Here is a 1,153,184-nt window from a genome sequence, read left to right as displayed (position 1 = left end):
CCGCTTCACATTTTTCATTTTCTCCTCCCGTTCTTTAAGATATGGTCCAATGTGTGGCAATGCCTGAAATAAAACCTTGCCAAACAAATAAAAAAAATGATTTACCTTAAATTTACCTTTGACTTAAAGAAAAGGTTAATCACTTAGAATTGACTAAAATAACGTAATTCAGACGTAGCTTAAAGAAACTACGAAAAATAATACGGGTAGATAAAAAACTCTCCAAAAATACCACAAATATTATTTTACAGATAATATACGATTCGATGACAAGGTTAGAAATTTAGCCACTTCTTTCAAAAACATTAATCTAGGGTCTAAATTAGGAAGTTTTATTATTAATTATTTAGCTACTTGAGATTTTATCTAAAACAATTCTCCTCCTAAACCCACAGAATATTTAATAGAAAATATATTGCGTTTGGAAAACCTATTTTGTTGGACATACACTGTGGATTATTTTACAATCACTTTACAGAACCAAATTTAAATAATTAAAGACAATACATACTCAAATTACGAGAAAAATTGCTCTCACCCGGCGCATCCACCATTTTTTTCTAACAACGATTCATTTCAAATCCTTCAGTTTTTCATTTTTTCTTTTGCATTTCGTTGAAAAAAGTGATTATGCTTATCAAAACATAACCACATAACTGTCGAGAAGAATTAAATAACACAAAAATTTATTTTACAAACATGTTTCTACCACAAGGTGGTCCTCGGATGCGGAGAAATAAAACACTATTCATTGTTTTATATTACTTTATTAGATTTTTTCTATTTTTCACCAAACCACCAAATGTTTAATTAAATGTATCAATTAAAATAATAATTGTGTTAATAATAATTATGTATCAAGGGCATGAACTAGTTTAACTGGTTGTCCCCTTTTGATAACATGGGGAATAGTTTTTGGTACCATGCTAGAAACACCAAGATTACCCAATAAATTATTAAGTAGTCAAAACTTACGTAATGCAATCTATAATTGGACAAACCGATAAGCACAAAGTACATCCAGTACAATCATCATTCACTGTAGGAATATGCGTCTTTGGATCAAAACTAATAGCTTGATAACCAGAATCGTTACACGTCATGTAACATTTACCACAGTTAATACACATGTCCTGAAATTTTTTTGTACCTCCTGTGATAAAATACAATCATATTTACATCATCAATCAATGCTACCACTTGTTTTGTGTTATCTAACTTCTTGTAAGCCCCAATTTTGGGCAAAGCTCGCCCTACAATCTCATTAATTTTTGGTACCTTTGATGGTACCTGTACCCCATTTATTGGGTACCCATTCTCACACCCATTGTGGTGCAAAATAATTTCCCGCTTCACATTTTTCATTTTCTCCTCCCGTTCTTTAAGATACGGCTCAAAGTGTGGCAATGCCTGAAATAAAACCTTGCCAAACAAATAAAAAAAATGATTTACCTTAAATTTACCTTTGACTTAAAGAAAAGCTTAATCACTTAGAATTGACTAAAATAACGTAATTCAGACGTAGCTTAAAGAAACTACGAAAAATAATACGGGTAGATAAAAAACTCTCCAAAAATACCACAAATATTATTTTACAGATAACATACGATTCGATGACAAGGTTAAAAATTTAGCCACTTCTTTCAAAAACATTAATCTAGGGTCTAAATTAGAAAGTTTTATTATTAATTATTTAGCTACTTGAGACTTTATCTAAAACAATTCTCCTCCTAAACCCACAGAATTTTTAATAGAAAATATATTGCGTTTGCAATTATCTTTGGAAAACCTATTTTGTTGGACATACACTGTGGATTCTTTTACAATCACTTTGCAGAACCAAATTTAAATAATTAAAGACAATACATATTCAAATTACGAGAAAAATTGCTCTCGCCCGGCGCATCCACCATTTTTTCTAACAACGATTCATTTCAAATCCTTCAGTTTTTCATTTTTTCTTTACATTTCGTTGAAAAAAAGTGATTATGTTTATCAAAACATAACCACATAATTGTCGAGAACAATTAAACAACACAAAAATTTATTTTACAAATATGGTTCCACCACAAGGTGGTCCTCAAATGTGGAGAAATAACAAATAAAACACTATTCATTGTTTTGTATTACTTTATTTGATTTTTTCTATTTTTCACCAAACCACCAAATGTTTAATTAAATGTATCAATTAAAATAATAATTGTGTTAATAATAATTATGTATCAAGGGCATGAACTAGTTTAACTGGTTGTCCCCTTTTGATAACATGGGGAATAGTTTTTGGTACCATGCTACAAATATCAAGATTATTCAATAAATTATTAAGTAGTCAAAACTTACGTAATGCAATCTATAATTGGACAAACCGACAAGCACAAAGTACATCCAGTACAATCATCATTCACTGTAGGAATATGCGTCTTTGGATCAAAATTAATAGCTTGATAACCAGAATCGTTACACGTCATGTAACATTTACCACAGTTAATACACATGTCCTGAAATTTTTTTGTACCTCCTGTGATAAAATACAACCACACTTACATCATCAATCAACGCTACCACTTGTTTTGTATTATCTAACTTCTTGTAAGCCCCAATTTTGGGCAAAGCTCGCCCTACAATCTCATTAATTTTTGGTACCATTGACGGTACCTGTACCCCATTTATTGGGTACCCATTCTCACGCCCATTGTGGTGCAAAATAATTTCCTGCTTCACATTTTTCATTTTCTCCTCCCGTTCTTTAAGATACGGCCCAAAGTGCGGCAATGCCTGAAATAAAACCTTGCCAATCAAATCGAAAAAAATGGCACGCCTCACTTTATCTTCGTTACGTATTGAAACAACTGGTTTTCCCTTTTGGTGCTTAAAAGTGGGCGGACTTTGCCCATCCCACCTCGGCAAACGCCCATCAAGGTAAAGCAACGCTTTCAACCCAGTGCAATAATCATCAATCAGTGTGAAATCCTGGTTCTGTATAGCGCTGCAAACTTGGACCACTGTTGCCCCAGCTTGCAAATACTGCAAAGCAACATCTGCCGAATCAATGCCTCCAATGCCCATTATAGCGAATCCAGGCAAAGCGTTAGCGACCGCTGAAACCGCTCGTAATCCCATGGGTCTTGTGGCATTCCCGCTAACGCCTCCATAAGTGGTACGTTTGTCTAAACCCACAGCTGGCCAAGGGGAACCGTTTGCGCTCAAACCCATTAAGCCTGAAACTGTGTTAATGGCGGCAACGCCATCAGCGCCCCCTTCGTACGCCGCTGTGGCGATGTCAACAATGTTGGTGATGTTGGGGGTTAGTTTAATGAAGAAGGGGATTTTAACAGTGGCTCTGACCCATTGGGAAATGCCCTTAACTAACTCAGGTTTCTGTGGAAAAAAATTTTGTTAACAGTTTAGTTGTTGTGGGTGATTACTTGGCCGCAAGCTAGACCCATTCCAGATTCGCCCATGCCGTGGGGGCAACTTAAATTCAATTCTAGAGCATCTGCGCCTGCGTCTTCGGCCATTTTTGACAGTGTTTTCCAATCTTGTTCGTTGTAGGAACACATAATGCTCGCAATTACGATCTAAAAATAAAAAGATTGGTACCACAGTTGGCGCTGTAAATAATTTTTGAAGCTATTTTTCTTATTTACTATTTTTTTTTATTTATCTCGTGTCGTGTTTACGCTTTTCGTGTCATAACATTAATTTTATGAAAAAAAAAAATACGCAAGTCGACTACTAAATTATTAAAAAAATGAATAGAGCCAATTAAAGCGAGTTTAGTTAACCAAATTTTTGCCATTATTTTAAACAAAGCTCATCCTGTAACTTTATGACATAAGTAGACTTACGATTGGCTCTCTAATTATTTCTCTTTTGATTAAAATATGATTAATTCTTCACCATTATAATTATTAATAATACGAGTGCAAAAACTTAAGCTTAAAGTTCAAAGGCTATCGTTAACTTGAAGCGTTTTTGTATTACTGTTATTATTTTTATTTTGTTGAAACATTTTAATTTAAAATACGTTGCTGTAGGAAGCGTGTTTTAAAATAGGGAAAACATTAACTTAAAACACGTTACTATGGGAAACGCGTTTTAAAATCCAGGATTCAGATATTACAAAAAAGACTTAAAATAATACCAATAAAAAATAAATGATAATACATTTGCTCACTATCTGTATTTTGCCATTTTTGACGTTTACATCAACTAAAATTTCCCAACGCAAAAAAGCTTAACATCACAAAGTAAACTCATTATGATTTACTTCTAAAATTTCTTTAAATTCAATCAGAAACACTAATTACATTTACAATTTAATGCTGCGTTTAATTTTTACTGAATCAAAATTACTCGTGTCTCTTAAGTAATAATAGTTCATAATAAAATTTTAGCAAAACTCTCAATAAAAAACTAACAGTACTCAGAATAATGCATTCTTTGATTAATTTTGGAAACTAATACACCTTGCATAAATATTGTTAATTTTTATTACTTTCAATTACAAATCAACAAATGAAATTATAAATAAAGGTGTTTTTTTAATTCTTATACCTACACTGTTTTGAAAAATTAAATATTTAATTAAACTATTTAAATATTTAATAAAATTATATTTATTAATAAAATAATAAGTTTATTTAAATTCATTTTAAAATATTTAAATTCCCATTTTCTTGGATTTGTACCTATCTCTTCAAAACTTGATAAATACATCACTTAAATATTTAGTAGATCGTGTTTGGGCCTTTGAAAAAACCTTTTCCTTGGCGTTTAAAAAACATTTCAAAAAAAAATAATTAATCCTAAATTTTGAAGAACTTTAATTACACATAACTTAGCTTTTATAAAAAAATGGCTCATTTTTTTATTAGATAAAGGAGATTCTGCATCGATCTGTTTCTAAAAATTTAATTTCGAGGCATTTCTTTATTTGGAAATTTTAATAAAAATTCAATAAAATTCACTACTAATTCTTACACATGCAGGCTGATTTCAAAAACTTTCAAATAATAAAAAAACGTTTAACTAAACACAAAAAATAAAAAAGCAACGTAATTTCTTATTTTTTTCTTATTTAAATAATTTTTTTTTATTGAACATGTTATCGGATTTAAATCATTGTCAAATTTGCCAAATACCTACACAATACATTACACAACATTTTTAACAGGTATTTGTTTTACTATTTCCAATAACTAAATTCAAGAAAAACACGGAATGAAGAGCCAAATCTAATGAAAAAAAAACTCAAATTTTTTTTGTTAAAAAACCTTTTAATTAGATGTCTTTTATCACTACCCAAGAGGTGGTCAGAGACTTTTGAACTAGCCGGTAGAAATATTTCTCATTCAATAAACGACAAGTTCTGTTTTTTTTATTTCCGTAATACTGCCGTGCTAAGCAAGAACGTCGTAACTGACTTTTTTGTCAAATTTGAGATAACACAAAATCTGAGATCAATAGTGCAATAACTTTGATACTAAATAACTTTAATAGACATTATCCAGAAATTAATAAGACGAAATACGTATAAATTATATATATTATATATATTATATATACTCTACAATAATATTTCCGTTATTACTCTTTAACTTTTTTGCGACAAGTTCGTAGAGAAAACTACTCAGCGTCCAAAAATACATAGAAATTAGAAAACCACAAACATCCGAGACCTACTATTTTAAGGCTCGAGAAAGTTTAGCAAAGTTCTTTTTTATTTAAATATTTTATTTACTTTCTTCAAATGTAGATAAACCAAACAGTTTTCATTATAAGTTTTATTATCTAATAAGCTGATCAAAAAATTCATAATAATAAACAGTTCAATTCATTTGATTTTTCCAGATTCAAAATTTGTATCCCTAACGTCATTCTCTAAAAACAAAGCAAGAAAAAAATTGTTACTTCTTTTAAACAAAAATATGCTGTTATATTGTTTTTTGAATAGATCATTTAAAACTACTGTATTTTTCAAAAAAGTAACATCGTCATCTGTCAAAAATTTGAAACAAGTATTGCACTTGCCTACCTACCTTGGTCGGAAAATCTGTTTTCAATTCCTGGATTCCTTTCAACCAATAAGCTGCACACTTTTCTGATATTAGTTCAATATTAAGGAAGGAACCTTGTTGAGGTCCATAATTATGTCCTGCCGTAGTACCTCTAACAATTCTCGGGGACACATTCGTAACTAAATCTTTATCCAAAGAAAAAGTTTTAGTGACTGTGTAAGCCCATCCTTGCTCAAAAGCCCTCCTTATCATAGCTGTAGTTGTAGCTGGAGGTGCGGAAGCAAGTCCGAATGGATTTTCAAATTTAATTCCACACATCTCAACTGATAAATCAACATTATCAATTTCAGTATAAAACAGTGGGAGTTTTGGTGATGTTGTTAAAGGTAAACCTTCCAAATAACAATGCATGTACCAAGCTGCTGTTTTTCCATCATTGACTGCTTCTACCGTAGTTTCAGCAACACCTGCTAAATCACCTCCCACCCACACAGAAGTGTGAGAGCTTTGCATTGTGTTAAGATCAACACTTGGTAGATTTTGGTCAGTAAATTTCAAAGGTTTCAAAGCTTCAACAACTGGGAAAATAAATTATCACGTAAAAAATTAATAAGTCAAAGAATTTTTTTAACAAACCAGCTGGATCTTCTAGTCCTGACCCAAATGCAGAAATAAGATAATTCGCTTTAATTGTAGTCAACTGTTCCGGGTCTTGGACCCATTGACCACTTTCGTCCTGTTCCGTTCTGCTAAACGTCACAGATACGATTTTACCATCTTTAACATTGACTTTATGAGGTGATAGAAAACCAACCAACTCGCATTTTTCTTCAACGGCTAAACTCACCTTCAATTTGATTATTTTTGTTGAAGAAACAACAGAAAAAACTTAAATTACCTCCTCTGGAACAGCTCTAATGTTAGTAAAACCTCTCCGAAAAACAACAAACACTTTTCTAGCCCCGCATCTAAGGGCAGACGTCGCACAATCAAAAGCAGTGTCTCCTGCACCCAAAACAATAACAGTTCCCTTCAGTCTTGGTAAAGTAGCTTTACAAAGACAAACTCCAGGTTTGCTGGCTTTTGCTACTCTTGGTAGGAAATCTTTAGAAGTGTAGAAACCCATGTCGGGGGTTAGATTTTTGAAAAGTGGGTTCAGTTTAGGTTGGGGTAAGCCTATACCGACGAAAACGGCCTTAGCGTCTTTTAATAACTTTTCCAAAGTAATGTCATGTTTTGAGAGGCTTCGGCCTGTTTCGATTTTTACGCCCAAGTCTTTTACCAGCTGGATTTCAAAGTTAACAACAGAGATGGGTAAACGGTATTGCGGTATTTCAGAAGTACTAAAAATTAAAAATTCTGAAGACAAAGTTTGTTGTACAGGTTGTTCCGTCTAAATCACACATTAGAAACAATGTGACCTCTAATATTATTTATCTGTACAAAACGGTAATTATTTAAGTACAGACTTTCAAAAGGCAGTACCCATTAATTTTGTTATTTTAAATAGAATGCCAAGTTGTTTATTATTGTGTTTTTGGATTACATGGATTTATTAGAGTTATTAGAGCAATTAGAGTTATTTCAATTCTCCCTACACCTAAGTTTAACCGAAATTTAAATGTATTTGTACATTTTTTTTTTGGAAGATGCATCTTTAAAATTTGATAAATTTATTAATAATATTTTAAAACGAAAGCTTAGATCTTTCTAAGCTTTTCTTTTATAATTTTGAAGAAGTTAACAAACTCCAAATTTTTTACGATCAATTTTTAGAATTGCAATCACCCAAAACTCAACTTTTACAAACGGAATATCTAATTTTTTCATACTAAACAAAAAAAAAATTCTGCATCGATCGAGAAAGAAGAAGAAAAAACGATAAATGTTTATATAAAGAGTTTGTACAATTACAATTACAATTAGAGACGTAGAGGCAGTTCTACACCAAGCTTTAGAAGACTCGAAAGCTTTATATTCGTATGTGGATCTAGAAATGTAAAAAATAAACGACCTAGAAATCAATCCAACAAAAAAAAGACTCTAAGGAACAAAGCAGACAATTAAAATTATACTAAAAAATAGCTTGCTGTTCAGGATAACGATGAGAGTAAAAAATAAACAGTCGGTTCAAAGGAGATCTTCAAGATCTAACATTAACTTAGATTTTAAAAATGGCTCATTTCTACAAGTAGTAGTTTTTCTAAAGTGATTAGAAAGTTTTCATTATGTTGGTCATTTGAACCTACTAAAAAACGATTTATTATCAATCGACTTCAAAAAGTTATTTAAGTAAAAACAACAAACTAAATCTAAAAATGTGTACTGCGAGAAAAAGAAAATAATACTTATGTAGCAAAAAATATTAAGAAGTGGTAGGTATATCGGAAAACTAATACGAGTAGAAAAACAAACAAAAATCTCATTTTTAAAAAACATAAAAGGAGCGGAAGAGAAATTATATGGCCAAAAGTAAAAGGTATTACATGTTTTGCAAAAAAATTATATACAATTTATGATCCTATTTTGTTCTCTTCAGAATAACGTTTGAAATTAAATAATAAACAAATTATAAATTATTAATGGTAAGTATACAAAATATTCAAAAGAGATTTTGTCATAGATATTTGTTCTTAATATTGTTTTCTGGAGCTTATGTATTATTTATTTTTATTTACATTTTTATTATTTAGTATTATTTGAGATTATTGTATGTGAAAGTTTCAAAATAATTTTTTGTATTTGATTGTGCAATGTGTGTGTTTACTTTCTTTGATATATCTAATACTATAATACAAATACTGTGTAGTTAATAAAAAAATAATAATAAATAAAAAAGCAAAACTAAAAAATCATAGAATACAAGGTGAATCTGCTTAAATAGATATTTACCTAACGTGTTTGAAAAATACAATTTGCCAGATGAGCACTTTGTTTGCGACACGAGCGCAGCGAGGGTTGTATGAAGTGCGAATGTAGGAAATTGCTTACCAAACAAGTTAATTAAGTACAATATTGGAACAAACACCTCAAAAAAATTTTTTTTATATAATTTAGTTTTTTTAGCTGATAAGTTGTATCAGGTCAAACAATCATCAAATTGACATGAACTGTCACTTATCATAAAAAAAACTGTTGTTTCCATCTCAACGGTAGCGATACCAACCTAATAATGAGTATTAAATTAAATTTAAAATTATAAATAAATTTAAAAAAAAATTAATTTAATTAAAATTATTTAATTTAAAAATCGTTTTGTTCCAACAACAAAAATTTGAATAACAATTGTATTACGCACATGTATCTCAAAAAATAATCTTCACACAGAAATCAGCGTTTGTAATTATATAATTGACATTTTTCACCAAAAATTAAACTAGCAACATTATCTTAGTTTTTTTAAACAAATCATTATTTGAGCATTGGTTGTCTTAGAATGACACTAATTTTATTAATATTTGTATTTTTAATTAATTAATGTTTATGAGAAATTGTCAAAAAATATTAAAAGAATTGATATGAATAGAGAAAAGACAGAAAGAAAGCATTTAATAACAAAAATACAAAAGTATTCTGATAAAAATCACACTCACAACTCTTATAGTAAAAAAAGTCAAATTTTGACTTCCTCGCGAATTGCTTATAAATAGTTACGGTTAATAAATCCTAACATTCCTAACTAATTATTTAAGTCTTGAAATATTTAAGTGTCAGATTTATTCAGGTTATTTGTGATGAAGTTATTTGGAATTTACCCATTTGTAAATATTTTAAAATTATTGATATAAATCGAATTATTGATGAAAAAAATTATTAGAAGTATTTCTAATATAGTATTTCTAATGTGAGGTTTAGACGCAACACCCCGTAGAATTCCAGCCAAATATTTTTACAAAAGCCATAAATAAAATAATCTTAGATTATCGGCAATCAATTACCAATATTACTTAATAATTTATCAAAACAGATAAAAACCTTAGTCCCCCAACGAAATCTTGTTTTTCGTAGATAGTGATGTTATCATATCCCAGCCGTCCCAAAAACGTGGCACACGACAACGACGCCGGCCCCGCCCCCATTAAAACAATTTTCGCGTTCGAATTTTTCGGAGCCGGTGTTTTGGGGTCCCTGATTTGCCTAACACCCATCTTACTAAAAACCTCCGTGGCAAAGTGTTGCAAACCGCCTATATTTATGGGCCCTTCTTCAGACGCATGTAAATTACAGCCGCCCACACAGAGGTCGCTAGTGGGACAGACCATGCCGCAGGTGATTCCCAGAGGATTATCCGAGAAAATTGCTTTAGCCGCTCCATAATAATTCTACCACGAAAACAATAATCGTATTGGTTTTGAGTAAAATTTTTGCTTACTTTATTGGCAATGCTTGTGATAAAAGATTTGATGTCCAGTTGTGTAGGGCAAGATTTTTGGCAAGGGGCGTCTGCGCATTTTAAACACCTTGCGGCTTCTTTCAGAGCGCCTCTTTCGCTGAGTGTTGTTGGTTTAATGTCAGAGAAATCGTTTTCAAGGTCTGGGCAAGTCTAGTTTTCATAAATAAATATTTAGAAATATTTGCTTTTGTTGTTACTTGACCTACCTGACACTTGCGATCGGCGTTTCGCTTCCAATGTTTTTTATTTATTTTGGTTGCAGCAGATGGCATAAAATTTGATTGGGAACGAACGCGGGGATTTAAAGCAAGGATGTTCTACGACAATTTAATTTTTGATTTGATTTTTTCGTGAAAAAAATTACTTACTTCAATATCGGGTAAATCCACACTAGACTTTGCCATGGTGAAACGCACTGGCTGTCGACCACGACAAATCTAAACTATGATAAATGTCCTGATACAAGTCAATGTTGTGCGCTAACTCTTATTACTTCCTTATCTTCAATCACGTGATATTAGAGGTCAAATCCACAACATCATTTATTTTTATTTGTCTAGTTTAGATGACGGTGTTCGGTCATGTTTATTTATTGTGTACAGCCAAAAAATTGATCAAAGATAATTGCTGTTGCGTGCACGGATGTACGCGCAAACAACTTTTTAATTGTCCTACTTTTGGAGACCACTTTATGTATACCAGTAGTGACACAGTGAATTGAAATTATTCTCTTTGTAAAAGTAAAGCAAAATAAACGCATTGCTGTGTGGTTACAGAAAAACTCATTCTTAAGATAATTACTGTACTACATAGTAATGTTTTCGACTTATAAACAAAAGTTAACATTTTAGCGAAATCTTAAAAAAATCATATCTTTCTTAATACGAAACATACACATTTAAAACAAACGTACAAAGAATTTAATAATGTTATCAGCAATTATTTTAAACCATTCGTTCAGCTGTAATACTATAGTTTTATTATTTTTTTAATAGGAATCATAGGCGGCTGTCATATTTATGAAAAATTTATTTTTTTCTGATATAATGTCTATTTGTGTAATACATTATTTTTAAATATTTAAGGAAAAACATAACATTTTGCTTTTTCTTTATAGTAGGCCATGGGAAAATTTTGGATTTTCATTTAAAACCTTGAAAAATATATTACCCAAAAAGTATTTGTAATTTACTGATTTTTTAAACACTAATTAATTTAAAAAGAGCATAATAAATTATTATAGATCAAATTTTTGTTATTAATAAAAATTATTTGTTTCTAGATTTCAAATGGCAAGCCTACATCGTCATTCTATTTTCTAATTAAACATTAAAAAAATCTGATTGCATGCTAATAAAATAAAATTTTATTTTACAAAAGAAATTTCAATCCAAAATTAAATTCCATCTGCAGTCAAAAAATACGTAACATTATCAATAAAGTATAAAAAAGTGTCATTAAATGGTAGTGAGACATCGTTTTCAATTTTCTGCACATTTTTTATGTAAATAAAACCTGCAATCATTGTACATTTCTTCAATTGAAAATAACTCTAACAGAGCTTATTCTTATAATTCCACATTTTTTACTTTAATAACCGTTCACAAAATTTCTAGATTATTCACACCTTTTATGTGAAATAGTTTTTCCATGGCCAACTACTTTCAAATATTTTAAATATATTTTTTATCAAAAGTATAGAAAAATATTAAACTATATTTATATTGTTTTCAGTTCAGAAAAAATAAGCTTTTCGAAAATGTCAAAGCCAACTGTGATTCCCATTTAAAAAAATACAACTATATGTTATTACAGCTAAACGAATTAAATTCTCATTATCAAATTCTCTGTAAAAAAGTGACTGGATAATGTCTTTGTTTCCTGTACATTAAATAAGAGGATAAAAGTAGAGTACAACATTTCAGTCTTATCTTATACAAGCTAATTCACCTTAGATGACGAACCTTTCGTAAATAAAATGCAACACACACTAGATATGAAGGTTATAGTTTAAAAGAAGTTGAAATATTTTGTATAGAAGATCAAATTGACTTTAAAGTTCGCAAAATATTTTTTAATCATTATTTTTAAAATATGTAGGTAATATTGATATAACTTATCGCCTAATAAAACATTTTTATGAATAAAATCCTGTTTTGATATTGCATTTTTAGTCCCTGTGTTAATCTTCTTAAAATAAACGTTTTGATTTTTACAATAAATAATCTCAATATATTATGTTATCTTGCTTTAATTGATTCATATGTTTATATGTTTCCAGACATTTCCTTAATTGATTCGTACAATTAATATTTAAACATAATTTTGTTATGAGAAAAATCACTTTTAGATGATCCGTTGAACTTGGAATGAATTTCATAATTTATTTTAGGGCGTAGCTTGAATTTAATTCTTACTTGTTCTGGATTAACTACGTCAAATTAATCACAAATATTTTTTATTTAATACATAACAACGACACTTACTAATCGGTTTTGTAGCAATTATTATTATTGTTTAAATCTTAAGCCAGATAATTTTCGGTTAAAAAATAAGGTAACGAACTCACACAAGTAATCGTTAGCATTTTTACAGTTTACGAGACTTTGTACAATAAGTTCTGCGTAAAAAAATGTATGTAATACACGCAATGAGCCCAAATGACCAATTTATAAAAAAAAATACTATTTCCAGTAGAAAAATAACACGAAAACAAAAAAAAATAAAGGAAAATTATACGTTATCATAAAATGTAGATATAAAAAACAATAGTTCGTATTAAATAACAACAATTGAAATTATCAAGATAAATACTTTATTTTAGACAACCTCTTAATATTTCAGTAGCTTTAATTACCTAAAACCCATACTTATTATACTAGGATGCCACGCGACATACAAATAAAATGTCCCTACTCTGGTTAGTTCCTTTAAAGTCGCCAGATAGCGCTGTTGTTCCCAAAACGTATAGGTTTTAGAGCAATAACTTGTTTAAATGACGGAGCGCAAAAAATAAACAAAAAAATGACAAGTACATAAGAATTCTCAATACTGGTAAAGGTAATGTGGAATCTTTATTAAAAACGACTTTAAAAAACAGTAAACTATGAGACAAAGTTGCAGAGAATTAAGTTCTCTCCAAAAAAAAAAAGCCACAACTCAATCTTCAACCGTTAAGGTCTAAATTGCGTTAGTTTAAAATGTTCCCAGCTCTCAACCACTGATTCAGGATTTTCTTGTAAGAAATTTAATTCTCCAGTACTTCCTTTCTTACATTTTTCTCGTAGCCTGAAACGTATTTGGAGCGTAAAATTTCAAGAATTTAATGCCTAAAAAGAGTTGAATTTAAAATTATTGAAATCCAATTTTTTGGGTACTTACAAAGGACTGACTTATTTTTATTTAAAGACCTTAATATGCGGACACAGAATTACTATTTTTCGGTAAAAATGCCCTCATTGCTTATTTGAATAACCCGACAGAAAATAATGGAAATATAAGTATATTTTAAGAATGATACAGGCATTTTACCGAAGACAATTAATTGAAGGATATCGCTCTTTTTTTACTTTTTGTAAAACATCTAACACACTTACTTACCGGTCTACAGGGCCAAAATACTTACCATCGAGTTTTGGTTAGCAACAAGTAAATACAACTTCCTGTCTTGGAAACAGAAGTAGCAAACCAAATGGAGTTCAACCGCCCAAAAATTTAATTAATAAACGCAGTTATTCCCATCCCCTACCATTTTTTCATATCTGTTGTATAGTATTAGGAAAAGATTTTTTTTATTAGTTTGTTTGGTTACTTCCCAAGAAAGAAATGAAAACACAAATTTTTGATTATAGAATGTTTATTAATAAATTATGGAGCTCATATTTACAAACCTTCTAATGTTACTTTCAACTAAAATGTAATAGGACTGAATTTCAACAACATGGTGTTGAAAAAAACACTTTTAATGCGAGTATGAACAAAAACTGTGTAATTATTTCTAATAATTTCGTTACTTTATGGCTTTAACCACCACATTATCATCATGTTTATCTCTTGTAGCTTGATAAACATCACGTTCTTTATCGGGATATTTCGTAGGCAAGATTGGTGAGTGTACGTTAACTTTGGCATGGTATCTACGAAAAAATCTCAGCTTTGCACATCTAAATTTCAACTAACTTTACCTTATTCCTGCAATATCAACCTCGTAGTCACCACTCAAAACATAGTCGTTTGTCACACGCAGTCTTTCCCCATTTTCGCCGTAATTTTCAACAAATCCTAAACAAACCTAAAAAATTAAGCCATGTATTTTTTTTATCTTTGTCTAAAACCCAAAAAAAAATTATGAACCTGTTTTTTAAACGTAAACCCGTATCCTGTTGTGGTACTCATCCCAACATATTTGCCATCTCGATAAATCGGTTCACCACCCCAAGGCCACAGTTCGGTTTCGTGACAATGATCATTCAAAATCAACTGTATGTACATTCGTTTAACCCCTTCTTCCCTTTGCCTTAGCAGAGCATCTCTCCCAATGAAATCAACCCCTTTCTAAAAAATCCAAGTTTTTTAAGCTTTCCTCCCTCCGTTAGACACAACAAATTTGAAAATCAATTTTTAAGAAATTTAATAAACAAAAGAGGTTTTTTTATAACTGGATGTTGTTCCTAGAAATCATTACCTCAGAGACCTTATTTTAAACACTAAATTTGTAACCGAGTTTAAACAGGTTAAAGTCTCAAGTGATTTATTTTTCTATGAAAAAACTTTACCTTCAAATCGTATCAAAAATTGTTATTTATTATACAAGAAGATAAAATTTAATTTTATCTTCGAAGCGGAGACCAAGAGGAGAAACGCTTGAGAAGATTAAGGTGACCCAAAATTTTATCCCATTCTCCATTATTTCGACCGAATTACTGATTTATTTCGATTAACAATGAAAAAACGTCAAAAACAAAAAAGCAACAGTGGTTGTGAACTTTATTTCTCTAAACGATAAAAGTTCATTTTACCATGAAGTAAACACTCGATAAAATACGATTTTATCCGTGATTGTGGAATAAAATATCTTAAATTTATGAAGGCCTTAAGAACAATATGTATAAGTTTAAAGAAAAAATTTCGTGTCATTTAAAAGTAAAATAAAAAAAACTTTGCTTTTTGAATATTTAATTTTTTTATTAAAAAATAGAACAAAATTTTTTAATAAATATTTTTTTGGAGTCTTGTATGTGACTGTTTAATCCTTTAAGTCGGTTACAAATATTTAAAACGAGATGAGAACTAGCCTGTAGGGTAGTGATTTAATCTAGGAACAACATCCACTTGTAAAAAACGATTCTGTTTATTATCTTTCTTATCACCCTTGTCTAAACAGCTTCTCGTCAGATGTTCTCAGTGCAGATCAACTTAAATGTTTTGGTATTTAATTTTTACTGAGCGCTTTTTTAGTTCTTCTTAAATTTTTTTGTTAGCTCAAAAAGTTGCTCGCCCTTCATCTTTTTTCAACAGAATTAACGGTTGATATAGTCTTTTTTCCTGATAAATCCAAATAATAATAATAATAATAATAAAACCAGTGTCACCCCATTTGGTGGCTTCTCAGTTTATTTCAATTCCTCGAAATAATAGCGTTTTCGACAGAAACGAAAAAGGAAAAAGTAAAGTTAATAAGCGTTTCAAAAATGGCAAAAATAATCCTATCTTGACGTAACTTGTACAGAGTTTATTTCTTTATTTTCACGATTCAAAATTTTCCAATTACAATGTTTAATTATTTTTTTTATTAACAACCTTCTTCATAATGAACATGAATCCGGTTAGTAAACTTGATATACACCTAATAAAATTATTACCACATTTGTTAATTTTTCAGCTAAAGAAAAATGCTTGCAAACGACAAAACTTTTGTCGTCTGGTGGCTTTTAGGCTTGCTTTTCATGAAATACCCAGAAAAAGTAATGACAGCTTTAAACCCATACTGTTTTTGGCTCAAGAACGTGTTTAAATATTTAGTGATTTTTCAGCTAATTTTTGTCAAAACTTTTGGTTCCCGACAGCAAAACGTGGAATAAGCAAGCATTCCTCAATCGACTTAAGTCTGGAATTTTTGACGGCGTTTAACGGAATTCCTCAAAATCATTATATTCGGCTGAAAAATGTACCTAACCGAAAAAATAGTGCCATTTTCGACATAATTTGGTGACTTTAAATCGCTTACTTTTCACGAAGTTCTCCGAAAAAAATATGTTACTGACTGAAAAGCGTTATAAAGGCAGAGAATGACATTCATGAACTCATCAACATGATGATAATAATTTTACAACAACGTATTTCAGACACTCTAGGAAAGAGAAAAAATAAATTATTATCCAACTAATTAAGTGGTAAGTTATTTTAGCTATTTTTTGACAAAATAACCTTGTTTTTGACTGAGTGTGGTAATTATAAAAAAAATTCTCACAGATAGCACTTTTAAAAATAAAAATTGACGTGTTTAAAATTTTTGTCCACTCACCAATTTACATAATAATGAATTAATCTCCTTCATTGATCACACTGTATATGAAACAAAAAATGAACGACTTTTTTCCTAATACCGTTACCAAATGTCAGATTTTACGTTTAATTTTGCCGTGATATACTATCACTTATAATTATGTAACATAATATTTTTTACATAACTTGTTAACGGTCGAGACTAATTGACTTGATAACTCTTTTTTTTAATGAAACTGCAGGAATAAATTTTCAATACGTTATGAAAAGCTACGCTGCGCGCACTCGTTATGGCAAACATTATGCTCGTTAAACAAAATCGGTTTTTTCATAGTTTATTACGTAAATAACTATTTCTTTCCCTGATACACAAATAATTTAATAGCGTACTTACATCAAATTTGACTCGCCACACTCTCCCACATTCAAGAGGCGTTGTCCTCGTATCCAAATCCTGGCCCCAGAAAGCGTAAAATTTCTCAACTCTTAGCGCTCTAGTGGCATAATATCCCGCATGTTTGATACCGTATTTCTCACCCGCTTGTATCAGACTCGAGTAGACATGTAAGGCAAACTCATTGGGAATATACATAACATAACCCAACTCCCCAGTATGAGTTAGATTCATGGTACGAATTCCATTAGCTAAACCCACATCAAGCATTTTAAACGTAAAAAACGGAAAATTCTTCGGACTCAAATCGGTATCCGTTAACTCAGAAAGCAGAGTTCGAGTGAACGGACCCATGATAGCAAGTGCTGTAAACATACTAGTCACGTCTGAAATTGTTACAGTTGGTGGTAGGTGCTTCTGTAGCCACACTTTACAGCGTGTTTGTTGGATGGTTGGAGCTATCATCATATAACTGAAATTTTGTGTGTGTAAGTGACGAGAAAAAACTAACAGGAGAATATTTACTGGTTTTCAGACAATCGGGCCAAAGAACAATCATTTTCGTAGCCACCATATTTATTTTGCATACCAGTGTGGATTATACTACCGATAGGAACATCAACATCGTTTGAGCATAAAAATTGTAGTGCACTGACTACTTCGTTGCCTTTCGACTAAATATGACAATTATACAAAGGATTATATATAAGATGGTGTTATTGTTACCCAGAGATCAATTTTGGTAAAAGATGAATAATCACTAATTCCTACACTTTCCCTGCATGCAGCATATTCAGCAGCGACATTGTCAAACCATGGAGGTTTTCCGAAAGTGTTAGTGTATGCCATTCTGCTAGGAGTTGACCAGTCTTGAGGTTCTCCCTCTTCAAAAATAATTCCAATTAAAACCCAAGTGTTTGAAACAGGATTATAAAATAGACAGTTCTCAAAACCTTATAAATTTCTTTTCGGATAAAACTGCAACTCGCCATAAAAATAAAAAAATGATTCTATAATTAATAATTATTAATACAAGGTAATTTGTGAAGGTCCTGTAGGAAAAAAAATACAACTGAAAGGAAAGGACACTCGAATTATTTATTACATTTCAGTGTCTTCTTTCCTTTTAATTGTATTTTCTGTACTTGAATGAATGGCGTAAATAAGTGCACATTATTTTACTATCAATAATAATACACAAATATAAAATAAAGTTCGAGTTTGTAAAAAAAACAGTTAAATATTTTAGAAGACAACAACTTGTAGTCGTGGTTTTTCTCTTCTATAGAATTTGATGATAATAATAATACTCAACTTTTTTTGATGTCCGTTTACAATACATCACAATAAAAATATTTCTGCAACACTCCAAGAAAGAAAACATAATGTGAGTTGGTGTGAAAATTCATTATTTTTTTAATATTCGCTGTTGTTCAAGAATAATAAAAGGATACATTCAAACGTCCAAAAACTTATTATTTACAAGTACAACTTGTAAAAGCAATATACTGGTTTAGAACAAATTTATTCTTATTATAACAAACAAGTTCGAAACAAAAAATATCTCATTGAGTAAAAACACCTTTTAAAAATCCTCCACTATATTAAGTAATTACACAACGATCAAGAACAAATCTTTACCATTTTTTAGGTGAGGCAATTGAGTTTCGGGCCATTTTTTCAAGTGAAACTGCGTTAGAAAAGCAATTTTATTAAACTAGTTTTTATTTATACTTCAAAATAATAAGAAGCAATTCACATATTTAAAATAATTCGTTGTTATTCCAAAAACATTAAAAACAGACGCAGAAAAAAAATATATGAAAATAAGTATAAAGTTTAGAATCCTAATGTGTATACAAAAATATTATCCTTTGAAAGAAAAACATATTTTCGTTTTTAGTGCATTTTCTTAATAAAAAAATTAATTTAAAAAAATAGCGACATTTGTTCAATGAGTGAGTGAACACTTTTTACACACATACCGTGACGTTATAATGTTCAACATACCGTGTAACTGACCGTGTATGTTTTTTAACCTAACCCAAAACTTTAACACCCCTTTAACCCTTTTCGGGGTAATTAACTATATAGAATTGCATTATCACGTAGATTACGTAAGTATGCAAAATTTCAATTCATTCGTACAACAGAAATCCTGTAAAATTTGGCTCGGAAAATATGAAACAGACAGACGGAAAACAAAGCAAGTTAAATAAATGCTTTTAAAAAGCTTTTTAAAGTACATACAGATTTTGTTTATTAGGATATACAGCTCATGTGTAGACTTTATATAAAATATGTGTAACCCTACAAATAAAATTATATTTTATCATTTAAACTTTCTTTCACGAAATTAATAAAAATTGTATAAAATAATCTACAACACATAAAACACTGCACTGCAGAACGTTAGATTCAAAAGTGACTTTATGTATGTAAATATTACATAAAATATCTGGACACGGTGGATAAAAATAAGATCAAAGCCTTTTTTATTTAAAACGTATTGACCATAGTTTTTTTTTGAAACATAAATTATCATCCGCCGGTCAATTTTGATCCCAATTTTTAAAAGTAACACTATTAATGTTACGTTCAATTTAAAAAAGAATCATATCAATGCATTACAAGAGTTCTTATATATACTCCATTGTAAAGATTTTATTAGCTGTTTCAAAACTACAAAAACGTTAACGTCGCATTTTCTTTCAAAATAAGCTGGTATAAATTATTCATGCAGTTCAAAAAAATAATAGGTAATATAATTTATACTTTAAATGAGTGATGTAATCATTAATAATTATTTTACAATAGCATTAATCTTATTTAAAAAAAATAACAAAACATTTGAATTTATAATTATAGTAAGTTTTAATATTTTTTAACTTGTATGCAATCGTTGATTATCATACAAGTTAAAAAATATTAAATCAAGCTGAAGAGTCAAATACTTCGAAAGGCAATTATAGCTAATTAGAATACATTTTCCCCAGTTTGCAGTGATTTATCATTTATCAAATTATCAATTCTAAAGAAAAAAACATCTAAATCCTACAATGAATTAAAAAAAATCATGTCACTGCATTAATGCCAATGCCAAGATTCTGTAAAACAAAATATTCAGTGTACTGTCTAAAACAAATTAAAAAATAATAAATATCAATAACAAAATAGAAATTAAGATATATCAAATTTCGGCAAGCAAGTGAATATTTTTTTCTGTATTTTACACAGAAAAAATGTCACTTTTTCACCTTGTAACAAAAAACATTTTATTCATTCTTCTATCTAAAATAAAAGATGGCAAAGCCTTTAAAAGAAATCGACTAACAAAAATAACCCCTCTTCTAAAGGATTCTAAAGAATGTAGAAAATGTAATGTAAATAAAACTCGTGCCCCTATCCCTTCATGCCTTCAGAAAGATGAAGAAATATAAACAGTTTAATCATGTTTATGGAATGAAATTATGAGTCTTCTTTCTGAAAATGACAATTCTACTCCGACAATGCTTATTTTATAGATTTAACTATTCCTATAATTCTTAGACTAAAGTCTTTCTCAAATAATATGTTTCAAAATAGATTGCTATTAAAAAAATAAAAATAACAATAAATCCGAAAAATTTTATTCTTGAAAACGATCAGAATTTTGTTTGTTCTAAAAATAGACATACTAATCTCAATATGTAAATGTGAGGTAAATAAAAACTTCAATCCATTTCCGAATCAATTTCTCTGAAATCATTTATGAAACGTATTTTCCGTCGAAAATAAAATAAGTTTCAAGACCTGTCTACTCCATAATCGTAAGTAGAAAAACTTACCTAAAGCTTGTGCTGTATCAAACCAAGCAGGCCTTTCATACCCCATAACCTGTCCAAAAACAGCGCCAGCTTCACGCAGTTTTGGATAAACCGGCGACATTCTCAAATTCCTCCCTGTGCTAAATTCATGAAAGGGATAACAAAGCCCATAATGCATTCCCGGAACTTCCTTAACACGATCCCGCAGGAATTTCCGATTATTGTGCAAACCCAAAAAACGGGAAACTTCCAATTCATAAATATCAAATGAAGTTTCCCCATTCACTATTATCTCTGCGGTTAGTTGTCCAACACCGCCTGCTGCGGATATACCCACAGTTTTCATGCCGGCGGCCACTAAATAATTTCTTATCTGTAATTTTAAACAAATACTTGTGGGAAGGTTTTTTAGCGGAAATTATTAATTACTTCAGGGGCTTCGCCAACTATCCATTTACAATCGGGACTAAAGGCTTCAGGGCCGTTACACAGACGGTCCAATACCGCTGAACCCAAATGAGGGACTCTGTGAAGAAGTTGTTCGAGTAATATATGAAAATGATCCCAGTCTTCTGGCAGATATCGTTCTTTACTGCTCGCTGAAGTATTTAATTCAGTTTAGTAATTGGGAAAATTCGATACTCTTTTTGTGATGATTTAATTAGTACATATGGGGTTACTAAAAGCGAAGTCAGCTGTATAATGTTCTGGGACAAACACAAGAATAACAATTTGTGAAAGGTGAGCTAAATAAATTATTTGATGCTTATTAGACCAAATAATTTGAAATACAGTCCAATAACTAAATTTCGAATCACGGGAGGCGGTGGCTTTGAAATTAAGTTGGCAACAATGAGAAAAAAAAATGTGACAATAAAGATCAATGTCAGCAAGGTATTTCAGAAATTGCTTCATTATAACAATGAAAAAATCCATATTTTACAACAAATTTTAACAATTTCTTTTAAGTTAAAAGGCTTTCAGGGAGGTCAACCTTTTTTTTTTAGTCAAGTTTAGGCAAAATTCAAACTTGTATAGACTTTGGATGCACTTTATTCAAATTTTCACGTCTAATGCTTCAGAGTTTCTATTTAATTGAGTTCGAGTTTATTTATTTTGAGATTTATTTACACATTAAAATACTTCCACAATATTTTAGAAATAAGTTGCATTGTTAAAAACATTCTAAAAAACTAGAACTGAAAAATCTCTAAAATGAAAACGACACATAAATCATTACAAAACTGACAAAACCGTTCACTTCGAAATCACAAATATGAAAAACTCGTATCGGTGATGGTAATACATTTAACCAAAACAAAAAAAATTACTTTTACCATAAATCAAAAATATAAAATGTAGAAATTTCATTTTGAATTCTTTTTTTTAAGATTTAGATTTTTACTTTTAAAAATTTCTAGGTTTAACTTTTAACTTCTTAATAACTTTCAGTTATAATTCAGATGCTCAAAATTTTTACTTTTCAAGAATGAGGTGGATTCAGATCGATTAACTTTTGGTGTTTTAAATCAATTTTTTTAATCATATTTATTTGAGTTCTAGGTTTTTCCATCTAACTAAATTTTTCAAGATTTTATTCAAACAAATTGGAACAAATACGGCTTGACCCTAGACACGCTTAGATTTTTGAGTTTGGTAAATCAACTTTGAGTTTTAAATTTTTGAGTTTTTTATTTTTTAGTACATAATACAAAGTGATTATTTCAAAAACTTAAATCACACAGAAATCAGCCTTTGCTATAAGTCCTGCCGCCGTCCAAAAATGTGGTAATAAATTTATTTGAGTCCAAATTTGAGGCAGAGATTTACCATTTTAAAAAGATATTATTACAAATAATTACGAAAATTATTAATAAAATAATATGTTAATAAAAAACTCATAAAAAACTACAGTTCCCCAACTGTAAAAATATTTTAAAAAAATGTATATGCATAATGCATAGTCAAAAAAATTAAGTACTCCCTCTGTCCGGAAATTGTATAGTACACAGAATGCTCAAAAATCGGCGCACCAAGTCAATGGTATGTTATAGAGAAAAGTTTATTTAACGATAAGAATAGTAAAAAAAATTATATTTTAACGTTACTGATAAAACGGTTTCCTAAGAAATACCGCGTCTACAAATTTTTATTGTTGATAAATTTATTTTTTTTTTTAATTAAAAAAAACTGCTAGGGACTGATAAGTAATTACAAGAAAATAATTATTCATCATTGCGTTAGGAAACGATTACTTAGTGTGAAACATAGAAGCATTAAAAAATAATGACAACTGCACTAGTTAACAAAATAAGTTTTTAGTTTGTTTTTTTTAATATGACCTGTACATTTAAAAAAAAATAAAATCAATAAAACGTTAGTATTATTAATTAATTAATATAAAAACACAATGATTTGATTAATGATTCTCACGCTCCTTTCCAAAAACGGTAAATCTATCCTTGTTTTATGTTTTTGTCACTAAATTTTCTGAGACAATTTGTAGACTAAACTTTAATAAAAAAAAATTCAAAATAAATCAAAAACTAGAAAGTTCTTTTATAAACAAATTCCGCTAATGGATTTTCTAGTGGTGCTACTAAAAATTAAACCCACGTATTCATTTATCATTTCAAAAAATAAAACATTTGAAAATCGAGTAGGATTTGCGTAACTATTAATTGTGATGTTCGAATTAGACAATTATCATAGACATACAGTTACTAGTTACTAACGATTGACAACTAAATTTCAAAGTCATTATAAATCATTCCGATGAGAAATTTCTTTAATTTTTTTTTTGTTTTAAGTAAGAGTTGTTTCATATTTATTATATTAAAATCAAACATTTCATAAATAAAGAAATAAATGTAGATGCAGTAATTTAACTGACCTGGTATCCTGCCATCCTCAAAAGCTGGTTTAGCAACAGGTTCAAAACCACCAGCTAACAGTCTTCCTTTATTTTCCCTAAAATAAATATGACCATCTTGGTCGCGAACAACTGAAAAAATATTTTCACATAAAACAAATAGTAAAAATAAAACAATTACCAACCCGGAGTCATCGAATCCAAGCCTGGAATTGGCTTAGTGTGCAAATAATAGTGTTCAACGGCATGCAAGGGAACCTTTACATATGGTTCAGACAACTGTCCAACTCCTCTTGCCCAAAATCCCGCACAGTTAACAAAATATTCACAATCAATTGGACCTAAATCCGTCTCGACGCCGGAAACTTTACCATTATTTTGATGAATTTTTGTTACCGTGCAGTTTTCGACAATTTTAACACCTTAAAACAATAGATCTTCGCATAAAGTAATAATTTTAAAAATTTTTTGATCCGAGAAGAAAATACTTTTGACAGTCCAATAATAGTAACAAATGTCTCCTACGGAGGACTATAACTTAGGAGGCGAAACGAGATACAAAATTGCTGGATTTTCTAAACCCAAAAAAAAATAGTACGGAAGCATAAAAATGAAGACGCTTCCTTCGAGTGTTATACCGTCTCGGCGCCAAATCGTTTTAAATTAATTTTATATATTTAATTAATTTTTAAATCTAACCAATTCACTAATTACTTCTAAAAATGCAAAAATGTTGAACTTTGTATTCTTAACAGACTGACAAAAACTGACAACAAAATTTTTTATAAGAAACATGAGAAAAAAATTATTTCAAATTTAAAATATGCGCTTTGTTCCGTATTTTTCAAAACGCTGCGAATAGCGTTAAAGTTAAAAGAAAAATGTTAGGAAGAAATTTGGAGAGTTTAAATTTTCTATAAAAAAGTCCACGAGACCATATTTCGCTGTTTAATAATTTAATTCGCTACAACTTTGTTCCTTACACTTTTTTTGTATCTTCAACCGTATTCCCAGAGTTTTGGTAAATATGCGATGGTGCGCAAAGAATTGTCGCTTAGAACTTCCAGTTTGCGTTCCACTTTATGTTTTTGCAAACGGTTGAAGATACAAAGAAAGTGTAAAGAACAAAATTGTAGAGAATTAAATTCTCTACAAAAAAGTCCGTGACACCATATTTCTATCTTCAACAGTTTAGGTATAAATTAACTTTCCACCAGCAAAATAAAGCAAATGCGTCGCTTAAGCGTCTTTGAACGACTTTGGGGCCTAAATGAATGAAGATAAAAATATAGTCTCGCGGACTTTTTTGTAGGAAATTTAATTCTGTACAACTTTCCACTCAACACTTTTCTTGTACCTATAACCGTATTCGCAGCGTTTTGAAAAATATGAAGCAGAGTGCAATTTGGTACAAGTTTAAAAAATTTTAAAATACAGTTTGCGATAAAATTTTTGCAGTACTTTTATGTCTGACTATTGAGAATTTAATGCCCTATCTGCCTGTATTTTTGTGTTTGCCTTGTGCTAACCGTAAGAAGTTTTTTTTTATCCATTGATCTGAAACAACTGCGCCCTCTGACGACATTAACGGAACTATCAAAGACGGGACCGTTTTATTTGTACGTCGTTTCGTATCCTAACTTTTAAGTATCCGTAGGTTCTCCCTTCACGAATCAAAAATCCATGTTAAAACTAACCCATTTTTTTTGCTTCCCCTGCTACTGACATACAAGTCTCATAGGGGTCCCCTACCCCATCTCCTGGTATCCACATCCCCCCAACTAAATCATCCACATTCAATAACGGGCATTTTGCTTTACATTCCTGAGGCGACAATAATTCACAGTCAATTTGCCAAGAACTACAATTAAATTGTGTCTAAATAATATACTAAAGTTGTTATGATTTTTTTACACTGATTGTGCCTTCATTCGGCGAAAAACCGTCATTCTATCCCTAGTTCTGGCTAAATTGAGACTACCACACTGTTTCCAACCAGTTGCTAACCCTTTCGACTCTAAATGTTCGTACAATTCAACACTAGATTTTGTGAGCTTAACTTGTGCTAAACTTGGTTTAAAAACACCAATAAGTCCAGATGAATGCCATGTTGTGCCCCCTCCAACCCTTTACAATTTTAAATAATATAACATAATATTGGTAGTTTAAAGATAAATACCTGTTTTGTTCTATTAAGACTGTTTGTTCGCCCCATCCCAGCTTGGCCAAGTGGTAGACTACAGACGCCCCCATAACGCCGCCCCCACACACGACGACCTTGGCATTTCGTGGGGGCACAACAGTTTCAAGAGGTCCGTCTTCGACATCGTAGATGTTTTCAGTGTTTAATTTTCTGTTGGAAGATAGGAACCTTTGGCACTGTGTTCGAATATAATCTTTTCGTATTCTACGCAACATCTCAGGAAGACACTTGAGTGTGAATTAAAATGTTAATTACACATGAAGCCTTTTGGTGTCACTACGAGAGGAAATTAAACGATTTATTTGCCTTCAAAAGTCATCTTTGACATTTTGTTTTTTTGAGGTTAGGATTGGAGATGCAAGATCAAGGTTATCAAGGTTACAATCACTAAGGTGGAACAACTGATTCAAAAAAAAAATGGAATGGAAAAAACAAAAATTTGAATTTATTCCAACACCAATTACATAGCTCTACATAACTAACTAATTATTTAATCGCAAAAATAAATTTCAATTGTTATTAAATCGTGATTAGGGAGCCAATCAGAGTATTCGATTAGTTTCAAGTTGGTCACGTGTACATTTACAATTTGAAAAAATGGAATCAATAATTTTTTTGATGAAGTTAAAAATAAAATAAAAAAATTAAATCATGTATTTCTTTCATTCAAACTACGTTTACATAAATGTTAAAAAAATGTTTTAAATGACATACAGAGTAAAGCAAAAGTAAGGAACCAAACGTTTTTTGCCTAAACCATTTACTCTAAGAAAACAGTAATTAATACATTCTTAAGAACGTGATCACTTCTAAAGAATAAAATTTTTACAAATTCTCTTTAGTTTTCTAGTTCGCAAAATGTTATTATTTTTGAAAAGGGTGATACTACTTTATCAATAATATTGCATTTAACTGAAGTGGTTATTTCTATGTGTGTTTGAATTTGCGAAAAATTTGGCTCTTGTAAGTACCACGTAATTCGAGTTACTTTAATACAGAATTAAATTGTAATTAACTTCCTGTAAACCGACTCTAAGGCTAACCAAAACTTTAACCAAAAAAATCATCGTACTTGGGTGCCATTAAAAAAATTGCATAACTTGAAAACTAAAAAGAAATTCAAAATAAATAGTTTAGACAACAAACATTTGTTTCCATATTATTGCCCAACTTTGTATGTAATATGATGTCCTATGAAAATTTAAAAGTAAAATACTTTTAGCTAAAAGTGCAATTTTTTTTTTCAATTTTTATCAAATTTTTATGTTCTTAGATTGTCAAAAGGAATGTTAAAAGACGTAGATTTTTAATACATTTAAAATATAAAATTATTTAGAGTCCACACCGTTTAAAAAAAATCTTAATATAAAAAATATCTTACACCTGTCTGAAGACTGTAAAGCTAAAAATTCCTTAATGTCGGTGGTATATGTACAAACCCAAGATTAAAAATAAAAAAGTTATGCGTTTTTAAAACTTATTAACCCATTTTCAACAATTTTTATGCAAAAATTAATAAATTGTTTGCGTAAAATACATTATTATTTTATTTTCAGATTTTGCTCACGTCTTGCATACATTGAGTCTTTTATACAGAGTGTCTCAAAATTGGCGAATTCCGAGTTCAGATAGTTGTACAGAATCACTACAGTAGTTCAAATGTACAATCAAAATGAAGATTCGGAATGTACCCACACAGATATTAGCTATTTCAAAACTATAAAAACACCAACGTCGCATTATACCAAATTTTTTTTTTAATAAAATAAAAAAATGTGATACAGTTATTAATGCTTAGATCTCTAATTTAAAATGTAAATTACGTTAACTATAATTTTTTTGAAATGCATGAATAATTTCTAACAGCTAATTTTGAGAGAAAATGTGACGTTGACGTTTTTATAATTTTGAAACAGCTAATACATTTGTTGGAAAGTGAAGTTCAGATGCACTTTGAATTGCGTTCTCTTCAAATGCAAGCTAAAAATTTCAGTTTAATTGCCACTTATGATGTAGATAATTGTGAAAAACAATAATATAAAACAATTAGCTATAATTGTTTTATATTATTTATTTAAATTAGCTTCATTTTAGAGCAAAAAAATCTTAGATAGTAATTTTTCTAAAAAGTTCCCTACTTCCGTACTTAAACCTGAAAAAATAATAAATAACCCACCAAAAGTGTGTAACCAAGCAAAAAATTTTAAAAATTTAATCCAAAATAAAGCTTTTTTGAGAAATTGTTTACCATAAATGGAAATAAACCGAGGAATAAACACTGAAACTTTTAGCCTGCATTTGAAGAAAACGCAGTTCAAAGAGTTATCTTCAAACCAATGTATCTATGTGGGGAAGCCCCAAATCTTTATTTTTTTCTATATTTGAACTACGGAAGCAATTCTCTATAATGTTCAACTCAAAATTCGCCAATTTTGAGACACCCTGTATACTTTTTTAAGTTTGAAACTAAAGACCGTAAACATTCTGTATCATTTATGACTGACCTTTAAATTTAATTTTAATATCTTAAAAAATCTTTAAAGAAGTTTTACTTATCTGGCGTTGCCAGATCTTATTCAAGGTAGGTGTACAAAAAAGAGTTTCCATCCAAATATTTTTTTTTCAATAAAGCACCTTAAATTTTTGCGTGTATAGCTTTTATTGATGATATCTGTTTATTATTTTTTTCTGAAACCGATTTTAAGCTCAAAGGTATTAATTTTAAATCTTAAAAATCTTAAATCCAAAAAACTTAGCATAGGGGATTGAATAACCGAAATAACTCAAAAGCTAAGAATATGATTGTGTAGAAATTCTAGAACTACCTAAATATATTTCGAAAATTTATTCCTATCATCAAATTAACTTCGTAATAAAACCCATAATGGTAGTTATAGGTGCTTAACAAGAAGCATTTCTAAATTCATTATCATTGGGGCAATGGTGAGCACCAGTAGATAATTGATCATTTAAAAAAATGGGCCGTTTATTTACTTACTGATCAAGATACAATGCAAAAAAGTCCAGTATAATACATATGAATAAGTCAAGGTTAATGTTATTTGACGATTAAATCATGAAAAATTACAATAATTTTCTCATGTTACCATTGGTATTTTATCAGATATAATGGTAATACATTTTTGATGATAGTATGGTAGTGAGCTTGCAGTTGGTTACACGTAACATCCGACCAACGGTACAGTTCCATTTGCATTTCATGCAAGAAAATCAAAAAATTGCAACAAATCTAATATAAATATAACAATCAAATCACCAACATGAAAATAATAGTGAATACAAAAGTTTTAATTTATTGTGCAGTGTCTGGAACTGTGCTTTCGGTAATGGGAGTACTTCTCGGTTTTAAAATTTTTCCAATGCTTGTAGATAAAAAAGTTTGGGAGGTAAGTGATTTAAGTGAATTAATAGTACAATGCATTTATTTAATTTCAAACGAAATTCAACATAATAGCAAGAATCTGTGCAACAGGTATCGACGCAATTCATGTTCACTATTTTATGAATGACTGACTATGTGAGTAATACATAATAACAATAATGGGGAATTGTGGTTACTGTTCAATATTTTTACTGTCGGAAGCCATTTCGGAAAGTCTTGGTTTTAGCAAAATTGTAAAGTTGAATTGTGAAGATATTTTAAGAAATCAAAAAAATCGTTAATGTCTATAACTAGCGACTGTGGCATGTTGGTAAAATGTTTTTTGAATTTTCTTTTTATTTTAAAGTTAAATTGAAAATCTTTTGAAAGGTTTAGAAACGGTAAATAGTAAGACATAAAAAAAATTAAAACATTAAAGAAGAAAGAAATTAATAAAATACCTAGTTCACAATACAACGATAGTTTTAGAAAACAAATTTTTGTTGTGTAATTGGAGTTACCTAACCGCTCGAGTTGCATTTAATCCTTTAATCGCGCTAAGCATTTAGTAACATTTTTTGGTCATTCGAGCCGGATATCAGCCGCTGAGGACAATTATTGTCACGTGTTAAACATTTTTTTATTTTTTTGTCATAGTGAAATATAATAAATTAGTATGGACAAAATAAGCCGAGAATATAAATGTAAAAGCTATTTTTGTGATGTTTCACTTAATGGCAAGTTTAATAAATAAACTAACTTTGTAGTTTTTCGCCGTAAATCGACAAAATAAAGGGGAAAAAACTTCATGTTCCCTTGCTAATAGTCAACGAAAGTTCACCATAAGTTGCAAATTAAGTTATCCTCAATAAATTTAAAAAACCAATTCGTCAACGTAATTTTAAATTCTAAAAGTTTTTTTATTTTTTAAAGCAGATTGTAATATAGTAACAATTTTTGGTCCTGCGAGCCGGATATGAATAGTAGGGTGTGTAACCCCTGGTCAGTGGACCAATTACTTCGAGAAGTCTTGAGCAATTAAGGTTGCCCATGTTACAATTTATTCACAAAAGAATAATTTTTGTCAAAGTAAGAAATAGGTAAATACGAACAAAATAAGCCAAAAATATAAATTTACAAATTCTTTTATGTTGTTTTACTTAATGGTAAGTTTAATAAATTTACCATCTTTGTGATTATTCGCATTAAATCGACAAAATAACATAGAAAAACAGTTCAGAAAATTAAAAAATTATACAGGTTTTGTTTAAACCATGTGAACCTTGTTAAAAGCCAACAAAAGGTTACCATAAATTGAAAACTACTATAGCTACAAGGATCACTCTACCATTAAGTTATCCTCAATAGGTTATAAAAAATTCGTCAAAACAATTGTAACAATGGTTGGAAACATTTTTTGGTCCTTCAAGCCGGATATCAACTCTAGGGGCTATAACCTCCAATATAACTAACTAATTACTTCGAGAAGTAATAAATAACTTTTGTCAAAGAAAAAAATTGGTTATAAAGAACAAAATTGGCCGAAAACATAAACAATTTGTAATGTTTTATGTCATCTCCTAAAATTGGTAAAATTTTAAATATATAAGCCAATTTTGTAGTCTTGGCCTTAAATCGACTAAATAAAGAATAAAAATAGTTCAAAACTTCTGTAGTTCATCAATACAGAATGAAGTTATCTTCAGTAGGTTTTGTCAACTTAACTTTAAATTCTAAGAGTTCGTTAATTTTTTATAAATAAATACGCCAAGGAAAATATCAAACTTTTCTCTCTCTATTGTTCACATACGATTTTTTTCTTCATTTAAAATGGTAGTGTATGTCTTTATTCTAAATGCTCATATGCCTCAAATCACAAGTTAAGATACTTTTAATAGCAATTTTTAAATTACTAATTTTTTGTTAATAATGTTAATCTATACATTTTTTTATTTTCTAAATAGGTGACAATTATATCACTATTCGTATAATAATTATAATTCTAGAATTCCATTTTACAAGAAAATACTCGTCAGTGGGAACTATTTAGAAAAATTCCATTTCCATTTCAAATTAAAGTCTGCTTTTTTGATGTCCAGAACGTAGATGAGATACTGCAAGGTGCAAAACCTGTTGTTAAAGAAGTTGGACCTTATGTCTACAGGTAAGTGAAAAATAAATATTAATAATAATAAGTTTTCAAATTCTAATTTTTAATTAAATCTTTTGTGTTTATTTCCAGTTTCCTCCTCATTGATTATCTACCCGCATACCTTCACTTTAATCAGTCATTACTCATTATTAATGTCAATAATAGTTCAACAAATGCTTTCTAATATTAATCACCTGATGGTTTAATCTAAAACTATTTCAGATTATTTCGCTGGAAAGACGATATTGAATGGAATGATGATGAAATATCGTATTATGATTACATGAAGTTTGAATTTGATAAAAATGCTTCTGGAAAATTATCAGATGAAGATGTTCTAACAATTCTTAATTCCCCTTTTAACGTAAGTAATTAACATATCGTATTGATTTAACCATCAAACTGTCAAAAAAATTAATGAAACACTTAAGTATATTTCTTCACTTTTGTTATGCAAATTATATCAATTTTTTTATCTCAAACATCTTTGATTATGCAAACGATACAAATGAAAAAACGCAGATTGTTAACAGTCATCTATCACTGCTGTCAGTGATTGTAGTCAAGATTTATGTAATGAATAAAACATTGACCATTTTTATGTATTAACAGGCTCTGCTGATGACTGTCGAAGAATTATCTTCCACCCTCCTGGCCACTGTCAACGATGCTCTCCCTATCATTTTTAACAAAAACAACGGCCTCTTCATAACAGCAAAAGTGAAAGATTTGCTGTTCGAAGGAATGATCATTTGCGAAAATGGGGGCGAAAGCGACTTTGCAGCTAAGATGATTTGTAAGCAGTTCAAAGCGAAAGCTAAAGTCGCCAAAGGCATGTCCATCGTCAACAAATCAATCAATTATTCGTACCTCAGTTTTGTAAATATTACCTCCAACTTATTTTAGTTCATGAAAAAATTCTTTTTAGAAAAATAACACTCATCTTGGACGTTTAACAATCAAAAGTGGCTTAAAGGAAAAAGAAGACGTTTCAACTTTGGTAAAATATAACAATGAAAGTCACGTCTCCGTCTGGAGGGATGATAATCCGGTGTGTAATGAAGTCAAAAGCACGACGACTTTTCGGCCTTATGTTACGCCAAATATGACGTTTGATGTGTTTTCCGAGGACATCTGCAGGTTATCTCAGTTTGCTAATTAAGGAATTTTTCCTTGAGTGGTCACAAAGTTCATTATCAAGGAATTTATTAATAAACGAAATGTCACTGACATTATAAATTATTATCTTTAATAAATTCCCAACATCTTGCATCTCATTATCGGCATTTTTGCACAAATCTATTAAAAATCTCGAATTCAATTTTGACGATTGTTATTATTTGTAGACGTTTAAAAATGGCATATCAGTCCAGAGAAATGGTGAAAGGGATACAAGGATATAAATATGTTGTAACGAATGATTCCTTCAATGCTCCTAAAGTAAACACAGACAATTATTGTTACTGTGTTAACCGGAGTAGAACTTTGGAAGGAGATTTTGGATGTTTACTAGATGGACTTTTGGATATGACAAATTGTGTAGGTAAGGGATAAATTTTATTGGAATTTCCTTAAACATTGAGAACACTGATAAACAAAGACAGTAATTATTGTTTTGTTTACATTTAATAAAGATAAGAAAGGTTTTTTGAATGATTGGTAATCCCCTACAAGGAAATGTGTAAAAAATAGACTCAATACCAAGAAGATTTGTTTATGATTGTCAATGATGGAGTAATTACACAAAATAACACAATGAAGGAGACTTTTTCCTTTTCTGATAACAATGATAGTTGATAACAATAAAATTTTACCAATTTTTTAAATAAAGTTAAAACCAAAGCTAAGTAAACAATTTGAATTTCCATTAAAGAAAAATTTAAAACCCCTTGAATAAATCTACTTTTGTATTTTCTGCAAATAAATAAAAAAATTCAGAACAATTTTTTTTGACATTAGATTTACACAAGGTGAGTCCGCTAAAAGCAATATACTGTTTTTACTGTAGGTATTTCAAAAACTAATTAACTTAGCTAGAATTCTTCTTTTGCAACTAAATATTTTATATTTTCTCTATGCATTAATCAACTAAAAATTTATTATAATATTTAACACCAATAAGTTGCTGCATAAAAAAATATTATTATTTGATGTCATTTTAAAATAGATGACTCCTAAATATTGTTTTGTACCCGAAATACGACGTTAAAAAATGTTGCTAACTTTAAAAAAGAATTAGAAAAAAGTAAAAATTCAAATAAATAGTAAAATTATTTTACTAACAATTTTTTTATGAATTTTTTTACGTATTAGTTAAGCATTGTTTGTTTAAACATAACAGAAATCATATTATGCGATTTTCTAAAATTTTGATCTAGTTATCGGGTTAACGTAACTGTCACGGATAACTAGACTTAGGGGAACATTTTGAACGTATTGATAAATAAAGCGATGCTGAAGATATTTACGCAATACATTTCACTGCTGAACTGAGGTAACTGTCGTGGATCACTAGATCAAAATTTTTAATAAAAAAATTAATCATTCATAAAATTAATTAATTAATTTTATTAATATATTAATTAATAATTAATTATTAATTAATAAAATTAATATTCATTAATCATTAATGAATTCATGAATATTAATTATATTAATTAATAATTAATTATTAATTAATAAATTAATAAAATTAATGATTAATGAATATTTTGATATTTTAATTTTTTAATTGTTCAAACTTATAATCGCCGTTATTCATTAAAGCACGAATGAACAAATAGCGAATGAGTGCCTCCTAATATGTAGTTGAGATTATTATAATCCCTCATAACCAAACGAGTTAAATACAAGATTTTTTTCGTTAACCGCAAACTCTTACTTTGGTGATAAAATTTGAACTTAACTCCAAATCAAAACCAATTGTAAACCAATTTCGTTTTTTTTTAATTTCAATTTTAACTTTGACAGTTGACAAAAATTACTTTAAATTAAATGTAAACTGTTTCCAAAAACGGATCGCCAGAAGTAGGTAATTGTTACCTCAACGGACAGTTTAGGGGGCACTTTATATACATTTACCGATTTGAAAGAGGTAGATTTTTACTAATTGTAAAACGTTTTTTAAAACTCAGACTCCACCATAGAGCAGGAATTCTTTTTTTAATTAAAACCACAAAAAGTGTTACGTTTAAAACCCCTTGATCCATATTTTGGTATTTTTTCAGAAATTTCTTTCATTTTAATTTGACCATGAGAATGCGAAACATACAAATAAATAAAAAAAAAACCTGACAAATTTCTTATGGTCTTTCGGCTTATATACCTACATAGGTGATTGTGCTAAAAGTTCAATGTGAATTTTTTCAGAAGTTAGTATGTTTCTATAATTCTGTATAATTAAAATTAATTAATTAATTGTAAAAAAACGTCAAAAAATGTCGCTAGTTTCAAGAAATAATGAATTAAATATAAATTCAAATAAATAATAAAGAAATTTTGGGGCAAATAACACTTTTGTTACGTATATTTTTCTCAAAACATCATTTACGTATCGTTTGCAGTTTGTGTTACAATAACACTAGAAATTATACAAAATTAATGATTAATAAATATTTTAATATTTTTAGTTTTTAGTTACTCACTAAACTAATTTGTTAATAAAGATAATTAATCATCGATACAGTTTTATTAATATAAATAAATTCATTAATTAATTGTAGGCGAGTTGATTCCAACATTTTTTTGTTGACCGCAAACTCTTATTCTAGTAAGTTTAATCATAAGAAATGATAGAAAAATTCTGAAAACATTCAGAAATAAATAAAGGAGTTACTAATAACAAGCGCTGATTTTTGTGTGATTGGTAGTTTTCAAAATAGATTTTCAAAAAATAGGTTGATAATTAACGAATGTTGTTTAATTTGTAGTGATTTCAAAATTAAATTTTTATTCAGACAGATACGGAATTCTTGAAATACATGCAAGTGCAGCAATAAATTTTTTATTCACAACCTGGTTACCTACATTTCTGGAATTTGAGATCACGTACGATTACATCCTTCAAGTGCATTTTAAATAAGTTTTTTACAATTATTTATATTCACTGATTAGACATTTAAAGCTGCGTGTTTCTTGGGTCAAGGAGTAGAGATCCGTATTTGCGATACATATTTTATTCCAATTATTAATTTAAAAAAGATAGGGATTTGGTAAACAAACTGACATTTTGTTGTACCTGTTAGTTTTTATTATTATTAAATAAAATATGTAAATGTGAAAAAAATATACAAAACAAATAGTAGTCGGAATAAGGCAGTAGCAGTTCTAACCGTATATTTTGTACGTTATAATGAGATGATCTAACAAAAATCAAAGAGCCGTGCAAATTTTTAGCATTCAACCTTGAAAACCTTAGATAAAACAAATATTGATGCCAACAAAAATATGCAGATGTAATTTTTATTATTATTCAAGCAGCATGTTGCATTCATAATTTAACTTTTTTATGTTCCATGAAGGAAGGAAATATCAAATCAATTCATTTACTTGTTGCGTGTTTAACATATTGAAATTACACACTCGTGTCAAAAGTGAAGGTAATCCACTAGCATCAATTATTTCACAATTATCAGTGTCCTGGCTAAAAAATCGTACAATTGTGTACAATCCCGAAAATTATCGATAAATAATAACAATAGTTTTGTTTACTTTGGTGTAATGAAGCAACAATCAAAAATAAAAAATTGATACGTTGTTCATAATAAATAGTAAATGTCACACCTCTCTAAGGGGTCACACCTCACGCCTGTCATTAGAACATTTTAACATTACCTCTAATTACCCTTTCTTTAAACGTTCATTAAACGCTTCCTTATGCAAATGAGTCTTCTTAGCTCTGATAATCAGTGTTAAGAGAACAGGTCTGGGTCACTACGAATTCGCTATAAAACGCACGTTTACCTTCATCTCACCTCAGTCAATAATGGCAGAACTCTTCGTGCTTTTTCTGGTCGCAATAACCTTTGTCGAGTGTAAAGTGTACGATCGTTGTGAGTTAGCCCGCGAATTGAAACATGTTCATAAATTTCCCGGCCATCAAATCGCGACCTGGGTTTGCATCGCCAAACACGAATCAACCTTCAACACATCGGCTGTCAACCGTGGTAGTGGAGATCACGGACTTTTCCAAATCAGCGACTTGTTCTGGTGCTCACCACCTGGCAATGGCTACGCCTGTAATGCCCCCTGTTCGGCCTTTGAGGACGATGACATAACCGATGACATTGCGTGTGTTAGAAGGATTTTTAAAGAGCATTCGGTTCTGTCAGGCAATGGGTTTAATGCCTGGGCTGTGTATCCCTTGTATTGCAAACAAGACGCATCCAAATACATTGAGGGATGCTTTGATAACGAAATTGATAGCAATATCAGTGGAACTACCACAACAACTTCGCCTGATGTTGACGATGGTGATGATGTCTACGAGTTTCCACCCCTGCCAACACCTCCAAAAAAAAGCAAAAAGGAAAAAACACCCTCTAGAGTTTTCACCACCGCAAAACCAAATCAAATTTCACCATTTACTAAACCATTTAAAAATGCCAAAACACCAAGTACAACAAAACCATTCAGGTTATCTAGCACGAAACCACCTTTTAGTTTTCACAAGTCGACCACTATCAAACCGTTATCATTTGTATTTGAAAATGTGCATTCGGACCATAAACGCGAACAAAAATTGTACGGTGCAGACCAGTCTGAATATTCGTTTTTGTGGAAAAGGAACGGTTTTAGATTAGTTAGAAATTAATTCATTTGTCGTTTAAGTTAAAATAGTTTCTTAGTTGTAGTTTTAGTTAATGGTAATTTTAAGGTGCTCCTGTTCTGTTATCTTTTCCACATTTGCTCTACGGCGATAAGAAGTATTTAGCTTCAGTTGATGGTCTACATCCGGATCCAAAATTGCACGAAACTTTTGTCATCCTAGAACCGGTAAGTTTCATCGTAACATGCGCTTTAAAATGGCAATTAAAAAGCAATTATGTACTGAATTTATGAATAAATATTTGTAAGTGGTGGAAATAAATTAAGTAAACAAATTATTGACATTTAGAATGGTGTAAGATGACTTTTATTATATTTAATTGTTTAATAATCTTACAATATATTTTTCCATGAAATTTTTGCAGGGTATACAAACATACCTACATCATAATCAGCTAGAAAATGTGTCGTCTTAATGCTACTTTATAAATGTTTTTTTTAAATACACACTGGACCAAGTAACACGCAAAACTCATTTCTTTGCTGTGAGTTATTCATCAAAAAAAAAATTTGGAACAGGTCGATTTTATTTTTTTAAGTCACGACTCGCATTTATGTTTACTGTTTTTTTTTCTGATAATAATTAAAAAAACATTTAAAAATGAATTTAATTTTGTAATAATTTGTGAAATATCTGTAGTTAAACTTGATCAAAACAGTACTATTTCGCTGAGCTCATGTATAAAATAAACTTGTAATCCACCTTATTTTTTTAATTTATGTGGCAATGTAATCATCTACTGTAATTCAATTATTTTAGAATTTTAATGGTAATTTTCAGACCTCCGGAGCTCCGTTGCAAGTAGCTAAAAGAGTTCAATTTAATATGTTCATTCGTGCTATTGAAGACATCACAAGTATTGAAAATGTAACAAATGCACTTGTCCCAATATTTTGGTTAGAAGAGGTAAGATTATTACAATAATTATTATTTTACTACAAAACTGCATCATTTATTATTGCAGTCAATGACATTAGATGACGAATATATCAACATAATAAAAAAAACTTTACTCAACAATTTGAAAATACTGGAAATCATCAAATGGAGTTTGATTGGAGTGGGAGGTGTAGTTACTGTAGTTTCATTACTTCTCTTTGTAAATAAAAACTAAGTGTATTATTTATTTTCTGTATTAACATTGTGTTTTTTTACCGAAAAGTGTTTGCGGATGTTAACTTTAAAATCTTATTTGAATAAAATAACCGTTAAGTTATACTGCTGTTTTCTTATTCCTGCATAGGTAATAATAATAAACAATGATGTACAAATGTGATCTCTGATAAAATCCACTTTGAACCCAAATTTTATCGGTTATCATCCAAATTCGCCAATTCCAATACCTGTATCTGTTCTATCAAAACACTCATCTTGTCTCTACCTCAACCGATAAAGAAACCGAAACTGCTTTCTTGAAAATTATAATTTATTAATTTGGCATAATAATGAGCAATTCTAAAAATTTTTGAAAGTATGGTCACAAATTGTAAATAATGATCACAGAAACAAATTATTTAATTTTTTTATTATTTTAAATAGTACCTACGGTATTGTTATTATATCGAGCGTTCAAATAAAAACCTTGGCTCAGGAGACTGTGGAATCTTCTTTTGTTTTATAATTTTCCAGTGTAGAATTTGGACAGTCGCTGAGGCCACAGCCATTACGAAATGTCAATATTGTCAAACGAAAATCTTCTTTGATTTCATTCAAAAACCTGCTGAAAGTTAAATCAAGCACCACAGCAGAAATGCGCGCAGTGACCCAAGACAGCCTTAACTTCAAAAAATAGAAAAAAATAGTCTAAAAAATTTTGGTGATTTAATTTTGCTGCCCCTTTTAGACCTTCGATGCAAATACACGGGCGTACTTGGATAAATGAGTGGGTTTGTGACTGGAACTCTTAATCGAAACAGTTGGTCTAAATTTTATTTAGGCTTTCAAGTGAACCTGGCTAGAATGAGTCAAAGAACAAACTAAGAACATGTTTGTTGTAGGGAAAAAGCATGCATTAACAGAATACTCCAGATTCCGGCAACCTTTTTCTTCCGTTGCGGAAGTACGATTCCAACATAAACATTATATGTTGTTGGGAAAAAAGACATGTTTAACACTCGAACAACGAACTAAAGCAAAATAAAATGCAAAATTCGCACAGTGCAGTCACACAAGAAATTGTGCACTCACACACAATTATGGAGTTCTGAAAAGAACTGATTTTTTTAAAGTTGAACAGAGAGAAAAATCCGATGAAACAGGACTAAATGCAAAGCAAAATAAGTAACGATTACAAGGGTGGGAAAGTACCTAATCTCAAAACTTTTTGACATCCATAAATGAGTGCCGGCAACTATTTCCGGATCCGATTACACTGTTCCCAAGTTCAAATTTAAAGCACAGTCAACTGGGCCCAGGTTTTTAAATGAACGCACGATAGCTTCGCATTTTGATAATTTTGCATTCGGACAAACTTATTGCCAGAAAAGTGTAACAAACTTTTGTGATAAAAGTATTCTTGTACGCCGTTTAATTACATTAGGAAAATCCAACCACTATCAGTCAGTTGGTTTTATTATCAAAACAATGCGTAAAAAACCGAGGCTGTAGTTCAATATAAAACACAAGAACTTGCGTTTTAACATCAGTATATCCAAGATGAGTCCTTTGAGCAAAATACTTGTGTTCCTCTTTGTCTCGCTTTGTGTTTCACTTCAAGTTAAAGCAAAAATTTTCGAACGATGTGAACTTGCTAAAGAATTGAAAAAGAACCATTTGCCTGGAACTCAACTGGCAACATGGATGTGCATCGCAAAATATGAATCGCATTACAACACTGCTGCTATCAACACGCAAACAGGAGACCATGGCTTGTTTCAAATAAGCCAAATTTATTGGTGTTCAAACAGCAACAAACCAGGGAAAGGGTGCAATGCCAAATGTTCCGAATTTCGAGATAACGACATTCGGGACGATGTTGCCTGTGTCAAGAAGATCTACAAAGAACATCAAAGACTGTCCGGAAATGGGTTCAATGCCTGGGTGGCTTACAAGAAATATTGCACAGGAAATAATGATCATTTCATCAAAGGATGCTTTTAAAAAATAAGTATTATTGTAACATTATATAACGTATCAATAAAATGTTTTAACAAAAATGTAGTTTGTTGGTACTTGTTGGACACCAGTAAGGAAGTAAAATTCTAATGGGACAATTAGGATTTGGCAGAAAATCTTAAAAGTATAAAAGAACAGAATAAAAGTTCACGCCCTTTTGACCACTTTCCGAGAGAAAATGTTTCTACAGGCTTCACTAACACCAACATTTTCTTTATTTTTTTTATTTAAATTTAGATCAACTTTAACTTATTCATTAGAGAGAACAACATCGCAGAGGAAATCAAAAATGTTAACTATCAGTTCATAAAAAATACATCATTCTCTTAAATACCTTCCATACCAAAGGAGTGAGAGCTTTAGACTTTAGACAGGGTATTCTAGCGAGTTGATAAAGTCTTTTATTGATCACTAAATGTCGGTTTTTTATAGCTATTAATAATACGAGTGCGAAAACACAAGCTTAAAGTTCAAGGGCTGTCATTATGCAACGAGCGTACGCGAGTTGCATGACACCCGAAAACCTTAAGCGTTTTCGCATAAGTGGTATCCAAAATTGTTTTTGTTGGAATATTTTAATTTAAAACACGGTAATATGAGAAGCGTGTTTTAAAATAGTGAAAACACGTTGCTATCGGAAGTGTGTTTTAAAATAGTATATATAATCTAAAATTCAGATATTAAAAAGAAGGCTTAAAATGTTACCAACAGAAAAAAAAATTTACAACATTTATACAGAGTGATATAAACTCGATTACAAATTTTGAAAAATTGACTTCTCTAGTTCGTTCACTCCTTCAAAAAATTATAACATTTTTAGTTAGTTAGTGATTAGTTAGTTAGACAAATAGATTGGAATCATATTCATGCCGTCTCTTCATAAAACACATGATAACCGTTTGTGAAAAACATGACCATTAATCAAACAGTCACTAGTCTGACAACTACTGTCATAGATTTCCAAAAATTAAATAATTAAATGTGTATTTTTTGTATCTATTGATATTTGGATGCGTACATTAGGTGCATGCCTCGTAAAGTTATGTGAAACACCCTGTATGTAGACAAAAACTTCCTGCCTCTCCTAAAATTATTTTCAAGGACATATAGGTACTGAGTGTTTTAGAAATAATTAACTACAATACAAACTTCAGCTTCTCAAAATAATTTTTTGCATTTTTGATTTTTGGATGTAGCTTTTAATACCTAAGATTATTATGATCAATTTAAAACGCTTTGAGTTTTTTGGCAAAACACTCTTAAAAAATTCATTAAATCGTAATGTGAAATAACAAAAAAAGGTAGCTTAAAAGAAAAATAAACGAACTTAGTGCTTTAACATTTTTTTGGTGAGTTGCAGTCGATGAGAAATAGTTATTTATTATTATACAAGACGATAAAATTTTGTTTTACATTGAAAGACGCTTAAAAAGATTATGGTGAATTTTATCGTTGTGTACAAAATTTTATTCCATCCCCCATTATTTATTAATTATTGAGTTACTTTAATTGGCAATAATTATAAACATGAAAAATAAATAAATAACAATGGTTGTAAACCATATTTCTCTAGACGATAAAATTTCGTTTTACCAAGAAGTATTATAAAGCGTGAGTTTAAAAATAAACTAACACATCAAACAAATAGTAGTAAAAAAGTTCATTGTCCCAGTATATTATAGACAGTGGTAAAAAAGGATAAGATATTTTTGACAAAAACAAACAACATCTTACGCGTTACTACCGCATTATATTGAAGTCAAGGACAAAATATAGTATACAACCCTCTAAATTAAATTACGTTAATAATAGTTAAGATTTCATCTTGAAAGTTTATTTTTATTGTCTCTCAATTTAAATGCAATAGTTAATTTGATTTCACATTTTTTTTGTTTCATATTGTATAAAAAAATAGAGAAGCCTGCAATTGGTAGAAACCGTTCTATATATGTAACATCGTTAAAAAAAAATTGAAGTTGAAGAAAATATTAAAACAAAAAATATAATTTTGAAACACATAATCTAGTCTTCACAACGACTTGAAACTGTTGATCTAAAGTAAAAATTGTGAATTTACACAGAGTTAAAAAAATACGAGAGGTCGAAGATCGACTAATCAAAGTTGGACTATAAATGTTTGCTCCTCTCTAAAACATAAATTTTTAAATAACTACAACAGATAATAGAAACTAAATTTTGTTTTAGTCTCTGATGAAGACATTTGTTGTAAAGAGGTAAAGAATTATTTTTTATAAATAAATTGTACTTTTTTGTATTGCAACTTAGAAAGAAAACAATCTAGGTCGAAAAACAGTAACAATTTTTTTCCCAGAAAAGTATAATAAACTTTTATGATAAAATGTATGCATTGTATGTCGTTTTATTACATTCGGAAAATCCGTCCACAAAGTTGCTAATCGGCAGTTATCAAAACATTGCGAAAAACGAGATTGTAGCCCTATATAAAAGACAAAAACTTGCGTGTTAACATCAGTAAGTCCAAGATGAATCCTTTGAGCAAATTACTTGTGCTCCTCTTCGTTTCGCTTTGTGTTTCACTTCAAATAGAAGCAAAAGTCTTCAAACGATGTGAACTTGCCAAAGAATTGAAAAACAAGCACCACATCCCTGGAAATCAACTGGCAACATGGATGTGCATCGCAAATTACGAATCGGGTTTCAACACTGCTGCTATCAACAAGAAAACAGGAGACCATGGCTTGTTTCAAATAAGCCAAATCTACTGGTGTTCAAACAGCAACAAACCGGGAAAAGCATGCAATGCGAAATGTTCCGATTTTCGAAATAACGACATTAAAGACGATGTTGCCTGTGTCAAGAAGATCTACAACGAACATCAAAAACTTTCTGGAAATGGGTTCAATGCTTGGGTGGCTTACAAGAAATACTGCAGAGGAAATAATAACAAGTTCATTAAAGGATGCTTCTAGGAAATATGTATTTTAAACTGTTGTAATATCATGTAATAGTTCAGTAAAATGTTTTGCCAAAAAATTTGTTTGTTGCTTCCTAATAATTTTAATTATATAATTAATATTACCCGAAAACAAGCTCATCCGAAGCACACTTGACACCGATAGAGAAGTACAATTCAATTTGAATTTAGTCCACTATACATAAATTGAAATTTGATAGAAAATCTTAAAATATTCTTTCAATCAGTTTCCAACAGAATATGTTGTTTAATTAAATTTCTACACGTCTCACTAACATCAACCATTTTTTTTAGAATCAAACTAAAACTATTAGTATTTATTCATCTAAATTTAATCATTTTAGCTTATTCAACAAAGAGAACACCACTTTAGAATACCAACAAAATTAAAAACCAAAAACAACATGTCGTCATTAGAGTAGTTTTCAAGAGTTTTCAAAAAATAAAAATAAAAATAGTAAATAACATTAGAAAATCATTAAACTTTCCACTGAAGTAACTTCGACCAAGTGGGTTCTAAATGATGCCAACTATCAGTTTATATATCTTGTGAAACGCGATCCAAATCAAAACAGTGTAAAATTTTTCTTAAGTCTACAGAGTGTTTCAAAAATGGACTGCAATACAAACTTATGTTTATTTTTACTAAAACATCCAATATTTTTGCATTTTTGGATATAAATTTTAATTTTGATAATTTCAAGCTAAACTTTTTTTTAATAAATTGATCTTTTTAACGAAAATACACTCTTAATAAAAAATTAATTATACCATAACCAAGAATAACAAAAACAATTAAACTAAGTCACCTTATAAGAAAAACGTATGAGCTTAATGAATGGAGATTAATTGTGCACAAAAAAAAAAAAATTTCGAAAAAAAAGTCTTTCAATAGTTCAATCACCCAAAATTTAAAAAAAACACTCTAATTTTTTTGCATCTAAAATGCTTTTAAATTGCCTTTCTTAAAACGTGGCCCTTACAGAGTTAATCTAATGTATTGATTTTGATAGTTTAATAAAGGTAAGAGTAATATGAAGATTTTAAAATTTATTATCAAATTATCTGTGCAATCAGTTACTTCAGGTTAATGTTTTGGGTAACATTTAAGTCATAAAAATGGTTAAATGTAACCCGAAACGTGAACTTGAAAAATACTCAATTGTAAATCAAAAATCCAAATTTATTTATATAATTCCTATCTTTATTAAGATAATAATCTTATATTCTCATTGCTCATTAGCATTACTCAAAAGCTATTTAACTGTAAAATTTCCAAAAATTAGACCATAATTTCAGTGGTCGAAAAGTAAAATCTTCTGCTATTAAAACATTTAGCTACTAGTAAGTTTTTGTTATATAATTTATATTCTATTTATTCCACGAGTTTCTCAATTTTTCACCCTCCCAGTAGTTTTCTTCAAATTACCACTTTTTTCTAATTATTAGTTCTTCCAGTTTCAAGTTTCTCTGTGTCCCACCATTTCAATCTCTTATTTTTTTGGTGTTTCAGTGTTGTCTTGTTTTCAGTTTTTTGGTTTATCAGTGCCTTAGCTACGTAGAATAATAGCTTTTCAATTTGATAATTTTTTCAAATTTCAGTTCTCTATTGTTTTAGCTTCTTTGTCTTTTAATCGTTTAATTTCTAAGTGTTTAAATTTTCTAACTTTCTTAGTTAAACAATCTTTTGTATGTCTTTTAGTAAGTAGTTGCATAATCACTTATTTCTTTTGTCATTGTAAAAAATACAAGTACTTAAAAAAATTGTCCCTTGACTTGCACAAACACGCTACTTTTAGAAATGAATAGCACTTTTCATGGTAGAGAATTCACAATAATTCGAGTTTTATAATATTTTGCATGCTCTTTTAACTTTAACTTAATTTTCACACATTATAATTACAGATTACAATAATAAACTAATTTTTATCTAAATAAATTGCACTACTTTTACCACTCTGCTTCATGGAAATCAAACAATCGAGGTCGGAAAAACAGTTACAAACTTGTTCCCAAAAAAGTGCGATAACTTTTGTGATAAAGTATGTCGTTTTATTATTATATTATACAGGATGTTCCGTCTAAATCCCACATTTGAAGTATTGAAAGTTCTAATAACGATATTTGTTTGAAATAGATGGAAAGCTATGATTTTACTGCGTTTTTGGATTACTTGAGTTATTTTAAGACAGTTTTTATCAGCTTTCCCTATACTTATGTATAACCGTTTTCGAGATATTTAAGATTTTTTGAAAATTTTTAGATTTGCACCTGTCACTTAAAAAATCGGCAACTCTCTTAGTTTTAGAGATTTCGAAATCATATTTGGAGAATTGAAAATGAAAGCCCATATCTGTTCACCAGTGTGTTCAAAATTAGAAAAAAAGTTAATAAACCCAAAAATTTTAAGGTTGAGTTTGGACAACTTCAAGTACCCATAACTTAATTTTTTCAAATAGGATGTCCCAATTTTTATTTTACTAGATGGAAGAGAATTTTTTTCTGTATCGATCTGTATTAGCATTCCCGATACCCATCTGTGATAATTTTCAAGTTATGTTGCTTTTTTGACACTGTAGAAATTTTCTTACTAACCACAGCTATTTTTGCATAGTTTGCCATAAAAACTTTTCTGAATAAACAAACGACAAACTCTGTTCAAAATTGTGTTGTCCGTCCTGTGAAAACAACAGTTCATTGAATATTGGTTTAAAAAACTTTTATTTTTCACATTTTTTCCTTTTCATAGCAACCTATGATAAAGGCATATGGCTAATAAATTTCTCAATCCCAACAAAAAGTTATTGGAACTTGAAAACTATTAAACATAAGTATAGGGAATGCTAACACAAATCAATGCAGAATTAAATTCTCTACGATATAATGAAATAAAACTTGTGGCATTTCATTTGAAAAAATTGAGTTATGGGTGCTTAAAGTTCTCAAAACTTAACTTTAAACACTTGGGGTTTGTTATTCTTTTTATAGAAATTTGAAAACACAAAAAAAAAGATCTGGGCTTCCTGTTTCAAATAAGCTAAAAATATTTCCAAATTTAAAAAAATGGCAGAGTTATCGATTTTTGAACTGGAAGGTGCAAATTCATAAAAAAAACCTCAACATTTCGTAAACGGCTAAATTTAGGTATAGAGAAAGATTATGAAAACTACCTTAAAATAACTCTAGTAATCCAAAAACGCATTAAAAAATATAGCTTTCCATTTAAAATAAGAAAGTTGACAGCGCCATTTTGAAAATATGTTTATTGAGCAGGACCTAAGAGAATCTGGAAGTGTACAAATTTTCAGATGACTATCATTACTAGAACTCCCAAAACTTTTAATGTGGGATTTAAATGGCACACCTGTACATTCAAAAAATCCGACCACTATCACTGTCAATCGACAGTTGCTGTTATTATCAAAACATTGCGAAAAACGAAGTTTCCTGTGCCAAGAAGATCTACAAAAAATATTAAAAACTGTCTAGAAATGAGTTCAGCGCCTGAGTGGCGCAAGAAATACTGCAGCGAAAATAGCAACAAGTTCCTTAAAGGATACTTCTAGAAAATATGTATTTCAAGTATTAGAGCATCATGTAACCATTCCATAAAATGTTTTGTCAAAAAATTTAGTCTGTTGCTACCTGGTAATAACAATCTTTCGATTAATTGCTCGAAAACGAGCTCATCTTGAAGCACTCTCGACACAGATAGAGCAATAAAATTCTATTTTTGTCCTTATACACTAGAAACATTGCTTCACTTTTATTATTTACAGTAAACACTCAATATTTACAATTGCAAAAGGCAGATAATCTTGATAAAACAACAGCTTGGCGGGTATTTAAACAATCACTCTTTTGCAAAAATTGTAGTAACTTGTCTACAGTTGCAAAAATGAAACTTCTCGCTGTGGTTGCTATTTTCGCCTTTGCTTCGCTGAGCGAAGCAAAAATTTTCGATAAGTGTGAGTTTGCCAACACTATCAGAGGCTATGGTCTGTTCCCTGCAGAGCATATTTCCACATGGGTCTGTATCGCAAATTACGAATCCGCTTTTAACACCGATGCCACCAATACTGTGACTGGAGACCATGGGATTTATCAAATAAGTCAAATTTACTGGTGTTCGACTGGAGATAGTCCAGGAGGTGGTTGCAATAAGAGATGTGCCGATTTCCATAATGATGATATTAGTGACGATTCCGTGTGTGCTAAAGCCATCTTCGATGAACATCAGAGACTTTCCGGAAATGGGTTCAATGCCTGGACAACTTATGCGCCTTATTGTAGTGGAGATAATTCTGGGTGGATTGCTGGATGTTAGATTTAGCTTTTTTACATGTTAATAAAAAAATTCAAAGAGATTGCTTTTTTTATTTAATTTAATCACTGTAAGTGAAACCTGGCATTTAGAAGTAACAAAAAAAATTACAAACAATTAAAAGTAATAATTAATAAAAGCAATAGATTCAGAATTTTACAAAAAACCATAAAAATTTGTACTGAGGTTATGTTTGTATTTTAAATGATAGCAACTAATTCCGTTTAGTGAATACCAAGGTAAATAAACGATATGTGTATCACATCATCATGATCTACATGATTTGATCTTTGCAAAAACAATTATACAGGGTGACCCAAGGATGTGTACAGGGTGTTGTATAAAGTGTGGTGAATCAAAGTTATATATATTTTTTGAATGGAATACCCTATATATTTTTACATAGTTAGATTCTACACAAAAAATAATGTAACTTTGTATAAATTGTTACAGACCAATTACTCACCCCTAGGTCACCCTGTATATTCATTTGTCAAAAATTTTCTTGTTAGAAAATTATGAAAAAAACAGCAACCAACTTTACACATAAATAACAAATAAATAAAGTTAGCAGGAAAACTGCTATGCAATTATGTTTATACAAATCTGTGTTAAAAAAATAAATGCAATTAGGTATTTTTTAATTGACCATTGTTAATGTCAGTACTAACCGGTTACTTTACACTACTTTACTTTACATTATACAGTTAAGTTGTAGATTTTTAGATTATTTTAATTTTTAGCAGTTCTTAAAATCATAGTTAATTACCAGCTTATAAAAAAATCATATTTATGAACCTAAAAAAATTAAAAACAATTATGGCAGACACGTATTTTTTGACCAATAAGCGAGTTCTTAAATCTACAAACTGTTGAGAAGTGGCCACAATATTGCACAACTTATTAAATTAAAATCGTCGAAATCAACCTAGCAACCAACTTTACATATAAACACCGATTAAGCAGATAAGGAACATAAGCGATTATCTTTGTTTTTGTGATCAATCTTCCTGATTGATCCAAATTGCAAGTATTGTTAGAAGTGTACTTTATACCTACGTAAATACAACAATTGACGCATTAGATTTTGGAAATCTGAAATTTTAATTCTTAGAATTGTATTAAACAGTTTTGAATTGAATTTTGTAAGATAAGAAAATTTTAAAAAATATTGTTTACCACATGTCAATTAATGGGTGTAATAATAGTTATTTTTTCGGTGAGTTTGAGTATAAATTGGAGTCTTTATTTTACGAGTGGATATTTATAAAGCGATTTAGACGAAAACGGGTTTAATGCAATATTTTATTCTTCTAATTAGACTCAACAAGGCTCAAATTCCAAACTTCCTTAAACAGAAGAAAACCATGAATTTTGTCATAGTCGAAAAATAAAATTATTATTACAGTCAACTTAGATGTAGATTAGCTAGCAAGCTCATTATTGATGAAATTATTGATAGCAAAAAATACACATTTGTTTAGTAGAACTGATAAAAGAAATTGCTTTAAAACTCCACAACTTCAATCAAGCTAGTGAAAAACTTAATCGTAGTAAGTATAAAAAGTTTGCTGTTTCTTTTAAAAACAAACGAACAATGTTTTTCCTTAAACAGAAGAAAACCATAAATTTTGTCATTGTCGAAAAATAAAATTACTATTACAGTCAACTTCGATGTAGATTAGCTGGCAAGCTCATTATTGATGAAATTATTGATAGCAAAAAATACACATTTGTTTAGTGGAACTGATAAAAGAAATTGCATTAAAACTCCACAACTTCAATCAAGCTAGTGGAAAACTTAATAATTTAATTTAAAAACCAATAAATAATTGCTGACTGGCTTCGAATTTTTTTTTTAATAGTGTAAAACAATATTACATCCACAATAACTTTTGAAAGTGTAAATTAAAACAACAATTATTACTATTCTACAATCCAGTCAGAATATGAAGTAAATTGACCGATTAGATCGTACGTACTAGATATGGTGGAGGCGCCGGGTTAGACAATACATTTATACAATCTGTCGATAAATGAATGTAGGATCGTAGTAAGTATAAAAAGCTTGCCGTTTATTTTAAAAACAAACGAACAATGTTTTTCCTTAAACAGAAGAAAACCATGAATTTTGTCATTGTCGAAAAATAAAATTATTATTACAGTCAACTTAGATGTAGATTAGCAAGCTCATTATTGATGAAATTATTGATAGCAAAAAATACACATTTGTCTAGTAGAACTGATAAAAGAAATTGCATTAAAACTCCACAACTTCAATCAAGCTAGTGGAAAACTTAATAATTTCATTTAAAAACCAATAAATAATTGCTGACTGGCTTCGAATTTTTTTTTTAATAGTGTAAAACAATATTACATCCACAATAACTTTTGAAAGTGTAAATTAAAACAACAATTATTACTATTCTACAATCCAGTCAGAATATGAAGTAAATTGACCGATTAGATCGTACGTACTAGATATGGTGGAGGCGCCGGGTTAGACAATACATTTATACAATCTGTCTATAAATGAATGTAGGATCGTAGTAAGTATAAAAAGCTTGCCGTTTATTTTAAAAACAAACGAACAATGTTTTTCCTTAAACAGAAGAAAACCATGAATTTTGTCATTGTCGAAAAATAAAATTATTATTACAGTCAACTTAGATGTAGATTAGCTAACAAGCTCATTATTGATGAAATTATTGATAGCAAAAAATACACATTTGTTTAGTAGAACGGATAAAAGAAATTGCTTTAAAACTCCACAACTTCAATCAAGCTAGTGGAAAACTTAATAATTTCATTTAAAAACCAATAAATAATTGCTGACTGGTTTCGAATTTTTTTTTTAATAGTGTAAAACAATATTACATCCACAATAACTTTTGAAAGTGTAAATTAAAACAACAATTAATACTATTCTAGAATCCAGTCAGAATATGAAGTAAATTGACCGATTAGATCGTACGTACTAGATATGGTGGAGGCGCCGGGTTAGACAATACATTTATACAATCTGTCTATAAATGAATGTAGGATCGTGGTAAGAATAAAAAGTTTGCCGTTTCATTTAAAAACAAACGAACAATGTTTTTCCTTAAACAGAAGAAAACCATGAATTTTGTCATTGTCGAAAAATAAAATTATTATTACAGTCAACTTAGATGTAGATTAGCTAGCAAGCTCATTATTGATGAAATTATTGATAGCAAAAAATACACATTTGTTTAGTAGAACTGATAAAAGAAATTGCTTTAAAACTTCACAACTTCAATCAAGCTAGTGGAAAACTTAATAATTTAATTTAAAAACCAATAAATAATTGCTGACTGGCTTCGAATTTTTTTTTAAATAGTGTAAAACAATATTATGAAGTAAATTGACCGATTGGATCCTACGTGCTAGATATGGTGGAGGCGCCGGGTTAGACAATACATTTATACAATCTGTCTATAAATCAATGTAGGATCGTAGTAGGTATAAAATTTGCCGTTTCTTTTAAAAACAAATGAACAATGTTAGTAGATAAAAAAATTGGTTTTACAGGTTGTCTGAGTAGATAAAAATTGGTGCTTTTCAGAAATTTCATACAAATACAATAATGAAATGTGAGATCCTACATTCTTTTATAAACAGTCCGTTTAATGAAAATGTAAACAAATATATACCAGGTGCTCAAAAACAGGCGCACCAACTCAATGGTGTGTAGTAGAGAATTGATTACATATAAAGGTAAAAATAGTAAAAAAAACCTTTGTATTAAAGTTATTGGCAAATAACGAATTTTAAATAAATGATATGTGGCAACATTGTCTAACAGTCGTAATCTCAATAGAATTTGATCAACAATAAAAATAAATTATTATTGAAACGGTTTCCTAGAAAATAATTCCCAATGTTAACACATCTTCAAATTGTGATTTTTTTTGAAAATTTTATTTTTTTATTTCAAAAAACTGCTAAAATCTGATAGCAAGTTTAAAAATAATTACTCATCGTTTTGTTAGGGAACAATTACCTGGTGTGAAACATAAAAACATTAAAAATTATGAAAACTGAAGTAGTTAACAAAATAAGTTTGTAGCTGTAGATTTTTTAAAATCCTACTTTAAGAATTTTTCCAAGATTTTTCCCGTAATCTAAACACGCTTCTCAACAACGTACTACTGAGTTAGTGCACCCTATAGTATCATTTGTGTTAAGAACATCTTCGCTATGCAGTAGTTTATAAATGATAATAGCAACAAAATTATATTAACTAAGTAATATTGCAACAGATCCAGTAGCCACCTGATGGTCATCAAATATTATCAAAAAGATTAAATATTTCTAAAACAATGGATCCTTTTCATAAGAGCAACATAATTAAAAGATAACGTAAAATAAGTTCAATTATCTATTAAAAAAATATTATTTTCTATTTGGGATAAAGTAGCTAATAATACAATGCAAAGCTGCAGAAAATGATGACATAGCTGATCAATAATTATTACTCAGCAATAAAAGTACTCAACAATTAATCCTGCCTACAATTAAAACATCAATAATTGTATATCTTTCAAGAGCTTAAAAATATCTCACGTGATTCAAACTTTGTTTACAATCAAAACAATTCTCAAAATTCTACTCAGTAACACGTAATTTCCAAAAACAAAAAACAACCGTGATTAATAAATAAGCAATGTTTGGTTTGAGATTGATTGTTCCTTAAAAAATAAGAAATCTTTACTGATGAATCATTTTATAAATTAGAAAAAATCACATTGCTAATTCCTTGCTTATTTTGTTATTAGTAAACATTATTGTAGAACTTGGAATAAAGCCAAGGACGCTTATCATAATAAAAAATTGAGTGGAACTTATGTTCATTCATAATTCATTCGGCAGGTAGGTAAATGCTAATTACCATTTGTTTAACCATTTTTACTGGTCCGAACCAATAAAATAATAAATCTTCAATTAATAATATAAAAAATTCACGATGACTGAGAAAAAGTAATGTTCCTGATTTTTAGATAAAATAATTATTATAATAAGAATAAAATTTTTATGATCTTCGAAAGTCTTTTTGGTATTATTTGCGACTATTATTCTTTCACTTGATCAGTTTTTGATCTTTTGTTCCCACTGTGTAATAATTCCTGTCGATGTCTTATATTAGCCTGTGGTTATTATTTCTTTTACAGCAGTTTCGTTTCCTTTGCGTCCACGTCTTAGTGTAATTTGGGTGAAATTCATTATAATGTTAATCACCCTTTGAACAATAATACCCGTTTACATGGCAGCTTACACCGGCGAAATTTTAGAAATTTACACTAAAGAATGAACGCTAAGAATCTGCATAACTTTTACAAACATTTCAGATACCAAAACAGATAAACAATAAACTAAAAATTAATTAATGATTTTTTTCAGTTTTCAGACAATATAAAAAAGTAAAAAGTCCTATTTAAAAAATATAATAAAACCTAAGCTTTTAAACCTTGCAAAACTATTAAATTCTTTAGCTTGTCGATATAAAATTTTAAAAAATCACAAACTTTATCTAATCTCCTAAATTTATTGCCAAACAGTAAAAACAAACGTAGTAGCTGCAATAAAAGATTACAAAAGCTTAAAACAACCTTTGATTTCCGTAAATTTCCGTTTGCTTGACTGAAATGATAAAATACGTAGAAAAATATTAAGAAAATTCTTTAAGTAAATGACCTTACTAAATTTAATAAGACATCTTCTATACTATGTATTACTTCTGTTAACTTAGGCACATTTATTAATTTTTTCTATTCAAAGTGTTTTTACTGTAAATTACCTGAAGTATAGATCCAATCAACTCAATGATTCCTGTAGATCGCAGATTCCTTGATCAATAAAATGGATTTTTTTAATTCTGTATTATTTCTGTCAAGTATATACACTTCACATACGGCCAGTTTATAGAAAACTCAATTAAAATTTAATGCCCTGTTAAAACTTAATTTCATGAATGAACCAATCAAATTTATCAGAGATTAACTGAGCACAAAATTAACTCATAATAACAGCACATTGAAATTTAATTGAGGTTTGTATAAACCGGCCCTAAATATTTTGCCTTTTAGGCATTTTAATAAAAAATTATTTTCCACCTTTTATTTTGCTTTTTTTAGAAATTATTATTTCTTGACTTGTACCTACTCAGTTGAACAATATTTTTATTAATTAATAATTTGCAAATCTTAAGCTGCCAATTGAAATTTGAACTCATCGACCGAAAATAATTTAATAGGGTCAAGCAATACGAGTAGGTATCAGTGGGATGCAGTTTTATGTTATCTGGTTTTCGTTGGGTATTTTTAAGATGTTATCAGTTTATCAGTTTAAATGTGGTAAAACAATAATAATTTTACAATAAAGGTCAACAATTTCCTGCATATTTTTCACTTTTTATTCAATTTTCATTTTAATACACAGGACGTATACACAGACTGTTCACAAATATTTCTTCATCAAGTCACTTATGAAATTTTAAGGTGTTGTGCTCCTCAAAAGTAAAAGATAACGACACATTTACATTTTTGGAACTCAAGTAGGTCCTTTAGACTCCCTAAATAAGAAAAAAATCAAAGTTATTGAAAGAAAAAAATAATTATGAGAACTGACAGATTTTCCTAAAGGAAAACTGGTCCTGAAAAAAAGACAAAATAAAAAGCGACACCGCGACAGGTCCATTAATTATATTCCTAAATTAACAACAACAAAACACACAAGTACCAAAAAAAGCACAAAAAAATATTTAAAACAACTTTACCGAGCAATGCGAAAAAATGTGAGAAAAAAGTTAATTAAAAAAGTTAAATTGGTAGAGTTCAATAATCCAGATCTCTAAATCAGTTTTACCAAAGAAAAAACAGAGGTTTCATAAAATCACTTCAGGTTTAGAATTATTTTATTTTTCAATTCTCAGTTAGAGGTTGTACAAAAACTTATCCATCTGAATTCTTTTCCGAAGTAAAATTCAAATACAAAAAAATAATAAAAAAAAGGAGTGTGGAATGATATACAGTGTGATTCAAAAGTGAATTTTTGTATGCAGAATGCAGATAAAAGGCACTAAAATAAATGCAGAATTTTTTATGCAAATTAATTTTTGCTTAGTTTATAATTTTTTTCATATTAGTTGTTACCCTTTTGTTTCTGTTCTGTTTTTGTTGTCCGATCTAACATATTGTTAAATTTGCTACTGTGTTAAATGTCTTAACCCAAAGATTTAACCTTTAAAGAGCTATTTCTCTTGAAGAAAATCTTAAACAAAATATAAAATCTGTTAGAAAATATATTATAAGATTGTTTATAGGTATGCACCTTTGAACAATCTAAAGTATAGACATTTTCCTTTAAAAGCCAAAGCAAAAAAAAGATAACATTTAATAACTTAATACTAGATTTTACCAAGTACCCCGTCCTTACACTTTGCACGTTAATCTTTCTTAACAATTTAACATTTTTTTTATAAATTTATTTGACTTTGTACCCAATTGTTTAAAAGCTTGGAACGTGTCAGTATCTGTACCTAATCTAATCAGTGGTTCAAAGTTTAAAAAAGCAGAAGAAATCGCCATGTACAAACTTTAATGTTAATAAAAAATGCAAAATAAATTAAAACAATATTAACATGGCACATAAACAACCCTCGAACTTGATTTAAATACCTACCTAACAGTAAAAAGCTTTTAGAGCAAAATACAACATTATCTAATGCAAACCCTAGATATTTTCAACAACAATGTTCTGTCAAAACAAAAACTCTTCATCAAATAAGATACGTAAAGCAAATCTAATCTACCGATAAAAAATTGCAACTATTCTGCATACTTATTTTGCCAATTATAACAAAGCTCACTTTACGTAACTAAAGCTATCAACCTAAGCCACATTAAAATAACTTTGACTTTTGAAAAAATGATAATGAAAGTTCGTGAGAAAAAATACAGGAAGCTGTCAAGTTCTTTTGTTTTTAAAATTATCGATTTAGTTTACAACAGTCAAATTGATTTTATAGATAATATCAGTAAAGTGGGGATAATAGATTTATCTCATCACTTCCAATAACTTATAAACACTTTAATGTGGACACTGAAATAGTTTAGGCGCAAAATGGGGTGTTCGTGTTGTACCATCAAAGTATTACTAGTTTGTGTAGTAATCAGTGTAGCCCTTTTGATAGTGTCCCTAGCGCTAGCTTTTAAGGTATTTCCCGACCTCCTGGAATCTGAAGTAAATAAGGTAAATATGGAAATGTTACCTACAATCAAAAACTTCTAACAAAATTAAAATTCAGGCTGTTAGGCTCGAGGATGGCACTAAACAGTATGACAGATTTGTTGAACTACCGTTTCCAGTTGACTTCAAAGTGTACCTCTTTAACGTCTCAAACCCCCAACAAGTTCTAGATGGAACTGAAAAACCTAAACTCGAGGAAATTGGACCCTTTGTGTACAAGTTAGTATCGAATCTAAAGCAAACATCGAAAGATATTTTTACGTACAAATAAAAGATTTATTCGCTAAATCCGTCAAGTCAAAACAACGATAATCATATAAATTTAGAACCATAAATACAGGGTGACACAAGGGTGTTACCGGTCTATAACTTTTTGCAGTTTAAAATATTGCCAATCGACTTACAATACTCAAACTAAAAATATTTTATTATACACAAGGTGTTGTATACAGGGTGGTAGACAAAAGTTTTATTTTTCTAAAGAAAGCACCCTATATATTTTTGCATAAATAAATTCTACACAAAAAAAATGTAATCTATGTATAAATTATTACAGGTCTATCTCTTTTCGTTTCAGAATTATTCTGAATTATTATAATAGTCAACTTTTACTTGAAAGGCGCAAATAATGTACAGGGTATGCCAAAACGCAAAAAGTTGAATAACTCATTTTTTTCAATAGAACACTTGTATTTTTTTACACATATCAATGTCACTTTACATAAGCTTTCTAATGGTATAGGGTTTTCATAACACATTTAAAACATTTTTCGAGATTTTTTCAAAAAAATATTTTATTACAAGAAAATTTGTTAGCTTAGAATTTGAAGTCACATGGTAATTTATTTTTTGATATGTACTAATGTGACTAATTACTTAATAATTTAATTATTACTTAATACCTAAATGCATTTCACTCATCAAGAATTAACAATAAAATAAATAAAAAAAAATTTTTTTAACACTTTAAAATGCTATCGATGCGTGTAAAGAAATACATGGTGTTCCATTTGAATAAATGAGTTATTTAACTTTTGCGTTTTGGCACAGCCTGTACATTACCTGCGTGTTCCAAGTAAAAGACGACTACTGCTAAAACTACAGAATATTCTAAGTTTTTTGTGGCAAATTTGTAAGAAAATATTAATTGGAAACTTCAAAATTTTTCAAAAATTGGTCTTTTTATAAATGAAAAGTTGAATAATTCCAAAACAAAAAGAGATAAACTCATAATAGTTCATATAAAGTTACATTATTTTCTTACGTAGAATCTAATTATACAAAAATGTAAGCGGGTTCCTGTATACAACACCCTGAGTATAATAAAAATATCTCTAGTTTGTTTGTGTACTTTAAGTCGACCTATCGGATAATAAAAACGGAATAGTAAAATTTCAGGTAACAAAAAAGTTATACACCGATTTTCCACTCCTGGGTCATAATTTTTTTGGCGAAAATTAAATAATGTTAAATCTTTCAGGCAATACAGGAAAAAGACAATACTGGGCAAAAATGAAGAAGAAGACACAATTTCATACACACAAAAGGAAACTTTCGAATTTGACGCCGAGGCATCTAAACCGCTAACAGAAGAGTCAGTTGTAACGGTTTTGAATCCCGCATTGATGGTAAATATTTATTTATCAACCAAATAAACATTACTAAATCTACAAAAAATCTGAGCAAATATTTAACTTAAAAAAACCATTTTCCAGTCAATTTATCAATTGGCGGAGGATCTTCACTTGGCCGGGGCCGCAGACACTTGCATCAAGCAAACATTTGAGAACAACCAAGGCAAAGTTTTTATAGAAGCAAACGTGCGAAAACTGCTGTTTGACGGCTTTAGTTTCTGCAAGAACACTTCGCCTGGAATATGTGGCCTTGTAAACGACCTAATTTGTGCGATTGCAGCGACGAAAAGAAATTCGGACCTTGTCTTGCCCGACTATTCTTTGATATTTTCCTATTTGAACTACGTAAGCATAACAATATTAAATGATTGTGAATTAGCTTGGTTTTAATTTTAAAGAAACGAAAGCCGGATGATGGCAAATATACCGTGAAGAGAGGTCTCACCAACATTGAAAAACTGGGACATATTGTGGCATGGAATGACAGTTTGTATACGAAATTTTGGGGGGAAGGCACCACCTGCAGTGAAGTTAAAGGGACCGATTCGACCCTTTATCCCCCTAGGGTTACAACAGATAGTGCATTTTACATCTATTCGACGGACATCTGCAGGTCAGTGTTCCTACTATTTTACTTATAACAGTTATGACTAGAACTCAATAAATAAAAAATAGCCCAAATTGCCATTTCAAAGTCCAATTAGTTCAAAAATAACTTTGCACCATTTTATGTAAGATTTTTTTGAACACCCAGTGTGTATCTAATACATAAAAAATATTCTGTTGGTGATTTTTTAACAGTAAAATAATTTCATCTTTAGAAATTCAAACAGTAAAACTACTCTATATTTACGTTAGTTTTGCAAATAGGTATTTTATCGCAAATCAATGAAACGTGTAAACTGACGCACTTTATACAGGTGAAAGTTCGGATCATATCTTTGATGAGATGTTATTGTTCATGAACTATATCTAATTCAAGCACCCTAACAATAAATATTACAAGAGCTTTATCACAAGATGGTGCATCAAAATCTAAATTACACCATAAATATGTATTTAACGTAAAATACATAATATGGGCATTTGCAAAATTTCAAACAAAGCATTGCTTCAAATAATACCTTCTTCGGTGATTTAATTTTCACGTGATAGTTACAGCAATTTCTGGTGATTTAAATTAAAATGATATTCTATTTAAACGGTTAGTTTCGCAATTCTTACAAGCTATTTTTTAACAATTGAAAGTTTATCAAAACTGCTCTTAATAATTCCTAAACAACTACGAGTAAACCAAATTAATAATAATAATAATTAATAATACGTGCACAAGGTGAGTGTGCTAAAAATATTTTGACTACTAACTCAGATCCTAGTATTCAGTTGGCGTTTGCTCCTTAATTTTTTTAACAGAGATATTTTTTTCAAAAGCTTCCCACACTTTATTACGTTTATGTATTCAACGTCAAAACTATACAAAAATAACTAAACTGAATTTTTTTATTAAGTAACTCTATGTCTGCGTCAATTTTATGCAGGAACTTAGTAGTAAGTAATTTATTTGCAATTCTTTCTTATTATAATCAACATTAATTAATTAATATACAGTTGGCAACTACTACTTGTATTAATGATACAAACGATGCTTAGATGTTGTTTCAAAAAAAAAACTTAAGTTAAAAAAATCAAAAACTTCAAAATAAGTTTTTTCGTTATATAGGTCATCTAATTGTAATCAAATCCTGATTCGCCATTGATTTAACTTTTCTCTAGTAAATGAAATTAGTTTAATCAGTAATAATTAATTAATTCTAAGTGTTCAATTAAATTATGTTACTACAGACTAATCCAGAAATACTGAGTCTGTTAGCAACAAATTTGAAAGTAATCGGTTTTCGTTAATTGGTACTGCCAACAGACTCAGTATTTCTGGATCAGTCTGTATTTAAATTAAACATTAAAACTCATATTAGTCGAGAAGTTGTAAATTTTTATTACGATTAAATGTGAGCAATAAATAAACACAAAATTTCGAATGATTGTTTATTAGTTTTTTTAAAGATGGTACAAAAAATAAGCCTACAATAATATTATTGTATCAGAAATACGTGTGTTAATTTTAACACGTAATAAAACTCATCAAATACAACAACTTTTCTATATAACATTTTGCAAAATTCTTATTTATAATTTTCAATGTTTTTCTCCTTTCTTTCTCAGACGAGCCGGTCAGTGTTTAATAATTCGTTTGTAATCATAGCAACAATTTTCATTGTTGTTTTAAATTGTTTAAATTGTCCGTTTCTATCACAAGATCTATCATAGGCGGGTACACGTTTCAGTGTGTTATCTTTTTCCCAATTTTAAGTAAATTTGCGATATTTTTTTTTTAAATTACAAATAGAGAAGAAGTTTTATTTGTTGAGCTCTATTACCTGTTAAAATTAAGACACGTATTTCTGATACAGCCTGCATTTTTGGCGCACTTACTTTGTATGTACTCATTATTATTACTGTAATCAGTGAAACCTCAATTAAAAATTCCCCATTGGTGTCCGTTGTTGAGAGAGGTTTTATTACTACAATTTTATTTGTTTAATGCAAAAAACTTTTGCATTAGAGTTTCTTGTCCCTTTTTCTTCTTCTTGAAGTGAGTATTAAAAAAAATCTCTCTTATCGGTGGTAAATTGGCAGAAAATGAACAGGTTCTCTTGTTACGTATTTAAGAACTTGATTAGTAAGATATTTAAAAGCATAATTTATTAAAAATATAGAAACCAACAGATAGCGATTAAAAGGACTTCCCAAGTTTCTCGTTTAGATCTCGATTTATTTATCTTATCTTACGTTTCTAAGACTAATATACGAGTATAAGCTTTGACGATTCTTATGACTTTTTTATGTACCCACTAATACAGTGAGTTAAAAGTTTTATTGACACATACTCAAAATAGATTTCTTTAGTTCATTGTAAAGGTGTATTACTTATTTTTGATATCATATTTTTTATTTTGTTTTATTAAAGAGTAAACGTTCTCCTAGTTATAGGAAAACAGATTCTGTTTTTTAATAACTTTACTTTAAAGATTGTTTCTGGGGAGATATTTCAGATACCGTCTATGTTTTTAATTAAAAGATTGTAGGATTAATCTTTTTACTTAATCTCTTAAATGAAAAAGTACCTACGATTTAATTTTATTATTTAGCCATTTCAGGAATAATACAACCTGACACCGAAATTTCAAAATGATTTTAGTAATGTTGTTTGTTTCAAAATACACGATTCGGATTATTCGGACAAAAGAGGTGTCGTTAGGAGATAATCAATTAAATTGAAGTTATTCATTATATCCTAAAATTTATACATTGCCTAACATAAAATACTGATGTAATACAACTGTTGAATATTTTTTAAAAGTATTTTTCTAGATTCTGGTCGTTCAGAAAATGGAAATCAGTAGTAAATTGATTAGTACTCGTAATATTACTTTTTTATCTTTATAATTTTTGCTTATTTTTTTTCGTTGTTAAACAAAATCAATAATGTTTAATTTCCACAGTCTAATTTTAATATTGTTAAAGTCTTTAATAACTAAAACCAGTCTGAATAATTTGTTTATAGCTATTTGCACCCACATTTTTTGTCCCATCCGTCATATGTAAACAAAAAGTAAATTAATCAGAAATCGTTGCACATTGCCTTATTCTTCGGTTTTGTGGTTTCAAAAGTTCCAACAGGTTACACCTTTTACTTCAAAAATAGTTGGTGGCATTAGTGCTTTTTAAATTAACAGAATTTTAAACGATTGTTCCACAATAAAAATATGTCCCGTCCGTCATTAATTTGTATTTCTTTTTCCTGTTCATATTTCCAGTTCTAAAAATGTGGCTCTAATTGTAGGTTGCAAACAATTTGACTGGTACTAAGCTCCTATAAAGAAAAACTCACTTCTACTGATACTGTTCGTAAAAACTGAAAATAAAATAAAAAAATTTGAGTAAAGTGTCCCTTCCGTTAAAATGAAATGACTGTATTATTGCTTTTAATAAAACTGTAAAAAACAGATATATACTCAAAGATTAATTTTATTATCAACTGATATTTTAGAAATCTCTCGAGAGTAAAAATAATTAAAAAAATCAAAAACCCTCCATTGTATGAACAATACTTAAACCTTGACCATTTCTTTACATTCCAGGTTTGTGAAAATCAATTACAAAGGAGAAGAGAGTTACAAAGGCATCGATGGCTATTTATTTGAAACCAGTGAGGACACTTTGCGAAGCTCCGCCCCTGAGGAAGACTGCTATTGCAGTAAATTGAGCAGAGACATGGAAGGCAAAAAGAGTTGTTTCTTGGATGGAGTAATAGACATGCAAACTTGTTTCGGTAACACTTTTAGACAAAGCTTAAAACTTGATTTAACATTTACCATTTGTAGGAGTGCCAGTTCTTTTCTCATTCCCACACTTCTTGTGGGCCGATAACAAGTACTTAAGTGCAGTGGAAGGACTAAACCCTGTCGAGGAAAAACACAAAACGTATCTCGTTGTCGAGCCAGTGAGTTAAATATTTATAAAAAAAGGTAAGCATTTTTAAATCGATATTCGTGCTCTAGAATACTGGAACTCCTCTGAAAGGAATGAAAAGGATTCAACTGAATGGAGTCATTAGGCCGATTGTTGGAATAAAATCAATGTTGCAAACCAAGCGAGCTTTATTGCCGCTTTTGTGGATAGAAGAAGTAAATATTTTAATTATCATTAATGTAACATTGTTAATTCTAATTTTTCTAGGGAGTGTCTCTGCCCCAAAAATACGTCGATGAACTAAAATCGAGCTACTTTGACAAGGTTCAGATAGTCGATGGTGTTAGATACGCTCTTATAGTAATATCAGCCATATTGGTTGGTGCTTTTGGAATTATTATTTTACGAAAACGTTCACACGCTAAACACCATGTATAATAATAGGTGGACACAAATTAATATTATATATTTGTGTTGTAAATACAATCTTACCCAGTATCTAGTTATTTATTGATAGGTACTTTAAACATAAGATGTGTTTAAAATTTAAACACTGTTTTTTGAATAAACTTTTTTTTATCAAGCTCGTACATTGTTTAAAGACACCCGTTTCCTACCTATGCAACTATACATCCCCCCGCAACTTTGCTGTTAAAAAAAAATCATGAAAAAAAAAATATTTTTATTATTTATGTTATTTAATTATTTAATTACATGATAAAAATGCAACAAATCTGGAAAGCTTCTAGAAACGTATTTTTAAGTATGTTGAAAGTGAGTCTCTAATTGTACGACATGCTAATCCGCTTAGTTTGTTTTTTGTTAATAATAGATAATAGTAATGATAATTATTATTATAAATAACTATTGACGAGTATCTTCTTGGTTTTAATAAAGCTTGTATTAGGGAAATAATATCAGTCAATAGCAATTTTGTCTAATTTGTTCGTTGTTATAGCAGCAACAATACAGACAATGGTTTAAAATAACTTGTTACCAAAACGATTAGTTTCAAAATAAGATTTTGTACAACAAGTTCATTTTCTGAATTTATCTATAATAACAATGTAATCAATTTAGCAATAAATCGATTATTTTAATTAATTTTAAGTCTCTACAAATCATGCAAGCTATTGATTTTCGTTTGTATTAAAGAGTGAACAATAATTTCCACCTATTACTATAGCTATCCTGTTTTATTTAGTTTTATCTAGACCATCTTCATTACTATTTATTAAAGTGCTGAATGTTATCAATAAAACTGTTTTACCTTAACTTACAGAGATAATTTAGCTAAAGCAGCTTCTTAAAATTGTTTTTTGTAAGTTTTAAACTATGGGTACTAAAAATGCAAAAAGTTTAATTTTTTTAAATTATCTAACTAACAAAAAAGGATGTGCAACCACACATTCATCGAGGATTATGGGAAGTACTAGAATAATGGCCAAACATAAACAATGACTAGAAAATGTTGGTAATCAAAAATTGATTGACGTAAATACATGACACGAGCAACTTTTTTTTTAATTCATAACCACCATAGATCAAGATAATTTTTCATGACGGCATTTGATGATATCAGTAGCTTCCAAAAATAAACACCGAGCTGAAAGAACAAAATGGCCCAGATAAAGTTTGTTTTATTTATATGCAAAAACATGTTTTTCAGTAGTATTTGGAATCTATTGGCCGTTGTTGATCGTATTAAAAAAAATTAAAAAGGGTCATTCTTTTCTGAGCTACATTAACTTCCAATGTAGACACGGCTTGAGATAGGAGAATAATTTTAAAAAATCGGTAAGTAGAGCGTACAGCCTCACAAGTAGACAAAAGACTAACAAATAGAGAAGATAGCAATTAACACAAGTAAAACTAGTTTTAAACGTTTTTCCAAATCCTACTTAATTAACGATTAGGAAGTAAGTTCCAAATTTTGTAATTAATTTCCAAAAATGTAAAAGATAATTATTATACGACATAAACAAATAGTCATTCCATTTGAAAAAGAAACTGAATTATAGCCGTTTATTGACCATCATAAACACAAATATCACTACAGCAAATAAAACTACATTAACATACTCGTAAATTGACTGCGTTTTATTAACCATTTTTAGAAAACGAATTCAAATATACAGTTAAAATAAATTACTGAGTCTGCATTACTCAAAAAAATTATTCTTACTGTTCCCGGACAAAATAAACTTTATATGATCCAGAAGCAGTGGCATATTTACATATGCCAGGACAGCAGAATTTTCTGGGCGTCAAAAATATCTACGTAACTAATATCTTGATTAAAAAAAATATCTAGTAAACAGACGTACGGGTTGCATTTTTTAAATCAGTTAATCGAATTTTTAGTTTTCGTCGTATTTTTTTACTTCTTAAGTTCTTAACGTAATTGTTTGCTTAAGAAGATTTTAGTAGTTTCAGTTCATATTATAGAAAATGCACGATAAGTAATAATAAAAAAAAGTCTAAGTAGTGCACAATATAGAAAAATGTCTTTGAAAAGTGAGCAACAACGTAATATTTTAAATTATACAAGGTGATTCAAAAGTGTTAGACAATCTCTCGGGTGATGATAAAGGACATCAAACTGAATTAAAATTTCCTACGACAAAAAATTGTATAAGCCTTTTTTGACGAGATTTAGCTCTTCAAAGTTAATATTTTTTGACTTTAGATGGCGGAAACGACAGCTTTTGCAACATTAATCAAAAATTGAAAAAAAACATCAGTCAATATCATATGAACTTATGATGTACAAAAAAATTAAAAAACTTGCAAAAGGATAACAAATTAAAAAAATATAATATAAAATCTGACTTCAATTTTTGTGGGTAACTGAAAGTATTTAATCACCATTCGAAAGTTTGACCTACACTTTTAAATCACCATGTAGAAAAAAGTGTAAAAATGGCTACGTGTTTTGAAAAATTAAAACTGCTTAAATGGATACAGGGTTATTGTTTAATAAATTAAAAATATTAAAAAATAATGAAAACACTTAAAAATCTAGTGCATGTTTGGTGACACTACAAAGAACTTGTCTGAACTACCTTGCATTTTTAGAAAATTTGTGCTACAACTGAGTAAGCTATTTCATTCAAAAAAAAACTCATTGCAAGAAAGATAGGGATATTACTAAATTTCAGAAAAAAATCAACTGGTAAAAAAAATAAATTTAAAAGCAGATACACATTTACTAATTTGTTTTTATCAGATTCCAATACCCAAAAATTGATAGAATTTGTTTGATGTTAGAAAAATTAGACGCCTTTAACTGTTGTACAGCAGAGTGTATATTAAAACACCAATATCCCTATTTTGCGAGCAGTTTATCATTTTTATGAGATGTCACAAAACTGGTGGTACCAACAAAATTTACAAAAATTTCCAAAGTATTACAAAAAATATCCTGCCAATAAAAATGTTTTTTTGGGGTTTGCAAGTTTTTGCATATTTTCTAAATTAACCAATAAATATGTTTTTTTAAACAAATGTAGGCGTGGTAATGGACAAAGTTCGCCACTGACAAAAATCTGTAATGTAAGCATTGGGGAGTAAATTTTTATTACCTCAGAAAAAAAATCGAAAAATATAATGACAACAAAATATAAGTTAAGATTGCAAATTAGTTACCAATCTGACGACAAAAATCACAGTTTTTAATAGTCACCTGTTATATTTCTCTTCTCTCAAAAACATCTGTGTTTTTTTGTGTTAGAGATTTTATCTATTATTCAGATCTAGCAAAATTCCACACTCCGATAGTCAGGCAAATTCCTGACTACCACCATAAATTACTAACACAAGTGTATAAGAAGTTGCAGACCTTGTTAAAAATTTAAATGGCTTCAAATAAATCAATAGTACAATTGCATGCAGCAGTAACGAATTTATAAGTAAAAAAAATAAGCAAGATCCAATTTTTTTATTAAGAAACTATATGAAAAATAACATTGTACGGACTGTTTATAAGAGTGTAGGATCTCAGGTGGTTCTGAGATTGGAATTTGTCCCATTTAATTATTTTATATCTGTGAAATTTTTGAAAAGTACCAATTTTTATCTACTCAGGCAACCCGTAAAACTAAATTTTTCATTTACTAACATACTACGATCCTGCATTCATTTAAAGACAGATTGTACTTTTGTACATTGTAGGTATTTCAGTGTATTTTTTATTGTCGTTACAGTGTAAAGGTCTGTGCTAAAGACAATCGTAAAGATCAAATGACTAATAAAAAATGAAGGGTACACACATAAACGGAGCTTTAAAAATTTTGCAAGGACGAGGTAATTAAAGTAATGAGATTGGAGTAAACACTTTATTTTACGTTAACAATATAAACCTTCGTGTATTTAAACATGATATATTGGTTCCCTTACAGTCATTGTCTTATAATAGACCCTTAAATATAATCGTCTGTCACAAAATATGTGATTTTTTGAATGAAGACATTATATAAATCAAGGTTTACTAAAATAAATTGTGCGTACATGAGTATAAATAACAAACCATAATAATATAACAATAAAATTGGAGTGAAATAACGCCAAATCACCAGTACTTCTCTAGTGACTTGACCAAGTCTTTGGGATTAGTGCTGGGTCCATGTCTCTCAACCGGCTGCCCATTCTTGTCAATAATAAACTTGGTGAAATTCCACTTGATGAAATCGCCCAACGTTCCCCCTTGCTTGTGCTTCAAGTACTTCCACAACGGATGCGCGTCATTCCCATTGACATTAATTTTCTCGAAAACATCAAACTTGACATTCTTGCTCGAAACAAACTGGCAAATCTCCTCGTTAGTGCCCGGCTCCTGGCCGGCGAACTGATTGCACGGGAACGCCAAGATCCTCAAGCCCTTGGACTCGCCGTACTCGTTGAAGAGGTCCACCAGCTCCGCGTAGTTGTTCTTGGTGTAGCCGCACTGGGAGGCGACGTTCACGATGATGCACACATGCCCTTTGTACTTTTCCAACGATACGGGTTCACCTTTGATATCGTTGGCGGTGAATTCGTAGATGGAGGCGGCTTCCTGGGGCTTCTCCGGGTTCGACATCGCGGCTTTCGAGGTAATCACAGGGGGTACGGTCGAAAACACCCGCAACACTGTCGTCGCAACGCTAAACAACTGGAGGCCGGGAACCAACATTTCCAGCTCTTTTTATTTGCGCAATAATGCGATGTCATGGTTTTGCGCCGAAGCTAGGCCAGGCAACACAATATACAACCGATAATGGAAACATGATTTGGAATTTTCCGGATTTTAAAAATGTTTCCAAATATTTAGAATCTCAAATACTCTTCGATGAGTAATATTTAAGTTTCTCCATGACCTCGTTTTTACACATTACTCGTATAAGTAAAGTTGTTTATTGTCTACACCTGTTTTACAAAAGTCGATTTATTTTATTAACAATTCTTCAAAACGCTCATCTTAATTAGAGTTCCTATTATTTTTTTATCATATACGTTTGTTGGAATGTGTAAAAAAACAAATTGGGATAGAAAACACTGGTGTTACACTTTAAATTTGGCGAAAAGTCAAGTAAGTTTGTCAAAAAATGTTTCCATTTTTCATTGACTAACTGCGTTTAAAAATGGTTTAGACTGGCAGTCGTCGTCAATTTACTGTTTTTCTTAAGATGAACTCCAAATTTTAAAAGAGATTTCTTTGTAAGTACAAGAATTTTACGTCTAAACATTTTTCGCTTAAATTTAACAAATGGTTATCATCGATGAAAGAGAGAGAAATTAAACATTTCCAACAAGTTTTACGTTTATTATGAACAAGCATTTAGAAAAGTGAATTGTCTAAATAATGTTATGTACAAAATCTATGAGATTTTGGAAGTTTGTCTATGCATTTACAAAATACGTAGGTACTTGAACCCAAAATTGGGTCTAATTTTTAGGAAAGTTGAACCTGTCGCTGCTTGGCTGCCTTTTGCATCTACGTGAACTTAACTCTGTTTCAAATTATAAGGTTATTGGAATTCACGATTTTGTCACATTTTTCACACGAGAAAACTTCAATATAATTTTTTGGAAAATTTAAAAATACGACGGGAAATATGAATGGTTCTTGATGACCAATTTTTGAGACGAGATGTTTAACTAAAAACTGTGACTGAAAGAAAAGCATTTTAGTATGTTTTAAGTTATGTATTTAATATTAAAATAAATATCGAAAAATTTCAAAAATGTGAACATTAATATTTGTGGGTATTCAATGATTTTCTTTTTTTAAATGGTAATTCTAAAATTCCTACGTCCCTGGTTAAATTTGACATAAAATTATGTCATTTTATGCATTTGACAAAAAATGTGAACATTAATATTTGTAGGTATTCAATTATTTTCTTTTTTTAAAAGGTAATCCTAAAATTCCTACGTTTCCTACGTCCCTGGTTAAATTTGACATAAAATTATGTCATTTTATGCATTTGACAAAAATTATAACCTTGAAATTATTCTCGACATAAACCTCTGACACAAGTTATTAACAAAAATTTTAATAAAAAAGGCTAGAAACATATAATATAGTAAAGTATTGGATCAACTGTTAAACTGTAAAGAACAAATCTTTCATAATGTTTCGTCATAACAGAATAACCGAGAGAACAGTAGAAATTTAAGTGGCAACTTTTTTTTATAATTGGAGTTGTAATTATAGGTATTGACAGTCAGTGACATGAAGTTTGAATAAAAACTTTCATCACAAAAGATATTTATTTTATTAAAAATGTCAGTCCTTCAAGATTTTCCAGTTTTCTAGTCGATAATATCAATAGTTCAGATGAGTGAACAGTTTATACACGTACATTTTAAAACTTCTCAAGTGTTATCTTGTTTTTTGTAAAAAAAAATCCTTCTCAAAAAAGAATTTGGAATTTCACTTAGTTTCAGCACTGAATAAGGTATACAAATGTTATTCAATGGTTTCAGGAATAGTAACTTTTATTTTGTAAACATCTGAAATCATAAACAAAAAATGACAACGCTATAATAGGTAAACCTCATTTTTATGTAAATCAATTGTCAGTGTCAAAAATTTTTATATTATGTTGGAACCCTGCCACATTACCAAAGAAACGAAGCCTGGATGACTAATTTTAAATAGAGTTGCCAACGTTAAAACAATTTGACACTTGATTTTAATTCCGAATGAACTTATACTTATTTTTACCCGTTTAGCACAATGTTAAGCAAACTATTGACATGGTAACATTACTACATGTTGGCAAATGTTGCTGCACATTTAAATTGGTGTTTTAACTCATTTCAAAAACCAAGCCTACATTTTTTTGAAAAATTGGATACTAAATCAAAACATTAAAATATATTATTAAAAACAAAGTTAACGACTATACTTTTCCTACAATTCCACATTAAACATGTACTTTTTGCAACTTTTACGTGCTGCTGCATTGTAAATAAAAAGCAATATTATTTTTTAATATTTTTTTTAGTAGCTGTAATGCCACACATGCGATATATATTTCATGCTTGCAAAAGTGGTATTGCATTAAAGAATCAAGTGTAATAATTATTACTAATAATAGGTGAATCATATTTGAACTTTGTCCATATTCCATTTTTGTTTTTACATTTATCTTTTGCTTGTCATTTACTACAATTTTTTTTGTCACAATGACGATTCTAATATTTTAGTCATGCAGGCTGTTGATTTTATTCTTCGAATTCATTTTTAAAATTAAACAATTTGGTAAGTTATTACATTTATTTATTAAAGGCATTAGAAAATTATTTTACCTGTTTTATGTTTTAACGGAAATTGACAATAATATCATTAGGTTCTTTTCAAAATTTTCTACGATAAGGAATAAGCAAGATAATGAAAAGAAGAAATCGTGACGTAACAACTGCCTCTCATCGTAGAATCCACTTATCAGCTTATCACTGAACCTCTCAATCACCAAACACTTGACAGATATTTGAACATTTTTCACACATCTCTGACAAAATCAAAAATTAACTACTTTTTCGACTAATTTCTGTTCCAAATTTTGTTTTGAACTTCGCAAATACATCTGAAAAATTTTGCTAAACTCCAACAATGTTACCTAAAAGTAAAAAACCATTTAATTTTAATATTGAACCAAATGCTCGAGACGGTTACAACTCATAATTTCAAATTTAAATCGAAATAATTTGAGTTAGAGAGCAGATACAGAGAAACGGTTTTTATTGTTGTGATTAGCGTTTTTACTACAAAGTTGTTTTTTAAGTTGCCAATGCCTTTAAGTATTCAATAAGTAAATAATACACACCCTTATCACTGACAAATCCAGTATTAACTTTTAATAAATAGGTACTGGCCCACGTCGCCTATTCTTACTATTAATTCAAATGATTGTTGCATGATACTTGCATTCTGTTACAAAAATCGGAAAAATCCAACATGTTGCAATATACAGCAACCCGATAAGCTAAATATGTTGTTTAGCCTGATTTATAATAATAAATTAATTAGTCATTGCTGTAGCAAATATTGGCTCTGTGCTAAGTCATGCAAAAAATTCACGGTGTCAGTGTTAAAACACGACAGTGATTGTCAAACTAATCACTGTTAATAGTAGTAAAATGTGAATTCGGAAATAATTATCATTTGTTCAAACAAGAAACGACCTAAATATAATTCTAGTCTATCTACCTAACTAACTAAAAACGTAGCAGTTTTTCAAAGATGTGAACAAATTAGAGAACACTATCCAATTTTTAAAAAATTGTAATCGAGTTCGTATTACAGTATGTATTTTTGATTGCATCTTACAGACGCAGCCTCGTAAAATTATGTGCAACACCCTGTAGAGACAACAAAACAACAAAATCAATATGTTCGAAAAGTTTTTTAATTGTCCCGCCTATAAATATGAACAAATTTTTGACGCGTATGTTATATTGCCTTTCATTTCGAATCTGGACAGTCTGTCTAAATAATTATTTATTCAATACCAAGAAATATACCAACAAGTAGAAAATTTTTGCCCTGTTTGGACGAGGGAAAAAGTAAATTCACAATTTTTGGGCAAAGTTTCGGTTTAATTTTAAATCTTAGGACCGTCAGTTGTTACCTACTTAGCTAGTTGTTCCCTAAATTATCGAACAGCTACCTAAGTTTAATTAACAACCCAAGTATTGTGAGTTTTTTTTTGTCAAAAAGGACCAAATATTTTTTACTTCATAGTAAATTTACCAACTTGGTTTAGTATTTTCAAACAACAAGTCGATAAAGACCGCTAGGTGTTAAAAACCAACATTATTTACGTCATCCCAGCACGAAAATTTAGATCCAAGTAGTACCAGATCCAAGTAGGTAGTATCGGAGCAAATTTTAGTTTTTCCTTTAAAACGTTTTATTTCTCGTTTAGATGAATCACAATGTTTAGGATTAAGCCCCTATTAATAATCAACTAGAAATATTTGTATTTACCTGAGAAGAATTGTAAAAATTCTTCAAAATCTTCGTTTCGTGAATGTCTTCACATGACCAAAAACAAATCCCCTATCAACAATAAACAATTAGTAGAACACAAACTAATAACGCTTATTAACACTTTACAAACGTCATTAAACGAAATTAATTGTAAATATTTAGCACAACTAGGATTTGACAGGACCACAAAACATGACAGGTGCAAAATCGGCGCGAAAATACTAGCGACCCAGACTACCAACCTAACAGTACGCGCTCATGCAAAGATCTCAGTGATTTTAATGTTTCTTTAATGTTTTTAAAAAATCGAATCTATCCTTGGAAAATGTATATCTCTCCTCTGTGTAACAATTTTCTCATTTTATGTAACATTATGTCAAAGAAAATCTTGAATGAGAGAACAGACTCATCAATCACTCAATCAATCATCATTTATGAATTAACATCGTAGGGCGCGTAAAGACTGTTGTAAAATTTGTAAGCATTTTGATTGGGTCGTTTGAGGTCGGCCATTAAAATTACCGAAAAAACCAATCAGTTTCAATTTTTTGTTTCATTCAAAAATTACACTTTTGAACCTGATTGACCCATTTGAGGTCAGCCATTATAATCGACTTAGAAACCAATCAGTTTCAATTGTTGAATTCATTTATAATTTAATTGAATGGTTAGTTTACATTCGATTAACTAAATAATTTCAACTGGTAACTAACCGCATTAACCAGAGATTTTGAAATTAGTGCGCAAATGTTGGTTCTTGTTCCAACTTTCAACGTTGGCAACACCACAACAACTCAAAACATAACCTTACTCTAACAAAAAGCCGGCGGGAGTGAATTTTTTGCAGTAAGTGTAACGCAAATTTGTGAAATACAAATATACCATTGATTTCAGCATTGTTAGTTACACTTCCATAAACATGCCACGTGTTAAAACTAAAGCAAGAAAGCGCACTCAACCAAGCGGAGACGCTGCAGACACAAAACACACCACGGCTGAAAGTTCTGAACCAGAGCCCTCAAGCGAAGCCTCGTCCGCAACCACCATTTACGAATTCACGGCCAAGACAATTGAGGGCGAAGAAATCTCGCTGGAGAAGTACAAAGGACACGTTTGCATCATAGTAAATGTAGCGTCAAAATGCGGCCACACAAAGTCAAATTATGAACAGTTTGTTGAGCTGTACGATAAGTATTCGGAGGAGAAAGGGCTGCGGATTTTGGCGTTTCCTTGCAATCAGTTCGGTGGACAGGAACCTGGTGATTCGGAAAAGATCTGCGAGTTTGTCAAAGCCCGAAATGTCAAATTTGACATGTTTGAGAAAATTAAGGTTAACGGCAAGGACGCTCATCCCTTGTGGAAGTTTCTGAAGGAGAAACTTCCCAGTCCTAAGGGGAAAGACATCAAGTGGAATTTCACTAAATTCATTGTTAACGATGAAGGCGTCCCTGTCGAGAGACATGCCTCCAGTGTTAAGCCACTCACTCTTCTGGAGTCTCTTCAGAAATTGTGGTAGTTTTGTGTTTTCTTCTCATTTTTTGTGACCGTAATTAATTGTGTAGGAATAACCTGTATTTTCAAAATAAAATGTTCCGAAAATAGTTCGTGTTTTTTTTCCATCTCAAATAATTTTGCAAAAAGGTAACGTAACATTATTAATTAAAGTTAATTAACAGACCTAAAAAATTCACGTCCAGAACTGGTCATTAACAAAAAAGTCAATGACAACATTCATCAGCACAAGTGAGCAAATCTAGAAACGTCATTATCAGAAACGTATTTGTCTCGAACTGCCCATTAACAAAAACGTTCCTCAGCAGAACTGATCAAAAACTGAAAAATGGTGGTGAAACCAAACTTCATTATTCGATGTTTTGCCCTTTCAGAGCGTTATTATCGGATATAGCATTTTCAGCAAGAGATTGAGCTTTCTTATATACCGTGAAAAAATTAAAATCACTAAGATATAGGGTAATCCAGGGGTAAAAGATGCTCTATAACTTTTTTTTCTATGCAAGCTATCAATTTAATTTTTTTTAATGATAGTTCTTACAATAATACACGTTCTAAAACTATTTTAATCTATATAAAGAATGTTCCAAAATAAAATACCCAACTAAGTTCTGTTTGTTTAAATCGAAACCTCAATTTCTTGTTATATTTTTGAAATCGTAACTAAATTGTCGATATTAATGTACACATACACATGTAGCAATAACTTGTTTTTTCAAATGCAACACTATATTTTATTGCCCCACTGCATGGCATTTTTTATGAGCTTTTTTTCGATATAAAGTTTATGGGGTCTAATTTGTAAAATTTATGTAAGATTTTTGCGAAATAAAAAATATTGATGTTTTTTTTCCAAAAAAAAAAAGGATCGAGTAGGCAGTTGTGAAATTTAACACTCCCGTACCATTCTGAAAAGAGTATTTTTTACAAATTATGGAGAGTAATAGAAGTAGAAGTACATCACAAAGGAAACAATTTTAGTAGTTTTTATAAAACCAGGGAAGTAGCACGGACAGACAACAATTTAAAAGTTTCCAGAAAAACCTATTTACAAAAATACTACTTTACTTTAAATTTCCAACTAATAAGAATAGATTTTTTGTATGTTCTTCTTACAATTTAAAAACAAGTTGAAAAACTTAAAAAAACAGAAAACTGTCACTATTAACAAGACGTAACGTTATTCATAACTTTAAAATTTTTGACAAATGGCACTTGCGTTGTCTATCCATTCTTAATTTGATTCTTCCTCAGTCTAAGTACTAAATTTTTGTTAAAAATTACTTTTTTGTTATCAAATAACAACAGTTAACAGTTTTTTGGATGGAGTAATGAATTAAAAAATCATAACTTTTATGATTTCGATTCAGTAACGTCGGAGTTTTCCAGATATGGTTTTGTATTTTGCAACAATCGTATCGTCATTATACCACAAAGTTTTCTTCATAGAGTTTCTTCTTGGAGTTATGACGCCTAGGAGACAGCGCCTGAACTAATTACCGACCAAGTAGATCACTGTTTTATGATTCTAATTTTAAATTTTTCTGTGGTTGGACAATTCTGATACTGACCATTCGGCGAAAGAACAGTTCTATATGGTTTAAGAAGTGTCAACGTTTCCAGTACATTATATACGTCTCTCTGTATTTACTGTTATGATAATATAATGCCTTTTAGAATGACTAGTAACTCTACGCCTCTCTAACAATAAATAATAATTTGCTGTTTTGGCCTTTCACTTTTCTGATTGTGACGTATCTGTTTATGTGTTTCTGTCTATGCCCTATTCTGTGGGTGTGCTTTTTAGATTTGACAAGCTCCCCAAAGCCCGAATCAAGTGGCGTTTTTGGCACAGTTCCACCCATTGGTGATTTTTTTCTCCATTCCCGGTGATTTTGCAAAAAGGTAACGTAACAATTAATTGAAAAATTGAGAGCAATAAGTAAGTAGTTTCCAGTTTTTGGAGATTTCAAAGTCTATGGTTGATAAACCTGCTGATGCGTCACGATGGCGACACTGGTTGCCTAGTTTCCCACAATGACTCACCAATTAAAGAAAATTCCAGTGCACATATAAACACGCCACAAATTGTTCGATTTCAATCACCGTGAGTCAGAGTTGTTTCGCAGTTAGTTCAGAACATTGCGATCAAAATGTCCAACCCCGCAAATCCGCAAGAAGCCAAGTCAATTTACGAGTTCAGTGCCAAAGACCTAAAGGGCGAGACCGTGTCTTTGGAGAAGTACAAGGGGCACGTCTGCATCGTCGTAAATGTGGCCTCCCAGTGCGGTTACACCAAGAACAACTACGCCGAGTTGGTCAACTTGTTCAACGAATATGGGGAGTCGAAAGGACTGAGGATTCTGGCCTTTCCCTGCAACCAGTTCGCCGGGGAAGAACCGGGGAGCAGTGAGGAGATTTGCCAATTTGTTTCGAGCAAAAATGTCAAGTTTGATGTCTTCGAGAAAGTCAATGTAAACGGCAAAGATGCACACCCTTTGTGGGTCTACTTGAAGCACAAGCAGGGCGGAACTTTGGGGAATTTCATCAAGTGGAATTTCACCAAGTTTATCGTCGACAAGGAGGGACAACCTGTGGAAAGGCATGGGCCCAGCACTAATCCCAAAGATTTGGTCAAGTCGCTGGAAAAGTATTGGTGATTTGGAACGACTCAACTAATTTTGTTATATTTTGTAATTCTTGTATCTATTTAAAAACATTGTACTAGTTATAGCAGCTTTAAGTGCTTTTTATCAGTAGCATGACTAGAGTAAATATTTTTCATCAATTTAGGTAACATAAATAGTACTGTGGACTATGAGTAATAACTTACAACATAAATATCATTAAAGTTATGCATATTGTATTGTTTTTATTTGTTTAGTGTTTATCACAAAATAAAAGATTACTATTTTGTTAATTGGTAATTCTCGCATTATTCAAACTGACACGAAATGTTATGAGCATGACCTAACACAAAACCCCAATATTTGGTGTAACAACAATAATTGTAAATCAGATTATGTTGACTACAAATTGCATCATGCTATGCATTTATGATGCCATTATGAAAATTACCAACCTACCAAAATTATTTCACTTATCACATTATTTATGTAAAAAAGCCTATTACGTCTTTCATGGTCATGCTCATAATGTCCTTTATAATGTCCTTTATTCGTCCAATTAGTTACAAATCCCTTTAAAAATAGACGTTCTCTTTTTAAGGTCCTATCCGATTCCGTTTAACTGTTGTAATCAAAAAATAAATGTTCTATTTTTGAAATAGTTGATTCTTTATTGACCAATTTATTATTAATTTCAATTGACTAAATGTTTTGTGTTTCTTTACCATGAAAACTAATTGAAGGTCCTGACAGTTCAAAAAAATTATTTGTAACTTTAATAGCTATACTGGAAGAACTTTTATATTTTATAACAATTTCCATTTTTTTTTAATGAGTTTACCTGAACAGTTCCAAAACAACCACAGATTTAATTAAATCTTAGGGAACTACTTAGATTTTTCCGTAGAAATGAACTTATAGCAGGAAATTTGTTATGGAACAAGAGGTCAGTAAAAAAATGATTGTAATATTTTGTTTGGCGTTAGATTCTAAAATGAAAAGAAAGGAGACTGATTAATTTTTATTAGATTAATAAATATGCGTAATTAAATTTAGGGCCGGTTTGTAGAAAGCTCTGTTTAATGGACCAACCAAATTGCTTAAATTTGGTCACGTGATCAGTTAATCACGCATTTAATTACGAATTATTATTAATTACAATTTTATAAATCGGTCTTAGTTTATTAAAGTTTTTTCATTTAATATAGTGTACTTGAACACGAATGGCAAATAAACAGTCTTTTTGTAATACTTTTGGGTTTTTTTTTATAAAATTCAATAAAACGTCAAAGCTCAAAACAAATTTTTGAAGCTTTTTTTCTTTTTATAATTGAACACATAATTAAAATGGTATATACGACGAAGCAAATTTAGCTTCAAAAGTAGAAAAAAATTCAATGGGTAGAACTTCCTTGAAAACGTGAATAAACGGTTCCATTAAAATACATACATGGAAGTGGAAGGTGTTTTTTAGCACTTTCCTTCATTATTTAATATCGTTGGGTTGTTTAATTACATTTATTTTGTTGTTTTGCAAAGTTTTTCGTTTTTTTTATATTAAAGTTTTGTAAATAATATTGGTTGTCTGCATCTAAACAATGAAATTGATCCAATTTTTTTGTTTTTACAGGTACATAGAGCTATGTTTAATAAACAGAAAGTTGGACAAAAGTATGGAACCAATCGTTTTGTGCATAAACTATGTATACCTTCAGAAAATACTAATTAGTACATCAAGTGCTTCAAAAATGTGATGACTTTTTAATAATAACACCTAAGAAAGTTTCAGAGATAACCCGTAATTAACTCACTCTGTATATTAAATTCCTTTACAACTTACTCAAAAATTAAATTAAGGCAGAGTGAAAATAATGAAATATTTTCATTATTATTAAAAACAACTCGGGTTTTTATTTCAAATTTTTTTATTCTTATGAAGTCTTATTAAATTTTCTAACTCTTCTATCTTCTCGGACTGGCGTCGTACTGTATGCTCAAGAACTAGTATCCTTTGTTTATATCTATCAATTTCTTCATTCCTACTTGGAGATTCACTTCCATGTCTGTGACATGGCGAAACGGAAGTTGCTCTGGAAATAAAACGTGACTGTGGCGATTCCACTTCTTCTTCTTCTTCTTTTATATATGACACACGTAATATGTTGCCTTTAGCATTGAAGTGAGTGTGAGATGATACAAAACGTGGATTCCCCTCTTCTGTGTCTGGTATTTCGGTCTTTACTTCAGGTAAAATACTCTCTTCCACCTCCACACATGATTCAATTTTTATACCACCATCTAAGTCAGTATCAGGCTCTGTCTTAATATTTCCATGTAATGGTAGTTCTTGAGACCTAATTTCACGAGATGACTTTTCCTCTCTTTTGTAAAGCACTTCTGCTGCCTTCTGTTAAAAAAATGAAACACATAATTAAAGAGTTATTAGACAATAATTAATATTTTTAGAAAAAAACCTGAATAACTGCTCAGTCTATTTTGTGTTACGTCTCAGTGGCGTTTTATTTAACTGTGCATTTAGAAAGAACGCTTTGTAGCAGTGAAGGAAATTATTTCAAAATTAAATAAAAAATAATCACAGTTTTTTTATTGTATACATGTTAATTAGTTCATTATTATTCTTAACGTGGTTAAAAAAAGTAAGCTCTTAATTGTTCCATTTTGCTTCTAAGATTCTTTATTTCCTTCCATAAAAAGTAAATATCTTCTTCCTTCGAAGTAAAAATTGAAGCACCATATTTCACTTTGTTTGCTACTAATTTAATAAATTGCTGCCGTAACGTCATCACTTGTAGTTTTTCTTTCTTTCTGGTTTCATTTGTTGCTTACTTACCTTCTGAGTAAGTACTAATGGTTCAGTCTTAAAAGCAGTTGACGTTGAGCAAGAAGGGAGAAACTGTACCAATAATTCATTCAAATTTGTTTGTTCCGGGAGTTCATATTCTGTACATTGTTCATTCCCAGCTTCACTTGCAGTTATGGTGCTGCTGTGAGTTGAAGGACCTGCTTTATGATAACTTCTTTTCTCTCTTTTGGGTGATATTTCTGGCGTCAAATCCGAATTACTTGAGACTTCTAGAAATGAAATCGTTTCCGTTTTCACGCGTTTTCTAGTAGTGATGCCTTGGTACTCAAAATCTGTCTTTGGGCAAATTAACACATTTCTTGAAGCGGTTTTTTCAGCAGGATAATCAACACTGGAAACCAGACGACTTTACTAAAAGCTAGATCATTGGTATTTTGCAAACAAATTTGTATGCACTATAGTAAGTGTTATCTCTAACACCAAACTTTTCTCTCGTAACTGCTCAAATAAGATTTCGAAAAGCTCAGGAAAACTCCCTTAAAATAAGTCGACTAAACCAAAAAAAGCAGGTCATAGTAAAAAGTAAACTTTCCAAGTAATATATTAAAAAAAATGGTACCAATAGGTTGAATTTACCTTGTTGTTGGAGTATGTTTATCAACTTGTCTTTTTGGTTGTCCCTTAACCGCTAACTTCTTACGTGCTCGAGTCTTACGTTTTTTATTAGCAGGTTTTTTATAATGATTTGAAAAGTCAAAAACTGACGGCACAGCATCATTTTCTAATCGTTTTTTACCAATTTGAATAATATAGTCAGAGTCTTGAAAGTGTTTGCCACAAATTCGCGAATTCTCAGTCGGAACGAAATTGTCGCGGTTGATAGCAATTACCCACTTTTTTCTAAGGGCGGGATCTCTAGGAAACCTATACAACATATTATGTTACTTTAACCGAATGCAAAAAATTATGTAAATATTTACGCATGAAAAGTAACACCTTTTTTTGTTGCTCTTTGCGTACAACCATACGCACAACACGATTTCACCATTTTAATAAGTTTTAAACGTGTAATTATTGGCAAAATTAACAAAAAGTACAACAATCGATGACTGAGTCCATTCTGATTTAAAACCGTTCCATGACCTCTTCAATTTTTCAATCTGGTAGTCTAATACCGACTTGCCTAATTAAATAAACATAAATAAATATTAGCAGGTTCTGAATTCGCAACGCTCCACAAAAATAAATACACTAACTGTTTAAGTTTTTAACAAAAAAATTCACAAATAACGACAAAATCCACTAAAGACTAAGTACTACGTATGGATCTATAGAGTTTCTTGCCATCTGAGGTGACTTTCGCGATTTCTGCTAACGATGGTGGCGCTACAATCGCTCGATCATCAGCTGACATACGCGTAACACGTTGTGATTTGGAATAACCTTTTCTTTCAAAATTTGTTATTATAATGATTCATACATTTAAAAAAAATAATAGCTAATGTAATTCATGGTTTCAATGAGAGGTCTAATCATTAATACAATTTTATCAACCTTCAATATGAGGATGTTTCACACCTACTAATGCAGCCTTCTTCCACAACATCCCTCTCTTCCCTTTCATTGATGTTAACTTCATAATTTTCTTCTAGTTCTGGATTTATTAAATTTTGTGTTCTGTTTCTGTGGAGCGTGTTTTTTAAATTACATAAATACAGGAAGTTTTTTTACCTGATAGTAATGTTACGCCGGTTACGCCTTATTTCCTTATCGTGACCTGTGTCATGACTGCCCTTTGGTAGTTTCAGACTAGGTATCACACCTTTTTTCAAATTTACTCTTTTAGTTAAAGGAGTTACTAAAAGGTGAAAAACAATTTTTAACAAACACAAACAAACCTCTACAGACGTACATATTTTTGGTAATTGGTTTTCCTATTTTCAACTTCGTTTTCCAACTGTTGCAAAGCTTTTTGTTTTCCAAAGGAAACTTATGTAAAGACACATTTCCGACACTATAAGAATTGCACTGGGGAACAGAACAAAACTTTCGCGACTTCGCTCCTGATGGGATTCGTTGCATGATTAATTACACAGTCTTATAAAACAATTTATATAGGCCACAGAACTCGCGAAGGGCACAAAATCTGGCAATTTTTTGATGTTCACCCTATGAGCAGTTAAAAAATGCAAAAGCAGGTGGCGCTAGTGCGCTGATTTTGCCCAATTAAAAAAAAAACGCGACATTGACGTTTTTATAGTTTTGAAACAGCTAATACATTTATCCTTGACCATACAACGTTGGGTAAAAGTATGGAATTGAGCAATTGTGCCGAAAAAACTAAATGGTACATCATCAACTACTTTAAAAATGTGCACATTTTTTAATAATACCTTTTTTTGAAATTTCCCTTAGTTTATGAGTTACTAAGTAAAAAATGCATTATTATTTAAATTAAGGGTCCTGTGCAGCAACATGGAAAGTCCGCTTTTCGGATTAGCCTGCAACCCAATATACAGACATTTATGATCTTTCTGGGCAATGTTATGAATATGATTGACTTCTGGTCTTCCATAATGCGGGGGTTTTACAATTTATTGTACCTGGGTTGTCCTCGACACTTGCAAATCCGTTTCGAGTTTGTGTGCTCTGTGCTAGAATTGCCAATGTTTTAAAGAAATAAAACAACGTTTATTCGTACTATGTAGAAAAAAAAAACTTTATGGCCATAGTCAAAACAAAGGATTAAAGAAATCACTGGCGCTTAATCAATAGACATACCTAAGAGAAATCATAGGACCACTTTTTTGGTATCTAATAAATACGAAATGTTTCGAAATCATTTTTTTTATAATGGTGCTTCTAAAATATATATCATAGATAAATATTATGCCAAAAACAAAAAATTGGAAAAAGTGTATTGACGCATCAGAAAATAATCCACCAAATTTCAACACATAAGAGTTTTTAAAAGGACTAGGCACACTTCTTATGGAAATTTAAGGACCACTCAAATTGAGTAATTTTTATATCAATCGATGCGTCTTAAAAATCTGAACAAATCATATCATTGAACCAAACCTGTAGCTTAATTAGGATCGCAGGAAATTGCAATCAAAGTGAAGATTTGTCCCATAAAGAGGCATTGGGGCGGCTTTTCGATGAGTACAAAGAGCTTGTATATCTTGGAGATTTACAACACTGCGGTATTACTACAATTACTGGATTGGGGGTCAGGTATAGGAACAGACACTTTTATGGAAATAGGGATTTAAGCTGACAGAAGTTAATATCTCCAACAATAGAAATAATTTAAATTCAATCGCGATTTCTGGCGTTCCTAATCAAGTTAACGTTTGGCGCAATGATAGGATTTGATCAGCTTTTTGAGATGCATTGATTGATATAAAAATTATCCAATTTGAGTGGTCCTTAAATTCCCATAAGAAGTGTGCTTAGTCCTTTGGCGTTGTTATTGATAATTTTTACAATAGCAACACGTTTTCGAAAAATTCTGATAAATAATTTTCAATTTATATCAAACTTTCTTGTAATGTTACTTAAAACTAATTAAATTTCTTTAATCTAAGTTTCAGCACCCGAAACTGAAACAAACGCATGAACACTTTTTAACTATCATTTAATTATTAAAAGAAAACGGCAATTAAACAATGTTTGTTTTAGAATGACATACGAAAATGTAAGTAGTTCCATTTTTTTGTACAGCGACTGATTATTAATTAATTATTTTAATTTGATTATCAGGAATTCTGATAAAACAATTATTATTAGTTTTTGAGATACTGAGAAATTATAATACGTACCTACAATTTTGTAATAAGATAAGAAGATTTTTTCAGGTATTTCATGTAGCTAATTAGTTAAAAATAAAGGGAACTCGTAATCTCAATGCTAATTACTTTAATCTTTTGAATAATCCCGTTGGTAGGTATTTTTCATACCTACCTGCTAGAGGTAGGTATGCCACCACTGACTTACCGTACTATACGTAATCTCTTATTAATACATAATATAATATAATTCTCAAATAACTTGAAATTTGTTCTGTTGGAAAAAGGCTTTGCAAAACTTGGAATTTGACTACCCCTCATAAATTATAATATGGTGAGACAGGCACGTGCCAAAGTGAGGGTGTTGTAAATCATGCTGGTGCTCGAACAGATCGAGTACTTACCGGCCGAAGATTTTAACACATTTCTTCATTTAAATTAAAAAATTATAATGTTAAAAGAAATACAAGAAGACCGCGAGGAAGGTCTCGGTTTAATGCTGCTAAAAACTCAAACAGCAAGTTTCTAGATTAAACTGTTTGCAAAAAAAAACGTGTATCAAAAATTCTGACATATTAATTATTTTAAGCTGAAGAGAATTTTTTTTGAAGATTTCATTATCTCACGAGGTAGATCGTTAAATTTCAGTTAAGATGGCACTGTGAGAAATTGATCAGTGTTAATATTTACAAAAATATTTAGCATCAAAAATTCGTTATTTTACGTACATTTCTGAACCCACTGCTCAGGACCCTGGGTACCTAAGAAAGTTTCAGAGATAACCCTCAATTAACTCACTCTGTATATTAAGTTGCTTTACAACTTCTCTAACTCTCCTATCTTCCCGGACTGGCGTCGTACTGTATGCTCAAGAACAAAAATCCTTTGTTTATATCAATCAATTTCTTCATTCCTACTTGGAGATTCACTTCCATGTCTGTGATATGGTGAAACGGAAGTTGCTCTGGGAATAAAACGTGACTGTGGCGATTCCACTTCTTCTTCTTTTATATATGACACACTTAATATGTTGCCTTTAGCATTGAAGTGAGTGTGAGATGATACAAAACGTGGATCCTCCTCTTCTGTGTCTGCTATTTCAGACTTTACTTTAGGTAAAATACTCTCTTCCACCTTCACACTTGATTCCATTTTTATACTACCGTCTAGGTCAGTATCAGGCTCTGTCTTAATATTACTATGTAATGGTAGCTCTTGAGCTCTAATTTCCCGAAGTGAAGACTTTTCCTCTCTTTTGTAATGCACTTCAGGTTTTACGTCTGCTGCCTTCTGTGAAAAAAATGAAACACATAATTAAAGCCTTATTAGACAATAATTAATATTTTTAGGAAAAAACAAAAATAAAAAACAAATGCCTGAATAACTGTTCAGTCTATTTTGTAAGTGTTACGTCTCAATTGCGGTTTAATTATGAAATGGTTAAATGGTATTAATATACCAACTATGCTTTTAAAAAGAACGAGCAGTGAAGGAAATTATTTCAAAATTAAGTAAAAGAAAATAATCATATATAGTTTTCTTGATTGTATACATGTTAATTAGCTCATTGTTATTCTTAATGTGGTTAAAAAAAGTAAGCTCTCAATTGATTCTTTATTTCCTTTTATAAAAAGTATTTTTCTTCTTCCAACAAATCCTTCGAAATAAAAATTGAAGCACCGTATTTTGTTTTGTTTGCTATTAATTTAATAAACTGCTGCCATAACGTCATCACTTGTAGTTTTTCTTTCTTTTTGGTTTCATTTGTCGTTTACTTACCTTCTGAGTAAGTACTAATTGTTCAGTCTTAACTCTTTTAAAAGCTGTTGACGCTGAGCAAGAAGGGAGAAACTGTACTAATAATTCATTCGAGTTTTTTTGTTCCGGGAGATCAAATTCTGTACATTGTTCATTCCCAGCTTCACTTGCAGTTAGGGTGCTGCTGTGAGTTGAAGGACCTGCTTTATGATAACTTCTTTTCTCTCTTTTGGGTGATGTTTCTAGCATCAAATCCGACTTAGTTGGGACTTCTTGAAATGGAGTCGTTCCCTTTTTCACGCCTTTTCTGGTAGTGATGCCTTGGTTCAAATAAAAGTCGTCTAAAATTTCCTTGGCTAAAATATGGATATTTGGCCCGGGTGGCACAAAACTTGTCCGTTTTTACTTCTGGAAAGAAAAATGTTTGATCCACCTTTGACCACGTACTAAAAACTAAAAACCATGGGTGCTTTCTTTTGGCTACTTGCCCCCTTTCCTAAAAAACAAACATAATTATTCTTTAATTACCCTTTAAACAAACATGCAAAGTGTCAACAGTCCCACCCCCTCCCCTGAAGTTTTTTAGTAATTTTTAATTGTCACATTGGTAACAATAAACAAAGATCCCTTGATTAGCCCGCGTCGTGATGGTGGTGGTTTTGTCAATGTTTTATAACGTGAAAAAGTGTGTGAAAACCTTGATTTCTTATAAAAAATTGTGTAGAAGTTTCAAAAAACGTTGGGTGTTTCGATGGTTGCATTAATTAACAGTGATGAGAAATTTTTTCGAGTCGGTAAGTGTCACATATGATCTGGTTAATCGGCAATCGGAAATAAAAAGCGTGGGAAATTTTTTATTTATTTTATTCAGGTCATAAAGGAACGGGTGTTTTAAAAAATTCACCACCAAAACACAAAAAATTAAACAAACGCATCCCTCCCCTGAAGTTTTTTAGTGATTTTTAATTGTCACATTGGTAACAATAAACAATGGTCTCTTGATTAGCCCGCGTCGTGATGGTGGTGGTTTTGTCAATGTTTTATAACGAGAAAAAGTCTGAAAACCATTGTTTTCTAATCAAATATTGTGCAAAAGTTTCAAAAAAACGATCGGTGTTTCGATGGTTGCATTAATTAGCTGTGATATGAAAGTTTTTCTAGTCGGTAAGTACCGGTTGATCGACAAGAGGGAAAAAATATTTCTTTAGTTAAATCCGGTTAAATCATGTTTGAAGGCGTGGGAAATTTTTTATTTACGTTAGTTAGTTCATAAAGGAAACAATGTTTTCAAAAATTCACCAATAAAACACTAAAATTTATACAAGCGCACCCCCACCCCTGAAGTTCTTTAGTAATTTTTAATTGTAACATATTGGTAACAATAAACAATCGGCGTCTTGATCGGCTTCATCTTATCATGGTGGCGTCCAACAGTTTTTCATTGCAAAAAAATGTGTGTTAAAACTGTTCTTTTCTCAAATATTGTGCAAAAATTTTAAAAAACGTTTGATATAATTAGCAGTTATTAGAAATTCTTTCAATTCGGAAAGGGCCGCCTACGATTTGGCGGGTAATTGATGTTCGCGGTGATGACGCCTTGCAGGTTGCAGATACCTGAAAATTTTCACGTTTTATTTTCATTGTAGATAAGTGAAATAAGAACAAAATTGATTGATTGTATGTGAAATAGGTAAATAATATTATTCTTGTTTAGGTGTTCAATGCCAGATCAGCACAGGAACCCATGTAAAACGTTCCGGCGACTCAACTCTTGGCGGGAAAATGACTGAAAAATTCTAGCAAGTTTTGCTTAGGTATGTCTTAATTCTAAAATAAAAACATAAAAATACTTAAGTAAACATAAGAATTGATACATTGACATAACTTGGCGTTAATAAAAAACATTTGTTTTGCATCCAATAATGCCAGATTTAGAGGTGAGGACTCTAAGTTATGAAGTTGTAAGTTATCAGTAGCTTTAGTTATGAAATTATTATCCGATATCTAGTCCAGGAGTCGCCAGTGACCAAATATAAAAAATTTCAAAATACAAAATCTTTAATGTTGGATCAAAAGACGTTTTTCACATTCTTTTCATTCTAGATCATCATTAATTTTTTTCTATTTTTTGTTTCAGATAACTCGAGTGACTGAAAGTGCGTGTTGTGGATTTTTTAGTGTTTAACAGACATTTAGTAGTGCGCGATTTTTTACATTTCGAGTGATTAAAGTGCCAATGGAAGGGATCTTCAGGGAACCTGGACGCTATAATCGTGCTACAAGGTTCAGGATTAAAGGGTTAGTTGTCAAAGTTTTTTTTCTCCAAAAAAATTAATTATAAATCCGTAACGTTATACATAAAGTTATTTATCGAAAATTTGTATACTGATCTTGCATTTTTTTATTTTTAGTTGGTCTATTCTAAGAAGAAGAGGGAACGAAGAGGACGCCCAGTGTGAGTGAATTTTAATTTTTTCTAAGTGCGGTGAAGTGTGTGAAGTGAAAATGTGAGTGCAACATTTTAGAACACAGTAAGTATTTATAAGTATCCAAATTTGAGTGGAAATTAATTGATTGTGTTGTAGATGAAACGTAATTCTCTCAAAGCCTTTGAAGAAAACTTCTGGACTTTTGACGAAACATTACTGAAATAATGAAGAAAAACATTCACAGCAAGATCGAGACTAAGTATATTGTACGAATTTAAATTTGTTCCTTCATTCATTATTAATTATTCCTATTTTTTGTTGCAGATAACTCTAGTGATCGTAAGTGCGTGTTGTGGATTTTCAAGTGTTTAACAGACATTTAGTAGTGCGCGATTTTTTACATTACGAGTGATTAAAGTACCAATGGAAAGGATCTTCAGGGAACCTGGACGCTATAATCGTGCTACAAGGATCAGGATTAAAGGGTTAGTTCTGAAAGTTTTTTTTTCTCCAAAAAAATTAAGTATAAATCCGTTTCGTTATACATAAGTTATTTATCGAAAATTTGTATACTGAGCTTGTATTTTTTTATTTTCAGTAGGTCTGTTCTAAGAAGAAGAGGGAACGAAGAGGACGCCCAGGGTGAGTGAATTTTAATTTTTTCTAAGTGAAGTGATGTGTGTGAAGTGAAAATGTGAGTGCAACATTTTAGAACACAGTAAGTATTTATATCAAAATATGAGTGAAAATTAATTGATTGTGTTGTAGATGAAACGTAATTCTCTCAAAGCTTTTGAGGAAAAATTTCCAGACATTTGACGTAGCATCTTTTAAACAATGAAGAAAAACATTCACAGCAAGCTCGAGACTAAGTATATTGTACGAATTTAATTTTGTTCCTTCATTAATTATTAATTTTTCCAATTTTTTGTTTCAGATGACTCGAGTGACTGAAAGTGCGTGTTGTGGACATTCAAGTGCTTAACAGACATTTAGTAGTGCGCGATTTTTTAAATTTCGAGTGATTAAAGTGCCAATGGAGGGGATCTTCAGGGAACCTGGACACTATAATCATGCTACAAGGATCAGGATTAAAGGGTTAGTTGTAATTTTTTTTTAAATTAAGTACAAATCCGTAATTTTATACATAAAGTAATTTATCGAAAATTTGTATATTGATCATGTGTTTTTTTATTTTCAGTTGGTCTATTCTAAGAAGAAGAGGGAACGAAGAGGACGCCCAGGGTGAGTGAATTTTAATTTTTTTAAGTGAGGTGTGGTGTGTGAATATGTGATTTTTAATGTGAGTGGAACATTTTAGAACACAGTAAGTATTTATATCAAAATATGAGTGAAAATTAATTGATTGTGTTGTAGATGAAACGTAATTCTCTCAAAGCTTTTGAAGAAAAATTTCCAGACATTTGACGTAGCATCTTTTAAACAATGAAGAAAAACATTCACAGCAAGCTCGAGACTAAGTATATTGTACGAATTTAATTTTGTTCCTTCATTAATTATTAATTTTTCCAATTTTTTGTTTCAGATGACTCGAGTGACTGAAAGTGCGTGTTGTGGATTTTCGAGTGTTTAACAGACATTTAGTAGTGCGCGATTTTTTACATTTCGAGTGATTAAAGTGCCAATGGAAGGGATCTTCAGGGAACTTGGACGCTATAATCGTGCTACAAGGATCAGGATTAAAGGGTTAGTTGTCAAAGATTATTTTTTCTCCAAAAAAATTAAGTATAAATCCGTAACGTTATACATAAAGTTATTTATTGAAAATATGTGTACTGATCTTGTGTTTTTTTATTTTCAGTAGGTCAATTATAAGAAGAAGAGGGACGAAGAGGACGCTCAGGGTGAGTGAATTTTAATTTTTTCTAAGTGAGGTGAAGTGTGTGAAAATGTGAGTGCAACATTTTAGAACACAGTAAGTATTTATAAGTATCCAAATATGAGTAAAAATTAATTAATTAATTGTAGATGAAACGAAATTCTCTCAAAGCTTTTGAAGAAAAATTTCTAGACATTTGACAAAGCATCTCTTAAATAATGAAGAAAAACATTCACAACAAGCTCGAGACTAAGTATATTGTACGAATTTGATTTAGTTTTTTTTTCACTACTAATTTTTCCAATTTTTTGTTTCAGATGACTCGAGTGACTGAAAGTGCGTGTTGTGAATTTTCGAGTGTTTAACAGACATTTAGTAGTGCGCCATTTTTTAAATTTCGAGTGATTAAAGTGCCAGTGGAAGGGATCTTCAGGGAACCTGGACGCTGTAATCGTGCTACAAGGATCAGGATTAAAGGGTTAGTTTACAAAGTTAAAAAAAAAATCTAAAAAAAATTAAGCATAAATTCCTAATGTTATTCATAAAGTTATTTATCGAAAATTTGTATACTTATCTTGTATTTTTTTATTTTCAGTAGGTCTATTCTAAGAAGAAGAGGGAACGAAGAGGACGCTCAGGGTGAGTGAATTTTAATGTTTTCTAAGCGCGGTGAAGTGTGTGAAGTGAAAATGTGAGTGCAACATTTTAGAAAACAGTAAGTATTTATAAGTATCCAAATATGAGTGAAAATTAATTAATCAACTGTAGATAAAACTTAATTCTCTCAAAGCATTTGAAGAAAAGTTTCCAGACATTTGACGAAGCAATTCCTTAACAATGAAAAAAACATTCACAGCAAACTCGAGACTAAGTATATTGTATGAATTTGATTTTGTTTTTTTTTTCACTACTAATTTTTTCAATTTTTTTTTCAGATGTCTCGAGTGACTGAAAGTGCGTGTTGTGAATTTTCGAGTGTTTAACAGACATTTAGTAGTGCGCGATTTTTTACATTTCGAGTGATTAAAGTGCCAATGGAAGGGATCTTCAGGGAACCTGAACGCTGTAATCGTGCTACAAGGATCAGGATTAAAGGGTTAGTTGTCAAAGATTTTTTTTCTCTAAAAAAATTAAGTATAAATCCGTAATGTTATACATAAAGCATTAATCGAAACTTTGTATACTAATCTTGTGTTTTTTTAATTTTCAGTAGGTCGGTTCTAAGAAGAAGAGGGAACGAAGAGGACGCCCAGGGTGAGTGAATTTTAATTTTTTCTAAGTGAGGTGAAGTGTGTGAAAATGTGAGTGCAACATTTTAGAACACAGTAAGTATTTATAAGTATCAAGATATGAGTGAAAATTAATTACTATGTTGTGGGTAAAACGTTAATAAATGTTTCTGAGCGTTTTCTTTAAAAATTCCTGAAAGCGAATGCGGATTTCATATTTTTGTAACAATTTTGACGAAAACTTTGGAACTTTTATTTAATTTTTCCTATTCGTAACACCAAATGAGAGATACGAATTATGAGTACAATATTTTTATAACACAGCAGCAAGTAGGTATTTAGGAGTATACGAGTGTAAGTCGAAATTAATTTTGTTGAAGATGAAACGTACTGTTGCAAAAGCTTTTGGAGAAACTTTTTGGATTTTTGACTGGGGGGAGACGAAGGAGATGCCACATGAGTGAATTTTATTAATTCTTGTGGTTTCCCCATCCTAGTAAATAATTATTGCCAACGTTAACTACATATCACAAATGGAAATTGAAAAATTAATAATTTGTAATGAACTATCCTTTCAACAAATGTCACAGTAAAGTCAGTTCAAAACCGTTGGTTCAGTATATATTGCCTCAAGTTTTTTATCTCTTTTTAGACGTGAATATTCAATACGAACAACGATTTGTTACACGATAACGCAAAATGACTGTACACAATTTTATGACAAATTAAGTAATATTTTGTAAGTGAGTAAAAACGCACTGCTTCCTTGTGTTCCTTCTGTTTAATTAAAATTAATTACGATCAAAAATCAATGTCATAAACAATTTCAAAACAGTTATTTGTGTACATTTAATCGATTATATGTTAAATAAAAATTTAGGTTTTAAGGATAAGTGGGTATAAAAATTTAAACAATAGCTACTTTAAGAACAAATCGAACAATCTATTATAGTACCTAATAGTTTTGGTCAAGCTAGACAAAATGTTTGCTCTACAAATTGGATCAAAAATTATCTTAACGGCGTTATTAATTTCGACGGTGTTGTTGGTACTATCAACATTGTTAATAATTCAAGTTTTTCCTGATGCCATAAGGGACGAAGTTTACAAGGTAAGTAAGTGGAAGTAAAATTTTTTGGGGAAAAATTTCAATTTTTAGAACGTAAAATTGGTAAAAGGGACCGAACAATATGACCGATTTGTGGAGTTACCATTTCCTATCATTTTCAAAGTATATTTTTTTAACGTAGAAAATGTTGACGATGTACAAAACGGGTCGAAACCTGTCGTCCGGGAAAAAGGGCCGTACGTCTACAAGTGAGCAATTTGTGAAACAATGTTACTCAAAACACAAACATTTTTTTTACAAGGCAGTACAGACGAAAAACAATTCTTGCCATAAATGAGGAAGAAGATACAATTTCCTACAAACAAAACGAACGATTTGCGTTCGACAAAGAAGCTTCTGGTAATTTTTCAGAAGACGATTACGTCACAATGCTAAACGCGCCTGTTATTGTATTATTTTCAAATATATTATATATAGTAGAACAAAAAAAAATAATTTTTAGAGCATGCTTCAAATGGCTGAACCATTTCACCAAATGACTGGAGCTTTAGCGCACTGTTTGGATGACATATTCCCGAACATGAGCAGTAATTTTATGCGAGTGAAAGTCAAAGATATTCTTTTTGATGGAGTTAGGTTTTGTGTTAGACATTTATCTATATGTGAAGTTCAGAGAACTCTGGCATGTAGTATAGCAGCAGAGATGAAAAACGTTGAGAAATTATCTGATGATTCTTTGAAGTTTTCCCTTTTTGGCTACGTGGGTATAAAAAGCCAATAACACGAAATATTAATAATTTTAATCCAGAAATCTAAATCTGACGATGGAGTTTATACGGTAAAAAGAGGCATTAAAGATGTACACTCCTTGGGACAAATTATAAGATTGAACAATGCGACATATACTGATTTCTGGAATGGATTAGGTAAAAATACTTCTTGTGATAAGGTTGAAGGCACAGATGCCACTTTGTATCCTCCTGGTGTTGGAAAGGACTCTGTTTTTCAAATCTATTCTACAGATATTTGCAGGTCAGTCCAATTATGCAACTTTTTACCTTCTAATATAGTTAGAGCTTTAAATCGACCATTTTGAGTTCAACTAAATAATTTTCAAAATGGCTGAATTTCCGGAACTTCGTTAAAACTGAGTAAAATGTACTCTAGTTGTAAGTACTCATCTGTCATAGTTTTGGACATATGTTTATTTTTTTGGTAAAATTTTTATTTTCAGGGGTTTATTTAAAATATTACTGTTCCTGAACCATTCACAATAAGTAAATAATTCTTTTTGCTTTGATACCCAAAGGTTCAATGACTATTCCCAAGTCTTTACGATTGTCAATTGTCAAGTTGCAAGGCTAGTATAATTTTTTAAAACGATGATTAAAAAATAAATGATTATAAAACATTTTTTTTAAATAGAATGACCTTGTGTTTTTAATGGCAATCGAAAGAACATCAATTTTTGTGCAGACTTTTATTAACATCTTCTATATCTATCTCTCACAGTTTTTGAAATAATTGCAAAAACATTTTGGCTCATTATTTTCATTTTTAATTAAACAAATTTTTAAAAAATTTGATAAAATCGTGCTATTTATTAAGTGAAATGTTATATTTGTTCACCATTTTCATTCAAGAAGTTCAAAATTCGATGGCAAACTGACTGAGTTACTTTCCATAATTCACAAAGTTATAATAAATTATAATTAAATATTATTGTTTTATTGCTTTTTAGATAATGAACCAGCTAAAAACTAAATAAAATATTGAAGTTTGACAATTGTTGGCCATTTTACAAGGTCTACTTGACTAACTATGAAAATTACGAAGTAAAATCCGTTTTCTGTGATTTTTTTCAAAAACTGTAAGAGATAGGTATAGGACGTATTGATAAAAGTCACCAAAAATATCGATGTCCTTTCGATTGGTGATAAGAAAATATAATCGTTCCATTTGAAAAAATAATTTAGATGTGTTTTTTAAACCATTTTGAAAAAATCATACCAGCCATGAATTTTGACAGTTAACAATTTCGAGAATTCTAGAAAACTTTTCAAACCTTCGACTATCGAATGCAAAAAAAAATACTCACTTATCACAAAGGGTTCAGGAGCTGCGATATCTTAGATAAACCCTTGCAAATGAAAATTTTTTAACAAAAAAATTGATATGTCAAAAATTATGACAAATAAGTACCAACAACTTGAGTAAATGTTACTCAGCTTGAGAAGGTAAATTCAAATATGCAATAAAATATGTGATAACTATTCAAAATTTTAAACTTGGCGTAAATTTTTTGTAGTTCCGAAAGCTCAGCTATTTTGAAAATAATTTATTTGAACTCAGAATGGTCGATTTGGATCGTACACAAAATTTTAAAGCTCTAGCTGTATTAGAAGTTAAAAAGTTTCTAATGTAGACCGTAGAAAAATCACCCTGTGTAATTTATAAAGTATAGTAATTCTTTTATTTCCATTTCCTTATTTTTATTATCCTTTGTTTTTTTAATAATTATTACAGATACGTTGAAATTAAATATTCAAAAGAGTTGCATTATAAAGGCATAAGGGGATATTTATTTACTGCTGATAATTCGACCTTAAGGCCTAAAACGCCCACAGCAGGGGAAGATTGTTTTTGCACGAACAAAACCAAAGGAATTGATGGTAAAAAATCCTGCTTTTTGGATGGAGTTATTGACATGCAGTCATGCACAGGCAAGTTGGTTTATTTTGCCATCAATCTTATTAAAATATATTAAAATTATGTAGGAGTGGATGTGCTGTTATCTTTCCCTCACTTCTTGTGGGCAGATGAAAAATATCTTAAAGGTGTAGAAGGCCTAACACCGAATGAAGATCTTCACAGTACATTCTTGCTCGTAGAACCGGTAAATAATTTCTAGTAGTTTGCACTTATTTAGTTGCTTTATTTTAGGAAACAGGAACTCCGTTACAAGGATTAAAAAGAATTCAGATTAACGCAGTTTTGCGACCAATTCCTTACGCCGATCAAACGAGTAGTCTTCCAAGAGCTGTTTTTCCACTGCTGTGGATAGAAGAAGTGAGGATATACACGTCATAAACCTTATTTTTATTATTCATATTTATTTTAGGGAGTTTCATTAACAGATGAATACATCATGAAACTAAAAGAAATGTACTTCAATAAAGTTGCTATGGTGGACATAATTAAATGGACCTTGCTAGGAACAAGTACAGTTCTCACAATTGTGTTTGCTAGTCTTTATGTGCACAAATATCGGTCAGCTAACTTAAAATAGTCACTGACTTAACCTGAAATTATTTCAGCAATAACTTGTATACATGATATAAATACACAAAAGTCTTTACAGTCATATTTAATTATAATCTAAATGATCTAATAAAAGTAAATGTTAATAGTCTTATAATTGATAATAAAGCGATAAGAATTTTTTGTGGATTGTTTCATTCTCGTGGAGTAACTGGGTATGAAGTCAGACATACAAATTTGTATGACTGGTGGCAGAACGAACGTTAACCAATAAAAGGGCGCCACGTGGATGACAGTCAGTAGCATCCTCGAGTTCTCTTGTTAAGGTTAAGTAAAAGCCGTAGTTAAATAGCCAATTAAAGCACAACATTTCGAAATGACAACTTTTAACAGATTAATTAAAGTAGCAGTAAGTACATACTCAAGCAAAATTTTTTCGTATTTTCATTATAATCTCGTGGACCTCCTACAAAATGATCAACGTCCTGCATTTGTTCCTTAAGGATAGAAGTGGGATAAAAGAAACGACTTTTAATCAAAAACCATATTTTATTTTAAATATGTTACTCATCAATATCAAGATATTAAAATTAATAGGGAACTTCTGACTTAATTCGAGTTTTCACTTAAATTTATGTATTAAGCTGTTGCTAGATTGCGTCAATAGTACGGCTTGAATCTGTTTAACAGTGTTGGCAACGATGATAGAAAAATACATAAATTTATTTGACTTGAAATTAATAATTTACTTAAATTTCGAATATGAAACGTTTCAATTTTTCCTCGTCTATGTGTATAAATATAAGGAACATAAAATTATATCTAAAGTAAATCAATTTCCCAACAAATTACGTTATCAACAATGTTCCTGTGTCTGGAAAAAACCAGATAAAAATTTCATAAGGCACCATCAAGTCACAGTTCCTTTGGAACTAAATACTGCGTTTGTTAAAGAAAACTGCATATTGCCGGTGTTCACGTAAAAATTTTTGGTTCTTGGAAAGTCAAAACAAGTGTTAATGAACACCAACAAAACTTCCAGTTTAAAGTGTTAGTAACTTATACCTAAAAAAATCACAATGGTACATATAAATAACTGAATGAATGTAGAATGTCTCACTATACAAAAAAATTAAACCAAAATAAAGGAATCAATGCAAGGGTCATGAAACAAGATAGTAAGATTATAGCAATCACAGATTGTACTTGCAGTCTACTTTTAAACACTAAAAATAAAGCGTTTTCTACACGTCCCCTTTGGTGCTTGGATCAGAACTAATCTAAACCAGAATCCAAATCGTTGTTGTCTAACTACCGGGTTCCAGCCGGTCACTACTTCGAAACCTTGCAAGGCCTAACTCGAGGCTAGTTACGTTTTAGATTTAGACAGTAATTTAACGGGCAAGGTCCTGTGCACTAGAGACGATAGAAAACCGCCGAAATTATGAACTATTAGCTCTCTCAATGATCCCTTGTATGCTGACATAAGTCCCGGTGGCAAAGCCCACAAACCCGAAGAAAATCAACAAAACGTTCTTCCACAGCCGCCAATTTAGCCTCCCAAAGCCTGGGTCTTCCCAGAAGGTGACTAAATCGATAACAGCCGGGAAGATCAACCCTAACATTGAAAGACACAACGCTCCGACTAGCGAAATCAGACCCTCAAGATCAGGAACGAGAATGGCAATGACCGCGGTCAAAATAACTAAACTAATTCGAATGCTGTATTCTGAGAGGTTGGGCCGCTTGTTGAACAAACCCTTCAAACTCTTCCAGATGATCTCCATGGGGACATAGAACTGCAAAGCATACGTGAAGAAAACCGCAACTGCGATCATCAGTTTCACGGACTGTCCCAATCTGAAAAAAATGAAGATATTATTTGGGGTTAATTGTTATAAGGGGTGACTTACGGTTCAGTTTCTGGAAGATTTAGCGTTATGCTGGGTTGTGTGTGCGTGCCGTATTTGAGATAACCCAGGAAACCGGTCGTGGCGTACAAAAGAACGACCACAAACATTCCAATGTTTAAAACACCAGGACATCCGATAAAGTGAGTTGGTGTCTTCATGTTGTTTTCGAGAGGCATTACCACGCCAATGCCTTCCAAGGCAAAGATAACGGTACCAAAGAACTTTGGTAGTTTTGTGAATTCGACAATTTTGGGCCTCTCGTCAAGAGAGGGCATCTCGTTAATGAGATAGTAGTAGGTTATGCCCATTCCAGAGGCGACCAGGATGTTGGCAATCATAGATAGTGGCGACAAGTATTTCAGATTCCTTATCAAATTGATTAGGATAAGGAGGGGTAGGAGGGCGGCCATGTAAATCTTAATGTCTTGATGAGTGTCCTTCGGCGTGTAATTGTCAACAACTTGCTTAATATTCTCGGCAACAAACATGATGTACACACAGCAACAGCCCAGGAGGTCTATTACAAGGAACAGATTGATCATTGCTTTGGCAAACTTGGCCCACGGACGAATCGATTGCGGGCCAGCGAGGAACGCAGCTTCGGCCACTTCTGCGTAGCCTAGAGACGGAACTCGGTTTCTTCTACACAAGGCATGAGCGCTTTTTACCAATATGTGCACGCAGTACGTACAGATGCTGCCGATTGCAAACGTGCAAAACAATCCAAAGAAGAGACCAGCATTGGCGAAAGCCATGGGCATTGCCAGAATCCCACTGCCCAAGCTCCCTTTCAGCAAATGAATGAGAGTGTCCAAGTCACTGTAAGTCGAAGTGTAATTTTTGCAATGAAATTTTTTCCACAAACTTACGATGTTGGGTGGTCGAGTTTGCGGTGGGCAAATGGGTCGTAATCCCCCAACTCCTCATCCCCACGTGCTGCGTTAACCAAAGGTACTGTCGAGCCATTGGCCGAAGGCACAGTCACTTCATTTTTTTCACATTTATAACTGAAAATGACCCGAGTTAGACAGTGGGCTCGACTTGGATGCGAAGAGAAAGATGTTAGATTCATTAGTGCAAAACATAGACTGACTCAATGGATTATGGATAAAGGGATCTTCGAGTCTCGCCGAAATGATGCAACTTGGTTACATAAGATAAGACTTGGGCGAGGTTCGAAGTCGGGACGAGACGGATGAGTTGAAAGAATGTAAATGTAAAAAAAATATATTTACGTTCAAGAACTGAAGGAAGGAATAAAACTTGAATTTGCAAGTCTACAATACTTTCTGTACAAATCGTACTTTAAAACTTAAGAAATATAGGTAATTGTACCGTTGATCGTCCTTCTAATTCCGTAGCTCCCCAGCACAACCACATCGCAACAGGTGCGGTAGAAGCACTTCTAGCAGCTCCGGTATATGCCAATAATCTTACAAAACTTACAAAATGTAATCAAACAACACTATGATCAAACCATGTATATACGCACGACGCCTTGGATCATTTCAACGATTCGCTCTGATTTTTTAGCTAGTTATTAGTAAAAACCGTTGGCAACTCCACAACGTACAATTCCAGACATCAAGTTACGCAATATCGCGATAAGGAATCAAGTGCGTCCCAAATTGTACGTTGCAGTGAGGAGGAAGCGCCCTGACGGACTTGTCGTCTGCAAATATACATGGTTTTTAAATCACTCAAGTCCAATCACCAGTACTAAGTCTGTAATTAAATAATTTGATTTCTGTTGAGATAAGTAAAAATTCTGATACCTTCAAAAAGAAGCTTTGTGATGTCGGTGAATGAATGTATTATTAAGAGATGGAGCTTTTGTACTTACTTAGTCATCACTACTGTGTTAACACCACCCTTTTTCTGGTCTACTTGAGCTATGAGTTTAGGCTGGAACAAAGTAGAACGTTACTTGCGCAAAAAACAACTATTTGTGGTTATATATATGAAGGACCGTTTTATAGTCGCAGAAATCTTACAAGTGGACACTTCACTTTACTCTATCAATGATATCAGTAAATAATTAGGTAAATTCAAAATATTCCACAAAAAATAATGGAAAAAATAAGATTGTTCAAGACAAACGTCCTCCTTTTAAGGTGCTGCTGATTGGGTATTTTTTAATTTTGAATGAAATTAAAACACTTTTTTCTTCGGAAAAATGGTCAGGTCAGGTCAGGCAAAGTACAAAGTTGAAAAATACTTTATCAATACTTTTTCGTATTTCGTAAAATGACGTTTTCCATTATCATTTTACAAAAGAAGATTTCTCTATGATGACGCAATTGCCTAAACATCCGAAAAGCCGAAATATGAGATAACTATTATCAGTTAATAAACCTATGCCCACCTATAGAGTAACAAAATTATGAAATAATCTTATGGAAACTTAAAAAAAATGCTGGGTGAGGTCAATTTTCTTTTTAAACTAAATTTAAAATAATTCATCTTTTAGTTTTTGAGTAACTACACCATAAAAAATAGAACCTCCACTTTTTTGCCATTTCGATAGAATTATAAAATTGTAAAAACTTATTAACTTCTTCTTGTTAAAAGTATTTTTTGTGGCAAAACAATTAGATACTTGTCCAATTTAGAGGAAAAAACTATTTTTTTACTAAGTGGACTACAAAATTTAAAAAAATTGAAAAACATTAAATTAAAGATTAAATTAAAAAATATTTTCAGTTTTAACAGGATTATTTCACTTAAGAGTGAGTCACTTAAAAGTCTTAGGTTTTTATTGTATCTTAAAAAATTACAATCACAAAGAAATGAGCGTTTATTATTACATCGCTGTACTTTCTTCTTTGCTCTATACATGTGAAGTTTTTCTAATTTTCTTTACAATTACTTATAATAAAAATAGATTAAATGATTAATAAGAAGTCTGAAAAAAATATAAGTATTTTTTTATTATTATCTATTCATTCTGATGATATGGTAGCGCTCAGCTCCGTTTGCGTGTGCGTCATCTGACATTTCTGTCACTACGTTTACATAGCAGGGGCATAGCGGTGACAAACTATCAAATATTTTTTGAGGTTACGAAGTGTTTAAATTATAAGTTGTTACAAAAAATACAGATTCACAAAACAAGAACTAATAAACGCAGAATCAAAAACCTAACGAAACGCAAATCACAAAACACAATAAACGAACAGAAAATACTTGCGATTAACACCGATAACACTTTCGACAACCATGCGACGACGTCTATAATTTACTGTCAATGTCAGGTTGACAAATTCGTGACACTTGACGGTGTTGTCGAAGTGCACATGTAAATTAATGTTCAAGGATACCACCCTTAGATACCCCTTAGTTGTTTAAATTTGCATTGTTTTTGATAATTTTTTTACAGCTTTGTGTTGGTAATGAAAAAATGAAATTGATGACGCACACGCAAATCGAGCTGACCGCCACTATAGTATATATTCAGAAATAAGCTAAACTCAGCGTTGTCTTGTGCAAATGTAAAATACTAGCATTTCGTAGAATTGTATGTACTTTTTTTAAAACTTTGTTATGTAACTTTGCCTAAAATTTCAGCAGTTAAAAGATCTACCGAAATTCCTAAAAAAAAAATAGAAGTTTCCATTAAAAAATACATAAAATGTAAAATTTTAAACCAAATTGAGAACTATATATTTTTTTACAAAATAAAATATTTGATTTAAAGTATATCCAAAATGTCCGTTCGTTAAAAAATAAAAAATCCTAACCTGGTGGACAAATCGATTTCGAAGTACTAATTAATGTTTTTGAATTTTTTAATTATCGACTTTAATTTTTTTTAATTATTAATTAAATTAATAATTAAATAATAAAATAATTAAAATAATTAATAATTAAATTAATTTTTAATTTCATAAAAAAGTATGAGAAATTCTATCATCCGAAATACTTTAATATTTTTATCTTCATTTGGTTTATTAGGATTATTATACTTGGAGCGTGAATCACCTAAAAGTATGTAGATTTTTATTGTATTTCAAAAGCTAAAAATCACACAGACATGGGAGATTGCTATTGAATACTTTATTTTTTGCTCTATTCATGTGATTTTTTTTACAATTACTTAATAATATAATATAATATAAATAAATAAATTATTAACATGAAGTCGCTGAAAAAACGTTATTATTATTTCTGATGATATTCTGAAACAAGCAATGCTCACCGTTATTTTGTGTAAATATTATGTAAAAAAATTGTCCCTAGTTTAAAAAAAAGCTTCAAAAAAATTATTCGTTATGTAATTTTGACAAATAAAAAAGGGTAACTCAAATTATTTGGGAATTTAAAATTCGATTACAATAAATAAATTTGGGCGAAAAAAACACATTTTTTTTTACGAGAATAACAATTTTTTTAACAGAATTTTTGCATATAACATTTAATATGCAAGCATTGTTTCTTTCAGAATTTATTTATTTGTAGAACAATTCTGAAATATATCACAAACATTAAGCAAAAAATTAAGTATTTAATAGCATATTTCTGTTATAACAAAGTAGTTTTTAAGATACGGTAAGCATACATTTTTGACTCATCCTGTATCTTACATGAATAAACGATTAAGGGATCTCCAATTGTCTTGACAACTTTAAGACATAATTTTAAGAGGAAGTGAAAAAAACTAAGTAACTACAGAGATATTAGTTAAAATACATATTAACTAAATTGAAATGTTCATTTCAATTAATAAATGATTTGTGTTGCTAAAAAATCAGCGCTAAAATTAGAGTTGATTTAAAACTTGACCTAACAAACCGTTTGCGAAGAAGTGACCTACCTGAATTGGCATTGTTTCTCTCGTAAAACCGTAAAAAAGCGATAATTTCTCCCAAACACAATACGTCGTTATGGGTGAAATTATGCTTATTATGAACTTCGAGTATAGAATAGAAATCGTTTTACGAGTGCGCTAACTTGTTAACATTCCTAGCTTTTCTATTCTGCTGCACCGGCTCTGAATTTATAAATTGCGCAGTTTTAGTTGCAGGTAAATGACCTTCTCGGTAATCCTCAAGTTACCTTTCGAACAACTTTGACGGTTTCATCTACTTTTGGTGTCATGCTCCAATTAAAAAATTCACACTACTTTGCGGAATTCAAATAACGAAGCGAAGAAATTATGGCCTGACCCAAATAACTTTTCTTATTATAATCAAAATTTGCGAATTTTGCGGCCTTTGAGACTCGCCTTGATCTACAAAAACCACTGCCAACACTGATCGAATTCAACGTGAAACACTCCTTGCTGTGTGCAATGAAGGGTCAAGACAATTGAATCGTTTGGCAAAAACATCGATCTTGAACATTCGGAACATCCGATTTAATTCATTTATTTGCGACATATAGTCATTATTATTACGCAGGGAAACACTATCACAGAATAATAGAGTTTCAGCTACTCAGCTGAATTTTTGCTGGACAATAGCATGGAAAATTTATCCCTAGAACTGGTCTCAAAAGGGGTAGGCAAACAAATTAACCTTTCGGGACCGGATTTTGGAGCGTGTTGGAACCTGTCCAGAAAACGTGCATGTTTGAACACGTGCACAGTTGGCAAACCGACTTTTGGCCAATATCCATGTAAAATTGTCCCAGGTGATACGCCACTGGTTCATTAAAGTGGGGGTACTAACCACGTGTCTCAAGGCTGTACTACTCTTGACAACAATAAATATTTATGACAAAAGTGACGAAATAAATACACAGTGTAATTCACCGAAATTTGTACGATGATTTCGAAAAAAAATTACACCTCATTAAGCGTTTCCATAAATAGGCGAGCCTTGCATTTTCATGAACCGTTCATGAATGAAAATAATTAAAATATCCGTGATTTTATCATCACTGAGCGCCTTGAATAACTGAATTTTTGAAAAAAAAAACGAAATAGTCGGAACATGAAATTGTGAAAGTTGTTCGAAATCATGTAAATGTGTGTTATTATCATCCTAATGTTTATTGCCAAACGTGTCTAATTGGTTTTATTTTTGTCAGTTGCGTCATTGAAATTTTTCGGGAAAAATGCGAGTAAAAGCATCGAAAAATGTCACACCGAACCGCTTCTTTGCTGGTAATTTTCCACTACATCGCGCGACCAGATGCGGCTTTTATTTGCTCTTTGGATAAAATTTAGCAAAATTAACGCGTTTTTCGTCCGTTCGTTTAATCCAGACTTTATCAAATCTAATCAGTTGAGCCGAACCCATCGATTATCAATCGAATCGATTAAAAATTTGCGACTCCACGATTATCACAAAACCGACGTTAAAAATTGCTTACGTCGTATATTTCCGGTTGCGGTTCCATTTCCGTTGCCGAAAACCCGCAAATAACAACGCGAAAATAACGCAGATGGGATTATTTACTCGAAAAATTTAAGTCAACATAAAAAAGGGGGCTGGCGCCCGGCCAAAATTTTAGTGCGCTCGCTTTTAATTTTTTTGAATTGATTGTTTTAAATTTACCTTGCATGCCTCATGTAGAGGTACCGTTCCAGATTTTCGAGACATTTTTTCTAACCAAAACACACACTAACACACGTGCAAGTACCTCCCTGCTTGATACAATTCGATTATATAAAGAAGTTTTCTGTACCTAAGTATATAATAGCGCGTTTGAATGAAGAGGGGGGGGTGGTCATGCGTAGTGTTCAAGCTAATTTAAACCGATGAATTTGTGGCCGGATTGTTTGATCGATGCGAAAAGGCATTAATTGGGGCTAAAAGTGTTTATTAAGTGCTAAATAATTTTAGTTATGACGATTTTAACGACACAAAATGGTACAGATCTCGTGTGAGGTTGCTGAAGAAAATAATTATAAATAATTTATTGTTAAAAATCATAAAAAATTGCAAATCATTGTTATAAATAAAACATTAAAATACATTTTTCAGAATAATTGGACTAGTGCATACTGTGACGTGTCTTAAAATGTGCATAACTTTTTTTTACGAACGAGGAAGATAAAATTTATTTGAGCAACACAGTCATTATAAATTTTCCAGCATTTTCATCTTCTTTATCTATCGCAAACAACCACAATTTATGAAAAATAAATTTTATTAAAATACAGTTCTAAAGTATTTCCGGTTGAACGAATATTTTTGAACAAATTAATGTAATTTAATATTCTAATTTATAGCATAACTGATATACAAATTTATTCGTTAGATAACTCTCCAAAAAATACAAGTGGAAATTAAACAGAGACAGATTTTTTTAATTCATTGCTTATTATAGATAATGCTTAAAAATCACTTCGAAAGTTCAAGCGAAAGTTCATAAAAATCAAAATTAAATTATTAAAAAACAAATCCTTATACAGTTTATCACAAAAATCTATCAATTTAAGAAAAGAACAAATTAAGATCAAGATATAAGTTTGTTTATTGCAATCTTTTTTTTTTCTAAAATTTGTATTATACTAATTTATGTATACTTTGGTTATAGTATACCGTCATTTGCATTTTTTTATTTTTAGTCGATATTTCAGAATTTTTAATTATTTCTATTACTGAATTCATAAATTACTTGGAGAAAAAAAGCAAAATTTTAACCACAAACGTAGGGTTTGTGTGATTAACTGATTATTAGTCTATTATTTTTGGTAGATACATTTTTTTACAAATAGTACTACATATTTTTTGTTGTTATTTTACTTAGAATCAAGCTTAGAATTGAAAAAAAAAACGCGGCGCATTTCTGCAAAATTAGTTCGATTGTTGAAGTCTTACTGTACTTATACCTAGCTAAAATAAATCTCAATTTTTTTACAAAATTTATAGCATGTGGTATAGAATTGTAGATTGATGAACTGAAGCGACAGAATATAATCTAATACCCTAATTTACATCACGAGAGACATAAAAAATTATTTAACTACTAAGATATATTGTTAAATAATTGTATTACGGAAAATTCAGACAATTCAGACTTCTTAGGAACATACATTTTTGACGTAGGCTTCACCTTTATAACATTGAGTAAAATGAACCATGCGTTTATGTTGATAAATTTTAGGTTTTATCATACTGTAATAAAATAAAAATGTGTTTAATTGCTGTTTAAATATGAACAAATCACTTTAGAAACATGATTACATGTTTCTAAATATAAAAAATATTTCTTCACTATGGAAAAAATTAGAAAGTATTATTATCAAAACAGAACTGTTATTTATTTGTCAAAATATACTTAGTTTTTTTTTAAACTGATTTACTAACGGGTCAATTCATTATGAGATCTATAAATGCAGAATTAAAAAATTTAATTTTAGATTTGTTTAGATTCGTCCTTGTGTAATTTATGTATAAAAATAATAAATTTAATCAAAATTTCGACGAGTTGATGAATTATTTTCTCTGGCTCTAGATATTAATAACGGTGTATAAGAAGTTTTTATTTTATATATTTATTTTTTGAAGACGTCATATCTCAAGAAATAATTTTCTGATTTTTTTGGTAATTTTTTTATTGAATAATACAAAACATCCATTATATCCAAAATGGTACGTAATTTCACAAAAAATCGTTAGTCAAATACCATAAAAATTTTGTCCGAATGTTAGTTGAAAAAAGATTAAAAAACATGTTCTAGAGTTCGAACCAATTTATTTGTCTTCTGGCGTCATACTACCATGTGTTTTACTCTTTTATTAATTTGTTTGTAATTTATTTATTTGTAATGTTTTAAAAAGGGCTGAAGATGGACCAGTTGGTTCGAAACTTGTTCCTTAATGAAGATGACGAACGGTCCTGATTAAAAAAAATTAGAAAGTTTTCAGGCAATGAGAAAAAGAGTTCTCTTTACTTCGATTTCTTAATACTTTTTTTTGGTGTAGACTGAGCCCATATTTCCCAAGAAATCTTGCTTCGAAAAAAAATGTCGACCATAAACCCTATATTTAAGATGGGATAAAATTTTTTGGTCGCTTAGAAAATTCAGTTAATCACAAGTCACAATAAACAAGTTAAATTTCAGTGTAATTCGGATGGATTTTTATAAAAATTTTCTAAAAAGGAAAAAAACTATTATGCAAAGGTAGATAATATTTAGCGGTAATGAGAATATCAAAAACCAAAAAGCTTTACTTTATGCTTGTTTTTTGACAATATTTTATACTTTGTATGTGGTATTTGACTTAGGATTTTTTTCTCCATTTTTGTGAAAAGTTTTTACTTTGCCTACGCATTTATTCTGTTGCCGGATAAGCTGACAAAGTAAAAAAATTGGGCTCATTTTAAAAAGAACCTTTTCTAAAAAATTATGGACGCATATTTTTGTAAATCTTAAAATTTATAACTATTATTAAATAACTAGACCTAACCACATGAAAAAATACATTCTTATAATAAACTATTTTAGAATTCCGTAGTTCGATTCCAAAATTTGTATTTCGTCAAAGTGTGGCAAATTTTTTCTTGAAATAAAAGCACAAATTTTTTGGACCGTTTTTATTATGTATTCCATTTCACCTCTTTGGATTCTCTCAGATGACTCATCTCATTTCTCATCTCATCCCACATTCTCCTCGTTGGTTTATTCGAGTATACAGTACGACCTCAATAATCCGACCTAATAATGCTGAATGTTCGGATTTCACTTTTTTTGATTTATCGAAGCCCTTTTATTTACAACCCGAAATCTCGCAAAAACTCAAATTTTTTGTCTAAAAATTTTGCCTTTTTTTTATTTTTTTCGATGAATGCCTAACTTCAGAGTTTTTCGATGGGTTCGGATAATCGAGGTTGTACTGTACTCTTTTATAACAATTTTGAATGTGTACACCTTGTTTCTTCGTCTGTTTTATGATTTTTCTAGTTTGTTGTCCAAAATTATCAATACCTTGGGTGTCAGAAACCTTTCTCGTTTATTGTGGGTGCACCAGTTTCAGTCGTTTTGCTCTCTTCCCATATACAGCATTCAAATATTCACATACCTACATCAATACACTTTAATTATCCTCTTAAATACCTAACACCACACTTTCTATTCATCTACATGCGTTTTCACATTATTTGGCTAATTAAAACATGTCAACATACATTCATTCATACAGTTTAATTAATATCGCCCAAGTATTTATAAGTAAGCCAAAATATTCTAAATTTAAAACTTGTTTTGTAAACTCTGTCTATTTAAAAATGATTCGGTCTGGTGAGGAGTGACAGTGGCGCACTTTTGATCAATTACAATAATATTGTTTTAACGAGATAGTTGTAGATAATATCCTGCGAAAACACTAATCGAGTGCCAAGCGGTTGTAATTGTCGATTCAAGAAAGCGATTCAATAAACTCTGACGCCATCCACTGTGTCAGATTTACCTCATGTAGTAATTGAGCGAAGCTCTTGGCATTACGTTGAATTTTCGGAGTCAAGAGTGCAAACCAATTGTTGAGTTCTATTTTAAGCATTTAAATAGATCACTTATTACCATATTTGCCAATAATGAATTGTGTTTATTTCGACCTTTGTCCGTCCCGTTGCCAATGAAGATGATATGTAAACATTCAACTGGCCGACGTCCAAATAATCGACGCCAAAGACGCCTTAGTTGCGTCACCATTTTCGTGTATTTTGAGGCGATTTTGTAATTAACTCAATAGTGACGAGACTCACGTGATGAGCGAAATGTTTGTCGATTATATCAAAGAAAAATGGGAGATGAATGGTCGTCTTGTATGGAAATCTGGTAGTGTCACAGAATAAATAAAGCAAAAAGTAACCTTCATTTGCATAAACGTGTCAGTACCTTCGTTTAAACTTTGCTTTTAACGCTAATTTAATTAACTTACTCCGACTCGTAACTTCCAGTCACGTTGTTTACTGGAACACATGGCACATCATTTACCTATTCAGGTTTATCTAATGAAGCGTTCGGTGTTAAAATCGATAGCTTTTATTGATGCGATAAAATAATGGATGGGAAGAAAACACTCAAGTTCACAGTGGAATACGAAATTTCTGCATACTTTTTACTACTTACCTAATTGAATTAAACGATCGCAAATATACGAGAAAAAGAATTCTATTTTTATTTCTTACGTATTAAAATGTACAGGTTGTCCCATTTATGACACCCACTATAACTGACGTCACTATTGTTATACCAACAATTTTTGTTTCATTTAGTAATTAATACCTTTCTCTAAACCAAACTATACATCTGTATTTCAAATTTAGAAAATATCTGCTGTAGGTGCAACTTGAAACACCTTGTGTCTGTCTTCAAATTTCGAATTGTTTAATAGTGCACAAGGTGGGTCTCCTCAATAACTAATAATCAGACAGAACTCAGCGTTTGATATTAAATACTTAATTTCTTCTCTATCTATGTTAATTTTTCTACAATTTGTCTACAGTTCCGTTATTATTAAAATTAATTAAATAATTGTAAGTTGTAAAAAATTACTATGTCTTATTATGTTGTTCTGTGCAGAAAATCTGTGAAACAAATTTCGATTGTCCCAACAAATAACTAATTAAATATTTTAAGGATCGTTTACAGATATTTTTTTTAATTTTAATTATAGGGAACTATCGAACTGTAAAATAATTATGACAAAGTCACATGTAGAGATGTAGAGAGAAAATTTAAGTGTATTTAAGAACAAACGCTGATTTCTGTGGAATTATCATTAGTTTTTGAGATCTAGTAAAATAGTAGACTGACCTTATAGGTACTACAGACATTATAGATCACCAAATTAATGTCACTGTTCTATCTGAAGTTAAACAAAATTTTTGATTAAATTTTGAGAATTACTAAGTAGTACGGTCCTTTTGAATATCCAAGGTGTCTCAGAAAGAAAGTTACAGCACAATATTTTTTACTGAAACACTCGATGTTTTCTTCATTTTTAGGTCTAGTTTTCGTACTCTTTGATTTTTTAAACATTTTAACAAATACACAGTATTTGAAGAGAAAACACAAAAAATTAAGACACTTTCCCACTGGAATTTTTAAAGTTAACCTTCTTTTTAATTATCGTTGTGTAGACAAAATTTTTGATTGAAATTTTGAGAGTTACTAAATAGTATCATCCTTTTGAAATGTCCAGGTTGTCTCAAAAATAAGTTACAACGCAATTTTTTTAATGAAACACTCGATATTTTCTTTATTTTTATGTCTAGTTTTCAGTGCTCTTTAATTTTTAAACATTTTAACAAATACATAGTATTTGAAGAGAAACCACAAAAAGTTAAGAGACTTTCCAACTGTAATTTTTAAAGTTAACTTTCTTTCTAATTATTGTTTTGTAGACAAAATTTTTTGGATTGAAATTTTGAGAGTTACTAGATAGTACCATGCTTTTGAAGTGTCCAGGTTGTCTTAGAAATAAGTTACAACACAATATTTTCAACGAAACACTCGATATTGTCTTCATTTTTAGGTCTCTCTTTAATTTTTTAAACATTTTAACAAATACTCATTATTTCAAGAGAAAACACAAAAAGTTAAGACACTTTACAACTGGAATTATTAAAATTAAACTTCTTTCTAGTTATCGTTTTGTACACAAAATTTTTGATTGAAATTTTGAGAGTTACTAAATAGTACCATCCTTTTGAAGTGTTCAGGTTGTCTCAGAATTAAGTGACAACACAATATTTTTTAATGAAACACTCGATGTTTTCTTCATTTTTATGTATAGTTTTCGTGCTCTTTAATTTTTGAAATGTTTTAACAAAAACACAGTATTTGAAGAGAAAACACAAAAAGTTAAGAGACTTTCTAACTGGAGTTTTTAAAGTTAACCTTCTTTCTAATTATCGTTTTGTAGACAAAATTTTTGATTGAAATTTTAAGAGTTACTAGATAGTACCATGCTTTTGAAGTGTCCAGGTTGTCTTAGAAATAAGTTACAACACAATATTTTCAACGAAACACTCGATGTTGTCTTCATTTTTAGGTCTCTCTTTAATTTTTTAAACATTTTAACAAATACTCATTATTTCAAGAGAAAACACAAAAAGTTAAGACACTTTACAACTGGAATTATTAAAATTAAACTTTTTTCTAGTTATCGTTTAGTACACAAAATTTTTGATTGAAATTTTGAGAGTTACTAAATAGTACCATCCTTTTGAAGTATCCAGGTTGTCTCAGAATTAAGTGACAACACAATATTTTTTAATGAAACACTCGATGTTTTCTTCATTTTTATGTATAGTTTTCGTGCTCTTTAATTTTTGAAATGTTTTAACAAAAACACAGTATTTGAAGAGAAAACAAAAAGTTAAGACACTTTCTAACTGGAGTTTTTAAAGTTAACCTTCTTTCTAATTATCGTTTTGTAGACAAAATTTTTGATTGAAATTTTAAGAGTTACTAGATAGTACCATGCTTTTGAAGTGTCCAGGTTATCTCAAAAATCAGTGCCAACACAGTATTTCTTAATTCTCGATGTTTTCTTAATATTTAGGCCTAGTTTTCAATGCTGTTTAATTTTTGAAACATCTAAACAAAAACACAGTATTTAACGAAAAAACACATGAACATGAAAACATGAAAATGAAAATGAAAAACATGAAAACATGAAAACACTTTACAACTGGAATTATTAAAGTTAAACTTCTTTCTAGTTTTCTTTTTGTAAACAAAATTTTTGATTGAAATTTTTAGAGTGTACGATTCTTTTGAATCAATCCAGGTTGTCACAAAAATCAGTGGCAACACAATATTTTTTAATAAAACACTCGATGTTTTCTTAATTTTTTGGGTATAGTTTTCGGTGAAACAACGCAAGCAGTGAGTGTAAAAATAATACTTAAAAAATTCAAAAATACCTTCAAACACTCCCAAAAATTTAAAATAATTTACCTCTAGGCTTGGATCTTGCAATTTTTCCAGAAGCTCCACTAGAACTTTCAATAGTAAGTTGGACATAGAGATCTGATACAATGTAGGGATTTGGAGAGAAATTATTTGAAGTAAGGGTAAAGGAGAACTAAACTTATCAGTTGTTATACATATTTTACTTGTAGATATGTGTATATATTGTAGTTTACGTTTACATAAATGATAAGAAATAAATGGTTTCTTTCAATGAATTAGAAAAGAATGGATATAGTCCTTATCAGCGTTAGCTAAAAATTTGTAAAGCAGTCTACTTCATATGAATTATAATACTGTGCAAAATATTTAAAAACAATACATGCGCACTTACTGATATACAGGGTGGTACAACGAAAATTATAGTCAAGACTATTTTTTCATCAATCGAAAATTTTAGTACCATCACATCCATAACACTTCGACAGTGAAAGTTATTAATTTTAATTTTGTAAATTTTTCCTTATGTATAAACAGTACCTACACACAATTTAGTATTAAATAAAACTGTTAAGAGATATTTTAAACTTGCAGTATAAATTATCATATCGCAGAATTAAGATCACCCTGTATAAGTTTTCGAAAAATTCAGTTTGAGAAATCGGAAACACTTAAATATCAGAATCGTATTCAAAGTAGTTTAAAATTGTTAGACAGATAGAGCTCTTTATATATAATAATAGTAATTAAACGTAAAATACGGTTATATAAAATTTAAGTGCAAGCAAATTTTAATACATGATTATTGTAATTTGTTCTAATCTTGTATTAAATTTTAATTCGCTTTCTGTCAACCGATCCAGATAATTTGACAGCTAATATGCATAATGTTTTATCTGTTGGCGTAAATATTGTCTTAAAAGAGATAAGTAAAATTATTTAGAAACCAGTGAATCAAGGTTTGCTCATTTTTACTGTAATTTACATTAACTATAAGCAGTATAAGCCATTTGTTTAATTTATTATTCGTTTTTAATCTATACCTAAGTAATGTTAATACGTATTTAAGAAGCAAAAATATTAGCAGTTTATATAACTAACTACAAACAGTGGTATTTGTTTATGTCGGACAGTGTCGTTTATTCGTTGTTGATGTAACACAAGTACTTGTACAAGCGAACAACATAAGAAAAAAAATAAACAGAGATTTCGGTTCACTTTTTAATTTTCCTTCGCACCAATTTATTTGCATTTAACCAAATTATTCTCTAAATTACTTCTTCTACTAACATTCAACAGTAGTTGGCGATCTTTGGAATATTATATTTTTTTCCCCATCCCTTTTAAATTTTGTAATGATTGGAATTTTATTTTAGGCTTTTCTTTTTGAAATGAATATACTAGTTACATTTTTTAATTATGCTTACCTTGTGTTGGGTTAACAACACCAAATTAGACACAGAAGTCATAAAAATTGTTTAAGTACCTATAATAATCGCCGAATAATAAACGATTTAATACCAACTAACTGACAAATTTTTCGACATCGAATTGGTACTTCAACAATAACGACAAGAAATTTTATTCTGTAGACAATATTATGACCCTGATGTACTTTCACACTACTACATCTAATTTATATTTTTAATTGTTAGGAATATTTAATACTTGCTGTTTAAAAAAATCTAATTAATTTTTATTGGACTTTTTATACGTAAATAACAATTTAATTTATTACCAACTGTTTTTGCACAATTCTTCCATTGTGAGACATATTTTATGACATGTATTGTGACGTCCTCCAAATGTGCTTGTGTATGTTTATACATAAATGATTTCATTGTTAGTTTTTGGGTGCATGAAGAATATAGTAAAAAGTACAAAACTGTGGTTAATATGCTAAATGTTTTATATACTAGGTGATTCTTTTAGGGCCTACATTAGAAACTTTTCAAGTTCTAAAATTGCTAGAACTTTAACATTTTGTATACGATCCAAATCGACTATTCTGAGCTCAACTAAATTATTTTCAAAATGACTGAGCCTTCGGAACTACAAAAATTGGCGTCAAGTTTGAACTTTTTTAATAGTAACCCCACATTATTGTTGCATTTTGGAATTCATCTTCTCACACTGAGTAAAATTTACTTGTCATAGTTTTTGACTTATGTTAATTTTTTATCAAAATTTTTATTATCTAAGATATCACAGCCCTTGAAACCTTTACGATAAGTGAATATTTTTTTCTGCACTTGATAACAAAAGGTTTGAAGATTTTTCTAAAACTGTCAAATTCATGGCTAGTATGATTTTTTTAAAATGGTTATTAAAAAATTGCTATAACTCAGTTTTCTCAAATGGAACGACTCTATTTTCTTAAAGGCGATCGAAAAAATATCGAAATGTATGGTGACTTTTATCAATACGTCCTATACCTTTCTCTTACAATTTTGAAAAAAATCACAAAAAACTGATTTTACTTCGTAATTTTCATAGTTAATCAAGTAGACATTGCAGAATGGTCAACAATTGTCAAACTTTAATATTTTATTTAGTTTTTAGCTGGTGCATTATCAAATAATAATAATTAATAATATTTAATTAATTAATTAATTTAATTTTTAGCTGGTTCATTATGGAATAAGTTCTAATGTAGGCCCTAAAAGAATCACCCTGTATTTGCAACTGTACGATAGTCTTAGTCTTAGCTTAGAACACCCTGTACACATTTACGTCCAGATCTTACATTTTGATCTTAAAAATCTTAATGTAATACAAACAGACTCCAACTTTATTGCCCACTTCAAGCTTGGTTTTAATTTAATACTTGAAATAATTTCAAATGAAATTACGCGTGATTTAACAAACTACATCAATCAAACTACCTGGATTAAAATTCTTTCAAACTTACGTAGATCTGCTTATGATTACAATACAACAATGACTTCAAATAAATATTTGACAACTGCCATAGAACATTTTGCAAAAAAAATCCCATAAAAGACAATCCGTGATCTTGCATGTGACCTTTCTTATAAATAAGCTGAATGAGTTACGACGTTTGTCGAAATTGTATGTTTATGGAGCAAACGTACTTGCTACAAAATCTGAATAAATACACAAAATGTATGATGTATCCGAGATAATTTTAAAAATGACTCCTGGAGGCTCAAGCAATAAAAATTTATCTTGGTTCCCTTATTTTTATCGAAATTAAAGCAACTTTATTTTAACGTAAATAAAGTACTACTTACACAAAGTGCTTGTGAGAGATTTCACGATCATTACTTAGATTTTACTCTACTGACATAACGAAAGAAAAGTTTTATGAAAGAGGTGAGCAAGTTTCCTCTCTCAATGACAGGTGACCGTGATTGTTTTATTGCGGTAGTGCATTTATAAATAAATAAAAACTTGGCATGCAAACACTACAAATTTTTCGCAAATTAAAATTAGTACGAAACGGATAAAAAAAATGTTGAGCTGGAGGAGACTCCCACAAGTCGAGACAACTATTTTGATGACGTCTGTGTGGGGGCGGCAGGATAAGGACGAAAAAACCGTTATAGCAGACTTAATCTAGGACGCGCTCAAAAAAATCAATTTTCGAAACACACTATCAAAAATTATAGCTAAAAAAATTCCGAAATGTTCACGGAAATTGCTTAATTTTGAAAAGATTTAATTACTCTGTAATAAAAACATACATAATTTTTATCTATTTCGCGTATTTGTTTTCAGATTTTTAAAACTAATGATGCAATTATCATGTGCTTTGAAAGTCAAAACATGATAATGCGACCCTTCACGGAAAACTTGGCTGGAATGAGTGAAAACTAAGAAAAGAAGCAGATCAATAACGGCAGACGAAAAACTAGATCAAGAACACGCAATTTATTACCTTATCTATAAAGATATTAATTTTACGAATTTGTAGACAAAAGTGCTTAAAAATGATTGATTGATAATAATAATCGACATTTGTAACCGCGGCGCCACAAAACTTTTGAAGAAGGAATCAGACGATCGTACATGAAATAATAATTAGTTTCATTGAAAATGTCATGCAAGAGCATAAAAATGATAATTATATAGGATGGTAGCTAAAATAACTAGGTACCTGCTTCTTATAAAACTTTCAAAAGGGTATTTGAATGAGAAAAACGGAGTAAATAAGAATATCAGAAACAAAAAATGTAAAAAACCAGCTTCATTTTTAATACTTATTATACCTACATTTTTTTTCTTTAATTGGATTAAAAAATTACGTAAGTGTGCAAAATTTCAATTCATTCGTACAACAGGAACACTTTCAAATTTGGATCGAAAAATATGAAACAGACAGACAGACAACAAAGCAAGTTAAGTAAAAATATTTAAAAAATGATCTGTTCCAAAAACCTACAACTCTTTTTGTTATAGGAACTTTTAACTGAGTTGAACGTCTTTTACCATTAACCAAGAGATGATTCAAAAAATTTTTAATCACCCTGTATTATATAATAAACTACTATTAGATTTTTCCTTCTGCATCTAATTTTTTCAGAATTTTTTACAATTTTTTTTAACCAAAACTAATTAATTGAGATTAAGTCGTTGCAAAAATTATTTCTTATGTGATTTTAGAACAATCAATGCTTAAAATAAATGTTGTTTTGGGCTGAAAATCCACAAGCCACAAATATAACATAATTAATAAAAAAAATAAAAATTCAACTAAACGTAATCTTTTGGGATAATTTTATTAAGAATTTTTTTTCAAGGATCGTTGTTTTAGAACTTTAGAAATTATAAAATTTCTATTAATTTATATTTTCGGATTAGTTTTTTTATTAATTAATTCTAATTACAAAGAAGAGGAGAAAAATTCTCAAAAAATTCACGTGCATAGACGCCAGATAGTAAGATATAAAATATTCTACATACAGGGTGAGCTTGTTAAAACATATTTTCACTGTAGTATTTCAGAAACTAATAATCACATAGAATTTAGCATTTGCTCTCAATAACTTTATACTTTTCGCTATGCATGTATTTTTTTATTTTTACAATCCCTTATAATTTTAATCAATTAAATTTGATTTAAATAAATTAAATCAAATAATGTGTAAAAAATGTTATTGTTAAAATAATTAATTAAATAAAAATTAAAAAATTAAACAAACGTGATTTTAGGGTTAGCGGCAATTTTTTTAAATATTTCTGATTAACATTTATTATACGGAATTGTATAAAAATTCTGAAAAAATTCACTTGGGAAAAATAATGAATATTTAAAATAGCAAACGCCGATTTCTGTGCGATTCTGATTACTGATTACTTTTTGAAATACAGTGCAAAATACTTTTAGCAGACTCATCTTGTGAGTTTATGTTTTTTTTTCATTTGTGTTGTAAAGTTTTCGAGGGTAAAATTATTTTAAAAGCAGATATCAATGTTTCTTAAAATAGAGCACATATCTTCGACAAAAAATAATCAAAAGCAATAAAAATACATTTTTGCAATTTATGGAAAGTTTTTTTGATCACGGGTCAAAGTTTACGAAATGTGGTTAATTTCCGAATGATTTTGATTTTTATTGTCGAACATATTAATAGTGATAGTATTTATCACTATCTATCATTATGTTACAATTTGTTTGTAAAAGGATTAATCGGTAGATGTTTTCTCAGATCTTCTGATACGAGTTTTTCGGGAATAACTGGATCACAGTTTCGCAGAAAAATACTTTCTACTGTAAATGCAAATTAGCAGCTGATAAAACTCGATTTTCGTACGATAAAAGATTCCCAGTAAAATTAGCAAATGTTTTCTTAATTTTTTAAATTTTTTATAAAATAATTTTAATGTTCATTTTACTAAATAAAATTAAATAGTGGTTCTCTTCTACTTTTCTAAGGAAAAACCACTTTGTTACCAATTTTCTTAATTACCTATTTTAAGACATTAATTATTTGTCAACATTAATAAATAGCAAAACTTGCACGATGTCGATAACCAGTAATAAAATTATTGTAAATACGGTATCATGGTACCAATTGATATAAATGTTGTCATACTCGTAATAAAAATTTAATGGTATCAACAAATATCTAAAATCTAAAAGGAGATATTATAATTGAATTAACCAATAAAGCACATACATTATAATTTGATTGCTTCTACGTCAAATTGACGCCAAAAACACCATTTGTTTAGACTTGTCTTTTGCAAGAATACGCTAGATTTAAAGCCTTTTTCGTCAGTAGTTCGTTGGTTAATTATTTTCGCAAAGTTATTTTAGTTTCGTTGCTGAATTGATTAATTGTTATAGTTATCCTTGAGATACTTTTAACAGTTACTACTCGGGCTTTAACCCAACATAAACAAAAGTGTATTTTTATCTAAAAACTAAACATTTTTTACATTTGGTAATGGGAACAATCAACTCGACTCCAACTAAAAAATTAGAGTCAAGACAAATGTCTCATATGCAGATTAAAACATTTTGAATATGCAATACTATATTGAATGCAGATATTTCGTGACATTCATAACATGCAGATTATCCATTATTTCTTTGATGAAAGAATAGAACTTGGTTAATTAAGTTATGTGTTTAAATTAACCATAATTTTATTTATAATTAATATAAAGTTCAAGGCGAACAAAGGCAGACTAAAGTTAGTTTTGGTCCGCTAACCCTCATTTTCAACAGACAAGTCATTCACAGATCATGCCAAGACACATGTCAAATATTCTAAAACGCAATTTTTAAACGGAGAGCTTTAATTGTATCTTTAATTTTAGAAACACGCGAACTTTGAACACAATTTTTCAAGTTGCAATAACATTTATTACATAATATTATAGTCAAAAATAAATAAAGTGGAACGAAACTGCGGTATAAATAAAGCGAGATATGTTCTCGTCATTAATTTAATCAAAGGACGGTCATTTTCACTTTCATTGCCATGTCATTATTATTCATGCCGCATGTACTTGAATTGCCTTGCTCCAACACTTCTAATAAGAACGATAGACAGTTCACTGTACCTGGATTAAAGAAAATAACGCTCTAAATATAACACTCATCTTTTTAAAAATAAATAAACACAATAGGCGCCGTTACTCTGTTCTTTTTCCTATCACTTAGAAATTGCAAGTTAATAAACATTATTACTAGATAAATAAAGACGGGACTGATCGTTTGGACATTTAAAAAACACATTTATTTTTAACCGCTTTGAATGGACTAGATTTATTTACGCTAATCTTTGGATGTTATGTATATTTTTCATAAATCCTTAAATAAAAAAGTTATAATTCACCGAAGTTATCAAAGAATAAAATAATAAATTTAAAAAATTAATTTACATTGAAATTTATAGTGAAATCAGTGCTCTTCTCTGAAAGAAAAAAATATAATCATAATGTTAAAACAAATAATGTTTAAAATTTTAAACTCAAGATGGATCCGCGTTTTTATCTTATTTTACTTTTTGTGTTTGTTATTTTACTTCCATATTTTGTACAATATTAACCATTAAAAATTTTTAGCTTCAAGAGTAAAAAAAATATATCATCAGAAAAAATTCATCATCTCTAAAAAAGTTGGCATGTACATAAAATGTGAGATAATTATAAAACATGTGAAGTCAACGTTGCAATTTTTTTCACCAAGGTCGTGATGTTTTTATATTTTTTTAGTTGAAAAAAGTATCCTCAATTTTGTTGTAAATTGTGTCTTGAAAAAAATTTAATTTAAGGATTTTTTGCCTTTTTTAAGGAATTTTTAGTTCTATATGCGAAAAACTTATCGTTTCGTAAATCATCAGTTTTAATTTTTGAAAAACTGAATCAAAGGACACTTGTGCAGAAACACTACACGTTAACCCTAACACATTTATTCAATGTCTGTTTACACACGCAAAGTAAATAAAATCTAAAAACTGACATAATCAGTCATAAGTGTCATAACTCGCTTTATACATTTTTACATTATTATGTAACAAAGAAATTGTGTTGACACAATAAGGATAATATGCTATTCGGTTATTTCTGTTGCGATTTCTGTTCTAAATAAAAAAATCTTCTATAAATAGGTTTTAATAACAGGTATTAAGTATAATAAAAAATTAAGATTATCAGTTATTAAAAGAGTTTGTCTAGACATAAAAGGACTAACATTGCAGTGGCCTAAAATATTGTGAGTAAAGTTAGTTCAATACACATGTCAAAACAACCTTGTATAAAATAAAAAATAATAAAAACATTTGAGCGATTTCTTTATAAAACATACTTAAAATATACAAGGTGAATCTGCAAAAAGTATTTTTCTGTTTACTGTATTTTTGAGATACTCCTATAGTAAAAAATACTTTTAGCAAGGTCACCTTGTACAAGTGTCCTAGAAGTCAACTTTGAAACAGTTGAAACATCGTTTTTTTGAGTTAAATAATAGATATTTTCGAGTGTTTTTCAGTTTCAAAAGCATTATTTTGATGCAATTTTGAAAAAAAAAAGAATAAAATTTTTGTTGCTCAGTTGGAGATCAAAACAAAGTCGATTTTCGATAGGTATTTATATAGGTGATTCAAAAGTGTCGAACCAACCATCATGTGAAGGTTAAGCTATGAAGGAAACTTTTACTGTCGGTATGTCAAAATGTTTCAATAAATAAAAAAAATTAAGTCACAAAAATTTTTTAAACAAAAAACATTACAATGCAAATTTATATATATTTTTTTAATAAAACACCCTATATTTGGTACATTCTTAGATATACATGGTTGTTAATCATGCTTTTTTAATAGTATAGATTTTAATAAGTGTTTAATAAGCGTAATAAGTCTTCGTCCTATTGTGGATGAATGGTTTTGGAGCACGACGGAGGAGTGCATAAAAGTTCTCTTTGTGAAACTACTTTCGGTTTCACAATGAACATTTTGTGGAACCAAAGTAGAAAAAACACTTTTTTTAATATCAAAAAAAACTACAACAAAATATACAACAAAGAATGTTACCTACATTTGTTTAAGTAAGTTTAAGTAATACAAATGTCTGAACGAAAAAAGAACTTCTAACATAAAATACAACTTCCTTGTTTTATACCTATTTCGAAAATTTTCCTACAAAATTCTATTAAGTAATAATAATTTATTTATTAATTTATTAATAAATATGCTTAAAAAAGACATGTTATTGTTAGCATGTTATTATTTAAAAAAGATTTCTTCATTAGGCTTTTATTTTATTTACAAAAAATTAAAATTTCTGCCCTTGGAACCAACTTTTGAATGGTGATGAAAGACGTTCAGCTAAGCATAAAAATGTAGGATTTTTTCCAAACAACTTAATTCTCATTTTTTTGTAGCAACTTGTTTTTTATACTCTAGTTTCAAAAACTCAACTGAAAACTCTAACCTTTGAAAAGCTATTTCTCTTAGTTTATAAACTATCTGGATATTGTGTAAACTAGCTGAGCAGTTTGTAAACCAACCTGTTTGTTAAAATTTACCACCTAAAAGATTTAAGTCGGACTTTTGCTATGTAGCCTGGTTGGTAGGTATGTTATTCTTTTTGATCGTGACTGTACAGTACTCAAGAGTTCAGAAACTTTTGAATCATCTGTATTGCATTCTGGCAACTTTTTTAATTCATTTATATCTACAATATATATCTTATCTGCCGATCAAGGACTGATAATGTGTTAATAGGACAACTGTTCTAATTCATCAAAAGTGGTAGAAGTAATGAGTAGTACTTAGTTTTATTCCTTGTAATTTTTTCAAATTTTTCAGTGGCCACATATCTTCTCTGGCCTCCAAATTGAGTCATAAAGGTCTGCACGAGGAGTAATTCGCACGATTATGATGACAAATAAAATGCAAAAAGTTTACGACAGTACTAAACTCTTATTACATAATTAGATCTAAACTCTAGTTGGAAATGTTATTAGTTACATAAACCCCACCCTATTACTAATGTAGGAAATTTACTGAAACAGATTAGTGGGCACAAACTGCGGTCTCCAAGCTGCCAAAAAAATTCAAACAGAAATGGGCGCAAAAATTGGTTTTGTCAACTTGGAAGGAAAATTTTACGACATCCCACATCCGTTCGAAAACATTCCAAATCTTTTCTTTGTAATGAATCATACGGTGATTGATTAGTTCCATTTAAAATGCGCCGACTGTCATCGACAGCTAGTTTGTTACAACAATGAGAATATATTGTTCTTAGATAAGAAATCATAAATTGAGATTGTGCAAACATTTCCTCGGTAAACTGTTTCACCAAGCAGGTACTATCATAAACTTCCGCAGAAAAGTATGAGAGGAAGTCCAAAAATAAATTATCAAAAAATTCGCGATTAGATCATAGTTTATAAGAACGCAAAGAGCCTTTCAAGTTTTAAAATAAAACTTCATACATTTGCGGCGGTGTGTATATTGGTAATAATGCAGTGTAGGCGCCTGATATTAATGCGGCAATAAATATGTCAATGTCAAGAGCAAGCATTTGTGTTCCAATTTTCCATAGGAAAATTATTAATTTGTTGACAATATTTTATCTATTCACGCAGGACGGAATTGTTTGATAACAAACTGTTGTGCTTGGGGACCAAAAAACTATTGTAAAAATACGAAATTTTACTAAAATTACTCATTAATGATGTCATTCTTTGGTGTAAATTATTTGACAAACTAATTTGATAATTTTTAGATAATTCATATTTATTGCTATTTGGGAAAACTGTACTATGACTAATAAATAATAATGGTCGAAATTTATTGTCGCAACTTTATTACTAAACTTGAAATTGGTTTAAAAGATTATTGTCAAGAGCGAGTAAATTGTGACGTAATAAACGTAATAACTGTTTATTGAGATAATGACTATTATTTCCATATTTTCCTGAAAGAATAATAATGTGTTCATTAATTGTAAATTACCCTGTAATTGGAAAATTGGTATAAATTAATTCATTTGATTTACCAGGGTTTCAAAAATTTAAGCTATTTTAATTTCTTTGTTTAAACTATGGCTAGAAAATATACGAAAACGATTTATATAATACGATTTTTCGCACTTTTAATTTTATTTTCCGGGGTCAGTTAGACAGTAAAACAGTCATCTTATGAGGTCAAAAGACTAGTTGGTTGGTTAGTTTTCAAAATATAGATAGATGATTTTATTTCCTGAATAAATTCATATTTCCTTCTATTTAAAAATAAACTAAACATTTTTTTGTTTGAGATATGATTAAATTTACTTGCTCCAAATACCAGAGTGTTTGTAATGTAAGTAAATTTTTAAGTGAGTGCTCAACAGCTCATACCTAATGATTCATTTTTTTTACAAATTATGCGCCAAAGTAGAAGTTTCAGTCAAAAATTAGAAAATCTTAAAATATACTGTGAAATGGCTTTTTTATTTATATTGTCTCTAAACAACTATTAAAATCAACTTTATATATATACATTTACAGTTCATCATTATTATTGTACACTTAATTATTATAGGTTTGTCACCAGAATCAGAATCAGAAAGAAAATAACCAGCCAATTTCACTGTAGTCTATAAAATTTTAAGTGTTTGTTGAAGTGTCATAAAATGTTGTTAAGAACTTCAATGTCAGAATTTCAATAAAATGAACTGTTAGATACATGCTTTCTTACAAAAAATAAACATATACAGGGTGTTCTGTCTAAACCCCACATTAGAAGTTTTCGTAGTTCTAATAACGATAGTCATTTGAAAATTTGTATACAACCATAATCTCTTAGGTCCTGCTCAATGAACATATTTTCAAGATGGTAACACTTCCGATTATACAGGAAGTCGCTATCAACTTTCGTCGCTGTTTTTAGGGTTTTTAATTTTTTTTTGGATTTCCGCCTTCTTGTTAAAAAATCGATAACTCTGTCTTTTTGAAAAATTTGGAAATATTTTTTAGCTCATTTGAAAGAGGAAGCCTAGATCTTTCTTTTTCAATTCTCCAAATATGATTTCGAAATCTCTAAAACTAGAGAGTTACTGTTTTTTTAACTGACAGATGTAATTCCAAAAATTATCAAAAAATCTGAAATATCTCGAAAACCGTTAAACTTAGATATAGGAAAAGCTGACAAAAAACGGCCTTAAAATAACTCAAAAAATCCAAAAACGCAGTGAAAAACATATCTTTCACTGTTCTTTTTTCGTTTTATTTTTCTATTTCTATTCATTTTTTAAAATACTATTTTTCCTCTCGTTTTTCTGGCTTTTGGTAATAAATTTAAATTTAAACGTGTCAAAGCTTGCAAAACTTGAAGTGTGGGGAAAGGAAACGTTACCTGGCCTGAGCCAAGGATGAGATGAGTAATTTAAAGCAGACAACCACACTTCAGCATACATAAACCTTGAACTAAAGAAGGACGAAATTAAATAAAAATGTATCCTGTTTAGACACCATCAAATCTACTTCCGTTTTAACTGACCCGATTTGTAGCTATCAATTTTAATAATAAATTGAGAGTAATTTGGATGCAATTGCCAAATTTAACCAACAACTAGTATCAAATGGGTACGTGGGTAGGATGTGTTCTTACGTCATAGCACAACATATGCAAATATTTGTTACACATTTTTAGGAACACAACCACTGACATTGCTACTCATCTAATTAGACAATTAATTTGATGGTACACATCATGGTTTTTGTTCAAAGAATTTGTTCCACGGTAAGGCAAACATCAACAATGACAATCAATTAAAGATTTATTAGCTTAACTAGTTTTATCCAGATGGAAATGTATTAACCAAAATAGACCGCCTTTATGTGAATATTTGTGTCAGAAAGTGGAAATTTTAAGGTGAAATGAACACGTCTCTGTTGATTGATGTAGTTCAAGAAGTCCTAAAAAGTGGTTAAATGGATACAAAGGAAACACTCTCTGTGTAGAAAAATTCCAGGTGGTCTCTGATGACACACTTTGAAACGAAAATGGCTCTTTATACAGTTTGATTTAGTAAAAATCACTAAACCACTAATGTCACTCACAGGATGAGTCAAGGATAGATAACTTATTTCCTTTTTTAAATTTTTTAGTATTTCTGTACCTATGCATGTTTTCCTTTTTTTATTTAATTCTTTTGAGTTCTTTAGTTTCCTGTTGTAATTATTTAATTAATTTAATACAGACTAATTCAAGAAATTGCTTATTAACTTAATATGTATTATTAATTGTTAATATTTATTATTAACATCCTATATACCTATCAACATACCAGAAATATTTCTGCAGATTTTTTTAATAATCTTTAAAGGAAAATCTAAAACTAGTCATTTAAACTGATTCACCGTGTTTACAAGTATTGCAAGTATTTTCGCCAAAAAATCCGACAGTTTACTATTTTTTCAAGAAAAAAAGAATGAAGAACATTGTTGCAAATTATAAACAAAAATGGAAAAATGTTGTTTACTTCAAGAATATTTTTTCCAGTTTTTTAGAATAACTGGATGAATTCAGGATGGGGGACTTTTTTTCTTATTTTCAAATTTTTTAGTATCCCTTTAGGTTATTGTAATCCGTTAATTAATAGGTTAATAAGGTTGGGTATACCTTTTTTATCATTTTGTTCTAATTGAATAATTATTATAGTTTAGTTCAGACTGATTCAAAGTATTGTCTAATTAACTGTGCCATCCTCCTGTATACCAGAAATTTTACTGCATTTTTTTATAGTTTTAAGGAAAATCTAAAACTGAACTGATTGATGTCCAATGCAAGTATTATAACTTATAACAAAGAATTCATTAGTTTACTGAGAGTTTTTTTCCACCAAAAGGTATAGAGAATAAAATAATATTGCAAAATATTAAAATAAAAATAGAAAAATATTGTTTACTTCAAGAATATTTCTAGGTTTTGATGATTTGATCTGAATCGTTATCTTTCCTAAATAACTGGATAAGTTAATGATAGGAAAGTATGTTTTTTTCCTTTTTACTTTATTTAAAAGATGTTTGATATTTTTTAGTTTGTTGTAAGTCGTTAAACTAATTCAGTACAAACTGATTTAAAAAAAATGCTTTTAAATCACGTATATCAGAGAAATATTCACAGTTTTTTTTAATTCACCACTTATGTACATTTTCAACTAAAAATTTGTCAATTTACTGAGATTTCTTTCCACCAAAAGGTATAGTGAATAAAATAACATTCCAAAATATTAAAATAAAAATGGAAAAATGTTTCTCCTGCAAAAGTGGAAAAGTTAAGGACAGGTAAATTTTTTAATTTTTTTATTTAAAATTTTTTAATATATTTTTTTAGTTTGTTGTAATTCATTAAATATAATTCACTACAGACTGATTTAAGAAAGAAAAATACTTTTAAATATGGTCTAATATGTGTCATCTTGTACATCAGAAATATTTCTCATAGTTTTAAGAAAAATATATTGTAGCAACGTTTTCTTTGTACAGGTTAAATTTTTATTATGATTACCGTATCGTAAATATTTTCGGGTCACGCTTTGCAAAACATCTTATTGTAAGGGTTGCTCATCTTAATCACCATTATCTGTTGTAAAACTTTTTTGTGTGCAAAGAAATGTTGCTACAATAAAACTAGTTATTTAACTGATTCATATACAATGCAACGAACAATTCATCAATTTAATGATTTTTTTTTTCACATAAAGATATAAAGAATAAAATAATGTTACAAAATATTAAGTATTTTTTCTTTTTTATTTCAAATTTTTTGGTATTTTATATTAGTTTGTTTTAATAATTCATTAAACATAATTCAGAACAAACAAATGCAAAAAATGGTTTTAAATATGGTCTTATTAACCGTATTATCCTGTATATCAGATAAATATTTCTAGATTTTCTTTAAGTATCGTTTAAAGGAAAACCTAAGACTAGCCATTTGAACTGATCCATGTTACAATGCAAGTATTTCAACCAACAAATGCATCAGTTTACTGAGATTTTTTCCACAAAAAGGTCTAAAGAATAAAATAATGTTGGAAAATATTAACATAAGAATAGAAAAATGTTGTTCATTTCAAGAGTATTTCCAGTTTTTAATGATGATTTGAACTGAATAATGGTTATAACTGTATAAGCTAAGGATAAGTAAATATTTTTTATTTTTTTTATTTCAATTTTTTTGGTATTTGTTTGTTGTAATTTGTTAATTATAATTGAATACAGACTGATTCAAGAAAAAAGATTGTTTTTAAGCATAGCCATACATCATCCTGTGTATCAGAAATATGTCAGAGTTTTTTTCCAAAATCTAAATCTAAAACTAGCCATTTGAACTGGTTTAAGGTATTTCCAACCAAAAATTCGCCGGTTTACAAACGCAAACAACAAAAATAAATAAATTTTGTCATAATAGGATTTTTTAATGCATAAGGTTTAACGCCATACTATCAAAAATCAGTGCAAATTATAGAGGTTCAACTGTATATTCAAGGAGAAAACGCACCCAGTGAAGGCCACCAAATTTACACTAGGAAGTAAGCCAACTATTTTGGAAGCGCCTGTATTACATAATTGATTCTTTCGTCATTTTCAGCACAAAAATGCACAAAATAAAACCGCCAAAGCGTTAATTTTCACTTGATTAGCAATAGTAAATTAAAAACAAATCGTCATCAAAGCAACTCGTATTATTTTCCTGATTCAAATTGTATCTAATTTCACTTAACACCTTCTTGTTTATAGCCGATGAGTGTTGATATGTGACGTTGTACCTGACCTGTGCAAATTAGCAACGTGATAATTAAAATCAAGTTAGGTTTTTTCGCATCTGCGTAAAAATTTGTGTGACCTATCGTTATTTTTTGCCAAAAAGCACAGACAAACAAATAAATCACATTTTTAACGAGTCCATCAAAGCCGTAAAAATTTAGCAAAGTTAATCAACACGCAGTTACCTTAGACAGTTCCTTTAGTTCCATGTTATCAAGTATCGGGGTTTGTTCAAATCATAATTCTGCAATAATTTATTACCGGAACTAAATAGATAGGTGACCGTTGTAGTCAGGAGTCTACACTGGGGATTCGCATAGTCAACCATTTATTTTCAACTTTGGCAACATGCTAAATATAATTTGGATACGGGTGTGTAGCCCCACTACGTCATAAATTCTATTTTGAATTCCTGTATAAGCTAAATTCGTCCCAATTTTTGGTGGCTGCTGCAGACACGTGCAACTTAACCGCAATTAATTGCGTTCTAATTAACAAATAAAACAAGCGCCAGGCGAACCAAAGGTTGTTGAAACGTCATGGTTTTTTCTAGTCCTAATGCAATTAGCGCTGGAGTAATTATTTTAAACCGTTTTCAGCGAAACCAAAAAACCTTTGATAAATGTAACGCAAACACACCTTGCATTTGAATCTGTAAATGGTGTGATATAAATGTCAAATATTGATGAATTTTTGCTCTTGCAGTGAGTGCAAGATTGCCTTGTAGCAAAGTGTGTTTATTTATTAGATGACGCGAGAGAAAAAACTTAAATAATGATAATGAATTCACTCTCATTACCATCCGGAAACTAAGTCGGAAGTTGCTAGCATTGACTGTGCCGCACAATAGGAGCGGTAAAAAGTGCAGGGAATGACCATTTTTGGGTTTGCAATAACACATTATTTTCAAAAATCGAGAATTTAGATCAAGTGTTTATTAGAAGGTGTAGGGTAACGTATACCTTTGTGTAATGTCAAATGTCTCATATTTGTCTACACGTGTTAGTGTTTTTTATTGTTTAGGACGCATACCAAGACATGAGAAAAGTGGAATTATGTAAATTAAAAGAAAATCGTTCCAGGATGATGAATCCGCACGTAATTTAATTACCTACATTTGCATTTGTGCATGTTAACAGAAAGGAAATTTTCAAGCAATCTTAACGTTGTTTGTTGACATGATTATTTTAAAAAGGTATTAAATGGATGCAAAAAACTGATCATTAATATTTCATAGGCGATAAACTCAAAAAAATAAACGTATAAAAATATATGTGTATTGCACAAAGGTGTTGAGCTGACACATTTTACAAAATACATATACATAATATGTATTTTTTTTATCATAATCATATTATGACAAAAAAACTAAGACACCCTGAATGCATAATTATTTTTTTAGTAATAATCACACAAAATTCAGCGTTTGCTATTTGCTATTATTAGCAAATTTATATTTTTCTATGTGTTCGCGAATTTTTTCAAAATTTTTTTACATTATTAATTAAGTAATTAATAATAACATTAAGACGCTCCTTATTGATAGATCCAAAAATAATAATAAATAATAAAACAAATTTTGGACACTAGCAATAATTTTTTTACATATTTTTGCCTAAAACATCATTTTTTTGGTTTGAAGCGACAGTGGAAACCACTAAATTTTGATTAATTAATATTGTAATAACTATTTTTAGTTTTTTAATATTAATACATACAGATTGAACCAAAAGTAAGGCACAAAATACATATCTTTGTATTGTAAATAGTCATTTTTCAAAAAATTCTCCAACAGTTCGATTTTACTTTTTTAAATGCTATATTGTTACATTATTCATTATGTTAATCGTTCTTATTTTTTTAATGACAACCGATTTTTTTGTTCACTGTTTTAGATAATTATCTTTTTGATAAGAAAAATAAAAAAATATATTAAAATATGAAAAAAATAATAAAATAAAAAATATAGTGACAATTAAGCATAAGGGGTTTTATCTTTTTGTTTTCGTCTTATTTTATTTGTGGATATTGTTTTTTATATTTTTTTGTGTAAAATTAGCACAAAAACATTAACATTACACCTAAACACAAAAAATTAACAAAAAAACATCTAGTAAAATAAAACAAGAACGAAAAACTCTTTGTGTAACACTCCCAATAACTTTTATAACTGTTTTGTTTTAATTTTTTCTTTTTTTTTGAATTTTTTTTAATTTACTTTTTGGAATTTGTTATATCTATTACCAAAAAGATAAAAATGTGTGCTATCTGAAACACTAATGAAAAATGTCAGCTGTGATTTAAAAAAATTAAAAATGACGTAATTTTTAATTAAAACGAATGAATGAATGGAATGAATGAAGAATGGAATGTCATTATTGACTATTGTGTCAGTTCAGTCTGTATTTTAATTAATTAATATTTATGATAAGAAACTGTAGGAAAATCCTGAAGAAATTTACTAATAGAGAAAAATACAAACTATTAATAGCACATGCGTATTTCTGTGTGATTATTAGTTTCTCATAGAATTGTCAAAATCTATAACTAAACTATTGTGTGATTTAAAATTTTGGTCTTTGCATTATTTTGTTTACTTTTAGAAACAAAACTGTTATAGAACAATAAAAAACACAATTTTTCATTACTCACAAGAATTTTAAAGAAGAAAGTACAACAAGAAACATGTTATTATATTACTGACAGTATTATTTCTAATTGGTCAGAAGTTTTGTTTGCTTATCTGTTATGAAATATCAACTAATCTGGAAGATACTAAAAAAACTAGCATTGATTTTCTTACTGTAATCTTGAATTAAATTAAATTTATGTTTTTATTATTATAGACAAGGCTGAACCTATCACCAACCATCACCGATTTTTGTTTCTAAAGAAGTAGCTAAAAGCTTATTTTGAAAATGGTTTAACCACTTGTATTCAAAGGTATACCATAGAAAAAATGTTGAAAGTACGTTCTTGTAAACTTACTCATCTTGTGTTCACATTTTAGCTCAAAAAAATTTGTGTAATGTGATAATTCATAAACTTTGGTGAAATATTTAGCTATATCATTGACTACAAGAGGATGGCGTACAGTCACGATCAAAAAGAACGGGCTAGATAGCAAAAGTCCGGCTAAAGTCTTATAGGTCATAAATTTCAATAAACAGGTTAGTTTACAAACTGTCCAGCTAGTTTATAAAGTTGCCAAACCAAACGGTTTTAAGGGTGTCATTCTTTTTTAACGTTACTGTACCTAAACCATAGCCTAAACCCATCTTGTAGAGTATCTAATAAGTAATATATTTAAACAAAATTTGCAATATTGACTACTTTACGATTAAAATATTATAGTTTTAAAATTTCATCAGTCACATTTTTTCAGCGATTTGCATAGTTAGAACTCTCATCAATTGAATTTAAATTGTAGTATTTAAGTGTAGCATTTTCTTCTATACGAAAAAAAATTGGAAATTAAAAAGCACAAACTGTTTACAGTATAGTGTGGTAGTATACTTCTAATAATTATTATTTTAAACAATGGCAAAATATTCTGTTTGCAGACAAGTAGTTTTAAATAAAGATGTCAATAACCTGTAACTCGCAAAATATACTTTTGTTATTGTAATTTATTGTCTACGCTGAGGAAAGTTAGTTTTTTACTTACTATTATCTTTTTGACGAGATTTATAATTTAATATTCCACCAATTTACACTGGTAATTATGTATGATGGTCAAAAACGCGGATAAATATTTATTAGTTACTTGTATTCGCATTAATGAATCAAAAATTCATTTAATATTAAAGTAAGTTAAAAAAAAGTGGAAAATTTGGTTGGACTAATAAAACTCTTCGGTTTTATGACACTGGTTTTAATAACATTTAAACGAATAAATTTGAAAAGCACATTCTTGTATTTTGCCGCAGATAAAACACAATTTACGAATCATGAAACAGTTGAAAAAATTTAATTTTAAAATCTTTGCAGAATTTATGACGGCACTAAAGCGGCTATAAATAAAAAATTAAGTTGTTCAATTGTTTGAAAGCAATTTTAGTCATGTTTTATGACAATAAGTAATAAAAAAGGTCACGTGCTTATAATTACTGAGTGAACCTTACTTCCTGCTCTCAAAAATTTGCATTCTCAATAATTGGCTGATCATCTTAACAAACGCAAATAATTTCATAGTTCCGTGGGTGGTTCCGTGCGATGATTCAAGTACCAACAAAATTTACTAGCTATTGTTGAAGATATTTATTTTAAATTGAATTAATATTACAGCCGTTGTTATGTCTGTTGCTTTTTTATGGAGAATACTCATGTCGAATAAATGTGGGCATGCTACACCTGCCGTCACATTTTCAAACTAGCTGTGGCTAGCTATCAGAACCTTAGAGAATGTGAAGGTGTGAGGCCTGGAATGTAAAAATTACATTGAGCAGCGGTTTCTAGATAGCGCAAACCTCGACGTCTCAAATAATTCATTTCAAATGATAAACACGACATGAATAACAGCCATTTACTTAATTATCCATGAAGATCATGAACTGGCAACAATTAATTAACTGCTGAAATTGGATTTTACGCATCATTTGCCTCTTCACACTTTTTCGAAATGTATACAGAGTGGTCCAAATTGATGATAGTTACGTAACAAGTCGGCTCGGTAATTAGAGACTTCTTCAAGGCAACTTTTTTAGTCTGAACTGTTCCCAAGATTTTATTATAGACCAAACAGATAAAGCGATAATTTATGACTTTTTTTGCAAAATGTTAACATGCAAATTTTGCATATAAAAACGCTGTCGTCACAATTATGGACACATTAACCACTAGAAATTTTCCTTTGTCATCTGCCTAAAATAATAATTAATCATAAAGTACACATTTTTTTCATGTTGTTAATACAGATGAGAAAAACACGCTTTTTAATCCGACTTTTATGTTGTTTTAGGAGTTTGGCGAATTATTATTGCTTCAAGCAAATTTTTTGATTATTCATCCGTAAAAAGTAAAGAAGTAAAGAAAAAAAATTGCTTTCAGTTTTTACTATAAGGTGATGTTATTAGTTCAAATTAAAAAAAAATGGCATTTCTTGTTCTTCCTCTTCCATGCAAATTTTGAATATAAAAATGCTGTAGTTACATTTATGAGTATACTAGACATCAGAAATTTTCTTTTGTCGTCTGCCTAAAATAATAATTATTAATTAACCATATAATATACAATTTTTTATGCCCTTAATACAGATAAGAAGAAAACGCTTTTTAGTCCGAGTAGTACGAATTTTATTGCTTCAAAAATTTTCTTTGATAACTTATTCATTAATAAAAAAGTAAAGAAAAAAATTGGCTTATATTATTAATTATTAGTCATTACCTACTACAATACAGGGTGATTCTTTTAGGGTCTACATTAAAAACTTTTTAACTTCTAATATAGCTAGAGCTTTAAAATTTTGTATACGATCCAAATCGACTATTCTGAGTTCAACTAAATTATTTTCAAAATGGCTGAGCTTCCGGAACTACAAAAAATTGGCGCCAACTTTGAAATTTTAAATAATAACCACACATTTTTATTGCATATTTGAATTTACCTTCTCAACTGAATAAAATTTACCCAAGTTATTGATACGTATCTGTCTTAGTTTTTGAAATATGTTAATTTTTTTGTTAAAATTTTTATTTGCAAGGGTTTATCTAAGATATCAGAGCCCATGAACCCTTTACGATACGTGAATAATTTTTTTGCTTTCGAAAACCAAAGGTTTAAAGAGTCTTCTAAAATTTTCAAAATTGTCAACTGTCAAAATTCAAGGCTAGTATGATTTCTTCAAAATGGTTATCAAAAAACTACAATAACTCAATTTTTTCAAATGGAACGACCCTATTTTTTTAACGGCAATCGAAATAGAGATATTTATGGTGAGTTTTATCAATATGTCTTACACCTACCTTTTACAGTTTTTGGAAAAAATCACAAAAAACGGATTTTACTTTCAATTTTCATAGTTAATCAAGTAGACCTTGTAAAATGGTCAACAACTGTGAAACTTCAGTACTTTATTTAGTTTTTAGATGGTTTTTTATCGAATAACTAATAAAACAATAATATTTAATTACAATTTATTATAACTAAGTGAATTCTGTAAAATAACTCAGTCAGTCTGCCATCGAATTATGAACTTCCTGATTGAAAATGATAAATAAATCGAACATTTCTTTTAATTAAAAGCACATTTTTATCGTTTTTCAAAAGTTTACTTGTTTTATTTCAGTTTAGTGATTATTTCAAAAACTGTAAGAGATGGATATAGAAGATGTCAATGAAAGTCTGCATAAAAATTGATGTTCTTTTGATTGAAATTGAAAAAGAGGGTCATTCCATGTTTGTGAAAAAACTGTTTTATAATATTTTTTAATCATTTTCAAAAAATCATAGTAGCCTTGCAATTTGACGTGTATACATATTATTTATTTCTCCATGTAAAAATGTTTTTTTGGTTACTTTTTTTCGGTTCCGATGCCTGGCAAGCATAATAAGGCAAACCTTTCGGTAATTCATTCATTTAAAGGAGCAGCTGCACCTTTGGAACAAGTTTTGACTTGTCGGCATGGAAAGTTTTCCTTCCTGAATGAATAGAGCGTGCCCTCGCTCGATGAGAGAGAGAGACTTTTAAAGCAGGTAAATTCGCACGAGATTTGAACGGTTGAAGACCCGAAATCCCAACTTTAGCCGCATTCTACAAGATGGCAATCTAGCTGTTTTAAACATAAATTGCCAATTTGAAGATTTTCATGCAAATTGAGAGAAAGTTGCTATGCAAATAGAAAGAAGCGCAAATTGGACTCATTGATAAAGAATTTTATCGCTTCAAGGACGAAAAATTCGTCATTATTGTGTGGCGAATTATTTAAATTCCTGGTACGCCACTGAGACATTCTTCGCTGATCCAGTCTGAATTCTCAAACGATCGTGGAAATTTCCACATACGTCCGATAAAAAAAGTACCGTAGGCTATACAACACTCGTGTACGCCAATTGGGTGAAACAGGACCGTATCGCGATTTTCTCAAAAAACTATTTTTTCCGTTCATATTTTTTTACTGGAAAATTCGCCGAGAAATAATGGTAATAGGCCATTATGGAAAAAATTAAATAAAATAAAATAAAATACAAACCCTGTAGCCTAAGGCTACTCAACTCAACCACAAAATAAGAATAAAGAAAAAAGTATATACAGAGTGAGTTTAAAGTAATGCTTAATATTCTTAATTCTTTTATTTGTCAAAAATAAAAAAATGCAGAAACTGGTAACTTGGCATTTTAATTAAGCTGAAGTTTGACTTAACTGGATCAGTCATGGCGCCAATATGGCGGTCATATATTTTTTTAATGTAACGATGATTTTTCTTTTATAATTAGAAGCCTTACTATTAGGCCTTTACAACTGTCCTACCTATTTTGAATGTGGATAAAGGGAACACGAAAAAAAAATCGCATTTCTAAAGTAAGAAGTAAGGTATAAAATTCATATGAATTAGCCGCCTATGACTAAACCAGTTGTCAGAATTGACATAAGTTAACTGTTTGTGCATTTTTATTTAATTAAAAAAAAACAAAAATATGATTTTTTGTGAGCTTCTAATCTAATCTTCTAGAGCTTATAATTATATAAAAAAAGGTATCGTTCCATTTAGAAAATTCTATGATAACGTCATGGCGCCGCCATATTGGCCGCCATGACTGATCCAGTTAGGTCAAACTTGAGCTCAATTAAAATGCTAAATTACCTGTTTTTGCAATTTTCTTATTTTAGAAAAATAAAAGAATTACGAGTTTTATGCGTCACTTTAAACTCACTTTGTATAAAATTTAAACAATAGGAAAAATATACATACAGGGTGATTCTTTTAGGGACTACATTAGAAACGTTTTATCGTAACATCTAATAAAATTAGAGTTTTAAAATTTTATATAAGATTCAAATCGACCATTTCGAGTTCAATTAAACTATTTTCAAAAGGGCTGAGCTTCCGAAACTGCGAAAAATTGGCGCCAACTTTGAAATTTTAAATAGTAACCAAACATTTTTATTGCTTTCTTGAATTCACCTTCTCAAACTGAGTAAAATTTATCAAAGTTGTTGGTACTTATCTGTCAAAGTTTTTATTGCTTTCTTGAATTCACCTTCTCAAACTGAGTAAAATTTATCAAAGTTGTTGGTACTTATCTGTCAAAGTTTTTGACAAATGTCAATTTTTTTGTTAAAAATTTTCATTTGCGAGGGTTTATTTAAAATCTCGCAGCTCTTGAGCCGTTTGCGATAAGTGAATGATTTTTTTGCACTCCAAACCGAAGTTTTGAAGAGCCTCCTAGAATTTTCAAAATTGTCAACTGTCAAAATTCAAGGCTAGTATGATTTTTTCAAAATGGTGATCAAAAATCGGCTATAATATTATAATATAATATAACAATAATATTTATGTTGATTTTTATCAAAACGTCCTATACCCATCTCTTACAGTTTTTGGAAAAAATCACAAAAAAAGGATTTCACTTCGTAATTTTTATAGTCGATCAAGTAGACATTGCAAAATGGTCAACAATTGTCAAACTTCAACATTTTATTTAGTTTTTAGCTGGTTCATTATTGAATAAACAGGAAAACAATAATATTTAATTATGGTTTATGCTAACTTAGTGAATTATGTAAAGTAACTCAGTCACTTTGCTATCGAATTTTGAACTTCTTGAGTGAAAATGGTAGACAAATCTAACATTTCTTTTAATCAATGGCACAATTTTATTGCGTTTTTCAAAAGTTACTCGACTAAAAATAAAAATAATGAGCCAGAATTCTATTTTTTGCGATTATTTCGTTATATTGGAAGTTAAAAAAATTGTATGTAGTTTAAAACAATCAGCCTGTATAACTGCAGGGATGTTGGTACAAAAATAAAAGTCGAAAAACGTTATATAAGGACAGAAAACTTAAAACTAAAGAAGATGTAAAAAGAATGATGGAAATGGAAGTGGGTGCAAGTCCGGCCCTGTCTGTTTGAAACATTCAATGCAAGAAACACATTCACCACACCTCTCGCCTCTCTTTCCAATCTACATATTTATTATTTGTACAGACAGAATAGGATAGGCCAATAGTCGGTGTCTTGTAACACCTTCGTGGAACAGCCTTGACTGTTACTTCCTTAGCGCATGGGCCAATGTCTAGATGTAGATTATTGCATCATCTGTTGAAAAATGTTTTTTTTAAGTGGCGTCAGCACTTTGTCATAATTACTTTAGTACCTATACATTATTTCGAGTAAAATTTTGTTGTGTAATCGTGACTCAATAGGCAAATTTGTGGTACTTTCACGCATCCAAGAAAGTACTTACTTAAGTTCAAAAAGATATTGTTTGATTGATGTCATATCTAACCTTACGTAACTGATACGAAATTTTTTAAATGAAATCCTTATCAAAAATTATTACGAAATAAAGGCCGTCTACTCTTCTTCCGCGATCTTCATGCAATTGCATAAACATAATCCTGTGATTTCATTCACAATATAGTTTTGTGTTTAATTATAGCATAAGCAGTTGCTATTTTTAACGAATATATTTACGCAAACTGGTTATATCCAGTTTGGAGATTTAATCTACTGTTGTAATACACACTGTGGGTATACCGAACAATTTTCCATAGGCGTCACTGTCCGTAGGTTTATGAGGGGTTTGTCATTTTTATTTGATGTTAAATATTTGGTATTTTATTGGGGTAATTATTAATTCAGTGCGTGAAAATTTATTTCTATTGATATTTACATTTCGCAATTTTATTTGCTCAAGAATTCGTCAGAGATTAAGAAACTCACTTGTGGGTAGGCAACCCATTTTATCGACCACATGATGCTACTTTAGGGCCAAAAAATTACACAAATTATACAGGCTTATTTAATAGTTAAGAAAGACTTCGTATATTTTTTTATAATCGTACAGAAATCAGCATTTACCATTAAATAATGCGATATTTTTCCCTTCCTTATGTTAAAATTAATAAAAAATATAAAAATATTAAATTTCAAAAGTGCTTGTAAACATGAAGACTTTCTATGTATTCAGGATGTAAGCGAAATTAATTTTAACCAGCAGTAGAACTCATCAAGAGAAACACTTTTTCTATGTACTATTTTTTCAAAATCGCATTTTTTAAAATTATTTCCCCACCATTTCATTTACAGCCTGTATTTTGTAATTTAAATGTAACAATTTTATTAAATGCTGACTTAATAATTTGATTTATTGTTGATTAGAGGATTAGTCACTTAATTTTCTACTAACTGGATATGAGATGGTTGTATTGCCTAGTTTTTATTGTTTCATTAAATGCTGATTAAAATTTAAAGCAATCATTTATCTATTTAATTGCACACGTTTTTCCTGAAATGCTTGTGTCATAACATTTTTATCACTTAAAATTTTCCATTCTCGTATACCCAGCACAACTTGTTTCCTGTTTTTGCATATCATTATCACATTACGACACGGTGTAATATAATAAATGCGAGTATTAATGTATTATTTCTGTTATCATGATTTTATCCTAAACCCATCTCACTTTCATCATGTTCATGCCCTAGTGTAATTTGGGTTTATTGTTTAAACGGGAGACATTATTAAACGTTTATTTAGCAAAAATGTTTGTTTGTCCGATTTTTATTATTTGATGAGTTCGACGTTAAAATGAGGATTGGGGATTAAAAAAAAACAATTATGAATTTTCCGGTGACGTTTCAAGGATTTATTATCTTTTCTTAAGGCCTTAAATTCTTTTAAAAATTAATTAGATTGCAAATCGAGTTGTAAATTATAAATTTCTGTGGGGAAAATTCATAATTGCTTTTTTTGAAACTCAAACCCTTATTTCAACGTCAAACTTATTTAATAGATCTTTGCGACAGTTTTTCCCGTTTAAACAGCGACTTACACTATTTTAATGCAGTAAAAAATTAAATACCAATTAATTTTTTCTTTTATTTTAAAAACAATCAGAAATTCACAATTTGAATTACTCTTGAAGACGCCACTGAGCTAGGCAGTGTTGCCAATGTTGGGGAAATTCCTCAGAACTGAAGAATACGTTACGTCATTCAGGAAATTTTGGGAAATGCAAAAGGGTAAAAAATTTATGCAATTTACAGGATTTTTACTAAAACCATACAAAAGTGCTTCTGGGGAAAGTATTTCTTTTTATTATATATTAGTACGTAAACGTCACAAAACTGACTAAGTAAAGCGTTTTTATTTTTGTTATAGCCTTTTACCTACTTTTCTCTTTTAGTACTTCTGTGCTTTATTAATTTCTAAAAAAATAGAAAAATACATTGTAGATTATAATAAGCATTTGACATTTTGCAATACTAACTGTTTAAGTTAAAATAATAAACACTCTGTACACAACTATTGTCCTCGTTACGACCAGCAAAATAAACATTTAACTTTTATTTTTAATAACGTAATTTTCTATTATTTTCGTTGGCTTTGTTATTATTTTCATTTTTTTATTAATTCGTCACATATTTATTACCTACTAAAATGTTTATTTTCGTTTTGGTTGTTTCCTGAATAAAAACATGTACCTATATTATAGAAGACTTGTTTATTTGTTGAAAAATAGGCAATTACTCTTAGGCAATTACTATTTTTTTATTTCAACGAACGTTGAATGTTTTATGATTTATTTCATTTTTTTAAATTTATATACTTTGTTCAAAAATGGTTGTTAATCAAGTCGCCTATAAAATTTAGACGTAATGTGCCGCTTAATAAAGAATGTGACAGTCTGTCAAAAATAAAAGAATACTTAACAACAAAAATCACAGAAATAAAAAAATGTAAAAAAAAATTGAAAATTAATTAAGACAAAGATCACAGTACTAAAAAAATACAAAACTTATTTTGAATTTGAATTTCGTAGTCGACTTGATGAACACCATTTTTGAATATATATATGTTTCAAACGTCGAGAAAATCTGAGGATTTTCGAGAAAATTTAGCATTCTTATGGAGAATAACATACAATATTTTTGACACGCTTTTGTAAAATCTGACAAAAACAGACAGTTTGACTTTAAAACGTGTTTAAATGAATACTAAATGCCAAAAAACAGAAAAATTACGCCAAATTCGACTTAATTTAGAGAATTTTCGGCATTTCTTCGAAAATTTTTTATGAAATAATGTATGCTGATGAAAAACGTCATAAACTTTTGAATAAATCGAAAATAATCGAAAAAGTGCGTACAAAAGCAAAAATAACAAAATAACAAAAATTTTTGGTGATACTTTGATATTTTCCGAAAAAATTAGGCAATTTTTGACCCAATGTAATGATTTTTCGACTTATTTTTGGCCAAAATTCGCGAAATAATTGCGCTTCTTGCTGAAAAATAAATAATGACGTAAAAAATTCCTACGATATTATTGTCTATTACTGATTTATTAGTTTTTCAACAATAAAAATTAAGTTTAGACATTTTAAAACCTTGAAACTTTATCATATAAATTCAAAAATAAAGAAAATTTTCTTTATAAACTCAATTACTTAATTTATATTTTTAATTTTAAACAATAAAATGAAATTGCGACAACTGTACCCTCTGTCGTTCACTTCGTTAGTTACAACTTAAATGCAAACAAGAAAACTGTAGCAACAACCGTTTTTTGGCGGGAAAGTTGTTGACAAATTTGACAACTACCCTAACCTCATTTCAAAACCCACCATCAAGTTTTTTTCGAAAAGTGCCTTATTTTACAGTGATATGTTTTACAATATCTTTGATTGTTGCACAGAAACGCCGAAAAACCCCCTAGAATTGTTCCACACTTACACAGATTCTCAAAATTATGTGAACGCTGAAAATTCGGAGACTGAAATCAACGGCCACATTTTATGCATTGCGATTGAACAAGTCGAAATTATCACTAGAAAAATCAAAACCAACTGGCATTACCTCCAAAGTGTGGTTTTAAACGAAACAACAATAGCCTCAGACGACCTAATCAAATTACGAGAAGAGATCAACAAGTGTTTGAAACTAATTATCGAGTGTTTGAAGTTGTGTGAGAGTGATATCCTCAAGGAGCGCTATGTCACGTCTTCGTGGCTTCACATCAAGAAAATTGCACAATTAACTTTGCCAATATCGGAGTTAGAACGGGATATTTACTTGAAGTTAGTAAGTCCAAGTAATAGGGACAGGTGCCCCGTTTTTCAATACTTCCACACTTTTTTGGACGTCCAGTTTTACTTACTAATGTTTGATTATGTTTGCGGTAACAGTGAGGAGCTGCAAGACCGCATAAATATCGTCGTTAATGATTTAGTGACGTTGAGTGCAAGTGGACACAAACAGAAAAGTAACTCTGCGTTTGTTTGCAACTGCACGAAAAACTTGTGGTTGATTATTCAAAAATTATGTGAGAAACACTTGGAAGGGTCTTTCTGGCCGATATTTAATAAAAGTGTGGAGAATCTCAACGGTGATTGTATTTTGTGGCTGCTTAAAGAGGTAGCAACTCTACAAGCTTCAAATAATTTTAAACAACCAAATTTCACACTACTAGAACCATCACTGAAAAAAGTCCTGTCAGGAGCAGACTTCAACACTTCCATTTTACCAATTTTGAAGTCTTTAGAGCCTCTTTTGTGTGATTTGTGGTTAAAGTCGTCAAAAATCGAAATATATCAAGCGCTTTGGGACCATTTTAGTAAGAGATTGAACATATCGTTCAGAGGCAGTACGGATTTCACTCTAACTCAGTTAGTTGATTTAATTGATACGATACTATGGTCCGGGAAGGATTGTGAATACGATTTTGAACTGTACTTGGCTATGTTGACAACGCATTTGAGCGAACACCCGTACCATTGGGGCAAAATGAAAGGGCGGATTTATTCGCAGTTGGGTCCAAATAAACTAAAAGATTTGCAAAAAACCGGAATTTTCAACGTCTTGCTGCTGTATCTCGCATTGACCAAAGTCAACTTTGAAGAGCTGTCCAAGAAGTTTCTTTCGTTTATTGAGAATTTGCCGGCGGAGAAAAGGCAAACTCAACTGATTTGGAGCTTTTATGCGGCATTTGTAAGTTAAATGCTTCTCATTAAAGTAATTTTGAAATTAAGTTGGCAACACCCCTCAGAAAATAGTTTAAATTTGTCAACTAACTCGTTACCAACTTATATTCAAAGTCATATTTGGTCACCAATTTGGTGATTTAGCGTTTTTTAAATGTTTAAAAAAAACTCCGAACAATTACTAAACTACGAGTAAATTGAAATTGATTTTATTTTAACTTGTTTCGCTTGATTTAGTTTTTTCACCATCAGATCATTTGCAAGATTTTTAACAAATCCGCCTAAGAATTAAAAATAATAATCGGAAATTGATTTTACTTGGCTTGTACCACTCGATTAAGCTTAGTTTTTGAGCAAAATTTTGTCAAAAATGAAAAAATGTGTTATTTTTACCTTCAAGTCTCTGGAAATTTGTTTGGACTATATTTAATATTTATTTTTAATGCTCAAATGGAGTGAAAAATAATCAAATTACTCGTAATTCTAAAATAACGTTTTTTACGTATGAATATTATATAGTACGTTTCTTTATTAGAAACGGAATTAGTTTGCAAAATTTCGGTAAAAACGAGTTGAAACTTCATTAATTTGGAGCAAAGACAATGTTATTTTTGCCCTTTTTCGGGATTCTTATGCACCTCTTTGAGGTAAAAATTACGTTTCTTCGAAAAATCTCTAAAAACAGCTAAAAATTCACCATATAGGACCGAAATTACTGTTATTTTAGATTGTTTCGCTCGTTTGTGAACTAGAGATCCGTATATTTGTAAGACATTGTTAAAAAAACGCATAATTAAAGTCACAGAAATAAATCAATAATTTATATTGGTATTTTGTTTGTTTTTTTACTCGATTTAGCTTCTTATTGATTAATTTGTTTAATAAAATTTTGTCAAGAATAAGTCGAAAAACCACAGAATTTGGAAAAGAAAGGTGTTGTTACCGTTTTCATGCGTTTGATTATGTTTTCAAACTAAACTCTCAGATTTATTTATACCAAAACAGACCGAAAAGTTACCAAGTAATTAATATTATTTTTTTTACTTTTTTAAGTTTCCGTCGTTTCACAGTCAGAAAACGGAATTATTTTGAAAACGTTGTTAAAAGAGAGCAAAAAATTCATCAAATTTGTTACAAGCTAATGGTATTTTTATCTTTTTGAGCGTTCAAGCGTTTAAATATATGTCTGAGGTAAAAATGATTTTTTTTTCGAAAAGTTTCGCTAAAACTGGCTAAAAAATCACCAACTTATATTGAAATTCGTGTTTTTCAGCTTGTTTCGCTGAGTTTGCTTCGTTTATTAACTAGACACCAATTTAGTTTGCACTGTTTTGTCACGTCTTTTGAAAACAGTAAAATAACTCGAAAATTGATTTTATTTTTTGCTACAACTTGGTAAAAATTCATCAAAGTAGATCGTAGCTTGTTTCACTCGATTAATTTGTTTTAAAATTAGATTTTCTTATAACACGTCCAAATACTCGTATTACAAAATATATCGAATTTGATTTCTATTGACTTATTAGCTGGTTTTGAGCGAAAAAAACACCAAATAAATTAGTCGAAAATAATTAAAATTTTTGCTTTTTTTAAGCATTTAAACACCACATTTTCGAACATATTCAATGAAATTATATAAAAAATTATATTATTTTTGGCTTTATACCGATAGTTTTGGTGTAATAATCAATCAAGTGCGCAATTATTTAGTAAAATTATACTTGTTATAAAATCTGTCCAGTTAGGCTTAAGTACAATTTTGGGATAAAACTACTTTTTTTCGTAAAAATTTCGCTTAAACTAAGCACCAAAAAGATCGAAATTCAAGTTATTTTAGTTTGTTCCGCTCGGTTTGGTTCGCTTTTAAATTATAAACTCATTTATTTTACAAGATCTTGTAAAAACACACCAAAGGATCATAAAAGTAAATTGAAATTGATATTGATTTAGTTTATTTGACCTTATTTATAGCTTTTAGTCAGGTTTTTGACTAAATTCTAATTTTTTTCGTGTGCTAAATAAAGCAGCTTGAAAAATCACCAAATTACATCTTTTTATTTTTCTTTTGTCTTTTTTTTGGCGTTTTACAAATAAAACTAGAATTATTTTGATAAATTAGTCAATATCGGTCCGAAATTTCACTAAAGTAGGGCAAGTACAATACGATTTTGGCTTTTCGAGCCTTAAAACACATTCTGAGGTAGAATAAACAATTAAGTTTTTTTTCGAAAATTTATAGTTTATTAAGTTTTTGAGTAAAATACCGGAAACCACAAAATTTGGCTAAGCATCACGATTTTGAACTAAATTGTTAGTTTTTGTGCTGAAACATGGTAAAAAGTCACCACATTAACTCCAAAATTCATATTTTTTTGACCGTCTCATAAACAGAAACTTACAAAATTTACAACGTATTTAAAATTGAATAGAGCACGTGATTTTAAATCTTACTACAATTACAACGCTCTTGGAGAAAATGGACAAATTTTACAAAATTATTTTTGAGTGATATTTCGTCAAAAAAGCACACGAAACACAAAATGGGAGAAGGCGACGTAATAAGTCCTCTGGTGTTTTTTTGTAATGTGTATTTTGCTCTAATGGACCTAATTAAGTCACAAGTAACAATATTTTCAAACACATTATTCGATCAGAAACAAAAAAAATACCAAAATTTTGAACAAAAATTCAGTCGAATTCTAATTGAACTTCCAGATGGTTCGCCACGTGCGCGAAAACCGAGACATCGAAACCATCACCCAACCATTTATCAAAATGTCCGAAGAAGCATCAACCGACCAAAAATTCTCCCATTTGCTCAAAACGTTCGTCTCAGACTTCGACAACATCATCACCATCAGCGCAAACCTCCAGCTCCACCAATGGCTCCTCATCAACACCTGGATCCACCAATACATGACCACCTGCTACTACCCCGACCTCTTAACCCTCCTTACCACCCTCCTGAAAATAATCGATCGAATCAGCACCGAACTAATGTGGTGCGAGTGGGAATCCGCATTCAAAAACAACGTCTACCCCACTTTGAAATACGTGGCGGGGTCGCGCAGCGCCCCCGAAACTTGCGGCACCCTAGCTGCGAAAATCGCAACACTGACTCCAACCCTACAATCGGAAGCCTTCACCTTCTTCAACGCCGAAAACATCGCACCGAAAGTCTCGGCAAATTTTCTCTGCACAATCCTCGAAAACTACCCCACGTGTTGTTTAACACCCGCCCAGGAAATCGTAGCTTTGCAAACTTGGGTCAAATTCTGCCTTCTGACCCGAGACGGTTACGAGGAACTCACCAATCAGATTGTTAAGCTGGGGGTGATTCCCCCGTTTATCAAAAACGCGATCATAAAAGTCAAAGACCCGCTGTGTGCCTTCATCGAATACATCGGCAGTAATATAAAAGAATACGCTCAGTCGGTCACAATGAGCAAACTGTGCGAGAATTTTTTCGGCCAGACTGAGCGCTGGATTGGCCAGTTTTTGGCGCAGCCTGATAACGAAGCCACCGTTTTGCGAATATTCACATGCATAGGGCTCGCTTTTTACAAACTGGGGCCCTTATTGTACAACAAACACAAGTCGAGTTGTCCATACGCCCGTCTTGTCTCTGCCGTTTTGTTACCAACTGAGCTCCTAATCGGGAAACCCATCCATGCGTTCGTTTTACAAAGTGTGAAAAAAACCTGGCATTTATTTTTCGAAGCCACTGTTAAATTAAACAGCAATGATGCGTTTCTCGACCGAATTTTGCGCGATATGGTTGTGAAATACGTGCCGCATTTTGCAATTGCCGACTCGCCAATGCTCAAATGCCTCGACAATGAAACCAACGCGGAAATAATCCTAGAGAAATTATCAAACGCCTTCTTCAAACAACCGTCAAAAGAGGCCGAATCAACAATTTCCAAATCGCTGAAATTAGTTAACGATTTTGTCCAAAGCACTACGTCCGAAAAGTCACTCAAGTTGGTTGTAGATAAAACATTGTATGGCCTCCTTGAGGTTGTTATGTTTCACAATCGCAGAAATATGGCACTGGATGCGATTAAAAGCATAACGTGTTCGCCGTTGTACGCAAAAGTTAGGGCCGAGTTTGAGGATATTGTAGTGGCAGTGACTGAAAAACATTTGGCGTTTAATAGTCCGAATTATTTTCAGTTGATGGGACATTTGGCACGAATGGCTCCCGAGACTGTGAAAAATATAACTCCTAGAGTTAAGCAACATTTGGCGAATGTGGAGAGGATGCGAGGGGTTGGGTATGATAAAAATTTGCGGCTGAATTTGGAAAGACTGGAAGCTTCGTTGTTACATAAATCTTAATTATAAGTAAATTATTGTAAATATTTTTTATTAGCGATTTTTTTAATTGAGAATATACTATCCAAAAATCCCATAGAAAATTTTTTAGAAAACCATCTAAAAATAATTTTAAATAACATATGTACAGGGTGCTGCATTTTGGATGATCGAATAGGGGATTTCCGAAACTAACAACAGGTTTAGAGAAAAAGCAGTGGCACATTCTATTTAAAAGAATACAACGTTCTATTATTAACTTCTCTGTAAAGTGTCTGTATAATGTTTTTGTTTCAAATGTGTATCTTTTATAATAAGGAAGGTATGAATTTTTTAAGATTGCACTAAAATGTCAACTTTTGTTTATATGTCGAAAACAAAGGACGATAGCGGGATGCGGTTTTGACCAAAATTATTTTCTTAAAAAACGGTCCAGAGAATGTGTCATTTGTTTTTCTCTAAACCTCTTAGTTTCGGAGATCCCCTATTCGGACATCCAAAATACACCACCCTGTATAACAGCAAATTTAAAAATAAATAAATTGAAAAATGTGATGGGCTAAAAAGCCCTTTGTTATTTCTTTGTATAAAATTAATGTCTGCTTAATTGAAGAGTGTAAAGATTATTGCTTTATATTGTTAGAAAGGTTACAAAGAATTAAAATAATGTTCTTAACATAAACATTTATTTCATACCGAGTGCGATGTTATCCTCGAAGAGCTTTAGTTACGGGTTTAAAATAAACAGCTAGCATGCAACAGTCTTAAAAAGCAAGTGCTGATTTGTTTTACAAAGTGTGAAGAAAACCTGGCATTTATTTTTCGAAGCCACTGTTAAATTAAACAGCAATGATGCGTTTCTCGACCGAATTTTGCGCGATATGGTTGTGAAATACGTGCCGCATTTTGCAATTGCCGACTCGCCAATGCTCAAATGCCTCGACAATGAAACCAACGTGGAAATAATCCTAGAGAAATTATCAAACGCCTTCTTCAAACAACCGACAAAAGAAGCCGAATCAACAATTTCCAAATCGCTGAAATTAGTTAACGATTTTGTCCAAAGCACTACGTCCGAAAAGTCACTAAAGTTGGTTGTAGATAAAACATTGTATGGCCTCCTTGAGGTCGTGATGTTTCACAATCGCAGAAATATGGCACTGGATGCGATTAAAAGCATAACGTGTTCGTCGTTGTACGCAAAAGTTAAGGCCGAGTTTGAGGATATTGTAGTGGCAGTGACTGAAAAACATTTGGCGTTTAATAGTCCGAATTATTTTCAGTTGATGGGGCATTTGGCACGAATAGCTCCCGAGACTGTGAAAAATATAACTCCTAGAGTTAAGCAACATTTGGCGAATGTGGAGAGGATGCGAGGGGTTGGGTATGATAAAAATTTGCGGCTGAATTTGGAAAGACTGGAAGCTTCGCTGTTACATAAATCGTAATTGGATTTTATTTGTAAGTAAATTATTGTAAATATTTTTTATTGGCGATTTTTTAATTGAAAATATACTATCCAAAAATTCCACAAGTTTTTGTATAACCCTTGAAAATCATCTAAAACAACATACGTACAGGGTGATACATTTTGGATGTTCGAATAAAGGATTTCCGAAACTAACAGGTTTAGAGAAATAGCAGTGACACATTCTATTAAAAGAAATACTATTTAAAAGAATACAACGTTATGTTATTAACTTCTCTGTAAAGTGTCTGTAGAATGTTTTTGTTTCAAATGTGTATCTTGTATAATAAGGAAGATATAATTTTTTTAAGATTTCACTAAAATGTTAACTGTTGGTTATAAGTCGAAAACAAAGGACGATAGCGGGATGCGGTTTTAACCAAAATTATTTTCTCAAAAAACGGTCCAGAGAATGTGTCATTTGTTTTTCCCTAAACCTCTTAGTTTCGGAGATGCCCTATTCGGACATCCAAAATACATCACCCTGTATAATAGCAAACTTAAAATTATATAAAAAATTAAATTGAAAAATGTGACGGGCTAAAAAGCCCTTGTTATTTCTTTGTATAAAATTAATATCTGCTTAAATGAAGAGTGTAAAGGTTATTGCTTTATATTGTTAGAAAAGTTCCAAAGAATTAAAATAATGTTCTTAACACAAACATTTATTTCATACCGAGTGCGATATTATCCTCGAAGAGCTTTAGTTACGGGTTTACAATAAACAGCTAGCAAGCAACAGTCTTAAAAAGCAAATGCTGATTTGTTTTACAAAGTGTGAAGAAAACCTGGCATTTATTTTTTGAAGCCACTGTTAAATTAAACAGCAATGATGCGTTTCTCGACCGAATTTTGCGCGATATGGTTGTGAAATACGTGCCGCATTTTGCAATTGCCGACTCGCCAATGCTCAAATGCCTCGACAATGAAACCAACGTGGAAATAATCCTAGAGAAATTATCAAACGCCTTCTTCAAACAACCGACAAAAGAAGCCGAATCAACAATTTCCAAATCGCTGAAATTAGTTAACGATTTTGTCCAAAGCACTACGTCCGAAAAGTCACTAAAGTTGGTTGTAGATAAAACACTGTATGGCCTCCTTGAGGTCGTGATGTTTCACAATCGCAGAAATATGGCACTGGATGCGATTAAAAGCATAACGTGTTCGCCGTTGTACGCGAAAGTTCGGGCCGAGTTTGAGGATACTGTAGTGGCAGTGACTGAAAAACATTTGGCGTTTAATAGTCCGAATTATTTTCAGTTGATGGGGCATTTGGCACGAATAGCTCCCGAGACTGTGAAAAATATAACTCCTAGAGTTAAGCAACATTTGGCGAATGTGGAGAGGATGCGAGGGGTTGGGTATGATAAAAATTTGCGGCTGAATTTGGAAAGACTGGAAGCTTCGCTGTTACATAAATCTTAATTGAATATTATTTGTAAGTAAATTATTGTAAATATTTTTTATTGGCGATTTTTTTAATTGAAAATATACTATCCAAAAATCCCACAAGTTTTTGTATAACCTTTGAAAATCATCTAAAAAAAACATAAAAAAACATATGTACAGGGTGCTACATTTTGGATGTTCGAATAGAGGATTTCCGAAACTAACAGGTTTAGAGAAAAACCAGTGACACATTCTATTAAAAAAATACTATTTAAAAGAATACAACGTTATGTTATTAACTTCTCTGTAAAGTGTCTGTATAATGTTTTTGTTTCAAATGTGTATCTTTTACAATAAGGAATTTTTTAAGATTGTACTAAAATGTCAACTTTTGTTTATAAGTCGAAAACAAAGGACGATAGCGGAATGCGGTTTTGACCAAAATTATTTTCTCAAAAAATACCTGCTTAATTGAAGAGTGTGAAGGTTATTGCTTTATATTGTTAGAAAAGTTCCAAAGAATTAAAATAATGTTCTTAACACAAACATTTATTTCATACCGAGTGTGATATTATCCTCGAAGAGCTTTAGTTACGGGTTTAAAATAAACAGCTGGAAAGCAACAGTCTTAAAAAGCAAATGCTGATTTGTTTTAATTTGTTCACTTCTCCAACAACTTCTCATGATAAAGTACGCTTTCTTTCGGTTTTAGTATTATAATGAAATTAATTTTTGTGTTACAATTGTTTGGTTGACTAAAAAATGAGTTTTTAATAGTTTACGTAATAAATAACGTTATACCTGAAGAGAGATTTTCGAAATTGCATTTTGGTTGCCTTGTCCTATTGAAGTGGAATTTCGTGCTTTCTCGTACTAGTTTAAAACCTGACAATTAACTAACAAAATCAAGAAAAAATATAGAGTGTCTGTTATTATTATTAATCTACACATTTATTAATTTATGTTTGACAAATGGTCAACTTAAAAAAATTCAAAATCAGGACATTAATAATACCAAAAATGTAAAATACATACTGACATAAAATTAAAGATTATTTTAAAAGCACGATATTTTTTTTAGTGTTTTCGTAATTTTGCTAAATATCTTGCTACATATAAGGTGATTCAAAAGTGTCGAACCCAAGGGGGTTATATATAACGTTCTTGGTTGGACCAACTCTAGTAAGTCAGATCTACTTTCTAATCAACTTAATTTTTTATTTTTAATATTTTTTTAAATTGGTTTTCCTTAGTAACCGTCTTAATTTTCAACTTTTGTTTTCAATGATGTCAAATTTGATTTACTGTCGAATTTGCAAGTTTATTTGTTAAAAATTTGAAACACCATAAGACAATAATTGGATTTTTTTAACAGTTATGTGTTTAAAGTTTAACTACGAGAAGCCGGTTATATAAGACCTACGACTTGCGTTACATTTCGTTTTTATAGCAAAATCCGAGTAAGATCTTAAGATCAGGACATTAAGTTTTGTTTATTTTGAAAATTAAGACAAATCTGGACATAAACGTAGAACATGACAAAACAGCGGAAATTTAAAATTGTCCTGGTTAAATCAGGAGGGACCTTAATGTTTGGGGAATTAGAACAAATTTTATTCAATGCAATATACTAAAAATCATAAAACATAAAAGTAAAAAAATGATTTGAGTTTCTGTATTACTATTTACTTACGAATTTTTACTTTTTTAATAATATCTTAAGAACAAAGTAAAATCCTTATAATTCAGCACAACCCCATAAGCTAAAAGGGCAAATTTTAACTTTTTCATAATCCTACTTAAAAAAACAGTTCAAAATAACTTGAAATTCGGCATGAGCCAAAAGCGAATTTTATTCTTTTTAAAAATACCTTAAAAATAGGTCGAAAAGTCTTGACATTTTTCTAAAAATTTTGCTATTTTTCCGAAGGTGATTTTTTTCAAAAACTATTCCTTAAAAATAGCTTTTCATAGACAAAATTATTCAAGGATTCTGAATCTGGTAACGTTTTTTTCTCTACGAGCGATAGTTTTTAAGATATCAAAGTTTAAAGAACTGGCTCAAACTAAGCTTGATAAAAGCTGAACACTTCTTTTGGCAAAGTGGAAAATCAAATCATCTCAACGGTAAGCTGACTTTATTCTTTATCTACAACTAAAAAAGTTTTTGAAATATCGGTAAAAGTTTGGTTCATTCACTATTCAGATACAGTATTAGTTGGAGTAGTTAAGAGATGACTAGACTGAGTACTTTTCATTTTTTTATTGAAGCTTAATACTTTAGCCAATTGACATTCTAGCTTTTTCAAGCAAGATTATTCAATGGCTCTGAATGTGTTTTCATTTTTGTTTAACGATTGTTTTTAAGATATCAGTCAAAGTTTGGGAAAGTAGTTAAAATACCAGGTGTCATCACTTTGGTAGACACCCCCTAACTTTTTTATTTAAAAAAGTATAAAAAGACATATTCAGGGTTTTAGGGAAAGGTATAGCAATATTTTTTTAAGGATTTTTCAAGGCTGTGTAGATTGCTGTTAGTTTTTAAGATATCAGTCAAAGTTTGGGAAAGTAGTTAAAATACCATGTGTCAGCACTTTAGTAGACACCCCCTAACTTTTTTATTTAAAAAAGTATAAAAAGACATATTCAGGGTTTTAGGGAAAGGTTTAGCAATATTTTTTTAAGGATTTTTCAAGGCTGTGTAGATTGCTGTTGGTTTTTAAAATATCAGTCAAACTTTGGGAAAGTAGTTAAAATACCAGGTGTCATCACTTTGGTAGACACCTCCTAACTTTTTTATTTAAAAAAGTATAAAAAGACATATTCGGGGTTTTAGGGAAAGGTTTAGCAATATTTTTTTAAGGATTTTTCAAGGCTGTGTAGATTGCTGTTAATTTTTAAGATATCAGTCAAAGTTTGGGAAAGTAGTTAAAATACCAGGTGTCATCACTTTGGTAGACACCCCCTAACTTTTTTATTTAAAAAAGTATAAAAAGACATATTCAGGGTTTTAGGGAAAGGTTTAGCAATATTTTTTTAAGGATTTTTCAAGGCTGTGTAGATTGCTGTTAATTTTTAAGATATCAGTCAAAGTTTGGGAAAGTAGTTAAAATATCAGGTGTCATCACTTTGGTAGACACCCCCTAACTTTTATATTTAAAAAAGTATAAAAAGACATATTCGGGGTTTTAGAGAAAGGTTTAGCAATATTTTTTTAAGGATTTTTCAAGGCTGTGTAGATTGCTGTTAATTTTTAAGATATCAGTCAAAGTCTGGGAAAGTAGTTAAAATACCAGGTGTCATCACTTTGGTAGACACCCCCTAACTTTTTTATTTAAAAAAGTATAAAAAGACATATTCAGGGTTTTAGGGAAAGGTTTAGCAATATTTTTTTAAGGATTTTTTAAGGCTGTGTAGATTGCTGTTAGTTTTTAAGATATCAGTCAAAGTTTGGGAAAGTAGTTAAAATACCATGTGTCAGCACTTTAGTAGACACCCCCTAACTTTTTTATTTAAAAAAGTATAAAAAGACATATTCAGGGTTTTAGGGAAAGGTTTAGCAATATTTTTTTAAGGATTTTTCAAGGCTGTGTAGATTGCTGTTGGTTTTTAAAATATCAGTCAAACTTTGGGAAAGTAGTTAAAATACAAGGTGTCATCACTTTGGTAGACACCTCCTAACTTTTTTATTTAAAAAAGTATAAAAAGACATATTCGGGGTTTTAGGGAAAGGTTTAGCAATATTTTTTTAAGGATTTTTCAAGGCTGTGTAGATTGCTGTTAATTTTTAAGATATCAGTCAAAGTTTGGGAAAGTAGTTAAAATACCAGGTGTCATCACTTTGGTAGACACCCCCTAACTTTTTTATTTAAAAAAGTATAAAAAGACATATTCAGGGTTTTAGGGAAAGGTTTAGCAATATTTTTTTAAGGATTTTTCAAGGCTGTGTAGATTGCTGTTAATTTTTAAGATATCAGTCAAAGTTTGGGAAAGTAGTTAAAATATCAGGTGTCATCACTTTGGTAGACACCCCCTAACTTTTATATTTAAAAAAGTATAAAAAGACATATTCGGGGTTTTAGAGAAAGGTTTAGCAATATTTTTTTAAGGATTTTTCAAGGCTGTGTAGATTGCTGTTAATTTTTAAGATATCAGTCAAAGTCTGGGAAAGTAGTTAAAATACCAGGTGTCATCACTTTGGTAGACACCCCCTAACTTTTTTATTTAAAAAAGTATAAAAAGACATATTCAGGGTTTTAGGGAAAGGTTTAGCAATATTTTTTTAAGGATTTTTCAAGGCTGTGTAGATTGCTGTTAGTTTTTAAGATATCAGTCAAAGTTTGGGAAAGTAGTTAAAATACCAGGTGTCATCACTTTAGTAGACACCCCCTAACTTTTTTATTTAAAAAAGTATAAAAAGACATATTCGGGGTTTTAGCGAAAGGTTTAGCAATATTTTTTTAAGGATTTTTCAAGGCTGTGTAGATTGCTGTTAATTTTTAAGATATCAGTCAAAGTCTGGGAAAGTAGTTAAAATACCAGGTGTCATCACTTTGGTAGACACCCCCTAACTTTTTTATTTAAAAAAGTATAAAAAGACATATTCAGCGTTTTAGGGAATGGTTTAGCAATATTTTTTAAGGATTTTTGAAGGCTGTGTAGATTGCTGTTAGTTTTTAAGATATCAGTCAATGTTTGGGAAAGTAGTTAAAATACCAGGTGTCATCACTTTGGTAGACACCCCCTAACTTTTTTATTTAAAAAAGTATAAAAAGACATATTCAGGGTTTTAGGGAAAGGTTTGGCAATATTTTTTAAGGATTTTTCAAGGCTGTGTAGATTGCTGTTAGTTTTTAAGATATCAGTCAAAGTTTGGGAAAGTAGTTAAAATACCAGGTGTCATCACTTTGGTAGACACCCCCTAACTTTTTTATTTAAAAAAAGTATAAAAAGACATATTCGGGGTATTAGGGAATGGTTTAGCAATATTTTTTAAGGATTTTTCAAGGCTGTGTAGATTGCTGTTAGTTTTTAAGATATCAGTCAAAGTTTGGGAAAGTAGTTAAAATACCAGGTGTCATCACTTTAGTAGACACCCCCTAACTTTTTTATTTAAAAAAGTATAAAAAGACATATTCGGGGTTTTAGGGAAAGGTTTAGCAATATTTTTTTAAGGATTTTTCAAGGCTGTGTAGATTGCTGTTAATTTTTAAGATATCAGTCAAAGTTTGGGAAAGTAGTTAAAATACCAGGTGTCATCACTTTGGTAGACACCCCCTAACTTTTTTATTTAAAAAAGTATAAAAAGACATATTCAGGGTTTTAGGGAAAGGTTTAGCAATATTTTTTTAAGGATTTTTCAAGGCTGTGTAGATTGCTGTTAATTTTTAAGATATCAGTCAAAGTTTGGGAAAGTAGTTAAAATATCAGGTGTCATCACTTTGGTAGACACCCCCTAACTTTTATATTTAAAAAAGTATAAAAAGACATATTCGGGGTTTTAGAGAAAGGTTTAGCAATATTTTTTTAAGGATTTTTCAAGGCTGTGTAGATTGCTGTTAATTTTTAAGATATCAGTCAAAGTCTGGGAAAGTAGTTAAAATACCAGGTGTCATCACTTTGGTAGACACCCCCTAACTTTTTTATTTAAAAAAGTATAAAAAGACATATTCAGGGTTTTAGGGAAAGGTTTAGCAATATTTTTTTAAGGATTTTTCAAGGCTGTGTAGATTGCTGTTAGTTTTTAAGATATCAGTCAATGTTTGGGAAAGTAGTTAAAATACCAGGTGTCATCACTTTGGTAGACACCCCCTAACTTTTTTATTTAAAAAAGTATAAAAAGACATATTCAGGGTTTTAGGGAATGGTTAAGCAATATTTTATTAAGGATTTTTCAAGGCTGTGTAGATTGCTGTTAGTTTTTAAGATATCAGTCAAAGTTTGGGAAAGTAGTTAAAATACCAGGTGTCATCACTTTAGTAGACACCCCCTAACTTTTTTATTTAAAAAAGTATAAAAAGACATATTCAGGGTTTTAGGGAAAGGTTTGGCAATATTTTTTAAGGATTTTTCAAGGCTATATAGATTGTTGTTAGTTAAATCTTAATTGTATTTTATTTATAAATAAATTACGGTAAATTTCCAAGTCTTTTATAATCGATTTTTTCAAGCTGAACCAACGGCCTCAACTGCTCGGCAAAAATTCTCATATCCTCCGCAATAGCATCTTGTCCACTCGGGGCCAAAACGGACAATTCAACTAAATAACTCTGGGAAATCGCTTCTACGCCTTCGCCCGGCTTACTCGTCATGCTCCCCATTTTGAAAATCTTCGACACTGTGATTTTCATCCTGCCTTTGCGGAACATGTACCCCCGGGCGATGTACTCAAAATCCACTCTGCATCCAAGCTCGGTCAAAAATTCAACAATTGTGGAACTGCAAGCCATGTCAATACTCGATCTGACGACTGTTGGCCGGTTCTTGTCGCCTAGCTCCTGTTGCCCCACGTAGCGCAGCTGCCAGGCGGCGTCGGGCACGTCGAGGGCTCGCCGGACTCGCAGTGGGAGCACCATGGGGGCCCCTGGGTTGGTGGCCCGGAGGGTGAAACACAATTCGTGGTCGTGGAACGACTCAGGGCCGCTGTCTACGTTGTCGCACAGCCCGCGCAAGCGGTGGAGGAGCACCTCGACGTATTGGTCCAAGACTGAGCCCTGGAGGAGGTACTCCTGGTTGGGGATTATGTTGCATTTGAGGGCGGCGTTTAGGGAGTCGATGGCCGTGCCAGGAGTCCCCATTTCTGTAACAGTGACAATCACTTTGCGGAAAACGGCCTATTTCCGACAATTACTGAAGATTATCACAGTTTTTGGAGGTTATGTTTTGATTGAAGTGTAAGTTGTCAGTGTATGTCGGCGGAGACAGCCCCAAAAATGGTGGTGGCACCATGAAAATTACAGTCGACCAGACAAGGGCTGCGCGCATGGAGCTAGCACCGTTTCCCCACCATTCTCGTTTTCTACAGCCAAGTTCACACCAGGAAAATTATCAAAATAATCGTAATTCATTATAAAAACATCAATAAGTTGTTACGCTGACTTGCATAACACATTTGTAGAACATCTCCTGACCATTGTAATGAGTTTCTATTACAAATTAAAACTTAACTGTATTTAATTTCTGCATTTTTTATTCTCATATTCAAGCAATGCAAACTGATTTTTTTTCACCCCCTTTATATGCAATTTTCTTTATTTTTGCAGGAGATTAAGCTCTTCGATAGGGCCTTTGACTGTTAAAAATCATGTTCGGACAAACACCCCTTGGGACCTTAATGAATTTTTAAAGATTCTTTAAAATTTTCCGATTTCGCAAATTTTATCTTTAAAAATTCATTACAGTATTCAGAATGGCCTCCGAAGGGCGAATCAGTTATTACAGGAAATGAGGAAAATAGTAAAAATAACGAATAAGAATTTTGCAAAATGCTTTTATAGAAAAGTTGTTGTACTTTATGTTTTATTACGTGGTAAACTTAACACACCTTAACATGCCCTTTATAAACGATTAAACGCCCTTTTTCATCAAAATGTTTAAGACGTAAAGTTCATTTTTGCCCTTTATACATTTCAATAAATCATACTGAAGTTTATGTCGTTGACTCAAAGGTAAATTTATCTGTCCATAACATATTCAATAGTAATTAATAACGCTCTAAAAGAGCAGAAACAGACACAAAATCCATAAAAATGAAAGATTTGACATTTCCAAATGATAACATAACCCTACTTTTAAAACCGAATTTTCTGGAGACTTAAATTTAACACAATTTGTGGCGATACCAGTAATTTTCACACCAAAATTTCACATCAACGGCTCGTTTGCACAAATAAAAGGAGGAAAATAGTGAAAATAATAAATAAGAGTTCTGCAAAATGCTTTTATAGAAAAGTTGTTGTATTTTATGTTTTATTATATGGCAAACTTAACACACCTATACATGCCTTTTATAAACGATTAAACGTCCTTTTTCATCAAAATGTTTAACACGAAAAGTTCATTCTTGCCCTATATACATTTCAATAAATCACACTGAAGTTTATGTCGTTGACTCAAAGGTAGATTTATCTGCCTATAACATATTGAATAATAGTTATAAACGCTCTAAAAGAGCAGAAACGGACACTAAAATCCAAAAAATGAATGATTTGACATTTCCAAATGATAACATAACCCTACTTTTAAAACCGAATTTTCTGGAGACTTAAATTTAACACAATTTGTGGCGATACCACTAATTTTCACACCAAAATTTCACATCACCGGCTCGTTTGCACAAATAAAAGGAGGAAAATAGTGAAAATAATAAATAAGAGTTCTGCAAAATGCTTTTATAGAAAAGTTGTTGTATTTTATGTTTTATTATATGGCAAACTTAACACACCTAAACATGCCTTTTATAAACGATTAAACGTCCTTTTTCATCAAAATGTTTAACACGAAAAGTTCATTCTTGCCCTATATACATTTCAATAAATCACACTGAAGTTTATGTCGTTGACCCAAAGGTAGATTTATCTGCCTATAACATATTGAATAATAGTTATAAACGCTCTAAAAGAGCAGAAACGGACACTAAAATCCAAAAAATGAAAGATTTGACATTTCCAAATGATAACATAACCCTACTTTTAAAACCGAATTTTCTGGAGACTTAAATTTAACACAATTTGTGGCAATACCACTAATTTTTGCACTAAAATTTCACATTATCGGCTTGTTTGTACAATGGAAAGGGGGAAAATAGTGAAAATAATGAATAAGAATTTTGCAAAATGCTTTTATAGAATAGTTGTGCTTTATGTTTTATTACGTGGTAAACTTAACAACACACGTTAACACGACCTTTATAAACGATTAAACACCCTTTTTCATGAAAAGGTTGACACGAGAAGTTCGTTTTTCAATAAATCTCACTGAAGTTTATGTCGTTGACTCAAGGTAGATTTGTCTGCCCTTAAACATATTCAATACTAATTAATAACGCTCTAAAAGTGCAGAAAAGCACACAAAATCCATTAAAGTTAAAATGTAACACTTCAGAAGAGAGCGTAATAACTTTAACCCTACTTTCTGAACTTTTGTCTGTATCTGGCAATAGCACATAATAAAGGTAGAGATTTCGACCCTAAATATCCTATCATAACGCTTCGAATGAACAGAGATGGAGACTAAATTCATAAAAGTGTAAATTTTGTCATTTTCAGGTAACAACATAACCCTACTTTTGGAAACTACCAAATTTTCAACAAAACAAAACAAACAAACAATTTGTGGCTATACGCCTTGCGATACCACTAATTTTTGATTAAAAATTTCACATTGCCAGTTTTTGTTTAAATTAAAACATGCATTTTTATTTTTCCATTAACTGCATGCGAAACTTTTATAAATTTAGATGTTGATAGTCAAATACATTTGTCATAATTAATTTTTCTAGATCAATACTGTTCTATTTTGAATAATTCTGTGTATGAATGTTTCTAAATTTGTCGAATTGTGCCAGGGAATATTTCTGGTGATGAACTGTTTTAGACTACCGATGACGTCACATCCATGACGTATCCCGAGGTTAGGTGTGTGGCGCAGGCGGCGAGGGCGGAGCAGTCGACAGCGAGCAGTGGCACGGGTCACTTCGGGAGCGCGAAACGAGCGGTTTATTTAAATTATTGTGCCGTTTCGTTTAATTTAATAATTTATTCAGTTTGTTACTTGTCGTTGTCGCGAACGGACGTGTGCTCAATTAAATCAAAATTTTCCAATTTAAATTTTAAATTCGGTGACTAGTGTTCGTGTTTAGTGTGTGTTAGTGCCAATGGAATAGAATTCAAGAAGGAAACAACAATCCGGATTAAAGGGTAAGTTTGCAGTGATTTATTTTTAGAAAATTAAATCAAAGCTGTGATATTTTCAACTAGTAATTTAAGGGCACATTGTTCTAATTTCATTGTTTCTTCTATTGCAGTAGGTTCGTTTAAGAAGAAGATGGCATCGGAATAGAACACAAAGGTCAGTGCTTTTTTTTTCATTTGCGGTTAATTTATTTTCATTGTCTTGCTACAAACCGTAGCAGACGTGCGTTTCAATTTTTTAACTGCGGTATTGAAAAGTCATAGTTTGAGTGACACATTTTACATTCAGTAACTATAAATAAAACAAAACACTCAAATAATTTATGTCGCGTACTGATTTCGTCTTTAATTTCAATCGATAAAGTCACTTGCTCAAAATTTAATGCAAATAAAGCTTTTTTTGGCGTTGTTTTTAATTTTTTTTAATGCTACAAACGGTAGCCAACGTGGAAGCGATATGGAGGTAGGTGTATTTTATTGCTGTGTCGTATTTATTTATTTCACAAACTAATAATTTCATAAAACTTAATTGCAATTAAAAGCTTTACATGCGGTGTTGAAAAGTGATATTTTGAGTGACACATTTTAAATACAGTAACAAAAAAATAAAATCAAACACTCAAATAATTTAGTGCCACGTAATAATTTTGTCTTTCATTTCAATGAATGAAAGTGGCTTGCTCAAAATTTAATGCAAATAAACATTTTTTTTTGGTTTCATTATTATTATTATTTTTTTTAATGCTACAAACGGTAGCCAACGTGGAAGCGATATGGAGGTAGGTGTATTTTATTGCTGTGTCGTATTTATTTATTTCACAAACCAAAAATTTCATAAAACTTAATTGCAATTAAAATCTTTAAATGCGGTGTTGAAAACTGATATTTTGCGTGACACATTTTAAATACAGTAACTAAAAATAAAATCAAACATTCAAACAATTTATTGCCACGTAATCATTTTGTCTTTAATTTCAATGAATGAAAGTGGCTTGCTCAAAATTTAATGCAAATAAACATTTTTTTTGGTTTCATTATTATTATTTTTTTTTAATGCTACAAACGGTAGCCAACGTGGAAGCGATATGGAGGTAGGTGTATTTTATTGCTGTGTCGTATTTATTTATTTCACAAACCAATAATTTCATAAAACTTAATTGCAATTAAAATCTTTACTTGCGGTGTTGAAAAGTGATATTTTGAGTGACACATTTTAAATACAGTAACTAAAAATAAAATCAAACACTCAAATAATTTAGTGCCACGTAATAATTTTGTCTTTCATTTCAATGAATGAAAGTGGCTTGCTCAAAATTTAATGCAAATAAACATTTTTTTTTTGGTTTCATTATTATTATTATTATTTTAAATGCTACAAACGGTAGCCAACGTGGAAGCGATATGGAGGTAGGTGTATTTTATTGCTGTGTCGTATTTATTTATTTCACAAACCAATAATTTCATAAAACTTAATTGCAATTAAAATCTTTACTTGCGGTGTTGAAAAGTGATATTTTGAGTGACACATTTTAAATACAGTAACTAAAAATAAAATCAAACACTCAAATAATTTAGTGCCACGTAATAATTTTGTCTTTCATTTCAATGAATGAAAGTGGCTTGCCCAAAATTTAATGCAAATAAACATTTTTTTTGGTTTCATTATTATTATTATTATTTTTATGCTACAAACGGTAGCCAACGTGGAATCGATATGGAGGTAGGTGTATTTTATTGCTGTGTCGTATTTATTTATTTCACAAACCAATAATTTCATAAAACTTAATTGCAATTAAAAGCTTTACATGCGGTGTTGAAAAGTGATATTTTGAGTGACACATTTTAAATACAGTAACTAAAAATAAAATCAAACACTCAAATAATTTAGTGCCACGTAATAATTTTGTCTTTCATTTCAATGAATGAAAGTGGCTTGCTCAAAATTTAATGCAAATAAACATTTTTTTTTGGTTTCATTATTATTATTATTTATTTTTAATGCTACAAACGGTAGCCAACGTGGAAGCCATATGAAGGTAGGTGCATTTTTTTGCGTTTTATCTTGTAATGTGTTGAATTTAATAGCTTGTGTGCCATATATTATACCATATTGTGTATTCTTTATTCTGTATAATATTTATTAAAGTCGCTTGCTGTAACTTTCCTACAAATTATTTTTTTTTTGTTGGTTGTGTTTTTAATTTATTTTTTAGGTTTTGCTACAAATGGTAGCAGATGCAGTACAAAGGGTAAGAGTATTTATTTAACGCCAAGTGAAATGGCTTTGATTTTTGTGTACTATTTTTTCATTTCACAAACCAATAATTCCTTTATTCCTTTCATTTTCAAATAATCATTGTTTACCTCATCCTTACATCCTTTTTTCCTGGCAAGAATGCTCTAAACCTCCACGTGGTTCTTGCCGGACAAATTAGTTATTGACTAATTTGACCAATTAGAGCAATCCTTAAACATTGTTGATTGTTTTTTACAGCCGTAAAATTATGTCGCTTGTTGTAATTTTCATGCAAATAAAGATTTTTTTTATTGGTGTTGTTTTTAATTTTTTTTTAATGCTACAAACGGTAGCCAACGTGGAAGCGATATGGAGGTAGGTGTATTTTATTGCTGTGTCGTATTTATTTATTTCACAAACCAATAATTTCATAAAACTTAATTGCAATTTAAATCTTTAAATGCGGTGTTGAAAAGTGATATTTTGAGTGACACATTTTAAATACAGTAACTAAAAATAAAATCAAACATTCAAACAATTTATTGCCACGTAATAATTTTGTCTTTAATTTCAATGAATGAAAGTGGCTTGCTCAAAATTTAATGCAAATAAACATTTTTTTTTGGTTTCATTATTATTATTATTATTTTTAATGCTACAAACGGTAGCCAACGTGGAAGCGATATGGAGGTAGGTGTATTTTATTGCTGTGCCGTATTTATTTATTTCACAAACCAATAATTTCATAAAACTTAATTGCAATTTAAATCTTTAAATGCGGTGTTGAAAAGTGATATTTTGCGTGACACATTTTAAATACAGTAACTAAAAATAAAATCAAACATTCAAACAATTTATTGCCACGTAATAATTTTGTCTTTCATTTCAATGAATGAAAGTGGCTTGCTCAAAATTTAATGCAAATAAACATTTTTTTTTGGTTTTATTATTATTATTTTTTTTAATGCTACAAACGGTAGCCAACGTGGAAGCGATATGGAGGTAGGTGTATTTTATTGCTGTGCCGTATTTATTTATTTCACAAACCAATAATTTCATAAAACTTATTTGCAATTAAAAGCTTTAAATGCGGTGTTGAAAAGTGATATTTTGAGTGACACATTTTAAATACAGTAACAAAAAATAAAATCATACATTCAAACAATTTATTGCCACGTAATAATTTTGTCTTTAATTTCAATGAATAAAAGTGGCTAGCTCAAAATTTAATGCAAATAAACATTTTTTTTTGGTTTCATTATTATTATTATTTTTTTTAATGCTACAAACGGTAGCCAACGTGGAAGCGATATGGAGGTAGGTGTATTTTATTGCTGTGTCGTATTTATTTATTTCACAAACCAATAATTTCATAAAACTTAATTGCAATTAAAATCTTTAAATGCGGTGTTGAAAAGTGATATTTTGAGTGACACATTTTAAATACAGTAACAAAAAATAAAATCAAACACTCAAATAATTTAGTGCCACGTAACAATTTTGTCTTTCATTTCAATGAATGAAAGTGGCTTGCTCAAAATGTAATGCAAATAAACATTTTTTTTGGTTTCATTATTATTATTATTATTTTAAATGCTACAAACGGTAGCCAACGTGGAAGCAATATGGAGGTAGGTGTATTTTATTGCTGTGTCGTATTTATTTATTTCACAAACCAATAATTTCATAAAACTTAATTGCAATTAAAATCTTTACTTGGCGGTGTTGAAAAGTGATATTTTGAGTGACACATTTTAAATACAGTAACTAAAAATAAAATCAAACACTCAAATAATTTAGTGCCACGTAATAATTTTGTCTTTCATTTCAATGAATGAAAGTGGCTTGCTCAAAATGGAATGCAAATTAACATTTTTTTTTTGGTTTCATTATTATTATTATTTTTTTTAATGCTACAAACGGTAGCCAACGTGGAAGCGATATGGAGGTAGGTGTATTTTATTGCTGTGTCGTATTTATTTATTTCACAAACCAATAATTTCATAAAACTTAATTGCAATTAAAATCTTTACTTGGCGGTGTTGAAAAGTGATATTTTGAGTGACACATTTTAAATACAGTAACTAAAAATAAAATCAAACACTCAAATAATTTAGTGCCACGTAATAATTTTGTCTTTCATTTCAATGAATGAAAGTGGCTTGCTCAAAATGGAATGCAAATTAACATTTTTTTTTTGGTTTCATTATTATTATTATTTTTTTTAATGCTACAAACGGTAGCCAACGTGGAAGCGATATGGAGGTAGGTGTATTTTATTGCTGTGTCGTATTTATTTATTTCACAAACCAATAATTTCATAAAACTTAATTGCAATTAAAATCTTTACTTGGCGGTGTTGAAAAGTGATATTTTGAGTGACACATTTTAAATACAGTAACTAAAAATAAAATCAAACACTCAAATAATTTAGTGCCACGTAATAATTTTGTCTTTAATTTCAATGAATAAAAGTGGCTAGCTCAAAATTTAATGCAAATAAACATTTTTTTTTTGGTTTCATTATTATTATTATTTATTTTTAATGCTACAAACGGTAGCCAACGTGGAAGCCATATGAAGGTAGGTGCATTTTTTTGCGTTTTATCTTGTAATGTGTTGAATTTAATAGCTTGTGTGCCATATATTATACCATATTGTGTATTCTTTATTCTGTATAATATTTATTAAAGTCGCTTGCTGTAACTTTCCTACAAATTAATTTTTTTTGTTGGTTGTGTTTTTAATTTATTTTTTAGGTTTTGCTACAAATGGTAGCAGATGCAGTACAAAGGGTAAGAGTATTTATTTAACGCCAAGTGAAAAGGCTTTGATTTTTGTGTACTATTTTTTCATTTCACAAACCAATAATTCCTTTATTCCTTTCATTTTCAAATAATCATTGTTTACCTCATCCTTACATCCTTTTTTCCTGGCAAGAATGCTCTAAACCTCCACGTGGTTCTTGCCGGACAAATTAGTTATTGACTAATTTGACCAATTAGAGCAATCCTTAAACATTGTTGATTGTTTTTTACAGCCGTAAAATTATGTCGCTTGTTGTAATTTTCATGCAAATAAAGATTTTTTTTATTGGTGTTGTTTTTAATTTTTTTTTAATGCTACAAACGGTAGCCAACGTGGAAGCGATATGGAGGTAGGTGTATTTTATTGCTGTGTCGTATTTATTTATTTCACAAACCAATAATTTCATAAAACTTAATTGCAATTAAAATCTTTACATGCGGTTTTGAAAAGTGATATTTTGAGTGACACATTTTAAATACAGTAACTAAAAATAAAATCAAACATTCAAACAATTTATTGCCACGTAATAATTTTGTCTTTAATATCAATGAATGAAAGTGGCTTGCTCAAAATTTAGTGCAAATAAACATTTTTTTTTGGTTTCATTATTATTATTATTTTTTTTAATGCTACAAACGGTAGCCAACGTGGAAGCGATATGGAGGTAGGTGTATTTTATTGCTGTGTCGTATTTATTTATTTCACAAACCAATAATTTCATAAAACTTAATTGCAATTAAAATCTTTACTTGGCGGTGTTGAAAAGTGATATTTTGAGTGACACATTTTAAATACAGTAACTAAAAATAAAATCATACATTCAAACAATTTATTGCCACGTAATAATTTTGTCTTTAATTTCAATGAATAAAAGTGGCTAGCTCAAAATTTAATGCAAATAAACATTTTTTTTTTGGTTTCATTATTATTATTATTTATTTTTAATGCTACAAACGGTAGCCAACGTGGAAGCCATATGAAGGTAGGTGCATTTTTTTGCGTTTTATCTTGTAATGTGTTGAATTTAATAGCTTGTGTGCCATATATTATACCATATTGTGTATTCTTTATTCTGTATAATATTTATTAAAGTCGCTTGCTGTAACTTTCCTACAAATTAATTTTTTTTGTTGGTTGTGTTTTTAATTTATTTTTTAGGTTTTGCTACAAATGGTAGCAGATGCAGTACAAAGGGTAAGAGTATTTATTTAACGCCAAGTGAAATGGCTTTGATTTTTGTGTACTATTTTTTCATTTCACAAACCAATAATTCCTTTATTCCTTTCATTTTCAAATAATCATTGTTTACCTCATCCTTACATCCTTTTTTCCTGGCAAGAATGCTCTAAACCTCCACGTGGTTCTTGCCGGACAAATTAGTTATTGACTAATTTGACCAATTAGAGCAATCCTTAAACATTGTTGATTGTTTTTTACAGCCGTAAAATTATGTCGCTTGTTGTAATTTTCATGCAAATAAAGATTTTTTTTATTGGTGTTGCTTTTAATTTTTTTTTAATGCTACAAACGGTAGCCAACGTGGAAGCGATATGGAGGTAGGTGTATTTTATTGCTGTGTCGTATTTATTTATTTCACAAACCAAAAATTTCATAAAACTTAATTGCAATTTAAATCTTTAAATGCGGTGTTGAAAAGTGATATTTTGAGTGACACATTTTAAATACAGTAACTAAAAATAAAATCAAACATTCAAACAATTTATTGCCACGTAATAATTTTGTCTTTAATTTCAATGAATGAAAGTGGCTTGCTCAAAATTTAATGCAAATAAACATTTTTTTTTGGTTTCATTATTATTATTATTATTATTAATGCTACAAACGGTAGCCAACGTGGAAGCGATATGGAGGTAGGTGTATTTTATTGCTGTGTCGTATTTATTTATTTCACAAACCAATAATTTCATAAAACTTAATTGCAATTAAAATCTTTACATGCGGTGTTGAAAAGTGATATTTTGCGTGACACATTTTAAATACAGTAACTAAAAATAAAATCAAACATTCAAACAATTTATTGCCACGTAATAATTTTGTCTTTCATTTCAATGAATGAAAGTGGCTTGCTCAAAATTTAATGCAAATAAACATTTTTTTTTGGTTTTATTATTATTATTTTTTTTAATGCTACAAACGGTAGCCAACGTGGAAGCGATATGGAGGTAGGTGTATTTTATTGCTGTGTCGTATTTATTTATTTCACAAACCAATAATTTCATAAAACTTAATTGCAATTAAAATCTTTACTTGGCGGTGTTGAAAAGTGATATTTTGAGTGACACATTTTAAATACAGTAACAAAAAATAAAATCATACATTCAAACAATTTATTGCCACGTAATAATTTTGTCTTTAATTTCAATGAATAAAAGTGGCTAGCTCAAAATTTAATGCAAATAAACATTTTTTTTTGGTTTCATTATTATTATTATTTTTTTTAATGCTACAAACGGTAGCCAACGTGGAAGCGATATGGAGGTAGGTGTATTTTATTGCTGTGTCGTATTTATTTATTTCACAAACCAATAATTTCATAAAACTTAATTGCAATTAAAATCTTTAAATGCGGTGTTGAAAAGTGATATTTTGAGTGACACATTTTAAATACAGTAACAAAAAATAAAATCAAACACTCAAATAATTTAGTGCCACGTAACAATTTTGTCTTTCATTTCAATGAATGAAAGTGGCTTGCTCAAAATGTAATGCAAATAAACATTTTTTTTTGGTTTCATTATTATTATTATTATTTTAAATGCTACAAACGGTAGCCAACGTGGAAGCAATATGGAGGTAGGTGTATTTTATTGCTGTGTCGTATTTATTTATTTCACAAACCAATAATTTCATAAAACTTAATTGCAATTAAAATCTTTACTTGGCGGTGTTGAAAAGTGATATTTTGAGTGACACATTTTAAATACAGTAACTAAAAATAAAATCAAACACTCAAATAATTTAGTGCCACGTAACAATTTTGTCTTTCATTTCAATGAATGAAAGTGGCTTGCTCAAAATGTAATGCAAATAAACATTTTTTTTTGGTTTCATTATTATTATTATTATTTTAAATGCTACAAACGGTAGCCAACGTGGAAGCGATATGGAGGTAGGTGTATTTTATTGCTGTGTCGTATTTATTTATTTCACAAACCAATAATTTCATAAAACTTAATTGCAATTAAAATCTTTACTTGGCGGTGTTGAAAAGTGATATTTTGAGTGACACATTTTAAATACAGTAACTAAAAATAAAATCATACATTCAAACAATTTATTGCCACGTAATAATTTTGTCTTTAATTTCAATGAATAAAAGTGGCTAGCTCAAAATTTAATGCAAATAAACATTTTTTTTTTGGTTTCATTATTATTATTATTTATTTTTAATGCTACAAACGGTAGCCAACGTGGAAGCCATATGAAGGTAGGTGCATTTTTTTGCGTTTTATCTTGTAATGTGTTGAATTTAATAGCTTGTGTGCCATATATTATACCATATTGTGTATTCTTTATTCTGTATAATATTTATTAAAGTCGCTTGCTGTAACTTTCCTACAAATTAATTTTTTTTGTTGGTTGTGTTTTTAATTTATTTTTTAGGTTTTGCTACAAATGGTAGCAGATGCAGTACAAAGGGTAAGAGTATTTATTTAACGCCAAGTGAAAAGGCTTTGATTTTTGTGTACTATTTTTTCATTTCACAAACCAATAATTCCTTTATTCCTTTCATTTTCAAATAATCATTGTTTACCTCATCCTTACATCCTTTTTTCCTGGCAAGAATGCTCTAAACCTCCACGTGGTTCTTGCCGGACAAATTAGTTATTGACTAATTTGACCAATTAGAGCAATCCTTAAACATTGTTGATTGTTTTTTACAGCCGTAAAATTATGTCGCTTGTTGTAATTTTCATGCAAATAAAGATTTTTTTTATTGGTGTTGTTTTTAATTTTTTTTTAATGCTACAAACGGTAGCCAACGTGGAAGCGATATGGAGGTAGGTGTATTTTATTGCTGTGTCGTATTTATTTATTTCACAAACCAATAATTTCATAAAACTTAATTGCAATTTAAATCTTTACATGCGGTGTTGAAAAGTGATATTTTGAGTGACACATTTTAAATACAGTAACTAAAAATAAAATCAAACACTCAAATAATTTAGTGCCACGTAATAATTTTGTCTTTCATTTCAATGAATGAAAGTGGCTTGCTCAAAATTTAATGCAAATAAACATTTTTTTTTGGTTTTATTATTATTATTATTATTTTTAATGCTACAAACGGTAGCCAACGTGGAAGCGATATGGAGGTAGGTGTATTTTATTGCTGTGTCGTATTTATTTATTTCACAAACCAAAAATTTCATAAAACTTAATTGCAATTAAAATCTTTAAATGCGGTGTTGAAAAGTGATATTTTGAGTGACACATTTTAAATACAGTAACTAAAAATAAAATCAAACACTCAAATAATTTAGTGCCACGTAATAATTTTGTCTTTCATTTCAATGAATGAAAGTGGCTTGCTCAAAATTTAGTGCAAATAAACATTTTTTTTTTGGTTTCATTATTATTATTATTTTTTTTAATGCTACAAACGGTAGCCAACGTGGAAGCGATATGGAGGTAGGTGTATTTTATTGCTGTGTCGTATTTATTTATTTCACAAACCAATAATTTCATAAAACTTAATTGCAATTAAAGTCTTTAAATGCGGTGTTGAAAAGTGATATTTTGAGTGACACATTTTAAATCCAGTAACTAAAAATAAAATCAAACATTCAAACAATTTATTGCCACGTAATAATTTTGTCTTTAATATCAATGAATGAAAGTGGCTTGCTCAAAATTTAGTGCAAATAAACATTTTTTTTTTGGTTTCATTATTATTATTATTTTTTTTAATGCTACAAACGGTAGCCAACGTGGAAGCGATATGGAGGTAGGTGTATTTTATTGCTGTGTCGTATTTATTTATTTCACAAACCAATAATTTCATAAAACTTAATTGCAATTAAAATCTTTACATGCGGTTTTGAAAAGTGATATTTTGAGTGACACATTTTAAATACAGTAACTAAAAATAAAATCAAACATTCAAACAATTTATTGCCACGTAATAATTTTGTCTTTAATATCAATGAATGAAAGTGGCTTGCTCAAAATTTAGTGCAAATAAACATTTTTTTTTGGTTTCATTATTATTATTATTTTTTTTAATGCTACAAACGGTAGCCAACGTGGAAGCGATATGGAGGTAGGTGTATTTTATTGCTGTGTCGTATTTATTTATTTCACAAACCAATAATTTCATAAAACTTAATTGCAATTAAAGTCTTTAAATGCGGTGTTGAAAAGTGATATTTTGAGTGACACATTTTAAATCCAGTAACTAAAAATAAAATCAAACATTCAAACAATTTATTGCCACGTAATAATTTTGTCTTTAATATCAATGAATGAAAGTGGCTTGCTCAAAATTTAGTGCAAATAAACATTTTTTTTTTGGTTTCATTATTATTATTATTTTTTTTAATGCTACAAACGGTAGCCAACGTGGAAGCGATATGGAGGTAGGTGTATTTTATTGCTGTGTCGTATTTATTTATTTCACAAACCAATAATTTCATAAAACTTAATTGCAATTAAAATCTTTACTTGCGGTGTTGAAAAGTGATATTTTGAGTGACACATTTTAAATACAGTAACTAAAAATAAAATCAAACACTCAAATAATTTAGTGCCACGTAATAATTTTGTCTTTCATTTCAATGAATGAAAGTGGCTTGCTCAAAATTTAATGCAAATAAACATTTTTTTTTTTGGTTTCATTATTATTATTATTATTTTTAATGCTACAAACGGTAGCCAACGTGGAAGCGATATGGAGGTAGGTGTATTTTATTGCTGTGTCGTATTTATTTATTTCACAAACCAATAATTTCATAAAACTTAATTGCAATTAAAATCTTTAAATGCGGTGTTGAAAAGTGATATTTTGAATGACACATTTTAAATACAGTAACTAAAAATAAAATGAAACATTTAAACAATTTATTGCCACGTAATAATTTTGTCTTTAATTTCGATGAATGAAAGTGGCTTGCTCAAAATTTAATGCAAATAAACATTTTTTTTGGTTTCATTATTATTATTATTATTTTTAATGCTACAAACGGTAGCCAACGTGGAAGCGATATGGAGGTAGGTGTATTTTATTGCTGTGTCGTATTTATTTATTTCACAAACTAATAATTTCATAAAACTTAATTGCAATTAAAAGCTTTACATGCTGTGTTGAAAAGTGATATTTTGAATGACACATTTTAAATCCAGTAACTAAAAATAAAATCAAACATTCAAACAATTTATTGCCACGTAATAATTTTGTCTTTCATTTCAATGAATGAAAGTGGCTTGCTCAAAATTTAATGCAAATAAACATTTTTTTTTGGTTTCATTATTATTATTATTTATTTTTAATGCTACAAACGGTAGCCAACGTGGAAGCCATATGAAGGTAGGTGCATTTTTTTGCGTTTTATCTTGTAATGTGTTGAATTTAATAGCTTGTGTGCCATATATTATACCATATTGTGTATTCTTTATTCTGTATAATATTTATTAATGTCGCTTGCTGTAACTTTCCTACAAATTAATTTTTTTTGTTGGTTGTGTTTTTAATTTATTTTTTAGGTTTTGCTACAAATGGTAGCAGATGCAGTACAAAGGGTAAGAGTATTTATTTAACGCCAAGTGAAAAGGCTTTGATTTTTGTGTACTATTTTTTCATTTCACAAACCAATAATTCCTTTATTCCTTTCATTTTCAAATAATCATTGTTTACCTCATCCTTACATCCTTTTTTCCTGGCAAGAATGCTCTAAACCTCCACGTGGTTCTTGCCGGACAAATTAGTTATTGACTAATTTGACCAATTAGAGCAATCCTTAAACATTGTTGATTGTTTTTTACAGCCGTAAAATTATGTCGCTTGTTGTAATTTTCATGCAAATAAAGATTTTTTTTATTGGTGTTGTTTTTAATTTTTTTTTAATGCTACAAACGGTAGCCAACGTGGAAGCGATATGGAGGTAGGTGTATTTTATTGCTGTGTCGTATTTATTTATTTCACAAACCAATAATTTCATAAAACTTAATTGCAATTAAAATCTTTACATGCGGTTTTGAAAAGTGATATTTTGAGTGACACATTTTAAATACAGTAACTAAAAATAAAATCAAACATTCAAACAATTTATTGCCACGTAATAATTTTGTCTTTAATATCAATGAATGAAAGTGGCTTGCTCAAAATTTAGTGCAAATAAACATTTTTTTTTGGTTTCATTATTATTATTATTTTTTTTAATGCTACAAACGGTAGCCAACGTGGAAGCGATATGGAGGTAGGTGTATTTTATTGCTGTGTCGTATTTATTTATTTCACAAACCAATAATTTCATAAAACTTAATTGCAATTAAAGTCTTTAAATGCGGTGTTGAAAAGTGATATTTTGAGTGACACATTTTAAATCCAGTAACTAAAAATAAAATCAAACATTCAAACAATTTATTGCCACGTAATAATTTTGTCTTTAATATCAATGAATGAAAGTGGCTTGCTCAAAATTTAGTGCAAATAAATATTTTTTTTTCGTTTCATTATTATTATTATTTTTTTTAATGCTACAAACGGTAGCCAACGTGGAAGCGATATGAAGGTAGGTGTATTTTATTGCTGTGTCGTATTTATTTATTTCACAAACCAAAAATTTCATAAAACTTAATTGCAATTTAAATCTTTAAATGCGGTGTTGAAAAGTGATATTTTGAGTGACACATTTTAAATACAGTAACTAAAAATAAAATCAAACACTCAAATAATTTAGTGCCACGTAATAATTTTGTCTTTCATTTCAATGAATGAAAGTGGCTTGCTCAAAATTTAGTGCAAATAAACATTTTTTTTTTGGTTTCATTATTATTATTATTTTTTTTAATGCTACAAACGGTAGCCAACGTGGAAGCGATATGGAGGTAGGTGTATTTTATTGCTGTGTCGTATTTATTTATTTCACAAACCAATAATTTCATAAAACTTAATTGCAATTAAAGTCTTTAAATGCGGTGTTGAAAAGTGATATTTTGAGTGACACATTTTAAATCCAGTAACTAAAAATAAAATCAAACATTCAAACAATTTATTGCCACGTAATAATTTTGTCTTTAATATCAATGAATGAAAGTGGCTTGCTCAAAATTTAGTGCAAATAAACATTTTTTTTTTGGTTTCATTATTATTATTATTTTTTTTAATGCTACAAACGGTAGCCAACGTGGAAGCGATATGGAGGTAGGTGTATTTTATTGCTGTGTCGTATTTATTTATTTCACAAACCAATAATTTCATAAAACTTAATTGCAATTAAAATCTTTACATGCGGTTTTGAAAAGTGATATTTTGAGTGACACATTTTAAATACAGTAACTAAAAATAAAATCAAACATTCAAACAATTTATTGCCACGTAATAATTTTGTCTTTAATATCAATGAATGAAAGTGGCTTGCTCAAAATTTAGTGCAAATAAACATTTTTTTTTGGTTTCATTATTATTATTATTTTTTTTAATGCTACAAACGGTAGCCAACGTGGAAGCGATATGGAGGTAGGTGTATTTTATTGCTGTGTCGTATTTATTTATTTCACAAACCAATAATTTCATAAAACTTAATTGCAATTAAAGTCTTTAAATGCGGTGTTGAAAAGTGATATTTTGAGTGACACATTTTAAATCCAGTAACTAAAAATAAAATCAAACATTCAAACAATTTATTGCCACGTAATAATTTTGTCTTTAATATCAATGAATGAAAGTGGCTTGCTCAAAATTTAGTGCAAATAAACATTTTTTTTTTGGTTTCATTATTATTATTATTTTTTTTAATGCTACAAACGGTAGCCAACGTGGAAGCGATATGGAGGTAGGTGTATTTTATTGCTGTGTCGTATTTATTTATTTCACAAACCAATAATTTCATAAAACTTAATTGCAATTAAAATCTTTACTTGCGGTGTTGAAAAGTGATATTTTGAGTGACACATTTTAAATACAGTAACTAAAAATAAAATCAAACACTCAAATAATTTAGTGCCACGTAATAATTTTGTCTTTCATTTCAATGAATGAAAGTGGCTTGCTCAAAATTTAATGCAAATAAACATTTTTTTTTTTGGTTTCATTATTATTATTATTATTTTTAATGCTACAAACGGTAGCCAACGTGGAAGCGATATGGAGGTAGGTGTATTTTATTGCTGTGTCGTATTTATTTATTTCACAAACCAATAATTTCATAAAACTTAATTGCAATTAAAATCTTTAAATGCGGTGTTGAAAAGTGATATTTTGAATGACACATTTTAAATACAGTAACTAAAAATAAAATGAAACATTTAAACAATTTATTGCCACGTAATAATTTTGTCTTTAATTTCGATGAATGAAAGTGGCTTGCTCAAAATTTAATGCAAATAAACATTTTTTTTGGTTTCATTATTATTATTATTATTTTTAATGCTACAAACGGTAGCCAACGTGGAAGCGATATGGAGGTAGGTGTATTTTATTGCTGTGTCGTATTTATTTATTTCACAAACTAATAATTTCATAAAACTTAATTGCAATTAAAAGCTTTACATGCTGTGTTGAAAAGTGATATTTTGAATGACACATTTTAAATCCAGTAACTAAAAATAAAATCAAACATTCAAACAATTTATTGCCACGTAATAATTTTGTCTTTCATTTCAATGAATGAAAGTGGCTTGCTCAAAATTTAATGCAAATAAACATTTTTTTTTGGTTTCATTATTATTATTATTTATTTTTAATGCTACAAACGGTAGCCAACGTGGAAGCCATATGAAGGTAGGTGCATTTTTTTGCGTTTTATCTTGTAATGTGTTGAATTTAATAGCTTGTGTGCCATATATTATACCATATTGTGTATTCTTTATTCTGTATAATATTTATTAATGTCGCTTGCTGTAACTTTCCTACAAATTAATTTTTTTTGTTGGTTGTGTTTTTAATTTATTTTTTAGGTTTTGCTACAAATGGTAGCAGATGCAGTACAAAGGGTAAGAGTATTTATTTAACGCCAAGTGAAAAGGCTTTGATTTTTGTGTACTATTTTTTCATTTCACAAACCAATAATTCCTTTATTCCTTTCATTTTCAAATAATCATTGTTTACCTCATCCTTACATCCTTTTTTCCTGGCAAGAATGCTCTAAACCTCCACGTGGTTCTTGCCGGACAAATTAGTTATTGACTAATTTGACCAATTAGAGCAATCCTTAAACATTGTTGATTGTTTTTTACAGCCGTAAAATTATGTCGCTTGTTGTAATTTTCATGCAAATAAAGATTTTTTTTATTGGTGTTGTTTTTAATTTTTTTTTAATGCTACAAACGGTAGCCAACGTGGAAGCGATATGGAGGTAGGTGTATTTTATTGCTGTGTCGTATTTATTTATTTCACAAACCAATAATTTCATAAAACTTAATTGCAATTAAAATCTTTAAATGCGGTGTTGAAAAGTGATATTTTGAGTGACACATTGTAAGTCCAGTAACTAAAAATAAAATCAAACATTCAAACAATTTATTGCCACCTGATAATTTTGTCTTTAATTTCAATGAATGAAAGTGGCTTGCTCAAAATTTAATGCAAATAAACATTTTTTTTTTGGTTTCATTATTATTATTATTATTTTAAATGCTACAAACGGTAGCCAACGTGGAAGCGATATGAAGGTAGGTGTATTTTATTGCTGTGTCGTATTTATTTATTTCACAAACCAAAAATTTCATAAAACTTAATTGCAATTTAAATCTTTAAATGCGGTGTTGAAAAGTGATATTTTGAGTGACACATTTTAAATACAGTAACTAAAAATAAAATCAAACACTCAAATAATTTAGTGCCACGTAATAATTTTGTCTTTCATTTCAATGAATGAAAGTGGCTTGCTCAAAATTTAATGCAAATAAACATTTTTTTTGGTTTCATTATTATTATTATTATTTTAAATGCTACAAACGGTAGCCAACGTGGAAGCGATATGGAGGTAGGTGTATTTTATTGCTGTGTCGTATTTATTTATTTCACAAACCAAAAATTTCATAAAACTTAATTGCAATTTAAATCTTTAAATGCGGTGTTGAAAAGTGATATTTTGAGTGACACATTTTAAATACAGTAACTAAAAATAAAATCAAACACTCAAATAATTTAGTGCCACGTAATAATTTTGTCTTTCATTTCAATGAATGAAAGTGGCTTGCTCAAAATTTAATGCAAATAAACATTTTTTTTTGGTTTCATTATTATTATTATTATTTTTAATGCTACAAACGGTAGCCAACGTGGAAGCGATATGGAGGTAGGTGTATTTTATTGCTGTGTCGTATTTATTTATTTCACAAACCAATAATTTCATAAAACTTAATTGCAATTAAAATCTTTACTTGCGGTGTTGAAAATGATATTTTGAGTGACACATTTTAAATACAGTAACTACAAATAAAATCAAACACTCAAATAATTTAGTGCCACGTAATAATTTTGTCTTTCATTTCAATGAATGAAAGTGGCTTGCTCAAAATTTAATGCAAATAAACATTTTTTTTTGTTTTATTATTATTATTATTATTTTTAATGCTACAAACGGTAGCCAACGTGGAAGTGATATGGAGGTAGGTGTATTTTATTGCTGTGTCGTATTTATTTATTTCACAAACCAATAATTTCATAAAACTTAATTGCAATTAAAATCTTTACTTGCGGTGTTGAAAAGTGATATTTTGAGTGACACATTTTAAATACAGTAACTAAAAATAAAATCAAACACTCAAATAATTTAGTGCCACGTAATAATTTTGTCTTTCATTTCAATGAATGAAAGTGGCTTGCTCAAAATTTAATGCAAATAAACATTTTTTTTTTGGTTTCATTATTATTATTATTTTTTTTAATGCTACAAACGGTAGCCAACGTGGAAGCGATATGGAGGTAGGTGTATTTTATTGCTGTGTCGTATTTATTTATTTCACAAACCAAAAATTTCATAAAACTTAATTGCAATTAAAATCTTTAAATGCGGTGTTGAAAAGTGATATTTTGAGTGACACATTTTAAATACAGTAACTACAAATAAAATCAAACACTCAAATAATTTAGTGCCACGTAATAATTTTGTTTTTCATTTCAATGAATGAAAGTGGCTTGCTCAAAATTTAATGCAAATAAACATTTTTTTTTCGTTTTATTATTATTATTATTATTTTTAATGCTACAAACGGTAGCCAACGTGGAAGCGATATGGAGGTAGGTGTATTTTATTGCTGTGTCGTATTTATTTATTTCACAAACCAATAATTTCATAAAACTTAATTGCAATTAAAATCTTTACTTGCGGTGTTGAAAAGTGATATTTTGAGTGACACATTTTAAATACAGTACATAAAAATAAAATCAAACACTCAAATAATTTAGTGCCACGTAATAATTTTGTCTTTCATTTCAATGAATGAAAGTGGCTTGCTCAAAATTTAATGCAAATAAACATTTTTTTTTTGGTTTTATTATTATTATTTTTAATGCTACAAACGGTAGCCAACGTGGAAGCGATATGGAGGTAGGTGTATTTTATTGCTGTGTCGTATTTATTTATTTCACAAACCAATAATTTCATAAAACTTAATTGCAATTAAAATCTTTAAATGCGGTGTTGAAAAGTGATATTTTGAGTGACACATTTTAAATACAGTAACTACAAATAAAATCAAACACTCAAATAATTTAGTGCCACGTAATAATTTTGTCTTTCATTTCAATGAATGAAAGTGGCTTGCTCAAAATTTAATGCAAATAAACATTTTTTTTTGGTTTTATTATTATTATTTTTAATGCTACAAACGGTAGCCAACGTGGAAGCGATATGGAGGTAGGTGTATTTTATTGCTGTGTCGTATTTATTTATTTCACAAACCAATAATTTCATAAAACTTAATTGCAATTAAAATCTTTACTTGCGGTGTTGAAAAGTGATATTTTGAGTGACACATTTTAAATACAGTACATAAAAATAAAATCAAACACTCAAATAATTCAGTGCCACGTAATAATTTTGTCTTTCATTTCAATGAATGAAAGTGGCTTGCTCAAAATTTAATGCAAATAAACATTTTTTTTTTGGTTTCATTATTATTATTATTATTTTTAATGCTACAAACGGTAGCCAACGTGGAAGCGATATGGAGGTAGGTGTATTTTATTGCTGTGTCGTATTTATTTATTTCACAAACCAAAAATTTCATAAAACTTAATTGCAATTAAAATCTTTAAATGCGGTGTTGAAAAGTAATATTTTGAGTGACACATTTTAAATACAGTAACTAAAAATAAAATCAAACATTCTAACATTTTATTGCCACGTAATAATTTTGTCTTTCATTTCAATGAATGAAAGTGGCTAGCTCAAAATTTAATGCAAATAAACATTTTTTTTTGGTTTCATTATTATTATTATTTATTTTTAATGCTACAAACGGTAGCCAACGTGGAAGCCATATGAAGGTAGGTGCATTTTTTTGCGATTTATCTTGTAATGTGTTGAATTTAATAGCTTGTGTGCCATATATTATACCATATTGTGTATTCTTTATTCTGTATAATATTTATTAAAGTCGCTTGCTGTAACTTTCCTACAAATTAATTTTTTTTGTTGGTTGTGTTTTTAATTTATTTTTTAGGTTTTGCTACAAATGGTAGCAGATGCAGTACAAAGGGTAAGAGTATTTATTTAACGCCAAGTGAAAAGGCTTTGATTTTTGTGTACTATTTTTTCATTTCACAAACCAATAATTCCTTTATTCCTTTCATTTTCAAATAATCATTGTTTACCTCATCCTTACATCCTTTTTTCCTGGCAAGAATGCTCTAAACCTCCACGTGGTTCTTGCCGGACAAATTAGTTATTGACTAATTTGACCAATTAGAGCAATCCTTAAACATTGTTGATTGTTTTTTACAGCCGTAAAATTATGTCGCTTGTTGTAATTTTCATGCAAATAAAGATTTTTTTTATTGGTGTTGTTTTTAATTTTTTTTTAATGCTACAAACGGTAGCCAACGTGGAAGCGATATGGAGGTAGGTGTATTTTATTGCTGTGTCGTATTTATTTATTTCACAAACCAATAATTTCATAAAACTTAATTGCAATTAAAATCTTTACTTGCGGTGTTGAAAAGTGATATTTTGAGTGACACATTTTAAATACAGTAACTAAAAATAAAATCAAACACTCAAATAATTTAGTGCCACGTAATAATTTTGTCTTTCATTTCAATGAATGAAAGTGGCTTGCTCAAAATTTAATGCAAATAAACATTTTTTTTTGGTTTTATTATTATTATTTTTTTTTAATGCTACAAACGGTAGCCAACGTGGAAGCGATATGGAGGTAGGTGTATTTTATTGCTGTGTCGTATTTATTTATTTCACAAACCAATAATTTCATAAAACTTAATTGCAATTTAAATCTTTAAATGCGATGTTGAAAAGTGATATTTTGCGTGACACATTTTAAATACAGTAACTAAAAATAAAATCAAACATTCAAACAATTTATTGCCACGTAATAATTTCGTCTTTCATTTCAATGAATGAAAGTGGCTTGCTCAAAATTTAATGCAAATAAACATTTTTTTTTGGTTTTATTATTATTATTTTTTTTAATGCTACAAACGGTAGCCAACGTGGAAGCGATATGGAGGTAGGTGTATTTTATTGCTGTGTCGTATTTATTTATTTCACAAACCAAAAATTTCATAAAACTTAATTGCAATTAAAATCTTTAAATGCGGTGTTGAAAAGTGATATTTTGAGTGACACATTTTAAATACAGTAACTAAAAATAAAATCAAACACTCAAATAATTTAGTGCCACGTAATAATTTTGTTTTTCATTTCAATGAATGAAAGTGGCTTGCTCAAAATTTAATGCAAATAAACATTTTTTTTTCGTTTTATTATTATTATTATTATTTTTAATGCTACAAACGGTAGCCAACGTGGAAGCGATATGGAGGTAGGTGTATTTTATTGCTGTGTCGTATTTATTTATTTCACAAACCAAAAATTTCATAAAACTTAATTGCAATTAAAATCTTTACTTGCGGTGTTGAAAAGTGATATTTTGAGTGACACATTTTAAATACAGTAACTAAAAATAAAATCAAACACTCAAATAATTTAGTGCCACGTAATAATTTTGTCTTTCATTTCAATGAATGAAAGTGGCTTGCTCAAAATTTAATGCAAATAAACATTTTTTTTTCGTTTTATTATTATTATTATTATTTTTAATGCTACAAACGGTAGCCAACGTGGAAGCGATATGGAGGTAGGTGTATTTTATTGCTGTGTCGTATTTATTTATTTCACAAACCAATAATTTCATAAAACTTAATTGCAATTAAAATCTTTACTTGCGGTGTTGAAAAGTGATATTTTGAGTGACACATTTTAAATACAGTAACTAAAAATAAAATCAAACACTCAAATAATTTAGTGCCACGTAATAATTTTGTCTTTCATTTCAATGAATGAAAGTGGCTTGCTCAAAATTTAATGCAAATAAACATTTTTTTTTTGGTTTCATTATTATTATTATTATTTTTAATGCTACAAACGGTAGCCAACGTGGAAGCGATATGGAGGTAGGTGTATTGTATTGCTGTGTCGTATTTATTTATTTCACAAACCAATAATTTCATAAAACTTAATTGCAATTAAAATCTTTACATGCGGTTTTGAAAAGTGATATTTTGAGTGACACATTTTAAATACAGTAACTAAAAATAAAATCAAACATTCAAACAATTTATTGCCACGTAATAATTTTGTCTTTAATATCAATGAATGAAAGTGGCTTGCTCAAAATTTAGTGCAAATAAACATTATTTTTTGGTTTCATTATTATTATTATTATTTTTTAATGCTACAAACGGTAGCCAACGTGGAAGCCATATGAAGGTAGGTGCATTTTTTTGCGATTTATCTTGTAATGTGTTGAATTTAATAGCTTGTGTGCCATATATTATACCATATTGTGTATTCTTTATTCTGTATAATATTTATTAAAGTCGCTTGCTGTAACTTTCCTACAAATTAATTTTTTTTGTTGGTTGTGTTTTTAATTTATTTTTTAGGTTTTGCTACAAATGGTAGCAGATGCAGTACAAAGGGTAAGAGTATTTATTTAACGCCAAGTGAAAAGGCTTTGATTTTTGTGTACTATTTTTTCATTTCACAAACCAATAATTCCTTTATTCCTTTCATTTTCAAATAATCATTGTTTACCTCATCCTTACATCCTTTTTTCCTGGCAAGAATGCTCTAAACCTCCACGTGGTTCTTGCCGGACAAATTAGTTATTGACTAATTTGACCAATTAGAGCAATCCTTAAACATTGTTGATTGTTTTTTACAGCCGTAAAATTATGTCGCTTGTTGTAATTTTCATGCAAATAAAGATTTTTTTTATTGGTGTTGTTTTTAATTTTTTTTTAATGCTACAAACGGTAGCCAACGTGGAAGCGATATGGAGGTAGGTGTATTTTATTGCTGTGTCGTATTTATTTATTTCACAAACCAATAATTTCATAAAACTTAATTGCAATTAAAATCTTTACTTGCGGTGTTGAAAAGTGATATTTTGAGTGACACATTTTAAATACAGTAACTAAAAATAAAATCAAACACTCAAATAATTTAGTGCCACGTAATAATTTTGTCTTTCATTTCAATGAATGAAAGTGGCTTGCTCAAAATTTAATGCAAATAAACATTTTTTTTTGGTTTTATTATTATTATTTTTTTTAATGCTACAAACGGTAGCCAACGTGGAAGCGATATGGAGGTAGGTGTATTTTATTGCTGTGTCGTATTTATTTATTTCACAAACCAATAATTTCATAAAACTTAATTGCAATTTAAATCTTTAAATGCGGTGTTGAAAAGTGATATTTTGAGTGACACATTTTAAATACAGTAACTAAAAATAAAATCAAACACTCAAATAATTTAGTGCCACGTAATAATTTTGTCTTTCATTTCAATGAATGAAAGTGGCTTGCTCAAAATTTAATGCAAATAAACATATTTTTTTTGGTTTCATTATTATTATTATTATTTTTAATGCTACAAACGGTAGCCAACGTGGAAGCGATATGGAGGTAGGTGTATTTTATTGCTGTGTCGTATTTATTTATTTCACAAACCAATAATTTCATAAAACTTAATTGCAATTAAAATCTTTACATGCGGTTTTGAAAAGTGATATTTTGAGTGACACATTTTAAATACAGTAACTAAAAATAAAATCAAACATTCAAACAATTTATTGCCACGTAATAATTTTGTCTTTAATATCAATGAATGAAAGTGGCTTGCTCAAAATTTAGTGCAAATAAACATTATTTTTTGGTTTCATTATTATTATTATTATTTTTTAATGCTACAAACGGTAGCCAACGTGGAAGCGATATGGAGGTAGGTGTATTTTATTGCTGTGTCGTATTTATTTATTTCACAAACCAATAATTTCATAAAACTTAATTGCAATTAAAGTCTTTAAATGCGGTGTTGAAAAGTGATATTTTGAGTGACACATTTTAAATCCAGTAACTAAAAATAAAATCAAACATTCAAACAATTTATTGCCACGTAATAATTTTGTCTTTAATATCAATGAATGAAAGTGGCTTGCTCAAAATTTAGTGCAAATAAACATTTTTTTTTGGTTTCATTATTATTATTATTTTTTTTAATGCTACAAACGGTAGCCAACGTGGAAGCGATATGGAGGTAGGTGTATTTTATTGCTGTGTCGTATTTATTTATTTCACAAACCAATAATTTCATAAAACTTAATTGCAATTTAAATCTTTACATGCGGTGTTGAAAAGTGATATTTTGAGTGACACATTTTAAATACAGTAACTAAAAATAAAATCAAACACTCAAATAATTTAGTGCCACGTAATAATTTTGTCTTTCATTTCAATGAATGAAAGTGGCTTGCTCAAAATTTAATGCAAATAAACATTTTTTTTTGGTTTTATTATTATTATTATTATTTTTAATGCTACAAACGGTAGCCAACGTGGAAGCGATATGGAGGTAGGTGTATTTTATTGCTGTGTCGTATTTATTTATTTCACAAACCAAAAATTTCATAAAACTTAATTGCAATTAAAATCTTTAAATGCGGTGTTGAAAAGTGATATTTTGAGTGACACATTTTAAATACAGTAACTAAAAATAAAATCAAACACTCAAATAATTTAGTGCCACGTAATAATTTTGTCTTTCATTTCAATGAATGAAAGTGGCTTGCTCAAAATTTAATGCAAATAAACATTTTTTTTTGGTTTTATTATTATTATTATTATTATTATTTTTAATGCTACAAACGGTAGCCAACGTGGAAGCGATATGGAGGTAGGTGTATTTTATTGCTGTGTCGTATTTATTTATTTCACAAACCAAAAATTTCATAAAACTTAATTGCAATTAAAATCTTTAAATGCGGTGTTGAAAAGTGATATTTTGAGTGACACATTTTAAATACAGTAACTAAAAATAAAATCAAACATTCAAACATTTTATTGCCACGTAATAATTTTGTCTTTCATTTCAATGAATGAAAGTGGCTAGCTCAAAATTTAATGCAAATAAACATTTTTTTTTGGTTTCATTATTATTATTATTTATTTTTAATGCTACAAACGGTAGCCAACGTGGAAGCCATATGAAGGTAGGTGCATTTTTTTGCGATTTATCTTGTAATGTGTTGAATTTAATAGCTTGTGTGCCATATATTATACCATATTGTGTATTCTTTATTCTGTATAATATTTATTAAAGTCGCTTGCTGTAACTTTCCTACAAATTAATTTTTTTTGTTGGTTGTGTTTTTAATTTATTTTTTAGGTTTTGCTACAAATGGTAGCAGATGCAGTACAAAGGGTAAGAGTATTTATTTAACGCCAAGTGAAAAGGCATTGATTTTTGTGTACTATTTTTTCATTTCACAAACCAATAATTCCTTTATTCCTTTCATTTTCAAATAATCATTGTTTACCTCATCCTTACATCCTTTTTTCCTGGCAAGAATGCTCTAAACCTCCACGTGGTTCTTGCCGGACAAATTAGTTATTGACTAATTTGACCAATTAGAGCAATCCTTAAACATTGTTGATTGTTTTTTACAGCCGTAAAATTATGTCGCTTGTTGTAATTTTCATGCAAATAAAGATTTTTTTTATTGGTGTTGTTTTTATTTTTTTTTTAATGCTACAAACGGTAGCCAACGTGGAAGCGATATGGAGGTAGGTGTATTTTATTGCTGTGTCGTATTTATTTATTTCACAAACCAATAATTTCATAAAACTTAATTGCAATTAAAATCTTTAAATGCGGTGTTGAAAAGTGATATTTTGAGTGACACATTTTAAATACAGTAACTAAAAATAAAATCAAACACTCAAATAATTTAGTGCCACGTAATAATTTTGTTTTTCATTTCAATGAATGAAAGTGGCTTGCTCAAAATTTAATGCAAATAAACATTTTTTTTTCGTTTTATTATTATTATTATTATTTTTAATGCTACAAACGGTAGCCAACGTGGAAGCGATATGGAGGTAGGTGTATTTTATTGCTGTGTCGTATTTATTTATTTCACAAACCAATAATTTCATAAAACTTAATTGCAATTAAAATCTTTACTTGCGGTGTTGAAAAGTGATATTTTGAGTGACACATTTTAAATACAGTAACTAAAAATAAAATCAAACACTCAAATAATTTAGTGCCACGTAATAATTTTGTCTTTCATTTCAATGAATGAAAGTGGCTTGCTCAAAATTTAATGCAAATAAACATATTTTTTTTGGTTTCATTATTATTATTATTATTTTTAATGCTACAAACGGTAGCCAACGTGGAAGCGATATGGAGGTAGGTGTATTTTATTGCTGTGTCGTATTTATTTATTTCACAAACCAATAATTTCATAAAACTTAATTGCAATTAAAATCTTTACATGCGGTTTTGAAAAGTGATATTTTGAGTGACACATTTTAAATACAGTAACTAAAAATAAAATCAAACATTCAAACAATTTATTGCCACGTAATAATTTTGTCTTTAATATCAATGAATGAAAGTGGCTTGCTCAAAATTTAGTGCAAATAAACATTTTTTTTTGGTTTCATTATTATTATTATTTTTTTTAATGCTACAAACGGTAGCCAACGTGGAAGCGATATGGAGGTAGGTGTATTTTATTGCTGTGTCGTATTTATTTATTTCACAAACCAATAATTTCATAAAACTTAATTGCAATTAAAATCTTTACTTGCGGTGTTGAAAAGTGATATTTTGAGTGACACATTTTAAATACAGTAACTAAAAATAAAATCAAACACTCAAATAATGTAGTGCCACGTAATAATTTTGTCTTTAATATCAATGAATGAAAGTGGCTTGCTCAAAATTTAGTGCAAATAAACATTTTTTTTTTGGTTTCATTATTATTATTATTTTTTTTAATGCTACAAACGGTAGCCAACGTGGAAGCGATATGGAGGTAGGTGTATTTTATTGCTGTGTCGTATTTATTTATTTCACAAACCAATAATTTCATAAAACTTAATTGCAATTAAAATCTTTACTTGCGGTGTTGAAAAGTGATATTTTGAGTGACACATTTTAAATACAGTAACTAAAAATAAAATCAAACACTCAAATAATGTAGTGCCACGTAATAATTTTGTCTTTAATATCAATGAATGAAAGTGGCTTGCTCAAAATTTAGTGCAAATAAACATTTTTTTTTTGGTTTCATTATTATTATTATTTTTTTTAATGCTACAAACGGTAGCCAACGTGGAAGCGATATGGAGGTAGGTGTATTTTATTGCTGTGTCGTATTTATTTATTTCACAAACCAATAATTTCATAAAACTTAATTGCAATTTAAATCTTTACATGCGGTGTTGAAAAGTGATATTTTGAGTGACACATTTTAAATACAGTAACTAAAAATAAAATCAAACACTCAAATAATTTAGTGCCACGTAATAATTTTGTCTTTCATTTCAATGAATGAAAGTGGCTTGCTCAAAATTTAATGCAAATAAACATTTTTTTTTGGTTTTATTATTATTATTTTTTTTAATGCTACAAACGGTAGCCAACGTGGAAGCGATATGGAGGTAGGTGTATTTTATTGCTGTGTCGTATTTATTTATTTAACAAACCAAAAATTTCATAAAACTTAATTGCAATTAAAATCTTTAAATGCGGTGTTGAAAAGTGATATTTTGAGTGACACATTTTAAATACAGTAACTAAAAATAAAATCAAACACTCAAATAATTTAGTGCCACGTAATAATTTTGTCTTTCATTTCAATGAATGAAAGTGGCTTGCTCAAAATTTAATGCAAATAAACATTTTTTTTTGGTTTTATTATTATTATTATTATTTTTAATGCTACAAACGGTAGCCAACGTGGAAGCGATATGGAGGTAGGTGTATTTTATTGCTGTGTCGTATTTATTTATTTCACAAACCAAAAATTTCATAAAACTTAATTGCAATTAAAATCTTTAAATGCGGTGTTGAAAAGTGATATTTTGAGTGACACATTTTAAATACAGTAACTAAAAATAAAATCAAACACTCAAATAATTTAGTGCCACGTAATAATTTTGTCTTTCATTTCAATGAATGAAAGTGGCTTGCTCAAAATTTAATGCAAATAAACATTTTTTTTTGGTTTTATTATTATTATTATTATTATTATTTTTAATGCTACAAACGGTAGCCAACGTGGAAGCGATATGGAGGTAGGTGTATTTTATTGCTGTGTCGTATTTATTTATTTCACAAACCAAAAATTTCATAAAACTTAATTGCAATTAAAATCTTTAAATGCGGTGTTGAAAAGTGATATTTTGAGTGACACATTTTAAATACAGTAACTAAAAATAAAATCAAACACTCAAATAATTTAGTGCCACGTAATAATTTTGTCTTTCATTTCAATGAATGAAAGTGGCTAGCTCAAAATTTAATGCAAATAAACATTTTTTTTTGGTTTCATTATTATTATTATTTATTTTTAATGCTACAAACGGTAGCCAACGTGGAAGCCATATGAAGGTAGGTGCATTTTTTTGCGTTTTATCTTGTAATGTGTTGAATTTAATAGCTTGTGTGCCATATATTATACCATATTGTGTATTCTTTATTCTGTATAATATTTATTAAAGTCGCTTGCTGTAACTTTCCTACAAATTAATTTTTTTTGTTGGTTGTGTTTTTAATTTATTTTTTAGGTTTTGCTACAAATGGTAGCAGATGCAGTACAAAGGGTAAGAGTATTTATTTAACGCCAAGTGAAAAGGCTTTGATTTTTGTGTACTATTTTTTCATTTCACAAACCAATAATTCCTTTATTCCTTTCATTTTCAAATAATCATTGTTTACCTCATCCTTACATCCTTTTTTCCTGGCAAGAATGCTCTAAACCTCCACGTGGTTCTTGCCGGACAAATTAGTTATTGACTAATTTGACCAATTAGAGCAATCCTTAAACATTGTTGATTGTTTTTTACAGCCGTAAAATTATGTCGCTTGTTGTAATTTTCATGCAAATAAAGATTTTTTTTATTGGTGTTGTTTTTATTTTTTTTTAATGCTACAAACGGTAGCCAACGTGGAAGCGATATGGAGGTAGGTGTATTTTATTGCTGTGTCGTATTTATTTATTTCACAAACCAATAATTTCATAAAACTTAATTGCAATTAAAATCTTTAAATGCGGTGTTGAAAAGTGAAATTTTGAGTGACACATTTTAAATCCAGTAACTAAAAATAAAATCAAACATTCAAACAATTTATTGCCACGTAATAATTTTGTCTTTAATATCAATGAATGAAAGTGGCTTGCTCAAAATTTAGTGCAAATAAACATTTTTTTTTGGTTTCATTATTATTATTATTTTTTTTAATGCTACAAACGGTAGCCAACGTGGAAGCGATATGGAGGTAGGTGTATTTTATTGCTGTGTCGTATTTATTTATTTCACAAACCAATAATTTCATAAAACTTAATTGCAATTAAAATCTTTACTTGCGGTGTTGAAAAGTGATATTTTGAGTGGCACATTTTAAATACAGTAACTAAAAATAAAATCAAACACTCAAATAATTTAGTGCCACGTAATAATTTTGTCTTTCATTTCAATGAATGAAAGTGGCTTGCTCAAAATTTAATGCAAATAAACATTTTTTTTTGGTTTAATTATTATTATTATTATTATTATTATTTTTAATGCTACAAACGGTAGCCAACGTGGAAGCGATATGGAGGTAGGTGTATTTTATTGCTGTGTCGTATTTATTTATTTCACAAACCAAAAATTTCATAAAACTTAATTGCAATTAAAATCTTTAAATGCGGTGTTGAAAAGTGATATTTTGAGTGACACATTTTAAATACAGTAACTAAAAATAAAATCAAACATTCAAACAATTTATTGCCACGTAATAATTTTGTCTTTAATTTCAATGAATGAAAGTGGCTTGCTCAAAATTTAATGCAAATAAACATTTTTTTTGGTTTCATTATTATTATTATTATTATTTTTAATGCTACAAACGGTAGCCAACGTGGAAGCGATATGGAGGTAGGTGTATTTTATTGCTGTGTCGTATTTATTTATTTCACAAACCAATAATTTCATAAAACTTAATTGCAATTAAAATCTTTACATGCGGTGTTGAAAAGTGATATTTTGCGTGACACATTTTAAATACAGTAACTAAAAATAAAATCAAACATTCAAACAATTTATTGCCACGTAATAATTTTGTCTTTCATTTCAATGAATGAAAGTGGCTTCCTCAAAATTTAATGCAAATAAACATTTTTTTTTGGTTTTATTATTATTATTTTTTTTAATGCTACAAACGGTAGCCAACGTGGAAGCGATATGGAGGTAGGTGTATTTTATTGCTGTGTCGTATTTATTTATTTCACAAACCAATAATTTCATAAAACTTAATTGCAATTAAAATCTTTAAATGCGGTGTTGAAAAGTGAAATTTTGAGTGACACATTTTAAATCCAGTAACTAAAAATAAAATCAAACATTCAAACAATTTATTGCCACGTAATAATTTTGTCTTTCATTTCAATGAATGAAAGTGGCTTGCTCAAAATTTAATGCAAATAAACATTTTTTTTTGGTTTCATTATTATTATTATTTATTTTTAATGCTACAAACGGTAGCCAACGTGGAAGCCATATGAAGGTAGGTGCATTTTTTTGCGTTTTATCTTGTAATGTGTTGAATTTAATAGCTTGTGTGCCATATATTATACCATATTGTGTATTCTTTATTCTGTATAATATTTATTAAAGTCGCTTGCTGTAACTTTCCTACAAATTAATTTTTTTTGTTGGTTGTGTTTTTAATTTATTTTTTAGGTTTTGCTACAAATGGTAGCAGATGCAGTACAAAGGGTAAGAGTATTTATTTAACGCCAAGTGAAAAGGCTTTGATTTTTGTGTACTATTTTTTCATTTCACAAACCAATAATTCCTTTATTCCTTTCATTTTCAAATAATCATTGTTTACCTCATCCTTACATCCTTTTTTCCTGGCAAGAATGCTCTAAACCTCCACGTGGTTCTTGCCGGACAAATTAGTTATTGACTAATTTGACCAATTAGAGCAATCCTTAAACATTGTTGATTGTTTTTTACAGCCGTAAAATTATGTCGCTTGTTGTAATTTTCATGCAAATAAAGATTTTTTTTATTGGTGTTGTTTTTAATTTTTTTTTAATGCTACAAACGGTAGCCAACGTGGAAGCGATATGGAGGTAGGTGTATTTTATTGCTGTGTCGTATTTATTTATTTCACAAACCAATAATTTCATAAAACTTAATTGCAATTAAAATCTTTACTTGCGGTGTTGAAAAGTGATATTTTGAGTGACACATTTTAAATACAGTAACTAAAAATAAAATCAAACACTCAAATAATTTAGTGCCACGTAATAATTTTGTCTTTCATTTCAATGAATGAAAGTGGCTTGCTCAAAATTTAATGCAAATAAACATTTTTTTTTGGTTTTATTATTATTATTTTTTTTTAATGCTACAAACGGTAGCCAACGTGGAAGCGATATGGAGGTAGGTGTATTTTATTGCTGTGTCGTATTTATTTATTTCACAAACCAATAATTTCATAAAACTTAATTGCAATTTAAATCTTTAAATGCGATGTTGAAAAGTGATATTTTGCGTGACACATTTTAAATACAGTAACTAAAAATAAAATCAAACATTCAAACAATTTATTGCCACGTAATAATTTCGTCTTTCATTTCAATGAATGAAAGTGGCTTGCTCAAAATTTAATGCAAATAAACATTTTTTTTTGGTTTTATTATTATTATTTTTTTTAATGCTACAAACGGTAGCCAACGTGGAAGCGATATGGAGGTAGGTGTATTTTATTGCTGTGTCGTATTTATTTATTTCACAAACCAAAAATTTCATAAAACTTAATTGCAATTAAAATCTTTAAATGCGGTGTTGAAAAGTGATATTTTGAGTGACACATTTTAAATACAGTAACTAAAAATAAAATCAAACACTCAAATAATTTAGTGCCACGTAATAATTTTGTTTTTCATTTCAATGAATGAAAGTGGCTTGCTCAAAATTTAATGCAAATAAACATTTTTTTTTTGGTTTCATTATTATTATTATTATTTTTAATGCTACAAACGGTAGCCAACGTGGAAGCGATATGGAGGTAGGTGTATTTTATTGCTGTGTCGTATTTATTTATTTCACAAACCAATAATTTCATAAAACTTAATTGCAATTAAAATCTTTACTTGCGGTGTTGAAAAGTGATATTTTGAGTGACACATTTTAAATACAGTAACTAAAAATAAAATCAAACACTCAAATAATTTAGTGCCACGTAATAATTTTGTCTTTCATTTCAATGAATGAAAGTGGCTTGCTCAAAATTTAATGCAAATAAACATATTTTTTTTGGTTTCATTATTATTATTATTATTTTTAATGCTACAAACGGTAGCCAACGTGGAAGCGATATGGAGGTAGGTGTATTTTATTGCTGTGTCGTATTTATTTATTTCACAAACCAATAATTTCATAAAACTTAATTGCAATTAAAATCTTTACATGCGGTTTTGAAAAGTGATATTTTGAGTGACACATTTTAAATACAGTAACTAAAAATAAAATCAAACATTCAAACAATTTATTGCCACGTAATAATTTTGTCTTTAATATCAATGAATGAAAGTGGCTTGCTCAAAATTTAGTGCAAATAAACATTTTTTTTTGGTTTCATTATTATTATTATTTTTTTTAATGCTACAAACGGTAGCCAACGTGGAAGCGATATGGAGGTAGGTGTATTTTATTGCTGTGTCGTATTTATTTATTTCACAAACCAATAATTTCATAAAACTTAATTGCAATTAAAATCTTTACTTGCGGTGTTGAAAAGTGATATTTTGAGTGACACATTTTAAATACAGTAACTAAAAATAAAATCAAACACTCAAATAATGTAGTGCCACGTAATAATTTTGTCTTTAATATCAATGAATGAAAGTGGCTTGCTCAAAATTTAGTGCAAATAAACATTTTTTTTTTGGTTTCATTATTATTATTATTTTTTTTAATGCTACAAACGGTAGCCAACGTGGAAGCGATATGGAGGTAGGTGTATTTTATTGCTGTGTCGTATTTATTTATTTCACAAACCAATAATTTCATAAAACTTAATTGCAATTAAAATCTTTACTTGCGGTGTTGAAAAGTGATATTTTGAGTGACACATTTTAAATACAGTAACTAAAAATAAAATCAAACACTCAAATAATGTAGTGCCACGTAATAATTTTGTCTTTAATATCAATGAATGAAAGTGGCTTGCTCAAAATTTAGTGCAAATAAACATTTTTTTTTTGGTTTCATTATTATTATTATTTTTTTTAATGCTACAAACGGTAGCCAACGTGGAAGCGATATGGAGGTAGGTGTATTTTATTGCTGTGTCGTATTTATTTATTTCACAAACCAATAATTTCATAAAACTTAATTGCAATTTAAATCTTTACATGCGGTGTTGAAAAGTGATATTTTGAGTGACACATTTTAAATACAGTAACTAAAAATAAAATCAAACACTCAAATAATTTAGTGCCACGTAATAATTTTGTCTTTCATTTCAATGAATGAAAGTGGCTTGCTCAAAATTTAATGCAAATAAACATTTTTTTTTGGTTTTATTATTATTATTTTTTTTAATGCTACAAACGGTAGCCAACGTGGAAGCGATATGGAGGTAGGTGTATTTTATTGCTGTGTCGTATTTATTTATTTAACAAACCAAAAATTTCATAAAACTTAATTGCAATTAAAATCTTTAAATGCGGTGTTGAAAAGTGATATTTTGAGTGACACATTTTAAATACAGTAACTAAAAATAAAATCAAACACTCAAATAATTTAGTGCCACGTAATAATTTTGTCTTTCATTTCAATGAATGAAAGTGGCTTGCTCAAAATTTAATGCAAATAAACATTTTTTTTTGGTTTTATTATTATTATTATTATTTTTAATGCTACAAACGGTAGCCAACGTGGAAGCGATATGGAGGTAGGTGTATTTTATTGCTGTGTCGTATTTATTTATTTCACAAACCAAAAATTTCATAAAACTTAATTGCAATTAAAATCTTTAAATGCGGTGTTGAAAAGTGATATTTTGAGTGACACATTTTAAATACAGTAACTAAAAATAAAATCAAACACTCAAATAATTTAGTGCCACGTAATAATTTTGTCTTTCATTTCAATGAATGAAAGTGGCTAGCTCAAAATTTAATGCAAATAAACATTTTTTTTTGGTTTCATTATTATTATTATTTATTTTTAATGCTACAAACGGTAGCCAACGTGGAAGCCATATGAAGGTAGGTGCATTTTTTTGCGTTTTATCTTGTAATGTGTTGAATTTAATAGCTTGTGTGCCATATATTATACCATATTGTGTATTCTTTATTCTGTATAATATTTATTAAAGTCGCTTGCTGTAACTTTCCTACAAATTAATTTTTTTTGTTGGTTGTGTTTTTAATTTATTTTTTAGGTTTTGCTACAAATGGTAGCAGATGCAGTACAAAGGGTAAGAGTATTTATTTAACGCCAAGTGAAAAGGCTTTGATTTTTGTGTACTATTTTTTCATTTCACAAACCAATAATTCCTTTATTCCTTTCATTTTCAAATAATCATTGTTTACCTCATCCTTACATCCTTTTTTCCTGGCAAGAATGCTCTAAACCTCCACGTGGTTCTTGCCGGACAAATTAGTTATTGACTAATTTGACCAATTAGAGCAATCCTTAAACATTGTTGATTGTTTTTTACAGCCGTAAAATTATGTCGCTTGTTGTAATTTTCATGCAAATAAAGATTTTTTTTATTGGTGTTGTTTTTAATTTTTTTTTAATGCTACAAACGGTAGCCAACGTGGAAGCGATATGGAGGTAGGTGTATTTTATTGCTGTGTCGTATTTATTTATTTCACAAACCAATAATTTCATAAAACTTAATTGCAATTAAAATCTTTAAATGCGGTGTTGAAAAGTGAAATTTTGAGTGACACATTTTAAATCCAGTAACTAAAAATAAAATCAAACATTCAAACAATTTATTGCCACGTAATAATTTTGTCTTTAATATCAATGAATGAAAGTGGCTTGCTCAAAATTTAGTGCAAATAAACATTTTTTTTTGGTTTCATTATTATTATTATTTTTTTTAATGCTACAAACGGTAGCCAACGTGGAAGCGATATGGAGGTAGGTGTATTTTATTGCTGTGTCGTATTTATTTATTTCACAAACCAATAATTTCATAAAACTTAATTGCAATTAAAATCTTTACTTGCGGTGTTGAAAAGTGATATTTTGAGTGGCACATTTTAAATACAGTAACTAAAAATAAAATCAAACACTCAAATAATTTAGTGCCACGTAATAATTTTGTCTTTCATTTCAATGAATGAAAGTGGCTTGCTCAAAATTTAATGCAAATAAACATTTTTTTTTGGTTTTATTATTATTATTATTATTATTATTATTTTTAATGCTACAAACGGTAGCCAACGTGGAAGCGATATGGAGGTAGGTGTATTTTATTGCTGTGTCGTATTTATTTATTTCACAAACCAAAAATTTCATAAAACTTAATTGCAATTAAAATCTTTAAATGCGGTGTTGAAAAGTGATATTTTGAGTGACACATTTTAAATACAGTAACTAAAAATAAAATCAAACATTCAAACATTTTATTGCCACGTAATAATTTTGTCTTTCATTTCAATGAATGAAAGTGGCTAGCTCAAAATTTAATGCAAATAAACATTTTTTTTTGGTTTCATTATTATTATTATTTATTTTTAATGCTACAAACGGTAGCCAACGTGGAAGCCATATGAAGGTAGGTGCATTTTTTTGCGTTTTATCTTGTAATGTGTTGAATTTAATAGCTTGTGTGCCATATATTATACCATATTGTGTATTCTTTATTCTGTATAATATTTATTAAAGTCGCTTGCTGTAACTTTCCTACAAATTAATTTTTTTTGTTGGTTGTGTTTTTAATTTATTTTTTAGGTTTTGCTACAAATGGTAGCAGATGCAGTACAAAGGGTAAGAGTATTTATTTAACGCCAAGTGAAAAGGCTTTGATTTTTGTGTACTATTTTTTCATTTCACAAACCAATAATTCCTTTATTCCTTTCATTTTCAAATAATCATTGTTTACCTCATCCTTACATCCTTTTTTCCTGGCAAGAATGCTCTAAACCTCCACGTGGTTCTTGCCGGACAAATTAGTTATTGACTAATTTGACCAATTAGAGCAATCCTTAAACATTGTTGATTGTTTTTTACAGCCGTAAAATTATGTCGCTTGTTGTAATTTTCATGCAAATAAAGATTTTTTTTATTGGTGTTGTTTTTAATTTTTTTTTAATGCTACAAACGGTAGCCAACGTGGAAGCGATATGGAGGTAGGTGTATTTTATTGCTGTGTCGTATTTATTTATTTCACAAACCAATAATTTCATAAAACTTAATTGCAATTAAAATCTTTAAATGCGGTGTTGAAAAGTGAAATTTTGAGTGACACATTTTAAATCCAGTAACTAAAAATAAAATCAAACATTCAAACAATTTATTGCCACGTAATAATTTTGTCTTTAATATCAATGAATGAAAGTGGCTTGCTCAAAATTTAGTGCAAATAAACATTTTTTTTTGGTTTCATTATTATTATTATTTTTTTTAATGCTACAAACGGTAGCCAACGTGGAAGCGATATGGAGGTAGGTGTATTTTATTGCTGTGTCGTATTTATTTATTTCACAAACCAATAATTTCATAAAACTTAATTGCAATTAAAATCTTTACTTGCGGTGTTGAAAAGTGATATTTTGAGTGGCACATTTTAAATACAGTAACTAAAAATAAAATCAAACACTCAAATAATTTAGTGCCACGTAATAATTTTGTCTTTCATTTCAATGAATGAAAGTGGCTTGCTCAAAATTTAATGCAAATAAACATTTTTTTTTGGTTTTATTATTATTATTATTATTATTATTATTTTTAATGCTACAAACGGTAGCCAACGTGGAAGCGATATGGAGGTAGGTGTATTTTATTGCTGTGTCGTATTTATTTATTTCACAAACCAAAAATTTCATAAAACTTAATTGCAATTAAAATCTTTAAATGCGGTGTTGAAAAGTGATATTTTGAGTGACACATTTTAAATACAGTAACTAAAAATAAAATCAAACATTCAAACAATTTATTGCCACGTAATAATTTTGTCTTTAATTTCAATGAATGAAAGTGGCTTGCTCAAAATTTAATGCAAATAAACATTTTTTTTGGTTTCATTATTATTATTATTATTTTTAATGCTACAAACGGTAGCCAACGTGGAAGCGATATGGAGGTAGGTGTATTTTATTGCTGTGTCGTATTTATTTATTTCACAAACCAATAATTTCATAAAACTTAATTGCAATTAAAATCTTTACATGCGGTGTTGAAAAGTGATATTTTGCGTGACACATTTTAAATACAGTAACTAAAAATAAAATCAAACATTCAAACAATTTATTGCCACGTAATAATTTTGTCTTTCATTTCAATGAATGAAAGTGGCTTCCTCAAAATTTAATGCAAATAAACATTTTTTTTTGGTTTTATTATTATTATTTTTTTTAATGCTACAAACGGTAGCCAACGTGGAAGCGATATGGAGGTAGGTGTATTTTATTGCTGTGTCGTATTTATTTATTTCACAAACCAATAATTTCATAAAACTTAATTGCAATTAAAATCTTTAAATGCGGTGTTGAAAAGTGAAATTTTGAGTGACACATTTTAAATCCAGTAACTAAAAATAAAATCAAACATTCAAACAATTTATTGCCACGTAATAATTTTGTCTTTCATTTCAATGAATGAAAGTGGCTTGCTCAAAATTTAATGCAAATAAACATTTTTTTTTGGTTTCATTATTATTATTATTTATTTTTAATGCTACAAACGGTAGCCAACGTGGAAGCCATATGAAGGTAGGTGCATTTTTTTGCGTTTTATCTTGTAATGTGTTGAATTTAATAGCTTGTGTGCCATATATTATACCATATTGTGTATTCTTTATTCTGTATAATATTTATTAAAGTCGCTTGCTGTAACTTTCCTACAAATTAATTTTTTTTGTTGGTTGTGTTTTTAATTTATTTTTTAGGTTTTGCTACAAATGGTAGCAGATGCAGTACAAAGGGTAAGAGTATTTATTTAACGCCAAGTGAAAAGGCTTTGATTTTTGTGTACTATTTTTTCATTTCACAAACCAATAATTCCTTTATTCCTTTCATTTTCAAATAATCATTGTTTACCTCATCCTTACATCCTTTTTTCCTGGCAAGAATGCTCTAAACCTCCACGTGGTTCTTGCCGGACAAATTAGTTATTGACTAATTTGACCAATTAGAGCAATCCTTAAACATTGTTGATTGTTTTTTACAGCCGTAAAATTATGTCGCTTGTTGTAATTTTCATGCAAATAAAGATTTTTTTTTATTGGTGTTGTTTTTAATTTTTTTTTAATGCTACAAACGGTAGCCAACGTGGAAGCGATATGGAGGTAGGTGTATTTTATTGCTGTGTCGTATTTATTTATTTCACAAACCAATAATTTCATAAAATTTAATTGCAATTCAAATCTTGTGTCACCAGCTCTAAATGCGGTGTTGAAAAGTGATATTTTGAGTGACACATTTTAAATTCAGTAACTATAAATAAAACAAACTATAAATAAAACAAAACATTCAAATAATTTATCGTCGCGTACTGATTTTATCTTTACTTTCAATCGATAAAGTCACTTGCTCAAAATTTAATGCAAATAAAGCTTTTTTTGGCGTTGTTTTTAATTTTTTTTAATGCTACAAACGGTAGCCAACGTGGAAGCGATATGAGGTAGGTCCATTTTATTGCTGTGTCGTATTTATTTCACAAACCAATATTTCCTTAAAATTTAATTGCAATTCAAATCTTGTGTCACCAGCTCTAAATGCGGTGTTGAAAAGTGATATTTTGAGTGACACATTTTAAATTCAGTAACTATAAATAAAACAAACTATAAATAAAACAAAACATTCAAATAATTTATTGTCGCGTACTGATTTTATCTTTACTTTCAATCGATAATGTCACTTGCTCAAAATTTAATGCAAATAAAGCTTTTTTTGGCGTTGTTTTTAATTTTTTTTAATGCTACAAACGGTAGCCAACGTGGAAGCGATATGAGGTAGGTCCATTTTATTGCTATGTCGTATTTATTTCACAAACCAATATTTCCTTAAAATAATTGGAATAAAAATATTGTGTACACAGGCTCTAAATGAGGTGATGAAAAGTAATATTTTGTCTGATTTTGCCTTTAATTTCAATCAATGAAAGTGGCTTGCTCTAAATTTAATGCAAATAAAGATTTTTTTATTGGTGTTTTTATTTGTTTTAATATTTTGCTACAAACAGTAGCTAACGCAGAAGCCATATGAGAAGGTAGGTGCATTTTTTTGTATTCGTCTACTGATGTGTTGAATGTGTTCAAGATATGTTTGAGTGCCATATATTGAAACGTGTTGTGTATTCTTTATTTTGTTTAATATTGATAAACGTCGCTTGTAACTTTTATGCAAATAAAGATTTTTTATTGGTGTTTTTATTTTTAATGTCTTATGCTACAAACAGTAGCCAACGCAGAAGCTATACGGAGGTACGTGTATTGCATTTTTGAGTTGTATTTGTTTTATTTCACAAACCAATAATTCCTTTATTCCCTTTTAATTTTCAATAATCATTATTTACCTCATCCTTATTTCCTTTTTTCCTGGCAAGAATGCTCTAAACCTCCACGTGGTTCTTGCTGGACAAATTACTTAGTAATTGGACCAATTAGAGCAATCCATAAATATAATGAGTATTGCTGATTGTTTTTACAGCCGTAAAACACCCCTTGTATTCTCATATTGCGGAGAGCATATGAAATGTAGATTTCTTAAAGATGTATCGTATTTGCTATTTAAAAGCTTTTAAATGCTACAAACAGTAGTCAACGCGGAAGCCATATGAAGGTAGGTGCATTTTTTTGCATTTATCTACTGATGTGTTGAATTTAACAGTTTGAGTGCCATATATTGAGACGTATTGTGTATTATTTATTTATTATTTACATATGAAGGTAGGTGCATTTTATTCAACGCCAAATGAAAAATATTTGATTCACGTGTTGTATTTTTTTCATTTCATAACCAATAATTTCATTATTCTCTTCATTTTCTAATGATCATTGTTTACCTCATCCTTATTTCCTTTTTTTTTGGCAAGAATGCTCTAAACCTCCACGTGGTTCTTGCAGGACAAATTGGTTAATGATTCGGCTAATTAGAGCAATCCTTAAATACGAATCATTTTAACGCAGTTTGCAAAATCGAGTAAATTTATAATAACTAAAAAAATTCGTTAAGGTCTCAAGGTATTTTTTCCGAACATGATTTTTTTACAGTCGAAGGCCCTATTAGAGGGCTTGATTTCCTGCAAAAATAGAGAAAATGGCAGGATATAAAGAGGGTGAAATAAAAAGTTTGCGAAATCGGGAAATCCTAAAAAAACATTAAAAAAGATTTTAAAGAATTTTAGACGTGCGATTTTGTGTTGAGGGAAAGCTAAGATAAAAACACGTTATGAATAGAAAAAAATCAGTTTTCCTGACGAGTTGAACACAAGATTTCAAAAATTCGGTAAACATTTAATATTTACAATATTAATAAATTATTAATTTAATTTGGCTACCTCAAGCGTTTTACCCCGTTTTATAGAAACGCAATTATTTTGCAAAATTTCTTTAAAATGAACCAAAAACTCATTAAATTGCATAAAAAGTAGATTATTTTAATTTTTGTGATATTTTAACCCATTTTGATTCAAAAACGCAGTTGTTTAATGAATTTTCACAAATAACCAAGCGAAATTTTTTAAAATTGTCCAAAAATATTTCAACAAAACGGTCGAAAAATGTACTAAAAAACGCAATTATTTAGAATAAAATAAAATTAAGTAAAAATAAAAAAATCATAAAATTGAATAAAAAAATGTTATATTTTTTTATGCTTAAATTTTTGCAAAAAAAAACGTATTACTTCGCATTATTTGATAGTTTTTTATTTGAAGACACATTTTTTGCAAAATTTCGATAAAAACAAACTGAAAAATCGTATAATTGGTTTAAAAACATTGATGATTTTACGTTTAAGAGCGAAACGAAAATGCAATTTAATCAGATGATCGATTATTTCACAAAATTTCTTAAAAAAATATCAAGAATTTTATTGCAATGGGTTGAAAATGTATGCTTTTTTCGGTCGCCTAAAAACACGCACTCGGAGTAACAACTTTTTTTTATAAAGAAAAAACTGTTTTGGCCAAAAATGAAATTTTTCTTAACTCTTTAGTACGTTGGCGCGGTCCTGATTCTCGCTGCACACATTAATATTAGTTATTATTTTGACTAATTAGAATTAGAGCAATCCTCAAATGTAATGTGTATTGTTGGTTGCATCTTACTTAAATTTAATCACCTTGTATTTAAAATATATGATAATATTATTTTGTAACACGACCTCTTTCCCTACAGAACAGAATTAAAACAGATGTCTTGTGTTACAAAAAAGTTCTTTCAAAATTCCGTAAAACTGAAGCATTCACTAGGTTGGCGACTCTGGCCGATGTTTGAAAAAATTAAATTTCCCTACCTGCTGTCAAAACCAAAAGTGCGGTGTTGTGGTGTTCTGCCAGTCATTGTGCCTTTAGTGAAATAACTTTCGAAAATCCTGACTAAAAAGTGAGTCAAAATGACACAAACTGAGCCCGAACGCGAGAAAAGCCTCCAGGAATACCGGAAAAAACTTGTGGAACACAAAGAAGTCGAGTCTCGCTTGAAAGAGAGTAAGTCACTCTCCTCTAACTTATTTGTTTTACTAATTGTTAAACAGTGCGAGAACAGTTAAAAGACCTAACAAAACAATACGACAAGTCAGAGAATGACCTTAAGGCGCTGCAAAGCATGGGCCAAATTGTTGGCGAGGTTTTGAAACAGCTAACTGAGGAGAAATGTGAGTTTCTCTTTTGTGAAAACAGTAATCAACAAGAGTGCTTTTTAGTTATTGTTAAGGCAACGAATGGCCCCCGTTACGTGGTGGGCTGTCGCCGGCAACTTGATAAGACCAAGTTGAAAGCAGGGACTCGTGTTGCTCTCGACATGACCACGTTGACAATAATGCGTTATTTGCCCCGAGAAGTCGACCCCCTTGTTTACAACATGAGTCATGAGGACCCCGGCGATGTCACATACTCGGCAATTGGTGGTTTGTCCGAGCAAATTCGCGAGCTCCGTGAAGTCATAGAGTTGCCCCTCATGAACCCCGAACTGTTCATGAGGGTGGGCATAACCCCCCCGAAAGGTTGTCTCCTGTACGGCCCCCCAGGCACTGGCAAAACCCTCCTAGCCCGGGCTGTGGCCTCACAGCTGGACGCAAATTTCCTCAAAGTTGTCTCAAGTGCTATCGTTGATAAATACATTGGAGAGTCGGCTCGACTCATTCGAGAAATGTTTAATTATGCGAAAGATCATCAGCCTTGCATTATTTTCATGGATGAGATCGATGCTATTGGGGGTCGGAGGTTTTCCGAGGGGACGTCAGCTGATCGGGAAATTCAGCGGACTTTGATGGAGTTGTTGAATCAGATGGATGGGTTTGATTCTCTTGGTCAAGTCAGTTCGGTTTGAGAGAAATTTTGGGAGTTGTTCATTTGTGTATTGATTTCAGGTTAAAATGATTATGGCCACGAATAGGCCCGATACTTTGGATCCTGCTTTGTTGCGTCCAGGTCGTCTGGATCGTAAAATTGAAATCCCGCTTCCTAATGAACAAGCCCGACTTGAAATTTTGAAAATCCATGCTGGGCCTATAGCGAAACATGGGGAAATTGATTATGAAGCGATTGTTAAGCTGTCTGACACGTTCAATGGCGCTGACTTAAGGTAATTGAATTATAAATAAACAATTTTGAGTTAATTTCGTTGTGACGTTCCAACATTTTAAGAGAAGATAAAAAAATGAAATAAATAAATTACAATTTGGCGTATAAGTAACAAACACAGTAAAACAGAGATTTGTATTTTATTTTGTTAGAATACTGTTTTAAATTTGAGGTGTGTTTTGACAAGTTTTTACAAAATACAGGCTGTATCAGAAATACGTGTCTTAATTTTAACAGGTAACAGAACTCAACAAATAAAACATCTTTTCTATTTGTAATTTTTCAATATAAAAATCGCATATTTACATAAAATTTGGAAAAAGATCATAATGAAACTTGTGCCTATGGGTTCAAAAATAAAAGAGCTGAACTATTTTCGTTGTGATAGAAACAGACAATTTAAACAATTTAAAACAAGAATGGAAAGAATACAAACCAATTATTAAACAATGATCGGCTCGTTTGCAGAAGAGAAAGGAGGAAAACAATGAAAATTTTAAATAAGAATTTTGCAAAATGTTGTATAGAAAAGTTGCTGTATTTGATGAGTTTTAAATTACTATCAATTACGATCAAATTTGGCAATTTTTTAGCTAATTAGCGAAATTTTTCGCTAATTATTAATTATCTGAAAAAAGCAAAAATCAATTTATTTTGGCGAAATTTTATTGATTTTTTAGTTTGGTTCAAATAAATATGAAATATTTTCGTTTCTTACTCAAAAACGTGCTAAACACTCAAAAAAGCAAAACATTGAGTACTTTGTGTTTTAATTTGGTGATTTTTCTATTTGTTTTAGCAATATCTTTAAACTTAAAATTTTAATTCAAGAACTGATCGTTGTTTTGGATCAAATGTTGTAATTTTTCGGCTTAATTTGAAGAAATTCCGCTTAAAATCGAGCCAAATCGGGAGAAACTAACATCAGTTTCTAATTATTTTGCGAAATTTTGCGAAATAATTGTGTTTCTGGCTGAAAAACTGGCTCTTTTTTCGCGAAATGACGAAAAAAAATTAGATTATAGCTCTAAAACTTGCTCAAAGGTTAAAAAAAGGCAGAAATAACATGACTTGTGACCAAAATTTATTGTGGTCACAATATTTATGCAATAAATAATAAATCTTTTGTTCAAAAAACCTACTTTTTTTAAATTTTTCTTAAAAAAACTAAATTTTTAACTCAAAACGTGTTTAAAAATGCGAAAAATGCAAAATTCACACCGAAAATTGTGAAATTTTGGTTTGTTTTTAATAATATTGAGCGATAATTCCTTTTCTGGCTGTAAACCTTTTTAAAATAAAACATTTGGAAAAAAGTGATGTTTTACTCTGCTTCTCACAAGAAACTGACAACATAACTTTAAACACGTGTTTACTTGCTTGAAAAATTTAAAAGGAATACATTTCCGCAATTTTCCGCCATATTTTTAAATATATATATATTTTCGTATGACAGAAAAAAAAGGACAATAGTACATTGTATATAGAAGAAATCACAAAATTTTTATAGTAGATATTTATATAAATTTATTTTTAAATAAATTTGCTCAAAAACGAGCTAAATCGAGTTAAACAAATCAAACAAAGTTCAAACGTACTAATAAATCGGGCGAAATTAAATAAACGTCAACTTTGATTAAATTTCGTGATTTTCCATAGTGTAAGCAAAATAAAAAAAGTTAATTTTGTTTAATTAACTCTCAAAAAATGTGCTTAAACATTCAAAAATGACGAAAATAATATCATTTTCGGTCTGATTTGGTATTTTTCGGCTTACTTGTAATGAAATTGGCCACAAAAGGTACTAATCTTGACGCTTTTTCGGTCTTCTTTAACGAAATCTCGTAAAAAACTCAGTTTTACAACACTTTTGACCGAATTGTTTTGAAAAACTTTCGTATAAATAATTTCGTGTTCAACTAGGAGCTTGAGCGGGCAAAATAAGCTAAATTCAATTAGCTTTTTTTTAAAAAAAAAACTTAGTTTTTATCTCAAAAACGTGTTTAAATATTCGAAAAACGCAGAATTCTAAAAATTTTCGGTCTAATTTGGTGAAATTTCGGTTATTTTGAACAAAATTTTGAGAAATAATTACTTTTCTGACTGTAAACCGTTTCAAAACATTCCAACTTTCCTAACTTTCCAAAACGTATTTACTTGCTTAAAAAATATAAAAGCAACAGATTTTCGACCAACTTTTATAGTCTTTCGACTTACTCTTAAAGAAATTTCGCTCAAAAAACGAGATAAGTAGAGTGAAATACATAAATCAATTAAGCTTTGATATGATCTTGCAAAATAAAGTTCAAACGTACTAATAAATCGCTCGAAATAAGCTGAAATAACATCAACTTCAATCAAATTTTGTGATTTTTCTGTGAGTGTGAGCGAAATTAATAGAAAAAAAATTGTTTAAATCTCAAAAAATGTGCTTAAACACTTAAAAATGACGAAAATAATATCATTTTCGGCCTGATTTGGTATTTTTTGGCTTACTTGTAATGAAATTGCCCAGAAAATGTACTAAACTTGACGCTTTTTCGGTCTTCTTTAACGAAATCTCGCAAAAAACTCAGTTTTACAACACTTTTAACCGAATTGTTTTGAAAAATTTTCGTATAAATAATTTCTTGTTCAACTAGGAGCTTAAGCGGGCAAAATAAGCTAAATTCAATTAGCTTTCTTTTTAAAAAAAAATTTAGTTTTTATCTCAAAAACGTGTTTAAATATTCGAAAAACGCAGAATTCTAAAAATTTTCGGTCTAATTTGGTGAAATTTCGGTTATTTTGAACAAAATTTTGAGAAATAATTACTTTTCTGACTGTAAACCGTTTCAAAACATTCCAACTTTCTTAACTTTCCAAAACGTATTTACTTAAAAAATATGAAAGCAACACATTTTCGACCAACTTTTATAGTCTTTCGACTTACTCTTAAAGAAATTTCGCTCAAAAAACGAGATAAGTAGAGTGAAATACATAAATCAATTAAGCTTTGATATGAACTTGCAAAATAAAGTTCAAACGTACTAATAAATCGCTCGAAATAAGCTGAAATAACATCAACTTCAATCAAATTTCGTGATTTTTCAGCCAGTGTAAGTGAAATTAATCGAAAAAAAATTTGTTTAAACCTCAAAAAATGTGCTTAAACTTTCGAAAAACACAAAAATAATACCATTTTCAGCCAGAAAATGAGCTAAAATTTTTGGAAAAGAAACAGGAATTATGTAGTGGTAGGCTTTTTTAGTCTTGTTTAGCGGAATCTTTCCAATAACTCAGTTTTGCAACGCTTTTGGCCAAATTGTTTTGAAAAACTTTTGTATGAAAAATTTCTTGTTCAAAAACGAGCTAAATCGAGCAAAACAAGCTAAATTAAATCAGTCTCGATCTAATTTCGTGATTTTTTATCTACGATGCTTGAAAATTAAGGGTAAATCCATTTTTAACTATAACAAAATGTGTTATTTTACTTTTTCATTATTACTTTTTTATTTTGTGTTATTCCAGCATTTGGTACACTTTTCAGCGGTGTTTTTGTCAAAATTACACAAGTAAAGCCATTTTGGAATGTTAAGGCACCTTTTTGAGATAAAAACACAGTGTTTTTTTGACTAATTCGACTTTTAAATTGAGGTCGAAAATGAAATTATTGTGCGTCTTAAGGGCACAATTATTTCGCAAACGTTCGTGAAAAAAAGCTTAAAGTCGCCAGGTGATCAAAATTAGTGTTTTCTGAAAAAAAAAAACGATTAATCTAATTGCGATTACATAATACAAAATGTAAAACATTTTAATAAAAATACGAGTTCAAAAACCGTAAGAACCACTGGTTTTTTACGTGAATAAGAAACAAAAAATGCATTATTAAAATAAATTAAGTCACTTGTATGTTCATTGTACAAAATTATTTTGTTATTTATTCATTTTCGTATTTTAAATTAACCAATAATTCGTAAACTCAAAAAGTTGTTGATTGAAACTCGAAAAAAGCCTAAATAAACGTACAAAAATGATTAAGTCATAGCCTTTGCGAGGTCAATAGCATTTATGCAATTTTTTCCCATAAAACGGAATGACCATTTAATGCGAGGTTATTGAATTAATTAAATGTTACCGAATTGTACAAATTTATTAACATAGTTTTTACTACTGTCCTTCATAATTTGCACCAGTTATAAGTTTTTTTATTGTGATTATAAAAGGTCATTTGGTAATAGATTTGTTTGAAGTATATTTTTTATTTTATTTCAGAAACGTATGCACTGAGGCTGGTTTGTTTGCCATTCGATCTGAACGGGAATACGTAATCCAAGAAGACTTTATGAAGGCTGTCAGGAAGGTCGCCGACAACAAAAAATTAGAGAGTAAACTTGATTATAAACCAGTTTAATAATGTATTTTAAATAATTTAATAAAATTTATTACTCGTGGTCAAATTTATCTTCTGTGTGCGGGTGCTTAGTTTTAGACGTCTGGTCTCTGGCACTTGCTATTCTCTGATTAATACTTTGATTTTTACCAACGATGCTTGGAGATCTGCTACTGTGACTCTTTCCATCGGAGCTGGCATGTGAAGTGGTGTCGTTTGTCGCTTCATGTATTATACTGAAGTGTCTGTCTTCAGTACTAGTCCCTGGAACGCTGTGTTGTCGAAACTTTTGGCTGCTTCCAACAACAGGATACTCCTTAAGACTCGATTGTTCGGATGGTTCCGGCTCTTGAGTGACGTTCACGTCTTCGATTTCGGAGTAAACTGTGTCGTGGACTGTTCTTAATTTTTCGCGTTGTTTTCGCTGGATTTTTTTGCGTATTATTTGCTTCTGAACCTCTGGTAAGACGAAGTGGTGGACGAGGTCCGCCACGATTTCTTCTTCGTCGTTGATGGTTATATTGGTTCTGAAATATCACATTTTATTAAATAAATACAAGGTGTTTCGTCAAACCCCACATCCCACATTAGAAGTATTTGTTAATCGGAAGTAAAATTACCGTTGGGGGCGCCACTAAGCTAGGTCGAAAACAGTAACCATAAATGGCGGGAAAATGTTTATTCGGATATTTTGAGCGTTGTACGAATTTTGGGGCTTCACAATTATTACATTGCCTATGCGGAATGATTATTGCATCTTTGATGCAAGAAACTTATGTTGACAAATGAGAGATGACGAGGAAAACACGAATAACGAATGACTGTTTGGTTCACTTTCTTTATTGGAAAATTATTACAAAGACATTGAAAAGCCTACCTTTTGGCATAATTTACGTTTAAATGTATCAGCAGTTGTTAATCTTTATTGTAGTTTTGTAGATTTACCGCAGCATTTCATGATTTTTTTCAGTGGAAAATTCTAACCTAAAATTCATAACACTTCACTAATTTATTGGTTTCTTGAGCCAAACTTTGTGTTCGCTGTGATCCATTACTTATAATCTTTAATTAGACAACTGTTTGATAACACTTTGTAATCAAAATTTAAATATTTTTCACTTTTTATCCACTTTCAAGTTCCAACAATAAACACTTTATACCACGAAAAACTACAGAACCAAAGTCAACGCTAGTATTTACCACCACGTACTTTTAAAGCGATTCTTTCTATTGTAAGTAATTAACACTATACACGCAAAATTGTTGAACAATTCATTAAATGTCAGTTAAATGTGGCATTACGAAAATTTCTTTACTGTTTTCGACATAATTCAAAAGTCATCACCAGAGGGCGTCTAGTTAATTTTATTTCCGAAATTTAGTTTTGTCCTTTAGTTTATACAAGGTGTCCCAGGGGTGCGTGCTTGCTCCATAACTTTTTTCTATGCAAGCTATCAATTTGGATTTTTTTTAAATATTTAATTTGTATACAAACTGTTCCAAAATAAAATACTCAACTAAATTTTGTTTTTTTTTAATGGAAAACCCTAAATTTGATTTTAAAGAATTTTAAAAATTCTGAAAAATTCAAATGCCAGAAAGAACACAAGAAATTGGAATGCGAAAATGTAAAAATCTAAAGCTTCAAAAACTATAAAAACCTAAAACACCCAAATTTATATGAATACTAAAAAAACTGAATGGTTTAAAATGCTGCGTGTATTTTAATTCAATATTCTCTTAAAAATTCTTGAACTTAATGGAATTCGAATCAACTTAATTAAAATAGTCATAAATCGGAAAACTGAAAGACTTGAATCAAAATAAAATTTCAAGTGTTTCTTGTCTAATCTAAACGATTTCAATTCTGGGATTATTAGTGAAGTCGATTATAAAGTTTCTAAAATATTTAAGTGCCAAAAAAGGGAAGTATAAGAAAATTCAACTCGAAAATGTAAAAATAGAAAAAATAAAGTAGTGAAATTTGAAACATAAAGTAAAAGAAAAAAAACTTTGTGCAAATTATTGAATCAGAACGGTCTAATTTAAAATAGAATCTAAACAAAATTGGTTTTGGTCAGGTTGTGTGATTAAAACAAGTTAAGATTTTGAGATAACTATTAAAACAGATTTTAAAAATTGAAAAATATTTAACTACCAGGAAATCTATAAGAAATTGGAACTGAACAACGCAAAAACTGAACACTTCAAAGACTTCTACAGCCTGAAAACTTCTAATTTAACACAAACCTAAAGAAAAAAATTGATTTTGTTAGGGTCGTTTGATCAAAACAATTTTGAGATAATTATTAAAGCCGATTTTAAATTGTCTAAAATAAATAATACCAAAAAAATATAAAAAAAATTAAAAGCTGAAATACATAATGAATCATAGACTTTGAAAAAAACTGTAGGGGAAAAATTGTGACCGCATTTTCCATATAACGCACGTTTTTGACTTATGTCATTTTATGTGTGAAAATAGCGTCGTGCATCGACCCACTTAAAAATTCATAACTTCAGAACTATTCAAGATAACTTAACTAATTTTTTTCCACTGGAGTCCCGAATCTTTAGCGCATCTTTTACAATGAAAACGAACTCGGAGTCGATATTTCTTCGCCTAGTACGATCTTCTAAAAATGACAAACTACAAAAGGCAATAACTCGGTTTTTTCAAATGCAACACCCTATATTTTATTGCATCATTGCATGGCATTTTTTATGAGCTTTTTGTCGATATAAGGTTTAATTTACAAAAATAAAAAATATTGAAGGTGTTTTCGTTAAAATAAAAAATCCAGTAGTGTCATAAAATATAATATTTTTATATCATTCTTAAAAGAATATTTTCCAACAAATTTTGGAATTACTTTACTTTCGGCTCCTTCAAAAATACCTTTTTTTTGTCTAAAATGTGCAAATTTCCTCTTACAAATGGCCAAAAAACGCATAAAAAAAAGTTTCGGCTACCTATGAAAAAACTGCCAAAACGTAGCCAAAAATGCAGCAAATCCCAATTATCTATATCGTTTATTAAAAAGAATAAATCCTGAATAATAATTTACAATATAAATGGAAGCAGAAACTAGTGTCTGCTACCACTTTCTCTATACCAGGATTACTTGGTAATAAAATTAAACCTACCAAAAAGGTTTGGATTATGGTTGCTTACAGAAAATTTGGATAACGATAATCTTGTAATAAATATTGAAGAAAAAATGGGGAACAAAAAAGAAAAAAACAAATAAAGTGCTAAAGTAGAACAAAAATGGGCAAAAAATTCAAACCAATGATACACTTTGTTTATAAAAGTAAACATAGTGTAGATAATAATTGGCGCTCGTTTTATCAATCCCGGCGCATCCACCATTTCAAACGCTTTAAATAACGTGCAATCAAAAACTTTTGACATGAATAAGCTTTTTATTATTTTGTGATTCTAAGTTAAAAACTCGCGTTTTTGCTTTTGATCGATTTATGGTTTTTTATAGGCAGACATTTATCAAAAAAGTTCCCGATCGGGGAATATGATAATGTTGTCGGTAAATTAAAATTTATTTTGATCAGTTTTTTCAAGATGTTTATCTTAATTTTGGGAAATAATATAAATTGACTCATTAAACTTTCATGACAATCTCAAGATTGAAAATACCAACAAACAAGGTGAGATTTTTTTCAATGCTACCAAAAATACTAATTACACTAAAGATTGGATCAAAATTGCTTTATCGTTTGAGGAGTAGTAATAATAGTTTTTATTTAGTTAATTAAATTTAGCAAAAGCTGTTGAAACGGAATCAAGGAATTTTAAGAATTCCGAAAAATTCAAATGCCAGAAAAAACACAAGAAATTGAAATGCGAAAATGTAAAAATCTAAAGCCTCAAAAAATATAAAAACCTAAAACACTCAAATTTACATAAATACTGAAAAAACTGAATTGTTTAAAATGCTGCGTGTATTTTAATTCAATATTCTTTAAAAAATTCTTGATGTTAATGGAATTCGAATCAACTTAAATAAAATAATCATAAATCGGAAAACTGAAAAACTTGAACCAAATAAAATTCTAGTTTTTCTTGTCTAATCGATTTTCAATTCTGGGATTATTAGTGAAGTCGATTTTAATATTTCTACATATTCAAAAGCCAAAAGAGGTAAGTATAAGAAATTTAAACTCGAAAATATTAAGTTAGAAAAAAATTAAGTAGTGTATTTATAAAGCTATCAGAAATTGGAACTAAACAACGTAAAAACTGAACACTTCAAAGACTTCTAAAACCTGAAAACTTCTAATTTAACATAAATCTAAAATCTAGAAAAATGTCTAAAATAAATAATACCAAAAAAATATAAAAAACCTAAAAGTTTTTAAAAGCTGAAACACATAATGCATCATAGACTCTGAAAAAAACTGAAGGGGAAAAATTATTTTGCTTAAGTTATTTGAGCAAAACCATTTATAACTGAACTCAAAAACGTAATAATTAAACATTTCAAAAACTTTAAAAATTAAAACTTACAATCCAACATAGAAAAAATGATGATACAAAAATATTTATTTTACTTAAGATGTTTAACCAAAACTTACAATTGTGAGATAATCAATAAAGCAGAAATGTTATAAGAAATTTGAACTCAAAAACGTAAAAATTAAATACTTTAAAAACACTGAATTCAACATATGAGTACACTTAAAAAAATCCATTTGCTCCCTTTTCTTCAAAAATCAAAAATGACCTTAAAGTCATATGGCGTTTTCAAATGTCGAGAAAAATTAAACCTAACATTTTTAAGCTTTTGTTTTAATTTTTATTTCACTAAACGACAGTTTAAGCTTAAACTAATTTTTCGAAACTGGACCATTGGTTAAAATTAAATGTCTTTGGACACTAAACTTTTAGATACATGGTTTTGTAGACTTCTAGAAAAGAAATGTAGTTCTCTATAACTATAACCTTGTACCTTCCACTTCCACAATCAGAAAATTGGTAAAAGTTAGAATTTTTTTTAATATAGTATTCGATAAAATTTTTGCATTACTTTTACCTCTTCCTACTGAAAATTTAACGCTCTATCTGCCTGTGCTTTTTTTGTTTGCGTTCTGAAGAATAGAAAAGAAATATAAATAAAAAATACTTACGCCTCCTTTATTCTATACGCCTCTTCGTCGATTTTCCTCGCCATTCCTTCAACATAACTTCTCGCTTCTTCCTCCGACGTAAATTCCATACTTTCCTTAATAATATCCTCAAGATACAAATCGACAGTTTCCTGTTGGATTTTAACAATTTGCTTGAACATTTCATCGTGTTCACGTCTTCGTCTCAGCTCCACTTGTCTGCGACCAGCTTCAGCCGCTTCTCTATCATATCTCTCACGTTCAAGAAGAATACAAATTGCATGAGCACGGCGTTCTTCAAGCAATCGCCGCAACTCTTTATTAAGAAAGTCCAACAAAGATCCAACTACTGTACTTTGAAGCTCGTCTAGACTTTCACGCAATCTGAAAAGCTGACAAAAGTGTAAGAAAAATCATCAATCGGCAAACCTTTTCCAGTGCGATTTGTTCCTCTCTTTGTTGGAGTTTTATTTTTAGTTTGTAGTCGTGTATTTGGACGTTTTCTTCCACCAAAAGACCGCTTGAAAATTTCAGTTCTTGGATTAATTCTCTACATCTTTCCCGACCTTCGTAAATCTAGAATTTTTATGCTAAAGTTTGGGAATAAATCAATCGTAAATAACGGACATGCATTTGAGCCGCTCGTCCTTTGATAACCGATTGTATCATAACCATCGCTTGGTAAAAATCTTCATCACCGTCCGAAATGCCTTCAACTTCTGGAGTGCTGATTGCAGAGGGTGGGCTTTGAATTTTCTTAATTAGAGTGCAAGGTTTAAGATCGTGCTTTCGTAGTGCTAGACAACTTCAAGTGATTTTTTTTTCATACAGTTGTGGATTTACCTAAAAGCTCCTCATGAAGCTTTTTCAGCACAGGAGCTGTCCATTTTGTTTCTCTCATGCAGAGACGTGTGCCTTTCATTTTCAAACACATGCAGTCTTTAATTTTGGTTGCTTTATTCAACCAAGTTGGTAAAGTGTTGAACTCTTCAACACCTAAGTATCGAAGAATTTTATTTATCGTTAATCATTGCGATGAAAAAAAACAATTACCGACAAATTGGGCTTTGAATCGTGTGAGGGCTTCGTCGATTATTAAGTGCCAACGTTTCGGATGTTCACCGTGCCTCATCAGAGGACCGTAAATTTCGGATGCGTGGTTGATGTGTTCTTCAACAACGTTGACAGAGTGGTATTTCTGGTCAATGCCCGCATGTTTTAAATCTAATTTTCGCAGTTCTAAAATATGAGAATAAAACTTTTCAATTTTTGTAAAACTTTAAAAATTCTACATAAAGTCCAAAACACGAAAAATTAAACAATCTTTCAGCTTTTGGAAAAAATCTTTATTTATTTATTAAATGTAAACAACACATTTCTCTATGCTTTTGCACTCCACTTATTCACTTCAACGTATCAAAATGTTTAAGAGTAAATTTTCATTTTCTTTAACATTTTTACTATTAATAACAGAAATATATTGCTTTTGCACATACGATTTCACTCTATTGTTGATAGAATTGTCAATATTTTTGATTACAAGGTACTGGTAAACTGTAAAATTTGCTTCAAAACATGAGATCGAGAGACTTCTTCGGGGTCTAATTCTTTTTTTTTTTTCTGAATGTACTATACTTGGCTAGACCCTTCGGGTTATCTTAATAAGGGTGAATTCCCTGATGCTTTAAAAACTAGTACGATAATTCCAATACCAAAAATTGCTAATACTTCAAAAGCTGAAGAATTTAGACCTATTAATACATTACCCACACTTGAAAAATTGATTGAAAGAGCAGTATATGAACAGTTAGTAGAATATTTTGATAAAAATAAATTACTGTTTACAAATCAGTCAGGTTTTAGAAAAAATCACTCTTGCGAATCAGCCCTGCAGTTAACTGTTACCAAATTTAAAAGAGAAATTGACGGTGGTAGATATGTGGTAGCAGATTTTTTAGATCTTAAAAGAGCATTCGAAACTATCGATAGAAATATTTTATTAACTAAATTGCGGTGCTATGGTATTGGGGGTAATGTCATTAAATGGTTTGAAAGTTATCTAACAGACAGGAAACAAAAAGTTAAATATAATAACGTTTTGTCTGATGAAGTGTCTAGTGAATTTGGTGTACCACAAGGTAGCGTTCTTGGCCCTCTTTTATTTTTAATTTATCTTAATGACATTGTAAACTATTGTGATTGTGATTTTGTTAATTTGTTTGCCGATGACACATTGGTAGCATGCTATGACACTGATCTTGATAAATGTATTCAAAAAATGAACAAGGCTCTCGAAATACTTGAAAAATATTTTAACACAAATAAACTTAAAGTAAACGTGTCCAAAACTAAAGCTATAATTTTTACAACTAAATATAAATACAACCAAATTGATTTTGCCAACATTAATTTAAGCATATATAACATAACTGTAGAGTTTGTTAATAAATGTAAGTATTTAGGATTTTACCTAGATAGCTTGCTCGATTTTGAGAGTCATCTCGATTATGTTTGTAAAAAAATTAGGACGAAATTGTTTTTTTTCTTAAGAATATCTACGCATGTGTCAATGCAAACAAGAATTTTAATTTACAATTGTATTGTCCAACCACATTTTGATTATTGTGCCACACTTATGTACCTGCTACGGCCTAGTCATGTTGTACAACTGCAAAAGCTTCAGAATAGAGGAATGCGTATAATTTTAAGATGTAACCGGTTAACACCTATAAAATGTATGTTATCGGCCCTAATGTGGTTTTCTGTGACGCAACGACTGTATTATTCTACCATGATTTTTGTATATAAAATAATTAAGCTTGGAGTACCAGAGTATTTCAGTGAATATCTTATTTGCAGAAATAGTGTACACAATTACCAGACTAGGGATTCTTCCAAAATTAATGTTCAAAGTGTAAATTACCGACAAACAATGTTATCTTTATTTTTTAAGGGTATTAATGAATATAATAAGTTACCAAACAATATTAGAAATGCAGGTACTCTATCTATATTTAAATCAAAAATCAAAGATTATGTGAAGATAAATGTGCAATAAGTGTGACTTTTATCCACTAATGTAATTTTTTATTTATTTTTAACTATTGTAACTAGGTTTCCTATTAATAATTAATAAATTCTTCTTCTTCTCCAGAAACAATAGGTTGCTGAAGGATGTAGCCTTAATTTTTTTATTTTACAAGACAGGTTTTTTTTCTTTGAAGCATTCAAAAGGAAGCTATTGAGCTCAAAAACTAATATTCTCGCAAGATTTTCTCTAAAAATCGTCTAATTAAACACAAAACGTTACCAAAAGTACAATTATTTTGCGATATTTCGTTAAAAACAAAGCGAAAAGTCATAAAATCGAAACTATACGAGTATCACAACTATTTTTGAGTGCGTTACGTTTTCCAATTGAAAACACAAAATTTCGTTAAAAATAATGCGAACAACCACAAATTAGGCGGAATATGGTATAATTTTTGCAACTTTCAAAGTTTTAATCGTGTTTTTAAGACAGTTACGACCACAAATTAGATGGAATATGGCATTCTTCTTTCTACTTTCAAAGTCTTTCAAACAAAATGAAAAATTTACTAAATTAAATCGCATATTGTGCCGTTTTTGAAAGTTTTAGAACGTACTCCAACTAGAAACACAATTAATTTGTTAAATTTCGTTATAAATAAAGCGAACAACAACAAATTAGATATGTTATAATTTTTGCCAATACAAAAGGGTTTAATCATTAAGTCTTGAGCAAAAAACTTTTTCTTCGCGAAATTTCGTTAAAAATATAGCGGAAAATCACCAAATCGATGTCCAAATTTTGTTTGCACTTTTTTAACATGTTAGTACTCACGTTTTTCAGCCAGGAATGAGTTCTTTTTGCGAAAATTCGTTTAAAATGTACTAAATTATCCAAGAAGAATACAAAAATACCTATATGCCAAAAATACAAATGATCTAAAAATAGTTAAAATTAATCATTGGTTTTTACACGATTTTGAATTATCTAAATATTTCTTTTTCTCGAAAACTTTAACATATCTTTTCTTGTAGTTCTTTTCCAAAACAGTATTACTTCAAAATGCTTATTAACAAGCCTCTTAAACCTCTAAAAATATGAAGTAAATATACTCGTAGATCAATTTTATCCCAAACCAACTTTTCATGTTGTAAAAGGGAACGTTTTTTCATATTCCAGTTATCTGAGTTTTTGGATTATTATATCTACTATTAGTTATAATTTTTTCAATTCCTATTTGTAATTTTGAGTGTTAATGTTATTTCGTTACTGATTTTCATGTTCATGTTTCAGTTTTAATGTTATTGAATTTATACTATAAATTATTTCAGTGTTATGCTGCTGATGTATTAATTGGTGTTTTTTCTTCAGTATTTCCTTGAAGAGGATTTTTATTAGTTGTGCATACGTTTATCGGTTTTTATTTATATGTTTATTTTATTATATTTATATATTATTTATTACATTTTATTATATGTTATTTATATTTGATTATTTTAAAATACGAAATTATAATTTTATACTTACCTCGTTTTGTTTTATCACGCAATTTCTTCAGTTTTTGTTCTTTCTCGGCATATTTCATCTCGGCAAACATTCTCAACTTGGCCTCATTTCTATTCTTTGATTTTTCGTGAAGCTCATTTAACATTTTTTCTAAAAGTTTAAGTCGAAGGTCTTGAATATCTTGTATTTCCTTAACAAAGATTTGGTTTAAAGTAATTATTTTAATAAAAAAATAAATTAAATAAACACTTACTTGTTCTCTAAAAGCCCACTCATCTCGTTCCATCGCCGCAATAATAGTCCTCCGTTTTTCTAAATCCTCAGCAGTTCTCACTTCACATCTTTCCTCCCAAGCTCTCTTCATCCTGGCTCTTTCAAGGAGCTGCACTTCGTGCATGCCGGGCGGCAAACCGCTACCTGATTTTAATTTTTATTATATATTTTTTAACATTTTCAAAAGTTGTAAACTTTTACACGCATAATTTTTTTATCTTAATTTTTTTGAATAAGGTTTCAAGATTCAAAATTTTTGGAACAAATAGTAAAACTATTCCTAAATGATAGTATTTAATCACAAAATCGATTTCCTAGATTTTCAGATAAATAATTATTATCAATCAGCTAAAACAACAGATACAAGAAAGGTTTTATTTAATTTTGAAATTTTCTTTTCCCCCAAGATTTTTATTTTACATATTCTTATTTACTGCATTTAAACATCTGATTTCGTTTTAAGATTTGAGCTAATCCAAAAACTTGTTCCAAAGAAATACGACTTCTTTTCGTTTTAAAATTATCACAGATATTTTTAAGATATTAATATTTCTTACTTTTGCTGTTATTTTACCGTTATTAATAATTGTAGACACAATTATGTGCGTTTTTTAATATTGTCTAAAGATGAAGATCTGTCTCAAGATTTATAGTGAATTCTTATTTGAAATTCTAAACATTATTTCTCCGAAAACTGAAAATTGTAAAAATTTTACTGCATTAAATGAGGTTTAAGGTTTGTGTTTTTTTTTAATTAAAGTTTGCGTTCTCACGTCCTTCAATATGTGTTTGTCCAAGACATCTTTTCTCCTTAAAACTTTTGTTCCAAATAACCTAGTAATTTAGAAATAACAATCAACATAAAAAATCAACATAAATAGAAGTATTTCCAAATTTCTTTTCGTAAATTTTAAGTAATATTTGCTAAAGCTGAAGATCTATTTTATAAAATTAAATTAATTATTACACTAATTTCATGTAATAGTAGTAGTCTTCCAAATTCAAACTACTACTCCAAAAAACGTTTTTTTTTAATTATTATTTTAATTAATTAATTATTAAGCTTCACACGTTGACTCGTTCGTTACAACTGTATTTAAATTTTTTTGTTAAACTAACAATAGTCAATAACAGATTTACTATTTTTCGGCCTCAAATAAACCTTTAATAAAAAATAAAATAAAAAAAATCTTGCTTTAAAAATGGTGGATGCGCCGGGTAAAGTATAAATAAACTTTGCATAAATAAATGAGAATATTGTAATTAGTTCAAATTTTACCTGTGAACAAAGTTTTACGTGTTATTTTAATATTAATTTGTCGTCCAGCACCACTTTTTGTTTCAAGAAATCGAGTAAAGCTGTATAATTTGGGCAACTTTAAGCTTGTCGGAGACCCTGACTGTTCACTCGTATAATAATTTTATATACATCAAATTAAAAATAATATCTGTCTGTTTATTGTTTAACAATAAATTGATTTGAATAGGTTTTCAATATTGAGCTATAACTCCATTTATGCTTTTTCTTTCAACTCACAGTCTTATTAGCTTATTACCGATACAAACAAGTTGTTTAATAATAATCCTCCTGAAATGTTAAATTACGGTCAGTTAATGATCGTCTATACCCAAATATTATTATAAATCTTAAAATTAACGTTTTTTTTTAAATTCCTATTCATTATTGCGTAGTATATTATATAGTATATATAACAAGTACTCTATAAATTGGTCTGTTGTTTAAAAAATGTGTTTTTGTCTGAATCATGAGTTATGTACATGTTAAACATCAATCAATCAAACATTTGTGTAAGAAAACGTTATTGTGTAAAAATGGTGGATGCGCCGGGAAAAATTCTACAATTAAGAACAACTTATCCTACAGGGTGTCATCTCCAAATTTGTATACAATCATAATCTCTTAGGTTCTACACAATAAAAATATTTTCAATATGGCTACACTTCCGGTTATACCGTTTATGAATATTTAAGGTTTTTAATTTTTTTTGGATTCGCACCTTTAAGTTCAAAAATTGATAACTCCGCCATTTTTTAAAAAGTGAAAATATTTTTTAGCTTATTTGAAAAAGAAAGCCTTGATCTTTCCTTTGGTGTTTTCAAATTTCTAAAAAATAATAACAAATCCCAAATGTTTAAAGTTAAGTTTTCAGAAATTTAAGCACTCATCAAAAGTTAACGTTTTTTTTTTAAATTCCTATTCATTACTGAGTAGTATATTATAAAAAGTACTCTATAATTTGATCTGTTGTTCAACAAAATGTGTTTTTGTCTGAATCATAAGTTATGTACATGTTAAACATCAATCAATCAAACATTTGTGTAAGAAAACGATTTGTGCAAAAATGGTGGATGCGCCGGGCAAAATCTACAATTAAGTACAACTTATCATACAGGGTATCATCTGAAAATTTGTATACAACCATAATCTCTTAGGTTCTATACAATAAAAATATTTTCAACATGGCTACACTTCCGGTTATACCGTTTATGAATATTTAAGGTTTTTAATTTTTTTTTGGATTTGCGCCTTTAAGTTCAAAAATTGATAACTCTGCCATTTTTTAAAAAGTGAAAATATTTTTTAGCTCATTTGAAAAAGAAAGCCTTGATCTTTCCTTAGGTGTTTTCAAATTTCTAAAAAATAATAACAAATCCCAAATGTTTAAAGTTAAGTTTTCAGAAATTTAAACACTCATAAAAAGTTAAGGTTTTTTTTTAAATTCCTATTCATTACTGAGTAGTATATTATAAAAAGTACTCTATAATTTGGTCTGTTGTTCAAAAAAATGTGTTTTTGTCTGAATCATAAGTTATGTACATGTTAAACATCAATCAATCAAACATTTGTGTAAGAAAACGATATTGTGCAAAAATGGTGGATGCGCCGGGCAAAATCTACAATTAAGTACAACTTATCATACAGGGTATCATCTGAAAATTTGTTTACAACCATAATCTCTTAGGTTCTATACAATAAAAATATTTTCAACATGGCTACACTTCCGGTTATACCGTTTATGAATATTTAAGGTTTTTAATTTTTTTTGGATTCGCACCTTTAAGTTCAAAAATTGATAACTCCGCCATTTTTTAAAAAGTGAAAATATTTTTTAGCTCATTTGAAAAAGGAAGCCTTGATCTTTCCTTTGGTGTTTTCAGATTTCAAAAAAATAATAACAAATCCCAAATGTTTAAAGTTTTCAGAAATTTAAGCATTCATAACCCTTTTTTTTCAAATAAAATGCTACAAGTCTTATTTCATTAAATCATAGAGAATTTAATTCCCTACACTTATATTTAATAGTTCTCAAGTTACAATAACTTTTTGTTGGGATTGAGAAATTCATTAGCCATAGGCCTTTTCTCATAGGTTGTCATGGAAACGAGAGAAAAAATGTGAGAAATTAAGGTTATTTAAACCGAGATTCAATGAATTGATTTTGTTTTTACGGAATAGATAACACAATTTTGAACAGAGTTTGTCGTTTGTTTAATCAGAAATGTTTTTAAGGCAAACGATGTAAAAATAGCTGTGGTTAGTAAGAAATTTTCTACAATGTCAAAAAAAAAAAAACATAACTTGAAAATTATCACAGATGGGTGTAGGGAATGCTAATACAGATCGATGCAGAAAAAAATTCTCCCCCATTTAGTAAAATAAAAATTGGGACATCCTATTTGAAAAAATTAAATTATGGGTACTTGAAGTTGTCCAAACTTAACCTTAAAATTTTTGGGTTTGTTAACTTCTTTTCCAATTTTGAACACACCGGAGAACAGATACAGGCTTTCTCTCTTAATTCTCCAAATATTATTTCGAAATCTTTAAAACTAAGAGAGTTACCGATTTTTTAAGTGACAAGTGCAAATCCAAAAATTTTCAAAAAATCTTAAATATCTCGAAAACGGTTAAACTAAGGTATAGGAAAGCTAATAAAAACAACATTAAAACAACTCAACTAATCCAAAAACGCCTTGAAAAACATAGGTTTCCATTTAAAATAAGAAAGTTGATAGTGACTTCCAATATAACCGGAAGTACCGCTATCTTGAGAATATTTTCAGTAAGCAACGGATTATGTCTGCATATGGGGTTTAGTCGGAACAAGCTGTATAATTTATTTATAATTAATAATTTAAGCAATATTTTCAAAACTTCTGAGCGAAACTTGTTCTTACCCCATTTGAGAAAGTCAAGTTTCAACAATTCGGGCTCAGTATCTCCATTAAACACAATCGAGGGCTCCCATGGAGAAGTTTGAACCGACGATTCCCTGAACTCAGTTTGAATTTTCTTATTTTGACTCTTCGGCTCCGCTTTAACAACAGAGGGTAATTTTTCTCTTGGTGACGTATAGTGGAGCTGAAGTTCTGGAATTAAATGCCCCCCAATGCTAGTTTTGGGAACGTGGAAATATTTCGAGCGATCTGCTCCAATCACATCCACTTTCCTCGAACATAAATAATCAAGATTCGGTTCAAGTCTGGATTTGTAGCTTCTGCCAGCTTGAGGTAAGTGCGCGGATTTGCGTCGAATGTATTGTTTGCGCGGGTGGTTTGGCAAATCCGAGAACATGTTGGCAAAAATTGGACATATTTGCTGCAAATATTTTGACTTGGTATTGTCTTAATGAACAAACTGTGGCACTCACGAATTTCGCTGTTGATAGTCTTGCCAATAAAGCAGCTTTGTAGTGGTCTTTGGGTCCAGAGACCACAAATAAGGGATCTAAAGAAAAGTGTTTTTTTATGTGATAGTGATAAGTTTAGTTGGATACAAACCGTAAGCGTAGTCATGGGGCCTAAATGGGGTAGGTAGTGATAATGGTTTAACTGATCCCACTGCCATTGCGCTTTATTTTTCATTCAGAAATAAACCAAAAATGAGTGAATTTGTCATTTGTCAGGATGATGTTTAGTGAGTTAGTGAGGTTTCCTAGCGAAAATTTGATCAATACAACTCGTCGTAAGGTGGTTTAATGAATTAAAGCCATTTTACTGGTACCTAGTTGTTATATGGAATTGTGTAGTGAAATAAGTATGCAAATTGTCTATTATATCGATCAATAAAACATCATGTTCTCAAAGAATATTTAAAAATAAAATTACATATTGTAACATTTCAAATCAAATATTTGTTAAAAAAACACATAAGTTGTTCTGAAAGAGTGGAACATCTTAACATCTACCTATTTGTTAACTTTTTCTCTATTCTAAATCAATGACTACAAATTAAAACAAGAGTTAGTAGAGCTTTTAAAAAGTTAACTTAGTCATTGCCAAATTACCTCCTACTGTAAAAAATTGTGAAATGACAATAATAATAATAATAATGATTTAATAAATATTTTGGTTTTGTGAAAATATTCTGGTTTTGTCAAAATATTTTAGCATTGGACAATATTTAAAGCTAAGCACCCAAAGTTTTTTTTCGTAACGATAAATTGGACTTTTATACAGGCTGACCTAGAAGTGTGTAATCGGTCTATAACTTTTTTGCTATTTAAAATATTGCCAAGTCGTTTTTATAATACAATAGATCGACAAATACACAAACTAAAAAAAAATAAACATCCTATATATTTTTGCATAATAAGATTCTATAAAAAAATATGTAATTTTGTATAAATTATTATAGATCTATCTTTTTTCGTTTCGGAATTATTAAACTCTTCGTTATAAAAAACACAATTTTTTTAAAAATCACTACGAAGTCGACAATGAATATTTTCCGACAAATTTGCCACAGGAAAAACTCAAAATATCTTACAGTTTTAACAAGTAGTCGACTTTTACTTAAAACATGCACATAATGTACCTACAGGATGTGCCAAAACGAAAAAAGTTGAATAACCCATTTTTTTCAAATGGAACACCATGTATTTTTTTAGACGTATCGATAGCATTTTGCTATCTAAATGTATAGACTTTGCATAGCAAATTTTTTCAAGATTTTTCAAAAAAATATATAATAATATAGTTTTTTTGAAAAATTTATATTATTATATTTTTTTTTGATATCTATTAATATAACTAATTACATTAGTAATCTAATTTTTACTTGATACAAAAATGAATTTTACTCATCAAGAATTTTTTTTTGATGATTTAATTTTTTTTTAAATTGTTTTTTAACAAATAGTTGAATATTCCGAATCGAAAAGAGATAGACCCATAATTTTTTTGCGTCGAATCTAATTGTGCAAAAATATATAGGGTGTTCCATTTAAAAAAATATAACTTTGTTACACCACCCTGTTTATAAGAGTCTGTGCATAATTAAAATTATTGTAAAATAAATAAAAAAAACAATAAATAAAATAAAATCCCCGATTTTTTCTGAAAACAAATCTTATCAAATGGGCCCTCACTTCTAAGGATTTTAATAATTTATTTGGTTTCTTACCATATTTTGGCATTGGCTCGAATCATTTTTAGGTGTGACATTTTCGTGATTTCGTGACTACAAACACGTAATCAAACAAAATTTAGTAAAACTATAGCTGTAGTAATAAAAAATGACGAAAAAATGTACGAAATCGCTGGAATAACACAATAAAACTATTTTGCGATTTCATCAAATTCTTTCAAGATAAGCAGAAAATATTAATGAGTTATTTATTTTAGCTATACTAAGAAAAAATTTAAAAAACTCATTAGGTATCATAATAATAAACTGTAATTACACATTTTATTGAAAAAATTAATAAGAAAAGAAACGCGAGGTTTTGACTCGTTTTTTACCGGTTTCGGGCCTCTTATAATTTAAAAAAAACTGATAACTTGTTTTTTTATACGTATGACTCTGTCATACCACAAAAATGTATAAAACGTTCGTTATTTAATTTTGGAATTTTCGTATTCACATGCAAATAAATCGTACAAAGGATCAAGAAAGTTTTAATTGTAAATAATTTGGAATCGCTTTAGGACAAATACTTTTCGAATTTCCTCACGATTTTCAATGATGTTGCATGTTTTTCATTTTTCAAAGTTTTGAAAAATTGGAGAAATCGGAAAGTAAATGTAAATGATAGGAAACGTCGAATAAAACTGCAGTTTATTATTTAACAAATATTTTTTTTTATTTTAAACACTTACAAAAACAAAAATATCAGTTAGAATTAAAAAATCAAATAGACTTCAAAGATAATATTGGCAAAAGCGAAAAACCATTATTAATTCATGAAAAATGCTTGATTAAAAAAACGGAAATAATCACTTTTTCAAAATTACAAATGCAATATTGAGAGCCCTTGAATTAATGCTTTTTTATTAAAAAAAAAAAACGGAAATCTTCAATTTTTTTAAGTCGTCGAGAAACTTTTGACTAAAAATTTCCAAATATTCCACTAAATTACCCAACAAAAGCGATTTTTTCATTTTCAAGGAAGGTTTTCCAGTGACATGCGAATAACGCATGGAACAGAAATAAAAATATTAACGAAAAATATCAAATAATAGAAGTAAAATATAAATCATAAATATTGTATTAGAAATAAACTTCAAACCGAAAAGCCACTATCAGCTAGAACAGTCTTGTTGTAAAAATTTTCATTATCTTCCATAATCATATTCCACGAATCTTGAAAACTTTTATGGAATGTTTCAACAAGATAAATATTCGACGTGAAAGTAACATCTTCATAATTATTTAATATTGTTGACATTCCAGTTAAATTCATTGAACCCATAAAGAGAAAACCCTTGGATCCATCATAATCCTTGACACTATATTTACAATGCATTATATTACTCAGACTGGTAGTTTTCTCAATATAAAAGGCCACCTTAATCCCTTAAATAACAATAAAAATTTACAAATTCAAATATTTCGCCTGTTTTATTGTACCTGATTTCATCAACTCATTGTATTGTTTGGCTTGGTTTTTGACCGATAAATAATTTACAATCAGTCTTACTTTAACCCCACGTGTTAAAGCGCTTTGTAAAGCCTCCATTAAAGGTTTTAATGAAAAGGTCATCACAGCCAGGTCAATGGAGTGTTTTGATGTATTTATAAAATACAAATAAGGATCCAAAAATTTGTCCAAATTTTTGGTCGAAATGCTCATTTTATATTCGGGAGGCCAGCCAGTGATGTGAGTCTTGGAGTACATAACAACACAGTTGTGTCTTTGGTAGAATAGTTCTTCGTCCTCATACTGCTGTTTTAAGGACTTGTAGGTTGAATAAAGCTTTTTGAACATGTAAACACAGGGCACGAACAAAATTGCGGTAAAAGCTGTTTCGTAATTTGTTAAAGACATGTTTACACGTTGTTTTATCACAGTTTTTGCCAGAGTTACAGTTGAGGTTATGTTTATAACTTCGAATTAGTTCAAATCTCTGTAGGACTGAGCTCTACTGCTGCTGTAGATTATTTCGCAATGTAGGGGGAATTTTAAAATAGTGTTATAGTATTTGAATATAATTATATTTGTTCACCAGACGCACTTTATATACTTTTTTCTTTTATTTCATTTTTAATATAAATAAGCAATTTTTTTTTTGGTTTAGCAGGGGAGAGTGGGGTTATTGGGCGTAGTGGGTAATTGTGAACACCCCTCTGTGGCTTATGCCACAGAAATATAGGGTGATATTTATAACAATTACTAAATTACTCAATATTCCGCATTTAATTAAAAGAAAACAAAAAGGCCTGCGCCTCCAATTTTTTAGTATGTTGTAGTCGAATGTCTTGTGATGTTCTCCTACAAAAATGAAGGCAATTGCTGCATGCAATCCACACGACGCATGGGTCAATCTAAACCCGTGTTTAATGCGAATTTTTCAAAAATTACTGATTATTCCGCATTTTTTTAAAAGAAAACAAAAAGGCCTGCGCCTCCAATTTTTTAATATGTCGTAGACGAATGTCTTGTGATGTTCTCCTACAAAAATGAAGGCAATTGCTGCATGCAATCCGCACGACGCATCGGTCAATCTAAACCCGTGTTTAATGCGAATTTTTCAAAAATTACTGATTATTCCGCATTTTTTTAAAAGAAAACAAAAAGGCCTGCGCCTCCAATTTTTTAATATGTCGTAGACGAATGTCTTGTGATGTTCTCCTACAAAAATGAAGGCAATTGCTGCATGCAATCCGCACGACGCATCGGTCAATCTAAACCCGTGTTTAATGCGAATTTTTCAAAAATTACTGATTATTCCGCATTTTTTTAAAAGAAAACAAAGAGGCCTGCGCCTCCAATTTTTTAATATGTTGTAGTCGAATGTATTGTGATATTCTCCTACAAAAATGAAGGCAATTGCTGCATGCAATCCACACGACGCATCGGTCAATCTAAACCCGTGTTTAATGCGAATTTTTCAAAAATTACTGATTATTCCGCATTTTTTTAAAAGAAAACAAAAAGGCCTGCGCCTCCAATTTTTTAATATGTCGTAGACGAATGTCTTGTGATGTTCTCCTACAAAAATGAAGGCAATTGCTGCATGCAATCCACACGACGCATGGGTCAATCTAAACCCGTGTTTAATGAGAATTTTTTAAAAATTACTGATTATTCCGCATTTTTTTAAAAGAAAACAAAAAGGCCTGCGCCTCCAATTTTTTAATATGTTGTAGTCGAATGTATTGTAATGTTCTCCTACAAAAATGAAGGCAATTGCTGCATGCAATCCACACGACGCATCGGTCAATCTAAACCCGTGTTTAATGCGAATTTTTCAAAAATTACTGATTATTCCGCATTTTTTTAAAAGAAAACAAAAAGGCCTGCGCCTCCAATTTTTTAATATGTTGTAGTCGAATGTATTGTAATGTTCTCCTACAAAAATGAAGGCAATTGCTGCATGCAATCCACACGACGCATCGGTCAATCTAAACCCGTGTTTAATGAGAATTTTTTAAAAATTACTGATTATTCCGCATTTTTTTAAAAGAAAACAAAAAGGCCTGCGCCTCCAATTTTTTAATATGTTGTAGTCGAATGTATTGTAATGTTCTCCTACAAAAATGAAGGCAATTGCTGCATGCAATCCACACGACGCATCGGTCAATCTAAACCCGTGTTTAATGCGAATTTTTCAAAAATTACTGATTATTCCGCATTTTTTTAAAAGAAAACAAAAAGGCCTGCGCCTCCAATTTTTTAATATGTTGTAGTCGAATGTCTTGTGATGTTCTCCTACAAAAATGAAGGCAATTGCTGGATGCAATCCACACGACGCATGGGTCAATCTAAACCCGTGTTTAATGCGAATTTTTCAAAAATTACTGATTATTCCGCATTTTTTTAAAAGAAAACAAAAAGGCCTGCGCCTCCAATTTTTTAATATGTCGTAGACGAATGTCTTGTGATGTTCTCCTACAAAAATGAAGGCAATTGCTGCATGCAATCCGCACGACGCATCGGTCAATCTAAACCCGTGTTTAATGCGAATTTTTCAAAAATTACTGATTATTCCGCATTTTTTTAAAAGAAAACAAAAAGGCCTGCGCCTCCAATTTTTTAATATGTCGTAGACGAATGTCTTGTGATGTTCTCCTACAAAAATGAAGGCAATTGCTGCATGCAATCCGCACGACGCATCGGTCAATCTAAACCCGTGTTTAATGCGAATTTTTCAAAAATTACTGATTATTCCGCATTTTTTTAAAAGAAAACAAAGAGGCCTGCGCCTCCAATTTTTTAATATGTTGTAGTCGAATGTATTGTGATATTCTCCTACAAAAATGAAGGCAATTGCTGCATGCAATCCACACGACGCATCGGTCAATCTAAACCCGTGTTTAATGCGAATTTTTCAAAAATTACTGATTATTCCGCATTTTTTTAAAAGAAAACAAAAAGGCCTGCGCCTCCAATTTTTTAATATGTCGTAGACGAATGTCTTGTGATGTTCTCCTACAAAAATGAAGGCAATTGCTGCATGCAATCCACACGACGCATGGGTCAATCTAAACCCGTGTTTAATGAGAATTTTTTAAAAATTACTGATTATTCCGCATTTTTTTAAAAGAAAACAAAAAGGCCTGCGCCTCCAATTTTTTAATATGTTGTAGTCGAATGTATTGTAATGTTCTCCTACAAAAATGAAGGCAATTGCTGCATGCAATCCACACGACGCATCGGTCAATCTAAACCCGTGTTTAATGCGAATTTTTCAAAAATTACTGATTATTCCGCATTTTTTTAAAAGAAAACAAAAAGGCCTGCGCCTCCAATTTTTTAATATGTTGTAGTCGAATGTATTGTAATGTTCTCCTACAAAAATGAAGGCAATTGCTGCATGCAATCCACACGACGCATCGGTCAATCTAAACCCGTGTTTAATGAGAATTTTTTAAAAATTACTGATTATTCCGCATTTTTTTAAAAGAAAACAAAAAGGCCTGCGCCTCCAATTTTTTAATATGTTGTAGACGAATGTATTGTGATATTCTCCTACAAAAATGAAGGCAATTGCTGCATGCAATCCACACGACGCATGGGTCAATCTAAACCCGTGTTTAATGCGAATTTTTCAAAAATTACTGATTATTCCGCATTTTTTTAAAAGAAAACAAAAAGGCCTGCGCCTCCAATTTTTTAATATGTTGTAGTCGAATGTATTGTAATGTTCTCCTACAAAAATGAAGGCAATTGCTGCATGCAATCCACACGACGCATGGGTCAATCTAAACCCGTGTTTAATGCGAATTTTTCAAAAATTACTGATTATTCCGCATTTTTTTAAAAGAAAACAAAAAGGCCTGCGCCTCCAATTTTTTAATATGTCGTAGACGAATGTCTTGTGATGTTCTCCTACAAAAATGAAGGCAATTGCTGGATGCAATCCACACGACGCATGGGTCAATCTAAACCCGTGTTTAATGCGAATTTTTTAAAAATTACTGATTATTCCGCATTTTTTTAAAAGAAAACAAAAAGGCCTGCGCCTCCAATTTTTTAATATGTTGTAGACGAATGTCTTGTGATGTTCTCCTACAAAAATGAAGGCAATTGCTGCATGCAATCCGCACGACGCATCGGTCAATCTAAACCCGTGTTTAATGCGAATTTTTCAAAAATTACTGATTATTCCGCATTTTTTTAAAAGAAAACAAAAAGGCCTGCGCCTCCAATTTTTTAATATGTTGTAGTCGAATGTATTGTGATATTCTCCTACAAAAATGAAGGCAATTGCTGCATGCAATCCACACGACGCATGGGTCAATCTAAACCCGTGTTTAATGAGAATTTTTTAAAAATTACTGATTATTCCGCATTTTTTTAAAAGAAAACAAAAAGGCCTGCGCCTCCAATTTTTTAATATGTTGTAGTCGAATGTATTGTAATGTTCTCCTACAAAAATGAAGGCAATTGCTGCATGCAATCCACACGACGCATCGGTCAATCTAAACCCGTGTTTAATGAGAATTTTTTAAAAATTACTGATTATTCCGCATTTTTTTAAAAGAAAACAAAAAGGCCTGCGCCTCCAATTTTTTAATATGTTGTAGACGAATGTATTGTGATATTCTCCTACAAAAATGAAGGCAATTGCTGCATGCAATCCACACGACGCATGGGTCAATCTAAACCCGTGTTTAATGCGAATTTTTCAAAAATTACTGATTATTCCGCATTTTTTTAAAAGAAAACAAAAAGGCCTGCGCCTCCAATTTTTTAATATGTTGTAGACGAATGTCTTGTGATGTTCTCCTACAAAAATGAAGGCAATTGCTGCATGCAATCCGCACGACGCATCGGTCAATCTAAACCCGTGTTTAATGCGATTTTTTCAAAAATTACTGATTATTCCGCATTTTTTTAAAAGAAAACAAAAAGGCCTGCGCCTCCAATTTTTTAATATGTCGTAGACGAATGTCTTGTGATGTTCTCCTACAAAAATGAAGGCAATTGCTGGATGCAATCCACACGACGCATGGGTCAATCTAAACCCGTGTTTAATGCGAATTTTTTAAAAATTACTGATTATTCCGCATTTTTTTAAAAGAAAACAAAAAGGCCTGCGCCTCCAATTTTTTAATATGTTGTAGACGAATGTCTTGTGATGTTCTCCTACAAAAATGAAGGCAATTGCTGCATGCAACCCACACGACGCATGGGTCAATCTAAACCCGTGTTTAATGAGAATTTTTTAAAAATTACTGATTATTCCGCATTTTTTTAAAAGAAAACAAAAAGGCCTGCGCCTCCAATTTTTTAATATGTTGTAGACGAATGTCTTGTGATGTTCTCCTACAAAAATGAAGGCAATTGCTGCATGCAATCCACACGACGCATGGGTCAATCTAAACCCGTGTTTAATGCGAATTTTTCAAAAATTACTGATTATTCCGCATTTTTTTAAAAGAAAACAAAAAGGCCTGCGCCTCCAATTTTTTAATATGTCGTAGACGAATGTCTTGTGATGTTCTCCTACAAAAATGAAGGCAATTGCTGCATGCAATCCGCACGACGCATCGGTCAATCTAAACCCGTGTTTAATGCGAATTTTTCAAAAATTACTGATTATTCCGCATTTTTTTAAAAGAAAACAAAAAGGCCTGCGCCTCCAATTTTTTAATATGTTGTAGACGAATGTCTTGTGATGTTCTCCTACAAAAATGAAGGCAATTGCTGGATGCAATCCACACGACGCATGGGTCAATCTAAACCCGTGTTTAATGCGAATTTTTCAAAAATTACTGATTATTCCGCATTTTTTTAAAAGAAAACAAAAAGGCCTGCGCCCCCAATTTTTTAATATGTCGTAGACGAATGTCTTGTGATGTTCTCCTACAAAAATGAAGGCAATTGCTGGATGCAATCCACACGACGCATGGGTCAATCTAAACCCGTGTTTAATGAGAATTTTTTAAAAATTACTGATTATTCCGCATTTTTTTAAAAGAAAACAAAAAGGCCTGCGCTTCCAATTTTTTAATATGTTGTAGACGAATGTCTTGTGATGTTCTCCTACAAAAATGAAGGCAATTGCTGCATGCAATCCGCACGACGCATCGGTCAATCTAAACCCGTGTTTAATGCGAATTTTTCAAAAATTACTGATTATTCCGCATTTTTTTAAAAGAAAACAAAAAGGCCTGCGCCTCCAATTTTTTAATATGTTGTAGTCGAATGTATTGTAATGTTCTCCTACAAAAATGAAGGCAATTGCTGCATGCAATCCACACGACGCATCGGTCAATCTAAACCCGTGTTTAATGAGAATTTTTTAAAAATTACTGATTATTCCGCATTTTTTTAAAAGAAAACAAAAAGGCCTGCGCCTCCAATTTTTTAATATGTCGTAGACGAATGTCTTGTGATGTTCTCCTACAAAAATGAAGGCAATTGCTGCATGCAATCCACACGACGCATGGGTCAATCTAAACTCGTGTTTAATGCGAATTTTTCAAAAATTACTGATTATTCCGCATTTTTTTAAAAGAAAACAAAAAGGCCTGCGCCTCCAATTTTTTAATATGTCGTAAACGAATGTCTTGTGATGTTCTCCTACAAAAATGAAGGCAATTGCTGCATGCAATCCACACGACGCATGGGTCAATCTAAACCCGTGTTTAATGCGAATTTTTCAAAAATTACTGATTATTCCGCATTTTTTTAAAAGAAAACAAAAAGGCCTGCGCCTCCAATTTTTTAATATTTTGTAGTAGGATGTCTTGTGATGTTCTCCTACAAAAATGAAGGCAATTGCTGCATGCAATCCACACGACGCATGGGTCAATCTAAACTCGTGTTTAATGCGAATTTTTCAAAATTTACTGATTATTCCGCATTTTTTTTTAAAGAAAACAAAAAGGCCTGCGCCTTCAATTTTTCAATATGTTGTAGACGAATGTTTTGTGATGTTCTCCTACAAAAATGAAGGCAATTGCTGCATGCAATCCGCACGACGCATCGGTCAATCTAAACCCGTGTTTAATGCGAATTTTTCAAAAATTACTGATTATTCCGCATTTTTTTAAAAGAAAACAAAAAGGCCTGCGCCTCCAATTTTTTAATATTTTGTAGTAGGATGTCTTGTGATGTTCTCCTACAAAAATGAAGGCAATTGCTGCATGCAATCCACACGATGCATGGGTCAATCTAAACCCGTGTTTAATGAGAATTTTTTAAAAATTACTGATTATTCCGCATTTTTTTAAAAGAAAACAAAAAGGCCTGCGCCTTCAATTTTTTAATATGTTGTAGACGAATGTTTTGTGATGTTCTCCTACAAAAATGAAGGCAATTGCTGCATGCAATCCACACGACGCATGGGTCAATCTAAACCCGTGTTTAATGCGAATTTTTCAAAAATTACTGATTATTCCGCATTTTTTTAAAAGAAAACAAAAAGGCCTGCGCCTCCAATTTTTTAATATTTTGTAGTAGGATGTCTTGTGATGTTCTCCTACAAAAATGAAGGCAATTGCTGCATGCAATCCACACGACGCATGGGTCAATCTAAACTCGTGTTTAATGCGAATTTTTCAAAATTTACTGATTATTCCGCATTTTTTTTTAAAGAAAACAAAAAGGCCTGCGCCTTCAATTTTTCAATATGTTGTAGACGAATGTTTTGTGATGTTCTCCTACAAAAATGAAGGCAATTGCTGCATGCAATCCGCACGACGCATCGGTCAATCTAAACCCGTGTTTAATGCGAATTTTTCAAAAATTACTGATTATTCCGCATTTTTTTAAAAGAAAACAAAAAGGCCTGCGCCTCCAATTTTTTAATATTTTGTAGTAGGATGTCTTGTGATGTTCTCCTACAAAAATGAAGGCAATTGCTGCATGCAATCCACACGATGCATGGGTCAATCTAAACCCGTGTTTAATGAGAATTTTTTAAAAATTACTGATTATTCCGCATTTTTTTAAAAGAAAACAAAAAGGCCTGCGCCTCTAATTTTTTAATATGTTGTAGTCGAATGTATTGTAATGTTCTCCTACAAAAATGAAGGCAATTGCTGCATGCAATCCACACGACGCATCGGTTAATCTAAACCCGTGTTTAATGCGAATTTTTCAAAAATTACTGATTATTCCGCATTTTTTTAAAAGAAAACAAAGAGGCCTGCGCCTCCAATTTTTTAATATGTTGTAGTCGAATGTATTGTGATATTCTCCTACAAAAATGAAGGCAATTGCTGCATGCAATCCACACGACGCATGGGTCAATCTAAACCCGTGTTTAATGAAAATTTTTTATAAAATTACTGATTATTCCGCATTTTTTTAAAAGAAAACAAAGAGGCCTGCGCCTCCAATTTTTTAATATGTTGTAGTCGAATGTATTGTGATATTCTCCTACAAAAATGAAGGCAATTGCTGCATGCAATCCACACGACGCATCGGTCAATCTAAACCCGTGTTTAATGAGAATTTTTCAAAAATTACTGATTATTCCGCATTTTTTTAAAAGAAAACAAAAAGGCCTGCGCCTCCAATTTTTTAATATGTTGTAGACGAATGTTTTGTGATGTTCTCCTACAAAAATGAAGGCAATTGCTGCATGCAATCCGCACGACGCATCGGTCAATCTAAACCCGTGTTTAATGCGAATTTTTCAAAAATTACTGATTATTCCGCATTTTTTTAAAAGAAAACAAAAAGGCCTGCGCCTCCAATTTTTTAATATTTTGTAGTAGGATGTCTTGTGATGTTCTCCTACAAAAATGAAGGCAATTGCTGGATGCAATCCACACGACGCATGGGTCAATCTAAACCCGTGTTTAATGCGAATTTTTTAAAAATTACTGATTATTCCGCATTTTTTTAAAAGAAAACAAAAAGGCCTGCGCCTCCAATTTTTTAATATGTTGTAGACGAATGTCTTGTGATGTTCTCCTACAAAAATGAAGGCAATTGCTGCATGCAACCCACACGACGCATGGGTCAATCTAAACCCGTGTTTAATGAGAATTTTTTAAAAATTACTGATTATTCCGCATTTTTTTAAAAGAAAACAAAAAGGCCTGCGCCTCCAATTTTTTAATATGTTGTAGACGAATGTCTTGTGATGTTCTCCTACAAAAATGAAGGCAATTGCTGCATGCAATCCACACGACGCATGGGTCAATCTAAACCCGTGTTTAATGCGAATTTTTCAAAAATTACTGATTATTCCGCATTTTTTTAAAAGAAAACAAAAAGGCCTGCGCCTCCAATTTTTTAATATGTCGTAGACGAATGTCTTGTGATGTTCTCCTACAAAAATGAAGGCAATTGCTGCATGCAATCCGCACGACGCATCGGTCAATCTAAACCCGTGTTTAATGCGAATTTTTCAAAAATTACTGATTATTCCGCATTTTTTTAAAAGAAAACAAAAAGGCCTGCGCCTCCAATTTTTTAATATTTTGTAGTAGGATGTCTTGTGATGTTCTCCTACAAAAATGAAGGCAATTGCTGCATGCAATCCACACGATGCATGGGTCAATCTAAACCCGTGTTTAATGAGAATTTTTTAAAAATTACTGATTATTCCGCATTTTTTTAAAAGAAAACAAAAAGGCCTGCGCCTCTAATTTTTTAATATGTTGTAGTCGAATGTATTGTAATGTTCTCCTACAAAAATGAAGGCAATTGCTGCATGCAATCCACACGACGCATCGGTTAATCTAAACCCGTGTTTAATGCGAATTTTTCAAAAATTACTGATTATTCCGCATTTTTTTAAAAGAAAACAAAGAGGCCTGCGCCTCCAATTTTTTAATATGTTGTAGTCGAATGTATTGTGATATTCTCCTACAAAAATGAAGGCAATTGCTGCATGCAATCCACACGACGCATGGGTCAATCTAAACCCGTGTTTAATGAAAATTTTTTATAAAATTACTGATTATTCCGCATTTTTTTAAAAGAAAACAAAGAGGCCTGCGCCTCCAATTTTTTAATATGTTGTAGTCGAATGTATTGTGATATTCTCCTACAAAAATGAAGGCAATTGCTGCATGCAATCCACACGACGCATCGGTCAATCTAAACCCGTGTTTAATGAGAATTATTCAAAAATTACTGATTATTCCGCATTTTTTTAAAAGAAAACAAAAAGGCCTGCGCCTCCAATTTTTTAATATGTTGTAGACGAATGTTTTGTGATGTTCTCCTACAAAAATGAAGGCAATTGCTGCATGCAATCCGCACGACGCATCGGTCAATCTAAACCCGTGTTTAATGCGAATTTTTCAAAAATTACTGATTATTCCGCATTTTTTTAAAAGAAAACAAAAAGGCCTGCGCCTCCAATTTTTTAATATTTTGTAGTAGGATGTCTTGTGATGTTCTCCTACAAAAATGAAGGCAATTGCTGGATGCAATCCACACGACGCATGGGTCAATCTAAACCCGTGTTTAATGCGAATTTTTTAAAAATTACTGATTATTCCGCATTTTTTTAAAAGAAAACAAAAAGGCCTGCGCCTCCAATTTTTTAATATGTTGTAGACGAATGTCTTGTGATGTTCTCCTACAAAAATGAAGGCAATTGCTGCATGCAACCCACACGACGCATGGGTCAATCTAAACCCGTGTTTAATGAGAATTTTTTAAAAATTACTGATTATTCCGCATTTTTTTAAAAGAAAACAAAAAGGCCTGCGCCTCCAATTTTTTAATATGTTGTAGACGAATGTCTTGTGATGTTCTCCTACAAAAATGAAGGCAATTGCTGCATGCAATCCACACGACGCATGGGTCAATCTAAACCCGTGTTTAATGCGAATTTTTCAAAAATTACTGATTATTCCGCATTTTTTTAAAAGAAAACAAAAAGGCCTGCGCCTCCAATTTTTTAATATGTCGTAGACGAATGTCTTGTGATGTTCTCCTACAAAAATGAAGGCAATTGCTGCATGCAATCCGCACGACGCATCGGTCAATCTAAACCCGTGTTTAATGCGAATTTTTCAAAAATTACTGATTATTCCGCATTTTTTTAAAAGAAAACAAAAAGGCCTGCGCCTCCAATTTTTTAATATGTTGTAGACGAATGTCTTGTGATGTTCTCCTACAAAAATGAAGGCAATTGCTGGATGCAATCCACACGACGCATGGGTCAATCTAAACCCGTGTTTAATGCGAATTTTTCAAAAATTACTGATTATTCCGCATTTTTTTAAAAGAAAACAAAAAGGCCTGCGCCTCCAATTTTTTAATATGTCGTAGACGAATGTCTTGTGATGTTCTCCTACAAAAATGAAGGCAATTGCTGGATGCAATCCACACGACGCATGGGTCAATCTAAACCCGTGTTTAATGAGAATTTTTTAAAAATTACTGATTATTCCGCATTTTTTTAAAAGAAAACAAAAAGGCCTGCGCTTCCAATTTTTTAATATGTTGTAGACGAATGTCTTGTGATGTTCTCCTACAAAAATGAAGGCAATTGCTGCATGCAATCCGCACGACGCATCGGTCAATCTAAACCCGTGTTTAATGCGAATTTTTCAAAAATTACTGATTATTCCGCATTTTTTTAAAAGAAAACAAAAAGGCCTGCGCCTCCAATTTTTTAATATGTTGTAGTCGAATGTATTGTAATGTTCTCCTACAAAAATGAAGGCAATTGCTGCATGCAATCCACACGACGCATCGGTCAATCTAAACCCGTGTTTAATGAGAATTTTTTAAAAATTACTGATTATTCCGCATTTTTTTAAAAGAAAACAAAAAGGCCTGCGCCTCCAATTTTTTAATATGTCGTAGACGAATGTCTTGTGATGTTCTCCTACAAAAATGAAGGCAATTGCTGCATGCAATCCACACGACGCATGGGTCAATCTAAACTCGTGTTTAATGCGAATTTTTCAAAAATTACTGATTATTCCGCATTTTTTTAAAAGAAAACAAAAAGGCCTGCGCCTCCAATTTTTTAATATGTCGTAAACGAATGTCTTGTGATGTTCTCCTACAAAAATGAAGGCAATTGCTGCATGCAATCCACACGACGCATGGGTCAATCTAAACCCGTGTTTAATGCGAATTTTTCAAAAATTACTGATTATTCCGCATTTTTTTAAAAGAAAACAAAAAGGCCTGCGCCTCCAATTTTTTAATATTTTGTAGTAGGATGTCTTGTGATGTTCTCCTACAAAAATGAAGGCAATTGCTGCATGCAATCCACACGACGCATGGGTCAATCTAAACTCGTGTTTAATGCGAATTTTTCAAAATTTACTGATTATTCCGCATTTTTTTTTAAAGAAAACAAAAAGGCCTGCGCCTTCAATTTTTCAATATGTTGTAGACGAATGTTTTGTGATGTTCTCCTACAAAAATGAAGGCAATTGCTGCATGCAATCCGCACGACGCATCGGTCAATCTAAACCCGTGTTTAATGCGAATTTTTCAAAAATTACTGATTATTCCGCATTTTTTTAAAAGAAAACAAAAAGGCCTGCGCCTCCAATTTTTTAATATTTTGTAGTAGGATGTCTTGTGATGTTCTCCTACAAAAATGAAGGCAATTGCTGCATGCAATCCACACGATGCATGGGTCAATCTAAACCCGTGTTTAATGAGAATTTTTTAAAAATTACTGATTATTCCGCATTTTTTTAAAAGAAAACAAAAAGGCCTGCGCCTTCAATTTTTTAATATGTTGTAGACGAATGTTTTGTGATGTTCTCCTACAAAAATGAAGGCAATTGCTGCATGCAATCCACACGACGCATGGGTCAATCTAAACCCGTGTTTAATGCGAATTTTTCAAAAATTACTGATTATTCCGCATTTTTTTAAAAGAAAACAAATAGGCCTGCGCCTCCAATTTTTTAATATTTTGTAGTAGGATGTCTTGTGATGTTCTCCTACAAAAATGAAGGCAATTGCTGCATGCAATCCACACGACGCATGGGTCAATCTAAACTCGTGTTTAATGCGAATTTTTCAAAATTTACTGATTATTCCGCATTTTTTTTTAAAGAAAACAAAAAGGCCTGCGCCTTCAATTTTTCAATATGTTGTAGACGAATGTTTTGTGATGTTCTCCTACAAAAATGAAGGCAATTGCTGCATGCAATCCGCACGACGCATCGGTCAATCTAAACCCGTGTTTAATGCGAATTTTTCAAAAATTACTGATTATTCCGCATTTTTTTAAAAGAAAACAAAAAGGCCTGCGCCTCCAATTTTTTAATATTTTGTAGTAGGATGTCTTGTGATGTTCTCCTACAAAAATGAAGGCAATTGCTGCATGCAATCCACACGATGCATGGGTCAATCTAAACCCGTGTTTAATGAGAATTTTTTAAAAATTACTGATTATTCCGCATTTTTTTAAAAGAAAACAAAAAGGCCTGCGCCTCTAATTTTTTAATATGTTGTAGTCGAATGTATTGTAATGTTCTCCTACAAAAATGAAGGCAATTGCTGCATGCAATCCACACGACGCATCGGTTAATCTAAACCCGTGTTTAATGCGAATTTTTCAAAAATTACTGATTATTCCGCATTTTTTTAAAAGAAAACAAAGAGGCCTGCGCCTCCAATTTTTTAATATGTTGTAGTCGAATGTATTGTGATATTCTCCTACAAAAATGAAGGCAATTGCTGCATGCAATCCACACGACGCATGGGTCAATCTAAACCCGTGTTTAATGAAAATTTTTTATAAAATTACTGATTATTCCGCATTTTTTTAAAAGAAAACAAAGAGGCCTGCGCCTCCAATTTTTTAATATGTTGTAGTCGAATGTATTGTGATATTCTCCTACAAAAATGAAGGCAATTGCTGCATGCAATCCACACGACGCATCGGTCAATCTAAACCCGTGTTTAATGAGAATTTTTTAAAAATTACTGATTATTCCGCATTTTTTTAAAAGAAAACAAAAAGGCCTGCGCCTCCAATTTTTTAATATGTTGTAGTCGAATGTATTGTAATGTTCTCCTACAAAAATGAAGGCAATTGCTGCATGCAATCCACACGACGCATCGGTCAATCTAAACCCGTGTTTAATGAGAATTTTTTAAAAATTACTGATTATTCCGCATTTTTTTAAAAGAAAACAAAAAGGCCTGCGCCTCCAATTTTTTAATATGTCGTAGACGAATGTCTTGTGATGTTCTCCTACAAAAATGAAGGCAATTGCTGCATGCAATCCGCACGACGCATCGGTCAATCTAAACCCGTGTTTAATGCGAATTTTTCAAAAATTACTGATTATTCCGCATTTTTTTAAAAGAAAACAAAAAGGCCTGCGCCTCCAATTTTTTAATATGTCGTAGACGAATGTCTTGTGATGTTCTCCTACAAAAATGAAGGCAATTGCTGCATGCAATCCGCACGACGCATCGGTCAATCTAAACCCGTGTTTAATGCGAATTTTTCAAAAATTACTGATTATTCCGCATTTTTTTAAAAGAAAACAAAGAGGCCTGCGCCTCCAATTTTTTAATATGTTGTAGTCGAATGTATTGTGATATTCTCCTACAAAAATGAAGGCAATTGCTGCATGCAATCCGCACGACGCATCGGTCAATCTAAACCCGTGTTTAATGCGAATTTTTCAAAAATTACTGATTATTCCGCATTTTTTTAAAAGAAAACAAAAAGGCCTGCGCCTCCAATTTTTTAATATGTCGTAGACGAATGTCTTGTGATGTTCTCCTACAAAAATGAAGGCAATTGCTGCATGCAATCCGCACGACGCATCGGTCAATCTAAACCCGTGTTTAATGCGAATTTTTCAAAAATTACTGATTATTCCGCATTTTTTTAAAAGAAAACAAAGAGGCCTGCGCCTCCAATTTTTTAATATGTTGTAGTCGAATGTATTGTGATATTCTCCTACAAAAATGAAGGCAATTGCTGCATGCAATCCACACGACGCATGGGTCAATCTAAACCCGTGTTTAATGAAAATTTTTTATAAAATTACTGATTATTCCGCATTTTTTTAAAAGAAAACAAAAAGGCCTGCGCCTCCAATTTTTTAATATGTTGTAGTCGAATGTATTGTAATGTTCTCCTACAAAAATGAAGGCAATTGCTGCATGCAATCCACACGACGCATGGGTCAATCTAAACCCGTGTTTAATGAGAATTTTTTAAAAATTACTGATTATTCCGCATTTTTTTAAAAGAAAACAAAAAGGCCTGCGCCTCTAATTTTTTAATATGTTGTAGTCGAATGTATTGTAATGTTCTCCTACAAAAATGAAGGCAATTGCTGCATGCAATCCGCACGACGCATCGGTCAATCTAAACCCGTGTTTAATGCGAATTTTTCAAAAATTACTGATTATTCCGCATTTTTTTAAAAGAAAACAAAGAGGCCTGCGCCTCCAATTTTTTAATATGTTGTAGTCGAATGTATTGTGATATTCTCCTACAAAAATGAAGGCAATTGCTGCATGCAATCCACACGACGCATGGGTCAATCTAAACCCGTGTTTAATGAGAATTTTTTAAAAATTACTGATTATTCCGCATTTTTTTAAAAGAAAACAAAAAGGCCTGCGCCTCCAATTTTTTAATATGTTGTAGTCGAATGTATTGTAATGTTCTCCTACAAAAATGAAGGCAATTGCTGCATGCAATCCACACGACGCATCGGTCAATCTAAACCCGTGTTTAATGAGAATTTTTTAAAAATTACTGATTATTCCGCATTTTTTTAAAAGAAAACAAAAAGGCCTGCGCCTCTAATTTTTTAATATGTTGTAGTCGAATGTATTGTAATGTTCTCCTACAAAAATGAAGGCAATTGCTGCATGCAATCCACACGACGCATGGGTCAATCTAAACCCGTGTTTAATGAGAATTTTTTAAAAATTACTGATTATTCCGCATTTTTTTAAAAGAAAACAAAAAGGCCTGCGCCTCCAATTTTTTAATATGTTGTAGTCGAATGTATTGTAATGTTCTCCTACAAAAATGAAGGCAATTGCTGCATGCAATCCACATGACGCATCGGTCAATCTAAACCCGTGTTTAATGAGAATTTTTTAAAAATTACTGATTATTCCGCATTTTTTTAAAAGAAAACAAAAAGGCCTGCGCCTCCAATTTTTTAATATTTTGTAGTAGGATGTCTTGTGATGTTCTCCTACAAAAATGAAGGCAATTGCTGCATGCAATCCGCACGACGCATCGGTCAATCTAAACCCGTGTTTAATGCGAATTTTTCAAAAATTACTGATTATTCCGCATTTTTTTTTAAAGAAAACAAAAAGGCCTGCGCCTCCAATTTTTTAATATGTTGTAGACGAATGTCTTGTGATGTTCTCCTATAAAAATGAAGGCAATTGCTGCATGCAATCCACACGACGCATGGGTCAATTTAAACTCGTGTTTAATGCGAATTTTTCAAAAATTACTGATTATTCCGCATTTTTTTTTAAAGAAAACAAAAAGGCCTGCGCCTCCAATTTTTTAATATGTTGTAGACGAATGTCTTGTGATGTTCTCCTATAAAAATGAAGGCAATTGCTGCATGCAATCCGCACGACGCATCGGTCAATCTAAACCCGTGTTTAATGCGAATTTTTCAAAAATTACTGATTATTCCGCATTTTTTTAAAAGAAAACAAAAAGGCCTGCGCCTCCAATTTTTTAATATGTTGTAGACGAATGTCTTGTGATGTTCTCCTATAAAAATGAAGGCAATTGCTGCATGCAATCCACACGACGCATGGGTCAATCTAAACTCGTGTTTAATGCGAATTTTTCAAAATTTACTGATTATTCCGCATTTTTTTAAAAGAAAACAAAAAGGCCTGCGCTTCCAATTTTTTAATATGTTGTAGTCGAATATATTGTGATGTTCTCCTACAAAAATGAAGGCAATTGCTGCATGCAATCCGCACGACGCATCGGTCAATCTAAACCCGTGTTTAATGCGAATTTTTCAAAAATTACTGATTATTCCGCATTTTTTTTTAAAGAAAACAAAAAGGCCTGCGCCTCCAATTTTTTAATATGTTGTAGTAGAACGTCTTGTGATGTTATCCTACAAAAATGAAGGCATTTGCTGCATGCAATCCACACGACGCATGGGTCAATCTAAACCCGTGTTTAATGCGAATTTTTCAAAAATTACTCATTTTTTCCGCATTTAATTGAAAGAAAACAAAAAGGCCTGCGCCTCAAATTTTTTAATATGTTGTAGTCGAATGCATTGTGATGTTCTCCTACAAAAATGAAGGCAATTGCTGCATGCAATCCGCACGACGCATGGGTCAATCTAAACCCGTGTTTAATGCGAATTTTTTAAAAATTACTGATTATTCCGCATTTTTTTAAAAGAAAACAAAAAGGCCTGCGCCTCCAATTTTTTAATATTTTGTAGTCGAATGTCTTGTGATGTTCTCCTACAAAAATGAAGGCAATTGCTGCATGCAATCCGCACGACGCATCGGTCAATCTAAACCCGTGTTTAATGCGAATTTTTTAAAAATTACTGATTATTCCGCATTTTTTTAAAAGAAAACAAAAAGGCCTGCGCCTCCAATTTTTTAATATTTTGTAGTCGAATGTCTTGTGATGTTCTCCTACAAAAATGAAGGCAATTGCTGCATGCAATCCGCACGACGCATCGGTCAATCTAAACCCGTGTTTAATGCGAATTTTTTAAAAATTACTGATTGTTCCGCATTTTTTTAAAAGAAAACAAAAAGGCCTGCGCCTCCAATTTTTTAATATTTTGTAGTCGAATGTCTTGTGATGTTCTCCTACAAAAATGAAGGCAATTGCTGCATGCAATCCGCACGACGCATGGGTCAATCTAAACCCGTGTTTAATGCGAATTTTTTAAAAATTACTGATTATTCCGCATTTTTTTAAAAGAAAACAAAAAGGCCTGCGCCTCCAATTTTTTAATATTTTGTAGTCGAATGTCTTGTGATGTTCTCCTACAAAAATGAAGGCAATTGCTGCATGCAATCCACACGACGCATCGGTCAATCTAAACCCGTGTTTAATGCGAATTTTTCAAAAATTACTCATTATTTCCGCATTTAATTGAAAGAAAACAAAAAGGCCTGCGCCTCCAATTTTTTAATATTTTGTAGTCGAATGTCTTGTGATATTCTCCTACAAAAATGAAGGCAATTGCTGCATGCAATCCACACGACGCATCGGTCAATCTAAACCCGTGTTTAATGCGAATTTTTCAAAAATTACTCATTGTTTCCGCATTTAATTGAAAGAAAACAAAAAGGCCTGCGCCTCCAATTTTTTAATATGTTGTAGTTGAACGTCTTGTGATGTTATCCTACAAAAATGAAGGCATTTGCTGCATGCAATCCACACGACGCATGGGTCAACCTAAACCCGTGTTTAATGCGAATTTTTCAAAAATTACTGATTATTCCGCATTTTTTTAAAAGAAAACAAAAAGGCCTGCGCCTCAAATTTTTTAATATGTTGTAGTCGAATGCATTGTGATGTTCTCCTACAAAAATGAAGGCAATTGCTGCATGCAATCCGCACGACGCATCGGTCAATCTAAACCCGTGTTTAATGCGAATTTTTCAAAAATTACTGATTATTCCGCATTTTTTTAAAAGAAAACAAAAAGGCCTGCGCCTCAAATTTTTTAATATGTTGTAGTAGAATGTCTTGTGATGTTATCCTACAAAAATAAAGGCAATTGCTGGATGCAATCCACACGACGCATCGGTCAATCTAAACCCGTGTTTAATGCGAATTTTTCAAAAATTACTGATTATTCCGCCTTTTTTTAAAAGAAAACAAAAAGGCCTGCGCCTCAAATTTTTTAATATGTTGTAGTAGAATGTCTTGTGATGTTATCCTACAAAAATAAAGGCAATTGCTGGATGCAATCCACACGACGCATCGGTCAATCTAAACCCGTGTTTAATGCGAATTTTTCAAAAATTACTGATTATTCCGCATTTTTTTAAAAGAAAACAAAGAGGCCTGCGCCTCCAATTTTTTAATATGTTGTAGTCGAATGTATTGTGATATTCTCCTACAAAAATGAAGGCAATTGCTGCATGCAATCCACACGACGCATGGGTCAATCTAAACCCGTGTTTAATGAGAATTTTTTAAAAATTACTGATTATTCCGCATTTTTTTAAAAGAAAACAAAAAGGCCTGCGCCTCCAATTTTTTAATATGTTGTAGTCGAATGTATTGTAATGTTCTCCTACAAAAATGAAGGCAATTGCTGCATGCAATCCACACGACGCATGGGTCAATCTAAACCCGTGTTTAATGAGAATTTTTTAAAAATTACTGATTATTCCGCATTTTTTTAAAAGAAAACAAAAAGGCCTGCGCCTCCAATTTTTTAATATGTTGTAGTCGAATGTATTGTAATGTACTCCTACAAAAATGAAGGCAATTGCTGCATGCAATCCACACGACGCATCGGTCAATCTAAACCCGTGTTTAATGAGAATTTTTTAAAAATTACTGATTATTCCGCATTTTTTTAAAAGAAAACAAAAAGGCCTTTGCCTCCAATTTTTTAATATGTCGTAGACGAATGTCTTGTGATGTTCTCCTACAAAAATGAAGGCAATTGCTGGATGCAATCCACACGACGCATGGGTCAATCTAAACCCGTGTTTAATGCGAATTTTTTAAAAATTACTGATTATTCCGCATTTTTTTAAAAGAAAACAAAAAGGCCTGCGCCTCCAATTTTTTAATATGTTGTAGACGAATGTCTTGTGATGTTCTCCTACAAAAATGAAGGCAATTGCTGCATGCAATCCACACGACGCATGGGTCAATCTAAACCCGTGTTTAATGCGAATTTTTCAAAAATTACTGATTATTCCGCATTTTTTTAAAAGAAAACAAAAAGGCCTGCGCCTCCAATTTTTTAATATGTCGTAGACGAATGTCTTGTGATGTTCTCCTACAAAAATGAAGGCAATTGCTGCATGCAATCCGCACGACGCATCGGTCAATCTAAACCCGTGTTTAATGCGAATTTTTCAAAAATTACTGATTATTCCGCATTTTTTTAAAAGAAAACAAAAAGGCCTGCGCCTCCAATTTTTTAATATGTCGTAGACGAATGTCTTGTGATGTTCTCCTACAAAAATGAAGGCAATTGCTGGATGCAATCCACACGACGCATGGGTCAATCTAAACCCGTGTTTAATGCGAATTTTTCAAAAATTACTGATTATTCCGCATTTTTTTAAAAGAAAACAAAAAGGCCTGCGCCTCCAATTTTTTAATATGTCGTAGACGAATGTCTTGTGATGTTCTCCTACAAAAATGAAGGCAATTGCTGGATGCAATCCACACGACGCATGGGTCAATCTAAACCCGTGTTTAATGAGAATTTTTTAAAAATTACTGATTATTCCGCATTTTTTTAAAAGAAAACAAAAAGGCCTGCGCTTCCAATTTTTTAATATGTTGTAGACGAATGTCTTGTGATGTTCTCCTACAAAAATGAAGGCAATTGCTGCATGCAATCCGCACGACGCATCGGTCAATCTAAACCCGTGTTTAATGCGAATTTTTCAAAAATTACTGATTATTCCGCATTTTTTTAAAAGAAAACAAAAAGGCCTGCGCCTCCAATTTTTTAATATGTTGTAGTCGAATGTATTGTAATGTTCTCCTACAAAAATGAAGGCAATTGCTGCATGCAATCCACACGACGCATCGGTCAATCTAAACCCGTGTTTAATGAGAATTTTTCAAAAATTACTGATTATTCCGCATTTTTTTAAAAGAAAACAAAAAGGCCTGCGCCTCCAATTTTTTAATATGTTGTAGTCGAATGTCTTGTGATGTTCTCCTACAAAAATGAAGGCAATTGCTGCATGCAATCCACACGACGCATGGGTCAATCTAAACTCGTGTTTAATGCGAATTTTTCAAAATTTACTGATTATTCCGCATTTTTTTTTAAAGAAAACAAAAAGGCCTGCGCCTTCAATTTTTTAATATGTTGTAGACGAATGTTTTGTGATGTTCTCCTACAAAAATGAAGGCAATTGCTGCATGCAATCCGCACGACGCATCGGTCAATCTAAACCCGTGTTTAATGCGAATTTTTCAAAAATTACTGATTACTCCGCATTTTTTTTTAAAGAAAACAAAAAGGCCTGCGCCTCCAATTTTTTAATATGTTGTAGACGAATGTCTTGTGATGTTCTCCTATAAAAATGAAGGCAATTGCTGCATGCAATCCACACGACGCATGGGTCAATTTAAACTCGTGTTTAATGCGAATTTTTCAAAATTTACTGATTATTCCGCATTTTTTTAAAAGAAAACAAAAAGGCCTGCGCTTCCAATTTTTTAATATGTTGTAGTCGAATGTATTGTGATGTTCTCCTACAAAAATGAAGGCAATTGCTGCATGCAATCCGCACGACGCATCGGTCAATCTAAACCCGTGTTTAATGCGAATTTTTCAAAAATTACTGATTATTCCGCATTTTTTTAAAAGAAAACAAAAAGGCCTGCGCTTCCAATTTTTTAATATGTTGTAGTCGAATGTATTGTGATGTTCTCCTACAAAAATGAAGGCAATTGCTGCATGCAATCCGCACGACGCATCGGTCAATCTAAACCCGTGTTTAATGCGAATTTTTCAAAAATTACTGATTATTCCGCATTTTTTTTTAAAGAAAACAAAAAGGCCTGCGCCTCCAATTTTTTAATATGTTGTAGTTGAATGTCTTGTAATGTTCTTCTACAAAAATGAAGCCAATTGCTGCATGCAATCCACACGACGCATCGGTCAATCTAAACCCGTGTTTAATGCGAATTTTGTAAAAATTACTGATTATTCCGCATTTTTTTAAATGAAAACAAAAAGGCCTGCGCCTCCAATTTTTTAATATGTTGTAGTCGAATGTATTGTGATGTTCTCCTACAAAAATGAAGGCAATTGCTGGATGCAATCCACACGACGCATGGGTCAATCTAAACCCGTGTTTAATGCGAATTTTTTAAAAATTACTGATTGTTCCGCATTTTTTTAAAAGAAAACAAAAAGGCCTGCGCTTCCAATTTTTTAATATGTTGTAGTCGAATGTATTGTGATGTTCTCCTACAAAAATGAAGGCAATTGCTGCATGCAATCCGCACGACGCATCGGTCAATCTAAACCCGTGTTTAATGCGAATTTTTCAAAAATTACTCATTATTTCCGCATTTAATTGAAAGAAAACAAAAAGGCCTGCGCCTCCAATTTTTTAATATGTTGTAGTAAAACGTCTTGTGATGTTATCCTACAAAAATGAAGGCATTTGCTGCATGCAATCCACACGACGCATGGTTCAATCTAAACCCGTGTTTAATGCGAATTTTTTAAAAATTACTGATTATTCCGCATTTTTTTAAAAGAAAACAAAAAGGCCTGCGCCTCCAATTTTTTAATATTTTGTAGTCGAATGTCTTGTGATGTTATCCTACAAAAATGAAGGCAATTGCTGCATGCAATCCGCACGACGCATCGGTCAATCTAAACCCGTGTTTAATGCGAATTTTTCAAAAATTACTCATTTTTTCCGCATTTAATTGAAAGAAAACAAAAAGGCCTGCGCCTCAAATTTTTTAATATGTTGTAGTCGAATGTATTGTGATGTTCTCCTACAAAAATGAAGGCAATTGCTGCATGCAATCCGCACGACGCATCGGTCAATCTAAACCCGTGTTTAATGCGAATTTTTCAAAAATTACTCATTTTTTCCGCATTTAATTGAAAGAAAACAAAAAGGCCTGCGCCTCAAATTTTTTAATATGTTGTAGTCGAATGCATTGTGATGTTCTCCTACAAAAATGAAGGCAATTGCTGGATGCAATCCACACGACGCATCGGTCAATCTAAACCCGTGTTTAATGCGAATTTTTTAAAAATTACTGATTGTTCCGCATTTTTTTAAAAGAAAACAAAAAGGCCTGCGCCTCCAATTTTTTAATATTTTGTAGTCGAATGTCTTGTGATGTTCTCCTACAAAAATGAAGGCAATTGCTGCATGCAATCCGCACGACGCATCGGTCAATCTAAACCCGTGTTTAATGCGAATTTTTCAAAAATTACTCATTATTTCCGCATTTAATTGAAAGAAAACAAAAAGGCCTGCGCCTCCAATTTTTTAATATGTTGTAGTTGAACGTCTTGTGATGTTATCCTACAAAAATGAAGGCATTTGCTGCATGCAATCCACACGACGCATGGGTCAATCTAAACCCGTGTTTAATGCGAATTTTTTAAAAATTACTGATTATTCCGCATTTTTTTAAAAGAAAACAAAAAGGCCTGCGCCTTCAATTTTTTAATATGTTGTAGACGAATGTTTTGAGATGTTCTCCTACAAAAATGAAGGCAATTGCTGCATGCAATCCGCACGACGCATCGGTCAATCTAAACCCGTGTTTAATGCGAATTTTTCAAAAATTACTGATTATTCCGCATTTTTTTAAAAGAAAACAAAAAGGCCTGCGCCTCAAATTTTTTAATATGTTGTAGTAGAATGTCTTGTGATGTTATCCTACAAAAATAAAGGCAATTGCTGGATGCAATCCACACGACGCATCGGTCAATCTAAACCCGTGTTTAATGCGAATTTTTCAAAAATTACTGATTATTCCGCATTTTTTTAAAAGAAAACAAAAAGGCCTGCGCCTCAAATTTTTTAATATGTTGTAGTAGAATGTCTTGTGATGTTATCCTACAAAAATAAAGGCAATTGCTGGATGCAATCCACACGACGCATCGGTCAATCTAAACCCGTGTTTAATGCGAATTTTTCAAAAATTACTGATTATTCCGCATTTTTTTAAAAGAAAACAAAAAGGCCTGCGCATCCAATTTTTTAATATGTTGTAGTCGAATGTATTGTGATGTTCTCCTACAAAAATGAAAGCAATTGCTGGATGCAATCCACACGACGCATGAGTCAATCTTAACCCGTGTTTAATGCGAATTTTTCAAAAATTACTGATTATTCCGCATTTTTTTAAAAGAAAACAAAAAGGCCTGCGCCTCAAATTTTTTAATATGTTGTAGTAGAATGTCTTGTGATGTTATCCTACAAAAATAAAGGCAATTGCTGGATGCAATCCACACGACGCATCGGTCAATCTAAACCCGTGTTTAATGCGATTTTTTCAAAAATTACTGATTATTCCGCATTTTTTTAAAAGAAAACAAAAGGCCTGCGTCTCCAATTTTTTAATATTTTGTAGTCGAATGTCTTGTGATGTTCTCCTACAAAAATGAAGGCAATTGCTGGATGCAATCCACACGACGCATGGGTCAATCTAAACCCGTGTTTAATGCGATTTTTTCAAAAATTACTGATTATTCCGCATTTTTTTAAAAGAAAACAAAAAGGCCTGCGCCTCAAATTTTTTAATATGTTGTAGTCGAATGCATTGTGATGTTCTCCTACAAAAATGTAGGCAATTGCTGCATGCAATCCGCACGACGCATCGGTCAATCTAAACCCGTGTTTAATGCGAATTTTTCAAAAATTACTGATTATTCCGCATTTTTTTAAAAGAAAACAAAAAGGCCTGCGCCTCAAATTTTTTAACATGTTGTAGTCGAATGCATTGTGATGTTCTCCTACAAAAATAAAGGCAATTGCTGGATGCAATCCACACGACGCATGGGTCAATCTAAACCCGTGTTTAATGCGAATTTTTCAAAAATTACTGATTATTCCGCATTTTTTTAAAAGAAAACAAAAAGGCCTGCGCCTCCAATTTTTTAATGTGTTGTAGTAGAATGTTTTGTGATGTTCTCCTACAAAAATGAAGGCAATTGCTGCATGCAATCCACACGACGCATGGGTCAACCTAAACCCGTGTTTAATGCGAATTTTTCAAAAATTACTGATTATTCCGCATTTTTTTAAAAGAAAACAAAAAGGCTTGCGCCTCAAATTTTTTAATATGTTGTAGTCGAATGCATTGTGATGTTCTCCTACAAAAATAAAGGCAATTGCTGGATGCAATCCACACGACGCATGGGTCAATCTAAACCCGTGTTTAATGCGAATTTTTCAAAAATTACTGATTATTGCGCATTTTTTTAAAAGAAAACAAAAAGGCCTGCGCCTCCAATTTTTTAATATGTTGTAGTAAAATGTTTTGTGATGTTATCCTACAAAAATGAAGGCATTTGCTGCATGCAATCCACACGACGCATGAGTCAATCTAAACCCGTGTTTAATGCGAATTTTTCAAAAATTACTCATTATTTCCGCATTTAATTGAAAGAAAACAAAAAGGCTTGCGCCTCAAATTTTTTAATATGTTGTAGTCGAATGCATTGTGATGTTCTCCTACAAAAATGAAGGCAATTGCTGGATGCAATCCACACGACGCATGAGTCAATCTAAACCCGTGATTAATGCGAATTTTTCAAAAATTACTGATTATTCCGCATTTTTTTAAAAGGAAACAAAAAGGCCTGCGCCTCCAATTTTTTAATATGTTGTAGTCGAATGTCTTGTAATGTTCTTCTACAAAAATGAAGGCAATTGCTGCATGCAATCCACACGACGCATCGGTCAATCTAAACCCGTGTTTAATGCGAATTTTGTAAAAATTACTGATTATTCCGCATTTTTTTAAAAGAAAACAAAAAGGCCTGCGCCTCCAATTTTTTAATATGTTGTAGTCGAATGTATTGTAATGTTCTCCTACAAAAATGAAGGCAATTGCTGCATGCAATCCACACGACGCATCGGTCAATCTAAACCCGTGTTTAATGAGAATTTTTTAAAAATTACTGATTATTCCGCATTTTTTTAAAAGAAAACAAAAAGGCCTGCGCCTCCAATTTTTTAATATGTCGTAGACGAATGTCTTGTGATGTTCTCCTACAAAAATGAAGGCAATTGCTGGATGCAATCCACACGACGCATGGGTCAATCTAAACCCGTGTTTAATGCGAATTTTTCAAAAATTACTGATTATTCCGCATTTTTTTAAAAGAAAACAAAAAGGCCTGCGCCTCCAATTTTTTAATATGTTGTAGTCGAATGTCTTGTGATGTTCTCCTACAAAAATGAAGGCAATTGCTGCATGCAATCCACACGACGCATCGGTCAATCTAAACCCGTGTTTAATGCGAATTTTTCAAAATTTACTGATTATTCCGCATTTTTTTTTAAAGAAAACAAAATGGCCTGCGCCTTCAATTTTTTAATATGTTGTAGACGAATGTTTTGTGATGTTCTCCTACAAAAATGAAGGCAATTGCTGCATGCAATCCGCACGACGCATCGGTCAATCTAAACCCGTGTTTAATGCGAATTTTTCAAAAATTACTGATTACTCCGCATTTTTTTTTAAAGAAAACAAAAAGGCCTGCGCCTCCAATTTTTTAATATGTTGTAGACGAATGTCTTGTGATGTTCTCCTATAAAAATGAAGGCAATTGCTGCATGCAATCCACACGACGCATGGGTCAATTTAAACTCGTGTTTAATGCGAATTTTTCAAAATTTACTGATTATTCCGCATTTTTTTAAAAGAAAACAAAAAGGCCTGCGCTTCCAATTTTTTAATATGTTGTAGTCGAATGTATTGTGATGTTCTCCTACAAAAATGAAGGCAATTGCTGCATGCAATCCGCACGACGCATCGGTCAATCTAAACCCGTGTTTAATGCGAATTTTTCAAAAATTACTGATTATTCCGCATTTTTTTAAAAGAAAACAAAAAGGCCTGCGCTTCCAATTTTTTAATATGTTGTAGTCGAATGTATTGTGATGTTCTCCTACAAAAATGAAGGCAATTGCTGCATGCAATCCGCACGACGCATCGGTCAATCTAAACCCGTGTTTAATGCGAATTTTTCAAAAATTACTGATTATTCCGCATTTTTTTTTAAAGAAAACAAAAAGGCCTGCGCCTCCAATTTTTTAATATGTTGTAGTCGAATGCATTGTGATGTTCTCCTACAAAAATGAAGGCAATTGCTGGATGCAATCCACACGACGCATGGGTCAATCTAAACCCGTGTTTAATGCGAATTTTTTAAAAATTACTGATTGTTCCGCATTTTTTTAAAAGAAAACAAAAAGGCCTGCGCTTCCAATTTTTTAATATGTTGTAGTCGAATGTATTGTGATGTTCTCCTACAAAAATGAAGGCAATTGCTGCATGCAATCCGCACGACGCATCGGTCAATCTAAACCCGTGTTTAATGCGAATTTTTCAAAAATTACTCATTATTTCCGCATTTAATTGAAAGAAAACAAAAAGGCCTGCGCCTCCAATTTTTTAATATGTTGTAGTAAAACGTCTTGTGATGTTATCCTACAAAAATGAAGGCATTTGCTGCATGCAATCCACACGACGCATGGTTCAATCTAAACCCGTGTTTAATGCGAATTTTTTAAAAATTACTGATTATTCCGCATTTTTTTAAAAGAAAACAAAAAGGCCTGCGCCTCCAATTTTTTAATATTTTGTAGTCGAATGTCTTGTGATGTTATCCTACAAAAATGAAGGCAATTGCTGCATGCAATCCGCACGACGCATCGGTCAATCTAAACCCGTGTTTAATGCGAATTTTTCAAAAATTACTCATTTTTTCCGCATTTAATTGAAAGAAAACAAAAAGGCCTGCGCCTCAAATTTTTTAATATGTTGTAGTCGAATGCATTGTGATGTTCTCCTACAAAAATGAAGGCAATTGCTGGATGCAATCCACACGACGCATCGGTCAATCTAAACCCGTGTTTAATGCGAATTTTTTAAAAATTACTGATTGTTCCGCATTTTTTTAAAAGAAAACAAAAAGGCCTGCGCCTCCAATTTTTTAATATTTTGTAGTCGAATGTCTTGTGATGTTCTCCTACAAAAATGAAGGCAATTGCTGCATGCAATCCGCACGACGCATCGGTCAATCTAAACCCGTGTTTAATGCGAATTTTTCAAAAATTACTCATTATTTCCGCATTTAATTGAAAGAAAACAAAAAGGCCTGCGCCTCCAATTTTTTAATATGTTGTAGTTGAACGTCTTGTGATGTTATCCTACAAAAATGAAGGCATTTGCTGCATGCAATCCACACGACGCATGGGTCAATCTAAACCCGTGTTTAATGCGAATTTTTTAAAAATTACTGATTATTCCGCATTTTTTTAAAAGAAAACAAAAAGGCCTGCGCCTTCAATTTTTTAATATGTTGTAGACGAATGTTTTGAGATGTTCTCCTACAAAAATGAAGGCAATTGCTGCATGCAATCCGCACGACGCATCGGTCAATCTAAACCCGTGTTTAATGCGAATTTTTCAAAAATTACTGATTATTCCGCATTTTTTTAAAAGAAAACAAAAAGGCCTGCGCCTCAAATTTTTTAATATGTTGTAGTAGAATGTCTTGTGATGTTATCCTACAAAAATAAAGGCAATTGCTGGATGCAATCCACACGACGCATCGGTCAATCTAAACCCGTGTTTAATGCGAATTTTTCAAAAATTACTGATTATTCCGCATTTTTTTAAAAGAAAACAAAAAGGCCTGCGCATCCAATTTTTTAATATGTTGTAGTCGAATGTATTGTGATGTTCTCCTACAAAAATGAAAGCAATTGCTGGATGCAATCCACACGACGCATGAGTCAATCTTAACCCGTGTTTAATGCGAATTTTTCAAAAATTACTGATTATTCCGCATTTTTTTAAAAGAAAACAAAAAGGCCTGCGCCTTCAATTTTTTAATATGTTGTAGACGAATGTTTTGAGATGTTCTCCTACAAAAATGAAGGCAATTGCTGCATGCAATCCGCACGACGCATCGGTCAATCTAAACCCGTGTTTAATGCGAATTTTTCAAAAATTACTGATTATTCCGCATTTTTTTAAAAGAAAACAAAAAGGCCTGCGCCTCAAATTTTTTAATATGTTGTAGTAGAATGTCTTGTGATGTTATCCTACAAAAATAAAGGCAATTGCTGGATGCAATCCACACGACGCATCGGTCAATCTAAACCCGTGTTTAATGCGAATTTTTCAAAAATTACTGATTATTCCGCATTTTTTTAAAAGAAAACAAAAAGGCCTGCGCATCCAATTTTTTAATATGTTGTAGTCGAATGTATTGTGATGTTCTCCTACAAAAATGAAAGCAATTGCTGGATGCAATCCACACGACGCATGAGTCAATCTTAACCCGTGTTTAATGCGAATTTTTCAAAAATTACTGATTATTCCGCATTTTTTTAAAAGAAAACAAAAAGGCCTGCGCCTCAAATTTTTTAATATGTTGTAGTAGAATGTCTTGTGATGTTATCCTACAAAAATAAAGGCAATTGCTGGATGCAATCCACACGACGCATCGGTCAATCTAAACCCGTGTTTAATGCGATTTTTTCAAAAATTACTGATTATTCCGCATTTTTTTAAAAGAAAACAAAAGGCCTGCGTCTCCAATTTTTTAATATTTTGTAGTCGAATGTCTTGTGATGTTCTCCTACAAAAATGAAGGCAATTGCTGGATGCAATCCACACGACGCATCGGTCAATCTAAACCCGTGTTTAATGCGAATTTTTCAAAAATTACTGATTATTCCGCATTTTTTTAAAAGAAAACAAAAAGGCCTGCGCATCCAATTTTTTAATATGTTGTAGTCGAATGTATTGTGATGTTCTCCTACAAAAATGAAAGCAATTGCTGGATGCAATCCACACGACGCATGAGTCAATCTTAACCCGTGTTTAATGCGAATTTTTCAAAAATTACTGATTATTCCGCATTTTTTTAAAAGAAAACAAAAAGGCCTGCGCCTCAAATTTTTTAATATGTTGTAGTAGAATGTCTTGTGATGTTCTCCTACAAAAATGAAGGCAATTGCTGGATGCAATCCACACGACGCATGGGTCAATCTAAACCCGTGTTTAATGCGATTTTTTCAAAAATTACTGATTATTCCGCATTTTTTTAAAAGAAAACAAAAAGGCCTGCGCCTCAAATTTTTTAATATGTTGTAGTCGAATGCATTGTGATGTTCTCCTACAAAAATGTAGGCAATTGCTGCATGCAATCCGCACGACGCATCGGTCAATCTAAACCCGTGTTTAATGCGAATTTTTCAAAAATTACTGATTATTCCGCATTTTTTTAAAAGAAAACAAAAAGGCCTGCGCCTCAAATTTTTTAATATGTTGTAGTCGAATGCATTGTGATGTTCTCCTACAAAAATAAAGGCAATTGCTGGATGCAATCCACACGACGCATGGGTCAATCTAAACCCGTGTTTAATGCGAATTTTTCAAAAATTACTGATTATTCCGCATTTTTTTAAAAGAAAACAAAAAGGCCTGCGCCTCCAATTTTTTAATGTGTTGTAGTAGAATGTTTTGTGATGTTCTCCTACAAAAATGAAGGCAATTGCTGCATGCAATCCACACGACGCATGGGTCAACCTAAACCCGTGTTTAATGCGAATTTTTCAAAAATTACTGATTATTCCGCATTTTTTTAAAAGAAAACAAAAAGGCTTGCGCCTCAAATTTTTTAATATGTTGTAGTCGAATGCATTGTGATGTTCTCCTACAAAAATAAAGGCAATTGCTGGATGCAATCCACACGACGCATGGGTCAATCTAAACCCGTGTTTAATGCGAATTTTTCAAAAATTACTGATTATTCCGCATTTTTTTAAAAGAAAACAAAAAGGCCTGCGCCTCCAATTTTTTAATATGTTGTAGTAGAATGTTTTGTGATGTTCTCCTACAAAAATGAAGGCATTTGCTGCATGCAATCCACACGACGCATGAGTCAATCTAAACCCGTGTTTAATGCGAATTTTTCAAAAATTACTGATTATTCCGCATTTTTTTAAAAGAAAACAAAAAGGCCTGCGCCTCCAATTTTTTAATATGTTGTAGTAAAATGTTTTGTGATGTTCTCCTACAAAAATGAAGGCAATTGCTGCATGCAATCCACACGACGCATGGGTCAACCTAAACCCGTGTTTAATGCGATTTTTTCAAAAATTACTGATTATTGCGCATTTTTTTAAAAGAAAACAAAAAGGCCTGCGCCTCCAATTTTTTAATATGTTGTAGTAAAATGTTTTGTGATGTTATCCTACAAAAATGAAGGCATTTGCTGCATGCAATCCACACGACGCATGAGTCAATCTAAACCCGTGTTTAATGCGAATTTTTCAAAAATTACTCATTATTTCCGCATTTAATTGAAAGAAAACAAAAAGGCTTGCGCCTCAAATTTTTTAATATGTTGTAGTCGAATGCATTGTGATGTTCTCCTACAAAAATGAAGGCAATTGCTGGATGCAATCCACACGACGCATGAGTCAATCTAAACCCGTGATTAATGCGAATTTTTCAAAAATTACTGATTATTCCGCATTTTTTTAAAAGGAAACAAAAAGGCCTGCGCCTCCAATTTTTTAATATGTTGTAGTCGAATGTCTTGTAATGTTCTTCTACAAAAATGAAGCCAATTGCTGCATGCAATCCACACGACGCATCGGTCAATCTAAACCCGTGTTTAATGCGAATTTTGTAAAAATTACTGATTATTCCGCATTTTTTTAAAAGAAAACAAAAAGGCCTGCGCCTCAAATTTTTTAATATGTTGTAGTCGAATGCATTGTGATGTTCTCCTACAAAAATGTAGGCAATTGCTGCATGCAATCCGCACGACGCATCGGTCAATCTAAACCCGTGTTTAATGCGAATTTTTCAAAAATTACTGATTATTCCGCATTTTTTTAAAAGAAAACAAAAAGGCCTGCGCCTCAAATTTTTTAATATGTTGTAGTCGAATGCATTGTGATGTTCTCCTACAAAAATAAAGGCAATTGCTGGATGCAATCCACACGACGCATGGGTCAATCTAAACCCGTGTTTAATGCGAATTTTTCAAAAATTACTGATTATTCCGCATTTTTTTAAAAGAAAACAAAAAGGCCTGCGCCTCCAATTTTTTAATGTGTTGTAGTAGAATGTTTTGTGATGTTCTCCTACAAAAATGAAGGCAATTGCTGCATGCAATCCACACGACGCATGGGTCAACCTAAACCCGTGTTTAATGCGAATTTTTCAAAAATTACTGATTATTCCGCATTTTTTTAAAAGAAAACAAAAAGGCTTGCGCCTCAAATTTTTTAATATGTTGTAGTCGAATGCATTGTGATGTTCTCCTACAAAAATAAAGGCAATTGCTGGATGCAATCCACACGACGCATGGGTCAATCTAAACCCGTGTTTAATGCGAATTTTTCAAAAATTACTGATTATTCCGCATTTTTTTAAAAGAAAACAAAAAGGCCTGCGCCTCCAATTTTTTAATATGTTGTAGTAGAATGTTTTGTGATGTTCTCCTACAAAAATGAAGGCATTTGCTGCATGCAATCCACACGACGCATGAGTCAATCTAAACCCGTGTTTAATGCGAATTTTTCAAAAATTACTGATTATTCCGCATTTTTTTAAAAGAAAACAAAAAGGCCTGCGCCTCCAATTTTTTAATATGTTGTAGTAAAATGTTTTGTGATGTTCTCCTACAAAAATGAAGGCAATTGCTGCATGCAATCCACACGACGCATGGGTCAACCTAAACCCGTGTTTAATGCGATTTTTTCAAAAATTACTGATTATTGCGCATTTTTTTAAAAGAAAACAAAAAGGCCTGCGCCTCCAATTTTTTAATATGTTGTAGTAAAATGTTTTGTGATGTTATCCTACAAAAATGAAGGCATTTGCTGCATGCAATCCACACGACGCATGAGTCAATCTAAACCCGTGTTTAATGCGAATTTTTCAAAAATTACTCATTATTTCCGCATTTAATTGAAAGAAAACAAAAAGGCTTGCGCCTCAAATTTTTTAATATGTTGTAGTCGAATGCATTGTGATGTTCTCCTACAAAAATGAAGGCAATTGCTGGATGCAATCCACACGACGCATGAGTCAATCTAAACCCGTGATTAATGCGAATTTTTCAAAAATTACTGATTATTCCGCATTTTTTTAAAAGGAAACAAAAAGGCCTGCGCCTCCAATTTTTTAATATGTTGTAGTCGAATGTCTTGTAATGTTCTTCTACAAAAATGAAGCCAATTGCTGCATGCAATCCACACGACGCATCGGTCAATCTAAACCCGTGTTTAATGCGAATTTTGTAAAAATTACTGATTATTCCGCATTTTTTTAAAAGAAAACAAAAAGGCCTGCGCCTCCAATTTTTTAATATGTTGTAGTTGAATGTCTTGTAATGTTCTTCTACAAAAATGAAGCCAATTGCTGCATGCAATCCACACGACGCATCGGTCAATCTAAACCCGTGTTTAATGCGAATTTTGTAAAAATTACTGATTATTCCGCATTTTTTTAAAAGAAAACAAAAAGGCCTGCGCCTCCAATTTTTTAATATGTTGTAGTCGAATGTCTTGTAATGTTCTTCTACAAAAATGAAGCCAATTGCTGCATGCAATCCACACGACGCATCGGTCAATCTAAACCCGTGTTTAATGCGAATTTTGTAAAAATTACTGATTATTCCGCATTTTTTTAAAAGAAAACAAAAAGGCCTGCGCCTCCAATTTTTTAATATGTTGTAGTCGAATGTATTGTGATGTTCTCCTACAAAAATGAAGGCAATTGCTGGATGCAATCCACACGACGCATGAGTCAATCCAAACCCGTGTTTAATGCGAATTTTTCAAAAATTACTGATTATTCCGCATTTTTTTAAAAGAAAACAAAAAGGCCTGCGCCTCCAATTTTTTAATATGTTGTAGTCGAATGTATTGTGATGTTCTCCTACAAAAATGAAGGCAATTGCTGGATGCAATCCACACGACGCATGGGTCAACCTAAACCCGTGTTTAATGCGATTTTTTCAAAAATTACTGATTATTCCGCATTTTTTTAAAAGAAAACAAAAAGGCCTGCGCCTCCAATTTTTTAATATGTTGTAGTAGAACGTCTTGTGATGTTATCCTACAAAAATGAAGGCATTTGCTGCATGCAATCCACACGACGCATGAGTCAATCTAAACCCGTGTTTAATGCGAATTTTTCAAAAATTACTCATTATTTCCGCATTTAATTGAAAGAAAACAAAAAGGCTTGCGCCTCAAATTTTTTAATATGTTGTAGTCGAATGCATTGTGATGTTCTCCTACAAAAATGAAGGCAATTGCTGGATGCAATCTACACGACGCATGAGTCAATCTAAACCCGTGATTAATGCGAATTTTTCAAAAATTACTGATTATTCCGCATTTTTTTAAAAGGAAACAAAAAGGCCTGCGCCTCCAATTTTTTAATATGTTGTAGTCGAATGTCTTGTAATGTTCTTCTACAAAAATGAAGCCAATTGCTGCATGCAATCCACACGACGCATCGGTCAATCTAAACCCGTGTTTAATGCGAATTTTGTAAAAATTACTGATTATTCCGCATTTTTTTAAATGAAAACAAAAAGGCCTGCGCCTCCAATTTTTTAATATGTTGTAGTTGAATGTCTTGTAATGTTCTTCTACAAAAATGAAGCCAATTGCTGCATGCAATCCACACGACGCATCGGTCAATCTAAACCCGTGTTTAATGCGAATTTTGTAAAAATTACTGATTATTCCGCATTTTTTTAAATGAAAACAAAAAGGCCTGCGCCTCCAATTTTTTAATATGTTGTAGTCGAATGTATTGTGATGTTCTCCTACAAAAATGAAGGCAATTGCTGGATGCAATCCACACGACGCATGAGTCAATCCAAACCCGTGTTTAATGCGAATTTTTCAAAAATTACTGATTATTCCGCATTTTTTTAAAAGAAAACAAAAAGGCCTGCGCCTCCAATTTTTTAATATGTTGTAGTCGAATGTATTGTGATGTTCTCCTACAAAAATGAAGGCAATTGCTGGATGCAATCTACACGACGCATGAGTCAATCCAAACCCGTGTTTAATGCGAATTTTTCAAAAATTACTGATTATTCCGCATTTTTTTAAAAGAAAACAAAAAGGCCTGCGCCTCCAATTTTTTAATATGTCGTAGACGAATGTCTTCTGATGTTCTCCTACAAAAATGAAGGCAATTGCTGGATGCAATCCACACGACGCATGAGTCAATCCAAACCCGTGTTTAATGCGAATTTTTCAAAAATTACTCATTATTTCCGCATTTAATTAAAAGAAAACAAAAAGGCCTGCGCCTCCAATTTTTTAATATGTTGTAGTCGAATGTCTTGTGATGTTCTCCTACAAAAATGAAGGCAATTGCTGGATGCAATCCACACGACGCATGAGTCAATCTAAACCCGTGTTTAATGCGAATTTTTCAAAAATTACTGATTATTCCGCATTTTTTTAAAAGAAAACAAAAAGGCCTGCGCCTCCAATTTTTTAATATGTTGTAGTCGAATGTCTTGTAATGTTCTTCTACAAAAATGAAGCCAATTGCTGCATGCAATCCACACGACGCATCGGTCAATCTAAACCCGTGTTTAATGCGAATTTTGTAAAAATTACTGATTATTCCGCATTTTTTTAAAAGAAAACAAAAAGGCCTGCGCCTCCAATTTTTTAATATGTTGTAGTCGAATGTATTGTGATGTTCTCCTACAAAAATGAAGGCAATTGCTGGATGCAATCCACACGACGCATGAGTCAATCTAAACCCGTGTTTAATGCGAATTTTTCAAAAATTACTGATTATTCCGCATTTTTTTAAAAGAAAACAAAAAGGCCTGCGCCTCCAATTTTTTAATATGTTGTAGTCGAATGTATTGTGATGTTCTCCTACAAAAATGAAGGCAATTGCTGCATGCAATCCACACGACGCATGGGTCAATCTAAACCCGTGTTTAATGCGAATTTTTAAAAAATTACTGATTATTCCGCATTTTTTTAAAAGAAAACAAAAAGGCCTGCGCCTCCAATTTTTTAATATGTTGTAGTAGAATGTCTTGTGATGTTATCCTACAAAAATAAAGGCAATTGCTGCATGCAATCCACACGACGCATGGGTCAACCTAAACCCGTGTTTAATGCGATTTTTTCAAAAATTACTGATTATTCCGCATTTTTTTAAAAGAAAACAAAAAGGCCTGCGCCTCCAATTTTTTAATATGTCGTAGACGAATGTCTTGCGATGTTCTCCTACAAAAATGAAGGCAATTGCTGCATGCGATCCACACGACGCATGGGTCAATCCAAACCCGTGTCAAATGCAAATTTTTCAAAAATTACTAATTATTCCGCATTTAATAAAAAATAAACAAAAAAGCCTGCGCTTCCAATTTTTTAATATGTTGTAGACGAATGTATTGTGATGTTCTCCTACAAAAATGAAGGCAATTGCTGCATGCAATCCGCACGACGCATCGGTCAATCTAAACCCGTGTTTAATGCGAATTTTTCAAAAATTACTCATTAGTTCCGCATTTAATTGAAAGAAAACAAAAAGGCCTGCGCCTCCAATTTTTTAATATGTCGTAGACGAATGTCTTGTGATGTTCTCCTACAAAAATGAAGGCATTTGCTGCATGCGATCCACACGACGCATGGGTCAACCTAAACCCGTGTTTAATGCGATTTTTTCAAAAATTACTGATTATTCCGCATTTTTTTAAAAGAAAACAAAAAGGCCTGCGCCTCCAATTTTTTAATATGTTGTAGTCGAATGTATTGTGATGTTCTCCTACAAAAATGAAGGCAATTGCTGCATGCAATCCGCACGACGCATCGGTCAATCTAAACCCGTGTTTAATGCGAATTTTTCAAAAATTACTCATTATTTCCGCATTTAATTAAAAGAAAACAAAAAGGCCTGCGCCTCCAATTTTTTAATATGTTGTAGTCGAATGTCTTGTGATGTTCTCCTACAAAAATGAAGGCAATTGCTGCATGCAATCCACACGACGCATCGGTCAATCTAAACCCGTGTTTAATGCGAATTTTTAAAAAATTACTGATTATTCCGCATTTTTTTAAAAGAAAACAAAAAGGCCTGCGCCTCCAATATTTTAATATGTTGTAGACGAATGTCTTGTGATGTTCTCCTACAAAAATTAAGGCAATTGCTGCATGCAATCCACACGATGTATGGGTCAATCTAAACCCGTGTTTAATGCGAATTTTTCAAAAATTACTGATTATTCCGCATTTTTTTAAAAGAAAACAAAAAGGCCTGCGCCTCCAATTTTTTAATATGTTGTAGTCGAATGTATTGTGATGTTCTCCTACAAAAATGAAGGCAATTGCTGGATGCAATCCACACGACGCATGAGTCAATCTAAACCCGTGTTTAATGCGAATTTTTCAAAAATTACTGATTATTCCGCATTTTTTTAAAAGAAAACAAAAAGGCCTGCGCCTCCAATTTTTTAATATGTTGTAGTCGAATGTCTTGTAATGTTCTTCTACAAAAATGAAGCCAATTGCTGCATGCAATCCACACGACGCATCGGTCAATCTAAACCCGTGTTTAATGCGAATTTTTAAAAAATTACTGATTATTCCGCATTTTTTTAAAAGAAAACAAAAAGGCCTGCGCCTCCAATATTTTAATATGTTGTAGACGAATGTCTTGTGATGTTCTCCTACAAAAATTAAGGCAATTGCTGCATGCAATCCACACGATGTATGGGTCAATCTAAACCCGTGTTTAATGCGAATTTTTCAAAAATTACTGATTATTCCGCATTTTTTTAAAAGAAAACAAAAAGGCCTGCGCCTCCAATTTTTTAATATGTTGTAGTCGAATGTATTGTGATGTTCTCCTACAAAAATGAAGGCAATTGCTGGATGCAATCCACACGACGCATGAGTCAATCTAAACCCGTGTTTAATGCGAATTTTTCAAAAATTACTGATTATTCCGCATTTTTTTAAAAGAAAACAAAAAGGCCTGCGCCTCCAATTTTTTAATATGTTGTAGTCGAATGTATTGTGATGTTCTCCTACAAAAATGAAGGCAATTGCTGCATGCAATCCACACGACGCATGGGTCAATCTAAACCCGTGTTTAATGCGAATTTTTAAAAAATTACTGATTATTCCGCATTTTTTTAAAAGAAAACAAAAAGGCCTGCGCCTCCAATTTTTTAATATGTTGTAGTAGAATGTCTTGTGATGTTATCCTACAAAAATAAAGGCAATTGCTGCATGCAATCCACACGACGCATGGGTCAACCTAAACCCGTGTTTAATGCGATTTTTTCAAAAATTACTGATTATTCCGCATTTTTTTAAAAGAAAACAAAAAGGCCTGCGCCTCCAATTTTTTAATATGTCGTAGACGAATGTCTTGTGATGTTCTCCTACAAAAATGAAGGCAATTGCTGCATGCGATCCACACGACGCATGGGTCAATCCAAACCCGTGTTTAATGCGAATTTTTCAAAAATTACTAATTATTCCGCATTTAATAAAAAATAAACAAAAAAGCCTGCGCTTCCAATTTTTTAATATGTTGTAGACGAATGTCTTGTGATGTTCTCCTACAAAAATGAAGGCAATTGCTGCATGCAATCCGCACGACGCATCGGTCAATCTAAACCCGTGTTTAATGCGAATTTTTCAAAAATTACTCATTAGTTCCGCATTTAATTGAAAGAAAACAAAAAGGCCTGCGCCTCCAATTTTTTAATATGTCGTAGACGAATGTCTTGTGATGTTCTCCTACAAAAATGAAGGCATTTGCTGCATGCGATCCACACGACGCATGGGTCAACCTAAACCCGTGTTTAATGCGATTTTTTCAAAAATTACTGATTATTCCGCATTTTTTTAAAAGAAAACAAAAAGGCCTGCGCCTCCAATTTTTTAATATGTTGTAGTCGAATGTATTGTGATGTTCTCCTACAAAAATGAAGGCAATTGCTGCATGCAATCCGCACGACGCATCGGTCAATCTAAACCCGTGTTTAATGCGAATTTTTCAAAAATTACTCATTATTTCCGCATTTAATTAAAAGAAAACAAAAAGGCCTGCGCCTCCAATTTTTTAATATGTTGTAGTCGAATGTCTTGTGATGTTCTCCTACAAAAATGAAGGCAATTGCTGCATGCAATCCACACGACGCATCGGTCAATCTAAACCCGTGTTTAATGCGAATTTTTTAAAAATTACTGATTATTCAAATTTGAAATAAAAGAAAACAAAAAGCCTGACGACCCCAGTTTTTTAATATGTTGTAGAGGAAGGAACTATTAACAAATTAGTTATTATTAACAAATTAATTATTAGTGATAAAAAGGTTTAGTACAAGATCTCCGTCGCCAGGTGGTGTAGTAACCTCATTTGTAGTTGGAAACAAATTATAGGAATTGAAAACTGTCTAGGACAAGGTGAAATAAACCCAAGGATCAAAAATAAAATAAAATATATTTAAAACATAACACATACATGATATAAAGCTATGGACTATGCCGTTAAAAATTCATGTAAAAGTTTGGAATATAAGACCTCAATAGATTAAAAGGAAATATTGAGTCCTGTATGCATTTTACAACTTCATGTCCTCGCTAGAACATTAAGAAATACATTGCATTACCTTCTGAAATGCATTTAAGTAGATAATAAAATCTTCTAAACAATTTAGCAATTTTTAAAAGCTCATCAATTGCAATTGAAACTTAAAGCTAAAACAAATTCCTTTACACCTACGATTATAGTGCACAATTAAAACCAATAATAAAATAATATTACAGAAGGAAAGACTTCGAAAAGATAAAATCGAGTTCGAAAAAGTCGAGACATAAAGAAAAGAAGGAATGTTCGATCTAATATTTATCTTTAATCAAAGACTGGTAGTAATCGGCAAGCACCCTCCAGGCCTTGGGCGCCATAAACCCATCCGGTGGGTTATCCCCATTACGCGCAAGCGTCCTCATCTTCGTCCCCGAAATGAACTCAAACTCCTCCTTCCTGGCCGGATCAAAGAAGGCCATTTTCTTGTTCTTGCAATCGTAGGCGGCCACCCGGAAGGGAATGATCTCAAGCGAGGTTAACCCAGGTGCCATCTTCAGCACACGAGCCCCATGGGTGACATCGTACAAGTTCCCATCTGGAGTCGCGTCCTTCCCCCGTGGGTGCGGCACTCCTGCGGGATCTCTCCCAACGATATAGAAATTCGCGCCCGCGTTCATCCGCGCCTTGGCATGCCACTGCACTTCAGTGGGTCCCGCGTACATCATGGGACTCGGGAAAATGGCCAGAACGGTCGAGAACCGATCAAGCAAGCCCTCATCTAGCACAGCTTGGTGTTGGAGCAATCTAGTGTGAAGGGGAACATCGTCGTCTTTCGTCCAACCACCCAGAGGGTGCAAAAGCAGCACCGGCTTGCGGTAGCCCCTTTCTTTCAGCTGTTTCCGCGTGTCTTGCATCAGCAGCGCGTGACCGTTGTGGATGGGGTTGCGCAGTTGGAAGGCGAAAACTGCGTCAGCCCCCATTAACTTGAACTTTCGGCGGAGTTCGTTGGGGGTGAGTCGGTAGTGGTCGAGTTCGTCGCCCCATTGCACGCGTTTCAGGACTTCGAGTTCGCCCCCCACGAGCCAGTCGCCCGATTCGTAGACCATTTTTATGTAAGGGTGGTCTTTGTTGGTGATGCCGAATTGGCGGGCGACGCGTTCTTCCTTGCGGTGGTAGTAGAATTCGGGTTTGCGCAGAATGGCGTAGCAGATGCCGTTGTGGTAGAGAGATAGGGCCGAGGCGCCGTCGAGGCGCTCTTTGTCGGCGGATGAGACGGGCAAGACGATGGGGATTGATTGGTTAGTGTTTTTCACTTCGTCGAGGAGGCAGTTGAAGTGGAGGGTTTGCAGGAATTGGTCTTCGCGCATGAAGCCTTTTAAGGGGGAGGCCCAGCCTTCGCTCAAAACCTGGAAAGATCAGAATTTTTTATAGACTGTTCCACATCACAATATTTTTTTTAATAAAAAATTGTATTTTCGCAACAGCCTTCACTCAAAACGTGAAAAATCGGCGTTTTTTGTACTAGATTGTCCCTTAACAAATTTTTTTTTCAATGAAAGATTTTCAGGCGTTTTAAGTGAGTAATGTTTAGTAAAATCCAATGAATGTAACAACTCATGTCCTAAAATATTATATTAAAGTTAAAGTGGATGTTGAGGTCTTTAAAACAATTTTCGGGCACGACGGCGTGGCCGGAGTGCTCGAAATAGAACAAGTGTTTTAAAGACCAGTTATTCACGGATACGTTAGAACGTATACCGTTATTTTTTATTAGTATACTATGAAATCATAAATACTGATATTAATATTACAAAAATTGGAAATAATGTAATGTTAGATCAGTAATAAAACTAATAAATCATTAAAAAAGGTAACACGTCTCCTTTTCCTACAATTCCACATTAAAGTATGGATTTTTTTGCAACTTTTACGAGCTGCTGCATCTTAAAAAAGAAACAATGATTTTTTTATTGCCACTAATATCGACTCTCAAGATTAAAAAAATGTCATTTAACATCAGCAAAAAATTATCTGTTAGTATATTGAGATAGTTGTACAGTTTCCAGCGACTCCTTTAAACTCGAGTTGTCTTTTGAATTACTAATGTAGCTAGAGCTTTAAAATTTTGTGTACAATCGACCATTCTGAGTTCAACTAAATTATTTTTAAAATGGATGAATTTCCAAAACAACGAGAAATTGACACCAACTTTCAAATTTTAAATAGTAACCACCTATTTTTATTGCATTTTTCAATTCGCTTCTTGAAAATGACTAAAATCTATCCTAGTTGTTAGTACTTATCTGTTTTTGACTTATATCAATTTTTTTACACAAATTTTCATTCGCAGGAGTTCATTTAAGATATTACGGCTCGTGAACCTTTTACAAAAAAAAATAATTATTTTTGCACTTGATAACCAAAGGTTCGAAAGGTCTTCTCAAATCTTCAAAATTGTCAACTGTCAAATTGCAAGGCTGCTATGATTTTTTGAAAATGATGATTAAACAATAATTATAAAACAGTTTTTTTCAAATGGAATGACCCTGTTTTTTTAATGGCAGTCAAAAGAACATCAATTTTCATGCAGGTTCTTATTAACATCTTCTATATCTGTCTATTACAGTTTTTGAAATAATCGCAGAAAACTGAATTTTAGCTCATTATTTCCATTTTTAATCAAGTAAACTTCGGAAAACTACGATATAATTATGGTATTAATTAAAATAAATGTACGATTTGTTCACTATTTTCATTCAAGAAATTTAAAATTCGATACCAGATAATAATTCACTAAGTTATAATGAACCATAATTAAATATTATTGTTTTACTGTTTATTCAATAATATACCAGCTACAAACTAAATAAAATATTAAAGTTTGACAATTGTTGACCATTTTGCAAGGTCTACTTGATTAACTATGAAAATTACGAAGTAGAATCTGTTTTTTTGTGATTTTTTTCAAAAACTGTAAGAGATTGAAAGTATTGTCGAAAGTCACCATTAGTATCGATATTTTTTCGATTGCCGTTAAGAAAATTGAGTCGTTCCATTTGAAACTGAGTTATAGCATTTTTTTGAAAACCATTTTGAAAAAATCAAACCAGCCATGAGTTTTGACCTTTGACAATTTTGAAAATTCTAGAAAACTCCTCAAACCTTCGGTTATCGAATGCAAAAAAAATATTCAAATATTGCAAAAGGTTCTAGGACTGTGATATCTTAGATAAACCCTTACAAATAAAAAATTTCAGTAAAATTTTTCATTAAAATTTTAAGCGAGAAGCTCATTTTTGCCCATAACGTTGTACCTACGAACAATATGTCTCAATTAAAATAAAATTACAACACGAAAAAAGAACCGTAATGTTGTAACGAAATTTCTAAGAACAAAAACAAAAAAATTGAATTTGAATGCCATTCAAATAATACGAATAATTAATAAAAAGAATAATAAAAAAATTAGTGTCAAAGAGGAGAATTAAAACAATAAACTTCAATTTTGTATGCAGAATTAAGTAACATTTTATTAGAACGTCATCTGAATCTAAAGTGGGGCTAGTCCAAGATCTGTTAGCAAAATCAGATTTATTTCTATGTTTACGTCGGTAGCTTTTCTTATTAGTGATTTTTTACTAATACACATTAATGTCACTTTAATTTAAAAAAAAATCACCACTCAAAAATTTAAGAAGTGCTTTTATGTAGGATTTTTAAAAACAATGGTGAAAATCGTGAAAGCAACAAATTCTAGAGCAATTGTAAAAAACATGCAGCAGCTTAATGCTACAATTGCAGTAATTTGTCGGCCATTAAAATAAGTTGTGTAGGTGGAAAACGTGGTTAAACGATAATTGAAAATACTAATCGGAAAAGTCGTTTGAAAAGGCTATGTTTTGAAAATGAGTTCTAATTCAATAATATATTTTAGCAAACGTTTTTTTTAAATAAATAAATAAATACAAATTGAAAAAAAAAATAGTATTGAAATATGAAATACCTAAATCCCGGAATTTTTGAGGTCCTTTTCTGTTGTATTTCAAAAAATGTTAATTAGAATTCCGATCAGTAAAATGTATTTCACAACGTATCAATTATAATTCAGTGTAGCAAATATTTAAGAAAACATCGTACGTACAGAGTAACAATTATATAAATTACAATTATTACCATTTACTGAAACACAGTTGTAAAGATGTATTAACAATAGGAAGGACATAATAAATAATCTAAAAAAGGTAGGTGTTCCTTTTTATGGTGCCTAACTACCTGCAAAAGTATACAATTTTCCTTGAGGGCACAAAAAGAGAAAATATTAATCACTAATTAAAATATCGTTTTACTCGGAAAAGTTTCTAAAAACAGAATTATCTCAACAGCATGAGAAAATGTCAAAAGTCATAAAAATCCTAGCAAAATATGTAAAAATTATTAAACGTAACCCAGATTAATGTTAAAATGTTTCTTCACATGACCTATTATAATCATCTGTGCTGAAGTGCAGCTGCATCACAAGTAATAAATTCGATTAACTAACGTCGTAAATAATAATTTACGTATTTACATCACAACATTTTGACTTATTATATTATTCTAATCTTCAAATGTTTGTTTCTTGTTATCAAAGAAAAAATAGGTGTATTAATTTGGCCGTGTTAAAACTATCAGTATCTCAACGCTAATTAATACAAATGATAGCTTATTTACACACATTATTGCAAATTTATTGTTAGAGCCAGACTCTGTTATCTCATTGTTAAAAATTGAGTTATTGTTACGATGGGTTCGAAATTAGTTGTGACATATTTATTGGATATAACAAGATCAGCTAAAGATAAAAACATGTTGTTCGCAAACGCTCACGTTTTAGGCCATTTATTAAATATTATCGTAGGAAACTAACAAAAAATTTAACAAACAAAATTTTTTTCATTTTCTAACCGAAAATCTGCCAATTAAAATTTAGTTGCATTAAAATATTTACTATTTCCGGACAAACGAATATGAAGCATGCACAGGAACATAAAAAGATTCATTTTCAATCCAAATGCCAGGGACAATCTCTCGTTTAGGAAGATTCCAATTTTATTTTTTTATTTTATTTCCCTTCTATCTTTAGATTTTAATGTCAGTGAACGGAAGTTCATGAATCTTGCTAAATTATTTGTGTCAAAGATGGAAAAAATGCTTTACCTAGAAATGGCCTTGCGCTAGATAACAGGATTACGAGAGTTAATTTTAGTATTATTGTACTTTAATATTTTAAATAACAATCACATCTATGCAAATACCTATGAAAAAAGTTTCCTATTTATTGTGCATTCACCAACAATAATAAGGTGAAAAACATGTACACGAGGACAATTATTTGTCAAGAGATTTAAGAAAGAATTACGTAATTATTCTCACAACTACATGCTATTTTTAGGCTAGTAATTTGCATAATGATTTTTTTTTTGTATTAAAAACTGAATGTCTTTTCTTTTTTTTGCAACGCAACCAAATGTGACAAAGTCCAGTTTGACTTTCCTTTCTCACAAAACTACTCAAAATCTAATTTTTAGGAATGTTTTTACAAAAACAAACAATGTTGGATTATCTGCATTTATTTATTGTAAGTATTTTATGCAAGTTAATACTTAGGTAAATGTGCAGAGATAAGCAATGACATTAGGTTAGTTGTACAAAAAAATTAAAAAGGAAAAATTAGATTAAGTAACTGCGTTATTAGTCTAAACATCGTAAATATTAATCAGAACAATAATAGAATAACATAGATGACCTAAAATAATTAAAAGAATTAAAAGGAGCAAGGTTTCAGCTTTTTGTTTGGGGAATACTTTGCAAGTCATAATGATGTCAAGTTAAGTCAATTATAAAATATTTGGGTTCAATTTAAATATCACATTAAGATAACTGTGTCATACTTTCTGACTCTGGAAAGTTAAAAATCAAAAAAAGTGTTCATAATAGATGTTTTTTTGACATTAGAAAGATATTACAAAAACACAAAAGTTATAAGAATCTCTATACTGTTAATAATGTTGCTTTGGAAAAATATTGTGGGTAAGGAGAGAATCTATTTGGGTTTATTTATTTGAGGGCTGAAAAAGGTGTTTTGTGGTAAAACCGTCGTAAAAATTATTTAAGTTAAAAATTGGATTAAGTCGTAAAGAGGGTATAAATTTGGGTCTACAATGCTAAACCCTAAACTTCATCCCTTAGGTAAGCATCAGACTAAACAAAATTAATTTTCAAATGATTAGAAAGTCATAATACGACAAGAATTTCATCCCCAATGGTTCCAATGCGCAAACAGTGACCCGACATATTCATTATAAAGTAAGCCGATTGTCCTCCAAAATAATCTTCAGGTAAAGATAAACAAATTTCAGGACAAACACTTTTCAAAGCTTTGTACCGAGAGATGGTTAATAACGGAAAGTTGTAAAAATTTAATATTAACTTTTCTTAATCTCAAATTTTTCTGACTGGAAGCGTACGAGTATTTTTTAAAGACAATTTCATTGTGTAGATTATCACAAAATGATTAACGACTTTGTATTTTCGAATAGTGATAAAGTCAAAGCGGAGACGAATTATTTATTATCTGTTTCTACACAGGGATTCAAAAGTTTATACAATCTTGCCTCGAATTCTTCTGTAATGAATTAATGACACATTAGTGTAACAGTGCGGATTTTCTCAAAAAGCATTAATCGTATCTCTAATTCCAAATGTTTGCCATGATGTGGTTACAGTTTGTAAAAATACATGTTAATATACCTCTGCATATTTTTTATAAAATTGTACATTTATTTGAGAACAAATAAAAGGAAACAAATTAAAGGCTACGTGAAAATAATAATTGCTTAGTAAAAATAGTATGTGCTAGATAAAAAGTGCTGAGTAAAAACAGTAAGTACTACTAAAAATTATTTATATTTAAGTAAAAAAATTATAAATATAAATCCCTTTGTCTTAATAAGAGAGGTTCCTACACTTTTTACTTCTCCCCACTAAATTCGCCCCTGAGTTTGTTCATTCCATCTCATTAAATAAAAACTTATGTTTAAAAAAACTTTCGTTTTTTTAATAAAAAAATTATAATAATAATACGACCTGCACATCAAAAGTTGTTTTTAGCCCGCGTCTAGCATATTAGTTTAGCAAGAGGGTATTAAATACACCTAGGTCTAGGTTCAGCATTTTATAAGTATTCTTTTTCTTTGCAAATGTTCTTTAAAAATACATTACTCGTAGCATTGTGATTATATTCGCCGCAAATCGGACACTCACGTAATTTGGAACAAAGTAATAATTATTATTAATAATAACGAAAATCTTTATCATTGTTGATCACACCAATAGATTTCGCATAAGCGAAAATTTCCTTCCAAATTTTTGGTTTTAATTATTTTTGTTTTCGACCCTTTTAATTTTTCTGAACGCAAAAGTAAATACGCTGACTGACAAAACAAAAAAAGTGGTCATTAATAGCCGTCTAATTTTTTAAGACTGTATCCTTTCTGTAAAGAAATGCTTACTTGAGTTACCTGTATCTCAAAAATTAGAGTCGATAGAAAAAAATCTGTTGGCAGTTTTGAAATCAGCGTCCAACTATTACTTAACAACAGCAAAAAATCTAAGGTAAAAGGTATTGTAGCTTGTATATTTGTACATTTCTGGTAATAATATTAGTGATATCATGTAACAGGCCCTAGAACTTTCAATACTTGCAATGTATGAAATTTTTATTCGACTGTATGTATCATTAGATAGTATTTTTCGGCATGAAAAGCTATGGTTCTTGCAATCGAATACAAAATTATGTATGATATACGGACAAAAAACATAGTAACTAAATCTACCTAAATTCATTAAAGTACACTGATAGAAATTAATAAACTTATTATAAACGCAAAGTACTATAAAAAATGCTATTATAACACATATTGCTATAGTCACTTAATTTTGTTGTTTCAGGTCAGTAAATAGAATAGATTGCAATTGCATTTCTGTGTTTGTTTGCGAAGTCATCCAATTTAAATTGATTACAACACTGTATTTATCTCACTAAATTTTTACTAAAATATTCCACCTTTACAAAGAGTAAAATACAAATAGTAAGAAGATAAAAAATGAAGAAAATCATCTTGTGATGTTAACTACGTTTTTAAAATATTAATATTAATTAATATTAATATTAATTCAGCACTTTGTCTAGTTTGTTAAAATATTACCAATTAATTTAAAATTAGGCGAAAACGCAATCTTTATTTGTTTCTCTTTTCGAATTTTAATGAGCCATAAAAAGTCCAGTTTAATGATGAACAAACATAGTGAATGTTTAATTCCGAACTCCATTGATCTCGAAATATTTGCATACAAATTACAAAATTATTTATGCCCACTAACCTGCAGCCACTGCAAATCCAGGACAGTCAAATTCAACTTGGGCAAAGTCGCCGCCTCCTCATTGGCGGCAGCAAGCCGGTCCTTGGGCACAAACAGCTCCAGCACCTTCTCGTAATCCTCCTCCACCAGGGGAATAATCCCATTTTCTTGCAACATCTCCACAACGTGGAACATCGACTCCTCCACCGACGACTCAATCGTCTTCACGACCAAATCGGGATGCTCTGGCTTCTCGTACGGCTGGTCAATCCCCGTGAACCCCTTGATAGCCCCCTGCCTGGCCTTGTGGTACAGCCCCTTGGTGTCCCTCTGCTCGCACACCGGCAGCGGACAATCGACAAACACTTCGAAGAACGGGAGGTCGTTATCGCGGTGTATCCTCCGGGCCAGCTCCCTGTCTTCTGCAAATGGGGACACGAAGCTACAAAGACAGATCTGGCCAGCGTCTGCGAAAAGTCGCGCCACTTCCGCCACGCGTCTTATGTTCTCCTCCCGGTCCTGTTTGCTGAACCCCAGGTCCTTGTTGAGCCCCGTGCGCATGTTGTCGCCGTCCAGGCCGTAGGCGGGGATGCCGTGCTGGATGAGGTAGGCCTCCAGTTCGAAGGCTATGGAGGTTTTACCTGCGCCAGACAGCCCCGTGAACCAGACAGTGCAGCCCCGGAAGCCCCGCAGGTGCCCCAAAATCTGGCCGCGCTTGGCTCGGGAGACGTGGTGCCGCTGCTCCGTGACGTTGGTGGCCACTTGCATGCACGTCTTCTGCTTCTTAATGATGTCTTCTTGGCTCGACATGGCAGTGCGTTTAGAACGACAGGTTTACAACAACTTTCGGATTTCACTTTCAAAGTAGCACATCGGCCAGGTAATGGAAGTGAAACCGATTACTTCCTTCCTCTTTCACACTACTCTTCAGTCTGACACTGACAGTTCGCGGGATCTAGGTTATGTTTACTTTATTTACCTTGAGGTTGGGTTGCCATGCGTACAGACTGCGGAATTGCAAAAGCGCTGATTGGTCGGATTGGGCCTTGGCGGAAAGCTGGACCAATCGGGGCAAGGGATCTGGTTTTGAATTTTTGCAAGGAGTGGTGGGGGCACTTTTATTGCTGAAAGGTGTATTCACTCCAAATTAGTTTTTATCAAATCCAATAATAACATAGGAAGTAACGTAATAGAGGAAATTCGACTTGGATCAGAAATTATTAAACCGTTGCGTGTACGTAATCGCGAATGATTAGCTTTATCAGAACCTTTGACAGGTATTTTCCGCTTGAGAAGAATAAGAAACAATAATCCCACTTTATTTATAGCTCTTCTAAGACAAATTAAGGTACAATAATGACTCCAGCACTTTTATTGTATAAAGTTTTCCTTTAACTTTTGAACGCTTGATTTGGCAAAGTCATTTTGTTATTTAAAAGTGAATTAAATAAACAAATAATTAATTACTAAAATTACTTGTACCCCATTTCAGTTCTTAGTAGGATTGAAACAGCGTGTTTGACTTTTTTGGAGTGAAAATTAAAGCACAAATTGAGTTTGTATAAGAAAAGAATTCTGACACGTTTTAAGCTTAGAAAACCCACCAGAAACTCTCACTTTGTGCAAAATTCTACTCTGAACTGAAATGGGATATATCTGAATATAATATATAAAGGGTGTTTCACATAATTTAACGAGACATGCGCCTGTAAGATGCAACCAACAATACACAATCCGATACGAACTCGATTACAAATTTTGTAAAATTGGATAGTCTTTTCTATATGTAGATTCGGCTTTTTTTTTAAATAATCTGGAAACATTAAAAACTGAGATCTACGTATGAACAGGGTGTTTAGTGTGTACTGTTAGATTGGTAGTACTGCTAGTATTCCCGCGCTCGTAAGCTTCCACCTGTCATGTTTTGTGGTCCTGTGATCCTGTCAAATCCAATTCAAAACGTGTTGTGCTAAAGATTTAGGATTAATTTTGTTTAAAGACGTTTGTAAAGTGTTAATAATCGTTTTTAGTTTGTGTTTTAATAATTATTTATTGTTGAAAGTGGATTTGTTTTTGGACACTTGAAGACAATCATCAGACGAAGATTTTAAAGAATTTTAACAATTTTTCTCAGGTAAATGCATATATTCTTAGTTGATTATTAATAGGGGCTTAATTCTAAACATTGTGATTCATCAAAACGTAAAATAAAACGTTTTAAAGGAAAAGATAAAATATGGTTTTTGCGGAGTGTTAGTAACTTATTTTTCACTTAATTATTGGCTGAAAATAGTATATTTTATTCAAATCTTTAAAAATTGCAACACCTTTAGTTAGTTGGTTATTAAGGTAAATACACTAGAATCATCTTCATGTGGTCTCTTGATAAAACACATGATAATTGTCATGGATTTCCAAAAATTAAATAATTTAATTTATATTTTTTTGTGTTTTATAAGTTTGTATATTTGGCTGTGTATCTAGGTGCAGGCCCCGTAAAGTTGAGTAAAACACCCTGTATTCTTTGGTCAAAGCAGCGATCCAACAACACTGTTTCTATCTTTTTAAAAAAAAGGATCATCAACCTTATGCGTTTGGAATGCGATTTTGAAACCCATGTTATTTTTTTAGATGAGCTTAACACAAAATTAAGTTTGAAAATCAGAACATTAATAGAATAATACATTAATTAAAAGTGTCAAGGTTTCAGTAATTTGTTTGGGGAATACTTTGCAAGTCAGAATGATGTCAATTGTAAAAAAATGAGTTCAAATTAAATATCATATTCACATTTCGACTCTGGAAATTAAGAAAATTAAGAATCGGAAAAATTGGTGTTTTTTAGGCATGAGAGAGATATTTCAAAAACTCACAAAGTAAAAGACTCCACATTAGATGTTAAAATATTCTGTACAAATTTAATTTTTTTTTGAAAACTAAATTATTATTAAAAGCACAAAAATTGAAACAAAAAAACGCTGACGTTACAGAAAAACAAGTATCAAATGAACTAAACCCCAATTACTTCATCCCTCAGGTAAACATGCAGACTCACTAAATTTGTTTTTAAACGATTAGAAAACCATAACACGATTAGAATTTCATCCCCAAGGTCAGTGACCCCAAATATTTCAAAGCAAGATCCGACAATAGTTGAGACTTATTATAGTTTGTTCACCCCTTCAAAACTGTAAAAATAATCCTGTGATACTGAAATTGAGGATTAAATCTACAGCCGAGTTTTACCATGACACCCCACAGAGTGGGCGTAATTAAGCCTTTGGTGCGGCAGGTAATAGGGGCTCATTTTTCGGATTTGTTTTTGAAGAAATTATTGAAAACTGGAATGTAACAACCAGTTGATAGACGACAAAATTTGATAAAATGAAATTGAAGGTTGAAAAATTTGAAGTGTTTACTACAAATTGCTACCAAATGCATATTTTTATGCGTTTTTGTTAATGATTTTGTTGGACAATTAAGCAAAAGCTTGACAAATGCGAATGCTAGTTTTTTGAGTGTTAATAAGTAGTTGCTTGCTATTAACATTACAGATGAGAGTAGTTTGCACTATAGGTATTTTTAATTAGTTAGTTATTAAAATAAATACATTAGAATCATCTTCATGTGGTCTCTTGATAAAACACGTGCTAATTGTCCTGGGTATCCAAAAATTAAATAATTTAATGTATATTTTTTGTATCTAGTGTTTTATGACTTTTGTATATTTGGCTGCTCATTCTAGGCTCAGGCCCTGTAAAGTTGAGTGAAATACTCTGTATTCTTTGGTCCAACCAGTGATCCAACAGATTTTACCCACAAAAATTGTAGATACCACTTTTCCTATCTTTTATAAGAAGAAAGGGTCAACAAAATCTTCAAAACTTAGTGTATTTTGAATGCAAATTTGAAATCCGTGTTAATTTTTTTAGATGAGGTTAACACAAAATTGAGTCTTTAGAATTCAAGGGCGGTTTTCCATGGTTTTCTTTTTTTTAGAAACGCTTTAGGTTGGCGCCACCTGTCGATAATTTTTCCCTTACAAAATTAATTAATAAGTAATTAATAATAATGTATTTGTGGCAGTAAAATAGTTACAATATAATTAGTTACAACAAAAAAAAAATACGATAACAAAATTAAAATTTTCTACAAGTTGTTCCTACCACAGAATAATTCCTTCACGTCATTATTATAATATTTTTGAATAAAACAAAGTAAACAAGTTGCTTATCTTACTTCAAATTAATTGAAAATGTAACAAATACATTTTGATATGGATTTTAGAATAAGATATTATACTTTTTATTTTTAAAAAACCTAGAAACATTAAATAAAATATTCGAAAATATAGTGCTGAAATATACTTTTAAAGGGCTGTTAGATGCAATTTTGCATCTGTTAGATTTCTTAGTCAAATTCAAATTGTGCGTCTCGTGTTAATGATTTATGTTGCCATTTTTTCTATAGTTTTGAAACAGCAAGTATTTTTGTTTCACGCTGTTTTTCTCTATGATGTATGTGAATTTTTTCAGAATTTTTGTACCTTTCTTTTTAATTAAAATAAAAAAAAATAAGAATAATAATTACAGTAAAACCTTTCAACAACGAACACCAGATAGGGAATCTTCAATTGTCCGTTGTGGAGAGATGTCCACTAATGAGAGAGGTGAAAAATTTTAATATAGGTTTTGTTAGGTTCCTACAAAAATGTCCGTTGTAAAGAGATGTCCGTTATTCGGAGATGTCGATTAAGGGATTTCTACAGTGTTCTTGTAAAACGAGCAAAAACTCTTATAAAAAATTTTGCTAGCACCACAATAACATTTATCTGAATTTTTAATTTTTTAATTAAATTAATTATTTTTTAGACCTAGCGATGATTTTAACGGGTTTTTATCATAAAACAACCTTTAAGCATCGTTCAGATCTTACAAGATCTCAAATAACACAAGAAGTAACAATTATTTGCTTCCACATAACGTAATTAATTAAATAGTTATATAATTTTAATGATAAGAAATTATAAGGAAGAAAAAATTCACACGTATCGAGAAAAATTCAAAATATTTAATAACAAATTGTGAATTGTGTGCGATTATTAGTTATTGAAGTACAGTAAAAATATACTCTTAGTAGACTTACTCTGTATAATTGAACTTGAAAAAATAATTATTGGTGTTAGTTGTTTTGTTTTCGATTATTTGAAGACATTAATATGATCAAAATTTTATAAATTATTAACAGTTCTCCTCCGGTAAGAGCACATGTTATTTGTTCATTATTACTATTATTAAAGGCTTAAATCTATATATTCTGACGCTTCCAAATGTGAAGTAAAAAACTTTAAAGAAAAACTAAAATTTATTAGTGGAAGGACTACCTACTGTCACCTACATCCTATACGATCTATTATGAACCAAAGTAATTCAGTGTTGCCAACATAATTTCAAAGTCACAGGTTTGTTTGATCAGATGTTATATTAATTTTACGTGTAGTTATTGTTCCTGTATTAGTAAAAATAAAACAATTTTAGTAAGTAATACAACTTTAATGTACATAAACCTACAATAAAAATATAGAGAGATATGAAAACAATATTAAAAAAGCGCAATCTTTGGTATCTTAGGAATGTAACATCCAACAGTTGTACAACAAGTTAACAATCCATATCTCGAATGTCTTCAATAAAATCTTTACTATCAGTTCGGCCTTTGCGGAATCTTAGATTTTCATGTAACAAAGAAGTGTCTTCATCCAGGGACGAACTGGAAGAACCTAAAAATAAAAAAAGGTGTGTTAATAAGGTAGTAGGTGATTAGTCGTTTGTTTGAGGTGTCAAAAATAATAATTTACTCCAATGTAAACTTTATCGCGTCTTTATTTTCCCTATCTCTTATCATTTTAACGGCACGACATTGAAACTATCACAATGTATTGTTAAATTAAGTGGAACAAGGTTAAAATGCAGAACGTTTTTTCTTCCAACATATTAAAAAATTAATTCAAAACAATGAATGTCGAATTTCCTTGAGGTTTATTTACAGTTGTTTTTGGCAAAAGAAAAGTACATTATTTTACATAACTACTTGTAACAATTCAAGCATAACAATATCAATGGCAATTAATTTGAAGGCGCTATATGATCCATTTATCTGTGAAAAAGTGTGACGCGAAATCTTTTTTACACTTACCACTGTCAAAGTCTTTCAATTGTTTGCTATCGATTTGACTTTGAAGCAACTGGAGATATTCTTCCGAGTTGATAATTTGGTACCAACTTATCATGCAAACTATAGCAATGAAGACCAAGTTTGAGGTGATACCTGAAATTTAATGTAAGAAATGTGCAAGTCATAGTCACAAGAAATTAATTACCAATAGCAGCAGAGAAGACCGGCCAATTGTACATCAAAAATCTTAGTCCGGTAAAGTGGGCATTAATTAAAAATCTGGCAGAATAAATCTCAATGTGTCTGCTTTGAATTTCAATAAAAATATCAGTAACTGGTTCACTCTGAAAATAATTCGTAAAAAATAAGTTCAAGTTAGACTATTTCTTACTTCAACTTCTTCAAAATCTGAAAATAGCTCAACGTGTATGTTTTGTTTCTCCTCAGCACTTCCAAATACAAAGAAAGGACTGAAGACTAATTTATACAGGGTGTCAAGTAAATATCCACGATAATGTAGCATTGTAGAGCGGCAGGAGTTTATAAGGATTTTGCCATCACTTCCAACAAAGTCGGCACATACCATAAACATTCCTAATAACAATATTAATTGAAAAATTATTTTATTAATAACTCAAGACCTCTTTTTATTATATTTTTTTTAATATAATTTACAAAAAATGCGGTTCGAATACAATTACTGGAGTGCTTTTTAAAATAATAAAAAAAAATAGGGAAGGGAGTGAAAGTCATGAAGTGCTGCTAGGGCTAATGAAATTACACCAGATCTGGTAATTGTAATACTAATTTACTGATATGGTAAAAACTTTTGTGATGTTTCTAATAGGAGTGTAAAAATTTTTTAGAAAAAAAAGTTGTAACTGTCTGCGGTCACTTACAACAGAATCATTTAACAATGATTTCTTAAAAAATATTGGTTAGTTTATTTTTTAGTTTCTTGTTTAGTAAAATTTATGTTACTTTTTGTATTTCTGATTTTTCTACTCGTTTTTTTTGTAACGTGTAATTCAATTACTCCTCAAAATAATACTTTAAAAAATAAGCTGAGAAAAAAACAAATCGCCTGCTTAAAGTATGTATGTAAATAGAACATGTTTAAGAGAAATTGTGTTATTTGTTTTTTACTAATCTAGAGAGTCACTAAATTGTGTCGAAAATGATAATTTTTTTTCGTTGTTTATTCAAAAAATTTCGTTACAACTGGTTAAAAAATCAGGACTTTCTAAAACTACTAAAGTTGTGTTATGTTATTACCTATTTTAACTTCTTTTGTTTGATGTAGTTACAATTTATATAGTTATTTTTCAAGATCTTATCAAAATATGCGAAAAAAATCGTAAAAATAGATCGAAATTGATGTGTTGGAGCAAAATTTCGTCACTAAAAAAATTTACGAAAATGTTTACTTTTTCAAGTCATTAAGCACATTTTTTTGTGAGAAAAGGCCAAAAGATCTCCTAACTAAGTCGAAAACTACATTTTTTCACTTCTCTCGTTTTAAAAAAACTGTAATTACGGCGTGAAATTTTGTTAAAAAAATCACAAAAATTTCCAGTTTAGGCCAGACTTATATTTACTTTTTGAGGTTTTTGTAACTAAAAACTGTAACTAAAAAACTTGTAACTAATTCAGAAAATAATATTACGTTCATAACGTCTAAAAACAAGTTCTTCTGATTTCTCAAAATATCAGAATATCTTCACCACACAAATATTTTTTTAAATGCCAGACCGTGCAGCATTTTTTATAATGGCAGAAAACAAAGCTTATCAAAAGGGTCTTTAAAAATCGCAAACCGACAAGGACTCTTTAAGGCTTAATATTTTTTTTGCTTTGTCAAAATACCTTAACACAAATATTACTTTTTTCAAATGTCAATTAATGTAACAATTTTACTTGTTTTTGTAGAAAACATAGCTCGTTAGAAGGGCTTGCAACCGTAAAAATATGATAAAGCCTTCTTAATAATTTTTTTGTCTTCTCAAAATATCTTCAGAATACAAACTACTATATTTTTTTTCAAATATTAACTGTTTCAAAACTATAAGAACGCCAACGTCGCGTTTTACCGATTTTTTTTTAATTGTAAATTATCTACTAAACTAGACCAAAAAAAATACAACCAAAATAGAAATAGAAAAAATAGTATATTATAAGCTGTTTCAAAACTATAAAGGCGTTAACGTCGCATTTTCTCTCCAAATTAGCTGTTAAAAATTATTTATGCAATTCAAAAGAATAATAGCTAATGTAATTTATACTTTCAATGAGACATATAATTATTAATAATTATTTTACAATTTAATCAATCTTATTTAAAAAATAATTCGGTAAAATGTGACGCTGGCGTTTTTATAGTTTTAAAACAGCTATGCACTAGTTTTATAAGATTTAGTTGTGGCACTCATTCATCGTGCTCCAAAACTATTCGTGCCACGAAAGAACGTCTTACAAAACACGTATAATAATATACTATCTTCCTCAAAATACTATGACAACATAAATATTATTTTTTAAGTGTCATTCCGTGTAGCGGTTTACTTGATTTTTGCAGAAAACAAAGTTTATCAAAAAGGCTTTCGACTGTAAAAAAAAATGAACCGACAATTAATTACTCCTTAAGACATTATTTTTTTTTGTTTTCTCAAAATACCTCGCCAATACAAATATTTTTCTCAGGTGTCAGTGTCAGTCCGTGTATCGATTGTCTATTTTTTTAAGAAAGCATAGCTTGTATAATTATGATAAAGCGGCAATTAGTCCATAGAGACATAGTGTTAAAAAGGTCATTTATAAAATGCAATCAAATTAATATAAATAAAAAAAGTTATTAATCTTATTATTCAGACTCTCATTCTAGGGAGGCTTATATTTTAAGACACCTGCGCTCTCTGATGGTCAATTCTGAAAAGTTATCCACTGCGAAAAAGCGGGAAATTCAAATGAGATGTAACAGTTATTACAATAAATACCTAACTTTAGGCAAATTGTAAGAGTTACTGTATTAAAAGAAACTTTAAAGGGCTCTCGTAAAACACTGCGTCAATTGTTATAAGAATATAAAATTGAGTTTAAACAATTACACTTATTTTATACAAAAAAGAAGGTATTGAGCTATCATTTTGAAGCAATGAGCGTACAATTTTCCATTAGTTGTGTTCGCACTTACCAAGATCGCGATTTGTGGGAGATTCAGGCATTTCTAAATCTAGGTGAATTTTGTAGGGTTGTCCTAACATCAAAAGTCTTTGACGCTCGGTTAATTTAATGTGAGCTGAAGGAAAGCTGCAAATGGCTTTATTCCCAGTTCCAGCAGCACATGACTCCTTATCACACGATCTACAATTTTTTCCTATAACATTTTGCTTACAACATTTATGTAACTTGCCTAAACTTGAGATAAACAGGCCGTTCATGTGAAATCGTAGGCACGTAGGCGTAATAAAACGCTATATACATGAAAATAGCCAACCAAACCAATAATGCGGTTATTAGCGCCACAACAGTGCCCCGAAATAAGATTTCTCGGACATTGTTGACCCCAGTTTGTGTTCTTGTTTTGTATAATTTGACAGTGTCGTGAATGAATTTGATTAGAGGCAACTTAATTCGCTGTCTTACAAACTGGCGGGGGCCCATACATACTGCACATTTTATAGATGATATAAAATTAAACATTTTCAATAAAGAAATTTCCACATAACCTAGCTTTCCCAAGTGTCAAATTTTCAGGTTATGCACTACGGAGATGAACGAAGCGACTGATTTTTGAACGATGAGAGCCCAAGGTTTTAGATAATAGGTGAGATAATGGTGATCAAAGTTAAACTTTGAAGCTTGACCTTAGATAAAATTAAAAATGAGTCATTGATAGTGGAGATAAGTAAAACGATCGCCTATTAGAAAAAAGTTGTCTCCACTTTGTGGCCAGAAATTTGGAAATTATGTTGGCATGATTGACATTTTTATGATTTTAATACAGTGGAGTCCAGTTATAACGAACTCGGAAAATGTATTACAATTACATAGTTCGTTATATCCTAGTGCTAAACTGCTAAAAAGTGGCTTCTTTTCTCAAAGAAAATTTGAAAAATACTGCTAAATTTGTAATTTTCGTTTTCATTTTTTCAAGGGAAAATCAAACGAAGCGGAGATTTTTAACTAGGTCCTTCTTCAGGCACTTTTTTACAAGGAATCTGAATCTGTCATCGTATTTTTCAAGGCGTTCTTGATGTCAGTGTTACAATACTCAACCTTCGTTTTTCTTATGGAAGCCATATTCGTTTATTGTATTTTTGAAAGTGTTTTTATTTTTGATTACAACGATCTATCACATATTATAATTGAATTTTTTTACATGCTGATCAAAATGAAAAAAAAGCATTTTTGCGAAGAGTGCTTTGGAAAACACGCCAAAAATTTTGTTTTTTAACAAACTAGATTTTGAAGGTTTAATTGAATTTGGACCTGGAGGGTTCACTTTTTCGTCAAGCTTACTTATTTAAAAATCTCTCTCATTGAAAGTATAAATTAAGATTAACTATTATTTTTTTGAAATGCATGAATAATTTATAACAGCTAATTTTGGGAGAAAATGCCACGTTGGCGTTTTTATAGTTTTTAAACAGCAAATACTTTGGTTTAAAATTAGCAAGAACAGTCACAGAAAAACCAGTACTTCCATTACAAAATTATAAAAACATAAAAATTTTGCATCTAATATTTTGGCGAAGATGCTCCCGAATTTCCATCTCAAAATATTTCATTCGAAAATGTTGAGTAGTGTAAAAGATACAAATGTTCAAAATGTGCTGTCATCACTATTTTTGGTTACTTCAAAAACCAAGTTTTTGACGGTGTTTTAGTGCAAATTTTTAACTAAATTTTGCCAATTTGTAGACAACCAGAATGTCTAAGTCAAGCCAAAACGGCATTCTTGAATTTTGTTTACTGTCTGAATTAGGTAGTTATTTTTAAAAACTTGGTATTCTAGAGGGATTTTTTTCTCTCTTTACTTGTATTTAAAAATTAATATCTGCCGAACCCGACAATTTTAAGTGAGATTTTGAACAGTCACATAACTATACAATGGCTATAAGCTCCCAAAATTTGGTTCGAAAATATCGATTGCAACTTTGCGAAAAAAAAACTGTAATATGTCAAAAATCTATTTTTCCTTCAACTTTACTATATCTTTCAAACCTGATTTATTTCAACAATGAAGTTTCGTACAGTTATAGCCTGAGATAATGCCTATTAGTTCCCAAAATATTGTTAAAAAATAATAGTTATAACAATCTGAAAAAAAAATTGTGTAAGGAGGCATTAATCTAATTTTCCCTCAACTTAAATTTAAAAATTCATACCTTCCGAACCCGACTTTTTTTCTAAATAAACTTTGGGACAATTACAGGTCGGAATAATGACTATTAGTTTTCAAAAATTTGTTTAAAAATATCGAGTGAAACTGTGCGAAAAAAATCATGTTTGATGTAAAAAAGCAAAAATCTTCCAACTTTTCTTCAAAAACATATATCTTCGAAACCCGACGTATTTCAACAATGAAATTTTGAACAATTGTAGTCCAAAACGTCTATGTCTATTAATTCCCAAAACGTCATTAAAAAATATTGACAGTCAAATAAAATTTTTGTTTGAGTGAGGAATCAATAATCTAATAACGTTATAACCGAGTTCGTTATAACGGGACTCCACTGTATTTTGGATAGGGAAATATTTGCAAGACACAGTGATGTGGGTGTTTGGACGAATATTTTATTATCATGTCATTTAGATCCTTACAATTAATTTTTACACTTAAGCGCCGTCTATTAACAAATTTATACATGTCTTGTTGCAAACAATAGAAAACTATACATTTAAAAATGACTTTATAAAAAATTATTCACAGGAAAATATTGGGCCTAACTATGAAATGCGATAATTTTCACAATATCTTCCCCAAATAACCTCTTGTGTAAGTTTAAGTATACGTTACAATGTACTGTGGTGTAGTCTAATTCAGTCGGGAATAACAATTCATTAATAACAAAATAATCACATTTACATAAACTGCTGCAAAATGACTGTGTGTGACGCAAGCCGATTTTACATCTTGAACATTATAGCCACTGGCGTAAGTCATATTCACGTGGAAATTTCCTTCTGCCAAGCCACTGGGCGATCGCACGATGAAATTGTACTCTCCAATTTCCAAGGTGGTGACTTTTGTTAAAAACAGGACTGCTTGGTGGCAGTTGGGGTCGCTGGAATTCTAAAAATCAAAAATTTTTTTTTTAATTAACAAAAAAAAAATTAAAAATATTTAACCATATTTGTCGATTTGTAAGGAAAATTATACCTATTTTCTTTCTTGTTCAAAAGTTCAAAATAAATGGAGAATAATGGGTAAACAATCTTAAATTGAAAATGAAAGAAGTTGTTTTTTTTTATTTTAATGAAGAGCTATTATGTTACGAGTTCATTAAAGGGAAAACATACAAGTTCTGCCTTGAATATATTGATTGATTTTTTCCTTCTGCTCGTTAAGAAAAAATAAATATGTGCTTTCGTTTCATGTAATTCTAAATAATGTGTTCTATTATTAATATTATACGAACTTCGACGTTTTGATAATTTTAACGACTGTGTGATTGTATTGTTGACAAAAATAAAGAAGACCTTCACGACACTTACAGAAACATAGTACCTGTTAAAAAATATGTAGGTATACAGGTGTTCCGTCTAACCCCCCAATAGAAGTATTGGAAGTTTTAATAAAGATATTTATTTGAAAGTTGGTACTCAGCCATAATCCGTTGAGTTCTGCGTAATGAAAATATTTTCAAGGTGGCAACATTTCCGGTTATTCGGGAAGTCGCTGTCAACTTTCTTATTTTATTTTATTCTTATTTCTTATGTGTAACTTTAGTTTTAATTACATTGAAAATGTATACACACACAGTTAAAATTATTGAACTTCACCATTTTATTTTACTTAAAACTGGATAAAAAATTATTAGAGCTGAAAAGACACACATCTTGTTTGTGTTTAGTTTTTAGTTTATCTCAGAGAATAAAATCCTTGGCAAATTAATACTTCTTTTTTTTTCAATTCAATTCAAATTAAACATTGGTAAAAAAAATCTTCCCATAAATTCATTACTTGATATGTTTTTTGGAAAACCATCATCACTTTTACACAATAAAAATGTCTCGACGTTTTTTAATGTGTGTTGAGTTAAAAAAGTAAAAAAAGCACTAGTTAGGTGAATATTTAATCACAATAAAAGTAATTAAAATGAATTTCTAACTAGTATTTCTAATTAAATACTTAATAACACACTAGTATGTAAGTCAATATCTTTGTGGTTTTATTATTATTTAAATTATTTAATGAAAACGTTGCCTCTGAAAATATGATTTCTTAATAAATTCTTTGTCTTCTCAAAATATCTTCACAATACAAACTGCTATATTTTTTTTCAAGTATTAACTGTTTCAAAACTATAAGAACGCCAACGTCGCGTTTTACCGATTTTTTTTTAATTGTAAATTATCTACTAAACTAGACCAAAAAAAATACAACCAAAATAGAAATAGAAAAAATAGTATATTATAAGCTGTTTCAAAACTATAAAGGCGTTAACGTCGCATTTTCTCTCCAAATTAGCTGTTAAAAATTATTTATGCAATTCAAAAGAATAATAGCTAATGTAATTTATACTTTCAATGAGACATATAACTATTAATAATTATTTTACAATTTAATCAATCTTATTTAAAAAATAATTCGGTAAAATGTGACGCTGGCGTTTTTATAGTTTTAAAACAGCTATGCACTAGTTTTATAAGATTTAGTTGTGGCACTCATTCATCGTGCTCCAAAACTATTCGTGCCACGAAAGAACGTCTTACAAAACACGTATAATAATATACTATCTTCCTCAAAATACTATGACAACATAAATATTATTTTTTAAGTGTCATTCCGTGTAGCGGTTTACTTGATTTTTGCAGAAAACAAAGCTTATCAAAAGGTCTTTTGATTGTAAAAAAATAGTGAACCGGCAATTAAGTACTCCTTAAGACCTTAATCTTTTTTTATTTTCTCAAAATACCTCGCCAACACAAATATTTTTCTCAGGTGTTAGTGTCAGTCCGTGTATCGATTGTCTATTTTTTGAAGAAAGCATAGCTTGTAAAATTATCATAAAGCGGCAATTAGTTCATAGAGCCTTAATGTTAAAAAGGTCATTTATAAAATGCAATCAAATTAATATAAATAAAAAAAGTTATTAATCTTATTATTCAGATTCTCATTCTAGGGAGGCTTATATTTTAAGACTGCTGCGCTCTCTGATGGTTAATTCTGAAATTATCTACTGCGAAAAAGCGGGAAACTTAAATGACATGTAACAATTATTACAATAAATACTTAACTTTGGGCAAATTGTAAGAGTTACTGTATTAAAAGAAACTTTAAAGGGCTCTCGTAAAACACTGCGTCAATTGTTATAAGAATATAAAATTGAGTTTAAACAATTACACTTATTTTATACAACAAAGAAGGTATTGAGCTATCATTTTGAAGCAATGAAAGTACAAGTACAAGTACTAGTATGTAAGTCAATATCTTTGTGGTTTTATTATTATTTAAATTATTTAATGAAAACGTTGCCTCTGAAAGTTTCGGAAAGTTCCGGAAAACTAAATACAGTTTCGGTAATAAAAATAATAGTAACAAAAAATACATTTTAATGAAAATAATGCTATTGTGGGAAACTTTGAGCAATAGAATATTGTTGTTTTGTGCGAAAATTATTCCGAGCTCTTCAACTCAATTTTTAACAAGAAACTTATTTAATTCATTAGATTTAGATTTCGAAACAAGCCTAGAAAGTCTTCATTTTTAGTTAGAATAGAACAGAAACAAAAAAATCTTAGTTTTGAGTTGAGAGAAATCCAGAAAATTAAAAACAATGATTTTTGGGTCGTTTGTAGTCAAGATATCGTAATAGTAAAGTGTTTTTTTTCTTTTGATTCCTTTAGGATACCTTTAACTTCTAATGCCCAAACCAAATGACGACATTAATTTCACATTTTGAAGATGTTTCCACCTTATTTATTTAAAACAAATATAAAAAGCTTAAGAAAACACCAGGTCTTTCAATATTATTTCTTACGTGTTTCTCCTTTATCAGAAGTTTTTTTTAAATTATGACCACATCGGTGATAATAAAACTGACGATGTTCTTTTTAATTTTCGAAGACTTACATTTTGAGTTATTCCAAGATTAGTTTATTTTTTGTTTATTCTATACGGTTTTTCGTACACATTAACAAGATAATAATTCTTTCAACTAAAAAATTAAAATTTTTAAACTTCTCTTAAACTGCTGCTATTAACTGTGAATTTTGATTTTTGTTAACACATTTCGAAAGGTGGTTAATAAATTAGCACTGAAAACTAACAATACTTGCTTAATTTCGTAATTAAATATTTATTTTTCTGTTTTATTGATCAGAAAACCTGGACCTACAAATCGCAAAGCTACGGAAATCCAGTTGTGAATTTGTGATGATAGCTTGCCTGAAATATTATTATTATGGTACGCGTAATCAAAATTAAATTCAAAATTATATTATATTAAGTGCACATTATTTCAAAATTCCGTTTAAAATTCATTTTATTTTAAACTCATTAGTGTAATAATTTACTTCACACATACAGGCTGATTCTTTTAGGGCTTACACTAGAATGTATCTTCTAAAATAGCTAGAGCTTTAAGATTTTGTGTGCAATCTAAATCGACCATTCTGAATTCAATTAAACTATTTTGAAAATGCCTGAATTTCCGGCACTACGAGAAATTGGCGTCAACTTTGAAAGCTCGTGAACCCTTTACAACAAGTGAATAATTCTTTTTGAATTTGATAGCCAAAGGTTCAAAGGGTCCTCTTAAGTCTTTAGGATTATCATTATCAACTGTCAAATTGTAAGGCTACTATGATTTTTTGAAAATGATGATATAAAATTATTATAAAACAGTTTTTTCAAATGGAGTGACGCTGTTTTTTCAATACCAATCAAAAGAACATCAATTTTTATGCAAAGTTTTATTAACATATTCTATATCTATCTCTTACAGTTTTTGAAATAATCGCAAAAAACAGAATTTTGGTTCATTATTTTTATTTTTAATCAGGTAAACTCTTGAAAATTACGATAAAATTGTACTGTTAATTAATATTGTGTACCATTTTCATTTAAGAAATTCAAAATTCGATGTCAGACCGCTGAGTTACTTTACATAATTCACTAAGTTATAATAAACCCAAGAATAAACCATAATTAAATAATATTGTTTTGTTGCTTATTCGATAATGAACCAGCTAAAAACTAAATAAAATATTGAAGTGTGACAATTGTTGACCATTTTACAAGGTCTACCTGATTAACTATGAAAATTACGACGTAAAATCCGTTTTTTGTGATTTTTTTTCAAAAACTGTAAGAAATGAGTGTAGAAGGTATTGACGAAAGTTATTTCAAATATCGCTATTCTTTCGATTGCCGTTAAGAAAATAGAGTCGTTCTATTTGAAAAAACTGAGTTATAGCAATTTTTTTAAAACCATTTTGAAAAAGTCATGTTAGCCATGAATTTTAACTAATGACAATTTCGAAAATTCTAGAAAACTCTTTAAAACCTCGGTTATCGAATGCAAAAAAATTTTTTTCAAATATTGCAATTGGTCCAAGGGCTGTGACATTTTAAATAAACCCTTGCAAATGAACATTTTAACAAAAAAATGACATGTAAAAAACTATGACAGATACGTACCAACAACTTGGGTAAATTTTACTCAGTTTGTGAAGATGAATTCAAATATGAAATAAAAATGTGTGGTTATTATTTAAAATTTCAAACTTAGCGCCAATTTTTGTAGTTCCGGAATCTCAGCCATTATGAAAATAATTTAGTTGAACTCAGAATGGCCGATCTGGATCGTAGACAAAATTTTAAAGCTCTAGCTACATTAGAAGCTAAAAAGTTTCTAATGTAGGCTCTAAAAGAATCACCCTGTATAAAACCAAACTGGTATAATGTTTGACGAAACTTTTTTATATTCAAGTTAATAACTAAAGTTTAATGCTTGAGATGAATACTTACGGTAATCCCATAAGCAATCACAGTTTTGTCGGCGTCTCCGGGAGCATAAACTTTATTTTTCGCGATCCAGAAGACCTTATTATAAGGGGGATTGGCACAGAATTCCATTGTCAAAGTCAACGGTTGGCCGTAAACTGCTGTGATGGTTTTGTTGCTCGGAGTTACCATAGGTCGACCTGTAATTTCCACACTCATTAAAACACGAAGCAAAAATTAAAATCTAACGTGTGTGTCACACTTACTTTCGTGAATAATTTGTTTCGCTTGTTAGAAAAATGATAAACAGGCGGAATCGGAAAATTGTATTTGCAAATGAATTACAACATGATAGTAACCAAATTACGGGCATTATCTGTGACAAATGCGGATAGATATTCGAGCAAATGTAAAGAATATTAAATTACGCGAACGTAAAACCGCGGTTTTCACTCAGCGTCCTTGTTTATTTACGACTTTTGGGATTTGAAGTCAGAACAGGAACGGGAATGCACAAACAGAAGGGAATTATAATTGTAAATCTCTGACAATCTGGCTTTGTCTTTGTGTTCTTGGGAAAGAATCAAAATGGAGCGATGGATTTCCGCAACTCGACGGAGAAAAATGTAAATAAATAATTTCATGAAGTGCAGTTTCACGAGGAAACTTGTGGTTTTTGCAATCAGGGATAGAGTCATACAAAAATTCACCAAATCAGCAGATTTTAAGTGTGCTCAATGATACGAAAGTGTATCGAAAGGTAACGAGATGGCTGCAGTTTCCTGCAAAATCAATTTTATATAGAACAGTTTATAGCAGGATTCCAGAAACGCTTACCTTACGTGCAATTTTTTGGTAGATGCTCGTACATATTGTATAGAAATTAATTAACCTCAGAAATAGTTAAATAATTAAATTTATTGTTACCGTTTTATGGACAGAAAATAAAATAAATCATTAAAAAAACAACAACTTAAAAATGGTGGAGGCGCCGGGCAAATCAGTTTAGAATAAACCAAAATAATGTGTTTTATTTTATTTATTTGGTATTTATTTATTTTGCATCTACTTATTCATCTTGTAAAATCTGATTTTTAAAGCAAAATTGATTAAAGTTAAGAATGTTTTATGTAGAAACGCTAGAAAGACTACTGGATAATCTCATAGAAAAATATTGTTAAAACTCTAAAGTAGCGGTAGATGTAAGAAAAAATGTAAACCTTGATGCCTGATGATTTAAAAGCACAACTTTTATGGTAATGCAGTATGTTTTTTTATCCGAAAACCGTTAATTTTAAGCAAAAATTGCAAGAGACAAAAAAGTTTTTAAATCGAATGAGCTTTCCAATGATAATGGCAAAGTCAAACTAATATGCGCTAAAAAGTTATCAGACGATTTATTCCAAGGGGTCACCCACAGCCCTCTTCTGGGGCACCATACATAAATACAAATTACACTGTCATAAAATGTTTCATAAATATTGGTTAAATATTTTTCAAGGTATAAAAATTAACGTCTTTCTTGTGGGCTATTTTTAAAGAGCAATAAATCGAATAATTTTTTTTTTTTGAAAAAATAAAAAATAGGTAGCAATTAATTTTTAATTGTTAATTTATGGTTAAAATATTTGCATTCGTTTGTGGGACATCGTGCAGATTAATTGTGTTTTAACTTTTTCTCAGTTGCACTGTAACAATTGTTAAGTTATTGCTGCTTACAGAGGTTGCGAATAAAATTAACTTGTTTTTAAGAAAAATAAAAAATGGTGGATGCGCTGGGCAAATCAGTTAGTTATAAACGAGTTTTTTAAAATATATTTTCTTATAAGAAGCTCACTTTATACAAGATGTATCAGAAATACCTCGTAATAAAACTCATCAAATACAATAACTTTTCTATATATAACATTTTGCGAAATTTTTATTGAAAAATTACAAATAGAAAAAATGTTTTGTTTGTTGAGTTCTGTTACGTGTAAAATTTAACATACGTATTTCGATACAACCTGTATATTTATTTTTTATATTTATTTAAGTACAAATATGCAATTCTTTTAGAACTACAATTAGAGCTGTGTTCAAGGTTTGCTTAGTTTTCCCGGACTACAATAGTACATTATTATACGGGTTTTATAAGAGGTTTAATTGTGGCACGAATGGTTTTGGAGCACGACGGAGGACTGTAAAACTAAAAATTATTTAATTAAGAATATTAATCTCAATAAAATATAAAATATCAAAATATTTATTAATAGAAATTTGATTATTTCTAGTGTTATTATAAAAATGGTTACATAATTTTTTTTACACAAAAAATTCTTCTAAAAAGTACCAAAATTAAATACGAAATTTAAATTTTTTATTTTTATTTAACTAATTATTTTGTGCAATAGTTTGTTCTCAAATGACGGGAAATAACATCTTCTTGCAGCTGCTTAATAGCAATGAATGAATTAATTAATTCTAATTAGAAGGAATTGAGGAAAAATTCTGAAAGATCGACAGACAAAATTAGAGAAAAAAGCAAAAGCAAACTCTGAGTTTTTAAGATTTAATTGTAAACATATACATTTAGTAGACTCACCTAAACAAATTTAACTGCAACAAGAACTGTGCCTCAGGATTATCTTTAGGTTTTTTGCAAAAATTAATTAAAATATAATAAATTAATAATACTAAGTTAATTAAAATTAATTAAAAATGGTGGATGCGCCGGACGAATCAGTTTAACTACGATGGTTTCTACGGTTCGTAAAAAGCTGAAAATATTTATTTTATTCAATTTATATTTATTTAATCACAAATTAATGTTTGATTTAAAGCTGGAATTAAAATTATGTTTTAGATTTGCGTAGGTTTTCAGTTTCAATAAAAGCTTTCAATATGGCCTGCTTTACTAAATATATCACTACTACGTTTTGACTTTCAGTTTGCAATTATTATTACTGTTTTCATGGACTGAAAACAAAATAAGTTTCACTTTTAACAGAATCTAAAAAATGGTGGATGTACCTTGTGAATAAATTTAACACTGTTTCTAATCGGAAAAAAATTAGCATACTAATTTTAACCACACACAAGTGTTGTTTGCTTTAGAACTGCAAAAAGCTATATTATGAACTACGGCAATCAAGTTCTACAAGTTCTGCAAAAAAATCTTAATTTTCAACAAATTTAAAAATGGTGGATGCGCCGGGCGAAGCCGCTTATTTCTGTATTTATTTCATATTCAATCAATCATAAAATTAGTGTTTGCCTTCTAGGTCTGTCTTAGTAACAAAAGGCGTTTTTAAAAGAAGTTTTACGTTACGTACTATTTGGCAATTATTCCCCAATTTTCAGTTTTGCGTGTGAGGAAAATAGATGGTTTTTAATAGACACAAAATAAAAAGTGACGAAAATAACGAAACTAATAACCCTCGTGCAATAAATGCTTTCTTATCAATACGAATTCATTTTCTTTGGAACACGCCAAAAAACGTGAAACAAAATTAGTTAAATTAAAGCTTTAAATGGATACGGACTGTGGATGCGCCGGACGAATCAGTTTAACTTAATAACTACGATGGTTTCTTACGTTCGTAAGAAGCTGGAAATATTTATTATATTCAATTTATATTTATTTAATCACAAATTAGTGTTTGCTTTAAAGCTAGAATTAAAATTATAGTTTAGATTTGCATAGTTTTTCAGTTTCAACAGAAGCTTTCAATATGGCCTGCTTTACTAAATATATCAGTACTACGTTTTGACTTTCAGTTTGCAATTATTCTTACTGTTTTCATGGACTGAAAACAAATTAAATTTCACTTTTAACAGAATTTGAAAAATGGTGAATGTACCTTGTGAATATGTTTAACACTGTTTCTTATCGGAAAAAATGAGTATACTAATTGTATCAACACATAAGTGTTGTTTGCTTTAGAACTGCAAAAAGCTGCCTTGATAGTAAATTATGAACTACGGCAATCAAGTTCTACAACCAAGTATCTGCAAAAAAATCTTTGTTTTTAACAAATTTAAAAATGGTGGATGCGCCGGGCGAAGCCGCTTCTGTATTTATTTCATATTCAATCGATCATAAAATTAGTGTTTGCCTTCTAGGTCTGTCTTAGTAACAAAAGGCGGTTTTAAAAGAAGTTTTACGTTTCGTACTATTTTACAATTATTTTCCCATTTTCAGTTTTGCATGTGAGGAAACTAGATAGTTTTTAATGGACACAAAGTAAAAGGCAAAAATAACGAAACTAATAAACCCTCGCGCAATAAATGCTTTCTTATCAATACGAATTCGTTTTCTCTGGAAAAAAAAACGTGGAACAAAATTAGTTAAATTAAAGCTTTAAATGGATGCGGACTGTTGGAAAATCTTAATTAAAATTACTTCTCGAAGGCATTTTCAATACGAAGACTCCGTTCTGTTCTTCAGGCCGTTATTGCTTAAGTAAACCGATGATGAAATTATAAGGTTCAGAGACGGAGTAAATACACAAATTTAGCTTTTTTTCTGTAAAGAAGAAATAATTAATTATAGCTAGACTATCTTTTTTAATGAAAAATAGACTAGGTATAACTACTTGTACAGTTTCATTATAATTCATTATATGTCATGACTAAGAATCCTCAAGTGAAACTGAAGGGTTTTTCAATTTTAAATTATAAATTGCACTTATTAAGATTGTTTCGAAATGAGGGCAAGGAAGTCACTTTTGACAGTCCCCTCCTCCTGCAATATTCAATATCTAAGCAGCTGTAAGGAGTGTTTAGTTTTAATTTCAAGAAGGTCTCCATTCGAACGATAAATCTTCATTGGGCAGAATTAACGGCGGATTCACAATTAAACTTCTCGAGCAACTTATCCGGGTTAATTATTTTGTTTTCTGAGTAACTCAGTTAAAGTTAATTTCAGTTACGATCTGCAATTTAAATATTCTCTTTCAAGCGCGTCGAAAAAATTGAATTCTGCACATGTAAAAGCCAATTTTTAGTCGCACTATTCGTAATTGGGTTGATTGTGAAATGTGGCACATGGTTTGGGCATTTTATTTTTCATACAACGTTGAATTTTTGAAAGCGCGTCCTCCCACAGCCTCGACAGATGATGCGCTTTGTTTTGCATAACAAAACTGAAATATCTGCGGGAGGATTTGTTGATTTCCTTAAAAGCAGATCATTTTCGAGTTTCAACAAACGCCGAGCTCGGTTTATTTCCTTCCATATGGAAACTTGGTTTCGCTCGTAGACGTTTTGAATTCGATGCAAATTATCGCGATAGGAAGCATCTGTTCCACTTTCTACGTAGAAAACTAAGTCCCAGAGCCAACCTTTAACATGCAAAGTATTCTATTAAGTCTAGTCGTTCTGAAGTTATCGCCACCAAACTTCACTTAATGTTCGCGGTCGTCGATTGTCCTCTTGTGCTGTGAAGATCCCCAAGGATCAAATTAGCGAAAACTACTAAGCGGCGAGTGTTGTGGTTGTGTTTTATTGCGGGACCTGACCGTGGGACTATAATCGGGGATCATAATCGTTACGTTACTGCTCGAAACAGAACTGTGCAAGAAGTCCATCGAAAGCTGGTTATTAAGAAAGAGGCTTTGAGTTTACGCTCTTTTATGGGGCCAAGGTTAAATTTTGCAAAATTGATTGAGCATTTAGTTACCTATACCGTGTGTTTCAAGTTGGTATTTATCTTTTTACAGGGTAGGTTTTTTCGACGACCGGGTGCATTTTACATTTTGCCGCCCTTTTTTGAAACCTAACGTACTAAACTATAATAACTACACTAGAGCTATTTTTCGCACTTTAAGACAAAATTGTCTTTTTTGGTCATCCAAACATTTTATAACTAATTTTTTTTGTGATACTTTGTTAGGATAGAACGGAAAGGCAATAAATTAGCTATAAATTGTTTTATTTTTCCTTATTTTCAAGCGTTATAGCATGTGTTGTCCAGCCAGAAATGATCAGAAACGAAAATTATTTTGCCAAATTTAATTAAAAATACGCCGAAAAATCGCAAAATTATATCGCGAATGGTCTTATTTTTGCTTTCTTGGACCGCTTAAGCGAGATTTTGTTCAAACAGAACGAAAAGTTACTGAACTATGGGTTAAAAAATTATATTTTTGCTGTTTTAATCGATGTTTAACGAAAAACGCCACTATTTTGAGAAATATTGATAAAAATAAACTTAGAAGGAAATAGCTTTTTGTGCAACAAAATGTAAACAGTGATTTTTTTTCATGTGAGACAAATCCGAGATAAAAAACCCGTCATCAAAAGTAAAATTCATTTTGCTGATAAGCTAAACACAAGATTTTGCAAAATTCGATAAGAAGTTTCAATTTTCAATATCAATAATAATTAATTTAAGAGTGGAAAAGTGCAACTTTTCGTAATTCAGTTAAAAGAATTTGTTTTTTTCTATACTCAGTCAATATTGAAAAGTAACAGAATTCCTCACCGAATTTTACAAAATGCTTTACTACCTCAAGCGTTTTACCTCGCTATTATTTTGCAAAGTTTCTCAAAAATCAGCCAAAAAATCACAAAAAATAACCAAATATTGTTAAAACTAAGCAATTATTTTGAAAATGATAGATTTTTGCGTTAGATTTTTGCACGTTTTTTTATACAGAACGCAATTACTTTCAATTTAGCAAAATTTCGTCAAACTATGATAGAAATGGAATGAAAATTGAGTTGTTTTTGCCTTATCCGTTTGTTAAATCACGTTTTAAGCTTAAAGACACAGTTTTAATCACAGAACTGATTCGAAAATAACATTATTTTGCGGCGTTTTATATGTTGGAAGTTTAATATCGAAAAAAATACAAATTTTGCAAAATTTTCATAAAGCAAAAATTCCCTAACTGGATCGAAAATATTGATAGGTTTATGTTTAATGGCAATAATGCAAAATTTTACAAAAATTTCCTCAAAAAATATTAAAAATTAAAAAAAAATAATATGTTTTTTTTCGAGCGCTTAAACATCCATTTGGAGTAATATCTCACTTTTTTTAATAAAGAGAAATTAGTAAACTAGATCAAAAATATTTTTTTAAACTTTTTACCATGTTTTCGAATCAAAAACACAAATAAGCAAAATGAATTTTTGAGAAAATTTTTATGCAATCTTTGTGAATTTTTTTCATTTTTATTAAAAAAGAATAGCAAACCATGTTCAACGTGAGTCTACTAAAAGCATTTTTATTCCTATATCTTAAAAACTAATAACTATACAGAAATCAGCATTTCTGTGATTTTGCAATGATTTTTGTTTAGGTGTCAGAAGTGGAAAAGAAATAGTAACTTCAAGTAAAAGGACAAGATTATGATGTGACGTAAATGAGATCTTTTTTTCAAAAAAATAGAAATGTTAGAGAAGACGGAAAAGAGATTTACTTCTTAGACAAAGCGTGGAAAAATACTTTTCTTAAAAATCCAATTTCAAATTTTTCCTTGACGCGCTTGCGTGAACTCCTCTTCGGACGTTCTGAGTATAGTTCAACTTTAAAAATAACAATTCCCTGAAATTTTTTGCAGTTACCTTATTTCTTCCACACTCTGTTAATGCCAGGTAAAGTTTTGACTACAAGACCGCAAACACCCTTTATTACAGTTCCAAAATTACGATTGTTTAAATTTTTAATTATTATTTAATTGTTTAATTTTTGGGGGTTTTTTACGGGTTTTTTCCTTAAATTTCCTTAAAGCATCGTTTGCTTCAGAATTATGTACATTACAAGAAATAATTATTTTTGTGTGTAAGGAAATTCCTAAATATTTCACATGCATTATAGAAAAAAAACATTTTCATTTTTGTATGGTTATAGGTTTTTGAGATACTTTTTGGAGACTCACCTTGTATGTAATTTACAATGTTGTAAAAAAACAGTGTATAATTATATTTTTGACGTTACATTATCAACACAGTAATATCCCAAGTGGATTCAAATTGTTCATCATTTTCCTACTTATTTCCTTTTCCTGATGAGAAAAATGTAAATTGTTTATAAATAAGCAAAGTTTTGTATTTTAACACTTCAAACATTGGTTTGCCTATACATTTTTATACGGAAATTTTGAACTTGTCAGTATGTCATGAATGAAATACAGACTATTGCAGCTTTTCTATTGGCTTAAATTTTTCAAAGATAATAGATAAAAATGAATTAAAAACAATAAAAAAACAGTTTTTATTGAACAAAGAAATGGACTAGAATTACCGATTTAGTTAGTTATGTACAGTAATGCTTTGTTTGCAAATCTGCAACACTTACAAATTAATTGTTTTAAAGCTTAAAGTTCCCTTTATAGACTTTATGAGTAAATTAAATAATTTGAGAACTTGATACTGTTGTGGAATTATCACAACGGCTGAATACTCTGGCGTGGTGTCATAAATATTTAATTAATACAATTTTAATGTAATACAAATTTTAGTTAAAGTGAAAAGAATAACATTTCATAAAATTTCTAACAAAGAAATTAAAATAGTAACTCGGAGTCAAATTTTTTCCAGAGGCTTTACCACATTTATGACAATATAATAATAATTATTATATTTATAATAATAAATAATAGGATAAAAACCTATCAACATAGAAAAATGTTTTCCAAATATAGATTTATTTACTTTTTTCAACAACAATTAATTAATAGCAAATGACACTAAATTTATCGTTTTCTTTGCAAAATTGTTAATGTAAGTTAAAAAAAATAACATCAACAAATAATTTTAAAATGTTTTTTTGTCGATAACATTTTAAGCCTTCTTTTTAATATCTTAATCCTAGATTATAAACACCAAACAAGTTTCCGATAGCAACGTGTTTTCACTATTTTAAAACATGCTTCCCTTAGCAACGTGTTTTAAATTAAAATGTTCCAACAAAAAAAATATGAACAACACTCGTACGAAAATACTTAAAGTTCTCGGGTGTCTTATGTCAATTTTCCAAAACGTGCGTACTTTCTTCAGAAATTTTTATCAACCCACTTTTGAGAGCCAGTGTGTGGCTTATGGTAATTTACTAGCAGTTAATTTTTTCCTTAAACAAAATGGAGTGCTTAATCGATATCTTGCCATTTTCTATCTACCTTTAAATTTTTACTAAACCATTCTCTAACACGCTGTGTTTTAAAATGTTGCTTACATTGAAATCTTCATAATGAGAATAGGAAAACTGAAATGTGGTCATTTTATTGCAACTCCTTTTTGAGTATCTAATTAGTAATTTCTCAATGAAAATATTTTCCTCTGGTTATTTTCCTTTCACGTTGTAAAAATCTTCCGATGTGATCCGCATGCATTGATTTTTGCGGCATGTCGTTCACATGTCAGTGTACGTAATTCGACTTTCAGAACATGACAAGAAACCCATTACAAACACGGAGTTAGGAAACGGCATAGCGCCCCTAACGTCCAAATGTATTTTTCTCATCGCAATAACAGAACATATTTCAAACCGTGTAATTGGAAGCGACAGCAGTATCGAATTCCAGTCGATCAAAACGTCGAGAGCAATAAGCATTTAAATAAAAAATCGACTCTCAAATCCCTCACCAGCAATATTCAGCTGGAGCTTTCCTACTGACGGTCATTCGATCTCACGACCACACAGGAGGGCAAAGGACGCCCTTTACCAACTCAAATCTCTCATTTGACGTGATGCTAAACTCATCTCTGTTTACACGAGAGCCTGAACGTCAATAAGGCGTATGTGCAATATGTTTATGCAATGGGGCTTAAGCAAACAATCCGTAAAACTGTCACTCACCATCGACACGCGCTAAATTAAAAACAACCATCTGGAAAAGTGTACTGAACCTCGTTAGGTACTGTTCAGTTCGTTAGCATGCATTACTGGAATTCAGTTTCATTATTTTACGTTTAATTAGTTCGAATTCGCTAATTACGTTAACCGTTTAAGTGATGTTTTGAGATCGTTTCCGGTTAAAGGCGCATGCTGTGGAGGAAATATAAGTAACTTTTCAAATGATAAATCCCGAATAAATCCTATTAGAGAAAAGCGGAGTAAGTTGACGTTCTTAAAAAAAGAGATCAACTTGGTAAAAGTTTTCTTTTTAAGCGGAACGGAACGTTTAACGACTTTATTAAATATTGCTTCCACCTGCTCGAAATGTTGCGACTTGAAGTACTGTGCATTTATATTTTACGTCTCAAGGTGGTAGTCGAAATTTTAAGACAAACTCAATAAAATTAAAGAGTGTAGTTTAACTACATTTTTACGAACGAATTATTTAAAACCTTGTCTATTTTTTGAAAATCAAATGTGTTTATTTGTTCTTTAGCCTGGAGGTTTAAGTAAATCATTGAACAAAGTGAGATGTGACTGAAATTAAATTGGCAACACTGAAAGTCATAGAGATAGAAGAAATGAAAATTGACAGTCTGATATCTTTTGCTATTCGGAAATAAAATTAACTAGACGCCCTCTGGTGATGACTTTTGAACTATGTCGAAAACAGTAAAGAAATTTTCGTAATGCCACATTTAACTGACATTTAATGAATTGTTCAACAATTTTGCGTGTATAGTGCTAATTACTTACAATAGAAAGAATTACTTTAAAAGTACGTGGTGGTAAATACTAGCGTTGACTTTGGTTCTGTAGTTTTTCGTGGTATAAAGTGTTTATTGTTGGAACTTGAAAGTGGATAAAAAGTGAAAAATATTTAAATTTTGATTACAAAGTGTTATCAAACAGTTGTCTAATTAAAGATTATAAGTAATGGATCACAGCGAACACAAAGTTTGGCTCAAGAAATCAATAAATTAGTGAAGTGTTATGAATTTTAGGTTAGAATTTTCCACTGAAAAAATCATGAAATGCTGCGGTAAATCTACAAAACTACAATAAAGATTAACAACTGCTGATACATTTAAACGTAAATTATGCCAAAAGGAAGGCTTTTCAATGTCTTTGTAATAATTTTCCAATAAAGAAAGTGAACCAGTCATTCGTTATTCGTGTTTTCCTCGTCATCTCTCATTTGTCAACATAAGTTTCTTGCATCAAAGATGCAATAATCATTCCGCATAGGCAATGTAATAATTGTGAAGCCCCGAAATTCGTACAACGCTCAAAATATCCGAATAAACATTTTCCCGCCATTTATGGTTACTGTTTTCGACCTAGCTCAGTGGCGCCCCCAACGGTAATTTTACTTCCGAATTCCATTATTAAGAAGCATACAGGATGATTCTTTTAAGGCTTACATTAGAAATTTTTTAGTTTCTAATATAACTACAGCTTTTTTTGTATACAACCCAAATCTACCATTCTGTGTTCAATAAAATTATTTTAAAAATAGTTAAATTTTTGACGTATGTCAATTTTTTTTATCAAAATTTTTATTTACAGGGGTTCATTTAAAATATCACAGCTCGTGAACCTTTTACAATAAGTGAATAACTCTTTTTGCATTTGATAGCCAAAGGTTCGAAGGGTCTTCTCAAAGATTGTCGAGTGGCAAATTCCAAGGCTGCTATGATTTTTTGAAAATGAGGATTAAAAAATGATTATAAAAGAGTTTTTTCAAATGGAATTCAAATTAACTATGAAAATTACGAAGTAAAACCTCTTTTTTGTGATTTTTTTCAAAAACTGTAAGAGATAGATGTAGTAAGACATATTTATAAAAGTCACCGTAAATATCGATGTTGTTTCAATTGCTGTTAAGAAAGCAGGGTCATTTATTTAAAAAAAATCATACTAGCCATGAATTTTGACAGACGACAATTTTGAAAATTCTAGAAGACTCCTCAAACCTTCGGTTATTGAATGCAAAAAAATTATTCATTTATTGCAAAGGGTTCAAGAGCTGTGATATCTAAGATAAACCCTAGCAAATGAAAATTTTAACAAAAAAATTGGCATAGTTAAAAACTATGACAGATAAATACCAACAACTTGGATGAATTTTAATCAGCTTCTGAAGGTAAATTCAAATATGTAATAAAAATGTGCGGTCACTATTTAAAATTTCAAACTTTGCACCAATTTTTTGTAGTTCCGGAAGTTTAGCAATTTTGAAAATAATTTATTTGAACTCAGAATGGTCGATTTGAATCGTATGCAAAATTTTAAACCTCTAGCTATATTAAAAGTTAAAAAATTTCTAATGTAGGCCCGAAAAAAATCGCCTGTATTAACCGCTTTTTACCAAGACAGGTTTTTTCTCTGTCCACATTATTCTGTATTGTCAACTTAATTTTAATGTCATAGGACAATTTACTCAGAATTTTAATTGAACGCATGGTGGTAATTTATAGTTTAAAGGAGAAGAAATCGTTAATAAACCAAAAAGTGTGTATAAAAATCTGACTAATTCAAAATATAAGCATCAATTTTTTGTTGACACAACTGCTTTTGATGGTGGGTCCATTGCTGTGACAAATGATGTGACAAAGCAGTAAATTGTAGCTAGTGCTGTGGGCGTGAACTCATAACGTGTGTAATTCATTTATAAAAAGAATAAAAATAAAACCTAGGATTGAGAAAACCAGCGTGAATTTATTATGAAAACATAAAATGCGAAAAAAAAAACATAGTTTTACCATTTTTGCGTTATAATCCGAAAATGCAATTCGTCAGCAAAATTTTGTCAAAAATTACTCAGACATCACCGAATTGGGTCGAGAAAGGTGATGAATATGTCTGTTTGAACGATTAAACACCTTTGTAAGCTAAAAATTCAGTTTTTACGAATGTTAGAAAAATCAGAAAGCTGAATAAAAAAATTTCGCGTTATTAGTTCAAAAGTATCTTCTTTAAAAACGCATTTATTTTGCGAAATTTCGATAAAAATTGCCGGATTATGTCGATTTATGGATAGTTTTGCGTTTTACTGGCGATAATCAAAATGACACTTCTTTCTCAAGAAATATTAAACAACAAATTATTAGTATTTAATTAGAAAAGTAAAACCTTACTTTAGTTAAAAAGCTAACACATTAAATAATATCTAAGTAACGTAGTTCAGTTTTAATCAATTTGAGTAAATTAATTACATTTATTAATTTACACTATTAAAACATCATTAATATTACAAAAGTAAAAACACGAAATTGTGCTTCCGACCAGATTTAACCTCCGAAGAAATGTTTATTGATGTTTATGGCCCAAAAGATTTATTGCTGTGGTTTAAGTTCAGCCCCATGTTAGTCTGGGTTTATAGGGGTTACATTCTTTATGATCGTGACTGTACCTACAGGGTGATTCAAAAGCGGCGGACACTCTCTCGGGTGGTGATGAAGGACATTAAACTGAATTAATAGTTTCAATGACAAAAAATTGTTTGAGCCTTTTTTCGCGAGATATATCTCTTCAAAGTTAATTTTTTATGTTAAGTTTTTGGTGCTTCAGATCAATATTTGTAATATTAATGTTTTATGATGTACAAAACATTTAAAAAACTTGCAAATTCGACAAATCTTCATCATTGGAGAGTTTGTCCGACACTTTTGAATCACTCTGTATAAAAGAAAATGATGAATTACTAACAACACAAGTTTTAAGTGTAGAGTTCAACCTTAAGAAAAATATTTTTTGGGCGAAAAGCCGTTGAAAGTTGAATAACGTTTGCGCTGAATCCGCTGCTAAATGTCATCAACAGAATTAAAGCAAATTTTGTTCATGTGACAAGTTCCGTTTTCCGGAATTTCTCCGAACGCGAAGGAATATTTAATATTCATGGCGAACAATCAAAGGTAGATTTAAGACTTTAATTATTAATCAGAGCTTTTTGAGCGTTCTTTAAGTAAACTTTTCCGGGGCGTCGTCTTGTCATCCGTCCTGCTTCTGGTGTAATGTAATGGGGGCCATTTATATTCTGGTCACAGAACTAGTCAGACGACCAAATCAAATCTAAATCCGCCAATCACATCCAAAGAATATTAAGCAACCCTCGCCACCTCGTCTCAATAAAAATCACAATTAAAACATCCCCAGTTTCTTAATTGGGCAAATTGGCACGACATTCCCGGGAAAATATCCCGATAATGTGGCGGCACGTGGCCCAAAATCCGAACTAACCGCATTTGCAGCCCCGTCTGGAATAAATGTTGCAAAAGTTGCCAAAGTGGGCATTTCAGAGAGTCCGATGAGCAGTCGACCAGTGAACCTGCGAAACGAAAACTTTGCAAAGTTGCAGAGTTCAAGTGTTCTCATTACTCGTCCAGTGTGGAAAAACTGGCAAATGCAATTCGACTCGACAATTTCTTAAATGATATTTACGTTTGCAACTTTGCTAAACAATTCTACACTTTTATTCGAGTTTACACCGAATTTAACTTGGGGCGTAAATAAATCGTGAATAAAATATAAACTCACAGATTAAACAACTTTTAAGGTATTTATCTTTGCTGAGCTGGTGCACAATTAATCGATTCAAAACTTTGCCATGTAAAAACATTACGGCCACTGCATACTGGGGTTGATAACGAGTCAATTCATTTAATTAACAAAAACACAGGAGAAATAATGAACGAATGAGTCGCTGAAGTGGAAAGTAAATGAATTGCTGTCATTCTGTGTTAGAATTAAATTTTGATAGGGTAGTGCAATTATTATCGATAAATTGAAGTGTCACCCAAAAATGTTATTTTACTGACATTAGAAACAAAATTGGATTATTTAGCTACCGATTTAATATTTTTTCTTTTGCTTATAGGAACAGACAGATTACATTATAGTGACTCTACTTGCAAAAGGGTTGTTTAAATAAATAGTTATTAATAATACGAGTGCGAAAACACAAGCTTAAAATTCGAGGTCTAACGTTATGCAACGAGCGTACGCGAGTTGCATACCTAGAAACCCGAGAACTTTAAGCGTTTTCGTATGTGTGTTTTTCAAATTTTTTGTTATAATCTAAGATTAAGATATAAAAAGAAGCCTTAAATATTTCCCAACAAAAAAGAATAATAAAATCAGCAAAAAATATACATATATTATAGCTACTGTTTTGAAAACAGGCGTGGTAAACAATCAAATAGAGGTCGATCGTGAAAAAAATATATTTTTATGCTGCTCTGCTTATTAAAGCCATTAAATGCACGCTTGTCACTGTGTTTTTTGACATATTTTCGATCTACTTTAAATTTTTGCCAAACCATTCCTTAATACGCTGTATAATTAGGTATTACTTCTCTAATTTAGCAACATTTTTTGGAGAAATTTTGGCACGTAATTGGGTTTTTGGATAAAAAATATGAAAAAGGTAAATCACATCGTTTTTTATCAGTTTTATTAGTAAATAAAATTACAAAATACATCTCAGTTTTTGGTTGAAATAAGTCGTTTTAGGCTACAAAGTACTTCTGTTTCAGCCGCGCATCAATTCAGTTGTTAAATAATTGAAAAGTAAGTTTTGGACTGCGCAGAGATTAATCATTAGATACAATTTTATTATAAAATCAATACAAATTGTAACCTAGTACTGGTTATTCGACTTTAAGGCTAAAGGCGACGACAGAGTTAAACCAAATGTGCTACAAAGATAAGTAGTAATGAAATTAATTTTTCTATTTTTAGCAATACATAGAATTCTAAATAATTAGAATTTGAGACAACGTAACACTTTTTTGAAAAAAAAATTACTTGATATTTTTTATTAAAATTTTAAACAAATGTTCATAATATTTTAAAAAGCGGGTACGAAAAAGATGCACTGTGGTGATATGAACAGAATGCGTCCAAGAAACAAATAAATTTTTAGTACTTTTGAACGAAACGCGAAAATTCATTTTTCTTTGACAAAATTTGCCGCCGAGAATCTCCAACAATCAAGTGGGGTAAGAGGAAGATAGGGTGAAATAAACCTCGATCCTCTAAAGACAGAAAGATGTGAAACATTTTCATCTTGTATTATTCGTACACATAATTATCATATTAATTCTTTAAACTAAATTTAGTAATGCATTAAACATCAGTGTTTTTTTTTTCTTTTTGTAGTAGTGTTTATTTGTTAGTAATTTTTATGTGTTCTTTGCTCAAAAACGGATAAATGATCAAAAGTTTGGAATACGAGAAAATCTGTTTTTCACTTTGGAAAACAGCAAATTAAGTTTTAATTTATTTTCGGTAAAAAAATTATTTTGACATGATGTCATGAGAAGAAGAAGCAAATAATGTCAAATAACTTTGAATTTTAATTTTTCTGGAATTAAATTATTTGAAATACCTACACATTTCTAAAAAGTTTACCATTCTAAGAAAAAGCTGAAAGGGATCAGAAAAGTCGGCAAAACAAATAAAAACTACTCGTAATAATAACCAGAATTTAGCGTTTGCTTTTAAATGTTCAATTTTCTTCTCAATGTAGGTATTCGTATGTAAATTTCTTTCAAAAATTTTTGTACAAAATATCATTTAAGGTTCTTTGTTTTAAAATGACAGTTTGGCTAATTAATGTTTCATATTTTTAATTTTATTAACACTAGTATTAATATGTATTTTTAATTCAATGATAATAATTTTATTGTATAGAATTGTAAAAAAAAATCCGAAAAAAATCACATGCATAAAGAAAATAATAAAACATTTTTTGCAAACGTAGATTTCTACGTGAGATTATTACAAGTTTTTGAGATACAGAAAAAAGTAAACCAATTATTACTAAATGACTTGTAAAGCTTGTTAATATGGATAGACCGCTTTTCCCAAAACGTAAAATACAGGCAAATGCTTCTTTGCCTAAATAGCAAACCCACAATTTTTTGTTAGTTAGTTAAAGTTGAGTTTTTTCTATATAAATGAAAATATCTTGATGGTGGCTAATACGTACACAGCCGCTTCCAAGAAATGCCTTCCTCACTGCCCGACCATGACGGAACAAAAGATTTTACAAAATTCGCATTTTGGTACCTTTCCTGTTATCGAATTTTAAAAACAAAAATAATTTGTGATCAGTGAAAAATGGAGATTCGTCGCCCTACTTTCGTTTTTAAAGGTTTCTGTTATTATAAAAAAAAATTTTTAATTATTTAAAAAAGATAAAAGTGTTACGTTGCCTCAAATTTAGATTCTATGTTCAAAATTTTTTCAGTTTCCAAAAAAAGTAAATGGTTAAAAAAAATAGAAAAATAAATTCCCCGCCATCTTGCGGCTTAGAAACACATTAAAACATGTTCCCCTTTAGCCTTAAGTATATCCCCATCAAGTTCCAGTATAACTTCCCCCCTTTTGAAATTTTTATTTTTTTATTCTTTCTCACTTTAATGGAAAACTTTTGCATTTCTCGCCCATTACAAATTATAAATTTCGGGGAAGGGAGTGACTTATCTAGCATATAATTTGACCTAATTTGAATTGCAAGTTTTAAAAACTGAAACAACTTATAAATTTTACCACAGCAGAAAAAAAAAACAAAAATCAACAAACTTAATAGTGAATTATTAGGCAATTGTAGAGGCTGCTTGAAGATTTTTTTCTGATGAGAAAAATATTCAAAATTCACTGCTAAATATGGAACCGAAGTGATTTTTTTTAGCAGCTTCGCAAAACTATCACTTCCAGTGAGGTGATAATTTGCAAGGAGCGTTATCTCATACAAACTCTAGGAGACTATCTACATATACTTAATTAAAATCCAGGAAGTAATTAAGATATGAGAACGTAACACCCTCTTTTCGAGAGGTTGATATTAAAGTTGTATAGAATGTAGCGGCATTCTGTATCTGGGTAATAAAGAGCAACACACGTAAACCAAGACAATTCCCTTGCCACCAACTTTACGGACGTTACTGCAAAAGTGTTGGGCTTGGGCCGCGAACGTCTTAACTTTCTACTCTGATCCTGCTGAGAATTCACAACAGCACACGTATCTCCGTTATTGTTAACTATGACTCAAACGACGACTAAACTAGAGGCTTGCTGCCGGATTATAAATATTAACTTTGGGTCACAAACTGAATTTAAATGCGTAAATTGTACAAACAGAGATTCGCTCAAAAATTCAGCCCAGCCTTTCTGCGAAACTTTCCTTCCTTTAATTTTTAATATATGGAGAAACATCATCAAAAGTTTGAGGCACTAAGTGTCTGCACTGCATTGCTTTTCAAATTTTCTGCCACGGTTGGCAAATTCCACACAACTATCCAACTCGTAACGCTCAAAGTTGTACACTTACTGGAAAGTTTCGTCATTGCTCATTACGTGTTTTAGCATTTTTGAACGAATTAACGCTGTTTAACAACTATTAGACAAAAATTACAACGTTAACGAAATTGTACATTCGACAATGAAGCACATTTGGTCGCGTGCTTTTACGAGCTTAGACGTTCCACTCTAGTTCTTGTTAAATTAAAAAACATTAAACTTTAAACTCCCCCGTTTGATGCTTGTTTTTGTCTGTCTGCAATTATACGTAGCCAACTTTATAACAAATTCAATATCTATAAACTTTGAAAGTTATCAGTGGCTAAAATCGGGAAATGCTGATATGCTTTTTTTGGATGAAGTGAAATTTTATTTAGTTTTGTTAGAACATTCATCAAGTTTATAACTTTCTGAAGATTATTTACTTGCGCTTGAAACATGTACAGAGTGAGTTATTTTTACTGACTCTCAACTAACATTTTTTTTTTAGATAACTAAAGACAACACTAAATTCTTACTACAATATACAAAAACCCGTCCAAATGATAAAAAATTAAAATAATTGCACATTACAGACATCGGCGACTTAACTAGTGTGTTCGTTCTATTTGGTGCACAATAAAAAGTTAAGTTGTGACAAACATTAGGTTTGGGTACCAAAAAATTAAGTTCAATTAAGTTTTAACGTCCTAATATTAATTAATAATTATAGTAATGCCCACTTATAACGTACGTCAAGGCACCGACTGAAACAGTATTTTACAGTATACAGTATACAGCATACAGCATATTAGACAACTAGACTACCAAATCAGAAAAAAATAAGATTTTCAAAAATATCACAGTCGCCTGTGATTCTTGTTTAAAAAAAATAAACTTTTTGTTATTACAGGGAGACGAAACTGTTGGTAACATTATTAAATTCTCTGTAAAAAAGTGCCTGCACTTTGTTTCAAATATATGTATATCTTTTATAAGAAAGATATGAATTTTGTAAGATTTTGATAAAATGACAACTTTTATAAGTCAACAACTTGTATAAGTCGAAAACAAAAGACGATATGCGGTTTTAACCAAAATTATTTACTCGAAAAACGGCCCCCAAAATGTGTCAGTCGTTTTTTTCTAAACCTGTTAGTTTCGGAGATTCCCTACTGGGATTATTTACTATTATAATATATCATTTAGAAGAAAATACTTTCAGCAAAAATTATTGAATTATTAAAATTAAAAGTATTAATCAAATTTGTATTTGTTCTTAGAAACGTCAAAAAATAATCCATAAAAAATATAACATTCATGTGAGCTTGATGAACTGGAAAATTATTTTCAGAGATGTTCTCAAAAGTGCTTGCTATTGGTAACTTCTATCATTACCAACTATTATTTTCTGATCAAAAATTTTAAATATTCGTAGACTACTAGGTAAAGATTTTCATTTTTTGTCGCTATAACCGACAAGTTTCGAAAAATAAAATGCAAAATAAGGTTCTTTATAATTATGAGAAGAAAAATAATACAGGGTCTTATTGAATGAAAATTAGGCTTTTATTCACTCTGATTCTTTATATCCACAAGTTCTCTATAATCGGGAATTTGTGAAAAATTCTAAAAAAATTCACCTAGGCATATACAAAAAAAAAGTATCTCAGATTGCAGTGTGATTATTATTATTATTAATAAAAGTAAAAATATATTTTTAGCAGACTGGCTTTGTATTCTATTTCACACAATTAGAAAAACTATAAATTATCAAAATTATTTTTCTATTTAATTGGTGGGTTCTCTTTGCACTAAATTTATCACTGGGATCTAGTCTAACACAGAATTCATTTGATTCCAAAAAATATCATTGCTTTTTTTGCTTATGATTTAAAATGGGATTTAAGCTAATCGACTTTTTTTAATTTTAATTTTTTAATTTTTTTATAAATCTTACATTGTTTGTCAGATTTATAAAGGCTGTGTAATATGTCAAGATGTGCCTATTCAAAAACATAAATAATTTTTGAATGGTTAAATAGGTTACAAGAACAAAACAACCTTCATTTTACAAAAAAATCTTTCGTATAATTTCGCTCGCACTTGTATAACCTCTCTGCTCTGAAATAATATTTTTCCTTGTACAAATATGGACATTCCAATATCATTGTAAATGTTTGCAGTAAAGACCTACAAAGGTCAGTTTTTTATTTCGTCCATGAACGCGATTGTATTTGTTAAAGAAATTGCTAAAATATAGTAGCAGAGACTTCATACCTAACATAGATACGAGTTAAAGAAATTGCTCGGAAACTTGTGTAATTGTGACTTAATTTTATATCCCAGCCTATTTCATAAATTATCATATTTTGCTGTAATGTGATCGTAGAGTTTCACCACTAATCAGTCAGAATACGTAAAGTAATTGCTAAATCATACATTAATTTTCAAATTTCCTTTTAAAATTTAATTAAACCGATCGAATTATAAATGTTTAACATTGATTCAATAGCACTAGGGCTTAGTTAGGCTTGTCAATTAATTAAGTGTAATCAATATAGTACTTTTGACAAACGACAACATAATTCGAATTAGTTAATTCACTTTCAGTAAATCGACATTTAGTGGATGATTCAACAAAGCTCTCACTACAAAATGACGAACGCCTAAAAATCAGTCACAATTTCTGCTTTTTTATTCCCACCCTTCATGATTACATTTGATCGTGAGTAGCTATGTTTAAGGAGGAGAAAGAAACCAGTGCGATTTAAAAAATACCATTACCCAATTCAGCGAAAGTCGCGACGAAATTTGATTAGAAGACGAGAGAGGGATGAAATCTCGGTGGAAAAACCTTTGCAAGTTATCAGTGGCAGGCATCGAATTTCCTATTGGAACAGTAAAGACGAATGCTTTTGTTATTCTTTTGATATATCTGGAGATATATTAAATTGTAGCTACCTTTTAATTCCAGCGTCTTAGCTGCGATGTCTATAAGAGATAAAGTAGAGCTCAAAGACTTTCGGAGTTAAATTAAAATAACTTCATTTTTCATAACCCGGGGATGAAAAATGTTCACAGCGGCAATAAAAAGCAAACATTGCGGCATCGCGTGCTGATGACCCGGTTTATAATTTTAATGAATACGAGTCGTTTTTTCCGTCTCATTTGAAACAAATCCTTCAATCCGTTGAGAAATTAGGACGCATTTAATGCCGTTTAATTCGAAACGTTCTCACCTCAATAAGGAAAAGCTGCCTTTAATTAGAATTCAATTTGAAATCGATTAGGAGCTGAATTGAAGCGGTAATACACCCTTACGTCTGCGAATATTATTTGCTGTTAAATTCATTACTAAGGTATAGAGTTAAACCAATTTTCTGTCTTTGAAATTCACGTTGCACCATCTTGATTCATTTGCATACGTATGACTAATTAAGATGTCTTTTACTGTCGGACTAATTTCATAAATTTCCTCAATGTACAATAGATGTACAGACGCTTTGTCCAATTTGTTCGAGAAAACGTTCAGACACGTTCTTTTCACAAAGACCGACAACGAGCTCTGCAAACTTTTGCTGAAAAACCCAAATTACCACAGTCACGTTAAATAGCCCGAGTAAAAATGTAAGGCGAACAAATTATCCGATTTTAAATAAAATATTCGCCGAGCTGAGCACACATCGGTCTAACAAGACTTAAATAAATTATGTATTAAAACAAAATCTTACTGAAAAAATTAAATGATAAATTTGCGGCTAATAATTGTTTAATAACAAATCATAAAATTTGTATTAGTTAATATTTTAATGTCTTAATTACTAAACTATCTCCCAAATAATGTAATCTCAGCTTACCACACCTTTGAGCTAACAACACAATTTTTTCGTATGATTTCGCTAAGCTAAGGCTAAAATCCACTAGTCGTTCTTTAAAGAGGACAGTATTTTATATTTTGCGAAAGTTTTATCGCTTTTTTATCAAAATATTCAACGATTTTATGAAATTTTTGTCAAAGGTAATGCTAGAAATCGGCAAAATTTGGTCAAAATGTTGCCTGTTTGAACATTTGAGTTAAATACTATTTTTTTGGTGAGATTATGTTGAACCTGGAGGGAAGAGGAAATCATTGGATGTTTTAGTACTTTTTTTGTCATAATTTCTCCAACTTGGTCCTAAAACTCACCACATTGGTCTAAACATGACATTATTTTTAGCAAGTAGTCCAATGATTTTACGAGGATTGACGTTTTATTGACTCCATGACTTTTTATTGTATTTATTCTGTAAAATCGCCGTTGTGCTCGTATGCAGCAATTTTAACAAAATTAGCAGTAGTTTATTAGTTTTTCTCTTACCTTTTGTATTGTTTCTAATTTTTAGTTTAAATACAACAAGTTCATTTTATTTTATGTAATTGGATGATTCACCTGTCGAAAAAAAAATAAATAATATCGGTTAAGCACATTATTCCACCATGAACTCAATTCTTTTGCGATATATTCATATATAAAAAGTTCAAAAAATAGCTAAATTAGATCCAAAATAATGTAATTTTTACCTTGTTTTAACCGTGTATGTATGATTTTGGCCTAAGAACGTAATTTTTTCACATGATTTCGCTAAAAGAGTTTACATAAAATTTCATCAAAAACTAGTCAAAAAATCGGAAAAATTATATCGCCAAAAATGTTACTATTTTATGTCTTCTTTAAATGTTTCAGCAGAGAAACAATCACTTAAGTAGTTAAAAAAATCGCATTGTTTTTACCTTTTTTGAGCGCGAAAGCACGTTTTTCAGCTAGAAATACAATTCTTTCGAGAAATTTTCACATGAATAGTCTGAAAAATAAGTAAATTTGATTCAAAATTATGTAATTTTTTTTTAACATTTTTAAACGTTTGAGCACGTTCTTGGCTTAGGAACGCAATTGTTTCACATGATTTTGCTAAATTATTTCGCCAAAATAGTTCGCATAAAATTTCGTCAAAAACAAGTTAAAAAATCGGAAAAATTATATCGCCAAAAATGTTGCTATTTTATGTCTTTTTTAAATGTTTCAGCAGAGAAACAATCACTTAAATAGTTAAAAAAAATCGCATTGTTTTTACCTATTTTGAGCGCGAAAGCACGTTTTTCAGCTAGAAATACAATTCTTTCGAGAAATTTTCACATGAATAGTCTGAAAAATAAGTAAATTTGATTCAAAATTATGTAATTTTTTTTTAACATTTTTGAACGTTTGAGCACGTTCTTCGCTTAGGAACGCAATTGTTTCACATGATTTTGCTAAATTATTTCGCCAAAATAGTTCGCATAAAATTTCGTCAAAAACAAGTTAAAAAATCGGAAAAATTATATCGCCAAAAATGTTGCTGTTTTATGTCTTTATTAAATGTTTCAGCAGAGAAACAATCACTTAAATAGAAACTCAATCCTTTCGAGAAATTTTCACATGAATAGTCTGAAAAATAAGTAAATTTGATTCAAAATTATGTAATTTTTTTTTAACATATTTAAACGTTTGAGCACGTTCTTGGCTTAGGAACGCAATTGTTTCACATGATTTTGCTAAATTATTTCGCCAAAATAGTTCGCATAAAATTTCGTCAAAAACAAGTTAAAAAATCGGAAAAATTATATCGCCAAAAATGTTGCTATTTTATGTCTTTTTTAAATGTTTCAGCAGAGAAACAATCACTTAAATAGTTAAAAAAATCGCATTGTTTTCACCTTTTTCGAGCATTTAAGCACGTTTTTCAGCCAGAAACTCAATCCTTTCGAGAAATTTTCACATGAATAGTCTGAAAAATAAGTGAATTTAATCAAAAATTATGTAATTTTTAACATTTTTGAACGTTTGGGCACGTTTTTGGCTTAGGAACGCAACTTTTTCACATGGTTTTGCTAAATTAGTTAGCTAAAATAGTTCTCATAAATTTTTTTCAAAAATAAGTCAAAAAATCGGAAAAAATATATTTGGTGTCTTCCTTAAATGTTTCAGCAAAGAAACAATCACTTAAATAGTCTGAAAAATAGGTAAATTTGATCCAAAATTACGTACTTTTTACTTTTTTTTTAATGTTTGAGCACGTTTTTGGCCTAGGAACGCAATTTTTTCACATGATTTTGCTAAAATAGTTGCAATATATATTGAATTGGTTTAAAGATGACATTGTTTTAAATTTTCCTAATGTTTTAGCGCATCTTTCATCCAAAAATTGAATCATTTCACTAAATGTTTTATTTTAAAATGTTTGAGTAATTGTTGCCTTTTTTGAACTTTTAAGCGTGTTCTTGAGATAACAAAGTTTTTTTGCTCGTTTTCTCAATTTTTTCGATAAAGCTCATTAAAAATTATTCTAATAACAGTAATAAATAACTACTCAAAACAATTATTCTACTGTTTTAGCGCATTTTTCATCCAAAAACTGAATGATTTCACAAAATTTTATCAAAATAAGTACAAGTATAAGTATAAGTATAAGTATAAGTATGAGTATAAGAAAAAAATTGTGTTTAATAGTAAACGCTGATTTATTTAGATAGTATTCAATTACAGTAAAGTGGGTTTTGTCTGTCCAAGGCGAATTTTGTAACTAAAAACACCATGACAAAACAATCCCGCAAGTAATCAGCTGATGTACAGTGTATACAATTTGATTATTTAACAACAATGAACCAGTCATTTTGTTGGATGAAAGAGAAACGATAAATGGAAACCGAATTAGTGTTTTATGACGTTACACTACGAACAACTTTCCACATAATTAATTTTGCGGCGGCACAACGTTAACACGAATAATTTTCCCTTGTCAATTCTAGTACTAGGAGATTATTCCCAACGACTATTCCCCAGTATCAACGGCGATACATGTCGTGTATTTTATCCTGTTTACATTGTTAAAGAGCGCCCGCTATGGGGTGGAATGGACACGTTCCGTTATTCTATAGCGATAACAAACAAACGGTCATGTGTGGGGCTGCTCCCATGATAAACTACAAACCCCATGGACCAGAATATTTATATAATCCCATGCATTGGGACCGCATTACATGCTCGACGTATGTCACGTTTCACTGGCTTTGCCCTAATTAAATTGGCAGAGAAACCTACTTTCGGGATTATTTTATTTATCTATTTAATGCCACGCAAATGCGCCTTTGTTGGGTTCAATATGGTGCTTAAAAGCTTTCTATTTTTATCACCGTCTCAAATGTTACACTGAAAATAACCGTAGGATAACCGTCGGCCAACTATAATATTGTCAATTATTAATTAACTACAAAATAAAATTGGGCTTATTTATAATTCTTAACGTTTATTTTATTTATTAAATTATTTTATTAATTTATTTTATTAAAAAAAATAAACTCAGCACATTTTACAATACGTGTTTTAAAAAAATACATTAACATTGAACAACTAAGAATAATATACTTCGCAAATTTTCAATCATTACTAAGCTACGGTATAATATTTTGGGGGCAAAGCGGAAAGATATCAAAAGTATTTGTTGCTCAAAAACAAGTCATGAGAACTATGTTTAACTTAAAATATAATGAAATTTGTAGATCTTTAAAAGTAATAACTTTTTGACAGTAACTGGTTTATACATATATAGATTACTCTTATGTTTCTTTAAACAGAATCTACTATTTAATGTCACTAACGACCATAAGTACAACACTCGCAAAGTAGACTTAGAGTATCCAAGACACAAACTCACGCTGACGGAAAAAAATTCTCATTATGCAGGAATAAAACTATATAATAGTTTACCTGTGCATCTACGCACACCTTGTAATTTAAATTTATTTAAAAAGAAAATATTTGACTACTTTTTGGATCTCGAACCATATACTTTAAATGAGTTCTATAATAGACAGGTTTTTTGACTTGTCTTAAAATTATTTTTATGTTATTGTTATTTCTGTGTATAATACTGACGTTATTCGTATCAATTTTGTTACTACATTTGTATATATTGATAGAAATAAATTATTATTATTATTTAAGTTCACGCCTAACTTTTTTTACTTACACATTTTCTTAAAAACTAACAATTTTAAACTATCACGTATTTTCGTATAATTTTTTTGTAGGTACTTTGAACATGTGAAAATAAGCCAAAATGTTAAAATGATATTTAAAATGATAAAAAAAATCAACAAAAAATCGCTAAGTTGGATCAAAGGGCACATTTTAATTAGAACGACCTAATCGTTTAGTGAAAATTTGCCAAAAGTTAGCCAAAAATATTCAAAATTAGTTTACTAGCGACGCAGTCTTTGCATTTTTCCAGCAAATAAGTGAGCTAAAACGCAGCTTTTGAAGATGTTGCAAAGCCGGGTTGAAAAGTCAAACAAATGGATTAAAAACGATAAGACTGTATTTTTTTCGCGTTATATTTCAGGCGTTTTCTCGTATTTGATATAATTTAGATACCCATTTACACAAAAAAAAAACAGCCAAACATTCATTTAGTTGAATCGAAAATCACATTTTTATCATATACACATAGTTGTTTAGTGAAAATTTGCCAAGAGTTAGCCAAAAAATCGCAAAATTAGTGTACAAACGGAGCAAATTTTGCATTTTTCAAGCACATAATTAAGCTATAACACAGTTTTTAAAAATGTTACAACGATTTTTTCGCTTTAAATAATTCGCATTTACTTACGTGAACTAAAATACTCCGAAAACACTAGAAAACAAAAAAACAGCTGATTTTGTTTTGTTTTGTTCTCCAGAAGAGTGGAGGAAAAAAATAATAGTTAAAAGTCCTTGACAAAAATTTAAAGATGTTATTGAAAGAAAAAAAAGAGTAGCTATCGAGTTGACTAGAGATGAAGACTTGAGTTCTTAAAAAAATAAGATATGTTTTAAGTGCAATACTGTCCAGTGTTAGTGATAGTAGAAAAAAACAGTAAAAGTATAGCATGATTACAGCTACAAGTCCAAATAGCTATTACTTGAAAAAAGTTTTTGGCTAATTTTATGTATTTTTGTTTTGATTTTTATTTTCTATGTTTGTTTGTGTTTTATAGGTGAGTCAGGACGACCAAGGAAATTGAGAACTCCAGAGGCCAGTGGGACAAAGAACATTATAATCCCAATAAAAAAAATCGTCTCACTGTTTCTTTCTTTGGAGAGATTTGGCGGAGTAAGAAAAACACTTCTTGTCAAAGTTTAGTAAGAAAAAATAATGTTTTTTATATGACATTTTAACAGAAATAATCCTGCCAAGAATTCTGAGAGGTTTAGAAGCTGTAACTGCGAAATAATAATAATTTTTTTAACATAGTCATTTATTGACATTACTTAATTATGTAATACCTAAAACCATCTCTCCTTTATTTAGTACTTTATCTGCGCTCTGATGTTTTTAGTTTTCAAATCACAAGTTGGTAGAAATGCAGAATATTTACGAGAAGAAATACAATTTTTGAAAAAGATATGAACATTTCTCCGGGCATTTCCCATACTTTTTTACAACTGATTTTAATTTCATCGCTATTTTTACTAAATCCTGGTGATTTTTAACACCAAAAACAGTATTCTGACAAACATAAAAAAGCTTTTATTTCTAGAACGCAAACCACTTATTTTACGACTTTATTTACTACCAACAAAGAATAATAAAATTTTAAGGAATGACATTTTCATTTCCATTAGTTGCTAACTTAACTCAACTCGACAAATAAAATAAATTAAAAAAATTTCGCAAAAAACGTAAAGAGGCGTCTGTTTTTTAAATACGAGTAGTAGCATGAAAACATTTTCTGTTATAAAAAAAATAAAAAACAATCACTTATTATTAAAATAAAGCCAGCACAGGAAAATAAAGTACCTTATGTAAAATGACTTTAAATTAAATTAAATTAAAATTATTTTATTTAATTTTATTCTATTTTTTAAATTTTTTAACCTTTCCAGAAAGTTAAGGGAGTGTACCTACCATCGAAAGCAATAAACAAAATGTCTGTTACAATGAAAAATACCTAAAAATTACATCATTCGCATTCTCAAACACTTGTGAGGTCATAAATTTTAAAATCATGTTAAAGTATACAGGGTGTCTTAAAACTGACGAATTCCGAGTTCAGAGCATTGTAGAGAATCACTTCAGTAGTCCAAATATAGAAAGAAAATAAAAAATCATTCTTCGAATTGAGTTTTCTTCAGTTGCAGGCTAAAAGTTTCAGTATTTATTGTTATTTATGGTGCAGATGGTGGTGGAGAACAATAATCTAAAACAATTCCGAAAAAAATTAGCTTTATTTTGGAATAAAAAAAAATCTCAAATTTTTGAAATTTGTCGTTTCAGTCTCAAGAAAAATTAGAAAACATTAAGATTTTTTAACTCCAAAACAAAGCTAATTTTTCTAGAAATTGATTTACATTATCCATGATCCACAATCATTTACACATAAATAACAATAAACACTGAAATTTAAAGAAAACGCAATTCAAAGTGCACCTGAAGTGTATCTTTATGGAGAAGTCTCAAACCTTTATTTTGTTTTTATTTTGGATTAGTGAAGTAATTTTCTTCTACGCTCTGAACTCGGAATTTGCGAATTTTGAGACACCTGTATAGTATTACAAAATAAAATCAACTTGTTTGAGAAATTTTTCAAAAATAAACCATAAGCGATAGATATGAAGTTTGGATCACTCTGTATTAACTTTTATCAATTCACATTAGTTTCAAGAAGTGCTTAAGCAAATGAAATTTAATAGTTATTTATTATGCAAGACGATAAAGAGATTGTTTATCTACAAGTAAAAAGGTTAAGTTCTAAAGTGACGCAATTACGAGTTATCTCACTTATTTTCCTTGCGGTTAAAGTGCTACTTTATCTACTCAAAAAAGCTGGTATATTACTTGTCCTGAACATAAAACGGGCAAAATTTTCTTTCCAACGTAATATTTTTGTAAAAGTATCTGTCGAAAAGTTCTGGAGAAAAAAATTTTAAAAAATTATAACACGTTCTTAAATTTTGCAACCCTAATCTACTAATGTCGTTATCAACCTTTTTGTTTTAAATTTGGATGTTTTTTGCTGTTAACATTTGCTCTCAACGGAAAGCGATCTGATCTCCCCTACACTATAAATAATCGTTAATAAATATCTAATAAGGTTGTGCTTTGAAATCACCGCATTTATTTCTCCCAATCTCCCTCTCTCGCTGTCAATAAAAGCGAGTTATAGCTCCCGCCTAATTCACATGCAATTACTTAACGAGTTGTGTAGATGTGCTTTAAAAATCTCCTTGTGAAGGCAATAAACGTGTTGAAGTAGATCGGGATTAGTTGAGCGAGAATTCGCTATCGATTAGAACCGTGGTATAGTTTTTGTAGAGTGCTTCATTATCCACCTAGGGGCGAAATGTTTATTTGGCAAAAACACAGGGAAAACCTCTTCTGCGGAAAATTACATTACACTTACAAAATCCTTCTCACTAAAACTAAAACCACTTTAGGTTTATTTATACGATCATTACGGCTATCTTCCAGCCACTGTAGATTTAACAAGGCTAGATTGCTGTGACGAAGTTAGAGTTGCAGATGAGAATCGATTCGCTTCTTCTAATCAAACATACATCTATGAATTTCAACTTTTCCCATCAGGAACTAGTAAAGAGCAGGTTTTGGATCAAAGGGCGCCGTAACTAGTTCTCCCCAGGGGAAGATCAACCCCAATCCGAGCTGCTTTATCGGATTACTTCGGATATCTCCGGCAGATGTTCCGACATTAAAGTGCAGTTATTTATATCGATTTGTAAAATATAGATAGATTTATCTTTGCTAGCTGTTAACGGTTCCTTGCCTGTTTTAGGGCTCCTTTTTTAACGTGATTTACGGCCTCTTTACCGGCGCCTTTGTACAGATAAAATGCCAGAAATTGTTGACGTGAAAATATATTTATCCCAACTATCTAATAGCAATATATTTCTTTTGTCGAACGACGTCGCATCCTCGTCAATACCATCCGCGTTGTTTCGCCGGGAAATTAATAAGGGGCTCCTTCATTACTTGTGTATTAGTTTATATTCTCGTTCGACGGTTTGAAGTTTGCTAGTTATGTACCAGAATTAAACTTTTAATTACAGTTCAGCGCAGTTCAGCTTGTTATAAACATTTGAAACACTACAAAGTATCAGCTACAAACTATGCATTTCAAATTTTCTTTAAAGCGAAATCTACGTTTTTACGGGTGCAGACTCCACAGAAGAGGGGAATTAAGACGCTCTGATAAACTTTTATGTGGGTTAAAGGATTTTGTTCCACAGTATCTTTGGTTCTTAATTTAGGTAATCGCAGAAATAGGAGTTTGTTTTCCACGCAATTATAAGATAAAATTTTATGCTGTGGTTTTATTGGCACAAAAGGTATCCATATAAAATGCAGAAAACAACAAAATAATAACTTAGTTTACAAATTAGGCAACAAAAGAATACAAAGCGACATTTTTTAAAATCCTACTCAATTATCAATTTGTTTCATATATTATACAGTCATGAGTCAAGGTAAATAAAATCATAGCAAATTTAATTCACTAAATTAGATTGTAGTTGAAGATTTGGCCAAAAAAAACGTATAAAATTTTCAACATTTAATTTTTGTGCGAAAGTGCATCAAAAATAGACAATAAACATAAAATTTAGCCATTGCTAAAAATTTTGTTTATTTTTTTGAGGAAGAAATTCATTGTACAGGGTGTTTCAACTTTTTTCATTGTACAGGGTGTTTCAACTTTTAGTTTCAACTTTTAGAAATTATATCGCAAACTACAGAAGTATGGAGTTCCTAACATTCTACAATTTGATGCATTAACGTTATGTTCATGGTTATACTTTGTACACCATAAAATTTTACACCAAATGATGGTAATTATATAATCAACACTCACAATGAGATGTTTTGACATGGGTGGCGCTGAAAGATTTTCGGTTGGCCGTAAGGATGATAAAATTTTATGGTGTACAAAGTAAACGTTGCAACTATACTAACATTTTTCAAAATAAATTTTGGTCAAAACTGTTTTTTTTTGCGAGAAAAGACTTGTTTCGAATGTTTTAACACATTTTCTAGCCAGAAATCTAATTATGGCACCAAATTTGGATAAGAGTAGGTCGTAAAATCACCATAATAGGTCGAAAATGGTGATATTTCTATATTTTTCGAAACTTTAAGCATATATGTTTAGTGTCAAAACAAGTTTTTTGCGATTAATTTTGTTAACCATGGTTAGAAAATCACAAAACTTAATCCAAATTTCGTGCGTTTGAACTTTATTTTGCCAGATCATGCTAACGCTTCATTTGATTTCTTTCGCTCGATTATTTACGTGGTTTTTGAGCAAAATATCTTCAAAAATTATAACCGAAAAACTATAAAATTTGGTGGAAAAATATGTTATTTTTATAGTTTTTAAACAATTAATCAGTTAATCATAACTTTAAAGTTATATTCTCAGTTTTAATGGGGTTTATAGTCAGTAAAAAGATATTTTCTAAAAACGTTGTAAATTTTTTTAACACGTTTTTAATATAAAAACTTAACTTCACTATAAATAAATAAAAATTAGATTATTTTACCCATTTTTCAATCAGTGATTTATTTAATGTATAAAATATTCTTACAGCAACCAATTTTTTTAAGTTAACGTTATTATTGCATTTCGTTTGCTAGAAGCAACCAAAAAATCACCAATTTATGTCTAATATAATCTTGTTTCTGCTTTTTTTATGTTTTATGTTATATTTTTCTGCCAGAAACGCAATTTTTGCACACAATTTCTTTAAAAACAGACCAAAAAGTCAACCAAAACTAAAATTTGTGATATTTTAGCCTTCTTCAAGTCCTCTTGAACTAGAAACTAAGTTTTTTGTCGAAAAAATTACATGAAAAATTAGCTCAAATTTAGATCGAAGTTGATGTAATGATTTTAGGTTGAGACTTATGAGAACACACGTAGAAATATTAGTTTCTCTCAATTTAGTTCGTTTTTGAGCAAAACTTGGTGAAAATAAGCGGAAAAATGTATGAAAATTTTATTCTTTTTTTGAGTTAAAATTCTAAGTTTAAGGATATTATTATAACGAATCAAAATAATACTAAATTACGTCGAAAATTACATAATTTTTGTTTTTTTTTATTGTTTAGCACGTGTATCAGCCAGAAACAAATATTCGCATAATTTTATTTAAACCAAACCGAAGAATCAACAAAATTAGGCCAATAAAATTTTACTGTGTGTTTAACACACAAAGTTTTTTTTCTCACAATTTCGGCTAAAATTGGCTGAAAAATCACAAGGTTTGATCAAAATTTATATGACTTTTATTTTATTTCACTGAATTTGGTTCGTTTTTGAACCCGAAACGCATTTATTTTATATAAAACGCGACATAAAATCACTAAAATTAAATGAGACTGATCTTCCTAAACTAGTTTCAGTCGATTTCAAAATGAATAAGCTGAAAAATGACGAAATTTGTTTAAAAAAAGAGTTGTTGCTCCTTTTTTCAAGCTATTAAATACATTTTCCAGTTTCTTACTTAAAAAAACGAGTTAAAATATCACCTAATTGGCTCAAACCTCAAAAATAAATGACACGTTTTTAACACAGGAACGTAATTATCTCGCAAAAAATCATCAAAGAACAATTTTTGTATTGTAAGTTTAATTTAAAAACAAATTTAGTATGTTGTTTTTTTAATGAAATGACAGTAAATTTTTATTTAAACAGCAAAAAATAAAGTGCCTAGCCAGAAAATTAAATTAACATATAGTGTAATTTTGGTGGATGCGCCGGGCAATTTTTTTAAAAAGTCGTACCTTCACATTTAGGATCGGTTTATAGAAGCGTCATTTATCCGATTCGCAATTAAATGCTTGATTAACTGATCACGTGACTAAATTGAACAAATTTGATTGGCCCATACGTGGTGTTAACTTTTAACAACGAATTAAATTTTAACAAAGCATTCTATAAACTGTTTATTAAAGTTAGCATGAAAACATTTTCTGTTATAAAAAAAATAAAAAGCAATCACTTATTATTAAAATAAAGCCAGCACGGGAAAATAAAGCACCTTATGTAAAATGACTTTAAATTAAATTAAATTAAAATCATTTAATTTAATTTTTTTTTAATTTTTTAACTTTTCCATAAAATTAAAGTACCTACCATCGAAAGCAATAAACAAGATGTCTGTTACAATGAAAAGTACCTAAAAATTACATCACGTGACTAAATTGAACAAATTTGATTGGTCCATACGTGTTGTTAACTTTTAACAACGAATTAAATTTTAACAAAGCTTTCTATAAACTGTTTATTAAAGTTAGCTAATAAAATTGTTTTGGCAAATAGATTTGTCATTTTTAAGTCTAAAAACACTAATTAAGTTTATAAGAGACAGTTTGTTGGATAAAAGACCTTACCTAATTTATAAATTATAACTCACAATTTTAAAATTTCAGATTTCTTTAGTTAGAACTTGAGTTAAAGGAATGTCAGTTTTCATCAAAAAAATTTATAAAATAATTGGCCTTAATTATCACTGATGCTGAATCACTTAAAGATTGAGAAGACATTTCCTTTCCAATACATTTTTTGCAATAAAAATCATTAGGGGTTTTAAGAGTCCTTATTTTATTCTGTATGTATTAATCATTTTATTTTGTGAACACTATTCGAGTTCTTTCATGTTTTTTCATTGGAGCTTTCAGCAAGGATTGCAATTAACAGGGTGGCGTATTCTATAAGTTGAAAGCTGTTACTTTTCTGCAAGGTTTTCATCCTCCGAAAAGTAACTCATCTGATGAAAGCTGTTGGCAAGTTCCACGTTATCTCGATAATCAATTACTCACTCAATTGCAAGAGCCGGTCAGCTTAATCATCTTCCACGAAAATCGTTTCCTGAATTAAATTTATGTTAATTTTGAGTTGTTTTAAGCGTCTCAATTCATCCACTCTATAAAAGTGCGTGTTGGAATAACCCAAATTAGTAAATGCAAACGTCCAAAAATGCTGTTATGACTACCATGAGGGAAAACGGCGGCCATAAACATAAAATAAAACTTCACGCTACAGTTGGCGTAAAGTTTATGGCTCTTCTGCAGATATTGTCTGTTTTAATTCGACTCCACTCGTGTCGGACTTGACACGGACAAGTGTATTATAAAAATGAAGCCACGATTTATTTTTCTGGGTCAAAATGTTGTTTTGTGTAATATTTAAGCAAGTTAGTGGAGAGCTCTAACAATAAATTCATATATTTTTTAGGTCCTAGAAACAAATAAAACTTTTACGAGCGCAGTAAGAGAACCGCCGCATCAGCTCCTTTCGTATTGCACTACAAATATCGGAATAAAAGTCATCAAGTATCTCATTTTCCGACCGGAATTCGCTGATATTTTAAAAATTACGCGGTGTGAAATTCACTTTAGTGATTATGCCGCGTCGACGACGTCGCAGCCAATTTGCATCAAAGCAAGGATTAGATTAATTTTTATTAGGTGTAAGGCGGTGTCTGCCTAATGTTCCGATCCTGACGCAGGGCCGGACTGGGAATCCTCTCTGTCAGCGCAAAGTTTTTATTTATTTTACGAAAATCGCTTGATGTTTTTTGTTTTTGCATTTTTCTGTTAATATACTAAAAAGTTTAAAAAGACAGTACATTTTTTAAGGACTTTTTCATGCAACATCCAAATTTCAAATCTATTTGTTTCTATTGATTTAAGGCTTCTCATCCGATATTTTTTTAAATACCATATTATACTACCATTTTCATAAGCTGTCCTTATACCTAAATTTAGCTGTTTATGAAAGATTTAGGTTTTTTTTTTGAATTAGCACCGTCCAGTTCAAAAATCGATAACTCTGCCATTTTTTAAAATTTGAACATATTTTTCAGGTCGTTTGAAAGAGGAAGCCTAGATCTCTTTTCCAGGGTGCTTTCAAATTTCTAAAATAAGATAACAAACCCCAAATTTTTAAAGTTAAGTTTTTAGAACTTTAAGCAACCAAAACTCATTTTTTTAAATGAAATTCCACAAGTTTTATTTCACTAAATAGTAGAGAATTTAATTCTGCATCGATCTGTGTTAACATTCCCCCTGCTTATATGTTTAATAGTTTTAGGTTACAATAATTTTTTGTTGAGATGGAGAAATTCATTAGCTGTAGGCGTTTCTTATACAGAGTGCTCAAAAACTGGCGCACCAACTCAGTGGTACGTTGTTGAGAAGTAAGTGCAAATTACGGGAAAAATGTTGAAATCTGGAGCTACAAACTTATTGTGTTAACTTCTTTAGTTTTCATTATTTTTTTATATTCTTATGCTTCATACCAGGTAATCGTTCTGTAACAAAACGATGAATAATTATTTTAAAATTTACTATCAGATTTTAGCAGTTTTTTTAATTTAAAAAAATTAAAATTCATCCAAAAAATCACAATGTGTAGATGTGCCAACACTGGGAATTATTTCCTAGGAAACCGTTTCAAAAATAATTTATTTTTATTGTTGCTCAAATTATATTGCGATCATAACTGTTAGACAACGTTGCCACATATCATTTACCTAAAATTAGTTATTTATCAATAACTTTAATACAAATAATTTTTTTACTATTTTTACCATTATATGTAACAACCACTTCTCTACCACACATCATTGAGTTGGTGCGCCAGTTTTTGAGCACGCTGTAGAATGTCAAAAAAAAAACAAAATAACTTGGAAACCATAACAGACAGGTATAGAGAACGCTAAATACAGAGAGATGCAGAAAAAAATCCTCCTCCATCTAGTAAAATAATAATTAGGACATTTGAAAAAATTAAGTCATGGGTACTTGAAGTTGTCCAAACTTAAACTTAAAATTTTTGGGTTTATTAACTTTTTTCCAATCTTGTACACACTAAAGAACAGATATGGGCTTTCTCTTTTAATTTTTTAAATATGATTTCGAAATTTTTGAAACTAATAGAGTTACCGAATTTTTAAGTGACAGGTGCAAATCAAAAATTTTTCAAAAAGTCTTAAATATCTCGAAAACGGTTGAACTTAGGTATAGACAGTTATTAGACTTTTTCAAAAATTAAGAAAAGTATTCTTGCCTTAGTATTGCCAAGAATCAAAAGAAGAGTTAACGAATTCAACCAAGACAAGTAGTAAGCAGTGAAAAAATAAATCAAATTTCTCGGCTTAATTTTCACTAATAATTGTTTTTGAATAGAAAAAAGCAACTTCCAAACAAAATTGCCGAAAAGAGTAGAAACTAGTTCCCTCTTGCAACTGATTTAGCCAGTAATAAAAAAAATTCTTTAAAAGCGCCATTATGGACTTAGTTCCTCAGTTGTTAGAGAAGCACCTAACAAGTACCTAATTACTAGGTGGCCTGCGGCTAAATGCCGCAATTTTTCATTAAAAAAACTATTAAAAAATAAAAAAATATATAATTTTAGAATTCTTTGACGAATCTACAGCTATTCTAAAGAAGCCGAAAAATGTTTAAAACATACTGTAATACCAAATCAATTAGCGTTTAGTGTAAATAATTTTTTCGCAAAAGAGGTGCTTTTGAATAAATTAATAAATTTGGTAAATAAATGCTAAAGAAAATTATCAGCTGTTCAAGGAATTTGAGAATCGGATAATTAAATAATAATAGTTAGTACTAAGGACGCTCACTCGTTTTGGCAATGATTATGCTCGTTAAACAATATTTATCACATTTCCAGTTACTTGATACATGTAAAAGAAAGTCAGAAACATAATCTTTGAAATTAAATATCTTTAGTTCGGGAGCAGGCATCTGAAAAGTCGCTTATTTAAAAAGTTGGTTTGGACTCGATTGCACACGATTCCTGAAATCTGATTTTTATGTAGAATTTGCTGCCGAATTCGAATCTGTAGGTCGCTATCTGATTTGGAATTACCTTCATTATGAAAAAGACGTTTTTCTGAAAATTTTTGAAAAACTAAAATTGCGCAAATGTTGTGTTTACATCGTCATATTTTCCTTCTGAATAAAACTAGAAAATTCATTTTTTGCACTAGATTCCCCAATATATGTAGATTCTAACGTATATAAACAAACTTTATATTTTACAAAAGAAAAGTACGAAAATTACAATTTTCTTGTAACGTGTCATATTTGTGTAGAGGAATTTTCGAGTTGCGAGAATTTTTTTTATTTTAAAAGATAGATCCCTACATATGCTACATGAAATGATGCCAATCGTTCATATAAGTTTTTGTTCTAAGAATTATTTTGATACCTGTAATACTTACCAAGTAATTGCAATTTAAAGTTACTGCAGTAGTGACTACAGGACCACGGGTCCAAGTTCGCTAGGTCAAATGTCGTTCGGCTATTCTTAGTTTTTAGTAATTTTTTTTTAATTACAAACATTTCAAAGGTCCAATAATGTTAAATAATAATGTAATTAATAATTTTCACATCCAAGAACAATTTATTTACTAACTAAATGTCTTGAAATTAGTCAAAATTACAAATTTTAGTCATTTCTTTTTTGACCTTTTAAGTGCAGCAGTTAACCGATTTAAAAATGTTGTCTACAAAATGAAATCCTGCAATTGTTTTCTTTTTCTGATTAATAAATCAGTCATCGCATGATGGTAAATTGAAAACTATAATAACAATCTTTGTATCGTAATTCACGTATTCACAAAAGTGATCGAACTAGGAATCTTTATTACTCATTATTTAAAAAGCACTTACGTGATTTCAGGCATTTTTGAGTGATTTAGCTCATTCTTGTCGTTTTTTGGCCCTTGAAATGTTTGTAATTAAAAAAATATTAAATAAAAACTAAAGGAAGTCAAACAACATAGCGCGGCATTTGATCTAGCTAGGGAGATATGCTGCGATATCCATATTACAGTAACTTTGAATTGCAATAAATTGGTGAGTATTACAGATATCGAAATGATTCTTGCACCAAAAATTTACTTGAACTTTTGGCATCATTCCATCTCGTTATATAGGGGTCTATCTTTTAAAATAAAAAAAATCTCGCATCTCGAAAATTTCACTACACAAATATGATTCGTTACAAAAAACTGTAATTTCTTACCTTTTATTTGTAAAATCCAAAGCTTGTTTATATACGTTAGAATCCACATATAAAGGGAAATCTAGTGCAAAAAAAAATGAATTTTGTAGCGTCATTCAGAAGGAAAATATGACGATGTAAACACAAAATTTGCGCAATTTTAAATTTTTAAAAATTTTCAGAAAATTATTTTGCATAATGAAGACAATTCCAAATCAAAAAGCGATCTACAGATTCGAATTCAGCAGGAAATTTTACATAAGAATCAGTATGCAATCGAGTCCGGACGGCCATGTTGAATTTGCGAGCTTGTTCCCGGACTATTATATTTGTACCAATGGCAATGGATGCAAAATTCTTCAAATACTATGTTCAAATTAAAAAAAAATCGCCAGAAAGTGAAATTAGGCACCAACTATTTGATTAATTTTGTATCAGTACATGATGCATTAATTATTGCTGGGCCTCACCAGACCAGTCCGGCCCTGCCTGGCCACCCTCGCTCGCTCTGCGAATTTAAGGGGGAATTTGTATCCCTCGAGACGCCAACACAACGAGATCTGGGACGTGAAATATCTGAGGACGACCTTCCACTGACCATGCACCAGTAACTTCACGAAACTTATTTAGCACACGTACCGTTTTGCGTCTTTGACGCCGAACAATCCGCTTTATTACACACAGGGCGCGGAAAAAATTATCCCTCGCTGCTTCCATTAAAAATAAATTAAAGCGTAATTACCACCATTTCCGCGAATTTTTTTCAAGAGAATCATTTCCTTCCCGAAAATATTCCTGATATTGAGAATTATGTTTCTGTAGATGTGTCTGTTCAGTTCGCTGGTCCGAAATAATTTAATTTAAACCGCTGCTTGAAAAATATTAAACCGGCAGCCGAGTGATGTCTTAATCTTGCCGAATAGATACAGAGAAGGGTTCTTTCTATCCCTCGCTCTGCGTATTTATTCAGTGGACGCTATCGTAAAACCATATTTTATTAAGCTATAAAGTTAATTTAAATCTCATGGAACGGTTTATTTTAGGGTTAAACTCGTAAAAATAAAGCATCAAATTTGCATTGATGTTTGTAATGCCTTGTTTGCTTGTGACGATTTGTTTTTCTCGTTATTTTGGGCCTCGAACGTGGAACAATTCTTGGTTATCGGCGACTGTGTACGCTTAAATGTCACACATTTTAAACTGGCTAACGCAGTCGGTGTATAATTGCTTTAGCTTGTTCTGCAGGAAGGATCCATGGGACACTGTGAAATTTAGGTGATTTTCCCAAGGGTGTACTAAGTATGTTAACAAGACCTTTAAATTACGATTATTATTTGATATCACCAGGCGCAGTAAACGTGATGTTAGGCCCATGGTAAATAAATACTGTTTTCCTTCAAATTTAAGCCGACGTGGAATTTTGCCAACAAATTGTTCAAGTTGAATCTCAGCTTAACTGGAAAAAAGTTGGTACGTCTTGGCCAAGAACAATAAATGCGGTCTTGTCAAGCGATGCTGGAGAGTTAAATTTACCTATTTTCACAACTTTTCTTCTCCAGTTATTTGGTATAAAAACCTTATCCAAATATCATAAAAATCATCTGACTTATTTGAGAGCTTTAGCTGGCATTTAACCAACATTTTATACGAGGTGAGTCTGCTACACAAAATGACAATTTCTATCCTTCAACTGATCGATAAATCAGGTTTTTAGACTTATTTTAGTGACCTTGGGTGTAACTGAAGAATGACAAAATATAATTAAAAGTGTTAAAAATGATAAAGTTACCTATTTTTGAAGAGAAAGGTGCATATCCAAAAAAATTCAAAAAATATTCCAAAGACAGCTAACTTCAGGTTAGGAAAGGGTATTGAATGTTTTAAGAATACGTCCATTAAGTCATAACAGAAAACCGCAACTTCTCCAATTATTTGCTTCATATAAGCTTTATGAATTACGACGTTAATTACAACTGTTATAATAAATAAAATAATTTTTTTTCAATACTGTCAAAATTTACGGTTTTTCTCCTGTAAAGAAGTTTTGGCATTTTTCAATATGAAACATCAGATTATTTTTTCACAGATTTAAAGCAGTTTTAAGCCTTATTGAGTCTAATTTGAAGAATAAAATGTTGTGTTCAACTCGTTTTCGTATAAATCGGTTCATTTATTTTATTTCGTGGGTGATAAACCCCTCGTTATTACGACGTTTAAAAATCCACTTGTCAAAAAAGCGTCCGATTTACACTCAAACTCGGTAAATAATAAATATTTTTATCTACAATCACATTATAATTTATTTAGTTTTATCTAGACTTATGAAGCATATAAAGTGACCTATTATCCACTAGTGGAATAAAGTAAGTTTAAAGTAAGTAAAGTAACTTTATTCCACTAGTGCCAAGTTTATTCTTACGGGAATAAAATGCTTTCTAAAACATTTATACAATAAATAACAATTTAAATTACCTCAAGTAGTTTTCGAATTGCAGTTTTAAAACAATGGTTGACTTATGAATTAATACAAGTACAAAATAATGCGTAATTTTTAGCCCGGCGCATCCACCATTTTTACAGTGACAGCGGTAATTAAAAAATATTTTAAATTTTTATGTAACATTAAAACTGGATACTGTAAAAACGTTTTAAATACTTTAAAATTGCTTGCTTAAACATTCTTGCGTAGATAAAATGCTTTCTAAAACATTTATACAATAAATAACTGTAAATACTTTGAGAAAGGGGAAACTCAGTTACTGTAGTAGAAGTCGATTTTCCATTTTTTATAGTCAAAGTCCCTTTTTTTCTTCAAGAATTAAAGAAAAACGCTGCTTTTGATCTTAAAAAGTTTATTTGTTGAGATATTTTCAGAAAACAAAAAACTCATTCAAGTTTTAAGAAGTGATTGTAGGTTTATTATTTTTTTCCAGTCGAAGATCCTTCTAATTTGAAAACATTAATACATTTTTACAGATCAATTGTCAAAAAACTAATTAACTCGAAATGTTTTTTAGAACAAAAAAACAGTTGGTTTCACGTTTTCTTACAATTGAAAGATCTAGATTCTAGTTTTATTAGAAAAAAATTTTAAGCTTTGGTTAGCCTCAAAAATATTTTGAGAAAATTAAAAATTGCCTTAGAATGGCTCAGTTGCAAACTCTTCCTTTCCAAAAATATAGCTATGCAGGCCGAAAACGATGATCTCTTCATTAATTTTGTTAAAATAAGTTGATTTCTAACACTTTTTCAATTGAAAATCCGATAAAATTGGCTAAAATTGCCATATTAAGGCAAAGACGACAATTTGAATATTAATTTCTTCAAATAAGTTGATTTTTTAGCATTTTTAGATTGCTTTAAAATTTTTCACGTCTTATTCTGACTGAGATTAATGACTTCTGGACCAGTTTAATTGAAAATCATGTATTTCTAGCAACAAAACCGCTTAGAACGTCTCAAAATGCCTTATTCAAACAATTTGTGCACAAGTCACTTTGTTTCTATTTAATTATTCATTACGTAAATAAGAAACATTTTCATTAAAATACAAATTCTGTTAATTATTTATTATTCGTATTTGACGCAAATTCTCTGTAAAAGAAGACTATTTTGTAAAAAAACTAACTTTTCAATTAAATTAGAAATTATAAACAAACCTTTGGCACATAATGATAATGATAATGATAATGTTTTATTGATGTTATAAATACAAAGTATCTTACATACGTCACCAAGAAAAGAAGAGAAAACAAGAAAATACACTTTAACCGTATACAAAAGCAGATAATAATAATTATATAAGAAAACTTAGTTAAGATGACATTTTACAAAAATAATTACTGAATTCATCAACAGAGTAAAATGCCTCTTGTAGCAGGAAAGATTTAACACAGTTTTTAAAAGCCTTGAACTCGAGGTTTTTATAGGTGTCAGGTAACATGTTAAATAATTTAATACAGTAATAACTTGTGCTGTTTCTAGTACGTGATAATCGCAGAAAATTTGGTCTGAGTAAATGCCGGAATCTGGTGGAGTATGTATGATCAAACGAATCATATTTGTTTAAGTTTTGATGAGTATATAGAAGACATTGCAAAATATAAGTGCAGGGAACCGTTAAAATTTTGAAGTTTCTGAAATATTGACGACAGTCACTCTGATAGTGACAGCCAGCAATAATTCTGATACATTTTCTTTGTATTTTGAATAATTTAGCTGTATGTGGCGAATGACCCCAAGCAAGGATGGCATATGAAAGAACACTGTGAAATATGGCATGATAAACTGATAATAAAGTTTTAGTCGATAAGGTAGATACCAACTGCCTAAACAAGAACAATTTTTTAGAAAGTTTAGTAACTAAGTAGTCGCAATGAGTTTCCCAAGTCAATCCACAATCCAGAAAAACACCTAACAGCTTAATATAAGAAGGGGTAATAAATGATTTGTTTAAGGAAAAAATAATTTCTTGAGTTTTGGCACAATTAACGGTAAGTTTGTTACCAATAAACCAGTCTTTAATTTTGGTTTCAACACAAGTTTTTATGTGATCCAGAGCCTCTTTTAAATCAAAAGCGCCATAGATAGTGGTGTCGTCAGCAAACAGTAAGAAATTAGTATCTTTAATAGAAAGTGGCAGGTCATTTATAAAGATGAGAAATAGAGTCGGTCCTAGGACCGATCCTTGCGGTACACCAAATTTAATTTCCATTTTATTGGAATTAATATTGTGAGCAGAAACGAACTGACATCTATTTATTAAGTATGAATTCATCAAACTAATACTTCTGACACAGAATCCATATGATTTTAATTTTTGTAACAATATACCATGCTCAACACAATCAAATGCTTTTGTTAAGTCCAAACAGCAAACATAGGTATTTTCCTTATTTTCAAAACTAGACAAAATTTTTTCACTAAGGTAGTTAATAGCTAGGGATGTTGAGTGATTGCATCTAAAACCAAATTGGAACTGCGAGTAGAGACTATTATTCTCAAAATACGAGTTGATTTGCTTTTTTAAAATAAACTCAAAAACCTTTGCTAAGATAGGCACTAGAGAAATAGGTCTATAATTACTGATGTCATTCGGATCTCCTTTCTTAAAAACCGGTACAACTTTGGAAGTTTTTAGAACTGCTGGAAATATACTTTCTCTAATACACCTATTAATGATTTTAGTCAAAGGAATAACTATAAGATTTACTAACGATTTTAGAATTTTTGAACTAATATTGTAGGCATCACAACTATTAGATTTCTTCAAATGATTAATGGCATCCCTAACTTCATTATAAGTAACTTCATGGAAAGAAAATCGAGAGTCAGTTTCAAACGATGTTAAAATATTTGATGTTTTGGGTAACGCGTTAATTGTATTGGCAGCAATGTTAGTGAAATAGTTATTGATAGTGTCAGGCGACAAATTCGTAGGCAATTTAACAGAATTTTTTCTCTTTGTGTTGACAATATCCCACAATGCTTTTTGTTTGTTAGGGACGTTGTTGATCATGTTATCATGAAATTTAACTATAGCTTTTGCAATTTCACTGCGATAGAATTTTCTGAAATCAGTGTAAACCTCTTTATCAATAATCTGTTTGTTTTGAAGTTGAAAAAGCAGAGTTTGCATGTTACGTAAAGATCGCAAATTGTCATTAAACCAATTTTTTGATGCTCGAGTGGATAAAATTTTTTCAGGAAAACAAATAGATACATAATGTACTAGAATACTGTTAAATTGAGTAAATAAGTCTTCAACATCATTGTTAGTATTGTTGATAAAATCCCAGTTGATATTTTCAATAAAGTTATATAGGTGGAATAATCCTAAAGCAGTTATAGGTCTATATTTGGTATTAGAACTTTCATTTGCCACTAGAGACGAAGTAGGAACAAAGACACTCATACATACACCACAATGATCAGATAATCCTGGATCATGAGTTGTTACTTGATAATCATTGATTTGAAAGTTAGTGAAAATGTTATCTAGGCAGGAATTTCCTCGAGTTGGAGTAAAAACAGTTGAGTATAAACCATATGAAAGAAAAGTATTAACCAAAGCAACAGCAAGCTTATCCGAAGTGCCAAATTTCACATTGAAATCGCCTGTTACAATAATTTTATTATTGGTTTTGGTTAAAGACGAAAGCATTAAATTTAATTTTTTCAGAAAAACATCAAAATTCCCCGAAGGTGAACGATACAATGTAACTACATTTAAGTTGTCATTTAATAAACATCCAGAAACTTCAAAATCAAACTCAATACTATCAAAACTCAAAGATTTGCAATGAGTCATGGAATTATGAACAAAAATACTTACTCCACCATGATAGCGCAAAGTTCTGCAAAAGCTAGAAACTGTACAATAATTTCCTAATTTAAGAACCTCGATTTCATTAGCCGTCATCCAATGCTCATTGATACATAGTACTTCAAAAGGGCCATCGGACAGCAAAAAGGCTTCTAGATCTAAAATTTTGTTTTTTAAGCTTTGAATATTAAGGTGATATAAATTTAACACAGTTACGCCACTACACTCTGGTTTGGTGGATTGTTGTTTTGGGGGCGCCTGAAGAAAAAACGATTTATAGTAACTCCACAGGGCCAGATGGAAGAATTCATGACTTGCTCAAGTTCTCCTAGTGGCACAGATAGCTTGAATGACGAGTATAGGGTTGGATTTTTCGATTGTAGTCTTTCGCAGTTTGCTTTGGACACATGGGGCTTGATATAGTCCAGGATATTCTCGACCTTGGTGTCCGGATCTAATCTAGACAAGTGAAGATGAGCTGATTTAGGAACGCTTTTTAAAACAGTACTGGCTGATGAGCCAATCATTGGTTTTTTTCTAGAAGCTCCCGAGATCGGTTTAGTTGCTTGTAAGCTCTGTGGGGCCACTTTGGTAGACGCGGATGCCTTCTTTTTTTTGTTTTGGACCAGAATGAAGCCGTCCTCTTTATCACTCTGCGGCGTTTTTGTGTTGGTATCAGCGGTAGAGACTCCGGAAGTTGAAGGAATTGTTACTTGTAATGTGGGAGGAAATGTTCTGTCCCTATTTTTTGTCAGGTTTTTGGAATTTGGCAAACCCTTATCCATCATCGTCGCAGGACGTTGCAAGTTGAAAGGTACTTTCGGAGGTTCATCGCTGTTGATAAGCCAGGCTTGTTTACCTGCATTCACTTTTTCGCGAACTTCTCTTCCATTATCGCGATCGTTTTTAAGTTGGCCTTCGATTACCTCTCTGAGCGCTGCATTGACTTTAAGAAGGTGGATTTTTTCATCTAATTCCTTGATGATTACATCTTTGTGATCGATAATTGTCTTGAGGTACTTGATTTCGTTCCTGAGGGAGCTAAACGTATCTTCACTTTGAGCAAGAGATTCGCAATCACTAATTTCGCCGGTATCACTCACAGCACAACAGTTAACTTCGTTATCGTTTATAAACTTGGCTTTTTTTATAAGCTTAGCACAACTTGTATGATAATTGGCTCCACATGTAATACATTTGGGGCCACTGTTAGTTTGCTTTTTACATTTCTTGCAGAGAGCCTGCCCGGATGCGTCTGCACCGTCAGACATATATAAACTAATAAATAATAAGAGTTCAGTGTTAGTGACAGAGCTACACAACTTTTTTATATAAGCTTGTTCAACCACATTTTTCTATTTTGACGACTGTAGATAAAACTGTGTTGACTGAAACCGTTTCAGTAGCGAAAAAGCTTATGAATGATTTAACAATTTTACAACTTTACAATTGCGACTTTGTGGGCATTTCCACTCTAGCAAGTTTTTGTTTAAAATGCTAAAGAAATTTTGTATAAACTTTTTAAATAAGAGCACCGTTTTGGGTCTACGTATTTTTTATGACAAAACTCAAAATACTTATTTGAAAAGTGATCATTTTTAAACTGAGGAATCTTCTCAAAACTCACCCCCTCCACTTAAAATTATTTTCAAGCATAAAGAGTTTTTTCTAAAATAAGCTAACACAACCTTATGTTTTTTTAATGGAACAGCCTATATTTTTTGCAATTTTGGATATAGCTTTCAACACAGATGTTTTTAAGCTAAATTGTTATTGGTCGCTGATTTTGCATTGTTTTTGAAATAACTTGTTATTTTTGACAAAACATGCTTTTTAAAAAAATCATTACATGACAACTAAGAATCTTAGAATAGTAGAATTTTTACCACTTTAAGAAGCAAGTTCAAACTTCAGGAATGTATTATTTTTATTAGCTTACTGCAGTCAAGAAGATAAAAAATGAAGAGGTTTGTTGCAAGTTGAATAAGTTAACATTTTTATATGGAACACCCGTTTTTTATTTTTCATCTAAAAGAACTTTAAATTATCTCTACAAAAACAGTTAAGAGGTTTTTGCCGATTACTCACTACATATTTAACATTAAACATTAAAAAAAATATTAACTATTGTTTCAATGGTCAAATAGTGTAATTTTTTATTACTGTGAAATAACTAACATTTTAATTAATGGCGAATTTTTTAATTCCCGTATAAACTCCTACAAATAGTCTGTAGTGCAGTTGCTATGGTTATATGGTTTACTATGCTAACAACAAAGCTCATGAATAGTGCGCATTGTTGTTGAAATTAACTTTAAAAGTGAAATATCTTTTTAGTTACTAAATTTAGGCATTTTAAATTTTATGTTTTAGATAGACAATTTAATAATCTTTTAGAGCAAAAACAAAAAATTGGGTGTTCTATTTAAGTTTTTCAAGTTATTCGACTTTTAACAAATTTCTCAATTTTTCTATGTTTTTAATTGTAATACGCTAAACAACTGGAATAGATTTAAGTTTAAGCTTTTCTCTTTAAAGTGGTGAAAATTCTACTTTTCTACGATTTTCTGTTTTTGTGTAATAAACTTTTAACGTGTTTATGTCAAAAAAATCAGATTATTTCAAAAACTAAGCAAAATCGACCAACATAAACATAACCTTTGTGTTTGTTTAATATTGAAACAGCCTGTATATATACCGCAATATTTTAGAAAGATGTAGCACGACCGTAGCTCTAATATAAAAAAAGGAAAAGTTAATATCTTTAATAGTAAACAAGTTATGGAGCTTTTTCACATCGCAGGGACACCCTCAATAATAACTAATTAAAAACAGTAAGTTATTTAAGAAGTTTAGGATATGTGAAAGAATTCCTCAATTTCCTCAAGATTTGCATATTTGCGCAAGATTTAGCGTCCTCGTAATACATTATTAACATAACTACATCATGCAGCATCTGTTGCATAATGCATTGTTTTCCTTTTGTGATATCAAACTATGAGTCTAGCGTGGCCTGTTCAGCATGATGCATAACATGTTGAATGAAAAACGAAAACACTGTTGCGATTTAATCTAAACTAATCCAGTTATGATGCAAATAAATGAGCTTTTAATTTGTTACATTATATCAAATTTGGCGGAAATTATGCTAGCAGCAGGAACGCTTTATATTTTCCCCTTGGATATCAGGAGGGTCAAAACTATAACTTTCTAAAGTCAAAAGCAGAATACTAAAAGTAAAATTACAAGGGCTTCCTTCTCCTTGAGTTGAATTTCAAGTTGATGTATAGGTGCCGCTACATTTAATCAATCCCTACACACATTTTCGGTGTTCTTCCGCTCGACATTTCCCTCCTTTGTCTGCTTAACAATACGTTTCAAAAGTTAATTAGGGTTCCCAATTTTCCGTATTCATACGCTCATAAAGTGCTCTTCTTCGCGTCCAAGCTTTCATAATTATTTTTGTTTATAATACACGTTAGGTAAGTCGAGCCTGATTACCTGCCTCGTTCTAGATTTTTTATGAAACACATGATGTAAGAATACCTGCTGCAGAAACCTTATCTTGGAAGCTACTTTTTATGAAGTTTCTCGTTTCGCACGTGACTTTCAGTGCAGACGTTGCGTTCAGGCTGCTGTCATTTACAGTACTTTATCTAAGAACTACAGCACGAGATGGGATGATAAACTTTTCATTATAGATTACGGGGCGTAATTTTTTCATGATTTCCCTCAGGGTGTCGTAACCCATAAGAAAAATGAATTATTGTAAGTTACTTTATCACGCTTCTCCAAACATGACAGGAATGTTATTATTGTAAGCCCCAGAGCATATCAGAAAGACTATGGTTTGCTCAAGTCTATCCTATCGCCGATGGAGCTGTTAAAAACGGACGAGGATTAATTGGATTCGGAATATTCGTCATATTATTCGTTAGGAATGGGGTGTATGGGGATGATAGTCCCTGCAAAGGGTTCGCAATTACAATTACCATCCATTTACATATCAAAAGCGATCTTTAGAAATTCTGCCAGTTTGCACGTGTGTTGATTGCCGAGATAAGAAAGAGGCTCATTATTGGTTCAGATTCTAGAACTTGCAATTAGCTACATTTCAATAATAATAAAACGAAAATTGTGGCAAGAGTGTTAATAGCTGAGTATTAATAGAAAGAAACTAAGCTGTTTCTGGATAAAGCAATAGTTAAGTTTTACTGACCATGCAATTAACACAAGCAACAAAGTGATTTCATGTCATGAAATTAAAAAATTCTTACTACTTGTCATAAAAAACTACTACTAAAAAACCTTTACAAAACAATTTTTAAGCTTCGTTACTAAGTAAGAAATTTTTTTACAGTTTCTTCATCTGTTAACAGTATCTGTATCTATTTTGGTTTTTACGTTATTTTATGATAATCTGTAATCAGTGGATGCTTCAGTGTACTCATAGCATTTTGAGTTGGAAAGATGAAAATAGTTCGATTTTCGTTTCTTGATTTTTAACACAGTTTAGAACTCATCAGGCTTTAAATTAGGAATTCTAAATTAAACTTGAACTTTGAATAAGGTCATGTCAAAAACAGAATCTTTCGAAAAGTTTTCTCTAAGTAAAGCATTTAAAATAATAGATATTCTTAAAATTTGGGTTTGAAATGAAAAAAATCTAACTGTAGATATTTAATTTAATTTTGAATGAAAATTTCAGAACTTTTTTTTGTTTTTGCACGAATTTTTTTCGCTGACAGCGCGATACTTTCAAAAAAGTTTATTCTTGAAATTTAGAATTAAAATTTAAAATTCAGTACAAAATTTTCAATTGCAGAGTTGTATTTTTTTAATTGTGAGAAAAAAATTCTTGTTTTTTTGTGTTCGTGATCACTCGAGATTAGTACAGTTTTCTCAAATGTTAGAGGAGGAAGTTCAAATTTACACCGCGTATCCTCGAAAAAAATGAAGAAAAAATAAAAACAGGAGAACGATTTTGTTTAAATTTTCTGTTACTCTACCTGACTATTTGTTGACATTTATGATGTTTCATGCAGCTACAAGTAAATACAGTCACGATCAAAAAGAATAACACCGCTGGAACCGTAGCTATAAATCTTTTCGATGTCAACGTTTGGCTGGTTTATAAACTAACTGGATATTGTGTAAATCACCTGGGCAGTTTGTAAACTAACCCGTCTGTTAAAATTTATGACCTAAAAGATTTAGTCGGACTTTTGCTATCTAGCCTGGTTGGTAGCAGTGTCATTCTTTTTGATCGTCACTATACATATTTCCGTAGCAACTTGCCAAGACAACATAATACTTGCACCTACCTTACCTTATAAAAGAACATAAATATAATTATAAAGTATTAGAAAAAATCAGAAATCTTGGTATTTTAGCATTTTAAAAGAAATCGTCAATCATAAAACTTTCAGGTCTAAAAGATACTTAGTTTCTACGAGAGTACTTTGTCAAATTTTTCTTTGTCTACACTAACACTTAACTCATGATTTGTGGCTTCTTATTCGCTTTTGTGTGAAATACTTTGGTAAAAATTGGTGTATTGCTAAACGCTTAGGCAGAAAGGTAGAACTATTATTCTATATGGTTGTAAAGTAAAACTTTTACCTGTCGCATTCATCAATAATAAAAGTTGTTACTTTTTCATGCTTTTGTGCTACTTTACATATTCATGAATGTTCTATGTTTGGACATCGGTATCTAAAGCGCCGAAGTGAAAAGTTGAAAAACAAAAAAAAAGACACAAAAATAATACAAAATTTATTCTCAGAATAAATTTACTCACGAATTGTAAAAGCCGATTATATGTGACAATTCTGAATTTTTTTCAATAATGAATTGCGACTGAGTTTAAGATTAGTACAATTTTCTCCAAATTTACACAGCTTATCCTCAAAAAATGTAAATGGAAAATGTAGTTTAATATTTTAATTACTATGGTAGGTACTGTTGACTTTTTTAATTCTTCAAATTGTTAAATACATACTTCCGAAGCACTTTCCCAAAACTACAGAAAACTTGCAACCTATTTTACAGCACAATAGAACAGCAATAAAATTTTAAAATATTTACTGAAAAAAAACAGACATTGTATAAGTTGGTGCTTGTAACACTGAACCTAGTACCTTTTTTTAATTATTTTTGGAGCAGTTGAAGAGTTGAAATGCATTCTAAATTTGAAACTAAGAAATTTGATGTGGTGCATTTGCCTCAGTGGAGAAGATAAATAATAATAATTAGTAAAAAGAAAGAAAAAAAGGAATAAAGAAAAAAATTCAATGTTATGCTAAGTAAAAATACTCGTAATGCAATAGTTGCTTAAAATAATTACCGTTTTGCAATTTTTTTTATTCGTCGAAATTTTGCAAAAAGTTGAGCGGTTGAAAAAAGTGCTTAACTCTTTAAAAAGAAAACCTGTTACAAGTTCAGATTCAATTTAGCGATTTTTCCAATTAATTTTCATGAAACTTCGTAAAATAGTTGAGTTTTGAATGCAAAACGTGCTAACTGAAGGCAAAAATAGAGAAATAATAACAATCTTAATAACACTAATAAAAAACTAATTTGTTTTTTGGATATACTTTTGATGAATCTTTGCTAAACAAATTTATTTCTGCCTTAAAATGTGCCAAATCCTACTTTTTTAAGGAAATTTTCGTCGCAATTTTGCAAAAACTTGAGCGGTCCAAACATGTGCTCAACTCTAAACAAATGGCAAAATTAGCACAATTTCCGAATAAATTCAGCAAATTTTCCATTTAATTTTTATGAAATTTAGTGAAATAATTGCGTTTTTGAGCGCAAAACGTGCAAATAAAACGGAAAAAATGGAAAAATCATGTAAATTAATTGATTTTTTGGGTCTACTTTTGACGAAATTTTGCCAGAATTACGTTTATGCCCGAAAAATGTGTCAAAACCGTTGAAAAACGTACAATTTTCAAATTTTTGAGCCCAGCTTTGCAAAATTTTGATGAAAAAATGTGTTTTAATTTTAAAAACGTGTTTAAAGTCTGGAAGTCTGGAAAAAGATAAAAATTACGACGATTTCGACTTTTTCAATTTGAAAAAAAATTACATTCGTTTCTGACTAAAAAACGTGGCTAAATGCACTGAAAAGACAAATTAATGTTCTTATTTCTCAAAATAGTGATTTTTTGAAAAGGTTGTGTAAATTTCACAAGTACGTCAAACCTTTAAAAAATCAAAAATTTAATGAAAGATCGGTTCGGTCAATTTATGCCTTTATTTTAGAAATTAAAAATAAAGCCAGATATGGTCTTAATTTTATAACAACACTACCTAGATATTCTTCAAATATTTATTCAAATTGAAAAAAAAAACGCTTTTGGTGGGATAATTATTAATTACTAAGTAAAATTGTGTTTAGATCCGAGTCTGTAACTTTTTTTTGGCATCTTGTGGATTATTCAACCAAATTTTAATAACCGTGTCTTTTCTGCGACTGTTGGATTTTTATTACATTTTCTGTGTAATAAAAAGTGTTCCAAAACTGTTTACCGCGGGCCATTTTGTTCTTTGCCGAAACCCTCTCTAATTCCATAAGAGATAAGTTACGACGTTTACCTCAAATAAAATAAATTCAGAATGGGAGAGTTATTATGATTACAGAAAAGAAAGGTGACTACACGGAGATTCCTTTAAACTTAAATAGTAATTTTAATAAAAGTTGAAATTTTCTTTTGAAACTTCTGCATTTTATCTCGGCTGTAAGATCCATAAAAGTTTTATCTGACACTTTATATTACCCCACCGCGTTTTTATTATCTAAAAACGATTCGGACCCTTTGCTATCACGCCTTTGCAAAAATCCGGTGGCCTACATTTTGAGCTCATGTGAAACTGCATCTCGCCTAATTGTTTCAAGACTTGTATTTCAGCCCTTGACGTGTAAAACGGCCAGAATTGTGCGAACTAACGAGCCCTAATCAAGTATCACGTTGCAAATTGAGACGTTGAGCTTTTTTGATTAAAGCGAATCATTTGATCGTGGCACCAACTTCAGCAGCGGAACATTGGCAAGGAGTTATTGTCCGTGAAATCCCCTTATTCTTCCGTTTTACGATGTCTTGTTCGTTATCGGCCCACGTTTCCCGGCTTCAACTTCTCATAACTGATGATGTAAAAAATTAAATCAGCTAGCTATCCGTAATTGATGCCCTTTAAAATAAATTATTTCCTAGAGGAAGTCTTGTCTAACGCGCCTGTCGGTAATAATCTAATATTGTGATGGATGGGAGGTGGTTAATCTCTTGACTAATTGACTCGAGCCAATCTGTCTTTGTCTCATTTGAATGATGTTCAATCTTGCAATGGTGCCGATATTTTTATTGAAATTTGTGTTGACTCTAGTGTTGGAACATTGCGTTAAATTATCTACTTTGGGTCGTTTATTCAGGCGTGTAAAACCTAGATAGATGAGCAAGCTCAATGGTTTGGCTAATTTCGTTTCACTTTTGCCACTACAATTAGCAAATTTTCTTCAAAGTATTTGATCTGAATATTATATTTTACAAAAAATATCAGAAATGAGTAGTTAAAATGTTGAATGAAAAATTTAAATTAAGAGAAAAAGAGATGAACATAAAGGTGAAAAATATTTAATTTATCTTAAAAAATCTTTAGTTAACTGAGTCTGTTTAGTAAAGTCCAGAAAAACATTGTTAATAAAAATCATGGCCACTGCGAATCCGGTAGGATTTGCGCACGTCCACTATTTTTGACAAGAAAATACACAAATTTGGTGATTTTTGGAGAAATTATGTCCATTTTCGGTCAAAAACGTGCTGAAAGTCACAAAAAAGGTAAAAACAATTTTTAAATTGTACAATCAACTTATACGCCCGGTATCTTTTGATGAAATCTGGTGAAAAATTAGAGAATTAAATTGAAAAAAAGTGGAAGAAAATGTTTTCTCGAGCTAATTCGCCGACTTTTGAACTGAATGTATTTGCTTTTTTGGTGAATTATTGCAATTATATAGTTTGTAATGTTGATTTATTTAAAAATCAACATTACCTGGGGCTTGGTGGCCCAGTGGTATAAGCGCCACTTTCGACGGGGAGGCCGGGTGTTCGAACCCGGATCAGGGCGACAATTTTTCTATGAAAAAAAGTGTAGAAAAGGTAAGTGAAACAACAAGTAAACAAGAATAAGAGATTGAGAGAACACATAGACGTATGAACGTAAAGCGAAGCATAAAACTGACAGAAATAAGAAAATTATGCAGCAGAACGTAAAAGTACAAATTGTAAACGTAAGAGCACATAATATAAAGGAAAAATACCTTTTGTTTTGAGAGAAAAAGAAATGAACGTAAAGATGAAACATAACTTCTAACTTTATCGTTGAATCCTTAGACAACTTTTTTCTTGAATTATAAAAAAAAAGAAGGAAAATATTTAATTTATGTCTAAAAATTTTTAGTTAACTGAGTTTGTTTAGTAAAGTCCCGAAATTCATTGTTTATAAAAATCATGGCCACTGCGAATTCGGTAGGATTTGCGCACGTCCATTATTTTTGGCTAGAAAATACACAAATTTGGTGTTTTTTGGCGAAATTATGTCCATTTTCAGTCAAAAACATACTAAAAGTCGCAAAAAGGTAAAAACAATTTTAAAATTGTAGAAACTTGTAGTGTCTTTCGACGAGAAATTCACTACTAAAGTCGAGAGCTTTTGAAAAAACAAAAGAAAAAATTCCTTGATTAATAAAAATATATTATAAAATCTCATTTTTCTGTGAGAAATTTAAAAATCTTTGATAAACTGAGTTGTTTAGGAACATTTTTAATGATTTACTAAAGTATTTTGTTAAAAGAAAGGAACCAATCGACTGCAGTATTTTTTGAAAGACTGACTCGCATTAAAGCAGAAATATTTTTCCAAACAAATAGTAAACTAGTGAATAGTTTTCGATCTAGAGCGTTTTTTATGAGAAATTTGCTCAAGGTGGAAAATTTTGCCAAACAAAATTAAAAAATCGCTGAATTAAGTCTGAAACTCTTTACTGTATAAATTTTAGGACAACTATTTAATCAAAAGAATGTCTAGAATCGTTAAATCAGGTATAAATATAATCTGTTACTTTCTGTAAATGTCTTCTTCATTCTTCTTAACTAAATTAGAAATACGAGTAAAAATGAAGAAAATTGCAATAAAAGTTTAAAATGTGAAAGAGTGGTGGATTTTTTTACCATATTTTTTTGAACTAAGCGACTCAAAATCTTCAAGAGAAACTTATTTCTCTGATAAAAATCTTGTAAACTAATATAATCTTTCTTCTAACTCTTTACTCATAAATATTCGGATTGCCAGTCAATGTCAAAGACTTTGTTATTGCATTGATTTTAAGAGTAAAAACTAACAAGCTGTACAGTTATACAATTATTATATAATTAGCCTTTTCTTTTTGATGCAAAAACGAATTTTATAACTGGGTATACGTGTATCCTTTACGCCTGAATTGGCGCCTTGAGTATCGATGAAGTGAGCTAAAGGTCACACATTTAAAAAATTACCGTTCGTTGTGCATTTCGTCACGTCACAAGTCACGTACATATATCAGGAAAAATTTAATAGAAAACAAAAAATTCCCCTTTATCCTATTAAGGTTTGAATATAGAAAACCGTATTTGCACAACAAAACTGCTTCGACATAAGTCGTAAAAATATTTTCATAAAAATTCTTATATCCTCGTAAAGCAAAGAAAGGAATATCACGTAAAATATATGCTGGAAACTAGACTTGCCTAGATTGGCTTTAGTTTAGATGCATTCATTGTTTGCGTTCTTATTAAACAAATAACTGTGTTTGAAAATTTTCTGTTTTTCGACAAATATTTATATTTCAGTGTGTCGTTTAAGTCAATACTCAGGTCACTAGAATATTTAATAGTGGTCAAGTAAATATTCAAACTAAGACCAATTAGCAAATTACGTCAATTAAAAGTGTTTCTTTAGGTATTCGCAATTAAGAAAATTAGGTACAGCTCTTTGTAAATGAAAATGTTGCAACACACACGAGCTGTTAGCAATGCAAACTTGTCCAGAGTAAGCAAAATGTTTGTAGAAGGATAAAATGGCAAGGAAATGTCGGATTGTTATTAAAATTTGCTGCAACTATTTTCTTTGATCGAAATATTTTCTGTTTTAGTTAATATATTTATTTACCGTGATCATAGTTATGAAAAATTTGAATAATGAGATGTTAAACTAAAAGCAGGTTCTTTATCTATTAAATAAAGACGTGCCTGTTTTTATGTAATTTATACCTAGAGTATACCAAAAAATTTCTATAAAGTTTTCAATTTTTACGTCACATAATGACCGTTTTAACGCAGAAACATAATATCTAATTTGGCAAAAATTGTCAGAATAGACAAAATCAACTAAGAATTCGTCTTTCGCTGTGTTTGTTGAATGTACGACAAATTGATAATTAACTCAATTTTGGTCTTATTTCAAAGTGTTAACACGTCGCATCCAATTTGAAAATAATTATTGTTTTATTTGCCATTTATCTCAAACAACCGTTTCCAAAAAAATCCTCAATTATTTCAAACGATGATAAACGAATTGTGGAATTTCTCTCAAAACTAGGTTTTCTCTCAAAACGCGTTTGCACGCGTCATTTTCATTTTGGGTGACTGTACCTTAAATTGTCGGCTAAGACTGCCAACATTTTGAGTATAAATTTTTAAATATTTTCTTGTTGACCGTGTTATCATACACTTTTATAAAAAATAGAATTTTTTGATTGATCCTCTTTGTTACTGAAGTTTTTTTTATTTAAATGTTTTTATTATCTTTTATTTTTTTAACATACAGGGTCCACAAACGAAAAATATTTTCATAATACACAGGTTGTTGTATACAGGGTGGTGAACCAAAGTTATTTTTTATACACCCTACATATTTTTGCATAATTTTATATAAGCTATTACGAGTCTGTATCTTTTAATTTCGGAATTATTTAGCTTTTCGTTATAAAAAAGACCAATTTTTGAAACATCACTGCGAAGTTGCAGTTTTAATAAACAGTCGATTTTTGCTTGAAACACGCATATAATGTACAGGCTGTGCCAAAACGCAAAAACTTGAATAGCATTTTTTTTCGAATAGAACACCATGTATTTCCTTAGACGTATCGATAGCATTTTTCATAAGCTTTCTAATGATATGCGGTTTGTAAATTTAAAATATATTTTTTTTTCTTTATTTTATTATTAATTCTTGATGAGCAAAATTCACTTATGTATCAAGTAATAATGAAATTACTAATTAGTCACATTAGTACATGTAAAAAATAAATTACCATTTGACTTATCACATTCTAGGAAAATAAGTTTTCTTGTAAAAAATATTTTTTTTGGAATATCTCAAAAAAAATTTTAAATTTGCTATGCAAACCCCGTACCGTCAGAAATCTTATCAAAAATGCTATCGATGCATAAAAAAATACAGGATGTTCCATTTGAAAAAAAATAGTTATTCAACTTTTTGCGTTTTGGCACACTTTGTATGTTATCTGCGTGTTTCAATTAAAAGTCGCCTATTTGCTAAAACTACAAGGTATTTTGAATTATTCTGTTGCAAATTCTCCGGAAAATATTCGTAGGCGACTTTCTAGTGATTTTTCAAATATTATACTTTTTTATAACGAAAAGTTGAATAATTCTAAAACGAAAAAAATAGACACATAATAGTTAATAGTTAATAGTAAAGTTACATTATTTTTTGTGTTCCATTTAAAAAAATATAACTTTGGTTCACCACTCTGTACACAACACTCTGTGTGTAATAAAAAATTTTTTAGTTTGTGGACTTTAAGGCGATCAATCTGATAATGAAAACAGCAAAGCAATATTTCAATTACCAAAAAAGCTATAGACCGATTATACATCCCTGGGTCACCCTGTATCATTCAAATCAGGCGGTAATCTAGCGCATCTAAACTGTAAAATTTTGTGTACAAAAAATGCCAATAAGTGAATTATAAAAAATCTAAAACAACGAATTATTGTAACTTATTTTTTAATAAAATAAATGGAACAAATATCTTTAATTACCATAAACATTAATGGTTTTGAAATAAAACAAAGCCACAGCACAGAATGAATAGTCAATGAGAGTACGTACAGAAACCATCGTTCTATAAATACATTTTAATATATGCTCGTATTTTGGTTTAATTGGAGAGCTCTGCTAAAAGTAAATGGAAGCAAATGGTGTATAGATCAATTCGGGTATTTATCCAGCCGAGTGCAGTCTGTATTTTATGCATAATAAAACCGAAGAATCGAAAAGCGTTAATGTATCTCCACAGTGAATCACTGGCTGTCGGTTTCGGCCCATTTCGCAGCTTTTACAGCGTCCAGTTGACGCCAATAAATTAGGGGAAGAAGCCTTGATGGTCTGCATCGGAGATTAAAAGTCCGAGGTCGACCACCCGTACGCGAATTTAACAAAGATATTAACAGCGGATTACATTGAATTATGTTTTTAACGGCTCTTTAATATCACTACGAGTGGAAACAAAAGCCCCGAGCTCCCGAAATGAAAAAGCTCGTGCCCCCGAGACCGCTTGCTCTTAATTCTGATGAATTTCGACGCGCTTAGCCAAAATTGTTCCCCATACATGTATTGCGACCAAGTATTAAATTCGCGATGCGATAAATCTTGCTTTTTACACGTTTTCGGTCTTTGTTCATTTATAATTTCAGCTCTCGCACACCTTAAATCATAACGGCAAGCAACTAAAATAATTCCAGCGGTTGCGTAATTGCAAAATTTAAATTTTGCTCCGGAAACCGTTTTGACAAACACTGTGCGGTGGCTGGGGAATGCCGTTACACTCGGTTTCATGTAAATTGCTTCCAAGGAGAAACAAAATCTTTGCCAACATAACGCACTTCTATTTGTCCTAGTCCTGAATTAATTAAATGAGTTATGCTTATATTTTTTTCTCTATTTGTTTAGTCACGATCAAATGACACCCTTTAAACCTCAGCAACTAATCTTTTCGATATGATACGGTTAATGTGTATGTTTAACTAATTTATAAACTAACTTGTTATTTTGTAAACTAGTTGGACAGTTTGTAAACTAACCGGTTTGTTAAAATTTATGATCTAAAAGATTTTAGTCGGACTTCTGTGATATGGCTCGGGTGGTAAGGGTGTCATTCTTCTTGATCGTGACTGTACATACACAGTGACCCAAGGTTGCGTAACCCTTTTATATTTTTTTGTTACTTGAAATACTGTAATTCCGTTTTCATTATCCGAGTTAAAGACCACTAACTAAAATTAGTTTTATTATACACAGGGTGTTGTATACAGGGTAGTGAATCAAAGGTTATTTTTTTAATGAGACACCCTATATATTTTTGCATAATTAGATTCTACGCAAAAAATAGTGTAACTTTATATAAACTACTATAGGTTAATCTTTTTCGTTTCGGAATTATTCAACTTTTTGGTAAAAAAATACCAATTTTTGAAAAATCACAGCCACGTCGCCTATAAATATTTTCCGATAAATTTGCAACAGAAAAACTCAGAATATCCTGTAGTTTTAGCAGTAGTCGACTTTTACTTGAAACACGCAGGTAGTGTACAGGGTGTGCCAAAACGCAAAAAGTTGAAAAACTCATTTTTTTTAAATGGAACACCTTGTGTTTCTTTATTTGTATCGGTAGCATTTTTTATAAGCTTTCTAGTGATATACGGTTTGTATAGCAAATTAGAAATATTTCTTAAAGTGTTAAAAACATTTTTTTTCTTTTTTATTTATTTTATTATTGATGAATAAAACTTGATGAATAAAATTCATTTATGTATTAAGTAATAATTAAATTACTAATGTAATTAATCACGTTAGTACTTATTAAAAAAATAAATTACCATTTGACTTATCAGATTCTAGGATAATGAATTTTCTTGTAAGAAATTTTTTTTTTGAAAAATCTCGAAAAATGTTTTAAATTTGCTACGAAAACTTTATACCATTAGCAAGCTTATGCAAAATTCTATCAATGAATGTAAAAAAATACATGGTGTTCTATTTAAAAAAAAAAAAATTCTACTTTTTACGTTTTGGCACACCCTGTACATTATCTGCATGTTTCAAGTAAAATTCGACCAATTTTTTTTTCTGTGGCAAATTTGTCGGAATGTATTCATTGGTGGTGATTTTTCAATTTTTTTTATAACGGAAAGTTGAATAATTCCGAAACGAAAAGAGATAAACGCATAATAGTTTATACAATGTTACATTATTTTCCTGTGTAGAATCGAAAAATGCAAAAATATGTAGAGTTCCATTTAAAAGAATATAATCTTGGTTCATACAACACCCTGTGTATAATAAAAATATTTTTAGATTATGTACTTTTTTAAGTCGATCTATCGTATAATGGCAACAACATGGCAATATTTTAAATAGCAAAAAAGTTAAAACCTTGTATTATTTTATTCGTTTTCTCTTTAAATATTATTCACTTTGAATTGGATTTTGGTGATATGATGTTTTCATGGTCTGTCAGCAATGAGCGGAAAGTTTGCAGAAGACGAACACACTGATGAATCTTGATCGTCGAGGAAGTAATTTCTAAGGATCACTAATCTAATTGGTATTAAATTCCGAGAGCTCTAATGCTTACTAATACATGAATACCGTTTATCGTCCTTAAATTAAGCTTTTCCAGCCCTATTTTCCTAAAGGACAATGCAATGTGCATACATAGTGCAAACATAACTAGAACATTCTTGGAAGACGCCCAACTGGCCAGTCAGATGGTCAAATTTATTGTTAAATGAGCACGTGTGGGTTATTACGGAGTGAAGATTACGGCTATTAATTTGGACGGCCAATAACTTAGATGAATTGTGCTGTCATTTGCAAATTATCCGTAATGATATTTCAGTGTGTGGATTTTAAAGACTAATAAAGCGAATGTTAATCGATGAGGCTCGAATTGTAAAACGAAAGAACGAAGTTAAACTAAGTCGTAGGAAAAAACATTTACAAATTATACATTTTAGTAATAACTTTCGGTAAACATACGAATTACAAAGTAGTTGCAAAAAATTAATGTTATCTTGTTAAAAACCATAACTAGAACAATAACACTATTTTAAAGTTAACTGTGAAGAACGCAATTAATTTATAAAAACAATTCAGCAATTCATTGGTGCGTAACTTTATAAGCATAGCACCTGATAAAGAAAAATGCTAATAACTATTTTAAACTCTTTACGACAAATGTCATAATAATTTATACGTACTAATTTGTTAAGTTAAACGAAAAACTTTTTTAAATTAACTTCCTACTTCAAGCACTAACAACTTTGTCTATACAGAACAAAAGTTCAAATTTAAAAAATATTCCAAATACATAGGTAACCATACAGGGTGACCCAGACGTATGTGCATGCTTCAAAACTTTTTTTATATCCAAGCTATCGACTTGATTTTTATTTTAAATGATAAGTCCGACAATAAGATACAGTCTAAAATATTTCAAATTATATATACATGGGTCCCAAAATAAAATACACAACTATGTTCTGTTTCTTTTTTTAGTGAAAACTCCCTATTTTTGTTACATTTGTTAATCGATATAACGCATCCAGTTGTTCATCGACACAAAAAAAATTATAACTTGAGAACCATTAAGATAATTTAACCAACTTTTTCCTAGTCGACTACTTAAGCCTTAACCCATCTTTTGAAGTAAAGGCGACTCGGAGTCGATATTCTATAGTCTACTACGATTTTCTGAATATGACAAATTACCATACAGGGTTTGTGAGATCTACTTTGTAAAATTTGAGAAATTTTTAAATAAACAATGTCCTTGTTTTTTTCGGAAAAGAAGAATCGAGTGAGCCGTTAAGAGACGAAATAGAAAAAATCACTGGAAACAACATCGTGAAAAGTGTGTAATTTTTAAAGTAGTTTCAGGCAAATGTTTCACGGAAACAAGTTGAAGAAAACTTGCTCCTTATCAGGAATTAAAGAATTTATGTTAAAATTTGATAAAGTGAATGTAAATCGGTTTCAAAAATGTTTTAAATTATATAATAATATTACAATAGATTTAGATATTTTCTTCAGTAATTTCCAAACTAAAACTGTAAAGGTAAAGCTTCTAGAATATTTTTCTTCGCAATTTATAATGTTTTTATAATTTAAATGTCTCAATTTTGTTCTTTTTTGGTATATCGTATTGTTACTTGTCCACTTTAGACTAATAAGTCTGTTGGAAATAAATTATATTATTGTTATTATTATTAAAAAAACGGTGAGTCTTAAGAAAGATTTAGATTTTTTTGCAATGGAAAATCAGTTAGCGAAACTTTCTCATAAAAAATATACTTTTGCTGTAACAAAACACTACCTTTAATAATAATAATAATAATAATAATAATAATAAATGCCTTTATTTAAGTAAAAACTGAGGAGGCGAAGTCTAGCTAATGCTACTCCACTTAACCTCGCATATAACAAAAAGTTTAAATTACATAACAAAAAATACAAATAGAGGCAAAGAGAAAATAACAAAAAAAAAAGAAAAAATTCTTAAAATGTAAATTAACAGGTATAAAAGTAATAGAAACATTCTTAATATAGACAAAAAATAAGATTGTGAAAAAGAGAAAAAACAGTATTAGCAAAAGAAGAATAATCATTAAAGTAACAGAAATTTAAATTTGATTTGTTTTTTAAAGAAGTTTACTGGCTTTGATTTAAAAATATTTTCTATATTGATATAAATAACAACAGCATTATAACTAAAAGACCTCTGGAACAAGGCTGTACGGAAACAGGGCATGGACAAGCGAGAAACATGACGTAAATTAGCACTGTGCAGAGATCGGCGATGTACAAGTTTTTTCTTTAGATAAGGAGGTGTTGACGTAGACAGAGTAGAGTGAACCAAGACAGCCATCAGATATTGAAAATGAAGGTCGAGTTTTAACCAATTTATTTGTTTAATTTTAACAGAAATATGATCATATTTTTTTAATTTGAAAATGAATCTACAGCAGTTATTTTGAATTTTTTGTAAGCGGTATTTATAACTAGAGTCAAGACAAGGATAAAAAACAGTGAGACAGTAATTTATAATCGGTAAAACAAGCATTTCGCATAGTTTTTTTCTTAATTTGAAATTTATTATATTAAAATTCTGATAAAGCTGTCTTAGACACACATAACTTTTTTTCACTAAGAGAGAGACATGATTTTTAAAACGTAAGTCTTGATCAAAGACTACCCCCAGTAGTTTTACACTTTTGACAAGCTTTAATTTAGATTTTCCGCAATGTATGTTGAGAGTCGATACGAGATTACTATCATCAAATTTAGGTCCGAAAACTATAAAGGAACACTTTTCATCATTAAGCTTCAGATTGTGAGTAAATGAATAAGTCTGAATACCTTCTAGATCAAAATTGAGACAACGATTTGCCTCAACAACTGTGCTGCGCTTAAAAGAGTACTCTAATTGCGTATCATCAGCAAATGCATGAATGGTTGAATGTTGAATAGAGTTTGCCATGTCAAAAGTATGGCAAAATCTGTATTGAATTTTCCAATAACTATTTATTTTCGATACTTATGGTGGTTTTACAAAAAAAAGAATGAAAATTTGATCAAGAATTCAATTTTAATTTAATATTTAATTATTTATATTACCAAACATCATATTATTCTGGAAATAATACTTGATTGTAACTTAAAGTTAGAAAGTTTGTTTTAAATCATATTTTATGTTAGAAAAGTGTTCTTGATGTTGATCCTTGTGTAGGAATTTTTTTAATATTATTTTATAATTTCTAAATTATGAGTATGACCTTTTACAGACCCGACTTTGAGTTAAACAAACAGTAACAAATGGTTTTAACAAAAATAAAGCTTCTTAATTGTAATGTTTATTAACAATTTCCACTGGTTCTTTCGTTGTTTTATTGACAATTTTTCAGTTTTGAGATAGATCTATGATTGAACCACCAATCATTTGAAAACTAATTTATCAAAATTGCTCCAAAACATTGTCTCACAAAGAGGGTAAATAATAGATACATTCAAAGTCACTTCAAAAATAAGTTTATTTACGAGAAAAATAGCTTAGAATTGATAAAAATAAGGTAATTTTGACCTACTGCGGCAGTTTGTTGCTTTCTTTTTTTGCAGAATGTCGTAATGTGAGTTTATGACACAAGAACAAGAATTAGTCAGAATTGAATGAAATCCAACAAAATATAGACGTATATAATTTTTTATATTTTCTTCTATTTCTTTATTATTTTTGTTTACGTATTTTTATTAAGGTATGTACATTTTTTTAAACTTTTAAGTTCACAAATTAGTTAAATTACCTAGAATTCTGGTCAAAATCATTCTAAAACGCTGTAAATTTTAATTGACCTAGAAGTAGAAAGCAATACTTCTCACGATCCTCATGTATAAAATAATAAATTTAAATTCCATCCTAGTGGTTTTTATAAATTAATTAATTATTTTTTTAGTATCTACAAGTTATCATTGATGATCGCTGAATTGTAGAATAATGATAAAAAATTAAAATTCTTGCACTTTGTACTTTTGAGACACACTAAAAACACAGGGGGACTCACAAGGAAAAGTAAATATTTTAAATATAAATAATTGTAAAAAATTGATTTGTATTTTTAATTTTTTTAATTTTTTTTTTGTAAAGTTATTAGCCTCCAAAAGTTATCTCAAAAATTAAAGTTAAACTGATTTTTTATCTTTTTATCTTTAAAACATTTATAGAATTTGGCATCCAATTGTCTGTTAAATAATGATTTAACAAACTGTAGGTTTGTAGAAATTTGTTAAAGGGTGCGTCGAGGGCTTCCTTGAAATAAATTGTTTCATAACTTTGTAGCACAAATTATTTTGGCTTTGTTAGTACTACAATTTTGAAAACCCATTCACATTAGACTTTTTGTCTCCTGTACACAACGCAGTGTTAAAAAAGTTTTAGAATAATAAAACAAAGTTTAATTTATTTTTTGTGTTTAATCTCTGGTTAAAATAGTTACACTTAAACTCGAAGACATTCTGCAGAAAAAAAACAAGAATTTGCACAACTACTCATAGGTCAAAATTACATTATTTTATTCAATTCTACTTTCATCAGAGTCAGCTGATATAAATTTATTGAGTATACTCATATTTTTAATTGAAAAAAGTTGATCAAAACTACGTACCAAAACTAAAAGGTAGTTCCTATGGAAGAGTTTATAAATTAGTAATCCTTGGTGGTTGTGAGATTTGACTGAAACTGTGTATTTTGGTTATCTTAACGCGAATTGTGCCATGGATCATGTCGCGATGTCAGTGATGGCAATAAAACTCCCCGAATGAATAGCTTCTGAATCTGACTAGTTGCGCAATTTTAGTTTTGAAAAATGATTTGGCTTTAATTGCGGGGTGTGATCCAATTAATCAGACAACCTTTGTCACTTTGCAACAGTACAATACAATACACATCGAAACGATTGCGAATGATAAATCTCCGGGAGAGGCAGCTCGACGCAATTCTGCTATTTGTCATTTCTTGTCTGTTAAAGACAGATTAATCTTGATAAACAATAGTTGCGCCTCTCACTTGCCAAATTGATGTTTGCATCTCGTGTTTGCTTATAATTAAATAAAAAAAACTAGCACTAGTTCTGGTGGCGGAGTGTTATATCTTGATATGGAGTGAACTCTATCGATTATACTCTTATCCATTTGGGTTCGCTTCGAGTTTCCCTAAGTAGTTGTCATTTATCGTTAGGCCCGTCAGTCTGCCACTTACAGTTCTTGAAATCGTGTTGAATTTCTATTATTCCTTCCACCCTTACATGTTAAAGGCGTTGATGGTTTGGGACTTTTCGGACAATTTACGTCCGGTGAAATGTTCTTTCAGGTATAAAACACTTTAATGAATTTTTCCGAATGATCATTACAGCGTTTTGATTTCCACCAACGTGACAAAAATACGAACAGAGTGATACAAAAATGACGAACAAACTTTTGATTTTTATTTTTTTCCGTCTAATTGTGCTCCGAAGTAACAAAAAACAAAACAATTTTTGTCGTAGGAATTTTGAGATCAGTTGGATGTCTTTTATTTCAGCCCAAGGGATGGTTCAAGACTTTTTGGGAGTTGTTACAATCTTATTTTTATTCATTTTTAAACAAATAAATTATTATAGACGAAGAACTAAATTACTTCTATTTTTGGTTAATTCTTTATTTTTATACTAATAAATCATTGAAACATAAACAGCCATTAGGAGAAAATAATTTTGTATTAAAATTTTTGGGTATTTATTTTCATTAAAAATATACTGAAAAATTTTTATTAAATTAATTATTAAGCATTAACCCGTTTTTAAAACAAAATGGATGATTTTGCCAATGAGAACAAGTCCTTGACGTTTCTGCTATAAGATTAAAATTTACAGAAGCCCAAAATTTATTCAAAGCATTTTCAGCGGCTTTTCTACTCTTGAATATTTTCTGAGTGGAGAAAAGATTTTTGAAAAAGTAGGGACTAGTCGTAAATATAGTAAACTTTAACTTTTGTATTGTTCTTCTTATAATTTCAAATTTTGTTAATTTCGGAAATAATTCCTAAAATTCCAAATTAATTCGGATAGTAATAAGAAATTAAACGCAACATTAATCCAAGTAATTTAAAAAAATCCAGTAGCTAATTTAGAAATAACTTTAGTTATTTCAAAAAATCTCCACCAAACCTCCAGGATGTCCAATTATTATTGGAAATCTTGAAGTTTTAGTGCATTTTTTTATGAATTATAATAATTCCAAAGTAATTTATGTAGTTATTCCTAACTAATTCCGATCGTGAAATTATTTGTGTGAAATGTCGGATAACATCAGAAAAATTTCCAGTAGTTTACAAATAATATCAGTAATTAAAGAATAATAACAAACACTTTCTAATAATCCCAAGCAATTCCGATTAAATTCCAAAAAATTATACCACTAATTCCAGAGTTAATGGGCCCTTGTGTTTTTTTTTCGCACAACACCTACAATTATTAAAATTTCTGTTATTATTATTATATCTACACTGGTGTTTAGTTCATGTTAATACAAATGATTAAATAATGAGAACTGTACAAAAATGTTTTATTATCGAAAATTCTAATGTGGGTTAGCACTCTTTGAAAATGCTGTAAAATACACGTTGTAATGTAGTTACCTTGATACGAGTATGCATTTCACAGAAAAATTGATCTAAAATTGAAAATTCTAGCCCTTTGTAATCAGGGATCAAAGTGCTATTTGCATAAAGTATTTCTCATATTATATGCCTGAAAAGTTTCATGTCTTTTGTGAGCACATTACTTACTTGTTTTACTTTTATTTATACATACTACCTACATATTTCATATAATAAAAGGACTATAACATTTCCGTCGTTCCATTCTAGTCTTTTATGAAGAAAATTTGGCTAAAAATAAGTCTAAATATCAATAAAATATATTGTTTCAGTTTAAAAAAATCATTTGTTTCATTCATAAGCCCAGTGGTTTCAATAAAAAGAACAAATTACGAAAAAGGTCGTGTGTGTGAACCGTGAAACAAATAAGGGTTTGTTTTGTTTGCTAAATTTTTTATCATTTTTTTATTAAATTGCAAAGTCTATTACTGAGTAAAACACAAACAAAATTAACATACCCTGCAGCCTCGCAATATCAATAATTACATCATTCTTTTGGCAAACACAGGGGATACAAATTGTTTCATTAAAACTCTCCAATGCAACCAACATAATTTTTTGTTTAACTCTCGTGTAATTTGTAAAAATACACTTAGTGATATGTGGTCATTTGAGTTTCCACTACGGATATCTAAAGGTTAGGATACGAAACGACCTTCAAGTAAAACGTTCCTGGTTTTAGTAGTTCCGCCAATGTTGACAGAGAGCGCAGCTCACTCAAGTTCTCAGAGCAATGAATTTGAAAAAATTGCTGTATTAGTATAACGTTAGCACAAGACATACAAAAAAATACAAGCAGATAGAGCATTAAATTCTCAGTAGTAAAACATAAACATAATGCAAAAAGTTTTTCGCAAACTATATTTAAAAAAATTTCAAACTTTAACCAATCTGCATTTGATCCATATTTTTCAAAACCCTGCGAATACGGTTACAGATACAAGAAAACTGCCAGGAAAAAAGTTGTAGAGAATTAAATTTTACACAAAAAAGTCAGCGAGACTATATTCCTATCTTTAACCATTTAGGCCTCAGTGTCGTTCAAAGACGCTCCAGCGACGGATTTGTTCCATTTTACCGGTGGTCAAGTATCGGAAAGTTAATTTATAGCTAAACTGTTGAAGATAGAAATTTGTTGTCGCGGACTTTTTTGTAGAAAATTTAATTCTCTACAACATTGTTCCTTACATTTTTTTTGAATCTTCAACCGTATTCGCTGCGCTTGCAAAAATATGAAGTGGAACTCAATTCAGGCGATAATTTTTTGCGCACCTTTGCATATTTGGCAAAACGCTGCGAAAACGGTTGAAGATACAACAAAAGTGTAAAAAACAAAGTTGTAGAGAACTAAATTTACTATAAAAAAGTCCATGAGACAATATGTTTATCTTTGACAGTTTAGGTATAAATTAATTTTTCGTTACTTGACCACCGGTTACTTGAGCGTCTCTCAACGTTTTTAAACTGTTGAAGATAAAAATACGGTCATGCAGATTTATTTAAAGAAAATTTCAACTTTCTTCCTAACATTTTTCTTGTATCTTTAACTGTATTCCCAGCGTTTTGAAAAATACGAGACGAAGGACATAATTTAAATTTTAAATAATTATTTTCTTCTGATTTTTATGGAAGTTCTAGTCAGTTTTTTTTGAGTCTCAATACTTCAGCATTTTTTCAAGTAATTAATAAATTGGTGCCTGCGTAGTTTTCATCCAGAAATTCTCACAAGACCGTGACTACTGTGATTAATATTGCGTTAGATCATAACGATGTAGTCTGATAGTGACAATTATGTTGTAGTATTAATTTATTGGTTTGTAGCAAGATTAATAATCTAAGGAAACTTGAGTTTGGGCGGAAGATTGAGAAAAAACGAACGAATAAATTTAAAATAACGAGTGGCTACATGAGCCATGATCCGAATTTTTTTGCCTAATTTGCTCAAAATTCATTAAAATCTCGCCAAACGCATATCACTTTGTCTGAACGACGCCTGATTATCGCAACACTCGTGAAAGGATTCAATTTGCTCTTGGCTTTTAATTTCAGACGTTCTCATTTCTTCCTGTCTTCCTCATCTAGTTAGTCGCTTGTATAAAGTTGGATAAAGATTTACGGACTCCAAGATAGAAAATGTCAGTTTGTTTTCCCCGGTTGGTTGATCCAGTTGCCGACCAACTCGCAGCTTATCTCTGCGCCTCTCGCCATTCAACCCTCGTAAAACGTAGGTCTTTATTGGACCGCAAAATCGGTTTATTTATAATGGGAATGATACCATCTCGGAAGCATTGTTACTTCATAAAATATTTACTTCCTGATAATCCGGAATTGGAACCACAAAAATATTGATGCAGTTGCTGCAATCAAGGATTTGAGAGCAAATTAACTTTTGTGATTAATGGCCCGATCCACGTGGGAAATACAATGAGCATTTATTTAAAAAATTATCACGGACAACACGCTTCGCTAATAATGCAAATCAGCAAAAGTGCAAAACGAATGAAAAATATCACCAGAAAATCGCATTATGGTGGGCATGTGAAAATATTAAATAGTGGTTTAGTGTGTTTTCTGACCGCACCATTAATAATGCACCTGCCTTCTATCTCGATGTATTTATTCACTGGTGCGTATTGTTTTGCAGTAGGTATGTAAACAATTTCATGTTTTACTGATTACTAAATGATTTACATGTATGCATGAGTTAGAAACAATTACAAACTATAAACAAATTGATCGATATTTTACGATACAAAAGAACAGTTCGTTTGACCATTACGTTCCCATTGGCAATAAAACGCACTTGCATTAAGTAAATCTTCAACCCCTTATACAGAGTGTCCGTTTTTCAAGCTCCACCATAAACAGCATAAAGTTGAAATTTTCGTTTTTATTTCTTCAAGAGAAAACCAAATAAACTAGACGCTTTTAACTAGGATCTTCTTTAGGCACTTTTTTACAAGGAATCTAAATCTCTCATCGCCTTTTCCAAGGCGCTCTTGATGTCAGAGCTGCAACACTCAACTTTGATTTTTCTTATGGAAGCCATATTCGCTTTTTGTATTTTTGAATAGTGTTTTTATTACTGATTACAACGTTGTATCACATGATATGATCGAATCTTACAAGCTGATCAAAATGGATAAAAAAAATTTGCGTAGTGTGCTTTGGAAAAAACGCTAACAATTTTGTTTTTAAACAAACTAGATTTTTGGAAGTTTAGTTGAATTTGGGGCTGGAAGGTTCACATTTCTACAATGTTAAGCTACAAATTTATTCTTCGTTAAACAAAACAAGACAAATTTATAAAAATTTTGTTCGCATATTACATAGAACAGTCAAAATTTAATTTGTTAAGCAAAACTTTTGACATTTTTCTCAAAACACTCATTGTAAAAACGCTTTCTTCTTAATTTAATCAGCATATAAAATCTTATATGCTGATATCATATAATATATCATATCATGTTATACATCATCTTAATCGGAACAAAAATACTTTTCAAAAATACAAGTGACAAATATGTCGTCCATAAGAAAAACCAAAGTTGAGTGTTGTAACTCTGACATCAAGAACGCCTTGGAAAAGGCAATGACAGATTTAGATTTCTTGTAAAAAAGTACCTGAAAAATATCTTACTTAAAAACGTCTAGTTCTTTTGGTTGTAATAAATAAAAACAAAAAATTCAAAATTTCCAAATAAAATTTTGAATTTGATTTCAAAAACGAAATAATATATTCTGATATTGTGTATGAAATCTTTTGAAACTGAAGATTTCAGAAATAATTTTGATTTAAATTAGCGGTTTGATTTAATAATAAGTATCTACAGTAATGTAATGTAATAATCCGAACGTCCCAATAACTGTGTAAAATCCGAACGTAATCGTAATCCGAACTACGACTTATTTATTTTTACTCTTGAAACTCTTGATAATTTTGTAGAAACTGAAACAGTAGCTGTTTTTATGGTTTTTATATAATAAATAAAAACGTCCCTTTTCGTCAAAAAATCAAATTATTTAAAAACTCAACCAGTAACAATTTTCATTGTTAAAAGCTACATCTAAAAACTGCAAAAAAATAGGCTGTTTATTTGTAAAAATTGTATAAGTTCACTAATTTCACAAACACTCTGTATGCTTAAAAATAATTTTAGGTTAATCAGGGAGATAGTATCTACGGCCTTCGAAAAAAAAAGATTAATTTTCTAACACTTAGAGGGCAATAATAGACTTTCAATAATAGACACTCTGTATACAGAGTGGTCCACAATTCGCTCCCCACCGAAAAGGTACAGCAATTTTGAAGCGAAATTATTGATATCATTTATCATGAATTCTATAATCCCAACATTTTCGTAAAATACGAACAGGGTCTGCAACTGTCTATTTGGATTACAGAATTAACATTCACCTTTATTATTTTTTATTACCTTTTTTTTTTTCTGATGAGATATCAAAGAATTGTCTTCATAACATAAATTTTCGAACTTACCACACTCAGAAAAATCCAGCTAACTCCTTATAAGTTTATTAAATTTCCTAAGAAAACCTGCTAAGTAACAAAAATGCTTACAAAAAATTAAATAATATCTGCTTCTCGTTGATATGTAATTATATAAAATAGTACAGATAAATGAACTACAAATTTTACGTTTTCCTCTTAAGCAACTATTTTGCGTGTTTTGAAAATTTTCTTAATATGTAGTTAGCAGGTTTATAAGATACTTCAAATTTTCTTTCAGATAATTGTTCAGCACAAAAATACGCAACTTTGCCCTAATTTAACCGACCTCGTATCTCCTATAATGATTGAAATACTCATGGTGGGGCTCGAGAAACGGCCACCCTGTATGTACTTATTGTTTGTGTTGTTGCAGCCTGGAAACACCGAAAGTCCTGAGCTACCACACACACATTTCAGCCTCTTCTGTGCTCTACATGGCCAGACTCCAGGATTCACTCAACTTGATTAAATAAATTACACAAAGCCAACTTCGTTCTCTAATAGTTTTGTGTGAATTTCGGCCGAGATAATAGCCACACAACAATTATTAGCTGAAGTTTGGTCGTGACAACCCTAATGTTAACTTTGTTCCTTTAGATGTTAAACATTTTACGATGAAACATTAAATTCAATTAGTCCATGCTGAGCGGGAACAGTAAATAAACGAAAAATTACAGCTTTTGTTAATTTATTCAACAAATGTAGAGTATTTCGGTATTTTTAATAAAATGTTTACTCTCATGGTGCAGTGCACCGATCGCAAGCCGTTTCAGAACAACTATTTTTACAAAAACGTTGAAAATTAATTTAAATTTAATATTAGTAATTTACAAAGGTCTAAAACAATGGTAGAAGTTGATTTTTTTTAATTAAAAAACCTACGTCACAAAACTGTAGTCAACTCACATTATAACGAGTGAGTTAAAAGTATCCTATTTTTTTAAATTGTAGGTACATTTACTTACATTTCTACCAAAACAGAAAAAAATAAATTAAATAATAAATAAGTAAATAAATAAACTAATTAATTGAATAAATTAACTAGTAGTTATTTTAACAAAAGTAGTTGGCAATCCCGATTTTTATTTATCTTGAAAATATGTCTTTGATGAAAATGTTTTTAATTTTCATTTTTAGTGACAAAAACAATCAAAATATATGACCAATTTACCAATTATCTTAGGCAATATTTGAACCTAGGAAATCCCAATCAACAAACCAATTTCAAAGCTAACTGGGTGAAAATCATTTTAACACACTTTGTACTAAGCAATTATTTCTAAATCAGGCGGTTTTTTTCTGCGTGTTTAGTAAATTAGTGCAAACTGAGGAAAAATGTATTTTAATTAAACACTATTATCGTTCGAAATTTGTTTGTTTCACTCATTCTAGCTTTACAAATTATTATGATAATAATCAGCGTTATCATACAGGTTAAAAAACAATCGGAACCTGCTTTAATTATAAATTGAAATCACCACACCGTAGTTATTTTAGTTAAACATTTTATTTGTTGGTTTTATCTTTAATAAATATACTCGTATTTGTTATTCATTTTATGTATTTATTTAAACATATTTTTTTGTTGTCGTTAATATGTAATATTCCGTTTGTTACCAATTTTGAGTTTAGTTTTTACAAACAAAATTAATACTCGTATTTAGAGACGTTATACTTATTATAATTATAATTCCTGTTTGTCGTTTCACAGGCTTATTTTTTCTACTCTGTTATAAGAACTAATAATGAATTTTGCAATATAGACTCACAGACGACACAATAAATTATGCATTTTACGTACTTTTTTATTGTTTAATTTCAAACACAAAAGCTATCAGTTCCATAATGTATGACGGAATAAATTATTTTCCAAAATAAATATTTTATTTGTTATCTACGACCAACACACCAATGTTTAAAAAAGCGGTTAAATACATATATCATTGTGAATGACAGTTAAATTAATTTTTATTTGAAACGATAAAAGTGGAACAATAAATTGTTAAATTATTGCGGTTATATTATAGGCACACAAGGGCACTATTATGTGGCTTAGTTTATAACAAATGTGGATATATTTTATGCGAAAATTGCCATTAAAAACCAATTTTTTGGTGAACTCAAAAGACCATTTTCCTAGTCTGTTTGCTCAAGGAATTCTTGGATAAAAAACCAGTAGCAAAAAAATAATATTTTTTCGATGAGTAGTGCGCTCGCGTTTGTATTCAATTATAAAATCCGGCCCTGGAAATTATGAGCGTTTCTGTGCGTAAGTGACTTTATCGTTTTTCCGTATAATTGCTTTCCATTAGCCTGGAATAGTCAATTTTCGTGTGCTTTGGAGTTTAAGCGTCTCCGACAAAATATACCATCTGCACGAGACAATTAATAAAGACTGACACTTACCTGTTACAATTAGTTGAACGGATAAAGCGTTTCTAAGGGAATCCAACCTTCGTGTGAGATCTCTACTGGGGGATACACATCTGTATTCTCCGGCTTCTTGGTAAAGGACCTTATCCAACCTTAATTCCTGCGATGCTCCCATGGGCTCTAGCCGGCCAGTTCCTGACTCCACTCGAGTCCAGCAGCCAGACGTGCCTAATGAAAATAAAAGGAAGAGTTTAAATCCACAAGAGCATCTTTTGTCTATTTTTGATGATTGCCGGCAAGGCGAGAAAAATCTGAACTACGGATATCTAAAAGCTAGGATATGAAACCACGTACAATTAACATTCTCGTCTTCGATAGTTCCGTAAATGTCGCCAGAAAGCGCAGTTGTTCCGTTACCGCCTAAGTTTTCAGAGCAATGTTGTATTTGTGTAAAGGTTAACACATAGCAAACAAAAAATATAGGCAGTCAGAACATTAAATTTTCTGTAGTAAGATATAAACATAATGCAAGAATTTTATCGTAAACTATATTTAAAAAAATTCTTTTACCAATTTGCACTCTGTTCCATATTATTTAAAATGCTGCGGAAACGGTTACAGATGCACGAAAAATGTGGAAAAAATTTTCTTATCTTTAACCATTTAGGCCCCAAAGTCGTTCAAAGACGCTCAAACGACAGATTTGCTACATCCTAAACCGTTGAAGGTAGAACTATGGTGTCGCGGATTTTTTTGTAGAAAATTTAATTTTCTTTAACTTTGTGCATCTACCAATTTTTTTGTGGGAAATTTTATTTACAAGGGTTTATGTATGATATCACAGCCTTTGAAACCTTTGCGATAAGTGAATATTTTTTTTGCATTTGATAACCGAAGGTTTGAAGAGTTTTCTAGAATTTTCGAAATTGTCAACTGTCAGAATTCATGGCTACTATGATTTTTTCGAAATGGTTCTCAAAAAACTGCTATAATACAGTTTTTTTAATGGAACGACACTATTTTCTTAACGGCAATCGAAAGAATACCGATATTTATGGTGACTTTCATCAATACGTTCTATTCCTATCTCTTACAGTTTATGAAAAAATCACAAAAAAAGGATTTTACTTCGTAATTTTTATAGTTAATCAAGTAGACCTTGCAAAATGGCCAACAATTGTCAAACTTCAGCATTTTATTAAGATTTTAGCGGTTCATTATCGAATAAAGAGGAAAACAATAATATTTAATTAGGGTTTATGCTAACTTAGTGAATTATGTTAAGTAACTCATTTAGTCTGCCATCGAATTTTGAACTTCTTGAGTAAAAATGGTGGAGAAATCTAACATTTCTTTTAATCAATGAAATAGTTTTATCGTATTTTTCGAAAGTAAAAATGAAAATAATGCGCTACAATTTTGTTTTTTGCGATTATTTCAAAAACTGTAAGAGATGATGTTCCTTTGATTGCCATTGAAAATAGGGTCATTCAATTCAATTCAATTCAATTAAAAAAGCTGCTTTATAATCACTTTTAATCATCATTTTCAAAAAATCATAGTAGCCTTGCAGTTTGACAGTTGAGAATCCTAAAGATTTCAGAATACCCTTCGAGCCTTTGGTTATCAAATGCAAAAAGAAATATTAACTCTTTGTAAAGAGTTCAATGGCTGTGATATTTTAAATGAACCCCTGTACAAGAAAATTTTAACAAGAAAACTGACGTATTTCAAAAACTATGACAGATAAGTACTAAATTAGGATAAAGTTTACTCAATTCTAAAGACCGAATTCAAGAATACAGTAAAAATAGGTGGTTACCATTGTAAAATTTCAAAGTTGACGCCAATTTCTCGTAGTTCCGGAAGTTCAGCCATTTTGTAAATAAATTAGTTAGACCCAGAATAGTCAAAATTTTAAAATTCTACCTATATTAGAAGTCAAAAAAAATTTAATGTAAGCCCGTCACATATTTTTCAAAACGCTGGAAATACGGTAAAAGAGTAAAAAAAAAGAGTAAAGAACAAAGTTGTAGAGAATTAAATTTCCTATAAACAAGTTCGACACCATGTTTTTATCTTCTACAATTTAGGCATAAATTAACTTTCCATTACTGACCACAGGTAAAATTAAAAGAATTAGTCGCTTGAGGGCCTTTGAACTTTTTTGCGCCTAAACCGGGGACGCTGGAGATATAGTCTCGGGGACTTTTTTAAAGAAAATTTAATTTTCTACAATTCTTTTTCTACCACTTTTTTTGTATCTTTAACAGTATTCGCAGCGTCTTAAAAAATACGAAGCGCGAGTTTTAAATTTTAAATAGTTGTTTTCTCATGTGATTTTAGTCGTCAATTTTTCGTAGTGTAAAGTTCAACATTTCTGCATTTTTTGCCAAGTAATTGGAAGATTGGTTGAACTCGAAGTATTTTAAAACGATTTGGGGCTAAGAAGCGCCCTCTTTCTAACTCTGCCGTACTACTTCTTTGGGTTCAGAAAATCCAGCGATTTTGTATCTCATTCCGTCTCCTAACTTATAGACAAATTGATTTTATGCAAAGACCGGCGAGGACAGGAACAATATTTGAAAAGTTGTGCGAAATCGTACGCAAACTTTACGACATATTCAAAGGAAAAAGTTGGAAACCGCAAATGGTAACAGATTCCTTTCAGGCAACTGCTTCCAATAAACAAGACCTGTGAAGTAAACCCATCAGGAACTTTATAGTTCGGCTTGTTTACATATGCATGTTGCAGCAAGAAGTTAAGTGGTTCTGCACAAGTCGCGCTTTTTATAATATTATTCAGATTCTTTCCTGTGTAGTTACATATGCATAGAGTTCTTAAGAACGCAGTGCAGGGTGTTTGTGAAATACGACTTTATTTAAAACTTTCCTTCTGTACTATTGTTATTACAGGGTTAAGGGATTGATCCTACACCAACGACCTTTAACTAAATCCCTGCATACTAAGCAGAAAGCCACTGAAACAAATTAGTTCTCTAAGCCTTTCTAACGCAGGACGTTAAAATCTTCCACAACGAATCGCACGGCGATTTCAAACTAATTAACATTAATGATAATTAGAACGGGAGCATTTGAACACCTAGCAAGCTAGTAATTTCCTTCCTAATCATAAATTTAACTTAAAAATTAAAATTATTACAAAATATCTTTCGAGGATGTTTTTCTCATGTCTTTAACAAAAATTCGAGTTATGGTCCTTTAAATAAAAAAAACTTTATTCAGAAAATTAATTGTATAACCCTTTAAATCACCTAAAATTATTTTCAAAAAGTGATTCAGAAATTAGTTAGGTATTAGACAACAGGTAGGAATTTATTTTATTGAAATGAAATCCCCTACATTTCTTGCGTTTTTGGACGTAGCCTTTAATACCAATACCAATATGGGTAGATTTAGCAAAATTTTTTAAATAATTTAATTTTTTTGATATTTCAAAAAATGTATTAATTGCAAAAACTTAAAGAATGCTACTTACAAAGCGCTATAACTTCTTAATAGCAATTCATTAAGTCAAATGTTTAATGATTTTTTTAAACAAATGCTTTAAAAAACATATTTTTTTTTTCATTTTTTCACTTTACACAGCATTTACTGTTTTCTATTATACTTAGCGTATAAGTACTTGTAAATTACGTAGCGTTTAATTTATTCCCATTTAATAGAAAGGTAATCGTGTTTTAGATGCAAAAAAGTAGTTTTTCGTTTAAAATTACTAGGTTATGAACTTTTAAGGTTTTTTTTTATCTTTTCAACTGCGATTCTCTAAAAAAATTAAGCATTAAAGCTCATACTTCTTTAGATACATACCAATAAAATGGGATTTGATTTTTTTTTTAATTTCTTAAAATATACTTTATAATCCCTCTGAACTCTATAGTAATCTTAAAATTATGTGGTAATGCCCTTTTTCTTGTTTTTGAAATATACTTTATTCAACCGCAACATTAAAATTTGATCAACTTCTTTTGAAAAAAAAAGGATTTCTTCATGAAATATTGGGATTTTAGAGAAAATTTTCTTATGTTAATAATATTAAGGATATTACTAAGAAAAAGCATAAGCGAGTTTCACAGAAGTGTTAAAACACGTGTAACAAAATGCAACATGAAACTGAAGCGTATTTTATAGATAATTTACTTTTTCTCCTTTTAAGCTAAATCAATTAATTTTTGTATTATTTAGTATTTCGGTATAATTTTTTTTAATAATTTATTAATTTTTTTTCTCGTCAAAAAATATAAAATAAAAAAAACTAAGCAAAATCAACCAAGCTTGGTTTATAAATATTATAAATAAAAGCTTAACCCAAGGAAACGTGTGTTTTATTAAAAAAACATAAGATGGCACTATGAGTTTTTATAAACAGCCATGTATACTTTAAAAATATACTTTTTACTCAAGCCTCTATTACAACTCATTTTTTCTAATAAAATAAAATAAAATGAACAAAGATATGGTGTTAATTAAATGGACCTACTCCATTTTAAGTTCTAATTTCACTTAAATTTATATATTTTAACTGTGAACTACCCAGTGGCAAATCTAGTCTTTGAAAATTGTCGAGGCTCATAATTTTTCTTTTAAAGCATTTTTCAAAGAAATGTCTTGTTTTAAACAGGTGTTAATTTTATTTACTTCCTTTTGTTAAAAAAAATAAAACTTTCCATACTGTAAATAAGTTGAAGTGTCTTAAAAACATGTACTGACTGCGGCAATTAAGTTTGTAAAGAACAAGCCTCAAGTATCAAAAAAGTGTGAACAATGCAATCATAATTACCAATTTCAAATACCACGCAATAATATGCTTGAAAATGAACCTCTGTGCTAAAGTTAACTTTCTCCCAAGAGCATTTTGTTTTCGCAATATTTAATTATTGGTAATGACCGAAATATAGCGACGCATTTTAATTAAACTCCAACAATATTACGTCAAGATACTTAGGCACCTGAAATTATTTCAACTTTTCAGCATAATTAACGTTTTCAGGAGCGAATTGCCTTGGAATTCGCTTTACGAGGAACGAAAAAATATGTAGATTTTTTTCAATTTACGGAGAAAATTACGTTATTGTGCTTTTAAATTTTAAAGAGCTTTTTAAGAATACGTTACCTGGAGGGCAAGCGAGTTGTACTGCACCGCCAAGGGCCACTTCAACTTGTCTCCCAGTCGAGCTCAATTCACCAATGTCGAAGTCAGGCTCTTGGGTCACTTCCATGTCGTCTAAAAAAACAAAGATGTAGTGATTGCACTAGTTAATTTATTTTTCTTTTACCAAAAGATAATTTATACTGAATTTGTTTTCTGCTTACTCACCCAAAACTTAAATATTCAGGCTGATTTTTTTTAACTTCTAATACAGCGTGCTCAAAAACTGGCGCACCAACTCAATGGTGTGTGGTAGAGAACTGGTTACATATAAAGGTAAAAATAGTAAAAAAAATTTTTGTATTAAAGTTATTGATAAATAACTAATTTTAGATAAATGATATGTGGCAACGTTGTCTAACAGCCATGATCGCAATAGAATTTGAGCAACAATAAAAATAAATTATTTTTGAAACGGTTTCCTAGGAAATAATTCCCAGTGTTGTCACATCTACACATTGTGATTTTTTGGATGAATTTTAATTTTTTAAATTAGAAAAACTGCTAAAATCTGATAGTAAATTTAAAAATAATTATTCATCGATTTGTTACGGAACGATTACTTACTGTAAAACATAAAAACATTAAAAAATAATAAAAATTGAGGAAGTTAACAAAAAAAGTTTGTGGTTTCAGATTTTTTAAAATATGACTTTAGGAATTTTTTCAAGATTTTTCCCATAATGTACACATGTTTCTCAACAACGTACTACTGAGTTGGTGCGCCAGTTTTTGAGCACCCTGTATAGCTAGAGCTTTAAGATTTTGTATACAACCTACATCGACCATTATGAGTTCAACTAAATTATTTTTAAAATGGCAGAATTTCGAGAAATTAATGCCAACTTTGAAAATTTAAGTAGTAACCACCTATTTTTATTGCATTTTTGAATTTTACTCTAGTTGTTAGTACCTATCTGTCATTGTTTTTGACGTATGCCAATTTTTTTATTCAAATTTTTATTTGCAGGGGTTCATTTAAAATATCACAGCTCGTGAACCCTTTAAAATAAAAGAATTATTCTTTATGCATTTGATAGCCAAAGGTTCGGAGAGTCATCCTAAATCTTCAAAATTGTCAACTGTCAAATTGCAAGGCTAATATGATTTTTTGAAAATGATGATAAAAAATGAATATAAAACAGTTTTTTTTAAGGGGATGACCCTGTTTTTCCAATAATAATCAAAAAAACATCAATTTCTATGCAGGTTTTTATTAACATCTTCTACATCTATCTTTTACAGTTTTTCAAATAATCGCAAAAAACAGAATGAAAAAATCATACTAGCCATGAATTTGACAGTTGACAATTTTGAAAGTCCTAGAAGACTCTTCAAACCTTCGGTAATCAAATTCAATAAAAAATATTCATTTATCGCAAAGAGTCCAAGGGCTATGATATCTTAGATAAATCCGTGCAAATTAAATTTTAACAAAAAGAATTGAAAAAAATTATGCAATAAAAATGTTTGGCTACTTTTTAAAATTTAAAACTTGGCGCCAATTTTTTGTAGTTCCGGAAGCTTAGCCATTTTGAAAATAATGTAGTTTGAACTCAGAATAGTCGATTTGGATTGTATATAAAATTTTAATGCTCTGGATGTCTTAGAAGTTGAAAGTTTTTAATACAAGCCCTAAAAGAATCACTCTGTACAAAGATTAAATAACTTGATGTACTATTTCTTTTCAACGTCAGTATCAGACTAAGGGTTAATTATCTATTGAAATCTATTGGTAAAAACTGTTGTAAACTAGTGTTATGAGTCGTTTTATCTTGTAAGCTTTGGCCGTTGCTTCGCGCAACTTAAATTAACAAAGCTTAAACTGTTTATCATAAGATAAAGCCGCTGTATTAAAGTTTCCGAAGAAAAAAGTGACTTTTTCCTCATAATAAACTAGATAAACAGACAGCTTCGTCGTAAACACGGCTATTACACGCAAAGTAAGCACGTTTGCGGGCAAGAAGTGCATAACGTATTCGAATCTTTTGATAGCAAGCGATCGTAAAACGCAAATTCATGAGTTTCAGTGGCTGTGGAAAAAACTCGTAATAAGATGCATACTGTGGGCGATAAAGAACAGACGGGTGGTTTTTGTGAACGACACTGTTGTGAAATAATGACTGTTATTATCGGTAATGGGGTTAGGGGTTAGAAGACGACTGCTATAATCTAACGCCTTCACTATAAATAGTTGTGGAGAGTGGATTAGTTGATAAAGTTTTCCTAAATGAGTTAAACTGTCAACAGCAGACGTCGGTTAATTAACCCACTCTACATGTTTTATAATGGGAGACCATTTCAGTGGCCACTCGTCTTTTCCACAACTAGCCATTAGCTTCAGATTTTTAATCCAGAAAAATAACTTTGTTTGCGAACAATAACGACTAAAGTGTTGATGACAGTTTCTCTTAAATTACGAATCCAATGGCCAAAAATAATTTTACTACGTTGGAACTCGGCTGTGTTAACATAATTACCTAAAACTCCAAAACTACAAATGTTAATGCCAGTTATTACTCTTCTTTAATTACGTTCTTATCCATTTCGTTATGTTGTTTTTCTTTTTATTTCATCTGCATGCATACACGATTCCAAATAGCGATAACTTTAAAGTAACGGCGAATTTTTATGTAGAAAAAGTAGGTCAACTTAGGAAATGAAGATTGTGGAATAGAATGTAGAAGGTAGATTGCGACGCCAATAAGATTTAGGACCTTGCTCAAGAGCAGTTTAAGTTTTTTATAGGTTTTATCTAAATTAAACGAAATACATAAATATCAAAAGCGATGAAAAGAAGCAACAACACCCAAGTTTTAAACTAAACTAACATCTTTAAGAATAATTGGGCTGAAAAATAATTACAAGTACGTTTTGACCGTTTTAACGCTCAGGAAAGGAAAATTAATCTAGAAGTAATAATTTAATTTAATGTCAACTACTGTTCACTTATAAACCCAAAACCAGAAACAATATTTGATTTTGACTAAAAATAATTAAATAAATATGTTTACTTGTTTTTATGAGTTGTTTGACTTATATTGTAAGTTGTACGATTAAAAGTTTTCTGTGATAAATTGCAGACTTGAAAAAGATTTAGTTTTTCTTTTAATATCAAAATTGCAAAATAAGTCTTCCGTATTTTGTTAATAACGCCAAAACTACGTATTCCAGAAAATAGCGCTATTTTGACGTGTTTAAAATCACCCGAAAAATTAAACAGCGTCACGAAAAACGTTTCCATTAGTTTTCAAATTAGAAACAATTTTTAATTTTATCTAAATATTTTTGGGCTTGATAGCAATTTCCTCGAAAACTATTAGTTGCAGGACATTGATTTTTTTCCAGAAAATAGACAATTAAATAGGCTTTTAACGGTATTAAACTGCAAGGAATTGTGACCAGTAATTCCGGAGTTATTGGCAGATGAACAAAAAAATCTCGACAAAAATCGAAAAAATCAAGAGATTGCAATTTGTTGCAATCTTAACTGCTCTAGATGGAAAGAGATGTACATAAGCGTTCACGGACCAAATAGAATTTATTTTTTTAAAAATTTGTAGCCAAAAAAAGGTTATGCATAACAAAGGTTTCTTCCACAAAAACAAACTCTTTTTCAGAAATATAAATATTAATTTTTCTAGATACTCGTAGATCAAATCACAAATCAGAGGATGTGGAGGGTCGGCATTTATTTTTTGTTAATAATACAATTCTTATTAAAAATTGCTGAAGTTCCAAAGAGTTACAAAAAAATTAATAAAAGTAGCACATTTTTGTGTTTTGTAGTTGACAGTGAAACTCGAAAGAGTCTAAAGTTTTGAGATGCTCTGTCTCAAAATTCTTTAAAGAATTAATACAGTTCTTACTTTTTTTTAAATTTCAGATTTAAGTTAAGCACTACAAATTGTATATATATTATGGTGTAAGTAAAATTAGTACCATCGGTAAAAACTATTTTCTTGGTAACTTTACACACTACAGTTGCAATGTAATGCATTTTAACACCTTAAAAATACCATTTATTTGCAATTTTTGTAAAAAACTTAAAACTTAAAATTCAGTTAAGGCTAAATTATATGTTATTTACTCATTTCTTTCCAATTATTTAAAATGTTTTTTTGGTGTTAGTCGAAATAACTTTCCAAGATTTTTTTATTGTTGTATAAAGCTATTCATGAGATATTAATCATTGTGTTGATAATCATGTGAATTAGAAACTAGCTAAGGAAATTTTCGAAATGTAATTCTAAAATAAAGGTTTATTTATGAAGAAATACAAATACAAAATAATACGTACTTTCTAACCCGGCGCATCCACCATTTTTACAGTGAACCGGCAATTGAAGAATATATTAAATTTTACATTAAAACTGAGTATTGTAAAAACGTTTTAAATACTTTAAAATTGCTTGTTAAGCTTATCTTAGTGTGTGAAATGCATTGTATGAAATAAGTATATTTTCAATTTTCAGAAATAAATCTTTTGATCCAAAATATTTTAAGACCAAAACTACGGATACAACAATTAATCTAATATGTCCTAAAACTCGTAACAAAGTGTTTCTTTAAATAATACCGAGAATTGAATTTATAATTGAATTTTAACAACTAATATGTATCCATTATAAACAAAAATAAACAACACATATCGTTCTTTTAAGTATGTATCTTTTGAAAAACCTAAACGATATGATTTTTTTTTACAAAAAATCGTAATCTGTTTGCCGCAAGTTGTCAAAGTAAAACTAAAGCACTGAAACTAAACACACGGACTGAAACACTATTTTAATTGTGAATAAATAAAAAATATGACATTATTAACCCGGCGCATCCACCATTTTAAATCGCAAACATTTCCTTTTTTAATTACTGTGGTAGTGACGATAAATAAAGATTGTATTATTAAATTTTCCATGGAAAAGTGTTTGGAGTGGGTTTTGATTGATTCGAATGTCTTCTACAGGGTGATTTAAAAACACCGTATAATCTCTTGCTCACTGAATTAAAAGTTCCTACGACAAAAAATTGTTTGGGCTTTTTTCACGAGATACAGGTCTTCAAAAATTTAAGTTAATTTTTTGATGCTTCAGATTATATTTTTTTGGCTTTAGTTAGCGGAAACGACACATCTTGCAACATTAAACAAATACATGAAAAAATTAACAATTAATGTCTTATGATGTACAAAACTATTAAAAGACTTGCGAATTCGACAATAAATTAAATTCGACATCATAGGAAACAGAAAACAAAAATCGATATCGGTGCTAAGGAAAATAAATGAAAAAATATATCGTAATTAAAATCGAAAAAAATCTGACCTCATTTTTGTGCTTAAGTGAACGTTTTTTTCACCATACAAGAGTTTGGCCGACACTTTTGAATCACCCTGTATAATAAGACATATATTTTTTTACGATTTCGTTAAAATGTTAACTACTGTTTACTTATAAACCCAAAACCAGAAACAATAGTGGGATGCTGTCTAAAATGTGTTATTCGTTTTTCTCTAAACCACTTAGTTTTAAAAATTTCCTATTAGATTTTGACTAAAAATAATTAAATAAATGTGTTTACTTGTTTTTGAGATGTTTGACTTATATTGTTTTACAATTTTACAAGTTTTACAATTAAAAGTTTTTTGTGATGAATTGTAGACTTGAAAAAGATTTAGTTTTTTCTTTGAATTCCGTACTTTGTTAATAACGCCAAAACTCCCTATTCCAAAAAATGGCGCTATTTTGACGCCTGTAAAATCACCCGAAAAATTAAACAGCGGCACGAAAAACGTTTCCATTAGTTTTCAAATTATGAACAATTTTTAATTTTATCTAAATATTTTTGTGCTTGATAGCAATTTCCTCGAAAACTATTAGTTGCAGGACATTAATTTTTTTTCAGAAAATAGACAATTAAATAGGATTTTAACGGTATTAAACTGCTAGGAATTATGACCAGTAATTCCGGAGTTATTGGCAGATGAACAAAAAAAATCTCGACAACAATTGAAAAAATCAAGCGTTTGCAATTTTTAGCAATTTTAACTGTTCTAGATGCAAAGAAAAGTGCATAAGCGTTCACGGGGCAAATAAAATTGATTTTCTTAAGTTCTTTTAGCCAAAAAAATGGTTGTGCATAACAGAGGTTTCTTTCACAAAAACAAACTGCTTTTCAGAAATATAAATAATAATTATTCTAGATACTCGTAGATCAGATCACAAATCGGAGGATGTGGGGGGTCGGCATTTATTCTTTATTAGTTATACAATTCTTATTAAAAATTGCTGAAGTTCCAAAGAGTTATAAAAAAATTAATAAAAGTCGCACATTATTGTGTTTTGTAGTTAACAGTGGAACTCGAAAGAGTTTTGAGATGCTCTGTCTCAAAATTCTTTAAAGAATTAATACAGTTCTTACTTTTTTTTAAATTTCAGATTTAAGTTAAGCACTACAAATTGTATATTTATTATGGTGTAAGTAGAATTAGTACCATCGGTAAAAACTATTTTCTTGGTAACTTTACACACCACAGTTGCAATGTAATGCATTTTAACACCTTAAAAATACCATTTATTTGCAATTTTTGTAAAAAACTTAAAACTTAAAATTCAGTTAAGGCTAAATTATATGTTATTTACTCATTTCTTTCCAATTATTTAAAATGTTTTTTTGGTGTTAGTCGAAATAACTTGATAATCATGTGAATTAGAAACTAGCTAAGGAAATTTTTGAAATGTAATTCTAAAATAAAGGTTTATTTATGAAGAAATACAAATACAAAATAATACGTACTTTCTAACCCGGCGCATCCACCATTTTTACAGTGAACCGGCAATTGAAGAATATATTAAATTTTACATTAAAACTGAGTATTGTAAAAACGTTTTAAATACTTTAAAATTGCTTGTTAAGCTTATGTTAGTGTGTGAAATGCATTGTATGAAATAAGTATATTTTCAATTTTCAGAAATAAATCTTTTGATCCAAAATATTTTAAGACCAAAACTACGGATACAACAATTAATCTAATACGTCCTAAAACTGGTAACAAAGTGTTTCTTTAAATAATACCGAGAATTAGCGCAAGAGGAACATTTTGAGCACAAGCTGTAGTCTTCTGTTATTTTTAGTTCTTCGTTAATCGGATAATTTGTATTGTATGAACCGTTCTCGATAGAAATGAATTCCACACAAACCCTAATCACAACTTGAATGATAATTCATTACCTCAAAACATAGTGAGAAGTGGTGTATAACTAAATCAACCGTAAATTCACCATACGTGATAATAGTTAGTTATTACTATGCTGCCAACGCGTCTTGCTCTATCTAAAGCTAGATTAATAGCCTTTGTGAAATATTCATATCTTATATCTAAATACGCAACGTGAGTTTGCCGAAACAAATTACTGTAATTATTATTTTTATAAGGTTTTTCAGATTTGATTTCCAAAGTTGTGTTTTTCCACAATTTTTTAAATTAATAACAATCGTATTACGTATAAAATTCGAAACATTTGACCGATTCCTTATTTAGTTTATTTCCGTCTGCAGAAACTACTCTTTCACACATACATGTAGTCAGTAAATGAATTGAAGAAAAAACTCGTTGCATTTAATCACACTCCGAAAATCTTGGGGAAAAAACCCGGAGGCTTTTAAGGGATCAGCGAAACTACTTCCTATGATTAGAACACAGACACATTGACATTGAGGCTTTTGTGGTTAATGGCCTAGAAGTTCTAAATTACAGGGTAACAAGTAATTATTGCATTGATTCTTGGAGGATTATGTTGAAACGAACCGTTTCCGCATTCTGGAGGTTGACAAAGTCATTTGCCGCATTGATTTCTCAACTTTGCATCCTTGAAGCTAAGAAATGTGTGCATAAATTTGTCTTCTAATTAAACTTAGGTGTTATTGCTTTTAAAGCTTCAAGTTCGTTGGAAGTTCCTTAGCAAAAGTGGTAGTTTAGTAAATTCGTTTCAATGAAGTCAGTCTCATATAAATTGCTCCGCCAAAAGGAAATTAAAGTACGGGCCACAAAGTTCAAGTTATTTACCACACGTGTACACGTCTTATTCCAAACTTTACAAAAATTATTATTTTCGTGTAAATTTAACTTGAAAATAAAATTTCACAATGGGATAGAACTTCTTGAGTTTCATGTTCAAACTGACTAAGCATTAAGAGTAAAATATGGGCATTAAATTTTAGTTTCTCCTTACTCAACTATTAAGTTTGCCCAGGAGATTTTTACCTAGCGATTAAAAATCCCGTAAATTTTCTCTCGGATAAATTAAGCACAATTAAAATTATTTCTTCATGTAACAATAGCATACAGTGTTAAAAAAAACGGCTACAAAAATGATCGTAAAATAAAATATTTGAGAATCAACGACTGGAAGAAACTATCAAACAAAAATACAAAGTGAAGTAAAATTTCCACAAAAAGCACAGGCAATATCTCCCTATCAACGAATGTTTATTCTTTGGAGTCGTTCCAACATGTTTAAAGAATTTCTCGCTTGTCGCCTTTTTTATTGTGAGAAGTCCAGGAAATATGTTGTTGTGAAATAGCTGTTTGCAGTACACTATCATATCCCCGCTTTTAGTTACTTGAAGCTAAACAAACTATTTTTTTTCGTCTCTTTGGTTGTTTTAAAGATCGGAACAGGTTTATTTTTATCAACAAGAAAAGAGTTAAAGCGATTACACTGATCTCGTAATCAGAATCGAGAGAAAAACTGAACATTATTTTCGAATGTCAGTATATTTAAGCATAATATCTAAAAATATGAGGTTTTAATTAATTAAAAAAAATATAGGTAACATTTGAACAAGACACAGATAATTTTCAAGAAGAATTTTCACAAAACTTGTTGTTTCTCACTTAAAACGAGGTAGATCAAGAGCAAGAGATCACAATAATAATGTTATTTAAGCCCTTTATTGGGATTTTTGCGATTTATTAAACATATTAAAATTACCTGACGATTTTAAATCTGTTATCATTTTTGTTTTAAGATCCGTAGTCGTAGAAAAAATAGACAAAATGTGGTCGGTTTTATTTTTCTAATTTACTAAAAATAATGTAGCCCTTTTATCTAGTTAAATACTTATTTCTGCAAAGTTTTGTAAATCGCGTCAAAATTTTGCTAATAACGTAATGTTGCTCACAATTTTTAATTACCAATGAAAATATCATCAAGATCACTATAAACGAAAAATTATGCCTAGTTGAGGTAAAATAACTAAGAATTCCAAATCTGGCGTCTTTTATTTTAAAATTTGTAGTTTTGGAGTTATTAGATAATATATGGTCCACTTTAATTTTTCAAACTTTTTAAAAATAAAAAAATTATATAAAAAAGTGAAATGACCTGTAGACCTTTTGCTAGTTAACTACTTATTTCTGGGTAAAATTTTATGGCAAGTAAGTCAAAATTGCACAAATAAACCGAATAAAACCACTTAATCAACATTTTTACTTACGTACCTGCCAATAAAAGATGATCAGGATCACAACGCTCGAAAATTTATATTAAAAGTTTGACGTAAAAAATAAAATTTTTGTTGTAGAATTCGTAGTGTTGGAAATAATTAATAAACGAAATACGGTCGAGCTTGCGGGAAACCACGCTGCCGTAGAAAGTTTATTAGTTGAACATTATTTAAAATACGTTTTTCGTATATTTGTCGCTAAAGGATCAGAGTCCTTATTTCAGGCAAACGCACAATTTAAATTTAAGAAAAAAGGAATAAGTATTTTTTTGAAAAAAGCTCAACAAATACCTACGTTTTTCAGTGGAAATTTTTTTACATAATGAATTGAACTGTTTGACAATTATCTGTAAAAATCCTTACAAATTAACACTCAATGATGATACAATGATATATGACATGATATGACAAAATCTAATAATAATAATAATAATAATAATAATAATAATAATAATAATAATAATAATAATAATAATAATAATAATAATAATAATAATAATAATAATAATAATAATAATAATAATAATAATAATAATAATAATAATAATAATAATAATAATAATAATAATAATAATAATAATAATAATAATAATAATAATAATAATAATAATAATAATAATAATAATAATAATAATAATAATAATAATAATAATAATAATAATAATAATAATAATAATAATAATAATAATAATAATAATAATAATAATAATAATAATAATAATAATAATAATAATAATAATAATAATAATAATAATAATAATAATAATAATAATAATAATAATAATAATAATAATAATAATAATAATAATAATAATAATAATAATAATAATAATAATAATAATAATAATAATAATAATAATAATAATATAATAATAATAATAATAATAATAATAATAATAATAATAATAATAATAATAATAATAATAATAATAATAATAATAATAATAATAATAATAATAATAATAATATAATAATAATAATAATAATAATAATAATAATAATAATAATAATAATAATAATAATAATAATATAATAATAATAATAATAATAATAATAATAATAATAATAATAATAATAATAATAATAATAATAATAATAATAATAATAATAATAATAATAATAATAATAATAATAATAATAATAATAATAATAATAATAATAATAATAATAATAATAATAATAATAATAATAATAATAATAATAATAATAATAATAATAATAATAATAATAATAATAATAATAATAATAATAATAATAATAATAATAATAATAATAATAATAATAATAATAATAATAATAATAATAATAATAATAATAATAATAATAATAATAATAATAATAATAATAATAATAATAATAATAATAATAATAATAATAATAATAATAATAATAATAATAATAATAATAATAATAATAATAATAATAATAATAATAATAATAATAATAATATAATAATAATTAATAATAATAATAATAATAATAATAATAATAATAATAATAATAATAATAATAATAATAATAATAATAATAATAATAATAATAATAATAATAATAATAATAATAATAATAATAATAATAATAATAATAATAATAATAATAATAATAATAATAACAATAATAATAATAATAATAATAATAATAATAATAACAATAATAATAATAATAATAATAATAATAATAATAATAATAATAATAATAATAATAATAATAATAATAAATAATAATAATAATAATAATAATAATAATAATAATAATAATAATAATAATAATAATAATAATAATAATAATAATAATAATAATAATAATAATAATAATAATAATAATAATAATATAATAATAATAATAATAATAATAATAATAATAATAATAATAATAATAATAATAATAATAATAATAATAATAATAATAATAATAATAATAATAATAATAATAATAATAATAATAATAATAATAATAATAATAATAATAATAATAATAATAATAATAATAATAATAATAATAATAATAATAATAATAATAATAATAATAATAATAATAATAATAATAATAATAATAATAATAATAATAATAATAATAATAATAATAATAATAATAATAATAATAATAATAATAATAATAATAATAATAATAATAATAATAATAATAATAATAATAATAATAATAATAATAATAATAATAATAATAATAATAATAATAATATAATTTTTGCAAAGAGTGCTTTGAAAAAAACGTGAAAAATATTGTTTAACAAATTAAATTTTGAAAATCCTATTAAATATGCGAGCAAAATCTTTATATTTTAACTTTTTCTTGTTTTGTTTTGCGAACAATAAAATTCTAGCTTACCATGTCGTTTAGTTTTGAATAAGTAAGTTTGGTACAAATGCAAACCTTCCAGATACAAAATCAATTAAACCTCTTAAATCTAGTTTGTTTAAAGACAAAATTGTTGACGTTTTTTCCAAAGCACTCTTCTATTTTGATCAGCGGATTCGATCATATCATGTGATATTGTTACAAAAATTAAAATCATATGGATTCTGTGTCAGAAGTATTAGTTTGATGATCAGTTCGTTTCTGCTCACAATATTAATTCCAATAAAATGGAAATTAAATTTGGTGTACCGCAAGGATCGGTCCTAGGACCGACTCTATTTCTCATCTTTATAAATGACCTGCCACTTTCTATTAAAGATACTAATTTCTTACTGTTTGCTGACGACACCACTATCTATGGCGCTTTTGATTTAAAAGAGGCTCTGGATCACATAAAAACTTGTGTTGAAACCAAAATTAAAGACTGGTTTATTGGTAACAAACTTACCGTTAATTGTGCCAAAACTCAAGAAATTATTTTTTCCTTAAACAAATCATTTATTACCCCTTCTTATATTAAGCTGTTAGGTGTTTTTCTGGATTGTGGATTGACTTGGGAAACTCATTGCGACTACTTAGTTACTAAACTTTCTAAAAAATTGTTCTTGTTTAGGCAGTTGGTATCTACCTTATCGACTAAAACTTTATTATCAGTTTATCATGCCATATTTCACAGTGTTCTTTCATATGCCATCCTTGCTTGGGGTCATTCGCCACATACAGCTAAATTATTCAAAATACAAAGAAAATGTATCAGAATTATTGCTGGCTGTCACTATCAGAGTGACTGTCGTCAATATTTCAGAAACTTCAAAATTTTAACGGTTCCCTGCACTTATATTTTGCAATGTCTTCTATATACTCATCAAAACTTAAACAAATATGATTCGTTTGATCATACATACTCCACCAGATTCCGGCATTTACTCAGACCAAATTTTCTGCGATTATCACGTACTAGAAACAGCACAAGTTATTACTGTATTAAATTATTTAACATGTTACCTGACACCTATAAAAACCTCGAGTTCAAGGCTTTTAAAAACTGTGTTAAATCTTTCTTGCTACAAGAGGCATTTTACTCTGTTGATGAATTCAGTAATTATTTTTGTAAAATGTCATCTTAACTAAGTTTTCTTATATAATTATTATTATCTGCTTTTGTAAACGGTTAAAGTGTATTTTCTTGTTTTCTCTTCTTTTCTTGGTGACGTATGTAAGATACTTTGTATTTATAACATCAATAAAACATTATCATTATCATTATCATGATACGTCGTTGTAATCAGGAAAAAATATACTTTTCAAAAATACACAAAGTAAAAATGGCTTTCACAAGAAAACCAAAGTTAAGTGGTGTAGTTAAAAACGTTTGGTTCTTTTGGTTTTCGGTTAAAAAAATAAAAACGAAAATTACATCACATTTTCTAGCAGATAATTGATCAAAACTTTCCCCGGACACCCTGTATAATAATAACAACTTGAACACCATTTTTCATATAGTTTACTGAAGATGGTTTAAGTTAAAAATAAAACTAGTTAGTAGATAGAGATAGCCGGTTCAAAAACCACCTCCACCTCCCTCTACTGCGCATGTGTGAAAATTGTGTCAGTCAGCCGCAGACGCAAGCGCGTAATCGCAGCTCGCTGGCCTGCGACCAGCTGGTCAGCCGGCCTGCGGCCGACTGACGCCATTTGTGATGATGCAAATATATTTATGTAGTATAATAATAATAATAATAATAATAATCGTCGCCATCTTGGAAGTTTGAAAGTCGGCGGCGGTCATTTTTGTTTAATGGTAAATTGGCGCCAAATTTAAATTATTTCAAAATTAATATTTGAAATTAGTCGGCCATGTTTGTTTGTTAAAAAAAATGGCGCCAAAATTTTAATTTATTTAAAAATTAATATTGGGTGTAATGTTGGTAGCGCCGATGTCGTCACAAATTCCGCCTAAATTCTCACGTTAGATGGCGCCACGGTCTGCAAACTTTTCGCTAGATGGCGCTGCCGTCAGCGCAGCCGTCAATCAAAGATGGCGCTGGCCTCCATTTTTTTTTTTTAAACACACCCCCCGCCCGTTTGCGAATATGCAACCAAGAAAACAAGTAGTAGTAGTAGTAGTAGTAGCTTTTTGGGGTTGTGAAATTTTTGGTTTTTGGGGTTGTGAAATTTTGAATATATGATTTTTGAAATGTGCAATTGTGAATACATGAAGTATATATACAATACATGCTGTATTGAGTTAAGCAAAATATCAGAAAATCATCGCGCTTGTCACTAATAACTAATAAAGGAAAGTCATTATTTTATCGATAAGGAAAAAAAACCTAGTATATGTAGTTTTTTATTTTTGTAATGTTGTTTGCCTAACTTGTCTGTTGCGCACCAAGTTTATTTTGTTATTTGTTTAAAATATAATGCAAAAAAAGTTGTTGTTGTTGTTGTTCCTTCCATGGGGAGTCGAACCTCAGGTAGGTAGAGTGGATAGTGCTGTCTATTTTGGAAACCTGAAAAAAATCATAAATTAGTTTTTTAAATAGAGGTGAACATGACACTTACCAAAAAATTTTACATTAATCTTCGTGAACAATACGTTCGAAATTAAAAATGTGGGCATCATGTTCCTGATTTCCATTAGCTTGCTTACGTCCCATATAAATCAAATAAGATCCGAGTCCTTCCATTAGTGTCGTAATTATGGTATCATTCATAACTGCTGTTAGTCGTTTAGGTAAAAAAACTTTACCGACGTTGTCCAGATATGCTACCATCATAACCCCATGTTGTGTGTTTGCCTTGGTTAAATTGATGATTTTATATTTCTTGTTCACTTCCAAATCGTTGGCACTGACATATGTATCAGTATATTCACAGGCAGCAATTTTATTCAGATTTAATAGTTGATCAGCCATTACAGAATCCTTTGAAATTTAAATGCAAAAATACACAGCGGAGCACATACAACTTCTCACAAAGATAGTTTTAATAAAACTGGTGAAATGTGTAAAAAACGGAACTTTTATAATCAATTTTTGCGGTTAACAGATAACACGCTTTCCTAAAAAATAAAAATGAAATAAAATATGATTTAATACTAATTTTGTGGTTTACCTTATCGTAGGAATTTTGTGACGCACTTTTTGTTTGATAAAAATTTGATAAAAATTTTCCTAAAAAATTAAACACATTTTTAGCAATCAAATGTGGTAAACAAATTTAAAAAATTAAAGAATTTACCAAAAAAAGATTATTTATGTTGGTTTTAGAGAAGAATTCAGTAGTCTGAATCGGAAGAATTTGTGGATGAAGAACTTGTGCCGAAGTCAATATTTTCGATAAACTTACGATGCGTCTTTTTGGCACAACTTTTGTAGGTCTGAAGCTGAAATTAGATGTTTAAATTAGATGTTTAGAAAGAACGTTTTATTAAGTTGTAATATAAACTTACTGTAAACAAACACTGATGAATACACCAACTACACCAACTATCTTCTTCACGAGTATAATCTGTTAAATTTTCAACCAGGACTGCATTGTGTGTAATAATCTTTTTAAAAGATAATTTTTTCAATTGAATTAAGATGGGTTCTCGCGGACAATTAATGTTAAATATAGATAAAGTTTTAGGTCCCGCTTGTATGACACTCTTAGTAAACTCATCATATTCAAAGTAATTATTTTCATTAAAAAAGTACAGCTTTCCGTTTAAATATCTAAATGTCCTTGTTATTTTATTAGGAACACCTTCAAATAATTCGTTTGTTAAACCAGGAACATTATATCCAGAGATGCAACTAGATAATGTAATATATGTATTATCTCTGAGAAAAAGATAAATACCACCTGAGTAAGTTGTTATCGCTGCCGAAATTGGACTTGATATTTTAAATTCTTCGCTTATAGATTTCGGATAATTAGTTTTAAATCTAAAAGTAGATAATGAAAAAAATATAAACTTCAGCTTTTACAATAATTACTATATCATCTGTTGAGGGTTTATGATAAATTGTTGTAAATTCTTCAAAATCTTTTGGTAAAAAATGTTAACCGCCCAGTAATTAATTAAGGTTTTGGATATGAATTTTTACCTATTTCAATTAAACAAATCCACTTTTTTTATAAAAGATGTATAAATGTGTTTTAACTATTAGAAATGTATATATTGTTTGTAAACTATTGGATATAAATTTTTTGGGGAAAATGATTGTAACGATAAATTAATAATCAAATACAACTGGATATTTATAAAATTTTTGATTCATAAATTTACAAGAAAAAAACGTTAGACAGGAAATAAGATCACAAAAATAATCAGAATGAATATTATTTTTTATTATACATAAAACAAACTACATACTTAAACTAAAAAAGTCATACACCTAAATAAATTTTTAATTGCAGTTTTTAAGCCAAACCTAACGCTATGAACATCATAAAAAACGCTATGAACATCATAAAACGATCCAACATGTATGAGGTTTAATGTACCCATACCCAAATGTCAATTATACCCCGCTCCTCATCGGTGTCTATCGCGGCGGTCAAGCGCCCCACGGTAAAAATATCAAAATAACCTCCAAGGGATGGGGGCGGTTCCAGTCGCAGATAGATGTTAATAAGGGAAACCCACTCGAAGGTGCCCGCGGGAATTTGGGTGAGGAGGTGGTCCACCTCCTCTTCGGTTAACCCAGCGTGGTTAACAACCAAATCTGGGTTATAGTCCCCATAGTAACCTGCGGGATGTTCTGTAACAAAAGAAAGAGAAATTTAATAAATAGATTACATTAATTTATTAAGACTGATGATGAAGTGTTGTAATTAAATTTCAAACAATTGATTCGGAAAAAATTTAAAATAAAATAATGTAAAAATTATTTCTACTTACTAGACATGATGGTTGTGTTGACTGTTGATATTTCAATAAAAATTATTTCACACACTAAAAGTTGATCCCTTTATACTTTTTGTAATCTTAACTAGAGTGGAGAGGGCAGGTTAATGAAGTAGGAGAAGGAAACGAGATTAAAACTTTAAACGTTTATTTCGGTAAATTCTGAATTACATAATTATAAATAAACCGTACATTATTAAGACTACAGATACATATTTTAGTTTTTAAGTAATGATGCATACATAACGGAAGTTGTGGTTGCAATTTTGGACAAGAGTTTGCTTCCTCCAAATTGATGATCCTAGGGTAAAAGTCCTTTGAATCGAAAAATTGTCTTAAAAAATCCTCTTTAACGCTTCCTTTTACGTAAATAATATCGATAACATCATCGATAATATTTTCTTCTAGTATGTTATAAATATTTTCATAGTCGATATTTCCACTGTTGTAACGTAATAGATGATGATTTAATTCTAAATATTTCACTTGTTTTTTTACATCTGCACTTAGTTGACGAAACGGCACCGGTGATTTAAACAAATAGTGACCAGTTCGATGTCCATCAAATATTGTTAATTCTTTAACGATGAATTCAGGTATATAAAATCCTTGAACATCAATCACTACTACCTTCATGTTGAACACTTAAATCTAGACTGAAAAATTTGTTCACGATGAGCAGAATTTAAGATCTCCTTTAAAATATTTTTCATTTGATTAATTCTAAACTTAAACCTTTCTCTGTCTGCAGCGCATTGTATCCAATAGTTTCCTTTTCTAGCATCTTGATAAGCATATGACCAAACTATTAGATTATGTACTTCCGGAGCACTATCACTTATAGTAACACTTTTTTTCATCCTTATATCAGTTGTCTAATTATTCCTGTTAACGGATAGTACTGCATTATTCTATCATGAATGATAATACAATAAGCTCTTGTATCGGCTGGGAAATTATTATCGCTTTCAAATTCTAAGCTGATATCAATGGTGGAACTTCGAATTGCTTCGTTTTGCTTGGAACAGTCTAATACAAATATCGGTCTTTTTGTATAATCTGTATAGCTTAATATAGGTTCAGCACGATCTTTTCCATTAAATTCCTTATAAAAATCAACGTAAGCTTGATATGCTTCTAAATATTTATTTTTAGCAAATTGTAGTTTCCATGTTTCATATGGATAAACATTTGAATTCAACCATAAACGTACGCTTCTTACATCACAATGATCAAATAGAGTAACATCAGACTTTGGATTATTTTTTCGGTTTGTTTGAAAGCAAACGATAATAAATCTTGGTCTTTCTAATTGAGTAGATGTTTTAACTCTCCAGATGTCGTTATTAGTTTGTCGAACTGATGGAAGTTCATGAATTTCCCATTTTCTGAACGGTAACGATATAACACGATCTTTGTTGATCCCTTCTAATATAGTTAATTTAATTTCATCATTTGGGTAAACATGTTTTGCTTTTAATTCAATATTGTTAATCTTAAGTGTCGCTTTTCTCGTTCCGGTAGAAATGAAACAATTAGCATCGTTACGACTTCGTATTAATCGAAGTTTTTGATGACCGCTAACTATCCGATGATAATCAAATGGTAAATTTAACAGATAAGATAAAGGGATTCTAAATGAAAACGTATTATCAGTTTCATTAAATGTCTTCAGTTGTTGACTTTCTTGATCATTCCATCCAGCGAGAGTTAATGCTCTTACTTCATCTTTGCCATAACATAGAAAAGTTTTGATTGTAGATACTGTTCCGACTTCACGTACACTATCTAACTCAACATTATTCAATTCATAGCTTACATTCTCAAATAAATATGCTGCTGCATTATTAGTCAAGGTTACATTTCCACCGCCAGTTTCCGGTACCGGATCTGGTATGAACTCACCGTCCACTTGTATAAATGATTCAAAGAGAGAAATCCAAATATCTCTCTGATTAATTATAATTTCGATTTCATCATTGTTATCGAAAGATCTTACTTGCGGACTATATGTATGTTCTTCCTCTTTACTTATGCTGTCGTCTATTTCCGGTGAACTGTAAACCTGAAGTTTGCTGGCGGACATTATATCCTAACGATTTAAGAATCTGCACGCTCTGATGTGATAATGTCGACTGATGACAAGATACTGACTGATAATTTGATGGATTGTATGATTTTTTATATTGATTTTGAAACACTAAACCCATGTTTATGCTTCTTTTTTCAGAGCAAGACGAATATTGATTGTTTGACCGTTAAAATCTATAGGACAATGGTCTTGATCAACAATATCAATAGTTAGGTTAGGTATATTGGATCTATTAATGATAGGTAAATAAATAGGATTTAATGGTTCCACAAAAATCTGTTCGGCTGGACTAACACTTAAAGCAGTTTCATAAAGAGTATGAGATTCTTTGTTTTTGTAGAAAGAACCTCTTACAATATTACACTCGATACGTATTGTATTAACCTTAATTATGTTAACAGGTAAATCACTTTCATGTAATTGTCTTGCTTTAAGTTTCCTTTTAGAAAAACCTAACAATTTACCAATACTATCTTCGTGAGCGAAATTAATGTCGTAAATACTAAATATCTCACACTTTAATGTGTTTTCGTTAGCCTTCAATGAAAATGTATTCTGTTTTTGAGCATCAGTTGCAGATCGTCCACTAAGAATTATTTGTATATATTTTTCTATAGCAGCTATTTCATAAGCACCTTTCGGAAATGTTATCACTTTTTCTTCAGTAGTGTTCGGAGCAAAATAATAAAATTTATTTGTACCCTCTTCTATATTTGGTATATTATTGTTAGTATAAAAACCGATTAAAGCTATAGAATAATTCGAATTTTCTTCAAGGTCAATGGGTGGCTCATAGTGTTCAGACAGCGTACTTTCAACACCTGTTAGGGAGAATGTCTTATACATGACTGAATAAAATACATGATTATCTCATCTTTTATTATGTAAAAACATCAAACATAAATGTCCGCAATTATATGATAAAAATTGATAACGATCATGATTAAAGTAAATATTACAATTTCCTAAGTATCGTACTAATTCTAGAGGTGGCTTTAGATTTCCATAACTATCAAAATAATCAACCTGTTTATTTGTTTTTCTATAACAAACCCAATGAGTTCCGGATCCTTTTTTAGAGTCCAAATTAATGATAGCACATTCTGTCTTATCAGGTTTCATATGAATTAATTCATCTCTCATAAAAACGCCTTTAAATTTGGGTAGTTTTAATAATTTAGCATATCTTCTTAAATCATTATCAGTTAGTGCCCTATTAGGCAGTTTTATTGGTAGTTTTTTGGAAATTTACGTAAATACAATCCATAACCTCGTGGTTGCTTTCGAAGATATAAACCACTTCCCGCCTTCCCGATAGCGATATCTTCCAGTACTTTATTATGACGTTTATTCTCATCTAATTTCTGTTTCGCTGCTTTAGCATCATTTACAGCTTTAGTTATAGCAGCAGCACCTCCGCCCATAGCCCCTAAGGCACTAAGTCCTCCAAAAATTAATGGTAACAATGGTAAAAATCCTCCTGTTTTTATAGGTATAATACGAGGAATTTTTATACGCTTACGACCTCCAGATTTTCTAACTGCTATACGAGCAGCTGATAATGCAGATTTTATATTATCATATCCCTTATTTTCTAAATTTGATAAAAGAGCTTTATGAAAAGGTTGTTGTTTTTTCTGTGTCCTCTTTCTAGATTTCTTTGTCTTCCTTTTCGATTTTTTCCTTTGGATTCCCATACCTAATTTCCTTTTGACTTTCATTGCGTTAGTTACAAACCAGGCACTTGCTTTTTCACCAAATGAAGCGTCTTTAGACTTAACACGTGACCATGCACTATCTTCTAAAATTCGATCCGCTTGATGTCTATCTTTTAAATCGTTGGAATTAGCGTAAGCTATATCGTGCGTTTTACAAAAGCTGTCAAGCTTGTTTATTCCAGGATCACCTCGTTCTAACCGTTTCTTAAGTTTTGTACCAGGTCCGCAATATTGATATCCTGGTAAATGTAATTCAAAAGGTAATTTATTGATTGCAGTATTTAATAGTCCTTCCCCTTTGAAAGACAACATTTAACTGAACTTTTTTCCCTATATAAACCTTCTTATAAATGTTTTTAATTTAGTATGAAAATGAAAGTGTTAAAGCAAAAATTACAATTACCTATCATAAATCATGATTATAATAATGTTGATAATAAACATAAAATGTCTCATCGACATGGTACACTTTTACCCGAATCAATACGTTGTATAATTTGTGGACCTTCTGGTGGAGGAAAAACTAACATATTATTGTCTTTATTGTTTGATCCCAACGGATTGAAATTTGAAAACATATATATTTATTGTAAATCATTATATCAACCGAAGTATAAACTGCTTAGTGATGTGCTACAAAAAATTAAAGGAATGGAATATAACCAGTATGAACATAATGAAGACGTGCTAGATCCAAAAGATGCAAAAAATAACTCTATTTTTATATTTGATGATGTCATAATGTGTAATCAAGCTAAGATAAGGGATTACTTTTGCATGGGCCGGCATAAAAATATTGATAGTTTCTATCTCTGTCAAACATATACAAAAATACCGAAACATTTAATTCGAGATAATGCAAATTTATTGGTAATATTAAAACAAGATCTGTTAAATTTAAAACATGTATATGAAGATCATGTTGGTGCTGATATGAAATTCGAACAATTCTGTGAAATATGTCAGGAATGTTGGAAAAACCAATATGGTTTTTTGGTTATATGTAAAGATAATGAATTAAATAAGGGTCGATATAGAAAAGGGTTTGATCATTTTATTCAAGTGTAGAGTGATATCTATTTGAGAACGTTTCCAGACCGGTTAATATCAGTTTCACAGCGGTTAGTATCGGTGCGATATCGGTTAATACCGGTTCCAAAGCGGTTAGTATCGGTTAGATACCGGTTAGAGACCGGTTAATATCGGTCTCAGACCGGTTAGTATCGGTGTGATATTGGTTAATACCGGTTCCAGAGCGGTTATTATCGGATAGAGACCGGTTAATATCGGTTTCAGACCGGTTAATGTCTGTTAAAAAGCAGTTCCTGATCGGTTTGAGATCGGTTAATATCAGTTTGAGACCCGTTATAATAGCAGTCGAATAAGAAGTTATATAAACAATAATTCTGATTTGTTCGGTTAGTTTATAACATTAAGCGGTAATGATGGGTACCAAACCAGATCAAAACCTTAAAAGACATATATTAAAAGCAGCTGATTCAATTCGAAAGAAGTATAAAGCCATAAAGTTAAACAGCAGTGAAGCGGATGAGTCAATTAAAAAGCTTTTTCAGCCTGTTATAAATCCTTTAGAAGAAATTTCAATAAAATTGGAGAAGCAATCTCCACCACCACAGCAACAACAACAAAAACAACACAAAAGACCAAAACATCATATTCAAAAGCAAAGGAAACAATTTCTTAAACTACCAAAAAAAGAAAAGATTAAACAAGAACTTGAACTACCAGTTGAAGAAACATATGAACCTAGTACATCACTGCGACAACCAGAAGAAATATATGAGTCATTACCAGAAATAAAAGAAGAAGATGAAGAAACCAAATCTGACACTATGGATGATTTAATTAATAGCAGACATATTTTAGATGAATTTTTAGAACAATATCCTCCAGTTGCGAGAAATGCAATAGAAGCAGTTTTAGAGAAAACCAGTGATCAGACATTTGGTCCTAGATATAATTCAAAAGAGAATAAACTATTTATGGGTAAACATGAATTAATAATCAGTCAAAATGGTGATTTAATTTTAGATAATGAATCATTTCCTGGTACTCCTGGTTTATACAGACTAATATTTTTTAAAAACCCTGAAGATAAATACACTCAAATTACAAAAGAGGATCGGTCAGCATACAAAAAAATACTTGAAATTTCTAATACACATAGAAAAAATAATGATCCCACAAAACAACTAAAAGGTCATAGAGGTGTAAAATATACTCAAATTGTGCAACCAATGTTTACTTCATTTCCTAAATCTCCGTTTATTGGTGAAGGATTATTCACTAATAAACGTGTAGAATATGTTTACTGGGATGACATAAATGAATTAGTGTCACGTCTAGCATTATTACATGCAGCGACAAAAGCGGGTAACAATTCCCATCTGAATGAAATTTTATCAATAGAAGAAGAATTAAAGGAATGTGGTGTAATATATTAGGCTTAAGTTTTTTTCTGGTTAATCCTCAGTGTTGAAATGCCCATTGATCTATTCGGACGTAAAGTGTTATCAGCATCAAGTGCATTTTTTAAATCTACACCATCACCTTTTGTTTTCACTGCTGATGGTGACCTTGATTTAAAACATCATAGAATCTGTAACATTAATGATCCAACAGAAGACAAAGATTGTGCGAATAAGGTATATATTGATTTAGTAAGTAAACAAATATACCAAAAGATGGAAGGAGTAATAGCTGCTTTAACGGATTTAAATAATAATGTTCATAAAGCAGATGCTATATGGATGGATAAATTTAATCAGTTAAACTTAACCATGAATGTTAAGTACAAAATACTTGATGAAAAAATTGATAATATAATTGCTACAATTCCTCACACGATTGAATCAGAATTGCATAACAAACATTTAAGTATAAATTATGAAATCGATAACAAGTGGAAAAAATTTATGAATAATTCAAATGAGATAACCAGACGAATAAAAAAACTTGAAGAACGCTTTGAAGGAATCGATAGTATTAAGATAAAACCAGAAACCATTTCCAAACGTTCTAAAGCAGGTGATACAGATCAACTTGAAAATGTACCTATATCAAAGAAAAGGAAAGTAACAGATTCATATGAAAATAGTGAAAGATAGAACCCATGCCTCATAATAAAAACAAGTGTCCTCCAGGTCAAATGTCAGATCGTCATGGAAATTGTAGAGAAGTGTACCGTAAATAAGCAATGGTTCGACTAAAGCAAGTTAGTGATGTAAAGCAAAAATTGGTAAACGAGATATTTAAACCTGCACGCAGGAATTTTAAACGAAGACGTACTATAATTAAAGGATTGGATGATTTATGGCAAGTAGATTTAGCAGAAATGCAAAATTTATCTTATCATAATAATGGATTTAAATATATTTTAGTCGTAATCGACTGTTTTTCTAAATTTTTATGGACCAGACCACTGAAATCGAAATCAGCTAATGAGGTTAGCAGAGCTATGGAATCAATACTGAAGAATGAAAAAGAACGAATACCAAAGAATTTACAGTCAGATCAAGGAAAGGAATTTTATAATACCACTTTTCAGGATTTGATGAGACGTTATAATATTAATCACTATAGTACGTACAGCGTTAAAAAAGCAGCAATTGCTGAACGAGTTATACGTACTTTAAAATCCAAAATTTATCGATATTTTACGTTATTTGCGACACATAAATGGATAAATAAATTGCAAGAGATAACCAAAAATTATAATACTACAATACATCGAACAACAGGAAGGAAACCCACAGAGATAAACGCTTCGAATCAAGGAGACATAACAGCATATGATCATCTAAAGATTGTTGATAAAAACAGAAAAAAATTTAAAGTCGGAGATTTCGTAAGAATTAGCAAAGAAAAGATGTTATTTGAAAAAGGATATACACCCAATTGGTCAACGGAAATTTTTAAAATCAGTAAGATTAATCTAACCAATCCTGTAACATTTCTGCTAGAAGATAAAGAAGGTCAACCAATCAAAGGAGCTTTTTATATTTGGGAATTATCAAAAACTCAATATCCTGACGTCTATTTAGTTGAGAAAGTGATTCGACGTAAAGGAACTAAATTATTTGTGAAATGGTTAGGTTTACCAGATAATCAGAATAGTTGGATTGAAATGAAAGATATTACCTAATAAATAAGAAATATATATACGATATAATTATTTAACGTCTAATTTAGTTCCATTTAAGATGGCAACGAGTGTAGAACCTGTTATAAAAAAAGTGCTGCATTTTGAAAAAACCATAAGCGATATTCGATTACTAATGAAACTGGAACTACTGAAATTAGGACCGTGCCAGTTGATGGATATATTTCATAAATTACCGGAAACATATCAACAAGATCATGATATAAAGCTGAATCTACCATGTTTACAACATTATTATAACAGTTTTGACGAAGATCAGTTTGATGGTCCTCCTTCATCAATAAATAATTGTGTTTCGTGTATTTTAGATGATACAGGAAGCCAACAACAACAACAACAACAACAACAACAACAACAACAACCCACTGCGTTTCAAGTGTAATGCCTCTTTTGAACTCATCACTCATCTTGTTTGTTACTCTTATACAAAATGTGTTGTACGTGCAAAAACCGTTAGATGTTGTAGATATGTACATCGTCTTCACTAGTGAAAGTCCTAACAACACAAGATGGTCTCCTCTCTGGAAAAGTTTATTTTTCAACGATGTTGATTACCAATGGAAGAAGATGAATCTGGGTTATTTGAGCAATACTGCAATAGAAATATTTAAATATGAAAATGTTTCTATAGCAAACTCTGTAATATATTTTAAATTAAGACTAGTTTTTACCAATAGTAATTATATTGATACTGACTGGAAGAGACTTATACTTAATGATCATGATGTAGTTTCAATAAAAAATTGTTTTAATCATGTTCCTACCTTTTTAGCAATGTTTGGAATTGTTTGTACATGTTGGATCGTTTTTATGATGTTCATAGCGTTAGGTTTGGCTTAAAAACTGCAATTAAAAATTTATTTAGGTGTATGACTTTGTTAGTTTAAGTATGTAGTTTGTTTTATGTCTAATAAAAAATAATATTCATTCTGATTATTTTTGTTATCATATTTCCTGTCTAACGTTTTTTTCCTTAAAAACGTTAAATTTTTATCAGTTATATTTTGAATTTTTTGAATTTTTACGTAAGGAACCACAATATCCGGTTGCAAAGTTTATGGAATATAAAATCATATCGCATCAATGATTAATTCATTTCTACTTCGACTGTCCGTGTATGAAAGTAATCATGTTCAAGTGCTCTCAATGCGATAACAAGTTTACTCGCAAAGATGCTTTAACACGTCATGTAAAAAAACATAGTAAGTAAATACATTTTACGTTATAGAAATTGTTTTAATTAAGAGCATTTTTAAGGTGATAAATTATCTAAACTCACTTGCACCGGATGTAAAACGTCATTTACGAGATTTGATAACTATAGGCGTCATATTACAAATTCATCATTGTGTTCAATGGATTCGGATGATATGACTCCTAAAAAAGCCCGCCTGACAACTAGAACACCTTTACAAGGTATTTTTGTAAATATTCTTTATATTATTATTATTATAACTTGTTTTTGTTTTTAGAAGTTACTACTAACGCTCCATCATGTTCATTTCATCAATTTTGTGAAATATGCAATAGTCACTACAGAGGATCCAGATTAAACCATTTACGTTCTTTAAAACATAAAAGTGTCATCTCCGCCAAAATTAATGATGATGATGATTTCGTTGAAGAATATCAAGTTGCCTTCAAATCAAGAATTACCTCATACCGATTGAAAAATTCACAACTAGATGACTTGGAAGTGTGCAATTTTTTTGAAAGAAATCAAGATAAACTTATCACTTTAATAACTAGAAAACTGAGAGAATTTAACCAACTTAAAATTAATTTCGAACTTTTTGCTAAATATATTTTACCTTCTAAAGACATTATCGAAATCAAATCATTCAACACTAAAAATATCATCATTTCAATATCGACAAATATTAAGGTAGAACTGGAAGAAATATGTGGCGTCATAAAAAACAAAATGAGTGAATTCTTGGAAAAAGATAGTGGTAAGTAATATCAATTTTATTTATAAACATATTATTGTATTAAATTTTTTAGGTTGGATTTTAATGGAAATTTTGTTTTTGGAACTTAATATCAACAAATTCAATCCACTACGTGCATCAACATATATACCATTACCGAAGGACATAGCGAAGCGGAGAGCGGTTATCAATATTCATAATGATGATAATGAATGTTTCAAATGGTCTGTTTTGGCACACCTTCATTCAACTGAAGTAAATGTTAATCGACATCGAGTTGATGCTTATCGTGAGTTTGAAGAGGAATTAGATTTTACAGATATTTCATTTCCGGTTAAATTAACTGATATTTTTAAATTTGAAGCACTTAATAATATTAGTGTAAATGTCTATGGAACAGAGCAGCGTTTTGATCATGAAAAAGGTAAATGGGTATCAGATATTATAGGTCCCTTTTATTTAACTTCTAAGAAACGAGACATTCATGTAAATTTATTACTTATCGTAGACGATGAAAGAATGATCAAACATTACTGTCTGATAAGCAACATTTCTCGATTAATAAGTTCACAACTTTCCAAACATAATCATGCTAAATTTATATGTAACGGTTGTCTATTATTTTTTTCGAGTGAACAAAAATTAGTTAAACATCGTAAGTATGCTTGTAATGAAGTTGTCACTACATTACCAACTTCTGATCTGATTATAAATAAATTTGGTAAAGAAGTGCCTGGTAATGAATTAACATTTCAAAATTTTGATAAATCTCTTAAAGTTCCTTTTGTATTTTATTTCGATTTTGAATCTATTTTAAAACCTTTACGCAATGATAATTCAGCCGATAATATCCGTACAATTGTTACACATTTACATGAACCATATAGTTTCGGATATTACATAAAATGTGCATATAATGATAATTTATCAATTTATCGGACTTATCGAGGAAAAGATGCTCCTAAAATTTTTGTGAAATGGTTGCAAGATGATGTAAATAGACTTTATCACGATCACCTCAAACATATCGTACCACTTGAAATGACTCCGTTAGATGAATTGGTTTTTCAAATATCTACCCATTGTCATTTATGTAAAGAACCTTTCAAAACAGATTACGGAAGTCTAAATTGTGATAGAGTTCGTAATCATTGTCACTTAACAGGTGAATTTTTAGGACCTGCACATTCTATTTGTAATTTAAATTATAAGATTCCAAAATATATCCCTGTTTTTTGTCATAATTTAACTAATTATGATAGTCATTTATTTATTAAAGCTTTAGCAACAGAAAAGACCATCATTAATTGCATTGCTCAAACTAAAGAAAAGTATATTACATTTTCAAAAAAAATTTTAGTTGATAAGGTCATGAACACGACTACAAATACAGTTGACAATATTTTTATAACGCTTAGATTCGTAGATTCGTTCCGTTTCCTTTCTTTTTCATTAGATAAATTATCTCAGACTTTAACTTCTAATGAATGTCTAACCATTCGGAAACACTTTCCGGACGATAACCAATTTAATTTGATAAGACAAAAAGGTGTTTTTCCATATTCATATTTGGATTGTTTTAATAAGTTAGATGATACCAGTTTACCATTGATTCAACAATTTTATGATAATCTTAATAAAACTGATATCAGTGAACATGATTATGAGCGAGCACAGGAAGTCTGGAATCTATTTGATTGCAAAACGTTAGGTGATTATTCCGACATTTATTTAAAGTCTGATGTTTTGTTACTAACAGACATTTTTGAAAATTTCAGAAAGGTTTGTCTCAAAATTTATGAACTAGATCCAGCTCATTACTTAACAGCACCTTCATTAGGCTGGGATGCTATGTTAAAAATGACTGGAATTAAATTCGAATTGTTAACTGATATAGACATGGTACATTTCTTTCGAAAATCTATTAGAGGAGGACTTTGTCAATGTTCAAAACGTAAAGCAGTAGCAAATAATAAGTTTTTATCAAATCATGATCCTTCTAAACCAACTTCTTTTATAATGTACCTTGATGCAACCAACTTGTATGGAGCAGCAATGTCTGAATATTTACCTTATAGCGGTTTTCGATGGGAAGATCCTAATGAATTCAATGATAACCTAATTCTCAATTTGACAGATAACGCTGATGTAGGTTATATATTCGAAGTTGATTTAGAATATCCTTCTGAATTACATAATCTTCACAACGATTTACCATTTTGTCCTGAAAAATTTATTCCTCCCTCTAGTAAAACTGAGAAACTTTGCGCAACCTTGAACAATAAAGTACACTATGTTTTACATTATCGAAATTTAAGACAAGCTATACAAGGTGGTTTAAAATTAATTAATATTCACCGTGTTTTAAGTTTTAATCAATCACCATGGTTGAAAACATATATTGATTTAAATACAGAAATGCGTAACAAATCAAAAAACGCGTTAGAAAAAGATGTATTTAAATTAATGAATAATTCAGTTTTTGGTAAAACCATGGAATCAATTGATAAAAGAGTAAACGTGAAATTGGTAACATCATGGAATAATATAGGTAGAAAACCAGGTGCTGAAAGTTTAATTGCACGACCAAATTTTAAAAATTCATCTATCTTTACACCAAATTTTGTAGCTATTCAATTAGAGAACGAAAAAGTTTTCTACAATAAACCTCTGTATGTAGGTTTTACTATTCTAGATATCAGTAAAACTATTATGTATGATTTTTATTATAATTTCATAAAACTTAAATACGGTAACAATGCAACGCTTTTGTATACCGATACTGATAGTTTAGTAATTGAAATTTTTTGTGAAAATATTTATGATGATATTAAATCTAATATAGAGCGTTTTGATACTTCAAATTATAAAGCAGAAAATATTCATGGAATACCTGTATCGTCTTCTGTCATCGGGAAGATGAAAGATGAATATAAAGGACGTGTAATATCAGAATTTTTAGGAACAGGTGCTAAAGCATATTGTGTGGATGTTGAAGGTGAATTATCTAAAAAAGCTAAGGGTATTAAACACAATGTAATTACAAGTGAATTACATAAAATTGACTACCAAAACGCAGTTACTGTTCCAAACACTGAAATTATTAAAGAAATGAATATCTTTCGTTCGAAGCTTCATAACATTTACACAGAATTAAAGAAAAAAATTGCTTTATCTTTCAAAGATGATAAACGTTACATCTTAAACAATTCTGAAGGTAGAACATTATCTTGGGGTCATAAAAATATTCTTCCTCAAACTCAGGAATAATATTTAATTTGTATTGTAGTTATTGTATTATAATGTTTATGTATTATAATATGTATGTATGTATGTACTTATATTTAGATGTAATAAACAATTAAAGTAATTTATTGTTTTTATTATTATCCATTAACCAAATAGCTTATGTGAATTTGTTTCAGGTTTCCAAAATAGACAGCACTATCCACTCTACCTACCTGAGGTTCGACTCCCCATGGAAGGAACAACAACAACAACAACTTTTTTTGCATTATATTTTAAACAAATAACAAAATAAACTTGGTGCGCAACAGACAAGTTAGGCAAACAACATTACAAAAATAAAAAACTACATATACTAGGTTTTTTTTCCTTATCGATAAAATAATGACTTTCCTTTATTAGTTATTAGTGACAAGCGCGATGATTTTCTGATATTTTGCTTAACTCAATACAGCATGTATTGTATATATACTTCATGTATTCACAATTGCACATTTCAAAAATCATATATTCAAAATTTCACAACCCCAAAAACCAAAAATTTCACAACCCCAAAAAGCTACTACTACTACTACTACTACTTGTTTTCTTGGTTGCATATTCGCAAACGGGCGGGGGGTGTGTTTAAAAAAAAAAATGGAGGCCAGCGCCATCTTTGATTGACGGCTGCGCTGACGGCAGCGCCATCTAGCGAAAAGTTTGCAGACCGTGGCGCCATCTAACGTGAGAATTTAGGCGGAATTTGTGACGACATCGGCGCTACCAACATTACACCCAATCAGGGTTGGGAAATTACGTGTAATTAATATTAATTACATTTTATACATTACGTGTAGTTTTTGACGTAATTAATTGTAGTTAATCGTAGATATAGAATAACCTCTTTTTAACAATTCTAACCTCAAATTTTGCGGTACGTTACGCCGGCTCTTACGTCTTCCAAAATGCCGGGAAGAAATTTTCACAGTTTTTGGACGATTGGAAAGTTTGATATATTAAAACTGAATGGAAAAGTTGCAGCACGTTGTCTTGTGTGTGATAAAATATTAAAAAATACTTCGAAACAACGACTGATGTCGCATAGGTATGTATGCGTTTGTATTACATTAAATAAATAAAGAACTAGTACTGAATTATTGTTTATTGCAATGCAGAAATGTCTGCAAGGAAGAAAATACATCCAAAGAAGTGGCCGAAGTGGGTGAAGAGGATGAAATCATATTGGTAGAAATAGAAAGTAAGGCTGACGATAACGATGAAGAAGAGTCAAATGAAGTTTCAGTGGAAGATTCACCAAGTTGTAGCAATGAACAATTTAATGATCGTGTAAGTGCGGCATCAACATTAACATTACCTACATCAGATTTAAACTATGATGAAAACATTTGCAATACTGAGAGTTCAAATTTGACTTCAATATCAATAGCAGCTTCACCTTCACCCCGAATGCTATCCCCAATTCCATCAACTTCAAAAGAAAGCATACACAAAATAATTAACAAGTCAATATCTAAAAAAAGCAACAGCAAGCCAAAGGATACAATTAAAAATTTTTTAGACCATGTTAGCAACAATCAGAAAATCGAGATTAACAAAGCACTTGGCAAATTTATTGTAGGTTGTAACATTCCATTTCATGTAGTAGACTCAATTCATTTCAAAGACTTTTTGAGAGTGCTTAGACCTGCATATCAGCCTCCCTGCCGCAAGACAGTGTCAGGGACCATTCTAAATTCATTATATGATGAAATAAATGAAGACGATCAAAACTCAATAGGTAAATTCTCTGTTATGATGATCGATGGGTGGAAAAATTCAGCAAATAACACAAAACAAGTGGTAACAATTTTGAAGTCAACAAGAAGCGATAAGTGTATTTTTCTGGAAGCATATGATGTAACAACAACACCAGAGACGGGAGAAAAGCTAAGTGAATTGTGTAATCTATCTGTTGAACTAGCGAAGACAAAGTTTAAGACTGAAATTTATGCTGTCGTTAGCGATAATGCAGCAAACATGTTGAAAATGGGAAAATTGACGAGTGATTTAATGCATACTACTTGCAATAGTCACACAGGAAATCTTCTTGCCAAAGACTTAATTTCCAAAGAATTATGTTCCAAAGTAATCACTATCTTAAAAGAATTTAAACATCCTAATCTCGAAAAGGAGCTGCAAAGTCAGGGAGGATCAAAGATAAAATTAGCTGTCGATACTCGGTGGTGTACCTATAGAGACTCATTTTCTTGCTTGATCAAAAATTTAAAATTTATGAAAAAACTTGCGGCAGAAGAAACTATAAAACTTAAACAAGAAATAATTCAGTTACTATTTGACGATGAGTTCATCGATGAAGTTAAAACAACAATTGAAGTATCTAACCCGGTTTGCAAATTAATTAATGAGTGTCAGTCTAGCAGCTGCACTATTGCCGATGCTTGTGAGAAATGGACTCATTTACAACTGCCTGCGGAGTTTGAAGATGTTTTGAAAAGAAGAAGAGACATGGCGCTAAATATTTACTCTTTAACATCAAATTTTCTTCATCCTCTTTATAGAGGAAGGTCTTTGAATCAAACCCAGGTTGATATGGTCCATGACTATTTGGTAGCTACTTTAAGTGCAGAAGGTTTAATGAGTTTTCACCAATTTTGTTCTTCGGAAGATATTTTTGAAACCTTAGAACGTAAAAACATTTGTTGCCCAAAAGTTTTTTGGGGATTGGCCGAGAGAAAGCACCCAGAGTTGGCTAGTGTAGCTTTAAAACTTATCAATATACCAGCCAGCTCAGCTTCCTTGGAGCGTGTGTTTAGTAATTGGGCATTTATTCACAATGATTTGAGAAATCGTTTGGATGCTGATCATTCGAGAAAAATAATGCATTGTTATTACTCCCTGAAGATGCGGGAAAGTAACGAAGTCAGTTAAAAAAGAAACATTGGTTGTGTTTTTTTCCTCGAGATTAATTCTTTTATTTTGTTTTTTGAGAATAGACTTTATTTTGTTTTTTTGAGAATAGACTTTATTTATTTTTTTTTTGAGAATAGATTTTATTTTTTGTTTATTACTAATCTGTTTTGCCAAATAAAGAAAATAATAGAAAATTGTCTTGTTTTACTGTTTACTGACTACAATTTCTGATGGTAAAAGAACTTACTTAATTAATAATGATATGTATTTAGTAATAGAACATTTTTGATTCATTTTTCTCTTCTTGAGAACAAATAAATGCTACCAAATTTTGACGTAAAAAATAGTGTAATTTTTCGGTAATTTATTTGGATTGATGACGTAGAAAATGTGCAAAAACTACGCGTCGTTATACTGTAGAACGACGTTTCAATATCTACGTCACAACCCTGCACCCAATATTAATTTTTAAATAAATTAAAATTTTGGCGCCATTTTTTTTAACAAACAAACATGGCCGACTAATTTCAAATATTAATTTTGAAATAATTTAAATTTGGCGCCAATTTACCATTAAACAAAAATGACCGCCGCCGACTTTCAAACTTCCAAGATGGCGACGATTATTATTATTATTATTATTATTATACTACATAAATATATTTGCATCATCACAAATGGCGTCAGTCGGCCGCAGGCCGGCTGACCAGCTGGTCGCAGGCCAGCGAGCTGCGATTACGCGCTTGCGTCTGCGGCTGACTGACACAATTTTCACACATGCGCAGTAGAGGGAGGTGGAGGTGGTTTTTGAACCGGCTATCTCTATCTACTCTAGTTCAAAAATTATGCTGTTTTAATTTTATCCGGTTAGGTCGATTTGGAATTATTGTGCTTTGAAAAGCAACTTTTTTCTTTAAGCAAACAATTTTTTTATCAGTTACTAGGCCATTTGTAATACCATGTGTCAATAAGATGTTATAAAAACCAAAAATACTATACTCTGGAGTTTGAAAAATGTAACGTAAGCAGAAAACGACGTATGTGTTCAACGTAGAATTGGCTAAAATTGAAACGAAATTACATTTTTCATCGAAACCATTTGTATCTAAAGGCAATGTTCCTTCACTTTAGAATTAAAAAAATAAGAAAAATGTTTGAGCGCCCATAAAAGCTACCGTTTGTTTAGCGACAAGTACAAGTTGCTGACCTGCTGAATAACAATAATAAATTTCAATAAGTAAATAAACTTGCAGGAAAACAAGTTTTCCATGCAAAAATAACCCTAAGGTATCCTATTTATTTAAAATTAATTACAGGCAGTCATTTCCTTGGGCTTTGATGCCATAGCAAAGTTTGGATAAATTGCTGCCGCGAATAATAAGTGAATGAAGGAAGCAAAGAAACCGTCTACTTACACCGTACGTTGAGAAAATAGCCAATGCTGGAAAACTTCCCTAGCCTGTGGCGAGCAATGCATTTGTACCATCCGCTGTGCTCCCTCCGAATTTCCGTAAAGTTCAAGAAGCCGTCCGGTGTTTGTTGAACGGGAGGGCTGGAATCGTCTTTCTGCCAGATGGGCAGCGCTTTGGGGTTGGCGTCAACATCACATTTCAAAGATACAGGCATTCCCTCTCGGATGGGAAAACCGAAACCCGGTTCGCGGGAAATCGCAAACGAGGGGGTGTCTGAAATATAAAACAAGCAATGATTTATTGGGCTGCAAATTTTCGCCTTCGAAACTCAACAGCAAGGTGAGAATTACAAAAAACCTCACGAATTGATTTTCAGCCAAAGCGTAACAATACAGGGTGATTCTTTAAGGGCCTACATTAGAAACTTTTTAATTTCTAATACAGCTAGAGTTTTAAGATTTTGTATGCGATCTAAATCGACCATTCAATTAAATTATTTTCAAAATGACTGGGCTTCCGGAACTACAAAGAATTGGTTTATTGCATATTTGAATTCATCCTCTCAAGCTGAGTAAAATTTACCCAAGTAGTTGGTACTTATCTGTCATAGTTTTTAACATACGTCAATTTTTTTGTTAAAATTTTCATTTGCAAGGGTTTATTTAAGATATCACAGCCCTTGAACCCTTTGCGATAAGAGAATAATTTTTTTGGGTTCAATAACCGAAGGTTTAAGGAGTTTTCTAGCATTTTCGAAATTTTTAACTATCAAAATTCATGGCTAGTATGATTTTTTCAAAATGGTTATAAAAAAATTGCTATAACTCAGTTTTTTCAAATGTAACGACCGTATTTTCTTAATGGCATTCGAACGGACATCAGTATTTACGGTGACTTTTATCAATACGTCCTAGACCTATCTCTTACAGTTTTTGAAACAAATTTTACTTCGTAATATTTTCTGTTAATCAAGTAGACCTTGCAAAATGGTCAACAGTTGTCAGACTTCAAGATTTTATTAAGTTTTTAGCCGATTCATTATCGAATAAGCAGCAAAAGTATAATATTTAATTATAGTTTATATAACTTAGTGAATTAGGTAAACTAACTCAGTCGGTCTGCTATTGAATTTTGAATTTCTTGAATGGAAATAATGAACAAATAGAACATTTCTTTTAATTAATAGACAACTTTAGAGCATTTTTCTTAAGTTTACTTAATTAAAAATGAAAATATGGAGCTAAAATTCAGTTTTTTGTTCTCTTCCAGTTTTTGAAAAAAGTCACAAAAAAAACAGATTTTACTTCATAATTTTCATAGTTAATCAAGTAGGCCTTGCAAAATGGTCAACAATTGTCAAACTACAATATATTTGTTTACTTTTTAACTGTTTTGTTATTGAATAAGCAGTAAAACAATAATATTTCAAAATGGTTTATTATAATTTAGTGAATTATGTAAAGTAATTTTCAGTGAGTCTGACATCGAATTTTAAACTTCTTGAATGAAACTGGTAAACAAATCGAATATTTCTTTTAATAAATATCGCATTTTTCGAAAGTTTTCTTAATTAAAAATCGAAATGATGAGCAAAAATTCAGTTTTTTGCAACTATTTCAAAAACTGTAAGAAATGAATATAGGAGATGTTAATAAAAGTCTGCAGAAAAATTGAAGTTCTTTTGATTCGTTCCATTAAAAAAATTAATAATCATTTTCAAAAAATCATAGTAGCTTTGCAATTTGACTGATAACAATTCTGAAATATTGGGGAAACTCTACGAACATTTGGCTATCAAATACAAAAAGAATTATTCACTTAAGTTGTGATATTTTAAATGAACCCCTGCGAATGAAAAATTATATAAAAAAATTGACATTTGTCAAAAACTATAATTTTATAATTTACTCAGTTTCAAGAGGCGAATTCACAAATTCAATAAAAATAGGTGGTAATTATTTGGGATTTTAAAATTGGCGACAATTTCTCGTAGTTCCGGAAATTCAGCCATTCAGAATTGTGTACAAAATTTTAAAGCTCTTACTATATTAGAAGTTAAAAAGTTTCTATTGTAGGCCCCAAAGGAATTAGCCTGAATTTATTATAATAATTTTCGTGTTGTAAATGTTTAATGAAGACGAACGGCAATGATTGGATAAAAATCACAGGCTTGAGGCTGGAAGCTACTCGTTTATTTAGCGATCGCTGGCGGAAAGTGTCGTTAATGTTCAATATTTAAGTGATGTTTGTCCGGTTATTGTGTACAACCGACAGGATGCACTTATGGATTTTCCATAAATCCCGAATTTTCTATACCAATATCACATTTCATTTCCAATAACCAAAGCCTGCGTATAGTGGCTGGAGAGGGCGCTCAATCCCTTATATGAAATATGAACTGCAAAAAAGATCAATGTGGGTTTGGGGAAAAGAGACGTCGGCACAGACAGCTGACATATCCTCATAGTTTGATACCCAATTGTTATCAGGAAGATGAATGACAGTTTTGTCATCTGTTTCATTTCCAGGGTTGAAGGGTTATTAGCACAATTAAATTCCTACGAAAATTTGTTCTGTCTTCAAAATTATCCTGAATTATATTTGAATATGCATATTCCTAAACTTTTCACTATAAAAAATGATATTACAACATGTAACTATTAACCATTTAGTTTTATTAAAGAAAAAACAAAAACATTTATCATGGTGTCAAGTACCACATAAGTCGTAATACATTAACGCTACATACCGGTGTTCCGTCTAAATCGCACATTAGAAGTATTGATAGATTTAATAATGATAGTCATCTGAAAATTTGTATGCAACCTTAATCTCTTAGGTCCCACTCAATGAAAAATTTTTCAAGATTGTGACACTTCCGGTTATACCGGAAGTCGCTATCAACTTCTTTATTTTTAATGCATTTTTGAATTACTAGAGTTATTTTGATGTAGTTTTCATAAGTTTTTCCTATACCTAAATTTAGCCGTTTGCGAAATATTTAGAGTTGTTTTTTTTTTTGAATTCGCACCTTCCAGTTCAAAAATCGAAAACTCGGCCATTTTTAAAAGTTTGGAAATAATTTTTAGCTCATTTGAAAGAGAAAGCCTAGATCTTTTCTTTGATGTTTCCAAATTTCTAAAAAAAATAACAAAGCCCAAATGTTTAGAGTTAAGTTTTCAGAACTTTAAGCACCCATAACTCAGTTTTTTCAAATAAAATGCTACAAGTTTAATTTCATTAAATCGTAGAGAATTTAATTCTGTATCGATCAGTATTACATTCTTTATACTTATGTTTAATAGTTTTCAAGTTACAATAACTTTCTGTTGGGATTGAGAAATTCATTAGCCATAGGCCTTTTGCTCATAGGTTGCCATGGAAACGAGAGAAAAAATGTGAGAAATTAAAGTTTTTTTTTAAGCCAACATTCAATGAATTTATTTTGTTTTCACTAGATGGACAACACAATTTTAAACAGAGTTAGTCGTTTGTTTAATCAGAAATATTTTTATGGCAAACTAGGCAAAAACAGCTGTCGTTAGTAAGAAATTTTCTACAATGTCAAAAAATGCTACATAACTTGAAAATTATCACAGATTGATGCAAAAAAAATTCTCCTCCATCTAATAAAATAAATATTGGACCATCCTATTAAAAAAAATAAATTATGGGTACTTGAAGTAGTCCAAACTTAGTCTTAAAATTTTTGGGTTTTATTAACTTTATTTTCAATTTTGAACACACTGTAGAATATATATAGGCTTTCTTTTTTAATTCGCCAAATATGATTTCGAAATCTCTAAACCTAAGCGAGTTACCGATTTTTTAAGTGATAGGTTCAAAGTCAAAAATTTTCAAAAAATTCTACATATTTCAAAAACGGTTAAACTTAGGTATACGGAAAGCTGATAAAAACTCCCCTAAAATAACTCAGCCAATCCAAAAACGCAGTAAAAAACATAGCTTTTCATTTAAAATTAAAAAGTTAAAAGCGACTTCCGGTATAACAGGAAGTGCTGACATCCTGAAAATTTTTCATTGAGATTATGACTGAGTGCCAGCTTTCAGATAAATATCTTTATTAGAACTTTCAATACTTCTAATGGGGTTTACACGGAACACTCTGTATACGTATTCTGATTGTTGAATTGTTTAATTGAATTAAGCAGGCAGAACTATTACCAACCAGTTTTTAATGAGACAAAGACGTTATTATGTTAACCAAACGATCACCTGTTAATGTGAATTTTTTTGCTACAAAATTGGTTACAAAGCTAATGCTGTTTTCAAGTTAGCCCAAATCTGAGCTCTTGTAGATTCACAATCAAATGATCAAATATTAGGTCCATATTCTGATTAGATTGAAAGGCACGTTATGCTAACAATTCTTGGCAGTATATTTAGTTATCGGAAGTGGGGTTTCGATAGTGGTGGGTCGGGACGGTTTACCGGATTTCCGACTGGCCTAAGATCCTTCAAACCGGGTGGGTTTGCAAGAATTTGTTATGTCTAAGGGAACATTACAGGCTTACTGTTGCCAGTGGGCGGTGTTCGCTATTGTGAACAACGTGTATTTGTTCCTAACATGAATTTCACTAATAATTGTTTCAGTTTAATCCCGGATACGTTGTACTAATCTTTATAACATACAGCTTAATCAAAACCAGCGGTATTGATGGGATGTATTGGTATTCTAAAGAGGAAGCGCTTTTAAATGGAAATTCAAGCGCATTATGTAAACTAGTTTTTGCCCAACTTTTGATTGTGGCGGTGAGAATAATGCGTGCTCGGTGAAAAATTAAATTAAATAGTGTTCAAGTTAATTAAAGTTTTCAATGCTGGCGGAATCTTTTTTTCATTTTTCTTATCTATTTTATTGTACAAATTGGACATAACTAGGATTTTAGGAAACTTTCCTAACACGCAATTTAAAGGGCTTTTCTTAAAACTTGAGATAAATTTGTTTTGTTAAAAATGGAGATATTTGACACCGTCTTGATTTTTCCCAGATTTCTAAAATAAATTGTATCTCAATAACTGAGTTTCAAACATCCTACAGTTAAAATAAGATAATTTTTTTTAATTATTTTATTAGTATTTAGTTTAAATTCCCAAATTTTTTTAATTATTATCAATTACCAAGAAATTTTGTTTTACATCTAAAGATTTTTTGTTTCTCAGGCTTCCAGTATTTTAGTTTTTTAGTTTCTTAATTTCTCCATAGTATTATTTCATAGTATTCATTTCCTCAAGTTTTTAGTTTTTCGTGGTTTTAGTTTTCTTGTATTCTAGTTTTTAAGTTTTTTAGCTTTTCATTTTCTTTGTGATTGTTTTTTTTATTCAGAATCTAATGTTTCAATTTATTAGTGTTTCTTTTTTCCAATTCAACTGTATTTTCAGTTTTTCAGTTGTTTAGAATTTCAATTTCAATATCATTTAGTTTTTTGTGATTTTAGTTTCTCAGTTAAAGTTCCTTTGTCAGTGTTTAAAGTTTTAATTTTTGAAAATATGCATATTCTCTACATTAAATTATTTTTCAATTTTAAATTTTTGTATCATATAAAATTTTTATAACAGCCTTCATTGTAAAATAAAAAAATAGTTTACGTAGAAGTGCCAAAATTGCAGTGGTCGCCAATTATTGTTCATTTTTCCGAAACAACAGTGTAGATTTCAATTAGTTGTGTGATAGTCCTCCTTTTTGGAATTTTTAGTTTTTGTCTAATAAATAAAAAAAGTCTGTTTTCGTCAAAAAAATTTAATTATTTTAAAAACTAAGCAAAACAGACCATTTTGTTCACGTCTAAGACGAAATCTCATTCTGTGAGAAAGACCGGTTCTAAAACCGCTTCACTGGTGTCTCATTTATCCCAAGATTGAGTAATTTAGCAATAAAAGTACAAAATCACCTTTTACTTGTTTGTCTAGTGCACAAAAAATTGCAAGACGATTAAAGCGTTTGTCATTGGATATCTCAAGTGTAAAACAAACCAATCATAAGGCGTTCTAAATTGGAAAAAAACTTGTTGTTTGATTATTTTGTAAACGTCAGCCAAACCATCTGGAATTTCGCTGTTTTCTAAGAAAATTTCAACTATTCTATTGCACTTGGATTCATGAATAATTTATGGATTGATTTAGTTTTAAAAAAGTTTGATTCTCGCAATTAGTTTGTGTTCAAAGTTAAACATTTCGCAAGTTTTTCAGCAAAAACCCAATTGTTTCACAAAACTAAAAAAATTACGAAATTAGGTCAAAAATCTTTATATCGTTTTACTTATTTACTTGGACATTTGAAATTTATCAGTCATATGTTTTTATTTAGACAATTTTATGATCTTTGAGAAGCAAAAACAAAATATTGACTGTTCCATTTAGCATTTTCAAGTTATTCAACATTTCAATCTCATAGTTTCTTAGTGTTTCAGTCACACAGTTTTTAAGTTAGTTCTCAGTATTTCAGCTTTTTAGTTTATTTTTTGTTAAGTTTTTCGTTGCTTCACTGTCTTGTAACTTTACTTTGCCAATTTCTTAACGTTCTTATCTTGCAGTTCTATAATTTTTTAATTTATCAGTTTTATTACTCTTTCAGTCACATAGATCTGCAGAATTTTAATCTTATTGTTTTTTTATTTTTTTTGTACGCCAGTTTTTAATTATTTTAGCTTTTCAGTCTCTTAATGTTTTTTATTTTATTTTTATATAAATATAAATTTTGGTAAATAGCATAACAAAATTATTATAATTATAAATAAAAAAAATTAAATTATTTTTTTAAATTAATTATAAATTATAGATCTGTCACTTGTTGAAGCTATTAAACTTGTAACAAACTGTCCAAAAAATTCCAAAAATAAAAATCCACTGAAAATAAATTTCCATTTATTGAGTTCAGATAAATTCTTACGGAAGAACGAATTAATTTTCCAACAACAAATTTAAAACAATATTTAGGATCAACAGTTGATTATAACTTCTCTACATTTTTTTGTGTAATACGCAGATAATTTAAAATTTTTGACAAAACGTAGTTCGTTTTGTTTGTTTTTGTAACAAAATTGTTTTTCTTTCACAAGTAGCTGAAGTAAGATTAATTTTTTTTTTCCAAAATTACCATATTTTAATACCTAATTTCCTAAAAATCCGGTGTCTACACATAAGACAGCAATTTTGCTGTTGAACGTCTGGTTGGAATTAAAAGCTTTGCAGCCGCAAATAATGCGATAACAATAATTATCAAAGTTGGAGTGGATTTAAGTTGTGAGTCAATAAGACGAGGGTCGGGGTTGAAGTCCTGTACACACTTCAATTTGCCGAAGTAGAGAATAGTGTTTGCATAGATTCGTTGCAACGAGTATTAGTTTCGGTCAACCGTATTGACCGATCCGATTAATAGTTTCGCAGATTGGTCTGGAGGTCGGTATCATAGGGGAACTTGGGACATATTTGTCATAAACCACGTACTAGCAATATATCTTCAGACACTGGAATGGAGAACTTACTCCAGATTTCTAAAGTTAAAATGGCTTTGGATAATGGAGAGGGATTTATCGGTTCAGACAGGAATCGAATTTTATTACTAGTTCCGTATGATGTTTATAAAATTGCCAACGACACTGGCGTTTCTTTTCTTGCATCATAACTCGAGATTGGCTAAATATATTTGAAACAATGTTGTCTATTCGAAGCGTTGAAAATTTATTACTTGCGCTTTTACGGCTGTTTTGGATTAGCAATGAGGTCGTAAAAGAATTTTATTATGAAGCTTCAAGTCATACAGATGAAAAAGTACTTACATTGCCGAAAAGAAGTTGCTAATAAAAATTTGAAGACAAGCTTGATTGAAAATACATGTTACGTGTTTTATTATTCCAGTTTGTATCTAAATTAAATAAAGTTGTTAGGTTATATCAGTAGGTGAGATACAACAAAATATTTGGTTAATTTTTGTCCGTTGATTAAAAATAAATCTCGGTTTGTGTTTTCCACCTATTGTCACGTATAATAAAGCCAATGGATAGATAGATACGTTTCAGCTTTGCGCCAGCAATGCGGATGCCGTTTATCTGATACTGAATTTATTGTCAATAAATGCAGGTGCTAAAGTTGAAATAAATTTCTGTTTATGTTTTAAGTTCGGTCATTATTAATCCTTGTTTTAAGCTTTAGTGCTCTCTGCATAGAAACAGGTGAGTATTTTAATTTTAATAATTTATTTTCACAGAGATGCCGTGTTTAAAATCAAAATTTGAGACTATCTTGGGCAATTAAAAAAGCTAAAATAGAATTTAGACTTTCGTACAAATATTTTTATTCTTCGACACTGTCAAAATTTACGGTTTTTCTCCTGTGTAAGGAAGTTTTGACAACTGTTTGGCATTTCTCAGTACGAATCGTCAAATTATTTTTAACAAATTTAATGCAATTTTAAGTCTTGCTGAGTCTATTTCGAAGAATAAAATGTTGTAATCAACTCGTTTTTGTGTAAATCGGTTCATTTATTTCGCCTCGTGGATGATAAACCACTCGTTTTCACTCGTGGTTTAAAAATCCACTCGTGAAATAAAGCGTCCTATTTACACTCAAACTCATTAAATAAATAACTATTATTTATTGTTATTGTTTCGGTTTTGAAAAAGTGTAATATTGGATTTAAAAAATGATTGATTGATTCTGATTTTTCTCACAAAGAATCAATCCAGTAAGCACAGAAACGTAGATCTAACGTTGTTTTAACCTTACAACGGTTGATATAACTTTATTAAAATTTACAAAGTTGTTATTTTGTTTCCTTTTAACGTTTATGTTACGTAGTTTAAAAAATATCTGTATCCTTTGTACCAATTTTTAACGTTCAAAGGACGTCCTAACTGAAAAAAACTTTAAAGTTGTGTGTAATCGTATTTATTAACGTTTGTTCTAAACATATAACTAAAGTTAAAAAACTAAAGTTAGTTTTTATGGCACTGTCTAACGTTAATATAACTTTTTGATTGAACGTTATATTAATGTCGTGAAACAAAATATAAATAAACGGAAATAATTAAGTGTATAATAATAACTACTCTTACATCTATTTTTGACAATCATTAAAAAATATAAAAACTGTTATGAAAAAATCAGAAAAAAACAGTTAAAAATAGCCTTTTTAAAACGTTACTTGTTAACGTTGATTATTGGTATTATATTTTCTAAAATTATACGTAATATTCTTGCGTTAGAAAATCTTTTAAATAGTTACTAAAACAAGGTTAATGTTCTAAATTACAAATAACGTCTTTTCCGAGTAAATTATTACGTTGATTCAACGATAAAAGTAACGTTTTATTTTTATGTTATTTTTTAATAAAATATTTTGAAAATAAGTCCAAAAAGGTAGATTGTGCATAATCAAAAAGCGAAACTTATATTAAATCTGTTTTCAATAGCAGTATAATTGAAAATGTAACACGCTGTTTAAATAGAATATTTTGCATTTAAAAAAAATACGGACCACAATAATCTTCGAACCTCAAATTTTATCCCTTTGTAACTTTAGAATCATGAGATAACACGTCCAGTTTTGTCAAAACTGAATATATACTGACTGACGTATGTAGGATACACAATAGTTTTTTCTAATACGAGAAACTGGAGAACTTAACAATAAAAATGTAGAAAAAGAACAAAAGAAATTCTTTAGTTTAATCCAACACAATAGTAGAAAAAAAATTAACAAAAATGCTAAACAGTTTCAATTACCTGCTCTAATTTAACTTATGCGTATTGGTTACAAGTTTACTAAGTAAAAGCAGTTTTGAGATTTTAATATTTTGTTACAGTTATGTACAGTAAAGGGTTAACTTAAAATATGTGTTAACAAGTACTTTACTCACTTTTTTATATATAAATAGTTAATAACAAAAAAAAATAAAAAAATAATACCACAACATTGCCAATAATTGTTACTTCGCTTTTGGTATAAAAACTTTAACTTTATTCCTCTTCAGTATCCCAAGAAACTCTACACATCATTTTGTCACCTATTTCAAAATTCATAATTGATTACCTCGATAGCCAAATTTTCTTATTTATAATAATATTATAATATGGAAGTTATTGGTCATATATCATTAAAAAGGACGTGACCCCCTCATAGGACACTGCTTTTTAAAATTGTTTTTTAGATTTAGATTTTTAACAGGAACAACAAAAGTTATAATTTTATAATGTTTTTGGTTTGGGCACAAAATAAGCTTCTCATTATTATAAAAAGTTATTTAAATAATTTATAAGTAATAAAAAATTGCTATAACCAATTATTATCAATATCTCCGCTCGTAACTGGGATACGAACGCCTTTCCGAAAATTCTACAGGCTGTGCCCACTAAAAGTATATTTTTACTCAAAAACTAATAATCACACAGAATTCCGCGTTTGCTAATAAATACATTTAATATTTTTCTCTACCCTTGTGCATTTTTTTAGATTTTTTTACGTATAACATTAATCAATTCATTACTATTAAGCAGTACCTGCCAAAAACTTATTGTTTCTTGTGTCACCTAACAATAAGCGATGTTTTTTTGGCGTTTTGGGCAAAAAATTCCATTTCTGGCCGTAAATTCTATCAAATCATTCGGAGAAAGAATCCTTAATTCGACCCCATATCACTAAATCACTCTAATCACATCAAATCAAAGTTATTTTACCCTTGTGCATTTTTTTAGATTTTTTTACGCATAACATTAATCAAGTAGAAATTTTGATGTAAATGTATATTTTTGATCAAGCAAGGCAGGTGTGTAGTATTAATGACAAATTTGACAGAAATAATTTGCAAGAAAGGTCAAAACATATTCTAAAACTTTTCTCCAACGTATTGGCATTGACACATTTTCAAAAAATACCAGGAAAAATAATGTCAAGTTTTTTTTAATTTACTCTCATACCCTAGTGGCACTGGTACAGATGTAATGAAGATTACCGACTGCATTACCAATAGATTATGTACTTTTTAGACTCGACAGCGATAGATATAAAATCTTCTTAAGCTTTAGTTTCAAAACTGATTTTGCGTCTTGTATTCTCTTTGTTTCTTTTCTTTTTTGTGTTTTCCTCACCAATTTTTTAGACGATTTTTGCTGAACTTTAATTTGTTATTCGGAAGTAAAATTACCGTTGGGGGCGCTATTGAAATATCCAGAAATAGTTAATAACAAAAAAAGTAAAAAAATGCAACTACGTTGGCAATAATTATTATTATTTCACTTTTGGTATAAAAATGTAACTTTTCTCCTTTGCAATATCCCCAGAAGGTTATTTTAACTGCAGGCAACATACTCCTATTTCAAAATTCATAATTGATTGTTTGAATTATTGAACTCTGTTATTTATAACTTCAATATTTTTGCGCTGTTTCTAATTATTATAATATGGAAATTATTGGTCCTATGTCAATGAAAAAGATCTGACCCCTCATGTACCTTCTAAAATTCGATATTTAAAAAAACGGAAATTATTTGAAATTCATGATTACCTTTTCATTTAAAATATTTTTCAAAACTTTGATTTTTGTTGCACTTTTTATGAACTTTTATCTATTAAAAGCGCTATTATTGAATACTTGAAAACAGACGTCATTACCTATAATTGATACGTACAAAGGTTATAATTCTGTCAGTTCTGGATAAAACATACAAAAGATGACTAAAATATTATTATGTGGATTATTTTCTGTCGTTTCTAAAAACAAATCAAAACCTTCAAATTCATTCACGTGATTCGCAGCAGAAATTTTACATGCATAACAAAATCTAGTTCAGATACAATAACTTATAAACAATAAACAATTGTTAAAAATTTTATAAGCCGTGCCTACTAAAAGTAATATTTTTACTACATCTCAAAAACTAATTATCACACAGAATTCAGCGTAATTTTTTTAGATATTTCTTACGTATAATTAATCCATTAATTAATATTAATTAAGTAATTGCTGCCTATTTAAATGTTATTTGGAGGTAAAAATTCTTTTGTTGGTTAAAAGCATATCAAAACATTTGGAAAAATAATGATTTATTTGACGAAACTTAGTAAATGCCTCTAATCAAATCAAGTCAAAATTATTAAATGGGAATTTTGTTGTAAATGTATATTTTTTATTATTATTATTTTCCATAACTTTTCTCAAACGTGTTGACATTAATTACAAGCTTTCGAAAAATACTGTCAAATATTTTTTTATTTATTCTCACTTTCTAGTAGTAAACTTTGAATTCTTCCTCACAGGCACTCCAACCAGACGCTTTTGGCATTCTTTACTTTTGATTTTTTGTGTTTCCTCGCCATTTTTTAGACGATTGTTTGCTGACTTTTTATTTGCTATGGGTGATAACCCTATTAGGTATTATTTTTTTTAGTTATGCTGATAAAATTGTAAAATAGTTAATAATGATTAAACCTCTAAATGAAAGGATATATTACATTAGCTTTTACTTTTTTAAAGTGCATGAATAATTTATAACACCTAATTTTGAGGGAAAATTGCGGTGTTGGCATTTTTTTGGTTTTGAAACAGCTAGTAGGTGCCAACGTTACTTGACATTTTCGTTTAAAAAACGCAAACTTTGAAAGCTCTGTCAGATGATGCACGTCACACAGTGTCACCCTTCAAACGTGTCAAAATTGAAAGTAAAAGCGAAAAATGAAAAATCATGCCTGGATTCGCAAATGTGACGACCTCAGTTTCTTATACTGTGTGGACTCGATTTCACAAACTTTCCCAAATTATAAGGAAGTTGCAACACGTTGCCACATGATACCCGACTACATAGCCCCATCAAAATGTTTTAACATAAAATCCTACCACTTGGCAGTAAAAAGTCAGCAAGGAAGTGACGAAAGCTGCAAGAGTTGCAGCGAAACAACTTCCACCTACATTCAACCCCTCCCTCATCCTTCCCGCGGATTCCAACTAATCGAATACGAAGACAAGTGTTGTTCTGAGCTGGAAATGCCCGAAATGGAGCCAAAACCTCAAAACGTTACATCCAAAGCTGTAGCAACGGATGACCGCAAATTTAGTGATAAGAGTGTTAGCTGTGATATGATAAATGTGCCCAATGAAAATTGCCAACTGGTGAGCGTCCCTTCCCTGTGTAAACCTCCACCCTGTCTGAGGAAAGGCCCATCTAGTGTCCAAACCGGTGATAGAGTCTCGTTTTGCGTGAAAAAATCGTCTTCGTCCACTCAAGTTGTGTTATGCCAGAAATGCAAGGAAAAACGAAAGAAGCGAAAGCACGGCAGCAAGTGTCAAAGCGGGACCATCGTCTACTATCAGAGAAAATGCGAGGACAAGAACGGCTGCCGCTGCATAGAGGCAATTTCCAAATTGGACTGCGAGCCTCAGAGATGCAAATATTTGGATTTGCTCCACAAAATTAAATGTATTTTTACCAAACAGCACTAAATCACGCAACGTTGAATTAAATTCGGAGCAAAATTGTTCCAGACACTTTCATTACCTGCACCTTCTCTCTCCCAACCGAATTTAAAAATTAATGTAAATATTCCTCTGTGCCCGGATATTACATTTTTGAGTATCGAGTTGATCTGGGAGCAAATAATTGCAACTTGAGCTCGCCGAGTTTAATGGAATTCAAGTGCCCTAAGGAATACTCATGATGGCCGAATAAATGTATTATGTAGGTATCTAGCGCAAATATCACGAAAATGCACGAATTGGACATCAATTTCAATTATGAAACTCTCGAAGGCATTCGCTGCTCTAATAAATATTTCCCGGAGTCAAAGACCAAATGTTTATCTTGCCCGCAATTCAAAACTTCGACTATCTCCTAAAATGTTATTACTTTTTTGTCAAGATCATTAGTAGTTTAATCACGTTAGAGTTCGCTTCATATTGATATCAATGCTTTGATCGGGTTATTAAGTATCTTTATCACGTAGACTCAATAGTTCCCTAAGGATCAACAATTTTTAATCGGGGCATAACCTAAGAATGTGACGTTTTGTTTTACAAAAACCTGGTGCTCACTGCGGTGTGTTGGAAGACTTAACTGTCGAGCATTTTGTGTGGATTAAGCTTAAAAATACAAAACGATGAACTAAAACTCAGTCATAACTCATAAGTGATAACAGGATATTCCACAACAATTTTCTTTAATGGGGTTCTTTATATTCCGCCCTTCAAGTAACGTAATAATGGTGATGTTTAGTGGCACATATTCACGTCAAACAAACGCCCTTTATGTCCTCTCTATTAGCGAAATAAAACATCTTAATAAGGGGCGTTTCGTACACAAGTTATTGTGTGAGCTTGATAAAAGGCGAAATTTTGCGTATTAGTCCTTTTGGGAAAAATGTGTTCCTAAATACGGTATAATAGCAACATAACGATTGAAATGTACTCTGCCAAAATAAGAAAAAAGTAATTAACAACTGAGGTACAGAAAATTAATATTGTGTACCAAGTTATTAGTCATGTGTGTTCCATTAAAATTCTGACTGAAATGGATAATGAAAAAATAGATAGGAGGATGTCATAATACGTCTTTGCCCATTATTTGTCAATTAATAATTTAATTTCATATTCAGGTGAACAAACAAAAAAGTGTGCCCACAATGAAGGTAAAAAAAATTGTAGTATGTTATAAATAAAAACATATTGAACCAAAAGTAACGCACAAAATTCATGTTTGTTGTTGGTTATTTTTCAAAAAAAATTTTCGATAAGGTCGATTTTATCATTTAAATACTATATTTTGTCACCATTATGAACATTTCTGTTGTCATTCGTTTTTGAGTAACGGCGTCATTTTTAAGTTTTTAATATAACTGACATTTTTGAGTATTGTTTTACATATTTTTATCTTACTGTAAGTATAACAAAATAAAATAAATAAAATAAATGAAGCAAAAATTATTTAAAAAAGAAGAAAATGAAATAAAAAGTGATAAAAACTATAGTATTATAGAAAGAGCTTTAACTCTTCGTTCTTGCTTTATTTTAAATGGGGTTATTTTTGTTTTTGTTTTTTTTTTTTAGTTTAAGCGTCGTATTAATTGTTTTCATGCTAATTATACAAAAGAATTAAAAATAATTAAGGAACAAAAATGTAAAGCCCATTTAGTTGCCAATATTTTATTTATTTTAAAGATGTGTACTATCTTTTGATTTTCATATACTATTTTAATAGGAAATAAAAATGTCGGTTGTCATTTGAGAACGATGTCACAACTCAAAAATGAATTACAACAAAAATTTCACGCATTGTTTGGAGATCTGTTTGAAAAATGTCTAGTAACAAAATAATAAAGTTTGCGCGTTATTTTTGCAGTTTTCTACGTCATTCAGATAGTTCATAGTTTAAAAATGAAGAAATGACAAGCAACTCCAAGAACATTACTTTTTGAAAGTTTTAGATTTATTCAAGATGACAAAACATTTTTGCAAAATAATTGGAAAAAATTGAACCTGAAAAAACAGAAACTTTTATTAAAGATTTGTACAACGCCTTGGATAAATTGGAAAAACAAGATAAAATAAAACAAACAAATAGAAATTTCTCAAAGACAATTAGAAAAAAATCCTGACAGACCACAAAAATTTGAAGTTAGATATTATTTGACTTTATTCTTAGAAGTGATTTTATCTCCTAGAACGCATCAACCTATGATCTCTGACAAGAAAAAAAATTCCACAGATACTGGAGTACTAAAAAAATGCCAAAAAGAAGAAAGATGCTGAGGGAAAAATAGCACAAGACATTAAAAATAAAGACATTCTTAGAAAAAAATGTGAAAAAAAATTTCAAATATTTTTTTTTAATGAAATTTTAATAGCAAACATAGTTCTAGCACAAGTTCTCTACAAATGCAAGATTATTCTAACAATTAAATCGATAAACCTGAAAAAATCATTTCTAATGTCATTAAAGATGGACAGAATTTTTAAATGTCTCTTTATTTTAAGACATATTATTTAAGAAATTTTTCTTTTTCAAAAAACGTAGCCATTTTTTCACTTTTTTCTATAATCATTTTTTGTACAGTGTATTTTTTTTACTATTACTTCTCGTAAATTTCCTATAATGTGAATTAAAATATCTAAAAACTTCATTAACAAAACAATTGATTTAAAAAATGCCACAGCTTTTAGCAGACTCACCCTGTATAACGCATGAGTTTTGACACATATTGAACAATGTATGTAACATGTAAAAAGAGTAGTGACAATAAATGAAATATGGATCACTTGTAAAAGTTTCTAGAACAATACGATAAAAGATTCATAAAAATAACATCGGTTGTTTTTGTGTCTTAAGAATATAGGCAGAGAAACAAACAAGCCGGCAAATATTTCCAGTACCGAAGGTGGTTATTGATCCATACTACTAATTCTGTAATAGTGATTCATATACCCATCCAAGAATTCTATAAAACGAGGCGTAGCCCAGGAAGCTGTTATGAAAGCAATAACTAACAAATTTTTGCGAATAGTGGTAAAGCTATAGTCGATAAAAATTGTAAAGGCTGATAATTTTACCTTTGGAAACTGGCTCCCATGACGATACAAATTTCTTTGTTTTTACTCGAGTGGTTCAACGAATATTTTTCCTCTTTCGTTGAGAGAAAGAGCATGAAAAGAAAACTTTCTTCTTAAAAAAATTGTGGCCAGATTAAATAAATCTACCAATTTTTTGTAAAATGACACCTCAAAATATTTCTACAAAGTCTACTGACTGCGCCAATTAGGTTTCTAAAACAATTTGTTTTTGTATAAATTGCACAAGATGCAATGAGTAAATTTCTTCAAATACAATAAATAATAATTTTAAATGATAATTTATTTTATTTCTATCAATTTATACAGATATAGTAACAAAATTGATACGAAAAACGTCAGTATTATACACAGAAATAACAATGCCATAAAAATACTTTTAAGACATAAGTCAAAAAACCTGTCTACTATAGAATTCATTTAAAGTATATGGTCTGAATTCCAAAATGTAGTCAAATATTTTCTTTTTAAATAAATTTAAATTGCAAGGTGTGCGTAGATGCACAGGTAAACTATTGTATAGTTTTATTCCTGCATAATGAGAATTTTTTTCCGTCAGCGTGAGTTTGTGTCTTGGATACTCTAAGTCTACTTTGCGAGTGTTGTACTTATGGTCGTTAGTGACATTAAATAGTAGATTCTGTTTAAAGAAAAATAAAAGTAATCTATACATGTATAAACCAGTTACTGTCAAAAAGTTATTGCTTTTAAAGATGTTCCTACAAGTTTCATTATATTTTAAGTTAAACACAGTTCTCATGACTTGTTTTTGAGCAACAAATACTTTGGATATCTTTCCACTTTGCCCCCAAAATATTATACCGTAGCTTAGTAATGATTGAAAATTTGCGAAGTATATTATTCTTAGTTGTTCAATGTTAATGTGTTTTTTTAAAACACGTATTGTAAAATGTACTGAGTTTAACTTTTTTAATAAATTATCTACATGATTAGTCCAGCTTAACTTATGATCAATGCATATTCCCAGAAAATTAGTTTTCTCTATTAATTCAATTTCTTTAGATGATATTACAATTTTATTAGGTTTCTCTGTATTCTTCTGATTACATATTGCAAAATGAATGCCGTAGGTTTTTTCAAAATTTAACACTAATTTATTTTCTTTAGTCCAGTTATTACCTTATTCATGGATATCTTTGCTTCTTTCATTGTATCTGTCATATTTTCACCCCAAGTTAAGATGTTTGTGTCATCAGCAAAGTTAACTGCACTATTGTTGTCTGAGAATAAGTGTAGTAATAAATGAATGAAGTTATTTTATCCTTATTTATAAAAATTATATAACAACGCTGCCTTCCGTAGCAACAAGTTTGAAGTTTTTTCCCTAATTGGAAAATGCAGTTGTAAAAAAAGAAATTGCAAGAAAACCGCTCTCACAAACGAGTGAACAAGCTTAGCTAAGCCTTTTATAGAAAGCCGTATTTAGAAAAATAAAACTTTAGAGATCCTCGACTGGTTTCCTTTATACAGAGGAAGAATAACAGCCCACGCGGTATTGATTAGTAATGGGAAAGCTTCGTTAAAAGGACGGATAGTAAATCAAAGCAGCTCATCTAAATCCGCTCTAGCGACACTACTATTTTCATCATCGGCCGTATTTTGCACGAAAAGCTCCTTAAAAATGGTCGTAATTCTAGTTCACTTTCATCATGTCGGATTAGCAGCGCTCCCGAAACTTTTGCGAAATTAATTTAATTTTCCGAATAGTTTGAGATTTGCGTTTGAAACCTCGTTTAAATCGAACATAAGTACTCACATTGGACATTCAAGAGAACTGAAGCGTTGAGTGGCTGTTCAAGCGCGATGTGGTGTACGTAACAGGTCAAAGTAGCATTATGGTGAGCTCTTTGCACCCTCGCTAACCGGGCGTCGTTCCTCGCGCCAACTTTTTGATCCCGAATTGTTTCGGTGATGTTGAGGACGTCAAGAGGCACCTCGGGGGCGTCCAGCAAAGCCAACGAGCCCAAGGTCAGCTCCCAGGACAGGGACGGCTTGGGGTTGCCCTCGTCCACCACACAGGATACGGTGAGATCGGCGTTCTCCTTCACTGGAATGAAGGGATTGCCGGGGTCCAGAATCCTGTTGTCGATCATAAGATAGGCCTTTTTTGGAGCGTCTGAAATGAAATACAAAATTTGTAAAATAATTGTTCAATGCTGTGGTGTTATTGTTATAAATATGGAATGAGGCGGTCGTGTGACAAGGACAGTCAGAATTAGTAAAAAATTAGAGATTGTTATTAGAAGCATTTTGTTAAATTTGCAAAAGATTACGAATTGTATAACGTTCTTCTGTACGAATAAAACAACACTGGTGACAGCGGAATACGACAATATGGCCTAAATCAGACAAATAATGGAAGTCAAAGAAGAGAAAGAGGAAGGTAAGAGGAACACCATCGTAAAGAAGAAAGACAATACGAAGAACTTCATCGTAAGGAGGAAAAGAAGGTCTTCTTATCAAAATTAAAAGGAATACAAAACAGAGTTGAAATAGTCATTAAAAAAAAATTAACAAATTTAAAGGCTAGAATTCCTCTGTTTCGCATCTAAACAGCAAAAAGTCTTTTATCTACTATACGTCAACTGGCCAGGACCTCTCCTGAACCCTCGTTCAGTCGGTGGCACGCAATATAATTGATAATTTATTTGTTCGTCCAGGTGGGAGGACACAGGTTTTTTAAACTGATTCTTATGCACAATTTTTTGCTGACTTCGCATCCAAACTTAGTTTTTCGATTTGGAATTGCCTTCATTATGAAATTTCTGTGAAATTTTTTGAAAAACTCTAAATTGGTCAAATTTTGTATTTACATCGTCATATCTTCCTTCTAGATAAAGCTAGAGTTTCTTTATTGGGAGAGTTGGGACACTGAACGTCAAACCGAGCCAATTTTGTATTATATGGATAAGGTCCTAGAATAACACTTTTATAGAAGCGGAACATAATGGTTGGCAATGAATTCCTAGCTGGAGCCATCTAGCCGCATCATCACGTACTAAAAATACAATTATTATGAAAATTTTCTAATTGTATTTGAAAAGGTGGATGCACAGACAGCACAGATGGAAGAATTTTACCCAACATGACACGATCACATTTAATATTAAAGATATTTATTAAATCCATTAAATTTACAAAAGTAATAGTCGTCACCGAATCGATGATAAAGACATACTTGCAATCAGCCAAACTAGCACCTTATGTTTGCAACTTCTGTCTATGGGAGTCTTCTCGCAGTGTGACTCACTTGCGGTTCGGTCTCAAAAAATTCACTTTTGGGAAAAACGCACCTATCTACGAAAACCTTCTGGAGCTCATTACTACGTTATATTTTTGGAGATCATGTTGTTCCTAACCGATAGTAGGCAACAGTCTAACCCAAACACGACACCTTGAACCTCTATCTTAATAAAACATTGAAAAATTAACTTGATTATTATAGAAAATAAACTCAAATTTTGCTGACGTTTGTGAAATTTTTACTTGTCAGCCGCGCATCGGTACCACGTTTTTCTTCAATAATCTGAAATTTTAAATCCGCCAATAGGATTTCTTTTTTCCGTAAAACACTAAGGCCATCTATTCGCATCATCAGTAAAACCTATTTCAGTGAGGGTTCGATTTGGCTATATCAGTTCGGGATGCCTGGATAAGGAATATATTTCTATCCTTTTTTATTAAAATTTTTGTTAGTAACTTATGTCAGAGGCAGGCATCCCGAACTGATATAGCCAAATCGAGCCCTCACTGAAATAGGTTTTACTGATGATGCGGATAGATGGCCTTAGTGTTTTACGGGAAAAAGAAGTCCTATTGGCGGATTTAAAATTTCAGATTATTGAAGAAAAACGTAGTACCGATGCGCGGCTGACAAGTAAAATTTTCACAAACGTCAGCAAAATTTGAGTTTATTTTTTATAATATCACGTTAATTTTTCAAAGTTTTATTAAGATAATGGTTCAAGGTGTCGTGTTTGGGTTAGACTATTGCCTACTATCGGTTAGAAACAACATGATCTCCAAAAATATAACGTAGTAATGAGCTCCAGAAGGTTTACGTAGATAGGTGCGTTTTTCCCAAAAGTGAGTTTTTTGAGATCGAACCGCAAGTGAGTCACACTGCGAGGAGACTCCCATAGACAGAAGTTGCAAACATAAGATGCCAGACCGGTGCCAGTTTGGCTGATTGCAAGTATGTCTTTATCATCGATTCGGTGACGACTATTAGTTTTGTAAACTTAATGGATTTAATAAATATCTTTAACATTAAATGTGATCGTGTCATGTTGGGTAAAATTCTTCCATCTGTGCTGTCTGTGCATCCACCTTTTCAAATACAATTAGGAAATTTTCATAATAATTGTATTTGAAAAGGTTTTGACATCATTTTGATGTGAGCAAAAATTAAAAAAATACAAAGTAATTGGAATTATTTTAAATTCGCGCCATTTTTAGTACGTGATGATGCGGCTAGATGGCTTCAGCTAGGAATTCATTGCCAACCATTATGTTCCGCTTCTATAAAAGTGTTATTCTAGGGTCAGAGGTTTATGTCAAAAATAATTTCAAGATTATAATTTTTGTCAAATGCATAAAATGACATAATTTTACGTCAAATTTAACCTGGGACGTAGAAGACGTAGAAATTTTGGGATTACTATTTAAAAAAAGAAAATAATTGAATACCTACCAATATTAATATTCACATTTCTGAAATTTTTCGATATATATTTTAATATTAAATACATAACTTAAAACATACTTCAATGCTAAAAATGCTTTTCTTTCAGTCACAATTTTTAGTTAAACATCTCGTCCCAAAAATTGGTCATCAAGAACCCTTCATATTCCCTGTCGTCTTTTTAAATTTTCTAAAAAAATGATATTGAAGGTGTTCTCCTATGAAAAACGTAACAAAATCGTAAATTCCCAATAATTTTATAATTTGAAACAGAATCTAAAGTTTACGTAGATGCTAAAGGCGGCCAAGCAGCGACTGGTTCAACTTTCCTAAAAATTAGAACCAATTTTGGGTTCAAGTACCCACGTATTTTATAAATGCATAGACAAATTCCCAAAATCTCATAGATTGTACATAACATTATTTAGACAATCCACTTTTAATAATAAACGTAAAACTTGGCAGGAAAGGGTCAATTTCTCTCTCTTTCATCGCTGATTACCATTTCTTAAAGTTAAGGAAAAAATTTTTATGACGAAGATTTTAGACGTAAAATTCTTGTACTTACAAAGAAATCTCTTTTAAAATTTGGAGTTCATATAAAAAAACAGTGAATTGACGACGACTGCCAGTCTAAACCATTTCTAAACGCAGTTAGTCGACGAAAAATGTAAAAAAAAATTGACAAATTTATTTTACTTTTCGCCAAATTTCAAGTGTCACACCACTGATTTCTATCCCAATTTGTTTTTTTTAAACTCCATTCCAACCGACGTAAATGAAACAAAATTTCGGAAATTGACATTCAGTGTCCCAACTCTCCCAATATAAGAACTCTAGATAAAGCTAGAACCTTCATTTTTTGCAAAAGATTGCTCAGTGAATGTGCATCCTAACGAATAGACAAAAGTTTTAGTTACGACAAAAGAAAGCTGAAAAATTGCATTTATCTTGTAACACTTCATATCTGTGTAGTGAAATTTTCGAAATGCGAGTAATTTTTTATCTTAAAAGATAGACCTATACATAATCGAGATGAAATAAAGCTCATAGCTTAAATAAGTTTTTAGTGCAAAAATTATTTCGATATTTAATTTAACCTGGAATTAGTCCCGCGAAGTGAAGAAAAAAAATCACTATGAAATTACATATAGGGGTGTTTCAACTAAAATTTGCACCCTCTGAAATCTCGCTCAAGTTTGGAAAAAATGCTGAAACAGGTCAATTTTAGTTTAAAGGGGGACCATATTTTATGTTACTTTCAAACGTATTTCTGCATCCCTCTGGCGCCCAAAGCTACCTCTTCAGGACTGACAGCTGCTTTTATTGTCTATGCAACCATGAACTTTTTTAAATTTTGACCAGGTAATTGTCGAGATATTGATATTTTGAAAATTGTCAATCTGGAACCCTTTTGATCCAATTTTGAACGTTTTTTGGTATAAAATGACTCAGAAATCGGGTAACGACTAAAGATTTTTTTGTGAATTTTCGATGAATTAATCAATCGTAAATGCTACGAAATTAGTTCAAATTTATGTGGAGAGGCTGAAGTAAACGCTTTTATTGAATATTTTCAATTCAGAGACCTAAATTGTCTAAAGTTATAGTTGACAAATGCCTGACAGGACTTGATAGGAGTTTGAATGCAGATGCACTTTCGTTGCTACGGATATCCTCTACTCAAAATTCATAATTTTTTGATTTTGTTCAAAAGGCTATTCCTTTTGTATTTGTAATTGATTGCTCTATCGATATAAGCAATAAAAATTTATTCTTAAGTGGGCAAAAAATTAGCTGGGTGGACGTACCCGGTTTTCGTATAAACCATATTAAAAGGCATGTTTTCTTTAGTAAGTCTATCGAGTTTTGAAGTATTTAGTCAAATGGTTCCAAAGTTATGGTGCAAAAACATGTTTCCATACCCCTACTTCACAGGGCTGTAAAATTTTGTTGTCATTTTATAGGTCCTTTTTGAGGTTCATTTATTGCTGCAAATTTATGAATGATCCTGTATGTGGCGATAAATGACCTGTGTTATTGGAAAATAAAAAATTGGCTCAGCGCGGATAATTTTTTTCTTCTCAAGCTTTTAAAAATGCTCTAGTGCCAAAAAGTAATCTTCAAACTATTGCTACTATATTTTTTTATCTTCCGACAATGTTTTTGTGTTGTTGGGGATCGACAAAGCTTCGACAGACTTTTTTATAAAATGTCAAATGTAAATGTGGAGCTGTTATTTATTCATGAAAATTTAAAATTTGGAAGTTTGTTATGGTAAAAAATTAGGCGCTAGGTGAAAATTCTGAATAAAAATAATAATCATTCAGTAAAAACTTTAAACGCTTTGTGAAAATAATTACTACGAAGATTATTTATACAAAAAAAGTATTAATGCAAATGCAAATTCCTTTGTCTGGATTTTTTAGATTTTTACATCAAAAATTGTTTGGAATTATTATGTTTTCTTATCAATATTAACAATATTAGACTTAGTAAATGACTATTATTTACCTTAACGTTTATTATCTTGTATCAATGATTTACCGAATTAATAGAATTTAAAAATTTCTCCTTTACCTGACATGACCTAGTCCTTTTTACAGCGCCAAAAGATTATTATTATTACGAATATTACTGTGCCATAAAATTTTCTCTTAAGTGTTGTTTACCTAATAAGAAGAATGATGATAGGTAGGTCCTACTAATTTGTTTTACAAAAAGTTTCTGTAGAAAACAAAGAATATTCTTTGTAAACTGATTCTTTTATATTATTATGAAAAAATATTGACCTAAATGTGTGAAACATTAAATAATGATAGTAGTAAAGAATTATCCGGAATTAAAAGCTTGTAAAATTTATCTGTAAGATCTAAATTTTAAGAATTTGAATAATAATCTATGTATGAGTATAATACAATAGATCTCAGAGGGCCATTAAATTTTTGTATTTTTGGGAAACCTTTTGCCCTATGTTTTAATGTACGCATTTTACGCTTTGTTTTATAGGCTTTAGAAAATTTGAGATAACCATCAAGTCCTGATTTGATGCAGAAATGCAAAGAAGGAAATGGATTCTTAATTTTTTATTTTTGATAAATTTTTGTGCATTTTCCTCTATTTTTTTCTTTTGTAGTGCTTTTATATGTTTATGTTTTTGGTATTATTATTTTGAGCTATTTTAACTGTTGTTGAAACCTTCTGCTTCTGCATTACGAGTAGATTATAAACAATAATTTATAGCAAACTTTTTCGTAAATTCCTTCAAACCCACCTCTGCTATCTTTTTACTTTCTTTTATTGCTTTAATTTTTTTGAGAAGATAGTGAGTATAACTAGAGGAAGTGCAGCATAATTGGTGTATCACTTTGTTTTTTGGGAATAAATAGAAAAAGAAACGGGTTAGCTGAATAGAAAATGCATTAAACACAAATGTTCAGTTTTACAGTTTTTATGTGGAAAATCTTATAATCTATCTGTATATAATCTTAAATTTAATATTTTTTAAACGAGATAGCGTAAAATTTCACAATTGCTTCCAGTATTAAATTGCCAAAAATTAGTCAAGAAAAAACATTTTTTTTAATTCTTGGCATAACCACTACTTTGTGCCTAATAAGTGATAACAAATACTAGGTAGTACATTTCAATTTTAATTTATCGCTCAGGTGAATGGATTTGTCATTCATTTGTATGATTATTGATTACCAAATAGCAACCCATTAAATAAATAAAATTACCAAACGAATGTTGGGAACAAATAAGCTCCTGTTTTTATATCCTTTACATTTTCAGTTTCCATTGATTCAATTTAATCGTTCGACCAAGTCGGTCACGCTCCCACTTTGTAACCACTACAAAATAATAGTACATACAATTATCAAAAATCAATGAAACCAATCCCAACATTTCATATTCCTGAAACAATTCTGAAATACAATTTGGTTTTAGTGGCCGCCATCGCAGTTATAAAACCTTTCCAGAGGTATTTGAGACGATATCGTTAAAGTAAATGATCATCCCACAAAAAGAAACGAGTACGGGAACATACAAATCGCTTTAAACAATTGGCCTCAAAATTTATTTTCCCATATTTTTCACTAAAATCCCCTGCTGACGTTTACTGAACACTTTATGTGAAAAGAATGAATATTGCTCATTTATGCCGAAAGTGGCTTTCGGGTCATTTCAATAATCTGCACGTCCCAACGACGCTAGTTCTTCAACTCGTTCAACAACAAGAAAATGCCAAAAGTCGCATAAAGGCTAAGCGCGACAGCCCCACATGTCTGCTGCATGTTTGCAGCTTTATTGTAGAGAGCACAGTTTAGCGGAAAATCGGCGACAAGGTAAAGTTCCCAACCTGAACTGCATACACAATAAAGATAATTGCTTTTATTCCTCCGAACGTGCATTTCGAATGCATACGCGTTTTTAAATCAACTTGGAATTCCGTGTAAGCTAAACTGAAAGAACAATAATATTTCGAAAAACAATAATAATCACACAAGATTCAGCGTTTATTGCTATTAAACACTTAATTTCTCGCTTAATTAAGACTTTATCACGTTTATTTATATTTTTAAACTTTACTTAATTAATTACTATTTTTTGAAGAAAGTACTTACAAGTCTTTAATGATGTTTTTGCACAAAAGAACAACACTTAGGCATAATCAGAGTTTGGATTTTTTGGCACAAAAATGCCGGAAAGAAGCGCTAAAATATGCTTAAAATTTTAGCAAAATATGCATAAAAAATGATCAAAAGGTATGTTAAACAAAAAAATTTCAGAGCTATTTAAAGAAAATTTATTTATTAAATGTCTACCATACTGCATGCTGTCATGTACAGAGCTATTGTCATCATATGATTTTGATAATGGCAGAGGCTTTTTGACCTTGAAAAAAAATGACAAAAAATTGGCAAGTTTTGAAAGATTTAGTGGCAGTGTCATATGTTTGATGAGTTGATGACACAATCAAAAGTTAACGTAAAATATTCATTTTTGACAATATTGTCGGTTTGAAATAGCAAATTATCAAGGTCAAAAAGTCATTGTCAAAATCATATGGTAGCAGTATCTCTGGTTTAACATGAATAAACCTTTATAAAAAACTAATTAGTACCTCATTAAGTAAATAAAAAAATCTAGAATTTTTTTTCCGAAATTTTCTTTATTTTTCGGGTTGGTTACCTAAATATTTTTTGACGAATTTTTTAATAAACCTACTTAAGCTAAGAAAACTTCACAAATTTGAAAATTATCAAAATTACCATAAAATAGCACAAAAAACGTTTTTTAGTAAAAAAACGCCAAATTATCATATACTCATAAAAAAATTTAAAAGCAAATAGAAGATAAAAGAGAACTCTAACCGCAAGGGTCGAAAAAATGTTTTAATTTATTTTATTCAATTAAATTTATATATTCCAAGTTATTAATTGTATTATATTAACTGATTATTTTAATTATTCATTATTATACTGTTTCTTTATTAATTGATTTTTTTTCTTAAAATCCTGCTATATGAAAAAAAGTTGTACTCGTATTATCCACGATGATAATGATTCTTTGTTTATCTACTCGTAAAATAAGTCTCTTTATCGTTTTGTATAATAATTAACCATTTGTTAACACTAAAAATAGTTAAGCGTTCTTTAATTTTGGATTTTTAATGTTTGTGAAAAAAATCATCCCGATTTTTCCTAATCCTAACAAATTTCAAAAACAATTTGTAGATAAAATAGAACTCTAAGCTCTAAGATAAAATGCACTAATTTACATTATTCAGTTAAATTTATAAATTCCGAGTTATTAATTTTATTGTATTGTATTAACTGATTGACTATAATTTGTCTTAAAATCCTGCTATCGAAAAAAAAGTTGTACTTGTGTTATACACGATTATCATGATTATTTATCTGCTCGTAAAATAAGAAGTCTTGGTTACTTTTCATAAACAGTCTCTTTATCTTCTTTTATAATAAATAATCACTGGTTTACATTGAAAATAGTTAAGCTTATTATTGTTTTGAATTTTCAATGTTTGTCTAAATGATCATCATGATTTTAGCCCATTTGTTTTTTGAATTCAAATTTTTAGCTGGGTTAGATTATCAGTTAAGTTGTTATCACTCAGCATCACGATTAGTTACATTAGCTTTTATAAAAAAAAATATTTTTTTGAGGAAGATTAGACGTTTTTCTTCATTTTCATGTTTTTGAATAATCTGCACTGGAAAATCAAATTCTTGAGTAACAAATTCTAATTAAAAAAAACCTAACTTTTCATTTCATTTTCTCATTTTTTTTCAGTAACTCGATTTTATATTTAGTGGTTACAATGGATTAAAATGTGTGGCTACTAAACTTCAATCAATTTAAATTAAGTTGTAACAAATTTTTTGTAACGTTTTTACACAGAATGTCCTCACCAAAAAAATTACGTTATTTTGGTACTAAACCAAGTAAACCAATTCAAAAGTGAATGAAAAATAACACAAACGTTTTGGTCCTTTTTTTTAAATTTTTATGGCGAATAGATAAGAAAGGTAAACCTAAAATAGTTGCCTGAAGATTTTCACATGATAAATGGCTGAAACACGTAGCAAAGAAAAAAATAAAAATTTGAAAGGAAGCACCAAAAACGTTTGTTTTATTTTTCATTCACCTTACAATGGATCAATGTTTTACAACAAACCAATTCAAACTGAAATCGATAACCAAAAAACATATAAAGAAATATTGCTTAACTTACAAATTAAACCCAAATTGTTGTTACTTTATAATACCATACCTAAATTTAAAGAGCTACAATACTTCGCTCTGTAGAAATGATTTCCAATATGAAGCAAACATGACTTGAAAGTTCAATGAAAATTAGAGCCTAAAGCATTTACTTTCAGTTCAAAGCACGTTCAAATCTCTTCTAAACCTCAGAAATACATTATTTCGTTTTTTGAGTTTATGGTTGACGATTTAAATAAAAAACCGATGTCAGCTTTTACAGCCCTAAACCACAGTGCAATTCGAGCAAATCACACTTTGTAGTTCCGACATTCCTCCTCCTGTTAATCGTTCAAGCAGTGTAACGGTCACAGGTGGGTCAACAGTAATAACACATTTCCGGTAATTTCGCCTAGCACGGAAAGGATCTCTTATCGTTTCAGTAAACGTTCTGCCCTCTCTGACATTCCGTACAACGACACCATTCAAGCTCTCAATGGTACGTCGTTATTGCCCTCCTTCTTTAACAAGCAATCAAATTTCTGATACAGTCGTTGGGACTAATTAAATATAAATCCAATAAATGAAGAAACGAAGGAAAGGATTAATTCGACGTCGTTTCAGACCGACCACTATTTTTTCATTAAGAACGAACTGCACAGTGCACAGAACTGTAATGTTTCATTTGAAACCGCATACACACTTCTGGAAATTAATGTTTGCACTCCTACTAATTAAAGCCGAGATGAGGTGACGAGAACAAAATGCCACTCTCTACTAACTCATTTGTTGCGTCCTCAAGAAAAGTGCTTAACCCTTTTAAATCACAACCCGCTGTTGCAGCTGTGGTAAGCATTTATAAATACCACGAAATATTAAAAAAAATCCAAAAATTCCAGCCAAATAACGTTAAAAAGCTTTACATTTAAAAACAACAACAAAGAAAGGATCAAAAATAATAGCAAAAATGTTTCGTCAATACAAAAAATAATTGTATGATTTCAAATACTCTCTTTGCTCAAAAATATTTGGATGAACTCTGTAATTCTAATGCGCTGAGCCGCTTTGTCCAAATAACTTGGTTGTGTGGTGTTCTTAAAAAAAATTAACAACTTTGCCCATTTATACAAAAAAGAGAAAAAGATTTCGTTATTAAATACAACACTGGAACGTTAAACGTTAAGCAGATTTTAAATTCTAGTGGCTAGCGTCTTCAACTATGGAATTAAAGCTATTAATTGTCTAATTTCCTTACGATTGATGTGCGTATAACACAAAAATACACCTAAAAATTTATTATACTCGAGCACAAATGGTGGATGCGCCGGGCAATTAAATGTCATTTTTTTTATTTAACTCTGCTTTAATTTTTTTTCCAAATCTATAGCTAAATAACGTTAAAAAGCTTTACATTTAAAAACAACAACAAAAAAAGGATAAAAAATAATAGCAAAAATGTTTTATCAAAACAAAAAATTATTTTATGATTTCAAATACTCTCTTTGCTCAAAAATATTTGGATGAACACTGTAATTCTAATGCGCTGAGCCGCTTTGTCCAAATAACTTGGTTGTGTGGTGTTCTTAAAAAAAAATTAACAACTTTGTCCATTTATACAAAAAAAAGAAAAAGATTTCGTTATTAATTACAACACTGGAACGTTAAACGTTAAGCAGATTTTAAATTCTAGAGGCGAGTGTCTTCAACTATGAAATTAAAGCTATTAATTGTCTAATTTCTTTACGATTGATGTGCGTATAACACAAAAATACACCTAAAAATTTATTATACTCGAGCACAAATGGTGGATGCGCCGGGCAATTAAATGTCATTTTTTTTATTTAACTCTGCTTTAATTTTTTTCCAAATCTATAGCTAAATAACGTTAAAAAGCTTTACATTTAAAAACATCAACAAAAAAATGATCAAAAATAATAGCAAAAATGATTTATCAAAACAAAAAATAATTGCATGATTTCAAATACTCTCTTTGCTCAAAAATATTTGGATGAACTTTGTAATTCTAATGCGCTGAGCCGCTTTGTCCAAATAACTTGGTTGTGTGGTGTTCTTAAAACAAAAATTAACAACTTTGCCCATTTATACAAAAAGAGAAAAAGATTTCGTTATTAATTACAACTTTGGAACGTTAAACGTTAAGCAGATTTTAAATCCTAGCGGCGAGCGTCTTCAACTATGAAATTAAAGCTATTAATTGTCTAATTTCCTTACGATTGATGTGCTTATAACACAAAAATACACTTAAAAAAATTTATTATACTCGAGCACAAATGGTGGATGCGCCGGGCAATTAAATGTAATTTTTTTATTTAACTCTGTTTTAATTTTTTTTTCAAATCTATAGCCAAATAACGTTAAAAAGCTTTACATTTAAAAACAACAACAAAAAAAGGATCAAAAATAATAAGAAATATGTTTTGTCAAAACAAAAAATAATTGTATGATTTCAAATACTCTCTTTGCTCAAAAATATTTGGATGAACTCTGTAACTCTAATGCGCTGAGCCGCTTTGTCCAAATAATTTGGTTGTGTGGTGTTCTTAAAAAAATTTAACAACTTTGCCCTTTTATACAAAAAAGAGAAAAAGATTTGGTTATTAATTACAACACTAGAACGTTAAACGTTAAGCAGATTTTAAATTCTAGCGACCAGCGTCTTCAACTATGAAATTAAAGCTATTAATTGTCTAATTTCCTTACGATTGATGTGCGTATAACACAAAAATACACCTAAAAATTTATTATATTCGAGCACAAATGGTGGATGCGCCGGGCAATAAATGTAATTTTTTATTTAACTCTGCTTTAATTTTTTTCCAAATCTATAGCTAAATAACGTTAAAAAACTTTACATTTAAAAACAACAACAAAAAAAGGATCAAAAATAATAACAAAAATGTTTTATCAAAACAAAAAATTATTTTATGATTTCAAATACTCTCTTTGCTCAAAAATATTTGGATGAACACTGTAATTCTAATGCGCTGAGCCGCTTTGTCCAAATAACTTGGTTGTGTGGTGTTCTTAAAAAAATTAACAACTTTGACCATTTATACAAAAAAGAGAAAAAGATTTCGTTATTAATTACAACACTGGAACGTTAAACGTTAAGCAGATTTTAAATTCTAGCGGCGAGCGTCTTCAACTATGAAATTAAAGCTATTAATTGTCTAATTTCCTTACGATTGATGTGCGTATAACACAAAAATACACCTAAAAATTTATTATATTCGAGCACAAATGGTGGATGCGCCGGGCAATAAATGTAATTTTTTATTTTTTTTGCTTTATTTTTTTTTCCAAATCTATAGCCAAATAACGTTAAAAAGCTTTACATTTAAAAACAACATCAAAATAAGGATCAAAAATAATACCAAAAATGTTTTGCCAAAACAAAAAATAATTGTATGATTTCAAATACTCTCTTTGCTCAAATTTATTTGGATGAACTCTGTAATTCTAATGCGCTGAGCCGCTTTGTCCAAATAACTTGGTTGTGGTGTTTTTAAAAAAAAAATTAACAACTTTGCCCATTTATACAAAAAAGAGAAAAAGATTTCGTTATTAATTACAACACTGGAACGTTAAACGTTAAGCAGATTTTAAATTCTAGTGGCTAGCGTCTTCAACTATGAAATTAAAGCTATTAATTGTCTAATTTCCTTACGATTGATGTGCGTATAACACAAAAATACAACTAAACATTTATTATACTCGAGCACAAATGGTGGATGCGCCAGGCAATTAAATGTAATTTTTTATTTAACTCTGCTTTAATTTTTTTCCAAATCTATAGCTAAATAACGTTAAAAAGCTTTACATTTAAAAACAACAACAAAAAAGGATCAAAAATAATAACAAAAATGTATTATCAAAACAAAAAATTATTTTATGATTTCAAATACTCTCTTTGCTCAAAAATATTTGGATGAACACTGTAATTCTAATGCGCTGAGCCGCTTTGTCCAAATAACTTGGTTGTGTGGTGTTCTTAAAAAAAATTAACAACTTTGACCATTTATACAAAAAAGAGAAAAAGATTTCGTTATTAACACAACACTGGAACGTTAAACGTTAAGCAGATTTTAAATTCTAGTGGCGAGCGTCTTCAACTATGAAATTAAAGCTATTAATTGTCTAATTTACTTACGATTGATGTGCGTATAACACAAAAATACACTTAAAAAATTTATTATACTCGAGCACAAATGGTGGATGCGCCGGGCAAATAAATGTCATTTTTCGTATTTAACTCTGCTTTAATTTGTTTTCTAAATCTATAGCCAAATAACGTTAAAAAGCTTTACATTTCATAACAACAACAAAAAAAGGATCAAAAATAATAGCAAAAATGTTTTATCAAAACAAAAAATTATTGTATGATTTCAAATACTCTCTTTGCTCAAAAATATTTGCATGAACTCTATAATTCTAATGCGCTGAGCCGCTTTGTCCAAATAACTTGGTTGTGTGGTGTTCTTAAAAAAAATTAACATCTTTGCCCTTTTATACAAAAAAGAGAAAAAGATTTGGTTATTAATTACAACACTAGAACGTTAAACGTTAAGCAGATTTTAAATTCTAGCGACCAGCGTCTTCAACTATGAAATTAAAGCTATTCATTGTCTAATTTCCTTACGATTGATGTGCGTATAACACAAAAATACATCTAAAAATTTATTATATTCGAGTACAAATGGTGGATGCGCCGGGCAAATAAAAAATGTCTTTTTTTAATTTTTTTTTGCTTTATTTTTTTTTCAAATCTATAGTCAAATAACGTTAAAAAGCTTTACATTTAAAAACAACAACAAAAAAATGATCAAAAATAATAGCAAAAATGTTTTATCAAAACAAAAAATAATTGCATGATTTCAAATACTCTCTTTGCTCAAAAATATTTGGATGAACTCTGTAATTCTAATGCGCTGAGCCGCTTTGTCCAAATAACTTGGTTGTGTGTGTTCTTAAAAAAAATTAACAACTTTGCCCATTTATGCAAAAAAAGAGAAAAAGATTTCGTTATTAATTGCAACACTGGAACGTTAAACGTTAAGCAGATTTTAAATTCAAGCGGCGAGCGTCTTCAACTATGAAATTAAAGCTATTAATTGTCTAATTTCCTTACGAGTGATGTGCGTATAACACAAAAATATACCTAAAAATCTATTATACTCGAGCACAAATGGTGGATGCGCCGGGCAAATAAATGTAATTTTTCTTATTTAACTCTGCTTTAATTTGTTTTCTAAATCTATAGCCAAATAACGTTAAAAAGCTTTACATTTAAAAACAACAACAAAAAAAGGTTCAAAAATAATAGCAAAAATGTTTTGTCAAAACAAAAAATAATTGTATGATTTCAAATACTCTCTTTGCTCAAAAATATTTGGATGAACTCTGTAATTCTAATGCGCTGAGCCGCTTTGTCCAAATAACTTGGTTGTGTGGTGTTCTTAAAAAAATTAACAACTTTGCCCATTTATGCAAAAAAGGGAAAAAGATTTCGTTATTAATTGCAACACTGGAACGTTAAACGTTAATCAGATTTTAAATTCAAGCGGCGAGCGCCTTCAACTATGAAATTAAAGCTATTAATTGTCTAATTTCCTTACGATTGATGTGCTTATAACACAAAAATACACTTAAAAAATTTATTATACTCGAGCACAAATGGTGGATGCGCCGGGCAAATAAATGTCATTTTTCGTATTTAACTCTGCTTTAATTTGTTTTCTAAATCTATAGCCAAATAACGTTAAAAAGCTTTACATTTAATAACAACAACAAAAAAAGGATAAAAAATAATAGCAAAAATGTTTTGTCAAAACAAAAAATAAATGTATGATTTCAAATACTCTCTTTGCTCAAAAATATTTGGATGAACTCTGTAATTCTAATGCGCTGAGCCCTTTTGTCCAAATAACTTGGTTGTGTGGTGTTCTTAAAAAAAATTAAAAACTTTGCCCTTTTATACAAAAAAGAGAAAAAGATTTCGTTATTAATTACAACATTGGAACGTTAAACGTTAAGCAGATTTTAAATCCTAGCGGCGAGCGTCTTCAACTATGAAATTAAAGCTATTAATTGTCTAATGTCCTTACGATTGATGTGCGTATAAAAAATACACCTAAAAATTTATTATACTCGAGCACAAATGGTGGATGCGCCGGGCAATTAAATGTTATTTTTAATTTAACCCTGCTTTAATTTTTTTCCAACTCTCCAGCCAAATAACGTTAAAAAGCTTTACATTTAAAAACAACAACAAAAAAATGAACAAAAATGATAGCAAAAATGTTTTGTCAAAACAAAAAATAATAGTTTGATTTCGAATACTCTCTTTGCTTAAAAATATTTGGATGAACTTTGTAATTCTAATGCGCTGAGCCGCTTTGTCCAAATAACTTGGTTGTGTGGTGTTCTTAAAACAAAAATTAACAACTTTGCCCATTTATACAAAAAGAGAAAAAGATTTCGTTATTAATTACAACTTTGGAACGTTAAACGTTAAGCAGATTTTAAATCCTAGCGGCGAGCGTCTTCAACTATGAAATTAAAGCTATTAATTGTCTAATTTCCTTACGATTGATGTGCGTATAAAAAATACAACTAAAAATTTATTACACTCGAGCACAAATGGTGGATGCGCCGGGCAATTAAATGTTATTTTTAATTTAATCCTGCTTTAATTTTTTTCCAACTCTCCAGCCAAATAACGTTAAAAAGCTTTACATTTAAAAACAACAACAAAAAAATGAACAAAAATGATAGCAAAAATGTTTTGTCAAAACAAAAAATAATAGTTTGATTTCGAATACTCTCTTTGCTTAAAAATATTTGGATGAACTTTGTAATTCTAATGCGCTGAGCCGCTTTGTCCAAATAACTTGGTTGTGTGGTGTTCTTAAAACAAAAATTAACAACTTTGCCCATTTATACAAAAAGAGAAAAAGATTTGGTTATTAATTACAACACTAGAACGTTAAACGTTAAGCAGATTTTAAATTCTAGTGACCAGCGTCTTCAACTATGAAATTAAAGCTATTCATTGTCTAATTTCCTTACGATTGATGTGCGTATAACACAAAAATACATCTAAAAATTTATTATACTCGAGCACAAATGGTGGATGCGCCGGGCAATTAAATGTCTTTTTTTTATTTTTTTTCCAAATCTATAGCCAAATAACCTTAAAAAGCTTTACATTTAAAAACAACAACAAAAAAATGTTAAAAAATAATAGCAAAAATGTTTTATCAAAACAAAAAATAATTGCATGATTTCAAATACTCTCTTTGCTCAAAAATATTTGGATGAACTCTGTAATTCTAATGCGCTGAGCCGCTTTGTCCAAATAACTTGGTTGTGTGGTGTTCTTAGAAAAAGAATATCAACTTTGCCCATTTATACAAAAAAGAGAAAAAGATTTCGTTATTAATTACAACTTTGGAACGTTAAACGTTAAGCAGATTTTAAATCCTAGCGGCGAGCGTCTTCAACTATGAAATTAAAGCTATTAATTGTCTAATTTCCTTACGATTGATGTGCGTATAAAAAATACAACTAAAAATTTATTACACTCGAGCACAAATGGTGGATGCGCCGGGCAATTAAATGTTATTTTTAATTTAACCCTGCTTTAATTTTTTTCCAACTCTCCAGCCAAATAACGTTAAAAAGCTTTACATTTAAAAACAACAACAAAAAAATGAACAAAAATGATAGCAAAAATGTTTTGTCAAAACAAAAAATAATAGTTTGATTTCGAATACTCTCTTTGCTTAAAAATATTTGGATGAACTTTGTAATTCTAATGCGCTGAGCCGCTTTGTCCAAATAACTTGGTTGTGTGGTGTTCTTAAAACAAAAATTAACAACTTTGCCCATTTATACAAAAAAGAGAAAAAGATTTCGTTATTAATTACAACACTGGAAACTACAATAAGCATTGGAACAAAGAATTCAGTCATTCCGAAGTCGCGGTTAACCGCTAGTTTAATATAAATTAGTTCGTTTAGCCAAAAGTAGTTTAGGTAACTTTTGTTGTTATTACAAACCGTCCAATTGTTGTAAATTGTTTATATTCTAAGTACTCGCATGCGGTAAGCCACTGTTACCTGATGGTCTATTAACCCAATTCCAGATGTCAGTGCTGGATAATTGTATTAAAGTGGCATCGTGCGTGTATTAGGCTGTGGTAATTTCATTAGAACTAAATGTATATTTTATTTCCACTCGTAATGTCTCCTTACCTACTAAAATATAAAATTTCGAGTTGCACGAAAGTTTTAATTATAGTACGTGGTTACATCTGTGTGTGGAAATTAATTACAGTGGTTTGTAAAAAATAACATTTAGTTTATTTTCCACTGACTGGTTTTTGTGTTTTAGTTTTGATCAAAGTATCTAACATAAAAGCAATTAAAAAATAATTAAACTTTTTTAATTAGTTCTCTTTTAATCCATTTTGACAACGTCGGCTTGCTTTTAGAGGAAAAATTCAATTTTCTCTCCTTTACTTGATCTTTGCAGTTTCCAATGTACTTCAATTAACAATTATTAAATCATGAATTATTAGGTTCGGTTTTATTGAACTCGGAAAGTACCTAAGAAAACGTTAAGCAGATTTTAAATTCTAGCGGCGAGCGTCTTCAACTATAAAATTAAAGCTATTAATTGTCTAATTTCCTTACGTTTGACGTGCGTATAACACAAAAATAGACCCAAAAATTTATTATACACGAGCACAAATGGTGGATGCGCCGGGCAATTAAATATCATTTTTTTTTAAATTTAACTCTGCTTTAATTACATCTATTGCTCACAAAAGGAAAAATCTAGAACTAAACCATTAGAAAACTAGTATCTATAAATATACAGAGTGTCTCAGCGAGTTTGTAAAGTCCATTATTATTCCGTAAATGTTTAAATAACGCACAAATGAATAGGGATATTCGGAGATTAACTGTTAGTTAAAACTAAGGTTTTATTTGTTACTTAAATAATAAATTGCATTACAACTTTCCAAATGTGCTTTACCAATATTTGCAAAGTTATTTTCAGTTATACAGGATCGCTAAAAAGTATGGATTCAGTTAAATATTATAAAAACTATTTTTCGAAACTTATTGAAATTTAATGCATACTAAAGAGTATATAAATTCTATCGTTTCAGATGTTTAGTAAATTTCTATCTCTATTTGTTCTTCGGATACAAGGCTAACTTGATCTTTTTAAATAGCATCAAGGGTCAAATTTAATATTTTTGAGAAAACCATTTTTTCTACATATCTTAGCTTATTCGAAACTTAAAAAATTTGAAAAATGTAAAATTTTTTTAGCCTTGAAAATGTTTTCTCTATCTATCATTAGCTCTCTGTTGTTTAAACATATTGACTAAAAAATAAGTCAAAGTTAAAAAAAAAATAGTTAAAACAACACTTTTAACAGAAAAAGAACACGTATTAATAAGAAAAAATTTAACACGAATTTTTTTTTATGCTATAAAAGATGATCAACATGAGAATTTTTTTCGCTCAATTTTACTTAAATGTACATTATTTAACTAATTATTGCACCCAAGTTAAATTTTTGGCTAATAGATAAGTGACAGATATCGCTAATAACAGTATTTTCAAAGCTAACTTAGTTTTACCATTCCAGAAAATTTTTGAACTAATTTTTTTACCTATTAATAAAAGTAAAGATGGGTATTATGTAACATCATTGAATTCATGAAAAAACGCTCTTTTAAAAATGATTAAATTTGACCCTTTATGCTATTTAAAAAAATTATATCTTGTATTATCAAAATAAATGAAGGTAGAAATTTGAAAATGCTCTTAGATGATAGAATTTAAACACTTTTAACTGTTTACCAACTTTCAAAATTTTTTGTTAATTCGTTCTGAAAATATTCAACTGTATCCATACTTTTTTGCGACCCTGTATATGGTGTTTCAGATAGTTATAATACAAACTTTACTGAAATACCCTATATTTTACCGCGTTTTTGAACGTAGCTTTTAATATATTGATGATTTTGATTTAAAAGCTTTTAGTCATTTTTTTCTGACAAATGCATTCTTTTTAAAAATGTGTTACACAAGAACTGAAAACACTAGAGAAATAACGTTTTCATCACTTTAGAGAAAAAAGTTGTACTAATTGTTTGTGAATTGTAGTAAAGAGCGTAAAAAATGAAGCAGTTGAATAACCTAGAAAGTTAACACTTGTATTTGCTTCTTAGAAACGATTAAATTGTTTCAAAATTTCAAATGTAAATTTAATAAATACAGTAGGCGAAATTATGGTGGTGGTGAATTTAAATACTACTTAAATAAGGGTTTTGGCAACCATTAAAAAATTTGTTCTTTAATATACTATTTTAGTTTCATTGTATAAGGAACAGACATATATTTTTGTTTAATTTGTTGTTCACATTAACCCGCCATAAAATCAATGAATTCAATTATGTAGTAAAACATGGGTAGTTTGAATCGGATGCAAATACATCTTGGTGGATGCGCCGGGTTGGCAAATAAACTATTACATTTGTAGAGATGCAATTACCAAGTTACATTGTATAAATATTCTGGTTTAAACAATCCCCAATTTCGGTTGGTTTAATTATGTATGTTCTATATGTAAACCGACACCGCCCGTAATTTATGGCAAGGAAACAATCTGGAGATAGTACTAGCGGGTGGTTTTATGGCCTGTCGAGCTCCAATTCCACCCAAGTGCATACATCCGACTTCCGTTGTCATCTCCTCTATGTTACCAATAATTCAGATTGCATGTTTTGTACTCACTTTCCCGACATTTTATAACAACAGATTTGCTCAAGTAAAAAAAAAACAGCAAAACGCAAACTTTTGATCGCAGTTTCCAGCAGCGGATAATTTTCGCTTAAATGCTAATTAGCATTATGTATAGGTATTCTGTAAGTGGCGTGATTCCCCCATTTTTCAAGTTTCTTTTACTTCAAGTGTACGAGGAACGGCTGTAATTAGCCGTGAATAATGGCATTTTGCATTTACATGTCTTTCAGCAGCGAAAAAGGAAAATAACTGCAAGAAACCAGGCGAAATAGCGCGCGCGGTGCTTGCAGATGATTAAATCTGTAGTATCAAGCAAACGATTATTGCAATGACAACGCGAAACTTGTATAATTAAATTTACGATACGTAATGTCGTGTGGTTGGTAGAAATGAACGTTAATTGTTGTTGTTTGGTAAAGTACAGATGCGAGAAAATGAATTAATGTAATAAATTGGTTGGGCTTTGTGCTGATATTTCTAAGGATGCTGCAGACCTACAGATTCACTGCGTTTAATATGCGTAATTACGTCCTTGGAACTTCTGTACACAAATCATTGCACGTGCCCTCCAATAACAAAGATGAAAATTTTATGCAACCAATTACAGTTTGCCAAGAATTTTAACTGGATCAAGATCAGGCTGGTAAATTTGCTAAATTCAACCCAAATTTTCTTAGTTTTGGACTGAGCTAAAAGCTTTTCTCATATTGTTCAAAAAATTGCTTGAAGTAGCTATTTTAATTAAGTAATTATGAAAAGCCCTAATTTGTTTAACCAGCATAATATTTGCCATCAAGAGCAAGCGCAGCGAACGTACATGATTACATACAAATGGAAAATTTATTGACAGAATCTTATTATTATAAAAAAGACCAAACAAATCAATTAGTCAATTAAGTAGAGTTATGTAATGAATTTCTCTTCATCACTGTTAGCTGCTTTAAAACTATAAAAACGCCAGCGTTACATTTTACCGAATTATTTTTTAATAAGATTGATTAGATTGTATTTTTTTTAAACAGCTACTAGTGACAGAATTAGAAAAAATACATACCAGTTGTCTTTTTATTGAATTACAACATTTGCAAAATTAGATGTAATGAAAATGTTTAAAAATGTGTTTACACTGAATAGAATTAATTAATAGATGATTGTTTTGAACTTTAATAGTGATACGAAATTGGGGATATTTCTGAACGTAATTTTTATTATGACTTATAACTGATTACGTATTTGAGGGATTTTTAAATACTTTTTAATTTAAGTGTTGGTGACAGATGTTATTATTCTGACAAATAAGACAAATAAAAATAAAATAATTGTATTAAAATACTGTCAAGCAAAATATAATCGAATTGACCGGCGCATCCACCATTTTTAGACCTACTTAAATCATTTTTTTTATGGATTCGCTCTATAGTTTATGCTTTACAGTGTTATTCATGGTGTTCTTCTGTTCTTCAGGTTCATTATTGCACATTAATAAATATTTAAATAAATTTTTACCTTAATTAATTTATAAATTAATTTCAACGAAACAGGTGTTCTATTAATGATCTACAATACAAGGTGGTGTTTTTTTTAAATTATTTAAGGTTTTTTACGTTTTAGGTTAAAACAGTTGATGCTTTATTTGAACTACACTTTTGTTAATCGATCTTGTTCAGTTCAGTTTTCGAAATAATTGTTTTTTTAAATTAATTTTAAGTTTATACAACTTTTTTTTAATAAAGTTATGTGGCAAAAACAGACGCGGTTGCGGTTTGTTAGTCATATGTTTGTTATTTTAAAATCGGTCAAGTTGTGATCAAAGTTTTTTAATAATTGTAAAAAAAATAAGTAACACTTTGAAATTTATTAAACTGAAATAGTTACAAGAATGACATCATTTGTTCGCGTTTAAGGTAAACGCTTTAAATGGGCTTATTAATTGTTCGTTAATTAAGACTTGCAAAAAGTTTGTAAAGAAAACAAATGAGTTTTGAGATTAAATTTCCAACCTGAAGCTGAAAAAAAAAAACTTTGTTATTTAGGTAATAAACTTTGGAGATTTTAAAATAATTAAAGATCTTTTTGTAGCTGAAAGAAAGCGTTTTGTTTGAAACAAAAAATTGGAAACATATTTGCTTAAGGAAGGAAGATTGTTGAATAATGTAATGCAGGTAGAAAAAGAATACTTGTGGAGGTAGTGCTTTAATAAAACAGTGGCCCAAACTGCTGTTAGTTTAGTGCCAGTTAAATCACCATTTTAGATAAAATAAATTGATTTTGATAAATTAAACTAAACAAAAACAAACAACCAAAATATAAAGTAGAGAAAATCGTGTACTACACTCGTTTCATAGACTTAATTGTGGCACTCATTCTATTGCAGTACTCCTTCGTCGTGCTCTAAAACCATTCGTGCCACAACAGATTGTCTTATAAAACTCGTATAATAATGTAATATTAATTTAATCATACCTTGTTTTAAAATCATATAATAATAATAATTTGTTGCAACTGTTTATAACTTTATTTGTAAGGAATTGTTGAAAATGCTTATAAAAATTCATATGCAATGAGAAAAATATAAGGTACTTAACAACAAATACTATTAAAAATTGAAACGCTCTAGCATTGATAAGAAACTGAAAACTGATACTGTCTGTCAAAAAAGCACTTCAAAACTATAGTAGAAGAATTGGCAGATAAGACCATTCGGCTTATCTTTACGAGATTTTTTTCCAATACAAAAATTAGTTTTTAGTTATGAAATAATATTTGAGTATCAAGGCAAAAAAGTAAAATTTTTTGATCGTACACACAATTTAAAGGACTTAAAAATTTCTACCAAGTTTTAGATAGTTAATGCAGCATTGGTTGCGTTTATTACTTCAAGTTTTTGCATTCTTTTTATTAAGAAAGTTTGTTTACTCTAAACTAAACCAGAAACGATTATTCTTCAGCCGCTTTTCAGTCTCAAAAATTTAAATTAAAATTTTTATTATTTTATTAAAAAAACCAATAACATGCTAGCTGTTTTGTTGCTTTATTACTAAATTATATAAAGGTACATAAAAAAATTGTATCATTTATGTATTTTGAAAATTTATTATAATTTCTAACACAAATGAAATTTTCATGTGTTTTTTGAATTTTTAATGCAATTTAAATCATAAATTGAACTGTTTAATTTCATAAAGTGATTTAATTTAATTAATTTTTTTGCGTAGGGTGATAAGTTTAACTTGAAACAATCCATTTGAAAATTTGAATCTGCAGCGAATCAATGTAAATGCCATAAATGAACACAAGCATTTTATTTGTCGCTGCAATCGATTAGAAGTGTGAAATATTCCAAATTTAGCATTCAGTGCCTTTGTAACATTTTACACATGCTATCCGACTGATTTAGATTTTATGTTAATGTATCTTTCTCTCTAATAAATAAAATTTTAAATAAATTAATTATTTTTTATATATTTAAATAAAACAATATAATTTAATACGTCATGACAATGTCATTAAAAGATGGAAGAAGGAAAAATATAAGTAACTCTAAATTGCGTTAAATTTAAATTTTTAGCTAGACCACACAAAATCCCATTTAGTACATTTGTAAAAACGTAATAATGCTCTACCTATGAATATTCAACGGAAAAAGTAGTAATGGCTTTTAAACTTTTCACCCCTATTATTAGAGTGATCCCTCAGATAAAGTCCAGAGTTACAAACTAGTAATTTAAATGCAATATCATACATTTTAATACCGCGAAAATTTCACAAAAGCTTGAAAAATCTGGGACATGGAATTTAAATAAATTTTACATTTGTTTTTGCGAAATAAAGTAATAACTGTTGATAATTTGCTCCAGACTTGTGAAAAATAACCAAATAAAATTTCGAAGTGGTTCTATTTAAAACAGCCTGTCTGGCAAGAGTAATTTATCTACGGCTTATTTTCGTCAAGAATGTTTATGAATATCTACTAAAAGAAATGTTTTATAGTCTGCCAGTGAAAAAGCGACAAGGTATAAATCGTCTAACCAATTTACACAGTTTTCAGCTAAGAATAAATCGCCATAATTTTTAAAGAATTACAGACTCGATAAATACATCTTGGTACTTACGAAAAACTTCGTTATAATTTTGGTAATTCGGTTGTTTGTGCTTGAAAAAAATGATTACGGAAAAAAGAAATTGGAACTCAAATTTATTGCTCGATTCTTTTTATACCTATAATTCAATCGGCAGGAAAGTTGAAAATTTGAGTAGATTTTCCGGTCTGGAAAATCAATTTGGTAAATTGATGCCAAATGAAAGATACTGTCAAAGTTAGCAGTTTGAAAGAGAAAGGATCCGAGACTATTGCATGTATCCGATATATTAAGGCAGTAGTAACCTGAACGTGCTGTTTACTGGAGCGACAATATCGCGAAGATACGCGGACTGTTCACTAGATTAGGTTCTAGAACATCAACTCAAACGACTAAATCAGGAACTATTGACGCGAAATAAATACGTCTAAAATATGTTTAGAACTTCGATGTTATTGTGAAAGAAGATTTACCATCGCATGCCGTGTTCACTGAGTTAAACTTTCAAATGTGACAAGACTTGAGTGAATTACAGCGGCTATAAATCAATGGGAATAAATCAGGCTCAAGTCTCATTATCCATTTATCTTAAAAAATATTACACAGGAAAATAAAAAGCTTGCAGGGGAAATAATAATAATAATAGTAATAAGATTTATTCCCTACAATCCATTAGGTAAAGAACATGTTATAAAAAATTGATTTTTTAAAACAATTTTATTTTAAAAAACTACTAAAAAGGAAAAATCGTAGTTTATTATACAGCGTGGTTCAAAAAGATGTTGCCAAAAATTAAAATCAAAATTGTCTAGTTTACATAAAAGACTTTAATATATAATTAATTAGCCTTAAAAATTAAATAAAAAAGATAAAAACAATAAATTTACAATAGTGGTTTAAACCGGCATTCTTTAATTTCTTTACTCTCTTTACTAATTTACTCGTCGTGTTATGGAATTATGGACCCCTTGTAGTCTTTGCCTATCTCGCTGAACGAAAAGACATGGGGTCATATTTATAAAAATTAGTATCTCCTTATAAGCAAATACTTATAAGTATTAGCATTTACTTATAAGTATCAGTTGAACCTAAAAGTAAATACTTGCATTCATATCCATAAACAGATGCTTATTCTTATGAGCAAATTCTTACATGATATAAGTATGTACTTACATGTGCTTGCTTGGTTACCGACTCATTTGTTAAAAAATCTCAATTTTGCAAAATAATTGTATTTTTGGTCGGAAAAACACATATAATGCCGAAATAGTCTCACTTTCCATTATTTTAAACTTTAGTTCAGGTGCCCGGAAAAGATAAAAATAATATCATTTTCGACCAAATTCAGTGATTTTTCGTTAATTTTTCCAAAATTTAATAAAAAAATATAGAAAACTTTGGCTTATAGTCCAGCAACTTTTTGTTTCATTTTAATAAAGCCTCACTTAAGCGCTCAAAAAAGCAAAATAACTTACCTTCGATACAATTCGGTGATTTATGAAATATTTTGGGAAAATAATTGCGTTTTTGATTTCTGGTTGAACAAAGTGCCAAAAATTTTGAAGAAAAAAAGTATTTTTTGTTTGTGTAAATAATTGAATGTCTCTTAGACTGTAACAATTTCGGCCAAATTCGGCAATTTTTTCACTTAATTTTTAACGAAATTTTGCAAATGATAGTATAAAATCAAAATTTACTAAACTAAATATATATACTACATACCTACTTACCAGAATCTGCAATATATCGCAGTAAAATTTTCATTTTAATGAAAGAATTTACTGCACCACTGTGTTAACCACTCAATACTTTCGGCAGAAAACCGATACACTTGAATAAAATCACGTTCGGGCGGATTATTTCGCCTAACTTTAAAATTTCAGGGTGTTCTTGGTGCCACAAGCATAGCGTCGATTAATAAATTAATTTCTAGCAGACAGACAAGTCTCACCAATAGCAGACTAGTAATTTTATAAGTATATACTAATTTTTCCTAGTAACTACTATGTTTTATGAATACAGACATTAGTAGATACTTAGATGTTTTATGTAGTACTTACTTAGATGTTTTTATGATCTTATAAGCATATGCTAATACTACATAAGTATTACCATCTACTTATTACTACAAAAGTAAATACTTATAATTTTATGAATATGGATGTAAGCATCAACTGAAACAAATATAAGTATAAGCATGTACTATTTTTTATGAATATCACCCACGGAGTCACCACAGTTGTATATTTAATATTTTTATCTTATTTTTAAGGCAAATTAATTAAATATATAAATAAATATACTATTTTTTTGGGTTCAGAAACCCCTGTCTCGATTCGTCTCCCAAGTTATAGTCCTCCGTAGATAGCCTGTATATTAAAAGCAACAATAATTTTTTTCTAAAAGCATTCTGGGTTTTAGTTAATGCATTTGGTGATTTGTATTACATTGAAAAAACTTTTAATGTGAACCAGACGGCATTACATTTTTGGACAAAGATGTCTCCAGAAGCAAAACGGCTCGTTTCCGACTAGAGGTTTATTTGCAAAATTTTTCTGTCACAATGAGCTCTATTACATCCTAAAGTTTGGCAACATATTTTTGGACCACTTTGTACAAGTAAAGAAAAGTTGTCCATTATCTGTGAGTGATGGGTTTCTGAAACGAGTGCGGAGCACAAGGCAATTAAAATTTTCTGTAAACCGGCGCTAAGAGGTTTGTTAAAAGTTGAAAAGTAGGGGACAAAACGCACATTTTAAATTTTAAATGTTTTTTTATGTTTCTTATGAAAATTTTTGTTGAATTTAAATTGATTTAAAACGATTTGGCGCCGAGACGGTTTATCGCTCGAAGCGCCCTTATTTTTACACTGTCGTACTTTTTTTTGAGTTCGAAAACTCCTGGCTCGTTTCGTCTCCTAAGTTATAGTCCTCCGTATATTAAAAGCAACAATAATTTTTTTCTAAAAGCATTCTGGGTTTTAGTTAATGCATTTGGTGATTTGTATTACATTGAAAAAACTTTTAATGTGAACCAGACGGCATTACATTTTTGGACAAAGATGCCTCCAGAAGCAAAAAGGCTCGTTTCCGACTAGAGGTTTATTTGCAAAATTTTTCCGTCACAATGAGCTCTATAACATCCTAAAGTTTGGTAACATTATTTTGGACCACCTTGTACAAGTACAAGTACAAGTACAAGTTGTCCATTATCTGTGAGTGATGGGTTTCTGAAACGAGTGCGAAGCATGAGGCAACTAAAATTTTCTGTAAACCGGCGCTAAGAGGTTTGTTAAAAGATGAAAAAAAAGGAACAAAACGCACATTTTAAATTTTAAATGTTTTTTTTCTTCATCTTTCTTATAAAAATTTTGAGACGGTTTATCACTTGAAGCGCCCTTATTTTTACTCTGTCATACTATTTTCTTGGATTCAGAAACTCCTGGCTTGTTTCGTCTCCTAAGTTATAGTCCCCCGTGAATAGCCTGTATATTAAAAGCAACAATAATTTTTTTCTAAAAGCATTCTGGGTTTTAGTTAATGCATTTGGTGATTTGTATTACATTGAAAAAACTTTTAATGTGAACCAGACGGCATTACATTTTTGGACAAAGATGCCTCCAGAAGCAAAAAGGCTCGTTTCCGACTAGAGGTTTATTTGCAAAATTTTTCCGTCACAATGAGCTCTATAACATCCTAAAGTTTGGTAACATTATTTTGGACCACCTTGTACAAGTACAAGTACAAGTACAAGTTGTCCATTATCTGTGAGTGATGGGTTTCTGAAACGAGTGCGAAGCATGAGGCAATTAAAATTTTCTGTAAACCGGCGCTAAGAGGTTTGTTAAAAGTTGAAAAGTAGGGGACAAAACGCACATTTTAAATTTTAAATGTTTTTTTTTCAAGTTTCTTATGAAAATTTTGGTTGAATTTAAATTAATTTAAAACGATTTGGCGCCGAGACGGTTTATTCCTGGAAGCGCCCTTATTTTTACTCGTCGTACTTTTTTTTGGGTTCAGAAACACTTGTCTCGTTTCGTCTCCTAAGTTATAGTCATCCGTATATTAAAAGCAACAATAATTTTTTTCTAAAAGCATTCTGGGTTTTAGTTAATGCATTTGGTGATTTGTATTACATTGAAAAAACTTTTAATGTGAACCAGACGGCATTACATTTTTGGACAAAGATGCCTCCAGAAGCAAAACGGCTCGTTTCCGACTAGAGGTTTATTTGCAAAATTTTTCTGTCACAATGAGCTCTATTACATCCTAAAGTTTGGCAACATATTTTTGGACCACTTTGTACAAGTAAAGAAAAGTTGTCCATTATCTGTGAGAGATGGGTTTCTGAAACGAGTGCGGAGCACAAGGCAATTAAAATTTCCTGTAAACCGGCGCTAAGAGGTTTGTTAAAAGATGAAAAAAAAGGAACAAAACGCACATTTTAAATTTTAAATGTTTTTTTTCTTCATCTTTCTTATAAAAATTTTGAGACGGTTTATCACTTGAAGCGCCCTTATTTTTACTCTGTCATACTATTTTCTTGGATTCAGAAACTCCTGGCTTGTTTCGTCTCCTAAGTTATAGTCCCCCGTGAATAGCCTGTATATTAAAAGCAACAATAATTTTTTTCTAAAAGCATTCTGGGTTTTAGTTAATGCATTTGGTGATTTGTATTACATTGAAAAAACTTTTAATGTGAACCAGACGGCATTACATTTTTGGACAAAGATGCCTCCAGAAGCAAAAAGGCTCGTTTCCGACTAGAGGTTTATTTGCAAAATTTTTCCGTCACAATGAGCTCTATAACATCCTAAAGTTTGGTAACATTATTTTGGACCACCTTGTACAAGTACAAGTACAAGTACAAGTTGTCCATTATCTGTGAGTGATGGGTTTCTGAAACGAGTGCGAAGCATGAGGCAATTAAAATTTTCTGTAAACCGGCGCTAAGAGGTTTGTTAAAAGTTGAAAAGTAGGGGACAAAACGCACATTTTAAATTTTAAATGTTTTTTTTTCAAGTTTCTTATGAAAATTTTGGTTGAATTTAAATTAATTTAAAACGATTTGGCGCCGAGACGGTTTATTCCTGGAAGCGCCCTTATTTTTACTCGTCGTACTTTTTTTTGGGTTCAGAAACACTTGTCTCGTTTCGTCTCCTAAGTTATAGTCATCCGTATATTAAAAGCAACAATAATTTTTTTCTAAAAGCATTCTGGGTTTTAGTTAATGCATTTGGTGATTTGTATTACATTGAAAAAACTTTTAATGTGAACCAGACGGCATTACATTTTTGGACAAAGATGCCTCCAGAAGCAAAACGGCTCGTTTCCGACTAGAGGTTTATTTGCAAAATTTTTCTGTCACAATGAGCTCTATTACATCCTAAAGTTTGGCAACATATTTTTGGACCACTTTGTACAAGTAAAGAAAAGTTGTCCATTATCTGTGAGAGATGGGTTTCTGAAACGAGTGCGGAGCACAAGGCAATTAAAATTTCCTGTAAACCGGCGCTAAGAGGTTTGTTAAAAGATGAAAAAAAAGGAACAAAACGCACATTTTAAATTTTAAATGTTTTTTTTCTTCATCTTTCTTATAAAAATTTTGAGACGGTTTATCACTTGAAGCGCCCTTATTTTTACTCTGTCATACTATTTTCTTGGATTCAGAAACTCCTGGCTTGTTTCGTCTCCTAAGTTATAGTCCCCCGTGAATAGCCTGTATATTAAAAGCAACAATAATTTTTTTCTAAAAGCAATCTGGGTCTTAGTTAATGCATTTGGTGACTTGTATTACATTGAAAAAACTTTTAATGCGAACCAGACGGCATTACATTTTTGGACAAAGATGCCTCCAGAAGCAAAACGGTTCGTTTCCGACTGGAGGTTTATTTGCAAAATTTTTCCGTCACAATGAGCTCTATAACATCCTAAAGTTTGGTAACATTTTTTTGGACCACCTTGTACAAGTAAAGAAAAGTTGTCCATTATCTGTGAGTGATGGGTTTCTGAAACGAGTGCGCAGCACGAGACAATTAAAATTTTCTGTAAACCGGCGCTAAGAGGTTTGTTAAAAGTTGAAAAGTAGGGGACAAAACGCACATTTTAAATTTTAAATGTTTTTTTTTTCGTGTTTCTTATGAAAATTTTGGTTGAATTTAAATTAATTTAAAACGATTTGGCGCCGAGACGGTTTATCGCTCGAAGCGCCCTTATTTTTACTCTGTCGTACTATTTTTTTGGGTTCAGAAACTCCTGTCTTGTTTCGTCTCCTAAGAAGTTATACTTCTCCGTGGATAGCCTGTATATTAAAAGCAACAATATTTTTTTCCCTTAAAGCATTCTGGGTCTTAGTTAATGCATTTGGTGATTTGTATTACATTGAAAAAACTTCTAATGTGAACCACACGGCATTATATTTTTAGACAAACATGTCTTCAGAAGCAAAAAGGCTCGTTTCCGACTAGAGGTTTATTTGCAAAATTTTTCTGTCACAATGAGCTCTATAACATCCTAAAGTTTAGCAATATCTTTTTGAACCACCTTGTACAAGTAAAGAAAAGTTGTCCATTATCTGTGAGTGATGGGCTTCTGAAACGAGTGCGGAGCACAAGGCAATTAAAATTTTCTGTAACCCGGCGCTAAGAGGTTTGTTAAAAGTTGAAAAGTAGGGGACAAAACGCACATTTTAAATTTTGAATGTTTTTTTTTCATGTATCTTATGAAAATTTTGGTTGAATTTAAATTAATTCAAAACGATTTGGCGCCGAGACGGTTTATCATTCGAAGCGCCCTTATTTTTACACTGTCGTACTATTTTTTTGGGTTCAGAAACCCCTGTCTTGTTTCGTCTCCTAAATTATAGCACTCCGTATATTAAAAGCAACAATATTTTTTTTCTTAAAACATTTTGGGTTTTAGTTAATGCATTTGGCGATTTGTATTTCGTTGAAATAACATATTGCATTTTTCTGTCTTTTTATCGGGCTAGACATGTCGCATCTGTTCTCAGAGTCGCGAGATCGTGTTGCTTTTTTAAAAAGCGTCAGTGAAAAATGAATTTAATTTTGATTCGTATGTTTAAATTAGAAGCAAATGGAAAAGCTGTGATCGTGCCTGTTTTTGAAAACAACGCAGATAAAACTAAATCATGCACGGCCGTAAAACATGTAATCCGAAGTCGCGCTGTAACAAATAGTCTCCTTATTATTCAACTTCTTATGGAATACGTGTTTCGAAATAGCGAATATTTGCGCTGGAGCAGTATATTAATATTTCACATTCCAGACGTGGAGGGATGACGCGATGGGACGAGCTGCCCTACTCCAGATAATGAATTAAAGGAATGAAACAGACGTTCGCATTACATACGACTCAGTAGACATAATTAAAATGTGTTTGCGTTTATTCTGACGTGACTGGACGAACCCTTTTTGTATGAAACGCAGCGATGTGGAATCGCATCATCGTTCGAGAAACTTGTCATTCACACAACAGATTTGCGAGAAAGCTTTCAGCGTTTATGTGCGCTGCCGGTGGTTCAACTTCGTTAAACACAGTCTTTAATGCAGCCGAATTTTCAATACTTTCGAGATTATCACGCTCTTAAAGTAAAAACCGAATACAAACACGCCCAACTTATTTTCACCCAAAAAAGCAGTGATTTGTGAAGGTTTTGCTAGTTGTAAAATATGCAGATAAGAGAAGAACTTTACTGTGAAGTTGTGAAAAACTCACAATGACGACTTCTCTTCTCAAGTCAAGGTTCTGGAAAAAATGGAGTTGCAATTTTATTCATAAAATCAAATTTAAACTTGTATCAGGAAAAAATCGCCATAGAAAGGTTAAAATCGCCTTATATGGGCACCAGTTTAGCTGACAACACTTGATTTCTTGCTTAAAAATGACAAAAATCTCTTTAGTTAAGTTAAAATCGGCTTATTCAGGTCGATTTATGTACTAATTTAAATAAGAACGCTTAATTTCAAACAATACTTTACTTAAAAAGGCAAAAAATCGCATGAGAAGAAGTTGAAATTGTTTTACTCAGGCCAAAAGCAATAATCTGTGATAATTTATGCACTAGTGTAAATAAAAACCCTAGATTTTTTTCTTTCTTGCCTTGGAAATGCTGAAATCGCCTTATTCCGACTAAAAACGACGATCTAAGCATCTTTTTAGTTGAAAACAAGTAATTCTGAACAATTCCTTGCTTAAAAATAAATAAAAACGCTTTATACAGGTTGAAACTATTCTGTTTAGGCCAAAAACAATCATGTATGTTCTAGTTTAGGTAAAAAACTTGATAGCGAACACTTGCTTGCTCAAAAAAGCACGAATTAGCTTTCTAAAGTTGAAATCGCCTTATTCTTTCAAAAAATTGCGATGTAATCACCAGTTTAGTTGAAAACACTTGATTTCCAATGATAACTTGCCTAAAAACGACAAAAATATCTTTATAAAGATGCCTTATTAGGGCAAAAACAACGATTTATGCTTGATTTTGAACAATTCGTTGCAAAAAAATTGTAATTGTAGTAATTGATTTATTCTTGCATGAAAAAATCTTTAGAAAAATTTATATCGTCTTATTCGGGTTCAAAACAACTATTTATGTACTAATTTAAATAAGAACGCTTAACTCCAAACAAATGTTGACTTAAAAACGTAAAAACTTACATGTGAAATCTTTATTCAAGCCAAAAATAATGACTTATGAATAAGTTTAAATGAAAACGCTTGATTTCTAACAACTTCGTCTTTCTAAACTGAAAAAATTGCTTTATAAAGGTTGAAATCGCCCTATTTTGACCAAAAACGACGATCTAAGCACCTTTTTAGTTAAAACCAAGTAATTTTTAACAGGTCTTTGGTTAAAAAGTTGTTTTGTTTAGACGTAAAAACCATAATTTATGTACTAGTTTAAATAAAAAAGATTGATTTCGAACATTTGATAGCTCAAGAACGTAACAAGTCGCCTTGAAAGGTTGAAATCGCCTTATTCTGACCAAAAATTACGACTTAGACACCAGTTTATTTCAAAACACTTAATTTCGAACAACTCCTTGTCCAAAAACGCAATAATTGCTTTAGAAAAAGTAAAATAGCCTTTCTTAACAGTAAAAAATCAGTTTGGAAAGATTGAAATTGTCTTCAGACAAAAATATAATGATTTACGTACTAATTTAGACACAAAAGCATAATTTCCGTACAATTCTGTACTTGAAAACGCAAGAAATCGCTTTAGATAGTCTAAAATCGGCTTATTGTAGCCGAAATCGCCTATTTGAGCACCAGTGTAGTTCAAAAGACTTGGCTTCAAACGATACCTGCTCCAAAACCAAAAAAATTCTTTAGAAAGGTTGAAATTCGCCTATTTAGATCAAAAACAACGGAACAAAAAATAAAACAAGTGTTTTGTAAAGACTGAAATCGCCTTATAATGTCCGAAGTCGATGATTTTTAAGCACTGGTTTAGTTGAAAATGCTTGAGTTCAATGCTTAAAACGATAAAAATCGCTTTTGAAAAGCTGAAATTGCCTTACTCAAGTCTAAATAAACATTCTAACATTAGTTTAGTTGATTAATTAGCGAAAAATCGATTTCCTTATAAAAAGCAGAAATTATGTAGTAATTTCAACAACATTGCTAGAATTTTGAACAGACATTTTAAAAAGTTTAAAGAACGACCTGTTCTTTTTGAACATTCAGGTTTACAACACTTACTGCAACAAAACTATGATCTCTAACAGCCTTTTTCTTTTTCACTGCGCATATCCATAGCGATTTGTGAATTATTTGTATAAAAATGTAACATTTGTGACGAAATTTAAATCTCGCTGAATTAATTTGGACAAAACTTTTATTCAGAATGCACTTATATTTTCCATAAGTAATATGGTTTCGTATCACCGGAAGCAATTTTCTTTGGAAGCATTTCCAGCAGGACTGCTTCAAATAGCAACATAGACAAAGTCAATAAGACCCAAAGTTGTCAACTTAATTAAGTTTTGGAAAACTTTAAATTGGTTTGAAAGTAATTAAGTTAATACATGTAAATTTATTTTTATTGGAGAAAATGCGTCAAATCACTTTAAAACAAACCTAGTAATGCAACGTTTAGGTAAACAAAAATTCTAAATTAATTAAAACCGGCTCCACACCGTAATACATTATTTAGGTATGTGACGAGTAACAATTAATAATAAACAAAACATTATTGTTCCTTTTTCAAATACGCCGCAGTGGTTTCCAGGCTGTTGCGACTGTGTTTATTTTTTAAAGCTTAATAAATTTTATTCATTATGTGTTCCACCGAAACAGTTGTTATTTGAATTTTAGAAATATTTTCTCTATTTCGATTCGAATATAGTGGTTGACGGAACGGATGATTGGGCTTGAATATTCAGGTCAACAACCGCCTGCAAATGATGTAGGTCAACATCTGTAATCATTTTATTCCTCTATAATAAGCCACCCTGCAGCGGAATCCAAACTGATTTGACATGTTGTAAAGTGCTCAACATCATTCTAATTTTTGGTCGTTTTGTAGCTTCGTCCACCCTGTGTTGGCAAATTGACCATGCAGAAGAAAATAAAAAATGTACGAATGCACCAGCTAATGGGCAATAAATCAATAACTCAACGGTACATTTTTGCTTCAGTTAATTTTGATTGATTTCATTTTCTTAAAAGCAGCGTTCGTGATTTCTGGCCAGGATATTTTATTAATAAAATTAATCAGGTAACAACATTTCGTTCTCCCGCAGTTTCGATTAAGTTAGAAGCTGGAAATCTCAAACATCCATATTTCAAGCATCAACGTAAATCCCAATATAGTGCATATTACCTAAGGGATTAGGCGGTGATCACATCTCTATCTTTATTTATCGCATTATACGTAAAATATACATGTGGATATATGGATGTATCTTACATTATTCACAAAAACAGTGAAATTCAATAAGCGAAGTGTCAAATATGGGTTGCGTTTCGAATTATTGTAACGAAGCGACCGTTCGTGTGTTGAAACCATCATCCATCATTAATTGAGGCCACTTTAAAATGCTTTTAGTGTTCACCTCATGCCTTATTAAATACTTGACTGGGACAATGGATTGGAGGAATCGATATATGAATAGCAAATCAGGGTTTAAAACGAAATAATAATAAAAAAGCGGCGGAAATGTTATTGGACTGTGTCTGTGAAAGATGGGATAACTGGGTGGTGAACGATTTCACCAAAGTTGAAAATTTTTAATTCGTTTCCGACTTCTGACTACAACTTATGACATTCATGACTGAAAGTTTGGTTTCGTCAGATGGATTAACTGAGTTCTGAAACATGAGGTTCGAATCGCTGCCGTCTACGTAGCTACTACATTTGTACGGAAAATCAATTTAAAAGTTTGATTTCGTAGCTTGAGATTTCCTAATATTCCTATGTAATAACTTGACATTTTAATAGAAAAAAACTTATGTGAGAAAAATTGTAATTTGTTTTTGGTAGCATGTGTAAAACCGGGAAAATATCACGTAATAACTATTAATAAGGACACACTAATAAAACAAACAATTCATTACATGATAAAAATTTATGGAAGTCTGTAATTAAAATGTAATATTATTTTTTATTTCCTCAAAGAAATATACACTGTCAAATTGTTAAAAAAACATGATTCGCTTCTAGAATAGCACTACATGTTTAAATTAATTTGTAATTAATTGGAGTGACCAGTAATTCTAAAATTAAATTGGCAACACTGGTGATATGGAAATTGGAATGTCATTTCTCTTCAACCGTGCCTACAATAATTGGGTTTCTGCTCAAAGTGGTCTCTTATTCTAAAGTTAAGCTGCAAACATTAGACAATGTTGAGGCAAAAGATATAATTTGATAAATCAATGTTGGCAACTTAATTTTATAATTACAAGCTACTCTGATCCTAATTTAATTAGAAGCACAAACAACATTTTTTATTATCTTGTTGTGGTTTTAATCGTCGGTGGTAGTGAATGAATAGTTAGAATTTAAAAAATCCGAACTTTTTTTAACAATTGACTCATTAATAATATTAACACAATTTAAAAAAGTCCGATTTTCTTCAATTCTAACCTACCCTTAAATTTACTGTAGTCATAAAAGAATAAAAATGTTATAATAGTAAATAGTAATAAAGAAATCAATTACTATGTTTTCAGCAACACTAAGGGCTGGTTTACAAGAAGCAAAATTAAGATTCAATTCAAAATTAAATTAATTCGAATTAAGTTGTCATTTAAAATGCATTGGCAATTAACATTTAATTCGCGATTGACTTCACATTTTTCAATACATTTTAAACGCCAATTTAATTTAAATTAGTTTAATTCTAAATTAAATTTTAATTTTGTTTTCTGTAAATCGACTGTAATCACATTTGTAGATAAGGACAGAGGCACGATAACATATTAGTATAAAAGAAAAGTATGGTTGTATGTTTGTGATGAATAAAACACGCACATACATTTTAGTATTTTTCCATTTGTGACTTAGACTTGTGTAACGCAATTATTTATCCTGGCGCATCCGCCATTTTTACATATAAAAATCCCATGTGGTTATTTTGTTGTATGTGCTACTCTAGTTAACCTTTATCAAAAACAAAACAGCGCATAAACTATAAAATACAAGGTGTTTCCAGTTTTAGTGCCAGTCAAAACATAAATACTTCTAGTTGTCTAGAAACGAAATCATTTCTAAAACGCTTGAATTTGAAGCTTCATTGTTATCAAAAATTTGTTTGGAATGGTAGTAAAATGAAAAATTGAACTATTTTTAAAGTGAGAATTCCGAAATAATATGTTAAAAAAAATGAAAAAGGGAACTACTAACAAAAACGAAAATACATAGAAAATGAAAAAAAAAGATTTGTTACAGGAAAAGAATGTAATAATACCGGAAAAAGTAAAAAAACACAAAAACAAAATAACAAAAGAACACCACTTAACAAATAAGTACCTATTTTAACTTGATGTGTTTTTTAAATAAGCTTACTGACTTGGGTTTCCAATCATTTTCCGATACTAAATTATAAATGACAACAACAAGGATCGAAGAAACAAGTCTGTACAAAAACAGCATCGACAGCCTTGCCGGCTGTATGTTTATATTTTTATATTTATATTATTTATTGATTTATTTTATTTACTTGTTTTATGTAGAGACCAACGATACACAAGTTTTCTCTTGAGGTAAAAAGGTATGTATATTGAAACAAAATAATAGAGTGAACCGTAACTGTAATCAAATATTTAGCCAATTTAGTTTTTTAATTTTATGAGAAATATGATCAGTATTTCTAAGATTAAAAATAAATCTACAACAATCACTTTTAATTTTTTCTATGCAATTTTTATCACTGAAACAAGACAAGATAAAATCTTAAAAAAATAGTTTATTATTTTATATTATTTCTTGGTGTTTTACAAAGCTTGTGTTTTAATTTGAAATTGAGTCACTAAAATCTTTAATGGAATTATTGTTTCTCCCGGCGCATCCACCATTTTTAAATTTAAGAGTTTTGTAGTTATTTTGGTGTATTTTAAGCTTTCAACACACTTTTAGGCCTACTCTAAATAAATATTTGATTAGATCTCTCATTGAAACTATAAATATTATTAGCTGTTATTTTTTTTGAAGCGCATGAATAATTTATAACAGCTAATTTTGAGAGAAAATGCGACGTTGGCGTTTTATAGATTTGAAACAACTAATACCTACTCTACTGTATCTCAGAAACTAATAACTATCTAGAAATCGGAGTTTGCTATTAAAAACATACTTTAAAAAATAGTACTTAACAATAACAACTGTCGCTAACCCCAAAGCTACGTGTATTTGAATTTTTAGTTTTCATTTAATTATTTTTTAAACTAGCGACATATTTTTTCCACATAACAACATTTATGGCATCACTTGCTTCAGAATGTCAGAAGAAGTAATTTCCTGTTTGCATCGACTTAATAAATTTTAATTGTAAGCACTATTTATGAAAAATATGATCATGTTTTTTAAGTTTTTTTAAACAATTTATTTAACTATTCTATGTCGACAAAAACAAGACAAAGGAAAAAAATGTACAATAACTTACAATAGGTAATACAAGTGTTTCGCAAAGCCTTTTTCTTTATTTGTAATTTTGTTACTTAGCTTTGTGCGGTGTAATTATTTATCCCGGCGCATCCACCATTTTTACATTCATAAATTTTGTGGTTATTGTGTTGTATATTATGATGTCCTTTAAACTTTAAACACATTTTTAAACCAATTATAAAAAAATATATGAAAATACTAACCCCCGCCCCAAAATTACGTTAAAATATTTGAATTTTTAATCCTTATTAGTCAGTAATTATTTAGAGCTGGTAACATAATTTTTCACATATAACAACATTATTTAGGGCACCACTTGCTTTAAAATGACGTAAAAAATAATATTTCATTTGCAACGACATAACTAATAATTTTTAATTATAAAAACTAGTAAAAAAATCTGAAAATAAAATACGCTAAGTTCTGCGCGATGTTGTTAAGACATAGTATACATATTTTAAACATACTCACATTGTACAATAGTCACTTTCGTAATAAGCTTTTTATCTTCATTTAAACAACATAAAAAAATATTGTTATGGTCAACTCCAAACATCTTTAGAACGTCCTAACCTGACCAGATCCTCGTAACTCGAGAACCGAGAAAGTCAACAGCATAATATTTCACACAGTTATTTACTAGGTCAAGGTCTATCACTGTGTCAAACTGTAAGTCAAATTAACTTCGCAAGTATCAATAATAAAAGGGTGTACTCGTGTTATACAGAATTATGCTTGAATCTTGTTAAGTATCTTTCTAAAGTTCCTTCTGTACTGAATTTCTAATTGTCTTATCTCGACTGCTGATTGCTGGAATAACTCTTTACACAAGGACGGAAGATGCTGGTGAAAATTAAATACAGTAAATTATATCCCCACAACTAACAAAGCGTTCATTTATCTACAGTGGCGTTTTTGTTCTTGTGCAAAGCTTTCATAATAGAACAAAAAAAAAACTCATTTTTAATTAAAGTGATTACTTTAGAGAACCTCCCGAATTCATAATCATAACAAACATCATTAGATTCCTATTTTTACCTAGGATTGTAAGCTGGATAGGTCTTCCCGTGACGACGAATCCGAACGCATCCTCGGCCTCACACTGCCACTTGCCATCGTCCTCCAACCTCACATTATCAATAAACAAATTCCCGCTCGCGTCCACTAGAAACCTATGTCCGATAACACGCTTATTGTTAGTGTTGTCTTTGAGTATAGTTTGCACAATTTGTCCGTCTTTGAGCCAGATGCTGGTACTAAAGTTTATATTGACCGCGCACTCCAGCATCAGCTTGTCATTCTGCTTGGAGTACATCTGGACGACCTCCGGCTTGGGGGAGTTGGGGCTGAATTCGTAACTGAGATTGGTACGACTGTCAGCTCGGATTGAACGATGATGTGCACTTCCGGTGTGTGGATGGCGTGTGTGAGATTTTGTTTCCGCATGGCCTGAAACAGAATATTGTGTTTGTTAGTCGGCTGCGTGAGGGCTCGGAATTCACAAGTTTTCACAACGAGTTATGGGGCTGTCGGCACAACGTTTACGTTCCGACTTGTAATGTATCGCCCTAGTGAACTGCACTCAATATTGAGTAATGACCGCATACGTGCGATAATGTGCCATCGCTCCATTCGCCTGAAAACTTGCCAAACAAAACGATCAACGCTTGACCTGCTTCTACTTAAAAAATAACCATAAATGACGCACCAAACAAATGCTCCTCGATAAATATATCAAATGGCTTCGGTCGCTGGAAAAGGGAATTGGCGATGTACGTAACTAATGGTTTGTTTGCTAGGTATATAACTCTTTTTCATTTTGTGGGAGCGTCTAAAAATGTTTAAAACTTGTAGAAATATGAAAATAAAATGTGGTCGGAGGCTAATGCTGCTTTGTATGCTGATGCTGTGTTGCTTGTTATGCGGAACCAGGAATTGGAAGATATGACTTAAAAAATAAATGATGATAAAACGACAAATGTAATGATACAAAAAAAAGCAAACAGCTCATGAAATTGTTACGCGTGATTGATAATACAGGCATTTTTCTCCCCAATTCTCTAATTTACCCCCTTTTTTATAACAGTTACAATACTTTACCCCTCAATAAAATAATTATTTGAAATGTTACATAAGTTATAATCGATTGAACGATTGAACTATAGCCAGTGAGTGTTTTTAATGGTTGCGATTATTAATCGTCCATTAAAGTCTTCTTGTGACAAAATTGTAAATTAATACCCAATCAAAACCAATTTCATCTTTAACTTCACTTTCAACTTTGACAACTGTCATTAAAATTTTCTTTACACTATGTGCAAAAAACCGGAAGATATTTTGAGAGCAATGTACAACTTTTATAGACGAGACAAAAATAAATATTTCTAGCCAAGTAAACGTCCAAGTACCGGTTTATAGCTCACGTGACCAAATTTAAGCAATTTGATTAGTTCATTAACTTTTAACAACGAATTAAGTTTTAACAGAGCTTTTTATAAACCGGTACCAATTAGGGAATTAGTTACGCTACAATTTCATACTATGACATTGTTTATTTGTTTTTAGTATTGCTGTAAGACACTAGAAACCAATTTTACGAAAAATTAATATTGAAGATCCAGAATCTCCAATAATTTATGACAGACTTTGTGGCAATTGGTGATCAGGTCAAAATTCCTTGACAATAGAAAAAGTTACGCTATGATGTTTACAACCTTTCCGAGTTAAAGCAGTCTATTGTCAAGGAATTCTGACCCGATTACCATTTATAACAAAGCTTGCCATAAATTATTTGAGCTTTTGGATCTCCGGTATTAAAATGTTAATTACTCAAAAGCTATCAACTTTCACATAATTCTATTTTAGCAATTACGGCTCGAAAAATTAAAGAAATTGTCCAATTACTTAAAAAAAATACTGTGTTAATTTAATTTTTTAATCAACCAAAATTATTTATTTATTTTTCGGCCATAAAACTTGGAACACCCACTTGCTGACTAGAAAGAGAGATACACTTTAAGCCGTTTTTTAGCACGCAGAAGCACCACAGAGCAGGAATTAAAAAAATATTTAAAACAACTTTGTTCATTACGTTAACAATCAACAAAAGACTTCTTTTTAAATAATCCAATAAACCTTATTTAATAAACCTTATCCAAAAAGGATGCTCTTTTCTCTCGGAAAATGTTACAAACAATGCTCAATAATTTAGAATTTTTCAACAAACCAAATTATCGAAAAATGATTGGTTGACATAGGACAGAATTTTTACTATGCTAACTTTATGGTAACCCTATTAATCCAATGTTCAGTTAAAAAAATCATGTCAATGCATTACTAGAGTTCTTACATCTTCTGTACTAACCATTTTGTTTTTCTAGACGTTGAATGAAATGTTGAAGGTGAATTGCATAGAAAATGGTTTTATAAGATGGAGGGTAAATAAAACTATCAAATGCGTCACGACGTTTCGGTACTTTATTGTATCATCTTCAGGCGAACCGAAAACTTTTAAATAAAATAATCAAAATAAAATCTTTACTAGGTGTACTATATTTACTTCACCTGTGAATTGTTTGTTCAACTTACGATAAGCTAGTAAATTTTAAATGTTATGCTTAGATTGGGGTTACCCTCAATAGTTTGTTGACCTTTTAGTTTTAGTTTAATTAATTAGCATAATATCTTTATTTCTGTCTCTCTCCTTTTCTTTTTAACCATTTTATTTCTAATTTATTTTTTCACGTTTTTTCTGGGTTTTGGTTACTTTCAATCAATTTCAGATCTTAACAAAAATTCGTCCTGAGTTTTATTTAGAAATATAATAAAAACTGAAATACATTAAGACCTGTATAATGCAAACTAATTAATATGTAACTTCAAAGGGCTCTCCCGGTGCCAGGTTTTTCGACTTTTGTAAATTGTTTTATTAAAAAAATATTCAGATGGAGGTTATTTGAGGGAATAAGTCGAAACAAGAAACAGAAAATTCCTGTAATTATTTTCCTTAGTAGTTTTTAAATAAAATCTCTTGAATCCAATTTTAAAACTTAAGCAATCCTTTGCTCTTCGAAAATCAATTGAATAGAAGCATTTATTTACTTTTAAACAACTTTCAACTTTCAAAATTTAGAAAACAAAAGGTCAATCTTCTTAATTATTACATCTTAGAACACTAGCTGTGGCATTTAAATTTTATAGTAAACGAATCTTTAATAGAGTCGTTATTTTACAAATTTTGTAAATTTTTTGTAGTAATATTGTAATACATCATATTCAAAAAGTTAATTTGACACTTCAAATTTTCATTTTTTGAGAAAATTCACTGCAATTTTACACTGTGTAGATAAACTTTGAACAAACCACAGTACGTATTTTGTAATCCATTAATCGAAAAATAGAAAATTAATCACTATATTGTCTATAAAAAGTCGCACAAAAATTTAAAAACTAAAAACTGAAAATAAATACATGTGAGAAAAGATCAGGAAATCTTGTAGTTAGATATACAACTTTTCAATAACATTACTTGAGTGAGATTCAGAAATTTATTATACATTCAGTATTTCAGCTTTATGTCTTCTATTTTGTAATCTTTTAATACTTTAATCAGTTCTAAAATTACCAATTTTTCTTGGTAACACACTATTGGTTGAGCTCTACCGTACATTTATTATAGTATGTAATATAAAAAAATGAACAAACAAAACATTTAAAATTAAAAATAACATACCTGTATAAAAGTATATACAGATTTATGTTTCCAACAATAGCTTGACCAAATTATTAAAGTAAAAACAAAAGTAATGATATTCAGGTAAAATTTCTTTATTTTTTCCTTCACTTCTCACTGTGAAAATTTGCCTATCCAACAGAATATGCAGCAAATTTTCCAATTTGTGGCATCCCAAAAATTTTATTGAACATTCCCGTTTGTTATAGACCGTTTTCTGTACATATTGCGGAACATCTAACCCATGAATAGGAGCATAAATGCTCAGTTTCAAATAAATAAGAAATATGATGGCCTCGGTTGTATTAAATTGAAAACCAATTGATATTAACTACCCCATAAATGGAATTGAGACGAATCTTCGGAAATACACTTGTGTCCCTATACAGTAATGTTTTTGGAACAGCTGTTACTCAACTTATTTATTTATTTTTTCGCTAATTACGGAAATATTCAAGGGTAAAGTCTTGTCTGTAATCAAGCGTCTCATACGTTATGAAATTAAATGAAACGAATGAAAATGAAAAATCTCGTTATTAAAACAAGTTGAATAAAAGCAAGGTTTACTTTCGGAGCAATTGGGGTTTAAAATTAATTTGATTTATAAACGCAAAATGTTTTCCTTTGTCCTCTGTTTTGGCGTTCCATTGATTGAGCGCGTAATAAATTTAGGAAAAGCGTTTATTGAGTGAACATGTAGGTACGAGCGAAAAATGATTGAAATTGCAAATTGTGCCCATTATACCGTCCACCAACACGCTGCAATTGCACCTCGCGAAAAATGCTTTTAACTATGTCATATCTTTAAATCGAAATCTGATGTCGTAATTTTATAAAGCCGCAGATTCCGGATAAAAAAGCAATAACAATATTTCTAGTCGACATTTGAATACTTTTTCCCATAAAATACGATAGAAAAGTCTATTTTGGTGGAACGTGCAGGCTTTTGTGAAATTTAACAATTTCCTCCGCTGATATTGATTTTTCGCTTTATCGTCTAAAGAGAATCATTTCTTGCCGAAGCCGCGCAATAAAATTAAAAATATTTTATAGTTTGTATTAAATTAAGGTTCGAGAAATGCAATAATGTTGTAACAAGCGTAAAAAGTTTGTGGCATAACTTGTTTAATGTGGACAATGAAAACCACTTAATGGAATCGATTCTGTAGCAACGATTTAATTAAAAAGTAAATGTGCCGCAGGAGATTAAATTTCCCTAGGAGAACAACACATGAATGCGGTTTTCTATTAGGTCGAGCTTGGGGAATTAAAAAAAGGACGATTTACTATCACTGGATTCAAAAAATAGGTTGCCTTTGTTTTACCGTTCGAAAGTAGTACAAGACAATGCTTGTTTTGTTGGCTTCTTAATTACCAATGTGTTTGTTGTTTTCATTAAAATTATAAACAATAATCGACGTTTTATTTTAAATTTGCTAATTTTTGCTTACTTGCTAAAGAAAAAACTATTACAAAATAGTTTGGTTACTTAGTTCACTCGTGAGTTAAAGAAAAGAAACGTAGTTTTTATGTATTATTTGCTAAAAATATTATTGATGGATGGGAAAAGTCAAATCCGACTTTTGCTAGTAATCTGTAGGCAAATAATACAATTCGAGTTCTTTTGAATCCAAGTAAAGCTTTTTCATAAATAAATGGTGTCGGAGATGTTTTCAACAAATTCAAGAGAAATACAGTACTGATGTATTAGCTGTTTCAAAAGTATAAAGAGGCCAACGTCGCATTTTACCTGATTATTTTTTTAAATAAAAAATAGTTCTTAATGATTAGATCTCTCATTGAAAGTATAAATTGCGTTAGCTAATTTTGAGAGAAAATGCGATGTTGGCGTTTTTATAATTTTGAAACAGCTAATATACTGTACAAATTCCTCCATCATTCTAACTACCAAAAACATCATAAACTCTCCCTGAACTTTTTAAGCTTTTTGGTCTTTTTCTATAATTAACATCGTTTTTCGCTAATGTTTATTGTTAAAAGACATTGTCATTTGTCCAATTCCGACCAATTCCTTCAAAAGCTATATTTTTAAAAATGTTTTGAGATAGTACTACTGAAAAAATTTCACTTTGAAAACAATCACTTATTCCTTAAATGACAGATTGGCTTCAGATGTAAAAAATCAAGTTATGTCACAGTTACTCGCTGACGCATTTGAAAATAAAACCATGCTTTTGCTCTTTTAGCTACTAAATTTTTTGATTGGACTACACACTAACATTCTCTTAGATAAAATATCATCTTATCTTCTAGACTGCAAACAATTTCCTTTCATTTAATCATAATTCAGTAGTCAATAATAATAGACTCAGTGTTCCACAAGGATCCGTATTAAGACCTTTATTGTTTTTAATTTATATAAATGATCTCCCCAAAGCGAAACATTCTAATAATATAATATTCGGAGACGATACTGTATTTGTAGACAGTCACAGTGATAAAATTTTCACCACTTTAATGGCGAAAGCTCTAACTTAAATCTTTACCACTTGTATAGCAAATTTCACTTACGAACGTAAAAAAAATACGAAGAAAAAATAACAGTTGAATAACTTGAAAAAGTTAAATGAAACGCCATATTTTTTGTTTTTACTTCTAAAAGATTATTAAATTGTCTATCTAAAAACATAAGTCTGGTTTATAGAAAGCTCAACTAATGTTAGTTACGCTGTTAAAAGTTAACAAATTGCATCAATTTGGTCACGTGCTCAGTTAATCACGCATTTAATTACAAATTAAATTAATGATGCTTCTATAAACCGGTCTATAAAGAATTAAGACCGGTTTATAGAAGCGTCATTAATTTAATTGGCAATTAAATGTATGATTAACGGATCACGTGACCAAACTGAACAAAGTTGATTGGTCCATTCGCGTTTTTAACTTTAACCACGAATTAAATTTTAACAAAGCTTTCTATAAACCGGCCCATAAAGTTTTAAATACTTTTTTTGTTTTAAACATTTTAAACCTTCTTTTTAATATCTGAATTTTAACACTATTTTAAACACGTTTCCGACAACAACGTCTTAGTTCTTAGTTGTTATGTAATAAAAACGAAAAAAACCTGTTTCCGTCATAAAATCAAATTATTTAAAGAACTAAGCAAAATCGACCAATCATCTAGTGTATGAGTAAGAACTCGAGGTTAAGTTCAATACTGATTTTATTTAAAAATAATTCGGTCATATACAAAATTTATTCTATTTAATAATTAAAAAAAACTTATTTATTGTTTAATTGTCACTGGACAAGAGACCCAGTTAAGACATTTCGCTGACCTTTGCTGATGTTGCGGTCACTCTAACGTTGCGACAACTTTTACGAAATATTCTCAAATTAAAAAAAAAACTGTTTAACCCCAAGGTTAAACATTTATCTTAAAAACATCACTGTTGAAAGTTACATCCAAAAATCTAAAAAAAAAATGTTTCGACACACCCATTTATTGAAAATAAATTTTTGTGACGATCTACGGCTTCCAACACTGAAAAGTCAAGAATAAACTTTTCCAACTTCAATTTTGTCAAAAAAATTATACTGAAAAATCCATTTTACTTTTTTGCGGAAACTGTGTTTTTTTCTGTGTGTAAAATTTTATTATATGACTTGTGGTGTTTAGCAGTTATAACGACTATCTTTTTTTATCTTTTCTCCTTACTGAATTTCCGCAGTTTATTGTCCTCCAGTCCAATAGTTTGTTAAAATTTTGAGAAAACCATAAAACTCTTTAACAAAACATTGGTTTGTCTCAAAGTAATAATTAAACAAAGGAAACATAAAACATGTTATTGCTTCAATTTGTGACTTTATGGAAATTGCGTTCGCTCATTATTGCTCCGATTTCGTATATAAATCACCTTTAAATTGTGCAAAGTTATTGCAAAAATGGCCAACTTCAAAACTTGCGTACTTTTGTGGTTTGTCATCGATGGTAAGCCACTAATGTAAGTGCAACGTTTTCGTATTCACGGTACTTATTTTAGTAACGTCCGCGTTGGATGGAACTGAAGACCATACAAAGCTTTTAACCGTCAAACAAATATTAGATGGTTCAGTTATCAGATCGTGCCCGGGAATTGATATTTACCCTCATGTGGTTCTCACATCAGCTTTTTGCCTCCGTACTGAATCGTAATTTCTAAAATATTGTTCCATTGGTTGTTGACTTTTTTGTAGGAATTCTACCAAAATTATTGTCCAGGGTCCGGGGTACAAGTACACCAACGTAACCGCTACCATTCATCCAGATTATGAAGAGAACACACATAGTGATATCGGTGTGATCAAGATTAACGGAGAGGAAGCATTTAAATCAAAGTCCCGAAGAATACCACTAGTTCCGGACGTTGAGTTGGTCGGTAGGTTTGGTCATACAAAGCCTACTATGTATAATGTTAGTATAAGTTTAAACGACTGCGACTTCTGTATGGTGGAAATTGATGAAAGATATCTACTTTGCACGTGGCCCCTCACTGAAAAGCCTGAATTAGATTCTGGTACTCCTTTGTTTATTAGAAATATTTATACAACTGACCCAGAAAATGAATTTGCAATAATTGCAATATACACCAATTTTAATTACTACACCAATTTGTATTGTAATGAGTTTCCTGACCGTCCGTTGATTTTTACTTTAATCTACCCACATCTTGAGTGGGTTGCTAAAGTTGCAAATATTTCTTATTCCCTTGCAAATGGATGGCCGAGGATAAGCTAGAAAGCACTTAACTCACCCCTGCTTTACTTAGTTCGAATTTCACTACCAGTTTTTTTATGCACAAAAATTTCCAGATTTGTTATGTGTTTCAAAAACGCCAACGTCGCATTTTACAAATTACACAAAGTGCATAAATAATTTATGACAACTAATTTTGGGAGAAAATGCGAAGTTGGCGTTTACATAGTTTTGAAACTGCTAATACACCTCACACAATTTGAACAAATAAATACATTTTTGTCAGCTTACATACTTATTTAACCCACACCTACGAATCAGTGATTCCCATTTCTTACCGTTTCCTTGTTAAATAGGTTGTTTAACAACATTTCGTTAAGAGTAAGCCGAAAAATCACCTAAATAGGCTGGAGAAGTCATTTTGTCTTGTTCGAGAGTTTCAGCACTTTTTTTGAGACAAAAATAAACAAGAGACCGGACTTTTAGTAAATTAAAAATTTTATTTAGGTGTCAAAAAAGTTGCACAACGACATTAGGATACATTTGTTATTACTTCCTGCTACATAAAAAATAAAAACACAATTTTCGATTTGTCAAAGACTTAAAATATCCATATGGTACACTTTATGTACGAGTTTAATTGTTTCAACAACTGACTATTTCTAATTTTGTTATGCTGTTTACTAAAATTTCAAAGTGGCTTGACTAAAATAATGCTTTGCATTTGCCAGGGCTTGTGCATCTTAAGAAGAAGAAAAATACCAATAAATTGAAACATTCTAAACAAAAACTAATACACTAAGATACTGAAAAGCTAAAAAAATAACAACGTGTATATAAAAAAATTAAAAACAGTAAGATTAAAATTATGTAGATTTAAGTGATAAATTAAAAAACTACAGAACTGCAAAAAACAAAACTGGAATCCGGGGAACTTAAAAATATAAGAAGTTTGGAAAAAATTAAATAACTTGAAAAAGTTAAATGTAACACCCAATTTTTTGTTTTTGCTTCTAAAAGATCATTAAATTGTCTAAACTCAAAAATTTCATATGCCCAAGTTAATAACTAAAACTATTTAAAGATTTTTGACATAAATTGGTACATTTTTTTTGAGAGGGAATCTTGCAAAGCAATTCACTGTTAGCTGAAAAACTTGCGAAATATTTGAGTTTAAACACGAACTGATTGGTTGGTCCGACATTTACAAAGTAATCTATTAATTTTTTTTTCAGTTTTGAACGCATTATGATTGGTCTGTTTTACAGTAGGTAATGCAATTCCTTTCGATATCCAACGGCAAACGCTTAAATTGTCTTGTAATTTTTTGTTCATCAAATAAACAAGTACCGAGGTAGGTTTTATAATTTTGTTGGTCAATTACTCATTCCTAAGACAAATGAGACACCAGCAAACTGGTTTTGGGGTCAGTCTTTCTCGCAGAACGAGATTTCGCCAAAGATGATAATAAAACAGTCGATTCTGCTTAGTTTTTGAAATCTTTTGTATTTTTTAAAAAAATCACACTTTATTTTGTTACACAAAAACTATGAATCTTAGAAAAATAACACTTTTAAACTAATTAAAATTTAGTTAAATTCTGCCGAATTAAGCAGCAGGAAAAGAACAGTCATAAATTGAATCATTAGATTCAGAATAAAAACCAAGAGACCAAGACTAAGAGACTGAAAAGCTAAAAACAACATAAAAAAACTAGAAAACAGTAAGAATACAATTTTGTAGATCTAAGTGACTGAAAAAGTGATAATTAAAAAACTATGAAACTGCAAAGTAAGAACATTAATAATATAACATAGAAAAATCACGAAAACTGAAAACTTGAGAAGTTAAATAATATGAAATACTATGGGGAATGAAGACACTAAAAACTAAAATATTATAAGCCTGAAAAATAAAAAATCTTTAAGGGTAAGAAATTTGATTGGTTTTACTTGTTTTTGCGTGTTTTTGAGCAAATTTCTCCAAAAATTATAAATAACTTATAAAGTTCATTATTGTTGTCCGCAAAATATTCTTTTTCCTTTTCGAATGTTTTGATGATAATGGAATTATTTCTCGAAATGTTATAAAAACCAAACTGAAATTTCAACAAGTTAAACTAAAAATTGGGAGAATTATGTGTTAAGACGTTATCAAGATAAAAACTAACATTTTAGAAAAAAAGTAAAATTAGATCATTTCAACCAGCTTTTAGCCAGAGATTCATTTAATGTACAAGATTTTTTTTGAACAATTAATTTCGACCAAAAGTAATGTTACCTTTCTTTCGCTTCCATTAAAGATTTTGAAAAATTTCATTAAAAACGAAACAATCATCGGTTACTAATCAATAATTAATAATTAATTAATACATATAATTTAATAATATACTACATAATTTGATAATTATGTACATCGAAGTTGATGTTATCTTGTTTCAGTTGATTTAGCTCGTTCTTGAGCGAAATTTTTCAATAATCAACCGAAAAATATCACTAATTTTAGTGGCAAAATAATGTTCTTCAATTTCCGAATGTTTTGATAAAGAAATTATACCTCGAAAAGTTATAAAAAAACTGAAATTCACTAAGTTAGACCAAAAGATGTGTGAATTATGTGTAGAGACGTTCATATCAACCAGCTTTTAACCACAGATTCATTTTAACCACAGGTAATTTTGTTGAAAAATTTCGCTAAAAACAAAACAATCCTTTTTACCAATAGATAAAACCACCGTGTATCCGTAGAATACATTAACCCTAAGTCTAATACTGAAGTGGAAAAAATTAGGACGTAATTTTTTTTAAATATTCGTTTTAAAGTATTAAAAATGTTTCTTCTTTTGTACTATCAGGGTCAGTTTATCCTAATTTAGACTAAGAGTAATCATGTAATTATAACATAAAAACCTTAGTGACTCTTTTCATAAGATTTTCATTCTTGATTGAAACATTGACCATGTTCCCATGTAAAAAACTTACGACGTGATATATATTGTGACATATATTTTAGTTATCACAAGAAACAAAATGAGTAGAAATCTTATATTATTAGCATTCCTGATCTAGTTGCCCCATAGCCTATATATAAATGATATAATAATAAATATAAACTTTTTTTGTAAACCAGTGTAATTAGTAATTATATTCCATATATTATAGTCACCCAGCTTGTAGTTCTCTTCTCCTTTCTATATTCCTCCTACAGCCACTTAACTCAGGTCTATCGGTACTTATTACTACTGTCAAGAGTGAAGTATTTTTTTTTAGTTTTTTATTTTAGTCCCTGACTAACTAAAAATGTTCTTCTTTTTCAAAATGACTAAATATCTTTCGATTGCAATGTAATGAAAGAAAAATATGGGCACCGGTTTGTATTCCGCTCTTGTCCGCATCGTTTTGGAACAAGCCATTAAGTGCGATTGCAACGTAAGTTTAAATTTATCGAATCAAGTGAAACTCGACGTAGAGGGAAATGTATAAAATTGAAGATAATATAGCCTCTGGAGGCTTGTTTGCACAGTCTCGGATTTATCCCAATTGTTTTCGGAATTGGCGATATCAATCTTTTAAAAACAACTAAGTTTACTTGTAGTCGTTTGTTCACTTTCCTTTGGGTATAAGAACTCATTATCGACGTTATTGTGTCATTCGTCTTTCGTTTCGTGCTCCAAGTTGCGACATATTTTAGGCAATACCGCGGTTAGCGGTTTTTTCCGGTTCCCTGGTGCAAAATTGAGGAGTTTGTTCCTCCAATTAAATTAATTATCTGCGGAAGCTCGCCGAACTTCGTTAATTACGGGGCGAATGTACACGCAAAGATTGCGTATCTCCTCTTATTATTTATGATTCAATACATCAAACCGGCCACAGAAACCAACCATCCCGTCTGATTAAAAAACTGTTGAAGCCGAATTAAAGCACGCAATAAAGAGCGTGGAAGCGAATACAACATCCATAATACTGAGAGGAGAGCTAGATGAACGGATACAGGCTTCAATGTAAAGAGTACTTAATCAATTCACTGTCAAATGTAATGCTGACTGCTCGTATATCAAAGCCTAAAATTAATGAGTACGACAGCTGAAACCATCAGTATTGAAATAAATTCCTATTTTATCATGTAAATTCGTAATTGACTGTCACTTCATTAACGGACCCCTAAAAACGTAATGAGCTCCTTCAACACTGACCGACTTGACGATTCAACTAGATAGTTGCATCCACAAGTAATTTGCTCGGAACCATATTCATTCACCCCATTCATACAGGGTGACCCAGGGGTGCATAATCGGTCTATAACTTTTTTTATTTAAAATATTGCGATTATGTTTTCATTATCCGATAGAACGACTTAAAGTCCACAAACTGAAAATATTTTTATTGTTCACAGGGTGGTGAACCAATGTTATATTTTTTTAAATGGAACACCTTATATATTTTTGCACGATTAGATTCCACGCAAAAAATAATGTAACTTCATATAAACTAATATGTGTCTATCTCTTTTCGTTTCGGAATTATTCAACTTTTCGTTATAGAAAAGACCAATTTTTGAAAAATCGCTGCAAAGTCGCCTATGAATATTTTCCGGTAAATTTGCAACAGAAAAACTTGGAATAACGTGTAGTTTTAGGAAGTAGTCAACTTTTACTTGAAACACGGAAATAATGTACAGAGTGTGCCAAATCGCAAAAAATTGAATAACTCATTTTTTTCAAATGAAACACCATGTATTTTTTTAAATGTATCGAGCATTTTTGATAAACCTTCTATTGATATGCAGTCTTTATAGCAAAGGACTAGGCACACTTCTTATGGGAATTTAAGGACCACTCAAATTGAGTAATTTTTATATCAATCGATGCGTCACAAAAAACTGAACAAATCATATCATTGCGCCAAACGTGTAGCTTGATTAGGAACGCGGGAAATTGCAATCAAAGTGAAGATTTGTCCCATAAGAAAAGCATTGGGGCGGCTTTTCGGTGAGTACAAAGAGCTTGTAAATCTTCGAGATTTACAAGACTGCGGTATTACTACAATTACTAGATTGGGGGTCAGGTATAGGGAACAGACACTTTTATGGAAATAGGGATTTCAGCGGACAGAAGTTAATATCTCCAACAATAGGAATAATTTAAATTCAATCGCGATTTCTGGCTTTCCTAATCAAGCTACAGGTTTGGCGCAATGATATGATTTGATCAGCTTTTTGAGATGCATCGATTGATATAAAAAATTTCCAATTTGAGTGGTCCTTAAAGTCCCATAAGAAGTGTGCCTAGTCCTTTACAATATTTCTTAAAATGTTCAAAAAAATAAAAAATATTTTTTTTATTCATTTTATTATTAATTCTTGATAAGTGAAATTCATTTATGTATCAGATAATAATTAGATTACTTGTGTAATTAATCACATAAGTACATATCAAAAAATGAAGTACCATTTGACTAACAGATTCTAGGCTAACATATTGTCTTGTAAGAAAAATATATATTTTTGAAAAATCTCGAAAAATATTTTAACTTTGCTTAGGAAACTCCATACCGTTAGAAAGCTTATCAAAAATGCTTACATTTAATAAAATACAGAGTGTTCCATTTGAAAAAAATGAGTTATTCAACTTTTTGCGTTTGGCACACCCTGTATATTATTAGCGTGCTTTAACTAAAAGTTGTCGATTTTCTAGAACTACAAGGTATTCTGAATTTTTCTGTTGCAAATTTATCGGAAAGTATTCATAAGCGGCTTTGCAATGATTTTTCAAAAATTGGTCTTTTTTATAACAAAAAGTTAAATAATTCCGAAACGAAAAGAGATAGACACATAACAGTTTATATAAAGTTACATTATTTTTTGCGGAGAATCTAATTATAAAAAATATATAGGGTGTTCCATTTAAAAAAATATAACTTTGGTTCACCACCCTGTACACAACACTCTGTGCATAATAAAAACATTTTTAGTTTGTGGACTTTAAGTCGATCGATCGCATAATAAAAACAGAATGGTAATATTTCAAATAGCAAAAAAGTTATAGACTGATTACACACCGCTGGGTCAGCCTGTATGTGTTAGAAATGTTATAATCTCAAGCATCAAACTAGACTGAAATTGATAACTTTTGTCACTCCATAATTCGGCAGATTTGGAAGCACTCACTCGCTATGCTTGTTTGTGCTTTAAAAACTTTCAGTTATTAGCGAATTGAAGAAAAAAATTAAATGAATGCATAAAACAGTGCAATAATTCTTGTACTAAAAATGCTAATATACAGCCTCTTCCGTATAAACCCTACATTAGAAGTAGTATTGAAGTTTCTAATAAATATATTTATTTGTTATACCGCTTATCAACTTTCTTATTTTACATGGAAAGCAATATTTTTCTCTGCATTTTTGTATTAGCTGAGTTATTTTAAGGCCGTTTTTATCAGGTTTACGTATAGCTAAGTTTAACAGTTTTCGAGATATTTAAGATTTTTTTTAAATTTTTTAATTTGCATCTGTCACTTCTGACAAAAAAGTTAATAAACCAAAAAATTTTGAGGTTAAGTTTGGACAACTTCAAGTACCCATAACAATTTTTTGAAATGGGATGTCCCGATTTTTTTTACTAGAAAGAGAAAAATTTTTGCATCGATCTGTATTAGCATTCCCTATAGTTATTTGTGATAATTTTCAAGTTATGTTGGTTTTTTTGACATTGTTTAAAATTTCTTACTAACCACAGCTATTTTTGCATAGTTTGCCATAAAAACATTTTTGATTAAACAAACGACAAACTTTGTTCAAAATTGTGTTTTTCATTCTGTGAAAACAAAATAAATTAATTGAATGTTGGATTAAAAAACTTTAATTTCTCACATTTTTTCTCACGTTTCCATTGCAACCTATGAGAAAAGGCCTGTAGCTAATAAATTTCTCAATTCCAACAAAAAGTTATTGTATCTTCGAAACTATTAAACATAAGTATAGGTAATGCTAATACAGATCGATGCAGAATTAAATTTTCTACGATTTAATGGTGGCATTTTATTTGAAAAAATTGAGTTATGGGTGCTTAAAGTTCCGAAAACTTAACTTTAAGCATTTGGGGTTTGTTGATCTTTTATGAAGTTTGAAAGTACCTAAGGAAAGATCTTGGCTCCCTCGTTCAAATGAGCTAAAAAATATTTCCAAATTTTTGAAAATGGCAGAGATATCAATTTTTGAACCAGAAGGTGCAAATCCCAAAAAAAATTAAAAACCCTTAATATTTTGTAAACGGCTAAATTTAGGTATAGGGAAAGCTTATGAAAACTACCTTAGAATAACTCTATTAATCAAAAAACGCGTTTTTTTTTCATTCAAATTTTTTTCATTTGATAGTGACTTTCGGTATAGCCGGAAGTGCCGCCATCTTGAAAATATTTTCATTGAGCAGGACCTAAGAGATTATAGTTGTATACAAATTATTATTATTAGAACTACCTGTACTTTTAATGTGGGTTTTAGATGGAACATCCTGTATATCTTCAATTTTAGGTTCATTAGTTTTAGTACAAATCTCTCGAGTCCACATAATGTTTAAAATGATGGTGCAGTTTTATTAGCTTTTTTAAAATTCAGTTTTTAGCTAACTCAAAAGGAGTAAATAAATGAATTCTAAAGCCTCATTTATTTGAATAAAATTGTGGAACGCTTTAGATCGATTTTTCTGGACGCTCATGTTGCTAATTTTGTGGATAATCGTAATTAAATGAAAATGAATTATGGGCCGTTAGAGCTACTATAATAAATTTAAGCTGCATAAATAGGTTTTGAATTTCCACATGCATTATCGTAGTGTTACAGTAACCGACTGCATAATGATCATTACAAGCTTGGGACACATTCGACGACAAATTGATGATGTCATTAGGAGAAAATATTATGTAAAATGGTTCAACTTTGTGTAATGGCACATGTGCACGGCAACATCTATCCTTATGTAAAAAAAAATTACCTAATTTCCATCCAATAGAATAATGAAATAAAATAATTGTATTCAAAATAATTTAAATCAAGATCTTCAGAATCGTATGAGTTGAAACATTTCTCTCATTACTCAATTTTTATTTGGGTATTTTCAATCAAATAATGAAATTAAATATCACAGAACTTTAATTACGAAAATTACGAGTAATAAATAATTAATATAGACAGTAATTCATTTTATGGTTTTTAAGTAGTAAAGTAAAGTAAAGTGGTACAAGTTGAGTCTGCTAAAAATAGGTATGTTTTCCTGTATCTTAAAATAAAGGAAAAATTACACAGACATCAGCTTTTGCTATTGAAAACTATTCTTAAAATATTAATTAATTAACTTTATTATTTTTTGCTGTAAATGAGTGATTGTAAATGAAATACACTTTTTGCTTTTTCAGAAATCGTGAATAAAAAAAATTAACAAAAAAATCGACAATTACACACAAAAAGCTCTATCTTTATGTTTTTCCAATATTTTGTAAAGGGTGATTTTATTTACGTATTTCTTTAAATAATTAGCGTGAAAATTCTGTTAATAATTATAACAACATACTACGTACACAGATCACGAAAAAAATTAACCAAAAAACACACAAAAAATGCTAATTATTATTATTTTCATTTATGGTATTTTATTTTTTTTTTAATTTCTGGAAAGGCGTGTACTATCGAAAACAGTAAATTAAAATATGAACTGTTATTAAAAAAAATTAAAAACGACGTCCATCATTCAAAAACCAATAACGTCATAATGTTGGAGTATGTCAAAATATAACATTTTTAAAAATAAAATTGACTTGTTGGAGGATTTTTTTGATAAATAACAAAATTACCCATAACAAAATGTAGCCTTTTTTCCTCTACCTAGTTTTTAAGTAAAAAAATTTTGACTTAGAAATCAATTTATTTTGAATTAAAAATTACAAAGGAAATTATAGAAAGAACGATATTTGAATCAGCATTCCGGATTTTATTTTTAAAGGGTGCAGCTGGAGTACGTTTCCGGTTGTTGGCAGCTTGACACTTTAAATATGGATTTCAAAATTAAACAGACATGACCCAAAACCTTGCTACTCTTAATTTTATTGCAAATGAAACATCACTTTGTTTTAAGAGAATAATAAATTTAAAATTAACAATTAACATCAAAATGTTTTAACCGAAAATGCTAGCAATTATTTAATAAACAATCTTTCAGTTTGATTTTTTTTGCCAAATTCGGCATTTAAATAATTTAATCATTCACTGATTGCTTTTTTGTAAAAGTTGATTACTGTAGTTGTAATTTTACTAGACCATTCTACAAAAAAACCTATGCATTATAAATCACTCACATTTCAATGTCTAAAAACAAATTGCAATCAAAATGTACGTCCATGAATTGAACATACGAGTATTTTTATTAATAGATGTTTGGAACACTGATAGGAAAATTGGGAAATCAAAGCTGAAATTCAAAAATAATTCCGGCTGTTTTTTCCATTTTAATGAGAGCTTTTTTACAGCGTAGCAAAAAATCCTAATAGTCAACATACATCCCGTAAAAACATTCTCATGAATGCTATTGGACAGAAAATTAGTTTCATAACAAACATTCGATCATTTATGAAGAAACTAATTTTGATCAATTATACTAGTAATAACTTCATTAATAATTTTATTTTAGGTCTAAAATTCTTGTAGTTTAAGAATTGAAACTTTGTTGTTGTGCCATCCCAGTAAGCACTCAGACGTTTTTTTAAAGTTACAACGTTCTATATAACGTTATATGTTAAAATTTACAACGTTGTTATTTGGTTGTATAATTACGTTTTCTTTTAACGTTTATGTTACGTATCTCAAAAACCATCTTCATGCATTTTACCTATTTTTAAAGTTTAAAGTACGATTTAATTTAAAGTTGTATTTGCGTAAAAAATGGAAAAAAAACGTTAATGTTATTAATAATACTATTTACTAACGTTTGTTCTAAACGCATAAATAACGTTTCCCAAAAACTATATCTGTTTTTTACGGCACTGTCTAACGTTAATGTAACCTTTTAATTAAACGTTTTATTATTATATTATATTAAAAGTTATCTGGTTAAAAACAGCCTTTTTAAAACTTTGTGTGTTGACGTTGATTACTGGTTATATATTTTCTATAATTTTACGTTATATTCTTGCGTATAAATAATTACCAAAAAAAAGTTGATGTTTTTTTACGTTACAAAATACATTAGTTCCGTACACATTTTTGCGTTTATTCTACGATAAATTTAGTTTCCTTAAAACTATAATTATATTATATTAAAAGTTATCCGGATAAAAACTGTCTTCTTAAAACATTGTTTGTTGACGTTGATTACTGGTATTATATTGTCTATAATTTTACGAGTACAAATAACTTTACACTTTACAAATAATAAATAAATAAGCTTCCACTTCATTAAGAATTATGTTTTAGTTGTAAAACTTTTGTAGTTTAGGATTTAAAACTTTGTTATAGTGCCATCCCAGCAGTAAGCACACAGACGACGTAAATCAAACGTTTTTTTAACGTTACAACGGTCGATATAACAATAAACGTTAAAACTAGCAACGTTATTATTTGGTTGTATTATTACGTTTTCTTTTAGCATTTATGTTACGTAGTTTAAAAACCATTTTTATTCATTTTAACAATTTTAACGCTTAAAATACGTCTTAATTTAAAGTTCTATTTCCGTAAAAAACGAAAAAGAGCTTTAACTTTTAGTAACGTTTGTTCTAACGCATAATTAACGTTTCCCAAAAACTAAATTACGTTACAAATAACGTTATTTCCGTCGAAATTTTTTGCGTTGATTTAACAAAAAAAGTAACGTTACTGCAACGTTTCTTTGTTATATTTACGTTAGTGTGTTTTTATACAGATGTGTTTGTTGTACATAAATCATCTTATTTTACACATCTGAGCGTGTTTTCTTAGCATTTCAGATGCGAAAATGCTGATAGACAACTTCAGACTACTTGATCACTTTGAGTGGTGTCATTCAAATTCGTTCACCGCACTTCGTGTTCTGAAAAATTCAAGAGGATCTGACAGAGATGATAACCACTTTGCGCAAAAAGCCAGAACTTAGAAAGCCATCGTGACACCCACTAACAAATTTTCAGTGTAAACGCGCAAAAAATACAAATGTGTTTGCGAGCTGGATTTTCCTTCTGAGTAATTTTAATACATGATCAGGCTGGTGGTTTTTTTGTCGGATCGGCAAAGTTAATCCCTTTTATTAATTCCGTAGTCAGAGAGAACACATTATCAAAAATTCCTTTAACAAGAAGAGAGAATGCACAAAAAGCGGGCTCAAGCATGCTCAAAGGAGATTATAGTATCCCGTGACCAAATAAGAACGTTGCCCCGAGCCACAAAAAGACCAATTGGTTAAATTAAAGAATAAAGAAGCTTTTTGTAATTTAGTCGGGGCTTGGCAGTGAGCTTTGAATAAATGGATGGGAAAATTTAATACTGATAAACTTTATTAATTACATTATAGAGATACGGCTTTGTGGTGGTATCTCGGAGCGGTGTCGTCGCTGGATTTATTGCTCCACCCTCCAGAAATTGAAACTGTTCGAAATATTCATTAAGAACAAATCAAAATGTTATCATTTCGTCGGCTAATTTGAATACTTTTCATTTATACGTAATAACTCTCGGAGGAGGCGCGCTGGAGATGCCCATTCCACCGAATATTTTATAAGGAACATTAACATTTCTGTTCTTATCTCGGTGCTTTATAGGAATCGATAGACATTAAGTTCATTCGAATGGCCAATCACCGAACCACCGCTGTTCATTTTAATATCCAGGGAAGTGCTGTTATTTGCAAAACCACTTGGCTCCACACTAGCCAGTGATTTATCCTAACGTCTCTGAATTTGCCAAGCACATACTTCCACAAACACAATACCTCAAGTACAGTCACGATAAAAAAGAATGACACCTCCAACCAACCGGGCCGGATAGCAAAAGTCCGAGTCATAAATTCCAACAAAAAGGTTAGTTTGTAAATTGTCCAGCTGGGGTACAAAATATCCACTTAGATTATCGAAAAGATTTATGCGGGGAGTCATTCTTTTTGATCGTAACTGTACACGCTAATCATTCCACAACTTCACCAACGCAAACTTATTATGTACATAACTTTTTTCAAAGTTAGGTAAAACTTCGAAATGTGCTTTTTAACTTTCTTTTTCAAAGTGTCCACACGATCATCATGAATATAATCATAAGTCTAAATTATGGGGCTAGGGATAGCTTGGGAGAATACAAAACAGTTAAATCGTTCAGAATATAGACACAAAGCTACAATTTCATCCGCCACTACACCACATTTACTCTAGGGAAAGGCTTTCTTGCTAATTTAAATTTACAAAACACGCAATGAATTTTATAAGCGTGACACGGCATCTACAATAATTAACTTTATTTAAAACAATACGACTGTAAATCGCGAGATTATAGCCATTCTGATACGTTGATAGAGTGAATGAATGTGCTGCTTAACTGCAATAAACACAATTTATTATGACACATCATGTGGCAATAATTAGAACTGTGGTTCAAAAAAATGTTATCAGACTATACAGTGTTAATTTATTAAAAGTATTAAGCGGTTCAGAAGTTATAAAAATTTTAGGAAAGTTTATAAAATATCGTCACTAAAACCTAAGACAACTCGTTTAATAACAGTGCTTCAAATGGGGACTGTTATAACAAACCGAAAAATCGTAGCTAAATGTATAATATGTAAGTAAATAAAACTTGTCGTTTTAGAAATACTGATATTTTTTTATAAAAAATAAATAAAATGTATCTTAAACAAACAAGAGACAAAATTATGATGATGACAAAACTGCAACAGTGTTGTGATATTGAATAAAACGTAATCAAGAAAAAGATTAATGTTATTATAATATAACTTTGAGAAAGCTGAAGGTAAATTACTCGTATTATTAGTATAAAATGTATTTAAAATATTTTGAGAAAACAAATAATCATTATAATATAAGACTCTATAACATGACTGTCGATGTACTTTTTTACAGTCAAAGGTCCTTTTAATAAGCTGTATTTTTTTTCCAAAATTGAAAATGAAATATTTGTATTGATAAGATATTTTGAGAGAAAATCAATAAGGCCCTATCTAGTAAGTGTCGGTTTACATTTTTTTACCTTCAAGTCCCTTTCGATAAACTTTGTTTTCCTCAAAAAGCAGGAAAAGCGTTACATAAGATAACACTTGAGAAATAAGTAAAGTTTTTTATTGTAAAGATATTTTGAGAAAAAAAATCCTTAAGGGCTTAACTATACTAACTGTCAGTTCATTATTTTTTAGAAACAGTGCCCGTTTTAGAAAGCTTTGTTTTCTGCATAAATCCGTAAAATCTTTGAACAGAATAATACTTCAGAATCAAATAAAGTTTGAATTGTGAAGATGCTATGAGAAAAAAGAATAAGTTACTGTCGGTTTTTTTTCAGTCACAGGCTTTTTGAAAATCTTTATTTTCTGCACAAATCAGGAAAATACCTAAACAGGATAATATTATAGAGAAAAAATTGGTATTGTGAAGATGTTAGGAGAAAACAAAAAAATCGTTATGGCTCAAACTAGTGACTGTCGGCTAATTAATTTTTTACAGTCAGAAGCCCTTTTAGCAAGCTTTGATTTCTGTACGAAACAGGAAAATCTCTAAACAGTATATAAAACTTCTGAAAAAAGAAATTTTGTATTGAAAAAACGAAAAAAATGTGAGTGTCGGTTCATTATTTTTCACAAAGTGGTTTTTAAAACTTTCTGCAAAAATAAAAAAATACAATTTTTTTAATGATGTTGAACTCATGAATCATGGTCGATGATTCACCATATTTTCTAAATGAAAGTTCCTTTGAAAAAGCTTTCTTTTCGGTAAATATCAAGAAAATCTTTACACTTGATGACAAATGAAAAAAAATAAGTTTGTTTTATAAAAGTATTGTAAGAAAAAAATCTTTAAGGCCCTAACTAACGAATATCGGTTCATTATTTTTTACGGTCAAAGGTCCTTTTGATAAGTTCAAGGTTCTGTAAAAATTAAAAAAATCACTGTATTATCAAGACATTTTGCGGAAATAAAAAAAATATATTTAAGAACCTAACTAGTTATTAATTACTGAATAATCACTTTTTTACAGTCACAGTCAATAAGTGTTGTTTTCTTTAAAAATGAAAAAAAAATTGTTACACAGAATATCACTTAAAAAATACGTATTTTTTAAGTGATATTCTGTGTACATAAATTATTATTATTAAATATACATTTAAGTTTTTATTTTTGTTTGTTTTTTCAAAATAAAGGGCTCAAAATAATTAACAGTTATTTGAAATTTTCAGTAACATAATTGTAAAGTGTAACAATATAAACCTATTAGTATTGCGTAAACATGTTAAATTTCTTAAAATCTTAAATACAGTAATTATTTCTAGTTTTATTTTAAGCTCGTATTAATTTTATCATAGTTTATATAAAATATCCGTTAATTGTTTTGAGCAGTATATTTTGAGAAAACAAAAAAATCTTTAACTCGTTTAAGAGTTAAAGGCTTTTTTGATAAGTTTTGTTTTCTGCAAAAAAACAAAGAAATCTCTACACGAAAAAACACTTAAAAAATTATATTTGTGTTATGATGTTATGAAGGTATACGGGGTGTGTCTGCTAAAAGTATCCTTCACTATATCTCAAAAACAAATAATCGCTCTGAATTCAGCATTTGCTCTTAAATACTTAATGTTTTCCTCTATGTATATGATTTTTTCCAGGGTTTTGCTACTCTTTCTACTGATTAAAATTAATTAATTAAGAATATTATTATTATAAATAAAAATAAAAAATTCTAGTGTTATTCTAAAACAACGATGCTAAGAGGATATTTTCGAGGTAATCCTACTTAATAAAATTCTGCTATCACCAAAATTACGCGTTTATTTAAATATTTAATTTTTTCTTGGTTAATAATTTTTGAGAGCTAGCGATATTTTTTTAATGATTTCTATCACTTGTTCTTAGTCCACACAAAAAATAACATTTGTTTGCAGCTAGTTATAATAATAATTATAATAATTATAATTGTAGAAAAAATCTGGAAAAATTAACAGGCATAAAAAAATTACAAAGTATTCAAGCTTCGTTTTCTGTTTTCTGAAAAAATGAAGAAAATCATTACATGGGATGAAGACAAATAATTGTTCAGTTGAAGTGATTGGTAGAAGTCAAGCAATAGCAACTTTTCTTTATAACAGTAGTTATTAAAACCAACCAATGTTAAGTTTTAAACGTGCTATCAAGAAACAAATCTATTTCAACTACTATTTTAAAGCTCAAGTCAGGTCTGACAATAAAATCTTCAAACGCAATCTACTGTCCCATCTGAATAATTTGCAATAAAGTCAGTTGTGTTTTACAACTTACTGACGATTTTAAAATTCGGGAAGATTGGCCGAGACGTAAAAACGAAAAGCCGATTCAGTAGACGAGAGACTGCGCTTTTATGGGTAATTTTAAAATTTATAGTTCGCAATTTTGCTCATAAGATTTTATCAATACCCAATCTTCCTCGCATAAGTGGTATTGAAATTTTACCCTTATCTGTTCGAAATATATGAAATTCCATAATCAAACGTTTCGGATATTGCACTGGCATTTCCGTTTATTAATATTGGTATGTGCGGCCGTTTAAATCAACGACATGAGAGGACCGTTTTAGTTCTGCGCCACGTCCGTATTTAAATAAATAATAATGCCTGTGGGAACAATTCCCGTTTTATTCCTCCGCCGTTCACGTGTCAAGGTAAACACATCACATGGTGCAACCAGGACACAAAGATATAATACACAATAAGGGCTGCACGAGCCACTGGCGTCCAATTTAAACTAGCGAATGCGCATCGAGGGAAAGGGTTGCACTGTATGTGCATCAATAAATTTTCTTCGGACGTGTTCATTACGTGCTGATTTAATTTCGAGGCGATCTGCCGATGATTAAAAAAATTGGTTTGACCAGCAATCTACGAATAAGGTCTTTTAGGAGATTAAGGCCGTTTCTTCCTGTACTGTAATTGGATGGGACCACATGTTTTGCCCTAATGGCGATCAATAATTCGGTGAAGTGTGCAAGTGTCACAGCGACTCTCAAAACGTTTAATTACCGGTTTAATTCCCGAGCGGATGGCTTATCAAATCAACTATTGCTTGAAAAGTTGTAAGAACTTGAAGAGGTGGGTGTTTATGATGGAAATTTATGAGCTTTCTTCCTGAAACTCCAACTGTGACGGACGATGTGAATATGTAACTTGATACAGGTATATAAAATATTATTTATGTGTTTTCTTTAGTTTATCCCCACAAATACTCAAATGTATGTTCTGGTGTAGAATAAATATGTTATGTGCAGGTGGACTAGTATATAATTTTTTTCCTACTAGTTCTTCTTCTAGAGCATTATTCAAAAATTATGGCCTCAAGGCTTCTAGACCTTAAAATATTTTTTAAAATTTTTTTAGTTATACAATTTTTGGCTTTTTGTTTGTTATTTTGTAAAAGCTTAAAGTGGCCTGTATTAGAGTTTCGTCCAAAATATAAACAGAATAAATCAGGTCAAGGAAACGCTTAATAAATAAAAAATAATGATAAAAAATATATTTAAATATATACAGGGTGTTTGAGGTGTACTCAGCCATAATCCGCTGAGTTCTGTTCAATGAAAATACTTCCAAAATGGCGTCACCTCCGCTTATACAGGAAGTCGCGATCAACTGTCTTATTTTAAACGTAGAACTATGTTTCTGACAAGGTTTTTGGATTAGTTGAGTTATTTTAAGGCCGTTTTTATTAGCTTTCCCTATACCTAAATTTAACCGTTTTTGAGATGTTTAAGATTTTTTGAAAATTTTTGGATTTGCACCTGTCACTTAAAAAATCCGTAACTCTCTTAGTTTTAAAGATTTCAAAATGATATTTCGAGAATTAAAGCTTAGACCTGTTCTCCAGTGTGCTCAAAATTGGAAAAGAAGTTAATTAAACCAAAAATTTTTGGGTTAAGTTTGGACAACTTCAAGTACCCATAACTTATTTTTTTCAAATTAGATGTCCCAATTTTTTTACTGGAGGCAGGAGGATTTTTTCTGCATCGGCCTGTATTAGCATTCCCTATACCTATCTGTGATAATTTTCAAGTTATGATGGTTTTTTTGACATTGTAGAAATTTTTACTAACCACAGCTATTTTTGCAAAATTTACCATAAAACCATTTCTGATAAACAAACTCTCTTCAAAATTGTGTTAACCGCCCAATGAAAACCAAATAAATTCATTGAATGTTGGATTAAAAAACTTTAATTTCTCCCATTTTTGCTCTCGTTTTCATGGCAACCTATGAGAAAAGGCCTATGGCTAATGAGTTTCTCAATAACAACAAAATGTTATTGTAACTTGAAAATTATTTAACATAAGTATAGGAATTGCTAATACAGATCGATGCAGAATTAAATTACCTACGATTTAATGAAATAAAACTTGTGGCATTTCATTTGAAAAAACTGGGTTATAAGTGCTTAAAGTTCTGAAAACTTAACTTTAAATATTTGGAGTTTGTTATTAGTTTTTAGAAATTTGAAAACACCAAAGAAAAGATCTAGGCTTCTTTCAAATGAGCTGAAAAATATTTAGAAATTTTTTAAAATGATTTTTGAACTGGAAGGTGCAAATCCAAAAAAAAAATTAAAAACCTTAAATATTTCGAAAACGGCTAAATTTAGGTATAGGAAAACCTTATGAAACCTACCTTAAAATAACTCTAAAAATCCAAAAACGCATTAAAATATAGCTTTTCGTTTAAAATAAGGAAGTTGATAGCTTCACCATTTTGAAAATATTTTCACTACGCAGGACCTACGAGATTATGGTTATATACAAATTTTCAGATGACTATCATTATTAGAACTACCAATACTTCTAATGTGGGGTTTAGACGGAACACTCTGTATATCTATGTAGGGAAGGAGTTCTAAAATGAATTTTTTTCTTAAGGCTTTATATAAAGGCTGATTATTTTGTTAAGATAATCAAGCAAAGTTTCGGATTTTACAATGAAAATATTAAACAGCCGAACGAAGAAGTTGTTCAGCCACCTTTAACAATATTAGAATGTCTTACAAACATTTGACTTTGCATAAGTCAACGTCGTCTGCGACTCTTGTCTGAATCAACATATTTGATTAAAACGAGAATTTCTCACATCCACTAACACAAGTGATGATTAGGGAAGGATTGAATAGTTTTAACAAGATCCTCGATATCTCTGAATTTCTTTGTAAAACTTTGACAAATAGTGTGTTGGAAATTACGAGTGAAAGTTTTGAATGTTTGATGAAGCAAGCGCTAACTATTTAATTTTCAAAATTCTAGTTTATGTACGTTGTGCATTAAGGTGAATGAATAATTATTTGAACATGGTAATTAGTAGTGATGGTAAGGTACATGTTTGTGTAGAGATTCTGTACACAATCAATCACAGAATTAATACCCAGACAGAGTCCAAATTAGTTAGCATTTCTGCCTTCGGACATTCTGAAGGACAATCAAGTTAAATCCAACACAGAGGTATTCGTGTTTATGCGGCTGTATTTGAACCTCAAAAATGGTCCAGAAATGGTATTAATTTAAATAATATGTGGTGTCTAATGTCTACCTAAAGGAACCTTACTGACCACGAAATTAGGGGTACTTATGGAAATTAGTAACTTTGGAACCATTTGACCAAAGATGGAAAAGAAAAACATAACTTTTTTTATTGGTAACCTATTTTGCTTATTGTATAAATCCAACTTACAAAACGGCGTTTTTTAAAATGCCAATGGCAACATCAATAACCCAAGAAATGTGAAGTTTAAATGGCATCTTTTTAATGATTTTTTATTATAATAACCATTGATTCCATGGCAATGAAAAGTATACTGATCTCAAAATACATTATTTCCAATTTTTGTAATAAGTGTATCAATAAAAAAAAACACGTAAAATATTCGTGGGTCACTGGTGTTTAAAGACCTCAGTATCCACTTATACTTTAATATACTATTTAATATATAACTCAAACATTAAATTATCTATTCACTTTTCGTTTGCAGCTTTTACTGGTCACATTTTTTGAGTTTTTTGTTCTTTTTTCCTCTTAACTCTACTTTTTTGCTACTTAAATTATTATTTTTTATTTTTTTGATATTATTTATCACTTTCAACAAAGAACCGGCAAAAACTATTACACTGATCTTGTGAATAGAATTGAGAAAGAAGCGAAAAACTGAAAAACAATACTACAATGCTCGAAAAAGTAAAAAATAATGTCATTTTGGATTTTTGGTTTATTTAGGCAAAATTTCTTGGGAAAAGTGTGTTTTCTATTAAAAAAGGTGCTTATTAATATTTGAAAAGGGCACAAATAATTTCAGAAGAAAAATTTTCCAGAATAAAATGTATTCTCACGAAATATCTAGAGAAAGAGATCCCTATAATGTTAATTTGACTTTTTACTGAAAACTTCTCGTCTTTTTTAAGAAAAAAGTATCTCTATTTGAATATCTGTCGTATTTTTTTTCTAAAATTTGTGAATTTTATGTCTTCATTTTACCAAAAATACTCGTAGATAAAAAGAAAAACGAAAAAAATTGATTAAAGGCGACTTGCAGTCTTTTTACAAGTTAATTTTCTATTTTTGAGCCAACTTTTGCGGTGATTGAGTCAAAATTGTGCAAATAATTAAAATAAAATAGCTTGGTCTAAATTTTTATTTGCCTATCTATTAATAAAAAATTATCCAGGGCAGAGTAATTAAACATTTATGGTAAAAGTATTTCTATTTGACGTCAAACTCTCTGAGGATTGCAAATCTGTCTCCATTTTTGATCTATGATTCGTTTTTCTGGAGATATTGGACGAAATTGGTCGATTTTAATTTTTCTAATCTACATCAAAAACTTAAAAATTAAAAAAATAACTAAGGCGACTTGTAGTCTTTTTTGACTTTTTGTTACCTGTTTCCTCACTATATCGACTGACAGCTAACTCAGAATTAAAAAAAAATGTTTGGTCAAAATTTTTATTTAACACAAAAAATCATCAAGATTTTAATCATCAAGAAAATTTAAGGCAAAGATATCTTTATTTTAAGTGAAATCATCTGGGTTTTATTAGGCATTTTAGTAGTTAATTTATATCCGCGCAAAATTTTAAGACAATCGTGTCAAAGTTGGGCAAATAATCTGTTTAAAATAACTTAGTCACAAATTATAGTTACCTCTTTATAACTAAAAAAAATGTTAGGAATCATAATAAAATTTATGTCAAAAGTAACTTATTTAGTGTAGATTTGTCTAAAGTTTCTAAGTCTAAGAAATATGGACGATTTTAATTTTTATAATGTACCAAAAATTGAAAAGAAACGAAAAAACTGAAATTAAGATAAAACGTCTCGTAGTCCTTTCTGCTGTTTAATTACCTCTTTGTGAATACAATTTTGTGATAACGAGTCAAATTTGTATAAAAAATCAGTTAAAAGTAACTTGGTTAAAATTTTTACTTACCTACTTTTACCAAAAAAAAAATCATCTAATTTACAATAACCGAAAATTTGTAACAATTTTTGGGCTAAGAATTTTTTGAGTATTCAAAATATGTCTTTATTTTTGTTCTGCAATTCGTAATTTTTTGTAATTTTGGAGGTATTTGACAAAATATGGTAATATTATTTTTCCACTTTAGCTAAAATAATAAAAAAAATTAAAACTTAAACTGATCTTAAACGACTTTCTATTTCTAATCTATTTTTGAGCAAAGTTTTACAGCAATCAGGTCAAATAATAATCCAAATAACCCATTTAAAACAACTTGGTGAAAGTTTTTACCTATACTACCAAAAAAATCAAAAAGTCACGATAACCAAAAATTTATTACAAAGCTTTTTCTATTTGACGGAAAGATGTCTAAGAATTCCAAATTTATTCTCATTTTCGTTGAACGATTTGTACTCTTGAAGATATTGGACGAAATATTATCGATTTTATTTTTCTAATTTACCAAAATAGCAAATAAGCAGAAATTGATCTAACACTGTTTTTTCTGTTTAGTTACTTGTTTCTGCCAAAATTTTGTGACTGTGGTACAGCAGGTTACAAATTCACTCCTAAGTATACTGTATTTTTGAACAAAATTACTTACTACAATTTTTATTTAATTTAAAACGTTAGCCTGCTTTTGGAGGCAAGCATTTGACTCACAAAAAACTTTGTTTAATAAAATTACATCAGTTGGTTTGCTGTTATTGGAAGTAGATAATTAATACAGAAACTGATAATGAAAATTGATTATTCGTCTGAGCTGAGCATCAAATTTCTTGATTTAATAACAAATAACAGAAGGCAAGTGTATACTGATATTATTAAGTTTCGAGCCGCCTTTAATGAAACTTTCAGATGTATCTCCACATTCCAAATTTTATTTGTGACAAAATTAATTTAACTTGGAAGAGTGTGACCTTATTGGGATTCCTTCTGTTCGTGACAGGACCGAGTTTAATTATTGCGGAAAACTAATAATTAGCCCTCGGATTCACAATGTCTTTCTAATAAATGATTCGTACAAGACAAAGTGTTGGTGCATACCAGGCGTCCTTTCAATGCGGACAGAGCCGGTCAAACAAAAGGGGGATTGGGACTCAACTACCCTTTTCAACGGTCTAGACACGTGTCCATTCGACACTGCTCCATTTCCTTCTCTATACAAAGCACTTACTCCGATTCAAATAAAAGGAGCTAAGCACTGAAGACGTGTAGTTTGTTTTTGAGTAGAACATTTCGATTAGAGCCGAAGAGATGTGGGAGGAAAATACATGTGATACTTTCAATGCGATGTGGTGATTGCGGCGAACGAAATATTGGCAGAGAATCTTTAGCACTTCGAAACTCTCCCCTCGCTACCCACGGAGGCGAAGATACTTTTAAAATATTTCTAGAACACACTGATAGGTATCGTATTACGTATATTCACTTTTTCGCACCACAATTCAGAAATCATCAAAGTTGGAAACTTGGAAAGACATTCGTTGAAACTGTTTTTCTGTGGTAAAACAAGAATTGTTTTTATAAACGCAGATTAGAGATCAGCAAGTTGGAACGATACTGCTGATCAATAACCGTCCTCGATTGTAATGTCTGCATTTCAATAGCAAAAAATGATTAAAGCACTGGGGTTGCCATATGTGTACTAATGAAACAAAACGCTTTGATCGTTACCCTTGACTATTATCATGTTCATTTCGGTGCATGTTGATTACAGTACTTAATAACCACTAACGAAGTTGACGACCTTTGAATTCCACGTACAGTCGTTGTAATGTTTGTGGAGTTTTAAGCCAATTCGTTGTAAGTAATTAAATTCCTTGTAAGGCACTATCATTGTTTGGGAATTTTAGTATCTGTATGAAATTGTTGCAAAATATAAGTATTAAAGTAAAAATAAAAATCAATTCCATTTTAACGGACGGGACAATGTAAAAATTTTTGATTTTATTTTCAGTTTTTACAAACAAATTAAGTAGAAGTGAATGTTTCTTTATTGGAATTTAAAACCTGTTAATTCGAGCCAAATGTTTAAAATTTGAAATACGAGCAGGAAAGAGAAATACAAATTGATGACGGACGGGACACAAAAAAGACCTCACATTTTTGTCGTTGAACAATTGCTAAATTTTGTTAATTTAAAAAGTACTAATTGCAACAAATATTTTTGAAGTAAAAGGTGGAACCTGTTGAAACTTTTGAAACCACAAAACACACTTTTACACATGACGGACGGGACATAAAAATCTTGTGTATGAAAATAGCTTTAAAAAATATTTAGATAAGTTTTAATTATTAAAGACTTTAACAATATTAAAATTATACAGTGATGATGGACGGGACACAAAAAAGACCTCACATTTTTGTCGTTGAACAATTGCTAAATTTTGTTAATTTAAAAAGTACTAATTGCAACAAATATTTTTGAAATAAAAGGTGGAACCTGTTGAAACTTTTGAAACCACAAAACAGACTTTTACACATGACGGACGGGACATAAAAATCTTGTGTGTGAAAATAGCTTTAAAAAATATTTAGATAAGTTTTAATTATTAAAGACTTTAACAATATTAAAATTAGACAGTGATGATGGACGGAACACAAAAAAGACCTCACATTTTTGTCGTTGAACAATTGCTAAATTTTGTTAATTTAAAAAGTACTAATTGCAACAAATATTTTTGAAGTAAAAGGTGGAACCTGTTGAAACTTTTGAAACCACAAAACAGACTTTTGCACATGACGGACGGGACATAAAAATCTTGTGTGTGAAAATAGCTTTAAAAAAATATTTAGATACGTTTTAATTATTCAAGACTTTAACAATATTAAAATTAGACAGTGGAAATTAAAAATTTTTGGTTTTGTTTAACACTGTAAGAAATAAAAACAAGATTTTATGTTTGCGATAACGGACGGGACGGCAAAAATTATATTAATATTCAATTTAACTACCGATCTCCATTTTCTAAACTACCAAAAACTTGAAAAATACTCTCCAAAAAATATTCAACAGTTGTATTACGTCAGTATTTTATGTTATCGTCTAAAAGGCAATGTATGTACTCGTAAATTTTAGATCACAATGAATTACTTCAATTTAAATGATTATCCTTTCCCATTTTGAATCTACAACAAGAAAGTATTTTGTCACAACGCAAATGAAATATAAACCGAATCTTGTAATTTGAAAGTAACTTACAAAAGTATTTTGAAAATTTCGGTGTCAGGTTGCATTATTCCTGGAGTGAATGTTTTAATGTTTTATTTAATTTAAAATAATCTGTTCTCTGTTAGAATAAGGTGTGGAACAATTCTCACAGATGTCATCTTCAGATATCCCCTAAAAACATCTGTCATGACATCATAGAGAATACACCCAAATTACACGTGGAACGACCCTCTTTACTACTGAATTAGTATGTCATAGTGATATCATGGGAAACAAGTTAGTAGAAATCTTACTTTGAATTTTAGTTTAAATATGGAAAAATGTTTTGCTGTGTTAAAACATTTTGACAAAAAGATCTGCTGAAATGTCCAAGGGGTTTTCAAAACTCAAAATACATAAAGTGAAAAATTAAGTATTTGTTTTAAAGAAAACTTACTCTTAGACAGTGCTCTAACTTTTAAATAAAAGTGCTGTAAAGTTGAAAGACCTATTGGTGATTTATTTTGATTAAAATGATATTGAATAATACCTACTAGTATTTTCTTTGTTTAAAAATAGTTCAAAATAGTCGTAAAAATGTACGTGGACTTTACCAGTAGTAAAGTTTTTCTTTAAAAACATAAATCAAATGTACACTTCTTACTGCTATATTAAATGTTTTTGTAAAAGAAACTTTGTCCTAATGAGTGCAGTGTTTTTTGCGTTCTTTCTGTTCTTGGTACTTGGTCCTCATTTAGACATGAATCGATTTTTCAAAGTATGTCATAATAATATTAATACTCCAAATATGAATGCGTGCATGTCCACAAGAATTTTTAATTTATGTAATACACTCATACAAAAGCACTTAAAATAAACGCAACGTTACCTACACATGATATTAAGTAATGTTTAAATACTAAATATTGCGTGGTGTTTTTAGAGTTAAATATTATTATTTATTAATAACATTTTTCACATGCAACAAAAGTTTGTTAATCAATTTTAGTGTTCCATAAATATTGGTGTGTATAAATTTTAAAATTAACCCTTCATTTAAATAAAATTCGGGAAAATATTTGCACAAAATAAAAAACAAAACATGGAAAGGCCATGTATTTTCACGTAACTTTACAAGGCCTGGCCCTAATGTTCGCACCCAAATATACAAAACTCACAAAACACTAGATGCAAAAAATTATTTAATTATTATTTAATTATTTAATTAATAACTAACTAAAAACGTTGTAATTTTTTGAAGGGGCGAACAAGCTAAAGAAGACTATCCATTTTTTTATTTCTAATCGAGCTCGTCTCGGAATTTGTAATGTTGGTGGCAGTTAACAATAACAAATATTTTCAGACACAATAATTTATACTCAAATTTAACAACATTGTAGAAATGTAATGTAAAATGCGAAACTTTGCTTAATTATTTCAACAAAATTGTCAGCATTTTGAAAAAGCCTTAAGAGGACAATTTCATTTTAGAATCTTCCCCAGCAATGTAAAGAAATCCATTATTGACCATTAATAAATGTTTATTTTTTTACCAGAACTGTACATAAAAACCACCTGAGCCATGTAGAATTATTTTCAAGTATACAGAGTGTTTGCAAAATTAGCTACGCCACACCACAAATTTATGTTAATTTAAACAGAATATCCTATATTTTACAACATTTTTGGATGTAGCTTTTAACACTGATGTTTTTAAGCTAAATTGTTATTAGTTGATTTTGCTTTGTTTTTTAAATATTTTATTTTTTTTGACAAAAACACGCCCTTTTAAAAAATCATAAGATAAAAACTAAGAATCTCAAAAAAGTAGAACTTTCAACACTTTGAAGAAAAAAGTTCGGAGTGAAAGGATATGTTATTTTTTTTAGCTTACTGCAACCAAAAAGATAAAAAATGAAGAGGTTTGCTCTAAATTGAATACCATCAAAATTTTAAAAGAAACCCCAATTTTTTATCTTTGAATCTAAAAACCTTTAAATTGTCTCTCTAAAAACATTAACAGTTAAGCGTCTTTTGCTGATTACTTAAAAGATATTTTACGTGTTTTCGTCAAAAAAATCAAAGTATATTTAAAACTAAGCAGAATCGACCAATACAAGTTTAGATTAAAATTATCAGTGTTCCTTTTTTTGTTTTTTAATGTTAGGAGACTCTGTATACAGCGTGTTAGGAAATGGTTTAGCAAAAATTTAAAGGTAGAGAGAAAATAGCAAGACAAATCGAGTAAGTAAAATTTATGTAAGTCAAAAATGCATAGCTCTGAAATTAAAGTCTCAAATTTTGAGAACCGCTGAACTAGCATTATCAAAATTTGCGTAAATTTTAATATTATTGACAAAACAGCAGAGGTAAATTAACTTCTTGGTCCACTACGTTATTCTTCTATTTCAATTTGTGTTTTGTTGTTAAATTTTACGAAGAAAAAACAACTTTTTTGCCAGGACCGGGATTCGAACCTCCCACACAAATGAACCCGTTAGCCACAATTTGAAAAATTCCAAAAACGTCCAAGCGCCAACATTTCCATTATGTTTAGTAAAAAAAATTAACTTCTTATAAACTATCATAAACCACACAGTGGCTCTCAACAGGTGGGTTAATAATAATTTCTGAAGAAAGTTCGCACTTTTTGGAAAAGTTATATAAGGGTTTTTAACTCGTGACAAATTTATATACGAAATATTGCTAAGCCATTTCCTAACACCCTGTATATACCGCAATATTTTAGAAATCTGCGGCAGAAACGCAAATATAATTAATGTATATATTTGCTAATAATATTAAAAACCCAGCAAAAGTGATTTTTTTGTCACTTCTTTGCAGTATGGAATAAAGTGGTAACTGCTTTGCTAATTAAGACTCAGAGATAAAAACAGTGGCTTAATGAAGGCTTCGCACTTAAAAGTCTCTAGTAGTTAGTAGGAGGAGTGGTTTTATGCAGTGGGACACGCTCGAAGTCATTAAATTAAGCGAGAGCTTGCCTAAAATAACTGTCATAAATTAAACTCCAATAAAACACGCGTTTAGCAGGAAAGCGGTGTTTAACAGCACACCTCACACAGAGGTCTAGTTATCTTCCAAAGTAACCAAATTTATGTTATAACTTGATATATTCATTGTTGTTAGCAATTCAAAGTTAGTGCCGGTTCTTGTCGGCATTCGGGGGACCAAGTGTGCAACTAACAGCCGCCCTTGAGTTGGTTGGGGAAACTGCGGTAATACGTTTGGCTTTCTGGTGTGCAATTCGATCTCCGTGATAGTATTTCTCGTCGTCGTCTGTTTTTAATGCATGTGTTTGTGTGCGAAGGAAAGGATCCAGCGCTGACCTTCTCTTGTCGTGATTGCTTTACCAACATGTTCGTCTAAACTTAAACCAACTTATGAATAATGGACAAGCAGCGAGTACAAATGCCACTTTATGGCTGTCGACCACGTAGTGTCTACAAAGGATTCAGCTTTCGAGAGCTCAGATATACTTAAAAAAACATTCATTTTTTCAGAGCTTGTCAAAAAAGCTTCCAGCGGAAGAGTGGATTGGGCTTTATAAAACAGCTTTCTGCTTTATTGCCAGGGAAATTTAAATTATAATGACGAGCAAATTTCAGGAAAATTCCGGGAAAGCTGCACGATGAAGATAAATTCAGTTCAAGTGTCACATACGGAGGTATTTACTACGTAATCCGATAGAGCAGTATAATTGCCCGTCCAAAAAAAAATTCTTGGTTTTTGTTATTGCCTTTGTCTCAACAAAAATAATAAACTCATGACATCATGCTTATTAAACCCTTTACAGAAAAATTCATAAACTGTTTTGTTGATAAATGATAACAGTCAGACAGTGATTGAAAACGGATAAACCTTTGGAATGCAAATCATACTACAGAAATTTTTGCGGAAGTTTTTCATTTTTTTTTGATAAATAGTTAGAAATTATGAAATAGAAAACAAACTAGTGGGCTTCGAGTCGTTATACATGTTTTATTTTTATTGGGTTGAGTGGAAAAATCATAAATCGACCAAATTTTGTCAATAACTCCGAAACCACAAATCAAAAATGGACGCGGATAAGTAGTTAAACCTTTGTTATAAAGTTAAGTTTTTAGTTACTTTGATAGTTTTTTTAGTAGTCAGTAGGTAATAATTAAAATTTATGACTAAGATATTTTAAACAGATTATTTGAACAATTTTGACTTAATTACCACGAAATTTTCCTCAGAAACAGGTAATTAAACAGTAAAAAAGGTTAGAAGCTGCTTTAAGATGTTAATAATTCGAGTGCGAAAACACAAGTTTAAAGTTCGAGGGTTGTCGTTATGCAACAAGCGTATGCGAGTGGCATACCTCGACACTCGTGAACTTTAAGCATTATAAGTATTATTCAAATTTTTTATTTTAATCTAAAACACTTTGCTGTAGGATGTGTGTTTTAAAATAGTGAAAACATTAATTTAAAACACGTTGCTATGGGAAGCATGTTTTAAAATAGTTAAAAGACGTTGATATCGGAAACGTGTTTGAAATAGTGTTTATATTCTACGACCCAGATATTAAAAAAAAGGCTTAAAATGTTACCGATAAAAAACTATTTCTCATCCTTTTCTTTATTTTTGATAAAACGACCATATTTTGTCTAATGTTTCCAAAACTACGATTCGTAGAACAAAATTAAAAACGGATTTAGACTCCCAAGACAATTCGACGTCAAACAGACAAACATCTAACTCCAGTTATTTTATTATTGCAAACCTGTTATTTTTTTGTTTGCAGTTAAGTAAATGAAAATTTTGATCAAGTATTGTTCGGATTGTATAGTATGTAATACAATGGAACGATATAACTATTGCTTGTGCTAGAAAAAAATGTAGCTCTGGTAACACCTTTGTCTTTATAAGACTACGACTCAACTAAAAAAAACTCATGATGCTCATTAAATCTTTTAAAGAAGAATTTGTTATGTTTTATTGATAACAATCAGAAAGCTGAACAAGCCTTTCGAATTTAAGAAAAAAATTCATCCCCTTAGAGCAAAAGACTTTTTTTTGAACAACAAGTTAAATTATCATGAAAACTCTATATGTTTTTTTAAAACGGAAATTCTTCTATAGTAATAGATGAAAGTTAAAAAAATTTTTTTTGAGTTTTCTTGGACCATTTTCAGTTTTGTCATTGTCTTCTTTCTCTACGTTATTCTACACCTACAGGATTATTGAAAACTTAATTTTAAAATAACATAACTTTGATAAAAAAAAATTAAATGAAGAGACTGTGGAGCCATTTTCCAACAGTTTTTTCTGAGGGTGTTTTGGTTATTGGATTTAGCCTCTTCGTACAAGTCTCTCAATCTCATCTTTAAAAATCTTTTAATGTTTTTCCTAATATACCATTCTCCATTAATAAACAGCACACTTTTTGTCTAATTTAACCAAGATAACAACAATCACAATTATGAGATCTCATGTTTGGTAAACATTTTCTTTTAATACAGAAGTAAAGAAAATTCCAGACAGTTAAAAAAAATAGTTTAGGATAGTTTATTTGTTGTAGTTTTAAGAAACGTGTACAATTTGAACAATGCTTCATTTGCAAGTCAGATAGATACTTCTGCACCATATACAGAACCTTATTAAAGCAAAACATATTCTAGCAACTATTTTCTTCAAATGTTGAAAATCTATTTTCTAACATAACATTAATCTTAACTAATTAAGGTTTATTGCACGTTTTAAAAAACAAATGTAAAAAAACGTTTTTAGAAGTTTTTTCATCAAAATGGACACATCTCTGCTTGCTGCTTGCTTTAATGATAAATAAATCTTAAAAATAACAACATTATTGTTTGACTGTATTAAAAAAACCACCTAATTTGTTTTAAAATTGCATTATTTTTCATTGTTCAATCGTTTGAGCACAAAATACGTTTTATTTATCAAAAAATGCACACTTTTGTCAAAAATTACTCAAAATTGCCCTTGAAATTTTACGAACTCGAGCCTATAAGTCACTAAATTTTGTCCAAAGTGATAATTTTTTTTTAGAGTATGTTAAGTAAATCACAGAAGTATTGTTGAACATAATGTATTTTTTTCTTTTTCGAGCGTTTTAGAATTTTTCCAGTCTGAGATTAAAATTCACCGATTTGGGTCAATAAAAAATTCTTGCATTCTTTATTTCTTTTTGAGATATTGTTTTGAGTTTAGTAAAATTTCATCTGTTAACCATTTTTTTAACATCTTGGTTATTATACATATAATTATAATATAATAATAATAATATAATAAATTTTTATTAGATTATAAAAATAATCTAATAAAAAAAATTAGGCTCATACAAAGTGAGTTTGCTATAAGTCTATAAGTCTATTTTTAGTGTACAAAGTATAAATACATTAGATTTTGCTCTTTGCATATGAATTTATTCAGAATTTTTTTACAATACATTCAATAATATTCAATAATACTGATTAGTACAGTTTTTTTTGTTTTCCTTTTTTGTCACTTGATGTATTCCACTATTTCTCAAACCTATTTCATATTTACATCGCACTCTGCATATTAGAGGTAGAAAATAGTTTTAATAAATAATTAATACAATTGACAAAAGACGAAAACCAAAAGAGAAACACTGTAACCAACAGAAAATATTAATATTAACTAAATTTAGATTTTCATTAAAATTAAAAAAATATATTGTTATTTCTAGTGCCATTCGAAAACAAAAGATAATATTTTAATATTTAAAATTAAAGCAAACACAAAAAATACGTTCGTTCGATTTTTAATATTTCTATTTAATTAATTATTTTTGGGGCTAGGAATATTAGTAAAATTTGGAAAAAATTCACATGCAAACCATTTCCTCGTAAGACACGTTTGGTTTAAGTATTTAAACTTTCTTGTTACTTTTCTATAATCTTTTCAACCAAAAAAGGAGACTCTAATAGTGCAAGTATTTAAGATTGTAGAGATCAAAAACTGTCGGAGAAGACAAGAGAAAAAAAGGAAAGGAAGAAAAAGAGTTATTAAAGCATCTTTGATCCTAATTTTTATCCATTTTTTAAAATTGTCAATTAAGTACATAATACCGAGTAGAATGTAAAATATTCAGTCACTCTTTATAAAAATATAAAATTTGTTATTTTGGATATTTTGAATACATTCAAACAAAGACCATTTTATGAGGTCATTTTACCTATGAAACGTTCTTTAGCACTGGACATACTTTTTCATTTAGAAGTCAGTAAAATGTTCGAGTGCAGCTACCGTTGGTGTATAAATAAAAGTTGGTTTCAATGGGGAATAATAAAACTCGTCTACATTCGAATTCCCTTTGTTTTTCTATTTTACAAAACAATCCCTAGTTTACGATTTCCCAAGAAATAAAAAATACACTCATCCATTTATCTGAAATTTCAGATATTCAGTTTCGCCCTCATTACAACAGTCAGGTGCAAAATATTAGTGTTTTTACACACTTTATCCAAAGAGAAAACTTTAATCCAGCGTGAAAATTCGATTTCCCACCAAATTATTATTTATAAAAGGCGGGCCACTAAACATTTGATGATTCAATCAGCTTAATGTTTTGTAACATGCACGTAATAAATAATTCGTTCATGTTCATTTTAATAACTTTTGAATAGCCATTATCCATCTATAATTGCCATTAAAGCAATAGTTTCCTCTTCGTTTGTTTAATTAGCAAGCCGGTACCTGACATAAAGCCATTTTCATAGCCTGGCACTGGTAGTGGAAAAAACCTATTACCCAAGTGCTTCATTTCGCGCAGACCTTTATAATTTAAATAGCTATTTCGCCATTTAAGCTGTAATTTCCTTAAAAACGAAATAAAGTCAAGACTGTCGTAATTGGAGCGACTTCATAAACGTTCCATCTTCTTGTAAAAAAATATTTCGCACATTAATTAGCTGAATCGAAGTTCACTTCAAACGAGTGAATCAATTTGTTAGTTTATTTGATGCAGTAATCAGTCAGCACTAATGGGAGTGTAATGAGGGTATTACAGATATTAATTGTGGATGCTAGTTAATAAATATGCAGTTTATTTGCTGAATAGATCAAACACTGGCCGAAAATTAGTTTTGTTCTGTAGCGCTACAATTTTCATTTCTAACGTAATTTTACGTGAATTGCAAAATTTCAGTTAAAACGATATTGCATGCAGAACTTACTACAATACATTTTCGTTATGCTGGAGACCCACTTACTAACCTGGAACAAAAATTCAGATTAATAAAAAATACGAAACATCATATCATCAAAACAAGTTTTTAGCAAATAACTCGGAATGTGTTAAGGTTTACGTTAGGATTATAATAAGGAAAAACGTTTATTTTCTAATTCCCCATCGAATGGTCTAAAAATATACAAAGGTTACTAGTTGAAATGAGCAAAATAAAAGGCTCTAGAATTTAAAAAGTTTGAAAATAAATTGTAAACACCCTGTAGTAATTTATATCGATCAAACTTAATTAAACTTAATTAGAAAGCACCGTTTCTTATTTTTTATTAACTTTTAAAGCTGAAGACGTAAAACTATTTTTTTGGTTTTATTTTTTTAACAGTAGTTAAAAAAAACTTTAGGGACATGTAAAAACCTGGAAAGGCATCCCAATGAGCACTAAAAAACAATAGCATGCCATTAAAAAAATATTATGTCGACGTCATACTTTTTTTGGGACACTCTGTGTAATCAAAAATATTTTCCTGAAATACATCCTAGAGTATAAATAATGTCTACAAAGTATCAAAAGTCCAACTTTACTAATAACTGAGCTACAGAAGACGGGGGCTGAGCTGGGCCACCCTGTATACAGTGAAAATAGAATTTCAGTTCTACAAAAGTGATTACAAACTACCAACGTGTTCCAAGAATTTGGAAGTAGATATTTTGTCTGTCACTGGAAGCGAAGATTCCTCTCAGCAACGTTGTCGTAATAAATCTTGGATCTATTTTCGTATATTAGCCGTTTCAAAACTATAAAAACGGCAACGTCGCATTTTCTCTCAAAATTGACTGTTATAAATTATTCATGCACTTCAAAAAAATAATAGGTAATGTAATTTATATTTTTAATAAGAGATTTAATCACTAATTACTATTTTACAATTTTATTCGGTAAAATAATTCGGTAAAATCTGACGGTGGCGTTCTTATAGTTTTGAAACAGCTAATATGCAGCAAATATGTTTTTTTTTAAAGTCAGTACACTTTGAAAGAAAAGTTTTTTTATGATATTAATTTAAACCAAATAACGGAGCAGTTTTAAAACTTGGATTAAAACTGAGGGAATAAAATAAATTCTAAGTGTCTTGATCCTATTTTCTGATAGAGAAAACAAGGTACACTTAGTAATACTGTAATAACACCAAGACATTCTCCTCTCACATCCAGGGCAGTTTAATAGATCAGGTCATGAACTTTTTGTTGACTAAAGCATTACCAGTATTGCTGTATGAAATACCACAGCGAAACATAATTGTGTTCTACTTTACCATGTACAGGAAAAAAAGTAGATACATGTTTATTGAAGTAGGAACAGCAACGCAACACGATATTGCAAATAGAAAAAGAATTAAAAGCACGCCAGACATCTTGCATTTTTCCGTTAAACTCTTGATGCAAACTTTAATAAACGAATTACAAAGAGATTTATTTTTGCAGCAATGCAAAAAGTACAAGACGTGATAAATAAGTAACGTGTTTTTAAAACCTTGCCTTGTTCTAACATAGAGTAAGTGTTGCGAGACGGAAATTGAATTCTGTGGCTTTTAGAAGACTGTTTGAATCGCCGTAAGCAAAAAACGTTACCCTACTAAAACCACTTCTGAAAGTACTTTAATTGAATACTTTTCAACCGTGTTTTCGATATCACTGTGTCCTTTGGGTTCGCCGGATCAAAGAAATAAATTGTTTTATACTCCGCTAAAAGAAACACTTTTTACCAAAAACAATTACTAACGTTACCAAGCTAAAACCTTTGAACGTGATTACGACAAACAAATAAAAACCCATTCTCAGATGTAAAGCGTTTAAAAAACGAAAACATATAAATGATAATATCGGCTATAAATCCTTAATAAGAGCATCTACGTTGTAGGGAGGCAGCCCGTTTAGCATTTTTATGGTAGGAAGGAGATACGGATCAAAAATACCCTTGTCGTGCGCACTTGGTCCAGAAAAATACGATATGGAACGATAAAAACGCGAATATATCCGGGAAATGTAGAGGAAGCTGCTCTGTCTTTTATAATATGAGAAGAGGTTGGTCTTATCTACGGAGATCTAAAGGTTAGGATACGAAACGACGTACAAAGAAAACGTTCCCGTCGCTAGTTCCGTTAATGAATGAATTTTAAAAAATTATTGTATTTGTATTTGTAAACAAAAAAATACAGGCAGACAGAGCATTAAATTCTGAACAGTAGGACATAAACATGATGCAAAATTTTTATCGTAAACTAATTTAAAAAAATTTCAAACTTCCACCAACTTGCACTCTGTCCCATATTTTTCAAAACGCTGCGAGTACGGTTACACATGCGAGAAAAATGTCTTGAAGAAAGTTGTAGAGAATTAAATTTCCTACAAAAAACTCCGCGAGAGCATATCCCTATCCTCAACTGTTTAGGCACTAAAAATGTTCAAATACGCTCAAGCGACGAATTTGTTTCATTTTGCCGGTGGTCTAATATTGGAAAGTTAATTTGTAGCTAAACCGTTGGAGATAAAGATATGGTGTCGCGGACTTTTTTGTAGAAAATTTAATTCTCTACAACTTTGTTCCTTACAATTTTTTTGTATCTTCAGCCGTATTCGCAGCGTTTGCAAAAATATAAGGTGGAACGCAAATTGGTAACTCTAAGCGATAATTCTTTGCGCACCGTCGCATGTTTAACAAAACGCTGGGAATACGGTTGAAGATATAAAAAAAGTGTAAGAAACAAAGTTGTAGAGAATTAAAGTTCCTACAAAAAACTCCGCAAGACCATATCTCTATCTTCAACCATTTAGGCCCCAAAGTCGGTCAAAGACGCTCAAGCGACAAATTTGTTTCATTTTGCTGGCGGTCTAATATTGGAAAGTTAATTTATAACGAAACCGTTGGAGATAAAATATGGTGTCGCGGACTTTTTTGTAGAAAATTTAATTCTCTACAACTTTGTTCCTCACAATTTTTTTGTATCTTCAACCGTATTCGCAGCGTTTGCAAAAATAGAAGGTGGATCGCAAATTGTTAATTCTAAGCGATAATTCTTTGCGCACCGTCGCATATTTAACAAAACGCTGGGAATACGGTTAAAGATACAAAAAAAGTGTAAAGAACAAAGTTTTAGACAATTAAATTTGGCATGAAAAAGTCTCCGACACCATATTTCTATCTTCTACAGTTTAGGTATAAATTAACTTTACGTTACTTGACCACAGGTAAAATGAACCGAATCGTCGCTTTCAGGCCTAAACCCTTGACGATAGAGATACGGTCTCGCAGACTTTTTTAAAGGAAATTCAATTCTCTACAAATTTTCTTTAAACATTTTTTTGTATCTTTAACCGCATTCGCAGCATTTCGAAAAATACGAGACAAAGTGCAAATTTTTAATATTTAATAATTTTTTTTTCATGTTTCTCATGAAAATTTTAATTATCAGTTTTTTCGTTGAGAATACAAAACTCAACATTTCTACTCTTTTTTACCAGTAATTAATGTATCGGTTGAATTTAAATTAATTTAAAACGATTTGGCACCGAGACGAAGCGCCCTCACTTTTACTTAGCCGTACTATTTTTTTGGGCTCAGAAAATCCTTCGACTCCTAAGTTATAGTCTTCCGTAGTCTTGGTTCAAATCCGACTGAAAAAATTACAGACGCATTTCATCGAAAAAATTAACCGAAATCGATGCAAGGAATAAAAGGAAACTGAGTTAATTACGCGGTTAATTAAAAACGAGTATAAACGTTTTTTATCCTGGCGGAGTTTAAAACTAAAGCGAAGTGGAAAAAATGGGAGATAAGAGCAGCGACAGAGATAGGGTTCTGTTTATGTAATAAAAGAGCACTAAATAACGGAAATGTGCAATTAAAAATAAGGGAAAGATAAAAGACAATAAACAACGGTCTTTTGTAAAGAATATGAAAGCTATGGAAGGAATTTATGCCGGAAGTTTCTGGTGGAATACAAAAATAAAGATAATGACATTCTCCTAATGAGTTCTGCCTTCGACGTAATAATGTTTTATATAAAGTTTAACTCCGAAAACATCGGTAATAATTCCATTAGCGGGAGCAAGTCATAACTCGTCAAATGGAAACGTATTTATTTTACGAATGCCACGATTTCAAGCAATAAAAGTGCGCGGTAATTTGGGCACATTAATACTGGAACTGTGAAACCTTTTTTCGATAATTTAGGAATATTGCCTCGCTCGGATCCTGTTCTGGAACAGTGATATTAGCGGACCGTGATTTATTACAAGACCTGACAAAGTGCGAATAAAGAAAGAAAATGATAAAAGTAGCTCTTCCATGTCGAGAGCAGTTGGCAGCCATGCCCAACTTATAGATTAGTTTTCTATAAAAGTTGACGCCTCTTGTTGTTAATATCACATGTTTGCCAATTTTGTTAATTAAAAAAATCACAAAACTTGGGCTTTGAATTGTTAGTGAGTTATGTAAATTATCATTAGGATTCGGATTATGTCCGGAATGCATGTGGCAGTTTTGTTGCACGAAATGCAACAAAACAGGAAAGCTATTAATTAAACCAAAACTACTTTATTTGAACATGCGAATAGTTTACCTATTCACAACAAACTAGCTTTTTTAATACATTTTTAATTGACAAATTTACAATGTTGTGTTTGCTTAAAGTTCTATTTTTAACATCAGTCAGTACATGAAAAATACATTAGCGTAATAACGACTTGAATAGAAAATGGTGATGGATTTAGTAATATTCACCTGAAAGAAAAATCGAAAAGTAATACGTGATAACGTTGCGTTCGAATTTAAAGGCAAATCACAAACATTCAATCATTTCAGTATGTACTTGTGTATAACAAGTAAGTTGACAAAATCACAGTATGTATTAATGATTTAGAAACTTTTCGTTTTTTGTTATTACAAAAGCATTTTCTCTGTTATACTTCTAGTAACGCAAAAAAATATAAAAACATTTGATGTATTTTCAGTTTTATTTTAATTCTAAACAAAATGTACAGTCTTCATCATATTGACTCGTAATTCCAAACATTGCAATTCCAAAAAATATTTTAAGTAATCTTCTGAATTTTTAAAATTTCTCTAAATGATATGTTAATTCAAACAAATATTTAAATGTTGAGAAAAGTTTCCTAAAACCAGATGGTTTTAGGGTTTGTATTTACTATATATTTGCAAAAATGATGCAATAAATTATTTTGATAATTTAGTTGTTAATAATACCTAATATATGAAAAAATGAGAAAAAGTTGCAAATATTTAGCAAACGTATACAGACTTTTCTTTTTCTCTCTTACAAAAAATCCAAATTAATTTCTGAGTTGGAATAAAACTATTAAAAGTTCTAGAAACATCTTTAAAATAGAAATTTCATTATCATTTTTGACGCGTTTACCACCCTTCCTATCTCAAAGTCATCGAAGTCTCTCTGTTAATAGAAAAATTACAACATTCCAAAAATCGGCAAGAAAAATTATTTTTGCGAAATATTTTTGTTACTGTCTATACGAAAAAAAAAAGAGAAAAAGGTATGCTCCTGCTAAAATTTACTAAAATTTACCGTTTTCCAATTATTTAAGTTCAAAAAAAAAGTAAACTACCAATTTAGTTTTTTGTGAATATTTTTTTCTTGGCCATTTTTCTTAAAAAAAGGTATACTCTTGGTAAACTTCACTAAAATTTACTGTTCTCCAGTCATTAAAGTTAAAAAAAAATTTTTGTGCATAACTTTTTTTTTCCAATGACACACATTTTTTATATTAAATGTTGAAGGGCCACTCATTCTTTCTAAAAAAAGATATATTCTTATTAAACTCCACTAAAATTTACCCTTCTCCAGTTATTTAAGTTCAAAAAGAACGTAAGTTGTGAACCCTTTCAGTCTTTTGTGCATAACTTTTTTTCTTGTACATTAACACCCATTTTTGATGACAAGCATTAAAAGACCACTTATTTTTCCTAATAAAAGGTAAGCTTCACTAAAATTTACCGTTCTCCAGTTATTTAAGTTAAAAAAAAGCGTTAATTATTATGAACCCTTTCAGATTTTTATGCATAACTTTTTTTCTTGACCACTAACACACATTTTTTATGTCGAGCGTTGAAAGAGCACTCATTTTTTAAGTTATGCTTTTCTTAAATTTAACATTTCAACTAAAAATTACCTTTCTCTAATAATTTTAGTTAAAAAAAAACTAAATTATGAACCCTTTCAGTTTCTTCTGCATAGCTTTTTTTGGTCATAGAGCGTTGAAAAGCCACTTATTTTTCCTAAGAAAAAATATGCTCTTGTTAAACTTCACTAACATTTACTGTTTTCCAGTTATTTGAGTTAAAAGAATAATAAAAATAATTAATCTCTACAGTTTTTTGTGCATAACTTTTTTTCTTGGGCATTAACACCCATTTTTATAACAAGCGTTAAATGCCCACTTATTTTTCGTAATAAAAGGTATGCTCTTGCTAAACTTCACTAAAATTTACCGTTCTTATTTAGTTTTTTTAGTCTTTTAATAATATAGTATAAAAAAACGGAATTTGTAAATTTTTAGCGTTCGTTATTCCCTTGAATACAATTAATACCCTGCAATGAACTATAGTTAATAACTTCAATTAAGTATAACTAAGGTTTCACAAATATCAGTTGTATATTTAAAATAACATTTGATTATTTCTGTAGTTCTCTAATTACTTCTTTATGTATACTGAAAAACCTTCGGTTATTTGTCAAAACAAACAATCCAAAAGCCAATATTACCACGCTCTACATAAGATTTTATTAGCACAAAACAAAAAACCGTTCTCCTTCAAAATTATTGTTTTTATTTTTTTTGCATTTTTCTTTATTTTTTATACATAATTTATTTATTATGTTATTTTATTACTTGTCCATTTTCAACGTATTCAACATTCCTAGCAAGTTTTAATGTCTCATATAAGTTTTTATCAACAAAGTGATTTTTTATAGAAGCACACGTTTCCCAGCTTAATTTCTGTATATGTACCTACTACTACTATCTTGCGAAATAGTTGATCAAGGTGTCCTTTAACAAATTAATCTAACTAAGAGAATTATTCTTATTGTTTTGTCTAATAACTGAAGAACAATGAAAAAAAAAGAAACACGAATTTCAATCTTTTTACGTTTGATCTTCAACACTGAATACAATAATTTAACAAAACAAATTTTCAAATTTTATCTTCGAGATCTGTGTAAATTTCTAAATTTACTCTAAAGTCAATATAGTCTTAGTTTAGTTCTCCACTTAAACATCCTTTAGAACTGTTTAAAGAAATATAATTCCTAAAGACTTAATTAGAATTCTGATCTACTGATACAACAATAAGAGAAGTACTTTCCAGCGTAAAATGTAAGACAACAATCTAAGGCAAAGTCAGGATCAAAATATCCTTTTCTAACTACTCGCGTCATTTTTATAGAACAGCTTACTAAATGAAATTATAGAAATTGTTTTAACAAGTGTTATCTCATCTCACGTTTTGGTTTTTCATACTCTTTTAGAGAAATTTTAGAGCAAAAAACAGTAAAAAAATAAATAATTGAGTCCGGAGACATCACCAACTAAACTAAATAAACATTCGGAAAGTCAACTTGAGTTATTTTCCTGTTAAACTTTAGGTTCCCCCACATACGAATATTTCTTCGAAACCATTTAAGTCACCTAGACAAAGACATTTAGGTGCATTTCCTGTATTTTATTCAATTAATATATCAACCAGCACAAATTTTGCACATTTTCCTTAGGTTTAAATAAATTCGTAAAAGTGTTAAAGCGGAAATTTCGCCCTTGACACAGTTTAATCCCGAACGCCGTAAAGAGGCACAGGTGCTGTTTCAAGCGGTTTTCCGGTGCTTCCATTCATTCGCAAAAATCTCGCTGTTTCGTGAAGGGTTCTCATCTGCGGCATAGGGGCGAGATCTGTCGACCTCAGTTTCGCAAACTGAAATAATGGCATTTTACGTTTCTGCCTCGGACAAAGAAGAGATTCACGAACAAAACGGTCTCGTGTTTCCACTTTATTGCACGGTGTCCGTTTGACTTTTCTCAACTTAACACTGAAAATCTCAAACGCACATGCTGATAAAAACCCACATTTGCATGAAAATAGACTACAGGTTCCGTTTTTTCTATGCAAACTGCTTAATAAAGCGGATAAGAAACCGCTGCTGAAATATTACACGATTTGTCAACAACCCCTTTGAGGATTTTTTAAAATAATACACAAAATTCAACAATTTGAAACAATATGCATGTACAGTCACCCACGATGAAAATGACGCGTCCATAACACCTAACCTAATTTAGTTCAATTTAGGGAAGAAACTCCAAAACGTCCTAAAAAACGTAGAAATAACACCTTTTCCGCTAAAAATAATGCAAGTTAAACCAAGAAATTTTATGCAATTTATTCTGAAAATAGTTAGTTTTCTGTCTCATCAACGTGCTAAAAATTTAGGGAAAAATATTATTATTTCCTTAAGTTTTAATTTTTGTAGTTTTTCAGCTCGGTTTATTTAGGTAACATTAACATTTTTGATAATGTGTTTAAAAGCTCGAAAAAGTAAGAATAACTCCCTTTTCGGCCGAATTTTGTTTTTTTTTTTTTCAGCCAATTCTTGACAAAATTTCATCAGTTCAGTAACGTCAGTTTCATTTTATTTATGTAATTTTGAGGCATGTTTCGTCAAAGCACTCCTAAGTTTGACGTTTTATAATACAGGGTAGGCGTTTTTTCTGGCCGCGTCATTTTCATATTGGGTGACTGTACCTGAGCTCCAGGTTTGCAGAAGGGAAACAGATTTATCATGTAGCTATCATATCTTGTTTGATCTTGCAATAGTTTGTTTGGAGACACCCCTAAGCCAAGTTTGACATAAGAGTAAACAAACTTTCCAAACAAATTCGTATGCCGTAGTTATCATTTTATGTTTGTTCAAATAAATTTCGATTCAGACTAATCATAAAACTTGTCTTGTGCGCATTAACTATAAAATGTTTATGATCCTTTATCGTCTTAGTTATTTACGTCCTTAACATCCCATGACAAGCAGTTTGTCTCGAGAAACTTACTTACTTGCTTCCTTTACACTTCGTAAACTAGTTCAAACTATCTGTTGTATTTTAAATTTAAATACCCGTATTAAAACACAAGCAAGAAGTAAAGCGAGGAAGATCCTTTATTGCCGAGGGTGCAGATGGGGCAACGACACTATTGATCTTCGTTAAAAGCAGTTAGAGGTGTCCTTTAGCATCGTTTCATCAAGTACGGTTGGATTTATCTTGTAAAATTCCAGATTTCGAACCTGCATTCGGAGCTTTCCATTTAAATATTTGTCTTTGTGAATTCTGCGAAATTGGAGGGATGTGACTAGAGGTGCATTAATAATTAAATTTACAGGTACATCAAAAATACAGGTGCGAATTTGAATTAAACTCAACTTGATAATCAGATTATCTAGTGCGGAATTCTAGTATGGAAAACCCAAACATTATTTATTAAATTCTTTACACGCTAGTAATAATTAATACCTAGTTTAAATTAATTAATTATTAGTCAAGTATGTGCAATATGTGTTGGTACGTCACATTTATACTAAAAATAAATGACAAAAAAGTCACCTACAACAAACAAGCAGTATCAAAGAAAAATATATTTTAAACAAAAAAATATCAGAATAATGTGACTAAAACTAGTCGTAAGCGATTTACCTTGACTCTAGATAAATATTCGTTAATCAGTAAATATCAGCCTACATCATGAGCAATTTGATTCAAAGAAAATTGAAAAATTTGAAAAAAACATTATTCACAGAATCGTTAAAAATTAACTTACTGAAACAAAACAAAGCACAAAATAATGTTTAGGTAATTAAACCAGAAAATCTTCATTATTTCAAAAAGTACAAGAAATTTTCAACCTTTAAATTTGTAATTTTAAAGAATCAAAATTTGTTAAATTGAAATTTAAAACCATGTTACAACTTACGAGTTAAAAAAAAATCAGTTACACAATTTTTCGTCACAACTAACAAATTTAGAACAGTGGCAAAACAAACTGTATGAAACCAAAATGCAATAAAAATAAATAATAACTATTAGAAGTAATTAAAAAATGCAACGTTGTGTAATAATTGGTAACTGCTAACCAACGTATGTTTTCATGTTCATACATTTTAAAATGGTAAAAATCTAAAAACTTAATTATTGTTCCCGGCGCATCCACCAAAATTAATAGTTATTCTAAATACTCATTTCAAACACTGACAAACAGTAAAACAGTAAGAACAGACGTGTAAAACAAAAAAGCAAAAGATGTCTGTATTGTTGTAGTTAGAAAGCAGGAATCTGATAGTGTGTGGATAACTAATAAGTGTGTATTCTGATAGTTATAAAATGTAAAGTATACCTGCACCTAAATTCCATTTTAAAATGCTATGAATTTAAAAAATGAAATATTGTTTCCGGCGCATCCACCAAATTTAATAATTATTATAAATATTTGTTAAGCTTTTTTTGCTTAATTAAATAGTTATGTCAAGAAAAAAATCATCACAAACTCACAAACTACCAATATAAATTCGTAAACACATACCAATAAAATATTTACAAATGTATGTCATTGTGATAGCATCTGCTAAACTTAATTGTTGTTCTAAATACTTATTTAAATTTTATTCTTTAAATTAAATACTTATGTAAAGAAACAAAAACGTCGCAGACACTGACAAACAGTAAAACAGTATGTACAGACTTGAAAAACAAGAAAATTAAAAAATGTATGTATTTGTTGTAGCTAGAAAGCACGAATCTGATAGTGTGTGGATAGCTAATAAGAGTGTATTATCATAGTTATACGATGTAAAGTTTAACTGCTCTAAATTCCATTTTAAAATGATATGAATTTAAAAAATAAAATATTGTTCCCGGCGCATCCACCAAATTTAATAATTATTATAAATATTTGTTAAGCCTTCTTTGCTTAATTAAATAGCTATGTCAAGAAAGAAGTCATTACAAACTCACAAACTACCAATATAAATTCGTAAACACAAACCAATAAAATATTTACAAATTTATGTCATTGTAACAGCATCTGCTAAAGTTAATTGTTGTTCTCGGCGCATCCACCAAATTTAATTGTTGTTCTAAATATTTAATTTTTATACTTTAAATTAAATAGTTATGTAAAGAAACATAAACGTCGCATACAGTGACAAACAGTAAAACGGTATGTACAGACTTGTAAAACAAGAAAATTAAAAAATGTATGTATTTGTTGTAGCTAGAAAGCACAAAACTGACAGTGTGTGAATAACTGATAAGTGTGTATTCTCATAGTTATAAAATGTCAAGTTTAACTGCATCTAAATTGCATTTTAAAATGATAAGAATTTAAAAACTCAATTAATGTTCCCGGCGCATCCACCAAATTTAATAATGCTTTTAAACACGAAAACGGATTTTAACGGTGCAGTTGTTTTAAAAGGTAATAATAAAGACCAAAACAAGCTACAATTGCTCAAAGCACTAAAACAAATCTAAATTTTTATAGTTTAGAGATAAAAGCAGTGCAACCACAATTTTAGAGTCAACAAAATTTCTTCAACTGGAGTTTAGATCTTTTCACTACATCATTATTCCAAAAGTAAATGGCTACCAAACTTTCTAATAAAACACTATAGATTAAATGAAACTTTTTTTCACAATAATCGAAAAATCTATGGAAAAAATCGATTTCTTAGAATTACCTCTCAACTTTTTAAATGACTAAAAAGTGCCGTATTGTTCCAATAAATGTATTGAAGTTTTTGTAAAATTACCTGACGACAGATCTCATTACTTTTAGTGCCTAAAAACAAAATTCTCTGCTTAGTAATAAAGACAGACTGCACGTTATGTTATGGCAATGTTATGGCAAAAAAATTTGAATGAAAAGAAGCTTTTATATAAAGAAAAGATATAAAAACTGGATTTAAATTTTAAATAATTCTTTAAAATGAGTTCACGTTCTAAACTCTTGTTCAACTTTAGTTTCAAAATTGGAATAATTCCAGTTCTTTCGTCATATGCTGTGCAACAAGACACCTTTATTTAATTACTATTTAACCTTTACTTATTTAATTTGTCTCATTCATGACTTGTGCGTATTCGCCACTAAATAAAAATTATAAAATGTTTATCAAACCTCTATATATTACGTTTGAATTTGAAGAATTTTTTTTTAATATTCACAAAATTTATTTATTATATTTATTATATTATTATATATTTATTCTAGATATTTCCTCTCCAAATTTTTGTAGAGGATTTTTTAGTAAAGTTTAATAAGATTTTTTAAAACAAATTAAAATCTGAAAGTGCCAATTTTTTAGATTACTACGTATTAATTTGATAGTAATGCTAACATAAAAAGTATTTGACATGTTTTTACAACAAAAAAGAAAAAAGACACTAGGCAATATTCGCAGCACTCTTAACAATTTGAAAGGCAGACATTACTACATCGCTCAGCTCAAAATAAAATAAAGTATGAGCTTAATTTCTAAAAAAAATTAAAAAAAAAGAAACTGTATTAAATAATCAGCAAAATACAACCCAAAAACAGCGACACAGAAACGGCTCTACCAACGTTTCCACTTGCATCAAAATTAGCCAGGAAGGAAGACCGAAGAACTCAGATGTACAGTTTTGTGATAAATCATATAAAAATATTATAATTTATAAATAAATAACAATTGCCATCAATTACTTTTTATTTTAGCAAAAAAATTAAATACATTTCAGATACTGTAGACTAAATTAGTCTATTTTTTTCTCTTATTTTAGGATCGAATATTGAAAGCAAATTAATGTTTCATTGAGTCACAACATAAAGAATTTTTTTTACTATGTTTCCACGCAAGATCAAAAAAACTAGAGTTGGTTGAGAAACTACTTCATGACCACTATACTTATCATGTTAATAAATTTATGATTTGTTTGTGATACTTACTGTTTTTTTTCATTTCTCTTGACTGTCTTATACAATTTAATTGTATTTTTGGGACAAAACAAATTATTATTATTATTATTAAATTAAATTACTAATCGAAAGATTATTTCTTGCAAGTTTCAAACTACCTGAAGTGTTCATACAAATTTCAGAGAACAAATTGTATAAATTTTATGAAGGCAACATTATATTTTCAACCCTAAATTCCAAAGTTCACAAAACACAACACATAAGTAAATATTCGTATCAAAGCAAAAACTTCAAAATCCCCATCTAAAACCAAAACAGTGTTATTTTGATCTATGATAATTAATTAATGAACTAGCACAGGCCTAATAAATCATATCACAATTTTTCGTAGCGATAGAATTTTTGGAAACAAATTTCAAATTTATGAAGTACGTATATGTCTCCATGATGTTGGAAAGTTGTGACTTATCCTGAGGCCAAACCCGTCGCCAAACTTCAGATAACACTGCTTGGCGTAACCTAAAATACAGTCCGGGTTAGTAACTGTATTAATTGATGCCATAATTGTGGGTTAGCATTAAAGCGGCGTATCATCCGGCATTGCGCCGTTAAAATTATGCAAATGTTCCTCCCTGAGTTTCATTAGAGTTTGATAAGCCGTAAGTGTGCAGATCCCTGCGTAAAGGGTGGCACTCCCGTCTGCGTGGACCCGCTAACCCCGTGACTGAGTCATTAAGATGAATGATGTACCATGTCTGGACCACATGAAATATCTTGTTGCCTCCTAACGAGGCCATAACAAACACCCATCACACAACACGAAACCCGCGCATATCTCCACCGCATATTCGCCGCAAATATTGAACATGTCGAGCACTTCGTGATGACATCCTTCGACATCAAACACTGGATTATTCCGACATGGCGTTTGGTTGAGATGACAAATAACACCGTATTGACGGTGGTGCTGCGTCAGATGTTCTTTAAATATTCACCTCTAGCGGCTAGACATCGAACGCCAAAACGGTTATCGCCGTGGCAGAAACTTTAGACCTGCTGCTGCTGCTACGACGCTTCAATTTATATCTCTGGAGATTTTTACATCTATTACACTGCCTACCATCAAATTCAACTTCGGCGCTCAAGGAAGCCGTTTACTTCATTTAGGTGCAAGCATTTCATTCCCAAGTGGGGTCTTGTCGCAAACAAAACAAAAAGTCTCACTGCGATAACTAAATCCATGTCAATTTTACTAAGAGTACTCAATTAAAGAAGTATTAACACAAAACGAACCACCCTTTTACTGTTTGTTTTTGCCTCGCAAACAGACGTGAAAAAATGTTGGTACAATTTAGTGAAAAATGAACAGAGTACGAAAAAATCTACAAGGGTCAGTTGTCAAACGTCAATAATTATTAAAAACGATTTTGTTTATTATTTTTCTAAAAACTGATTTCAAAATTTCTGCATTCGCACGGCCATTTGGACAGTGTGCTAAGTATAATTAAATAAATCGTTACAAATACATGAAAACGTTGCCAATTTTCTTTTTATTTTGCTATCAAGAACAAAATAACATAAGGAAATTGAAATTAACAAATACCTTTCCTATGTTTTTAACATGGAGTCAATCGATTTTATTTAAAAAAATTTTTGCTGCTGGGTTGACTACAGTCCGAAAAAGAGCCAGGATGTGTAAACTTTCTTGGTAAGGTATTAGATAGTGTACTACTAACAAGGAGTCTACAGGGTATCCTTTTTTCGAGCTCAACCATGGAAATCTCAGTTACTATAAAGTTATTCATTTTCATGCTTAACAATTATCTGCAAGAAAATTTGATGTCACATTTACTTTTTGAACTATTGGAAAAAAAGAAATTTTGTAATTTTTAAACCAAAATTAAACCAAAAGACTTAGACGTTTTTAAGTAGTACGTTTTTTAGGCAAGAATCTAAATCTGTAGTAGTATTTTCCAAGGCGTTCTTGATGTCAGAATTACAACACTCAACTTTGCTTTTTCTTATGGAAATCATACTCGTTTTTTGTATTTTTTGAAAATCAAAAAATGGAAAAAAAGCATTTTTGCGAAGAATGCTTTCGATAAAGCGCAAACAATTTTGTTTTTGGATCTGGAACGTTCATATTTCCGCCGAGATTACTTATTTAAAAACTAAACGACATGATAAGCTAAAAGTTTATTCTTCACAAAACAAACCAAATAAAACTAAAAAGATTCAGTTCGCATATTTAATATAACTATCAAAATTTAGTTTGTTTATAAACGTTTTTTAGTTAATTGATCAATCAAAAATTAATAACGATTAAAAAATTATTATTTCGAAAATTAATAACTTCATAATATGATGCTGTTAAATTTGATCATCATTTTCTGTATGTTCGTCTCCGTCTTATCATTATCACCATGCCCACCATCCAATCCAAGTTCTCCATTTGCCTTCGTCTTTAGTTTTGGCAATATTGTGTGGAATTGCTGTTGCAACAACTACAACTAAAGTATTAGCAATTTTTAATTAAAAAAAAACGAGAAATCTTTTTACTACACCTGAAATGTCTGAAAACGTTTTTAAAGCTATATAACAATTTTTTTTGTTATAAAAATCAAGAATAACGCAATTTCTCATGAATACGTTTTCCAATTGTGCAATTAAATTAATTTATCAACCTTGAGTGCCATTTAAACGGCACCCAAGATACGGTTTAGTTTAAACCAAGCTTAAATTTAAAGATGCACTTTTTATGGTAAAGTTCGCGGTGCACTTAAGCAGATCTTGTACAGATTGATTCGGGAGAAATAACAAAATAATAATGCACACTTTACAAGCAAATTTGTAGCATTTATCAAAAAATTACTTTAAAATCGTGAACCAAAATGAGATTTCTGTAAAAAATAGTACAAAACAAACTCATTTTTTGGTTAAAACACAATGCAAAAAACTTATCGAAAGGTACAGGGTAATTCAAAAAGGTTACTTCTGATGTACATCGAAGCATTTAAATGAATGTATTTCTTTCCAAGCAACGTAATTTTTAGTTTTCAACTTTTAATTTTTTTAGCTCCGTATTACTTGTTACTCATTTGATTCCAATTTGAATTATTGTCGAATTTGCTACACCATCAGACACAAGTTGGTGATAATTTTCAACTGTATCAGGTTAAGTTTTCCCCTAATAAATTTAAGGATATATATACTCAACGACCGAAAAAATATCCCAAAAATCTAACTTTTAAAAAAATGTATTTTTTGAAAAAACCAACTCAGTTGGATGGATGTCCTTTATCAAATTATCACCAACAAGGGATGGTCTGAGATTTGGAATAACCCTGTACACTAAATAAAATCCAAAGTTTGCACACAGCCCCATTTTAAAATTAACTAAAAGCTTAAAAAACTAGTTTGCTGAAAATTTATTTTCTTCAAATTACTGCCCTAGACAACCGTTTTAACCGTTTAGGTTTAATTTACTTTAAAACATTCTCAATGGTTAAAACCAAAATCCGTCGTTTGAAAGGTGTTTAACGTCTTTGGGGCCCAAACTGTTAAGGGTAGAAATATTTATTTTAAACTCGCAGATTCATTTGTGGAAAATTAACTGCAAATCTCTTTCTTACATTTTTCATATGTAGATTTCTATGGTTTATACCTCATATAAAACTATTTTAAAAGGTCAAGTAGAGTCGCAGTTCTTGCCAATTATTTTTCTTTACTGTACCCTAATCCATAAAACTTTCCAAAGCTTCTAGAACTATGGTATCATATTTAAGTAGATCGCCTTTAAACTTCTTTTTTTGTTAAGTTATATTACATTATTATGTAGGTATTTGGAAGATAAATAATTATTGTGTTTGTAATTTTTAACTAATTTTATGTATCCTTAACTTAAGCCAGAAAACTACACAAAAATCTAATGAAAGAACCTTTGGTTCTTAAAATATAACACACAGACAGAATTATATTGATCCGTTCGTATGATGAAAACTAAATAGATTTTGCTATGATTTATGTCATTTGTAAAGTAGGGTACTTTTGGTTTGTTGTTTTTTATTAAGATAAATTTTGTGTCATCTTGTCAGGTTGAACTTATCCAGTTTTCGTTATTAGCCTTGAAATTTTTTCAGGTAAATAAAAAAAATCAATCAAAAAATTAATTCAATAATTCAATTAATGGTTGATTGATTCATTTAATTAAATTCAACTATAATTTGATATAAACTATAATTTGTTCAATAACAAAGCAAAATTTTAGAAAATCTGTAGTCTCCTATCTTTCCCTTCTTTTTGTCATAAATAGGTTGTTATTTTTCAGCAATTAATTTTTGTTTCTTGTCAGTAAAAAACGTTTTAAAAATCTAACCAAAGAATACGTTAGGTTCAATTGTTGTCCAGATAAAATTTTATGTTTTATCATAAAAATTAAAAATTTGTTAGAGCCATGTTGAATTTATGGCTTAATTAATCAAAAGTTACCATAACCATCTTATGATGATGCAGTTGCACTCTTGAATGCTAATACATCACCATTAAAGTGTAATTAATAACTTTGTAGATGAGTTTATCACATGCACTTCTCGGCATGCATACTTAGGTCTTCCACGGAAACATCAAAGAACTATCAGCCATCAAGTTAAAAAGATTCTCAGAGCAAACTTCAACTCATACATACATAATGTATTTTTTTAAATAAAATTACAATATACTTGAAAATATACTAGAGATGGAGGCCATTTCATCGTTTTATTGGTAACTTGTCCAAACCACAGATTCTGTGTCAGTGGTGATATCTCATGTGTATATTTATGTGAGGCTCTTGGCTTGTTATATACACACAACATATGCTAACAACTGGTGGTTAGACAATGCTGACAACACTTCGCTTATTGTTCGTAGCATGATCTATGTCAGTACACTTATGAATGAGTAATGTTCCAAAGACGATTAATTTCGCCGTGACCGTATTAATTATCCGAGAAATTAAAATTGCAACTTTTCCCTTTAATAAAACGCTGGAAACTTGTTGTTTATAAACGTAATTAAATGACTGTCGCTAATAGTTACCGGAAAGTTTTCTTCTCACACGCAAATTAATTGTTTCGTCGTTTTTAATTACAAAAGCGCTGCAAGTTTTGCGGATAATTATTTTTTTGTTGCTTAATAAAGATTCATAATTTATACGAAACGCTGACGTCCAGTTTACATTTAAATTGCGAAAAGAGATAGAACCTAGCGCATTTTTAACATTGCGCTATTCTCTCATCCTTTACTAAATTCTGTATTTTAAGAAAATATAATTAAACTTGCCACGAAATTTTAATATAAATACTTCTCATTTTGTGGAATGAATTTTAACTAGCATGCACTAAGCGCACGCAGTCTGCAGAATTTTCACATAATAACACCCGAATTAAAGCAACTTTTTCCCAAGCTTCTTATTCACTGTGTGCTGAATTAAGGTGAATTAGTTTGTCTCGTTTCTAAATTATAACAACAATTATTACAGACTTTAGAGTTTAAGAAAAGTGAAACATCTCCACTTTCAAATAAAGCAAATGGTGCAACAATACAGAACAATCGTTTCTACTCCCAGTTCGCACACAGACGTAAACCTAACGTTTTTTTAACGTTACAACTGTTACTATAACATTGAAATTTACAATGTTGTTATTTGGTTGTAAAATTATGTTTTTCTTGTACGTTTATGTTACGTAGTTTAAAAACCATCTTTAGGATACCAATTTTTAACGTATAAAGTACGTCTTAACTTAAAGTTGTATTTACGTAAAAAACGTAAAAGAACTTTAACGATATTAATAATTGTACTTAATAACGTTTGTATAAAACGTATAATTAAAGTTTCAAAAAAACTGAATTTGGTCGTCATGACACTGTGTAACGTTACTGTAACCTTTTAATGTAACGTTATATTAATGTCGTTAACAAATTATAAATAAATTTAACTATTCAATTGTAGAAAAAACGCAAAACATACAGGCAGTCCCAGCGAATAGTCAAGTCACTTTTAACTGTTAGAAAATTTTTTTTCCTAATCTGTAGATACTAGCTCTCTGCCTCACCTAAAATAATTTCCAAATATACAGGCTGTTTTCGAAACTAGTTACAATACACACAGATGTTTTTTCAAACGAAACTATATTGTTTTTTATTTTTGGAAGTAACTTTCAAAAGTAATGATTGTGACCTAAACTTTTATAAATCGATTTTTCTTAGTTTTTGAAATATTTTAATTTTTTTAACAAAAACTCGCTCTTCATAAAAATGTGTCGCTCAAAAAACTAAGAATCTTAGAAAAGTGGAACTTTATCACTTTAATGGGGAGTTTGAAGTTCAAACTTTAAGGAAACAGTTTTTTTAGCTCATTATTTTCTAGAAAATAAAAAATTAAGAGGTTTGTTAAAAATTGAAATAACTTAATCATTTGAAATAGAACATTCAATTTTCTATTTTTGCATGTAAAAGACCTCTAAGTTTTCTACAGGGTGCTCAAAAACTGGCGCACCAACTCAGTGGTACGTTGTTGAGAAGCAAGTGCAGATTACGGGAAAAATATTGAAAAAATTCCCAGTCATCTTTTAAAAAATCTGGAGCTACAAACTTATTGTGTTAACTTCATTAGTTTTCATTATTTTTTAATGTTTTTATGTTTCACACTAGGTAATCGTTCCCTAACAAAACGATGAATAATTATTTTTAAATTTACTTTCAGACTTTAGCAGTTTCTTTAATTTAAAAAATTAAAATTCATCAAAAAAATCACAATATGTAGATGTGCCAACACTGGGAATTATTTGCTAGGAAACCGTTTCAAAAATAATTTATTTTTATTGTTGATCAAATTCTATTGCGATCATGACTGTTAGACAACGTTGCCACATATCATTTATCTAAAATCCGTTATTTATCAATAACTTTAATACAAACAATTTTTTTACTATTTTTACCTTTATATGTAATCAGTTCTCTACCACACACCATTGAGTTGGTCGTCAGTTTTTGAGCACGTTGTATATAAAAAAAACATTAACAGTTAAGTGTCTCCTGCTCAAAAGGTATTTACCGTTAACATTAAAAAAATCATCAAAAATTATTTTATTAATTATTTTTTCAGTAGTCGAAAAATAAAATTTCCAGCTAATAATGACTTTAATGTTACTCTTAGTCCATTATTTGTCATCTCTTACAGTGAAATAATTAAAAAAATTAAAATTAAAACATTAAAAATCAAAATATTTCAAAAACTAAGCAACATCGACCAAGTCAAGATAATCAGTTTTTAATGCAACATCTAAATATGCAAAAAATATAGGATGTTCCAACTAAAATTTTGAATTGAAGCAAATTTGGGAAACACCCTGGATATTTCAAAAGAATTTTAGGTGAGGCAGGGAGTTAGTCAGCTTAGGGAACATTTAAAAGTCTTTACCTACTCGCTGGGACACACTGTATAGTAAATAACCACTATAGTAATAATTACTCTTGCATATATTTTCGTCAATCATTGAAAAATATAAAAAACGTTAGAAATTTTAAAATAAAAAACTTCTGTACGGTTAAAGCAACTTGCAAAAACTAAACTGATTTATAAAGCCTAAAAAAGTGCAAATTTAGATATGTACAAATATACATTTAAAAAATATGTTAAATGCTGCATTGTAAAAATAGAACACACTGTATAGGGCAACGTGCACTTTGATTTCCCATTTGCAGAACCATTTGATTTATTTCGATATCTTTGGCAGTGTAAGTGCAATCGAGCACGCCCATATCAATGACTCACCCTGTATAGAAAATTTATTTAGAAACTAAAACAGTGAATATAAACCAAATACAATTAGGATATGTTAACTATTTAAGATTTAAAAACATTATTGTTATAGTTTAGTTGTAACTGGTTAAGTGACCCAGTTGAGACATTTTGCTGATACTCTATAATTTTCTATAATTTTACGTTTTATTCTTATAAGTATATATAAAAAATTCTGTTCCCCAAAAAACATTCTACAACATATTACTTGTCTGGATTAAAATAAAGTACTGCAAAAATGGTGGATGCGCCGGGATAAATAATAAATACAACCTTAAAACTTTGAAATAAATATCAATGACTCACCCTGTATAGAAAATTTATTTAGAAACTAAAACAGTGAATATAAACCAAATACAATTAGAATATGTTAACTATTTAAGATTTAAAAACATTATTGTTATAGTTTAGTTGTAACTGGTTAAGTGACCCAGTTGAGACATTTTGCTGATACTCTATAATTTTCTATAATTTTACGTTTTATTCTTATAAGTATATATAAAAAATTCTGTTCCCCAAAAAACATTCTACAACATATTACTTGTCTGGATTAAAATAAAGTACTGCAAAAATGGTGGATGCGCCGGGATAAATAATAAATACAACCTTAAAACTTTGAAATAAATATCAATGACTCACCCTGTATAGAAAATTTATTTAGAAACTAAAACAGTGAATATAAACCAAATACAATTAGAATATGTTAACTATTTAAGATTTAAAAACATTATTGTTATAGTTTAGTTGTAACTGGTTAAGTGACCCAGTTGAGACATTTTGCTGATACTCTATAATTTTCTATAATTTTACGTTTTATTCTTATAAGTATATATAAAAAATTCTGTTCCCCAAAAAACATTCTACAACATATTTCTTGTCTGGATTAAAATAAAGTACTGCAAAAATGGTGGATGCGCCGGGATAAATAATAAATTCAACCTTAATACTTTGAAATAAATATCAATGACTCACCCTGTATAAAAAATGTATTTAGAAACTAAAACAGTGAATATAAACCAAATGCAATTAGAATAATTTAACTATTTAAAATTAAAAAGCATTATTGTTATTGTTTAGTTGTAACTGGTTAAGTGACCCAGTTGAGACATTTTGCTGATACTCTATAATTTTCTATAATTTTACGTTTTATTCTTATAAGTATATATAAAAAATTCTGTTCCCCAAAAAACATTGTACAACTTATTTCTTATCTGGATTAAAATAAAATAATGCAAAAATGGTGGATGCGCCGGGATAAATAATAAATACAACCTTAAAACTTTGAAATAAAAGAAATTATGTGTTTTAGTCAACACAGACACACGTTTGCACTCTATTTGTAACAAACTGGAACACTTGGTTGTGTTTATTTGAGAAAGATATCAACTTCTTGCAATCTTGTAATCCGTATTGCAATCAACGAATCCGTCATGTCAAGAGATTGTCACGGCGGAATTATTGAGTCGACATGTCAAACTCTGATTCACCCACCGGTGGTAATTGGAACATCTGTTCAGTTATAGTGTATTCCTATCGGAGCGCTCATGACAGATCTCCATGTAAATTATGGAGAGTGCATTTAAATTTATATTAGCTGCAACGGGCAGCAAGCCATGCTCTTGTCTACGGTTTGGGTAGGGTCCAAATTGCCCTAAACTAAACTAAACAATATACAACACTCTCCAGTTTACATATTATACATAATAATTATTACCATCACGATGTACTACAGTATCGATTTCCTGTGCCTTTTGAATGTTGGTTTAGTATTTGTAACGACGATTTTATGTATGAAATTTTGAACAGAATGGACGTTCCAGTAATTGGGTTATATTGTACACCAAATTTGGGGCAAGTTGTTTTTAATGCCTAACTAATTTACTTGTAATCGGGGAACAATACTAGTCAGTTGAGAATAGTTATTTAGTCACTGTATTGATTCAAACTGTCTGAAATTATACTACAACTTTACTCAACCGGGACAGGAAAACAATAGATGTTAGTTGCTATTTGTTAAGTAATGACAAGGTGTGTAAATAAAACAGTACTAATAACAACATCAACGGAAATAGTGTACTCTATTACATGAGTGTTTTATATTACATGTAGAATTTAAAAAAAGGAAGAAATATGCATAAAACCAAAACTTTGCGTGCACTTCCTGTTGCTTTATTGAAATGGAAAAAGATACGTCTATTGTCTGCTACCTGAAAGAGTACAAAACCGCAGTCAACGCTAAATAATATAGACTTATAGGTGCTCATGAATGTTTGAGGTGATGACGGTTTAGCTGCAGAATGAGGTCACATAGTTGGTATTTATCTATAAGTGGTGTAATTAGAAACATCGATACCTCTAAAGTTTAATAATTAACTATCCAGAAATAATAAGAATGTTACGTTAATTTAGAACAATTTTCAACTGAATATATAGAAATAAACATATGTTTTTTTTTGTGTAACTAGTTGGTTGGTATCGCGAAATGAAGGTTTGCAATTTAAAAACATAAAAAAGAGATTATAAAAATAAAAACAAAGTAACACTAATGTAGACAGAATACGTAATACAACTAAAAGGATACAACCATGAGTAAAAACAGCCAGAAATTCACTATTATTATAATTTTTTAAATCAGATATGGCGTAATTGTGGCGGCCAGAATAAAACCGAAAAAAATTATTTAAAAAAAACTTTTATTAAAAAGATGCACTAAAAAGTAAAGAACAAAGTTTTTCAATCACAGAAAAATATGTTTTCTTACAGAATAGGATTCTAAAATTTCTAAAAAAAATCGGAGCAGTGATCAATAGGTTGGTTTTGTAATATACCGTAGTATTATGAGTATTTTATGACCAAAAATATTTTCCTCTGTGACAGAAAGTCACCTTTCAAGTTAAAGATTTCTTTAGGAATGATTAGTTTATGTTTTTTTTGTTTTTTAGTTCAAAGAACTCCATTTGTCGGATTTGTTCTTTACGTGACATTAATGCTTCTCTTGCACTATTAAACCCTTCAAAGAGTTTAAATTCAGTAGTAATTTTTAGGATATGGTTACTTAACTTTGAAAAATGTTTCACGTACTGAAATATTAAAATATCTATTTTGCGCTCGCTTATCTTGTTCAGATCACACTTTAGTTTTTTCAAATCGTTGCTTTATTTGTGTACTAATTGCAATGAGTTTTAACTTTAAATCTTTCAGACTTTAACATAAACTTTCAGCAACCCACCTAATCTCCTTAGAGACTAATCAAATAAATAGTATGGGAGATTACGTACGTTTGCAAAATTTCAGCTCGTTCGGACAACACAAACCCTCTCAAATTTGATTTCAAAAATATAAAACCGCCAGACAACAAAGCAAGTTAAACAAAAGCTTTTTTCAAGAGATCTTCGCAGCAAATGTAGTAATTACATATAACAATTGGCACGATTTTATTTTCATTTTTTTTTATTTCTGATTCTTTACTTATATAAAATTAATGATTGTTTTTTTTTAATTTAACTTTCTGCTAAAGCCAAAAACGCCGTATTTAAATTTTCTATGCCTTGTTTTTTTCAACAGAATTGAAGTGCTTTTGGATGTTGAGCATTTTTGAAAGACATCATTTATGTATAGTAATACTACTTGGTTAATTTTTTTTTCATTGAATTGAAAAGTTTGTAAACTGTTATAAGTATGTTGGGCTAAAGCTCTGCTATTGTTCTTTAATTCGAATATCTTTCTATTTGGCTTATATAAACTAAAGCACATGGAATTTTATATACTAGCCACACATTTGCCAATTCTTTTGGCATTTGTTGAGTAATTTAGAGAAGAGGTAATTTTGAAATGCCACTATAGTTTTAGTTTAATCATTCAATACTTTCGCCAATTTTTTCGAAAGTGTTACAACATTCGGTATTTTCGAAAAAAAAATCTCTGTTAGTAGAGTTGGAGCTTTTTCTAGGTTTGATGTCACGTTTTTTCCTCTACATTATGAGCGAAGTGAAATACTAGTTTGTTGACTAACTTTCCTGGCTAATTTTTTTAGGTAAATTTCTATATTTTTAAGACATAAATTTAATTTTAAATTACTCATATTAACAATATTAATTTGTTGTGTGAAAGCAAGATTCGAATTAAAATTCAGAAATCTTTCTGAAAAAGAAGGTTTGTGACACCAATATGTAATAATTTTCCTGTCTAAAGTTTTTTTTGCATTTTCTTTGTACTACACACACACAAAGTGTAACGAAAAGATGAGGACAAACACTTCAATTTATGACTAGTAAACCAATGTGCCAGATTATTTATCTCATCTTCGGTTTCAATATAAACGCTTTTATAATCAACATAATTATCTAACGTTGTATATTGTTTATGTACAGAGTGATATTTTATGAGCAAGAACAGCTTGGTTTTCATAATGTAATAATAGTTTCAAATAAATTTTCAAAAGATCTTATCATTGATGAGATATGTCTTTTGGAAAATAAATAAAATTCTAACTCTAATTTTTCTATTTCAGTATTTTTGAAAAACTTTTCCTGCAAAAGAGTTAAGTTTTACTTTTGTAAGAGTTAAAAACAGGAAAAAACACAATTTATTCTAAATAATAGGTTTGTTTAAAGTTTTTAAAGTAGTTGTTTTTAGCTCAGAACTTAAAGAACTAAATAACTTAAAACAAGTTCAGTTCTTTCATGTTTTACAGACGCAACTTTATTTCCTAGTTAGATAATATGTTGCATCATAATTACACATATACAGGTATACAGGGTGTTTCAAGTTTCAGTGCCAGTCAAAAATTAAATCTTTTTAGTTACCGAAAAGAAAAAAAAATATCTCGAAAACGAACTTTGTCAAAATTTCAATTTTTCTGCTGTGGTTCTATTAACTAATCGAATTCCAACTAATGATACTAGAGTTGAGTATACTGTCTCATCCAGATGACAAAACTAAATTCTGACAAAAACAAGTTTCCAACAAAGTCTTAATTATTTGCAGCCTTCAGCATTTATGCTTTTCGAAGCAAGCTTGAGCAAACTGTCGCTAAGACGACAGTATAATCCATATTTGCAAAAAATATGGAAACATGGATATATCCTATTTTAGTTGATTGTATTTTTCGGAGTAAAAAATAAAGCACAAATTAAGAGTTTCAGTAACACGTTTTGAGTTAAGAAAACCCACCAGAAACCCTCAATTTGTGCTCCATTTCATTCCAAAAAATTCAAATGCGCTGTTGCAAAATGGAGTGTGGCAAAGCATTGCTTCCATTTAAAAGAAAAAATAGTAAAAAAATTCTTTGTATTAAAGTTATTGGTAGAGAACAAATTTTAAATAAATGATATGTGGCAACGTTGTCAAATAGTCGTGATCGCAATAGAATTTGATCAACAATATAAATAAATTATTTTTGAAACGGTTTCCTAGGAAATAATTCCCAGTGTTGGCACATCTACAAGTTGTGATTTTTTGCTGAATTTTATTTTTTTTTAAATTAAAAAAACTGCTAAAGTCTAAAAGTAAATTTAAAAATAATTATTCATCGATTAATTAGGAAACGATTACTTAGTGTGAAACATGAAAACATTAAAAAAAATTAAAATTGAAGAAGTTAACAAAATAAGTTTGTAGTTTTAGATTTTTTTAAATACAAGTTTAGAAATTTTTCCAAGATTTTTCCCATAGTCTACACATGCTTCTCAACGACGTACCAGTGAGTTGGTGCGCCAGTTTTTGAGCACCCTGTATTAGCTGTTTCAAAAATATAAAAACGCCAAAGTTAGATTTTACCAAATTGTTTTTTTAATTGATTGATTGATAAAATTGTAAAATAGTTATAAATGATTAGATCTCTCATTGTAAGTACAAATTACATTAGCTATTATTTTTTTACGAGACAATGCGACCTTGGGGTTTTTATAGTTTTGAAACAGCTCATATGCCTTTTAGACTTTTTAAATTGTATCATAACATTTTGATCAAGATATGCCAGCAGTCTGTTCGTTCGTTATCAACTTAGCTTAATTAAAACTGGTCACGAATAAATAAACAAATAAATGTGTGTAAAGTTGGACATTATAATTATTATTATAGTCCACGTACATCAAAAACTGACAGTTATTTAGAAATTAATTAATTCAGTGTTTGATGACCATTAATTAATACGAAATTAAATTTAATCGTTAAAACAGCCGGCAACTGTTACCCCTTGCAGCATGAAAAATAGAATTGGTGTTTTTCGTAAATGGTGTTAAATTTACGAGAATCGACACATCGTGCGACATTATGGGTTGTATTTTACTGCAAGGCCATTGGAGGGTTATGTGGCTTTCATTATGCAGCGGGTCTTTCCAGCTGCCGGTATACCATGGCGCAGTAACTACTAACATACAGCTTACACGCTGCCCGAATAAAATTAATTAGTGGAATTTATCGTCTCCAATACTGGCACGACCCGACCAACTTTAAATCTCTGCTAACGCGGTCCTTTGATTATGTATTCAATGCGCTCGCCCACTGTCCGAATGTTCTAATTTATTTACGGGTGGCAATCGGGAGGTGAAAGCACACTCTTGCACTTTGCCTTAATTAACTTACGACGGGAACACCCTCATATTTTAAAAGCTTTCTTTTCAACACATCAGCATATTCTGATGCTAATATTGCAACCCTTTAGGTGAAAAACGTCCCCCGCATCCTTTTGAAATTTTGACCTGTTTTTTGCCTGTTTGCTTACTAATTACACTTTTATCTCGCAATATTTCACCGATCGCGACTGCTGCGAGAGATTCAATGTTTTATGATGCTTTAATCGTGTTTTTTTAACGAGATTCGACCAACTCTCGGCCACGCTAAATGAAGCCTGAAGAGCTGCCTCTAAATAGATATCGACAAATCGGATCTGATTTTACCCTTATTGGGCACTTAAGTAGTCATGCTAATGAGCGAGGAACTTGACTTTTTGCTTACTTTCTCCGATAAGTGCCGAGGTAATTATTAAATTATACAATACGTCGATATTTCAAACAAAATAAAACAGGAGGAAAGACTTGATTTTTGTTTGCTTGTTGAAGCTCTATTATTACGTACCCCATTATTATCAACTAATGTGCGGCCGTATAATTTGAATTTCTTATGCTTTCATTTTTTACCTTGTGTGATTAATAAATAAATAATTTAATTGACTTGTTGAGTTGTTTTTTTACTTGATTTTTGATTCGGATTTTTAGTTTCCCTTCAATAAGTAAACTTAAATTACAAGTCCACCAATGAGACAAACAGATTTTACTCTGTGCTTAGAAATGGAACCATAAATAAGATATGGAGATGAAATTAAATAAAAGAAGTCAATTCTATCGAAAGTGAATCATTCTCTTACGAAATAATTAACACGATTTATGCAAAGTTTCAAAAATTACAACACATTTTTCAATATGTAATAATGATACTTGTACATATTTTATACAATTCGTATAATTAAAAAAATATGGGATATGATTTGATGGACAGAAGAAATTTTGCAAGTCTATTCACTATTCACTTTATCATTTTATAGACTATAAATTGATTGCATTATAAGAAACAAATAGTAGGTTGTTTAACACGTAAATAGTGAGTGAAAGCAGATTAATTCACGAACGTAGCGAGTGAATCAAGTTTTCACGAGCTAGAAAACTCGCATATTTTTCGTGTACTTCACTTCACGAAAATTATGATTTTAAAAATAGAAATTATCATGTTCCTGTTAGCAAAGTTATCAGTGTCAAGCATTTTTCTTAGTGATAAAACATCAAAACCAAGTAAACAAATAATTTTCGAAAAAACTTGCATGTAAAATAAATCAAAGCGAAAATAATTAAGATTGCAATTGGTAGCAAGAGCGGAGTCGGTTTACAACCTACAAAGTATAAGACAAAATACGAAAAATGAAAAGAATGGGGAAGGAGCAAATGAAAATATCAAATTATTGACAAAAAAGTGTTGCTAACAAGAAAAGTCCCACTTTTTTTATTTATTTTGGGTTAAACAATGTTATCAATTTCTATTAAGTTCACGAAAAACTATATTTTTTCGCCATTTATTAAACTGCTTAAGAATAATTAAGAACTTAATAACAAATGCACAACTAAAATAAATTTGAAGGTAGGTGTTGTTAAAATCGTACAATACCTGGGTAGTTATTTTTTTATTTAAATGTTCGTGAAATAACATTTCACCACAAAAAAGAAAAATCAACAAAAATTTCCATCCAAAACTGCGAACAATACGAATATGTAATTGGTAAGTATTTTTTTGTTGTAATTACGTTATAAATACATAGTTACTTTGAATACGGAGGACTATAACTTAGGAGACAAAACGAGAAACAAACTTGGAGAATTTTTTGAACCCAAAAAAGTAGTACGATAAAGTAAAAATGAGGGCGCTTCCAGCGTTATGCCGTCTCGGCATCAAATCGCTTTAAATTAATTTAAAACCAAAATACTTGGAAAAAAATTAAGAAATGTTAAGCTTTGCACTCTCAACAACCTGAGAAAAACTAACGACTAAAATTTTCGTAAGAAATATGAGAAAAAAAATTATTAAAATTTTAAAATGAGCGGTTCGGCCCGCATTTTTCAAGACGCTATGAATACAGTTCAAGATACAGTTAAAATTCTATTGCATGCATAACTTACTACAAGTACATTTTCTTCATTCTGGAAACTCTTTTACTAACCTGGAACAAAAATTCAAATTAATAAAAAAATACGAAACATCTTATCACGTAACAAATACAAAGTGAGAGAATACAGTTTCACTTCAACAAAAATGATACAAACTATCAAGTTGGTCGAAGAATTTCGAATTGGATATTTTGTCTATTTTGAATTTTGACACTGAAAGCATATATTCCTCTCAGCAACGTTGGAGCTTTAGATATCCGTAGATTTGAACAATATTTTCGAAAAAATTCGCTAGATCTATGCAAGTTCTAAAACGATGATATAAAAAATATACAGGATAACATAAATAACCTTATCTTTTCATACAAGGTTATTCACTTAAGACTCCGCACCTGATGAGGTAAAAATGCAACACAAAATACACATTACAAAGCATACGTTCTGATTTTATATGTATGTGACTCTTAGTTTTTAGGATACAGTACAAAAATACCTTTAACGGGCTCACCTTATATGTAATGTACTTTTACAATGAAATTTTTTGTTTGTATTTTTTTCTGTTTGTACTTTAACTTAGTATATTCCATTAAAAACACTGATGTTTATCAATTATTATTTATTATTTTTGTTAACGTATTTCTGTACAAAACACCATTTCAGCATTGCATGATTTAGAAAGATAACATGAGATTGAAAATATACTCAATTGGAGCAAGCCTTGTAACTTTAGCCACATCGTATGCTTGTTCTAATTCAGTCACAGATTGCTCTAATTCAGTCTATTGTTAATCTCATGTTATAGGAAATTATAATCACTTAGTATTAAATATTTTCTTAATTATAAAGAAATTTGAAAAAATTCTAAAAAAAAACATTTTCTATTAATGTCTTTCTTTAAGTTTTCCACCATTCTCAATTGTTTTTCACTGTTTCTCAAAACTATTTGCTATCTCTATTACACAGAGTGCGACGTAGGTAAATATGACATAGTTTTAAGAAATAGGGAAGTACAAATAGAAAAATAAAATACAAAATAGAAGAAAACAAAAATAAAAACACTGTAGTTAGTAGTAGTATTTTTCATATCAAAGTTATTTAGTTTAAGAAATTGTGGAAAAAATTAAAAAAAAATGCTTGCGTCGAGAAAAGCATGAAGTACTAAATAGTAAACGCTGACCTATGTGTTATTATTAGCTTTTGAAATCATAAAGACTAAAATTTTTCTTATTGGAAATGATTGAAAACTAAAGACACCTTAACTGTTTATTCAGACTTCTTCTGTATTATGGTAGAAATAAACTTTTAAAAAATTCACCTTGTTTGTTAGTTTAATATAGAAAAAAAAATAACAAAGCATACAATGGTTATTATTCCGGTTCAAAAGCTTCAACAACAAATCAACGAATAAATCTTAGATGCATCTTACAAGGAGTAAGTCTATTCTACTGTCTGTTGCACATTATGCCTCAGGTGAGCAGCAAGATATTCCAAGATAAATTTAAAGTGTTATGTATGCACGACTGTTAAAAAATATTTAATTGTTAATCCATTATGAATCAAATAAAAAAATTACGTTCAACTTCTAGAACAAATAGCAAATTGCTAAATATTTTGGTATAACTGAAGTCAATCAGATTATGAAGCTAACTTCCAAGTTTCATGTTTTGGGAACAAAAACAAAGATTTTTCATTAATTATTGTACTGAAATATTTGGTAATTATACGCACGGTGGGATAACCTTTAGGTATAAAATCTATAACATCTTTTTAGTGCATCAGTTTGATAACCAGAATTTACCACAAATTTTATTTCTCAGGCAGATTAAATATGTATTAATAAATTTAATATACACTTAAAACAGGTCTGTAAAACTCAATTAAGTATCATTAACATTACCATAAGACTGATAAACATAATATACAGGATTCGTTCAATAAATACCGAACATTGTAGAGAACAGTTTGACTGTATATTTAAACTTGGGCCTACTTTGTTGGTGCACCTTAATGCCCTTTGAGCATTGTCCATATCAAGCGTCTTATTTTGATTTAATTCAGTCTTTTGTTCCGCTCTGTTCAATACATCTAAGTCTTAAATAATAGAGTAACATCTGTCGATGCACAGCCCCATATTAGTACATACAGAAACTCCCCTGTTTTTAAAGCCACTATTTGCCAAGTGATCTCCATAATACATCCACTTTTCCTCTCGTACGCTCTGAGTGTTTAATTAAATATTACGCCCTGAATTGTGCACTTCATTCGAAATTTCTCCTTGTGTCACTGTTGTATCAAAACGCGTTTTAAATCATGTATCAGAAATCGAACGACAAAGCCGCCGATTTGTTCCCGGAAACCTATACTAATTTATAAATTGCTAAACAAACATCGAACGGCTTCACACGACAAAATTGGAGCCATAAGTGTAATTTACATGGTGTTCAGCTAAATGACAAACACTAAACGACACATGCGACGAGAATTATAAATGAACTGGCGGTATTAAAGGCTAACATAAGGCCTAAAGTCAGGATCAGAGCAAACTCGGGACTTGGTCACGCCATTTGACGTATAGGTGAAGAAGTTGCACGCTAACATGTTGTTCTCAATTTACCAATGCTTGGGGTAAAACATGCAAATTTCGAACATTGTCAACTGTAAATTTAAAGTATTTCAAAGATTTTAAATCCGGTCGGGAAACATGACTCCATTATGAACAATGGGTGATATTACAGGGTGTCTCACATAAAACTCTCGAGCCTGATATCTCAAATATTTGTCAACGGATTTTTATGAAATTTAAAAAGCAGATATTTTAGAAGGTGAAGATTAAAATCCAATTATTGCAAAAACTCAAGTCTTAAGAGCGTAATTTTTACATGCCTTTTAAAATTATTAAATCATTTAAGACTTATATTAAAACATTCATCGTCAATATAAAATGCTATAAGAAAAAACTCGTCCTTAAAAGACGTCTGTTTTACAATAAAAACATAGATACAAATGCAAAAGCGTAGATCCCTATGAAACATGTGCGCACTGCCACTGAATTTTGGTCACCCCTACTCGCACGAACGTAATGGTAATTTGGCTTATTTCAAATAAAAGAAACGTGTTTTAAAATTACATTTTTTAACTTGAGATAATTTTCGCTCCTTATATTTCAAATACCACCTCCTAAAATATGTGAATGGTAAATTTCATAACAATCCGTTGACAAATAACTGAGATATTAAGGTTAAAGGGGAACACGTTTTAGTGAATTTATTTTTACATTATCTTTTTATCCATTCGCTTTGATAGTAATACCTTAATCTAATTTACGCCAACGTAACACTTTTTTTACTTTTTGACTTATTTTTGAAAAAAAAATAAAAAAATTTAAAATAAAAAATATTTTAAAAAACCAAGGTAAAGCGACGCATCTCCATTTCTTGAGGATCACAAATGTATTTTTGTTTTCAAAATACGATAACGGAAAAGTTATCAAAACGCAAATTTTGTAAAATTAGCCACCAGCAAGATATTTTCAGTGATATAGAAAAAATGCAGTTTCAAGTAACCAACAAAAAAATTGTGGTTTCATTATTTGGACAGAGAAACATTTGCCTGTATTTTAGGTTTTGGAAAAAACGGCCTACCCTATATTAACAAACTTTACAAAAAAGTCCTTAGTGACTAGATAAAAATTTAACACCAATACCTAAAACTCATTCAGTAAAGGATTGGTTTTGTTTGTCTTTTATACTATTCTCTTCAGATGCAATGCAAAATTTTAGAACTAAGTATTTTTTCTGTATCTCTATGCACCCGATTTTTTTTTGGTACAATTTTTTGTAGTAATTATTATCAAAGAATTGAAAATATTAATAGCTGTATTAAAAAATGAAAAATTTGAAAACATTAATTATCCAAAAAGTATTATAAAACAAACTATGCTTGTATGATGTTTAATGCAAATAATTTTAAAAGAAATTCATCTACGAGTACTTACGTAGAGAAAAAAATAAGCATTTAATAGCAAATACTGAATTCAAAATTATTAGACGAATAATTTCTATTTGTTTCGTCCATTTTTTAATCCCTTTCAGTTTTTTTTTGTTAAGTTTTTTCTTGAAGTGGGAAACAGGTGTACTTGGCTTTGCTTGCAGTTCCAAAATATTCCGAGAAAATCTTTGTATTTTAAAGAATCTAACTGCACAAAAATACGAAATCTTCATGACAAATTGATTTTTTACCAAAGTAGAAAGTACTCTAAACTTTTCATCATTTAGCCATTTTTGAGCAATGAAAAAGGAACACATAAAAATATTAACAAAAGTAACAAATAAACATTATTTCAAAAAAAAAACACTGATGCTTAACACATTACTAAACTCATTTCATAAAATTATTACGATAATTCTGTATAAGAATACCAGCAGATACAGAAAGATCATCTTTCACATCTTCCAGTCTTAGTTGATCGAGGTTTGAAATACAGAGTGTTAGGGAATGGCTTAACAATATTTCGTATGTAAATTTGTCACGATCAGACGAGTTAAAAACCCTTATATCACTTTTTTAAAAGGTGCGTACTTTTCTCAGAAATTTTTAATAACCCACCTGTTCAGAGCCACTGTGTGGTTTATGGTAGTTTATTAGAAGTTAATTTTTTTGTTAAACGACATGGAGATGGTGGCGCGTGGGCGTTTTAAGAATCTTTCTAAATTAAGGCTGACATGTTTATACCATTTTTTTATGTAATTTTTCTTCTTTTTGTTATCTGTTTAACTTGCTATGTTTATATTTATATTTATTATTTTTAATTATATTATAATATCCTAATTAGTATCCATACGTGACGTGTTTAATTTCTGTGTATAGATAAGATGAACGAATAAATTATTATTATTATTATTATTATTATTATTATTATTATTATTATTATTATTTGTGTGGGAGGTTCGAATCCCGGTCCTGGCAAAAAAAAATTGTTTTTTTCGTAAAATTTAATAACAAAACACAAATTGAAGTAGAAGAATAATGTAGTGGACCAAGAAGTTAGTTTATCTCTGCTGTTTTGTCAACAATTTTTATAATTCTAGTTCAGCGGTTCTCAAAATTTGGGACTTTAATTTCAGAACGATTTTTTGGGAAAACTATGCATTTTTGATTTACATAAATTTTACTTGACTGATTTGTCTTACCATTATCTATCTTTAAATTTTTGCTAAACCTTTCCCTTACACGCTGTATTGTCAAAGTAAAATGAATATTAGCCTTTCATTCAAAATTAATAATAATTTTTCTAGTTTTTTGGTCGCATTCTACTCGTATCCTCACAGTGCATCTTTCCACTACACGTTTTTAAAAGTATTACGAATATTTGTTTGAAATTTTAATAAAAAAATATCAAATTTTTTTTTTTTCAAAAAAGTGTTCCGTTGGCGCAAATTCTAATTCTTTAAAAGACTGAATTTAATTTTTCGATTTACCATTGGATTACAAATATCGCTAAAAATTGAAAAATAGTGTTCATTATAATTGTCTTTGTCATCCGCTTTAGCCATAAGCTCAAAAGTCTTTGGTGAGACACGCTGTATAAGTAGGTGAAACGAGATATTTTTTTACGTTTCACGCACTGACAGAAAACAGACAATTTAAATAACTTAATTAAATGTTTTGAAAAAACACAATTGTTAAAGCAATTTTCGTAAAACTTTTCATTTGACGATTAAATGTCCTATTCTTGACTCGTCCCAAAAAAGACATATTCTCGTGATAAAAAAATGAATGTTGTAATATTGAAGACAAAATAAAGAATAAACAAATTTCAAGTGTTTGGGTGAAATTCGAATGCATTATTCTGAACATCCATCGATAAATATTTGTAATGATCACATGGTGTCATGTGATAATTTCGATGGAGTCATTGTTACAATGCCCCATTAATTCGTCGTAATTCGTGTAAAATGCCAAAATCTGGGTCGAGGGTTGAGCAGAGAGGCACTTCCGCCTCAATAGAATCCCTTGACCACAACACCCAGCGCCGGGTTTACTTTTGATTAATTAATGGATATTATTAATTAAGAATATTGATCGGTCACGTAATGATAGTTGGCCGTTGACAAAAGACACTTTGAACACAGGCCCAGTTCCAGGATCTGACAGATTGTCCGTCCATTAGTTGATCGAATTAATCGGTAGTTTCCACACAGCCTAACGGGAAGATAATTCGCTGGTCCTTGTAATAAAGGAGTTGACCACAGGATGATGCAATTAAACACTCGGTTAAAGGACACGATATTCTGCCCTATTCCCCTATTTCCGTTATTAACATAGCCGGAATAACTTGTGCATTAGTGTTGGAGGTATTTGCAACTTCAGATGCTTGGGTTTAGTTTGCTGAAACGATGTTCTGTTTCTGCGGCTTTGTGGTTGGATTTATACTTTATGCTGCTTCGGCAAGTCGTTCATTTTGGTTTTATAGTATTACAGCTTCCGAACCACAAATGTTTTCCTTTGAATTAAAAAGCATTGCAACGACACAACAAATTTTGACTATAAATACGAGTACATACAGCTGTCCCAACGATCCGAAAAAGCTCCCTAACGTGTTTATTATTACAGATATTGACTCTTTCTTTATTTTAGATTATAGCTGCGTTTCTGCTGCATACTTCTATATTATTGCGATATATGTACAGAGTGTCCCAATATAATAAGAAAATCACTATAGTTATGTTTTTTCAAATGGAACACCCTAAATTTTATTCCATTTTTGGACGTAGCTTTAAATACTGTTGATTTTCATCTAAACTTGTATTGGTCGATTTTGCTTAGTTTTTGAAATAATTGGATTTTTTTTTAAATTAACACGTCTTATGTAAAAATTTATTACACAAAAACGAAGAATCATAGAAAAGCTGGACTTTCATCACTTTAAAGCGAAAAGTTCAAAATGTCTGTTCCAATGGTTTAGCGAATTACAATTAGAAACATATAAAAATTAAAAATTTTGAAAAACTTAAATAGAACACCCTATTTTTTGTTCTTGCTTCTCAAAAATTATTAAACTTTTCTAAAAACAAGTTTCAAGTACCAAAAGTTAATAATTAAAAAGATATTTCACTTAAAAAGTTAACATTGTTGTTACCACAGTAAACCTAAAATTCCTTTATTGGAGAGTTAGGACACTGAACGTCAAACCGAGCCAATTTTGTATTATGTGGATAAGGAATATATTTCCCATCCTTTTTTATAAAAATTTTGTTAGTAACGTATGGCAGAGGTTTATGTCGAAAATAATTTCAAGGTTATAATTTTTGTCAAATGCATAAAATGACATAATTTTAGGTCAAATTTAACCAGAGACGTAGTAAACGTAGAAATTATGGAATTACTATTTAAAAAAAGAAAATAATTAAATACCTATAAATATTAATGTTCACATTTCCAGAATTTTTCGATATTTATTTTAATATTAATTACATAATTTAAAACATACTTCAATACTATAAATGCTTTTTTTCAGTCACAATTTTTAGTTAAACATCTCGTCCCAAAAATTGGTCATCAAGAACCCTTCATATTCCCTGTCGTTTTTTTAAATTTTCCAAAAAATTATATTGAAAGTCTTCTCGTGTGGAAAACGTAACAAAATCGTGAATTCCAATAACTTTATAATTTGAAACAGAATCTAAAGTTCACGTAGATGCTAAAGGCGGCCAAGCAGCGACACGTTCAACTTTCCTAAAAATTAAACCCAATTTTGGGTTCAAGTACCTAAGTATTTTGTAAATGCATAGACAAATTCCCAAAATCTCATAGATTTTGTAGATAACATTATTTAAACAATCTACTTTTCCAAATGTTTGTTAATAATAAAAGTAAAACTTGGCAGGAAAAGTTCAGTTTCTCTCTCTTTCATCGATGATTACCATTTCTTAAAAAGTTAAGGAAAAAATTTTTATAATGAAGAGTTTAGACGTAAAATTCTTGTATTTACAGAGACATCTCTTTAAAAATTTGAAGTTCATAGCAAGAAAAACAGTGAATTGACGACGACTGCCAGTCTAAACCATTTCTAAACGTAGTCAGAAAAAAATTTATATTCTTTAAGTTTGAACTTTCTTATTTAAAATGTTGAAAATTCTATTTTTCTGAAATTCTTAGGTTTAATGTTATAATCTAAAAAACGTGTTTTAGCCAAGAAAAGAAATTATTTAAAAAAAACAAAATATTAATGTTAAAAGCTACATCAAAATTGCAAAAAAATGTAGGTTGCTCTATTAAAAAACATAAGTTTCTGTTGTAGGTAATGTCGAAAACACCCTGTATACTTGAAATTAATTTTAGGTGAGTCAGGGAGTTAGTTTGTACGACTATCGTAAAAAAGATAAATTTTTTAACATTCAAACGTCAATAATGGACTTCTCCACTCTTTGGCTGGGACACCCTGTATATATAATTTACTCATTCAATATAGCACAAGCATTTCTCGTTGATGTATAAGCAAACTTGCACGTATTTATGTTGGTATTTCACTGTTACACCAATTATGATCACAACTTGGTACAAACCAGTTTAGGCACGTATATCCGATACAATTTTTTGCCACTGTTTCAAATCATCTATTGGTAGAAGTTGTCCTGAATCAATCAATTATATTATTTACAAATTTTAACTATCGCGACTCACGAAGTTGAAAATTTTGTTTCTTTCCTTCAAAACCTCCGCACTTTATCTAGTCTTTATTACGAGCTGCAAAGCTGTTTACACACATAAACATCCATCGCATGTAGGGAGAACATGGGTAACTTTTAACATAAATTTGCAAGTGATGATCTACCCTGTGGTTTACCGAAAATGTTCAAATTTAGTGTGACACTCATTAACCCTTACCTTCTTCAAATTATCTAGACCAATTTGTCTAATGCCGATAATCCGGCCTTGTCGAAACTCGCTTATGGAAGGTTTGTGTTTATTAAATTTTGCTTTTATGGTCCACAGTCTTATAATTTCATGAATAAGACATCAACTTACATACTTTATTTGAAGAAAATGGACTTTACATATATTTGTATTTTTCATTTTTAAATATAAACTTTTCGAATCTAAGAGAATATAAATAAATAGATAGAAAAGTAATGGTAAAGTTTTAAAGAAAACTTTTAGATTAATATAATATTGGGTAATATTTTATAGTATATTATTCTACGAATTTTATAAGGCGTTCTATTGTGGCAGGAATAGTTTTGGAGCACGACAAAGGAGTGCTCCAATAGAAATAGTGCCACAATTAAGTTTTATGAAACGAGTGTAATATACTACTTTTTCTGTTCAAACTATTTGCTTTTCACGTATACATTTCCATCTGTGAAGCTCATGCTTTAATGCACATAATACAATGTGTGTTAAAATGATTCTCATCTAGTTAACTTTGCTACTGGTTTACATGTAAAAAATTGTGCCCCTCGGCTCAGTTGAATCCGCTGTCAATAAATGCCAAGACTTTCAGTTGTAAAATTTACAAATTGTCATTTGATTTTATTTAAAAGTTACGTTAAAAAGCAACTAAAATTTAAACTGTGTAAGAAAGCACTATTATCGAATAAAAAATGTCAATATTTGATATCCTAATACCTATTACTAATTCTATGAAGCGGCATTGTTGATTTTACATAAGAAATGCACCGACAACTAGATGAAAATCATTTTTACACACCTTGTATGTATTTTTTTTCTACAAAACATTTAATATAATTATTTTTTTGTTGGTAACATTTTAAGCCTTTTTTTAATGTCTGAATCCTACATTATAAACATAATTTTAAAACACGTTACCCATAGCAACATCTTTTCAAAACACGCTTTCCATAGCAACGTGTTTTAAATGCGTGAAATAAAATTGTAGGAGAAAAATAAAATTTGTGCATTTTAGCTTGTTTTACACAAATTAGCACAATCATTGTTATAATTTAAAGTTTAGATTTACAGATTTACTGGTTTACAGCCAATTTTTGTCAGTTAGTTAAACAAACTTGATTGAACAAATGGTCAGCTAACCCATTAATGCAAAAATTAACCCCACTTTATATTATTTTGATTGCTTCATGAGATCGTTACTTAAAACTTGATACTTAGGAACTTCCTTCTACTTTGCACATCTTGTTACGAAACGCCGGTATTTTAGCGAAAAATAAAACTACTTTTAGGTACTCGAAAGCTGGTAAAATTTTCATAAACTCCTTATTAAATTAATAAGAATCTTGCTGCATCAATAAGCAAACAAATACCAGCTAACACAATACAACCAGTTGTATTTGTTAACCTTGTTATGCACTACCTTCTAGCATCATAAACAGACTATAAACTACTTACTTTAATAATCTAAAATTAATTTTGCTCACGCCTTGTTGGAAGCTCCTTTTGCAGAAAAGGAATCCCACATATTTACGTCAGATATTTGCCTTCTGCTGTTTTAATAGACTTTAATAAGATCATTAAATTGCGGATATTTTCATTAGGTAAATGTGAACACATTGTTTACAAAGTTTATTTAACTCAATTGCGCTCAGATAATGATGCAAGTTTTGTAAAAAAGAGTGGAAAAAAACACTTGATTTACATCAAAGTCGAAGAGTTAGGGAAATAGTTCCTCCTGGTTTAAGGAGTGAAGGAATTTCTTTTAATGTTGGTGCATAGAAAGCGGACTATTCAATGAATGTGGAAGATGCAGCTTTCTAGAAACACTTATTTTGTGAACTATAAATTTGTAGCCGTTTTATTATTCCTAAAACGTGCACTTCTAATGCACACATAACTTTGAGGTTTCGTAGATTTGCATTTTATTTTTAGAAAAATAGTTACTGCTGTTAGTTTGAAAATTCCATTATTGGAATATTTCATTCCACTGAAAGTTATAGAAATTATCCTGGTTTACTTAGAATAGTTTCCAACATCTTACCACACGCAAGGTTTAAGTAAATTAATTCGTGCTAGTACATTGGAAGGTAATTTTACTTTTATCGTGCCGACCATGTTTTAGCATTAAACAGACTTCTGTTTCCTAATGAAATAAGCAAGTTTTGAATGGAACAGGAGATCTAATCCTTGTCCATTACAAACGACCATTAGTCGAATAAAGGAGATTTTCCTCATTAGAAATGTAATGAAAGGATTATTAATCTCCACCGCAACGTAACTGAAATAAACATTCAAACTAACTTTCTCAACTGTAAAGAAATACAACACAAAAAAGCGTATATTGTACGCAACACTGCCTTGGACAGATTGACCCTTTCCCATTGTTCGCAACAATACAAGCTTTCAAACATTTATCTAGATTTAGCTCGGATATTCAAAAACAATGTTATTAAGCTCGGAGTGTGCATTTGGTTTTTCCAGATGGAATGCTAAAAGCGGAATATATTGTTCTTTTCAACAACATTTTTAATGCTAAATAAACCATTTGCATTTTCTCACAAAATGTAGCTCGACTAGTTGGTTCCAAACTGTTTACGCAAGTTTTCAGCGGAACATACCGTTGTCTAATAAATATTGATACACACACATACATACTCCCCAGACTCTGGAGCAATTTATACCATGATTTTTCGCTACATTAGTTCACATTACGTTTGAAATAATACAAAATTCTGCGAAAGTCTAACCAAGAAAGGTATGAATTGATTGACAGTAACTGCATTCGGTTGGATATTAAAAGGTAAAGAGAGAAGAAGAGAAAGAAGAAAGGTAAAAGATATGAAAAAGAAAAGGTCAGTCTAAAAAATGAAGTACAAAAAGGTTTAAAAAAAGAGCTCAACAACTGATGTAATGTAAATGTAAATGTAAACAGGTACTTAAAATACAAGCTAAAAGAAAAGAAAAAAATTTCTCAAGAAATATGAATTGTGAAAGATAATTCTCAAAAAACGCGGCGGAAGTAAAAACTATATTTGTCTATCAATGATATTGAAATATTGCTTGGGTAACGAGAAAATGTATATGGAAAAAAACACAACATTATATCAACAACACTTTAACGTTAGATGTAAATTACTAAAGACGTAATCTATCGAGTAAAATAACTAAATTTTATTGCCACCAGTCTGGTAATATCCACAGTTATAATTATGATCCAGAGAAAATGTCAAACAGGCCTCAGTGTAAGCCCCCATGTGTGCAATAGTGTGTGCCTTAACTCGGTGGAATTTAATTATTCGCCAATTAGCTTGTATTTGTGGAATTACAAATATCAGGAAGATTAAAACCAAGAATACTATCGGCTATGATCCCAACATGGCGCAGACATTTGAGTAGAGAGCCTCATCTATGTGCACATGTTAACCTAATTTAAGCAGAAAACTCACAAAATTACCTAACATACTTGTGCTTTAAGTATTCATAAACGAACATGTGCTCTCGATCAAAAACGGTTTACCCTTTCATGGGAAAAATCAATAAGTGATCATTTAAAACCTATCAATCATTCGGACAATTTTCTGTTCCTCCAGCGTATACATCAAATTAAGTTGCACTTTACACCCAGCCTTACTTTCTACATGATAAATGATTAATGAAGCAAGCCTGCTTTTTAACATTGCAATAAAAGTGAAAAAAATCTAAATCGGTAAACTAAAACTATTTCCAACCCTGCGACCGCATGCAAATTAGGTTTCTCGAGTGACTGATCCAACGATATATTCGATATTGCGACACTTTCCTGCTCCTTTGCCTAAACCACCAAGAAATATTCTCCCAATATTCACCTCACCCTTGATATTAGTTTTAATTTAAAACGTGTGTTTTGTATTTGATTTCACATTTTGATAAAGCAATAAATGCTGTCGATACCTTGGTATCGTAAGAAAATCATGATCGGGTTAGGAAGATTTATTCTTACCTGAACGAGTAGGTGTATGTAATATCTCCACATAAATCATTCAAATTACTCACGAAAAAGCTGTATATCAAATTTGTAAGGCCAACGTCCCAGCATTATTGCTTCTCTGCATCTCACTACATTCATATCACAGGTGTTAAAACAAAATTGGAGAAAATGCGAAAAAATTTAAAAAAGTTGTGTTTTATTTCAATATGATATTGTACGGAAAATAAGGGTTAAAATGTTAATCTAACCCATTAACTAGGAGCCAGCCAACGGCTCATAATCCAATAACATGACGTGTTATGTCGTAAAAGCAAATGAGCAGTTTGTTGGATAATGAAAATTTTACTTAATTTTTTAGTCATGATAACTAGTAAAAATTAGTTCACTTCATTTAAATATTGAACAACTAACTTACAAGCACGCAATGAGGAAAGCAATTCCAAGTTTTTAATTGATAGCTTTAGCTTGTTTCTATCGGAATAATGGTCATTCTATTTATTTATTTTATTCAACTATGTAATTAGGAAATAAACAACGCAATGTTTGCTTTTAGTTTAATGTATTCCCGTGAGTTCGTGTTAAAAATTATACAATTGTTGTTGCATATTTAATTAATTTGAGGCATCGATTATTTATGCGGAATATAAGTAAATACTGCAGCAGTCTCATTACAGTTTTATGGCTAATTTCAACCCTTTGCGTTGACCTAGTTTAATTCCTAATTAATAATTCCGTATTTGATCGAAACTTAAAACACGTAATTTTTATTTGAATACTTGATGAAAAAATCAATAAAGAACCATCCTTTTCACGACAGGCAAGTCTCTCTAATTTTAAGATGTTTCGGTAAAAATAAACAACATGGGAAAAATATTTGGTACTGCAATTTGGTGAACATGCAAAGAGACAGATTCTACCCCAAAAACAATAACTATACGAGTATTAGACAAACAGAGAGCTCATGTCACCAAAAAAATTTTTTTGTAAAACCGACTCTTTTTTTTATAAACTTAATTGGTGCAGTCAGAAGGATTCACAGAACTATTTATCACCCTTCCTTTAAAATGCTTAACTTTTAGTATGTATATATCTTCAAGCAATCTGATGTTCTAAGAACATTTGCTGAATTCCAATTTTCTTTACAAAACCAAATCTTGTTTTTCATAACTTTATTTACAGAGTAAAAAAATTTGCAAAATTGTTTTGTCACCTTTATTTTAAGGTTATTAAGCTTTTTGTCTGCATCTTCAAAGGAACTAATATGCTAAGAACACTTTATCAAATCTAATTTTTTTAGTTTGTGTTTTCAAGAAAACTTTTAGTCTAAAAAATGTTTCTGCTCCCTTTTTTTTTCATAACCAAATCTTAGTTTTTTACAATTTTAATTAAAAGGATTTGCAAAACTATTTTGTCACTCTTCCTTTAAGATTTTTAAATTTTAACTTTTAGTCTGCATGTTCAAAGTAACCAAAACTCTACGAACATATTCTGGATTTTTTTACTAAACCAAGTCTCATTTTTTACAACCTTAGTTGGGGCAACGAAAAAGATTCTTAGGACATTTTCTAAATACTTTTTTTAACCCAAATTTTATTTTTTACAAAGTTAATTGGCGCAGTCAGAAGAATTCGAAAAAATATTTTCTCACTTTCTTTAAAATTCTTACGCTTCAACTTTTAGGCTGCATCTTCAAGAAAATTACCTAATATTTTAAAAACATTTTCTGAATTTGTTTTTTATTAAACCAAGGCTTATTTTTTTTACAACGCCAGTTGGCGCAGTCAGAAGGATTCGCAGAAAATTTTTGTCACACTTCCTTTAAGATTCTTAAACTTTAACTTTAACTCTGCATTTTCAAGAAAACTAATATAAAAATATTTTTGAAATTCTATTTTTGTTGCTAAACCAACTCTAATTTTTTTACAACGTTAATTGGGGCAGCGAGAATAATTCGCAGAACTATTTTGTTACCCCTCCTTCAAGATTCTTAAGTTTTAACTTTTAGTCTGCATCTGTAAGATAAGTAATATGTAATTTTAGAATTATTTTTTTTTTGAAAAACCAAGTATTATTTTTTTACACCGTTAATTGGCGCAGTCAGAAATATTCGCAGAAATATTTTCTCATTTCCTTTAAGATTCTTACTCCTTAACTTTATGGCTGCATCTTTAAAAATATTACCTAATATTTTAGGAAAATTTATTATAAAATTATTAAAAAACCAAGTCTTATTTTTTTAAAACGTTAGTTAGAGCCGTCAGAAAGATTCACAAAAATATTTTCTCACTTCCTTTGAGATTCCTACTCTATTAGGCTGCATCTTCAAGAAAATTACCTAATATTTTTAGAACATTTTCTAATTTTTTTTTAAATCAAAAACGTTAATTGGCGCAGTCAGAAGTATTCGCCGAAATATTTTCTCATTTCCATTAGGATTCTTACGCTTTAACTTTAAGGCTGCTTCTTCACGAAAATTACATAATATTTAAAAAAAATCTGACTTTTTTTAAAAAACCAAGTATTATTTTTTTACAACGTTAACTGGAACAGTGAGAACTATTTTGCTACCTGTTTTCTAGATTCTTAAGCTTTAACTTTTAGTCTGCATCTTCAAGAAAAGTAATATTTTCAGAACATTTTCCTGTTCTTTCCAACCATAATCGGCGCAGTCAGAAGGCTTTGCCAAACTATTTCCTTTTCTTGAAAATTCTTAAGCTTTACCTTTTATTGTGCATTTTCAGCAAAACTAATATTCTAAGAACATTTTTTAAATTCTATTATTCTCACAAATTCAAGTCATAATTTTTACAACCTTAATTGGCGCAGTCAGAAGGATGCGCATAACTGCCACCTTTCCTTCAAGACTCTTAAGTTATAACTTTTAGTCTGCATCTTCAAAAAAAGAATAATTCCATTCCACTTTTAACAAGTTCTTTCTTTAGCAAATATCAGTCCAAAAATCAAAATATCAGTGGAATTGCTCGGTTTTAGCACAAACAATTTATTTTATCTCGCTGATTGTCTTTAACATGAATACGAATCGTGCTCAGCTCTTGCATTAACTAAATTTCGAAGCGAATGTGCTAATTAGCCGCCCAATCACTGCCTCTCTAATTGGAAGTATAAAAGAACGGTAACGGAACATTACAAAAAATGTCCCGCTGACGCGTGTGTCGCCTATAAATCAGAAGTAAACCCTGTGATCGTTAGCTGGCTAAAAATTCAAATTGAGACATCAAACGGCATTCATAATTATGTAGTCGCAGAGTTAGAAAAAAAGCTCGTTGATGGGTAGATTCAGCATATGAGCTGATAGCAATTTAGAAACGGTTCGGTCGTGTTCGCTAGGATGCATTTACATTGGAAACTGAATTATCTTCGGATTGGAATAGAGCTGAGTGAACCTCGTCCCTGTATTGATTGCACCCATTGCAGCCAACATTGTGGAAAATGCGCCGTATTCCCCTACTGGAAGCGAAGATAACCGTATCTCAGTCGACACTTTTTAACCTTTCATGTTCAATTTAAAGGACAAAAGACGAGCCAACGATGACTCACATGATTTAGAATGCAATGGACTAAACGACATAAATGGATAGAACCTCTTTCCAGTTCCTCGAAGTCCTTGGCGAGCTTTTCCCTTTGTTTGCTCTGTAATCAGCCCTCCATATCATTAGAATTTTACCTCAAGGCAACGATGTGCATGTTGGAACGAGATAAGATAAATAATCTTGTGCTTTAAAAGCTCATTTTTATTACAACTACAATCACAATAGAAAACTGAGAAAAATTGTCAATTTGCACAATTATTTTGTCACTTGTAATAATTGTTTCAAGCTCGAGACGAAACGTTCCTAGGTGTAGACTTTATGAAAAGCGTTTCTTTTTCGCAACTGCGACATTTCTGAGCTTGTATGAATAAATTCAGAAAGTTGTAAAATTTTATATGAAATTCTTTAGAAGCTATTTTACTAGAAACTTTCTCAAACACAGTTTGTAAAAGTTCACAATAATTACGGAGTGTGAAAAGGTGGCAAAGCCAATACACCTTTTCATTCAAAATAAAAAAATTGTAAATTTCAACAGTAATCTCAAATCAATCAAGTTTCGTTCGAACGTTAAAACCCAAAGCTGATTACAAGAGAATATTGCTTCTGTCTGCGGTGGAAAACCACACTCTAGAACTTTTCCCCTTGAAGCGACATTATTATTGTATTGATACAACAAACAGTTTTTCATTGTATGTCGATGCTTTCACGCAATGATTATGAGGTTCTTTGATCTCAATATTCTTTTTTGATGTTCTTTTGTAAACAATTGTCCGAAAAACAAACTTTTTTAAATCTCCATACTTCTAATGAGCAAAGCTTTTAACTACAAACGGAAACTGGATCAAGACTTTTCACATAAAATATCGATCGTTTGGAATACATATTTGGTAAAAACCCAGCTTGTATTTGACATGACGTAAGAAAAAGTAAGCATTTTTCATTTTCTGCGCTCTTTAAAGTATTATATTTAGGTCAAATACCTAATAAATCATAAAACCGACACCCAACTACCACAATAAGTGGCGTAAGTTCTCTCTTTATCCTTCAAACTTTTGAATTCCTGTATATTTCTTGGTTCGAAGCAGTAAACATCAAGAGGGTCTAAACTTGTAAACAATTAGGGCACTTGCCAATTGTAGATTATACAAGGTGTTCCAGCGAGTTGACTATTAAGTTACTGACCATTAACGATGTTTTTGACCAAAAATAAAAAAATTAATCAGCTTAAAAGAAAACATAATAATTATGAGCATAACATTATTAAATAAAACGCCCCATTTTCTATACTAAAATACTTTTAAATGGACGTCCTAATGATATTAGCAATTACATGTCTCTTACTGATTGGTCAGGTCAGGTCAGGTCAAAAGATATTTAATTTAACTATAAACCAATCAAAAATTAGAATCTTCATGTGTATTGTTACTAAGTCTGGGATTTAAAGTCAAATATTTTTTTCACAGGTTTTTTCATTTATTAAAACTACAAGTCTTTAGAAAGTCTATTTACTAATCTTTCAGACACACAACAAAAAATAGGGTGTTCCATTTGTTTTTTATAATTACAAAATATTTCTAGACGAATCCTCAAGTGTGCAGTGAAAATTAGAGAAATTTTGGAATCCTAAAAACCTATTAGAAAAAATAGAAACTAAGTTTTATAAAAAGTTGCCAACTTGTTTTTGTAATTTAAATGTACGTATCTTTAAAAGAAAGCTCAAAGAGTTTTTAATTGTGAATTATATGATTTCGAGGAATATTTTCATTGTAATTCCAATAATACATAAGTTTTACTTAAGTACGTTTTTATTTTACACAACTTATATTATGACGCACTGTTTTCAAACATTCATAACTGTATTTCTGCTTCTAAACCTTGATGCTGTTGCCATAACAACAATAACAGAAAGAGAAAAAAGACGGAAGTTCTTCTACTATTTAGAAAAGATAGTTTAGCTTTCTATAAATATCAGAAACTTTCGAAAACTGCTGTATACAATTTTTAAATTCTGTTTATTTACAATATTTTTTAGCCAAAATAAGAAAATAAAAAATACAAAGAAAAGAAACAAAGAAAAAGAAAAATTTAAAAAGCAAATCCTAGCTAGTAAAAACAAGGAAAAACAAAGAAAAAAGAAAAAACAAGCTTTCGAGAGCTACTGTAGAATTTTTTTACTTCTATTTATGTATTTACTGTATTTCCCAGCCGCTGTGCACTAAGATAGACAAAAAAAGCCAAAAGCAAGTAAAATATAAGCAATAATAAAAATAATAAAAGCGAAGACAAGAAGACAATTACAAAGAAATGAACGTTTTTCTACTATTTGAAAAAGATAGTAGCTTCCCATTAAAATGTTATTGAAAGTAAAGTTTTTGAGAGCAACTGTATAAAAGTTCATCATTTTAAATTTTAATTAAAAAAACTCAAAACAAAACGCATTAGTGGATTTCTATTTTAGAGATCATCTGTATTATATGGTAAAGAGTTTATTTCGCTGAACATTACATAATAATTAATAACCCATATAACATTATTAACTGTATTTTTCTATGTTCAGTTTTAAGTCCATCTCAGTGCACTACAAACAGTTCCATAGAAACCCCAGTCTTCAGCAAAATTAAATTATTTCCAAGCCACCAGGACTTAAGAAAGACAAAATAAAAATCAAGAAGAAGAGAACCAAAGATAAGAAGAAAAAAAAAGAAAAGAAAAGAAGGGAAAAAAAGACAAAAAGATTTTCTATTATTAATAAACAGTAGTAGCTATTGTATAAAATTTATCAATTCTTTTTATGTATTTTAATCACTACAGGGACTATCTTGTATAGAAATTTTTAACAATAATTAGACAATTAAAATAGATTGGAAAATAATAATAATAATAATATTGCATAAACATAAAAGTCTAAAGTTGTGAACAACTTAAACACTTACTGATTGTAATTTCATTGTTACAAGTAATGACAAATGACAAACTTTTATTTGTACAAATTCTGAATTTCTATATTTGAAAGCAGCAGCCAGCCAGCTGACAAAATCCATTATTGACTATTATAATGTTTACACCAAAAAGAAGAAAAATAAAAAAAAATCAAAAATGAAAAACAATAACTTAAATTTTTTAAATAGAACACCCTATTTATTATCTCTAGCGACTTTGTCCTAAAAAATCTTAACAATTACTGATTCTCAAAAGATATTTATTTTTAAACACTGTTATCATTGGTCGAAACTTGAAACTTTCGGCTTATATTAACTTTAATGTTATAAGTATTTGGGCTATTATTCGCCCTTTGTTATAGTAAATAACCCAAGTAATTGTTAACAGAATGTTGATTCGTCGAGTTACTATGGTTTGTTATAATGGTAACAATGTATTTTTATTTTGTGAAACTCCATGTTATAGTAAGACTGTTTGTGGATCTCTGAGGAACAAAACAAAAAGTGTTCTATTTCGTATTTTAAGTTAATCAAATTTAAAGTACTTATTCGTTTATTATCTTCGCTCAACACCTAGTACAGTTTTAAGCTTGAACTTTTCTCTATACAGTGCCAGTGGTGAAAACCTTACCTTAACCAGAATCGATCAATAGAAGTTTATAAAATACAAAAATGAAATATATAGGGTGTTTAATTAAAAAAAACATCAGTTAACTCATTTCTGAAACACACTGTAGACTTGAAGATAATTCTAGCTAATGCAAGGAAACAAACAAAAACAAAAATAATAATCGCCTCCTTCAACAAGACGGCTTCACGTCGCACACAAAACCGATTCTTTTCCAAACTCGAGTAGACGTATTTGACTTTCATCATTTTTAGTTAACAAAGTTGAACATATTCCACGGCAAACAGTGATTAGGCAAGCCTGCGCACCGAATATTATGATTATTAGTGAGAAGTTCGGAACAACCGGTGCCAGATAGCGACTCGCAACAATATTAGTGTTTCCACAATATTCAAGTTGCCGACAAGTTCCGCATGTGTTATTGTTTACCTCCTACATAATGAGAAGAGATTTGTTAACTAGGGTCTGGTAGATGCACCCTTAGTTTATTTATGCAGATTTAGTTGCTCCGCAAGTAATTGGAGGGCTTCAAGCAGTCGCACCTGTCGTTTTTAGCCCAATTTATCTACTTATTCTATTGTGATCTAAAATTAATAACGCTCAATTTTCCAGCAAGCTCTCAAAAGATTGAATATTTATACTTGGTCAAAGATGTAGATAAGATCAAAGATTCACGGCTATTTGCTCCTCAACGAAGCTTTTATTAAATAATAACCGTATACTCTGCAAGATCGCAAACAAAAGGAAAGAACGGTGAGGAAAATCAATAGTTCGATGAAACTCTCAAGACCAAAAATGATAAAGTGCGTTTTGATATTAACTAGGAAATGATTTAAAACTAAGTTTCTCGCTGAATTTTTACCTGATTAAACTTTGCAACATTTTCCATAAAATATGCCAGACTTTATCGATCATACCCGCCACTAAACACAGAATTTTAATATCACAACGAAAATACGGGCTGGTCCAGCTCAGCTTCCGTCATCTACAGCTCAGTTATGAGTAAAGTTGGACTTTTAATACAGGGTGGCCCACAACTTTTTTCTAGGCAAGTTATCAATTTGATTTTTTTTAAACAATGGGTCGTCAGTAAGGCACATTTTAAAAATATTTTAATTTGTATACAGGCTGTTCGGAATTAAAATACCCAACTAATTTGAAAACCCCAATCTTTTTCTTTCATATTTTAAATCGAATTGTCCATAAAACGCACTTTTTTCTTAGACTTATCTGTCATAGTTTTTGATTTATGTCATTTTATGTGTGAAAATAGAGCCGTAGAAAAATTCATAACTTCAGAACCATTCAAGATAACTTAACTAACTTTTTTCCACTGAATTTCTGTAGTCTTAGCGCATCCTTTGCAATAAAAACAAACTTTGAGTTGATCGCCTACTACGATTTTCTCAAAATGACAAATTAGAAAAGGCAAACTCGATTTGTTTTAAAGCAACATTGCGAAATAAGAAATATTTATGGTTTTTTCGAAAGAAAAGGATCGAGTAAGCCATTGTCGTAAAATTTATCATTCCCATACCAATTTGAAAAAAGTATCTTTTACCAAATTTTGAAGTGTGATAGAAATTCTAATAGAAATCGAAGTAGATGACAAAGAAAACAATTTTATTAGTCTTTATATAACCAAGGAATACGGACAAAAAACAATGTAAAAGTTTCCAGGCAAGGTTATTTATAAAAAATGCTTACATAGGACACCATTGTGTTTACACAAGTTGCTATTCTTCTGGTATCTGAGCTCCGACCTCTAACAAGTAAGAAATAGAATTACGGAAATCTTCTGCTTGCTAAAATTCTTAAATTCTTGTGTGGAACACGATTGTGACCTATTTGTGCATTTTTTATAAGTAGCCCTTTCATACTTCATCATACTTTCCAGTTTTTATAAAGACTACTAAAATTGTTTTTTGTTATGTACTCCTGTTTCTATTAAAATTTACAATATGTTAAAAAATATTCTTTTGAGAATGATATAGAAATGATAATTTTTATGACCACGGCTTGCTTGATCCTCTATTTTACCGAAAATACCTTCAATATTTTCTATTTCGGAAAAATGTTGTAAATTTTACAAATTAGACCCCATACACCTGATATCGACAGAAAGCTCATAAAAATGCCATTCAATGATGCAATAAAGTTTACGGTGTTGCTTTTGAAAAAATCGAGTTATTGCCATTGGTAGTTTGTCATTTTCAAAAAATCGTAGTAGGCGATGAAATATGGATTCTGAGTTCACTTTTACTGAGGAGGATGCGCTGAAGCTTAAGGAGTTTATTGGAAAAATATTGGTTAAGTTATCTTAAATAGTTCTGAAGTTATAAATTTTTCTGTAGGTCATTGCACGGCGCTCTTTTTACAAAGAAATTGACATAAGTCAAAAACTATGACAGATAACTCTAGAAAACAGAGTATGTTATATCGACAATTTAGCTACGATTTCAAAAATGTAACAAAAATTTGAGGTTTTTATTAAAAAAAAACAGAACTTAGTTGGGTATTTTATTTTGAAATACTCTGTATACAAATTAAAATATTTTTAGAAAGAACTATCATTCAAACAAAAACTCAAATTTAATCATTAACAAAAACTTAAGCATAACACCAGCTTGGAAACCCATTAATATTATGTATGATTTGCAATTTAGCAAAGTTAAAGACAGAAATGAAATAAACTTAATGTCTAATGATTACATATTAAAAATAGAATAAAATAACATAAATATAATTTATTCAATGCTAATACAGGACACTCAGGCCTTGTTAAACACTCTGCTGAAACTGGGCATTCTTTTAATTATAACAACATCAATTTTTTATATAATTAAGCTAATGAAGCTAAAAGGTTAATTTTAGAAACTTTGTATATCAAATGTTTTAACAATATCAACATCTAAACCGACATAGATAAAATAGGTAACAGTTATAAAAGTATAATAAAAAAATAATAATCGTCATCTAATCAATGATTTTATTTATATTTATATTTCAAATAATACATTTATTATGTATTTTTTATATTGTCATAATTTATTTATATTATGCTACTTTGTTCTTAGTACTGTTTTAGTAATACAGTGTTATTTTTTACATTTTAATTTATTACACTGTAAAAAGCTAGGAAGGCATCAAAATGTGCACAAAAAATTATAGCACGCTATTAAAAAAAATTCTTATGTTGATGTCACACTTTTTTAGAAAACTCTGTATAATCAAAAATATTTTCCTGAAATACGTTCTAAAGTATTAATAACGTTTAAAAAATATTAAAAACCCACATCTTTAGTAATAACTGAGCTATAGAAGATGGGAGCTATGGAGTTATGTTCCTGAAATATGTACTAGAGTATATAAATAATATCTATAAAATATCAAAACCCCAACTAAAATAATAACTAAGCTACAGAAAACGAAAGTTGAGCTGGACCACCTGTGTAATCCAAATCTGAAAACTTCCTCAAATTAGGCAGATGCCCAACTATTCCAACAAGTTAATTATAAATGTGGACAAAGGTGCTTTTTGATGGACGCTGCGACCAGTCAGACATATGTAATTTTGAGTTTCCAACAACATACATTTATAAATTGCACAAGTTCATGCAATAACTCTCAAATTTAATCCATCAGGAGTTAATGATCATCAAATGAACTTTCAGGTGCAAGAGTTATTCGACAGACGTTGATTAAAATGCGGCTAAATGGTCGCTCTCCACAACTATGTGCTTTCGTCCAAAAAAATTAAACAAACTAAACTTTGTGCCCAATTTCACAGCAAATAATTGTTCTTTATTAAAGTTTTACACGTTATTATGACTTGGTTGTTTGAAACGTAATTAGATGTCTGTCAGAGGAGCGGAATTTCTTAAGGCTTAGTAAACATGCGTTGGTCAGTTAATGCCGACACCCAGACCCAGGAAAGGACTAATGCAAGGAAGAGATGGCAGAGGAAATTAATAAATAATTGAGCGCCTACGGCTTATACGCACTGATGGTTTTACTGATTGAATATTATCGTCGTATAGTAGGCTGACTCAGCAGATTTATGCATGTTGCTTCAACTTTTATATTCGCTTAACAAATCATGTCGGTATAAATCCTTTTCAAATATTTGGATAACTTTATATATTTTCTACAAAGCAACGTTAAGCTATTATCCATAAATTTATTACACATGCAAACATTTAAATAGCAAAATATTTTTGGTTCGTGATGCAGTAACACTGTTGTGGGAATAAATAATTTCCCATTTTTTGTTTCCCTACCTGGATGAGTGAAATTTTTGGCCGACCGCAAACACGTTCAAAGGTATGAAATATCACGGTGCGAAAATGGTGGATGCGCCGGGTTATTGTAATTCATTCAAATATTTATTGCATTCTTATTACAGAATGAAAAAAAATTGAATTCACCTCTCCACGTATTACAAACAGCAAATAACACTTTGAGAAGAAAAATTTAATTTACTTGATTAAAACCTTCAACTTAATTAAATTTTTGTCCCACAAATTTCATAAATATAATCCAGTCTGGACACGAAGACTTGTATTGTTTTAACATTTCAGGTCAGTGCAGTGTCACATTTTCTAAAACAAAATAAATAAGAGTAGGTAAGCGGCTTAAAATAGTTGAGCCTTAAACACTTTTAAATTTAAACACGTTAAGTCCACTTTGGCGCTCCACGTGAGAGCGAAATGGAAGCAGAAAAACTTCAACAAAGTGTAACTTTCCTAAACTGAATATTTGTAATTTTTTTCTTTTTTCAGAAGTAGTACAAACTTTGTGCTAATTTAAATAAAAAGCTATATTTTATTTGCATTTATGGATTATTATTCCAGTTGTTTTAAAACAGTTTTCATTCTAAGAAAAGTTTTTGAAAATTTTTGAATTCTTATTTCTCTTTAAAATTGACTGTTGAATAAACTACCAATTCTGTTTACTATTTACAACTAAATTTACGTTTAAAAAACTTGTATTTTTCGTGTATTAACCTTATCTTCTGAATTCCTATTTGTTAATTATATTAATTGTGGATAAAGCAAAACTAAAATCAAACCTTTCGCTTTCAAACGCCTAAGTGTTAATTACATGCAAAAAAGTCAAACAAAATCTAAATTTTTCAGAAATATTTAAAAATTTATGTTTTATTGAACTTTTGGATTTGTTCAGTTATTTCAAAATAATTTACATTTTAAAAAAGTAGTTGGCAGCCTCTTATATCTAAGTTTCAACTTTTTTTAACTTTTTGTTACTCCAGTTGTTTAAAAATAGTTTATATTCTAGAAAAAAATTCTCAGTCTCTCCTCTAAGTTTTGATGTTTTTTTTATCAATTTTGGATTTGTCGAAAAATTCAGTAACTCTTCTTACAAAACGAAGTTTCCGTCATTCTTTATTATTTCTTTTAATACGTGTTGCTGAATTAACGACAAATTATGTTTACAATTTTTTATACAGAATCAGAAAACTTAGTAAATTTATCAAATTAATATAGGTTTAAAAAACTTCAATTCTTCATATCTTTGAGATTTAAATCATTTCCATTATCTAACGTACCTTTATCTTTTAAACTAGTTTAGTAAGTTTTGGCGTTTTCAATGTTTTTTTTTTAAATTTTCTACTGATAAGACAAAGCTTAGGTCTTTCCTTATTGTTTCCATAATATTTCTGGTTAAATAAACGACAAATTTTGACTACAATTTCGTTATATACAAACTCTGCAAATCCTTAATAAATTTATTAAATATACTAGGACTTAGATTTAAAAAAACTTCTCCGTCTCTCTGGTACATTTCTATTCTCAAACGTAATTTTGTCTTTTGAATACCTTTTTTTGTAATAATAATAATAATAATAATAATAATAACCCGTCTTAATTAGAATTATAAACACAACTCGGGAGTCGAAGTCTAACAGTTCCAATTTGACCTTACAACATCTTAACAACTAAAAACTAAATAAACAGAAAAATAAATAATTCAATGAATAAATAAAAGAAATAAAATTTACAAAAATTGACTGTACAAAAACTAAAAAAATCTAAAAGAAAATAACTGAAGATAAAACAAGAAGAAAATAAATAACATAAATAAAACAAAAAGCAATAGAAATTCCGGAGAAAAAATTAAATATTAAAGATTATTTATTGCGAAAATTGTTCATCGAGATTTTTTCTTGTCACAAATAATAGAAACTGTATAACTTTCCGTAAGTAGAAATGCAAAAGTCAAAAAACTTCAAAAATATCAAAAAACTATGTTTCTATAGCACTTTTGGATTAAACGAGTTGTTCCAAAACACTTTTCATTCTAAGAAATGTTTTATCTTTTATATTTCAGTTCAGATGCTTTTAAGTTTTTTTTTATGTTTAGATCGGTCAAAAATCACGGCCAAACACATAAACATCTTTAAAGATTTTCAAATCTTTATTTGGACTTTAATCTTTAAAAAAATTCCACATGATAAGGTTACGTTTGAAGAACTTCAAATGTTGTTGACTCTGCAACATTGCAACATTTAGCATAGATTTTATAAAACATTTCTTGTTGAATAAACGACAATTTCTATTAAGACTACATAATTAAATGATTAGATAAATTTAGGTTTGAAAAACTTTGATTATTTATCTTTTAGGACATTTCGTTTTCCAAACCTAACATTAAATTTCGATTATTTGTTAATTAGGCATTTTTTGCATTTATGAACAAATCAAAGCTTTTCTCACTAATACCCAAATATTTTTTCGCAACACTTAACAATAGCAAGTAATCGATTTTTGTAAAAGTAAGTGCAAATCAAAAATTATTCAAATGTCAGATATTTCAAAAACATGTAAACTTACGTAAAAATAAAATTAATATCCATTTTTAATTTAACAACAAGAGAAAGTTAAAATAAATTACTCCTAAGCTTATTTAATTTGTTCATATTAGCGAAAAAGTTTCAAAAAATTGTAATCATACTTTGCGGTTTCTAGCAAAAACGCAAATACCATCTAAAAGACAAACGTGGCGATGTCACGCTCGCCCTTGTTTCTTTCAAAAATGTAATCTTTTAATAGCAGTTTAATGAAACAGATGAAGGTGAATGACAAAAGGACGAAAAACCCATCACTACAAAAGAAAACATGAGCAAACACGCCTTAGCCCAATTGTATAAATCTGTAAACAAAACGTTATGTTTCCTATCTGGTAATAGGAAACAGACATGCAACTTTCCAATTCGGAATCAATATGAATGTAAGCTCCCGATTCCTGCCGTGAAACATAATTGTATCAAAAGTTCCGCCGTAATACGTTGTTCTCGCAACTTTATGATTTCATTACAAAACGTGGGTTGCGGTTCTAATTAATTTAAAAATTATCCATGTTGCTAGAAATGAGTGCGAAGATTCCAACATAAATTGTTTTCCAGCTCTCTCTCTCAACTACAAGTCAATAATCAAGACGGATTCCCTCGGATGCGCTGTAACGAGGTTACAGTTAGCAGCTACTAGAGCAAGATAATACAATTAATGATATTTTTCGCAGTGCTTTGACCCGTCCCGATTTTTCATCTCCAGATTCAAATGAAAACCTCACACTTGTCACAGTTCTATTTACATAAATAAACCGGGCGAATATGCAAATAGATTGTTTTAGAAAAAAAATTCATCATATATCTGACATCTGAAAAATTTGTCGCCAGTGAAAAATCCCCAATGCAAATTTACGCCAATCCGAACCGCGTCTCAAAAATAGAAAATAAGGAAATCCTTTGTCTTTGCCGCGTAAGCTTATAAGGGAACCGTAAAATATGTATGCAAAAGAAAAATACCAGAGGACAAATGTAAAGCTCGTTTCATATTCAAAAGGAGTCATCTCTGAATAACTCCTTCTCTTTCTGAAACATTGGCGCCAACGGTGAAAACGATATAAAAGGAAAGACATAAACTTGTAAAAGGCTTCAAAGAATTTTACATGCTCTTACCAAGCATTATGACAGACGATGGAGTTTATCACAGATAAAGTTTCCACAAGCAATGTTCAAAAAATCATAAATAATTTATTAAGCCAGTAGGAAAACAAACTACAATTACGTTTTTTAAGTACGTGGTTTCCCACCTATTTATAATCAATGATTAGAGATCGGATTTTTAGGAAGTTCAAAACCCTATTTAGATTGTAGAAGAACAGAACTTTTTTATAAATTTCTACTATATAACTCCTACTAATTTAGAAAAAATAAAAACATAATTTTAATTGCAATACATTCCATTACAAAAACATACAAACAACACGAACTGTGTTTTGTCAAAAACTTAAAATTATCTATTACATACAGGGTCGCTAAAAGTTAAATATTATAAAAACTATTCATTAAAACTTATTGAAATTTAGTGTATACTTAAGAGTATATAAATTCTATCGTTTCAGATGTTTATTAAATTTCTATCTCTATTTGTTCTTCGGATACAAGAGTAACTTGTTTTTTTTTTAATAGCAACAAGGGTCAAATTTAGTATTTTGAAAAAATTATTTTTTTCTGAGATCTATAATGCATATCTTAATTTAATCGAAACTTAAAAAAAATTCAAAAATTTTGAGCAATGTAAAATTTTGTGAGCCTCATTGGAAATGTCTTATCTACCGTTAGCTCTTTGCTGTTTGAACATTGACTAAAAAATAAGTAAAAGTTAAAAATAATTGTTAAAATAACACTTTTAACTGAAAAAAAAATTTAAACACGAAATACGTAATTTTTATGCTACAAAAGATGTTCAAAATGATTTCTACTAACTGTTTGGCTTTTTGTCTCCATGATAGACCAACATGAGAATTTTTTCCGCTCAGTTTTACTTAAATGTACCAACCATTAAACTAACTATTGCACCCAAGTTTAATTTTTGGCTAATATACAAGTGACAGATATCGCTAATAACAGTATTTTCAAAGCTAACTTAGTTTTACTATTCCAGAGTAGTTTTAAATTTTTATTTTTTACCTTTTAATAAAAGTAAAGGTTGGATTTAAGTTACATAACTGAATTCAGAAAAAAAATGCTCTTTTAAAAATGATTAAATTTGGCCCTTCGTGCCATTTAAAAAAAATCAAGTTAGCCTTATATTTTCAAGATAAGTGATGATAAGGATTTGAAAAAGCTTATAGATGATAGTATTTAAACACTTTTATCTGTTTCCCCAATTTCAAGGTTCTCTATTAAACCGTTCTTTAACTGTATCCATACTTTGTAGCCAACCTGTATAAAGAAGTTAATTAAATGTTGAACCCAAATATTGCCCTAACTTTGCTGTTGTAAAATAAGCTCGATTTCTTTTTATTATCAAGATTTTTTGATTAGTTTGTCACTAACTAATTTTTATACAACTCCTGGAGTACATTTTACAAAAATTTTTACTTTATTTACGAGCACAGTTCACGAGTTGCTTCAACAAGTGACAGGTCTACTGTCATTTTTCAAAATGGCTTGACTAAAAAATGCTTTACATTTGCAAGAGCTTGTAAATCTTCAGAAGAAGAGAAACACTAATGAAGTAAAACATGACAGTATGAAAAAAAAAACAATACACTAAGAGACAAAAAAATCAAAAAAAAACTATAGAACTGCAAAATAAGAACATTATCAAATTGATAAATTGAAATTATAAGACACCGAAACAACAAAAAACTGAAAAATTTAGGTAATAAATATAAAATATGGAAAAGAAAGAAACTAAAATACTGAAATTCAAAGAATAAACTTAAAGAATGTGTTATGAAAACACCAAAAAATTATGAGATTAAAAGACTGGAAGTCTGAGAACATAAGAAGTTTGTTGAAAGTTGAATAACTCAAAAAAGTTAAATAATTAAACAACAATTTTTTGTTCAGTTTTGAAAGCCTTATGCTTGGTCTGTTTTACAGTTAGAAGTGCAGTTTTTTGTGCACCAGAAAAACAAGTAGGAGGTGATTCTAATATTTTTATTGGTCAATTACTCATTCTTGGGACAAATGAGACACCAGTGAACCGGTTTTAGGGCCGGTCTTTCTTACAGAATAAATTTTCGCTGTAGATGCAAATAGTATGTCGTATCTGCTTAGATTTTAAATTATTTTGATTTTTTTTTTTTTTGATAAAAATAGACTTTTATTCTAATTTATACACGAAAACGAAGAATACTAGAAAAGTAGAGCTTTCTCACAACTAATTAAAAACTATACTGTGGTTTGGAAAAGTTAATAATTAAATTATAAAAACTAAAATAAATGTTTTATATTAAAAATTATTTAAAATATAATTAAAGGGAGAGTTCAAACATTGATAAAGGAACTTTAACGCTAAAAAACTGAAAACACAAAAAATTGAAATATCTTGAGACTGAAATTCTGGAGAACTAAGCAAATGAAAAAACTGGAAAAGAGAAACTACGATAAATTCTGAATAAAAAATCAATACACTAAGAGAGTGAGAAGCTAAAATACTTTAAAACTGCAAAGTAAGATAAGATAATAAAACAACAAAAAACTGAACAATTGAGGAAATAAATAATATAAAATAGAATGGGAAAATTAAGAAAGTAAAAAACTGAAATACTGGAAGCCTGAGAAACCAAAAATCTTTAGATGTAAAATAAAATAGTGATAAATTTGAAAAAAAATTTTTTCGATTTTTAAGAAAAGTCCTTAAAAATTGCACGTTGGAAAAGTCTCCTAAAGTCCTTATTTCAAACACCATGCCATAAGTTTTACTTATTCACAACAGAACCATAAAATTTTTAAATGGCTAAAGCCAATTTAATTACGTTCATTTGCATTTTAATTGTGTGTAGAACAACGGTCTAACAATATTTAGCCGGAAGTTAATTGAAGATTAACATTAATTAGAAGTTGTAGGTCCGCACAAACATTTGTCTGACACATAAAACTGGACACTTGACGAAATAATTAAGAAAAAACCGAAATTAAATTGGGCTTAAGTTTTGACAATTTCTTGCAGCCTCCCAGCTGACTCTGCAACATCTGCGACGGCCCATTTACTACACGATCGATTTTTCGTTATGAGCGTAATTCTATTTAACCCTCTATCGCCTTCAAAAAATTCTCAACCAATCACATGTTTAAACATTTTGTGAGTAAGTGGTGAAGCTTACGTGACTTTCTGCTCTTCAACAAAATAAATGCGCTTTTCATCAAAGCTACAGCGCACGATATTGTTACCTGTTGATGTTAATATTGATTGTCTTGCATTTTACAAACATTTTACAGTTGTGTCAATAAGCTAGATAATCAAAAAAGTAAGAAGCTGAAATCTGTATCTCAGAGATTACTCGATAATGGATAACTTGTGCAGCAGCTGCCATGGACAGGTACTTGAAAAGTTATTCGTCTAACGATTTCTTATTTTTATTTGAAATCGAACATATGGTGTGCAAGTAATTCTTCGCAAGTTTACTGAAATGTTAACAAATAAATACTTACTTGGTACACAAGCTTAGCAAAAATTGGAACCAAACCTAATAATGTGCAAATTGATCAATTTCCTGAGAGATAATACAGCAAGGGCCTCTTTTGAAAATACAAATTGACAAAATCCATTTAGGTGCGTACAAAATTCAATTACGAGATAATATTCAAAATCACGCTGCTGTTGTTTTGCGTAATTCTACACTCATTATGTCTCTCGAAAAATATGGTAAAACACACCATATCCAAAGGGTTTAATCAGTCTAATGTGTTGGGAACAAAAGTAAATGTAAATCATGAGTTATGCGTAACTGTATCGGGGAAAATAATAAGTTTACCTGCCTTTGTGTTTCAATTTAAATAATTTTTGAAAGTAAAATACATTCGCGCTTTATTAAAACAAACCTGGTTAATTAAGCGGCTTAATTAATGGTGCTACTTCTAACTTCGGTTTTTACGCTAATGGGTTCGCTGTTAGTGTAAAAAATATGTAGTTTGCTGCATCATAGCTTTGATAGTAATATTTCTAGCGTAATGGACGGGAAAATATTAAATACGTCAGATTATAATTTTAACAGGAACAAAATTTGTAGGCTGAAGACCAAAATGTTATTAACAGAAATCTCTTTCTAAAGGCAGCTTATTTCATATTTTAATGAAACAAATTGGATTTATTAAAAAAAACAACTTATAGATAACATTTGACGTCCAACCCCACATTGGAATTATTGTGTGTTCTAATAATGATGATATTTTCGAGATATTATGTCAAATGAGAAACTGTATTTTATTGTCTTTTTGAATTACTCGAGTTTAAAAAATATTTGTAATGGTTGTTTTGTTTTAGTATTTTCCAATTTCCAAAAAAAGTTGACAAATCAAAAATTAAAAAAAGATATATACCTTCTTAAAAATTATTGTGAATTTGGCCATTTTCTTGACGTTAATCGGTTTGCCAAAACATTTTATATTGGTTTACATTAAATTGGTTATACTTTTTCGAATAGTTTTGCCGTAATCCAAGTTTGAAAAAAAGGTGTATGTATTTTTTTATATTCATCGGACAATAACGTGCGAAGTACAACACTTGACCTTATTAAGTTAATTGTCATTGAAAAACTCTTGTAGTAAACTATTTTTCTCAAAAAAGTTCACTGCCCTTCGATTCATAATTTTCGAGAAAAATTGCAAACAAATTCAAAAATTACACAATGGAGACGTATATTTACTAAAATAGGGCATTTGAAAAAGAAAGCTTAATTCTTTGAAGCTTTCACATTTCCAAGACAAGTTAACAAGACCCAAATTCTTAAAATACATTTGAAGAACTTCAAAAACACAAACTCAGTTCTAGCAAATAAAATTTTATAATTTTTATTTCACTAAATGAAAGACAGTTCAATTGTGCACCAATTTACATTAGTATCCCCATATTTAATATTTGTTTAATTTTTACTTGCCAATGAGAAATGTATTAATGTTTATAATCACATCACAAAAACAAAAAAATGTAAAAATCATTATTGTTCGAACCTCTGGGTTTTATTAATTTTTTCTGCATCTACTAGAATCTCAAAAAATGTGCACAGAACTCGTCGATTATTTAATGAAAAATACTTCTATGTGCAAACACAGTTCAGAATTAAATTCAATTTTTTTTTTGGTTATTATGGTTAACTGAACTTCTTGGCACGTAAGCTTCAAAATTTTAGGTTTGTAAACCTTTTTTAAAAAACTGAAAGCAGCAAAGGAAAGAATTATGTGAGCCTTTTGGCATATATCACTATTTGGAAAAAATTTAGGTCGCTAGCTCATTAAATAACTGACATACAGAAGTACCAAACCTTTACTATTTTTTTTTCTCAGTAACTATTAAAAATAAGTATTCGATTATAATTTGAAGGATTTTTGAGAATTCTAAGCTTCATCACATATATTTTTCTGTGATTTTTACCTTTACGATAACAAAGAAATATATCCGTCAGTTTTTCTATCTATACTTTTGAATGACCACATCAACTCGAAGAACGTAAACCCACAACTATAAAAAGTGTATAAACATGCAATAAATGTATTTTTTGTTGAAAAGAGGACCATCAGTGTGTTTACTGTTTATTTCGTGAAGATTAAGGTTTGCGTTTTAGAAATATCCTCAATAATATTCAGAATACCTACATACTTACAAAACCAATGAACTGAAGGACATCAGACTGTTTTACTAACCTGAAACAAAAGAAAAATTAGAATAACCACTGCACAAAGAAAACGACAATGAAATGTATAACTGCTTTTTAAATAATTGCACAATGACAAAAAGAACGGGAAATTCTACTATTTGTAAAGATACGAAGTACCAATTTATTTTATAGATCTGAAACAAGGTGTAATTGTGTTGTTTGTTACGGAAAGAGGTTGCCCACACGTTTATCAGATAACGTTTGTTATTTGTAAATTTGTATGTGAGCAGGTTATACATTTCGAACCAATTACGATAGTTCTGATTCATTGAAAAGTAATTTTTTTTAATAAATACCCGTATGTTATTTTATTACATGTTCTTTACTACTTAGTCAGCTTTCATTTTTTTCTGTCTATAACTGTCTACAGCATCCAAATTTTTCAATTGTTTGTGTGACAATTGAAATATTAGCAAATTCTGAAGAAAATGCTGGATATAAATTATAAAAAAAGTGCTTGAGTGGGTTGATATATTTGACTCCTTATTTAATTTTTTCGTTAATTTAAGAAACGACTTCTATAAAAAAAAATCCAAACTTTGAAAGGCTTACAATTTTAGCAACCGGTTATAAAACATACAGTGTAACTTTTAGTCGGAGATACTTTGCCAAAATAATGCAAATAACATTTACTGTCTAACTGTAAACAAATAACTCTTTTAATTCTTTCAAACAAAACAGGACCTGGAATTTTATCAATAACAATATTAGACACTTTTGCAGTAACAGACATTGTGTAATACTGGGACAATTTAGAAAAACAAATAAACAAGACTAAAATTACAGAACAAAACGTAAAGTTAGAAATAATTTGGAATGAATAAAAAAAGACGCTAAACTAATGTGACTGATAGATCAACAACATGCACTGTAATCATTATTTAAAATAATTACAGCGTAGAAACCCTTACGAAAAAATTGAGCAAACTTACGCTGTAAGTCTGAAATTTGTTATTCCGTTGATAACACAATGAAATCTTCAGCTACAGCTTTGCATTTTAGTACATTTGCAGATTTTTCGTCAGAAAACTAAGGCTTACTTATTCGATATATTTTTACAAAAAAATACTTATTACGACTAAATTAACAAAAAAGCTTTGATTTTTTTTTAATTTCTCTAAAAAATGGAAAATACAGAAAAAAAATTGCTGAACTTTGTAATGATATTTTATCTTCCAAGATATTTATCTTTACAAAGAAAATATTCAAGAGAATTAATTTAAGGTGTTGTAAATATGATATAAAAATTTTAAGTTTGTTAGCAAATTACAGGTTAATCACTTTTCTGTCAAAATTTTTGTGTAAAGACGATAAGATTTAAATTCATCGTATTTCTCTCCAGATTCCGAGAAATGTTTAATTTTATTAAAATTGTAACATATAAACATTTTTTAAGTTTGAAGATGATTGTAATATTTTATTTTTTTGTTTGCAATATTTTAAGCCTTCTTTTTAATATTTGAATCCTAGATCATAAACACTATTTTTCCAAAAGCAACGTGTTTTCACTATTTTAAAACACGCTTCCCATAGCAATATGTTTTAAATTAATGTTTTCACTATTTCAAAACACGCTTCTCATAGCAACGTGCTTTATATTAAAATGTTTCAACAAAAAAAAATTTTAATAACACTTATGCGAAAACGCTTAAAGTTCTCGGGTGTCTAGGTATGTAACTCGCATACGCTCGTTGCATAACGACATCCCCCGAACTTTAAACTTGTGTTTTCACACTCGTATTAATAATATAATTAATTTTTAGTTCATCTTATCTGAACCAAATGTTTTTTTTATTTCCCTTATACCTTATATATTATGTCAAATGAAAAGCTATGTGTTTTATTGTCTTTTTGGATTACTCGAGTTTTTCTAAAGAATTTTTGAAGATACGAGCATTTACACGTTAATTTTTTTTTGGATTTAGTGTTTTCAAGTTTCCAAAAAAATTTGACAAGTCAAAAATTTTAAAAAATAAATATATCTTAAAAATTATCGTGAATTTGGCCATTTTCTTGACGTCAATCGATTTGCCAAAACATTTTACATTGGTTTACATTAATATAGTTATACATTTTCGAATAGTTTTGCCGTAATCGGCGTTTGAAAAGTGGGTGTCCGTATTGTTTTTATATTCATCAAGCAATAACGTTGGAACTACCACACATAACCTTATTAAATTTATTGTCACTGAAAAGCTCTTGCAGTAATATATTTTTCCCACAAAAAATTCAGTTTTCAAGAAAAATTGCAAAAAAATTCAAAAATTTCACACTGGAGACGTATATTTACTAAAATAGAGCGTTTGAAAAAGAAAGCTTATAAACACTATTTTTCCAAAAGCAACGTGTTTTCACTATTTTAAAACACGCTTCCCATAGCAATATGTTTTAAATTAATGTTTTCACTATTTCAAAACACGCTTCTCATAGCAACGTGCTTTATATTAAAATGTTTCAACAAAAAAAAATTTTAATAACACTTATGCGAAAACGCTTAAAGTTCTCGGGTGTCTAGGTATGTAACTCGCATACGCTCGTTGCATAACGACATCCCCCGAACTTTAAACTTGTGTTTTCACACTCGTATTAATAATAATATTAATTTTTAGTTCATCTTATCTGACCAAATGTTTTTTTTATTTCCCTTATACCTTATATATTATGTCAAATGAAAAGCTATGTTTTTTATTGTCTTTTTGGATTACTCGAGTTTTTCTAAAGAATTTTTGAAGATACGAGCATTTACACGTTAATTTTTTTTTGGATTTAGTGTTTTCAAGTTTCCAAAAAAATTTGACAAATCAAAAATTTTAAAAAATAAATATATCTTAAAAATTATCGTGAATTTGGCCATTTTCTTGACGTCAATCGATTTGCCAAAACATTTTACATTGGTTTACATTAATATAGTTATACATTTTCGAATAGTTTTGCCGTAATCGGCGTTTGAAAAGTGGGTGTCCGTATTGTTTTTATATTCATCAAGCAATAACGTTGGAACTACCACACATAACCTTATTAAATTTATTGTCACTGAAAAGCTCTTGCAGTAATATATTTTTCCCACAAAAAATTCATAGTTTTCAAGAAAAATTGCAAACAAATTCAAAAATTTCACACTGAAGACGTATATTTACTAAAATAGAGCGTTTGAAAAAGAAAGCTTATAAACACTATTTTTCCAAAAGCAACGTGTTTTCACTATTTTAAAACACGCTTCCCATAGCAATATGTTTTAAAGTAATGTTTTCACTATTCTAAAACACGCTTCTCATAGCAACGTGCTTTATATTAAAATGTTTCAACAAAAAAAGAATTTAATAACACTTATGCGAAAACGCTTAAAGTTCTCGGGTGTCTAGGTATGTAACTCGCATACGCTCGTTGCATAACGACATCCCCCGAACTTTAAACTTGTGTTTTCACACTCGTATTAACAATAATATTAATTTTTAGTTCATCTTATCTGAACCAAATGTTTTTTTATTTCCCTTATACCTTATATATTATGTCAAATGAAAAGCTATGTTTTTTATTTTCTTTTTGGATTACTCGAGTTTTTCTAAAGAATTTTTGAAGATACGAGCATTTACACGTTAATTTTTTTTTGGATTTACTGTTTTCAAGTTTCCAAAAAATTTTGCCAAATCAAAAATTTTAAAAAATTAATATATCTTAAAAATTATCGTGAATTTGGCCATTTTCTTGACGTCAATCGATTTGCCAAAACATTTTACATTGGTTTACATTAATATAGTTATACATTTTCGAATAGTTTTGCCGTAATCGGCGTTTGAAAAGTGGGTGTCCGTATTGTTTTTATATTCATCAAGCAATAACGTTAGAACTACCACACATAACCTTATTAAATTTATTGTCACTGAAAAGCTCTTGCAGTAATATATTTTTCCCACAAAAAATTCATAGTTTTCAAGAAAAATTGCAAACAAATTCAAAAAATTCACACTGGAGACGTATATTTACTAAAATAGAGCGTTTGAAAAAGAAAGCTTATAAACACTATTTTTCCAAAAGCAACGTGTTTTCACTATTTTAAAACACGCTTCCCATAGCAATATGTTTTAAAGTAATGTTTTCACTATTTTAAAACACGCTTCTCATAGTAACGTGCTTTATATTAAAATGTTTCAACAAAAAAAATTTTAATAACACTTATGCGAAAACGCTTAAAGTTCTCGGGTGTCTCGGTATGTAACTCGCATACGCTCGTTGCATAACGACATCCCCCGAACTTTAAACTTGTGTTTTCACACTCGTATTAATAACAATATTAATTTTTAGTTCATCTTATCTGACCAAATGTTTTTTTTATTTCCCTTATACCTTATATATTATGTCAAATGAAAAGCTATGTTTTTTATTGTCTTTTTGGATTACTCGAGTTTTTCTAAAGAATTTTTGAAGATACGAGCATTTACACGTTAATTTTTTTTTGGATTTAGTGTTTTCAAGTTTCCAAAAAAAATTGACAAATCAAAAATTTAAAAAAATAAATATATCTTAAAAATTATCGTGAATTTGGCCATTTTCTTGACGTCAATCGATTTGCCAAAACATTTTACATTGGTTTACATTAATATAGTTATACATTTTCGAATAGTTTTGCCGTAATCGGCGTTTGAAAAGTGGGTGTCCGTATTGTTTTTATATTCATCAAGCAATAACGTTGGAACTACCACACATAACCTTATTAAATTTATTGTCACTGAAAAGCTCTTGCAGTAATATATTTTTCCCACAAAAAATTCATAGTTTTCAAGAAAAATTGCAAACAAATTCAAAAATTTCACACTGAAGACGTATATTTACTAAAATAGAGCGTTTGAAAATGAAAGCTTATAAACACTATTTTTCCAAAAGCAACGTGTTTTCACTATTTTAAAACACGCTTCCCATAGCAATATGTTTTAAAGTAATGTTTTCACTATTTTAAAACACGCTTCTCATAGCAACGTGCTTTATATTAAAATGTTTCAACAAAAAAAAATTTTAATAACACTTATGCGAAAACGCTTAAAGTTCTCGGGTGTCTAGGTATGTAACTCGCATTCGCTCGTTGCATAACGACATCCCCCGAACTTTAAACTTGTGATTTCACACTCGTATTAATAATAATATTAATTTTTAGTTCATCTTATCTGAACCAAATGTTTTTTTTATTTCCCTTATACCTGTAAAATTATAAATCATATGACTTTAATGTTGTTTGATTTTTGAATATTATCTTTTCTACATAATTATCCCATCAGTCTCATCACCTAACTCTGCTTCGTAAGAATATTTTGTGAAATTACTTGTGCTTTTCAACATTTTAACCAAACATTGTGAAAAAACTGTAACGTCTTGGCGGTAAAGTCAAGAAACTTAAGTTTCAGGGCGAAAGTGTTATTTTTAATTAGTTCCGTGTTGGTAGCACATAAATCCAGTAGCGAAAAACCGTCTCCTTAATAATTACAAATAACAAATGTGTTGTTTTGGCGTCGTCATCCCACCGAGTTTGTGGATTGTTTAAGAGCAAACATAAGCTTGGGAACCGAAGTCTTAAACACAGCGGGGACACTAATAACTATAACCTACACACTTCAACTTCCCGTCGTTAGTAAAGTATCTAACAAGCTTCAAGATATTAAAGTTAAATCAGCGAGCGAACGTCCTGCAAAGACGTGATTGCTCGTTAGTCGCTTCCAGGACTGGATCTTTGAAGTCGTCCTTCGTTTCCATATTCATAGATGCGTTCCAGGCTGTTTACGCAACCTAATCATAAGGAACTGCACGCTGAACTGGGGCTTTGTCCCGATTTTGAAGCGACGACTTGCCCTCTCATAGTTGGAGGAATTTCACCTCCTGATTTAGTATTTATTCATCGAAGTTTCATTAACCATCAAATTACAGCTTCCAGTTCGGTTAATTGGCTCGGTTAGGAGCGTAAGGCTGGCACTATGCAACCAACCTAGTCGAATATTTAATTCAGGCAGCAATTTCTGCACGTATATCATGCATTGCAATAATGAGAGTGGAATTGGAACGCCAACAAATGGTACTGCGTCCAGCTCGGTGGCTAAACCTCTAATAGAGTACTGGAATTGTAATTAGAGTTAGTTTCTCACAGTTCGTAATTCGGAGAGACACTGACGTTCGATTTAAACTATTCGAACCGAACTCGGTTTCCACGTCGATCAAGTTCTTGATTAGTTTTTAAACGTGAGGGACTTTCAGTCAAATATTGCTAACAAAACGTAACTAAAACATTTAATGAACAAGGGAGTAAGTTATAGGCGCTAAGATGTTTTTTTTTCTACTAAAAAATGAACATTAAAAAGACACAAAAAAAGTTTAAGTAAATATTCTTATGGTGCCACAAAAATATCCCCTGATCGCTTGCAAAGGAAGCTGGTTATTAACATTTTTAGTAGTAAAGAAGAAATGATTTTGCTTAGTATATGGTTTAAAAATGTCTACGACCAAGGTATAGTATTTATTTGAAAAACCAACTCAGAAACTTGAAGCTTAAAAAAAACGTCCAAAACATTTAAACGTGCTGAATCTGCTACCAAGTTTACGAGTACATTTTTTTACCAAGATTTTTGTATTTTCTAAAAATTCAATATAGTAAAACCTCCCAACAACGAACACCGACAGAACACCTTCAATTGTCCGTTGTGGCGAAGTGTCCGCTATTGGGAGGTGAAAATTTTAATATAGCTTTGGTTACGTTCCTACAAAAATGTCCGTTGTGAAGAGGTGTCCGTTAAGGGATGTTTTGCTTTTAATTTTTTTTCTTCATTGCATTTACGCAATTTTTGTATTTTCTAAAAATTCAATATAGTAAAACCTCCCAACAACGGACACCGACAGAAAACTTTCAATTGTCCGTTGTGGAGAAGTGTCCGCTATTGGGAGGTGGAAATTTTAATATAGGTTTGGTTACGTTCCTACAAAAATGTCCGTTGTGAAGAGGTGTCCGTTATTCGGAGATGTCCGTTAAGGGATGTTTTCTGTATTTTTTGTTTCTTTATTGCATTTACGCAATTTTTGTATTTTCTAAAAATTCAATACAGTAACACCTCCCAACAACGGACACCAACAGAAAACTTTCAATTGTCCGTTGTGGAGAAGTGTCCGCTATTGGGAGGTGGAAATTTTAATATTTTAACAAAAACTCAAAATAAGTTACCAACTAAAAAAGTGTCTACAACCAAGGTATAGTATGTATGTGAAAATCCAAGAAATTTAAAAAAGCTTCTAAAAGAAATCCGTCCAAAATACTTAAACGTGCTGAATCTGCTTTCGGTTTTTTGCTACCAAGTATAATTTTTTTCCATGATTTTTGTATTTTTTTTGTAAAAATTCAAAAATTCTTGTTTCGTTATTGTATTTACGCAATTGAATCATATCTATTTGTTTTACATAGATACCTATAAAAACGACTTCAGTTCTTATAATGATCTGAAATAAGTAACATGTCCTTACAAAAATTAGATTTTTTGATTACCGCTTAGATTTTTTTGGGAAAACCTTAACAAAGTATTGATAAACATGACGAAGTTTCATCAAAATATGTTAGAATATTACCCAGAGATAAAATGGGAAATAGTCAGAACATCGTTAGAAGCAATGATAATGATTTTTTTTTTAGTTTTAAACTTCAGTGGAGAACGTGAAAAGAAAGAAACTTCAACGAAAAATGCTATTAATATGGAACTGGTTAAATTTTTTTTAAATATTTTTTTAAATATTTTTTGTGTTTTGGAATGAACTGTAACTTTTGTAGTAAATTATTATTGTGGCCACCATTAAATTTACAATTGTAGTTTGAAGTAAAGTCCATGATTTATAAAAAAAATCTCTCCAACAAAGAAATTTAAGTGATACACAATTTTTGTTATTATATTTCAGTTTAGAAGTATACTGATTATAATAATTTCGTAATAATAAGAAGGAGGCCAAAAGTTATTTTAGTTTAGAGCAGTGAAATGTGAATAAACAAAAAAAAACAGTACTCTAGCAAGATTATTAAACTCAGAAAAATGAATACATTATCAAGTTCAAACCTAAGAAGAATTTAAAATACCTGCTGGTGATAAAATATTCCCAGAATAATTTTCTACATGCAGACTGTAACGTGTAAACCCTAAAAAAATGATAGTTCCAATAAGGATATTCATTTGAAAATTTGCAACCTATAGGTCCCGTTCAATGAAAAAATTTCCAAGATGCCGCTAGAAATTGGTATTAACTGAAAAAGAGCATAGATTTTTCCTCTGGAAGTTAAGAAATCCCAAATTTTGAACGTTTGGAGAAATAAATTGAATTCCTCAAAACTCAATTTTCTCAAATGAAATGTCCTATTTTTTTACTAAACCAAAAAGAACTCATGAATTCTACATCGATCTGTATTAACAGACCTATATGTTTAATAGTTTTCAAAGTAATTTTATTTTTGGACATTACAGGAAATATTATTAATTCATTAATAACTATAACTGTTTTTGTATAACTTTGTTATACTTTTCCTAAACAAAATAAATTGAGAAAATTAATACAATGCAAAAAAAGCTGTGACTAATGAATTCCAAAAAAATCCTTTTTTTTTCGAAAATATCTAAATTTTAGGTATAAAGAAAACTCCTTAAAATATGTAACTCATAATCCAAATCACAATAAGGGCGAGTTATATAAAAATTATTCATTTGTGTACGTATTTGAAGTTACATTAAAGTTGATATCGACTTCCAGTATAATCAGAAGTGTCGCAATCTTGAGAATACTTCACTAGATATGAGAATACTTCTAATGACAGATTTTTATTAAAACTTTTAATACAAGAAGCTCATTTTTGTTTAGAACATTGCGCCGATTTTCTCGTAATAGTCAATTTCTGTCCTTAAACGTACAGCACTAATTAAGTAGATTTTATACTGACTTTCTATCAAAATAACCTGATGAAAAGTCTTTTTTTAGGCGAGATAAAAATAAAATTGTTAATGAAGTTTTGATATTAGAAAAAATACTCACAAAAGGCGTTTTTATTTTAATCTACCCAAGAAATTTATTTCTTCTAAAAAACACAATTCCACAGAAATTTAACTAACATTTTAATATGAAATATTTTTCTAGCAATGTTCACAACAAGTGGTGTATTAATAACCTTGTCTATTATTTGCTAATCTGCCATTCGCAAAATTAGGAATTTTAATAAAACATCAGCTTGCTTTGATCCATATCACCACAAAACGTATAGGTAATGTAAAGGCATGTGTTAACACATATCAATTCAGCACTCCATCAACATCAATAGTTTATAATGCCAACGATAGTATTGTGCTTCTATGTGTATCTATTAACTTCGACACATCAATAGTGGGCGACATGAATACATCTCTGTTGAACTTAAATGAAAAATATTGACCATAAACTCGAGGGTTTTAACACATTAAACATAAATTGCAGTGCAATCTAACGAAAAAAATTTATAATACTAATAAGTAATAACAGACAATATAATATGTTAATCTTTAAGTTAAGCTTTAACTTCGATATTTACTTAAACAAAGCTGCTGTCAATAACACTTAAATTTAATTAAGTTTTAGAAAACCATTACAACTTATAAAATTGGTCTTATTTTTTTATTACGTAGGCTTTGGAAAAATTCAAAAAACAAACCATTGTATTGCTTGCGAAGTGGGCTTTGATACGAGGTGTCACTTGACATACCGTTACATTTGAAAAAAAAATTAGAGGTGGCTGTGCATTTCTGACAGCATATAAACAAAAACCATATGCACCAAATCGTGGGCAAAGAAAAATAATAATAGCAACATGTTTTAAATTAAAATGTTCCAACAAAAAAAATTGAACAATACTCATGCGAAAACGCTTAATGTTCTAGATTGTCTAGGTACGGAACTCGCATACGCTCGTTGCATAACGACAGCCCTCGAACTTTAAGCTTGTGTTTTCGCACTCGTATTATTAATAACTTTTTGTGTTTATTTTTTAGTATAAAAATCACAATCTGTGAGTTATTTGCTTTCCTTTCCTAGACTTTTAAATTTTCTATTATTTCGCCTGAAGCAATAAAACAACATTATTTTGTTGGAAAAATTTGCGAACCTAATTGCACAAAACCGTAATTTTGTACCGTTGTGCAGAAAAGTTATTTCATCTCGGGAATCGTTTCGCTCCTAACAAGAAAATACCTACTTGAAGATATTTCTTAATAAAGTTGCTTGGTTGGAATAACATCTCGCTTATTTATCAAACATTTTTAGTATTACACTTTTATCATTGTTTGTTGTTCACTTAAGACCGAATAATAGGTATGATATGGAGAACAATAAGGCAAAGGATTCGAGTAATTTCGTTTGTAGCGAAATGCTGCGACGTTCGCAACAAAACGACAAAAGGTCGATGTCTCATAAAGTTAACAACGTCGGGATGATGGGCGTCGCTAAATAGGCTCATATTCGACATATCTGGTGCGGAAAGACCGTACGGAATGTCCTGGGAAATTGACCGGCGATAACCCACACTCCGAAGGATCACATCACGAATTCGCCCAACAAACTTAACTTCACGTACATTTTCGGTCAGCGTTTCTTTATTAGTGCCCAAAGGATCTGTCTATAGGTGCGTTCGTTTCGCGGATATACCACTTTTTTATTCGAGCTTGAATTCTCGAAGCAATAGTGACACGTCTTGGCTAACTTCGAAGTTGAAATGCTCACGTCGAAATGTTCGCTTCAGTTCAATATAGCATTGCAAAAAGTTTCCCGATATTTTCTGTTCAGTTTTTTAATTAGATGATATACAAGTTGTGAGGTGTCTCGTATATTTTTTTTAAAGAAGTACGTACTTTGTTAATTTTCTAGGCCAGTTTTAGCTTGGTATACGCCCCTTAATAACTTTCTTATTTTTATAAAAAAAATTATACCAAACCAAAGACAGGGTGATTTTTTTTTAAACAAGCAACCCTATACAGGCTCATTCTTTTAGGGCCTACATTAGAAACTTTCTATCTTCTAATATAGCTAAAGCTTTAAGATTTTGTATACAATCTAAATCGACCATTATGAGTTGAATTAAATTATTTTTAAAATGGCTGAATTTCCGGAACTACGAAAAATTGGCCCCAAGTTTAAAATTTTAAATAGTAACCACCTAATTTTAAGCATTTTTGGATTCGCCTCTTGAAACTGAGTAAAATGTACCCTAGTTGTAAGTAGTTATCTATCATAGTTTTTGACATATGTTTATTTTTTTGGTAAAATTATCATTTGCAGGGGTTCATTTAAAATAATACAACTCCTGAACCCTTCACAATAAATAAATAATTCTTTTTGAATTATCTTAAATGAATTAAAAAGTCTACCCATGTCTTTAGGATTGTCAACTGTCAAATTTCAAGGCTACTACGATTTTTTGAAAATGATTAAAAAATGATTATAAAACAGTTTCTTCAAATGGAAAATGACCTTGTTTTTTCAATGACAATCGAAAGAACATCACTTTTATGCAAACTTTTAATAACATCGTCTGTATCTATCTCTTACTGTTTTTGAAATATTCGCAAAAAACAGAATTTTGGCTCATTATTTTCATTTTTATTCAAGTGAACTTTTGACAAATACGATAAAATTGTGCTATTATTTAAAAGAAATGTCCTATTTGTTCACATTTTCATTCAAGAAGTTCAAAATTCGATCGAAGACTGAGTTACTTTACATAATTCACTAAGGTATAATAAATTATAATTAAATATTATTGTTTTATTGCTTATTCGATAATGAACCAGCTAAAAACTAAATAAAATATTAAAGTTTGACAATTGTTGACCATTTTACAAGGTCTAATTGATTAACTATGAAAATTACGAAGTAAAATCAGTTTTCTGTGATTTTTTTCAAAAACTGTAAGAGATAGGTATAGGACATATTAATAAAAGTCGCCACAAACATCGATATTCTGTCAACTACCGTTAAAAAAATAGAGTCGTTCCATTTGAAAAAACTGAGTTGTAGCAGTTTCTTGAAAACCATTTTGAAAAAATCATACTAGCCATAAATTTTGACAGTTGACAATTTTGAAAATTCTAGAAAACTCTTCAAACCTTGGGTATTATCGAATACAAAAAAATTATTCACTTATCGCAAAGGGTTCAAGAGCTGTGATATCTTAGATAAACCCTTGCAAATAAAAATTTTAACAAAAAAATTGACATATGTCAAAAACTATGACAGATAAGTACCAAAAACTTAAAATTTTACTGAGTAAATTTTACTCAGCCTGAGTAGGTGAATTCAAATATGAAATAAAAATGTGTGGTTACGATTTTAAATTTCAAACTTGGCGCCAATTTTTCGTGGTTTCAGAAGCTCAGCCATTTTGAAAATAATTTAGTTGAACTCAGAATGGTCGATTTGGATCGTATTCAAAATTTTAAAGCTTTGACTTTATTAGAAGTTAAAAACTTTCTAATGTAGGCCCTAAAAGAATCACCCTGTATATATTATAAGAAGACGAATACCAAACCGAAACACCCGATAAACAGTGTGGTACTGCTAAATTAAATTTTTACTGAAGCTCAAAAACTAACAATAACCACAAGCAGCGATTGGTATTAATTTTATATATTTTTTATGCATAACAAAAAATAAAATACAGTTTTTTCAAAGCACCCTGTATATTTATTAATTTTTAGAATCTAGGAAGAATAAAGTTGTAGAACGCTACATTAACTTTGTGTTATCTTTTTACATAATGATCTGGGCTTATAGTTTAAAAACATGCAAACAACTATTTTGTGCAAGTTTTCAGCAGGGTGAAGTTTTATTTTCCGTCTTCGAATTTATCTGACGCTGAGTGAACAACATACAACCGAATGTATTCATTATTAGAGATTGTGAACTCTGCCGCTGATCGATAAAGGTTCGTTTATGTATTACGTCTGTTGTGTTGGGATCGGAAATCCTAACAGAAATGTCACAATTTACAAGTTTTGTTTAGATATAACCAGAACCGGTGGACGGCTGTTGCCAAGGAAGAAACAACGTGTACAAAATGAAAATGGTGGATTATCGGCGATTCAGCTTTTTCTCTATGTACGTTTATAGCTTGGCCGAGTTTTAGTATTAAAAATTTATGCCAGATAAAAACATAAAAAATACGAATATGTAGAAAAAGTCCAATAAACAATAGAATTTATAACATGAATATACAAATTTTGGTGCTTTTATTCCTTGTATCTGAACCGAAATGGATGCGTACCCAAATCCCGAGACCCGCATAGATCAACGGAATGTTAGAATGATATATTGTGGAGCTATTAAACACAGTGAGATTGTTCATCATAATGGAAAAATAACGTAAACAAATGGTCATTTGAACTCGTTCTAGAGAGCCACAATTATTGGTAATAAAATCTAATAAACTGATTTAAGCTGATTGTTATTTAAATATCAAAGAAATGACGGCCTGTTATCTTGACGAGTTGACTCAAAATATTCAGTGGTAATTTATTTTGCGAAAAGGCCAACCCAAGAAGAGATTTTTGTCACCAAATTTACACGACACAATTTTATAGGCATTTGAACCAACCTCATTACACAAAAAATGCCAATTGATGTTGCCAATTTAATTTTATCCTCTGACGTAATATTAAAGTTAAATTGGCATTTTGTAATAAGGCTCAATAAAAATAAATAATAATAATAGTCATTGTTTAATTGGCGAAGGTCTCTAAAATTTAATTCCAAAGTTAAAAACAGATGGGCAATGAAATTTGTGTTTGTAATCGAAAATATATAAAAATTAACCAATCCAAAGAAACTTTTACATGTTTACTAATTTTGTCTTTTGACGTAATTTAATACAATTTCTAAGTGCCATTTTACACTTAAGTGAAGTTGGCAACATTTTATAATAAAGAAACTAAAAAAATATTTATACCTGGCTGCGAATTATTAGATGATTGTGAAAATAACCTTATAAAATTGGCTACAAAGTTGTGACGTTTATAAGACTTGTTAAGTTTCATATCTTATTCTGTTTCTACATTATTATTGCCAACTTAATTCCAAATTCAAACGTAAAGTTTGATAAAAAGTCACGAAAAGTCACTTGCCACTTTGATCAGATTAATTTTGTCCTCTGACGTAATTTAATAAAATGGTTTAAAGTGGCATCTCACATTAAAGTTAAATTGGCAACACTTTATTATAAAGTTACATGTCTCTACAATAATGTTGCCAACTTAATTTCACGAAAAGTCACTTGCCACTTTGATCAGATTAATTTTGTCCTCTGACGTAATTTAATAAAATGGTTTAAAGTGGCATCTCACATTAAAGTTAAATTGGCAACACTTTATTATAAAGTTACATGTCTCTACAATAATGTTGCCAACTTAATTTCACGAAAAGTCACTTGCCAATTTGATCAGAACTAATTTTGTCCTTTGACGTAATTTAATCTCTGGCTCTGTTGTATTGTTGCCAACTTAATTTCCAAGTAACAAATCAAGTTTAATGAAAAAAGTTACAATAAAGTTACATGCCATTGTGATGATTAAACCTAATTTTTCTTATGATGTAGTTTAATAAAATGGTTTAAAGTGGCATCTCACACTAAAGTTAAATTGGCAACACTTTATTATGAAGAGACATGTCTCTATATTATTGTTGCCAACTTAGTTTCACGAAAAGTCACTTGCCACTTTGATCAAAACTAATTTTGTCCTTTGACGTAATTTAATCTCTGTCTTGGTAGTATTGTTGCCAAGTTAATTTCAAAGTGACAACTCAAGTTTAATGAAAAAAGTCACAATAAAGTCACATGCCATTTTGATGATTAAACCTAACTTTTCCTTTGACGTAATTTAATAAAATGGTTTAAAGTGGCATCTCACGTTGAAGTTAAATTGGCAACACTTTATTATGACGAGACATGTCTCTATATTGTTGTTGCTAACTTAATCTCACGAAAATTACTTGCCACTTTGATCAAAACTAATTTTGTCCTATGACGTAATTTAATCTCTGTCTCTGTAGTATAGTTGCCAACTTAATGTCCAAGTGACAAATCAAGTTTAATGAAAAAGTCACATTAAATTCACATGCCATTTTGATGATTAAACCTAATTTTTTCTATGATGTAATTTAATAAAATGGCCTAGAATGGCATCTCACATTAAAGTTAAATTGGCAACATTTTATTATGAAGAGACATGTTTCTACATTATTCTTGCCAACTTAATTTCACAAAAAGTCACTTGCCAATTTGATCAGAATTAATTTTGTCCTCTGACGTAATTTAATCTCTGTTTTGGTAGTATTGTTGTCAACTTAATTTCCAAGTGACAAGTCAAACTTAGTGAACAAAGTCACAATAAAGTCACATGCCAATTTGGTTAAATCTAACTTTTCCTTTGACCTAATTTAATAAAATGGGCTAAAGAGGCACCTCACATTAATGTTAAATTGGCAACAATTATTGTTATGAAGAGACATGTCTCTACATTATTGTTGCCAACTTAATTTCAAAATCACACGTAAGTTTTGATAAGAAAGCCACTTTGAAGAGAACTAATTTCCTCCTTCAGTTTCTGAAACAGTATTGTTGCCAACTTAAGTCACTGGTCAAATTTTATAGCACAAAAATTCCGCAATAGTCACAAGCCACTTTGATCAAACCTAATTTTTTACTTAGCGTAATTCAATAAAAGAGTAAATTCATGTTAAATTGGCAATACTTAATAATGAAGACACAAAGAAATATTTTTACCATAAGTGACTTAAAATAAATAAATGATTGTAAAAAACGTACTAAAAACTGAATAATCAAAAAAATAATTTAATTAATTTGATTAATTAAATGTTTCATCAAAGTGGCAGGAGATATGAACAAATCTCGTAAGACTTGGCAAGTTGCCAACTTAATTTCAAAGTCACAGGGCACTTTGATTAAAGATTTGGTATTATTTTCCGTTCGTTAATATCGATATTAAAAGTAAATTGAAATGAGAAATGACAATAAAATTGATAGATAATTATTTCTTTTGAAACGGCTGAAGCTCGTGACTTGAAGATTTTTTGCGACCTGAAAGGATAACAAGGAAGGTGATGATCTTTCAATCACAAGTGTCCAATTTTTAGGTCGATCCGTCAGCTGGAACGTCAGACGTTTATATTGCTATTCCATCACAGTCAACATGCAGATGAGATGTTTAATAAAGAAAGTCTGGATTGATCCCCCGATTCCACGTAGATCCACTAGCTGCGGGATAACGTTGGGAAACTTTATTTCGTTGCGCCTTTTTTACGTGACGTTGAATTCATTATTCAGCTCTGAATAATTTGGAAGGAATTTAAATTTGAAAATCGCCGAATATTCCGTTGTAGTTTTTCATCATGCAATTTCAGCGATCGCACTAAAAACCCAGTTCGAAAAGAGAGACGAAACGGAATAAAGTTATCTTTGTAAGATTGATGTCGCTGTATAGAGTAGCAGTATCTTGGGGGATATAAAATATTAGTTGAAGGAGAACGGCCCCCTTTCTTTGCAATCTGTCTTGGACCTGGTCCGCTCGTAAAGAGGGATTGGCGAAATTGGCGGATTTTGATGGCTCTCAATCACAGCGAGCCATGACACTTTCAGTCCTCTCGAAAACGAAGACAATCCAAAATTTTATTGCAAGCCCTGAAGAAAACTACCAACCTTGGCAAAAATTAATGGCTCTGTTCGACATTCATAACAGACTTCCGCACTTAATTTTTACTTCCGTTCGGACACGCCTCTGCACCAACGGCTTTAACACAACTCGCTCAAGGACGACCATCAAATACAACGTTCAAATAACATTAATCGACTCTATTTGGGTAATAAATTAGTAACTTTGGTGGCAAAAACAATTTGTTAGTACAAATGTTTAGTTCCGTAGCAGTATTTTTATTTAAAAAATAAGTTATGAGTACAGAGTACAATACAACGTTTTTAATGAAATACCTCAATTTTTTATTAATATTTGTATGTGTTTTTACTGTTTTCCGTCCTGTTTAAGTCGTTTGGTTTAATATAATAATAATAATAATAAAAATAATAATAATAAGATCTTGTTAAAATATTAAGTCATTTGGTTTAATATGTGAAATATATTTCTTTCTACGAGGACACACAAAGAACTTTAATTAAATAATAGTTTTGTTACTTTAAGAAAAAAAAATTAGTTCCATTAGGGCCAAAGTCATACTGTAAACCTTTTCAAATACGTACTGAGCCGGTAGATAACAATTTTTGTATAGAAAAACGAATGTCAAAAAAAATCTAGTCTAAATCTTTCAAAAACTTCGAAACTTAGGTGGGATGGTAAATGAGAATACACTTATAAAGAATAACACAAGTAAAAAAACCACACTAAAAATACAGTCTTCTGGTTAAGATAACAAAGTTGGTACCCCCACTCAATGCTCATTAAAAGCTTTTATTTAACTTGCTTTGTTGTCTGTCTGTCTGTTTCATATTTTTGGAGCCAAATTTGAAAGGGTTCCCGTTGTCCCAATGAATTGAAATTTTGCATACTTACGTAATCTGCGTGACAATGCAATCCTATGTAGTTAAATACCCATAAAGTGGTTAAATGGGGTTTTGAAGCTTTAGGTTATGTTTACAAATGGGTTTTCGATGTGAATATACCGTAACTTATGCCAACATTAACGGTATGTTGGTCATTGGGAAATATATTAATACCTAATCATTTTCATTACGTTCCGTTAGAAACAAATGTCGCTATTTTTTTTAAATACATTTATCTTGGACGATAGAGTATAGACACAGAACAGAGGTTGGGATGTGCTTTCAGTGCTAACAACGTTTTATATCACATACCACTAAACAAGTTGGTACAAATCAGGAAAATAATGGTGTCACAATAATACGGCGACACTAAATCTTAGAGAGAAAGACGTTTAGAATAAGTAAAAACTAAAAAGCAACAAATGAAAAAATAATTGAAAATTAGCAAAATATTAGAAAAAACTTTTATTCAAAAGATGCACTAAAAAGTAAAAAATAATGTTTTTCTATCAGAGGAGAATGGCTTTTATAAATTTTAAAATGCTAATTTATAAGCAAAAATATTCTCCTCTAATAGAAAAACATGACTTTTTACTTTTTAGTGCATCTTCTAAATATAAGCTTTTTTCTAAAAAACTATTTTTAATTTTTTTTATATTTTCAGTAAAAGTAAATACGCGTTTATTAAAGTTCTAGTCACAGTTTTTTGTAAGAAAAAATCACTAAATTAAATCGAACAAAACTTTTGTGGATACAATGTTTGTGAATAATTTTGCTAAAATATGTAAAGATTTGATCATTTCAAGCAGATTTCAACGAGAGATTCATTTATTGTACAATTATTCCTGCCTTTCTGGAGCATTTAAGCATTTTTCTGAGGTATGATCTTAGATTTATAACGAGATTATAACGAGAAAAAATCTAATTAAATTAGTGAATTTTTGATTTTTTCTCGTGTTATTGCAGAAACGCTATTATTTTGCAAAATTTCGTTAAATACACACCGAAAAGACACCCAATTATACTAAAATTAGTGTTATTCTTTCAAACTTGTTAAGGTAAAAAAAAGTTTGGATCCTAACATTGGACAAAAAATTACCGAATTAAGTCAAAATTGATTTTACCTTAGGTCTTGAGAATGAGTCATTTTGCAAGAACGCGAAGAAACAAAAAACTAATAAAAATTAATGTTAGTTTCTTTCGATTTCCCTCGTTTTTGAGCATAATCTCGTCAGAATAGAACAAAAAAACACAACATGTGTTTGAAAATCTTGTTCAGATGTTGAGCCAAAATTTTAAGTTTTGAAATGTCGCTAAAACAACCTAAAAATTACCCAGTTAAGTCGAAAACTGGTGTGTTTTCGGAAACGGAAATATTTGCAAAACTTTATTTAAACTAAACCAAAGAAAATTTTCGTTAAAACTGGCAAAAAAATCACCACATTTGATTGATATTAATAATAGCTGAGATCTCCATGGTGGCGCCCAAAAAACATATTTACACCGTGTATTTAGTAAAAAAATAATGCATTTTATTTGGCAAAATTGAGCTATGGACACTATGAACAGACAGACTGACAACAAAGCAAGATAATTAAAAGGTTTTAAAAATAAAAAAGCCTGTTAAGTTTTAGTCTTATTTTTGCTCAAAAACGAACTAAATTGAATGGAACAAACCAAATGAAGCTTCGGCAAGTCGTGCGAAATAAAAATATGCATTTTTGAATTATTTAATAAGCACAAACTATTCTTCCTAATTCTTTTGTGGGTACTTGTACTAGCCACTGCTTTTACGAATACACCTGTAATGTAGCAGAATAGATTGTTTGTTCTTAATTATTGATTTTAGAACTTTATCTAAGGTGGATAATTGTTTAGTAGGGTCAATAATTCAAGGGATTATTGTTGCTTGACCTCATTTGCGTAAAGGTAAAGGAGGAACAAAGTTTTGATTGGTTTACACAGGATTAATCACGATAATACCAAAGAAAACTTCGTCAATTTTATTGTTGTGTGTAAAAATGACTATTTTTGTCAACAAAAATCGCGTTTGAAAATATCAGGAAGATATGTGTGTCAGTCGAAGTTTGTGGAAGTTGCAAAGTTTTATTTAGCGTGATGGACAGATCGGAAATAATGTGTGACAGGTAAACAAGTACTCAGAAATAAAACGGAATGCACTTCGAAAAGCGGTAAAAAATCTCGCAGCATCGCAAACACATTTTCGACTTTCAGCCGCTTCAGCAATGTTTGAGAGACGAGTGACAGGCGGAACAGTTTACTGTAGCCAATCTGATTGTCCGTTCTGGGGTTATCTCAAATCATTGACTACACAGAAAAGAAGATAAAACGACATTTCTATAGAGTTGTACTTAGTGGAGTTTCGGTAGAATGATGACGTTTTATATTCCGATGGCATCGGACCGTTTTTCGGTTTATTCTTGCGCGGGATATGAAAATTGGAAGGTTGTCGTAAAGGTCTCTTACACCTGACATGGTTATGAGATGTGATAAGGAATTACCGACGCCACTTGGCGGCAGCTGAAACTTGCCGGAAATTCCGAGGGGCTTTTTAATAAATCTTAAACAAAAACGCGTGTTACGCACTTTGTCCCTTTAAAAGTATTCAGACACTTTCCTGATGTTTTTTTCTTCCCCTATACGACATAAACTTAAAGCTACCCTTGCATAACATATATAAAGTGTGATAAGGGGACGACAGATACCCCGAAAATTCAAGCCTCATATAGCACCTCCACATAAAAAATGCATTAAATTCGACCAAATTTGTATGAGGAAAAATGCAACGAAACTTTGATTTATGGGCTTTGGAATTTTAGCGACGGTGTGACAGCTGATTTTTGTTACTTTGGTGGTTACAACACACTGCCAATTTTTGTGAATGAAAAAAAGCTATTATTACAGTTTCGTCAATAAAATTGAAATCAAACCACTCTTGCTAAATCGATATTATTTTTATAGAACGTTAGTACATGTTGTACAACTTGTTGTGTTGTAATCCTCAAAATAAGATTTACAGAAGAATTTGAAAAAAAATTCGTTTTGGAAAAAATGTGTCGAATTATATGTATTTCTTGCAAATCCAGTATAAAACGCTTAGGTCATTTTTATGATTCATTCTTGGAATTAATTCATTTTTCAGAGGAATTATGTCGGGGTATAAAATTTTCAGTTTCATAACAAAGTAAAATCAATACATTTTAATAATTTTTGTTTGCAGGGAAATTCTAAAAATTTACGTACCTACTCGCGTATTGTATTGCATATCGAAGCAAATCATCTTTTAAATATGTATTAATCGATGACCTAAAACGAAGGGTAAATATTCCATAGAAGTTTCTAGTATTGAAAAAATGTTCTATAACAAATCTATGATAATGAAAACACCTAATTTAAAAATTAGATATTTTTACTTAGGCTAAATTTTTCCGATACGAAAACCATCAGAAAAGGTAGAAGCTTTTCTTTTCAGTGCTCAAATACATTTTGAAAATATTGAGAAATGAACAAGTTTATTGATTTTTGTAGAAAAAAGTACAAAACCAAAAATTTTATAAAAAATATGCTTTCCAAAAAAGGTTGAAGTTTTAAAACCACTAGTAAAAATTCGATACTATTTCTTTTCCCAAATACGTTATTAAAATATTGAACAATAGCCCAGTTATTGAAGGTACCATTCCAAAAATTGTCAAAATTAAAACTAAAAGTTTGTAAAAAGGCTTGAAACCTTCACAAAATAGTTTTTTTGTCATTATCTAAATATGTTTATGAAATGTTTAAAAATAACCGAGTTAACCTTTTTTTAAAGAGCAGTTTCTTTTCTAATGGTGAAAAATAGAATAAATTTCATGAGTTAAATAGGTAAAATTTTTCACATACTGGAACCGCCAAAAGAAATACCTAAGCTCTCTGTCTTCAGTGTCCAAATACTATTTCAAAATAATAAAAAATGAGCAAGTGGTCAATATGCAAAGAGGAAAGTACCCATCTAAAAATAAAAAAAAATTAAGGGCAAATTTTTAATCTTTGAAACCACCTAAAAAACGACAAATCCGTTTCTTTCCCAAGCTCAAACTCGCTTTAAAAATATTGACCTACGGCCTAGTTATCGATTTTTGAAGAGACGGTACAAACCAACAATTTAAAAAAAAATTGATAAATTTTTCTAAAAACGCTAAACTATTCCAATTCTGAAGCAATTAAAAGAGAGCTTGAACCTTTTTTATTCCAATACTTAAATACGTTTTAACACTATTAAATAGTGACCGGAATATTGATTTTTGAATAGAAAATTACAAATAAAAACAAATTGTAAAAGAGCTAAACGTATTTAACTTTAAAATTTAAAAAAATCCAATGCCTAAATAGTCTTGCCAAATATTGAGAAACAATAAAGTAATCGATTTTGGAAAAGAAGATATAAACTGTTCAATTTAAAAAACTTATTAAAACGTTGTTGAATATGTCGTGGAACTGAATAAATCAATGATTTTTTGCACGTTTTGAAACTGTAATTAAAGTCTGAAGGAGAAACAATTATTAAAGTTTAGAAACGTTGTCAAAAATTTATTGTTTTTTTAAGAAGAATAATAAAAATTTTAATTAACACAAAAAATTACCCATTTTATTAAAAAAAAATGTACTTGAAGTTTGCCAAATCTAACCTTAAATATTTTAGAATTTGCTACTTTTCTTCCATTTTTATAAACTTTAAGAGAAGTTTTTCTGTTTTCTTGCAAGTTCAAAAATACAAATATCGAAGACGGTTTTTGTTTAATAATTCAAAAAGTGAAAATTACACATCAAATTTATTTTCAGATAATTGTTTAGCATAAAATGCACAACTTTGCGCTAATTTAAGCGACTTTGAATTTCATTCGGTGTAATTCGTTTTTAAACCAGAAACTCATTTACAAGTATTTTGTAACATTTTGTCAACACACGTTTCAAAATCACCAGATATATGAAACTGATGTCACTCTGCTGATTTCACTCGATTCTGATTGTTTTTAAGCCAAAAAAATACAAAACATTTTTGGAAATTTTTATTTTGCAAAAACTGAGAAGAAAAATCCAATAATCATTGAAGAAATTAATTAACTTTGGGGAACTGTATCAAAAAAGAAAAAAATCAGTAGAAATATTTAGAGTTCTGATCGCTAAAACTGCATATTTTAGCACTAAATACCAGTACTCAGAACAATTGAAGCATATTTGTCTCAAAAAATAGAATAATAGTCTTTTTTTGACAAACATAAAATGAACTGTGTATTCAAATAAGCATAGAGCTACTTCTGAAGTATTATCTAATTATCTAATTATCTAATCTGAATTACAAGTAATCTTATATGAAATTTATTTGAAAAAAGTGTAGTAACAATATAATCCACTGCGAGGTTTTTAGTGAACACATGTTATTTATTTAGGGTGTGTACACATTGAGGTAAAATTAAACAATTAAAATTTTAAGTTTCCCAAAAATCGTGCAGTGTAGAAATGTAGAATAAAATGTTGAAAAAATTGTTATTAATAATACCAGTGCAAAAACAAGCTGGCTGATTCGAGGGCTAAACAACCGAGAACTATGCATTTTCGCAAAAGTGTTATTCAATATTTTTTAGTGGAACATTTTAATTTAAAACACGTTGCTATGGGAAGCGTGTTTTAAAATAGTGAAAACACGTTGCTATCGAAAATGTGTTCTAAAAAGTCTTACCAACAAAAAAATTCATTTTCAATTTTGCTCTAGTGATCTTAATAAAAAATTTAAAAAAAATGTCGAAGCTGATAGATTAAAAGCATGCTGTTTTGAAAACTATTCATATGTTATTTAGTTTGCATCGCAATTTGAAACCATAAATTTAAAAGCAATTTGTTGAGCATTGATTTTATTCAAAACACTCATGCAAAAATGGTGGATGCGCCGGGTCAAATAACGTAATATTTTTATTGTGTAAAAAACCAATTAATTACCGATAGAAATGCCATTTCCAATTAATTCGCTTCAAATTCTAATACGAAAACATGTTGATTAATAATTACAACGACAACAAAGTTTTTACTAAAACTTTCTAATTTCAGAAAAAGTAATAGCCAATGTTTAAAATAACACAAATACGAACAACATTTCTTGAAAATAAATTACCTAATTTTTTTTAATAAAAAATTGTAGTATGTGAGCATACCTTACGTACACTAGAAGAAGTAACAAATATTTTGCCCTTCCACTGGAGCTGGAAAACCCTACGTGGTCATCAAGAGCCACGTAATATCACAAGGCACGTGTTTTCCTGAACTTGATGCGACACTCACTAAAGATTTAGGCTAGCAATTGACCCTTTCTGGCGTTAAACAAAAAGGGATGAAGGCACTTGACTTTAATAACAGTTCGTAAAATTTCAAGATCTCCTGACATTGTCATTTAATCGGGTTAGGCGTCGTTGTGTTTTACAAAATTGGAGGCTGTACGTGATATTTCAGCGCCCGAATTCGCTTCCAGTTCAAATCAGGTTTGAACAAAAACTAGTCATAGAAATTAGTCACAAAACGTTATTCTATTTTATTTAAAACACCTAGATTCATTGTTTCGTAAAAAAATTAAGCTGAGACAATGTCAGATAAGACGTTCTAAATCAAGGCAATAATTCGTGTCGACTCCGTACTTTGTGTTTAAATTAGTTCCCCGTTTATTAGACATTAATGAACGAGTGTTTAGTTAAAAGCATTCACAAATATATTAGTGGGGTAACTTTGCTTAAATATTTATCATATGCTAAAGCTACGTTCGCTTTGGTAGTCGGCACATACAAATTAAATTAAAACCCAGTTTCATGCATAAACTACTCTCCTTTAGTAAAAGTTGGAAGGAGTTAATCGGTGGAGTTAACTAACTAGAAATATAAAAAAACGGTTAAAACGTAATTCGCGAAACGAGTTTAAGGTACTTTATAAAGTGGTAAAATTGTGTTGAATTATTTTTAGTTGAAGTTCACAATGTGCAACAAACACGCATGAATTTTTTATAATAAATTTACAATTAAAAACAGTTGCAGCCCATTATAAAAGTTCAGCTCAATCATTTTTCATTAATGTTTAATAATTGTTATGTGATGTAATTAAAAAATAACATGTTTGGTGTGCTACTGAAAGCTTTGTGTAGAAGTAATTAAAAAAATAATTATTTCTAAATACAAACTGTTGAAATATAAATAGTCATTAAATGTGTTTACGTATTAATTTTTACTGAAAAAATAACACAACTGTCAACAATTTTTTATTTATTTTATATCAAAAGTATTTTAACACTCGATTTTTTATACTATTTATTATTCTCACATTTCAAATTTATTTCGCTAATATTGACGTGATTATTTGATAATACACCAGCTTAGGCTAAATAGAATTTTTCTACAAATTCGCCCAACTCCTGAAATTAAACACGAATCAGTTTTTCCATTTAATTGTTCATAAATTCATGACAAATTCGATAGCATGAGGATAAAGCAAACATAACTCCGTCGGAAATACCAGCACTTTTCAAAGCCTATCTGGTTTCATAAATCTACATAAATATTTTTCCTATTTCCATTCTGTAAATACTCGTTGCATGTGCACAATTGATGTTTAATTAAAAGTGAATCAACAAAAACTACATATTCGACTAACTCGAATAGAACACAAGACTTCTAATAAACAAAATGTAAACAAAATATTTATTAATAATACGAAAGCAAAAACACAGGCTTAAAGTTCGAGCGCTGTCTTTATGCAACGAGCGTATGCGAGTTGCATACCTAGACATTCGAGAAGTTTAAGCGTTTTCGTATGAGTGTTATTAATATTTTTTGTTGGAACAAACAACATTTTTAAATTAAAAGCACGTTGCTATGGGAAGCGTGTTTTAAAATAATGTTTACAATCTAGGATTCAGACATTAAAAAAATCCTTAAATAATACTAACGTTTAAGCTAAAAATAAGCTTATCTGATCGCTTAGTTAAATCCGATAAAAGTACAAGAAAAAGTAAAAGACACTTATTCTCCGATGCGACAAAGAAAAATCTCCCACTCCTTCCTTTATTTTTAGAACTCTAGATTGGTTGAAAAAACTCATTAAGTTTAACGTTTTTATTTAAATACTGTTACACCTACAGTTTAGAAAAAATAAATTAAAAATATAATTTTTTTATCAGCTCTGGATACAGTTTTAAAAATAAAAGTTTCCCTAGTTGTCCTTGTTCGACTTCCTTATCTTATCTATTAATGTTTTGCTTCGATCAATAAAATTAAGGTTTGGCTTCCACTTAATTGAAAAATAACAGATTATTTTCGTCAAGATGCGAACACAAAGTGAGTAAAGATTTCTTTCAAAAACCTGACATTTTTATCTTCAGCCACAAACAATCCATTGATGAAATTTGTTTATTACTGCGTGTTCAAAACAATTTTGAACTGAAAAATTCACCCCCAAGTTTAAAAATACCATTATTTACCAAAGGATAAAAATCTCATCTTTCAGTTAATCACAATTACTCTGAAACAAACACATCGAACGGAGCCGTTAATTAATTTCGCGCCAACGGTTTCGATTGATTATTGATGTGAAAAAGAGGCGACACAGTTGAGATATTTTATTTGTAGTAAACTGTTAGAAGCGCATACGAGCAACAAAAGAATCTGGCACCTTCTGCGTTGTTGTATTTTCTTGTTCATGTGCACAAATTCAGTTATCCGAGCTTCCATTTACGTCTAGTGGAACTATCACAGCCACTGGCAGTCATTTTATCAGACATTGTCAACACTTTTTTCACTCGATTTGTTGGAAACGTTGCATACTAGCAGGCAATGCTGGCAAAAATGGGCTATGATTAGAGACCGGATTTTAGGAAACTTTCCTAACACGAAATTTTTAAGAGTTTCTCTTAAAACTCAAAATAAATTCGTTTTGTTAAAAATGAAACAATTTTTTTTATTTTTCCTAAATTCCTAAAGTAAAATATTGAATCCTAAATGCGTTTTAAAGATCCTACAGCTTAAAATAAGATATTTTTTCAATTCTGTTATTAGTACTTGGTTAATTTAAAATCATTACATCAAAATTTTCAATTCCATAGTTATTTTATTTACATATAAAGATTTTTTGTTTCTCAATCCTCCAGTTTTTCAACTTTTTAATTTCTTAATTTCCTCATAGTATTTCATATTATTTATTTCCTCAATTTTTCAGTTTTTCGTGGTTTTACTATCTTATCTTATAAATGTTCTTACTTTGGCAATTACATAGTTTTTTAATTATATCTCGTTTAGTCACCTAGATCCACAGAATTTTAATCTTAATGTTTTTTAAATTTTTTGTATTCCAGTTTTGTATATGTTAACTTTTAATTCTCTTATTCAGTATCTATTGTTTCAATTTATAAGTGTCTCTTTAATCCAGTTTTATAATTTTTTTAGTTTTCAGTTTTTCAATCTCTTATTTCTTCAGAATTTCAGTCTCCATATATTTCAGTTTTTTGTGTTTTTAAATTCTCAGCATTAAAGTTCCAATGCCAGTATTTTTAAATTTTTGAAAATATGCATACTCTAATTCAATGTATTACAAATATTTTTTTTAATTTTAAACATTCATTTTAATTATAATAATTGTAATTATTAATTTTTCCAAACTAACAGTGTAGATTTTAATTAGTTGTGTGAAAGTCCTACTTTCCTAGTATTCATAGTTTTTCTGTAATCAATTCAAAAAAATGTTTATGTCACAAAAAATCAAATTGTTTTAAAACCTAAGCAGTGTTTCTTTTTCCAGTTTTATAGTTTTTTCAGTTTACAGTTTTTCAGTCTCTTATTTCTTCAGAATTTCAGTCTCCATATATTTTAGTTTTTTGTGTTTTTAATTTCTCAGCATTAAAGTTCCTATGCCAGTATTTTAAAGTTTTTAAAAATATGCATACTCTAAATCAATGTGTTACAAATATTTTTTTAATTTTAAACATTTATTTCAATTATAATAATTGTAATTATTAATTTTTCCAAACCAACGGTGTAAATTTTACCTAGTTGTGTAAAAGTCCTACTTTCCTAGTATTCATAGTTTCTCTGTAATCAAGTAAAAAAAATTGTTTTTGTCACAAAAAATCAAATTGTTTTAAAACCTAAGCAAAATCGATCATTTTGTTCACATCTAAGGCGAAATCCCATTCTGTGAAAAAAAAACGGCCTTAAAACCGGTTCACTGGTGTCTCATTTTTCCCAGAAATGAGTAATTGACCAATAAAAATTTACTTGTTTCTATAAAGTATAAAAAATTGCAAGACGATTAAAGCGTTTGTCATTGGATAACAGAAGGATATTGCACTCTCAACTGTAATACAGACCAATCACAAGACGTCCAAAACTGAACAAAAAATTGTTGTTTGATTATTTTGTAAATGTCGGCCAAACAATCTGAAATTTCGCTGTTTTCTAAGAAAATTTCAAGTTTTCAATTACACTTTGGTTCAAAAAGCAGCAAAAGAAGCAGTTTCTAACATTTTTGATGATGCAAAAAATTATCAAATGATGGTACTTTATGATGAATATTTAAAAAACTAGACGCCCTAATTTTTTTTGACTTTACAATCAGACCATTGATACACATTTTTTCATTTCATCTATTGTATAGTAGTGTTATTTCTAAGTAGTAACAAACAAAATTTGAAAAAAGAAAGCAACTTGATTTTTTCAAGTTTGTAAATTTAAATCACATTTCTGTGCTCCGCTTCTGAAGGAGCGGGCGAATAATTAGGGGCTGTAATAAATCACTCAACAAAATGGTAAATAAGAGATAAAATGTGAGCTGGACTGTCGTAATTTTTAAAAACGTGAACGTGTGAGTAATGTATTTGCATAAATTTAAATGAATGTTTTAGTAAAATTTTAAACAAAAAACTAAGTCAAGCGATTTGGAGCTGTTAACGTGGCGAATAGAGACAACAGGAAGTTCGTTTTAAGGGTGTTTTATAAATACTTCATATTTCCCTAACGAAGCGTGACGCTCGGCAGAAGTAATTTTCAGGGTGTGAATGCTGCAAATTTATTCAAATGTATTCTCTTAAATTTTTTGCTGAATTTAATCGAGTTTTAACTTGGTAAAAGTATCTCAAATTTTCCGTAAACATCTTCAGATATCTGCAAATTTGCACTGCTTTGTGAACGCATCTCGCCGAGAATAGTGAAGAGATTGCGCTATAAAACATTTACAACTTTAAAACTGAATAAATCCTGCACGGACGGATGAATCAGCAAATTGTAAAGTAACTCGTTTTATTTATTTGTCACCGACAAAACTTTGCAGGAGTTGACTACTGTCCAAGTACTTGAATTTAAACTTTCATGGACATGTATGGACATCACGAAAGTTATTTGCTGCTAGTGCATTACTTATTAGTTTTCGCAAAGTTTGCGGAGGGACCATAACTAGAGATCGGATTTTTAGTTAGAAAAAAGTTTTATTAATTCTTATTGCAAGAAAAATAAAAACAATATTTTTATTACAATAAATTCCACTACAAAACAATTAACATTTTTGTTTTTAGAATTTTTAGTATAGTTTGTCATTAACTCATTTTTCCATTGGTCCTAAAGTACATTTTACAAAAATTTATACTTTATTCTGTATTATTATGTAATTAGCTGCTTCAACAAGTGACAGGTCTACTCTTTCTAATTTTGTTATGATATTTACTAAAATTTCAAAGTAAAAAAGTCATTTTACAAAATGCTTTGCATTTGCACGAACTTGTGGATCTTCAGAAGAAGAGAAAAACTAAAAAATGGAAACATGACATTCTGAATAAAAGACTAAGATACACTAAGAGGCTAAAAAGCAAAAAAATTAAAAACAGGTATACAAAAAAATTTAAGGTACAGTAAGAGTAAAAGTGACTGAAACAATGATAAAAACTATAACTGCAAAGTGAGATCTTTAAGAAATTGAATAACTAAAATTATAGGAAGTGAAACAACAAAAAACTGTAAAATTTAGAAAATGAATAAGAAATATGAGAAAATAAAAAACTGAAACACTAAAAAACTATGAGATTGAGGGACAGGAAGATTGAGAACATAAAAAATAAGTTTGTTAAATGTTGAATAACTTGAAAAAGCTAAAGATCATTAAATTATCTAAATATAAACATAACTAAAAAGATATAAACATTTCTTATTTTGTTATGCTATTTACTAAAAATTCAGACAGAGAAAGTAAGTCATTTTTCAAAGTAGATTCACTGAAATAATGCTGTGCTTTTTACAAAGTGTGTGTAATATTTTTTTAAAAGCGTGTTTTCGTAAAAAAACAAAACATTTAAAAAATTAAACAGAATCGACCAATACAAGTTTAGGTCAAAATCATCATTATTAAGAGCTACGGCCAAAAACCCAGTAAAATTTAGGGTGTTCTATTTAAAAAAATAATAAATTTATATTGTGGTTAATTTCTAAAACAGGGTGATGCAGAGAATAAGTAAAAAATATTTAAAGGCCAATAAAATGGACTTTTCCAAGTATGCGCGAAAATAAATCGTAATCAACGTAAAACTGTAGTAAAAAGAGTTTGGATCATAAAAACATTTCGCGCTGCATGTTAATTTGCCAAATCTTATAAAAACTGATGTGTAGGCAATGAAATATCTTCAGAAGAAGAGAAACACTAATAAATTGAAACATGACATTCTGAATAAAAGACTAATACACTAAGAGAGAGAAAAGCAAAAAAATTAAAAACAGGTATATAAAAAAAAAACAGCAAGATTAAAATTCTAAAGGTGACTGAAAGAGTGATAAACGCAAAAACTATAACTGCAAAGTAGGATTATTAAGAAATTGAATAACTAAATTTATAAGAAGTGAAACAACGAAAAACTGTAAAATTTAGAAAATGAATAAGAAAAATGAGAAATTAAGAAACTGAAACACTAAAAAACTATGAGATTGAGGGACTGGAAGACTGAGAACATAAAAAATAAGATGTTTGTTAAATGTTGAATAACTTGAAAAAGCTAAACATCATTAAATTATCTAAATATAAACATAACTAAAAAGATATAAACATTTCTTATTTTGTTGTGCTGTTTAATAAAAATTCAGACAGAGAAAGTAAGTCATTTTTCAAAGTGGATTCACTGAAATAATGCTGTGCTTTTACAAAGTGTGTGCAATATTTTTTTAAAAGCGTGTTTTCGTAAAAAAACAAAACATTTAAAAAAATAAGCAGAATCGACCAATACAAATTTAGGTCAAAATCATCATTATTAAGAGCTACGGCCAAAAACCCAGTAAAATTTAGGGTGATCTATTTAAAAAAATTATAAATTTATATTGTGGTTAATTTCTAAAACAGGGTGATGCAGAGAATAAGTAAAAAATATTTAAAGGCCAATAAAATGGACTTTTCCAAGTATACGCGAAAATAAAGCGTAATCAACGTAAAAATGTAGTAAAAAGAGTTTGGATCATAAAAACATTTCACGCTGCATATTAATTTGCCAAATCTTATAAAAACTGATGTGTAGGCAATGAAATATCTTCAGAAGAAGAGAAACACTAATAAATTGAAACATGACATTCTGAATAAAAGACTAAAACACTAAGAGAGTGAAAAGCAAAAAAATTAAAAACAGGTATACAAAAAAAAATAAAAAACAGCAAGATTAAAATTCTAAAGATGACTGAAAGAGTGATAAACTTAAAAACCATAACTGCTAAGTAGGATGATTAAGAAATTGAATAACTAAAATTATAAGAAGTGAAACAACAAAAAACTGTAAAATTTAGAAAATGAATAAGAAAAATGAGAAATTAAGAAACTGAAACACTAAAAAACTATGAGATTGAGGGACTGGAAGACTGAGAACATAAAAAATAAGATGTTTGTTAAATGTTGAATAACTTGAAAAAGCTAAACATCATTAAATTATCTAAATATAAATAATATAATAAATATAATAAGTAAACATAACTAAAAAGATATAAACATTTCTTATTTTGTTGTGCTGTTTAATAAAAATTCAGACAGAGAAAGTAAGTCATTTTTCAAAGTGGATTCACTGAAATAATGCTGTGCTTTTACAAAGTGTGTGTGTAATATTTTTTTAAAAGCGTATATTTGTAAAAAAAACAGAACATTTAAAAAATTAAGCAGAATCGACCAATACAAGTTTAGGTCAAAATCATCATTATTAAGAGCTACGGCCAAAAACCCAGTAAAATTTAGGGTGTTCTATTTAAAAAAATAATAAATTTATATTGTGGTTAATTTCTAAAACAGGGTGATGCAGAGAATAAGTAAGTAAAAAATATTTAAAGGCCAATAAAAGAATTTTTACAAGTATGCGCGAAAATAAAGCGTAATCAACGTAAAAATATAGTAAAAAGAGTTTGGATCATAAAAACATTTCGCGCTGCATGTTAATTCGCCAAAGCTTATAAAAAATTGATGTGTAGGCAATGTAATATCTTCAGAAGAAAAGAAACACTAATAAATTGAAACATGACATTTTGAATAAAAGACTAATACACTAAGAGAGTGAAAAGCAAAAAAATTAAAAACAGGTATACAAAAAAAATAAAAAACAGGAAGATTAAAATTCTAAAGATGACTGAAAGAGTGATAAACTTAAAAACCATAACTGCTAAGTAGGATGATTAAGAAATTGAATAACTAAAATTATAAGAAGTGAAACAACAAAAAACTGTAAAATTTAGAAAATGAATAAGAAAACTGAAAAATTAAGAAACTGAAACACTAAAAAACTATGAGATTGAGGGACTGGAAGACTGAAAACATAAAAAATAAGATGTTTGTTAAATGCTGAATAACTTGAAAAAGCTAAAGATCATTAAATTATCTAAATATAAACATAACTAAAAAGATATAAACATTTCTTATTTTGTTATGCTATTTACTAAAAATTCAGACTGAGAAAGTAAGTCATTTTTCAAAGTGGATTCACTGAAATAATGCTGTGCTTTTTACAAAGTGTGTGTAATATTTTTTTAAAAGCGTGTTTTCGTAAAAAAACAAAACATTTAAAACAATAAGCAGAATCGACCAATACAAGTTTAGGTCAAAATCATCATTATTAAGAGCTACGGCCAAAAACCCAGTAAAATTTAGGGTGTCATATTTAAAAAAATAATAAATCAATATTGTGGCTAATTTCTAAAATAGGGTGATGCAGAGAATTAGTAAAAAAAATATTTAAAGGTCAATAAAATAGATTTTTCCAAGTATGCGCGAAAATAAAGGGTAATCAACGTAAAAATGGAGTAAAAAGAGTTTGGATCATAAAAACATTTCGCGCTGCATGTTAATTCGCCAAAGCTAATAAAAATTGATGTGTAGGCAATTTAATATCTTCAGAAGAAGAGAAACACAAATAAATTGAAACATGACTTTCTGAATAAAAGACTAATACACTAAGAGAGTGAAAAGCAAAAAAAATTAAAAACAGGTATACAAAAAAAATAAAAAACAGCAAGATTAAAATTCTAAAGATGACTGTAAGAGTGATAAACTTAAAAACCATAACTGCTAAGTAGGATGATTAAGAAATTGAATAACTAAAATTATAAGAAGTGAAACAACAAAAAACTGTAAAATTTAGAAAATGAATAAGAAAAATGAGAAATTAAGAAACTGAAACACTAAAAAACTATGAGATTGAGGGACTGGAAGACTGAGAACATAAAAAATAAGATGTTTGTTAAATGCTGAATAACTTGAAAAAGCTAAAGATCATTAAATTATCTAAATATAAACATAACTAAAAAGATATAAACATTTCTTATTTTGTTATGCTATTTACTAAAAATTCAGACTGAGAAAGTAAGTCATTTTTCAAAGTGGATTCACTGAAATAATGCTGTGCTTTTTACAAAGTGTGTGTAATATTTTTTTAAAAGCGTGTTTTCGTAAAAAAACAAAACATTTAAAAAAATAAGCAGAATCGACCAATACAAGTTTAGGTCAAAATCATCATTATTAAGAGCTACGGCCAAAAACCCAGTAAAATTTAGGGTGTTCTATTTAAAAAAATAATAAATTTATATTGTGGTTAATTTCTAAAACAGGGTGATGCAGAGAATAAGTAAAAAATATTTAAAGGCCAATAAAATGAATTTTTCCAAGTATGCGCGAAAATAAAGCGTAATCAACGTAAAAATATAGTAAAAAGAGTTTGGATCATAAAAATATTTCGCGCTGCATGTTAATTTGCCAAATCTTATAAAAACTGATGTGTAGGCAATGAAATATCTTCAGAAGAAGAGAAACACTAATAAATTGAAACATGACATTCTGAATAAAAGACTAATACACTAAGAGAGAGAAAAGCAAAAAAATTAAAAACAGGTATACAAAAAAAATAAAAAACAGCAAGATTAAAATTCTAAAGATGACTGAAAGAGTGAAAACTGTAAAATTTAGAAAATGAATAAGAAAAATGAGAAATTAAGAAACTGAAACACTAAAAAATTATGAGATTGAGGGACTGGAAGACTGAGAACATAAAAAATAAGATGTTTGTTAAATATTGAATAACTTGAAAAAGCTAAAGATCATTAAATTATCTAAATATAAACATAACTAAAAAGATATAAACATTTCTTATTTTGTTGTGCTGTTTAATAAAAATTCAGACAGAGAAAGTAAGTCATTTTTCAAAGTGGATTCACTGAAATAATGCTGTGCTTTTACAAAGTGTGTGTGTAACATTTTTTTAAAAGCGTGTTTTCGTAAAAAAACAGAACATTTAAAAAATTAAGCAGAATCGACCAAAAACCCAGTAAAAAATTATAAATTTATATTTTGGCTAATTTCTAAAACAGGGTGATGCAGAGAATAAGTAAAAAATATTTAAAGGCCAATAAAATGAATTTTTCCAAATATGCGCGAAAATAAAGCGTAATCAACGTAAAAATATAGTAAAAAGAGTTTGGATCATAAAAACATTTCGCGCTGCATGTTAATTCGCCAAAGCTAATAAAAATTGATGTGTAGGCGATGTAATATCATTGCACGGATTTACGACGCATATTCAGTAAAATTGGAACATTAAAACAGTTATTTAAAAAAGAACAATTGATAATGGCGAGCCCATTTCAATGGGATCTCAGCATCAAATCGCTTGCAAACAACAGTGACGACCTAGTTTTTAATTTTTCATAAAAGCCAATGTTTCGAGTAGTAAACCAGAATAAATAAAGCAGTGAATGCAACTGAGTTTACTGCCTTCTAAATTGAAATGGTGGACATTTTTCCAGAGTCCCGGCTTCTTGATTTCCGGTGCTGCAGTTTACCTTCCAGCGGAGTTTCACGTTATTAAGTTGTCTACCTTTTCTTTTCCATCGACTTAAATAAAATGAGTGCTTCAATTGTGTTCTCCGATTTTGCAGGAAGCCCGGTTTAATAATTTAATTTAGTTGTTTTGATATTAATCACTTAGTGACGTACGAAATTCCACACAAAACTGTTCTGCTTCCTGTAGCGGTTGATGGTAATTTTAGATTAGTTTGGAGGAAGTAACTCTATTAGTTTGGTATATCTATCATGACTTGTTCCCCTATAAGTCTTTCTTAGTTTCAATCTAGTTTCCGAGACGTGTCTCTATTTATTTCTGGCTACTTCATTGACTGGTGATTCCATCTCCACCCTCTTCGGTTGAAAGAACTTTGGGCGACCGATTTTATTACCGATGTGTGGAAATTCTTTTACCTCTAGTCTAGCAAAGCAAGGCAGGTATTCAAAACACATCCATGTTGACAACCTGATATTTGGCCAAGATTAATGAATTTGTTTGGTGTTTTGTGTATCGTATTGAAGTCATTATTCTTCCAGGACGTACATTTAGGTGGTTACTAATTTTAGGCACCGAAATCATAAAGACTATTGTTATTTTTTGTATGTCTTCGTGCTTCCCCATAATATAGCTAAATAACAATTTTAGACCAGTGTCAATCCACCCTACACCTTAATTCATCTTTCAGTCAACATGATAAATGAGCCATCAGTGGCCAAATCAATAATCACTGAAAACGTCCAAACAAGTTTACACACAGTTTAGGCTAGGGGTGTGACAAGGTGGTAATAATTGTTTTTCGATAAGTGTCCAGAGAATAAAAACACATTTTATGGAGTATTTTCATTTAATATTTAAGGTTAAAAACGCCCAAAACTCATTGACAAATATTTTGTTACACTGGATGTGCCTACAAGTGTTTTTATACAAAATCGAAATCAAAAGGCAAGAAACTAAACGATGTAAGCAAGAAACGTGGAGTTTGAGATGCCACAAAGGATCGGTACTCAATCTGACAACTAAATAAACAATTTTTTGCAAAAGCAATTGATAAGGTGGAATTCTGTGTGCTGAGTGGGTAGCAGAGTTGTTTACTGACGATCTAGAGTTGGTTTCTTAACTGTGAAATACGAGAGTTTGTCGACGTTGTAATTTTGATCGAAATAAAAAATTGGTGGATGCGCCGGGATAATTCTAATTTAGTTAAACACACGTGTAAAATATTAGAGATTGATTTAAACAGTGATGGCAGGCGTTCATAAGCGGTAAAATATGAAAGTATCAATAATTTCATTATTAATTTCCTGATTACATACTAACGTGATTTCAGTTGAATGAATAAGTTCATCCTTGAGTCAGAAAGAATTAAGAAATTTGGCTGAAACAAATCGAAATACTCCAAAAACGATATAAATTTCCAAAAATCATGCGATTTACCTCAGAAATAAACACACGATTTTTACTTTTTTTAACCACAATTTTTTGTTTCTCAAATTTACAGTTCAAAGAAGACTGATATATAAAACGGAGAGGAAAACTTGGTGAGTACAAATAATCGAAATTTTTTATTTATATTTTTTGAATTAAAACTAAGTACAGATATACTGGAAATTGTGGAAATCATTCAAGCTGTTAAATAATTTTAAACTGCTTAATTCTCCTTACTGTTCTCGATACTTAATATACTATTTCAAACTGTGAAATATAAGCATTTGCATTTTCTAGTTACAAATAAATTTTTTATATAATTTTGTAAAAAATGAAAATTTCAGTGTACGGGCGTCTGAATTACAAATATTTTTTTAATAATAATAATAATAAGTATTTGTAATATTCAAATAGAATTTGAGACCTGAAAAAGAGAGACGTAGTTTCGAAACGTTGTCAAAAAATCCAATGCCACACCCCCAACAGCAGTGTTTAAATTATAACAAAAAATAAAAAAATAAAAAAGATAAAAATTTGGTGGATGCGCCGGGATAAAATCAATTATTGTAAAAACTCATGTCAGATATTAGAAACGGTGTTACTTGGTGGTAAAAGACGTTTGGTAACTGAATTGTAGTCGGTATTAGAACAAAAGTAATGCCAAAAGTGTATTGAAATAAAGTCGTTGCTTTATTTCATGCGAAATCGACACGCTATCATTCATTTTCTAGTATTTATAATATTCAAATAGAATTTGAGGCCTGAAAAAGAGAGACGTAGTTTCAAAACGTTGTCAAAAAATCCAGTGCCACACCCTCAACATCAGTGTTTAAATTATAATACAAAATAAAAGACCAAAAAAAAAATTGTTAAAAAATTTGGTGGATGCGCCGGGATAATTCTAATTTATTTAAACACACGTGTAAAATATTAGAGATTGATTTAAACAGTGATGGAAGGCGTTCAAAAGCAGTAAAATATGAAAGTATCAATAATTTCATTATTAATTTCCTGATTACATACTAACGTGATTTCAGTTGAATGAATAAGTTCATCCTTGGGTCAGAAAGAATTAAGAAATTTGGCTGAAACAAATCAAAATACTCCAAAAACGATATAAATTTCCAAAGGTCATGCGATTTACCTCAGAAATAAACACACGATTTTTACTTTTTTTAACCACAATTTTTTGTTTCTCAAATTTACAGTTCAAAAAAGACTGATATATAAAACGGAGAGGAAAACTTGGTGAGTACAAATAATCGAAATTTTTTATTTATATTTTTTAAATTAAAACTAAGTACAGATATGAATGAAATTGAGGAAATCATTCGAGCTGTTAAATAATTTTAAACTGCTTAATTCTCCTTACTGTTCTCGATACTTAATATACTATTTCAAACTGTGAAATATAAGCATTTGCATTTTCCAGTTACGAATAAATTTTTTATATAATTTTGTAAAAAATGAAAATTTCAGTGTACGGGCGTCTGAATTTACAAATATTTTTTTAATAATAATAATAATAAGTATTTGTAATATTCAAATAGAATTTGAGGCCTGAAAAAGAGAGACGTAGTTTCGAAACGTTGTCATAAAATCCAGTGCCACACCCTCAACAGCAGCGTTTGAATTATAACAAAAAATAAAGGCCAAAAAAGAATTGTTAAAAATTTGGTGGATGCGCCGGGATAAAATCAATTATTGTAAAAACTCATGTCAGATATTAGAAACGATGTTGCTTGGTGGTAAAATACGTTTGGTAACTAAATTGTAGTCGGTATTAGAACAAAATAATGCCAACAGTGTATTGAAATAAAGTCGTTGCTTTATTTCATGCGAAATCGACACGCTATCATTCATTTTCTAGTATTTATAATAATCAAATAAAATTTGAGGCCTGAAAAAGAGAGACGTAGTTTCGAAACGTTGTCAAAAAATCCAGTGCCACACGCTCAACAGCAGCGTTTAAATTATAATAAAAAATAAAAGACAAAAAAGAATTGTTAAAAATTTGGTGGATGCGCCGGAATAAAATCAATGATTGTAAAAACTCATGTCAGATATTAGAAACGGTGTTACTTGGTGGTAAAAGACGTTTGATAACTGAATTGTAGTCGGTATTAGAACAAAATAATGCCAAAAGTGTATTGAAATAAAGTCGTTGCTTTATTTCATACGAAATCGACACGCTATCATTCATTTTCTAGTATGTATAATATTCAAATAGAATTTGAGGCCTGAAAAAGAGAGACGTAGTTTCGAAACGTTGTCAAAAAATCCAGTGCCAGACCCTTAACAGCAGCGTTTAAATTATAACAAAAAATAAAAGACCAAAAAAAAAAAATTGTTAACAATTTGGTGGATGCGCCGGGATAAAATCAATTATTGTAAAAACTCATGTCAAATATTAGAAACGATGATGCTTGGTGGCAAAAGACGTTTGGTAACTAAATTGTAGTCGGTATTAGAACAAAATAATGCCAAAAGTGTATTGAAATAAAGTCGATGCTTTATTTCATGCGAAATCGACACGCTATCATTCATTTTCTAGTTATTTAAGCCTAGCTTGATCATTGTTGGGCTGATAAATCTCGCGAGATTATAACACTATTTACGCTGTGCTATTTGACGTGTTGCTGCACTTTGATTTATGCAGAAAACTTGCTTTCATCTATCGATCAATCGCACCTACTTATGCCTAATTATTTCGCGAAAAAAATGCAGGCCTTGTGATGAAATCAGCGACCGTTGTTTACTTGCATCTCGCAAAAAGGAGAAAGTAAGGACTCTATTATCCATTCTTTGATCTTTTATTTGTGACCTTATTACTGCAGGGCGCTTTTCATCTTACGTGAAATTGTTCGCAATTTTACTCGTGCTCTAATTCCTTAATTAAATTTGTTTATCTTACTTTCTATTTTGGTGAAGTAACACCTGCAGTAGTTGAGTGCTTTGAAATTTAAATTTTCCTCGCACATTCGCCTAGGATTAAATTGTGTTGCACAAATAAGATATCTCGAGGAGAAAATGGCACTGACAAAGCTGGTTACATCCAAATACGCTACCGCTTACACGCGCTGCAATATCGTTCCGTGCAACTTTCCCTAAATAATCTTATTCTGCTTCAAGGCCGCATTTAATTTGCAATAGGAATAAACTATCAGTTAATGATTTTTACATACTAATTACAAATTTTATTTGTTCGCTGTTTTAATTATTATTGTCATAAGCTGATTGTTGACAGACTATATTTTATTGAACGATTTTATTCACCCAAATGTTACAAAATATACCCAACAGTAATTATGACTATTCTAGTTCATAGTTGCCAAATATTTGGTAACAGGTATTTACTCTGAGCGTTTAATTACGTGCTGATATTTTTTTGGTGAGAAATAAAAATGTTTTAAAACAATCTCCGAAATATTTTAATACGTTAAGAGACATAATAAAGTTTTGAACTTGATTATATGGTGGCCTCTTTGTAGTTTTGCATTTAGTTGTTAAGCGTGTCAAAGGCTGAGAGCTAATTCATAAATGTAAAATATTCCTAACACTGTTATTATCCTCGGATTCATTTTTGAATTACAAATTAGTTTGCAATTTCGACCGAGTTGAACTGAAAGAGCAAAGGAAAATAAATTATCATGGTGGGATTTTATTAAATTTGTTAATATTTCCCCGTTTCGCTTTAATAAATTTAATGAAAGGTGCTTTTAGTATTTCAGCGAAGTGAATGCGAAATTGTACCGAGTTTCAATTAAACAAGACAAAAGTGAATTGAATGACAGAAGATAATTTAAGAAATGAATACGCTCTGTAGGTAAGTCAGGGGAGTTAAACGTATTAACAAAAGTTGCTACGTTAAATACACTCTCGACATTTGTATTTCACTTTCCTTTTGTTGGTTTGCATGTAAACATGTAAACCTTACAAAATAATTACACTACTTTTCAAAAAAAATGTTTTTAGTTTTTTAATACATTCACTAAAAGTTTTGAAAATTTGTTTCTGGTGTCTAGTTTGGCATCCGTTGTTTCTGTAATAAACTAATTGTTAAAGTCAGTTTTTCGTTATTTCACTGTTTTATAATTTAATTTTTCCAACTTTTTAATGTTCTTACTTTGCAGTTCCATAGTTTATTAATTTATCATCTTCTAGTCACTTGGATCTACAAAATTTTAATCTTACTGTTTTTTTATTTATTTTTTTTGTGTACCAGTTTTTAATTTTTTAGCTTTTCATTCACTTAGTGTATTGGTTTTTAATCAGATTGGCATGTTTCAATCCATTAGTAAGCCACTTTGAAAAATTTTTTCTCACTCTGAAATTTTAGTAAAAAGCAAAACAAAATTAGAAACAGTAGACCTGTCACTTCTTGAAGCAATTAAACACGTGAATAAAGTGGAAAAATTTAAAATCCAAATAAAAAAATCTACTAAAAATGAAAATATTAATTAAGTGAAAAAATATTGGTAGTGCCGACCTGCCTGATTTTAGTACTACAGTGAAATTTCACTTTTTATTTCACTGTCAGATCTCTACAAATATTATAGTTACTTCAAAAAAAATTACAGCATGATTATCAATACAATTTATACATTATATTATTTACAAATCACAGTATATATACATTTGAAAATAATTTAGAGCCATTTGCAATTGTATATTAGGTTTTTTCCAACTTATTTTGATAACACGAATTTTTGAAAGCTCGATATTTTGTTGATAAGTTTGCCTGTTCGGGTTATCGAAGTCCGACTGTATTAATAAAATATGCAATTTTGAGACAAAAAAATGCTTAAATAAAGTTTTGTGAGAAAAATACCAAAAATTAATTAAATTTACTCAAATTGCTTTTACTTAATTCATTACTTTTCAGAATTAGTGACATTTTAGAGATTTTTTTTCAGAAATCTACATTTAAAATGATAAGAGATAATAGTTTTTAGCAACGGTTTAATATTAATTAAGTACCTACTAATTAATTGTGTTTAACAAAAATGAAGAAAAATTTGCATGCATAGAAAAAATATACAGGATTATTCACATAAAACTCCAAACTTAGTCAGGTAAAATGCAGCTCTATCAGAAATTTAAGTTGATATTAATTTATTATAACATCAAATTATCGTTACAATTTGAATTTTGTGTTGCATTATTTAAATGGTCAGATCGGAGAGAATGCGAGAATAATTCTGTAGAGTATTTAATTATAACCGCTGACTTTTGTGTAATTAGTATTTCAATCCATTAGTATATTTCCTTTCTTCTGAAGATTCACAAATGCAAATGCAAAGCATTATTTTAGTCAAGCCACTTTGAAAAATAACTTACTTTCTCACTCTGAAATTTTAGTAAGAAGCAAAACAAAATTAGAAACAGTAGACCTGTCACTTGTTGAAGCAATTAAACACGTGAATAAAGTGGAAAAATCTAAAATCTAAAAACAAAAATCTACTAAAAATGAAATGTTAATTGACTGGAAAAATATTGGTAGTGTCGAGCTACCTGATTTTAGTACTACAGTGAAATCTCGCTTAACGGACACCTCTTCACAACGGACATTTTTGTAGGAACGTAACCAAAACCTATATCAACATTTCGATCCTCCCACTAGAGGACACCTCTCCACAACGGACAATTAAAAATTCGCCATCGGTGTCCGTTATTGAGAGGTTTTACTGTCGTATGTATAAATTCATGTAGAAAAACGAAATAATTTTACAACAGCAAATCTAGCAGCGAATGCAACGATTGATTAACTTCTTTATAGCTTTTTTGTACAATAAAAAATTTCACGTTTTTTATAAATCATAAATCGTTTTGTTTGTTTTTGTAATGGAATTTATTGCAATAAATAATATTGTTTTTGGAAATAATAAAAAATGTATTAATACCAAGTTTCTTCTTTTTACAATAGCAAAAAAATGGTTTCAACTTTGTAAAAATCTAGGCCCATATTATATGTAGTTTGGCTTATTTTTTTTTGAATAAATTATTATGTATGAATGTGTAGAATATCTGAAGCTGTGTAATCTTGCCACCTAGCCGGTTATCTCATAAGCTAATCCGATTTCGTGCTTCAAGTGGCATGAAACGCACTAATCGTTGCTCTTTGTGAATATAAATTAATTTTTGTTGGCAACAAAATTAAAAGAATGCGGTCGATGGAGCGGAAAGTAATATCGTTTTCCGTTGGTAAAGAACGATGATTGAAAAAAATTGGAGGTGAAGCGATGTGACGCGAAGAGATCGTTTGATTTTTATCTCCTTTAGAAAACAGCCACGTTCGGTTTTATTCATTTATGTTCCTTATTTATGCCGTCATAGTGTATTATAATTTCAAATTGTATCGTGGAAGTTTTCAGATAAGAGATGTCGTTATATCGAGTTCTTTTACGCCAACGAAAACGCAGATACACACTCGAACGCAAAAACCTACATTAGATATCGAAAAATATGAATTTTAAATCTGACACATTTCAATACAAATGTTAGGGCGCGCAAAAAATCCAAATATAATCGAGTGAGCTTTGCACTCGTCACCGGAGACTCCGGAGATTTCCCAGCGGATCCGGAGGCACTCCGGCAGTTGTTCGAATAAGAAGAAATTTACAACGTGCCATGTCAATTTAATTGCAACAAACGGCAACTTCCAGAAGCTCTTCTTTCTTAGTTGCCAAAGTCCGAACTTGGAACGGGAATATTTTCGATTGTCTGAACTCTTCCAGTGAAATATTTCGTCAGCGACGAGATGTATGAACTGCATTTATATTCGATCGAATTTTACGAATCCTCTCGTTCAAAGTGACGGGCTAAATAAACAAGGGTTTTTACTACAGGAACTTTGCCGAACTGAACCTTCGGTTTTGTGTAAACAAGATATACTTTATCGGCAGTATTGTGAAGCGTGAAATTATCTGATTCGCAGTATTATTCAGACAATTGGGAATTTTGAATTTTTCGGAGGCGTTGTTGGAAAATAAATATTCTAGCATACAGAAAAGTTTCTGAAAGTTTGAGTCTCTCTAAACTAGTATTTCTCAACAACTCAGAAACCAGCCTTGTTATTATATACATTATTCAAACTGAACCAAAAAATACAGAAAAAACGCACAAAATTCTTGATTAATTTTTTGGATAGTACTACACATTTTTATCTTTGTAGTAAACAGATACTATACCAAAATAAAAAAAGCAAAAAAAATTAAAAGAAAATTAAAAATTCTAAAAGTTATTAAAAGTATTACATAAAGAGTTTTAACTTTTCGTTCTTGCTTTATGTTATAAAAGGTAATTGTTTTTTGTTTATTTTTTGCTTATTAGCTGTTTCAAACGCCAACGTCGCATTTTTTATCAAAATTAGCTGTTATAAAATATTCATGTATTTCAAAAAAATAATAACTAATGTAATTTATACTTTCAATGAGAGATCTAATCATTAGTAACTTTTTTACAATTTTATCTATGTTATTAAAAAAAAAAATCGGTAAAATGCGACGTTGGCGTTTTTATAGTTTTGAAACATCTAGTATAGGTACTATTTTAAGTGTTTTTACTAGTTTTTACTGTTTTACTAGTTATAAAATAGGTCACTAACAGAAAGCATGTTTAGTTGTCAATATGTTTTTTATTGTATTAAATTTATTTTTTGCATTTTTAATTTCATTTTTTATTATTTGTTTCTCATTACAAGAAACATTAAGATATGCAGTCGAACTATCTAAAACAGTAAACAAAAATGTCGGTTGTCATTAACAAAAATTAAGAATGACGTCACACTTAAAAACTAGTAATAGTAATAGTAATAGTAATAGTAATAGTAATAGTAATAGTAATAGTAATAGTAATAATGATAGTAATAGTAACAGTATTAGTAACAGTAATAGTTATAGTTATATTTATATAGCAATAGTAAGAGTAATGGTATTTATTTCACTATCAGAGCTCTACACATATTATAGTTACGCCAGAAATGAATACAGTATAATTGTCAATACAATTTAAATTATATTATTTACAATTTAAAAAATGATGAACTAATCACAGTATATGGACATTTTAAAATAATTAAGGGCCATTTGCATTTGTATCTTAGGTTTTTTTCAGTTCTTTTTGATAACACGAATTTTTGAAAACTCGATATTCTGCTGATAAGTTGGCCTGTTCGGGTTATCGAAGTCCAACTGTATTAATAAAATTTATTAATAAAATAAGTAATTTTGAGACAAAAAATGCTTAAATAAAGTTTTGTGCGAAAAATGCCAAAAATGTTTAAGTTTATTTGAATTGCTTTTAATTCATTACTTTTTAGGATTAAGATTTTTAGGGATTTTTTTCAGAAAAGCATCGTTTGATCTAAAATGCTGGGAAATAATAATTTTTGCAACTATTCAATATTAGTTAAGTACTAATTGATTTTGTTTAACAAAAGCGAAGAAAAATCATAAAATAATTTTCATGCATAGCAAAAATATACAAGGTTATTCACATAAGACTGCAGGCCTAATCAGGTAAAAATGAAACTTTACAAAGCATATCACAAAATTAAGTTAATATTAATTTATTATGAGACACATTATCTTTGCAATTTTTTTTTATCTTTACAATTTGAATTTTGTGTTGCATTTTTAATTGGTCGGATTAGAGAGAATACGAGAATAACTCTGTAGAGCTAAATTTAGTGTAATTCGTATTAGTTTTTTAAATGTACTTCATAAAAATTGTCACTAAACACAAAATTAATTTTTTGTGTTCTTAAACTTATTATTAATTTTTTTAATTTGTGAACTAGCGCCAATTGTTTTGCATATATTTTGCACAAAACTATATTTAAGCAACGTTTACTTTAGAATGAAATAAGAAATAACGTTCTTGCAGGGACTATTACATAATTAATTAATTCTGACTATAAGAAATTATACAAAAATATAAAGTATTTATATAAATTTCATATCAAACGCTGCTGTCTGTGTCAGCTTGTCCAAAAAACATAAATTCCTTGTACAAACATAATATAATCCACAACAAAATATAAGTAAGTAAAATATATTTCATAAAGTCAATTTCAAAGAAGTAAACTAAAGTTAAAAGCAATGCTCACGACTTAAAATTTTCCGTTTCTGACGTTCGTTGCTAAACAGAAACTAATTAGTGATAAGAAAAATTAATATTGTTCCCAGATCTCAGATTTTTTTATGTCCAGATTTCGAAAAATGTTCTTTCTAATTTTTTGCCTTAGTTCAGGTGATTACAGATTAATTCAGCTCATTTCAGTTTTTGTAAAGTCCTTTCAGCCCGAGGCGGTTTTTTTGCCTATCTATTTTTATTGCCTTAATAGTGATGGGACCATCTGCTCTTATTACCTCCATGGTAACATTTTTTTTCAGAGGAATTTATTCAAAATAAAATTATAAAAACTCTTAATATTTATACTCTTAAATATAACTTTTTTCTGGTCGTTGACTTTGCCAGCAATTTTGTGAAAAATACGCTAACCACTGAAATGACTCATTTCCGCACTTAAAGAGCGCGTTAACAGCCATTATATGTTGAAATTGTAAAAATTGCAGAAGTGAAATAAAGTTGGTGCAATTTAGAGAAAGAAAACTCGTAGCGTTTCAGCATATTTGGTAAAAAAGAAAAGTATCTTTCATACAAGTCGTTACGGCTTGGCTGCCACACTTATCTTTCCCAATTCCTGCATTTTACAGCCATATTTACTATAAGCAAAGAAGACGCCAGCAAAGAATAATTTTCATGGTAAATTGCTTAGAATTTGAATGTGTTGTGGGGGCTGTGTAGCGTAAAGAATAAATTACAGGAGCGAAATATTGCACCACCCACTAGCTGATATGAGTTTCGAAAAACTTAATGCATTTTTATTGAGAAATTATTTTTTATTAGCTGACCTCCTTTTCAGCAAGATTCCGTACCGCCAATAACTTTAAATCGATTGAATCAAATTTCCCGCTCATGCGAACGTTTCAGCAAAACTTCATCTGTGCTTTATTTTAAAAGCTGGCCACAAATGCGGGTGTTGTTGCAATCCAACACTCGTCGAATTTTTAAACAAGTTTGCAATCCAATCCCACTAGTCAGTCATCCTTTGAAGTGTGGGAAGTTTTGGGGGTCGGATGACTTAAACTGACGGGGATTTTAAAAGATTTTATTTACACGCTATTTACAAGGGTCTGTCCTCGACGAAGGGCAGTGAGCGAGAGGGAGTTTTTCCCAACACCCCCGCTAGGGGATGGCGCTAGTGATCTTAGGGAGACCGTTCTGGGCTGGCGCGCACTTTAAATTGGTAAAATCGACTACAACTCGGCCAGCCTGACTTCGATCGCCCTCGATCGATATAACATAAGGATGGTAGCATAAGTTTTTCAAAATTCATAAATGTAACCTAAACCTGGTAAACATAACTAAAATTCCATAAAATTCTTAGGTAAACTTAAACATAATTGCACATAAACATAAAAAAACATAATAAACATAATAACATAAGCAAATTCATCAAGTATAAATGAATTCATACATAATACATAATGCATTATAATTCATAAGAGACATAAGCGACATAAAATTCAAAAATTCATAACTGTACTTAGTCCATCATAATTCATAAGAGACATAAAATTCAAAAATTCATAATCCGTAAATAACAAACTTTTAAAACACAGAAAACTTAACTTTAAAACTTATAATCTATTACAATTATATAAATGAAAAGGGTGATTGCAGAACAAATAGATATTAAAACTGTTTTAGTAGAGTTGTCAGCAATGGGAATACCAACAATGCATTGCTAACTACAAATTCTAACTAACTAATTAAGCTTGACAAGTGAATTGCAATCACTCGACAACCATGGTCTCATTCTGGAAGTATCGTACACTCCAGAGAACGGTACTTGCGTATGTTGAAAGCCATGAATGTCTTTCAAAAGGTATCTGTCATTTGAATAGATTTCTGACACCATATAGGGGCCTCTAAATTTTGGTATTAATTTTTTATTGACGCCCACACTTACATCCACGTTTTTAATTACAACATAATCACCTACCTGGTATTTTCTAGGACTCTTATGACGGTTGTCAAATTGGTCTTTATTATATTTACCGACCAATTCCATTTTCGTACTTGCTTCGGCCCTAATTGTAAGTAAATCACGACTATCCTTTTGTATAGACTCTAAATACGTTTTAATATTATCATCCTCCAAGTAGCTTTGATTGACCCCAAATAGTAATTTTGAAGGGGAATACCCCGTGGAACGATTTACTGCATTACTTAGAACTAGTTCGAGTTGTGGTAAACTTTTGTCCCATTTATTTAACTCTACCGTCAGTTTGGCAAGCATGGGTGTTAATACGCGATTAACTCTTTCTATTTGTCCATTCGCTTTAGGAGCCGCTGTAGCTATCAATACATGCTTGATGTTTTCAGATTCCATAAATGATTTAAATTTATTTGAAGTAAAGGCAGTACCCCTATCTGATATTAAAAATTTTTTAGGCTTGCTGTAGTATTGAAAATAAGTTTTTAGGTGCTTTATTACCTCATCACTATTGGCCGTCTTAGTCGGGTATAACTTTACAAATTTACTGAAGGTATCTATAATTTCAAAAACATATTTATGTTGGGTAGTACTTTTTTCAAGAGGACCGTAGTGGTCAATATGCACAATTTGAAAAGGTTCCTCGCCTTTAGGAATATTATGTAACTCACCTTCCTGTTTACCTGAGTTAGGAGAAAAAGATATGCACTTCAGACAATTTGATATATATTCACTAACTTTAGACCGTAATTTAGGAAACCAATAATACCTTGTAATCAATTCTACTACTTTATCTACACCTAAGTGTCCAAAATCATCATGATATTTTCTAATTACTTGCTGTTCCATTTTTGCGGGTATATAAAATAACGACTTATTCTTAAACTTATAATAGATTAGCCCGTTTCTTAATTCGAATTTTGAATGTTCCTGATTTTCTAGTAAATTACGAATTTCAGCTAAAGAAGAATCTTGATTTTGTTTGAAAGACAAATTTTGCTCAAATGTATTATCTTCCAAAATAAGCACATGATTTCGACTAAGAGCATCTACGTGTTTCATTTGATTGCCATTTCTGTGCTCTAACATGTAATCATAATTTTGTAAAAACAATGCCCATCTAGCTATTCTGGGATTCAACTCCTTTTTATGTAAGGTTAAGGTGATACTATTACAATCTGTAACAATTTTAAATTTGATACCTTGCAAATAAGGATGATACCGTTTCAGGGCATATATAATCGCCAAACACTCTAATTCATAGCTGTGATATTTACTCTCATTTCCCGTGGTCCTTTTGCTAAAAAATGAAATCGGATGGAATTTATTATCCGGTTGTTTTTGTAGTAAAACGGCACCAAATCCTTCAGCTGATGCGTCACAATGAAGCTCTGTCTCTGCGTTAGGTGAATAAATGGCAAGTATGGGGTGAGATACAAGTAAATTTTTTAATAATTCAAAAGCTGTCAGCTCTTTTTCCTTAAATTCAAAAACGGCATTTTTTTTAATTAAGTCATATAAAGGCTTTGCGAATATCGAAAAATCCTTAATAAATCTCCGGAAGTAGCTTATTAGTCCTAAGAAGCTTTGTAATTGTTTAGCGTTAGTGGGGACTGGAAAACGAAAAACAGAATCAATGTGCTCCGACGTAGGAGAAATTCCTTCTGAATTAATATCATATCCTAAGTAGCAAATACTAGTCATAAGGAAATAGCATTTATCTAATCTCAACTCTAAATTGTTTGTTTTGAGCCTTACCAACACCGTTTTTAAAAGTTGCAAATTTTCTTCGATAGTCACAGAAGGTATTAAAATGTCGTCTAAAAAGATACAAATTTTTGATTCTCTTACCAAATCCCTAAAAATTGCGTGTATATACCTCATAAAAATACTGGGACTGTTACAAAACCCGAAAGGTAATCGTTCATATTCATATTGGCCCATTGGAGTAATGAATGACGTATATTGCGTAGAGTCCTCTGCTAGTTTAATTTGGTGAAATGCACTTTTTAAATCCAATTTAGTAAAATAACGCCTGTCTCTTAGCTTATCCAATTCGTCGTCAATAAAAGGTAAAGGATATCTATCTTTTACTACTAATTTATTTAATTCTCTAAAATCTACACACAGCCTTAATTCTCCTGATTTTTTGGGTACCAAAACAATTGGAGAAGCATAAGGTGAGTTGCTTTCCTTAATAATGCCTTCTCTTTGTAAATCATCTAAAATCTTTTGTAATTGAGTTTTTTCGTAAAAAGACAAACGCCTAGGATAAAAATTAAAAGGAGTATGATCCGGTCTTAAAATAATTTTGGTTTGAAAATCGGTCGGAGTGCCTTGGGTATCATTGACTTTAGGCAGGTTATATTCATAAACTAAATTTTCTACCTTTTGTAAAGTTTCTCGAGGTAATTCAGGATTTATAACACAATCTAATTCCTTGCCTTCAAACACTGTGGTGTCGATTAAGAGCAATTCATTATCAAAACTTTCGCGTCGCTCATTAGGTTTTTGTTCAATTATCATATTATTATCGTCAAAACTTATTTTCAATCCCGAAGTGAACAAAAAATTCCTTCCCAATGCGACATCATACTTCATTGTTTCATCAGGTACGACATGAAATAGGATAGACGTCTTAATACTATTTACAAACACAGTTCCTTCGTAAAGAGCTAAAATTATCAATTTTGAAGAATTAATCCCGGTGTAACACTGAGTGTCCAAATAAGGCTTACGCAAATTGTGTGGTATGAGGAATGATTTTATGAAAGATATAGGACTACCTGAATCAACTACACCTAAAAGATTTTTAGCAATATCACCTAATTCAAGGTCCACCGCAACTTCGCAGTCTCTCCCCGACTTCTCGACAAGCATTGCGTGATTCCTTGCCGTTTCGCTTCGCTCAATGGGCCTCTCTTTCCTTTTTCTATCGGAACAATTTGCTATGACATGGTCCAGTTTCCCACAGCCGTAACAAGAACCTTTCTCCCTCTTCGGTTTCGGACATTGGGCCGCTACGTGTCCTATAAGGCTGCAATTAAAACATTTCCTTGGAATTGGGCCCAAATGCTTTTTGTCTTCGGCAAATGCGGACGTTTTCGGTTTTTCCTTAACCCCCCGGTACTCTCCTCTGCTGGATCCGGCAATTTTCAGATTTTTCGATCGCTTAAATTTTTCGTAGACTTCTAATTTAATTCGTAATTGGTCGTAGCTGGACGCCTCGTACAACATTAATTTGTTTTCACTGTCATCTAAGATTCCTTCTACGATGTAGTGCACCACCGCTTCTTCTTCAATATTGCCCCGTGAAGCCAACTCCTTCATCAAAAGAAAATATTCATACGCAGATTCACTTTTTTTCATTTTTCTTTCCCGTAATTGTTGATGCAACTCCGCGCTGTTTATTTTGGCCGCGAACTCTCGCACTAATCGAGTTTTGAGGTCGTACCACGTCCTTACTCCGTGTAAACCCTGGACAAACATTTTGGCTAACCCGATTAACGACTTTTTTGCAAATAAAAATGATTGCAAATCTCCCCATCCCAACAACATTGCCAAATCTTCAAAATCAGCCACGAACTTTTCGACTGGATACGCCGGGTCTGTGCCTGAAAAGGGTCGTATCGAATCCTCCACGTCTCTAAACGATATCGAAAAATTCGGCACTGGGGTCTGCGGCATGATTTGTTGTCTCGAAGCAGGTCGATTGCCCGTCGCCACTTCTGTATCATTAGCTACGGTATGGATGTCTTCCTCTTCGTCATCCTCCACTTCCGCAACGGCATTGAGGGCACTAAAGTCTGTTAATGCGATGCACAGCCGCGTCGCGAGGTCCTCTGCTGTCCCATCGTAACTTATACCCAAAAGCACGCAAACCGCCGTAAGTTCCGCGACACTGTACCCCCTTTTTATGTTTTCAATTTTCTGTTGACATTCATCCGAGTCTACCTCCCACACGAAACCCTCAAAGTCACAAATTTTTGTACGGTTTAGTCTTTGGCCCGTTCCGAATAGAATATTAAAAAGCGTACGCGCCGAACTGACCGGAGCCTTCCTAATGTTGTCTCCTAATTCACCCACTTCTCCCAGTTTCGCCATATTTCCCCACACGGCAGTACCCACCACGTGGTCACAACTTTTCTTAATTTATCAAAAGTCTAAATCACTAATTCACAAAAAAAGAACACTTACGGGCTTCTTCTACCCCACACCTGATGATTTGTGGGAAGTTTTGGGGGTCGGATGACTTAAACTGACGGGGATTTTAAAAGATTTTATTTACACGCTATTTACAAGGGTCTGTCCTCGACGAAGGGCAGTGAGCGAGAGGGAGTTTTTCCCAACACCCCCGCTAGGGGATGGCGCTAGTGATCTTAGGGAGACCGTTCTGGGCTGGCGCGCACTTTAAATTGGTAAAATCGACTACAGAAGCTAGCTTTTGAAAGGTGCTCCTTTCAAACACGTCTTGATTTTCAGACAAAGTTAATGTCTTCGCAAGTACAATAAAGAAACTTCACATGTTCTCGTAAAATGTAGGTTTTATTACCCATTGTGAGCAGGGCAACGTGGAGAAAACTTGCAAGACGGAAAAGAAAAGATAAAAGTGTGTTCGTTTTAAAAGAGAATGGCAAGTGAGACCTTTGCTCCTTTCTAATTATATTTATTTCGGAATAGAGAATTATTAAACAGTGGTGCTGTAAAAACAAGAAAATAAGACGTTGCTCTTTCGGCCCGTTTGTGTTAGCTAAACCAGTTAAATAAATTTCAGGGAAAGTCCCCTCGGAGCCTAAACTTATCTAAACTTTGCATTTAAATTCGTTTGAATATAAATTAAAATGAACTTTTTTCAGCATTCGAAAACAATGAAATTTCAGAGTTAACGCTTAGTCAAATAAGCACGCCGTATTGAGTTATTTCCACTTTGGAATAATATGTTTCAGGTAATATAATTCTGAATTATTGTGAAATAGTAATGCACTTCTCTCAGACGCGATATTAGGGCCAAAATGACAAATAACCTGCATATTATAAGTTCGGGACATGACAAACGACTCGAAATTGATTTGGAATTGATAAACGATTCTCTATAACGCCAATATTGGAGCCAGTAAACATTTGGACGTTTCCATTAGTTTTTATTTAATTTTATAACAAAGGCCAATAAAATACTATCATTAATAATTTCATTCTTTGCTGAAAGTTTTATTTTTACCAAAATGCAACTCTATCGTGCAATAAAATAATCACATTTTGTTTCACAAAACACTTTCTTTTACTCTCCACATTAACATGATTTCTGCGCTACGAACACTTGACTACTTGACGTTTGCTAAAGTTCTTTGTTATCTACAGTGAAATGATAAAAGAATCGGTCGAGCTTAAAATTATTACGCTAAATCCCAACATGAAACCCGTTGATCCAACCTTTATTCGTCTACATACAATTTCATAATAAAAATATAATATACCGATTTTTACAGTTTCATAAAAATTGAACCGCTTTTTGGATTGTTGGATGCGTTGTTTAACCAAAACTGTTGACTGAAACTAGACAGACTGAACAAAAGTAATGCCAAAATTAATGGGTCATTGTTGAAAACAATCCTGTTATAGGTCCATTGTATTTTGTAATTGCAATGTTTTTATACTTTCTTTAATGTTTTTTTATTTTTAATTACAAGACTTTTTTGTTTACTGTTTTCAATGGTAGGTGTATTCCTTTATCCTTCTAGTAAGTAAAAAAATTAAAAAAACAAAAAATAAAAAAATAAAAGAAATAAATCAAATAATAATAGCTTTATACAAAAAGCTTTATGTTTCTGTTCTTGCTTTATTTTTATAAGAAATGATTGTTTTCTATTTTTTTTTGTTTGTGTTTAGGTTTCATTAAGTGCAATTATTTAAAAACAATATAAAAGCAAAAGTAAAGCGCCTTATGTGTACTTGTCTATAACTTTTTTATTTAACTTTGTCATTTTATAATTTTTTTCATTATTTCATTCAGTTAACGTTATAAAGTTGGACTAATTAGAAATGTTTGTATTAACAAAAATAAAATCGACGTGTTTAAGTTTTTTTAATAAAAAGACAAGAATTTAGTGTATTACTTTTGGTCCCGCCCAGTAATTAATGTTCTAGTAAACGAAAGAATACTTCACTAAACGAGGCGAAGGCGAGTTATATTCGTGATCTTAAAAAAAAATTTCATGAGCTAAACACAATTTTTTTCTACGACTTCATCAAATACATGATAGTAACAAGATAAATAATAATAATAATAAATAAAATGTAATAAAAAGTTTTAATTTGAATAAAAATTTCAACACACAAAAAATATAAAATACAAAGTAAATTAACATATGACAGTTTGAGTTAGCAATTCCAAATTTTATCTTTAAAAAATACAACTGAAGTACGTTTCCGATTGTTGTTGGGCAACTTGAGACTTCAAGTATACAATTCAAGATTAAATAGAAACATGACCAAAAACCTATTGCTGCTCTTACTTTTAATAGCTGAACATCATACATAATTATTTACTGTTTGGAGTTGAGGGCTGTCTTACAGAAAAACAAATAAAATTTAGTAAACAAAGTCAGATTTAATAACAAAAATTGTTGGTAATTAATCAATAACTTTTCAGTTTTAAAAACTAAACTGTCTTATAGAAAAAAAGATAAACAACGTTAAATTTAAGAACAAAAAATGTTAGTAATTAATTAACAAGCTTTCAGTTTTAAAAACTGAACTCTTAAAATCGCCATTCAAAAATTTAACCATTCACAGATTGCTGTAGTTGTAGTCTGCTTAAAAAAGTTATTTAGAATTATTTAGAATTTTATACACTGGGCTTTAACAGCTGTTCTCGCTTTATTTTTATAAATTTGTGTTTAGTTTTAATATTAAGTAACTAAATAAAACAAGAATAAAACTCAAATATAAAACCTTTTTTTGTGTGTAAATGTCAATATTATTTTATTGTATTTATTTATTTTTAATTTTTGACTTATTTTTTTATTATTTGACTACCAGAAAAGAAAAAGAACTCTCCAATCAAAAACAGTAAACAAAAATGTAGGTTGTTATTTAAATGAATATTGCTATGATGTCACCTGTTCGAGAATTTTTTTCAAAATGTTCAGTAACAAAGATGTGCACTACTTTTGATTCAGTCTCTATATTGTACAGGGTAAGTCTGTATCTCTACAAATAATAACCATACAAAAATCTACGTTTACAAATAAATACTAATAAATATTAACCATGTGTTTTTTTACAATTCCTTACACTTAAAATTAATTACTCCTAACATCATAATATTGCATGCGCATTTGTTAATTTGTGCAAAAAAATATGCAAAAACTTCTGTCGCTAGTCACAAAAAATTATTAAAAGTTTGCTCATTGTGTAGCTGATTTAATCGCAATAAAATTTCAAAGTTGCGAATTAAAAAAAAATAATTATCGATACTAATAACTAATTAGTTACTAATTAAACCACTTTGAATTAAGTCGCCATTTACTTGAGAGAGAACAAACAAATACTTTTGTCCACCTTTTTTAAGGCTACCGACATTTTTATTCGTAATCCTTGCACAAAACAACATTCAAAAGTTGATCACCGAGACATTTTTAATTAATTTTCATTAAAAAAATTGAAAAAATCTGAGAAAATACATGCACTTAGGAAGAAATTGAGTATTTAAAAGTAAACGCCGATTTTTTTAGTTCTTGAGATACTTACTATAAAGGTGTACTTTTAACAGACTAGTTTTCTAAAACCTGTATTTTTTCTTTCATGTCTCCATATTTTTTTATAAAGTTTATTTTCTTTTGAGTTTCAAAAAAATGTATTTACTTTTATAGACTCATGTATATTCCAGTATACAGGGTGCTCAAAAACTGGCGCACCAATTCAGTGGTACGTTATTGAGAAGCAAGTGCAGATTATGGAAAAAATGTTGAAAAAATTCCTAAAGTTATATTTTAAAAAATCTGGAGCTACAAACTTATTGTGTTAACTTCTTTAGTTTTCATTATTTTTTTATATTTTTATGTTTCATACCAGGTAATCGTTCCGTAACAAAACGATAAGTAATTATTTTAAAATTTACTATCAGATTTTAACAGTTTTTTTTAATTTAAAAAAATTAAAATCCATCCAAAAAATCACAATGTGTAGATGTACCAACACTGGGAATTATTTCCTAGGAAACCGTTTCAAAAATAATTTATTTTTATTGTTACTCAAATTCTATTGCTATCATGACTGTTAAACAACGTTGCCACATATCGTTTACCTAAAATTAGTTATTTCTCAATAACTTTAATACAAAGAATTTATTTACTATTTTTACCTTTATATGTAACTCTACCACACACCATTGAGTTGGTGCGCCAGTTTTTGAGCACGCTGTATAATTGTAAAATAGTGTGATCAAAATTTTCGATAAAATCAGTCCTTTAGATTCAAAAAGTGCAGTTGATTTAAACTAAATGAACTAAAAATTGTTTTCTCGAATTAATTTTAGAGAATGTAGTTATCAGACAATAAAAAATTGTATTTAGAAAAAATTCTTGGGCTTACCTATGGCCGAAGAAACGAGAAGCAGCAACATAAGCTTTATCCATGGCAGTGTCCCAAACAGATGAGATCTCATGTCGTCATAAGTACCATGTCGGTTTGTAACGGTGGTTATTCGAGTGCACATCCACAATACAACATCCCAGTGGCACAGTAACAACTTCACCAAATTACATCGCGACCTGTTGAAATTTCCAATTAAACCTCTTGTTGATGATTGAAGCCATTCATGGCTATTTTTTATCAACACAAACAACACCTCTGTTGCCCACTTTAATCGAATCCGGATCGGAATGTTACACCGTAAATGTATCAACAGACCCACACAATAAATCAAAATATCCCTCTCGTCAAACTGTTTAAATCTAACGTAACAGGAGGCAGAACAAACACAGAGACACGATAAATCACCGTTTTGGAGAATTTTGCTTGATATTAATGACCCATTATAAAATCCCATTCGAGGAGCACTACAACATTATCAACACAACCAAAACAAATCTATTATTCCAAAAATAATACCACTACAAACTGCCTATGCAGCAAATCGAATTTATAATGTACATCAATATTTATAAAATTGTGTTATTCTTGATTAAAATTCAAAAATGTAAATCAACGCTTTATTTTGTAAAATATATAAACTTCACCCAAATCCTGACTAATTTATACAGGGTGTCCGTTTATTATAAGGGATACGAGATCGGTCAAATTAGAGCAAAGTTACAATTATCTGAAAAAAATTTGATATCATTTTTAGTTTTTGAATTATTAAGATAAATCAAGAATTCGTAATTTTGTTTGTATTTTTTTAAGCGAAAACCAAAAGAACTAGACGTTTTTAAGAAGGACATTCTTCAGGTACTCTTTAACAAGAAATTCGTTTTCCAAGGCGTTCTTGATGTCAGAATTACAACACTCAATTGGTTTTTCTTATGGACGCCATATTTAATACTTGCATTCTTGAAAAGTTTTTTTCTGATTACAAAGATATATCACATGATATGATCGAATCTTACATGCTAATTAGAATTAAGAAAAAAGTGTTTTTGCAAGAGCTTTGGAAAAAACGTCAAAAATCTATAAAAAACTAAATTTTGACAGTTCTAAGAATTTTTATAAATTTGTCTTGGTTATCATGTCATTATGTTTTTAAATAAGTATTGTAGCAACGTTTTCTTTGTACACCATTAAATTTTTATTTAATTAATTTATTTATTTTTATTTATGTTTTAATTAATTTTTTTAAGATACAAAAAGCGAATATGGCTTCCATAATAAAAACCAAAGTTGAGTGTTGTAACTCTGACATCAAGAACGCCTTGGGAAATACGAAGACAAATTTAGATTCCTTGTAGAAAAGTGCTTGAAGAAGGTCCCAATTAAAAACGTCTAGTTCTTTAGGTTTTTGCTTAAAAACGGCGAAAATTTTATTTAAAAAACTAGATTTTGACAGTTCTGTTACAAATGCGAGCAGAGTTTTTATAAAATTGTCTTGTTTATCATGTTACTTTGTTTTTAAAGAAGTATTGTAGCACGTTTTCTTTGTACACCGTTATATTTTTATTATGATTACCCCCAAACGCTAAAGTAATCCATTCAGGCAGTAGTCGTTCAGACAAACCGATCAGTATCGTAAATATTTTCGTGTCATAACCTTATTGTGAAGGTTGCTTATCTTAAACACCACTATCTGTTGTAAAACTTTATGGTGTAAAAAGAAAACGTTGCTACAATAAGCTTGGCGGAAAAGTAGACCATTCAGATCCAAATTCAGTTAAATCTCAAAAATCTAGTTTGCTTAAAACAAAATTGTTGGATTTTTTCCAAAGCACTCTTCGCAAAAATGCTTTTTTCTCCATTTTGATCAGCATGTAAGATTCCGTCATATCATGTGATACATCGTTGTTATCAGGAATAAAAACACTTTTTTAAAATACAAAAAGCGAATATGGCTTCCATAAGAAAAACCAAAGTTGAGTATTGTAACTCTGACATCAAGAACGCATTGGAAAATACTATGACAAATTTAGATTCCTTGTAAAAAGGTGCTTCAAGAAGGTTCTAGTCAAAAACGTCGTTCCTTTGGTTTTTTCTTGAAAATATAAAAACGAAAATTACAAATTTCCGCTTTTTTCCAATAACTCAAAAACTAAAAATGTCACATCAAAATTTCTTACAGATAATTATTCAGCATAAAAATGGCCAACTTTGCCTTAATTTAATCGACCTCGTATATATTACAATAACTAAGATCCCCATGGTGGGAAAAACGAACACCCTGTACAAAATTAAAACGAAATAAAGTACGCAACATCAGGCAAAGACAACCAGACAGAAGTATTGATTTTTCCATTAAAAGTACATAAAAAATGTGTCAATCGTTTTAACTAATTTTCAGTTTTATTACCTTAATTTCCAGTGCTTATTTATTGTAAAATTTTATCGACTGTCGTAATAAATATTCTAATACAGATCATGTACGTTCGCCTTGCCCCAATTTTAAAATTCAACAGCAGCGTCCAAACAAATTTCCTTTAAATGTAATGCATGCGCATTTTTATAAGCGCCATACATTTTCGCTTTATTCTGGTGAAAATTGCAATTTCGCCACATTCACTTCAATTGACTTCCTTTACAACAAATTCCATTAGAATAAGCCCAACAAAATGATCTGTTCCCGAATTGTGAAAACGCACCTAGGCATGAACTAGCGGTGCATTATTTACTCTAAATCCTCCTTACTTCGATTTGTAAGCTCTAAAGTTGAACAGATGTAGCAGTGGTAGAAAAGCTATTATCCTTTGTACAGTCTGTTGCAACTGGAACCTCTATATGTAAACTGTTGATTTTATTTTTCCCATTGTGAGTGAGTCTTTTTGCCGCAACAGTGCACTTACATATCAAAAGATCGTTACGAAAAGCATATTACAAAGAGTTGACGCTGCACGACTCTTCACCACACACCATGCTTTCAAAGACTTTAATCTGTAAACAACCAAAAAGCAAAAAACAAACAAACCAAAATTATAGTTTTGTAAAGACACGCTGAGAAAACAAAACTTGTTCTAATTATCTCGTATGTTATCACCCGCAAGTGGTGACAGCATTGTGTAAATAATGAGTCTAATTCCTTTTAATTGGTAAAATTAAATTACAATCAGTTAAACAAGTTGAGCAATGGTTGCTCTTATTACAAACAGGAACTGCATTCTTAATGAAAGAAGGCAGTGTGTAATGTACTATTAAGTACTCAAAAATCATAATGATAAGTTGAGTTGCACATTAATTTGTAAGCATTTTGAGTGCAATATTGATTAAGCAGATGAGATATTTTAGTGTCCAAAAAATTTCGTTATCAAAATCGTTGACGAAATCTGATCGAAACTAAAATTATTTAAACTTATTTACAAAATATTCTACCAAACTATTAGACAAAAAAAAAACGAATTACTCTGATATAGTAAGATAAAATGACTTTTTATAGAAAAAAATCGTCCTTTTAACAATTAATTTTAAGTTTTAAAAATACAAATAAAGAATGTTATTTTGGAATCAATTTTCTAAATTTCCAGGTTGTATGAATGTGAATATTTTTACGATATGGCTTTACATTATGATCAACAAATCACAAAAATCAGTTTGTAATTACATGTGCTTAACTAACACTAATTAGTGGTTGCAAGTGCCTATAACTTAAAAAAAATTGATTTACAAAATTTGCAAAAGTTTTTGCACGATTTTTATTTATATTGGTAAAGATAATGCAGTTACGGCCAAAAGCAATTTTATAATTGTTATTAAATGTCGAAAGTCTTATACAGAGTATTTTGAAATTTATTGTGTGCCAAATAACTCATAATTCTGGTTAGGAAAAAACAAATTTTTGTGGCGCAAACAAACACTAAACGAACTTCTATTGCATGCCATTAATTATTTTATTTTAAGTTTAAATAAGAAAATGTGTTTTTTTTGTTAACTCAACTTTTAACTCAATATGATCCAATAAACTAATGAACTTAATCGACTGTGACAAATCAATATTCTCTGGTCTTTACTAGATTCACAACAGATTAGCAACTCTACCGTCACTATTTGTCAAACTAAAGATAATTTTGGTCGGACAATCAGAACTTTGCATTTAGTTTCTTAGGTGCTAGTTTGCTATCTATACTCAAAAGGCGGAATCAAGTTTAATTCAAGTGATATTATCTCTTAGGTGGATCAGTTATTATTGGCCAAGAAGCAAATTTTACGTTTGAAAATGGTCAGTTTGGAAGAACAAGCCAAGGACAGCTTCACAGACAGTTTTTTTATCTACTGAAAAAATTGAAATAATTTGGAAAAGTTGAATAAAACAGGAAAAAATTGCACAATGTAGAAAAATATCAGCAAACACTGATTTAATTAACAAGTAAAAAAATAAATTAGTTCAACAGCAAAAAATTGAACAATATTAGTAAAGAAATATCTTTTTAAACGCGCAAATTTAGATGTCCATGTAAATCTATAAGAGTTACGCGTATTACTAGGACTTGATGATGGCAAATTTTCGTTAATTTTTTCAATAAAGCGTAATTAAAAACTACATTTTTTCCATTATTTACACTACATTTTTGTTATTCCGTGAAGAAGAATTTTTTGTAAAGCTCAACAAAATCTACAAAAGTGCCTTCGAAAAATGTTTTATTACTAAATTAGATTATCAGACACTGAAAAACTAAAGCTAAACCTGATTTAGCCAGGTTTAGATTTTTACTGTTTTGTTCTATTCTATGTTTACGGTCCAATCCGTTCTGATTTTGATTCAAGCAAACCTAAACAAAGATTTTGGTTCAAAAACGAAATGTATCATAAATTGTAAAATCACGTACTTTCCACATAAAATAAATTAAATTATAAGTTAACTCCCCTAGCTTTTTACAAGAAAATAATTAAAAAATAAAGATTAGAAAAATAATTCATTAAAAAATTGATTTAAGATGAATCCCAGATTACACTCTTTTTGTTAATTTGTTATATTTTTTAGTCTAAATACTCGTATTGTAAGACAGATACAGGTTTATCAAATAGCTACAAGAGGGTTCAAATATAAACAGAAATTTGATTATAACGTTTTATTGAAACAAAACTTTTCAACCTCCTACTTTTCCCCGTACTCTTCCTCTTCCTCCTTGTGTTATGGAATATCTTTGATAGCTTCGTAATACCTTCTTTTTGGTACAGAGCGTAACCATTTATGTACAAAATTTTTAAAAGCTCATCGTCATCATTATTGGGAAATCAAACTTTTAAAAGGTGAAAATCACAAAATTGACAAATCAGGGCTATAAGAGAAACGTGTGTGGAAACAAAACTTATTTTTTATTTATACATAGTGCTTTCATTCCATAGGTAGAGAATCTCAGTAACCTTTGTAGGTCAAAATCAACATTAGTTAATTTTTAATAGGACTCTCTACTTTTTGAAAAATTTCTAAAAACAAAAAAAAACAAAAAATATGTTAAAAATTTCGTTACAATAAGAATTAAAAAAATGCGTTAAAAAATGTCGTTAGAATAAAAATTAGAATTTCAAATAGACGTAATTTTACGCCTAGCCACATATTTTTGCTCAAAACATCATTGAAGTATCGGTTATTTTAGACTGACACAAACATCTAGATTTCTGTATAATTCATAGTTTTTGATATAAGTATAGCGAAAAATACTTTTAAGATGCTCACCTTGTATATTTTTTAAAAAGATGATAATTTCAGCTACAAGTTGACTTTCTTTTGCAAATTACTTAAATGCTTTTAAATATATACGACAAGAAAGATTTAATTGTCAAGTCGTACTTGTGATTATCTTTAGTTTGGCAATTTATGACAGTACAAATTATTTTGAATTAAACAAAGACACAGCTCTTTTTTATTGTCTTAGGCAAGATGCTCAATGTTCAGAACTAATTTAAAAAAACTTCTCATGTAATAATGTATTCGATTTATAATTAATAAAAAGCACTAAAAAGACTTAATACTTTAATGCTCTAAACATATAAAGTTTTTTTTAATATATAAAAAGCCAAAAAAATGTGTCCAAGAAGTAAATTTTGCAGTAAAATTGTAATGATTTTTTTTAAACAATTAAAAATATATTTATTAAGTAAGTATTAAGCCGTGTCATGAAGTTATCGTAGGCTATATTCGTTTTGTCCTTAAATTAGGTAACACATTTAATATTTTCTGTGTTTTAGAACACAATTTTCCTATGTCTGTTTCTCTTAACTAAAACCAAACAACTTCTAATAATTAAAATTAGCTTTTATCTTCACATTTTTCTCTTGGAAGACGAGGTGATGTACTGATGTTACATTCAAATAAATGCTAAAAAAGTCAAAGAAATCTTCTAATTTCATTCAGTACACTTTAAAATAGGGATTTTTACAATTTATAACAAAATTATTCCAGTCGTTACAAGTGAAAAAATAAAAACACAGATAATTTTTTTTCAATGGTCATTCTGTTTTATTAATAATTTGGAATTAATACTTTGCCGCTCTAACTTTACGCTGGACTTAATTAACTTAAACATCTGTAATTTTTGTAAATAGTGCCGTTGGCAAAATTTTATGCATTGTTTCAAACAGAAAATGTGTTCAGTGTTCTCTTTTAATTGTCATTTATTTTTTTGGAAAAAATGGACTTAGGCTGTTGTCGCTTTCAGATACAGATATTTTTATCGAATCTGAATTTAGAATAACAATAACACATTAATAAATAAGAGAGTATTTAACACTCTCGTGATGGCGCTAAAAGATAAAGTTGTTCTTACGTAAGAAGAAGTAAAACTTGAAATACTTAAACAATATTTTATTTAATATATCTTACAATGTAGGAAAATAAAGTATTTCAGAAAAAATAGTAAAGGAGTTAGAGAACACTATTAATTTAAATATCAGAAGGATATCAGAATCCCAACTCGATCTGCAACAATAGCAAAAATAACTAGACTAGAGGAAGTGCTTGAGATTGAAATTTCTTTCCATTTCTTTTACAAAAATAAAACTTAACTTCGCTCGACTTAATTAAAATAATTGCGTACTCACTTTATTAGGTACTATGTTTCTATTATAATTGAGGAAATTTAAAAGTAGTTAGCTGGCAATATTTTTATGCATTGCTTGGAGGATCGTACACATCAGATGATGAAACTGAACCATCTTTTGAATGATGTTATCCGCAATGGACCTTCACAAAGCCGCAGGCGGCAGTTTATTTATGTATGAATGTGAGTCAACACGACACAAATTCATCCATTATGTAGGAAATCCAAACACGTATAAATTCTTTCCGATTTAAATCTGATCCCAAAATTAGGAAAAACCCGGGCCGTGCATCCATCGGTCAAATTAATTGTAGATTTGGCTCAGTGCGATGAACCGATCTTAATCCGTGCTTTCTTGAAAAAGCTCTGGAAATAAATCAGCGAGCGCGTGGTGGCAAAGAAGTCGAAGATAAACCACCCCGATGATAAATTCATGTATCATTCCGAACCTTCCCCGATATCAGCGGCAACAATACAGAAAAAGGCTCCATCCAACAATACCTGGCTATAATGCGAGCAGCAACAATGAAACAAAAAAGGCTCTCAATCCGCCCTTTCTCGTAAACAACAACCCGACCAGACACTCACAAAGGCATTGTCAACACATCACCACCGTGGTGCTTGCTGCTGCATTCATCGAACGGCTGCACACGAACGACGCTCTCGGTGCGCTAAAACGACGCGTCGGACCCTCGCCAAGTGCGCCGACAAACTGGAGGAAGGAATACCAAAAACCAGACGCAGAGGACCCACGTTTGTGCGAAGGGCGCTCGCGCCTGTCTTCTTTCAGGGGATCAGATGTGACGTTCGGGAGGGATCGCGAGCGAGCGCTTGTTAGCACACTTCATCATCCTAATTACGCACTCTTCAGACCAAATCGCAAATTTCGAATACCGGGCGATTCTTATTTTGGGGTCGGGGTGAAATGATACGGATTTGTTTTACCGCGGAGACACGGACAGTTTTTACTTGAGTCCGCTGACTCATAACTTTAATGACTTTACTCATTAATTAAGGTCGACATTTTTTGTAATTAAAATACCTACCTAGTTAAGTGAAGTTTTCGACCATTAAGCTACGGTTAAGTTTTTAAAGCACGGGCCAAGACCTCCTTTAGACGAAAAGGGATGTACTCTATATTTTTGAAAGTCGCATAATTATAGGAAAAAATCGATCATAAAATAGTATATTATTATACGAGTTTTATAAGAGGTTCTATTCTGACACGAATGGTTTTAGAGCACGACGAAGAACCACACATTTTTATTGCATATTTGAATTTACCTTCTCAAGCTGAGTAAAAGTTACCCAAGGTGTTGGTACTTATCTGTCATAGTTTGTGACATATGTCAATTTTTTTGTTAAAATTTTTATTTGCAAGATATCACAGCCCTTGAACTCATTGCGATAAGTCAATATATTTTTGGAATCAATAACCAAAGGTTTGAAAAGTCATCAAGAATTTTCAAAATTGTCAATTGTCAAAATTCATGGCTAGTATGATTTTTTCAAAATGGTTTTCAAAAAACTGCCATAACACAGTTTTCTCAAATGGAACGACCCTATTTTCTTAACGGTAATCGAAAGAATATCAATATTTATGGTGAGTTTTATCAATACGTCGTTTATCTATTTTTTACAGTTTTTGAAAAAAATCAAAAAAAAAACGAATTTTACTTTGTAATTTTCATAGTTGGTTGGAAAATGGTCAACAATTGTAAAACTTGAACAATCTATTTAATTTTTAGCTGATTTATTATAAAATAAGCAATAAAATAATATTTAATTATGGTTTATTATAACTTAGTGAATTATCATAATCACAATCATAATCATAATCTTTAATATACAACATAGACATTTACACAAGTCAGAAATAAGTATAGTGACAGAAACAATGTAAGTGGACATCTTATATAATTTATTCTAAGTGAAAGATCATAATACGGAAAAATTATAATAAAGAAATTCTTTAAAAGAATAAAATGAAGTTTTTACTAAAAATTCTTTGACCAAGTTTTTAAATATTTATTTTACAAGGTAAGGTTTTAATGTGAAAACGAAAAATATTGAAGAATTTTAAACAAGTATAATAATTTTATGACAAGTATAATGTCCATGATCTATTATTAAAAATTGTGAAAAGTTATCTTTAACAAAAAGTAAACAACAATAAATGTACAAAGAGGAAGTGTCATGACCTCCAAATCTGCGAAACTCTTGCGCCAATCCTCTCTATAATTTAAATTATTAATAATGCGGATACTTACGTTGGAGAAATGGAGAGCGCAAATAGCATTTTCGTATAACAAGAATGCCCCCACTCTAGTAGACTGTACATTAAATGGCTTCGTATGAAGGAATGATACGCCGTGATAATTGTTTTTTTGAAAGAAACTTTTTGGAGTTGTCTTAATAATTAAATTTTATGTGATATTTTTTTGGCAATGTAAGTTATATGATTTTCCCAAGTAAGTTTAATATCAACATAAAGACCTAATAGTTTAATAGCTTTTGAAGATTCATCAATGTTCCGTAACAAAAATGTAATTAATTGTGTTTTGTCTTCATTAAGTTTGATTCAAACCATATTTTGATATCTTTGTCCGAGGATAAAGAAATATTATGAAATGAATTAACATCACAGTGACTATATGCAGTTGTGGTATCGTCTGCGAATAATGTTATATTAGAACGTGTGGCTTTGGAAAGATCATTAATATAAATTAAAAGCAGTAAAGGTCCCAATACAGATCCTTGAGAAACACCAAATCTATTGTATAAGCAACTGGAAACGTTGTCTTTATGTTGAACAAATTGTTTACGATTTTGAAGATAAGATGATATTAGACCAATACAATTAGATGAAAAGCTATAGTATTGCAGTTTATCTAAAAGAATGCTATGTGTAATGCCATCAAAAGCTTTAGTTACATCATAGCAAGCAGCAGAAGCTGATTTTTATTTTCAAATGCATCACTGACCAGCTGTGACAGAAGTTGTAAAGCAGAAGTAGTCGATCTATTATATCTAAAGCCAAATTGACTTTTAGAGAATAAATAGTTGTTTTCAAAAAGAGAATTAATTTGATTTTTTTAGTATCTCGAAAATTTTTGAGAGTGTAGGTGTTAAAGAAATTGGTCAGTAGTTTGCAGTATCATTGACATTTACTTTTTTAAAAATGGGTATTATCTCCCTTCAAACATGGGGGGTAAGCATTGTTCATTACACACAGATTAATAATAGCATAACAGATAATAGCATAGTTAAAGGATAGATTATGAGGTTTTTGATAGTTAGAAAGATAATAATATTAATACCATATGCATCACTACTCTTACTTTTTTTAAGAATTATGTAAAGTAACTCAGTCTGCCATCAAATTTTCAACTTCTTGAATGAAAATGGTAGACTAATCGAACATTTTTTTTAAATGTTAATTTCTTAAATGTCTTTTTGTTGTTTCATTTTGTTTTCTCATCGCGAAGATGCTGTTTCTTGAAAAAACAGAATATAAAAGTTTTCATAATTTTTCATGCATCACAACAGAAATTTTGAAAATGTCCGGAATTTTTTGAGCGGCAGTGTATTATTAATAATACAAGTGCGAAAACACAAGCTTATGGGGGCTTTCTGTATAAGTAGAAAATAAACATGCATAATTCCAGGATTTTAGTCGCATTCGGTATTTGAAATTAAACATGAAGAAATAATTACGTGTAATTATAATTGGCAAAATCACACGCAATGTGCAAAGTTTTAATTTATAAAATTTCGTAGCAGTGTATTTAAAAAGCACAATAGGTTACACCGTGCTAAAACAATTACACGGCCCTCATGAAAGGACACTATTGTGCTTAAAAAAATAAACAAAAACCAATAACCAAAGACAAGGAATATAGTAAACAAATTATCAAAGGTCTTTTCGCAAAATATTTCCCAGCGGTTATTTCTGCTGAACCTTGAGTCAATAATTTCAGGTAGCATTGCTTTCATATAAAAATTTTCAAGAATTTGGGACATTTGTAGACCAAAAGTCGTCGTCTCGTTCAATAATATCGCAAGCTATACCTCAATTTTTAAATTATGGTGCCAATTTTTTTTTTCTGAATCTACAAATTTTACACATTTTATTACTTGGAGATTGTAAAGTTTTTCAAATGTTTCAATAGTTTAATAATCCCATGTTCTAAAGATTTCGACAATCTAGTTGTTCTCATGTTATTTGAGTACAAAATACTTTTTACAGTATTACTAGTATCTGTTGATATTTGCATTTTACACACTTTACCGAAATTACTGGCCATTAATCTAATAGATTTTTCTTTAAACCACTGGGGTTTAGAATTCTGGCCTAGCGTAGACCCACAAATTTTTTCAATATTTGAATTCGCTATGTTTTCAAAAAAAAAAATTTTGCGACTTCAAAAGCAACTTGCGACAAATCAGAAATATCTTCTTTAGGCAACCTTATCGCGCACCGAAGAAAATCGCGACTTCTAATGAAATAAAAATTCTGAAATTTTACACATCAGCCTGTACGTTCATAAGGACCATTCTCAGTTTTTATTAAATTTTTTTGTTAATAAATAAAGTCGTAGCAGTTTTGTGAGTTTTTAGGCACTAACTGTTAATTTAACTATAAAGTTTTTAAACTAAATAAATCCTTACCTGCTAGCCCATCAAACGCTGGTTTCAGAATTATAAATTTTTACTTGGTTGGTTAAATAATCGGTCTTTTTGATTTAGACGCAAACCGGACGCGTAGTTTATTAGAAGATGGTATAATTTGCCAACTAAGAGATCAGTTACCAGTAGCAGACCTTTTGTCCTTTTTTTACAGTCTTGCAATAAAACTGATGCCTGCATTCAAATATCCCAACGAAATCTTTTACAATCTTACCCCAATTACAGTTCACATTGTCACCTAAATTTACGACGCCACAAGTAGCAACTCATAAATAAAAAAATAATTTTTAAAGTTAAAATGTAAAAGTGCGTTTAATTCAAAATTTGATTCTTATTTTTCTGCACTAATTTCGTAAACAATTATTTGAAGTGAATACGCGTGGTTTAGTATAAAATTCAAAATTTAAGTTTTCGGTCAAAAATTACTATTTCAATTATTATCTTTATGCGACCTATTTGCTTCTATATTTTTGATTTATTTTTCCTAACATTCTTCTTTTTTCTTGTTTTCTACAATATAACTTGTATTTACTTTCTTTAGTACTGAAAATTCTTGACAACCTTTTTTGTCAGATCTAACAAATGTTGTAAGAGACAAATTTGCGAAGTCAATCCACTACTTTTTTTAATACAGAATTTACAATGAAGCAAGTAAATGTACAATTTAATACAATCTTTACTTTTCCACAAACAATTCGTGCCTTATTAATAATTTGTTTTTTGCAAAATGGTTATATTTTTCTAACATTTAATGGAAAAAGTTTCCACCTGTCTGCAAAATATAGTTCGAGCAAAGTTACTCGTATATTTTTATTTAAATTTCTTTCGCTCAGCTGCACTACGTCAATCCCTATTCTATCTTTATGCTTACAGGAAAATTCAATTTTATTTAATAACAACACTAATTGCATCATATTCAGAAACTATTTCTGAACTACATATGAGTTTTATTTTCATCCTGGAGGAGAGGTTGATTGCATGTTAATACAAAATAATAATCAAACCTAATAAACGTTTGATTTCTATAAAGTCTGATTTACTCGTATATTACACCTATAAGGATATGTAGAGTAGATTGCTTAATAAATTTCTGCTATTCATTTTGCAAGTACTAAGTAAAATAGAAATAAACTCAGCTATATTTAGCTTCACTAATGCTCTGTTAGATAAATTAGAAGAAAAAAAGGTGGTTCTTGGAATTTTCTTAGATTTCTCCAAAGCCTTCGATTGTCTAGATCATAACATCCTAATAAGGAAATTAAGGAAATACGGCATAAGAGGAATCATGTTAAAGTTGATCACATCTTATCTTAATAATAGGTATCAGCAGGTCACATAACAAAAAACAGTACTTCATATACATCAAATAAACTTCTAATTAAACAAGGTGTACCTCAAGGTAGTATACTAGGGCCTTTATTTTTCGTAATTTATATAAACGACCTATTAAACATTTTAACAGCCTCAGACAACAATAGTGCAGTTAACTTTGCTGATGACACAAACATCTTAATTTGGGGTGAAAATATGACAGATACAATGAAAGAAGCAAAGATATGCATGAATAAGGTAATAAACTGGACTAAAGAAAATAAATTAGTGTTAAATTTTGAAAAAACCTACGGCATTCATTTTGCAATATGTAATCACAAGAATACAGAGAAACCGAATAAAATTGTAATATTATCTAAAGAAATTGAATTAATAGAGAAAACTAATTTTCTGGGAATATGTATTGACCATAAGTTAAGCTGGACTAATCATATAGATAATTTATTAAAAAAATTAAACTCAGTACATTTTGCAATACGTGTTTTAAAAAAATACATTAACATTGAACGACTAAGAATAATATACTTCGCAAATTTTCGGTCATTACTAAGCTACGGTATAATATTTTGGGGGCAAAGTGAAAAGATATCAAAAGTATTTGTTGCTCAAAAACAAGTCATGAGAACTATGTTTAACTTAAAATATAATGAAACTTGTAGGAACATCTTTAAAAGCAATAACTTTTTGACAGTAACTGGTTTATACATATATAGATTACTTTTATTTTTTTTTAAACAGAATCTACTCTTTAATGTCACTAACGACCATAAGTGCAACACTCGCAAAGTAGACTTAGAGTATCCAAGACACAAACTAAAGCTGATGGAAAAAAATTCTCATTATGTAGGTATAAAACTATACAATAGTTTACCTGTGCATCTACGCACACCTTGTAATTTAAATTTATTTAAAAAGAAAATATTTGACTATATTTTAGATCTCGAACCATATACTTTAAATGAATTCTATAATAGACAGGTTTTTTGACTTATGTCTTAAAATTATTTTTATGTTATTGTTATTTCTGTGTATAATACTGACGTATTTCGTATCAATTTTGTTACTACATCTCTATAAATTGATAGAAATAAATTATTATTATTATTAAAATTATATCTAAATCGGGTATTCCATTTTAAACAATTTTACTGCAGTAAGTAATATTTTTTTCACCTGGTTTTGAAAATCATGCAAGAATTTTATATTTATTTAAACCATGGTATTAAACCACTTCAAATAGTTAAAATCAGTATACCAGTTGTAATAAAGAAGAAAACATTTACTTAAAAACAAATTCCATTTTTAATAGCAATGCTCCTTGTAATTTTCAAAATATCAATATTCAACACGTTACAATTTACGGTACCATAAATTAAAAGAAAAACACCCCCGAATGCGGTCTATATCGCATCAAAACAATTAAGAAAAGTGGACTGTTTTTGTTTGAGGTCGATGTTTCCTCTTGGTATCGTTGGCGTTCGATCAATAAAACTTGATCATTACAAGATAACTTTGGGCAGAGATTAAAGAAATATGGAAATGAAGAAAAAAATCAGGAAGCATCTGATAATACCTAGGGTCCTAGGATATGGAGGTATAATTATTTATTTGTACAGACATTAAGCAAACAACAGATAATTTTTTATTATAAACAAAATACAAGCCCCTTTACAGTAATTACCTGTATTGTTTCAGCATTTGTCATGCGGAAGTTATTAAACAAAATAAATATAAATTTGATTTTATAAATGATTATGAATTGAAATAGGAAATACGATCGATAGGTGCAAACAAACCAAATGAATAAATTTTACGATACCTACACAGAAAGCACAGAAAAACATTTCCATTCTTGCACTATTACTTCCGTTAGGTTTCCCCATTTGTTAAAAATTCATGCTGCATTTCACGCACGAATATTAAACAAATTTAAAAATATGAAACAAGCAACAATAAAAAGAATCTTATCCAAGTTTTTGGTAGAATACAACTGAGGGTACTTTATTTCGTAATGTGCTAGGGCGATAAACGAGATGACGAATGCTTTTCCTGGGGTGGAAAGAATAGACATAATTTGTTTTGCACTTGAGCATGAGGGTTTTGTAACAATATTATCGATCGAAAGTTATTAAGATTAATTTGAAACGCATTTAATCCAGCGACACAAACAGTATTAAAAATACATAAACGAGAATTAATTATGTAAAAGCACAGACCTATACGCCATACACCCACTAGCGTTTTATGAATTCATACTTTGATTTTTAATATCTCGACAACCCTAAAAGCTAACAGGGTGGATCTGCAATCTGCTATGTTTTTGTTCTTAATCTCAAATACCTATTCACACAGATATCAAAGACTGTGTAGGTATTTTTCACTATGCTTATGAATTTTTTCAATTTAATTAATTAATTAGCTGCAAATAATTCTTATTATTGTGTCATCTGAGAATAGAAGCGATGCTTAATAAAATGTTATTTATGATAAACATCCATAAAACTATATTGCTAGCACCAAAAAATAATTAATTAAGTAAAAATTAAAAATTCAATGTAATCTTGGAGCTAGCAAAATTTATATAATATTTTTTTCTCAAAAATATCATTATTTATTAAGCTTCGTTGTTTTATAATAATAGAAATAATAAGTTTTAAAGTAATTAATATTTTCGTTTTTTCTATCTATTGATATTAACATTCTTATTAATTTTAATTTTAAGAAAAAGTAGAAAAAATCGAAAAAATTCACATACTAGATAAAGAAAAAGAATTTTTTTTCAAAATTGTGTATACGATTCAAATCAATCAAATTTTCATTGAATTTTTTAGTACTTATCTATCATAATGTTTAACATATGCCAGTTTTTTTGTTGACATTTTTTTGCAAAAGTTTATTTAACATATGACAGCCCTTAAACCCTTTATGATAAGTGAATCATATTGCTACATTCGATAACCGAAGGTTCGAGGAACGTTCTGACATTTTTTATATTATCAAATGTCAAAATTCAAGTCTAGTATGATGTTTTTTAAATGGATATCAAAAAAAAAGATATAACACAGTTTTTTTAAATGGAACGACTCTATTTTCAATAGAAAAAATAACGTAATATTAGTGCCAGCAAAACTTGTATATTTTTTTGCTCGAAAACATCATTATTTATGTATTAAAATAACACTAGAAATCATAAAATCTTGATTAATTAATATTTTCATATTTTTATTGATATTAACATTCTTAATTAATAAATTCTAACTATAACAAAGGGTAGAAAAAATTTGAAAATTTTTACATGGATAGAAAAGTATTTAATAGCAAAGCAAAATTTGATCTGACCGTAACTTTTGAGATATACAGGGTGATTTTTTTAGAGCCAACAATAGAAACCTTTTAACTTTTAATATAGCTAAAGTTTGAAATTTTGTATACGACCAAAATTAACCATATTAACTAAATTTAACTAAATTATTTTCAAAATAGTTGTGCTTCCAGAACTACAAGAAATTGGCGCCAACTTTAAAATTTTAAATAGTAACCACACATTTTTATTGAATTTTTAAATGTACCTTAAACTGAGAAACTTTTACCCAAGTTATTGGTATTTATTTATCATAATTTTTTTAGGTATTTGAAAACTTTTGTTACAAAATTCATTTGGAGGGGTTTATTTACGATATCACAGCCTTTGAACTAACTTTTTCCAATAAGTTAATAACTTTTTTGCATTCCATAACCGAAAGCTTAAAGAGAATTCTAAAATTTTTAATATTGTCAAACGACAAAATTCAAAGATAGTATGATTTTTTTCAAAATGGAACAGCCCTATTTTCCTAACGGCAATCGAAAGAACATCGATATTAATTATAACTTTTGTAAAAACGTCTTCTATCTCTTACTGTTTTTCAAATTTTTCCAAAAAACTGATTTTAAATGGTAATTTCCATAGTTAAACAAATAGGCCTTGCACAATGGTCAACAAATGCCAAATTTCAACATTTCATTTAGTTTTAAGCTGATTTATGTAAAGAATTATGTAAAGTAACTCAGTCAGTCTGCTATCGAATTTTGTATTTTTTGAATAAAAAAGTTGAAAAAATTAAACATCTCTATTAATTAATAGCAAAACTTTAGCGTATTTTTCAAAAATTTACTCGATAAAAATGAAGATAATTAGTTAAAATCAGTTTTTTGTAATTATTTCAAAAAGTAAAAAAGATATACAAAATGTAGATAAAAGTCTCCATAAAAATCAATGATCATAAGATCGCCCTTGAAAAAACAGAATCATTCTATTTGAAAAAACTGGTATAATTATTTTTTAATCCTCATTTTACAAAAAATCATAGTAGCCTTGCAATTTAACAGTTGACAATCCTGAAAACTTTAGAGGACTCGTCAAATCTTGGTTATCAAATGCAAAAAGCATTATTCACTTATTGTAAAGAGTTCAAAAGCTGTAATATTTTGAATAAATCCCTGCAAATAAAAAGTTGGCACACGTCAAAAACTATGACTGATAAGTACTAACAACTTGGATAATTTTTTTTTGTTTGAAGAGGTAAATTCAAAAATTAGATTAAAATGTGTGGTTACTGTGTAGTACATATAGCTCTAGCTATATTGGAAGTTATCAAATGTTCTAAAAGAATCATCCTGTATATCTCAAAAAATAATGATCGGATCAAATTTAAATTTTTTTAAATTATTTAATTTTTTTTAATTTATTCTACTCCTCCTTAAAATTAAAATTAATTAATTAAGAATATTAATATCCATAAAAATAAAAATATGAAAATATTAATTACCCGAAATTTCTAATGTAGGCCGTAAAAGAATCAATATGTGTAATTGAAATTTATAACTAAAATATAGAAAGCCTGTATGAATATAGTATAGATTCAATTATTTACTTATACATTTTTCTGAGCAAATGAGAGAGGAAATACTATTTACAAAAAAATTAACTCTTGGCTACACTTTGTTAAGCAGCAAAAATGGTCAAAAGTTGCACTTTTTCGTTTACGTCCACCACAAGGTAGTTTTTGCCCCAACTTTTGTTTACGACGTGAGTCCCCACCGCCGACAAAAAGATGACGAGCTTTTTGACCGGAAGTAAAAGAACATCGCGGCTTTAGTCATATCGTTTCATTTAATAAAGTAATGATTTATGATATGAAAGCGAACTCATCCGAAAGTAGTATCCAACCAAGTTCTGAACGAAAGCTCCCTGCAACCGTCACACCCCCTCTTTGAATCTGGCGTCGTTTCCATGCCAACAGACGCATCCTCCTGCTTCCAGACGGGGAAAACACGCCGTTCATATGCATGCTGCTGCATAAGAAAAACGATTAGCGTGATTAATATGCTTGGAAAGACTGTGGTCGCAACAAAACGAGTGCTCCGACAAATTAGTTAAGTGCCCCTCTATTTCTTTCGTGATTTTTGTCTGGCACGCAATGTTACGCCAGTTAGTTCGAACCTTCTTGTTAAACACGAAAGAAAAACTAAGTGGAAAGCGTCAGGTTAAATGGGAAAATTTCCTTATTTGTGTCCGTTTTAGGCACGAGGATTGGAACTAGTCAAGTAGATGGTGAAATTTTATATTTACACGAAAAATATACGTTGTAAATCTGTCCATATGTTTCATTTTGACACAGTCTAAATATAAGTTACTTAAAGTTTTGAATCTTTCATAAAGAAGGTTTCAGTTCCTATTTCACAATCTAATTTTAACTTAAAGAGAAAGATTTCAAATGTTCTCCTGTCTGCACTTATTACACAAAAGGTTAAAAAAATATGCTTCCTATAAAAATAAAAGTCCGACAAAAGCAGTCCTAATAGAATAACAATACCTACGCATAAGGTGGAAACAATCTTGTTATGAGGGATTGCAAAAACAACTTAGATGAGTGGATCGTTAGACAAACATAAAGAAAAGTACATCGTTAAACAGTTATAATACAGGCTGATTCTTTAAAAACCTATATTACAAATTTTTTAACTTCTAATCTAAAATTTTCATTTGCAGAGGTTCATTTAAAATATCACAGCCTTTGAACTCTTTACAATAAGTAAATAATTCTTTTAACCAAATACTTGAAGAGTCGTCTGAAATCTTTAGGATTACCAACTGTCAAATTGCAAGGCTACTATGATATTTTGATGACTAAAAAATTACTATAAGTTTTTTCAAATGGAACGACATTGTTTTTTCAATGGCAATCAAAAAAACATCAATCTTAATGCAGACTTTTATTGACGTCTTCTATATCTAGCTCTAACAGTTTTTGAAGTAATCGAAAAAAAAACAGAATTCTAGCTCATTGTTTTCATTTTAATCGAGTAAACTTTCGAAAAATATGATTGAATTGTGCCATTGATTAACAGATATGTTATATTTGCATACCATTTTCACTCAAGAAGTTTAAAATTCGATGGCAAACTGACTGAGTTACTTTGCAAAATTCACTAAGTTACCATAAACTATAATTAAATATTATTGTTTTATTCGATAATGAACCAACTAAAAACTAAATAAAACGTTGAAGTTTGACAATTGTTGACCATTTTGCAATGTCTACTTGATTAACTATAAAAATTATGAAGTAAAATCCGTTTTTTGTGATTTTTTTCAAAAACTGTAAGAGATAGCTATAGGACGTGTTGATAAAAATCACCATAAATATTCTTCTTCTTACGATTACCGTTAAAAAAAATAGGGTCGTTCCATTTGAAAAAACTGTGTTATAGCAGTTTTTTGAAAATCATTTTGAAAAAAAATCATACTAGCCATGAATTTTGACAATTAATAATTTTGAAAATTCTAGAAAACTCTTTAAAGCTTCAGTTATCGAATGCAAAAAAAATACTCATATATCGCAAAGGGTTCAAGGACTGTGATATTTTAAATAAACCCTTGCAAATGAAAATTTTAACAAAAAAATTGACATTTGTCAAAAACTATGAGAGATAAGCACCAACAACTTGGGTAAGTTATACCCAGTTTAAAAAGGTGAATTCAAAGATGCAATAAAAATGTTTGATTACTATTTAAAATTTCAAAGTTGGCGCCAATTTTTTTGTAGTTCCGGAAGCTCAGCCACTTTGAAAATAATTTATTTAAGCTCGGAATGGTCGATTTGCATCGTATGCAAAATTTTATAGCTCTAGTTTTTTTAGAAGTTAAAAAGTTCCTAATGTAAGCCTCAAAGGAATCATGCTGTATAATCATAAGACTCAAAAAAGCTGAGCTAAAAACCAAAAAATTTGTACAATATCAATATCAAAAGTAAATAAATAAATAACAATGAAAAAATAATAATCTGAATTAAAATACTAACAACAATCATGATATTCTGTTAATACTAGAAAAAATCATTACGTTTTTCGAATTTTTTTTTAATATTTTTCGCTTCGGTCGAAATAGAGGGAAAACATAAAAAAACATAGATTTCAAAGAAGACGTTTGGATTATTTCCAATATTTTCGTACCACTGCATTAGATGGCAATAATTTGAACAAAATAACTTTCCCAAACCTACATTACAACGAATTACGCTTTCGAAGTGCTAAAAAAACTACGTAATGTAGAAGATTGATACTATTTTCGGGAAAAGCCAAATGCTCATACAACCACACTGTAGCATGTTTACTAAATGGCTTTTAGTGGATAATGAATTACCGCATAATTTACCTCGGCACAGTAATGATAATTAAACAAAAGCTTTTAAAAATCTCACTTCACTCATGCACTCTGTATTTTGAAAAGTAGTAAAATAATAGTTTAATCAGAATAACTACTTACTGGAATTTATATTTTTTCTTGTGTTTAAGCAATTTACAGCTTTCCCATTAAGGTTTACTAAAATCTCGCAAAAATATTTGTTTCTATTGCAAATGCATGTTAAATCTCTCGAAAAAAGTAAAACTTTCACCACTTGCAACCCAACTCTCAATCATGTATTTATTGTTTTCTGTAAAATAATATTTCGTAAAATAAACACCGATTGTCTAACTAAAAAATATGCATAGGTAATCGCTCCCAAAATTCTCCTAAATTAATTAGGTAGGTTAACAAGTATTTAATGATTTTTTAGGCTTTAGCCCAAAAACATACTTAAAAAACAAAACTAACACCATTTCCTACCCAATTCGGTTATTTTTGGAAAATTTTCGATAATATTATGCTCAATAATTGATACAAAACGTTGTAATATAACGCATAAAAGGTAAAATCTTAAGATATTTATTTCGATCCAATTTATTAATTTTTTACCATCACGGTTTAGCAAAATAATTTCACTGTTTTTATCTCAAAAATAAGCTTAAACGCTCGAAAATGCAAAAATGCTCAATTTTTGAACTAGTTTCATGTATCAATTTCAAGCTTTAGAATTCATTTAACTTGAAATTTACTTCTTAAAGGCGGCGTTCGGTTAGAACAAAATGACCGGATATAACCTTGTAACGAACAAATTCTAAAGGCCCTTGAGTGTTCGTTATAACCGTGTTCCACTGTAATATGCAGGAAGGTATAGAAAAGTTTGGTAAGCTTAGTTTTTTTTTAACGTAACATATAAAATCTGTATTTTTTTTAAACACGACTAGAAAACTTAGATAAAACAACGAATTTTATGAAATAGGTATCAATTCGAAGTTTCAAGTACTACTAACTACTCAAAGTTTTCTATACAATTTAAGTAACTTTGAACAGTTCATATTTGATTTTTGCTATTTTTTTTTCTCAAAAAATACTTTTTTTTCACAATTTTCGGGTTATTTCCGCAAAAAAGTATCATTTTCTTATTTTAATTTAACTCCTTAATAATCACAATTCATATCTGATGTCTTTCGAACTTTCGAATAAAAAGTTTTAAAGAAGCCTAGAGGAAATCTGGTGTATAAAATTTGGGAAGCGGTTCACAATGTGACAATTTATAAGGTTATAGTGTAATAAACAACAATTCTACTTTTTCAAATTTATTATCGTCCGTAAAGTAGTAGCTACCGAATTCTCCATGGCAAAATCGTCTCTAAAATGATCCAAATAGTCCCAAAAGACTGAATTTTTGAAAACAAAACTATGTACTAATAAAAAACAATTAGTACTTTCTACATCAACTACTTTAATAATTTATTTAAAAAAAAACACTAGTTAAAAAATAAAATTATTGAGCTTTTTAGAGCATAATCTTTTGCCAAAAAATCGCTGTAATAGGACACTATTTGAATTTTATTTATAATAACTCAAAAACTAAACGAGAGTTCGAAAAATTTTATTCTTGAAAAATAATCCCATTGATGACATACTAATTGTTTTGTTTTTTTTTTTCGTAAAATGCTTGGTTCCATACTTTTACCTAACTCTACGATTATGAAAATATTCCTTGTTTTATAAAAAGGAAAACTCACCTGGTACCGGAGAAAAGGAAGCAACACAGGATCTGGTAACAGGAGGGGTGAAATGCAATCGGTAAATCGTCTTTATCAAGGGCTTTTGCACATTCGGGGATTGTCACCATACGAATAATTAGTGTTAGGACTTTTATTTTTAATAACACAATCACAAACACAAGGAAAAAACACAAAATAAAGAGCACAACACAACCACACCGTCTAGCGTCAGTGTTACTATTATGGCGGGCTTTTTCCCCAGAGCTGCCAACCTTGTCGCGCCAAGTTCCAAAATGAGGGCGCGGAATTCGAATTTGTCAATTTTTGAATTCACTTATAATTACAACTGAAAGTGCTTCCTAATAACGATAGAAAAAAATTGCGAACATAAAATTTTTATAAAATATGTTAATCTACGACGTTTAATTTCGAGATGTAATTTTTTCAATAAATGCCTCTGTAGCAACACCAGATCATGTGATACATCGTTGTAATCAAAAATAAAAACACTTTTCAATACAAAGTACAAAAAGCGAATATTGCTTCCATAAAGAAACAAAGTTCAGTGTTGTAACTCTGACATCAAGAACGCCTTGAAAACTACGATGACATGTTTAAATTCCTTGTAAAAAAGTGCTTGAAGAACGTTCTAGTTAAAAACGTTCTTTTGGTTTTCGCTTAAAAAAATAAAAACAAAAATTTTAAATTACCGTTTTTTTTTTTAAATGCAAAAACTAAAAAAGGTCAAATTTTCTTGCAAAAAATTGTTCAGCATAAAAATTTGCAACTTTCACCTAATTTAACCGACCTTAGCGCCTATTCTGTAAAAAGTCGTTAAAATTTAAAGGCCGTTAATTGTTGTTCCGATAGCAATAACCAATAAAATTCCTAGATTTTCGATTTTAAGCAGTGTTAGATTTTAATCACTCGTTAAAAAAGCTACAAAACACGCAAAATGGTGCTGAATTACATCTCTTTTTGAGATATAAGTATTTTATTACTAATTTCATCATCCTGTATTAATTTTTGGTGCTAGCTGGTAAAGCAAAAAAAACACGTAGATCCAAAAAACAATATTTATTTACAAAGCAATACATGGAAATAACACTTTAAAACCTATACGAATTGATGTCAAATTTATTTTGCGTCATAACTTCATCAATCCACTCCCTAAAGTACGCCAAATTTACGTAAACCCCCGGTAGATTCCCCCCACAGCCGATGCCCCAGGACACTATCCCAGCTTGTTGGTACCTTCCCGGAAGTCCAGGAATGGGACAAATCAACGGACTCCCCCCATCTCCCCCACAAGTATCCTCATCGTTTCCCCCAGCACAAACAAAAGACTGATGCAACTGGAAAAACTCCCCCAATCTGCTCTGCCTCAACGACCCCACGCAGGAATCCCTCGAAACCATCGGCAAACGAACAACTTTCAAACTGGTCTGATTCTCCTTCATAGCTGTCGCTGAAGAACAATTCAAATTGTCCAAAACTGAACCTGGGGGCGGAATACAGACAGTCCCGATTTTTTCCACTTTGAACGGCTTGTTGAGGAATAAAAGAGCGATGTCGTTTTGCAAAGTGGCAAGTTTGAAATGTGGGTGCAGGACCATGTGGGCAACGGATCGGATAGCACTGCTGATTCTGACCTGGTAGTATCCTTTTTCTTGAAGACAGTGGGCTGCTGTGATGGCCACTCTTTCATGGATGAGGGAAATACGACACTTGTAGGATGGTACAAAGTTTGGGTATTGTTTGTAGAGAAGGGAAGAAGACCATGGGAAAATGTCTGGGTTTTGGAAGCCGCAACCTTTTGGCGGTTTTGTGGGAGCGGTGGTGGTGCTGGTGGCCATTGTGGAGTTGCAACAAACTTCGAAAACTCCATCACACTGACGAGATTTTCTGAAAAAAAACAAAAAAATTAATATCAACAATGTTTCAACTCAGATAACGTCCATGAAAATAAATGTATTTCTGTATTTTTTTTAGTAAAGACTCAAATCAGATCAGTTAGTGAAATAAACAGAAGTAATTGAGGCTCGTAAAAAGAGAAAAATCAAAATGCATAAGATTGTAAATATTTTTCACTTTAAAATAAAGCAATGAAACGTAATAAGATTAATTTTCAGTGGTATTTAAACCTAAAAATTACACCAAAATTTACTTTACCATTTGTAAAATACAGTTGAATAGACTTAGTTTTTTGTACTCCTGACTCTAGCCCTTATTTATTTTTTTGTTACAATAATAATAAATTGTTAATAAAAACTTACCGAACTTCAATTAGGCCGCGACCATCGGAGATGATTTCACTTTCGTCATCTGAGCACTGGTAAAAAGGCACACAAGTACAGTTTTTGGCTTGTGAAAATTTCACGAGGAACATTAAGCACAGTAAAAATTTGAAAATTTTTGCCATACTGTTGTAGTTAACGGTTCAACGTAAAATGAAAAATAAAAATATTACTCCGAATATTTAAAGCTTATTTGCCCCACCACTACCTAAGAGTTAAGGGTTGTTTTGGAAATCCCGTCGGCATTATTACCTGGAAGAGGGGTAAAATCGATAATAGAGAAAGTTAATCCAAGTCTCTGTTAAATTTCTGTTTTCCTGGTTTGTTTATTTTAATTTTGCGCTTATTAAATATAGCGAGACTCTCTTGCGAGAACACTGTAAAAGTTTAGCAGTGCATTTGGTCTCACATTTTTGAAGTAATAAATTGAGTTAATTAGTGCATTTTACATCAGTGTATTGCTTATTTTTTTGTGCATCATTTGATGTAACAGTGATTTCTTATGTCATCTTGAGTACTACAACGAAGGTAATTTAGTTGAATTTAGTTTATCGGTTTCAAACGATTGATTATCGTGCTGCTCGTCAGATATCTTCAGTTTATCTTCACTTTTTCTTACTTTTTCTTACTCTTGATTATTTGAATTATTTATTTATTTAGCATTTAATTTTTCAAAATGCCTTTTTCTTGTTTAAAATGTAAAGATCCGGTCAATGAAAATCAAACTAAATCATTTATCAAATGCGATGGTTGTGAAAGACCGGTACATGTAAATTGCTCAGATCTCTCGGCTGCTGAAATTAAGTGTTTTGAGTTAAGGCCAAATTCTAAGCGTAGATTTAAATATATTTGTATGGACTGTGAACAGGGGTTGCATCAGCTTCCAAAAATTCTCTCGCTAGTTACTGACTTGAAACAAGAGATCAATAAGTTAAACGACAAGATTGAAAACATTTCTAACCCGGTTAGTTCTAATACTTCACTCTCTCCTATGGTCATGGAAGAAATTATTTCTGAAATATCTGAAAGAAATAAAAGGTCTTCTAACTTACTTATTTATGGTGTAACGGAAGCTGGTTCGTCCAAGAAAGAACAATCTGACTTAGACTGTACCTTGATCTCGGATATATTGAACAATTTGGGCTCATCAGCAACTCAACAAATCAAGCCGGTTAGGTTGGGAAAATATGATGCTTCCAATACAGTTCGATCACGTCCAATAAAGGTTAATCTGTTTTCTGCTAATTTAGTTCAGAATGTCATTAGAAATGTGAAAAAACTGAAAGGTTTACAAAAATTTTCAGCGTTGGCATTCTCTTATGACCGAACTCCTCGACAAATTGAATTATACAAAACGGTGAAACAGGAGTTACTTATGCGGCTACAAAATGGTGAGGAGAATTTAAAAATAATATATCGTAATGGTGTTCCCACCATAATTAATCAGTCCCATTCGGAAAACTAAATTTGTCCAACACCATATCAGGTCAATTTGAAATCTATTATCAGAACGTCAGAGGTTTGAATTCTAAAACGGATCATTTTTTTTCTAATTGTTTGGATTTACATTATGATATTATTTGCGTCACGGAAACCTGGCTAAGTGATTCTGTCTTTGATTCTGAATTACTACCCGATCAATATAATGTGATTCGTTGTGATCGTAAGTTTTCTCTGGTTAAACTGTCGAAGGGAGGTGGTGTTCTACTCGCTATCAAAAATAATATTACTTTCTCCCGAATTAATACTTCTGAACTTTCTGCCGTTGTGCCTTTAATTGATATTGTCTTGTGTAAATGTCTTATAAATATGCAAAGTGTGACTCTAGGAGTTATCTATATACCACCAAATGTCACGGCAAATGAGCTTGATCTATTTACCGCTGGATTAGAACAACTTATTTTGGGCCGTCAGTTTATTTTGTTTGGTGACTTTAACCTACCTGATTTCGGGAAAACAAACGAATCACGAAAATCGCAGGTTTTTCACAACTTCATAAATGTCCTTGACGCTATTCAGCATAACTCAGTAATGAACCCTAACAACAATCTTTTGGATCTTGTATTTTCTTCCAGTGAGATGAACCTAAACGTCACTAAGTGTGACTTTCCATTAGTGTTCGAAGATTTCCATCATCCTTCAATATCTATCTCTCTACAAGTAACAAAAAACCTAAATTATCCTTCTTTTCCTTGTAACAATAGCTTAGTCTATAACTTTCACAAAGCTAATTTTCCTTTATTATATAATGCATTTTGTGATATCAACTGGTCTTTTCTAAATGACTTTTCCAATGTCAATGAAGCTATTGAGTCATTTTACTCGGTTATCTATCAACTATTTGATTTGTATGTTCCGAAAAAACGTAGACAAAAGTCTAGTTATCCGATATGGTTTACTCCTGAAATTAAATACAATCTTAAGACCAAAAGGTACTTTAGGAAAAAATGGCTACAAAGTAATAGAAATATTATGTTTTATTATAACGAATTTAAACGATTACGTAGTCTAACTAAGAAACAAATCTCGATTGCTTATCAATCTTATGTCAGCCATATGGAAACAAATATAAATTCCAATTCTTCCGACATCTGGAAATTTTTAAATCAAAAGAGAGGTTGTTCTCGTATACCAGGAAGAATTTTTACTGAAGATAAATCTTCTGACTTTGCTGATCCTCAAAGTATTGTTAATGGCTTTGCTCATTTTTTTTCTTCGGCTGCACTCATAAATATGGAGGAAAATTTACTCTTTCCTGAAACATGTAACTGGGGTTTAAATTTCCAGTTTTCTTCAATATCTTTGGATCAAACTGTTTCTATTATGAAAAAGCTTTCAAACAAATTTACTGCCGGTGATGACCTGATTCCTTCTTTTATTGTTCGTGATTGTAGCGATGTTTTCGCTCAGCCGTTAACAAGGATATTCAATCTTGCAATTAATACATCTACTTTTCCCGAATTATGGAAGCGAGCTAGGGTATGTCCAGTTTTCAAAAAAGGGGACAATGCTATTATTTGTAACTATCGACAGATTTCTATACTTTCTAATTTTGCTAAAGTCTTTGAGCAGTGTTTGTATCAGGATATCTATTATAGCGTAAAAAATTTCATCTCTCCGGATCAACATGGCTTCGTTAAGGGGCGCTCAACGGTTACGAATCTCGCGCTTATTACACAGTACATTGCAACCAACTTGGATTCTGGTCGTCAGGTAGATGTGATATACACCGATTTTACTAAAGCCTTTGATTCAGTTAGTCATGATATCCTGCTTCATAAGTTAACTTTCTTCGGCTTTTCTTCTTCTTCCCTTCTCCTCCTTCAATCATACCTATCAAATAGAGTTTCCTATGTTTCCTTTAATGGTTTTTCTTCTTTCAATTACTGTGTGAAATCTGGAGTCCCTCAAGGATCAAATTTGGGGCCACTTTTATTTATTCTGTTTATTAATGATTTGTTACTGTCTTTATCCTGTCCTGTTCTTGCGTATGCGGATGATTTAAAAATATTTAATTCTATCACAAATCAAAATGATGCTGACTTGTTACAACTGAACTTAAGTAAAATTGCAGACTGGTGTAACAAATATAAATTACATTTAAATATTAGTAAATGTTGCACAGTTTCTTTCTCTCGATGTCGTTCTCCTTTTCCATCTTCATATTCTATTAACAATTTTGCCCTTGAAAAAAAGGATGCCATTAAAGATCTCGGTATAACTTTTGACTCAGCTATGACATTCATTATCCATGTCGGAAATGTTCGTAATTCCGCCTTCAAGTCGTTAGGTTTTGTTATGCGTATGGGTAAATATTTTTCTGATGTTGTACTGTTAAAAAATCTCTATTATGCTTTTGTCTTAAGTAAAATTGAATACGCATGTCTAATATGGTTTCCAATTTATATCTCTCACTCTATACTCCTAGACTCAATCCACCGCAGATTTTTGAAATTTTTGTCGTTTAAACTGGATGGAACTTATCCAGAAGTGGGCACCAGCCAAGACGAGCTGCTTGCAAGACATAACATAGTTGCACTTAACATTAGAAGAGAGCACATTTGTCTCAATTTTTTAGATAAATTACTCAGCAATAGGATCGACTGCTCTAACTTATTGGCTCAGATTCCGTTCAATGTCCCACGCATATGTTCAAGATATGAAATTATGTTCCGGCTCCCAACACCTAGAACTAACATTTTGCGTCGTTCACCACTCTTCATAATATGCAGTCTGGCCAATCATAAATGGGATTAAATTAGATTAAGTCTATTATTTGTATTATTACATTTTAAATTTATATTAATTTTCGTTATTTTTAGTGTAAGAATACCTGCATCTATAATTTCTTATTTTTTGTAACAATATTTATTTTTGTCCTGTAACTGATAACCTCGTTGGACAATAAAGATTATTATTATTATTATTATTATTATTATTATTATTATTATTAAATTATTTTTCGTTCTGTACACAGAGGTCAATAATTCAGGGGTTCTTAAATTATGTAGATTAATGCGTCATTAGTTTTTTCAAGATTACCTAAAACAATAAAAAAAATGTTTGTGGATTTTAAGGCGAGAACCCTCTAATAAATAAAATTTATTTGTACGCTATAAACGGCTATGTTGTTGTTATTTAATGTTTGAGAGTGTTTGTAAGAAAAATTTTGATTAAAATGAAGCAATTAAAAAACAGTTAAAAAAAATATTAACTAAAGGGAGAAATGAAATAAATTTATCCATTTCATAGACTAAAGACTGAACCAAAAGTAACGCACAAAATTCATATCTTTGTTATGAGTTATTTTTCAAAAAAATCCTCAAGCAAGTCGATTTAATTTTTTTAATGCTAAAGAATTGGATATTTTTTGTTACAAGGTATATTGGTATATTGGCCATTATACCGCCAGCTATTTTTTCTTTCAAATAAATTAGCCAAGATTCTTAGCTAGCTGTAAACTATAGCCGCTATTTTCATTAAAACTGGGTAATCAGCTAATTTAGAAACTAGCCAAATTCACACATTACCCGTAAAACATGCATAAAATAATAATTGCAGTAATGATTTTTATTATTAGTTTTTTATGTTAGGTAGCAATTTTGAAACGAGATTGGAATTCTAAAACTAAAACTTCATTTTTAAAAACAATCACACTCATTGTTTCTGAAGGTAGACATCACCTAAACCTTGATTTCACACTTTTGTCTGTTTTATAAAATGAGAAAATTATATTTTTTCCATTGGAATACGATTTCATGATTTAAAGCTTAAAAAAGTGAGTAAAATAATACCCAAAGTAGACCTAGAAAAAAACTCTAGATCAATGTAATTTTCTTGGGATTCTTTTATTTTTGTTACCAAATTTTTTTACTACTTTAAATAAAAAATAATACACGTATTATTTATTGCATGCGTGTCGTATTCATATGTTGGACTTAAATACTTGTATTATCAGAAAGATTTGTTTTGAGAAAGTTTAACATTCGTGTCCATATTAGAAAATTCCCCACTCAGCAGGACATGCTGTGGGTAATTCGAGGAAAGTTGAAACCACTTATTTACTACCTGCTACCTACGGTTTATTGATTCTTTGAACCCTTTGCTAATCTTTATTACCACAAATGCAAATAACTAAACCTTGAATTTTCGCTATGCAGTTTCTTGTAAAGTACAAAATTTTAGTGTTAGTCATTTTTTCATTGTTGTTTGTAATAATTTACTATTGCTGTCTGCTAATAACTGGTGCTAAAGTGTGGTTAATTTGTTTATTTTCAGAATCAATAGTGTGTTGCTAATCTTACATAAGCACAAACTGAGTAAGTTACTCAAAACAAAAGAAAAAGGATATTTAAGTTGCACGTAGACACACAGGATCTCTAATGTTTGTCACTTTGTTGAAAAAGTAAAACATCCAAGAAATATAATATCAAGGTATAGGTAAAGTTGAACTCTCTTGAAAAGTCAATGATAAAGTTGACAGTGTTCTCTCTAGGAAGCATCGATCACTAAACTACAAGACCTACATGTCTTTAAATCAAAATCAAAGGTCTCCCAGATTCAAAAATCATGTCTAAAAACAGTGTCGTGTGTCCCAAAACAATGGCATTCTTCTTGATGGTGAAAATCTAAAGCGGTAATTGAATTGAGTTTAAAGCTCCGATAAGAAAAAATTGTTTGAGACCTATTGCACCAGATATAATTCTTTCAAGGTTACATCTTTGACCTGACCTGACCGTTCTCATCAAGTATGTTATTTTTTAATTTATTTAGCGGAAATAAATTAAATAAATAAAAAAATAACAAACTAAAAAAATTATTAAACTTTGTTTGAAAAAATCTGTATTTATTTTTATGTCCAGCTGAAAGAATGGTTTATTTTATTCTTTAAGTTTAAACTATTCGCAAGTCTGAATCACCCTGTATACTAAATGCAAAAGATTATTTATTTTAAGCAGAAACACCAAATATTGGATAATGAACAGAAAATGTTAAAGGAAAATGTAGCCAGTATGTGTTATAAAAATAAGAATATACGAGTTCAATTTTTTAGTTACTTCCAAAAAGGTTTATTTCACTTCAGACTCAATTATGTTCTTTTCGCATAAAAAAATCATGTCATTGTAACAATGAAAAAATAACTAACACCAGAGTTTTCATATTTGACAATAAATTACAAATACCCAACCCCAAGTGATTCGAATTCATGGTAGTAAAGATAACCATGCAGAGTTCAAAGAAATGATAAACCTTAACTAGTAGGGGGTAGGATTTAATACAAAGTAACTTTCATCGACATACAGCAGTCCTGCTGAGTCAGGAATTTTTTAAATTGTGGTTGAGGAAGATTGCGAAATATAGTGACAATGACACTTTAATTTTAGCGATAAAAAACTTTGCTATAAAGTATTTTTTTGGTATAAATTGGAACTTGTGTGCAGACATTGGATTCAACATTTCATAAATGTAATAATTATGTAATTCCACAATTATTTCTGTAACTAGGATTGCTTGTAAGGCCTGAATTTTTAGACACGACTCCATTTAGAAAAAATGAAATTCAATTCTATAGAAAAAGAGATTTTGAAATATCTTCCTTTGTACTCATAGTTGCTGGTAATTCTGAAGACGGAATTTCCAAATCAACCCTAAACTTTTGGTAGTGGTGGGACAAATAGGCTTTAAATGACTAATATTTTTATTTTCTATTTTACGTTAACAACACCACCGCTAACATTTTTTAATTCATACTTTGAATTTTGCTATTTTTACTAAAATTTTTAAAACAAACCGAGATAAAAACGGAATACTAGTATTGTGCCTCCAGGTTCGTAAAACAATTAAGACTTAAGCCGGTGATTTAAACCTTCTATCTCAGGTAGTCTCCATATCTTGAGTCACTACCCAAAAAGCTTTATTCCACTGTAGACGTGATCCGATCAGTATGAAAACTTCCAGTTTTTGTGCGTTTTTTCTGAGTGCTTTTTTTACAACTGCGACACAAGGTCGAATTCAGATTAGTGAGTATTTTTTATTAAAGTATCATTGAAAAAAAAACAACAAATAAATATTTTTAGATTCTTGTCGCAGTTCCCGAGGTGGCACTTGCATAGACGTTTGGAAATGTCCATATTACGTAAATTTGCTAAATTCAAAGCCACGTCCTCCGACTCTCATTCCAAAAATGAAACAAAATCTTTGCGGCTTCGTGAATCGTGAGACCCCGAAAGTTTGTTGTAGACAGTTAGACCGTGGTGTGGTTTCTGGTGGAGATTTTATAACTAGTCATGAAAATTTCCATTTGCTGCCTGTTGATAGTTGTGGACCCATTTCCCATAGCACGCGAATAACTGAAGGAGGACGGACAAGTCCACGAGAGTTTCCCTGGATGGCGTTAATTGCGTACAAAACAGGCAAGTATTTACAAGGACTTGACCAGAAAATTGAGCTCATCTGCAATTTTTTATAGGAGATTCCGCTGAAGATGGGGATTTTAAGTGTGGTGGCAGTTTAATTAACGAGAGATATGTCCTGACTGCTGCACACTGCCTGGATGAAACTTCTGTGTAAGTCACAAAAAAATCAAGGGTACAGTTATCGAAAATACAATTACCAAAAATAACTAAAAAATCTTATGTTTTGATAAGCAGTAACTGGTACACTGCGAAAACTATTTTTAATTTAAAAAATGTTTTAAAGGAGAAATTTTTGGCCCAGGATTTCTTGAAACGGTAAGGGTTCAGATATAAAGAAATATGACTTATCGAAGTTCGACTGTTCGAGTTATCGAAGGTTCGGCTTTCGACTTACTAAATTTTGACTTTAAATTTAAAAAAAGGCAAATTTCACATTTGTTAAGTAACACTCTCATACAATAGAGATTTGAGCAGTTCCTATAATTCAACAGAAGAAAAACACCAAATAATATTAAAAAGTTGCCACTGGCACTTGTTATATCTCCATCTATCAACGCCTTCATTTCACAAAGGAATGAAACGAAAAATCACGTTTTAAATGTTAAACTAAGGGCCTATTTTGTTTAGAAAATCAAGAATTTTTAGGCTTAAAAAAAATAGAAACTAATGAGAATATGTACATTTTTAAGATGTAGATTGTTTGATTGTTATAAGAGCGATTTTTTTAAGTTAATTAAAGAATGTACACATTTAAGTTAATTGAGATTTGAGCAGTTCCTAAAATTCCACAGAAGAAAATAACAAGAAATGTCTGCTTTAATACCAAAAACTGCTAAAAATTTGCTATTGCCACTTCTCAACGCTTAAATTTCAGAAAGAAATGAAACTAAGCAAAATCTTTGAAATGTTCTATTAAATTATTATTTTTTAGTATTAGAAAGAAAAATAAAATAATATTATAATAGCAATTTTTTTCAATTAATTAAAAATCGCACACCAAGCTCTGTGTCTGTATGCATCTATTCTTATATTCGCCTGTTAAGATAATTTTTTTTGATACAGGTATTTTAAAACCTTTATAACAACCTTATCTTTGAAATTTTAATAATTGCGGAATATACAGTATGATGCAGTCACCTTAGGAATTAAATTTAGATTAAAGTGAATTTGTTCCTTGTAAAAAACTAAATTTGAATTGACTAAAATACTTCTCCATAATAGAGCTCCTTCGTAATTCCTAGTTTCAGAAAGTCACTGGATACAGAGCTGGACCTTATATGGTAAAAAATGATTCATTTTTATGATATTGCATGAATGAAAGGACCTTGCCTACGCTCTGTATAAACTTTAATGTTGCGTATAGATTTAAATATTTTACCAACAACTTTTAATATTTTATTTTATATATATTTTTAAAAGCATTTGAATTAATTTTGTAAGCTTATCCTTATATTTATTAACACTCTGAATCTAAAGAGGCCCTCACATTTAATTTCACTTCCATATTTTTATTGATAGATAATTAATTGTTTAAAAAATTGTAACTAAAAGCAAATGCTTTCTTCAGGTAAAAGTTACCACCCGAGTTGTACAATGCATGGTTAGAAAAACTTTTTATCGTTGTATTTTTCAAAAATTGAAGAATTGTTTGTATTACCTATTACAAGTTGAACATTTTGCTATTAGAGTTATTTTTTATTTTGTTCTAATTTGCTAAAGGACTTGGAGCATTTTAAACAAAGCTAATTATCTTCCATGTCACACAGAGTTGTAGAATGCACGATCGGAAAGTGGGCAGTTTTAAATCTCGTTGCTTTTAATTTTTTGTTTTTTTTTTCCTTTTTGCCAACGAACTTTGTAGATCTTAAACGAAATTAAAAAAATGAAATAAAAAAAAACATCATTTTTGGCCTAAATAGTTAATTTCTTCCACGTTTAATTAAACAAAGCTACAAAGTCATTTGACCAAGAGCAGCCAAATCTTAAGTTTGTTTGAAAAAAATTTGACTGTTCGACAAAAAAAGATAATTCTTAATAAAAAAAAGTGTTTCAATGCTGGATAAAGGCAAAGTAATGTAATTCTGGACTCGTTGATTCTTCGGTTCAAACGTAGATTAGATGCTTGAAAAATTTCTACATTTTCGATTTGATTTAATCACATATTGACAAAATCGCTTTAAAAATTGCATTTATAGACGAAAAATGTGTGAAAAAATTCACTGGCATAATTCAAATAATAATAAAGCCATTTTTGATCCAGTTTAGTAAATTTCTGGCATAAAAAGTGTCTACACGGTCAAAAAAGCAACAATAACACTTACTTTCAATCGAATTTCTGCGAATCGAATTGAAGGGAACAGAGGAACAACGACCTCAGTCCATAGATGGAAAAATCGATATTCAGAAATTCATAATTTTTGAAAATGGCAATTTTAGACATTTTTTTGTACGTTTTTAACAACGAACACAGTAAATTTTAAACAAAATTAAAGATGTTCCATTGAAAAAGGATTTATTTATTTTATTTATTTTGTTTGCTATTTTCTATTTCTATTTAGTATTTTTCCCACAGATTGGGAATTCGATTGGGCGAATACGACATTCAGACAGAAAAGGATTGTGACCCCAGGGGCCAAAATTGTGAACCTCCTGTACAAGATATCCTAATCGACAAAATAATAATACACAATGGGTATAATCCCTCAACTTATTCGCACGATATAGGGTTGATTAGACTCGCAACTCCTGCTAATCTCAACTTAGGTTGGTGTATAACATCCTACTTTCTAAAATTCTTATTTTTTTTTTATTTAAATTTTTAGACAATGTAAAGCCAATTTGCTTGCCCTACGGAACTCTCCTAAACGTCAATCTTGTAGGAAAATTTTTAACCGTGACCGGTTGGGGAGTTACAGAAACAGGTTAGTGTTTTTCCAATACACAAAACTGCACAATATTATTTTTGCACAATAATTATTTAATTAACAGGTCATAAAAGTATGGTCCTAAACAAGGCTTCAATTCCCATCGTGCCTTTGAAAGAGTGTAAGAAACTCTATGGTAAATTTAAGCCAATTTCAAAAGGACAAATTTGTGCCGGGGGTTACAAAGGACGAGATTCCTGTTCCGGTGATAGTGGAGGTCCTTTACAGTATATCACTTCTGTGGGAAACACCCAACGCTATGTTCAGGATGGTATAGTGTCCTATGGACCATCGCAATGTGGGATTGATGGTCGGCCAGCGATTTACACCGACATAAAAGAATATATGTCATGGATTTTGGACAATATTGAGCCATAGTGTAAATATATACGTATTTATTTATCAAAAACTGTCTTAAAAATGTGATATTGTACTGTGTTTCCTTATATTCAGAGTAGACTAGTTCCCGTATGAAAAACATTAACGATTATTTGTTATTAATAAAGTACAGCACCAAATGTAAAAATTTGCTGTTTTAGTTCAAATCCAATTGTACCTGAGCAAATATAGCTATTAAATTTTCATAAATGTTCTTTTCTTAATAACAACTAGTACCAGTAGGTGAAGGTTTTTATGGCATGTACGTTATTTGTAATTATAAAATAATAAAACAAAAACTGTTTTACTTAACAATAAAAAAGATAGTGTCCAATTAATATGGCCTTTAAATGTTGTAAAATGAATTATTTTTTTTACAACAGTCATTGATACTAACCTCCTACAGTAATACAAATTAATTCAGTTTAAAGTTATTCGTTCACACGCTTGTTGCCCTAAGTATTGTTCACCCTTAATAATATGGTCTTGCTGGCTTCAGGAAAAAATACTTCTCTATAATCTTGTTCTTTACACTTTCCTTGTATTTTGAGTAAATGTTCAAATGTTTTAATATATTTTTCCATAAATTTTTCGTATAATCTTTCTCTCTTTCTATTGGGAAGTTAATACTTTATATCCTTATATATTTTTGTTTGCCTTGTTCTTAGCGTTATTTAAATACAATCACTTTTTTCACTGCTCTTAAAACTTACACAGGCTAGTTACAACTGCGCCATCTGTTGATGCTAATCGAACTAACGCGAAAAAAGACGTTTTATTTGTACCTAGTGTTGCATCCTAGTATTAAAGTGTCCGTGGTTTAGTCATAGATATGAACTGTAAATTTTTACAATGACAATTCTTAAAAAAATCACAAAGGATCATAAGTACATGTTTCAAAAATAAAATTGTCTACTTTACTCATTTATTTAACGATGGGCTGAAAATATTGTAGAGAAAAATATTTATGAACAGAGAATTTTACTAGATATTCCTTTCGGAAAGTTTAATATTTCGGTTTTAGCAATGAATTGAATGTAACGATATATTGATGTTATCAGTATTATATCTATTAAAAAAAATATTAAATGCACCTTATTTTTTGGTGCGCACATTATTGGGACAAAAGGAAAAATAAAAAACCAAAAATTATTGCTCCAAAGTATGTATTACCAATCGCATAAAAATCACAATACTTTTGTTACCATAAGCCATAAACAATACTATAAAAACCACAACAAAAAAATCACAGCAAAGTAAGGTGATTTTAAATGCAAATAGTTCACTCAAAGCACAACCGTAACAAAAATCACAAATCACACTTAAATTCTTCTTATTAGTTTGACTTGTTTCAGTTCTTTGTACTTTAAAAACAAAGAAAATTTAACTTTCTATTTCTTTTCCAGAATTTCAGCCACAAGTAGCATAACCATAGTTCCAAGTACGTAAAGTCCTCCTGGCAGTGTTGTTAGCATATTGTCATCTTAAACATCAAATTACTTAATAGCACCATAAACTGTGAACACGACATCAACCTATATGTTTTAAGCTTTTCATGCACATATCACTAAACATTTTTTATAGTTTCCCGTTCATTCCTGTGTGTCATATAGGTTGATGAGAAGCTTTAAACAATTATTCCAAACATGCCTCTAACATAAACAGGCCACTAATGAAATGAAACATTCTTTCAATTTGGACAAACACAAATGAATGTTAGGTTGAAACAATTAACTTTCTAACCTAAAACGAAACAATAAAATACCTGTAATAGAGGCATCAACATCTGATAATTCTGTTAACAAAAAATCGACTAGAATAAATACTTGTACCAAATAAATACAACTTTTTGTCAACGGATATGTTATTCCCATAATGCTTTCACCCTTACAATTATTTATATGAAATTAGTGGTAAACCTATACGTTGACAAACTATGAAAGTAAGGAAACAAATAGCTACCTTCAAAACTATTGTCTTCTTCCTCATCCTGTGCCCACCCTAAACTTCGATTAATTGCCATTTTCCACCGTGCATATTTTATATCCCGTTCTAAAACATAATTCTTAACGAAAAAATAATCAAAATTTGTAACACTGACGATTGTCAGAAATTGACGGTAAGAATGTATCGCTTGGCACAGGTTGTATATTATCCAAATCCCACACTTCAACCCCTTTTGCATTTCCAGCTGCGATAGCTGCCCCTAAACAAGTAGTTTCAGCCATAGTAGGCCGCACTAAAACAACCCAGTAATTAAAATGTTGTGATTAATTTTTCAGCTTTGTTACCCACAGGAATTCCACAATAATCAGCTTGCATTTGCATTAAAAAATCATTAGCTGTCATACCACCGTCTACTAGAAGTTTAGATAAAGAGTAACCACAGTCTAACGCCATTGCTTCTAAAATATCCCTTACTTGGTAACAGACTGCTTCTAAAGCAGCTTTGACTAAATGTTCTGGCTTTGTTTCCTCAGTCAGACCACATATAACACTACAAATGTTTTTAGTGATTATTTGGTTATTTTTTTTTGACTATTTGGGATTAACCTTCTAGCATCTTTACGCCAATAAGGTGCATAAAGACCAGAGAACGCTGGCACAAAATAAACTTCACCCACTTCGTCAGCAGATGCGGCAATGTCTCCAGAGTCTTTCGAGTCTTTCAAAATCATTAAATTGTCCTGAAGCCATTTTATCGAAATGCCTTAAATAAATTCTCTTTTTAAAAAAATGCAATTAACTAAACATTTATTTTATTAGAAATAACCATAAATTTTGGCCAACAATTCGGACGAAAAGTGTGATTCTATGAAAATTCAGTTTCATTTTCTATAATAAAGTGCCAACGGTGCAAAAACTGCTTATGTCCATAAAACAAACAAAACAAAAATTGATATATTACATCAAAAAAAAAAATATGTTGGTATTTTTGTTATCTATGTTACTGCTCTGTTACTGTATAAATTACACTTTATTAATTTCCATTTTTGAATATATTTTTTAGAAATCTGATATGATTATATTATAATCAATTTTTCTATTTAAAAAGCATGAAATAAAATGTTTCTTTAATTTTATATAAAATTACATAATTGTTAAAGTCAGGACAATAGACGAAACAATATATGGTGGAACATAAGAAAAGTAACATGAATAACAAGATGATGATGTTATTTAACGTAATTCTGGCTTCCAGATCCTTTACTTATTATTACATTCATGGACGTTTCAGTATAAAACATACCATCATCAGCTACTTTTTACAAAAACATTAAAACACTAAATTTAATTTGTCTTATATCTAGAAAAATGCAATTTGTACTTTTATAATAGCTGATGAGATAATGTTTTATGCCGAAACGCCGAAATAAAAAAACTAGGAAACGAAGTAGTCATAGAAAATCAGCACTGCATGAAATTATCATAATATGGTTGTGAACTCAACCCTATTGAGCTATTAATATAGACGCATGCTTTTAAATTAATAATGTCAAAAAATTATTTCAAAAATGTGTGGCTCCTATATCACAGCCAAAAATTGCAGAAAATAAATTTTCAAACAATAAAAAAATGTTACAACAGTTGAATTGATTAAAGTGAAAACATTCATTATTATTATTATTATTAGATTATTATTATTATCAATAAAAAACTGTTTCATATTTTTTATGTTAATATTAAGGAAATCAGTGAATGAAAGAAGAGTTTATATTCAAAAGAGTAACATTTTCAGCAAAATGCTTGGTCCCTAAGTGCCTATGTAAACAATTTATTACAATAGAAAAGTGTCATGACTCCAATAGCATGTTTATAAAAAAAGTTCTTACAAATAAATGGAATTTAAGTATAAATGTTCGATTTCCACTCATTCAGATATATCTATTTTTTTAATTTGTGAGTAGTTTTGAGATTATATTGGCATGATTTTTAACTCATGTCGTGACTTGTAGCCTACGTTTTTCATTATTAATAAAAAAATTTGAAAAAAATATTCGTATATCTATATCGCCATACTATAACAACATTCAAGGTACGTTTGTGTTTACAAATTAAAAAAAAGGTATTTTTTTCAGTAATTGTTTTTATGTGTAAAAAATCATGTTGTACCATGATTGTAAAACCTTGATGTGTATCCTCACTTTCAAGTTCAAGTAAAATATTTGTAATGAATATAATGGTCTTATAGCTGTATACAAAAATCTAATAATGATCTCAAATACTTTACACCATTTTTTATTAATGTGAATTTTTGCAGAATTTTCCAACAGTTTCTTATTATGAAAAATAATTTATTAAGATCCCTGCACAAAAGAATATATCTTATGTCATTCTAACACAATCGATGTTTAAGCAATTTTGTGAAAATATAGAACGCTAGGCCCAAAATTAAATAAAAATTAAAAATCCAAACATACGAAATTTGAGAGCCAATGTTAATTTTTTTAAAGTATTATTCCAAAAAATTCCAACAATTGTATATTAAGTACAGAAGTAGATAAAACTTTATAATATTTGTATCCCAATGAATTTACACGTTATGAATAACATAACTCGTCTTCGGCTCCTTAAGCTATTTCTCCATCGCTTATCGTATATAACGATACCGCAAATAACTATTTTGAAAACAATCAAAACGTTCTTCACAAAAGATATTGGCCTTAAGACATACTATTGATAAAATTATATATATCGAAAACTTATTTACTGAAAGACTTTTAGACAATCTTATAATAGCTGAATGACTGAAATTATTAAATTTTTATCATTTAAGAGTGCCATAACAGTGCTATCTATTATTGGTCACATCTATATATTACTATACTTTTGACGTATCATTGTCATTTTGATGTCTCAAAAATATTTTTGTTCATTTTTAGTAGAAATCGTCCGTCAGTCCAAAAAGTTAAGTCTCGCGTAATAACTATACATGATTCAATTTATTAACACACTCAGCTCAGCTTCGTGTGTCAAATTAATTTCACCCTGTAAAGGTTAAGACATTGCATAAAAGTCTATACTTCAATGCAAAGCAGCATACGCTTTGCAAAAGATTTCTGTTCAGCGGCCTTAAACTTTAAAATTAAATTGGCAAAATTCGGTGTTGCCAACTTAATTTCAAAGTCACAAGTTACATTGACTGATTTGAAAGCGTGTCATAAACACACCTGCAATAGCAATTGATCCTTCCAAGGCATAAACAGTTGGTTTATCAGGGCCTAATTTATAACCAACTGTTGTTAAAAGACCATGGTTTGACTGAACCATCTAGAAAAAAACAAGTAATGAAGTCTCTTGTCCAAAAAATAAAAAATATATATTACCGTAGTTCCGGTATTATACAAGAGAAAACAGCCAGTGCCATATGTATTTTTGGCTTGACCTTGGTGAAAACACATTTGGCCAACTAAAGCCGCCTGTTGATCACCCAACACCTGCGAAAACATTTATAAATAATTTAATACTTACTGAAATATATACAAAAATTACCCCCGAAATTGGAATTCCAGCCAACACTGTAACATCAGTTATGTAGCCATATATCTCAGAAGAACTTCGAATTTCAGGCAAAATGTGCATCGGAATGTCAAAAACTTTACATAAATAAGAATCCCATTTAAGTGTTTCTATATTCATCAACATTGTTCTTGAAGCATTGGTAACATCAGTTATATGTAGGCCACCTTTTACACCACCTGTTAGATTCTAATTGTAAAGCTATTTAATAAATAATCGGAATAAAACTGATAAAACTCACCCAAATCAACCAAGTGTCAACCGTTCCAAAAAGACATCTTTTCTCCTCCATTGCTTTCTTAACCCCATCAACGTTATCCATCAACCACTTGATTTTTAAAGCACTAAAGTATGTGCTGATAGGGAGACCACACATACTTTGTAAAAAATTCTTATTTCTCTTTCCATTTAACAAAATACTGTCTACTGTGCTTGAAGTTCGCATATCCATCCATACTTTAATTCAAACAGTGTTTGAAGGGAACACATGATTTAAATTCTATGTTTACCTAAAGCGTTATATAATGGTTTGCCAGTTGTGCGGTCCCAAAGAATTGTGGTCTCTCTTTGGTTGGTAATACCCGTAGCCACTATATCCTCATAATTAATATTAAGTTTCTTTAAGTTATCACAAGTTACATTGATGGTCTCTATCACAGAATTCAAAATCTGCATAGGATCTTGCTCAAACCATCCCTCCTTTGGAGTAATGTGTGGGATTTTAACCTGGTGATAGGTCAATACCTCTGCTGTTTTGGAAGCAAAGACCTACCAAACCATCGAATCAACCTGTACAGTAATATACAAATTCTTACCAAAAACCTTGTGCTTGAAGTTCCTTCATCTATTGATCCGATTAGTGGGCCATATTTTTCTCTTGTATCAGACATGACTTTCGTAATATCCTCACAGTTTTAACATTATATGCAAAATTATTCGTTGGTATTACAATAGTCGAAGAATTTTAATTTTAAATTGTGGTTATTTATTTGCCGCACTTGCTTTCGCATCACATCTGACATTGGAAATTTTACGCAGTGTTGCTGCTGCCAACTGTAAAACGGGAAGCTCCTAGCGACAAAAAGTAGAGGGCGCCCAAAAAAATTAAAATGGCCACGGATTTTATGAGTTATAAGAAACTCTATGCGCAATTGTACTGTCTACTTAATATAAAATAAGTGGTTATAATGTAAATGGATCGTTTATTTTATAAAAAAAAACTAAATTTTGGCTATCCATAAAACAACAAAATGTAAATAAATCATCTTAAACCATAAATTTTCATTGTTTGCAAAAACCTATACCTATTTTTAAGTGTTTTGGTCAATGTAAAAATGATATAAAAGAGCTAATTTATTACAATTCGGACGCACTAATACCACAAGACACAAACTCAAATGATGGTTTTTCGAGAGATTCACTAACATCAGTTTCTGGTAAGAATGCTTCCAAAAACTCTGTCTGACAGTCAAATTTGTGAGGCAAAACTCCATTCTTCAACGTCATTTTTCCCCCAACTAAGCTATATTTGACATAGTTTTCTACATCCGCTTTTATCTGTAAAAAGAAAATGCGAAATATATAAGAATTTGCGACACCAATGTCAAGAAAATTGTTTTTTCTCTATGCATGCAATTTTTTCTTCAACATGTTATAATAAAAAAAAAATTTTGTTGATAACATTTTAAGCCTTTTTTTTAATATCTGAATCCTAGATTGTAAACACTATTTTAAAATATGTTTCCTATAGCAACGTCTTTTTAATTCCAACACTTATGCGAAAACGCTTAAGGTTTTCGGGTGTCATGCAACTCGCATAAGCTCGTTGCATAACGACAGCCTTCGAACTTTAAGCTTGTGTTTTAGCACTCATATTATTAATAACTATTGCCATTTTATAGTTTGAACATACACAGAGAAAAATAACAGATGGAAGATCAAATTACGACACTACTTACATCGAAGTGGTCTTCACAACAGTGTAGCGATGTTTTAGAAGAGAGTTGATTATCGTTTCTTTTCATCGCTATACACCATTCTTTTCTTAGTTTTTTATCTCTTGGTACAGGAAAGAAATACTTATCAGGTGTGGTACTTGTCGTGTTTTTACAAGTAGGAACAAGACAATATTTATATGAAGGTGTCATAGCAACAGAAAATAATAAACTAATAAATGGTCTAACTTGTTTGAATTCAAGTAATGAAATGACTTTGTTTCGTCACGTCAGTGAGAGTGTAGAAAACAAAAAAAAAAAACAATAAGGGTATTCCACGTTTTGTACAATGTTCAAAATGTCCGGCAGTAACTCAATGGTAGGTGGTAGAGAAAGATAAAATATTTAAAACTTAATAACTGCATTAATGTTTGAACCAGTGGTGCACTTTATGTATTTCAAATTTGTGGGTAACACTTTCGGAAAAACGTGTTTCTTTTTCTTCAACCACCACCCACCAACAACAGTAATTAACACGTAATAGTCACACCTAACACAAATAATTTAAACAACCGTTCAAAGAAAAAGGAGCAAAATTCTTCGACAGCCTGAAAAAGACAGAACCGAGGAGACGCCTATGGTATCATCTGGTTCAAGAAACTGTTTTCGACTTGCGCGCATTACACATTTTTAAGCGGGAAATTCAGAACAAATTCGTAATGCAATAAATACTCGTAATAAAATAATAAATATAATAAAAATATTATAAACGTACAAGGAGAAACCTGTTTGCCTATTTAATTTATGCCGATGCCTTCATTATTATCTGTCTGTAAGTTAAATAGTCAAATATAAAAACTTAAGAAAAGTTACCTATTTTCTGATTTTTTTTTCTATTTTGTTGTGACCAATATAATTAATTCGCGCCGTTACCGAAAAACAAAAAATCAATATTATTTAACTTGCACTGACACAGTTTATTATTTATTATTTTTGAAAAACCTATTCACTTCTGAACAATTCTCTTTAGACAGCTGTAATTGTCCACAAAATTGTCAACGCAAGTACACCCTTAATAAAATTAAAAACTGAACATCTAGAAAAATATAGAGATATAGAAAAAAAGTTAGTTACATTTTGTGGCAATTTTCTCCCAATGTTTATATACATTATTTTATCTTAAAATTTTTCTGGAAAATAGTTTAATTTTTAATTTTTTTATTTCGCTGAACATCACATGACACAATTAGTAGTATTAATACTATGTTCAATTTTAAAAAGTCCATGTTAAAAAGTCACTGTATATTTATTAATAATTATTACCAAATTAAGATTTTTTTCAAATGTTCTCGTAAACTATTATAAGATTTTGCTCTCCCTAAGAACCGTAAATTGTAACATTTACGTCGCGACTATTTTTCTGTCTATAAATTTGTTTAATACGGAATTTAAGTTTTCAGTTTTATTATTATTAATATTATTAAGCTGTGTTACAATACTTTGTTCTAAAAACATTTAATTTCTGCAAAATATTATGCATATTCATCGTGTTATCCGAAGACTTAGTAGATGGATCATTTTTTAAAACAGTTATTATTTATGTTTATTTTTTATTTGTTATACTTAAGTATTTATTAGTTTGTTACTGATTTTTCACTAAGAGGGCTCACATTATCGATTTTTTTTTACAAAACACTCATAAATTTGTTATATTTAGCGGTTTGACACTATAAAGCATATAAAATATCTTCGATTGCTTACAAACTTTTACTGATTATTATTATTTAATATTTTCTCTTAGGGGATTTAAAGGCTAAAGCATTTAACTCATTTTCATTACAATAAGAATTCAAAATTTTTTGTTAAAAATATAAAATATTTATTTAGATTTTTATAACATCAGTTATGCCATTCATTTTCCCTTGAATGAATTAAGAGTTGCACTAATAAGTTTAGCGATACTGATTTTGTTAAATGTGCCTCAAATAACTCATTCAAAGAAAAAGTTAAAGGATTATTAAAAATGTAACCTGTTTTATTTCTGTACAATTAATTGTATACATGTATATTTAATGTCGTTAATTAATAATCAAATCAAATCAAGATGTTGTCATTGTTTTCTTTCACAAAAAATATTCTCTTTCACGTAGTGAAAACACATACAATGTGTTCAAAAATGATTGTTCATCAAGTCGACTATGGAATGTGCCGCTTCGTTCAAATGACTATTGTAGTCTGAGTATTGTCTTTTTTTTTGAATTAGTTTTTTACTCACTTTTTTGCATTTTTCGGCAAAGTTGTTTCAGCGCCAAATTTTGAGCCAAGAAACTCATAATTTGTGATCCATTTCATTCAAAAAATGCAAATGCTTTGTTGCAAAATTCTACTGAAATGGGAATTAAGTGATTTTTGAAAAGCCATTTTTTAACACATTGTATTAACAATTTTTGAGTTATTTGGGATTAAATTTACACTTCCCAACAGATGAATTAATTTTAATTCGATGTTGTCCTTAATAAGCACAATAGTTTAAAAAACTCATTTGTAAGAATTACTATTTTAAGGAGCTTTGGATAAAATGTAAAACTTTATAATAAACATTGAAACGTTCATTACAAAATAAACTAACAGAACAAATTCGTTTTTAAAAATAAGTTGAACTATGAAAGTTAAATAAATTATCACTGTTTATTCAACAAAATGTTAGACATTTAAAATGTTAAACAGCGTTCTGAGGAGGAAAAAACAACTTTTTCTAACTGTTTAGACGTTTTAGGCACACTTTTATATACAATCTATAAAGCAAACACGGGGAAGTTTATAATTTGTTTCCACCTCTGAATCTCTAATAATAATAATTTTGAACGAATAAACAAGTTTGGAACATTTTTTTTAACTTTGGAAGAAAATTAATAAACATTACGAGATTCAACTTTAACCAAAACCATCGTGAATGGCTTATAATTAGCATTTTATTTTTGCTACACGAAAATAACCACAGTTAGGTATTTTTAGAAATCATTCTGTTTTTGGATACAGACTTGAAATACGGCAAACGAAAAAAAATATGTTTTGAAAGTTCCTACACTTCAGAAACACAAGACATGCAATTAAAAATTTGTCTGCATTCCTGCAATGTTTTTTTAATTTTTTAAACAGTTCAAGTGTTCCTTTGTTGCACTTGCCCAGCATCCCGGCAGATGTCCCTGGTCGCTTTCATCTCATTTCTAATGTGGCTGCCAAGTTATCACACAACGGAGGGAAAATCGATAAAACATCTCTGTCTCCGTCTTGTAAATTTAAATGTATATACCTATCTCGTAGAAAATTTGGCTAACGCACATACGTCGAGATGGGTTGTACCAAGATATTTTTACGTCTCTCTGCCTAATGATCGCAATTTTAAAATTAAAGTCACCGCCAACGAGTATACACCGTAACGCAAGTGTGTGCGTAGTGTTGACAGTGAAAGAATAACATACAATTAAAGCGGAAACACAATATTTTTAAAATGTGGTGTATTCGTATGGCGTAATGTTCACCCAAGGTACCTATTTTTCAATTCGATCGAAAATCTCGGTGTCAACTGATTTGTTGTGTTTTTCCCACCTTTCGGATAAAAACAATTTTGTTATTAATTGATTTGGTTGGTGTCAGTGATTCTGGAATTTTTCCAAAAAAAATCGACGATAATCCGAAATTTGAACTGAAGTAAGCTCCGGTTTCAGGTGTTTGAACGGCTCAACCCGGAATGGCTTTGTTGAAAAGCAAGGTAAAAGGATGTAGAGACCCAAAAATGATGGCTGTTAATAGTAGAATGCTCTTTACGTTACTATTTTTACTCCAAAACAGAGCAAATGGTTGCAAGAGTTTAGTAGACTCGAACTCGAACATCGAATCTAAAGAATTGTCACACTTAGATTCAAGCCAGATTTCACAAAACAAATTAGATTTTAGCGTAACTAAAAATGGTGCTGGAACAATAAGAAAGCAAGGCACTGACTTAGATTTAAAATCAATCAAACGTCCAAACTTTAGCAATATAGAACAAATAAAAGACATATTTGAAGATTCTCATTACGAATCCAGCCATCGCTACAAGAGAAAAGCTCCAGAGCGGAGTCTTTCCAACCTTTTCAAACGACTCAATGAGGAACTGAAGAAGGATGACCTTATGGCCGCTGACGCCAATCCTAGGTTAGAACCCAACTACACTGGAACACCAAAGAAGATGAACGATGATTCGCGCTTTGGTGGCATTAACACCGAGCAGCTGTACAACAAGAAGAACGACAAAATTCGCCAGTTGCATCTGCAGCACAACGAGGAAAAGCTCAAAATCGTGGAACCGGCTCTGGACACCGACTGCGAGTTTGAGACGGAATGCACTTGGACCTGGAGGAAGGACATCGCCAATGGGTTTTTTGTGACTTCGGGGGACAAACTGGCCATGAACGAGACAGGACCTAAGGTGGACGCGAGCTCAAACGCCCTTGGTAAGTCTTACTGTTTTTAGCAGGATATCCTGCAAATATTTAAATCGTTTAAAATAATCTCGCTTGAATTTAAACTGTTTACATCGGAATGATTGATCATTTATTCAACTCCAATAATAATGTAAAATAACTAAAATATACTGAAACGTACTACGTGTGAAACAACGTCTCGTAAACAAACACGAGAAGGGTTATTACTTTTGATTAGAGACGATGATAAGTGATTGCATTACGCAATTCAAAATAAATTTGTGAGGTAATTTTATGTGGTTTATTGGTGGATGGCCGCTTCCATTTTCTATTTTAATTCATGTCAGTACGTTGAGCGTTCGCAATTTATTTTAATCAAAGTTGTATCACTTACTTATCATTTAACTTCAAACAGTTTATAAAGTTAGTGATCAAAGACTACGTAATTTAAATTTAATATTATCAAAAACTCCTTAACGAAAACCTTCAAAATCATTAGACTCTAAAGGAAAATATGTTGGATGTCGTTGTGTATACTCTATGTAAACATATGTCTTTGAAATGCTATTAAATAGAAACATTATAAATTAGGAACTTAATTTTGTTTCTATAAATATTTGAGTAGTTCTATTCGAGTTCCAAATTTTAAATAAAGACCTGTCAAAAGCGTTGGGCATAATTTATGTAGTCGTAATAATTTAAAATCATTTAAGACTAGAGTGGTACTTTAATAATAGATACCGTAGCAATAAACTTAAAATCAAATTTAAATTGACACAATAATTGTTCACCTAACTCGTTATACAATGTGTTTTTAAATGATTCTTATCTAGTCGTCTGTGAATTTCCCATGCAAAATCAGAAATGCCGCTTTGTAGAATTAATGACAGGCATTTAGACACCGAATATTACCATTCTCCATTTATTAAGTCTCCAATTCAGTAATAAGCCTCGAAAGTAAAAGTGTTTTCCTGCACAGTGTAAAAATTTTGTTGCATTTTAAGGGAATTTTTAAAATTAATTAACTGATAATTTGTGAATTTCACAACTGACAGTTTTGACATTTATTGACAGAGAATTCAACTGAGCAGAGCGGTACAAATTTTTTTACGTAAACCAATTTCAAAGTTAACTAAATGAGAATCATTTAAAACCACATATAGTTCACCTACAATAAATCTTTTTTTTTGAGTATACATCTTTTCGTTTCAAAAAATTTTTTGAATCACAAAAATTTATATTTTTTCTATATTTCTATATTCTATAAAACGTAAGGTCCGATTGGTTAAAAAAATAATTTTTGTTACTTATTTAAAAAAATTAAACAGTTAGTGACACCGAAAAATCTTTTGCACACAAAAGTAGTATGCGAATTTGGTACTCAATGATAAAAAGGTGCTACTTTTGTGAATATACGACAGAAGTCGAAGTTCTCTGTTTCAGCCTTGGAAAAACTGTGTTAAAGTAAAAATTTCATGGTATAAAAGTATACCCAACTGTAAGAAAGTGTAGCTTTCATGCTCTCTCATTTTTGCTATAAAATGTGTGTGATTTCTTCAAACACGACGAATTTTATTTACTCAATTTTGTTGTATCAGTCTGTGTATCGAACTGATTTATTATTATTAACTACATTATTTTAAATTATCAAACAAATAATACAGTGAAACTACAATTCCTGACTCTTTTATTGTATTTAAAAAGCGACTCATTTTGAGATTTTGTCAAATAATAACAGAACGCACAACAACCAAAAGCACACAAATATAGAAACTTTGATTCCTTCGTTCAGTTTTCCTTTTTAATTTTTAACTTTACCAGATTTTTTTAGTTTTTACCATATAAGTTTTCACACTTTTTGATTTACATTTTTTGTTTTTTTTTTCTCAAACTTATCATTCTCAGACTTAACATCCTTTCATGTTGTACATTTGGTTGTTAAATTTTTCTTTCTTGGTTCATAGTCTCCTCTTTTATTAGGGTAAATTTGTGTTGGATTTTTTTTATTTTTTAAAATGCCATCTTTAGGTGAATTTTCACTACTTGTTTCATATTCAGTTTAGTTGTTCGGCATTTTCTATAGCTTTTGTTCCTACAATTTATCGATTTCATGGCTCATAGTACTCTTAGTAAAGTCTCAGATTTTTATTCTTAAAATCTCATTTCTAAACATAATTTTCCACAAGAAAAGACTCGTTTTTTACTTATTTGTCCACTTTCAGGTTTCTCATTATGTAGTAGTCTTTTACTTCGGCTTTCCTCTTTCTACGTAATAAATTTCTCATTTTCGGATTGGTGATTCTCTACTAGTTTTCAAATGATTTCTAGAATTTTTCTTAATAATTATTTCGATAATTGTTACTTTTTAACTAAATTCCTTTTGCTTTTCGGTCGTCTTTCTACAAAAGTTTTACTTCCAATAAGTTAAATTATGTAACAAGAACCAACCAAATAATAAGAAATATCCTTATTAAATATATCATATTACTCAGGTGTCACTTACGAGTATTGATTTAATATTTCTAGTTTTATTCTTTTATTGTTATTTCTGAATTTTCTAGATACGAGATTTAATATAATTATTCGATTTTATCTTCCTCAGATTATTAATTTTAATAGTTTCGTTACATTTTTTCTTAGCTGCTTTATTTTACTAAACGTTTTTGTTCCTTTTTCTTCACATATTTTCTTTTTTTGAAATTCCGTTTTCCTTTCCTATAGATACTTTCTTTCTCTTCTATTTATTTATTTCAAAATTTTCTCATATTAATTTTTTATTTGCCGTCTTAATTTTTATCTTTTTACATTCATATATCCAAATTTTTTTTATCTTGATTTATTTCACTCATATTTCTTATACATTTTGCATTCTTATTTCTCTGACTGTAAACTAATAATAGTCACAAACATTTTAATTTTGTAATGGAATGACCACTATAACCTGATCCACCAGATTTAAGATTTATTTTTTAATACCTAAACTACGAAATATGAAAAATATAAAATATAAAAAAATATTTAATCAAAGTTTAAACTTTCTTCTTTAACTTGGTGAAAGTTTTTCTTTTCTAGAGCTCCTAGTTTTTATTCAATAATTTTATAAGAAAACGTTTTTTCTCTTAAAAAAATTAAAAACTAAGCAAAATCAACTAATAATAATTTATTAATTAAATTTAAATTACAACATCAGTGCGAATAGCTAGATTAAAAAAAAGTTCTATTTGACAATTTTTTCTTCGTTTACAATTTGCTTTTTACAAATTTTTCTTCATCATTTCTTCAGCTTTATTTTCTTTTTAGAATCTCAGATAAAATCGAGGATAAAATGAATTTTCTGTCCTCATTTTCTGACTCACAGATTAATCAAAAATTTTAGATTCAAAATATTTCTGCTGTTCTAGAGACTTGTAGAGATATTTTTGCACTACTCGCATTTTCAGCTTAAAAAAATTATCGAATGTAGAATAGTAATTTTTTTTATTATTTATTATGGTTATGGATTCAAGCCATACGTTTATGTACTCTTGACCAGCGTTTAAATAGCTAAGAAAATGCACAATTTGTAAGATAATACTTTAGAGCTATAAATTCACACCATTTCCCTAACAACTACAGGCTATAAACACGCACATAAAAAGTTCGGCTCTTATTGTATTCACCGACAATGCGTAAATTTATTAGTGGCAAGTGTAAAACGTTCCGTAAAATGCTCACTTAGACAAAAAATATGTAATTTTTGAATTTATCCCATCGAAGTGGTGTTTACGCACATTTCTCATTATAAAACATGCATACCTCCCCAAGAAGTATATAATGCAGTTGCCAAGCAACATAGACGTGCTCTCTCTCGAGATTGATCACTAGGACGCGACGTTGTGCGTCATTACTTATCACATTTACTTTTCAAAACAAATACTCCAACCAAAATAAAAAAGAGGAGAATAGAACACACGAATGGAAATTCAGAAAATTGCAATGAAACTCGTGCTGAGGTTTGTAATTTTTCGAGCGCTGGCATGTAATTTGAATTTAAATTAATAAATTCGACGTCAACAAAACAACATATTATATTGTAAGGAGTGCATGATAGGTCTCATTACCGATAGTTCAATAATATTCGAACTGAAGACGAGAAAATTTATTTGAAAACTTTTTGCAAGCCTGGCAAATGCTACAACTAATAGAGTAAATACTTCAGCAAGGTTTCTATTAATTAATCCTTACGTCAGGCTAATAAAGTAAAACCCTCGAAATACACTGTAACTTAAATGGGAACTTATGGGCGATTTTTGCGTTGTTTAGTTCTAGTTTTGTAACGTTTTGCGTCATCATAATACCCAATCACCCGCAAACAGCAAAATGACACACAAAGCAATGATAAAGACCTATTGATAGTTAACCGAGTGCAGTTATTAAATTGGAAGCCTTTTTGTCTGCCAAAAATATTTTTACGAAACATTTGTGTTTGTCCTATCGTTACCCCCATTTAATTAGTTCGCATGCTTTGGATACGAGTCCCACGTATTTAAAGTGCACCTCCACATTGGTACATATTTACATTTTCATTAACCTTTTGTGAAAATATGAAAACACAGTTTTTGTACGATATTCTTTTCCATGGACAATTTATCACAACTAATCTCACAACATCCTTTCCGGTTTAAATTAAATTTTAGTTTCCTGTGTTATTTTCAAAAATAAATTTAACTAAAGTAAACATCAGTGAAAATAAATGAGCATGAATTTGCAATTCTCGTTAGAACAATTATTATTATTAATTAAATGAGTTCGCAAAAATGTAAGTGCCCTACAGTATTTTGCAAATAATCTCTGGCGTATGTAGGGGTATGCGATAAATTAGGTAAAGTTTAAAGGGCATTACATCCAATGAGCGTAGGAAGGTGCGCTATGCGTGGGTTACTTGGAACGGTTCAATTGAATTTTCCATGCTCGCACCACGAACGCATCTCCTGGGACTTTTTGCCAATACGTTACTACGCTTTATTTATAAATAGGAGTAGTTTTGTTAAATCCATTGAGAATAATCAGTACCGCGTTAATGAGCTAATACGGAAGCGATTCGAGGAAATGAAAGGTTATCAGTTATCTCCGTAGAGTTGCTGGTGGTGATTATTTATTATTTATAGAACAGATGTTAAAATATTTAAAAAATCTATCATCACCTGAAATTATTTTCAATTTTACAGCTGCTACCACAAGTGTGTTTTTTTTAATGAAATGCTATATTTTAGTTTTTCGGATATTCTATAATAGTTTTTTTTAAACAATATATCTATTAACTAATAACTGTGTGTAACTGTCAGAATTAATCTGTAAAAAATTAAATTTAATTTAAAAAAATGATAAAGTTAACAACAGTTTCTCTTTTTTTATTCCTAATCTAGAATCTAGATGACAATTTGATCATTTTTATTTTTATTTAGTATATCATATTTATATTTATTTTTTTAATTATGAATTATTTTTAGATGTATTTTTCAATAATCACGTTTTCTTCTAGTAAAATATTGACGTTAAAATCAGAATATATTAATGGTTATTAATACTACGAGTGCGAAAACACAAGCTTAAAGTTCGAGGGCTGCCGTTATGCAACGAGCGTATGCGAGTTGCATACCTAGACACCCGACAACTTTAAGCCTTTTTGTATGGGTGTTATTCAAAATTTTTTTTGGTGGAACATTTTAATTTAAAACACGTTGCTATGGGAAGCGTGTTTTAAAACAGTGAAAACATTAATTTAAAACATGTTACTATGGGAAACGTGTTTTAAATAGTGTATATAATCTGAAAATGTTACCAACAAAAAAATATGTAATAGCTTGAATTATGCGACAGCTCAAACAGTTTTTCAAAATTTGCCATATAATTCTTTTTCTCCATAGTTTATGAGTGTAGTATTTAATCTTATATTTATATCTATTATATTTTATATTTATTATGTTGAACGCATACTAAAACAAAACAGAGAATAAGAGAAGTAGAGTTTAAAAATGTAGCCTTAACACAAATTTATTTATCCATCAATCGTGTCTTTCAATTTTAGCTGAAATTTATAGGTTAAACAAAATTGTATGTGTTGTTTTGGCAATCTGTCTTAATGTTAATAAGATTTATTATCGATATTAATTTTAATCAGCGAAAACAGGTGAACACATTCAAGTGATGTTGACTAAATTTTGCGAAGCTTTCCGATATAATGAAATGTGGGCTAGGAATAATAGGTCATGAATCATGATTTTGGCTCAAATCCTTCGATTTTGTGAAACCCACATTGTGCATTATTGTCTTTTTTGAAAAGATCTAAATAATCATCAGGCAAAAGATCTGAGAAACTCTTTGCAATTTTCTGCGTTAGTTCTTTTACCAAATACTTCAGTTTTATTAAGGAAATGTCGATGTTACGAAAAAATATTACTACATGTTCTTTAACTTACTATTTTGGCGAATTTTTTAAAAATTTCATATATTTTTTGTTACAAAAGCTCAAGAGAAACATGAATTGCACATTTCTGACTAAATCTTGTTGTCTTCTGTCTTGTTTTGACAAAATCTTTCAATTGTAATGAAATGAGATAATAAAAGACAGGTGAAAACAGTTTAGATAAAAATTTTGGATTTCCTGCATTATTCGTATTTTGACGAAGTCTTTTAATTATAGCGAAATTTCTCAATGAGGAAAGGTGTTGCCTTAAAATTATAAATAATTCCAACCAGTCAGACTTTTAGTCACCTTTAATTTATTGATCTAATTGTCAATCAATGAGATATCGGGTGTAATTTCATTTCTGCATTATCTTGTCCCAGTGTTTGAGTTTTAGCTCGGATTTTATTAACTTTTTTGGTAAAAAACACTCCAAATGTAGTGAAATAAATCAAACAATTTATTCAAAAAAGTCAAAGAGGTACATACGTAGTTTTTTAAATACGAAATTCTTTCTGTACGTAATTGATAATGACAATATTAAAATACTAAATAGTTGGTAAAAAATACTGAATTCAAAAATAAATTATACTTATGTAGTATAATATTCGCAAGTGCCGAAGTCTTAAATAAATACTTAAAGTACATAAATATTTCTAGTGTTGAGTATAAAAAATAATAATAGCGTATTCAAACGGCTTAAATATATTATAAGTTGATGCTTCTATATTTTTCAAAAAGTTTAGCGTTGGGCAGTAAGACGCTGAAAACAAATAAAAAAACAAAGTTGTGCTGGAATGGTTTCTGTGTGGAAAAAATCCTTTAATTTTTAGAGTAGGTATATAATTTACATTTTTACATACTGAAAATCTAAAAATTTGATTAATCTAAGTCTGGTTTAGCACGAGCTAATAGCTCATTTGAGCAAAAAAACAAAAATACGTAATAATACTCAAGTCAAAATTTACTCAAAAAAAAATGCTCAAAATGACTCAAAAACAAAACGATAAAAAATGACAAAAAAAATATTATTCTCTTGATTTCTATTTATGAATTATCATATCTCTCGTATCACTACAGTAATTGATGGTCAAAGCTGACATAACTTGACTTCTTGGTCCCAAGAGAAAATTAGGTATAGGTATATCGATAAAAATAAAAAATTCAAATTAACGTAATTTGTCATGGTTTGTTAGCCTACATGGGTATACTTCCTTTATTTTGACATTCGATAGTAACAATAAAAAAAGATTATTAATAATGCGTTAAATTCAAAAGTAAAATGAAACAATTTTTCTATGTGGAAATAATTCAATCAATAAAAAAAAAATTAAAACGTAAAAAATCAAAAACTGTAAAAGAACTGTTATATTTGAAAACAAGCTGAAACGTACGAAATTCGTAGAAATAACAATAAATAGTTACTTGAAAGTTATACTGTCCCAATTTTTTAAGTTCAGTAGTCGGTACTAATAAACTTTTACTAACAAAAACTTTTTACACTATTCGTAGAGTCATCATTCCCTAAGATTATAAGTATGGTATAAGTTAAGACACACCTCATTCGAAATTGCAAAAAAATATGAAAAAATTCACATCCATAAAGAAAAACAATTTCTTTATTAAACGCACAAAATTTGGTGTTTCATAAAAAATATACGTTTGTATCCTTTTAATTTTCAGGTGATTTTTGTACACACATTTTTAAATATTTTAACATTATTAAAGGTTAAAAAAAACAAACACATCTATTATCACATATTATATTTATAAAAAAATATTTGAATTACATTTAACAATACATAGTATGCAAAATAGACGACGTATTAATTATGGGAATCATAATACGTCACATTAAAATCTCAATTATTAACGAGGGCCTTTGCAAAGGCCATTTGCTTGTCCTTATGCTCCGTCCTATCCCTACTCAGATTCAACATTTCATTGGCTATTTCCGGGTTCTTTGGTTCCGCTTTATACGCCTTGTCCAAAACTTCTTTGGCCTTGTCATAATCGGACAAAATGCGCAAACACTTGGCATGATTAAAATAAACCTTGATGGGGATCTTCATCAACTCCCCATCCTCAGTCAAATCGTACACTTTCTTAGCATTGAAACACCCCTTCCTAGGTTCACCAGAACGCGCGTAGCAAATCAACAAGTTCGTGTACAACTTCAACAACAACTCGCGTTGAAGCTCAATCTCGTCCTTTCCCCCCAAAACCGTTTTTTCAAGCTTGGTGGCCGCCGTATTGTAGTTTTTGATCGCGTGTTTGTAATCACGGTCTTTGAACGACTTCTTACCCCTCTCGCAGAGCGCAACGCAATATTTGTGGATTTCAGTGAAACTGCTTTGTAGTTCTTCGGGAAGTGTCTCATAAGTGACCGCAGCACCGCAATTAACAACACTGATTAATTCAATTTCGAACAGAACTGTGGCGTTTGGAGGAACACGACCGATTAAACAACTCCTACCGTACGCATATTCGGGATCAATTAAAAATTGAGATTTTTCGTTAACCGTCATTGACTGTACCGCAAAATCGAGCCCCGGTAAAACCTTACCGTTACCGATGGTAAAATTGAGTGGTTTATTGCGAACATAAGTCGAGTCAAACGGACTTTCCTCGTATTCGAGATACGCGTTGTAGTTGATTTTAACTTTAGCAAACTCTTGTGGCTTTTCCCCGTTACCCTCCCGTATGACGCGCTTTTTGATTTTACCGTTGGGTGTGAGATTGCACATTTTGCGGGCGATTATTTCAAACGGCTCGCCTTCCTCGTACACGTCTTCGTCGAAAATTCCCAGGCATTCCTTGTTGCTGTTTTCGATTTTCTTCTCCAAAATATCGGGAGTGTCTTCGGGGTCGGAACTGGGGTCTTCAATGTAGCTGGTGTCAATCTCAAACTGGAACCCTTCTTGAGTCAACTGGCTGTTGAAATAATAAAAAATTACAACCGGGTTCCAAAAACATGTTTCTAACCTCAAACTTATCGGTTTCATTAAACGCGCCATTCCGGAGTTGAAAACGACTTTGGGGCTCTTCTTACACCAAAATCACAGTATTTTACACATTCGGCTCATAAATGCACCAAAAATACGGTTTAAAATTGTTGCTTGGTTTGTAATTTGATGCCACTACTTGTAGGACGTGATCGCATAATTCTTGATGCGCAAGTCCAAATGATCAATAATAAAAATTAAATGGAAAATCATTTATTTTATTTTATTCCAGTTTATTTAAATTACAAAACTACCCACTGCTCATATTAATTGTAATTTTATTTAATTAATAGAGTTGCACAGACAGGGCCGGTCTACAGTTGTGATAGCCCTAGGGCACCCTTAAAATTATACATGTTCTTTTAAATTATTTTTTGTTTTTTTAATATTATCTAAAATTGTCTTTCCGTTTTTCAAAAATATTAGTTTTTAGTTATACCACAAATTATTCTAGAGTGATCTAAAAATACTGTCTATTGGCTCTACTGTTGTTGGCCAAACTGAATTTAAATCTTAAAGGATACCAATGGAGTGCACTTCCAGTTACCAACAATGCAACAATTAAATATTTGTAGAAAAAAACTAAATCCGGTTACAGTGTTGCAAATTACAAACAAAAATACTTTCAAATCTGTTTCCAACAGACAGTTATCTGGGCCAGTCTATAGTTTGCACTGTATACTGTATTATATTTTTTTTCGACATTTATTGGGTAATAAACGGTATTATTATTATTTCTTTTTTTAATGAACGTTTTTTAAATTTTATTTATTTTTTTTAACTGAATTGTTTGGTAACTTTTATGTCGACAACCTGTCATATGACACTCACAGGTATTTTTCAAAATAATTTTCGAAGAATTAATAATTTTTTATATTGCTAGTATTTTCATGCAGAAACAAGTGGGTTAGGATCTCAAATTCAAAAATAACATTAGTTATACTTTAGGATTTTGAAATTTCATCCTCTAGCAGGGATGTATCCAGAAATTAATTTTGGGGAAAGGCCCTTCCAAAATTTTTTAGATATGTGAAGGTTAAGCTATTGAATGAAATTTTTACCGCCGGTATGTTAAAATATTTAAGTATATTAAAAAAAAAATAAGCCCCGTGACGTGTATTTACATCTGTAGAGAATTCATTTTAAATTTTAACATTTCAACAATAATATTTACTCGAATAGTACAGATAACATTACAAAGCTTTTGTGTAATAAACGCGCTTATCCAAAAAATGGAAATTTATATTTTTTTTAAAAAGATATCCAATAATTTGTGGATGTTTGGCTATACGTGACTGTAAATCATGTTATTGATAGTTTCTGCTAAGTTTTTTAAATAATTAGATTTCACTGAAAAAAATAACATTCTTTTTAAAAATATATAAAAAACTATAACATAAAATAGAAGGTTGTTTAAGTAATAAACATTTCTGGACGTAAAAAGAACTTCTAAACCATAGATTACGTTTTCTAAATATAAAATACAACTTCCTTAATTCCTTGTTTCCAAGAATCTTCCTAAAAGTTTTTTTTTAAGAAATAATAATTTATTTATTAGTAAATGTTAATGTTATTATTTAGAAAATAATTGTTTATTAGACTTTTCTTTTATACATAAAAAAATAAAAAGTTAGGGGGCGTGGTTGGGGACAGTTCAAAATTAACATAAAATTAAATATGATTAAGCAGCAAACCACTCATAATTTAAATTTTTAATTATTTTCAAATTTAAATAATATTTTTTGAACATTTTTGGAATAACAGATTCTATAAGTTTCAAATGAGGCATATTTCATACGAGTGGAAAATTGACACCCGAGCCGAAGACGAGAGTGTTACAAACTATACTTTTTAAATTTAAAAACATCTTTTCCTAACGATTATCACTTTCGCCTATTTTTATTGATACTGGTTATATGTTTTGGAAAATAATACACAATTTATAAGTCGCCAGTCATTTATTTTACAAATATATTAATTAATACGAGAAATTCAACAAATTTGGCTGATCAAGAACAACTGTTTTAATTCGCAATCTTTCATTCTTAAGTGACGTCACTATCAGATTGACATTTCTTAAAAAACTGGACAAACTTCCGCTTGTAGTCAGTGAACTTGACAGTATATTTGACATTTTGCAAACTAAGAAAGTAATCACATTCCTTTCTGTTGTCAACCATTCCTTTTGTCACTATTAACAAATTTTTATCTAATTTTGACAAAATATACGCACTCTAGACTACGTTTTCATCAAACATTTGTCATGTAAAACAATAGCCAACCAAAACATTCATTCTTGACCACTTTGTATAATTTATTTAAGAAGTGCTTTTGCGAATTTCGCTTGCTGTTTGTTGTACTCTTCTTTAGCTTTCTTCAAAATCGCCAATTCTTTACTTATTTCTTCATTCCCGGGCTCCAAAGCTTTTGCTTGTTGAAAATTCCTTTCTGCTTGTTTATAAGCACCCAGCATTCTTTGGCATTTGGCATGATTGAAATATACTTTGGCCGAAACTTTAAATGTTCCATTTTTGGCCATTTCGTAAATTTTTTGTGCGAAGATACAGCCGCGTTTAGGTATCTCGGCATGTGTGCAACAAACCAACAAATTGGTGTATAAACGAACCATCAGTTCTTCACATTTTAACTGCTCTTCGTAATTCTCCAAAATTGCTTCTTCTAGTTTATTAGCAGATGTGGTGTATTGTTTGATTGCACCTTGGTAGTCTTTTAGGCGAACCATGTCTTTGCCTTTGGCACAAAGCGCCACACATTGAGGGTACACATGCTTGAATTCCCTCTCGTTAACTTCGGGTCTATTTTTCAAAGTTTCTTTAACTTCACATAATTCCACTTCGAACAAAACAACGGAATTTGGCGGAATTCTGTTCAAACCACTGTCTCTATAAGCTAGTTCGGGATCAATTAAAAATTGCGCCTTTTCATTAATTTTCATTGATTGCACGGCAAGGTCTAGCCCATAAATAACTTCCCCCTGGCCAACTGTGAACGTAAACGGTGATTTTCTGGCATAGGTCGAGTCAAATGGTTGGGCCTCAAATTGCACATAAGCGTTGTAATTTATTTTGACAGTTGATAAGTTGTCTGCTGTTGGGCCGTACCCTTCTCTAATTATTTTTTTCTTGATTTTTCCATTTTGTAGTAAGTTTGTCATATCTTTGGCGATTGCTGTAAATGGTTCTTCTCCATCGTATGAAGGTTTGTCCAAGTCAAGACATTCGAGTTTTAAATATTGTTGAAGTGCCTCAGTACATTCGGCTTCTTGTACGTGATCTTCTGGCGGCGGGTTGAGCTTGAGTTCCATAAAAGCTCCATCTTCTACCAAATCCCTGTTAATAATTTCTATGATAAAAGAAATGATATTTATAAAGGGCTAGGTAAATAAGCGTCGTGTGCTAAGTAAAATATTGGAAACAATTATTAGAAAATTAATCTATTAGCTATTTGAAATGCTACCTAAATGCCATTCAAACTGAAATGCCAAAAGGATCTGGTTTAAGGTTCACAGAGACTTCTGAATGTCAAAGAAGTTTCAACAAGCTCGAGAAAAAGACAAAAAAAGTGAACAGATTCAATTAAACGAGAAAACGGTAAACTATTCATTTATTTGATGTTGCCAACCTAATAAGTAGTAATAAGTAATAATCATCAAATAAATAGTGGAGAATATTGGCTCAATACCAAACAATACAACACGTGGACAATTGTTTTAAAAAAGAATGAACTGTATCTTTTTAGCACTTGAGTATCCATGACTATCATGACCTCTTCTTATCTAATTAATTTTGAATCATATGGTATTATAATACCCTAGAAATTTAATAGCCATTTTTTGAGATAACTATTTGTAAATGATAGAAGCCATGGACTAAGAACAACTTTTAACGTGATAACTGATAAAATATACTTAAATGATTAATTAGAGAGACTCAAAAGTATATTATTTAGAGGGGAGGGGACATGTGTAATTACCCCTCATAGAAAATAGGATTTTTGCATTAATTTTGAATACTTGTTATTGTTAATATATATTTTTTTGTTGGTAACATTTTAAGCCTTCTGTTTAATATCTGAATCCTAGATTGATTATAAACACTATTTTAAAACACAGTTCCGATAGCAACGTGTTTTCACTATTTTAAAACATGCTTCCCATGCTTTTATCATGCTTTTAAATTAAAATGTTCCAACAACAAAAAATTTGAATAACACTCATACGAAAACGCTTAAAGTTCTCGGGTATCTAGGTGTGCAACTCGCACACGCTCGTTGCATAACGACAGCCTTCGACTAAAAGCTTGTGTTTCCGCACTCGTATTATTAATAACTATTTCTTTACCTTAATATTATACTTAGCAAGTGAACTTAGCCTTTAATTAAATAAACTATAGTTTACAAATATTTTTTTCCAAAAGAGAAATTATGTAAGTTAACCTACCCAATACGTAATCCGCCGACAATTTCAGTTTCAGTCATCTTAATAAAAAGATTTAACCACTAGTATGTATAAAAGTGTTTGTAAATGTGTATAAACAACGACAAACTTTGTGTTTCATAAAAATTACAACACCAAAAAACAATCAACTCTTAGCAAGACACAAAACTATATGCAGGACGCGCTCGGTGACAGCTGACACGCATGCGTACTTGATAGAGCGCGAATTCTGAATACAAGGTGTGATAAGGAAGTCAAAATATTCGTGATACAAGGCGAATAAATCATGAATTGCCGATCATTTGTTTTATTTTGCTTTTTTGTTTTTAATGAAAACCTACTACAATTTTTTGCTTAAAGATTATGCATTTAAAAAGACTTCTATTTTGGTAGTTCGACAGTTTTTTACTCATTTTTTTTTTAATTATTAAATTTGCGTTCTCAGTTCATTAAAAAAAAATTGTGAAATTGAAAAGGTTGTTTCAATTTATTAAACTAAAAATGATTTTCTCAATTTTCGTACAGGCTTCCACTGCCTGATTTTGGTCAAAAAAACTCATTTTACTTACTAAATCGCGTCGTATTTAGTCAAATTATACACAAAAACGACGATTTTTTGGAAATGTTTAGATTCTAACTACTTGTTTCAAATCATCTTCTCGCAAAAAAAGCCAAAAGTAGAATTTTTGTAATACATAATATCTATATAAAACTATAAAGCAACTGTCACTTTTCACAGTTGTCTTTCTCTTTTAATTAGTTAATTAACACAAAATCATACAAAAACACAGAAAATTTTAATTTCTGACCTAATTGACCCCAAAAAATGTAAGTCCGCTGTTGCCATTTTTTTCTGTAGTTTTGAAATATCATGTAGCATTACTAAAATAAGTTGATTTTCTATTTTAGTGGCAACAAAAATTTCTGAAAATAAGCTTTCGTTGTGTTTATGGTGATATTCTAAAAAACTTTTATTCAATTCAATAAAAAATATCTGTACGGTAACTGTGGAAAATAATTACTTTACTACAAGAATATTTTTAAGGTTCTCAGTATGTATTATAATAAATTATTTATTAGGTACATTTAACAATTTATTTTTGTCGGTGTAATATATAAAAAAGCAGAGGTCATCAAATGGAAAATAGACTAGAATAGACAAAAAGCAGAAATACTTAAATTAAGGTATAATATTGGTTGTTTGTTTTTTAATAAAAACACATCAACAAAAATAAATACCCACCAAACGGAAATAAACTTAACTTAAACTTAACTTTTCTTCTAAGCAGTAAAGTGCAACCCACACAAATCTCAATGATAAAGTCAAAAGTTACCTATAACTTATAACGAACACAGTTTACATAAATTATTGCTTCGAGTTTTAAATACTTTATTTGATTAACACGAAAGAAGGAAATAATTCTAGTCTGTAAAAACTTCCAAATTGTTCCAAGGGACGTGGCAATACTTAAAAAAAACAGATTTTAACTAGAAGCAAATTAAAAAAATTTATCGATTTTTTAAATGTCTTTTTCTATTTCAGGAAATTTCTTGTTGCTGCGACTATCTTCACCAATGACATCTGAATTTCTCCACGTGACTAGTCCCCTATTTAGCCCCACACGAAATTCCTGCCGGCTTCAGGTCTGGATTTATCAGGAAAATATGAACAATGCGGAAATCCGCATTGTGGGAGATAAAACAACAAATCATTCGCAATCTATCAACAACCACACTCAATGGCTTGTTGAAAGGATACGAGGAGATAACAGCAAAAAGTATATTTTTAATTTTATGAAAAACAAAGTGTTATATTATTGTTCTTCCAGGTGGCGAAAATATGAATCACCCATTGGAAAAATGTCGGAAAATTTCACTATAATTCTCGAAGTTGTGCCATCACAGACAATAACGCAAGGAGCTGTTGTAGCATTTGACAATATTGCATTGACACATTGTTACCCTAAACTCGATGATACATGCACACCTCACCAATATCGCTGCAAATCCACCACAAACTGTATTAATAACACCAGTATTTGTGATATAACACAGGATTGTCTGCTTGGTGACGACGAAAGACAAAATTGCGGTTAATTTTCCAAAAATTCAAAAAAGGGAATTTTACTTAAAAAACATTTACAGATGGTATGCCCTATGGGTCCAGATGCACCTTTGAAGAAGACTGGTGCGGGTGGTACAACGTTGAGGGTAGAATTCTAGAATGGACCCGTCATAATGGGTCGACACCAACAAATTACACTGGACCCAATTACGACCATACTTACAAAAATAGCACCGGGAAATATCTCTTCGTAAATATGCTCAAGGAAGAAGCAAGTTTTGCAAGCTCTGCCACTCTCAGGAGTGTTATTTTTAACCCTCCACCAAGGGTGCACGGAAATGTTTCTTCCAAGTATTACAACTCGTGTGCTGTAAGTTATCAATGTTACTTCGTACAAATAATGAAGTAGTTCGGTAATTTAACTATCAGCCTATCAACCAATAGTCAATTTAATCAATCAACTAGTTCAAAACTACCACAAGTTCTCTACACGTAATTTGAGTAAATGAGCTTTTAGAACATTTTTAGTTATCTTGTGGATTTTGAAGATCCGCTACAAGACGACTTAAGCCCATTGATGGATGCAAACATTACATTAAATTTTTCCAATATAAAAAGCCAATTTTTTATTTTATTTTACGTCTGTGAAATCGTCTGTTTGATATTTTAAAAAAACAGATTTGTGTTAAGTGCTATCGTAGTATAATTTTTTGGCCATACTATATTTTAACATTTTTGTTAAGGCCTTCAGGAGATATCTACAGATGGTTTAGGAGCATTCGGGAAAAAATCAAGTATAATACGATAACTGGAAGTTTTTTATGATTTAAAAATTAAACATATGTAGTTTGATCCCAATTTTGCGAATCTGAAATTAGTTTTTTAAAACGTTCAATGTTTGAGCCTTTTGGGCAAATAAATAAGATATTTTGAAAACACTTTTTCTAACTTTACCTCCAATTGTATATTTTTTTGTTTCGCTTGTTTTTGACTAAATGTGTGTTATTTATGTATTACGATAGACTTTTTCACGTTCGACATAGGTTGTTATTATTACATGTTATTACAGTTGAGCCGTTAAAGCCACAAATACGATCAAAAAATTATAACGTTTTGATTTTTGACTTTTTGACTTAATTTTTTTTATTATAGCCCAGACAAATAAAGAATGTTTGCGTTAAGATTTTCTATATTTTCAATATTATCTATATTTTTTATTTGTTCAACTATTTTAGTGAAATTAGATTTTTGGAATGTCAAATATTGAAACGGTTATGGTCCAAAAACACTAAAATACTTCATTTTTAATTTTTTAAAGATTTTTTAATTTTCGCCAATTTTAACATCCCAAAAAATTCTATCAACTGCTATTACAACAATTCTACCATATTACGATAATTGGATTTTTTATGATTTTTGTAGTTAATTTTTATTTTTTGTTAAAAATAATATATTTTGATAATTTGATCAAGTATCTCAGTGAAATTTACAACATGTGTCTACGTAGTTTGATCAGTTTTACGAATATAAAATTATGTTTTTGATTTGTTATGTATTTGGGTTGTTTTGGACAAATAAATAAATGTTTGGAAAAACTTTTTCTACATCCACATAGTTAAATAATTTTTGGTTTTGCTTAGTTTTCATAAAATTTTGGCTAAACATTTGTTGTTTAGTCTAGAAGACACAGATTTTTATTAGATGTTATCAGTTGAACCGTTAAGACCGTCATAAAAATCAAAAAATTTATAATATTTTGATTTTTGACTTAATTTTTTTCTATGTATTATACAGCTCAGGCTGCTCAGGCAAATATTACATTTCTGCGTTAAGATTTTTATTACGTATTTATCATAATCGCTGAAAAGTTTTGGGGCGAAAGTTGAACATATTGCGATCGCTAGAAGCTCGTGCAAGATTTTTGAAAAGTTTGAAATGACTTGGAAAAACTCACATTACTTTAATTAGATCTTTTTTATTTGATCAACTATTTTAGTAAAATTAGAGTTTTCGAATGTCACGTAAGTCGTTATGGGCCAAAAAAACTAAAATACCTAACAGTATTGTTGTTTTGTTAATTTTATAACACACCAAAATTTTTATTTTATTTAATTTGTAATAGATTTTGACACAACTTTCGCTGTTTATGTACTTTGATCCTCTTTTTAACATTTTGAAGATTGAACATAGCTATTACGAGCATAGTGCCATAACTTGAAGTTTTTTTATGGTTTTTAAGACAATTTTTTTGAAAAATTAGATATTTTAGTCATTTTATCAACTACTTTAATAAAATTTACAAAATTTGCCTAAGTTGAGCCCAATTTTACAATCCAGAAAATGAATTTTTAATATTATGTTAAATATTTCAGCGATTTCTGGCTGAATAAATACTTGGACCTACTTTTTTTGACTTTATATCCAGTTAAATCATTTTATTTTGTTTCCCTAGGTTTTAATAAAATTGTGACTAAACTAAACGTTTGTTGTTTTCATTGATGTAACACTGAAAAGTGTAAAAATTTTAAAAATCTTAATGTTTTTTCTATTTTAGATCTTTTCTAATTGTTCTTCTTTAAGAATATTAGAATCTTTGTTTGTCAAAAACATTCATTGTTAATTTGTTATACTTGAAGGAGAGAAAAGCCAATTTTTTCCTCCTACTGGAGTATTTTGGTATAGTTTTCGCTGGTTACTGATTTTTGATTTTGATCATCTCTTCAACATTCAGAAAATCAGATAAATTTTAGGCACGTTTTTGATATAAGACGCATTATTTCGTAAAATTTTGTTTAAAATTCACAAAACTGTGGTGAAAAATAGAATGTGAAATCACTAAATTACCTAGGCCAGGTCAAGGTTTTCTTTTTAAATATCCTTTACTCCCATAAATCCCAAGTGATGCTTTTATACATTTCAAATTTTCGTTTATAATAAATGCATCAGAGATTAAATTTTTTGGGCCGTTTTCCGGAAGTGTCCGAATGATGCATAAAATTACAAAATAGTAGTGCTACCACCTTACATTTCTAATTTTTTAACAGATAAGGTTTTACCTACACCAAACGGGCAAGCACAAGAGTGGGATCCAGCTCCAAGTTACCGAATTAAAACCCACTGACAATTATTCAACTGAAATTTTGTGGAGTTTCATCGATTATGGCGATAAATGGATACGTCAAGTCTTCATTTTACCCAACATAACTCACAAGTAATAACTAATATTCGAATTAAATCAATTTAACACCGGTTCTGCTTTAGATACTTCATACACTTTGATGCTAAAAGAGGCTACAGATACATCAGTGATATTGCAATTGATGATGTTTCACTTAGTCCCGAATGTTTCGGACTAAATATACCCCCAGAGGAGCTCAACGGGTACAACTACTGGAATCCTTACGACGAACATGTCGGAGGAAGGGAAACACACAAACACTTTGTCAATGAAACAAGTAAAACAATGACGAACACAACCAATTAGAAAAATGCTAAATTGTCTTTGCAGGTTATCACATTACAACGTGTAATGCGAAGGGCCGTTTTGGCCCCACTGAAAGGAACTGTGCAGTGGCATACAATCACACCAAAGTCAAAGTTAAGGTTTTGAGTGAACCTGGTTTGAGTGGAGTTCAAAAATGGACATCACCAAGCGATGGATTCTATACGTACTTATTTGGATAAACTCAAATATTTTATCACTTCAAACGTTTGGTTCTAGGTTTATTTTAGTCGGAGCTAGTGGTGGTAAAGGAAGTGGTGCTATGGGTTCATCAAGGGGTGCGATGGTGAGAGTTGTCCTGGAACTAAGGAAGGGACAAGAGATATACATGTTGATTGGACAAGAGGGCACCAGTGCTTGTGTTAAGGTTTGTATTTATTTAATGATGATGTACAAATAAATAGAGTTACTGCAAGTCCAAATTTCTACGAGCGCAAAATAGAAATAAAGTGTCGTATGCCGTAACTGTTTAAAGATTAAATTAAAGTTTACCTTAACCAAAACCAAACCAAAACAGTTGTATCAAATTTAAGAAGACGTCAAATAAACCATAAAATTAAAAAACATTAAAAAGATTGAAATTTACTATTGAGAAAATGTCTATAGGGTGATTAAAATGTCTCGAGCCATTTCTTGGGTAGGTAGTATTCAAAGACATCAAACTGAGTTAAAAGTTGCTGTTAGAAAAAAATTAACAAACTAACAAATTCTACAATAAATTAAATCCGATAACATTGGAAATAAAAAAAGCTTGAATAAATCATAATTCATTTTTACGCTTAGCTGAACGTAATTTTTTACCATTCAGAAGTCTGTCCAACACTTTTGAATCATCTTGCTTAGTTATCCCTTAAAAAAACCCTCAGAAAAACCAAAAGAAATGAATTTAATAAGATAATAATTCATAACAAACATCTGTATTGGAGCGTTAAAAGATCATTTGCAAAAAATGCTCACAAGTTGGAGAAAAAAGGTAAAGGTGAAAAGACAAAATCCGGAAATACGAAACAATTCATTTCATTGTGCCAGTTTTCTAGTAAATAAAGGCCAATTATTTGGTATCAATTGAATCCGTTTCGTTTCGTCAAAAATAAACGCTTTTTTTTACAAAATTTTGTTTCAAGTTTACAAAATTGAGACGAAAATCATAATATTATTTCCGAGATTTTATAATGGAACTAAATTACCTGTCTGGTCTGGTCAGTTTTTTTTTTCAATATTTGCAAACCACACTCCCATAAATTCCAAGTGACGCTTTTATAAACTTCATGACCGAAATTATTTGAAATTTATGTGCATTTTGCCCCTTTATTTGAATCGCTACGGAATTCCTTATTTTGTTATCAATTGGTCCTGTTTACTTTTGTAAAGAATAAGCTAAAAGATTCAAAAATTTAATGGGAAAATTGCAAAAAAAACAGTTGTTGTATTTTCGAGCAAATCTCGAGATAAAAATGCATTTTTTCGTGAAACTTTGCTAAGTCAAATTAAATATTCATCAAATTAATTGAAAATAAAATTGTTACGGGGCGGGGTTTGCGTTTCATCGACAGGAACATTGTTTATCCAGAAACCTAATTACATATTTCGTAACAATCCGTCGTACATAAACCAAAAAAAATTTACATAACAAAATATCGTCAAAAAACACCAAAAAGCGCCAAATTACATCGAAATTGGCCTTATACATTTAAAATGTTTTTTAGATAAAACTTAATGAATAACTTATTAAGACATTTAAAATTTACAGTTATTAATTTTGTCCCTTTATTTGAGAGTTACCAAGTTAGCACTATAAGATAGGATTTTAATTGTTTTTTTTTCTTTTGTCAAAAATGAACAAAAAATCACAATAGTGCAGCAATTCTGAAATTTTTGAGCATAGAACTATCCCTTCTAAAGTTTCAGCTGCGTCTAATTTCGTTTAGTTTTTATTATAATTACAGAGTTGACACAAACCCAGTATTAACTAGCAAGAGTGACAGAATAGTAAATTCATCATACGTCCATTTTTCTTTACCTATTTTCTTTACATTTTTGAACTTGGACACTGATTTCAAACTACCAACAGATTTTTTTGTATCAGCTCTACTGGTAGATGTTGAGAAAAAGGTAACTCATGGTAGCATATATTTAGGAATAGTATACATAAGCTTTTAGCCATTTACTCCTTGTGTTGCCTCAAAGTATTTCACTTGTTGAATAATTGTTGGGACACTGATTTCAAAAGTGCCAACAGATTTTTTTTGTATCGGCTCTAGTTTTTGAGATATCCGTAAACTCATGTTTATTTCTAAGTCATTTATTTCTAAGAAACTTCGCTTTAAAACTTTTCCTTAATGTTTAATCGTACTAATAACCAAGAATGCTCACAACATAAATGTGAATATTCCAAAGACCTCCATTTTTACCTGATCCATACTTTCGCCCTGTTTCAAACGGAAAAGTATTTTTTTACTATTATTCCTTTTTGGATATTCCACAGAAGATTAGTTATTTTTGTACAAATGCATTTTGAAATATCACAAATTCACACGTTTCACAAGCTCTAAAATTAAAACTCAAGCTGGTGACCAAATTTTGGTGTCAGATTTGAAAACTACGCTCCAACAGTTTAGAAAGAGTGAATCGATTACGATTTTTAAAAGTACACCAAAGAATTTTCCCTCGCGGCCTTTTTTCTTCTTCATTAGTTAATAACAATTACCAATTTTTACCAAAGTGTGAAGTGTACTATAACACTCCAATGAATAACACTGTTTGTTTTAGTCACTTGGACACGAAGGCAACTCCTCCTGTTCATCTGTTAAAAATGACGACAGGGTTAAAGGAATTCGCGAATTTCTAAACATGACTATTAACGATGGTGGGGGCGGTGGTGGTGGAGCAACATTCCTATTTTTGGTACTAAATAATTAATACTAACAAATTGTTAATTTCTGATTCAAATTTTGTAATTTTAGCGCAACAAAAGCAGACAATACATCCCTATAGCTGTAGCTGCTGGAGGAGGAGGTCTAGGCCTTGGCCGTTTCATCGACACCGGCAGACAACACGGACAAGCTATCAACATGTCAAAACCGCCTTTTACCGGCCGCATGTACGGAAAAAAGTACGTAACAAAAAATAAAAAATGTGCTTGGAGTTTTTGATTTTTTTGTTATTAGTTCTGCTGGTGCTGGTGGTGGCTGGAAAATGTTCCCTGGGATTGTAAACGTGGGTCACAAGCAGTTGATGGGTCGGGCACTCCTCGATGGGGGTGGTATTGGTGGGAGGGCTTGTTATAACTCCACCGATGATCGTGGTTATGGCGGGTTTGGGGGTGGAGGTGGTGGGTGCAGATCTGGGGGTGGCGGTGGAGGATTTGCAGGAGGGGACGCCACCTCAACTAATACGACCAATGGTGAAGGAGGGTATTCTTATATTGACCCCAGCAGGACTGTGCTCAACTTGTCTGAAGCACATTCGGGGTATAATGCTGGTCCAGGGTCCGTTTTGATCATTCCTGCAATTCCGGGATGTGATTGTAATTATCGATGTGTGGCGTTGGATTCAAGGAAGTCGCTAACTGCATGTATTTGTCCCAAGAATTGGAAGCTTGATTCCGACGGCAAGACGTGCATCAGTAAGTGTTTTGATACACATTACCTATTTTACGTAATAGCACTAATAATAATAATAATAATAATAATAATAAATGTTTTGGTATCTCAACACCAAAAGTACTTTACACACGCCACAGTACAATAGGCAGAACTTGAAAATATAGTTAATAAATAGATCTAAATCTCATACTGAGAACGCATACTTTCTCATATCAGGAACTTTTTTTTTAACTTCTAAACTAAAATAAGAATTACAATCCTGACTGAGTTTTCCTGATGAAAAGAGACATATCCCCCCTTCAGAAAAGGTTCAATCTTAGTAAAAAATATTCAAATTAAAAAAAATTGAAATCTTTAAGGTTGAACTGTACTGAGCTCACCGTCCAGGCGGGCGTGTGAATTTGAAACTCATTTTTTAAGAAAAATAATACACAAAACCGTTTTTTTACAATTGAATGATGTTCTCTTATTACCTCACAGATGATTTCTTAACTCGATTTAAATATTTGTAACTGAGTTATAACGGGGTAAACAGAGTAATAATCTTTTTACGGAAAAACCTAGAGTTCAAATGGCATGAAAAAAATACAGTATTACAAGTAAGTCACATACAAGACCTATACAAAAAATTACCAAAAAACATAGTACCATTTTTTATTGAAAAAAAAATGGGTAAAAATAGAGGTTTTTTTCATTTTATTTTTAAATGACACTAACAATTTTTTTTCAAATTTATGTATATTGTTGCTAAGGTCCTCAGAAAATCACCGTATTTTTTCAAGCTATTTGAACTTACAGTTTTTTTTAATAGAGCAACAAATTAAATCGACTTTTTAACCCGTTTAAACTCGGTTACAAATACTTAAAATGAATTACAAACTGACCTGCGAGGTAGTGACTGAATTTAGGAACAACATATAATTGTAAAGAACGCATTTTGTTTATTACTTTTTTTAAAAATCCAATTTTAAATTTTGCGTTCACGCGGTTGCTTGAACAGCTCCTCTTCGGACGTTTTGAGTATAGTTCAACCTTAAAGCATCTTTACACTGCAAGGTATATTTACTATATCTCAAAGACTAACAGTCGCACAGGACTCGTGTTTTAAATACTTTGTAGTTTTCTCTATGCCTGTGAATTTTTTTAGAATTTTTCTTTAATTCCATATAATTAAAAATAATTAATTAATTACTATTAAGTAGCTGTCAAAAATTGTTATTTTTTGTTTAATATAAGAACAAGCAATGCTTAAACGTTACTTTATGCAAAAAAAATCACTAAAAAAACCGTCGGTAGTTCTAAAACATTATTAATAAAGTAAAAATTAAAAATTTAATTAAAGGTGCTACCAAAATTTTTATAAGAACTTTTTGCTGAAAAACATCGTTTAAGCTTTGTTTGAAAAAAAAATACTATAGAAAAAAAATTTAGATAAATTAACAAAATTTACATATTTTTAATTTTACTGATATTAATATTCTGAATTAGTTTGAATTATAAGAAAGGGTAGAACAATTCTCAAAAAGTCACATACATAGAGAGAAGCATTAAATATTTAATAGCAAACTTTGAATTCGGTGCGACTATTAGTTTTTGAGATAATAGCGAGTGTTCTCTCTATCAAAAAATGGTGGATGCGCCGGGATAATAATTATCTTTTGATTATTAATTCACACTACGTTAAATTATAAAAATAAAACCTTAGCAATTCATGTAATTGTTAATTCATTAGTTTTATTAAAAGTAGCTTACTTTTATTCTACGTAGTCTAAGTAACAGACTACTCAACTCTAATATTTTTAATTAAAACTGGATAAACATTCATTTTGTGTCGCTAATAATAAAAAATAAGCCAAAAAGTTAGTAAAATAACACAATTTGAATTCAGTTTGGTTGCAAATAAAAATAAAATAAATTTCTCAGTGGACAAATAATTTTTTGTAGTTTTTGAAAAACTGGGCGATATTAAATACTATGATTAGGATTTTCATGTACTTTTCCTAATATGAAATACCAATTGAACACTAAGCTTAAATATGCTTTACTACAACATTAATTGCCTGCAGCAAATGCTTGATTTAACAAAGATATAAATTTTTTATGTGTTACTTTTGGTTCAGTCTGAAAGTAAATAGAATGTTTGGTATGTTTTTAACGTAATAAAAGAATTACCTAATAGCATATTCAAGACACGTAAAAAAATAAAAACAAGAAAAAAATTAAGACATTTAAGAGTTGAAACCATTTTTTGCAATCTTCACAGTTCCCTAAACATTATGCTATAATTCAAATTATTTCATGAGTTTTTAATAACTGTGGAGAGGGAGAGAGATTGTTACTTTATCCACGTAATAAATAAAAGTTATTTACCTAACATGTCTGGAAGACACAATTTAAGTAAACAAGTAAAAAAGCAATTTAAACTACTTCGTGATTTGAGCCATTATTAATAACTTTTCAAACATTTTTCACATAACTGACAACAGTGAAACTGGTTTATAGTTTTTGCAGTTATCAGAATATTCAGAAATACCTTTGTTCACAACAGGAATTATTAAAGATTTTTTTAGACAATTTATTAGAGCCTTCATTGAAAAGTTTCGAGGTTATTAGGTTTTTAACTGATTTGATAAGATCAAGACTCAACTCATAAATATCTCTATTTTTAGAACTCGATAGGCTGGTTATAGTAATTTGTTTACATCATTCAAACAAACTTCCTTGAACGAAAAAACGTACCAAATTATTTTTGTATAAAAATAATTTTGTGGGTTAATGGCTTCGAGTGATTTTTTTTCATCACCTGTTTTACTTAGATTTACTACTGAATAAACACCTAATGTGCTTTAAAATTTCTAGCTGTTCCAGAAAACGCAGCAGGAGACGCCACTTCCTGGATCCTCATCGTCTTGATCATCTCAGTGATCTTCTTGACCACACTTGTGGCATTCATTTGCTTCATCCTTTGTAAGCACTTTCCACTCGAACACTAGACACTATTTGATTCCTAAACGTTTCAGATAACAGATACCAACACCAAGCTTCTGGAATCTTACGCCGAAAAATGCTTTCCGGCGCTGACCTCCAGTTAGACCGCCTTCGCGTAGCTTCCGACAGCATGATGACCGAATATAACCCAAACTACGAGTTCGGAGGAGTCGTTTACACACTAAAGGACTTGAAAGATATCCCACGAGAACAACTGCGACTTGTTAAGTAAGCATGTTTTGTGCTTGGTGTTGTGTGTGTATCTATTCAAGAACCCCTTCACTTCCCTCTTGTATTATTTTATGTTTTAATAAAACTGTATTTTTGTGACACATTGTTTTATTTTTCGTTTTTATTCTCTTTTCGAATTAATTCTCGTTGAATAATGCGCTATTGCGTTGTTTTAATTAAAGGGCTAATTCGGGCTCAAATTCAAATTTACATTCAATTGAAGACAACGTCGATCTGATGTAAGTTTGATTAAGATCATTAAGTTATTATCGGTGTTTCGATGTTTGCCAATTAGATAAATGACTTTCAATCAAGCGTATTACTTTACAGAGCTTTGGGACAAGGCGCTTTTGGAGAGGTCTACCAAGGATTTTACCGGCAAAGGCCTTGCGATACGGTTGAAATGCCAGTTGCTGTAAAAACACTCCCTGAAATGTCCACGTCTCAAGCCGAAATGGATTTCCTAATGGAAGCTCTAATTATGTCGAAATTTAATCACCCTAACATCGTCCACTTTATTGGAGTTTGTTTCGATAAACACCCAAGGTTTATAGTTTTAGAACTACTAGCTGGAGGCGACCTTAAAAACTTCTTAAGAGAGTCAAGACCAAAACCTGTTAGTACAACAAAAACTTAATAAATCATTGTTTAAAACTACTGTATTTTCAGGAACGTGGCAGTCCTTTAACCATGAAAGATTTAGTGTTAATTGCAGTTGATGTAGCAAAGGGTTGTAAATATCTGGAAGACAACAGGTTTATCCATCGAGACATAGCCGCAAGAAATTGTTTGTTGACCACTAAAGGGCCAGGCCGTGTTGTGAAAATCGCCGATTTTGGTATGTCTAGGGATGTCTACAGGTAATTCCTACTAGAATTGTAGTGATCACAGTTTTTAATATTTGATACTTGTAGGTCTGATTATTATAGAAAAGGTGGTAAGGCAATGCTTCCGATCAAATGGATGCCACCGGAAGCTTTCCTCGATGGTATTTTTACGAGTAAAACTGATGTTTGGTCGTTTGGAGTTTTACTATGGGAGATTATGTCGATGGGCTACATGCCTTATACAGGGTGCGCTAATAGAGAAGTCATGCAGCTTGTAACAAGTGGAGGACGTTTAGACCCTCCAGCCAACTGCCCAGGTAAGATTCTTCAATGTGAAGTTTCTTTGGTAATTAAAAATAAAATAAATGGTGTTGAACTATTATATCTTAAAAACAAGAAGTTCCGTTAAGGGATAAGGTATTTTTATGACGTACTCAAAGATTCTGCTTGGAGTCATGTCAGACCAGCCACTATTTTGTGTTAAGTTTTATTTTAATTTGTAGACAAATGTTAAATATTCCGCAACTATCTTTGAAAACAAGAAAATACGAACGTCAATTTTGCGATATTTTCAAGACGAAAGTCTTGTTATGATATGATAAAAAATGAAGACTGCTCTCAACAGTCTGGTAAAGCAATTTTTTGAGAGACTTTTTGCTAATTTCATTTTTTTTAATATTGGGCCCCAGATTATGTCTTAAAAGCAACAAAGGGCGCGTCCTTTATGTTTCCTATGTTAAAAAAGATCTATCAGTCTTATTTAAAAGCAAACAAAAACTAGCGTTCCTCCACTTTTCTTGTAATGTATAGAGGAATTGTCGAGGTTGGGGCAAGAAATGTTTTATTTTAAAATCGAGAGAAATAAAATGAAGCTAATAGTTCAAGTAAGTTTCGGTGTAAAAATTATTTGAATATCTGCAACACTCACCAAGTTAATTCAATTTAAATTTACTGCAGTATGCGCTAGGTACTCGTACATTGGTATTTAATGTCTCACACCTACGCATATGACAATTTTGTAGTAAATTTTATCAGCTTTAATTTTGGTGAAATGATAAACTGATAGGAGTAATTGTTTCCGAAATATAAGCAAACACCAAAAAATGGCACCTTTAACCCTCTCCTCTCAAGCTGACCCCCCACCCTCGGGGACTTTTTCAATGCTATAACAAAATATATGCTATAAAATCCTCTCTTTCAAATGCAATAATTGATTTTAAAATAGATTAGTTTATTTAAATGTTACTAAATAATTTTGTTATAACACTGAGAGTTTGTAAACATTTATTCATTGCAATAATGAGATAAGTCCATCAATCGTTAATAATATAAAATATATAATATTAATTTAATTAATATAATATAATATATAAATAAGATAAAAGAATTATAAATCAAATCTGGCATTTTATTCTAAGTGTTTTCCATAAATCTGAAGACATTTTTTTTTATTGTATTAAACAAAATTGTTAAATTAGTGCTTCGTTCTGACTCTTGGGTTTAAAAGTGTTTGTTTGCGTTTGAAAACAACAACTATAAAAAATATACAATCTTTGTCACTTTTAAAAAATTGCAAAAAATTCATTAATTTATGTTTACTTCCTGATGGAGGAAGTATAAAAAAATTAAAGATTTTTAAGGATTGCTACCCCTAATGACTCGTTCGCTAGAACGCTGACTTTAGTAATTGTAAGTATACTTATTTACATTACAAATAATATATTTTCAAATTTAGAGCTTAGAGGGAACCAATTTTTTTCACGAGCTCCCGGACTTATGTGGATGAAAAGTATTAAAAAAAAGAGGAAAAAAAGACAGTATCAACATTGAATGAACAAAACTTTAATTGGTTAAATTAAAGAATTTCTAATTAAAAAAAAATAAGATTACGTTTTAGTACTAACAAAATTAAAGAAATAAATTCTGTTTTAATTTCTCATTATACGAACTTTTATTTATTTATTTTTTAAACAAAGTATTACAATGTTCTAACGATGTTGTATAGTTTACGGTGTCATTTAGTTATTACCAAAAAACCATGCCACTCCAACATAAAACAGATTTGCAAATTATCAACAAAGTTCGGAACTTTGTAACTCAACTCTCGTCCAAAAATTCCAATTCTCTAGGAATTTTTTCCATTGATTTATCTAATTTGACTGGGCTATACATCATATTGAGAAAATGAATAGTGATTTGAACTTTAAAAATGATCTGCAGGCGGAAGGGTCGGTTACTCATATCTATATTTATATCTATAACTATTTTTATAGTTATGAGCTATCTATTGATATAAAAAATCTGGATTTGAGTGGTCATTAGATGGGAACGTTCTCCTTTAGTTGATGAAAGTCAAAAAGTGATGAATTAAGGCAAATCTATCGATTTCAATTGATTTATTTGGACCTCGAAATGTTTGTAATAGAAAAAATAAACAGCAAACTAAAAAATAACGACGCTTTACAACGGTGCTACAGGCGATCTCCACCTCCACCCCATATTACAGTAACTTTAAATTGAAATAACTTGGTGGGTCTTACATATTTCGGAATGATTCCTTCAACATTATTATAGCAGAAAACTGATCTTCTGGAAATCATTTTGATAAATTAAGGGAAATAGAGGTGGAAATAAGGGGCATGATGATGGCAGTTAAAAACACTCAAAATATCGAAACCAAATAATAATTTTGCACGTATTTTGCCCTAAAGTTGTTATATTACATACGGTTTGTTGATGTTAAGAGAATCCTCTTAAATTTTGTATTTTTTACTCACAAAGATTCAATCAGCAGAGTCGAGATTTTCTATCGGGTCGCACGCTGCCAATGTAGACACAAACACTTATTGCAAAAACACACCAGTTCCGTTTTTAACACTACAATATGACCACTTCACACTTTTGAATGTCCTAAGGCAGTTTTCACCAACTTTTCTTCATGTTTTATGATTTTTCAAGAAGTGTCACCTGTCAAATTGAACATGTGCGCGCGCATGCGCTTTGATTTTCAACATTAGTTATTTCGAGAATTCGTAAATTAAACCTTTTTAGCTAAGATAAAGGAGTTTTAATTTAATATGCCTTATTTAATTCCCGTCATAATCCCAATTTCGGTGTTTTTCCATCAGCAGATCGTCCAACGTTACCTAATAGAAAGGGGTGAATTTAAATAACTTGAATGAGAGATGCCACAAAGATACACTCAGCTTTTGATGAATTAACGTAATCACCATAGTGATTGTTGTAAAATTTGTAAACATTTTGATTGGTCCGTTTGTGGTCGGCCATTAAAATTACGGAGAAAACCAATCACTTTCGACTTTTTGATTCATTGAAAATTTTATTTTTGGATCTGATTGGTCGATTTAAGGTCAGCCATTAAAATCACGTTAGCAACCAATCCCTTCGAATTTTTTGGACTCATTCAATAATTTGATGCGAATGGTTAGTTTAAATTTGAAGTCAACAAATGAACCTTGTCTTTTTTGAGCGGTTTTCCTTAATGCTTTTCTAAGGGCGAAATTTTAGAAAAAAAATTGGCAGCAGATCCTCTTAAATACCTCAAATTTCATTTATTTATCCGCAAACAGAATTTTTTACTTTTATTTCTCAATTTCATCATGACTTTTACCATTATTGTCACTTTCTTGAGTCTTTCGCTGCTTCGCTAGAGATGTGATGATTCCCTTATTGTGAAAGGGAAAACGTTTGCTTATAAGCATTGTTATGACAGTGAACCACGTCTAAAATTCCTGACTATTTCACTCATTTACCTACCTGTTAATTAGTGTTGCTCAAAATTGCTCTTTCCTCTTCACCAATACGTTTGTGGATAAAATAGAATATTTGATTCGGAGTAAACGTGAGTTTATATATATATATGTATATATATATAAAATATATATATATATATATATATATATATATATATATATATATATATATATATATATATGTGGCTTAGCTCAATTTTGATAAAAATAAACCAAAAAATCACCAAATTGGATCGAAAATGTGGTTTGTTTTGTGTTTTTTTTTTCTTACATTATTTCTTCGATTATGTACATTTTTCAGTCAGACAATTGATTATTTTATAAAACAATTTAAACAATAGCAAAAAATCGTTGAATATTGGATTGAAAACGGTGCAATTTTTGTCTTCATCAAATGTTTCAACAGGCATTTTAAACCAAAACTATCAGTTTTTTCGCGAGGTTTGGTTAAACCTGTAAGAAAATTTAAAAAAGTAAAAAATTATGATATTTTATCCTCAGTCTCTTAACACGTTAAAAGGTATTCATTTTCAAATCATTTCTCCATTGAGGTAAAATTTTTAAATTAATTTAATTATCAAAGGGTTTTTTGCTTAAATTTCCGTGGGAGAAGTACAGCTTCACACACCTACTTACCGCTTTAAATTGCTCTCATAACTATAATGTTACTTTTCTGCTCTATTTTATTCTTCACTTTCATTCTTCTTATTCTTTCTTTCTTTTTTCATTCACTTTTTAAGATTACATCTTTAAAACAACAAAAGGCAAAACCTCAGTTTTTTGAAATTTATAAAAAAAGGTTTTCTTATCATCTAAAAAAAAGTAAAGGATGTGGTCATATCGAGCCAGTCACCACTTTAAGACTGTTTTGTTTCTTTGTTTTTTTTTCTTTATTTTTATTTTATTTATTCATATTTATTTTCATTATTTTTACTTTATTTTTTCGAAAATCTTTCACAAACCACTAAAATAAACAAAAAAATCCTCAGTTTTAATGTTAATGTTAAAGGTCGTTTTATATTTATGATGTAGTTAAAGGTCATGTCGGGTTAAACCATTTCTTTGAGTCTACAGCTTATTTCATTTTATTGAAAATTGTTTTTTCATCCAATCGGGGCAACAGGAGCTTTTACACTGGGTTAGGGTTTAATTTGATTTTTTTTTTGAAAATTGTTAAATCTTCCACAGGTGATCTTTCACAGAAGAAAAATTAAAGAAGAAAAACCTTTTGATGTTCTCTTACAAAAATGAAGCTTATTTTTATTGCTATGTGGCATGCAAACAACCAGAGCTTTTAAACTGTTTTATTTGAATTTTTTTAATTTGTTAATTTTTCGCAGGCGATAATAAGAAAAAAAACAAAGATAATAAAAGGAAAATGTTCGGCAGACGACTACAAAAAAATGCGCCCCTGCAATTTTTTAATATGTTAAATTTAATGTAAAGGCCATCTGATGCTCTGTTAAGAGAATGCTCACTGCAATTATGTTATGTCCACAGTTTTTATTCAACTTATTGCTTCGTCTTAAGTGTTATTCGTATGAGACTTAGTTTGGTGTGAAGTCTATAAATTAAGAAAGGATTCAAATACTGCGTTTAAAACTTTAGAAAATTTTACTAAAGGCGAAGCTAAAAATTTGTTTGGCTAATTTTTTTGTAGGTCCTATTTACGGCATAATGACGCAATGTTGGCACCCAACCCCCGAGCAGCGCCCCACTTTCGCCACAATCCTAGAACGCCTCGGCTACTGCCTCCAAGACCCCCAAGTGATGAACGCCCCCTTGCCGGTCTTCAACCGCCCCCCATCCAACGAACGCGACGCCACCGTCATGCGACCACTGAGCTCTGACGAAAACTGCCTCCAAGTGGTGCCCCAGTCCTCGGACTACTTGATCCCCAACCACACGAACGTTTCGAACCCGATCGGATCGTCATCATCGGTGGAGAAACTCCTACCCGAGAACTCCGACAGTTGGGAGACCTCCTTCATCATGCCCCAGTCCAGGTCAACCCAACCGCTCCTGCTGGAGTGCGAACAGAAGGAGGAGGAGGGAGCGAGTTCTGTAAGGGCGTTTTTGGCGACGAGTTTAAGGTAAAGAGCTTACTTTTCAGATGGATAAGTTGGTGGCGATCGACAGTTTGTCCAACAGCATGGTGGGCAATCACAATAATAACATGAAAGACATGAACTCCCTCAAGTCCGGGATCTCGTTAGATGCGGGAGCGCTGGCTAAACAATCTTTGACACCCAATAAGTACAGTAATCTCCTGACTGGTGACGCCGTGACAGGGAACGGTGTTTTACAAAACGGACCTGTCTCGCAAAATAATTACCTAAATGCAAATGCCAGCAAATTTTTAAACGAGACGGAGATCAATTGTTAGAAAGAGAGTGGAGAGGATTTGCATATCCGTAGAGGTGATTTGTTGAGTTTAAGGTATGTACAGGGTGGTGCATTTTGAATGTCGGAAACTAAGAAGTTGGAGGTTTTTTTTTTTGAAAAAATAATTTTAGTCGAAACCGCTCTTACTAAGCAAAAGTTGTTATTTTAGCAAAACATTATTACGTATAACTATTACTATTACAAAAGATAAACATTTTATTATGCGGGCACTTTTTCCGGAAAGTCAACGATTTTTGTAATCATGCATTTAGCTGTAATAAAATAAATGAAATTGTAGTTTTTCAAATAGAAATCATAGTTGGCTAAGATATATGAAATCTGAAAAATAAAAAAGCATTCGGAGTTTTTATTAAAATTGTGTGAAAGCTTGTTAAAGTAAAAAAAATGTAAAATTATGAAAATAAGCTACATTAAAGTTCTTTTCAATTAAAGTCAAAGTTGAAAATCGTTTAAAAAGGTGTCCAGGACATTGAAAAACAAGTGATACTACCATTAAATAACAGGGCTTTGATGGTTTAAAGGGCTATTAGACGTAGCCTTAATATTGATATTTTTTTTATGGTAATTAACTTGAAGTTTGTCAATGCAAAATAAATAAATAAATTTTTATTTCGCTTTCTGTAAACCAACCCCTATCCTTTGTCCTTGCAAAAGTATGAAAAATATAATAAAGTACTTCCAGATAGTTTTCGTAATTTTTTTTAGAGTTCGAATCTGTCTCAATTTCAAAAATTTTATTATCAGTTTCAAAGGAAACCAAGCAACAAGTTTTTAAGTTTTGCTTTTCTGATGCTTATACGGAAACTTAATACATTTTTCAAAAACCGAAGAAAACGATCCTTTTTACTGTGAAAATTGTGAAATAATCTTCTAGATAACGCTAGCTATTAGAGGACATTACTAGTAAAATTCTTTAGCTAAATAATTAATTGAACCTTTGCAATAATTATTATAGAATGATTTATTAGAAAATGTTTGAATTTAGTCTTTGATACTGTTAACTAAAGTATTTTTTTGATAAATATTACTTTGGTACTTGATTCAAACAAAATGACGCTTTAAATAATTATTATTAAGACAAAAAAATATATAGTTTATACTATAGCTGTTTAAAATGTATGCAAATGTCCGACTTTATGTATTTTATTTATTTATTTTTTGTTCATTTTCTTTAAGCATCTCATTGTTATGTTAATTTCTCCTTTTATTTTGCTTTCTCACTGCACTATAACAAAATTTTGGAGGTGTCCGGTTTTTTTTTTGGAGGCGATGTTTTATCTTTGCAAAGAAAAGTCGTTTTGAAAGAGAGTTTTATTAAGGGTGTTAAACGCGACTTTTAAATTTTACAATTTTTTGAGAATTTTGTTTAACTTACTTTTTAACAAAAAATAATGTTTTATCAAAAAAAATCTTAAGATTTTCAATATATAGTAACTTCAATCTATCATTCTTTAGTAATAGGACATTCTCTGTTGAATTAATTCCAGGTAACTGTCGACCAAATTTTTAAATAAAAACGTGTTTTGTTTACCAAAAATCGCAATTTTTTTTAAAAACTATTTTTTAAATTGTCTTTAATTGAAAAAAAAGTTCAACTTATGCAAAAATATAAGCTTTAAAATGAGTTACTTTTGGCAAGTTTTTTAATCTATTGTTAGTTTATTATATAACAATTTATTCTTACAGTCCTAAGTGTGTATTTTTTGCATTTTGCAGTTGACTAAACCTATTTTTTAACGAAAATTGTTTTTAATTAAAAAAAAGTTCAAAGTTATTTTGGCTTGTTTTTCAATCTATTGTTACAGTTTATTATATAACAATTTATTGTTACAGTCCTAAGTGTGTATTTATCTGCATTTTTCGTTTCACTAACCCTATTTTTTAACGAAAATTGTCTTTAATTGAAAAAAACTTTAACTTATGCAAAAATTTAAACTTTAAATAAGTTATTTTGGCTTGTTTTTTCCAATCATTTGTTACATTCTGTTACCTGAACCAAAAATTTCAATAAATAATATAATTAAAATTTAAATAAAAATCCCCCTTATTTAATGGATGCGGAAAATTGTAAAAAAAATGTTCTAAAATTTTCAGCTTATTTTGTTCGATTTAACTTATTTAATTTTTCAATAAGAATAAAAAGAAGTTTAATTTCTTCACAACAATCCGTTTTTTTAAATAGTTGGCCTTTTTCTGTTGAATTATCATATTTCAAGTTGTACACTTCCATATTTTAATATAAAATGCAATTTCAGCTAATTTATAAACTGCAAAGTTTTCATAAAGCAAGTTCTAAATTTGAATTATGGGACAATAATTTTTTGAAAAACGGTTGCTGGCTTTAATAAAAATAAATGCCGAATTTGTGCAAAATAAGCTTTGATATGAATTTTTTTGACTTGATTCGTTCAATCTGGCTTTTAAAGAATTGTTTATTTTTATTTTGTGGAATGCCAGAAGTTGCAAAACTGACGAAATTTTGTTAAAACTCTTGCTTATTTTGCTAGATTTTTTAATCTAACCAAAAAGAAGCTTTCGAAAATGTCATAGCTTTTAATAATTTTCATTTAAAATAATACAACTTTACTTATACTATGACAGCAAAACGAATGGTTAAAAAAATGTTGACTACATTATGAAATACTCCATAAAAAGTTCGTAATATCTTTGTTCCAAATGTGTATCTTTTATAATAGGAAAGACATGAATTTTTTAAGATTTCGCTAAAATATCAACTTTTTGTAAGTTGAAAACAAAAGACGGTAACGGGGTGCTGTTTTGACCAAAGTTATTTTATCAAAAAATTAACTCTTTTACTAAACCTCTTGGTTACGGACATTCAGAACGCACCACAATACAGAGACGTACTGATATATTTTTTAAAAAGTGTACCTATTGTTTGAAATACGAAAAATGCAATCATTTAAGCTCATAAAATTGGTTGTGCACTAAGAACTGTTCCCTCATTTTCGTGTTTCCGTTACAAAAAGTCGAGACAACTTAACTGTAAACTAACTGTAATGTGATGTTTGAGATTTTTGTATAAAATTCGTTTGATAAATTTTGCTCAGTTAAATAAATGAAAATATTTTATTGTAAACAGAGTATATTGTTAGAGTAAGTAGTAAACGGTATGTATTAATACAGGGTGTTTTCGAAAATACCGCTTTTTATGTATTTTAAAACACCCTGTATTTTAATGTTATCACTATATAAAAATGAAGTACTTAAGTCGTTTATTTACGCATGAATGAATCGTTGAATGAATGTTTTGTTTAAGTATTTTATACATGTGCAATAGTATTGGAAACACTTTTTTTTAACGAAATGTTATTATAAACTGGTTGCGATAGACCACTAAAAATAATAGATGCTATTTGTAGAAGAAACATACATAAGTAATAATATGCTTTTGTTACCATATTGTTACTTTAGTGTTATTTTTATTACTGTACTTAATTACTAGATAGTCAAAATAGCTCAAAATTTTTATTAATCCCCCTGTCCGTTAAATTATTATGTAAATTGTGTTGAATCTTTAGGTTTTTGTATTGTCCCAAGTGTAATATTTTGTAGTATATCATAAATGAATAAAAAATAATGCTTTAAGTAATTTTAAGACCTGTACATATTGAGTGTAATGGTATCTCAAAATGGAATGTTCATACTCTAGAGACTTAAGAACGGTTGTTTTAGAAATGAAACTGTGTCCAAGAATTTGTTGCTTCTAAGTATTATTAAGCTTGATGTAAATATTAAGCTTTGATTTTAAATGATATTATGTTATTATAAATAAGACTGTTTTTAAATACTTATCTAATTAATAGAAACACAGACTCGTTTCTAAAACAATCATTCATTCCGATGTTACATTTTAAAATAGAGTATGTTGTTTATATTTTGTATCCGTACTGAAATATACTGAACACACTGTATTCTAATGTTACATGAAATATATAGGTGTTAACAACAGTATTTCGGTTTCATTTCTTACTTTAAAAAAACCCTAACCAACTGTATGCATTTTTAAAATTCTTAAAGAACCTCGCAAAATGTGTCAGGATTTTTTTTGAGCTCTAATTCAATCAAATAATAAAATAATTGTTTACGGTACTACGTGCGAATAGTAGAAAAAATTCACGTATCTAGATTGACTAAAGAAAAATAAAAAAAATATAAGACAGCAGATAGCAGCGTAATAAAAATTTAAAAATAAATATAAGCATTTGAACAATTTTAGAACATAATTAGTGTTAACATTAGAACTCACCAAGTCTCGGCAAATTACCAAGTTGATTTTAGCATAATATTAAAATAGAAAAAATGTATTTTAGAAAGTAACGTCTGCAAAAAAAATTGCTACTAACTTATGAGTGTTTGAAATATTTCATACGCAATCAACTCATGTGTGTGACTAAAATGGTAGAAAAATCTAGAATTTAGTAAGTTTCTCATAACTGATATCTAAGTAAATAAAAAATTACATGCTCGTGTTTGTTGTTTTTTTTTCTCAGTCTTAAATCCTTTTATTTATTTATGGTATTTATATTTCATTTTTCTTTTTTTTTCTAAAACTTATCGCCTTGTTGAGATGAATTTTTTTTAGAAAAAATAAAATAAAAAAAAGTAAGTCACTCAAAACTGATAGAAAACACGTAATAATTCAAACACAGTTTGAATGTTCAAATGTTTAGACAAAAACTAAGTACTTAAGTACGTAAAAAAAGTTTCTACAGAGCTATGTCTGGAAATGGTTCCTAATTTATATGGCTAGAAGACCAGAGAAAGGAAGACAGAAGCAATGAGAGAACACAAAAAGCAGAAAGAGAATAGTTAATAAAGAAGACAGGAAGGATAACAAAAGTAAGATTTAAGAGAGAATTAAGAGAGAATAGAAGACAAGAAGACTAAGAAAAGAGAAGAGAGAAAGGGGAGACAGGAAGAAAGAAAATAGTGATACGCAAACCAAAAACAGAAAAAAAGAAAGAAAGCAGAAGATAAAGACAGGCAAATGATGGAAGATATTGGAAACCAATATCCAATTTCGGATGAAAATAGAATAGAAAAAAGAAGTTAAAGAATGAAGATAATCTAGAACAGAGAGGAGAATTGACAAAGTGAAAAGAAGGAACAGAAAACAGAAAGAGAGATATGAAGTACACTACAGAAGACAGAGAAGAGAGCATAAAAAATAGGAATTAAATTTTTAAGAATTAATTCTCTTTAAGAATTTAGTATAAGATGATCAACCCTACCACTTTATTCAGTTCAGTACTCTGACCTGGTCAAAAATTATAATAAAAAACAATAATAAAAGTACCATTGTTTTTGGAAGTTTTTTCAAGATGTTTTTTATTTCCTATCTAAAGCATACTATTACAGATATTTTAGAATCCTAATAAAGATACGTATCTTAAAAGCAATTAATTCTTCGAAGAGATATAATTTTGAACAATAATGATCCAAAATCATAATTTACGCAGGATAGTATTTGAAAAAAACTTTAAAAGATTTTGGGAAGTGGTTCCTATTAAGAAGTCACAGATTCTTAGGTTAATATAAGAAAAAAATGTCTATAGACATTTCTTATGATTTATATGACTGGAGGAACAGGGAAAGGAAGACAGAAGCAATGAGAGAGCGCATAAAACAGAAAGAGAATAGAAAATAGAGGCAGAAAGTAAAATTTAAAAGAAAATAGATAACAAAAAAACGGAACGAAAAAGAAAGAAGTGAGAAGGAACAAAAGAAACAAAAGAGAACAGTGATAAGCAAACCAAAAACAGGAAATAAGAATAAAGACAGAAGATAAAAACAGGCAAATGATGGGAGAATATTGGAAAACATCGATATCCAATTTCAGATAGAGAATAGAGCATAGAGTAGTAAAAGGAAGTTAAAAAAATAAAAAATGAAGATATGTAAAATAAAGAGGACAGAAAAACAAACTGAAAAGGAGGAACAAAAAACAGAGAGACTACAGAGAACAGAAAACAAAGAATAATTAATTTAATTATTTAAATTAATTATTATTTAAAAATTAAACGCAATATAAAGTAGTAGGTGAAATTAGTATTTTTGGTTCCACCTAAAAAAATTTCATAAATAAATCACAATTAATTCATCCTGTATGGTTATTTTCAACCTACCATTTTATTCAGGACAGTACCCTCATCTCATCAAAAATAGTATTTAAAAAACTCTAATAATAGTACTACTGTTTTTTGAAGCTTTGTCATGTTTTTTTATAATGAATAACTACCTACAGTATACAAGTATAAATTTATTTCTTAAAAGAATTTAATTCTTCAAAAAAATATAATTTTAAATAATGATACTTAACTCAAATTTAAGCAGGATATTTAAAAAACGCTGAAAGGTTTACTTAGTTCACATATTCTTAGGTTAAAATAAGAAAAAGTTTCAATAGGCCTTTGTTTGGAAACGCTTCCTGATTCATATTATAGTAGGAACAGAGAAAGGAAGACAAAAGCAATGAGAGGGTGCATAAATCAGAAAGAGAATAGTAAATAAAAAAGACAGAACGTATGACAGTGTTTGAAAGAGAATAGAAGACAAGACTGAACAAAGAAGGAAGAAGAGAAAAGAAGAAAGAGAAGAGTGATACGCCAACCAAGAACAGGAAATAAGAAACAAGGCCGAATAAGATAAAGACTTAAAATAAAAATATAGTCCAATAGAGAAAAAAAAAACTGAAAACAGGGAGAGGCAGGAAGTAGTCTATAGAAGACAGAAAATAGAGAATAGAGCAAATAGAGAGAAAAAGAATTAACTTCGGAATTAAAATTGGTGCATTAAGTTATAATCATTTTTGTTGATTTGACATTAATATCTTTTATGTATTGCTGTTTGTTAATGCATATTTAAAGTTGGTAGGTATTTTAGTAGGTATACCTCTACCAACTTTTTGAAATGAGTCCAGATTTGTTGAACTATGTCCTGAATTTTGGTTCTCTATACCTGGTCACTTTAATTTAGTTGTTCCAAATGAGATTTGTAATGGCAATGGGAATTTACTGGGGGTTTTCTAATGAAACTTAATGGTCATTTCCAACAAGGAAAAACTCTTACCGTTCTAAAACATGTGATATATAAGTAGCTGTGACTTGACTACAAATGTATGCAAATTGAAAGAATCTCAAGCCCACGTATTCTGTGATTCACACGGAATTGATTCGTTGAAATCAAAATCATTGCGAACAAAAATCGTGGGAGTTTAATCATCATACCCATAATCATGATACATTTTTTGGAGGATGCAATAAAATTAATTAATGAAAGTATATTTGTATAAAAACTTAGGAATAATAAGTTATAGCGACGAAATATATTTTGGTCCAGTTTTCAGTTTTTTGGTCAGTTTTCAGAATTATGAAAATAGACTAAAATGTTATGTAGAGACACAACATTAAAAATATAAAATTAAACCCAAACCTTGACTCTCACTATTTCCTAGGCGCACTCCCAAAACTTTGAACCTGAAAAAAAACACGTGAAGATGATGCCAAAGAAAAACGTACTTTTAAACACTCATTCGGTGTTTAAATAACACAGCTGAAGAGTGCCGACAAAAGCCGAACCTTTACTCTCTCAGCATGACTCATTCAAGGCCGCTGCCTTCCTGCTTCTTCCCTCCCCCCAAAAATCGTTCGTCTTTGCTAGGTTGAGTTTATGTTTACAAGTTCTTGTGTGATGTTGTGCTAATATGCCTAATCAGGTTTATTAACGAAACAAAGATCTGCTTTGGATAATACTCGAAAGAATGTGATATTATTAGGTACGTTGTTTAGTGTTAAGCCGACAGAAACGTAGTTGTTAATTGGTTAGGTTAGGCGAATAATGAAAGTGAGTTATGTTGTTGGTAATGGGTGAAGGTTGTCAAAAATCATTGGGAAATTGTAGCATGTTGTTCGTTTTGTATTTTTATACATCTGGGAGTTGAAACCTCAGAGCAACAATAACTTCCAGAGGATGTGTTTTTCTGGGGTAATGAAAATGAAATGTGTTCATTCGATTGTGTCACTGCTGACCTACCTATTTTTTAACGATCTTATTATTTTAATTTTGCAAATTGAGTTTTTGACTTTTTTTTTAGTTTAACTTAGCAACTTTAATCTTTGTAAATGTGTTTTTAATCTTTTCCAACCCTTGTATTGGCAGTTCCATAATACTTATTGGAAACCATAATTTTAACGTTATTGCACCTTTGCATGTTAACTGTAATTAAGTTTTGTTTTTGTTCAAAAAGTCGCAGTAAACCACTACTTATTACTTTTCTATTTTTATTAAAAAACTAAAACTGTGCTCTCGTTTTTATTGTAAAAATGTAAGCAAGTTCCATTTATTTTTTGTAGCAACGCGAGGACGATTTCCTTCCTTATTAATGAAACAATAACACAACAATCGTTTTGAACATTTATAATCGTGAAGGACAGTTTCCTGATCCTGCATCTAATTGCTACTTTTTAAAAAAAGTAGGTACAATCTGATTATCTTTTGCTTATACTCATATGCCGATTGACTGATAAACAGTTTGTATTTTGTTGATAGTTACTTACGTACGTATTTATATATTGAAAAAAGGGAATTCATTTTTTGACTCATTCGTTGGTAATTATAATTATTCATTAGTTAGATGTCTGATGGTGATTGTACATGACGTCAGTGTCTCGTCATACGACGTCACTAATAGCTTGAAAGTCAAGTCATATCGTATGTTGCAAAAAATTCATTGTACACATTGTACACATTGTTGAAAGCAACAGGTTTATTGTTTTGGGCACGATTTTTTCTCCACGTTTTAATATTTTTCTCTTACATTGTTTCCATATCAATAACATTCTGTTATTTGTTTCCATATCAGTAACATTCTATTATTTTTGCTTCTCAGATTTATAGCACGTATTTCGTAAAATTGGTTTTGGATATTTTTGTACATTTTTATTTGCATGTTTTTGAGTACATGATGAAATAAATATAGACACTGGAATGGTTTTTGTGTTAGTTTTCTTTTGGTAAAACATCTGGGTGATACCGATTTAGAACTGACTGTTCAGTAAATAATCTTACGACGTTTATTTTTTACTTTTTCATTTACCCTTTAGACATTCACTTTATTTTTATTAAATACTGATGCACATTGTCTTTAATTTTAAATTAGTTAATGTTAATTAGTTAATTAGTTAATTTCGTTATTTATGGCTGGCAATAGAAGGATGGTGAATTGGACCTAATATAATTAATCTAATAAGTAATTAATTTGTTTTTAATTTTTCTGAAGCAATTTACAACTACATTGATAACCTTTAAAAAAATAGTTCAATGAAGTGGATAACAGTAGTCAATGGAGTTAATATAAAATAGTCGGATCTTTTTCAGGGGCTACACAATGTTATGTAAATTTGAATTTTTGTAATACTTAAAAATATCAATAATAATAATATTTATTGTGCAGAAATTAAAATATAGAGAAAAATTAATAAATTACAATTTGCACAAAAGAACAATATTAATCAAAAACTGTTCTTACACTGTTCACATCTATAACGACCATAAACCAACATTTTTATGACGTCTCCGTTTTTGCAATTTTACTTAACGATGATTTTATGAGGGAATTTCTAGGGAGTTTAATTGAGAGTTATACTTTATTTCAGCTTTGTTAGTAAGCTGATACAGGGGCGGGAAACAAAACAATAGCTATTTTTAACTAATAACTATTATTGAAATAAAGCAAAAAATTGAAAAATATAAAATAGTTCGATAATTATTTACGAAATCACCAATAAAATATACTTTTTTTAAAGCTTTCATTTAACTTGTTTTGTTGTCTGTTTTATATAGTGTGGAATTTTTAACTGGAATAAAATTCATAACTTGGACATTGGCAGTTTTTGTTAAAATTTTTGTTTTTTTTTGTCCACCATTTGCTGGATATGGTTTTTGTTTATCTGCTGTCAAAACTGCACAGCCACCCCCAACTTTTTTTTCAAATGTAACGGTATGCCGTGTAACACTTGATGTGAAAGAGCACTTCAAAAGCAGTACAACGCACTATTTGTTTTCTAAATATTGTCAACGCCCAAGTGTTAAAAAAATTAAAGCAGTGTGGAATTATTGATTAAAATAAAAGTTGTAACTTGGATATAAGCAATTTTTGTAAAAAATCCTGAAACAGGTCGATTTTTTATCTTCTTGGCACATCATTTGGTGCATGCGGTTTTTGTTTATCTGTTTTGAAAAATGCACAGCCACCTCTAACTTTTTTTTTCAAATGTAATGGTATGTCAAGTGTCACCTCATGTGAAAGAGCACTTTGCAAGGAATACAACGCACTATTTGTTTTCTGAATAATTTCAAAGCCTACCCAATAAAAAATTTAAACCAATTTTTATAAGTTGAAATTAGGAAAATCACACTAAAAATGTTGCAAAATGTTATAAATTCATGCTACTACCGTTATGTTATTTCACAATTTTATTAATTTTTTTATTTTTATATTTTGAACATTTGTTGCATTAAATAATGTTTAACTTATAAATTGGTTTTTATTTTTTTTATCACGTAGGCTTTGAAAAAATTCAAAAAACAAATAGTGCGTTGTATTGCTTGCGAAAAGGGTTTTTATACGAGTTGTTACTTGAAATACCATTACGTTTGAAAATAGAAGTTAGAGCTGGCTATACATTGCTGACAACAGATAAACAAAAACCATATGCACCAAATAGTAGGCAAGAAAAAATAAAAATTGACTTGTTTCGGGAATTTTTACCAAAATCATCTTAATCAAAGTTATAAATTACTTACGTAATCTGCTTGACAAGACAATCTTATGTAGTTAATTACTTCCTAAAGGGGTTAAATATTTTTGCTTAAAAGTTAGGATTCCAAAATTTGTAAATTAATATTTTCTTGAATTGACCACTGTTCGAAAAGTTTTTTTTTTAATTTTGTAATTCTAACTTGTAAGCAAAAATATTCTTCTGTGCTAGAAAATCATATTTTTTTTCTTTCTAGTGCATTTTTTGAATAAACGCTTTTTTGTAAAAAACATACTTTTATATTTTTTCTCTTCTCAGCTGACTTAATTGTTTTCCAATGTTGTCGAATTTAGTTTATTGTCTAATTTGCTATTGAGTTTGTTATAAGTTTTGTATACTATAAGACATGATTTTTTTTGTCAACAGGTATTTTTTTTAATGTTACAAGATTTGCTATTTCCGCTAATTACATTACAAAAAAAACTTATGTGTTAAAAAAATCAAAAACCAACCTGTAGTTGTAATTTATTTCAAAAAATTTTGACCACTTTTACTGCTTTTGACTTTTAACTGATTAAATGACTGCATTACCATTTTTAAATGTTCTAATGTTACATGTAGCCTATCAGTCCTAGATGATCTACAGTTTTATTTTTCCAAAGATTTAACAATTGAGATTACTAGAATGCAGTTCACATTTTATTGATTAACTGCATTATGGATTTGAAAATTGCTTGAACCTTCACCAGTTGATCTTGTGTTGATTTAAACTTTAAATCTGGCTGTTAGTATTACAAACAAATTGAGTGAGTATTATTTTTTAGCATGCTCATTTTAAATAAATATGTGCAAATATATCTATTAGTATATTTAATATTTTAATTTGAGTAGTGAACAACAAGGATATCACAATTTACACGTAAAAAAGACCTCATGGTATAATCATATCATAATTTTTTGCATAAGGTTTAATTGTTCTTTGTTCTCACGTTTTATATCTTTATGTGTTTTTTGTGAGTCAACCTACGGAGTCAACATATTTAACAATATGCTTACTTTTAAAATTATTAATGGTACTACCAAATTTGTAACACTTCCTTTTATGGATAAAATCGGCAAAATATGACCCCGTTTTACCGGCTGAACTTGTAAAATGCCCTCATTATTTTACATTACTCACCACAGATAGTTGACGTTTTCCTTCCTCAAAGGTTAACCATTCGTTTTAAATCAACTTTATTATAAAGTAATGATAGCGCTATAGTTCAAAACTTAATAAACAGTGACGTACTAAACAAAAATAGACAATGTGTTCAACACATAGTAATTACCAACTCTGTAATAATGTACCGAATTTGTTTGCTTTATTTTATAACATGAGATAATTTCAGATTAACGAAAATCGTCCACGGCAATCTCACGAAATACTCATACGTCCCAAATACCGAAATAACCAAAACAAAAATAAAAAACGAGACGTGTTAGTTGTGTCCGTCTCGAATACCTACAATTCATATACCAAAGAGATTTGAGTGATAAGTTAGAAAAATGTTCCATCCACCTGTGGTTCCCTACCAGCAGTACGCAAATGCCTATCCAGTGATACACTACCAGCAGCCTCCAGGTGCAGCTAACGGTTATGGGTGGCATGGAAATGGTTACGGATGGCAACTCGATCCTTCAGCATGGAGGACTCCGCCCATGTACCCAAGTCTGGATCAACCGGTGGTGGCGGTTGAAGAACCAGCTATACATGCACAGAAAGTCGAAAAAGTGAATGCATGGGTGAGTTTTTTTTTGGTGAAATAAATTTAATTTTTAATTGAGAAAAATGAGAATAAATTGTTTCATTTTACACTACGTATTTATTTGCTTGCATTCAGGATGGACCAGTTATTCCGGTAAGATTTTGAATAACTAGTACCTACATAGTTAAATATGTTGTGGTTTTTCTGACGTTGCGATTCAGAAAAGATTATCGGAAAAGCAACTTACAGGTGTTTTAGGAATAAAAACCCAATAAAAAATAAAAATATTGTATTGTGTTTTTTAACCGAATCGCTTGTTTTGGAAAAAGAGTTAAAATTATTACCCTAATTGGACTAAACCGGCTTCCGATCTAACAAATATATTCAGATAATATCAAGGATAATCTTATTTATTTTCTCATCTGCTTGTAATTATTTTGTTTGGGATAGATATAACGTGGTATAATATGATTATAATAAATGTATTCAATCATATTTTATGTATTTTTTGAAGATAATACAGTGTAACTTCTCTTAAAGGACACCTACTATAAGAGTACACCTCACAAACGGAGATATTTGTTGGTTCCGTTTTGGGCAAATGTATTATAAATAGTATTGTTTTTCTTTTAAGTGGACTCTCGAATAAACGGACGCGGTCTATGCAGTGCGGATTTTTGGAACCAAAATATTTCTTTTAAGAGGACAGCATGCTACAAGCGAGTGTGTTATATTTAACTAATAATAATAATTATTATTATAATAGTTATAATTGGTTTACAAAGCGCGCAATAAAAATATTCTACTGTCTGGATCAATTGTCGGAATGAGACTTCAGAGTTAACATTAATATTGGAAAATCAATTTTTTCGGGTATTTGAAGGGTGATTGGAAAAGATGTAGATGAACAAGGTGTAGTAAATTTAAAAAAAAATAATTTTTTTTCATGAATAATATTGTTGACAAATTAGTATCATACAACCACCTTTTTAATACATTCTTTTTAATTTGTTTCTATATATGAATTATATTTTTTTTAAGAGGACATCTCTAACTAACACCGTTGGTGTCCTTTTATTGAAGATTTTACTGTTTGGGTTTTGGGAATTTTGTATTACTTGTAACAAAAGTCGTACAAACCACAAATTTTTTTTTTTGAAATACACAGTATTAACACTTATGATATAAATTGGATGATTTCATTCACCCGCACAATATTTTTTAACACATGTTATTCTTATCATGTAATTTTGCGAAGAACGAATTTACGTAGTCGTAAATTCGTAAAGAAAATTTTTTTTATGAAATAGTATTGTTGAACAAAATAGTATCATACTACCACCTTTTTAATACACTCGTTTTAATTTGTTTCTATATATGAATTATTATTGTTTTTAAAAGGATTTCTGTATTAATACTGTTTGTGTCCGCTTATTGGAGATTTTACTGTTTTGGTTTCGGGAATTTTGTATTATTTGGAACAAAAGTCGTATAAACCACATTTTTTTTTGAAATACACAGTTTATTAACACTTATGGTATAAATTTGATAATTTCATTCAGCCGCACAATATTTTTTAACATGTTAGGAATAAACTTTTGTTTTTGTTATTCTTATCATGTAATTTTACGAAGCACGAATTTACGTATATTCGGTTCACTTTCATAAAAACCATTGTGGTGGAAATTGGGTACTCTTGGCATTAAATTTTATATGAGTTGTCATGGTAACGGGTTAGTCAATTCCACCACAATGGTTTTTATGAAAGTCAACCGAAAGTAGTCGTAAATTCGTAAAGAAAAAATTTTTTTTATAAAATAGTATTGCTGAACAAAATAGTATCATACTACCACCTTTTTAATACACTCGTTTTAATTTGTTTCTATATATGAATTATTATTTTTTTAAGAGGACATCACTATTAACACCGTTGGTGTCCGCTTATTGAAGCTTTTACTGTTTTGGTTTTGGGAATTTTATATTATTTGGTACAAAAGTCATACAAACTACTTTTTTTTTTGAAATTTACAGTTTATTAACACTTATGGTATAAATTTGATGATTTCATTCAGCCGCACAATATTTTTTAACAACATGTTAGGAAAAAAGTTCTGTTGTTATTCTTATCATGTAATTTTATGATGAACGAATTTACGTAGTCGTTTTTTAATAGTATTGATTTGTTTTCAATATACGATTCTTAAAAATGCCATTATTTTGTATTTTATTGATCAATATTTTATTGGAGAATCTTATTTTGTGCAAGTGTTGTGATCCAATGCATTATTCAAAATTTAAATTGCGTGGTCACTTCTATTTCTACTTGAAAAATTTTGCCACTTTCTTCATCTTTATTTTTTGGCTTAATACAAAATAGAAAACAAAATTTTCATTATCTTTGATTATTATTTTAGACAGACTTTTTTTTAAGACAAAGTTATTTTCATTACCGAATCACTATTTTTAAGTAATGTGAAGTCGGTATGTTTTAGTAAATTTTATTAAATTATTTTTACAAGTACCTACCTGCAAAAAGAAAACAATAAGTTGAAATAAATATGCAATGACAAAATTTTTTTTAAGGAGACAGCAATCTTTAAATTAAAATAAGAATAAAGTAAGAAGAAGATCACAATTTCTGAAACATCCAAAGCTGCCGCTAAATTAATTCAGCCTTACTGTAATAATGTCGGATGGATTGATTTTAATCATGCACTTATAAGGTACCTAATTATCCTATTAATTTTTAATATAGCGAATGTCCAATAACTGCAATTAATTACTGTATTAATTGTAAATTACTCTTGTTCATGAATGATAATATGAAGTAAAACAGATCAATGTTATGCGTCGACACGAAGAAGTTTTTGGTATCAAGTTTTTTTAATTTTAATTTATTAGCTACCAATTTTTCTTAGGTTCTACTAGAGTTTCTACTCTAGGTTCTACCTGTGCTCACATCATAGACACACGTTGTTAGGTTTATGAAATGACATTTCATATCCAAAAATGACTGACGTTTAGTTCGGCAAAATTTAAAATTTTAGTAATACAATGAAGTATGAGTTTATCATGCTGTTCTTATTATAAAACAATACGTTTCCGACCATCATGTAATCTTTGTGAACCGTGTCCTCCGAGTCGTTCAAGTGTATGCAAACCTCGTTGTTATCCATGTGAACCTTGTGTACCATGTTCTCCTGAACGAACACAATCTACAAAAATCTCCGATTTTCCTTCAACAAGTGGAGCCGGAATTTCAATAGATAAAAAAGATCAGAAGGATTCTACTGGAAAAGCAGGTGGACGAACTGGAAGTGGTCGAACAGGTAGTGGACGTGCTGGAGCAAGAACTGGCTCTGGAAGAGGAGGGGGCGGCAGACGGGGCAGAAGAGGAAGCAAAGGGGGTGGCCCTGAAGGTACCGCTGGTGGCGGTAGAAGTGGGGGTCCCGGCGGCGGAGTTGGTGGCGGACCTGGGGGTGGCCACGGTGGCGGCCCTGGTGGAGGATATGGGAGTTTAGGTGGGGGCCCTGGAGGTGGATATGACGGTCCTGGTGGGGGGTATGGTGGTCCAGCTGGAGGCCCTGGTGGGGGATATGGTGGCCCAGGTGGAGGATATGGTGGCCCTGCTGGGGGATATGGAAGTGCAGGAGGGGTTCCTGGTGGTTCTTTCGGCGGTCCTCCAGGTGGGGGTCCCGGTGGTGGATATGGAGGTGTAGGAGGGGGTCCTGGGGGTGCTTTTGGTGGTCAAGGTGGCAGATATGGTGCTCCAGGTGGGTGACTAGAAACAAGCTCACAAGAAAAAACCCACACAGAAAAAAGCTAAAAAATTCTAAAATTCTGACCCTTTCTAACATCAAAAAAGTCATTTTTGTAAAATTGTGTGCTTTATAATTTTTTCATTTAATATTTTGTAGCTCTTAGCTATTTTAAATTATCATGAAAAAACAACTGCTTTTGTTAACTTTTCATCCTGGATTTGATGTCTGCCGTCATATAATAACTACTCTCCTAAATATACTCGTAAATAGGCATTACGCTTTCTCTCTAGATCGCAATCGTTTTTTCTTATGGTTGGGATTTTCTGGAGGTTTGGTTTTTTCTAGTTGAGATTTTTTTGAGTTAATTTTTTGATCTGTGCTTATTTCATGGATTTCTCCAGGTGGTAGCTTTGGAGGTCCCGGTGGCGGCTTTGGGGGGTCTGGGGGTGGTTTTGGAGGCCCAGGCGGCGGATTTGGAGGTGCAGGTGGTGGTTTTGGTGGTCCTGGAGGAGGCTATGGAGGTATGGGTGGTGGAAGTTTTGGTGGCCCTGGTGGAGGTTTTGGTGGCCCAGGGGGTGGCTTTGGGTACGGTTCTGGCGGCGGGGGTTTTGGTTATGGAGCTGGAGGTGGAGGCATGATGTTGCCACCTTGTGCCCCTGGATATGCCGCCGCTATGCGAGGATTTGGATCTGGCGGTGGTTTTCCACCTCCTCCTTCATGTTCTCCAAGAATTAGTAGCGCTGCTACTTACTCCTCAAGGTGTGCTAGTAATATATTACCACCTAATCAAGGAAACAGCAAATGTAGCTGTTCTTATGGCATATGTACTCCACAAAACACGTCTGGTATGCGATTTGGTTCTGGAATGAGTACCAGAGACTATAGCAATGTGTGCAACAATGCATCAAGTTACTTTGGTAGTGGACGTAATAATTACGCTAGTTTTGGTACTCCTGGAGGAGGTTATGGGGGCATAAGAGAGGGTTTCGGAGGCCCTGGAGAAAATATAGGCATGCCACCGCAGACATGTACAGTCAAAAGACCACCAACACCTATTTCTTCATATCAATCATATAAAGTGTGTGGTACTTGTGGAAGTGTCGTACAAAATGTCTGCACGAGACAGGAGGATACTTCACTAGGACCCTCTAGGATACTGTGCCCACGTCATAGAAAAAAGGAAACTAGCAAGAACTCTTTTTTGTGTACACCTAGAAGATGATTATTATTAACCTTAAGTTGTCCTGTAAGAACAAGTCTAGAAATAAATGTTTGAAACCAATTGCAGTTTGTTTATTTTATTTTTTAAATAAACCAATTGTTTGCTTAGAAGTGCTTCGCCTGCCTACACTCTACTATCGGTAAAAAACAAAATTGTACATTTATCTTTAAGCAATCAGTGAACATTATGGAACCAAGCGTTTTATGCTTAATTTTTTTTTCAGATAATCCATTTTAACAGACCGGACACTTTGCACAAATTTTTAGATTTTATTTTCAGTTTTTACGAACAGTATCAGTAGAAAAGATTTTTTTATATTAACTTAGTACCAGCCGAACTGTTAGATTAGATTTTATAAAATTTGAAATACGAGCAGAAAAAAGAAATACATACTGATGACGGACGGGACAAAACAGACACATTTTTACCGTTTAACAATCTTTAAAATTCTTTTAAAGTAAAAGGCACTTATTCCAACAACTATTTTTTGAGGTAAAAGATGAAACTTGTTGAAACTTTTGAAAGCACAAAACCGCAGATAAAGGCAATGTGCAACGACTTTTGATCAATTTACTTTTTGTTTGTACATTACGGACGGGACAAAAAAAATTGTGTGTGAAAATAGCTTTAAAAAATTTATTTACAGGTTTTATTTACTAAAGACTTTAACAATATTTAAATTTGACAGTAAAAATTAAAAATTCTTGGTTTTGTTTAACAATGTAAGAAATCTTCACGATAACGGACGGGACAGCAAAATTATAGAGTAAAAAAGTTATATTACTAATCAATTGCTTACTGATTTCCATTTTCTAAACTACCAGAAACTAAAAAAATACTCTTCCAAAAATATGCAAAAGGAATTTAGAAAAATTCTATTCTTGAAAAATGATCACAATTTTAAAGTACTTGAAGATTGAACTAATTGTTTCATTCGTAAGGCTCATAGTTTTGGCACAAAACGCTTGGTTCCATACTTTTGCTCAACGCTGTATAGTTTATATTACATTAACTTTATTAAAAAATTTGTTCAAAGACAATATTGTTGAATTAGCAGTCATTTTTAGACAATTTTCTTTTACCACATAAATTGCCGTATAAAAAAATATGAATACAAACTCGAAAACTTAATGGATTAAAAAGATATTCTAGAACACATTTTTCAAGTACTTTTTTTCGTAAAGAAAATAGTTTAGACCCAAAACGCTTGATTCCATACTTTTGTCCAATTCTTTATCTGTGTTTTATATTTTTTTGCAATTTTGTCAAATTGTAAGAATTGATTATTTCTGTATAAGTGTCATTAAGTGTCATGCAATTATCAGCTGCTGTTGACAAACCTTTGTCAAATGTAGTTATAGCGTGTCATCCACAATCTTCGTGTTAAAATATTTTAAATGTATTTTACAAAATTAAAAGTATGAAACGACTTAAACAAATCTATGACGAAATCTAAGATCACCTTGTATACGTCGCCAACACAAAAGTTAATAATCTACATTGATCCCGAAAAGCAAGGACAAGAAGCGTGTTTGTGTAAAATTGTAAATTCCCAAAATAAATTTTCACCAGAAGAGGCACTACAATCTATAGAACCTTTACCCTTTTCTGAAGTTACTTCTGAGGAACAGCTAGCATCTTTTGCTTCTTCTGTATCAACAGTGGATGAATTTATTCCTCCACCTCAGCTAATTGAAAGACCTAAACAACTAACTCCACAAGAATCAAATTCAGAAGATTATATTTCAAGTACTGAAACGCCTGAAAACGAATCTTCGCAACAAGTAAACGACAATGTTGATGAAAACGAAACAAGCGCAAAAATGCCTAGCCGTGGAAAAACGCAGAAAATAAATTTCAACCTTGAAACACCTGAAAGCTCAGTTTTATCACTAAAACCGCACAACCGACGTCTTTCCATAAACTCAACTCACAGCAAATCAGGAAATAGAATCGAAGTCGATGAAAGTTTCATCGAAAGTGTTGCTTGCATCATTGAAGCGAATAATTTGGAAACTCGCAAAGAGAAACTGGACGAACTTTTGAACAATATAAGTGGTGTTAAAGTCGGGGAGTTGTCTAAAGCAAAAGACGAAGCAAAATTGGGTTGTTGGCCTAGCTTTAAAGTGAGTGGCTTACGTTCCACCATACGTGTTTAATGGTAATCCACAAAGCTTCTAGTTTTCCAAAAAGAGAAAAGTTGCTATAACTCCACGAGAACCAACGCCGCAACGTGTAGCTTCTGTTCCTTATTTTAATCGTTCTTTTTACCGCTACTCTCTGAAATCGAGGATCGAAGGACTCACTTTTCAGCCCCATAGAGTGTACAGAGTAAGTGGAGCAAGTTTTTCAATTATTATGTTCTGGACGTTGGACATTTTAATCAGAGGACAAAATCAATATTTTATGGCGCCCGAAATTCTTGATAATCCTTGTGTAGTTCCTAGTGTTTTGCTGTATTTGCCAGCAGTTTATTTCTGCACCCGTTATGCGGTTTACTGCAAAAATAGCGAGACGCAAATTTAAGGTATCTTAATTTTGCTTTATAAAAAAATCGGTGGTAATTAGACACTTGATATTAATTAAACCATCACATAATTCCATGTCTATTACATAAATGTTTGAAACCAATTACAGTTTGTTTATGTATATATTTTTTTAATTATTCAATATTAATTTGCTTAGAAGTGCTTAAAGTGAATTAAATTTGTGCACCTATTTTTAAGCAGTCAGTGAACATTATGGAACCAAGCTTTTTATGCCTAAATTATTTACTTTTTCAGCTATTCCATTTTAACGGATGGGACACTTTGCACAAATTTTTAGATTTTATTTTCAGTTTTTACGAACAGTATTAGCAGAAGTGAATTTTTTTATAGGAACTTAGTGCCAGTCAAATTGTAATCTACAATTAGAGCCACATTTTTCAAATTTGAAATACGAGCAGGACAAAGAAATACAAACTGATGACGGACAGGACACCTAAAAGACCTCACATTTTTACCGTTGAACAATCGTTATAAATTTCTGTTAATGTAAAAGGCACTTATTCCAACAACTAATTTTGAGTTAAAAAGTTAAGTTGAGTTGGAAAAGCCACTTATTCCAACAACTATTTTTGAGTTAAAAAGTGGTACCTGTTGAAAGTTTTGAAATCACAAAACCCAAAGAATAAAGCAATGTACAAGGACTTCTGATTAATAATTTACTTTTTGTCTACACATGACGGACGGGACAAAAAAGCATATGTGTGAAAATAGCTTTAAAAATTTTTTTCTAACAAGTTTTAATTATTTAGACTTCAACAATATTTAAATTAGACACTGGAAATTAACAATTCTTGGTTAAACAACAACGTAAAAAATATTTGCGATAACGGACGGGACAGGAAAAGTTATAGGGATAAAAAAGTAATATTACTAATCAATTTATTTACTGATTTCCATTTTCTAAACTACCAGAAACTAAAAAAATACTCTTCCACAAAAAAATGAAAAGGTTTATTACGTCACTATTTTATGTTATCGTTATCGTCTACAAGGTAATTTATGTAATTTTTGGAATCCAATGAATCATTTGATAATTGTTGTGTAGTTCCTAGTGTTTTGCTGTATTTGCTAGCAGTTCATTTCTGCACCCGTTATGCGGTTTACTGCAAAAATAACGAGACGAAAATTTAAGGTATCTTAATTTTGCTTTATGAAAAAAATCGGTGGTAATTAGACACTTGATATTAATTAAACCATCACATAATGCCATGTCCCATTTTTAAAGAACTTTAAATGCCAAAAGTTGGTTATTATCACCTTTGCTGTAATAAAATCCAAGAGAATTGAAATGTCAGTGACCAAAATTATACACAGAAAAACTCAATAATTGGAGATTATTCTACGCATTTTTAGTGGCAGGATATAATGTGATAAGCTAATCTATTTTCCGCGTTTGTCGAGGGACAGGGAAAACAATGTTTCAGTTTCCCTGAAGCCTTCTGTTGGTGCGATCGTTAGCGTGATGGATACCAACGTGTATCGCAGTGAGATTAAAGTTCAAATAACTGAAGCAAATATAAAAAAGGAGAAAGCTTCTCCAATATCCAGATTTAAAAAATACAGTGTTGCTCCCGTAGATTATAAGCCGTCTTATAGTGATGTGTATCCACGGTCGGTTTTTAACGATAAACATCCCTTGAAAGTCAAAGATGAGAACGTTAAAATAAATCGAGTGCGATTTGTTGAAGCTGGTTTGGGAAATAGGTATCGGTTTAAATCTCAGGCGGCTGAAGTTAAACCTGAAATTAAACCGGCACCTCATAAAATTGTAGAGCGAGGGAAGGACTACGTTTTTCGTAATTCAATTGGCAAGAAAATTTTTAAGGTAGGCTAGTGTTTTTCATTATAAAGTTTATTTCTCTGGATCACAGAAAATTGAACATTGGTTTTTTAGTAATGACGATCTTTTACGTTTCTGGTAAAAGTAAGAGGATTAAAAAAATGACATAAATGGGTAGAATACGATGCTAAAAGGCGCCGAATTTTAGCCATTTTAAGAAACATTTTTGAACCTTGTTTACGGGATGCATTTTCTTACTCGGGGTGTAGGGGACAAAGTTTTCTAAAATACCATCAGTGCTTTCTTTATTTAATTAAAAAAAAACTGGAATAAATTAAAAAAAAATTTAACATTATTTACCATCAACTATTATAAGTGTTACAGAGAAAATAAAATACTTTTCGCCCTGTAGTGGATTCTTAGGAATAAAGTTGCTTTTGTTTTAACTTGAAATTGTCAATCGCTAATTCGTAAAACTTTTAAAACGATTCTTATTTTTTGTGCCTTATTTAGGGGCGATTGTTTCAGTTTGTATTTTTTTTAAATAACTAGCATGAAAAATTTAATGTGGAACGTAAACACTAAACATAAATAAAACACAATCATTTTTTATAAAATAAATAAATAAAGCATGAAACGAAAGATGTTTTGTGTAAAATGATTAAGAAATTTTCAATTTTTTTAATCGATTGTGTTGTTTTTTTCATTTGTTTACTCTATTTTTTATTACTTTACAGAAAGGTAAAGTACAGTAAACACTACCGTGGTTTGTGTTTCAATTAATTAATTAACTAATACGTGTATTGAATCGCTGCGAAAAATATTATTTTTTTAATCACTCTAAAACAAACAATGCTTATTATATTTTCTTGCAAAAATGTAGCCAGCTCTAAAAATAATGAAATAAATATAAATTCAAACTTAAACAAACGTGATTTTGAAGCTAGCCATAATTTTTTTACACAGAACTTTACTGAAGGATCGGTTGATTTAGAATAATTCTAGAAATCATAAAATTGCGTATTTCGATTATTTAATCTTTTGATATTTTTAGTTTTCTAGTACATATTAATATTTTTGATTAATTAGTATTCACTCATATTATGAAAAACTATTCAAAAATAAAAAAAAATTCGTGCATAATCAAAAAATTAGTAAAAATACTTTTAACAGACTCACCTTGTGGTTTATTACTGAAGATATTTTTCAGTTAAGTTTAGTTACAGACATTTTCAGACTACTTTTTTCTGTTAATGTTAAAAACTCGGCAGTTCTAGAATTATTGGTATAAAAAAATTAAGTTAGAAATTTCTATTAAGTTTAACAATAATGTTTTGCAATAAATAAAAAACGTTTTTTTAAACTGTTATTTTATGATGTTTTACTATAAACTACAGACAACCAAAAGTATCGCACAAAATTTAATTGTCACTTTTCAAAAAAATCTTCGAATAGGTCGACTTAAGTTAATGGTGCATTTTGACATCATTGTGACTATACTTGAGTGGTAATATCATTTTTAATTTTTTTAAATGGCGATTGAAATTTTTGTTACCTATTTTAAATACTACACGTCTTTATCTTTTACATAATAATAAAAAAATTAGACATGAAATTTAAAATATTTTTTTTTAAACAAAAAAAAAATAGTGACAATTAAACACAGAAGGCTTTATCTTTGTGTTCTTGTCTTATTTCATAAAGGGCAATTGTTTTTTTTATGTTTTTCTTTAATAATTGGCATGAAAACATTTAAAATGAAACCTAATAAACACAAAAAAATAAGCAAAAAACAATCACCCTTTATAAAATGAAGCAAGAACAAAAAATAAGGCTTTTTGCATAAAACTTTCAATCACTTTTTAAATCTTTTCGTTATTTAATTTATTTTTTTAATTTTTTTATACCTACATAAAAAAGGCGTTTTTTGTAGTATTGTATGAAAATGCTGCATTTAAAAAAATTAAACTGACCTGTTCAAGGATCTTTTTGAAAAATCTCTAATAACAAGGATATGAATTTTATGCGTTACTTTTGGTTCAGTCTGTATGTATAAAAAATCTCAGAATTTTATGAAGAATATTTAAATACTTACATAGTTTACTTTTACTAAAGGCTGAACCAGGGTATTTGTGGACAATGGGGTTCTTTTATTTAGTGATGATTTTTTGAAACTTAGCAAAATATTGAATTTACTAAAAAAAGGTTTAGTGTCGTGCTCCAAAAGTGTCTTTGTACTTCTTATGGTTTTGTTTAAGATAAATATTTTTTTCATTAGACAGTTTTGTTAGTTTAGGCTTAATTATCTCAACCACTGATTACACGAAAATATATTTTTTTCCATTTTTCCAGTTGTTCAGTATTAAAGAAAGGATGAAATGTATATTTCAGAAAGAATGAATTGTATTTACTGACTCTTTCTGAAATACATTTGGTACTTTCCCAAATAAAAAACAAAAAAAAATGGAGCAAAACTTGAAACTGTATGGGGGCTAGTTTACAAAAACTTCTGTTCTAAACGTTCAAATTTTTTGTCGCTACTTTTGTATGTTTTTCATCGTTTAATTGTCTGATATTCTTTAGTGTTATATTCTCCAGTAAATGATTGATTGATAAAAAAACGAGGAATTACCACCTGTGTTTGTTTTTAATTACGATTCTACAAAAATAAAACAAAATTTAAATACGTTATTATTTTTTCAACGTTTGCTTAATTAGCAGATGAGAAAAATAGTTTCATGATCGGAGGCCGGACAAATTCTGAACTAGATCATTCAAAAATGTCATTCAATTTTTGTTTAGTATGGCGAACAAGGGTCAGGTTTTCAAGCAAAGAAAGGATCGCAAGATTTTTACGAATTACGCGACCAATGTCTACAAAGAGGCGAATTATTTGAAGACCCCGAATTTCCTCCAACTGATTCTTCCCTTTTCTATAGTCACAGACCAGACCGACGTTTCGAATGGAGACGTCCAGGGGTATTCACCTTTCTTGTGTGAGATAAATTTAGTAAAAGAATATTTCAGGAAATTGTCGACAATCCCCAACTATTCGTGGAGGGTTTTTCACGCTTTGATGTGCAACAAGGCGAACTGGGCGATTGTTGGCTACTTGCAGCTGTTGCTAATTTAACACTTTATCGCAGGCTTTTTTTCCAAATTGTTCCAGACGATCAAGGTTTTGATGAGAATTATGCTGGGATTTTCCATTTCAGGTGATTAGAGGATTGTTTTTGTGTGTTTTTTTAAGTGATTGCTTCCAGATTCTGGCAGTATGGACGCTGGATTGATGTTGTTATTGATGATCGTTTGCCTACATACAGAGGCGAATTGGTGTTTTTGCACTCTACTGAAGCCAACGAATTTTGGAGCGCTTTATTAGAGAAAGCATATGCTAAGTAATTTTACAATCTAAAATTACGTATCAAAAAAAATTAAAATTTATTGGTAATTAGGTTGCATGGGTCTTATGAGGCACTCAAAGGAGGTTCAACTTGTGAAGCTATGGAAGATTTTACTGGTGGTGTTACAGAAATGTACGAATTGGACGCAGCTCCTCCGAATTTGTTCAAAATTATTTCGAAAGCTTACGAACGGTGGTCTCTGATGGGTTGTTCCATTGAGGTAATTAATTAGTTGTGCTTTAAATTATTCAGACACGCCTCGAAATGTTGATTAAATTTTAAACTCTTTAGTTAATTGTTAATTTTAACAATTGTTAATTATTACAGCCTGACCCTGACGTGCTTGAAGCTCAAACCCCCGAAGGTCTAATTCGAGGTCACGCCTACAGTATCACAAAAGTGCAATATGTTAACATAACAACCCCTAATGTTTCTGGAAAAATACCTTTACTGAGACTTAGAAATCCATGGGGTAATGAATCAGAATGGAATGGGGCTTGGAGTGATCAGTGAGTCATTTTTTTTTAATTTTTTCGTAGTTTTAATCGCATTTTGTTAGTTCTCCCGAATGGCATTACATTTCGGATTCGGATAAAGAAGAACTGGGTTTGAATTTTGATGCCGATGGTGAATTCTGGATGTCGTTTAAAGATTTCCAGCAACATTTCAATCGAATAGAAATCTGTAATTTGAATCCAGATTCACTGGCAGAGGATGAATTGACGGAAGGGCGTAATAAAAAGTGGGTCATGTCGGTGTTTGAAGGGGAGTGGGTGAGGGGAGTCACTGCAGGCGGTTGTCGCAACTTTTTAGGTGAGTGATGTTAAAGTAGCTGGCGTAACTATAGCTCCACTTGCATTTTACTTTTTACGCTTAAATCTGGACCTTAGAGCGACAATAGTTCAAAATGCTGAAGATTTTTCGGAAGACAACTAACCTTCTTACTTAATAAATATATTTAAATTGTTAAAAGAAGATATCAGAAGTAATGTCTTTTCAGTGCCTTTTATTGATTTTAAAACGAATAAAATCAAATATTTCTTTGTTAACCAGCTAAACCTACTTACAGCAAAAAATTTCATAACAAAATAATCGCTCATAAATTGGTTACTAAATGAGAATTTTTGTTTTAGTTTTAAATTAGTTTTGAACATTGAGCATTTTGGACTTTGGTTGTTTTCGCCTCAGGTACCGAAATAACAGGAGTGTTTTTTTACCCTACCTTATGTTACCTTTTCGGTAATCGTAAGTAAACTTAAAGCTTGTTTATTATTAGAAAACATATTTTCTTCGTATTTTACTGTTGCACCAGTTAGTAATACCATAAAGTTTTTGTAAATTGTTGATTGAAAACGTTGTATCATTATCACTACTTGGCTAAATTTTGTTGGTGTCTCAAATGCGAGAAAGTAAAAAGGAGAAAATCTCACATTAGGAGTAATGTGATTTTTTATACTTTCAATAATAAAATTCATCTGCTTATGTTTGATAATAATATGTTCAAGATGTCGGCACTCAGTCGGTGTCAATTTTGTTGTTTTAAATGGAAAGCTTTGTATTTTTGGATTGTTCGTCTTAATTTAAAGCAGACTTTATCAGTTGTTTCTATAACTCAGTCTAGCTTTTTTCGAGATGTTTACACCTTTTAGGAGTTGCACTTTTGCTTTTATCATTTTTAAATATTTTGAAATTGAATTTGGGCTTTTGAAAGAGGATGCTTAGATCTTTTCTTTGGCGTCTTCAAATTATGAAAACGGAACAAACTACAAGTTTTAAAAGTACTCCAATTACGCTAAGCTCAAGTTTTCCAAATGAAAGCCTAATATTTTACCAAATGAAAAATATTTTAATATTTCTTATAGTTAACTTCAATACTTTTTAAGTTATTTTTTGACATTGTCGGTTAGTTATTAGCTGTCTCAAAATTATAAAAACGCCAACGTCGTATTTTACCGAGTTATTTTTTTATATAAGATGTATAAAATTGTAAAATATTTATCTCTCATTGAAATTATAAATTACATTAGCTATTAATTGTTTGAAGTGAATGAATAAATTATAAGAATTAATTTTGAGAGGAAAAAGCGACGTTGGCATTTGCCAACGAATTCCAGATCGAATTTTAGGAAATAAATCTACACTTGTGGAAATCAAATGCCCAGTGACATAAAAAAAATAATACTCAAGAAGCAGCCGGATGTTCGAAAAAAATTAAATAAACAACCGCGTTGAAAAAATCTAAGCGAAAGTAACAGGTAGAATAATAAAAATAATGCATTATTTTATCTCATTTGTTGTTATATGTTGAAAATTCTTATGCGTAAAAATAATCATAAATTTCTACAAGGCAGTTATTTACAAAAATGGTTAGGTGATTTTCAAATTCAAAAAAAATTCTGTACGGAAAAATTGCTTTTCTCGCTCATATGTTTCAGCCACTGATTTTCTAAAATAACCGAAAAATATTATGGTAATAACACAACAATAAAACTGACCGCAATCCGTCCTTTACTTGGGTTCGGACGAGGACAGATAGCGATCAAAAGATCCTCCATAGAAGCGGCACGAGCAACGCTTTTAGTGGCAAAAGAGACAAAATGTATTCATTGATAATTTAAAAACAACAGCGTTTTTTTACATGGCGTTTCTTAAATTAGTTAAAAATTAATATTTTGCAATAAATACCTAAACCTTAAAACGAATTTTTAAGTTTACTGATGAATAACGCGACTTTTTTAACAATCACACTTTAAAAAAAAAACCTTAACGCATCGGCCTGTAAAATATTCTTTTGAATATTTTGAAAACACACATCGATCACTTTAAAAATAACCGAGTAAAATTGTTTACAATATCAATAATTATGCAATTTTTTTTTCGCAAAGGCGTTTAATGTTTTCCAAAATATGATAACGCATCGGCCTGTAGAATAAAAAACCTTTAATTTTATGTATAACACTTGAAATTCTGTTGCGTACTAAGAGAGAAAACTTGCTGTTAAAATGGTTAACGTCTGGAATCGTTGGTCGCGGACACCCTTAAGCACCAAAAGCGTTCAAAGGCGCTCAAACCTATAAGAAAAGACCAATGGCTAATAAATTTCTTAATCCCAACAAAAAGTTATTGTAACTTGAAAAGTATTAAACATAAATGTAGGGAATGCTAATACAGATCGATGCAGAATTAAATTGGGTGCTTGAAACTTAAGTTCTGAAAACTTAACTATAAACATTTGGGGTTTGTTATTTTTTTTTAGAAATTTGAAAACACCGAAGGAAAGACCTAGGCTTCTTTTTTCAAATGAGCTGAAAAATATTTCCAAATTTTTGGAAATGGCAGAGTTATCGATTTTTGGAGTGGGGGGTGCAAATTCAAAAAAAAATCTTAAATAGAATTACGAAAACTACCTTAAATTAACTCTAGTATTACAAAAACGAATAAAAAAATATAGCTTTCTATTTAAAATATAAAAAATATTTTCATTAAACAGGACCTACAAGATTATTGTTGTATACATATTTTCAGACGACTGTCGTTATTAAAACTACCGGTACTTCTAATGTAGAGTTTAGCCGGAACAGCCTGTATAGGGTGAGCGTGTTAAAAGTATGTTTCAACATTTTATAAAAATAATAACTTAATTATCATTGCTCGGATTATAAAGTACATGTGCGGACTGTTTTTCATGTTATAAGCTCATGTTAATTTAACAAGTAGTTACATTTTCCGAAAATGCAGGTGGAGTTAGTTATGCTTTCTAGTTTAACCTTAACTGAGAAGTGAACCGGTGCTTAATTTATGAATTATAGACACCTTTTCTCACAACCCTCAATATCGCGTTACCTTGGACGAAGTCGATGAGGGCGATGACGACGACAAGTGTACCTTGATTGTTGCCCTCATGCAGAAAAATCGCAGACAAATGCGTCGCAGTGTTGGACCAGATTTACTTACTATTGGATTTGCAATTTATTATGTAAGCTATATGTTTCATTCTTGTTGTCGTAAACCGTAATGTTTTATTTTTATTTTAGCTTCCCTACCCTGATAGAGCTCCCAAACCCCTCGACCTCAACTTCTTCAAATACAACGCTTCCGTAGCTAGATCACCCAGTTTTATAAACTTGCGTGAAGTAAGCTGTCGCTTTAAGCTCCCTCGTGGTACCTACTGCATTGTGCCTTCGACATTTGACCCCAACGAGGAAGGAGAGTTCCTTCTGCGTGTCTTCTCCGAACATCAAAACAACATGGAGTATGACGGTTCTTGTTCCGATAGTTTGCCTGCTAGTGTTAGGGATAATGAGGTTGATGACGAAGATGAAGAAAATCGTCGACCTCGTAATCCCTATCCGAGTTACCCCAGCGCTCCTTCACATCCCTATCCAGACGCTCCACCCCCACAGCCATACTCCACTCCCTATCCGCCGGCAAGCCCATATCCTAATAATCCCTATCCCTACCCTCAGAGTTCATACGGACAATATCCCTACCCGCAAAATCCCCAACCCTATCCACCCTCATACCCTCAGTACCCGCAATATCCCTCAGAACCTGACAGAAGTTCACGTGGGTCTAGAGGTTCAGACCCGATTACAAACTTTTTCAATAAGCTGTTTCGTTAAGTTCACAGCTTCTTTGTTCAATGAAGGGAGTTTCCCTTCAAACAGCTAGTCGCATTTTGTTTCTGCAAGGGCGCCAGGAGCCACTTTGATGTAAAACTATTCTGGGAGTTTCAATTTTGAAGCAAATGGCGATATTTTTGGCGGTTTATAGAAAACGTATTTACGAACATTTCGCACCTGTTTTTGCAACTTTATATTAATAGTCAGTTCAATGGAACATACTATATTTTTCTTAAGTGAGGAATTTGTCCATTTCTCTATTTAGACGTTTTTCAGGACTTTTAACACCATACTTATTAGTCTTATTACAGCGTTGGGCAAAAGTATGGAACCAAGCGTTTTGGTAAAAGACAATGCTCTAGAAATAACTTCTCATTCAATAATATTGTTTTTAAGCCAGTGGTTTTCTAAAAATAAATTAATAAATTTGCGTTTCGAGCTCATTACGAAGGTTTTTCGAACTTGGCCGAAGTGGTTGTATCCGTGGATGTTCATATTTGTGAAAAATTTGACGAATCAAATTACTGGAATAAAAACATCCATGTATACAACTCCGGTCAAATTCAGAAAACTGTCGTAATGAGCTTAACTTAAATAAATTTATTCTAAAAAATCACTGGTTCAAAAACAACATTATTGAATTAGAAGTAATTTTTAAAGCATAATCTTTTACCAAAAAAATTGTCGTAGTAAGGTGCTTTAAAAAAATAATAACTCGAAAACTAAGGAATTTCAAAAAAAAATTCTAGAAAAATGATCACTTTTTTAATGTAGTTGATGATGTACTAATTAGTTTTTTCGTAAAGTACATAGTTTAGGCACAAACCGTTTGGTTCCATACTTTTGCCCAACCCTGTATATCTCGAAAACTAGAGCTGGTAGAAATCAGCATCCAACAGTCATTCAATAGCTGAGGCAAGAGCTGAGGCAACAGTTCAAATTAAAAATTACGTCTTTTTTTTCTAGTACTAACTTGGCTGTATCTCAAAAATTAGAGCTGATAGAAAAATCTGTTTGCAGTTTTGAAACAAGGTTTCAATAATTACTTAAAGGCATTGTCAACTTATTTTATCTGTTTTTTGTTTTAACTGGAATTGAAAATGTCGTTCGTTCTAAATGTATACCAGTAGGTTATTTTCAAAATTTCCTACGATGAAAAATAAGCGAGATCATTTATTTGAGACAAAGTTGATTTTTAAGTTGCCAATGCATTTAACAGATATACTGTAAACTCGTGTAATCTGTTCCTTTCTCTGTCTATTTGGACATTTTCTCAGGAGTTTAACACTATACTTTTTCTAATCATCTTAAAGAATTTTTTAGTGAGAAAGTTTGTCAATCTTCAGCTGTGGAGAAAATTCTTTCTCATAGGCAGACTGATCAACTTTCTCAAAAAAAAAAGTATTAGTACTAATGTGCAAGTTTTGATTAGAAATGAATGTTCTACACACGTTATTTGTTGCAAACTTAAATTTCAAATAATTCGACGTTTGTAAAGAAGTTTTCAGAAAAAAAAACAGTTTTTATGTGCAATGTGGCCAACCGTATCAAGGAAAACTTCTTTCATTGACCAAGCAAGTTGTGATTAACTTAATTCAGTTTGGTATTTGGCCCCTTGTAACTTTTTTTATTTTTTAAAGTTTAGTTTACAGTAATAGTAATAAGAAGAATAATAAGAAATTTTTATTGCTCAGGCGCGGTGTCTTACGTGAATAAATGTGTATGTATATCTATGAATAATAATAATTATTATTATTATTATTATTATTATTATTATTATTAATTATTATTATTGAATGGATTGTCAAAATCTATTTATTAGTTCATCAGTTTACCTTTACATTGATATTTGTAATAAACTTTTTTTTACAAATGGTACTCTATATAATTTTTGCATTATTTGATAATTCACTTCAAATTTTGAAGATTATGATATGGTCTAATAATAATAAACAATCACAAAAATAATAAACAAATAAAATAAGTTTGTTTTAGTTAAAAAAAACCTATATAACAATCAAAACATTCGTTAGAAACTCATTTGCTAATTAAAAAAATTTTTTTGGCATTTTCCGTTGATTAAAATTTTTGAATCAAATAACTGCTTAACCATCTTTGACAAACAACATATTTTTTAAATTCTTTTATCTTTTTGGTGCTCTTTTGTATATATTTTTTGTGTCATGCTCTGTTTCAGGTTGTGTTGTCTTCTAATTATTAAGAAAAATTATAACAATCACTTTTTGTAAAATAACAAACATTTTTTGTATAATTGTTGCTTTTTATTGTTGTTTAAAAAAAAACAATGCTGTCAGAAATTTTGAAATGTTTTGATATGATAATTTTTAAATAAAATATGACCTGACCTGACCTATAACAAAGATATGAATTTTGTGCGTTACTCGAACTTTTGATTCAGTCTATAAGTGTTTTATTACCCTTTTTATAAAAATAAAAGCTTTACAAGAGAGCGAATATCAAACTGAAACACCGGGCATAATATAGTTATAAGTACATACTAACAGGGGATGGAATTTTGATCTACAATAAGAAATAACAATTCTAAGAAAGTATTTTTATAGAGTTATTTAATTTATTTTAGTCGACACTCTAGAGCGTACAATAAAAAGTCATATTTTGTCTTGAATTAAGTACACTTAACCCTTTTTTACTATGTTTCCATTTTCTTTTGCTTTGAGACGTTTTCCCTTGCTTTTGAAAAGTTACTTGCAACATTTTGTTAAATGATGCAAATAACAATACTGTTTGTGCTTTTATTTATTTTGAGGGGAATCTGTTAAAAATTTTACAAGTTGTAAATATTGTTTTTTTGCACAATGAATCCAACACACCATAATTAATGCTTAGGTTACAAATAATCGTGAAAAAGCAACAGCTAAATCATTAATTAATTAAGAATTTATGGTCGTTGTAATCTGAAAATATTTAAATAAAGTTAATCTCATTGGCATTTTTTATGGAGTGCTTTTGTTTTTTATGTAGCCGTGTTTTCAGCGTTAATAGTATTTATTTAAACTTATATAAAAATAAATTGTTGAACTTGTCACCGTATGTATTATTTTAACCTGTACGAATTTTATTTAACATTCTCCTCTTTAACTTTTGTTTGACGATCATTCTATCTGTATTTATTTTTAGGGAGAATGACCAACAAATAGGATTAGTTAGTGAGCCGGTGGTAAGTTTTAAACTACTTGTTGTGCTTTTTTCCAAATTTGTTTGCTTTAGAACGTTGGATCATTTTTTATTTTTTTTATTTTTATTTTAATGTGTATTTAAATAGGTTTCCCGAAAAGTGAAAACTAAGACGCAAGCCCAGGCAAGTAACAAACACGGGAACACATTTTTTTATTTGCAAATTTTTTTAATCCTAAATACGATAAATTCGCGTGCATACATATACACATTTTTAATTCTTGTGTAAAGGTATAGATTTTTATGATACTTATAGCCTGAACCAACACTGGAGGAAAAAAAGGAGAACGATGCTATTTTTAAGCTATTTAAAAATATTGCGGGAAAAGATGAAGAAGTCGATTGGAAAGAGCTGAAAGAAATTTTAGATCATTATACGAGAAAGGGTAGGTACAATTTTTTTATTTATAGTAAAGTGTTGTTTTTTAATGTATGTAGTTAGTACTGCTTACATCAAAATGCTTTGTATATGGTTTGTTGCGTTATTATAACACATTAAAATTTTAAATCACACACACATACTTTATTGGTTCAATTATACAGGGTTATTCACAAAATACATATTACAAAGCATACGTTCTGATTTTATTTTGTGACATTTTTACAATAGTGATTGATATTAATTTTTGGAAAACGCATAGCATTACCCGATAAACGTTATTCTCGAAAAGGTGATAAAATAAATAAAATGCACTTATCTTTATGGCTTATGCTTCAATTTATAACTTCATAGGAGAAAATAAAAATTAGATCAGTATAATTTGTCATCAAAATAATTTGAATATTTAATAGAGTATTTACGGCGTTTTAAAATGTGGCACTCAAACTATCATGGCTTTTCAACAGCTTACTTATTGGCAATAAATAGAGAAAATTAAAATTCACTTACTCTTAAGCCATTTTTTTCTGATACAATTTACATCAGCAATGAAATTGGAACAATGTGCCATTAAGTTACTTGAAAGTGTTACTATTAATGACCAGTTTATAGAAGGGTCATTAATTTAATTGGCAATTAAATGCGTGATTAACTGATCACGTGACCAAATATAAAACGTGTTGCACTTTTTACATAGTGAATAACCCTGTATTTGATTTTGGTTTAATTTGCATTATTTTTAATTATTTTACGAGTGATTAGCCACTATAAAATTTTGTGGTGAAAAATTAATTTGTTATTCGGTTTATTTATTATCTATCTAAAAATGAGATTGTAGGTTTCGTGGAAATGGTGTGCTTTTTTGTGCATCTAAATTTATATTTCAAAATTTAATGCATGAACGTTAATTTTTGTTCATGGATGATGACTGATGAGAAAAGATAAAAATTAGAAAAAAGATGATGTAATATTCGTACTTTATGTGGTTTTAGTATCGTAAAGTTTTATATTTACTTTTAATTTCTATCTTACATACACTTTACATCGGGTATGTTGTTGAAAATAAACAACGAATGTATTATCAGTGATAGAAGCTTTTGTTGATTTAAGTTTACGGAATATAGTTGCTTATGCGAAATGAGTCAACTTGTCGTCATACAAAATTGGGATTTTCTTCAAACAGATAACTGATAAGGATAAATAAAGACTTGTATTTTACCCGATATCTGTATACATTAGAATTACGAAATGGTTATTTGTAAAAAAGATCACTTAAGATATTTTTGGGTAAAATCCTCTTTTTTTTGAAGAATTTTATTTTATCTACGTACTTTAATTAATTATAAAAAATGTTTTTGTTATGTTTGGTTATAATATCGTACGATAAGTATTTCAAGTCTAGAAAATGGCAATAGGTACAGCCAGGGACATTTTGTTTGTCACCTCCATTTGGCCGAAGGGGGGGTCAAAGAAAATGTCTCTGACTGTACGCATTTTTTTAGAAAAAGTAGAATTTCCATGGAAAAATACGTGAAACATTGAGAAATGTGTAAACATTGTTAGACCGACAATGCAAAAAAATTCTTACATTTTTGTGAGAAAGTGGTTTCAAAAATAAATAATTATTTGAACCTGTGAGGATCCTAGGTTCAAGAAACATTGAAACATACATGAAACATTTCTAGATCGTATAAGTAAAAAATTTTTTTTGTGTTTTCGAGGTTTGTTTAAGGAGTTCTAAAGTCATTAAAAAATGCAAATAACATTCTTAGATTGTGTTCAAGTTTCTCTTGAGTTTTCTAGAGTTTGTAAACAGAGTGGTTTTGCTCAGCTCCCGTTTTTTTGTAGCTAAAGTTGATATTTTTGTTTTGATATTTTGTAGATGTATTTCAGGAAAATATTTTTGAATATACAGTGTCCCTGAAAGAGTATGACGTCAACATAATAATTTTCTAGTGGCATTCTATAATTTTTTTTGTGCTCATCAGGATACCTCTTTAGTTTCTTACATGTCTCTAAAGTTTTTGTTTTTTTTTGGTTCACGGATTATTGTTAAAAAAAATAAAAACCAAGAAAAATCAGTTTTACATCTTTAGAGCCGGTTTATAGAAAGCTTGGTTAAAATTTAATTCGTTGTTAAAAGTTAACAACGCTAATGGACCAATCATATTTGTCCAATCTGGTCACGTGATCAGTTAATCATACATTTAATTGCGAATTAAATTAGTGACGCTTCTATAAACCGGTCTTTAGTTTTACAAATTAATAAAAAATAGAAACGATACTTTCTTGATGACGTTATTAATATTTTCGTCTTGCACAAGATCTAACAAACTTATTAATTATGTCTGATTGATCTGAATTACTAATGGGGTGTTTACAATTTATTTTTAACAGCACAAAAAAATAATGGCTTGCCATTAAAAAATCTACAAAATATCAAAACTGCAATTTTAATAATAACTGAACTACAGAAGATGGGAGCTGAGCTGGACAACCTTGTATAAAAAAATTTCTGGAAATTACAAATAAACTTTGTAAATGAGATTATTTGCACCATTGTAAAGACATTGCAAAGTCCAAAAATATTTTTAAATTAATTTTGGAAAAAATACTCGACGCTTTCAGATTGTTATTTCCCCATGATTTTTTAACGATAAGTAGGTACGTAAGTGCCAATGTGATGATTGTTTAACCTGTTACCAACTTATCAGCTAAAAAGTTTTAAATTAGTAAAAAGGTAATTATTATAAGTCGTTTGGATAGCATTTTCCAACATTCACAATGCAAACAAATTACCCACATGATAATCATAAGTTACGTAAACAATGAGTGCTTGAGCTTTTGTGCTTATGTAGTGTCTTTTCCGCTGTAGAAGAGCCACCTGTAGCAAAGACTTTGGAGGGAGTCAGGGCTGCCCCTGAAGTAACTCATCCCAGTTCCGATCAAAACAACGAATCTAACGTGTTTACGGCAATTTTAAGTCTTCTTTGCGGAGCATTATGTAAAGATACTCCATTTGCCGACGTTCTTCCTCAAGACATCGCGCTAAATGAAACGCCTCTTGGTAGGTGCTTAGCAAACGCATGCCTTGTGTAAACTTGTTGGTCCATAAGCAACAAAATGTTTGTAACACATTTCCAACAACTTGTAGAAACGCAAAATAGAGGCTTTTCCAAAGACGTTTGTCGCAGTATGATTGCGATGCTAGATGTTGACAGAACAGGGAAATTGAATTTTGAAGAATTTAAACGTCTTTGGGAATCCATCAGGCATTGGAAGGTATCATTTTTGTAGTGTGTACTTTAAGTGGCCATTTGTTAACTTTTAGAGCATTTTTAAACAACACGATGTGAACGAATCTGGCACTTTGACTGGTTTTGAGCTGAGAAATGCCTTGACTTCGGCTGGTTATAGTTTAAATAACCACATATTAAATATTCTTATGCATCGATATGGAAATAAAAGCAACGAAATTGAGTTTGACGATTTCATCATGTGTGCCGTTAAATTGAAAATAATGATAGGTAAGGAGTGAAAAAATGTTTAATAATTTCGGAATGTTGTATTTTTTCAGAGTTATTTAAACAAGTTGCTTCACCTGACGCAGATGCGGCCACTTTTAACTTATCCGATTGGATCGAAAACACTCTTTACTGCTGAAATATTGTTCCATAACTCGAATTTTATATACATTTTAATAAATATAATGCATAAACACAACTGTTTTAATAGATGTGTGGTGGCATTATTATTTATTTGAATTACAGGATTTTTTCAGGATTGTGACTGTTTTAAATATAAACACATTTTTTATACATACTTTTACTATTTTATAAATCTCGTACCTATACTTCCGTGTTACTATATTAAAGTGGGAATTTGCTTATATTATAATTATAACATGATATGTATTTTCATATTTCAAAAATACATGTTCCTCAAATTGTGTCTCATTTTAGTACCTACCTCTATTAATATAACCCACTAAAATTCACTCCTCGACAAGTTATTAATAGAGACCGGATTTTTATGAAGTTAAAAACCTTATTTAGGTGTCAAAAAAGGTTGTAGAAAATCGTAAATTACGTCAATTACTTATTTCTGGGACAAATGAGACACCAGTGAACTGGTTTTAGGGCCGGTCTTTTTCACTGAACGGGATTTCGCTTTAGATGCGAATAAAATAATCGATGCTGCTTAGTTTTTATAATATTTTTTATTTTTTTGACGAAAACACTTACTAGGAATCCTAGTAAAGTAAGACTTTCACACAATTTAAAAAATTTAAAAATTTAAAACAGAATTAGAATATGATTTTTTCATAAATTAAAAATTTAAACACTGACAAAGGAACTTTAACGCTAAGAAACTAAATACACAAAAAATTAAAATATATTGAGAATGAAATTCTAAGCGACTGAAAAACTGTGGAACAAAAAACTATAGAACTAGAATAGGGAAACTAATAAATTTAAATGAATAAAAAACCAACACACTAAAAGAGTGAAAAGCTAAAAGTCTGGAATACTAAAAAAACAATAAGATTGAAATTCTGTAGACCAAGTAACTAAAAGAGTGATAGTTAAAAAGTATGAAACTGCAAAATGAAAACATTAATATGATAAGGTAGTAAATCCATTGAAAAATTAAAAATTGAGGAAATAAACAATAACTGAAAATTTTGATGTACCTAATAATTTTAAACTAAATACTAAAATAAACAAATTGAAAAAAATATCTTATTTTAAATTAGGAAGGATAAAAACAACGGTAGGATGTTTAAAACTCATGTAGGATAGAACAGTTCAATTTAGGAAAAATAAAAGCGGTGTTAAATATTTACATTTTTAACAAAATAAATTTATTTCGAATTTTAAGAAAAGTTCTTAAAAACTGCGTATTGATAAAAGACGATAAGATTTTATTTTATTTTTAAGAACGATTGAGAAGAAAATGGTGAATTTTATCGTCGTGTACAATATAAAATTATAATCTATCCTTTATTATTTCGATTGAATGACAGATATTTTGATTGACAATTTCTTTATAAACGTAAAGAAAATTAACAACGAAAAAACGTCAAAAAGAGAAAAACTAAACCATCTCTAGACGATAAAATTTTGTTTTTTCATTAAGTAATGAGTGGACAAAATGCCTCTTTACCGTTTAAGATGGAATAAAAATGAAATTATAAAGAATGTAATTTTAATAATTAATTGTGAGTCTATTGAAAGTATATTTTTATTGTGTCTCAAAAACGAGTTATCACACAGAAACCAGCGTTTGCTATTAAATACTTTTACAATTTTTCTACAAATTTTTATAGTAAAAATTAGGAACAAATATTTATTTAATTTCTTTTTAATGACATCCTAAAACAAACGGTGCTTGAATGCAAGTTGCAAAATGTGAGCTACATAATGAACACACTTGATTTTTCATCATTTTGAGAAAAAAAAACTATTCAGTAGCAAAAAAAAATTGTGTTAGTTTTTGAATTACAGTAAAAATATATCTTTACCTAATGAATGATGATTCACTCTGTATACGGAGGGTAGATATAACATTTGTCTTGGAACTAACAATGGCAATAGATTGATCCCAAAAAGTTTGTGAAAATGTTTAAAATAGCCTTACTTCTGTTTTCAACTCTTTGATTACCTCCCTCTAATTCAAATACTTCTATCTTTTATCTTATCAAAGTACTCACTATTCACTTTTGAATTTTGGATAGGTATCTATTTTAGTCTCGATCTATAATTTGTGCTGAATGATTTATTGTTTTCTAATAATAATAATTGTGAGAGAAAGAGATCCATAAAATATTAATAAGTAGTAACAGTTACTGAATCACTATGGATGAGAAACCTATAAATTATGATTCCTTAAAAAAAGTTTATATGGTGAGTTTCTCCAATGGTGTTTATTTATTTTCGTGGTTTATGCCTAGTTTTATAGTTGGGCGAAAAAAACACAAGGATTGGGCCAACAAATCACTTGCAAAACTTCAAGGCATTACGAGATGATCATTTGAAAAATAAAACACTTTTTAATGACGAGAATTTTCCTATTGGCTGTAAAATTTTAAGGGAAAACGAAGGAGAAGTGGTTTGGAAAAGACCTTTTGTAAGTTGTTAGTTAGTGTTACTACACTCTGCAAATTCGCAAATAGTTTCAAGCATTGATTTAATACTTTCCATTATTATAAATCGTTGATAAAAAATACAAAAACTCAGGATTGCAATCAGAAAACACAGATTTTTAAATATTTATTATGAGATACCGTTTTATTACGGAAAGGATTTGGATGTAATAATACTTTTGGGATTTCCCAGTTCGCAATTTTTGATTAGTTTGTACTTTAAAATATAAACGATATTTACCAAGCACAGTCGGTAAATAAAATCTATTTCAGGAAAAAGAAAAATTTAATTATTTTAAGTTTTAATATTTGGTTTTTATTTTCCAGAACTGCTAAATTAATGTCAATGACTGATACCTAATGTAACCAGAAGGAAAATAATACATATATCAAAAACTAAAACTAGAACGTTTATTTCAGTGTCTAGTTTCTCTGTGTAGCGAAATTGCCTTTCTCGATTGAACAAAATTTACCAATCAGTGTTACCAATCAGTTTTCGGATTGTCTAACTGATAACAGTGATAACGATGACTTAAATGACGTTTACTAAATCATATTTGCACAGCCTGTCTATAATTATTTTACCCGAGATTTTACCTAAATTTTTTGAAAAAGTATGTTTATTATTAACTTATTGCATTTTGTGTTGGTTTTTTCATAAGTAAATACTTTTTATCTCAAACGGTTGTTTACAGAGACAAAATACAGACTGAACCAAAAGTAACGCACAAAATTCATATCTTTGTTATTAGCCATTTTTCAAAAAAATCCTTTATTTTTAAAATGCTACATTTTGACGTCAGTGCTATTTATGATGTTATTTGTTTTTGAGTCGTGTCGTTATTCTTAATTTTTTAAATAACGGAAATTTTTGTTTACTGTTTTAGATATTACATTTTATTTATCTTTCTGGTAATAAGAAAAAATTAAATAAAAACAGGAAACTAAAAATTAAAATATTAATAATAAAATGAAATAAATATTAACAATTAAAAATAATTTTTGTTCTTGACTTACTTTATAATTGGCAATGGTTTTTTATAATCTTTTTGTTTAATAAAAACACCCTTAATGTGACACTTACACATTAAAAAATAAACAAGAAACAATCACTCCTTTAAAATAAAGCAAGAACGGAAACATAAAGCCCTTTGTCTAAAACTTTCCATAACTTTTATAAATCTTTTGGTTTATTTTATTTTGATATTTTTGCTTTATGTTTTTAATTAAATTAGTCAAATATATCAGTTGTCATTAAAAAAATAAAATAACGTCATTACTCAATGACGAATTACGTCAGAAATGTTGCATCTAAAAAAATAAAATCGACCTGTTCCAGTATTTTTTTGAAAAATTCCAAAGATCCAAAAAAAAGCTTTGTAATTTGTTTTTGGAAAAAAAATTGACGATAACACGCGTTTTTTAAAAAAATATTACATCAAAACTATAAGAATTCTAGATATGTTGGACTTTTACCATTTCAAAGAAGAAAGTTCAAATTTAAATGATATATTTTTTAGCTTACCGCAACAAGATGATAAAAAAATGTAGATGTTTGTTGCAACTTGAATAACCTAAAAATGTTAAATAGAACACCATATTTAAAAGAAACTTTTAAATTGTTTCCCTGAAAACATTAATGCTTAATTGTCTCTTGCTCATTACTCCAAAGATATTTAACTTTAACAATCAAAAAATTACTAATTATTGTTTCAGTAGTCGAAAAGTGAAATTTTTAGCTAATAATAACTTTAATGTTACTTTTAGGCCATTAACAGTGAAATTAACAAAAATTTTAATATTCATAGCAAATTTTTAAATCCCCGTATAAACTCCAACAAATGATCTGTGTGGACTTGCTTAGTTTTTGTGTAATAAAATTTTAAAGAAGCGTGTTTTTTGTCAAACAAAAACAATTTTTTTCAAAAACTAAGCAAAATTAACCAATACATGTTTACGTCAAAATCACCTATATTAAAAGTTACGTTCAAAAATGCAAAAAATATAGGGTGTTTTATTTGAAAAAACATATAGTGTTTTTTTTTAGTATTGGGACATTCTGTACATATAACGCAATATTTTTAATATATGCAACAGAAACGCAGCTATAATAAAAAAAAGTTAAAGTTAAATAAAAACAAGTTATGGACTTTTTTCGGATCGTTGGGAGAGACTGTATGTATTTTGTGCATTACTTTTAAAAATCTACAAACATCTGTAAATTTGATAGAAACTTAATTGTATGAGCAAATATTCTTGTAAATTACATCTACAGGGTAAATCTTAACGTATACGCAAAAACTTTGGCATGTGTTAGTGAAAAAAAATTTGTTGAATATGCTTTAAAATACCGCAAATTAATAAGAAGCTTGGTTAATGAAATATAAACGTATGAATTTTTCTCCCTCTTCCTTCAGGAAATCTCTGGAGGAACTGCAAGATTTATTAACAATGAAGCCACTCGATTCGACATCAACCAGGGCCGACTGAAAGACTGTTGGTTTCTGTCTGCTGTATCAAACTTAACACAAAACCAACAACTGTTTTCAACAGTCGTTCCCCCAGATCAAAGTTTTACCGAAAATTATGCGGGGATATTTCATTTCAGGTTTACAAAAATATAAAATTTGCAATTCAAAATTAATTATTTGCGGTAGATTCTGGTACTACGGACATTGGGTGGATGTTGTTGTGGATGATCAGTTGCCAACAATTAACGATGAATTAATTTATGCCAAATCAGGAGATCCGACTGAATTTTGGCCTTCACTTCTGGAAAAAGCCTACGCAAAGTAGATAATAACAAAATACTGACTTGGTTTAACAAACCGATTTGTTGTTTTAAGATTATATGGCTCCTATAAAAATATTGAAAGTGGGAAAATCAATGAAGCTTTTGAAGATTTATTTGGAGGCTTATCTGAAGTTTATGAAGCAAATGCTGGAAATATCCACGATACTATGCAGAAGTGTTACGAGAAATCGGCTTTTATGGGCTGCTATATAGTGTGTTCTAAAGAACTTTAGTAATTCTGGTGTAATAACCAAACTTGCAGGCTACTGATGACACAAGAAGGCGTCCTGACGGTTTAATTAATTCGCATGTTTACAGTATCATCCAGTTATGTTCTGTGGAATCAAACAATTGTGTTGTAAATTTGATAAAATTAAGAAATCCTTGGTCAGGACCAGCTGAATGGAATGGACGATGTAGTGACGAGTTAATGAGCGAACTCAAGAAAACACTCCAACTTTAAATGCGTTAATTTTTAGTAACGATTTTTGGAATTCGATTCCAGAAAAAACAAGAGACGAGTTGTGGGTTAAAAAAGACAGTGGTGAATTTTGGATGGACGCTGAGGATTTTCAAAAATGTTTCACTTTTGTCGAAATTTGTTACCCAAATCCTTGCCTACTTCCTCCAAATAATGCTCAAAACTGGAACTTTTACATGTTTGAAGACTGCTGGGTTCCAAATCTTTCATCTAAAAGAAGGCCACTGGACGATAAAGGTGGATGACATAACAGAAATTTTTTTGTGAATATTATTTTTTAGAAACATACTGTCATAATCCCCAGTATTTTACAACTGTTAGTGCACCTGAAGACAAGTTAGGTTGGATCATTGTAGGACTGATGCAAAAGAGAAGGCGTGAAATGGGGGAAAAGTTCTTACCACTTCAGCTCGATTTATTTAATGTATTTAAAGTTACTTTTTTATACAGATGAACCAAAAATAAAACACGAAATTTTGAATAGAAAAGAAAGAAAGCAAAGAGTTTTTTCTTTCTTTCTTTGCTTTATTTTTTACAATAAATGGTTGTTTCTTCTTTATTTACAGTATTTACATGCTAATTATTTAAAATACATGTTCTTAATAATATAAGGCAAGAACAAAAAAAGTCAGTTATTATTTTTTTTTCTTGTTTTTTTTTTGTTACTACCAGTGGGATAAAGAAGTAGTAGTAGTATTAAAAAAACTAACATCGAACTGTTCGAGGATTTTTTTGAAAAATGTCTCATAAATAAAAAAGAATTTTGTGTTTTGTTTCTGGTTCTGATATTATATTGGTTTATGTATCAAGTATAAAAACTTAGGTGCCTGCTGAGTATAAAGGAAAGCTTCTTGATAAAGAATTTTTTGCTAACAATGAACCAATGATGACGATCAAGGAAACTGGAGTTCGTCAAATACTGATGTCAGTTTTTGTACCGTCCGGAAATTACTGCGTAATACCTAACATTGTTCAGAAAAACTCATATGGGAGTTATTTATTAAGAATGTATTTGGACGAATATGGAAATATCGAGTAATTAATGAGCGAAGTAAAGTTTATTTTTTTATCATATCAGTGACTTGTTCATAAAGTTTAAATTATTGTATTACATAGACCCAAGGTAGAAAAATAAACTTCAATACTCTTTCAAGAAATAAAAAACACGATATTAAACGTGGTTTTTAGGGAAAATGACGATGAAATCGGATATTCTCCTCCAGCAATCTCAAATCTATTTAAGGGTTCTCAAAGTCAACCTTGGTTGGAGGTTTTTAAAAAAATATCACATAATGGCAACGAAATTGGAATTGACGGTGTCAGGAAAGCTCTCAACCACCAATTTGGCGAAAAAAGTAAAGCAGTAAAATAATAATTAATATCCAAATTATGCTTTTCTATCAATTTTATCGTCGTAACTAAAATATAAAAAATAACTAAAGCTTCTAATTTGTTTCATGTTTTTAGGGCTTTTGGGATTAATAAAGTCTAAAATAGAATTTTCAAAAGAAACATGTAAAAATATTCTAGCTTTGTGGGATCTTGATCATTCTGGAAAACTGGACTTAAATGAATTTGAATGTTTGATGCAGGATGTGTACGAGCTTCAGGTAATGATCATATTTTTAATGACAATTTATTATCCAAAATTAAAAACGTTTTTATGTAAATTAAGTTAGTTCAGTTAAATTAACCTTAAGTTTGTTTCGACAACCAGTTAAAAAAAGTCTAATAATGATTTTTAAATTTTTGAAATCTAAAAAAATTTCTACTCAAAAATTATGTACTTCTCTATTGCATTTCAAGTGGTACGATTATACTTGAAGATAATTACAAGCCAATACTTTTTTAAAGTAAGCACGTTGTGTTTTTCAATAAGACGACTAATAATCTGTTGAAAACATATTTTTGCTTGAAGTCAGAAATTAATAATCACACAGAAATCAGCGTTTTTTGTTAGTTTCATACTTTATTTTTCCTTCACGAGTGTGAATTTTTTCAGAATTTTTCAACAACTAGCTTAATTTATTGAAAACATTACTGTTAATAAAATTTAAAATATTGAAATGGAAATAATGGAAATTTTAGAATCTTTGTCAGTAATGTTTTGAGCAAAAAAAACGTTAAAAAAGTTGCTACTTAAAATACAACATTTATTTGAATTAAATTTTTTGGTTTTGAGTAATTTTTTTTGGAAATAGTGACATTTTTTACGACACCAGTGGACATTGTTATAATTTCATTTTTGTTAATTAAGAAAAATTTTCAAAAAAAAACACATGCATTATTTCTTTCGTCAACTTTTAACAGTGTAAACTGTTACCAAACACTAAAATAATTAAATTGGTAACAAGAATTATATTGGTCAATTTTTGGGCGTAATTTTTGCAGCAATTTAATATTTGGTAATTAATTATTTAATATACGGAAAAAATTTTATTTTCACTCCGTTTTTAAGTTAAACTTTATGTGGTCGTCACGCTGTTGAAAACATTGTTATAAATAATAATCCAAAAACTAAAAATATAAGAAAAGTCGCATTTTAATAAAATTTCAAATACTAAAACAAGTTGGTAAATGACATTTTAGATTAAAAACTTAGTTCTAAAAAAACTATTGTTTTATTTAGATTTTTTTTTATTTTCTTTGATTTTCCCGACAAGAATAAAGTTTGAGTAGTTTTTTTAAGGTGTAAAACACAACGTTTTATCTACAAATACCAGATTTATAAAATCAGCATGATTTTATAGTTTTATAAAAAAACGAAACTACTGTTTCATTTAGATTTTTTTGATTTTTTTTATTTTCCTGACAAGAATACAGTTTGAGTAGTTTTTTTAAGGTGTAAAACACAACGTTTTATCTACAATTACCATATTTTTAAAATCAGCATGATTTTATAATTTCATAAAAAAACGAAAAGGTGATTGTGTTCCTTCTGTAATTTATTGAGAAATGACAATTATTACTTTCATTTACTCTTGCTATTTATTATAAAAAGCGATAAAATCTTATTCTACCTTCGATGGCACTTGAGAATATAATTATCGTGTACAATACAAATTTTTTTCTACTTTCCATTATTTTAATTGACAATAATTATAAACGTCAAAAACAGAAAAACAACAATGGTTGTGTACCTTTTATTTTTTTAGACGATAAAAGTTCGAAGTGAATAAAATGTTATTTTACCTCTACTATAGAATACAGTTACTTTAACTTTAAATGATTTGTTGATAAATTTTTAATTATAATATTATTTGCGAATAAATTGTAGTTTTAAACATCTAGGAAGAAGTTCAAATAATTATTCACAAGGTTCAGACACGTTTTAAATAATTGGTTGCATAACCATCTCGACTGAGAAGTGTTGGTTAAAGAAATTCAGATTATTTTTTGTATACCTTTATGATTTAAAAAATCTTAATTATTCGATGACATCATTGTTTTTTTATTTTTAATAAACGGGGACTAATGTCCCTTGTATTTTTATTTTTTTTAGCAAAAATTCAAAAAATATGATACCGATGATACTGGAAAATTAAGTGGATTCGACCTCAGAAATATTCTAAATGATTGTGGTTTCAAAGTTAATCCCAATATTTTGACGCAACTTATGTTCAGATACGGAGACAAGGGTTCCATGAAATTTGCAAACCTTGTTGTCTGTATTTTTAAACTTAAAACAATAATAGGTAAGTTACTACTGAAGTTACTACATTCAGATGTATTTAATTCTTATACTGCTTGCCTTGTAGTCGAGTTTAGCAGAAGGCAAAGCCAGGAAACAACCGATCACATTGTTCTGAATCAAAAGGACTTGTTAGCGATCACACTTCATTTATAAAAATTAAAATTTTATTTACAAATATTATAATATAGACTGATTCTTTAAAGGCTGCATTTGAAAAGAGTCTTGTGAAGTCTTTAGGATTATCAAATGTCAAATTGCCAGGCTACTATGATGATATTTTGAAAATGATTAAAAAAGTTAACACAGTTTTTTCAAATGGAATAACCCTGTTTTTTCAATGGTAATCGAAAAACATCAATTTTTATGCAGACTTTTACTAACGTCTTCAATATTTATTTCTTACACTTTTTGAAATAATCACAAAAAACAAAATTCTAGCTCACTATTTTCATTTTTAATCGAGTAAACTTTCGAAAAATACGATAAACTTGTGTCAATGATTAAAAGAAATGTTAGATTTGTCCATCATTTTCATTTAAGAAGTTCAAAATTTGATGCCAAACTGACAGAGTTACTTTACATAATTTACTAAGTTATCATAAACTGTAATTAAATATTATTGTTTTGTTGCTTATGCGATAATGAACCAGCTAAAAACTAAATAAACTGTTGAAATTTTACAATTGTTGACTATTTTGCAAGGAATACTTGATTAACTATAAAAATTACGAAATAAATTCCGTTTTTTGTGATTTTTTTTCAAAAACTGTAAGAGATACGTTTAGGACGTGTTGATAAACATCACCATAAATATTATTGTTTTTTCGATTGCCGTTTGAAAAGACTGAGTTGTAGCCGATTTTTGATAACCAGTTTGAAAAAATCAAACTAGCCTTGAATTTTGACAATTGACAAGTTTGAAAATTCTAGAAGGCTCTTCGAGTATAAAAAAATATTCACTTATCGCAAAAGGTTTAAGGGTTCTGATATATGAAAATTTTAACAAAAAAAATTGACATGTGTCAAAAACTCTGACAGATAAGTACCAACAACTTGGGTAAATTTTACTCAGTTTGAGAAGATGATTTCGAAAATGCAATAACAATGTTTGATTATTATTTAAAATTTTAAAGTTGGCGCCAATTTCTCGTAGTTTTTGAAGCTCAGCCATTTTGAAAATAAGTTACTTCTATTTTTATTAGAAGTTAAAAAGTTTCTAATGTAAGCCCTAAAAGAATCACCCTGTACCTATACCTAATGTAATGATATACCTTATTACCATTGTATTTTTCCATTGCTTACGATTTTGTTAATGATTTTTTATAATAAATATACTTTATGCTTTATTTGTTTTTTAATTTCTCTACCCTATTTTTTATGTTAGTGGAATTATTTTTTGTGTAATAGTAAGCGCCGGTAATATTTTTTTGTTTTTTTCATCTTTTCCGAACTTTTCCAACACAGTAGTGCAGGTTTAAGCTTTTAAAATTCATGAATAGTTCAAATGAAATCACGTACATTTAGTTTGTCATGTAATGTATTGCCTGCAGATTGCAATCAAAGAGTTACGAAATGAGTCATCCTACGGCAGGTTAGGGGCCCCAAATGCCCGAAGACATCTGTCTTGTCGTCTATGAATCATAGACCAGTGGTTCATCTCTAAAATTTTGATGAGCTAACCGTAAAATAAGTGGTGTATAACCAAATAATTAATGATCACTTTTCGACAAGGAGTAAACTATGCTCGTGTTGCAGTTTAGTTCATTTATGGAGGGTACACTACCCTCGTTTCACGCACGCGGCGGTCGCGTGTAAAACTGACATTCACATCAATCTACATTAGGGTTAAAAGCTTTCTAATGAATTGCATATTGCTTTGGTCGCGTCGACAGACAGGATTTTACTCACCGAAAGTATGAAATGTCTGAAATCTGTTTACTTTCTCGTAACAAATGCTGCAAAATAATGCAACAAATAATAGTTTTATTCACACAAAGGTAATTATTTTTGACCTAGAATACATGCCTGAAAAAATGGTTTGGGTAATAATTTTTTAACTTGAAGATTTCATCGTTTACAACGTTTTTTATAACCGAATGTTTATTGGTAGAATAACTAACCCAAGTCTTATACTGAAGTTGAAAAAATAATTAGCACGTCATGTTTTTTAAATATTCTTTATTAAGTATCAGTATTTGGCCATTTTTGTCACATCAGAAATGTTACAGACTGCTTCTTCTTTTGTGCCATCAGGGTCAGTTTATTTTAATGTAGACAGAATAGTTGAACAGGATCTAACAATTAGGTCTGTGTACAAAGTTTCAAATGACTATTATCATTAAATAGATGGAACTCATAATAATGGTTATAATAATTAGTTAATAATAGGTTATTTTAATAACACCGTATTTTTTTGTCGATTTTAAGCTTTTCTGTTTCAAATAAACCATTTTATTTATTTATTTAATGGTCATTTGCCATTTTTTTAATAAAAAACGTTTTTTGTGCTATTTTTTAGCTAATTTGAAGTTTTATTAGTGGTTACAAAAAAATGGTCTCGATTTTTTACCATTTCGAGAAAATTTTGACGAATTAGATAAATCCCTGAATACAACTTCGAAAAATGTTAGTAATGAGCTCAGAACGCAACTTTAATAATTAAAAAAAAAATTGAGCATATTTCTAGGCATATTTTCAGTTTTTGTGCTTTTTTATGCATGTTTTGCTTAAATATTAAGTTTATTTTTGCACTTATGTTCGTCTTTTTTAGGCTAAAATGAACTATAGTCATAATTTTCTCAAAGTTGCAACATATTTCTGATTTCTGATAAGAGCTTTTTGATAATAACATCGGCTTTTTGATCTTGAAAAACTTGCAAAATGAACTATATTTTAAATTTTACAGTTAATCTGATCTTAAAACAATACCTGTCTAAGACAAAGTTCTTTAATTTTTTTGCAGGTAACATGAAATTAATATTTTTTTGCAAATTTTTTAATAGTAGTAGATAGAATACCGTTTTTATGCAGTTTTTATTTTCAAAATAAATACTACTATAAATATTAAAGGACAAGTTCGAAAGATTTCTTCTAATTCAATAATTCTTGCTTCTAATTCAATAATATTGTTATTAATTTGTTTATTTTTTGAACTATAAGGAACTTCTAAAATTTTGTTTAAAAAATTATCACATTTAATACTTGATAATTGTTTGTTAAGTAAATATAGTTCAAGCAAAATTTTCTATTATTTTCAATGTTGAAGATTCGAGGGTGTAAATAAGAATGTCGTAATTTCTTAACTTCTTTTACTTCTTTAATTACTTTTATTTGTTTCGAAATGTTGAATACGTTTTATGTATTTTTTTATGATCTTGTAGAACAAAATAACATTTGTTATACTATTTATTTTCCCAAAAAAAAGAAGATTTAGGAAAAATTGACGTTTATGCTATTTTTAGTAAAACAACATTTTTCACTTTTATTAGTTCCGAAAAAAATGTGACAAAATGAATAAACACAATTATGTTATAGCCTTTCTAAAAGAGTAACACTTTTACGAGTTCTTAACTGAAGTCGCCATAAACAAGTTAGACACCTTTTCAATGGACAGTAAACAAACAAAAATGGAGAAAATTGTTTACAAAAAATGTAGTTGTTTATTTCCCATGAATCAACCGAAAGGCAAATTTTTATTTGTCTATTCTTTGTAATAGTTTTCTGGTGGGACAGTGGTTTATGTCAACTCAGGTAATTTAGTCTTTTCGTGAATTAGGTGCTAAAAGCGCTAAATATTCTTTAAAATCTTTAGCACAACCTTCTAAAATACTGCACTTGACTAGTGGGAGTAGATTGGTTTAACTATCGTAACAAAATAAAAATGGCAATCGTTTCCAATTGAAGTAATTGAGCATTTTCTTGCTTGGAATATTTTATTTAAAATTTCAGGCACAGTGCTATTGAAATTGTAATAAGTTTAGTTTGAACGGTGCGATGACACCATTGTTCACAATAAATAATAACTACTATCTGTTATAGTTGATGGCTTGATGGTGTGAGGTCTGCCCCTTGGTGACGCAACGGCAAGGCGGCCCTGTAATTTACCACCTATGGGTGACAATTATGCCCATTACAACAGCAACAAACGTGTGTTTACATTTAACAACTTTCCGACGATAATTTTTGTTTTTGACTTTTCGTTTAAATGTCGGCAATTCATGAGTAATGACATGTGATTTACGGATTGTGTAAATATTAAAAAGTATCAGACAAGAATGCTAAACGGGTCATTTTCAAAAATAACTCGCGTTCTTTACAATAAATCAGATTACCTACAAGATGAAGCAAACACCCACTGACTAATAATTTACTTATTGTGATGATTTTTGCTCTGATGTGACGATAACCTTTTTCAGCACTGAAACCTGAGGGCAGGCAGTGTTTTAACATTTCGTCTAACATTTATAATTCACGACTTATTTTTGGAGATTATCTGGATCATGAATTTAAACTCGCGAAGATTTGATTATAAATCAACCATAAACACTCATCGCTAACCTATTACGATGATTAATTCAATCTTGATGGTGCACAATCATTTATTACTGGAAGTTGAGCATTTAAATATCATGGTATTTACTAGATGCAATTTACTGATCGTAATTGTCACGGCAATACTGCGAAATATTTTCATGTCACTTTCTTAATACGAAACAAATCACTTGAAGTCACACGAGATGATCCTGTATTTATCTCTTGCAACAGTGTTACACACACAATTTTGCTTTACAATAGTAATGGTGAAGCCTTTGCAGAAATTTAGGAATTATCTTCCAGCCAAAGTGCCAAACGAATGTTATAGGCAAAAGTTGGCGATAATTTTCTACGATCCCTAACAACTAAATGGACGAATACATTTTTGCAAGGAAAATGCACGTCAAACTAATGAATGTTTATTTAAAAAAAACAAATATAAATTGAAATGTACGTTTATTTTGTAACTTATGACCTATTTGAAAACTACTTTAAAGCACTTTATATTTAACAATAAATTAAAACAAAGCAAAACAGGAATGATATCTGACAGGAAAAGTAAGAAAAACTTTTTAGTATTTTTTGACATCTTTAATTGGCTTTAATGACGATTCAACTTACCGCTGACATACTTTTAACGAATTTGTCAGAAAGTTCTGGTGTTTTATTGATCCAAACATGTGCTATTTTGTTTTTTAAATCTTTCAATGACCACCGAGGAAGATTTCTAAGGTAATTTTTTATTTTGTGGAAAAATGACACAATGATATTTAAATCAAGGCGGTTTGCTGGCCAAGACATAACGTTATTGTACAGAATTACCGAATCATTATTTCAAAAGTTGTGGTGTGTGACAAGAAGCATATTTTTTTTAATAAAAATAAACCTTTGAGATATAATTTTTCAGTCGGAGATGATAACAAACGTCTTTACAAAATATATTTGATGGTGTTTACAAATTGCTCAAGACCCTTTGCAAACATGTATGCTCAATACCATTTGTTCCTTGACAAATTTAACCGTACTTTTGAAAGTCTTTTTTACAAGATCTCATTTTTATTTTAAATTACTCGTTTTCGAGAATTTCATAATCTCCAACGCATACATCAATTTATTAAATAAATAATAAATATGACGCTTTTCCAGTCATTGCATGTCTCCTGCCACCAACTTTTGACCGACAGAGTTCTTTCTTATTTTTGAAAAGAAGTGAGTGATGTTTTTTTTTGTCTAGTTAAAATCATTATTTTGGAAAGTAACATTTTCGTATTCATTTGTTTCTACCAAATTCTGATTTTTTATCCATCTGAAACAACATTCTCAAGAACATTTGGAATATGTTTCTGCAATCCTTAATAGCAGTGACTTCTCTTAAAGTGCTTCTGCGACAACTTTGACATATTTGTATCACAACTCGTGTATTTCCAGGACTTTTTTTTTAAATAATTACCTTGCTCTCCATGTACTTGAATAATTTGTGCTACTGAAGAATTGGCCATATTCAATTTTTTGCCAGCTTGGGGCAGAGAATTTTGTCTTGAATGAGTATTCCAAATGAATTATTTTGTCTTTGTCGGAATTTGCACTCTTTTTATTATTTTAATAATTAAAACTTTTAAGTTTAAAAATGTTTTGGCATTCCATCAAATTGAAGGTTAAATGATGTTAAACACAAAAACTTTACAGTCAAAGTCCATTTTGGTGTTAAATTTTTTAGCGTCCATCCATTTAGTTGCCATGCTTAAGTGGGAAAATTTTGTAACAATTCTATTAAATTTATTGACGATTTGTTGAAACCCCGTTCCTTTGGGGACCACACAAGTGCATCTTTTCTCTTCAGAAGTTGCGCTCCAAATAGTCTGTTTCTTGTTGATCACTTTTACATCACCCGATGGGCCTGTAATAATCATTGAGCGAGCTTCAGGCGAAACTTCGTCTTCAACTTCTTCATTTTCTTCAATTATGTCTTGTGGTATTGGTTTTTTCAACTTTTTGAAGGTTTTGAGAAATCCTTCAAATATAGTAGAGCCCAAGATTTAATTTTTCTTTTGACTTGAGTTGTATTGTGTTGTTTTTTTTTGTGATTATAACTTCTTTAACACCAAAAATTTCATGTTACTTTCTTAACATATCAATTAATTAAAGTTTATTCAACAGTTGCAAGTATCTAAATAAATTGCGCGCTATGTTTTATAGGTAAAAATGAATAAAATCAAGTTTTTTGCCATTCTTTATTTATCTGTTGTAACAGTACAACACTGACACACGATTTCTCGTTACAATTTATGTTTTTTTGTAATGCGACTGGTAATAGTGAAGCCTCTGCAGAAGTTTATTCAAGAGTCCCGCAGTTTCCATATTTTTGCCACCAATTTTCGGAACCTGGCTATGTATGGAAACACTTTCCTTACTTGCACGTTCTTTCAGAGTTTTCACTTGTTGCTTCAAAGCCAGCACCTCTTTGTACAATGTCATTACCATCACGATTTCTTCTTCTTTACTGTTAAGTTCATTGTCCAACTTTTCGAGTTGTTAGAGACATTCAGGTGTTGCTTTGCCTTCTTCATTTCTTTTTACCAACTCATCATAAGTCCTGTGAAAATCATCAGTGATTTTGTATTTGATCAAAAATCACTCACCTTGTCATATTCTCAAACTCGTCGTGTAATTTACCCAAAACTTCCTTAAGTTTCCTCTCCTTGTTGTGCAAAGGCATGAAATCGGTTTGGAGAGGTGCTTCACCAGAACCAATTTGTTCCGATTTTCTTTCTTTCATTTTAATGACTGAAGCACTAGTGTTCTGTTGAAAAAACAAATTAGAACTAGGCTAACTAGTTGATTTCCCGTACTTTGGGTTTTGTAGCAATTCCATTAAATTTATTGACGATTTGTTGAAACCCCGTTCCTTTGGGGACCACACAAGTGCATCTTTTCTCTTCAGAAGTTGCGCTCCAAATAGTCTGTTTCTTATTGATCACTTTTACATCACCCGATGGGCCTGTAATAATCATTGAGCGAGTTTCAGGCGAAACTTCGTCTTCAACTTCTTCATTTTCTTCAATTATGTCTTGTGGTATTGGTTTTTGCAACTTTTTGAAGGTTTTGAGAAATCCTTCACATATAGTAGAGCCCAAGATTTATTTTCCCTTTTGACTTGAGTTGTATTGTGTTGTTTTTTTTATGATTATAACTTCTTTAACACCAAAAATTTCATGTCACTTTCTTAACATATCAATTAATTAAAGTTTATTCAACAGTTGCAAGTATCTAAATAAATTGCGCGCTATGTTTTATAGGTAAAAATTAATAAAACCAAGTTTTTTGCCATTCTTTATTTATCTGTTGTAAGAGTACAACACTGACACACGATTTCTCGTTACAAATTTATGTTTTTTTGTAATGCGACTGGTAATAGTGAAGCCTCTGCAGAAGTTTATTCAAGAGTCCCGCAGTTTCCATATTTTTGCCACCAATTTTCGGAACCTGGCTATGTATGGAAACACTTTCCTTACTTGCACGTTCTTTCAGAGTTTTCACTTGTTGCTTCAAAGCCAGCACCTCTTTGTACAACGTCATGACCATCACGATTTCTTCTTCTTTACTGTTAAGTTCATTGTCCAACTTTTCGAGTTGTTGGAGACATTCAGGTGTTGCTTTACCTTCTTCATTCCTTTTCACCAACTCATCATAAGTCCTGTGAAAATCATCAGTGATTTTGTATTTAATCAAAAATCACTCACCTTGTCATATTCTCAAACTCGTCGTGTAATTTACCCAAAACTTCCTTAAATTTCCTCTCCTTGTTGTGCAAAGGCATGAAATCGGTTTGGAGAGGTGCTTCACCAGAACCAATTTGTTCCGATTTTCTTTCTTTCATTTTAATAACTGACGCACTAGTGTTCTGTTGAAAAAACAAGTTAGAACTAGACTAACTAGTTGATTTCCCATACTTTGGGTTTTGTAGAAATTCCATTAAATTTGTTGACGATTTGTTGAAACCCCGTTCCTTTGGGGACCACACAAGTGCATCTTTTCTCTTCAGAAGTAGCGCTCCAAATAGTCTGTTTCTTATTGATTACTTTTACATCACCCGATGGGCCTGTAATAATCATTGAGCGAGTTTCAGGCGAAACTTCGTCTTCAACTTCTTCATTTTCTTCAATTATGTCTTGTGGTATAGTTTTTGCAATCTCTTGAAGGTGTTGGTAGTTGACCGTACTTCGAGAAAGGGGACACTGTGATCTGAAACCACCCAAATTAATATTTTTTCTGGCAAATTATATTAATTACGGAAACGCTTTAGTTGTCACAGTCGAACCCAAAATCGATAAAGGATTATCTTCCCATTTTCCCGCAGCCAAACCAATGTTATAGGCAAGAGTTGGTGATAATTTCCCGACTGGTTGTTTAGTTTTCACCATACTCATCACTTGTTGAATATTAATCCCAATATTGTGGCTAGGACTTGTCGAAGTGGAAAGACAAAACGGTATAGTTTTAATATTGAACGAGTGCATGTAGTACTTTGCTGCTTGCTTCATTCTTGAAGAAATGGTAGGCAAGGTGTAGTTTTTATAAATGCTTACCACACCCTTGTTCTGATCAACTTGGTTATCATTTTCACCAATATTTAAGGGCGGAACCACCTCAACATCTGGCTCAACTTTAGGTTTCTTCTTATTAATGTCACTATCACTTGACTTGGTTTGTTTAACAGCATTATTGTGATATATTTCAACCAAATCCGGATTTCTCGCACTATGTTTGACAATGCTGGGAACCAGTGACTTTCTAGGTGCTTCAAAAACTTTCGGTTTAGTTGCCACTTTTCGTGCCCGCTTATTTATAGCAGGTGCCACTTTAAGGATTTGACTTTCGCTGCTTTTGGTGTGCCGTTTATCGGGAAGACTGGTCGTTGCTTTCCTCATTTTTTTGAAGTTCCGTGAAGAACTAATTGACGCAACTTTTGCTTTGCTCTTTATTTTCCCTCTTGGTTTGAGTTGAATTGATTGTTTCGATTTAGTGTTGATTGTAACCTCGTCAACGCCGAAAACTTGTTCCAATTTACTGCAGCTTTGGACTTCGGAAATTTTTGCTTTCGGGAGCAAATCAGGAACTTGCATTGATTTGGTAATTCCAGTTAAGATGTTGTTGATTGTTCCCAAAGCAGCACCGGTTCTGTCGGTGCTGATTGCGTTGGAGTTCTGTCTGATCATTTTTGTTGCTTTGGCTTTAACAGAAAGCTTCTTTTTTGAATCTAAAGAGAGTGGAAATTTGGCCTCGGATTGACTGCTGTAGTACTGTTTGATGCGCTCAAGCTGGCTCTTCAACTGGTTGCATTTATTTTCAGCCGACGAAACCATTGTCTCATATTCTGCAAAATTGTTAGTAAACAGTTACTCAATTTGTTCCCGTTACCCAAAAGTTGGTTGATATTTTTATTGCCGTCTTGAATCAACTCGGGACAATTTGCTTCCATCACTTTATTACCTGCATGGTTCCAAATTTTTGAAAATAATATAACTGGGTTATTAACGAACCTTTTAGCGGTGTGCCAACTTCCACATTTATGGCATAACACTCTCCACTCATTTTTTAACTTTAATGTGCCACAATTTGATGAAGGAAGAACATAGTTCAAAAAAATACAAAAAAATCCTGCTTGACATAAATCAGTGTCAGTTATTTCAAAGGTTTCTTAATATTTTGTAAATGCAAAAATGAATTGTTTTCAATTTCACCACTGGCATATTTACAGCGGTTCGAATGCATAATTAAATTGTTGCATCAACAAGCAATCTTTTTGTCCAAATGGAATTGAAACGAGTGTTTTGAAGTCGGTGACAAATGTTTATGCAGATCAGTTTGGAGTCCAATAAGCTTTTGCCTCCTACACGTTGCCATCCATTAGCAATAAATTGCATCATCAGTAATAAATGTCTCTGTGAACGTACTTTTTGCACTCACTTCGTTGTTTAATTAATAAACAAGTCGTACAATTTAGAGAGGAGCAGTTTTTTCACTTCCAAAAATTTGCTCACATTTAAAAGTCCTGAGAAGAGATTTATGTTGAGATCACGTCTGGAACATTTAACCTACATTTGGATTTGCTCTATTGATGTATTCCGAGATGAACTTTAAGATTTGACATTATTCGTATCATTGCATTGGAAGGTTACGTCAAAATAAATTGTACTTAATCAAAAAATGCTATCTAACACGAAGGAAAATGAAAATAATGTCTTGGTACAAGGAAGGTCGAAATTTAATTTTAAGCGAAATTTTATGCTTGAATAAAATGTGCACTTGTTGAAAAGCGCATCTCCCATAAAACCTCAGCGGCGTTTAAAACAGCTTTTATTTCTGCGAAATCGCACAAAAATGAATTTTACAACCAACAAATAATTAAATTAGGCAGAGTATTTTTATGGTAAGTACTTAAAGTTGATAAAGTTGCCATCGTTTTATTCTTCCACGTATCCAGGCAGTAGGTATGATATCAAGACCAGCTATTTTTCAGCGGTAAGTAAACGTTCTGAAGGCATAAGGAGATGCCATATAAAAGTTATTGGCCACGTTATAAACTCGTATAGTATACATTTTTATTTCATGGTGGACATTTAGTGGCAGTAAAGTGTAATATTTAGTTTATGGTATTTGTTGGGACTGTCCGAGCATCACAGTCAATAATTCAACCCTATATAACATTGAGAATTATATAAGTACATGACTCACGCATCTGCATGCATTCCTTGCAATTTTTCTACTTGTAAACGTTATCATTCGCAGTTTTTTAAAATGTGTTCATGTGAACGGAGCATTGGATGGATGCACGTATTTCTGCAATAAGGCAAAACAAAAAGTTGATATAACTTTACAGTTTTAAAGCAACAAAAATTTTAAAAAATAAATTGAAAAACTTTAAATTTTTGGAACAAAACAAAAAAATTCAGTTCATTTCACACCTCTTCGTTCGGTGATTCGAATGGTTTTAGAAACCAATTAGTTACTCGTACATTTAAAAACACAAACGAAAAATTTCGAAAAAAATCCTGAAGTCGATACATTTCTTCAAAGTTGCTAATTTAATAATTATTTTCTATTAACCTAATACTTTTTTTCTTAATGGGAGACGTTAAATTACGAATGCGCAGTAGTTAATAAAAAATAATAAATTAAGAGGGTAAGCCCGGGAGAGTTGGCTGTAGGGAAGATACCATGCTTTTAATTTTGAGGCAATTCGATAGGTGGTGTAACAGTTCGTTTATTCAAATATTTTGTGACGTTTTCGGTTATAGTTCATATATTTGCTGTTGCAAATCAGAACAAAGGTTTTTATTTTTGGACTCTACGTTATTAAGAGCTGTTTAAATGTTATAACCACTACATACGAAATATTCTAAATACCTGACTTTTTTTATAAAACTGGGATAGATGCCAATTAACATTTGGAATTAGGAATTTATTTAAATATATTTTTCGGTCTTTTCCGGCTCTTAAACCGACATCATCAGGAAGAAAGTGATCCGGCAAGAAGAGCTAAACTTTATTAACTTCATCAGAACATAACGTAAAATAAAAGAAAAATAAATGCTGAAAAAAACAAAGGTACAAAAGTACCTAATCTTTTCCTCATAACTAGGAGAACGTTTCCATGAAAAATTTGCAAAATACTGTAAAAAGATAGAAATTTGTAATATTGTGTTGTTATTAAAAAATATAATAAAACGTTTTTTTACTTCAAATTTAATTAATTTGATTTAAATTAATTTTAATTAGCTTAAAACACACAAATCAGTTTAAAAGCCGACAAACTTAAGTCAGAAAACACAAAACAGCAAATAAGGTTGAAAAACATTTCCTCCAAGCGTTTCAGCACTTTTTTCAATTTGATCAAAAATCAGTGTTGATTTTTCTCCAAATTAAAGTAACGAAGTCAATGTTCTGGAATTTTCAAAAACGTGTTAGGTCATTTTTCAGTTCCAAATTCCCGTATAATGAAACAATTCTGTCTAAAACCCGAAACATTGTTAAACCGTTTTTATCATTTCCAACACGGCTTTGACTCAAAAACTTTTGCCAAATTGCGACATAGATCTGTTAAAAAATCATCAAAATTGCATATCGTTAAATTTTTTAATTTTTATTTATTTATTTTTATTATTAGGTATATTATTTTATAGTTATTAGCAATTTTTTGTATTATAGGTATAATTTTGGTCTTTTTTAGATGCCCATCAATAACTATAAACGGAAAAGTATAGAAACTTGTGGTTTTATATGGACGCAAGAACAGTTGAAAAGTGCATTCAGTGCTGTTGCCTGTTCATGGTTCATGGTGTCGCCGTAAAACGAATTCATCAACAAGAAAGCAATTTTATTAACTTTACCAGTACACAACACAACATGAAACTTAAAACAGTAGAACCAAAACTAACGAAAAATAAGAAAAAAAATGCAAAAAGAATTTGATTCTGAGATGCATGGTGATGAATATTATTGATTTAGTCTCAGGGAATATGAAACAGTTAAAAGGAAAAGGAAAGAAAAACGCAAGAAAGGAAATTATTAAGTTGTGGCCATCTTTTCCAAATACTCCGAGAGAAATGATCAATGAATTGTTTTTATAAATACAGAGTGTATCAGAAATACGTGTGTTAATTTTACCACGTAGTAACTAATAAAACTCCTCAAATAAATCAACTTTTCTATATAACATTTTGCAAAATTTTTATTTATAATTTAAATTGTTTTCCTCCTTTATTTTGTGCAAACGAGCCGGTCAGTGTTTGTTTAATAGTTAGTTAAATTGTTTAAATTGTTCGTTTCTATCACAACGAAAATAGTTCTACTCTTTTATTTTTGTATCCATAGGCGGGTACACGTTTCAGTATGTTATCTTTTAAGTAAACTTGCAAATTTTTTTATTGAAAAATTACACATAGAAAAGTTGTTTTATTTGTTGAGTTCTGTTACCTATCTATTTAAATAAAGACACGTATTTCTGATACACTTTATATATCACACTGAGGTTTTTATTTTACTGAACTACTGAACATTACATGAGACATAATTTTACTAATAATCTTATTTTTAATTTAAAAAATTCTAATCAATGCATTATTAGAGTTCTTAGATCGTCTGTATTATATGGTGAAGATTTAATTTTACTGAACATTACATAACACGCATAATACTATTAATTGTATATTCTATGTTAATTTTTTTAAAATCCATGTCAATGCATTGCAAACAGTTTCATAGAAACGGCAATGTTGAGCAAAATAACATCTTCACTGTATATATTTTTTTCATTTGTTAAAGTTTATTGAGTTTTTTTTAATTTGAAATATGCTATGTCCAATATGACGGACACTTGTATTTTTAATTTATAGTTTTTAGTTAGTGGATTCGCAAGGGCCATGATTTTTTTGTAATGTCTTTTGGCACCAAATTTTTGTTGGTGGTTTTATCTGAATATACAGCGTGATATATTATATATTAAATAGACCGACAAGCTTCTACCCATAGTAGTATCAAATGAGTGACTACAAGCTGGGGAAAAAAAGTAAAAACCTTTTTAGAATCACCACTTTATGTTGGAAATCAAGCGTACGCCACTGGTATGCTCCAAAGTAGTATTCGGAAATAAAATTAACTAGACGCCCTCTGGTGATGACTTTTGAACTATGTCGAAAACAGTAAAGAAATTTTTGTAATGCCACATTTAACTGACATTTAATGAATTGTTCAACAATTTTGCGTGTATAGTGTTAATTACTTACAATAGAAAGAATTACTTTAAAAGTACGTGGTGGTAAATACTAGCGTTGACTTTGGTTCTGTAGTTTTTCATGGTATAATGTGTTTATTGTTGGAACTTGAAAGTGGATAAAAAGTGAAAAATAATTAAATTTTGTTTACAAAGTGTTATCAAACAGTTGTCTAATTAAAGATTATAAGTAATGGATCACAGCGAACACAAAGTTTGGCTCAAGAAACCAATAAATTAGTGAAGTGTTATGAATTTTAGATTAGAATTTTCCACTGAAAAAATCATGAAATGCTGCGGTAAATCTACAAAACTACAATAAAGATTAACAACTGCTGATACATTTAAACGTAAATTATGCCAAAAGGTAGGTTTTTCAATGTCTTTGTAATAATTTTCCAGTAAAGAAAGTGAACCAAATAGTCATTCGTTATTCGTGTTTTCCTCGTCATCTCTCATTTGTCAACATAAGTTTCTTGCTTCAAAGATGCAATAATCATTCCGCATAGGCAATGTAATAATTGTGAAGCCCCAAAATTCGTACAACGCTCAAAATATCCGAATAAACATTTTCCCGCCATTTATGGTTACTGTTTTCGACCTAGCTCAGTGGCGCCCCTAACGGTAATTTTATTTCCGAATTAGAACAGTTAGTAGAAAGCATGATATTCATTTGATGACAATGTACTTGACCAATGTAACAATAATTACTGTGTATTACCGATATTCATGATGAAAACGAACACATTTTGTTCTACTACAGCTCATGAGCGCCGTAAGTGGCACGGATTAAGGGGATTTCTACCCCTATGAAATAAAAGCGTAAATGTGCTGCAGATTGTTTCTACTTATCCTCGGAAAGTTGTGATGAAATTGTGTCGGTCTATTTAAGAATCACCCTTTATTGCGAAACTCGCAATATCTGGCACTCTCATGACACTCACTTCGTTCATGCCATTTCGTGACCTCCATTTAATTTTTCTTTAATAAAAATTGTAAAAGTATCACAGTTTTACAAAACACCGGGCTTACTTTATTGGAAACAAAATACCTTTTATTTGAGGTATAACAAGAGAGGTTATTCCATTTAAAATATTAAAGTGGTGGTTTTGTATTACAAAGAGGGTAAAACACAAAAGGTGTTTTAATTTTTTTTTTATTTTCTGAAATACCAATCCAAAGTCTCCCGTTTTAAAAAAAATCATTTATACAGGGTCGCTAAAAAGTATGGATACCTTCAGTTAAATATTTTCAGAACGGTTTAAAAGAAAACCTTGAAATTTGGGAAACGGTTAAAAGTGTTTAAATTCTATCATCTGAGAGCTTTTTCAAATTTTTATCTTCATTTATTTTGAAAATACAAGGCTAACTTAATTTTTTTAAATGGCACGTAGGGTCAACTTTAAAATCATTTTTAAAAGAGAATTTTTTTCTGAATTCAGTGACGTAACATAATACCCACCCTTTACTTTTATTAAATGGCAAAAAATTAAAAATGCAAAAATTTTTTGGAATAGCAAAACTAAGTTAGCTTTGAAAATACTGATATTAGCGATATCCGTCACTTGTATATTAGCCAAAAATTAAACTTGGGTGCAATAATTATAATTTAATAATAGTACATTTAAGTAAAACTGAGCGAAAAAAATTCTCATGTTGGTTTATCATGGAGACAGAAAGCCAAAAAGTGGAAATCAGTTTGAACATCTTTTGTAGCATCAAAATCAAGTATTCCGTGTTTAAAATTCCTTAATTAAAACGTGTTCTTTTTCAGTTAAAAGTGTTATTTTACCAATCATTTATAACTTTTACTTAATTTTTGGTTAATGAGCTAGCGATAGGTAAAGACAACATTTTCAAGACTAACAAAATTTTACATTTTTCGAAATTTTTAAAATGTTTTTTAAGTGTCAATTAAATTAAGGTATGCATGTGTTATGCCATAGAACTCAAAAAAAATGCTCTTCTCAATAATATTAAAAATATTAAATTTGACCCTTGTTACTATTTAAAAAAATCAAGTTAGCCTTGTATCCGAAGAACAAATTGAGATAGAAATTTAATAAACATCTGAAACAATACAATTTTTATACAGCGTGCTCAAAAACTGGCGCACCAACTTAATGGTGTGTGGTAGAGAAGTGGTTACGTATAATGGTAAAAATAGTAAAAAAATTCTTTGTATTAAAGTTATTGATAAATAACTAATTTTAGGTAAATGATATGTGGCAACGTTGTCTAACAGTCTGATCTCAATAGAATTTGAGCAACAATAAAAATAAATTATTTTTGTAACGGTTTCCTAGGAAATAATTCCCAGTGTTGGCACATCTACACATTGTGATTTTTTGGATGAATTTTAATTTTTTTAAATTTAAAAAACTGCTAAAATCTAATAGTAAATTTTAAAATAATTATTCATCGTTTTGTTACGGAACGATTACCTGGTATGAAACATAAAAATATAAAAAAATAATGAAAACTAAAGAAATTAACACAATAAGTTTGTAGCTCCAGATTTTTTAAAATATAACTTTAGGAATTTTTTCAACATTTTTCCCGTAATCTGCACTTGCTTCTCAATAACGTACCACTGAGTTAGTGCGCCAGTTTTTGAGCATTCTGTATACTCTTAGGCATACACCAAATTTTAATAAGTTTTGATAATATTTAACTGTATCCATACTTTTTAGCGACTTTGTATAATGTGTATATCATGTATATTACTAATTTGAATGATAATAATCATAAAGCAGGAGTAAAAATTTTCTATTTTCTGTAACTGTCGAATAAAATAAGATTTTCATGCGTACGTTACTCGCAACTAAAAAATACCTGTATACGAGTAATAGTATATTATTTATTGTCATTATTATTGTTAGTGCAATAGTTTTGTGACTCTGGATCGACCTTCCTGTAAATAGCACACTCTGACGGTCGATACTACTACGGGACAGACCACACACGCGCCTCGTATCCTAGCAACGATATGCGACCCACTTTGTTATTGGCTACTAACTACCGTCCAATCAAACCTCAGCCACTTCATTCATTCATTGATTGTCATTGCTCAGCTGTTTTTAATTTGATGGCACAGTAAAGAGGGGTCTGACTTGATAATCACTTCAAACAGCTATTGTGTGATGCCAGCTTTATTTGTTTATATCTACTTCTTTATGTTCATTGTTTTTTGTTTTGTTACGTTTAATTAAATTGTTAAAAAGTTTAATAAAGTGAGAAGAATCTTATTCACTATTAAACACTAAGTTATTGTGAAATTGTCCTGACAAAACATTTTTCTCGTTTTATTTATCTTGAGAATTTCTCTACACGAGTACACGAAATACAAAAGAAAAATTTTAATTGAGTGTCAAACGTCATGGTCAAACCAACATTTGTATTATTTTGTGCACAATAACTCTTTAACTGTTTCACTCATCAATAGAATTTCTTCATAATGTAACAAAGAAACTTTCAGCAAACTAATTCTTACTCAGCAAAAATTACAGATAAAAATTAAACTATAAAGCAATTGTTCCAAAATTGTATTGGATTTTTTACTGTTAGTAAAAGCCGTTTACACGACAGGCATTATTTGCGTTTAGTTTGGATACCATACAGGGTGATTCAAATATTTTTATACAAAATAGCGTGTATAAGAGCTGAAAAGATCAGTATAGTATTGTTTGCCTGGTATGTGTACGCACTGTGTATACATTCCTGGCTTACAGTTAAGAGATAGACAAAAAAGAATAAGAAAAACCAAATATTATCTCAACCATAACTTGAAACATATCCGTCTATTTCAGTTCAAATATTTATTTAAAAATTATTTGTACGTCCGGTGTTTTATACGTTTCCGGAAAGATGAGTCGTTTAAAAAGTTCCATTTTAGCATTAATCATATTTTATAGTAGGACTTCGGAGAAAATGCGGTTTTCTTTATTCCAATTTGTAACATGTGCCGCATGATTGTGAAACTTGTATTTGAAAATGACTGATAATAAGCTCTTAAGTAATTTACAATAAACCTGAGTCATGTGCGTGGGCGTCAATAATGTGACTAATTATGAATTTAACATTTTTCTAATTAACCGTAGGTATGAGATTTTTTTATAAATTTATTGTATTCACTTAAATATGAATAAATAAGCCGCCAACCGATGTTGTGAGATATTGCTTATAATTATTTATAGGCTATAAATTAAAATGAAGACGATTTACAGTTAATTTTATCTAACGTAAATTGCATTTATAGCTTGTTTCATTAGCTTGGAATTGCTAAAAATATTGGTTGATATAAGCTTCAACAAGTAGAAAAAAGTACAGGCCATAAAATTCCGCCCAACTCTATTTAAATAGATTCAAGTTATGACAGTTTTCTCTTCTAAACACTAAAAAATTGACTACATGTCTACACTATCTAATTAATATTTAAATCTTGGATGCTGTCTATAGTTTGGAAAAATATTATTATAATTACAACTTAGCATAAATGCGTATTCCTTATTTTTCAAAAGTTTAAATAATAATGAGAAAAATCTTGTGTCTTATTTTTTAGGCCAAAAGTATAAAACCAAACGTTTGGTTCCTAAACTCTATCTTACGAAAAAACTAATTACATCAAGTACTTTAAAAAATGTGACCATTTTCCAGAGAATGTATTTTTTTCGAAAATTAGTTTTCGAATTATTAAAAAAATAATTTAGGTGGCATCCCACTACAGCGATTTTTTTTGTAAAAGATTACGCTCTTAAATGACTTCTCGTTTAATATATAATTTATTAATAAATGTTTAAAGTTGTGTTCCGAGCTCATTATGAAATGATTTTTTGAAATTAGTCTAAGTGGTAGTAGGTACTTATGGATATTTTTAATTGCAAAAATTTGACTAATAAAATTACTCGAAACTTCTGTAATTACAACCATTTCGGACAACTTCAAAAAATCAAAATCTTAATAATGAGCTCGAAACGCAATTTCAATACTAATTTATAAAAAACACTGGGTTAAATAAATTTAAAAATAATTTTCAAAGTCGTCTAAACCTGCCCCACTTTACCCTACATTATGATGTTTTAAATTATAATAAATAGTATTTCTCATTAATTTAAAAAAAATTCGACCGTATACCTATATTTTTCGGACTGAGGTAACAATAGATTTTGAAGAATTAACGTCGAAAATCTTTAAATCTCAGAAATTATAGTTCCTGCTAGTGAACTTTCTCTAATGTAATGCACTAAATTCTCTTTAGTTTTTTTGAACGCGATTATAATTTAAATTTTCTTCCTAAAGTTACTAGGTAGGTAATTTCGAGCACTTCAAAAAAAAATTTAAGCAACCACCATTACATTTTATAGATAGACAAAAAATATTTTCTACCTTGATTAGGATGTGCTCTTATGTTTACAATTTGGCGCCTTTACGTACTTTTACCTTTTGCCGCATTATTCTCTTATTTCTGTTTACGCTCCGCTTTACGTTTATACGCCTGTGTGTTCTCTCAATCTCTTATTTTTGTTTACGTGTTGTTTCCTTACCTTTTCTACACTTTTTTTTCATAGAAAAATTGTTACACCTGATCCGGGGTGGAAAATGGACATAATTTCTCCAAAAATCACCAAATTTGTGTATTTTCTAGTCAAAAATAGTGGACGTGCGCAAATCCTACTGGACTCGCAGTGGCCATGATTTTTATTAATAATGTTTTTCGGGACTTTACTAAACAAATTCAGTTAACTAAGAAATTTTAGAGATAAATAAAATATTTTCGTTTATTTTTTTTATAATTTAAGGAGTAAATCATCTAAGGATTCAACACTAAAGTTTGAAGTTATGTTTTACCCTTACATTCATCTCTTTTTCTCTCAAAACAAAAAGTACGTTTACAATTTGGCGCCTTTACGTACTTTTACATTTTTGCCGCATTATTTTCTTATTTCTGTCAGTTTTATGTTCCGCTTTACATTGATACGTCTCTTATTTTTGTTTATGTGTTGTTTCACTTACCTTTTCTACAAACTATACAGAGTGGTCCACGAGTAATAATGAGCCTGAAACTTTTTTTGAATGGTTAAAAACACAGTAGAAAAATAAATTCCGCGCCACCTTGCGGCTTAGAAACACACTAAAACATGTTCCCCTTTAGCCTTACATAATGAATATGAAAAGGCAAAAACCTGATGACTACATACAACCGACCAGATATATTTTTAATAAAGGGTAACATAAACTAACAACAACCGGAAATGACCTAAAAGAAACACAATAGCGTCCATTTTTTAATCAAGTCATCCGTTAAAAGTGCCACTGAACATCATAGGTCATTGCGCACTAGTCTTGTGCAAGAGCGGCCATAATCGGCCGCAATTTATCATTGTCGTAATCACTATCAGATAAGTTAACAACCGGAAATCACAATTTTATGGGCTTTTGTTTAAAACTGTTGAGTCAAAAAGACAGAAAAAAGCAAATTCGATAAGAGCCCTCTCCGGAATAATGCGCCCTTTGTGTCCAACACATAACTAACAAATTGCGAAGTCATTATCTTCATCTGACATCGAAACATTCAGTAGGCTTTGACTCAGTCTTCAACTGTCATATAGAGCTCACTGCGATCAAGATAGCCTCCTGCAGCAGCCACTGACTTCTCAATGACCACACAACGGGGATTTAGATATTAAGTCGCTCTCCACCTGAGGAAGTTGCGTCTCTTTTTCGACCGTTTTGCCCAAAATCTCGCGAAAAAGACAGAAGAAACGTCAATAGAACGGGGAAATTCTCAGCTGTGGTAATCGGATCAGTGATAAACTTAATGAAGTTGGTGTCTTAACGTCCCACACTGACTGGCGAATATTCGGTTTTTGAATACATTAGCGATAAGATTGGGCCATGGAAAATTGTCGAACATTTCTAGTCAATGTTAAACAAACGTGTTTTACATGCTGTAGCCTTGAGCGGCTGAAAACAATTTGTTTCCGAGGATTTTTGTCTGTTTGAAGAAGGGTATTGAAATGGCAAATAAATGGAGTAATTTAGAAACGCGGTATGCGATACAGTGACCGCGAGACCAACTGACCAAATCAGCGTAGGTGGACTGAACCAGTCTTGTTACCTGCCTTGAAATCCACTAGAACCCTGCTCGAGAGACTCTTCAGATGTACTAGGCGTTTTATTCCTCTACTCACTAATGGATAACAAAACTTTTATGGAAATAAGTTATTCCGAAAACGCCTCTTAAATAAACACATGTCTGTGCTGGACCGGGTATTTTATTTGAAACATAGCCCCACTATTTCCATTGAATCATTTTAAATAAAAGAGAAAACAGTAATGCATAAATAAGAAATATACAGATCTTCCGTAAACACCCTTCATTAAAAATATTTTGTACATAATTTAGCTACAATATATAGCCATAATTGACATAAACTGTTTTCTTTTAAATAGAAAGCTGTGTTTTTAGTGCGTTTTTAGATTGCTCAGTTTTTCTTATGTCTAAATTTAACCGTTTTCAAAATAATTAGTATTCTTTGAAAATTTTTGGATTTCTGAGATAGTATTTGAGCTTTCTAGATTGTTTTCAAATGTATAAAAAAAGTTAGTAGACCTCAAATTTTTAAAAGCTATACAGAGTGAGTCATTTATGCGGGCGTGCTCGATTGCACCTACACTGTCAAAGATATCGAAATGAATCAAATGGCACTGCAAATGGGAAGTCAAATTGCAGGTTTTAAAATTATTTTGCTCTATACAGGGTGTCTCATTTTTACAGTGCAGCCTTTAACCTAGTTTTTTTTAATGGCATCCTCTGTATATTTATACATATATAAATGTGCAGTTTTTAGGCTTTATAAATCAGTTTAGTTTTTGCAATTTGCTTTAACCATTCAGAAGTTATTTAATTTTTTCTACAATTTTGTGCGTCTGCAGGCACATAATTAAAAAATCGCAGTGTGCTTGGTTTTTGGAATATTGAGTTGGAATTTTATCTGTGTGTAAATAACTGTCGGGGGTATTTTTGGGTGATAAGACTGTGCATTTGCATTGTAGCATTACCATGCTGTGACACATTCATTTTGGCAAACTTTGAAGGACCATAACTTAATTTTTTCAAATAGCATCTTCTGTATTTTATTACTATTATTCAATATCTCATTTTACGTCTTTTTCATCTCTTTAATGTTTTCCAAAAGTTGATAGTTTCAGAGCTAACTCCGTTATTCTGAAAAATGCAAATAAAATCCTTTGGATACCAACGCAGTGTGTCATGTAAAACAATACATTCTGACATAACAACATCAGACTGGCGTTTTTTGTACGTGACGTTTTGATTTTGTTGTGAAAATAATTTTTTTATGTAAACTGCATGCTTATCTCATCGAGATATAGTGGCGGTCAGCTCGATTTGCGTGTGCGTCATCAATTTCATTTTTTCATTACCAACACAAAGCTGTAAAAAAATTATCAAAAACAATGCAAATTTAAACAACTAAGGGGTATCTAAGGGTGGTATCCTTGAACATTAATTTACATGTGCACTTCGACAACACCGTCAAGTGTCACGAATTTGTCAACCTGACATTGACAGTAAATTATAGACGTCGTCGCATGGTTGTCGAAAGTGTTATCGGTGTTAATCGCAAGTATTTTCCGTTCGTTTATTGTGATTTGTGATTTGCGTTTCGTTAGGTTTTTGATTCTGCGTTTGTTAGTTCTTGTTTTGTGAATCTGTATTTTTTGTAACAACTCATAATTTAAACACCTCGTAACCTCAAAAAATATTTGATAGTTTGTCACCGCTATGCCCCTGCTATGTAAACGTAGTGACAGAAATGTCAGATGACGCACACGCAAACGGAGCTGAGCGCTACCATATAAACTTTAATTTTGATAAGAAATCATTAAATAAAAATGAAAAAAAAAACGACGGCACTACCAGAGAAAATATACAAGAAAGAATTATAATAGCTTTTCGTAGAATTGATCATGACACATTAGAAGAAACAATTTTGTAACTGCAAGTGATATGTTATCGCTGTTGATTTGTGATATCTTGGTTTTTTATTTACTTAGTTTACCATTGTAAACTTCTGTCATTTTTATTTAATAATCTTTTGTCAAAATTTTATTAAAATTTATGTCTAGATGTGATTTCTAGGTATGTATTTTACGCGAAAAGTTATGGTCTTTCAAAATTTACCAAAATGAATGTGTCCCAGCAAAGTGATGCTACAATGCAAATGTATGGTTTTTGTCAAAGATACCTCAGATGTTTGTTTACCTACGGACAAAGTCTCACCTTGATATCTCAAAAACCAAGAGCACTACGATTTTTTAATAATGTGCTAAAGTAAATTGCAAAAACTAAACTGATTTATACAGCCTAAAAAAGTGCAAATTTAAATTTGTACAAATATATAGGCGGTGCCATTTAAAAAAACTATGTTAAAGGCTGCACTGTAAAAATGAAATGCCGTGTATAAGGCAAAATAATTTTAAGACGTACACTTTAAATTCCCATTTGAAGTGCCATTTAATTTATTTAAATGAATTTAAATGGATGCCTTCATCAATGAGTCACCCTGTATGTGCAGGACTTCAAGCACTACTTATAATTTAATTTTTTGTACGTAATCAAATGCCCCAATTTTATGTTATCTACTAAATCCAGGAAAATTTAGTTTTGCATGAATATACATGTGGTCCGTTATAACACGTCAAATAAATTCTATTAGATAATAGGTGATTATGAGTAAAACTCACTTAGAAGCACTTTTACAATTAATTTCTGACTACGACTGTGATCAGTAGCATCAAATGTGTGTGAATAGGGGTTAATTTATCTTCATTATTTTTGACCTAAAAAAAAAGGTTTATCGGACTTGTTGGATCCTTCTAATGACCCAGAATTTTTTCCGCAGGTCACATCGGGACCACACTGTATAATTATGTACAGTTGTGGACAAAAAAATTGGACAGTTATTGTAGCAGATTTTACATTTGATACAACTTGTCAAAAAAACATCCAAAGTAATAAAAACACTTACAGAGTGACCCAGCGGTGTGTAATCGGTCTATAACTTTTTTACTGTTTTTATTATCCGATAGATCGACTGAAAGTCCACAAACCAAAAACATTTTTATTATACACAGGGTGTTGTATACAGGGTGGTGAACCAAAGTTACACTTTTTTAAATGGAACACCCTATATATTTTTGCATAATTTAATTCTACGCAAAAAATAATGTATCTTTATATACACTATTATGGGTCTATCTCTTTTTGTTTCCGAATTATTCAATTTTTCGTTATAAAAAAGACCAATTTTTGAAAAATCACTGCAAAGTCGCTTATGAATATTTTCCGATAAATTTGCAACAGAAAAACTTAGAATACCTTGTAGTTTTAGGACATAGACGACTTTTAGTTAAAGCACGCAGATAATACACAGGGTGTGTCAAAACGCAAAAAGTTGAATAACTCATTTTTTTTAAATGGAACACTCTGTATTTTATTAAATATGTCGATATCATTTTTGATAAGCTTTCTAACGGTATAGGGTTTGCATCGCAAATTTAAAATATTTTTCGAGATTTAAAAAAAAAATTATTACAAGACAATTTGTTAGCCTAGAATCTGATAGTCGAATGGTAATTAATTTTTTGATATGTATTAATGTGACTAATTACATTAGTAATTTAATTATTACCTGATACATAAATGAATTTCACTCATCAAGAATTATTATTAAAATAAATAAAAAATATTTTTATTTTTTTGAACACTAAGAAATATTGTAAATTTGCAATACAAACCGCATATCATTAGAAAGCTTATGAAAAATGCTATAGGTACGTGTAAAGAAATACGTGTTCCATTAAAAAAAATGAGTTATTCAACTTTTTGGTTTTTGGCACACCCTATACATTGTTTCCGTATTTCAAATAAAAGTAGACTACTTCCTAAAACTACAAGGTATTCTCAATTTTTCTGTTGCAAATTTACCGGAAAATATTCATAGGCGACTTCGCAGTGATTTTTCAAAAATTGGTCTTTTTTATAATGAAAAGTTAAATAATTCCGAAACGAAAAGAGATAGACCCATAATACTTTAAATAAAGTTACATTATTTTTTTGCGTAGAATTCAATTATGCAAAAATATATAGGGTGTTTTATTTAAAAAAATGTAACTTTGATTTACCACGCTGTGTACAATTAAAACATTTTGAGTTTGTGGACTTTAAAGTCGCTCTATCGGATAATGAAAGCAGAATCGCAGTATTTTAAACAATAAAAAAATTATAGACCGATTACGCACCCCTGGGTCACCCTGTATGTCTACCTTACCAATCTGCTTAAAAAAGGTGATAATTTCTAAAACTGAAGGGGGTTTTTAACCGAGACCAAGATGAATTTTCTTAGGTATTAAATTTCTAATCATCCATGTTAAAAAAATGCCAAAAATGCAAGGAAGTTTCAATAAAAGCTGACCAAAAAAGCTTTTAGATAGTAGCATAGAAATAGTTAAATAAACTCTCCGTTCGTTTTAGCGAAAAATGCACAGAAGCTGGTTTTGCTATTGTTAGACACAAACAAAATAATTGCATAGTTAAATACATTACGTACTATGGTAATGTGAATTTATGACCACCTAATTAGCGGATTATGCAGTCCTCAAACGTACAGTAATGACCATAGAGGCAGTTATAAAATGTACCCACTCTGAAACTTCAGAAATTTCACCACCAGCAGCATCTAAACAACTAAGGAAACTTTGTTGTGTGTTTGTGTTGTTCCAAAGAAACGTCATCCTTAACTTATTGAGATGATGGTGTAATGAGAATTAACAGCGTCCACAACACACCACCGTAACGTGCGGTTAAATCAGTTAATGATGAGTTATAGGTGCGACAGTTAATCCGTGAATTGTGGTTATGTGTTAACAAACAAGCCGCGACGCACACACAAGAAGATGAGAACGTAACAATTCTTGTCAAGTGGACAATACTTTTCGGGCTTCACTTATACAGTAAAATATGGCCAAAACTTCGTTTTGTACGCAATTCGATTAATTGATTTTGTTGCGTAAAACGGACTAATTAATATTACCGCCAAGTAAAATGTATTGTTGCTTTGTACTAATGTGCAAGATTAATTGGACGTTTTGTGTGTGTTTAAAATGTATGAAATATAGATATTTATCATACAGTGCCCGCATGTCGCGCCTATGATGATTAGCCTTTCTGTAATTTCAAAGAATGGCGCAAAAGCATTAGCACTTACCTTTGCGGTACACGTGTTGGGAAAGTGATTTTTTCGTCTCGGTTATTTATTGCTGGTGTAATTTTGCGATTATAGAAAAACAGAATGTTTCAAAGATACTCAAAGTGTAATATCTATTTCATTTTAGAGTTAGAAGTTAGACAAGTAAATTTTTCCGTAATTTATTTCAAAAATTTATGAACGTCAATATTTTATAAATACAGACTGCTCAGAAACTGACGTACCAACTCAGTGGTACGTTGTTCAGAAGAATGTGTAGATCATGAAAAAAATCTGGAGCTACAAACTTATTTAGTTAACTTCTTCAGTTTTCATTATTTTTTAATGTTTTTGTTTCACACTAAGTAATCGTTTGCTAATAAAAGGATGAATAATTATTTTTAAATTTATTTTTAGACTTTGGCAGTTTGTTGAATTGAAAAAAAATAAAATTCAGCAAAAAAATCACAATTTGTAGATGTGCCAACACTGGGAATTATTTCCTAGGAAACCGTTTCAAAAATAATTTATTTTTATTTTTGATCAAATCAACGTTGATTTAAATTTTTATTAAAAATCCGTTATCTACCAATAACTTTAATACAAAGAATTTTTTTGCTATTTTTATCTCTAAATAAAGAAGTTCTCTACCACACACTTAGGTTAGTACGCCGGTTTTTGAGCACCCGGTATACAAATGCCTGAAAATGATAAGAGCCGTTTATCCAAACAGAGCCGTGACAATCCGGGTGCCAGGAGTGCCTCACACCCGAGTGGCTAGTCAGGGGGCGGCATAAAATTTTTCTCAAAAATTTATTTTGATTATTTGTGTTTTTGATTCGAAAACGTGGTAAAAAGTGTAAAAAAAAATTTGGCCTAATTTACTGATTTGTCTTTATCAAAAAAACTGAGTTATTACTCCAAATGCGTGTTTAACCGCTATTTCAACGAAAATTTTTTGACAAAAATTTTGTAAAATAATTGAATTATTGTATTATTGCTCTTAAAAATAAAACTATCACTATTTTCGATCCGAACAGGCGATTTTTTTTTTGGTTTATTCTCATGGAGATTTTGGCATTTTCGAATTAGTTCTGTGATTTTTCGAACATTGTTAAACTTAGTTTTTAAATTTTCAAACTAAGCACAAGGCTAAAATAACACCATTCTTATTCCAATTCTATCATTTTTTGACGAAATTTTGCTAAATCCAAAATAATTGAGACGTGCTAATATAACACAAAAATTCTAAAATCATATTATTTTCGATCCAATAATTTATTAATTTTTTAAGTTGATTTAGTGATATTTAAAAAAAAATGCGATTTTACCTCGTTAGATAGTCGAAATAATTGCTTGATTTTAACTATGATTGGTTAATTTTTTGGTTGATTTTTGAGAAATTTTGCAAAATAACTGCGTTTTTCTAAAACGAGATAAAACACTTGAGGAAGCAAAACATTTTGTAAAAATCGGTGAGGAATTCTGTAACTGTTCAATATTTACAGTATGAAAAAAAAGCAAATTTTCAAAACTGAATTACGAAAGAGTTGCACTTTTCCACATTTAATATAATTATTAATACTCAAAAATTGAATTTTTTTAACGAATTGATTAACTATTGATGACGTGTTTTTATCTCTGCGTCTCACGTCTAAAATGAAAAGAAAATTACTGTTCATATTTTGTTGCACAAGAAGCTATTCACTTTTATCGAATTTCGCGACATAATTCTGCGATTTTTCGGCGTATTTTTAAGTAAATTTGGCAAATTAATTCCATTTCTGATTATTTCTAGCTGAACATTGAACAAGATTATTAATTATTAATTATAAAACGCTTGAAAATATGGAAAAGTCATATAATTTTTAGCAAATAGCAAATTGACTAAAAATAATTGCAGGAATTTTTGCGCCCCTCAAATTTCGGCTTACTGCCTAATCCGCCTCTGAAAAGGACTAAAAATCTGAATTGGAAAATTTACAGTTTAATTAAACGTGTTTTAAGTGTAGTCAGTATTCTAGGGTACGCCACTGAGATAAAGTTCTGGAAACAACAAGCCAAGTCTTCACAAAAAATGTGTGCGAAAAAGACGATTCGTCATTGAAATATCTGCTCTTTTTATACGGCTTACTAATAGATAAGGTCAGTATGTAAGCGGTTTGTGTGCAGGGTTGTGTCTGAACTTGGTTCCGTGCTTTGTGTAGTGAAAAAAGGCAGTAAAATCAATGTGTGCATTATTAATTTATCAATTTAATCGGTCTATTTGTAATTCGCGAATGTGCAAGGCGGACAAGAACTACGAGATACAAACAATGCGAGTGGTTGGTGCAAAAAAGTGGTCAAGTTCCGAATTCCCAAAATTGCGTAATAGTTACGACAGTGTTAATATAAGGTAAGTTTGAAGTCACTCCAATCTCAGGTTAAATTGGTTTTCGTTTTTTGTGGTTATTGCGCTGATTTTCGTAGTTTCCTAAGTGCGTAAAGACTGAATTAGGTGTAATTTAGATTTTACCCCCTTCTTACTAAACCTAACGTTTTAATTTACAATCATTGTTGGGTTATTTTTCTGCAAGGGCACGCACTTTCTGTCAAAATTATTCAAACAATTTTCGAATTGAATAGAAAATGAAGTTATCTTTGCTTTTTTCAAACACTTATGCAAGCTAAGCTAAGATTTTTTGCCGGAATTTTCTTAGAGCGGAATGAGAAATCACTAAATTAGGTAACCAATTTTTTTGTTTTTAGGACGTTGTACAGTCGCAATTATTTCGCCAAATTAAATAAAAAATCTTTCGAAAAATTGTCGAATTGTATCGAAAATGGTATTATTTTTGCTTTTGTACACGAGACTTTATTAAAATTAAATTAAAGTCACTAAATAAAAAAAATTGAAAGTTTTTTCTTTTATTAACCGTTTAACCACGTTGCTTAACAAGGAACGCGATTATTTTCAATAATTTTATTCAAAAAAAGACGAAATTTTCTTTATAGCGTCGTTTATAATTAATAACGTCTATAACTTTGCCTTTTACACAAAAATCAGCTAAAGAATTACTAGACTGGATTGAAAAGTACTCGTACATTATTTTGCCTGTTTCTAATCTAGCACATTTTCACTAGGAAATGTTTTACAAAAAAATTTCGTCTAAAATTATGTTAATTTGTGTAAATATGTAAAAATTAGTTTAAAAATTGAACAGTTTGTGCATTTTTTGAGCATTTAATCTCATTATTGAGAATAAATGCAGTTATTGCAAAATTTTGCATAACAGAATGGCTGAAGAATTTAATAAATGGAGTCAAAAATGATACGGTTTTATCATCCAGAAGTACTGTTTTTGATAACACGTCTTTCATCCTAAAATGCAATTATTCAGCAAAAATTTTGTCAAAAATTAGCCAATTATTGAATCGTATTCAAGATAGTGTTTGCAAGATATTAAAAAATCACAAATTTGCATAAAAAAATGCGATGTTTTAGCAATTTGGAAAGCTTTTCGTCAAAAACGCAAATATTTGGGGCGAAATTTTAATCAAACTAGGTATAAACAAAAAAATCTCCGAATTGGATGGAATATGTTGTTATTTTTTGTTTTTACCGATGACAATGTACATTTTGCATTCAGATAATTGATTAATTACATAATTACACTTTACAGTATATTTGATGCTTCAGATTTTTTGCTGTTGTTAAGTAATTGTTAGACACTGATTTTAAAACTGCTAACAGATTTTTTCTATAGTTTGAGATTTTGAGGTATAATAGGTAACTCAGGTCAGCGTTCTTTAAAAAAAAAGAACACAACTTTTAGTCATTAACTTTTCTGTAGTGATATTAAAAAAATTCTTAAAATATTATAAATAAATCGGTAAATTCGATAGAAAATGGTGTAATTTTTGTCTTTTTCAAGTGTAAAAACTTCTTTTTTGCAAAAGTTGTTAAACCTGGGCAATAATTTAGCAAATTATGTCGAAAAAAATACACTTGTTTTAGCACTGTTGAGCCTGAATTATAATTTTTTTCAAAATAAGCATTCAATTTTTTTTCTTTAATTTAATTGGAAAGCTTTTCGTCGAAAAACGCAGATATTTGAGACGAAATTTTAATCAAACTGGGTATAAACAAAAAAAATGTTGAAATGGATGGAATATGTTGTTATTTTTTATTTTAACCGATGACAATGTACATTTTGCATTCAGACAATTGATTAATTACATTTTAGTTTAACCTCAGATTTTTTTTTGCTGTTAAGTAATTGTTGGACACTGTTTTTAGAACTGCTAACAGGTTTTTTGTTAGTTTAAATTTTTGAGATATAATAGGTAACTTAGGTTAGCGTTCCTAAAAAAAAGAACACAATTTCTAGTCATTATTTTTTTTGTGGTCTTAGATGTTTTTGCTGCCGTTGAATAATTTTTGGATGTTGATTTCAAAACAGCAATCATATTTTTTTACCTGTAGAAGTTTGACCTTTTTTCTTCAAAGTGGTGAAAGTCCCACTTTTGTAATATTGTTAGCTTTAATGTAACAATTTAAAAAAAAACGTGTTTTCGTCAAAAAAACAGATAATTTCAAAAACAAAAGTAAAATCAACCAATAACAATTTAGTTTAAAAATATCAGTGTTAAAAGCTACATTGAAGCTACATCTATAATTGGAAAAAGATATAGTGTATTCCATATAAAAAAATATAAGTTTTTAAAATGTAGTAGCTAATTTCGGAAACATTCTGTATACTTGAAAATAGTTTTAGGTGAGTCAGAATATCTACGGCCTTTAAAAAAAAATAATTTTTAATTTTCTAAAATTTAAAGCTCAATAATGGACTTTTTCACATGGGACATCTGGTATGTGACATACAGGGTTATCCAGGGGTGCGTAATCGGTCTATAACTTTTTTGTTATGCGAAATATTACCATGCCGTTTTTACTATTCGATAGATCGACTTAAAGTCACAAACTGATAATATTTTTATTGTACACAGGGTGTTGTATACAGGATGGTGAACTAAAGTTATATTTTTTTAAATGGAAAACACTATATATTTTTCATAATTGGATTCTACGCAAAAAAATAGTGTAACTTTATATAAACTACTATGGGTCTATCGCTTTTCGTTTCAGAATTATTCAACTTTTCGTTATCAAAAAGACCAATTTTTGAAAAATCGCTGCAAAGTCGCCTGTGAATATTTTTCGGCAACTTTGCAACAGAAAAATTCAGAATACCTTGTAGTTTTAGGAAATAGTCGACTTTTACTTGAAATACAGGCTGTGCCAAAACGCAAAAAGTTGAATAACTCATTTTTTTTAATGGAACACCATGTATTTTTTTACATGTGTCGATTACATTTTTCATAAGCTTTCTATTGATATGCGGTTTTTATAGCAAATTTACAATATTTCTTAGTGTTCAAAAAATAATAATTTTTGTATTTATTTTATTAATAATTCTTGATGAGTGAAATTCATTTCTGTATCAGGTAATAATTAGATTAATTAATTAATTAATTAATTACTATTTGACTATCAGATTCTAGGCTAACAAATTTTCTTGTAATAAAATATATTTTTTTGAACAATTTCGAAAAATATTTTAAATTTGCTATGTAAACTCTATACCGTTAGAAAGCTTATCAAATATGCTTTCAATACATTTAATAAAATACAGGATGTTCCATTTGAAAAAAATGAGTTTTTTAACTTTTTGCGTTTTGGCAGACCCTGTATATTATCTGCGTGCTTTAAATAAAAGTTGTCGATTTACTAAAACTACAAGGTATTCTGAATTTTTCTGTTGCAAATTTATCGGGAAATATTCATAAGCGACTTTGCAGTGATTTTGCAAAAATTGGTTTTTTTTATAACGAAAAGTTGAATAATTCCGAAAAGAAAAGAGATAGACCTATAATAGTTATATAAAGTTACATTATTTTTTTGCGTAGAATCCAATTATGCAAAAACACTCTGTGCATAATAAAGTTATTTTCAGTTTGTGGATTTTAAGTCGATCTATCGGATAATAAAAACGTCATGGCAATATTTCAAATAGCAAAAAAGTTATAGACCGATTACACACCGCTGGGTCACCCTGTATTATTATTTATGTGAAATGTGTAGTGATATTATTTAAAAAAATCCTTATAATATAGTAAATAAATCGGTAAATTTGACTGAAAATGGTGTAATTTTTGTCTTTTTCAAGCGTAATAATGTCGAAAAAAATACACTTTTTTCTTAGCATTGTTGAGCCTGAAAGGTAATTTTTTTCAAAGTAAATTGCGTTCGTTTTTTTTTCTTTAATTTGGAGCCCGTCTTTCGACTAATCACCTGAGGCATTTTTGTTTCTATTTTTTGGGTCGTTTTTGCTCTTCCGTGTACTTATTTCACTGTCTCTAGACTCTAGAACATGATAACATTTTCACCTTCCGCTGAAATAATTGTATATTTAGTAGCAGAATTTACTAACATTTTTATGCCGACCCTTGGACTTAGTGAATTCAATTTTACTTTGTCTAGGTTGGCTAAGTATTAATTACTAATTAATTACGAATTATGTCAAGATACCACGAATTCAAGAAAACTAGATATTTTCGGCCATTGAAGTGTTATTTTCACCTTTTTTATGAATTCATTTCAATAATTCCACTTCTTCCGCAAGCTCGACGTTAAAATAGCTGCCTTCACCCTTCACATTAAAAGCTGAAGACCCTCACCGATGACCACCGTGCTTCGCTCACATTACGGTGTGAAAAGTCGAACTAAAGCCAGGAAAAAATCAATAGGAAGTGTATCATCCTCATCATTTGATTAGTTTTGAAGTCGCGTGTCGTGGGTGTAAAACGCTTGCGCGCTACAGTCAGACCTCAACTAATCGCCTATCTCTTCTCTTCGGCGCTCTTGTGTTCAACGCCTGGCAGTCTCAGTCGGCGTGTGACCGTTGTCAAGACGACTACGCAACAAGTGAACTGCGGTACACCCACCACATGGTGCTCTTCCACGCCTTCTGCAATTGTCAAACACCGACAAACGCAAACGCTTGCCTTAAGTGTCTTCAAATCAATGAAAAAAAATTGCCTCTGCAGCAAAACTAGCCACTGACTTTATTTTCCAAAAAAAGTGTTTTTGACTTGGACATGCTCATTGGTCCGGTTATTTAGTGTCTAGTGTTCTTTTTGACAGTTTGTGAAGTTATGACATTTTGAGAATTTGTTGAATAAGATCGTGTTTATTGTTACGCACGAATGGTCAAGACAAAGATACGTCAACGCAAATTGAATGTGATTAGTTGATTTGTATTCAAGTGCATCTGTGTGTATTCATATTGAATCGACTGTGATTTGTGGCCTGAGGAGCGAAAGCGTCGGTTTTCTGGTATTTTCCGAAATAGTAAATATGCTCGCAATTTGAATTAATTCAAGGCGACTGAGCTAAAGAGCAAGGTTGAGTTCGGTGCTTATGGGACTCTCGGACCGCCGAGGGTGTGTGTTCTAGTGCGCCCTTCGGGGCTATGGATACGGGGGCTTGTTGTGTGGCCCCCTCGGCGACGCCCCGATCCGACGACCAGATCGTCCCGGCACATCCAGGAGACTGCTGGAACCCCCACCAGAGCAACCACTCGCAGCCCTTCGTCGACGCCTGGCTCCTTCAAATGCAGGTAAATTTACGAAAAATTGCGACAAAATGATGGCCACAGCAGTGAAAACCGCTTCCTGATTGCTGCTCTCTAGCTCAAGTTACGTCAATTCTGGATCAGAGGCCCCAAAAAAATAACAAGAGTGCAACTTTTCTTGTTAGCGACACTTTTGTACCAACAACTAAATATGCCAGCATTTGTTTTTTTACTCTTTTTTGTTGCATGTTAACGTTTCATTTCATGAGAAGGAAGAAATCACTGTCAGTTTTAGTCAAAAAATTCAAGATTTCAAAGTGTTAGCTTGTGTTAGATTCTGAAAGGTGCTTAAAATTAATGTACCGCTGAAAAGTACCTTTATAAAGAAGTAAGCACGCAAAATATTTTTATCACTTCCGTCTACTTTCTTCCATTTTATCGAAGAACAAAACAATTCGTAACTTTTCTCTTGACTTCGTCAAGGGTAACAAATTTGAATTAATTTTGCCAACTGTTCTTAAAATATCGGAAAACATCAGTTAATCCATTTGATTTACTTACCTTGACAAATTTTTTATTTAGATAATGTTAGTAAAATATGGCATAGTTTGGCCAATTAGCATTTTTGCTTTTACTGTTTAAAATTTTTCGTGAATATTTTCCACGTTATGAAAAGTGATTTTTCCATGTTAGTTTCATCCACTCGTGAGTTAACGCTGGTTTTTCTTAACTTATAGAACAATAAACATTTTTAAATTCAGTTTTAGATTTTCTAAACAAAATTAAACTTTTTTTGTAGATTATAACAACAAATTTTTCTTAATTTACACCTTCATGGCAGCGAAACGTGAATAATCAAATTTTACACAAATTATTTCAATTATTTTTACATAATAATTTTTTCCCTGTTTTTAAATCAAGAATTCTGAAACTTAAATAGGTACCTAATAAAAAATTTGAGGTTTTGAGTAAAAATGAGATTTTAATTTTGAATTAGTTCTAATATTAGTTTACGCAAGTGAGCTTCTAACACATTCCTCTTTGAAAAAATTATCTTTTTTAGTATTTACTCAACAAACGGTACAAAAAAACAGAGTATTTCAATGCCTTGCAGTTTAAATTTTGAAAGAAATTAAATATCAATCTGATGTAAATTTAAGACGAAATAAATATTTATTCTTTTTACGCTTTTTAATTGGGAGTATTTTTTGACGAACGACACAAATTTAGATAAAATTTTTGTAGCGAGAGGCTAATTTATTGATGCTTTCAAAAATTATAAATGCAATAAAAAATTAGGTATAACTGAGATTTTAATTTTGTGTTATTTGGAATTAAGGGCCGGTTTACGTTGTTTAATTTCAGAATTCTCACTTTAAAAACAAAAGGATCTTGTTTATGTCAAAACTTTAGGAATAATTTGAAAATGATTTTTTTCAATTTTGTATTTTTCTGCCTTGCAGTGTAAAAAAATGAAATTAAAGCATCGAACTGAAATGAATTTAAAATCAATCGGAAGTATTTAGAATAAATTTTCTTTACAAACATAATAATTATCTTTTACTTTTTCCGGTTTGGTAATTTTTTACATGCACCTGGTGAGTTTTGGGGCTTCTATTGATCAAAGAATCAAATTTTTCTAGCGAGGTGCTCATTTAGTGATGCTTTCAAGAGTTGAAGTGAAATAAAAAAAACGAGATTTTAATTTTGTGTTATTTGGAACTAAGTGTTTCGAATAATTAATTTCTGAATGCAAATCAACTTCTTACACATTCTTCTTTGAAATTGTGTTTTAGTACTTATCTACTTGACAGACGTTATAAAAAACTGTGTTTTTTTTGCAAAAATGCAAAATTTGCTGTCCTAATACTAATAAGGCATTGTGACCAAAATGGTTTTCTCAATAATTTGTAGTTAAAGGCATTTTATTAAGTCGAGGGAACGTTTTTTGAGTTATTTTTTTTAATACCAAAATAATCAGCCCTTATCTTTGACATAATGTTAACATTATAGCCCTAAAGCAGACAACAAAAATTCTTTATTTTATTTTTCCACCTCTCAAACTTTTGCGATCATGACTGTTAGACAACGTTGCCACATATCATTTATCTAAAATCCGTTATTTATCAATAACTTTAATACAAAGAATTTTTTTACTATTTTTACCTTTATATGTAACCAGTTCTCTACCACACACCATTGAGTTGGTGCGCCATTTTTTGAGCACGCTGTATCTTAATTCTCCACTTGTTAAATAATTTACATTATACAGGGTCGTTAATAAGTACGGATACAACAAAATTTGTTTTTTCAATTAATATGTCTTCTCATTTAGTTAAAAGTGTTATTTAAACAATTATTTTTTACTTATTTTTTGGTCAAAGTTCTGCCAGCAAAGTGGGAAAGTTGGGACACTGAATGTCAATTTTCGAAAAAAAATTTTATATACGTCCGTTGTAAAGTGTAATAAAAACAAATTAAGAACAATTTGGTGTTACACTTCAAATTTGGCGAAAAGTCAAATAAATTTGTCAAAAAATGTTTCCATTTTTCTATGAGATTTTGGAAATTTTTGTCTATGCATTTACAAAATACGTAGGTACTTGAACCCAAAATTGGGTCTAATTTTTAGGAAAGTTGAACCTGTCGCTGCTTGGCCGCCTTTAGCATCTACGTGAACTTTAGATTCTGTTTCAAATTATAAAGTTATTGGAATTCACGATTTTGTTACGTTTTTCACACGAGAAAACATTCAATATCATTTTTTGGGAAATATAAAAAGACGACGGGAAATATGATGGGTTTTTGATGACCAATTTTTGGAACGAGATGTTTAACTAAAAATTGTGACTGAAAGAAAAGCATTTTTAGCATTGAAGTATGTTTTAAGTTATGTAATTAATATTAAAATAAGTAACGAAAAATTTCAGAAATGTGAATATTAATATTGGTAGGTATTCAATTATTTTCTTTTTGTAAATAGTAATCCCAAAATTTCTACGTTTTCTACGTCCCTGGTTAAATTTGACGTAAAATTATGTCATTTTATGCATTTGACAAAAATTATAACCTTGAAATTTTTTTCGACATAAACCTACGACATAAGGTATAATGTACCTAATAAACTGCACCTGTATGATAAAGGATATTTTTAAGTAAAAAGGCTAGGACTAATTTGAAAAATATATATTTTCTTTAATATTGTTTTTTTCTGTAGGTATTTCACTGCTTTTTAGTGTAAATTTAGAAAGAAATTAAATCGTCAAACTAAAGTTTATTTAAGACTATTTTGCAAAGATTTGTTTTTACGCAATGAGAAGTCAAAATTTTGAATACTCCTAATAATTATCTTTAACGATTTCTGTTTTGATTGTTTTAACATGCACTTAATCCGCCTCTGTTCAGAATTGATCACCTAAGTTTTGGATTTTAAAACTGCACATAAAATCCTACAAATTTTCTCGCCAAAATTTCGACTTGGTGGAACGATGACAAGCGAAAATCACAAAATCCTAGACCGATCGTTGGAAATTGAAACCCGAACGCTTGAATACGAACAGATTTCATAAATGGCGTCAAGCTGGGCCCTTTGGCCGCACTTATTCATGTTCACTCCTGGATACTTTTAAAAGTGGCCGCATTTTTGTCTAGCGATGATGATTCCTAGGGGCCCTCTCAAAGCAAGTGGGACAATGACAAGGAGAAATTAACATTTTACTTTAATTTCAATTTGTTTCGAGCATACGGAATGAGATTTTCTTGCCAAATCATCGGGATCCATGTCGACAATAACACCGGCCGTCATTTGAATTTTTAATGCCTATACAAGATCGTTTGTCTTCGTAAAACGCTTAGGTTTTAGCATAATCTGGCTTATCTGGGAAAGTTTACGCACTTCTCGGAAATATCTTTCGTTTGTTGTTAAAATTAAGCAATTCGAGACAAGAGGAAGAAATTATGTGGTGCAGGAAATACGTTGTTTGAGGTTTTTGTTTATTTATATTTAGCAAATTGTCATATCTCTGGTTTACATAGATAGTGTTTGTTGCAACATTTTGTATTTTTTTAATGGTTCACTTAATCTATCCTAACACGAATTCCTAAAGCTATAAATCGTTTCGTACTTTTTATTCCGTGATTATTGCTATTCCCTGAAATAATAATTTGAAGAAGACTTTCTATTTTTTATTTAGTTCACCTTCAGGCGTTCACAAATCTAGTTAAATTCCTTTTATTTTATCGTCTCCAAATTGTAAAGTTATGTTTTTTTTAATGACGCTTCCATAAATTGTCAACCAAGAAAGTATTATTTTTGGATCCAAGTTTTTGTTTTAATGTCGTAACAAATTTAATTATTCAAATTAATTTAGGTTGTGCCAGTTTGTAAATAAAAGATTTTTGGTTTTATTAAAAGTTAAAGTTGAGTTTTGACATTAATTACGGATTCGGATTTTTTCCAACCAAAGGTTTTGAAAAAGAGTAAAATACCACTTTTTTGCTTTTTAATTAAATGGAATTAATGGGCCAGAAGTTTTACAAGTAGTTATTTTTTGTGGCTTTAAGCTTTAAAAACACATAAACAGATTTGTAAACGGTAATAAAACAATCACAATAATTTTAATTTTTAATTTGTAGATTGTGGCAGCGATACATATTCAAACAGGAGCTCAGACTGATTTTATTCATAGATATGCATTTCATAACGATTTTGTGAAGTTAAAACAGCTGGAATTAAACGATTCTAAAAACGTTATTCTAGTCTTATTTTTCAATTAGGACAATTAGATATTAATTACAAGTGATTAAGCTTTATATCTTTGAAAACATACCTCATAATAAAATAGGCCTAAACTAAATATTGTGTTTTTTAAATAAATAATACACAGGGGTCGGTAATAAATCCTATTTTTATCAGTAAAAAATAATAAATAATTATACAGAGTGTATCAGAGATACGTGTTTTAATTTTAACAGCTGACAGAGCTTAACAAATTAAATATTTTTTCTGTTTGTAATTTTTCAATAAAAAAATCGCAAATTTACTTAAAATTTGAAAAACATAACATACTGAAACGTATACAAATTCGAAGAATAAAATCTTGTATTTAACTTGTTTTCGTGTAAATCGGTTCATTTATTTCACCTCGTGGATAATGATAATAATGATAATGCACTCGTAAAATAAAACGTCTGATTTACACTCAAACTTCTTAAATAAATAACTATTTACTGTGCGTTTATTATTTTACCATGCATTTATTATTATTACTCTGCATTTATTATTTTCACTGTGCATTTATTATTTTCACTGTGCATTTATTATTTTCACTGTGCATTTATTATTTTCTATGCATTTATGATTTTTACTGTACGTTTATTATTTTTACTGTGCATTTATTATTTTCTATGCATTTATGATTTTTACTTTGCGTTTATTATTTTTACTGGTGCATTTATTATTTTACTGGTGCATTTATTATTTTTACTCTGCATTTATTATTTTTACTGTGCATTTATTATTTTCACTGTGCATTTATTATTTTCTATGCTTTTATGATTTTTACTGTGCGTTTATTATTTTTGCTGTGCATTTATTATTTTTACTCTGCATTTATTATTTTCGCTGTGCATTTATTATTTTCTATGCATTTATGATTTTCACTGTGCGTTTATTATTTTTGCTGTGCATTTATTATTTTCACTGTGCATTTATTATTTTCTATGCATTTATGATTTTCACTGTGCGTTTATTATTTTTGCTGTGCATTTATTATTTTCTATGCATTTATGATTTTTACTTTGCGTTTATTATTTTTACTGGTGCATTTATTATTTTCACTGGTTTATTTATTATTTTTACTGGTGCACTTATTATTTTTACTGTGCATTTATTATTTTTACTGTGCGTTTAATTTGTACCCTTTTTAAAACGAGCCATCTTTATCGAAATTGTAACACCTCTTCAAAATTTAAATGGATTGTCACCAGGAATTTCACTGTTTTTTTTAGTTTCGATTTTGATAATTACTTTGGGTTTAATTAATTCTTTTTGAAAACAATTTTGATGATATGCGAAAGTGCCAAACAAAAGTAAGACAACTTGTTGCATAACAGGATCGTTGTATAAATTCTACAATTTGTACATATTTGTATAATTGATAGGCTCTGATTGCACTCCATAATTAATGCTATTCCTACCTGTCTAGCCCAGTAAAAATGAATGAAACAGGTTTAAATGAGACACAAGTTTCGATAATAATAATAATTTATCGTAAACAACATAATGACCTTCTTTGGCATGTCCTACCAGGAGAAAACGTCAAACCTAACGATCTCCTAAAAAATTACCTGTACAAAATGTGGCAATCCAAACGCTAAAACTTGATTTATTCCGGAATTAGTAATGCGTATTTTATGCAACGACCAAAATGTCAATGGTTTTTTAAACTTAATTATGCAAAACAGGGCAAGTTGTCCGTTTTTGGTTAATTTTTCCAAAGACTATTTGCCCAACTCGTTGAAATTCCAGAAATGTTGGGTCTTATCGAAGTTAAATAACTAGCTGGAACAAAGGATCACGAAGAACGCCGTAATTAAATAACATAAAAAGCGAGTAATAGTGTAAATACCATGATACTCTTCACGGGCTGCTGACTACACTCACTAAACTCACATTTCCGACATCCACACGGTTCTGTGATAAACAGGCGTTATAATGCCCGCTTTCATGCTCATTTGCACCGTTTTACAGGATTTATTTTGCACGCGCTGCTTAATTAACCATCTTTGAATTTGGCAGAAAGTAAAATAAATCTCAATTTGATCGCGGAGTTACGTCCAGGTGTTTTAAAATCAAGTTCTAATTCAACTAGGCATTATTTACATTACGCCTCCGGGCGGTAAAGCCGCTTGGATTTCGGTCACCTCGTTAAAGAGTTTACTACACACAAGATCACGCGTTTGATACGCCAATATGAAGACAAATTATTAAATTGTTGGCGGATTACGAAACGGAGAATTGTGGATGCGGAATGATTAAAATTTATTATCCATAAATACTACATGGGTTATGTAGGTCCTTCAGTAAATGTTGAAGGCTCGAAACTGATCATTAATCTCGAGGATTTTTACCTTTATTTATGTATCAAAAGTATGTAACATTTCAGTGTAAAGTTTAAAAGAGTGTGCTACATACACGAGATTGCGTGCAATCAATGGTTCGATACTTGCTCAATGTGTTGGGCATTATTTAAATATTGTTCTGTACGCAATTCTGTGAAGAAAATTGTGATTTAGTGAACTTGTGGACACGGTTTTTAAAGATCGATTCATTTGTATTTTATTTTCTTTTAAATATTTCTCGAAAAGAACTCGAGGTTTGTTCAACTGATTTTGATGAAGTTTTTATCACATATTTTTTATAATATGATCTAGGATGTAGCCTAGGTTATTTTTTATTGTAACGTATTTTTGAACTCAAATTTTTGGAAAAATGGAGTTTGTTTCCAAACAGTCTGTTTTATTGTTATCTATTGTCTGTTATTACATTTTCTCTATTAATTTTTTAAAATTTATTCCCAAAAAAACCTAGTATTATTTTATAGTTTATACAGGATGAGCCTCCTAAAAGTATTGTATTAGCTGTTTCAAAACTATAAAAACATCGCATTTAACCAAATTATTTTTTTAAATAAGGTTGATAAAAATGAAAAATAGTTATTAATGATTAGATCTCTTATTGAATTATTATTATTACATGAGATATTATTTTTTTGAACAGATAATTTTGAGAGAAAAAGCGACGTTGGAGTTTTTATAGTTTTGAAACAATTACTAGCAACGTTTTCTTTGTACACTAGAAAGTTTTACAACAGATAATGGTGTTTAAAATGTTTTGACAAGGGTGACTCGAAAATATTTACGATACCGATCGGTTCGTCTGAAAGACTACAGCCTGTCTGCAATAAATCGTACAATAAACTTGCCTGAGTGATGAAACTGAGAAACGTTGCTACAATACTATGTTTTTACTAGAGGTGTCTCAAAAATTTAAAATCACAAGAACTCAGCGTTTTCTAACTTTTTCAGAATTGTTCTACAATAACTCTTTATAAATTAAAATTGATTATGGATAATGGATAATGGAATGGTAGATATTAAGTCAATACAAAAATACTATTTTTGGGTCATTCAAAAACAAGTGATGTTTATATGTTTTGTGCAAAAAGTACGTTAAGAAAATGTCACTAGTTTTCGAGCTAGCTACAAAAAAATAAATAAAATTAAAATAAACATAATTTAAGAGCTAGCAAAAGTATTTCTTGTTTTGCGCTTAATTAATATTTTTAGTTAGCTAATGCTTATTAATTATAAGGAATTGTTGAAAAATTTTGAATTAGATACAGAGAGAAAAAATTAAGTATAAATAGCAAACGCTGATTTCGGACGACTAATTAGTTTTTGAGATATATCGAAAAATATTTTTAACAGGCTCACCTTGTAAACCGGGTGTTTCAGTTTGGTATTTGCACCCTTCTAACTTTTTTATTTAAAAAAGTATAAAACACCATATACACTATACAGACTGAATCAAAAGTAACGCACAAAATTCATATCATTTTTATGATTTATTTTTCAAAAAAATTCTTGAACAGGTCGATTTTATTTTGTTTATTGCTAGATTTTGACACCATAATGACTTAATGACATAACTGATGTAATTTTTAGAGTTATGTTTATTTTTTTTAATGACAACTGACGTTTTATTGGTGTTTTAGATAGCACATATTTTTATCTTTGTGGCAACTATTAGCTGTTTCAAAACTATAAAAACGCCAACGTCGCATTTTACCGAATTATTTTTTTAAAAAGATTGATAAAGATTGATTTTTTTAAAGTACATGATTAATTTATAACAGTTAATTTTGAGAGAAAATGCGACGTTGGCGTTTTTATGGTTTTGAGACAGCTAACAAGTATAAAAAATTCACATAAATAAAACATTTTTTTAATAATAAAATCAAAAAAAAGTTATAAAAGTTACTGAGTGTTTTACTCAAAGAGCTTATTATCTTGTCGTTCTTGCTTTATTTAAAAATGGGTATTGTTTTTTTGTATATTTTTTTGGGTTTTGGTATTATGTTGAGTGTTTTCAAGCCAATTATAAAAAAAAACAAATAACAATCGCCACTTATAAAATAAGTCAAGAAAAAAAGACATAAAGCCCATTATGTCTAATCGTTGTCAAAATTTTTATTAATTTTATTACATTATTTTTTATAATCTTTAATTTAATTTTTTTATTTATTTTTTCTTCTTAAGATAATAACGTGTACTGTCTAAAACAGTGAACAAAAATGTTCGTTATGATTTAATAAAAACAAAATCGACCTGTTCGAGGATTTATTTGGAAAAATGACTAACAACAAAGATATGAATTTTGTGTGTTACTTTTGGTTCAGTCTATATATTCTTGAATTAATGAAATCTAGGTATACTGTCATTTTTTTTTTCAAATCGCACCCTGTATGTTTTTTGTGTAATTTTATGGGTAATTATCTTCTAATTCCAAATATGTATCTCACCTTTTACTTTAGGGTAGCGTTACAATAATATTAATTAATTTATATATTTATTAATTAATCATTAAAAATTGCCTAATCTAAACAGGTAGTTAATTTCTATAAAAACTTAATTATAGAAACAATTTCATTTCACTTTAAAGTTAAAAAAATATCGCAGCTTGTCATTCAGTTAAAATTTGATTAAAAAATGTCTAGTTATTTGAATCAAGAAAGATTGAACATGGTTTTAATCTACGAGGAGTGTCAAAAAACAATATTTTTTGCTTAAATTATTATGTAAAAGTTTATAATTTACCTTGCTTTTTAATCCAAAATAATCTGTATTTTTTATTTTTTTTTATTATTTACTATTATTTTGTCATATTGTGACACATAAAATTAGAAGTAGCTTATAGTTGTATAGGGTACCATTTTAAAAAAACTTGATAGTTTTGACAAGTGATTCCAATCTAATAGATTTTGTCATTTCATTAAAAAATATATATGATCTAAATACAAAAGTTGCAAGGGTGCGGATACCAAACTGAAACCCCCGGTATTGTAGACCTAATTTTTTTGTAATGTTTTTTTTCTCGATCTTAAAATCACTCGTGATTAGCAAATAGTTATTCGAAAGCACAAATTTGCTGTATAATATAAGTATAGAGGTATATGGGTCTATGAATCGATACAATTATAAAAGTGATGAATAATTGATTAAAAAATAATTATTTTAATTAGGGATATTAACAGCAAGTTTGGTATGAATTACCAGTTGAAAAACTTTTCTTAGAAACGTTGATACATAGCTTATGTAAATATGTAGACAAGTAATTATACAATGCTGGTACAGAATTGATTCATATGACAGGACTAGTTTTTAGATCGATGTATAAATTTCCGGTTAGAGATTTTATAAAATACAGTTTTAAAGGCAAAAGGGTTTGACGGAAGGACTTGAGTTAGAAAAAAAATCGCTTTAGAAAATTATGGGGAGAAATAACTCGTTTCAGCAACACCTGTTGTAACAAATTTCTTCCATTTATGGTTGAGGTAACTGAAATCGACTTAATGTGAACTTTAGATCAAACTATTGCTATTCAGTTTGCATTTACTTATCAATAAAAGCCATAAATAAATTACAAAGTCGGTTGTATCTCACCTATCAGTAATCAATCAGCTTGGCTATTTCACCGTAGGTTGATAAATGCTTTTTAAATTCAAATAAGCTTTCACAAAAATGCCTTCCCTATAGCTGCCAGTAATAGAAACCCATTGTGCGAAATCAATTTTAGTAATAAATTGTAACGTACAGGTGTTCCAGCCACTTGAGATTTTTTCATTTCGTTCGATTCAAGGAAAATGTAAAATTTTCGAATTTATAATCAATCTTACAAGGTGACCCAATTGATGGTCTTAAACCAGTTTGAAATCTCTTCCATCGCATTTTTCTAATTTGAAGTTTCTCTTGTGATAATTGACTCGGATTTGGCTTTGGGCGTTTTTCGAATCAAGTGTAACATTTCACCGTGCGTTTTTTTTTTCTCACACCTACTACATGGTTTTGTCATTTTTTTAACAACGTAAAAAGAAAGTAAATTTTTGACTGCGGTTACGTCAGTTGGAACACCTAATATCAAAAAGGTACTAATTTGATGAAATATTTTTACGCGCTGTACAAATTAATTTCCGGTGTCAAATTAACGTGAGGCAATAAATTCGATTACCGGAAATTTCTGTTTAATTCCTCAAACGGTTCGGATATCCGAACGTTATTCCCATACGAAAGCTGCACGCATCGTTAAGTTTTCGTACAAAGGGGCGAGCAATCTCCATATTTATTAGTCCAATCACAAAAATGACCTGCCATAGGAAGAAGTTGTCAAATATTTAAAAATACAATTCCATAACATAACACGGTTGTGGCTTCGGCTTATTTCTTCCAATGGGAATATATCAAATTACATGGAATATATAATTGTCGATAAGTATGAATTACGAGCGTTGTAGAGATGTTAGGAAGGTATAATAAATTATGTTTGTTGTGGACATGACATCACTTTTATTGCAGCACGTGAAATTTTAATCGAACTGCATATGCACATCGCATAGCAACACAAATTTTTGTCACTATTTTATAACTTCAGTCGAATAAAAAGCTAGAATATTAATCTTGTGTTTGGTTAAAATGGTCCGAAATTCCTCAAATGATGCATGCCTTACATATTTAACAGATTTCTTGCGATCAATTTGCTCAGCGTTTAAAAATGCCTCCAAATATGATGACTTTTTTTTCTTTTCAGATACGTACACATTTTTTAAAGCAGGAGATGGGCAAGAAAATATTCAAAATTTTACGGAAATATGTATTATCTCTTCATTTATTTAAGCATCATCTAATTTATTACGTATTTACTCATTGGATTTCGGACAAATACATAATTAATTAGCTACATAATAAATTTTCTGTTTGTTTCAAAAAAGTAGAAACAACTTACAGTAACTTCTGTCGTTGTGATCAGCCGAAGTCAAAAGTTATTAATAAGAATATAAAAGGAATGAGAAAATTCACTCCGATAATTGTTTAAAATAGTTCAATAGTTTGGACAAGTTAATTGTTTCTCCTTAAATTATTGCAACAAAGTAGGTATTTGAGGTTTTAATTTTACTGCACTTGTATTTATGGCGGAAGACGTTAGTTCAAAAAAGTTGCGAAACACATTTTCAAGTTAATGCTTTCTTACATTTCAGAAATATTTATTACGTTCCTGGAGTTTTCTGACTGATTGTTTACAAATCAACGACATTCCTGTGCGCATTGGCGTGGCAGTGCATTCTTAAATTTAAATAATAAATGACGAATTTAACGTTTTTAACGGGACTTTGCCGTGATGGCCTATATTTTGATTCATTAGGAGTCCAACATAAAATATTTAAAAAAATGTGAATCAACATATTTTTTGATTCTTACAAAATTGTGATGATTGAATCGTAAAAAAAACTGTGCCCTACAAACTACAGGTTTATTAAAGGAGATGAGAAAAACCTCTCATATTTTATAAAACTTTTCTCAAAAAATATTTGGTAGAGTTAACTTCATCATAATCATCAACTACTGTACTTTGTTATAAATTCATAACTAAACAGAGCTTTTTGCAAAAATCGTTTACAAACATTATTTGGAAATCGGTGATGAAAATTGTACATTTCCTGTGTTTAGAATTAAAGAAAAACTAAACCTAAAAGATTTTTATTTATAACTCAACTCAATGAACACAGATCTCTGAATAAATATATGTTACAAAAAAGAACCTTATTTCTAGTATGAAAAAAACTTGTTTTTTAAAATAACTAATTGATCATGATTTTGTTCATTCTACAAAAATGTTACGCTGTTGGAGATTTTTTACAAAAATAAATATTAAAAATTTTAAATTCTGTGCTAAAAAAATATACGCTTTGAAACTGGACTTTCATATACCTAAGTTGGATTCAATTGCAATTCAATTAACCTTAGGGCAGAATAAAAACAACTTTTAATAATAATTCCTAGATGATTTGGGCCGCCACATTTTTTTGAAATTTTTTGTGATTTAACAACTTTGTAGCTACTCTCATTCAATAGACATTAAATCGAAAAATATAGGCGATCGAAAAAGGATTTTCAAGTAAAATTATTACAGTTTTTTGTTCGATTCTACTGATATTTACTGTCTGCTGTATTTTTGTAATAATTTCTGGAATATTTTCAAAAATAAAAAAACTATTGACATAATACGAATACGACAAAATGAAATGAGAATAGAAAAAAAAATATTCAATTTTTTTTCTGTTATTACTAAAGACATCAGATGAATAATTTAACTTTTAAGAATTGGCAACGGCACATTCAAATTCCAAAAGTAAAAGGTTATTTTGTGCTAAAGTCAAGCTAAACAGGTAAGAAAAATATGAAGGATTTAGATTTAAAGTGAATAAGTTAATATTTGTCCATTTCCTACTATGTAATACTGCTAGCACAGAATAATAAATTCTTCTTTCTTGTTCTTTTTGTTAGGTACTCTGGTGTTTAAAAAAATCTCGAATACGTTAATTTAAAAAATAAAACAAGAAAAATTTAAGAAAAGAGGAAACCAAAATTTTTTACAAAAGGGTTTAATATTTTTTGTTAATTTTTTTCTTTGATTTGGTTTTATAATTAAGTGTTTTGATGCTAAAGACAAAAACAAAAAGATAATTTTTTTGTGTGATATTGTCAATCATTTTTTTATTTTGGGGTATTTATTTATTTATTTTTTTTAATACCAGAAAAATAAAGGTACTGTACTATCTATAAGAGTAAACGTAGAAATGTTTGTGATTTAAAAAAATTAAAAATGAAAACTTTCACTATGGTCCCAAAATGTAGCATTAAAGAAAATAAAATTTCTGTAACAAAGGTATGAAAGGTACTTTTGGCTCAGTCTGTATTTTTAAAAGTTAGGTCCTAAAGGCAATGGAAATGGTGTAGTGACGAAAACGTTTCATTTATAACGAAGATTTGAAAAGCAATTTAAAAACCAGCAAACGGTGAAAATTTATAAAAATTACTGTACATTTTTTGTAAATGCCATCAGCTACACAACTTTAAATTCTGTTTTTTAAAATGATGGTTCTGGTCATAATTTACTTTAACTCTGAACCTTTCACATGTATAGATTGTAACTTCCTACATAGTTTTTCTGTGGTTTTAATATATTTGGATGGATATGTAGGACATAGACAAGTACGAGATTAGAACGTCAAAGCGTTTGGTAAAGAAGTTTGATTATTTGATTATTTAGAAATGTCTTTATTTATAAAAAAATCCATCTATTTTTTAAATTTAGGTAAAGTTGATTTGCAAGAAATATAAACTATTATTTCCTATTTCCTGTAACTAAACCAATACATAATTATTATACTGATTGAACCAAAAGTAATGCAGAAAATTCAAATCTTTGTTATTACTTAGTCATTTTTCAAAAAACTCGAACTGGTCGGTTTGATTTTTAATGCTGCATTTTCACATCATTTCATTTTTAGGTTGTGATGTAATTTTTAATTTTTTTTAATGACAACCAACATTTTTGTTTACTGTTTTAGATAGTACACATCTTTAATTTTCTGGTAATAAAAAAAATTATAAAATTAATTTAGAAGTTTATAAAATGAATTTAATAAAAGAAAAAAAATTGACATTTAAACATAATGGGCTTTATATTTTCTATCTCGATTTATTTTCTAAGCAGCAATTGTTTTTGATATTTTTTTTTGTAAAAATGGCATGAACATATTGCTTTTTTTTAATATTTTTATACTAACCGGAAAGATAAAAATGTGTACTGTCTAAAACACTAATGAAAAATGTCAGTTGGCATTTAAAAAAATTGAAACTGACGTCATTACATAAAAAAACATGATACGAAATCAAAATGTGGCATTAAAAAAATTATAACAACGTTAATGAATTTTGTGCGTTTCTTTTGGTTCAGCCTGTGGTACTGATGTATTGATTGGGAACTATTTTCTCAAAAATGGTTCACTAATGATTACTGAACGAAAACATACATAAGTAATTAAAAATAATATAAGCAGATAGGTTTGTACAGGATATGGGCAAGAATTTAGAACGTTAAGTACTTATAAAGAAATATGGTAAAAACTTAGCATACATGTCCTTGTTGAGCTCCTTGGAGCAAACTATCTCCGTTTTCATGCAACAATGCACTGCAATAAGGGCATTGTTCGTATAGATGTTCCCGTGCCGGTAAACATAACAGAACAGTGTGGGCCGTCACAGATACCAACATAAACATATTATTACACTAATTGTTCGGCGTCGTAACTTAACACCTATAGCGTGAAGTCGGCAAAGTGAACTCGTATACATTGGCAATGCATTGTCCGCTTTGACAGATATACTATCCGGTCCATGACAAATGCATGCCAGTTATAAAAATAAGTAGCGCAGGAGCTCCGGCCCACACGGTTAGTTCTTTCTATACACTCCATAATAATGTTCATATCGACAGCGGTAACAAGCGGCCGTATTTATTATTATTCAGCGCTACCGAGAACCAATATGTCAGAAATTTACATATTCAATTTCTCCGCATACGTACATAATAATAGCGAGATAATAATGCGATACGGCGGACGCAATGATATCTACAGACGGAGTCAAACGAAAGCTCTGAGCTTTCCAGCAACATCTGTATTAAGCACAGGGTCCAAGGATGGTTCATGTACTCGTTATACGCAGATAGATTGGGTTTTAAATTAACGGTCAGGTGGAGAGCATAAATCGGAAGAATAATGTTGATGTTTTCAGTGCCCGATCACATGCAGAGTTTTGAGGAGTGATTTACGGAGAACTAGGAAGTTAGCCGTAAGTCTTACCAGCTTACAGTACTAAAGGCTTATAAACATGCCGTCATACTATCTCTATTTTGCATATACGTTATGCCCGGAGACAAGATAATTAAGGAAGATTGAACCCATATCGGCTAAATTATGGCCTTTTGCCCGACGTAATCCAAATAAGATGCGGAAAAACGATGATAATGCACCATGACAAATGACTTTTTGCCGTTTATAAATTGCTTAAATTTTACAGCGTTAGGGAAATTAATCAAAAGAAGTGACGTCCGTTCCATAGGGCTATAAAAATAACTAACACAAACACCTATTAGCATTTACCCATAATTTATTATTTATGGACATTTACAACAAGTTCCCAAAATCTGAAACCATATCTTTATGGTTTTTGGATTGATTTTGCTTTATGAGGTGTCAACTCACCGAACAGGTTTTGTGATTTTTGCCTGAAAAAAATTATAAACAATTATTTTAGCGCTAGAATTTTTAAACTCAAAATAAATTAGCCAGTATTTCTAATTAATTTTTGCTTTAATTGGATATTGCAACGAAATTTATATTTTTATACAGGATGTCCAAGCGAGTTAGGAAAGTCTATAATTTTATTTTAGATGTAAGAAAATTAATCTCTTTGGCTCACCTAAATTTATTTTCAAGTTTTCAGAATGTTTCCGAAACTACCTACAATATTTTGTTTTTTAAATGGAACACCCAACATTTTTGCTTAGTTTCGAAATAATTTTATTTTTTTTTTAATGTATTACATAAAAATCGAAAATTTTTAAAATACTAGGACTTTCAGCACTTTATAAAGAAGAAAGTTTAAACTTTAAGGATATATTTTTTAAGACGCAGAAATTAAGAAGAAAACAAATGAAGAAATTTGTTGGAAGTTCAATATTTTAAAAATTTTGCATCTAAAAGATTTTTAAACTATCTCTCTTAAAACATTAACAGTTAAGTGTCTCTTCTGATTACTCAAAAGATATTTGAGATATTTTAAAAAAATTATTAACTATTATTTGAGTAGTCGAATAGTGAAATTGTCAGCTACTAATTTTAATGTTACCCTGAGGTCATTATTTGTTACTACGGATATCTAAAGGTTAGGATATGAAACGACGTACAATTAAAACGTTCCCGTTCTCGATAGTTCCGTTAACGTCGCCAGAGAGCGTAGTTGTTCCATTGCCATCTAAGTTTTCAGAGTAAAAATGGTTGTATTTCTGCAACGGTTAACACATAGCAACCAAAAAAATATAGGCAGATATAGCATTAAATTATTAATAGAAGAACATAGACATACTGCTAAAATTTTATCGTAAATTATAGTTAAAATTGTTTTAAAATTTTATTAAATTGCACTTTATCACATATTTTTTAAGACGCTGCGAATACGGTTACCGATACAAGAAAAATGTTAGAAAGAAAGTTGTAGAGAATAAAATTTCCTACAAAAAAGACAGCGAGGCCATATTTCTAGCTTCAATCATTTAGGCCCCAAAGGCGTTTAAAGACGCGACGGATTTGCATCATTCTGCCGGTGGTCAAGTGTTGGAAAGTTATTTTATATCTAAACCGTTAAAGATAGAAATATGGTGTCGCAGACTTTTTTGTAGAAAATTTTATTCTCTACAACTTTGCTCTTTACACTTTTTTTACACCTTTAACCGTATTCGCAGCGTATTGAAAAATACGGGAAGAAGAGCAAATTTTAAATAATTAGTGAATTGATTGAATTTAAATTAATTTAAAACGATTTGCACTAATCTTAAGAAAGTTGCTTTTATGCAAATTTTTTACTTTGATTCAACATATTTTTCCCAGTATTTGTCTTTCCCGGTTTGGAAAATATGGGTACCGGAAAATTAAAAAATACTGCTTAAATGTATTTTCATTTTGTAAACTACAATAAAGGTTATTATCAGATAATAGTATTATTTTTATTAGTTTTTGTTTTTTCTTAGTTTTACCTGAGCTTTTAATTAATTCCCTCCTCTCCAAAAGTTTTTCAAAACCCACCTTTTTATTACTTTTTTGAAAATTGTGAATTTGTATTAGGTAACTGTAAAAACACTAATTTTTTTTCTTTTACAGGTAACTAACTACACATTGATTTTTTTCTCTCTTGTGGGTAAGACTTATTAAGATTTTTTTTTCTCTCTAAGTTTTAGAACAAAATTGTATTTTACAACTTATATTTTTTTAATGGAGAAAAAGACTTCACTTCTTCAGTGACCCAAGGGTTCAAGCCTGCAATCAAAGGCGAGAATTCACTTCGAATGTTGCTGTCAAGTATTGATGTTTGTAAATTATTAGACAACCACTTTTTGCTTATAATCATAATAACATTTCAAAATTTAAAAGAAATAACTTATGATTTGTTAAATAATCAACTATTCATAGGGGATAATTAATTATTATCAGTATTTTTTTGTAAAATCAATCACAACGTAAGTGTGGTGCTCCATTGAACTTTTTCCAGTTATTAAACTTTTAAGAAACTTCTTAATTTTTGTCAAGGCGGTAAACAATAGGTACAGATTTAGGTTAAATGTGGAGAAAGTTCTACTTTTCTAGGATTCGCAGGTTTTGTGTAATAAATTTTTAAACAAAAAAAATCCCATTATTTCTAAAACTAAGCAGAATCGACCAACACAACTTTAGATCAAAATCATCAGTATTAAAAGCTTTATCTAAAAATGCAATAAAATTTCGGGTATTTCATTTAAATGAACATAAGTATATGTAAGTACATTTAAAAATAATTTAGGTGAAAAGATAATTGATTTTTCAATTATTTAAAGGTCCAGTAATTCGGGGACACTCAGTATTAATCATAAATATAACCCGTTATTTATTATGTCACTCCATGCTTTCACCGGAACTGGGATCAAATTTTTGTTAACCACAAATTCCTCAAAAAATATTCTCAGCATTGCGAGATGACACGAATAGCAAACAGTCAACAGTTTGGTTTTACGACAAGATAATTTTATTGGGGGAAATTAAAGAGTGACAAATAAAGAAATAATAAATTTTTAGCCGAAAAGCGAAACATCTTCGCTGGCTTTTTATATTATTGTAATGAAAGCTTCATTAGTGTCGCTCATAAAATTAAGAAATTAAATAAAAACGGTAATTTATGAAATACGGCACTGGCAGAAATTATCCAAGGAGATGTTCTTTACGGTTTATTGATTATCTCGAAATAATTTATGAATTTTCTTATTTGTTGTAATGGATTCGTGGCTATTTGATTGCGTCCTACGCCGATTTCAGCGATTATGATTTATGGCCAATACGTCAAATCATCAAATTACCATAAACAATTGAAATATTACGGGCCTTAATGTAGGCAAGCATCGGCAATAAAATAAAAATGTGATTGCATCATGATGGTCAGCGGAGTGTTTATGGTGTAAGCAAGTTAGCGGGGTCACGACAAGAAGTTACGATAGAGATGCCGGCAGTGGTCTGGCTTAGTTTAGCCACCACCCGCTGGTACCTAATGGAGTTGGTACGTTACGAGGGCCATCCAGCTGGCTTCTTTTACGTATGTACTACGTTTACGGCTTTGTTAGCCGCAAAAATGAGATGATTTATTGTTGCGAGTTTAAGTTTTTCGCTTATAACTACTACATCTGAATAATACAGAATTTTATAGTCAAAATTTTTTAAGAGACTCATTTCGTAACGAAAATCTTGAGTTTAAGAGACTATTGATAAATTTGGTAGAATAGATGATTTTTTGTATGAAATATGACATGAACTTTCTTATTAATGTGGTCCAAGATTCTATGATTAATTTACAAGATGGATAATAGGTGTTCAAATTTACCTGTCTTGTATGTTCTGTAAAAATGTAAATAATAATTTAATTAACAACACAACATTTGAAAATAGTATACAGAGGATCTTGGTACAGTAATCATTTTAATTACTTTTTTAGTGTGATTTTCTTTTACTGAAGGCTTGTTCAAAATTTTTCTTTGGTAATCGAAAAAATTTTGATTAAACTATAAAAATGTTTATTGTTCACAAAAATTAATGAAGAAACCTAGTAGGTTAAGATTGCTTCAGGCCGCTGTGATTTAAGTAAAAACGACACTTCAACTGATTCTTTACTTATAAAGCCTTTAAATGGCTTATATTACATAATGTTCGTTGAGCATACAGATTTTTTCGCCTGTTTGGTTAAAACACACGGATTTCCTACCATTTTTAAAAGTTTTTATTTAATTTGCTTTGTTGTCTGTCTGTCTGTTTCATATTTTTGGGTTCTCGTTGTCCCAAGGAATTGAAATTTTGCATACTTACTTAATCTGCGTCACAATGCAATCCTATGTGGTTAAAAACCCCATAAAGGGGTTAAATGGGGTTTTGAAGTTTTAGGTCATATTTACTAATGGGTTTTCGATGTGTACATACCGTAACTTATACCAACATTAACGGTATGTTGGTCATTGGAAAATATAGTATTACCTAGTCATTTTCATTAGTTTTGCTATTAACAGATGTCATTATTTTTTGTTTAATTCATTTATCTTGGACGTTAGAATATAGACACAGAACAGAGGTTAGGATGTGCTTTCAATGCTAACAGCTGTTTTCTATCACATACCATTAAACAAGTTTGCACAAATCAGCCAAATAATCGTGTTACAATAATACGGCGAAACTAAATCTCAGAGAAAAAGACGTTTAGAATAAGTAAAGACTAAAAAGCAATAAATAAAAAAAATGTTTTTTTTAAAGCTCTTATTTAAAAGATGCACTAAAAAGTAAAAAATAATGTTTTTCTATCAGAGGAGAATAATTCTGCTTACAAATTAGGATTTTAAAATTTATAAAAGTTTTGGGAACAGTGCTCAATTTACATTACAAAAATAATTCTGTAATGCCGTATTGTTACGACTTATTACCTTTCCCAAAGCTTTTATACATTTTAAAATCCTAATTTGTAAGCAGAAATATTCTTCTCTGATAGAAAACATATATTTTTACTTTTTAGTGCATCTTTTAATAAAAGCTTTTTTTAAAACATTTTTTTAATTTTTTTTTATTCATTTTGAAATAATTTATTTTCGGCCCAGATCAGCTTGTTTTGGACAGAAACGATGATTTTTATACTAGTTTAGTGGACTCGTTTCCTCGTTTAGCCAAAATACAGATAATGCTTCTATTTTTTCTTTTTTTCCTTCGTTTTTCATGATTTCTCTCTTTCTTTAAAACTCCTTAAATTCACTTAGTCACTGTATTTTGACAGAAAACGAAGATTTTTTGTGGCACCATTTTTGTGGAAGAACTCTTATATTCTATGTTTCCACTAGTATAAAATATAAGTATTTTAGACAAGTTTAATAGTCTTGGTTTTGTGCAGAACGTTTTATTTTGGTTGAAAATGACAATTTTTGTATTGGTTTGTTATTATATTATATTAATTATATATTGGTTTTTTAGTGATTATATTAATAATGAATAATAAAGAATTTCAATAATTTCTTGCTAATAATTTTAACTAGCCTGCGAATTGTTTCAAATATAACAATTTTTTTTAAATTATTTTTATATTTATATATTATTTTTATATTTTTGACCAGAACAACAATTTTTGCTTTTAATTTGCTGAAAGAAGTAGATTAACTTTGTTTTTGTTAATTCTCCATGATTGGTTTTTTACTATCGAAACTGGAAATGGCTTAGGTCTTTTTATTTTTGTTGAAAATGACAATTTTTTAGTACAAAAACTAAAACTAAAATTAAATAATTAAAACAGTAAAAAATGTTCAGACCGTAGAATTGTATAAATTGTGGACGAAAAAAAAATGGGTCAAGTTTTGTAGAAAATTTTCAATAAAATTTACTTGATCATGGTTTACATTAGCAATTTGGTTAAAATGGGAATGATTTCTAAAGTTGAGGAGGGGATGTATAATAAGCCGGATTACTCTCAGTTACAATATTGCTAAAAATTCCATCTTCAATATTTTGAAAAAATAAAGACATGCGACATTAAATACAAATCCTGTTTGTTTTGAAAGAAGTTAAATAGTTAAAAAGTTTTATAGTTAACAGCCAAAGTTTAGTAAAAAAATTTTTTGGACTAGTTAAAAATTATAAAAATAAACTCACTATACGAATACTGAAATTGTTGAGTAAAATATTTATTGCAACAATATATTTTTTTAAACCCTAATAAAAGCATTAAGGGTAGGTTTACAGAAAGCGAAATTAAAATTTAATTCTTATTTCTGAATTCGTATTAGGTTGCCTTTTAAATTGCGATTAAAACATTCTGTAAACCGGCCCTAAATGTTTATTATTTTCTTTTTAAATGGGTATAATTTTTTTTGTACTGCGAGCTAAATTTATCTCTTGAACCTTATGTTAGCTTTTCCTACTATTATTATTTTATCTCTAGCACGTGCTCTAATTTTTGGCCCCAAAGCTTGTGATAATTTCTTTGAAGAAGATACTTTTCTAAATGTAGTCAAAAACTTCTTTGTTCATCTTTTTTATGTCTTTTCCTTTTTTCTTTTTCTTTTTTTTGTGTTCGTTTTCTTTCGTTTTTTGTCCTTGTACTAATAATAACCGAGTCAGTTTTTGAAAGGTTTCTATTTTTTTCTATTTTTTTTCTTTTATCTTTTTTCCAAGAAATACACCTTCAGCGTCTCTTCCATGGAGTCTATTATTTTTTGAGTACGCAAGTTTCTTCCTGAAACCTCCTTGAAGCTTTTTTCTTTCCAAATTCCTCTGCAAATAACATTCAAAAAAGTCCTCAAATTTCTCGACGAGAAAATCTCACTGCTAGAATTAGAGAAAATTTGATAAACGCTCCACACATTATTTTATTGACAAATTTGTTTACTGAAACTAATTTGATGTGTTCACACAATTCCAAACACTGAAAAATAAGTAAAATAAGTTTTTCAAGAATGGTATTGTAAATTATGATTTCGATAAAAATGTTAGTTAATTTTGGTGAAGATACATGATGTTTTTGTTTAATTTATTTTACTCGTATTTAACTAAGGAAGTGTCAAGTTTTATAGACGACACCCTGCTCAGTTTCAAAAATTGTCTTTGTTGAAGGAAGTATTTATTCATTGTTCTCGAAGAAAACAGGAACATCTGGACCCATCATTCATTATTATACATGCAGCTTTTTCATGTTACGCTATAGAATCGTAGTGGGAAGTCGATCCATAATATTATTATTCTTAGCACCTAAATAAATATTATCACGTAATAAATTTCGTTGTCTTCTAAGCTCTGCTCCGACCACTATATCATTAAAGCATTAATATTAATAAGAATTTGTAATGCAAACGTAATTACGCGTGTTGGTAATGCGCATTTGATATTGGACAGATACCGGAAATGAGATATTAGCAGGAACAATGTGGAAAAACGGAGGTGCCCTCTGCTCTTTGCCCCGGAACGTGGACGCACGCAGCTCGCGGAGCCGTCCTAGCGTGACTGATTACATAAATCAGCCTTTATTTCACCCACTGTTACATGAGCTTGTATTAGTGCTTTTGTTGCCCTTTTTGGCGCGATTTTAATTAGCACCGGACAGATGGGCAAAAACGTGCCAGATTTTTCGTCATGACGTAAAAATAATAAAATTTATGTTAATGTGTAATTGTTTCAAGGAACCAGGGTTGTAATTTTAATTGGATTAGTTTTCCCGTTTTGCATAATAGCGCGAAAACCGTTTTTTCATTAGTCAAATTAACGTGTTTGTCGTTCTTGCATAAAACATCGTATCAGCGTTAAAAATAGAGGAGTCGTTCGCGTGTATTATAGTTATTAGACTAATGCATAATTCTACTTGACGCTCCGCGTTTAAGTTAATTAATTTCAGTGACATTCAACAGAGATCTGATTTCTACCATGTGCACATGACCTAATTGTAAAAGTTAATATATTCGTTGGTTTTTATCTTATTTTGCATAATAACAATCAATCGCCTAAAGAGAAATTGAACGACGTTGCGTCATCATCCGGGAAAATCGCTTGACATTTTGCACGTGATGTATTTATACCCTTTGACGCACGTTTTCCTATGGCAGTAACTTCAATGCTGGGTCATGCGGGCAACCCACACATCCTTCGATCATTAGTTGATGTGTCGAATGTTAGTTCCATTCTCCGGATGTTAATATGTCTTCGTTTGCTCAAGTTTATGTGGAACTGAGGGATGATTTGTGGGCGGATGTCGCCGAACGATTTTTTCATTGAAATGGAACCGATTATTCCGCCTATCGGGGGCGGTTATTTATTGGACAGTCTGAGCGATTCCTTCGGAATAGATAATTGCAGAGTTGTTTAGCATTTGACGCTTAAATCATAGGCAATTCTGATTAGACGAGTTAGAGCTTGCCACATTGGCACTAATTGTTACTTATAACTTAACTTTCAGATACATGACAAAGCTTTCACACCATCGAGCGTCGTCTCTCTATTTGGTCGCGAGATATAAATATTTATGTTGCGCGCTGGGAGAGAGAAATACCAATGACAATCTAGCCGCGGTTTCGCACCTTGGCTTTAGTTTTCTTCAAAACATTTACCTATTATTTATTTCTTGAAACTACAATCAGACGATTATTCGTTGTTATTTTAGAGCTTTTTTATTTAAGCTCCGTAGCTTCAAGAGAATTTTTGACACACCAAGAACAATGTCGGGTTATGTCGTTTTCTATACAAGTTTAACCATTTTTGAGATATTTAGGATTTTTTGGAAATTATTGGATTTGCATCTGTCACTTAAAGAATCGCTAACTTGCTTAGTTAGATGACCTATATCTGTTTTTCATTGTTTTCAAAATTGAAAATGAAGTTAAAAAACCTAAAAATTTTAAGTTTAAATGTTAAAATAAAATTTTTGGCATTTCATTTGAAACAAGTAAGGTATGGGTATTTAAAGTTCTTAACTTTAAAAAATTTGATTTTGTTATTCTTTTTTAGAAATTTTAAAATACCAAAGGAATGATCTAAGCTTCGTCTTTTAAATGAGCTAAAGAGTATTTCTAAATAGTTAGAAATGGCAGAGTTATCGATTTTTGAACTGGAAGGAGCAAATTCAAAAAAAAAACATAAATAGGTATATTTCGTAAACGGCTAAATTTAGGTATAGGGAAGGCTTATGAAAACTACCTTAAAATAACTCTAGTAATTCAAAAACACATTAAAAAATATAGCTTTTTATTTAAAATAAGGAAGTTGATAGCGACTTCCGGTAAAACCGGAAGTGCTGCCATATTGAAAATATTTTCATTGAGCAGGACCTGAAAGATTATGGTTGTTCACAAATATTCAGATGACTATCATTATTTGAACTCCCAAAATTTCTAATGTGGGATTTAGACGGAACAGCCTGTATATTTTTTCGTCTCAGCGTTTTAATTTCCTCTGATTTAAATGAAAAAAAGGAATGATCTAAGCTTCGTTTTTTAAATGAGCTAAAGAATATTTCCAAATTCTTAGAAATGGCAGAGTTATCGACTTTTGAACTGGAAGGTGCAAATTCAAAAAAAAAATAAAATAGGTATATTTCGTAAACGGCTAAATTTAGGTATAGGGAAGGCTTATGAAAACTACCTTAAAATAACTCTAGTAATTCAAAAACACATTAAAAAATATAGCTTTCCATTTAATATAAGGAAGTTGATAGCGACTTCCGGTACAACCGGAAGTGCTGCCATCTTGAAAATATTTTCATTGAGCAGGACCTAAAAGATTATGGTTGTACACAAATATTCAGATGACTTATCATTATTTGAACTCTAAATATTTCTAATGTGGGATTTAGACGGAACAGCCTGTATACTTTTTTCTTTTCAGCGTCTCCATTTCCTCTGATTTAAATTAAGATTTGTTGTACAGTATTTAAATTAAAAGTGTAAGAATTTCCACAACCTAACTCCCTCTACACAACTTTTATGTCCTTTTTAAACCAATTATTGAAACAAATTTTAATTTCATTTCTTTTCAAAAAGAATTTTTAGCGAAATAAAACTTTATTTTTTCTGACACATGATTATACGTGTATTTATTACTATTTAAATGAATAAACAATCTCAATTTTTGTAAAAAATATTTCCCTATGTATAGAAAAATTTTATTACCTACACATTCATTAATTTGTATTTTAATTAAATATAATATGAATTGTTTTATCATAATTTGAAAGCAGTATTTTTGCTACTTACCTTAAAATAAAAGTTTTATTAGATGCATTCATACTAAGATAGTGAAAAGAGTAGACGTTTGTTTGGATACTTCTAATACAATACAGCAGGTATTACATATTCAGGATGGTATTGAAATATTTGCCACATGTATTACAACGACAAGTTCCATATAAAGTAGAGTTTACCTAAGACGGCAAAAAATCTTCAGTTATTTTAATGTTTGTTACGAGATTTCTCACTATTGACCTTTACTATGTTCATAAACCTGAAAGTTATCTAATAAAAAAACCACTCACCAATTTTAAAAATATAATTTCTGTCCAAATACGAATTTTTTTGCTTTACTTTTATTGGGTGACAACGTCTAGTCAAGGGGTCATTAACGATGCATGGAACAAGATTATCAATTATAAGCGTCGTCGAGTTGAAAGTAATTAAAAAAGAAAATGGTTGTGCATACGTTTATTGACGCATGACCCTAATTACTAAAGTTTCCTTGCATTGTCCCGCCAAATTACATATTGTGCGGTCGCCATTGTCCAGATGAATTAATGACTTGCTGTGATTGGTGTGTTTGGTAGCGCAAATAATGAAGTTATTATAGCAGAGCATCCTACGGAACGGAGCTTACATCCGAACAATAAGGTTTCATCGGGTTTAGAGCGTCTAATTGGATTTCAGCGAAAATTAGCAGCTTTTCGCGAATTCAACTGCAATTAAAATGCAACACTTGCTAGGAATAATATTTTGGGCACGAATTGGCAATCGTTTTGTTTTGGTCAAAAAAAAAGTGATACTATACGGGTTCGTCAAGTTTTACACTCAGGCACTTTATACCTCTTTATTATGTATCTAAAATTCTAAAAAACATCGTATATGATTTTATTGTATAAAAGAACATTTTGACCAATTTTTAAAATGATTATTTGTATGGTGTGTTTTTTCACTTTCGCTTAGTTAACTATAGTCTAATGTCAACGATTTTTTGTCTATAGGTGTATTTTGAGGTAGTGCATCAAAGTGCCTAATTAAATTTTCTAAAAAATATGTCGTTGATTTTTAATTTGCGTTTTGATATTGGAACAGCTTTTTTCCCCAGAATTTTGGTAGAATTGTAAATCACTTCCACAAAAGGTCTCCATCAGGGTGGTGGTTTTCAAAAATTTATTATATTTGTTGTAAAATTGGCACGCGATCATTGTTGGGTCTGAAGGTTGAGGCAGCTTGTAAGAATTTTTCAGGCCCGGATTCACATTTATTTTATCTGTTTATTGCTAATGGAATGTTAAACTTTAAATTTGCGGCAAGGGTTCATGCGAATTGTAAACGAAGAATTCGTTTGTGCTTAGACCAAAATAGTCATCAATTTAAACATCTGAGGTAATATTTTAATAAAAACATTTTTAACAAGTTAGTGTGCTTATTCCGGTCCTGGCTTTAAAATTGCACGATGGGACCGTGCCGCTAGTTGTAAAATTTCTGCAGTTATTACTGTTATTGGGGTAGGTAGTGGGTCCTTTTGTAGCGAAGATTTATTACTACTCAATCTTGTTCCTCATAAATTAGTTAAATTCCCGATGAATAATATCAAAATGGCTTTTAATCAAATTCTAACGATTTTTTTCAAGTCAAATTTTTCCAGAATAATTTTATTTCGCATTTCCGATACATTCATGTAAAAAACATCCAATGTGATTTTTTGGTCAAATGTTTTTTTTCTTTTTTATTGAACAAATAAATTAATAGAAAAAAAGTTTTTTCTCCCTAGCGAGATTGGATATCAGTGCAGTGGAAAATATTTATTTCATATTTTTTCTCTCTCTTCTAAGAGGTGTAAAGTGCCTGAGTGTAAAACTTGACGAACCCTTGCTTTATTTCCTTGCTTTAAACAAAAATCTAATTTCTGTTTTATTTTCACACAGCTTCGAGCCAAGTGGTTTTGAAGAATTTTTCCTTAAATGATAAGGCCTTTAAAAATGCCTCGGTCATATATCAACAACTCAGTGTTGACTTATTGTGCGTGACATTTGCTTTTTGCTTTTATTGTAAAGTGCTTGATCTCGGATAAGAGTTCGAATCCCTTTCCGATTTAAAAATGTAAATTTCCGCCGTCTAAGGTATCAGTTTTACGCAATAGAGACGCTTGTAAAATAAAACGTATAAATTTGAAATTTATGTGGACCACATACGAAGCCTAGAGATACCCGTAGTTTTGAAGAAGTCTGCCCACACAATAAAATCAAAGCAGGGGCTCTTTTATGAGAATAGTGACTTGCACTCTTTTCATACTGTTTCCTTTCTAGTGTTTTTACAAGATACCATTTAGTCAACGCAAATAGAAACAAATATTTGATAATTTAGACATAGTTTTTTCCCACAGCAGCGCGCGCTGGAAAATATGCGGTGTGTATAAGAAGTTTGAAATTGAACGCTCCTTCGCAATTTAATGGTCATTACGCCGTGTTAAACACTTAAAATTGATTACATACGGGTACTTACATTAAAGCTGGATACATATAGAAAATGGTTTTCTGCTGACTTTACAAATTAAGGTAAATATATTGCATTATTAAATGCTTTAACTACCTCGGAGATTTGATTAATCAAATTAAGAACTGTAATTAAATGTCGTTACGTTAAAATCAAACGAGTCCGTAATGCGCCCAGTTATTGCCCATAAAAATTAATATTCGCATTTTTACCAAAATCGGTTTTATTGGGAATGTTTCGAAAGTGTTAATCAAAGTGTTTTTTCTGCCGGTATGTTCAATATTTGCAGAACCTCCTCCATCTATTTGTCATCGAGTGGAACCGTGTGTCAGATTCCGGACCACCAAGTTTTTGGCAAACAATGGCACTAGGGTGGCTCCACTTGACACCTATTTTACGCAAAGCTCTTCGAACACATTTACAGGGTGGTCACTTTTATGACTGTTCCTTAAAATTTAAAGACGTCATGACTCCTGTAATTAGATACTTTTATGACAGAGTTAAGTTTAATAGTGAAATAGTCACATAAAGAGGACGGTATGAGACGTCACCGTAATTGGCTTTTGATTGACCTTAGCAAGGTGTATCAATTTTTTCTCGAGTCTGTAAGAGCCTGGAGCTTAAAGATATCGATTCTTAGACTGGTAACGAGTATTGATGGCTACTTTCTGTGTGATAATTTGATATGGTGTACCGCTACATCATCATTATCTAGGAATCCATGGGTTAAAAGGTTTAACCTCCTGATGATATATTGTGCCTGCAGATATCTTCGGCCACATATTACAATTGCTGCCCCATACCTGCGTTAGTCTCGTTATTTATTGCGTCTTTCCCGTTCCACGCGCATGTTTTATTAAATTATTAATTGGCCATTTGTTGAATCAGCATGCATCATCTACACGACCAGTGCAATCATTTTCAAGGGGCACGTGCAAAATGTACAAAGTACGATTAAAAACACAACTGGAAAATAAATAAATTTTGCAGAAATTGGTCAAAACCGCATCTCGCTATCGTCTTTTGTTTTTGACTTATAAACAAAAGTTGATTATAAAAGATACACATTTGATACAAAAACGCTTTTTTACAAAGAATTTAATTATGTTATCGGCGATTTTTTTAAACCATTCGTTTAGCTGTAATAACATAAAATTTTGTTTTTTAAATAGGTATCATAGTTGGCTGTGACATTTTCGATAAACTAATTTTTTCTGAAATGAAAACAATATAAATACAGTTTGATATTTTGAAATATTTTGAATATTTGAAAGTAGTTGGCCATGTAAAAATTGTTTCACATAAAAGGGGTGAATAATCTAGAAATTTTGTGAACAGTAATTAAAGTAAAAAATGTGAAATTATAAAAATAAGCTATGTTAAAGTTATTTTTATTTAAATATATAAACGATCGTGATTTTTTTGTATAATAAAATTTTATTGACAGGCGATCACACAATTAATAAGATTTTTCTTTTTTTGACATTTCATGTTTAATTAGAAAATAGAATGACTTTGTAAGCTTGGCATTTTAAATCTAAAATCTAAAATTTTATCTAATAACAATTTATTATGCTATTTTTGAATTAATTAGTGTTTAAAAAATTATTAAATTATAAATACTTGTTGGGAAATATATATTTTTTATAGTTTTGATTGAAAATCAAAAATTTTTTCATGGCCTACTATAAAGAAAAAGCGAAATGTTATATTTTTTTAATATTTAAAAATAATGTATTACACAAACAGACATATCAAATCAGAAAAAATAAGCTTTTCAAAAATATCATAGCCGCCTATGATTCCTATTAAAAAAAATTAAACTTTATGTTATTTCAGTTAAACATATGGTTAAAAAAATCATTGATAACATTATCAAATTCGCTGAAAAAAAATGCTTGCGTAATGTCTTTGTTTTAAATGTGTATCTTTTTTAATAAGGAAGATATGAATTTTTTAAAATTTTGCTAAAATGTCAACTTTTATTTTTAATAAGTCGAAAACAAAAGACGATAACAGGATGCGGTTTTGACTAAAATTATTTTTTCAAAAAACGGACCCAAAAAAAACGCAGTGTCTAATTTTGGTGTACAAGTTATATTATATTCGACCATAAATTATAAATCAGACAACACTGCAGACAAAAAACAACAATTAAGGCGGTTGTAATAAAAAAGTTGCTTAAAAAAAATTTGGCCCGACAGTTTTCAATCAACATGTATATAATGTTTAAAAATTTGGTAAAATATTTGTTGCTGTACTGTAACAGAACAGATATAGAAACTAGAAAGAACAATTTTAATGTTTTTAACTCCAACTGTCAAAAAAGAGCACGTTTTCCGAAGTTTTCTTTCTAAAAATTGTTATGAACATGGTGTACAGTGGAACTAAATGAATGTCTAAAAGAAGGTATTAGAAAAACTAACGAAAATAAATACTAAGAGTTTTTAAAATATGTTGTCAATATTTCTTTCTATAGCAGGACTTTAAGTTTAAGAGAAAAAAGTTATTGTTAATCTATTAATACCTCATACTAATATGTTTTTAATTATTTAAAACATTTTATTTATTATTGCGGATACAGTACTGTTTTATCTACTCGAAAAGTTGGTAAAGAACTAATTTAACATCTGCTTTAGAAAAAATAGTTTTTAACTTTTGTCATGATAGCCGACATTGCCCTTAAATGATAAAATATTAACAGTGTAATTTCAAAAACATTTTTGCTTTTGTTGACTTGATGATTTGAACTTGAACTATTTAAAAAAAATTGGTCGCTTGACATGAGTAACTAGATCCATTCCTCCCATAAAAAAAATCAATGTCGCAAAGAATTTTTTTCAATCTGTAAAATGCCAAAAATTTTAAAACGAGTTTTAAAATTAAATTTTACCTATGCCAAATGTTGCGAAAAAAGGTAAGCTTTTAGCTCAAAAACGCTCGAAAAAATTAAGAATATACCAATCTCTGTAATTCTTTTCAGCTTATTTCTAACGAAAAAAATTTCACATTTCTTACTAAAAAAGGTATTAAATGCTCGAAAAAACACAAATATAAAGTAATTTCAGTTTTAATTTGGTGGTTTTTTGGCTCGATTTAGCACACTATCCCACAAAAATATAAATTTTTTGTCACAAATTTTGACCAATAAGCAAATGTACAGACAAATTCACGAAGGTTTGCGTGTGGCTAGCGATTTTCTGTATAACATAAACTTGGACTTAGTATTTCAATAATTTTTTGATTTATTAGTGAAGAAATTACGCAAATAAATTAATAAACAGGTAAACAAAAATTCCTGCGGTATTCTATGTATCACAAGAGGTGAGCTAGTCTAATTGACACAAATATTACAAATTTACGACAGCGGTTCCTATCATCTAAGTACAATATTTACACATAGTCAGAATAAACAAGTCAGTAAAACGATGAAAACTATACAATGAGCAATTTCCACAAAATGTGATTAATTCCGAGTAAGTTAATAAAAAAATAATAATTGCAATTATACGCATAATAGGAGTCAAGTTGACGTTGAAATGATTATCTAGTTTAGCCGAGCATGTGATTAAGGAAATTACCGTCGGATCTGCGGTCATTAGATTTAATTTGACGAAACCTAAACATTTGGAATGGTCGGGTTGAAAATTTTCAGTTTGCACCGGAAAGGTTCAAAGGTTCAAACGTGCACGATATAGTGGTGGAAAGGAACAATTTAGTCGGGTAAAGATATGGGAAAAGACTACGGGAGTGCGGGTAATAATACGATCCGATAAATAACAGAAATTAGATGTCGACTTTTGCTTATTGCATATGCATATAGCACGCCTACGTGCTGTTAGCGCTTTTTTTCTTACGTGCTTGCTCATCAAGCGATTTCCGCAAAATCTTTAGTAGGTTGCGTCTGATCGTGGAAATAAATATTTAACTACCTGAGGTAAAGAAGCCGCCGCTGTCATTAAGTTATAAAATAATAAAACATGAAACTGAAATTTATGCCAATGATTTATGGAAAAGCTAACTCGACCATTAAACGATGTTGAAGGGCTAAGGGTTGAGATTTGAAAGGGTTATTATGAAAAATGTGTGTGTAGTTTTACTACGCTGCGTTCTTTATGGGCGTAGTTTTATTTTTTATTTTTTGTCAGACAGTTATAACCAGGTGGTGTAAATACCTACTTACCGTAATTTATTTCAATAGTTTTTTAACAGGTTAAAGTAGACTTCAGTGTCAATAAATTTATGTTGCATGAGTTCGTGCACCGGTTATAGTGTATCTCATTCAATCTAAATTTCTTCAAAATTCAATACCTGTACATTGCATTACGGTTAACAGACTAACGGTTTACACAACTTACAAATTTATAAGTACAATCATTAAACGACAAACTGATCAATCAGTAACTGGTGGAACTAGTTTTATTGATATTGCGCTCAAATGTTTGGTAATTCCGTCGACATTAGTTTTGTAAACCTCGTTTTATTGCTCTTATTATAGTTTTATACAAAAGTTTTAAGTACTCTTGCCCCAAAAAACTTAATTTCGTTTTTAATAGTTTTTTCTTGAGATTCTTGAGATTTTAGAATTGTAAAACCACTTACACAAAGCAACTGCTTTTTGCAGTTAAGTACTTTGAATTTTTGCCAAAAAACCAATAGGTGGAGAACAAAATCGTATGATCCTTGTCACTGTTTTCGATCTTTTTTATAAAAAAAAAACAACCAAAAATTTGAAGAGATTTTAATTGGATGAGACTTCTGCCATGGTGTAAATTAGCGTTTGCAAGCATTAAATTTCCTAATAACGGACGTTTATAAGCACAAGCTAGGTAAATACCACAGTACCCATAGTCCATTAAGCCCAACATCCAGTAGACATACTTGGTGAGACTTTTGCGGTTTTATTTCCTTAGTTGAATTTTAATTGCCGGTTATTAAACGCTCGGAATTAGCATTTTCTTGTAAACTACCTATCTGGTAGAAGAACCACGAATACGTGTTGGAATATGACGTGGTGACCGCCGCTATGTCTTCGAGCTTAATGCGGATGACCTCTTGATTGGTCGGCTCCCTCATTCTACCGCAGAGTAGTACCTCTATGCATTCCATCAGCAGCGATAAAACTGCGCTAAACTTCTCATGCATATTTACATTATTATTGACAAAACAAAACGGAGGGAAAATAGCAACAAACTAATGGTTTTGGTTGAAAGTTGACAAAGCAAAAATAAAGCTACAAGAAAAAAGCCCATACGGATAAAACTGACATGAAAAAAAGCTCACACAGAAAATACTTTTCCCCTCTAGTCCCTACTCAGTGATAAACTGTTATTTTGTCCTCTTCTACATTAAAGAGATACGTAGCATTTTCAAAAGTACGAGTAGATTTTAAAATATGTTTTTGATATCTGACTAATTATAAATTTATTTATTAATTTTTTTTGGGAGCTTTTTGACGGTTGTGCTTTAATCGTTACTTTCGGGATGAGCTTTTTTCATTATGGGTTTTTTTTGTGTTTTTTTCAGTGTGTTTTTTATTTTCTATATGAGATTGTTTCTATGTGAGGTTTTTTCAGTGCGTTTTTTTCTATGTGAGCTTATACAGGGTGATTTTTTCAGGGTCTACATTAGAAATTTTTTAATTTCTAGTATAGCTAGAGCTTTAATTTTTTTTTTTGATCTCGACCTTTTTTAACTTAGTTTAACTAAATTATTTTCAAAGTGGCTGAGCATCCGGAACAACGAAAAATTGGCGCCAATTTTGAAATTTTAACTAGGAAGCATTTATTTTTATTGTATTTTTGAATTCATCTTCTCACACTTATTAAAATTTACCCTAAGTTGTTGGTACTTTTTTGTCATTTTTTTTTGTTAAAATTTTTATTTGTACGGGTTTTATTTACAATATAGCTCTTGAACTCTTTGCTATAATTGAGCATTTTTTTGTAATTCAATAACCGAAGGTTTGAATAGTTTTCTAGAATTTTCAAAATTATTATCTGTCAAAATTTTTATAATTTTTTGAAAATGGTTATCAAAACATGAATATAACTCAGTTTTTTCAAATGGAACAGTCTTATTTTCTTAACGGCAATTGGAAGAACATCAGGCTTTTGTCAAAAGGTCATATACGTATCTTTTAAAATTTTTGAAATAATTACAAAAAACGTATTTTACTTTGTAACTGTCATGGTTAATTAAGTGTAGACCTTCCAAATTATCATTATCAAATAAGCAGTGAAACAATATTATTTAATATTGGTTTATTATAACTTAGTGAATTATGTAAATTATCTCAAGCAGTCTGCTGTCAAATTTTTAACTTCTTGAATGAAAATGGTGGACATAACGAACTTTTTTTTAATTAATTAAGCACAACTTTATCATAGTTTTCGAAAGTCTACTTAACTAAAAATGAAAATAATAAGCTGAAATTCCGTTTTTTTGTTGATAAAAGTTTTCATAAAAATTGACGTCTTTTTGACCGTCATTAAAAAACAGGGTTATATTTCATTTAAAAAAAACTGTCTTAACCATTTTTTGATCATTTTCAAAAAATCATAGTATTCTTGCAATTTGAAAGTTGACAATCTTGAAAATTTTAGAATTTGGTTATGAAGTGCAAAAAGAACTATTCATTTATTGTAAGGTGTTTAAAAGCTGTAATATTTTTACTGAAACTCAGCAAATGAAAAAATTGAAAAAAACTGATGTACGTGAAAAACCATGACAGATAAGCACCTACTAAAAAATAAGGTATATTTTACTAAGTTTCAAAAGGCGAATTCAAAAAAGCAATAAATGTAGGTGGTTACTATTTAAAATTTCATATTTGGCGCCAAAGGTCGATTTGGATCGTACACATAATTTTAAAGCTCTAGAAGTTAAAGTATTATTAGAAGTAAAAAAGTTTCTTTACAGGGTGTTAGGAGTGAGGGAATGGTTTAATAATAATATATTAATTATAAATATAAATATATTAATTATTAATATAAATAATAATATATTTCGTATGTGGATTTGGCATGATCAGACGAGTTAAAAACCTTTATTATCATTTTTCCAAAAGTGTATACTTCTTCAAAAATTTTATTAACCCATCTCTCTGGTTTATGGTAATTTGTTAGAAGTATTTTTTTAACGAAGTGGACATAGTGGTGTATGGACGTTTTATAATTTTTTCAAAATTGTAGCTAGCCCATAATTTTTTTTGTTTTTTTTTTGGAAAATTTGATAACAAAACACAAATTGAAATAGAAAAATTACAGCATGGACCAAGAAGTTAATTTACCTCTGCGGTTTTGTCAATAATTGTAAAATTTACGCTTATTTTTGTCATTCTAGTTCAGCAGTTCTCAAAATTTGGGACTTCAATTTCAGATTGATTTTTTGGGAAAACTATGCATATTACTTAATCGATTCGTTTTGTCGTTCTCTAGCTACCTTTAAAATTTTGCTAAACCATTCCCTAACATGCTGTATAACCCTTAAAATAATCAGCCTGTATATCTACGTATCTGCGTGGATTTTTTTTCGAAAATTTTTCGGTGTAAGCTTTATTTTTTAATTATTTATTTCATGGATTCATTCCTATTCTTGCATTCACTTATGTTTATAAAGTGTTTGTTTAATTTTAAATCCTTAATACTGAATGGTTTTAACATTACTGGTAATACTATTTTTTATAATTTTCCACACTGCTTTAGTTTAATTTACGGAATTTTTCATATGATTTAAAAAAAATAGCTTATTGTCGCTTTTGGCTGTAAAGTTGGCAAAGCGAGCCTTGCCTGGAAAATTTACGAGACATTTCCTCCAGGTAATACTTCGCGGAAAGCTTTTCTAATCTTAGCATCGGCGCCTACTGCTTGCGCAGGCGCAAACAAACGACTGCAGATACTATTTATACATATTTATTGTTACCGATTAAGCCTTTTTTCGGCCTTGCAAAACGGAACTAAATACCATAAATTACAATACAAACCGATACCGCACAGACTTTGTCAAAGCGTTTCACTATTCCGACTAACTTGAATAAACAGGAGAGGTTGTTAAAGTTATTGGGCTACAATCGCACGACATTTCGAAAAATTTAATCTAACTTAATCGGTTCGTTCCACGTGGGCAGAGAGCGTTGTTTATGGACGCAAGTTGTCAAAAAGTGTAAAATAGCGCTGATGATTAAATAGATGACATCGGCACGAACCAATAAATTAGGAATAAAATGGCACACGCACATTTTTGACCCGACATCACACGTTTAATGCTCCGCAAATCGATCTGGAGTGACCGTTTACATGCAAAGTCGACCTAAATACCTTGGGGATTTTGTAATGCCGGGTTGGCAATAGACAATACATCATGTCTGCATGCCGCATTAAGATAAATCACCAATGCAATCATGTGGAAATGGTATATCTATGTATTGTCTGTGTTCGCTTCGCTTAGGCTGTTCTTATGCCCACACGAGTGTCGCACCATGTCTTATTTTAAACTAATTTTGTCTATCATTGAGATAATCCAAACGAGTGGTAAATCAAAAGTGGACAAGTGTCACAGAATAAAGTACCAAGTGTAATAGTTCGGTACTTTGGACTTGTCTTTTAAGTTGCCATTATCCTTAATTAAATAATTGGTAATGATCCGTTATATTGCTTTGTAATTGGACAGAAATTTTATAATTACACGTTGTTAAATTTAATGTCGACTCATCTTAGTTGATACCAAAATGTAGTAATTGGTGATCGTGTGAGTAACTGTTGCCAATTTTTTTATTACAATAGAGAAAAGCTCAATTACTATTTAAGGGACCACTTCAAAGATGTTATAGTTTATTTAGTTTTTAATCTCTGCTGTCATAAAATTCTTTGTCACATCTGAAAATAGCTTTTTAGTTACAAGTGTTTAACTACAAATGAATAGGTACATCATACCGTATAATTTACAATTTGATGATGACATCGACTATTATGCTATTTTAAAAGTTGCTTTTATGACTATATTAAACATAAAAGGTTTGATTCCTTCTGCATAATATTGTTTATAACTGATTAAAACCTCTTTGCTTATCTCTACAAACAGTGCAAGCGTCGTGTACTTAAACTTTTTTCAAAATGTTACAAAAAGTTTTGATCTTTGATTTGATTTTCTAATAAAATTGTTGTACCAAATGAGGAATGCTACACAACAGGCAAAACTTACTCCCTCTAACTATAAAAAGGTGCAGAAAATGAGACAAATCCTTCGAGTGTCGAAAAAAGTTGAAATTTTTTATTTTATTCTCTATTACAAATGTTGCAACAAAAGTGGGGTACAATACCATATACAAAAATTTATTAGTTCCTTTAAATATAAAATTTGCTCCAATAGCCAAATATGAATCGAAAATTTTAGTTTAAAGATTATTAAAAAGGATGTTTTGGTTTCTAAAATAAGTTCAGAAACATATCGCAAAAATACGCTCTATCATGACGTTGATAATTATTTTGTTCTGGTAATTCGCTTAGTCAAAATTACATTTTTTATGTTTCTAATAAATTCGTGAATCTGAAAAAGCAAGATCCAAAGACGATTTTTGGGAATAACAAGGTATGATGAAAACTTGTGAAACAAAAATCAAGGTAAAGTAAAATACAAAGAAGGAAGCTAAAAAAAAGAAGAAATGACGAAGGGCTGTATGTAAAAACTGGAAGGAATAAAAGAAAAATTTACAGTGTGATTCAAAAGTATTGGACAAAATTTCGAATGGTGACTATAGATGTTGTGTAAAAAAATTAAAAGTTTTTTTCCAGGTAACTTCATTTTTAATTTATTTTTTGTTTAATGTTGCAAGGTCTGCCATTTCCGGTAATTAAATTTAAGAAAACATTGTCTGAAGTTGCCTGAAACCAAAAACTGTAATCTTTGTAGAGCTTTATCTCGCAAAAAAATTAAACAATTTTTCGGCATAGTGGAACTTTCAGTTGAATCACCTTGTAAAAGAAGAACAATGCATGGATACGATGGTGAAGTCTAAATTACAGCTATTCCATTTAACCCTCTGAAGGTAAATTAATAATAAATATAAAAATTATAATAAAGTAGGTGGATAACAATTGTCAGTATTAAAAAAAATCTTAAAATGTAAACGAAAATTGCAAATGAAACATTTTTTTACATTCATTTTCAACAGTGAATTCAAGCACTTTCTAGAATTCAAAATAAGATTACAGACAAATGACATTTGATCAGTTTATCAATTTTCAACCAACCACCAGTTAAGTTTTTTTTTGACATGTTCGATCATATTTTTTTAAACCAAAAATAAAACTGCAATAATTGTTTTGTATTTTTTGCAGACGGTATTTGTTTGATTTATGTAATTTGTAAACGAAGGAGTTAAGAAGTTTACATTTGTTGTACTTTTGTGTCATTTTATTAATTATAAATAAAATTTTGTTAATATAATTGTCTATCTGTTTTCGAACCAGACATTAACAGTAGAACATCCATCATATTCACCTGATTTTATTATTTAAAAGGTACTTTAAAAGATTAGTCGTTTTTCCGAAATGAAGCTTTTGTTTTGTTTTTGCTTTTGCAATTTATTTGCACCTACTATTACGACAAAAATTAGTTTTTTCTGCATTTAAATAGTTGGATAGTTGTATTTTTTTAATTTAAATTTATCGTTATTTTGCCGCTTTCAAACTTAGAATAAAAAATAAATAGTTGCTTGAAAATCGAAATTATTTTAAATGTCTACGTGTTTCACCGCCTTTGTATAAATCTCAGTTTAAAACCTAGTTTGCAAAACATGTGTAATAAAGGTTTAATGTTTTGGGATTACTATTAATTTACATAATACATATTCTTTGACTTATAAATACTTTTTACTTTTTACTGTGTGATAAAATTCTTTTGTCAGGTTAAAGCTTATTGGAATTATCACTTTTTTGTCCAACTACCAATGAAAATATTTTGCTATGTCTAAAGCAGTGGACTTTGTCCCACGAGTAAGTAGTTTTAAAAATTTAAATAATTTCAAGGCAAAAGTTTGCTATCAATTTCATATTACTCTTAGAAATTTTATTAAGCTCCTCATAGATTCACTTTTTTTCACTAAGCTTACGTTTCAAGATAAAATATCTAACTATAAATTAACCCCAGGACAAATCGTTTGATTTTTTCACGTTCAATGATTTTTACGAAGTCTTTTAATTGTGAGTTTAATCATTAATGAAAACAAAGTGGTGAGAAAATAAGCCGAACAAGGTGGAGAATTAACGAGTGTATAATGCAGTCCTAAACCTCCTAGGTTGTAATTTAAGCGACACAGTTACTGTGCAAAGCTTCAAGGAATAATTTATGTCGTTGTAAACAAAATTAATTACATTTAACATCCTGTAGCGTAATTAATTATTCTTAAATTATCTAATAAAGATAAGGGTAAATGATGACAAAAAGTTTAGTTCCATTAGTACAATTGGATATGTAATTAGGTTTTTATGCAGAGGCAGCATGAAAAAACAATTTTATGGCAACAAATAGACAGAGTGTTTATTTATGTAAACATGCACACATAAACGATATTAATACATAGGCTACTGTTGAACGCAAGAGCAACAAAAATTCAGTAATTGGCTAGATTTATATCTTTTATGACATAATGTAAACAACCGAATGGTTTAATTATCGCCGTTATGCAAGGCGATAAAGTTTTATTTCTTTCGTCTCAAGTGCAATTTTTGCGTGATTTAATTGGATTATGGGATCGGTTTGATTGTGGACATCGGGATTAATTAAGCTAGCGGTAAAATTCGTACGTAAATAATAAGCGGGTTACAAATAGGAAAGTTAAATAGCCGTCTAGTCTAATAAGGCGGGCAATCAATTTACTGTCATTCCGTGATGCCATTAAATGTCGCTGAAATCCTTTAAATGCTTCCCAGTTACAGTTTTCATTGAAAGTCAAACTCGGAGATTATTAATTAAACCACAAAGAATTTTAATTAATGAAACGTCAACGATTGCGCAAGAAATCAGTTTCAGGAACCAATAACACGAATTAAAAGCATCTATGCTAATTCTCCGTCAAGTCTCTCATACCCTCTGCAACAATAAAACGCACGAAGATTTTACGGGCTGCCGTCATAATAAAAATAATAAAATAAATTTACAACTCAAACAAGCTGCAGCTAGCTAGCCGCACGACACAAAACTGCGAAAAATAAAAGCCGAACAAAACGGTTTTAATGAAGTAGTAAAAGCGACCACGCAATGATAAAACCGCAGGTATTCCACTGTATTGTGCACACACAAAAATTATTACAAGGGAGTCAAGGAAGAGTAGCAGAATGCACGATTAATGACGTTTTCACTTATTCGGACACATCGGCCCACTTACGGCCGCTTTTTATTCACTTTTCACCAGATAATTGGTCTTCTTTATGGGACGAAGGTAAATTGCATCAATGTGGGTCATAACTGATTGAGCTGCGTTCAATGGCTTTGTCAGCCAGACACAAAAATCGCTGCTGTAATCAAAAGAGGATTAGTTGTGCGTTTTTTTTGCGCCCAAACGGCCGATGTTCTTAATTCAGACATTATACAAAGTAGTTGGTGATTATGGTCGTTATCTGCGTGCCCTAAACTGGATTAAGCCATTATTAAGGAATTAAAAGGGCAAAATGTAGTAATAAACTCACAGTGCAATGGCATTTGGCGCTGGGCCATTTAGTTTCTTGGAAGAACGCAAATTGCCTCTTTATCTGCTGAATGAATATGTTAGGGGCTATGATGTAAGGCAGGTAGTAAACGTAGGAGTATAGGTCAAATGTGAGTTGTTAGTCAAGAATTTTTACGAAAGTGGTTATTTATGAACACATTATTTATGTTGTTTTTAAACAATTTTGCTTAATACAATGGACAAGTTCAAAAATGAGGAATTTCAACTATTTTTGCATTTATCCGAGCATTAATAACTCGACTGTATAATTATAGCCCAATTTCTACTGTTACGCATACCTTTTAATTTACATATTTTTCTATATTCATCACCGGTTGCTCCTGGTTATAATTTAATAACAATAAATGTCAATGCACATTCATGTTTCTGGTAAATTACACAGGTGATATTATACTTTAGTTATCTGAAATCAAAATTCATGACACGTTATTATGTCGTTTGATCTGCTAATCTTATAATTTATAACTTGAGTTTATCGGGCTCATAATCATTTTGCCAGATTAATTAATTATGAAATGATTTTACGAAAAGTGATGATCAAAAAATGTGATCGCAATGCGGAATTCATTGGCAAAAATTACGGTTGTGTGCAAATATTTTGACCATAGGCTTTAAAAATGAATTAATCTGTCCTATTGTTTATTTTTTTCTGAAAAAGTTTTTTCATTGTTTTTTTTCTTTAAAAAACATACAATTTCTGTAAAATTTGACATGCATTATTAAAAAAATATTTTCTAATTCTGTAACACAATTAGCTTGGCTTTAACATTGTTGGAAAGCTCATACAATTTAGATTTTTTTTCCCTTGTAATTTTTTTTTGGAAAATGTAGGTACCGTTTTCGAGTAATACATGTAACAATATATAAGTAATATTTAAAATGTGAAAAGATGCAGTCGATAACAGCATAGCTATTGCTTTGTTTTTTTTAACTTTTTTAGAAACAAATTAAACAAATGGATGAATTTATTATTAAAATGCTGAATTTGTGGTTTAAATATTTGGACTTAGTATTCGCGGTAGGTATAGGTAGTATGTATACAGTTATAAATTCTTCAATTTTCAAATTTTTTGGTTTTATAGCTTCTTCCAGATGTCCAACTTTGAGAAATTTATAAATAGTTCTTCTCAATTTATGAAAAAATCGTAATTTTTTTTGTTTTTTTTTTGGACAGGCATTATGTTTATAAAGTTTATAAATTAAAATTTCAAGGACTAGACGAAACAGCCAATATAAATTCGCTGTTGAAGGCCAAAAAATTATGAAACCATAATTCAACACATTATTTTTATTGCAAGAAGTTTTTAAAAATTCTGGGCATTTGGTTCTCATTATTTTTATTGGTGATAGCGAGTGCGTTTTAGCTCTTAATTACGCATGTAAAACGACTAATAAGAAATTGGAGATTAATGGACCATATTAGAAGTATCATATCATTAATAAAAAAAGATTAATAACTTTGAAAAGGATTACCATATTTAGGAGTATAATCGGAATAGCTGAAGGCCAGTAAAATTTAAAATGTGAAACCATGAGTCGGTATTTTATCCTAGATTGTCAAAACACAAAATAAATCAAATATTCACACATTTTAATAAGTAACAGGTTAGAGTCGAATATTCATATACCGTGTGTTCGATTAAATGAGTAAAGAGTCATACACATTTTTTTATTTCAAACATCTTTATAAAAAAATCTAAAATCTTAAAATCTAATCATAATCTTTCTTAAAGAGACGAGATTTTAATTATAATATCTATTAAATTTGGGTATCTACAGATTGTACCAAAAGTAGCGCATAAAGTTTATATTTTTGTTATTGGACATTTTTCAAAAAAAAATTTGACTAGGTCGTTTTTATTTTTTTAATTGCTACATTTTGACTTGATAGTGGCATTTATAATGTCATTCGTTTCTGAATTGTCAATCATAATTTTATAATTTTTACTTGCTTTAGATACTATTAGCTGTTTTAAAACTATAAAAATTAAAAAATACATATATAAAAAATTTGCTAATCATCTAATTCTTAATAACTATTTTATAACTTTATCAAGCTTATTTTAAAAAATAATAATTTGAAAAATGCCACGGTGCCGTTTTTATAGTTTTGAAACAGCTCATACATCATCAGATCTTTATGCCTCTCGTAAAAAAATAAAATAAAATAAATTTAATAAAACAAAAAAAGACAATTAAACGTAATGGCCTTTATCTTTTTGTTCTCGCTTCTTGACTTATTTTGTAATTTAGTATGAGACCTAAACACAAAAAACAATCACTGCTTATAAAATAAAGCAAGAACGAAAAGATAAAGCTTTTTGTGTAACATTTTATCAATATTTTATTTTGTTTCTTCTTTTTTTGAATTTTGTTGCTTTATTTTTTAAATTTTTATACACTTATCTACCAGTCAAACAAAAATATGTACTGTCTAAAAGACGAGTTAAAACGTTAGTTCTCGTTGAAAAAAATAAAAAATATCTACTTACTCAAAAAGAATGTGGTCAGAAATGTCATTGTGGTGTCAAAATGCTGCATTTAAAAAATAAAAACGAATTGTTTCGATGATTTTTTTAAATAACAAAAATATTAATTTTGTGCGCTACTTTTGGTTACTTTTTGTTAAAACAGTGTAAATATTTTTTTCTTCTGTATAGCGTTTTTCTTGGTATTTGCAAAGAGTACCTAAAACTTACAACACAAGGGCTTTCGAACCTAAAAAAAATAGTAAAATGACAATGACTTTTTAACTTTTTTTTGTTTTTTTTAAACACTCTTTGGTAACACAATTTTTTTCAGTGTCATCTCCTGTAGCGATTTCTTTAATTTTCGCCAAACTTTTGCAGAAAACAAAGATTTTAAATTATAGTTATTTCTTATATTGGATGATAAAGAGTACGTAATACAACATTTTTTTTATTGCATACATTTAAAACATCTACGGTTCAAGTGGTTAAAGTGCTGTTTTTTCTACTCAAAAAATTGATAAAGAAATTTGTTTCCTCATACACATTAATGAATTTTTTGGTATTCTAAAATCTGTATTTTTTTGGTTTGCATAGAATTCCAGATGGTTTAAGTGCTCATTTTGTCTTCACAATAGGTTGGTAATGTTGTGATCAAATGTTTGTTTAAACGTTAAAAATAACAATGATCTCGATTCTCATTTATTGAATCATCAATGAAATTTTTTAATCTCATGCGTTACAAACAACGTAAGTAATTCAATTTTGAAAGAAAACATGTACCTGCTAGCAAGACAATTGACCAAATGTGTCTAACAAGCTCGCTAACTTCCCACATGTTTAAAAAATAGAGATGTTTAACTGCCTTTAATAAAATTGACGTTAAAGGTCGTTTATTCCACATAGTTTACCGCATTGTTAAAATTTACATAAATTTTCTACTTCGTTAAACGAAGACTTAGCGATCAGTAAAAAATGCGATTTCGCAGCTACCACAACTTTGCAGAATTTTGCAGAAACGTTGACATTTGTGCGCAAAGGTCGCAAAAAGTGCGAGTAAAAAATTCAAAGTCGGTGCAAGAGCAATCGGATCACTTTCTCCGAGGAGCACCTGTAGGTATGTGGAGCAAGCAGTGGGTCGCGTTAAACGTGGGGCCCCTCGTGTCCGTTATATCCTCGGAGAGCCCTGGGGCTCAATGGCGCGCTATCACGAGCGTGACATTTCCAGTACCTTGCCGCTCCAGTGATGTAACGTTTCAAAAACAATTTCACCAGCTTCGATAACTATAAATGCCGGTTCAGATGTTTCCTTCATTTTTGTGATATTTTAAATCGACAACATAAATCGCCGCGTAAATTATTAAGCAATTTCGCATAATACCGGGGTATAGGTTATCTGATCTTATATCTATATCATGCATTTTAACACAACGCAATATTTTCCACGCCGATTTAACTGTGACAAGGTGGATAATCTTGATTTTGTATCGGAAACGCGATTTGTTGCGCCTCGTACCATCAACTATTGACGATGGGCGACTCTCTCCACATCACGGCAAGAGCCGACGGCATTTTTGCAACAGAATGTACATTTTTCAACAAGTTATTATTTATATGCAAAACCTTACTTAATTTTGAGTTGATGAAAGGTTTTTAACGAAACAAAATAAAGCAAACGAAATAAAACACCTCATACAGTGAATATAATTCACTGTAAAAACTGAATAATAATTAAAAACTATGTAATGAAAAAGGAAAACTTCTACACCCGAAAAACCCTCCGAAATAAAACACACGCTTGAACAAGTTAACGAAAAGAATTTGAGACAGAAGTATTGAAAGGGAAGAAGTTCCTTCTCCTAAGGACAAAAAGGATAAAACTTCTACAGCCAGATGGAACTCTAAGCTGACGAAATTACTCGAAAGGTTACATGTTCCGAGAAAAAAGTATTGATGGAGGAAAAAACTTTTCTTTCTGAGGTCAAATCTCGTACATTTGAAACACCAAACGAAGTTAAGGAAAAGCAGAAATTTTAGAAAATTTTTAAAAGATAAAACTTCTATTCGAAAAACGAAAGGAAGAAATTGTCTAAGAAATAGGAATTTAAAGAGATTCTTTTACAAAAAGCAAAACTTTTCTTATATCAGAGCAACTCCTTGAAATGAATCCCAAAATCTAAGATGAAACTCAAGTCCAGAGGATTTAATTGAAACAAGGAATTACCTGAGATATAAATAGTATTAGAAGGGAAAGAGGCTTCTTTTCTTAAGGGGAAATTACCTGAGAAGAAGAAGAAGAAGAAGAAGAAGCTCCATTTCCAAAAGCCAAAAGTCTTACTATAGAAAAAACTCTGAGAGAAAGCCCAGTTTTAAGGAAGTTGAGAATAAACTTTCAAAAATAATATCAAACCTGATGAAGAAAAAAAAAAGAAAAAGAAAAAATTTATATCTAAGAAACAAGAATTGATAGAGTCAAGAAAAAGGGGAAATGACTTGAGAAGAAACAACTGAGAACATAATAAGCTCTATTTCGAAAAAACAAGAAGTCTTTCAATAGAAAAAATCCAAAGGAAAAGCCGGTTTAAATAAGCTAAGGAAAAATTCCTACACCCGAGAAACACCCAAGAGTAAAATTAAACGAAAAAAAAAATAGAAAAGAAAAAATATTAGGTACTTATCTAAAAACAAGAATTGAAAAGAGAAAAGAGCTCTTACCTCTCTAAAAACCAAACTCTGGCACAAGAAAAATCTTTTGAGATAAAACTAAAATTACGCCTGAGAAAGGACTGTAGAGAGAGAAAAAGATTTCCTCATATAACTGGAAAATTCTCTGACGAAGTTATGGAAAGGGAAAAATCATTTGACAATGAAGTATTGAAAGGAAAAAGGTTCCTTTTCCTAAAGAAAATGCTTCTAAATTCGAAAAACTTTCTGATATAGCACTTGAATAGTTAATAAAAAGGAGAAATCAGTTGAGAAAAAGCTATTTAAAGAGAAAGGGACTATTTATTTTTAAGATAATTCTCCTACACCAATACCAGAAAAATTTTTTTTGGTAAAACTTAAATCTGAAGAAATTAAGGAAAAGTGTATTTAACATTAAGATAATAAAAGGAGAAAAGGCTCTTTTTTGCTAAAAACAAAACCTCTACACCTAGAAAACCCTCTAACGAAGTGAAGAAAACGGCGAAGTCACCTGAAAGAAGAACTAGAAGTGGAAAGCTTTCATCTCCATACGACAAAAAAAAACTTTTACATCAGAAAAAACTCTTGAAAGAATCTAAAGAAAGGGGAAAATTAGTATATTAAAAGAGGGATCAGACTTTTTCTGCAAAAAAAAATTTGAGATAAAACTCATACGACCTGACAGAGAAGAGAGAAGAAGAATAGAAGAAGAGATTACAAACATCTTAAAACGTCCTAAAAGACAAAAGTCTCAAAAAAACTGACGAAGTTAGAGGAAAGAAAAAATTACGTGAGAAACAAGTTTTAGTAAAAGAAAAAGTTCGTCTTAAAGACAGAACTTCTGTATCCAAAAAACCATTTGAGCTAGAATTGAAAGTTTATGAAGTTGAGCAAAAACTTAAATTATAAAGAAGTATTGAAAGGAAAAAACCACGTCACTTAAAAAGGTTTTTTTTCAAAAAAAATCTTCTAAATCTGTAAAACCCTCTAAGATAATAGTCAAAATTTAAAAAGTTGTAAACAAAAAAACCAAAACAAAAAATTATTTGAGATATTGTTATAGAACTGAGGAGAAGGGAAAATTATCCTTGATACAAGTACCTATTGGAAGGAGAAGGACATGGAGTGTTGAAAGGGAAAAAGACTTCTGCTTCTAAAGCTAAAGCTTGTAAAGCCAAAAATCTCAAAAAAAATGCAAACTTGAACAAGATATTGAAAAACAGAGCTCACGTTAGAAAGAAGTACGGAAAAAGGAAGACACTAAAGACATCTTTAAAAAATTCTCAAAAAAAGACTTCTGCTCTTGAAGATAAAGCTTCTAAACTAAATTTTCAAAAAATCCAAATCTGAACAAGATATTGAAAAGAAGAAAGAAGTACTGAGAAAGGAACAAACTTTTTTTCTTAAGGGCATCTCTAACAAATCCTCTAAAAAGAGAGTACTGAAAGGAAAAAAAACTTTTGTTTCTAACGATAAAGCTTCTAAACCGAAAAATCTCTAAAATATCCAAATTTGAACACGTTACTGAAAAGCATTGATCACGTTTGAAAGAAGTACTGAAAAAGGAAGAAACTTTTTTCCATATTTTTTACAACACTAGAAAAACCTCCTAAAAGCTGACCTGACTTGACGAAATTATTGAGAGGGAAAAATTTTTCAAAAAAGACGAACTGAAATACCCTCTGTGATATATTATTGTTGAAAACATTGAGAACAATTGTACACCAAACACGATTATTTAATTTAAAAAAATAAATAATTATTTATTTTGGAGGGAACCCCAATATCTTCAAACCTAAAAATAACTTAATAAATTAATAAAAGTTGCGGTTTTGTGCAATGTGACCTCGATCCGTCGAACGAAACTCTCGGTAGAAATGCGTATTAAAAATTGGAAAATATGACACCAAACGGGTATAAGTATTTAATAACCGTTTTCTGTTTGGTTGAATTGTAAATGGTGCAGGATTTTTGTCCAGTAATATGCTCGACGTTTTCGAAAGCGCGTTATTTTCCCAAGATGGAAGAAATTAAATGCATAGTTTCGAGCTAATTGCAAATTTTATTTATAGGCCGTCGATAGCCGATCACTTCCAATAAATACCAATCGTTCAATGATTATTTACATGTTTAATATCACTTAGAGCAATTTGCATATAATAAACGATTCCGAGGCATATTATAAGAAGGAAAATAATTAAAACAAGACGCGGTATATTTCATTATACATTTGTAATTTACAGCCGTAATCTTGATTACAATTACAAAATATGGGCAACATTTACAACGTCCTCCTACACGCCGTTTTCAGGAAATAATAACAACAATAATGCCAACTTAAGACAATATAAATTACAGCGCCGGTTGAGTAATGTACAACAAATGTCCAATTTATCTCGGGCAATTATCGAATTTGGCAAACTTTATTTTTGTGGCGTTTAAACGAGCAAACGATGCGCGATGAAAGTATTTATCCGGTCTAGTTATTTTGCAACACGATATTATCCCACACGTGGCAATAACTTAACATTTATTGAACCTATTTAATTAATAACTATGATTTTATAATCACGTAAATTGAAATTATTGTAATAAAATTTATTAACAGAGAAGGTTTTTTCGTGACAAGAAGTCAGCTGCTAACCTAATTATCACAATTAAAGCCGTTAAACAACCATTCATTATTTTACTGTATTTGATTGCAAACCCACTGAAAAAAGCTAGTGCAGCATCACTTAAAAGGCTGAAACTTTCAAGTCCATTCAAGACGCCTCTTCATTTTATCTGTAGCTGAATTCTAATAAATCGTCCAACTCGGAGAGAAAACTGTGTAAAGTTGGAAATTGATGTTCTGTTTAAACTGCAATAAATTATGCATTGTTTTTTGCCTCCAATCGTATTAAATATGCAACTGTAAGTGCAAAAAATCCTTGTTATGGCTACTAATAATTATAATAATAATTACAAATACATCAATCTTTTATTCAAGCACATTAGCAAGCTAATTGTTGTATCAATTTTTTACATGTGTTTAAAAAAAATGATGAATCATCAAATGAAGTAGAAAAATGTAACGATTATTCGAAAATAAATAATTTATATTTCTCGAGAGTATAGAGGACATATCCTGTGGTGGTGTAAATGTAAATAATTTCATGTTATTTGAAAATGACGATGGTATTATACGTGTTGGCACGTCCTCCAGATCCTACATGCACGGAATCGTTTCTTCACTACTTTACAAGCCATTACCAGGCTCTATCATAGAAACAAAGCTTTTTTTCTCCGTTTAAGGCACTGCTTACCGTTAATGTATGCACAGTAGAATACTTAATTAAAACTTTGTGGCTGGTTAAAGCGACATTATGAGATAATTAAAGTGCTGATGGGTTCAGATGGCATGTGAACATCTCTAATGTCTTCATCCAGGAAAGAATGAAAAATACCAACGACACAAACATTTCATATATGACGATAAAAAGTGCGTCAAGGAACTGTTTATAATGTTAGTGCTGCAATATGAGGAGGCAGTCGGCAAGTGACATTTTTACAAAGTCTCTGATTAAATTCTGGTGCTTTTTCTTGTCGCTGTGAAATTATTACGCAAACGATTACAAAGTTTTGAGAGAGAGTCTATCATATTATACAAGTTGTTCCAATCATTTTTCCGGTTAAAAGATAACTTACAAATAGAGCCCGGACTATTTTTGAAGTAAAAAATTATATACCATTCATAATAACATGGGTTAAGGTGTATTTTAACTAACTTCAAGTCATTTAATTTGTTTTTGAGCCTAAAGCTCACTTGATTTCAAATATTTTGCTGAAACCGGAGTATCGTTAGTTAACTTGTTTTTTAACCAAAAACTCAATTGTCACGATTATGTCAAAACTACTCCCAAATCATCGTTTTTTGTTGGATTTTAACTAACCCTAAGCAATTTAATTCGTTTTTGAATCAAAGATTTTGGCGAAACATAACAAACAATCGTCGTCTTATATGGGGTGTTCAGTACTATAACGAAATAACATTTTGACGAATTTGTGTTACGAAAGTATTTTGCAAATCTGTTTTATGTTGGAGTGCATGGTTTTCAGAAAATGACTAAAAGACAATATAAACTGTACAATAACATAGTTAAAACATGGTAAAATTCTGTTTGAAAAATAAATAAATAAAAGTTAGTATAAAACGAATTGGAGGAATGAAATACATAATTTATTTCTTTAATTTTATTAGGACTAAGACGTGGACGTAAGTTTTTTTCAAATTATAAGCTCTTTAATTTTTAGCTAGTTAAAGTTTTATCCATCCAATATTAATAATGCCATTTTTCCTCTGTTAATACGAAAACTCATGATAAAAAAATTGTAAGTGTTTTCTCTAAACCCTAAATTTAAAAACAGATTATTTTTAATAAAAATTAGTAAACAAAATAAATACCTTATTAAAGTCGGCGTTCTAACGAACGGGACACTAAGGGTAGCAGCCTCTAAAAGTTTTTATTTTTTTTACTTTGATCATCAGGAAATGGTCATAAATTAATAAAATTTCAACAGTGGTCTTTAAGAGTAACGTAAATATTTTATATTTTTTTTAGATTTCGTTTTTAAATGAAAACACAAGAGTCAGGACCTTTATTTTAAGATTTCTGTTTAATAAAAACTACCTCTGAAAATATTGACCCCAACTTCCCGTTGGTGAAAATATTGTCTTCAAATTTATGGAAAATACGTAAAATGAAATGTCAGATGTAAATTTATAATTTTCTATATTACATTACATTTAAATTAATTTGTAGACTTGCAGAGAAAAACGATTGATGGACTAATCTCATTATTGCACTGAACAAATGTTCTCAAACTTTTTTTTGTGTTATAACAAAATTGTTTAATAACATTTAAATAAACCAGTTTATTGCAAAATCAATTATTGCATTTAAAAGAGAGAATTTTTGCTATATTTATTTCAAATTATCTAAAATTAGACTTATTTTGTTATAGCGTTGAACACCTCATATCATAATTAATTATATCATAATTAATTTAAAAGATTTTTTTAAAAGTGGTCTAAATCGTTGCTTTCTGAAGTTTCAATTATGCTGTTTCAATCAGTTGCGGGCAAGTTAGTTCGTTATTTTTTCTTTTAACTTTTTTTTAAATTAGACTCTAAAGATTCTGCCGAAACTAAGCATAAAAGTGACATTTTAAGTTCATTGGCTACTTTTTACAGTTTTGTAAGTCACAGAATTTTAATGAATTTGGTCTGAGACAAGACAGAAAATCTATGTTAAAATATTTAGCTAGTTTTTGGTGATTGTACTTTTTCAATTTTGGGAATTATTGAAATAGTTTCGAGACAATGAAATTTTCAAAATCTATGTCCAATTTACAGAAAACGAAATAAAAATTTAATTCTGAATTAAACGAATTAATTAAAATGCATTACCAAATGCCAAGTTCATCACGAATTAAAATTTTATTGTTTTATTTCGATTTTCTGTTGACTATTTTAAGTTTTGTAGGCATTTCATTACGCCTATTTCTATTTTGTTGTCCATTTGTTGCCCATTTTACGCTACACTGTCTAAAAATTGATTTGCAAACTATTTGACGTGTTTTTTAACCTGAGGTGGTTTTTGTTCCGTTCTTGTAGTCACAGTCAATGTAAAAAATACTGTCAAATACTGCTTTCTTAGAATGTTGTTCACATATTTTGTTGTCAGTTTCGAGAATTGTTAAATTTCAGACGTAACTGTAGTAGGCATATTTTTGCATTCCTGTTAGTTAATAAAAACAGTTTCTAATTCTACTCGTATCTATTTATAAAAATTTAGCTTCAAAAAACAGGAAGTTTCAATTTTACTTTGTTAATTTTTTTGTGATCATGAATTTTAAGAAATATTAGCAGCTTTTGTCAATAAAAGCCCTGCTTTGCACATTAAAATACCTAAAATGTTCTGACGTCCTCTATACTGGAATTATCTTTATTTTAATTATTGTTATGGAAATCGTCCCTTAACAAGCTTAACTTCTTCGGTATTTTGTTTACCTTCTTCAAACATGACGTTTTAATTATATATCTGAGTATGGCATTTATCGTTTGTTTTGCTACTCCTCCTTGTTCATTTATGTAAAAATGTATTTTTACAAAGAAAATTATCGACATGTGTACGTACCTACAAGAGTATGCATATTGCATGTTTTTAAACGTTTGTGGGTAAAGTTAATTAGAGAATTAAAAATTGTGCCAACTACCCCAGTATATTTTATTTTATATTATGTTTTTGTTGGTTTTGTTGGTTCATAATGTGAACAATATTACTCTAACCAGATCTCCTTATTAATTTTATTTTTTGTTACGAAAAGACGCTTTTTACCTCCCCTTCAAACACAAATTGAAAACCCAGTTAGTGAGTCATCATTTGTGACAGTGATTCGCCAAACACAAATTGTGTGATGGGTCTTGCCGGAAGCTGGTTTCGTTTTTGATTAATTTCTTTTAAATTGGTCTTTTTTTGTAATTTACTTTCGAATAGTTGATTAAAAGCAACTTATGTAACAAATCCAGAGTGAAAATAGGTTTGTGGCTGTATAACTGTAATAATTTTCTTCCTTCAGCGCCAAGAAGATGCTTAGCATTGACAACGTAGCTTTCAGAAAAGAATCATTAAGGTAGTCACCGGTAATCTCGACGTGCTATTAGTGAAATGGAAAGTTCTAAAAAAGGAGAATGCGACGTATAAATGCATTACGTCCTATGGCTGTTGTGACGTCTTATCTTCTAATTCTTCCATTAGTAGAATAACGGAGGTGAAGTAGGCAGACAGGTCGCTGAGATGATAAATCAGCACGCAGCAGTGGCGGCTCGCACTCTCTTCTCCCAGAAGCAGTTTTTTTTATAGAAAAAATATTAACTAGACTTATCCACAATATTCATCAATATCATTTTAACGGAGGGGACACTTATTTTCAGTTTTTACGAATTTTTCTTTATAGGAACTTAGTACCAGTCAAATTGTTTGCAACCTACAATTAGAGCCCCATTTTTAAAATATGAAGTACAAGCATGCAGAAGAAATATAAGTTGATGACGGACGGGACACAAAAAACACCTCACATTTTTATCGTTGAACAATCGGTATAAATATTCTGGTGATTTAAAAGACTAATTTCAACGAGTAATTTTGAAGTAAAAGATGTCCTGTCCGTCATATGACGGACGAGACAAAAAATTCTTGTCTATAAAACTAGTTCTAAAAAATTATTTAGACAAGTTTTAATTATTAAAGACGAATTTTGCGAATTTTTCTTTATAGGAATTTAGTACCAGTCAAATTGTTTGCAACCTACGATTAGAGCCACATTTTTAAAATATGAAGTACAAGCATGAAGAAGAAACATAAGTTGATGACGGACGGGACACTAAAAACACCTCACATTTTTATCGTTGAACAATCGGTATAAATATTCTGTTGATTTAAAAGACTCTAATTCCAACAAGTAATTTTGAAGTAAAAGATGTCTTGTCCGTCATCTGACGGACGAGACAAAAAATTCTTGTCTATAGAAATAGCTCTAAAAAAATTATTTAGACAAGTTTTAATTATTAAAGACGAATTTTGCGAATTTTTCTTTATAGGAATTTAGTACCAGTCAAATTGTTTGCAACCTACGATTAGAGCCACATTTTTAAAATATGAAGTACAAGCATGAAGAAGAAACATAAGTTGATGACGGACGGGACACTAAAAACACCTCACATTTTTATCGTTGAACAATCGGTATAAATATTCTGTTGATTTAAAAGACTCTAATTTCAACGAGTAATTTTGAACTAAAAGATGTTCTCTCCGTCATATGACGGACGAGACAAAAAATTCTTGTCTATAAAAATAGCTCTAAAAAAATTATTTAGACAAGTTTTAATTATTAAAGACAAATTTTGCGAATTTTTCTTTATAGGAACTTAGTACCAGTCAAATTGTTTGCAACCTACGATTAGAGCCACATTTTTAAAATATGAAGTACAAGCATGAAGAAGAAATATAAGTTGATGACGGACGAGACACAAAAAACACCTCACATTTGTATCGTTGAACAATCGGTATAAATATTCTGGTGATTTAAAAGACTAATTCCAACGAGTAATTTTGAAGTAAAAGATGTCCTGTCCGTTATATGACGGACGAGACATAAGATTCTTGTCTATAAAACTAGCTCTAAAAAATTATTTAGACAAGTTTTAATTATTAAAGACGAATTTTGCGAATTTTTCTTTATAGGAACTTAGTACCAGTCAAATTGTTTACAACCTACAATTAGAGCCCCATTTTTAAAATATGAAGTACAAGCATGAAGAAGAAATATAAGTTGATGACGGACGGGACACAAAAAACACCTCACATTTTTATCGTTGAACAATCGGTATAAATATTCTGTTGATTTAAAAGACTCTATCCAACAAGTAATTTTGAAGTAAAAGATGTCTTGTCCGTCATACGACGGACGAGACAAAAAATTCTTGGCTATAAAAATAGCTCTAAAAAAATTATTTAGACAAGTCATCTGACGGACGAGACAAAAAATTCTTGTCTATAGAAATAGCTCTAAAAAAATTATTTAGACAAGTTTTAATTATTAAAGACGAATTTTGCGAATTTTTCTTTATAGGAATTTAGTACCAGTCAAATTGTTTGCAACCTACGATTAGAGCCACATTTTTAAAATATAAAGTACAAGCATGAAGAAGAAATATAAGTTGATGACGGACGAGACACAAAAAACACCTCACATTTGTATCGTTGAACAATCGGTATAAATATTCTGGTGATTTAAAAGACTAATTCCAACGAGTAATTTTGAAGTAAAAGATGTCCTGTCCGTCATATGACGGACGAGACAAAAATTCTTGTCTATAAAAATAGCTCTTAAAAATTATTTAGACAGGTTTTAATTATTAAAGACTAACAATAACGTAAGAAATGAGAACAACATTTTGCTATAACGGACGGGACAGCAAAAGTTATGAAGATAAAAAAGTAATATTACTAATCAATTTACTTACTGATTTCCATTTTCTAAACGACCAGATACTAGAAAAACAGTTGTAGTACGTTTGTATTTTATGTTGTCGCCTACAAGGCAATGAATTACTAATATATACAAACGGAATCGCGTATTTTGAAAGAACTTAACTTTACTTAAATCATTTGGAAATTTTGGTGTCTGGTTGCTGTATTATTAAAATCCTAGGTGATTTTGTATGGAGGTAAAAAGATCATTTTGAGGGGAAGGCAGTGACGAGCCGCCACTGGCAGGCAGGCAGCGTCCGTTGGTTCGGCTCCCAAAAGCTGGATAATTAATTTAACACCGTTGTAACGAAGCATACAAATCAGATTAAAGCAGTCATAAGATAACTCATTTGAGCATCGTGTCCGGACATATTTCAAACACTTATATTGGTGGAGCTAGTTTTTAGCAGTGACAGGAACAATTAATAGAAGCCGGGGGTTATGCCGTGATTTATAGTAGAAACTCATTAGAGCCTGCGGAGTCAACACGCGGCTTCGGCCACGCCGCCCACGCGGATGCCCAGCCATTCATCATGACAACATCTCACGTTATAATTACCTTTATGGGAATATTCTGCACCGTGATAACAATGATTTGCTAGATTATGACGGTTATTACGGACTTTTAGACGGTTTAACGTCCATTGTTGGCGCGCCATTCCATAGAGATGGATGTTACTTATTGTTATTGGTAAACAACTGGGTGGAAATTGACCATACACGATATGTATTAATACACATATTACACACGCAATTGAAAGCGCTAATCGACCGACAAAAAGCCAGCCGACGAAAGGACGCCCTCTATTTCTTCGAGTAAGACGAGCCTAATGAAAGATTTTCATTCATAAATATCGGCTAAATGCGAGCTCAAACGCTGATTTATTAACTTCTCAGATTTTAAACACCCGACTCGACATCACTTTAATCCCAACACGGTTTACATCCCCCGACACCATATTTATGGCCAATTTTACAAACATTTATTTGTACAGTGGAACCTCGATCTCTGGAAATTTCGATAAGTCGAAACAATTGGTTCAAACTCCCCCGCATTTATTAATTAGATAGATCAATGGAATTTCTAGATGCTTCGAATCTTTTTAAGTTGAACTGTAAAGCTGTAAAGCTCCGATAGTCGAATTTTTGTAAATTAGCGCTACTTCGACTTAGGAAGGTCCCACCGTAGTTCCAGAGAGGTATATTAACGAGAGAATAGTAGCAATATCTATCATAAGTTCATAAGCTGCCAAGCTCTGGCCTGTGGCGTAGTCAGAAATAGTCAAAAGGGCGTTTAAATGTGGGAAATTAATACAAATCTTTCTCTTGTTTGAGTCGCATTTAAAAACCGGATTATGAGATATTTTCAGCTTCCTCCGTAATTTCAGGACATTTCCAATCACTTCATCAATTTTTTTTTGAACACATTCAAGAACCACATAAATCTCTAAAAGAACATGAAATTGTTTACATTCTTTAAAAAAAGTAGGAGCACAATAAATATTTATTTGCATTATTGTGGAATTAAAAACTTGCGAAATAAAAATTATTTTATTATTTGCTTAATTTATATTTTGATATTTATTTATTAAGTTAATTTTAATTTTTTTTATTCAATGGCAACTTCAAATTTTCTTTAAGTATTCAATTAGGTAATTTAAAAAAATTATTAATGGTAAACCCACTGTCTCGAACATTTTTAAAATACGTGTATGTTTACAGTTCACATATTAAAATAAAATAATTCTTGTTTTCCTTTTATTCAAATATTTTTCAGCATTTTTAATGCACTTTTAATCATTTAAGTAAAATACAATACTCGCCAAACGCAAAAAAACACTAAATAATAGTTACATTGATACACAGTTGGTATCAATGGCCAAAAAATTAGGTTAAAGAACATCAAGAAGTTGCAAATGAGGATCCTAGGCAGCGTAACATGAAATAGGCGTTAAGAAATAGACAAGAATAACACAGGGTGTTTCACATTTCTTTACGAGTTCTGCGCCTAATACACGCACCCAAATATACAAAAGTCACAAAACACTAGAAACAAAAAATACACATTGAATTATTTAATTTTTGGAAACCCATGACACTAGTTGTCAAACTAATCACTGTCTTGCTGTTTTTCGCAAAGATATTTCATGTGTTCTATCAAGAGAATAAATGAATATGAGTCTAATCTGTCTAACTCAATCAGTAACTGACTAAAAACGTTGCATTTTTTTGAAGGGGTGAACAAACTAGAGAAAACTATCCAATTTTTTTAAAATTTGTAGTGGAATGTGTATTACTGATTGCATTTTACGGGCGCAGGCCTCGCAAAATTACTTGAAACCCCCTATATAAAGTTCTCTAATAAGGATTGTACCATATTCAAGAAGTTTTAGGTTTTTTTAAGTTTTGAATAATTATGAATTATGAATAATTATATTACAATTTTAGTTTTTTACATTTCGTAAAATTATAAAAAAGACTGGGTATCTATTTACAGGGTGTCTTAGCTCTAAGACTTTCGAGCTTAATATCTCAGTTATTTGTCAACGGATTGTTATGAAATTTAGAATGCACATATTTTAGGAAGTGGTCTTTCAACTAGGGGCAAAAAATGACCTCACGTTAAAAAATGGTATTTTAAAACACATTTCTTTTATTTAAAATTGAGCCAAATTACCGTTGGATCATTAAACCCCGAAAAATAAATAGTCACCAAAAAAATTAACCAAATCGTTCGGCTGCTCCAAGAAAAAAATTAAATTTTGTTGTTAAAAACTTAATCCAAATTTTGATAGTAATTAGGGCAGTCACCTTTTGAAACAACTGATGAAGCATTTCTATGCGGCATTTTGTGTACCACTGAAAAAAACTGTCAAACGTGTGCGCGCTGTCAGAAAAGTAAAATTGTTTTAATTTGGTGAAATTGCTTTAAAAACCAACAACAGCTGAAATTTCTGAGTTGTTGAAAAAGAAATCAATATTCGCCTATGTGTCGTTGGACTTTTTGTGAAATGTTATTTATGAAATTTAAAGTTCAAAGAATAGTCAATAATTTGAAGACGCAGGAAACGTACCCGAGCTAAATCAACTGAGGACAAAACACGTCACTGGAAACGAAACAATAGTTGGGGCTGTAATTCAAGCTTTTGGAGAGAATCCAATCAGCAGTGTACGAAACATTTCCAAAGTCCTGAATGTTCAAGTGTCTAGAATTTTTTCAGTTATTGTTCAGTCTTTTAGTCCTTTTTGAAAGAATTAAAGCAACCAGTACCAAAAGTAAGGCAAAAATATTGTATTTTTAACTTTGTATGGGTGAGAGATTATTGTGAAATGTCCCTTGCGTGACAGTTACGTTTCTGCGAGTAGGATTGACCAAAATTCAATGGTAGTGCTCATTTGTCTCATAGAGATCTACGCTTTTGCGTGTACCTACGTTAAATAGTTTGTTTCTCATTTTTTTGCGAAACAGACGTCTTTCACGAACGAGTTTTTTCTGACAGCATTTTTCACTGACGATATTTATTTTAATTTAAGTCTTAAAAGGCTTAACATTTTGAAAAGGCACGTAAAAATTACATTTTTAAGACTTGAGTTGTTGCATTAATTGGATTTTAATCTTTTTCTTCTAAAATATCTGCATTTTAAATTGCATAAAAATCCGTTGACAAATATCTGAGATATCAGGCTCGAAAGTCTTAGCTGAGACACCCTGTATAGATTATTTGACAATATTGATGGATTTAAATTTTTATTATTTTTTTTCTATCAGCTTTAGAAATCTATTTTTTCCTAATTTTTTTTATTAGATATTACCTAAATTTTTGCTTGATTGATATTACTGTAGGTATTTAGTTGAGTTAGAGAGCCTGTGGCAGATTTTGTTTAGCCGACCGTTAATGTTGCGCAAGCAAATGTGACATTATTTCACCACAATCAGTAGAAGAATAAATATTAATATTGATTTTGGTTGATAATGTTATTTTGATTGATTAATATCTAAACAGCAAATAATGTTGGATAAACTTGTTTAACTTAGACAACATCAAAAAAAAACTCTTCTGGTATAAATACTGACCACACGACTCGCTCTGAAATTATCTTCATTAGATCTAGTTGTCAGTTTAACTCGAAAAAAACCTAATTAAAGGGCTCACTTTTAAAAATCCCAAGTTATGAAGCGATAATGACATCCTCTAGATACTCATTAGACATGTCCAGCACGTGACTTCTAACCATAAGCCTTCATTGGCCTACCCGTCACCACTAACTTGCCATAACCGAGACGTGTTTCCATGAATACACGTTCTTATCAATTGTTTTTGTACTGATTTACTGCCGTTCAACCTTTCCGATTAAAACCGAGAGTTAGCCTTAGAAGAGTTCAACAAGATTCTCCGTGCAATTACGAAGCTGCATATGATTTACCAGCTAATAAGCTTTACGCCATGCTGATCAGATAAATACCTACTTTCGAGAGAAAATAATTGCTTAACTAACAGGTTTTTCACAAATTATGAATTTTGATCATTATTTATCGATGCTCAGAACGATTTCTTCCCAACCACCACGCAAATAAGCAAATAGGATTTTTTTCAATTTATTCAAATTTTCTACAAAGTCAAAAAAACAACATAACTTGAAAATTATCACAGATAAGTATAAGGAATGCTAATACAGATCGATGCAGCAAAAAATTCTCCTCTATCCAGTAAAATAAAAATTGGGACATTTCATTCGAAAAAATTAAGTGTCCAAACTTAACCTTAAAATTTTTGGGTTTATTAACTTCTTTTCCAATTTTGAATACTCTGGAGAACAGTTAAAGACTTTCTCTTTTAATTCTCTAAATACGGTTTTGAAATCTCTGAAACTAATAGAGTTACCGATTTTTTAAGTGACATGTTCCGGTATAACCGGAAGTGCCGTCATCATGAAAATATTTTATTGAGCAGAACTCAATGAATTATAGCTGAGTACTAACTTTCAAATAATTATTTTTACTAGAACTTTCAACACTTTTAATATGGAGTTTAGACAGAACAGCCTGTATACTACTACTAAATCTAAAGATTTCTGGTTTCGCAGTCTTTTAATTATGCATTTTTTAAGCTTTTCAGTATTTAAGCTTTTTAGTTCTTACTTTTACCATATTATTTTTGTATTTATTTTTTGTGGTTTCCAATTTCTTAATGTTTTTACTTTTCAGTTTTATAGTTTTTAATTTATTACTTTTTCAGTCACTTAGATCTAGAGAATAATATCTAAAGTTTCTATTTTTTAGTTTTTTGTATTTCAGTTTTTAAGTTTTTGCTTCTCAGACTCTTAGTGTACCTATCTTTTGTTTTTTTAATCAGAATCTAATGTTTCAATTTATTAGTGTTTCTCATTTCCAGTTTTAGTTTTTTCAGTTTCTCAGTTTTTTTGTGTTTTATCTTTTTAGCTTCCCAGCGTTAAAGTTACCTATTTGTTAGTTTTTGAACTTTGTAAAGTGTAAAGTTTTGTAAAAAGTACTCCAGAAGTTGTAAAAAAATCTTCTGCTTTTTTACAACAGCAAAATGTATTTTTATTTCATCATAAAACCATTAGTTTATGACGTTGAAAACCAGATGTTTTGTGGCAATGCTTGAGTTATTGAAGCAGTTACAGATCTAATTGGGCGTTGGAAATTGATTAGGAGGCGATCCCGCCTGAGAGAGAGTTTATAAATAGCGTTAGGTCTTCGTGGGCCAAGCTTGAAGTTGTTGTAACGTGACCGTTGTATCTTCACCGGAGTACGCTAAATTACTATGATTTTGGCGGTGTATAAAAATGCAAGTTGAAATTTATAATTATTTAATCATTCATGAGAATCTAAGCACGTTATTGATTTTTTCTAACACGTGAGCGTGGAAAAGAACAGTTAATGTAAAAGACGATAAAAACTTGAATTACTAGGTTATAAGATCTCCCATCCACATGCCTGATTAATTACAAATAATAATATACCATTTTAATAGGAAAATTCTTTGCAACAATAAACAATCAATGGTTGCGTAAAAACTTATCGATACAAATACTCACGCAGAAATGAAATTGTTCAGATTTCTCTAACCTTCGCTCGAATGTTAAAAATAATTTTAGCTGGAATTAATTAGTTTGAATTATGACAAAGCTAAGCGTACGTTTCTGCATTAATCAATCGATCAAATTCAAATGGTTTTGCGTCCACGTCACAACATCGCGCATAATCAATGCAGAAATTAATTCAATAATAACATGCTTATGAAGCAGATATTGCTCACGGTGTCAAGCAAACAGCTCGAAGAAATTAATAAAAACATTCCAGAACAATCAATAAAGTGCTATTTAATTGCTATTTACAATTGCCTTGACTTTATGCATGAGCTGAAGCGAGGAGACTTCGACGATGCGTCAAGAGGGGAAAAATGCTCAAATTTGTTGGAGAGCGTAATAATTAATCAACTAGTGTTGAATTGTAAAAATGCGTAAACCGATCAGCCCACGGGGGACGAGTGGGCCGAAGTATATGCCAATAAAAATGATAAATCCCATCGGGTTTTGTAATTTCATAATTCTTGCATTGTTGCAACTTTCTTCGATGTTTTTTGACACCCACGACGGTTCTGCAATAGAGCAGACGGTATCTAATATTAGCGGTTTCACACCTTTGCAATTCGTCACAATTCACAGCTTCGTTGCGCCGATTTTCCTCAGGAAGGTTAGCGAATTCGCTTATTAGTAGGATTTTTAGGAAGTTAAAAATTTTATTTAGGTGAATTAGGTGTTGAAATCTTGTTATTTAGGATAAATTTTTTATTAATTGATTACGAAAACAAATAAAACTTAACATTCTGTTCCACAAAAAAGCTATAAAGTAGTTAATTAATAGTTGGACATAAATATTGTTCTAAATTTGCTGTATTTTTCTGCAAGAATTCATCTCAACCTAGAAAATTAAAAATCAGGCAGTTCGGAATACTAATATTTTTTCATTTAATTAACTTTTTTTTCAACAAAAATGTTATTTCTGAACAATTTTATTTGAATTTAAGGGACATTATTAGCAATATCTTGAATGAGTTTTTATTATAGTTCAAAAATGTACACAAACGTTCAGAAAAAAAAACAAAAACATCATTTGGTATAGCATGCGTCAAATGGGCCGTGTGAATAAAGTTAAGTAAATGCTTTTACTTGTAAGAGTAAAAGATATTGTAATTTATATTTTATTAGAAAGAAAGAGATGGTAGAAGCTTTTGCTACATTTTATTCACATTACCCATTGTGTAGCAGAAGCTTTTTTCTTTTTCTTTCTAATAAAATTCAAATTATGTGTGTTTTTCTTTAACTATTACAAGTAGAAACATTTATGTATTTTTAATACGGCATCATTATGGGCTTTTTTTGGTCATTTGAGGTGAGCTTTTGGGCAGAAAGGTGAACTTTGAGTTTAATCACGCGCTTGAACAATCATAGATAAAAACAATTTTATTTTTGAGCTAAACTTGTGATTTCTTAGTCTGTAAAGAAGTTTTTGGTTCGAAAACATACTTAATAAAATTATAATTAGGTAATATACTAAATGGAAGAAATACTGTCTACGAAAGCTCCAATTTAAAAAAAATATAAAAGAAATGGGAGGTTAATAACATTGTGTAAATGTTAGTTAAACCATTTTTAAACTAACTACGCAATAAAACATTTTCATAGGTTTCCAAAAACGCTCTAATAGATATAAAAAAATAAAAAACAGGCATGTCACACAAATATACTCGTAAAACCTACATTGGACGAAAACTACAATTTTCTCGACTTTTCCTCTCAAAACTAAAATTGTTTTCAAAACATTTTTTTGCAAGTTTTGGTTTTGGTAAAAATTGTGTTTAGGAAACCGTTTACAAACAAATACAGACTGTATTTGTGGGTGAGAGTGTGGTCAGGATTAAAATAAAAACACAAAATAAAGGTTTAGTTATTTTATAGAAATTTACACATCGCTTTTTTATAGTTTTCTACATATCACCTTCCTTTTTAAAAATTGATAATTTTAGGATTTTAAAAAATGTTGAAATGATATTTGGGAACTTGAAAAAGAAAGCTTAATTTTTTTCTTTGAAGTTAACAAAACCTGACAAAACCTAAATTTTTAAGAATTTTTTCAAATGAATAGCTCTATTTTTTGTCTTTACTAGACGAAGGAATAAAATTGTATTCTACATGGATCTGTTTTGGCATTTCTATACCTACATATGTGAATTAATTTTCATGTTATGTTGTTTTTTCTCACTGTCGGAAATTCCTGATTGGAAACAATATTACTTAAAAATTAAAAATTTTGTTATCCTTTCGTGGGAAGCAATTAATCACAGGTACAGAGAATGTTAATACAGATCAAGATAGAATTAAAATCTGTTCGATCTAGTGAAATAAAAATTACATTTCTTTTCAAAAAATTAAGTTATGGGCATCAAACAAATTTGGGATATGTTAACATTTTTTAGAAATTCAAAAACACCAATAGAATGATTAGAGTTTTGTCTTTTAGTCTCTTTGAAATATCCAAAAGACGATTTCAAAATCTTTAAAGGATGACAGAGTTACCGATTTTTGAAATGGAATCCAAAGATTTTAAAAAACAATTTGAAAACGCCTAACTTTAATTACAGATAAGCTGATAAAAAAACCTTAGAATAACTCTACTACCTAATCCAAAAATTCAATAAAAGCATAACTTTTCATACTTGGAAATATTTTTTTCTACTTTGGTTTTACAAAATACTCACTGTGAAACTGAAAGTAGGTTTCACAAAGAGAACTTTTGTGCAACTTCTTTCAGTAAATTCTTAGGAGTTGCCCAAATAATTAACAAAATTAAGAGTAAATAGTTAGAAGAGATTTTCATAACTAAACAAAAACAACCAACAAAAATAGAAAGTAGAAAAAAATAGTTTCTTACAATCGTTTTAAAAGATAGATAGATAGATAGATAGATAGATAGATAGACAGATAGATAGATAGATAGATAGATAGATAGACAGATAGATAGATTGATAGATTTAATAGAACTTCTTATAAAACTCGTATAATAATATACTATTATTGAACGAATTTTCTGTGTTTTAAGGTAAAATATTAAGACAAATGTCGCTGTTAAAACTTCCAGAACTTTTAATGTGGCGTTTAGACGGAACACACTGTATTTTTAGCGTAATTTACTAATTTGGATAAAGGATTAAACATTTCGAAATTTTTGCCCAAATTTAATTTCCTCGACTTTTTTTTCAAAAAAAAAAGTAATTCCAAAACTTACAAAACAAATAAAACAAATATTTGTCAATACCTTGAAGACAGTCGATGACATGGCAATTTTCCTAACATCAATCGTTCTGAAAAAACATTTTGCAAATGTTCAACACAAAAAATGTCCATTTTGTCTCATAGTTTCGATGAGATTAGTAAAATATAAAAAATTAACAAAATAATTTCTGAACGCCAATTGGTTTTTCAGAACATAATATTTTTACATGCTCACTTACCTACAATTTTATTTAGGTGTCTGTACAATTGTATAATAAGCAAAAACTGATTTAGGTCTGAATAATTGGTAAAAAAAATCAGAGTAAAAATCACAATTACAATTTTTTTTTTAATTATAAAAAACTAGAACTGTCTTTGGCCCAAGCAGTTCTTTTTCCTTTTCAAATCGCAAATTACCATAAAGTGCACAAAGCGTCTAAATAAAATAACCAGCCATTATGTGCATGTCCACAAAAAATGATTAACTACCCTGACATCTCACACATACAATGTGTAAAAATTAACGACTGTCGTTAAATAAACAAAATAAAATTAAGTGTCCATCATTAGGCGCTCAACCCTGATGCAAAATAATAACTTATGTTAATGTGCCGTAGTTGTCAATAGCATTATTTACAATCAATAAATCCCCGACTTATTACTGATGATTGATGGTAATTTTGCAACTGGTCGTTCCATAAAGTTCCACCGTTAATTGCGCCAATGTGTATCCGCACTGCGTTATGTTGTATTTCTTAAATTTTATTAAAGTAAGTAAGTAAGTTCTCTGGAGATCAGCTTTCTCCGTGATTGCAAAAACCGTCATAGCGGGGCGCAATTATTAATGAAATAAGTCATGTTGGCATGTCGTGTCCAACAGACATGTTCACAGACGGACGTAGGTAATATAACACTGTGTCAATATCCAAGTCAACTGCAGGTCGTGTGTGGAAGTAATCCGATCGGTGGACAGAGACGCCAATTACCTTAATGAAATTTTACTGCACCGAACTGATACGTAACAATCATTTGTGTTTGATCATCTCACGAGGATTGTCTTTCGCATCATCAATAAGAGGACAATAGCTAGACTCATCGCCAATAATTTTTAACGGTTAATCATGCAAAAACAAACGGTTCTTTTATTAAATTGAAACGGTTACCTTGCACACCAGTTTTTACTTTGTAAGTATCCGATCAAAAACTGGTCACGTTCCTTATAATTGCTTCCACAATAAAAATGCATTTAAGAATGTTCAATTAGGCGACAAGCGCTCAGAAAAATTCAATTGGTTTGTACGTTTGTAAAACAACTGCTAAATGCGGAAATTAACAAACAACTACTTATTGCGCTTTTTTAAACTGCTTCTTCATTCTTCACGTTATGAATTACGAATCAGCCACATTGACATTGGAATATGTTAATTTAAAACTCGTTGCTAGGGGAAGCGTGTTTCAAAATAGTGTTTATAATTTAGGAGGTAACTGTCATGGATAACTAGATCAAATTTTAAAAAATCGCTTGGTACGCTAAAACATACAGGGTATTCTGTTTATACCCACCCTAGAAGTATGGAGAGTTTTAGTATTTCATAATGACTTATTCATCTGAAAATTTACTTGTACACAGTTATAATCTGCTAGGTCCTGATGTTTAATTAAGATGTTTTCAAATCGAAATTTTTTTTTCAGTTTTTTGTGTAAAGCTATATTTTTATTGGTTTTTGGATTACTGTTACTATTCTAGTGAGTGTTCTATCAGCTTTTGCCACATCTAAAATTGACGTCAGCCGTTTTGAAAATATTTATGATTCTTTGAATTTTTTAGATTTGGACGTTTTAATTCCTTAAAGATTTTGTAACATTGTCTTTTAGAAATTTGTAAGAGAAACTTTTTAGAATTTGTTTTTACTGTTTTAAATTTTTTTAAAATGGTGAGTAAATTCTAAATTTGTATGATTACGTTTGCAAAACTTTAAATAACAAATACCTACCCTGAATTTTTGAATTTTTTTGTATTTTTCCAAATGAAATGTCTCAATTTTTATTTCGCAAAATTGAGGAGAATTTTATTTGTTTTCTGCTGTTATAGTAACTTTTTGTTGCAGAAATAAAAATAAATATGGGAAACAAAAGTTTTCAACGGAAAGTATAACAAAATTTTGACCACAAGGTGTCCTTTTTCCTTGATTAATCTTTTTATGAACACTTTCCCGCAGTGTTAAAAAACAGCATAACTTGAAAATTATTATTAGTTATTACTCAAACGTATAAAAAACTCTAATACAGCTCGATGCATAATTAAATTTTTCTTTTAAGCAAAAGTTAAGCAACTCATTTGAATTTTTTTCTTTTAATGTTTTATGCTTAATATTTTAATGCTTTTAATGCTTAATGCTTTTTTTTAATGGCAGAACTTCAAAAAAAAACCTTAACTTTATTTTTTCAAATGAAATATGCCTCAATTTTTGCTTCACAAGATCGAGGAGAATTTTAATTGTTTTCCGCAGTTAGTAATTTTTTGACACTGTCACGGAAATTAAAAAAATATGGGGAATCAAAGTTTTCAAATCTAAATTCAATGAATTTATTTTGTACTAAAGCGGAAAGTATAATTTAAAAATTTTGAACAGAATTTTTTTTTTATGATAATTTAAAAAAAAACTATTTTCCTGCAGTGTTAAAAAACAGCATAATTTGAAAACTATTATTATACTTACCGTTACAAAAATATAGAAAACGCTAATACAGATGTATAGATACATAATTAATTTTTTTTAAACAAAAATAGAGCATTCCATTTGAAAAATTTGCACTTTAAGTACTTGAAGTTCAACAAAAATGTAAAAATTTGGGGTTTGAGGAATTTGTTAGCTGTCGAAAAACATTTTAAAAATTATAAAATGATCGATTTTTAAAAGTGAAAATCAAAAAAAACCCTTAAAAACAGTAAACAAATGTGGTTACCATAGGTCAGAGAATTCGTGGGGGAATTCTAATGAAAACTGCTTTAAAAAAATATGAATAATCAAAAAATGCAATAAAACACAAAGTAACAAAGCGGAAATCTGGTACAATGTTTGTTGAACAGGACTTAGACTGTGTTCGAAAAAATCAATAATAAATTTTTGTGTAATTTTTTTGCAGAACAATTTTTTTCTAAACATTCCTCAATGAGTGTACACTATACAATTTTCGTTTTAAGAAAAAAGTCGAAAAAATTACAGTTTTCTTATCACGTGTCATATTGTCATATTGTGTAATAAAATCAGAAATTCCAGCTGTTTGTATTTTATAAAATTTCCCCCTTTCTTTTACCCAATTAAATTAGACGCTTTTTGTAAACGAGAGCTTTACTAAGAAAATGTTTTAATGTGGAGTTGTTTAAATTAAGTAATATTTCCACATATTGTAGAATCGTTTTCTTTGTACACCATTAATTTTTTATTATGATACCCCAAACCGAGGACCCTTCAAGCTAACCACTCAGACAAGGTTATTGTGTGATTTATTGCAGACAGTCTGTAGTCTTTCAGACGAACATCTTATTGTGAGGGTCGCTTATCTTAAACCTTAGTATCTGTTGTAAAACCTTACGGTGTACAAAGAAAACGTTGCTTCAATAACGTCTATAGTTTTTTAATTTGGAGCTTTTGAAACGTCTCAGCCAGTATTTCTGCCATTATTTTAGTTAAAATCTTTAAATGTCTCTTTTGTTTTGATTATTTTTAACAAATTCGCTATTAATTGTTGCAAAACGACGCAATTATTTCATAATTAACAATTTCGCAATTTTTTCCATAATCTGGTTAAAAATAGCTGTCCCTTTTATTGTGACTAATCTGTGGTCACAGTTTTTTTGCCACATCATCCAAAACCACAAATTCGGCAACGCAGACAAGTCTGTGGTTTACTGTATTTGTATTCAACAAAAATGTCGGTTTCCTATTAATAGAATTTTTATTATCGTTGATTTGTTTGGTGACTTTTCCATGAAGTACCTAGCTAACGGTATTTTTGACATTTTTTTGTTTTTACTTATTTTATTTTAACAAAATAACACAAATACAATTTGCACAAAACCCCATTACGGTTTTTAATTATTAGTTTGTCCCACTTTTGCCACTTCTAATTTAAATGACGGCGTTTCTTGGATGCAATAACAGGAATTTCCACAACTTTAATAACCTGCGAGTTTTCTAACACCGCATCGGCTAGTAAGCAATAACTGCATTATTTATCGAGATCTTTTCAATTAATTTCAGAATGAGAATTTTACCGAAATGACCATTTCCTATCTGTTAATGCAATTAAATATCTATTTAGAATCCCGCATACCACAAGTTCCTCGATAAGCTCGTAACGTAAAAATTAAGCCTCGATATTCCAAGCACTTTAATGTTCTTGTTCCATAAAGCACCGAATTTTTCAAAATAGTATTTTTTCTTGTTTCAGGTAAGGATCGAGCACGTGCAAGTCCGGCAGTGAGTAAAATAACTACGAAATAACGGAATTCAATCGAAAACAAGGTTGAATTCTCACACGTTTATTAATATCGCATGATTGAGTGCGATTTATACACAACGCTTTGGGCTCTTGTCGTAAGGTCGCTAAAATGTACAACCAAGAACATGACTTACCGCTAAACAAGGTTATAAAACGCACCGAAAGGTTAACAGAGAAATTGTTATTTTGATTTAGTAACAGTTATTTCGTTTCGTTTTTATCCCTTTAACATTGTTAGGACAACAATGACATTTCTGTTTCAACCTACAAACCCACAAAACCTACCATCTGATTGATATTTGTTCTGACATTGTTTTTGAACAGTTTTTTCAGTGTTACGTAAGGAAACACAATATGTTCGTGTTTTAATTGATCTCGAGCGACCCGTAACAGCCTGAACTTGTGTCGCAACATAATTATAAGTGTTACAGTTTTGACATTTAAAATAGCTGCATCAGATGTTGTGTTTTACACACTTTCATTTTCAATCATAACGTCTGATTTTGTAACGTTACAACTGGACAAGCCTTTCGAACTGTGCTATTGTTGGTCGGGGTAAAAATGCAAGATTCTAGGAAAATGGACTTGCAAGCCTTGACTGAAAATCTGTTTCTGAAACGATGTGGCACACGACGGAAAATGAGATACAATAGATTAAGCATTTTTGAAGTCTTGATTCTGATACGTTCTGGTTCATGTACAATGAGTCTATAAACACCCACATCAACGCAAGTCAGAATGTAATTTATTTTAAAACAATAGAACACGATTTTAATGCAACCATTGACAAAGTAACAACTAAATACATGACATGGCATGTGTATAATTAGCATACAAAGTTATACCAACATTTTGTGGACTGGATGGTTCAGAACTTGACGTTTTTATCAATTCTGTAAATTAATAAACTCGTTAGAAACCTCAGCAATTTTTCAAGGTTGGCAATATGCGTAAGCAGGGATACTTGTTTTTAATTATTAAAATGATCGCCTGAAATTTGATATTAAAAACTAACGGAAAATTAATGTCTTCATTTTTATGTTTTATCGCTCTTGCTGTACCACTTTCAAATAAGCAAATGCAGTCGTAATAAAAATTTTGAATATTATAAATGATATTTCAAGAAACGGATATTACCATTGCTAATTAAATATTATTATGATTTATGCCAATTCATAATTGTTGAACATTTCTTTGGAACACTTGACCTTTTGGTGTTTTAATGTCACTTCAACTAAAACTATTAGCAACGTGACAACTTGCCTAAAGAAAGGTTTTAATGAATCTTTATGGTGCGGGTTTGTTTTATTATTATTAATAAAATTATTGCCTAATTTAGTTAATTTGCAGTAGAACTGCAGCATTCGTTTCCGGCTTAAATACATTTATTATTGCAAAATTCTCGGTTACAAAATCCTAGTTTTTTGTTACTAAACAAATATTTTTCCTTTTTGTTCTCAGGTTGATAATAAATTATTATACAAACAATAAAGAAACTGATTTTTCAATTAATTATGCTTGTGGGCAACTTTACACCAAACACTTCTTTCGTAAAAATTTTGGTGAAAACACGAGACGTTGTCACATACTAGTTTTATAAAATGTCCAAAAAGAAAAAAGGAAAATTTTTTTTCCCAAAGTGTCAATGTCCTGGGTCTTTGGCGAGACATAATTTAAACTATATGTTCATTAAACCTTTCCAAATAATAATTTGTTTAGAATCCTTTCCTTTCCTTCTCAATTTGTTTCACTACTTGACCTAAAAAATCATTTCTCTTCGTAGATAACCCCATATAAAGACCAATTCTTTCACTATTATTTTACTAACTGTAGCTAGCTAGTAAGCCTGAATGGTACTGCTTCAGTACTTTTCTTCTTTACCAGAAGAAAAAGAATCAGAATATGATGAAGTTAAAACATCATTGCTTGTTTGGCTTTTGGTTTTTGGTTTCATTTTTTGAGTTTTGGAAATGGTTTATTTTTTCAGTACGTTTTTGGAACATTTTTTTAATTTTGATAAATGTTAAACCATAAAAAAGCAAGTTTTTAATGTCATAACACATTCAGTTGAAATTCTCAAAAATAAGTACAAAAGTATAACAAAAAATGTTGTAAATGTGTCCTTTATCAAGCATCTAAAAACGTTTTTCAGCTAGAAACATGTGTTTTATGTCAGTTTTTTAAAAAACGGAGTAAGAAATCGTTTAATTAGATCGAAAATTATTTTTTCGTTTTCGAGAGTTTTAGTAAGTTTTTCAGCAAATAAATTCAGCAGTTACTTATTGCGCGGAATTACCAAAAGAATTTCGCTAAAAATGATTCTTAATTTCACAAAATTATTAGTTCAAAAATTGATTTTTTTACTCTTTTAAGAAAATTTGCAGCTAAAATTTTAATATAGGAAATTTTCTTAAAACGGAAAAAAAATCGCTAAGTTAGGTCGAAAATTACATTTACTCGTAATAATTAATAGTAAGTAGTAATAATAAGTGGAATTTCGTTAATAATACTTCAAAAAATCAGAAAATTATTTCAAAAATTGTAGAAGCTCTTCCTTTTTTAATATTTTTCAGTAAGCACACATACGTAGATCTAACGTTTTTTTAACGTTACACCAGTTGAATTAACAACGTTGTTACTTGGTTGTATGATTACGTTTTTTTTAACATTTATATTACTTCAACAGTTGTCTGGGGGTAATCCTTATTCATTTTTTAAAATAGAATAATAATATTTGAATAAAAACGTTTTTAAAACGTTGCTTGTTGACGTTGATTATTGATTTTATGTTTTCTATAATTTTACATTATATTCGCACGTTACAAATAAGGTTATTCCCGTGGACGTTTTTGCGTTGATTCTACGATAAAAGCAATGTTTTTGCAACTTAATTAACGTTTCTTTTTTACGATATTTTTACGTTAGTGTGCACAAAATATTTAGTGTAAAATTATCCGAAAAATCACAAGAAATATCGTGTCAACACGTTAAAGTAAATTTCGCAAAATTATATGAAAATAGACCGAACAATGGCATAAAATTACATAATACCAATTTTTTGTTACATAGTTAAATACAAATTATGTTATACAATTGCATATGAACGATGAACGTTTATTTTGAAAGAAAATTCTATTTTTTTTTTCAAATTCTTTTCGGAAATTTTGAGAAATAATTATGTTATTTTGCAGCTTTCAAACATTTTACTACGTTTTTCATCTATAAACATTACCATTTATACAATAAAAATTCTCAAAAATAAGTAAAAAAGTCACTAAAATATGTCATAAATAGTGTAAATGAGCGGCCTTTTCCAAGCGTTTAAGAACTTTTTTCAGCTAAAAACAATAGTTTTGCTTAAGACGGAGTAAACACATCATTAAATTGGATCAAAAGTAACAATATTTTGCTGTTTTTGAGCGTTTTAACACAAGTTTCTAAAGAATTTTGTTTGATTTAAGAAGAAAGTGGTGGAGATTTTTGCTTTTTTATTAAAAAAATTACGCTTTCTTCGTAAATTTTTTCTGAACTGGTCCAAAAGATGAATAAAATGGGCAGAATATAGCATTGTTTTGCCGTTTTCTAACAATATCAAGCAATTTACCAAACATTTTGTGAAAGCTGAAAAGTCTCTCAAAATGATCTATAGGTCGTTTGAGTACTTTTTAAAAATAAGTATTACTTATTTTTTCAAAATTTTGTCAAAATAGCTAAACTGGGTCAAAAAACTTTGCAATTTTTTCAAAGACTTTATGATGTTTTAAAGCTAAAACTTTAAGAAAAGTACGTACGTAGGAACAATTTATTTTTTATTTTTCCATTAGGTTTATATACTGGACTTTAATTAGTTTTGGATTGCGATCAAATAAATTCAAACTAATAAAGTACTACAAAAAATAACTGTTTTCGGAAGCTAAAAATTGTTGCAATTAATTTAAACAATTATTAAATTTAGTATCTTTTAGATGAATTTTTAGCAAAGAAACCTGAACTCACAAACCTTAAAGAGACGAGAAATATTGTTCATGTTAGTGTTTCTTGTTTACACTTAAAATTGACAATTTTTGAACTCTCAAGCGAGAAAGAAAATAATTTAGTGGTTGAAAGTCGATCATTATCAGTGTTTCGTTGAGAAATGTAAATAAATTTGTTATGAGAAAAAAATGTGTATTCCATGCGGGTTTTCACTATCGTGTATATAAAAGCGTTTTTAATTTTTCTTATACTATAAGAGATTATAAAACAAAATGTCAAAGACATGTGTATGGGAAAAGTGTTGTTTCTCTTAAGCCGCTGTTAATAAATTGGTGATTTGAGTTTGGAATCCTTCAATAGCGTCATCGCCAGAGGTTTTTAGCGGTAAAACGATAAACCAATATGCGGGGGCGAAACAAGTTTTACTCTATGTACATTTAGTTTTTATAGTGTCATAACACAACGTTGTTCTAGCAAAATAACCCCTGACCGCCTGTTCCTCTCTTAATTGCTTTGTAATTTATTGAATTTTTCTTCCAGCACGAAATGTGTGGGCAAAAACAAATTTGACGCAAATATAATAATTGGCATTATAAATCCCAAACGTTTTCACTGACTGTAATAGCCACAATAACACGTTTTTCGCCGCTGTCATAATTAAAATTCAAACATGTGGGCAGAAAAACAGTAATTTTTCAACAAATGTCCACAACCGGAAATATTTATTAGTTAATTTCATATACAAATATGCATATCAGATTATTTCTGCGGCGGATTTGAAACGTGTGGTAACTTTATTATGTGATATCTTACATATTAATAACAAAACCCGCATCGAATTTAAAGTTCAAGGGCTTTCGTTACTCTTCGCGACACAAGCACAACTACTTTTACTGCGAGCTATAATATAGCAAATATTTCTAGTGATAATAACTAGACAAGATCTTATAGGAAACTTCCCTGGTCCGCAACTTTTAAAGGCTTTTCTTCAAAAATAAATTTGTTTTGTTAATTTACCTTTCTAATTTAAAATGAGATTTTTTTATTTTTTTACTACGGAGGACTATAACTTAGGAGTGAAAACGAGATATAAAATCGCTGACTTTTCTGAGCCCAAAAAATTAGTACGGCAGACTAAAAATGAGGGCGCTTTGAGCGTTATCCCGTCTCAGCGCCAAATTGTTACAAATTAATTTAAATGCAACCAGTTCTCTAATTACTTGGAAAAAATGCAGAAATGTTGAGCTTTGCACTCTTAACAGACTGAGAAAAACAGAAGACTACAATTTTCATAAGAAACATGAGAAAAAAATTATTTAAAATTTAAAATTTGCCTTTAGTTGTTTTTTTTTCAAGACGCTGCGAATACAGTTAAAGATACAAGAAAAATGTTTGAAAGAAATTTGTAGAGAATTAAATTTTCTTTAAAAAAGTCCGCGAGACCATATCTCTATCGTCAACAGTTTAGGACCCAAAGACGTTAAAAGACACTAATGTGACGGATTTGTTTCATTTTACCGGTGGTCAAGTAACGGAAAGTTAATTTATACCTAAACTGTAGAAGATAGAATTATGGTGTCGCTGACTTTTTTATAGGAAATTTAATTCTCTACAACTTTGTTCCTTACACTTTTTTCTATCTCTAACTGTATTTCCAGCGTTTTGATAAATATGCAACGCTGCGCAAAGAATTATGGCATATAATTACCAATTTGCGTTCCACCTTATATTTTTGCGAACGCTACGAATACGGTTGAAGATACAAAAAAATCGTAAGAAACAAAGTTGTAGAGAATTAAATTTTCTACAAAAAAGTCCGCGACACCATATTTCTGTCTTCAACGGTTTAGCTATAAATTAATTTTCCAATACTAGACCACGGGCAGAATGAAGCAAATTCGTCACTTGAGCACCTTTGAACGACTTTGGGGCCTAAATGATGGAAGATGGAGATATGGTCTTGCGGACTTTTTTATAGGAAATTTAATTCTCTACAACTTTCTTTCTAATATTTTTCTTGTATTTGTAACCGTATTCGCAGCGTTTTGAAAAATATGGGGCAATGTGCAAATTGGTAAAAGTTTGAAATTTTTTTTAATATAGTATACGATAAAAATTGTGCATTATGTTTATGGCTCACTATTGAGAATTTATTGCTCTATCTGCCTGTATTTTTTTTGTTTGCTACGTTTTAACAGTTATACAAAATACAACAGTTTTTTCAAATTCACTGCTCACTAAAGTTGGACGGTAATGCAACAACTGCGCTCTCTGGCGACATTAACGGAGCTATAAAGGACGGGAACGTTTTGTTTGTTTGTCGCTTCCTATCCTAACCTTTAGATCTCCGTAGTATTTACTTAGTTTACAAACATTGTATCATATTTTTCAATTTCATAGTTATTTTCTGTATATCTGGATTTTTTGTTTTTTAGGCTTCCAGTCAGTTATTTATGGTTGTAAAAGCACAGCTTTATTTCAGTCAAGCCACTTATATAAAGTACTCCAGGAGTTAGTTTGTGACAAAGTATATAAAAAAATTCTGAATATAAATATCTACTTAAAATAAAAATATTTATTGAATGAAAAATATTGGCCTGATTTTCGTACCAGTTGAGATGAATTTACAGGAAATCAAACTAATTTAGCAATATTTAGCTTCAACGATTATTAACTTCTTTGTAGCTTTTTGTACAATAAAAATTATGTTTTAATTTTTCCTGTAGTAGGAATTAATAAAAAATGTTCCCTTCAATAAGTCACTTGGCTCTAATAAAAATTTTGGTGCCTCAGGCGTTTGCATATCTTCCAGATGGGGCATTTCCGCTAAAACTGAAGGTATAAGTCGTTGCAAGCGTATTTTATTCGTCTATTGCTCTCTAATTTATGTATTTACAATTAAAATCGCTGTGGGATCTTGACAAATATTTTGTCGGGCTCTAATAGACGAGCTAAATCAAAATAGCGATGGGAATCCGTTGGAAAAAATGTAGGAAACGTAAATTAGCGTCTTGAGATGCTAATTGGAGTCGAGATTTGGACGCGTGTTGTAAATCTGTAAGAAGTGGGTCACAGGACCCGGAAACGAGGCAGATTTCTCGCTCCGGCTACCGAACTTATCGGAATCAATCTAGTTTCATAATCTATATTTATTATGGTCGTGAACGACATTAGCAATCCGATTATGCGCAACCGATATTGCAGTAGGTAGTAGCTAGAGATTTCATTACGTTCCAATAAAATGTGATTGAAAAGTTCAAAAATGTAATTTAGTGAAACAATGAGTTGGTTTCGTCATGACCGTGACCAAATTGAGACATCACGCAGATTTTTAATTAATCTGTCGCACGTTCAAGGCTGGTAAAAATCTTTCAAAACGTAGCAAATAAGGAAATAAATTGTAATGTTTCATTTATTGTTTTTGTAGTCCAGTTATTAAATAAATTCTTCCTCCAAAGACTAAACCTTGAGGCCGTGAAGGTTCAGCATTTTTTCATTACGTAATGAGTTAATTAAGTGGATTTAGAATTATTGTCGTCGTATATCTGTGTGGGATTTTTTTCAAGTAGACTCAATTGGGCGAACATTACTAATTAAGCTCATCCCATTTAACGGGATTTGTAACTTAACTTATAATTGAAGCCGTGTAAACATGCAACGATAAAGAGATGATGCTTAAAATTTTATAACCTTCCACAACAGCTAAATTATTGGAATTTCCTGAATGAATGCATGTGAAACTGCTGGGAATTCGAGCATGTTTTCGCGAAAATTGCCAATTTGGCCGCAGGGAGGAATTTTTATTTCTCAAACCTCCATGTGAAAAACAAGCTTTTAAACCTTAGAGTTGCGTGCAGAGTGAGTTAAATTTCTGACAAACTGGCCTGAAATTGAGTTGGTAATATTGCATTTCGCTCGGAAATTTAATTTTTGGGTTCCCCCTATTTATTCAAATTTCACTTTCATTTACTGTTAAATATTTTAAGGTCAAGAACTCCACTCTCCAAAGTGTCAAGTTTTCTGTTTGCACCTTTTCCAATTGTAGTTCAGAATGTATCAGATTAGAGTCAACTGTATTTTACAAGGTATCAAATTATTTCACATTTTGTCATTTGACTGTATTAGTTCAGAAAGTATTAAAATTTCAGAAAGGAACAGCATTTACAAATGACTCTGAAATACATTTGACTAATTTAAAATACAATTTATTGGAAATAAAGGTGTAGATTTTTGTTTAATCTCATTCAAAAAAATATCTCAAAATCAAAAATTTTATTTAAACTTAAAGAAATGCTTCAATTTTAACTTATTTACGAAGATTTCAACTTAGCAACGTTGAAAAGCTTTTTTGAGCTTTTACTAACAACAAAAGTATCGATCACTTTTAAATAATTTTTTCAAGAAAAATCGTTAAAAAAATTAAACTTTAAATTAGGTTGCAACTCTGTGATCTGTTAATTATGCCCGTGGTTTGACATTAAATTAAAACAAGCAAGTCGTATAATAATGTGAGCTTAATACAAAAATCACGTTTGTAGATGTTTTTGTAAAATCAGTATTTCTCTGCCTATAATACTTTTAGTGAGACGTTGCTCAAAAAATAACAATTTTTTTTTAAATTGTAGAAATTTTCGTATGTTTTGCGGGTCGTGCTAAAGTAACACTTAAAATAATTCTTTGATTTGGTAATTTTTTTAAAGTAAGTCTACATTTTTTTTAATTAGGTCCATTTTTAGTTGTGTCTACAGACGTTTAAGGTACCTTCTTCCTATGAACACTCGGTATACAATGTATGAGAGATAAACCTGCTAAAAGTATTTTTCAAATTTATCTCAAAAATTAATAAGATAATTACACAGATATCATCGTTTGCTATAAAAAAATTTTCTTAGTGTAATTATTTTTTTCAAAATTTTTCTACAATTTCTTTAATAATTATTAATTAACTAATAATTATTTGTATTGAAAAGTGAAAAGATTAAGTTCTTGAGTGACCAAGGCACGAGTGGACTTAACCAATATGTACCTAGATAAGCAATTTACTAATCTAAAAGTACTATTTTTTCTGTAACAGGATTTCAAGTTTAAGAGAAAAACGTTTTTTTGTTAACCCTTCAAATTAATAAAATTGAAATTGGTTAAATTATATTCAAAACATTTTGCCTACTCTTGCGGTTTAAGTACTATTTTTTTAAGTACTCAAAAGCGTGAATATAGAAATATTTTAACATATGCCATAGAAAAAAAAGTATAATATTTAGGGGATGTTTTTTCAGTACTAGTGCCAAACGATACTTGCTATGCACAGAGTCCCAGAGTAAATCCGCCAAAATTTAATTTATTTGGATTAGAATTTTTATTTACAATATTTAACTATCATTTGTTTAAATTTTTTAGAACCACATAGTAATTAGTTAATAATATTTAATAATTGTAAAAAAATTCTGAAAAAATTCACTTGCGTCAGGAAAATAGTTAATAGTAAACTTTGAATTCCGTGTGATTATAATTACTATTATTTTTTGAGATACAACAAAAAAACTTTTAGCAGACTCACCCTGTTAGACCTAGTATTTATTCCTAGTAGAAACGCTTTTTACAGAATGAAATTTTTTTGTAATTAAATTAATTAAATTTCTGACATTAAAATTAAATAATGTAGAGACAGACTAGTCTTATTTCGCTGCATTATTCAATGATACCAAGCCACTTTGCTAGAAGTTGAATTAAACACACTGTATAATTTTATTTTTTGGAACGTCATTTTACGTTGTCTGTTTTATTTATTTTAACTTAAATTTAATTACATATCAATCAACCATAAAAAGTATCAAGATCTCTATGTATATTTTTATTTTGTTTTTGCATATTTCTTAATGGAAAAATTAATTAAAATTAAAATTAATTATTTTTAATCGGAGTTCCAATTATTTTTTTTATTTCTAATAAAAATTTATGATTTCAGAATATTTTAACCTAAAGGCAATGGGTACCTGGTAAAAAATGGAAATTAAGTCATGAGAAAAAAAATCGTAGACATTATTACTATATTAGTTTTTAATTATTATTAGTAATTTTGTGATCAAATGTGAATTCGAAAGAAAAAGTAATATAGTAATTTTGTGTTAATTAGGACCGGTTTATAGAAACGTCATTAATTTAATCCGCAATTAAGTGCGTGATTAGCTGGACACGTGACCAAATTGGACCAATTTCATTGGTCCATTCGCGTTGTTAACTTTTAACAGTGAATTAAAACTTAATGAAGCTTTCTATAAAGTGGTTCTAAAGGCCGGCGTCATTAATTTAATTCGCAATTAAATGCGTCATTAACTGATCACATGACCAAATTGAAGCAATTTGGTTGGTTCATCCGCGTTGTTAACTTTTAACAACGAATTAAATTAATTAAACTTAATGATATTGAATTTGAAGTTCAGTGATCCCTTGCATATTTAACAAAAAGATAAGGATATCGCATTTTTGAAACTTAAATAAATCTCATTGACTTCAAATTCTAGTCCATTAATCCAATGACTTTTGTTAAAATTTTCGTAACTTTTTGAATGAATGTCTAAGAAAATTTCTTACTCTCAAGTTGGAGGATTTTTTCTGACCTGATTTAATTTAAGAACCAGTACAATTAAATAAAATAATGAGTCCAAAATTTTGCACTTTTTTCAAATAAATGATTTAGCTTGAAGGTGAGGCCTCTTTGTAGCGGTCACCGCAAAATTAGTAACTGTTTTCGCTCCGAAATCCTCATCTGTTGCGCACTTTTATTAATATTTCAATCCTGAATGGGCATATACACACAATGGAATCAAACGCCTACAAAAATTATTGTGCGAACGAGCTTTACATGAACTCGGCTGTCTACACCCACGTCGGACGCAACTCTTTTTCTTGTAGCAGAAGGTGGAAGCTCCCTCTCTCTGTCCATTACAGGCCTGGAATAAGGAAAAAGCTATATCGCGCACGCTGCATTTTCGTCCTTATGAAGAACACCTTTTTCAACTTGTACTTTTCCAACCTGTCACGTGTTAATATCAGACCCGGCTATGATTTATGAATTGATTATTCACAGTTCCGTGCTTTATGTTTTCCGTCTCGTCCGAATGTTGCTTCACGTTCCATTCCAATGACTGATAATAATTTCGTTTCATTGAGATTTTTATGAATATTTGTCCCGCCAATCAAGCACGTGGGCTTTATAAGATCAAGTTCAGTTATCCTTGAATCAGGATATGAATATTTCTTAATGGACATTCTGTGTTGATACACGTTGATGATTTTTTAGCTTTTCCAGCTATGTGTTTACTTTCCATCTTGTCCAAACGATTGTTTGTTTGCTCAGAGATAACCCACCTTTATCACTTGTTGGCAAAATCTTCTTATGCAAATAGTTGAACTAAAAATATCGGATGTGAAGGAAAATTGACTGGATACAAAAATGTTGTACCGTTTGAAACAGAATACGTTTTGCCTTGAACTATCATTTATCTGATATCAAATAAATATAAAATTCTTCCAAGGTTCTGCAACTATGTTTTTGCAACGGCAAAGAAACGAAACAAGTTTCATATATCAAAACAAGAAGTAGCGGGAAATATGCATATTCAGTGGCATAACCAAATTACACGAAAACCTCTTTTATTGACTTTGGGTTTTAATAATTGGCTGTCGGAGAAAGGAGGCCTTAATTTATCAGCAGCTTACCGTTGTAGATGCACATCTTAAGTCACCTCTATTTTACAGTTAAGTCCAACTTATTGCGCCAGTACCTAGGATTTTCCTTATCTTTTCTCTAAATATTGAACAGGTTTTAAGAAGTTTATTTTACTTATCGTCAAGATATTGAAACTAGTCAATTTCTGAAGATAGTTCAACCACACCTTTAGTATAACATGTGTGACAAGTGCGAATCGTCCAACCCTTAAAATTATCAGGTTAGATATCCTTATCAGCTTCATTGTTTCAAATTGTAATGTTGGCCCACTTTTAACTATCGTTGCGAATTAACACGGCTGAGTTGGCGCCTTGAATAGATTCTTTGAAATTCCATTGACATTTAAATCTGTGCTATGCCATGTGCAGATATAATAACAAATCGCAATTAAATCGTTAAATTGTTTCAAGGTACGAAATTATGTACGAATTTGTCATTTTTTCCCATTAATGACGCAACTTGAACGGTTGGAATTTTTGATATCATCCAATTACTGCAAGAGCTTAATCTGGCAAAGAAGTGATGCCGAGATAAAAAACCAATTCTTTTGTTAATTTATCACGTATGGGCTGATGCTAATCGGAGCTCATGTAATTTCAGCATATAGCATAAAATTAATCTGTGTGGAAATTTCGTAACAATGTGTTCAACATTCACGACTCCTTATACTTACTTAATTGATATTATACTATGACATGTGAAAAATTCGCGTTCGTGACTGTCTGAGCCAGTATCCGTGACACAAGCGAACAAAAATCATAATTTCTTAATTATGTCTTAATTAGAAAATCACTGATTGATGCCTCAGTTGCGAAATAAATTCACTGGGACGCTCCCTGCTAATAGTTGGCATTCTTCAATCTTCCTCTGCACTTCCAGAACAGTTATTTAAAATTTAATTCAAGGAGATGAACTCTCTTTTGAAAGTGAGATTGTGTCACATTGACCCGTATTGTGAATTAACTGAAACAGGATGCAATTTTACGTTGGATTGTTTGTTTTTAAATTTGATATTTATGAAGCATTTTCGAAGGAATGGTGTCTGTAATAACGCTAATTGCCTGTAATTGCACTGTTCACACTTGAACTTTGTTTCCTTTCAGAACACCTATTGAGATATCTGTCATTCTGCCAGTTCCGCATTTCTGCTAGCTTTTTGTAGTTTGAGGTAAATCTAGAAAATTCGCATTTGCATTGATTTACAAGTGAAAAGTTGTGAAATTGATTCAAATAGTGGAATTGTGTTTTTAAGCCCAGAAGGGGGTTCAATAAAAAAACGTCATCAAAATTTCTGTTAAATTTACATTCGATTATGAAACTGACTGAACTGTCCCGTTTAGCTCATTGTTAAAAAAAACGTTTGAATTCACACTGAATTAATCGTTTGCTATTAACTGCGATTTTTTTAGAATTTGACTACAATTTCTTATAATTGAAATTTATTAAAAGATATTACCGGTATAAAAAACTATAATTAAAAAATTGTTTCTTATGTTATCTTAAAATAAACGATAATGCTTAGGTACGTGTTAATAATTTTGGCTTTAGCGATATTTTTTTTATTTGTTGCTCAAAAGATCGTTTAAGCATCGTTGCTTACTTATTAATAATTTTGTTTTTGCCATATTTTTGTTATAGATATTCAAGTGGCCTAATTTTCTTATATTTGAAAGGTACATCATTTTCAAATAATTTTTGGATTGGCCTTGATTTTGGAATAAAATAGTATATTATGTTATTAGGAGTAAATATGTGATACTTTAGGTTGGTGAAGCTGAGTCCCGTAAACTCCGAATAACAAATACTATTTTATAATATTATAGTATTAAAATTAATATTTTAAAAATAGTATAATATTATAAAGTATAATTTATTCAGACAAATTGCTACGAATTGATATAATTTTTTTAAAACATATTGTTACTGTCTTTGCAATTACCAAGAGTATATGGATAACAATGACCTGACCTGACCTGACCACAAAAACATCGATCGTCAAAACCCTCAGGTTTTAAAAACTGATAATGTCTGTAATTTTGTTACATTTTCTTGATATTCTTTCTTTATAATAGTAACCAACTACTTCTTATTCATTTTACTTTACCTTACCTTACTCTACCTTATTTTATCTAACCTAACCTGACCTGACCTGACCTGACCTGATCCTCAAAACTCTCAGGTCTTAAAAACAGATTTTTTCCTTTATTAATCAACTACTTTGTTTATTAAACAACAACTTTAGTAAACAACTACTTCTTATTAATTGGACTTTACCTGACCTGACCTGACCTGACCTGACCTGACCTGACCTGACCTGACCTTACCTGACCTGACCTGACCTGACCTGACCGCAAAAACATCGATCCTCAAAACCCTCAAGTCCTAAAAACTGATTTCTTCCTTTATAATAGTAAACAACTACTTCTTATTCACTTTACTTTACCTTACCATAACTCACCTTATCTAACCTGACCTGCCCTGACCACAAAAACATCGATCCTCAAAACCCTCAGATTTTAAAAACTGATAATGTCTGTAATTTTGTTAGATTTTCTTAATATCCTTTCTTTGCAATAGTAAACAACTACTTCTTAATTATTTTACTTTACATTATCTTACCCTACCGTACCTTATCAAACTTTATCTAACCTGACCTGACCTGACCGCAAAAACATCGATCCTCAAAATCCCCAAATCTTAACCACAGATAATGTATGTATTTTTTGTTACATTTTCTTAATATTGTTTCTTTATAAAAGTAAACAATGGCTTGTTATTCGACAGTAAAGATTTTAATTAGATGTTTTGCGTATAAATCGAACGATTTTTAAAAATTCACCACTGTGTAAAATTGCCTTTGTTTATGTTTTCATCATTTCATTACAATCTGTATTTAATAATTATCTTATTAATATTTTTAATCAATTAATTTTTATTACGTATATGTATATAATCCTGAAAAAAAATTGATAAGTACATAGAGAGAAATATAACGTATTTTAACATCAAATGCTAATTTCTCTGAAATTTTTCCAGCAAAAATACTTTTAGCAGACTTACCTTGTAGGAATTTGGATAAGGACAAAATAATAAAAAAAATTGTCGTAAATATTTGTTACTCTACCGTTTACTAGATTAAACTTTGAGTAAAAACACAGCTGACTTAACTTGACCTGACTTGACCTGACCTGACCTGACCATAAAAACATCGATCCTTAAAACTCTTGGGTCTTTAAAACAGATAATATCTATTTTGTTACGTTTTTTTAATATTCTTCCATTATATTAGTTAACAACTACTTCCTACTCAATTTAGCGTCAAGTTGATTGGTAGAAATTTGTAAATTGGTAGAAGTAAAAATGCTTAGGCGCAGAAATAAAACTTTACTCAATGACCAAAAAAAATTAACCTGTGGCATTTACTCATAAAAATTGTAATTTTTATTCGGGTAAATTATTTAATATCTAACTATAGACGTGTAAAAATTGTGGATGTTTACCAGTTATTACTGGTTTTAATTTTTAATTTTTTTTAATTAAGTATTCATTTTTTCAAAACGACATAAAAATTCATAACTTTGTGAAAAATTGCCTCTTTTATGTCGCCATCATTTTGTTACGATCTGTATTTAAGAATTTTAATCTTATTAATATTTTTTTTAATAAATTTTTATTAGGTATATGGAAATAATCATGAAAAAAAATTCGTAAGTACATATTGAGAATTATATAGTATTTTGACACCATACGCTGATTTCTGTGTATTTTTAGCACACTTACCCTGTATTTAGGTGAATACAAAATTGTCGAAAACATTTTTTTAACACTTGCTAGATTAAAATTTGAGTAAAAAGGCACTGATCAAGTTTCGTTTCTTCTTAATTAGAACATCATCAGGCTAAAATATAGATGTTGTCCTGTCTAACGCTTCTCAATTTGAATTTTCCATCAAAGTTTCAGTCCTGATGTTTAAATTAATAAAAAACAAAACTAATCCACCCGAAACAATTTGTTTATCCTTTATAGTTAGTAATTTAGATCTTTATAAGAGAGAATGAGTTGATAATTTTCAGTAGAAAGTGCTAATAAAAATCGTTTCAGGCTCGTGAGTATGTAATAAAAATGTTGAGTGGAACTGGTTATTTGTACGAAAGTGAAACTTAATTACAAAAGAAAATAAGGTATCGACGAATTTGGAGCAGATCTGCAATCGGCGGCGGCATGGCATGCTAGAAAAAACCGCTTGAAATAAATCAAATTATGCAAAACGAAAAATCCGACTCCGGGTCAAGTAATCAATACTCTATAATTAGTTGTATGACTTGCAGAAAATCGAAAAACCGTTCGCTGAGAGAAAATGTGGACGAAAACGCACTGAGAACTAGTCAAATCGCCCTTATAAATATTCATGGATCGTTCATTCAATGGCAAATCGACAATCCCGACATGTTCACACCGCTGATAACTGTTGACTTACATTATTGCTTCCATTTTATAAACGGTACAAGTATCAGCTTTCAGTATATTGATTTCCTTCGAGCATCAAATGTGGGCTGCGAGCTTTCAGACGACGACGGTCTGTGGGAAAATGTCGCACACGACGATTCTGAAACCGACTTGTTTCGGTCAAAAAGCGGAGAAAGTCAGTCCAAAACTGCGGCTGCTGGACGAGGAAGTGATTTCTATTAGGCGAAGATTACGACCGGAGTGTGTAGCGGTTGCTCCGGGCGTTCGTAGATTTACACGCAGACAGAACCGTTAATTCTTGCGTTCGTAGAACTAATTCTTGATTCAATTGATGTCCGGGCGACCACGTGGTCAACACCACGCTTAAATTTGTGTGTAAATTATTTGGCTAAGATTAGATTAATAATGTGGAAAACACGCGGTAAAAATAATATGCATTGGAATAGTCAATAAGATGTAAAAAATTCAAGGTTAATTTACTTTAAAGATACGAGACAAACTATAAAGCGATAGCACTTTCTATGTCCATGATAATTCACATTACGACTGACTGCAAATAGGAAAAAAGCATGCAAATATGCAGAAGGAATGTGATCTTTCTCGAAGTGACGTAAGTGCCCTTTCCTTTGACAACAATCGAATATTCATACATGAAATCTCGCGAATGCTTCACTGTTATTTATTCCAAAACAAGATCAAGAACAACAGACGCAATTGTTAAATTATAAGTTATGAACATAGAAAATCAAAAACCAAGGCGTAGCTAATTAATTAGTCATCATGTATTTCGAAAAGTTGTCATAGACACTAAAATAGCTACTAGTTGTAAGTACGTATTAATAACCGCAAAAATAAAAGAAACAGATATTTATTTCAAACAAACAAAAACGAAATTGAATAAATACAACAAATCTTTTAATTGCTCTATTTTCTGAATTCTGTTTTCTATTGTTTATTTCTTACCTTCTCTCTGTTTTCTGTTCCTTTCTTCAGTTTTCTTCTATTTTCTATCCGTAAGTATTCATTATCAAAAAAAAAAAATAGAAATTATCTACTGGAACATCATAAAATTTGTCTTCTTTAATCTGTCTTAAATCTTAAGCCTACTTTTTTTCTGTTCTTGGTTTGCTTATCGCTTTTTTCTATTCTGTCTTATTTCCTGTTCCTTCTTTCTTCTTTGTTTGTTTTTTTTTGTTTTCCATACACTATTCGTTTCAAAAGCCTATTTTTGTAATTCCTTCTGGCTTTTTTATTTACTATCCTTTTACTGTTTTTGGCGCTCTTTCATCGTTTCTGTCAATTCTAGCCTTTTCTGTTTTTTAATTACCTGAATCTATTTTTACATTTTACAATATTTTTACAGATATCCTGCATTGTTCATTGTTTTTCGAAGAATAAATTGCTTCTAAATTATCACCCTTTTTATGATATTATGATAAAAATTGCATGAAATGCCTGAAATCGCTGAAAAACTGAAATTTAGCAAGAAGGGACTATACGCTCTTTTAAATTATTTATTATTAGATAAATTCTAACTGTAGTTGCAGCAGAGCAGTTCCAGCTAATAATAATTTTCATCTTGTGCGACCAGAACGGTTAAATTTACTGAAAATATTTGAAGTAGATTTTAGTATTAACAAATTAGATTTGGATTTTATTTATTTTTTATAATAAATTATTTGTCTTCTTATATCTCTGTCTTAAATCTTTGCCCTACTTTTTTTCTGTTTTTGTTTTGCTTATCGCTGTTCTCTATTCTGTCTTCTATTTTCTGTTCCTTTTTTCTTCTTTCTTCTTTGTTTAATTTTTTAGTTTTCTATTCACTATTCGTTTCTAAAGCCTATTTTTGTGATTCCATCTGGCTTTTTTATTTACTATGCTCTTTCTGTTTTCGACTCTCTTTTATCGTTTCTGTCAATTCTGCCTTCCCTTTTCTGTTTTTTAAGCCAAAGAATATCAGGAAGCATTTCTGGATATAGGTCTGTAAGAATTTTTATTTATTTTAGCTTAAGGATCTAAACCTTTTTAAGTTTTTTACAGATATCTTGCATTGTTTATGATTTATTAATAAATTTTCTCCCTTTTTATGGTTTTATGATAGAAGTTGCATAAAATGCCTGAAATCGCTGAAAAACTGAAATTTTGCAAGAAAGATCTATACTTTTTCTTTAAATTACTTATTATTAAATAAATTAATAAATTAAATAAATACTAGGTGTAGTTGCAGCAGAACAGTTTCAGATAATAGTAATAATGATAATTTTCATCATATGAAACCAAAACGGTTAGGTTTACTAAAAATATTTAAAGTAGGTTTTAGTATTTACAAATTAGATTTGGATTTTATTTATTTTTTTTTAATAAATTATTTGTTTTCTTTAGTCCCTGTCTTAAATCTTTGGCCTAATTTTTTCTTGTTTTTGTTTTGCTTATCGCTGTTTTCTATTCTCTGAAAGTTTTCAGAGAAAATTTCTATTCTGTCTTATTTCCTGTTCCTTCTTTCTTCTTTTCTTTTGTTTAGTTTTTAAGTTTTCCATTCACTGTTCGTTTCTAAAGTCTATTTTTGTAATTCTTTCTAGCTTTTTTTATTTACTATCCTTTTTCTGTTTTCGGCGCTTTTTTATCGTTTTTGTCAATTCCGTCTTCCCTTTTGTTTTTTAACCCAAAGAAGCATTTCTTAATAGTCTATAGGAATTTTTATTTATTTTAGCTTAAGGACCTGAATCTTTCAAAGTTTTTTACAGATATCCTGCATTACTTATTGTTCTGCGAAGATAAAATTGCTTCTAAATTATCTCTTTTTTATGTTTTTTTTAATGATAGAAGTTGCACAAAATGCCTGAAATCGCTGAAAAACTGAATTTTTTTCTTTAATTTACTTATTATTAGATAAACACTAGCTGTAGTTGCAGCAGAGCAGTTTCAGCTAATTCAGAATTTTGTTTATGTTTGAAAACAAGATATCTTTCAAATGAGATTTCACGGACTTCACGGTGTCTTAATTTACCTTTTTGATTTAAATTAATCGGTACAAATCTTCAAACTTAAAATACAGAGGTAGCAAATTAAAACTGAATTTTTTCTTATTTTTTTTAACATTTTATTAATATTTTTGGAATTAATTTGTTCAAAAACGTAGTTTGGTACCATTATCATTTTGAAATTGTTATCTAAAGCCAGAAGACCTATTCTATAAGAAATAATAAATTAAATTGTTAACTGTTAGGAATGTAAAATTTTGAAAATTCAACAAACACAAAAATCGGTCAATAATTTGCTAATTTTGTCGGATTCATTGGGATTTTTAAGGAGAGACTAAACAAAGTTGAAACATTGGCCAAAAATTATGTCGAAAATTGTAAAATTTAGACTAAATTCTTTGCTAAGATATTTTTGCTCTTGTTTTTTTAGATTTTAAAATATCGTCATTATTGTTAAGCTAATTCTACTCACATTCAGGGAATTTTACCAAAATGTTGCTGAAAAACAACCGCTTAAAAAGTTGAATCCATAAGAAGTCATTTCAGTTTTTTTCTAGATTTAACTACTAATTGTAGAGGATTAGAGAATTTGGAAATTAACCCTTCACTCAAAAGTCCTTAAATGATTTTTAAGTATAATTTTTTAACTTTTTTAAGCTACTCTAGCATGACTTCAGTGTGCCTTTTCCTGTTTTTTTTTCATTTTGCAAATAATTTTCGGTCATCAAAACAAAAAAAATTAAATGCAAACTAAAAGCTTTTAAAATGCATGATAAAAAAAACAATGATTCAACAAATTATACATTTAGATGATGACCGACTTTAGTGTTGAAAAAGCTCCAATAAACAAAAAAAAAGAAAAATTTATAAGCAAGGAATAAATTTTACTATTGTTAACAACTTTGTACTGTAAGAGTGTTTGTGGCTTCATTTGCCACGTTTGGACTTTATTTTTTAAAATTATTTTTGTTCAAGAAATTTGGTCAAAACTGCTAACTACAACCTTTTTTTGTATTTTCTTTACGAAAAAAAAGTAATGAAATTTGAAAGAATTGCAAGAAAAAACATGTATGTATAATAAAATTGCACAACTTGACCCGGAGCTTATTAGTTTGGCACTAATGTCTCTATCCCGCGTTGCATAAATATCAATTACTGAAATTTTGTTTTAATTTCGCCATACTTTCAAGTTTTAATATTACCACAGACAATAACAACACTGGCAATTATCTAATTATCTCGTTAACTAATCTTTAATCAAAATCGAACCATATGAATTTTATTTCAAGATCAACTTGCTGTCCGTTTCAAATAAACAAGTAGGTAATATATTTTCTTGAAACAAATTCGTGCATGACCTTAAACTTTTACCTTTTAAACGAACACAAAAAAGTACAGTTATGACATTGTCAAATTTGAAAACTTGTATTCGTGGCAACAAAGGCAAAAAAGTTATTGTTACTTAATGTAAGCAATTGTTAATTAACTGTCTGAATTTTATGCATTTTTGTAACTACAGTGACTGTGTGCTGACACTAATAATTTTTTTCAGATTAATTCCTAAATTATGACATCACTATTGACATTGACATTCTTTCTAATGAGAGCATAATTCGTGCTTGATACCAATTTCCCGCATTTGAATAATTGATTACAGATTTTACCAGAGCAATCTATCAGCTTAATTAAATATTAGGTACATAATACGAAACTGGAAATTAGTGTAATCGAGAGTGTAATGCGTTGATTTCTTTAAGCCGGAGGCTTCAGTCTCAATTGCTTTATTTGCAAGATGTGTACTTAGATAGATACCAGTCGACGAAAATTAATCTCGTGTGGGTTTGTGGAGGAATATGCAACGAATCCTTGTTGCCTCCTTGTGACCTCAGTCGGTGTATTTCCTTGCGTAGTGAAACCTAATAAATTCCGCAAAATATTTGGTATAATCTGAATAATTTTCCCCATATTGGGTTGCACGTCTGCATAAATTCTCGTGTTGGTAGCTTTGCATCGAAACGCTGAAATTAATCCTGAAGCAGGTCAAGTTAAGCTAATCCCTTAAAAGGCCTGCTGCAGCTGAAGCGATTTCCTTCAAAAAATTATTGCATAAATGACCGTCTCCATCCGCGCACAGCGCACTTAATACTTGCCAGCAGTGTTGCCAACCAGATCCCATTTTAAAACCAAAAGCTCCGAGTCGAAATTTAATATAACAAATGTTTATTGTAACAAGCTTTTATTTAAAAAAATGTACTAGTTGTTTAAATTAAATATTCTTGGAGTGTCGTAGATGTTACGTGTGTAGGTAAAATTTCAGTTCGTTCGGATAATACGAACTCTTTTAAACTTGGCTCGTAAATAGAAACGCAGATAACAAAGTAAGTTAAATAAAAACTATTAAAAATAGGTCAACTCCAATTCTTTTTTATGGGAAAAAAAGACAAATTTTGATTTTAAGAAATTCCACTTCATAAAAAGACTCCAAAAAGGCTAAACCAAAAGGCTTAAACAATTAAAAATACTAAATTAACGGTTTTTGTGCCCTAAATAATGTATTATTTGAGTTAATATTGCAATTATTTTTCTCACATTCCAACAAAATGCCATGAAGTAAATGGTACGATTATTTAGTTCAAGTAAACTAATTTTTTTGTATATTTTGATCTAAAAATATATGTACAAATCTTGCGGCTTTTTTTTTATAAAAAGGAAAAAGTCAAAAATTATGTTTTTGGCCCATTTTAGCAAAATATCATTAAAACACTGCATTTTTAAGAGAAAAAAATTAGTACCTAGTGATCGAAGGCGTGTGAAACATTGCACAAAATTTTATTTAAAAAATTGAATCGGAATCTGAGTTAATTTACACATAAAGGTAAATGTTTAAAATTTTGAAAATCAATTAAATAATATGCAAAAATATTTTTTAAATAATTTAGGTCAATTTGGGGCTAATTCGATAAATTTTCAGCTTGTTTGGGTTTTTGAAAAGTGCTCAAAAAACACTCAAATGATACAAAATAAACGCTTTTGTGCCCTAAATATGCGATTTTGGTAAAAAGAGGCAAAAACAACTAACAAGCAGGAAAATACATGATTTATTGGATCATTTCAGCGAAATCTCATAAAAAAAATTAGTTAGGTATAATTTAAAATCTGCACAGGAGCCAACATTTGAATTGAAAACTGAGTTAATTAAAAATCAAATAAAGGCATATGCATGAAAGCTTGGAAATCTTTCATATAAAATCAATATTTTTTTGTAAATAATTTTCGTCAATTTCGGACTTCTTTCAGCTTGTTTTGATGAAAGCTCGCAGAGTAAAAGAGTTTCTTGGTTCAAAAAAGTGCTCAAATACTCCAAAAATACAAAAGTAACTTGCAAGTTGCCGCCAATTTCGACCAAACTGAGCAATTTTGTCTTATCTTGGCAAAATGTTGTAAAGTAGTTTTTTTTCCTAAAACGAGTTAAAATTGAGATACTTGACCTAAATATGTAATTTTTGACTTGACGTTTATACAAATTTTGGCAAACGCCTTAAAAGAGGAAAACAATTCTAATTTGTAATAAGTAAAATAATGACTTAAAAAATTATCGAAAACAAATATCGGCAGAAATTTCAAAGTTGCCTGTTTTTCAGCAAAATACCAAAACACTATGAAACGTTATTAGTTTTTTTTTAATTTCCACGTTTTTCCTTTGACACTGTAGAAGAAGAAGAAGCAGAAATCGTTATATCTACAAAAAGTATAAAACAATAAATTTGACCGAATTAACAAAAGAAAAATAAGCCAAATGTGTATTGTTCATTATTGGGCTATTCGACAAACATTCTTCAACTTTTTTTTGTTTGGATATTAGAGGATAATTTTGTAAAAAAAAGGATAGAATTGGTACTACAATACGAATCTGTGTATTTTGTAAAAAATGAACTTTTTGCGCCAAAATTGACGTCGTTCTTGCTTTTTTTGAGCGTTTGAGCACTTTTTTTGCTAAAAGGTCACTTATTTTAAAATATTGTAATTAAATTTACCGAAAAATAAATTATAATAATAGTAATACATGGTAAATTTATTTTCCAACAGACAAAAATGTCTATAGTGGATAATTACATGTAATACAAAATATAATTTTAATACAAACAGAATAATTTTAAATAACAATATAAAAGCATAGATAATACAAAAACATGTAACAAGAGAATATGAGTTTTTAACATTTAATTTATTGGTAACATTGAGACAATAACTGTTTTTTGACCGACGTATTAGAAAAATTATCAAAAAATATATCGAATTTGTTACATATACAATGAATTGTTGTTATTCTTGACTTGGGAGAGTTAGTTATTTTATGAAATTTTGCTGTAAGTTGTATTTATTTACTAATTATGAAATATTTTCGTCCAATTTGTCTAAAAATTATGCTATTTTTTAGTTTTTCAAGCGCTGTACTACTTTTTTGAGATTATCTAAAACAAACTTATTATTACGCGATCTCAAAAAGCAGATATCTTTGTTGAAAATTAATTACTTTTGACTATTTCGAGCCTTTAAAGGTCTTTTTGATCGAAAAATAAAAAGAAAAGCTGTACCCAACTATAAATAGAAGATAAAAGTTCTTAAAAAAAACAGACGAAAATTAGTTATTTCTGCTTCTTTTCAGTTTTCGCGAAGTTTTGGAATGAAAAACTCATTTTTTCGCAATATTTCACTAAAACTAAGGGAAAAATCAAAAATTGTGTTCAAATCTGCCAGTTTTATATTTTCGATCGCTTAAAAATGCTTTTTTTCATTAACAATAACTCACTGATTTTGCGAAAAATGGTTGACAAAACCGATTTAGTTTGTAAGATTTTAATAAAATTGTGTGTTAATTTGGACGCCACTGCTCTGAATTGTGACAAATACAAGGTGTAACAAAAAGATGTGAGGACAAAAAAAAACCGAGACTCGTACGTTTATGTTATTACTAGTTATTACTTACTAATTAAAAAATAATATGCATATACAATGTGATTACTTTCAAACCCGAACACTCATATAAATATGATTATTCTTACCTTTAAATATTTCTGTCGTTGTAAAATGATGTTGAAAATACTTTTGCCAACAAGGCAAATTTAAAATTTCTCTAACATCACCTTAAGACGTTAAGCAAATGACAATGGTCGACAAAACACATTTAGTTCATAGGATTTTGATAAAACTGTGATAAATACAGTGTGCACCAAAAAGGACAAAAAGGAATGTTAATTATGTTGGTTTTCAAGAACGTCCTAGAAGTAATTTGTAAGTAATATAAACAAAAAAAAAATTATAAGATATTTACAACTGTGCAAAAATGCCTTTATGTTTAAATTAATAATTAATTACATTTACAAAAAAAATTGTAAAATACATATATTTCATTAAAAATAAATAATGTTTCTACATATACCTTTTGAATAAAAAGAGCTACGCCACTCGGATAACGTGTAACAAAAATTCGTCCTAAAATGTGTTAAATCCTTGGAAAAAAATTAGTTTACAATTTTAATAAAACAAAAGAAATAACACCATAACATGTGGTCTTGATTACAAATTACTTACATGTACCAACTTTTATAAAAATTCGATAAAAACGAACTTTGAAACGGTGGAATTTGGTACAGTCACGATCAAAAAGAGTGACATCGCTAAAACCGTAGGCACAAAACTTTTCGAGGTGATACAATTAATGTGTACGATGGCTAGTTTATAAACTACCTGGATATTGAGTAAACTACCAAAACTAACGTGTTTGTTGATTGCTATTCAGCCCATTTGGTATCATTCTTTTTGATCGTGACTGTACACATGTAAAGTTTGATCTAGAGAATCGCTTGTGCTTGTGATTTTCGTTACACCCTGTATAAAAGTAGGGTAAATAGATCACAACGAACGTTGCCAAAAACAGCGTAAAACAAAATTTAATTCCCCTTTTTTCCTGCTGAAAAATTCGCGAAAAAGGGAATTCCCTTTTGTTGGCAACGCCGCTTGGTACCGAAGACGACCCGCTGGTCGAGTAGCGGCAATTAGTCGTGATTTTTCAGAAGCAGCTTTCCATTTGGAGTTCGTGCGAGCACGAGCGAGACGATGGACTTGATGCAAAATGCATCATACCGTTCTGCGGAATGCGGAAAGCTCAACTTTGCTACTTTGCCGCTTGCTTATAAGAGGAGGAAGACTGCGTGACGCGCTCGTGTGTGATCTACTATATTTATATGTGATGTTCTGCAACCGTTATTTTGCTCGCCTGTCACGGCTTTAACCATAAATTTGTATTGCTTGCACCTGATTTTCTAACTTGACGGGCATGACCACCGAGGAAATTAACTATTTATTATTTGTTGCCCACAAGCACCACCTCGTTCAACTACGACGAACGGAACGGGGTCACTTACAGGATGTCCATCAGAAAACAACGGAGATTTACGGCGAATTCGCCGAAAATGTTTTTACTGACAAACCTTGAGACATTCAACAAGGTTGAGTCGGTAGCCGTACACATATGGCAACATCATTAATAACTTGGAAAAATGCTGAAAAATTTCTTCAGTAGGTAAATAATGTTGTTGCAAAGATTTCAGTTTTAGTTGAAAAATTAAACACCATTTGCCATTTATGTGCAATTTATTCGTTACTGTAATTGTTTGTTTCTATGTTGGTCTGTTGCAAAAAGCCGCAAGAAGGACACGATAAACTTTACATATTATGCAAATCGCTTAGTTTAAGACCAACTGGACTGACAGTAATTGATTGCGTTGATAATAAATAGCAAAATGTGGATACAGATATCAACATTTTAACAGCCACAATAAACAAAACGATTAACAAACTTTCTTCCAGTCATAAAGCGAGTTTCAGTGGAAATGTGTTTGAAAATGTGCGACATAATTTACATTGTACCTTATTTTTTGCGAAACTGAAAATGTAATAATATAGTGTGTAGTTTCGTTATTCTAAACATGGTTCGAGAACCGGTTTTGTTGTTTTATATTAGATATGTGAATTAACTAATGATATAGTGAGCTAGTAAACTTTAATAAATTTAAATCTGTCATCAAATTTTTTTCTTAACACACTAGGTATACCATAATATGAAATACGGAAGTGTGTCCATTTATTGGCATAAAGTTAGCCAACACTATTCCAGTTTAGTTGAATCTGTGAGAACCGGTTCAAGTTGAACAAATAATTTAATTGCCATGTCTGACCTATTACGGAATTTCAACAAGAGATCGGCGAAAAATGCGTAAAAAACAGACAGTAAATTAATTAATGAATAAATTAGCAACTATGCGTGATGATTAAATTAAGAATGCGAGCCAAAAATATGTCTTCAGTTTTTGTAGAAAACCAGAATAAAAAAGCAGCTCCGAATTTGTTATTATTATTATTTGTCAGTGGTAATTATTGCATCTATCAATCGTTAAATAATTAAACAGTTGGCAGAATTGGACAAAGTTTGATTTAATTTTTGAGATTCCACCTGGTCTATTTATTAGAGATAATTTTAGATTAACGGCTTTTGTGCCCTAATTGATGTATTATTTGAGAACCATCTTGCGCTCAAAACAGGCCAGTTATGGCAATGTTCACTAAACGCTATTATTTTTCTCATATTTTAACAAAATGCCATGAAGTAAATGGTGCGATTATTTAGTTAAAGTAAACTCATTTTTTTTGTATTTTTTGATCTAAAAATGTATGTACAAATCTTGCGGCCTTGAAAGCAAAAAATTACATAATATACCAGAAAATTATATGTTTTTGGCCCATTTTGCGAAATATCATTAAAACACTGCATTTTTAAGAGAAAAAAAAATAGTACCTAGTTATTGAAGGCGTGTGAAACATTGCACAAAATTATATATAACAAATTGAATCGGAATCTGAGTGAATTTACACATAAGGGTAAATGGTTGAAATTTTGAAAATCAATTAAATAATATGCAAAAATATTTTTTAAATAATTTAAGTCTATTTGGGGCAATTTCGATAATTCTCAGCTTGTTTGGATTTTTGGAAAGTGCTCAGAAAACACTCAAATGATACAATATTAACGCTTTTGTGCCCTAAATATGTGATTTTGGCAAAAAGAGGCAAAAATAACTAACAAGCAAGAAAATAATGATTTATTGGATCATTTCAGCCAAATCTCATAAAAAAAAATATTTAGGTATAATTTAAAATCTGCACAGGGGCCAACATTTTATAAAAATTTGAATTGAAAACTGAGTTATTTAAAAATCAAATAAAGGCATATGCATGAAAGTTTGGAAATCTTTCATATAAAATCAATATTTTTTTGTAATAATTTTCGTCAATTTCGGACTTTTTTCAGCTTGTTTTGATGAAATCTCGCAGAGTAAAAGAGTTTCTTGGTTCAAAAAAAGTGTTCAAACACTCAGAAAATATAAAAAGTAATCATTAATAACTCGGAAAAATGCTGAATTTTTTTTTATTGCATCTATCAATCGTCAAATAATTAAACAGTTGGCAGAATTGGACAAAATTTGATTTAATTTTTGAGATTCCACCTGGTCTATTTATTAGAGATAATTTTTCTAATCCGCCTCTGCTTATTTTTGAATGAGTTTTATAAATTAACGATGAACCATAGATTACAATAAGATGATAAGTCTGCTGAAACTGTATCTGAAAAGTAAAAATCACCCAGAAATCAGCGTTTGCTATTAAATCATGTATATTTTAATATACGTACTCGTATTTTCATTTTAATTAATTACTTAATTATTATAAGGGATTGGACAAAAAATTCTGAAAAAATTCACATGCATAGAAAAAAAAACACTGAATATCAGACCACATTTCTGTAATTTCTTCACTAATAATCATAAATCGGAAAATACAAAATATAAAAATTTCATCCTGAGTTTTGGTTTTTCAAGATTTCGCCTTTAGTTTTTTTCGTTTTGAATTTTTAAGTTATTCTGTTTTAAACTTTTAACTTTTCATTTCAGTTAGAATTCTGATACCTACGAATTATTAATTTTTAGCTTGGTTTTTAACAATAATGTTTCTTGAAATTTTTTTGGTTTTTCAAGTTTTTTTTTGGTTATTTTAAGATGGAGATGTTAACTATCTGCATATAGGTACAAAATGATAAAGGATAACTGTTGAAAAATTTTTCAGATGGTAATTTTTGGGGTTTTGTACACTTTTTTCTTTTTGTCCCCAATACACAGATTATTGTGGAAGTAGATTGAAATAGGTTCTAATAATTAAACTAGTTTACAATAAATCTGTTGTCTGAGATTTTTTGCTGTTGTTAAGTTGTTCTAGTTTTTTTAAAAAAAGAACATAATTTTTAATGTGGTCCTTAGATATTTTTGTTGTTTTTGAATAATTTCAAAACAACCAACAGTTTTTTTCTATCAGCTCTAATTTTCAAAATATACAGGGTGAGGTGCGTAATCGGTCTACAACTTTTTTATTATTTGAAATATTGCCAAGCCGTTTTTATTATCCAATAGTCTAACTTAAAGTACACAAACTGAAAATATGTTTGTTATACACAGGATGTTGCATACTTTGGTGAACCAAAATTATATTTTTTTAAATATTGCATAATTGGATTCTACGCAATAAAGAATGTGACTTTATAAAAACTGTTATGGGTCTATCTCTTGTCGTTTCGGAATTATTCAACTTTTTGTTATAAAAAAAACACCAATTTTTGAAAAGTCACTGCGAAGCCTGTGAACTCAAAATTCCTTGTAGTTAACAGTTGAAAAACTCATTTTTTCCAAATGGAACACCTTGTATTTCTTGACACGTCTCGATAACATTTTTCATAAGCTTTCTAATGATAGGCAGTTTGTATAGCAATTTGTAAATATTTCTAAAGTGTTCAAAAAATATTTATTTTATTTATTTTATATTTAATTCTTGTTGAGTAAAATTCTAATTAGTCACATTGGGACTTATCAAAAAATAAATTACCATTTGACTTATCAGACACTAGAATAACAAATTTTCTTGTAATAATTTTTTTTTTGAAAAATTCCGAAAAATATTTTAAATTTGCTATGCAAACCTCATACCTACCGTTAGAAAGCTTATCAAAAACGCTATCGATATATGGAAAAAATACATGGTGTACCATTTGAGAAAAATTAATTATTAAATCTTTTGCGATTTGGGACACTCTGTACATTATCTGCGTGCTTTAACTAAAAGTTGTCTATTTGCTAAAACTGCAAGTTATTCTGAATGTTTCTGCTGCAAATTTGCCGGAAAATATTCAGAGGCGATTTTGCTGTGATTTTTTAAAAATAAAAAAATAGACTCACAATAGTTTATATAAAGTTACATAATTTTTTGCGTAGAATCCAATTATGCAAAAATATATAGGGTTAGAAGCAAAGTTTACTAACAGCTAAAGAATGAAATAATAATACCTGAAGTGGCGTGAACCTTTTACTTAAAAAACATATCTCTTGACTAAGTTCGCGTTTTAAATTCTGAAATATTTGCTTGAGCTGCAATTAGCCATTATCTTTTTCGATGAAGAGTGCTCTTTGCGGTGTTCGTTTTTGCATGGAAATTTTCAGAGCCTTGTTTACGGCGTATTTTAAGCGCACGTAAATTTCTCGATGCCTTGATCAGCATTGCTTATAAGTACAATAAAAGGTGATTTAAATTCAAGCAGTGTTTAAGGTGAAGGAACCGTAAATGGTTTTGATATGTTGAACAGTAAAGTGCATGTTCAATGCCGTGCTTAAATTTAATGACACCGACGCCTCGGGCCTCCGTTTATTCGGCAAAATATTAAACTTGCGCGGTTTAATTGACGTGAATAGATCCGACTTGAGGCGTATCGCACACACAATTCTGCGATAACATCTATATTGCCGCATAAAGCGCTTGCACAACCGAATCGAACTTAAGCAAGGAACAAATGAAGTGTAAAAGTTCATGGGTATTCCACCAGCTCGCGCTAAATTACATCCCGCGCGCTTGTAAAATGTAATAATTTTCAATCAAGTTTCGAAATGCGTTCGTACGATTTCACAAACTATTCGCTTACAACTTACTCTTTTTGTTATAACGCACACATGGGCACTGTTACGCAACGAGATACAATAATACGTGATTATAGAAAGTTTAGCCGCTGTTGCAGCGACTTTGGCAGTGACTTTGGGAATTGAAAGGTGTAGGCAATTGCCATGCTTCACGTAGACAGATTTAAAGAATTTTTAAAATCGAACAATTATGTCAGACCTCGAGGTCAATAGAAAGCACAAGAAAAAACGCGATTAATTGCTTTGTAATAATTATTTAGTCGATTATTTTCTCCCCAGTACATTGTATTCGGTTTTTTAAAAAGGTACCACTTAAAATTAAATTGAAAATCATTAATATATGGATCAGGTCAGTGAAAATATTTATAGCAGTTTTCGTTTTGCTCTACCATAGTTGAAAAAACTAACTCAAATAATAACACTGCTAATTATTAAATGCGCTCATTAATTATATGATATGTGGAGTTCCGTGAGAGAAAGGCCTGTTCTGCTAATCCTATTCCTCAAATACTTGGTTTTTGAAAACTCCTAAATCAAGCGATGAGTTTATTAATCTGACATAATGCGAACAAGAGATTGGATTTCCCATCAACTTGATAAGTGTTGTGTGGCGTCATAAGCACCACAATTAACGCGATTATCTAAACAAACATTAATTGAATTCGGTTGGACGTCGGTTAGCATTTATTTAATATAATTACTCCACTATATCCTCACTAGTGTAGAGGTAGAAAAAGTTAATTGCACTTGATTCCAAGCTCAGTGTGAAGTTGTGTAATAAGCATCTGAAAGAGGATGAGGAAAATGGCCATATGATTTGCAACAAAAAATTAATTTGACTATATTTGCTAGTAAGTAATTTGTAATTGACGCTAATACATTCTTTGCATTTGTAATCAGTAAAAAGCGGTGTAAAGTCAGACGGATTATTATTTTTCCTAATTATTTACATAAATCAGTGCCAATTAAATGTAATATCGGTTGTAATCTAAAATGATTGCTGTAACAAATTACAAATACCTTTTTTATTATGTAAAAGTGGCGGTAATTCAAACACATTTAGTAATCTATTACTTATCAAGTTGATGGGTTAGTTCGACATTTGGATTTTCTTCTAATGAAGCGCTAGGAAGAAGGAAAGAAATAAATTAGTCTATTTGATAATTTTATCGCTGTTCTAATGGAGACCGTAATAAATTTTTACAAGAGTAGGACTAAATGGGCCCTAGAAGAACAGTTCAGAAATTGGAGTTTTGTAAAAATATTTTAGAACAAATTGAAATTCAAATTTTCAGGGGCTTTTAGGCTCCAACACAAATACTTGATAAACACCATAGAAATTATTTATTTGAATGCACTTTTTCAGTGTGTTTTTAAGTGTTTTAATTTTTTGCTTATTAAAATTAACTGAACTTCTTCACTATTCTTAAAATTATGACGAATTTTATTTTTTATTCAGTTTTGTGTGTATTTTTGCTAAAGTACGTGATTTACTAAAATGCGAATCCAATAGTAAAATGAGTGGATATAAAAAACCGAAACCAAAAATTTTAGAAAAACGATACCCAAATGACTGAAAAACTGAAAAAAACATTCAGTTAAATGATAAAATGTAATGACAATATTTTTAACCAAAAGTCGGAAAATATGAAATGAAAAAATTTTATTTTAATTTTTGCTATTCCAAGACGAGCTTTATATTTTTCTACAATTAATTTTTTGCTTCGAGCTTATTAAAATTAACTAAACTTTTTTACTTTTTTGGAACTTATGAAGAAATTTATTTTTTATCCAATTTTGTTAAATACGAAAGTGTGTTTTGCTAAAGTACGTGATTTACTGAAATGCAAATCCAAAAATAAAATTAGTGAATAAAAAAAACTGAAACCAAAAAATTTTTAAAACGAAAATGACACCCAAATCGCTGGAACATTGAAAAAAACATTCATATGAAATAACATTTAAACCAAAAATCGGAAAATATGAAATGAAAAAATTTTATTTTGATTTTTGCTACTCCAAGACAGGTTTATATTTTTCTACGTTTTGATTTTTTAGATTGATTTAATTTTGAACTTTTAACTTTTCATTAAGTTTTAGTCTGAACTTTAATACCTACAAATTTTTAGTTTTTAGCAGAGGTTTTTTGAGTTTTTGCTTGTTTTGTTTATTTTCAGTCTTTTTTGTAATTCGAATCCATTGAGTTTTCAATTTGATTTTGTTTGAAATTATTATTTTATTAGGTTTTTAGTTTACCTAAGTTTTTTAGAATTGTAGATACTTTAAATTTATTTGTAAGTTATTTCGATTTTTGCTATTCTAAGACTGAGCTTTATATTTTTCTACATTTAATTTTTTGCTTCGAGTTTATTAAAATTAACAAAACTTTTTCACCTTTTTGGAAGTTATGACGAATTTTATTTTTTATTCAGTTTTGTTAAATATGAAAGTGTGTTTTTGTTAAAGTACGTGATTTATTGAAATACGAATCCAGTAGTAAAATGAGTGAATATAAAAAACCGAAACCAAAAAATTTGTTAAATCAAAATGATACCCAAAACACTGTAACACTGAAAAAACCTTTTACCTAAAATAACAAAATGTGATGACAATATTTCTAACCAAAAATCGGATAACATGATATGTGAAAATTTTATTTCGATTTTTGCTATTCCAAGACTGAGCTTTATATTTTTCTACATTTAATTTTTTGCTTCGAGTTTATTAAAATTAACTAAACTTTTTCACTTTTTTGGAACTTATGAAGAAATTTATTTTTTATTCAATTTTGTTAAATACGAAAGTGTGTTTTGCTAATGTACGTGATTTACAGAAATGCAAATACAAAAATAAAATGAGTGAATATAAAAAACCGAAACCAAAAAATTTGTAAAATGAAAATGATACCCAAAACACTGCAACACTGAAAAAATCTTGTACCTAAAATAACAAAATGTAATGACAATTTTTCAAACCAAAAATAGGAAAAAATGAAATAAAAAAAATTTATTTTGATTTTTGCTATTCTAAGACAGCTTTATATTTTTCTACGTTTTGATTTTTTAGATTGATTTAATTTTGAACTTTTAACTTTTCATTAAGTTTTAGTCTGAACTTTGATACCTACAAATTTTTAGTTTTTAGCAGAGGTTTTTTGAGTTTTTGCTTGTTTTGTTTATTTTCAGTCTTTTTTGTAATTCGAATCCATTGAGTTTTCAATTTGATTTTGTTTGAAATTATTATTTTTTTAGGTTTTTAGTTTACCTAAGTTTTTTAGAATCTTAGATATTTTAAATTTATTTGTAAATTAAGTTGGTTATACTAAAATTCTGCACTCGGTAAATTTTGGATCTTAAACAGAGTAGGTACAAAATTCTTAATAAAAAATTGTACCCCAAATTTTGTGCACCATGTTTTTCAAAGATTTTCTCTGCTTTATTTTTGGTTTCCTCTGACTTTCAATGATTTCCTCTGATTACCTCATGATTTCTTCGGATTTCCTCAATTTTGAACACCGATTTTTTCTACAGTTGTCTGAAACTGAACAACCTGAAAAATCCAAACGTTTGTTCACAAATCTAGGAAAAACGTACGCACTTTAATGTTTGAAAAAAATCAGAAAAGTGTATTTGAAATTTTTTATGTTTAACCACGGATTGCAAATGTAAAAATAAAATAAAAAATTTGAGTTTTTGAGTTTTTGCTATCGAAGTTTTCTTTTTCATCCCCCAAGTTTCCGAAAACTGTTAACAAAGTTGTTTGATAGGGATATTATTAAAGAAGTTAAATTACCTTGAGTGTAACGCTTCGGAAAAAAAATTGGCGAAATTACGAAACCGGTCTAGATGCGAATATGTGATTTTTGAGATTGAGGAGATTAAAGCTGCAGATAATTTCAGCACAGAAAGTGGTGACAAATTTCTAATGTAAAATGCGACGTGAAATTGAGAGATATGTAAATCGTTTGAGTGTTGTCGTAATTCGTTCGTCGAAGTGAATTGGTGATCTGTATTAGCGAGACTTTCCATTCTGAATCGGAATCTGTGTGTAGTGGAATCACACGGACATGCCGATCGCTTTCACTACGTCGGTATTTGTAACGGTAAGCGTCTAGCTGGTCATGCTCCGGGCTCTGGCTGCCTTCTACCAGGTCCGGGCACCGTCCGTCCACCTCCAGGCGATCTCAAACAGTACCGCCTGTAATGATGATCAGGATGTCTGAAAATGATGCACTGTTATACACTGCTTTATAACACAAAACGTTGTGGGAGATCAATTTCGTCATTATTAATCTCGCAATAGAAAAAATTGATTTAGTTTTTTAATAGAAATAGATTGACTAAATTAGTATTGTGATGCTGAGTCGATGCTCTTTCTCGATTTGGAATGACTGAAACAAACATTTTATTGCCAGTTGTACATTATTTCAATAACACAACAAAATTCAATTAAACCATTCAAAAGACCGTGGCAAATTTTTTAAAAATTATTTGGGAACTGGTACAATAAACAAAAAAATGTAGGTAGGTACTCATTAGTTCGATTGCACCACTGAAAGAAAATTTAAAGATTGATTACAATTCTATAGTAATTTGTACCTACCTACTAAAAATAAAAAAAAACAGTAATAAGCCTTCTAAAGAAATAAACTGTCACGATCAGACGTTATACAGGGTATCACAACTAAAATTTGCGCCTCTTGAAATCTACAATTCGGAAGTAAAATTACCGTTGGGGGCGCCACTGAGCTAGGTCGAAAACAGTAACCATAAATGGCGGGAAAATGTTTATTCGAATATTTTGAGCGTTGTACGAATTTAGGGGCTTAACAATTATTACATTGCCTATGCGGAATGATTATTGCATCTTTGATGCAAGAAACTTATGTTTGGTTCACTTTCTTTATTGGAAAATTATTACAAAGACATTGAAAAGTCTACTTTTTGGCATAATTTACGTTTAAATGTATCAGCAGTTGTTAATCTTTATTGTAGTTTTGTAGATTTACCGCAGCATTTCATGATTTTTTCAGTGGAAAATTCTAACCTAAAATCCATAACACTTCACTAATTTATTGGTTTCTTGAGCCAAACTTTGTGTTCGCTGTGATCCATTACTTATAATCTTTAATTAGACAACTGTTTGATAACACTTTGTAATCAAAATTTAAATATTTTTCACTTTTTATCCACTTTCAAGTTCCAACAATAAACACTTTATACCACGAAAAACTACAGAATCAAAGTCAACGCTAGTATTTACCACCACGTACTTTTAAAGTAATTCTTTCTATTGTAAGTAATTAACACTATACACGCAAAATTGTTGAACAATTCATTAAATGTCAGTTAAATGTGGAAGTACGAAAATTTCTTTACTGTTTTCGACATAGTTCAAAAGTCATCACCAGAGGGCGTCTAGTTAATTTTATTTCCGAATCTCGTACAAATTTGGAAAAAATGCTGAAACAGGTCAATTTTAGTTCGACAATAAATCGGTCAAAATTAAAAAGAAGTACATGATTGCATAGACGATGAAACCAGCTTCTAAATGATGTGTCACTCGACCCATTTAAATTTTTTGAAAGGGTAACTGGTTGCAGAAAAAATTTTAAAACTAAGATAAAATTTGGTCCCTCAAGTAAAATTGACCAGTTTCAGAGATTGGAGATTTCAGGGGGAGCAAATTTTAGTTGGGACACACTGTATAGGTATTTTACTGTAACTGATGATGGTAAAGAAACAAAAATTATGAATTTAATTAAGACATTACCTTTTTTGTTTCATTTTTTATTTGAAATCAATTTTTTTTATAATACAAGGTGAGTTTACAAAAAGTTCGATAATTTTTTCTGTATCCCAAAAATCTGTAAGTAATTAATGTAATCATACAGAATTCAGCGTCTGCTGTTAAATTTATTCTACACTGAGGATTATAATTATGCTTAACTTCACATAACACTATTGATTTATTTATTTAATTTAAAAAAAGGTCCATGTCAGTGCATTACGAACAGTTCCGTAGAAACGTTTATGTTGAACGAAATAAAATCTTCACTGTATGTAATTTTATTGAAGTTATAATCTACCTAATTTTTTCTTTACAAGAAGATTATTTTAAGTGAGATTTTAAAGGATTGGATTTGAAAATCATCCAAATTGTTTTGATAAAAACCAGTGAAACATAAAAATATTAAAAATAAATAATATTAAGTTCATTTTTTGAAATTTATTTTTTGATTTTTTTCTATTCTTCATGTTGTTTTTCTTCAATATTCTTTTTTTACATAACTTAATATAAATATAATTATTGAAAAATCCTTTTTCGAGTTTAAAAAGTGGACCTTATTTGGAATCGATGGTAAAGCCTTGTTTGGCGATAGGAGGTTTCAAAAAGGCCCTTTGTAATATTTTCTGTTTATATTAAAAACAGATGGAACATTTAAGAGAGAGGCATTTTTTTGTAATACACATTGTTAAACAAAACTTTAAATTACAATTTCGAGAATAAATCCAAACCTTTTTTTATTTAAAGAAAATTATAAAAAATCGTAGAAACTAAGTGGACATTGTTTGGCTAAGGGTCGGTTAAATTTAATAAAAATTTAAAAACAATGTTTACTATGATTATAACATTTGTTTCTGTGGATTTATTCTACTAATAAATTTAACTGAGGTTGGTGAAGGCGACCCCAAGGTACCTTATTTTTGTAGCAATAGCGGATGTATGCCCATTTATTACTCATTGCAGTGAACATCTTACAGGGTGATTCATATCAAACTACGAGGCTGACGCACTTAAAATACAACCAATATAATATATCACTCATGTTATGACACTTTTGGAAAAACGCTATTCGTTTATGGAGATTGTATTTTAGGTTGTATTTAAACTTAATTAAAAGTTTTGTACTTTAATTTGAATCATCCTGTGTGATTCAAAAAGTGTCCAGAACGCTACTTTTTTTATTTTTCGGAAGGAATAAATTCACTGACAATTCCATAAACAATTCTTTATACCTCTTGAGGAGGAATTTTTTAAATTTTCTATATTCTTTCAAGCTAAGCATTTACAACTAGAACGGAAAAATAAAAAAATGCCTTCCGTTCAAGTTAAAGAATTCTGCAAAATCGTGTATGCAACTCGTCCAGAAAAGTGTATTTTTTTCATTCTCTACAAGAACAAAAATATATTCATTCTAGAATTAGTTGTACACATTTTTGGAATTCAATGCTCAATTATTGCAATTACTTGAATTTTGGTGGAAATTTTTTGAAAATATTTTTTGGAACTAGGGAATTTATGAAATCGTTACGAACTATCAGAATTAATTAAGTTGGAATTACAGGAATTATTTATTGATTATTGGAATTATTGGAATTTCGTTGGAATTTGTTGGAATTATTGATATTATGTACAGTCACGATCAAAAATCCCTACCAGCCGGGCCGAATAGCAAAAGTGCGACTAAAATCTTCTAGGTTATAAATTTCAACAAACAGGTTAGTTTACAAACTGTCCAGCTAGTTAACACAATATCCAGGCTAGTCTATAAACTAGCCAAACTTACACATTAACCATATCATATGGAAAAGATGTGTGGCTGTGGTTTTATGGGTGTTATTTTTTTGATCGTGACTGTACTTCCGTTTAACAATTTATTTAGTTTTTGGCCTCTTGAAGGAATAGCTTTCAGAGTAATGTTGAACAAATTAAACAACATCTTTCCGTTTTTCATCGGTTTTAAATCCTCGGTTAGTTTCTAAAAAAACTGATAAAAAATTTAATTACCATCAGGAGTTGTAAATCTTTGTGAGAATTGTACTGTGTAACATTTTTAGTTAAATGCTGAGTTTTTGTAATTTTAAGCCAAAGAAATTAACCAGCTTTTATCAAATAAATCTTTTTCTATTTTGAAAAACCTATCTGATCCAAGATTTATGAAAAGCCAAAAAATTATTTATGTTTTTTGTCGGATTCTCCAGTTTACGTTAGAACTGTTAAATAGTAAATAATACTATCTAGCTCTGCTTTACATAAAATATTTTTTCTTTCTTTTTTCTGAATTATTTAGTATTTAGTAGTGCATACAAATGTATAATTATGACTTAAAAATTTCAGGTATTCGTATTGCTTGCCAATGTAAGCTGATACAGCTTATAAATCTGTGTCTATAGAAATTTATAAACACAATAAACGTCATTTATTCGACTTATTGTTGTACAGAGAATTATATTTTACCAAAGCATAAAGCTCGCGACTTTGATAGGTTTATTACGTATCAAGGAGTGATAATAATTTTTGTGAAAGTGTTTTTTGCGCACATTTACTCACAAAAATACAATATTGTTTAAGTTGTTGCCACATTTTCCGCAATTGCGGTTAAAAAACACATAAAAAAAGTAAACAATGTTTTAGTCATATTCCCATTTACGTTTTTCCTGCCTCGTGCCATACTTCTCATAAATAATTAATTTGAGATGAAGCCATTATCTGTGTTTCACGTTTTAACAAAATGCAATCGTCAATCGGAAATCCTACCATCATTGTAACCGTACTTGAAGATGGTTAATCAGCAAGATAATTGCGAAAATTGCAGTTTCCTACATAAAATACCATTAAAGCTAGCTGCAGCCCGGAGGTGCAAAGATTTTTCACGCAAAAAAATTCAAATTACGGGTTAGGCTCTCGCTGAAAAATTCGAATAATAATCGGTGGTGATTATAAGTGACCTTCCACATGTTGTTAGTTGAAGCTACCTATTTTATTTTATAGATGGGGCATGTCGCCGACTTCCGTTGCGGAATTTCTCTGATTGATTCAATTTTTTCCAGCTAGGGTCATCGTACAGGGAAAAATTGTCGTTATTGTTCCGGTGAGATATTATTAACAGTTTATAAAGCGTATAATTACGAAAATGTAATAATAAGATAAGATGAAGAATGAAAGCAGCGACAAGCGGTAATAATAGGCAATAAATCTATTTGGCTAATAAAATCAAAGTACGCACTTTGACAATAACGTCTAGCTTTCACAAATAGAGCCATAAATCTCAATCACCTGGACGGGGTATGGAATTTCAGCGCTACCAACCAAAGGAATAAATTCCAATTAATAACAGCTTAAAATTGACACAACAATCAATTTCCAAGTGTCGTCTCCGCAACTGATTAGGTGCTGTCCTGGCGGTTGTTGTCCTTTCGGATTCGCAATCGTTTGGAAAAATCGTCGCTTCAAGGCACCGGTTTCATTACGATAAAATAAACGGATGTGAACCGATACACACACAGTAAGAGTGTCTTGATTGTGTGGAACGTAGGTGTAAACCTTGGCCTTTGTCCAGATCTGACCACTATAGAATGTCAAGTTATTTAGACAAACGGTGGCAATAACAAGCACTCGCTCTCATAATTAATAACTAATTAAATGTTACTTGCGATAATCCAGTCAGAAGGATAAACACGTGATTCCAAATTGATGACTGATTTTATTTGCGACAAAAGTGGCAACCTAGTTAAACTGTGGCTTCCAAACGAAATATATAGCTTGTAATAAGTAGTAATTAAAAAGAAACTTGTCATAAATTTTTTTGATGCACTCATTAAATTAATCGATTTCCAACGATGATCTCAGCTAATCTTAGACCAGCTGAAGTGGCTCTCGAACTCTCATTAGATTATAATTTGCTTATATTTATTTAATTACATAGCCATGTACACACAAAATGACGAAATAGGAAACTAGTCATTGATTGAAGTACCCGTACCTTCTCATCGAATGGTTTTTTAATGAAGAAAACCTGATTTTGCAAATTTTATGTACATTCCTCGATTACTACAAGCATTAATAGTGTTTAGTAAAGACAAGAACTCAATATTTAGAAACTAGACTGAAGAAACGGTCAAATAAACTGCTTCACAAAAGTTGAAACCTGATAAAAATAATTAAGGACAATACATGTTTACTCATTTTGTGTGATCAGGTAGGAATGCTCTGATGAAAGTAATAGAATTGGTTTGATGCTAAAATAATTTAACTTTAACTTCGTTTAATTATTTTTGGATTATTATTTATTCAATTCAATTATTTTTGAAATTATTACGAACTGTTGGAATTGTTTCAGGTTTACGAAAATTAAGTTGGAATTATGGGGTTTTAGATGGAATTACAGAAACTATTTATTGTTTATTGGAATTATCAGAATTTTGTTGAATTTTTTTGTAAATTAAGAGAATTTTCCTTTAACAATTTTGTTTATTTTATTTTGTTTATGCCTCTCTATCATACCGTTTCCTATTAATTGCGAATTACCGATTAATTTGAAAAAATTTAAATTTAAACAAATATTTGAATACCAGGCGTTATAAATCTTTGTGAGAATTTTCAGTTAAATGCTGAGTTTTTGTAATTTGAAACCAATAAAAGTAACTTAATTTTTATCAAATAAATCCTTTTCTATATTTTGTATTATCTGACACAAAATTTATGCCAAACCAAAAAAATGTTCAACAACAACAAACTACTTCACAGAAGTTTGAACCTTTGTTTACTGATTTGTTGTGATCAGGTTCGAATGTTCTAATGAAAGTAATAGAATTGGTTTGATGCTAAAATAATTTAATTTCGTTAATTTTTGTGTAGTTCCTGAAACTACTGAAACTCGAAAAAATATTCCAAAAATTTTAGTCAACCGAATAAAGAATTGCTTACAAAAAACGTCCAAACACGGTATTGTCAGCAAAATTTAATGCTGCAAATAATGTCCTTACAAAAAATGCCTTCCCTGAATTAAAAGGCAAATGCAAATTATTGGAATATAAGAAAGGCTTTGTTTTTATTACAAATCAACCACATATATTCTTAAAAGAAACAAACCGAATTATTAAAGAAGTTAAAAAAATATGGTCTTGTTAAAGTTTATTGGAAACAATACTATTTTCGATATAAAAGCCTGTGCATATTTGGAGTAGAGTAGCTCCAAAATTGCTAACAAAAAAAAACTAAGAAAAAAATTCTTTCTGAAAGAAAAACTCTGATCAAATTCGGAAACAACGACAGACGAACTAGCTTTTATTCGACATAGGTGTAAATATTGTTCCGGATTACTATGGATATCTATGGAAGAGTTAAATAATTGTTTTTGTTTTTTAAGTTAAAATTTGCAATAAAATTCTTTCGTTTAAAAATCAAGCAGTGACATTATTTGACAAATTACGGAAAATGCACCCAAGAAAGATACAGTTTTTCATTTTGGTTCAACAGATATTTTTCCCAATATTTAAATAACATATAACAGGGTCGCTAAAAAGTATGGATACAGTGAGATATTATAAAAACTTTTTATCAAAGTTTATTGAAATTTGTTATATCTTAAGAATATATAAATTCTATCGTTTCAGATGATTATCAAATTTCTGTCGTCATTTGTTCTGAGGATGCAAGGCTAACTTGATTTTTTTTAAAAGGCAAGAAAGGTCATATTTCATATTTTTAAAAAGAACATTTTTTTCTGAGTTCTATGATGTAACACATACATACCTTAATTTAATTGTAACTTAAAAAAAAATATCGAGCTAATAAAATTTTGAAAAATGTAAAATTTTGTTAGCATTGGAAATGTTGTCTTTATTGCTCCTTTAAAGCTTAGTTAATAATTATTGTTAAAATAACACTTTTAACTGAAAAAGAACACATTTTAATAATACAAAAGGCTTAAATAAGAAGTACGTTATTTTAAGCTACAAAAATGTTTAAAATGATTTCCCGAGTGATTTCCATTGACGTCTTACCTTTTTTTTGGTTAATTTTTGTCAATAACCGCTAATAATTGTATTTTCAAAACATTTTTTTTAATATAGTTTTACTTACATCTTACATCACTGAATTCAGAAAAAAATGCTCTTTTAAAAATCATTACATTTCTTGCCTTCTTGCCATTAAAAAAAATCAAGTTAGCCTTGATTTAGACTAATCACATTGCTTCAATTTGGTCACATGATCAGCTAGCTAATAATGACGTTTCTGTAAACCGGTCCTAAGAAATTATTATTATTAATGTGATTTTTTTTGGTTTTGGTTTTTTCTTTGTTTTAACAGAGTTTTTAACTAAGTTCGTAGTGACAAAATACCAATTAATTATAAAGTTCTTATTCTGACTTTTTTAAAAAATAAGGGCCCAAAAATTTATACTGTTCTCTCCCTCCTTAAAAATTTTTCAAAAACAGGCCGTTTTATTACTTTCATAAAAATTGTAATATGTAGTAGTATTTATGAATATGCTAATTTTCTTTTCTTTTACAGGTAACTACGACCAGTTGATTTTTTTGCGGCATCTCTCTTTTCGGTAAGGGTTATTAGGATTTTTTTTTTAGTTTTAGAATTTTATTTTACTCATAAAATGAAGATAACTTTACTTTTTCACTAATCCAAGGGTTCAAACTTGCAGTCAGGCAAGAATTCACTTCGGATATTGATGCCAAGTAATGATATTTGTAAATTATTTGACGCCTTAGTTTAACACTGTTATTTTTAAAATTTTCACACGGCATTAGGGTCAGCCACATGTTGCAATAAATATGGAAATTACTGCCATTATCATTATTTTAATGTGTGCTCATCATTTAGAATAAAAAAGATGAAAAAAAAAGGAAATGTTTTGAATATCGATGATGATCTTCTTACTGACAAATTTTGTCTTCTAACCAAAAACTTGTATTGGTTTTATTAATACTCCTAGTCGGAAGTAGGAGAACATCGCTGTTTTTTCCCTGCTTTATTTTCCAACGGTTTCAATTAGAAAACGAAATAAATTTTTATCACAGTGTGGAAGTAACTTTCTTCTGCCTTTTTCCACATAAACCACAATTACTTATTGCTTGCGGGTCCCATTTTGCCATTTTTAATGCCATTCATTTAGTGTAATCACGAAGAAGAACTTTACAATTTAGCAGGTTTGACATTTCAGTTTAGTTAACGGTTATAGTTCAGTGGTTGATCTCTAACAATAGATGCATAAATCCTCATTGTACTTTCACAAAATTTTCCTTTTATTTCGTAAAACTACACTGCGCATTTTAAAATTATATAGACGTTGTAATAAACAAGATTGGATTAAAAATCATCACAAATATTATTTATTGCACAAATGCTAGTGCAACAGCAAACCGCAAATGTCGTGATCCCTTTTCCGCAAATTACACTTGATTTTGCACTTTTTTAACGGTTCCTTTGTGTAACACAAGTAGACGTTACGTAACAGAAATCTAATGTGATTTCTAGTCACACGCATCTTGTCCTCAGAATAATACAAACGACAAGCGAACATCAGATAATCGCCGAAATTTATTACGTTTTTTTTTCGAATAAATTGAAGCACAACGAGTCTGAAACGGGCGTTTCAGGTGTGAAAGTTCGATTTGGGCGATCGCAGAAGTGAAACTGCATGCAGCAGAACAGGATTCGCTAAAAATTCCAGACTCGTACAACAAAATGAAACTAAAACATGTTTTAAGACTTCCTCTTCCTAAATCGTAAATTTATTTGTCACATCGGTCGTCAGCGTTCCGACGCCGTAAATTTCTGTATATAAGGTCTGCAAAAAACCTGCATCATTTACAACAGTATACTAATGTACACCTGCTAATTACAAGTGATTTTATGAACGTTTAGCTGTGCAAGCACGCGCATTTGCTCATAAAAAACACCTATAAATTTAATTTCGTTACACATAGTTTTCATTTAATTTATAAATTCTCTTGGCTAGCATCGTCTCTTGATTAGTGGTTCTGAGAAGTGCGTTATTTCAAGGTGCTAAAAACCTTATTACCAATAATATAATTACGGCCACTTAACTAGGAATAAACATCTCAAAAGAACAATGTGGTATAAACAACATTGTTGTTGGAGTACATCTTTAAATGTCGCATAAATATGTCCTAAGTGCAAGATAACAGTACTACCGATAAATAGAAACTATATGGGCAATCCTTGCACGGTTATTTGATTTACACTAATAATATGTACAGAATCCAAGTCTTCGAAACAGCGGCCTTCAATTAGTCGATTAGATATGACTAGGAAAACATAAGAGGAAATTGCTGCAGTAAGTATAGAATCTAGGAATGAATTAGGAAATTGGAAACGCAAGGTAGTTTAGGCGATTTTTCTATTTCGTGCAAGAGAAATGTAAAATATAAAAATTAAATGTAAAACAATGTAAAACAAGTAAGGAAGCTTTTTGTTGGGGAATCACTTGACGATGACTTAAAAACGTCAGTAAACCTTTTCAAAAGTAGTTTTTTTAATAGATTTAAGAAAATTTTTCGTTGTTTATTCCTCGTAATTTATGTAAAAAGATTTACCTATTTTTTTTATATCAAGAGATAAAAAATGTCTAAGTCGAGGCAATATATTTTGCTTCTTATTTAAGATAAAATTAACTAGACTAATAATAATTTTTGATTGCAAATTAACTAAATTTTGTATCTATGTCTGAAATTACCTTATTTCCAACGATTCAGTGCTCAGTGGCATGTTTTTGAGAAGCAGTGAAGATTTTTTTTCACGGCAAAAATCTTGAAAAAATTCCTAAACTTATATTTAAAAAAATCTGGAGCTATAAATCTATTTTGTTAACTTTAGTTTTTAATATTTTTTAATGTTTTTATGTTTCACACTAAATAATCGTTCCCCCTAATAAAATATGAATAATTTAAAGGGTTGGTGCCCCGATTTTTGAGCACCCGGTATGTCAGAAATTTTAGATAAAGTAATTAACATTAATTTTGGGTATTTTTTTTGTTTATAAGGAATAACTTGCTTAATTTTTACTTCTTCTGGTAAAATTCAAAATTCCAAAAATTTTGAAATGACAAGTAAGTACAAAGTACTTACACTAAGTTCTTCAGCACAATCTTATCTAATGATATTATCAAAATTTCGTCAAAATTTGAGCTTTTTGAATCACAGATAACAATTCTAAATAATATTTAAATTAATATACGATCCAGGGTGATTTTTTAACTTCTAGTTATACTAGAGCTCAAAAATTTTGTGTACGATTTAAATCGACCATTCAGAATTCAACTAAATTATTTTCAAAAAGGCTGACTTTTTGAAACTACAAAAAATTGGCGCCAAGTTTGAAATTTTAAATAGTAACCAGACGTTTTTACCTTCTCAACCTGAAAAAAATTATCCATGTTGTTATTACTTATCTTCATAGTTTTTGACATATGTTAATTTTTTTGTTAATTTTTGTATTTGCAATGGTTCATCTAAAATATCACAGCCCTTGAACCTTTTGTGATAAGTGAATATTTTTTTTTTGCATTCTATCATCGAAAGTTCGAAGAGTTTTCTAGAATTTTCGAAAGTGTGAACTGTCAAAATTCATGACTACTATGGTTTTTTCAAAATGGTTATCAAAAAACTGCTATAACTCAGTTTTTTCAAATGGAACGACCTTATTTTCTTAACCGCAATCGAAAGAATATTAATATTTATGTTGACGTCCTACACCTATCTTTACAGTTTTTGAAAAAAAATCCCAAAAAACGGATTTTACTTCGTAATTTTCATAGTTAATCAAGTAGACTTGGTAAAATGGTCAACAATTGTCAAAGTTAAATATTTTATTTAGTTTTTAGCTGGGTCATTATCGAATAAGCAAAAAACAGTAATATTTAATTATAGTTTATTATAACTTAATCAATTATGTAAAGTAACTCAGTCAGCCTGCCATCGAATTTTGAACTTCTTGAATAAAAACGGTTAACAAATAGGACATTTCTTTTAATTAATCGTACAATTTTATCGTATTTTTCCAAAGTTTACTTGATTAAAAATGATAGTAATGCGTCAAAATTCTGTTTTTTGCGATTATTTAAAAAATTGTAAGAGATAGATATAGAAGATGTTATAACAAGTCTGCACAAAAATGATGCTCTTTTGACTGCCATTGAAAAAACAAAGTCATTCTATTTGAAAAAACTGTTTTATAATCATTTTTTAATCATCATATTACAAAAATCATAGTAGCCTTGCAATTTGCCAGCTGACAATCCCAAAGACTTGATAAAACCCATTAAACCTTTGGCTATCAAATGCAAAAATAACTATTCACTTATTGTAAATTATTCACGAGCTGTAATATTTTAAATGAAAATTTGTATAAAAAATTTAAATGCGTCAAAAACTATGACATATAAGTACTAACAACTAGGTCACATTTTACTCAGTTTCAAGAGACGAATTTAAAAATGATATAGAATTGGTGATTACTATTTAAAATTTCAAAGTTGGCACCAACTTGTCCTAGTTCCGGAAATTCAGCAATTTTGAAAATAATTTAGTTGAACTCTGAATAGTCGATTTAGATCTATGCAAAATCTTAAAATTCTAGCTTTATTAGTAGTTTCTAAAGTAGGCTCTAAAACAATCAGTCTGTATTTTAGATCAGGATCACACAAATATTTTCGTGTTTTTCTCTTTCTCTCTCTGAAATATCGTTTATTTTATTCGTTTAAAGTTCTAATGGTTTTTCTAAATTTTTTTCTATATTCGCTAAGTGCAGTAGAACTTTTGAGATGCCTTCTCTATTTTTAACCTTCTGGTTGCGAAAACCACCGCTGCCACCGCTGAAGAATCGTTCCTGGCCCACGCAACAATTTCGAATTCCAATCAATACAGTAAATTAAAGTTGTGTCACTGGATTAAGTAACCTATTATTAATAAGTTGATGGATTGTCAGTTCGTGACAAAGGCGTTTCGCATTACCCAGAGCCTGTCTCAAACAAATCGTGTCTTGTCTGACCGGGTTGCTCGACTCTTGGCTCCTTCCGTACAAACAGAGGTCACCCATGATCGAAGCAATTCCTGCATGATTAATTTGACATAAGTTTCTAATCTCTATTGTTTCAACATTCTGCAATATCTTCGATCGGCCAAAATTGGAAGCTGGAGATCGAGTTCACGATACAAAGCTAATGAGTTCGGAAAAGCGGTTTTTTTCGGCTTATTACACACACTGTGCAACAAGTTTTATCTTTATGAGTGGAGCCGTCGGCTTGTATGAAGTGAGATGACATCTTGATACAAGCAAGATGAGCACAGATATCACTTTACTAACTAACCGAAGAGTCAAGATTTGAATACTTAATGAAACGTAGCCCGAATAAAGCGTTTGACTCACTGAAAATTTCACCGAGTTTTTTGCCGAGAAAGTTATGGGGCTACAAAGTGTCGATGTAAAATTTAAGACCATTTAACTGATCGGTTTATCTCAACACTGACCGGAAACAAGATATCTTTTGTCTCTAATTGACACATCCAATGACCGAACACCTCGTCTCATTTAACTGCTCCAAAGATTTAATACTATAATTCAATTTTATTTTCAAGATAAAATCGGGATTAATAACACTTTCTTATCTAGTCTTTCCCAGCGAGACTCTTATTACAAGAATTAAAGCACCTTTCTAATCTTTCTCGTTACTAACTTATTCACTAAAACAACATTTCGTTGATTTATAGTCGTTACATAAACACGTAATCAACTTATTTTTACGATTGTCAAGTGCAATTCTACTTTATTAAATTTTTGCTCTACACACTTATAAAATTAAGCTTGTGGGCTGTTATTTATGTAATGTTGATTGCGTGTGGAAATTCTTGATTTGCTGGTAATGTCAGTGTGGTTCCTGAAACTTGCGTGTTTCAACACTATACAAAAATTAAAGCTATTTCGAGCCCTTGCCTAACTAAAACTTGAGCAAGGCCATAAAATAAATAAAAGGATGGAATTTAATAAATCATAAAACGGTTCTTTATTCATAATTCAAGATAATGAATTTTAAAATTCTTTTAACATAAACGAAAAATCTCTAGAGCTGTTTTCTGCGTAAACTGTGTGTTTAAGTGATCGATTTTTAAACGCTTAAGGCCGGTTTACCGTCATTAAGTCACGTGACCACATTCATCCAATCAAATTCGCGAACTTATTACGAATCAACACTTAACAAGGAATTAAATTTTAATTTCGCTTTCTATAAACTGGCTTTAAATTTTTGAAAGTTTTTTTGTGCTTTCTATAAATCCTCCTAACTTGATCTTATACAGGGTGTTCCGTCTAAACACCACATTAAAAGTATTGAATGTTCTAATAAAGATTTATTTGAAAGTTGGTACTCAGCCATAATCCGTTGAGCTTTGCCCAACCAAATTTTTTTTAAGGTGGCGGCACTTCCGGTTATACCGGAAGTCGCTATGAACTTTCTTATTTTAAATGCAAAGTCGTTTCCCTATACCTAAGTTTAACCGTTTTCGAGATATTTAAGATTTTTTGAAAATTTTTTGAATTCTACCTGTTACTTAAAAAATCGGTAACTCTCTTAGTTTTAGTGATTTCGAAATTATATTTGGGGAATTAAAAAAGAAGGCCTATATCTGTTCTCCAGTTTGTTCAAAATTGAAAAAGAAGTTAATTAACCAAAAAATTTTAAGGTTAAGTTTGGACAACTATAAGTACCCATAACTTAATTTTTTTCAAATGGAATGTCCCAATTTTTTTCTGCAGCGATCTGTATAAACTTTCTGTATAGGAATCTGTGATAATTTTCATGTTATGTTTTTGTAGAAAATTTCTTACTAACTACAGCCATTTTTGCATAGTTTGGCATAAAAACCTTTCTGATTAAACAAACTTCAAACTCTGTTTAACTTAAGTTATCTGCGATTTATTGAATAAAACTCATTTGAAAAAAAAAAGTTTAAAGGCAAAGTTTTGAAAACTTATCTTTAAATATTTGAGGTTTCTTATTCTTTTTTAGAAATTTGAAAACACCAAAAAAAGATCTAGGCTTCTTTTTTCAATTCAGCTGAAAAATATTTCCAGATTTTTAAAAATGACAGTGTTATCGATTTTTGAACTGCAAATCCAAAAAAAAAATTAAAACTCTAAATATTTAGCTTATGAAAGCTACCTAAAAATAACTCTAGTAAATCAAAATGCACTAAAAATATGGCTGTCCATTTAAAATAAGGCAGTTGATAGCGACTTCCGTTATAACCAGAAGTGTTACCATCTTCGGAATATTTTTATTGAGCAGGACTTAAGAGATTATAGTTGTATACAAATTTTCAGATGTATAACTCGAAAATTGTTTTTTTTCAATTTGTTTGAAAGATGTGTAATACACTAATACATTTTTTCTTCCAAATTAAGTTTTCTTTAATTCGAAATTTTGTTAGAATTTTGGGTAATCTTCTAATAAATTGTTGAAGGCAAACTTAATTTTGCATACTCACTTCTGAATTTTGTATTGATTACAACGACATTATCTTAAAACAGTTGAACAATTCGTCGAAACAATTACAAAAAGTCCGATAAGTTATAAAAAAATGTTTTTGATCGAATGATAATCCACTAATATACCAATTACTTTGCAAAGCCACACACTGGCTTAGGTACCAAGTTTCTAAGTAATTGGAGATTTACTCAGAAAACTTAGGAAATTTACTACAGTTAAATTTGTTTTTAAAATTAAGAGGCTACACCACCTTGAACCGTTATTTTGGATAGTTTTATTGTTTAATTTTAAGAATATTTTATGCAAGTATGGTTCAGGAATTGCAAACTGAAAGTAATATAAAAATATTTAAAAGAAGCTGATGGTGGCCAAAATATCTCAAGATGTAATCTACTGATTTTTTGTTTTTTTTTGAATGGGTGCCACGTTCATTTCCTATTAATTTTTAAAAATACACAAAAAACTTGTACTATTACGACCAAGAATTTAATAAAAAAATTAAAATAATTAATAAAAAAATTATAAATAACCCCTTTGAAGGTGTGACATTGCAGGTAACTAATTTCGTAATTAATTCTTTTAATTTAAATTATTTTATTTTTGTATATTCATAAAAATAAAATTTTATTAAAAATTGATATTTACTGAATTCACGATCGATGTCGTCTGATGTTTAGCCTTTTCTGTTGACAGTTGGTGTTACAAGAATTCAGCAAAATATTCGTATAGTTAAACTTATTTTGCATTTAAATCGTTTCATTTCGTATTACATTACACACACAATTTCTTTAATTGCGGTCAAACTTGTTATCATACACCGGATGTTTCAATATAATTATAAATTGCCCAATCAAACTCATAAAATTTTCATGAAACTAGTTGTCAAATGATAACTGATAGCCGACATCTACGAAGTAATTAAAAACATAATTTAATAGCCTTTATGACATTTAATTCGCTTTCTGAAATACAACTGTTCTAATTAAATCTGAATACATTTTATTTGTAACAGAAAAAAGTTAGGTCTTCGTTTTGAGCAACCAACTTTGCTAATTAGAATGTGGTCAAGTAGTTAATTGTTAATTTAACCAATTTTGGCATTGATCGTTTATTAAACTGTCCAAACCGTTGGTATAAATTATATCGTTCTGTTAAGTAGAAAATTATTGTGCACTTGGCCTATAATAGATGTTGTACACGAGACTTGACTGGATTGAAACATTAAAATACAATTACGGCGCGCTAAAACACTGTCCAGATATTGTGTGAGTTTTTTCGGAATTTTAATGGGTCCGAGTAAGACTGTTCTGCAACATTTTATTAAATAATACATAATAATTTGCGTAATCTCCACGTACCTAATAGCTATAAACATGCGAGTTTCCACATCAGAATTTATCTCGAGTCGTTGAGACTTCCATAAATGTAGCGCGAACCTGAACCCTGCTCTAGAAACGCGTTTCGATGTTTAATTAAAATCATTCGATATTAGTCAAATAAAACATAATCGTAAATTCGAGTAAAACACTCGCATGGCTCGAGTCAATCAAACTGACTGGATATATTACGGATCGATTAGTGAGATACCCGAGCTATGTATGTACTGGCCTAAAACGAGCAGCATGAGCTATGCTAAAGTGGTAATTAATTTGTGTTAGCAATTTCAGTCAATTAAGCTGGAAATCGGCACGGACGTAATTATGGACTATGATTAAGTAGATTTTTGTTGAACTAAATGGCAACCGGTAATCTACTGATTAATTGCCAGTAGATTTCAATGTTATGTTATGACAATTTGTTAAGTGTCGCTTTAGAAATTGATTTTTCAATAACACAAGCCTAATATGAGCACGCCGCTGGCTGAATGATGTTGCAACTGTTCCTGTGTTCGAGAGAAGAAAGTTGAGCTTTGTTTTGATTTGGTAACTTTTCAAAGGATCAACAATATTTATGTTAATTAATAAGTTTCTACCGTGAAATTACAACGTGTATAATTTGGCTACTCATGTGTGGTCTTTTTTGCATAACCAAATTTGTCGTCATCAATCACACACACAAAACACAAATTATAAAGAGAGTTTTAGACTACTTTCAATGTAGCAATTCATATTTTGTAATTTTTTGCTTTCAGAAATAATCACTGATTATTTTGTGAAAAATATTGAAAAATTCTTGTGTTTTTTCGAGTTATAGAAACTTTGTCTTACAAAGAAAACATTTATTTGTTGCGGAATATGTATACAGGGTGAGTCTGCTAAAAGTAAATTTTTGGTTTAACTCTAAAACATTTTTAATCGCCTGATTTTGCCAAAACGGTCCAAAAAATGACTAAATGTAAATCCACAGTTACTTTAATTTTCTTTTTGGGGCGTTCAAGCACTTGAAGCACGTTTTTTAAATAGAAATCAAGTTTTTTGTCTCGAAATTTTGACAGATGGTCCAAAAAATTGCTAACTTCAGTAGAAAATTAAATAGCATTTTAACACATATTTCCAGCAGGATTTTTAATTATTTCGCAAGTACCTAAATGGCAATTGAGATTGTAGTACTAGTTAACCTATCAATTCGCATTAGTTAGTTTAAGTTTAAAAATTACAAAGGTTGAATTAATTGTGAATTAGAATTTGTTGTTTTTTTTGGGTTTGCGTCACTTTTTCTGAGCATTTTTTCACAAAACCACGTTTAAACATCGTTTCGTTCATAATATTCGGAAATAAAATTAACTAGACGCCCTCTGGTGATGACTTTTGAACTATGTCGAAAACAGTAAAGAAATTTTCGTAATGCCACATTTAACTGACATTTAATGAATTGTTCAACAATTTTGCGTGTATAGTGTTAATTACTTACAATAGAAAGAATTACTTTAAAAGTACGTGGTGGTAAATACTAGCGTTGACTTTGGTTCTGTAGTTTTTCGTGGTATAAAGTGTTTATTGTTGGAACTTGAAAATGGATAAAAAGTGAAAAATATTTAAATTTTTATTACAAAGTGTTATCACACAGTTGTCTAATTACAGATTATAAGTAATGGATCACAGCAAACACAAAGTTTGGCTCAAGAAACCAATAAATTAGTGAAGTGTGTGAATTTTAGGTTAGAATTTTCCACTGAAAAAATCATGAAATGCTGCGGTAAATCTACAAAACTACAATAAAGATTAACAACTGCTGATACATTTAAACGTAAATTATGCCAAAAGGTAGGCTTTTCAATGTCTTTGTAATAATTTTCCAATAAAGAAAAAGAACCAAACAGTCATTCGTTATTCGAGTTTTCCTCGTCATCTCTCATTTGTCAACATAAGTTTCTTGCATCAAAGATGCAATAATCATTCCGCATAGGCAATGTAATAACTGTGAAGCCCCAAAATTCATACAACGCTCAAAATATCCGAATAAACATTTTCCCGCCATTTATGGTTACTGTTTTCGACCTAGCTCAATGGCGCCCCCAACGGTAATTTTACTTCCGAATAAAAGGTATTAACTGTACAGGGGGTCTCACGAGGTAGTGCACATATTTTAACTACAGATTAAAAAGTAAATTGGTCTTTATTTTTATTTTTATTTTTTTTTTCTAAAAAAAAATTGGTTATATTTTTCATCTTTAAAACTACTTCTCCAGAGATATTTAAAAAAATTTAGAGCTATAAACTCATTTCGTTAACATCTTCATATCTCATTGTTTTTTAAAGTTTTTATGTTTTACGCCAAGTAGTCGTTTACCAACACAATGATGAATAATTATTTTTAAATTTAGTATCAGACTAGCAGATTTTTGAAAAATAAATCATGAAAAAAATCTCAATTTGTAGACGTACCAACACTCGGAATTATTTCCTAGGAAACTTTCAAAAATATTATTTATTTTTATTATGGATCACGTTTGTTATTCATCAGTAACTTTAATACAAATAGTTTTTTTTACTATTTTTACCTTTATATGTAAGCATTTATCTACCATATACCACCATACCCTTGACATAAAATTGATTCACAACTTTGTAGCATAAAGTTTGGGTTTGAAATTTGATTTTGAAATTAGACTTTTTTTGTAATTTTGTTGTAAAATGTACCGTTTTTCAGCACAAACATTACAGTATTTTTAAATTAAACGGCTTTGATTTAAAACCTGTCAAAAACGCAAATATTATTTTATTTTTATTTTTTGTTCTAAAATGTATTCTTCCGTCAATAAAACCAGTATTTTTTCAAAATGAAATGAAGCTTAGTTATGAACTTGTTACTTGTTTCTAAAATGGACAGACTTAACAAAAAAATTGTAATAAACTTGCAAAACGTTTGATAATAACATTTGCACTCTGAATTATGGATTGATATCGACTGCACATTTTCACATTTTTTTTTTTACTCGAAAAAGTACATTTCACAAAAAAAATACAAGGGACAGAAAATGTCCCTTAATGTTTAACAATCTTTGCACTATTAAATGATTATCTATAACAACGACTGTATACTAGATTTTATAAAAATCGGATGTCATTTTAAAGATAAGAAATACAGGCTGTATCAGAAATACGTGTTAATTTTAACATGTAATAAAACTCACCAAGTGCAACAACTTTTCTATAAAACATTTTGCAAAATTCTTTTTTACAATTTTCAACGTTTTCCTCCTTTCTTTTGTGCAAACGAGCCGGTCAGCGTTTAATAATAAGTTTGTAATCATAGCAACAATTTTCATAGTAGTTTTATGTTATTTAAATTGTCGGTTTCTATCACAACGAAAATAGTTCGGCTCTTTTATTTTTGTACTTATAGGCGGGTACACGTTTCAGTTTGTTGTCTTTTTCCTAATTTTAAGTAAATTTGCGAATTTTTTATTGAAAAATTACAAATAGAAAAGATGTTTTATTTGTTGAGTTCTGTTATCTGTTAAAATTAGGACACGTATTCGGATACACCCTGTAAAAACGTTTTTAGAAAAAAAAATTTACCACGCAAGACATCCTGTATTATAAGTAATAAGTAATAACTGGTTAGCACTGGATTTTTTTGTAGAAAAAACACATATTTATACTAAAATTAGGCGAGTAGATACATCCTCAAAATATTTTTTCAAGCAAGTTAAAAAAAGTAATTTCGAGAAATACGCAAAAAGTCAGCTTCTGTTTGTTTGTACCTGAAAACATGAACACCCTCTTCTACCAATATGCCTATACTTTCAATAAGTTTCTATCAATATCTAATTACATAATTAAGGAATTCCTTTCAAGATGAAGTCAATAGTGCAGTTCTGTAGCAGTTAATCATTATTTCTCCTTATCTAGCAACATCATGATTCTCAATTTTTAGTGCAAGCTTTCATTTGTATCGACTGTGGTGGGTGAAGCAAAAAACAATGGTTTATAATCGTAATGTTGATATGACTTTTATACTCTTGAAAAATATGATTGGAAAAGATTTTTGGATAATTTATAATTTTCGCGACGTTTCGATTTTTTATTAAATCTTCATCAGGCTGCAATAAGTATGAAGTATGAACTGATGAAAATTTAATAAAAAATCGAAATTTGCGGAAAATATAAATTTTAATTATTCCCTGCCCTAAATAACCAAAAATCTTTTGCGGTTTATCGTAATGTTTTTTGATTTAAGTAAGTATTATGTTAGATTTTGTCCCACATTGCAGTTATGCAGTAGTTGTCCATTGCTAGTCCTTCCTGCATATCCAATCCAACAGCACAAAACTACAAATACAATTTCTGGAAGGATTTTGTATAAAAAAGCCTTATTTTCATTTTCTCATTTTTTTTAAATACTTATCAACTTATTAATTAATGGCAGTGCTGATTCCTGTGTGATTCTTGGTTTTTTAAGTACAGTAAGAACTAAAAATATACTTTGTATCAAATTTTTTAACGTGTTTTTATACAGAATGTCCAAAAGATGCCCAAAGGAAAAGAAAATTAAAGAGGAAAAGCAAGAAGCTTACGAAAAGTAGACATACAGGGTGATTCCAAAGTAAGTACTGTACAGTCTCTCGGGTGCTGATAAAGTGATAAAGGACATCAAACGAATTAAAAGTTTCTATGACACAAAAAATTGTTCGAGCTTTTTCACGAGATAAAGCTCTTTAAAGTTGAATTTTTATTAAATCTTCATCAAGCTGCAATAAGTGTGAAGTATGAAGTATGAACTGATGAAAATTTAATAAAAAATCGAAATGTTGCGGAAAATATAAATTTTAATTACTCCCTGCCCTAAATAACCACAAATCTTTTGCGGTTTATCGTAATGTTTTTTGATTTAACTAAGTATTGTGTTGGATTTTGTCTCACATTGCAGTTATGCAGTAGTTGTCCATTGCATATCCAATCCAACAGCACAAAACTACAAATACAATTTCTGAAAGGATTTTGTATAAAAATAGCCTTATTTTCATTTTCGCATTTTTTTTAAATACTTGTCAAGTTATTAATTACCGGCATTGCTGATTCCTGTGTGATTCTTAGTTTTTAAAATACAGTAAGAACTAAAAATATACTTTGTATCAAATTTTTTAACGTGTTTTTATACAGAATGTCCAAAAAATGTCCAAAAGAAAAGAAAATTAAAGAGGAAAAGCAATCTCTCGGGTGCTGATAAAGTGATAAAAGACATCAAACGAATTAAAAGTTTTCAAAAAAAATTGTTCGAGCTTTTTTAAGCTCTTTAAAGTTGAATTTTTATTAAATCTTTATCAGGCTGCAATAAGTGTAAAGTATGAAGTATGAACTGATGAAAATTTAATAAAAAATCAAAATGTTGCGGAAAATATAAATTTTAATTACTTCCTGGCCCTAGCCTAAATAACCAAAAATCTTTCCCGGTTTATCGTAATGTTTTTTGATTTAAGTAAGTATTGTGTTAGATTTTGTTCCACTTTGCCGTTATGCAGTAGTTGTCCATTGCTAGTCCTTTCTGCATAGGCGTCATTCTAGGCAAAAAAGCTAATAACATGCGTTTTTGTCCATTGTTTACGGCGTACGGAACCAGCAGTAATTTGCATCGAGGCACTCTGGTTGTGTTGGAGTTCATTGAGACACCCACCACCATTGTGTAAAGCTGTAATAATAAGTTTCATGCGAGCACAATTGATTTTCTTCAGCACGTGCACCATGATATATTAGAATATCCTTAAATAATGATGGTATTGTATAAATAGACAGGTAGAGACGCTTCTCCAGCCACGTGAATATCTCTCTACCATTCTCTAACGCCCGCAACCTGAAGAGGACATCGAGACTCGCCACAGAAAGGCGTAGGACTGAGCTTTGGGCAACGCCACGTGACTATTTATTTTTGCATTCCCTAGAATCGCTGATTTATTTTTGCCCGATTTCCACCCACAGTTTATTAGATTTGCAATCAAAAGCACGAAAACTTGTGATTATTCCGCCTAATTATTCAGCGTCCCATTGTGGCTGTGACATGTATAAATAATAAAATATCATGTACCGTTTTAAATAACAATCCAAACAGTAGAATTGAGTGTCAATCAAATTTTCATCAACATTACTCAGCACTGTATTGATTTCGAAAACAAAGTCCAGTTTTAAGGCACATCATTTGAATTAAACAATATTATACAAATTGCATTTTACGCTAATCGATCAACAATGGCTCATTTGCAAGCGCAATAAATCGGCCTTGTTCTAATAATTTCGCTCCAATGCCGCACTCCTTCGGGATATTGTCATAATTGCATTATGTGGAACATAATCAATCACTCTATCTTTCGTTGACCCTCATCTCGCATTGTTACGAATAATATTTGCAAAGAATTGCCTAAATGTTAGCCAATCATTCATTTTCGCACTTATCGTGACAGATTAAGGGCAAGCATAAAAGGCCACAACAATGCGACCATCTGATAACAAAGAATTTCCGACAAAACACACTGTCAACAATTTTGCACCACACTGACAGGCTTTTAGTAATTTCAAAGAACAAAGAAAAAGTTAATCGCATCAAATGGTGTGAGAGAAATTTTTATAATCTGGAGGTTAAAACGGCAGATTGGCAAATAAATCCGGATGACTCGATAAATGTGTCAAAGGCTTGACATTTACAACGTCTTCAAACGACAAAAAATGTGTAAAGAAGACGTTGGAGAGCCAGGTAAAGCACTCAGTATTTACGATTTGGCTCCGTATCTTCTTAGTGAGATACTTCAGTAATGGGGTCCACACAATTTAGATCGACAATACTCAGGTGTAAGGCGATCTGAAGCGGATAAATGGGCTTAAGAGTTTTTTTACGAGTGCGAATATGCAGCCAGGTTTTTGGCGCAGTTTAAAGACTGTTAAATAAAAACGTTTAATTTTTTTGTGGTAGGCACATGAAAAAAAAATACTTCCAAAGACCAAAAAATTTAAATAACTTTGTTTAAGCAACAAATCCAACAGCACAAAACTACAAATAAAATTTCTGGAAGGATTTTGTATAAAAAAGCTTTATTCTCATTTTCGCATTTTTTTGTAAATCCTTTACAACTTATTAATTAATAGCACTGCTGATTCCTGTATGATTTTTAGCTTTTAAGATACAGTAAGAACTAAAAATATACCTTGTATCAAATTTTTTAACGTGTCTTTATACAAAATGTCCAAAAGATGCCCAAAAGATGCCTAAAAAAAAATTAAAGAGGAAAAGCAAGAAGCTTACGAAAAATAGACACAGGGGTGATTCCAAAGTAGGTACTGTACAATAACTCGGGTGCTGATAAAGTGATAAAGGACATCAAACGAATTAAAAGTTCCTATGACAAAAAAAATTGTTCGAGCTTTTTTCACTTTTTTCAAAGTTGAATTTTTACGTTAATTTTTTGATGCCTCAGATAATGTTTTTTGACTTTAGCTAGCAAAAACGACAGCTCTTGCAACATTCAACAATTAAAGAAATCAACAATTTTTTAATGATGTGCAAAACAATTAAAAATTTGTAAATTCGAAAATAAATTAAATTCGACAACTTAGGAAACAAAAGAGAAAACGTTGCTAAGAAAAACAAATTCAAAAATAGTTGCTTAAAAAAAATCTGACTGAAAGTCTTTTATTTCCATACGAGAGTTTGTTCAACAATTTTGAATCACTCTCTATAATCATTTTTTAGAAAAAAGCTATTGATGCCAATGAGTACAGACTGAACCAAAAGTAATGCACAAAATTCATATCTTTTTAAGAGTGTTTTTTTTAAATACTCGAATAGGTCGATTTTATTTTTGTAAATTATGCTACACTTTGACACATAATGACATTTCTAACGTCATTTGTTTTTGAGTAATGCCGTCATTTTTAAATGTTAACTAACATTTTTGATTAGTGTTTTAGAAAGTACACATTTTTATTTTACAGGTAAGAATAAATAAATCAAAAAACAAGCAAAAAAATTAAGAAACGAAAATAAAATATAAAAGTTGTAAAAGTTTATTGACACTAAGGACCGGTTTATAGAAACGTCATTAATTTAATTCGCAATTAAATGTGTGATTAACGGATCACGTGACGAAATTGAGCCAATTTGATTGGTCTATTCGCGTTGTTAACTTTTAACAACGAATTAAAATTTGATGAAGCTTTCTATAAAGCGGACCTTAGAGCCGATTTACAGAACATTTTAATTGCAATTAAATTTTAACCACGATTAACTTGACATTTTTCAATGCATTTTTAATGGCAACTTAATTCGAATTAGTTTAATTCTCAATTAAATCCTAATTTCGCTTTCTGTAAACAGGCCCTAGAATAAAATATAATAAAATGAAACTTTATTCAAAAAATACTCCACAATGGCACAGAACAAGTCAAAAATATAAAATAATACAGGGAAAAAATAATTAAAATATAAAATATAAAATTAAAAAATTAAATCCTATATCTAAATTATAAAACTAAAGATATTAAACCTAACACTAGATAAACTATTTGAAAAACACACATTTATAACACATAGTACAGGTTGATTTATCACAGAATATCGATAATTTCATTATTAAATTCAGTTAAAGCGTAAAAACATTTGCTTGATAAATAAATCTTAAGACGTTTTTTAAACTTGTTAAAACAATATGAGTGAGATATTTTCGGAAGATGGTTGAATATTCTTATTATTTCATTTTTAGCGCTTTTATGTACTATTTTTAATTATGTTTGATCTTGAATTAGCAGATGTTTGTTGCGTGTCGTGTAATTGTGTAGGAATTGCTGTTTTTCGAAAAAAACTTTTTTGTAATAAATATAGAACATTCAAAAATATAGATGATAGTTTAAACATTGTTCTTAAACATCTCTTTTGCAATACTGGTACTCTGTTTATTTCTTACTATTTTGTTAAATTACTTTTTTTTATTTTTAATTTCATATTTATATATTTTATTATAAAAAAGATAATGATGTATACTATTTATGACAGTTAGCAAAAATGTAGGTTGTTAAAGAAGTAAGAAGGACGCCACAACTTAAAAAATTATGACATCATAAATGTCACTATTATGATAAAATGTAAAATTTAAAAAAAAGTTCGAGAATTCTTTTTAAAAATGACTATTAACAAAAACATAAAATTTGTGCGTTACTTTTAATTCAGTCTGTATTAAAATAGACAATATGTTTCTTTTGTATTAGAATTGTTTTATGTTTTTGAGCCATTAGCCACAAAATGAAAAAAAAATTTTTCTAGAGGAATTTTTTAATAATACTAATACCAATTTTCTATATAAAATATATATTATCTTAATGATCTGATCTAATAATAATTTCTAATTCACTATAATTTGTGAATTTAAAAAATAAGCTTTTTCTCTTGAAGCTATCTTTAGTTAAAAACAACGATGTATATTATTTTAGGTATGAGAAAAGAAATTGTGGTTGGGTGCTTCAGCTTAGTTATAAAGGAGTACCTAACTTATTTATGCTCGAAGCTTTAAAGCTAGTCGTATTATAGACGAATCTACATCAAGATTGAAAAGAGAATCAATCAATCAATTATTATATGCTCATCTTAAGATGAAAAAGGTAATGTTCTGTTTTTCCTAAAAATCATTACCAGTGTCGTTTTTACAGCTTCTTATTATACTTGCAATTATCGAAGGAATTTGATGCTAATCTCTGTGAGAATCACTTTTTACGAATTTCGGAACGCGAATAAAGTCGTCAGTTCACAGTAAACAAATCGTGAATTGTTAGATGTTAGCTAACGTTTTCCTCAATGACTGAACGGGGCAATAAAAAGGATAAAAAACGCCCCCAGCTCAGGTGAGATTTTAATTAGGGTCTTCGAATGAGGAGTGTAAATAAATCTCTAGTTTATCTTGATGATCAGAGAAGAGTGAAAATGCGTCACCGGCTGAAAGTAATTCCATGTCGGAGACATTAGAACGAAATCGGTGACTTACTAGAGCCGGCTTTAATTTCGTTCGAGCTTATTCTGCGAAGCGCAAAAAGAAGAACAGAATGTCTCGTGTCGATCAGCAGATAACAGCCATCGGGAATGAACATTATGACTATTCTATGCTAATTACTCGAGTCTAACCAAGACAGCATGGGTTAGTTACAATTATGTATGTTAATCTAAAACAACACCAATAATGGACTTGCATATTCACTCCTCTGCAACACTTTCTATAATGTTGTTTATGTTAACTGCCATGTCATAAAGTTCCGGTAACTAGCTGCAAGAAGGAATAATTGCAATTTACTGTTAGTTGGATTTTGCAGCAACCTGAAATATGGCCACCTGGATTTTTCCACTATCGACCCGGAGTGGAGTCGGTGCGCAGAAGCGCTAAATTACGTCCATATCCTCGACTATTCAAATCATAATAAATTGCTTCAGCCTCTCGCATTAAAACCGACAGACACTAAACGTGAAGCGCAAGATTGATCAATCAAACAAACGGGGATGAAGTTTGCAGCAATCCACTTTTAAGTCGGTTCATGTTATGCGGACAAACGCCCACGTATCCGAATAAATCACCGATGGCAACGTCGTTGTCCCCATAATAACAAATCTAAGAACAACAATTCTCGCAATCAACTCTTATTTCCATAACCAAACGTCTTTTATGGCCAAATAAACTTCCTGCACAATGCAAAATAACGCACTTCTTCACTACCAAGAGAGTTTAATGGGAAGCGAACGAGCAAACCAGAAATGCAACTTGAATTATTAATCCTTAAATAAGTGGTGTTTTTCAGTCGTCTTTAGGAGAAGACACCACTCAACTGCCATTGTCGTCGTAAAGATTCATCTCAGATCAAACTTGCAATCCCGTCACGCATTCGAATCGAAATTAGATCGTAAATTACAACAGCGAAACTAGTACGTTCAAATTATTAGAAATGTTGAAGATGGCCATTGTGGCCGGAAAAGGCAAAATCTTGAAGACCACTCTTTTGCACACCTGGCAATGCCTAATACACTTTTCTGAAAAATTCTGCGCTTCGTTCGTTGCCAACACTCCATAAACGATGAATTGGAAATAAATGATAATAATTGATAAAACGCAAGGTACTTTTCAATGCTGTCCTAAAGTCATTAATAATTTCCACATGCATATGAAAACTCAGTGATGAAAATAAACATGACACTGCTTTTATGATTCGAAAGTATAGAGAAGAGAATTCATTTTTATTCACAAATGTAAAACTTGTTGTAAAAATGGGTGTGTAAAAGAATTAAACCACGATTTTGGTAAATTTTTACCCAAAGGCTGTATTATTTCATAAAGAAAAACATTACGAAAAGTGACAAAATAATTGGCAGAAAAATGTGAAAGACATACCTATCTACCAATAACCAAGCCAATAACTATGTTTTTGTGTAAACAATTTTATGTCTTTTTCTGTATTTTTAAAAGGGTGGAGTTTTATAAGATGTTCTATTGTGGTACGAATGGTTTTGGAGCACGAAACAGGAGTGCTCCAATAGAATGAGCGCTACATTTAAGTCTTATAAAACGAGTGTAAATACTATGTTTTTTACTTTCTATTTTTGTTGTTTGTTTTTGTTTAGTTTAACTTATCAACATCTGTTCAAACTATTTCGTCTTAATTTTATTAATCATTTGAGCTTCAATTCAATCAAAACGACTTGACGCTGTTGACAGTTCACACACTAGATTACAGTGATGACTGATGACACCCTGCACAGCACTGCCAATACAACTACTAAAAATTTACTAAAAGGAGTTGCACATAAGTACAATGTGTTTTTAAATGATTCTCATCTAGTCGTCTGTGAATTTTCCATGTAAAATCAGAAATGCCGCTTTATAGAATTAATAACAGGCATTTAGACAACGAATATTACTATTTATTAAGTCTGCAATTCGTATATAAGCTTCAACAATAAAAGTGTTTTCTTGTACAGTGTAACAATTTAATTGCATTTTTATTAATAACTAAATTAATTAACTGACAATTTGTGAACTTCACAACTGACGTTTTGACATTTATTAACAGAGAATTCAATTGAGCAGAGCGGCACAAATTTTTTTACATGTAAACCAATTTCAAAGTTAACTAGATGAAAATCATTTAAAAACACATTGTACTTGTACTACCAAAATAGAAAAAGTGATTTGTTTTTCAGAACTGTAAATTTAAATGAGGAAATTATATGTATTTTAAGAAGCGTTAATTTAATTCACACTGCGTTATTTTTAATTACAAATAACAACTTCATTTTAAATTGAAATTATTCAGCCGCCTATTAATTTTGATTTTACTTTGTACCTTTGTGCTTTCTTAAATCTTTGTCACAGTGAATCAAAGCTGAACTTTTCTTACGAATTATGATATGAATTACAACTTGCTCTTTCTGAAATATACACTTTACATACTTTACAATTTTTGAAACATATAAAATCTTTCCTCAAATCAAAATTTGTGCGAAATTCTTAATTACTATTGGATTTATTATCTGAAAATATCTGAAATATATGTAAAAAAACCGAGCACTAAACTGAAAAGTAAATAAAACTGCATATTTTTTTAATTACTTTTCACTTGGCGGAATCAGGAAAATGAAAAGTGTAAAGTAAAAAAAAATCTCTGCTGTGTTATTAAAAGTAACGAGCAAAATATTTTTTTGTAATGGGTTATTTTTCAAACAAATCTTTGCATAGGTCGACTTTTTATTGCTTTGAATTTTAACGTCATTTTTATTGCTGTTTTTGATTGTATACCTACTTTTGATTTTATGGTAAGTATACCAAAATCAAAAAAATAAAGTAAAACAAAATTAAAAAAAAATTGAATAAAAAAAGTTAAAAGTTACTGGTAATTTTATACAGAGAGCTTTGTCTCTCTTCTTGCTTTATTCTTTTGTTTTTGTGATTGTTTTTTGTTTATTTTTTCTTATGTTTAAGTTTTCATGTTTATTATTTAAAAAAATACAAAAAAAACTCTGTCTCTTATTAAACAAAACAAGAACAAAAAGATAATCTTTTGTGTTTAATTTTCATTATTTTTCTATATTTTTAGTTATTTATTTTTATTGGTACCATACAAATAAAGATGTACCAGACATTATCATTAAAAAAATTAGAAGTGATGTCAAAACAAAATGTAGCGTTAAAAAAAATAAAATCTGTTAAAATCTGTTCGAATTCGAGGACTTTGTTGTACGTTACTTTTGGTTCAGTCTGTACTACGTTTTTTCTGTATTTAGAATTACTATTTAAATTACGTAAAAATTTGAAAAACTTTGTACAGTTCACAACTTTGTGAACGAGAAGTAAATCACACCCTAATTTTTGTACCTACACCAAATTTTCTTTTGATTTCTTAAAGATTTCCCCTATTTTTTTAATGATTTTCAGTGATTTGTACGATTTTCTCGTTTGTAAACGACTTGAATTCATGAAATATTACTCTAGAAAAGCGACCAATTACTAGATAATTTCGCTTCTACACATAAACAAAATGATAATTACAATTATACAATTATACAAACACAGTGAAAAAAATATAGTAACAACATTATCGTATCTTGACTTTGTTTCAAGTTCTTTCACTGACATTTATTTTGTTTATTTTTAGAAGTAAATAAAATAACAACTTTTGATTATGTTTTTGACATTTAATTAGTGGCTTATTTGCATTATTTTTTATTTATTTTTGAAGTTTGGAAACTTTTATTTAAATATTGCATAATCTAACTGCTCTAGGACAATTGCGAGTGATATGTAACCAACACTAGATATTTTTGTACAAGAGAGGTAAATATTACAAAAATAAGTAAACCTTGGAACTATGATAAAGTTAAAACAAAATGTCGAAAAAATTAATTCCAGGTCATTATATGCAGCTAATTGCCAATAATTTCCTCCAGTTTGCTGCTGAAATGCTTTTTTCTCAACCAACTAAATACGTTTTCTTTTTGAATCCCTCGTTTGAATAGTAGATAAATGGTAAAAAACAATAATTTCCTGGAGAAAAACTAGAAATAGGAAATGGTCCATCTGACCGTTTTCTCCCGAGCGGTTTAATCAATCGTGGGTGTTTGACTTTGTTTTAGAAAGTCCTTTCTTTATTACTGGCCATATAAGTCTTATAGATCCAATCTAGATCACGTTACTTATCAGTGACATACACAACACGTACAGCTAATAACCTGCCTTTCTTTGCGACGATTTCATCCTATCTTTAGCATCGTGATCGCGACCAGCCACCCTTTTATAAACAAACACCTGGCTTCTTAAAATTATCATCGAAAATCCGGTAATCCAAGTCGATCAGATAAACGACCTGCCTCAATGGAAGCTCCTGAAAAACCATCCTTTAAGTGGCACTGACTTTAATCTGATTGTTGGGAGATGAGGCATCATCTACGGCTCCACAGGGGAATTATAATTGGGTAATACATCTGCGCGAAATTATTCATAAGTTGCTGAGATGAATCAAGATCCTCATTTCGTCCACCTTATCTCGGAATGACCACAATGGTAAAGGAAGATTAAGTTATAACTTAATAAAGGCCAATAATTTGTCATCGAGCGAGCTCCCAGGTCGTTTTTTTTCAAATATTTTAGCTCGTTATGGACACGAATCCTTTCCGATTAGAAATTAAAAAGTTGTCGTACTTAAGTAACAGGAGATTTTATCAGAAGTTCTAGCTCATTAATCGCTCCAGGAGCGCTGATATTAGCAATAGAATGCGTTAAATATGCAGATATTTTTTGCCCAACTTACAAGATGAAAGTCACTGTGATCTAACAATTGTCTTTGACATCGCGTCTATTAAATTTGGTCATTGAATTATGCGTTAGTTCGTTTAGATTTCACACAATGTTGGTACGAAATGATAAACAGCAAGGTGGAATATGACGAATGATGTAAAAGAGTGAAAAAAACGCATGCATCATTCATAAGACTAGAATTCAATACATAATAAATATCAAATGTCAGCTCTTTAAATCTCTATAAATAATAAAAATGAAGGTAAACAAGATAGCATTCTAAGCATCAAGCGCTATTATTATTTATATATAATAAAGATGGTAAGTATATTAATTCCACATTAGGCTTCATGGCATAAATCATGACAATAAATTAACTGAAGGAATACGTGGATTGCTCAAGTGTCGATAAAATGGTTAAGTTAAAGAATGCACACGTGGGCAAGCGAACTTTGCTAACGATCGTAAAACTGTTTCCAAAAATGATGAATTCCATGAACCATTTTGGAAGTAGTGAAAATTTTGTATTATTTTCTGTTCATACATACAGGTATATCGTGAAAGCTCCTGTTACTTGACATTGGTACGACTGAAGTTCGGTAATAAGCACAAAAAGTGTTGAGTTTTTCTAATTTTTAATGTTCTACCTTTTATACTATTTTCAGGTGGAAAAGCTTTGAGGGACCGTAAAAAATAGATGAATTTCTAGAATTTTTGCTAATAAAACAATTAATACTAAAAAAGTTGTCCTGAAAAAAAGGAGATTGAACTTATTTTTAATAATCAAGAATAAGACAGGACACATATCAAATCTGTGGCTTTTTTATTTTTAAAATAAATAATAAAATAATAATAATAAAATAAAAGATATTGAGACAGGAAAAGATGGTGCAAATCTAATCAGTACTCACTATTATACAGAAAATATTATTCAAAGGCCCTTTTGTGATGTCTTTAAAATTAAAATGGTCTTTATTTTTTTGTCAAGTTGAGAATGTTTTAAATTAAATAGAAACTCAACAAACTTGCTATGTCAAATATTTGTCAAACAAAACCATGTCCGGTTACGTTGTTGCAAACAATAAAAAAGCTCTTCATTCTTTTGCTGACTGAAATTATTCAATCCTTGTGAATAAATTAAACTGGCTTAAAGGGAGGACAAAATTCCATAAAGATCGCACCAACAAACTATTACAAAAATAAAATATTATTATAGATACGAGAATATTTTGATTCATTTTTAAGAAACATTTTTTTACAATAAATTATCGAATTTCCTACAGTTCTGCTTTTCCGTCATACATGGCAAAGAAACAAAAAATCCGAGATAATTTATAGTTATTCATAAAATTCAATAAGAGTGCAAAAACACAAGGTTAAAGTTCGAGAACTTGAGAACCTGAAATTCGGTTACAATTGTTCTCTTAAAAAGTGCGAATGTAAATACGTAATGATTTTTTGTGAGCGACTTATTTAAAAAGTTATTGACTTACAACTTGCTCTTTCTGAAATATTCACTTTACATACTTTACAATTTCAGAAGCATGTAAAATCTTTTCTTAATTCAAAATTTCTACTATTACTATAACTATACTATACTATACTATAACTATACTATAACTATACTATATCTATACTATAACTATACTATAACTATACTATAACTATACTATAACTATACTATAACTATACTATAACTATACTATAAATATTACATTTATTATTATTTGAATTAATAAAATTAGAAAGACGTTCTCTGAAATACATGTAAAGAGGTGTAGACTAAAACGAGAACTAAACTGAAAAGTAGATAAAACTGCATATTTTTTTAATTACTTTTCACTTGATGGAAACTGGAAAATGAAAAGTGTAGTGAATAAAATCTCTACAAAATAATTTGTCTACTGTGTTATTAAAAGTAACGAGCAAAATTATTTTTTTGTAATAGGTTATTTTTTAAACAAATTTTCGCGTAGGTCGATTTTTTGTATTGTTACATTTTGACTTCATGATGATATTTATAACCGGATTCGTTTTTAAATTTTAACGTCATTTTTTCTTCTATTTTGATTGTATACTTGAGTTTACCAAAATCAAAAAAATAAAGTAAAACATAATTTAAATAAAAAGAACATAAAATAAAAAAAGTTAAAAGTTACTGGTAATTTTATACACAGAGCTTTTTTATACACAGAATTTCCTACAGTTCTTCTTTTCCATCATACATGGAAAAGAATAAAAAAATCCGAGATAATTTATAGTTATTAATAAAATTCAATACGAGTGCGAAAACACAAGCTTAAAGTTCGAGAACTTGAGAACCTGAAATTCGGTTACAATTGTTCTCTTAAAAGGTGTGAATGTAAATACGTAACGATTTTTTTGTGAGCAACTTATTTAAAAAGTTATTGACTTCTAAAAATTTACCAAATATTAAGCATAACGTTTTTGTAAATTATTATTCTAATTAAAATTCACTGTTCTATTTAACTCTAAAACCGAATTTTAAATTTGAAATTTTTTTCGTATTGAAAACCGGAACTGAAATTTCAAATCCGAATTTTAGTAACTTGGACCATTTTTTTAAAATTATTTTTATTTTAAAAAATAGCTTAAAGCAAATAGAGTTTACACTGTAAGTCTCAAAATGGTATTTCTATTTGTTTAGGAGATATAGTACTTAATGTACTCAAAAGCGCGTAATTTCTTGCGTAAACCGACCGATCACGTACATTAAGTACTGTATCTCCTAAAGAAATAGAGATTACATTTTGCGACTTATAGTGTAAAATCTAGATATTATAAGCTATTTTTTTAAGGAAAAATAAATTAAAAAAAATAGTCCAAGTTACTAAAATTCGGAGTTAAGACTTTACTTCCGGTTTTATACACAAAAAAAATTTCAAATTCCAAATCTGATTTTATAATAAAAAAGAACAGAGAATATTCTATATAAAGCACTATTTTAAATATTTTGGTATGCATTAGTTTTTTAACTAATGTGTGTTATTAAATTTTTTTATTACTCATTCTTGTACATCTTCATTATTATCGAAATTATTATTATTATAATTATTATTATATTACAAAATGTAAACTGTAAGCATCAGCTGACACACCTACACCTATCTAATGGTCCTCTTCATCCAAACTTTTTTAAGGGGTCAGTATTAATCATTGTCAAACCTAGTTAGTGTTTTTTCTATTTCAAAATTTTTGTCATTTTCAGTGAAAACAGGATGGAAATTGTAAGGTGGCAATCTCAATTTTTTCAATGTTTTATTCGTTTTACACATTTTATGTTAACATTAATCCAAGCTTTATACAAAATAACACTTGGGCTCCATCTGACCCACAACTTGCGGCAACGCGAATCGTCTGAGCCTAAACCTGTGCCTTGAAACGACAAAGACAGCTCGACCGTTTAAATACCAAACCAGCTTGAATATACCAGGATTTATGAATGATTACGGTCATATTACGCCAGATTTTTGTCCGTGTAATTTGTCGTCTGACACTGTCGATAAAAAACCCAATCGGGTATAAGCTTAGGTCAAGCTCATTCTTAGAATTTAACAAATGTATATTTTAACGCCTACGCCGTGTTGACGCCTCGAGATATTTAACCTATTGTTGTAATCACATGCGATTGTGTAACACCTTCCACATCCAAACCTTTCATTATAATACCGAAAGCAACAATCAGAAACAATACACTCCAAATGCTTAATGGATGGATACATCCATGGAAAAGACCGCATTATCTCTGATAAAGCCATTGGTTGCTTTCCCTCGCCCCGATTATTCAATGCCATTGGTGCATTCCAGTTTCACAAATTGTAAATCCGATAAATCCGGCGCAAGTGCAAGGGGTGCAAAGCTTTTGCGCTTGACGCTTTTCCGCCATTGCCACTTCTGCGCCTTACATCACCTCCTCTCATATTGATTCAAACAATTATCTTCACAATTTATAAATTATGGATTATCCACAGTTGACCTGAAATACGCAGCTATTAGTCACTCGATTACTAACACATTCAAATGCTAAAATATAGCATGAATGGGACGACTAGATGGATTATGAATCACTTTTTTCCTCAAGCGAGAGAAGAATGGCAAATTTTGATGAGATTCAGGTTACGGTAACGGAACGACATGGCATTTATTTTCATAAATTGCGCCTTATATGTGTCTTATAATAAATGATAAGCTTACTTACTGAATGGCCTAATTTTTCACGCGAGCTCAGATTTCTCTTCAGGTGTTATACAAGTCTTCATTTTGAAACAGTTACTCTTTTAAACAAAAACAGTAATGTGTACGTAATTTATACATTGTCAAAATATTTTTTTCGGTGTTTGTTTGTTAGTGAATGATTTTGTCTAAAAAATTACGTAACTCATTTGTGATTTTGATGTTCAAAAATTTAATTTCTGCTTTATGGAGCTTCAAAGTCTTAAAAAACGCTTTACATTGAACACTAAACGGTTTTTATAGTTTACATTTATTTTGGCTCCTAGTGTCCCTTTCTTGGACACAGTTTTTACACTATTTTACACTATTTTATCTGAAAGTTGTAACTTCTTATAAGTAAGTATACCTACTTACGTAGATTTTAAGGCACTGACTTCAAAATAAATACTCGTATTAAAAATAAAACTTAGGTATACGAAAGTATACCTAATTCCTAAACCGCCTGACAACAAATTAAAAACGAACTTCACTTTGTTTTTTTAGATCAGTGTTCTAATTATAGTAGTGTCTAAAAATTCTTTAATAAATCTATTAAAACAACTAAATTTGCTTTTGGAATTTTTTTAAATCTTCCCTATTTATATCGCTTCCTTTGAACTATTTTCGCAGAGTTAATTAAAGAAATTTTTTGTGATACAATTTTAAATAAGCACATAAACAAATAAATTTATTTTTTTAATTTTTTTTTTAATTTTGTATTTACATTTCTTATTTTTGTTTGTTTTCATTTTTATTTATTACATTCCTCCTTCTTCTTTTTCTACTTATACAAGTAGTTATTATTATAATTATTTTATTTTTCTTGTATTGTTGTACTGGATTAAGTTGAGTCACCTTTGCTAAATTTCGTCCAAATAAAGACTAAATAAATAAATAAATTTAGTGAATTTTTCACTGTAAAATGCTACTAAATCCACAGCAAATAAAACTTTTCACACTTGCTTAATAATTTTTCACCTGGTTTTGGTTTCCAAATTTTGCAAGTTTATCGTTAAAATGTTAAAATAGTTAAATTTGAATTCAGCCAATTAAATAAATCGCTCATAACATGCTCAAAATTTTTTTCTAATTTTTCTTATTTTTGTTAGTTTTCATTTTTGTTTATTATATTTCTTCTTCTTCTTTTTCTTCTTCTTTTTCTTCTTCTTCTTTTTCTTTTTCTTCTTTTTCTTCTTTTTCTTCTTCTTCTTTTTCTTCTTCTTCTTCTTCTTCTTCTTCTTCTTCTTCTTCTTCTTCTTCTTTTTCTTCTTTTTCTTCTTCTTCTTCTTCTTCTTCTTCTTTTTCTTCATTTTCTTCTTTTTCTTTTTTTTCTTCTTTCTCTTCTTTCTCTTCTTTTTCTTCTTTTTCTTCTTTTTCTTCTTTCTCTTCTTTTTCTTCTTTTTCTTCTTCCTCTTCTATTTCTTCTTCTACTTCTCTTACTTATTCAAGTACGTAGATTTTCTCGTATTTAATTTTCATACTTCCCCAAAATGAAACTGACACGTCCATAACCTACTTTTGTGAAAAGTTAGACATTTCGTTTATTATCCTTTGAAATGATTGAGAATTTTTTCCCTTTTTGGTTTAAGTTTAACGAAAAGGTTAAATAAATATTTTTTTCTTGAATTTCAGTTTTCGTGTTTTTTCAGCTCGGTTTAGTTTGGTAATAAATTAAAAAACGTGTTGAAAAGCTTTAATATAGTAAGAATAACTAATTTTTTGATCAAATTTTATCATTTTCTTCAGCCTATTCTCGACGCAGTCTTACCCAAAACAACCGACTTGGAGTAAAAGTAACACCATTTTCATTTTATTCTTGCGATTTTGAGACCGGTTTTGTAAAAAGCACTAATTTAGACTTTTTTTTTGGATTTGTACATTATTTGATCAAATCTTGTAAAATAAATGCATACATGATTCAAAAATGCACGGTAGGCGTGTTTTTCATGGACGCGTCATTTTCATTTTGGGTGACTGTACTTTGTAAGACCGAGGAACGGAAAGGTATTTATTATTTTTTTGCAATTTAGAATCTAATTTAACAAATTATAGCAACGTTACTTCAAAAAGGAGCTGAACACATCGGAAAACATGTGTTTTTGGCAAATGAAAAAAAAAGGTCTAACTTTCTTCGATATAAGCTGCAGTAAAACATTTGTATTACGGACATTCATAAAAAACATTCAATTTCAAATGTTAGTAGTGTATATTTCGATGAACCATCTTGAAAAATTAAGTAGATACTTAAAAATATCTATCATTATCCAGGTTGGCTTTGTCCATGAAGGGGCCCGATAATAGAGGTTCTACTGTAGAGAATATATACAATTATCGTGTGTATGTGTTAAGCATTGCTTTCTAAAGAAAAGATCATTCAGCTGTTCCAAAGATACCTGATTTTAGTAGGATATTTTAATTTCCAAATATCCAATTAAAGTATCCATGGTAACATGAATAACCCAGAAACGTGAAGTATAATTTTTATTTTTTAGTGATTTTTATTATAATGACAATCAATTCCATTACAACGAAAGGTATACTGATCTCACATTACATTATTTCCAATTGTTATAATATTAATATTATCAGTATTTATGATTTCAAAGTGTACTAATAAAAAAATAACGTAAAGTATTCGTGGATAAGTGGTCTTTAAAACACTTGCTCTATTTCGAGCACTCCGGCTAGGCAGTCGTGCTCGAAAAGTCGCGCGTGTTTTAATTTTAGTATTGCATTAAGCCAAAAAATTAAGGGTTATTTTACGAAACCATGTGAGTTGTAATTATAAGATTAATAAATTGGAGCGCCTGACTGTGATCTCTATTTTATGATTTGTAGTAATGTGTAGCGCTCGCCTTGGACTTGCTCGTAATTTCCCTCTTAATACGAGACGAAAATAAATTCGTTGCAATAATTACTACATGTCAGGAAGAAAACGTCCAAGGCCGATAAATGTATTAGCAATTTATTTTTGTTTAACACGAAATCTTTTGACCTCCTGTTAATTTATTATTGATATAAAAAGTGAAGCTTTCTCGCGCCTCTCTCTGTGTGTAAAGGAAACTTGTTGATTTATGCCTGCCGAATTTTTATCGAAACAATAATAATTGGTCGCGGGCCGATTGAAAAACAATATTCCCGTCCCACGCAAAGCCGCGGAGAAATTATTGTTATTACTAATTAAAATATGGTTTTCTTGGAGAATTTACACCTCGTGATGGGACAATGGGAATGATTCATCGTTATTTCATTTGATTTTAATAGTGTTCTCCGTGCTTTAAGCATCGTGTCCCACACGTGTTGGTACACTTTGATTACTTGCACTATGTGTGCCGCCAATTAGCACAAACTCCGATTCCGTGGGCAGGCTTTATTTATATTTGCATCTGCTTAACCTATCCTATCCCATTTAAATACTTATTAAACCCATAAAATTCTTATGTACACCAGTAAAAAGCCATTTTGCTATTTTCTTATACGGCGAAAAGAAAACTACCCAATATAAATGGTAATTCATTTTATTTGATTTTAATACCAGACACGTGCAAAAACACATTTTTATTCTCTAATCAAATTTACATGTATTAAAGGTATGTGGCAGGCGAGCAGCAATTTACATGCACCAATAAACATTTTTACATTTTTTCAAAGTTACATCCGCATTTTCATTTATTCAAATAACACTTTGTTTTGTCCAGGTTTAGAGGAGACAAATTATTACTTACCTTCCACGTTTTTACGTAAATCAAAAAACTTAAAACGGAGAACAGGACGAGCATTTGCATCAAGATCTCTAAGTTTTGGAACTGTACCTATAGGAGAAAGAAAGCATTTTTTCAACTCTCTGTTGACCAGTTAATGAAACACGTTATTTATAACTGTTTAAAAAAATAGTTCAGAAAGGTTCAGATTTTTTTTTTTATTTATAACCAGAACTGAATTAAGGGTGAAGCAAGAGAAACAACTTAACTGAAAACACAGTTGTTAAAAAAAAACTGAAGGAAAAATTATTTTAAAAATAGTGTTTATACAGGGTGACCCAGGGGTGCATAATCGGTCTAGAACTTAAAAATAATGCGATTCTGTTTTCATTATCCGATACAGCGACTTAAAGCCCACAAACCAAAAATGTTTTTATTGTACACAGGGTGTTGTATACAAGGTGGTGAACCAAAGTTACATTTTTTTAAATGGAACACCCTATACATTTTTGCATGATTAGATTTTACGCAAAAAAATTATGTAACTTTTAATAAACTATTATGGGTCTATCTATTTTCGTTTCGGAATTATTCAACTTTTCGTTATCAAAAAGACCAATTTTTCAAAAATCGCTGCAAAGTCGCCGGTGAATATTTTTCGGCAAATTTCCAACAGAAAAATTCAGAATACCTTGTAGTTCTAGGAAATAGTCTACTTTTACTTGAAACACGGAAATAATGTACAGGGTGTGCCAAAACGCAAAAAGTTAAATAACTTTTTTTTTAATGGAACACCAAGTATTTCTTTACATGTGTCGATTGCATTTTTCATAAGCCTTCTATTGATATGCGGTTTTTATAGCAAATTTACGATATTTCTTAAAGTGTTCAAAAAAATAAAAAATAATTTTTTTATTTATTTTATTAATAATTCTTGATGAGTGAAATTCATTTATGTATCAGGTAATAATTAGATTACTTGTGTAATTAGTCACATTAGTACATGTCAAAAAATTAATTACTATTTGACTATCAGATTCTAGGCTAACAAATTTTCTTGTAATAAAATATATTTTTTTGAATTGTTTCGAAAAATATTTAAATTTGCTATGCAAACCCCATTCCGTTAGAAGGCTTATCAAAAATGCTTTCGATACATTTAATAAAATACAGGATGTTCCATTTGAAAAAAAATATTTAACTTCTTGCGTTTTGGCACAGCCTGTATATTATCTGCATGCTTTAACTAAAAGTTGTCGATTTACTAAAACTACTACTACTACTACTAAAAGGTATTCTGAATTTTTCTGTTGCAAATTTATCGGAAAATATTCATAAGCGACTTTGCAGTGATTTTTCAAAAATTGGTCTTTTTTATAACGAAAAGTTGAATAATTTCGAAACGAAAAGAGATGGACTCATAATAGTTTACATAAAGTTACATTATTTTTTGCGTAGAATCCAATTATGCAAAAATATATAGGGTGTTCCATTTAAAAAAATATAACTTTGGTTCACCATCCTGTATACAGCACCCTGTGTATAATAAAAATATTTTTAGTTAGTGGACTTTAAGTCGATCTATCGGATAATGAAAATCGCATGACAATATTTCAAGTAACAAAATAGTTATAGACCGATTATGCACCCCTGGGTCATCCTGTATTTTCCAATTAAAGCGAAACATTTTTGTTTTAAAAAATTTAGAATTTAGCTTTGGCAACTGTCGTCAGTCATAAATCATAACAACATACGGTATTACATAATTACCTACTCCAGCTGACAGCGTCCATACTTTTTATAAATTTTTCTCATAGAAAAACACTAATTTTTTTATTAGTAGTAATAATGCAAAATGAGATAGGATACTGTTTGCTACGAGGTCCTGGAAGGATAATATCAGACAGTCATCTAATAGCTAACTTGCCAGAAATCAATTTAAAATTGGATATTGTCGCATTTTTTGCGGTAGCTGCACTAGATTCGCCGTAATTTGTAATGTAGCATTAGTTTATTTATTATTTTTGATGAAATGTTATTGTTTTAACATGTTTTGGACAGTGCCATATAAGGATTTTTACATAACATCATAAACTTAAAACTAATTAATATGATATCTTTACAATCTAGAAAAAGTAAAGAAAAAAAACGAGTCAATAGTTCTGAATTTTTCCTACCAGATGTTATTGATGTTAAAAATTAGTTTTTAACTTAAATTTTTGAAAAAATGGTTATCCTTGTTTTTCTCTTGTGTTTCCCGTGTGTAATATCTACTTGTAACTTGTAAAAAAACATTTCTAAGAAATGAGCAAAATTTATTTACTATTACTTTTATACAGCGTGTTAATGAATGGTTGCAAAAATTTAAAGGTAGGTAGATAGAAAATGACATGAAAATCGATTAAACAAAATTTATGTAAATCAAAAAATGCATAGTTTTCCCAAAAAATCGTTTTTAAATTAAAGTCTCAAATTTTGAGAACCGCTGAACTAGAATTATAAAAATTAGCGTAAATTTTAATATTATTGATAAAACAGCAGAGGTAAATTAACTTCTTGGTTCACTACGTTATTCTTCTATTTCAATTTGTGTTTTATTATTAAATTTTAGGAAAAAATACCAAAATTGTTTTGCCTGGACAGGGCAAATGAACATGTTAGCTACAATTTTGAAAATTTTTCAAAACGCCACCATCTCCATTTTGTGTAATAAAACAATTAACTGCTAATAAATTACCAAAAGCCACACAGTGGTTCTCAACATCTATGACTTTTATACAGCGTGTTAGTGTATGGTTTAGCAAAAATTTAAAGGTAGGTAAACAGAGAATGGCATGAAAATCGATTAAACAAAATTTATGTAAATCAAAAATGCATAGTTTTCCCAAAAAATCGTTTCGAAATTAAAGTCCCAAATTTTGAGAACCGCTGAACTAGAATTATAAAAATTAGCGTAAACTTTAATATTATTGACAAAACAGAAAAGGTAAATTAACTTCTTGGTTCACTACGTTATTCTTCTATTTCCATTTGTGTTTTATTATTAAATTTTTGGAAAAAAAACCAAAATTGTTTTGCCTGGGCAGGGATGAAAACTTCCCACACAAATGAACATGTTAGCCACAATTTTGAAAATTTCTCAAAACGCCCATGCGCCACCATCTCCATTTTATTTAATAAAAAAATAACTGGTAATAAATTACCATAAGCCACACAGTGGTTCTCAACAGGTAAGTTAATAAAGATTTCTGAAGAAATTACGCACTTTTTGGGAAAATGGTTTTTAACTCGTCTGATCATGGCAAATTCACATACGATATATTGCTAAGCCATTCCCTAACACCCCGTATACAATTTTTTAATATTATACTCTCTGGGATACTCTGCATAATATATGTTTAAATTTACTCTTCTGTCTCAAGTCAAGTGTGTTTAGAGCCAAAAAAAAACAATTCCACTCCTTTGCCAGTTTGATTGTTGAACAACAAAATTAATTGTTACCAAAAAATATTATCGTAGATGTACAACAGTGATAACACGCTACAGTTTATTTTAATCTGTTTCAACAAGCACGTGCTTTAGTTGTGATGACCAGTGCGGCGCTTTCTAGTTTCTACGTTTCTTTTGTAATAATTTTTCATGTCTTGTTCTTGTTTATCTATTTTCATCAACGCAGACTTGGAAAACGTGTCGACACATCGCCTGTCTCTGTGTTTATTATACTATCCTATTTTTTATAATACACTTTCTTCTCAGTATTTATTACCAAAAAGATGAACTTATTATCATAATAAGAAGAAGCGAAACTTTGCGATATTATTACAGTCGTGACGGAGATGAAAGCAAGAAACCGGTCATTATCTAAATGGTCAGTTTCTTTGTTTGAATGAGTTGTTTTTAGGGCACAGTATGTGGTCTGTAGTTAATAACAGCGTAAAAGTCAAACGTCTAACATATCAATGTAAATCAAATAATCATACCCAAATAAATCAGACAGAACGAATTTGAGTTAAACGAAGTAGAAACGCAAAAAATAATTTAATTGCAATTTATTAGCACTTTAGATAAACACGTAGGCAATCTAATAAAATCAGCACAGCCGTATAGAATGCATGTGGCCGTTTATACAAGTTTGATTATTTTTGAAGTGCACTTAACCGTTAAAACACCATAATATTATTACAAATACGGATATACCGAGGTGTCAGACACTCCGGAATGTAACAGTGTCGGGCATACATGCGCATGTAACTAAAGCTAAGCTCATGTAATGGCCATAATCACGTATTCTTTATAGCTTCTGCTCAATATATTTCTCGGTTTCTTCTTTGTCATGACGCGAGATTCTGGCACGGTGGAAGGCGAAAAACAGGATTCGTATGAATATTTTATTCAATTTTTACGTGAGCGACGTGCGATAAATTATCATTTTGTGATGGGAAACAGGAAAAAGAACGAAATTATTGCACAATTCTGTTAAGGTAATCTCGACAGATTTAAAGCTTATCGTGTACGTCACACATACACAATATCATGAGATCGAATCTTGTGTTTAGATTTTGAACACAAATGCTACTTGTTTTGTCAAAGAAAAATTAGGAAATTATCCAGGAAAAACATTCTAGAGTGTGATTTATAGTGAAATTAATTTAGTATATTGTAACGGAACAATATATTTAAATTCAAGCAAGATAAGTATCCAAGCAGCCAAATTTAGAAAAGCTCCAGCTAACAAATTACAGTTTACCTATCTGATTTTAGGATAAAATTGTCTAAAATGTGAATCAAATTTGAGAGAAATATTTTATGTAGGTGTCGGAAAAAGATGATCATAATTATATAGTTTATCAAAATTTCTAAATAATTTGCATTTTTTAACCTATTTTTTTGACCCATAGGGAAAAAATTATTGAACATTTTTCAAATGCCTATTGTTTGTCTATTGTAGCAAAAAATCCGTCACCATCTTGTAATTGCCATCAAAAATCTACATGAGCCATTTTTGAGTTAACTTAATCTAACATTCTAAACGCCGATTACGGCGAAACTACTATAATATAAGAGCTATAACAAAAAAGAATGATTTATTTTTTAGGAAAACACAAAAAAACTTTCTTTTTTTTATTTTTCTAAGACCGATTACGGTGAATCTATTGCAGCAATCATAAATAGTTCAGCAACATAGTAATCACTCTCAAACAATCTACAACATATCCGCCAATTTTAATTCGATTTCTTGCAAAAAAAATTATATATTTCAAACACCGATTACAACGAAACTAGAAGAGCTTGGACAAAAAAGTAAAAAATCAGATCAATTTTTGCTCTTGTCCTTAAAATTTCCCTAAAAAAACGCAAAGATTGTCGGGAACTGTAGCTTTTTTTATTTTTCAAAGGCCGATTACGGCGAATCTAGTGAAGCTAGAAACTAGAAGAGCTTGGACAAAAAAGTAAAAAACAGATCAATTTTTGCTCTTGTCCTTAAAATTTCCCTAAAAAAACGCAAAGATTGTCGGGAAATGTACCTTTTTTTATTTTTCAAAGGCCGATTACGGCGAATCTAGTGAAGCTATTGTAAAAAGTAAAGCACATCGTAACCGCTGTTAAAAAATCTACAACAGCAACAATATCATAATGGCCCTCAAAAAATCATTATATCCGCCAATTTTAAGTTAATTTCTTGCAAAAAAATTATTCATTTCAAACACCGATTACGGCGAAACTAGAAGAGCTTGGTCAAAATAATAAAGTCAATTAAATTTTTGCCCTTGACCTTAAAATTTTTCTAAAAAACGCAAAGATCGTTGGGAATTGTAACTTTGTCTATTTTTCAAAGGCTGATTACGGCGAATCCAGTGAAGCTATCGCAGAAAATTCATAAACATTGTAACAGCCGATAAAAAATCCACAATAGCCATTAATTTCAGGTTTATTTCTTGCAAAAAAGTTCCATCTTAAATGCCGATTGCAGTGAATCTAATGATGCTAGAAAATAGTTCAACAATCGTTGGGAATTGTAACTTTGACTATTTTTCAAAGGCTGATTACAGCGAATCTAGTGAAGCTACCGCAAAAGTTCAGCAAAATTGTAACCGTAGTTAAAAAATCCACAACAACAATTAATTTTAAGTTCATTTCTTGCAAAAAAGTTCAACAATATCATAATCGCCCTCAAAAATTTAATAATATTCGTCAATTTCAAACTGATTTTTCAAGAGTAAAATTTAAGACACCGATTACGTAGAAACTGGAAAACTGGTTTCATTTTTGCTCTTAGCTTTTAATTTTCGTAGAAAAAAATTGATAACACTTGAAGCCAATTTCGAGATAATATCTAACAAAAATATTTCATTGCAAACGCCGATTACGGCGAAACTAGAAGACCTGGTGTAAACTTAAAAATGCCTCTACATTCTACAGCCGTCTGTTTTTTTTTCTTGCAAAAAAAGTTACATGTCAAAAGCCGATTACAGCGAATCTAGTGGTGTTAGAAAAAAGTTCAACAATATCATAATCGCTCTCAAAAATTTAATAATATTCGCCAATTTCAAACTGATTTTTCAAGAGTAAAATTTCAGACGCCGGTTACGTAGGAACTGGAAAAACTAAGACAAAAAATATTTTTTAGGAAAAAAATTTGAAACCATTTTATTGGTTTCATTTTTGCCCTTAGCTCTTAAATTTCGTAGAAAAAAATTTATAACACTTGATGCCAATTTCGAGCTATCTAACAAAAATATTTCATTGCAAACGCCGATTACGGCAAAACTAGAAGACCTGGTGTAAACTTAAAAACTTTTCAAGAAAAGACAAAAAATGTTTTTTCAAAAGCCGATTATTGCGAGTTTAACGCAAAAACTCCGTAATCGCCCTCAAAAAATCCACATCATCCGGCAATTTTAAGTTGACTTTTGCAAAAAAAGTTACATTCCAACACTAATTAATGCGAAATTAAATAGAAGAGCTAGGACAAAAAACTATTTTAGCGGTAAGATTCTTGCCCTTTGTCTCCAAATTTTATAGAAGAGTACAAAAATCTAGAACAACTGATTTAAAATTTTGGAAATAATTCGAAATACAAAAAATTATACATTCCAAACGCCGATTACGGCGAAGTTAGAAGAACTAGAACAACAAAAATGCCTTTTGAGCTAGTCGATTTTTGCCTTTGGGTTTAAAATTTTCTATGAAATTAGAAAAAATCGTTTCAAAAGCTGATTACGGTGAATTTTCTCTCTATTCTGTAAACTACAACAAAAAGTCTGACAACGCCGTAATTGCCATCACAAAATCTGTAACATCCGGAAATTACAAATTGATTACTCGCAAAAAGGTTATACCTTTTAAACGCCGATTACGGAGAAACTAGAAGAGCTAGAACAAATAAATGTTTGTTTAACCGCTTAATTCCGATGCCAAATTCAAAACTATATTTTTTCAAACGTCGATTACGACGAAATTGGGAACGCTAGAACGATGTATCCTTTTCTATTATTCAAGAGGCGATTACGGCGAATCTAGTGCAGCTAACGCAAAAAATGCGACAATATCTAATTTTAAATTGATTTCTCGCAAGTTAGCTATTAATTTCTAAGGTCGATTACGGCGAAGTTAGAAAAATGTGTAAAAAAAATCAGACACCACCGTAATTGTGTCTTAATATAAAATTATTTTGACGTTTCAGTTTTTCGCAGGTATTTTATTTTGAAAAGTTGGTTTATTTAAATAAAAAATAAATTAAAATAAATTTAATAAACTTTCATTTTACCATTTATTTGAAAAAAAAATCATCGAAAATAGCTTTAATTCTTCAATGAACAACAAATGGGAGTGATATTTTACTAGTATTCATTTGCCTACAATAAAGTGTACTTGTATTAATAAATTAACACGTTCTGATCTTCTAACCTGATTCCCATAGTCTTCGAGGTTTCAAGTATCACACTGTTGATTACCCAGAACTTCCTCAACCTTCATCTTACACTTTTAAGGCACGAAAGATAAGGATTTGAAAGTCAATAAGCAAATATGCATACAAAGTGAAATTTCTGTAATTGTAGATACATTAATTATCTTCAAAGTGTGATGCAACTCATCCGTAAAACACTATTTGGAAACCGTTTATTTGTTAAATTTGTCACCATTTATCTTCGTCCTGCCATCGCCGTGAAACAAAATTCAACCACCAAGCGTAAAAATTAGCTAGTTGCAAGCAGATGTCACGCATTATCAACTCGAACTACTGTTATACAATATTTCTTGCATGAGCCGCGCATTTATGATATTCAGACGCATGAATTTTAATTGAAACATGTTCCATGTTTTACATTTATTCCCCTGTAAATCGATACAATTTACCAGATAGACATCGTTAAAATATTTGTAACCGTATTTTACAATTTTCCTGTATCTTCGCTGAACCTTACATGTATATTTTTTTTCAGGTAAATGGATAATGATGAGTGTTCGAAGAAAGAACTTTTCTTGAATGGGCTCGACTTCGCCTTGATTGTGACAACCCTAAATTAAATTAGTTGCAACATCAATCAACAAAGAGGTCCAGTAGATGACGGCCACTCTTAATAAATATGGTAATTCTAGTCACGCACGCACGCGACGCGTTACGCGTCCACGCACTTTCTTCGTCTGCCATGCCGGCGCTATTATATTTTAGAGTTTCCGGACGTGGCGTGACCAAAGCACGTGTTACAAATTATGCTCGTAAATGTACTAAAAGCCAGCTACAAGAGGTGACACCAAAAAATTATAACTTGATAGATGAGTCTGATGACTGTCTGATATTATCCTTCCAGGACCTCGTAGCAAATAATATCCTTTCACATTTTGCATTATTACTACTAATAAAAAAATTAGTGTTTTTCTTTGAGAAAATGACATTTTTTCCAACAGGTTAAGGTTTCAAAATTTATGAAAACTTTGGAAGAGCTAGGACAAAAAGCTGCTTTAGCGGTAAGATTCTGGCTCTTAGTCTCGAAATTTCCTACAAGAGTGCAAAAATCTAGAGATTTTAAAAATAATTCGAAATACAACCTAATTGAAAATTTTACATTCCAAACGCCGATTCCGGAGAAATTAGAAGAACTACATAGAATAGCATAAAAATGTCTCCTGAACTAGTCGATTTTCGCTTTTGATTTTAACATTTTCTATGAAATGCCAAAAAATATTTTCAAAAGGTGATTACGGTGAATTTTCTCTATATACACTAAACTAGAGCAAAAAGTCCGGCAATGCCGTAATCGCCATTACAAAATGTGTAATATCCGGAAATTACAAGTTGATTACTCGCAAAAAGGTTACACATTTTAAACGCCGATTACGGCGAAGTTAGAAGAGCTGTTGCCATGAAAATTAAGTCTCTAGCCGTTTCATTTCATGCCAAATTCAAAATTACATTATTTGAAACGCCGATTACGGCGAAATTAGGAACGCTAGAACCATAGAACGAGAGAATGTTTATCTATTTTCTATTTTTCAAGAGCCGATTACGCTGAATCTAGTGCAGCAACCGCAAAAAATGCGACAGTATCTAATTTTAAATTGATTTCTCGCAAGTTAGCTATTAATTTCGAATGTTTATCTTTTTTCTATTTTTCAAGAGCCGATTACGGCGAATCTAGTGCAGCTACCGCAAAAAATGTGACAATATCCAATTTTAAATTGATTTCTGGCAAGTTAGCTATTAGATGACTGTCTGATTTTATCCTTCCAGGACCTCGTAGCAAACAGTATCCTTTCACATTTTGCATTATTACTACTAATAAAAAAAATACTGTTTTTCTATGAGAAAATGAGATTTTTGCCAATAGGCTAAGGTTTCAAAATTTATGAAAACTTTGGAAGAGCTAGGACAAAAAGCTGCTTTAGCGGTAAGATTCTTGCTCTTAGTCTCCAAATTTCCTAGAAGAGCGCAAAAATCTAGAAATTTTAAAAATAATTCGAAATAGAACCTGATTGAAAATTTTACATTCCAAACGCCGATTACAGAGAAATTAGAAGAACTACATAGAACAGCATAAAAATTTCACTTGAACTAGTCGATTTTCGCTTTTGATTTTAACATTTTCTATGAAATGCCAAAAAATACTTTCAAAAGATGATTACGGTGAATTTTCTCTATATACACTAAACTAGAGCAAACAGTCCCGCAATGCCGTAATCGCCATTACAAAATGTGTAACATCCGGAAATTACAAGTTGATTACTCGCAAAATAGTTATACCTTTTAAACGCCGATTACAGCGAAGTTAGAAGAGATGTTGGCATGAAAATTAAGTGTCTAGCCGTTTCATTTCGATGCCAAATTCAAAATTACATTTTTTGAAACGCCGATTACGGCGAAATTAGGAACGCTAGAACCATAGAACGAGAGAATGTTTATCTTTTTTCTCTTTTTCAAGAGCCGATTACGCTGAATCTAGTGCAGCAACCGCAAAAAATGCGACAGTATCTAATTTTAAATTGATTTCTCACAAGTTAGCTATTAATTTCGAATATTAATCTTTTTTCTATTTTTCAAGAGCCGATTACGGCGAATCTAGTGCAGCTACCGCAAAAAATGTGACAATATCCAATTTTAAATTGATTTCTGGCAAGTTAGCTATTAGATGACTGTCTGATATTATCCTTCCAGGACCTCGTAGCAAACAGTATCCTTTCACATTTTGCATTATTACTACTAATAAAAAAATTACTGTTTTGCTATGAGAAAATGACATTTTTGCCAACAGGCTAAGGTTTCAAAATTTATGAAAACTTTGGAAGAGCTAGGACAAAAAGCTGCTTTAGCGGTAAGATTCTTGCTCTTAGTCTCGAAATTTCATAGAAGAGCGCAAAAATCTAGAGATTTTAAAAATAATTCGAAATACAACCTGATTGAAAATTTTACATTCCAAACGCCGATTCCGGAGAAATTAGAAGAACTACATAGAATAGCATAAAAATGTCTCCTGAACTAGTCGATTTTCGCTTTTGATTTTAACATTTTCTATGAAATGCCAAAAAATATTTTCAAAAGGTGATTACGGTGACTTTTCTCTATATACACTAAACTAGAGCAAAAAGTCCGGCAATGCCGTAATCGCCATTACAAAATGTGTAACATCCGGAAATTACAAGTTGATTACTCGGAAAAAGGTTACACCTTTTAAACGCCGATTACGGCGAAGTTAGAAGAGCTGTTGCTATGAAAATTAAGTCTCTAGCCGTTTCATTTCATGCCAAATTCAAAACTACATTATTTTAAACGCCGATTACGGCGAAATTGGGAACGCTAGAACCATAGAACGAGAGAATGTTTATCTTTTTTCTATTTTTCAAGAGCCGATTACGCTGAATCTAGTGCAGCAACCGCAAAAAATGCAACAGTATCTAATTTTAAATTGATTTCTGGCAAGTTAGCTATTAGATGACTGTTTAATATAATCCTTCCAGGACCTCGTAGCAAACGGTATCCTTTCACATTTTGCATTATTACTACTAATAAAAAAATTACTGTTTTTCTATGAGAAAATGACATTTTTCCCAACAGGCTAAGGTTTCAAAATTTATGAAAACTTTGGAAGAGCTAGGACAAAAAGCTGCTTTAGCGGTAAGATTCTGGCTCTTAGTCTCGAAATTTCCTACAAGAGCGCAAAAATCTAGAGATTTTAAAAATAATTCGAAATACAACCTGATTGAAAATTTTACATTCCAAACGCCGATTCCGGAGAAGTTAGAAGAACTACATAGAATAGCATAAAAATGTCTCCTGAACTAGTCGATTTTCGCTTTTGATTTTAACATTTTCTATGAAATGCCAAAAAATATTTTCAAAAGGTGATTACGGTGAATTTTTTCTATATACACTAAACCAGAGCAAAAAGTCCGGCAATGCCGTAATCGCCATTACAAAATGTGTAACATCCGGAAATTACAAGTTGATTACTCGGAAAAAGGTTACACCTTTTAAACGCCGATTACGGCGAAGTTAGAAGAGCTGTTGCTATGAAAATTAAGTCTCTAGCCGTTTCATTTCATGCCAAATTCAAAACTACATTATTTTAAACGCCGATTACGGCGAAATTGGGAACGCTAGAACCATAGAACGAGAGAATGTTTATCTTTTTTCTATTTTTCAAGAGCCGATTACGCTGAATCTAGTGCAGCAACCGCAAAAAATGCAACAGTATCTAATTTTAAATTGATTTCTGGCAAGTTAGCTATTAGATGACTGTTTAATATAATCCTTCCAGGACCTCGTAGCAAACGGTATCCTTTCACATTTTGCATTATTACTACTAATAAAAAAATTACTGTTTTTCTATGAGAAAATGACATTTTTCCCAACAGGCTAAGGTTTCAAAATTTATGAAAACTTTGGAAGAGCTAGGACAAAAAGCTGCTTTAGCGGTAAGATTCTGGCTCTTAGTCTCGAAATTTCCTACAAGAGCGCAAAAATCTAGAGATTTTAAAAATAATTCGAAATACAACCTGATTGAAAATTTTACATTCCAAACGCCGATTCCGGAGAAGTTAGAAGAACTACATAGAATAGCATAAAAATGTCTCCTGAACTAGTCGATTTTCGCTTTTGATTTTAACATTTTCTATGAAATGCCAAAAAATATTTTCAAAAGGTGATTACGGTGAATTTTTTCTATATACACTAAACCAGAGCAAAAAGTCCGGCAATGCCGTAATCGCCATTACAAAATGTGTAACATCCGGAAATTACTAGTTGATTACTCGCAAAAAGGTTACACCTTTTAAACGCCGATTACGGCGAAGTTAGAAGAGCTGTTGCCATGAAAATTAAGTCTCTAGCCGTTTCATTTCATGCCAAATATAAAACTACATTATTTTAAACGCCGATTACGGCGAAATTGGGAACGCTAGAACCATAGAACGAGAGAATGTTTATCTTTTTTCTATTTTTCAAGAGCCGATTACGGCGAATCTAGTGCAGCTACCGCAAAAAATGCGACAGTATCTAATTTTAAATTGATTTCTGACAAGTTAGCTAATAGATGACTGTCTGATATTGTCCTTCTAGGATCTCGTGGCAAACAGTATCCTTCCACATTTTGCATTATTACTACTAATAAAAAAATTAGTGTTTTTCTATGAGAAAATGACATTTTTTCCAACAGGTTAAGGTTTCAAAATTTATAAAAACTTTGGAAGCGGTCAGCTGAGTAGGTAATTATGTAATACCGTATGTTTTGAAATACAAATGTTCCGCTTTAATTGGGAAATATAGGGTGATCCAGGGGTGCATAATCGGGATATAACTTTTTTGTTACTTGAAATATTGCCCTGCTGTTTTTATTGTCCGATAGATCGACTTAAAGTCTACAAATTATTATATTTTTTTTAATGGAACACCTTTTATATTTTTGCATAATTAGATTCTACACAAAAAAATAATGTAACTTTATATAAACTATTACGGATCTATCTTTTTTCGTTTCGGAATTATTCAACTTTTCGTTTTAAAAAAGATTAATTTTTGAAAAATCACTGCGATGTCGCCTGTGAATATTTTTCGTTAAATTTGCAATAGAAAAACTCAAATTATCCTGTAGTTTTAGCAATAGTCGACTTTTACTTGAAACACGCGGTAAAGTACATAATGTACAGGGTGTGCCAAATCGCAAACAGTTGAATAAGTAATTTTTTTCAAATGTATAACAATAAATTTCAATTGTTTTTCCATTTATTAGAACACGTTGCCTAACATGAACTCCCGATTAATTTGGCGAATTTCGTCCAAAATAATATGAAAAAGCAAAATTTCATTTAGTTTTGCCCCCGGTTTCACTTTTATGCCTCGTTTTTTCAGAAATGTAGTTTTTTGAAAAATTCCTCAAGAATTATTAGAAAAATCGAATTACACTACTTTTTTCAGGTCAGGTCAGCTCAGGTTTTTCAGTCGTCATTTTTGTCTTGAATTAACCAAAAAATCACTCAATGGATTTGCATTTTTTTAAAGTGTTTATAAGCAGTCTTTTGTGAAAATTTTCTAAACCTGGTTATAAAATGCATATAAAATAATATGGTTTCACCATTTTTGCGTTCTATTAGTACATTTTTAATCTAAAAACGCAATAAATTTCGTCAAAAATTACTCAAAAAAAAACACAATTCTGACGCTTTTGGGCTAAAAATTGAGTTTTTACGGAAGTTTGAAAAGTTACTGGATCGGAAAATGAAATTATTTAGCGACATTTTAACAAAAATATAGCGCAAAATCGCCTAATTAGGTCATCTATAGCTAGTGGTCAGTTTTTAGTTAGATAATCGATTATTAAATAATAATAACAATATCAACCCACAGACAAAAGTCCAAATATGGTTACACAATACAATACTACAAATAATAATAATAAAAAATAATAATATATAAACGCAATACCTAGATGTTTAATCCGAAAAAAAATCCTTAAATTGGGTCGAAAGTGATGTAATTTTTTCGAAAGTTAAATCTTTTAGAACAGAACGACAAAGCTGTAAATTTGATAACAGATTATATTTTTATTTTACTTTTTTCTAACGTTTTAGCTTTGTTCAGACAGAAATCAGAAACTAAATTATTTCGCAAAGTTTAATGAGAAATACACTCAATTGTGTCAAAAATGGTCCTATTTTTGTATTTTTATGGTGTTCAAGACGAAACTTTGCTAACGTTACTAAAAGTTACTAAACTAAGTCGAAAATTTAAATATTTTTTTTTCTTTTTCAACCGTTTTAGCACATTATTATTAAACTCCTGAAAGGATGTGATTATGAACACAAAAAGGAATTTCGTTATTTTGGACTTCAATCCCAATCCAGAAGGAGAGATTTCGTTCAGAGTAACAGTAAATGGTATTTTGTGATTTTTTTCTTTTTCAAAAACACAGTTATTTCGAAAAATCACAAAATTGGATCACGAAGTATATTATTTTACACTTTCGGCTGTGTTAGCAAATTTTCAATCAGAAGCGCTCTAAAAATCAACCGAAAAATTATTTAAAATTATTATTTTTCGGACGTTGTAACGCATTTTTGAGCTGAAACCGTATAATTTTTTGCGAAATTTACCACTTTTTACCACTTTTGCGTTATTTTAGCACGTTTTTGATCCTGCAACACATGTTTTCCGTGAATTTTCATACAAAATTACCCAAAAAAAATCATCGAATTGCGCCAAGTTGGTGCTATTTTTACTTTGTACGACCGCTTAAACACCTTTTTTAACAAAAACCTCATTTGAAGATTCTGTTCATTCGTGGCCAAACAATCGATTAAGTATATCAAGAAATTTCCTCAGAAAAATACAAAAAAAATCATTGAATTGGAATGTAATTAATTACATTAAATTATATTACAACCAATGAAAATGATATTTTGTAATTTTTGTCTTTTTCAAAAACACAATTATTTCGACAAAAATCTCAAAAATCAGCCGAAAAATCACTAAATTTGATCACGAAGTATATTATTTTGCACTTTTCGATGTTTTAGCAAATTTTCAATCAGAAACGCTCTAAAATTTAACCGAAAAAATATTTAAAAAATGGAGTGTTTTTTAATTTTTCGGACGTTTTAACGCATTTTTAAGCTGAAACCGCATCAATTTTTGCAAAATCTTGGTAAACCGGCCTAAAAAATCGATATGATTTTACCAATTTTTTGTTATTTTAGCACGTTTTTAAACCTTCAACGCATGTTTTCCGTGAATTTTCATCCAAAATTACCCCAAAAAATTCAGCAAATTGCGTCAAGATGGTGTTATTTTTACTTTGTACGACCGCTTAAACACCTTTTTGAGCAAAAACACCATTTGTTGTAAATGAGAAAAATTTCCTTGTTATTTTTAAAAGGGTTTTCATCGAAATGGTAATTATTTTGCGAAATTTCCCAAAAATAAAAATATGGAATGTAATTAATTATATTAAATTATATTGCGTCCAATGAGTACTGAACACAGAAGGGTATGTAAACAGTTCGTCTTCTTGTATATTTACTCTTTACTTAGTGTATTGATCTGTGTACCAAATTTTCTCTTAATCAAACGTGAAAACTCATCATTTTCCCAAGAAACCTTGTCATTTTTGGTACACATGTGATAAATAATTCGAAAAGTTAATTTGCATAAAATTCGGTGAATCTACTTTCTTTGTTGTACTCAAACACGTCATACATTCGCAAATGCACCTGAATTTACCTTATTGTTTGACTGACCTTGTTGACAATGCAAACATGTGCGCCTACATCTTAATCGCTTTTGCAAATGTAACCAAATGTAACTGAAAAAGTTGACACTCAAAACTGGCTGCTTTTTCATTTAAGAATTTAATTATTTAAACTGACAATTTTTGCTGCAGCTAACAGTAAAAGGGTTTATTTGTATGAAGGCATCGTTGCAAGTGAGTTGGTTACAATCCGCCTACAGCAAATTAGATATTTACTCAAAGCACTTGCCGCTGGAGTTTACATGTTGCAGGTTGCAGCTTAGTGACCCTTTGCCTCTGATGCAATTTACAATTGCCTGTATCTATACATTAAAAGTAACTTTACACGAATTCCTCACAAGAACTCTAACAAGGCTATAATAAATGGATAATGATTAGTTAAATGGTAATGTTTTCCTGGTTGGCTACACAGAATTATACTCAGTGGCGCATCCAGCCGCTGAAAATTATCTTCAGATGCCATCTGTGCCAGTTGACAAAACTTTGCCACTTTCCTACTGACTGCGCCAATTATTGAAAACTGAAACGGCAAAACTGTGTTTACATTAAATAGTTCGTGAATTAATAAATCGTTGGTGATTTAATGTATTGCGGCAAGTCCTTCATTGTTCAATGAAATCGATGAATTTTTCCTTTCATGCAATTGATAAAATACATTGCTCAACTAGTATCTCAGTTCGTGCATGCAGACAATGAAGGTGAGGTATTCGCATGCGACAAAAAAGTCAACTTTAACCCATGAGCACCTTGATTGTCCCCTCTTGAAAGTGTGCACGATGGTTTCAATTAATTAGCTAATGCATCCTTCTTAGAATTTCGTTCTCCAGACAGATAATGTTCCGGAATAAATGAATTTTAATTTCATTAAAGTGGCATTCATTTGCGCTTCAGACAGATTCAGATTGCAGGTTTGCGTGTGGCTTCTTCACATAAACTGTTCTGAAATTCATTCCGAACATGTTTCTGGAATACGTCTGTAAATACCACGAAGCGCAGGAAATACAACAGTTGGCACGAAAGTTGGCGGAAACGCACATTGCTTGTTAAATATTATTACATGAAATTATAAATTCTTTGATTTCTAGTCTAAAATCTTAGGGCCGGTTTACAAAAAATTTAATTGAGAATTTAACTAATTGCCATTTAAAATGCATTGACAAAAATAATGTGAAGTTGATCTCGAAATAAAATGTGTAAAAATCTGTAAACTGGCTCATAATCTACTTCATATTACTTTTGATCATAAGTTACAAACATTTACTTTCTGTGTAAAAGAAGAATGTGTGTAGGTATAAAGAAACCTTCTGGTAATTGACAGAAAAAACTATCAATAATTATTTTATCATTTTTAAATACATATTTGAAACGTATTTGGACACATAAGTTTTAGACCTTAGCTTTGGTTTTATTTAATTCGGCATCACTTTGTATTTATAACTTCTTTTTTTGACAGCTTTTTAGTGGCACTGAGAATTTCATTAGCCAAATTCAATGAAAATCAACTTAATTTGATGAAAACTATCATAAATTTATAACAATATATAGAATGTAATTTTGTTCCCTTTAGTGGTAAAAAATTTGGGGCATTTAGTTTTGGTTATTTGAATTTTTCTAAACCTTATTAACATATAAAAACAGTGAAAGAAAGAAAAACTAAGATAGGTAGACGTATGGCAAAAATTTTCAAATAAATAAAAACAAACTGGATTTGACAATTTCAAATACTGACCCCTTAGAAAAAATTTTGTGAACAAGAAGATGATTCAGAAATCAGTGGAATAAATTGGAGCAAATGATGATAGTTTATTTATGTTGTAAAATGATAATAATAACGATAATCTGGATAATAAACAAAATACCGTAAGACCGTAACGTTTTAATTATTAACACATTTTTATAAAAAACTTTGTTAAAATTTAATTCGTTGTTAAAAGTTAACGCGAATGGACGCGAATGGACCAATCAAATTGGTTGAATTTGGTCACATGAACAGCTAATCACGCGTTTAATTGCACATTGAATTAATGACGCTTCTATAAACCGGTTTATAGAAAGCTTTGTTAAAATTTAATTCGTTGTTAAACGTTAACAACCCGAATGGACCAATCACGTTAGTTCAATTTGGTCACGTGATCAGTTAATCACGTATTTATGCGAATTAAATTAATGGCGCTTCTAGAAACCGGTTTATAGAAAACTTTTTTAATATTTAATTCGTTGTTAAAACAACGCGACTGGAACAACCACATTTGTTCAATTTGGTCACGTGAACAGTTAATCACGCATTTAATTGCAGATTAAATTAATGACGCTTCTATAAACCGGTTTATAGAAAGCATTGTTAAAATTTAATTCGTTGTTAAAAGTTAACAACTCGAATGGACCAATCACATTTGTTCAATTTGGTCACGTGTACAGTTAATCACGCATTTAATTGCAGATTAAATTAATGACGCTTCTATAAACCGGTTTATAGAAAGCATTGTTAAAATTTAATTCGTTGTTAAAAGTTAACAACCCGAATGGACCAATCACGTTTGTTCAATTTGGTCACGTGATCAGTTAATCACGTATTTAATTGCGAATTAAATTAATGGTGCTTTTTTAAACCGGTTTATAGAAAGCTTTGTTAATATTTAATTCATTGTTAAAAGTTAACAACTCGACTGTACCAATCACATTTGTTCAATTTGGTCACGCGATCAATTAATCACGTATTTAATTGCGAATTAAATTAATGGCGCTTCTATAAACCGCTCCTTAGGATCGGTTTATACTCGTATATAGCTTTAAATTTGTTGTTAAAAGTTAACAACGAGAATGAACTAATCAGATTGCTTCAATTTGGTCACGTGATCAGTTAATCATGCATTTAATCGCGAATTAAATTAATGACGCTTCTATAAACCGGTCTTTAAGCTTTCTCCTCTAAAATCCCAAATACGTTTAAATAATCTTAAAAGGACCGGTTTATAGAAGCGTCATTAATTTAATCCGTGATCAAATGACTACGTGACCGAACCGAACCAGTGTAATTGGTCTACTTGCGTTGCTGACTTTTAACAGCATAATTAACCTTAACTGAGCTTTCTATAAGCCGGTCCATAAAGTTTACGTTTTTTGAAGGTGAAGGAACCAAAAAAATTGAAAACAGGTAAATTTGGGTAGGTTTAGGGAAATCTGATGAAATATGCCTTACAAAAACTTGACAAAGTATCCAAAAACAAAAATAAAAGCATTTCTGACTTTTTAAAATAAAAAACTTGAAAAAATGTTGTGGTTTATGACTGTGTACGTAATTTCAGATTTCAGGTGAAATTCTTATTAGAAGTCACCGCCTATTACACGTACCACTAACTTATGTGGGGTTTAGAATGATGTTCTGTAAATCGGACCTTAATTTGTGTACCTATTTTTTTTAATTTTTCTCAATTTTGTTGAATTTTTTTATACTTATTCAAACATGTTTTAATCTAAATTTTCGTGCTTGTACTTTGCTCTTTTTCAAAACCCTATCACAGTTTCATCTAGAATTTTTCTTTGTTAATCTTTAGCATTGGACAGAATAAATAAAACAAAATGTTTCAATCGACTAGTTTCGTTCCTCTATTGAACCTCCTCATGATCGTTGAAACACAAATAAGTTCAAAAAATGTGAAGCGACAAGACAACAAAATTCCCTTAAAATCTATTATATTAGGATTAACTACCTACTTTCTGTTTGAATACTAACAAAATGTTTCTCAGTGCCTAGTCAATACATTATTTCCCTAAAAGTAGGAACTGCAAGATAAATAAGAAATTTTTGAATTTTGAATTTATTGTCCTTTTTATGATTTATTGAAACTTTTGACGGAGTTCAGAATAGCACTCCAATTGACTTCCTTCCACCCGTCGGCCGGCAACAATGGCCGCTGCTATTTTAATTAATGGACGATTCGGTTTATCTGCGGTCGAGATCGGTCTTCGGCCCTAAGGACACCATTAATTTGCATTTTTTCCAAAGATGACGTTTACATTAGAGAATCTTTCGCAAGCATTTATGTAATGGCCGGCGAGAAATGCGGTTCCGTATACTTGTTACCTTTTACGGAAGGAATAAATCACACATAAGTGTTAAAACTGAACCGAAATCTAAAGATACTGGAGTGCTGTTTAAACAATATGACCACGATTCCCACGAAACAGGTGTTAATTTGGCCTGTAAGCCGACCGGCATGGTGAAGGCGCTAAACTGTTTAAATTATATTTACAAATTATTATGTGAAAATTTCTTGTATTAAGACTTCAAAGACGCTCCAATTGCTTCGTTACACAAATCCGTCGCGGCAACAAAAATAAATCCCACATCACATCCATCATAAATCAAACTTTATACCGATGCAAATCTGACAAGTCGTTATCGTAATCGAGACCAGACAGAAGCTTAGTTCCTTATCACACAACACTGCACCTGACAGATCAAAGAACAATGCTGACACAGCGCTATTTACAAATCCAAAAATGGGGCCCAAGATTTACATAATATTTCTGAATAAATGCCATAACGGATAAATTAAAGTGTCACGTAGACGTGTTAATTAATTGCTTAATTAAGTATCGATTGAGCAAACTTTACTCATTGTTTCCGGCAATTACCAAAGTAAACAGCTTTAACCCTCTGGCGTTTTTTGAACTTAATAACAACTGTTTTTCTACGACCACATGGAAATTTACAACGATTTTGTGACCTTACTGAAAATTGTCAACGCTCAAGAAAAACAATTTTTACATTTTTTATTTACATTGCGTTAGAACAAATTTAAAATGAGCGAATACATAGGATAAAGTACACAGTTATTGGACAGTTACCTAGGTAAAAAATTAAACTAGAAAAAACCTTGTCCAGTAACTGTAAGCTTTACACATGGTAACATTATAATTACAACAATTATTCACTAAATAAATTTTTAATTTTTTGCACCAAATCTACGCTTAGAAAAATAAGTATAAGAGTAAAAAATAAAATATAGAAAACGAATAGAAAAGAAAAAATAGAGCTTATTTATTTTTTTGTAAAAACTACAACTGTCTTAAAAATAAATGATTTTTTATCACAATTTTGAATTTTGAAAATTAGAAAAATTAAATCCTAAACAGGAAACAATATGTGATAAAAGTGGTACAATCGCGATCAAAAAGGATGACACTCCTAAAACCGCAACCAGAAATCTTTTCGATATGATACGGTTAATTTGTACATTTGGCTAGTTTATAAATTGCTGGATATTGTGCCAACTAGATGGGCAGTTTGTAAATAAACCTGTCTGTTGAAATTATTTATGACCCAAAAAATTTTAGTCGGACTTTCGCTATCCGGCCCAGTTGGTAGGGGTGTCATTCGTTTTGATCGTGACTGTACATCTTTAGATGGTCATAAATTTCCAGAAATTGTACCAGGAAATCTCTATTTAAAAAAACGACGATCGGTTTCAGTTAACCAAAATAAAAAAATTACCATTTTTGAATTTTGAATTGATTGTAACAATTTATTTATAAGTTACAGACGAATTACGGACTGCTTTGCACTGATAAGTTTAAGTAAGTTAAGTCGTCGGCTGAATTTAATCATTTTTTAGTCCGGTTTGACTAAATATATTAATTTTAGCTCAGAAACCTACTTTAACTTTTGAAAAAAAACATCCTTTTTTTAAATAATTTAAAATTCTTTACCTTATTTTGAATGAAATTTTTCAAATTATTTGCACTCTTACTGTAGAAAAAACGTGAAAACGGCAAAATACTGTTTTTGGGACAGAATTTAGTCTGTTTTAAATGTTTTAAGTTTTTTAAGTTTACTGAGAAATTTTTTGTTGTTTCTGTATAAAAATCTGCAAAACAAGTACATACTGAAAATTTCGTAAAGTCAAAAATACACCATTTGATTTATACAGGGAAACCAGAAATTTTGAACCAGCCTTTGAATGACCGTGTTTATTTTTTGCATTTTATTTATTTAATTTATTGGTTAATGACCTTTTTAACAGGGTATCTGTTTATCGTTGCAAAGTATACAATTTATGATAAATTAATTCATAAATAAATGATTATTTATTAAGATAAGGTACAAAAAAAATACCTTTGAAGAGCTATATTTCATGAAAAAAAGTTCAAACATTGTTTATCATAGGAACTCTTAACTCACTTAAATGACTTGTATCACCAGCCATAAAATAGGGTTTGTCTTGTTTTTACTTCTAATATTTTACCCCATCCTTCTCTAAGAAATAGAATGTGTCTTGTAGTTTAAGAGTAATTAAAATTAGAAATAATTTAAATAAAAACAGAGACAATTGACAATTAATTTGTAGGTAATATCTAAAGTTTCAATGTTATTTTTCTTTATTATTACATTATCAACATTATTATTACATAACACAGTGCTTAACTTTTTACGATTTTTTAACGTTAAAATATTTATTACTCTAACAAAAAAATTCCAGCAAAAAACATTAAACAAATATTCTTCAGGGACTGAAAGATGTTGCTATTTATTCGTACTTATTTGGTTGGAAGAAAAGTTTTGAATGCTTCTTTGGCATAAAAATATTCTCTTGATCTCTTGAGAGTTACTTACGTTTCCTGTATTCCAGAACTCCCTCGATACCTATCTATTTGCAAGGATGTCCTAAAAACAATCAAAATGTGACAAATAAAACCCCAGAGTGTTTTGTTGAAGAAAAGTTTTACGTTCAAGTGATTTCAATTTGTAAATTCGCTGTCTTGAATGTTGCATCCAGATCAGAATTAACATATGAATTATTAAAATAGCCATGTGTATTTATCTCTCAGAAGATGCATACCAGTACTTAACCGGCAGTTTACGTGACAGTTCTCATTACGCGCCAAGGGCGCATCAATCTCTCGAAATGTCGAAGCCGTTGCCAATGAAGTTGCAAATATTTTGCAATTAATTATTATCATAAATTAATATCTCATTGAAGCAAGCATTTTTATGACCGTTACGGATTGTGCACGACGAACAAACGTGTTATTTCTTTATTGCATACATACATATCCACCGATTTGTTTACGCAATCATTTAAGACTTGGAATGCCTTCTAGTTAGTGATATATCAGCTTGAGGCGTTGCGTGTCAAAGATATTCGAAGCACCACCACCCGGAAGAACTTAAGCCCTTGACAAATGGCATAACATTGATTGTAAAAAATAAAGTGTCCGTTAAGCGACACTATTTAACATCTGGGATCAGGTTACAAAACATTTGTAACCGAGCGGTGGAGTTTTTGATCCATGGCTTGATAATTGGTTTATTATTACACAGCGTTAGAAAAAAGACAGAACCCCCACAACGCGAAAATTGTGATAAATTGGCTGTGCTGCAGGCAAACAATGATGAGATCTTACGCAAAACCTAGTAAAATATTCACAGAAAAAGTTACTAAAAAACTAATAATTAAAAATGGACCACTTCTTTGCTGTCCTCTTTTGCAGCAATTGAAGTAGCGGATCTAGGTAATGAAGCTCGTATATTTTATCAAGAGCAGGCAATAATAGGGTAAAAGTCGTCAGGTCCATAAATTAGAATCCCCGTTCTAAAATTCGAAATGTTAGAGGTTAATACGGACATAAAACTGGTTTAATTTTTAATTTACTTTATAATTAATGAAAGAGTTAACGCATATTAAAAAATCAATTTTATTGAGCGAATTAAACAGATTTTTGTTGTCGGTTTTGTTTACATGTCTACTGAAGGAATATTTTAAAGTATGCAAGAAGCTGTTGATATTGAATTAAGTCCACTTTGGGTTAATCAGATTTATTATTCTTCACTACCAGTTATTAACAACTTGTTCTTCTTACAGATGTAAAAGCATTCATAAACGGGTGTAATTTGCAACGTGGAGATAAGTAACTTCCTGATTACTGAAGCGCGTGTACAAATTTTTATTATTTCCACTTAATGTGTATTTAAGTTGTCGATAGTTAATTAAATTAAATTTGATAGCAGAGAGGTTGGATAGTCGAGATGAAAGGCTGATACAAAATTCATAAATCTAGTTGGTTATTTAAGTTAACATTAGGTATACTTTCAAATGATATTTCGAAATTTTGTTAAAAAAATTTCTTAATTATAAGAAAAATTGTCATATTTTGAGCTCAAAATACACTTATTTAGGAAAATTTTGAGAAAAATTGCAAGCAAGTATTTTTTGCGAAATTGATCTAAAAAAGACGAAATACAAATAATTTGTCCAAATTTTAATTTTGGATGATACTTTTGCTTAAATAAACCTAGAAATTCTCTATTATCTGATAAAATTTAAAAGTAGTTAATCATTGTTGCTGTTGGAATAACCAATAAAATTCCTTGATTTGCGATTCTAATCAGTGTTAAATTCTAACAGCCCATTAAAAAAGTTACAGCATATGCGCTTATGAAAGCCAAAAATTACGTAACTATTAGTTTTAGTACGACTTTCAACCAAGAACTCACTTTTTTCTATAAATTTTCTAGAACAGACCAAAAAATCACAAATCTAGATCGTTACATTTATGTTGCTTTTGAGAAAGAAACTTTTTTTGCAAAAATTACTAAATTAGATCGAACTTAGGGTTTTTGGTTTTTTACGTGATTTGCTATTTTTTTTGTAAGTAGATAGATCTTTATTAGTTCACAAAAATTGAGCTTTTCTCCCCTTTTTTTCCTTTTTTTTTTCTTTTTTGCAAACCAACAAATTATTCTCCCTGTGAAAATCTAAAATTATGTTACTTTTGTCTTTTTTAAAGGTTTTATTGCAACTTTTAACTCACAACTCACGTATTTCGCTTAAAAATTTGCCTAAATATTCTAAAAAAAATATAAATATAGATCGAAAATTACATTATTTTGGTCTTTTTTTTTAATTTTATCTTGTTTTTAAGCTACAATCTCTCTTATTTTGTGAAATTTTCCTCTAATAAGGCGCAAAATTTCCCATGAGAATAAAAAATTTCGTACATTTTAGTCTGTTTAGTGAGATTTTAATAAATTTATTGGTAACTATTTATAAGTGACATATATTCATGACTTTTTGATGTTTAAGCACTTTTTTCGGTTAAAAACTCACTTCTCTCGCAATTTTTTTTTTCAACGAGACCAAAAAATTATCTAAAATAAAATATTTTAATAGTACTTTAGCACGTTTTTTCAGCCCAAGATAATGAAATGTTTTGTTTTGTTGAATTAATCCTCATTTGTCTTATTTTTAATTGAGGTGTTTTTTTGGCTTGTTTAAAAAGATTTCATTCCTTTTTTGAGCAAAAAATCATCTACTTCGAAAGTTACTTTAAATCTCACGTCTTTGGCGAAATTTTCCTTTAATCTCTTACTTTTGTTATATAATTTTGGATACAGTATGAACATTGTGTTAAAATAATAATTTGAACTAGAGGTGGCATTTTGTACTTTTCAATGAAAATTTAAAAAGCTGTTATTTTAATCTGGTTTGTTAGCTTTTGTTTGTTTATAAGTGAGAGCTAAATATTTGTTTTGTTGTGAAATTTTCCTAAAAATGCTGAACAACCAACCATTTTTCACTTAAAAATTCACTATTTCTCATACGTAGGTCGGAAGTGAGGAGAAAAAAAAATACGTTGCTTTTGTCTTTCAAGCGTTTTCGCAAGTTTTTTGGTCAAAATTTCACTTAATTTTGCTAAAATAGGTCAAAACTATATTACACATTAAGAATTACAATATTAGTTTGTTATTTTTTGTTAGGTGTGTTTTATTTTTAAACCAAAAAAAAAACACTCATCCCGTGCAGTTTCGTCAAAAAATTGGCAAATTATTTGTTAGCCTACGTATATAGAATGATTTAGCCCATTTTTGAGCTAGAAATTAAGTTTTTTCGAAACTTCCGTTAAAACACTGAAAATTACGTCTACAATTACGTCTACATTTCAGCTAACATCTTACGTATTCTGCGGAATTCCTCTCTAATTTATTAGCCATGTTAGGTTTTTAGGGAGTTTGGACTTGTATTGTAAAATAAAGATTTAACCTGGAGGTGACGTTTCGTACTTTTTTGTATGTTTTCAAACCTTGTCTTATTTTTAAATAAAGTCTATACCTAAGGTAAATAAATAATTACCTAAATAATTAGGTAAAATGTGACTTTGGCATTTTTATAGTTTTAAAACAGCTAATAGGATGTACATATTTTGTACAAAATAGAAAGAAACGTTGAATAAATAGAGATTAATTAGAGATAGTAAAAAGGGTCTAAAAAAACTTAAACAAAGAACAGGTGCCAAATTTTATACTGCAAATGCTTTAAACCCATAAATTAAAGGAAATTGAATTTTTTTTCTTACACGTTACACTGTATTATAATAACGTTTTCTTTGTACACCATAAAGTTTTACAACAGATAATGGTGTTTGAAAATATTTATGATACCGATCGGTTTGTCTGAAAGACTACAGCCTGTCTGCAATAAATCACACAATAAGCTTGCCTGAGTGATTAGCTTGAAGGGGTAATCATAACAAAAATTTAATGGTGTACAAAGAAAACGTCGGACGTTTTGCAATGACTAGTAAAAATTATAGAGCTTTTACTGTTTAAGGACATAATTTTCTTTAATAGTTTGATTTGACTGTTAAAATTTTCAAAAAGCTTGGTATAAATGAGTTGCAACCGAAGATAAATTTGTGAATCTGTATAGTAAATGTCATTATAAAATCCACACCGGTGCTAAAATATCAATTCGCAATAATAGCGTCGTGACAGCAACACGCCGAGTCTCCCCGTGTGGCAACCACAAGCAATTACCGTAATGAGGTCATAACTCTTCCCCTAAAAGCCGGTGGTGGTGGTGGTTCACTGACAATCCCATTACCAAATTACAGCACGCGTGTATCGCATTAGCCTTGTCTATGTGTTTAAACACCTCGCGTGGTTGTAACCCCCTAACTTGATAATTTCATAATAGCCAAGGGGCGATAAGAAACAAACTAAAAGAGAGTTGTGTTTTTTATGTAACTTCATAAACAGCAAAGGGGCGGAAAAATCTAGATCCCTGGGGTGTGATTCGATAGTTTTGAACTGATGTCAACCGATGTCATATCACAAAAATGGACAGAGAGAGTATTGGAAAAGACGCACAATTACCATTGACTCAGTCGAAATATGTTTTGGCCAAATATGGAATACAAGTTATTGATCCGCAACATGATCCTCTGGAAGAGACGTTTCTGGCGACGGGAAGTGTTACGGACGATATGCATTATCATCCAGGACCTAGAGCTATTGGTTAGTGAAGGATAATAACGACACTTTTGTTACTCGTATATTTTAATTTTTAAGTCTAAACTCGGCCGTAAGTAAAACACATAGGAATGCCTTTTTTGAAAAATATTGAGTCCTTAATTGGACTATAGTGCATGTGTAGTCCCTAGCGAATTGTCTACTCTGAGACTATTCCTGAAACTGATGCATTAATGAATAACAGAAACTGTAAAAACAGTTTATTCACGTAGGGGAGAGTGGGTTTATTATGGCCATTGGGTAATTGCGCTACAATGGCATTTTTAAAAAACGAGAATAAAAAAAGTAATGATTGACAATTGAATCAGGCTCATTATTCCACGAAAATCACTCTGTGTTTTGTATAGATTTTGTAGCAATGGATTTGTTTTTATTAATATTCCAAAAATATTAAAATAAGTAAAAGATAATTACCAACCAGAGAACCTGTTTAGGGCGTAGTGTTAGACTGATGATATTAGTGCGCTTGTCATCTTCCTCCGATTTTTGAAGTTTTAATATAATTTTTACTTTGTATGTTAGTGAATGTTTATTGTGTTAATGTTTTCTAATAACTAGAAACAAATTAGTTAGACATTAGGATGACGAAATATTTACTACAAGAATATCTACAATTTTCCTCCAGTAAATGGATATTGTAATTTGATTATTATTAACGACGGCTTAGACCCAATTATTTTGACTCTTCAAAAATTGAAATAAAATATTTTAAAAGAATAACTGAAAATTAAGCAGATTTTACTGTAACTGAGAGGAATATATAACACTCTTATGACAAATAATGGTTAGTTTTTACTATTATTTAAATTATGTATTTCAGTTACTATATTGCAACTAACAGTTATTTATTTAACGAGTTTGAGTGTAAATCGGACGCTTTATTTCACGAGTTGATTATTAAACCACGAGTAAAAATGAGTGGTTCATCTTTCACGAGGTGAAATAAATGAACCATTTTATACGAAAACGAGTTAAATACAACATTTTATTCTTCGAATTAGACTCAACAATGCTTAAAATTGCTTTAAATCTATTAAAAATAATCTGACGTTTCGCATTGAGAAATGCCAAGCAGTTGTCAAAACATTGTTACACAGGAGAAAAACCTTATATTTTGACATTGTCGTAGAATAAAAAAATAAAAATAAAACAATCGTCTCATTTAAAGTTAGAGAAGAATAAAACTTTTAAATTTTTGAATTTTTTATTTCTTTATTTTTTTTTAATTTATATTATTACCTGAAAGATGACTACTATCGAGAACAGTAAACAAGAATGTTGGTAAATATGAAACTCGCTACTTAAAAATGGTAACGACCGTTGTCGAAACGTCGCATATGAATGGCTTTCTTCTATTATCCTTTATCTCCAAATATTAACCCAAAAAAAAATGTTGCTTGCCATTTAAAATTAAAAATTAAAAAAAACATTGAAAATAATATCACTAGATACTCAAAAATAAAATCGACTTATTCGAGGATTTTTTTAAAAAACAACCCATACTATAACAAAAATATAAACTTTGTCCCAACTACTTTTGGTTCAGTCTGTATAACTAACGAAACAGGAAAATATAATTTTCGCTAGAAACCCAAAATATTCCATCTAAATCATACATTACAGAATATTACTTAAAATTCTTTCGATATGTGTTTCTTAGAATCACATGACCTGTGATTAACATTGAAGTAAAAATTAACAAAAATCCTGCACCACAATTACCTCTGCCTGTACCTATATTTCTAGATTTTTTAAATATAAAATGTTCAGGACAAAATTGCATAATCTAAATTGAAATGTGCATCGCTGATGATGTGTGCACCCTTGTGAAATTATGTGAAACAATCTGTATACGTTTCTTTTACTCAAATTTGCCAACAACTTATAATGACATATGTGTATGTTATAATTATAACACAGGTTCTTCCTTCTTTTATACTTATAAGAACCAGAACTTTATGACTTATTTCACCTAAAATAACCCATCTGCGGCGTAACAGGTCTCTAGATAAAAGAGCTTTTTTGTCGTGAATACAAATTTATTACTTAAATAATTAATAACACTTAATAATTGTTTCCGTTGTATACTTCAAGGTATTATGGATAATGTGAAAAAAATCTCAAATTCGTTTATTCTGTCCTTGTACGCAGTTTAGTTTTTTAATTTTATTCGTACTTGCCACTGTTTGGTTCACATTTTTTTAAATTAAGTACGTTATTTTACCTTGTCTGATTATTTTGGCTTGTATACGAAATAACCAGATAAATGACCAAAAACTGTAGTTTGAACGTAGGTACAATCTGACAGAAACTTCGAAACAAGGAAAATAAATTTTTAAATATAAGCGTGGTGATTGGCACCAATTTGTATACACCCTGTATTTTGTTGATTTACTGGCACATTTGGAGCCCATTTGTTGTAGGCTAAAATAATGGATTATTTGACGCTTTTTTAGTCTAGGTATTTTAATTTATTTTTAAGACTATTTTTTTAATTCTTAACATATGTTACAATTTTTTGTTCTTTTTTGGCTTGTAATGCGTTTTTCTCCAAATGGATCAAACTACCATGCAATTGATGAAAAAAACATTGAAGTGGGGAATCTAAAATATGAGTTATTTTAACTTAAATTAAATTTAGACGAAGTTGTAAATGGGTTAAGGAAGGTTTGTGACAATAGCTTTACTACTGGTAGTTATGTACTTTCAGAAGCAGCGACCAAAACCGCTTTGAATAAATTGCAATGCGCTATTAGAAAATGTTTATTAGAAAATTTAAAAAACTAATATTAGATACAAAGAAAGATGGATAATAAACTAAGTGCAGTAATAATGTTAGAGACTTAAAGAGAGCTTCCTGCTGATTTCAGAATGCAAAGCTGACGCCGGAAAATTCGGCTGCGACCGCGACAGTTGCATGCGCGTCCTCTGGTGTTACCTTTTCCCTTGTGCGTTGCTCGAAAGCTGCTTGGTGGCACTTTGCGACTGCTGGTGGGAATGCTTTAGCGGTTGTCTTCGTCGCATGGAAGAGCACTATACGTTCCAATGTTGCGAAAGGTGTTGTAAACTGCAAGAGAATTAAAGAGTTAAAATAACATGGTTAGTTGATGAGATCCGTGATGTTTTATCAACTATGCAGGAGGAATATGACGGGTGAACAGCAGGGGTCGCCCGGAGTCCGCGTGACTCGATGGTGCGTGGCGACTTAATGCCCTCTGACACAGCGCTTCCTCAATCCACAACCACGCTACCAGCTCCTATCAAACAGAAATATTTAATTATACATAAGCAACTACATGCGAATTACTGTTCTTTTAATGCCGCACTTCCGCGAAAATTATTCCGCGCCTTGTTGGCCAATCTAAATGTCTTGGGGATAAGCTTGCATTTTTTATATAAGTTACAGTGAAGTTATACAGGGTGTCTCAGCTAAGACTTTCGAGCCTGATATCTCAGATATTCGTCAACGGATTTTTATGAAATTTAAAATGCAGATATTTTAGAAGATAAAGATTAAAATCCAATTATTGCAACAACTCAAGTCTTAAAATCGTAATTTTTACATGCCTTTTTAAAATGTTAAGCCTTTTAAGACTTATATTAAAAAAATATTGTCAGTGAAAAATAGTGTCAGGAAAAACTCGTTCGTGGAAGACGTCTGTTTCGCGAGAAAAATGAGAAACCAACTGTTAAACGTGGCTACAGATGCAAAAGCGTAGATCTCTATGAGACAAATGAGCACTACCATTGAATTTTGGTCAATCCTACTCGCAGAAACGTAACTGTCACGCAAAGGACATTTCACAATTATCTCTCACCCATACAAAGTTAAAAAACAATACTTTTGGTACTGGATGCTTTAATTCTTTCAAAAAGGACTAAAAGATTGATCAACAACTGAAAAATTCTAGACACTTGAACATTCAGGATTTTGGAAATGTTTCGCACACTTCTGACTGGATTCTCTTCGAAAGCTTGAATTACAGCCCCAACTATTGCTTCGTTTCCAGTGACGTGTTTTGTCCTCACTCGATTTAGTTCAGGTACGCTTCCTGTGTCTTCAAATTATTGACGATTCTTTGAACTTCAAATTTCATAAATAACATTCCACGAAAAGTCCAACGACACTTTCCATAGGCGAGTATTGATTTCTTTTTCAACAACACAGAAATTTCAGCCACTGTTGTTGGTTTTTAAAGTAATTTCACCAAATTAAAACAATTTTACTTTTCAGACAGTTTTTTCAGTGATACACAAAATGCCGCATAGAAATGCTTCATCAATTGTTTCAAAAAGTGACTGCCCAAATTATATCAAAATTTGGATTAAGTTTTTAACAACAAAATTTAATTTTTTTCTTGGATCAGACGAGCGATTTTGTAAATTTTTTGTGTGGCCATTTATTTTTCGGGGTTTAATGGAACCAACGGTAATTTGGCTTAATTTTAAATAAAAAAAGTGTGTTTTAAAATTTCGTTTTTTAACTTGATGTCATTTTTTTAATCCTATTTGAAAATATGTGTATCCTAAAATATGTGCATTCTAAATTTCATAACAATCCGTTGACAAATAACTGAGATATTAAGCTCGAAAGTCTTAGCTGAGACACCCTGTATAAAAACGTTTAGTCGACGTATTTTTTGTTTCAACCCCCAAAATGTGTTTTTTAAAGATTTTCCAAAACAAGTCCTACTTATTCCTAGACAGGCATTCCGTTTTAACGGACGGGACACTTTGCACAAATTTTTAGATTTTATTTTCAGATTTCATGAACAGTGTCAGTAGAAGTGAATTTTCTATGATAGGAACTTAGTGCCAGTAAAATTATTTTCAACTTACAATTAGAGCCACAATTTTAAAATTTGAAATACGAACAGAAAGAAGAAATACAAATTGATGACGGACGGAACACAAAAAAGTTCTTCTAAAATTCTGTTATAAAACACATCACTTCCATATAATGAACAACTTTTCTTTATTGTATTTTGAATTACTAATAATAATATATTTTAAAATTAAAAATTGGCTTAAAGTGTCTTATTTATTTTAAAGCCTGGAATATTTCCTTTTATTTCGTTAAAGTAGCTTTTACAAACGTCAAATTTGTCAGAGTTATTTCAATTACTGTACAAAATGAGAGTTCAGTGTTTCTTCTAGTTCAATATTTTCTTCCGATAAAAAAAAGAAAAGAAACCTTGAAAACGAAAAGTTTATAGGAAAAGAAAAATTATTTTTAAATTGATACCCATGTACATTTCTTTGATGGATTTTGCTTAATCACACTTTTGAAAGCATATTGAACCACTGAATAGATTATGTTCTAATAACAGATAAAATACATATAATTTTCGTTTCGAACATGTTTTTTAAAAATTTTATTGTGTCATAGTTGTTGTTCTTTTAATAATCTCGTTATTTCCATGCCCATTATTCATATCCTTTTTTATGCTCCTATTGTTTCCTTATGCAGCATTATTCCTCTTCAATGGTTTTTTACAATAATTATATTTTTTTCCTTGGTTTTCACACTAATTTAAAAAATTTTTTGGCTTTAAAATTGATTTAATTTGTTCTAACGTTCGAGATGTACGCAAATTTTGCTGTTAAATTTAACATGCTTAAAATTGGTTAGTATGTTTCAAAGATAATTAGTTTTAATAGGTAAGTACCTTTTCGGACTGTGAAACCTTAGTTCTTTTGCACTCATTAACATGTTTATATTTTTCTGTCCTAATAAAAAAAAAATTCCTTTTTTTTTAAATTTGTTGAGTTTTTCATTATTCATTTCAAGTTTAAATTATTGTAATGATGTGATAAAGTTGTCAAATTTAAATAGCCCAATTTTTAAAATCAAATGTACTTTAACTGAAGTTGATATATTTTGCTTTTATGAAATTGGAATAGCTTTAAAGTCACTCTAAAGGCACTTTAATTTTTAAATATCGTTTGAAATGGCCCTTACCGTTGCACAATTTTTATAAACTTATTTCTAAAAAGGCAAATTTACCCGAGTATTTTTTGTCTTAGTTAATTATTGCAAAAAATGAATTTTAATACATTTTTTAATAAATAAAAATTTTTTAATAAATTCATTAACATGATTACAAGTTGTACATACTTTTATTTCCATAAGAACATTTTTGTCTCATCTGTTCTTATTTCAGATGCCAAAAGAGTGACGAATTAGAACTAAAAGAAGACATTTTAATCCATTCCAAACCATTTTCGACGTAACATTAATTAAAATTTTCATTGTTTACCATTTTTACCTTTTAAGGCGGTTCCACAGCGAGTGCATTTTGCAGTAACTGTTACAAGTATTGAAATGATTCTTACACCCAAAACTTGAAGTATTAGCTTCATTTTATCCCAATTATGCAGAAATCTATCTTTTAAAATAAAAAATCTCTCTTTCTCTAATTTTTTTGGTTTTTCTCTATCAAAATTCACTAATGTGTACCTACGTAAAAATCTATATTGCTGTGGAATCTTTTGCAAAAAAAAATGAAGTTTCTAGCTTTATCTAGAAGGAAGATATGAAGATGTAAACGCAAATTTCTCAAATTTTACTTTTTTTAAATTATTGCTAAAACGTCTCTTTCACCAGAACACCAGAACATTTAAAATATTTTTAAAACTTTTTTTCAGCTCTACCAATTTTGAAAAATCTTAAAAAAATACTTTTCAACTTTACAAATTGTTCATTCTAACTGAAAGTAGTTTCACAAAGAAAACTTTTGTGCAACTAATTTTTAGGCCTGAGTGCCATCACTGTAATTTAGTGTGTCAACAGCGGCAAGTCGTTTATTAATAAGGCCCGAAAAATTAACATTAAGAGGAAATATTTTGAACAGATTTTGATAAATTAAACTAAACAAGAACAAACAACGAAAATAGAAAGTAGAAAAAATAGTATATTACACAAATTTTACAAAACTTAATTGGGGCACTACTTTGTCGTGCTCCAAAACCTTTGGTGCCCTAATAGAACGTCATATAAAATTCATATAATAATACACTATTATTTTCGAGGGTTAAAACAAAAAATTTTTTGACTATATGTTTTTAGTAACTTATACCAAAAATGCAAGTTCACCCCAAACATTTAGATTTAAAGTCTTTATTTGACCGACTATGTCGATCGTCCATTAAAGTAATTAAAAAGATTACAGCTGGAGATAGGTCACTTTGATTTATGCCGGGCAATGGTTTCCAACAAAGTAACGCACCGAGTGAAAAATTGAAGCGAAGCAACGTCTGCTCCTCATATGGATAAGCATGGAGTGAATGATGGAGTGGCTTAATTATAATTTATATTTCGTGTTTATTTATTTATGTGTGTTGGAGGTAGCTGAACATACAACGGAAGCAAGTTTGTCGGACAGTGTAAACTGGATGGTTCAATCAATCAATGGACTTGTGATATAAATACTCTTTAAAAATTACACTGCTCGACTCACCATCCTACACAATCAAAAACGCCCACCTTGCCTTTATTTCCTAAATGAAAAATTGATTTCGAACATTTAAATAAATTTAAACTCGTGAGCTGTCAGTGATAATTAATAAACAATAAGCTTTGATGAAGCTTCAACAATATATGTATGGAAAAATATTCGTTTCATCATTTTAGACCGTTGCCTAAATTGACATAAATTATATGCTGATGAACCATTAGATATTTTCGTCTCTTAAATAGTACATCATTGTTACAGACTTTCTATTTATCGCATAACATTAAACCAAAACACATTCAAGATTCAAATTACATTGAAATTACATAATGTTTATTAATTGCAGCTTGGGTCATTTTTTTCTTATGGGGACGTGGGAACAAAGGGCTATTAAATATAAAATAACAAGTTCACAAATTTAAAATCTACACACAGTTGGGTCACTCACTAATACTTTAAATTAAAAATTAAAATTAAAACAGCATTTTTTGCTGTTTTATTTATATTGAGAAAAAAAGGCAGAAAACGGCAAACTTATGTTTTGATTATTAAATTACAGTTTTAACGTTGGACGTTGGAACTTTTAGTTTTTGCTTTATTTTGGAAAAAAATGTCACTAGAGTTAGAAAAAACATCCTCTGAAAATTTAGATGGGAAAACACAGAAACGCTTTTTTATCATTAACAATTTTCTGTAAATATTGATATGAATGATGAAAGCATAAGTCATAAAATTTTTAGGAGAAAAATAAGGAAAGTGCCAAATAATCATGAATGAGACAGAAAGCAAATTAATTTGATAAAGGAATTGCAAAAAGTGCAATTTTTTTAATTTTGAAACTAAACCTGAATACAACTTGCTCCAAGTTTAGGTATTTAGTCTGTTTTTGACTTTTTGGGCGTTTTTAAAAAAATTTTGAAAAAGCCGGGGCGGGAATTTTCAAAATATCTTAGGAGTCTTATAGGGGCCACGTTCAGCTTTTGTCAGTTAATTGTAAAGAAATTGTTTTTTTCTCTTATTTTACTCAATTAAAAAAATAGTATAAAAACCGAAGAAATGCTGGATTGCAAAAAATTGACATAAATTCGCAAGTGGAATTTCTCTTATAGCGAATTGTTTTTGAATAATCTAGGTATATGTGTAATCGTTTTTTGAATTTTGACGCAATTCAACATGAAAACATAACTGTAAAAAATCACATTAAGGAAGGAAAATTTTTTTTCAAAATATTTTGAAGGGTCTTGGGGCCATCTAAAAGCTTTCGTCAATTAATTAATTAAAGAAAAAATTGTTTTTTTTTCTTTTTTTACACAATTAAAAAACCCATAAGACAGTATATTAGAGAACAGCTTGAGTGCAAAAATTATCCAAATTATAGCTTTTTTGACTAGTTAAAATCATTAGTTGAACAAACAGTTTTGTGATCGATTAAGGCATTTTTTAAATTCGAAAAAAAACAATATTTTTAAATTCGAAAAAATCCAATAAAATAAAAATTTTGTTTTGTGCAGTTTGATAGAGGTCCTTAATTAGTTAATTACCATGGAAAATAATAAAATGTTACGATGATTCAATTTATGGAGTAATGCAGGGAGCAAAATAGATTTGTTAAGTAGTTTTCATAAACTTTTTTAAATTTAAATAAAATAAAAACATTTATCTTTTATTTATGTTGTTCCAAGGATTTTACACGCTTCAAGAAAAGAGAGAAAACATAAAGATAAGCAGGTACACATTTTAAATATGGAAAATTATTACAAACAATATAAAAATTTTCAAACATAAAAGTAGTAATACTAAAAATATATAATCTTTAAAAGTTAACCATATTGTTCACATCAGACAATAAAAATTCCTCTACAATGTAATATGCTTTATCAGACAGAAATCTTCTAATATTATTAATTATTATTATTTTAGCCTATGATTTACGTAAGCCGTTTGATAATTTATTGTAAAACTCTATTCAATAGTTGCCATTTTTCAAATCCGACAAATGAATAGATCTTGTGCTATAATCGTAAAATGAATTTAAAAATTGATATTCGTTAGATTGTAATAAAATACAGTGAAACAACCTCCGAATAACGGACACCTCTTTACAACGGACAATTGAAGATTCCCCATCGGTGTCCGTTGTTGAGAGGTTTTACTGTAATAGATATTTTATTTATTGGAGAATACAGAGTGAACCAAAAGTAACGTAAAATAAAATGTATGTCTTTGTTATGAGTTATTTATTTTAAACCTGACAGGTCGGTTATTTTTTTAAATTTGACACAATGACATAATGATAATTCGTTTTTGAGGAATGACGTCATTTTTAATTGTTTTATACGACCAACTACATACATACATTTTGATCTTTCAGGGAAGCATAGGAAAAATCAAAAAAATAAAGCAAAAAAAAATTAAAAAAGAAGGGAATAAAATATAAAAATTATAGAAGTTATTGATAGTATTTCACAAAGAAATTTTTTTTGTTTTTGCTTTATTTTATGGGGGGTTCTTTTTTTTTGTTTTTTAGGTTTCATATTGTTTTTTATTTTTTATTTTTGTTTAATTTTTATTATTTTGTTTTATTTTATTACATTGACTACTACTACAAAATTGTTTTTTTGTCAACTTTCTAGAAAAAAAAAATAGCTAATTTAAGTAGTACTAAGAAATGAATATATATGAACATTTTACCTTAACTTAAGAAAATAGTGCAAAAATACCAACCATTGGCTTGTGTCCCTTGATTTAGATTATTTTACACTTGTCGAGTGTTTTATGAAAGATTGTTAATACCGCGAAATAGAAAAACATTGACAAGTCTCATTTAATTAAAATTGAGTTTGATTAAGAATTTAATTAAACCCATGATTAATCGCGTATTAGAGGTACTATATTTTTTTACAGAAAAACGTAAGTTCTGCCATTTGTTGTGAAAGTATGATGAACAAAATCTCCAAGTTTGATAGATGACTTTACGCGGACCTCGCCCCCAAATCAACAAAATTACACAATCGGTTTTTTTTCACAAAAGTTGCTCATTTATCTTGCTTTACACCATTTAGATGGAAACTTTCACATCATTTTAAAAGAATTGGATTTTTCCACCGGCATGAACATTTTCGTTACTTATACGTTGAGCAACAATATTTGTACCAATTTTGAAAAACTCGGTGATTAATCGTTTCATTCTTCCCCGTAAATAAACTAAGACTTCATCATTCATAATTCAACAACATTCACTTGAATTGCATTAGATTTGTTCTGAATATATAAACTCAAAGGTGAATTGAACTGGCAGCCACGCATCTGTTATAAATGATAGCCGTTAATAGATACAGTTGAGGACGTTCAGCACCCTAGTAATTAATATCTTTCAGCGAGGTTTTACCTGGATGCCCCTTCGCTTGCTTCTGTGTGCGTGTGTGTGGACAGCGTCCCGGTGGGCTGTGCGTTAATTGCTCTTACCCAAGGGTCAACACACTGATTTCTTGGGTCGATGGTAATCTCGGATGGTAGTCACATACCTCGGTATGACAGAAGCCACCAAATTGCCATTAATAAAATTAATTGGAAATTAAAGTCGCACTGCTTTCTGTGTGACTTGTGCCGACTCAAAAAAGTTTTTCTCTACCGGAGCATCAAACAAAAAATTGCTTTATTGCCCATAACTGTAGCTCAGTTGTTATTTAGGTTTATTATTTAATTATTTATTTGATATTTTGTAGATATTATTTATACTTTAGGAGACATTTCAGAAAAATGGTTTTGGTTATACACAGTGTCCCAGAAAAAGTATGACGTCATAAAAATAATTTTCTAGCTTTTTACATGTCCCTAACATTTTTTTAAGTCGGTTCAGGGATTACTGTTAAAAAATAAAAACAAAAAAAACGGGTTTTCACCTTTAGTTTTAAAAATTAATAAAAAATAGAAACGTATGTACAGTCACCCAAAATGAAAATGACGCTTCAATACCCCATAACTTAGTTTTGAGAAAAGTTCGACATTTCGCTTATTATTCTTTGAAATGATTGAAGATTTTTTTTTAATAAAACGTAAAACGTTTTAAAATGTAAGTTTATTATTTAATTATTTGTTATTTAAGAAGTTTTGATATTTTGTAGATATTATTTATACTCTAGGACACATTTCAGGAAAATGTTTTTAAATATACACAGTGTCCCAAAAAAGTATGACGTCATAAAAATAATTTTCCTAGTTTCTTATATATGTCCCTAAACTTTTTTTTAATCGGTTAAGGGATAATATTAAAGAAATAAAAACCAAAAAAAATCGGTTTTTTTTTACCTTTTATTTTTAAAATTAATAAAAAATTGAAACGGTGCTTTCTTGATGACGTTATTAGTACGTACAATCACCCAAAGTGAAAATGAGGCGTCCATAACGCATAACTTAGTTTTGATAAAAATTCAACATTTCGCTTATCATTCTTTGAATTAATTGAGGATTTTTTTTTCTAATAAAACGAAGAACGTTTTAAAACGTCAGTTTAATATTGAATTATTTATTATTTAAGGAGTTTTGATATTTTTTTGGATATTATTTATACTCTAGAATACATTTCAGGAATTTTTTTTGATTATACATAGTGTCCCAAAAAAGTTTGACGTTATAAAAATAATTTTTCTAGCTTCTTAGATGATCCTAAAGTTTTTTTAAAGTCAGTTCAGGGATTACTGTTAAAAAATAAAAACAATAAAAATCGGTTTTTCACCTTTAGTTTTAAAAATTAATAAAAAGAGACTGCACTTTCTTGATGACATTATTAGTACGTACAGTCATCCAAAATGAAAATGACACGCCCATAACGCGTAACCTAGTTTTGAGAAAAGTTCGATATTTCGCTTATCATTCTTTGAAATAATTGAGGATTTTTTGCTAATATCCTGTAAAAATTGAAAATTTATTTTTGTCATTTTTTTGCTTATTCTTGTCGAAGTTTCGTTCAAAAACAAATGTTTGCGTGAAACATATAAATAACACCAGTTTTATTTTATTCTTGAGGTTTTGAGGCGTGTTTTTACAAGATCTTACAAAATAAATGAATTTTAGGTTCAAAAACGAACAAAACTTTTTTATCTCAATTATGTGTTTATAAAGAAAGCAATAAATCACTTGTTTCTTCCTTTATACTAAAAAATTAACGCAAATTAAACCACATTATACCTAATCAAAAAGAAAGAAACTTAATGCAATTAATTCTGAAAATTGTGAGCTTTCTGTTTCATCACGTGCTACAAATTTAAGGAATTTTTAACAAATACAGCAAAATATTTTATTTTGTTCAAGATTCCATTTGGAATTAATAAACAAAATTGAGAATTATTTAAAATTACCTTATTTTTGATAATTTTTACAAAATAATATTTCTGCATCAAAAAAAAAGACAAATTGAAAAAAAAAAATTAAGTTTTAGTAATAGAGTTTTTTCAGCTCGGTTTATTTAGGTAATAAATTAAAAAGCTTAAAAAAATAAGAATAACTCCTTTTTCGACCAAATTTTGTCGTTTTTCAGCCAATTCTTATCAAAATTTCGTTCAAAAACAAACTAAATCGAGTGAAACACGCAAAGTAACATCCGGTTTATTGTATGTATGTAATTTTGAGGCATGTTTTGTCAAAACACTTCTAATTTTGACTTATTTTGTGGATTTTAGACGTTTTTTCATCAAATCTTGTGAAATAAAAGAGCACGTCATTTTCATTTTGGGTGACTGTACGTCTTAAACAAGATTTAATAGACTTATTAATTAAATTTAATTAAATTACTACGGGTTGTTTACAATTTATTTTCAAACTTCTTAAATTTTAGAGCATTTTATTTTGCGTATTAGAATTAAAAAAGGAACATTTTTTTTATTACAACCGTAAAGTAAATTCTAACACATTTGGAGTTATTTGTCAAAAACTTGTTTTTATGTATTATGTTGACGTTATATTTTTTGGGACACTGTATAATCAAAAATATTGTCCTGAAATACGTCCTAGAGCATAAATAACGTCTGCAAAATATCAAAACTCCAACTTTACCAATAACTGAGCTAGGCCACCCTGTAAATAAATAGTTTTAAGTGTGGAAATTACACTTAATGAAATAAGTGTCTTAGCTCGGGGTTGGGACACCGCACAATTAATATTCCACGCACAGTTAATTACAGTGAGGCAAGTTGTTACAATTTGCATATGTGATTGTCCAAATGACAAAATATGGTGTGCCACCCATATCGATCTAGCGGATGATTTATGATTTAATTAGGTGGATTTCAGTTTCATCACAACAATGGCTGTAAAGTACAATTAAAAATTACCTCCGTTAAATTACAAGTGTCAAATATCATTGTAAAAAGCTGAGATTAAAACCGATAAGGCATCTTCAGTAGTTTTGTGGCTGGCAGAGATAAATTTGGAATGACAACCGCACACGATGCTCAAATAATTAATAAACTCACAGGTAGTTTTTGCCTATTTGTGGAGTGTGTTCTCTCCCACGCAAAGCGATGAGAATAAAGAGGAAGGCTAAGTTACACAATTCCCAAATCTTGGACACCGAAAAACGACTTTACAGATGCGTTAGCCGTAAAAAGACTTCGGCAAAGCTGATTAAATATTTACAAAGAAAAGAAACTAAATAAACAATAAAATGGGTCCAGGAGCGAAATTATTTAGAATTACTTGAAAGACTTCTCTTTAAGAATGTTTTTGTAACACTGTGTCAAAAGTTACAATTTACGTAAAAAGTAACCTTATTAGGGTTTTTAGTTTTTAACAAAATTAAAACTAGTCTAAAAAAGCACTAAAAATGAAATTATTAAAATTTTTAACTATTTTTCAAAGTCTAGTCATTTATATTGGTTGAAAAAATTTAAACGAAGTCTAAAATTATATTTGTTAACCAAATGCGTTTATACAATTTTACTTAGAATTAATTAATGTGTTGTAATATATTGTTTAGATTTGTTTTAGTTAGTTTTTCTATTTGTAATTGTAACTGTATTTTTTAAGTATAATTTACGTTTTCATGTTCTATTTTTTTCCTACATGTTCTACGCCATTTGTTTTTTTATGAATAAAGTTCTATTCTAATTTATTCCTAAATTAAGTTTAGAGACAAAATACAACTTATTTACTCTATTTATGGCAATAAAAAAAGTGCCAATTTTTAGGAAAAAAATGCCCTGAATACCATGAAATACCTTTTACAAAAATTATTTTTATTTATTTTTTTATTTTATTATTTTTTTTTTTTCATAAGAAAGGGTTTTTGGTCTGAGACAGCATGCACTAGGAAACCAATTCTAAATTAAGTAACCACTTTATTACTGAAACAGTTTTCTATTGAATAATATAAAGTAAAAAATAATCGTAGCAAACTTCCTAACACAAAATAACGATATTTCTTCAAGCAAATTAACATTTTCTTTCAAAACAAAAAATAATTTAAAATAACAAAAAGTACAAAGGTATCTTTTTTGATTTCTTTTCCCTACATTGCAGATGTGCTCATTTAATTTAAAGCAGTTTTCAAGCTCTCATATTAAAATTCAAAGAAATTTTTAGATTTCAATTAGATTAGTCTGCAGAAAGATAAAATGTACCGAACAAACGGCAAGATAAATAAATACTACTTACCTATGTAAGCTTTATGTTGTAAACAAGACCATCTTCTTGCTATTTTTCATCCTTTACTTTCTTGCAAAAATTTTTTTCCGTATTCCTAAACGAATTTCGTTGTATAATGATAAAAATGATAAAGCACACTTAAGGTCGGTTTACAGAGAAAGCTTCATTAAATTTTAATTCGTTGTTAAAAGTTAACAACACAAATAGACCAATCAAATTTGTTCGGTTTGGTCACGTGATCAGTTAATCACGCATTTAATTACGAATTAAATTAATGACGCTACTATAAACCGACCTTTATTAAATTATAATTTAATAAATAAGGTTTCGTCTTTTTCAGAAATAACTAAAACTAGATGTATTTTTACTCTATTTCAAAACCTAATTATGACACAGAATTCACCATTTGCTGTGAAGTACTTTATATTTTTCTCTCTCGATGTGAATTTTTTTAGATTTTTTCAAAAATTCTTATAATTAACGCTGTATGATTTTAAGCATCGTTTTATTTTAGAATTATATAGAAATTATAAAATTTCCGTTAATTAATATTCCAATATTCACACGTTTATTAATATTAATAAGGAATTGTGAAAAAATTCAAAAAAAAAATTCAAATATAAAGAGAAAAAACAACAAATTATTGAATATCAAACGCTAATTTACTGCTAAAAGCTTTCTGTAAGGCAGTCGGACATAAAATCTTTTATGTAATTCGTACAGTCACGTTTAAAAAGAATGACACCCCTACCAACCAGGCCGCATAGCATAAATTTCAACAAATAGGTTAGTTTACAAACTGTTCAGTTAGTTTACACAATATCCAGCTAGTTTATAAACTAGCCAAACGTACACATTAGCCGTATCATATCAAAAAAAATTGTGGCTACGGTTTCAGGGATGTCATTCTTTTTGATCGTGACTGTACATAATACAACTTTATTATACTCACCTTAAAAAAGCTAGTCTCATGAAAAAAAAGAAAAATTTAGTTAAATGCCAAGTGTCCAAAATACAATTTTCTTTCCGTTTTAGATTCACTAGTTTTATTGTTCACCTGAAACTTGTACAATTTCAGACTGTCAATAGCAAAATGTTGCTGCAACAACAATTAAAAAAATTGTACATTATGTTGAGCTTGAGTAGCTCACAAAGCTCAAAAAGCTAATCAAATGTAATTGAGTTTAATTTACAAATATGCTGCAGTTAATAATATATTTGAATGAATATTTGATTTTTGGCAATTGTAGAAAAAATCTGGTGTGTCATACTTGCGCTTAAGCAAATTACAGTTACTCTTATCCCAATGATTGTTTAAATAACTAAAGGTTTATTGCATGCCAAAGTATTTTTAATAAATAATTCAAACATATTTCTTCCAATTGGCCACATCAAGCTTCGTGAAAAATAGATGTTTTTATTTACAAATATGTGTGGTTTAGGTGAGGAAACAAATTAAAATAAATTAGCATAATTATGACTTGAACCCTGTACTATCTGTTCATCTCGACACATGTAAAGTTGTAATATTTCACTTCAGATGAGAAAAACGATATTATCCTAGAAGCCAATCAAATGTAATTGTGTTTGATTAATAAATATGTTGCAGCTAATAACACATTTGAATACGAAAATGGAAATGGGGTAACAGTTGTTGTTCTAATTTCGGTTAGTGTACAAATTGTGATTAATAAATTTCGTTCCTGGAGACAGATAATTAATTTTCATTGTGTCTGCTTTAATTGAATTTCGTTCGTTTACATAGCCATCCCACTGCGATAGCATGTCCACCATTTTTCAATATCCGGTTGAAAAAGCTCGGAAGGTAGATAGTTACACCCAGTCCGATTTTTAAATATTAATATTAAATAACCAAAAACTGGTCTGCGATGATAAATGAAGATAGCACGTCTGGTTTAATTCTTCAGGGACATCAATCTGAGTGCCATCTATCGTCGTGTACACTTTTTGAATTAAACATGTCTCGTCCAAGCCATGAACTTCTTTGCTCAATTTGATGCTTTGGCTTCGTGTGTGATGTCATTGAACGATTGCAAATTTGTTATTCAGATATTATTATGCGTACTTTATCTCGGTACTTTTTTCAAATTCTTTCACGTCTCGTGCAGCCAATAATATTAAGTAAATTATGTATAATACGTTATACATTCTCTGGCATGCCTTGCGAAATAATTAATTTTGAGGCGATAAAATCGGCTATTGTTGAAATTCTAGGTTGTGGTAATGCAATGACTTTCTAACCAATTGTTACAAAAAATAAATTTTTGATACCTTATGTAATTGTCTGTGCATCTAAACCCCACATTAGAAGTATTGAAAGTTCTAAAAAGATATTTATTTGAAAGTTACTGCTCAGCGATAATCCGATAAGTTCTGCTCAACGAAAATATTTTCAAAATGGCAGCACTTCCGGTTATACCGGAAGTCGCTATCAACTTTCTTATTTTAAATGGAAAGCTATGTTTTTCAGTGCGTTTTTGGGTTAGTTGAGTTATTTTAAGGCCGTTTTTATCAGCTTTCCCTATACCTAAGTTTAACCGTTTTCGAGATATTTGAGATTTTTGGGATTTGCACCTGTCACTTAAAAAATCGGTAACTCTCTTAGTTTTAGAGATTTCGAAATCATATTTGAAGAATTAAAAGAGAAAGCCTATTTCTGTTCTCCAGTGTGTTCAAAATTGGAAAAGAAGTTAATAAACCCAAAAATTTTAAAGTTAAGTTTGAACAATTTCAAGTCCCCATAAATTAATTTTTTCAAATAAAATGTCCCAATTTTTATTTTACTAGATGAAGGAGAATTTTTTTCTGCATCGATCTGTATTAGCATTCTCTATACCTATCTATGATAATTTTTAAGTTAAACCGTTTCAAAGTTTAACCGTTTTCGAGATATTTAAGATTTTTTGAAAATTTTTGGATTTGCACCTGTCGCTTAAAAAATCGGTAACTCTCTTAGTTTTAGAGATTTCGAAATCATATTTCGAGAATTAAAAGAGAAAGCCTATATCTGTTCTCCAGTGTGTTCAAAATTGGAAAAGAAGTTAATAAACCCAAAAATTTTAAAGTTAAATTTGAACAACTTCAAGTCCCCATAACTTAATTTTTTCAAATGGAATATACCATTTTATTTTACTAGATGGAGGAGAATTTTTTTCTGCAACGATCTGTATTAGCATTCCCTATACCTATCTGTGATAATTTTCAAGTTATGTTGGTTTTTTTGACATTGTAGAAAATTTCTTACTAACCACAGTTATTTTTGCATAGTTTGCCATAAAAACATTTCTGATTAAATAAACGACAAACTCTGTTCAAAATTGTGTTGTCCGTCCTGTAAAAACAAAATAAATTCATTGAATGTTGGTTTAAAAAACTTCAATTTTTTACTTTTTTTCATGTTTCCATGGCAACCTATGAGAAAAACGAGAAAAGGCCTATGGCTAATGAATTTCTCAATCCCAACAAAAAGTTATTGTAACTTGAAAACTATTAAACATAAGTAGCTAATACAGATTGATGCAGAATTAAATTCTCTACGATAAATTTGTGGCATTTCAATTGAAAAAATTGAGTTATGGGTGCTTTAAGTTCTAAAAACTTAACTTAAAAAATTTTGGGTTTGCTGTTCTTTTTTAGAAATTTGAAAACACCAAAAGAAAGATCTAGGCTTCTTTTTTTTAAAATTGCAGAGTTATCGATTTTTAAACAAGAAGGTGCAAATTCAAAAAAAAAAATAAATAAATAAAACCCTAAATATTTCGTAAACGGCTAAATGTAGGTATAGGAAAAGCTTATGAGAACTACCTTAAAATAACTCTAGTAATCCAATTACGCAATAAAAATATAGGTTTCCCTTTAAAATAAGGAAGTTGATAGCGACTTCGGGTATAACCGGAAGTGTCACCATCTTGAAAATATTTTCATTGAACAAGACTTAAGAGATTATGGTTGTGTACAAATTTTCAGATGATTATCATTATTAGAACTACCAATATTTCTAATGTGGGGATTAGACGTAACACCCTGTATAAATAAAGCTATGAGAAACCATATCTTGGCAAAAACAGTGTCAGAGGTCGCCTTGATGACGTGGAAGATCGGCCGATATGATAGAAGACTAAGTCAGCTTAAACAACAAGTCTCTATCATCCAAGATACGGAGTAAGGAAATCGTTGCCATCCATGAATGGAGGTTATGAATGAAACGTGTTTGCTCAGAGATGAGATAACTGGAGATGAACAGGAAATACACTGAAGATCGAGTGGAATCTCGCCAGGCGGGTCCAGATATGAACTATCCGCAGTCGAGTTTATCGTTGAAATTTACTTTAATATTTTACTGTTTTAAGAAGAGTGAATGTTTCCTGTTTAGGTCAAGACATTTGGGGAATTTTTATTAGATTATTATTCCGCGACTTTGTGATACAGCGAATTTGGCACCTTTTACAGTCACTATTTATTTAACTGAAACATGAGCCAACAACTAGAATTGTAGAATTGAATTAAAATATTATTTGGACTTTTTAGTGAAACAGGTTTTTATTCGACAAACAAACTAGACAAATGTAGATATTTATTTTACTTCCACTTGCTGTCTTTTTTTTTAAATATCAGAAACAAATGCCTTTATCGCTCTTTCAGTCCTCATTTTAAATGAAACACTAGTTTTCTGAATTTTTTATTATATTTTAAAAGTAAAATAGACCAGTCACAACAATTGAAAACAAAAAACTTAATATCTAATAATGTGGGTTATACTAAGTTTGCAACTTTCCTCATTATGAATTAAGTATATTATGTATCACTGGGAAAACTTAGCTCTATTAAAATCTTCATTTATTGGAAATGATCTGAATAACCTTCGGAATAATTACTAACTTTATCATTAATTAATAAAAAGCAATGATATTTTAAATAAATAAGTGCCCAAAGTAGGTGAGGCTAAAAATTTCAGAAATTCAGCTATAATAAAAAAAAAAAAATTTTAACGTAAGTACGTTATTATTTTTCTAAAATTTTATAACGAATGTTTAAAATAAATAGTCCAATGTTAATTTTCGTAAATTACTAAATTTAAAAATATAAACGTTCTTGTTAATATCTTGTATTGTTAAGAGGAGTTGAATAAAAAATTCAAGACAAGAAACAGTGATCTAGAATCAAAAATTTCTTGTCAACACATCTTGAAATCTTGACCCTCTCAAATTTGGTTTTATTCATGTCTGTTGATAAAAAAGCATTGTAGCAAAAAATAAATGAAAATGAACAAAACTTAGTTTTGGAACATTTTGAACTGATATTAGGTAAATATTTCACCGCAATTAAAAGCTACTTTAGTTCACTCTCTGTAAAACTGAACTGAACTGTGAAGAATTGAACTTCTAATTTCTAAGGAGTAATTAAGTAAAGAATGATTAGTTTTGAGAGAAACATACCGAAAAGTTTAAAAGATAAAACGCAACATAAACATAGAATTAAGAAAAGAAAAAGAAAATTTAAAAATATTAAAACAGAATACCTAATAATGTTATACAGACTTTTGTTTATTTTTCTATTTACTCATTTTTTACTCATTGTCCATTTTTATAATTACAGTTAATTTTGGTTTAACTAATTTCAGAAACTGTAGATACGACCTGCAATCTTTGACACCTGATATAATTGTTGGAATTAAAACCATATTACGCGTATTTATTTTTTTTTATTTCAAGAAATTTTGCCGAAAAGATAAAAACTCGTCAAGCTGTTTGATTAAATTTAAACTGTCATTATTTACCATTCTAAAACGATTCTAAATTTACTTTACTATTCAGTTAGGTCTAATACGATTTTTGAAAATAATGTTCAACAAGAAATTTCATTTTAATTTTGAATTGTTTCACGTTATTTGTGTGAATAGGGCAGGTAGACACTATTGGTAAGTACTTTAAGTAGATACTTAAAACCAAGGTCAGATCCAATAATAAATAATATAAAGGCCCTGTGAACAAAAGTTTCTTAAACAATAACCTAAGACGTCTTTTAATGCACATTAATTAAAAATTAATAAATAAATTGTTATTATGCGCTTAATAAAAGATTGTAGGAAGACTATTGAATACTAATACAAAAAAGATGTATTTTATATGTTGTAGTTTTTTTTTCATTTTTAAAAAGAATGTGTTGTTTTTGTCAACGAGATCAAAGTATTTCAAAAACTTTGCAAAATCTCTCTATTTTGATAGTAGATATACTCTTTTATCTTTCTGGTAAGTACAAAAAAGTTAAAATAATAAACTGAAAAAAAAATCGTAAAAAAAGAAAGAAAAAAAAAGAATAAAAGAAAATAGTAAAAAAGGTAAAAAAATTTTTAAAATTTTCTTCTTCCGTTTGCTTTTTTTTTATCGCTATTTCATTACAATGTTTCAAGATCTTTTAAGTCATATCTATTATTTCTTAAATTCTTGTGTATTAAAGTGTACAAGGTCTTTTAAAATGATTCTCATCTAGCTAAATCTGAAATTGAATTACATGTAAAAAAATTGTGCCGCTCTACGTCAATAAATGTTAAAACTGTCAGATACAAAATTGACAAATTGTCTCTTAATTGCATTCAAAAGATTCGTTAAAAAACTACACTATGCAAGAAAACACTTTTATTATCGAAGTTTATTTCCGAATTAGAAATTAATAAATTAAGAATGACAATATTCGCTGTCTGAATGCCTGCCATTAGTTTTATAAAGCGGCATTTCTGATTTTACTTGAGAAATTCACAGGCAACTAGATGAAAATCATTATAACACACCTTGTCCTTACCCGAGCTCCTTCTGAACCTTAATTTGTTATTATTGTGTTCAAAATTGTTAATGGAAACACCCACAGTAGATACTAATAATTACAAGACTATACAAATTTAATAACTCAAATTTTATTAAAATTTCAATCTATTGTAACTGGCAATTTGTGTAGTTACTGGAAAACAGTTCCAAGATCGTATGATACATAAACAACATAAAAATACAATTTAAACTGAATTTGCACTTGTCTGACTTATCGTTGAAGTCTCTACATACAGAATGCTTAACACGTCCGTTTTATGAATTTTGCTTTTTGTTTTTGTTTTAAAATGTTGTGCCGGCTCATTAAAATCCATATCGATCAAATCGCAAATGTCACAGTGTGCATAAATGTTGAAATGTGCGTCTATGTTTAGTCAGATTGGACAATTGAAATGCGCAAAAAAGTAATTGATCTATAATGATAGCTAACGAGCCTCATCGATAACGATTTCTCTTATACGTATCCACAGTAAAATATAGCTCCTGTCTATTGATCTGCGGTTTTATTTAGGTCAAGATCTGGCAGGATAATAAAACTTTATACGATACAGACATGGCGATATTAAGAACGATATTGGGTATATTGACCGTTACAGGTGCCCATATTGTCATTATTTTTAGCGGTCAAATCAGAAATAATTCGCAATTACGTATACGCGAACACGTTTGCTGTTAACAGGAGTTGTTCCTACGTGACTGAATGTTTTTGTTGGTAATGTTGGCGATGGCTAATGTCATTGGTTTACATTACAGCCTGCTTAGATAAAAATTCTGCATTTTCCCCCTAATCAAAATGGCACATCAGACCGCAAACGGCCATTAAGTCGTGAAGTATGAACCCTTATCGGAAGGGTTACGTAACCCAGAACGTGGTGAAATGATGGTCAAAATTGTTAAACCTAACCGCTTATTACACGTTGTTATTAGCATGAAGGCAGCCGTTCACCGGTGCTTTTTGAAATCATCCCATTAAGAGAAAAGAGACGGAAAGTAGCGCGTGTTGAGTTTAAGGTAATAGCTGTAAGCCACTGATGTGAACTTTGCGAGATACCAAGCAGTAAATAATCTGTGACGTTAATGGGTAATAAATAATTAGAATTAGTTCCATTTCCATGTGAGGCTTTATAACGCAGATGTCTTACATAGATTAACTGACTATCGATATTAAACGAAGGTTAAGGTTTTTCACCGTAAATATGGTGCTCGTAAATTTATACGATTATTCCAACCATAAATAATAGGGGGTAATAGGGAATATAGGCCGACCGATTGATGAATAATTGCATGTCGAAGCTGTTGGTATTATTCCGACGTCCATCTGCATACAAATACAGACAACCCATCTTCACTTTACGCGATGACAAAGATACAAAAAATACAAAATGAAACCTACAGGTCTTCTCAGTGACCTTCTGACTCAAGCAAACATATGCTAATAGTACCGGCATTCATTTTCGGAAAAAAATATCATTTTTATTTTCATTAAATGTGCTATAAAAGAAAATGGCTTGTAATATGAAAAACTGACAATACACTAAATTTATTGGGTCCAACACATTATAAGAGAAGAAAGGAGAAGACATAGAAGTCACTGAAGCCTTCAGAATCGTTTTAGATGCTGCATTTTCGTCTTCGTCTCAAACAATGAAAACTGAATTACATTTTTGTTCAGTAACATCTTAATATATATTTAATTTAATATACATATTTTGAATTAATCTTTTAAGAACTTAGATAATGATAAAATCCCAACATGGGAGAAACTAAAAACGTTTTTAAGTAATAACGCAGTTATGCTTGACAATTTAAGTTTAAACTATTTTTTTAAGAGACGTGTAAAAGCGGTATTACAATGAAATAATTAAAATGAAATTTATTAATATAATTATTATTAACAATACTGCATACATTATTATTATTACTAGAATTATTATTAAAAGCCGATTTTAACTTTCTAATGGTGTTTACTTATTGTATCAGTTTGGTATCAAGTGGTTAATCTTGGACAATTTTTGCTTAAAAACATGTAAATAGTTTATAGACCGTAATTATCAATGTACAAACGATTCTTAGCTTTAGACAACAAAAATTTTCTAAAACCAAATGAAAACTTTTATTTTAATTTTATTGTTATTTATTATTATTATTTTTATTAATATTACTATTACTATTATTAGTAGTATTTTTAGCTTAGCCGAAAGTGCTTAACATTAGACAATTTCTTGCATAAAAACTAGAAAATGACTTACTTTGACTGAGAATCCAGTTTATAAATAACTGTTTTCATAGAAATGTAAAAACGTTCATATAACACTTAAATAAGCTTTATTCTTGCTCAAAAAAATTAAGGCTCTAGTTTTAAAAACAATATATTATAATAATTATTATTATTGTATTTACTAATATTATTATTATTTTCTATTAATTATTAATATTTTTATTACTTTTACTTCTATTATTACTATTATTATTATTATTAAATACCAATCATTGCATTCCTATACTGAATGTTAATATACCAGTTTAGAGAAAAGTGCTTAACATTAAACAATTTCTTGCCTAAAAACTATAAAATGGTTTACATTGCCTGAAAACACAGATCACAGATGATCTTTTGCATAGAAATGAGAAAACGCTCATATAACACATAAAATAAGCTTCATTTTTACTTAGAAAAACTAAGCTCTGATTTAGGAGGAAATTCATTATTAAAAGTATTATTATTATTATTATTGTTTTTGTGTGAAAAAAAATCAGTTTATCTTAGACATCCTTTCTGTCTTTATGATAAAAATAAATTCCAATTTTGAAAATTATTGACTTTCTATTTATTATTATTATGTTTATGTCATTTTTGATAATGTCAGTTTGCTACCAGGTTTGGAATAAGCTAGAAAAAGATGTTTCTAAAAAAAAAAAAGGATGTTGCATCGGCCGGGAATCGAACCCGGGCCGCCCGCGTGGCAGGCGAGCATTCTACCACTGAACCACCGATGCTTGTTATCTACGTTTAAACACAGAAAAGATCACATTGACGCTGACATTATTATTTTTCTTCTAAGAATTATTATAACATACAATGATTGTCCTTTGTACCTCCTCCATAATAGAAATAGTGTGGCCATAATAAAAGTATTGAAGACATTTTAAGATCACCAGCTCCAAAGGCCTGAGGGCGTGAAACTAGTTTCAGATGAGGAAGTGTTTAATAAATTATAAGTAAAGATGTTCTTAAAAACAATGTTCAATCTTTTAAACGAACGAAGAAATCAATAAATAAAAGATCATAAGTAAAATATGTATTGATAATTATGATACTAAAATTATCAGTGCTAGTAAATGCCATAGTTAAAGGTGATATATTGACAATTACTTCTATTCCACATTTTTCATAGACCGGTGGAAAATAATTTTTAGTACATAGTTATTGTCAAACTAGTAATATTTTAGACAACGTAAGTACATAATTCATTATTTGCTTATTTCATTCTCGTACTTACTTATACCTACATAAGTATGTTGAATTGTTAACAAATGACAATGTTGTAAATAGCACCAACTGTTTCTAGACAAGAATCCCGTTTATGTTGTAGGTATTTCCGGAATACTTGAAGTAGTGTCAGGTAGTGATCTCAGTTTTTAGATCCGTTTAAAGAAGAAAAAGTCTAAGTATAAATATAGGACATCGTACATAAAATGTTCATTGTGCAACCGAAAGTAGTTTCACAAAGAGTGCAACTACTGCTAATAAATAATAAATAAATAAATTAAATAAACATTTTTTGATAAGTAAAACTAAAGTAATTAAACATCAAAAATAGAAAGTAGAAAAAATAATATATTACACTCGTTTTATAAGACTTAATTGTGGCACTCATTTTATTGGCGCACTCCTTCGTCGTGCTCTAAAACCATTCGTGGTTACGAATTACGATTTTCCTAATTTGCTAAGAATAATTTTCATTATAAAACAAAAAACGAAATCGTTTTCTCGGAGAGTTCCAAAAATTGGTAAAAACAGGATTCGTTTTTTTCTTGGCCACCCGGTATAACTTTGGAGTCACGTTTGTATTAGTAACTTTTTTCAGAAGATTTAGTAGACATTTTAAATTAATGATGGATAAATAAAATAAGATGCTCTCATATTTATGTGCAGCGCGAAGAGTAAGCATCAGAAGACATATTAATTTGGATTTTTTTAATATTTAGAATCGTATACTTGTTCAGTTAGACAGCAGCAAACGCTAAAATGAATTAGCCTAATTTTTGAATATGGCTTGCATTAAACGTAATCTCCAAAAAAAATGTGCTTACTGAAAATATACTCGTAATTAGGCTTTTGCCGTTTTTTTGTTTTCAAAAAAATAAATCTCTTTGGGTTAGTGAAACGAACTGGAAAGTCAAACCTACTTGAAAACCTACGCTACGTTAGGAATTCGCACAATGTAGTGATTAAATTAGAAAAGTATGCTTAATATTAATATTAATATTAAGACTGACTGAAATGGTGTACGTAGGTATGTTTTTTTATTCGAGAAATCGGAAGTTATTCAGTGTGTTTGCAAACCTTAATAAAGGTGAAGGTTTTCGTTTTCGTTTGAAAGGCCATTTAAATTTAGATTGGTATCAGTTGATAGATCTTCATAGAAAGTTAATTTTACACTATTACATTAATTTTCTTCATTTACTCCAGTTTTAGTATAATACGAGTACTAAAAGTAAAAGACGCTCGAATAAAAAATGCCGTGTTACATTTTTGGTTTATTTCTCTATCGTCTCTACACATTTAACATGCCCTTAAAATTAAAATTCTTTGTGTTAACTAAACAAACTTTCCTCTCCAGGCTTTAAGTCAAATGAAGAGTTACAAGCAAAAGTATGCCGAATTAAAAAAATTAATTTGATTTAATTTGCTCTTAAGAGCGTGTACCAAAAAATTTAAATACCCTAAATATTTCGTAAATGGCAAAATTTAGATATAGGGAATGCTTATGAAAACAACCTTAAAATAACTCTAGAAATCCAAAAACGCTTAAAAAAATATACCTTTCCATTTAAAATAAGGAAGTTGATAGCGACTTTCGGTATAACCGGAAGTGTCACCATCTTGAAAATAATTTCATTGTGCAGAACCTAAGAGATTTTCATTGAACAGAACCTAAGAGATTATGGTTGTGTTCAAATTTTTAGATGATAACCATTATTAAAACTACCAATACTTCTAATGTGGGGTTTAGACGGATCACCCGGTATGTTTAATGCCAAAATTAAATCATTTTTGTTAGTTGTGTTTACAATTAAAAAAAAATGCCCAAAGGCGTCGTAATAAAATGTTTTTTCTACTCATAGCTTTTAGACAACTATTTCCCACACGCTGGAGCGGACTTTCCCACACTGGGGTGTTTTTTACTTTGCAACTTTGGTTAGGGATATTTAATGAGTTGGTTGATGCGTTTTTGTAATGAGTGACAGTTCATGTCAATTTGATGATTGTTTAACCTGTCACCAACCCATCAGCAAAAAGAACTAAATTATCAAAAAAACTGTATTTTCACATGGATAACAACCAGCTGTAAAGTTGTTAGGTTGGTACGCCATGTCTGTTTTTTTTTTAGTGTACCGATTGGCAGTACTAATTCCTTGTCAAAATTTGACACTTGGCACAAGCGCAGTAAGGAAAATGATAATTTCAAACTGAAATTTTAAAAATAAGCAGCCAAAAGTCTATAAAGAAACAAGCAACGCTAAATGTTGGCCATTATAAAACGCCACGCAAAAATCGAGCAACTTTGCCTAGGCGCTTTGAAAAGAATATTGGAGAGAACAGTAAAAAATGTTTTCTCGGTAATTTTCCTTTTTCTACCTACCATATGCCCTTTATCTAACTCCTGCTAAACGTTTTGACCTACCAGTGCTCAAAATACCGAGTTAAAAAAATTTTAACGCAATACCAAGGACGGGGAAACTTTTCTCCCTGCACGCACAATAGAAATTTACATTAAAACAAAGTATTTTGGACCAGTTTTATAACTTATAGATTTAATTTAAGTGAATAATTAACATATTTTAAAAACTTTCAAAGATTCTAACCTATATTTGTGGACACTGTCAATTTTGACAAATTTCTCACTAGAAATTACTAGAAACAATGGCGCTCGTTTAAAGACCGACTTATATGTGGCAACGTTGTCTAACAGTCATAATCGCAATAGAATTTGGTCAACAATAAAAATAAATTATTTTTGAAACGGTTTCCTAGGAAATAATTCCCAGTGTTGGCACATCTACAAGTTGTGATTTTTTTGATGAATTTTAATTTTTTTAAATTAAAGAAACTGCTAAAGTCTGATAGAAATTTTAAAAATAATTATTCATCGTTTTGTTAGGGAACGATTACCTATTGTGAAGCATAAAGTCATTAAAAAATAATGAATACTAAAAAAGGTAACACAATAAGTTTGTATCTTCAGATTATTTAAAATATGACTTTAGGAATTTTTTCAACATTTTTCCCGTGGTTTTTATGAAAGTGATATTTGTTTGTAAAGCAATTTCCCAGATTCGCACTTCGTGCAGCACTCGCTGCGCTCATGCAGCAAACAAAGTGTTCATCTGCGCGTAAATAATTATTTCAACACTGTTGTTAGACTTTAAAAAATTATAATAAAATACGTAAAGACCAAGTTAATAATAATAGTAATATTTCTTTTTTTTCTCAAAATTTATTAATGATAAAATGACAATTAAGTTTATAGAAAAAAAATGCACCCCCATGTCTTTCATTATCTTAACCAAGTGAGTGCATTTTAAGAGTCTTTTGTCAGAGGTCACTGTCAGTACAACAATACACAATTAGATAATAATTACGTTAACATTTTTTTTATGTTATTGTAACACATTTCGATTTATATTGAAAGTGCAAAGCTACGAAATCAAGTGCAAATTTCGCAAGATTACAATATCAAATTAGGAGAAACCTTTAAAGAAACAAAAATGATGAATCACCGCAAAATTTGCTTTGTAAGCAAAATCTATAATCTATAACAATTCCCTTTCATTTGCCCCCCGATGATCCATCCGGAATTAGCCCATTTCACGCATTGCCAGACCCCATCCTTTCATAATTAAGCAGTCCGACTTATTACAACAGAGATTTGAAACAATGACTTGAATTGATGGATGATTAATTTGACATTCGTCACGATGTACGAAAATCAATTATGTGTAATAACTTGTCCCGATGTATTCATCATATGTATCAAAAACACAAGACTTCGCACCAGGAGAGCAGCACCTCCTGGCATATTGTATGGTAATTGTAACAAGGGGAAAGCCATGTCGGGAAACATCCCGCTGCGCTTGTCGTATAGCCAGGATTTGTCACTTGTTCTCACCTGCACACAAAAATCACAGATGTGTTTTTAATAAATGTAATAAACGCACGCATTCTCTGAATAGTATAATATCATGGTCGACGAAAAAATAAGGTCATCAGCTGCAAGGGAAAGTGTTAATAGACCTCTAGTGGCCACAAGCTATTTTGTAGAACGGGGGTCCGCTCCCTCACAATAACCGTAATGATGGAATTAAATTCATCAGATTCAAATTATTGCAACGTTTCAAATTGTAAAATTGGTATTGTTCGCAACCACAAAACCTTTTCATCCGTTCACTTTTCACCCTGTTTTCCGAAAAAATGTTCATTTCTCGTTTTGATTGAATAATAAATAAAATTCCTAACAATAAATAAATAACTCCGTTTTATCTGCTTTACAACAATTATTGGCATCGTCAAAGATTACTAAAGTGTTTTTAAATGAATCTCATCTAGTTAACTTTGAAATTGGTTTACATGTAAAAAAAAATGTGCCGCTCTGCTCAATTGAATTCTCTGTCAATAAATGTCAAAACTGTCAGTTGTGAAATTTACAAACTGTCAATTCATTAATTTTAAAAATTTCGTTGAAATGCAACTAAATTGTTACACTGTGCAAGAAAACACTTTTATTGTCGAAGCTTATTTCTAAGTTGGAGAGGGGTAATGTGAGAATGATAATATTCGGTGTCTAAATGCCTGTCATTAATTCTATAAAGCGGCATTTCTGATTTTACATGGAAAATTCACAGACGACATGATGACAATCATTTAAAAACACACTGTATAAAAAAGACATGAGATTTTAACAATGGTATTAAATGCTGAATAAACTCAATAATTCAATAATATCAAAGTAATTTTACAATAACATAGCTTTAAACTTAAATTTAAACCTTAAAAAAAGAAAAAAGAATGAAAACAAATGAAAGCACAGAAGCCAAATTTTTGTTTTTTTCACTTGAAGTTGTTACTAAACCCCGAGACAATGTATACGGTGTGTACAAGAACAATGAACAATAAAAAATACTCGGAAAAATGGGCTAAATAAAATTAGAGTATGTTTGTCTTTTAGCAAATATAAAGAGCATTTTTTAAAACATCATCCAAAAGTAAAAGAATAACGACGAATCCCTTCTTCCCAGAAAGACCAAAAGTCCCTCATTAAAGAAAAAACGAATTACAAACATTTTCTTGAGTTAACAAAAGAATATTGATGATTAAAAGTCTACCAAAGTTTTACCAAAAATGTCTACCTGAGTTAAAAAAGAAATAAAAACATAAAACACCAAAACATGAAAAACTATACCATTCTTTGTATTAACTAAACATTAAATATTGGGAAGAAAAGAAAAGCAATGAAAATAAAGGAGTTCACTTCTGCTGTTAATAATTATTTTACATACATATTTTCAAAAATTTTGCTAAAGAAAAAAGTACCTACATATACCTATCCTATTAAGTATTGAAACAACCTATTTAAACGTATTTAAATAACGGTGAGTACAAGACAAATAAAAAAAAACTACAGGCAGTGGAGCATTAAATTCTAAATAGCAAGAGATAAAAAGGTAATGCAAAAAATTATCGAAAATTGCAAGGTGAACCTTCTAAAAAGTATATTTTTATTACTGTAATGTCTTACAAACTAATAATAATCAAATTGCATTAAATTCTAAATAGTAAAAGATAAAAAGGTGATGCAAAAAGTTATCGAAAACTACAAGGTGAACCTTCGAAAAAGTATATTTTAACCACTAATAATCAAATTGCTAGATTTACCAACACTTGTCTCATCCAATGTGTGTTCGTTTAGTGAAATTCCAAAAGGTGTCTTGCTCTTGATTTACGAAGAAAATCACTTACAATGATTCCTTGTAACTCTCATTTCGACGAGAACTAATTACCAAACAATTTTTTCGCATACTGGGTTATTTTTTTAACTTTGCATAGCCCCTACTATGTTCAATTAAAAAAATGTATATCAAAGCATTGATTGCGACTAAATACTTTAGGTATTCTTTCCTACGTTTCTGAATTTTTTCAGAATTCTTCTACAACGCCTTTTAATAAAAATGAATTAATTAGTTATTAGTAAATATTAAGTAAATGAACTGTCATTTCTTAAAGAAAAATCCGTGATTTTTATTACTATATAAATTACTATATAAAATAAGTATACGTAAGTATTATAAGTATAAGTATATAAATAAGTATATAAAATAAAAATTTCAAATACTAAATAGGAATTTTTTAGTGCAACTTTTAAGAATCGTTTGTTTTAGAATAACACTAGAAACTAGTATAAAATTTCGCATAATTAATTTTTTTGTATTTTTAGTTTTATTAATTTTAGTTAATTAGTTAGTTAGAAGAAATTTTAGAATAATTTTGGAAAACTTCGCATTTATAGAAAAAATATTAAATAGTATTTAATAGCAGACGCTGATTCCGTCTAATTATTATTAATTTTTGACACGGATTTTAAAACATAGTAAAATAAAATACATATATTAGCTGTTTCGAAACTATAAAAACACCAACGTCACATTGTCTCTTAAAATTAATTGCTATAAATTATTCATGCACTTGTGCAAAAAATCTAATGTAATTTATAGTTTCAATCACACATCTAACCATTAGTAGCTATTTTACATTTTTATCAACCTTATTTAATAAGGTTTTATAGTTTTGAAACATCTAATAAATACTTTAAGCAAACTAATCTGGTATAACAAAAAATCCATTTTTTTTCAATTTGCCATATTTTATTACCACAAACATTTCCAAATTCTGCGAATATGGTTGAACTAATAAGGTACGGGATAGTACCTTAGGTTGAAATGTAAGAATTACGGTTGTAAAGAATTAAATTTCCTTAAAAAATTAATGTGATCTTGATTTGGTTTGATGTCAACCGTTTCGGTCCATATTCCAGATTGTTACTTTTTTTTAAATATCTTCGAGCCGAGTTAGTTTATAACGTCTCCTGCTATTTATTTCTTTGTAAAAAAATATCAAATGTATGTTTCATATTCAAACATACTTTCAAAAAAACTATTTTTTACAAATATTTTAAATGTTACAGTAACCTTTTGGGAGAACAATAGCCCAGCTACTCAACGGGCTGTAAACTTTTCTATGGGGCATAAGTAACTTACCTACTCCTAGGAAATAACAATACAGAGGATTTTAAAATTTGAGCTTGAACACTCTTTTTATCTCTAGAGTGATTTTCCTGGCTCTTGATTCATTTATAAAGAAACTATTGACCATTTTTTAAGTAGAAATATTTTTATTCACTAATCAACGTACAACAAATGAAGCAATAAATTCCACACGTTTCTTTTTTATCTTTTCTATTTTTATTTATTTTTATCATTCTTAATAGAAACGTTTTTTAATGAATACTTTTCCGTACAACTTACTTATAAACATGTGTGTACATGTCGTATAATTACAATTTTTTTTTCTTTTCAGACTAGTGACTTGGACACGTTCCTGTGCAAGCAGGAGTGGGAACGTCGGCTCGAAGAAGAACTCGACAAACCTCGACGAGATTCAGCATCTCAAATCGATGATTTTTTCGAACCCGCCCACAATCGCCATCAACCCACCATGAGTTACGTTTCGATGAGAACCCTTCCTGGAACAGACGACGATGTTTTTCTACGACCACCCCTTTGGGAAGACATAGCCAGTAGCATACAAAACATAGACCCCGAAAATGCCAATATGTTAGGAGTAAGCCCCAGTCACGTCAAACTAGAAGCCGTTGACGAACTAACTGCCAGTTGCCCTCCAACGCCGTCCCCTCTCCTCTCCCCCTTAGAAATTAAAACCGAAAAGGTAAGTATAGTCCAAATAATAAGCCTTATTCGAATCAAAATTTTGTTATAAATCAAAAAAGTGTTTTTTCAAAGTTTATTTTGTTATAAATTAAAGTGTTTTTTCAAAAATATTAAAATAAGTAAGAGCTGGGAAAAATAGTTCTACGTATAAAAAATTTCCCCCCAAGCCCAAAAAGAATGGGATGAAGCAATGGCTGATTATTTAGAATTATTATTCAGAATCTAATGATAAAGACGATTTTGAAGATGAAATAATGAATGAGGTTAAAGATTAGATGTCATTCCATTTGTTTGAAGAAGAACTTATCCGTTTTCTGTTTGTTAAAACCAAAGAAAACGTTGTTAAAACTTAATCAACTTCTAAAACTTCCAGATGTATGCTTACTTCTAGATTTTTTGATCTATGTTTTTTTTTCATTTGATAAAATTTTGTTAATAAAAAATGCTTGGTTCTATTCATATCTTTTAATACAGCGTCAATCGATTCGCCAATAGTGACGCATATGATCACTGAGACTCCAAGGTTTCTAAATTTTTTACCAAACTTTTCTTCAGATATACAGTACGATATTTGTTAGATTGTTTTTGTGCAATGCACCAAATTCATATTACCTTTTGGGGTAACAAATCTAAATATGCTACACGTCCAAATGTGCCCCACCTCACCCTACACGCCACACGTTAGGAAGTTAATAACACAAGTACTTATCAGAATTAGTTTAGAGACTGCTGATTAAATGAAAATGGGTAAATTTTGAGATTGAAAAACAAAAAACCAATTTATATAATTATAATTAAATAATTTATATAATAATATAATAATAATAATAATAATATAATTTATTTATTCCAGAAGGCTGAAAGGTCGAAATATTTACAAATTTGGTTGAAAAATCGGTTCCCAAATTCCAGAATTCAGAATTTTAAGTTTAAAGGTTAAAAACACAATTAAATGTAGGAAATGGCTTAAAAAAGTACGAGTGTATTTTTACTAAATCTCAAATACCTCCTCAAAAACTTATGATCACACAGAATTCAACGTTTATTTTTAAACACCACGTACATCATATTTTTTTATGCATGAATGTTAACTTCTTCAGAATTTTTCTTCATTTTTTATTAATTAATAAGATTAATGAATTAATAAAAAGTCACTGCGTATGAAATTATTATTTCTTACGATGCTTAAACCTTATTGTTTTGTGCAAATAATATCTATAAGAATGTCTCCAATCCTAAGAAATTATTAATTAAATAAAATTTTAAACTTTAAATAATCCTAATTTTAGGCATAACAACAGTTTTCTTACGTATATATTTTTTATTCCAGCCATCACTCATCGTTTGTCCTGGAATGACACTAGACATTTTAATATTTTTAATTTTTTTAATAATAATTTTTTATATATTAATTAATATTCATCATTATGAGGCAAATTCACACGCTCGTAGTTTCTGATATTAAAAAAATACAATTTAGAAGTCCAAATGTACCCCACCTTACCCTACCCGTTTGGAAGTTGAAAATGCAAGTAGTGTTTTCTAACCTTTTGCAAAAACTGTCAATTTTCATAATTATTTTTCTCTTCTAAATGTCACAATATTAAGTTTATTTGAATGAAAATATCCTAAGTTTAATAGAAAATAAGTGGATATATTAATCTCTAATTGTTGCTGATTAAATAAAAGAGAAATGTTAAAAATGAAAGAATAAAACTCAATAAACCTCCAACTCCAAAGTAAAAAATAAATATTTCCCGAATTTTAAGTCTAAAAATTAAAGCTTTAAAGCCATAATCTTCAATAGTTTTCTTTGAGAGAGAAAATCCTAATTCTGATCTTTAGATAATGCTGAAAAAAATGGGAAAATTTTAAGAATGAAAGACAAAAACACAAGTTAGAAGTTAGAAAATTTACTCCAAAATTGTTCATCGAAAAGTTAAAACAATCAATTGTAAAATTGTAAAATCGGCACTGAAATTCCAGACTTTCCAAAAACGATTGAAAGACTAAATTAATTTCTAAACTTAGTAGAAAATACAGATGACTTTTAAAGCTGAAATGCAAATACTCAGAATCTTCAATAGTTTAATTTGAAAGAGAAAATCCTAATCAATTCAGTGGCAAATATTGACTTTTATATACTGCTGCTTAAAAAAAATGGGAACATTTTAAGAATGAATGAAAAAGGCGCAAGTTAGATGCGATATGCTCCAATTCCAAAGTAAAAAAAAAAACAATATTTCCAGAATTTTGGGTTTAAAACTTAAAAGAAATTCAAATTAGATTGGAAAATCGGCACTCAAATTTTAGTTTATAAATCTGAAAGGGTAAGAAACGATCGAAAGACGAAATTTCAAACTTAGAAAATATTGATATTTTCAAAACTGCAATGTATTTGTAGCTTTAAAGTCAAAATATTCAATAATTTTAGGTCTGGATGTCCAAAATCCAAATTTAAAGATATCACTAAGCTCCAACTCTAATTTAAAAAATTGAATAAATATCAAAAATCCTCAAAAATTTTGATTCGAATATTTGAAGGCTTATTTGACTGCACTAAAGATAGTAAATAAAAAAATAAAACAACACAAATGTATAATTTTGTCTCAGGTGTTGCAACAGACCACCCCCACCCTACACCTGATGGGCACCCCAACGAGCCCCTACAACCAGGCGCAGCCCACGAGTCCGCAGCAAACCCCCCACTACCACCAGCCCCAGCAAACGCTGCACCACCCCCACAACAACAACAACAATAACAATAACAACAATAACAACAACACGCACTCCCAGTATAAATACAACAATGCAGTGGCGCCGAGTCCCGCCCCTGGCAGCGCTCTCTACCCCCCCATATCTAGGTTAATGTACGTGTCGCCGTTGACACCCCCCAGCTCTGAGCCGGGCTCGCCTGGGGGCACGCTGCCAAGGCGCACGCCGCCCCCGCCATATCCCGCCCCCGGATGCCAGCAGCAGACGCCCCAGCCGACGATCAACCGAATTACGTCCTCGACGGCGAAGTACAATAGGCGGAATAATCCAGAATTGGAGAAGAGACGGATACACCATTGCGATTTCATAGGTATGTGGCTATTTGGTTAATGCTAGGTTGTATTTACTCTGAATGCAAATGAAGAGTGTGCAGTTATTTGTTTGTGCAAATTATACGTTCAATTGTGAACATCCTATGTGGGTGGTACGGTGTCTATTGAGTTTTATTTGCTTATGGAAATTGAAGGCAGACACTGTAAATATTTGATTTTTTGCATTTACAAACAAATAACTCTATAGAGGACATACGTCTATTAAAACAATGACTTGATACAGAGAAACGTATAAGTAAAATGACTAATATACTTCAAGCTGTTCAAAAAATTCAAATTGCCTTTTAAAAAAATTTGTCGTTTATAAGATTCTCAGTGAATCACTCTTCACCTCCATAACATAGTCATGTTACAAAAATGGGAAAATTCAATTCCACAATATCTAAGGTTTAAAAAGATTTTTAATTAAAAGCTGCCCAATTATCAAGGGATATGCGGATTTTAAAATAATAATAATAATTTATTTGTGGCAGTAAAACAGTTACAATATAATTAGTTACAACAAGAAAAAAAATACGATTACAAAATTAAAATTTTCTATAAGTTGTTCCTAACACAAATTGGACAAAAAGGCAGCAAAAGTGATCAAGGTTTTGGCCCAGACAATAAATGAGAAATAACGAAAAATATGATAATAAAAAAATATATCTAATTCTATTTAATAAAATTATAGAGTGGAAAAAAAAACACATAAGAAAAATAAAAAAAAACCATTTTGTAAAAAACATTTTGTATTTATGTTTAAAATTGCTGATTTTAAAATTTTTTAATGTCAGAGGAACTTCATTGTGCGAAATATTGATGTTCTATATGATGGTAAAGATATGAGACCTTTGTGTCTTAGGTTTAAATTGTGAATACGGGTACGATATCTCAATTTACGATATAAATATGGGGGACATTTTTTAAATATAAAAATAACCTAGGTATACACATTTTAACCCTAAAATTATTTTTAAATATTTTGGTCTTTCAGTAAAAAAAACGTAAAAATCTTGCAGTGGGATCACAAAATCAAATACAAACACAAAAATTTAAAAGGATGTGGACGTGTATGAAGAATAATAAATTGTAGTCCAAATGAATAATAAAATATTCTAAAATTTATAAATTGTGAATTAAATAGTTGCGAATATTTTTTTCGGTGTAGTGTAAACCCCTTCGTTTGTTAAATTTTTTTTACGAGAAGCTAACTTTTGACTATTATACCATTAGTCTTATTCGTGAAGTCTGTATCCTATAATACATTTATAGAAATACATAAACTCAGAAATAAATTTCCTTTACAGTCGGATACACATGATTATAATACTAGATCAGCCAATCTAATGAAACTTCCGTATTGTCGTTTGGAAACTATTAAAAAAAATACACTTGACGTGAAAATTTATAATAAACTTCCCAACAGCATAAAAAATTTGACCGCAATGAAATTTAAGTATATTATTAAAAAATGTCTGTTACACTTTTGTTTTTATTCATTAGAAGAATATATGAATACACCTTCAGAAAATTTTTTCTTACACTGATATTTCCTATCTTGTGTTATGTATTTAAATGTAAATTATTGTTTTATACTCTTTCTTCCCTTTTTCTAACGAGCTACACAGTATGTTTATATTTTTGTACTTAAGTAGCAAATAAAGATTATTATTATTATTACGTATATTAAAACAATGACTTGATACAGAGAAACGTATAAATAATATGACTAATATACTTCAAGCTGTTCAAAAAATTCGAAACTACGAATTATGTTTTCAAGTCTGATTATGATTGCCTTTTAAAAAAGTTTGTGGTTTATAAAATTCTCAGTGAATCACTCTTCACCTCCATAACATAGTCAGTCATGTTACAAAAATGGGAAAATTCAACTCCACAATACCTAAGGTTTAAAAAGATTTTTAATTAAAAGCTGCCCAATTATCAAGGGATATGCGGATTATAATAATAATAATAATTTATTTGTGGCAGTAAAACAGTTACAATATAATTAGTTACAACAAGAAAAAAAATACGATAATAAAATTAAAATTTTCTACAAGTTGTTCCTACCAAACTGGACCAAAAAGCAGCAAAGCTGATCAAGGTTTTGGCCCAGACAATAAATGAGAAATAACAAAAAATAAAAATAAACAATGTGATAGAAGAAAAATAAAAAATATAATAATAAAAAAAACTAGTGAAAAAAAAACACATACGAAAAATAGAAAAATCATTTTGTAAGAAACAATTTGCATTTGTGTTTAAAATTGCTGATTTTAGAATTTTTTAATGTCAGAGGAACTTCATTGTGCGAAATATTGATGTTCTATATGATGGTAAAGATATGAGACCTTTGTGTCTTAGGTTTAGATTGTGAATATGGGTACGATATCTTAAGTTACGTTATAAATATGAGGAACATTGATTAATAATTAAAGATAAAAATTACCTAGGTATACACATTTTAACCCTAGAATTAAAATATTTTGGTCTTTCAGTAAAAAAAACGTAAAAATCTTGCAGTGGGATCACAAAATCAAATACAAACACAAAAATTTAAAAGGATGTGGACGTGTATGAAGAATAATAAATTGTAGTCCAAATGAATAATAAAATATTCTAAAAATTTATAAATTGTGAATTAAATAGTTGGGAATATTTTTTTCGGTGTAGTGTAAACCCCTTCGTTTGTTAAATTTTTTTTACGAGAAGCTAACTTTTGACTATTATACCATTAGTCTTATTCGTGAAGTCTGTATCCTATAATACATTTATAGAAATACATAAACTCAGAAATAAATTTCCTTTACAGTCGGATACACATGATTATAATACTAGATCAGCCAATCTAATGAAACTTCCGTATTGTCGTTTGGAAACTATTAAAAAAAATACACTTGACGTGAAAATTTATAATAAACTTTCCAACAGCATAAAAAATTTGACCACAATGAAATTTAAGTATATTATTAAAAAATGTCACTTTTGTTTTTATTCATTAGAAGAATATATGAATACACCTTTAGAAAATTTTTTCTTACACTGATATTTCCTATCTTGTGTTATGTATTTAAATGTAAATTATTGTTTTATACTCTTTCTTCCCTTTTTCTAACGAGCTACACAGTATGTTTTTGTACTTAAGTAGCAAATAAAGATTATTATTATTATTATTTCTATATTTTATAATTGAGGTTTTCTGGTGGCTTTTCTTAGCTTAAAACGTAGTGCTGGGATTTAGTTTAACACAGAATTCTTTTCTTTCACAGAAACTCTCAATTTGTGCTTTATTTTTCACTCCGAAAAATTCAAATGTGCTGTTGCAATTCTACTATGAACTGAAATGAGATACCTATACCTCTTTTAGTAAGGAATGAATTCGTATTAATTCAAACGGCCTTTTTTAATGCCTTAATAGCCTTCCTACGTCTAAATTTTAGTGAAAAAATTTCCACAAATTTTGTTAATTTATTGTTTTGAACCTAAAAATTTCGTAAAAATTACGTTTATGTTGAAGTTTGTTAGTATCGAATACTTCCGGTTCCTCAGGTCAGATAAGACTTATTTATTGAGTTTCAAATTTAAACTAACCATTCGTATCAAATTATTGAATGAGGTAGTCTAAAAGTTCAAAGTGATTGATGTTTCACTTGATTATAATGGCCGACCTTTAATGGACCAATCATATCCAAAAATATAATTTTTCAATGAATGAAAAAACTTAATGTGATTGGCTTTCCCCGTAATTCTAATGGCCGACCTCGGACGGCCCAATCAAAATGCTTGCAAATTTTACTACACTTACTATGTGCCGTACGTTAATTCATAAAGGGTCGACTGGATGAGTCTGTCTTTGTTGCGCATGTTGCATCTCACATCTTTAGTTTTTCATTGAATTCGACCACAAAGTGGCACAAGGGTAATGTAGGACGATCTGTTATCCCAAAATTGGGTTAATGGGAGGTAATAAGTAAGGAATGTTGAATTGAAACTCTTTGAGTAATATAAAAAAGGTTCAACTGACGAATTCTGGAAATTACGTCAAAGCGCATGCGCGCGCACTTTCAATTTGACAATTAACATTTCAAAAAAGTCTAACCTCAATAAAAAAGACGAAAAGTCGGTGAAAACTGTCCCAGGATATTCAAAAGTGCGAAAGGGGGTCATGTGGTAAGTAAATGTTGTAGTTCTAAAAATGGGTCAGGTTTTTTTTGCAATAAATCGAGGGGTAAACCGCAGTGGAAAACGATGTACAAAACTGAGGAAATCTTAAGGCCGCTTTTGGGGAAAATAATTTAATTTTGATCAAAACCCCATTCCGCTATTGTCTTTTGTTTTCCACTTTTTATGACATTTTGGTAAATTTTCAAAAACTTCATTATCCTCATGGTATCCTCACTATAAAAGACACACATTTGAAACGAAGACATGACGAAGACCAACCAAGACAAAAACATAAATTGCAACACTAAATAGGGAGATAAAAAATGATTTTTAGGCAAAAAGATCTTGAAAATTCTGGCCTCCCGCTTGTTTTTCGTGAAAGAAAAAATACCCAGTTATGTAATTCACAAAAATGCGAGTTGGCACACAAAACGTTTACCAAAATAATTCATTAGAAATGTGTTTTACAGTGGATTTTTCTGAGCATAGTATGATACTTGTGCACTATCATTGTCAGCAAACTGGGCTTGGTCACTGAATAATTTTTTTTGAATAAATAGGAATAGGACAAACTGAAATCTTCATTTTCCAAAGTCCTAGCTGTGTGTTTCCTTCTTTTGCAAAAAAGCAAATTTCTTCTAAGTTTGCTCCCAGGAATAGGATGTTGTCTATTTGGGAAACGTTGGGCAAACAAATTGTCAATGTCAAAGCTTGTTAAGCACTGTCAGCAACATAAGATAACTTGGATTGCAAATGCAAATCGTAATTGAAATTGGATCAAGACGTAAATGAAATTTGTTTTGTGGGTTGCATCGCCATATCGTCAGGCTCATTATCTTATCTGAATCGCCCTGTATAAACATTCAATTTTACACACTGCAAGAATGTGAACGCTTCAAAGTAGCCCTGGGAAATTTGGATCCCGAGTAAGAATGGTTGAACATATTTCGTTTTATGTTGTTTTATTTTTGGAAATTTAGGGACAGTTTAACTGATTCTGAGGGGGCGCCGGTAAATGAAGCTGGATTTTTATTAAGTTATTATTATTTTGTATGCTACGCTTTGATAATAATTAATTCAATAAATTATTTTTCTTCTACAATCTTTGATTTTTTTTAATAAACCTTATAAAGGATAGACCATATAAAAACGTCTCACACGTGCTAAAGTGGCCTAATAGAAAAACTGAGCAAACAGGCAAATTTTAACTTTTAACGAAGGTACTTTTAACGGGAAACAAGAAAAAAAATTTTAACGCAGGGCTAAATCCTTAAAATATACCTTTAAAAGCAGGGCTGTACAAACTTCAAAACAGGATAAAAGGCTTAAAAACAGTGTTTTGAAGGGGCCTTATTAGTAGTAACTGTATGTTAATGCAGCTAAACAAATGGTTAAAAAATATTGGCAAAATTGTTAAATCCTGCGTAAAAAATAATAAGGAAGATATGAAATTTTTGAGATTTCGCCAAATGTCAACTTTTATTTATAAGTCGAAAACAAAAGACGATAGCGGAATGCGGTTTTGAGAGAATGCGAGGTTTTTCTATAAACTTCTTAGTTTCGGAGATCCGATCTATCAACTTTCTGATCGCAAAACATTATTCAGACCTATGATGAAAGTTTTTGAATTGACAACAATCTAAAAAATTACGGTGAAGGAATGAATGCTCTGGAGGTAAGGTTAGCTATGTTTGCCATTTAAAATCTTTAATACAAAAAAAATTAAGAAACCTTTTATGGCCCTTTTATACACTAATGCCCAGTTTCACCCGCAACGGACATTACCGATCTCTCGCTCGACCAGTGGCGAGTCTAATTATAGTAACTACAGCGCTCAAGCACTCTTTTAGAATTTTTACTGGTTGTTGAGATTTGAGATTTATTGCTCTTCTGAGACTAATATAAATGTGCACAAAGTAATAGAAGAAAACTATAAAAATAAACGTTAAAAGATTTCCTTTGGTCAGAATATAAAAAATCCTTTGAACCTACGTCTAGAGATGCTTCCTGAAAATGAGGAACATAAGTCCTACTTTGGGAAAAAACTTTTGGAAATTGTTCCTAATGTCTCTCGTGTTTCCTGCTCACTTGGTTTTGATTATTTCTCCATAGCAAGTCCATTTTTAAGTGGTGTTTTTAAAAATAAATAATATGTTAGTGTGTAATTTATATTAGGGGTATATCCTTTATTTAGACAATCTTCAAGAATGTTCAGTTATCAACTAGCAACCCCTTCTTACAAATACTCATAGTGGGAGCAAAGCGTAAAAAATGAAAGAATATGTTTTTTTTAATCTTTTATTATTATTATTATTACATTACTACATTTTTCTTTTTGTAATTTTTCAGGTTGTACAAAGGTCTACACAAAGAGCTCACACCTGAAAGCACATCAAAGAATTCACACAGGTTAGTTGAATATTCTTAACTTAAAAAAATAGTTTGTTCACTTTTTGTATTTTCAGGAGAGAAGCCGTACCAGTGTCAGTGGCCTGAATGTGAATGGCGATTCGCCAGATCGGATGAACTTACAAGACATTATCGAAAGCACACAGGAGCAAAACCATTTAAATGTGCGGTTTGTGAAAGATCGTTTGCTCGATCGGATCATCTTGCCTTACACATGAAGCGACACCTTCCTAAAACATCAAAGTAATACTACTATCTGATATTTATATAACGTTTTACATACCTTATTTATCGTCACATTCCTCTCTACTATTCTCTTAAGGAGCGATCTCAACTACTTAGAAAACGTACATTTTGTTAAATTCCAATCCGCCTTATACCTCATGTTCACCGTCATGCCTTTTGTGACTTAGAGGCCTTCTCCAGTGTACTTAGAAAATATAAATGTGTATAATAATGCAAAATTTGTGATTTTAACTTAACACTTCTCCATCCACGCTTGACGTCGTACTATAGGTGATTGTAATAGATTTTTCAGTTTGTTCATTTATTTGGTTGTGAAGTTATTGTTATTTATGATAATGTTTATCAAATGAGCACTAATATCGTTAGGTAAATTTTCTTTAACATTGCCATCTGTTTTACCCAGTGTTGTGATTTCTGTTTTGTTCGAATGCGTATACACTTTTCAGTATATGAAGTTACCAAATATGTACGCTGAATTATGTACATAAAAATAAAGCAAAACTGACTAGAAACTAGTCAAGTAATTCCAATATTTGTAAGTAGGTTGTAATTATTATATTGCTACTTTGCGTATTTATATCGTAAGTATTATAGATGAGACACAAATTTTATTAACATTACTTTGTACTTCATGTTATTTATATGAATAGAGCAACTAGAGTACACAATATTTTAGGTAGAAATTGTTTTCATTTTTTAATTTTGTATAATTTACTTTTAATACAAGTTTATTTTTACCAAACTGTACTTCATTCAAACTACGGAGGACTATAACTTAAAAGACGAAACGAAATATGAAAAATAGTACGGCAGAGTAAATAGGAAATTTAATTCTCTACAACTTTGTTACACTTCTTTTGTATCTTCAACCGTATTCCCAGCGTTTTGATAAATGTGCAACGGTGTGCAAAGAATTATCAATTTATATTTTTGCGAACACTGCGAATACGGTTCAAGATACAAAAAAAGTATAAGGAACAATGTTGTAGAGAATTAAATTTTCTACAAAAAATTTCCAACACCATATTTTTATCTTTAATGGTTTTGGTATAAATTAACTTTCCAATGCTTGACCACTGGCAAAATGAAGCAAATCTGTCGCTTGAGCGTCTTTGAACGAATTTTGGGCCTAAATGGTTGAAGATGGGGACATAGTCCCGTGAAATTTTTTGTAAGAAATTTAATTCTCTACAACTTTCTTCCTAACATTTTTCTTGCATCTGTAACCATATTCGCAGCGTTTTGAAAAATATGGGGCAGAATGCAAATTAGTAAAAGTTTTAATTTTTTGAAAATATATTTTACGATCAAATTTTTTCATTATGTTTATGTCTTACTATTGAGAATTTAATGCTCTATTTGCCTGTAAAGCTATATCTATGACGGTAATGGAACAATTGCGCTCTCTGGCGACTTTTACGAAACTATCAAGAACCGGAACATTTATTTGAAGGTCGTTTCACATCCTAACCTTTAGGTCTCCGTAGTTCAAACGTACCGTCCAGCGCTACCAACCTCGCGGCGCCAAAATCCCCAACAAAATGGCTGCTCCGTTATTTAGCAGTGTATGAGTGTAAACAATTACGTTTCGAACGAGTGTAAATGAAATTCAAATATTTTTTTGTAAAAACAATAACTTAACCAACTGGTAATTGGTGAATAAATCATACAATAAATTCGTAAATTAAAAAAATGTTCACCGAGCCAGTGTTTGACAACAAATGGCAAAAATGTAAATTTTGCTCCTCAACTTTTGAAGAATTGAGCGACTATTTAACGCACATTGAATTGGTCCATAAAAACCACAAAACCAATTATTTATTGTCGAGTTTTATGTGTAGCGATTGTGGTAAACAATACAAAACCAAAAACGAGCTCACAAACCACATCAATTCCAAATGCGGGACTGTGAAACAATTCAAATGCAAAGTAAGGATAGTTGTTTTAATTGGACTATTAAGTATCATCCAATTTATTTCTTTATTAGATTTGTGGCCAGGAACTGATGTCTGCCGGTTCGCTCTACAATCACATGCTGAGACATAACGGAGTCCGAAGTTTCATGTGCAGATTTTGCGCCAAATTGTTTTTTACAGCAGGGCAGTTGAAAGTGCATGAGCGGATCCATACCCAGGACAAGGCCTACGTTTGTGAGGTGGGTGGTTCCCCAATTTTTTTATTATTTTTTTTTAATTGGGATGAGTTGTAGGTTTGTAATAAGGGGTTTTGTCACCGGCAAAGTCTCATCACTCACAGTACCATCCATACAGGGATTAAACCGTACCAGTGTGAGAATTGTGGGAATTCGTTTAGTTGTGTGGGGAATTTGATTAAACACAGGAAGACTCATGCGGATACGTGTGGTCTTATTCCGTTGACTACACACAGGGTTAAGCATCCTTCCACTAAAATTAAAGTTAAGATAAATACGCCGTCTAATTCGAGGCTGAAGACGAATGGACAAATGGACTTTGAAGTGCAACTGGAAGTGGAGAAGGAGTTGAATATTTTGAAGAGTGCTTTATGTAGAAATAATAAGACTGAAGGGAAGAAGGAAGCTACAAATGATGAACAGGTAATTTGAAATTTAATTATTGAAAGCACAGATTGAACGCTTTTTTTTTGTTTTCACTAACTATTTTTGTGCTCCATACCACACAATCATGTTTTGCTTCCACGAGCCACGAGAAGTCAATATTTCTAAATTTGCTTCAGTTTTTTCTCCCACAAGCTAATTTTTGTTCCCACCTATTTTTTCTGCCATTTTTTGCTCCCTTAGATATTTTTTGTGCCATTTTTTGCTCCCTCGAAAATTTTTTGGGCCATTTTTTGCTCCCACAAAAATTTAAAAAAATTTTCCAACTATTTTTTGTGCCATTTTTTGCTCCCCCGAAAATTTTTTGTGCTATTTTTTGCTCCCCCGAAAATTTTTTGTGCTATTTTTTGCTCCCCCGAAAATTTTTTGTGCCATTTTTTGCTCCCCCGAAAATTTTTTGTGTCATTTTTTGCTGCCACGAAAATTTTTTGTGCTATTTTTTGCTCCCCCGAAAATTTTTTGTGCCATTTTTTGCTCCCTCGAAAATTTTTTGTGCCATTTTTTGCTCCCACAAAAATTTAAAAAAATTTTCCAACTATTTTTTGTGCCATTTTTTGCTCCCCCGAAAATTTTTTGTGCCATTTTTTGCTCCCCCGAAAATTTTTTGTGCTATTTTTTGCTCCCCCGAAAATTTTTTGTGCTATTTTTTGCTCCCCCGAAAATTTTTTGTGCCATTTTTTGCTCCCCCGAAAATTTTTTGTGTCATTTTTTGCTGCCACGAAAATTTTTTGTGCTATTTTTTGCTCCCCCGAAAATTTTTTGTGCCATTTTTTGCTCCCTGGAAAATTTTTTGTGCCATTTTTTGCTCCCACAAAAATTTTAAAAAATTTTCCAACTATTTTTTGTGCCATTTTTTGCTCCCCCGAAAATTTTTTGTGCCATTTTTTGCTCCCCCGAAAATTTTTTGTGCCATTTTTTGCTCCCCCGAAAATTTTTTGTGCCATTTTTTGCTCCCCCGAAAATTTTTTGTGCTATTTTTTGCTCCCCCGAAAATTTTTTGTGCCATTTTTTGCTCCCTCGAAAATTTTTTGTGCCATTTTTTGCTCCCACAAAAATTTTAAAAAATTTTCCAACTATTTTTTGTGCCATTTTTTGCCTCCCCGAAAATTTTTTGTGCTATTTTTTGCTCCCCCGAAAATTTTTTGTGCCATTTTTTGCTCCCCCGAAAATTTTTTGTGCCATTTTTTGCTCCCCCGAAAATTTTTTGTGCTATTTTTTGCTCCCCCGAAAATTTTTTGTGCCATTTTTTGCTCTCTCGAAAATTTTTTGTGCAATTTTTTGCTCCCCCGAAAATTTTTTGTGCAATTTCTTGCTCCCTTTAAATTTTAAATTTAAAAAAAAGCAATGTTACGAGACATACAAAATTCATTTATTTTTGAAAATTTCGTAATACAAGTCAGGACACCGTGTCGTCTTCCTCTCCAAGCTGCCGCCATAGTTGTGCCTCTGGTGCCGCCTTGTTTTCCCGCCAAATCCTTTGCCAACACCTGAAAAATTTTGGGTCATAACAGTAAATGACAAATTTATCGATTTTATTGAATGAATTGAAGTTATTTAAAACCAAGAATTATTTTGTCTACGATCACTTATTATTTGATGTTCCATTTTTTTTGCAGTGTGCCAAACAAAATCTCATTGACAAAATACAAGAATGCATCCAAAGGAGCGACACTGAAGAGTCATTAAGTGAAAACAACTCCAATGAAAATGTTGAAAAAAATACAGCACTTAATGACACACCAAAAGAAGTTGCACAAGAGATTACGTTATCCACAGGTGGAGGAGTGAAAAGTACCAAAAGAAGACATGTGGAAAGGGATCGAAACTATGAAAATGAGATATCGAAATTTACAGAACAGACAAACTTTGGTACGTGTAGTCAATCCTATTCACAAAAAAAGCATACAACTTATCGTTACAATGTTAGAAAAATGTGGTCTATAAGGACATTGATTAAGTCCAGTTATCAGCAAGGTTTTAGCTCCACGTTACTAAGTAGCATCAGTTAAAAGATACATTTATGGCAAGATAATTTAGTCAAAAACTGTCTCCAAGCACCACTACTTGTACTCTTTTTTTGTGAATGAGACTGTACATACACACGCATCCCTAACTTTAATTAATGACCAAAAAAATTAATTTAACAGATGATGAAGGATTCGGTGATTGTAAATACTGTGGTAAGAGATATATGAACGTCCGTTGGCTTTACAAACACGTGAAAGAACATGAAAATAACATTCCAATCGGATCCGACCAATCAGGAATCCCTCTCCACAAATGTAGCTGTTGTAAAATGAGTTTTTACACAAAGGAAGAAAGTCTCATCCACCAACAAACACACCATGCCGATATTTTAAGTAAGTTACTTTAAATTACCTAGTTATAGGCATTGGCAACTTATGTTACCTGTTTTATGTCTGAATGGAAATTGAAAATACCGTTTTTCTGCTTTGGTTTCACAAATTGTTATTGTATTACAAAGAGAACTTTTGTGCAACTCCTTTTAGTAAAACTTTAGAAGTTGTATTGGCAGTCTCATCACTGTACTTTAGTGTGTGATCTGTCAACAGCGTCAAGTCGTTTTTTTGTTAAAACAGGAATAATTAACAAAATTAAGAGGACAGATTTTGATAAGTTAAACTAAACAAAGACAAGCAACAAAAATAGAAAGTAGAAAAAATAGTATATTACACTCGTTTTATTAAGACTTAATTGTGGCACTAATTCTATTGGAGCACTCCTTAGTCGTGCTCCAAAACCATAATAATATAATATTGTTTTATTATTGTGGGTTCGTTTTAAAATCTCCTGCGATGAAAAATAAGTAAAATAGTCACTTCGATAGAAAGAATCAAAAACCTGATAGATATTTGAACATTTTTCACACATCTTTCATAAAACCAAAAACTATTTTTAGACCTCTTTCTGTTCTATATTTTATCTTGAACTCCCCAAGAACATCTGAGAAAATTTGTAATGTTTTGATAAATTCGACAGTGTCACTTATAAAATCAAAAACTATTTTTTTTTTAAATAAGACCAAATGCTACTAGACAGGCAATTATGACGTCTTAAATCGAACTGTAAATCGAATTACCTTGAGTTAGAGAGCAGATAGATACAGAAAAACGGTATTTACTGTAATAAGTGTTTTCAGTTCAGTTTTCAAACTAAGTTGTTTTTTAAGTTGCCATTGCCTTTAGGTCAACAAATATGATACCTACAGTACAGTAATACCTCAAAAGTTCGAAGCTTTTGTAATCTGAATAATTATTATTTGATAACCCTTTCTTTGCAGCAATTGAGAGAAGAAGAATTTTTTTTTAATCAACGAAAAATTAAGCAACAAAAAATAAGTATAATAATTTCTACAATAAAGACAAAATAAATAAAACAATCGACTAGTTCGGTTCCCTATTGTAAATCATCAGGATCGCACAGAGTCCAGGACAATGTTAATAATTTTATTACAATAAATAATTTTGTAATTGTCCTCTCATTCTGCAGCGATCCTGATGATATTCAATATGGAACGAAACTAGTCGATTGTTTTCTTTTGCATTAACCTACATCTCATAATTATTTCAAGGGAGTTCCAACTTTTCAATTATTTTATTCTTAAATAATATGTGCTTAATTATTAAAAGTTCCACACGTTAAATCAAATTACTACTGCTGTTACTTGTTTGAACGTATTACATAAATAAAACTTAAAAATGCACAAAAATTCTACATACATTCTAGAAGTTTACTAAGTAATGCAGGTTTTTTGATGTTTTTGTTGACTTCATACTAATGAGGTATTACTGTACAGAGTGTTTCAAGTTTTATGGCTGAGGCAAAACTCAAGGGAAACGATAGGGAATTCATTTGATAATATGATGTTGTTTAACATTTTTAATTTTGGGAAAAAAACTCTAGTTATTGGCTTACATACTATAAGATAAAATTCCTTTAATTTTTAGAACCGTAATTGCTAAAATACAATTGTGTGAAAGTTGATTTTTATTTTTCGAAAATTCGTTATTGACGTTATTGTTAATATCAATTTGTTAAATTGTTAAATATTTTATTTGTTTTAGAATATCATTAGGTGAATGTAAATTAAGCACAAACAACTTTTTCTATGTTTGTGTTTAACTTCTCTTAACAAAACCTAGGAAGCTTTAGCGAAGAACATGGTGACTGTTTCCATCAAGATTTAAAGTCTTATAAAGATTTTGGAATAAAAATATGTTACTCAAAAATATGTAAACATTAAGATGAACTGACCTTGATTGTACAAAGGAAGAAGTCTGTAACTTTTTTGATGTTTCAAAAATTGTCAAATGCTGATACTTTATAATGAATATTTAAAAAACATCACGTCCTATTTTTTTTCGACTTCAATATTAGACTTAAGGTTAATTATTCTACCGACATACATTGGTTTTATCTACTGGTAAAAAAAGTTGTAAATTAATGTAATTTATGGTAATTGGTAATTGGTGAGAACAGAATTCCTTGACAATAGAAAAAGGTTCGCTATGGTGTTTTCAACCCTTCCGGTTCAAACATAGGGTTTAATAACAAATAACGCCAAAATTGATTTTTAATGTCTTACGGTAATACCTTAGAAATTTTGAACAATATCGAGGTATTAAAAGGTGGCGTAATTTTAATGCTATATGTGTAAAGTATCAATTTATTTTATTAATCAACTAGAAATATGTATTTATTTTTGCCTGGGCCATAAAACTTGGAACACTCTGTATTACATATACATGGTGTGTACAAATTGGCGCAGAAGCTCTTCAGTACGCTGTAGCAAACTTCAACAAACTCTATAAAAATAATTTTAAAAAATCGCTCAATTATTCTTTGCAGTATTAAGAAGTAAAGTGGAGATTTTCTCTCCACTAAAAACTAAAAATTATTTATAATAAAATAATCATCAACGGTAAATTTTCAAAACTGTGATTTTTATATCCAGAAAGCTAAAAAAGTAAAAAATTCTATAATTACAATAATAATTACAATAGTAACAATTAGAGTTCCTGTATTGGTCGCTAAATAATAAATAAATATTTATAAATAAGTCGCTTCAACTAACCGTTCTGAAAATATCCGCAAAAATTTATTTACTTATTTAATTGAGTGTTTCTAACGTAGAATGACCGGCGGAATCTAAATTTGCAAGAATCAAGTCGCTACGACTAACCGTTCTGAAAGTATGGGCAAAAATTTAGCCTTGTCAAAATTTATCGAAACCAAATAGTCTTCATTATTTTCCAACTATTTGGGGTCATGTTCTTAGAATTGAGTGTTTCCAACGTAGAATGACCGGCCGAATCCAAATTTGCAAAAATTAAGTCGCTACGACTAACCTTTCTGAAAGTATGGGCAAAAATTTAGCCTTGTCAAAATTTATCGAAACCAAATAGTCTTCATTATTTTCCAACTATTTGGGGTCATGTTCTTAGAATTGAGTGTTTCCAACGTAGAATGACCGGCCGAATCCAAATTTGCAAAAATTAAGTCGCTACGACTAACCGTTCTGAAAGTATGGGCAAAAATTTAGCCTTGTCAAAATTTATCGAAACCAAATAGTCTTCATTATTTTCCAACTCTTTGGGGTCATGTTCTTAGAATTGAGTGTTTCTAACGTAGAATGACCGGCCGAATCCAAATTTGCAAAAATTAAGTCGCTACGACTAACCTTTCTGAAAGTATGGGCAAAAATTTAGCCTTGTCAAAATTTATCGAAACCAAATAGTCTTCATTATTTTCCAACTATTTGGGGTCATGTTCTTAGAATTGAGTGTTTCTAACGTAGAATGACCGGCGGAACCTAAATTTGCAAGAATCAAGTCGCTACGACTAACCGTTCTGAAAATATCGGCAAAAATTTAGCCATGTCAAAATTTATCGAAACCAAATAGTGTTCATTATTTTCTATCTATTTGGGGTCATGTCCTTAGAATTGAGTGTTTCTAACGTAGAATGACCGGCGGAATCTAAATTTGCAAGAATCAAGTCGCTACGACTAACCGTTCTGAAAGTATGGGCAAAAATTTAGCCTTGTCAAAATTTATCGAAACCAAATAGTCTTCATTATTTTCCAACTATTTGGGGTCATGTTCTTAGAATTGAATGTTTCTAACGTAGAATGACCGGCGGAATCCAAATTTGCAAAAATTAAGTCGCTACGACTAACCGTTCTGAAAGTATGGGCAAAAATTTAGGCTTGTCAAAATTTATCGAAACCAAATAGTCTTCATTATTTTCCAACTATTTGGGGTCATGTCCTTAGAATTGAGTGTTTCTAACGTAGAATGACCGGCGGAATCTAAATTTGCAAGAATCAAGTCGCTACGACTAACCGTTCGGAAAATATTGTCAAAAATTTAGCCTTGTCAAAATTTATCGAAACCAAATAGTCTTCATTATTTTCCAACTATTTGGGGTCATGTCCTAAGAATTGAGTGTTTCTAACGTAGAATGACCCGCGGAATCTAAATTTGCAAGAATCAAGTCGCTACGACTAACCGTTCTGAAAATATCGGCAAAAATTTAGCCATGTCAAAATTTATCGAAACCAAATAGTCTTCATTATTTTCCAACTATTTGGGGTCATGTTCTTAGAATTGAGTGTTTCTAACGTAGAATGACCGGCGGAATCTAAATTTGCAAGAATCAAGTCGCTACGACTAACTATTCTGGAAATATCAGCAAAAATTTAGTCTCGTCACAATTTGTCTAAACCAAACATTCTTCATTATTTTTCAACTTTTCGGGGTTATGTCCTTAGAATTGACTGTTTCCAACGTAGAATGACCGGCGGAATCTAAATTTGCAAAAATCAAGTCACTACGACTAACCGTTCGGAAATTTGTCAAAATTTGTCTAAGCCAAACATTTATTATTATATAAATAATAAAGGAACTCTAGTTACAATAACTGTTTTGTGTTAGTTGATTCGTTAAAAATAACTATGGATTTTTAGAAGTTTTTGAACCGAGCTTCTGCGCTATTTTATATCCACACTATATGGAATACTATCAAATTCACTCTGTACAATTTTGCAGCATGTCACGAATGCGAGAAAATTTTCTCCAACCGCGACTCCTTACGCTCGCACCAGAAAGTCTTCCATAAAGGAGTCGGTCGTAAAGCTTACATCTACGTATGCGACAAGTGCGGAAAACAGTTCAAACAAAAATCCTACCTGAAAGCCCACGAAGAGCGAAACTGTGATAAAGGCCCCTTTTACGAATGCTCCATCTGCCAGAAACAGTTCTCCAGTGTTTACACCAGGAACAACCACATGCGGGTGCACGATCCGGAGAAGAAGCTCCTGTGCAAGTTCTGTGCCAAAAGTTTCCACTGGAAGGGACAGCTGAAGATCCATGAACGTAGTCACACCGGAGAGAAGCCTTTTGCTTGCTTGTATTGTCCCAAAGCTTTCGCGTATAGGGAAAGTCTGATTACGCACAGTACCATCCATACGGGGATAAAGCCTCATCTGTGTGAAGGGTGTGGTGCTAGGTTTTCCTGTATAGGGAATTTAATTAAACATCGGAGTAGTCATGCGAATGAATGTGGGGCTTGGGCTTACAAAACACAGAAACCTTTACAAAGTAATTAAATTGTACTGAAGTCTTTATGTGTTTTTTTTATCGCACCTTAAGCAATATTCTACACGATTTCTTACAAAAAAATGGGAAAATGTTGCCACCAAGCAGGAAAAAGAGGTAAAAAAAGAAAATTGAATCAAACCTCTACCACATGGGCGAGAAAAGCAATGAATTAATAAATAAGAGTTTTATTCCTTTAGTACTTACTAATTAGAGTTGTTCCTACCAATTCTTTGGTACGTTTGCGGATAAAATAGTATGTTATTCGGGGTCAAAGTGAGTATGTTGGACTACAGTGGTGGACAAAATAAAGTGGGACTTTTCTCACTTTCACAAAGAAAGTATTGAAATGGTGGAATTTTATTAAATGGCTGACGTAAAAAATTGCAAAATAATAAATTTAACAGACAAAATTGGCTGCAGCTCATTGAATGGTATGATTAAAAAAAATTTGCTTTTACTTGAAGTAGAAGCATTTACTGTAGTATTCGGAAGTAAAATTACCATTGGGGGCGCCACTGAGCTAGGTCGAAAACAGTAACCATAAATGGCGGGAAAATGTTTATTCGGATATTTTGAGCGTTGTACGAATTTTGGGGCTTCACAATTATTACATTGCCTATGCGGAATGATTATTGCATCTTTGAAGCAAGAAACTTATGTTGACAAATGAGAGATGACGAGGAAAACACGAATAACGAATGACTATTTGGTTCACTTTCTTTATTGGAAAATTATTACAAAGACATTGAAAAGCCTACCTTTTGGCATAATTTACGTTTAAATGTATCAGCAGTTGTTAATCTTTATTGTAGTTTTGTAAATTTACCGCAGCATTTCATGATTTTTTCAGTGGAAAATTCTAACCTAAAATTCACACACTTCACTAATTTATTGGTTTCTTGAGCCAAGCTTTGTGTTCGCTGTGATCTATTACTTATAATCTTCAATTAGACAACTGTTTGATAACACTTCGTAATCAAAATTTAAATATTTTTCACTTTTTATCCACTTTCAAGTTCCAACAATAAACACTTTATACCACGAAAAACTACAGAACCAAAGTCAACGCTAGTATTTACCACCATGTACTTTTAAAGTAATTCTTTCTACTGTAAGTAATTAACACTATACACGTAAAATTGTTGAACAATTCATTAAATGTCAGTTAAATGTGGCACTACGAAAATTTCTTTACTGTTTTCGACATAGTTCAAAAGTCATCACCAGAGGGCGTCTAGTTAATTTTATTTCCGAATAAACTATTACATAAAGTAAAAATTTCGGTGCGTAGTAAATGCGACAGCTTTCCTAATGTCAACTGATTGACATTTATTTTTTTATTTTTCGTAAAGTAAAAATAGTGTTAGGAATGGTGTTTGTAGCCTTGTGAGGATTCGTTAAGCCAGTGATATAGTACTTAAGTTTATGAGAAGCCTTCAGGGCTGACAGAATTAGGCAGTAAACGAATTCACACGTGTTAATTACCAAACTGAATGAATCTTGATTGGAGCATTTTGCTTTTATTTAATTAATTTTAAAAAAGTTTTCTAACAATAGTTAATAGTTATCATTTTGACCTTAAGTCAGAGTAAAAATAATGTTGGGAAACAAATGCAAAGGATGTTAATTTTTTATATTATTAGTATTAGTATTACTAGGTATTCAATCTGTAAGCCTTATTGCTCTGGGTCTCTGGGTATGCGCTATCCTTTTTGCAGATTCAGTTTTACGCACTGGTTTAGAAGAAAATCACTTTCTTGAAACCCAGGATAAACGAGATTTTTAAAAAAATATTTTCATTTTTATTACATTTTCTGATCCTAATTAATTTTCTATAGATTCTGGTGGTCTTGATCCATTTAACGTTCTCTCCATTAAAGCTATAAGAATTCTGCTTTATTTTAATCATAATATTTTACGTATTTGTCTATGATTTATATTATAATTGGTAAAAATAGCTGTTTTAAACAGTTTTTTGACAAAATCATGAAATCGAAATTACTCCTTGAGCAACTTCGCAAAAACTTTAGTAAATACTAAATGCTTATTAAGACATATAATAATATTGTATTAAAATATTATGGACAAAAGTCACTTTTTCGTACAAAAATTTTAGTGAAAAAAGACGCTTCTACTGAAAAAAACTTATTTGTCGAAAGAAACAATTATAATATTATGAAGATTGACTATCAGTTTTCTGTAATTTGAACTGAAATGGGCTTGAAGTTCTAAAGCAAGTTCTAAATTCTTCTTCAGACTTAGTTTAAAAATAAATTTGACACTTTTTTATTCCTTCGTAGCATTTAATTGTGGTCTGTCACATGATTATTTTGCATTTTCGTTACTTTCTTGTTAAATATTGGAAATTGCAGAGTTAATTACGCACTTTTTGTCTTTACAATTTACATCAAAAACTTTTTCTAATACAGAATTTGACCCTGTTTCTGTGTTTTCGAATCTACATTTTCATCTAGGATTTTTTGCCAACATTAAAAATATTTTTTCAAAATAAATCAAGCACTGGACCCAACTTTTTTTACTAAAATTCCTCCAAATGAATTGGCTTTGGCGCCAACGTTAAAACTATTTAACATGTCTTGCAAAAGTATTTACTGTAATCTGTTCCTAATTTTAAAATAAAAAAATAGGTATTGAATTATTCGTTTTTTTTTTAAATTCGTATTCATTAACATACATTCAGTTTAAAATGTGCAACAAAAAATTAAATGTCTTATCAAAGTTTATTGTCTTTTTTCCCATTTTTAACTACTGCTAATATGGACCATTATTGTTTTGAATACTTTGTTTTTTTTTAACAAGTATTGTCAAATTTAAAACTATAGATGTAAGTCAATTTTCAAAAATCTGCAACAATATTTTTTGTCCGCAACTGTATGTTCGCCACATAAAGTATCCCTTTAACTCCTGATAACATATTTTACTATTTCAACCATTTTCCTTTTTTCCCACGTCTTACAGTCTACGTTTTCAGAGCAACGAATTTAAAAAATGGGCGTATTTAAATCATGATTAGCACGAAGCAAACGAAAAAATGTAGGCAGATATAGCATTAAATTCTTAATAGTAATAGACAAAAATTATATCGTGAATTATATTTAAAAAAAAAAAAAAAACTTTTACCAATTTGTACTTTCCCATATTTTTCAAAACGCTATGGATACGGTTACAGCTCCATTAAAATTTAACACTCAGGCTCTCCTGAATACATTTCAAAATAAATATAACTTATAATGTAAAGAAAGTAAAATTACATTTTAAAATTGTATTGTATTGTTTTGTTAAATTTTGTTAAAAACTTTAGTTTTTTCTTTGTTTTGTTTGTGAAGTTCATTTAAAATTCTTCATAAAAAAACGTTCTACCAGTTTTATGTAAATGTTTTGAAAAATATTTGAAGAAAATTTTGTAAATACTTATATTTATATTTTAAAATTTATAATAGAAATTCTGTAAGGCACTGTGATCAAAGTGATCTTTTAAGAAATGTAAATGAAAGCACTTTATTAAGTAGGAGAAATGTTCTATGTATTATTTTTCTGCAAAAACTTTTACGTGGTGAGATTATCTTCTGAACATTGTAGTACCTAGAGCTAACAACCGAAATCCTCATACATTTTATTTTTCCACCCCTGATACCTTTCATCATCTGAATTCTCCACTTTTTAAATGTTTTAAATTATATAATAATATTACAATAGATTTAGATATTTTCTTCAATAATTTCCAAACTAAAACTGTAAAGGTCAAGCTTCTAGAATATTTTTCTTCCTAATTTATAATGTTTTGTATAATTTAATTGTCTCACTTTTGTTCTTTTTTGGTATATTGTATTGTTACTTGTCCACTTTAAACTAATAAGTCTGTTGGAAATAAATTATATAAAAACGCTTTAAAAAGAGAATAACGCAAAAAAACGCTTTCAATGCATGAAAACGAGTGAAACGCCAAGTTAAGCCAAAACTCCAAATAAACAATTCTCTTTCCACTTACATTTACAAAAATTGTTCACAAAGTCCACCTTGACTTCCAATATGCGACTTGTCCTTCGACTTGGTGCAAGGTCGCAACCCTTACTCTGAAGCTGGGGAGTTAACTGCCAGGTACTTATTGAGGGAATTTTTTCCACAATCTCAAGAAGACGACGTTCGAGGCCCTTATTTGTGAATTTCACGCTGATTACGTACAAAACAAACCGAAACAAAACTGGTCACGACGGACTTTTTTCGCGGAACAATGTGTGAACACTTAAAACAACACCATCTGCACTTCCGTAACACTGGACCATATCGGTCATTTTAAGATTTGTGTGATTTCTCATGATCATGATGCGCTGACTCACAAATCAAAGCCGAACTAATCTGCACCGTAATACAGCGCACTGGCGATAACACAAGTTTTTGCACATTTTATGCGTTGGACGCGATAAGTTTTTCATTTCTCGACTCTTTTAAATGTAGTTTTACCAGTGGCGTACTCATCTTTTGTGCTTAAATTTTACATCGGATTTTTGGCTTCATATCGAAGCATCGCCCAAAAGGAAATTTACGTGATGTTGCGAAAGACAGTTTAATAGCTCAGTCAAATTAGACAAATCGGTGGAAAAAATTACTAGAGAGTTGGAGTTTTTTTTAAAAGCTTTCTTTACACTTGGGTAGACATATATCAAAAGTCCCCGAGGTTGGGGGGCGAGCTCGAGGAGGGGGAGTGGGTTAAAGCAGTCTTTTTTTGGTTTTTTAGCTTATATCCCGGAAACTGTTACTCCTATCAATTTTTATATTCTTACTAAAATTAAAGCTGATAAAATTTCCTACAAAATGGTTATATGCATTTTTCTTGTAGGACTAACCATAAGCGAGTTATAGGGCTAGAAACAATTAATCTTTTAAAAAAAGAATGTCTTGTGATTTAAAAAACTGACAAAAAACTGAATTTATTGAGTCCTACACTTCATTAGAGAAGAAAGGGGGAGACATGAGGGTCACAGCAGTCTTCAGAGTGGTCTTTAGATGCTGCATTTTCGTCTTTTTCTCAAACATTGAAAACTGAATTACAGTTTTGTTCAGTAAAATATTAATAAATAGATAATTTAATATAGATTTTATGAATAAATCTTATAATAAATTTTTAGTTATACTAAAATACTCAGGCACCTCTTTATTACCTCTTTATTATGTATCTGAAATTCTAAAAAAAAATCGTATATGATTTTATTGTATAGAAGAACGTTTTGACCAATTTTTAAAATGTTTACTTGTATGATGTGTTTTTTCACTTTCGCTTAGTTAACTATAGTCTAATGTCAACGATTTTTTGTCTATAGTTGTATTTTGAGGTAGTGCATCAAAGTGCCTAATTAAATTTTCTAAAAAATATGTCGTTGATTTTTAATTTGCGTTTTGATATTGGAACAGCTTTTTTCCCATGAATTTTAGTAGAATTGTAAATCACTTCCACAAAAGGTCTCTATCAGGATGGTGGTTTTCAAAAATTTATTGCATTTGTCGTAAAATTTGCACGCGATCATTGTTGGGTCTGAAGGTTGAGGCAGCTGGTAAGAATTTTTCAGGCCCGGATTTCCATTTATTTTATCTGTTTATTGCAAATGGAATGTTAATCTTTAAATCTTGCGGCAAGGGCTCATGCGAATTGTAAACGAAAAATTCGTTTGTGCTTAGACCAAAATAGTCATCAATTTAAACATCTGAGGTAATATTTTAATAAAAACATTTTTAACAAGTTAGTGTGCTTATTCCGGTCCTGGCTTTAAAATTGCACGATGGGACCGTGCCGCTAGTTGTAAAATTTCTGCAGTTATTACTGTTATTGGGGTAGGTAGTGGGTCCTTTTGTCGCGGAGATTTATTACTACTCAATCTTGTCCCTCATAAATTAGTTAAATTCCCGATGAATAATATCAGAATGGCTTTTAATCAAATTCTAACGATTTTTTTCAAGTCAAATTTTTCCAGAATAATTTTATTTCGCATTTCCGATCCATTGATGTAAAAAACAGCCAATGTGATTTTTTGGTCAAATAGTTTTTTTCTTTTTTATTGAACAAATAAATTAATAGAAAAAAAAATTAAAGAAAGTTTTTCCCTCCTAGCGAGATTGGATATCAGTGCAGTGGAAAATATTTATTTCATATTTTTTTTCTCTCTTCTAAGAGATGTAAAGTGCCTGAGTGTAAAACTTGACGAACGCGGTACAGTATAACGTAGACACCAAACTTCAAAAACTAGTAGCTCGCTTACAGTTAGTCCTACAACAATAAGGCTAGGACCATTTTGTAGGAAATTTTATCAACTTTAATTTTGGTAAAAAGATCAAAATTGATAGAAGTGACCGTTTCCGAGATATAAGCAAAAAAAACAAAAAAGACAGCTTTAGCCCCCTCCCCCTCCTTGGGGACTTTTGATAAAGAAAGCTTTTAAAAAAAATTCCAACTCTCTAGGAATTTTTTCCACCGATCGCCTTATTTTTGTCTAATTTGACTGGGCTATAAAGAGTATAAAGGAATTTAGACTAACTCTGTATATTTAAGAAAGCTGTTTTCAAATTATAAAGAAGATGGTACAGCGTCTGATAAATACTTTATTAATTATTAAATAACATTTTGAAAAAAAAATTAAATTTCCGTTAGCAGGGTTTTGTTAAGTCTTAAAGTTATATAGATAAATTTTGTTCTAATGGGTAAAGAGAAATTGGTGCACCTAACTTCTAATTTAATCAAAGGTTATTGTTTGAGCATAAAAGAAAATTTTGAAAAAATCCACTTCTTCACAAGCAGATGCGTTAAAGTTTATTTCGAATTCTTTAACTTTGTAGAATAATAATACTTAAGTAAATAAACATCTTATTTTAAAGTCAGACAAGTCTGTTAAAGTGTGTTTTCACGGATCGATTTTACTTGATCTAGAAAACTTTAATGAAAATCAACGTAAAAACATAATCAAATTAGGTCATAAGTTTTGTTAATTAACTACAATTAATCCGTGAGAACGCGCCTTTAAATTTAGTAATACTAAAAAATATGCTTATTAAATAATATTTCAAAATAATTTACAGCTTAATTTTGGAAGTAAAGAAATTGAAAGTAGTTCTAACAAAAATTATTAATGTAGACGATACTTCAATTTCATCTGTAAGAATTGTAATGGAAAAATAAGTTTCAGATTAAAAACTTAATACATAGTCAAAAATAAAGATAGTGCAAACACTTTATTCAAAAAGAAAAAACGATTATTAAATTACCAATTACATATTTAACAAAACGCTGCAAACACGGTTAAAGAAAAAAGTATAAAGGACAAAGTTGTAGAGAATTAACTAAATTTCTTATAAAAAAAGTCCACGACACCATATTTCTATCTTCAATAGTTTAGGTATAAATTAATTTTCCGATACTTTATTAGTGGTAAAATGAAACGAAACCGTCGCTTAAACTTTTTTAAACATCATTGAGGATTTTTTTTAAAGGGCATTTAATTTTCTACAATTTCCTTTCCAATATTTTTCTTGTATCTTAACCCGTTTTCACGGCGTTTTGAAAAATGTGGGACGAAACGTAAATCTTATATTTTTTTCTCACGTTTCTCGTGAAAATTTAATCGTCACTTTATCTCAGTCTGCTAAGAATGCAAAGCTTAATAGTTCTGTATTTTTTCCAAGAAATTACTTTAAAAAGAAATATACTTTTGCGTAACCGACTTTTATTTAAAAAATAAACCACAATATCTCGTAATACTTTATGGTAAGGAAAAACCTGAAACAATCAAAACGTTACAAGAAATTTTGACAACTTCGAGACTTCTATTAGAATATCTTCATCGTCGCTTTCTGACTCCGTAGCTGAATAATTCAAATCTGAACTAGCTACACTATTTTCCCAATCGGAATTTGAGTCAGAATCGACCGCCGTATCATCTTCTAATTGTTTATTTGATGTTATCACATTGGGGAACATCTGGAACAAAATCAATCAATTTTATTTACGCACAATTGAAATCAATTAATAAATTACCACATCTATATCACCAGTCGAGGACAATGGGTTATGTAATAAATTAATTTTGACACAAGTCATTGTAGTGAGTACACTTTCCGGAATCGAATAAAATTCGTTAAAGCGCAAGTGGAGGTATTTCAACTGTTTTAATTTGGATATATTTGAGGGAATATAATGAAATTTGTTTTCAGTCAAGTTGAGGTGTATTAAAGACTGTAACTTATCGAAGTCTTTAGGAACTGTGTACAATTGATTATCTTCTAAAGTAAGCCACCTGAAAAAAATCAACAGTAATATCCATCACAAGAGGGCGAGGTTAAATTGAAAATTATTTTCTAATTTATCGAACTCTCCTGTGCTTTTATGTGGATTTTTTTTTATTAATAGGCATCATGAAATTATATAATATTTAATTGTATCTGTTTTTTTAGAAAGTTTACACAGTAGGCGCTAGTAGATAAGTAATTAATCTCACGAGAATAATAGTTATTTATTATACAAGACGATAAAATCTGATTTTAACTATGAGAAGGTTTTGAGAAGATAATGGTGCATTTTATCGTGTAAAATACAAAATTTTATTTCTCCTCCATTTTTTTCGATTATTTCGAATTACTGAGTTATTTTGATTAACAATTATAAACATTAAGAAATTTAACAATAAAAAATACTTTAAAAACAACAATAGTTGCGAACTATATTTTTCTAGGCGACAAAATTCCGTTTTACCATAAAGTAGACAGTGGATAAAATACGATTTTATCCAACCAAAAGCATTAACACACTCGGCTTCGCCTCGTACTACTTTTTCGTTGATAAAATTCGACCTTGTTTCACAAGAGAGTGGAATAAAGTAAAAATAATTTGTCGATTTTTCGAAAACTAAAATTCTTTAATTTTTGGGTAAGTGTCATACTTACCTCAGTTGCACTAAATTACAGATTCCATCTGGTAACTTTGTTAACAGGTTATGCCGAGCCCCCAAGGTTTCCAACTTTGTTAAATTACCAATTTCTTCAGGTAAAGACTCCAGATAGCAACGGTTACACCATAATGTTTCTAACGAAGTTAAATTTCCAATATCTCTAGTCAAGTCTTTAATCGGATTATGGCTTATGTTTAGAGTAATCAACTGAGGCAAATCCTTGAGTACTTCAGGGAAACGATCGAAGTTATTGTACTCCAGAGACAAATTTTGCAAATTCTTGAGCTGTCCGAGACACTTGGGCAGTTCAGTGATTTGATTATGACCAATGTTTAGATATGAGAGGTGGACACAGCTCACCAACAAGGGGGGAAATTTGACAAGGTCGTAATCATCTAGCGCTAAATTCGTTGCTTTAGTTCCATGAGCTTTTTCTATTTTTGCCAAAACCCGGTTTCGCTGAATGTAATCGTACACTGGATTCATTTTTGGAAGCATTTAGAGGTTATGTCGCACAAACTCACTGATTATTTACACAACTTGTACACAAGCACACATTTTTGAATAAATAAGAATCCAAAAAAGAAAACTGGGGGCCCGAGCCCCTACACCATTCCCAACACAAAAAAACACACAAACAATAATTTGTTTGTTGTCACAAGTGGCGCTTTGACATTTGAAGTAGTTCAAATCAACCAAACATTTTCGTATCATATGGTTCGAACGAAACAAACAATAAATAAAATAAATAACAAAACTGAAAAATTAGCGTTCGTTTGTACTTAATTTTAGTATTCTAAGGTCTACAGTTTTAATAAAAGAGGTCGTAGGTTAAAAAACACCACAGTAGTTCCATTGGTTGACACTTGTCACTTGACTGAGTTTCTTTGACCGGTTTCTTTTGCTTTTGTGTTAATTAATAATTGACTGGAAGCTTAAAGTTATTGCCTGTGATTTAATTCAACTCAGATTAGTTTGTGCAATGGCTGGAAATTTTTGGCAAAGCTCACACCAGTAAGTTACGATATGAAAACGGCCCCAAAATCACAAATGAATTTTTTCCAGCCAGCAGTGGCTTTTGGACAAACAAGATTTAATTAGGGAGCGCCAACATGATCTCCAACTCCTCACGGAGGAGGAGTACCAAAAAATATTTATATTTTTTGCTAGCGGTATTATTTATATTAGGTTATTATCAACTCTCTTAATTTATTTTTTCAGTCATTCAAACACTAGGCGAACAGTTGAAGCTACGCCAGCAAGTTATAGCAACCGCAACGGTTTATTTTAAGAGGTTTTATGCAAAAAACTCACTTAAGTGCATCGATCCGTTATTGTTAGCCCCCACTTGCATTTTTCTAGCCTCCAAAGTAGAAGAATTTGGGGTGATTTCCAATTCTAGGTTAATTACAACGTGTCAGACAGTCAGTAAGTTAAGTCACAGTCTCCGTGATGGTCTTAGATGGCTGGTCTAAAAGTTACCAGATATAATTTTCCCAAGTTTTTGTTAAAAAAATTACCGAAAAGCATCCAACTTCGGAACTACGGATATCTAAAAGTTAGGATATGGTACGACGTACAAATAAAACGTTCCTGTCCTTGATATTTCCGTTAATGCCGCCAGAGAACGCTGTTGTTCCATTACCAAGGTTTTCAGAGCAATAAATTTGAAAAAATGGTTGTATTTGTATAACGGTTAACACACAGCAAACAAAAAAAATACAGGCAAATAGAGCATTAAATTCTCAATAGTAGGACATAAACATAATGCAAAAATTTTATCATAAACTATATTTAAAAAAATTTCAAACTTTTACCAATTTGCACTCTGTCCCATAATTTTCAAAACGCTGCGAATACGGTTACAGATATAAATAAGTATATACTATTTTTATTCGAGGGACAAAAATTGGATAAATAAGTCACGTCGAATTTTTTTGAACTTAGGGATCAAATTTTATAAACAGAAACTCTTGAAAAGATTAAAAATATATTACCGGACAATCGTTTAATTTTTTGAGATAAATTGCTCCAAAACTAAAATTAAAAATGTCTATTTAATGAAGTATTGTTTATTATTAATTGACTGATCCAGAAATACTGTCTGTTGACAATACTGAATTAAAATTTTAAATGTTCAAAATTAATTGAAATTTGGTATATGCCTGAAAGTAAATTTATTCATCGAATTATTTGTTTAAAAAAAATTTCCATTTGTTCTGGGAATATTAAGACTAGCTAGTCTCATTGGTGAACCCAAAAGTCAAATTTAATATTTTTAATTATTTATTAATTTAATTTAATTTATTATGTAAAAAAAATATCGCACTAAAAAAATTGGTCAGCTTTGTAAATCTTGTCTTTATCTAAAGATAGCTCGTTGCCGCCTCAACTTTTACCAAAAAATAAGTAAAAGTTAATAATAATTGAAAGAGAACACATTTAATAAAAAAATGAGTTGTATTAATACTTATTAGCGCCACTGTATTTATAAGCATTGGTTGTTCTTCGTTAATTTATATGCTAATATCTAGCTTTCAAGTGTTCAATTTTCTCTAATAAATGTTTTTTTGTAGTTACGACTTTTTTGCTTAGTAACTTCAGCAATTTTTTTATTTCAATTGTTTTAAATTGAAAAATAGCGCTCTAAAAAGATGTCTATAAAATTGCGTATCAATTTAATTTTTTTCATTAAAGTTCAAAAGCATATAACATAAAGGTGCGATTTAAAGAAAATTTAAGAATCACGAAATAACTTAAAAATACGTAAAAGTAGTTACAAGGTTTTTGTTTAGCAGGTCAGTTTAATTCTCTACAAATTTCTTCCTAACATTTTTCTGTATCTTTAATTGTATTCGCAGCGTCTTCTTAAAGCACAAATTAAATAAAAAAATTCTCATGTTTGTCATGAAACTTGTAGTCGTCAGTCTTTCTTAGTCTGTTAAGAGTGCAAAACATTTCTACATTTTTTCCACGTTATTAATGAATTGGTTGGTTTTAAATTAATTTAAAACGATTTGGCGACAAGACGGTATAACGCTCGTAGCGCCCTCAGTTTTACTCTGCCGTACTATTTTTGGTCTCCTAACTTATAGTCCTCCGTATTCAGAACATACCACTCAACAGGGCGACCTCTCGCGGTTATTTAATTAATTACAGTTTAAAAATCCAAAAATTAATATTATATTCTGTCGTTAATAATTTCAAAGCCGTCTAAGATCGAAGGAGGCTAAGTTAAAACTAGCTTTTTTAAACAATCTATTTTCAGTTAAAAATAAGTTTAGTTACGCCTATAGTCAGGAATTTCCATATCGTACGAACCACATCCTAGAGTGTGAATTCTACTTGTTAGAAAACCTCGACTGTTGCTTGATCGTCTATCAGCCTTATAGACCTCTCTTACAACTAGTGCAAGACATGGGTCAAGAAGATCAACTTTTGACTCTCGCCTGGAGGATAGTGAACGATTCTCTTAGGACTGATGTGTGTTTGCTTTATCCACCATATCAAATTGCAATTGGCTGTCTTCAAATAGCTTGTGTCATCTTGCAAAAGGACCACAAGGCTTGGTTTGCCGAACTGAACGTGGACATAGAACGAATTCAAGAAATTGCAAGATACGTTATTAATTTATTCGAGCTGTGGAAGACTTACGACGAGAAGAAAGAAATTCAAGGACTGTTGAATAAAATGCCTAAACCAAAACCTGCCCCTCAAAGATAGAAATCGGACGATTTCTACGTGACTTTACGCTTATAACTATCACTTAAATATTTATTCTTTGATTCAATTCAACATAACTGTGCTAATTTCAGAATAAAGTTCCTAGATTTATGAAGTGTTTTATGTTATTTCAATGGTTGCTTTGTTGCGGTATGAGTTTATGCCTCCGCATGTTGTTAATAACACCGTCCAAAGACGTAGTTTTCTTCTTGGCGCTGCCTTTCAGTGCTTCCTCTCCTTTGTTTCGAATTTTGAGGCGTGGGGACGTAGTTTCGTCCATAAAATCAAAATCGGACTTATCCTCAGTCCTACAGACAATAATTAATAATTGTGTAAACACAAACCATAAATTTTACTGTTTTTGCTCAACTTCAACCGGAGGCGGCTCTTCCACTTCCGGAGAGGGTGAACGGTATCCAGGACATTTCCAGTTCAGTTCAGGAATTTCACCCTTGCTTAATTGATCGTAAAGTTTTTCGATCACTTCAGGAGGGGGCTCCCAAGGGCCTTTTATGTCTTTAAATTCGTCGTCGGAGCACTCTATATCCCAATTTTCGTCCATTCTCTTGTAAACATTTTTGTTGTAAAAGTTAGGTTATGTTAAAAAAAAATTACATAACCTCAATCAACTCCAAATGTCACTTCAGAGCGCTAAATTTAAAAATTTGAGAGATAGAAGGCGAAAACTAATCAAAATAAGCTCCATTCTTCCATTCTTCTGTAAAATTGTTCGTTAACGTCCACAAAATAACAGACTGTAGAAAAATAACAAAATCTCAATCAATTCGTAAAATCGAGTTTGTTTTTGACGAAAGTACGGATATCTAAAGGTTAGAAATAAAATTACGTACAAATAAAACGCTACCGCCTTCGATAGTTCCGTTAATGTCGCCAGAGAGCGCAGTTGTTCCATTACCAAAGTTTTCAGAGCAATGAATTTGGAAAAATGGTTAACACATAATAAACAAAAAAATACAGGCAGATAGAGCATTAAATTCACAATAGTAACAGAAACATAGTGCAAAAATTTTATTGTAAACTATATTTAAAAAAAAAAATCAAACTTAAACCAATTTCCACTCTGCCCCATATTTTTCAACACGCTGCGAATACGGTTAAAAACAAATAAATTTCTTACAAAAAAGTCTGCGAGACCATACAGGGTGATCCTTTTATTAGAAACTTTTTAACTTGTAAGATAGCTAGAGTTTTAAAATTTTGTATAGATCCAAATCGACTATTCTAAGTTCAACTAAATTATTTTCAAAATGGCTGACCATCCGGAATTACAAAAAATTGCCGCCATGTTTGAAATGCAATAAAAATGAGTGGTTACTATTTAAAATTTCAAAGTTGGCGCCAATTTCTCTTAGTTAAGGAAAATCAGCCATTTTGAAATAATATAGTTGAACTAAAAATTATCGATTTAGTTATAAATATAAAATCTTAAAGCTTTAGCTATATTAGAAAATAAAAAGTTTTAAAAGAATAAGCCTGTACACATATCTTGCTCGAAGCGCCCTCATTTTTACTCTGCCGTACTATATTTTTGAGTTATAGTCCTGCGTAGTTTAAAGGCAAGTTTATCGTAATTATTTATTCTATAAATCTTCACTTATAATTTTCTATAATATTTAATATTTACAAAATACACACAGTCCTGTTATGACATGATCACACACTTATCCATTTATTAGTAAATGTACTGGCGTTCCAACATAAACATCGAGAGCGGTCCACTCTGCACAGAAACACTTACTGTTACGCTTAGACAATAAAAAAGCAAGGAATTACAAAAATATAGAACATATTTTCGGATATAGCTACAATTAGAACTTCAATAAAATTTAAAATGCTAAACAGTTAACGTAGGGGTTCTCAAGCTTATTTACACTATATTGAGCCTTCCAGTATATTTTTTAAATACCATAATTTTCCTAACCTTTGACAATAGACTGGAAAGCGACGGTTTTCTACGCTAAGTAAAAAACTGTACAGTAAACAATGTATAAAATAACAACTGCAATTAACTAAATCTAGAATTCATAATTCGTATAATCTAGGCAGAATTGATAGTTTTTCCGAATTGAAATTATGTAAAATCCTCACTTTCCTTTCTATAATACTTACAATCGTAGTGCTTTATAGTACTCTGATGAACGCAGAGATCAAATTTTTAAAACCTTGTTACACTAACCTTGATTCAAATAAATAAACGGCGAAGATGTTGAAATGAATCAAACGTGTTAAAACATGAAACGGCAACCCTTGTCCCTAACAATATAAATGCAAAGGTATTAATCAACTTTCACAGTAATGATAATTACTATACTCTATGCCTAATTTAAAAATCAAAACAATAATTAATCACATTTATCCATAATATTAATATTTTCCACGACGTTTCATTGGCCTTTCTAAAATGAATGTTTCACAGTTTCTGCAAAATCAAGTTAAAGGTAAACAGTAGTCAAACTAAATACAATGTGTTAAGCATTCAAGTTAAAAAGACTCTGGCAATAAACGAACTTTGTCTAAGCATAGACATCTGAATTAGAGTTTTTACAATAACACACATTTACGTTTAGGTTTGACTTGCATTACGGGGCAAAGAACTGCTCGAATGGCTTCATCGAAAACTGTTTTAAGTCCTTTTTGCGTCAACGCTGAACATTCTAGGTATTTTACAGCGCTGATTTCTTTCGCCATCGCCAAACCCTAAAAAACGTTAGAAATTATTATTGCAAAATTATTGGTAACTATTAAGAAATAGTAATAATGTCTTATTGATTTTTTTACCAGGGTGGGAATGTAATAGAGTGTGGGAGATGATCTTGAGATAGGAAAAAACTTCCCAGTAGAAGTAATACGATACAGCAGTCGGCACACATGACACCAATTAATACAAACATTTACATAAAAACCAGAAAACATTTCTCAATTACACTCTTCTACAGAGTAAGGTTCTCACTTCTCACTCATCTTACTCATCAAATAATTGTTCGATCAGTGAACTTTTCACGTAGAAAGTTCGAGCAAGATTGTGGTTTGTTGTAAGCTCTTTTCAAAACAAAGTGGCAATATCTTTTCTTCATATTACAACAAAATTAACTCCAATTCTCCAGTAGTTGACGTGTTTTATTGACAAATTAAATGGAGCATTCTTTTTGTACAATTCATAAAATCAAGGTCAATCAAAAATAAGGAAAAATTAGTTTTCTTAAGCAGAGCTTGAAATAATATCGGTAGTGTGATTTATTGAAAAGAGTAATGCCCGGTTGCACAAAAGTCAAATTAATCGGCCATCATATGATGGTCCGTCAAAAATTGATGGCTTGTTATGGTAGCGCTCAGCTCCGTTTGCGTGTGCGTCATCTGACATTTCTGTCACTACGTTTACATAGCAGGGGCATAGCGGTGACAAACTATCAAATATTTTTTGAGGTTACGAAGTGTTTAAATTATGGGTTGTTACAAAAAATACAGATTCACAAAACAAGAACTAATAAACGCAGAATCAAAAACCTAACGAAACGCAAATCACAAAACACAATAAACGAACGGAAAATACTTGCGATTAACACCGATAACACTTTCGACAACCATGCGACGACGTCTATAATTTACTGTCAATGTCAGTTTGACAAATTCGTGACACTTGATGGTGTTGTCGAAGTGCATATGTAAATTAATGTTCAAGGATACCACCCTTAGATACCCCTTAGTTGTTTAAATTTGCATTGTTTTTGATAATTTTTTTACAGCTTTGTGTTGGTAATGAAAAAATGAAATTGATGACGCACACGCAAACCGAGCTGACCGCCACTATAATTTTGATTGCGTTGCACAAAACCATGGCCTCCTTGATGTATGGAGACAACTTCGTTGTTCAGGCCTGGCGCATCGTTAAGTTCGGCTGATTCTCCACTGGCGCTGCATTTAGCGGGCTGACGTTTATTTGACAAATACCATTTTTGAGGTTAAAGACTAATAAATTTGAAAGATGTAAGTGTGCATTCGTGAAATACGTTGAAAATGTGAGGATAATTCTAAAGTTATGCCCTGAATGAACGTTTGGATAGTGTAACTTTTGCAGGAAATCATTTTACGATCATTTGGATTTTTTATTTTCAGCTTCAGAAGATATACAAATTATTTTAAGGTGAATTGATTGTTCATCGTTTATATGTATTTTAAGCATAACCTACGGCACTAGTACGCAGACACAGATGCAGAGAAAACGATGTTTCAAAGAACCTTCCATTTATTATGCATACTCTATGGTTTTACCAATGGTTAAGGTTGAATGCGTTACAAATCTGTGATTTTTAAGACATGGCTTAAGTTTTCTGAAAGGTATTTGCAACCTTTTAATCAGCAGATATTTGCAATACATTGTTTAGGCAAATGAAACTATTTTGCACTCACGTATTTTCAAAACCTGCTATTGTTAATTTAGTTTTAGTAAAATGTGCAAAGAAAGTCGTTTTTTTCAAATGAAATGGTTTAAAAAAGCTCGATCCAGCGTTCTTCTGCTGGAGTGTCTCTGAACCGTCCGTTCCAAAGTCCCTGTCTGGACCTCTGCTAACTCTCAAGCACCGTTCGTGGATCACCAAACTTCCGAAAAAAATCTACTACTTTATAAATTTTTTTGAGTTTTTGTATTTAGAAATTATCAATTACATTGTGGGCTCTTTTTCACCTTCTCTTCTGCTGATTGTACTTCTTAAATTCAATTTTTTTTCGGATTTAACCTTACAAATGCTATTTGTCAGATAAACGTCAGTGCGCTAAATAGGGCGCCATCTACGGTTTCGAAAAAACCGTTGAAGCTTATCGATGCGCCAGGCCTGAACAACGAAGTTGTGTCCATACATTAAGGAGGCCATGCACAAAACAATTTGCTCATGTTTTAATCGTTCATCATATGATGCTCCGTTAATCATCCATCAGCAAAAAACCAATTTGGCAACAAGGCCTTACGTCTTGAATTTGTCATTTGATATACATTTGACAGCCTGATTTTTTTTATTAATATTGTGTTTTCTCGGACTTCGGGTTTTACTCAGTGCTTTATTTGACGATTTAACTTGTGTTCTTTCGTCTTCAAAAACTTCTGTTTGGTATAGACAATCTATGATGCCAAAAATGGTGTTTGTGGCCTTGTGTTGATTTGTTAATTCTAGTGATATGAGTTTATGGAAACTTTCTAGACCTAAAGGGAGCAAGAAGCATAATTGGCGTTGTGAAATTTTGACGTGTTTGCGAACTCTCCACTTTTCTTCTTTCGGGGGTTTTTGTCTTGCCACTAAGGGCCAAGGGGGTACCAAGAAGCGATTCCTGAAGGCGAAACAAGGGAATAGCCTTAAGGGTAGACGAAGTTAGGGCGTAAAGGAATCTACACGTGTTTATTACCAAAATCAATAAACCTTGATTTGAACATTGGGGTTTTATTTCAATTCAAACTAATAAAATTTTTGCATTTCTTTTTTTGTTAAGTTATTCGAACTGTTGGACAATGGTGTTTAAAAGTGAATCATGCGCATTGGCACATTGGGAAGCAATAAAGTGGATATTATGTTATTGGTTAAAAAATGACTTATTTCTCGAATTGTTTCATTGAACAAACGATACAAATTCATGTGTGAGCGAGTTGTGTTGTGACTTTCTATGATAACCCTACAAATGTTCTACAAAAGACAAAAAACCAAAAAAGGCAAAAAAAAATAAAATTTTGTTTGTGCACTGAGAGATTTGATTAGTTGCGTTTTGGTGCAATTTTTACTCTGGTTTTTATTTAAACTAAAGCGCTTTTTACACTCATGGTTAACCAACATCTCAAAGAGATCCTCAGGATCTCTGATTTTCTGCACAGGCCTCTCAGACACTTCAGTCATTTGCACATAACCATTCTCATCCAATAAAATAAATTCAAGGTTTTCTTCTTTAATTCTTGTCATTGTCTTACCCCTTAGGTAATGGTTCAGTTTAGTTAATGAAATTTTATCAAAAACACCTTAAATTCTCAAACAACAAGTGTTAAAGGCTGTTAATCAGAGATTAATCGCCCGTCGTTCGACCAACAAATTGATGATTAGTTAATCACTGATTAACTATGACATTTGCCTTGATTTGCGTTTGTGCAACGGAAAACGGAGTTAATCAACGATTAATTGACAATTATCTTTGACGTTCATTAAATACTTGATGAGAGATTAATCAGCCGTCAACGGTGTTTTGCGTTGCACAAAATTTTTGATGGACGATTAACGCTTTGTTAACTGTCAATTATCTTTTGTGCAACCGGGCATAAATATTTTTTTATTTTTTAGATACTTTATGATGAAACTCCTCAGTTGTTAGAAATTCATAAATAAATTCCAAATAAATGTTTTTTGATTTTTCAATTTCTGAAGGGAGTATCGTGAACGTATTGAGCTTTTTTTATCGTTTATTAGTTTATTCATAAATTAATAATATGCCTCCTTTAGTAGTTCTTTCCACAGAAACACAGTATAATTTTCAATTTTTCTCACCTGTCCTTGTGTTTGAATAGAACTTATAACCATATTTAATTCAGGACCCATTATTATTCCATGGTTTCCTCATAGAGGATGAAGAAAAGTTACGAAACAAGTTATTCTGTCTAAAATAGTTTTTGCCTTCAGAAAAGAATTATTGATGAATGAGAAAGAGCCATAAATAATAATGGGGAAGAATGTTTTGAAATGAAATTTTGTCCTGAAAATTTTTCTTTTCAAATAGCGACTAACTATTTTTTTTCAACAAAAATTTTATTAATTAAAAAAAACGATCACATTTTTATAGCATTTTGTCATTCACCAATCATAATTCAAAATTAAATAAACAGTTTAAGCAAAAAATGCTTGTTAAAAAATGAGTAAAATAACTAATAACCAAAGATACAGAACCACAGGCCGAAAAGCCTCTGCTTGGTTTTTCTAAAATTATTAACAACGTAGTACTTCTACTCAACACAGTATCAAAGAAAAAAGCGTACCAAAAATGCAATATGTATAGTACTTAGTTTTAACGATTCTAAAAAAATATCTGAAATTATTTAAAATAATAATATACCAAATTGCGAATACTATTTTTTTCAACAGTTTCCAATTAAATTAATGAACATATTATTGTATATCATTTCGTTGTGAAAGTGTTAAAACTTTTAAGATTGATGAAAATTTGAAAAAAATTGAATTTGAAAATTTGAAAAAATAATTCAGTTAAAATCTGCTTATGGTTATTTGTCGATATAATTATTATTTGTCTGCTAGTTCTCCACTTTTTAAATGTTTTAAATTATATAATAGTATAACAATAGATTAGATATTTTCTTCAATCATTTCCAAACTAAGACTGTAAAGGTCCAACTTCTAGAATATTTTTCTTTGTAATTGATAATGTTTAATATAATCTAATTGTCTCTATTTTGTTCTTTTTTGGTATATTGTATTGTTACTTGTCCACTAAAGACTAATAAGTCTGTTGGAAATAAAGTATATGATTATTATTATTAAATATATTTTTACTGTATCTCAAACACTTATAATGATCACACGAAAATTAACTTTTGTTATTAAATACTTATTAATTTTTCTCTATGTACTTCAGATTTTTTCTACAATACTTTGTAGTATCTAATACGTAAATATTACTTAATTAAAAATATTAATACAACATATAATTTTAGTGTATTCTTTAAAACAATTAATATCAAAGTATTCTCATGCCAGTATGAGCCACTATCATCCACTAGTTTTTTTTATGTTCGACTGAACTGAATAATCGTCAGTTGAATATTTCTATCTCATTATTTAATGCTTACATTTACAATAAAATTTTATTAAGCCTGTAAAAAAATTTCCGACCTTTAACATAATCAAAAACCTGAATTTTTCAATATTAAAACTAAAACAAGGGTTTAAGGGTGTTTTTTTAATATTTTTTTGATCGCAACCAACTGTACAGTCAAGTCTTTGAGAGAATTTTAACATTAGCAATTGTTTGAAAAAATAAATGGACTTTACATACGAATAAATCTAAAATTAAAAAAAAAAAATGTAAAAAAATATTTATTAAAATTTTATTATTTCTAGTGACATACGGTGCTTATGTGATGTTTTGTGCAAGAATACTTTAAGAAATAGTCATTAGCTTGCACAATTTAAGATTTATATTTTCAATTAATAATATAATTTTTGAGACATGCGCCCATTTCTTACGTATTTTTTGTACAAAATATTATTTACAAACATCGTTTGTGTTAGAATGACGTAAAAAATATGTGTTTTGAAGAAAATTAATACAAAATTAATTACTAATTACGTACTTAATTGTAATCATAAGGAATATAGAAAAATTTTGAAAAAATGCATTATAGAGAAAAAATAAAATATTCATTAGATTTTACATCTAACCTTGTATATTTCAGTTAGAGGTACAGACTGATCTCAATAGACTGTGTCTGTTGGAATTAAAAGCATTTGCTTTTCAGGCGGTTTGCAAAATTGCAACAGGATATGTGTTAGGTTGGCAACTCTCACGTGGGCGACACGGGAGTTGGAGGGGGGTTTTTTGGCAGAGTGAGTTAGTTAGGTTATGTCGCAGAAGGGGCCTGGACGCACCCTCAATGCTCCGGGATATTAGTCAATAAACAGTTATAAGGTTGAATGGTCTATTTACAACTAACCTAACATGGTGTCAGTGTTTTAAAATCCGAATCCCGCTCGTGTTACAAATTGTGAGTGTAAAAACCACCACAACTATCACGATGGATGCACTTCAGGCACAAGTGGCCGAGTTGGAGCAAAAATATGCGGATCTCATGGCACAAGCACAGGCCCGGGTTCAGGCGAGTGACACACCGTCAAAGCAGGCTCCAACGAGTAGCATCGTCTTCAGCAACTCCATTCCGATTCCGGAGAAATTTTCATTCGAAAAAGAAGATTGGCAAGTGTGGATTACACATTATGAACGTTTTAGAACAGCAACAAAACTAGACAAAAGCACACAAGCAGAGCAAATTAATAGTTTATTGTTGCATATGGGGGCGAAAGTTACAAAGTTTATGGAGGCTAAGCAGAAACAGGAAACCGATTTTCCTAGTTACAAAGCGCTGAAAGAATTCTTTGATAACGAGTTCAAAGACACTCCTAATACAATCTACGCACGAGCTAAGTTTAACAGACGTGACCAAAGGGAAGGTGAGGACGCCCAAACGTACATCGCTGACGTCATAAGCTTGGCCAAAACATGCAATTACAGAGATTTGGAGGAGGAACTCATAAGAGATCGATTAGTTGTTGGAATTCGTGATGAAAAATTGTCGGAAAATCTACAAATGAATGACAAATTGACACTTAAAACAGCAATTGACAAAATAACTCAAGTGGAGAGGATTAGAACCGAAAACAGAGAACTAAGAGTGAGAGAGGAAACGGTAAACAGAGTAGCTAGAGACAAAGCCAAGAAATTTAACCATAAATCCGTGAAATATGAAGGAAAACAGCGCAGGAGCAAAGATGGAAAGCAACAAAGTGAACATAAATTTAAAGGTTGTATAAGGTGTGGAAATTCGAACACACACAACAGGATGGAATGCCCAGCCAATGGACAAACGTGCCATAAATGTAACTTTAAAGGCCATTTTGCATCCAGATGTAAAACAAAGAACGTAAACGCAGTGGAATCTGAAACCTCAATATCAGATGATACTGATGATAGCTATGATTCGAGCTATGATTGTAGGGAGATTATCAATATTAATCGAGTAAAGTTGGACAAACCTTGGGAAGCGGTAGCGGAAATTTTTAATACAAACATTGTATTCAAAATAGATACCGGAGCCGATGAAACCATAATATCTAGCAAAGAATTCAAAGATAAACTTCAGGGGAAAGTAAAGTTACAAAGAACAAAAACAACACTGTTGGGACCCGGAAAAGGAAACCAGAGAAAATTGGAAATAAAGGGAGAGATAGTAGTTCCTCTTAAATGGGAAAATAAGATAGAAAATGTTAGATGTTTCGTCGTTGATACACCAGATAACTTACTGGGAAGACCAGCCTTACAAAAACTAGACATGATCAAATGGACTGGCAAAGAACTCGTTGCGAGTGACAGTGTTATTAGACATGTAACTAGCAGAAAAGCTGATGAAAAATTCCAACATAAGATGATGGTGAAATATCCAGAGGTGTTCAAAGGCTTGGGAACTCTTAAGAATTTTGAGTACACAATTGAAGTAAAATCAGACGCACAACCTTGGACCTTAAACACGCCTAGAAGAATTCCACTCCCCATGATGGATGTAGTAAAAAAGGAGCTGGACAAGATGATTCGCGAAGACGTTATAGAAGCCATTAATGAACCTACTGAGTGGTGTGCACCTATGGTTATTGCAGCGAAAAAGAACGGAAAAATTCGCGTGTGTTCAGACTACACCGAGCTAAACAAGTGCGTTAATCGCGAACTGTACCAATTACCGTCGGTCGATGAGACAATTTCGAAACTGAAAGACGCGAAGTGGTTTACCAAGTTAGACTTTTCCAGTGGCTTTTGGCAGCTTAAACTTTCACCGCAATCGCGCAAATATACCTGTTTTCTCACACCATTTGGCAGGTATGTCTACAAACGCATTCCATTTGGGATCACCTCAGCACCAGAAGTTTTCCAAAAAACCATCAGCGGCGTAATCGGCAAATTAAAAATGGAACACGTCCATGTTCATGCTGATGACATCCTCATCACAGGCCGCAACGAAGCTGACCATGACACAAACGTGAACAAAGTGTTAACACTCTTATCGGATCACGGCTTGACTTTAAACAAATCCAAATGTGAATTTAAAACGAACAAGACCTTATATTTAGGATACTTAATATCCGAAAATGGTGTTCAAGCCGATCCCAAAAGCGTTGAAGCCATTAATAATTATCCCGCGCCATCGTCGGTAACCGAAGTTAGAACTTTCCTCGGCATGGTTAACTATGTCTCAAAATTTATCGTTAATACTTCGAAAAAAACCCAATCATTACGTGAACTACTGCACAAGGATAAACAGTTTGTATGGACAGATAAACATCAAGCGGATTTTGAAAAACTTAAAAGTGAAATCGCATCATCGCGCGTGTTAGCCAAGTTTAGCACGGACAAAAAATCGCGAGTGTCGGCAGACGCATCGTCTTTTGGTTTAGGTGCCGTTTTAGAACAGTTACAAAGTGACGGAAATTGGAAACCTACTTATTTTTGTTCGCGTACCCTCGAACCATGCGAGCAAGCCTATGCTCAAATTGAAAAGGAAGCTCTCGCCATTACATGGGCGTGTGAAAGACTCGAAAATTTCTTACTGGGCGCTCATTTTGAAATTCATACCGACCATAAACCGTTAACAGTAATTTTGGCCACCAAAGAGCTCAACAAACTATCCAACAGGCTACAAAGATTTCGCATGCGGTTATTGAAATTTAACTATACTATAGAATACGTTCCAGGTAAAACGTTTTTCGTTCCCGATGCATTATCCAGAGCACCAATCCAAGGCAGAATTCGACACCAAGACCCACTTCTAGAAGACATTCAAAATCTCTACATCAATTTCGTGATGCGTGAGGTCGTTACAGAAATTTGTTCAACGGAAGAAATCAAGTCTTACCAAAACAAGGACCCAACGTACAGCAAACTCAAAGAATACGTCAAAAATGGTTGGCCACAGAAACACAAAAGCGACCCGTTAGTCAGTAAATTCTTCTCTCATCAACAAGACTTAAGCATCGCTCATGACATTGTTTGCTACAAAGACCGAGTCGTCATTCCTGGTCCTCTTCAGAAGAAGTGCCTCTATGTGCTCCATGACGGACACTTCGGTATTAATAAATGTTTGGACCGGGCCAAAGCTACTGTGTGGTGGCCAGGTATCACAAGAGAGCTTAAAGAAGTCGTCGGGAAATGTGAAATTTGCATCAAACTACGCAGACCAACGGTAGATCCCATGTTACCATCCGAAGTTCCATCTAGACCGTGGCAAACAATTGGTGCCGACCTCGCAGAATATCATGAGTCAACTTACTTAGTGGTACAGGACTATTATTCCAAGTATCCTGAAATCAGAAAACTTCGCACCACCAAAGCCAAAGTTGTTATCGAGACCTTCAAAGAAATGTTTGCTAGACATGGTATACCCGAAGTTGTCCGCTCCGACAATGGCAAACAATTTGATTGTCACGAATACAGAACTTTCAGCAGAAAATATGGATTTAAGTTAATTACCAGTAGTCCCCATTACCAACAGTCAAATGGACAAGCCGAAAGTGCTGTGAAGCTGCTCAAAACGATATTGAGGAAAAATGAAGATCCATATCTTGCACTTCTTACCTACCGCAATACACCTACTAAATGTGGATTGTCACCTGCCCAACTGCTCTTTGGCAGAAACCTTCGAGACAGACTGCCAAGGTTACCTTCAGGGTTAAAACCTGCAACTATCGACCATGACACTGTCAGACAAACGTTAATCAACAATCAAGCAGAACAGAAGTCCAACTACGACAAACGACACCGAGTAACAAAAGAAGAGAAAAATCTAAAAGAAGGTGATCGCGTATGGATCATAAATATGCAAAAGGAGGGAGAAGTACAACGCAGATGTGAAGAACCAAGGTCATATTTGATCGAGACTGACGGCGGTTGCGTCAGACGAAATCGAAGACATCTTCAGCCCTTACCAGACAGAAATAATGAACCCGAACATGACCCAGAACAACCAGACGAATCAGAGGAACCAAAGAAAAGACCAATCAGAAGACCCAAAAGATACCAAGATTATTATTGTTATTGAAATATGTATATTTTGATACCTCAGGTAGTTAGTTTCATATTTAGCTTAGTTTTGTATTTAAAAGGGGGGATGTTAGGTTGGCAACTCTCACGTGGGCGACACGGGAGTTGGAGGGGGGTTTTTTGGCAGAGTGAGTTAGTTAGGTTATGTCGCAGAAGGGGCCTGGACGCACCCTCAATGCTCCGGGATATTAGTCAATAAACAGTTATAAGGTTGAATGGTCTATTTACAACTAACCTAACAATATGGTTTACTTGTAGATTACTTGTCGTAATGTGAACAAAAGCTAGTTCGGGATTTTAACCAATTAATCTGACGTCAACATTTGAATCATCTAAAACAAATGACACAAATTCCATTTTAAATTTTCGATTTTTCCGATTTTTTTAAATTTTAGAAAAATTCTAAATAATTTCTGTATCAACTATATCAATAAGAACATTTTTATTTGTATCTCTTACGGCGAATATACAGTTTAATGTCGTTAATTTTGTGATGACTGTAGTTATAAAGTCAGAAATCGAGTTTTCAAAGCCTTTTCTCAAAAAATATAGTCCCCACAAAAAAACACAACCATTTATATTAGCTTTATTACTTTTCCGAATTAAAAAAAGGATGTGCATTTATTTTTTTAAACTCAACAAGACACTATTATATCGGGTTCGTCAAGTTTTACACTCAGGCACTTTACACCTCTTAGAAGAGAGAAAAAAATATGAAATAAATTTACTATCAGATTTTAGTAGTTTTTTTAATTTAAAAAAATAAAATTCATCCAAAAAATCACAATGTGTAGATGTGCCAACACTGGGAATTATTTCCTAGGAAACCGTTTCAAAAATAATTTATTTTTATTGTTGCTCAAATTCTATTGCGATCATGACTGTTAGACAACGTTGCCACATATCATTTACCTAAAATTAATTATTTATCAATAACTTTAATACAAAGAATTTTTTTATTATTTTTACTATTATGTGTAACCACTTCTCTACCACACACCATTGAGTTGGTGCGCCAGTTTTTGAGCACGCTGTATACAATAAAATCACATACGATTTATTTTTAGAATTTTAGATACAATATAAAGAGGTATAAAGTGCCTGAGTGTAAAACTTGACAAAGGAAAACGTATAACAAGACCCAAAAACCTGTCTTACCTGCGGATATGTGATGGGTGTAAGTTTCTTGTCTTTCAGTTTCTCAATAGTGCCTCTATCGTCACGCAAATCCAATTTTGTGCCAACTAGGATAATTGGTGTGTTTGGACAATGGTGTCTGACTTCAGGGTACCACTAAAAAAATTGTGATTAGTTAGTAACAAGAGTTTAATTTAGTAATTTACTTTCGCCCGAACGTTCTCAAACGATGCTGGATTTACCAACGAAAAGCAAATTAAGAACACATCTGTTTGTGGGTAGGAAAGTGGTCTTAATCTGTCATAATCTTCCTGGCCTGCTGTATCCCAAAGCCCCAAATTAATCGGCTTCCCATCTACCATAACATTTGCCGAATAGTTGTCAAAAACAGTCGGTATATATTCGCCTGGGAAGGCGTTTGTTGTGTAACTGATGAGGAGGCATGTTTTACCAACAGCACTAAAAATTGATAAATTTATTAGATTACGTAAAGCCTTATCAAATGCAAGTTGGTAATCAATAAATAAATACAGGGTTACTGGAAATCCAATTTACAAAAGTGTTTTTCCGAAAGTAAACAAATTCGGAGCCCACACCCAGGCCGATTTTAGGAGCGGAAAGACGATAGAGATATGAATCACTGTTTACGTTACAATAAAAACTTATTTGTAATTATTTAGCATTAATTGCTGCTTCAGCTACAAGTGATACAAAGGTTACGACTTCGCTTAATCACCGACAAACGTCCAGTCGCCCATCCCACTTCCACTCGTGGGGCTTGAATGACGTCAAGACCAGCAGATCGCGTCTTATTGCCAAATTCGGATCGAAAAAACAGAAATTAGGACACTCACCCATCACCCACAACCACGCACTTTATCGCCTGCATCGTGATAAAATTCTGCAAAGTGCAGTCTTTTAATCTTGATTAAAAAGTTATGGGTGTGTGTCAAATTGATAGGACTGCACAAGGCCACGAAAGCACTATTTTCCGCGGTGAACACATCCAATTGCACTTGAAATTACGCTCATTTAGGCCGGAGGGTTTCGTTTGGAAGGCCCAACTCAATTGGGGGAAATTAAGAGCACTGCTTTATTTAAAAATTACCACACACAGAGACAGCGGCAGGATTACCTCCGGGATGTACGAACTGTCAGACGCTCAGACAGTTGACATTTGACACGGAATCCGATGTGCTCGAATTCCCACAACACCGAAGGGAGGGAAGTGTTATCTTATCTGCTGATACGATTCCAAGTTTATTTATTACAAGTGACCAGCGACAGCAAAGTGTAATGCTTGAGTTAGCACATTTTTAAATGATGTACTGTCGTGTATAAAAATTACGTTACAAGGTGTTGCAGGATGCAACCAGCAATACATTACATTTAAGGATTGCTCTAATTCTAATTAGACGAAGTCACTACCAGATATGCAGAAAAAAATAAGAAAGGCTTCCCGTAAAATAGATAAATAATTAGTCTATTAAAAAAAATTACAAATGTGTTGCTCAAGAAGCCGTCAAAGTGAACAGTTTTTTAGTGAAAGTAAAATGTTACCGCTATTGAATTTTTATACCTCAGTATAGTAAATAATTGTTAAAAGCTTTTATTTTTAATTATTATTATTATTAACATGCAAAATTTCAAAATAAAAAATATAAAAAAAATGTTTTTAAAGCTTTTATTTAAAAACTCCACAAATAAGTAAAAAATAATGTTTTTCAATCACAGGAAAATATTTTTTCTTACACTTTAAAACTCTAAAATTTATAAAAGCTTTGGGAGTTGTCAAGTGAAAAAAATAACACTGCAATGCCGTAGTGTTATAACTCCCAAAGCTTTTATAAATGTTAGAATTTTAACCTATAAGAAAAAATATTCTCCTCTGATTGAAAAACATTAATTTTTACTTTTTATTGCAATTTTTAAATAAAAACTTAAAAAAAAAAAATTTTAATATTTTTTATTTATGTTTTGTACCGGTTTTTCATTTTTATTTAATAATTTCTTGGCAAAGTGAAAAGTTCATACTGAAATCTATGAGACAAAAATGGAATAGGCTCTCAAATTCTATTAGCAACAAAGTTATTTAAAAAATTGTGTTAAGAGGGCGCTTTTAGCCCCCTTTAACAAAGCTTACCACCTTACAATTTGCCCTATTAAATGATTATTTAAAACGACTGGACGTAAAATTTTATAAAACGTTTATAAAAAATACCTGTATTTTTGGGGCAATTTTGGAGGCTAATTATTCCATAAAAAATCCCTTTTGAAAAAAAATTAAGAATATTCGTCAATTTAATTTTAATGCTCAATCTAACCTGTATACAGGATGTTCGCGAAATTGAGGCATTCCTATTAATATGTGACAGTATGCATTATTCTAAAGAGTTTTAGGTTAAATCGTCTCTTAGTAAAATTCACGAATTTCTAAAAGGACAAATAAAGGCATTTCAATATTAATACAAAATTAAAGATTTGCTAATGCAATTTTTTTTCTGTTCAGTAAAACCATAATAATATAATTTTTTTTGAAAGTTCATATTTACAGAAAAGTTTGCGACCTCGATGTTGGATTAAAATTAATTTTAATAAGTAAATTGCTTAATGCTTATTTTTATTAATACCATTTTACTTTTAGTTTTACTTAGTGTATTTTTTTATATGTTGTACTCAAACTTTTTTCAACACCTCACTTATTGGCAATAAATAGAAAAAAATTAAAGTGAACTGGCCTTTATGGCGTTTTTTGTTCTGTTATAATTTATTGTTTAAACATACTGAACAGCCATTCCAGGAAAAATGTAACTTAACACCGAAATTTTAAAATGATTTTGGTACCTACAGTAAAACCTCTCAACAACGGACACCGATGAGGGACTGTCCGTTGTGGAGAGATGTCCACTTATGGGAAGTGGAGAATTTTAATATAGGTATTATGCTCCTACAAAATTGTCCGTTGTGAAGAGGTTTCACTGTACACGATGCAGTTTATATTTAATGTATTTTGCGACAAAAACATTTTTGGGAGAGGATAAACATTTAAATTGAAGTATTGGATTTTAAAATTTACATACCTAGATACTATGCCTTTTAGGCTATAACATAAAATACTGATATAATGCAACTGTTGAATAATTTTTGAAGAGTATTTTTCTAGTTTCTAGTCATTTAAAAAATGAAAATCAGTGAAAAAATTGCTTTTTATATAATTTTTTGGTGTCCCGTCCGTTATCGCAAACATTACATGTTATTCTTATTTCTTACGATGTTAAACAAAACCAAAAATTTTTAATTTACATTGTCTAATTTTAATATTGCTAAAGTCTTTAATAATTAAAACTTGTATGAATACAATTTTTAGAGATGTTTTCACACACAAGATTTTTTGTCCCGTCCGTCATCAATTTGTATTTCAAACTTTAAAAAATGTGGTTCTAATTGTAAGTTGCAAAAATTTGACTGGTACTAAGTTCCTGTCAAGAAAAATTCACTTCTGGTAATACTGTTTGTAAAAACTGAAAATGAAATCTAAAAAAGTGTGCAGTGCCCTATCTGTTAAAATGGTTGTGAAATAAAAAACAATAAAATAAGAACAATGTGGTTCAATTAAATGTTACAGAGTTAATGTAATTTTTCTAAAAAGAATGTAGGTACTGCAGACTAACCCTTTAATCCGGGTAGTTTCCTCCCTTTCTTCTTGGAAATCCATTACAATACCACACACTAACCGCGATCACTACCCACAACAAATTTGAAATTTTGAACTGGAAAATTTTAATTTTACGTCCGTTTGCGTCAAAAGCAAGAACCAAACTGAATAAAATTAAACGGCAGTATTGTGTAAGTGTATGGATAAAACGTCACCAACAAAAAATATAATCACTGAGATAAGTAATTACTGCAAGGTGGAAAACAAAGAGGTTTGTCTGATTCATTGAATTTTGTTACGACTTCGTCACGTTTTTTTTATATACAGGGAAGTGAATTTTTAAAATCCAATCGCTGAAATTCATTTCTAAAAGGTTATATACAGTGTAGCCACTTTTAGAAGTATTTAATAATACGACAGACATCAATTTTTTCAATTATTTTTTTAGTGCAATAAGACAAAATCGTATTTTAACTTTGTGGAAATAATATTACAGGTACAGTTTTTTAGTTTATAAAAAAGTCCAAATAATAATTCTAGAATATTTGATAGTTGCGTTTTAATAATGTATAGTCAACCTTAATAACAAAAAAGAAATAGGGATAGAATAGGTAGAAATGAATTAATAAGTTAAAAATGTTATCATAAAAATGAAATAAAAAACTTTTGTCATAAGTTATTAAATATAATTACACACCTTATCATTCAAGATAATTAAATTGTCGTACACTCACTGTATACAGACAGAAAACCTAACAGTACCTACAAAACAATGCAAATTGCTCTAAAACTTAGAATAGGCTTAATTTTGTTTAAAAGTAACACACAAAATGTAGTTCAAGTTGACGATTGTTTGTAATTCTTCGTACTCAACAATTTCTTACCACACATCGCACAAATTCCTTTTTTATAAGCACAGGACTGGCAATAATGTGACCCAACCTGGTGCACCTTTTGCCTACATATTCTACAATAAAAACATGAGAAGAGTAAATCAATTTTAAGGATTACTTGCATTAACAAACCTGCAAGTCTCAAAACTGGACGTGTATGGATTAAATCTGTTTTTGCTAGCTGTTAAAGCCTTGTTTTCGTTAACTTTCCTACCCCCTGACTCAGTTGTATTTCTAGCCCCACTTTTCCAAGGATCTGGTGTTATCACTTTGCCCAACTTCTTTTGGCATTTTTCGCACACCATTTTCACAAAACACGATAATTATTGTGAATTTGGTACGAAATTGTAAACACGAAGATAATAAACAGAACGTACTGTTAAACGTCACGAAAAGTTAGGTTATGGGTTATGTGTAGTTGTATATTCGCGAAATACAACCAACACGAATTAAATAAAACACAAAACTGGTGGATTCGTAAAGAATTATATTAATTAAAATGCAATCGACTGCTTCCTTGTCGATTATTAATTCTTCCTCTTCTTTGCCTTATTATTAAATTTATTTGGACCTTTCCTTTTCTTGCCAAAATTGCTACCTTTACTATTTTTCTTTTTGCCAACTACTTCATCAAATCCCTTCAACCACCTATTTCTACTCTGTTCCCAGGCAAGTTGTTTAGTGCTCGCATTATCCTTATTTGATAACGCATTTGAACTTCCTGGGGCTATTTTCGAACTACCTTCATCGTCAAGCAATGAGGCAAATTCTTCAGCTGATGCAAATATTGAGTTTGTGTCTTTGGATTTTTTCTTCTTTGATTTTGCTGACTTCGGTTCTTCATCGTCAAAAACAACTTCCTCGTCTTCATCGTCGTCTAAGTCACCCAGAAGCACTGCAAGCAAAGGATAATTTTGTGTTTTATTATTACAAAAAATATACTTTTGTCATCATCGTTCATTTCAAGGTCATCTTCATCGAAATCTTCATCTTCGTCCATTGACAATTCTTCGTCAGAAGCATCCTCCATCTCGCTATCATCGTCATCACTATCATCATCATCTGTCCGTTCTGGAAAACAGAGCAAAATACATTTTGAAATTAAGTTGGCAACACTTATTTTTATTATTGGTACTATAAATTGTAGGTGAAATTTAAAAATCGAGTACAAAAATTAACGTTTAGATTTGATAGTTATTGTGGCCAACTTAGATTTAAAATCATTGATCACTCAGATTATTATTATTTTTGTAAACTTAATCTACAACAAACTTAGGCATTTCTGTCTGGTTTCCAGCGTTTGCTAATAAATATTTAATTTTTTTTATCTATGTAATTCTTTTCAAAATTTTTCTACAATTCTTTTCTACAAATTAGCAGTTGTCAGCAAAATATACTTTTTTATATTAATTATGAATCTTAATCTGTTCTATAATTATTCTTTCCAATAAATACGTGTACTCAAGCTTCTGAGGTAGAAAAAGAATTCATTAAAATTAACAAAGTAATTAATATAGAAAAAAAGATTTTTGTTATTAATAATGTTGTTCCGGTCATTAAATTAAATTAAATATTTAGACTTCCTCAACCTACTTGATATAACATACACAATAATTTGAAAAAGTATATTTTGAGTTACCGAACATTCGTGTTTTCAAAAAAAAAAACTAAAAAAAAATTTAAAATTAAAATTTAAAGGTAAGTTCAGAAAATATGTTTTAATATATTTTGTGCGGTGCAAACATTTTTTTTTATTACTTCTTATAACATTCTAAGACAACAAATGCTTAAAAGTTGATTTGTGCAAAAGATACATAAAAAATTGTTGCTAACTCAAAGTGTGAATGGTGTGGAAAAAAATTCAACGTAAAAAAGCTAATTTCGGTCCAATTTGTTACCAATTATTCGAGTTATCGAAGTTCGACTGTAATTATTTTTTTTGAAACATTTTCCATAATGTGGTAAAAGTACACAAGTACACAACATAAAAGGTCGAAATTTTCAATCGACTAACTGTTTTCAGATAAAATATAAATAATGAAGCACTTATAAAACTGCGCCGCAAAAAAAGTTTTAATGAAAAATATTTATACAATTTTAACAAAAAAATACACAAAACTTTAACACAAAGTATAGCAGCTCAATAAAATATGCACCATATAAAATTTACGATTCTAAGTAGAAAAATATCAAAAAAATGTGTTTTTCAAATCAACATGGTTCCTTTTCCATGACATTTTTTTACATTTTAGAGACATTTTTTTATTAATGGTTCAAGTCTTGAAGTCAAATATAATGATTTTTTTACCGTCGCATTACTATTAAATATTTCACTGAAGTTTACATAACTTTAAAGTTGTAACAATTGGAATAAAGTCGAAACAAAGAATAAAATCTTTGCAACTTTAGAACTTAAAAAATTTAATTGGCATTTACTTTACAAATGCAAATGTGAGCTAAACGTAATTTTTAATGTTTTTTTTTAAAGACTAGAGACAATTTTTAATGTAGTTTTTGTTTCAAAATGTCATTAGAAATAAAAAATAATAAATATATTTTCAGTTAATATTATTATTACTAATTAATTAATTTAACTTAGACGGAATTGTAGAAAAGTTGTAAAAATATTTGCATGCATAGAGAAAAAATAAAGTATTCAATACCAGTCTCTAATTTCTGCATGATTATAAATTTTTGATAAAAATCATAAAAAGTATATAATGAAGCGCAAATAAAAAACATACTTTTATCCTTTTGGCTTTTCCCGTTAGTCTTAAGATTATCTCCAACATCATTCAAAAAGTCCAAATCTTCCTCATCATCCTTAGGAAGACCAGCCATTTTCTCCAACATTTCTTCAAATTCCTCACTTTGAACCGACTCCAAATCACTATCATCCTCATCGCTTTTATCACCAAAATCTTGCTCTCTGTCGTGGTACTTCTTCCGTAAATAACTAAACAAAACACAAAATTTGACATGTTTCCTTAAAACAACCCCACACAAAAACATTACCTATACATAAACATCTCATCTACAGGAATATTTTTCGAATCTTCATTCAAATAATTTGCTGAATTTACACGCAATGACCTTAAACCTTTAGGAAGATACAATTTTCTTTTACCAAACGTTGGATGCGCTCCTTGAACTGTACCCTCTTCGTATTTTTTCGGATTTTTGAAAACAAACCTATCCAAAAATCTGATCAGTGTAAAATCTTTTAAGGGATCCCCTGAATATTTAATTATATTTCCTAGAAAAATTAACACAATGCAAAATTTCAAATATTTTTTTTTTTGGATACTATACCATCCAATATGTTTGTGGCGTATAGTGCAACAGTTGGATGAAAATGATTTTTTAGGTCAAATAATTCAGTGTAGGCGCAAAAATCGCCACCTGCATAAAGCGGGTTACGACTTAAAGCATTGTAAGTCGGTGATTTTTCCTTCTTGGATGAGTTAGCACAATGATCCCAACTTGGTTTAATCGCATGATTTAAAACAGAAACGTCGGGTTTTATGTCGTCACCACTTCCCTCTTCATCCTACATAAAATAATTAATTTAGATTTGTTCTTTGTTAAAATTATTATTATTGTTTATTTTACTAACTTCTTGTTTAATTTCAATTTCATCGTCCTTGACATCGTGATATCTTTCCTCGTCCTCGTCGTCAGACCCGTCATTTTTCAACACTGTTTGTTTAAGAACAAGCGATTGAATGTTTTGTTTTTTGCCCATTAATTGGGAAATAAGATACAATACACCACAGGCAAAAGCAGGTTGCATCAATAAAGATAACTAAAATTTGTTTAAATTATATTTATTTATATTAAATTATATTATCGTAAAGAAATAGGCTCACCTGTAACAAACGCTTAACAAAAACCTTAATACGTGTCGTTTCGGTGTCTTTCAAAAGAGCTTTGTAAATTAAACTCAACAACATCGCTTGATGCGTTGTTGTAAATAATTTTGGGTCGATTAGTTTTTTATAAAGTGCCGAGTAAAACCTGAAAATACAGGGTGTAATAAAAAATGAGAACTTCAAAAATTATTTTCGGTTTTCTTTAATATCTTTTTAATCAAGCAATCGATTTCTATAAAATTTGTTACAAACAGTTTGGTTTCAAAACCACATAACTTGTTTTATTATTACATACTTTATTTTTGACAATTTTTGCATTTTTGCAATAAAAACGTGGTAATAAGACGCAAAAATTGAAAAATATTATGTTTGAATTTTGATCCAATTATGTGATTTTCGGATTATAAAGGTTGGGAACTCAAAATCATGTTTATAAACTTGAAAAAAAATGAAAAAACATGCTTCTAGACCAAATTTTGTCATTTTTCAGCAAAATTTTGCTCAAAAATAAACGAAATCGAGTAAAACTGACAAAGTAAGAACAGTTTAGGTTTGTTTTTGTAAACTTAAGGCGTGTTTTGACAAATTCTTACAAAATAAATAAGTTTCAATAAGATAAGTTCGATCAAATTTGGAGATTTTTCAGCGAGTTTTACGAGAGAAAAAACTTACTAGTACGTTAACCACTCAAAAAAATTAATTTACAATTAATTTCAGCCTAATTTCGTTGATTCTTCCGTTTGGTTTAATAAAATTATGCGAATGTTTCTATTTGTCACTGAAAAACTTACTGAACACTTAAAAAAGACAAAAATGATGTATTTTCGACTTAATTTGGTAATTCTTCGTTTTATTTTTAGCAACATCTATAAGCTTAAACATAATTTTCAATTAAATGTTGTTTTTTTTCACTCATTTCCCTAAAAAACGAACCAAATAGACAGAAGCTAACATAATTTTTTATTTATTTTTAGGTGTGTTTACAGGTGTGTTTTCAGAAAATATAAAACAGTCTCGAACCAAAAAAAAAATGCAATCAATGTCGATCTAGGTATTACGGTGATTTTTATTCGTTCAATTTTAGGTAAATTTAAAAAAAAAACAAGTTTTTACTTCAACATGACTCGAAAAAGGATAAAATAATACTCATTTTAGTGTAACTTCCGATATGTTTTTAATGAAATTTTTCGAAATAATGTCGTTTCTGGTTGAAAAACGTGCCCCCAAAAAACAAGATTAAGATAATTTTGCATTTTAATTGCTAATTATTCAATAATTTCAAGCAAAATTTCGAAAACAAACTATATGTCAAAAATTTATTGTTGTAAAAAGTTCTTGTACAGTGAATGAAACTCTGGTTGAAAGCTGATTAACAATCTACTTTAAGTAAAATTTTCTTAAAAGAAAGCTCCGTTTTTTACCTGAAAAAAACGCAGAATCCTTACAATTAATTTTTGGTCTAACTTGGGAAAAACTTGGTTTGTTTTTTAATAAATTTTAAGAGATAACTTCGGTTCTGGCTGTAAACTGTATTAAAACATATTTAAAAAATGAAAAATAACAATGGTTTTATTCGAATATAATTAATAATTTTTCAGTCTGTTTTTTAGACTCTTTAGTTTTTACCAGATTATTTTTGAAAAAAAATCATTCAAAAGCGAACTAAATCGTACACAACAAGCTAAGATAACATCAATTTGGACCAACTTCGTAATTATCCAGCCAGTGGTAGCAAAATAATTAATCGAAAAAGTTGTGTTTTGAGTTTTAACCTCAAAAACTGTGCTTAAACTCTAGAAAAAGGCAGAAATAATACAATTTTCAGCCAGTTTAAGTGATATATGTTATTTACAGCTTGAACGTTTTCAATTCAATTGAATTTTGGGAAATAATTATGTCTTTTCTATCGAAATCTCACAAAAGAAATTATTTTACAACACTTTTGACCAACATTTGTTTAGAAAAATTTGTATAAATAGATTTCTAAATTGAGTAAATTCATAATTATTATGTACTTTAGAATAACAATCAATAAATAAATATATATATAAATAATATATAATATAAAAATAAAATATAAATATATAAATATATAATATAAAAATAAAAATATAAATAAATATATATAATAAATATAAATGACACCAAAACATGTGTACTTGTACCAAAGCTGATAAAAATCCATTAAGAAGTTAATAAAAAAACGAAAATAATTTTCAAACTTTAATTTAAACGGTGCAACTTGGTCTAGAACTAAAAATAGAGCACAGACTTACCGATCTGTTACATTATTGTGATGATCGGAGACTTGATACAGTAAAGAAAGAGCATGAAGACTAATATTAAAATTTGCAATATGCACCACCCTGTACATTGTATCAATATGTTCTGAAATTTTTTCCATTTCTAGTTTGGCATAAGGATACGCCCTATTAACCCCCATTAACAAAGCCGACATCATTCGACTATCAATTTCACCCTAAAAACACATTATTAAATTACTGAAAATAAAATAATAATAAATAAAAATAAACCCATTTACCTTTTTCACGCAAGCTTTAAAAAAGGAAAAATAGACTTCTATTAATCTTCTTGCGACTTCGTTTGATTCATGACTTAAATAAAACTGTGACAAAAAACATAAACCGTAATACTGTGCTTTCGGTGAAATGTTTGAACGGAATAATAATTTCTCAACTTCGCTTAAAACAACTCCTTGCATGTTGGGATGTTTGAATAGTAGCTGTCCTAAGCTGTAAATGGCTTTTGAGGCCACTTTTTGTGAAGGGTCGCCCAGTTTATTAACGAGGTATGTTAACAAATTCTGAAAAAAATAATATTTTTTGTTAGTTACAGCGACATTTATTGTATTACTCTAACCTAGTTTATCAACAAACTTCACTTTTCCTTCTTTTATTCTTTTATGTCTCACTATTATAACAAAAAGTTTGAATGCAACTATGTAAAGTAAAATGAAATTTAATGACAGAAAAAACTTCTTAAAAAATATGCAATGTCGTTTTTCAGTTTAATAAAGCATAATAAGTACAATGATTTTATAAATTGTAAATAAACAAGCTACCACGAAAGATTTAAAAAAAAATTTATTGAATGATAACATCGTATGAAGGCAAATTCAAGCTATCTTTAATAATTTTGAATTTTTTTATTCTTTACTTGTTAAATATTAACCATTAAAAATTCTGAAAGAGTTATTAATTACATAGCATACTGTGATAGCATATTATTTAAATTTCTGAACATCAATATAAAATAATTATATCATCTCATTTTTCATATTTTCGGGTTTTCTGCATTAACTTAAAGTACATTTAAATCTACACATTATAACATTAAAAGTGACTTTGTAGATACAATAAATAACTCTTGTTTAATTTTGCGAAGTATCATCATTCATCAATTAATGAGCTTATTTTTGTCAATCAATATCTGACTTTTTTTCTGTGTACAAAATAAAACTGTATTAAACAGAACTGTGTCTTACCTTTGACCCAAAAAACTTATTTTTCTTTGCTTTACTAAAAATTTATTAGTGCACTATTTGCATGTGTTTTTTTTTTCATTTACTTCATTACCATATTTTAATTTGTACCACTTTGTGCATTTTTGAAATATTTAAACTTTCGCGATTGTAAATAAAAAAATAAACATCATAATAAAAAACTAAGCCTTTTCTGCTTAAACTATTTTTTGTTTAAATAATAATTGGTTAAATAAATAATGTAACGTTTTGTTTTGAGAAAGAAAATATTTTTGTATTTTTAAATGACAAGTCTTCTATGAATTTTTTTCTGAGAAAAATAAAATTTAATTTAGAATATAATTGTAACCCTTTGATTGTTGTTTGTTTTTTTTAATGGTTTGCTATTAAAAAATGCATCTCATATTAACAACGATTCAAAAAAAAAACGTTCAAATAATCACATTTTTGTAGTAATAAATTTAGATTTTTCAAAGGTAGTAGTAATAGAACCATAAAAAATGTAACACCAGAAAAAAAAATACTCGTAGATTTTTTAATACTCCTACAATTTTTTTGTCAAAATTATTTCCATAAAAATTCTTATACTGTTAATTTTTCTGCTTGAAAATGTAATGTCCCTTGACAATAAACTTTTCAGTAGTGTCTAGTTATAACAAATTTATTAGTTAATTTGTATAATTAATTAATAAATTAATTCTGAATTTTCAACAACTTTTTTCTTACATCTATAATAACAAATTTTATTTTTTTCCTATTTCTTTTTCTGATGTTTGTTCTCAATTTTTTTTAACTTATTAAGATCGAGTTGATCAACGTTCCTGCTTTTTTTTCTAAGCAATAGGTCAACTAATTAATTTTGTAACCCTTTGATCGTAGTCTGCAAAAGTAATGTTTTTTGTTGTTTGCTACTAAAAAAAATGCATCTCGTAACGACAATTCAAAACAATTGTTTAAAATAACCACATTTTTGTAGTAATTAGTTTAGTTTTCTCAAAAAGTTTATTTAATAGAACCATAAACAAATGTGACACCAGAAAAAAATACTCATACAAGTTTTAATACTCCTACAATTTTAGTTAAAATTATTTCCATAAAAATTCTAATACTGTTCATTTTTCTGCCTGAAAATGTAATGTCCCTTGACGATAAACTTTTTAGTAGTGTCTAGTTATAACAAATTTATTAGTTAATTTGTATAATTAATTAATAAATTAATTCTAAATTTTCAACACCTTTTTTCTTACATCTGTAATAACAAATTTTAATTTTTTTCCTATTTCTTTTTCTGATGTTTGTTCTCATTTTTTTTTTAATTTATTAAGACCGAATTGATGCTCAACGTTCCTACTTTTTTCTAAGCAATAGATGAACTAACTAATTTTGTAACCTTTTGAACGTAGTCTGCAAAAGTAATGTTTTTGGTTGTTTGCTACTAAAAAAATGCATCTCGTAACAACAATTCAAAAAAATTGGTCAAAATAACCACATTTTTGTAGTAATTAGTTTAGTTTTTTCAAAAGTTTATTTAATAAAACCATAAACAAATGTGACACTAGAAAAAAATACTCATACAAGTTTTAATACTCCTACAATTTTTGTCAAAACTATTTCCATAAAAATTCTTATACTGTTCATTTTTCTGCCAGAAAATGTAATGTCCTTAGACGATAAACTTTTCAGTAGTGTCTAGTTATAACAAATTTATTAGTTAATTTGTATAATCAATTAATAAATTAATTCTGAATTTTCAACAACTTTTTTCTTACATCTGTAATAACAGATTTTAATTTTTTTCCTATTTCTTTTTCTGATGTTTGTTCTCATTTTTTTTTAATTTATTAAAACCGAATTGATGCTCAACGTTCCTACTTTTTTCTAAGCAATAGATCAACTAATTAATTTTGTAACCCTTTGAATGTAGTCTGCAAAAGTAATGTTTTTGATTGTTTGCTACTAAAAAATTGCATCTCGTAAAAACAATTCAAAAAAATTATTTGAAATAACCACATTTTTGTAGTAATTAGTTTAGTTTTTTCAAAAGTTTATTTAATAAAACCATAAACAAATGTGATACTAGAAAAAAATACTCATACAATTTTTAATACTGCTACAAGTTTTGTCAAAATTATTTCCATAAAAATTCTTATACTGTTCATTTTTTTGCCTGAAAATGTAATGTCCTTTGACGATAAACTTTTCAGTAGTGTCTAGTTATAACAAATTAATTAGTTAATTTGTATAGATAATTAATAAATTATTTCTGAATTTTCAACAACTTTTTTCTTACATCTGTAACAACAAATTTTAAATTTTTACATATTTCTTTTTTTGATATTTGTTCTCAATTTTTTTTAACTTATTAAGATCGAACTGATCAACGTTCCTGCTTTTTGTAAGCAATAGATGAACTAATTAGTTTTGTAACCCTTTGATCATAGTCTGCAAAAGTAATGTTTTTGGTTGTTTGCTACTAAAAAAATGCATCTCGTAACAACAATTCAAGAAAATTGGTCAAAATAACCACATTTTTGTAGTAATTAGTTTAGTTTTTTCAAAAGTTTATTTAATAAAACCATAAACAAATGTGACACTAGAAAAAAATACTCATACAAGTTTTAATACTCCTACAATTTTTGTCAAAATTATTTCCATAAAAATTCTTATACTGTTCATTTTTCTGCCTGAAAATGTAATGTCCTTAGACGATAAACTTTTCAGTAGTGTCTAGTTATAACAAATTTATTAGTTAATTTGTATAATCAATTAATAAATTAATTCTAAATTTTCAACAACTTTTTTCTTACATCTGTAATAACAGATTTAAATTTTTTTCCTATTTCTTTTTCTGATGTTTGTTCTCATTTTTTTTTAATTTATTAAAACCGAATTGATGCTCAACGTTCCTACTTTTTTCTAAGCAATAGATCAACTAATTAATTTTGTAACCCTTTGAATGTAGTCTGCAAAAGTAATGTTTTTGGTTGTTTGCTACTAAAAAATTGCATCTCGTAACAACAATTCAAAAAAATTATTTGAAATAACCACTATTTTTGTAGTAATTAGTTTAGTTTTTTCAAAAGTTTATTTAATAAAACCATAAACAAATGTGATACTAGAAAAAAATACTCATACAATTTTTAATACTGCTACAAGTTTTGTCAAAATTATTTCCATAAAAATTCTTATACTATTCATTTTTTTGCCTGTAAATGTAATGTCCTTTGACGATAAACTTTTCAGTAGTGTCTAGTTATAACAAATTAATTAGTTAATTTGTATAGATAATTAATAAATTATTTCTGAATTTTCAACAACTTTTTTCTTACATCTGTAACAACAAATTTTAAATTTTTACATATTTCTATTTTTGATATTTGTTCTCAATTTTTTTTAACTTATTAAGATCGAACTGATCAACGTTCCTGCTTTTTGTAAGCAATAGATGAACTAATTAGTTTTGTAACCCTTTGATCATAGTCTGCAAAAGTAATGTTTTTGGTTGTTTGCTACTAAAAAAATGCATCTCGTAACAATTCAAAAAAATGTTTAAAATAACCACATTTTTGTAGTAATTAGTTTACTTTTTTCAAAAAGTTTATTAATAGAACCATGACACCTGAAAATAATACAATTTTAAATACTACAATTTTTGTCAAAACTATTTCCTTAAAAATTTTGATAATGTTCATTTTTTCTGCTTGAAAATGTAATGTCTCTTAACGATAAACTTTTCAGTATTGTCTAGTTAGTATAACAAACATGCAGAAAAGGAAAAAAAGCAGTTATGATTTTAATAGTTATGACGTATCTTGGCTAAGTTAGGAAAAACCTAGAAATCCGAATTTTCTCCAACTTTTTTTCTTACATCTTAAATCACAAAATTTTATTTTTTTCTAAATTTTTTCTCTTGTTTGTTCAAATTTTTTTGAACTCATTAAAATCGAATTGAAGCTCAATGTTTCTGCTTTTTTATAAGCAATAAGTCAACTAGTTAAATTTAAATTAATTTATAACCATTTGGAACTGAGGCTCTAATTTTTTACTCCAATGCACCAAATTTTTGAGACCAGAAAATCAAATATTTTCGCCTTAGACCCTCCACAAATTTGTGCAGACTGCAAATCCTAAAAACGATACTAGAAAAGTTAAAATCAAACAAAGATTCTTAACTAATGCAATCAACACATCATTTCTATTGATGTCATTCGTTAAATCGTAATTCTATTACAATCATTTGTCAATTGTCCATCAATAATATGACAATAAAAAAGTCACCGTCATTAACAAATTTTTAAATTCAGAAAACGCAAAAAACATACAATGAACATATCTTCATTGAAACGCAAAACAGTATTCAATTTTAAATCTTGCCGGAAACATTAAATGTTAACATATTTTTTATTTCTACAATTCGTATGTTGTATTCTAGCAAAAAAGCTAGATATTAGTGGTGTTTTTCGAAAACCTAAGGATACACTTCTAACGTGTCACATTTGCATGGAGTTTGCATTTACACTAACTCAAAAATGTGCCCCAGATAAATCGACAATCCGATCATGCACATTCACTAAAGATTTGTTAAATTGGAGCGATCTAGGACGCAAACGCGATAATCAGATAAAATTTGCTTGCTTACTACTTCACTACAAAGGTAACGATCATAATAAAGTATTATAAATAAAAAATTAATTAATTAAATTTTGTAGATGTAAAAGACCACAAAGAAAAAACCTTTAGGGGTTGTGTGGGTGTATATGGAGGTTACGACCTTTGCAAAAGAGTCAAAACAACTGTAAAGTATGAAGGTGAATTAACATGCCAATTGTGTAACAAAAGTAACTGCAACTTTGGTCCAAATGTTGAAGATACGAACGATACGAATGCTTCGACGAAACTTTTAGTGAAAATGTATGGAATATTCTTATCGCTCTTAATACTCTTTTATTAACCGTCTCAATAAACACGTAAATTATAAAACGCTTTTAACGTATTTTTTATTTATTTTGCAAAAAAGTATAATAAACATAAAATTACGAGTCGAAAACAGAGAAACATTGAGAGAAAAAAGGAATTTGTAAAAAAACACCGTACAAGTTTGCTAAACAAGGTGGAAAACAATTAATTAAATAAGTAGGTCTGATAAAAGACTGAAAAAATGCCACTTGTCAAAGTAAAAAGCTGGAGAACTAGCTCTAACTTTGTAAAAATTATTAAAGAAAATTTTATAGTCATCTTCGTACCTGCTTCTTTAGGCACAATAAGGTAATGAATAATGATATAATATTATTTATTGTTATTATTGCAATTATTATTATTAAGCATTAATAACATTGCATAACAAAAAAATACCAGTTAAATGAACGACAAAAAAAATGTGAATAAGTTGGATCTCGATTAATTGAACATTTATTGTTGAATCACTTACTTATACAAATCTGTTGTGTGTGTTTATTTCTTATTGTGTTAAAAACAAATTGGCGAATTTACTCGATTTTTCATCATAAAAACACTTACAAAACGACGATACTGGCAATAAACCGGTAAATATAACATTAAAAAAAAAGGTTTCTAAATTCTTAAAGCAGCGTTTGTTTGGCTAACAAAACTAAAAGAAAAACTTGGAAATGTTATAGACACAGGCTAGAGTTTTACGAGCAAATTGCAAGAAAAAACAAAACCTCAAAGAGTATTAAGACTTTTCAGGATCCATAGTTTTAGAATATCACAGCAAAATATTAAATAACGAATAAAAAAACTAAGAAAGAAAAATGACATAAATACGATATAACCAAAAACATATGAGATAAAAAATAACAATTTCACAATTGTGAAAAAATCACAGACGGATAAAAATACCAAGTATATAATAACAAACACTGAATTCTGTGCAAATACACTTTTTTGAAATATAGAAACAAATTTACATTTTGAAGACTCACAAGACATGTTTCACATAGTAAATTTTATTTAATTTCAACTTTACTGTTTTAAAATTATCATTAACTGATAAATTATTTTAATTTTTTACGATCACACGGTTATATGTATATATCGTACCTTCCGTTTCTATTCTAAGTTTAAATCAATTCTCTGTTGATCTACCATTTTGTGTGTTAAAAAGAATGTTATATTAAACAATAATAATAATAGATAATAATAATAGTAATTAATGGGACTTTATTGAATAAAATTAAGTAATGAACAGATGGAGAGGCGAAGTCTATTTAAAGCTATTTAAATTAACCTCATTTTTTTAATTAATAGAAAAAATAAATTAATTAAAAAATAAAAATTAAATTATAAACAAAATAGAAATAAAAATACATTTGAAAATTACTTATGAACTAAAAACTAAAAAGAAAAACTATAAAAAGAAAAGCCATTGACAGTCTCTCAAGAAAATAAGACAGAAAGAAGTCTTTAAGATGAAAGTATAAAAAAATTAAACACAAAAAATCTTTAGCACGTATTATCAATAACATTCAGCAATTCAGTTGAGCAACGTTGGTTATTAAAAAGCAATTTCTTAATTTTACTTTTGAATGTGAACACTGAGTTTCCAAAAAAATATCTTTTGATATAAATAATATATATAAATCTTTTGATATCAGTCGATAATAATTGTTTAATAAAATGCTTATCACCCTTCCTAAATAATGGTTTCTTTAACTTTTGAAGGAAAAACCTTTTGTATTAAACAGACAATAAATAATATGTTAATATCTGTCCTCAAATATTCGACTAAAACGCGAAATGCATCCAAAATCTAGAGAAAACTTTAACAAATTTTTTAGGGATAAAAACAAAAAGATTTATTAGTGGTTATGGAGGTAAACTAGCAATTTTTTTACAAAAATTAAAACAACTTTACCTTTTCTTGCTCCGGATTTCCTGCCAAAAGTTTATACATCGAACTTATGGCCTTCTCCTTGTTGTTATCAAGCACATCATGAGCTACATTATTCAAAGCCAGGACAAAAGTAGTGTACAACTCCTTTAACTGGTCCTCAAAATACCAATTACTGAGCAACTTCCTACGAGTTATAGCATTCCCTGATGACAACTCTTGCAAAAGAGCAAGGGGGCGTTGATGAAACGCTTTCAATTTTTGATCAGGTCGCAATAAATCGGACAAAAACAATTCGGTAAGAGTGTCTAGGAAATTGTTATTGAAACTTTTTGATTAGTCACCAAATACCAACTTACCAATAGTTGTGACACACTCTTTCTTTTTTCCAACTTTAACCATGTTCACAAGATTTTGTAACGTGTCTAAACTACAAACAGGATTGTCCTGAATTGCAACCACCGAGGCTGCGATTTTATCAGAAACTGTGCCTTTAGACATGACCGTCTTCATCCATTTGTAGTCGGAATTACTTTTGGAATTTTCTGCAAGTTTTTACGGTCATTGAAAGAATACGTTAATTAAATAACTTACTGATGTTATAATTTGCTACTTCTGCATCGTGACACTTTTTCGCCTCTTCCTTCAGTTCTATAAGAATTTGCTCAGTTACAGGTTTAAAGTCTTTAGGGTCTTCGGCAATCTAAATGAACGCAATGTGAGACATGACAAAAAATCTAATCACATTATTACCTCTTCGAACCATTTTTTCCGTTGAAACGACTCTGATTCAGGATCAAAGTCCGTCACGGTTTTAGGTGCACTACGGTTTTTCTTTCTCATTATTCGCAAAAACTGTATGAAAAAACACAATTCAAAAATTAAAACGCACTTTCAAAAGTTGGGTTATGTCAGCACGTGTTGACAGTTGACATGAGGCACAAGCTATAGGCTGTTCTGAAATAATCAAGCACAAAATTATCTCATAATCTGTAGCAACAATAAAGTAATACATAACCGTACATGCTTGTTTTAAGCATATATTTTATAGCAATAATGTTGGATAAACGTTACCACTTTCTAATTGTCTGTGCCGAAGATGTTTTTACAAGTAACAATTTTGGACCACCTCTATAACGTAGCATTTGACATTTGGCATAAACATAACCTCACAAAAAATATAGTGTCAAAAATTGATTTTTGAATTTTTAAGCACTTAGGCCATGACAACAGCCCTCCAACAGCAAGCGTTCGCTTTGGACGCCCGGTACAATGCCCACCGTGCCCCCGAGAGCCCCAATTTCCGTAAAAAACTTTCTCCACATTTACACATGCATAACTAATTTTGCAGGAACTTTATACATAAGACGGCGTAGCCAATTACTAAGAGAAACTCAGCGAGATCCAGAAAGGTGGAAACAATATTTACGTCTTCGTTCCATGCTTTTACAACAGCGATATGGGTCGTCAGCTGTTGAATCATCTTCATCTAATTTATCGAGATCTGTACGATGGTTTTGTGGTTTTATGTGCAAAATTTTTATTGATATTGTAGAGTAGCATGTCAACGGACCAACATTCCACTGTTGTGACACCTAGGGGACACTTGGTGCCCACTAAACAAGCGGAGGCTTCAAGAGCATTGGTTGGAGGGACTTCAATTGCGGAAAATTATGCTTTTGTGGGGGTACATCATATATTTGACCAAGTTAGTGTACACCCTTTAAAATAATAACGCTTGATTTTTTCCTGTTTTTAGCACAGTGAAGCTGTTACAATGGTAAAGTTTGCAAACAATGATAAAAGTACAATTTGTTGCGCTTCTTTGGACTTTACTTTGTCCATATGTGATGTTACAAGTGAACCTCCGACAGTGTCTGCGATTTTGAGAGGGCATAGCAAGGCTGTGACAGGTAATAATTTATTTTCTCTTCATTTGTTTAAGGTAATGTATATCATATATTTTTTGTAGGTTTTGATTGGTCGGCAAATAATGATTTGATTGTGAGCAGTTCTTTAGACGGAACTTGCAGAGTGTGGAAAGTGTCAGATTTTAGTTGTTTGAGAATCGTTCAAGATTCAAACAACTCACAGTTTTTGTGCTGCATGTTCCAGCCTATTAATAACAACTTGTTTGTTGTATCCTTTCTCTATTGCCACTTTATAATCTTCAAAAAATATTTCATTACTTTGGAGGTTCAGATAATACAGCCTGAGGTTTATACGCTATTTTATTTGTTTAAAACTACATTGTGTTGGAATTACTTTCCAACCAAGGGATGAAATGACGTATTTCTCGACTTTTTAAAATGAGTCGCAAAATTATGGAAAAAGTTTATTAAAGTGTATTTAAAAAATACGGGATTCTCAACAATATAAAAAAACACCTTTTGGTTTTTGGGTGGTGACGTCATAATTTTTTTTTAAATGGTAACCCTTAATTTCTTTAGGCATTTCGGTGGATTTTTTAATTGTCGAAAGGCAATATACCAACAAATTACATTTAATTTGATGGTATATTGGTTACATTTAACAACATAATTTTTAATAGTACCAACAAATAACAATTTCAAATCCTATTAATTTGTTTAAAAATATTTTTTTCGCTAGTAAAACAATTGGATATTTTCTGAGTTGAAAAGAGAAAACTGAATGCTTTTAACCTTGTAAGGGGATGATTTTCTAAAATAATCTGTTTTAATGTAATTAATTACTTTTCAATTGAATTAATATGTAATTTGTTACATCTAATAAAAAAAGTAATTGCAATTACAATGTAATTGAATAAAAAGTAATCAGATTACATTGTAATTAGATTAATCTGTAATTATTAATTTAATTACATTGTAATTTGATTACGCCCAACTCTACTAACAAACAACAATTTCAAACAAAATTCTTTTATTTTTCTTTAAAATATATTTTTCTAGCAAAATAATTGGATATTTTCTGAGTTTAAAACTGTCTTAATTCTTTTAAATAGTCCTCAAGATTTACAAAAAAAAGTGTAAAATATTAGGCTGAGTGATGACCGAAAATTTCACTTAAATGGAGAATTGACTTTTTGTTGTTAATTTTTTATTTTGGTATTGCTGTTTCGACATTTAAAAGATTTATGGAAATGGCAAAAAAATGAGGGGTTTTCAGTAAAAGAAATATTGATAAAATCATACTATAAAATTTTATATAAAGTTGAGAATTGTCTATTTTTAAGAAAATAATTGAGCAAATATTCTCCAGTTTGTAAATTAATTGTTTTTTTTTTAACCAAAAATTATTTAATGGGAAGCAATTGTCACAACATGTTTTGGCCATCTTTATAGGCTTAAGTTACAAGCAACTACTCTTTTTTCAAGTTATGTATTAAAAGCCGAATAATTATTAGCCGAAACATGTAAGTATTTTAATACAATTAAAAAAAAGTACCAACTTTATTTCTCTCAATTACATAACTATCTCTCACAACGTGGATCGAAATAAATAAAAAAATAATCAAAAATTATTTATTTGTAATTGTTGAAGCTGGCTATTTTTTCGTTTCTTTTTGCATTCTATGATCAATTAACTATTATTTCTTAACCATCTCCAGACTGGTAATAGTAGAGGAGAACTAAAAATTGCCAATGTCTCGACTGGTAGATTTATGAAAAACACTTGTAAAATTGGCGGAAACGTGTTATGTTTAACCTCAGATAATAGTGGAAAAATTTTTTGGGTTGGAAATGACAAGGTATGCATTTGTCATATTATATCACAAGTTCAGTCTGATAAAAGTATACTTATTTGTGTCTCAAAAACTAATAATAATACATAATTCATGTGTAGGGACGAACAAACTATTGTTTCTTTTGTTATTATGCAAAAAATTGAGACATTGCCGAATTATTTACGTCAACAGTAGGATAAGACAGTTTAAGTTATTTTCTAAAAAATAAATAAAAATTAAAAATTCAAACGCATAAATTAATATGTATTATAAGAAATTGTAGAAAAACTTCCGTGCATGAAAAAAACCATTAAAACAGCAAATGCTCATTTCTGTGTGATTAGTTTTTGAGATCGACACTAAAAAATACTTTCAACAGACGTCTACCTCTTATATGAAAGTTATAAGAAAAGTTAAATTAACTTCTTTTTAGGGAGAAATTGTGTCATTATTTTGCGAACTGAACGGAGCTCTTTGTAAAACAAAGAAAATTCTATTGTCACCAAATTGTTCAATTACTAGTTTGAGTTACAGAGCTTGGATAAGTAGAGAAGCTCGTGATCCTTTACTACTTGTAAATGCAACAAACAATTCGTTTTGTTTGTTTAGGTAAATGCTTTATTTTTAATACGCAATACATAACTCACTGCAATTCCTATTAGTGTTTTAGATGGTGAAGGGACTTTACAACTGAAAAAAAGCTTCCAAAACAGACAACAAAAACACATTGTGAGATCAACCTTCTGCCCAATTATGTCATTTCGTCAAGGGGCGTGTGTTGGTAAGTAAGCCTGTGACATAAAAATACGCGAAATGGGCCAACAAATGTCCAAAAATAATTATTTTAAGTATAATAACAAAACAAAAAGATAACATAAATATTCTAACTTTTGGACAATTTTGTATGCATCTATTTAATACAGTATTATTTTTTCAGTTACTGGAAGCGAGGATGGAAGTGTTTATTTTGTAGACGTTGAAAAAGTGGGAAATAGGGCTGTTGTTAACACTTTGCAAGGACATGCTAGTGCTGTCTTGGGCATAAGTTTTAATTATGATGAGTCATTGTTGGCCACAAGTGATCTTCAAGGACTTGTTATTTTATGGAAAAAAGGAAATTTGCTATAATATAATTGGTATTATTTATAACTTGTGATAGAAACGTATTGGTTGTGATTTATTTTTGTAAATTGAGAAATAAAGGTGGTGGCCTCTATTCCAGTTTCTGAATAAAATGTTTATTAATATAACTTACTACAGTATATTACAATACAATTACTACAAGTACAAGAAATATGAATAGCCGATCACATTATTAGGTCCGATACGGACATATCCTACAACAATTATCTACAAAATAAAAAATAATTCTTATTAACCACAATATATTAAGGGGCACAATTTATGAGTTAACATGAAGTGTGTTAATTTGATTGATTCAGTAACACATGAGAATAACGAAAGACTATACAAATACTGAGTATACCAAACTACAACAACACCTTGGACGCCAAATTTTAAGTTTGTACATCAAGTTATTTCCCGTCTCACATCTAGACTAGTGGAACAAACTCAGGCAAGTTTCAATCAATCGATCACATTTATTCGCATAGTCTAGACGTTAACGTTACCATTTTGATTCGAGAGTAAAACAGTAACAGAGACCAATTAAAACAATATCACATAAAGTAACCAACGCAAGGTAAATAACTGTGGTTTAAAGCTGATTTCTCTATCGCTAATCTAATTTCCTCTTTTAAATAGTTATCATCGAACTGCCTTTTTCACTTTAAGGCATCAAAGGACCTGAACAAGTTTAATAAAAAGGACGAACCTAAACAGGGTTAGTCAGTTTTCGTTCCAGAGTGCTTGACTCAATCCCACTGTCTTCATCGGCACTATCTAGTAGGCTGGCTTCGCCACGCACACTTTCCACCTTACCTTTCTCTCGACTCGTTTCGAAATCTTCCTTAATTATATGTTTCTGGATTGGTTTATAAGGTAACGCTTCAAACGAAACGTTTTTACTTTTGCTCACTTCGTCATCCGGTGGCGTATCGACATGTTGTACCAAAAACCGACTTTTCCCGAACGTTGTAAACGTCGGTTTTTCCCGGTTAATAACCGGGTCAATGACCGGTTCAATACTAAACATTTTACTCGAAGTGAACGCGCTTGGACTCGGCGGTAAATCAAGCTTTAGCCGATTTCTCGTGTGTCTCAAACCGCCCAACATGTCATGATTTCTTGTTTCTTCAACCTTTTTGCTTCGTTTCACTGCTTCGGAAGCTAGTTGCTTCAGTGGTTTTACGGTTCTAAACTGGGCGGTAAATTCGCCCTCTGTAAAACCGGCCGGTGTGATATCTTCCACGCCACTGTCCGGGGTCGCATTTTCGGTGGTTTTGCTCAAATCGGTCCAATTTCCGGGGAAGAACTGGGAACTTAAGCCACTGATCATGTCGAAGGGTTTGGCTGAGCTACTTATGAAAAATTCGTCGTCCAGGCCTGGGTCGCCTACAACAGGTGTGATGCATTCAAGTGTGGGGAAGGGAAAGTGGCGCTTACTTGAATTAAAGTCTGTTATGCTACTCAGTTGGTACAAATTTAGGTTTCGATTAGGTTTGGCTTGAAAGTAATTTTGGGTAAAATCGCAATCGTCTTGGTTATCGGCAGGGAGGCAAGGGTCAGTGCCGTCTAGTTCCCAGTCTACAAGATGTAAGAGTTATAGATGGAATGAAATGGTTTTACATTTATGTGATCCAAACTGGATGATCTAGTCGTTTGAGAAAATCAAAAACAGTAATTTGTCCCAGTAAAAAAGGTGTGCAAAATAAATTTGGACATACGACTAATGATATATTAAAAATAAATTAAGCATTCATAAATTTTATAAAAAAAACAGTGTAAAAATAAGAATATCCAGAAAAAAGAAAGAATATATTAAAAAAAATGTTCACCATTGTAAGTGTCAAACTGCCATATCGAAAATTACAAAATGTTCAATTATTGCAAAATTTATTTGAGAAATGTGGTGTGCGCTTATTATTCTATTTTTTTAATAATAGGCCTTCAAAAAAAATCTAGAGATATTCTAAAAGGAATTTTTTATTCAAAGAATCCTGGTTCTAAAAATCTGTTTTTATTAGAATTTTTTCTTACAAGGGTAGCAAAAGCGTATCAGAAGAAGATGTTAACGAAAAAGGCAACAAAACGAACATTAAACTTTGTTATTAATAAGATATTAAGTGTTCGTAACTAAAAAAAATCTTGTGGTTTTACTTTTAACAAAATAATGATTTCTTTTTTTTGACCAAACTTCTAATTGGTGATAATTTCAATTGCATGAGGCACAAAAAAACAAATTTTTGTCTAACAAGTAGAATTATTATCACAGTTTTTTTTCTAATTGCGATAATGCAAAATAGTACCCTTCAAGGAAGTTACTAGAAAAAAAATGTTTTCAAATTCACTTTAGTGTTGAAACAAACAAAAATACTAATGTTTTCTTTTACATGTCTTATTTATGCGTTGATTACATTTTGATACAAATAAAAAATTGTACCCCTCCAGAAGAAATAAAAACCAACAGAATACACAACAAATTGAATGTCTCAGAATGATGTCACACCATCAAGAAAAAATCTTACTCTTTGAATGTTGTCAATTAAAGGATAAACTTCAAATTCATGTTTTTTTCACAAATTCGAAAACAATTGAGCTCTCACTAATAAAATATCTAACTAGAAAAGAGCAAAAAGTCAAATAAAAAAATTAAGAAGCCTTCAAGTATTGCAATTCAAATGAATTATTGTGTTTTTTTATTGTTATTTTTTTCAAGCTATGAAATATTTCAAGTAGATATTATGTTTTTGAGTAGTCAGAAAGACAACTGTGGATTAAAAAATCTGTTTTTAAATATTTTTGTAACAAGGACAAAGAAAAAATTTCTACTAAGAAACGAAAAAAGGAATGAACATTCCTTTTAAGTAAAAAACCTTTTGGGTCTATTTAAAAAAATAGTAATTTCTTTCTTGGCCGAGGATTTTGTATTTCAGCTCAATGATTTCAACATTAGCATCTCATATTTTGCAAGACTAGTGTCAAAAAAAATTAAACAATCTACCATTTGTTTGAAACAAATGTTTGAAAATCTCAAGTTTTCAACAAAGAGTTTGAACATTTTTGAACAAGAAACATCAACTTGTTTCAACAAAAGGCTAAAGCGGTGCTTAAATCTTTATTCTCGATGCTAGAATGAGAAGATTTTATGTTTTCGACAGCGAAAAAATGTTATGCTTAAACCGTCGTTTTAAGACAGGATAAAGCATTTTTTGTTTTTTTTTCTGTAAATTTTGTTGTTTTTAAGCAAGAAATAGACCGAAATCAAGTATTTTCAGCCGACATAAAACAATTTTTACTGCAACTTTTGTTGTTTTTAAACAAGGAATCGTCCGAAATCAAGTGTTTTTAGCCAAACTGATATTCAAATTTTTGTTTTCGGTGCCAAAATATAGCAAAATCAACTGATTTCAAAAAAATTACTAAATTAAAAAAATCATTGAATCACCGTTTTCGGCCATTGCAAGGCTATTTTAGCTTTTCTATGGTGAGTATTGTCGTTTTTAAGAAAGGATCATCATTTTCGGCGGCACAATAAAGTGAAATTAAACGCTTTATACTTTTATTTTTTATTTATTTTTCAATAATAGTTATTGCTGAGATAATCAATTTTTAAAACAGGGCACAAGTGTCTTGGACCCAAACAGATATGTTTTATAAATAAAAAAATATCCCCCTAATTAAAATAAATATAGAATAGAACCAAAAAAAAGTCGCGGTTTCTTTCTTACTAATTTACCAAACAATTATATGTGTGAGTTTTTCCCGCTAATAAAATATCGGACTACTGAAAAAATTGTGAAAAAATCATTCTGAAAACTCACCAAAATAAATCCTTTTATAATTCGCAATTCGGTTGTTGTAAAATATATTGTATTGTTATAGACTGATAAGTCTGTTGGAAATAAATTATATTATTATTATTACTATAATCAAATAAAAAAATGTATTACAAATTATAATTTTTTTATTTTGCGACTGGGAAAGTAATGTTCATTTGCTTATTACTAGACTTGTTTCATAATGACTGGCGTAAAATATAATGGCACTCGCATCATGCAATGAAGGAAACAGCAACAAAAAATAATCTTACCGTCAAAGGAACTATAATCGGGCTGTGGCTTCCACAAATCAAAACTGTGGAGTACTGGACTTTCGGGTTCTCTCGGATATTCATAAACACAATGATATTTTTGTTTTTTAAACCACACACCTTTTGCTTTTTTCTGAAACAACTAACATGAAGAAATGTTTTTAAAACACCACCTCGTTATCCTACTTTATCAGTCTTTTCGAGTGTTTTCTCTGGAGATCTCAGTGCAGATTTGGCAGGTATTGCATACTTGTCCCAAGCTGATGGGACGAATTCGGGACTTTCACCATCATCATCACTCCCGCTACTCTCACTTGAAGTTTCTTCTTGTATGCCTTCCATGGGGTGAATATCTTCCAACTATTTAGATATTAATTTATAAAATGTTGGTCACAAATAATTGAAATGTATGGTAATGATTATACTAAAAACTAACATCAAAGGGGCACAAGAGGGAGGTGTTAAGATGGAAAAAATGCAAGGAAACTACTTGTGAGAAGAAGTACTCACCACATCTTGTGGGGCAGCGCGTAAGGCCTTGAGAGACTCTTCGTGCTCACCCTCCTACATCAAACGTACATACAGAACACTATATACAATAGGGTAAAAGAAATGAATACTTTAAAACACACAACGAAACAAAACAAAAATTTAGTGTGTTAGTTACCACGAAAAAACATACAAATAACAAAACAAACATAAAAAGCGGTGTTTGGTGTATTCACAGTTTGGCGAGGTTCTTATGTTTTTTTTTACGTTGAAAAGCCGGAGTTTCATAACTCAGTTTAATTTAAAATACCGGTTCCGGTTCTGCAACATTGAATAAGTAAATAAAAATGCGGAAATGAAGCTTAATTAAATATGCAGTAATGCAATTGGATGAAATTAATCTGATTTGTGTTTATTCTGGTTCATTTAAAAGAAGATAAGTAATGTTTTTCTGCACCAAAATTTGTCAATAAGATTTTTCTTTTATATTTACTTGAGGGCCCAGGTACCACAGTTTTTCATGGAAAAAAATAGGAAATTGATAATTTCGCACCAATTAGCAACATTCTAGAAAAAACGTATCTTTGCTTCAAATTTGCAGCATCAGGGACTTATTTATTTCTTTAACAAACTTTTTCTTCTCACTTCCTCACATTGAAAAAAATTATTTTATAGTTAACTACTAAAAACTGTAAAGTAAAAATTTTCACCATTTCACCAATTCTTATTTTTGAAACGGGAAATGTCCAATTTCAGACTGCGAACGTCTTATAAAGCGTAATGAAAACTATGATTCAACAAATTATTCATTTAAGTGAACGACTTTAGTCATGATAAAGCTCTAGATAAAGCAATAGGAACAAGAAGAAAATTCATATTCAAGTTTATTTCTAATAATTAAAAAAAAATATTGTTATTTTGTTACAAAATTTTGAAAAAATACCACATATTTGAAATTTTGCACATTGTATGATGTCCTGATTTTTTCATTAGTTTTCTGTCCTAAATTTAAAGCACATTTATCTATTCTTCATCACAACAGCAAAACTTACTTTGCAGATTTGTCTAAAAATAGAAATTCAATGAACGTATTAACAAAATTTTAATTGTAATAAAAAAATAAAAAATAAGACGAACGAAATTATCGCAATAATATAATACTTGTTATAATAGAAAAACTGACTAAAAATTTGTCTAAAGAAAGAAATTCAATGAACGTATTAACAAAATTTTAACTAATAAAAAAATAAGACGAACAAAATTTTCGAAATAACACAAAAAAACTTGTTCCAATTATAAATTTTGAATTAAAAGGTTTTGAATAAAATATATACAAGGTGGCTCCGTCAAAAGTTCATTTTTACTGTAATTTATCTCAAAAACTAATAATCGCACAGAAATCAGCGTTTGCTATTAAATGCTTTACATTTTCTCTATGCAAGCCATTTTTCCGGAATTTTTCTATAATTCCATCCCAATAATCAAAATAAATTAATAAAAAAAAATAAAAATTGCAAATTTATCTAAAAAAAAAAATTCATTGAACGTATTAACGAAATTTTAATGTAATAAAAAAAAATAACGAACGAAATTGTCGCAATAACATAATAACAATAACACTTGTTATAACAGAAAAACTGAATGAAAATTTATCTAAAGAAAGATATTCAGTGAAAGTATTTGCAAAATTGTAACTGTAACACTAACACTAGCACTTGTTAAATAAACATTTCATTAATGAGTGAACTTATTTTTGTCTATCTTTCTTTCCAAAAAACTTCACTATGAAAAATGTTCAGAAAGAAAAAAAAAAAGCAGGTGTCACGACTCGTCTATTTTTTTTAATTAAAATTCATCTTTTTTTTTACTTGTAAAGACATACAAAAATGAGGTGAAATAATAAATCACAGAATCTGTTTTACAACTTTACCATACTGACAAATTTTTAATTAAAAGGTTTCGTTATTTTATACAAGATGGCTCTGCTGTAGAATAAAGTATATCTCATCCTTACATATCTCAAAAACTAATAATCACATAGAAATTAACGTTTGATATTAAATTTCTCAATGCAAGCGATTTTTTTTTCAGAATTTTTCTACAATTATATCCATATAATCAAAATAAATTAATTAAATAAAAATTAAAAATTCAAACTAACCTTATTTTGGGGGCAATAACATTCTTTTATTTAATTTGTGCACAAATGTTTTGAATGACTTTACAAATATTAAATTTTTTATTACTAACATTTAAATATTTTTTACTTTATTAACTGCAATATTTAAATTAATTTATTTTTATTGTAAAAAATATCATAAAAAATCAAATGCATAGAAAAAATAAAATATCAGATATCAAATGTTGAATACTGTGCTATTTACATAGCACGATAAACTTTTAGCAAACTCACCTTGTATATAGAAAAAACTTCTATGTGGCAAAACACAAAAAAAGTCCCGATGTATGCAATTTTTTTGTGCAAAGTATTTTACACTAAACTGAAGAGTAAATAAAATTGAATAGTTTTAAAATTATATTCGTAGAACAGAAAAACTTTTCACTTTGCAGAATCTGAAAAGTGAAAAATGTAAAGGTTTATTTGTTAAACAAGCCCCAGAATGCTATATTTATTTTTCTGTTTTATTCAATGTAAACAATACATTTTTAAGGTTCCGCATTACTTTTTCTTGAAATTAGAATGATCCAATGTAGTTTAGCTCTAAATTCAGTTTAAAATCATAATAAGGATATGCATAAGTTACAGTTCTAAACTTTCATCAAAAAGTGTTGTCTTGCATAATATCTCACCAAAAGTGTAAGTATTTGCAGAAAAACAAAACTGATTTTATACAAAACATTACGTTATAATGTTTTAACACACATAATTTTTGACTTGGGTTACTTTTTGAATAACAAGCTAAAAAAAATTGGGAATTTATTTATTCCTTTCACCTTGATAACCTAATAACCATCACAAAACGTGGACAATTGTTTAAAATAATATCAAGAAAATTAAAATATTGGGCCTCTTTACGGCACAACACATTACCATAAACCACCACTATGTACAAGTTATAAATTTTCAGTTATTTACACAAAACAATTAAAATTAAACCAATGTTTTACTCACCTTCCAGATAAACTCTCCACTTGAACTAGACCTCGTATCCGAACCACTATCCCAATCTTGCTCATCATTTAAATCATTACTTTCGCTAAATGATGTCGACATCATTTGACTATCACTTGGTCCACTAAACCTAATATCGGTTAAAACCCCAAAAATATCATGTTCATTATCATCATCATCATTAATAATCAGATCATTATTAACATAGTCGGGACTACTCCGCTCACTTGCATCTTCAATCACGACGTTAATTTGTTTATTGTTGATAAATTCAGCCGAGTTTTTGCTATTTTCTAAATTCACTATATTCACATAATCAGCCTCGTTGTAATAATCATCCAAATTCTCCACATTTTCGAATTCGCTCGATTCGCAATTATTTTGCGGAACGTTAACGTAGAGATTTTCTTCCGTGTTGTTTTTTTCAACGGCTTCAGGCGATGGTAACAACATTACCTTATCGTAACTCAACAAAGACGCCGGTAATTGTTTCCAGGGGTTGTCCTCAGGCGATGGCAGTGGTGCCACCTGCTTAGTAACAAACGGTAAAAGATGATCAGTTGTCGATTCCGAATTGGATTCTTCGCTGGTTTTGGAACAATCGTGTTCTCTTTCACGTGCCAGAAACTCAATCGTTTGTTTCATCTCAACACTTTCTTTCACTGTCTCACTTGTTCTGCACCCACTTGCCGAATTATCACTATCTTTCTCCGTTGTTGTAGTTTTGTCATTTAAGGCTCCAATGTTTGAGTCATTGTTTATGTCATGAATCATCGCGTTGTTTGCTACCTGTTGTTCCTCGCCGGTTTGTGATTCACATTCGGAGATTCGAGGGGTTGGGGAATTATTGTCCCTTTCTGAGTCATTAACGCCACATGTGAGCTCTTCCAAGTTGAAGAGAGTGTCGTTTGAACAACAGGAATCCTGGCTGGGTGTGTGTCTGTGGAGACGTTCGGGATGAACTGGACTTTCGAGAGTTTGGGCTGAGTGACTTTCCAGCTCGTGTGGTAAAACTTCGCGTTCGCATTGGTCCGACCAATCGCTGTCTTCGTCATCGCTTTCCTGTTGCCTGAAAAAATATAACATAAATAAAATACGCAGTTACTAAAAAATATTGGATCATTAAAATGGCAACCGGTGTGTCCAAATTACAAGCACGTACCAGCTTACCTGTATTTCATATCGAAAAAAAATACGATTTAATTTAAGTACAATTTTTTTAGATTTGAAAATCCCTTTTTTTGGTAATAAAACAGCCACCATTCCCTGATTACGGACGGGACATAACTTTTATTTTCAAAGTGACTTATCCTCTTAAAAAAGAAGTAATAGCTAAAATGGTAATATTAATTTAAACAATCACATGTGTGCATGATTAACAATTTAATTTAATACATGTCAATTTTACCAAAATCATAAATATAATTGACTAGGGACGGGACATTAATGAGCCTAGTAAAAATTGAGTACAAAATAAGTAAAAAAAAATCTGTGAATACTTTCAAAAAACAAAAATATGTTATTACAGGAGCAAGATCTATTTATACATAATAGAAAGATTGTAAATGATTTTTTTTTATGAAAAATGAAAAATAATGAGATTACGGAGGGAATACAATTTCATTGTAACATGAAAATTTTAACAAAAATAAGAAACAACTAACAATTAGCAAAAAGAAAACACCGTTTTTGAGCAATTGAATTTAAAGTACTACGTTTAACAATTAATATTTTTTCGTAAGTTTTAGAAAAATACTTTTTGGATTATATTTCTGTGATAGGCTTACCCAGAACTTGATAGGCTTACCCACTACCCAGAAACGTAACTTCCAATTTGAAAACTCTTGATTTTGCACACGCACAGAAATCTTTAGCATTATTAATTACTATTTTCTTTGAACGAACTTCCTTCCAAACTAGTCTTTTAAAAAAACGCAACTGTTTGTTCATTAAAAATTATATTTTGAAACGATATTAACAAAAATTTCATAAAAATAATTCAATAAAAATTTATTGGAAAGTTGGCAATCACCGTGGAATGGCTGTATTATAGACCTACTTCAAACTGTTTGCTTTATTTTTAATAAATCCACGTCTTGAAAGAATTCTATTGCCACTTCTGTCACTTTTCAATACTAGTGCAGCCTAGTACGATTCTGTTACAGTACAAATTTTTCTTTTATTTAGAAATTTACACCAGTTTACAGTATACCTGACGGCTCAGATTTTTTAAGTCTAAGTAATTTGTTGGCTACTGATTTCAAAATTGCAAACAAATTTTTTCTATCAGCTCAAGTTTTTGAAATATAGGTAACTCTAGATAGCATTTCTTATAAAAAAAGAACACATTTACTCATTTACTTATTTATCGCTTTAGATTTTTTCCTGTTGTTGATTTCAAAATTGCAAACAAGTTTTTTCTAACAGCTCAAGTTTTTGAGATATAGGTAACTCAAGATAGCATTTCTTAAACAAAAGAACAAAACATTTACTCATTTACTTATTTATTGCTTTAGATTTTTTCCTGTTGTTGAATCATTGTTGAACGCTGATTTTAAAACTGCAAACAGATTTTTTCTATCAACTCTAGTTTTCGAGATATAGGTAACCCATATTAGCATTTATTAAAAAAAAATGCACATGGCTTTTCTAGTCATTTACTAGATTTGTTTGCTGTTGTTGAGTAAGTGTTGGATGCTGATTTCAAAACTGACAAAGGATTTTTCCTACTAATTCGAATTTTTGAGAATATAACACAACAAAAACTTTTTTGTTAATGTTTCTTGTTTAGTTACTTGCAAAATTATTTAATTACAAAAGTCTCCTGTAAAAACATACTATAAAATTATTTATAAAGTGAATAAAACTCCTAGTGATTTTTTTTATGTTCATTCATAATATTCAGAAGTCGGAATATTCATCATAATTCTTTTTTTTTCTAAAATGTAATATTTTTTTAATTCTCTTCACCAATTCGAATTTATCAAAAAAAGTTAAAATGCATATCACAAGTAAAGTATATAGACACTTCTATTGCTCACTGTCATTTTTCTACATTATAATATAATGTGATTTTTTTGTACTTAATTTATTGAAAGTGACATTCCGTGCAGCGTTTTTCCTGATTTTTGCAGAAAACAAAGCCAATCAAAAGGAATGACTGTAAAAAGAAAGTAAAGCAACAACGTAACAACTAATAATTAGGGCCTTAATATATATTTTTTAATATCTCGACAGACCTCGACAATACAACTATTAATTTTCTCAAGACTGATCCCCTATAAAGATTTTCGTAAGTTTTGCAGAAAAGAAAGCTTATTAAAACTTTTTAAAATAATTTTTAAATAATTTAATAAATTTTTTTTAATAATTTAATAATAATTACATTAATAATTTTTTTGTTTTCTAAAAATATCTTCGCAATACAAGGATTAAAAGATAAAAAGTAAAGCAACAATCATTCCTCAGGGCATTAATACATTTTTTGTTTTCTCAAAATCTCTGCACAATTTTATTTTATTTTTCTAATGTTATTCCTTTAGCAGCAATTTTCTTAATTTTTCTAAAAACAAAACTTAGTAAAAAAACTTTTTTCACAGTACAAACTTTTTTTTCAAGTGTCATCTCGTGTAGAGATATATCGAATTTTTACAAAAAACAAAGCAAGAAACAGAGCTTATTAAAAAGGATTTTGATATTATCAAAAGGTAAACCGAAAAACCAACAATCACTTGTTATACGACCTCTTAATTTTTTCCAAGTATCATCCCGTGCAACGATTTTCCTGATTTTTGCTGAAAATTAAGCCTAGAAAAAATGCTTTTGATTGTAAAAAATGATGATCCCACAATCACAAGTTAAGGCCCTAATGAATTTTCTCAAAATATCTTCACAATACAAAGATTATTTTTTCACGTGTCATCTCATATAGCGATTTTCTTCATTTTTCCGTAAAAAAATTGTCTGACTGTAAAAAATTGTAAACCAACAGTTACTAGTTAAGCCTTTAATTTTTTTGTTTTTTTTTTAAATACCTTGCCCTTTGGTTTCAAAATTTGCCAGTAAGATTAATCTTTTACACCAAAATCAGGTCTTTGTAACATACCATAAACCATACCATACCATAAAAAAATGCAGCCGTAACGTTGCCAGTCCAAAAATCCAAGTAATAAAATTCTCACCAAAGACTGATGCAATTTTTATCATAATCATATATTTTTTAAATAATTAAACAGTCTGTTTATCTAAGAAAAGTGCATTTTCAAAATATGACTTTGGCAATGCAACATGAATTATTCCCCGACCAAGCGATGCATAATTTTAGATCATTAAAAATTTATAAAATCCATATCAGGAAATTAATGGTAACAATTATACAGATTAGATTATACTGATATAAGAACGAAGAAAAATGTGTTTGTATTTTCGTAATCACCCAGTATCTACCAGTATTCTTCTTTTCTTTTGATTTTTTTGTAGAAATCTATGTAAGTAAAATGCAACCAAGAAGGTTTTTCAAAGTCCGTTTGTATCAAAGATAAAAATCAAGAACATAAAAACAAAACAGTAAAAAACTAAACCTGTCTTAAAATAATGTCTACTCATTTTTTTTACCTTGGTGTATAAGAATTATCCTCAAGCAGACTTTCCTCCGGAATTGGCGATAACGGCGTATTGTAAACATTATACCTCAAAAACACCTCATTCCTCTCCACCGAATCCCACTCCTCCTCATCCTGAACAACCCCATTGGAACCACCCTACAACCCAAATCACAAAAAACCCAACAAAACCCACCCAACAACTCACCTGAGCCTGCGGCAACTTATTCAAAAGCTCGGTCCTAATCGCCGCCATGATTTCATCATCCACATTAAACCCAACATAACTATCACCACCCGCATTCGTGGGCACCACCATCTCCCCAGAAACATCCCCAGACTGTGGATGAAGGAACCAACCTCCACCATTCACATCCGTCTCCAACTCCACATTAATATCATCAACATCAACAGCCTTCTCCTTCACAAACGTCGCGTTTTTATCGCCTTGCTCCGACTCGTTTGCGATAAACAACAAACTTTGCGGCTCAGACGAAAAACTATCAAACATTTCGTCTTGGGATTCACTCTGACTGTCAAGTGCTTTTCCAAGGAAATTATCCCACGTTTCTAACGAGTAGAGATTTGAAGAATCGTTGATTTTCTCGTCTTGGAACAGATTCAAGCTAGAGAACGTGTCACGGGAAGTTAACTCGTGTTTTTTCCCAAACGGTGTTGAGTGAGTTAAACTGTTAGGCATTGCTTCATCTTGACTGTCACTTAGGTCGAACGCCACCTTTGGCTCTTCTATATCGCTGTGGCTGTTGATCTCCCGGCTTAGAAACTCTTTGGTTGTGTTAATACAATCATTTTTCGCGATTAGTTCATTGGAAGGCGTCTCAAGACTGTCTAAACTGTCGGTCATCCGACCGACACTTTCGGTCTCGTACCGTGCGATAATATAGTCCATTAACTCATCGTTATCTTGGATCAGATCGACCAGCTTCTGCACTTGATAAACAGCGCCATCGTGTGGCTTTGCCGTGATATGTTCGGGTTCAAAAATGATATTTCTGAGTGATTCAGTTGACTCAACTTTATCGCCTTCAACGCCCGAATCGTACATGACCTCGCTTCCAAAATCGGAATTCTTCAAATGGTCGACAAGTTCACTATTGCTTTTGATAATATCGGCCAGTTTTGGGACCTCGAACTGGTCCTCTTTGAAATTGATAAGTTCGTCCAGATTCAAGCGCACCGGACTGTACTTATCTATGGTAACATTGAACACATTGAACACTTGATTCGCAGGCTTGATCTCGCTCAACTCTTGCAGAAAAAAACCGCTCGAACTCCCCGCTATACACGAGACACTATCACTATTTTGACTACTGTTTTCAGGTACAAAAAGCAGACTATCTCTTCGTTCCTCTTGCAATTTCTTCAATTCTTCCTGGAACGTTTCTTGCACACTTAGGAGATTACCTTCACTACCGAACATCAAACCACAACTCTCTAGATTTTGCTTAGGCGCGTATCGAACATTTCTATAATTCGTTCGATAGTCTAAACTAGGCAAAGGTGTTTCGGACTCGGACTCTGATTGGTCGATGTGCGTCAAGACCATCAAATCGGCGACCGAACGCGATTTCTGACGCACTTTTTCCGAATAAGCCCCCCGTTCGATTTTCTTCTTCCAGTTTTCCTCCTCGGTCTCGCTACCACTGCTGGGCCTTTGGACACTATCGTTCAAACTCTCGTGGGGTGATTCGGCTATTTGGGGCTTGTCCCCGAAGGGGCCAAGTCTGAACTGGATTTTCGGACTCGATTCGGAACTAGTGCTGTTTTCCAGCGCTATAGCGTTGTCCAGGTCCTTGATGGCGTCCGAAAGGCCCCGAACGTATGACATGTCGCCGGTTCGAGTGGCGACGTTTTCTAGCCATGATTCCATTTGCACGTTCGAAGTGAGTAAGTTGTCGAGGGAACCGTGCAAGTTGTTTAAGCTGGGTGATAGGGGTTTTGAAGTGACGATTTGGGAATCGTCCAAGTCCAGATCAGCATTGTCCGTAATTTGGTTGTCAGTCTTGACGATGCTGTTCGGTTTAAACGACTCCCAACGCTTGTCGAAATCGTTCATTGAAATGGGTGGCTCAAGTTTGGTTAAGTTCGTGTTTTTGTAGACTTGGAGGAGGTCGCCCAGCATTAGGTCGATCTGGGACATGGCTGGACGTGATTCGCTGGTTGTCCAACAAAGTTGCATTAAGCGGAAACTACAATAGGGTAAAATCAAGCGGTTAGAAGGGCTTGTAGAATGATAAGTTGATAACACATGGTTAGAAACAGAATTAGAAGTCAGCACCAAATTAAAGTTGATTAAATTTCCAGCAAGATGAGTGTTGTTGTTTTATATCGTCGACAAAAATGTCACAACCTTTAAATAACATTTATTTCTTACGAAATAAAGGTAAGGATGTCTTGCAAAGAAAAATAAATTGACGTGTATCTTTTTCTAAAAACAATTTTTTGTGAAATTATTAGTCTCCAAAAGTTACCCCAAAAATACAGATTATATTTTTTTATTTTTAAAAATCCTTATCCAACTTAAAATAAAATAAAATTTGACATTAAATAATCAATTAACAATAACTTTGAAGCATAGATTATTTGGCTTTGGTGTTTTAGAATTTGAGAGCCCATTCAATTTTTTCTTTGTAATTATTTTGTAAAATGTAGCTCTAGTGTAAAAAAAACATAAAAATAAAAAATATGGATTTATTTTTAATACTTAAATTATGGTTAAAATATTTGCACTTACACGCGAGGCAACCTGTATACTATGTACGTGTATAATGCAGTTACCCCTTGCATTACATAAATTATAGAAAAAACTCTGTATTTCGTTGCATTTTTGAGCATATTTTACAATATTTACTAATTTTTAGCAAAAATTACAAAAAAATCTACAAAAAATACGAATAATAGTAGAGAAATAAGGTTTTTACGACTCAAAAATGAAAAGAATCATGTTAAAACTGTAATACCTAGTTTTCATTGCACTGCAATTAAAAACGTAAAGAAATTAATAAGTTTTTGGTTTTTGGTCTTTGCTTCTCGAAAGTTAGAAAAATAGCGAATAATGGTCTAATTAATCACTGAAAATTTCACTTTTCGACTTCTAAAACAACTGTAAAAGTTTGTTTTTTTTTAATATTTGATATTAAATATCTTTTTTGTTATTAGTGCAAAACTTTAAACACAATTTAAAAATACAACACAAGATGCACCATTTAAAAATAGTAAGCTATTCAACGTATAAAGAGACTTAAAAAGAAAGCACCAAACCTCATATTCTCTTCTTTCACCTGAATCAATTGAATTTGTTTACTTTTCTTTGTTTAGATGAAGGTTTAAATGTATTAAATTTAATTTATTTAAAAAAGAATACGTTTCCGACAAGAAAATCAAATTAGTACTTCAAAAATTAAACAAAATCAGTCAATAAAACTTCAAAAAAAAAATCAGTTTTAATAATTTTTACATAATAAAAATTCATTAATTCAAAGATAACAATGCAAAAAATAGGGTATTTCATTTAGAAAAACAACTTTGCAATGTAACACTTTATCAGTAGTACTTATTATGGCATGCTATACAGGCTGTTCCGTTTAAACCCTACATTAGAAGTAATGGTGGTTCTAATAATAATAGCCATCTGAAAATTTGTATACAACCATAATCACTTAGGTCCTGCTCGATGAAAATATTTTCACGAAGGTAATACCTCCTGTTATACCGGAAGTCGCTATCAACTTGCTTATTTTAAAGCTATATTTTTATGTATAAAGTTAAGTTTTCAGAACTTTAAGCACCTATAACTCAACGAAATGCCTCAAGTTTTATTTCCTTAAATCGTAGAGAATTTAATTCTGCATCGATCTGTATTAGTATTCCCTATACTTATGTATAATAGGTTTCAAGTTACAATAACGTTTTGTTGGAATTTAGAAATTCATTAGCTACATATTCTCATAGATTGCCATGAAAGCGAGAGGAAAAATGTGAAGTTTTTTAAACCAACATTATGAATTTATTTTGTTTTTAGGGAATGGATAACACAATTTTGAACAGTGTTGAAGTTATCCAAACTTAACCTTAAAATTTTTGGGTTTATTAACTTCTTTTCCAATTTTAAACACATTGGAGAACAGATATAGACTTTCTCTTTTAATTCTCCAAATATGATTGTGAAATCTCTAAAGCTAGGAGAGTTACCTCTTTTTTAAATGGCAGGTGCAAATCCAAAAATTTCAAAAAATCTTAAATACTTAGGTATAGAAAAAGGTGATAAAAACTTCCTAACAATAACTCAGCTAATCCAAAAACGCAATAAAAAATATAGCTTTCCATTTCAAATAAGAAAGTTGATAGCGACTTCCGGTATAACCGGAAATGGTGCCATCTTGAAAATATTTTCATTATGCAGAACTCAACTGATTATGGCTGAGTACCAACTTTCAAATAAATATCTTTATTAGAACTTTCAATACTTCTAACGTGGGGTTTAGACGGAACAGCCTGTATGTAAAAAACTAGCAATATTAGAACCCGTGATTGAATTGTGAATGCAATAACATTTAAAAAATTAAATACTTTATCTTAACTAACGCAATAATTGTTATTACACTTTGTTAATGTACATCTGCTATCAATAAATGCAGTAAATAAATAAATTAAATCAAATAATTGAGCACATTTCTAGCACGCTTTCATTCGAATTTTTTGTCTTATACTTACGTCATATGGTTTTTTACGTAATATAATATTGTGTTCTTTGTTTTAAGAGTACAATTGATAAATCTTCTACCAATGGCAAATTGACCGATTAACTAAATCACTTTTTACAACGATCTTCATTAACGATTTTTCATAATGTAACGTAAAAAACGCATCGAATGATTTCGTTTCATAAAACAAAAATTTTTGAACAAAATTTTGAAATCACTGTACTTTGAGTCGTTCTTATAAAAATCGAGAGATACAAGTTAATAAATAAGTTAATAATTTAAAATTGGCTAAAGACTATTATTAATTTTGTTATTGCATAAAACGCTTTACCCTCTTTTCTCTTTACAAGATCTTTTTACTTCAGTAAAAAAAAAGATAACAATAGTATTTTCTTTATTGATGTTAACACATAATTGATACATCCCTGTTTTCCCATTTTAATAAATACTTAAAAAAAGACGTAGTTTAAAGTTTTTTCTTTTTAATACTGGTAACAGGAAGCAAACAGAAAAAAAATCCTCGTCAGTAAAAGTAATACATTAATATTGATCAAACTTTTCGTTCCTGGCCAAACTAGATTTTTATTAGTAATTTTATAAAAAAAAAGTAAAAAATAATCTTAAAAAAAATAGAGAAACAAACGATTTGTAACTTCAAAAAGTAAATATTTTGCGTATTTTCATTCCAGTTTTTTTGTCTCAACTGGAAGTTTATGCAAATTAGATGAATTTCTTCTTGTACGAATAGAACCAAGTAAATTTCAATGAGCTGACTTAATGGTAACATAACAAAAACACGAGAAGTGTTAGTAATATAAACTATTAAAATATAGTAGTATAAAAATCACTGATATCCATTTGGTTTACCACCAAATAAATTTCATAAATAGATTTTTTTAAATTGTCACATACCCCTTGATTTCTAAGTTTTGTGTACAAACTATCCGATTTGCTGAGTAATCTAGTTAATAATAATTTTATTTTCAATTAAAATACAGTGCAGCCGCAAAACATCTTATTTGATAACCTCTCCCCTTTGAGAAACCGTTGAGGAAAAGCCAACGTCAGAAGATTCGTTCGTTGGTAAAAAATCCAAACTTTTAGTTAGTTTATAAACCTGACCACTGACCTGACCGTATATAAACCCCAGTTTATTTAACAACTTAACCATCTAGTTTGCTAATTTGTAAACTAGCCAAGTTTACACATTAGCCAGCCGTAACGAGAGATACTAAAAAACCCCCCAATTTGGAGAAATTTTTCTCAGCTTTAATTTTGTTCAATACAATATCAAAAATTTTGTTTCTCACCTGTAAACTAAAACTGGACTAAAAATTCTACACTTACATGTAATCATTGTAGAGCATTTGAAACCTAGGCCTGCTTAATCTGACTTTCTGTGACCCCAAAACTTGCGAAATGACCTCATCATCAGTCAAAGAAGAATAAGGTTGTTCCCCACATTCGCAAATTTCCCACATTGTAACAGCAAATGACCAAATATTAGCTTCCAGTGTAACAGTCTTGGGCTCAATTGTCGTGGAAGTGTAAGATAACGATTCTGGTGCACACCATCTCACTGAAACACCCGCCGCTCCCAAATAATAATCCTCCGGATATTGGAGAACAGCTAGGCCATAATCACCCAATTTTAACGTTAGATTTGAAGTGAGCTGACAATTTCTCGCCGCTAAATCCCTACAAAAAATTATCATCAAGCGACGAAAATGGGAATTGTTCGTGTTTATTTACGGATGACTCAATCTATTTTCATGGAGGAATTTTAGAGCCGAACTCAGTTGGCAACACCAAACCAGGGGATATTCCGTTGATAGTAACTTATCAGCGGTCGGTTTATTTTGCCTTAGGTAATTTTTAAGATCACCCTGAAACAATAATAAAAATATCCGCGCCCAATTCATTGTTGTGTCTCCTACTTGCGGGCAATATTCTTGCAATAGCAAAAGTGGGATCGTATCCAAACATCTCCCAATTAATTTTAAAATATTTGGATGTGAACCACATCGATAAATGGACGCGTCGTGTAAAAACACGACACGTTCTCTCTTCGAAGCTGTGGCTTCCAAAATGCGAACCACTACAGGTGTCCATTTTTGCTCGCTATCGATGTCTTGGGCTGCGCCTTCAACGACCTAAAATTAATTTCGTAAAACCTTGCCAAAAATTTAATTAGAGCGTACTCTTCCAAACCAGCCTTTGCCAATTTCTTTTATGTACTTTAGTTTAATTCGCGGAAAATCGGTTTCGGTGCCATCTACAAAATAACGATTACTTTTCAGCTGTAATAACTAGAGACCGGATCTTAGGACACTTCCCACAATTTTTAAAGGCTTTTCTTGAATCTCGAAATAACTTTGCTTTGTTATTTTTTTTAATTCTTCCTAAATTGGTTTGTATCCTACCGTTGTGTTCTCCAAGTTTAAAGGAGAATTTTTTCAATTTTTATTAGCATTTAGTGTAAAAACATAATATTAGATTTTTCAATTACAAAGTTATTTTATTTTACATCAAAGATTTTTTGTTTCTCAAGCTTTCAGTCTTCCAATCTCATAGAATCTTAGTGTTTCAGTTTCTCAGTATTTCAGGTTTTCAGTTTCTGAGTTTCTCCATATTTTATATTCATTTCCGAATTTTGTCAGTTTTTCGTGGTTTCGTTATCTTATAGTATGTATTTCATTTTACCAATTTCTTAATGTTCTTTTTAGTTCTATAGTTTTTTCATTCATCTTACTGTTTTTTAGTTTTTTTGTATTCCAATTTAATAGTTTCTCTTTTACAGTTCTACAGAGTGATTGTTATTGTATTTTAAAACTTTTTAACTTCTAATATAGTTCAAAATAATTCAAATTCTCAAAGCTCTTTACAATAAGTGAATAATTCTTTTTGCATTTGATAATCAAAGATTCGAAGACTCTTCTAAAATCTTTAAGATTGTCAACCGTCAAATTACAAGCCTCCTAGGATTTTTTGAAAATAATGATAAAAAATGATTGTAACACCGGTTTTTTCAATGGCTATCAAAAAAACAACAATTTTTATGAAGACCTTTATTAATATTTTCTATAACGATCTCTTAGTTTTTTAAATAGTAGCAAAAAACGGAATTTTAGATCATTATTTTTGTTTCTCAGGCTTTCAAGTCTTCCAATCTCGTAGAATCTTAGTGTTTCAGTTTTTAAGTTTCTCAGTATTTCAGCTTTTCAGTTTCTTAGTTTCTCCATATTTTATATTCATTTCCGAATTTTTTCAGTTTTTCGTGGTTTCGTTATCTTATAGTATTTCATTTTACCAATTTCTTAATGTTCTTTGTAGTTCTATAATTTTTTCATTCATCTTACTGTTTTTTAGTTTTTTGTATTCCAATTTAATAGTTTCGCTTTTACAGTTCTACAGAGTGATTGTTACTTTATATTAAAACTTTTTATCTTCTAATATAGTTAAAAATAATTCAAATTATCACAGCTCTTTACAATAAGTAAATAATTCTTTATGCATTTGATAATCGAAGATTCGAAGACTCTTCTAAAATCTTTAAGATTGTCAACCGTCAAATTACAAGCCTCCTAGGATTTTTTGAAAATAATGATAAAAAATAATTGTAACACCGGTTTTTTCAATGGCAATCAAAAAAACAACAATTTTTATGAAGACCTTTATTAATATTTTCTATAACGATCTCTTAGTTTTTTAAATAGTAGCAAAAAACGGAATTTTAGATCATTATTTTTAATTATTTTTAATTTTTAAACTTTAGAAAATTGCGATAAAGTTGTGCTACTAATTAACAAAATGTTCGATTTGTCCACCATTTTCATTCAAGAAGATTAAATTCGATGGCAGACTGACTGAGTTACTTACATAATTCACTAAGTTATAATAAACCACAATTAAATAGTATTTTTTTACTGCTTATTCGATAATCAATCAGCTAAAAACTAAATACAATGTAAATAAAATAAATAAAAATAAATAAATAAAAATTACAAAGTAAAATCCAGTTTTGTGATTATTTCAAAAACTGAAAGAGATAGGTATCTGTAAAAAAAAATAAAGTCGTTCCATTTGAAAAAAACTTAATTATTGCCATTTTTTGATAACCATTTCCAAAAAATTATACAGATAAAAGAAATGCCAATAAAAATTTTAACAAAAAAATTTATATGAGTCAAAAACTATGACAGCTAAGTATCAACAACTAGAGTACATTTTACAAAGTTTCAAAAAAACGATTCAAAAATCTAATAAAAATAGGTAGTTACTATTTAAAATTTCAAAGTTGACGCCAATTTCTCATTGTTCCGGAAGTCAAGCTACTTTGCTAAATTTGCGCCAACTTTGAAATTTAGTTAAATTCAGAATGGTCTACTTGGATTGTGTACAAAATTTTGAAGCTCTAGCTACATGAGAAGGTAAAAAGTTTCTAATGAAAAAAAATCTCCTAGTATAGTTTTTTCAGTTTCCAAGTTTGTTAGTCGCTTAGTTCTTCAAAATTTCACTCTCACGATTTTTAAGATTTTTTGTTTTCCAGCTTTTAAACTACTCAGCATTAAAGTTACGGTATCACATTGTCAGTTTTTGATCTTTTAATTTTTCTACTTTTCAGTTGTATGTATTGTAAATTATTTTTTAAAGTTGCACAGTCTTTTAATTCTGGAGATTCACGAGCCCTTGTAAAAACACAGCATTATTTTAATCAGATGATGAAAAAACTTGTGAATAAAATGTAAATTCTTGTAAAAACTACTCCAGTAGAAGTTGTGGAAAAATTAGTTAGTGACAAATTATGTACAAAAAAAATTCTGAATATAAAAATCAATTTTTTACAAAATGTATTCCGTTTTATTCGGAATTAAATGCAATAAAAATTAATACCTAATTTAATTTTTTTTATTTTTGACTCCTAAATAAAATTTTCAACTTTCTAAAAATCCGGTCCCTAGTAATAACCTGCAAACACTTACTAAACCAGGAACTAACATCCACATCTCCGAAAATGTAATCCTCCTGAGTACGTGTCTAAAAATTACACAATGATTCATTGAAACATGATAAAATACATGACGTACAATTATTTGTTGATTGGCAAGAAATACGTTATTATTTTGGTGTGGGGGCGATAAAGGGGTGAAAATAGTGAATTCACCGTTTGCAACAGGATTAACATGACCATGGTCTAAATTCGAAGCTGCAGAGGCTACAACAGGACTGTCCCGAAATTCCTGAAACACAAAACATAGAAAGTTAATTTATTTCGTTAGTAGGCAAAATTAACCACGAAATTAGAATCATTTCACTTAAAGAATGTGAATAAGTTGCCTTGAAATGGGATTAAATAGACTGTAACAATGTACGGACAATCATCAAAAGTTGGGATTGCCATACCTACACAAACGTATTCAATCAAAAACATTTTGCTGCAAAATCGAGTTGGATTGTAAAAATACAATCAATCACATACGAAAGCAAAGCTATATTTTTTACATCTGTTAAAAAAACTGTGACAAGATTACCGTATGATTTCATCACGTTATGCATCATTTATCGCGTGTATAAACATGCGAGTAAACTTGAAATTACTTTATGTACAATATATTTTCAGTGTTTGCTTTAGAGTGAGTCTCTGAGTTTTATTAAGAAATTAAATTATGACTTAATCCTAACATACAACTATCAACAAACCACAAATTTTATCTACCAAACCAGAACATGCATCACAACCATTACCTTTTCCTCATCCTATATATCGTAAGCACAAAAAGAAAGTAAACGTTAAAGTGAAGAAAGCATGAACAAATTGTTTCGATCATATTTTACCGTCTCAAAAATATAATAAGCATTCTAAATACAAAACGAATGCTCCGTTTCAAATAAATATGAAAGGCGAGTTTGTTCATAAAAATACAGTCATATACGGAGTGTTTTGTTTTTGTTACTGTCATTTAATTTCTTAACACAAAGCTTCTTAACCTTATTTTCATCACAAACTTTTTGCCTACTTTTTTACAAAGTTACATTCTTAGAGAGTAATAATACCTACAGTTGAACTCGGTTATAACGAATCCGGATTATAACAAACGTCCACACAAAAAAGCATTTTAAATGCAAAACGAAGGCTCTATTTCAAATAAATATGAGACAAGTTTGTTCATAAAAATACACATACAGTGCTTTTAAATTTTGACGATTCTTTTTTATTACTGTCATTTAATTTTAAAATCAAACTTTTTTACTATATTTTTATAAAAAAAATTGCCTGCTAAGTCTCATTCTTAGAAAGTAATAATACTACAGTAGAACTCGGTTGAAACGAACCCGGATTATACGAACGCCCACAAAAATAAGCATTTTAAATGCAAAACGAAGGCTCAATTTCAAATAAAAATGAAAAACAAGTTTGTTCATAAAAATACACAAACAGTGCTTTTAAATTTTGCCGATTCTTTTTTATTACTGTCATTTTTTATTTTAAAATCAAACTTTTTCACCATATTTTCATAAAAAAAAAAGTTTGCCTACTAAGTCTCATTCTTAAATAGTAATAATACTACAGTAGAACTCAGTTATAACGAACCCAGATTATAACGAACGCCCACAAAAATAAGCATTTTAAATGCAAAAGAAAGACTCCATTCCAAATAAATATGAAAGACAAGTTTGTTCATAAAAATACACATACAGTGCTTTTAAATTTTGCCGATTCTTTTTTATTACTGTTATTTTCAATTTTAAAATCAAACTTTTTCACCATATTTTCATAAAAAAAAAGTTTGCCTACTAAGTCTCATTCTTAAATAGTAATAATACTACAGAAGAACTCGGTTATAACGAACCCAGATTATAACGAACGCCCACAAAAATAAGCATTTTAAATGCATAAGAAAGACTCCATTCCAAATAAATATGAAAGACAAGTTTGTTCATAAAAGTACACATACAGTGCTTTTAAATTTTGCCGATTCTTTTTTATTACTGTCATTTTTTATTTTAAAATCAAACTTTTTCACCATATTTTCATAAAAAAAAGTTTGCCTACTAAGTCTCATTCTTAAATAGTAATAATACTACAGTAGAACTCGGTTATAACGAACCCAGATTATAACGAACGCCCACAAAAATAAGCATTTTAAATGCATAAGAAAGACTCCATTCCAAATAAATATGAAAGACAAGTTTGTTCATAAAAGTACACATACAGTGCTTTTAAATTTTGCCGATTCTTTTTTATTACTGTTATTTTCAATTTTAAAATCAAACTTTTTCACCATATTTTCATAAAAAAAAAGTTTGCCTAGTAAGTCTCATTCTTATATAGTAATAATACTACAGAAGAACTCGGTTATAACGAACCCAGATTATAACGAACGCCCACAAAAATAAGCATTTTAAATTCATAAGAAAGACTCCATTCCAAATAAATATGAAAGACAAGTTTGTTCATAAAAATACACATACAGTGCTTTTAAATTTTGCCGATTCTTTTTTATTACTGTTATTTTCAATTTTAAAATCAAACTTTTTCACCATATTTTCATAAAAAAAAAGTTTGCCTACTAAGTCTCATTCTTAAATAGTAATAATACTACAGAAGAACTCGGTTATAACGAACCCAGATTATAACGAACGCCCACAAAACTAAGCATTTTAAATGCAAAAGAAAGACTCCATTCCAAATAAATATGAAAGACAAGTTTGTTCATAAAAATACACATACAGTGCTTTTAAATTTTGTCGATTCTTTTTTATTACTGTTATTTTCAATTTTAAAATCAAACTTTTTCACCATATTTTCTTAAAAGTTTGCCTACTAAGTCTCATTCTTAAATGTAATAATACTACAGTAGAACTCGGTTATAACGAACTCAGATTATAACGAACGCCCACAAAAATAAGCATTTTAAATGCAAAATGAAAGCTCAATTTCAAATAAAAATAAAAGACTAGTTTGTTCATAAAAATATACATACAGTGCTTTTAAATTATGTCGATTCTTTTTTATTACTGTTATTTTCAATTTTAAAATCAAACTTTTTCACCATATTTTCTTAAAAAAAATTGCCTACTAAGTCTCATTCTTAGAAAGTAATAATACTACAGTAGAACTCGGTTATAACGAACCCAGATTATAACGAACGCCCACAAAAATAAGCATTTTAAATGCAAAAGAAAGACTCCATTCCAAATAAATATGAAAGACAAGTTTGTTCATAAAAATACACATACAGTGCTTTTATATTTTGCCGATTCTTTTTTATTACTGTTATTTTCAATTTTAAAATCAAACTTTTTCACCATATTTTCATAAAAAAAGTTTGCCTACTAAGTCTCATTCTTAAATAGTAAAAATACTGCAGTAGAACTCGGTTATAACGAACCCAGATTATAACGAACGCCCACAAAAATAAGCATTTTAAATGCAAAAGGAAGGCTCCATTTCAAATAAATATGAAAGACAAGTTTGTTCATAAAAATATACATACAGTGATTTTAAATTTTGACGATTCTTTTTATTACTGTCATTTAATTTTAAAATCAAACTTTTTCACCATATTTTCATAAAAAAAAATTGCCTACTCATTCTTAGAAAGTAATAAAATTACAGTAAATATGAAAGGCAGGTTTGTTCATAAAAATACCTATAGTGTTTTTACATTTTTCCGATGTTCTTTTATATTACTGTCATTTAATTTCTTAAAACAAAGCTTTTTTAACTTACATGTTGTAAAGTTTGTTAACATTTTTTTTTAAAGTTTAAAAGCTATGATTTTCTTTCTGAAGTCCAAATACTATTTTTAAATATTTAAAATTGATTAAATTACCGATTGTTAAAGCGGAGGGTGAATATTTACATATTCATATCTCGAAAACAAACAAACAAAAATAACATATTATCTGAAGTAAATAAAAAAATTAACCATACTATCTATGCATTTAATAATCATTAAGACTTTATTTCGTGTATGTATTCCAAACCTCAGAATTCATTCAACTTGAAAATTATGACGTCGTTCCATTACACAAATTCTGAAATCCCTTGCGTGTTCGTTATAATCGAGTTCCACTGTACTATGTTCCATCATATCTAATTTTTAACTGAAGCACAGTAAGTAAACGATTTTAAAAATTAATTTCCAAACCTTTTTTCTAAGAAATAAGCTTACACACATGATTTATTCGACATTCTACAATCTACAATACACCCGGTTGAATTTCATTGTTAAAGTGTGTTAGAAAGTGTAAAATCGTAAATAAAAACGTAAATGTAATATTCTGCGAAATTAGAACCGTAATTATTATTAATAAATCTCTCAACCGTTGTAATTAAATTTTATTCTCAATTTTCTATCTAATAGCCAAACATAATTTAATCACAGCATGACATTTGCGGATACACTTAAAAAATGCCAAGGAAAAATAGTTTTCCCTCAAAATGAACGTAACGTGAAATGCAGATTACCTGACCTACATTTTACGTTTTGGTTGACATTATTCAATAACATTTGAAGATTTAAGAAAAACGTAAAAACAAATAAAAATTATTCAAACACGTAATTTGCGGTTAACATAGAATCACTTAAAATTTAACCTTTGTATACGAACAATTTCCGGTTTCCAGTTCTATAAAAAAAGTATTTTATTTCATAGCATAAACAATTTTTGTGTACACTAAGTTTGTGTTTAGTTATTTCTAAAAATTTGTCTTCCTTATGTTGGTTTAGAGACGATCTTTTTTTATTATTATATATTAATGATTTCACCATCACGCACATCCTACTGACGGAAAGAACACGCCCGTCACATCAATTTTACTTAAAGTTTGACGGCATTAGAAGATATAAGAACTGACACGGCCAGTCGAGTGCATTTACTAAATAGAGACAAAATTGTCGGTTGAAGAACTTTGGAAATAACGCAATGTGACCTGAACGAACTTTTCCCCCGATATTCTGGATTTACTTTCCTTTTCCTGACAAACAGAATGACTCATCCTATTCTTTTGTAATCAACGTATAATTAATTTCGTTTAATGAAATGCACTTGGCTGTCGTCCAACGACAGCTAGGTAGGTAGAAATAATGCATTTTTGTAAATATTGTTCTAAAATTATTACGCTGTTGCGAAATTAGATCACGAAAAAATTCTTCCCTATTCTCGCATATTGTACTTTGTACCATAAGTTCAATTAAATTTGTGATCGAAGCCATTACTGAATGTTGCAGACTTCATTTCAAGTTACAAATCACTTTGATCAGAATTTAATTGAACGTTCGAAAGGCACAATGTTATAAGCATTTACTTATCTAGCGCAGACATAATCCATCAGATGAATGAAAACTATTTCAGTAACGGTAAATCATATCAAGCTGCTTCGGCAATTTTCATATTATCATTATCATTAGATCGTTTCACAGGGATGTGCGGTCGTCCAGTGCACTAGTAAAACGAATAGTTACTATCTTGTTGAGAATCGTTCAACCGGATGAAGACTTCCCGTTTTAAACTCGACCAACAAACACGTCTTCAATGATAAGGAATCTGACTGCGACCAAGTTCCAGTTTCAGATGCAGTCAATAATTCCACTGTACGTATTCACCAACGTGTGTAATTATCAGATACATAAAAAACATTCAAATTACTCCTATCCTTTTAAAGGCATAAAGGGTTGTAATAACAAAACGTATAATTTTCTGACATTTAATGTTTCCATATAAGGTAGCACTCCTTCCTTCTTTATACAGGGTGCCTCAGCTAAGACTTTCGAGCTTAATATTTCAGTTATTTGTCAACGGATTGTTATGATTAATTAAATAATTTTCAATTAGGGGCAAAAAAAATGACCTCAAGTTAAAAAATGAAATTTTAAAACACATTTCTTTTATTTAAAATTAAGCCAAATTACCGTTGGATCATCAAACCCCGAAAAATAAATGGCCACACAAAAAAATTAACAAAATCGCTCGGCTGATCCATGAAAAAAATTAAATTTTGTTGTTAAAAACTTAATCCAAATTTTGATAGTAATTTGGGCAGTCACCTTTTGAAACAATTGATGAAGCATTTCTATGCGGCATTTTGTGTACCACTGAAAAAACTGTCAAAAGTGTGTGCGCTGTCAGAAAAGTAAAATTGTTTTAATTTGGTGAAATTTCTTTAAAAACCAACAACAGTGGCTGAAATTTCTGTGTTGTTGAAAAAGGAATCAATACTCGCCTATGGAAAGTGTCGTTGGACTTTTTTTGAAATGTTATTTATGAAATTTAAAATTCAAAGAATCGTCAATAATTTGAAGACACAGGAAGCGTACCTGAACTAAATCGAGTGAGGACAAAACACGTCACTGGAAACGAAGCAATTGTTGGGGCTGTAATTCAAGCTTTTGAAGAGAATCCAATCAGCAGTGTACGAAACATTTCCAAAGTCCTGAATGTTCAAGTGTCTAGAATTTTTCAGTTGTTGTTCAGTCTTTTAGTCCTTTTTGAAAGAATTAAAGCATCCAGTACCAAAAGTAAGTCAAAAATATTGTTTTTTAACTTTGTGTGGGTGAGAGATAATTGTGAAATGTCCCTTGCGTGACAGTTACGTTTCTGCGAGTAGAATTCGGAAATAAAATTAACTAGACGCCCTCTGGTGATGACTTTTGAACTATGTCGAAAACAGTAAAGAAATTTTCGTAATGCCACATTTAACTGACATTTAATGAATTGTTCAACAATTTTGCGTGTATAGTGTTAATTACTTACAATAGAAAGAATCACTTTAAAAGTACGTTGTGGTAAATACTAGCGTTGACTTTGGTTCTGTAGTTTTTCGTGGTATAAAGTGTTTATTGTTGGAACTTGAAAGTGGATAAAAAGTGAAAAATATTTAAATTTTGATTACAAAGTGTTATCAAACAGTTGTCTAATTAAAGAATATAAGTAATGGATCACAGCGAACACAAAGTTTGGCTCAAGAAACCAATAAATTAGTGAAGTGTTATGAATTTTAGGTTAGAATTTTCCACTGAAAAAATCATGAAATGCTGCGGTAAATCTACAAAACTACAATAAAGATTAACAACTGCTGATACATTTAAACGTAAATTATGCCAAAAGGTAGGTTTTTCAATGTCTTTGTAATAATTTTCCAATAAAGAAAGTGAACCAAACAGTCATTCGTTATTCGTGTTTTCCTCGTCATCTCTCATTTGTCAACATAAGTTTCTTGCACCAAAGATGCAATAATCATTCCGCATAGGCAATGTAATAATTGTGAAGCCCCAAAATTCGTACAACGCTCAAAATATCCGAATAAACATTTTCCCGCCATTTATGGTTACTGTTTTCGACCTAGCTCAGTGGCGCCCCCAACGGTAATTTTACTTCCGAATTGACCAAAATTCAATGGTAGTGCTCATTTGTCTCATAGAGATCTACGCTTTTGCATCTGTACCCACGTTTAACAGTTTGTTTCTCATTTTTCTAGCGAAACAGACGTCTTCTACGAACGAGTTTTTTCTGACAGCATTTTTCACTGACGATAAATTTTTTAATATAAGTCTTAAAAGGCTTAACATTTTAAAAAGGCATGTAAAATTACGTTTTAAAGACTTGAGTTGTTGCAATAATTTCCAATAAATTTCATAAAAATCCGTTGACAAATGTCTGAGATACCAGGCTCGAAAGTCTTAGCTGAGACACCCTGTAGTCTTATTTTAAAAACAAACACTTGCAGCATAATTGAATCAAACAATTCAAAGTACTTTGCAGTTTTCAAAAACTCCTCATTATTCAGCATTGTCTTTTACAAGAATCTTAATAACGCTGCAGTTGAATTATTTGCTTTAGTTCACTTCCCTCCATTTAACTTCTCAAGAGTACAAAGTTTCAGCACCTTTAAAACTGTCAGGAGCAGAAAGTTGTCCAGGGAGAGAACCCTAAGTTAATTCAAGCATCGATCGTCGTCCCTGAAGGGAAACAGAAACACGAATTTCAATCGAACATCACGAAGGGTCTCGCAAAATCAAAGCCTATTATTGTATTGTAACAACAAGTTTTCAGTGCTACGACCTTTAGAGGCATCTCTTTATTTGGCTTCCGTGTAGGTGTAGCTTTTCCTACAGGTAAATCCAGAAAAAGTAATAGGAGAGAGTTGAATCAGCAAACAAACAAATCATCTTTTTTTATTACAACACTGGTTAAATAATAACATGAAGCACACAGCAATAACGGAATTGTTTAATTAGATTTGTTTATAAGATGACCTTGATTGTATAATTACTTGAAATCGTAAACTTTGACACTTTAAAATGACCTGAATTTATCATAATAATGAACCGCAACATTCATCTTGACTCACACGGTATTTTATTAAATTGACTTAAATTCAAGCTGAGTAACGCAAATTTACGTGCGAAATCGCTTAAAACTTTCCGAAAGAACATTATTTTTAACCAACAAACTGCTACAATTTGGTGCAGTGATGTGAAAATTAGAAACTTGAGGAAACTCATTTAATGGGTGATTATCACCTACATAAAAACGTTACTCCACCTTTACGTTTCAAAATAATGGACTATCCAAATGTGTATAATTTTACCGTAACGTGTAGTTGTCACATCATTTTTGACTTGAATTTTGAATTTATGATTTTACTTTTATTTAAGTAACGATAATGCAGTGTACAGTTGACGTTTAACTTTAAGTTTTAATAATCACCGTTTAACAAACGAGTTAGTTCATTACAGATAAACCTCAATTATCTGAATTGGATGGGACCGAGACCACCTCGGATTATCGAAGTTCAACTATACTTAAAAAATATTTTTCGTTAGCCATTTGTTAAAGTTAATATTTTTGAACGATTTCGTTTAAAAAAAAAAAAGATAGGTTTATGGACGTCATTAATGATGATTTAATTACTGTTCTATGGAGCTTCCAAATTTTAAAAAACGCTTTAACAGTCATCTACTTTTTCAAGCCTGCAAATGTGCATAGAAATTTTTCATTTTTTTATTTTTTCAATTACGGAAAAACTATTCGAAAAAATGAAATTATTTTGACGTAAATCTATGTAAAATGATCGGAAGAATAAATTGGTGTTGAGAAAATCGCCAAATCCTCAATAGTTACAATTTTTTTCATTTTACTTATTTTTGCATTTGTTTACAATTTTCTCGAAAACTATTAGTCGGAAAACGATGATAAAACAGATAGATAATTAAAAAAGCTTTCCAACGATAATAAACTTATTGGGGTTGTGTCTAATAGTTCCGGAGTTATTGCCCGATAAATATTCCGTGTACTAAAAATCGACCAAAACCTCAACGAAAATTGCAAAAATTAAACTACAAAAAATTAAAGCAATTGACATTTTTGCATTTTTAAAGTAGGAAAATAGTCTTAAAGGCACAGAAAGGTGCACAAAGTTTTGCGAGTGCGACGAGTTCAATTTTTTTTTGGATTTTCTTAATGTAGAGATAAGTGTTAAAAAAATTAGAAACTTTAAAGATTGTAAAAAACATAAGATTACATGTAAAATAATCTGTAGAATGCGCTAGAATAAACAGTTTTCTTCTAGATTTTTTACTTTTTGGGTTATAATTTTTTTAGTAAAAAACTAAAAATACCTCTGTTGTCCAGAAAAAGTTAAACTATTTTATGTGAACTTATGTAAAATGATCACAGGAATCAATTGGCGACGAGAAAATCCCCAAATTCCCAATAGTTTTTAAGTTATGATTTTTTTCGATTTTACTTATGTTCGCTTTTGTTCACAATTTTCTCGAAAAGTATAAGTCGGAAAACAATGATATTTTTTGAAAAAGATAAGGAATCAAAAAAGCTTTCCAATGATAATAAACATAATAAGGTTGCTTCTAATAGTTCGGAGTTACTGCCTGATAAATGTTCCGGATACCAAAAATCGACCAAAACCTCAACAAGAATTGGAAAAATTAAATTAAAAAAAATTAAAACATTTGACATTTTTGCATTTTTAAAGTATGAAAAGAGTCCAAAAGGCATAGAAAAGTGAACAAAGTTTTGCTAGAGCGACGAGTTGAAATTTTTTTTTTTATTTTTTTAATGTAGAGATACGTGTTAAAAAAATTAGAAACTTTAATGATTGTAAAAACCATAGTATAACATGTAAAATAACCTGTAGGATGCGCTGGAATAAACAGTTTTCTTCTAGAATTTTTACTTGTTGAGTCACAATGTTTTTAGTAAAAAACTAAAAATACCCCTGTTGCCCAAAAAAGTGAAACTATTTTATGTAAACGTATGTAAAATGATCGGAGAAATCAATTGACGTCAAAAAAATCGCCAAATTACCAATAGTTTTTCAATTTTTTTTTTCATTTTACTTATGTTCGCTTTTGTTAGCAATTTTCTCGAAAACTATTACTCAGAGAACGATGATCTTTTTTGAAAAAAATAGGTAAAGAAAAAAGCTTTTTAACAATAATAAACGTAATGAGCTTGCGTCTAATAACTCCGGAGTTATTACCTGATAAATGTTTCGGGTACCGAAAATCCAACAATATCTCAACAAAAATTGGAAAAATCAAACAAAAAAAATCGAAGCAAATGACTTTTTTGCATTTTTAAGGAATATATAGAGTCCTAAGGGCAGAGAAAATTGGATAGAACTTTGCTGGAGCGACGAGTTAAAACAAAATGTTTTTTTTATTTTTTAAAATAGGGAACTTTAAAGATGGTAAAAAAATACGAAAATAAACCGTAAAATGCGCTGGAATAAAACATTTCCTCTAAAACTTTTAGTTTTGGGTTGAAATTTTTTTTACTGAAAAACTAAAAATGCCTCTGTAGGCGGAACCGTTCCCCGGAGTGGCTCCAAAGTTTTTACGAAAAGATAGATAATTTCAAGCACATTTTGATGCTTTTTTGATTTTTAGTCTTATAGTTTCCGAAAAAATGCCAAAAACGTTTGAGTTAGCGAAAAATGTCGGGTAGCATTAGAACCGACTTGGAAAGCTCTAAAAAATGGCATAGTAGGCTTCAAAGCGATCAGATAGGTTGGTTTTTAAAAATGGTGTGATGAAAAAAATTGGACTGTTTTTGATTTGGTATTAATTTTAATTGTGTCATCAAAAAATATTACGATCAGCAAAAAATGCTGTAATCAACTCAAACATAACTCATTAAATATTATAAAATTTAGTTATTAAAAAAATGCAATTCAATTACAAAGATATAAAATTACTAAATCAAATGAGTAATGTCTTTAATAATGTCTTAACACATCTTTTATTTAAATTTTAGAACGTGTTCATATTTAACGACTTTTCGACGAAAATGTATTTCGTAGTCATACCATTAAGGTATACGCAATAACCATGTGATGATATTATAATAACGAAAAAAAACATTACATCAGCTTTTTTTCAGTCTCTTACTAAATTAATAATAACAGAAGTCACGAAAGCTGACTTCACATTCAATGAAAATAAGAACACAATTATTCTAAATACAAATAATTATTATTGTCAGTCAAAAATGTTTATTACTGCCAATTTAATTTCATAGAGAAACACAATGACACAAAGTAAAACCAAGCTTTGTGCCAAAAAAATTCAATTACATTTCTTGTTAATGGCATTCAACAGGAAAACGAAACTGAAATCATTACAATGAAAAACAAGATTCCAAACCTACACCAACAAAAATATAATTAGATATCAAGCCCAGATATCGTAAAATAATCTTAATTAAATCACTTCCTTGCACATTCAACATTCAAACGCTCCAGATACAAAGTTTGTGTGTCTTTGATTCGATTCAGCTATTTGTTCGCATTGAACTGTCACCGCCAAACAGGTTGGAGTTATAACCGCCTGCGTCTTCATTCTACCGAATGAAATGGTGGATGTATGAATCACAAACGAGCTGACCTTTAACAAATATGGTCTGAAAATGAACGATATCGTTGCACAGAAATTTTCAAAATAAAATGATTAATGTTCCGGAAAAACCAGAAGAGAGGTCAACTTCTCCGAGTGCCGTTCGTTAATGCTCCAGAAGTATTTATGTTACCTTAAATCCTTTCCTTCGTTGACAGCACAAGCAGCCTGCCAGGAACACCACGCTGCAAACAGTTAATAAAACTGCCACAAGTCCTGTCAGCAATTGGGTGTGAGAATCTGGAACAAAATAAGTGGATTTTTTACCAGAAGGGTCTCCTTTTGCTCGATTTAGCTGAAAGCATTTGTCTCGCTTTCCTTTTGTTATTTTTAAAACAACCACAACAGGAAAAAGCAGCGAAATAAAGAACAGTGTATTTTGTAAAAAAATATTAATAAAATCGCCAAAAACATTAGGAACATTTTTAGGGCCTACATCAGAAACTTTCTAACTTCTAACATAGCTAGAACTTTAAAATTTTGTATACGATCTAAATCGACCATTCTGAGTTAAACTAAATTATTTTCAAAATAACTGAGCTTCAGGGATTACAAAAAATTGGCGCCATGTTTAAAATTTTAATAGTAACCACGCATATTTGAATTTACCTTCTCAAGCTGAGTAAAATTTACCCAAGTTGTTGGTACTTATCTGACATATGTCAATATTTTTGACATATGTCAATTTTTTTTGTTAAAATTTTCATTTGCAAGAGTTTATCTAAGATATCATGGCCTTTTTTGCATTCGATAACCGAAGGTTTGGACAGTTTTCTAAAATTTATGAAAATGTCAACTGTCAAAATTCATGGCTAGTATGATTTTTTCAAAAAAACTGCTATAACTCAGTTTTTTCAAATGGAACGACCCTATTTTCTTAACGGCAATCCAAAGATTATTGATATTTATGGTGAGTTTTATCAATACGTCCTATACCTGTCTCACAGTTTTTGAAAAAAATCACAAAAAACGGATTTAATTCGTAATTTTCATAGTTAATCAAGTAGACCTTGCAAAATGGTTAAAAATTGTAAAGCTTCAATATTTTATTTAGTTTTTAGGTGGTTCATTATCGAATAAGCAGTAAAACAATAATATATAATTATAGTTTATTATAATTATAACTTAATAAATTATGTAAAGAAACTCATTTAATTTGCTATCGAATTTTGAACTTCTTGAATGAAAATGGTGGACAAACAAGTTATTTTTATTAATTAGTAGCACAATTTTATCGTATTTTTCGAAAGTTTACTTGATTGAAATGAAAATAATGAGTTAATCTTTTTTTTGCAATTAATTCAAAAACTGTAAGAGATAGATATAGAGAATGTTAATAAAAGTCTGCATAAAAATTGATGTTCTTTGGCATTGAGAAAACAGGGTTATTCCATTTGAAAAAACTGTTTTATATTCATTTTTTAAACATCAATTTCAAAAAATCATAGTAGCCTTGCAATTTGACAGTTGACAATCCTGAAGACTTCAGTTGAACCTTTGGCTATCAAATGCAAAAAGAATTATTTATTTATTTATTGTAAAGGATTCATGATATTTTAAATGAACCCCTGCAAATAAAAATTTGTATAAAAAATTGACATACTTCAAAAACTGTGACAGATAAGTATTGACAACTAAGGTACATTTTATTCAGTTTCAAGAAGCAAATTCAGAAATGTAATATAAATAGGTGGTTACTATTTAAAATTGTAAAATTGGCACCAATTTTTCATAGCTTCAGCTACATTAGAAGATAAAAAGTTTCTAATGTAGGCCCTAAAAGAATCAGCCTGTATAATGGTGTTTTAACACTTATCAAGTTATCAATGCTACGACTGAAATTTCCATGTTACCGAGAAGGTTTTTCCTTTTCCGAAATGAATCATTTATTAGTTAGTTCTTCATGCTTTGTTTAAAATTTAGTCATTTCCTAAATCCTTGATTCTTGGTTCTTTTTATGAAGGTGGATACTAAGTTTTTTATCTTCTTAACCTCTTTAAAGTTTTTTAGTTAACTCATAAGTCGTAGTAAAACTATTTAAAACTGGTTAATTAATTACAGTAATACTTTGTCGACCATATCTGACAAAAACTGATTGAGACAATTGCTCATCAATCACATAAACAATTTTATCACAGCTAAAACAACCTTCACTTTCCGGTATAATGCTCTCGCTGTTCTGTTTATTCTATGAGCTTTCAAATTTTTGCAAAATTCATGACGTCCACAACTTTTTGATTTAAAAGCTAAATTTTTGCTTTTTCTTATTATTACCACATGTAAAGAAAGCAATTTGTATTTATCGTATTACAAAAATTCATTCAGTTGGTATACCGGAAAGAGGGTAATAGCCATGACTGCATGCGGGTATTACTGATACCGAGAATTTTAGTTAACTGTTTGTCTTTATCCGTCTGTTAAAGTTGTAGATTTACTACAAATTGGATACAGCAAAATGGTAAAACAAAATAAAATGCCTTCTTGGAAGTTCATTCATTCTTTTTCGCAATTAAGGTAATTATTACTTAATGGTCGCTATCCGCTGAGTAATTAAATTCCGTTGCTGTGTGCAAACACTACCGGCGTTTGTCAAAGAAAAAAAACTAATCTAAATATCGCGCATCTAATTAGAGTTCAAATCACAAGAAAAATGTGCTTCAAGTGACGCAAAGATAAAAGTTTTCACATCAGTCTTTTTATTAAAAATACGGAAGTTCAATATTATGTATTGTTACGATAAACTTATGAGCGGAACAGTTTGCGTGTTTCAAGTTTAATGCTATTACATGTGTTTAGTTTTTTCTGTTGATGGTGATGATAATAATAATTTAATTTAATTATTCATTCTTTTTGATAACTTTAATGACAAAGAGGATGGAATTAAGGTTTTGTGTTGTTTATAAGTTCTGATCAATTCACAGCACCGGTAACAAACAAACAGTGAATCAATTACTGCAACAGCAGTTTCAAAGAATAAAACGTGTTAAGAATATTACGTTAATTCTATCCATTTAACTGATTAAATTTTTAAAATTAAATGGATTATCAAGAGATAGTGATCTGTTTGAGTAACAAATAGAAATAAAGAATAAATACAGATTCTAAACGAAAGAAAATCCTGAAATGTACCTTAATTATCGTTCCAGGACAAGAGTAAACATTCCATTAAATGTAACCTACATTCAGTTAAATCAAACGTTCAGTTAAGTTGTCCAATGAGGCTAAAAATACCTTTTTAGATGCAATATACTCGTAGGTGTAGAATACACAAATTATTTTAATCTTGTGTTTAAATCTTTAAGATGTGTACTCTTTGCCTTCCAGTAATTTAATCCTAAGGTTATACTTGTAATTCGGTACAGAAAAGCAGAAAACTTGAACCTCTAATTTGAAAATACAAAAATTGTGTAAGTGTGTAGGTACATAAATTATTTTTCAAATTTAAAATATCTTAAACCTTGTTCGTATGTTGTTTGCACATAAAACGAAAATGCAAAATAAAATACATTATTACAAAAATCTAAAAAGCCCTAAATTGTAATATCAGACGAGTGACGAGTACTTGTAACAAGAGCTGATTTTTAATAAAACGAATTCTTTAATAATTAGAGCCACCATCACATTTCAAGCAACAGAGAACTTTTATTATCAAGTCAACCCTCATACAAAATTTAAAGTGGTTCAAGTTTACAAACTCAAATTCATTGTTTACAAATGATTCATAAAAAGTGACTCAGGTTTTAAATTAGATTTTTACAGAGAAATTAAAATCAATAGCGTGTATACGAAGTAAGTTTGATTTATTTTTGCTGTATCTCCAAAACTAATAACCACAGAAAATTCACTGTTTGCTGTTAAATACTTAATATTTCTCTCAACACAAGGGATTTTTTTAAGAATTATTCAAGAAATCCTTATAGAGGGTGAGTCAGTTCTAAGATACCAAAAATACTAATTGCACTTCCCACTTGGATACTTTGATTGATTTTTAAAAAACATTAATTGAATTAATATTGCTTTTTTATATTTTAAATAATAATAGTCCATAATAAAGTTTTAGCGAAATATCAAGACAGACTTGACAATACTCAGATTAATTTTGAATTTTTTATGGATTACCGAACTGGTCAGCTGAAACCAGTATTATTGGTTGGAAATTTAAAAAAAAATAGAAATAACACCACTATTGACTCACCCTGTATGTAATTAAAATTAATTAAAATTATGTCAAAACAATTATTATTTCTTATGTCATTCCAAAACCTTAAGTATTGTGCAAAAATCCGTAAAAAAATTTTTTACTTATTTTTTATACAAGGTGTGCTAAAATGATTTTCATCCAGTCGTCCGTGAATTTTTCACGTAAAATCAGACATCGAATAAGTAAATTATTAGACACCTCTGCACAACGGACATTTTTGTAGGAACGTAAGAAAAGCATTGGAAAATAATGTAAGAAAGACGATTGTGAGAAAAAGAAAACTTGACTTAGAACCACAGTAAACTCAGCTGATATTATGTGCCATGTAAAAAATTATTATAAAAAAACATGGCTCCTAAAAACAAGCAATCAAAAATTTAAGATTCAAAGTAAAAAATCTGTTCATTTTCTTTTTTAATAATTTTATTTTTATTTTAAAAACATTTTTAGTTATTTATACTTAGTTATTTATACTGTTAAGAATCTTACAGATACGAACATGATCAAAAAATTGAAAATATAATAGAATAGAATATTTTGAATAGACTTAAAGCTATACAAAAAATATAACATAGATACTTATTTATTCAAAAATCATGCGTACGAATAAAACATTTCTTTGTAAAACATGCTTAAAATTATTTATTTAAAATTGCCTCTTCACAACGACAATTAAAGAGTCTCCACCGGTGTCCGTTGTTGAAAGGTTTTACTGTAATACTGTTGCCATTCAATGGATTAACTCGGAAATAATTCGAAAATAACTTTCAATAATAAGTGTTTTCTTGCACAGTGTAATATATTTCAGTTTTCTTTTAATGAAACTTTTGAATGTAACTGATAGTAACAGTAAAACAATTTCACAGCAAACTAGATGAGAATCATTTTAACACACCTTGTATAAAACATCATTCAAGAACTACTTGATTTAGAATGAACTAGAAAGCATAAAATTTTCATCATTTAATATTTTAATACATTTTTAATTTTATTGATCCTTAAGAATTGCAGAAAAAATCTGAAAATATTCGCATGGATCGAGAAGAACACATTAAGTACATTTTATCTATGATTTCTGGAAGACTATTAGTTTTTAAGTTTTGAGAATTTTTGTACCTTTGTAATCTTGTACAAAAATTTTGATAGATCGAAGGTTGTAAAATTTCTGAAATATAAAGGGCACAAAATCTAAAAAGTTAAAAGCAAAATCACATCCAGTTGCAGTGTTGCCAACAGCTCCCAATTGCTGCCAACTCAAACAGCAACTTTTGATCACCCGGTATGGTCACACATTGTTTTATAAAATACCTTTATAAATTACACACAATTTTGTTTCTCCCATAAACAATTAGCAACAATACCAACATTAAACTTGGCTAAATTCCAGCTTACACAAAACATAGTGGGACATTCAAAATGAGTATAGCGCGTTTTAATTGCAAACTTTTCGCACGATTAACAATCAAAAAACCTTGAATGGGTAAAATACAACTATTATTATAAACTCAATAGCTGGGCATGCTGTTTGAAAAAAAAAATAACTGGATAACCGTTCAGACGCACGTTTGTGCTCAATTAACGGATGAAATAACAGCAAGTTGCACTTTACAATGCGGCAGATTTATTTATTGGTGTAAGGAGTGAACGGTAATGATTGATTAGCAAAACTTATCGACTGTCCATGAAAGTGATAGTGGGCTTACAAACGACCATAACTGGTGACTCACCTGCTACCGTGTTCTCCAGATTAATGGGCAGCCCATTGCATAATGCACACAGCAGCAGTCCAGTGAACAGACCCAAAACTCCCCATGGTTTTTCCATAATTTGCAATCTTTCATAAAAACAAAAACATCATTCACCAAAGACCAGTCAACGGTTGTCTCATGCACTGCACCCAGTCACCAGTTATCAACCCAACTCACACGTCACATCTTAAAACACACAATTACGCACTTAATCACTGGTGTTTTCGCAGAAAACTCGCAATTTTTAACAAATAACTCAGCTCTCCAACATCATTCAACCATTTTTGCGTCGAAATGACATTTCACTCGAGCTCCAGTCGAAATTTTTTGCGCTAGCACGGCAGCGCCCCCTGCAGGCAATAACCCATTTTTGACACTAAGTGACAGTTGTCTAACCTCAAAATGGCAACAATAACAATCACGGAAAATTCCAAAGTAAAGAACAAGGAAAAGGATTTGAAGGAAGCCACAACGTCGCACGACCTAGACCAAGTCCTAGACAAGGTCAAGAAAATTGATAACACATGTTCGTTCATAAAATGCAAAAATCGGACCAATGACTTCGCCATCGAGTGCAAGTACTGCAAAGGGAGGTTTTGCCCCACGCATGGGCTCCCCGAAATACACGGGTGTGGGGATGCTGTGAGGAAAGACGAGAGGCAGAAGTACTTGCACCCAAATGTGAAGTTGACGCAAGAGAAGCATTCGCAAGCACAAACTAAACTCAATATGAAACTGAAGCAAATGCAGCAGGAGAGGAAGGCAAAACAGGGGTCCACAAGTAAGGGGAAGAAGAAATAATTTTCTTTATAATGTAACTAATCGTTTGTAATTTAATAAAATAAAACATCAATTAACTTGATAACTTTATTTATCAAATATTGTATACAAAAATACACTTCTGTAATCTAAAAATCAGTCATGACACTGTACCAGGTGAAACAAATTTTATCAATTCTCTCTCAAGACGCTCCTTTCTGGTTAAACTAAACTTTTAATAAAGTTTTATACATTTTTTTCAACCTTTCAATTGTTGGGTTCAACAGTTAGTTTTTTCATTTTTACTTTATTAATTCTAATCCCAATTATACTTTATCGATACTGTGTGATTTAACGCACCAATGTGGCTAAAGTTTCGAGGAAATAAGTCCTTGATTTTTTCTTAATTAACATTCTTTTATAAATATGGTAAAATCACAAGTTCCTTGATTATTGAAGGGACTTCCACAAAAATTAAACGCTTAAAAAAGTTCCTAAGTATAAATCGTAAAATAATATCGTTAAATAAAAATTATAAACGCTTGTGAAAACATAAGTACTACTATTATTTACAAGTGTCTGAAAATTTGCAAATTCAGTACAAAGCGTTGTAGAGAATTACTCCAGTAGTTCACATATCGAAAAAAATACAGATTCGGGACTTCCCCACAAAGATACATTGGTCTGAAAATCACTCCTTGAACTGCGTTTTTTTTTCGAATGCACGCTAAAAATTTCAGTGTTTATTCTTATTTATGGTAAAAATGATTGTGGAGAATAATAATGTAAAAGAATTTTTCAAAAAATAGCTTTATTTAGAAGTAAAAAAATAATCTTAAATTTTTGTAATTTGCCGTATCATTTTTGAGAAAAGTTTTTTTACTCCAAAAATTTACTCCTAAATAACAATAAACATTGAAATTTTTAGCCTACATTTGAAGAAAATGGTTCACCTTCAAACCAAATAATGTATCCTTGTGGGGAAGCCCTGAATTTTCATTTTGTTTCTACATTTGGAGGACTGAAAAGATTCTCTATAATGCTCTGAACTCGGAATTCGTATATTTAAAGGAAAAAAATGTATCAATGCAAATCCTTTTGCCTATAACAAGAGTCAAACACTTTTTACTTCCTCCTACTAAATATGTCACTACATTTGTCCATTCCAACACTTAAAAAATCTTTTTTAAAAAGATGGATTTTTTGGTTCAATTAGTCCATATCTAGCATATTAAATATTTAGCTCAGCAAAGTGGGTGTGAAATATCTAAGAAGGTATACCATTTTATAAGCCGTATTTTTTTTTTCTTAGCAAATCTTATTTAAAAATCTTCATACCACTTACCAGCATTTAAAATATTTTACCAAGCATTTCTGCCAAACAATTAGATTATTTTACCTAGCATTTACAATATTTTACTTAGAAAATGACTATTACTTACTCAGCAATTTATTAGTATCTAATTTTTTTATAAAGAAACTCAAACCCCCTTCTTTCATTCTTGCTTCAAAATTAACTATTAACAACGCATTAAATTTTAATTGAGCTTTCTATAAACCGGCCGTTTTCAAAACGTTGCGTATACGATTGATTTAAATTGAAATAGTTAACAATTTGTAAAAAAGAAAACTGTATATAAACAATGAGAAATTAAAATAAAAAAGACCGCCCTGCGGCAAACTTTTGCTAATGGAGTCATTAGGCCCAGTTTCTAGAAACATAATAATCGGAGAGATAAATTTAACTGAAGTTTAATAGTACCAGAAATCGGGCCTTAAGGCCGTGTTAACAGAACGTTTAATTGCAATTAATTCAAAATAAATTTTTGACGTTTTTCAATGCAAAATAAATAGCAACTTAAGATTTTTTTTAATTTTGTATTAGTAATTTATTGGATCCAACATTCCAACTCAAGCGGTAAAATAAAACTACTTGAAAAAAATTTAGAACAATTGATAATTATTGACATGTTTTTTATGAATCTTTAAATATTGAGCATGAAGATCTTGAAATTTTAGGTATTATGGCACGAAAATGTCATTGTTTTCTAAAACCACTGAATGCTTGTCTTAAAACTACTTAAAAGTGATTTTTAAAATAGTAATACAGAAAAATATTTTCCTTAGCATCTGTTTAGTTTCGTCTATACTAATTATTCCATGTATTCTGTTAACGTATGTACAAGATTGTAATATGTTATTTTAGCACAAAATAAATGTTTAATGTTTGTTGTTAAAACCTACAATGTGTACAGATTTTGTATTTCTTTGATTGTTCACAAAACTTGTAATAATTTAAATTAACATTATGTAAAAAGTTTTTAAAAACGGTTTCTCTATTTTTTATATTATATTATCGTCAAAATAAAGTTACAATAAAAAATAAAATAAAACAAAAATATTTGTATTCAAAGTGTGATAATTATTGTAGAAGTGTTAATAGTCAATAAGTGTAAAATAAGTGTACATAAGTGAATAAATATAAAAAAACGAGTTGTTAACGCTCCCAAGTCAACCTTTTAAGTTTAAACGTTTTTCTAATTCACGATTTTTTACTTACTTTTTGATTATTTTTTATTTACTCGTATACGAAATTCCTTCTTGGGAGCTATGTGCTAGCTATATGAAATCAACGTGTAACAAAATAAATAATAGGAGTAAAAACTATAAACAAATGCATTTTACTCCTTTGAGTTTTTTTTTACGCTTAATGTTTATAGCTTATAATTTTTACTTTGTATAAATTTCAAAAAAATACCATTGTATTATACATTTTATCATTATATCCCTTATCGTGCTCTTTACATAACTTTAAATTTTAGAGCATTGAAATAAAAAAATTATACTTTTTACATTTCTCTAATAATTTTAAATAATTCTATAATTTAAGTAAAGTAAAAACTTTAGTCATCAGTATATCTCAGCTTGATACTCAACGCAATTAGTGAACAAATTGAACTAGTGAACTAGGGCTCGAAGCGCCCTCATTTTTGTTCCCCTGTACTAAATTTTTGGGTACAGAAAATCTCGTTATTTTGCCTCCTAGCATTTATTTCTCCCTAGCATACACATTTTCCGAGTTTTCACACTAAATAGTATGACAGCGGATAAAAGTTGATTCACCTGGTACAAGTATAAAATAATAACTATTTTGTATGTATTTCCTGCATAATAAAATTGGCCGTGACAAAAATAACGCAAAATATTGACCAACCTATCACAAAAGTGAACCAAAAGACGTGTCTAAATGGACTAGAATATTTATTGTCATAATTCCCGATATTTCTTGCGCAATGTTGGCGAGCAAAATACACCAAACAAGCTGGTATAATATACTGTATTAAAACGCCAGCATATGAGCCTGTAAACGCCACCAAAGTCCTCAAATTGTGCGTAGAAAACGCCACAACAATCGGGGGAACCACCGCAAGTGTAGGGAACGCTAGTCTCCGCACAAAAAAATTATATCTCTCCATGACGTTAATATCAAGAAACAGGGACTTTAAATTATTCTGTAGCGTAATTGCGATAATTGGGAAGCTCGTAGAAAGCGTAAACAAGGGAAAAGCTCCCAGAAAATACTTTATGACTTCCATAAAAACGCCAGAATCGTCTGATTCCGTTGGAATAAAATTGAGCGTATACAAGTCATCCAAAGTTTCAAACGCAAAAGAACCAGTCATTGCTAACAACAAATAAAAACAGCAGATCGACAAATAATCCAAACCGATTTGGCGAATAACATGCTGCTTATTGGCAAAAGGCGCTATTAGACCAGGAACCGAATGATGGCACATAAAACTATAAATACTTGAGCCAATCAGGCTCGGAACACCGCTCAAATGAACCAAATCAGGGTGGCCTTCTTGTCCATTTTTTGACAATCTGATACACGCCAGCGTGATCATTATAACAAACGCTGACCATCGCAGGGCTGTTGTAACAATCTGGAGATATTTGGTTTTTTGGACTTTAAAATAAGTGAATGGACCAACCGATAACGCAAAAATGGCCACAAATATACGATACATGTCAATTTTTGCAACATTTAACGAATCGGAACACTTAGTACTATAATCTTCTGTATCGTTATTGTACGACTTACAGGTGAGGTCCACTATTGTTTTCGAGACGGCTGTGGCGTAAATAGCTAAGTCACCGTATAGATAAATACACAGTGAGACGTAAAACAACAACTGGCCGAATTTATTAAAATAGAGTTTGGCCATTTCGCCTAATTCTACCTTTGTATTTAGATTATAGTAGCGCTTCCTTCGACGGTTTATGCTCATAATGGCGGTTTCTTCGGTTGTGTTCTCAGGTTCGGAATCACTGTCAGCAGGTACTTCACTTTCCTAGATATCGAAAAAAAATAATAATTAAAAACACAGATTATTATACAGGTAATGCAAAAGTCTCGGAGCAACGCTTGCTCAACTGAGTTAAAGTTTCTTATGACAAAAAATTGTTTGTGCCTTTTTCACGAGATATAATTCTTCAAAATTATACATTTGAAACTTGTAAATTCTTGGACTTTAATTCATAAAGAGGTTATAAATACAACAGAGTCCACATTAACTGGTATTAAATAACGTATCAATAGTAAATTTTCTTCAGATCTAAAAAAGTTTTCCACCGTTCAGATGTATTCTCGAATTTAGTAATCGGAAACAAAATATAACATTAAACAGATCTCTATTGAAAAAATCAACAATTTGTATAATATTATTTGCCCACGATAATAATAGCAATAAAGTCAAATTTGAAGCTTTAAAAAAGGATTGTTACGGCGAACACCGAAAGAATGTAATAACTACTAATAACACTGATAACTGATACATAAACTCGTTCAATATACAAAAAAATATATATAACAAACTAGCAAATTCGAAAATATATTAAAAAGCAAGAATTAATACGAAAAAAAATTTTTGTTGCCTAGAAAAAAAATTAAAATAATCTAGATGCCCAACTTTTATTACCCTGCAAAAGTTGGTCCGACACTTTTTGGATCACTCTGTACGTAAGAATACGACACAACGTACGAATAAAATCTTAACATTTAAAAAAATGATTGTATTTGTAAAAATTACAGGCAGATAGAGCATTAAATCCTCAATAAAGATTAAAGTACTTCAAAAATGTTATGGTAAACTTATTTAAAAAAATTACTAATTTGCACCAAGTCCCATATTTTTCAAAACGTTGCGAATAAAGTTAAAGATACAAAAAAATATTGAAAAAAAAGTTGTATAGAATTAAATTTCGTACAAAAATGTTCACGAGACCATTTCCCTAACAGCAACCGTTTAAGTCGAAAAGCCGTTCAATCCACGGATTCGTCAAGAATGGGAAAATTTAAACAGATCTGTTTAACAAAAAGGTGGCAAAACGTCGGTCGAGTCAATTATAAAACCATAATAAATGCGTGCGTTTTCAACATTTTATTACGTCAAATTAAGTACCTAAAGTCCATTCGGAATTGTTTGGAATTAAAATCAAAATTTAAAAAAATAATAAAAAATTGCAACTCCATTTATATTTAACATTTTTGAAATTTTTGACACTGACAAGTGATTTAAAAAAATGAGGTTTAACAGACGATGAAAAGTGAACCTAATAGAAGTATGGAGTTAAAAACTTTTATGTAGGAAATTTAATTATTTATAAATCTGTTTCTCACACTTTTTTCTATCCTCAACCCTTTTCGATAAATATGGAACGGTTTTATTATGGGTTTATGGAATTATTGGCCTCCAAAAGTCACCCCAAAATTACAGATTATATTTTTTATATTTAAAACTACTTCTCCAATTTTTATAAAATTTGGTATACAGGAATCAAGAGGGACAACATAAAAATGTTATGTTGCTAATTAGTAAAATAAAACATTTCCTTTTTGAATTCTACCTAATGAAATGGTTGTTTTCCATTAAAGATACAAAAAAATACATTTTGAAATTGTATTGTGTCTAGTAAACCTAAAAACTTGGATTTTTTTAACTTTCTAATATGTTCTTTGTTTTGTTAATGTAGTTCATTTAAAAATTTTCATAACAAATATATTCGGGTTAAAAAAAATCCAATTACTGCTTCAGTTAGACCCACCAAGGATTAAACACAATTTAATATCTTACAAACTAATGCAACTAAAAATATTTAAAAAAGCTGATTCCGATTTGCCAATAAGGCGCTATAAAGTATCTGATGGATCAGTTAAATAACCTTTTAACAAAAATGAAGACTTCGGTTTTCAGGGATTTGCTTAGTCAAAAAGCTGTATAGCCAAATTTTGTAAATTCTAAAGAGCTAATTGCTTATTTAATCAAAGGTGATTATGTGAGTACATAAACGACAATTTAAAAAATTCAACTTACAGGCAGATAAAGAAAAGATTATTTCATATGCTTTAACTTCGTAAAGTAAGTATTTTAATAATATTCTTAATATTATTAAGTAAATAAACATCAAATGTTACAGTCAAGTCTATTAAAGTCAGTAATTCTTAAAGAATATGATTATCAAATTTTCCAGTTTTAAAATTTCATTTTGAAAGTAAAGGAATATTTGCAAGTAGCTTTAACCGGAAGAATATAGCGTTTAACTTAGCAGAAATTATTAAAGTAGACGATACATTAGTTTCCTCTGAAAAAATTAAAACAAAACTACGAATTTTAAATTAAAAACTTAATACATAGTCAGAGATAAAAGTAATGCAAACACTATAAAGACAAAGCGCAAATTTTAAATGATTTTTTTTCTCATATTTCTCGTGGAAATTTGACTCAGCCGTTTTTCTGAGTCTATTAAGAATGCAAAACTCAACATTCCTGTACTTTTTCTAGGTCATTAGTGAATTGGTTGAATTTAAATTAATTTAAAACGAGTTGATACCGAGCGAAGCGCCCTCATTTTCACTCTGTCGTACTACAAAAGATCGTCTCCTAATCTATAGTCCTCCGTATCAAACTATAAAAAATTACACAACTAAAAAACTTACATCAGTTTTGTGAGACTGGACGCGTCTCCAATGGACTGTGGCGTTAGCACAAGCCATCGTTTCAATAACAAAAGTCACTGTTATGAAACTGACCAGTGCTAAAAGACTCACTAAAATTGTACTTAAGAGCCATCCCGCCCCGGCAAACACCGAGGGGAGAGTAAGGGCACCAGTGCCCACAATTAAATTGAAAACGTAAATCAAACCCACCTAAAATAACCGTGTTAATCGAAAAACAACCAATAAACAATCTCACCCATGACGAATATTCATCAGCCATCCCTAATACAATTTGATCGTTCTGTTAAAACGTAATGTTCCGTAACATTCCTAAACACTATTTTGATAGTGTGGCTTTAAGTTAAATCACAAAATTACATGTTCAAATTTCTGTTTTTGCTTTGTTCGTTTTTGTTGTTTGACATTTTGATGACGCACAAGGTGACATTTCCCTACACACAGCGTTAAAATCCCCAAATTTGTCAACTTTGACATTAGAAATAAAAAGTGATTTTTGGTTATCTAAAGGATTATTTTTATAATTAGCATTAGAATAGAATTCGATGGCTGATTCGGATTTAGAAGAATTAAGGAAGCAACGTTTGGCTCAGCTGCAATCCCAGTACAAGGTTGGTTACATTTGCCCAATTTTTGCCTATTTTAAGATTTTGGTTGGTTTAGGGAGACGCAGAAAATGAAAATTCGCAAAAAAGGAAGGAAGAACAAGCCAGGGCACAAGAGGACGCCAAAAATTCCATCCTTTCGCAAATTTTAGACCAACCGGCAAGAGCTCGTTGTAAGTACATTTTTCAAGTTAGGTGGCACATGATAAGTTAAAAGTTAATTTTCCATAACTTTTAATTGTAAAATAATAATATCAGTTGCGACCTTGGTGTAGGGAGGACTATAACTTAGGAGACGATACGATTTTGTGAACCCAAAAAATTAGTACGGCAATGGGGGCGCTTCGAGCGCTATACCGTCTTAGCGTCAATCGTTTTAAATTAATTTAAATTTAATATGAAAAAAATTCCTTATACTTTTTTTGTATCTTCAACTGTATTCCCATTTACGATAAAATTTTTGCATTATGTTTATGTCTTAATATTAAAAATTTAATGCTCTATTTGCCTGTATTTTTTTAAATTCATTGCTCTGAAAACTTAGACGGTACAGATATTAATGATAATAATAATCCATAACTTGGTCTTATTATGTTAATATTTGCTTCCAGTAAACACTTTAATGTTGGGGAAGCCAGACAAGGGCAAATTGGTGGAGAATATGTTGATACGAATGGCACAGACGGGGCAGATTTGTTCCAAAATTGGGGAAACAGAACTTATTACCTTACTCGAAAATGTGAATGCTCAAACCCAGCAGAAGAAACCAACTGTTAAGTTTGACAGAAGAAGGGCTGCATTGGACTCGGATGAAGACTTTTAGGTTTTAGAAACATGTACGTTTATTTTTAACTTTCATTTAATTTTTTCTTAATTACACCTGTAAAATTATATTAATACGTATAAAACAATAAAATAATTTAATCACAACAAACTTGTCTACACACTTAACACACCAGCAGGACTAGAATGTTTTAGGTACTTTAGTTTTAAATTACTCTTTTTTCTCGTGTAATAATTCTGAAATTTAAAAAGTTAGTTACATGAAATGTGGTTTATAAAGTCACCTTCTTCCTCATCTTCATCCGCGTCCAAAATATCGGAACAACAAATTGAGTACAATATCAAGGAGAGAAAGCCAAGAGGCAGACCAAAAAGGACTGTTGTCAAGACAGGATTTCCCCGCCACATGTCAGCCAGTGATGTTCTTGCCTCAAAGTATGTTCTATAGAGGCGAACGGTTATACTATTTCCGCCATAAGCCTAAAAAGTGGATTTTATGTACCGTGAAAAAAATCAATGTTTGTTATTTTATTATGTCCAAGTTCCATTTTATTTTTATTTAGTAAACCTCAGCTTGTTTGTTAAAAATAACATTTTGTTACTTACTGGTACACTTTGATTGTATATTCTTTCAAGGAAAATATCAATAGCATCTGCAGTCAACTGAGATGGATCATCTTCAGGGATATGATGGTGGTTTGTGGTTGAATTTAAAACCAACAAATGCGGCAATGGTAAGACCTGCATTGCTATGCTGTTTGCCAATTCAGGGTTACCAACCCAACCAAATTGAAAATGTTTATGGTATTTATCCCTTTTCTTCCGTATGATGGACTCGACCATATCTCTAAATTCCAACATCTCTTGACTTATTTGTTGCAATTTATTTTCTTCAACAACAACCAGGACAATGTACTTTTTCGTTTGGAGAATCTCGTTTATGTTGCCTCTTGTGATTTTTGGGAACGTTTCAAACCGCTCTTCGTTTATCCATTTATACATGGAAGAATTCAAGTGTTGTGCTTCCTCGGATTCGTTCAAATCAACTGGGCCTGATTCAACTGAAATTAATTATAAACTAAATGTTCTGTACAACATAAGATATAAATTAGTGTTTTTTTCAACAGGTATTTCGTTACTATTGCAAGGTCTGTCATTTCCGATAACTAAATCCAAGAAAACAGATTTGACATGCCAAAAACTTAACCCGAAAATTAAAAGTGTAAGGCAAAGGCTCAAACAATTTTTTTACACAAAAAGTTTTAACTTGGTTTTCTCAAATCAAATTTACTAATCTGAAATTATTCTACTGAATTCGAATAGTCTTGTATGCCCTAGAATATATTAAAACGGTACCCAAATTATAGCTGTGATTATAGCAAAAATTTTACCAAAAATAATTCGAAAATTACTCCATGAACCAGATAAAAAAATACAGTTACATCTTCATCTTTGATCAAGTTATTTATTTTAGTGAAATCACAAGAAATAATTAGTTTTTTATATTTTTCATAAAGGAGTTTTTCGTGCTCAAATACCACTTTAAAAAAGACAGAGAAAAATGTTCTTGTAAATATCTGCTTTATTTTCCAAGCAATTAATTTAAAGCCCAAAATAACAACATTTTTGACTAAGTTATTAAATAATTTTCGCAAAATTTTACAAAATTAGATAGTCTTTTATAAAGAGTGTATGCCATTTATAATCAAATTAAGAAATTGTAGGTCTTAATTTTAGCGAAACTTTAAGAAATAAATTAGTTTATAAATTTATAAATTAGAAAAAACGTAAACAAATAATTGTATTTGACGCAAATAAATTAGATCTTGATACATTTGAGTAAAATCTTGCAAGAAAAGAGCTTAAACGGGCTCAAAAAAGCAAAAATAACATCGTTATTGATGATACGGGAATTTTTTCTCAATACTTTTAGTAAAATTTCAAGATGTAACATGAAACATGATTATATTTAGATGATTTACATGTTTTTGTGAATATCCGAAATTAAGTTGAAAATTAATACCGTGCGATTTTCTAAAACTTTCATCTAGTTATCCATGGTAGTTACGTTAACCCGATGTCCTGATGTCCATTACGAAAATAAGATTCCAACATAATATTTGTATGTTCTTGAACATTTTGGACATATTGACAGGTAAAGCAGAGAAAAACGTTCTTGTAAATATCTGCTTTATTTTCCAAGCAATTAATTTAAAACCCAAAATAACATTTTTGACTAAGTTATTAGATTATTTTCACAAAATTAGTTAGTCTTTTATACGAAAAACATTAAAAAATGTAAAGAGGCTCGAAAAAGTGTATGCCATTTATAATCAAATTAAAAAATTGTAGGTCTTAGTTTTAGCGAAACTTTAAGAAATAAATTAGTTAGAAAAAACAAACAAATAATTGTATTTGACGCAAATAAATTAGTTCTTGATACATTTGAGTAAAATCTTGCAAGAGCTTAAACGGGCTCAAAAAAGCAAAAATAACATCGTTATTGGTGATACGGGAATTTTTTCTCAATACTTTTAGTAAAATTTCAAGATGTAACATGAAACATGATTGTATTTAGATCATTAACATGTTTATGTGAATATCCGAAATTAAGTTGAAAATTAATACCGTGCGATTTTCTAAAACAACTATCTAGTTATCCATGATAGTTACGTTAACCCGATGTCCTGATGTCCATTACGGAAATAGGATTCCAACATAATATTTGTATGTTCTTGAACATTTTGGACATATTGACAGATAAAGCGATCCTGAAGTTATTTACGCTATACGTTTCACTGCTGAGATAACTAGATCGAATTAAAAAAAAATTAGTTTTTTTTTTAAGTTTATCACTCAAAAACGTGCTAAAAAGACGGGAAAAGCTGAAAATTTTGACCAAATAAAGAACATTTCCTGTTTCATCTTAAAAAAACGTGATTGAGTAAATGTTATCAATTTAAACTTAAAAAAACACCCCAATCATTGTTTAAAATTTGCGATTTTTCGGCCCGTTTTGCCAAAATTTCGCCAAGATTTTATGAAAACGAGATTTTTAACCGAAATATCAGTAAAAGATACATTTTTGATCAAACTAAGAGCCTAGATAGACATCCAGATTTTTGGCAAAATCTTAAAAAATTATTTAGGTTATGTGTTTTTGAAAATATTCAAAGTTTTTCGTGCTTAAATAACAAAAAAATAGTATAGTATTACTAAATGAGCTGTCTCAAACTCAAATGCCAACGTCTCAGTTAGTTATGAAATATTAATACACTTAAAAAAAATTAATAGTTAATGTAATTTATAGTGTCAATGAAAGATCTAATCATTAATAACTATTTTACAATTTTGTAAAAACTTAATTGTGGCACTCATTCTATTGGAGCACTCCTTTGTCGTGCTCTAAAACCATTCGTGCCACAATAGAACCTCTTATAAAACTCGTATAATATACTATTTTTTCGCTTCCTAAACAAAATTATACAGCGTGCTCAAAAACTGGCGCACCAACTCAATGGTGTGTGGTAGAGAACTCGTTACATATAAAGGTAAAAATAGTAAAAAAATTCTTTGTATTAAAGTTATTGATAAATAACGGATTTTAGATAAATGATATGTGGCAACGTTGTCTAACAGTCATGATCGCAATAGAATTTGATCAACAATAAAAATAAATTATATTTGAAGCGGTTTCCTAGGAAATAATTATCAGTGTTGGCACATCTACACATTGTGATTTTTTGGATGAATTTTAACTTTTTTAAATTAATAAAACTGTTAAAGTCTGAAAGTAAATTTAAAAATAATTATTCACCGTTTTGTTACGTAACGATTACCTGGTATGAAACATAAAAACATAAAAAAATAATAAAAACTAAAGAAGTTAACACAATAAGTTTGTAGCTCCAGATTTTTTAAAATATGACTTTAGGAATTTTTTCAACATTTTTCCCGTAATCTGCAATTGCTTCTCAATAACGTACCACTGAGTTGGTGCGCCAGTTTTTGAGCACCCTGTACATTCAGCTTCCGGAAATGTATCAAAAAAGAACCAACTCACTTGGATAGAAGTAATGCAAACTTTCCTTATACACAAAAACAGCCGGCAATTCATCAACATCAACATGTTGTTTCGCAATTTCCTTGCTAGCGGCGTAGAAAAACCCATGCGGTTGCAATTTACTAGCAACATCGTAGTAGGCCTCCCACAGCAGCCCCTCCTGGTCCCCCACATACATGAAAAACAACTGATTCATTTGCTTCAAGTTTGTTAAACTCTCTGATCTCGTCACATCTTGCACAGGTGGCCCAGCCATTCTGATGGCAAAATTAACAATATCGTCTTTGCTTCTGTCCCCATGAAATGTAAAATCTTCACCTGGCTTAATAAACTTGATAGTGGGGAAGCCATTTACGGAAAATTCGGTGGCTAATGTTGGAAACCTCGTACAGTCCACTCTACCAACTCTTATGTTGGTTTTATACAACGCTTGGGCAACCTGTGCCCAAACCGGCTCCAATCTTTTGCAATGACCACACCACGGGGCGTAGAATTTGACCAACCAGAAGCCACCCTCTTTGTAAATTTCGGAGAATTTGTCGCTTAATTCTAGGACTCTGGAAGCGGAACAGTGGGCCAACAGAGCTGCAAGCATTTTTTTTGAATAAGTGTGATAAGGAGTGATTCGAAACTTACCACAAAAAACTGCCAAATAACCGTACATGTTTGACGATTTTATTAGTCGATTCTTGTGCATGTGTGCATTACAAAGTTTTGCGTTTTAACTTAATCTAATCACGAATTTATTGATTTGTCCCATAATCTGATTTAAACGTGACCCAGTTGCCCCACATTAGTAACTTTGCATTAATTTATTTTATAAATTATTTTGGGTGTAAAACTGGGCCCCCTTTATAACAAACTCACAAGGGGTAATAGCCGGGTATGAGAAAATAACCACCACAGTATAAACACCGATAAAAACTAATTCTTCTTTTTTCTATTACTAGGATAAATCACACCCTTTATTACTTATTACAACAGGATGTGCAAGCACAATAACTAGGATTACGCCCCAGAATCCCAAAACAAATAACAAGAAGTCACAGAATAACAAGAAGTCTAATAAACATTCGGTGCCAAATGTACTTTAATGCGCATGTGCGACCAAAATCACCACATTCCAGTAAACTAGAAAGTTGATAACTGGGAAAACCGAAAATTAGTAGCAAGGAATACAAATCGCTGGAAATAGTTACACGCAACATTTACTTGAACACAGTTTACTATTTACAACAATGAACTAATAAACAAATTACGGGCGCAGTTGTTCAATTTCCGTCAAAATTTTCAACACAGAAAGAAATTTGAAAAAAATGGCAAGCAAAAAAACATAGGCGGATAGAGCATTAAACTCCCAATACTACGACATAAACATAAGGCAAAAATTTTATGGTAAATATAAACATTTACCAATTTGCACTATGCCTCATATTTTTCAAAACGCTATGATGCGGGAAAAACGTTAGGAACGGTTGTAGAGAATTAAATTTTCTACAAAAAATGTCCCTATCTTCAACAATTTAGGCCCTAAAGTCGTTCAAAGACGCCTGTGGTCAAATATTGGAAAGTTAATTTATAGCTAAACCGTTGAAAGTACAAATATGGTGTGCCGACTTTTTTAAAGAAAATTTATTTTTTTTCTTCAACTTTGTTACATTTTTTTGTAAATAAGAGACAAAACGCAAATTTTAAATAATTTTTTTCTCATGAAAATTTTAATCGTCAGTTTTTCTTAGTCTGCTAAGAATGCAAAGCTAAACATTTTTGCATTTTTTTCAAGTAGTTAAAACTGAAGTCCCTATCCCTCACGGTCAAACTCAAAACCTAAATCTATACTTATTAGACTCAACAAAACGACGTGCGAGTATTTTACCATTGAATAAGCTACACAATACCTTATTCAATGATTTTACTATTTAATAAAAAATCCTTCACTTTAAAAAAATTAGTGTACGTCAATAAGGTATTGAAATTTAAATGTTATTGTAATATACAGAGTGTAATGAAAAGATGAGAACAACAGGAAACAAGAGGCTCTCTAGCTCAAAATAGAGCGAGTTTCGATTACCTCTAGACTCTTAGACGAAGTTGCATCGTTCAAAAGTTACAAAGCACAAAAGTACAAACATTAACTATTTTCGATTTCCTTTGATAACTTTGTTGTGAAATAATCGATTCGATAAAATTTTGTACAAGTAATTTGCGTAATTCTTTTTGCTTATGTTTCCTATAAAATTTGTGTATCAACCATGGTTTTAAAGTGAAAAAATAATTCAGGTCGACGTTCTTTTGTATAGGTCTATGTTCGGTAGCAAAAATTTAATTACAGTTATTAATTTAAACTAAGACACTTTTTCGTAAAGTTGTGAACTTCTAAAAATTATTCACAACAAATTAAACTTTAGACTGCTGCTTTGGAAAAATCAATATTTATTGTAATAATTAATTGAATTTTTTAAACCAATAATAATAATTGGCAATCTAAATTATTAAATTGCACGGAATCGTATAACTCCATTCAGAACAGTTTCAGTTTTACGTGACAAACTATCAATGGAGGTAATTCAGGCACATTTTTGTATGCATTCATTAATCGTTGCACTTTATGTCTCTAATGAGGATTGACTTTAAATTTTATAATTTTTTTGCTTTTATGCAAATTCGTAGGTACCTACACGTCAAATCAAGAGTTTCAAAAAAACTTCTGAGTTTAGTTTAAAGCGTAATTGCTATTTTCCACGATTCACAAATATTTTACAATTAGACGTTTAATAATGAGTTACTTCAGTCTGATTCAAGTTTGTACTAGACTTTTGGCTTAGATATATCTTAATTTTTTTTAATTTAGAATACTTTTACTCTGTACTGCACCTTGGAAAAATTTCTTATATTATTTTTTGTCACACTTTGTAACTGGCATTTAATTAGGTTTTCATGTTTAATATTTTGTTTTTATTAGTTTTCAGTCTGATTTCTAAAATTTTCAATATGATTTTCAGATTTTTAAAATTTGAAACTATTAGCTTTGTTTACTCTTGGTACAACCCAGTCGTGAAAAACTGTCTGGGAGGTTCTCAACATTTTTTGGAGGATACTTCGAGTAGGGAAAGGACCAAAACAAATTGAAAAACTTATTTGGGTTTCCAAAACTTTATTGTATTGTGGAAATAGTATTACACATCATGCCAAAATACTTGTGCCCATCTTCACCAAAACCGGAAGTTCCTATTCGTCAGTCCATGACCCCCATTCCTCTTCAGGGAATGACTGGTCACCAGTGGTGGGAATATCACAAAACATCATGTTTTGGTCCCTTATTATGGTCTTGGTCATATTTTATGGACATTTCAAGTTAGATTGTCTTCAATGGGTACGTTCTTCTTCGCCCACAGTAAGTCATAGATTTGGAAACCACTTGTATTGGTTCTTTTCAGGTTAACGCCCGCCATGAGAACCAGACTTAGAGACCGCCTGCCCCCTTATCTGGCTCGTTACGCCTTTGCTACTTATCGCCCGCTACGAGTCAGACTTAAAGACCGCCTGACCCCTTGTCTGGCGTTACGCCTTATCACCCTCCAGAAGGAACAGCAGTAGCAGCCTGTCCCTTCCATTACCTGGCTAACACCTTTGTTACTTATCGCCCTTCATGAGTAGAAGATTTAGAGACCGCATGTCCCCTTATCTTATCCTCCGCCAGAAGTAGCAAAGTTGAAGACAGCTTGTCACAACTTTACTACTTACTGCCCGCCACGAGTTCGTATCATCTTGGATACTTCTCGCCCGCCAAAAGTAGCAGGTTTACTAGCCCTATGTGACTAGTAACACTTACTACTTGTCGCCTACCAGACTCAGAGACCGCCTGTCCCCTCATCTGTATCGGCCGCCACGTGTAGCAGATTTAGACCACCTGTCTTATAATCTGGCTTACACATCACCCCTGTTGGTCGCCCAACACGCCTGGACTTCCGAGCGCCTTCCAGCAGACAGGACATTTGTGTTGTTTCGTTATGTAAGTAATTCGCAAGACCGCCATTTTGGGTTCACTGTGCTAAGGCGTCACCTGCCTGTTACTTCTCCTGCGGTCTTTGGCTGCACGGTCGCCGTGTGCTAACTTTCAACCACTTTAAACTGGAGCTGTACGCCAGAAACCGTCAAAATTACAACACCTGTAATATAACAAACAAATCTCGCTACAACACAACAACATGTCCGTCTCCGTCAGACCACAGATAATTCTTATTATAATTTATCGACTACAGCAGTATAAAAGTAGGTATAACTTAAGTAGGTAACTTAATTTTTCTGTAATGTTAGCACCACATCCATTTTGTGTAAAATGGCCTTAAAGTCTATCTTTTTTATCTTTCCATATTTTTTTCTAAATTTTTTAACCATTTGCACTTGTTCTAATACTTTCTAATAGAAACTTTTTTTTATCTTTTTTGATGTTTTTTAAAATCACTATTTTGATTTTTTTAGATTTTCAAGTTTCTATGGCGTATAGAGTTTATTTTACATTTTTTTTATTTGTTTCTTGTTTTTTTCTATAAAATTCTACATTTTAAGTGAAGATTTTATTTAATATTTTTTTGTAATGGCTTCTATAATTTGTACCAAGTTTCAGTTTTCTTTTAGATGATTTTCTACTTACTGTCTAGAAAGCCTTTAAATTCCAACTTAGATTTTTCTTTAGTTTCTAACATTTCTTATAGTTCTTTAATTCCTATAGTTTCTAAACTCTTCTAAGTCAAGTTTGTTTAAATTCTTTAATAAATTCTTTTGTAAGCTTACTTTCGAAGAAAAAACAAAATACTGACTTAATGAAATAATTAGCTTTTTTATTTAAATTGTTCTAAAGTTTCTTAAGTTTTCCATCTTTGAATTCTTCAATAGATACTCTTCCAGTCTTAATTTTAAGAGTGGAACAAAGTACTGACTTCAAAAAAACTTTTTTAATTACTGTTTAGGTTACTGTTAAGCTTCTACAGTCTCTCGACTTAAACAGCTTTTAATTATGTAATAAATTCTTTTTAAGACTGATTCTTAAAGATAAATCTAATAATTACTTAAATAATTTTTTCATTAATTACAACGTGAGTTTTTTTCTAATTTGTGAAGTCTTTCATGTCTAGGCTTTTTAATACTTCCAAAAGTTTTCTTCTAGTCTCACTTTTAAAGCCAAAACTAGATATTTAGTTAAATAAAAGTATAAAATTAGGTATAGAATAACTTAATTTTTCTGTAATGTGAGCACTACATCCATTTTGTGTAAAATGGCCTTAAAGTCTATCTTTTCCTCATTTTTGTTAGAACATCGTTCCCTTTTTATACTTCCATTTAATCTCAATTCTTTACTAGACTGTTGATTCTTTACGTATTCAACTTCGACGTTTTCTTTAAAAGTGAGCTCAACTTCAGGCTTTTCTATATTCTTATCAAAACAGAAGATTAAAACTGGTAGATTCCTCCCATAGTGAGAAATTGCTACCATGTTATCATATGGGTGAAAATCGACACAATGTATGGTCAAAAACTGATGATCTGACGCATAAGGAAGGTACACAGCAACCTCATGCCCATTTTTTGCATTCCACACGTGAACAAATCCATTTTCGCTACCGGAATTAACATAAGTTCCGCAAGGCGAAATGGAACAGAATAACTGAAATCTACAAAAAATAAATAAATTTTAAAAAGTTGTAAAACAAAAATAAAAAACCTTTTGTTGGACGCTCCACGCAGCCAATGTAAAACACACCCACTTTTTAAATCAATTATTCGAATTATGTTATCACGAGAATGCACCAGTAGTCTTTTTTCGTTCGGAAATAGCAGTATCTGGTTTATAACTGTTTCTTTTAAATCCAGCAAATTTATTTCTCTTTTTAACACCCAATCGTTGTCTTTCTTTTGCCATTCTATAATAGCACCTGTCGAATCTGCCGAAAAAATGCTAGATTTTTTGTTCCAGCAGAGGGACGTAATGTATGCTTTATGAGCTTCCAATTCTTGATACAAATGGAATTCTGATTTTTTATCAGAAGGTGTTTGGTTCCAAATTCTTATTATCCCATCGTAGCAACCAGTAACTATCACTTTGTCTTTACTTATATCACAGCAGTATACAAAAGATGGATGTGGTAAAATCTGAAATAGTTTTTTCACTACTGTCCACTTCTAACAAATTATTACCTACTTGAAAAGAAGAGTCAGACAAGTTGTGAATACAAACTGTATTATCAGCACTCGCTGATAAAAGCAGGACATCGTCACTAAACCATCTGAGGCAGTAAATTATTGCCTGGTGTGATGGAAACCTATTGACTTCGTTTAGTGACACTATCTAAAATTATTTTATTTATTAGCAGAAAAGAAACAAAACCACTAACCGAATAAACAATAACGTAAAATAAATCTTCATTCTGGACAGCGCACGCTAGATATTTTCCACTAGGACTAAATTTCATAACAAAACAGCCTTGCTCAAGACTGTTAAATTTTACCAAACACTTATTCGGAAACTTGCAAACTTCGTTACGTTTCCTAGACCAAGTCAGCAGTGTTTCCTTATTTTTTTCATCTGACTTATTTTCCACGCTCACGATTGCTCCCTCAGGATTTAAAATTTGATTATTTTGAATTTCGTCACACAGTTTTGTTCGTGAACTAGTCTCTCTCTGAATCGGTGTTTTCGAACGAAATGTTTCCACAACTTTAGTCGGTGATACCACCGATTTAATGGCAATGTGTAAAGTTGATGGATATTTTTTCAATTTTTTTTTCTTCCACCAAACCCAGGCATTACACACTTGAGGGTCGTTTTTCTTTGTTTGGTGAGAATGGTACAACTGGAGCCTTAAATTTTTGCCAATATTTAGTTCGCCGTTTTTTCCAGCTAGCTTGAGGAAGGCAAACGCGATATTGTGCCAACCTTTTACACATTCTGATTTAAAAAAATCATCAATTGATTGGAGTCGCTGAGATTATATTTTAAATCACCTTTTTGGTTTAGTTGGTGCAGTGTTGAAACAGAAACGAAGTCCAAGAGCTCAAAAAATAATATTATCCGATTACTTTCATCTTTGAAGTACTCAAAATCCTCATTTAATAAAATGCTTTCTTCCCATAAAGGATATAAGATCCTGAAAATTGCTGTTATTTTCTTTTGTTTAGATCATATACGGGATGAGTCTTCCAAAAGTATTTTTCACTATAATTATCTCAAAAACTAATAGAATTCATCGTTTGCTATTAAATACTTAGTGTTTCTCATTCTCTGTATCTATGTGAATGTGAATGTTTTCATAATTTTTCTACCATTCCTTAATTCCTCATACAGGGTGTCCCAGCTAGTTAGTTTTATTCACCTCTAATATGTTCGAAAAAAAATTTTTTTTTGTTAAAGCCGTACATACTAACCTCCTGCCATGCCTAAAATTATTTTCAAATTTACAGTTTTGGAAATGAACTACAATACAACCTTATATGTTTTTGTAATGGAACACTCTAAATTTTATTGCATTTTTGGACGTATCATTGAATACTGATAATTTTGATCCAAACTTGTATTAGTTTTTAAAATAATTTGATTTTTTTTGACAAAATCATATTTTTTTTAATTATTACACAAAAATGAAACATCCTAGAAAAGAAAGATTTTGAGCATTTTAAAGAGAAAAGTTCAAACTTAAATCTGTACCAAGTGATTGTGCATTGCAACTAAGAACGTAAAAAACAATTTGTTAAAAAGTTTGTTAAAAGTTGAATAAAAAGTTAGGTGGAACATGGAACACCCTATTTGATTTTAGGCCTTTTTCGGTGGTTGATTTTTGTGAGAACAGCTGAATTTGTAAGATTCTGCCTTGATTTTTAAGACGCCAAATATCCTGGTCCTTAAGTAACAATTTACATTCTACTAGTAGATAGACAATTTAAATGTCATCTAGAGGCAAAAATAAAAAATAGGGTGTTCCACTTGATATCTTTAAGATATTCAGCTTTTAACAAACCTCTTAATTTTTTTACTTTCTTGACTGCAGTGAGCTAAAAAAATATATCCTCAAAGTTTGGACATTCTTTTTTAAGTGGTCAAAGTCCCACTATTCTAAAACATCTTCGTCTTAGCAATACATAAAAAAAAGGCGTGTAAAAAATTAAAATATTTTAAAAACTAATAAAACTCGACTAATAAAAGTTCAGCTCAAAATCATTAGTTTTAAAATCCAAAAATGCAAAAATATACGTGTTCCATTTAAAACAAACAATATCATTAATTTTCTAACTTAGAAAACTCGCTGGAACACCTGTAAATTTTATGATTTCTAATCATAAATGCTTAAATAATGTTTTCGAGCAATAAATTTCTAATAAACTTTTTTCTAGCACCAAAGTTACATTGTTTCATTCTTTGTTTTTTCTTAATTAACTATTTTTTTGGACTAGCGACATTTTTTACGGATTTTCATCAGAAAGCAACATTAACCATCACTTGATCTCAGATGACACAAGAAATAATTTTTTTGCAGCTATACTTAAAATATAATAATTACTTAATTCATAAATTAATTAATTTTAATTAAAAGGAATTGTAGAAGAATTCTGAGAAAATTCACAGGCATAACGACAAATATACAAACGCTTAATTTACCACGAGTATTATATAGTTTTTGAGATATAGAAAAAAATATAAGTACTTTTAGTAGAATCCTGCCCATTTAGTTTTAAAAACTGAAGAAATCAATGGAAAACAAAACAAAAAATACAGTACATAGTATGAATAAAATGTAGCAAAAATAAAGCTTTTGCTATAGTTTTCTTTTTCTTTCCGATAAAATATAAATTACGTCTAACTTTCACTATATTAAAAATAAAAGCATTTGCTTAACTTTATTCATAATTTCATAAATAATCTGTTTTTTTATGGTTTACCTACCGTGAAATAGTGATGCCTTCTTACCTTTTTTCCTGTAAATTATAAGCACGTGTCATCACTGGCGAAATATAATCATTATCACTGTTTTCGTAAAAAAATACAACGGAGCGACTTTTATCACTTTTCGGAAAATATTTCCCCGTCATTGCATCAATAACGTGAAGTTTTATTATCGGATGAACCACCAAAGAACTGAGCTGAAGCCGGTCAGTTTTCAGAATTGTGACCTCCACTATTTTATCATACGTGTAACTTTTCTTCACTTTCTGTTCTTCAGATTCAATTTTTATTAGTTTCTTCTTTTTAGTGTTCTCATTAATTTCTGATTCTGAAGATTCATCATTACTCTCACTTTTGTCCGAAAGTCTTGCCTTAACATTTTCTTTCACAATTATTTTCGCTTTAAGGGGACTTTTATGCACCAAAACATCCCCTATTTCCTCAACATTGAACGTGGCGTTACTCACTTGACTCCCATTATCATTTTTCACAATTTTTGGAGACGTCACTTCGAACGTTCGTTGACTGGTGGTCGATGCAGGTTTTTTCGTTCTTGGTTTTGGGATTGGGGCTTTAATCTGACTCGAGTTCTGCGAGCCCTCAGAGGCAATTTCATACGTGTGGCAGTGGTCAGAGGAGTCATCAAGAAATTTGTTCAGAATATAATTTTCACTTTCTTTACGTAATTTCTTGCCTGATTTTTTATCATTTGATAAATTTTCAGCACTACCAGAGGGAGACTCCAAAAGTTGTTCCCTGGACTGGTTCACTTCAGTTGGGCGTTTTTTACGCACGGCGGCTTTAAGCAACGATTCAAATTTTTCCTTTGTCTGATTCCTTACACTTAATTGAGCACTTGAACTATTAATTGAAGAACAATCATCAAAATTCGAAGCCATCAAGCAAATGAAATTGTCACAAAAACTTCTATTTGTTGTATTGACGTAACCATGGCAACGCGCCAATGGTACCAACCAACAATGATGTCGGTGAAAACAGCACCCTGAACATTACAGTCGACCAGACAATTGCTGCGCACATGGAACTAGTACCATTTCCTTACCATTCTCGTTTTCTACAGCCAAGTTCACACCAGGAATTTTTTTATTCTCATATTCAAGTAATGCAAGCTGATTTTTTTCACCCCCTTTATATCCTGCAATTTTCTTTATTTTTGCAGAAAATCAAGCCCCCAAATAGGGCCTTCGACTGTAAAAAAATCATGTTCGGACAAACACTCCTTGGGACCTTAATGAATTTTTAAAGATTCTTTAAGATTTCCCGATTTCGCAAACTTTTTTTTTTCACCTACTTTATATCCTGCAATTTTCTTTATTTTTGCAAGAGATTGAACACTTTGATAGGGCCTTAGACTGTAAAAAAATCATGTTCGGACAAACACTTCTTGGGACCTTAATGAATTTTTAAAGATTCTTTAAAATTTCCTGGTTTCTCAAACTGTTTTTTTTTCATCCCCTTTATGTCCCCCAATTTTTATTATTTTTTTAGAAGATTAAGCCCTCTAATAGGGCCTTTGACTGTAAAAAAATCATGTTCGGACAAACACCCCTTGGAACCTTAATTCTTCAAAATTTTCCGATTTCGCAAACTTTATTTTTTTATCTCCTTTATATCGCAAAATTTTCTTTATTTTTGCAGGAGATTAAGCCCTCTAATAGGGCCTTCGACTGTAAAAAAATCATGTTCGGACAAACACCCCTTAGGACCTTAACGAATTTTTAAAATTTTTAAAGTTTCTCCATTTTGTAAACTTCATTTTTTTTCATCCCCTTTATATCTCGCGATTTTCTTTATTTTTGCAGGAAATCAAGCCCTCTAATAGAGCCTTCGACTGTAAAAAAATCATGTTCGGACAAACACCCTTTGGAACCTTAATGAATTTTTAAAGATTCTTTAAAATTTCCCGATATCGCAAAATTTTCTTTATTTTTGCAGGAGATTAAGTCCTTCGATATGGCCTTTGACTGTAAAAAATCATATTCGGACAAAAATCCCTTAGGACCTTAACAAATTTTTTTAACTTTTATAAAATTTCTCGATTTTGCAAACTGCGTTAAAAAAACTCGTATTTAAGGATTGCTCTAATTGGTCCAATTACTAAGTAATTTGTCCAGCAAGAACCACGTGGAGGTTTAGAGCATTCTTGCCAGGAAAAAAGGAAATAAGGATGAGGTAAACAATGATTATTGGTTTGTAAAATAAATCAAATACAACACAAAAATACAATACACGTAATGTTTTAAGACATTAAAAAAAACACCAAAAAAAATCTTTATTTGCATGAAAGTTACAAGCGACGTTTATCAATACCAAACAAAATAAAGAATACACAATATGTTTCAATATATGGCACTCAAACTGTTAAATTCAACACATCAGTAGATGAATACAAAAAAATGCACCTACCTTCTCTTATATCTTCTGCGTTGGCTACTGTTTGTAGCATTAAAAAAAACACTAATAAAAAAAGCTTTATTTGCATTAAATTTAGAGCAAGTCACTTTCATCGATTGAAATTAAAGACAAAATTATTACGTGGCAATAAATTATTTGAGTGTTTTATTTTATTTATAGTTACTGAATTTAAAATGTGTCACTCAAAATATCACTTTTCAACACCTCATTTAGAGTCGGTGTACACAACATTCTAATTGCAATTAAATTTTAAGGAAATATTGGTTTGTGAAATAAAAAAATACGACACAAAAATAAAATGGACCTACCTTCATATCGCTTCCACGTTGGCTACCGTTTGTAGCATTAAAAGAAATTAAAAACAACGCCAAAAAAAAACTTAATTTGCATTAAATTTAGAACAAGTGACTTTATCGATTGAAATTAAAGACAAAATCAGTACGCGACGATAAATTATTTGAGTGTTTTATTTTATTTATAGTTACTGAATTTAAAATGTGTCACTCAAAATATGACTTTTCAACACCGCATTTAGAGCTGGTGACACAAGATTTGAATTGCAATTAAATTTTAAGGAAATATTGGTTTGTGAAATAAAAAAATACGACACAAAAATAAAATGGACCTACCTTCATATCGCTTCCGCGTTGGCTACCGTTTGTAGCATTAAAAGAAATTAAAAACAACGCCAAAAAAAGCTTTATTTGCATTAAATTTAGAGCAAGCCACTTTCATTCATTGAAATTAAAGAGAAAATTATTAAGTGGCAATAAATTGTTTGAGTGTTTTATTTTATTTAAGTTACTGAATTTAAAACACGTCACTTAAACTTTGACTTTTCAACACCGTATTTAGCGCCGGTGTTCTCAACATTATAATTGCAATTAAATTTTATGGAAATATTGGTTTGTGAAATAAAAAATACACACAAAAATAAAATGGTCCTACCTTTCGTATCGCTTCCACGTTGGCTACCGTTTGTAGCATTAAAAATAATATAAAAACAACGCCAAAAAAAGCTTTATTTGCATTAAATTTAGAGCAAGCCACTTTCATTCATTGAAATTAAAGAGAAAATTATTAAGTGGCAATAAATTGTTTGAGTGTTTTATTTTATTTAAGTTACTGAATTTAAAACACGTCACTCAAACTTTGACTTTTCAACACCGTATTTAGCGCCGGTGTACTCAACATTATAATTGCAATTAAATTTTATGGAAATATTGGTTTGTGAAATAAAAAGTACACACAAAAATAAAATGGTCCTACCTTTCGTATCGCTTCCACGTTGGCTACCGTTTGTAGCATTAAAAATAATATAAAAACAACGCCAAAAAAAGCTTTATTTGCATTAAATTTAGAGCAAGCCACTTTCATTCATTGAAATTAAAGAGAAAATTATTAAGTGGCAGTAAATTGTTTGAGTGTTTTATTTTATTTAAGTTACTGAATTTAAAACGCGTCACTCAAACTTTGACTTTTCAACACCGTATTTAGCGCCGGTGTACTCAACATTTTATTTGCAATTAAATTTTATGGAAATATTGGTTTGTGAAATAAAAAATACACACAAAAATAAAATGGTCCCACCTTTCGTATCGCTTTCACGTTGGCTACCGTTTGTAGCATTAAAAAAAAATTAAAAACAACGCCAAAAAAAGCTTTATTTGCATTAAATTTAGAGCAAGGCACTTTCATTCATTGAAATTAAAGAGAAAATTATTAAGTGGCAATAAATTGTTTGAGTGTTTTATTTTATTTAAGTTACTGAATTTAAAACGCGTCACTCAAACTTTGACTTTTCAACACCGTATTTAGCGCCGGTGTACTCAACATTATAATTGCAATTAAATTTTATGAAAATATTGGTTTGTGAAATAAAAAATACACACAAAAATAAAATGGTCCTACCTTTCGTATCGCTTTCACGTTGGCTACCGTTTGTAGCATTAAAAAAAAATTAAAAACAACGCCAAAAAAAGCTTTATTTGCATTAAATTTAGAGCAAGGCACTTTCATTCATTGAAATTAAAGAGAAAATTATTAAGTGGCAATAAATTGTTTGAGTGTTTTATTTTATTTAAGTTACTGAATTTAAAACGCGTCACTCAAACTTTGACTTTTCAACACCGTATTTAGCGCCGGTGTACTCAACATTATAATTGCAATTAAATTTTATGAAAATATTGGTTTGTGAAATAAAAAATACACACAAAAATAAAATGGTCCTACCTTTTGTATCGCTTCCACGTTGGCTACCGTTTGTAGCATTAAAAAAAAATAAAAACAACGCCAAAAAAAGCTTTATTTGCATTAAATTTAGAGCAAGGCACTTTCATTCATTGAAATTAAAGAGAAAATTATTAAGTGGCAATAAATTGTTTGAGTGTTTTATTTTATTTAAGTTACTGAATTTAAAACGCGTCACTCAAACTTTGACTTTTCAACACCGTATTTAGCGCCGGTGTACTCAACATTTTATTTGCAATTAAATTTTATGGAAATATTGGTTTGTGAAATAAAAAATACACACAAAAATAAAATGGTCCTACCTTTCGTATCGCTTCCACGTTGGCTACCGTTTGTAGCATTAAAAAAAAATTAAAAACAACGCCAAAAAAAGCTTTTTTCTACAGCCGTCAAAAAATCGTGACATTTATGCATGGTTACCTATGCGCGAAGTTTGACGTTTTTTCACTGTGAAAAAATATTATTTTTTCACGGTTTCACAGTGAAAAAATAATATTTTTTAACTGTGCAGGCAACTCGATTTTTCAGATCATTTTGTTCCAACTTATTTCTGTTACAATTTTAGTAACACGAAAAGACATCAACAGCAACCGAAATGAAGAGACGGATCGATAATGAGAGGTAGTTTTAAAGGTTTTATAATTATACAGAACAATATTACAAAACAATAATAATAGATATTTACTTTGACATATGAAAATTAAATGTGCATGACGAAAACGTGCCCCCGTTTATCCCCAGAGGCCTGAGTGAAGACGCTTGTAAATGAAAGTTATTTTCGCCATTAAAAGAAGCCGATGTAGAAGGTTGAGTGATTTTGTTTTCTTCTGTGGAGGAAGAAGGTTGAATTTTATTGGCAATTTCAATTTTATTATTCAAAGAGTCCTCGATGTAACTTTCTGCCACTGTGCTGCTTCTCCAGCCCCCATGACGTTTAATTGAAATTAGATCACCTCCAGCATTCGCCAAAAGAGTGGCAGAGCTTCTTCTGAAGCAGTGACCAGTATATTTTTTAGGTTCGTCTTTGTTAAGCCACTTTGCAATCAAACTTGGTATCTCTCCGATTTTGTTAATTCCAACATTTTGATTCACACATTTTCCGTTGGTATACTTTAAAAATAAACGGTCACTAGTCGCCCGTGGAGGCCGCAAAGCTCTATATTTTCTGACAATTTCTATATTTTCTAAATTTGAAACAGTAAATATTCGTTCGCAGTGGGTTTTTGTATCAGGCACCTTCACAATTAAGACAGACTGTTTATCTTCTATGTCAGTTAGCTTCATTTTAACTAATTCTTCACGTCGAAGGGCTCCCGATATACCCAAAATTAGCACAGTCTATAAATAAAACGAGTTGTTTTGATTTGTATTACACTAATATGATAAGTTTACCTTCATCAGTAAATATATCTTGTCATCTGCTTCATTAATAAACTTGCTAATGTCTTCTTTGTCTAAAATTTGCGACTTCTTGCTTCTGTAACCTACGCTTTTGCTTTTCAGGTAGGGCACTAACTTCGGAAACTTACGTGTATCGATATTCTCTTTAACGTTTAAGGTGGCTTTCAACATCGCATAAAGGGCCCAGAGTGTTGGTGGCTTTAAGGTGGTAGACTTTTCTTCCAAATACGCCAACAAAACATTTTCCGTTACTTGATCAATCTTTTTCATAGAACACCACTGCCGAAACTGAAGATACGTTTTTTCGTACTGCGGTCTTGATTTAGCAGGCAAAAGATTCGACACTGCCGCGCTTGCAATTGCATCTATTTCGTTTTCGCTGCTAAAATCCATCACACTTCTTCAACAAAAATACCTATTGTGACAAATTTTTCGCAACTATCACTTTTATTTATCATCGTAACCATGCAAGCAACTCGATTTATCAGACCATTTTGTTCCAACTAATTTCTGTTACTTTTTTCTTCATCTGGAGGCTGTAGAAAAAACGTTGTTTGTATTTCGTGGCGAAATTCATGTTTTAATGGCGCCTTCGAATGTCTTTTAGGTCTCGACCTGGCGGTCTCGACTAAAATAACATTCTCAGGCGCCATTAAAAAAACACTCATTTCGCGCACTTAATACAAAAATTACTATATTTGCATTAAATTTTGAGCAAGTGACTTTATCGATTGAAAGTAAAGACAAAATCAGTACGCGACGATAAATTATTTGTGTTTTGTTTTATTTATAGTTACTGAATTTAAAATGTGTCACTCAAACTATGACTTTTCAACACCGCATTTAGAGCACCAAGAACAGGAACGAAGCAAAACTCTTCAAATCCTGCCTTGGTAAACCACCGATGATAATGATGGATGATTTTAACTGGCTCCTTTCTTCTTTCTTCTTCCAAGGGGCCCCACCCCGCCCCTTGGCGTGGAACCCGACCTTAAGACAGGATTGGTTCCTCCGTTCTTACCCTAAACTAATCTAACTGTACAAACTAATTACAGTGCATTTTTATATACAAATGTCAAAATACAGGTGGATTTTGGTCAGCTATTCAGCACTTTGGCAGTCGTTGCTTCGAACGTCAACGACTACCAAGTCCAAGTAATTGCTTCATTTTGTCAGCAATGCCAGGAATAAAGGAAATAAGTATGAGGTAAACAATGATTATTCGAAAATGAAGGGAATAAAAAAATTATTGGCTTGTGAAATGGAAAAAACTCAACACATATATTAAATATTTTTCACTTGGCGTTAAATGAAATGCACCTACCTTCATATCGCTTCCACGTTGGCTACCGTTTGTAGCATTAAAAATAATAATAATAATAATAATGAAAAAAAAAAATGTTTATTTGCATTAAATTTTGAGCAAGCCACTTTCATTCGTTGAAATTAAAGAGAAAATTATTAAGTGGCATTACATTGTTTGAGCGTTTATTTTATTGAAGTTACTGAATTTAAAACGCGTCACTCAAACTTTGACTTTTCAACACCGTATTTAGCGCCGGTGTACTCAACATTATTTTTGTAATTAAATTTTATGGAAATATTGGTTTGTGAAATAAAAAATACACACAAAAATAAAATGGTCCTACCTTTCGTATCGCTTCCACGTTGGCTACCGTTTGTAGCATTAAAAAAAAAATAAAAACAACGCCAAAAAAAGCGTTATTTACATTAAATTTAGAGCAAGCCACTTTCATTCATTGAAATTAAAGAGAAAATTATTAAGTGGCATTAAATTGTTTGAGCGTTTATTTTATTTAAGTTACTGAATTTAAAACGCGTCACTCAAACTTTGACTTTTCAACACCGTATTTAGCGCCGGTGTACTCAACATTATAATTGCAATTAAATTTTATGGAAAATATTGGTTTGTGAAATGAAAAATACACACAAAAATAAAATGGTCCTACCTTTTGTATCGCTTCCACGTTGGCTACCGTTTGTAGCATTAAAAAAAAATTAAAAACAACGCCAAAAAAGGTTTATTTGCATTATATTTAGAGCAAGCCACTTTCATTCATTGAAATTAAAGAGAAAATTATTAAGTGGCAATAAATTGTTTGAGTGTTTTATTTTATTTAAGTTACTGAATTTAAAACGCGTCACTCAAACTTTGACTTTTCAACACCGTATTTAGCGCCGGTGTACTCAACATTATTTTTGTAATTAAATTTTATGGAAATATTGGTTTGTGAAATAAAAAATACACACAAAAATAAAATGGTCCTACCTTTCGTATCGCTTCCACGTTGGCTACCGTTTGTAGCATTAAAAAAAAATTAAAAACAACGCCAAAAAAGGTTTATTTGCATTAAATTTAGAGCAAGCCACTTTCATTCATTGAAATTAAAGAGAAAATTATTAAGTGGCAATAAATTGTTTGAGTGTTTTATTTTATTTAAGTTACTGAATTTAAAACGCGTCACTCAAACTTTGACTTTTCAACACCGTATTTAGCGCCGGTGTACTCAACATTATTTTTGTAATTAAATTTTATGGAAATATTGGTTTGTGAAATAAAAAATACACACAAAAATAAAATGGTCCTACCTTTCGTATCGCTTCCACGTTGGCTACCGTTTGTAGCATTAAAAAAAAATTAAAAACAACGCCAAAAAAGGTTTATTTGCATTATATTTAGAGCAAGCCACTTTCATTCATTGAAATTAAAGAGAAAATTATTAAGTGGCAATAAATTGTTTGAGTGTTTTATTTTATTTAAGTTACTGAATTTAAAACGCGTCACTCAAACTTTGACTTTTCAACACCGTATTTAGCGCCGGTGTACTCAACATTATTTTTGTAATTAAATTTTATGGAAATATTGGTTTGTGAAATAAAAAATACACACAAAAATAAAATGGTCCTACCTTTCGTATCGCTTCCACGTTGGCTACCGTTTGTAGCATTAAAAAAAAATTAAAAACAACGCCAAAAAAGGTTTATTTGCATTAAATTTAGAGCAAGCCACTTTCATTCATTGAAATTAAAGAGAAAATTATTAAGTGGCAATAAATTGTTTGAGTGTTTTATTTTATTTAAGTTACTGAATTTAAAACGCGTCACTCAAACTTTGACTTTTCAACACCGTATTTAGCGCCGGTGTACTCAACATTATTTTTGTAATTAAATTTTATGGAAATATTGGTTTGTGAAATAAAAAATACACACAAAAATAAAATGGTCCTACCTTTCGTATCGCTTCCACGTTGGCTACCGTTTGTAGCATTAAAAAAAAATTAAAAACAACGCCAAAAAAGGTTTATTTGCATTAAATTTAGAGCAAGCCACTTTCATTCATTGAAATTAAAGAGAAAATTATTAAGTGGCAATAAATTGTTTGAGTGTTTTATTTTATTTAAGTTACTGAATTTAAAATGTGTCACTCAAACTATGACTTTTCAACACCGCATTTAGAGCACCAAGAACAGGAACGAAGCAAAACTCTTCAAATCCTGCCTTGGTAAACCACCGATGATAATGATGGATGATTTTAACTGGCTCCTTTCTTCTTTCTTCTTCCAAGGGGCCCCACCCCGCCCCTTGGCGTGGAACCCGACCTTAAGACAGGATTGGTTCCTCCGTTCTTACCCTAAACTAATCTAACTGTACAAACTAATTACAGTGCATTTTTATATACAAATGTCAAAATACAGGTGGATTTTGGTCAGCTATTCAGCACTTTGGCAGTCGTTGCTTCGAACGTCAACGACTACCAAGTCCAAGTAATTGCTTCATTTTGTCAGCAATGCCAGGAATAAAGGAAATAAGTATGAGGTAAACAATGATTATTCGAAAATGAAGGGAATAAAAAAATTATTGGCTTGTGAAATGGAAAAAACTCAACAATATATTTAATATTTTTCACTTGGCGTTAAATGAAATGCACCTACCTTCATATCGCTTCCACGTTGGCTACCGTTTGTAGCATTAAAAAAAATTAAAAACGCCAAAAAAAGCTTTATTTGCATTAAATTTTGAGCAAGTGACTTTATCGATTGAAATTAAAGACGAAATCAGTACGCGACGATAAATTGTTTGAGTGTTTTATTTTATTTAGTTACTGAATTTAAAACGCGTCACTCAAACTTTGACTTTTCAACACCGTATTTAGCGCCGGTGTACTCAACATTTTATTTGCAATTAAATTTTATGGAAATATTGATTTGTGAAATAAAAAATACACACAAAAATAAAATGGTCCTACCTTTCGTATCGCTTCCACGTTGGCTACCGTTTGTAGCATTAAAAAAAATTAAAAACAACGCCAAAAAAGGTTTATTTGCATTAAATTTAGAGCAAGCCACTTTCATTCATTGAAATTAAAGAGAAAATTATTAAGTGGCAATAAATTGTTTGAGTGTTTTATTTTATTTAAGTTACTGAATTTAAAACGCGTCACTCAAACTTTGACTTTTCAACACCGTATTTAGCGCCGGTGTACTCAACATTATAATTGCTATTAAATTTTATGGAAATATTGGTTTGTGAAATAAAAAATACACACAAAAATAAAATGGTCCTACCTTTCGTATCGCTTCCACGTTGGCTACCGTTTGTAGCATTAAAAAAAATTAAAAACAACGCCAAAAAAGCTTTATTTGCATTAAATTTTGAGCAAGTGACTTTATCGATTGAAATTAAAGACGAAATCAGTACGCGACAATAAATTGTTTGAGTGTTTTATTTTATTTAGTTACTGAATTTAAAACGCGTCACTCAAACTTTGACTTTTCAACACCGTATTTAGCGCCGGTGTACTCAACATTATAATTGCAATTAAATTTTATGGAAATATTGGTTTGTGAAATAAAAAATACACACAAAAATAAAATGGTCCTACCTTTCGTATCGCTTCCACGTTGGCTACCGTTTGTAGCATTAAAAAAAAAATAAAAACAACGCCAAAAAAGCTTTATTTGCATTAAATTTAGAGCAAGCCACTTTCATTAATTGAAATTAAAGAGAAAATTATTAAGTGGCATTAAATTGTTTGAGCGTTTATTTTATTTAAGTTACTGAATTTAAAACGCGTCACTCAAACTTTGACTTTTCAACACCGTATTTAGCGCCGGTGTACTCAACATTATTTTTGTAATTAAATTTTATGGAAATATTGATTTGTGAAATAAAAAATACACACAAAAATAAAATGGTCCTACCTTTCGTATCGCTTCCACGTTGGCTACCGTTTGTAGCATTAAAAAAAAAATAAAAACAACGCCAAAAAAGCTTTATTTGCATTAAATTTAGAGCAAGCCACTTTCATTCATTGAAATTAAAGAGAAAATTATTAAGTGGCAATAAATTGTTTGAGTGTTTTATTTTATTTAAGTTACTGAATTTAAAACGCGTCACTCAAACTTTGACTTTTCAACACCGTATTTAGCGCCGGTGTACTCAACATTATTTTTGTAATTAAATTTTATGGAAATATTGGTTTGTGAAATAAAAAATACACACAAAAATAAAATGGTCCTACCTTTCGTATCGCTTCCACGTTGGCTACCGTTTGTAGCATTAAAAAAAAATTAAAAACAACGCCAAAAAAGGTTCATTTGCATTAAATTTAGAGCAAGCCACTTTCATTCATTGAAATTAAAGAGAAAATTATTAAGTGGCATTAAATTGTTTGAGCGTTTATTTTATTTAGTTACTGAATTTAAAACGCGTCACTCAAACTTTGACTTTTCAACACCGTATTTAGCGCCGGTGTACTCAACATTATTTTTGTAATTAAATTTTATGGAAATATTGGTTTGTGAAATAAAAAATACACACAAAAATAAAATGGTCCTACCTTTCGTATCGCTTCCACGTTGGCTACCGTTTGTAGCATTAAAAAAAAATTAAAAACAACGCCAAAAAAAGCTTTATTTGCATTAAATTTTGAGCAAGTGACTTTATCGATTGAAAGTAAAGACAAAATCAGTACGCGACGATAAATTATTTGTGTTTTGTTTTATTTATAGTTACTGAATTTAAAATGTGTCACTCAAACTATGACTTTTCAACACCGCATTTAGAGCACCAAGAACAGGAACGAAGCAAAACTCCTCAAATCCTGCCTTGGTAAACCACCGATGATAATGATGGATGATTTTAACTGGCTCCTTTCTTCTTTCTTCTTCCAAGGGGCCCCACCCCGCCCCTTGGCGTGGAACCCGACCTTAAGACAGGATTGGTTCCTCCGTTCTTACCCTAAACTAATCTAACTGTACAAACTAATTACAGTGCATTTTTATATACAAATGTCAAAATACAGGTGGATTTTGGTCAGCTATTCAGCACTTTGGCAGTCGTTGCTTCGAACGTCAACGACTACCAAGTCCAAGTAATTGCTTCATTTTGTCAGCAATGCCAGGAATAAAGGAAATAAGTATGAGGTAAACAATGATTATTCGAAAATGAAGGGAATAAAAAAATTATTGGCTTGTGAAATGGAAAAAACTCAACAATATATTTAATATTTTTCACTTGGCGTTAAATGAAATGCACCTACCTTCATATCGCTTCCACGTTGGCTACCGTTTGTAGCATTAAAAAAAATTAAAAACGCCAAAAAAAGCTTTATTTGCATTAAATTTTGAGCAAGTGACTTTATCGATTGAAATTAAAGACGAAATCAGTACACGACGATAAATTGTTTGAGTGTTTTATTTTATTTAGTTACTGAATTTAAAACGCGTCACTCAAACTTTGACTTTTCAACACCGTATTTAGCGCCGGTGTACTCAACATTTTATTTGCAATTAAATTTTATGGAAATATTGATTTGTGAAATAAAAAATACACACAAAAATAAAATGGTCCTACCTTTCGTATCGCTTCCACGTTGGCTACCGTTTGTAGCATTAAAAAAAATTAAAAACAACGCCAAAAAAGGTTTATTTGCATTAAATTTAGAGCAAGCCACTTTCATTCATTGAAATTAAAGAGAAAATTATTAAGTGGCAATAAATTGTTTGAGTGTTTTATTTTATTTAAGTTACTGAATTTAAAACGCGTCACTCAAACTTTGACTTTTCAACACCGTATTTAGCGCCGGTGTACTCAACATTATAATTGCTATTAAATTTTATGGAAATATTGGTTTGTGAAATAAAAAATACACACAAAAATAAAATGGTCCTACCTTTCGTATCGCTTCCACGTTGGCTACCGTTTGTAGCATTAAAAAAAAAAATAAAAACAACGCCAAAAAAGCTTTATTTGCATTAAATTTAGAGCAAGCCACTTTCATTCATTGAAATTAAAGAGAAAATTATTAAGTGGCAATAAATTGTTTGAGTGTTTTATTTTATTTAAGTTACTGAATTTAAAACGCGTCACTCAAACTTTGACTTTTCAACACCGTATTTAGCGCCGGTGTACTCAACAATATAATTGCTATTAAATTTTATGGAAATATTGGTTTGTGAAATAAAAAATACACACAAAAATAAAATGGTCCTACCTTTCGTATCGCTTCCACGTTGGCTACCGTTTGTAGCATTAAAAAAAAATTAAAAACAACGCCAAAAAAGGTTCATTTGCATTAAATTTAGAGCAAGCCACTTTCATTCATTGAAATTAAAGAGAAAATTATTAAGTGGCATTAAATTGTTTGAGCGTTTATTTTATTTAAGTTACTGAATTTAAAACGCGTCACTCAAACTTTGACTTTTCAACACCGTATTTAGCGCCGGTGTACTCAACATTTTATTTGCAATTAAATTTTATGGAAATATTGATTTGTGAAATAAAAAATACACACAAAAATAAAATGGTCCTACCTTTCGTATCGCTTCCACGTTGGCTACCGTTTGTAGCATTAAAAAAAAAATAAAAACAACGCCAAAAAAGCTTTATTTGCATTAAATTTAGAGCAAGCCACTTTCATTCATTGAAATTAAAGAGAAAATTATTAAGTGGCAATAAATTGTTTGAGTGTTTTATTTTATTTAAGTTACTGAATTTAAAACGCGTCACTCAAACTTTGACTTTTCAACACCGTATTTAGCGCCGGTGTACTCAACATTATAATTGCTATTAAATTTTATGGAAATATTGATTTGTGAAATAAAAAATACACACAAAAATAAAATGGTCCTACCTTTCGTATCGCTTCCACGTTGGCTACCGTTTGTAGCATTAAAAAAAAATTAAAAACAACGCCAAAAAAGGTTCATTTGCATTAAATTTAGAGCAAGCCACTTTCATTCATTGAAATTAAAGAGAAGATTATTAAGTGGCATTAAATTGTTTGAGCGTTTATTTTATTTAAGTTACTGAATTTAAAACGCGTCACTCAAACTTTGACTTTTCAACACCGTATTTAGCGCCGGTGTACTCAACATTTTATTTGCAATTAAATTTTATGGAAATATTGATTTGTGAAATAAAAAATACACACAAAAATAAAATGGTCCTACCTTTCGTATCGCTTCCACGTTGGCTACCGTTTGTAGCATTAAAAAAAAATAAAAACAACGCCAAAAAAGCTTTATTTGCATTAAATTTAGAGCAAGCCATTTTCATTCATTGAAATTAAAGAGAAAATTATTAAGTGGCATTAAATTGTTTGAGCGTTTTATTTTATTTAGTTACTGAATTTAAAACGCGTCACTCAAACTTTGACTTTTCAACACCGTATTTAGCGCCGGTGTACTCAACATTATAATTGCAATTAAATTTTATAGAAATATTGGTTTGTGAAATAAAAAATACACACAAAAATAAAATGGTCCTACCTTTCGTATCGCTTCCACGTTGGCTACCATTTGTAGCATTAAAAAAAATTAAAAACAACGCCAAAAAAGCTTTATTTGCATTAAATTTAGAGCAAGCCACTTTCATTCATTGAAATTAAAGAGAAAATTATTAAGTGGTATTAAATTGTTTGAGCGTTTATTTTATTTAAGTTACTGAAATTAAAACGCGTCACACAAACTATGACTTTTCAACACCGTATTTAGCGCCGGTGTACTCAACATTTTATTTGCAATTAAATTTTATGGAAATATTGGTTTGTGAAATAAAAAATACACACAAAAATAAAATGGTCCTACCTTTCGTATCGCTTCCACGTTGGCTACCGTTTGTAGCATAAAAAAAAATAAAAACAACGCCAAAAAAAGCTTTATTTGCATTAAATTTAAAGCAAGCCACTTTCAATCATTGAAATTAAAGAGAAAATTATTAAGTGGCAATAAATTGTTTGAGTGTTTTATTTTACTTAAGTTACTGAAGTTAAAACGCGTCACTCAAACTTTGACTTTTCAACACCGTATTTAGCGCCGGTGTACTCAACATTTTATTTGCAATTAAATTTTATGAAAATATTGGTTTGTGAAATAAAAAATACACACAAAAATAAAATGGTCCTACCTTCATATCGCTTCCACGTTGGCTACCGTTTGTTGCATTAAAAAAAAATTAAAAACAACGCCAAAAAAGCTTTATTTGCATTAAATTTTGAGCAAGTGACTTTATCGAGTGAAATTAAAGACGAAATCAATACGCGACGATAAATTATTTGAGTGTTTTGTTTTATTTATAGTTACTGAATTTAAAATGTGTCACACAAACTATGACTTCTCAATAGCGCATTTAAAAAATTAAAACGCACGTCTGCTACCGTTTGTAGCAAGACAATGAAAATAAATTAACCGCAAATGAAAAAAAAATAAACTGACCTTAGTCTTCTGTTCCGATGCCATCTTCTTCTTAAACGAACCTACTGCAATAGAAGAAACAACGAAATTAGAACAATGTGCCCTTAAATGACTAGTTGAAAATATCACAGATTTGATTTAGGTTTCTAAAATAAATCACTGCAAACTTACCCTTTAATCCGGATTGTTGTTTCCTTCTTGAAGTCTATTCCATTGGCACTAACACACACTAAACACGAACACTAGTCACCGAATTTAACATTTAAACCGGAAAATTTAGATTTAATTGAGCACACGTCCGTTCGCGACAACGGCAAGTAACAAACTGAATAAATTAAACGAAACGGCACAATAATATAAATAAACCGCTCGTTTCGCGCTCCCGAAGTGACCCGTGCCACTGCTCGCTCTCGACTGCTCCGCCCTCGCCGCCTGCGCCGCACACCTAACCTCGGGATACGTCACGGATGTGACGTCATGTCAAGTGTAAAACAGTTCATCACCAGAAATATTCACTGGCACAATTCGTCAAATTTAAAAACATTCACACACAGAATTATTCAAAATAGAACAGTATTGATCTAAAAAAATCATTATGAGAAATGTACTTGACTATAAACGTCTAAAATTATAAAAATTTCGCATGCAGTCAATGGAAAAATAAAAATGCAGGTTTTAATTTAAACAGAAACTGGCAGTGTGAAATTTTGGTGCGAAAATTAGTGGTATCGCAATGCGGATAGCCACAAATTGTTTGCTTGTTTTGTTTTGTTGAAAATTCGGTAGGTTCCAAAAATAGGGTTATGTTGATACCTGAGAATGACAAAATTTACACTTTTTTGAATTTAGTCTCCATCTCTGCCCTTTCAAAGCGTTATGATAGAATATTTAGAGCCGAAATCTCTACCTTTATTATGTGCTATTGCCAGAAAGAGACAAAAGTTCAGAAAGTAGGGTTAGAGTTATTACGCTCTCTTCTGAAGTATTGAATTTTAACTTTAATGGATTTTGTGTGCTTCTCTGCACTTTTGGAGCGTTATTAATTAGTATTGAATATGTTTAAGAGCAGACAAATCTACCTTGTGTCAATGACATAAACTTCAGTGAGATTTATTGAAAAATGAACTTCTCGTGTCAACCTTTTCATGAAAAAGGGTGTTTAATCGTTTATAAAGAGCGTGTTAACGTATGTTGTTAAATTTACCACGTAATAAAACAAAGTACAACTTTTCAATAAAAGCATTTTGCAAAATCCTTATTCAATATTTTCACTATTTTCCCCCTTTCCTTTGTGCAAACAAGCCGGTGATGTAAAATTTTAGTGCGACAAATTGCCACAAATTGTATTATTTTTAAGTCTCCAGAAAATTCGGTTTCAAAAGTAGGGTTATGTTATCATCTGAAACGTAAAATTTTTCACATTTATGGATTTTGTGTTCCTTTCTGCCCTTTTAGAGCGTTTATAACTATTATTGCGTATGTTATAGGCAGATAAATCTACCTTTGAGTCAACGACATAAACTTCAGTGTGATTTACTGAAATGTATATAGGGCAAAAATGAATTTCTCGTGTTAAACATTTTGATGAAAATGGGCGTTAAATCGTTTATAAAGGGCGTGTTAAGATGTTAAGTTTACCACGTAATAAAACACAAAGTACAACAACTTTTCTATAAAAGCACTTTGCAAAACTCTTATTCATTATTTTCACTATTTTCCTCCTTTCCTGTAATAACTGATTCGCCCTTCGGGGGTCATTCTGAATACTGTTTCCACCTTTTTTTTTCAAAGAGTATCCCTACATTTGATTATTATGTATACACTCATAACTTCTTTTTTTGCTTCACTTTGGGACACTGAGTGGAGCTACCACCAGAAAAAGCTTCCAAAGCATTCTAACAAACATTTTTTATTGCATTCCATTTGTAAGAAAGTGAGGTTAAAAATTTGACACTTGCTAAAATGTGCTAAAATAGCTACCGAAATACTTAATAGCAGAATATGCCATAAAATTCGACAAATACAAAAAGGTGACCACAATTTATATGTATTTGATAACATTAAACCAGTTACACCCAAAATACGCTAATTAATCAAAAAACAGTCATTAAATTGATACTTTTCGATCGTAAGAACGCTCGTTAAAAATCACGGTCTGTGCGTAATATTTAATAAATTCTGCGTACGAAATTTTCAAGGTTATTAATTTTTATGAATAATAATAACTTATGAAATTATTCAGACAAGTGATCTTAAAGCATTACATCATCTAACATAATTGTGGTTGACTTTTTTTAAAAATCAGGTAGAACTGCATAGTTTGACCGATATTCAACAATGTCAACATGCGAGTTAGTAACATTTAACGCTGCGTATTAACGCAATAAAACTTGAGTTTACGACGCATTTGACGGTTGTTTTGGGTCAAAGGGTACAAAACGGCAAGAACTGGAGCAAATTTTGGCCATTTGATTGTGTCTGTGTGTGCGTTTTTCCAGTGGGATGCTAATGATGTGATTTGTGTGTGATCGCGTCCTGGTGTTAGCCGGAAATTGACGGACCCTCCCTGTGGTGATTTTTATGGTGCCGGAGAACTGTCAAAGCTTATAAAAATACATTAGATATTTTCATTGTTCTAAAAAATGAACGAGAATAGTGGCGTGTACGATGCACAAGAGAGTGAAAAGCAGCCCCTTCTGGCAAATGAACCCACAACTTACAATGGAGAGACAGGAGGTGAGGGCCGTCTGCATTTTATCAATATTTATGTGTCAAGATGATTCATTTATTGCTGCTAAAATGTTTAAATCGCTCCTCTAGATTAGATCTTTGTTGTTTTTGCTTGCAGTGGGCCAACAGGCGACTGTCTCTCCTATCGGACCCGACGAGTTGCCCCCGCCCTTTTACCAGGCTTCCGAAAGTGGCGGAGTCCCAATGGTAACATGTCGCGTGTGTCAGGCAATGGTTGATATTTCCGGTAAAAGAGACCAGCACGTGGTTAAATGTGGACAGTGCAATGAAGCTACGGTATGTGGTGGCTGTAGCTAGGTTGGATTATTGTTTAAATAATTATTGAGGTCACTTTAATACCGGCTGATACTATAACAGTTGGTAGTTTGTAATCAGTGAAACTTTGACCCGCAAAGAATAAAAACAAAGCGTTCTTTTTCTTTGCTTTGGTCTGTTTCACGTGATTTCCTCCTCAATGGTTATAGATGGAGAGGTAAAGGCCAAAATTTTGAGTTTTGTTATATAGTGCTATAGAGTGTGTGTGTGTGTGTAATTCTGAATTTTTTCATGCAGCCAATTAGAAATGCTCCTCCTGGCAAAAAATACGTGCGTTGTCCCTGTAACTGCCTCTTAATCTGTAAAAGTTCATCACAAAGGATCGCTTGTCCAAGACCAAATTGTAAAAGAATTATTAATTTAGCCCCCAGTCCTGTCACTCCACCTGTACCGTCAATGCCAGGGATGTGCAGGGTGACTTGTGGGCATTGTCATGACACTTTTCTGGTAAGTTCAAAAAATAGCCCTAAAATAATTAAAAATTAAAATAGTAATTGAAACATTCAAGATGAATAATATAGCGTATTAGATAATTTTTTAGTAAAAATATAACAAAAAACATATTTCTACGTAAAAAAGAATTCCTGTTTATTGTTTGTCACTGTCATCCGTTACATTCAAACAATTTTTGCTTCTATGATACTGTTGAAAAGTAGTGGCTAACGTATTTTAATTTAATTTATCTAGAGCCAGTCTATTATTAAGTTATAATAAATATCACTACATGGAGACATCTAGTGATCTAGTGATATCAGTATGAAAAAATCGTCTCGTGATTGGCCGAATAAAAATTAATTCGACGAACGTCACTTCAAAACGTCAAATAAAATTTAACTAAAAATTGATTTAGCCTTTATTGTCTGACTGTGGATAGGAGTTATCCACTTATCAAAGTTCGACTGTAATAAAACAAATTTAGAATTATATTCCATTTCAGTTCACAGTAGAATTGCAACAGCGCATTTGAATTTTTTGGAGTGAAAAATTGATAGTTTCTGTATAAGAAAAGAATTATGTGTTACACTAAATCCCTGCGACACATTTTGAGCTATAAAAAACCACTAGAAACTCAAAATATGCAAATGCGTTGTTGCAAATTTCTGCTATGAACTGGAATGAGATATGATTAATTTCAATTATAAGGAATTGTAGAAAAAAACTGAAAAAATTGTCATATATAAAGAAAAAAATACGGTATTTAACAGCACACACTCGTTTTTGTGCGACTATTAGTTTTTGAGATCATACAGTACTACTAATAAGTATTATACAATGTGTTTTTTAATGATTCATATCTAGTCGCTTATGAATTTCCCAAGTAAAATAAAAAATGCCGCTTTATGGAATAATGACAGGCATTTAGACACCGAATATTAACATTCTCTTTTTATTAAGTCTCCAATTCGGAAATATGCTTCTACAATAAAAATGTTTTTTTGCACAGTGTAAGTGTAACAATTTAGTTGAATTTTAACGAGATTTTCAAAGTTAATTAATTGACAATTTGTGAATTTCACAACTGACAGTTTTGACATTTATTGACAAAGAATTCAGTTGAGCAGAGCGGCACAATTTTTTTACACCATTTTCGAAGTTAACTAGATGAGAATCATTTAAAAACATTGTAATATTATCTACTTATACTACTTTCGGTTCACTTTCATAAAAACCATTGTGGTGCAAATAAGGTACTCATAGGATTAGCTTTTATATGAGTTGCCATGGTAACATCTTCGCCATTTGCACCACAATGGTTTTTATGAAAGTGAACCAGGTATACTTATAAGTTACAGCATACTTATAATATACTTTGTATATTTTTCATAAGACAAATCTAAAGGCTCGATTTATGTTTAAAAAACGAGTTATTTTTATACTATGTGAAGGTCTCATGCATTTTTTAAAGAATATGTGATTTAGTCCATTTAGGGACTTTTGAAAAGCGAATTATATATAGAATCGCCTTTTGTATTGAAAAAAATCAATTAATGAGAGACTTCCTCTTCTTCATCTTTTCTTGTAATTTACATGTCTTTAAAATTTTAAATTGATACAAATGACAAGTGACCATTATCACCCTAAATTTTTTTGTAAAAAGTGTCCGTGATTTTATAGCTATAAAGACATGCTTGTGGTAAACATCTGTTACAATTTATTAGTTTAATAAATTTTGGAAATATTTTGGTATTTGTATTTTTTTGTTATGACTGGTCGGATCACAGAAAAAAAAATGCTATTCATATTTAGTGGCTGTTAAGACACCCGTATTCGTACTTTTCCTACTGGTGTTTTAATAGCTATTATACTGTTTAGAATTCCTTAGAAGCTCTATTGAATTTTTTTTAGTTGTTTTTGATATACACCGATGTAGGTACAGTTATTACTTGCAAAAATTCCGGAAAATAATAAAAACATAAAAAATGTCAGTATAAAAATATGTGTTTGTTAAATACCATCATAAGATAATAAACCGAATAATAAACCATTCTAGCCTTATCTAGGAACTTTCAACTGCAGCATTTCAGTAAAAATTGTTTAAATGTAGCAGATGAGAACACACCAACTGTGTTTATTTAATTTTATTCTGCTGATAGAAACACACAAAAATGTTAGAACAATACCTTTAGAAAATTCAGTCCAGTAATTAAATACCGTTCACGATTGTTTTAAATTCGGACTATCTATGAAAATCTGACATTTTATTTGGCAGTACTGTGAGTTGTCATAAGAAATTTATTTTGGGTTATAATTGATGACAACCAAGAACTGTCACTTTGCTTCTTTTTTTAAATAAATAATTGAATACGTTTTTATTGTTATTCTACTCATTATCATTAGGTAGAAAAGTCGGGTCTGTCTTTTTTACATCCTTCAAAGCCTCTTTTGATTAATAAGCAGTAGAACTGACAACACAGCGAATTTTCGACAAGACAACGTCATAAAGACAGTACCTGACAGGACCTGAGGCCAACCTAACAAAAATATATCTACGCCTGCTGAGAATTTAAAACAATCGTGAACGGATAATATTTATTATAACTCTTACTCACATACCGTGAGTAAGAGAAATGTAATATGTCGTCTTGTTACCATTTGTATAAAAATTAGTTTTTCTACTTTGGTTTCACAAATTGCTCATTGTTAAACTGAAATTAGTTTCACAAAGAGAACTTTTGTGCAACTCCTTTTAGTAAATTGTTAGGAGTTGCTGGGCTGGGTGTTACCAGTCATCACTGTAATCTAGCGTTAAGTCGTTTATTGATAAAGCCCGAATAATTAACAAAATTAAGAGGAAATAGTTTTTTGACAAGTTAACTGAACAAAAACAAACAAAAATGGAAAGTAGAAAAAATAGTATATAACACTCGTTTTGTAATTCTTAATTGTGGCACTCTTGCGTCGTGCTCCAAAACTATTCGTGCCACAATAAAACTCGTATAATAATCTACTGTAATGAGGTTTTGTTGCTTTTTTTTTGAATGTATGGAATATTGATTCATATTTCCGTGTCCAAGTTAGTACATTCCGAAACATAATTTTATTATTCATCTTGAAATTTTAATTCTGCACTGAGATGATTTGAAAAAATGGTATTATTCTTTCCAGTTTAACACGCTAAATAACGCGTTAGCACGCTGCCCCCACTGTCGGAAAGTGTCATCAGTGGGCCCCGACTATGCAAGAGGTAGAGGTAACATATTTTTCATTTTAGCCGTGATATTTCTATGCATTGGGATTGGAACGACGGCGGGTACTTACATGTATGCCAAAAGCCATAACGGGATTTATGTGTTATATGTGGGAGCTTTTATACTAGCAATAGTGATGCTTCTCCGTAGTATGTATTATTGCTTTATGAAAGTCAGTATCATAGAAGGTCCCATGTAAATAACTTGTATGTGAATGTATATACAGAAGTATGCACGTTTGCCACACGAACAAACAAACTTGTTTGCCTCTTTTTCGCAATTAATACAATTTAACGATTGCACAAATTAATCAAAGTGCTGTTTGTGATTTTTATTCTAAGTGAACGCGAGACATGCATACTTCTTGGATTTATTTATGTAGAATAATAGGCTCCTCTAGTGATAAACAAAATTTGTTTTTTACTTTCTCTAGGAGTAGGTAATTGAAAAAAATACAATAAAATATCTACTATAATCTAATACCATTCATCCGCTTATTTCCGTAATTCGAGACCCGCAAGAACTATTTATTCATTACTGTTGGTTGTTTATACATTCCCAAAGGACTACTGGTTTCTTTGATCACGTTTGTGTGTGTACATATTTCTATTATAAGTTGGTTGTATTATAATTTTAATTCTCTATGTAAAATTCAATTCTTTATCGATCGTAAATATACAGACTGTATGAGTAAAGGCGAGTGATAAAATAAAATATTTTTAAACTTTGTTGTCTTAATGCGTGGCATCGTACGTATCCTTTCCCTTGTATCCACCAACATATCCTTGATTATCCGCCAAGTCTTCACGACCAGATATTCCCTTGCCTTTTCCTTCAGCATCGAATCGTTCTTTGTGTGCACCAGTATATTTTGATGTGTCTGTTAACCGATCAACAGCCCCGGTATGGACTGCTTGCTACAATTGGAAAATTTTGAATTAAATTATTTATAAAAAATAACATACTGTAGTTTTTGAAGTTCCGGGCAAGCCACAGGTCGTAAGTTTATCTTTTAATTCGGACACTGGAATGCCTTTTTGTTTCGCAAGGTCTTCGAGAAACTTTACAAAAGTCGCACAGTCGATGGTTTTAGATCTGAAAAGTGTTTTTTGACACTAGCTACTTATTTCTGTTCCCCAGAATAAAGTGCACTAAAATTTTGACTCAAAAATATGCGAATCCTAACTATTAAAGATAGAAAGCTGGGAAGAAATTAAATACATAAATTTGTGGAAACCCAATTTTTAGTTTTATTCGGGGTGCAGATTTGATTTCGTACTTGAACTTGTTGAAGCATATTCCGGTATCTGTAGTGGTGATTTTTTTGCCAATTACTTGGGCTTGTTTTAACCATTTGTCGATCTGGGTCAGTGTTATTGTTCTACCGTCGGCCTTTGTGTCTCCAAATTTTGAAAAATTTACGAACTGTTGTTCCAAACTCATGCCACCTTCTGCCATTTTTTTGGGGGATGAGTTGTTGGGTTTTTGGGGTGAAAATAAGCACAAGAATTTGTTGAAAATGTTAAAGTGACAAACTGTGACGTACACTAACATGACGTAAAAACATTGAGAATCTTATGACTGGTTGCATTATTGAATTTTCAGTTTTACTTTTTTTTATTCAGAAAAGAAGAAGGAATAGTTAAAAAAACTAAATAGTCATGAATTGAATGAGTACTTCCTTCAAATTGCATCTACGCTGCTTGGAGGTTGTTAAAACATAATTTAAAATAAAAATATAAAACAATATAAAAATTGAAAACTGAAACTTCTGGTAAACCAGGGGTTTCAGTCCCTTCTGGAAGGCAATGACTATAGAGGTTGGTCCTTGCACCACTCCTAAAGAATTTTTTCCAAACTAACAACGAAATAAAATAAAAATTAAAATAAATAAAAAAATAATTCATTTGTATGGGCAAGGTCTTTTAGTGTTTTGAATATGCAAAGATATGTAAGAAGTAAAACGATAATTCAAGGAAAAATAAAGGAAGGGATGGAGGAAAAAAAAATAAAAGAATAGCTGAAAATGCGATAAGACGGAAAAATTAAAGACAAGGGAAAAGAAAGACGCAGGAAAAAAGTACAGGTAAAGGGTAAAAATGAGAAACAAAAGTACATTGTAGAAGAGTATAAATAAAGGAATGTGGGAAGGCTGGTAACTCAGAAAGAAAAGAAGTAATGGGTAAAAAGATGAGAATGATAAAAATGGCAACAAAGAAAAAAGAATGGAAGAATGGAAAACGTATAAAGTATGGAAGGAAGAAACATTAAAATAGAATGGTAGGCAAAGAAAGTAAAACAAAAAACAAAGGGATGAAATATTAAGACAAACAGAAAAAAAAGGTAACAAAAATGAAAATAGTAAAAAAGGAGAAAATCAAATTAAGGAAAGGATGAATGTATACAAAATTATTATAATAGAGAACAATTAAAAATAAAAGATGAAGGTATTTTTGAAACTTTAATACTTTGAAAAAAATTAAAACAATCTAAAGATCTTCATTATATTGAGCTACAATAAATAGTACGCAAATGTGGAAAAGCATGTAATACAAGCGATTTCCGCTTAAATAATTATTTACCTATTTACACAAAAAAAAAATCACAAGCAAATACATATTAGAACAGTCACAATGTATAGGAATGTCTTTTTACAAAAATTATTTGGTTTCAAGTTTAATAAATAAATAGCCTATGCTGAATAATTTTGCGTATCTGACTTTACAATTATTATTATAACCATTGTGGCGGAAATTGGGTACTCTTGGCATTAACTTTTATATGACAAGTCATGGCACCACAATGGTTTTTATGAAAGTGAACCGAAAGTAGATAGAAATCATCATTTTAATAAAAGCAGAAAACTCTTATGAGAAAAGCTGAAACACAGATAACAAAGAAAAAGTTATCTGTTGCTTTTAGAGTAAAAAAATTGGCGGCTTTGCCCTTCGTCAGTGAAACACTTGGTCTTCGTTCGATAAATATAACAATATCATGAATACTATGATACATTGACAGAACAGCTCACGTTTAATAATAAATAACTCAAAAACATAAAACATGCTCACTAAGTACCTCATAAATTAACTTTTGAATAATTATTTTCATAGAATCGTATAGATTTCCTTCAATATTTCACATGTAATGAATTAAAACATTTTTCTAATCATTTTTAGTTTACAACTATTCATTCCTATTCAAATGTGGTCTGAGACTCGAAAAAGTTGGTAAATATTTTTGAGCTTGAAACAACGTGACTGTACAAAAAAGTAAACAACAAATTGTTTCTGAACAAGGAAGTGCTGAAAAAAGACTCAAATTCAGCCAAAATAGATTTCTGAAAATAATAATAATAATAATAATAATAATAAATATAATAATAATAATAAAATTAAAACGAGTCTTAAATTTTCATACATAAAGTATACACCCTTTTTGGGAGCGAAAACTTGTTAGGCAAAGAATAATACTTGCCATTTTTAGACGGGGTTTTTTGCCAAATGATGTAAACCATAATTATACCCTTAATGTTTAAAGGCATACAGTTTTACGGTAATAAAATTTCTTTCACACGCAATGCGTGCAATGGACATCATATGTTAGATTGTATTTGCATAGTTTATGATCTCACCTACAATAGTTTAGTGGATGAAATTATTTCGTTTCTTCTTTTAAAAATAACGTATTGCTACTTTCGATTCTTTGATCGAAAATGTCCCCGAAAACATTTTAGAGGTTAAAAAATCTAATAATCAAATTTAAAAAAAACAACGAAAAAAACTATTTGAAAAAGATTTTTTGGCGTTTAAACGTCTCCAGTGTACGTAGGAAATGCGCATTGAACGTTTTAAGGGTGAAGGCACCCGTAAGCGTCTCATTTTCCAAACCAAACACTTGTAACTAAAAAAATCAGCCAGAATTTTTGTTAACCCAAATTTAATAATTTCTAAATTAACTTTTGAATAATTATTTTCATAGAATCGTTTATATTTCCTTCAATATTTTACACGTTAAAAAATAAAAACATTTCTCTAATCATTTTTAGTTTACAACTCTTCATTCCAATACAAATGTGGTCTTCTGAGACTCGAAAATGTTGTTAAAAAATTTTTGAGCTTGAAACAGGGTGACTGTACAAAAAAATAAACAACAAATTGTTTCTGAACAAGGAAGACTCAAATTCAGCCAAAATAGATTCCTGAAGTTTCAAAAATGAAAATAATAAAAATTAAAACGAGCCTTAAATTCTCAAACCCAAAGTATACACCCTTTTTGGTCTAATAAAGGAGCGAAAATTTGTTAGGCAGAGAATAATACTTGCCATTTTTAGACGGGGTTTTTGCCAAATGATGCAAATCATAATTATACTCTCAATGTTTGAAGGCATACAGTTTTACGGTAATAAAATTTCTTTCACACGCAATGCGTGCAATGGACATTTTATATTATAGTTGTATTTACAAAATTTAGTGTGTGAAATTATTTCGTTACTTCTTTTAAAAATAACGTATTGCTACTTTCGATTTTTTGATCGAAAACGTCCTCGAAAACATTTTTAGAATATTCAAATTAAAAAAAACGAAAAAAAATTGTATTTGAAAAAATTTTTGGCGTTTAAACGTCTCCAGTGTACGTAGGGAATGCGCATTGAACGTCTTGAGGGTGAAGCCACCCGTATGCGTCTCACTTTCCAAACCAAACACTTGTAACTAAAAAAATCAGCCACAATTTTTGTTAACCCAAATTAAGGAAGATAACATCGTTGTGGAAACTGCATCGACTTTTACGCTCCTCTGTTATCGCATTATTTTAGCGCGAGCAGTGTGTTTAGAGACGCCATAGAGCAAGTGTCGGTGATATTTTCCATTTATCTGAGTTGTATTTTTGCCAACAGGTGATTTTTACGTGAGGATAATTCATCCAAAAGAGGTAAGTTTTCATGTCATCTCCATCCAGTGACAAGACAATCTCAGGAACGTTTATTGTGAATATTTAATAACGAAATTGATTCGATCACGCAAGGTCTATTAGCATCCAACATCATTACTATTTATTTGCAAGTGCAATTTGTTTCCTTTGACTATTTATCATTAAACATAATTAAAAAATTGCAATTTAACATACGGCATATATAATGTATTAAAAAAATAATCAGGGTGTTATTAAGTGTATTTGAACTTCGATAATAAGATTCAAGCCAAGTACAAATAAAATTTTATTGCGTTTGGGAAATTTATTCGGATTTTTAGTTTCATTAAAATCGATTTGTTGTAATGCGCATGGAACCCTTAATTCACCCCTCACCGGTGCCCTAGTCAGACGCCTAGGAATAAATTTAGGAATGACATCACATATTTAAAAAGAAAGTGAACACAAAACCGTGCCTTTATTTACTTAGGGAAAAGCTAAATTTTGCAATTAGTGTCATAAAAAACAATATTTTCTCAAGCAAATTTCTGTTTATGTTTTTGTAAAATACGGCGAAGATGACATTCAAGTGAATGTTTATTACGTAATGTACACACAACTTGACGAAATAAAACCTTTATTTGCATAGCGAATTTGCACTTTCATGCCCATTCCAAATTTCAGAATTCGACTCAACTGCGATTTGTTTACAAAATTCCATCAACGCACTATTTAAATTTAGGTAGTTGTTCAATAAATGAATGGAAATGCTCAATTATTTTTAGAAACACATCTCCAAACAGCTATGCAGTATTTTTGGGTGCGAAGAAAGTCATTAAATGAATGTGTTTTTCATCGGATGTACACCGATAGTTTATAAATAATTTATTGTCATTAGTTCCTAATTTACATAATGATTTTATCGATAAGTGGTATTGTTTATTGTTTTACCGTTGCTCTTTTACACTTAATCAATAAAACTAGTTTGTGTAAAAAATTATTCCGAGCCGAATATTTTATAGCTAAATTAAGTATTGATCTCATCGTACCTGCTTTATCAAAATGCTGTGCTACATACAGTTAATAGACATGACCTCATACTAGGAATGTGTTCATTTTTATTTACGATTGTCATTATTATCCTTATAAAATGTATATGGTACAAAAAGTAAAACACTCTAGTATTCTAGTATGTTAATTAGGTGTGTATTGTAAAAACTAGATACAAATCTAAGTTACACACTTTCTGACCTCTCTAGCAATAAAAACCATTATAATTTCGTAATTAAAGTGAGGATCGATTTCAAAATAATTATATTAAGTGTTTACAGTGTGATGATATGGTTATTTGGCCAAAAAAATTCTACTCTAAGCCATTGTTTTAAACCTGTATTTTGATTTAAAACGATAAGTTAGTAGTAATTCGTAATTCTGCACATATTGGGATGACGCTAACTTATTTCCTTCTTTGAATAGAATTCATAATTAAAAAATGACGTCATTTGCAACTGTTAATTGGTACTCCTGTTTTTCATTCAACTGTTTAAAGTAATCACATGTCCAAATAAATGACATGATAAATTTTGAGTTGTTTATCAAAACATCTGATAAAATGATAACATTATCAGTAAACATAACATAACTTCTTAATGTTTCCGCCAAGTCTTTTTTTAAACTACATGTTATCATTAACAGTAAAAAAATTTAGAATTTTTAGAAAATTTCCCAACCCTCACTGACACGTACAGTCACTATCAAAAAGAATGACACCGCTAAAACCGCAGCCACAAATCTTTTTGATATGATACTGTTAAAGTGTGTTTAGTTAACTAACCTGTTTGTTTAAATTTTTGGGCCAAATGATTTTAGTCGGACTTGTGCCTGTTCTTTTTGATCGTGACTGTACTACAGTGAAAAAAAAACCGTACTTAAAATTGATATGGTGACAGATTCAAAACTTCAGATGTTTTTGATTTTTCATTGTCTCCCGACAATACAACCGGACAGCAAAATATTTTTATTATACGCTTTTATAAACCAATTATAATTTACCTAAATGATATATTATTTTCAATCCTTCAGTTGTCAAAAAATCTTTAGTTTTTACTAACATTTCCACTGTCATACCAGTTCATCTTTATTTTTAATAATATTTGCTGCTTGGGTTTGTCATAATAATAACAAAAGCGCATATAGCATGCTGTCCGCTTAAAGGAGAGATTTTGTTTCCAAGGATCCGCGTCCGTTTATGAGAGAGTCTTAAAAAGGAAACAATACCATTTCAAAAAGTTCAAACCGGGGCCAACAAAAATGTCCGCTTATAGGAGGTGTCCGTTAAGAGAGATTTTAGTGTATAATTATCAGAATTATAAATAGAGGTACGTAGGTTTCTGTTAATTTCAAAGAAAAAAAGTTTGGAAAGTTATGTTATGATGCTTCAACTAATCAAGTATTGACTTTCTAGAACAAAAATTAAGGTATTCTCTAAAAATGTAATTAATTCTCAGGGATAGCTTTTTCCAAAGTTGTCTCTTAATTTTCTTATTTTCTTCGTATTTCAATTTTGATTTTTTTGCTTTACTACCGTTTTGTTTGGTATTTAAATAATTGTAATATTATAAAAAGTATAACATAAAAAATAAGATACGTAAGGTTCCCTTAAAAACACTTTATTAAAAAAAATGTATGAACGCTGCAGCGAAATTAAAACATGAAATAACACAAACCAACGATTTACGCACTAGTTTAATTTAAAAAAAAAAAAAAATTCAGAAAATGCTCAAATCGCCTTATTTTGATAGAAAACGACGATTTTCTTACTAGTTTTGTTCGCACAACTTAGAAAAAAACCAAATCGTTGTTTGAAATGAATTACAACCCCTTATTCTGGCTAAAGACTTGTTTTGTTAAAAAAATCTTTCATTTTTAAAGATTTGTTGCTTAAAATGGAAAAAAATCACTTTGGAAAAGGTGAAGTCATCTTATTCTGGCCAAAAAAACACGATTTGCGCAACATTTTAGTTGAAAACTGTATAAATATTAACTTGTCGATCACGAGAATAAAAATTTATTGAAATGTTTGTGATTTTATTAATAGAAAACAATTATCTCTGATTTTGATAAGCAATAACTGGCAAAACCAATAAATTTAAGTTGTAAAAAAATACAACACGTATCCTTTATAGTATGTCAAGTAATAATTGGAGAAGAAAACAGAAAAAAACAAGCAGTTTAACCAAAAAGTTTCTGTTTCTGCTTACTTAAGAAAAAAAAAACCGGTAATAAACAGTAAATTTGATAGGAAGTTCTTTAGTTACTTGTAATTTTCGACTGTTGATTTGTAGATACATTCGGTTTTTACTAAAAGAAAGGCTTTAAAAAAACGCATGTAAATGTATTTGTTTCTCTTTGATTTTATTGGAGATAAAGCTATTTTTGAGTTAACTTCCTTTCTTTGAAAGAACATTACAAAACAATACAACTTTGTCTGTACCTTGAACTGAATATTTTATTATTGCTTGGATGAAATTAAACGTAAATAATAATAATTAGTATCTTTAAATAAAAATAACGCAATACGTAATAATTTTTAGAATTTTGCTATCAACTGAAATATTGAAAAATATTTTTGTTTGAATTATTTTGTTTAGGCGAAAAATGTCCGCGGAAACCACCAACTCGGAACCCCCCACTAAAGAAGTGGAAAACCTAAAACTGGAAAATGGTTCAGGAGAAGCTCCAAAATCCCCTGTACCGCCAAGTGGTGGAGTAACTTTTGAAGAAAACTTCAAAGCTTTTGCTAAATTTGGCGATCCGAAATCGGATGGAAAACTCATAACTCTTTCCAACAGCGACAAGTGGATGAAACAGGCCAAAGTTATCGACGGTAAAAAAATCACGACAACAGACACTGGCATCTACTTCAAAAAACTCAAGTCGCAAAAAGTCAACATTACGAGCTACAAAACGTTCTTGGAGGATTTAGCCAAGAACAAAAAAATCGAAGTCGAGGAAATCAAAAATAAAATGGCCAGTTGTGGACAACCCGGAGTTCATGCACTTGGGGTATGAAAAAAAAATTTTTTTTCTATACCAGATGTAAAAGTATTTCATTTCAGTAAATAAAATAGTACTTTAACTACGCAATTAAATTATCAAGTTAATTTTTTTCTCTTAAACTTGAAATCCTGTTACAATGTATTATACACGACGATAAAGATCGTCTATCTAGTCATCTCTTTATCGTCTTGTATAATAACTATTTTTGTAATTAAATATTTTCAGGCTGGGAAGACTCCAAGTGCTGTCGACAGATTAACAGACACATCGAAATACACAGGCACTCATAAACAGCGCTTCGATGAGACTGGAAAAGGCAAAGGCATAGCAGGACGGAAGGAAGTTGTCGATACTTCCGGTTACGTCAGTGGATATCAAAATAAAGATACCTATGGTAAACAAGAATAAAAATACAAATTCCAGACACATAATTATATTCAAATTTATAATTTTATAAAAGCTTGATAATTGATATTAACTATTTGGATATGTGTAATAACGTAGATGTCTAGCACACAACTGGAAGTTTGTACAAATAATTTATAAAAATTAAATGGCGAAAAGCGTGTTGTGAACCACTTTTGTAAATTATTTGTCTCACATTCGCCATATTTACGTCTGTTTAATATTAATATTAAGAAGAAAGTCCATATTTTGTTACTATTAATATTTAATATAATACTGTTTACATTTTATTAATTAAGCAAGAGTTATGTATTGATTTTTTACATATTTTTGATTAAGACTAGAAATTTCTCCAAAGCAATAACTCCCATTTTTATTGTCGTTTCGCACTTTTTCATTTAGAACCTATTAATACGTATCGTACGCTTTGATATAATATTATGTAATAAGAGTATTATTGCCCTTTTTTTAATTCGAAATTTCAGCCTATAATGGTCGCTTTTGTTTATTTTTTCTTTCGAGATGTTTGTATAATAATAAGAAGTTGACATTTATTTATATATTTTGACGTAAATTTAATAAAGTTGCGTAAGATATTGTGAAATTATTATGTTTTACTTAACATTTTCTGTGATGGTTATAAATAAGATTGTGTTTGTTATAATTTATGTAGTTTATAGTCATACGTTTCCAAATAAAAACAATGACAAGGAGAGGCCTATTTTTTTCACCGAAATCAAAATTTTTAACACAACAAATAAAACAGGTTTGTTTAGGGGGCGGTAAGAATAAAAAACATTAAATAACTATATTTCTAATTTCTTTATTCCCATTTAAACGTGATATTGCCTTCATTAAAGTCGAATTTAAATCTATAACTGATGTGAGACGTTGCTCTGTCGGCAAACAGGCAAACGCCCTGTCTTGTATGAACATCCCATTCGATTTGTTGGCCAACTTGTGGTGGTATAACTGGCCCAGAAGATATAACACTTTTAGCACCTTCTTCATGCAACCATTCAATCCACAAAGCTATACCATTGCACGATCCGTGTCTAGAAACAATCAAAAATAATCTTATTTTCAGCATTTTCAACACACATTAAAATACCTCGAATCGATTTCAAACACTCCAGAAAGTTCCACAACTTTTTCCGGAACACTGTTTGAATCAATTGTTATTATGTCCACTGGTTTACTTAACGCAATTCCCGGGTATTCCCACAGGGGCTGTGCTTCCACGTTATCGTCACTTATGTTACTTGATGTCTACAAATTATACTTTATGAAAAAAATTTACAAAAAATATAAAACTGAAGGCCTTAACTAACTTTTTGTTTTTTTTTTCGTGTCCTAAGCCTACCTACATTTGAATAGCAACCCAATAAAAATGACTATTTAAGTTAGATAGATGAATTACAGGCAAACAGAGCAAGAATTAATGTCTAATAATTAAGTAAGTTTGACTTCACTTCAAATCTGTCTCATTTCATAGTTTTTGAAACGTAATCGCTATTGAAGATATGACAAATTAATTTACGAAATATCGATTTTTTATAAATTTTTTTCACATTTGGAACTCTGATATGTAATTTTCTGCCAACAGTAGTAATAATTTTACTGTGATCGTCACTTACAATTTCTGGTAATAACTACCACAATAATGACAGCTTCTTGCTTAAAAAAGGAGCTCAATTTATTAAAAATTAGTTTAAAATCAATTAGTGTTACTTAATGGCTTGGAAAAAAGGGCATTGAAAAAAAAATTCATGACAAACATGAGAAAAAACTGTTAAAAATTTAAATTTACGCTTAGTCTTTTATTAATTTTGGCTCTAAATGTGTCAGTAGGGAGCAGAAGGACAAGGAGATCAGCAGAAAATGCAACAACGAAATCCTTTAAAGTAATTAATACCGCATGTCTGAAAAAAAAAACGGTTTAAGTCCTACATCTCTAAAATTATTTTCTAAGAAACAACGGTTTAAAAATTATTGTAGCGAATTTTTTAATATCAACTAAAGAAAAAATAATTACACCGTTATTAACATAGGGCAACATATGAAAAACTTCTTATCATTGTTTAAATTTTGTTAGCTGTTTGTCCCAAATTCAGAAGTATCAGTATTTTCTTTTAAACACATTTGTTTTATTTGCAAAATTTAAAAAACGTTGAGTCTAAATTATCTAAGATAAACATTCCACTCTTATAAGTGTCGTGTTACGATAATTTTGCCTCCAAGTAATTTTTTATTTTTCATTATTTTCATATTTTTAAAACGCTGCTAATACAGTTAAAGATACAGGAAGAATGTAACAAAGGAAGTTGTAGAAAATAGAGTTAAATTTCGTACAAAAGTAAAAAGCAAAACCTTATCTTTAGCTTTAACGGTTTTTAACGATTTTAAGTAGATACGAAAAAAAATGTATGTACATAGGGACTAGGATTTCTGCCCAACTTGAAATTTCCTGAAACGCTCAAATTTTTAAATATTTCAAAAACTTGAAATTGTACAAAGAATAAAATTTCCAACGCTTCCAGTTTCGAGAAAAACCGTTCACTTTGCTTCGATTTCTAGACACTTTTTTTGGTCTCGATAATTCTTGCTTCGAAAAGGCAAAGTCTTGAACAGAGGTCCTACACTTACTTAGCTCAAAATACAAAGACCTTTCGGTTACTTGAAAAATTCAGTTAAACAGTCACAATAAACAAATACACTAAAATTAAATTATAGTGTAATTTGGATACATTTCTATAAAAAAAACAACTGTAAAACAATGTGTTATGCAGAGACAGATTAGGTAAATATTTAGCTTTTCTTTGTGCTTCTTTTATGTCAATATTTTATACTTGCATTATTATTATTATTGTCCTGATTTTGAATTTATTGAAGTTGGTAAAGATATCTTTAATAAGTATGTATTACCTGTTTCAAAACTATAAAGACGCCAACGTTGCATTTTCTCTCAAAATTCGCTGTTATAAATTATTTATGCACTTCAAAAAAATAATAATTACAATCAAAGATCTAATCAATAAAAACTATTTTACAATTTTATCAATCTTATTTAAAAAAATAATTTGGTAAAATGCGACGTTGGCGTTTTTACAGTTTTGAAACAGCTTATACTCGTGCAAGAAGAATGTGACAAAGAAAGTTATAGGAGATAAATTTCCTACAAAAATAAAAATCACGGCCATGTTTTAAGTTTTAACGGTTTAAGCCCCAAAAACGTTTATGCTTGCTCAAGGGGCAGATTCATTTTACTTTTACTGGTAGTTGAGCGCTAGAGGAACATTTTAAAGCAATTTAAAACATGAGAAAAAATATTTTCTATTATTCAGAATTTAATTCGCCACCTGCCTGTATCTTTTTGTCTTGTGCTTACCCTTAATAAAATATTATTTTTTTTAAGTTTATTACACAGCCTAGGAACAACTACGCTATCTGGCGTCTCTAATGAAAATAACTAGGATGGGGACGTATTATTTGCACGTCTTATTACGTCCTAGTATTTAGGTATCCGCACTTTTTGGGCATTATTTTTAATTATAGTTTGAAACAAAGGTAAAGTGAAAATTCTTTTTAAAACATACTGTTATTAGAACAGTATCGTTTGTTTTATAAATTACCTCGATAAGTTCGTCAAAGTCCTTCATGACAAATCCTTCACACTCTCCTAACGGTAAACGGATTTTATTCAAATCCGAAAATTTCACTGCTATACCTTTAATTACAGCAATTTTAGGAAACAGTCTAGCGTCATTGGTTAGTATATTCCTTACTCCTTTCAGTAAATAAATAAAGAGGAGATTGTCCCAAGGCAAAATACTATTCAAAAAATATGGTTCCCCTACCACCATATTGATTTTTTCCGGATTCCCATTATTCACCAGAGATTCAATATTTTCAAAAACTTCAACATTCGTAATCTCGTTAAACTCAACAAAATCAATCAAAATTTTCCGCGACAAATAGTTCGTTTCCACGTAGTAAATTTTCTTCGCCCCCATTTTCGACGCACAAAGACTTAGATAAAACCCATCGCTTAAAATAAGTATCACGCTATCCCTATCTATACATTTCTCCAAAAGACTGATATATTTTTTATTCCTTGACGCATCGTTAATTTGCCCAATTCTCGTGCGCGAGAACGTCATATGCAGCCCACATTCGCATATCGGTTTCACATAATCCACCTCACTCAGCCTCAAGTCCAATCGAACATTAAACCAAAGCGAAAACTCGTCGTGACAGCTAACCAGGTGCAGTTCTGCGTCTTTACTCACTACAACTTCGTTCGGAAGGTAGTAAATGGCTTGCATCCAGTGGTCGCGCCAGGGCACAGCCTCCTGGGGAGGGCCCCAATGTGGGGCACAACTTAGAACAATTTTACCTTCGGTGTCCATCTGTAAGTCCCACCACATGAACACCACCTGCGCCACCCCGCTTTGCGCCGCCTTGATGCTGTGGATGGTTGATTGGTCGAAAATAAACGGGGTATTCCCCGACCAGTCAAAGCGAAACACGGGGATTGGCTGCGTTAAGAATTTGAGACAGTTTGGTTTAATTTGGCTCAATTGCAAGTCGTGGACTGCTGCAGAACCGGCGCAGTTTCGCACACTTGAGGGGGTTTTAATCAAGAGTTTGCCCTCGTTATCGTACACATCTTTCACCCTGTTCCAGCTCTGGATAAAGGGGCTTTCGACAACTTGGGCATAAACTGTGGCAGATTGGGGCACAACGATACAATCCTTCTCCAGGAGCACTTTATGCGCGTGACTGAACGTCGACAGGGCCCCTTCGCCGATTAGTTCCGTGTCGAACACTTCAGTCACTAGAATGTTACATGGGGCCCCTAAATCGCCCCCTGGGCCCACTGTAATGTCGGTCGATCGTTTCGGGATTATTTTAATCTTGTTCTCGAAGCCGTTTCGTTTGATCACTTTGAAAGCGCACTCACTCATGGGTTTGAAGGCCTCGCAGGCGGTCACGGAATCAGCCCCATGTCGCACTGCCATCATTGAAAGGAGACCGGTTCCAGTCCCAATGTCCAAAACGTTGGCTTTCTTGCCGCGTGAATGCATCACTTCGATTGCGGATTTTAGGGCCGTTTCGTATTTCTTGTTCCGTTCGGTGTCGTGCAGCATGTCTGCGAAGGAAGAGCGGGCGACTTCTTGGTGGTAGTCGTAATCTTCCTGTTGGACGATCCAGTCGTTGACCCCCGTCATGGGGTTCAGTTTTTGGATGAAGATGCTCATGGTGCGGGGTTTGAAAACTCTACAACAAGCGTGCAAATGGATCATTTATTTGTGTGTTTTTTGCGGTTATGTAAAACCTGTTATTCTGTGGGTTATGTTTACCTGTCAAATGGAGGGAGACTGACTTACCGACTGCGGGGGCCAATGGGGAATCACGGCGGGAGAAGCCGCGTAATTATAAATGCAAATGTTTCTTGGAAATTGTTAATTGTTTCGGAGTCATTATTAGTGAAACGTGGTGAAACAATAACACATCATCATTCTCAAGCTGTTCAGGCCGTGGTGCTTTTGATCTCCTGCCTGAATTTAATTAAAAAATAGTAATATTGAGCAATGTGTTAAAATTTTAGAAATGTGAGACAAAATAATGCCTCCTTATAATATGTCGAAAAAATTAAAACCACAGCTATTACAGTTAATTTAAACACTGTAAATTTAACTCAATCTATTATTGTATCATGTGCATGTGCCATT

General features: G+C 30.3%; 49 protein-coding genes, 9 long non-coding RNA genes, 4 other non-coding genes and 1 pseudogene across 103 annotated transcripts; 28 read left to right on the top strand and 35 right to left on the bottom strand.

Moving 5' to 3' along the window:
- Positions 1–751: 751 nt before the first annotated feature.
- On the bottom strand, positions 752–10,940 carry su(r) (suppressor of rudimentary). 3 transcript variants are annotated; one of them, XM_008200743.3, is made up of 12 exons: positions 10,782–10,940; positions 10,620–10,730; positions 10,393–10,563; positions 9,996–10,342; positions 6,919–7,363; positions 6,657–6,867; positions 6,042–6,598; positions 3,426–3,578; positions 2,824–3,378; positions 1,180–1,410; positions 976–1,133; positions 752–926 (listed from the first exon to the last, which is right to left on the bottom strand). In XM_008200743.3, exons 1-12 carry the CDS (start codon positions 10,815–10,817, stop codon positions 851–853), a joined length of 3,051 nt encoding a protein of 1,016 aa, XP_008198965.1. In that variant the 5' UTR covers positions 10,818–10,940; the 3' UTR covers positions 752–850. The 3 variants fall into 3 exon arrangements, with proteins under 3 accessions (XP_008198965.1, XP_970271.1, XP_008198964.1); XM_965178.5 differs by lacking the exons at positions 752–926; positions 976–1,133; positions 1,180–1,410 and adding exons at positions 2,117–2,291; positions 2,341–2,498; positions 2,545–2,775; XM_008200742.3 differs by lacking the exons at positions 752–926; positions 976–1,133; positions 1,180–1,410 and adding exons at positions 2,117–2,291; positions 2,341–2,498 and having other exon boundaries at positions 2,545–3,378.
- Positions 10,941–14,251: 3,311 nt separating this feature from the next.
- LOC658752 (uncharacterized protein) lies at positions 14,252–26,572 on the bottom strand. The gene is made up of 13 exons (XM_064355969.1): positions 26,169–26,572; positions 25,904–26,116; positions 25,687–25,850; positions 24,175–24,411; positions 24,011–24,121; positions 21,547–21,716; positions 21,139–21,490; positions 18,038–18,195; positions 17,837–17,985; positions 17,312–17,783; positions 14,767–14,967; positions 14,598–14,704; positions 14,252–14,549 (listed from the first exon to the last, which is right to left on the bottom strand). The coding sequence occupies exons 1-13, from the start codon at positions 26,405–26,407 to the stop codon at positions 14,423–14,425; spliced, it is 2,700 nt and encodes an 899-aa protein (XP_064212039.1). The 5' UTR covers positions 26,408–26,572; the 3' UTR covers positions 14,252–14,422.
- A 2,769-nt stretch (positions 26,573–29,341) lies between these two features.
- LOC103314494 (sensory neuron membrane protein 2) lies at positions 29,342–38,769 on the top strand. Its single transcript, XM_008200740.3, has 9 exons — positions 29,342–29,599; positions 31,581–31,738; positions 31,949–32,090; positions 32,339–32,605; positions 32,655–32,866; positions 33,073–33,269; positions 37,602–37,720; positions 38,334–38,459; positions 38,518–38,769. Exons 1-9 carry the CDS (start codon positions 29,474–29,476, stop codon positions 38,665–38,667), a joined length of 1,497 nt encoding a protein of 498 aa, XP_008198962.1. The 5' UTR covers positions 29,342–29,473; the 3' UTR covers positions 38,668–38,769.
- Positions 36,711–47,989, top strand: Lyz (lysozyme). Its single transcript, NM_001166023.1, has 4 exons — positions 36,711–37,197; positions 40,270–40,644; positions 43,137–43,596; positions 47,500–47,989. The coding sequence occupies exons 1-4, from the start codon at positions 36,711–36,713 to the stop codon at positions 47,948–47,950; spliced, it is 1,773 nt and encodes a 590-aa protein (NP_001159495.1). The 3' UTR covers positions 47,951–47,989.
- An 8,050-nt stretch (positions 47,990–56,039) lies between these two features.
- LOC658533 (sensory neuron membrane protein 2) lies at positions 56,040–62,877 on the top strand. The gene is made up of 9 exons (XM_964915.4): positions 56,040–56,218; positions 56,274–56,434; positions 57,696–57,843; positions 57,931–58,194; positions 58,248–58,462; positions 62,049–62,239; positions 62,292–62,410; positions 62,469–62,594; positions 62,647–62,877. Exons 1-9 carry the CDS (start codon positions 56,090–56,092, stop codon positions 62,815–62,817), a joined length of 1,524 nt encoding a protein of 507 aa, XP_970008.1. The 5' UTR covers positions 56,040–56,089; the 3' UTR covers positions 62,818–62,877.
- A 3,825-nt stretch (positions 62,878–66,702) lies between these two features.
- LOC658456 (glutathione peroxidase) lies at positions 66,703–67,598 on the bottom strand. Its single transcript, XM_008200739.3, has one exon. It carries the CDS (start codon positions 67,547–67,549, stop codon positions 66,950–66,952), a length of 600 nt encoding a protein of 199 aa, XP_008198961.1. The 5' UTR covers positions 67,550–67,598; the 3' UTR covers positions 66,703–66,949.
- A 2,211-nt stretch (positions 67,599–69,809) lies between these two features.
- Positions 69,810–72,082, bottom strand: LOC135267676 (uncharacterized). Its single transcript, XR_010336068.1, has 3 exons — positions 71,984–72,082; positions 71,855–71,926; positions 69,810–70,484 (listed from the first exon to the last, which is right to left on the bottom strand). It is a non-coding gene; the product is annotated as an uncharacterized LOC135267676 (long non-coding RNA).
- Positions 72,083–72,510: 428 nt separating this feature from the next.
- Positions 72,511–73,458, top strand: LOC658380 (glutathione peroxidase). Of its 2 annotated transcripts, none has more exons than XM_064359682.1 (2): positions 72,511–72,689; positions 72,752–73,458. In XM_064359682.1, exon 2 carries the CDS (start codon positions 72,777–72,779, stop codon positions 73,371–73,373), a length of 597 nt encoding a protein of 198 aa, XP_064215752.1. In that variant the 5' UTR covers positions 72,511–72,689; positions 72,752–72,776; the 3' UTR covers positions 73,374–73,458. The 2 variants fall into 2 exon arrangements, with proteins under 2 accessions (XP_064215752.1, XP_969867.2); XM_964774.5 differs by having other exon boundaries at positions 72,518–72,703.
- A 1,988-nt stretch (positions 73,459–75,446) lies between these two features.
- On the top strand, positions 75,447–76,296 carry LOC658307 (glutathione peroxidase). The gene is given in 1 exon segment (NM_001170838.1): positions 75,447–76,296. A coding segment is annotated over 1 exon segment (507 nt). The 5' UTR covers positions 75,447–75,522; the 3' UTR covers positions 76,030–76,296.
- A 1,526-nt stretch (positions 76,297–77,822) lies between these two features.
- LOC103314492 (THAP domain-containing protein 5) lies at positions 77,823–84,937 on the bottom strand. 7 transcript variants are annotated; one of them, XM_064359663.1, is made up of 9 exons: positions 84,831–84,937; positions 84,391–84,777; positions 83,634–83,901; positions 83,410–83,575; positions 80,552–80,678; positions 79,801–80,003; positions 79,457–79,744; positions 78,848–79,211; positions 77,823–78,403 (listed from the first exon to the last, which is right to left on the bottom strand). In XM_064359663.1, exons 6-9 carry the CDS (start codon positions 79,866–79,868, stop codon positions 77,912–77,914), a joined length of 1,212 nt encoding a protein of 403 aa, XP_064215733.1. In that variant the 5' UTR covers positions 79,869–80,003; positions 80,552–80,678; positions 83,410–83,575; positions 83,634–83,901; positions 84,391–84,777; positions 84,831–84,937; the 3' UTR covers positions 77,823–77,911. The 7 variants fall into 7 exon arrangements, with proteins under 7 accessions (XP_064215733.1, XP_064215740.1, XP_064215723.1 ...); XM_064359670.1 differs by having other exon boundaries at positions 84,391–84,725; positions 84,776–84,934; XM_064359674.1 differs by having other exon boundaries at positions 77,902–78,086; positions 78,151–78,403; positions 84,391–84,933.
- A 4,963-nt stretch (positions 84,938–89,900) lies between these two features.
- On the top strand, positions 89,901–94,910 carry LOC103314488 (sensory neuron membrane protein 2). The gene is made up of 10 exons (XM_064359640.1): positions 89,901–90,197; positions 90,248–90,978; positions 91,027–91,184; positions 91,238–91,385; positions 91,439–91,696; positions 91,745–91,968; positions 93,463–93,659; positions 93,714–93,832; positions 93,880–94,005; positions 94,058–94,910. Exons 2-10 carry the CDS (start codon positions 90,850–90,852, stop codon positions 94,223–94,225), a joined length of 1,527 nt encoding a protein of 508 aa, XP_064215710.1. The 5' UTR covers positions 89,901–90,197; positions 90,248–90,849; the 3' UTR covers positions 94,226–94,910.
- On the bottom strand, positions 94,727–125,979 carry LOC658155 (uncharacterized protein). Of its 7 annotated transcripts, none has more exons than XM_064359642.1 (6): positions 102,611–102,711; positions 97,886–98,015; positions 97,346–97,835; positions 96,980–97,117; positions 96,111–96,929; positions 94,727–96,057 (listed from the first exon to the last, which is right to left on the bottom strand). In XM_064359642.1, exons 5-6 carry the CDS (start codon positions 96,869–96,871, stop codon positions 95,640–95,642), a joined length of 1,179 nt encoding a protein of 392 aa, XP_064215712.1. In that variant the 5' UTR covers positions 96,872–96,929; positions 96,980–97,117; positions 97,346–97,835; positions 97,886–98,015; positions 102,611–102,711; the 3' UTR covers positions 94,727–95,639. The 7 variants fall into 7 exon arrangements, with proteins under 7 accessions (XP_064215712.1, XP_064215713.1, XP_015833999.2 ...); XM_064359643.1 differs by having other exon boundaries at positions 97,446–97,835; XM_015978513.2 differs by lacking the exons at positions 97,346–97,835; positions 102,611–102,711 and adding an exon at positions 125,848–125,979 and having other exon boundaries at positions 97,954–98,015.
- A 12,441-nt stretch (positions 125,980–138,420) lies between these two features.
- LOC100142413 (uncharacterized protein) lies at positions 138,421–145,662 on the top strand. Its single transcript, XM_064357157.1, has 2 exons — positions 138,421–139,818; positions 142,527–145,662. Exons 1-2 carry the CDS (start codon positions 138,496–138,498, stop codon positions 144,150–144,152), a joined length of 2,949 nt encoding a protein of 982 aa, XP_064213227.1. The 5' UTR covers positions 138,421–138,495; the 3' UTR covers positions 144,153–145,662.
- A 7,421-nt stretch (positions 145,663–153,083) lies between these two features.
- MED18 (Mediator complex subunit 18) lies at positions 153,084–153,996 on the bottom strand. The gene is made up of 2 exons (XM_964266.4): positions 153,839–153,996; positions 153,084–153,787 (listed from the first exon to the last, which is right to left on the bottom strand). Exon 2 carries the CDS (start codon positions 153,783–153,785, stop codon positions 153,117–153,119), a length of 669 nt encoding a protein of 222 aa, XP_969359.1. The 5' UTR covers positions 153,786–153,787; positions 153,839–153,996; the 3' UTR covers positions 153,084–153,116.
- A 43,562-nt stretch (positions 153,997–197,558) lies between these two features.
- Positions 197,559–203,310, top strand: Rpt4 (Regulatory particle triple-A ATPase 4). Its single transcript, XM_962695.4, has 5 exons — positions 197,559–197,782; positions 197,830–197,949; positions 197,998–198,608; positions 198,664–198,878; positions 203,132–203,310. Exons 1-5 carry the CDS (start codon positions 197,689–197,691, stop codon positions 203,268–203,270), a joined length of 1,179 nt encoding a protein of 392 aa, XP_967788.1. The 5' UTR covers positions 197,559–197,688; the 3' UTR covers positions 203,271–203,310.
- Positions 203,251–218,148, bottom strand: LOC656231 (cilia- and flagella-associated protein 91). Its single transcript, XM_008195374.3, has 11 exons — positions 217,987–218,148; positions 217,857–217,933; positions 217,384–217,804; positions 213,164–213,327; positions 212,932–213,100; positions 209,427–209,612; positions 209,217–209,369; positions 209,001–209,170; positions 208,803–208,949; positions 208,395–208,765; positions 203,251–203,776 (listed from the first exon to the last, which is right to left on the bottom strand). Exons 1-11 carry the CDS (start codon positions 218,051–218,053, stop codon positions 203,302–203,304), a joined length of 2,400 nt encoding a protein of 799 aa, XP_008193596.1. The 5' UTR covers positions 218,054–218,148; the 3' UTR covers positions 203,251–203,301.
- Positions 218,149–220,483: 2,335 nt separating this feature from the next.
- LOC103313106 (uncharacterized) lies at positions 220,484–221,548 on the bottom strand. Its single transcript, XR_010333353.1, has 2 exons — positions 221,057–221,548; positions 220,484–221,002 (listed from the first exon to the last, which is right to left on the bottom strand). It is a non-coding gene; the product is annotated as an uncharacterized LOC103313106 (transcript).
- Positions 221,549–260,438: 38,890 nt separating this feature from the next.
- Positions 260,439–269,891, bottom strand: Papss (PAPS synthetase). Its single transcript, XM_965470.4, has 2 exons — positions 268,966–269,891; positions 260,439–261,950 (listed from the first exon to the last, which is right to left on the bottom strand). Exons 1-2 carry the CDS (start codon positions 269,752–269,754, stop codon positions 260,856–260,858), a joined length of 1,884 nt encoding a protein of 627 aa, XP_970563.1. The 5' UTR covers positions 269,755–269,891; the 3' UTR covers positions 260,439–260,855.
- Positions 269,892–274,475: 4,584 nt separating this feature from the next.
- Positions 274,476–278,920, bottom strand: Seipin (seipin). The gene is made up of 6 exons (XM_008200933.3): positions 278,528–278,920; positions 278,309–278,478; positions 275,510–275,712; positions 275,324–275,462; positions 275,140–275,271; positions 274,476–274,723 (listed from the first exon to the last, which is right to left on the bottom strand). The coding sequence occupies exons 1-6, from the start codon at positions 278,815–278,817 to the stop codon at positions 274,605–274,607; spliced, it is 1,053 nt and encodes a 350-aa protein (XP_008199155.1). The 5' UTR covers positions 278,818–278,920; the 3' UTR covers positions 274,476–274,604.
- Positions 278,921–280,892: 1,972 nt separating this feature from the next.
- On the bottom strand, positions 280,893–639,995 carry tei (teiresias). 2 transcript variants are annotated; one of them, XM_064355624.1, is made up of 9 exons: positions 639,785–639,995; positions 617,265–617,443; positions 457,575–457,985; positions 417,821–418,180; positions 399,476–399,745; positions 365,165–365,275; positions 360,064–360,258; positions 286,316–286,491; positions 280,893–281,413 (listed from the first exon to the last, which is right to left on the bottom strand). In XM_064355624.1, the coding sequence occupies exons 1-9, from the start codon at positions 639,892–639,894 to the stop codon at positions 281,156–281,158; spliced, it is 2,070 nt and encodes a 689-aa protein (XP_064211694.1). In that variant the 5' UTR covers positions 639,895–639,995; the 3' UTR covers positions 280,893–281,155. The 2 variants fall into 2 exon arrangements, with proteins under 2 accessions (XP_064211694.1, XP_064211695.1); XM_064355625.1 differs by lacking the exon at positions 639,785–639,995 and adding an exon at positions 624,851–625,071.
- Positions 328,192–329,003, top strand: LOC135265691 (uncharacterized). Its single transcript, XR_010333468.1, has 2 exons — positions 328,192–328,446; positions 328,495–329,003. It is a non-coding gene; the product is annotated as an uncharacterized LOC135265691 (long non-coding RNA).
- On the bottom strand, positions 329,088–332,096 carry LOC107399145 (uncharacterized). Its single transcript, XR_001575802.2, has 2 exons — positions 331,825–332,096; positions 329,088–331,772 (listed from the first exon to the last, which is right to left on the bottom strand). It is a non-coding gene; the product is annotated as an uncharacterized LOC107399145 (long non-coding RNA).
- On the top strand, positions 355,569–358,333 carry LOC107399146 (uncharacterized). The gene is made up of 2 exons (XR_001575803.2): positions 355,569–355,794; positions 358,031–358,333. It is a non-coding gene; the product is annotated as an uncharacterized LOC107399146 (long non-coding RNA).
- LOC135265676 (probable cyclin-dependent serine/threonine-protein kinase DDB_G0292550) lies at positions 375,391–376,899 on the top strand (annotated as a pseudogene).
- On the bottom strand, positions 377,532–378,347 carry LOC135265692 (uncharacterized). Its single transcript, XR_010333469.1, has 2 exons — positions 378,089–378,347; positions 377,532–378,040 (listed from the first exon to the last, which is right to left on the bottom strand). It is a non-coding gene; the product is annotated as an uncharacterized LOC135265692 (long non-coding RNA).
- Positions 379,418–381,989, bottom strand: LOC135265684 (uncharacterized). 3 transcript variants are annotated; one of them, XR_010333461.1, is made up of 5 exons: positions 381,975–381,989; positions 380,327–381,834; positions 380,201–380,259; positions 379,649–380,147; positions 379,418–379,596 (listed from the first exon to the last, which is right to left on the bottom strand). It is a non-coding gene; the product is annotated as an uncharacterized LOC135265684 (long non-coding RNA). The 3 variants fall into 3 exon arrangements; XR_010333462.1 differs by having other exon boundaries at positions 380,201–380,471; positions 380,538–381,834; XR_010333460.1 differs by having other exon boundaries at positions 380,201–381,834.
- On the top strand, positions 389,245–395,508 carry LOC135265685 (uncharacterized). Of its 2 annotated transcripts, none has more exons than XR_010333463.1 (5): positions 389,245–390,383; positions 390,440–391,175; positions 391,231–391,389; positions 391,446–391,925; positions 391,978–395,508. It is a non-coding gene; the product is annotated as an uncharacterized LOC135265685 (long non-coding RNA). The 2 variants fall into 2 exon arrangements; XR_010333465.1 differs by lacking the exon at positions 389,245–390,383 and having other exon boundaries at positions 390,886–391,175; positions 391,978–392,159; positions 395,330–395,508.
- LOC103312429 (hypothetical protein) lies at positions 395,921–398,108 on the top strand. Its single transcript, XR_010333466.1, has 2 exons — positions 395,921–396,234; positions 396,305–398,108. It is a non-coding gene; the product is annotated as a hypothetical protein (transcript).
- Positions 465,101–466,257, top strand: LOC103313008 (uncharacterized). The gene is made up of 3 exons (XR_010334270.1): positions 465,101–465,223; positions 465,276–465,423; positions 465,469–466,257. It is a non-coding gene; the product is annotated as an uncharacterized LOC103313008 (transcript).
- Positions 639,996–640,841: 846 nt separating the features above from the next.
- Positions 640,842–642,409, bottom strand: LOC657919 (phenoloxidase-activating factor 2). The gene is made up of 2 exons (XM_964345.4): positions 642,043–642,409; positions 640,842–641,671 (listed from the first exon to the last, which is right to left on the bottom strand). The coding sequence occupies exons 1-2, from the start codon at positions 642,186–642,188 to the stop codon at positions 640,876–640,878; spliced, it is 942 nt and encodes a 313-aa protein (XP_969438.2). The 5' UTR covers positions 642,189–642,409; the 3' UTR covers positions 640,842–640,875.
- A 6,503-nt stretch (positions 642,410–648,912) lies between these two features.
- Positions 648,913–653,601, top strand: LOC657838 (phenoloxidase-activating factor 3). Its single transcript, XM_008195882.3, has 7 exons — positions 648,913–649,390; positions 649,442–649,583; positions 649,641–649,976; positions 650,033–650,129; positions 652,552–652,742; positions 652,802–652,900; positions 652,968–653,601. The coding sequence occupies exons 2-7, from the start codon at positions 649,508–649,510 to the stop codon at positions 653,279–653,281; spliced, it is 1,113 nt and encodes a 370-aa protein (XP_008194104.1). The 5' UTR covers positions 648,913–649,390; positions 649,442–649,507; the 3' UTR covers positions 653,282–653,601.
- Positions 653,602–654,430: 829 nt separating this feature from the next.
- Positions 654,431–659,942, bottom strand: LOC657756 (glycerol kinase 3). 4 transcript variants are annotated; one of them, XM_008195864.3, is made up of 12 exons: positions 659,617–659,942; positions 659,311–659,569; positions 659,043–659,257; positions 658,775–658,990; positions 658,609–658,719; positions 658,453–658,552; positions 655,835–655,991; positions 655,573–655,778; positions 655,383–655,520; positions 655,244–655,333; positions 655,047–655,076; positions 654,431–654,764 (listed from the first exon to the last, which is right to left on the bottom strand). In XM_008195864.3, the coding sequence occupies exons 1-12, from the start codon at positions 659,689–659,691 to the stop codon at positions 654,673–654,675; spliced, it is 1,689 nt and encodes a 562-aa protein (XP_008194086.1). In that variant the 5' UTR covers positions 659,692–659,942; the 3' UTR covers positions 654,431–654,672. The 4 variants fall into 4 exon arrangements, with proteins under 4 accessions (XP_008194086.1, XP_008194091.1, XP_008194094.1 ...); XM_008195869.3 differs by lacking the exon at positions 655,047–655,076 and having other exon boundaries at positions 659,617–659,941; XM_064359924.1 differs by lacking the exon at positions 655,047–655,076 and having other exon boundaries at positions 654,676–655,024; positions 659,617–659,941.
- Positions 659,943–664,053: 4,111 nt separating this feature from the next.
- Positions 664,054–702,476, top strand: Alk (Anaplastic lymphoma kinase). Of its 2 annotated transcripts, XM_015978370.2 has the most exons (20): positions 664,054–664,282; positions 664,464–665,231; positions 680,651–680,885; positions 680,937–681,199; positions 681,253–681,542; positions 684,217–684,383; positions 684,434–684,627; positions 684,681–684,840; positions 684,894–685,041; positions 687,444–687,578; positions 687,638–687,786; positions 687,842–688,299; positions 691,139–691,246; positions 691,300–691,495; positions 691,681–691,737; positions 691,829–692,114; positions 692,168–692,358; positions 692,413–692,642; positions 697,759–698,162; positions 698,212–702,476. In XM_015978370.2, the coding sequence occupies exons 2-20, from the start codon at positions 664,487–664,489 to the stop codon at positions 698,482–698,484; spliced, it is 4,689 nt and encodes a 1,562-aa protein (XP_015833856.1). In that variant the 5' UTR covers positions 664,054–664,282; positions 664,464–664,486; the 3' UTR covers positions 698,485–702,476. The 2 variants fall into 2 exon arrangements, with proteins under 2 accessions (XP_015833856.1, XP_008194070.1); XM_008195848.3 differs by lacking the exon at positions 691,681–691,737.
- Positions 673,394–674,821, bottom strand: LOC657603 (inactive peptidyl-prolyl cis-trans isomerase shutdown). Its single transcript, XM_008195833.3, has 2 exons — positions 674,632–674,821; positions 673,394–674,580 (listed from the first exon to the last, which is right to left on the bottom strand). The coding sequence occupies exons 1-2, from the start codon at positions 674,661–674,663 to the stop codon at positions 673,509–673,511; spliced, it is 1,104 nt and encodes a 367-aa protein (XP_008194055.1). The 5' UTR covers positions 674,664–674,821; the 3' UTR covers positions 673,394–673,508.
- LOC657525 (inactive peptidyl-prolyl cis-trans isomerase shutdown) lies at positions 676,591–679,311 on the bottom strand. Its single transcript, XM_963981.4, has 2 exons — positions 679,111–679,311; positions 676,591–678,001 (listed from the first exon to the last, which is right to left on the bottom strand). The coding sequence occupies exons 1-2, from the start codon at positions 679,146–679,148 to the stop codon at positions 676,966–676,968; spliced, it is 1,074 nt and encodes a 357-aa protein (XP_969074.1). The 5' UTR covers positions 679,149–679,311; the 3' UTR covers positions 676,591–676,965.
- A 3,669-nt stretch (positions 702,477–706,145) lies between the features above and the next one.
- Positions 706,146–735,788, top strand: LOC657371 (calpain-B). Of its 8 annotated transcripts, XM_015978388.2 has the most exons (18): positions 706,146–706,302; positions 710,677–711,070; positions 711,169–711,186; positions 723,148–723,324; positions 723,373–723,560; positions 723,609–723,743; positions 723,801–723,969; positions 724,077–724,258; positions 724,309–724,562; positions 727,559–727,725; positions 727,784–728,001; positions 731,531–731,570; positions 731,676–731,711; positions 731,844–731,973; positions 734,842–735,033; positions 735,121–735,248; positions 735,298–735,493; positions 735,544–735,788. In XM_015978388.2, the coding sequence occupies exons 2-18, from the start codon at positions 710,834–710,836 to the stop codon at positions 735,627–735,629; spliced, it is 2,553 nt and encodes an 850-aa protein (XP_015833874.1). In that variant the 5' UTR covers positions 706,146–706,302; positions 710,677–710,833; the 3' UTR covers positions 735,630–735,788. The 8 variants fall into 8 exon arrangements, with proteins under 8 accessions (XP_015833874.1, XP_015833876.1, XP_015833871.1 ...); XM_015978390.2 differs by lacking the exon at positions 711,169–711,186; XM_015978385.2 differs by lacking the exons at positions 706,146–706,302; positions 710,677–711,070; positions 711,169–711,186 and adding exons at positions 717,348–718,142; positions 718,210–718,347.
- LOC107397618 (uncharacterized) lies at positions 713,994–716,076 on the top strand. 2 transcript variants are annotated; one of them, XM_064359982.1, is made up of 3 exons: positions 713,994–714,806; positions 715,196–715,553; positions 715,617–716,076. In XM_064359982.1, the coding sequence occupies exons 1-3, from the start codon at positions 714,095–714,097 to the stop codon at positions 716,014–716,016; spliced, it is 1,470 nt and encodes a 489-aa protein (XP_064216052.1). In that variant the 5' UTR covers positions 713,994–714,094; the 3' UTR covers positions 716,017–716,076. The 2 variants fall into 2 exon arrangements, with proteins under 2 accessions (XP_064216052.1, XP_015833878.1); XM_015978392.2 differs by having other exon boundaries at positions 713,998–714,806; positions 715,196–716,076.
- Positions 735,789–737,707: 1,919 nt separating the features above from the next.
- On the top strand, positions 737,708–746,426 carry LOC100142515 (calpain-A). Its single transcript, XM_008195817.3, has 13 exons — positions 737,708–737,872; positions 737,928–738,095; positions 740,529–740,719; positions 740,769–740,903; positions 740,958–741,117; positions 741,168–741,331; positions 741,385–741,623; positions 741,668–741,810; positions 742,210–742,421; positions 742,575–742,741; positions 742,854–742,996; positions 744,889–745,081; positions 745,145–746,426. The coding sequence occupies exons 1-13, from the start codon at positions 737,825–737,827 to the stop codon at positions 745,231–745,233; spliced, it is 2,052 nt and encodes a 683-aa protein (XP_008194039.1). The 5' UTR covers positions 737,708–737,824; the 3' UTR covers positions 745,234–746,426.
- Positions 746,427–752,000: 5,574 nt separating this feature from the next.
- On the bottom strand, positions 752,001–752,694 carry LOC103313207 (uncharacterized). The gene is made up of 3 exons (XM_015978423.2): positions 752,463–752,694; positions 752,253–752,413; positions 752,001–752,206 (listed from the first exon to the last, which is right to left on the bottom strand). The coding sequence occupies exons 1-3, from the start codon at positions 752,622–752,624 to the stop codon at positions 752,146–752,148; spliced, it is 384 nt and encodes a 127-aa protein (XP_015833909.2). The 5' UTR covers positions 752,625–752,694; the 3' UTR covers positions 752,001–752,145.
- Positions 752,695–752,936: 242 nt separating this feature from the next.
- On the bottom strand, positions 752,937–755,312 carry LOC103313194 (uncharacterized). 2 transcript variants are annotated; one of them, XM_064358581.1, is made up of 6 exons: positions 755,154–755,312; positions 755,032–755,103; positions 753,910–754,987; positions 753,564–753,855; positions 753,354–753,514; positions 752,937–753,307 (listed from the first exon to the last, which is right to left on the bottom strand). In XM_064358581.1, the coding sequence occupies exons 1-6, from the start codon at positions 755,203–755,205 to the stop codon at positions 752,998–753,000; spliced, it is 1,965 nt and encodes a 654-aa protein (XP_064214651.1). In that variant the 5' UTR covers positions 755,206–755,312; the 3' UTR covers positions 752,937–752,997. The 2 variants fall into 2 exon arrangements, with proteins under 2 accessions (XP_064214651.1, XP_064214650.1); XM_064358580.1 differs by having other exon boundaries at positions 753,904–754,987; positions 755,154–755,310.
- A 23,226-nt stretch (positions 755,313–778,538) lies between these two features.
- LOC103313193 (dendritic arbor reduction protein 1) lies at positions 778,539–993,700 on the top strand. Of its 2 annotated transcripts, XM_015978401.2 has the most exons (6): positions 860,527–860,605; positions 930,780–930,926; positions 982,677–983,045; positions 985,661–986,132; positions 992,653–992,712; positions 992,769–993,700. In XM_015978401.2, exons 2-6 carry the CDS (start codon positions 930,924–930,926, stop codon positions 992,957–992,959), a joined length of 1,095 nt encoding a protein of 364 aa, XP_015833887.1. In that variant the 5' UTR covers positions 860,527–860,605; positions 930,780–930,923; the 3' UTR covers positions 992,960–993,700. The 2 variants fall into 2 exon arrangements, with proteins under 2 accessions (XP_008194021.1, XP_015833887.1); XM_008195799.3 differs by lacking the exons at positions 860,527–860,605; positions 930,780–930,926 and adding an exon at positions 778,539–779,315.
- On the top strand, positions 949,266–952,983 carry LOC107397621 (uncharacterized). The gene is made up of 2 exons (XR_010334164.1): positions 949,266–949,869; positions 952,755–952,983. It is a non-coding gene; the product is annotated as an uncharacterized LOC107397621 (long non-coding RNA).
- Positions 974,748–974,818, bottom strand: TRNAG-GCC (transfer RNA glycine (anticodon GCC)). The gene has a single exon. It is a non-coding gene; the product is annotated as a tRNA-Gly (tRNA).
- Positions 993,701–994,465: 765 nt separating the features above from the next.
- Positions 994,466–1,003,200, top strand: LOC103313190 (zinc finger protein ZFP2). Its single transcript, XM_008195790.3, has 6 exons — positions 994,466–994,887; positions 994,946–995,113; positions 995,168–995,533; positions 997,171–997,423; positions 997,702–997,914; positions 1,002,625–1,003,200. The coding sequence occupies exons 1-6, from the start codon at positions 994,651–994,653 to the stop codon at positions 1,003,182–1,003,184; spliced, it is 1,797 nt and encodes a 598-aa protein (XP_008194012.1). The 5' UTR covers positions 994,466–994,650; the 3' UTR covers positions 1,003,185–1,003,200.
- Positions 996,902–1,007,731, bottom strand: LOC135267927 (uncharacterized). Its single transcript, XR_010336330.1, has 3 exons — positions 1,007,186–1,007,731; positions 1,002,765–1,003,090; positions 996,902–997,041 (listed from the first exon to the last, which is right to left on the bottom strand). It is a non-coding gene; the product is annotated as an uncharacterized LOC135267927 (long non-coding RNA).
- Positions 1,007,732–1,010,886: 3,155 nt separating this feature from the next.
- On the bottom strand, positions 1,010,887–1,012,832 carry LOC656976 (uncharacterized protein). Its single transcript, XM_963469.5, has 3 exons — positions 1,012,123–1,012,832; positions 1,011,218–1,011,476; positions 1,010,887–1,011,160 (listed from the first exon to the last, which is right to left on the bottom strand). The coding sequence occupies exons 1-3, from the start codon at positions 1,012,623–1,012,625 to the stop codon at positions 1,010,969–1,010,971; spliced, it is 954 nt and encodes a 317-aa protein (XP_968562.2). The 5' UTR covers positions 1,012,626–1,012,832; the 3' UTR covers positions 1,010,887–1,010,968.
- Positions 1,012,833–1,012,980: 148 nt separating this feature from the next.
- Positions 1,012,981–1,015,961, top strand: CycC (Cyclin C). Its single transcript, XM_963388.5, has 4 exons — positions 1,012,981–1,013,141; positions 1,013,193–1,013,299; positions 1,013,349–1,013,555; positions 1,015,396–1,015,961. Exons 1-4 carry the CDS (start codon positions 1,013,110–1,013,112, stop codon positions 1,015,848–1,015,850), a joined length of 801 nt encoding a protein of 266 aa, XP_968481.1. The 5' UTR covers positions 1,012,981–1,013,109; the 3' UTR covers positions 1,015,851–1,015,961.
- Positions 1,015,888–1,016,490, bottom strand: Pa1 (PTIP associated 1). Its single transcript, XM_064359875.1, has 2 exons — positions 1,016,207–1,016,490; positions 1,015,888–1,016,158 (listed from the first exon to the last, which is right to left on the bottom strand). The coding sequence occupies exons 1-2, from the start codon at positions 1,016,410–1,016,412 to the stop codon at positions 1,015,981–1,015,983; spliced, it is 384 nt and encodes a 127-aa protein (XP_064215945.1). The 5' UTR covers positions 1,016,413–1,016,490; the 3' UTR covers positions 1,015,888–1,015,980.
- A 942-nt stretch (positions 1,016,491–1,017,432) lies between these two features.
- LOC656798 (Ras-related protein Rac1) lies at positions 1,017,433–1,033,578 on the bottom strand. Of its 2 annotated transcripts, none has more exons than XM_064359874.1 (4): positions 1,033,520–1,033,578; positions 1,030,055–1,030,307; positions 1,029,870–1,030,004; positions 1,017,433–1,018,568 (listed from the first exon to the last, which is right to left on the bottom strand). In XM_064359874.1, exons 1-4 carry the CDS (start codon positions 1,033,561–1,033,563, stop codon positions 1,018,413–1,018,415), a joined length of 588 nt encoding a protein of 195 aa, XP_064215944.1. In that variant the 5' UTR covers positions 1,033,564–1,033,578; the 3' UTR covers positions 1,017,433–1,018,412. The 2 variants fall into 2 exon arrangements, with proteins under 2 accessions (XP_064215944.1, XP_968397.1); XM_963304.5 differs by lacking the exon at positions 1,033,520–1,033,578 and adding an exon at positions 1,030,703–1,031,034.
- Positions 1,033,579–1,034,164: 586 nt separating this feature from the next.
- On the bottom strand, positions 1,034,165–1,034,818 carry LOC656713 (uncharacterized protein). Its single transcript, XM_963222.4, has 2 exons — positions 1,034,529–1,034,818; positions 1,034,165–1,034,470 (listed from the first exon to the last, which is right to left on the bottom strand). The coding sequence occupies exons 1-2, from the start codon at positions 1,034,699–1,034,701 to the stop codon at positions 1,034,341–1,034,343; spliced, it is 303 nt and encodes a 100-aa protein (XP_968315.1). The 5' UTR covers positions 1,034,702–1,034,818; the 3' UTR covers positions 1,034,165–1,034,340.
- Positions 1,034,819–1,034,863: 45 nt separating this feature from the next.
- On the bottom strand, positions 1,034,864–1,049,652 carry Noc1 (Nucleolar complex protein 1). Its single transcript, XM_064355618.1, has 13 exons — positions 1,049,374–1,049,652; positions 1,049,215–1,049,323; positions 1,048,980–1,049,165; positions 1,048,645–1,048,928; positions 1,040,811–1,041,092; positions 1,040,545–1,040,747; positions 1,038,266–1,038,413; positions 1,038,013–1,038,201; positions 1,037,709–1,037,946; positions 1,037,412–1,037,652; positions 1,037,141–1,037,352; positions 1,035,339–1,035,467; positions 1,034,864–1,035,291 (listed from the first exon to the last, which is right to left on the bottom strand). Exons 1-13 carry the CDS (start codon positions 1,049,461–1,049,463, stop codon positions 1,034,924–1,034,926), a joined length of 2,679 nt encoding a protein of 892 aa, XP_064211688.1. The 5' UTR covers positions 1,049,464–1,049,652; the 3' UTR covers positions 1,034,864–1,034,923.
- A 92-nt stretch (positions 1,049,653–1,049,744) lies between these two features.
- Positions 1,049,745–1,053,542, top strand: LOC656551 (WD repeat-containing protein 13). Its single transcript, XM_015978352.2, has 9 exons — positions 1,049,745–1,049,925; positions 1,049,972–1,050,126; positions 1,050,176–1,050,328; positions 1,050,380–1,050,533; positions 1,050,593–1,050,759; positions 1,052,210–1,052,350; positions 1,052,760–1,052,935; positions 1,052,989–1,053,107; positions 1,053,264–1,053,542. Exons 1-9 carry the CDS (start codon positions 1,049,844–1,049,846, stop codon positions 1,053,452–1,053,454), a joined length of 1,338 nt encoding a protein of 445 aa, XP_015833838.1. The 5' UTR covers positions 1,049,745–1,049,843; the 3' UTR covers positions 1,053,455–1,053,542.
- LOC103313170 (uncharacterized) lies at positions 1,053,543–1,093,479 on the bottom strand. 4 transcript variants are annotated; one of them, XM_015978349.2, is made up of 17 exons: positions 1,093,336–1,093,479; positions 1,087,541–1,087,647; positions 1,076,231–1,076,242; positions 1,075,573–1,075,725; positions 1,075,468–1,075,522; positions 1,072,687–1,072,760; positions 1,072,423–1,072,638; positions 1,072,238–1,072,371; positions 1,071,833–1,072,183; positions 1,065,970–1,067,971; positions 1,065,775–1,065,920; positions 1,061,161–1,062,229; positions 1,058,049–1,058,102; positions 1,057,725–1,057,898; positions 1,057,539–1,057,671; positions 1,054,892–1,055,032; positions 1,053,543–1,054,840 (listed from the first exon to the last, which is right to left on the bottom strand). In XM_015978349.2, the coding sequence occupies exons 1-17, from the start codon at positions 1,093,430–1,093,432 to the stop codon at positions 1,054,161–1,054,163; spliced, it is 5,598 nt and encodes a 1,865-aa protein (XP_015833835.1). In that variant the 5' UTR covers positions 1,093,433–1,093,479; the 3' UTR covers positions 1,053,543–1,054,160. The 4 variants fall into 4 exon arrangements, with proteins under 4 accessions (XP_015833835.1, XP_015833837.1, XP_015833836.1 ...); XM_015978351.2 differs by lacking the exon at positions 1,054,892–1,055,032; XM_015978350.2 differs by lacking the exon at positions 1,058,049–1,058,102.
- A 279-nt stretch (positions 1,093,480–1,093,758) lies between these two features.
- On the top strand, positions 1,093,759–1,094,221 carry LOC656302 (uncharacterized protein). Its single transcript, XM_962842.4, has one exon. The coding sequence runs from the start codon at positions 1,093,759–1,093,761 to the stop codon at positions 1,094,155–1,094,157; it is 399 nt and encodes a 132-aa protein (XP_967935.1). The 3' UTR covers positions 1,094,158–1,094,221.
- Positions 1,094,210–1,101,559, bottom strand: LOC656216 (uncharacterized protein). Its single transcript, XM_962759.5, has 3 exons — positions 1,101,372–1,101,559; positions 1,101,116–1,101,325; positions 1,094,210–1,098,470 (listed from the first exon to the last, which is right to left on the bottom strand). The coding sequence occupies exons 1-3, from the start codon at positions 1,101,393–1,101,395 to the stop codon at positions 1,097,262–1,097,264; spliced, it is 1,443 nt and encodes a 480-aa protein (XP_967852.2). The 5' UTR covers positions 1,101,396–1,101,559; the 3' UTR covers positions 1,094,210–1,097,261.
- Positions 1,101,560–1,101,568: 9 nt separating this feature from the next.
- Positions 1,101,569–1,102,672, top strand: PDCD-5 (Programmed Cell Death 5). The gene is made up of 3 exons (XM_962678.4): positions 1,101,569–1,101,744; positions 1,101,797–1,101,911; positions 1,102,350–1,102,672. The coding sequence occupies exons 1-3, from the start codon at positions 1,101,679–1,101,681 to the stop codon at positions 1,102,559–1,102,561; spliced, it is 393 nt and encodes a 130-aa protein (XP_967771.1). The 5' UTR covers positions 1,101,569–1,101,678; the 3' UTR covers positions 1,102,562–1,102,672.
- On the bottom strand, positions 1,102,580–1,107,661 carry Tmx3 (Thioredoxin-related transmembrane protein 3). Of its 2 annotated transcripts, XM_008195710.3 has the most exons (5): positions 1,107,221–1,107,660; positions 1,106,585–1,107,169; positions 1,103,128–1,103,582; positions 1,102,806–1,103,001; positions 1,102,580–1,102,758 (listed from the first exon to the last, which is right to left on the bottom strand). In XM_008195710.3, exons 1-5 carry the CDS (start codon positions 1,107,279–1,107,281, stop codon positions 1,102,733–1,102,735), a joined length of 1,323 nt encoding a protein of 440 aa, XP_008193932.1. In that variant the 5' UTR covers positions 1,107,282–1,107,660; the 3' UTR covers positions 1,102,580–1,102,732. The 2 variants fall into 2 exon arrangements, with proteins under 2 accessions (XP_008193932.1, XP_064211700.1); XM_064355630.1 differs by lacking the exon at positions 1,102,580–1,102,758 and having other exon boundaries at positions 1,102,774–1,103,001; positions 1,107,221–1,107,661.
- A 2,057-nt stretch (positions 1,107,662–1,109,718) lies between these two features.
- Positions 1,109,719–1,116,501, bottom strand: LOC655889 (jouberin). The gene is made up of 6 exons (XM_008195906.3): positions 1,115,544–1,116,501; positions 1,113,587–1,113,729; positions 1,112,977–1,113,530; positions 1,112,784–1,112,930; positions 1,112,307–1,112,734; positions 1,109,719–1,112,256 (listed from the first exon to the last, which is right to left on the bottom strand). Exons 1-6 carry the CDS (start codon positions 1,116,416–1,116,418, stop codon positions 1,111,818–1,111,820), a joined length of 2,586 nt encoding a protein of 861 aa, XP_008194128.1. The 5' UTR covers positions 1,116,419–1,116,501; the 3' UTR covers positions 1,109,719–1,111,817.
- Positions 1,116,502–1,120,827: 4,326 nt separating this feature from the next.
- Positions 1,120,828–1,123,516, bottom strand: LOC135267073 (uncharacterized). 3 transcript variants are annotated; one of them, XR_010335336.1, is made up of 3 exons: positions 1,121,735–1,122,999; positions 1,121,598–1,121,682; positions 1,120,828–1,121,543 (listed from the first exon to the last, which is right to left on the bottom strand). XR_010335336.1 is itself a non-coding variant. In XM_064358733.1 (3 exons), exons 1-3 carry the CDS (start codon positions 1,121,997–1,121,999, stop codon positions 1,120,887–1,120,889), a joined length of 1,014 nt encoding a protein of 337 aa, XP_064214803.1. In that variant the 5' UTR covers positions 1,122,000–1,123,516; the 3' UTR covers positions 1,120,828–1,120,886. The 3 variants fall into 3 exon arrangements, 2 of the variants coding, with proteins under 2 accessions (XP_064214803.1, XP_064214802.1); XM_064358733.1 differs by having other exon boundaries at positions 1,121,598–1,121,689; positions 1,121,735–1,123,516; XM_064358732.1 differs by having other exon boundaries at positions 1,121,598–1,123,516.
- Positions 1,123,517–1,133,737: 10,221 nt separating this feature from the next.
- On the top strand, positions 1,133,738–1,138,804 carry LOC655804 (uncharacterized protein). The gene is made up of 4 exons (XM_962365.4): positions 1,133,738–1,134,058; positions 1,134,171–1,134,349; positions 1,134,626–1,134,835; positions 1,137,995–1,138,804. The coding sequence occupies exons 1-4, from the start codon at positions 1,133,965–1,133,967 to the stop codon at positions 1,138,274–1,138,276; spliced, it is 765 nt and encodes a 254-aa protein (XP_967458.1). The 5' UTR covers positions 1,133,738–1,133,964; the 3' UTR covers positions 1,138,277–1,138,804.
- On the bottom strand, positions 1,138,724–1,139,642 carry LOC655714 (tubulin polymerization-promoting protein homolog). Its single transcript, XM_962275.5, has 3 exons — positions 1,139,357–1,139,642; positions 1,139,043–1,139,172; positions 1,138,724–1,138,994 (listed from the first exon to the last, which is right to left on the bottom strand). The coding sequence occupies exons 1-3, from the start codon at positions 1,139,629–1,139,631 to the stop codon at positions 1,138,812–1,138,814; spliced, it is 588 nt and encodes a 195-aa protein (XP_967368.2). The 5' UTR covers positions 1,139,632–1,139,642; the 3' UTR covers positions 1,138,724–1,138,811.
- A 3,090-nt stretch (positions 1,139,643–1,142,732) lies between these two features.
- Positions 1,142,733–1,148,162, top strand: LOC655637 (tubulin polymerization-promoting protein homolog). The gene is made up of 3 exons (XM_962196.5): positions 1,142,733–1,143,006; positions 1,146,636–1,147,050; positions 1,147,270–1,148,162. Exons 2-3 carry the CDS (start codon positions 1,146,643–1,146,645, stop codon positions 1,147,450–1,147,452), a joined length of 591 nt encoding a protein of 196 aa, XP_967289.1. The 5' UTR covers positions 1,142,733–1,143,006; positions 1,146,636–1,146,642; the 3' UTR covers positions 1,147,453–1,148,162.
- Positions 1,148,163–1,148,252: 90 nt separating this feature from the next.
- On the bottom strand, positions 1,148,253–1,152,959 carry Art7 (Arginine methyltransferase 7). 2 transcript variants are annotated; one of them, XM_008195677.3, is made up of 4 exons: positions 1,152,813–1,152,959; positions 1,151,082–1,152,729; positions 1,148,561–1,148,718; positions 1,148,253–1,148,504 (listed from the first exon to the last, which is right to left on the bottom strand). In XM_008195677.3, exons 2-4 carry the CDS (start codon positions 1,152,708–1,152,710, stop codon positions 1,148,273–1,148,275), a joined length of 2,019 nt encoding a protein of 672 aa, XP_008193899.1. In that variant the 5' UTR covers positions 1,152,711–1,152,729; positions 1,152,813–1,152,959; the 3' UTR covers positions 1,148,253–1,148,272. The 2 variants fall into 2 exon arrangements, with proteins under 2 accessions (XP_008193899.1, XP_967203.1); XM_962110.4 differs by lacking the exon at positions 1,152,813–1,152,959 and having other exon boundaries at positions 1,151,082–1,152,781.
- Between the last annotated feature and the right edge of the window lie 225 nt (positions 1,152,960–1,153,184).

This window comes from Tribolium castaneum, chromosome 1, assembly GCF_031307605.1.
Source record: "Tribolium castaneum strain GA2 chromosome 1, icTriCast1.1, whole genome shotgun sequence".
Taxonomy (NCBI): Eukaryota; Metazoa; Arthropoda; class Insecta; order Coleoptera; family Tenebrionidae; genus Tribolium; species Tribolium castaneum.
This window is presented reverse-complemented; position numbering and strand designations above follow the sequence as displayed.

What these genes read in the sequence shown, in the direction of transcription:
- LOC656976 (XM_963469.5), bottom strand. Translation starts at nt 1,012,625, where the DNA reads ATGCTTCCAAAAATGAATCCAGTGTACGATTACATTCAGCGAAACCGG. An exon ending in TGTAATTTAGTGCAACTGAG is followed by an intron (nt 1,011,477 to 1,012,122) that starts GTAAGTATGACA and finishes GATTTTTTTCAG; the next exon opens with GTGGCTTACTTTAGAAGATA. An exon ending in CGACTGGTGATATAGATGTG is followed by an intron (nt 1,011,161 to 1,011,217) that starts GTAATTTATTAA and finishes ATTTTGTTCCAG; the next exon opens with ATGTTCCCCAATGTGATAAC.
- LOC656713 (XM_963222.4), bottom strand. Translation starts at nt 1,034,701, where the DNA reads ATGGTGTGCGAAAAATGCCAAAAGAAGTTGGGCAAAGTGATAACACCA. An exon ending in TCCAGTTTTGAGACTTGCAG is followed by an intron (nt 1,034,471 to 1,034,528) that starts GTTTGTTAATGC and finishes TTTTTATTGTAG; the next exon opens with AATATGTAGGCAAAAGGTGC.
- LOC658752 (XM_064355969.1), bottom strand. Translation starts at nt 26,407, where the DNA reads ATGTTGCGTAGAATACGAAAAGATTATATTCGAACACAGTGCCAAAGG. An exon ending in GTCTTAATAGAACAAAACAG is followed by an intron (nt 26,117 to 26,168) that starts GTATTTATCTTT and finishes AAAATTGTAAAG; the next exon opens with GGTTGGAGGGGGCACAACAT. An exon ending in TGTGGCGAGTCAAATTTGAT is followed by an intron (nt 14,968 to 17,311) that starts GTAAGTACGCTA and finishes TGGATTTTTTAG; the next exon opens with AAAGGGGTTGATTTCATTGG.
- Noc1 (XM_064355618.1), bottom strand. Translation starts at nt 1,049,463, where the DNA reads ATGAGAAAGAAAAACCGTAGTGCACCTAAAACCGTGACGGACTTTGAT. An exon ending in CACAATAATGTAACAGATCG is followed by an intron (nt 1,038,414 to 1,040,544) that starts GTAAGTCTGTGC and finishes CTGTATTTTCAG; the next exon opens with GTTTTACTCGGCACTTTATA. An exon ending in AAATTGAAATTAAACAAGAA is followed by an intron (nt 1,037,947 to 1,038,012) that starts GTTAGTAAAATA and finishes TATTTTATGTAG; the next exon opens with GATGAAGAGGGAAGTGGTGA.
- LOC100142515 (XM_008195817.3), top strand. Translation starts at nt 737,825, where the DNA reads ATGGATGAGAAACCTATAAATTATGATTCCTTAAAAAAAGTTTATATG. An exon ending in CTGGAAAAAGCCTACGCAAA is followed by an intron (nt 740,904 to 740,957) that starts GTAGATAATAAC and finishes TGTTGTTTTAAG; the next exon opens with ATTATATGGCTCCTATAAAA. An exon ending in TTCAGCTCGATTTATTTAAT is followed by an intron (nt 741,811 to 742,209) that starts GTATTTAAAGTT and finishes ATAAAAACTTAG; the next exon opens with GTGCCTGCTGAGTATAAAGG.
- LOC657919 (XM_964345.4), bottom strand. Translation starts at nt 642,188, where the DNA reads ATGGCAAAAATTTTCAAATTTTTACTGTGCTTAATGTTCCTCGTGAAA. An exon ending in CGCGGCCTAATTGAAGTTCG is followed by an intron (nt 641,672 to 642,042) that starts GTAAGTTTTTAT and finishes GTTTTTTTTCAG; the next exon opens with AAAATCTCGTCAGTGTGATG.
- LOC656231 (XM_008195374.3), bottom strand. Translation starts at nt 218,053, where the DNA reads ATGGCAGTGGGATCAGTTAAACCATTATCACTACCTACCCCATTTAGG. An exon ending in GCCCCATGACTACGCTTACG is followed by an intron (nt 217,934 to 217,986) that starts GTTTGTATCCAA and finishes ACTTTTCTTTAG; the next exon opens with ATCCCTTATTTGTGGTCTCT. An exon ending in ACTTGACTTTCTCAAATGGG is followed by an intron (nt 213,328 to 217,383) that starts GTAAGAACAAGT and finishes AATTAAAATCAG; the next exon opens with GTAGCGGTTTGCCGCCCGGC.
- LOC658533 (XM_964915.4), top strand. Translation starts at nt 56,090, where the DNA reads ATGGGGTGTTCGTGTTGTACCATCAAAGTATTACTAGTTTGTGTAGTA. An exon ending in TGGAATCTGAAGTAAATAAG is followed by an intron (nt 56,219 to 56,273) that starts GTAAATATGGAA and finishes ATTAAAATTCAG; the next exon opens with GCTGTTAGGCTCGAGGATGG. An exon ending in TTTTGAATCCCGCATTGATG is followed by an intron (nt 57,844 to 57,930) that starts GTAAATATTTAT and finishes ACCATTTTCCAG; the next exon opens with TCAATTTATCAATTGGCGGA.
- LOC103314494 (XM_008200740.3), top strand. Translation starts at nt 29,474, where the DNA reads ATGAAAATAATAGTGAATACAAAAGTTTTAATTTATTGTGCAGTGTCT. An exon ending in GTTGGACCTTATGTCTACAG is followed by an intron (nt 31,739 to 31,948) that starts GTAAGTGAAAAA and finishes AAACTATTTCAG; the next exon opens with ATTATTTCGCTGGAAAGACG. An exon ending in CTTTTGTCATCCTAGAACCG is followed by an intron (nt 37,721 to 38,333) that starts GTAAGTTTCATC and finishes GGTAATTTTCAG; the next exon opens with ACCTCCGGAGCTCCGTTGCA.
- Seipin (XM_008200933.3), bottom strand. Translation starts at nt 278,817, where the DNA reads ATGTTTAATTTTATATCATCTATAAAATGTGCAGTATGTATGGGCCCC. An exon ending in TCCCACAAATCGCGATCTTG is followed by an intron (nt 275,713 to 278,308) that starts GTAAGTGCGAAC and finishes TATTGTTATTAG; the next exon opens with GAATGTTTATGGTATGTGCC. An exon ending in ATTGAAAGACTTTGACAGTG is followed by an intron (nt 274,724 to 275,139) that starts GTAAGTGTAAAA and finishes TTTTATTTTTAG; the next exon opens with GTTCTTCCAGTTCGTCCCTG.
- Alk (XM_015978370.2), top strand. Translation starts at nt 664,487, where the DNA reads ATGGCTTTGTTGAAAAGCAAGGTAAAAGGATGTAGAGACCCAAAAATG. An exon ending in GCACCAGTGCTTGTGTTAAG is followed by an intron (nt 685,042 to 687,443) that starts GTTTGTATTTAT and finishes TGTTTGTTTTAG; the next exon opens with TCACTTGGACACGAAGGCAA. An exon ending in CCCTCCAGCCAACTGCCCAG is followed by an intron (nt 692,643 to 697,758) that starts GTAAGATTCTTC and finishes ATTTTTTTGTAG; the next exon opens with GTCCTATTTACGGCATAATG.
- Tmx3 (XM_064355630.1), bottom strand. Translation starts at nt 1,107,281, where the DNA reads ATGCACAAGAATCGACTAATAAAATCGTCAAACATGTACGGTTATTTG. An exon ending in TTTGCATTACTTCTATCCAA is followed by an intron (nt 1,103,583 to 1,106,584) that starts GTGAGTTGGTTC and finishes AATTAATTTCAG; the next exon opens with TTGAATCAGGCCCAGTTGAT. An exon ending in TATACAATCAAAGTGTACCA is followed by an intron (nt 1,103,002 to 1,103,127) that starts GTAAGTAACAAA and finishes TCCACTTTTTAG; the next exon opens with GCTTATGGCGGAAATAGTAT.
- LOC656216 (XM_962759.5), bottom strand. Translation starts at nt 1,101,395, where the DNA reads ATGGCTGATGAATATTCGTCATGG. An exon ending in CTGATGAATATTCGTCATGG is followed by an intron (nt 1,101,326 to 1,101,371) that starts GTGAGATTGTTT and finishes CGGTTATTTTAG; the next exon opens with GTGGGTTTGATTTACGTTTT. An exon ending in TCCAGTCTCACAAAACTGAT is followed by an intron (nt 1,098,471 to 1,101,115) that starts GTAAGTTTTTTA and finishes TTCGATATCTAG; the next exon opens with GAAAGTGAAGTACCTGCTGA.
- LOC107397618 (XM_015978392.2), top strand. Translation starts at nt 714,095, where the DNA reads ATGAGTTTATCATGCTGTTCTTATTATAAAACAATACGTTTCCGACCA. An exon ending in TGGCAGATATGGTGCTCCAG is followed by an intron (nt 714,807 to 715,195) that starts GTGGGTGACTAG and finishes GGATTTCTCCAG; the next exon opens with GTGGTAGCTTTGGAGGTCCC.
- LOC657838 (XM_008195882.3), top strand. Translation starts at nt 649,508, where the DNA reads ATGAAAACTTCCAGTTTTTGTGCGTTTTTTCTGAGTGCTTTTTTTACA. An exon ending in ACAAGGTCGAATTCAGATTA is followed by an intron (nt 649,584 to 649,640) that starts GTGAGTATTTTT and finishes AAATATTTTTAG; the next exon opens with ATTCTTGTCGCAGTTCCCGA. An exon ending in TGCCTGGATGAAACTTCTGT is followed by an intron (nt 650,130 to 652,551) that starts GTAAGTCACAAA and finishes TTTTTCCCACAG; the next exon opens with ATTGGGAATTCGATTGGGCG.
- PDCD-5 (XM_962678.4), top strand. Translation starts at nt 1,101,679, where the DNA reads ATGGCTGATTCGGATTTAGAAGAATTAAGGAAGCAACGTTTGGCTCAG. An exon ending in AGCTGCAATCCCAGTACAAG is followed by an intron (nt 1,101,745 to 1,101,796) that starts GTTGGTTACATT and finishes TGGTTGGTTTAG; the next exon opens with GGAGACGCAGAAAATGAAAA. An exon ending in CCAACCGGCAAGAGCTCGTT is followed by an intron (nt 1,101,912 to 1,102,349) that starts GTAAGTACATTT and finishes ATTTGCTTCCAG; the next exon opens with TAAACACTTTAATGTTGGGG.
- LOC656551 (XM_015978352.2), top strand. Translation starts at nt 1,049,844, where the DNA reads ATGACAACAGCCCTCCAACAGCAAGCGTTCGCTTTGGACGCCCGGTAC. An exon ending in GCATAGCAAGGCTGTGACAG is followed by an intron (nt 1,050,534 to 1,050,592) that starts GTAATAATTTAT and finishes TATTTTTTGTAG; the next exon opens with GTTTTGATTGGTCGGCAAAT. An exon ending in TTAATAACAACTTGTTTGTT is followed by an intron (nt 1,050,760 to 1,052,209) that starts GTATCCTTTCTC and finishes AACCATCTCCAG; the next exon opens with ACTGGTAATAGTAGAGGAGA.
- LOC135267073 (XM_064358732.1), bottom strand. Translation starts at nt 1,121,999, where the DNA reads ATGGATTTTAGCAGCGAAAACGAAATAGATGCAATTGCAAGCGCGGCA. An exon ending in AGATATATTTACTGATGAAG is followed by an intron (nt 1,121,544 to 1,121,597) that starts GTAAACTTATCA and finishes TTTTATTTATAG; the next exon opens with ACTGTGCTAATTTTGGGTAT.
- LOC103313207 (XM_015978423.2), bottom strand. Translation starts at nt 752,624, where the DNA reads ATGATTATTACAGGCCCATCGGGTGATGTAAAAGTGATCAATAAGAAA. An exon ending in GAATTGCTACAAAACCCAAA is followed by an intron (nt 752,414 to 752,462) that starts GTACGGGAAATC and finishes TTTTTTCAACAG; the next exon opens with AACACTAGTGCTTCAGTCAT. An exon ending in GAGTTTGAGAATATGACAAG is followed by an intron (nt 752,207 to 752,252) that starts GTGAGTGATTTT and finishes TGATTTTCACAG; the next exon opens with GACTTATGATGAGTTGGTAA.
- LOC103313193 (XM_008195799.3), top strand. Translation starts at nt 779,169, where the DNA reads ATGGATACGGGGGCTTGTTGTGTGGCCCCCTCGGCGACGCCCCGATCC. An exon ending in ACACCATTGCGATTTCATAG is followed by an intron (nt 986,133 to 992,652) that starts GTATGTGGCTAT and finishes GTAATTTTTCAG; the next exon opens with GTTGTACAAAGGTCTACACA. An exon ending in ACATCAAAGAATTCACACAG is followed by an intron (nt 992,713 to 992,768) that starts GTTAGTTGAATA and finishes TTGTATTTTCAG; the next exon opens with GAGAGAAGCCGTACCAGTGT.
- LOC658456 (XM_008200739.3), bottom strand. Translation starts at nt 67,549, where the DNA reads ATGTTGGTTCCCGGCCTCCAGTTGTTTAGCGTTGCGACGACAGTGTTG.
- LOC103313194 (XM_064358580.1), bottom strand. Translation starts at nt 755,205, where the DNA reads ATGAGTGGAGAGTGTTATGCCATAAATGTGGAAGTTGGCACACCGCTA. An exon ending in GAATTTCTACAAAACCCAAA is followed by an intron (nt 753,515 to 753,563) that starts GTATGGGAAATC and finishes TTTTTTCAACAG; the next exon opens with AACACTAGTGCGTCAGTTAT. An exon ending in GAGTTTGAGAATATGACAAG is followed by an intron (nt 753,308 to 753,353) that starts GTGAGTGATTTT and finishes TGATTTTCACAG; the next exon opens with GACTTATGATGAGTTGGTGA.
- Rpt4 (XM_962695.4), top strand. Translation starts at nt 197,689, where the DNA reads ATGACACAAACTGAGCCCGAACGCGAGAAAAGCCTCCAGGAATACCGG. An exon ending in GGTTTGATTCTCTTGGTCAA is followed by an intron (nt 198,609 to 198,663) that starts GTCAGTTCGGTT and finishes TATTGATTTCAG; the next exon opens with GTTAAAATGATTATGGCCAC. An exon ending in TTCAATGGCGCTGACTTAAG is followed by an intron (nt 198,879 to 203,131) that starts GTAATTGAATTA and finishes ATTTTATTTCAG; the next exon opens with AAACGTATGCACTGAGGCTG.
- LOC103313190 (XM_008195790.3), top strand. Translation starts at nt 994,651, where the DNA reads ATGTTCACCGAGCCAGTGTTTGACAACAAATGGCAAAAATGTAAATTT. An exon ending in TACAGAACAGACAAACTTTG is followed by an intron (nt 997,424 to 997,701) that starts GTACGTGTAGTC and finishes TTAATTTAACAG; the next exon opens with ATGATGAAGGATTCGGTGAT. An exon ending in ACACCATGCCGATATTTTAA is followed by an intron (nt 997,915 to 1,002,624) that starts GTAAGTTACTTT and finishes ACAATTTTGCAG; the next exon opens with CATGTCACGAATGCGAGAAA.
- Papss (XM_965470.4), bottom strand. Translation starts at nt 269,754, where the DNA reads ATGTCGAGCCAAGAAGACATCATTAAGAAGCAGAAGACGTGCATGCAA. An exon ending in TGGATTTGCAGTGGCTGCAG is followed by an intron (nt 261,951 to 268,965) that starts GTTAGTGGGCAT and finishes TGATCTTTCCAG; the next exon opens with GTTTTGAGCGAAGGCTGGGC.
- CycC (XM_963388.5), top strand. Translation starts at nt 1,013,110, where the DNA reads ATGGCTGGAAATTTTTGGCAAAGCTCACACCA. An exon ending in TTTTGGCAAAGCTCACACCA is followed by an intron (nt 1,013,142 to 1,013,192) that starts GTAAGTTACGAT and finishes AATTTTTTCCAG; the next exon opens with CCAGCAGTGGCTTTTGGACA. An exon ending in TACAACGTGTCAGACAGTCA is followed by an intron (nt 1,013,556 to 1,015,395) that starts GTAAGTTAAGTC and finishes ATCTATTTTCAG; the next exon opens with TTAAAAATAAGTTTAGTTAC.
- LOC103314488 (XM_064359640.1), top strand. Translation starts at nt 90,850, where the DNA reads ATGTTTGCTCTACAAATTGGATCAAAAATTATCTTAACGGCGTTATTA. An exon ending in TATTCTACAGATATTTGCAG is followed by an intron (nt 91,969 to 93,462) that starts GTCAGTCCAATT and finishes TAATTATTACAG; the next exon opens with ATACGTTGAAATTAAATATT. An exon ending in CACTGCTGTGGATAGAAGAA is followed by an intron (nt 94,006 to 94,057) that starts GTGAGGATATAC and finishes TATTTATTTTAG; the next exon opens with GGAGTTTCATTAACAGATGA.
- LOC100142413 (XM_064357157.1), top strand. Translation starts at nt 138,496, where the DNA reads ATGTTTTACAATATCTTTGATTGTTGCACAGAAACGCCGAAAAACCCC. An exon ending in GGAGCTTTTATGCGGCATTT is followed by an intron (nt 139,819 to 142,526) that starts GTAAGTTAAATG and finishes TTGAACTTCCAG; the next exon opens with ATGGTTCGCCACGTGCGCGA.
- LOC656798 (XM_064359874.1), bottom strand. Translation starts at nt 1,033,563, where the DNA reads ATGGATTTCCAAGAAGAAAGGGAGGAAACTACCCGGATTAAAGG. An exon ending in TTGAGAACGTTCGGGCGAAA is followed by an intron (nt 1,030,005 to 1,030,054) that starts GTAAATTACTAA and finishes CAATTTTTTTAG; the next exon opens with TGGTACCCTGAAGTCAGACA. An exon ending in CACCCATCACATATCCGCAG is followed by an intron (nt 1,018,569 to 1,029,869) that starts GTAAGACAGGTT and finishes AACGTTTTTTAG; the next exon opens with GGTTTGGCGATGGCGAAAGA.
- LOC655889 (XM_008195906.3), bottom strand. Translation starts at nt 1,116,418, where the DNA reads ATGGCTTCGAATTTTGATGATTGTTCTTCAATTAATAGTTCAAGTGCT. An exon ending in GCACCAACTAAACCAAAAAG is followed by an intron (nt 1,113,531 to 1,113,586) that starts GTGATTTAAAAT and finishes TTTTTAAATCAG; the next exon opens with AATGTGTAAAAGGTTGGCAC. An exon ending in TTTACGTTATTGTTTATTCG is followed by an intron (nt 1,112,931 to 1,112,976) that starts GTTAGTGGTTTT and finishes AAATAATTTTAG; the next exon opens with ATAGTGTCACTAAACGAAGT.
- Art7 (XM_962110.4), bottom strand. Translation starts at nt 1,152,755, where the DNA reads ATGATCCATTTGCACGCTTGTTGTAGAGTTTTCAAACCCCGCACCATG. An exon ending in ACTTTGACGAACTTATCGAG is followed by an intron (nt 1,148,719 to 1,151,081) that starts GTAATTTATAAA and finishes TATAATTTGTAG; the next exon opens with ACATCAAGTAACATAAGTGA. An exon ending in GTGTTTGAAATCGATTCGAG is followed by an intron (nt 1,148,505 to 1,148,560) that starts GTATTTTAATGT and finishes GATTGTTTCTAG; the next exon opens with ACACGGATCGTGCAATGGTA.
- Pa1 (XM_064359875.1), bottom strand. Translation starts at nt 1,016,412, where the DNA reads ATGGACGAAAATTGGGATATAGAGTGCTCCGACGACGAATTTAAAGAC. An exon ending in GTTGAAGTTGAGCAAAAACA is followed by an intron (nt 1,016,159 to 1,016,206) that starts GTAAAATTTATG and finishes TATTGTCTGTAG; the next exon opens with GACTGAGGATAAGTCCGATT.
- LOC657371 (XM_015978384.2), top strand. Translation starts at nt 717,459, where the DNA reads ATGACGAAATCTAAGATCACCTTGTATACGTCGCCAACACAAAAGTTA. An exon ending in TCGAATGGAGACGTCCAGGG is followed by an intron (nt 723,325 to 723,372) that starts GTATTCACCTTT and finishes AGAATATTTCAG; the next exon opens with GAAATTGTCGACAATCCCCA. An exon ending in AGATCATTATACGAGAAAGG is followed by an intron (nt 731,974 to 734,841) that starts GTAGGTACAATT and finishes TTTCCGCTGTAG; the next exon opens with AAGAGCCACCTGTAGCAAAG.
- LOC658155 (XM_008200734.3), bottom strand. Translation starts at nt 110,037, where the DNA reads ATGTCCAACTTACTATTGAAAGTTCTAGTGGAGCTTCTGGAAAAATTG. An exon ending in TGCAAGATCCAAGCCTAGAG is followed by an intron (nt 98,016 to 109,971) that starts GTAAATTATTTT and finishes ACTTTGTTCCAG; the next exon opens with CCTAAACTCATAGCTCAAGT. An exon ending in AATCTTCCAGAAACTGAACC is followed by an intron (nt 96,058 to 96,110) that starts GTAAGTCACCCC and finishes CATTTTTTTCAG; the next exon opens with ATTGGGACAGTCCGTGAAAC.
- LOC657603 (XM_008195833.3), bottom strand. Translation starts at nt 674,663, where the DNA reads ATGGCGCGTTTAATGAAACCGATAAGTTTGAG. An exon ending in ATGAAACCGATAAGTTTGAG is followed by an intron (nt 674,581 to 674,631) that starts GTTAGAAACATG and finishes TTATTTCAACAG; the next exon opens with CCAGTTGACTCAAGAAGGGT.
- LOC658380 (XM_064359682.1), top strand. Translation starts at nt 72,777, where the DNA reads ATGCCACGTGTTAAAACTAAAGCAAGAAAGCGCACTCAACCAAGCGGA.
- LOC655637 (XM_962196.5), top strand. Translation starts at nt 1,146,643, where the DNA reads ATGTCCGCGGAAACCACCAACTCGGAACCCCCCACTAAAGAAGTGGAA. An exon ending in CCGGAGTTCATGCACTTGGG is followed by an intron (nt 1,147,051 to 1,147,269) that starts GTATGAAAAAAA and finishes AAATATTTTCAG; the next exon opens with GCTGGGAAGACTCCAAGTGC.
- LOC657756 (XM_008195864.3), bottom strand. Translation starts at nt 659,691, where the DNA reads ATGTCTGATACAAGAGAAAAATATGGCCCACTAATCGGATCAATAGAT. An exon ending in CTTCAAGCACAAGGTTTTTG is followed by an intron (nt 659,570 to 659,616) that starts GTAAGAATTTGT and finishes ATGGTTTGGTAG; the next exon opens with GTCTTTGCTTCCAAAACAGC. An exon ending in TTGACACTTGGTTGATTTGG is followed by an intron (nt 658,991 to 659,042) that starts GTGAGTTTTATC and finishes CTTTACAATTAG; the next exon opens with AATCTAACAGGTGGTGTAAA.
- LOC657525 (XM_963981.4), bottom strand. Translation starts at nt 679,148, where the DNA reads ATGACTGAAACTGAAATTGTCGGCGGATTACGTATTGG. An exon ending in GTCGGCGGATTACGTATTGG is followed by an intron (nt 678,002 to 679,110) that starts GTAGGTTAACTT and finishes AATTATTAACAG; the next exon opens with GGATTTGGTAGAAGATGGAG.
- LOC656302 (XM_962842.4), top strand. Translation starts at nt 1,093,759, where the DNA reads ATGGCAACAATAACAATCACGGAAAATTCCAAAGTAAAGAACAAGGAA.
- LOC103313170 (XM_015978349.2), bottom strand. Translation starts at nt 1,093,432, where the DNA reads ATGGAAAAACCATGGGGAGTTTTGGGTCTGTTCACTGGACTGCTGCTG. An exon ending in GATAATTCTTATACACCAAG is followed by an intron (nt 1,062,230 to 1,065,774) that starts GTAAAAAAAATG and finishes ATATTTTTTCAG; the next exon opens with GCAACAGGAAAGCGATGACG. An exon ending in GCGCTGCCCCACAAGATGTG is followed by an intron (nt 1,057,899 to 1,058,048) that starts GTGAGTACTTCT and finishes ATATCTAAATAG; the next exon opens with TTGGAAGATATTCACCCCAT.
- LOC655714 (XM_962275.5), bottom strand. Translation starts at nt 1,139,631, where the DNA reads ATGTTAGTGTACGTCACAGTTTGTCACTTTAACATTTTCAACAAATTC. An exon ending in ATATGCTTCAACAAGTTCAA is followed by an intron (nt 1,139,173 to 1,139,356) that starts GTACGAAATCAA and finishes AACACTTTTCAG; the next exon opens with ATCTAAAACCATCGACTGTG. An exon ending in CCGGAACTTCAAAAACTACA is followed by an intron (nt 1,138,995 to 1,139,042) that starts GTATGTTATTTT and finishes TTCCAATTGTAG; the next exon opens with CAAGCAGTCCATACCGGGGC.
- LOC655804 (XM_962365.4), top strand. Translation starts at nt 1,133,965, where the DNA reads ATGAACGAGAATAGTGGCGTGTACGATGCACAAGAGAGTGAAAAGCAG. An exon ending in TTACAATGGAGAGACAGGAG is followed by an intron (nt 1,134,059 to 1,134,170) that starts GTGAGGGCCGTC and finishes TTTTGCTTGCAG; the next exon opens with TGGGCCAACAGGCGACTGTC. An exon ending in GACAGTGCAATGAAGCTACG is followed by an intron (nt 1,134,350 to 1,134,625) that starts GTATGTGGTGGC and finishes TTTTTCATGCAG; the next exon opens with CCAATTAGAAATGCTCCTCC.
- tei (XM_064355624.1), bottom strand. Translation starts at nt 639,894, where the DNA reads ATGGTGACAATCCCCGAATGTGCAAAAGCCCTTGATAAAGACGATTTA. An exon ending in ACAACTCGCTTGCCCTCCAG is followed by an intron (nt 360,259 to 365,164) that starts GTAACGTATTCT and finishes TATTTTCATTAG; the next exon opens with GCACGTCTGGCTGCTGGACT. An exon ending in TGATTGCTTATGGGATTACC is followed by an intron (nt 281,414 to 286,315) that starts GTAAGTATTCAT and finishes TTTGATTTTTAG; the next exon opens with AATTCCAGCGACCCCAACTG.
- LOC103314492 (XM_064359663.1), bottom strand. Translation starts at nt 79,868, where the DNA reads ATGGTGAAATCGTGTTGTGCGTATGGTTGTACGCAAAGAGCAACAAAA. An exon ending in AAACATACTCCAACAACAAG is followed by an intron (nt 79,212 to 79,456) that starts GTAAATTCAACC and finishes TCTGGTTTCCAG; the next exon opens with TGTTGATTATCCTGCTGAAA. An exon ending in CATTAGTACTTACTCAGAAG is followed by an intron (nt 78,404 to 78,847) that starts GTAAGTAAGCAA and finishes TTTTTTTAACAG; the next exon opens with AAGGCAGCAGAAGTGCTTTA.
- MED18 (XM_964266.4), bottom strand. Translation starts at nt 153,785, where the DNA reads ATGGGGACTCCTGGCACGGCCATCGACTCCCTAAACGCCGCCCTCAAA.
- Lyz (NM_001166023.1), top strand. Translation starts at nt 36,711, where the DNA reads ATGGCAGAACTCTTCGTGCTTTTTCTGGTCGCAATAACCTTTGTCGAG. An exon ending in TTCGCCTGATGTTGACGATG is followed by an intron (nt 37,198 to 40,269) that starts GTGATGATGTCT and finishes TTTCACTTCAAG; the next exon opens with TTAAAGCAAAAATTTTCGAA. An exon ending in TGCAGAGGAAATAATAACAA is followed by an intron (nt 43,597 to 47,499) that starts GTTCATTAAAGG and finishes CAAAAATTGTAG; the next exon opens with TAACTTGTCTACAGTTGCAA.